Raw genomic sequence first — 1,153,433 nt, forward strand, 5'->3', positions numbered from 1 at the left:
AGTGCAAGCTGGTCTCCATATTGGAAGAGAAGATTGAAGGTCTGGAGCAACAGGTAACGACCCTGCGTTGTATACGAGAGACTGAGGATTTTCTGGACCAAACTCAGGATAGCCTTCTAGGGGCACAAAGCTCTAAAGATATAGAGCAGGTTGCACAGAGGAGCCAAGAGGCCAGTGAAGAAGCTTGGCAACATGTGACCTCCAGAAGAGGTAAGCGGAATGTCCGGGTTCCAGTAACACAGACACAGGTAACTAACCGCTTTCATGTTCTCTCCACAGGTACCAATGCGGAGAGTGGACCAGATGATATGTCTGGGGGGAGAAAGCGGAAGGAGACTCCACTGGTTGGGAGGCATGAGATGCGATGTCCTGAGGTTGGGGGTTCCACGACCACCACTCCCAAGAGGAGAAGGCGGGTGGTGGTGGTCGGGGACTCTCTCCTCCGGGGGACTGAGTCATCTATCTGCCGCCCTGACCGGGAAAACCGAGAAGTCTGCTGCTTGCCAGGGGCTAAGATTCGTGATGTGACGGAGAGACTGCCGAGACTCATCAAGCCCTCGGATCGCTACCCCTTCCTGCTTCTCCACGTGGGCACCAATGATACTGCCAAGAATGACCTTGAGCGGATCACTGCGGACTACGTGGCTCTGGGAAGAAGGATAAAGGAGTTGGAGGCGCAAGTGGTGTTCTCGTCCATCCTCCCCGTGGAAGGAAAAGGCCTGGGTAGGGACCGTCGAATCGTGGAGGTCAACGAATGGCTACGCAGGTGGTGTCGGAGAGAAGGCTTTGGATTCTTTGACCATGGGATGGTGTTCCATGAAGGAGGAGTGCTGGGCAGAGACGGGCTCCATCTTACGAAGAGAGGGAAGAACATCTTTGCCAGCAGGCTGGCTAACCTAGTGAGGAGGGCTTTAAACTAGGTTCACCGGGGGAAGGAGACCAAAGCCCTGAGGTAAGTGGGAAAGCGGGATACCGGGAGGAAGCACAGGCAGGAATGTCTGTGAGGGGAGGGCTCCTGCCTCATACTGGGAATGAGGGGCGATCAACAGGTTATCTCAAGTGCTTATATACAAATGCACAAAGCCTTGGAAACAAGCAGGGAGAACTGGAGGTCCTGGTGATGTCAAGGAATTATGACGTGATTGGAATAACAGAGACTTGGTGGGATAACTCACATGACTGGAGTACAGTCATGGATGGTTATAAACTGTTCAGGAAGGACAGGCAGGGCAGAAAAGGTGGGGGAGTAGCACTGTATGTAAGGGAGCAGTATGACTGCTCAGAGCTCCGGTACGAAACTGTGGAAAAACCTGAGTGTCTCTGGATTAAGTTTAGAAGTGTGTGCAACAAGAGTGATGTCATGGTGGGAGTCTGCTATAGACCACCGGACCAGGGGGATGAGGTGGATGAGGCTTTCTTCCGGCAACTCACGGAAGCTACTAGATCGCATGCCCTGATTCTCATGGGTGACTTTAATTTTCCTGATATCTGCTGGGAGAGCAATACAGCGGTGCATAGACAATCCAGGAAGTTTTTGGAAAGCGTAGGGGACAATTTCCTGGTGCAAGTGCTAGGGGAGCCAACTAGGGGGAGCGCTTTTCTTGACCTGCTGCTCACAAACCGGGTAGAATTAGTGGGGGAAGCAAAAGTGGATGGGAATCTGGGAGGCAGTGACCATGAGTTGGTTGAGTTCAGGATCCTGACGCAGGGAAGAAAGGTAAGCAGCAGGATTCGGACCCTGGACTTCAGGAAAGCAGACTTTGACTCCCTCAGGGAACAGATGGCCAGGATCCCCTGGGGGACTAACATGAAAGGGAAGGGAGTCCAGGAGAGCTGGCTGTATTTCAAGGAATCCCTGTTGAGGTTACAGGGACAAACCATCCCGATGAGTCGAAAGAATAGTAAATATGGCAGGCGACCAGCTTGGCTTAATGGTGAAATCCTAGCGGATCTTAAACATAAAAAAGAAGCTTACAAGAAGTGGAAGGTTGGACATATGACCAGGGAAGAGTATAAAAATATTGCTCGGGCATGTAGGAAAGATATCAGGAGGGCCAAATCGCACCTGGAGCTGCAGCTAGCAAGAGATGTCAAGAGTAACAAGAAGGGTTTCTTCAGGTATGTTGGCAACAAGAAGAAAGCCAAGGAAAGTGTGGGCCCCTTACTGAATGAGGGAGGCAAGCTAGTGACAGAGGATGTGGAAAAAGCTAATGTACTCAATGCTTTTTTTGCTTCTGTTTTCACTAACAAGGTCAGCTCCCAGACTGCTGTGCTGGGCAACACAAAATGGGGAAGAGATGGCCAGCCCTCTGTAGAGATAGAGGTGGTTAGGGACTATTTAGAAAAGCTGGACGTGCACAAGTCCATGGGGCCGGACGAATTGCATCCGAGAGTGCTGAAGGAATTGGCGGCTGTGATTGCAGAGCCCTTGGCCATTATCTTTGAAAACTCGTGGCGAACGGGGGAAGTCCCGGATGACTGGAAAAAGGCTAATGTAGTGCCCATCTTTAAAAAAGGGAAGAAGGAGGATCCTGGGAACTACAGGACGGTCAGCCTCACCTCAGTCCCTGGAAAAATCATGGAGCAGGTCCTCAAAGAATCAATCCTGAAGCACTTAGAGGAGAGGAAAGTGATCAGGAACAGTCAGCATGGATTCACCAAGGGAAGGTCATGCCTGACTAATCTAATCGCCTTTTATGATGAGATTACTGGTTCTGTGGATGAAGGGAAAGCAGTGGATGTATTGTTTCTTGACTTTAGCAAAGCTTTTGACACGGTCTCCCACAGCATTCTTGTCAGCAAGTTAAGGAAGTATGGGCTGGATGAATGCACTATAAGGTGGGTAGAAAGCTGGCTAGATTGTCGGGCTCAACGGGTAGTGATCAATGGCTCCATGTCTAGTTGGCAGCCGGTGTCAAGTGGAGTGCCCCAGGGGTCGGTCCTGGGGCCCGTTTTGTTCAATATCTTCATAAATGATCTGGAGGATGGTGTGGATTGCACTCTCAGCAAATTTGCGGATGATACTAAACTGGGAGGAGTGGTAGATACGCTGGAGGGGAGGGATAGGATACAGAAGGACCTAGACAAATTGGAGGATTGGGCCAAAAGAAATCTAATGAGGTTCAATAAGGATAAGTGCAGGGTCCTGCACTTAGGATGGAAGAATCCAATGCACCGCTACAGACTAGGGACCGAATGGCTCGGCAGCAGTTCTGCGGAAAAGGACCTAGGGGTGACAGTGGATGAGAAGCTGGATATGAGTCAGCAGTGTGCCCTTGTTGCCAAGAAGGCCAATGGCATTTTGGGATGTATAAGTAGGGGCATAGCGAGCAGATCGAGGGACGTGATCGTTCCCCTCTATTCGACACTGGTGAGGCCTCATCTGGAGTACTGTGTCCAGTTTTGGGCCCCACACTACAGGAAGGATGTGGATAAATTGGAAAGAGTACAACGAAGGGCAACGAAAATGATTAGGGGTCTAGAGCACATGACTTATGAGGAGAGGCTGAGGGAGCTGGGATTGTTTAGTCTGCAGAAGAGAAGAATGAGGGGGGATTTGATAGCTGCTTTCAACTACCTGAAAGGGGGTTTCAAAGAGGATGGCTCTAGACTGTTCTCAATGGTAGCAGATGACAGAACGAGGAGTAATGGTCTCAAGTTGCAATGGGGGAGGTTTAGATTGGATATTAGGAAAAACTTTTTCACTAAGAGGGTGGTGAAACACTGGAATGCGTTACCTAGGGAGGTGGTAGAATCTCCTTCCTTAGAGGTTTTTAAGGTCAGGCTTGACAAAGCCCTGGCTGGGATGATTTAACTGGGACTTGGTCCTGCTTTGAGCAGGGGGTTGGACTAGATGACCTTCTGGGGTCCCTTCCAACCCTGATATTCTATGATTCTATGATTCTATGATTCTATGATTCTTTTTCAGAAAAAGACCCAGGATATCCACAGCTACTCGCTGAAATGGAACTTCAATGATTGGGAGTGGCTGAAGAGGGGCTTTGACCTGGTCTTGGGGTTTTCCCACTCTTTGCCATACCTCACAAGACCGGACATAGGTAGAAACACCCTTGCCCATTCCCTTCCAGTGGAATGATCTCCCCAAACGGTCTTTGATCCTGTTCACCCCAGCATGGCCACTAGGATGATCATGGGCTAAGCTCAAGAGCTTTACCCGGTACTTACTTGGAACTACCAACTGTCTCTGAGGATGCCAGTCTTGTTGGTGTCCACCAGAAAGAGTTTCTTTGTATAAAAGTCCTGTTTCTACAACAAACCTGGATTGATTACAAGAGCTGAGAGGCAGTGGGTTGCTCCGTGCCACCGTCCAAGCTCTCTGGAGGCTTTAATCTGCTTCCTGTTCGGTCTGGAACTGTTCCCTTGTGTTGCTGCTAGCAGGCTGGCTTACAGGACAACTGACACAGTTGCTGGTAAAAAGCACTTTATTTCCCTTCCCACAGCAATATATATACAGCACTTGTTTATTCCTTTTCTGTTGTTTATCACCCAATGTTCTCATCATTCTTATCTTTGGGTTCCATTATCTTGTGGTAGTAAAGACTCTCAGGTGCTGCTTATATCATTAGTCCTTAGTTCAGCCAAAGTTTAGTCCTCAGTCCAGCCAAAATCTTCTGGCCTTGTCCTTTATCTCTTGTACTGTTATTTTCCATTACTTGGCACACATTTCTAAAACATCTGATACTCAGCATTTCCCACACCCTTGATGCTGGAGAAATCAGTTCTTCATTGGATTGTGAACCTAGGCTTGGTCCCTCTGGAAGCAATGTAGGGATGGGGCTGTTTCTGTTGACTGTGAACCGCTCTCCGCTGGTGCACTATGTTGGGGTTCAGGTTCCGGCTGAGCCTCTTGTGTAGGGTTATCAGCTGCTGCTGGTTCAGGTTCGGTGGGGGCCTCTGGTGTTGGGGTTGCAAGTACTGGATTCAGTGTTGGCAATGGGTCTGGTGCTGGTTGTTCCGCCGGTTCCAGTTCTGGGACTGGCTCTGTCTGGGTCTCTGGGACTGGATCCACTACTGCTGTTATAGATGCTGGCATGGGGTCTGGTGCCATCACCTCTGATTGGGTACTGGTATAAGTTTCCGGAACGGAACTAGGCATGATGGCTTGCTTAGCCTGGCTGGGGGTGACCATTCTCATCCTCTTGGCAAGCTTCACATGATTGGCCAAGTCTTCCCCCAACAGCATGAGGATGGGATAATCATCATAAACTGCAAAAGTCCATGTTCCTGACCAGCCCTTGTACTGGACAGGCAACTTGGCTGTAGGCAAATGGAAAGAGTTGGACTTGAAGGGTTGAATTGTCACTTGGATCTCTGGGTTGATTAAACTGGGGTCCACTAAGGAAGCATGGATAGCTGACACTTGCGGTCCAGTGTCCCTCCACTTGGTGACCTTCTTCCTGCCCACACTCAGTTTCCCTCCACTCTCCAAGGGTATCTGGGAGGTATCTGGGCCTGAGGACCTCTGGTGTGATTCCGGTGCAATGAACTGTAATCTGTTGGGGTTCTTGGGGCAGTTGGCCTTCACATGACCCGGCTCATTACGTTTAAAACATTGTCCAGCTGACGGATCATTGTCCAGCTGACGGAGTGAGGTGGGTTGTTGGAGAACGGTGTGGCAGGACGATAAGGTGTCTGGAGTATTCCTGGGTGTGTAGTTGGGGCCTTGGGCTGCCCCTGGTAGTAGGGTGTAGTCTGAGGGTGTCCCTTCTGGTATCCACTCCAACTGCGACCAGGGTTGTTTCTCTCTCCTCCCTCCACCCATTTTGTTCCAACTTGCCCCACCTCTCTGGCAGTCTGGGATTGCTCATATCGATCAGCATAAGAAGCAAGACTTTCTGCTGAGTCCATTTCCTTATCCCATAAACACTGTTTTATTTCCTCCTTGGACATATTCAGGAATTGCTCCTGAGCTATCAAACCACACATTCTGTTAAAGCTAGTGACACCCCTTCCTTGGACCCATTTATCTAACAGATCCTTCATCTGGTTTAGATAAGCCACATTACTTAGTCCAGGCCCTCTCTTAAGGGTTCAAAATTTTACTCTGTACGTTTCAGATGTAATTTGAAATTGCTTTGAAACCAAATCATTGAACTTATTAGAGTCAGAAGCCTCATCAATAGGCATCTTATTGAATATGTCCAGAGCTATTCCAGTCAATTTTGCGACCAATGTGGTCATCTTGTGAACTTCAGGAAATTTATGGAGAGTACACAGTCTCTCAAAGGTGAGAAAATATTCAGCAATATCACTGGATTCATCATACTGTGGACATAGTCGCTCCCATTTGTGGATTGTTGGGGAAGGATGGTTAGGGTTATCCAGTAGATTTCACTCAGCCTTTACCTTCTCCATCTCCAGTGCATGCTTCCTCTCTTTTTCCTTCTCTTCCAGTTCTTTTTCCCTTGTCTCCAACGCTCTCCTGTGGGCAGCATCTAGGGCTTTTTCTGCCTCTTTCGCTGCCTCCAGTCTGCTTAACTCCAATTTGTGTTGTGCCTTGGTTTCTGTCATGTTAGCCTCTCTGTTTTTAACTAACTTTACACCTGAGAGTTAGAAATAAAACAAACAAACAAAAAACTTGGCTTGTCAAAAATATATATATATTTTTTATATATAGGTTGTGCTGTAACCGGATTCCTATGTTCTCTGATAGTAATTGTCAGCCTACAGAAAAATCCTTAAAAAAAAAACCTAACACCTTTGTATTCAGGCAAATAGACAGAAAACCCCTCTGGTTGCTCTTAGGTAAAAAACCAAAAATAAAAAAAACTTCAGGTCTGTGAAGACTTGTGAATTTCCCTGCAGGAGGTTAACTACCCTGCCTTTAGGTAGAGAAAACTCCAGCTCACAAAAGACAATTCCCTTTTGTCTCTGCTCTGGACCCCAAGCAGAGACAAAAAAAACTCTAACTGCTTTCAGCTTAAAACTTGCTTTCCAGCAGCCCAAATGAAAAAAAAATGTCCTTTTTAAAAATCTGTGCTTCTGGTTCAAAAAATCTCAAATTGATCTCAAAATGATGTCAAGTTAATCCCATTGCTCTGCCACCATGTCAAGGTTCCTTCCCCACTTTGAACTCTAGGGTACAGATGAGGGGACCTTCATAAAAACCCCCTAAGCTTATTTTTACCAGCTTTAGGTTAAAACTTCCCCAAGGTCCAAACTATTTTACCTTTTGTCCCTGGACTTTATTGCTGCCACCATCGAGTACTTAACAAAATTTAACCAAGAAAGAGCCCACTTGGAAACGTTTTTCCCCTCTCAGATCCCCCTAAACCCTACACCCCCTTTCCTGGGGAAGGATTGATAAAAATCTTCACCAATTTGCATCGGTGAATACAGATCCAAACCCTTGGATCTTAAGAACAAGGCAAAAGCAATCAGGTTCTTAAAAGAAGAATTTTAATTGAAGAAAAAGTAGAGGAATCACCTCTGTAAAATCAGGATGGTAAATATCTTACAGGGTAATCAGATTCAAAACACAGAGAATCCCTCTAGGCAAAACCTTAAGTTACAAAAAGACACAAAAACAGGAATATACATTCCATTCAGCACAACTTATTTTATTAGCCATTTAAACAAAACAGAATCTAACGCATATCTAATTAGATTGCTTATTAACTCTTTACGGGAATTCTGACCGCATTCCTGCTCTGGTCCCGGCAAAGGCAACACACAGACAGAGAGAACCCTTTGTTCCCCCCCACACCACATCCAGCTCTGAAAGTATCTTGTCTCCTCATTGGTCATTTTGGTCAGGTGCCAGCAAGGTTATTTTTAACTTCTTAAGCCTTTACAGGTGAAAGTGTTTTTTCCTCTGGCCAGGAGGGATTTAAAGGTGGTTAGCCTTCCCATTATATTTATGACACCATATATAGGTAAATCAAGATCACTTGTACAAAGAAACAAAGAAAACTGTAATTTTGTTACCATCTTTGCTTCAGTGATCCGTGTCTGTCACCTCAAGAGTGAGATATTGCAATACAACCTGTTATGGGCTGTAACAAAAATAAATTCAGAAACTGAAGCTGGTGCAGGAAATGGCATCCCATTCCAATGGACGGATACACAGATAGACACGAACCCTCATGCTTAGAACACCTAGAAGGACTCTTCAAATCATCCTTTCCCCACTCTACAAAAAATGCCTATACTTCAATCAGTGATAAAGAGAACAATTGGTTTCATACTAGATTAATAGAAATCAGGAAGAGAGAAGTTCCACATGTTCCATATATAAAATCATAAAATATCACTGAAGGTATACTCATTCCAACTATTCATTCATGAATATTTTCACTTCATGTTACAGAAGTGATTCAAAATCATCACAAACAAATTTAAGTACTAGTACTAAAAAAAGGTATTGATTCACTGAACTGAACTGCACATTTAATTTGGTAGTTTGCATTTCAAAATGTTAGACTTGAAGGCCAACTAACGTTTGAGCCTTATGACCCAATTCAGCAAAGCACTTACATTCATGCTTAAAATTAGGCATGGTCTGAAGTGCTGAATCATGCCGAAATCTTTGTGACAGACTATTAGCATACATTAGGTTATTTTAGTGAATCTTTTGGCATAATCCTTTATAGTAAAATATTTGTTTTTGGGGAGAGGCTTGTTTTCCAAGATTTTCTTCCCTTGTGTAATTGGAGAAGGCATAAGAGGGCTCAGGACTGAGAAGTTAGCACCAACTTGAAACAGAATACAGTGAATGTGGTGTACGCAGGGCTTTGAGACTGCTTCATTTTGGTGCACTTTGTCACTTTTGCAGTGCCTCAAGTGATCTACAGAAATCTTACTATCTCTTGAGAATAAATAAGAGCATAGAAGAATGGAGAAAGAAGTGAAGTTGCTACAAGGATGGTGTTTGGAAGCAGGCACACTGTTTTTTAAAGAAAGCTATTTAAATAAATTCTCTCATCCAGACCTCTCATCCGGCATTAGTAAATCACAATGTAGGTTCTGGAGTTTTTAGGTTTGGCATTTCCCCAGGTTTCTTCTTTTTCAGCTATTAGTTTTTCTGTGCACGGGCATGATATGGCCCACGATCTGCAGAGAACCAGGATTCAAAATCTAGCTGACAACAAAACACCCTAGTTCATACCATGAGAACTTTGCAATCCCCAAGTTCTGCAAATAATAGCAATACTGTAACTATATAATATTGGATGTTTGAAATTATTATCATATTGATGCTTCCTTTTCCCTGGCAATAATATGTCAGCACGGTATATTTCTTTTTGTTTTTTACAATGCTTTTAGATTATGAATTCTCTTACATATTCTGCATACATACAAGCATGAACTCAGTATACTTCACAAACTCTCATTTTGGCTAATTTAAAAATGCAGAAAAATATATATTTTGGGATACAAGGATATTTTTTAAATGCTAGAGAAATATTGTGAATTGACAAGTCAATTATTGGGTAGGGGACAGCCTTTTGGAGACAAAATTGTTTAGCTACTTCAGTATCATTGATCACAAACCAGTGCTAGCTCTGTTGATGTACATTTGAATATCTCAGGAGAAACATATGAGTTCAGTTTCAAAGGAATGCTGAATAGGTATCCGTTTTTTTCCCCTGGAGACTTTGGAAACTGTGTCCTCTAAATATTTGCATATAATTATGATAATGTATTTGTATTTTATTTATAAAAATATCACCCCCTTCACCCAGAAGTGCCAGAATATTTTAAAATGGTTAAAATACAATACACTTAAAACAGAATGGCCTCAGAATGGTCATTTTGTGGCCATCTCTCATCCATCACCTGTAGATAATTAGGTCCAACTAATTTATAAGAGTACAGAAACAAAGGAATATTTGAGTGTGGGAATGGTTCCTAAATCATGTTAATGTGGTGTGGTTTCCTTTTGGAGACAGGAATGGATGCTAGGAGTTGATCTAAAAATTCACTCTAATGCATGCGGGGGGGGGGGGAGCGCGGGGGCGGGGGCGGGGGGTTTGGGGTTTGTGGTTTTTCACCAGGGAAGGTGATATGCTCAGAAATGTCCTATGGATTGGATACACAAGGGGCCAATAAAGTAGAATTCTTTCCCATCTTGGTGGCAGTGTCTCTTTGGGGACAGATGAAGAGTTAGAGGAACATAGGTAATCGGGTGTTGAAATCTAAATGCATTTAGGGCATACATGAGGACTCCAGTTTGCAATCAGTCCAGTGATATGAACTGCTAATTTTACTATTTATCAAATTTTTGGAAACAAGCCAGGTAAGATAGAATATGGATCTGCAGACACAATGGGTATGTCTATACGGCATTTGAAAACCTGGAGCTGGCCTGTGCCAGCCAACTTGGGCTTGGGTTAAGGGGCTCTTTAACTGTGGTGTAGACATTCAGGCTTGGGCTGCAGCCCTCTGGCACCTCACAGACTCCTAGAGACCTGGGCTCCAACCTGAGTCCAAACATCTGCACTGCAATTAAACTGCCTCTTCAGCTGGCAGGGACAAGCTGCTGGTGTATGATTTCAGTGTAGACATAGCTAGCTTTGCCTATTGAGAACACATTTGGGCAGAGAGTTCACCTAGAGGTTTGAAGCTGGACCAAAATAGTAAGTTGATCTTGAGTTGGCTTGGGACCAGCTGATGCCCCTCTGACACACTTTGGCAGACACTGGACATGATAGTTTTTACCCAGATGAACTATTTGTGATTTTGTAAGAGGGTTGACTTAGTCATTGGGGCACAGAGATTTTGGACAGAACCAAGACCTTTCCCTTGGGTGACTGTGGGAACTAGTCTGAAATTCTCCAGCAGATGACATGGCAAGGAGTCACCAGGCTTCCAGAGGTTGAAAAGTCCTAAAGATATGTGAATTGGAAGGTGGCAACATTTATATGAGAACAAGGAGAATTGGTAATTACCCATCAAAAATATCATTTGGACATGTGAGTTATTTAAGGATGAGGAGTGCATCTCTCCAACTGTGGAGTGGATATGTTTTTGGCTGATGTTAGTTAGCAGTTCCCTCCCCATCTGGAAACCTGACTAGGAGTGTAGGGAGGCAGTCTAGCTCATTGCTGATGCTTCCTGGTGGCTGGTGTCCTGTGCAGGTACTTGTTCTATAAGAAGTTTGGTTCCCTGATAAACTGTAATTCGGGAAAACATCCCTTAAAGAAGATGGGAAATGCACTAGGGCTCCTAAGAACTGGTACAGCAAGGACACAACCCCCATTCCCCAGCCCCTTTCCCTTCATGAGGGGGAGCGGGAGAGGGAGGGCAATGGTCTGAGACCAGGGTGAGAGTGGGGGAGGGCTGTTGGTAGCGCTCCCAAATAGGTGGCAATAATGAAGGAAGGAAGGATGGATCACTTGCAGTGTATAAGTTATTACTGGGTATTCTCAAATGAGCTAAGTGAATAAAGTTGTGGCCTATTTAAATCACAGCCCTCAAATCTTGTCATTCCTCCTGCATGTCTGGGACAATGGAATTGGACCTGCTTACAGCAGGTATAAACATGACCGAGAATCTTTTCATTGAAGAGAGGTGGATATTTTAAAGAAGTCGCAGTTCCTTCTGAATGCAGTTTGCAACAATTGATAGAAGTCTCATATAAATTGTCAAATTGAAACAAGGTTTAAAGAAAGATTTTCTTTAAACAACTGCTGGAATATTATTCTAGAGCACATAAAAAGAGGTTACTTTCAGTTTAGTCCTAAAATGTCTGCTTGGAAGTTCTCTGAGAAAAGCCTTTGTTGAAAACGGAAGACACAAAGTCTGCATAATATCAACTCAAAGGTCAAGAAAGAGCAAGAGGAAAAACTACATTGGTATTTATTTCTGCCTAATGGTTCTTTATATTTTTATATAAATATTCAATATAAACCAAGAACAGACAGTAACCCAACTATTTCCTTTTGTTGAAACAGCATAGGAAAAATACAAAGACATAATATTTCTGCTAGTGAGCTAATATTACATATTCCCAGGATGTAATGTTTCTATTATTTTAATATTCTTATATGTTAAAACATTTCCACTGCTCAAATATTTTGGCATTTCACCCCCTGGTTTAAATAAATGGAGTTCAATCTGGGATGAATCTGATGGGATGAACTTTTTCATTTTTATAGGCATCATGTTTATTGTTAGGGTTTTTTTTCTCATATATGAGACGTATGTTGTTTGCTAGCAGTGTCATTTTAAACATATAATTCTCCACGTTTGCTTTTAGGCTAGCTTGGTATTTTCTGTTACCTAGCCTGTATTTTTTTCACTGAAGTGGCAATACAAAATAATAGGTATTATGGGCTCTAATCTTAGGCAATTTATCCCTAGAGCTGTGAAAACTATGGTTTCAGCTTGCAGTGGTTCATGTGAACTTTTTTGCAGTTTGGGTTTTTCAGTTTCAACACCTCTCTCAACCTCCCAACACTCTGGGTTCATTTTGACTTCAAACAAACCCATCAATTTAAAAATATTAAATTTTTGATCATTTTCAGGTTGAAACAATGTGAAAATAATTTTCTTTGAGTTTAAATGGAAACCCTTACTTTTGTCTAGATTCATCCAACATTCAGCATGAGTTCTCTTGAAGCGTAACTTTGATCCTCCAAAAACTTGTAAAGAAAAATAAAAACCACAAATCTGGGAAAACTTTTCCACATCCTCTGTTTGAGACAGGTTTAAAGTTGTCTCCACTGACGTTTTGCCATTGACTTTAATGGACGCAGGATTGCACCCAGAATTTGTAACAAAACTAGAAACAAGGCAAATGTCACCTGGTTGTAGGTTCTTCTGTGAAAATTTCATACAACTTTGCTTCCACTTCACATATAAAGCTCACGTACTGACCGAGCTGAGTAGAAATTTTCCAACAGAATAGATTTGTCAATGCTGGTTCATCAAACCTGTAATTCTTGCAAAAGTGAGTGGGATTTGACAAATTTTGCTGAATCACAGGCAGGGTTCTGATGGACTGCCCTGGGGAGTTCTATTTTGATATAATTGAAATGGGAGAGGATCAGAACATGACTTTCATTTAACTTATTCAAAGTAGGTGTTCTTTCATAGCTGTTTTGCTCAGCCTTGGAATAGCTGTAGCAATTAGTAATGTAACCCTTCTGCCCATCAGAGTTGGCAGCAACAAGGGCTGGGTTCAGTATCTAGGGGTTCCATTCCAATAACACAATGCAAAACCGGCTTGAGCCCCCACCCAGTGACCTGGGACAAATATATACCACCTCTGCTGGGTGCCTCCAAGAGGCAATACTTCCCCTCTCGCAAGCACAGAGTCTGAGTGTAGCAAAAGCCTTTTAATAACAGAGAGAAACAATGTGGCATTATTTTGGTGGAAACGCCACCAAGAGGATTCATAACACAACCCATGAGCAAAATGAATGTTGTTTTGTTTTTTGTGTTTTTTTTTAACCTAAGAGCAACTAGAGGGGTTTTCTGTCTATTTGCCTGGATACAAAGGTGTTTTTTTTTTTAAGGACTTTTCTGTAGGCTGACAATCACTATCAGAGAACATAGGAATCCGGTTACAGCACAACCTGTATATATATATATTTTGACAAGCTAAGTTTGTTTTTTATTTGTTTGTTTTATTTCTCACTCTCAGGAGTAAAGTTAGTTAAAAACAGAGAGGCTAACATGACAGAAACCAAGGCACAACACAAATTGGAGTTAACCAGACTGGAGGCAATGAAAGAGGCGGAAAAAGCCCTAGAGCATATTGTTTTTTCATATTCTTTACTCATTGTTCCTGTTGAAGGGCACTGGTTGGCCTTTAGTCTCCTCATATGACCAAATATATAAGAGCAACAGGGTGGACAACATGTGACCTTCCGTTTCTCCTACCCTACACATCTTCGTTCCTTTGGTTTTATGCTATTAAAATGTAGTCTGTATTAGCTTTGGGGGACATTACTGCTTGATTATTTCTCCTGAACTCTTAACAGAGTCTTCACAAACTCATTGTACTTCTAAACTGCTGCCAAAACACCCCTATTAAAACTAGTTTGTTCTTTTGGACTTTTTGTTAAATAATTGCTGCTAATCTTTTTCTAAAAAACATATCTGTATATCAAAACACTAACAAAATTTATTTGAATTACAAATTCTAGAAATTTTGAGCAAAACAGTTTGTGGATACAAACTACCTTTCATGATTTATTGTATTTATCAAAACAAACAGTTTTGAATATCTAGAATGAATTGTTTTTCAGGTTAATAAAATCCCTACACAACAATACTACATTAAGTTTAAACTTGTTGCTCTTCCATTGAAGCTTACTTTCAATAAGGAAAAAGCAGAACAAAGCCTGTTCTATAAAAACAAGAAAGAGGGAATTCAAAGTAAGTGACAAGGCAAGGTGAAACAGTCTGAAGAGACTGAGTTGGCAACAGGAAAGTTTGAATGTGAATGGCTCAAGTTGAATACAAGTCATCAAAAAATTCACTTGAATACAACAGCATTATTAATGGTTTTGTGAATACAAAAAGTTATGAAACAATGTGGTGATTACAAGCAAGTTGTGAGATGAGAAGAAAAAGGTGATTAATAGCAGTTGGAGAAGGAGATTGTCCAGCTACACTGAAAGAAGGACAGGAGGCACTTGATATAGATTTAATCAGATCGCAACTTTATTATTAGATGTCTGGGACTACCTGGCAGATAAGAGTGTACAGTGCAGGTAAACCCTGTTTGATTTGTAATTACCCGGGTGGGGGGCTTCCACCAGTTTCACCCTCTTTTTCCATCCAGGTCCGTCCAGCAAATCCACTGCTGGGACCTTACCATCCGCCCCCACTTTGTATGAGGGGTAAGGTGGGCTTTAAGAAAGGGGGGTTGGCTCCCTGCCATTCCAACCATAGGAGCCCCAAATCCCACACCACTCTATTCATTTAACCAGCAGCTCCGTTTTAAGTCCTTTATCTGGACTCTGGATGCCTTCCCTATGAAGTACCTGCACTGGACATCTGCCACAAGCAGGTGACAGCAATTAGCTTGGCTGCCTCCTCCCCCACACCTAGTCGGGGTCCCAGACATCTCCCAGTGGCCTTTTGTATAGCAGCCAAAAATGCTATCCCCCAAGTTTGATCGGTGAACTCCTATTCCCTCCAGTGAACTCGGTTGCCCTTTGCACTACTCAGGGATCATCAAGGACTCCCGCAGCTGGGTTGCCAATGCCACGTACTGCAACACTCATCCCTTTCTGATGGGCCATATAGGTGATCAGCCTCCCAGATCCCCATATGCCACAGTTCCATAGCACTAGCAGCATCTACTTGAGTGATGCCAATGGCGGGCACGTGCTTGGAAGGAAAAGAGATTTTAAGGCTTAACACTGACAAAAGTCACTCACTAACATCGTAACCCTGCGTGAGGTGGAAGTTTGGCCTGCCATGTTGTCATACCAGAAAAACATACTTTTATTGGGAGGGAGCTGTAATATGCCCGTCTTTGTGTTCATTCGATACCCAAGAAGGCCCTTTTGTCTTATCTTTGCATGGGGTACCTCCAAATGTTTTACCAGGCCACCTGGTTTATTGTAGTGTGAATCAAGCCACCTTGTAGGTATGAAAGGTGATGTATTACTCGATATTCCCTTGGAGTGCTGTTGGGGACTGAACCCAGGATGGGTGTGTGTGTGAACCCTTAGGTTCCCTATAGGCAATTGATTTTTTTTTAACTTACATGGGTGCTATTCCCTGAAAAGGGGATCCAAAATCCCAAAGTTAATCCCCCAAAATATGCCACATGTGCTTTATTAGGGTAATACCATAGGAAACTCTGAACACCTTAAGCCTAATTGCCTGTGGTGCCCATGCCCATTGGACTGTCTCCAGCTTGCTTCCTACCCTGCCTGTGTTCTGAATCTCATGAGCTGCTTCAGCTGAGCCAAACCTGCGGTTCGCACTCCACCCACCCCCAATCCTGTTTTTCCCTTGCAATTGTCCCCTACCACTCTGGCAAGAATGGGCCGAATGGATCCCAAAGCATATCTCACACATGTGCTTGAATCTGTCTTGCCTGCTTCATGGAGAAAGGGGTTTCCAGTGCCAGAGTTTGCACCTTTAAAGCCTTCCACCCTTGTGTTCCAAGGGGGAAGTCAGTGCTGCAAAACTTTTTGCAGCAGTTTCTGATCTTGTTCTCTGCACTCCTCTCCATATAGCACTCCTGTCTTTCTCTGGCAAGCCTGGACAATACCCTGCATTGGGTGGTCATTATAACACTAATAAAAATGAGCTAAAAAGCGCAAATGCACAACTAGTTAATGATATAAGGGCATCTGATGAAAGATAACTCTTCCATTTAATCTAGAGGGACATCAGCAAATAATAAACTCATCTGCTCTCAAAATCCCTCCTGGAAGATACATTTATCCTAACTATGGAAATAAATTCATTATTAATATAACTGAAATAGGAAGCATCAACTACGAAACAACCCCTACATATAACTACAGTCCTGAGATGCGGGTTGTTTTTTTGAATCTATTGTCTCTCTTCCCAATGGGTAGCTTCAAGGGTGTAGACTACCAGATGACACCTCTGTTTTCAGTACCATGAATTCTCTAAAGTTTTTTATTTTAATCTTCCTATTTTATACAAAATGTTGTTTGACATAAGACTACCAAGAACTTTAAGAATGTGCTGAAAGGAGAATTAAGCCCTCCCTCAAACTGCAAAGCCATTTGGACAATAGCTAAGCTTGTTTGCTCAGTAGGGATTGTTGCCCCTCAAGAACCATGGGGATGGAGAGAAAAGTGAACATTCTCTGAGACTGCACACTAAAGTGCTATGGTTAACAATAGTACAACTGCATGTGGAAATACGGATTCTGCTGAAGTATATTTAGCTGTACCTAAACACAAGAGTATATGGAAAATGATGGCTACATTCTCTAAAATGTGTGAAAGACATGAGTGGTATTGGGTGATTTTGTAATAAGACTTGAATGTGCAGCTGTGAAATTGAACAATTATATGATATGATTAGTTGAATAGGAATACCTTGGTGTAAAAGGAGAGTGCTAATGCGTTGTTTTCCTCATCATGATTTTTTTTACTGTTAGCCTTGTCAAGGATTATGAAGGGGTGCAGTTGACATGGTTAAATACTGCTTTATTCACTATGCGTGCTGCAGGGAAAAGCCCCCATTCACAAAAAGAAAAGGAATACTTGTGGCACCTTAGAGACTAACAAATTTATTTGAGCATAAGCTTTGGTGAGCTACAGCTCACTTCATCGGATGCATTCAGTGGAAAATACAGTGGGGAGATTTATATACACAGAGAACATGAAACAATGGGTATTATCATACACACTGTAAGGAGAGTGATCACTTAAGATGAGCTATTACCAGTAGGAGCGGGGGGGAAGGAAGAAAACCTTTAGTAGTGATAATCAAGGTGGGCCATTTCCAGCAGTTGACAAGAACGTCTGAGGAACAGTGGGGGGTGTTGGAGAGGTTTTAGTTGGGGGCTGAAGGTGATGGCTAGTGGCGTTCTGTTATTTTCTTTTTTGGGCCTGTCCTGTAGTAGGTGACTTCTGGGTACTCTTCTGGCTCTGTCAATCTGTTTCTTCACTTCAGCAGGTGGGTATTGAAGTTGTAAGAATGCCTGATAGAGATCTTGTAGGTGTTTGTCTCTGCCTGAGGGGTTGGAGCAAATGCGGTTGTATCATAGAGCTTGGCTGTAGACAATGGATCGTGTGGTTCGATCTGGGTGAAAGCTGGAGGCATGTAGGTAGGAATAGCGGTCAGTAGGTTTCCGGTATAGGGTGGTGTTTATGTGACCATCGCTTATTAGCACCGTAGTGTCCAGGAAGTGGATCTCTTGTGTGGACTGGTCCAGGCTGAGGTTGATGGTGGGATGGAAATTGTTGAAATCATGGTGGAATTTCTCAAGAGCTTCTTTTCCATGGGTCCAGATGATGAAGATGTCATCAATGTAGCGCAAGTAGAGTAGGGGCATTAGGGGACGAGAGCTCAGGAAGCGTTGTTCTAAGTCAGCCATAAAAATGTTGGTATACTGTGGGGCCATGCGGGTACCCATCACAGTGCCGCTGATTTGAAGGTATACATTGTCCTCAAATGTGAAATAGTTATGGGTGAGGACAAAGTCACAAAGTTCAGCCACCAGGTTAGCTGTGACATTATCGGGGATACTGTTTCTGATGGCTTGTAGTCTATCTTTGTGTGGAATATTGGTGTAGAGGGCTTCTACATCCATAGTGGCCAGGATGGTGTTTTCAGGAAGACAACCGATGGATTATAGTTTCCTCAGGAAGTCGGTGGTGTCTCGAAGATAACTGGGAGTGCTGGTAACGTAGGGCCTGAGGAGGGAGTCTACATAGCTAGACAATCCTGCTGTCGGGGTGCCAATGCCAGAGATGATGGGGCGTCCAGGATTTCCAGATTTATGGATCTTGGATTGCAGATAGAATACACCAGATCGGGGTTCCAGAGGTGTGTCTGTGCAGATTTGTTCTTGTTTTTCAGGGAGTTTCTTGAGCAAATGGTGTTTCTTTTGGTAACCCTCAGTGGGATCAGAAGGTAATGGCTTGTAGAAAGTGGTGTTGGAGAGCTGCCTAGTAGCCTCTTGTTCATATTCCAACCTATTCATGATGACAATAGCACCTCCTTTTTCAGCCTTGTTGATGATGGTGTCAGAGTTGTTTCTGAGGCTGTGGATGGCATTGTGTTCTGCACAGCTGAGGTTATGGGGCACGTGATGCTGCTTTTCCACAATTTTAGCCCGTGCACATCAGCGGAAGCACTCTATGTAGAAGTCTACTCTGTTGTTTCGACCTTCGGGAGGAGTCCACCCAGAATCCTTCTTTTTGTAGTGTTGGTAGGAAGGTCTCTTTGGGTTAGTATGTTGTTCAGAGGTGTGTTGGAAATATTCCTTGAGTCAGACACGTCGAAAATAGGATTCTAGGTCACCACAGAACTGTATCATATTCATGGGGGTGGAGGGGCAGAAGGAGAGGCCCCGAGATAGGACAGATTCTTCTGCTGGGCTAAGAGTATAGTTGGATAGATTAACAATATTGCTGGGTGGGTTAAGGGAACCACTATTGTGGCCCCTTGTGGCATGTAGTAGTTTAGATAGTTTAGTGTCCTTTTTCTTTTGTAGAGAAGCAAAGTGTGTGTTGTAAATGGCTTGTCTAGTTTTTGTAAAGTCCAGCCATAAGGAAGTTTGTGTGGAAGGTTGGTTTTTTATGAGAGTATCCAGTTTTGAGACCTCATTCTTAATCTTTCCCTGTTTGCTGTAGAGGATGTTGATCAGGTGGTTCCACAGTTTCTTTGAGAGTGTGTGGCACAAGCTGTCAACATAGTCTGTGTGGTATGTAGATTGTAATGGATTTTTTTTATCTCCAGTCCTTTTGTTATTATGTCCATCTGTTTGCAGTTGGAAAGGAAGATGATGTCTGTCTGTATCTGTACGAGTTTTTTCATGAAGTTGATAGATTTCCACACCATACGGCTAAATTTAGTGCCTAAATCAGACGTCAAGAATTATAACATTCAAAAACCAGTCAGAGAACACTTCAATCTCTCTGGTTACTCGATTACAGACCTAAGAGTGGCTATTCTTCAACAAAAAAACTTCAAAAACAGACTTCAACGAGAGACTGCTGAATTGGAATTAATTTGCAAACTGGATACAATTAATTTAGGTTTGAATAGAGACTGGGAGTGGATGGGTCATCACACAAAGTAAAACTATTTCCCCATGTTATTCCCCCCCCCCTCCACTGTTCCTCAGATGTTCTTGTCAACTGCTGGAAATGGCCCACCTTGATTATCACTACTAGAGGTTTTCTTCCTTCCCCCCCCCACTGGTAATAGCTCATCTTAAGTGATCACTCTCCTTATAGTGTGTATGATAACACTCATTGTTTCATGTTCTCTGTGTATATAAATCTCCCCACTGTATTTTCCACTGAATGCATCCGATGAAGTGAGCTGTAGCTCACCAAAGCTTATGCTCAAATAAATTTGTTAGTCTCTAAGGTGCCACAAGTACTCCTTTTCTTTTTGCGAATACAGACTAACACGGTTGCTACTCTGAAACCCATTCACAAGGGAATTGTGCATGATATGGAAGGATGGAACAACATGGCTGAAGATCTTTTGCACTGTAAAGGCTAGAAAGATACAATTTCTTTAGATAAGAATAATTTATCTGGATTAGGCTTGGATAATGTCATGGGTTATAAGGTCTTTTGAAAAGATTTTTTTTTAAAGTGACTTTGGAAAGAAAACCAATTTTTAGTATGGCTTGTGCTCAATACCGGGTTATATGGTGTGTGAGGTCTGAATTTTCCATAGGCATTAAATTAAAAAGCTTGATGCCTTCCATTCGTGTTACCTTACACATAACTAACAAATTCTGGTATGATTTATGGGCTGGATCTGGCTCATTGTCTCCAAGTTCTTGATGAGTCAAAGTTATAAACTGCTTCTGATAGTTATGAAATTCAACTGTGCTGTGCTAGGCACAGTATATGAATACCCCTCTAATTAAAATCAGCATCAATATGTAATGTTTATGTTGACAAGTGGGGGTGTCCAAAAATGGTGATTTTTTTGGTGTGATTATATTTTGAAAAGTGCCTGTGCACAAACTGTGTCCTCAAATGTGCTTAGTTTCACGTGTAACAAGGTGGGGGCGGGGGAGGAGGAAGAGAAGTGAGGGTAGTAACAACCAGCGTAGCCTAAAAATCAGTCTAGCTTCTGCATTATCACAAGTAATAAAAATTCTAGAATTGGAACTAGTTAGAAATTCTTCTGGGGGGAGTCTTACTCCCTTTCCTATAGCTATGTCAGCTCTTCTGTGACAACCCCAGTAAAATGTAGTGAAAGCTAAACTAAGCAGGTGTGAGTCTGAATACACATGGGAAGCAGATCTGTTGAGTGACATTTTTACATACTCTATTTTCTGGTGATAAACACATTTTAGACAGCCTCAAGCTTTGCAGCTGACATTTAAAAATCCTGGCAGCTGATCAAACAGTAGAGAACCACCAACAAGAAGAACGTAGCCTCCTTTGAAGAGGCCATACTTAAAAAGTCAGGACTAATTCTCCTTCCCCATTACTTCTGTGCCTGGTGTAAGTAAAGTGATATCAGTGGAGTAATCCCTGTTTTACCCCAGTGCAAGTGAATCTGGTTCTCAGACTGAAGTGGGTATAGTTGCATCTTCTGTTGACCTGCTATCCCTTTCCTTCACTTTAGTGCAGTGCTTTTTCCTTCAGAATAAGGAACAATGAGTGAGGCTTTTTGGCGTGTTGTTTGTTTTTTAAGTAGCTTTCTTACTGTGTCTGGCATATTAAGGCTAAATTGTATTTCCTCATTGGCATGATGTAACTAGGAGCTTTAAGGGAAATTAAAGAGAAATTGTAGTAATTACTTTGAACATGTAAAGACCTGCTCCCATTGAAGTGAGTGACAAAATTCCCATTGCCTTTAATGAGAGCAGGATCAGGCCACTATTCAGATAAATATTTACCAAAGAAGGCTTAAATATTTAAACGTGCAATTTCAAAACAGTTTTCTGAAATACCTGCTAGTTTTTCTAGTATCTTCGTAATTGAGAGTGCTTCTGATGTTTTAGTGACAGCTGTTATTTTACTGATATTTCCAGGAAGGAAGTTGTTTAATGCTGTAATTTGATACATAGGAAGTGCTGCTTAGCACATTACTGATTCAGGAAGCCAGGAGACCTTCAGAGTTATTAGATAAGGGTAATAACTTTGTTATTTTTAAATTGAATAATGAAACTGGGGTTTGTACCAAATTCTCAAACAATTTGGACAATAAAAAAGAAAAGGAGTACTTGTGGCACCTTAGAGACTAACAAATTTATTATTCGATGAAGTGAACTGTAGCTCATGAAAGCTTATGCTCAAATAAATTTGTTAGTCTCTAAGGTGCCACAAGTACTCCTTTTCTTTTTTGCAAATACAGACTAACACGGCTGCTACTCTGAAATTTGGACCATATCTGTCAATAACTATGCATTTCCTGCTTTTATCATACTTTTATATGTGGAACAACATTTCCTGTGTCCTAAACTGCATTAGACTCTCAAGATGGCAGCTTCCAGGTTAATTGTTTGCTCATTTAAAATATATAAAATATTCTTCACAAATAGATGTATTTTATTTCACATTGAAATTTTTACTTTAAGCTGGGAAACTTGTAACTTGAATGAATAAGAGAAATTGACAAAAGCTGCATTGCAGTAAAGAGGCATTGACAGGAACGATTTCTTTTTTCTAAGATGCTTGGACTGCACAAATGCATGTCATTTAATATATTCCTATAGAGCGATGTGCACTGTTACTTATGTTTGGCTTTGACTGTTGTCTTGCATCCTCCAGGTCAATTCAGTTTGTTATACTTGTGGCACTAAAATCCCCTTTTAATACTATGGACTGAGGCTTATTGAGACTGACAAAAGCTAATCAATATGACCCCCCCTAAGTATGGTGAAGAGATAGTAAGTCAATAACGACTTGATGAATGATAATGGCGACCATGACCTTTCTGTCTTTTCCTCCATATGGAAGTGTGGCTACCTGTGTGCTTTTCTGTCAGAAATGGCACGTGAGTTCAGATGGAAGACTGAAGCAAGCCACCTAGTTTATTCAAAGTTGTTCATCTATATTAAATATTAAAAAATTTCTGCTGTTACTAATTTAACTTCTGTTTTTATTTATATTCTGTAGTTTGTTTTAGAGTTACAACTGCTATACAACTTCATCTGAGTTACAACATAACACACTTCGGTAACAGACAAATGTTTATATAATCCTGTGTACAGCTGGTGGGAAGACATTCTTCTATGGAATTTTAGGATTTGAGAATTCTTGATGATCACACGTTTTTGAAGTCAATGGATAATCATTTTTATTACTGGACAAGCCCAGATATTACTATGTAAACTCTAACCCTTTCCCATGAGAACAGTCAGATGTTACTTTTCCTGGTTGAAAACAAAGTAAAAGCCAGACAAACCAGGAATTCTAATTCCCAGAGCAGGACATCCTTTTTATTTTGCAAAGGTTTATGAACACTGGTGTTCTAGCATACTCTCTGTTGATCCTTGCCAAATAGATTACTGACAGTTCACTTGTTGTTGTAACATTTTAGTAGGGTTATGTGTGCAGTGTATTTCAAGAAATTAGGCAAAGAGTCTGCACATGTGAATCATTAGTACTGCAGAGTCCCACTGACTTTAAAAGAATTCAGTGTGCAAGTAAGTATCCACACAAAGAGACCTTTTTGCTAGAGATGGCAAAGTATCAAAATGTTAAGAAAAATTGGATCTTGGCTATATTTATTCATATGTTCAGTCCTATAGATCAGATTTAATTTTATTTGCATAGCCTGCAAAAAGCCACTTACTAGTATTATGTATCTCTGCCTGTAGACTATGTAGAATATTATTCATTTTTCATGAGGAGCAGCAGAAAACATGAATAAGTTATGAATTACAGATTCATCCCTAAGAGCCCCTGAAGATAGCAATACTGTTTCTCAAAAGTATACAAACACCTCTTTACTTAGCCATCCCCATCTGGCTACGTAAGTAAAATAGTTTTCCTGTATTAGACTTTTTTGGATTACACTTTTTTGGATCATTTAATTGTATTGTCAATTCATCCTATATGCTTAACATTAAACAGAATCCAGTATTTTTTCTTAGGCATGGGGAATAGGCAGGCTTTTGAGAATCATACAAGCAAATGTATTTTTGTTTGATCTTCATGAACTTTTTTGCTTGCTATACTGATAATCATAAGCTCATTCAGTACTCTTTAGTTTTTACATATTGGACTTTTATATAAGAACCACTCCATTTTTAAAATGACACCATACCAGCCATCTTTTTTACCTGTTTATATGCTCTTATTACATTTTAAATTATTTTGTATTTTAAATTATTGTGCAGACCCCTGAGCAGCTTCACAAGAAAGAGACATTTAATAACTAAACTTACAATTTTTGCTCAATTACAGCAGCAAATTCTTTGAAGACAGACACAGGGAGCAAAAGGGAGTTTACAGCTTACCTCTTTAGGGGTGGAAATGTGTTATTTTAAGCCACTTACCCTAGAGTGCTAGGGTTCACTCATTTCATTCTAAGTATTTGTATTGCATCATGATTTCTAAGTGCCAAATATAACTACAGCTGTGGTTATCCGGACACCCAGATGACGGGTAAGGGTGAGTTAGAAAGACACCAAAGGGTGGCTGAGGGACAAGAGAATTCAAGGAAGAGAAGTGTAATAGACATGGCTGAGGATAGGATGGTGCTACACACATTAAAGAGCCTTTCGGGTGGGAGGGAGCAGGATGGTGGATATGGGAATGGTGATTTTAATCTCCATTTAAACCTCTCATCCAATGCCACAGTTGGGAATCTTAGAGGGAGGAGTGGCACACCACAGGGATATGACCTATGGCTCCCAACTGGGGATACGAGCAGGATGTGGGAGAGCAGCCACTCACCTCACCCAGGCTGTAGCTACAGAAACAATCAGCCTATTGGAATAAGGCTCAGCAGGAGTGGTGGTGGGGAACCTACAGTATTGTGGGAATGAGGCCCCGGGTGGCTCAGTTTACTACAACTACCACAAAGGCAATAGCTTTTCATATCTGTTGCAGACTAATTTACAATTATTCAGAGGTTGGGGGCTTATCTCAGAGTGGAGTCAGGCAGAGGTGGTCCCAGTCACCCTGCAAGGACTCAGGTTTAGGATATGGGAGATAACCAGATGCTGCAGTTCCCATTCAGTGGGGTGGGAGACATTAATACAGAGGAAAATTTCAGAAGCTCCCCTCTCCCTGACAGGGAATGTTAATTCATGAGGTAGGATCGTTGTTCCGAGAGTATCCAAGGGACCTCAGTATGTTCCGGGTTGGTGAGAGAGACAAGCTTTTGAGCTTTCACACAACTCTTCTTCAGGAAGAAGAACTCTGTGAAAGCTCCAAAGCTTGTCTCTCTCTCACCAACAAAAGTTGCTCCAATAAAAGATATTACCTCACTTACCTTGTTTCTCTAATTTCCTGGGAACAACAGGGCTACAACAACACAGCATGCAAAAATGCAGGATTCACATGAACAGCACAGTGACCATCACACCAGGGCACTATTTTCAGGATTCATCTTAGCATAATGTCATCATTACCCCAAGGAAGTAGCACTACCAGCACAATGAGATACATATAGCCATGTGTGCATGCCAAAAATTCACAGTACAAGCACACTGGGATCCACACAGCAAGATAATGGTGTCAGTTTAGCTCTCAGTTTAGTGGGGCTACACTCAGGGACTGAGTCCAAGGGTTCAGCTCAACACAGGGGCACCTGCAAATAGCTGTACTAACAGCAGGATCTACACTGGCTCAATGGAAGGAGTTGTACGTCAGGGCACTAATTCCCAATCCCAGTGCAAGGCAATATGGGATCCAGGCACCAGGTCTTTAGTACCAGAATTTGTACTCCCAGGAGAGTGGAATGAAATTATGGAAGTTACAGGGAAAAAAGCCCTCTGTGATCATCCTGGCTCAGTCCATCTCCCTGCCAATGGAGGGCTGATCCTTACTGCATGTTTTGTCCAGTCTCCTTTTAAAAGTCCCAAGCCTTGGAGTTTCTAGCTGTGACACTCTATACCAGGGGTTATCAAACTGGGGGTCGGGACCCCTCAGGGGGTTGTGAGGTTATTACATGGGGGGGTCACGAGCTGTCAACCTCCACCCCAACCCTGCTTTGCCTCCAGCATTTACAATGGTGTTAAATATATAAAGAGTGTTTTTAATTTATAAGGGTGGGGGTCACACTCAGAGGCTTGCTATGAGAAAGGGGTCACCAGTAAAAAAGTTTGAGAGATACTGCTCTATACCTTGGGGGAGTGGTGTGCTGTGCTCTGTAAGCCCCATATTCATCATTTGTATATATTCTTTATATTTCATATAAACCATGCCATGTAAGGTATCATGGGAAAGGTTAAGATTTGCTGAAACCTCCTGTTCTGTCGAAATATGTACATCATTAAACTGTATGAAATTATGAGATTATGCTGTATGGTGTTAATGAAATATGCTTCAAATTTGGGAGTAGCCCAGAAGGCAACTCCCCAGAAACAACAAGGCACTTGACCAAATGGCTGGGTGGATGTTACACAAGCATATGCAGCCATTGTGCAACAATTGAATGACAATGAGCAATTCAATGACCATCACCAGAGAATTACTCAACCCTGCGACTCAGCAATGCCCCCAAACATGATGCTTGGACTTGTGTTTGCCAGAGCACATGGACTAAACAGGAGATAGTTCCAGCCCAGTTGTACCCCAGGGGTCACACACTAGCCCTTCCTTTGGGAGACTATTCCATTCACACCCCAAGGCAGAGATTGCACGGCTTGGAAGGTTTCCCCTGATAGCTTGAGTTTCCCTCTTCCCCCAGCCCCCACATCCCTTCCCATACCTCTTTCCTTCCACCCCCCAACCCCTGTAAGAGGCAGCCACCCAGATGCCAGGGAGGCGGACCAAGCACACTGCATGGACATGGCCACTGACCCAGAGAGGCAGGCGTCTCTGCTTGGGCAGAGAGGGCAATCAGGGGGGCACCACACGCCACAGCAGCCCAGGAGATGTCACCCCCCACAATCATGCCTGCCCCGGTCCAGCTTCCAAGTGGGGGCTGGTACTCTCAGCCTCTCTGTGCTGTGGGAGTCCTGGGGATGTTTTTGGAGACGCCTCTGACTGAGCCCCCTGCCAGATGCAGAGAGCTGGGCAGCAGCTGGTGGGCCCCACCCCCAACCATGCAGGCAGCCACCCCGCCGGCAGCCAGGCGCCAGCTATCAGCACAGCCACCTGGGAAGGGGGTTCAGTCCCCCCCAGCCACCCTCACCCTCTTTGAAATACACTTTGCTGCTGCTGCTGCCTTTTGTTGGCTGAGAGGTTGAAGTGAGGCTGGGAGCTGCTCAGCTGCAGAGCCACAGAAAGCAGCCTGCTGCCCACAAGAAGCAGGCAGGAGAAGGCGACGGGATGGTGGTGATGGGGTCCCCCAACAGCCCTGCTGAACAGCTGATGGGGCTCGCAGGCCCCCACCGGCCCCGTAAACAGTTGACTCATGCTGGTGGGTGCTGAGCACCCACTAATTTTTCCCCATGTGTGCTCCAGCCCCGGAGGACCCACGGAGTCAACGCCTATAGAGACAACCACATCCCACATCAGATGCACTGATTGGAGTGGATACCAGCATGGGAGCCATTGACCACTGTCAGTAGACAGGATACTGGGCTTGATGGACCTTTGGTCTGACCCAGTATGGCCATTTTTATGTTCTTAGGTGTTCACCCTGAAAGCGGCCTATTTATCACTCGGAAAACTCACCAGACTGATGTACTGAATAACATTTGCTGGTCTTTTTTTCAGAGCATCTGGAAATTTAAACATGCCTGCAAGGTATACTTTGGAGCCCACCCAGCCTGCAATGGCTGTAGCTTCTGAAGAAGACCCCAGATTACAAAACTGAGGATGGAGGTCAGGAAAGAGGAAAGTGGGGATGGAGGAGCTGGCAGGGGGTTAATGGAACAAGCTTTGTCTGTTAAAATCAATGTGTTATGGGTATTAGTTTGGGATTATACTAACAAGACAGATAGGGCACACTTATGGGAAGGGTTTGCTTCAGGGTTTAGAATTCCCTATATAGAGGTAAGAGTTCATGCAATGTCTAAAAATTTGAAGCCAATAGAGGAATTAGGGGTACACTGTAAGAAAAGATTGCACAGGGGGAAAAAATAGTAACAGTTTCAGGTTTTTTCAGTTGTTTAACTATGAAGAATGTCTGGGTTTCTCCCCTGAGCTTGGTTTGCAAGAAGGCACCTGTTTGATCCACCACTTGTCATACTCCTGGGGTGTAATTCAGTAAATGGTCATGTGCACTGAATTATGTTTACCACAGTGTTCTTCCTTTGATCAGATTGCTCTCATGATTAAGACCTGGGAGGCAGGGCAAGGGGGGGCAGAGTGTGAGGGTGTGGTGGCAAAATGTGACATCAAGTTGGCTTTCCGAATACTGCCAGTGAATCCTTCCAATTTTACCCTTTTGGGTTTCTGTTTTGAGGGTCAGTTTTATTTTAATAAATCACTTTCAATGACATTATCCATTTCCTGCTCAGTGTTTGAAAAATTCTATGCAATACTGAAACGAGCAGTGGTGTGGGAGTCTGGTTTGTACCAAGCGGTACACTATTTGAATGCAGGCAGGGCAGATTCTGAGGAGGGTTCCACCCTACTGGCTACATTCCAGGCCCTGGCTGGTAGGTTGGTGGCACCTTTGGCTAATGGAAAAACAAAGGGACCCTCTATGAAGCTGACCTATCTGGGGACATTCTTAGAAGCACACCTAGTCTGGTATACCTAGACTCCCTCAGGATAAGGTGAGAGAAACTTTGGGATTGATTGTGAAGACTAGAGCAGCAAAGGAGGTTACACTGTGGGATCTAGAGTCAATTATTGGGTATCTTAGCTTTGCATGCTGAGTGGTGCTCCTAGGGCAGGGATTTTGCACCAGACTGAGATGCCACTGTGGAAATATCAAAGCCCGGTCACTTTATAAGGGTTAATACAGAGATGATGGAGTATTTGGGAGTTTGGGAACAGTTTCTTATCCAATTTAATGGCGTGTCTTTTTGGAGGAAAGAAGGAATGATAGAGGCAGATTTAAAGATTCCTTTTGATGCATCTGGAGGAAAAAGTTTGAGTATTTTGTAAGAACAGGTGGTATGTACAGAAATGGCACTCAGATAAGATACAAAGGGGTACAGGAAAGGATTTTTTACCATTTTGTGGTAGCAGTAACTATTTGAGGAACAGATTTGCAAACACAAGAGTTTTTGGAGTGGCAACATGATAATAGTAAATTTTATCCATTGCAAGTCCTCCAGAGCACCGAAGGTTATGCGGTTAGTAAGGGCACTAATGTTAGTGTTTCAATCTTAACATATGTTTCTCTGCCAAGCATATGCCTGGGATTGATAATGGCATAGTCGATGCATTGTCCTGATTTCAGTTGGGCACATCAGGTCCTGGCCCTAGGAGCCAACAATCCTTAGAAAAGGGATAGATAATAAGACAGTAAATATCATGCCACCACATAAACCCATGATACATCCACACTGTGAATACTGCTTGCAGTTCTGGTCACCCCATCACAAAAAATATATTTGCATTGGAAAAGATACAGAGAAGGGCAACAAAAATGATTAAGGGGATGGAACAGCTTCTGTATGAAGAGAGATTAAAAAACCTGGGACTTGTCAGCTTGGAAAAAAGCCCGCTAAGAGGGGATAGGATAGAGGTTTATAAAATCATCAGTGTAGAAAGTGAATAAAGAAGTGTTTACTACTTCACGTGACACAAGAATCAGGGGTCACCCAATGAAATTAATAGGTAGCAAGTTTAAAACAAATGAAAGGAAGTAGACAATGCAGTCAACCTGTGGAACTCATTCCAGGGGATGTTGTGAAGGCCAAAACTACAACAAGGTTCAAAAAATAATTAGATATGTTCATGGAGAATAAGGCCATCAATGGCTATTAGACAAGATGGGCAGGGATGCAACCCCATGCTCTGGGTGTCCATAGCCTCTGATTGCCAGAAGCTGAGAGTGGATGACAGGATAGATTGTCTGACTATTCTGTTCATTCCCTCTGAAGCACCTGACATTGGCCACTGTTGGAAGACAGGAGAATGGGCTAGATGGACTTAGTATGGCCATTCATATCTTAAGTAAATTCTCCTTTTTTTTAGACTCTGATCCAGCAAACTGCTTATGTAGTTCATCCTTAACTTTGGCATATGATTAGTCCCTGACATACACTAAGCTTATACTTAAGTGCTTGTGCTTTGTTATATCACAGCCTAATTTGTGAATATATATATGAATCAGGGTGGGTTATTTTAATTATCCTAATCTCTTTAATAATTAGGAGGCATACCTATCACCCCCAAAATAACTACTACAGTGTTTAAAATATCATTCTCAAAATTTGGTCTTAAGCACACAGTACACCCCAGCTACATATTCATTATTCCTATTGTGTTAAAATGCAAAGAAAAAATATAAATTTTCATTCTTAAATTTAAAAAAAGATAAATACAAGCTAGTGATGAGTTTAGTCTTACCTTCCTGATGCTGTATTACTTCTGCTGAATCTATCGTATTCAGATGGCTCTCACTGACACATCTCTAGTCAGTTACCTGGCAATGTTGACACATTAGGCATTAGCTGCCATATGTGTCATTTTCTCACCTTTAAAAAAAACCTTAGAAAATTATCACAATCCTAAATTGGGCTCTCTTTCTTTCAATACATTGACATACATTCTTTTTTCAGTAGATTAATTCTGTCAAGGCCTACAAAATTAGCAAATGTTCAGAACAGATAAATATACACCTGGTAAGTTTATAAATGAGTGCATTTGGGGCATTATAGTCTAGAAGAAAACAGAAAATTACACTAACAATGTTCCCAATGTCCAATGCTGCTGTTGTTTCATTTTAGGATGACCTTTGATATAAGTTTTCCGCTCCACCACACGCTTGTGTGCTCATACTGGACGAGAGAGAAAGGGGGGAATCTACAAGTGATTTCTTCATCATGTATGCCTGAAATACAGAAAATATATTCAAATAAATTTGAAGTGAGTTTAATTATGAGTTTAATTGTTTTTCTTCAAATATGCAACCAGCTGGATATTGAACAAGGGTGGATATTTTTGTTTTTGTTTGTGTCTGTAGGGATTGAGGGTGAGGGGTTGAAGATACTATGAATGCAGTGTTCATGAACCACAAGTAGATTCACATTAAGGGTGTTCTAAGTCCTTTGTCTGGCACAGAACAGATAAAACACAGTTGGCCTTTTCTGGATGGTCTACCTCTATGTGAGAGTGGATACGTCATTCTCTTTGCCGTAGTGGTAAGTGACAAACCTGATCATCCCGTGACCCATACAGTCCCCAAAAAGGTGTCTATTAGGGGCTTGGGCTAAGAGGCTGTTTGATTATGGTGTGGATGTTTAGGGCCCAGGCTCTAGGACTCAGCAAGGTAGGAGGGTCCCAGATCTCAGGCTGCAGCCCAGTCCTGAATGTCTACTCCACAATTAAACACCCGCTTTAGCCTGAGCCAGCTGGAATGGGCCAGCAATGAGTTTTTAATTGCAGTGTAGACATACACGAAGAGGCCTTCAGGCTAAAGCATTACCTGAACTCTCTGCAGTGTGGAATGGTCCAGCCTTGCCTCTTAAATGCCCCTACCACTCCCTACACCCTATGCTTGGGAAGGGTTCCTCAGAAGGCAGACTTCCAACTGTCTTCCCCTGTTCCTGTGCCGGGGCATTTAGACTCCCTTTATGCCACTCCGGCCCTTTTAACCACATGCAGGGTAGGAGCAATGGCGTGACTTTCAACCTTTATTTCTTCAGGTTTGTTGTTCCTAATCCTATGGAATCTGCAGAAGCTAGTGTTTCCTGACTGGCAATACTGTTTGAACTAAGGTAACTACTGCTAGAACATAAATACTCTTTAGTTATTTCTTAATACTTTCCCCATCTAATTCTCTCATGAGGTTAGCAGAATGTATTGTCATTGTCTACTCCCTCCCTTGTGACAACATCGTCATTCATTTCAGGCTGAGCAAAACTTATTGATTTTTCAATAGCATTACTCCAGACTACCCAAACTGGTGAGAGAAGAGTCAAACCCAAAGCAAACTGATTTGAGGGAGGCTCTTGGTGAGTAAAGGGAGTGAGGGTAAGAATAGCTGTGTTGTCAACTCTCATGGTTTTATTGAAAGTTTCAAGATACTTATTTTAACTTTAACAGTCAAGAGATTTTGTGAGAATCTCTGTTTTCATCAATAATATAATAAATTAATAAAATATTTCTAGTCCTCATGGCTATGGAGAAAAGCCTGAATGAATGAGCTGAATTTATAATAAGGGCTCAAAATCAGAAGAGAAATAAATAACTTTGGTTTTGTATTTATTTTATTTTTATATATTTCAGGATATTTAAGCCAACCTCTCGATTTTTATTTTTATTTTTTGAACGCCCAGGTTGGCAATACTGGGGCAGAAATATATGACAACCAAGATGTATGCAAGGTCTGGAAGGTAAGTCTGACCCTTACTTTGACGCCAAAGGGAGGCCAGTCAATAGATACAAAAAGGGGAATGATGTGACTGGCATAGATATGGTTTTGAAAGGTCGGGATGGAGGGGAAAAGATAGATTTTGAAGATGTTACGGAGGAAGAACTAGTAAGATTTGGTGACAGCATGGGTGAAATATGAGGAAAGGAAGATAGTCAGCACAACAGAGCAGAAAACTGTGAGCCTGGGTGGCAGAGAGGATAACCAAAGTGCCAAAAATCAAAAGAGGAAGGAGGACTTGATTTTTTCCCCATTTTTGAGGTTGTTTCTGGCAGTGGGGCTTATGGAAAAAATGTCTGGATGGTTGGTTGGTTTACTGATGTGCTGAGTTTTTATTTTCATTTATCTCAGATAGCACTGAATAATCAGATACATTATCAGATAAACTGTAAAGAGAAAGAAAGAAGTCAAAGGTTCTGATTCTGCCACCATCACTCATGTTAAATAATACTTAACTCTGGGAGCAGTCCCATCTCTGAAATCAGTGGAACTACTTGCAGAATAAGGAGCAATGGGAGCAAGTACTGGTAGAATCATGTCTCAAAGTCCTGAATTCCTCATTTATTTAAATAAATCAAACTCAGATTCCTCTAGGATTTAACAAAGTCCCTAAGTATCTTCCAGATTTTTTTTCTCCTGAAGAGAAGTGATATTAATGTGTAGAACAGAATGATACAGTAATCAGATTTTTTTTTGCTTTTAGTTTTAATGAGTTGTTTTCTTCTTATTTTGTAACCTAAAATTTCATTATATATAAATTATAAATTTAAATTAAAACATCAGTCAACATCCTTGTAAACATCTCTTCCTAATTACATGTCTAAATATTTTAAATACAAATTGGAGTAACAATTTTTAAATCCATATTTTGGAATAAATTAAATTTAGCTTTGACTAGATGGATGATAGCTACAGTATGCTTTGCACTTTTCTTTTGTTTTATTTAACAAACTGTTAACAGGAAACAATCAAATCTGTCAATTTTCTTCCAAATTAAGCCATCTGCAATATCTTTACACCAATGAAATAGAAATACAGTATTTATTACTACATTTGGGATTATCAGAGGTGGCTGCATTTCCATGATAGTTTAAATAATTCTATGCATAGAGAGACAAGGTGACTGAGGCATTATCTTCTATTTCACCCTCTTCTGTTGGTGAAAGAGACACGTTTTCGAACTGCAGCGAGCTCTTCTTCAGGTTCTCTGTGCATAGACAGGACGAAGGAAGTACTTCGGTTTTGGCAAAATCTCATTAGTCATGGCTTGGTTTTTTGCAAGCTTTGGATTTGGACTCATGGTGTATACCAATATGGAGTATCTTATGCTTTTCAAGTTTGCTCAGTGTATTTTAAACTCAAACTAAAATCATTTCCTTTTCCCCTTTTAATAATTTTTGTTTTGCATCTGGGATCATAAAAGAAACAACTATGTTTTAGCTCTTCTCTCCTCATCTTCTCATTTTCTAACCAATCGTCTAAAACATTCAGTAAGACACTAATATGATAAGAAATGGAAGCCTTTACTTCTCACTATGGGTCTGATCCAACTCCTATTTCATGGTAAGTGGACTGGGCACCATATATGGTAATTAATGGAACTGTTTAATGTCATTGCTTATTTGGCAACAGGGACAGAATACTCTCTTTAGTGCTCAGTCTTTTGCTACTGAGGTGTAGATGCTCACATCTGACCAGCCATGATGCCAGCCTCCACTGCCTCCCTGTTAAATTTTCAGACACCTTCATGCTTTCTCCCGTGCTGCCACACATACTTAGGAGCACAGTTGCCAACTTTCATGCAGTAAATAAGCATCCCAACTTTCACAATAAGCCAAAAATCAAGCTAATCCCATTTCAAAAAAAGGCCAAACCAAACCAATCCCTAAGAACCCCAGCACTCTATGTGATTAGATCCCCCTGGCATACAGTCTGGGACTGTGGTGCGTCTGCTGTGCACACTTGACTCTCTCTCCCCGCTATGCCCCTGCTTGCTACAACAAGCAACAAGCTACAAGCCAAGAACTAGGCAACAAGCCACGCACAAACCAATTAAGCCCAAAACAAGCTCAATTTCTGCGTTTTTTTCCCACGAGTTTGGCATGTCTGCTTAGGAGGTATTGGCTGTTAGACGTTTGCAAAGCCACTTTATTATCTATCTTCAGATCCCTCCTCAGAATTGTCATTTGCTCTGATGACTAAAAGAAAAAAACAGAAAAACACTTGACAGTAGCTAAGCCGGTAGCGTACAGAGACCCCTGCCTACTAGGCTGACTAATATTGTCTCATTGTTTACTTATCTTTCCCCTTCCATCTATATCCATCTCTTGTTTCTTGTCTTATACTTTATTGTGAAATCCTTGGGGTAGAGAATGTATTTTTTTCCTGTGTCTGTACAGTACTGAGCATGAAGGGGTTCTGGCCTATGACTGGGGCTTTTAGGTGCTACAATAATCCAAATAATTAGAAGAAGTAACAAGTAAACAAAGTGTTGCTGTATGTATAAATATAAAATTACCTCTGGTTTGGGCATTTCCTGACAGTTTATGTTCATCCAGAATAGTTGAGCATCATGAAGGGTGTGTGTGAATAAGCAGGTGGAGGGCATCCACATTGAGTGGCATCCAGACTAATTTATTTATTATAAAGTTAAAAATTAGTTTTCCTATTGATTAGTTCCCTTTGATTCCATTGTGGTGGTATTGCAGTTGATGGAGATTTCTTCCTCTTAAAAAGCACCATGTACACACATGTCCTATTCAAAGAGACTCCTTATGGCTACTCAAGAATATTGTTTTAAAAACCTGCACCTATGTAAGGAGTAAGCATATTCCACTTCCAACTCATGGGGATGGAAGTTATTAATCCAAACATGTAGATAAATAGGAAAAGAAACAAGCTCAGTTTGATGAGAGTTGCTGACTCCAATGAGAATTCTTCGGCCAGTTGTCTGGTTGATGGGATTCTCCTACATGCTCAGGGTCTAAACTGATTGCCATATTTGGGGTCAGGAAGAAATTTGCCCCAGGTCAGATTGGCAGTAATCTTGGGACAGTATGGGGCATAGGTCATTTGCTGATGTGAACTAAAGTAAATGGTGGATTATCTGTAATTTAGTCTTTTAAATCCAGATTCTAGGACTTCTGTAACTCAGGCAGAGGCTATGGCCTATTACAGGAGTGTGTGAGTTAGGTTCTGTGGCCTACGATGTGGAGGAGGTCAGACTAGATGTTCATGATGGTCCTTTCTGACTTAAAGTCTGAGTAACTATTCTCAGGCTGATGCTTTTTGTGATGTAAGGTTGACCGAGAAACCAACCATTACAATATGTTTTGTTCAATACTGAGCCATGTTTCGTGGTCCTGAAAATAACAAAGCATACTATTTTAACATTAAGAGAAAGGAAGAACTTATTTATTATATATGTTAATAATTTTGTTGTCTTATAAAGTGGTTAATGATTCAAAAATGGTTTTTCTCCTTTGAGTAAACTGACAATGCAAAAAAGGTGTCTCTCTATTGTTAACAACTCTCAAAAGTGTCATCTAAGATCACAAATCTTTCAAAGATTTAGATGGAATGGAAGGAGATGGTATGTTTGGTTTTTTTACTTGGATATTCAAAGGAAGTCTAGAAAACACTTTGGAGACAAAGTTGTAAATTAGATGGAAGTTTATATCCTTTTAGAGTCAAATTATGCTTGTGGAATTTCACACAAATCCCATGAACTTCAATGAGGAGTATGAAAATGTATACATTGATTGTTAAACTATAGTATTATCTTGCAAAGAGCTATGAACATGTTTTTATACTCATGTGACTAATCCCATTGAAGTTTACACTGTAACATGTTGTGATGGGGTGTACAAACCCCACACTGGGCAACAAGGGGGTAAGGAATTATTTTGGGCCCACCATACCTGCAGCAAATGCTCCACCTGATGGAAAAAAGGTCATTTGGCAGCAGACCTGGAAGAGAGCAGACCTGCAGCCCACACTTCTGGCAGTGCAGAGGGAAGACTGGAATCTCCAAGGTACCTATTTTTGGGGTGAGTCCTGCCTTCCCTCGGGAAGGACCCTTTGGAACAAATGGAAATTTCCCCTCTGCCCCACATATGGACCCTGGACATTGGTAATCCCTTATAATTTTCTTGATTTGGACTACCTCAGTGGGGAAAAGCCTTGGACTAAGCTAGGCTAGGGAGGGAGATATGAAGTGGCCCAGGGAGGGCAGCCTCAGTTGCCAGATCACTAGTAGCTCTAAAAAGCCCTCTGACAGAGCCTGGTGGAGTGGGAAGGGCCCAGCTCCCCTACCAACTCCCTGAGGGTCACTGGTTGTGACCCTGAGCAGTAGGCCATGCTTTCTAACCAACGTCCGAGTATGGACCATTATACGTGCATATTAATCATTGCAGGATTGGTGGCTAAATCTCAGATTCTTTAAATTACCTTGTCTGGGTGGGGAATTTACATGAGTCAACAGAAATCCTTTTTTACTACTTGCTTAATAATGTTTTTATATGGCTTAACAACATAATTTCTATGTATTAGAATCATATTGAAATAACCTTATATTGACTCAACTGATCAATTGATTTTAATTATATAAAGCATTGTATATAAAATCAATATTCTATTTATGAAAATTGGGACTGGCATACAATTCATGAGAGACTAATGAGCTTACATGTTAAAAAAACATTTTGTTTGGTTGTTTGAATGATACTGTTTACATAGGTTGCAAAATAATTATAGTTAGTAGTATCTCCCTGAATTGATCTTAAACTGTTTTTGGGAACTAACACCCAGATTTGTAAAGGTATTTAGGTGTTACTCGACTCAGGGTTGCAAGGCCTAACTGACTTGCAATGCTGAGGAGAGAAATGCCTAAATATCTCTAAAAATCTGTCCCTAATTGACCAAATCCCAGGCTGCTGGGTGGAGGGGCTGCAGAGGTTGGAGTGTGGCAGGGCTGCAGAGAGATAAAGGAAGAGTTGTAAATCTCATCACAGTGCTCTACACCCTACCTCTTATTCGATTAAGAGGATTCCATTAAACTTTCTGTCAACCTGCATAACTCCCCTGCACGAAGCTCTGCTTAAATACTATGAGGGTTTAAAATTCCTTCTAACTCAACTGTAAAAAAGACAATCAAAAACATGTCTCCCTTTTTGTTTTGTATTTAGAGTCTGCTCATTTCAAGGAATAATACACCATCTTGGTTTTGGTCTTCTTTAATAATGAGGCCCCTGGGATGAAAAGCTAAAATGGCCCTTGGGTTGCGCTAATTTACACCTAGACAGAACTTTGCACAGCCTGAGAATATAAAGGGCACAAAAGGTAGCTTAAAGACCTTGCCCTCTCCTCCATCAGTGCTTCAAGAATGAAGTAAATGAGAAGTATGGCCCTAAGCCTGTAGTGGATTTTATGGGATTTGATATGCAATATCAGACCTCTGATTTGTATGGCAGCATGCAGCACGCTTCTGCTCCAAATATCCATTCTTGGAGGAGGAGCAGGCAGAGACCACACAACAATGAATAATGCTGCAGTGATATCAATAAACATGATTTTTAAAAATTTAATCAGATAGTAGTAGTTCATGATGTAAGGAAATGTTTTGAATTATAATTTTCACACCCTAAAACCTTGTGGGCATGAAAAGTTGCTTCATTTCAGTTACCTCACATTAAAAAACTGTTACAGATTTTCCTTTCAAGCAAATCTGAGCCCTGTATAAGAATTGCTAAATCTCTGCAGAGCATTGACCCTCTTGGTACCTTTATAATTTTAACCACTTCTACTTTGGAACAGAAGTCCTTCTGTGAAAATCTGTGAAGCTAATTATTTAATGATTTACTATTAGAAATAAAGACATACAGTGTAATAATGGGTATTTTGGAATTTATTTTAAGGCAGTAATTTTAGCCCAAAGAGAAAATTATAAAATGAAAAATATGATAATCAGCTTACTCCAATAACCATCTCTAAACTCTGGCAAAGATCTGCTCCCTTCAGAATATTAAATAGAACTTGGAATTAATGGAAAACAGTCATGATTCGTACAAACCACTTTTTTTTTTGAAAGGTCAGTGACTTCATTGAAACAATAATGAACTCCAGGGGTGGTTTTATCAATATAACTTATGATGAATGACTTCAGCAAAACAAAACAGAGTTTGGATTATAATATTCTTGATGTGCCTTATGGCCACTAAAACATTTACAAGTATTTCCTTTTAAAATTGGTTATATTTAATATATTTATGTGTTTGGTTTTTTTAAATCTTGAGTTTCATAATGGAAATCACTTATTATCCCCTGTCATCACACGAACAGACTGAGTCAGCTGCAAGACAAATGATCTGATAGGAAGTGGCAAGAAGAGAAATGGAAGAAGGTAAAGATGCAAATGGGGGTACAGGGAATCCTAAATACCCAAAATGGCTTCCACCTCCGAGTAGAAAATTTTACCTATTCTAGTTACTGAGGGTCACAAAGGAGTACTTTGGCTGAGCAATGCAATGCTTAACTTTTAGGACCCTGCCATCTAGTGGAATTCATCCAGCTCCCTATACAATATGTGGGGATAGAAATGGGATTCACAGGAGCCAGCACTCTGAGTGGGGACTCAGCTAATAACCCTATCTTTAGGTTCAAGCCCTGTAAGTTATCAAATTTCAGTTGTTTGTTGTGTGTCTCTCTGTTGCTTTATTATCTTCATCAAGTTTCCTGAAGCTTCTTTTCAAACGTTAAAAGTTATTTTGAATTCGTTCTTTGTGAAATCTTTCTGCTGCATTGTTCTTTATAGATTAGTATGTTTAATAAAGCCCCTTTTTGTGAGTTTTCCCTTTTCTTTTTAGCCAAATATTTGGAATATATGCTAACTTTTTTCCCCTTTTGCTGCCCCATCCCCTCCAATGCAATGCTGCAAAAAGTAAAAATTCAACATTTGCCCCCCCCCCCAAAAAAAGGTAATAAGACCAATCATTTTAAAATTTACTAAACAATTAAAATCAATGCAGCAGACAGTTACACAGAATAAATGGCATAAAAATGGCCATACTATGTCAGACGATTGGTCCATCTAGTCCAGTATCCTGTTTTCTGAGAGTGGCCAATGCCAGATGCTTCAAAGGGAATTAATAGAATTGGACAATGTCAAGTGATCCATTTTCTGTTGTCCAGTCCCAACATCTGGCAATCAGAGGCTTAGGGATACTCATAACAGGTAGTTCCATATAGTCATTGATGGACCTATCCTCCATGAACGTATCTAATTTGTTTTTGAACCCAGTTATATTTTTGGCCTTCACACCATCCCCTGATAATGAGTTCCATGGATTGACTGTGCATTTTATGAAGAAGTACTTCCTTTCTGTTTTAAACCTGCTACCCATTCATTTCACCGTGTGACTCCCATTCTTATGTTCTGTGAAGGGGTACAAAAACCCACTTCTTTATTTACTTTCTCCACATCACTCAGGATTTTATAGACCTCTCTCATATCAGACACACCCACCTTCTCCCTTAGTCATCTGTATTCCAGACTGAACATTCCCAGTCTTTTTAAATCTCTCCTCATATGGAAGCTCTGTCATACAATTAATCACTTTTGTTGCCCTTCTCTGTACATTTTCTATTTCTAATATCTTTCTTTGAGATGGCTCAACTAGAACTGCATACAGTATTCAGGATGTGGGTGTATCATGGATTTATATAGTGACATTATGAGATCCATTGTCTTATCTTCAATGATCTGAAACTCAAAAGAGTCCTACAAAAAGTGGAATTATGAAGGATGAATATAAACAACGCAAGCATATAGGGACAAAATTAGAAAGGCCAAGGCACAAAACAAGATTAAACTAACTAGAGACATAAAAAGTAACAAGAAAACATTCTACAAATATATTAGAAGCAAGAGCAATACCAAAAACTGGGTAGGCCCGTTACTCAATGAGGAGGGAAAAACAATAACTTAAAATGTGAAAATGGCAAAAGTGCTTAATGGCTTTTTGCTTGTTTTTCACCAAAAAGTTTAGTAGCAATTTACATCTAACTTAATGAATGCTAATGAAAATGAGATAGGATCAGAGGCTAAAATAGGGAAAGAACAAGTTAAAAATTACTTAGACATGTTAGATGTTTTCAAGTCAAGAAGGCATGATGAAATACTTCCTAGAGTACTCAAGGAGCTGACTGAGGAGATATCTGAGCCACTAGTAATTATCTTTGAAAAGTCCTTAAAGATAGGAGATATTCCAGGGGACTGGAAAATGTCACTATATTTGCCCATCTATAAAAAAGGAAAATAAGGACAACCCAGGGAATTACAGACTGGTCAGCTTAACTTCAATACCCAGAAAGATAATGGAGTAAATAATTAAGCAATCAATTTTCATACACCTAGAAGATAATAAGGACATAAGTAATAGCATGTATTTGTCAAGAAAAAATCATGTCAAACTAACCTAATCGATTTCTTTGACAGGGGAACAAGCCTTGTGGATAGAAGGGGAAGTGGTAGATGTGGTATATCTTGACTGTCTTGAATGACCTTCTCATAAATAAACTTAGGGAAATACAACCTAGATGGAGCTACTATACGGTGGGTGCATAACTTATTGGAAAACCTTTCCCAGAGAGTAGTTATCAGTGGTTAACAACAAGTTGGAAGGGCATATCAAATAGGGTCCAGCAGGGATTGGTTCTGGGTCTGATTCTGTTCAATATGTTCTTCAATGGCATAGATAATGGCATAGAGTACACTCATTAAATTTGTGGATGATACCAAGCTGGAAGAGGTTGCAAGTGCTTTGGAGGATAGGATCAAAATTCAAAATAATCTGGACAAACTGGAGAAATGGTCCAAAGTAAATAGGATAAAATTCAATAGGGAAAAAATGCAAAGTACTTCATTTAGGAAGGAACAATCAGTTGCCCACATACAAAATGATAAATGACTGCATAGGAAGGACTACTGCAGAAATGGATATGGAGGTCGTAGTGGATCACAAGCTAAATATAAGTCAACAGTGTAACACTGTTGCAAAAAAGAAAAATATTTCTGGGCTGCATTAGCAGGAGTGTTGTAAGCAAGACTCCAAAAGTAATTAATAAGCACTACTCCATGCTGATTAGGCCTCAACTTGAGTATTGTGTCTAGTTCTGGGTGCCATATTTCAGGAAAGATGTGGACAAATTGGAGAAAGTCCAGAAAAGAACAACTAAAATTGCTGAAAGGTCTAGAAAACATGACCTATAAGTGAAGATTGAAAGAAAAAAAAAAGGGGGAGAAGAGAAGTCTGGAGAAGAGCAGTTGGGGGGAGGGAGCAACATAACAGTTTTCAAGTATATAAAATGTTGTTAAAAGGATGTGGGAGAAAAATTGTTCTTCTTAACCTCTGAGGATAGGATCCAAAGCCCTGAGAGGCCATATCCGGCTTGCAGGCCATAGTTTGCCCACCCCTGGTCTAGTGTATTCAGGCTCATACTCCACATCCATCAACATAGTATCTGTGTGCCTATTCTTCAGCTACATTTAAAGAGAATATAGAAATTTGCCCTAATATGTATTCAATTCTTGGAGTCTCTTGACTGAGAAAGTCAACGAGAGTATCCAGTCAGTGCCAAATGACTTCTGGAATCTGGTTTACTTAATAATGGACCAAGACCATCAATTTCTTTCATATAGTCCATCAGAAATCATTGGTAGAACACTGAGTTACTACTAGCCTGAGATGAATTGAATTAGTTTTCTGGACATGAAAGGCTCTTTAATTCTATTACCATTCTAGGTGATCTTTGTGGTATATTTGAACTCAGAGGGTATGCCCACACTTGGAGCTGGAGGTGTGATTCCCAGATTGTGAAGACATATGTGAGCTAGCTCTTATCAAGCTAGTATGCTAAAAATAATAGTAGGGTAGGGTGGGTGGCGGCAAGCAGTGGCATGGACATACATAGCTATAGGGTGCAGGTGGCTTTGTACTGGGGGCAGCTAGCTAGCACCAGTATGTGCACATCACAAAACCGTCAGTATGACTTGATTCTATTGACAGCAGATATACCATCAACATGCTATCTACGCTTCTTGACTCTTCCCTCTGGAGAGGTTCATGACTGAAACAGCAGGATGGATGCAGAATAGGACTCTGGATAATGTGCACAGTTGTATAGGAGAAGGCTGTTTGGTAAACTTTGTCTGAGTTCTGTATTGTAGCAAATTCTGAAAACAGGTTTTATTATAATTTTTCAAAACTTTAAACTAAAGTCCAGTTCTAAACAAGCAAGCGCAGAATCTCAGTTTTATGGAAGCACATGAAAATTATTTTATGTTAAAAAACATTTTAAGACTAATGCAAAGATTCATTTTAGACCCTTGTGCTCCCCTATCTGTCTTATTCACCTGTTTCTCGTATGTTTGATTGTCAGATATTTGATGCAGGGACCATCTCTTATACATTTTTCACAGGTCCCCAGGATGATGGGGCTGGAGCCTCTATGTTCTACCACAATACAAGCAGATAATATAGAAATGATCCCTACTTCTGAATATGCTAGTTATTGGTTATCATATACATTGTGGATTTTACTACATCACCACTGATGAGTTGAGTAGTTCAGATTATAGAATTGTCCAAACTGATTCTGGAGAAGCTAGGTACATGGTGTGGCTGGTGAAGAGATCAACAGGCTGAGAAACCACTTCAAAAGTCATGAGATCCCAGTGACTTTAGGCTTCAGTTTGTGTTTGACTAAGTCATGGAGCAGTAAGTCAATGCTGGTGTGTGGAAACATAAAGTATGCAGCTCCTCTAATCTGCATGGCACTGAGAAAAAGAAATGGCTGGAGCCATGAAATTGACAAGAAAGCTGGCTCTCCAGCTGGGCTGCTGCCTGGTCTCCACTCCAAGCTGTGGGGAGCCATGCTGCAGCCTGGGCTCTCAGCTTCCCACTCCCCTCCAGGAGCACAGCAGTTGACCAGACTCTGGGCATGGATCTCCCCACGGGAATCCGGCTGTCCCTCCAGGCTTCTTGGCTCCCGGTGTCCAGTTGGCTGCCCCATTCCTGGTGGGGAGCAGGGAGCAAGAAGCCTTCCTGGCAGAGAACCAAGAAGCCTGGTGGGGATGCCCTGTTCCTGGTGGGGAGCTGGGAGTGGAGCAGGGGGGAGTTGGGCTACCAGCAGGGAGCTGTGCATGGAGCTGAGAACTCTGGCTCTCAGCCCCCCACACTGACCCTCTTAAGTGAGTGGAAGTGTTCCTAGTGAGGATGCACACCACCAATAGGAAAATAGTGTGGACATGAAACCACCTCAGTAATTACTGTGGTGGCTGTAAGTCAACCTAACATAGGTCGACTTAAGTTCATAGTGTTGACATGTCCTCGGTACTTCTACATTCAAGCTAGCTGATTGCCAGGTGTCTGTGTAGGTGAAAGACATTCAAGGATGGTGGTATGAGCAGCACCTGAGTTTAGTAGGGAAGGGAGTCAGCATGAAAGTATGAAACTGGAAAGTAGTTGATAGATTCATCAAGCTGGTATCTCAGTTGATATTGGGTAAAATAGCTTCATTTGATAAATCACTGCCTTTAATCTGCATGTGTTCTGAGCAAATATTTTTCATTTTATACATTTACAACCTGCTACAGTGATCCCACAAACCCTGAACCCAAAGTGAAGTAAATGCAAAATATAATTGGGAAGGTCTGACACTGACAACAAAGACACACAGTACCTCAGATTTCAAAGTAGCAGCTGTGTTAGTCTGTATCCACAAAAAGAAAAGGAGTACTTGTGGCACCTTAGAGACTAACAAATTTATTTGAGCATAAGCTTTCGTGAGCTACATCTCACTTCATCGGATGCATTTAGTAAATAAAAACATTTTTTAAAGTGGACAGTTATAGGCACATTTAGCACTCCTTCTGATTTCATTGTTGCATTTCTCCAACAGCAACATTACTGTACATATTTGCAGTTAGCACAGTTAGCAAGTAAGAGAGAGAAAATAATTTCAGATAAGAGTCTATATGTAATACGTAACATCACATGTGATGCTGCTTGATATTATGGGAATCTAACAGTTGTACCCTCGCTAGTTTTAATAATCTCTCTTTCTACTATATCTATCCTTAGCTGTTCAAATGTAGCTTCAAACTCCTACTCCTTTTGCAACTGATTTCTCTGTTCTGGAGATTTTTATCATAGCTCTGGAAATGAACTGAGAGAATACTGCAAAACACTTTCAGTAGATACTTATTCCAAGTCAGTTAAAAGGTTCACTTAGTTTGTGTTCATATCCCATTTGTGGTTGTTTTCCATTAATAGTCTAGCAAAATAATTTAATGGCAGAAAGAAAAAAACTAAATGAAAAATGTAGAAAGTGAATTTTGAATTCCTAACCATGAGTATAACTACCAGAAATATGATGATCAGTGTTATCTTATCCAACCAGGAAATACAAGAAAGTGTGTGACATCTCCATTCAGAACAGTTCATATTTTAAATATTAAAGACAATTAACTATTTGTAAGCCAGCTTCAGTCTGAGAATTGTTCATACAAGATAGTTAGACCATAAATTGGAAGAATATGGAAAAAAAGTCACAATCCATTGCAGGATACTTCATGACAAAAACACAAAATTCAGCACAAATTACTCATAAATTATTAATCCATTAGACAACCTCATCTAGTTGAACTGGAATGTTTTTCAGTTAACGCTACAAAATCTTCATTTGATTTTGAGCTTTAGCTGACATTTTGTGACCCTGGATATGTTTTATTTCCACTTTCTCTTTAGGGTCTTGTCTTGGTTCCTGGGCTCAGCCTTCAGCAGGGTTTGCAGAATATCTACCATATGGTGGAAGATCCTTTTGACTTTTTTTTATCCTCTCACCCTCTTTCCTTCCTAATCTCAATCTGGGTGAAGAACATCTGAACTCTGAAACGCCAAACCATCTTTTACTTATGGTAGGCTTGGCCTCTCCCATAGCAGAGTGGAAGACTGGAACTCTAGTCTTACAGAACAAACCCTTAACTTTCAACTGAGGGATGTTTTTCGTAATATTGGGAAAGTAATTCTTTCTCTAGTACATGGACTATCAAATATTTTCATCACAAGGACCACATCTTGGAAGAGAGCCTCTTGTGACTCATTAGCCTTTCTGTACATGACTGTGTGAGTGGAAGGAGAAATGGTCCACATAACATTCCTGTGGCAAGCACAGCAATTGCATATAAAAAAAAAATACTAGGAAAAGATAGCTACGCCATTGTTAATGGATTTTCATGCAATAAGGGGTTTGAACTTGTTGGAAAAAAGTATTAGAACTGTGTCCTCCTCCCCATACTATCCATTCTGTTCCTGCCTTCCTCCCATTACCATCTCCCTGGCACCTGCATCTGGCACCTGGCCCTCCTAGTTGCCTTGTTCCCTTCTCTCACTAGTAGCTCTGGTCTTGTTGATATTTCCTGGCTCCTGTCCTGCTGGAAGCTCCAGTACTGATGATGTTTCCACATTTCTTTTACTTACATAGCAGCTGTGCTTAGAGGAGGAAGGCACCTGAGTTCTGCCTCCTTCCTTCTAGCAGCTTTTAGAGGCATCAAGGCTTTCTCTGCAATGAAGACCCTCGACTCAAAGAACTAGCTGAAAGTACAGAGAAACCAGTGGCATGTCTGCTGTTTGCTCTTTACAGACTACTAGCAGGTGATCAGAGGACTAGCAGAGGTATTGGTCTGGTACAAGAAATACTGTCATAGGGTGTACTTAAACGTCATGATGTAACTCAAGTGTTCTGTCACATCTATCAGTGTCTACTCAGAATACTTCTGCTACTACAACTGCATTGAAATAGCACTTCATATTTTCAAAAGTCTGCACAAGTATTACATAACTAATCCTCACAACATGCCTGAGGTAGGTAAATATCTTTTAAAAAGGGGAAATGGAGTATGTCTATTCAACTTTGTTCAGTGGGCTTATCCCAGGATCTCAGTACTTTACTTTGTCAGTAACCCAAAAAAAGGAAAGTTGTAGTAACTTCTGGTAATTTCTGAGCTAAAATACTTGTGTAATCTTTGGAAAATGTTACACATTGAATAGAATGAGTGATAATTTATACTACTGCAATAAATAATCTGCGGACAATGACCTACAACACCACTCCTACAGTGATATCACCTTTCATAGATTATGTTTTTGAACAAGCACTTTTTCCCATGCCATCCCTTATCCATAAACCTGTGCAAAGCCACCTCATTGTCTTTCCTGTCCATCGTTAAAAATCTCCTCTATATTGTGAGGCCTACTAAAATTGTGACAGTGACTAGGCAGCTTGTGTGCTGTGACTGCTACTTTGTGCTGATCAGTATCGTCTCGTTTCCTTATTATACTCTATCTGTTTCTTTTATTCACCTGTTGTCTTTCCTCTTATACTTCAATAGTAAGCTCTTTGAAACAGGGAGAATCTTTTTGTTCTGTTTGTACAGTGCCTAGCTCGTGTGGCACTGATCCATGACTACCATAATAGTTCTAGGTCAATAATAACCTACGTCAATAATGAAGTGAAGGGGATATGGTCTCTGAATGGAAGAGCTTATCTATTTTTAAAAATATATTTAAACAATATGGGGCTGAAGTTGGGGTGGGGACAAGGACCATAGTACTTTTAAGTATTTTTTGTGGATTAAGCCTAAGAACAAGGCCTCAGACTATCCTAGTGAGAGAAGGACCTACGCAGGCGGACTTGTGATTTTGATTCTTTGTTTTATGTCTCTATAACTAACTAAGTGATAAAAATACACCTAAGGCCTGGTCTACACTGGGGGAGTAGGGGGGGATCGATCTAAGTTATGTACTTTAGCTACGTGAGTAACATAGCTGAAGTTGACATAGATCTACTCACCGTGGTGTCTTCACAGTGGTGAGTCGACTGCTGACGCTCACCCGTCGACTCCACCTGTACCTCTTGCTCTGGTGGAGTACAGGAGTCGACAGGACAGCGCTTGGGGGCCAATTTATCACATCAAGACTAGACGTGATAAATCGACTCCTGCTGGATCGATTGCTGCCTGCCGATCTGGCAGGTAGTATAGACATACACTAAGTTCTTAAAGTATAGGCCTTTACAGGCAGCCCTGCATACCTATATTCTAACATGTGTCTTAACCCTCCTTTTTAGAGTTAGTCCCCCTTTTGGGAAAACAAAAACAAACACATCTCCAGGTGAGATTCAGGAGACAGAGTCTATATAGAAGGATGTTCCCAGCTGCTTTTCCTCCCCTATTTGACAACTGTTTACTGTTTGAATTAAAATTAAATAGAGCACACAATCCTTTGTTTGAGACAGACCTGTTTGCCAAGCTCAGTTTGGTTTGAATATGTGGTAAGAACACCATACAATGGAATTGCATGTGAGGTTATGCTATGTTGCCACACACATTTTATCAAGACAATAATGACCAGCAAATTATGAGTTTTCAATTGATACCTCACAAGGCATACTTTGTGCAAAGATTATTATAATAGTATGTAGGATTTGGACATGTGTACATTCTGTACACACATATATTGACATTGTTGTTTAGGGTTATCTACAGAGCAGCATATAATCTGTAGAACATCTTCTGTGCTATTCATGACATTGCTGCAATCAGATGGGTTCTGTCTCAGAGAAAATAAGGAATACAGCCAAAACATTGATCAATAACAATACTTTCTAAATATCTAGGATGAGGGAAAGCAATTATGCATAACAAAATAACTGCTTAAAGTAGTATTAACTCTTTTAGTGTCCCCTTTGTTGCTACTATGTAAATCTGGGGTTTCCTTCTCTGTGGATCTTCTAGACACAAAGGTTTGAAAGATTCTGCCTCCTCCCTGTGCTGCAGCCCTCAAACAAGAGGACACTGCATCTTGAAAACTCTACTAGATTTTCCTTGTAGAGTTTTCTGTCTTTTCTAGCCTCTTCCCCCAAGTTTCTGTAAGGGATGGGATTACCTGATCCTAGGTCATTTCTCCATTGATTTAGTCTGTTTTATTAATTTAGATTGAATAAAGGGCCCAAAGAGTCACCGGTGTTAACATGACTCTTTTTTATAACAGTAAACAGTTATAAATATGGTTTGGTATAGAGAGACAACCTGTTTTATATCATGGCAACCACACTGTAGTGAGGAGGTGTGGCCTCCCTCAGAGATTGACAAAGATGGACCAGAACCTGCCCCTTGATTTGTAGAGCCAGGAAGGTCACACCCATCTCACTGGAAGCTATGGGGTGGGACAGGAAGTGGCAGTATAAAAGGCGGGCCCTGCAGCTCAGTTGGGCTGGAGCCACTAAGAAAGACAGATGTAGCCTGCTTGCTGCTGGGGCCCGAAGAAGACCACAGCTGCACTGAGGACTTCCCAGACTTACGGGTTAACCAAGACACAGAGGAGGTCATGGAGCTACCGCTGGCCACCTACTCCAGAGAGACAGAGGACACCCACAAAATAGAGGTACCACACAAAGAGGACATGAGAAGTATCCAAAGAAAACAAGACTACAGTCTGGTTGGGTCTTGCCCAGATTCTAGGTCAGCATGTTTGTGGGCGAATCCCTACTGACCCAGTGGCAGAACACTCCACCACTGCTAGGGCCCTGTGCTGGGACCTGGTGGAGTAGTGGTGGCAGCCTACCCGTGGGTTGGCAATCTCCCCACTCAATTTCAAGAGGCCTGCATTTGTTGGCTGTCCGGAGCCAGGTCACCTGACGCCTTGTTGCTCTGCCCTGACTGCAGGCCAGAACCCCCTACTTGTTTGGTGCTCCACCGGCCTTATGGCCTGGGACCATAGTCTCAATACTGCTCAGCCTAGCTCCAGTTGCCTCAGGTTTAAAGAAAGCTAATTCCCCCACACACACCGTGATTGAGTGCCATGACAAGGGCATGACTGCAAGGACGCATGGCCTCCCTCAGAGATTGACAATGAGGGATGGCCATGCACGTTTACACATATTATTAAACATCTTTTAACCCTTTTTCATAAGGAAAACACTCTTGTTTGACAATCTTTCAAAAGAAAATGGTGGTAACGGTCTTTTTGGGGAAAAATAGAAGAAATTACTATAAGAGGTCTGGGGATGTTGCTTTTAAAATCTGATTCCTTTTTCCTAAAAGACAAATACACACAGAAGAGGGGAAGAAAACAACAGCAAAGATAGCAAATGTAGCTTCTGTGTCTGGTGCTAACACTGTCTCAATCCTGTTAACTGGAGTCACACAGCCAGATCTTTGTGACTGTAGTTGTGTCTGCCCCTACATTTCTTCTCTCTCTCCAACCAATTGCAGCAGCCCAGACCCAATCTTTGCTTGTAAAAATACACAGACCTTTCACATCTAACTTCTTATACATCTTTAGTTCTCAGAGCTTGCTTTAGATTCAGTAATTTTCTAACATTCTTGTTATTGATTTCTAGGACTGGAAAATCACTTTTTTGCAGGATTTGTGGGTACATTACTTTCTATCATTTACATTCTGTCCCATATACTAGTGTAGCTGATGCCTTTCTGTAGGGCATTACTTTCCGCTCTGAGGAGATGAGGCAGAGCAGAGGCACACAAGAGCACAGAAAAAAAGACACGCTGTAGAGTCTGAGATGAAAGCATGTAGCTGTACCTCTGTCCTGAATGAACTATTTGCCTGACTCTAACAGAATCTCTACCTCCTACAGTATTTATTGCCAACATCAGTTTTGTGCTAGTTTAATTATTATCAGGCCTGTTTTATAAAAAATTCATGAGGTGTATTTTAATAGTTTAATTACATAGTTCATGTGTTTTTCAGTGCTTCAAAGCTGTAAAACACTACATGCATCCGATGAAGTGGATATTCACCCACAAAAGCTTATGCTCCAATACGTCTGTTAGTGTATAAGGTGCCACAGAACTCTTTGCTGCATTAGTGAAGAGTATTATGAATAATGTAAAAAAACATGTTTTCACCCATCATGGAACTCTGGATCAACAGGAGAGAAAATAGTATGAAAGAGGTGTGGGAGCTGTATAAAAAGATTTATTCAGAGATTATTTTTATGGGGAGAATCCCTTCAAACCTGCTGCTGAAACTGCAGGTGCAGAGAGCGCCTATCTAATGTAGTTCCAGGTCACCAGCCACAGTCTGAAGTACTAATGTGATGTCTACTGCTCATGCTACAATGCCGATACCCATCTAGATCAGTGCAGAGGGTGAACTACTTTAGGCTGGCATGGTAATAACTTGTGCCACCTTGAGAATCATGGTGAGGTCCCCGGCTGATTTCTTGTCTTCTGTTTAACACCCATTCCCTAGCACCACCACAGATTCTCACACTAATTCCAGGCATGTTGCTCATTCTACCCCCAGAAGAACTGAACAGTCCCAGCTGGTGTTGAATAGGAGCAATGGAGTAGTGGCAGGAAGGAAAAGATTGTTTATTAAATATATGTGTAGGACTATGTGTTAGGTACCAATCAAATGATTTCACAGGGAGAGCAGGTTTGCTTCAGTTGGTCCTATGTATGGATTATAAAGCATCTTGAAATATCTTGTGTATGCCAGGCACTATCATATAAGAGCAGATTATATTGTTGTATAACAATAGTGTTACCCCTTTTGACTTGAGCTTTTAGTCAAAATTTGGGGTCTTGGGTCTTCCAGTTTTTTCTCAAGGTCATACTACAAGTCCTTCTCCCCTTGTCCTTGGTTTGCTGCCCCTTCTCTATTCCATACAGAAGCTTGACTGCTTTTATGTTTGTCCTGAATGAAGGGTGGCTGCTATTCCCACAAGCTTCAATGAAGCTTCACCTAACCCCAAGCATATCAATGGATTTTGTTGGGGAAGATACTAGAGTATTTGAACTTGGCTTTTTGTTCACAAAGGGTTTAGATACTTACTGAGACAAACCCACCTTATTTTTTCAGCTACTCCCATTAAGGAGTACAACGGTTAATACACTGCACACAGAGTTACACCCCAACATGCTGCACAATAAGGCCAGATCTATACTATAAACTTACATCGGTATAAGTACATTGCTCAGAGATGTGAAAAATCAACACCCTCTAGGGACACAATTATACTAACCTAACCTAGGGCTTCTCCCTTCAACATAGCTACAGTCAGCACCACTTCTAAATACATCTGAAAACCAGCATTTGTCATGTCATAAATTACACATAGTAGCTGTATCTTAAAGGACTATGTGGAAGCACTTAGTGGCACTGATTAAGGAGTTTCTATACCCTTCACTAACATCAAACAGCTTTCAGAGAATGTGCTTATGTCCAAGCAGCTATATTAATAGAACATCATTCAAATGAATGGAGGGTCAGGACACATCAGCTATATTTGTCTTCATCAACATTAAATATCTTTTGAGTAAGTTCGGTACAGGTATACCTGTGTTAGTGTGCATCTTTACTTGCTATTATATATGTTTCATTCTACATCAATATTTAGCACTCTTAGAAGGAAAAATAGGTTTTAAAGCTGTCATTGCTATGCTAATTTTAAGAGGAAACTGAAAGTCCAGTGTGTGGCTGAAGATGTGCATTAGGAGTAGCCAAATGTGGCTCATGGGTTCTACAACATGGCCACCCTAATCTGTTATACAAAAGTGCAGCACACAAAGACCAAAGACCACAGCATGTAATGCAACCAGGCAGGTTGAATGAAACGTGCTGGAACTTGCAGTCCACAGTAATTGTGGCCCTTTAATTTCCTGGCCAAGTTGCCAAAGTCGTTTGTAATGGCAAACATCAGATAGGACACTTCTGGCACATAGTGGCCACCAGTAAAATATCCAGGAGATTTCAAAGTTATTTCCATTTCCAAGCATAAGGAAAAACTGCTTTCAGAAACCATTGTGTTGGTAATAGTTGACAAATGCTTTTTTATTGTGATCCCTTGCATTTTGGTAAGGTACATGTAATGTACCCCTTCACCTCCTCCCTGTGGTGTGATGAGGATTTTTTTTGGGGGGGCAGTGAAGCGGGGGTTGAGCAAAAAACATACCCACTTCGTGGCAATCAGTTGCACCGACATGCTGGGAAAAAGAGTTAAATTGCACAGCTCTATTCTAATCTCTTAGTTTACATCAGTTGGCTTTTTGAGGTATACTAATTGCCATGGTAAAGCTTTTGGCTGAATCCTTGATGAAATCATTTACAAAAATGTCATATCTCTGGCTTGACGATTTCTACCTTTGAAGAAGGAAAAAAGCAGTTCTGCTCCAAAGTCCTATGTCAGCTGTCACACCTAGACTCCCAATACTGTTGCTGCTGTTGTCTCTCACAGACAGACACAAAACAATATCACTCTTTACTTATATTCTTAGTTATTACTGGGCTTTTGGAAGGCTTATCTGCTTCTCACATGTAAGTGAGGACTTCTATAGTGACATGAGGCCTGTCATACAGAGCAGCTACGTGGGGAGTTTCAGTACAGAAGCTAACAGTAATGTTGACTGTGTTCAAACTGGTACAAGAAAGTTGATTCATTTAGTTAGTTACTTGAAAAACAAAGTAACATCAGTTTCTTCAGTACCAAACAGTGACTTAATTTGTTTATGATACCTGATTAGCTTGTGTAAATCAGTGTCATCAGCAACTTTGCTCCCAAATTATGAATCATCATACTGATGGTAAACACCTATCCCATGCTCTAGCAACCTCTACACTATTTATAAATAAAAATAATCCATATTCTAGTGGATTGATATCCATTAAATGTAAAAAACCATTATAAATAAGATCTCCACCTCCCAACCCACATCAGTCAGTTCACCCCATCAGATGTACCCTGGTAAACTAAACAGCCTTACAGCATTTCTGAAGGTCACCAGGTCTGCATGCGGATGGATAAAGGAACAATAATAGCAATGACCATCTTTATCCTCATCACTATTGTTAACATTGGTTTATCTAGCACCCTTCATAAGTCTCAAATTGCTTCACAGAATGAGAAACTATGGCTCCCATTCCAGCAGCTGGTTTTGTGCAAGTGGACTACCCTACCTGGGTGGAGCTCCACTGACTCCAAAGGGGTTCCACATGGAGGTAACAGCCCACCTGCATGCATAGGTTTTTAAGCTCAGGACTCAAATATTGTACATATAGATGTAAGGATCACATCACCTCACTCACCATCAAAATGCCATCACCTCAGGGGAGGCACCATTAAAATAATGCTAGCATACATACCGTGACTAGTAGTGAGCCAAATAAATGTATCCAATTAAAGAAACGAGAATTTTAAACTGGCAGAATGAAATAACCCACTGCTTCTGAAAATATGGCCTACTGATTACTTTTGGGGGGAAAATGTATACATTTGATATTTATAGGGTTGTATTTAAATTTGTAACAAACTATACTGATTTGGCATGAGTTTTGGGATACATGCCCCTAATTTAGATGAATTGCTATGGAATCTTTAATGAATGTAAGTGGTCAGGACTTTGGTTTTATGCCAAATTTTTAAGATGACAATGCCAAGAAGCTATATCATGCAATCATAAAGACGGTAAGCTAATGCTTAAAAAATTAAGTAGACTAATGGTTTTTAATTTCAAAGCAACTAGCCTAGAGTGGTTTTCTGGATTACTTAAATCCTAAAATTTCTCCAAATTCAAAGTTATTATGAGCTGTGGGGCTACACTCACACAGGGAATTTAGACTCTGCACTGCAATGCTTAATTGTAGGTGCCTGCCATCTTGTGAAATCCACAGCCCAGGTAGGTGTCCAGGCTCCCTATGCAGTACACAGGGTGAGTTAGATGCCTAAGAATGGGATCCGGCAAACTGAGCGGGGAGTTGCCTAAAATAACTAATAGGAAATGCCAAGGAAAGGGTCTGACCTAAACTTCATCCTAGTCACAGACTTATGTGCCTAAGTCTGGGCTTGAGGGAGGCACCTATTGTCACTAGGGATTCACAGCCATTAACCCTTTCCAGGAGATGGGTGCCTAACCTAGGTCAGTCCTTTCTCACCAAGAACTGAGGAGGAGTGCCCCTTTATACCGAATAGCTCAGTAGTGAGACAACTCACACAGATTCAAAGCCCCACTCTGCCTGAAAGAAGGAAGGAATTGACCCAGGACTTCCACCACAACTGGTCTATAGAGTCTTCTGTGATGTGGGTTTCTGCAGTGTGGGGGGTCTCAATCTTTCCTGGTGGAGAAATTCCACAGTGAATAAAATACTTAAATAGTGATTGGAGCAGCAACTTGAACTTGGTTCCACCCCCTACCCCAATTCCAGGTAAGTGTCCTACCACTGGGCTACAGAATGAGTTGCTTCCCTGCCACAATGAATATTTAACAATGCAGTACAAAGTACAATATTTAAGGATTCAGGACAAAGCTTTGACAGGAAAGATAAAGACCCACCTCAGAATATGCCATTGCTAGATGTTCCCTTCGCTGAGGGGTGGATCATGTAGGGCTGCTCTAAGACAGCTTTTGAGTTTGCCCACTGGATTGGATACACTCGGTGAAATGAGCAGAAAAATGCCTAATTTGAGAGTTTAAGTAATGAAGTAGATACTGGGCATCAGGGCTTAGGTGGCTGTTCATGTGCCCAGTGGTAGATTTTTAGGTGCCATTAGGACTCTATCACCAGAAGCTTAGATGCCTAGGGAATTGTAGGTGCCTACAGCTTGAGGTGGCAACTGAATGGGGATTTTGATCATCTAAATTTTAGGCTTAGGCATCTTAAGTGGCAGTTAGACACCTAAAGCCCTTTAGTCTACTCATGTTTCATTCAAAGAATTCTTCTTATTGAAATGAATGAGGCCACTGTTCACAAAAACCCTCCTAAAAAGCCAGGTTATAATGTGTTTAATATAATAATCCATATAAAATTATTTTCATTGTCTATAATATCTAAGTAGAACTCTACTAAAAGCTTGTGTAGTTTATTGGATAGGGAAGAAGAACATATAGTTGGTCTATCTTATGGTATAAGAACGACTGCCTTCTGTGAATGACCATTTGTATCAGCAAAAAACATGAGCAAATTCTGCTTGTTCCCATCTCAGTAATTTTTTAAAATTTGTTGGTATCCTCTATAAATTGTTGGCATTTCTCCTATTCCATCCGCATTCTTTCTACTTAAAACTCATTTTTCTTTTAGTTATATTTTTCCCTTGGCTTAGTCATGAAGGTTTGAGACTTGAATTCATTTCAATCATTTAAAATGTATGCTGTTCCAGGTATTGTAGCAGCATAGAGAGAAATATAACACTTGAATTAGCAGAGGGACATGCATTAAACTCAACAAACTACTTATAATAATGCAATAAAAAAAATTTCCAGGCAGGGATCTAGAAGAAAATGCTGTTTCATTCCTTAATTTGTAATTTTACCCAGAAACCTTTAATCGTTATTAGAAGGCTCTAATGCTCCCTTTGGAGGTGGTGGTGGTGGGTGGGCGTGATCATTTTAGTACTAAGTGGCATAATTGGTTAAGACGTTATCACCTTTGAAAAAATATATATTCTTTGTTCTCTCAATTTTTTTTATTTTCTTATTCTCATAGGTTACATTTTGCAGTCTTTACCTTTATTCTTGTCTGCAGGAAAAATACAATAAATATTAGGTTCTGGATACTGCTGAAGTGGTAGACAGGACAACAGAGTAATCAATAGACATATTAAGTAGTTAAGGACTAACTTCAAAAATTTCAGAGGTCCAGTTTGCTTTAGATAAGCACCACAAAAGTACAGGTTGTTTTCTGAATCTGAAATGTTGAAATCTTGTTTGCTGAATATGAAATCTGAAATCTTGGCCAAGTAACATAATGATACAGTATAGCTTGAAATTTTTGCTGTACTTAGACATATGGCACACAAAATGAAGTAAAAAGCTGTATAACCATACTATAAAATGTATTGTGCAGATACAGTAGCCAAATACATACATTTTAGGTTACTTTTTTCTTTTTAAAAATACCAAAAGTGATTGCAGTATGCACTGATCCCTTTCCAATTCATTTCCAATCAGAACCCTTATTTAATCGACATGAGGGCAGCATATTGGCAAAGTAATCTTTGCCCCAGGAGTGAGAGCTTGTGTGGATATCTCATTCGTATATCCACTAAAAACCAGGGCTTCATGCTGGAAAACTAGTCATTCCTAGAGAAGGTGTAGGAACAAATTGGACCTTATAAAGGAATAGAGGAACAAATGGTCAACAAGAATGGACTGATTGGGGGGGGTAGTAGAAGAATAAAAAGAAGAGAATATTGGGGTTGCTAAGGGAACAAAAAGGATAAGTAGAGGAGGAACCGGAGCTGCAGGTGGAGGAAAGGTGATCTGTAACAGTTCAGGGAAGGTTTCAGAGTAGCAGCCGTGTTAGTCTGTATTCGCAAAAAGAAAAGGAGTACTTGTGGCACCTTAGAGACTAACAAATTTATTAGAGCATAAGCTTTCGTGAGCTACAGCTCACTTCATCGGATGCATCTGGTGGAAAAAACAGAGGGGAGATTGATACACACACACAGAGAACATGAAACAATGGGTTTATCATACACACTGTAAGGAGAGTGATCACTTAAGATAAGCCATCACCAGCAGCAGGGGGGGGGGGGGGGGAAAGGAGGAAAACCTTTCATGGTGACAAGCAAGGGAGGCTATTTCCAGCAGTTAACAAGAATATCTGAGGAACAGTGGGGGGAGGGGTGGGGCGGGGGGGGGGGGAGAAATAACATGGGGAAATAGTTTTACTTTGTGTAATGACTCATCCATTCCAGTCTCTATTCAAGCCTAAGTTAATTGTATCCAGTTTGCAAATTAATTCCAATTCAGCAGTCTCTCATTGGAGTCTGTTTTTGAAGCTTTTTTGTTGAAGGATAGCCACTCTTAGATCTGTAATCGAGTGACCAGAGAGATTGAAGTGTTCTCCAACTGGTTTTTGAATGTTATAATTCTTGACGTCTGATTTATGTCCATTCATTCTTTTACGTAGAGACTGTCCAGTTTGACCAATGTACATGGCAGAGGGGCATTGCTGGCACATGATGGCATATATCACATTGGTAGATGCGCAGGTGAATGAGCCTCTGATAGTGTGGCTGATGTGATTAGGCCCTATGATGTGTCCCCTGAATAGATATGTGGACAGAGTTGGCAACGGGCTTTGTTGCAAGGATAGGTTCCTGAGTTGATGGTTCTGTTGTGTGGTGTGTGGTTGCTGGTGAGTATTTGCTTCAGGTTGGGGCATTCTCTGTAAGCAAGGACTGGCTTGTCTCCCAAGATCTGTGAGAGTGATGGGTCGTCCTTCAGGATAGGTTGTAGATCCTTGATGATGCGTTGGAGAGGTTTTAGTTGGGGGCTGAAGGTGATGGCTAGTGGCGTTCTGTTATTTTCTTTGTTGGGCCTGTCCTGTAGTAGGTGACTTCTGGGTACTCTTCTGGCTCTGTCAATCTGTTTCTTCACTTCAGCAGGTGGATATTGTAGTTGTAGGAATGCATGATAGAGATCTTGTAGGTGTTTGTCTCTGTCTGAGGGGTTGGAGCAAATGCGGTTATATAGTAGAGCTTGGCTGTAGACAATGGATCGTGTGGTATGATCTGGATGAAAGCTAGAGGCATGTAGGTAGGAATAGCGGTCAGTAGGTTTCCAATATAGGGTGGTGTTTATGTGACCATCGCTTATTAGCACTGTAGTGTCCAGGAAGTGGATCTCTTGTGTGGACTGGTCCAGGCTGAGGTTGATGGTGGGATGGAAATTGTTGAAATCCTGGTGGAATTCCTCAAGGGCTTCTTTTCCATGGGTCCAGATGATGAAGATGTCATCAATGTAGCGCAAGTAGAGTAGGGGCATTAGGAGACGAGAGCTGAGGAAGCATTGTTCTAAGTCAGCCATAAAAATGTTGGCATACTGTGGGGCCATGCGGGTACCCATCGCAGTGCCGCTGACTTGAAGGTATACATTGTCCCCAAATGTGAAATAGTTATGGGTGAGGACAAAGTCACAAAGTTCAGCCATCAGGTTAGCTGTGACATTATCGGGGATACTGTTCCTGATGGCTTGTAGCCCATCTTTGTGTGGAATGTTGGTGTAGAGGATTTCTACATCCATAGTGGCTAAGATGGTGTTTTTGGGAAGATCACCAATGGACTGTAGTTTCCTCAGGAAGTCAGTGATGTCTCGAAGATAGCTGGGAGTGCTGGTAACGTAGGGCCTGAGGAGGGAGTCTACATAGCCAGACAATCCTGCTGTCAGGGTGCCAATGCCTGAGATGATGAGTTCAGGGAAGGAGGATGAACAAGAGAGCAAAATTTGTAAAACTGGAGGAAGAAATGAAGTAAAGAGGCATAAAACTGATCAATGCTATGGTTTTTGGATAGGGACTGAGAACCTTTCCCTCACATTGTACATTTCTGCAGCACCTTTTTCAACAATTTTTTCCCAGCCATCTAAAGGAATGTGGTGAAGGTTATTTGTGCAGGCTTTTCCCTCTGCCATGAAGCTTTAGATGTATGTTTTCATGCTCCTGAGCATGCTCTCTCCTCTGCTTTAAAGTGCCTTCAGATGATGAACATATTTAGAAACTGTCAGCTGATCATTACAAGAGGAGTTATCTCTAAGATACGCAAGAAAGGATCCAAATCATGACAAGCTTTGAGTGCAATTCAAGGTGCTGATTTTGATTATAAACAAATTGAAAAATTTGTAGCAATTTTCAATGGCTTCCAAAGTGATCCTAGATTGGTTTTGCTAAATGTATATTACCCATAGTGTAGGTAATAACTGCCACTCTAAGGGGGCTGGGCTATATAAACCTAAGTCCCCTTGTCTATTTCTAATTTCCCTGAGTCTAGCAGTTAGCAAATTTTTCTACTGTAAAAGGGCCTTTAAAATTAAACCAAACAGTTCAATTTTGCTACCAAATGTGTATGACATTAAGTCTAGGGTTTGCACTAATCTATGCTCAGGAGCCTTGATTTCTGACAAACGTATTTTGGCATTTTGAGCATAACAACATGAGGCTCTGACCAAGATTAGCAATCTATTGTCACATGGAAACCTTCATTGAAGGTTTGTGTTTTCTAACAAGAATAACTACCAGGATCTCCAAAATAAATTGCATACAGGTTCCAAGAGTACTTGTTTGTTCCCCTGTAGAAGAATTGAATGCCCACTATTTGTAGGTACTAGATACAGTCCCTGCAGACCCTACACAGATTGCCAAATTGAGAAATAAATTTGTTAGTCTCTAAGGTGCCACAAGTACTCCTTTTCTTTTTTTGCGAATACAGACTAACACGGCTGCTACTCTGAAAAAAGAATATGAACTCACTTTAAGGTATATTTATACACTCCATATTTACAACAGACAGAGAAGACCCCAATTATCCTTTCCTTCTCTTTTCTGGTTTGTACTTAACCCCATTGTTTTTAGCACCTTATTTAATTAAAAGACACCTATGCCAGTTATCCCAGCATACTGTTTATATTTGGCATCACTCCAGAAAGGTTCTGCATGTACAAATAAGAGAGGTTGCATAGAGTTTTTCTGCTAGTAAGTTTCTGCAGTGGAGCTCTGCAAAAGTGAACAGCATTCTGGAAGTCTAATTCATAATCAGCATAAGTGAAAAAGCCTTTTAGAAATATATAATATTAGACAAAAAAATTATAGCGTTGAAGGTTATTCTACTCTACCTATCTTCTGCAGGAACTATTGCAAATAAGATAGACTAAGTTAATTTATTTAATGTGTTCACTCATTTTTCTCTGCAAAAAGAAATCATCAATGTCTTGAGCTATACTTTCCTCCCAATTACATTAATGCAAATGCAAAATATCTTAATTACATTTCAATAGAGTTACTCTGGATTTTACATCACTGTAACTGAGATCAAAATCTGGAGCAATCAAAAGCTCATGCCGAACCTAGATCATTCATAATTGGATAAAACCAGACAAAACAAATTTGCAGATGATTCTAAATGTGGAAGAAGAACAAATAAGGCAAAATATCACCAGACTCAAAAGATTAGATTAAATGATCAGGTCAACATGGCCACAAATTTATGTAACTGAAGACAACTGAGGCATACTTCTGAAAGTGATGCCTGAAAACATGTACAAAATGGTAAAGAAATGATCAATATCAATGTACTCATTCTGTCTGTATTAGTAAGTATGTCTAGGCTCAAACCTACCCTAAACCTTCACAGCCATATTTGAAGTGCAGCATCCCATACGTTGTTTTTGGAGACCCTAAAAATTGTTGCTTAAAACCATATCTTTCCCATGCACTCATCCTCAATGTAACCTTTCTAAATGGTATGTATAAAACACAGTGAATGTATAAAGAAATACTAGAGATACATGATCTAAACATGGAGCAGTTCAGTTCTACCAATAGTCATATTACTAAGTAAGATACAGTATTATCACAGAGGAATTGCATATCTTTTTGATGGAAACAGGATATCTCCTTTAAAAATATTAAAAAATAAAGCAACTCCATATTAGTAAAGCAGGAAACATTTCAAATGCAAATATGAGCACAAAAAACCCCTGTAAGATAAAAATAAAATGAAAGTGAAATGTATGTCATAGGATGAGAGGTTCTGTGTAATTGTAGTCAGAGCAGAATGTGTTTAAGCCTGGGGAAATACTGAAATGCAGATGTGCCACTCTTTGAATAAAAACAAACTAATAATTTTGCTGTAGTATCATAGCTACAAGGTTTTTGGAAGCTGATAGAATTACATCAATTTTTATGTGCCATCCAAGGTGTACTAGATTTTTTTTTAAGTCTGTAGCTCATCCTTTCTTCAACTTGAAAAGCTTTTCTTTATTGTTGGAAATGCTCTTAAGCATTCAAAATGTTGATTTTACTTTGCCAGTAAAGAACAATAATTTGTGAAGGATTTGTGTGTGTGTGGTGGTTGTTTTTTGTTTTTTTTTGGTAAACACACAGAATCGGCAGCTGTTACACCGCAATATGTGCTGGCAGCTATTTTACCTTCTATACATTTCTTCTTCCTGGATGACACCCATACCATACCACTTTTGTACTAACTCTCTCCCCACCCCATATTCTGCATTGTATTGAACTATAATGCCACAATTTCAATAAGGAACATTCTTCAGCAATGAGTGTTTGCAAACAGGAAGGATAGTCTTGTTATTAAGTTCCCTGGACTTACTAAGGAGATCTGTGTTTAATACTTGGCTCTGTCCCAAACTTCCTATGTTGCTTGGGTGGGTTACATTGAGTTTAGGCAGTCAATGAGCACTGGGCTGCTACGCCAACCCTAGAGCTAGAGCTGGCTGGCTTTGAATTTCATTTTGTCCAGAGTCACAATCTAGCTGTGAATCTCCAAATGTCTTTTATCTTTCTTTAAGTGAACAGAAGCAGGAGGTACTTGGGTAGAAAGTTACCCATATAAGCAAGCAGCTTGGACATACTTTCTGTTTCATGGGAGAGGTAGTCATCCTCGTACTCTTCCTAGACATCCATCTACTTATCCATTTATCTTTTCTATGTTGAGTAGATTTTTTTCTTTTAAATCAACTTTTGTTAATGAACGTCTCCTTGCTTCTATTTCTAAAAATAAAGTTTAGTAAAACAGGATTGTGTATGTAGCTGAAAGGAGTATTATTTTTTGCTATATGTATTTATAAAATATACACTGCCTGATCCAGCCATCATTTACTATGTGGAAACATCACTGAAATCAATAGGGGATTTTTGCACTCATTGATGTCGAAAATAGTTTATGATCAATTTCAGTGCAGGTTCAAGTGAAGGAGCTTGATACTACTGAACAGGCTCTGTGTTTTGTGGCCAAAGTACCTCAGTCTTAGAGTACAGAAGTTAATATTCATGCTGAGCCTGCATTCAGTGGAGAAGTGCTTAGTATAGAAAAATGTGTTGGCTGTGAAATCGACAATACCTGGAGAGATGGATGAGTAACTACTGAAGTAAGGAAAGATGAAAAGGATATGTGACTTCTAGGTTGAGGTATATTATATTGCTGTTTGCCCTTCGTAATGATGCTTATTCTCATCTGTTTCTTTCTATGATAGCAGCAGGAAAAAAAAAACACTGCAGCCTGGTAATTAGCATCAGAGAGAAGCCCAATGTAAATGTTTGTGATAAATAGTACCAGAGAAAACTGAAAAAAGTCAGTGTTCCCACCTTACCATGGTACACAACATTTAAAAGTCAGAATTTTTTGTTAAAAGAGGCAGATTATTATAATATGCAAGTATGTTTTAACACTAAAAGTCCAGGTTATACATTGGCAACCTATTTATCAATGTCCCATTGTCTCTGCTTAGGGGAAAACAAATTAAGTTATTTGTACAGTGATGCAACAAATGGTTTTCCAAGACATATTGTAAGTGTATATTATAAGATTTCTCTTCATAACTTTGGGTAAAATTGAGTTACAATACTGTATAAAACCTCCTGATATATTTGTATTCTAATTTATAAAATAGTTTGGGTCTTCATTTTATACAGAATCTCACTTTATTTCACTGAATAATGGTAATGAAAATCTTGATCCTGCAATCTTTATTCCGGTAAGATCCCCAGTTAAATTCTTGTTTGCATATTTATACTGTAAACAAGTGTTCTAATGGGAGTACTGTCTCAATAAGTAATAAGGACTACTAGAATCCATTAGCTGTGTAGTTATTAGATAGCTTTATTATTTATTTTATTTTTCTTCTGTGGTAGTACCTTGAGGTCCTGACTGGAATCACTCCATTTTGAAAAAACTCTATCTCCATCTTGTACATTTTTAAGCTTTTAAATCTTTTTCTCACTGAAGAAAACAAAACCATAAGCAGGCTATAAGCCCACTCACAATGTTGAATCAGCTAAGTAGGTGAAAATATATTTATTACAGCTTCCATGGCCTTAAGCCAACTGATAGAAGCCACAAGATTCTTTTTGCGATATCAGGTCCTGAAGAAGTTAACATATCCTGTTTTTAAATTTCATTAAATCTTCCAAATATTCAGGGCATGTCATTTCCAGAGATGTGCAGAAAATGCCTGAGGCATAGCCAACCAGCCCTTTTTCACTGCCTCCCCTGGAAGTTTTATCTTCTCCATATAGACAGAGCAACTGTTTAAATATTATTCATTAGCCCTGCTGATGCCTTTTTTTAAGCATAATTTATTTAATTTAATAAATTAATAATAAATTTTTATTTAATTTAAGCATAATTTATTTTTTATGTTTAAAGATGTTTGTAGAAAATGAGTACTACTTATGGTCGAATTGTTTCCCAAGTCGCACATCCATGCAAGGGCATAAAAGAAAGCAAGAATCTTGCCCAGTCTTCCTGTGCATTGGTCCATGTGGAAAGGGTAAGGAGTCTTACTTACCTGCTGCTCTCTCAAGCATGTGAATGGAGAGTAGTCGAAAGGTGGTCAGAGCCTTGACTTTACCTCCCCCTCCTCCCGATTGCAGCAGTTGGCACAACTGAACTAATGCAGAGGGAAAATAATTTACCACTTCTCCCTTACTCCAAGAGGAGTCAGAGAAGGATTTGTGACCCCCAGCTAAGCACCATCCCTTATTCAGGGCTACAAGAAAAGTGATGATCTAACCCTATATTTTAGTTTCATTCTCTCCTTCATTCCTTTCTTTTTATTTGGTAATATATAGCTTATTTTGTACTTAAGTTGTCCAATCATATGCTATTTTCATATATACAACAGATGAATCATATTGTTTTGATAAATTTATAATTTCTACCACTTCTTACAATATTATTCATCCTTCAAAATAGAAAATTTAATGCATGTTTGAGACCTTTTATTGTATCATCAATCTCTATCTAACATACAGTCAAATATGATCATATGAAATATTCTGATTGTTAAAATAAATGTTCTCTGTAATTGTTTTAAGAATAGTAATGCAACTCAAGACAGTTTTTTCTTCCTCCATTACTTGACTTGGACAAAAAGGTTCTGTTTATATATTTTGGGGAGGTTGTTTTGGACATCAGCTAAAAAATTCAAGCTTTCATCATTCAGTTTTTTCCATCATATTGCAATCTGACAAGAGGTACAGGTGCTGACTTTCCAATTTCCCCTGGAGGTGCTTGACCCCTTCCCCACTCCAGGCCCTGCTACCTCTCCGCTTCTTCCCACCCCATTCTGGCCCCCTCCCCAAAACGTGCCCTGTCCTCACTTCTCCCACTCCCCCAAATATGCCCTACTTCTCTCCCTTCCCCCTGCCCCCGTAACGCCTCCTGTCCACAGCTGAAGAGCTGATCAGCAGTGGGTGGGAGGCACTGGGGAGGGTCCACAGGTGGGTGCTGAGCACCCACTGTTTTTTTTTTTCTGTGTGGGCTCCAGCCCCGGAGCACTCATGGAGTTAGTGCCTATGACAAGGGGTAATTCACTACAAGTTCCACAATTCAGTTGGTTTCTGCAGGGAAGTGATTTCTGGGAGTCAGAGAAAGTAAAAGGAAACATATATAGAATATAGTTGGTGTGTCTCTGGCAGTTACTGTAAAGTGAGCTCAGTACAGGCACTGTGCAATTATTCACCTGGCAGGCTTTGTTTTACAATATTTTAAATTAAATTCTTAACTTAGCTTTAGAAAATGCAATTTTTCTGAGATCGCCCAAAATAACAAATATTAAATTATTATTGATTTACTATGCACAACTGGTTTAGATTTAAGGGGACAAGCCAGAACAGTACAAGACAAACAGAACAGTCTAAACTAGAAGCGACGTACTGAAGGGAGATTACCCAAATTATGTTTGAGAGACAAAGTAGGCAGCATGGAAAAAAGGTATAAAGGTAGGAATGAGCACAGGAGACAAGGGAATGTGTACAAGTGGAACTCAGTTAAAAAAGCAGGTTCAACGTGTCCAGTTTTTAATTTTGTCTCTTCTCTCTTTAATTCGATAGAATAGTCCTCATTAGTTGCTGATTAAGCAATGAATGAAGTCAAGCCCGTTTTTGCCAGTAGTGAATTTGGGATGGTATGTTTTAGATGACTAAATTTTAGCCACTAGTACATAACCTCCAAAGCTTCTAGCTTTTGACCAAATAACAATCATTTTAAAGCAACAAAAGAATGACTAAACCACAGGAAATACATGAATGATACACAAGTGATGCTTAATTGAGGAACGTGTATATCTATAAGGTAGTGGTGAAAGTGGGTACTCAGAGAATTCTGCCTAATATTCATGTTACTCTAGTGCACTAGCAAGCATTAATTTGATGAAACTGATATTCAGAAAAAAAAGATTTGTTTCTTATTCTTGAAAAAAGGAGACATCACATCAAAGGTCTGGTAAAGGCAGTAAATGTGCATTGGAAAGTAGAAATGTTTTATAATACATAGTGGAGACTTGTGTACACACACACAGAGGGAGAGAGAGAATGCTATGGCTGGAGCAAAGATCTTACAGGTGATAGCTTTAGTCTTCACATAAGAGGGAAGAAAGAATCCTCAGATTGGTTCTACGTTAGCCCAGTTACCTAGGGACTCCTCTAAACTATAACAGTTGGTATCAGCTACTAAGGAGCTATCTGTCTGCTAGAGATAACTTGAGTGCATTGCTCTCATTTCGTATCTCCTTGATATGGCTCAGAGGGAAAGTGATGTATGAGCTGGGTATGCCATCTCTGCACCTGCTGGTGAGATTAACTTGGATTTTTTTTTTTTGTTTTTCTTGGTTTATACTGCCAGAGTAGCACACATGGAAGAGAGAAGTCATGATCTGGACCAAAAAGTATAATTGTTTACAGAAGACTATTTTCCTCTGAAGGAGTGGGAGCCATCATCTAGTTTTCTGAAATATTAAGATAATCAGAGGGGAAATAAAATGAATTATCAGCTTTAATAGCTACAGTCCTATTAGGGACAGTACAGAGAGGCAATACACAAGCTGCAGTGGCTAGAGAAATTCTACATATGAAGCACAGAGATAAGCAGAATGACTTTGTAGGTGATGGGGAAGCTCATGCAAGAGTGGTCATAAAAAAATTAGATCTTCCTGATTTTCAGTCTGGAGCAGGGGAACAAGGTCCTAGTCAAATGTCTACCACATATGGGTACGCCTCTTTGGGATGTTCAACACACTGCTCCAAATCACTACCCTCCTAGTTCTTTCCAGATTAACTGAAATTAATGCACATTGCAGCATAACCAAGAGAAAAAAATGTTTCGAAGTTTTCCTAGTACTTATACTGGAAATAGTACTTGAAATTCTTTCATTAGCTTGAAAGCAAAATTACTTTAAAACCTACAATATTGGCCTCGCTAATATCTTACTAATGGATTTCAGCTTCTGAAACAGACACATCTCCTTCTTTATATTTTTATACTTTTGATGCTGTTTTCCAGCTTGTTAACCTCACTAGCTTTGTCTCCTACTGCCTATTATTTTCTTTTTCATCCTCATATAGTAATTCCATTTTATATTCAGTGAAGTTGGTAGTCCTGATCACACCTGGTCGATGTTCATTGTTTTACTCCACAGTAAAAGCCATTTTTAATCTTTCAATTTCTGTTATATTTTCTCCTTCCTCACCCCCCAAACATATACAGTGTTGGCTTGTCATATATGCACATATTTAATACAAATTTACCTCAGCCTCCTTTCTCAACACAGATATAGCAAATTTAGTTTGCCTTGTTGAAAGGCATATATACAGAAAAGATTTTAGAAAGAGAAAAGGCCACCCAAATCAATTCACTTTATTGCTCTTGATTGCAGTCTGATAGTCCTATTTTCATATCATATATATCTCCAAAATCATTTTCTCCAAAAACTATTTGTTTAAAAATACATTTGTACATCAGCTGAGATCTCTGACAACTTATCTGAGATGTTTGTTAGCTTTTTGTTTAAAAGTCACCAAAATTCTGTTCCCATTTTTCTCATTTTTAGATGATGACCCTTTGTTTCTGAACTCTTGGCCAAGAGTTGTTTATTTCATTATTTCCTTTATAATTTTGAAAAATTATCATGGGCAATCTCAAATTTGAGTCTTCTTCAATTAGATGACAAGACTTGGTACCATTTTGTTGATGCATATTGCACCTAGGAAATGAAGACCTTCTGGAATCTGGTAATCAGGCCTTTACAGATCAGCTTTAAAAAGCTTACATTTTTTTTTCTGCTAATATGACCTACTATCTGTTTCACCTTTTTCCTGCCACTGTGGACTACCTTGATATTTTCAATGATTCTTCCACAACAACTCCCAATATAGAAAAATATTATATTACTACATTTAGAACATTACTATTATTTATTTTATGACTGTCGTGCCTAGGAGCTCCAGTCATGAACCAGGACACCATTGTGTGAGGTTCTGTACAAACACAGAACAGAAAGACAATCCCTGCCACAAAGAACTTACTATCTAAAGGATCTATTCCCTTGGTTGATTCTTTTCTCCAGGAATATATTTTTGTCTTCAGTTACATAAATTTGTGGCCATGTTGACCTGATCATTTAATCTAATCTTTTGAGTCTGGTGATATTTTGCCTTATTTGTTCTTCTTCCACATTTAGAATCATCTGCAAATTTGTTTTGTCTGGTTTTATCCAATTATGAATGATCTAGGTTCGGCATGAGCTTTTGATTGCTCCAGATTTTGATCTCAGTTACAGTGATGTAAAATCCAGAGTAACTCTATTGAAATGTAATTAAGATATTTTGCATTTGCATTAATGTAATTGGGAGGAAAGTATAGCTCAAGACATTGATGATTTCTTTTTGCAGAGAAAAATGAGTGAACACATTAAATAAATTAACTTAGTCTATCTTATTTGCAATAGTTCCTGCAGAAGATAGGTAGAGTAGAATAACCTTCAACGCTATAATTTTTTTGTCTAATATTATATATTTCTAAAAGGCTTTTTCACTTATGCTGATTATGAATTAGACTTCCAGAATGCTGTTCACTTTTGCAGAGCTCCACTGCAGAAACTTACTAGCAGAAAAACTCTATGCAACCTCTCTTATTTGTACATGCAGAACCTTTCTGGAGTGATGCCAAATATAAACAGTATGCTGGGATAACTGGCATAGGTGTCTTTTAATTAAATAAGGTGCTAAAAACAATGGGGTTAAGTACAAACCAGAAAAGAGAAGGAAAGGATAATTGGGGTCTTCTCTGTCTGTTGTAAATATGGAGTGTATAAATATACCTTAAAGTGAGTTCATATTCTTTTTTCAGAGTAGCAGCCGTGTTAGTCTGTATTCGCAAAAAAAGAAAAGGAGTACTTGTGGCACCTTAGAGACTAACAAATTTATTTGAGCATAAGCTTTCACGAGCTACAGCTCACTTCATCGGATGCATTCGGTGGAAAATACAGTGGGGAGATTTATATACACACACAGAGAACATGAAACAATGGGTATTACCATACACACTGTAAGGAGAGTGATCACTTAAGATGAGCTATTACCAGCAGGAAGGAGGGGGGAAAGGAGGAAAACCTTTTGTAGTGATAATCAAGGTGGGCCATTTCCAGCAGTTAACAAGAACGTCTGAGGAACAGTGGGGGTGGGGTGGGTTCTTTCCTTGAATCTGTGAAAGCCCAGTTGTGAATGTTCCTCAGAATTTGTCCACTACAGGTTTGAAAAGAGTAGAATCAGGACTGAATTGTATTTGGATGGAGCGGAAGGAGGGGGAGCTGGGTGGTCTCTGTCCAATCTGATACAAATTAATATTGATTGTACCAGTACTAACTTGCACTCATTTCTCCTACATCCTGTGAAACCACCTGCTCTGAGGAGGATCTGGAGGGCAGCAATGTTTCTCCCCTGAAGGCCTAGAGATAATGTAGAGACATAGGATCTCTGAAGGCTTTGGCCATTGACACAATGGCTAACCTGAGAGCCACAAGGACCTGAGGGAACTAAGGCAGAAACCCCCTGCCACTTCCACCAGGGATTTGCCCTGCGGATATACTTCCCATGGAAGAATGTAGAAGGAAACACCAAGAAAAAGAATTTAATGGAGTTTTCTAGCACTTACATGGGAAAAACCTACCTGGGGATCTAAATAAGAGTCCAGTTAAAGTGCCATAAATGAATGTGCTTTGAGGAAAACTCATCTGCCTCTTAAGGGGAACTCAGTAGTTGTATCACTGCAGAAATCAAGAGGGAGGTAAAGTACACCTTGTCTTTCACTGACTCTTGGCTCCACATCACAAAGTGTCTTTTTTTTTGGAATTATTGAATACTGAATGCATGAATCATCACTTTATTAATGGTTTCGGAGTAGCAGACATGTTAGTCTGTATTCTCCAATAGAAAAGGAGTACTTGTGGCACCTTAGAGACTAACAAATTTATTCGAGCATAAGCTTTCGTGAGCTACAGCTCACTTCATCAGATGCATTCAGTGGAAAATACAGTGGGGAGATTTATATATATAGAGAACATGAAACAATGGGTTTTACCATACACACTGTAATGAGAGTGATCACTTAAGGTGAGCTATTATCAGCAGGAGAGCGGGGGGAAAAAACCTTTTGTAATGATAATCAAGGTGGGCCATTTCCAGCAGTTGACACTTTATGAATGCAATTTTATGCTGCTATAACACCATTAAATTGACAAACAGAGTAAAAACGGAGTGATGTAATGATATATCGGGCCTTGAGAATATTCTCAGTGTCCTATATCACACAGTGTAATTGTAAATGCCAACTAAGTATGCCCCGATGTATTATGAACATTCACATATTATGTATTATGAACATTCACATATTCTCTAGCTCCCTAAACTTCTTTTTTGTGGTGACTTGTGTGACAGAATACATACTATTGTAATAATCTTTTTAGAAAGTGTGCTTTGTAAGGTATCATTTGAAAACTCATAATTTGCTGCATTTATGCATCCGATGAAGTGAGCTGTAGCTCACGAAAGCTTATGCTCTAATAAATTTGTTAGTCTCTAAGGTGCCACAAGTACTCCTTTTCTTTTCACCATATATAGTGTGAGAGTTAGCAATATTGATTACCTGAAAGATGCCCCAGGGCAGCTGCAGTCCACTGGGCAGCTGGAGAGTCCCGACAGGCTGTGAACATATTTAAAGGGGCAATAAGTGTGTCTGTCTCACACAGTGTGTGTGTGTGTCCGTCTGTCTCTCTCTCTCTTACACACACACACACACACACACACACACAGTCTTTCACTCTCACCTCCCAATACATATTTGTATTATTTTTGTTGTTACTTCTTGATACTTCCTGCAATGCACATATATTCTTGTAATTTTATTCTTTCAAAGTGTGGTTGTTTGAATTTTTTGACTGGTCTATGCATTTCATCATTTTTATTTCTCTTATGCTTAAATTTAATTAGTTAAGTAGTAAGTTCTAAAATGTCTAACTTGTCCTGGCTGAAGTTATTATCCCTATGGTAACTTTTAAAAAATATATATTATATGTAGGTTTTGGGTTTTTTTTTTAATGGTGGCACACATCCACACATTACCTTGATAATTTGGTGCACATAACAAAATTCATTCCACACATGGATGGAAAAAATTAGAGGGAACATTGTGTTGGACTCTGGTGGAGGGTCCTGACCTGAGAGTTTGGTGAGTAATCTGCTGAAGCATGTAGCAAGAAACTTTTCTTGAATTTTATATAGTTTGTTTAGTTAGGCATTAGTAAACATTTCATCTTTATTTTTCTTGTAATCATTTCTGACTTTTATTTCTCATTACTTCAAATCTCTTTGTAGTTAATAAACTTGTTTTACTGTTTTATCTAATACAGTGTGTTTAAGTAAAAGCATATGAATAACTATTTGAGATAATAAACTGACATATTATTCCATTAAAAGAATAAAGGACTTAAAATATCAGTACTGTCCAGGAGAGAGCTGGGCAGGACAGGACATACATTTCTGGGAGAAAATCTGGGACTGGGGTGTGAATTGGGGTCAGCCTGCAGTATAACAAAGGCTGATGTGAGCCAAACTGTAGCCAAATTGTGTCTGGCAGGCTGCAGTTACACACAGACATTTGTGGTATGACCTGCATGCTGAAAGACTGTGAGTTGCCAAGGTGGGAACTACTTCAGAAAGGTACTGTAAGGCACCCAAGGTTGCAGGGCAGGGGTAACAGCCCCACACTGGTCAAGACTGTAACCTGATAAACAACAACTTCAAGTTATAAGGTTTCTTAACTCGCCAAAACAGTCTGCACTGCCACAAATTAACAAATCAGAGAAAAAGGGAAAACGAGTTTTCAGTTCTTACTTAAAAAATGGAAACAACCCATAAGCTTCTCTGAGTATAGAGTTCTAGGGAGAGGGTAGTAAATTACTCTAACAAAGGACATTCTGTATGGTGTGTTTGGTATTGGTGTAAAAAAGCATTAAAGAACTTCAGTTAGCACATGGACAGCTGAAAGGAGTGACTAGAGCCAGAGAGACGCAAAATCCCATGGGGCTTGATAGGTTAGGTTAAAAAGGGTGAACTGATTTTAATATGTAATCTGATTGGTAATCGGTAAACTGAGCTAGATCTGGATTTTAGCTATTGTGCTATTTGCTGCCTCTGAGACCTAGAGCAAGAGCATTATTAATAGTCTCCAGGATGATAACTTGAAAGCAGGGAGGACAGCAAAGTGGTACTTTGACAGTTTAAATGAAATATAGCAAAGTCAGGCATAAGGATTTCTACATTAAATCCACCTAACTTCCCTGCCATGCAATCCATAGAAAGTCCACTTCCAAACTGGTTTAGATGCATTGGAAAACAGTATTTGGATTTATGTTTTGATGGTGATCCCTATAATATGTATTCACACACATAGCAGAGATAGCTATTGTTTGCTCAAACAACTATCTATCCCAAAATTAATACAATCACTACAACAGAAAATAGGTTCTCTGAGCTACTTGAACTGAAAAATGAAGACATTTAACCAATGTCAGAATTGACAGTGAACCAAAAGAGGCTTATTTCCAGTTGAAGAATGCTTCAGTATAAAGTCAGCTTTTTCTCTAAAAACTGCTTTTAAGATAGTACAACTTCTTAGAATAAGTACTTGATTGACTGATGAGCACTGTAAGAGGGAGAGTTCGTGAACCAAAGAGTTTCTATCTAACAGTTTAAAACAGTTTCATTATTTTGCAGCACAAAAAATCATTCTCTCCAGAGCAATAAAAACTTTTCACAAGAAGTCGTCTGTATAAGGGTGTGTGAGTATCATAACACTTCCACACCCTTGAAGGATTAGAGATATTTCACTGCACCTCTAATCTCTCCACCTTACAATTTGCCAGTTATGTGATGATCTTCTGGTATCCTTTATAATAAGTTTTATAACTAATACAACTGAAACGTTTAAGAGATTACTTTTTCTACAAGCAAACTTGTTTCCACTCCCCACTGACTCCTTGTTCTTTAAACTACAGAAACAACAAGTAAATCCTGATAAGCTTTTTGTAGACAGAGTGTATGTATGCAGCATATCTGAGATCTTCTTTGTATGAGTGTTCTGCCAATGTAGTTTTCCTTCATCCTCCATTTACTTTTTAAATCTTCCCACTGAGTTTAAGCACCCCTGTTATTCTTGTATTGATTTTTTTAATCTCAGATGGTAGAATGATGAAATGATTCAAACATCTGTTGAGTGCAAAATGTTTTTTCAGATAAGTCTGAGTATGAAAAATGGAAAGAGAAAGTTGAAATGATTGCTTAACACACTAATGCTTTCTGCCTTAGTTCACTGATTCTTTACTCTTTGTTGCCACAACTTTAAATCCCATTGTGGGTTCGAGCTCAGAGACTATAGTGAATTTCCGAATTTATATTGTGCTATCATAGAGGTCATTTTTCTTAGTGATAAGGAGCATGATTGCTTATAGAGTGAAAAGGGAAAAAGAACTGTAACATTTTACAGTCTTTGAGTACAGCAACCCATTACTGACTGAAGAGCAGATATGCGCAGAGTTTGCTCCTTGGTGAATGTGAAATTATTCCATTTCCACCTTTCTCAGCAGGTGTATCAGCAACTGTGTATTGGCAGAAGACAATAGGAGTAATGAAAATGTGACAGACAGGAGTGATGGTAAGAGACAGAAATAAAGTTCTGCCCTGTCATATTACCTGGGTCAGAGTTTCAAAAGGGTAATACACTTGTCACATGACATGAGCCAGTATCCACTGACTCCAACGCTACTCTGTCAATAAGGATAAATAAGGAATACCATAACAAATAATGGGTACTTTTAGGGATGATTTTGTTTTTATACCAATCTTGCACTGATGTAACTCCATTATCTCCAATGGATTTACTCTTATACAGCTGAGATCAGATTAATTTCCATTGATTGGTAAATGAACATTTCGTTGTAACTGAATTCACCATGAACAAAATAATACAAAAGCCTTGATTTTAGTTGTAGTGAATAGTGATGAGATCCCCAAAAGTTTCAGATCTTTATTTCAAAAATCTGGAATCTAATTTGCTTTTAGGGCACCTGGTGATCACTGCAGTCAATCGAAAAAAAATCCTAATTTACATTGATGGCCGCTGGAACAGGCTCTTACTATTACATTAATTCTTATTTACAATGTTACACATTGACTTAAGTAAAGAATCATTATTTAAAACCAACTTTGTACTAGAAAATCACTCAGAAATCTGTGTCTGAAATGAAAATTAACTGTGAGATGATCTAGCAGAGAGAAATGGAGATTACATGTGACTGAGGAAGCGTCTGTGGGAACAGGCATAATTATATTGTTTGTTGTAGGTTTGCATTTTAAGGAATTAAACTTATTGGAAAAAACTGCATTAGCTTCAGATTAGAGGTTTAGAGAGACATTTTTAGCAAGCTGCACACTCTGGAATGATTAACCATTTTGCAGTCATCCATTAAGTATTTTTAGATGCTTTAAGAATGAGATAAAATTGCTACCCTATTAGGGCTGCCAACTTTCTAACTGCACAAAACTGAACATCCTTGCCCTGCCCCTTCCCAAAGCCCTGCCCCACCCCTTTTCTGGGGTGGGGCCGAGAATGAGGGGTTTGGGTGCAGGAGGGGGCTCCAGGTTGGGGCTGAGGGGTTTGGAGTGCAGCAAATAAAGTAACTGATGGACCGAGAGGCCATTATTTCTGAAAAGGGCTGGAGAATCAGGGAGGTACAAATAAACCCTGCAGCATTTGGGTTTTTTTGAGTCCTAAGTCCTGATGCTGCAAAGTACTTAAGCATTTGCCTAACTTTGAGCCCAAGTGAAACTCCTATTCAAGTCATTGGATATATTGATGCTTATATTGATGCTTAATGTGGGGCAAAATGTGTAAATACCTTGCTGAATTGACATCATGACATGTTCAAAAAACCCTGAATACTGAAAATAATCATCTAATATAAGCCCTTCATTAAATAATGGAACAAATATCTGGATTTCAAAAGGGTATTGTATCCACAAACGTGAATAATACAAGTCTTAATCAGCATTTAGAATGAATTGTAGCCATAGATGAGGAAGAGAATGTAGGTGTGTATGTGTATTATATTTGGAAAATAAAGCATTTGATTCTGTACTGCACGATTTTTATTTGAAAACTTAATTCCCAGGTGTGGATCTGAGCATTTATATGGATAGTAAACTATCATAAAGAAAAGTCTATAATAAATGAGACTATACTGAGGTGGAACTTTGCAAGGATTGGAGCTAAGCTTCCTTAATGATCTGTCAATAGCATGTTTCAGAGTAGCAGCCCTGTTAGTCTGTATTCACAAAAAGAAAAGGAGTACTTGTGGCACCTTAGAGACTAACAAATTTATTAGAGCATAAGCTTTCGTGAGCTACAGCTCACTTCATCGGATGCATTTGGTGGAAAAAGCAGAGGAGAGATTTATATACACACACACAGAGAACATGAAACAATGGGTTTATCATACACACTGTAAGGAGAGTGATCACTTAAGATAAGCCATCACCAGCAGCAGGGGGGGGGGGAAGGAGGAAAACCTTTCATGGTGACAAGCAAGGTAGGCTAATTCCAGCAGTTAACAAGAATATCAGAGGAACAGTGGGGGGTGGGGTGGGAGGGAGAAATACCATGGGGAAATACATTTCAGAGTAGCAGCCCTGTTAGTCTGTATTCGCAAAAAGAAAAGGAGTACCCGTGGCACCTTAGAGACTAACAAATTTATTAGAGCATAAGCTTTCGTGAGCTACAGCTCACTTCATCGGATGCATTTGGTGGAAAAAGCAGAGGAGAGATTTATATACACACACACAGAGAACATGAAACAATGGGTTTATCATACACACTGTAAGGAGAGTGATCACTTAAGACAAGCCATCACCAGCAGCAGGGGGGGGAAAGGAGGAAAACCTTTCATGGTGACAAGCAAGGTAGGCTAATTCCAGCAGTTAACAAGAATATCAGAGGAACAGTGGGGGGTGGGGGGTGGGAGGGAGAAATACCATGGGGAAATAGTTTTACTTTGTGTAATGACTCATCCATTCCCAGTCTCTATTCAAGCCTAAGTTAATTGTATCCAATTTGCAAATTAATTCCAATTCAGCAGTCTCTCCAAGGAGTCTGTTTTTGAAGCTTTTTTGTTGAAGTATAGCCACTCTTAGGTCTGTGATCGAGTGACCAGAGAGATAGAAGTGTTCTCCAACTGGTTTTTGAATGTTATAATTCTTGACGTCTGATTTGTGTCCATTCATTCTTTTATGTAGAGACTGTCCAGTTTGGCCAATGTACATGGCAGAGGGGCATTGCTGGCACATGATGGCATATATCACATTGGTAGATGCGCAGGTGAACGAGCCTCTGATAGTGTGGCTGATGTGATTAGGCCCTATGATGGTATCCCCTGAATAGATATGTGGACAGAGTTGGCAACGGGCTTTGTTGCAAGGATAGGTTCCTGGGTTAGTGGTTCTGTTGTGTGGTGTGTGGTTGCTGGTGAGTATTTGCTTCAGATTGGGGGGCTGTCTGTAAGCAAGGACTGGTCTGTCTCCCAAGATCTGAGAGAGCGATGGCTCGTCCTTCAGGATAGGTTGTAGATCCTTGATGATGCGTTGGAGAGGTTTTAGTTGGGGGCTGAAGGTGATGGCTTCCATGAAAATTCCATTGTAAATTAATTCCAATTCAGCAGTCTCTCGTTGGAGTCTGTTTTTGAAGCTTTTTTGTTGAAGTATAGCCACTCTTAGGTCTGCTGCTGGTGATGGCTTATCTTAAGTGATCTTACCTCTATATCCTCCTTCCCATTTGTCATGCTACCATTATCCCCAAATTCCTCTTTAGCCTTATTAAAGACTGAGGCAAAGTATTTGTTTAGATATTGGGCCATGCCTAGATTATCTTTAACCTCCACTCCATCCTCAGTGTTAAGCGGCCCCACTTCTTCCTTTTTAGTTTTCTTCTTATTTATATGTCTATAGAACCTTTTACTATTGGTTTTAATTCCCTTTGCAAGGTCCAACTCTACTCGACTTTTAGCCTGTCTCACTTGATCCCTACATGTTCTGACCTCAATTAGGTAGCTTTCCTTGCTGATCCCTCCCATCTTCCACTCCCTGTATGCTTTCTGCTTCTTCTTAATCACCTCTCTAAGATGCTTGCTCATCCAGCTTGGTCTACAACTCCTTCCTATGAATTTTTTCCCCTTTCTTGTGATACAGGCTTCCGATAGCTTCTGCAGTTTTGATTTAAACTACAGCATTTGCTCAAGAAACTCCCTGAAAAAGCACAAGAACAAATCCGCCCAGACACACCCCTGGAGCCCCGACCTGTGGTATTCTATCTGCTACCCAAGATCCATAAACGTGGAAATCCTGGACGCCCCATCATCTCAGGCATTGGCACCTTGACAGCAGGATTGTCTGGCTATGTAGACTCCCTCCTCAGGCCCTTCGTTACCAGCACTCCCAGCTATCTTCGAGACACCACTGACTTCCTGAGGAAACTACAGTCCATTGGTGATCTTCCTAAAAACACCATCCTAGCCACTATGGATGTAGAAGCCCTCTACACCAACATTCCACACAAAGATGGACTACAAGCCGTCAGGAACAGTATCCCCGATACTGTCACGGCTAACCTGGTGGCTGAACTTTGTGACTTTGTCCTGACCCATAACTATTTCACATTTGGTGACAATGTATACCTTCAAATCAGCGGCACTGCGATGGGTACCCGCATGGCCCCACAGTATTGCAACATTTTTATGGCTGACTTAGAACAACGCTTCCTCAGCTCTCGTCCCCTAATGCCCCTACTCTACTTGCGCTACATTGATGACATCTTCATCATCTGGACCCATGGAAAAGAAGCTCTTGAGGAATTCCACCAGGATTTCACCAATTTCCGTCCCACCATCAACCTCAGCCTGGACCAGTCCACACAAGAGATCCACTTCCTGGACACTACGGTGCTAATAAGCGATGGTCACATAAACACCACCCTATATCGGAAACCTATTGACCGCTATTCCTACCTACATGCCTCTAGCTTTCATCCAGATCATACCACTCGATCCATTGTCTACAGCCAAGCGCTACGATATAACCACATTTGCTCCAACCCCTCAGACAGAGACAAACACCTACAAGATCTATATCATGCATTCCTACAACTACAATACCCACCTGCTGAAGTGAAGAAACAGATTGACAGAGCCAGAAGAGTACCCAGAAGTCACCTACTACAGGACAGGCCCAACAAAGAAAACAACAGAACGCCACTAGCCATCACCTTCAGCCCCCAACTAAAACCTCTCCAACGCATCATCAAGGATCTACAACCTATCCTGAAGGACGACCCATCACTCTCACAGATCTTGGGAGACAGACCAGTCCTTGCTTACAGACAGCCCCCCAATCTGAAGCAAATACTCACCAGCAACCACACACCACACAACAGAACCACTAACCCAGGAAACTATCCTTGCAACAAAGCCCGTTGCCAACTCTGTCCACATATCTATTCAGGGAATACCATCATAGGGCCTAATCACATCAGCCACACTATCAGAGGCTCGTTCACCTGCGCATCTACCAATGTGATATATGCCATCATGTGCCAGCAATGCCCCTCTGCCATGTACATTGGCCAAACTGGACAGTCTCTACGTAAAAGAATGAATGGACACAAATCAGACGTCAAGAATTATAACATTCAAAAACCAGTTGGAGAACACTTCAATCTCTCTGGTCACTCGATCACAGACCTAAGAGTGGCTATACTTCAACAAAAAAGCTTCAAAAACAGACTCCTTGGAGAGACTGCTGAATTGGAATTAATTTGCAAACTGGATACAATTAACTTAGGCTTGAATAGAGACTGGGAATGGATGAGTCATTACACAAAGTAAAACTATTTCCCCATGGTATTTCTCCCTCCCACCCTCCCACCCCCCACTGTTCCTCTGATATTCTTGTTAACTGCTGGAATTAGCCTACCTTGCTTGTCACCATGAAAGGTTTTCCTCCTTTCCCCCCCTGCTGCTGGTGATGGCTTATCTTAAGTGATCACTCTCCTTAGAGTGTGTATGATAAACCCATTGTTTCATGTTCTCTGTGTGTGTGTATATAAATCTCTCCTCTGCTTTTTCCACGTAATGCATCCGATGAAGTGAGCTGTAGCTCACGAAAGCTTATGCTCTAATAAATTTGTTAGTCTCTAAGGTGCCACGGGTACTCCTTTTCTTTTTGCGAATACAGACTAACACGGCTGCTACTCTGAAACCTGAATGAGCAAAGGAATTGTTAAGCAGAATCTGTCATTGAAGGGTATTGATTCTGCCAGTGTTCCCAAGCAGACCAGTCCTGACCCCATAGTGGGTAGCATTACCTGGTAAGGGGCATAGACAGGGCATCTTTGTGATTATATGATTCATTGTATCCCTTGACAGCCTTTATCAGAGGGGTTCATATGAATGCAACTTTGTACAAGCATTGCTGCTCTTCCCTTTAACTTACTCTACCTCCACTGCTGCATGAACATGTAATTTACCCACCCCATAGCACCAGTGAGCTGGATGGAGATCTATGAGTATATGTTTATGGATGACATTTATGTAACTGCCTGCGCTGTGTAACCATTAAATTAGTTCCCTATTCTGCAGCCTTTGCTCACATGGGTAGTCTTATTGAAGGGATACTGTTTCTTCAGTGCTTACAGGCAAAAAATGAAGAGCGATGTTTTCCCTAAACGTCCCAGTTGAACCTTTTAAATAGCAAACAAGTGCAACTATTGATACAGTTTTTCATCTTAAAATTATGATTTAAAGATGCAAGGGAATGGTAAATTCACTTACTTTTTTGTTTCTTTTGTGTTTTTGTTTTTGTTTTCACTTTGATTATATTTTAATATTAGTTTTGTACAAAGTTCCTTAGGTTTTTTTAAACAATAGACTTTTTTAAAAAAACATGCATTTCAACGGGGTTGAATGAGACATTCCGATAATCTGTAAATCAGTGATTCAGTAGGATTACATTATCTCCAAGAAAAAGTTTTGTACAAGAAAGAAAGAAAGAAAGAAAGAAAGAAAGAAAGAAAGAAAGAAAGAAAGAAAGAAAGAAAGAAAGAACCATCATACTACAATTCATCTATCCCAGACATCTACCAGTCTTCTATTCCTTGCCAGGTAGTCCTTTACTTTTCATTTTATTTACTTTTTTTTTTTTTAAAGAGCTTGTCCATAGCAGCAATTTAGCAGCAGTGGGAGTTATGTAATCAACATATTATGCAAATAGAGGAGACATAAGAGACTTCTTCAAGTTGTACAGCTCTGCTGAAAGCTTTTATCAGTGTTAGTGGAAATAAGCTGGTGAGCCCAATGGAACATTTTTACAGAACACAAGGTTTTTTCATATTTCATGAAACTCAGAGAAAGTAAAACTATAATTTGACCTACCTCTAAATTTAAATATCTCTGTCCTACCAACTGCTAAGAAGTTTGGTACTTGTTCTGAAATTTAGACAGCAGAGTGTGCATGTATTTTGATTTCAGCAGGGTTGGTTTTTTTCCCCATGCAGTATAGCTTTTAACATCTTTCTGACTATGCATATCATCTCGCTCTACGAGAAAATATGATCTTCAATTTTATTATGACAAGAAAATATTTTGCATTGGAATATGCTTTGTTACTAATTATAAATAAGTTCCCTCTTATAGGAACTTAAGGAAAAAACATTTACGCTGATGCTAGTTAATACCAAAACTTTTGAAAGGATAAGTGTGGATAAATAGTCCAAATGGGTATATTTTATATAGTAAGGATTGAAGTTCAGGGCATATTGTAGTATGTAAGATGAAAAAGAAAATGGTTGTAAAGCACAATCAAAACTACACTTTGAAACCTTTTTCTCTGGTCTTTCTTTCTTCTTTTTTATGATTTTTCCATGAACTGTTCTTATCTAACCATGAAGAACTTAAAATATTTCAGTTATAGTTTTGCTGATCAAAATGGACAATTAAGAGAATAAAGAGAAGTGGAAAATTCTTGCAAACTTAGTATTTACTCTTCTTTGTATTTATTCACTAACAATCATTCAAAACCATTTGTTTTATTAACTGGAGCAAATAAACAATCCTCTTTTCAAGCACATTTTATAACTTTCTTTGATTGTTTTTGTTTGACCATGCCATTTCTTTTATCTTGCTTCTAATAATGGTTTACTAGATAAGGACCAAATCTTGCAAGCCCTCAGAGGGCTTCATCCTGAAATTGCTGAGTGCACTCTACTCCTATAAGATTTGAACTGAAGGGAAGTGGATGTTGCTTAGCAGTTAATGGGAATGACCCCAAATTACTTTTTATTATAGTGACTTTCATAATTTATGCTCCAATTCAGGAAAACATACCTATTCAGGAGAGCAGGTAAAATTATCAATAATTACACAGAAAATCAATATTTCTCTTCTGTATTTGAGGGGTAAAAATGATATAGTCTCATCATATGGTGATGATCACACTCTTTCCATTCCACTGGTATTTCTGGAGGATGTTAAACAGAAGCTACTAAAATTAGATGTTTTTAAATCATCAGGTTGATATAACTTGCATCCAAGAGTTTTAAAAGAGCTGTCTGAGGAGCTTGCTGGACCATTAATGTTGATTTTCAGTAAGTCTTGGAACACCGTGGAAGTTCCATAAGACTGGAAGAAAGCTAACTTTGTGCCAATTTTTTAAAAGCATAAACGGGATGACCCAGGTAATCGTTAGCCTGTCAGTCTCACATTAATTCTGGGCAAGATAATAGAGCAGCTGACACAGGACTTGATTAATAAAAAATTACAGGAGGGTATTGTAATTAATGCAAATCAACATGCCTTTCTGGAAAATAGATCATATGAAACTAACTTGATATATTTTTGATGGAATTATAAGTTTGGTTGATAAAGGTAATAGTGTTGACATAATATACTTCTGGTACCACACAACATTTTGATTAAAAAACTAGAATGATATAAAATTAACATGGCACACATTAAATGGATTAAAAAATCGCAAAATATAGTTGTAAATGGGAAATTGTCATCGAGCAGCTAAGTTTCCAGTGGGGCCCAGCAGGAATCAGTTCTTGGCCTTATGCTGTATAACATTTTATCAATGACCTGGAAGAAAATATAAAATCATCACTAATAAAGTTTGCAGATGACACAAAAAAATTGGGGGAGTGGTAAATAATAAAGATCACAGGTCACTAATTCAAGGCAATCTGGATTGCTTGGTAAAATGGGCTCAAACCAACAATTTGCATTTTAAATGTATAAATCTAGGAACAGAGAGTGTAGGCCATACTTACAGGACAGAGGAAGCAGTGTCTCTGGAAAAGATTTTGGGATGGATAATCAGCCGAATATTAACTCCCAATGTGACACTGAGGCTAAAAAAGCTAATGTGACCCTGGGATGCCTAAACAGAGGTACCTTGAGTAGGTGTAGAGAGGTTATTGTATCTCTGTATTTGGCACTGTTGCAACCATTGCTGGAATATTGTGTTTAGTCCACAATTCAAGAAGGACATTGATAAATTGGAGCAGGTATAGAAAAGAGCCATGAGAATGAGTAAAGGATTAGATATCATGCCATACAGTGATAGACTCAAAAAGCTCAATCTATTTAGCTTAACAAAGTGAAGGTTAAGGGGCGATTTGACTAGTTTGTAAGTATCTACATGGGGAACAAATATTTAATAATGGTCTCTTCAATGTATCACAGAAAAGTATAACATAATCCAATGACTGGAAGTTGAAGATAGACAAATTCAGTCTGGAAGTAATGTGTAATTTTTTAACAGTGAGAGTAAGTAACCATTGGAACAATTTATCCAGGGTTGTGGCAGATTGTCTATCAAATTTTAAATCAAGAGTGGATGTTTTTCTGAAAGATCTGCCCTAGGAGTTATTTTCAGGAAGTTCTGTGGTTAAAGTTAAACGTGTTTGAATGCTATCCTGAATAAGAATGGATTTACCGATGTGCTGTACTGTTTCTGCTCTCCAGGCAGGATGCCTCCAAGGATATATGGTGTTTTTCAAACTGCAGTATTTCTGACATGTTTAAAGAGGATATTTAATTAAAAAATAAAAAACTCACGAAGAACCCCCTCTCCCATATTTTTAAGTTATATTTCTAAAACAGGTACTTGGATCATTATTTTCAGACTTGGGTTCTGAGTAACCATACTACTCATTGAACTGAATACCTAACACAGCTGTAGTCAGGAGCCTAAATATAGATTTTAATGCCTAACATTAGGCACCCAACTTAAGCAAGCAACAGTTTGGTCACAAAGGATGGCATGAAGAAAGCAAGGGGAGGGGGGTGAGGGGAAGAATCTTGATACTAAAGCATAGGACTAAGAATCAGGAGATCTAGGATCTGTTTTTGACTCTGTCACAAACAGTTTGTGTTATCCTGGACAAGTCTCTTGAACTCTCTCTATTATAATTGCCTCATCTGTGAAATAAGGGAAATACTATTTATCTACCTACCTCACAGGGATGCTGGGAAGCTTTATTCAATGTTTGCAAAGCATTTTGACAGCCCCAGAAAACAGATGTAAATGAGTATTATTGTGAATATATTTAAATAACCAACCTTAGCCTTGTCATAAATATAAAGGGAAGGGTAACCACCTTTCTGTATACAGTGCTATAAAATCCCTCCTGGCCAGAGGCAAAACCCTTTGACCTGTAAAGGGTTAAGAAGCTAAGGTAACCTTGCTTGCACCTGACCCAAAATGACCAATGAGGGGACAAGATACTTTCAAATCTGGGGGGAAGGTTTTTGTTTGTCTATGTGATACCTTTGCTGGGAACAGATCAAAGATGCAAGCCTTCCAACTCCTGTAAAGTTAGTAAGTAATCTAGCTAAAAAATGCATTAGATTTTCTTTTGTTTTTTTGGCTTGTGAAATTTGCTGTGCTGGAGGAAATGTATATTCCTGTTTTTGTGCCTTTTTGTAACTTAAGGTTTTGCCTAGAGGGATTCTCTATGTTTTGAATCTGATTACCCTGTAAGGTATTTACCATCCTGATTTTACAGAGGTGATTCTTTTGCCTTTTCTTTAATTAAAATTCTTCTTTTAAGAACCTGATTGCTTTTTCATTGTTCTTAAGATCCAAGGGTTTCACCCTTGTGTTCACCTGGACCAATTGGTGAGGATATTATTATCAAGCCTTCCCCAGGAAAGGGGGTGTAGGGCTTGGGGGGATATTTTGGGGGAAGATGTCTCCAAGTGTGCTTTTTCCCAGTTCTTTGTTTAAATTGCTTGGTGGTGGCAGTGTACCAAGTTTTTAATCTAAGCTAGTTCCCAAGGCAAGAAAAAAATCTGTGCCTTGGGGAAGTTTTAACCTAAGCTGGTAAGAATAAGCTTAGGGGGTCTTTCATGAAGGTCCCCACATCTGTACCTTAGAGTTCAGAGTGGGGAGGGAAACTTGACAAGCCTGAAAAAGTATTTTCTATAATTAGAATGTGTATAAGTAGGAAGTATGTATGAAAGGCAGTGATAAGCTTATATGTACATGTGTTTCATTTACAGAATGTTTTACCAGCTATCATTTTCAATTGTACAAATGCAGCCCTTCTTTTTCAGACATCTCAGTTAGTATGATCCAGATTTAAAAAAAAAATTATGTATGTTCAGTCAGACTAAGAAAAGCACCCAGAGCAATCCTCTGGCTGTCATGAATTAAAACAATTTTATCTTCTTTAAAAATCTCTTCACTTTTCAGTCATTCCATTGTTATGCTCCAGCTGTAAAGATACTTCAGTACAATGTGGCTCATTGATCTTTTCCTCTATGTTTCATTTTAGCTTTCTGAAACCTGCTGTACAAGTAATAGAAATGTTCGATTCTCTCTGTTTTCAGAGGTTATTGCCTTCTCTTTTCCACTTATGTTAGCATTTGCAACTTTTCCAGCTTTGAGCTACACCAGTGACTGGAATTAATTTCAGTTCCATTAAAAGATATTGAAATTGTGATAGCATGAATAACCATGAGTTACTGGAGCCTTGACTCATTGTTTCCAATAAAATGTACCAAATACACTAACTTTGGTTATTTCCAGTATTTAAACATTACTAATCTTTTTGCATTCAAAACATAAACAGACCAATTAAAGGCTTTGTTCAGGGTAGAGAATGACAGTGTTACATTTATTAACGTAATATGTCCCTCTGTATTTGTTTGATAGTAACTTGACTAAGTGCCAGGAGTTAGATCTATGGAAGCTATTAAGGGAGAAACCAACAGAAAATGAAACAATGATACATAAAATTCCCGGAGGAAACAATGGAAAAGCTGTTTATTGGGGAATACTCTGGATCTGGCTCCTTCCAGGCTAGAATGGTTTACTCTTCCTCTTCCTTTTTGAAGCTGAATGTGATGATTACAGATCTTAGACCCCTTTAAGGACCTCTTGAGATCACCCCTCAGGTGATAGGCCTGGCTTCCCACACCTCACTCTGAGACTGGATCTCTGAACCACAGTCTTCTGGGAAGTTCTTTCACCATTTTGCCTTCTCTGATCCCTTGGTCTGCTGCTTCATTTCCATTCTTCAGTTTCTGGTCCAGTGTTTCTCTATTTAGGGCCCATGTTCACTTAGATCTTTTATCCATTTTTCTACATTACAAGTTACTTAATTTTCATCCAATTGGCTTTTAGCATATCAGACCTTTGGATTCTAGGTAACCCATACATTATGCAAGCACAAGCTTCAATGACCCAATATCTGCATTTTTCCTGATTGGTTTTCAGTTTCAGGGTCCTGTTGTTTTTGTGTCATCCTGATGTAGGTCTGCCCAGAAAAGAGGTGTGGGGTTTTTTATCATTACATATTCCAAGACAGCATGTTACCTTTGTTCTGTCAGCAGTAACAATTTAAGAAAATTACATAGAATTGCTAAAAGAGGAACTGGCAAAACCATGCTTATGCCAGGAAGGACTTGGCTGAAGTGTTAACTCGTCTGTTTTCATTCACTATATGTAATTACAAACCATTAAAATAGAGTGAACAATGCTTTTAATCTAACCATTTAACAATTGTTCGTTTTATATTTCAATGTTATTGTCAGTATATGTTATTCTGTGTTACCCTTAGTCCATTGGAAAGGAGAGGGGCAGCTATGGAAAGCATGATTATACAATGCCATCATTTCTTTTCTTCTTTAAACATCTTTTGTCACTAAAAGTCAGTTTTGTTTGTGAATCAACACAAAGAAAATTTCTATTCAGGTTACCTGTGAATGCATTTTGAGGGTTGTCTCAATTTTAGGGCTTTGATATTTATTTGCTTTTAACGGTACCCCAACAGTTGTACATTAATAGAAGGTAGTAAAATTACAAATTCAACTTAGGTATAGGCAAACTGACTCTTATAATAACTTACTACAACCTCAGACTTGTTCCCCCTTAGCTTGCTGCTTCTAGGCCTGTTGTTTCATACTTCCCGACCCTAAGCATTTATCCTCTGTTTTACCTTTCTCCCCCTATCATCCCATTTTAGTTGTATAGCAAGATAATATATATCTAGTTAGGTATTTATATGGCTGTTATCACTCTAGTACTTGAGCACTAGCTTCAGCAGCTCCTGTGATGGGAACTATGAGTTCTCATGCCTGTGGCATATGATTTAGCCTGGGCCACGAAGTCTCAGAGTAAACAAAAAGAAATAAGGATTGAAAGTGGAAGTGCCTGGGCCCAGCAGAGAAGCAGCTAGACACTACAGAAGCTCACAAACAAGCAGAGGACAAGAGGAGCTTTCACAGAAAGAGCGTGCAGGGAAATTATATAACTTTGTAATTAGTTATATCTTGCCATAGTTAATACAAATTCTTGTACTTTAATAAAAATTTCTTACTCTTGGACAGGAATCTGATGTGGCTTTTTACTTAAATTCTTAAGTTAACACTTTATCTGAAATAAAATAATACTGGGTAGGATAATAGTTGATTGGCTAAAGTGCATGAGTTAGCGTTGGCTTCACAGTCTCTGACAATGGTGCTTACTGGGATCTTACACCACTTTTAGAAGGAAGCTCACCTGTGTGGAAATAGGCAGGGTTTCTCATAGAATCATAGAATATCAGGGTTGGAAGGGACCTCAGGAGGTCATCTAATCCAACCCCCTGTTCAAAGCAGGACCAATCCCCAATCTGTAAAGCTAGAAGACCAGAAACAGTGTAGGGCATAGTAGGGAGGATTTTTTCCTGAGATAAGAAAGAGCAGAAGTAGTGCAGTACAAAGAAATCCAGGGGTGAGAGTAATGAGGCTGGTGTAGATGCAGATCTTAAATGCTCACTACAGGGCCCTGGACTGGACTCCAGAGTAGAGGGGGGACCTGGGTTCCCCTGCCATCCCCTGTAGAGTGGTATTGCTAAGGGCAGTGAATAGGAAGACCCCAGGAGTGATGTAGTCAGAGTACAAGGCATAAGGACTGCCTGGCACTGCTGATGTAGAAGGACGTTGAAAGAGACCCCTTCCTCCTTCCCTCTCTTTATTTCTGCCTCGCTCCCCCGGGGAAATCACAGAATGACCTGGCTGGAGGGCTGAGTCATGAAGCAGTTGTACTGCAACTCTGGGCAACTCTCCTCCCACTCAATATGGAAAGAGAAGAAAGGAGTTGCTGAACTGGGCAGAGCTAATCTCCTGAATCATCTGAAGGTGATGCCATCTGTTGGTGAGTAGAGTACACTGGAACAGGCCTATATATGTCATAGATTGGATAGGTCATCCAAAGACTTGTATGCATGTGCAACTTTCCTCATGTGATTAGCCTAACTGACTTAGAACTTAGTCAACGGCATGAGTCTTTACAGTATTGAGCCCTAGTTTATAAACTTGTCAAGATCAGACCCTTGTTCTTTTATTTCTAAAGCAGCTGGTACTCTTTATAAATATGTAATACATGATAACTACCATTTTATAAATGGGGAAACTGAGGCCTACAAAACTGGATGTGCCCTCTCTCTCCAATGATTAGATGAAGCCCTCATAGGGTTCCCAGCCCTGATCACTGGGAAGAACAGGAACCAAATTTATGAATCCGCGTTGTGTCATGCCAGCTCATAATGCTGTGAGAGGAGGCCTTCCAGCAAACCCAAAATTGAGCTGGAACTTTGATCTTTAAAAATAAATTTAAATAAATAAGTGCATTGGTACACTAGGCAGTACATAGCTTCCCCTTGAAATATTTATTTCATTAGCACTTTCATCCCAATAAACACTTAATGTGATTTTCATTTTGTTATACAGAAACAGCAGTTTACAGATTTAGTCCTTTAATGTAGTATGAGAGTTCAAGTGAATGTATTTCATGTTTTAGTACTCCAAAAGATAATTGCCGGGCAGTTCATTTGTTAAGATTCCATTACAAATACACTGTATTTGCTTTTCTATGGTTTGATGCACAAGAAATCCTTTTAACAGTTCTATTACTTCAATGTTCATCTTAAATGTCTTATTGTCATATTGTATTATGTTCTATTATATTAACAGCATTTTTATTGCTGGTTGGAATGTACTTATAGAATATGAAGGATGAGTATAACAATGCTGTAATACAATCCTTCCTTCCTTTCCTCTCCCCACCCCAAATAAACAAAGGGACAAAGAAAAATGACAAGTGTTTTGAATAGAGCAGAATAATTGTGACCCTATGGGACAAATTTTCAAAAGGGTGGTTTCCTTCTGCAAGCTTATGGTTTTGCACCTGCACTTGAATGGAATATGCCACTATGGATAATTAAAGAATGTGGGCACAATTTCATTTTGTGAATCAAAAGTGAAGATGTAAATTAAATAGGTTAAAGGGAGGCCAAGTCTGAACCATTTAGAAAATGTTCCTCTATTTTTGACCATGGTGTCTGAATGTATACTCTGCATTCCTAACTACAGTAGCTTCACTAATACTACTTTGAGCCTTTATGTCAAGAAGTATGTGACAAATGTTTTCTTATTAAGGTTGCATCCGATGACGTGAGCTGTAGCTCACAAAAGCTTAATAAATTTCTTAGTCTCTAAGGTGCCACAAGTACTCCTTTTCTTCTTATTAAGCTTGAATTACTTTAATTGAGTTGACATTTGACTCTGTTAATCAACACTCATCTCATCTCAGTTTGAAGTAAATTAACCTGAGTTCAACTAAATTAATTCTCAGCCTCACTCTTCAGGAAACTGATTATACGATGATTGTCTGCATAAGACACTGTTTAGGTTGTCCACAATAAAAACAGAGATGTGTCAGTGGAGGTGTGTGTATCCTAGAGCCCTCAGCTGAGCCTTCTGTCTAAGTTGAACAGTTCCTTCCACCAACTGAGCTAGTGGAGCTGCTTCTCTCATTTGCCAGCTTTTATTGCCCTTTGTAACTGACTGTGCTGCCTATGTTCACATGCAATAAGCTTTATATGATGTAGCTGTCTGGAATCGGTGTACTGCATTGGTCAATGATCTCCCACCTTTACACCAGTGTCACTCTATTGACACTCCTGATTTACCCCAATGTAAGTGACGGGAGAATGATGCCCCAAATATCCACATTGATATTGTTGATCTGGCTGCACTGTCACGGATAGACAAGAATAGGAAGGTGAAGAGTTGTGGTCTCTTCTGTGGGCAGCTGTTTCTCCCCTCCTCCTTCTCACTGGTCCCAATCTTTCTCGGAGTGGTTTACTCCAAGTGGTTGGAGGGAGCAGCCATCAGTCAGGAGAGCACAAAAACTGTAGTCAGGGCTGGCAATTGCATATGTAGTCCAAGGTTGTGGAGAAGACTCCTTGCAGGATTTTTTGAATATTGTTACAATGCAGGGAGAGGTGGCATTTAGCTTTGGTGGATTGAGCAAACCATGGATTTCCCAAAATGTATAGGAAAAAGCCTGTAGATTTTTAGGACAGTTTCAGAGAGCTGGCAGGAGCAGGTGTGTCAGTCCACTGTCTCTCCATATTGATCCCCAGTCACAGCTCCTGCTCCACCCCACGCCAGCACAACGCTCTAAGATGCAAAGTAAATAAACATTTTCTGCAGCAAGAAAATCCCCATGGATTTGTCAGAGAACAATGACACAGAACATAGTCCTCTCACTGCCCTGCCACAGGAGATGGCTTTCCTAACTATGCATTCTCAACCCTCGTGGAGTGGATGACCTTAGATGGTTTGAGTCCCCTCTGTTCACAAAAAAAAAAAAGGAAAACATATTGCCCTTCATCCATTTTTGAATTCATGGTAAAAGTAGATCTGTTGCCACTTGTATCTTTGTGCTGTGTTTATATTGTTTTAAACTACACCCACAGCTCACATAGAGGCCACTTTGACCAGTCTCTAATGGAACTTAAAACTTTGAACAGGTGTTTTACTTACTGTATGTTCCAGATTTATCAGAGAATATATTACAACTCAATTGTCCATATTTACATATTTGTACAATGACATTATGGGCACTGTTGTTTCATATGACTTAATAGACTAGTGTATTGATTCTTTGTACTTTACTGCCTGGGGATATTACTGGGGATAATATCTGTAATGTTAACATTACTATGGATGTTAACATTACAGATATTTAAAATGAGTATCTACTTTTGGCCTCTGGAGTGGTGTATATGCTATATAATTGTTCTAGCTCTCCCCTGCCCCCAATACTGCATCTTTAAATCTCTAAGGATTCTGCTGCCCTCCGAGATAGACATTGTGTGGTCTGTTCAATGCAGGCTGTCAATCATAGATGCTGGACTTAGGAGTGTGGGAGGTGCTGCTGCACCCCGTGGCTTGAAGTGGTTTCCATCATATACAAGATCTGCAGTTTGGTTCAATGGCTCTTAGCATCCCCAGTATAAAAATTATTCCAGCACCACTCTGTCAATGAAGCAGCACAGATGCTCTTTTGCTGCTGCTGTTGTTAATCTAAAATAGAGATAATTTTTCTTTGTTTTTATGTAGCCTTTAGATAAGGGCACTGTGGAATGGAAAGAATCTGCAGAAAGAGCTTTCACTCATACTGGGTGATGGACTAATGTTTGCTCTTGCTGCCTAACTTCTCTCAGAGTTCAGGTCTGCTCAGTATTTTATGGAAAGATAAACTAAAACAGTCAGGTAGCTAAAATAGTCTTGACTTGCTGTGATTAAACAGTTCTGAGGTTGCAATAGTGTGCAGCTGAAAGAAGAAAGTAAAAGATTGCTACAAAGCTTTGTGTTTTCTTGGCAAAGTATCTCACAGTCTACCATCTTGGCTATGCATGAGCAGGGGTGAAATGCAAAAAGATGTGCTGCATCTCTGTACACAATCCAGCCCTGCCTGTTAGTCTCTCCTAATGTAAAACACTTAGTGATTACAGAGAGCCCGAAGCTGATATTTCAGATGTAATCACCACTATAATCTGACTGTTAAAAATTCACTTCAGGATTTTTTGACATAAGCCCTCCTCTTTCTGTGATACCTTTAGCTTGTAAGGCGCTATGGTAGTTTATAGTGAACAACTCTGTACCGCACTGACTGAACATCTTATGCTGTGAGCGTTGTAATAGAGCCCCTGGAAGGCCAGGTGGTTCAGTGAGTAGGACACCCAGTATTACCTGTCATTGGGAAGGCCTTTCATGGTTTAATTCCTCACCCAATGGTGAGTTTGTCTTAATCTCAGATGGCAATGTCCTTACCATCTTCATACTGGAGGGAAAGTGGGGTTGTAACTTGGTTTATGCTCCTCCTGCAGCAGGGGCAGTTGGTAGGGGAGCCTGGGACCTTCCCACTCCAGCAGGCTCTGACCCAGCAGTTAGCAGCATCTGGCACCCTGGATTCCTCTTGGAGTTACACTGCCTGGGTCACCATCTGTCTTTTCCCTATTGCTCCAAGTTAGGACTGGCAGAAACCATGGCCCCACCCTGCACTCGCTCCTCTCTACCCTCCTTCTCCCGTTGCTTGCCCTTATGGCCAGTAAAAGGTGGGAGGGCCAGGGCCCCATGGCCCCCCCATTCTGGCGCCCCTGCTCCAGGTTGGGTACAAGGTCTTTTTGTTGCAACTAAACCTTCATCCCCACCACTGGGTTCATCATGCAGTCCTATTGCTCACAGGGAGGCTTCTTCAATACCTAGGGCCCTACCAAATTCATGGCCATGAAAAACACATCACTAACCATGAAATCTAGTCTTTTGTGTGCTTTTACCCGATACCATAAAGATTTCATGGGGAAAACCAGTTTGAGAAACTGAGGGGGTCTTGACCAAAAGGGAGTTTCAGGGGTGTCACAAAGCTATTTTAGGGGGGTTGCGGTATTACCACCCTTACTTCTACACTGCTGCATTCAGATCTGGGTGGGGTGGGCAGAGAGTAGTGGCTACTGACTGATGGCCCAGCTCTGCGGGCAGCAGCACAGAAGTATGACAATACCATACCATCCTTACTTCTGCACTGCTGCTGGCAGTGGCTCTGCCTTCAAAGCTGGGATCCCAGCCAGCAGCTGCCACTTTCCAGCTGCCCTGCTCTGAAGACAGTGCTGTTGCCAGCAGCATGGCAGAAGTAATGATAGCAGTACTGCAACATTCCCTACAATAACCTTGCAAACCTCCCCCGTTCCCCAACTCCGTTTTGGGTCAGGACCCCTACAATTACAACACTGTGAAATTTCAGATTTAAATAGCTGAAATCATGAAATTTATTATTTTAAAAATCCTCTGTCCATGAAATTGACCAAAATGGACAATGAATTTGGTAGTGCTCTATCAATACCCTTTTCTAGGAGCCCTTGGGGTAGGAGTCGGTCTTTCTCCCCCCTCACCGCCCTGCCGACTGAGCTGGGTTGCTCCCTTTTAAGCTTCCTGTACAGTTGGAGTATGCTTTGCAGGTCTGGAGGGGTGGGGCTACCTGGGCCCAGTATTATCCTTTAACCCCTTCAGGCCCAGTTTGGGGTTTGCGCACCCTGTGATAAGCCTAATTAGCAACAAACTTTTTAGGACTAGAGTTTAGAATTGAATATTGCAAAGTGAGTGCTCGAATTATTCAGGGCCCAGTTCTGCAGGCAAAACTCTGACTACTAAACATAAAACAATATTTTCATGACAAGAATGTCTGTCTCCTCCTGCTTTTCCATGCTTCCTTAATGAGTCCATCCAGTCTCTTACAAACAAACAAAACCATCAAATAGACACAACCATTTCTTACTACTAGAAATGAGTGCCGAAATGCAAGGAAACAAATTTTGCTGACACAATGCCTAGCTGTTGAACTCTACCATATATTCATATAGTTAATGTTCCTAATAAGTGATTACTAACATAGTTTCAGCTTTAAAGAACTTTACCATGCCTAAAGTATATGGAGCAGAAGAAAAATATTTTGCTGAGAGACACAGAAGATGAGTGAATCTATTGGCTGATTCATTGCTATGTTACACAAACGTTTTGTAACATGTCAATAAGGGCTTTTGTTCAATGAGATGGTTCTACACCAGCTTGTAGAGCTATGCCATGCATATTTAAGCTATTACTACTTAAGTCCGAAGGATACTTATGTTGATGTGTTTGCACTTTCGGAGTATAGTCTCACCCATTCAGCTGCCTGCATACTTACTTACGGACAGTGCCCCTTCCTTGAAGCTCATTGCCTTACTGTTCATTGACTTCATATGTGAAGCATTAGTACCAGCAGAATTTTGTACTGACACCCTAACTTTGTAATCAAGCATTTTAGGACTTTAAAAATGCAAATATTTAATAGATGTGGTTTATCTACTACTGCACAAAACTACTTCTGAACATGATTGCACTGGTAAGCTATACCTAGTCAAACACATTGAACAATGTTAACTGTGAGTATTCTTTTATGCTCAAATGCAAAGTGATATTGCTCCGTATATCAGACACTCATTTCTCTCACAGACAGAGATAAATGTGTCTCAGGAGCTACAAAAGAATGGCATCTTCAATTGAACTGACTTTTCACAATGGGTGTCTCCAATTTTTATAAAGAAAAAGACACAAAGGGCTAAATTTTGTCCTGACTTACAGGCATCCATTCAGATTCAACTCCTTTATACCTGAGGTTTCTATAATGTCTCAACATTGGATAATGTTGTATCCAAGCACCACATGTAGTGTATCCAAGCACAGATGAAGTAAAAATCGTAAATCCAACTGTACCATAGAATCTCTATGGATAGAAAGTCCATTGGCAAGCATAATCCCAACTATACATATATAATGATGGTAACAGCTAATTTAGACCCCACTCAAGAAAGAGATCTTGGAGTCATTGTGGATAGTTCTGTGAAAACATCCATTCAATGTGCAGCAGCAGTCAAAAAAGAAAACGGAATGCTGGGAATAATTAAGAAAGGGATAGATAATAGGACAGAAAATATGTTGCCTCTATAAAAATCCATGGTATGACCACTTCTTGAATACTGTGTGCAGATGTGGTCATTCCATTTAAAAAAAATATATTGGAACTGGAAAAGGTTCAGAAAAGGGCAACAAATATTATTAGGGGCATGGAATGGCTTGCGTATGAGAAGAGATTAATAAGACTGGGACAAGAGACAGCTTGGAAAAGAGACAGATAAGGGGAGATATGATTGAAGTCTATAAAATCATGAGTGGTGTAGAGAAATTAAATAAGGACGTATTATTTACTCCTCATAACACAAGAACTAGGAGTCACCAAATTAAATTAATAGGCAGCAGGTTTAAAACAAATAAAAGGAAGTATTTCTTCACACAACACACCTGTGGAATTCCTTGCCAGAGGATCTTGTGAAGGCCAAGACCATAACAGGGTTCAAAAAAGAACTAGATAAATTCATGGAGGATAGGTCCATCAGTGGCTGTTAGCTAGGATGGGCAGGAGTGGTGTCCCTATCCTCTCTTTGCCAGAAGCTGGGAATGAGTGACAGAGGATGGATCACTTGATGATTACCTGTTCTGTTCATTCCCTCTGGGGCATCCTGGCACTGGCCATTGTTGGAAGATGGGACACTGGGCTAGATGGACCTTTGGTCTGACCCAGTAGGGCCATTCTTATGGTAATCATCCCTGAAAGAGGATATTTTTAGTAGGGTTCCACAAGGATCCTTTAGTCTGTCTTCCTGTGTAACACAAGCCATAGACTCTCAAGTATTTCCTGCATCAAGTTTATACCTTCTAGTTAAGCCAAACACTTTTTAGAATGTTTCAGCTGATGGAGAATTCACCACATTTCTTGGTAAGTTGTTCTACTAATTAATTACCTTCACTAAAACTTTGTACTTTATTTATTTCTAGTTTGAATTTATCTAGCTTCAGTTTCCAAGCAATGGATCATGTTATGCCTTTGTCTGCTTGGTTAAAAAGTCCTCTCCTATCAGAAATCTTCTCTCCACATAGCTACATATAGAAGATGATCACGTCACAATCTTACCTTCTCCTTGATAAGCTACAGAGCTTTTTAAATCTCTCACTTAAATAAACATGGATGAATTTAAACATTGATGCTAATAACTCTGTGATATATCACTTTTTCATTACATATATACAATAAAACATAGTTAAAAATAAACAGAAATAAATCCTCTGTGGGGACAGTTATTTCTGCCCTGGAGTAGTTAGTGTACTTAAAGGATGTAAAACATGGTTTTGTTTTTGTTTTGGGGGGGGGGTCTTTTTACCCAAAAGGTCCACTTAACATTCTAAGCACGCCTTCCGATTTATAGCTTGCAAATTTTGAAAGCAAACATTTTCTAATCCAGGGAAAAAAATCAAGGAATGATTATTCCTCTAAACCCTAATAAAAAAAAAACATAGGACACTAACGATTTTATTTTCTGAAATTGAACAGATACTCTGAGGAGCAGCAAAAACATATAGCTCTGACCTGTGTGAGAGAGAGAGACACACACACACACACACACACACACACACACACACACACACACACACACACACACACACACTTAACTGCTTTAGCCTTGAATGAAATTTCTACATTGTTTGGATGTGACTTGCATCTTCATTTTAGTGCTCGTTTATATCTTGTACTGGGCATTCAATCTGGAGAAATTTTTTGATTGTTTGTTTCACCCCCCCTTCTCTGTCCCCCCCCCCTTGGAAAATGTTAATATTTAAGTGTATTGGGCCAGAAACTAGCTAGGACTCTTTCAGTTTTTCTGCTTTATTTACTTCTGGTTTTTGCTTTATTTAAACCTTTTTCAGGATCACATTTCAAGTTAAATTAATTTTGCTTTTGAAATCCCTGAAGGCTCTGTTTTTAGAACTGTTCTGTTTTGTTTGCATCTGCACTCTTCCTTTGGATGTCATTATTCACTTGAATGATTTGTAGTTCCCACAGTACATATGGTGCATTATATGTAAATCTATTTTGTTTGGTCTAGAAAGACTTTGATGTTCTACACATTTGCATTTAGATATTCCATCCTTTGAATCCAGAGAGATTATTTTTAACGCTCCAATCAGGCTATGACCTATGAAAGCATTCCAGGCCAAGAACCTTTCTTTCTTTGGAAGAAAAAAAAATTCTTTAGTATTTCATGAGGGAAAGAACAATTCTCAAGACTAAAGAAATAGGGGCTCCAGGAAAAATCTGAGAAAGCTGGTGTACAAGTGAAGTTTAGAACCATTAGGAATAAGATGATATGTGAATACGAGGGGGATTCAGTACCTGGGGTACTATCCAAATATCATTATGCCCCTACACAACCATTTGAAACGTCAGAGTATACCCTGCAACAATGGATTAGTAGGGAGAATGCAGATGAGAAAGACAAAGGTGCCAAAAAAACCAAACTCAAACCCAAATGTAATTTAACTCAATGATTTCACAGTGTATTCGTGGTTGCAGAAATCTAAAACTCCCTGTGGACATCATGATTACATATAACTCATTTTATTAGGCATACTATGGCAACAAAAACATTAGATACCCAAGATTAATAGAAACGGAATGTATCTTGTAAATGTGTATTATCAGACTGATTTCTGTGTTTCCCAAACTGTGGGTCTTGACCCCAGGGGTGAGGGTGATTTATGAAAGGATGCAAGGGAGTTGCAAGATGTTGAAGGAGAGGAAACAACTCTGTCTAGCAAAACCTGCTACCTTTGTTGAAGCAGCTCCTTCCCTATATGGCTCAATGCATTCAGCTCTCCACTCTGGTCATTGTGAACTGGCTCCTGGTGCATGAGATTATAGAACCACTCTGGTTTGGCCTGGCCCCCTTGATTGGGGCATCTGGGCCAAATTTGAGTGAGTGATGTTAAATGGGACCACTTACTCAGATTTGGCTTGGCCACCATGTCCATCAGGCCCACATGCTTGTATGACCTGGCCCCTGGCGCACCACCTGGAGTAGGGAGCCAAGCTCAGTGGGGGAGAAGCTGCAGGAGTTGCCACTGTGATGAGGGAAAATGTGGGGTGGGCTTGCTCTATGGGTTCCCCCTGACTTCCCACTCCCTGCAGGCAGCACCTGACATGCCCCCACCCCGACAATCTGGTGGCAGCACCTGACATACACCCCAGGATCACATTTAGGATTATATTAATGCCATGTCTGGAGTAGCAAAGATGGTCTAAAAGTATGGTGTTATGTGCCTTTAATTTTTAAACACCCCACCTCTGAGATCCCTGGCGGTCATGATAACAAAGGTGAACCCAAAGGTTATTTGCAACATAAAAAGGAACTACTGGCCTGGTGTATCACTATGACTGCAAAATAAATCTGCATTCTGTTCAGACTGTACTGTTTACTTGAGCCCAATCCTGCAAGCCTCTATGTGTGGGACTCCCATGACTCTGTAGAAGAAAGTTCTAGAGAATTGGGCCCCATGGCAAAAATCTTGCAAATGTTCATATGTTAGTGTATTTTCTCATGTGAGAAGACCCAGTGGTATGAAGGGGATTACACATATGAGTAAAGTTATGCACATGCTTAAGTATTTATACGATCAGAGCTCAAGATAGTAATTGTTTTAGGTCACAGATCTTGTTTTCTTCTTGACTCTTATATAGTATTTATCTGAGGTTGATTAATCTAATACAAAAAGTTTCCAGGATTGTCACCTATGTATCATTCAGAAGTGTAAGTGTGTGTTTGAGTCAGTGTGAAGCAATTCAAACAGTTACAATCTTTTTGTTCAGAATATCACCAGGTTCAGTCATCACTACAAGTCAATCTGTGACTGTCCAAATAAGTTTTTGCCATTTTGATTTTACAAATTACACCTGAGAAACAGCAAGGGATGTATTAATGCCTTGCCAAGAATCCTAGGCCACTGTTATATCTGAGGTAATGCAATCAATCAGCACCCCTTTATTTTACACTTAATTTGCATGCAACAGTGTAAGTGGTTGTGTGAGCGAGACTGCACAGATGGTGGATTACGTGGCAGAACTGCCACAGTTTTTCAAAGCCACCCACACAGCAACACAGTCAAAACCCACACAATAACCCCAGACAACCGCCCTCCCCACATGACAGCACGCATGCTTCATTTCCACCAGCACAAATCCACACAACTCTCCCAGTTCAACACAATCTGTACACACACAAACTCCAACCATCACTCTGAAGCTGTGAAGCTATGGAAACAGCTCCAAGAATGATAGTGAGCATTTTTGTTTAGAATATCACCAGGCTGAATCACGACTGGGATTCACAGTCTGTTACCATACAATTTTTAAAATTCTGTCATTTTCAGCCTTTTTTTTTCTTTTTCTTTACACATACGACTTTTGAGATTTTTACCTATGCAACAGCATGGGCTTTCAGCTACTAGTAAATAATATGAAAGTAAATGCCTAAATGCATAAGATACTTTTAATATTCCACATTAAGTGATTTAACAGATTTTTACCATTTTGTTCTTCTACTAAAGAGGATTTTATACATTTTGCCTGCCCCCTCCCCTAAAATAAGATCTTTGAAAATGAAGGCCTTGTTCCTCAGAGATTCAAAGTTATTGTGGAGGAAATGCAGGTTTCCAGAGCCTGGTTGCTGCTATTTCATGGCATCTTAAATAGTCAGAAACATTGATCTAATACTGAAAGCTGTTTTCACATTTCAAAATAGTACGCCAAAAAAGTAATTACTTAGACTGTAAGTTCTTGTGAGGCAAGGATCACCTTTTTATTCTGTGTCAGCACAGTACCCAGCAGAATAGTGTTCTGGTCTGACTGAGGTTCCTAGCTGCTACTGCAATGCAAATAATTAATAAACTTACCAAATATATATTTACTAAGTATCAACACAGTTGCTGCTGCTGCAAGACAATTCTGCAGCTATATCATGACATCAAATTCTGATTTAGAAGAAGATTGTAATTCTATCTTTAAACCCATATATATGGGGGTCAGCTCTTTGAGTCTCTCTATTCCAGTCTGTCTTGAAGCAATTCCTAAAAAACTCCTCAGCTAACCAAATCCTTTTGTATAACCACTATCTAATTCTGAGTTTTCCAATCCTTCTCTTACCCTCCACATCTAATTTTTTTTCTAACATCCTGTTTCCTATATATTCTTCCAATCTTCTTTTCATGTTCCTCAAAAATCTATGCCTAGACTCCCTCAGCTTTTCTATAATTGGGATCACCTTCACACACACTTTGTAAAGGTGATTCTAATTAGAGTCTCAATACAATAGTCAATGTTTCAAGTGGCAATATGTATAAACATAATGTAGACTAAGGAAATAAAGTTATTGCTCCTAATCACAGAACAGATCTTGGATGCTTGTTTTTGACAACAGCTACTTCTATGTCTATTTAGGTTACTTTTTGGCTTCCTTCCATAAGTGCAGGCTAAGAGAAAAGTGATGTCCAGATAGAAAGGAAAATTGCAGACAGCTGTCCATGATAACAGCCCTGAAGATTGACACTCAAAACACAGGTGTTGTATAGTTTTAACAAGCAGTCTCCAAGCTCTGGAGCATAATGGACATGAAATATACTCTAGCCATATTGTTTCTCAGATTTTTCTGAAAGTGGCTAAAACATAATGATCTAAATTTTGTTCTACAGAACAATAACGAGTCTTATACATAAAATTATAATTTTTGCTTTTTTCTCCTTTTCATATGAATCGGTTGTCTGCACTGATTTTATGCCATAGTACATCTTTACACAATTAGATTAAGTACAGATGAGTGTGTTGGGGTGGATGGGTGTTACATGCATTATTCCTGCTGTGTATATTCAGTCACTTGTGAAAATCTTGCTCCCTCTTGCTATTGACTGAAATGGCATTTCATTCTCAGAGGAAACTAACTCTTTGCATGCAGAGCAATGCACTCAAAAAGAAAGAGGAAAAAGTGAATGCAATGGAGGATTTAACTAATTATACTAAACTATAAATTCTATACTAAAAATTAGGGTTATACTAAATATTATACTAACTATTCTATTCTAAAAATTAGGGCTGTTGATTTAATTGCAGATAACTCATGTGATTAACTCAAATTAATCATGATCAGTTTTAATCGCAATATTAATAAAATACCAATTGAAATGTATTAAATATTTTGGATGTTTTCCTACATTTTCATATATTTTGTATTCTGTGTGGTAACTGAAATCAAAGTGTATATTTTTATTATAAATATTTTCATTTTAAAACAAAACAAAATAAATAGTATTTTTCAGTTCACCTCATGCAAGTACTGTAGTGCAATCTCTTTGTTGTGAAAGTGCAATTTACAAATGTAGATTTTGTTGTTACATAACTGCACTCAAAAACAATGTAAAACTTTAGAGCCTGCAAGTCCACTCAGTCCTACTTTTTGTTCAGCCAATCACTAAGACAAACAAGTTTGTTTACATTGATGGGAGTTAATGCTGCTCTCTTCTTCTTTACAATATCACCAAAAAGTGAGAACAGACATCTGTATGGCACTTTTGTAGCTGGCATTGCAAGGTATTTACGTGCCAGATATGCTATACATTTGTATGCCCCTTCATGCATCAGCCACCATTCCAGAGGACATGCTTCCATTCTGATGACACTCATTAAAATAATAATACATTAATTAAATTTGCTACTGAACTCCTTCAGGGAAAATTGTATGTCCCCTGCTTTGTTTTACCTGCATTCTACCATACATTTCATGTTATAGCAGTCTTGGATGATGACCCAGCACATGTTGTTCATTTTAAGAACATTTTCAGTGCACATTTTAACAAAATGAAAAGAAGGTACCAATGAGAGATTTCTAAAGATAGCTACGGCACTTGAGCCAAGGTTTAAGAATCTGAAGTGCCTTCCAAAATCTGAGAGGGATAAGGTGTTGCACATGCTTTCAGAAGTCTTAAAAGAGCAAGACTCTGATGCAGAAACTACAGAACCCAAACAACCAAAAAAGAAAATCAACCTTCTGCTGGTGGCATCAGACTCAAATAATGAAAATGAGCATGCGTTGGTCCACACTGCTTTGGATTGTTATCGAGCAGAATCCGTCGTCACCATGGACTCATGTCCCCGGGAATGGTGTTTTGAAACATACAGTGACATACGAATCTTTAACGCATCTGGCACATAAATATCTTGTGATGCTGGCTACAACAGTGCCGCAAAAATGCCTGTTCTCACATTCAGGTTACATTGTAAACCAGAAGTGGGCAGCATTATCTCCTGCAAATATAAACAAACTTGTTTGTGTGAATGATTGGCTGAACAAGAAGTAGGACTGAGTGGACTTGCAGGCTCTAAAATTTTACATTGTTTGTTTTATTTTCGCATGCAGTTTTTTTAACAATTCTACATTTGTAAGTTCAACTTTAATGATAAAGAGATTGCACTACAGTACTTGTATTAGGTGAATTGAAAACTACTATTCTGGCTTTTTTACAGTGGAAATACTTTTAATAAATATAAAGCGAGCACTGTACATTTGGCATTCTTTGTGGTAATTGAAATTAATATATTTCATGTAGAAAACATCCAAAATATTTAAATGAATGGTATTCTAATATTTAAGTGTGATTAATTGCAATTATTTTTAATTGTCTGACAGCCCTATTAAAATACTTTGATATTGAGAAAATAATCTAACACAGGCATTCATCAATAACACTCTTTAATCAGAGAAGAGTTAAAACTCAAACACTATTCCAAAGAAGCAAGACCCCCGAATCAGTCAATGGAGAATGTCCCAACATATATAAAGAACTAGTCTGATGCTAACTTAATGACAAAAGAGGAAGAACAAAGAAAAATAATGCCCTGTAACTATATAAATCCCCATTAGTGGTGTGTTACAACTGAATCTAATACACTTAGGTGGTAAAGTACTATGATTATTTTTCAAATAGGCAAACTGTGCAGAAAAAGTGACTTGCTCTAGGCTACAGGGAGACAGTCAGTCAGAAATGCAATTAAAATTTGAGGTTTACACCTCCCAGTCCTGTATTCACATATCACTAGATTATACATAATTGTAAAATATCAAGGGAAAGATGATCAAATGACTTTTTATTAGTGTAAAAGCCTGTGCATTCATTTTGTAATGTCTATGTATCAAAGTAACCTAAAACCACAATCTAATATTCTGATCCACAGAGGATCACTAATGCTATCAGGAGTCAAGTTTCACACCTCTGCAGCTTCATTAATAATCTACGATAAAGGGGAATAAGTCAAAGAATTATGCAAGTGCTGATTCACCAGTCATAACCATCAATCTAAAAAGATGTGGCTGATTGTGAACTAGTAATGTAAATTTAATTGAGAAGTAATTTTTAAAAAAGGAATAAGTAGTAGAAAGAATCTCCATAGCTAATAACAGGAACTAAAAACTAAATTTAAAAAATGGACCAGAAATAAACTTCAGGCAAGGTAACCAGATGTTAATCTTGCTGTTTTCTTAAATCATATGTGCAGCATATAAAGTTACCTCGAACAACTTTCTAATTTTGATAGATATCAAATAGAAAATCCTGTTCTGTTCAGATAGCGGAAGCCCAATTTCAACAGCACATATTCTAGGTACACTAATTTTTGGTTCTGATGACAAGTTGCACCTTGTTGTGCCATGATTGAGTAGAACTCTCAAGATGGAGAAATGGGTTGATGAGCCTGATCACCCCACACTTACCATGAGTATATAAGCCAATACAATTAAAGTGTGAGTTTTCTTTATTTTGAAAAATAGCTCTGTAAAAATATCTGCTATCAAGCTCAGCCTGTGATTAGCTATCTAATCACAAATCTTGTCATCTATCTCTATGTTCAGGCTTGGATCTGTGTACTACATTACTCCAATATTCTATCTAAAGTCTGAAATGCAATCTCTATGTAGGATTGTGCAAAAAGAATGAATATACTAGTGAGTACCTGCTGCTGTATGAGTCATAATAAGCTTTCCACCTGCATACTACGCATCAGAAGAGAAGAGATTAATCTTATGTTTTGTTGTTTGTTTTTTTGGCTCAGACTGATTGTTGCCTCCCTCTACGAGAAAGCACAAAGTATTGCACACACTTTGAAAACTGAAGTATATGTCCAGAGCTGAAGAGATGTTAAGACTAAGGGTACATCTACACTTCATGCTGCAGGTGTAATTTCCAGTTCAAGGAGACTTACCTGGCTAGCTCTGATCCAGCTAGCACATTAAAAAGTAGCAATGTAGTTGTGTTGGCATAAGCAGCAGAAGGGGCTAGTCACTTAAGTACATGCCCTCATGTCTTGGAGGGGTATGTAATTGAGGCAACTACACTCTGTTTTTTAGCTTGATGAGCACTAGTCCGGGTATGTAGCCTTGAGCCAGGAATCCCTCCTCCAGCTCTAAGTATGGTCGTATCCTATGAGCAAAGTTAATGAAAAGTAGGTCAGGATAGATGATCACAATGGTCATTCTATAACTAGAAATTTTTGCTTTTATAAAGACAGGTTTCAGAGTAGCAGCCGTGTTAGTCTGTATTTGCAAAAAGAAAAGGAGTACTTGTGGCACCTTAGAGACTAACAAATTTATCTGAGCATAAGCTTTCGTGAGCTACAGCTCACTTCATCAGATGCATTTGGTGGAAAATACAGAGGGGAGATTGATATACACATATGTATGTGTATATGTATGTATGTGTGTATATCAATCTCCCCTCTGTATTTTCCACCAAATGCATCTGATGAAGTGAGCTGTAGCTCACAAAAGCTTATGCTCAGATAAATTTGTTAGTCTAAGGTGCCACAAGTACTCCTTTTCTTTTTGCTTTTATAAAAACTCTCTCATTGGGGGGTGGAAATCTTTCAAGAATAATTAAAAGGATAGAAAGAAGGTAATGACTGTTCTAAGTCTTTTTTCCTATTAGAAATAAGTTCTAAAACTAGCCTAGGTTGGTCTTAACAGAAAAAAATAGCCACAATGTCTCCTTTTGATGATAGGTCCCTAATTCACTGACCTTTCTGGCTCAAGTGATAGGAAATTTTTTAAAAACCTATGGATGGTGATGAAGTAAAGGCCTAGCTCTCTCACACACTGAAAGGGTGGTTGAAGGAGGGCCTGTAGACCAAAATCAAAACTCCTCTGCTTCACCAAAAGCTCTTGCCTGGTGCAGAGGATCTTGCATAAGCTTTACCAATTGGATGCATGATGTAAGGTTAGTAGGGATGGAGGGGAAGTACTGTGATGGAGAGGGAGGGTTAGCATAATAAGAGAAGTTTTCCTTGGCAGTAATTTGTTCTTTACTTCAGCATTCATCACGTGGCACTAGCTTATCACCATATTAATATAAATGGAGCAGCCCTCCTAGTGTATCTTAATTGATCTGTAGCACTTAAATTCTATACAAATCTCAGACGCATTCCCCTCACAAGACCTTAACCCCCCCCCCACAAAATATTGAAAACTAAATAGCCTTCTCTAGTCCCTAGAGTACATTAATCAGGACTCTGGTTCACCAAGCACCTTATCATGGAGCTGCTTTGATAGATCTACCCATTTTGAGAACAACTGAGAGAGAACAGAAAATGTGTTCATTAGAGGGGACCCTAACCACAGAAGAGGCCTTGTTTCTCATCCTGAATGTTTCTCTCTCTGCCATTCATATACCTTGTAGTTCTTTACTGCACTAGAATAATTGTAGTTCCCCTCGCTCCCCTCTTTCTCTTGCTCTTTTTACAGAACAAAGGTTTGTACCACTGGTATAATTTATCCACTAAAAGCAGGATTTGTATGCTTCTGTTGACAGAGGTGACCCATTTTTAGAGAAGAGATGAATGAGAGCTCACTCAGCTGTTGGAGACTATTGCTAATGGAATTCTCATTACTATCAAAGTTGATTAATCTTGGAGCTCCTGAGTCTGAACACATTGAGGCAAACTTTTAATAAAATGTGATATTTTATCAGTTTCCTAAGAAACTGTCCTGTATTTCCTTTCATAGACTTATTATCTGGATACCATTACATGTAACAGAAGTTTCCTCACTTTATAACCAGCATGTTATTCCTGGTAGATTTATGACAACATTATAGTTCACAAATAGAGAAGTGTTTTTTGATTAAGCTTTGCTTCTTCTGCAAGATCCACAAATGCTCATCAAGGTCAGTAGAAGCTCTGTCTGCACCATTAAAATGAAATAGCATCAAGTTTGCACTAAGGAATGCCTCTTCAAAATCCTCCATTGCATATTTGTCCTCTAGAATCTCTTCCTCTGTCATGCACAATGCTGAGCACATTGTTGCATAATTAAACAATAATTCTGCTACGCACAAACAAAGTTTCTGTGCAGGGTGTGTGAAAGAGATTTTTGGCACAACATTCAAGACCGCGCACAAAGCTGCTCCTATATGGGAAAGACCATGGCTCAGGAAGTAATTCTGAGAGGAATCAGGAATGTCAGCTGTCCTTCCCTACTGGTGTCTATATTCAAAATTAATTCTCTCTGAGGATCTGGGAAGGTTAATACTGGGACAGTTGTCAACTGTGATTTGAGTTCCTGAAAACTTTTTGAAAAGCATCAATAAACACAAATTTCACCTGTCAGCTAACAAATACAGTTGATAGCTATATCCATAAAGCCAGAACAAACTGCTAGTAGTAAGAGGGTAAGCCTAGAACATTATGGGCTAGCTTCTTTCCTGTGCCAAGATACACTAGTTGTAGGAGTGTGGCACTCCCTAATTCAGCTGCTGCAACTGCTCCAGCTCTATCCTTTGAGTAAATTATAGTATCTTAAAGCTAAAGAAATCAAACTTTACAGCAGCTATCTATTGTTCTGAAGAGACCATATGCTAGCTGAGAAGTGGTGGAACAGTAGCACAGGAACTGCCTTCATAAGCTTTATGTCAGCCAAAAGCTTCCCCCTACCAGGGGGATGTTCATGTGATTAGCCAGTTATATTCAGATTCTTCTCCCTTAACATTGCCTGAATGGCACAGAGGAGCCAAACTGTAAGGGAATCTGGCCCTATGTACCTTCCTCACATTTTCAGAGTTTGGTCAAGACTATGGTCCTTATACTTATTGCTATTTCCCGTGAGGAAATTATATGCCCTAAAAATTAGACTCGAGATTTAAACAATTGAAATTTGAATGGCTTTATGGATAAACCAGCAGTCTGTTATCATTAGGACCATTCCCAGGTGGCTGTCTTCTGGCAAATAGTAGCCAAACCCACTGATATCCTCTACATGCCCCCATCTATCACACTGAACAATTCTTCTCCTTCTTGAGTGTTTATGCATTTCAAATGTTTGTAGAATATTATGTTCCCTATCTTTTTGATGTAGAACCAAACAACTTCAAAATAATGCGGAAAAAGAGGCCAAATAGTAAAAACTAAAATATGGTGAGTTTTTAAAAAAAATTATTGTTCCATCAGAATATATCTATCAAAATTATTAACATAAATAGGTCCAACCGTCAGACCTACCGATCTCTCATTGAAAGAAGCTATAGTTACTGTAATTTTCAGCTTTTGTTTGCCATTGCATTCTATGACAGTACCTACATTACTGTTGCAAAAAGAGGGGGAAAAACCTTCTGCATTTGGGATTGGTACCATTGTCTGATGTTTCAAATAAGAAATACTTATTGTGAAGGTCAGAATTATTAATATTTCATACTGAGTGCAACCACTAATTGTGCTCGAGTGTTTAAGAAACACAGAGCTGGCTGATGATCTTTTGCACTGCCACTATGGGAATTTAGGCTAGTACAGTGATGAGTGTCAGGAAGGAGGAAACTTGTAGAAAGGTGCAGGTTAATTAATTTTACCAGATGTGGGGAAAAATACAAATAAGTGCGGTATGTATGTTTAGAAGACTACACATTTTCTATGCTACATCATTTTTCCTATCACATAATTATCACAGCTCAGTAGCCCTCAACTTCTGTCCATACTGTTACTCCCTATTGCACTAGAAAAAAGTTAAATATCAGCATTCTCTCACATCTAGTTAGGAAGAAAGGAATGGTGGTTGACACCCTGAAACCTGTCTGCAGTTTCGTGAGGGTCATGATCCCCAGCGTGAGAATCCGTATATTTCATTTAAACATACACCACCTATGAACAACGGCCCTAGCATAGTGTTTGAGTTACGACAGCTACAGGGAAATGCTGTAACGTCACAGTGTGGTAACCAGTAATAAATATTAAGGACCTCATTTATCATGGTACCACTCCAGTTTTATACTATTGTAACTCTTGAAGTCAGTGGAATTACTGGTGTAAAACTGGAAAAATGCCATGATGAATAGGAACTGACTTACCAAATTCTGGCCACTGATTTAATTTACCATATCCTGCTACAACTGTCTGAGGATGGTGATGACCTTAAAAATGGCCATTTCACCAGCTTATTATCAAATTCCCTCTTAGTAATAACCATTCTTATAACTTCTCTGTGATCAGTTCACTTTAGTGTCACTTCCTGGGACATGCCTTAATTATATAAAAACTGGCATAAGTTAAATATACCCACTAATGGCTACCATTTGAATAGCTACCTTACCTCTATAGTCCTCTGAAGTGATGCTATGGTCCAGTTTTTTAGGAAGTGACACTTTTGTTAATTTTGTCACAATAGCCAATCCATGTGTTCTGATTTTGAGACATTCTTTGATTAATTTACAAGAAAATGTACTTCAGAGAGCAACAACAATATCAAAATAAACCCACACTCCTCCTCTTCCACCAAAAACAGTTAAGTTGGAAAGGTCACATGAAAAGACCTTGTCCAAATAAACATCTTCATTCTTGGTTGTACCGGTGCAGCCATATCAATATAAGATCATTTTAGTGTCAGAGATTGCAGTCCAATTCACCTCGCCCACCCCTGATTTTTTAAAAAAAGTAAATTAAATCACTAATATGTGCAATTTGTACTTCATTTGTTCAAACCTACAAAGAGACAGGGCACTGGTACTTCTCTCACATATGACGAAGGAAAAAAGTAGTAATCCCTTGAATAAACTATATTTGCCACAGGATTATAGTTTTAATAACTTGGCATTGCCAATCAATTATGAGCAAGAATTTAGGCAGTCATCTTTTTCTGACTGATCTGATTCCTATAATTAAGTATAGTAGTTATTACTTTAGCTTGGTGTCAGTATTTGCTGAGTGATCTAGTATATCTGGGCCAATACTATAAATGATTATTTTGAGTGTCTATATTATTGCTTCACGTGGCACATATGTGTTTTCTGGATTCTGAACAACACCTGAGTGTTGGCTGCCTGAGAAAAGAATGGTTTCAGAGTAGCAGCCATGTTAGTCTGTATTCGCAAAAAGAAAAGGAGTACTTGTGGCACCTTAGAGACTAACAAATTTATTAGAGCTTAAGCTTTCGTAAGCTACAGCTCACTTCATCGGATCACGAAAGCTTATGCTCTAATAAATTTGTTAGTCTCTAAGGTGCCACAAGTACTCCTTTTCTTTTTGAGAAAAGAATGACTTTGCCACTTGATTCAAAGGTAAAGCTAGCTAGCAGGCAGCAACTGTGATAGAATAAATGAGTGGAATAAATCATTACCCCCTTTTCCTGAGATTCTCTAAGGTCTCTGTGTACCCTAGTCATAATAATTTACCATACTATTACTTTATTTTTATATCTTCAACATGGGATAGGCTTTATATGTTACTTTGACTGCTTGAGAGTGTGGGGAAAATAAAATCAGTGTGCTCTATTGAAGGATTTTACCTTCTACACAGAGACACCCTCAACTTGACATCTAGTGAATTTTTTTAAAAAAAATATGGTCCCCTTGCCAATTTTGCAATCACACTTTATCACATGGGGGTTGGTTGGTCTATCTGTCTCTGTCTCTCTGTCTCTCTCTCTCTCTCTCTCTCTCTCTCTCTCTTACCTGCTGCTGTGTGGAAGACCCAGAGAAAACTGACTAAATAAATAATTTACCATATTGGAGAATCAAAGAAAAAATTACTTTACAAAATCCCCATCAAAAACACAAACTGAAGAAATAGAAATAACTTTGCTTTCTAATCTCTTTCAGTTCTTGTAGCAGTTGTAAGGGAAAAAAGTTCAGACAACTGTGATTTTTAAGTTAACAGTCTTTCAGTTCCTCTCAAACCATCCGTTTCCTTTCCTCTCTATTCATGCTCTCCCTTTCTAGGTTTTTTTTTTAAATAAATTAAAGCTGAGCCAATTCTCTTTTAAAAACTCTGTGTGTGTCTAATAGGAATATTTACAAGTAAATACATCAGTATCTGACAATGACAACGTGGCATCATGTGTGTTTTCTTGTGGCTGTATAGATTGATCCATGAGGATCAAGATCATGAACAGATATGGCACAGGAATGTGCACACTCCCACTGAAGACTTAGTACAATGCTTGGCCCTTTTTTCATTTAGTTTTTTTGCATCTCTTCCTGAAAGCGTTTATACCCTCCATTCTGATCCATCTGTGGCTATGTCTTCAAAGTTGTCAATATTTATCCTGCTTGAGGGGAGATTCTGCTTAAAGGTGTCTTGACGACCATTCCTGTGCTTTCCAAGTTTGTTCACTATAGAAAATTTTATTTTGAAGTTTGTCATCACCATTCTGATAACATGACCCATCCATCTAAGCTGAGCTTTGATTATCATTGCATCAGTGCTTGTAGTTTTTGCTCTTTCAAGGATGTTAATGTTTGAGACTTTGTTTCCCCTGTGGACCTTTGTATTAGAATGGAGACAGTGTATGTGAATTTTTTTAAGTTGCTTTACTGTTTCTGAAGTAAACTGTCCATGTTATCTCTGCTGCCTTGTATATAATCAATTTTGTTGACTGTATGCAGGTTGACAATCCTATCGCAAAGTCTTCCAAAGGCTTGTCTTGTCTTTTGTATTCTGTTTGACATTTTTTGATCCAGGGAAATGTCATTTGAGATGAAACTGCCAATATATGTCAAGTGATTGATGCTTGTTTGGTCTAGATCGTTGATGGTGATGTTTGGCTCAGTTGTAATTGTTGACGGAGCTGGTTGTTATTACTTAAGAGGGAGTTAGATGATAAGCTGGTTAATATTATTCTTTAAAATAATGGTAACAGTCATTATCACGCAGTCCACAGATGAATTAAATAGATCCAGAATAGTTGTTTTCTTCAGTTCCCAGTAGAAGTTTGTGTGTATCTTCCTGAGGAACTATACACTCAATAATTAAGTTACAGCATAATCATTAGAACTTAAACTATTCTTTTTGGACAAGTCCTTTAGAATTTAATAAGAGTGAATCAATAAGGTGCTATAGAATTATTACAGGGTAACTTCCATAAAAACATTGGAAAAAAATCTATAGCATTTAATAGAGGATTATGCTCTTTGTATCGGTTTTATGAACCACCCTCCAGAAGGGAATATAATTCTCTCTTAAATTCTATAGGATAGCTAAAATACTCTCTCATGGAGAAGTCCTAAAGTATAACTTTAAGGATCATACTTTGAGCAACAGTGTGGAAAATAAACTCAGTTATTATCGCAAGAGAAAATGGGAGCTGCATGACTGATGCTTAGCACATAGCAGCTGAAAATTTACTTAGAGTATGTGTTGATGTACATCAACCTTCATGACTGTTAAAGAGAAAGTTACCACAGAACAGATCATATACACTTCTCTGAAGTTGCAGAGATCCCAAGATGGAGGAGAACTGTTAGGGAAAGGATGAGGAAACTTGCTTGGAATGCCTAATTCTTTTTTTTCTTCCACCAATGTGAATTAGGAGCTGCTCAGATGAAATCCATTAAGTCAGATTAATGCAGAGGTGGTGTAAATGAAAAGAGAATGTGACTTGGATGGTCTCCAGCTCTGGGGTTATATGTGAGTGTGGCAGAGGATGGGGGAGTGCAATTTGTTGCACTTCTCAAGCAATTGGACTTGAGAGCATGGCATAGGGAGGGGTTAGGGCTAGTAGATCAGATGAACTTGCTGGTCATTGACACCTATGGAGCAGGAGCACAATATTAGCAGAGAATACTATCTGCAGTCAGAGGTGGGGATAAAGAAGATTTCTCTTCCCTCAGTCCATATGGAACATATCCTGTGCCAAACTGTTATGTAGGCCTCATGCAAAAGATAAGATTTGGCCCCAAGTAAGCTGATAAACTGATTTTTCAACTGTACTGGAAATTTTGTTTATAGTAAAGAATAAATGTTTTGAGAAAAAATAGTTATTCACAAGAAACAATAAATGTTTTGAGAAAAAAATAGTTATTCATAAGAAACAAACTATTAAATTACTTGTGTATCTCATATACATTACTGCAGGAAGAGTAGATAGTACTGCTTCTTTGGTTTTGTGCATCATCACTTAAAACGCATTTGTAGAATATTGTTGTAAACTTGTAATTGTTAATACAGGGGGAAAGAGAACCTCTGGAGAGGTGGCATTCAATACCAGAAGAAGTAAAAACAAAATACAAATACCTGAAAATAATGCTCTAGAGGATGAGGAATTCACTGCTATGATTTGTCTATATTACAGAGGTACTCAAGAACAAGAGACACAGCAAGCTACTTTGTAATGTTCTCCTCTTCTACTGCAGATGCTTTAGTTTCAGTTCAGGAAGCAAAAACTTGGTTTTGCAAAAGAAACATCTTTTGACTGTGTTTTTGGTTTTGTTTTGTGGTGGTGTTTTAAATAGCACCAGGTACGAAAATAAGCCAAAGTACAAATTGCTGTTTTCCATTCCATGAGAAAATGTTTAGGTAGGTCTATGCTACATCCACCATCAGCAGCTATAAAGAATTGCTGATTTATAGTTCCTTGTTGGCTGACATTGTTCTGAAAGAGTACAGTAAATAGACTTGCTGTTTCCCTTTAAAGAAGATTGCAATGTTTGTATGAGGAATACTTATTATCAGGTGCATCGATAAGGTTGACCCAATTCTTGGGTTTGTAAAGCATCCAGAGATGGCTGGTGGAGAATTCCTCCTGTGTTGGGAACTCTTTACAGGCAGAAATGTTGTCAAGGCAGTTCTGCCACCTCCTTCACAAGCACCCTTGCCCCAGTGTTCAGAGGATGGGGCGTGATAAGGACAGAAGGAGGCATGGCAGAATAGAGCTCTGCTGCATCTGATTCTCCCTGAGGAGCTGCTGTCCTGCCAAATGGCCAAGGATATAGGAGCAATCAGCTTCCTGTGGCTCTCCTCTCTGAGCAAAGTTTGGTTGTAGTGGAGAATCAGCCTCAATTAATTTTTTTTTTAAAGTCTGACTCCCCCCTCATTTAAACCAGTTAGACAAAACATAAATGCTTGTTTTGAGACAAATGATGACTGCTTGAGAAATGTCATCTGAGCAGTTTAACTGCTTTGGTAACAGCTTGAGAAATGTTAAATAAGCAATTCAGTTTGACTTGTGATCCCTTTCATTTACTATTCTGTTTCCATTCCTTTGCATCATCAGCCTAACTAATGACATGTGCTGATTGGCCTCCAACTTTTGGCATTACTTATACACCTGACATTACCCAAATGCCATTAGGAAACAGATGTTGGGGAAATAATCCAATATACAAGTTCCAAATGCCATCTCCTTTCTTTTGTGTGAAACTGGAGGGATAATTATTGATTGCCTATGTAACTATGTGTATACTATCAGAGGTGTAGCCATGTTAGTCTGGATCTGTAAAAGCGGCAAAGAGTCCTGTGGCACCTTATAGACTAACAGACATATTGGAGCATAAGCTTTCGTGGCCACATCTGATGAAGTGGGTATTCGCCCACGAAAGCTTATGCTCCAATACATCTGTTAGTCTATAAGGTTGGCACCTTATACGCTTGCCGCTTTTACGTGTATACTGTATGTTTTGATTGTTGCCATGAGCAAAATATCACCCCAGAACTGTGACACTCTGGCAATATTAGGGCTTTGCTGATAACACCTCTTCACTAAGACTTATTTTTAAGGGTTTTTTTTATGTATGCACAGGAATTGCTCCAGAGCATGCCTCCCCTGCATGCACACCACAATAATGAACTGAAAGATTTTAGTAATCACTGGAAACACTTGAACAAGTCAGAAAGACTGCCTTTAGCCCTCCATAGAGATTCTGCCCATAAAAAATAAAATAAAATTATACTGTCAAACTTGGCACAAAGTAAAATTAATTAAAATATTAAGTATTTATCTGAAATAGTATGCTAGCTCAGGGTTCGAAGAAAGCATAGCAGAAGCCCTACCATTGAGTTCAAATGCAATGGAAGTCTCCTTTCAGGCACAGCTGCACTCCCAGAGAACTAAAGAAAGAGAGAGTGAAACCTCTCTCTGAAGAAAAAAGGGATTCTGTCTTCCAGACTCTGCAACTGAGAAGTTTATCATGCATATTTTCAAAGGGGTCATAGCCTGGCCCGCTTTAGGGCAGATTCTGACCTTACCTCTGTGGGTACCGCAAACCCCCTTGGTAGGAGTCTGGCTCAACTGTGCAAAGGTAACACAAGCTGTGTTGGTACTACTCGTACCATGCACCCTGCTTGGAGCATGGAGACTCTCCACGGGTCAGTTTTCCACACAGGAAAAGATCGGCGAGGGACATTTTCAGGGAGGAGACAGTGGGCAGAAAAGCTGCAGGTGCATCTCTGGTTCTTCCTTCCTCCCCATATAGAGGGGGACAACAGGATCTTGGCTCTGTCACTTAGTATGAAGATTCCTTCCCTCCCCCTGAAGAGATTGCTACCCAAGATCCTCATGCTGGGCACTAGGGGTGGGATTTGCTCCTTTAGTGCATGTGCAATACACTTCTGTGTACAATTATATGCACTCATTTGTTCACGCAAATGAGAATTCCCATATGTTGTTTTCTATGGATGATTTGCATATTGAAATATGCATAAATTCTATCATTTTCATGCACATGTGATTATAGGTACAAAGTTAGAAGCTGGAATATTGTGGAAGACAGAATTTTCACAGGAGATGGATTCAGAGTACAGAATTTACTCCCAAGTGAAAAAGAATAACTATGGACTTCACACCATTTTACCAACTAAATGCATAGGTGCTGGAACTGGAGGTGCTGAGGATGCTGCCATGCTCCCTGGCTTGAAGTGGTTTCCCTTATATACAGGGTTTATAGTTTGGTTCAATGGCTCTCCACACGCGCCGCTAGCTAAATGCAAAACTCATTTTTTCAACCTAGCTTTCCCTTACTAAATTCTTCATACACCCACAAAGTGGGTATAAACATACAAACACAAACTTTTTTTTTTAAAACCCCCATCCCCCGTAAAACAAGTCACGCTATTTCTCTAATGGGCTGGAAAGAATGAATTATATTATTTCTATTTTCAAAGATATGGGAGGCACTCGGATGCTATGGTGTTAAGGAACATATGCTTACATAAACACAATCTTGCACTATAGGCCTGATTCTACTACCCTCATTCATTTATGGGAAGAAAGTTAAGCTCTGAAACAGCCCCTATTGAAAACAGTGGGAGTCTTTCCATTGACTCCAATAAGAAAAGGAGTACTTGTGGCACCTTAGAGACTAACAAATTTATTAGAGCATAAGCTTTCGTGAGCTACAGCTCACTTCATCGGATGCATTTGGAATTGATCAGGTCTTTACTCTGTGTGTAGTAACACTGAAGTCAATGGATAATTTGCAAAGCAAGATGCTAATCAGTATAAGGGTGGTAGAATATGACCTTACACAAGCATTAATTATTATTATCACTCTTAACATAGCTAGATACTTACTCTTTTTAGAGTTACATTCAGCTATCTGAACTGTACCAGATCACTTGAGGGTTTTTATCACATTGTGTCACATGATTTCAGGCTTATCCTGGTTGTTTAATCAAAAGCCGCATAAAAATAAACTTATTCTATTTTGCTTCAGTGAAATCATGTTCATTATTCAGTGATTTCTGAAAGATTAATCGGCTATTAGAAACTTTGCTAGCTATTCAAAATATTGACATTATGTAAAATCTGGACAACCGAGAAAACTAGTTTTTTGCATTGAGTCTGTTTGTCTGGTACTGTGAACAACACATCCAGATTTGAAACTTGCTAACATTTTGAGAAAGAACCCAACTCTTTGAATTGCTAAGTGCTCTTACTGGGAGATGAAGGTGTTCAGTTCTTTACAGAATCAGACTCTCAATTTACTAAGGCAAACTCCTATTGATTTCAAGGCTGGGTGCTCCATGATTTGATGGCAGCTATTTAGTTTTATAAACAAACCATTTTCCCCACAGTTTGCATGTGTTTGTGACAACACAGTGAAATGACTTAATTCAATTTTTCCATATGTCAAAAATTCATAGTACTTGTAGGAGGTTGAAAAGCTACTTATGTATGAATAAGACCTCTAATGATTAAGATAAAAAAATCCCTTTATTGAACAAAGGCTGTTCTCTTTGATTGAACTAATAAAACTAAATAATGTGACAACATTCAAAACTCAGAGCTCAATGAATTTGCTGCAGGTAATGGCTACCAGAAAGGTTATAGTAAGGTAAGCGCATAGGAATTGCCATATCAGATCCTTATAATATGATTGTGTGGTACCCAATGCAAAGTCATGTTGAGTGTCTTTGGAAGGCTCATGATGCACTGAGCATTGTTGTTATAGTAATTGTTGTAGCAACCTGGCAAGTTACTAACAAATTTCAACAGAATTTTATTTTATTTACCAAGCTGCTGCTGCTGCACCCTTGGTAGCTCTCACTCTGCCTCCTCAACTCCCCCGCCCTTCCTGTTTCCTGTCCTTTCTGACTCCCAACAGCCAGTGCTCCCAGTTCTAATAATTACAAGCAGCATCTAAACAACACAGTAATGTTATAGGTTGTAATTTCATGTATATAGTTATGAGGCTTAAAACAAGCCGAGGCAAAACCATCCAGGAGCAGAGAGGTAGTTCACACCTCAGCAGGGCATGTATGGGACAAACCCAGCCCAGCCTCACCGGAACAAAGGACACTGGCCTAGGCAGCAACAAGGGATCTGTTGGACTCTTGAGTGAGTCTCCCCATTCCTTTGGTCAGTTTGGGACTATGATGAGGTAATGCTCACCTGAATCTGAAGGGGGAGGGGGCAAAGCCAAGATGGAAGAAAAAACATGATAAAAGGGGGATACATTTGCCATGTGCTCTCTCTCTCCTACCTCCATCTAGGGACACCACCACCAAGCGACTGAAGCACTGATCAAAGGGGAGAGCCTGGCTGAAGGCTGTGGTGCAGCCTGTGGCGAGAAACATCTAAGCTTGTAAGGGTACTGAAAGTGTTAAGATCAGTTAGAACGTGTTTTACTTTTATTTCATTTGACCAAATCTTTCTTGTTGTGCTTTGACTTAAAATCTATCTTTTGTAGTTAATAAGACAGGTTGAGACTTAAGAAATCCTACTTAAGAGGTCATGTTTCAGAGTAGCAGCCGTGTTAGTCTGTATCCACAAAAAGAAAAGGAGTACTTGTGGCACCTTAGAGACTAACAAATTTATTTGAGCATAAACTTTCAAATTTGTTAGTCTCTAAGGTGCCACAAGTACTCCTTTTTTTAAGAGGTCATGTTTCTCTAGAAGTAACCTGAAAATCCATTTAATAATGGATGAATGGTTCATCACTTTTGCCTTTTAAGGTATATTACAACAGTAGTCTCACCAATGAGCTCTGCAGTTAATGACTTTTTCTTTGCAAATGATACAGGTGAAAGACACTTTAGAAGTGGAAGAAAAACTTGTTATATTATGGCTTGTCATATTATCTTGGAAAAGTCACTGCAATAATTAGGAGCACTGAACCTATCTAATTCTGATTGCTAGCTAAAATTACCTACTTGTTATGTAGTAATGTCTTGTTTAATATTCAGTTAAGTGATCCTGATCATGTGATAATGATACTGGCAACACATTCTTAACAAGAATGAAAAAATTATGCAATGACTGCATCTTTTCCCTCCTCTGAGGGAAAAGTATAGCAACATTCTTGACATCTCCACTGGATTTTATCTTTAGGGACAGTTTTAAACCTGTGTGTTTTGTTACAAAATATTTTTATTGTGATTTAATTCATCTTTGCAGTTTTATTTCTTACAAATATTATTTAAGGCATGTACTGTTCTTTTACATAACCCATCTATATTTCTTTAGGTTTTTTGACAAAACAAGTTATACAATATTTCTACTAGGTTCAGGTTTTAACTTCTGGAAGGACACATGCTTAACTGAGATTAAGAAAAAAATCAGATGTATTTACAAGTGAAGACACATGCCTTTTACCATGGCATAAGCATTATGATTCGTAAAGATGTAATAAAATCCCTAGCCCCTTCTAGTTAGAAAATTATGACAGAAATTGATTTTTCACACTTACAGTCCCTGAATCTCAGAAAAGGATCAGCTCAGTTCCCTGTCCCTGTTGTTCTATTTGACAGTTGCTTGAGAATTTCCTCGGTTCCTTATATAGCTCTCACAGTTTTAGTTTGTTTCCCTCAGTTCAGTTTCAGAGCCCTTTTACTCTGTCCCAAACCATGGTTGCTTCATAACTTATTAATACACATATTGTGATATAAATTGTTTAGTCTGATTGACAGTTAATCCTGTTTAATATTTCTCTTGTTAAATTCATTGTGTTTAAAATGTGTAATTCACTTTTGTTTGTTACATACATTTTGTCCACTTACAACAGATAACTCAAACTGTTTTAGGCTATTATAATAATTAAAAAACTCTTTTATATCACAAATATGATACCCTTAATGTTACCAAAGGTTGTATTTTCACCAGTAATGACTAACACTGTTCTACAGCACAATCTAGTGACACCTTTTAGGAGCACAATGGGGCCAAGCTTCCAGAGAATTCACAGGAACTCTATAACAATTAGAGATAAACTGTGTAGCAAAGTTCAAATCCCATTTCAGATCTGAATTGTCCCCCAAAGTTAGGAATATTTGGATCGAAAGATCTAGTTCAGGTCTAGTTCTAGTTACAGTGTAGAATTACAGCAGGGATTTGTGCCAGTTCTTACTGAGTGATCTACTTTTCCAAGGAGTTATCAGTGAAAGAGGGCAACTAAGCACTCTGGCCCCAGTCCAACAAAGTATGTAAACACATGTTTAATTCTAAGTACTTGAGTCACTAATGTCAATTTTTCTAAACCGGAGGGCCTCAGAAGTGACTTAGGTGCCAAATTGTCCATTCAGACACCTAAGGGCATCTCTAAATAAGTACTGTGAAGCAAGATGGGGTGTAAAACCCAACAGTGATCCAGTATGCCACATGCCAACTGTGTATGTGGACCTTGCTGATATGCACTAAGTTCCCTAGTGTACATTGATGTTACCCTAAGTCTAACATTTGGGTACTACTGTGGTCTTCAAAACCTCAGCTCAGCAACAGACACCTCAATATCCATAGGTTTCCCCTGGGAGGCACGTGCAAAGCCTCTTAAGTCCTGATACCACCTCATAGCTAACCAGCTGCTCTGAGCTCCAGCTCATGCCAAAGCCCTGATGAGTTTCTCAAACTAGGTGTTCCTCCATGCATCTTATGAAGTGAGCCGTAGCTCATGAAAGCTTATGGTCAAATAAATTTGTTAGTCTCTAAGGTGCCACAAGTACTCCTTTTCTTAGATGGTATACAATTGCATTAAAGTCTCAACTTTTAATTACAACTTGAATGAAATGAAATTTTCCTGATAGCAATACAGATAACATACAAACAAACAAATGATGTAGATTTTTTAGTGCATAGATTTATAGGACAAACTCAGTTACTAAAATTGATTCATTTTAAAATTTGTCATTTACATTGTATATATTCATTAAGTGGAAGAATAGCTCCTTTAATAGCAATAGTCCCCTGGGCTTAACTGAGCAATTAATCATAATTTGCATGATTGTTTTATTTTACTTTCCTTTAATTTACAGTTCTTTTAATGGGTAATTGTGTTCCAAATGACCCTACACACAGATCCTTATTACAAGTGATATCCACAAAGATAATCTGCTACTTCTTCCTGGTTTTGTAAAGTGCTTAGAAAAATGAGGATTATTTTTACCATTCCGGGTTCTGAAATGCAATAAGGCAAGACCTTGAGCTTTATTGCTGAAGGCCAAACCTGCAAGAACAGGAAATGGAGATAAACTATATTAGAATTCAGTTTTCACTCTGTGTTCAGTTTCACAGAGTAGAGAACAGATTTTACAGTGCAAAGCAAAATCAGAAAACAAAAGGCAACTGACAGCAATTACACAGCTATTTGGATGCTATTCAAATCCATATTTTCGCTTTAGTCGTATATTCATTCAAGAAGTTTGGTTCTTTCTTAAATTACTGCTTATTTTGTGGCTTAATGGGGTAACCATAAAACAGAGACCAGAGGTCCGCTTCTTTGAAGTTATATTGTATCCTTGTAAGGTTGTTGGACTGTAAAAGTCTCAAAAACTTTAGGTTCTAGGAGAATTGTCAGAAAGTAGCAGTGGGTCTGAGTAAAAAAATTCTGGTGTATTCAGATCTACACATCACCAAGAACTGCAGAGGTGAGGAGGACTAGAGTTGACTGTGGGTTTTGGTTTAAGTCCCTCTCTATTAAAAAGGAAGCTTCTCTGAACCCTGCAGTATTCAGCTGACGTAGTCCATGAATTAGAACCCGCTTTCACAGACACTGGTGCTTGACCAGACTGTGCAAGTTCAGGTAGAAGTTCAATACTACTGGCCACTTTCCTCTATAGGTCCAAGGCAATCCCATCTTACCTTTTGATGTCTTTAGCTGGAGTTTGCCTCACGTGCACCATATGCTCCTGGTGCCAAGTAGCCAAGTCTTCCCTCAAAGTGTAATCAAATGGCCATTCACCCTCCTGCATGGTTTTCAATTAGCCACCTATTCTGTACCGCTTCTTTCCCCACAATATGCACAAAATCTTCAGAAGCAAGATAAGGTTGGAGCTGATATGTCCCTGAGTTGTGCAATAAGAGAGGAAAATTCCTGCTTCTACCTGCTGGCTTTACTGAGCTAGCTGTAGAAATACCCTGTAATTCCACCATGATTTCAACAATTTCCATCCCACCATCAACCTCAGCCTGCAGCAATCCACACAAGAGATCCACTTCCTGGACACTACGGTGCTAATAAGCGATGGTCACATAAACACCACTCTATACCGGAAACATACTGACTGCTATTCCTACCTACATGCCTCCAGCTTTCACCCAGATCACACCACACGATCCATTGTCTACAGCCAAGCCCTACGATACAACTGCATTCGCTCCAACCCCTCAGAGACACACCTACAAGATCTCTATCAAGCATTCTTACAACTACAATACCCACTTGCTGAAGTGAAGAAACAGATTGACAGAGCCAGAAGAGTACCCAGAAGTCACCTACTACAGGACAGGCCCAACAAAGAAAATAACAGAACGCCACTAGCCATCACCTTCAGCCCCCAACTAAAACCTCTCCAATGCATCATCAAGGATCTACAACCTATCCTGAAGGATGACCCATCACTCTCACAGATCTTGGGAGACAAGCCAGTCCTTGCTTACAGAGAACCCCCCCAACCTGAAGCAAATACTCACCAGCAACCATACACCACACAACAGAATCACTAACCCAGGAACCTATCCTTGCAACGGAGCCCATTGCCAACTCTGTCCACATATCTATTCAGGGGACACCATCATAGGGCCTAATCACATCAGCCACACTATCAGAGGCTCGTTCACTTGCGCATCTACCAATGTGATATATGCCATCATGTGCCAGCAATGCCCCTCTGCCATGTACATTGGTCAAACTGGACAGTCATACTCCCATTTATAAAAGAATAAATGGACACAAATCAGACGTCAAGAATTATAACATTCAAAAACCAGTCGGAGAACACTTCAATCTCTCTGGTCACTCAATTACAGACCTAAGAGTGGCTATCCTTCAGCAAAAAACCTTCAAAAACAGACTCCAAGGAGAGACTGCTGAATTGGAATTAATTTGCAAACTGGATACAATTAACTTAGGCTTGAATAGAGACTGGGAGTGGATGCGTCATTACACAAAGTAAAACTATTTCCCCAAGTTATTTCCCCTCCCTCCCACCCCCCACTGTTCCTCAGACCTTCTTGTCAACTGCTGGAAATGGCCCACCTTGATTATCAGCACAAAAGGTTTTCTTCCTCCCCCGCCCACCGCTCGTAATAGCTCATCTTAAGTGATCACTCTCCTTACAGTGTGTATGATAAAACCCATTGTTTCATGTTCTCTGTGTATATAAATCTCCCCACTGAATTTTCCACTGAATGCATTCTGATGAAGTGAGCCGTAGCTCACGAAAGCTTATGCTCAAATAAATTTGTTAGTATCTAAGGTGCCACAAGTACTCCTTTTCTTTTTTGCGAATACCAGACTAACACGGCTGCTACTATGAAACCTGTAATCCTATGCATGACTGTTAAAGACCACGAGGTTACCCACAAAGTACAAACTAGGATTTACTGGGCTTCCCCTCCATGGTAGGAAGGGGGAAGGGATAGGGAACCCTGATGCTGAAAATTCCCATTAGGGATTGTTGAAGATCTGTACAGGAGTTGCTTGCTAACAGGCACAGAAGTGTTTCTCCTTTGAGGGCAGTAGACCATACCTGGGAAGGCCTCGGCTCTCCCTGGGGGATCCACCCAGCATCGTCTAATGGGCCAGGGAAGTCAGAGGAGGCTGCTGGCCCCAGCGTAATGCAGGACTGAGACGAACTTCCTTCAAAGGCATCTAAGATTAAGCTGGAGATTCCCATTCCCTGCAGGGAGTGGTGCTGGGGTAGATAAACATGGGCTAATAATGGTTAAGAGCCTTTTCCACAGCATGAACCAAGTTACAAATCACAATAGAACCTGATGCCTTGGTATATTTCCACATAAAGAGGCAAATTCAGAAGTTATGGTAGGTAGAAGTCTTTACCCTACCTATGACTGACTTGTACCCACTACCAGTTTTTAAGGAAGTCTAAGTTAGTCTAGAGTGGGGGCAGCTTTAATTTATATCTTCTTCCAGCTCCTCAGTGTGTAACTCAGAACAAATTAGACTTCTTTACAGATGGTGGAATGGAAGGGTGAGTGTAAAGGGATCTAACTTCATATCACAACTGAATTTGTCCCTGTGTAGATAGCTCCATTTACTAACTGCTTCCTGTTGCAGAGGCAACACATGGGGTGGGGAATGTGGGGTCACCTACCCACCTGGATTTTTTTGGTTGGCTTGTACTGAGCATGCTCACATGGACGAAGCATGCTCAGTAACATCTGCTGAAGCCACTGCTCTCACTCTGCCCACCCACAATCAGCAGTACAGGTCATCTCTGTTCCTAGTGTCTGTTTTCATGATGGCTTTTTCTCAATATTACTTTTGTACTGGGCTGTGAAGAGTCCACTCAGTGTTCTGTGTGGTTTAAAAAGAGATGTACATCCATTGTATGTTCTAGCTGGACTTCAGAGGAATTTAGTCACGTCAGAATGTGATTGGGTTAAGGAGAAGCCATTTTCCTCATGTCAACCAAGTGAGAGTGCAATGGAGGATACTTGTCTGCCTATTTCAAGCTAAACCCTGATGAATATGCTGGGTAGGGATAGAAAAAAGTGTTTGTTAAATCTGAGAGAAATATAGCATTTATCTGATTTATATTTTATTTTATTTTCTTAAGTTGCTTTGTTTCTGGTCTGTTAGTACAAAAAACAAAAACTTAAAACAAGAAAATAAAAAACTACCTTTTACAATTTTTAGAACTCTCTTCCAGTGGAACTCACCAAGGGAATTCAGCTCCTTGATCCATTCATGCAGGACATCATAACACTGTGCTAGGTGTAGATTTCCAAAGCTTTCTGCCTGAAGTCGCAAAACATGGGCTCTGTGTGATTTCTCAGAATGAGAAATTTTATACTAATACTTAGAAACTTTTGTCTATTTTTGGCAACTGTACTGCATACATCATACATTATATCAGCCACTGGATTTTTGCTGCTCTCTGATTTAACTGCATTTTGAAAGACTGCTGGCTGTGAATCAACTATAGAAATACTTCACTGAAAGTGATGGGCAAAAAAAATCTTCAGTGCTTCAAAATGGCTTTTCATTTGACTGGAAGTAAAATTTCAGTGTTTTATACAGCTGGAAAATGTTGTGATACCGCAGAAAATAAAAGCATCTTGATGTAGAATGTAGCAAGAGGGACTGTCATTTAACATTGACACAGTCACAGAATTGCATCAGGTCCTCCTATGTCTGACTGAACTGTTTATGTGCATGTGTAAATTGATAACTTACAAACGCTGACTTCCTCAGCCATGTTGAGGTAATCAGCAACTGTCTGTAGTGTATTAGACAGTCAACGAGCAGGGTGTCATCTTTCTTATCCCCTTAGGCTTTGGTAAATAACATATTCAGCTAAATTCTGCCCATCTGTGTATCCCACTGAAACAATAAAAAAAATTAAGACAACCCATTCTGTCTAGTCACTTCTGATAGAGGAAGGTAGAAAATATATATCTTTACTGGACATGTTATAATTTTTAGATCTGATATCACAGTAACAAGAATCTGGATAAGATAGCTGATTAATTAGGCCTTTTCTGCCAAATTCTGCCCACATTTAAACCCCCTAAAAACAATGGTTTCTACCCTGAGTTATACTTGTGCAACCCAATTGTGCTATTGGGGTTGCAAATGCTACTAAAAGCAGAATTTGGCTCCTTATGCTTGGTTAATCATTTAAGTCTTTATACAGTATCCTTCACCATAGTCTCTGCATCACAAAGAATTATAATTATAAAGGGGTAGTCATATCCTTGGGGCTGGTCAAGATATGATCATCATAGGCTGTTGTGGGTAGGGAAAAAATGGCTTAAAGCCACATATGTATTGTCCTAATCCTGGGGATAACAAGGGGCTGGTTTGGCAACTGGCCTAAGTTCGAGCAGTCACAGGTTAATATAATTCCATGGTCAACCTTCTTAAATTCTGTATGGGTATATGGCCCTAGTCCCTGGTCAAGAGTAGATCATCAATACTGCTGGCATGGTGCCTATTCAATAGCCTGCCTATGGCATGATTAGGAAGGGTTCAGATCACTATCAGTATCTAGATGGAGTTGGAGATGACCCTTAGTGAACTTCTCAATTAGCTTGCTCAGGATAGGAAGGTAAGATACTGTTGGTTGTAAAAGACATGACTTATTGAGTGAGCAACATAGAGGCAGATGCTACAGATCCCAACCGCAAGAGCACAGAAGGCAGGAGTGCCAGGTACTTTTGATCCTACAAATGCCTCAATGCTTGTTCAATGCTCTTCAGCCCCCCCCCCCATAGATGGACATATGGGGGAAGTGGGTGGGGGGGATGCACATTGCAGAGAGGCTCTGGCCATTCTCACCATTCAGCCATTCTCACCACACAACCTGAAGTGCAACCCAGTGTAAACTTATGCTAACTGAATCAGCATTAATTTGTGATCCTTTCTATTCCTTGGGTGATGCACTGGTCAGCAGCAGGTAGGAGAGCACTTGGATTTCTCAGGAACAAAGATGTCAGGCTTGGGTGAAGAGAAAAGTATTTTATACCAATGAGCTCTCACAATCACATATCTTGTCTTGCCTTCTGCAGGAGGGTAACATCACCTCACATACTCAACAGAAGAATGAATACAAATTTGCTGAATTTCCAATCCATATCCAGGTTCTCTCTAGTTAGAAGAACACTGGGCCCTTACTTCCTTCTTCCTACACTTCCTAGTGTTGCATAGGGATCTAATGACAGAACTCCATTTGATGTTAATGGGAGTGAGCACTAGCTCAGACCCTCTACATTGATTTGAAAATATAAGTGTTAAAGAGGTGTTCCCTTTTTAGGTATGTTTAATTAGTGATGGTTGAATACTATCTCATTTCTCCTTAAAATGTACAATGAAACCAAAATGTTTCAATATATTTAATTTCTTTGCAGAACTTTTCAGATTTTCATTGAAAAACAAAAAGGATGCTTTTCAATAATTGTTACAAATATTTTTTTATAAAGATGGCATTTCCATTTAATCAAAGACATTTTATTGGAAAAAAGTTCCATGAAAAATTTCCAGCTAGATCTAATTATAATTTAATGTGTGTATCTCTCTCTTTAAGCAGTGGATACAAAAAGGAGCACCTCAGAATTCAGTGCATTTTGAGGTGTATCTTGATGCTCCAAGATGTTTTACAGTAAACACCACACCATACAAATGTTTGATAGCTGAGAATATTGAAATAACCTTGCTTAAGCCTTCTTTGCTCGTCAAACATTTTACCCACAGAGCTAAATGAAATGTAGTAACTAACGGCAACACAACTACAACTGTAGCACAGGCAAGTATGCTATATAATCTCAGTCTTTGTGGTGGCAACCGGTTCCCATGCATATCTTGCTCTGCCCACTCCTGGGAAGCAGCCTCACTGTAGCTAACAAAAGAAAAACAAAAATGCTGCTATTGCTTGAACCTTAGCATTAGAGCTAGTCAGAAAATGGAATTTCTGATTTGTGAGAGATTCTGCCATTTTGAAATGTTTTTGTACGAAATCAGAGAAAAAAGTTCTCATGGAACAGAAATTCTGAAAAATAATTATTAGGAACCAGTAAAATGTTTTGTTCTGATAATGTCAGAATATTTTAATATAAAATACAATACATAACTCTAATAAAGTATTTTAATATGTCAAATCAAAATGATAGTCAAAATGAAACATCTCATTTTTGAGTTTGAGAACAAAAGGAGAAATTAAAAATTATTCATTTCTATCTTTTCTGTCAAAAACAATCAAAATCACATTTTTCTGTGAAACTTTTTTTTAAATTTGAAATTTCATTTATGAGGGAAAACACATGAAAATTTTGTCAATCAGCTCAACTTAGCAGTATATTGCTAAAAAGCTAAAGGCTGTGTAACTGATAGAATTTGATCTGAAGAGTCTAAGGTCTTGTCTACATGGAGAAGTTAGTATGGAATAGATTAGAGTGTGAAGTTCAATAGCTCTGCCGCAATAGCTCTGCCACACTAGCTCCGCAAGGGGACACTCTTGTTTCACACTAAGGCTATGTTTACAGTTGGATTTGGGGTCATGATTCTCAGCTTGCATAGACATGAGAGGTAGCACACTAAAAATAGTAGAATTGCCAGGGTGGCCCAGGTGATGGCATGGGCTAGCCACTTGAGTACATACCAGCCTGGACTGCTAGGTAATAAAATGAATAATTATATATCCTCATCAGACTCCTAGATATGCCGGGGGGGGGGTGTCTCTGAACCTGTGGATAAAAGGAGCATGTGAGTTTAAGCTGGAAGCACGAGGTGACTGAATTGAGCATGTGTCTACAGAACATGACATTTCTGAGGCATGTAGGAGTTGTGATGAAAGACGTGAAGAGTGAAAAAGAAAGCAGCAGAACTCCAGGGAAGTCAAGAGAACAGTAGTCACTGGGGAGATTGCCAGACTACCTCTCTGAAAGTTTATAGCTGGGAGTTCAAAAAGAGAGAGAAGGAACCATAGGAAATTAGAAACTAAAAGCTGCAAGATTTGGAGAGCACAACACTGTCATGAATAGGGATGTACAAACCTCAGACAGAGGTTCAGCTGAACATACTGCACCTAGCATAATGACAGGTTTCAGAGTAGCAGCCGTGTTAGTCTGTATTTGCAAAAAGAAAAGGAGTACCCGTGGCACCTTAGAGACTAACAAATTTATTAGAGCATAAGCTGATGAAGTGAGCTGTAGCTCACGAAAGCTTATGCTCTAATAAATTTGTTAGTCTCTAAGGTGCCACGGGTACTCCTTTTCTTCATACTGCACCTAGCTGAGCTAAACACTGATGAAGCTTGAAATGTCATTTCATAGGTTTAGTTTAGTTTTGGGACTTGGTGGTCCTGCCCAATAGGCCTGGCTTTAAATAAATATAAAAATAAATAATCCAAAACCTGGTGAGCTTTTACTCTGTGTGCAGTAATAGAGTTGCTCCAGTTTTACCCTAACCAAGCAGAGTTGGGCCTGGTATTTTTTTAAAAAAGGTGATTCAGCTTCTCCACACGATTTCTGAGATCAAATTTGAGAATTTCTTATACCAGTTCTATTGAAGCCAATTAGTTTCTTTGTCCTTGCCAGTCCCTCTGCCATAGCTGCAGAGTGCATAAGCAGAGGGGAGGAGAATCTGAAGGTACGGTGAAGGAGCAGATGGTAGTAGGGAACAGTGGCAGGAGGGATGGAGAAGGAGGTGGGAAATGGACAGTGAGGAGGCAGTGTGGAGAGGGAAGGAGCTGTTGGTGGCTCTAGAATTTGGAGAAAGGAAAGAAGGATGATGAGTATGTGCATGAGGCTCTGTGATGAAAAGAGAGAAAGAACCTTTTTGAGGCAAGTGGCTAAACAGGAGTAAAGGGGGACATTAGGCCTTTGATCTGATGCTACCACATAGAAGTGTGAGGAGTTTATTTTTAGATTCCAAGGCAAGAAGGGACCATTGTGATTATCTTGTCTGACCTCCTGTATAGCACAGGCCATAGAACTTCCCCAAAATAATTCCAAGAGAAGATCTGTTAGAAAAACATCAAATCCTCATTTAAAATTGTCATTGATGGAGAATCCACCACAACCCTTGGTAAATTGTTCCAATGGTTAATTACTCCCACTGTTAGATGTTTATGCCAGTAGACAGGATATGGGAAGAGGGTGGAATTCTAGGCTTAGAAAAGGGAAGGGAGGTTCGGTTGGCTGTCATTGGGGTTGGGGATGAGCTCCTCATGCCCTGGTGGGAGGCAGAGAGCTGCCCTGCCCTAAGCAGTTTTTTCTTAGCCACCTTACAGGCAGCAATGGGAAGCAGGAAATAAGAGATGGTGCACCTCCTATAGCCTCCCCATAGCTTACTTCAGACCTTTTGGAATGAAATTATGAAAAGGACAGTGTCCATATTCTGACAATGAGATGGATTAGCTTGGAAACCCTAGTTCTGCTTATCAAGTGGGAACCTTGTTACCTGGAACTTTTAGAACCAGTTTGGACAAAACAGTAGAAACCATACAGTTGAGAACAACGGTGCAGTGGCAGGATATTATCTAGATGATCTACCAGGTATCTTCCTTCTCCAGTTTTTCTTAGTCTGTTTTTAAGTTGCTCTTTAAAATTTGGACAGATAAAATTATATAAAGACAAGCTGTTGCTCCAATATAAGCCTTACGAATGTATTAAATTCATTCACCTGTGTCACAGATTACTCCACAGGCCAAATTCTGCCCTCACTTACATTTGTGCATTGCCACTAAAATCTCTGGGATAGCTTTAAATAACTACCTCTTTTTTCATGTTCACAATACTATAGAGCTTGTTTAGAAACAAACTGCATTGTGTATAAAATCCTAAAAGCAACAGAGGGTTTATTGTCCATTATTCCAGTTTTTGAAGGAGTACTGTAATACATTTATTAATCTAACACAATGTGCTCCATACCGTACCCAGTGCTATTAAATGATGAAAGACAATCTCCCGAACCTTCCTGAGAAGAATAGCCATGGTAACCCCATGAATTCTTGAGGGAGCAAGCTGCCAGAGTAATGGTCTCTTTAAGTGGTCCTATCAAGTGATCCCTTCTGAGTTCCTGTTGATTTGTATCTTTATAATCATTCTCTCATCTGTGTTAGCAGGCTGCACATGTATGTTCTATAGCTACAGCAATAATAGATTTGTGAGGCTTCTGGCAATGAGTTTAAAGGACTGTTTTTCTGGAAAGGGGGAAAAAAAACAAAAACCCCTCCTCAGCCCTTTGAGTCTTTATCTAGGCTCCAAAGAACATGAGCCCATTATCTCTTTAGCTATCTATACAGCATGTTTCTTTTGAATAGAAGCTAAGTTCTGTTACAGGCTTCCCTGTTATCCTTATTATTTGTATATTTTTTTAAAAAATTTGGCTGAAAAAAGCTCATGAAGTAACCTCACAAGAAATAAAAGCCATTCATTCCTGGGTTTGAAACTCAAAATGGTTTGAAATATCAATTATGTCCTGCAGAGAGACATATTATCAATCATTAAAGTCTAACAGAACTCTGCATCTAATGTATAAATTAGGCAACAATAAGAAAGTTCCAAAAAGGGGGGAAAAATCACTGTGGCAGAAGATTAAGCCATTTTAGTTAGCAGCATGACGACTCAGTATGGGGACAATTTCTGATGCAGGGCTTACTGTTGCTAATTTCTAATGCTACCATTGGCATCAGGAAATATAAAAGCAAGGTTTTTTTTAAAATTATTGTAGAGCTAGAAGGATATAGTTTTATGTTACAAAGGAGCCACTATCTCCTCTCTTATATAGAGCTGCCTCAGAGGTATAAATGGCACAGAATATTATTAGAGGAGGACAGTGTAAGGGACTGTGATGATAGGAAGGGAAGAGTCTCTTATATGAATCCATCTGCTTGTTTCTCACAAGAATAGAGAGTTATTAAATTTTTTTACCTCATCTGATCTCATTTAGGCTCCAATTCAGCAAGGTCCTTAATCATGTACTTAATTCTTAAGAAGCACATGATTCTCAGTGACACTATAGCAGTGTGAATCAGGAGCAACACCACTGAAGTCAGTGCAAAGACACTAAGAATATGTCTACATTTAAATCACTATGTCAGCACAGGTGCAATGCTGCAGCTGTGCCGCTGTTCTGCTTCAGTGCAGGCACTACCTATGCCAACTGGAGGGGTTCTCTTTTGGTAGCTAGGTTGACAGAAGAATTCAAGCTAGTCTACACTGTGGGTTAGGTCTTTCTAGTTATGTCTCTCAGCCGTGTGGATTTTTCACACCACTGAGAGACATAGCTATGCCCCTGTAAGCTCCCAGAAACCAGCCCCAAAATTTATTAAAATCAGGCCTGTGTCATTTTTTTGGTTGCCTTTTAATGTCTCTTACATTTGTAAATCATTAGTCTTTTGCTGGCCTCCTAGATAACAGATTTAACATTTTGTTAACAACATAGGGATCAAATTCTGTCTGCTTGTGTGCATATTTGCATACCAGAAAGTCAATTAATATTATCCCCTGCATCTTTTGTGCAAGATAGAAGATGGTGCTGCTATTCTGGTCCTCTAAATATTTGTGACGAGGTCACACCACAGATCTCACTGCATGCCAGGAGCTAGCGAAGAGCATACTAGATCTTTGAAAAAGTCCAGTGATGAGGTCTATGTTCAGACATGCAAAAACCTGGACTATGTAATGATCCCTGTGTAGAGCTTGCCCATGCATCTTATTCATGCGGCAAAAGGCCAGATCATGGCTACCTGAGGTGGATTATTAGAGGGGGTGAGGAAGAGACAATGCATGGAGTCCCTTCCCTTCATTCACCCATCCAGGTGGCAACCACAGTTCCACAAGCAGTGTTTACTGACTGCAAAGCTGGGTCAGGCAGCTGGCACTGCACACCCAAATGGGACATGACTTGTTCAGTAGAGGACATAGGGTCCTTACATACACCCTAGTACTTGGAGTCTGTCGCTGGGGAAATACAATTTAAAACATTCCACTGTGGAGCACTTTCCCTCCAGTGCTTGTGTAGGCATGATGTTTCCCTCTGCCTTATGCCAGTAGTATGCCACTGGCACTCTGCCTCATTAGACATAGCCCCAGTGCCTTTTATAGCCATCATTTAGTCCCCAGTTTAGATTGCATACTATGTATATTATCAGCTAGAATATTAGCAGGTGCATATCTCTCCTGCTTTTGCAACATACATTATGGGCCAGATTGTGACTGAACCTTGCAAGGGTATGTGGAGGAGGAGAGGCTCAGGTAGCCTTCCTTCCCTTGTGCTCTGCACTGTGGCCAATCACAATTGCAGTCTCTGTGGTCAGGAGAATGCAAGGATGCACATCACCCCAAAAGGCAGAACCACTGTTCCATCCCACTTCCACACCTGTCTGTAGAAAGGGTAGGTTGTGATGGAGAGAAAAGGCAGCACCCTAGCGAATGAGGTAGCCTGAGCAATCCTGTAAAGTAGGCCCCATTAAGGGAGGTCTGTGCCTCCTAAGGACACAAACCCATCCTGAGTTTCTTCTGAAAGGGGTATCTGAGAAGTATGAAAATGGTAAAAACTGAAGAAAACAGAGACACGAGATGAAAACAACTAATGAATTGGGAAGATATTAGGCAAAAAAAAGAGGTAAAAAGAAACAAGGAAGAAAAGCTTTGCAGAAGAACAATTTTAAAGAAAAAAGTAAAAAAGCATAAATGTCCTATGGCACAGTAAAATTCAACATCAGGGTAACTGTCACCTAACCTTTAATCAAGTCTCATTCTGTGCAACTTGATTATTGAACAACTTGCCATATGAATCCTATATCTTACTTTTGTCTCAGGTCTTTCTAATATTTCTAATATTGCCTGTTATATTGAAAACTTTCTAATATAAGTAACAAACTACCGATGCAAGTAAAATATTGTCAGTCAATGACAAAAATATATCCTATTTTATCAGAATTCAAAGAACCCTTGAATGAGTTAGACACAGTATGCAGGAAGATCAGTCTTTTATAAATGACATTTAATTTGTAGTGGAATAAGTATGGAAATTAAAAAACCTTACTATTGCTATATTGTAGAGTTGAGAAAACAGGCTCCACAACTAATCTCTGTGGATTAACAAGACATTTAAAATGTACGTAATGTTTTTGTATGTTTTTCTCCTAATGGACTTTACTTAATAATGGACTGTACTTAATAATTTTCAGTGGGATTTTGTTTTTGTTCCTTTAACAAGGAAGCCTTTATATCATTAGCACTAGGAAATTAAAAGTATTCTTCAGACTTTGAACAAACAGATCTTATTTCCTTTGCAAGCTATTAGACAACTTGTGTATGTATTTCTTTGATAATACTGAGTACAATTGCACCATAGAACATGCAGAAAGTTTAGTGTTACTCTGCAAACAAGATTTCCTGCCTACCTCATGAGAATTTCTCCTCATTATTTCTACTTTTTTTTTCACCACAGGAGGTTGCTGTTTCATCAGCTGCTCTGTCAGACATTACATGAGTAAAAATTAACTTTTTTTTCTGGGACTCCTTGTAATAGCTAGATGAGACATTCTTGTTTCTGTTTAGTTAACATTTTAGATAAAGTTAATGAAAACTGGTATTAATGTTTAGCAATATCAAATAATGGGAAGTCTATCTGATTGCAATGGCCACGTGAATGTTTCCTAAGCAAATGTACATGACTGTCTCTTCTTGTCAAAGTGAGCCCCTCCAACAACACTGAGAAGATGTGAAGGACAAAAGCAGTTCAGATCAGGTAGGAGCCAACATGAGCTTGAGCTGTGTCAGGTCTGAGAAATGCAGCCATCCCAGGCTCATGCCAGGAAAAGATGCCACAATATCATGTATTCTCTTTCTGTATATAGAATGTTATCTGATAGACACAGGAAATGTACTTAACACTGTAGAAGAGACAAATAGCAGAACATCTGAAATCTGGGAAGTATATTATAGAAGAGTGCCAGTTCTGCTATAATTAACGTTAAGACTGTTTTTTGTTGTTAGTTTAAAGCTTGACACCTGTAAATGCTCTAAAATATGTGGGATTATTTGGATTGCCTTGAAATTTGTTGTACCTCATAGGGGTGTAGGATTTGGTTACTGATCTAAATTTAGCTCCATTTAACCATAGGATTTCCAAAATACAATCTGCCCCTCAAGAAAACAAACAGCTTTTCTTAAAGTTGTCATGTTTTGGCACATTTTTGTGAACAGATATAGATCAAATCAGGTGTGATATCATCACATCAGGGTCTCCAATGCACACCCCCCTCTAGCCTTTTTGGGGGAAGTCAAAGTATAACTTTATTAGCTGAAGAGTTTGGTTCTTCACTGTGGGACACAGCAAGCAGTTATAAAGATCACCTGTGAAAGCTAGCTATGACCCTCAGGATCCAAATAGTTTAAGGGGGAATATTAGACCCATTGACCCTAAACACCATCCAGGCCATGTCTATATGACAATGGCTACAGCAGCACAGCTACAGCACTGAAGCTGTGCGACTGTGGTGTAGACAATTCTTACACTGAGGGAAGGGGGTATTCCATCCATGTAGTTAATCCCCTTCTCTGAGAGGTAGACTACACTGGGGGCCTAGTCAACCTAAGTAAGTGCTGCAGGTGCAAAATTTTTCACAGCCCTTGATGATGTAGCTAGGTTAGCAGTTCTCAAACTGTGGGTCGGGACCCCAAAGTGGGTCACAACTCCATTTTAATCAGGTGCCAGGGCTGGTATTAGACTTTCTGGGGGCCAAAGCCCAAGCTCAAGCCCCACCACCTTCAGTCCAGGGCTTAAGTCCTGGGTGGCAGGGCTCACGTTACAGGCCCCCCAGTTGGGGCTGAAGCCTTTGGGCTTTGACTTTAGCCCCCCTGCCTGGGGTGGCAGAGCTCGGGCAGGCTCAGGCTTCAGTCCCTGCTCCTGGGTTGTGTAGTAATTTTTGTTGTCAAAAGGGGGTTGCAGTGCAATGAAGTTTGAGAACCGCCGATTAGGTCACTAATTTTAAGGTATGGACCAGATCTAAGACACTAAGTTCAAATGCATCCCTAAACAGAAATATGAAATTATAAAAGAAGGCATCTTGCTACAATCTGCCTCCGTCAAAGGTATGATTTTTTTTAAAAAAATCTTTGAGGAAATTGGAGTGCAGCACAATATTCAGAAGGCACTGAAACTGTTTTTCAAAAGAAAATAAATTACACATTCAAATACTCATGGGGAGGGAGATTTCGTGGAAGATCAGGCGGGAATAGGGAGGAATGGTTTGGGATAAAATGAGGGGAGAAGGATAGGTGAGGATGGGTGTGTTGGAGAGGATCTGGGAGGTTGGTGATAGGGAAGGAGTGGTGATGATGGGGGTGGGGCTACGTGGAGTGTGGTGGGAGGGAGGGGAGGGGAGGGGAGGGGATGGGAGGAACACTGGGAAAGGGGATTTGGGCTGAGTGACAGGGGACCAGGGAAGAATAGGGGCAGGGGTGTGTGCAAGTCCCATATTCCCCTCTTGTGTATGCACCAGGATCTGGGGACCTCTAGCCCTTGTGTCAACCTAGCTGTGGAAGTGTCTTCACTTAAATTTGGCTCCTGCCAATGTAAGTGCCTCTCTACGCCGATTTAGTAACACCATCTCCCCAAGCAGTGCAGAGTCACAGCTGATGTAATTAGGTTGATACAGTGTCAATGTAGACAATGAATTGCTTATGTTGACTGTAATTTGCTCTCAGGAACGGTCACACTGGCAATACAATTGATACAAGTGCTTCTGGTGAGGATGCGCACCTCCGACACAAGAAGCCAAGTGTGCACGCACACAAGCGATTCAATAACTGCGGTGGCTGTATGCTGATGTAAGACATGACCTGAGCCTACTCCTAAGACAGAATACTACACTTGTTAAATTTAACAACCAATTCATATCCTTTTACTATCCCTTACACACAGGATACCTAAACCTATACTTTCCTCTACCCATCATTAAATCCAAGCCTGCTCTCATATCCCACAATACCCATAGTAAGATGACTCCAGTGCTCTGCTATTGGTACAATTTACAAAATTCTGTATTGCAACAATGCAGACTGGAACCTCTTGCACTTTTTCCTTTGATCACACATATGTGAGGGGTGGTGGCTCATACCCAGATCTCCTCATATATCACTAATACTGCTCTGTGAAATGCCACAAACTAATCCTCAGATCTCCTCAGACCATAAACACCTCTACCAACCTGCCCCACCTACTGCCTACAACACTGAGTACAACTACACATAACACACTGAATGCAACTGGAGATAATTCTAAAGGGCTCTTCCCAACTCCTGGGGGCAGAGTTAAGGTGGTGTGGGCATTCACTTTAACTCTGTGTTTCCTGTTTTTTACAAGTTTTAGTTTTGCTGAACTTGACATTCTAGAAGGGAACAAGGGAAATCTGAACTCCATATTAACATTTTTTGCCATTTACTAATATAAGAAAGAAAACATGCAGGGCATCTTCAGGTGAGGATGAGTTAAACTGGTATAGGAAAGCCAGTGGAGCAACTCAAAAAGTGTCTGTAGTCTGACTAATGGCCAAGAAAGATAATTTTGACTGCTGCATTTTTGGATGGGTGGGAGGAAAGCAATAAGGACACCATGGCACCTTCCCTTCTCTCCTTCTTCTCTGTGTCAACTTCACCACCCTACTGACCACCACATCCATTTACTAATTTCCTATCCCTGGGCTTTTGCATTAGTATCAGACGTTCCTGACTTCCCCTTCAAAGCCCTGCACAGGTTGTCAGTCTGCCTAGAGTGGCTCACGACCACAAGTGCCACCCTCAGGGCAGCTTGTTACAAAGCAAGTCACAAACCCCAAACTGGTTATGAGTGCTATACTTAGATCTCACCAACCAAGCAACAAATGTAAACTTCTTGGGCACTACAACAGCTTTAATGTGGAGTCACAGACATCCCCTTGGGTACTCTGGTCTATCTTGTCACCCAGGTAAGCCTCCCTTTATGACAGATGGTCCTTTATATCAAAAAATCACAATAATAATCAGGTTACTCCCAGTCTCAAAAGATCAGTTACTTACCCCAGGTCAACCGCACCTCCGATCTTAAACCAAAGACAACACTTGTAGTCAATCCTGTAATAAACTAACTAAAGATTTATTATCTAAGGAAAAGAAATATTGTTTGCAAGGTTAAAGCATGTAAACAGACACAACTGAGTTACAGTCTTAGGTTCCAAAAAGGTAACAGATTCTGTTGTAATATGCAAGTTTTGTATGCCCTTTAGGTCTAACCCAGGCCAAGCTGAGAAACTCTTGTTTATGCTTAGAAATCTTTGTCCTTCAAAGTTCAAACAGCATAGTGATAATTTCTTCTTGACAGGGGTTTTAATTCCCTTCCCCAAGAGCATAAACTGATGAGAGGAGTGTTTGTGCACATCTCCTCTTCATAATTTTGGGGGGAACAATCAACAAAGTGTTTTGTTCACTGATTATCCACAGTGGCTTCTCTGGTGTCTATAGGCTTTTGTGTGTGTGGGGGGGGGTTGAGCAGGAGATGAAACCTCTTGTGGGAACTAGCTTGTCACATTTGGTAATTGCTTCTCTCCTGATGAGGTTTACAGTTTTAGAACAAACACTTTTATAGTTATAAAGCAAACACTTTAAATATTACAACATCTGTATCCCATCTTATAAAGTAAGTGAGATAGTTAAACTTTTTCACCTAAGATTTGAGGCAGTGATGCAGTTTCCCTAGGTGAAACAGAAAAGTGAGGCTGAGAATTGCAACTACATCTTAACATGGATAAATTGTTTAATTAACCAGTGTAACCAATATTGGCTCTGTCATAGTACTTGTATAGTGAGTTTATGAGCTATTTAAAAATACCCCAAACTTAAAGAGATGTTTATTTTACATATGTTGTATATAATATTTGATCCAAAATTATACTGTGTAACATATGCTCCAAAATTAAGCTCTTATCCATTTTTCATGTCACAAAATAAGTCTTAGAATTGTTTTTCCACTCACGAAACATAGCTCCCAGAACAGATCCTATAACAAGTTATTTACATGTAGGTTCTGTCTCTGTAGATTTTGCTTTGTCAGCCTCAGCTGTGAATTTGTAGATCTTAAATATGGTCTCATGCAATTATAAATAGTGGTTTCTACTATCTATGGTGTAATTAGTTAACAGGTATTCTGCTACCACATCTGGTAAGCAAAATAGTTGGAACCATTTAAAGAATATCCATCCTGCGGATGACTTTGGGCTTTGAATCGAAGGATAAGAGAGGATTGCAACTGCCTCCAGTGGTTTAAAATGCATTATACTGATTTATTCTTAAGAATGGTAATGTTTCTTAAATTCCGAAATACTTTTGTAGCAAGACAAAGTTTAAGACTGGTAGACTAATAGATTGTGAATACTAGAGCTCATGGAGTAGCAGAAAAAAAAATCTACAAATATTCAAATTCTAAAACAAATTTTGATTTGACCAAATTCACAAGACTGTCATGTTCACTTTATGAAAGCATTTGCATATTCAAGCTTTACTAGTGTGTATATTTTAAGCATGAGTGCTCAAAAATATCAACAAAATCAAGTTATAAATTCTATATTCAACTGTAAAAATCTTGCTGTGTTGGTTAAATAAGTAAATTATTTAGTCAGGAGACAAACTGCCATGTGATTTGCATTGCTAACCAACTTTGCATTTATTTGAACAATCTGAAGATCACCAATTATTCACTGAAGAAATTTACAAATAATCAGAATTTCCTCACTCTGAACAATTTGTAAATGGGGGAGAGTTAAATTTGAAGAATAAACTAATAATTTTGAATAATCTACTTGGATCTCACTAATATCCATGAGAGTTTCAACTGAGGTGAAGATGGTCAGGATTTCACCCTCTATGTTTCATTTTTACTGTCAGTCATAATTCAGTTTTGCCAAATATGTACTCAAGTTATTTCAAAACCAAACAAAATAAATATTTTTCAGAGGTAAAAGAAATACTACCTTCTCACCTACATAGAGCTGGTCAGATTCCTCCTCCTTCGACACAATACAAAGTAAACAAACAAAAAAAAAACAGCAAAAAACCCCCAATCACAAAATAATTCAATTTTGAAAGGCCATTGTGGTGCCGCTTTGGAGTTTTACTTCAGATGCCTCATTTTGCAATTCACCTGTGCAACTGAGCTCCTTGGTCAGATTACACTTCCCATGATGTACCATGGGCTTCTCTCTGAGGGGAGGTAGTGCATTGTGGAAGATGAAGTTCATCTGGGGAGTCAAGCCAATAGCAGAAAATGAAGACATGAGGAAACCAAACTACAGTTCCTGTGGAGCACAGCAGTGGCCTTTTGGAATGGAAAGTTCAGTTTTCAGGCATTTGGCTTTTTGACACAAAAATAATTTTTCTGGACTTGGGTTTTTCAACATTTTTTTTTCAGCCATCCTTATATCAACACCTTCACAGAAAGAGAGTGTCATGGATTTAATGATGCATCTATAATATTTTATTGTTGTAATGCTAGGAAAGAATAAATATATTGGTAAGCATTATTTATAAGATCTCAATGGATATTCTTTGGATAAAATACTAATTTGCATAGCTTTTCAAAAATCCATCTGAGCCTTATTAATGATGCAAAGACCATTAACAATATGAATCCAATTACATTAGAGAAGAAAAGGTTTAGCAACATCTTTGTTTTCCTTGGCATAAAACAAAGTAGTTTCAGTAGGAAAGGGAGAACTGGTTGATACAGGTTAGACTTTCAAAAGGCCTTTCACAAGGTCTCTCATAAGAGGTTCCTAAAGAAACAGTCATGGATTGAGAGGCAACATATTGTCCTGGATCAAAAAGTGGAATAAAAGAGTAGGAATTAACATTCATTTTCACCACGACAAAAGGTGAACAGCAGGATGACTAAAGGTTCTATACTAGGTCCCATGTTGCTTAATATATTTATTAACGATTTGGAAAAGGGTGAGTAGTGAGGTAGCAGCATTTGCAAATGATAAAATCATTTAGGTTAAGTTGAGATCATTAGATGTACCTTGGATCTGGCTCAGTACAAAAATTGTATATTTCTATGTAATCAAGTAATCATTTGTTGTCCTTTTCGTATAGGTACTCTTTTCCATTCAGTTAACACAAACAACCTGCTTACTGGGGCAGGAGGGACTGGCAGGATTAAAGGACTTTTCTAGTGCTCTACAACTGTTAATCAGTGTGTCAATATTGGAAGTTGGGTCGTCATTGCGCAGTGCAGGTCTAATGTTCTGTCTTAAGTGTGCATTGCTTAGATAGTTTTTCTTTGTTTGTTCTTAATCTGTCCTAGACACATGTTAATATTTTCTGTCATCTTCCATGATGGATTCAGGTAGTTTCAGAGAAAGCAGCAGTGAGACAATCCTTATATTGGACACTGAATAGAGATTAGCCCTACATATCTTGGGCTCTGGCTGAGTGACATGTATTATTGAAAAGTTTGTTGATGTGGAAAATATAAAATCTGAGTGTTGTAATTATATTCTAGATGGGACTGTAAACATCAATTAAGTTTGCCTGATATATCCCATTATAAGACCCTGTTTTAAGTTGCTTATAACTTTGCCAAACTTCAACCTTTTGGACTATGCATTTCCATGCTGGGTGTCTGCCTCAGGCTATATTTTTCTGAAAATTTCAGTCAGATTGGTTCAGTTGTTTATAAGAATGAGGATCAGGCAAAACAATGCATTTTTCCCAAGAATTCAGAGCCAGGCAATAGTAAGAGCTGCCCAGGGAGCCCAGGCTGCTGTGGGGAACCCCAGACCCAGGCCCTCTACCTTTGCGGATATTACCATGGCCCAGCTCCAGTTTCTGGCCTGGCTGAGGAAGGGGCCTTGGAGAGAAGAGGAGAGGCTGGGGGCAGGATCACAGAGGGGCGGGGCTCCTGCATGTGTCCCACTTTTACCTTTTGAAATGATAACCACCCTAGCCAAGTTATGAGTGTCAGGGATGGGGAGGCAATTCCCACATGCTCAGTAAGGACTTTGATATTAGCAGCTAAAATCTCAGAAGCATCTGTCCTTGGTAAGTATTCTTTATTCCCTTACAGCTCCTATTTGTGATCAGACAATTCATTTGCCATCTCCATAGAGCAACTGATTACAGTCTCTCCAGGGCTATTGGTGGTGTGGGGATTGGGGGATCATACTTCCCCTGTAATGGCTGACCTCAGCCAGGCCGTAGAACTAAGACAATCTGTCGTGTGCTCTCAGTACCCCCTCCCTCACCTCCCGCTGGCAACCAGGCAGCTTGAAGAAAGTACCTAGATGATCTGAATGCAGAAGAGACAAAAGCTAGACCGGGGAAAGGGAAGGAAATAGATTGGATCAAGGAGTCTGGTGAGACTCGGATGAGTTCAGGATGAGAGAAAGTGACTGGCTGGGCAAGATGGGGGAGAGAAGTCTGGGACTGGGAGCTGGATGGGTGGAGGGGAGGCTGGACTGGGACTCATGGCAGGTAGGATGAGGAGCGGGGAGGGAGGAACTCAGACTGATTATGCAAAAACACAAAGCGAGGAGGAGGAGAAATTAGGACTGGTGGGGGAGATTGGGACTAAAAGTGAGTTGAAAGGGGAGAATAGCACTGTGTTGTGTATTTGGTTGTTGTGGTAATAGAATTTTGTGTTACTATGGCAACTGAGTTAGACTATTAGGGGATAGCCCAGCCAGTTTTGGCTGGTGTTTGGTTAGTTCAGTGTGTGGCAATAAATGGCTGCTTCCAGGGTTTACACCTCTGTGTCTCCAGTGACTTTCTTCCTAAAACTGTTGCCCCCAAGGGTATAACAGACTGGCTGGGTAAAGAAACTGGGACTGAAATGAGAAGTATTAAGTTAGGAGACTGGGGCTGGGACAAGGATCCTGGCATCTGAGAGAGGGAACAAGACAGAAGAATCTATGCTTCCTCCCCTCCAGATCCTAGAACAGAATGTAATATTCCTGAATCTCACCATTTTTCTACTGTCAGCAAATATCTGTCTACAGCCACCTCCCTTTCAGCTTCTCCATCCAGGCAGTGCTCAGACAGAGAAGAGAATCAATGCCTTAAACTGCAGCACTGTAACAATATTTCTGATATAGTCATATCAATTGTTGATGAAGACTATAGAAGAAGAAGGAACCTGGGGTGTGTCAGAAGCTGAGTGTAGACTATTGGAAAGGTCACAGAAAAGAAAGAGGGAAACAAAGTTCCTACTGAAAGTTTGCGGGGAGGGTGGGAGAACCAGGAGAAATTGGTGGGTCAGACAAGGGAAGGGAGAGTCAGATGGCTGTTGAAGAGGGAGGGGATAATGAGAGGAAAAGTAAGGGATGCCCAAAAGAATGGGATAATTTGAATAAACTTCAGCATCCAAAAGTCAAGCATCCACATTTTTGGATAATTCTTGAAACTAGACCAAAACTTTTGACATTCTTCTTCACTCACTAAAATACCCAACAATCTAGAAAACCCCACTCCTTGAAGGGCAATACCAGAATCTTCATTTAGTTGCCTTTGCCATTACTAACCCCAAGACCTGGACCCAAATACAAAACTGTGATAGTAACATTTTCAGAAGATTTTTACCTAGCAGAAAGAGCTTTCTTGCTTTAATTCAGGAACAGTTTGTAGGTCATAACAGTCAGGAGAAACCACTTTGGGGTGGTGAAAGGAAAATTTGTAACTTGTATGGGTAATGGATCTGGAAGCAGCAATTAAAGGATGTAGAAAATGGCAAGATTCTTCTGACTGAATGATGAACTCTTCCTCTCCTGGATTATTCTAATGGTGTTAAGTATTTTCATATGTCAGAGTATAAATTTAATTCCTATTCTTGTGTCAATGAGCTGTATAGGACCTGGAGACTAGCAGAAAAAAGTGAAATCAGGCTTTTAATATATTGCAAGTCTGAATTTCCTTACCTTTACACCACTTTTCAGAGGTGTGAGAGGAGAGAAACAAGTCCTGCAGGTCTAATTCAGACTTATGCATTGTAGTCCTACACCTTACAATCCTAGTTATACTGCTGAATAGAATGGTATAATATAATAAAGATGAATGAAAAAAGCATAAAAGCACAACTGTATATGCAAAGTGATACACTGAATATAAATATATTGCATATATAAATCAGTCCACTATAAATTTGTCAATCCTGTGCAATATATTCTATTGCCTTTCATTATTGGGAATATAACTGAATAAAACATTATAATGTAGTGCAGCCTAATGGAAAAGTCTCATAAAAGCATTAATTTGTTTGCAAAATTATGAATGACATTAATATCAGTGACACATCCAGTTTTGCTCCACTGAAGCATCATGAACATCTAAAAAGAAGCAATAACAGGACATTCAACGCCACAGTTTCTGTCCTGTGGACATTGTTGGAAGAGGTTCTGGAAACATACAAAAAAGCAATCATACATTTAATTAACAGATCTCTGGTGCCATGATAGCAATTTTCAGCTGTTTCAAACTGTATTACACTATATGATATGCAGTTGCTGTTTGCTAACAGATGGTCTGGGACGAAATAGAAAGAACCAATTCACTATGTGGTTCCGGGATATTCATAAAACTCAGTAGCATTCATTTTTTGGAGCAGCAAACTTAAAAAAAGATTTTATGTAAACAAAAGGATATATCCACACATGAGAATTTAACATTTTGGGCAAAACTAATGAAGGATGATACAACAGGCATGATAACCTAAATGTTCATGTGCATGTGGCAGCCACAAAAGCAGCATTTTCCTGCAAAATCATGCATTTGTGTATGCACCTGTTGTGCCCTTTATTAAAATGTTGGTCCATAGTTTTCAAATTATTTATGCTTTTTAGTTATTAAAAACATTAATTGTTGCCATTATTTTCCTCAAGATCTAAATGAAAATGGATTAAAACAGCTATTTACAGAAACTGTGGAACACTACTTGAAATATTACTGCCATTACCAGTTATGTCTTAAAGAATTTTCACCCATTTACCTTCTGCAGCATTTGGTGAAGAAATAATCTGAGAAATATATAGCATATTTGAATGTCAATGGGCCAAAACCTGAAGTCCTTATTCAGATTTTTGTCCAGCTGAAAAATGAATAAGAATTTCACAATTGGGCCCAATATTAGTATTACATTTTATTAAGCCAGTGTCACACAAACTGTGAGGCTGACATCTTTGGGGAGAAGTCTCTAATTCCTTCCTGTGAAAGGTCTTAAAAACCCAGAGAAAACACAGGGCTGCATCAGAGCATTATTTTGCTAAGCTTTTACAAACTCAGAATTTTTCAATGTTCAGTGGTTAATACAGATCTCAGATGACACTTTACTAAAACCAACATGGAAGTTACATAGTAGGAAGAAAAATACCAATAGGCTACTCCTTTCCATATAGTTAAAAGCTAGAGCTTCCTGGAAAAACATTCACGGAACCATATTCCATTGGAATGTGTAGTTCTGTTGAAATCTAAATATTTTCAAATAGACTAAATCTTACCAGAATTTTGTCTTAAAAGGGGCAGCAGGGAGTTCTGACAATGTCAAAACATCCCTTTTAATACTTTCAGGACAATAAGTTTTGATTTTTTTAATTTGGAAATGACTTTAATGACTTTGTTTTAAAAATATTTTGTATATTATAATATTATACAAAAAAAAACAAAATAATTTTCTTCAAAAGGGCTTAGAATTACCTGAAACAGAAGATTTTTAGAATTTTCCTTTGGAGAATTTCAAAGTTGGCTTCATTTTGAATCTGAAAAAAAAAATCTAAACATTTTAAAGTCTTTCACAAAACAGAATTTCTGTCTTCCAAAACTCTATTAAAAACATGCTTTCTACTAAACCATTTAGTTCAGATTGGTTCCTTAATAAAAGCCCTTTGCCACTTCTACTTACATCTCATTATAAGTCCCAGTTCAGGGAGATTATATACCACATGGCTAACGTAAGCATTCAATATAGCTGATTCAATAAGAGATTATCTCACCCACCTTGTCTCCTTAAACATTTGATTAATTCCATGGCACTAATGTGCTCAAAGTTATGCTCATGCTGAATTACTTTGTTGAAGAGAGACTTAAACAGCATTTACAATAGTAGTTTTAAACTGTGTTTGGGTGAGAATTGGCTAAGTTCAAGAATCCTCCATTATCTGTGATTATTCTGAAACACAATAGTTACTGATGGTCCAACTCATGTGATTGATAATGCATATAATGCATTTATATATTGTTTTAAACAAAAAACTGTCCCACTCTGTTGTAAGTTTAAAGGCAGGTATACGTGCTTTAGTATTATATGTACTAGGCCTCAGTATTACTGTGTGCCTCCCATACATATCATTTTGGGGAGTTTATTACTGGCTTCATATTGTGTTGTCTCAGTCATAGAGTTAGGTGAAATGGTTTTAGCTGCTGTTGAGATATTCATCTTTCTGTTGCAATCAGGGCCGGCTGTAGGTTTTTTGCAGCACCAAGCTCCAAGAGTGCAACTGTCAGTCCTGGTTGCAATAACTTCCAAATAAACTTGTCTGAAATATATAGCTTTTATTTTGTAGAATTTCAAAAATGTTTGTAATTTTGTCTCGGGTAATTTCATACCTTCTGAATATTTTACTCACAATTTCAGTAGCCATTTTTGAAAAAAAAAACTTGCAACCTCTCCCCATTTTTCTTATGTGATTTTCATCTTCACTAACTTATTTTTGCTTGGAAAGAGATGCTTCAACTTAAAAAACAGTGTGTACCATATAAAAGAGCTTTTCTTGTGCGTGCATGTAATCTTGCATTTGACAAAATATGGAAAAGTTTTGATTTTGAATAGTTTTCTATTATAAAAATCTCACATACTTTTTAGCTCCAAGTTTCATACACTTTTTCCTGATGATGCAGAACTGACAACTGATTCAAAGGAATAGGAGCTTGGGGAGAGACTGGCTACAATTTCTACTTAAGCTAGGAATCTATAGGAAAAAGAAGTTCAAGTGCATCTCTCTTTTTTAAAAAAAATAATTTTCCTTCCCAATACTGGGTGACATTTTGAAGTCAATGCTACTCTAGATTTATCCCACTCTAAATGACATTAGAATCTGACCTATGACTTTCACTGTTCCATTCACTAAGGCCCTGTCTACACTGGCAAGTTTCTGCACAGTAAAGCAGCTTTCTGCCCTGTAACTCCCAATGTGTACACACTGCCAAGCCACTTAGTGCACAGAAACTGTGCAATTGCAACTCTGTAAAAAAAAGACACCCCAATGAGAGGCGTACAGCTTTCTGCGCTGGGGTACAGCACTGCGCTGCCAGTGTAGATACCCTGGTCAATTACAGTATTGTGATTGGCTTCCGGGAGGTGTCCCACAATGCTTGTTCTTGCCTCTCTAGTCATTGGTTTGAACTCTACTGCCCTGCCCTCAGGTGACCAACGACCATCCCCACCCCTTTGGAATTTTAAAAGTCCCCTTCCTGTTTGCTCAGTGATGCGTGCAGTGGTCTCAGAGCATCTTTCTAGGTGGCCATGCCGGCTCCTTGCACCAGATGATCCCCCACTTGGAGGAAGCAGCTGGACCTAATCATCATTTGGGGAGAGGAGGCTGTCCAGTCCCAGCTGCGCTCCAGCCACAGGAATTATGATACCTACAGACAGATTTCATGATGCATGACAGAAAGGGGCCATGATGGGACACACTGCAGTGCAGGGTCAAAGTGAAGGAGCTGCAGAATGCCTACCACAAGGCGTGGGAGGCAAAGAGCCTCTCCTCCAGCTGCAGATTCTACAAAGAGCTGGATGTGATACTGGCTGGCGACCCCACCTCCACTGTGAAGGCCACTGTGGATACTTCGGTGGCTCACGTGCCAGTCGAGAGTGGACCAAGCCAGGAGGAGGAAATCTTGGATGAGGATGTGGAGGGGGAGAGGGACACAGAGGCAGAGGGTGACTCTGAGGTCAGAGATGCATCAGCTAGGAGCTCTTTTCTACCCCAGGAGAAGGCTATCCAATTACAGCTGTCTGATCTTGGTGAAGCACAAATTGGAGAGGAGGCCCCTGGTAAGTGGATTTAATTTTGGGAATTGCTAAAGCGAGTTGTTGGGGGTAGGAGGGTTGCAGAAAGCAGGTTTGTGTCTGTATGATGCCCGTACCACCATATGCCTAGTCTGAGCAGTGGAACAGGCTACTGATTGACTCCCTCACTTCATGGGAATCTGTTTCAGAGATCTCCAGGAAACTCTCATGGAGATACTGGGCAATCCGCTGCTGCAGGTTCTTTGGCAGAGCTGCTTTGTTTCTTGCCCCATTAACGGTAACTTTCCCTTGCCACTGTGCAGTCACGGGGGGAGGGAGCCGGACCTTTGTTGCATAAGGGCCAGGGTGGAAGCTGCAGTCTTGGAGAAGACCCTTCCTTGATTCCCTGCACACCCTCAGCAGCGAGATATCTTCCATAATGATCACAGCCTGTGGAAAATGTGGAGACAGTAATGATTATCAGGTCCCCCCCAACAGTGCTGGCTCTCTCCAAGAGCCATGGGCCCAGTGTACAGTAGGGTCCAGGAACACTGATTTACCCTGCCCCTGCAGCTACTCACCATTTTGGGAGTCTTGTGGCTCATGTGTGCTTGCCTAGGGTCAGCCAGTTAGTGACAGGTATATGAATACTTGCTATGTTTTAAATCACTGAATCAGTGTTCCATGTGTTGCAAACAACACTGCTTCTGTAAAATGTTGCATTTTGGCTTCACAGAGATGACCTTGGGAACCCAGCCGCCTTCTTTTTGTTATTGCCGGCTGAACAGCTGTTCAGAATTAGAAAGCTGCCACAAAGAACTAAGGAGGACTTTCTGCGTGACACTATGATGTGCTCCAGGGCCAAAAAACAGGAATTGAAGGAGTGGCGGGACAGCAAGAAGAAGGACAGAAAGGAGAATGCGGTGCGACAGAATGAAGCCACGGTGCGACTCTTAAACATTATGGAGGTCCAAGCATACGCTCTCCAGGTACTACTAGCATTGCAAACTGAGCAGCTCTGCACCTGCCCTCCCCTGCAACTGCTGTCACAAAACTCTTTCCCATGCACCACCCCAGACACTGCCAACACATTCTTATCAACTTCCTGGCTCCAGTCTGTACCCGCTGCATTCCACTCCTGCCCCGTCACAGTCCACCAATCTTTACTCTATTAATTGACAGCAAACGGAGCACTGCAAAGCAACAGACAATTATCTTAAACCTTCATATTGCATCGTCTGCACCAATCACAATCACCTCCTAGCATTACAAGCACTGCACTCCTGAGCATAGCAACAAATATTAGTGCCTTTTGGCTTCAAATGGCTTCCTCAAGGCATCCCTAATCCTTACAGCCCCTTGCTATGCCCTTCTAATAGTCCTGTTCTCTGGCTGTTCAAATTCAGCCTCCAGGTGCTGAGCCTCAGCAGTCCAGCCCTGAGTGAAGCTTTCACCCTTCCCTTTACACATATTATACGTACAGCATGCAGCTACAAGCATAGATATATTGTCATTGGTCAGGTCCAGCTTCCCATATAGGTAGCACCAGCAGGCCTTTAAATGCCCAAAATCACACTCTACAGTCATTCTGCCTGTTGTTGAACCTCTCCTTGTTGCTGTCAACTTGCCCCATGTACGGCTTCATAGGCCACGGCATTAAGGGGTAGGCAGGGTTTCCCAGGATCACAATGGGCATTTCGACTGCCCCTACAGTGATCTTCTGGTCTGGGAAGAAAGTCCCGGCTTGCAGCTTCCAGAACAGGCCAGTGTTCTGAAAGATGCATGTGTCATGCACCTTTGTGAACCAACCTGCATTAATGTCCGTGAAACACCCATGGTGATCCACAAGCGCCTGGAGAACCATTGAGAAATACCCCTTCCGATTAATGTACTTGGTGGATATGTGGTCTGGTGTCAGAATTGGAATATGCATGCTATCTATTGCCCCTCTGCAGTTACAGAAGCCCATTTGTACAGAGCCATCACGCACGTTGTCAATGTCACACACATTGTCCAGAGTCACGGTCTTTCGGAGCAGCAATTAATGGCCCTGCACACTTCCGTCAACACGAGTCCAGTGGTTGACTTTCCCCTCCAAACTGATTAGTGACTGATTGGTAGGAGTCTGGAGTAGCCAGCTTCCACAGTGCAATCGCTACGCGCTTCTCCAACAGCAGGGCAGCTCTCATTCTCATGTCCTTGTGCTGCCGGGCTCGGGTGAGCTCATCACACAGTCCCATGAATGTGGCTTTCCTCATCCAAAAGTTCTTCAGCCACTGCTCATAATCCCAGACGTGCATGACAATGTGATCCCACCACTCAGTGCTTGTTTCCTGAGCCCAAAAGTGGCGTTCCACTGTGGTTAGTACCTCCGTGAATGCCACAAGCAATATTGTGTCATAGCTACTACGCGTACTGAGATCAATGTTGCACTCCTTTTGCCTTTGTAGTTTAAGGAATAACTCCACTGCCACTCATGATGTGTTAGTCAGAGCAAGCAGGATACTGATCAACAGTTTGGGATCCATTCCTGCAGATCAAAGAGGCAGAGCGCGCATTAGACACACCATTGAAAGATGAGAAAAGGAGTACTTGTGGCACCTTAGAGACTCTAAGGTGCCACAAGTACTCCTTTCTTTTTGCGAATACAGACTAACACGGCTGCTACTCTGAAACCATTGAAAGATGGCACCAAATATGGACGGAAGCACAGGGATTGCTGGGATGTGAAGCAATGCATCACAGGATATTGGGACAGGACCCAGGATGCCCCGCAATCCCCTCTGCCTTCCCTCAACTCTTAGAGGCAGAAGAGGAAGAGATGCTCTGTGGGATAGCTGCCAAGAGTGCACCACTCCGAATACCGCTTCAAGTGCCGCAAGTGTGAATACGCTATTGCGCAGGCAGCTGTCAGTGTGAGAACACAACAGCGGTTTCCCTGCTAGTGTAGAAATACCTGAATAGACTCTACTGACTTTACCCTTCATTGTCACTGAAAAGAACATGCCTCTTTTGTTTGCTTTGGACCAATGCCAACACTAAAATTCTTCTATTATAACTAACTTAAAGCATTGTTGCCAGCTCAAAAAGAAACCAATGAAGTGTAAACTTGTAGTCATGGCTGTTAACGCAGAAAGCAGTGATTTAAGGAACACATACAGTGTTGCAGTAATGTATTGCCATGAAAAGGGAAATTGCAAGAACTTTGTACTACAATAATATGGATCTGCAGGGGATTTATGTTTCACTGTATGAAATGACGGGTTTACAAAAGGTAGGTATAGACTTTAATGCCCTCCACCTGACATCTAGGAGCACCAGCCAAGTGAAAAATGTAACTGCTGAGGAATTATTAATTCCCTACAATCTTGAATTAAGTTTAAGGGAACTTTTTAATGAAAAATCTAAACAATAAAACTTACGCTGACACAAACCTTTGTCAAGGTTTGTTTAGAATGGTTATTAAAACATAAATGACCACAAGAATGCAGCCTCTCCTCGCTTTCTCCCAGGATCTTAACAAACCTATTGTAAGCTACTGCATAATACTTCAAACATCCTTGTAACCTCAGATAAATTAAATGCCAGTAGCTGACCATGAAAGAATTGATGACACAGAGGCTAATGGGCAGTATACCAAGCCCTAATATGGAGATCACCTATAAGGTATCTTGGCAGGGTTCCCCAGTTCACTAGCATAGAAACAAAGAACTCTGGACAGCTACTTTTTTTACTTCCAACCTCAGGCATCGGCTTCCTCCTTGCTCTGGGGGTTCTCCACAACCGTTCTGCCCCAGGCCCTTCCCCCACTTCACCCCTTTCCCCAAGCTTCCACCCCCTCTGCCTCTGCCCACTCCACCCCAAACCTTGTCCCCACTGCAACCCTTCCCCGCCTCTTCCCACCCCCACTCCACCCCACTTCTTCCTGCCCAGTTCTGCCCCCTCCCATCCTCACTACTCCTCTTCCCCCAGCAAGCGTCTCCTGCATGCTGCAGAACAGCTGATTGAGATGGGCAGGAGGTGCTGGGAGGGAGGTGGAGGAGTAGATTGACGGGGCCACCAGTGGACAGGAGGTGCTACGGGGATGGGGAGAGGGAAGCTGGCTGCCGGTGGGTGCTAAGCACCTATGGTTCCAACTACCTAATTCTTTTCTGAGCAATCTAAAAGTAAGAGAAAATGGAAGGCAAAATAAAATAATAATATTTGGACACCTGGCAGATAACCACTATTAACAGGTATAATTCAAATGTTATGATACTGACTACAAGGAGAAGTTTCTGGAGAAATTTTCTCACCAAACTTCTATGTCTCAGTTTCCCTGTTTATACAGTGAGATAATGCCTATCTCACAGGAATATTGTGAAATCTGTTTTTATAATATTTGTAAAATGATTGAGACTCTCAGACAGAATGTGCTATAGAAGTTGAGAATGTTATTATTTTATAATCAGTCAGTCCTCCCTCTAGGTTGGCTTTTCTGTATATGTATATTTTTCTTTATTTGATTTCAGTGACATAATCCCAAATTTACACTGTGGAAATGAAAGCCAAATTTAGCCCACTAAAATTCAAAACTTATAAAACATTACCTCAGGAAGAGTTTTGTTTTAGCTTAGAGAAGGCAAGTTGGGAATACCATTTTAGATTTGGTGTTGGTGAAGTGAGGACCTCATAGAAGAACTGGTTGTAGAGAATAATCTTGGTTTGAGTGATCATGAGTTAATTCAAGGAATGCTACCCCTTGGTGGTCATAAAGTGAACGGATAAAGTGAGAACTGCCAAAAGCCAAGCAGAGTTGGACCTTGCAAATGGAATTAAAACCAATAGTCAAAGGTTCTATGGCGATATAAATAAGAAGAAAACAAGGAAAGATGTGGGACCACTAAGCAGCGAGGATGGGGTAGAGATTAAGGATTATCCAGGCATGGTCCAACACCTAAACAAATACTTTGCCTCCGTTTTTAATTAGGCTAATGAAGAGCTTAAGGGTAGTGGCAGGGTGCCTATGGCAACAAGGATACGGATGTGGAAACTACCACATCTGAGGTAAAAGTCAAACTCAAACGGCTTAATGGCACTAAATCAGAGGGACCCAATAATCTCCATCCAAGAATATTAAAGAACTGGCACATGAAATTTCAAGCCCAATAGCAAATATTTTTTTATTAATCTGTAAAATTGGGAGTCCTACCCTATGACTAGAGAATTGCTAATATAGTTCCTATTTTTAAGAAAGGTAATAAAAGTGATTCGGCAAACTACAGATCTGTTAGTTTGATGTCAACTGTATGCAAGGTCTTGGTACAAATTCTGAAAGAGAAAGTAGTTAAGGACATCTTGGTGAACAGCAGTTTGGATAAAATGCAACATGGTTTTACAAAAGGATCGTGACAGACCAACCTGATCTCTTTCTTTGAGAAGATAACTGATTTTTTAGATAAAGGAAATGCACTAGATGTAATCTACTTGGATTTCAGTAAGGCACTTACTATCCACATGGGAAATTATTAGTTAAATGGGAGAAGATGGGGATTAATATGAGAATTGAAAGGTAGATAAGGTCCTGGTTAAAGGGGAAACTACAACGGATCATACTGAAAGGTGAACTGTCAGGCTGGAGGGAGGTTACTAGTGGAGTTACTCAGGGATCAGTCTTGGGACCAATCTTAATTAACATTTTTATTACTGCCCCCTTGGCACAAAAAGTGAATGTGCGCTAATAAAATTTGCGGATGACACAAAGTTGGAAGGTATTGCCAATACGGAGGAGGACTGAGATATCATACAATAAAATCTGGATGACCTTGTAAATAGTAATAGTAATGGGATGAAATTTAATAGTGCAAAGTGCAAGGTCATGCATTTAGGGACTAACAACAAGAATTTTTGCTATAACTGATAATTTATCAATTAGAAGTGACAGAGGAGGAGAAAGACCTGATAGATTGATCACAGGATGTCTATGAGACCTGGTATTGATTGATCACAGGATGACTATGAGCTGTCAAAATGATGTGGCTGTGAAAAAGGCTTATCCAGTCCTAGGATGCATCAGGTGAGGTATTTCCAATAGAGACAGGGAAATGTTAGTACCCTTACACAAGGCACTGGTGAGACCTCATCTGGAATATTGTGTGCAATTCTGCTCTATCATGTTTAAGAAAGATGAATTCAAAGTGCAACAGATGCAGAGAAGGGCTACTATCATGATCCGAGAAATGGAAAACCAATCTTATGACAGGAGACTCAGAGCTTGGCTTATTTAGCCTAACCAAAAGAAGACTGAGGAGAGAGATGATTGTTCTCTATAAATACAACAGAGTGGTAAATACCAGGGTGGGAGAGGAGTTATTTAAATTAAGCACCAATGTGGATACAAGAACAAACTGATAAAAACTGGCCATCAACAAGTTTAGGCTCAAAATTAGGCAAAGGTTTCTTACCATCAGAGGAGTGAAGTTCTGGAGCAGCCTTCCAACGGAATCAGTGAGGACAAAAAAATCTAACTGGCTTCAAGACTGAACTTGATAGTATGATGGGACTGCCTACAATAGCATGTGTCCCATCAGAGACTGCTAGTAGTGAAAAGATGGGACTCTAGATGGGGAGGGCTCTGAGTTACTACAGAGAATTTTTTCCCAGGTGTCTGCTTGGTGGGTCTTGCCCACAGGCTCAGGGTCTAACTGATCACCATATTTGGGGTCGGGAATGAATTTTCCGCTGGGTCAGATTGGCAGAGACCCTGGGATTTTTCACCTTCCTCTACAGCATGGGGCCTGGGTCACTCACAGGTTTAAACTAGTGTAAATGGTGAATTCTCTGTAATGTGAAGTCTTTAAAGTAAAATGATTTGAGGAATTCAGTAACTCAGCCAGAGGTTAGGAGTCTATTTCAGGGGTGGGTGGGTGAGGTTCTTTGGCCTGCAATGTGCAGGATGTCAGAATTGATTATCATGATGGTCCCTTCTGACCGTAAAGTCTGAGTCTAAATTACTTATCTGAAAGTTGATAGGCATATTCTACAGAACAGATTTTCAACCTTAGTGTTCTATGTGAGAAGTACTTACAACACCAGGAGGACATCTACCATGTCTTTGTTGACTTCAAGAAGGCATTTGACAGAGTATGGCATGAAGCTCTCTGGGCAACCATGAAGAAGTACAATGTTGGTCGTAAGCTTATTCCTACAATTAAACAACAGTATGCCAAGGCTAGCCGTGCAGTTCTCATCAATGGCACAATAGGAGAATGGTTTTGCACCACTGGAGTCCAGTAAGGCTGCCTTCTTTCACCCACACTGTTCAACATCTACTTGGAATGCATATGACTGATGCCCTAGAAGATCACATATGCACAGTCAGCATTGGGGAGCGAACAATCTCAAATCTTCGGTTCGCTGATGACATTGATGGCCTGGCCGGCAGCGAAGATGAACTTGCCAACCTTGTGAAATGGTTGGATGAAACCTCCATAAAATATGGCATGGAAATCAGTGCAGAGAAAACCAAGCTGATGACAAACAAACGAAATGGGATCAGCTCGCGTATCACTGTCAGTGGACAAGAGCTGGAGATAGTGAAACTGTTCAAGTATTTGGGGGCAATCATCACTGATGAAGGATCCAAGGCAGAAATTTGAGCAAGAACTGCACAAACAGCAGCAGTGGCAAAGCTTAAGCCAGTTTGGAGGAATAAGAACATCTTCCTGGAACCCAAACTGAAACTGCTGCACGCATTGGTCACTCCATTTTTCTGTATGCATGAGAGACATGGACCCTTATGGCAGAACTTGAATGCAAAATACAGGTAGTAGAGATGAGATGCTTCTATAAAATCCTGGACATCTCCTACTTCGACCACGGCACTAATGAAGAGGTCTACAGCGTCATCACCCAATGCGCTGGGTCATATGAAGACCTCCTGATGACTGTGAAGAAGCACAATCTGAAGTGGTACGACCATGTAACAAGCTTCTCTGGCCTATTCAAGATCATCCTCTAAGGGACAGTGCAGGGGAAGAGAAGAAGAGGTAGACAGAAGAGATGGATTGACAACATAAAAGAGTGAACAGGAATAGACTTTGCAGAAACTCAAGCACTGACACACAATAGTCAGGGGTGGAGACAATTGGTTGATTGCTCATCAATGATGTGCCCCAATGACCAATGCGGTTATGGGAGTAGTAGTGATGATGATGATATTCTACTAAGAAGGAAATTCTCACACATACTGGGCTTTTGTAAAAGGTGAAGAATATATGGGAGAAGAATATAATGTCTAAAATCTGAATGATAGAGATGTTTTCCTTCATTTGAATACTATTTTCCTATTTTCTTCTAGTTTCACCTTACTTTTCTTCTTTATTTTGCAGTCTTAAGTGGTGTGGCGAGCACTAAATAATCCATGCACTTGGTTTATTGGCAAAGAGTAAGGAAGCACAGCCAAATTGTTAGTGTATAGAGCTGGAGTCAAGACAGTTGGGTTGTATTTAAAATTTGTGACTTTTAATTTAACCTCATTATGCCTCAGTTAATTGAATGGTCAAATGGATCTACTAATTTATGAGCTTGATCTACTCCATCTGGGATGGACAGAAAGGAAAGTTTCAAATTTTTTTTTAAAATAATTGGTTCTCTCATTACTGGGTTATAGGGTGTTTGTAGAATCTCTCCTGTTGAACCTTTCCACTCTTTATCAATTAAACATGCAGTGGGTCAGAGAGTGATAATGGCTCTATAGCTTGCTGGTTAGGGCACTCACCTAGAGCGGGCAACACCTGGGTTCAAATGATGCAGACCAGCTATTCAAACCTGGATCTTTCACATCCAGTGGGAGTGTCCTAATTAATGGGCTATAGGGGATTTGGTGAATCTAGCCCTTCGTTTTTATTTTATTTTATTAAAAATACTTATAAATGCCCACAAAACTCTTCATTCAACCTGAAACAAAATATTTTCCAAATTTTTAATTTGTCAAAAATTCTGAAAAACATTTTTTAGGTTGACCCCCCAATTTTTTTTTTGAACTGCAGGTGAACTGAAAAATAAGTTATTTGCACATCTATATTGTGAGTACTTTAGGAGAATGCAGGTCGAAGCTCTTTGTTAACCAGACTTTTGGCTGCTGACAGTGCAGAGATTGGGTCTCCATGGAAGCTGGCAGAATTGTGGACTAAATCTAGTCCTCTCTTTATAAATTATTGAGGAACTTCTATTCACCTGAGTAAATGCTCACCATTGTGAATAAGAGTTTCACAATCAGGCCCTTTGAGATCTTCAGCTGAATGGCATTATTGGCCTGTAAAGTACTTCACTAAAAAGGAAACAGACAATAAATGCATGCTAGACAGTGAATTGTTGTATGTTTTATATAGTTATATTTTTACCAATTACTGAAAATAATTCAGAGGTCAATCTAGACCAAAACGGATGCAGATTGTAATGGAGTCCAGCTAAAATTTGAAATGAATTTTTAAATGGGGAGAAAATTAAGTTCTCATTTAATAAAATCCAGAAAACGGCATTTACAAAAAAAAAAAGGAATTAAGATTTTTAAGTTAAATCAACAGACTATCCTTAAAAGAAACTGTTGCAAGCTGAATTCTTCACATTATAGTTAAAGAAACACTTATCTGATTCACTGTGGTTTGAAATTATTTTGTGTTTGTATCTATTGAGAATAGGGTGACTAGATAGCAAGTGTGAAAAATCGGGACAGGGGATGGGGAGTAATAGGTGCCTATATAAGAAGAAGCCCCAAATATCAGGACTGTCCTTATAAAATCGGGCCATATGGTCACCCTACTTGAGAAAGACTATAAGGATACAGTACATAGGAGATTTAAAAATGACCTCTGAGGACAACCTGCTGCTTGGCTATAAGTATACTGATTATAATACGGTAACTTGGTTAGGCCCAGGTAAAGTTTAGTTATTTTGTTTAACAGAAAGCAGTTAGTATTGATCTAAAATTAAATGGTTTGCACTAAAAGGCAAAGCAGTTATCATATGTATCTTCAGTCATTTCAATGTGGTTACACAGAATCTTGTGCAATATGTTTCAAGACAGATTATCCTTATGAAGACTTCAGTAGAACATGTCCTATTTAGCATTCTGGATACTGCAGCAACTGACGGCCAAACTTTTCTAAATGGCTTCTAATCTTGTACTAGTAACAAACTATGACTATTTTTTGTAGTTACTGCTTTTCTCAAACTATTATGAGGAGTGAGCTCTCTTAAAGTAACCATATTGCTAGAGAGCCAATAATGTAAATGAAATAATTCATGCACTGATATACATAGATGGTCAGTAACAAAATAATACACAACCAAAGACAATGTGAAAGAAAGAGAAGTTACTAAAAATAAATAATTAAATTGATCAAATTGCATCTAACCTTCCTCCCCAATTTCTTTACTAATTACAGTTAATTTTTGGTAACATTAGTAGTAAATGTTGTGAGCCTCAGACCCTTTAGAGGGCATCATGCCTTAGCCAGAAACAAAAAGTGCATTTCTCTGGCAGAGGAGTCATCTTGCAAACATTGGGAAAGATTAACCCAGTGAGAGTGATATAACGCAAACAAGCAAAGTCAACCAGCCCCAATGGAGTTAGATGCTGTCTACTATGCCTTTTCTTTTTCTTATCTGCATTCACTATTGATTAGTTGGTAACTGTTCATCCTGCTTCCTTTCACTATCTGCTTTTAAAGCATTTAAAACTATACAAGATATACATTAGACTCACTGTAATTTCCAAGCAGAGAATCATAGAGTGTCAGGGTTGGAAGGGACCTCAGGAAGTCATCTAGTCCAACCCCCTGCTCAAAGCAGTACCAATCCCCAATTTTTTCCCCAGATACCTAAATGACCCCCTCAAGGATTGAACTCACAACCCTAGGTTTAGCAGGCCAATGCTCAAACCAAGCATGCAAGTGATGATTGTAGAATCCATGTTTTTTCCTCTAACTACCAACCTTAAAATACAAGAACTCCAGTGCATTATACATGGGCCATTTATGCAGCTTCTGGCTCTATTGCTGTAATATTGCCTTGGATTTTTTTGTGCATAAAATCTGTGGAATAAGCTGTTCAGCCTGAAATTAGACCACTTTAACCTTCCCTAAATGACCTCCTTTTACACACAGATTAGTTTAAATGGAAAAGGGTTACATATGGATAAATCTTTTGAGGCTGACAGAACCATTGGTCCAAGGAAAACAGTAGTCGTGGTGGTGTTCAGAACCATGGAGAACGAGCAATTTACCAAATGCACAATAAATTCTGACACGCTATTTCTCCTAAATTAAAATTATGTCTTTACCTTCTAATTGATTTCTTGACTTGGTAGTAAACTCTATTCCTGCTCTGCATAATGCAGCCATAGATGAGACCAATTGTCTAATTCCACAGTGAGGAAGCTGGTGTGAAATGTGCCTAAGACGGTGTAGAAATGTGCATGATACACTGCTGTCTGGCATAAAATATCTTAATTCCACAAGTTCCAACAGGCTGTGCTGTGGTTGTCTATGGCTGGCACTTGCTTCTTTGTTTCTGTGTTGTGGAATAGTCCCCAGGATCACAAGTGAACAAAATATACTTTTTAATTATGACTGTAATTCTTTACTGGACTTAATGATTACTGCCTTTTCCCACCTAGATAAGAGCTGGAATTTATATTGGCTCAGTTGGTAAATAGGCCTTTGCCTACAATATTTTTCTTGTTCCAGCCCACTAAATATTTCTTAGAAAACAATCATTAAAGATGAATGGCGTATTTGTCATAGCCTCACAGTGAAAGAGTCTTTGGGTAGAAAAGCCTGGAAACAGCAGATTAATTATTTTTAATTCCTAAAAGTTATAAATAGGGTAGAAGAGGTGAGAGGACAGATTGTATTGATATTATGTTGCAAAGAGCTATTTAAGCAAAGTGATAACATGATCTCCTTGCTATGAATTAGTTTCTTCTGCTAGCTCTGTTACCTGAAAAATTAATTTTGGGACACTTCTATAATAACCTGCTTATTGCCCCCTTAAGCTGTTCTTCCCAAAATAAAAGTTCCCAGGGAACACAAAAGGACATGGATATAACCTGCCAACAAAATAATTGACACAAGCAGTATTCTTTCAAAAAAAAAGTATTTTAATTGATGTAACTAATAATCTCTAATACAGTGTATCCTAAAAATTCTAAACAAAACATAATAAGGAATTGCATCTCAGGGATTTTTGTAAGTTAAAGAATACTTCAACTACCATAGCATATATCTTAAATTATTCTAAGTGCAGCAATTTGTTGAAGGTGGCCAGTTTGCAACAAATTGCTGACAGTAGATCTTAAATTGCATTAAAGATTGCATAGATATTGCAATTAATATCGTTTTATGCATTCTTATCAATACAGCACACGTACATACTAATCCTACATCCTCTCCTATACTTACATTAAATTATAATGACAGAATATTAAGTTTACTCTATAAATCCACTGATGTTTCCTTTTAAAAATCCCTGCTGCTGCTGTTCAGTTCCTGGTCAGTCAGTTCTGCTCTTCTCCAGCTTTTTTTTCCTCGCTCTGCAACTGTTTTTCTTTGGCTTCTGTTGCTGGCTTCCCAGCTTTTTCCGAATGTCTCTCTCTTCAGCTCGCAGCTGGCCTTTTATGTAAACTGTGGCTCTCTCTTAATATACCTCTGTTCTTAGAAGCAGTTACCTTCTCACACCTGCCCAGTCTTGACCATAATAGCAGACTTCTGATTGACAGCTCTGACCTTTAAACCAAGTTGTGACTGGTATGAATGGGCTCTGCCCAGCTAGCTGTTCAGCTAACTGACCACTGTGTCACCTTTTACTGCACATGCTCAGTAGCCAACGATCTTGCACATGCTCACTGTCATTTACCTCAGAGCCAGGCACCATTTTAATTCTTACTGAGCATGCTCAGGGTCTGCAGCATTCATCTCAGGAATATTGCTGAAATACAGACTTCTTAAGGACAGCTAAATGAAAAATATATGTTTCTAATGGCACACAAACTAAGTGAAAAGCTATGATCTAAGTAATGTGATGAAAAATCCTGTTTGTAAATAAACACAATGCATGCCCGCATTTACCCATTTACAAAATGTGAGTAACTCTGACATATCTACAACTGATTTGCAGACCCTGGAGCTATAGATAAACCTCATGTAATGTAATCTAAAACAGAATAATTCTGCCTTGAATAGGCTTTCTGCCTCTGGAATATAGCAAGGTTTCTCCAGGGTCACAAAACACTGCTTAATGGGTCCTTTGTGGATTTCCTAAATTTCCCCCATATAATGCCACCATGTTACACTTTTATCAATAAGCATTATTATATGCAGCAGTTTATCTGGATAGTCTATGAACATCTTTCCTTAGCCCCTCATTGGATAACTTCACATTGTGCATCCTAATTTACCCACACACAAGCTTGGCATCACACTGAAAATTTAATGAATGATTTAAATGAATTTGGGATCAAGGTTTCAGTGCTGTGATTTGATACCATTAGAAGTGTAAAATCTTACATAATATTAAAACTTCATGTCAAGGTTCCTTCCCCACTCTGAACTCTAGAGTGTAGATGTGGGGACCTGCATGAAAGACCCCCTAAGCTTATTCTTACCAGCTTAGGTTAAAAACTTCCCCAAGGTATAAACTTTGCCTTGTCCTTGAACTGTATGCTGCCACCACCAAGAGTCTTATACAAAGACCAGGGAAAGAGCCCACTTGGAGAAGTCTTCCCCCAAAATATCCCCCCATGCCCTACACCCCCTTTCCTGGGGAAGGCTTGATAAGTATCTTCACCAATTGGTACAGGTGAACACAGACCCAAACCCTTGGATCTTAAGAACAATGAAAAAGCAATCAGGTTCTTAAAAGAAGAATTTTAATTAAAGAAAAGGTAAAAGAATCGCCTCTGTAAAATCAGGATGGTAAATACCTTACAGGGTAATCGGATTCAAAACATAGAGAATCCCTCAAGGCAAAACCTTAAGTTACAAAAAGACACAAAATCAGGAATATACATTCCATTCAGCACAGCTTATTTTACCAGCCACTAAACAAAAGGAACTCTAACGCATTTCTAGCTAGATTACTTACTAACAGGGGTTGTGAGGCTGCATTCCTGATCTGTTCCTGGCAAAAGCATCACACAGACAGACAGACCCTTCCCCCCCCCTCCAGATTTGAAAGTATATTGTCCTCTCATTGGTCATTTTGGGTCAGGTGCCAGCTAGGTTACCGTAGCTTCTTAACCCTTTGCAGATGAAATGGTTCTGTCGCTGGCCAGGAGGGATTTTATAGCACTGTATACAGAGAGATGGTTACCCTTCCCTTTATATTTGACACTTCATTTTAAAAGTTGAAAGATTTTAAATTAGAGACAATCTCAAAGGCTCCTCCTCAATCCCCTTTTTGCTCCTCCAGTGGTAAGGGAGACTTAAAACTGCCTTAAGGCAGAACATGGGGATTCACCTAGCATAGACAACTCTATGCCATCTGTTCCTCTACTTCACAGGATGGAGGGATTCCAGGATGGGGGAGAGGGGAAGGAGGTAGGGAATAGATAAATCATGCAGGATCAAAACACAATGAAGTCTAGACTGGCAGAGAAGCTTCTTAGAAGCCATTACCCAATTAAACAAATTAGAGCCCTCCTCTAAAAACCTGAGGACTTGATTGACCCATTGACTTCTAACACTTGCCTTAGCCGTGCATTGGTGAGAGCGAGAGAGGAGAAGGTGGTTCTCCAGGCCCATTTCAGCCCTTTGTGCTGTGAATGACATCAAGACTGAAAGTTAGTGTGAAATTAAAATAAGGCAATGTTTTTGGGATTTGGACATCTGTCCAGTATACATTGGAATTAATTCACCAACTCATTTAAAGAGAAGTTGTATAACTATTGGCATTTTTTGTTTGAAGTGACATCTTACAGCTTTTATTTTGCTAGTGAAAATTTCTGCTCAAAAACTTTTTCCATGTAAAAGCCCAAATAGGGCAATATACTCTAGTCTGTCTTGGCTATGCTGCAGCAGTGACAGAGAACCACTGAAAACTAATCTTCTCCAATACACAGAGATACGGATGATTCAGACTTGCTTATAAAGGAATGCACAAATATAATTTATATCATTTCAGCATGTTATTGCAATATAAGAGCTAGATATTAATTATTATTTAATATTATTGCAGATGTATGATACTGAATATTGTTGACCCCACAGTGTCACAAAGTGAGATGATATTTTTGTTTGATGGTTAAGAACCATTTGGCAATTAAAACTGTCAGAAATATCTGAAAATCTTGTTGATAACATAGCAAGGTTTTATCAGCCAATGTGGAGCACTAGTATTAATATAGCTGTAAATTCTGTAATTTACTAGTGACATGCTGGCTTTAATAAAGAAAGCAGAAACAATGGCAACTCTTGAACTGTGTCTGGCAGAAGTGAATGGAGAGAGACGCTAACTATTTGAAATCTCTTCTAACCTCTGTGGTACTGCAATATTATCACAGCCTAATGGGGAGTGTCAAGTCAAGGGGCGACTAAAGAAATATTCCAATCAGCCATATAGAAACGCAGTTCTTTTTTTATTTTTGTCCTAATTCAGGATGAAGACTGTCCAGTAAGATGATGTCTGTCTCTAAAAAGCAATTCACTGGTTTTGCTATTATATGAAAGATAACATGATTTTCCAAAAGATGATACAAGCATCTTTTCAATAGTTTGATCTTGGTTGTTCCCTCCTGCTCTAAGTATTCCCTGAAAGCATTTATTTAGTTTTACCTTTATTCCTTCATGTGTTTTATCATCATGCCTGTTTCAACCTTAACTGTGCCAATATTTTCTCTTTTATCCACTTTTCCTTCAGTTGGCTAAATAGACTATTTCTACTTTTACTTGTGATTTTTCCCTTTGGCTTTTTGCTCTCTCTGCCATTTTCTCAGCAGCCCAGATCCTCAGAATTCTGCTCATTGGATCTAAGTAAAACAGGGATGGGAGGTGAGCAAGAGCAAGATGACTAACCCATCTTTGTTCTTCCCCCAATCCCCGGAGCCATCATGGGTCACAATTTGGCCTTCAGTGTAATTTAGAGCATCCCCTAAGCTACTATAAGTTAGTCCAGCTGTGATGTCCCCCAAGAGGCCATTTTCCAACTGGGGAATGCTGGAGTGCCGCCAAACCATTCATATGTTCTGGGAAATGGTCTGCTCAGGCCTTACTGTTAAGTCAGCTCTGTACTGCCCTAATCTGTTCCAGTTCCACAGAATTACTCCACACAGGAGGAAGATTCTCCAAAGGGTGGAACCCAGAGCAAAACAGGTTTCTAAAACAGATTACCCCCCCCAAGTTGAACTTGAGTTTAATACCTATCAAAAGTCCTTGACCCATACACTCAGGGTGACCTACTCCCTCCAGGGCACAAACTGTAAGTTCTATGGCTTTTCATGAGTACATAATAATCTATCATTTATATAATCAAAAAACAATTTCCAACCAAAGCAACAAAACTCAGTGGAATTATGGGTAAACATAATTCTTGTGAATGAAGCCTGCCAGAGTTGGCTTTTCCCCTTCTCTCTTCTAGAGGGAGCAGAGAGTTGGAGCTCTCTCAGGCTTCTGTCCCAGGGGCTTTATGTAATATTAATATATATATATGTGAGTAGTACACAGAATTTTAATTGTTTGGCATCCCACTGTCCTACATGTTGTTCAAAAACAGACAGACTTGGTCTCTGCCCCCCCATGGGCTTTATATTCTAAGAAAACAAAACATTGGATGGGTGAAAAGAAGGAAATGCACACTATCTTTTCATACAGTTGCTTTTATTTTGGGGGCAGGCTGTTAAAGAGTGGTGTAAATATGTTTGACTTCTTTTTTCTCTTTAAGCACAATATAACAATATACTCTTTTTATAGCTCATATTCATCTGAGCTGGGCCCTTCCTTTCCTCCTCAATATGGATGCTGAGTGCCCTTCCCTTCCAAAGGGAGGTGAGGGTATTCAGTCCCTCCCACAATCAAGCCCTTTGTCTGTTTAATGGGATATGTTTGTGTTATGTAATGACTTAAAATGAGCCAGTCCTGCTTTCAGTTCTTCTCCACTGAAAACTGTAAATCTCCAATAGACAGCTCTCTCACCCCACATCACTATGTAATACAAGAAATAAAGTATTTGTGGTTGTATTCCACCCAAAATTACATGACAAGAGCCACATATAATTTTTAACTCCCATTCATTGCTCTCAAATGTTTTCAGTTGCACCGCATTATATGCATATTCTTCCTTAAATGACATACCAGTTAATAGGGTGTATGGTGATTTATAATCTGAAACATTTATCCCATATGTAAACCTAGGCTTTGATGTAGCCCATAGAGTTTTTAAAACCAAATCTCTTGAAGTGTCTTTGAAAATCTGAAGTTTTTAATTACAGTTCCTTGTCAGTTATGATGCTCAAATCATTGAGGATGGAAATTCCACAAAGTTCCTAATACCCAGTGGATTTCAACAGTTTATATTAACTCATTAGAATGAGGATCAACCTTAATCTTTCATAGTGTGCTAATAATAACCCTGGTCTACACTGGGGGTGGGGTGGGGATCGAACAAAGTTATGCAACTTCAGCTATGTGAATAATGTAGCTGAAGTCGACATACTTAGATCGACTTACAATGGTGTCTTCACTGCTGCTGCTCCCCTGACGACTCCACCTGCGCCTCTGGTGGCGCTGGAGTATAGGAGTTGATGGGAGAGCGCTTGGGGTCGATTTATCACATCTAGATTAGACGCAATAAATCTATCCCTGCTGGATTGATTGCTGCCCACTGATCCAGCGAGTAGTGAAGACATACCCTTACTTCCCTTCACTAGTGCTTAAAAGCCTCATTGGGGATGCTGGGAAAAGTATGTAACTATTTCTAGCCTTTCTTTCCCTTCCTCACACCTCTTCCCCCCTCAAAGTACACCTGTATTTACAAGCAAAGAATTTTTTCCATACAAAAATTAAATCAAAATTATTTAAAAGCACATTATGTGAACAATATTTCTCATTAGCCACATCATAGTACTTTTGCAATTTTTATGCTGGGTTGGTCTGATACTGGTTAATACTGGTTCTTTGAGTAATTTAGTCAACACTTTAATAGTCAGCAAGGTTAGCAAAAGCGATTTTGAAATCTTTTCTCATAGAGGGATTGTCCTCTATGAGCCAGTGAGGGAGGGAAAATCGTGTCAGCTTGTGGCTTTGTGCTGCTCTTTATAGCAAGAGGCAGAAGGTGCAATCTTTCACTTTGGCCTTTCATAACTTACTGCTTAATGGTACAACATTAGTATTCTCTTAACATAGCTTTTTAAGTCAAATGTAGGAGTATTTCAACAGAGCAAGTTGTGATTTGTGTGATCCTGAGAACTGAAATGCATTTTATCATATCTGAAAGGCATAAATAGAAAGAAAAGCAATGTATTTGACCTTAGTGACGAAGACTATAGTAGTTTTAGCAATCAGACTCTGATAGTCATTTCCCAGATAGATATGTCACTTATCTTAGGGCTGCTTAGTTCTGTGGCATCAATGTAGAACCTCCATCCATTTATGTAGGAAGACCAAAACCAGCCTAAAGTGGATTTTTGTTGCATTTTAAAAATATAGTGAAATGAAGACCAACATATGCCAAAACTCTATCCATGTATTTACATAAGGAGTATTAAAATGGAACATTCTTATAAGCATAACAATAAGCCTGCTGCTACCATGTTTTCAGAAACATCAGTCATAATATTTATTAATGGAATACATAACTTAGATCTATAGATGCTATGGTGATGGACACCTTTGAAAAAAGGTAAGATAGCTAGATATGCTCCCTTCTGCTTACGTGGTACAAAGGGAAATGAATAGCTTACAACTCATGAAGAAGAGTCAAAGAGAGGAAATAGTATACAAAGTGTAACAGCAGCTGTGTACTATATTCATCTCTACTGTGTAATTATCTCTCTCTTCAATGGCTACTGCATAGTTGATTGAAATGAAGGGCTGGGTAAAAGCAGACATTAAGGGAACTTGCATTGTGCAGAACATTCTTTTTGAAGGACTTCAAATACAGAAGTAATATACAATGCTAAATGCATGTCAGACAGTAACAACCTTCATTCCATTGCTTTTCTATGCCACAAAGAGCAATCTTTCATGTGCAGAAGGGATCATGCTTATCACAAGGCAAAGGTTTATGTGGAGCATAATACAGTATGATAGCTGTCTGTGGGTTTGTCCCCCTGCCTCTCTGTGACATTGTCAAGCCATTCCCCCCTTCTGCATCCAATCTTCCACAGACCCTAGACCTAGATGGAACAATATGGGGAGGGATAGCTCAGTGGTTTGAGCATTGGCCTGCTAAACCCAGGGTTGTGATTTTAATCCTTGAGGGGGCCATTTAGGGATCTGGGGCAAAAATTGGGGATTAGTCCTGCTTTGAGCAGGGGGTTGGACTAGATGACCTCCTGAGGTCCCTTCCAACTCTGATATTCTATGAGTGGCAGTAGCTCAGGAACTGAGGTAATGGCTTCCCCTTCCTGCCTTCTGTGGGTTTGAATGGGATTTAGCCTTTAGTCAGAAACATTGTTTAGCAGGACTCAACTTTTAGCAAAAGACACTGGGCCAAATCCTCATTCAATGTCACAAATCCTTTTTAAGCATTTGAGAGTTTTTCCTTGTATTACTTTAAAAAGCCCTGAAAAGGGGATAATGTTCAGAAGCTTAATCTGAAAAACAAATGTTCCTTGCAGAGAGCTGTTCTCCACAGGCATTATAGGCATTAATAACCCAGAGGAGGCTGACAGTGCATTCAGATAGTGTGAACAGAAAGAGGTTAGATAAACAGGGATGTCTCATAATGATGACTGCTTTGTTGATAAGAGAACAAGCTATCTGAATGCTGAATTCAACTTGCTTCCCGTTGTTGCAAAAATGTACTATGAAAAGCAAGCAAATAGCAATGTGGTATTCATTTCAAAATTGAATCTGAAGATGTGAAATCAGGGTGAATCACGGACCAATATTAAGAAGCTGCAAGTGCTAACATGCTGAAGAGAGGCAGATTCTTGGCCTAAATAAACATTATTATTTATTTAAGGTAAAGGTTCGTGGCAGAAAGGGAAAGGAATACCAAATCCCTTATTATAATTTGTAGTTAAAGCATCTGTCCTGCTGATTTATTCTTTCAGATTCCCACAAAATTAAAATATTGAAAGGAGGAGTGGGGGAGAAAAATCACACAATAGAATATTTAACAGAAAAAGAGCCTTTAAAGAAATCAACCATCCAGCAGCAGGATGATGTTGGATCCATACAATTTAAATTCTTGATCAAAACTTTCAGAGGAAATATTGGTTCTGTTAGACTATCAATGCCATTTTTGAAGTAGGCAATATTCACTCACAAATGAATGATTTTTAGGTTCCTGCTTGCAACAGTCACTCTTGACACTGAATCTCACCAGTTATTGTCCTGTCTTATCTTCCTTTCTGTGAGAGAATTATTGACAAGGTTGTATTTCAGCAACTCTGGCAATACCTTGATGTCTTCAGACTTCTGTGACCCCTTGAAATGCAGTATGTTATGACGTAGCAATAGTTTCATTGGTCAATTCACTTTTCCTACTAGACAAAGGACAGGTAGGTGTCCAATTGGATTATTTTAGATCTGTCAGTAACCTTTGATACCATGGACAATGAGATGTCCAAGGACACGGGCAGCAATGAACAGACTTGCCTAACTCTGTTCTTGTCTTTTCTTTCTAGGTGAAATGAGTTTCTAGTATTAGGTATCATCTGCCCCGAGTGCTCACTCAAGTAAAATACTGAAAAGCTCTATTCTGTGTCCTCTTTTGTTCAAGATGTGTGTGTCTGCTAATGGAGACAGTTTGGGGCTACAAATCTAATAATGTACTGATGTTGCATAGCCAGTTTACACAACTATTTTCAATGGATTCAGATGTGGTCACTAGTAAGGCTAGTCAAAAAACGTTGCCCAACTGAAAACCAAACACATTTAAGTAGAAAACTGACCATATTTTCAGTTTTCCAATGAAAAACTGAAAGCTTTCTAGGAAAGCAGAGAGATTCCACAAAAATGTTTGCTTAATTGAAAACTGAATTTTCCGTCTAATAAGAACATAAGAATGACCAAACCGGGTCAGACCAAAGGTCCATCTAGCCCAGTATCCTGTCTGCCAACAGTGGCCAATGCCAGGTGCCCCAGAGGGAGTGAACCTCCCTCTGAGGCACCTGATAATGATCAAATGATCCTGCCATCCATCTCCACCTTCTGAGAAACAGACACTAGGGACACCATTCCTTACCCATCGTGGCTAATAGCCATTAACAGATTAACCTCCATTAATTTATCCAGTTCTCTTTTAAACCCTTGCATAATGACAGGTTTCAGAGTAGCAGCCGTGTTAGTCTGTATCCGCAAAAAGAAAAGGAGGACTTGTGGCACCTTAGAGACTAACAAATTTATTAGAGCATAAGTTTTCGTGAGCTACAGCTCATTTCATCGGATGCATACAGTGAATAATATAGTGGGGAGATTTTATATAAACAGAGAACATGAAACAATGGGTGTTGCCATAGACTGTAACAATAGTGATCAGGAAAGGTGAACTATTACCAGCAGGAGAGCGAAGGGGGGGAACCTTTTGTAGTGATAATCAAGGTGGGCCATTTCCAACAGTTGACAAGAACAGTGGGGGGGGGGAATAAACAAGGGGTAATAGTTTTTACTTTGTGTAATGACACATCCACTCCCAGTCTTTATTCAAGCCTAAGTTAATTGTATCTAGTTTGTAAATTAATTCCAATTCAGCAGTCTCTCGTTGGAGTCTGTTTCTGACGTTTTTTTGTTGAAGAATTGCCACTTTTAGGTCTGTAATCGAGCGACCAAAGAGACTTTTGAATGTTATAATTTTTGACGTCTAATTTGTGTCCATTGATTCTTTTACGTAGAGACAGTCCAGTTTGGCCAATGTACATGGTAGAGGGGCATTGCTGGCACATGATGGCATATATCACATTGGTAGATGCACAGGTGAACGAGCCTCTGATAGTGTAGCTGATGTGATTAGGCCCTATGATGGTGTCCCCTGAATAGATATGTGGACACAGTTGGCAACAGACTCTGTTGCAAGGATAGGTTCCTGGGTTAGTGATTCTGTTGTGTGGCGTGTGGTCGCTGGTGAGTATTTGCTTCAGATTGGGGGGCTGTCTGTAAGCAAGGACTGGCCTTTCTCCCAAGATCTGTGAAAGGGATGGGTCATCCAACCAACAGGATAGGCTATAGATCCTCAATGATGCGTTGGAGAAATTTTAGGTTGGGGGCTGAAGGTATATTATCCACTGCATCACAGTAGCAGCTGTGTTAGTCTGTATTCGCAAAAAGAAAAGGATTACTTGTGGCACCTTAGAGACTAACAAATTTATTAGTGCATAAGCTTTCGTGAGCTACAGCTCACTTCATCGGATGCATTTGGTGTTTTTTCCACCAAATGCATCCGATGAAGTGAGCTGTAGCTCACGAAAGCTTATGCTCTAATAAATTTGTTAGTCTCTAAGGTGCCACAAGTACTCCTTTTAAACCCTGTTATAGTCCTAGCCTTCACAACCTCCTCAGGCAAGGAGTTCAACAGGCTGACTGTGCGCTGTGTGAAGAAGAACTTCCTTTTATTTGTTTTAAACCTGCTACCCATTAATTTCATTTGATGGCCCCGAGTTCTTATATTATGGGAACTAGTAAATAACTTTTCCTTATTCACTTTCTCCAGACCACTCATGATTGTGTAAACCTCTATCATATCCCCCCCCTTAGTCTCCTCTTTTCCAAGCTGAAAAGTCCTAGCCTCTTTAATCTCTCCTCAAATGGGACCCGTTCCAAATCCCTAATAATTTTAGTTGCCACTTTCTGAACCTTTTCTAATGCCACTATATCTTTTTTGAGATGAGGGGACCACATCTGTACGCAGTATTCAAGATGTCGTCATACCATGGATTTATATAAGGGCAATACGATATTCTCCATCTTAGTCTCTATCCCTTTTTTAATGATTCCTAACATCCCGTTTGCTTTTTTGACTGCCGCTTCTCATTGCATGGACATCTTCAGAGAACTATCCACGAGGACTCCAAGATCTTTCTCCTGATTAGTTGTAGCTAAAGTAGCCCCCATCATATTGTATGTATAGTTGGGGTTATTTTTTCCAATGTGCATTACTTTACATTTATCCACATTAAATTGCATTTGCCATTTTGTTGCTCAATCACTTAGTTTTGTGAGATCTTTTTGAAGTTCTGTCCAGTCTGCTTTGGTCTTAACTATCTTGAGCAGTTTAGTATCATCTGCAAACTTTGCCATCTTTCTGTTTATCCCTTTCTCCAGGTCATTTATGAATAAGTTGAATAGGACTGGTCCTAGGACTGACCCTCGGGGAACACCATTAGTTACCCTTCTCCATTCTGAAAATTTCCCATTTATTCCTACCCTTTGTTCCCTGTCTTTTACCAGTTTTCAATCCATGAAAGGATCAGTTCTCTAATCAGTTCTCAATCCATGAAAGGATCTTCCCTCTTATCTCGTGACAACTTAATTTATGTAAGAGCCTTTGGTGAGGGATCTTGTCAAAGGCTTTCTGGAAATTTAAGTACACTATGTCCAGTGGATCCCCATTGTCCATATGTTTGTTGACCCCCTCAAAGAACTCTAATAGATTAGAAAGACATGATCTCCCTTTACAGAAACCATGTTGACTTTTGCGCAACAATTTATGTTCTTCTATGTGTCTGACAATTTTATTCTTTATTATTGATTCAACTAATTTGCCCGGTACTGACGTTAGACTTTAATTTGCCCGGTCTGTAATTGCCAGGATCACCTCTAGAGCCCTTCTTAAATATTGGAGTTACATTAGCTATCTTCCAGTCATTGGGTATAGTAGCTGATTTAAAGGACAGGTTACAAACCATAGTTAATAGTTCTGCAATTTCAAATTTGAGTTTTTTCAGAACTCTTGGGTGAATGCCATCTGGTCCTGGTGACTTGTTACTGTTAAGTTTCTCAATTAATTTCAAAACCTCTTCTGGTGACACTTCAATCTGTGACAATTCCTCAGATTTGTCACCTACAAAAGACAGCTCAGGTTTGGGAATCTGCCTAACATCCTCAGCCGTGAAGACTGAAGCAAAGAATTAATTTAATTTCTGTGCATTGACTTTATCGTCTTTAAGTGCTCCTTTTGTATCTCGATCGTCCAGTGGCCTCACTGGTTCTTTAGCAGGCTTCCTGCTTCTGATGTACTTAAACATTTTGTTATTACCTTTTGAGTTTTTAGCTAGTTGTTCTTCAAAATCCTTTTTGGATTTTCTTATTACATTTTTACATTTAATTTGGCAGTGTTTATGTTCCTTTCTATTTACCTCACTAGGATTTGACTTCCACTTTTTAAAAGACGCCTTTTTCTCTCTCACTTCTTATACATGGTTGTTCAGCCACGGTGGCTCTTTTCTAGTTTTTTACTGTGTTTTTTAATTTGGGGTATGCATTTAAATTGAGCCTTTATTATTGTGTCTTTGAAAAGTGTCTGTGCAGCTTGCAGGGATTTCACTCTAGTCACTGTACCTTTTAATTTCTGTTTTACTAACCTCCTCATTTTTGCATAGTTCCCCTTTCTGAAATTAAATGCCATAGTGTTGGGCTGTTGAGGTGTTCTTCCCACCACAGGAATGTTAAATGTTATTATATTATGGTCACTAATTCCAAGCAGTCCTGTTATAGTTACCTCTTGGACCAGATCCTGCGCTCCACTCAGGACTAGATTAAGAGTTGCCTCTCCCCTTGTGGGTTCCTCTACCAGCTGCTCCAAGAAGCAGTCATTTAAAGTATCAAGAAATTTTGTCTGTGCATTTCGCCCTAAGGTGACACGTACCCAGTCAATATGGGGATCCCCCACTATTATTGAGTTTTTTATTTTGATAGCCTCTCTAATCTCGCTTATCATTTCATTGTCACTATCACTGTCCTTGGCAGGTGGTCGATAATAGATCCCTACTGTTATATTCTTATTAGAGTATGGAATTATTATCCATAGAGATTCTATGGAACATGTGGATTTATTTAAGATATTTATTTCATTTGATTCTACATTTTCTTTTACTTATAGTGCCACCCTCCATCCCCACATGACCTGTTCTGTCCTTCCGATATATTTTGTACCCCAGAATGATTGTGTCCCATTCATTGTCCTCACTCCACCAGGTTTCTGTGATGCCTATTGTATCAATATCCCCCTTTAACACGAGGTACTCTAGTTCACCCATCTTATTATTTAGACTTCTAGCATTTGTGTACAAGCACTTTAAAAACTTGTCACTGTTTATTTGTCTGCCCTTTTCTGATGTGTCAGATTCTTTATGTGAATGTTTCTCATCTGATCTGGCCCATACTTTATCCTCTTCCATCCTCTCCTGACTAAAACCTAGAGAATCTCTATCAATAGACTCTCCTTTCCTTGGCTTCCCCCCATCTCTTAACATTAAAAAGGTTGCAGAGCAGTTTTTAAACTAAGTACCAGCAGTCTGGATCCACTTTGGTTTAGGTGGAGCCCATCCTTCCTACATAGGCTCCCCCATCCCAAAAGTTTCCCCAGTTCCTAATAAATCTAAACCCCTCCTCTCTACACCATCATCTCATCCAAGCATTGAGACTCTGAAGCTCTGCCTGCCTCTCTGGCCCTGTGCGTGGAACTGGAAGCATTTCTGAGAATGCCACCATAGAGGTCCTGGATTTCAGTCTCTTTCCTAGCAGCCTAAATTTGGCTTCCAAGACGTCTCACCTACCCTTCCCTATGCCATTGGTACCTACACGTATCATGCCCATCGGCTCCTCCCCAGCACTACACATAAGTCTATCTAGATGCCTCAAGAGATCCGCAACCTTCGCACCAGGCAGGCAAGTCACCATACGGTTCTCCCGGTCATCACAAATCCAGCTATCTATGTTTCTAATGATCAAATCTCCCATTACTAATACCTGCCTTTTCCTAATGACTGGAGTTCCCTCCCCTGGAGAGGTAACCTCAGTGCGAGAGGATATCCCAACGTCATCTGGAAGGAGGGTCCCAACTATAGGAAGGTTTCCCTCTGCTCCCGGTGACTGCTCTCCTTCCCTGGGCCTTTCATCCTCCCTAATGGTGCAGGAGCTGTCTGACCAGAGGTGGGACAAATCTACAGTGTCCCGGAAAGCCTCATCAGCATACCTCTCTGCCTCACTTAGTTCCCCCAGTTCTGCCACTCTGGCCTCCAAAGCCTGTACACAGTCTCTGAGGGCCAGGAGCTCCTTGCACTGAATGCGCAAATATGCCACCCCCACACCCACAGGGCAGGTAATCATACATGCTACAGTGAGTGCAATAAACAGGATAGCCCCCACTCTGCTGCTGGGCTTCTGCCTCCATTCTCTTCTGCAGCTACCTAGGTTAATGATAGGGTTTTTGTTTAAATCAAGAAGTTTTTATTGTAGTTTATTTTAAAGGTTTTAAAGAATGGCAAGTGTACCTTGCCCTCTTTCCAAACTCCCTCTCGAAACTCCCTGTTAGTGATCCCTGTTCGCACAGCTCCCTGGTCACTTGCTCACTACTTTATAAAGCCCTGGCCTTCTTGATAGCCCTGCCCCCTGACTAAGGCTCAGCTAATGAACAGAGGCTTCTAGATTTCAAACCTTGTTTAGAAGCTCACAGCTTCCAACCGCCAGCCACACCACACGGTCCTTCAAACAAACAAACGCAAACAAACAAACACAAGCTCAGCACACAGCAAGTAAACCCCAAACACAAAACACACACTACAGACAGGCACTTATCCCAAGGATCCCATAATTGCTTCTCCATAGAATCATAGAATCATAGAATATCAGGGTTGGAAGGGACCCCAGAAGGTCATCTAGTCCAACCCCCTGCTCAAAGCAGGACCAAGTCCCAGTTAAATCATCCCAGCCAGGGCTTTGTCAAGCCTGACCTTAAAAACCTCTAAGGAAGGAGATTCTACCACCTCCCTAGGTAACGCATTCCAGTGTTTCACCACCCTCTTAGTGAAAAAGTTTTTCCTAATATCCAATCTAAACCTCCCCCATTGCAACTTGAGACCATTACTCCTCGTTCTGTCATCTGCTACCATTGAGAACAGTCTAGAGCCATCCTCTTTGAAACCCCCTTTCAGGTAGTTGAAAGCAGCTATCAAATCCCCCCTCATTCTTCTCTTCTGCAGACTAAACAATCCCAGCTCCCTCAGCCTCTCCTCATAAGTCATGTGCTCTAGACCCCTAATCATTTTTGTTGCCCTTCGCTGTACTCTTTCCAATTTATCCACATCCTTCCTGTAGTGTGGGGCCCAAAACTGGACACAGTACTCCAGATGAGGCCTCACCAGTGTCGAATAGAGGGGAATGATCACGTCCCTCGATCTGCTCGCTATGCCCCTACTTATACATCCCAAAATGCCATTGGCCTTCTTGGCAACAAGGGCACACTGCTGACTCATATCTAGCTTCTCGTCCACTGTCACCCCTAGGTCCTTTTCCGCAGAACTGCTGCCGAGCCATTCGGTCCCTAGTCTGTAGCGGTGCATTGGATTCTTCCATCCTAAGTGCAGGACCCTGCATTTATCCTTATTGAACCTCATTAGATTTCTTTTGGCCCAATCCTCCAATTTGTCTAGGTCCTTCTGTATCCTATCCCTCCCCTCCAGCGTATCTACCACTCCTCCCAGTTTAGTATCATCCGCAAATTTGCTGAGAGTGCAATCCACACCATCCTCCAGATCATTTATGAAGATATTGAACAAAACGGGCCCCAGGACCGACCCCTGGGGCACTCCACTTGACACCGGCTGCCAACTAGACATGGAGCCATTGATCACTACCCGTTGAGCCCGACAATCTAGCCAGCTTTCTACCCACCTTATAGTGCATTCATCCAGCCCATACTTCCTTAACTTGCTGACAAGAATGCTGTGGGAGACCGTGTCAAAAGCTTTGCTAAAGTCAAGAAACAATACATCCACTGCTTTCCCTTCATCCACAGAACCAGTAATCTCATCATAAAAGGCGATTAGATTAGTCAGGCATGACCTTCCCTTGGTGAATCCATGCTGACTGTTCCTGATCACTTTCCTCTCCTCTAAGTGCTTCAGGATTGATTCTTTGAGGACCTGCTCCATGATTTTTCCAGGGACTGAGGTGAGGCTGACCGGCCTGTAGTTCCCAGGATCCTCCTTCTTCCCTTTTTTAAAGATGGGCACTACATTAGCCTTTTTCCAGTCATCCGGGACTTCCCCCGTTCGCCACGAGTTTTCAAAGATAATGGCCAAGGGCTCTGCAATCACAGCCGCCAATTCCTTCAGCACTCTCGGATGCAATTCGTCCGGCCCCATGGACTTGTGCACGTCCAGCTTTTCTAAATAGTCCCTAACCACCTCTATCTCTACAGAGGGCTGGCCATCTCTTCCCCGTTTTGTGTTGCCCAGCACAGCAGTCTGGGAGCTGACCTTGTTAGTGAAAACAGAGGCAAAAAAAGCATTGAGTACATTAGCTTTTTCCACATCCTCTGTCACTAGCTTGCCTCCCTCATTCAGTAAGGGGCCCACACTTTCCTTGGCTTTCTTCTTGTTGCCAACATACCTGAAGAAACCCTTCTTGTTACTCTTGACATCTCTTGCTAGCTGCAGCTCCAGGTGCGATTTGGCCCTCCTGATATCTTTCCTACATGCCCGAGCAATATTTTTATACTCTTCCCTGGTCATATGTCCAACCTTCCACTTCTTGTAAGCTTCTTTTTTATGTTTAAGATCCGCTAGGATTTCACCATTAAGCCAAGCTGGTCGCCTGCCATATTTACTATTCTTTCGACTCATCGGGATGGTTTGTCCCTGTAACCTCAACAGGGATTCCTTGAAATACAGCCAGCTCTCCTGGACTCCCTTCCCTTTCATGTTAGTCCCCCAGGGGATCCTGGCCATCTGTTCCCTGAGGGAGTCAAAGTCTGCTTTCCTGAAGTCCAGGGTCCGTATCCTGCTGCTTACCTTTCTTCCCTGCGTCAGGATCCTGAACTCAACCAACTCATGGTCACTGCCTCCCAGATTCCCATCCACTTTTGCTTCCCCCACTAATTCTACCCGGTTTGTGAGCAGCAGGTCGAGAAAAGCGCTCCCCCTAGTTGGCTCCCCTAGCACTTGCACCAGGAAGTTGTCCCCTACGCTTTCCAAAAACTTCCTGGATTGTCTATGCACCGCTGTATTGCTCTCCCAGCAGATATCAGGAAAATTAAAGTCACCCATAAAAAGCCAACCAACCACGAAGGGACTCGAACCCTCAATCTTCTGATCCGAAGTCAGACGCCTTATCCATTAGGCCACGCGGTCACCATAATCACCATTATCCATTAGGCCACGCGGTTCTCCATCACCTGGAGAACTCCCTCTCGAAACTCCCCGTTAGCGGAGTTTCAACAGAAAGTTTTTGACCAGCCCCTAGTGCCTAGGCTTTTCCAGGGCTGGCTGATAGTGAGGGCTGGAAAGAGCTGAGTAATAGAAAGTGAAACAAAGGTGATGCTGGTGGATTTAAGACAGCCAGTGACCCCTTTGTTGGAAAGAGGGGCATCTTTTATTACCAAAGTTCATATTAGGAGTCCATTTGATTCACAACAGAGTCTGGGTGTCCAGATAGAAACAGCGATCAACATTCTTTCCCCCTACCCCTGCAATAACTGTGCTTGGCCAGGAGGACTGTGATCTTTCCCATCAGACATGGATCTTGCCACAGTTATTAATGCTTTAACATCTCCAAAGTAGGTAATTTATATAGTCTTTTATCAATTCTCATTCTTCTTGTCCTTGCCTTCAAGGCCTCACCTCGTTCAGCCCAAGCATCTCTGATCTTTGTCTCCTGCATTCCCCTCTCCTTTTCCATCTGACCAATGACCCCTTTGTCTCCTCCTTCAGCTCCCTCCTCCATGTCCTCCCCATCCCCAATACTGACTTGATACAGGTCACAATGAAAGGGTCATCTATTTAGCTAGGCTTTTCTGAAAATGAACCATAAACAGTTGTTTTCCTTTTAGATTTTATGGACTGGGGATCATTGTCATCTGTATTTTTAAATAAATTGATGATGTATTTAGAGAGATGTAGTACATGCATCAAATCAGATAAATACTGGATGCACTGGTCTCATAGGTTTGATGGAAAAACTCAGCCCTTCATCATTTAGGGGAGAAACTTCATTAAACCAGATAACTAGCCAAGTGTCCCACAATATTCAAAGCTAACAGGGATTTACCAGCAGCAGCACCACTGCCTGTAGTCACTATTCCTTTAGAAATAAGAACCATAAAACATCCTTTATCCTTACCCTCTCTATTGCCGATTTGATTCAGCACACAATCTTTTTCCTCCTAACAGGTCTATTTATCCTTGCTATTCCATGAAAAGTGTAGATAACTCAAGCAGCAAAAATTAAAACAAAACCAAAAAATCCCTGTGTCAACAACACACTCAATTAACTGCAATGTGTACAATGTAGTGATTGAGTATTTTATGCCATTAGAATTTAGGTCACAGTCCCGAGTTTTCATTACAGTGAGACAAATTCCAAGCTGTGAGCCTGATGTGAGAGATAGTAAAAGTGAGACAGCAATTCAGCAAGGGACATTAAAAACATTAATGAACAAACATAACTATCTGAAACTGAAACTTTTAAGAACTTAGAACACTTCTCCATAAAAATAAAACCAGGAAGCCGTATCAGTTTAAGATAAAGACATTCCCAAAAGACCCAGCCAATGAAAGTGAAAGTTGAAACGCTTCAAATACAGAGGTTAATTTGGAACACAATTGAATCCTGCACAAAGAAATCAGCACAATGGTATTGTTGACTGAGGACAAAGCAGGGGCTATTCTCACAATAAATGATATCACTAGATTCCATAGAGTATACATGGAATTGTTCTATATGTTTATCTGAATAAAAATAAGGTACGATGCTTTTTTTAAGCTTTTCATTTAAGAAGTTCTTGAAAACCCACCTAACTACAGGAAATACTCCAGCTTTAATGATTACGCATCCCATGGTGAGTGTACATGGTATTTGTTTATGATAATGATGTCCACAGCATTTCCTTCAGTGTTAGACTGTGAGCTCCTCAGGCCATGTGAGTACCACCTTAGATTAAAGGGTAATTGACAGACTGACTGTGGCCAGAACATGCTTACATCAATGCCACCTGCAATAGACCAGCATTGTTTCTAAGTGCTGAACCAGATGGCACGTGACAGATGATCTGGCTGATATTTATAGTAATGTATCTCACATGAACTTTTGAAAAATTCCTGTATTAAGGAATTTAATGGTTAAAAAAATTCTGGAAGAATATAAAATAGTAAGAACACATTCACTTTATCATTGTGGTTGAAGTGTCAAAGATTGAGAGCTCTAAAATAAGACTTTTGTCCAGACAATACCTGAGGAGATAATTTGTGTCTCTCTTCAGAGATCATCCTGTAGAGGTAGTCATTTATGGCATCTCTCCATACCTCTAACATTTATATTTTTAGAATATATGAAGTACTCTTAGGATGGTCAAGATTTGCCTTGAAAGATTAATGGAATATTGTGAAATATGCTATTTTCATTTACATTTAAATGAGGGATTTAAATTTGGCGACAGATTATTAAAAGTCTGACCTGGAGCTCTTTTGAAGTGCACAGCAACTACAACTGGGGTCTGGTTTTCAAAAGCATCTAGGCATCTGAATAATGTCCACATATTCAAAAGTGCTCAGTCCCCACTAAGATATTTATGGCCAGAACTCAGCAGCCACTGTGCACAGCTCCTTTGAAAATCTGTTCCCAAATTATGGGTGCTGAGAACTTTTTAAAATTCTAGCCTTAGAGATTGAGGGGGGAATAGGAGAGGGTTTTGGGGAAGCCTTTTGCCCAGTGAGCCTCAGAAGCTAATTTTGGATAATTGGATCTTTGAGGTGTCTTCTAAGTGGCTGCTTTTTTGTAACTGCATCACTGTCAGCTGCAACAAGGTAAAATGCAGAATAGAAGGTGGAGTGTCCTTTAACTAAGCCCTGATCTACACTAGGGGGAAGGATCAATCTAAGGTACGCAACTTCAGCTACGTGAATAACGTAACTGAAGTCAACATACTTAGATCGACTTACCATGGTGTCTTCACTGCGGTAAGTCGACTGCTGCCAGTCCCCCATCAACTCTGCCTGCCCCCTCACAGCACTGGAGTACGGGAATCAACGGAAGAGCGCTCGGGGATTGATTTATCATGTCTAGACTAGATGCAATAAATTGATCCCTGCTGGATCAATCGCTGCCCGCTGATCTGGCAGGTAGTGAAGACATTCCCCATTGCCACCCTATGGGTATGACCACTTCTGGACATCAGGGTAGATGGGGAGGGGCAGGAGGGAAAGAGAATGGGTTTATCAAAATCAGCTATGAAACCAACAAGATTCATGTCTCACTTCACATGGCTCATGCCAGTTTGCTGCCTCTCTTGCTATTTCTGAGGGCTTCCAATTGCACTCACCACAGCATCTCATTTGCCTCCACCTTTGTTTATTTCTACTTAAGTCTTTGCTCTGAATATCTTACAATTTATCTTCTTAACAGCTCTATAGAGTACATAACACGCTAACTGAATAAAGAGATGCAAAGATATTTCATTTTCCATGTTTACCATTCTACTTGCCCAAGAGAGACGAAGAAAAGAGACAAAGTAGGAAAAGGATAAGATAAGACAATTGCTCCTGCATGCCTCATTACTCCTGTGGGAATTCCGCACCCCCCCAAAAAATCTTCACACAATATTTTAAAAGTATCCATATTTTGTCAAAAAACAGAATATAATCACACCGGGTTCAGTTATTTTGGTAATTTATTTCAGAGTATCTGTCAGCAAGTATGTCTGTAACAATACAGACAACAAAAAAGATTCCCCTAGAAAACCCTATGACAACTCAGTTCCTGTTTCTCTGCTATGCTTTTGTTGGAAGGCTCAGTCTGGGTATGTCACATGAGCCAGGTGGGCACATCTTGAGGAAAAACTTTTTTGCCCTGCCCCCTTAGGGTTATCATATTTCAAGTTCCCAAATAGAGGACACTACTGGGAGGATGGGGAGCTGAGAGGGTATTTTGGGAGCGGGTGTGTGTGTACTGGGAGAGTATATTTAGGGAGTGGTGGAGGGGGCTGCCCAGATACCTGCACCCCCTCCCACGAAGCCCAGCCATGGGGTGCCCCCTGGACCAGATGTCCACATCCTCCTCCCCTCCAGAGCCCAGCCACAAACTCTTTTCCACACAGCTTAGTTACTGTCCTGCCAGGCAGAGACAACCCATACCTGATGATAGAAGGGGGGCACAATTTAAAGGTTTGGCTGCTCCCAGAACAGCTCTAGTCACACCTTCACCCAGAAGGCCTTCCCCACCTTTCTCTTAATCTCCCCTCCTGGAAAGCAGTGTCCCCTCCCTGCAGTTCTCAACGGTTGCCCGTGCCTTTCCCCATGGGACTCAGTTTACAAGCTCTGGCAGTTGCTGCACCACATGACCAAGTGGGTCTAGCAAACCCAGGAACCACAGGCACACTGCTAGCTTGGGGGCATGGCTCTGTGGGGTCCAGCAGCCTCTAGCAGCGGCCAGCAGCTGTACAGTAGCAATTCTGCAAGCAAAAAGTTAAATTCAGTGCAGAACATTAATTCTGTGCAAATTCAGCATTGTGTAGTGGCTCAGAATTCCCACAGGAATACCTTTATTGAAACAGGTATACAATTTCTGTATATGCAGAATGGCAGTCTAACAGATGGCCATGATTGCTGCTATTCAAGAAAAACCAAAATATGCATCAAATCTGAGTATTATGGGAAAGATCCTTATCTAGGGCTGTCAAAACAGAAATAATTGAAGAACTTCTGGACCAGATTTTTTCTCAATTACATGAATACAATTGTATGTAATTGAGAGTAAAATTTGGCCCTCTTTATCTAGAAATCATGTGATGCAAGAATATTTTCATAACCATAGAAATCCAGTTTTCTATCATATCAGAATTGGTGTTCCTTCCTCTTTGGGGGAAGAACAGAGTCTTTCTGATAACGTTTATGTATTTAGGCTATCACATGGGGTTAGCTGCACTTTGTCCCCTTTGTGGAGTGCGAGTGCACCCTCAGGTGTGTAGCCTATTGCCCTTACCTGTCTCAGGGTTGAATCTCATGATTCTTCCGCTCTTAGACTAGGACCTGGCACATATATAGCAACCACATATCACAACCTGCATGTCTGACTGTATTTGGGATAGCTGTGCTTTCTTTTGAAAACCTGCAAACAGTGATGTTGACCAACAGCCTACATGAAACAAAATATTTCTATTTAGCAGCATTAGAGAGAGAAAGAGAAAAAAAGGGTTTTAATAGAACAAATAACCTACTTGTGTATTTAGTCCCATCTAATCTTATGCTTCACTACAAGCTAAGTGAGTGAATTTCCTCTTAAATTACTGGAACAGACTGAACCAATTTACATTGTGCTGGCCAGCCCAGATCCTCCTCTGGTGTAAGACTCTCAATCTTCTTCTCCCAGCTAAATCAACTCTGTTCAGGCTGGTTTCAGTGGGAGCCACTGCTCCCCAAGGAGAGAAGATTAGAGCCAGTAAGATTGCTCACTCTGCCATTCTTTTAACAAACCTTAAGTGTAAGATGTTAGGTTAGGCAACTATTAGAAAGGGCCTTTTCTCTCTTTCTGTCGGTGAGTATGCTCTGCTATCCCTTGGGTGAATAATCCATTTCCATATACAGTACAAAAATCAGCATGCTAGGGACAGAGCCAGGTGCAGTGATAAATGTGGGGGTCCTCTTTAATAACTGTCAAACAGGACATCCATGAAAGGGCTCAACAGAACACATCTTGCTACCGGATTCCTTCTGCTTTGTGGAAGCCAACAAAACTTTTTTTGTGAAACAGACTTTCAAACGTATTTTCAGGAGATGTTAAATTTAAAGCTTTAACAATACCTTTAAAATATCAGAAAACCTTCAAGTAGAAATTTCACAAAATGTGGCAGGACATCTAAGTTTAAAAAGTCCATTTTAACAACAAAACAAAACACTGCTAGAGACTGAGCAATACTGGAACCATTTATCCAAAGTAGTTCCTTAGCCAGGTGGTTAAGGTAGAACTCAGCTTCAAACCACTTCATGTTTTGGTTTTGCTACATATAATCCTAAATAATTAATTTCAGTAACATCAAAATCAGGATGACTACTCATTTTGAGTATGTCAACTCTTTATTTCACTGCACAAAACACAAACAAGTAGCTAATGGCAACATAGACTTTCAGACAAAACCAAATATATTCCCTTTGCATTAATTTTGGACTTTGACATATGGTAGAATTTTATTTACAATTCCTTCTGTACTAGTTCATCAAGTTTTCATTAGTTTATTTCTTATTTCTCTCTTTCCTTTTCTCTGTTACCTAAAATTTAAATTGCACTGTCAAAACCTAACAAAATAATTATTTTATTGTATTAAATCCATGTGTATTCATTTTGGTATAGGACTTATAATAGCATGAACAACTAAAGTTGTTTGAGCAGCAATAAGTTTGCAAAGTTGGGTTGGTTTTATTTGTGTGTTTTCTCCCCCCTCAGGCCATACCTCTCAAGCTGCCAAAAAGCAAATGAGGAAGAAATTAACTAAATACAGGACCCAGCAAGAAGTACTGAATCAAAAACATCCAAACAACATTTGAAATCTAATTATGCCTCTATAGTTAATACATTGCACACTGATCATATGGCACAACCTACTCCCAATAACGATTGTCTTTTAAATCTACTTGTGTATTATATATGGGTATGAAGGGAGGTGAGCTAGAGAAAGATGGCAATAGAGCATGTTTACTCTCTTTGGCTCGTGAGCAGGTTTTTAGAGTGAAAGAGAATGCAACATGGAAATTAATGCTAAAAATATTTACTATTCCATTATAAGGCCATCTTCCAGTGCTACCTTAGGTAAATCTTTGTCAGCATTTCCTTTTTAATTCTCATTTTTGAGAGGTTTAATAACCCTGTGGTTATAATCCATATTAGGCAGAAATATAGGATTGGGCTAGAGACTCAGCTGGTGTAAATGAGTGAAGTCAATCAACTATGTTGATTTCCACCAGCTGGCCCATTGTTTACCCAGATTTAGTAGTCACTTGTTTCATCACTGAGATGAGTAAAAAAAAAAAAAAGAAAAGAAAAGGTTTTTCTAATCTTCCAATTCCAAAATTGATAAATTATTTATATTGCAGCAGCACCAATGCGCTCCAGTCCAGCACCATTGTACTAGGCACTGTATAAACATATCAGAAAGATGGGTCCTGTCCTGAAAAGACATGTGAATTAATATATCTTGTGTACCTGTATTTGTGAGGCTTCTTGAACCCAGGTCCCACATAATTGTTTCTACAGGAACAGAGAGGAAGATGGGGCAGAGAGAAAAAAAAATACTTTTTAAAATTTCAGAAAAAACCTGTTTTTATCTAATGCAAGTGAAAGTATAGGTACTTGTTTACCCAGATTTAAGATAGGGAAATAAAGTGTTTTAAACATGTTTCTATCTATTTAGATACTTATATGGTCCTGTAGTGGGGTGGTCACCTGCTCCGGCTCTGAACGGGTTAAAACACCCTGGGAAAGAGCTGCCCCGGGAACCAATATGCTAGGCTGATTGAGGAGGCAGGCACAGCTGGGGCCACACCCCAATCAGGCCGCAGCTGGCCCTATAAAAGGGCTGCTAGCCAGGAGCTCACGCAGACTCTTTCTCCAGCTTTAAAGGGAGAAGGACCTAGCTACCTTGGAGTTGAGGGTGTAGGCAACAGAGCAGGGCTGGGGAAAGCTGAGAAGAGCGCCTGCCTGACAATTCCCCAGTGCTAGGCTAAACCAGGGGCAGTGCAGAGGCTGTAGGCCAGGGGTTAGGTAAAGCCAGCAGGTCCACCCCCCCTCACCCTCCCTTTGCCAATGATGAATGGCTTGTATACTGCAGTTACCCCAGTGAGTAGGGGCTAGATGGTGACTGGCAGTAGCCATGGACTGAGGCAAGGTGGGTATAGAGGGTTGGGGTTCCCTGGGGAGGGGAGACCCAGTGTGGGGGGCACTGCTGGGGGCAGCACCCCTAGGTACAGGGGCACTGGAGTCTGGGAGGGACATGGGAGCCAGAAGCAAGCAAGACTCCAGCCTGCAGAGGGTGCTCCAGAGGCTGGAAAAGCTAATTCCCAGGATGACCAGCAGGAGGCACCATGCCAGTGAGTCCCACCTCTCTACAGGTCCCCATTATAGTACTGGAAATCTTTGTTGTTGAAATGAAATAAAATAGTAAGATAGCGCCTGTTTCAGTGTTTCCATTAATAGTGCTAGCCACTGGAGCTGGTCAAAAATTTTGACTCAATTTGTTGGCATCAAAAAATGCTATTTCATCCAAACCGAATGTTTCCCCAACATTTTTTCACTAATCTGTCATAAGGAAGGTTTCTCAGATCCAGGATGAAATTTCTGGCTGAAACAAAAAGGGGAAAAAAACTGCTTGTCGCCAGGTGGTTATGGCACTTGCCTGCATGTGGGGAAACCCTGCTTAAATCCCTTATCTGCATCAGGCAGAACAGAGACTTGCACATGGGTCTCCCACCATCCAGTCTGTTTTTAGAGATGAATATACACCAAATCCAGCTCTGAACACCTTAATTCTTTGTGAGGAGGATGGAAAACTAGACCCCACTTATGCAGCTCAGGACCATCTCTATTTCTTATGCTTCTATTTATTTATATCAGTATTTGTTCTTGGCCTGCAGCTCTTTGGTAAACATAAGGCTTTGTCTATGCACAAACTTGCACAGGGTTAATTAAACTGGTAAAAATTCCAGTGTGAACACACATTTATTGCAGTAACTTAAACCTGTTTCTAAATCAACTTAAATTAATAAAAACCAAGCTGGTTTAAACCAAAAATAAGCTTGTCCCCACATCCTTTTGTATTGGTTTAACTACATCAGTTTAAAATCACACCTTAAATTAAGACAGTGCAATGAAGATGCAATGAAAAGAGTTTAGATCTGTACATTTTTGTGCTACTGGCTTTTTTTGTCAGTCGGTCAGCACTCAATGTTTTGGGGCTGGATTCTAAGCTGTCATTGGCTCCATGACTCCAGTGAACCTATGCCAATTTACACATGTAGAAGATCTCACTCTTTAACTTATTTTGCTGGACATTATCTCAGGCTGGAAAGAATACCAAAAAGGGCCATAGCAGCAGCAGGTAGAGTAGAAAAGCATATTTCTCCAGTGAAACAGATCTATGGAATGGTTATACCTGAACTAGCTATCAATCTTCTCTGAGTGAGAGTTAGGCCTGGTCCATCCTAAAAAGTTAGGTGGGCTCAGCTACATCTCAAAGGGATGTGAAAAATCCACACCCCGAGTGACTTAGTTAAGCCAAGCTAACCCCCTTGTGTAGACAGCCCTAGGATGATGGAAGAATTCTTCCATCAACCTAGCTACAACAGCTCATGAAGGCGGACTATCGCTGCCAATGTGAGAACCCTGCCCATCTGCTTAGGTAGTGAAGTGCTGCAGTGGTGTAGCTGTAATGTTTCAAGTGTAGACAAGCCCTTGTTTTTCTCCTGTTTCAGGTTTAGACATAGTATAATCAGATGTGAAGAGGAGAAAAAAATGACACACAAGTCTCCCAAATCCTAGATATGTACCCTAATTACCAGGCTATAGAATCAGACTCATGCTCTTGCTCTGGCCCAATGACTAATTGAGTATTTTGCTTGAAGTGGAACAACTTCAGCAGGAGAAATTGAGAGAGCCCTTCCCTAGAATTGCCTATAGCCTGGTGGTTAGGGAATGCACCTGGGATGGGGGAAGACCTCCAGGGTATAGAACAGGGATTTGAATTCAGGGTGCCTCCCATCTCAGGTGAGTGTCTAATCATTGGGTATGTGGCAGCCGGGGAAGTAACGCTGCCTGCATACAACATTTTCGGAATGGCACCTAGGTTCCCTTGCAAATCTATCCCCAAAGTTTTTTTTGTTTGTTTGTTTTTGTCCAAAACAATTCAGCAATTTTTTGTCAAACCAAATTTGCACCATCTGTCAAATAAACTAGTTGCCTGAAAAAATTCACCCAGCTCTAATGAAGTAGCTAAATATAATATGTGCTCAGCTTTTTAGAATTAGTACAATTAAATATTTTATATTGTATTCTATCTTTACCTTCCACTAAACTGGATACATATACTTTCTCCACATAGCACTACTTCTGTACAAGGAAAAATAGCACATACAGAGCTAAACTACTGAATCCAGCTCTTTTGTAATGTTTGCAAATACATGACAGGGAGGGAGGAGGTGGATTCTCTTGGTGCCAAGAATTCATGGTTCATTCATTGCCAAGCAATTGACATTATGCCAATAGAATCCAACTTTGGGTTTGGGATAATTTTAAAAAAGAAAATGTAAATTAGCTGCCTTGTATTTAAGGCTCCGGGATGACAATGACACAGGCAAGTCTGTTTCTCAGTGTTCAAGTGCTACATGGTACAAAGTTTTATGACAATATTCACTGGTAATGTAAGATAGTACAAATGCCATTGACTCCAAAAGAATTGTACCTTCTCATACTAGCAGGGAATATGACCCTCTGTATTATGATTATTAAGCCAATTATGCATATTTTCAGTCCTAAGCAGCCAGAAACCATCTGATGTTCAGCAAAGGACCTCAGAGCTAAAAGATTCATTGGCGCATATGCAAATGATTAGATATTAAAAACAAATCTTTTTTTCCTCCCTACTCTCTTGCAGTGGAAACAGTAAGTTTCAATGATGAACTGAAGTTTGGGATATTGGAATAATGATCATTTATCTTCCATTCTAGCAGAAAAATTGCAATATTTCACAATTGTCATTTCTGTATTTACAAAATTCTGAACATTCATCTTCCTCCCCAACTGGCAGAATGCATCTAATATTTATAAGCAGTTTTGTTTTATTGACTAGGATTTTCTAGGGTAATTGTTTTCTTATAAGATACAGTGGGCTTGCTGTAGAAAGTAAGTTCATCTGAGGACCTGTGTCTGACAATATTTCTATTTGCCAGTGATACTGTTTAAGGTTATAATAAACAAAATGTAATAAAATATGGTATCCTATTTCATTATAGATTTAAGGGTGGGGGTTTTCACAAGAGTCTAAGGAAATGTGTACATGGCAAATTAAAACCTGCAGCAGGCTTGTGCTGGCCAACTCAGGCTCACAAGCTTGGCCTGTGGGGCTGTTTCGTTGCTGTGTAGACTTCCAGGCTTGGGCTGGAGCTCAGGCTCCATGACCCTGTGAGGTGGGAGTCTCCCAGAGCTCAGGCTTCAGTCCAAGTCCAAAAGTCTACACAGCAATGAAACAGCCCTGCAGCCCAGGTCAGCTGGCACAGCCCAGATGCGGGTTTTTCTTTGCTGTGTAGACATACCCTAAAAGTCCATTGAAATTAGTGTGAGTTGGACACCTAACTCCCATTAGCTCATTTGAAAATCCCACTCCCAAATCTTTTACCTAGCTACCCTATTAACATATAGGTTGTTATCCCCATAAAATGCAGGAAGTAGCAGCCAGCACGTCCCTGCGGCCCACAACACTTCCCACAGCTCCCATTGGCCGGGAATGGTGAACCATGGCCACTGGGAGCTGCAGGGCTCTGTGCCTGAGGATGGTCAATGTAAACAAAATGTCTTGCAGCCCACCAGCGGATTACTCTGATGGACTGTGTGCCAAAGGTTGCCAACTCTTGCTGTAGACCATAGGGCTAATACTTACAGGTCTGTCTCCTGTAAGACATTAGCCTCAGCAAGTTACCATAAGGCTTGAGGACTATGAACTATGAACAGATAAATGACCCAATGGGAAAACCTCAAGTATTGAGGAGTTGAACATACAATGTTTTAAGGGAATTTCTGACCAGAGGAACATGACGCAACCACCAGGGTGTCATGGCAATGAATTGACATACATTACAGGTACATGAGCTACATATGCAGATACCTAACCACATGAGATCCATGGTGACAAATTGACGTATATGATAATAAGTTGAGATCATTGATATAATAACCTATAGGAGGACACCCCAACATTAGTAAGGTGCGGAAATACAAATAAGGAAAAGGGGAAAATCTCCGACTGAATATGCATCAAACATAATGGCATCAGCATATCATATTATAAGAGTTGCATCCCAGCTTAGGGGCAATAGGAGAAAGATGTAGTCCTTGGAAGGTGCCGGAATGATAGCCACTGGTGATAATGGGGAAGGTGATGGTGATGAGGAAGATGATGGCTAACATTTCAGGTTGCTGTGCAAGGGATGGTGAGAGTATATGGATGTGCAGATGTACATTCTGTAGTACCTCTATCTACCTTACTGAGTTGTGACTGCTAAATGTATTTATAAACTATATGTAAATATAGAAGAATTCCTATAGTGAGAGTGTTGCAACTGTGCACATTGGGGTTCCCAACTATATAATAATTTAAATAATACTGGGTCTGGTCTTGGAACAAGAACCCATCAACCCTCAAAATTGGGAATTCTTAAGTAATCAATATATAATCTATAGATCGGGCTACATAACCCAGACCAAGAAGAGGAAGAAAGGAACTAAAGTATTCCAGTGGAAGAAGAGAAGAAACACTACTGTCCATTGTAGGACAAGCTATTGAGCGTGGATGCTGATTCCCTCATTTAGGGAGCAAGGTTCAAGGAGATGCAAATCTTGGGTGGGTAGAAGCTGAATTTCTCCCCATACAGACCTACAATGAGTTTATTGAGCTCAAAATCGTTGGGGCTTAAGTCTGTTAGAGAGGGAGGTTTTGTTTGTTTAAAACAAGCACACAGAACCTTTGTCTACTATCCCCTGGAGAAAAGTGACTGTTAATTTCTGGGAACAGTTTATTTCAGACACCCTTCTGAAAGAGCTTTGTGTCATTCTCCTGAGGCTGGAGAATCATGTTAGGTGTTTGTTTGCTTGTTGTTTAACCAACAGACAAGCTGTAAGAATGGGCACAGTGTCTTTTATGACCTCTTTTAGATCGTTGTTGCTTTTGGGGATGTGGAGCTGCCTGAATTCAGACACCACCAACTACTCTATTCACAAGGTCTTTTGGATGAGCCCCTAAATGTAGAGTTCACAACCACTCTGCTTAGGTATTTATGATCCCATGTTTCTTATTGTAAAAAGTAGGTTTGTTTTCATGTCCTTGGCCAACATTTCCCTAACTCATGCTGTTCTGCATCCTATTGTGTGCTAGTTGATGGGCTGCTTTCCTTTCGTACCAGAAGTGACTATGCTTCAATGGTGAATTAATCAAGTGTGTTTGTAATAAGAAGAGTGTCTGTAAAAATGGCACTGTCTTATTCAACATATCTATTCCCATATCTATTCTATCCCCCAAATATTTACTCTGGATAGCAATACAGAGACAATACAGCTATGGATGAATGTGCTAGACTGCATTCTGCAGCTTATCAACAAAAGTGATAACAAAAAGCTGACTGAAGAACTGCAAGACACATGACTAGATTCTTATCTCACACTACTGTAAAGCTGAAGTCTTGAATCCAATCATAGAACCAGATTTAGATCTAAATCTGGCCTTCAGAACACAACTTGAGTTTCTAATTTCAGACTGAGTTGGTTGTGCTGGCAATTAGAATAACAAAATAGTTTGTTTTATAAAGTAAGCAAAGTGTATAAAAGTCATACAATATTGTTTTTACAACGGTACTTCAAGAACCATGGTCACTATTCTTTAGGAAGTCTACAGTCTCTCAGCAGAAAGCATAAGGATGTGATTTGGCACAGCAACTGGAGACCAAAGAGCAGAGTCTCTGACATGTGCCTATAGCGGTTGGAATGGAGCAATGGATCTTGGACACTGTTCCAAGCAAGAAAAAAACAAAATCTTGGAAAGTAAATGAGATTGATTAAAAGCTCTTCTAGATGACATGGCAATGCGAGATGAATAATGCACCTTCCTTATCTGTATACTACACAAGAAAATATACAAAAGATGGAATTAAATTTACTATCCAGTTGAAGCTACTAGTAGAAATGCCAAGAGGAGAATGATTGCACACGTGGAGGTGATAATGTGCAGAACAATCCAGAAGATAAAAGCGTCAATTCAAGATGGAAATAAAATGAAAAATTTTACCCTTTTTGCTGAACCAGCTGCAAGTGAGAAACTGTTGGGTAACGGCAAAGAAGATTTGTTAGATTGCAGGAAAGATGCTGAATCCAAATGAAATGCAACAGTAGTCGTTCCAGCTGGAGACTGTAAATAAGATAGAGATAGTTAAGAAGCCAAGCACAGATTATGTAAACTGTGGATGGAGACAGCAAAAGAAACAAACGAGAGAAGCTCAAAGAAAAGTGGTGACTGAAGAAAGATGAGATGTGACAAACAAATGTGGGTAAATGGAAGCAACACAAAGAAGAGATACAAGAAAGCAAGCTCACAGCAAGAAACTGAAATCGTAAATAAAATCAATGAGGAAAACATTGGATTGGAGTCAGTTTATAAAGATGGTGACCCGTTCTTGATTAAATGTCATCTAAACAACTTGAAGAAAAAAAAACAGGTGTGGATGGGAAATTTTTGGCAATCCCACTGTATGGAAAAACAGAAGTTAATATATTGTTGCTGGTAGAAATAGTTGTGCTATGTTATGTGAATTTTAAGAATGGAGACTTAATATTACAGAAAATTTTACTTAGATCTGAGTAAATATTTTGAGGACTTTAGATATGTCAGAGACTTAAAAAAAAAGGTGCTCAGATGTATCACTGTGTGGCCTAATACTAAAATCAAATTTAAAAAATCAAACTGCATCCTAAACAAGCAGTGGGCTGCTTAATTTTGGTTTGTTTGCAAACTATGAAGAGAAACCTTTTTGCTCTTTTCATACGTCTGCAAATGTTACTAGGTTGCTCTTCATAGTATATTTTCACTTTTAGTCTGGGTCTTTGGGAGAGATCACACAGTCTAAATTTTATTTATATAGTCTCTCACTGGCTGTGTCACTGTCATGTCATCAGGAGGTTTAGTCCTACTCAAAATTTATTTTTATTTGTTTTATAAGGGAGAAACGGGCAGGTTCCTTTTTGTTTACTTCTCTGATCCAGAGGAGTAAATCCCCCTAACCCCCATTGACCATTTCCTTGTCTGTCTGTCTCTGGCAGGCAATGAGGTAGTACTTTATTACCTTCTGTAATTCCAATAAAATATTGGTACAGGTCTCATTCTTCTGTGAACCAAATGGAACATTATATCACAGTTTTAAAGGGGATCATTCCCTAAAGGTGGCCATGAGAAGCTGAGTTGATAGACACCAAAGGAACACAGACAGACAGATTATTGCAGGAATATTAAAACCTCCTCCCACTTTTGAGTACTATGAACCAACAGTGCTGATAGGCATGTACCCAAACGTCAGCTATGGGTTTGCATCACACCTACATTATTATTAATTAGTATTAGAAAATATGTAGGTAGTGTTTGTAAGTGATCCATCTAGTTTCCAACAAAAGCACTCAGTACACCACAGGAAGAAAACATTAGATAAAGAAAATATCTGTTATGAATGTTGTAAACTGTTTTACACTCCTCTGGCAAATAAGAGGAAAAAAATTAATACTGTGTCACTATCTTTTTATGAACCTCACTTTTAAAATCTTTTCATTATGTGTTTTTAGTATTTTATCAGGTTTCAGAGTAGCAGCCGTGTTAGTCTGTATTCTCAAAAAGAAAAGGAGTATTTGAGGCACCTTAGAGACTAACAAATTTATTTGAGCATATGCTTTCATGAGCTACAGCTCACTTCATTGGATGCATGTTCCTTTCATTGTGTTTCCTGCATTACCTCTTTTCCTCCATTTCACTTTTTAATTACAGTGCTACCAGTATTCTCAGTATGATCAGTACTCCTATGTTATGGGAAGGTTATTTTCACATGAAGTTCAAAATAAGAATCTTTAATTTTTTACCCACAAGCAAAGCCCAATCAAATATTTTAGCTTTCTGAAGGGAATTATGAGCCTTGTGCAAAAAGCACAATAAAAGACTAGATTGAAAAGAGTCACAGTGCCAAAGATGCAAGTCCCCAAGTCAGCAGGATTTACCACAGTTGATTTCACATCATCTATATGTCCTCAGCTGTGGGGGAATCTTGCTGTCTGCAGGGCTCACTTCTGCTTGGCACTGAGCGTCTTTTTAAACTATGCTTCTGCTGCTCAATGCTCCTAATTCCCCAAAGAAAGTCACTTAGTCCAAATACCAGATTGAGCCGTTTGTAGATGGCTAAAAGATAAATGCACTTTGAATCGCGTACGAGTAAAATCTTCAGTTGAAGATTCTCTTGAGCTGAAAGGCTGAATCAGATTAGGTTTTTACTTTGCTGAGAGAGAAACATGCTTTGAACTCCATCTGAGTAAAACAGTGTCCCTTTCCTATAACATTAGTAGAGCCCTGCTCTTCTATTGGCAGCATCCAGATTTCTCCAACAGCCACCAGCTCCAAGAATCGCATCTAGACGTTATGCTGCTGCATACTGAAAATACTTCTGGATGTACAGCTGAAACATTATTTAAACACTAATTATTTTCATTTTTTCTCTTCTCTCCTTTTGCTTTAAACTTCTATTTTCTCTATTGAGAAACTTTCTTCTCTCTTTCCTTTCTCATCTTTTTCCCATGTTCTTTTCATCCTCTGACTTCTCTGTCCTGGACTCGTGGGTCTTCCTCGACAGGAGGCATTTATTCAAGAAAGTAACTACAATTAAAGACACAAAGAACCAGCTTCCACACAGACTGAGTTCCAGTTTAGCCTTCTGGTTTATCAGGAACCACACCCTACCTGGACCTGTATAAAGCACACAGACACATCTAATAACTTAATATACTGCAATATATATTTCTCACTCCTTCAATTCTCCCTTCTTCCCAGTCCCTGAACCTCTCCAAGGTTATCTTTCCTACACAAAATATTGAAATATTTTACAGACATCTTATACCCCCTAAACTGCTTCTCCTTCTCCATCCTAAACTTGGTGGTACAACCTCTGAGTATGCTTCTCTATTCCACAGTCAAACAAGCCAGGCCAGCCTGCTGCATTCTGCCTCTGCTTTGAACATCATTATTTGTCAAAAGAGCATGTCACCGCAGAGCGCAGACTGAGAAATGAGCCAAAAGCAGTGGCAGGATTGTATCATGTTGTCATAGAAGAGGAACATGAGGAGTCCATGAGTTTGGTAGAAATCGATATATTAACAAATGGAAATAAAAGTATATGTATATAACTTCATCTGTGTTTCCTCAAATCTGTTGCCTCCTTTTGGTTCCGTTAGTTCACCAACCTCTCTGGAACTGTTTTGCATTGATTTTTTTTCCCTTCTGTTTTCATTATTCACAGTCTGTTTCAAAGTCCCATGATGTAGTATTAATTCAACAAGACTACCATCACACTTCTCTTAGCACCTAGGAAATATTAGTCGGTGCCCCCTTTAGAGGTGTTTTAATCAGCAAGTAAAATCCCAGCTTTTCCAGTCTTCTTGCATGTGATAAGTTTCCAGACCCATGTAGTAATCTTACTTCTGTTCATCTGGTCCTTTCTGCCCCCTTGTTTGGACATAATTTTATAAAGATGGTCTAACAGGCCTCTTCTATAGTACCAGAACAAATTGATACATGTCCCTAATTAACATACTTTCTAGGCTCCTATTTAAAACACTTTTGATTACTAGGTCAAATTTAATCCCTGGTGTAACTCCATTGAAGTCAAGAGAGTTACATCACAGATAAATATGGCTTATTGCAGTGTCTCTTCAAACTCTTTGCAGTGTATTTATTGTTTCATGGTTCAGTCTACCATAACACCTTTGTTTTATGTGTCCTGACCAAATGTTCATTTGACATATGCTTTCTCCAAATATTTTAATGGTAATGTTTATATTGAAATTTACTAACCCTGTCTGCCTAGGCATCTATCTTTTAGCATAATTTAAATTTTAAATATAAAAGTGGTAAATGCTCATGTTCAAAGACTAGAAGATTTGGCAAGTATGAGTCTTTTGATCTCATTCCGTTGACTTGCAAGCCTCTTTGCAGATGTTATTTTAAAAATGTAAATGTCTGTATGCTGTGAAGCAGCAGACAATTTTAAAAATGGCTGAAACAAATCTAGAACAGTAACTAGAACTAGAACTGTAAAAACTTGCACTTTATCCCTCAGATCACTATCAGACACATAGAAAGGTGGGCCTGGAATGGACCTCAGGAGGTCATCTTGTCTATCCCGCCCCTCCCCATGTACTATGTTCAAACAATGTCATTGTGCTTGTAGTAGCTCTCTGCCTCTTTTGCTGGTCTATTGGCTTTGATGTCATTTTCAAATTTCAACACAAAATACCATCAGTCGCTCTCTTTTTACATGTACAACTGTACATATATTGTAATGCAAGATCAGAGTCCTAAACCCTATAATAATTCATTTAGCTTCCTTCATATTATACACTGAAAAATACATATTTTCCTTCACAACCTGTGCTTGGTCATGATCTTATCGCTTCAATGTTTATGGCTTTTATATTGTGCTGGCTACTCTTATGTAATGAAGGTCTATAGTGCAATACTTTTGTCAGATCTCTTCATAACACAAGTGGCTTCAACACTCACTGCTCTCCCTGTTGCCTTATCAAAAACAAATTCCAACGGCTTAGTCAGACGAGATTTATAATAAATAATACCACCTTGCACTTCTATAGAGCCTTTTACCTGAGGATCTGTAAGCACTTTAGAAATATAAACATAGACGGCTTCTGTGAGATAGATAACCATTGTCTTCATTTTATATCTAAAACTAAGTCAAGCATGTTAAGTGACTGGCATGGATCTCTGAGTGAGCCCATAGCAAATCTTGTAGATGGAACCCAAATATCCTGAATCCTAGTCCTGTGCATTAAACCATGTTTACTCCATTTCAAACCATACTAGTTATTTTTAATCAGCTCATATTTCTCCATATGTTTTAATATCTATTTAATTTTACACACATGACCCACCTTCTGTGTGTGCAAGTTATTATAGGGGCACTGTCAGTTTATAGATAGATTAGATAATAGACCCTCTTTCTGTGTGTGTGCAGGCTTTATGGTGCTATTCTTCTGTGGTTCTCAGCTAGCTGCTAAGCACTTGACAATTAATATCTCCACAGGTTTCAGAGTAGCAGCCGTGTTAGTCTGTATTCGCAAAAAGAAAAAGGAGTACTTTTGGCACCGTAGAGACTAACAAATTTATTTGAGCATAAACTTTTGTGAGCTACAGCTCACTTCATCAGATGCATTCAGTGGAAAATACAGATTTATATACACAGAGAACATGAAACAATGGGTGTTACCATACACACTGTAACAAGAGTTATCAGGTAAGGTGAGCTACTACCAGCAGGAGAGCGGGGGGTTGGGGTGGACCTTTTGTACTGATAATCAAGGTGGGCCATTTCCAACAGTTGACAAGAATATCTGAGGAACAGCGGGGGAGGAATAAACATGGGGAAATAGTTTTACTTTGTGTAATGACACATCCACTCCCAGTCTTTATTCAAGTCTAAGATAATTGTATCCAGTTTGCAAATTAATTCCAATTTAGCAGTCTCTCATTGGAGTCTGTTTTTGAAGTTTTTTTTGTTGAAGAATTGCCACTTTTAGGTCTGTAATCGAGCGACCAAAGAGATTGAAGTGTTCTCTGACTGGTTTTTGAATGTTATAATTCTTGACATCTGATTTGTGTCCATTGATTCTTTTACATAGAGACTGTCCAGTTTGGCCAATGTACATGGCAGAGGGGCATTGCTGGCACATGATGGCATATATCACATTGGTAGATGTGCAGGTGAATGAGCCTCTGATAGTGTGGCTGATGTGATTAGGCCCCATGATGGCGTCCCCTGAATAGAGATGTGGACACAGTTGGCAACGGGCTCTGTTGCAAGGATAGGTTCCTGGGTTAGTGGTTCTGCTGTGTGGTGTGTGGTTGCTGGTGAGTATTTGTTTCAGGTTGGGGAGCTGTCTGTAAGAAAGGACTGTCCTGTCTCCCAAGATCTGTGGGAGTGATGCGTCATCCTTCAGGATAGGTTGTAGATCCTTGATGATGCATTGGAGAGGTTTTAGTGGGGGCTGAAGGTGATGGCTAGTGGCATTCTGTTATTTTCTTTGTTGGGCCTATCCTGTAGTAGGTGACTTCTGGGTACTCTTCTGGCTCTGTCAATTTGTTACTTCACTTCAGCAGGTGGATACTGTAGTTGTAAAAATGCTTGATAGAGATCTTGTAGGTGTTTGTCTCTGTCTGAGGGGTTGGAGCAAATGCGGTTATATCGTAGAGCTTGGCTGTAGACAATGGATCGTGCGGTGTGATCTGGATGAAAGCTGGAGGCATGTAGGTAGGAATAGCGGTCAGTAGGTTTCCGGTATAGGTTGGTGTTTATGTGACCATCGCTTATTAGCACCGTAGTGTCCAGGAAGTGAATCTCTTGTTGGACTGGTCCAGACTGAGGTTGATGGTGGGTTGGAAACTGTTGAAATCATGGTGGAATTTCTCAAGGGCTTCTTTTCCATGGGTCCAGATGATGAAGATGTCATCAATGTAGCGTAAGTAGAATAGGGACATTAGGGGATGAGAGCTTAGGAAGCATTGTTCTAAGTCAGCCATAAAAAATGTTGGCATACTGTGGGGCCATGCGGGTACCCGTAGCAGTGCAGCTGATTTGAAGGTATACATTGTTCCCAAATGTGAAATAGTTATGCGTGAGGACAAAGTCACAAAGTTCAGCCACCAGGTTTGCCATGACATTATCGGGGATATTGTTCCTGACAGATGGATGTAGAAGCCCTCTACACCAACGTTCCACACAAAGATGAACTACAAGCCATCTATTTCCCCATGTTTATTGCTCCCCCCGGTGTTCCTCAGTTGTTCTTGTCAACTGCTGGAAATGGCCCACCTTGATTATCACTACAAAAGTTTTTCCCCCACACCACCCGCTCTCCTGCTGGTAATATCTCACCTTACCTGAGCACTCTCGTTATGAAGTGAGCTGTAGCTCATGAAAGCTTTTGCTCAAATAAATTTGTTAGTCTCTAAGGTGCTACAAGTACTCCTTTTCTTTTTGCGGATACAGACTAACACGGCTGCTACTCTGAAACCAGTCAAATTCATGTACAGATGTTGTGTAAGGAATTATGTATTTATACTGAAAATATGTTCTTAAAGTCTGTGGTTAGGTACTGCTCCCCAGCTAAGGTGAAAAAGGTTCTGTCAGGCATGAAATGTTTTTCTCTCTTTACATGTACATATAGGCGCTGACTCTGTGGGTGCTCTGGGGCTGGAGCACCCATGGAAAAAAAAGGTGGGTACTGAGCATCCACCAGCAGCCCCCCTACCAGAACCTCTCCCTTCCCAGTACTGCCTGCCTACCGGCAGGCCTCACTGATCAGCATCTGTCACAGATCAGCTGTTTTGCGGCATCAGGAGGAGCTGGATGGGAGGGGAGCAAGGACACACGCTCAGGGGAGGGGGCAAATTGCGGTGGAAGAGGTGGGAAGAAGCAGGGAAGGGGTGGGGGCTTGGAGGAAGGGGTGGAGTTGGAGCAGGGTCTGGGCAGAGCTGGGGAGGAGCACACCCCCTCCAGCTGATTTAAAACTATGCCGGTACATTAACTACTGTTTAATTCAGAGTGCATCTCCTTCCACTAGTCTGAACTGTATGCAAATAAAGCATTGTAAGACCTTCAGAAAGAAACTAACAGGAAGAGAAAAACATAAGGGGAAGAGAACCTTATCCTGAGATGCACTTCAAAGTTTTACTCTACTATGTTTGGGGAACAAAGACATCCCAGCATCCCTCACGTAACACGGAAACAGCAAATTTGCTTCATGAAAGTGGGATCTCAACAAGACTGCTTCATGCTCAGGGCAGGTGGTGGTGAGTACCTCACAATCCTGGCTGCCACATTATACTTTGACAATGAGTCAGTGGCCCTTCAAAGTAATTTTTGGCACCTATGATTGAAATTCAACACCATGCTTGAAATGGCAGGGGAAAATGGTCTATTCCAAAGTATGTTCTAGCAGGAAGAGTTGGGAAATGGAGGGTATGCTCCTCCTCTAGTAGATCAAGTTCCTTCAAAATACTGCATGTGCCTGCAAGCCACTAAGTTATCTGGGAATAACTTCTAGTACACTGTTATACAGTATGAAAATATTCCACCTGGCTATCTGGGTAGTTGGAAAATGATACCTATGCTCCCCAGTGCAGCAGAAAGCAATTAATTAAACCTTGAAACATCCCATGAAGTAGAAATATATAAAGGTAAACTGAGGCACAGATGGATTAAACAGAGAATGGTTGAGTAATTTTGCCTAAAGTCAAAAAGAGAGTAAGAGATGGATATAGATTCCAGTAATTCTCTTTCCTCGACCTGTGCTATTGCATCAGTAATAAGTACCGGTAATTAACCATCACACTGAATCTGATTTCATACGCTGTTTATGATTTTGAGCTTGCAAATAACCATGGGTACAATTTTGACAGCACAAATATTGTAATTGCATTGTATTATGCTAAGGTGCTTAGCCTGCTTGTATTTGCAAATCACAAATCAAGACCAAAATGTTCAAACTCATCTGAAGTTAGGCACTTCAAATCCTTGCATGCACGTAAATAAAATTAGTCTGATTTTCAGAGGTGGTGAGCACTCGATTTCCAATCCATCATTGGCCTCAAACAGGAGAAAGGTTTTGTGGCTGACAGAACTCAAATAGAGGCATTGAAAGTGATGGGGAGTCGCAGGAATTCTGATTGAGAATGCTAACAAAACTCTGATGAAATATGTGTAAAAGAAGAAGTGTCATGAGACTGGAAAGATGGCATCATGACACAAACTGGAGAGGTATTGTACTTCTATCAGTCCAGGGAAAGTATTAGCTAGCATTATGCTGAACAGAATAAAAAAGACAGTGGATGAAATATTACAGGAACTACAGAGTGGGTTTGCCAACAAAATTGCTTTACTAAGTAAAACATGGAACAGTATGATTGGATATAAGTATAATCATAAGACAGTACTCTTTCAGGAACTGACAAATAATTTCTGTCTGCACAACAGCAGCCCCCTTCTTAATGGACTGACCTCTTTACGTGACCTTTTAAAAATTGGGTTTAGCTGTTCAGCATCCTCCCCAGGAACTTGTGATAGGACCCAAAGGACTTTTATCTTCCCACTTCCACTGCAGGTGCTGCCTCCCATTGTAAGGGAAACTGAGACAAAGCATAATCAATGTCAAGTCCATGAGGCCCTATTTCCCATTACAGTAAGCAAGAACATTTCCTTAGCTGACCTGAATGACAGGAAAGTGGTTTACCTGTAAACACTTATAATTTTGTGAGCACTAACAATGGGCAAACTGTTTGCAATGTGATTTTAAAATAGAAATGCAGTGACACAGCATATGCATGACTTGGAGGGGACTGTAGTGTTGTTGTGGTCATGTTGGTTCTAGGATATGAGAGAGACAAGATGGGTGAGATAATATGTTTTATTGGACCAGTTTCTGTTAGTGAAAGAGACAAGGTTTTGAACTCCAGAGAGAGAGTAAGTTCCATAGAGCTTGAAAGCTTGTTTCTTTCACTAACAGAAGTTGTTCCAATAAAACGTATTACCTTACCCCCCCCCCCCCTTTTTCTCTCAGAGGGGATTAACATTTGACAGCACTATGGATTGTTGGAGGATTTCTTTTTTTTAAACAAGGCATTTGGTACAAATCACTTAGTGTGATTATCATCACTTTTTAAAAATAGCAAGTTGGTGTTAATGCAGTCCTAGTTAGGATTAATCCCAAAGCCGTTAAAAGATCTGTCTTTATCTTGAAAAAGAATAGAGATTGCCCAAAACAGTACAGCCAACAAAGGACCAGAAATTCACATTTTATTAAGACAGGAGAGTCTTATTTTTAAGTATTAAAGATGGTCACAAATAACTGAATATTATACTAATTTAGTCCAGTGCTTCCGACACCCATTTGCTGAATGGTAACAATAGTCGGGGTAACACAAGCATAAGGGAAAATTTTAATGGAATTCATTACTTCCTTTGGAATAGAGATTTTTTTTCCCCATATAATGGTGAGTGTTTTGTGCTTTGTACCACACAAAATATACCCCAACTCTACTGTCCATGTAGGATCCAAAGAGTCTTATGAGGACTCATCAAGTGTCAGGCCCTGTAATTGATCAGGTTCAGACAGTATGTATTAGCTCAATCCTGCATAAGCCCATTGACTTGAAATCTGAAGTTAGGTGGAAAACAATAACCTGAAATATTCAAAATATATTTTCAAGTCAGATTGAAGCACTCTCTCTACAGAATATATAAATTAGCTTTATGCGTGTAAAGTACTTTCAAAAAGATCCCTCTCAATAAGGAAATGGCTCATGATAGTGGAACCAGGCTAGAGCAGGCCTACTGTCATCTAATAATTTAGAGCAGAGACTTTCTCCTCCTTTCCCTCCAGTAGCCAATCTGGCTACTTGGGTTGTGAGCTGCTATGAGGGTTAGTGTCAGGCCACTGTCTGCATGGTGTTCGCTATTCTGAGGCAACTCAGTTTTGTGTCTCCATTATGTCCTCACCCCTGATACAGAGGGGGGAAGGCACAAAACTTTACCTGGATAAGAAAGAGAAAGTTGGTAGGTTGGAAAAACAACCTGAGGATTCTCATGAAAAGGGTGTGGTCTTCGTTTGTAGTACAAGTTCACAATTTATGAGGCTGGTTGAACCTGATCAGCTTTGGAATGCTCAGGGGGCAGCTGTGGCCAACAACATTTCTTTTCCATTTGCACCTGATAATTATTTATGCTTTTGGCACCTCAATGCTAGATTGAAGTGATATATGCTATCTTGGCCTACACCTAGAAATCATTCACAAGCAGAAACGACCGTAGAGTTTCTGTTATTGAGAAGATTTTCCCTAAACTGCACTGGCTGAGTTTAATTCAAGATATTTATTTTGACCTTTAATGATGTAAATGGGTTGAGGCCATTATGTGGAGCTTAGCGCCAGTGCTTCAGGCTCTCCTTAGTGCCTAATTCTGCAAGAAAAGCTCAGATGGACAGAATTAGCTAGCTGAGGAGCAGAGCAAATGTTGCACCTTAGAGGTTAGCATAGTGGTCTTGCACCTCTGTTAACTCTGGAGCTGATACTTCCCAGAGATCCACCAGGAGTAGGATAACTCCACATCATCCCTTACTCAAGTGTGCCTCAGCCTTCTTAGTTTGGTCTTACTGTTTATAGGTGTGCAAGGAATCCTGGTTACAAATCAGCAAAATAATGTTTCTGTGTCTCTGATGCCATGATACAAATAAGGCAATGAGAGTGGCTTCCAAGATCTGTTGGTTAGTTGATTTTTTTGCATTAGATAGAGAGTTTTAATTGCATAAATCATTCACATTTTACCACTCTGATTTTGTAAAATCAGCATTTACTGATAAAACAATGCAGAGAAGGAAATCTATTATTTTTTTAATGCTTTTGAAAACCGAGACAAATTAGGCAATATCCTATTTCCACAGAAGGTAAAGTTATTAATTGTGTGTATAGAAAGGGAAAATAAAAGTGGGACTATCAAAGACAAGAAATATCATAAGGATGCTGTGCATACTGTTGGAAACAAGGCTGTTTTGGTATTTCTGTCCTCAACCACTAATCTCTAAGGATTATCACAGTTTTAGAATGATTCTTTTGTCTGGATATACCAGTATAAAGAAGTGGTGTTTTTCTTCCATATTTTTTCCAATCCACGTATTCAACAAGAACGCCCTTAATGTCATTGCTTGGGTATCAATACTATAAAGGTGTAATGGCTAATGATGTCACTGCACATATACCAAAGACACATGAGCAAAAATTTCCTACCTTGACTGCCTAATATCAGGATGTCCTAAAAATATGCTGACAGCAACAGCCTTCCAGGGACCATTCTCCCAGTTGGGGATTGCCAGAGTGCAAGGCACTTTGGCCGTACCTTCTCCTATTCCCAACCCAGTAGTCAAAGCATAGGAATGGGTGATAGAGATACCACATAGGGATTCATCTATGTCGGGGAAATTCCTGCCTGCCTCATTAGTGCAGCTCTGGGGCTTTTCTGTGTTGTCTGAGCTGCAAAAAATGGCTGGACTGGGAGACCTGAGGATCTGGCTGTTTATTTTCCAAAAAAAGTTTCTCATTAGGTGAAATTTCAAAACTGTGACTGAAGGAAAGGGTTGTCGCTTTTTCTAAAAATCTGCATGCTATTGTCTGAGTTGTTTCTGACTATGGTGGTGGTGGTACAGAGAATCTTAATTTTCAGTTGTTTAAGAGGAAGTTCATATGCAGTGCTTCTAGCTCAGAATTATCTGCTAATGCACATTCAAAGCCATTTTCCTGTATTGCAGCAACATTTGTTAGCAGCACCAGTCACTGTGACAGACGCATTATGTTAGTTGAGATTTCTACGAACAGCTTGTTGCTATGGTTAACTTCAACAAGAATGTCATGCCAAATGGCAAGGCATAAAGTAAATCTGAATTATGACATTTCTGCCTGTAAGATCTTGGCTCCTATGTATGCTACAGCAACTTTGATCTTCATAGTTTCACCCATATCTTGCAGAACATGTAGTGAAGTGCACTCACACTTTTCTACCTAGATTTAATAGAGAATATTTGAAAAATGACTAGAATAGAGTCTTTTCTAATGAAGTCTTCTGTGTAATATGAGACAGAACAGGGGCTGCCAGTTAGCCAGAAGCAGCTATAGAATGAGACAGGTGTAGCTAGCTAATGTGATATGTCATTTTCTTCTAATCAAAAGTATAAGAATAGCATGGTACAGTATTTAAACAATAACAAAATAGAACAGAGGGAATATATTTTTAAAAAATGTGCCAATGATTATTTATATACTAACATTTTAGCATTTTTCATGGGGAGAACATCTCACCCACCCTTTTTTACTGACTCCATATTCCTTTCACTTTGTCTCGATAAAATAGTGTTTTTTTTTAAAGATAGTGGGAGGCTGGACCCTTAAAAAGATCATCCTCTATTTCTGTGAAAACACAAACTATTTAGATTTTGGGTGATTTATAAAGCAATTCTGGCTGATCTGTAACCCTTTTTGATTTGCAAGTTTGGAATAGTTCATTAAAGCTTTGTGATTCAAAATTCCACTTCTCTACCTGAACAGATCTTCTTTACCTACAGTTGATCATCCTTCTAAGTCTATTGTGGGGGGGGGGAAGAGGGGAGATGTCTTTGCTGGGCTCTCTACTGCACTCAGATTTTCATGGTGTCTGGATCCTTCTTAGGATCAGAGGCTCAACAAATTCTGAAGAATGCAGAAACTGTAAGATTTGATAACAATAGCCAGTGGAAATTCAGAATGATCAGCTAGACTTGCTGAGCTAATGAAATGGGGTAGGTAAAGGGGTTTGTTAGGGATTTACATAGAAATATGCAGTTGGGGGGCTATGGCGGATAGAAAGAAGGGGTAGAAGAGACCAACAGGTGTCATTAGGTGCAACTTGGAGAAGTTAGATACTTAGATTAGGTATTAGAATTGCAAGAGAGAAAAGTTGACAGAGCTGGGTGGAGAATGAGCTGCAGTGAAGCATGGGAGGGAAAAGAACTCATGTTAGTATAATCACCTAAGCTCTTTGATACTTAGCTGGCATCAGACACTGAATGCCCATGCTCTAAGTAAATACCACACAACATGATAGAAACAAATTAAAATTTGTTTGGGAAGGTTTAAATTTGAGACCCCCTTGGGGTACAGATTATAGAAATAGACCTGAGAAGCAATGTTCAGAACTATATCCAAGCTTCCCCAGAATTTGTGAGGAAGGTAGAAGGTATCTGATTCAATCCCATTTCTAGGTGTATGGTCACAAGCCAAATCAAAGGCTGATTTAATGGATCTCCCCACCTCTCCAGCGCATCATCAAGGATCTACAACCTATCCTGAAGGATGACCCATCACTCTCACAGATCTTGGGAGACAGGACAGTCCTTGCTTATAAACAGCCCCCCAACCTGAAGCAAATACTCACCAGCAACCACACACAACACAACAAAAACACTAACCCAGGAACCTATCTTTGCAACAAAGTCCGTTGCCAACTGTGTCCACATATCTATGCAGGGGACACCATCAGAGGGCCTAATCACATCAGCCACACTATCAGAGGCTCGTAAACCAGTCTGAGAACACTTCAATCTCTCTGGTCACTCGATTACAGACCTAAAAGGCACAATGCTTCAACAAAAAAACTTCAGAAACAGACTCCAATGAGAGACTGATGAATTGGAATTAATTTGCAAACTGGACTCCATTAAATTAGGCTTGAATAAAGACTAGGAGTGGATGTGTCATTACACAAATTAAAATTATTTCCCCATGTTTATTCCCTCCACCTCCCGCTGTTCCTCAGACGTTCTGGTCAACTGCTGGAAATGGCCCACCTTGAATATCACTGCAAAAGGTTTTTTTTCTCTCTTGCTGGTAATAGCTCACCTTACCTGATCATTCTTGCTACAGTGTGTATGGTAACACCCATTGTTTCATTTTCTCGGTGTATATAAAATCGCCCCACTATATTTTCCACTGCCGTATCCGATGAAGTGAGCTGTAGCTCATGAAAGCTTATTCTCAAATAAATTTGTTAGTCTCTAAGGTGCCACAAGTACTCCTTTACTTTTTGCGGATACAGACTTACACAGCTGCTACTCTGAAACGAACCATAATTAGAAACCCATGTAAAAAACAAGAGTGCTATTTTTGCTGAACTTGTCTGCAAGGTGTTGAAGGAAAAATGTGGATGCAAAAACAATGAGAAAAAGAAAATCTAGAGATGACAAGATCATCCCATCCCTACCCTGTCCTTATGTCATTTTACTATCCTTATTCATTTAAAATTTGGTTTGAACCAAGGCAAGCTTACAAAACTATAGTAGCTGATAAACAAGCACAGCTGGATATGAGCTGCAAGATTGTGGTACAGCTCTTCATACAAATGTTTTCAAAATTTGTGGCTCTTCAGATTTGTGGTTTTGGTTTAGGGACTGTCTTTAAATAAGATACTGTTTATTGTACAAGATTCCAGTGTAAGCTTCAAGATACCTCCGCCTCTCTCTATCACTATGATCTGTTCAACAAGGCATTTAAGCACATGCTTAAGTCCCTCTGAAATCAATGTTTGACGTTAAGCACATATACTATAGGTAAGGAGGCTCATGTGTTCACAGTATCTAGAGGTCTTAGAAGCTAAGTCAATGGGAGTTAAATTGCTTTCACACTTTTGAGAATGGAACTTAGGCTCTTTAAGTCACTTATGAGCTTTTGAAAACCTTACCCTTTGAGGTCTAGTTACTGAAGCAAATTTGGGGTTCCCCTTAGAGATGGGTAAAATCATTCAGACTAACTGGAGCAAATGGAAACCCCATACCAAAGAAAACTTTATACAGGTTCAAAACTGGTTGTCTAGGTTTTACTTTTTTAATTATTTTTATTTCTCAGGTTCATGAATCTCTAGTTCTAGATGATCCATTAGCAGGAAATACCTGAATAATCTCAAAGGCGAGAGCCTGATCTAAAAATGTTCAGATGAATTTTGCTTACCAAAGAGGTTTGGATAATTAGATGATAATTAGATAAACAAAAACAATCAAAATGCAGCACTTTTACTAAGTAAGACCATCAAACCTTCTAATGTTAGACCACCACAAAATTTCCCTTGCATTTACTGCAGCCTGCTAGCTTGTATACATTAGACCCAGACTAGTAGTAATATTGATATGTACTTTACACAGCATTTTAAAATGAAAAAGTCAGGAGCACTGTTCTGTTTCTTGGGAGTGCAAAAGAAATAAATGGATAAAACAGAACTGAATATTACATATTAAAGTAAACTGCAGACAACACAGAGATTTGCACAGAGAAGAGAACACAGAGAAGAGCCTGTTCTAATATTGATTTTGTTTTATTTATTTATTTTCTGTGTGCTTCAAGCAGTGAGTTTTTATCCCAGTGCAAACAGAGTCCATCCTAGGAAAATTTATTTTATTGAAAAGGTTTTCTTGTAATGCCTTCTGCCTCTGCAAGCCATCTATAAAGCAAACTGAAATCTAACAGAATGTAGAAAGCAAACTATAGGATTGGGAGAAGACCAAGGACATGTTTTAACATTTTACAGGGAGCAACATCTCTTCCCCCCACCCTGTCCCCGCCCCCGCCCCCGCCGTGCTCTTTCTTTATTCTCCATAACCCTCTCTCCTGGACACAAGGGCATGCAAAAATAATAATCCCTCAAAGAGACTGCCCATGGAGCAAGATATAAATCAACATAAATAAAGGTGACAGTATCTCTCCCATTGTGTTCTTTGCTTAATTGGTTTGTCTGTCATGCTCTGCCTGTCTTTTTGTCCACCAAAAATAGTGACAGTCATGCATCTCTCAATAGGCTAAAAAGTATTAATGACAATTATTTATGACTAGGGGACTCAAGAAGATTATTGTCCGTATGTTCTTTCCGTGACAGCAGTGAGATGTAAAAAAGGTATTTCATTAGCAATGTTCTAAAATAGTACTGTTCAAATGGTGCTACATCGAAGCTGACTAGGGAACTGTAACTGTGCACTAGCAGGGTCTACCCAGACCAGTTAGTGCCCAACACAGTAAGGCATGTTAGAAATCGTACCCCCATAGTGCACTCTGTCACTATGTTGAAAAGTAGCCTGACCCCAAACCATAAAAAATAAGAATTGACCAAATATCAAACCTATCCTCAAGCCAAATGTGCAATTTTTACAGGATTCGATAAGCAACTCATCCTTTCTGTATCACATTCTACCAACAGGCTTCCCAGTGACTTCCAGCATCACTTCTAGTTCATGACTTCCCCACACACAGCATATATAACAAATAGGACTGTTTTTTTTTTTTTTGCACTAGCAAAAACCTCCTTGCCTGATCCGCTCCTGAAGCAAGTCACTGATGATAGTGGTTTGTGGAAGAAACAGGCTTAGAGAAGCAGACAACACTTTTCACACACATGTGGTGCAGGAAGAAGGAGGCGTTACAGAAAAGAATGTGGGGAGGGTAGAGTTCCTGGAATGTTGGTGTTCATAAGGAGTTAAATGAAGCCTATTAGGGGATGAACAGCAGAGGAAAAAGAAATGTGAATGACTTTTGGATTTTGACCACTATCTGGGTCATCCCAGAACAATGCAAGGGAGACTCCCCCACTGTGGGTGCTGGAGCCATTTGGCTGCCCCACTCTCTCCGAATAAAATGGATAAAATAAAATGGAGCCCAGCATCCTAGGACTCAGAACTGTACAGGGGAGATCCCCTCCCCTCCTCTCTGGAGGCTTTGGGATGGAAATTGCAGAGAGAAGCCAGCCAGAGATTGAAGTCAGCAGTAGAAGGGGCTAAATAATTGATTTTTCAGTTTGGCCAGAAAAAAAATAAAATCAGAAAAAAATATTTGGTTCAGTTCCAAAGATGTTTGGAATTTATCAGCCAATAAGAAAAGCCCAGTCAGCTTCAGAAAATGAACATGTGTGCGCGGGTGCACACACATCCCATCTTTAGGGCATTTTCCTGGAATGTGGGTGATTGCAGTTTGAATCTCCAACGTGAGGGGACTTGAAGTCAAATTGCACCATGCCTAGGTGCATCCCAAATACCTGGGTATTCTGGAGTGCCAGGAAGGTGTTTATTGCTGAAACTGTTCCACTTTGTATACATACATAACTATTAAGTGAGCCAAAGAGAGAATGACTCTATATCCTGGTTATTAAGAGACTCACCTGGGAGGTAGAAGATGTGGATTCAAATATTTTCTCTGCCTGATTCAGAGGAGGGCTTTTAGTCCACATCTACTACCTCCCAGGTGAGTGCCTGAATCATCAGGCTACAGAATCACTCTCACACCCTTTGGTTCAATGAATATTTATGTATTTATATACAGCTGAACAGCTTCAGCAAGAGAGATTGAGAGCAACTCACCCCAACACAGCCTATGGCCTGATGGTTAGGCTGCTCATCTGGGAGGGGTGAAATCTGTTTTCAAGACTTTACTTCAGAGTGGAGATTTAAAGCTGTATCTTCCACATCCCAGGCAACTACCCGAACTACTGGGCGAAATGATAACACACACACATGCTTTTCCAAAGCTGACTAAAAATCTTTTTTCTCACTGAAACTAATCAGGTCAAATTCACAGATTTTGGGTTGACCAAAGCTGCATTTTCGGCAAATATATATATAGATAGATAGATAGATAGATAGATATTTCACTCAGCTAGCCAGCCGCAGCAGAAAGCAGGGATTGATGTGGTGGACACTGTGGTCAGACTGCTTCCTACACTTTTAACTCTGAACATTCTCTCCATTGTATTGATTAGCTGTTTGCTCCATCCCCTTCCTTTCCCATCTAGCTGCTTCCCTCCTAACATAGTCCCATGAAAGGGTTAAAATACAAGAAAACAAAAATTCCAGAATAAACATATTTGCTACCCTTGCACTGTTCACTCAGACTGTAAGCCCTGTCCCTGTCTCTATCCCTTTATTTGTCTTGTCTATTTACATTATAAGCTCTTTGAGGCAGGGACTGTCTCTTACTCCATATTTGTACAGTGACATTCTTGGTTGGCTCCTAGACACAGCCATAATAAACATGGTAAATAACAATAAAAATAAACAACATGCAGACATTTATGTCTTTGTAACAGAGGTGGGGAAAATATTACGCTAATACTTATTATCCCCTTCCCTGTACCTCAGCTAACCTCTCTGCTGGACTACAGATCAGTGTTTTCAGGACAGTGATGTACATCTTATATGAAACTATATTATATTTAGTTAAATCTCAGAGAAGAAAAATGATGCAAAATCACTAAAGGGAAAACATTTACTAAATCTAGATGCTATAGATATACATATATAGAAGCTAATTTATAACCGCTGGGAAAAAAAATTGTGAATAACTCTTGTTTACATCTCACATTTTCAGGATTTCCCCCAAATTTTAGTACTTGTTACTACTACAAGTATAAGATGTAATCATTCATGCACACATACACTCACATCCCTGGGCTTTTTTCTGAGAGCACTTACCCTTCTTTGTTTTTATGGAATGGTGTTCAAACCCTCTGTAGGGCATGACAGCTCCTTAAAGTCTGGGAAACACGTGATTGTTCACAGGCTCCATCAAACTCTATTTAAGACTTTGCAATATCAGTCAGCAATTTGCACAGCCTTCAGCAATTTTCATCTTCTTTTCTTTTCCAGTGGTGTGAAGGAACCTGCAGTCTAAATCCAACAATCTGTCAAATTCTCTGGAACACAAGCCTTACAGCGGACCCTTCTGATCCTAAAGCTGCTCCACCATTGAATTGTTCAAACTGGCTCCCATACCTCCTGTTTGTAAACTCTTTCCCCTCCCCTTGAGTTCCCTCCCATTAGTTCCATTCTCAGTGCATGCCTGTGGTTGTCCCACCAGGCTGCTTGCCCCCATAGGAAATTAGCTGTTAGAAGCTATGTAGGTAATTAGCACACACCACCCAGTGCCCATGACACCCAACTGCTGGATGATTTTGGCCCATCCAGCAGTCACCCTGCCCAGTCCAGGAATTCTGCAGGCACACAGTGTATCCCCAAAACTAAAACAAGGCCCTACATATTTTCCCCACCATTTCTCTCCTTATTTACGTCACTAAATGCTGCAATACAATCATGTGGGTTACATCTTCATATCCTAACTCTATATCAGAGTGTAAATCTATACCTAAGCTATCACAACTAAGCCTGGTCTATGTATACCTTATTCAATTTCTTCATATGACATTCATGTCACGTCAATAGAATCATCGTGGCCTGAAATGTGAGATTATACAGTCCTTCTGCATTAATTATATAGGGATGATGTAAATCTCTTTCAACTCTTCCTTCTAATTTTTGTTAATGCTACTATTTTCTTAATACTATGATGATATGGATACTTGCAGTCCTAGGAAATATACAATGTATATTATTTTTCATTATGAAAAGTATATGCTGAATTATCATTAAAGAGAACAAAACAGATGTTTCTAATACTTTCATAGATAACAACAGAGAAAGCAATTAGCTTTAAATTCCATTTACCAGCTGAATTCCCTCTCAGATCCATTCCCTAATTATTGTTTGAAGAAGGCTGGGGCAGATTGATGGTTGACTCTAAGTGCTATTTGTTTCTCTCCTTTTTAGCATGAGGCATTGATCTATTGTTGTTTTTTAATTTTGCATCAATATGGAAACTAAGAACACTGAGTTCATGAGGAGTTGGTAATATGGCTGAAAGGATTTTGAAGTCTTTTTCACAAAAAGGACATCTTTAAGGCAGAATGTAATATTTCTGAAGTACTGATTGTTGTCTGTAATATATCCAAAGTCATTAAGTCATGTTCACTCTCATTCTTCAAAGGAAAGGTTTTAGTGAATTATTTAAATCTGTCTTGATATTTGGGAATGTATTGATTTTAAATGAAGTTCTGATACAAAGCAGATCTTGCATTTGATATTTTCAGTTGTGGTCATACTGTGCTGTGAAGTGGGTGGCTGAATTGCCAGTAGAGATACTATTGAAACTTATCAGTAAAACTATCCCAAAGGATTTTTTAAAAATATGGCTCACGAAAGCTTATGCTCTAATAAATTTGTTAGTCTCTAAGGTGCCACAAGTGCTCCTTTTCTTTTTGCGAATACAGACTAACATGGCTGCTACTCTGAAACCTTTAAAAATATAGTGTTCCTCTTTATAGAAAGAATATCACGTTACTTCTCTTGGCAATTGCTTTACTTTGACAGCATCTATGTAGAACAAACTCCAGCAGAAAATGTGCTGTATCATTATATTTTCTGTTATACAGCCACATTGTCAGTTTTCTAGTTTGCAATCTACCCAGTAGCCTGTTTCTGTCAAAACCATTGAAGAGAAATAGATAAGAAAAGTAAACATTTATCTGGGGAAGGGGAAAAAGGGGGCTTCATTTATCTGGGGGAGGGGAAAAAGCCTTTTACTTTTACCTTGAGATTTAAAGCTGTCAAAAAGAAGTCAATTAAAATAGATTTTTTCCCTTTTATCTTACTGTTAACATGATGAAAGACCTACAATTAATAGGTTGGTTTTATTTTTTCCCATCATGGAGAATGAGACAGCCTGTATCTCATCAGGATACACTGAAAAACAATTACACAGGAATAACACGTTTTAAAATGGATATGCTTGTCTACTGGGCACAGTGAAATAAATTTGTATTAAGTGAAGTTGCTCATTGGACTCATGCTCCTGGAGTTTAATCGTTAGTATCTGTCATCACGGTCTCTTTCCCGAGTTTCTGATATAGCAGGTTGTCAAAATGACAAGGTTTGTGAAGGCCAATACTTATAGGTGGTTTATAGAAAGTGGAGAAAGTTCCTTTCATTTTCTTTCAGGAGTTAACATTATAAGATACTTACCTGAGATAAATATTTTTGTTTTACAGGTAGATTTTCCTCCAACTGTCCAAAAAGCATAACCAATGTGAAAAGTAAGTTTCTCATTCTTCATTATAAAGTGAGCCTTCTCAATTTTTTATTTCAAATTTTTGAGGCACAGTAAAAGCATTAGTACCTCTTACTGGAGATGAACCAGGTCCAGGGACGAATAGCCTAAGTAATGCAGTCAATTAATGGGGAGACCAGAATTCAAATTCTGATTAAGGTTACAGATATTGGGTAACCTTTTCAAAAGTGCCTATGTGACTTAGGAGCCTAAGTCCCATTGAGCTTCAATGAAACTTTGGCTCCTCAGAACCTAAGTGATTTTTAAAAATTGTATTTAGCCACTTTTGAAAATACTACCCAAAAATAAGTTTGGCAACCTGACCCAAATTTGATCTGATCATGATATGTAAATCTAGCTACATAGACGCAGATATACAATTTACAATTTTCTCAAGAGAGGTTTAAGACTAGAATAGAAGAGATGTTTCAGTTTAGATGGAGAACTCGTGAACCTTGACAGAGATGTTTGTCAGAGCTTACAGAGTTTGACTAGTGCCTAGAATGGATGACACTGAGAATGCAACCCTAGGGTTGCCAACTTTCTAATTGCATAGACCCGAACACCCTTGCCTCACCCCCGCCCTGTCCCTTCCCTGAGGCCACACCCCTGCCCTACCCCTTCTCCAAGACCCCACTTCCCACTCACTCTTCCCCACCATTCAATTTCACTGAACTGAGGTGGGGGTTGGGATGCAGACTCCAGGGTGGGACCAGATATGGGGGGTTCAGGGTGTGTGAGGGTACTCCAGGCTGGAGCGTTCAAAGCTGGGGACGGGCAAGCTGTGGCTGGGGACAGGCCTGGGATGAGGGGTGCATGAGGGTGCTCCAGGGTTCAGAATGCAGGAAGGGGATCAGGGCTGGGGCAGGCAGTTGGGTGTTTGAGAGGGGGTGCAGGCTCTAGGAGGGACTCGGGGCTGGGTCAGGGCAGTGGGGTGTGGGAGGGGTTTTGGGCTCTGCGAGAGAGTTTGGGTGCAAGAGGGGGCTCAGCCTGGGGCAGGAGATTGAGGTGCAGGCTCTGGGGAGGAGCCTGGGATAAGGGGTGTGGGATGCAGGAAGGGGCTCAGGGCTAGGGCCGAGGGATGTGCGGTGTAGGAGGGGGATCAGGGCTAGTGCAGGTGCTTGGAGTGTGAGAGGGGGTGCGAGCTCCGGCATGGAGTTTGGGTGTGGGAGGGGGCTCAGGGTTGGGATGGGGGTTAGGGTGCAGGAGGGGGCACAGGATGTGGACTCTGGGAGGGAGTTATGGTGCAGGAGGGGGCTCAGGGCTGGGTCAGGATGTGGGAGGGAGTGAGGAGTGTGTGCTCGGGCCAGACAACGCTTCCCTTGGGTGGCTCTCGGAAGTGACAAGCATGTCTGGCTCCTAGGCTCAGGAGCGGCCCGGTAGTTCTGCATGCTGCCCCTGCCTGCAGGCACCACTCCCACAGCTCCCATTGACCACAGTTTCTGGACAATGGAAGCTGAAGAGTCAGCACTCAGGGTGCAGGAGCAGCGCACAGAGAGCCCCTAATCACCCCTATTCCTAGGAGCCAGACATGTCGGCCGCTTCTGGGAGTTGTGCAGAGGCAGGGCAGGTATGCAGCCTGCCTTAGCCCCACTGCACCACTGACCGGACGTTTGGCCTATTAAAATATCCCAGATTGCTTTTACTAGTCACTGGGAAATTGAAGCCGATTCCAGGAGACTCCCAGCCAATCCGGGAGGGTTGGCAACCCTTCGCCACACTAAGGGCAGACTGCAAGAAAAGGCAGACACACCCCAAAAACTAGTGGTTTGTTCTATAATTAGGTTCATCAAAGCAGTGACAAAAGAGTTTCTGTAGCACCACACTGGTTAACAAGAAGCCAAACACAATAAACTTTAGGCATTCCAGCCCTTGGTTCCATCCAGACAAATTGGTCTTATATGATGAGAGGTTACTGAAAACCCAAGTCCCCATACATGAGGTTCTTCTAATCCCAAAGGATGAGACACTTACCCCCAGGCCAATATATATCTCAGATCTTACCCAAATATCGCTGTCAGCCAATCCTTAGTAAACTAACTAAAGATTTTATTAATAAAAGAAAAGAAGAGAGTTATTGAATGGTTAAAAGATTATATACATTACAAATGATTGCAAAATGCTTAGATCAGATATGTAGCAGTGATGGATGAGTCTGCTGGCTTGCAAAAGTCTCTCTGAAACTTCCAAAAGATTAAAACGTCCTCAGTCCATTGTTCAAAATACTCCTTTTGTTAGAAATCCACAGTCCAGAGAATTGGAGCAGGAATGAGGCAAAATGGAGATGTTTCTGTTGCAATTTATACCCTCTCCCATGTGCATGAAAAGTTACTGTCCCAAACAATGCCCATAGCCCATGTGCATGGAAAGCTACAGGCAACGATGGAGTCTTAGGTCACAGGTCCATACATGTTTTGCTGAATTACAGGGGTAAGTCATTGGCTCCAGGCTCTCTGAGGCATCTTCAGGAAGAGCTCACTGAAGAGATGATTCCTCTTAATGGTCCATCACCACCTGAATGATCCATCAACAACTGAATTGTTCATCAACACTGGAGTGGATGTAAAACTACTTTCTGGGTGTCACCAAGAACAAAACACGTTTGAGATAAAAAATACATCGCAAATATTCATAACTTCAGGTTCAAAGATGATATGTGCATGTCAACAGGATTATCATATTTAGCATGTTACAACTTTTCCATTGACACCTTACATGATATACCTTGTTTCAGACTTAGCGTAATTGTGCAATAGTGATATAAATTGTCATCATTGTTTTCATACAGCATCACACTCAGTATCTGTCTGAATGTTTATTGATTACATGACTATTGATAGTGTGAAGAGTTCCTAATTTTAAGCCCAGACATATAAAGTCTATTTCCCCCCTTTTTATGTATGTTTCACAGAAACACACACAGATTAATGAAAGGCATACATACAGGCTGTATAAAAACTGCAAGTTTTTAATGATAAATTCTTTGTGCCTCAGTTGCCTCACCTGCAAAAGGGGGATAATAATACTTTGTAAAGTACTGTGAGCTTGTATTTAAATAGCTCCTAGCAACTCAAAGTACTTTACACACTTCATCCAGAACTGAAATGCTACCACCATTATGGTAAGATGTTTAACAGGAACACAGTGGAACACTGTATAATATTTTAGCACCAAAAATAAAGATTACCACTATACCCAACTGAAATTTCAAGGGAGAGATTTAGATGGAATACAATTACTAAAATTGGAATTTAGCAAGGACACCAAGGCTAACAGTTTTACATTTGTGAAAAATGTCATATGATCTTCAGGAAATGTCTAGGGTATGAATTTTATGCCTCATTCCAAAACCAGCACCGCAAGAATCATTACACCTCCTATCATTATGCTGTAAAAAATATTGACCTTTATCTGAACTAGCCATGAAAATGAGCCAAGAATATCCATATTATATATAGGAGTGTGAAATAAGATAATCACAAGTACATTTTTACAGATTTCTTGGACAAAATTTATCCTGATGCATTTCTATTGATTTTCAGCAGCGCTACAAAGAGACAAATTTGGTCCATTCTGTATTTTTCTGATTTTACAGACAGAAAATAATTGTAAAAACTCTACTGTTTGCCAACAGCTTCAATTTTTTTGCTTCTCCAGTGAGTTTAAGTTGTTTCATTGGAATTAATAACAACCCATGTATAATTATATGGAGTACCTGAAATATCCATTCATTAAGACTATAATTCCATTTAAGGATTCTAGTGATACAGTAGAATCAACTTTATATATAGTTGAGGGTACACTTTGGGGGGAGGGATAGCTCATTGGTTTGAGCATTGGCCTACTAAACCCAGGGTTGTGAGTTCATTCCTTCAAGGAGCTGTTTGGGATCTGGAGCAAAGATTGGGGATTGGTCCTGCTTTGAGCAGGGGGTTGGACTAGATGACCTCCTGAGGTCCCTTCCAACCCTGATAATCTATGATTCTATGATTTTTCCTTATCTTAAAAGCCTAAGGCATTGTCTACACCAGTGGTTCCCAAACTTGTTCTGCCACTTGTTCAGGTAAAGCACCTTGTGGGCCGGGCCGGTTTGTTTACCTGTTGCGTCCTCCGGTTCAGCCGATCATGGCTCCCAGTGGCCGCAGTTCGCTGCTCCAGGCCAATGGGAGGTGCTGGAAGCAGCGGCCAGTACATCGTGAACACTGCTGTAAATTGATCTAAGGTATGTTGATTTAAGTTACATTATTTACGTAACTTAATTAGCGAAACTTAAATTGACTTACAGCATTAGTGTAGACCAGGCCTCAATAACATTGTTTCTCAGAAAATCTTGAAATTAGTTAGGCTAAAGTAACTTTGAAAATCATGGAGACCAATGAAATGAAACAAAAATCAAAAACAATCATGGCATAAAATGATTACATTTTAATACCTGAAAGGCAGAATAGCCAAAATGGCTGGAAAGCTTGTCTCTTGTTAAATTCCCCCATACATTTGCCTTCCTTGTGTTGTTACTTTTTCAGGAGCTTCTAATTATAGTGTCTGTCAGTGGAAAGAACAATGGAATATCTTGGTTGAGGATTGTCCTTGTTTTACAAGAGGAAGGTCAAGGCAAATTAAAGCAGCTGGTTTAAAATAAATGAAAGTCAAGGGTGTGGGTCTTTCTTTCTTTTTTTGGGGGGAGGAGGGTGTTAATTTTTTTCTCCTAATAAGGAAAGTGTACACAGTGAGAAAAGTAACATCCTTGGGAGGATGAAAAGGATAATGCAGACACAAGTGTTACGCACACCGACATCCTTGTATCATTTAGTTCTGCTTTACAACATACACAGGAAGAAATAGGGTCATATGCTACCTCTTCCATATATGGAAGTCCCGCTGAATACTACTGGCCAAATTCAGCATAGATTTTTACCCAGTGCATTCCCAATGAATCCATGGGAATGCAGAAAGTGTAAATCTGTGCTGAACTTGGACCAAGAACATTGAGTACAGACTCAGAGCAGAACACAGCAAGGTAGGAAATGAATTGCAGTTTAAGTGTAACAGATTTCCTGCAGACTGTACTTGTGCAGAGCTTTTCCTTTGGTTCAAGTAATAGAATATTTGCTGGAGAAATGAAAGGCATCTCTTCTAGCACCACAGAGGAATTTTCCATATAAATTATTTTTAATTGCACATTTATTCTTGCATAGAAGTTTAAGCAGGTATATGTGACAGCCTCCAGTTGTACTTATATAGAAAATGTCACCGTATAAATGATTTTTAGCTCACAAGTGAAAAAAGATTCAATAATTCATAGGTGGTGGAACCAAAGGCAACAATTTGAGGTATTTCCATACCTACTGACTAAAATCTGTCCATGACATATTCTGCACTATGTTTATTCAATGGACTTCATTTCATAGCTGATATTTGTTCTGTCTTTTTACTTTACTTTTCTTTTTTCTTTTTATGGTCATTTCATCCTTGACCAAAGAATGACATTTACTTAGTGTACATTTGCTGTCAGGTACTCTTACTCATTTAAAATCACCTTTCACTGTCTGAGTTGAATAGTTCTAAGATAGGTAGGTTGTGGGATTGTTTTGAAATTCGATTCTGATTAAAGGGCAGAAAGGACCATGTCATTATAGTAAAAATATATATAGAGAGAGAGTACAAGAAAGCATAAACACTTTGATACATATAATCTATGTCCTTGATCCTCAAACAACTGCACTATTATGGAACTTTCCTCTCTTGCAACAGCAACATGCCCTTGACTATCTCTGATTGGTTGTTTTATGGATCTGAAGAAACAATGTTTTACTTACCTACCATTGTACTTTTAAAATTCTATCTGGGTGAGTATAGTTGATGACAGACATTTTCTTTTCTTAGCTATAAGTCTAAATAAATAAATAAAAATAGTCATGAAATTTCTCTGTCAGGTAGAATCATTATATGTGGCTATTTAAAAAAAAGATGTAAATCACTTTGTCAGAGCAGCAGAAATAATTTAGCTAAGCTGCATAAAAATATGACAGGAGAATATCAGTGTACTTTTAAGCATCAACAAGATATGCTGCCACTAAATGTTGTTACATTCACTTATAGCCATGGTTTCGGCTTGATACTGTAGCTTTAAAGATAAGTCTCTATGGTTTTCCAGTGATCTTTTTCATATACCAAAAGAAAAAACGTGTAAAAGGACAACATAATACCATAGATAGGAGGCATGTTGAAAATGTGGTACTCAGTAGATAGCAACATTTACAGGCAGACAACAGACTTGTATTAGAAATAATTTGGTATAAAATAATAATCCTGTTCAAAACTCAAACTGCTTCTAGTTTATATGTGGTGTAAATCTCTGCCAAAGTGACCAACACTACATGTGCTAAAAAGATTAGCATCCATTCGACTGTGAAGTTGAACATTGCAGAAACAAACTGGATGAAAAAGCAACTCATTTCAGACCTGATCCTATTAAATGCTGGACTCTGGACTTGATCTAGCAAAGCACTTAAGCATGTACTCAATGCTTTTTTTTGCCTCTGTCTTCATGAACAAGGTCAGCTCCCAGACTACTGCACTGGGCAGCACAGCATGGGGAGGAGGTGGCCAGCCCTCTGTGGAGAAAGAAGTGGTTCGGGACTATTTAGAAAAGCTGGACGAGCACAAGTCCATGGGGCTGGATGCGCTGCATCCGAGAGTCCTAAAGGAGTTGGCGGATGTGATTGCAGAGCCATTGGACATTATCTTTGAAAACTCATGGCAATTGGGGGAGGTCCTGGACGACTGGAAAAAGGCTAATGTAGTGCCCATCTTTAAAAAAGGGAAAAAGGAGGATCCTGGGAACTACAGGCCAGTCAGCCTCACCTCAGTCCCTGGAAAAATCATGGAGCAGGTCCTCAAGGAATCAATTTTGAAGCACTTAGAGGAGAGGAAAGTGATCAGGAACAGTCAGCATGGATTCACCAAGGGCAAGTCATGCCTGACTAATCTAATTGCCTTCTGTGACGAGATAACTGGCTCTGTGGATGAGGGGAAAGCAGTGGACATGTCATTCCTTGACTTTAGCAAAGCTTTTGACACAGTCTCCCACAGTATTCTTGCCAGCAAGTTAAAGAAGTATGGGCTGGATGAATGGACTATAAGGTGGGTAGAAAACTAGTTAGATTGTCAGGCTCAATGGATAACGATCAATGGCTCTATGTCTAGTTGGCAGCTGGTATCAAGTGGAGTGCCCCAAGGGTCAGTCCTCGGGCCGGTTTTGTTCAATATCTTCATAAATAATCTGGAGGAGGTATGGATTGCGTCCTCAGCAAGTTTGCAGATGACACTAAACTGGGAGAAGTGGTAGATACGCTGGAGGGTAGGCATAGGATATAGAGGGACCTAGACAAATTAGAGGATTGGGCTAAAAGAAATCTGATGAGGTTCAACAAGAACAAGTGCAGAGTCCTGCATTTAGCACGGAAGAATCCCATGCACCGCTACAGACTAAGGACCGAATGGCTAGGCAGCAGTTCTGCAGAAAAGGACCTAGGGGTTACAGTGGACGAGAAGCTTGATATGAGTCAACAGTGTGCCCTTGTTGCCAAGAAGGCCAATGGCATTTTGGGCTGTATAAGTAGGGGCATTGACAGTAGATCGAGGGATGTTATCATTCCCCTCTATTTGGCATTGGTGAGGCCTCACCTGGAGTACTGTGTGCAGTTTTGGGCCCCACACTACAAGAAGGATGTGAAAAAATTGGAAAGCATCCAGCAGAGGGCAACAAAAATGATTAGGGGACTGGAACACAAGACTTATGAGGAGAGGCTGAGGGAACTGGGATTGTTTAGTCTGCAGAAGAGAAGAATGAGGGGGGATTTGATAGATGCTATCAACTATCTGAAAGGGGGTTCCAAAGAGGATGGATCTAGACTGTTCCCAGTGGTAGCAGATGACGGAACAAGGAATAATGGTCTCAAGTTGCAGTGGGGGAGGTTTAGGTTGGATATTAGGAAAAACTTTTTTACTAGGAGGATGGTGAAGCACTGGAATGCGTTACTAGGGAGGTGGTGGAATCTTCTTCCTTAGAGGTTTTTAAGGTCAGGTTTGACAAAGCCCTGGCTGGGATGATTTAGTTGGGGATTGGTCCTGCTTTGAGCAGGGGGTTGAACTAGATGACATCCTGAGGTCCCTTCCAACCCTCATATTCTATGATTCTATTACCTTAATTTTAAGTAAGAGAGAAGTCCCATTGTGACGAAGGGAATAGAGACCATATTAAAAACATCGCAATAGATACAACATCAGTGTTCACTGACCTAATTATTTTGACTGCAGGCATCCCAATGTGACTATATCATATATAGAAAAATACAGTACACATTTAGTTTTCATTATATAAGCACATTTATATTTAGGTGATTAAATCATTTCATTTCTAAATTTTAGCACAAAATGGCCATGCAAAATTCCAAAAAGTATTTTCCCTAATAAAGGGCAGCATGATAATCCTAGTTTGAATTTTGTAAAATAAGGCCCATCTGAGTGATGTAGACCCCCCGCCCAAATAGGAAAATATTTCAAAAAATAATAGATATCTTTTCTTATGGAACTGCCAAATCTCCAAAGCCCCTTTTCTGATTTTTGTCAAGTTTCCTAAAGAAATTTTATCCCAGTATAACAGTATGGATGCTGTCTTCAGCTTTGACTATGAAAGGACTAGTGCCACTCCAATCTTTTGTATGCTTTTCTAATGCACTCATCACTGTGTTATCTAGTGACTGATAGCAAAATTAAGACTTATACAGACGCATCTATAAGAGACCTAATTCCTTGATTTTGTTTCCTTGTAGATTTTGAGGTTTCCTCCCCTCTCCCCACATCTTTTTCTTTCCCACCCATGCCCCCTCACCCCAACCTTTGCTCTCTACTTCTTCCATTTTTACAGGGTGCAATTGCAATTTATCTTCCTTAACTCAGCTAACGACAGTATCATTTTATACTCTCTACCATGTATTCTGTAGTGTCCTGATATTGTAAAATGCCTAAAAATAAAGTGACTCCCCTCCCCCGAAATAATTTGATGCCTGATGTTTCACTAATTAGGCTGCAGAATTTCCTAGTGTCATTCTATAATGAAAATTTGAGGCGGTTCCCTATTAATTTAATGATAACTGTATCCAGGCAATATACAACTTGAACTTCAGCCTCCAAGTTTATTTAGTTCAAAATGCAATTATTACCAAGTTAATAGGAAACACTCTCAAATCTAAAGATTAAGAGCAAATTAGTGCCCTGGGATGCATAGACTCACTCACGGCAGCTGGGCAGGAATACAGGCTCACCATCTCTTGAGCAATGGTTGGAGAAGCAGATAAGATGCCTACAGCAAAATCAGAGGCAAGAAGGTGGTTTATTGTCTTTGCAGTAAGGATTAGTCCCAATATACATTCTGTTTTAAGCAGCAGGAGTAGGTAGACACATATGATAAGAGCTGACTCTAGACCTGGCAAGTGAATCTGCAAAATTGTTTCAAATTTACGTGTGGAAATCATGATAAAAGGAATGACATCCTGAATATGTTCTTGTACCCGTTAATATGCTGAGTCTGAAATACAGGGACTTTAGTCATAGGAATCAGCATGTACTGTATTACTGTGTATCAACAGTTATAGTACAGAAAAGTGAAATATAGCACTGTACTCAATATAAAGCTTTAGAAAGAATCACTGCACAAAGCTGCTCTAAACAATAGGAGAGAGATGGACGGAACAGGGAATCAATCTGAATCATCAATTGACATTCAGTTAACTGCCTACTTCTGTACAAGTGATGTATAATATCTAACACTGGATAGCATTTTAGTGCAAAAAAGAAAATCCCTAAAATATTTTCCAACCCACAAAAATGAAGCAAGGAGTGCTGGACAGCCAGTGGGATGGCAATTCAGCTAAAAGGCCTGTTCAGAGAGGCTGGGTGGTTGGTTCATCTGCAGCTCAGAGTGATCACTAAATCACTTTTTGGTGGTCTATGTGAAATGAGTTTTTTGGCTTCACTGATATTCCTAGTGGATAGATGTCCACATCATAAAAATCACCAATACAAGCTGGCAATGGCAATCTTGCAGGCAGCCTTGGAAAACACATTTAGTTTTGGAAAAAGAATAGGGATTTAATGGGCAAAGAAACAAAACTATCTTCTACTGATCCAGCTAGCACAGTTTGTGTCAGATGGATGTATTCATGGGTGGAAGTTTATACTACTGATTCTTTTGCTCTACTGGAGGTTATGGGTGCAATTAACACAAACATAAAGGAGGTCAGTTCTCTCTAAAAACCTCAACATAGGAATAAATTGGTTCATGTGCTTATGCTATACCTCTGCTGCACAGGGCTGAATTTTACCCTAAAAGTGAAATTTAATCAACAAGGCTGTTAGTTTTTGAGTACTAAATTCATACCAAAAATATGCAGTGGAGCTTGGTGGAAAAAAATGTATCAATAGCACCATTCTTTTCACGTTCACCCTTTGAAATGTTTACTTACATGTAACGTTATTTAGTTATTCAAAAATATTGCCATGAAAAGAAACATTTAAAGAAAGCAAAGTGATTAAAGCCCCTATTTTGTATATTCAAACTGACATTCTCAAGACAAAAGTCAGCAGTTAAACTATTTAGGTATTTTGGCTTGTCTTTATACTATTAGTTAATTATTGTATTTATTATTTATACACAATTTAAAAGAAGTGCAAATGATGACTGGTTAGCCCAAAGATAAGATTGGTAATTAACATATTTACTCAAATTATGCATTCAAAAATATTTATATCAAAGTAAAAACTTGGTCTAAAAAGAGAAAAGCTTAGCCTTTGGCAAGGAATACAATGTGGGACTAATTAAACAATAGGTATTCCAAAATGTCAAATGAAGACTTTTAATTTTCCTTGGATCATGCCATTTTATTGCTTATATTTTGTCTGTCCACAATTGGATTTATTGGAGCAAAGGGTTATTCTGCTCTGAGCTCTCCCTAATAGTTTTTATTTTTAACCATTATACTATTATAAACTTAATTTAGTATTTATTATATGCACTCTATTACATAATACTTGTATGATATTGTTTAGCTTATATGTATGCAGTGTTTTTGTAGCCCTGTTGGTCCCAGGACATTAGAGAAACAAGGTGAATGAGGTAATATCTTTTACTGGACCAACTTTTGTTAGTGAGAGAGACAAACTTCCAAGTTTACGCAGAGCTTTTCTGTGTAAGCTCAAAAGCTTGTCTCTCTCACTAACAGAAATTGGGTCTGTGACAAGGAGGATCGACCCAACATTGGTATAGCGGGGGTTAATCCTTCCCTCTGCTGGGCATGCTCCTGCAGAGCCTCAGGGCAGGTATAAAAGCCTGAAGAGCTGCTCATTCAGGGTGGGCTGCTGGAGGGGAAGGAGGCTTATCACTCTCTCCAGCAGAAGAATGGCCCGCACACCAAGATGCAGAGGCCAGACATACCCAGGCACAGTGCAGCGGGGAAGCAGAGGACGCTACAGATCTGGTTGAATCTGAGGAAGGGGTAGGAAGTGACACAGGGAGTCCTTAAAGGGGCATGGTGCGAAGACCATTCAGGTCGGCATGTTTTGAGAGGATCCCCGCTGGACCACTGAGGAGGAGAACTCACCACCAACAGGGCCCTGGGTCGGAACCGAGGGCAGGGCGTGGGACCAGGTCCACCTACCTCTCACACTCACCTTTTAAAGGGGGTGGCCCCACACTGTGAGTTGGTTGGACTTTGGCCACTAGGGCGCATTACCCCGCCAGAGGAGGGGAATTAGATGGACTCTGGCCAGTGGGCTGCGCTGCCCTAGGGGCGCGTTGTATGGATTCCGGCCACCAGGCTGCATTACCCCACTAGGGAAGGGGAACTAGGTGTACTCTGGCCATTGGGCCACACTGTGCTAACTACAGAGGGGTTTAGAACATGGACTTGGATGTAGAGGGCCTGGGTTACCTAACGCCCCCTTGACTTAAAGGACTGTCGAGGTACTAGCCCTGCCACACATGGTGGAGAATGTGGGCACCAACCAGAGCCTGATGGAAGGATCCACACCTACAGAATGGAGATGGAGAAGCTCCTGAAATGGCTGCTGGAAAACCAGCAGCAACAAGCTGCCCAACAACAGCAAGAGCAGGTGCAGCTGCTGGCTACCCAGGAACAACTACAGGTGGCACAACAAGAAGCACATAAACAGCTTATTTGGGAATTGGCTGCCCAGCAGCAAGTAAATCAGGACCAACTCTTCCAACAGGTGGCAACCTTGTTGAGGACAGCTCCAAGTCCCTCTTCCACTGCGGCCAGAGGGGGGTCTGGGGATGGCCTTGGGGGACTATTGGTGCGTGTTACAGAGTTGGGGCCCGGGGATGATCTTGAGGCTTTCTTGGTGACTTTTGAGCTGGTAGCTACTGCCACTCAGTGACCCCCTGAACACTGGGCTACTATTCTAGTTGGCTTAGCGGGGCCGGCTCAGGCCACTTACAGCAATCTTGACCCTCAGGAGGCACTGCAATATGAGATGGTTAAGGTTGCTGTCCTAGACCAAACAGGCATCAACCCGGAGACATACCAGCAGAGACTCCGCCAAAAGAAATATCCACCAAGGGCCAGACTGTAGGCAGTGGCACAGTGGGTCCATGACATCTGTTGGAGGTAGCTAGAGCAGGAACGCCGGACCAGCTGCCAAGTGGCCTAGGCCATGGCTCTTGAGCAGTTCCTTCTGATCCTGCCTGCCGGGAGGAAGGAGTGGATGCAGCAGCACCACCTGAAGACCCTCACGGAGGCCACGTCCCTTGCCGAAGACTACATGGCAGCCGAGCAGGAGGACCGAGTGGGTCCCAAAACAAGGAGCTCAGGAAGGGGAGACCAGCCCCCAGACGGAGGGTTGCATAAGACAGGAGGGGGAAGCCCCTGGTCATACACCGGGCAGATGTGTTCCCCAATGACCCCTGGGACACGGGGACCCTCAGGGGTACACTCACTCCGGGCCCAGGAGGAATCTCTGGAAGGACTGGGCCTACTACAAACCACCCCACCCATGGAGATGAGCCGGGACCGATACTACCAGTGCGGACAAATGGGACACTTCAGGAGAGAGTGCCCCTACATGGATTGCAATTATGGGCAGGTCCTGGCAGCGGACTGACAAGCCCAGCAGCATGGGCTCCCGAAGATCATGATCCCGGTGAGAGTGGAGGGAACTCCAACCATGGCGTTAGCAGACTCAGGGTGCAGCCAAACTGACACCCGTGCTGGACTGGTAGAGCACTCCCGCCCCACTGGGACACCGATACGGCTGCAATGGGGACATGGGGACATGAATCTTACTCCACTATCTGGGTGCCACTGGAGGCAGCCCAACAGGAAGGGCACTGCCTAGTTGGGGTGGCCCCTAGGTTAGTCTACCCCGTGGTTCTGGGATGCAACTGACTGGGTTTTGCCAACCTTATATGGGGGTGGTCCAGGAAGAACGGGAGAGTCCTCCCTGGGAGACATCTATTGTTAGGCCAAACAGGTTCACAGGACCCGACATTGGGAGACTCTGAAATAGCTGATGAAAGCCAAGCCTTGGCTGACAGCCCGACAGGGGAAGAGCCAGGATGGCTGGATATTGACGGAGATTTCCTGGACAACCAGAGAGGGGACCCCAGCATTAGCTGAGCCTGGGAGCAGGCGGCAAGCTGTGCCAGAAAGGCCCATCCTCTGCAACACCAGACTCAAGGCCCCCATTTTGAGATCCACAAGGACTTGTTTTATCAGGTGGTCAGGAGCCAGAGATGAGAAACAAGCTGGGCCAATTGTTGGTCCCGCGGAGGTTACGAAGAGGACTACTCCACCTGGCCCACATGGTCCCCTGGGCAGGACATTTGGGGAGAGAAAAGACATTACTCAGGGTGGCCCAATGGTTCTTCTGGCTGGGCATACATCAAGAGGTCCAGGATTACTGTGCCTCTTGTCCCGAGTGCCAGAAGTCCAGCCCAAAGGGGATACCAAGGGCCCCCTGGTGCCTTTACTGGTGATTGACACCCCATTTGAGTGGATTGGCCTCAACCTGGTGGGACGCCTGGAAAAGAGCAGCTCGGGCCATAGATATATCCTGGTCAGGGTCAACTATGTGACATGGTACTCTGAAGCAGTGCCATCACGGACAGCCACGGCCCTGGTCATCCCCAATGAGCTCTTGCAGATATTTGCCCATGTGGAGACATTAACAGATCAGGGGACTAATGTGACCTCCAAGTTGATGGCAGAACTTTGATGTTTGTTGAACATTCATGCCCTCAAGACCTTGGTCCACCATCCCCAGACAGATGGGCTGGTGGAACGTTTTAACCGGACACTGAAGGCGATGCTACAGAAATTTGTGGGGGATGACTCCTGACATTGAGACAAGTTACTTCCTAAACTCCTCTTCACCGTATGGGAAGTGCCACAAGCCTCCACTGAGTTTTCCCCAATAAAGCTCCTCTACAGGAGGCAACCCCAGGGAATCTTAGACCTCCTGAAAGAAACCTGGGAGGAGCAGGAGACCCGAGTCAGAGGCTCAGTCCAGTATATCCTCCATTTGAGGGTGTGGCTTTGGGAACTAGGCAACCTGGCCAGGGAGAACCTGTTGTAGGCACAATGCATCCAAGAGGCCCAGTATAACCAGGGTATGAAAGTGAGAAGCTTTGAACCTGGGGACCAAGTCCTGCTGTTACTGACTTCCTCTGAAACAAAACTGTTGGCCAAATGGCAGGACCCATCGACTATGAGGTCTGGGTGTCAGGACGATGAAGGGACAGCCAATTGTACCACATAAACCTTCTTATAGCGTGGAAGGACTGACTGGGCTTCATGATTGTCTTGTAACCCCCAGAACCCAAATTAGGGCCATTGGCCAGCAGAGCGAGTGTCTGTAGCCATTGGCTGAGAGCTCAACCCTATCCAACAGGAATAGGTGCAGCAGGTGGTGTCAGCTTTCCACATGGTATTATCCACCCAGCCAGGAAAGACCCTGGTGACCAGTCACCACATCGCCACCATTCCCGGCCAAAAGGTAAGGGAGAACCACTGCTTGATCCCCAAGATGATGTGGGAGACAGTGCAGAAAGAGTTGGAATTGATACTAGCCCTGGAGGTAGTGGAATAATTAAAGAACAAGTGGTGGAGTCCGAAAGTACTGGCAGATCCCCCTGACATCTACCACATGAGCGAAGACAGCCTTTCCTACGCCGTTTGGCCTCTTCCAATTTACAATGATGCCTTTCGGTTTGCATGGGCTACATTCCAGCAGCTCATGAACCAGGTACTGAGCCCCCACAGTTCGTATGCTGCAGCATACGTTGATAACATCACCGTCTACAGTGTCAGCTGGGAAGACCACTTACAGCATCTAACCAAGGTACTACAGGCCCTGGGTGACGCAGGCCTCACAGTTAATCCAGCCAAGTGCCATTTAGGGCAATGAGAAGTGAATTATCTAGGCTATACAGTGGGGGGGGGGGAATTATTCCCCATGGTAGATAATGTACAAGCTTTAAGGAACTACCCCACCCCAAAAACCAAAAAGCAGTTATTTGGCCTGGCAGGATATTATCTGTGGTTTTTCCCTAATTTTTCGACACTTGCCACCCTGTTGACATACCTGACTAAGAAAACACAGCCCTAGAAGGTCAAACGGACAGCAGAATGCAAGGACGCTTTCCACACGCTGCGAAAACAACTGACCTGGGAGCCGGTGTTGGCCCAACTGATTTTACAAAGCCCTTCACTCTCCAGACCGATGCATCAGGAGTAGGAATAGAAGCCGTACTGTCGCAAGAGGTGGGGGGGAGGAACACCCCATCTTGTACCTCAGCCATAAGTTGTTCCCATGAGAGACCCGCTACTCCACAATAGAGCAGGAGGCCCTCATGGTTAAGTGGGTGGTTGACACTGTGCAGTACTATTTATTGGGGAACCCCTTTTTACTAATGGCTAATCATACACTCCCTACGCTGGATCAATAGCATGAAAGAGATGAATGCCCGAATCATGAGATAGTACCTGTCCCTCCAGCCCTATTCCTTTCAAGTGCTGCATAGGCCAGGTAAGGCCCATGAGAATGTGGACTTTTTCTCCAGAATGGGAGAAGAGACAGACTAAGAGGAGGGCGATCGGTGATGACCCCGGCCACCGTTTTAAGAGGGAGAGTGTGTGATGGGGTAGATCGGCCCCACACTGGTATGGTGGGGGTTACTCCTTCTCTCCTAGCAGAAGAAGCCCCACCCCTGAGGCTCTGCTGGGCATGCTCCACCTGGAAGTCAGGTGTAAAAGCCTGCAGAGTTGCTCAGTCAGGGCGGACCGCTGGAGGGGAAGGAGGCTTGTTACTCTTTCCAGTAGAAGAGTTTTCCGCACACCAGGATGCAGAGACCAGACACACCCAGATGCACTGCAGAGGGGAAGCAGAGGATGCCGCAGAACTGGTTGAATCTGAGCAAGGGGTAGGAAGTGATCCAGGGAGTCCTTAAAGGGAATGGTTTGAAAACTGTTCAGGCCAGTGTGTTTTGGGAGGATCCTTGCCAGACCACTGGTGAAGAGAACTCGCCACCAACAGGGCCCTGGGTTGGGACCTGGGGCAGGGACCAGGTCCTCCTACCTCTCACACCCACCTTTTAAAGGGGGTGCCCCACACTGTGAGTTGGTTGGAATTCGGCCGCTAGGCTGCATTACCTCACCAGAGGAAAGGAATTAGATGGGCTCTGGCCATTGGGCCATGCTGCCCTGGGGTGTGTTGTGTGGATTCTGGCCACCAGGCAGCATTACCCCACTAGGGAAAGGAAAGTACATGGACTCTGGCCCTTGGGCCACACTGTGCTAACTACAGAGGTGTTTAGAGCATGGACTTGGACATAGAGAGGCAGGGTTACCTACCACCCCCTTGACTTAAGGGGCTGTCGAGGTACAAGCCCTGCCAGGGTCCAATAAAAGATTATACCTCTCTCTAGTTGTCTAACTTATGCATTGTTAAATTGAAATATAGTTTGTGGGCTTCACTGTTCACTCTGGCTGTGCTTGGGATAGTAACAGAAAGGGAGGGGTGAAGGACAAGGTGACTTTAAGACGTCTTATGCTTGCTGAATTCTTTGCCTTGCTGGGGGCTCAGGGCTGTTCTAATTAAGCCCTCAAGAGACTGGTCCACAGATGAGAATAACTGGAGTGCAGCATGTTTTGGCCAAGAAATTAATGTGAAGGTATAATTAGTGTATTGTAGAATCACAGAATTGTTGTGTTGGAGAAGTCATCAAATCCATAACCACATGTACCTAGATCAGTGTTGGGCAATCTGTGGAGCACGGGCCGTGAGACAGTGTTTACATTGACCGTCTGCAGGCCCAGCCACCTGCAGCTCCCAGTGGCTGCGGTACCCCATTTCTGGCCAAAGGGAGCTGCGGGAAGCTGTCCCCCAAAGTGCTTGCGACCCCCTCTCACAAATTTTATATACATATTTTATATGCATACTGTCCACAATATTATCAAAGTCATTTATGAAGATATTGAATACTGCCAGACCCACCACTAATCCCACAGGGACCCTACTAGATATACTGCCCCAGTTTGATAGTGATCCATTGATAACTACACTTTGAGTATGGACTTTCAACCAGTTGTGCACCCACCTTATAGTAATTTCATCTAGACAATATTTCCATAGTTTGTGCATGACAATGTCTTGTGGGACTGTGCCAAAAGCCTTACTAAAATCTAGATTTATCTACAGCTTCCCCTGTCCACTAGGCCAATAATCCTGTCAAAGAAGGAAATTAGTGGGTTTGGAATGATTTGCTCTTGACAAATTCATGCTGACTATTCCTTGTAACCCCTTTAGCCTCTAAGTGTTTACAAATTGATTGTATCCAAGTATCAAAGTTAGGTTGATTGGTCTATAATTCCCTGAATCTTCTTTGTTCCATCTTTTAAAGATAGATACTATGTTTGCCCTTCTCTGGGACTTCACATGTCTTGTATGAATACTCAGAGATAATGGTTAACGGTTGCTGCAGCTAGTTCCATAAATACCCTAGGATGAATTTCATCAGACCCTACTGATTTGAATACACCTAATGTAGCTAAATATTTATTCTTTTGTATTCTTCCTTTTGTAGGGTTGTTCTACTGGTTCTATACCATCTAGTTCCTTGAGTTCCATTTCTCTTGAGTGTAATGCCCCTGTTATGCCAGTGGAGGCTGGAGCAATATAAAGGGGCCACAATGGAATAAGAACTGGGTCCTTTATGTATTTTAATGGAATCATAGCAGTTAGAGATATATTTATATTTATTAGTGCATTTAATCTACCACCCTGTCAACATAGGAGTATTTCTCTATATAGATTTTCTTACTTCTTTGTTCAGTTTACTTTATAATGAGTCTCAGTGCAAGATTTCCACCATCCCTCTTAAAAGAATTTTAAGTAGTTCTTTTTTGATATTTATAGCTTACAATTACCCCTTCTCTATATCACCCCAATATTGCTTAGTATATTTCCAGGATAGGCCACAGTACTTCAGGACATTGGTTCTGCAGATACATCAAGACAGAGTCCATAGACCTCCACACAAATAGTAGTAGGGAAGGGTTGCAGTCACTGTTTCCACCTATAGAGTAGTTAGTACAAAGGTCCTGCAGAGGCCCTCTTTATAGTTCTCCAGTGTGCCTTTTGGTTGAAGGATTGAATTCCTCCCCACACACCTACCCTGCTTAAAACCATGCTTATTTCTTGCACAAAGGGTTAAATTTACCTCTGTACAGAGGGCCAATAACAGGGCATATGCACCACTTCAGTCCCAAATAAACCCTATTTGCGGGCTTAAATTGGATTTAAATGTTATACAACCAAGCCTTGAGCTGGCTTTCTGAATAGGACTGAATTTCATCATCCAAGTAAGTTCTACTGTGTACAGAAAAACTAGATATAGCCTAGATCTATCCAGCAAATTTTATATCATGTTACCAGATATGCCCTCTTATTAAACCTGAAATTATATTTTTGTGACTAGGAAGATAAACAGGGATTACAGTGCACATATTGAACACAGTAATGAGCACAAAGAAGATTTCCAGTCCCAGATTAACTTGAACTTTACCTTTGTTATGCAGTGTTTGCTTTTTTACATTCAGTGTTTGCATACTTTATCTCTGCTTAATTATTCTGTTTCACGATTCTCATCACAGATTAGGACACAACCCAATGGAGAAAACAAACAACAATACATTTCAGGATGTAAGAGATCCTATACTCCAGCAAGCCCTGAACAAGTTAAAATATTACCAAGCAATCTATTTTCTATAATAATAAAAAAAAACCTTCTAGGCAAATAATACTGATTGAAAAAAGATTATCTTGGTCTCTGCAATTTCAGATGTGTATTTGAGAAATACCTGACATTAATACTGTACTATATAGCACAGGCTTTTCAAAGTGAAAGTAAACATCCCAATTTTTACTTTTAATCATATCATTAGTCTGGGGAAATGAAACTAGAGCCTGTCAAAAAATGTGATTATTTATTGTAGTCTAATACAGCAGATCAAATGAGGGAAAAAATAACACCACCCCTTGAGTGACTGTAATTCGTAAAACATTAGCACAAAAATACATCAAAATAACTCTGTTTTGATTTAAAAAAAAGCAAGCATTTTTTATCTCTTATTGTACTGAGGTATTGGAGGATTTTGATCCAAGTGCTTGAAGGTATGTAGTAGTATGCCATGCATTATAGGCTTCTACCTATGGGGATCACTTGAATGTTATGCTTGCAAAGCTTTTAAATTTAATTTCTTTTTAAACTGATGCTGTGAAGGAACTCCATTCCCCACATGGGTCCTGTGGTCATATTGGAAAAACCCGGGAGGTGGGTGGGCGCAAGCCCACCGACTGCTAAAGGCCCCTCCCCCAGCCTAGCGGGAGGGACCACTGGACCCAGGGACCAACTGATTGCGGGGGACAATTAATTAAAAAGAGGGATTGGAGTGAAGGTCAAAGGTTCAAAATAAGGATACCAGATGGGGATCCTGTGGTGGGGCAGTGTGCCCCAACCCCTGAGAAGAAGGGCTGAACCAGGCCACAGAGGCTGCACAGTCCAGCAGCAGCCAATGAGAGAAGGCCTGGGGAGAGCCAATCAGGGCAGGGGGAGAGGTAGCCAATCAGGGCCGGCCTAGGCCCTATATAAAGGCTGCCTAGCAAAGAGCAGGGCAGTCTCTTCCTGGTGGTCAAGGGCTCATGAGCTGAAAGGTAGCACCTTGGACAGAACAGTGCTGGGGAAAGGCAGAAGGAGCTGGGGAGCTCCAGCCAAGGAAAACCCCAGGCTGCTGGCCTAGCTACCAAGGGCTGGGCAGCTGTGTAGGGTCGAAGGGGAAGTGGCCCATGGACAATAGCAGGGCAAGGGGAGAGAAGAAGGGCAGAGAGGCTGCTGCTAGAGGGGCCCTGGGTTGGGACCCAGAGTAGCAGGTGGGCCTGGGTCCCTCCCCTTCCCCCTTGAGCTACACCTGGCTGAAGAGGAGCGTGGCATGATGCGGGCTGTGGCTGGCCCCTGCGACAAAGGGGCTAGACTCTGAGGCTGCAGCTGGTGGACTGCTGATAACACCAAACCCCTAGAAGGGGGCTAGACCGGAGCAGTGGGCACTGCTGGAGGGCAGTGTCCTGAAGAGGATTCCGCTGAGCGAGGAGCAACGCAGGTCCAGACACCAGCAGGGTGAGAGATGGATGGGACACCACCAGCAGAGGGCACCCTGCAGAGGACAGAGCTAATTCCCAGGTGTGCCAGCAGGTGGTGCTGCAATGGTGAGTCCCAACCCCATCACAGGTCCCAATAAAACAAGCGGGGGAAAAAAGGAAAGGAGAAATAAGTTTAAAATTTCTGCATTGAGATAATATAAAAAATAATAGACTTACAAAATCAGTTTCTTTTCTGAGAGGAAGAGAAGTCTTCCAATGGGCTAAAAACATAAATAGGTCCAGGCAGGAGCAAGTTCACCTCCAAGTCACATACACCTGAAACCAACAATATACAGGCAAGGAAGGCCATTGTCCTTAAAAAGGACATGTCAATTTTTGCAGTTCAATAAATTCTTCCAAATGGTCCTCCCACTGTAGATCAAACTGGCCTTAATCAAGGTGGCTCTGGGATGTGAGGAAGCCCTCTCTGGATCATCAGAGTTCCAAGTAGGTAAATGAAGTTTATCAACAGAGAGGCAACAGAATAAGTTTTCCATAAACATTACCTTTCCAATGTGCCTCCACCGTGACACAGGGACTTCCTTTTAGTTCTGTCTACACATCATTCTCTTCTTGGTCCCCGTGCTGAGTCTCACATTTGCTGTAAAGCATGCTTGTCAGTTTGTGATGCAGGAGTTGCAACTAAAACCTGCGAAACCCATCTCATATAGGGGCTACCAAACAGCCGTTAAATGGGGCTAACTTCTAAAAGTTGTTGGAGTCAAACTTCTAAAAATTTGCTAGAGTCAAACTGGTGACCCAGAAATGAAAGACTTTGTCATTCTTTAGCAATGCCCTGATGCATCTGATCCCCCAGTAAGGGCTAGCTACAGGGGGATCCCCTGTATTATACTTTAAAACACTATGTTAATAAAATGTTATGAATGCAAAATCAAACTCCTGAAAGTTAGGAAATGCCAGATTTGTGGTTAGTCATCCAACCTTAATTCAGCTTCATTGTTCACATGTGCTACAAAGATATAATCCTTCATTAAATAATCAGAAACTGTGTCTTCCAGAATGGATGATCAGAAGAATTTGAAGAGGACTATCAGTTCCACAGCACACACTTCTTATACTTATACTAAAGGAGTAACTATTAGAAGGCTAAGAGAGAGACTGGCACAATTGTGGTGGGTGGGCAGTGGATGTCAGGGGGTTGGTTCTTAATGGTGTGGAAGACCTGGGAATCTCCGCCCCATTTCCCCCTATATAGATCAGCCTCCTACATTTTTAGACATTGCCTTATTTTTCCACCTTCTCAACTTTATTCAGGTCCCCATCTCAACTCCCTAATTCTCATTTTCCCCCAGTGTAAGCTCCCAGTTCAGTTCCCATCTTCTAATACTTCCCCCATTTCAACTTCATGCTCAGTTCTTCCAGTCTTTTTTTCTCAGATCTCCATTCAGTTCACCCCAGTCTTAGCTGTTCTCCTTCTCAGACGATCCATTCACCCCGCCAGACCAGTCACTGCTCTGCTGGCCAAGTAAAATTCTCCTCACTGTTCCTCCTGCTGGCTTGGCCCACCAAGCAGGTGGCACTTTATTCTCCAGTGGCCAGGAGTAGAACTGTAGTTCTAGCCCATAGCCTGGCTAGATACAAGAGGATCCTGTTGGCATACAAGGATACCTGACACTTGTCAGCCCTAGACAAGCACAGAGAGCTGGAATTCAAGAAGGAGAAATCAAAAGCATGTTGCTTGCCAGAAACACATGCACAGATGGTTGAGGAAGAGCAGGAACTGAGCACATTGGTTATTGTAATTCTCATGCAGTCTCAAATCTCCTCTGTCCCCTCCCCTCCCGCCCCCCATCAGGTTTTTGACAAGACTTTTATGAAAAAGAATACACTATCAGAAAATTGAATTCTTAAAGTTAAACATTTGAAAAATTCTACTTACAGAGCCTCTTTAAATGAGGTTCTTCTGAAATAACTCTACAATGCTATAGAATTTCAAAGAGACTAATATCCTTTTTACAGAATTTTTAAACCAACCAATAAAGAATTATATCCTACTATGTAGGTACAATTTTAAATGCTAAAGAAAAAATAATCTTGTTAGAATGACTGCCCTGCACCTTTTAAGCAGGGTGGGGGGTATTTGACTGGCTGGCAGAATGAAGGGAACAGTGCTTTATGGCTGGTTGGGGGCAGGGAGAGATGAAAACTGCTGCAAAGAGTGTCAGCGTGGTCGCTGACTCATCCCCTGGGAATGCAGGGTTTAAAAGGGGCAGCTGTGCACCCGTAGCCTCCCTTTTCACACAGACCAGGCTGAAGCACGAGGGCTCCAGCGTATAGCTCAACTTGGCTCTTTGTGGAAGAAGAGGGAGGGAAAGCCTGGAATAGTGCCTTTGAGTATCAAAGCCAGCCTATCAGGCTTAGGGAAGGAGGGACGCTATGTGAAGCACTCATCCACACAAGTGAGCTGGTTGCGTTTAGTGGTGGGTCAGTCAGTGGAGATTTGATACAGAGGATTATTGCATCTGAGGTCGGTTCCACAGCTTTGCACGCCATACATGGTTTAATGGTTCGCCCAGATTTAGGACATCCCACTCGGGTGATTTCAGGAGAAAAGGAAAACTTCGAGGGCAGGCGGTACACAAATTTCTGGAGTTGGTACCAGGAGCCAGCCAGGAACCTAGGCAGATGCCACTAGCGCTATGGCATAGAACGGTTGTCAGTGTGGTGCAAAGATCAGTTGCTTCACGCATATGGCAGAACTATGAGAGAAGTTTTAATGATTTCATGCAATATCAGGATTAGAAAGGCTGTTCAAAAATATGGCCCATTACAAAGGACCAGGTGCTGTGGTAAAGGCTGTCGTTGACAACCCATCTACTGGTATCCTCCACAATCTCGAATCACCTTTCTGCCATTACATTTGTCAGTAGGCTGAATGGTTATTCTGATCCTTGCAGTGGTTTTGACAGGTGGTCACGTGCTGGTGGCCCCAGGGTGGATTCCCATCATGGTTTACATCCTCAGGGATCTCATGCAGATACTTGGCACTCTATGTCATAGTGGACATGAGGAGGCCTTGTTCAGGGCAGCATTCTTGACAGCATTTTTTTGGTGTTTTCAGGATCAGTGAGCTAGTACTTGGGTCCAGTAGGGACTCTACAGGAAGGGCTTTGCAACTGCGGGATATACAATGGTATGTGCATTCAGTGATATTACACCTGCAAACTCAAAGACGGATCAAGTCAGCCGGGGTGAATCTGTTATCCTCCGGTAGGGTGGTGAGCCTGGGGTCTGCCCAGTTCAGGCTTTGAAGGTCAACAGGGTGATGCGACTGAAGGGGGAAGGGCTCCTCTTTATGCACAGTGATGGGAGTATCCTCACGGCATATCTATTTATTACCATGTTGAGACAGGGATCGCCAGCAGCCCAGCTAGATATGGGAGCTGAGGCAATCCAGGCAATCGAGTGTTGGCATGCGGACACGTACCAAACATATGTAAGACCTCAGGCGGTAAGTCAGCATTAATTTGGTGTAATCACATTACAGATGTTGGACGACCACGCAGACGATGGTGTGGATATGCGGGTACAGTATTGTATTTTGGGCGCATAGGCACATGTCCAAGTTGCCCAAGGGGTGGCAGCTGGGCTTCGGTGATGAAGCGATACTCACTTGGCATGCAAGGAGGGGCATGTTATAGGATCAACTAATACTGCTGCTGTGTGGGCACGTTAGCGGCCACCAGATATAATTGTGGTGCATCTTGGGGAAAACAATTTGGGAATGCTTAAAAGTGTGGAACTAATGCTCAGAGCAAGGAGGGACTTGGGGCTAATCCTTGAACTTTTTCCAGGAGTTAACATTGTTTGATAAGAAATGCTTCAGCGCAGGGTCTGGCAGGGAGCGGTGAGGAACCCCACATGGTGGACAAGGCAAGAAGGTATGTGAACAGGGAGGTGTCCAATTTCCTTGGGCCCATAGGAGGGGCAATAATTTCACATCCTAGCATAGTATATGGGGCAGCAGAGTTGTTTCTGGAGGATGAGGTTCACCTGTCCGACTTAGATGCTGTCATCTTTTTAACTGATTTAAAAGACTGCATTAGCAGATGTCTGGGAACCCAACTGGCTGGGGGGAGAAGACAGCCAAGCTAGTTGCTAGTGCCTCCTTGTGGGAGATCTTCAGTGCAGGTACTCCATAGAGAAGGTATACAGTGACTGCATAAATAGCTTGGAAAAGGACTTAAAAAGAGGTGTTCATTAAAGGAATGAATGGGGGGAGGTTGGGGATTGGTATGGCCTGGAGCCAACTCCCCATTCTTATAGCCCACCTTAACCCTCCTACAAGGAGCGGTAGATGGTAAGGTCCTGGCATGGATTTACTGGAGGGACCTGGATGGAAAAAGAGGGGGAGCTGGTAAAAGCCCCCCAGGTAATTATGGAATAAACATAGGGTTACCTGCACTGTAAACTTCTATCTCCCAGGTAGTTCCAGACATCTAATAATAAAGCTGTGGCCTGATTAAACCCATGTCAAATGCCAGACAACTCCCTAAAGGGACATGGCCTACAAAATACATAAGTACAGGACATATCTATTTTTAAATTTTTATTAACTTACATAGTTAAACAGTGCAATACATTCACTCCCATTGGTTTCTCTTACATACTCTTAAACTAGTCCCAGCTGAATGATGGAGGGACAACAGTTCCTATTTATTTTGTATAATATCTATTCTGTACTTTCTCATTTACACTACTGTATTTTCTATTAGTTATAAAATGCTCTGTAATCATTTGCTCTATTTTCATATTGTATGGCTGAATGCATCTCATTAACAAGTTTAAGTTAATTTCTGTCCTAGAGGTCTGCACTACAATATATGCTTTATATAGTACAGTAATTCCTTGTTTAACTCTGGCTTTATCATCTCTGTGTGTTGTCACAATGCAGGGGTTTTGTTTGTGCTACACTAAAAGCATTTTAGTTTAGTTAAATTTTTGTTTAAACAGTGGTGCATGCCTATCCCTTCCTCTTTTCTTAAAATAGTTTAGTTTATATCACATCATATGCAGGATAGTACTACTTTACCCTAGTTATGGGAGGCTGGAATAACCCAAATTCATACTGGTCACACCTCTTTTTGATGAATTACCAGGTAGGAGTAACATTAAAGATGTTTCTTTTATTAACAATGCTTGACAAAATAGAGCCAGTATACTCTGGTTGTATAAGAAAGGTTTCAATTTTAGCCAACTTTAGCTTTTGCAGATCCTATTTGAGTGGAATATTTGATACAACCGGTTGGTAGCTGACCATTATCAAGTGACTGAAACCAGAAAATAAAGTTCCATCTCTTACGACTTATCACTCTTGTGTGGCTCATATTTAATACAAAGTTCACAACCACTCTGGTTGTGAACAGGATAACCAGCAGCCTATGGTAATGTGGCTGTAACTCAAAACTTGTCCAGGAGCTTTACTCTACAGATCTGAGGGGTGGACAAGGAGTGTCAAGGGTCAGACAAAGGCCAGAAATAACCTTGTCCTGTAGATTTATTAAGAAATAAAGTTACAACTTTTTTTTGCTTGCTGCAATAAGAAAGTAGCTCAGTTAATTGGACTAGAGATAAATAAATACAATTGAAAGTATTTTCTTCTGTAAAGGGGGGGGAATGGTCATGGAGATAACTGCATTCTATGAAACATGGGTTTGTTTTACTTCCAGGTGTCATCAATTGGTACAAGTAACTGGTTCCTCAGCCAGTGGCAGAACTCATATGAATTAAATCAAAGAATCCAGGCTTGACAGCTTGTATATACATAATAATATATATGAAAATGTGTTTAGGTTATAGACCTCTTGAGAACACGGTTTACAATGGAATCAGTGACATTCTTTCTTTGTGATAAGAATCTCAGTAGTACTATGAGCAGTTTAATAGTCTTAGCTGACCTTTCTAGGTTAATCAGAATTATTTAGTCTGTCTAAAGATACTATTTTTCTAATCTGAAATATGAGGGAGAACAATACCCTTTCTCATCAGAAAACCACTCCTATGTCTGGCATGGAGGTTAAGTAGATTTTAAAAAATGCTCTATATAATGTGCACACCCACATGTCACGCTAGGATCAAGGCAATCATCTGCAACATAACGAAGGCTTTGAAGCAACAGGGTCATTGGGTCAAGGTCCTCAAATATTTGTCTCAGCCTTTTCTTATTTCCATTTCTCCAATTCTTTAACAGTTGAATAAGTGACTATTTCAGTGGGCAATAATTGAAAAATTTCTTATCTTTAAGGACACATTCACATATAACATTGATTTAAATGACAGTAATGCAAGGGCTACTTTTTATAGGATCATGCACTTTCTGCCATTTAATGAATAAGAACAAATTTAATATATGGAAGTGTACCCAATCTTCTCACAGTGTCTTATGTTCCCCACCCATAAACATGTAGAAAGACTAATTATCCTGAACAGAAAACTCATTTTATTTGTGTGCACACAAGATTAGTACTTTGCAATGTCCATTAGAAGACATTTTTATTCCACTACTTGAACACCACTGGTTTTACTTAGAGTGCTGTTTGAAGAGCACCAAAGGATCCTAATTATTGGGATTAGCACAAATAATCAGCATCCTGATTTTGATAAATTGAGAAGTTGTATGCATGAAAGATATGGAAAATATTCCCTGAAGACTGGAAGAGTTGTTAGACTTCAGGAGATAATGCCTGTGTACCTAAGTGCCTGTTTTGCTATGTTGCTAGAGAAAGAAGAACTAAAATAGATAGCATTAACATTAGAAAAATTCCTTGGTCATAAAGGTACCAAAATCATAATAAACCAAGCTAGCACAAAATGCTGGTATTCTTAAATTGTGCATTCTACAATTTTCAAGTAGTCCCCCTTTTTTTTTTTTTTGTCTCAAAGACTGGGAGAGTTTTTAGGGTTTAGGAGGCAATGCCTGTTTGCATAAGTACTTGTCTGAGCAAACAAATGAGAGGTTGCATGTGCAATTTATGTAACTAATTCTCAAAATGTTGTTCCCAATTTCTAACTTAAAAAATTAAAATATTTGTCTTTGTATATGATGTATTGAATCCCCATGAAAGAAAAAACTACAATTAGTGCCAAATTTCAGGATTCTATTCATCAGGAACAAGGAAATTAATTGTGTCAATCAGTCAGTGAGTAGCAACCCATCACAAGTTCCTGCATATATTAACCTGTCATATGTGTCAAATGAAAAAATATTCAGCAGGGAAATTGTTTAAGTGTGTAGCACAAAATCAGGTCTGTTTTCAATAACATTCAAAGTATAGATAAATTTACTTCGCCAAAAAGAGAGGCAAGTCAAAAGACAAAATAGGATGAATTAATTAAATAGGGTTGTAGTATCATCATAGACAGATTATGGTCATAAATTAAATGAAGCCTCTAGTTTCTAAAGCACCATGTGCTGACCAAAGCAATTGTTATGTGGAGTGCTGTGTCTGCAGAGGCAGCTGTCATGTTCTTTTGTATCATATATGGACTGGTCACAGAGCTTGCTTATACACACCAGATGTGTTCATTATAAGATCCTTTAATGTTCTTCCAGATAGGGGTGAGTCTCATTTAAATAAAGTATTTTTCACACAGTGGATGGCTAGTATTATATAGTTGAATGTCCCATTACGTCTCTCCCTTTAAGGTCTATTTTCCTACCATTTACAATATTTTCACTATTGTGCTATCTTTGAAGTTTTATGGATCAGTCTGTTAAGCATCTCTGAGTCGTACTGGTTTTCTAATTACCTGACATGAACGTGTAATGGCTTGGTCACATGGCTGTCCATTATATTTGACAATTGACTATATTCAGTTTGGAATCCTTGAGGAGTCGTCTTTTCCTGTATCTACCATCTGTAAAATTTCCTCAGTTCATTATTCTTTTTGAGGAACAGACTGTAGATGTTGACAGTTTCTGTTGACCTCTCCACAGTCAGTCTGGATAACATATGATCTGGGCGCTGGAATTCTTTTTTCTTTATGACAGTTGGAGTTGTGTATTCTTTTTCTCCATCTAATTTGACACACACACAGTCACCAGGGTCTAGAACTGGTAGTTCTCCAACAGACGTCATTCAGTTATAAAGTTTTAGCCTTTTTGTCCAATTTGGCTACTCTCCATGTCTAGCCACTTTGAAGACAGGTTATTTTCCAAAGTTGTATCAGTACTTCTGGGTGGTCTTCCCATCTGGGGTTTACTGCACTATATCCAGTAGTTGCTATTGGTGGTGGTCTGTAACTCCTGAAGAGCAAGGAAAGGATCATGCTGCTGTGGGATTTTCTTGGACGTTTGTACAGCTCTCTCAATCTTTCCATTTGCTTATGGGTAATGTGGTTGGCTAGTACTGTGATCAAAATCATATTTCATTTGGAATGACTTCAGTTCTGCTGCAATTAATTGTGGTCCTTTGTCTGTCACTAGTGTCTGAGCGTATGCACAGTGTGCCCAACCATTTGATGGCATCCGCATCAACCAGGTGGAGAGCCAGTAGCTCGCCATCAAAATAAGTCCATGGGCACTCATCAAGGATATGTGGCATAATCTGAAGTTGACCACAGCTGAGTCATTAGGGGGGAAAAACCATTTAAAGAGATTAGATGCACAGTTGCCCTGTCCTGTTTGAAACCCATTCAGATCTAATTAGGTTGGGTCAGTAATGAGAGAGTGATTAACAGTCATCTGTGACCACTCGTTGGACCAAGCAGATGCCACCGTCACATCCTGCGGTGGCATACAGGATGTCTAGAAGACAGGCGGGCTTGGTGGGTGGTTGAAGAGACCTGTGTACAAAAAGGCAGGTCACTGTTCTCATGGATGTTGGCCAGCAGGATGACAGAGGCCTTCTCATGGCTAACATGGGGCAGTGCTATGTCACTAAGTATTGGCAGCCATGGCAACAGAGTTGCATGTAAAGTCCCAGTAATAATGCACATGGCTTTAAGTTCTACATTTATCATCCTCATATTGAGGTGTCACTAGTGGTTCTGGAATACCAAAGTGACCAAAAATCCACTTCCAATTTTTCCATAATACTGCAACACATGTCTTTTAAGTATGTTATTGCTGTATACCTTGATAAGTCCTGGTAAGTCCATAGTCCATGATAACCAAGTAATGTCCTCTGAATTTGCATAAATCAGCAGCTTGTCTCTGTCATGCTATCTGGAGTGTCTCAGGATCAAGAGTGCCAACCTCAGAGCAGACATCCCAAAACTGAAGGTATGTTCTACAGATTTCACTAACCCAGTAACAAATGTGAACTCCTGGATCACGATAACAGTCTTACATTGCAGTCACAGACAGTTCCCTGGCCCCTCCCCAGTCTATCTTGCCACCCAGGCAAGCTGGACTTAGTGATAAGTGGTCACTTACACCAAAAATCTCAAAATATTCAGGTTGCTCCCTGAAGAGACCAGTCACTTACCCCAGATCATTTTGTACCTTAGATCTCACACAACATTGGTAGCCAATCCTATACAGAACTAATTAAGGATTTATTAACTAGGAAAAGGAAATGAGTTATTTACAGGTTAAAGCAGGCAACATATATACACAAATGAGTTCAGTTTATGGCTACAAACAGTGAAAAAGAGGTAGTAATCTCTCAGCACTGAACATTTTTTTAGAGCTAACCGAGGTTGCCCTGGGAATCTCTTCTTCTTGTTTCTTACCTCCAGCCCTTGTAAGAGTCCAAACAGCAAAGAAATGAAAAATCTTCATGTCAGCTCTCTTTATTTATCTCTTTCAAGCTTATAGGACATACTTTCTCACATGTAGTACATTCATGGGTGTAAGAGGGCCATTGAACCACGATGGCCCATTTAGTCTTGATGATTCTTCTGGATAGGTGGGGGAACCGCTTTTCCTGCCGAGGCTCACTAGTATACAGCAGACATTTTTACTATGATAAAGCAAACTTACATATTGCCTTATAGCTCAGAATACAGCAGTTACAAATAAGATTAATGCATGCAGCAACTTACAAGCATTTTATAGTCTAGATACTAAACATATTCAAGTTCAATACCCATCTTGAACAATATTAACATACAGGTGAGCTGGTCTCGTTTCCAGCTATGAATTTGTCAGTGATCAGCTGATGCCTACACTTTGGTAAGAGCTGGCACCTGGTTTACCAGCATGAGAGTCTCTTCCAAGGTCTCTCTGGTACAGATATGAGTACACTGTATTGTTCAGCATTAAGTAGATTTCCACTCTGTCTATTCTGAAGGTTTGTCATAGCTGATGTTCTCTGGGGCTTTGAAGAGTGATGCATTGATGAGATCCTGCAAGCTTTGTTGCTTTTTAAATTCTGTTTGCAACTTTTGCTCTGTTTTCCTTCTGTTTCTGTTCTTAGCTTATACCTGATGTAAGGTCTCTTTCCTGCAGTAACAGCAGCCATGAGCTACACTGCAGAAAGTCTCATCCTAATGTTCCACCTGTTGCATCAAAACAATGTAATATCAGGCTGTTAAGAAGACACTCCAGTCCTAATAGTACCCACCATCATCAGATAAAGATAAAGATCTTAAGATGTTTGAAGAAAACTTTGTTTGATAACATTCTGTCTGGTAAGAAACCACTGATTGACAGTTATGATTGTAAAATCTAGTCTTCAATTGTTTTGCCTTTATTGTTCATCTGTATGGTCTCTGATTCTTTAATTGTTTCTGATGGTTGCATAACTAATTTTGCAGGATATGACTCAACTAAGGTGGTGGCGTATGATTGGTTAAAGAATTGTTTCATAATAGGCTAGGATTGGTGAAAAATACTGTTTTGTAATACTTCAGTTTAAAAATGATTGGTTAAGGTATAGCTAAGTAGGACCCATGTTTTAACTATATAAACTGGGGTCCAAAAAGATGTTCTTTGGAACCTAACTCCAGGACACAGTCTAAGATCAGAGCTGCCAGACCTCGACGTCTTGTCAATCACACCGTGCAGGAAGCTGGGGGAATCTAATCTTGACTAGCCATCAAGAAAGTTTCATCTGCCTTATTGGGAGTGGTGAGCATAGTATGCTGTGTGTGTGTGTTCTGTTTTGGTAACTGTTAATAAATAGAGGTTAAGGATATTACTGTGTAAGGCTTTCACAGGTAAAAGGCCCCACAGACCTGTAGAGGCCTGAGTCCACCCAGAATGGGTATTAGCCTGGAGCTCATGGAGGGGTAAAGTTGGGCCCTTTACTTCCTGAGCACCCAAAAGAGTGGGATGGGGTGTGATAGTCCTAAATTATGCAGATAACACTGACACCGTGTCATGTGCAACTTGAGAAACTAATCAAAAGGCAGAGTTTCATTTGCCCTGGTGGAGTCACCGAAGAAGGAACCAGCAAACCGACAAAGATGAGGCGTCATTACACCCCTTGAGAATAACATATAGTTGATCATTAGCACAGTAGTCATGAAAGAACTTTCAGGTAAAGTGAGGTACTGCATTATCCCACAACCACTGAACAGAGCATTGAAAAGTCACTACCCCTGACCAGTGATTGAGGATATACTACCTGATCTATCCAGAGCTAAAGTATTCACTGCTTGTGATCTTAAGAATGGTGTGAGTGCTAGCTGTAACACCCTGGTCACTTAGGTAATTTCATTACAGAGAAGATTACAGGCTTCTCTGGAGTCAATTAACCTGTTATGGTGGAGATTATTGTCACTTGGGGGTAATGGCTGTGCTAATGAGATAAGTAGCTCAATAAAGGGAAGATATATAATTGACAGAAACAGGAAGTAAAGGGTATGGTAGAGAAAGCTGAGTGGAAGGCTCCTTGTGACATATGCATGTGCTATATTCTGCTGTGCTTGGAATCTAATAATTAAAGATATCCATGGGGGAAAATAAATGGACTGTGCATATGTTGTGAATAAGAGACCATGCAAACTGGCCAGGCAGTACGGCACAAGGAGCAGCAGAGTTGAGGAAGCATGCTGTGATAAACGGCTTCTGGATTATTGAGCTTGATGAGTCTCCAGGCAGCTGATAACCTTTGGCATTTTTTTATCTGGTTCTGTTGGATATAAATGCTTTTGGGCATCTGCCTGGCACCAGAAGTTTCCTAGTGGAACTCCCAGACTACAAGGCTGTAACTGATGACTAGAGTTGGGTGGGAAATAGTTTTCCCATCCTGTGAAATTTTGAGACTTCAAAAATATTTCTATTTCACATGGGGGCAAACATGAGATATTTAAAAAAATTTTTGGAGAGACAGAGACAGACGCTAGGGAACTCACCTGGAATGTGGGACACCCACATGAGCGCACTGACCACCAGGCTACTGGCTAGTCTATAATGAGTGTATGTCTCTCTATATTTTCTGTTCCCTTTTATATAAACAATTAAATATTCATTGGACCAGAGAACAACTGACACTATAACCCAGTAATTATGCTTCTTAGCTGGAGGTGGAGGGGAGGGTTGAATGTGGGAGACCCAGGTGCAAATCCCAGTTCTGAATTAGGCAGAGCTGGGACTTGAATGTGGGTCTTCCCAATTCCAGCTGAGTGCCCTTACCAATGGGCTGTTGGTTAGTCTTTGGATGCTCTCCCTGTCCAAAACTCCTGTTCTGGACCTCAGAACCCTTCCCAATGAAGAGTTCATTGAAACAATTACAGTCAATTCTGATTTTTTTTTTTTTCATTTTAGGAGGAAAAAACACAAAGGAAGTGACCATCCAAGACCAGGAGATCAAGTAACAACTCATAACTAGTTTCTAGGAGTGGAATATTAAGTTAAATGCAGAAAAGCTGAAGAGAAACGAGGTCCTGTATATCAGACATCTGTTGACTTCTGAAGTACTCCAAACAAACCGTGAGAAATGGATCAAAAAAGGAAATGCCTAGACTAAAGGTTGTGAAGGGAATCCAGCAATTTATATGACTTGCCAACTGTTGGACTGAGATTCACTTACTCAGCATATGGGTCTAACAAATCTTTATTAAGGCAAAACACTCCTCAAGTAGTGAACAGTTACTTACAAGTAGGGAAGTTCATAAGGACAATCTCATCACAGTCACCTCCAGCACTAGGCAATACAACTTCAACCTCCCTTTGCTACACAAACTTATTTGTAACCTTTTATCATCTTTTCTTATACATATATAATTCTGATTAGAGAGGCAGGGTGACAGAGTTCCTGAGGATATGGTTCTAATCCCTGGTTTTCCAATAGTTGCTCTTGAGCCCATTGGGCCACATCCCACACTTGTTACCAGTCCATTTAATCGCCAAGGCTACCAGTTTGTCTACTATTTCTTGGTACACATGATCATTTCTGGTACTCCTACTGAAGTCTAACAACTTGTTCACCTCACACCAGAGATTTGTCAGAACCTGTTTTCCTGTGAGCAGGTAGCAGTATAGTTGGCAAAGGATTTATTTTTGTTGGTGGCCATAGCTAACACAGGAGATGGTTCCCTCTGATTGAAGTTCAGTGGTCAGAATTAGATGGAAGGATTAAACACCGAGTATCTGTACTTGAACCAGGGGGTGCTACAGCCTCATGAAATCTCAACCCAATCCTGGTAAAAGATCAGAACAGACCTATTAACTTTTAGTGACAGGAACTGCCTGTTCACAGTACTATTCCTGTTTCTGGAGGGAGGACTATTCAGGGAGTTCTCAAGCAAGAACTGTGATCGGGAAATTGAAAGCACATTTCTCAAGGTATGGCACACATGTCATGCTCAGACAATGGGCCACAGTATGCTGCAACAAAATTCAAATGATTCAGCATCAAATGGAAGTTTGAGCACGAGGTGTGTTCCCCTTGGTATTCACAAAGTAGGAAGGCAGAGCAGGCAGAGATATCCAAGAGATTGATGGCAAAAGAAAAACAGTCAGAAAGGGGTACCTGGCAATGGAGGACAACTGCAATACACCTTCCCAGGGACTACATAGTAACCCTGTACAGAGACTAATAGGTTGGAGAACCAAGACTCTCCTTCCCTGGAGCGGGGCAATCTGCTGCAGAACAATGCACAGAACACAGAAGTTAAGAGAATGCCAAGCTGAGCAGGCAGCTCACTACAACAAAGGATCCAAAAATATGAAGCCACTCCACATAAGTGCATGGGTCTGGTCCTAGACTTCAAATAGCTAAATAAGGCAAAAGTCTAAGCTGCAGGTCATAAGTGGTAGCTACAGACACAGGATAGCAGTGGAGCTGAAACCAAAGACAACTTTGGAGTGGTGAAAGACAGCTGGCACATCCAGACAGACAGGGCCCAAGCCAGGACAAGACAGACTTAGAAAAAGCCTCAGCCATTAGCTGCTCTGAGGTAGGAGTGGCAGAAGAAACAAGGCATATGAGTGATACAGCCGACCAACAGGACACCACCCAGTGGAATGAAGGCGGAAACAGATTGGAAGCAAGTATCCCACCAACAGGATAGCACAAAGATGTCAGACTTATTCAAAACTAGCATATTTGAAGGAATATGAGGCCTAACAGGTTGCAATGACTGGTGGTAAAGCCCATGTCCTTATAATGGGACATTTACTAGTAATAGTATGGAAACACTTGCACAAAAGACACAACATAAATTGTGAAAAGGAAAGATGTAGCAACCTGCATGGAACTTGGAAGGAGGAGTTTAGAGGACATTCTGTGAAGTCAGTCTGTATTTCAACATGCACGTGACTAGAATATTAGCTGAATTTTGGGCATTTCTGTAAATAGTTAGTTTAGTTTTTCAAGCACGGAATCCTTTCATGTTATTGCCTAGCATGTGGTACATGACATTCTATGGGTAAAATCCTGAGCCTATGAAGTCAAGGGGAGTTTTGAAACTGACTTCAATAGAGCCAGGATTTAACCCTGTGAGTATTCTCACTGAAGTCAGTTGGACTACTAACAATGTAAAATTAAGCACAAGCATAAATCCTTGCAGGACTGAGGCTTTTAGACAGTTTAGTTGTGTGCACTTATCAGTTAATAAAAGAACAACCATTTAAAACAGTGTGCAACAATGACAGGTGCTTGGAGAGAAATTAAGTACACTGTTTAATCTGACTGAGCCTAGTGTAGGTGCAATTTCACTAAAATCGGCATTCTGGGTCAGTGGGAATTAGTCACCTGCTGTGAACTAAAGGAGATAATATCCAGCTTCTACTTTGGATGCTCTGCATCAGATTCACATGTCAAGGTTTAATTTTGTGTCAAAGACATGAAATTCAAAGTCACTGCTACCCAAAGACAATTTAAAAAGCTTATATTTTGATGCCTGGGCATAGTGAATGCTGAGTAATACATGTACCATGGTTCACAGCTGAGATATTTCTAATTGTTTATTTACCCTTCTCTTTAAAATATATATTATTATGATAGACCTAATCAAAGTCCCATTGAAATCAGTAGGAGTGCTGACATTGTCTTCAGTAGTAGCAGAATCAGGCACCAAAGATTTGCTATACCTATTAAGCATTTCTTTCCATCCTTCCTTAGCTGTGATACACATAGAAAAGCATGTCTTCACCACTGCCTGTTCCTGGTTATTGGTCGGCTTTGTTCACAACAACTGAGTATACCACATGCTAGGCATTTTACAGCTGCCCCTGCCAATGATGCAGGGTGGGCAGCAAGCTCATTTATTATCCCAGTGCAATAGTGCCTCCCTCCAACATCAACTGCTTGTTCAGTATCATGATGTACTTTCATTGCAACACTGTTGCTCCCCAGATAACAGCATTACTGTTTAAATGGTGTCTTCTATTAAATGGGAGGCTGCACAAAGGAACATCCATTTACACGATTCTGTTGTATTAATTCAGCTAATGAGTGTGTGACTGAAATTTGAGTTGAGACTGGATAGTCCCCAATTAAACAAGAGATGACTTTGCACTCATTTGTATCCATAGACAAAAAGATGAAAAATAGTATCCCACACATATTATTCATTCATTGCTTCTCTTCTTTTTCTTGTATTAGCATTGATGAGATATTTTTAAAGAGCTAGTGGAAATTCCTGTGGAGAGCAATTCTCTCTCTTAGTGATCTTTTTATATAAGGTAATCTTGTACTTTAGTCATTTTCTTACAATCTGAAATCAAAGCATGTGGTTTACCTGCAAATGGATGGTATAAGTGTAGGATGGACAAAACAGTTTAAAACAAAACAAAAAACACAACGTCTGTTTTGTTGTTTTTTTTTTAAACTGGATGTGTCATTACTAAGGGTTTTAAACTGGATGGATGTGTCATTACTAAGGGTTTAACAACTTTCCTGTCTAAAAAGTTGCATGTGCGCACACATGTATTTAATGAATTAGAAGTTGTATGTTTAATCTTAAGAAATCACTTTATTTTCACCTACATTTGTGATTTGAATATTAAAGATAAAAAGCTGCATAATTTTGTATTGTATTGTAGTGTTACATGAAACACTATCTTGGGACAGGGGTAACAAGACTGGCCATTGCCTAATCATCAATAATTTGGGCAGGCTGCCTTAAGTGGCATCTCAACATTGGCTTCAATCTGGGAGTGATTTGATTCTCCCAGTCTCAGCTATTTGGTTAGAACATAAATACATCAATTGGCCTTGAGAGTGGTAATACCCTGTTACTTTGGAGTTGATCACTGAACAGGACTGCTTCCTTAACAAATTAGTATCCAGAGTATAAAGAATTGTTGGTCTATTTGATATGGTTTAATTAATCTAGTAATTACATTAATTTGGTTTGTTAAATTTTGTTTTTGCTGAATTATTTAGTTTAGTTAATAAAATGTACAAAATTGTAACCCTGTGTGGTTTGGATGTTTCTTCCCCAGATCTCAGGATTTCAGTCCTGAGGAATCTAAGGATAAATACAAGAGGCAACTCTTTGACCTATCTAGTAGACGTCCATAGAATTGACCTTGCAAAACCAGTTGTTAAAGAGGAACTCTGAGTTTTCAGGTTGATCATTTCATTCACTAAGCAATGTAGCTTCCAGGACCTTTGAGGTCCTGGTCTGGTAGATATGAGCTGGTTAACCTACTGGATGACCAGTATCCCATAATATCTTTATACACTTCACAATATACTTACGAAAACAAAAATTTCTCACATAAAAGGCCAAATATACTCTAGGAATGTGTGAATTGAGTCATAAAAAATAACAGCCTTGATAAACAGTAATCTTTCACCAATCAGAAGCTAAGACTTTTTAGAAGGAGACAAACACTTTCTCTAACCAGATAGCATTTTCTTATCAGATATTCCACCAAGGCTCTAAAATCTACCCTTACCTCCACACAGCTTCTCTGCAAGTTCTTCCAACCTCCTACAACTCTCTGTAATGCCCCGACACCACCACTGAGTGCAATTGTTGATTCCAGGATAGAGCCCTGCTGATCTCCAGTCTCTCTTTACTGGGCTCAAGGCCAGTTTCACCTTTCAAAATCTTTCTTCTATGGATTTTTCCTGACAGATAAGCACAAGATATATAGATACCACTAATAAAAAATTCCTGAAGCACATGACATATAATAGGGGAAATTACTCCAAGACCAAGCAGACAGATTAGACATCTAGGTTGCGTTTCAAAGATAAGTAGATATGAATCTATATGGGGAGGCAGGATGAGAGATTGGTTTCAGGCCTGAGGAAGTAATGAAGTGTGACAAAGTCACTGATGACAGATATAAGAGCATGATGGAGGGCAGATGTATCAGCCCATGAATGGTGAAGGCTCTGTTCCCTATGAACTGAAAAAAGGTTATCCCAGGTTAACTAGAGACACCTGAGGCCAGTTAAGGTCTGCCAGTGACCTTTAAAAAACCCTTCTTCTGGTGAGAGAGGAGGAGGAGGAGGAGAGAGAGAGAGATGCTGCTGCAGGAAGGAAAGAAAGAAAGAAAGGCTTCCCCTGCATGGAATGCTGTCTCTCCTCCCTACAGGGAAAGAATCTAAGGACTTGTCTACACCACACAGCTTTTAGCGACAAGGGTGTGTCGACACAGCCTTGTTGCTAAAAGTCAGCGTGTGTAAACGCTCTTTGTCGGTCCTTTGTCATCACTTTTGCTGACAAGATTATTCCTGCCCCGCAAGCGGCGTTAGCTTTGTTGGCAGGAGAGAGCATTTATCAAAAATACATTAAAGCTTTGTTTAACCTTCTTTTCAAGTGACCTCTTTCCCCTTTAGCAAATATTTTAGCAAATGAGATCACTGGCAGGAACATTCACAGAAACATCATAGTTGAAGTGAATTTTACAGAATATTTGTGGTAACTCAGCTTTATAATCACAAGCATTGTAGCAGGAATTTGAGTCTAAGGGTTACATTCATCCATGCAGGGAACAGAAACAACATAATGTAACCTATATGGTCACTCAAACAAATGAGCTATACATCAAGACTTATTAATGGAAAATAATTATGATCAAATAGATTTTAGGAAATTGGAACCTTTTTGTGAAGAGTTTAAAACAGAAAAAAACAGCAAAATGATTGGATATATTTGTTAAAATATATTTATCTAGCTGCAATTATTAATTATTAATTCATCCAGCCCTAGGAGGATACTTCCAATACAATTCTTATGTCACTGGTCTAGCAGGATGCCTCTCTAGCAGGGATTCCCAGACTTGGTTCGCAGCTTGTTCAGGATAAGCCCCTGGCAGGCCGCAAGACCCTTTGTTTACCTGAGCATCTGCAGGTACGGCCACTCACAGCTCCCTGTGGCCACAGTTTGCTGTTCCCGCCCAATGGGAGCTGCGGGAAGCAACATGGGCCACCGCTTTTCTCAGCTCCCATTGGCCCAGAAAAAACAGAAATAGGGTGTGGCAGTTTTTAGACATTCTCAGTAGCTCTTCCTGTAGCTGTACACTAAGGCACATGTAATCTTTTTTGAAGGCTGGGTCTCAGTGCTACTTTGGATACAGGTCAGTGTTATTCCAGATGTACTTACTAGGGAACTTCTCCATTAGGATAATATTTGGTCCACCTCAATGTATTATGGAGCTAGAGGGATAGCTACACTCCAAGAGGCTACACAGGTTACGGAACTTACAGTTAATTATTAGTTACAGAGGCCTGGCCACTCAAGACTACCTGGCATCCTAGGCAAAATTTAAGTGTGCCCACCCCACAACCCCTTCCTAATGGGGCTATCATAATGGAGGAGTGGCCATGCCAAACTTAAGTGAGTAGCATTGTAACCTCATGTACTGGGTCACAACACAGCCATCTGTCCATTATGGCAGAGGGATGGCAGGGCCAAATCTGCCAGCCTAGGCAGCTGCCTAGTTCTCATGTAACTAGAGCAGCCTGTGTTTCATTAGCTGCTTTAAACTGGGATTTTATCCCCTTTAGAGAACAGGAGAGCTTAGTGAGGGAAGATTTGTAAATGTTTGCCTGACTTAGCTGAGCTCATGTGGAAAGATAGTGTCCTACAGAGTGAGATAATTATGGAAATCCAAGGAATGGATATTTTGTATGTTGATCCCCATACTTTTGATTTCCTATCTTACCAGCTACAGGTTTTCCTTCTTATCACCAGCTGAGCAGACTACTCCAGTATGAACCCAAGGATAGGAATGCTGCTAGCTGTAAGGATCCCCAGATTTTTGTTTGCTGTCAAGGCTCTGCAGTGTTTGGAAAAGAACAGCGATACTGTCATACTTCCCAAGATCTGAAGAATCCAGACACACACTACATATTATGGCCATGGTACCGAGACTGAGAAATCATCTCTGAAAGAAGATCAGAGGGGAATGTGTATACTAAAGTACAGGAGTGTAAATGTTATATTGAAACTCTGCATTTAAATATATGTAACAGCAACAAAGTGGGCAAGGTTGTATAAGTAGATTTACTGCCTAACAACTTTTGTTTAAAAATTATTCATACATATTGCAAATATTATTCACAATGTTTTTTGTATTAAATATTTGTTTACTAAAAACTGTATGGTACCCTGTCTTTCAAGCTGACTGGGAACTAATACTATGATAGCTACAGTCAGGGTTTTACATACGATAGCCCTGAGGTTTAGCTCTGTGTAATGCTTTGTGAAAAGTCCTGAAATGGCAGAACTCTGGCCTATTCCATAGCAAAGAGCTGAGCTGAGAAGCAGGAAAATGGATCATGTAATGGAATTAAATGTAATATTATGTCAGAACCCCACTCCGTGTTATATAAGCATTATATGGACTTGGATGTTTAATTATATTACAATATGTACAATCTTTTTTAAAAGTTATTTTTTTACTACTCATTTCCACTGTCTTTACATTTGATGTTTAGGTGTATTACACCTGTATATGTAGATAAATGGAGAGAGGAATTTAGCCCAGGAATAGTATGTTCTTCCATCATATCTCAGCCTGGTTCCAATAACAAGTCCCTGGGATTTCTTACATTTGTCATAGTTAAGGCCCTACTTAACTCACAATATTGTGAAAATTGTAATAATAGGCTTCCACCACAATTTCGAGAAGAGGAGCCCCCGCTCTCAATCCCGGGTCACTGCTCTCAGGCCCAGCTGACTGACAGTGGGGAGCACCTGCCCTCAGCCCCGAGTGGTCAACAGTGGGAACTCCCACTCTCAGCCCTGAGCCCCCACTCTCAACCCTGAGTGGCAGACAGCGAAAATCATGGAAAAATAACAACGTACCTTATTACCACAAATAATAAGATCCAATATTATTTTTCCGCAACTTTCCATGGGTTGTCCGCAATTCAGCGGCAATTTTTGGACAACCATCCAGCAATTCAAGTGGGGCCTTAGACATAGTTCATTTCATGGCATACATACAGAAGAAATAGATAACTAACAAACACTCTCACTGGAAGGTTGCAACATAACACTATTTTAATCCTTAGAATTCAGAACAACACACAGGAACCCAAACCAGAGAGAGACAAAGCAGGCTGTTGCCTATAACAAAGAAGCACAACTCACCCTACCTTACTATAGGTTGGCTGACTGCAGCCTGACTTCTGCCAGGCCCACCTTCCTCACTTGCTCACAGAACATGTTGGCCTGCAAAAAGGACCAGGAATATTCCCTGAAATTTAAAGTGACAACTTACAATTTTAACACTATTCTCAATACGCTAAAAGTAATGGATCTCAGAACTCATGGTTCTCTAGCCTAATCCTGTGAATGCTTGGGGGCTAGTGAGGACACATTAGTGACATTTGTACACACAAATCAGGTATTTTGTATATCCAAAAATGTAGTGCTTAGAATATGGATTCCCCAAACTAATAACACTTTTGGACACTGGGATCTATTAATAGGGGACATAACCCGCAAAAAAAAGATTTCTATATATAATCTAGCTGGGGGTATATTACTGCCATCATATTCATGAAGTAATATTTCACAGACAAATCCCTGAAATTATTAGTTGGGTTCTGTTCTTGCTCCCATTGAACTCTATGGCATTTTGCTATTGACTTTAATGAAAACAGGAGTAGACCTTTAATGTGGTTGAGATTCTCAACTGATAAATCCTGTCTTGGGATTGGAATGTGTCTTGGGTGAAGGTGACTTTCCCAACATTGCAGGTGAAGTGGTTGAAAGTTGGGTTTAAGGACAGAAAACAACTCAGATGATCATCTTATTCAGAAAGAGAAAGCAAAGTTAACGTTTTGTTCAGAGCAGAATAGGTAGCTAACTGGTAAGAAAGAGGTGGTAATAAGGCTCTCATATAATAATTATCTTAGTTTAGAAAAGAATGCCAGACTTTCTGCTGTATCAGTTATATTCAAGATACTATTCACTAGCTGGGGATGGCCAGAGCAGAGTACACCCTCTCTATGCCTCTCCCCATCCCAAAATCACCTTATGTGCTGGAACTAAAGAAGGCACAGTGTAGAAGCCAGTTTCACTCCTGAGCCTAAGCCTATGTCAGAGAAATCCTCAGCTGGGGAATTGTGATGAGTTTCCGCTCCCTGGGCCAGATCTTCACCAGATGTGAATGCACAACAGTGGAGGATCTGGCCCCTCTTTTTCTTTGATTGAGAAAGGGGGGAATCTAACAGCTACTGAAACATGATACTAAACACATCTTAAAAAGAATGCTTTAACTCTTAGCCTTTGTCATAAATATAAAGGGAAGGGTAATCACCTTTAAATCCCTCCTGGCCAGAGGAAAAACCCTTTCACCTGTAAAGGGTTAAGAAGCTAAGATAACCTCCTTGGCACCTGACCAAAATGACCAATGAGGAGACAAGATATTTTCAAAGCTGGGGGGGGGGGGAACAAAGGGTCTGTCTGTCTGTGTGATGCTTTTGCCGGGAAGAGATTAGGAATGCAGCTCTGACCTCCTGTTTCATGTTCTCTGTGTATATATATCTCCCCACTGTATTTTCCACAGAATACATCCGATGAAGTGAGCTGTAGTTCACGAAAGCTTATGCTAAAATAAATTTGTTAGTCTCTAAGGTGCCACAAGTCCTCCTTTTCTTTTTGCGGATACAGAGTAACACGGCTGCTACTCTGAAACCTGTCATTATGCAAGGCACTGAATTTAGCCAAATGGAATGGAAATCTATCAACTTCATGAAAAAACTTGTACAGATACAGACAGACATCATCTTCCTTTCCAAATGCAAACAGATGGACATCATACCAAAAGGACTGAAGGTAAAAAATACCTCACGGACTATGCTGACAGCCTGTGCCACACACTCTCAAAGAAACTGCGGAACCACCTGATCAACATCCTCTACAGCAAACAGGAAAAGATTAAAAATGAGCTCTCAAAACTGTATACTCATAAAAAAACAACCTTCCACACAAACTTCCTCATAGCTGGATTTTACAAAAACTAGACAAGCCATTTACAACACACACTTTGCTTCTCTACAAAAGAAAAAGGACACTAACTATCTAAACTACTACATGCCACAAGGGGCCACAATAGTGGATCCCTTAACCCACGCAGCAATATTGTTAATCTATTCAACTATACTCTTAGCCAGCAGAAGAATCTGTCCTATCTCGGGGCCTCTCCTTCTGCCCCTCCACCCCCACAAACTTGGTTCAATTCTGTGGTGACCTAGAATCCTATTTTCAACATCTCTGACTCAAGGAATATTTCCAACACACCTCTGAACAACATACTAACCCACAGAGACCTTCCTACCAAGACTACAAAAAAGAATGATTCTGGGTGGACTCCTCCTGAAGGTCGGAACAACAGACTGGACTTCTACATAGAGTCCTTCCGCTGATGTGCACAGGCTGAAGTTGTGGAAAAGCAGCGTCACTTGCCCCATAACCTCAGCCGTACAGAACACAATGCCATCCACAGCCTCAGAAACAACTCTGACATCATAATCAAAAAGGCTGACAAAGGAGGTGCTGTCATCATCATGAATAGGTAAGAATATGAACACAAGGCTACTAGGCAGCTCTCCAACAACACTTTCTACAAGCCATTACCCTCTGATCCCACTGAGGGTTACCAAAAGAAACTACACCGTCTTCTCAAGAAATTCCCTGAAAAAGAACAAGAACAAATCCGCACAGACACACCCTAGAACCCTGACTAGGGGTATTCTATCTGCTACCCAAGATCCATAAATCTGAAAATCCTGGACACCCCATCGTCTCAGGCATAGGCACCCTGACAGCTGGATTGTCTGGCTATGTAGACTCCTTCCTCAGGCCCTATGCTACCAGAACTCCCAGCTATCTTCGAGACACCACTGACTTCCTGAGGAAACTACAATCCATCGGTGATCTTCCTGAAAACACCATCCTAGCCACTCTGGATGTAGAAGCCCTCTACACCAACATTCCACACAAAGATGAACTACAAGCCATCAGGAACAGTATCCCTGACAATATCACGGAAAACCTGCTGGCTGAACTTTCTGACTTTGTCCTCATCCATAACTATTTCACATTTGAGGACAATGTATACCTTCAAATCAGCAGCACTGCTATGGGTACCCGCATGGCCCCACAATATGCCAACGTTTTTATAGCTGACTTAGAACAACGCTTCCTCAGCTCTCGTCCCCTAATGCCCCTTCTTGCGCTATATTAATGACATCTTCATTGTCTGGACCCATGGGAAAGAAGCCTTTGAGGAATTCCACCATGATTTCAACAATTTCCATCCCTCCATCAACCTCAGCCTGGACCAGTACACACAAGAGATCCACTTCCTGGACACTATGGTGCTAATAAGCTATGGTCACATAAACACCACCCTATATGGGAAACCTACTGCCCACTATGCCTACCTACATGCCTCCAGCTTTCATCCAGACCACGCCACACAATCCATTGTCTACAGCCAAGCTCTACGATACAACCGCATTTACTCCAACCCCTCAGACAGAGACAAACATCTACAAGATCTCTATTAAGCGTTCTTACAACTACAACACCCACCTGCTTAAGTGAAGAAACAGACTGACAGAGCCAGAAAAGGACCCAGAAGTTACCTACTCCAGGACAGGCCCAACAAAGAAAATAATAGAATGCCAGTAGCCATCAACTTCAGCCCCCAACTAAAACTTCTCCAACGCATCATCAATGATCTACAACCTATTCTGTTGGTTGGATGACCCATCACTCTCACAGATCTTGGGAGACAGGCCAGTCCTTTCTTACAGACAGCCCCCCAACCTGAAGCAAATACTCACGAGCAACCACACACCATACAACAAAAACACTGACCCAGGGACCTATCCTTGCAACAGAGCCCATTGCCAACTGTGTCCACATATCTATTCAGGGGACACAATCATAGGGCCTAATCACATCAGCCACATGATCAGAGGCTCATTCACCTGCACATCTACCAATGTGATATATGCCATCATGTGCCAACAATGCCCCTCTGCCATGTACATTGGCCAAACTGGACAGTCTCTACGTAAAAGAATCAGTGGACACAAATCAGACGTCAAGAATTATAACATTCAAAATGAAGTTGGAGAACACTTCAGTCTCTTTGGTCACTTGATTACAGACCTAAAAGTGGCAATTCTTCAACAAAAAAACTTCAGAAACAGACTCCAACAGGAGACTGCTGAATTGAAATTAATTTGCAAACTGGATACAATTAACTTAGGCTTGAATAGAGACTGAGAGTGGATGTGTCATTACACAAAGTAATACTATTTCCCCATGTTTATCTCCTCCCCTCTCCCCCGCTGTTCCTCAGATATTCTTGTCAACTGCTGGAAATGGCCCACCTTGATTATCACTACAAAACGTCCCCCCTCCCTCGCCCCCGCTCTCCTGATCGTAAAAGCTCACCTTACCTGATCACTCTCATTACAGTATGTATGGTAACACCCATTGTTTCATGTTCTCTGTGTATATAAATCTCCCCACTGTATTTTCCACTTTATGCATCCGATGAAGTGAGCTGTAGCTCACGAAAGCTTATGCTTAAATAAATTTGTTAGTATCTAAGGTGCCACAAGTACTCCTTTACATTTTGCGGATACAGACTAACATGGCTGCTACTCTGAAACCTGTAAAAAGTTAGTAAGTATTCTAGCTAGAAATGCTTTAGATTTGCTTTTGTTTAATGGCTGGTAAAATAGGCTGTGCTGAATGGAATGTATATTCCCGTTTTTGTGTCTTTTTGTACCTTAAGTTTTGGCCTAGAGGGATTCTTTATGTTTTGAATCTGATTACCCTGTAAGGTATTTACCATCCTGATTTTACAGAGGTGATTCTTTTACCTTTTCTTTAATTAAAATTCTTCTTTTAAGAACCTGATTGTTTTTTCATTATTCTTAAGATCCAAAGGGGGGTCTGTGTTCATCTGTACAAATTGGTGAGGATTTTTATCAAGCCTTCCCCAGGAAAGAGGGTGTAGGGCTTGGGAGGATATTTTGGGGGTGAAGACGTCTCCAAGTGGGCTCTTTCCCTGTTCTTTGTTTAATATGCTTGGTGGTGGCAGCATAGGGTCCAAGGACATAGGCAAAGTTTGTACCTTGGGGAAGTTTTTAACCTAAGTTAGTAAGAAAAAGGTTAGGGGGTGTTTCATGCAGGTCCACACATCTGTACCCTAGAGTTCAGAGTGGGGAAGGAACCTTGACAGCCTTGCTTTCACTATTAAACAGAAAAAACAAAGGTTTAATTTGGTGGCAGCACAACTAATATGTATTAAAACTTCTAAATCCACTAGGTCAAATTTCCTTGTTACATTTCGTTAAGGTCTGTAATGAAAGTTGTAACAGTAAATAGAAAGCTTCCTTGGACAAAAGGAAAAAGTTCCTTTAGATGTACCTCATTGTCTACAGGTTGCCTTGTATGGTATTTTACATTAGCATGGTTGGATTTAGTGCAGATAGCAAAGGCTGTGTTCTGAAGTCATTCAAGGAAAGAAAGATTATTGCACGGGCAATACAATGGTGTTTAAACCGATGAGATGTTAATACAGAAAATGCATTTCTTGAGAAAATTAGCATTCCCAATGTGACAGTCTTTTAATGCTACATGTGTGAAGGAAGATGAACAGAAGAGAGGGAAAGGAAGGAAGTTGCACAAGCCAATTGGATGCTAGTCACAATACTAGTAGTTAGCCAATTAAGAGACACCCCATCCCCCCACCACACACACACATCTGGGGAATTTATCATCAGATGCTCACAAAGTTTCCCATTTTGTTCAGGAACTGTTGTTGTTTTTTGTTTGGTCTTTTTTGTAATGATTAAATATTGTACCATATATTTTGATTAATTATTACTTGTTTCAGTGATCACATTCCTTTCATATCTTACAACATGGAAAGAAAAAGATTGAGAACCCCTGGACTAGATTCTCTGCTGCATCTCCTGAGAAAGTCCTTATGCAACTTGGTACTGCATAGAGTCTGGGCTGTTAGAGGGGCTGAAATTTTTTCTGGCATGAGTTAGAGAAACACTGGCATTATGGTTATTACACCCTTACCTGGACTGTTCTGCATCCTGGAATCCCCAATAGTGCTGAGCACTAAAAGAACCCTGATCTGCCTCCTTGTGCACAGCTCTACCCCTGACATTGGGGCCTACTGGGAGGGTGAGCAACATAGGGTCACATATATAGACACTATGCTGTTCTTGTGCCAGGGGAATTCTTCTCCAGCCCATTGTAGGAGCCAGAATCTGGCTCAATATTTTTTCAGGGAAAAAGCTAAGCAGTCCTCTCTCTTCATTCCCCTGTGAGTAAATATTTTGTAAAAATATGTATTTGTAGAACTTAATAGCCCTGAAGCACCCATTAATATCAATTATGTGTTTTTAAAACTATGTTTAAAAATTGCTCAATTCCTTGTAAAGGGATTTCACTCACTATGAAATTATTAATATGTATAAGTGCATGAATGAATACATGAATGATGTGCTGCCTTAATGAGAATGTGTGCTATCATGGAGGCTAATATAGAAAATCGATTATACCTCGAACTTTTGCTGAAATAGGGTTTAAGTTTTGGCAGTGTGCATAAAATTATGATTACTGGTGACGGAGTGTGTGGCTGAGGGCATAAGAATGTTTGGGTCTATTTCTAAATGATACACATTTTTAATTATAAAATACATTAATTATTTTTAGATGAAATACTAAAAGTAGCAAAAGAGCTAAACAATAAATAACTGTTTTTAAAAATATCATTCTGGTACAAAAATAAGTAATTTCAATTATTAATGTAAAAGGTAGGGGCATATATATAACTGTTCCATTTCATGGTTTATCAGCATTAAATCAGAAAATGTGTATGCAATCCGTGATTTTCTGCAAGTTTCTAGTTATATCAGAAACAAAGAATACAAAGATAACGGTGCGGGGGGGAAGATCGCATCTTGTCCTAGATGCCCATATAGGATTAGGTAGTGTTACTCTTTCTCTTGGGTTGCCTACTATATCACCAGTCTGAGCAGGGGAATGAAAAAGGTTCTGTGGGTTCATTATTTCTACCTCCATGTAAATGATCAAGAAGTAGTCAGGCACGGAGGGGAAAGGATGTAGCTTTGGCTCCACCTTTCAATGAACCAGTAAGCACAGCACAGCTGTGGGTTGGTGGGAGAAGTAATTCACTACTAGTATAGGCCAATAGTAGATTATTTCAGCCCTGAAGCAGGTGGGCAACTAGGGAGGGAATTGTACCCTTTTAAACTATCACAACCCTGAAAAAGGGCAACTATATACCTGCCCTTACTATGGTCTTGAAAGTAAGATTATAATCTATCCCCAGATAATTCCTTTGGGTCACTATCAAACCAAAATGGTATTATGAATATGGCATTAAATAAATGAATTTGATTTATGGTTTAAAAAAAATCTACGTAACCACCTATAGGTTTATGCAAATCTTTTCCTGTGAATAGCCCCATTATTCATTTGTATATGCTTCTTTGACAGCTAGATAGGGTACCATATGTTCTCTGTATCTCCCTTTTCTTTCCCCTGAAGATTTTTGTTTTATTTTTCACTGCCTTCCTCTTCTATTTTTCTTGTCTCCTTCCTCCCATTTCTCCCAGATTGACACCACTTTTAAAACTATTAATATACATTTTTATTGTATACTTTTCCTCATGTCATGTTTCTGTGATGGAATTAACTGTGAATGAGTGCATGAATGTAAACTTCCATTTTTCATACAGACTTTCTTGTATTACAGTGAATAAAGGGATATTCAAAAATATGTTATATTTGTAGAAAGATGAAACAAACACAATTTTTTTAGACTGATGATTCGAAACTCTACTCATAATATCAGGTGTTAGTAATAGATTATGACTTAGTTTTCATAGTCTGATTTTTCAGTGTCATTTTAGGATAATGGTAAAATGCCTGTGACTGTTGTGTTGAAAAATAAAATTATCCATTTACTTTCAGGGGAAATGGAGTACTGTATTAGCTGCTGGCAGCCACCTGTTATTTGAGAACACACTTAAAGGGGATAAAAGGAGAGTAATTTGGCTATCAGTAGGGACACACTTTAGCATCACACAACCTTGGTGTACTACAATGTATTTTTCAGCTTTTAGACTGCTAAATTTTACTTTCCTATTTTGCAAGTTGAGGTGAATGTGATTTCCCAGCCTGGTGGCAATTCATAGGTTCAAAAAGCAACCTTGAGGGCTTCATATGCTTCTCATCCTCCACTATTTCAGCAGGGTGTTCATTTTTGGGTGTGGTGGGGTTGCTTCATTTTTTAAGGTAAATCAAGATTAATGGATTAATGAAATTATTGTCTGGGATGCTTGCAACTGATTCAGTACCGTATTATGAAATACTGTAGCATAGCACAAAATCATTTGTGAATGAATTCAAATAAATTATTTCATTTGTGGAAAAGATTCTGATTGGACGTCCTTGCATTTGAGAAGTAGAGTCTTTTGGTCAAATTGAACACTGACATAAGTAGGAACAACCCAATATGAGCAGTGACATCAGTGGAGTTATAAGTACTTCCACCATCAGTGAACTAAGAAATGTTCTACTCCTGAGAGAGATCCAAAGAGTAACTTCTAGTAAGGCTAAATTTGGATCATCCTGAGAAAGCAGCCCTTCTGGATTCCCTCATAGATCTGCTGCCCATGGAGCAGAAAGATCCTGTTTTGAGTCTCAGTTGCAAAAATGTATGGAAGCATAGGGAGTCCTGCATTTGGAAATTCTGCTAAAGGAAAAGTATATTGTAGTGTCTGGCAAGCAGTGTGAGAAACTTCAATTCCCACATGACATGCTTTTCTCCTTTGCCATCCTATCAGATCTGGAGGATCACATTAGAAAAATGATATACAGAAAAATGAATAAAATGAAATTGTGTTGAATCGTCAACAGACTGAGTGCCCATTAAAGACTCAATATTTTTGACCTTTGAAAATGCTGAATTTTGAATTTTCCCATAAAAAATGGAAAATTTAACCGAAACACATACTTCCTTGAAAAATAAAGGTCAGAAAAATTTACCACTTGACAACTTTTACCCAGTTCTAGTCTCAGGTCTATACACATTAAAAAAACCAACAACCTTGAAACTTGATTATGGTCAACTTTACTGCCAATCCAAACCAGTACAGCTACTTTACTGTGCATGAAAATCTCTGAATAAAGAATCACTCTCCATCATTGGAGTAACATGCATAAAGAATATGTAAAGGATGGTCCTGTCATACGTAAGTGGTAATTATTCTAGAAATTAATGGAGTTCTTTTAGAACTGATAAATTGATTTTTTAAGAAGGGAATAGAATGACAGATAACATAGAATTTTATATAACTGTAAGAGTGACATTGTTATTTTTGTAATTTAATCCTGACATTACTTTCCTCCTGACTACAGTAGAGTTTACTTCAGTTTTAGGGTTGTAGTAACAACTGTGGTAGTCACTACTTCAGCAGATGGGGTGGAGGGGAATGGAGAATTTGTGACAAGGAGGTGGATGCTGCCCAGACCCAGGACAGCGCCACAGCTCGCATCAGACAAGCTAGTATTTCTATTTTTTGTTCCTATGCAGTGGGTGAACCTTTGTCCTTAATAGGTCAGTCTGCTGCTACACAGTCAACATAAACAGCATTGCAAACCCTTCCTGGCCTGTAAGACCATATGTGTTCTAAAGTGGATAGAGTTGTAAGTCTGGATTCAATGAGTTCTCTAGGTTACTTCCAGCCCTACATTTCTATTATTGTATATTAGAAATCATACAAACCCCTAAACCCACAACTAAGACCTCTGGAAACATTAAAACAAATAAACAAACAAAAAACTTTTGTTTGAAACAATGTTAGTGATAGTGTAGATTGGGAGATAAATATAAATCAAGAAATGAAGGATTTTAATGCATTGCCTTGAATCAATTAAAATTCCAGTAAGCTATAATTTTCTTTAGAGGTGAGAATATTTTTTTAAAAAATGTAAATTATGCTGAAAAATTGGGATGAGAAAAAACAATTCAAGTAACTGGTTTCTTAAAGAAGCAGCAGCAGAAAGCTTCACTGGCATCACAATATTTTGTTAAAAATATCAAAACATTGAAATAGGTGTAATGTACTACAGTATAAAAATGCTTCACATTTTGTTATAAATAACTGAAGTGTTGACCCTTCTGGTTTTGGTTAGGATTTTATTACATCCTCTGAATAATCTTCTGTTTAACAGCACTTCCTCTCATCTATTTGGGCAAAAGTTTTGAGACAAAAATAGAGAATTAGGCACTGGGACTTTATCCTGTTGTACATTTTGAAGATTGATGAAATTCTGTCCTCCTTAAATGACATACTGGATACATGGAGCAGGGGATGTGGGAATTGCTTGACTCAGTGAAGTTATTTCTGATTTATAAACTGCAGAAGGCTTTCCATCAAAACAGCAGGACAGGCAGTTGTGTTGTCTTGAATGAAATCCAGATACTGTGCAAACAGAGAAACTTGATTTAAAGGGTACCATTTTCCTGAAGTTAAAACCACCCCCTACTGCTACTCATCCTAAATGAGGCCCTCAGTTTAGATTCTGGCAAACAGCACTTCTTGCTATCTCATAGATTTATTGTCCTTCTGCAGTGGTTCCCAAACAAACAGTAGTACTCAAAATATGAGGTTACTGGCCTTAGTCTTTTAAGGTGCAACTCTTTAACAAGTTTGAAATCATGAGTGATGCCTTGCTATGTTTATAGTAGATATGGACTACCATAGATTGAGCTTCAACTGTGACCTCATTTTAGGCAATGTCACAAAGAGATATGATTGCTGGTCTGGATTTAAAGAGGAAAGAAACCTGCCCTTCACCTTGACGAGTTCTCTTTGTTCCACAGAGTTTTAAGACAGATCCTACCCACACTGGAGCACAGGTACTCCAGCCCATTAAGAGTTTTGTGAGCCTTTAATGCCGCAAGACATTGGCTAGCTAACGAGTACTAACACAGAATTTAAGTGGGGGAAAGGATTGTAGTCTGTAGGTATTTTCTAGGTGAGGTATAAGTAGAAGTTAAGGTAATAATGCAATGCACCCACAAGCCTGTAACACAATAGCTTAGCCAAGCTAATTAAGAGATAAGGCCCCAAAAGCCTTAGCATATGTAGCTAACCACGGTAAACCCCAGATCATAAGATAACACAAGATAGCTAAACTGCTGGTAGGTAATCACAAGATTTATAACAGTTTGGGATATTTTTAGTTAGAGACATCAACTGATGTCTGAGCACAAGAATGTCATGGTAACCAATTGATATATATGCTAATAAGTTTGAGGGAAGAGGACTAATAACCTATGAGAGAAGGGCTCCCCAACATTAGTAGGAACTACAAATGAAGAAAAGGTACTGAAAGCCCTGCTGAATATGCATCTGGCATAGCGACATCAGCGTAACACATTATAAAAGTTGTATCCAGCCAGTGTGCTTAGAGACAGAGAGATGTAGCCCTTGTGAGATACCAGGATGACCACCACTGGAGATGGGGATGATGGTGAGGGGAAAGATGAGGAAGATGATAACTTCAGGTTATGGTGGTTCAGGTTGTTTTTAAAAGGGTGGTGTAAGCATCTGTACGCTGACTTCGATCTATATGATCTCTGCCTGCCTTGCTGGGTTGGAATGTTTGAGACTTTGCTAACTGTGTTAATAAAACTATTATAAATATAGTGTGACTTTCTAAGTAAGGGTGTTGCACTGTGTACCTCGGGGCTCCCAAGTGATAATTCTGATAATACTGGGCCTGATCTTAGGACAAAAACCTACCAAATGTCAGAGTGCTAACTGGGGAAATTAAATCAGTAACATAATCATTATGCAATCAATTGATCAGGCAACAGATCCTTGCATAATTCCTTCATTTGCATGCCCATATAATGACCAGTAACAGTCTGGCAAATTGTGAGTAACGACTTGGAAATGTGGGCCATTTCATAGTCCCAGAAAGTGGTTTTGCACTTGTAATGACAATTAATAAATAAAAATAATACTTCACACTAATATAACTCCTTCTAAGGATCACAAAAGACTTTGTAAATAGAACATTTCTGTCAGGTAGGGCAGAAGGACCAGATTCAATATACCTATGGTCCTTTTTGACAAATAATTAAGCCAACATAAACCCCCAGCCAGGAACCTTGGGAAACTCAAGACCTCCCATTCTGCACTTGTGTGCTATCTGAGACTGTATACAAATAAGGGAATCTTTATTATGGGAAATGGTCCACAGTCATAAATCTGGGAAAACACAGAAACAGTGCGCGCGCGCGCACACACACACAAACACACACACACACACATAGAGGTATATGTAAATAGAGAGTGAAATATTTCTTCTGCCAGTATATTTGTCAATAGTCCCTCTAACTCCCTTCCTGGCCACCAGTCAACATGTCCCACAGTAATAGTCCGTACCACTTCACCTATCCACCAAACCCCATTAATTGTTAGGATCAGTGAGTGAAGCAGTCTCTTTACAAATCTGTCTCTAGTCCCAAGGACTCCAGTCCCAAATTACAAGGACCCACCTGAAGGTGCCACCACCTACCCCAGCTAGAGATTCCACTTTATTAAGGTACTTGGTAAGCTACTGTCCTCTGCATGTCTCTTGCAGTGAAGTCCTCTGTCTGAACTATCTCTCAGAATTTAGGCACCACAGGAGAAGAGCAAAGAATATTAAGAACCACTGAGTAAAGTCCTCATGTTTGGAAATATCAAAACACTTTGTTTTTAAACTCATGGAAGACTCAGGAGAGACTTCCGATTCTATTATTCTTTTACCTGTTTTAAAAATATTAATTATTTATGTTGCAGAGGGTTGTATGTTAGGTCTAAAATAAACAAAGAGTCATCAAAAGCTGACAGACGTGAAAGAAGAAAAGGAGTACTTGTGGCACCTTAGAGAATAACAAATTTATTTGAGCATAAGCTTTTGTGAGCTACAGCTCACTTCATCAGATGCATTCAATGGAATTCCACTGAATTGTGCTAAAACAATGCCACTGAATGCATCCAATGAAGTGAGCTGTAGCTCACAAAAGCTTATGCTAAAATAAATTTGTTAGTCTCTAAGGTGCCACAAGTACTCCTTTTCTTTTTGCGAATACAGACTAACACGGCTGCTACTCTGAAACCAGACATGAAAGAGACCTTACAACATAGTTTTGATCGATAGAGACAAAAAGGGGTTGGATGGAAACTGTGTTTAAGTTGCAATGCTTATTATAAAGATTCTTTCATGTGAATGCTGGAAGGAGATTTCCAGCATTGTTTTAGCACAGCTAAATCTGAGCACGTACAGCAAAAAAAGATTCCCCTATATTCTTGTGAATAAACCTGTCCAATATGCTCTGCTGATAACTACCTTTTGTATTCACTAGTGCTTGAATATTTGAATGAGTGAGTTTTTTTCAGAAATATGTTCATGAAAAGCAAAGGCATTTGAAACAATAGTGTGAATAGATATTTTGGAGAGTATACAAATTGGAATTGGGCTCATATACTTTTCGAAAAGCTTTTTATTATTTACAGAATAGATGTATTGAACATATATGAATGTTCACTACAGCTAGTTGGACATTTTTCATAGTAGAATGCAAATTTGTTGAAACTAAAACCGTTCCCAAACACTAAGCTTTTCAGTTCTTTTGCAGATTGCTGGTGGGTTCCCTGCTCCCTTCAGACCTGCAGGTGAGATGACAGGAAGTGAGGGACAAGGAACACTCAGGATATGTCTACACTACGAAATTAGGTTGAATTTATAGAAGTCGGTTTTGTAGAAAGCGTTTTTATACAGTCGAGTGTGTGTGTCCCCACACATATGCTCGAAGTGCATGTAGTCAGCGGACTGTGTCCACAGTACCGAGGCAACCATCGACTTCCGGAGCTCTGCACTGTGGGTAGCTATCCCACAGTTCCCGCAGTCTCCACCGCCCATTTGAATTCTGGGTAGAAATCCCAGTGCCTGATGGGGGTAAAACATTGTCACGGGTGGTTCTGGGTACATATCATCAGGCCCCAGTTCCCTCCCTCCCTCCATAAAAGCAAGGGCAAACAATCGTTTTGCGCCTTTTTTCTTGAGTTACCTGTGCAGACGTCATACCATGGCAAGCATGGAGCCCGCTCAGCTAACCATCACCGTATGTCTCCCGGGTGCTGGCAGACATGGTACTGCATTGCCTCAAAGCAGCAGTTTATTGTCTTTTGGCAGCAGACAGTGAGGTATGACTAGTAGCCGTCGTCGACGTAGTCCTGGGTGCTCTTTTAACCGGGTGCCTGGGCAAACATGGGAGTGACTCAGCCAGGTCATTTCCCTTGTTTTGTCTCATGGTGATTGAGTCCTACCGGCAGTGCACTGTCTTTTAATCTGCAGCCAGCAGAAGATGATAGCCAGCAGTCATACTGCACCGTCTTCTGCCGAGCACCCAGGAGGTGACGATGGCTAATGGTTGTACTGCACAGTCGGCTGCCAGCAAGATGTATAAAGATAGATGAAGTGGCTCAAAACAAGAAATAGACCAGATTTGTTTTGTATTCATTTTCTCCTCCCTCCCTCCCTCTGTGAAATCAATGGCCTGCTAAACCCAGTTTTGAGTTCTATCCTTGAGGCAGCCATTCAGTTTCTCGCAAAGTCACCCCCTTTGTTGATTTTAATTCCCTGTAAACCAACCCTGTAAGCCATGTTGTCAGTCGCCCCTCCCTCCGTCAGGGCAACAGCAGACAATCGTTCCACGCCTTTTTTCTGTGCAGACGCCGTACCACTGCAAGCATGGAGCCCGCTCACATAACTTTGGCAATTAGGAGCACATTAAACACCACATGCATTATCCAGCAGTATATGCAGCACCAGAACCTGGCAAAGCGAAACCGGATGAGTAGGCGACGTCAGCGCGGTTACGAGAGTGATGAGACCATGGATGCAGACTTCTCTCAAAGCATGTGCCCTGGCAATGTGGGCAATGTGGGTGCTAATGGGGCAGGCTCATGTGGTGGAAAGCCGATTCTGGGCCTGGGAAACAAGCATAGAGTGGTGGGACCACATAGTGTTGCAGGTCTGGGATGATTCCCAGTGGCTGCAAAACTTTTGCATGTGTAAGGGCACTTTCATGGAATTTGTGACTTGCTTTCCCCTGCCCTGAGGTGCAAGAATACCAAGATGAAAGCAGCCCTCACAGTTGAGAAGCGAGTGGCAATAGCCCTGTGGAAGCTTGCAACACCAGACAGCAACGGTCAGTCGGAAATCAATTTGGAGTGGGCAAATCTACTGTGGGAGCTGCTGTGATGCAAGTAGCCAACGCAATCAAAGATCTGCTGATATCAAGGGTAGTGACTCTGGGAAATGTGCAGGTCGTACCTGGATGGCTTTGCTGCAATGGGATTCCCTAACTGTGGTGGGGGCCATAACAGAACCCATATCCCTATCTTGGCACCGGAGCACCAAGCCAGCGAGTACATAAACCGCAATGGGTACTTTTCAATAGTGCTGCAAGCACTGGTGGATCACAAGGGACGTTTCACGAACATCAACATGGGATGGCCGGGAAAGGTACATGACACTCACATCTTCAGGAACTCTGGTCTGTTTCAAAACTGCAGGAAGGGATTTTAGTCCCAGACTAGATTATAACCATTGGGGCTGTTGAAATGCCTATAGTTATCCTTGGGGACCCAGCCTACCCCTTAATGCCATGGCTCATGAAGCCATACATAGGCAGCCTGGAGAGTAGTAAGGAGCTGTTCAACTACAGGCTGAGCAAGTGCAGAATGGTGGTAGAATGTGCATTTGGACATTTAAAAGCATGCTGGCAGAGTTTACTGACTTGGTTAGACCTCATCAAAACCAATATTCCCGCTGTTATTACTGCTTGCTGTGCACTCCACAATATCTGTGAGAGTAAGGGGGAGAGGTTGAGGCAAATCGCCTGGCTGCTGGTTACGCACAGCCAGACACCAGGGCGGTTAGAAGAGCACAGGAGGGTGCGGTGCGCATCAGAGAAGCTTTGAAAACCAGTTTCATGACTGGCCAGGCTACAGTGTGAAAGTTCTGTTTGTTTCTCCTTGATGAAACCCCCCGCCCCTTGGTTCACTCTACTTCCCTGTAAGCTAACCATCCTCCCCACCTCCCTTCGATAACCACTTGCAGAGGCAATAAAGTCATTGTTGCTTCACATTCATGCATTCTTTATTAATTCATCACACAAATAGGGGGATAATTACCAAGGTAGCCCAGGAGGGGTGGTGGAGGAGGGAAGGACAAGGCCACACAGCACTTAAAAAGTTTAAAACTTTAAAACTTATTGAATGCCAACTTTCTGTTACTTGGGCAATCCTCTGGGGTGCAGTGGCTGGGTGGCCGGAGCCCTCCCACCGCGTTCTTGGGCGTCTGGGTGAGGAGGCTATGGAACTTGGGGAGGAGGATGGTTGGTTACACAGGGGCTGTGGCAGCGGTCTGTGCTCCTGCTGCCTTTCCTGCAGCTCAGCCATATGCTGGAGTATATTACTTTGATCCTCCAGCAGCCTCAGCATTGAATCCTGGTACCTCTCATCACGCAGCTGCCACCTTTCAGCTTCAGCCCTCTCTTCAGCCCGCCACTTACTCTCTTCAGCCTGCCACCTCTTCTCCCAGTCATTTTGTGCTTTCCTGCATTCTGACATTGTCTGCCTCCACGCATTCGTCTGTGCTCTGTCAGTGTGGGAGGACAGCATGAGCTCAGAGAACATTTCATCGCGAGTGCATTTTTTTCGCCTTCTAATCTTCGCTAGCTTCTGGGAAGGAGAAGATCCTTTAAGCCTCGAAACACATGCAGCTGGTGGAGAAAAAAAAAAGGGACAGAGGTATTTAAAAAGACACATTTTATAGACCAATGGGTACACTCTTTCACGGTAAACCTTGCTGTTAACATTACATACATAGCACATGTGCTTTCGTTGCATTTTGCCTCCCCCCACCGCGTGGCTAACAGCGGGGAACATTTCTGTTCAGCCATAGGCAAACAGCCCAGCAGGAACGGGCACCTCTGAATGTCCCCTTAAGAAAAGCACCCTATTTCAACCAGGTGACCATGAATGATATCACTCTCCTAAGGATAATACAGAGAGATAAAGAACGGATGTTGTTTGAATGCGAGCAAACATACACTGCAATGCTTTGTTCTACAATGATTCCCAAGTACGTGCTACTGGCCTGGAGTGGTAAAGTGTCCTACCATTGTGGATGGAATAAGGCTGCCCTCTCCAGAAACCTTTTGCAAAGGGTTTGGGAGTATATGCAGGAGAGCCACGAATGACAGGGCAAATTAATCATTAAACATTCTGGCTTTTAAACCTTGTATAGTATTTTAAAAGGTACACTCACCAGAGGTCCCTTCTCTTCCTGGTGGGTCCGGGAGACAGCCTTGGGTTGATTCGGGGGGTACTGGCTCCAGGTCCAGGGTGAGAAATAGTTCCTGGCTGTTGGGAAAACCGGTTTCTCCGCTTGTTTGCTGTGAGCTGTCTACAACCTCATCATCTTCGTCTTCCTTGTCCCCAAAACCTGCTTCCATGTTGCCTCCATCTCCATTGAAGGAGTCAAACAATACGGCTGGGGTAGTGGTGGCTGAACCCCTAAAATGGCATGCAGCTTATCATAGAAGCAGCATGTTTGGGGCTCTGACATGCTGACCCGGAGCAGCCGTTCGCCTCTCTGGTTTTCTGGTAGGGCTTGTCTCAGCTCCTTAAGTTTTACACGGCACTGCTTTGGGTCCCTGTTATGGCCTCTGTCCTTCATGCCCTGGGAGATTTTGACAAATGTTTTGGCATTTCGAAAACTGTAACGTAGTTCTGATAGCATGGATTCCTCTCCCCATACAGCGATCAGATCCCGTACCTCCCGTTCGGTCCATGCTGGAGCTCTTTTGCGATTCTGGGACTCCATCATGGTCACCTCTGCTGATGAGCTCTGCATGGTCACCTGCAGCTTGCCACACTGGCCAAATAGGAAATTGAAATTCAAAAGTTCACGGGCCTTTTCCTGTCTACCTGGTCAATGCATCTGAGTTGAGAACACTGTCGAGAGCGGTCACAATGGAGCACTCTAGGATAGCTCCTGGAGGCCAGTACCGTCTAATTGCATCCACAGTACCCCAAATTCGACCCAGCAAAACCGATTTCAGCACTAATCCCCTTGTCGGGGGTGGAGTAAGGAAATCGATTTTAAGAGCCCTTTAAGTCAAAAAAAAGGGCTTCGTCATGTGGATGGGTGCAGGGTTAAATCGATTTAACGCTGCTAAATTCGATGCCTAGTGTAGACCAGGGCTCAGAGTGTGAGTTCCCAGGCTTGCAGCTCCTCAGCAGACTCCTAGGGCTTCCAGGGTATGTGACTCCAGGGCAACCGGCCAGGCCAGGCAGACTGACCTGGAACAAGGTCACCATTCCCTTTCACAGAGAATTTCAAATTTTTTACTTTTATTTTCCAAATTAGAACAAAGTCAGATTTTGAAATATCAAAACTCTCTGTGAAATGGAGTTACGTTTCTCTGCACAGATCTAATGTTCACAGATAATTTGAGTGTAGAAAAGGGACAACTGTTTATAAAAATCAGGGTATCCATTTACAGAGAAAAAAACAATACCACATGACATACGTAACCAATCATGTGGCATAAATGTCAAATGAGAAGCATCAAATACTCATAAAGTTAGCTCATAAATACATAAAAGGCTAAACATTGTGCAAAGAATGGTGAATAATGAACAAATTTGTGAAAAATCATGACCTTTGTGCACAAAAAGCAAGTATTGCCGGGCGGGGTGGGGAGAGAAGGGGGTGCATTATACAGTTGGATATGTGAATTAGATGGTTCCTGGGAAGAAGTGTAATGAACTGTTTTAATGACATGACCAAACAAGACCTAGGTCACAGGATACAATACCTATGCATCCCAACCAATAGCACGTTCACTGCTATGTCCTGCTGAAGTGGATATATTCAGGCTGGTAGATCGGAGACACAGAAAAAGAGAATTTGAGTGGCTACTTAGAGACTGGAGTGGCAAAACCAAAACAATTGGTGCACAGGCTCCCAAACAATTGTAGCGAGCTGTATTACAAAATATAGTCCAGGAGCTCTGGTAAATGGTTGTCTCTGCTGGGGTGACTGCATGAAGAATTGTTCCAGAACTAAGAAGTAGAGTTCCACTAAGCTGCGTTGCCAGTCCAGTAAGTAGAGAGAGAACACAAAAATCATGATAGATTCTAATGAGAAAGATAGGTTATCTGAAGGCTAGTGAGTTAATTCAAGAGCAACACACTGCTGATGCTTGTAAGGAGTGAGAAAGACCAAGTGGATTAATGGCTTGACTGCTTTTCTTCATGATTTTTAGAAAAAGGGATAATAATCTAGATATTCTTCCTTCATATCTCTTGCTGGGAAATGAGGGATGACCGAGAGGCAAAAGTGACAGATGGCCAAGAGAATTTAGTTCCACTGCTGTTCTCACATGAATTTCCTTCCACAGCTCTAAAGGACGAAGGCAAATAAATACCATTAATGGGAAAGAGGTAATAAATGTATATGAAATGGATCATTAGTTGTGGCCTTTTACCTCAGCTTCTTTCAGGTAGATTCAAAAGCCCATTAGGTAAAGATGTCTTCTGACTGTTGAAAAAAGGGAGCAAATGACAGAAGGCTTTATAAAGACAGGCATTTTTAGTTTCAGGAATCTTCTGACAAGATGTCTAATAAAACTGTTCTATAGCCAGTTACTTTGAAATGTATTAATATTTTGGGGTTTAAATAAAACTGCAGCCTTTCAAAGAAGTATTTGTGCTTGTTTTGGCAAGGTGAATGATGTGGGAGAGCCTGCTAGTCTAACTCTCATTTCTGCCTAAATCAGTGTGTGACACAGCAGTAGTTTTCAATGGAAAGACATCAGAGCAGCACAGGATTCCTGGCAGCAGCATGAAAACAGTTCCATTGAGCAGAGGAGTGTCAGGATTCCAGAGTGTCATGCAGGCGGAGCACACCTTCTAGCCATTTCCTAAAAGTCCCTCACTGCCAGCATATAAAGGGCAGGTGATGGTGGGTCAGGGCAGGCCAGAGAGGGAACAGTCTTTATGTATCTGTTAAAATCAATACATGCTAGGGGAAAATAAATCTACACATATATAATGATACTCTTTATGACAAATATTGAGGTTCATGCCATTTTGTTTAATTCTGTGCAGCTGCGCTCCTCCTTCCCATAATATTTTTTTACTTGATGGAAATGAATAAGCAAAATCAGCAGCTTTGTCATGTTTGATTTTACATGAATGATCATGGAAGATCAGATCAAACATTCATCCGAACCTGGGAAAATGGCTGTTTGTATTGCACATGTGACTGGAAAACTAGTCTATTGGGAAACTATGCAAATTCCACATGGTTAGATTTTACAGACTTCTCAGTAACAATAGAATATATTCCATGTGTTAATGAAACCAAGTCAACTGAAACATTTGTAGGAATCACTACCCTAATTTACTGTGGTTTCACATTTTCCACTGTAAATGAATACATATGCTATGTTCTATAAAGTTTGTCTTATAAATAGAATAAATTCTAATATTAAAGAATAAACAATGTGAAATTAAAATTTATCACAGTATCAAAAATATAGTCAATCACTTTGTAACTTTGCATTAAGGAAGAAAATGCAAATCAATATTGTCACTATGAAACACAAGCACTATGAAATGTCTCTTTTAGTGCTATTTGTAATACAAAAGGTCAATCTACTAACTATTATTATGTGTACCATAAATAAGTACAATGAGACCTGTTGCTTGCCAGTAAAATCTACGTTCTCCCTGAGAATTCCTCCTCTCTCCTTGATGCTCCTTTTCTGACCTTTCCCACTAATGGATCCATGTCATTTTTCATCTTCCTCCTAAGCCTGACACTACCTCCCTCTTCTTATATATAAATGGTCTGATTTCACTAGGAGCTGAATATTCTTTGCCCCCATTGCATTCAACTACTTGGATTCAATGGTAGTTGGAATCTTTTAATATCTTGCACATTAGAGTCTCAAGAGCCTGATACAAAGCCCACTGAAGTCAGTGGAAAGACTCCCTTTGACTTCAGCTGATGTTAGATATGACCCCAAGTGACCGCACCTTATTCCTTCAAAATTTCTCTTCAATCCATTCTTCCTTCAACTAATTTTCCACCACTGATCTCCACTCCAGCTTATGCACCTAACCTAGCAAAAATAATAAGAAAGAGACATGACACAAAGCAACATATATAACTTGCTCACCCATAGACAAAAATGATGCTCTGTCAATAGAAATTTTCTCTTACCATTGATTACTGTTGTCTCCCCTGCACACCTATACACATCTCCTGTTGTTTCCATTGTCTTAGTGAAACTATTTCATCCAGGAGCTCTTCAGAATGGAAACCTTGCCCTAGCACTGACACCACCATATCATGTACACAAGTGGTCACATAAATATAGGCAACATATTCCCAGGCAATAACACGATAGTATTATTAGAGCTGAAAGAAGAATTTTTCAGTTCAGTGACCGAACCAAACAGGGGAAAAAAAAGTTTGTTTCTAACAGAAACTGAATTTCTCTCTCACTGAAAGAGAACCCCCCAACATTTGTTCTGAATGAATGAAGCATTTCGACTGTCTATTTGAACTGACATTTAGTATTGAAAATTTCATTTTGAAACAAAATGTCAAAATGGTTCTTTTAAGAAATGTTGAAACAAACCATTTCAGTAACAGTTTCCCCCCACTTTTTTTTCCAACCAAAATTCTTTACCATATTCAGATTAATTCGTGATTAATTTTGGTGTCTAAAAAATGTTTTTTCAGTGAATTTACTGTTTGCCAAAAATATTTTTGGCCCATCTCTAATCATTATATTATCAGTTTGTGGCTCTCTGAGTCTCTGCTGGAAGCAATATTAAATCCATCTCCCTTCTGTACCCATACTGGCTGCTTAGAGAGTTAGAGAAGGAACCTGCTCCAACCTGTTTTCCTATTTCTCCCAAACTGCTTTGTAACAGAGCAGTGTGGGAAATGCACCTGTAATGAGCGTTCAGTTTACTCTGCTTTAGATAAGGCAGAGCAAAAGGTGTTTCAGTAAGACCTATGAAATCTGCAAGTGCCACACTAAGCCCCAAGTGTCATACAGACCATCACTGGTACAGCATACTGTAAAATGCATTTTTCTCTATAGAATCTACACACTTGCTTTAATACTCATTAAAATAAATTTTACTTAAAAGATAAAAAATATATTTTTAATTGTTACTGGCTTTTAGATTTGCTACTGTAGCTATTTGTTAAATTCTTGTCATGGCTAAGCCAGAATATCAAGTTAATTCTGCACATGTTTCTTGATACTTGCCATGGATTTTATCATATTTTGGAAGAAGACTGAATTGCTGGAGAAAGGAATTGAACCTAATATGAATCAATTTAAAATTGTCAGGGAACTATTGAATATCTTCTCTCATTAATTGTACTTATAAAATATTTAATGAGGTATGACATAATAAAGGAAGGGGATGATACTGTATTTAATAATCAAGGTGTATATGCACTGTAGTATATATCATAAGTCTATAAGTCATTCAGAGTAAATCTTTAGTATGTACAAGGCAATTTTATTTTGTCTAAGAATTCCTGATGTGCCTAGAATACTGGGGAAACACACATAAATTTAATTATATATTGATATATAAAGATTCAGAAAACCTTGTTTTACAATATATAGATTTACTTTCCTAATCTTTGCTAGTCTGTGGTGTCTCCTTACATTCAACTTGGCTTGACAGAGATGGATGGGTTTTTGGTTCAAGCACAGTATGATAATCAGGATATCCTCCAAACCCACCATGGGATGTAACGGCAAATTACTCTGAAACTAAAGTCACAACAATTAGTCATGGCTGCTTTTGGGTGGTGGCTTCTGGATGGTCAGTCAGGGTATCTGTGGTAGATGGAGGAATAGTACCCAGGTCTCCTGATCAGTCTTGTCCTTAATCAACAGACCATCCTTCCCCTCTCTGGGTTGTTCTTCAGTATCACACCAAGCTGCCCATATAACTCCAGCTCAATAGTGAACTTAAAACATAGATAGAATTTTGATCTCCCCAATACACAAAAAGAGAATCTTACAAAGCAGGAAGCAAACCTTAAACAAGCTGAGCAAGAATATAAATATGACCTTTGAAGAAAAAGATATGAGCGCATGAATTATTCTATTTCTTAGCAAACATAGTATGCATTTGAGAGCTCTAAACTCTCAGTCCAGGGCTTTTAGAGATTTTTGCATGTTTTATTGCAAAACATACGTATCTCCTGAAAGCTTGCAAAAGGGAGTAAAGTCATGAAGAATAAATTGGTTGGAAGTTTCTTAAAAAACGTGTTGCTAGTTTAAGTCAGCTATATGAATTATCAATAGTAAGTGTCATAAATATAAAGGGAAGGGTAAACACCTTTAAATCCTTCCTGGCCAGAGGAAAAACCCTTTCACCTGTAAAGGGTTAAGAAGCTAAGACAACTTGGTTGGCACCTGACCAAAATGACCAATGAGGAGACAGGATATTTTCAAAGCTGGAGGGAGCAGGAAACAAAGGGTTCTCTCTGTTTGTGCGTTGTTTTTGCCAAGACCAGAGCAGGAATGCAGGTCAGAACTCCTGTAAAAAGTCAGTAAGCAATCTAGTTAGATATGCATTAGATTCTGTTTTGTTTAAATGGCTGATAAAATAAGTTGTGCTGAATGGAATGTATATTTCTGTTTTTGTGTCTTTTTGTAACTTAAGGTTCTGCCTAGAGGGATTCTCTATGTTTTGAATCTGATTACTCTGTAAGGTATTTACCATCCTGATTTTACTGAGGTGATTCTTTTATTTTTTCTTTAATTAAAATTCTTCTTTTAAGAACCTGATTGCTTTTTCATTGTTCTTAAGATCCAAGGGTTTGGGTCTGTGCTCACCTATGCAAATTGGTGAGGATTTTTATCAAGCCTTCCCCAGGAGAGGGGGTGTAGGGCTTGGGGGGATTTTGGGTGGAAAGATGTTTCCAAGTGGGCTCTTTCCATGTTATATTTGTTAGACACTTGGTGGTGGCAGCAAAAAAGTCCAGGGACAAAAGATAAAATAGTTTGTACTTTGGGGAAGTTTTAACCTAAGTTGGTAAAAATAAGCTTAGGGGTTTTTTCATGCAGGTCCCCACATCTGTACTCTAGAGTTCAGAGTGGGGAAGGAACCTTGACAGTAAATTATTAACAAATTTATTTTTGGTGAAATAATGCCTCGTGCCCTATAGAATTCTCAGTAGCAGGGGTAATAAATAAGTATTCTGGTACACTTAGCTATATAGTCTTTAGAAGAAATCATCATAAAATTTGAAAGCCCATAGTGTCTCTTGTTGGAATCAAGTCCTGAAAAATCTGATCGCTATCTGGCCACCACAAGTTTGTAATTCGATTACCATACTTTGCTTTTTAGGCCCTCCCATAAAATCATTTGTTCAATTTCAAATCTATGATCTCGAAAAGCACTTACGGACATGCTTAACATTAGTAGTTAATTTATTAAGTTTAATATCCACATAGTTTTGTTACTATGAAAAAAACAGCTAATTCGTTCAACAGGATAGAACACTAATTAAATATCTTCTAATACAGATAGATGTAAGCCAAAAGGCTAGCTCTAGGAATAGTGTGTTGAAACACAAGAATATATTGCTCCCATCAGGCTTCATTACAACTCCTGGATATATTTAATTCTGCTCATATCTAGCACAGCCCTCAGAAATAACCAAAGTATATTGTCTGGCTTGTCACAAAAAATTAGGTCATCACTTTCAATCTAAAATGCTCTAATGCGTGCGTTTCTGGGAAATATAGCTGCTTAATTTCTGATCTGTTTATTAGTGGTTGGTGTTAATGTTCCTGTGACCTTAAGTGTGCAGTCACCCTGATCTTTGCCTGGAACAAGAAGGCAGCAAAGAGCAAATGTACAACTATGCTGACAAAAGGCTTGAGAAGACTAAACTATCTTTGACTATTTTTGGCGAACTATTTTGAATGTTTTCTTGTGTTTATGCTGCCTTCTTCCTTACCAAAGTCTCCACACTTGTGCCTGGCCAGTAAATAAGCGAACGACTGCTTTCTCCTTCTCTTGGATAGATGGAGAGACTACTTTTGGGTAAAGAACTGATTATTCTGAATTGAGTTACCAATAGTAGATGCAATCCATATTATAGTTACTTTGATTGGTAATTTCTCCACTTTCGCTTTTATACAATACTACAAATCCTACTCACTTTACTCATGTCAACTATATTCCAATTACATTGAATGAGACCATAGTTTTCATGATGAAGGTAACCAGAATTTATTCCTGAATGTTTGTATCTTTAATTGATAATAATGCATAATGATACTGTATCATGGTTTTTAACCTTAAAAAGCAGAAAACATTCAGATGAATGCATCTCCAGACTGGGCATCTCCAGACTGGGCCTACTACATTCATTTATATACTGACACATGGGTACTGTTGTGACATTTTGCTCATGACACCCACAGTGAGCCACTGTGTTACTGCTCTTCCTTAGCAAGAGTGAGAGCTTTGCTTCTGCTAAAGCGTGTCAGTTCCCAGCCTTGCCAACAAACTCTTCAAGACTCTGCCAGTCTAAGCCTTGCCTTGCAGTTAACAATCGATGAACCCCAGTTTCCCAGAGAGGTCTCCCTACATTGTCCAGTCCCTTTCACTGAACACTCACGGAAATTGTTAAGTTTGCTGCCTCCAAAGAGAAAGAGCACACATCAGCCAGTTCAGTTAGTTAAAGCCTCATGCTTTGCTTTAATACACAGCAGTGAGAGAGCTTTATAATAAAACAAGAATAATGAAGACCCAAGATTTAAGTGATACTAAGCAAGAGAAAAAGAGACAGGTCTGGTTACAAATAAAATAAAACAAAAATACTTTCTAGTGACTAAAACTTAATCTTAGCACATTACAATCTTTGCCTAAGCAGTTTTCTTACTTACAGTAAGTTACCAGCATCTGCAGACTTTCAAACTGAGGATCCAACTTTCACAGGTTTGAAGGGTGTTGTACCCTATATCTCCTCAGTAAAGATTAACAAAAAAGATCCTTTTGCTCCCCTGTTATTACTCAAAATACATTTCCCCTGCCTCAAGATCCAGGAAGGTTCCCTGGGGTAAGATTCTGGCCCCCCGCATGGTTTGCTTGTTTAGCTTAATGGCTTTGTTTACTTTATATGTAAATGTTCTTGGATTGTCCTATGGCTTACAAAGCTTGACCCCCATGGATAAATACACATTTCTTTGTCTAGGGCATGCTAGGTTGTAAGCTCTGTCTCTCAAACATTTTGAGTATATATATCCAGCATCCATCTATAAGGCTTTGTACGCAACCTGTACGTACATCACAAAATGCTTTTCAGGACCAGCATGTCACCAGTTTACATATGATACCTTACATGACACTTTTGAAATATATATTATCAGCGTGCTGGGGAATGAGTCTGTCAGGCTTGATGTGAGTTGCATCATGAGGGTGGTCCTCTGCCTGTTGGCATTGAGAGGTTCCCAGGGTTAGAACTGAATCAGGATAGGAGTTTCCGAAAGAATTAAGAAGTGTACAGTGGAGAACTTCTGTGTCTTGTTTAACATCTACTAACAATGCTGTCTAATAAACCCATTGATAAAATATGACACCTAATGCACTCCATAACTGTCTCAAGATGGGTACTGAGTTTAGAATTAATGATTGACAAGGATATATAGTAGACTGCATTAAAATTTTTGATAAAGTGAATTTTCCCTCATTTAAAAAGTTAAACACATATCACTGGTATAATTTAAAGACCTGCTGTACATTTTACAAAAGGAGCTGATATTACAATACTCTTCTGGTGCAACAAGCATCTTCTCATAAATGAGATCAACTCTGCCTACGGCTTTGTGTAATTATGCTAGAGCCTCAGTTCTAATAGTTTTTCAATGTGTTGATTTTCAGTTGGCAGTGGCATTTTCACTCATTCTCAACTGACATCACTTAATTTTACTCACTGCAATAATTCAGTCATCCTCTTCATACTTATTTATTGCAAAGAAGTGAAATCAGAGTATTAGAATGTCTTCACATATCAAATATTAGTGGCATTTAAAAATTGGAGCCAGATTTTTTAATTTGTGTTCAGTTAAGAAATTAAACATAATAACAGAATCTGAATTTTGTTGCAAAATATAACAAAACAATAAGAGCCTAATTCTCATTTATATTCTAAATCCTTTACATCATTGTGGCATCCCCTTTACACTGCCAGAGTGGCATGAAGGGATTTATGCAAATGATTATCAGACCTCAAATATACTAACTACTCTGGTATATCAATATATTTATCATAGCTACACTATAGTGTCATATATTCCAAGGCCAGGAGGGATCACTGTGATCATCTGGAATGACCTCCTGAATAACAAACACCATAAAACTCCCTCCCCCTCAAATTCCTAGAGCATATCTGTCAGAAAATCATCCAATCTTAATTTAAAAATTTCCAGTGAAATCCAGCATCACCCTTTGAAAATTGTTCCAACTGTTAATTACTCTCACTATAAAATGTTACCCTGGCCATTCCATTCTAATCAATATTTAAATTTTGTTCTACCTTTCACAAACACAAACAAATTTGGGTTAAAATTTCTCACACGTAGCCTCATACCAAAAAGACTAATATTGTAAACTTGGACAAAACTCATGGAGCCATTTTTAATTATAAAGCAGTTATGAATGTGCATGTCTCTCTTTTTAAGTACATCTCTAATCTTTATCATCTCATCTAAAATGTATTGATCAACAATTAAAAGATACGCATAAGAGCGCTATGTAAAAGAACCTCACAGGAGAAACACAAAAATTACTATTTACATATATACAGACATCTTTTGTACCAGCGAACATCTTAATATTACACCATTAAAGTCACTGGGAGTTTCTGAAACCCCTTCTAAGACATGAAGCAGGTCTCTCCTCCTGCATATTCCCTCTGGAATTGGTAGCTCTGACCTTGACCCAACATAAGAGCAGGGATGTCAAGTACCAGTGGCCTCCTCTCACTTTCTAATCCATGATAGTCCAGGAACAGCAGGAGCAGCTCTGGGAGTGACATTACATTTCCTCTAGATCCTCACGAGAACAAACCAGCTGCAGCATCTGCTGGGCCTTCAGAGCTCTAGATGCAATTAGAATGATCACACGTGAACTTTTCTCACTTTTCAATTATACTGATTGGTTGTTTACTCTTGCCTGCAACTGCCACCCCTTTCTGCATGAGGTCCTCGTCCTTCCCGCTTTGTGTATCCTCCTTCCCTTTCTTCTGTTCCATTCATCCTTCTCCTCATTATTTTTCTCCTTCAAATTCTTCTTTCCTCCCCCACCTCCCGAAAAAACACTCATTTACGGTTTGGTTTGGTTTTTTTAATAGTTTGAACTAATATAACATCCACTTTGTATGTCTGTCATCTTTTCTGGACTGTAAGCTCTTTGTGGACCAACCTGTGTCTTTTGATAGGTTCAGAAAACAACTTTGCATGCTATGGTTTATATTTATTGATACAATAATCAATAATAAGTAACAGTGGCACAGTAACTTGAAATAATTCTCCCTAATCCTCTGAGGTGCTGAGCACCCTTGACTCTCATCTCCATGTATGTGCTCAGCCCCTAGCAAGATGGGTTTCTATTGGTTTTCCAAATATGTCTCTAGTCTTTGAGTTCAATCTATTTATCTAGGACTTTTTCATGTTTTCATTTCTTTTATTTTCTATATGCCTGCTGCTCGATGCTCTGTAAATAGCAGATTGCACTCCCTTTGCACTCCAGTTATTTTTAATAAAGGTTTCTATTGTTGACAATTCTCTAGTCAATACATTCTTATTTTTCTCCTGAATAAGATAATGTTTGATTTGAATATATAGCCTATATGAGAGATCAGGCCACTTATATTTCAATTTGGGTTGAAAAAAAACCCTGATTTGATGTCTTCCAAATATTTATTGAAATTTACTTTTTCTGCCTTCTTCAGCTACAGTTGAAGAATATTCCTGTCTGAAGAGTATGAGTTTAATTGAGGTTTAGTCATAGCAAAATTTGTCTCTACTTGCCCATTAATACCTGTTTACCCACTTGGAGTACATATTCTGTTATTAATTTTACTAAAGAAACAATTGTTACCAGTACAATATATTTCCTTATCTAAGCAGTAGAAGATAGTATGTGAAACAAACTTCTCAGACTGATCCTCTTAATATGAGAGTTAAAATGTATCACACTTTTTGGTGGTTTCAGAGTAGCAGCCGTGTTAGTCTGTATTCGCAAAAAGAAAAGCAGTACTTGTGGCACCTTAGAGACTAACAAATTTATTAGAGCATAAACTTTCGTGAGCTACAGCTCACTTCATCGGATGAAGTGAGCTGTAGCTCACGAAAGCTTATGCTCTAATAAATTTGTTAGTCTCTAAGGTGCCACAAGTACTGCTTTACTTTTTGGTGGGATGAACATTACTAGACTTGAATATTTGCCAGGATCAGGAGAAACAAACTACTGTAGAGAAGACAAGAAACTCTGGCCTTGCGTGCACAAAATGAATACAATTATAAGAACTTCTACTGATCATTCTGAATAGCTCTCCTGTTTTTCATTCTGCACTCTGATTTTGTTTTTGCACAGATGGGGGCTGAAAGGAATTTAATGACACCTAAGCTATTTGTTAAAAATGAAGTGGAAAAGCCTTTCCCATTACATTCACTCACACATGTAACTTGTGATCTTTGGACAAAGATAGAAGATAGAGACTTTCAGATCCCCAAAGGGTATTAATGGATATTCTCAGTTCAGAGCTTTCATTTTACTAACTATGGCCTGAGGCAGTAATACATCATTTTCAAACAGTGCAGTGAATAAAAGATAAGTACAAATATCACCAGAATCAATAGCCTGGGGTTCTATCATTGTACTATAATTACTAACATAATTTAGCTCTAATGCTATCTAAAATTAAGTTTAATTACCTAAAGGGAGCAGAGCAATGGGATAGAGCATATAAGCTAAAAATGACATCAATGATTTTAGCAAAAACAGACCTTCATCTAAAATTTTCTAACCAGACTAGACATCTAAACTGCCACTTGAACCCACATTGACAATTCCATTGTCAATTGAACGGATAAGAAATTAGTTTGTTAACTTCTATACACTTGAAAGAAAATGTTCTATATGCTTAAACAACAATGGGCTTCTGTTCCATCCATTTATATCTTCCTTTCTTGTTAATAACAGTTTTGAAAACTCCACAATAATTTTCTTTTAGTAGGGAGATACTGGGGGCAAAAAGCCTATCTTTGCTCTATTAGTAACTATGCCTTGCACTACACTGCTGCACTTCAATCCTGACCTGAAAAGACCGTATTTTACCTGGATAATGTAATTGAGTCCCCATACTCATCTAAGCAAATACTGACAGTTGTACCAAAGAAAGTTTTTTATTTATGCCATTATCTGCACAGAGTTCAGCAGATACCACAATGCTCACCTCAAGTGCATTCATTAGCAGAAGGCTTTTAAAATAAAAATGCTTGAGTTGTTCGCATTAGTGTATTTTGTTTTAAGTTGGAGACTTTTCTAGCATACAATTAATTTATTTTTTCTTAATATAGTAAATGCTTCTCTAAATCACTTTAGAAATCCAAGTAGGTTTTACCTTTTTTGCATGCAGTCTATAATTTTTTAGACTGTTCCATATGCGTATGTAAAACAGTGAGAGTGACATCACCACCAGCTTCCATCTTGGTAAATTATATTGTTGTGTGCTCAGCTTCAGAAACCATACATTTACTTCAGACAAGAATTTAAATGCTCTGAGAACAAAGGATCAAAGAAAATCCTACAGTTCTTATGCAAGCAAAACTCAGCTGACCTGAATGGGAGTTCTGCCTAAGAAATAATTGCAGTCAGGCCCAGTTTTGACACGTCTCCTCACGAGTAATATTTTACTTTATAAGTAGTCACACTGACCTCAACAGCAGGAAAGAAAACCACATGGTTTACCTCAAAAAGACTATTCATGGAGTAAGTACTAATCAACAGAAGAGTGGAGAAACCTTGTCCTAAATTAACTTTTTCATAAGGAAGCAAAGCTTTCTTCAATTACAAACACATGAAAAAAATCCAGGCTGCTCTGATTATTCTTATAATCTATGGAAAAAAATAATTCATTTTAAAAAAATGTTCAGACGAATTTTCTTCTATTTTCAAGACTGTCCCAAATTAAAGCTCAGTTCAACATTGCACTAATAGAAAGTAAGTGGGTGAAGCCATAATAATAGATTGATGGAGCAAAGAAGAAATTAGAAAAAAAATTGCATGGGGGCTGAAGTATAGCATTTATAATGCAGTTTCCTCAAATGAAGTTCAATTTGAACATAACCTGTCTATTTGCTCCTTTTAGGATAAGATTGTCCATTATTTGAAGGATGAAAGGAATGTGATCTAAACATTACTTTTTAATTTTAATCCTGGTCTTTTTGTGTTGTGATTTACATCAAGATGTGCAGTTTCTCTCAATTATTTTTAAAAGGAAGAATAATCAGCAAAAAGCAATCATTTCTGCCTATTTACAAATTAGTGGGTATGGATAAATTTTTTCTAGCATTTAGTGAAAGTCTGTGTTGACTCATATTTTGAGACTTCCAAGATTTCTCTCTGCATTAAAAAGTATAGTTTGATGGCTTAAGATTTTTAGGTTGATTACTTTTCTACTTTCTCTGGTACTTGATTGTGTGTATTTTACATTGATTATGGGGCATTTTACCATGTGAAATGTTGGGCCAGAGACTTATCCCCATTATGTTTTCTTTCCATTACTCTGGTAGGACAAAGCAAATGTAAAGTCATCAGTGGCACAAAGCTGGCATAATAGGTGCCTTACAGACATGATAGAAGAGAAATGCTATATAGTAACATGAAAGTTAGCCAACGGCAGTGTGGCTCCTTTACGGAGTGCTGCCTGGTGGGAACGGCCATGTGGAAAAGTGAACCCTCCCTGAGAACCCCTCTGACTCAGTTGTCTTTAGGCTTTCCTTTCCCATGAATACGGAGAATATGTAAGTTTGGAGGCTTTGACCCTGGCCACTCTATGCACCAAAGGTCACTTCTACATCAGAGTAGCCATGTTAGTGTGTATCCGTAAAAAGAAAAGGAGTACTTGTGGCACTTTAGAGACTAACGAATTTATTAGAGCATAAGCTTTCATGAGCTACATCCAATGAAGTGAGCTGTAGCTCATGAAAGCTTATGCTCTAATAAATTTGTTAGTCTCTAAGGTGCCACAAGTCCTCCTTTTCTTTCAACATCAGAGTATGTGCCTGGAAGATTCAGGAAGACGTTCACCACAGGATTTTCTGTCCCCTCTGTCCTTTCCCCAAGAGATTTTTCCTCAGAGGTGGGGGAAATGGTCAGGTCAAAGTATTTATAATCTTAATGCCACATTTACCCAGATTTTTTATTTGTTTTGGTAGGTTTAGAAAGCAAATTATAGTTTACCCCCACAAGCAATCAGAATGAGAACTCAGCAAAAGTGTTTCAATTAAAAGTTCTTTTCATCTACAAATGCCCTTTTTTGAACATGAAAAGTTTTACCCCAAAATGGATTTTCATATTTTTTCATGATTTTTTTAATACAAACTTGTAACAAAATTGTTACCAAAATGGTTCTTGGCAGATTCTTCAGTAAACAAAAAGTAGGATGAACCTGAGGCTATTATATTTAACATAAAGTTATCTGTATGTTTGAGCCAGATCTCGAAAGTATGAAAACTTCAAAGACCATTATACTGAGATAGGCCAGATGATGAGAGCCCAGAGATTATTCACAGACAAAAGTAAGTAGTGTCCTGACTCACTCAGGGACAGGATTCCTTATGGAATCCAGAACCAGTAGGGGTCAATTAATGCAAAGTTCCAAAGCAGGTTATACAAATACCCAGCCCTTTGAGACTTGAGCCCCCTGGGGAAAAAAGAGCAGTGACTGGTTTTACTGGGAATCAAAGGCGTTGGGGGTAAAAGGCTGAGCTTAAACAGACTCAGGAGCCCTCTTTTTGATTCAGCAAACTGCTATGACCTTTTGTCAAAGGGAGGACCCAACTCTACTTGGAAAGATTAGAGCCTCCAAGTGTCACAATAGGACTGATGGGTAGGATACTCGTTTAGTTTTATATATTTTGCTGTATGTTTTTATCCCTGACAAATATACTCTGCTTATGACATTTTGACAGTTAGGATATTGCTTAACAATTTGTATTCCTATTGACTCCTACTGCTGCTGGTGAACTTCTGGCTCTGTTTTATATCTTGGACCAGAACTTAGGGTCATTGTATTTCTCTTTTATTTTGTTCTTTTGCAGAACTAAGCCCATTGATCTTTATATTTAGATATGTCATAATAAGGGACCCTACCAAGTCAAAGGACCTTAATGGCACCCTACCCTTTTGACTTTTGTTACCTTGTCAACTACTAGAACAGAAAACAAAAGTATGGAATTATGCAAGTTTCATATATCAACAGCCCTTCAGCTTGGTTTAACTTTTGCCAGTCAGTGGTCTTTAAAGGGTCTATTTAATTGATCTACCTGCTCCACATTTCATCTGAACCATTTTATTTTATACAATGTGATGGTTGCCATTTTTTTCATAGTGCTGTATTGTAGTATTTCCTTTTCCAAATAGAGAGAAATAGGTCAGATACCAGAGGGACAGATTGTGCCCATACCCTGAAGAGAGGCTAGAAGCATATCCCCCTTGTGTTCAGCTATGCAGCAGTAGCCTTCCCAAAGGCAGTAGGGAGGAGGCAGGGCATCTGGCCTGAAAGGAGGGGAAGATATGGTACATCCTTGTGAGAGCTGGTATAGCAGCTGTGCTATTCAGAAGAATCTACTGGGGCAAGGTGACTCTTCACTACCACAAAAACAGAGGCGGCCCGACAAGGTATACTAGACTCCAGACTATGATAACTCAGTAAGTATTGACTTTTTAATGGCTATCTCTGCAAAGTGACTAATACAGGGGTTCTCAAACTGGGGGTAAGGATCCATTAGGGGTCACAAGGTTACTACATGGGGGGTTGTGAGCTGTCAGCCTCCACCACAAACCCCACTTCGCCTACAGCATTAATGGTGGTAGATAAATTAAAAACACTTTTTTATATATAAAGTGGGGGTCGCACTCAGAAACTTGCTATGTGAAAGGGGTTACCAGTAAAAAAAGTTTGAGAACCACTGGACTAATACCAGTCTCTCTTGATTTTAAATTAAGATCTTGACCTTTTGCTCTTTACTTTTAGTGAACAATGTTTAGTTATTAAAGTCCATCCAGCAGACTGGAACTCTATTGGAGAGATATTATTTTTGTTCTTAACTTAGCTGATTCTCTGCAAAAATACATTTTCTTCTCATGGTCATCCAACTAGTTATGTACTCACCAGTCATATTCATAAAATATACTTTAAATAGATTTGTTTTTATCTCTGGATTTTAATGATCTTTCCAATGAAATGTTTCACATTAATATTCCTTTATTCAAAAGTCCCATTTCTGATAGAGCTCTCCCATTAGCTTGAGGGACTGAGCTGCATACTGTATGATTTGATGGTGGGGAACTCATGTATTCTACAAGCTAACTATTTAGAAATTTCCCAATAGAAGAATGCCAGCATTTACCAGGATTAGTGAGTCAACTAGTTAAGTTTATCACACAGTTAGTCCATAAAGTAATATGTCTCCAAATAATTTTAACAAGGCTATAGAGCAAATTACTTCATAACTGATGGTGCCACTGATTTAAGTGTGAGGTGTATTTTATCATTTTCCTTTCTAACGTATAAACTAGAACTGTCAATCTTGCAGTGCCTAAGAGCTTTATTGTCCATTGATCTTCCTTTGTCATCTGTTCCTTTCTCAATTTCCACATTGCACAATTCCCCTATAAGTGCTCACACACACCTTCATATGAAATAATTCATGTAAATTGATTAGAAGGCACCTGTTGGGCTTCTGAGACGATATTGTATTTTACCTCCAGAAATCACACTCATTACATGCCATACTTTCATGAAAAGCAAAAACAAACAAAAGAAAACATACGCACTGAGGTCCAGTAAATCCTATACACAGTAATTCAATATATCTCCAATAAAATAGTGGTCAGCAGTTTTGTAAAGATAATACATGAGTCAATTGAGGAATTACTTTCACAGTTCTCATTAAATTATCATATGCAGAAAATTACCTTCAAGCTATCATTACTAGATACTGTGTGATGACAAAAATCCAATAACTGTTGAAAAAACTCTCCGTGCATTGCTGGTGGGAATCCATCTAAGTGGTTTGAGCTAAATTGGTAAGACACATAACATTTTTTAAAAAGTAAACCTCTATTAATCACTTGTGATATCTTTATTTTTCTGAGAACTTTCATTTAGTTCTAATGGCACAAAAAGCCTCTCTCTAAATAATATATGTAAAAATAATTGGCAATATCTTAAGCATTTAAGAGGAAAACAAAGATCTGCATAAGTTTGGGTTTCATTAATTGATTCTAAATTGTAAGGGATTTTTTGACATTTATGCCACCTTGGCTATTACTGTTTTCTCTATGTAAAATGAAAATCTCAGGAAACTGTGCCCTCTTCTTTAGGACATGGACCTTGCTGTGGTGATCCATTCCTTTCAACACCTTTAGACTGCACTACCAAAATGTTCTCTACATAGGGCTACATCTTGAGACAGTTCAAAATCTTCATTTGGTGCAAACTGCTAAAGGGTGGTTTTAGCTGGGAGCACATTAAATCAGTGCTCCAAGCTGTCCACTGACTTCTGCTTAATTACCGTGGGCAATTTAAGATATAATGTTCAGGACCTGATCTCTCACTGTTAAACTCTAGATTATGGACTTTACCACAAGACCTGAATAGGGTAGCACATAGTTGCACTGCCACAGCAGGAGGCAAGGGATTAGACTGGTCTGACTTAGAGAGAGGCACAGTCTGGTCCCTGGTTCCCCACTTAGACCAAGGGGAGACGTAATCTGCCCAATACCTGGAGCATATTACTTTCCTCCTCCATCTGTAATGGTTGTGCTGGTTGGCACACTGAAGAAGTCAAGTCTCCTCTGACTCCACTCCTATCTATCCACTCGCCTCCCATCTGTGTCAGACAGGGGGTAGCAACTCTGAGAGTATAGCTTATCCCTTGTGCTCTGTGTGACTCAGATAAGGAGCAGTGGGAATACTTTCTGTATAGCAGGTCACAATCTGGCCCTAATCACTGGGAGCTCCACCATTGTCTTAGACTGTAAATGCCTTTCAGTGTGTTGGGGCTTAGAAAACTCTATGACAACCTTTCTCCCTGTGTTTCCTGTGGCAGGTGAGACTTGTTGTCTACCTTGCATTTTAAGAGAACTAATTTTAAGCTAACTCATTCATCCAAAATGCAGAATGAAAAAAATATTAATTTAGATCACTTAATTACAAACATCTTTGAAGAAATAATTAAAATGAATACACTAGGAAATAATTTTTAAAATATATTACTTCATTCTCACAGCCCATTTTGCTAGTATGCAAATATGCAAGAATAATTTTTAGTTTGGGTGTTTTCCCTAATGATGATGGCAGCAAATTCTACCTTCAAAACAAGCTTTCCACTAGTCTCCTCAAAGCACCTTGTGTGGATAAAAACAAAAACAAAACAAAAAAACCCAACAAGAACAAAAGCCTGAGTACAGCGGTGATGGAAAAGCCAAAGAGAACAGACATAAGTGCCAAGCTAACTGTAGTTGCAGTAATTATACTCATAAAGGTATCCTTTTGCACTACCACTCAGGGAATTGAGAGCGTCAATAAAAAAAAACCTGATGGCTTCAGTTCACCCAATCTTTTATGGCTTGCAAGATATTTGGTGTGTTTAGAATACAAGATGAATCCTATTTATTCCATCTTTACTCCCTTAGACTTCCATGTGCATTTTGCTTGAGCAGAGTCTGGTCATAATCTTATTCCCATTCAAATCAATAGGATCTTTGCCACAGACTTCAGATGGTGCTGGGCCAGGCTTTAAGTGAAGGACCTGGAAGAACTGATCTGGAGTGAAATGTTCATCCTCTTTTTCCTGTATTTATGAAATGAAAATAAAAGAACAATCCCATAAACAGATCCTCTGGGTAGAAGGGGGAGGGGGTGTCCTTCCAGCAATACCTTTAAAGAATGGTGGGTTGAAAGTGCTCAAATATTCCTGCTATATCTACAGGTTAAAGTTCCTTAATATTGTCCATGTCTAATTTCTGTCATTTATTTTCTGTAGAGTCTAGAATGAACTAAAGATAATATAGTATAAAGAGAGTACTGCTAAATTCTGCACTATCCTTCCCATGAAGAATTTTTGTGTCTCTAATATTTTGCTTTTTAGCAAACTTGCTGACACTGCTCTCCCCCCCCCCCCGCCCTCCCACTCATGAAGCCTAGTTTATATGTTTAAACAACATAATTCATTGGCCATGGCTATGTGTTCTGTCTAAGATCTCATTTCACACTGTGTACAGTAATGTAATGTCTTGATTGTATTGCTGCTGTGATTCATTCATTGCCCCGATACAGGGATGAAATGTTCAATATCAGCACGTATATCCCTAAACTGCAGCAGATATTTTACCTCACTAGTTTACAGTGTTCATTGACAAGAAAAAGGTAATTAAAAATGAAGATATACCTCCTATTCTCCTCACAAATCACATTTTATTGTTATTCATGCTTTTTTATACAAACATTTGAAGGGAATACATCATAAATTTTTATGGTGTACATGAAAAAAGTAGGTAATATTCCTATTTGGTAATAACTTTACAAATTGCATGGGAATTAATGGTAAATGGATTGCTAGTGCTGTTGCCTTTTAGATACACACCACAATAACATTAATCATTTAGAAAGATTTTTATTCAAATGCTTGTAAGTTCAGAAATCTTTTTCAATATAACATGTTCATTGCTTTGTTCAATGGTCTTATAGATTGTAGAAAATGTCCACAGATAATACAAAACACATTTTCTGCTTAAATTATTGGTCAGTCAGTCTCTATATTTGAGAGATTATAGAATCTATGGGGGGATTAAAATCACAGTGGCTGAAATGATGGTATATAGGTGAGATTTTCTGGCTCTGTTGCAGACTATTGTATGTGAAAGGTAGTTTGATGAAATAGTCACAAAAATTGGACTATGAAGAGCTTTTCCCATCAAAATGACAACTTGCTATTGATTATGTTGTGTTATGTTCCAGCACCATGGGATTTTCTGGAAGAATGAGTTACACATCTGTACTGCAGTGATAATATTCACAAACCATTTCTGTGGCATCTTGTCTACAACCATAAATATTTACAATGGGGACAATTAATATGCTCTGATATCATGATAAAGAAGGTTTCAGAGTAGCAGCCATGTTAGTCTGTGTTCGCAAAAAGAAAAGGAGTACTTGTGGCACCTTAGAGACTAACAAATTTATTTGAGCATAAACTTTTGTGAGCTATGAAATGAACTATGAAGTGAGTTTATGCTCAAAGCTCAAGTGAGCTTATGCTTATGCTCAAAGCTTATGCTCAAATAAATTTGTTAGTCTCTAAGGTGCCACAAGTACTCCTTTTCTTTATGATAAAGAAGGAATGTCAAGCATGAAACCAGGTGTATTTCCACTGTTATGGAATCACTTAACAGCATATTCTGCTATCTGATGGTAAATGACAGATTTTAATAAACTCATTTGAAAAATCATTCAACTGGTCTGTACAGATAAGTATTTCTGGGTATGTCTACATGACACATTAAACCCAGGTCTGTGTGACCTTAGCCTGAAAACTCTGTTTCCAATTCTGTGCTTGAGCATCCACACTACATTGGAAAGCCAGGCCTCACAACTGTACTGGCACTATGCAGGCCTCATCTTCTGTGGGCATATACTATTATACCTCAGGGGTTTTAGTGCCCCCACTGGCTGAAGATGGTCTAGAGCTCAGATCATAATAGTTGTGGGAGAATTTGTCTAGGGTTTTTAGCCCATGAACACGTTCACCCAAACCATTGTGTCTGTACAGCCCTAGTAATCACTGTCATCAACATGGATCCCGACCTAGTGGGAGAACATTCCTATCTCATGCTGCCAGTCCTATTTCGGGAAATAGGTGGAGCAGCTACAAGATGCTGCTGGACATTTTGGTGGCACTTTTGAATTGCCAAAAGCACTCCTCCAAGGGGGATATCATCATGCTGTCTATAAGCCAGCTGATGCTGCTCATGCCTGTTGCCTGAGCTGCAGACTCTCCCTATGAAGGCTAGTGCTTCTGAAGCAGGGCCACAAGCACAGTGTGGTGTATGGGGAGATTTCAGCAAATGACTAAAGTGCCTGAAACCACTACTGCTTATTTTTAAAAGCAGCCAACTCAGCATGCCATAAATTGGCCATACAGCAGCCTCAGTTTAACCAAGGCAGGAGGGGAGGGTTTTGGGTGCCACAGAAAGGGCAGCTTGACTTCTCGTCCTTCCTGATAAGAAGTGTGTTGAAGCTGATGATACATGCTGTCAGGACTCCCTCCCCACTCTGAACTCTAGGGTACAGAGGTAGGACCCGCATAAAAGACCCCCTAAACTTATTTCTACCAGCTTAGGGTAAAACTTCCCCAAGGCACAAACTCTTTGCCTTTGGAGGGTAGGCTGCCACGACCAAGTGATTTGACAAAGAATCAGGGAAAGGACCACTTAGAGTTCCTATTCCCCCAAAATATCCCCCAAACCCTTACAACCCTTTCCTGGGGAGGCTCGAGAATAATATCCTAACCAATTGGTTACAAAATGATCACAGACCCAAACCTCTGGGTCTTAGGACCATAGAAAAATCAGTCAGGCTCTTAAAAGAAACAGAACTTTATTAGAAAGAAAAAAAGGTAAAAGAAGCACCTCTGTAAAATTAGAAGGGAAGCTAATCTCACAGGGCAATCAGATTTAAAACACAGAGGACTTCCCTCTGGGCAAAAACTTTAAAGTTACAAAAAGAAAACCAAGAATACACCTTTCTCTCAGCACAGAGAAAAATCACAAGCCAAAACAAAAGTAAACTAATGCATTTCCTTGCTAGTACTTACTAATTCTAATGGAGTTGGATTGCTTACTTTCTGGATCTCTCTCTGGCAAGCACACAGAACAGACAGACAAAAGCCCCCCCCCCCCTAACCTCCCAGATTTGAAAGTATCTTGTCCTCTTATTCGTCCTTTTGGTCAGGTGCCAGCCAGGTTACCTGAGCTTCTTAACCCTTTACAGGTAAAAGGATATTGTGCCTCTGGCCAGGAGGGATTTTATAGTACTGTATACAGGAAGGTTGTTGCCCTTCCCTTTATATTTATGACACATGCATTTTAGAAGAGCAGGATATGCCCTCAGGAATGTCTATTAGGACCTCAAGGCTACAAACTCTGGGAAAAACCCACACCTGGTTAATCAATAATCAGAAGGAAACCTCTTGCTTGACCATTGAAACTGCTTGCTTAACAAGTTTTCTTTAAGGGACATGTCATTGAGTTACTAATTTATAAATAAGGTGAAAAGTTTGAGATAGTTGGACTCTTCAGAACTGGACTCTCCTTCTGGATACATCTTGTGGTCCCCACCAGTAGATAGAATATTTGGTGACTGGAAGGCTGCCACTGTGCCACTCAAGAGCCATACTCTGCTTTGGTAATTATCAAGGGTTGGGGGTGTTTTCCTAACCTGTTGCAGACATGTATAAGTGCTTGAGACTAAGTAAAGTTTAGCTTTAAGTTAAATCACTCGTGTTGTCCTATTTTTGCCAGCCATCTATCAGTTGGATGGCCGTGTCTCCCCTGTTTTATTTCCTGACACCACCTCTCACAGAATAAAAGTTACCAAGAGCTTTGGGTTAAAAGAACCCCGGATAACAGTGGGATCTTATCATCATGCAGACCTGGGATGACCAGTAGTAGGTTCACAATTTTCATGTGAAGAAGCAGATGTTCCTTGAGGTTTGTGATCAGTTTATCCAAACATGCCAGCACCAGACCACCACAGAGGTAGACCATGCTGGTCCAGAAGCACATCACCATGGCCATCTGGAAGATGGCTACCCCAGTCTTCTACTGGTTTTTGACTAACCAGTTTGGAGTTGGCAAATCAACTGTTGGCAAATCAACTGTGAGGTGAGCTGGATTGTGATGTACACAAAAAGTGGTGGCTATTACAAATGTTCCTGAAATTATTGCTGACTTGAGAATGAGGTTGCCAAACCGCACCAGGGCCATTAATGCGACTCTTATGCCTCTAGTTTGCCCTCTGTAAGGAGCACAAACTCATTCATTATACAGGCCCTGGTCACCCCCCACAGGGGTAGATTCATGGACACTGATGTCATGCACCCTTCCAGTGCATCCCATGTTAGAGTGTTCCAGAGATCATGACTTTACCTTCATAGACAAGCTGGCATGTTATTCCCACAAGAATTACTGCTATTCTAGGAGACCCTGCTCACCCTGATATTGCTTATGGAACCATAACCTGATTTCAGAGGACCTGGCAAAAGAAGATTCAACTACACACTCAGTAGGTGATGGAATGTACATTTGGCAGATTGAAAACTCACATTGGTGCTGCCCTCAAAGCCATTTGGATGCCAGTGTCATCAATAGAGGCCACAAGAATACGGCCTTCTGTGTTCTGCACAATGTCTGTGAGGAAAAGGGGGAATCTTTTCATCAAAACAGACTCAAGACAGTGCTAAATTTTTGAACTATTACATATAGCAATGGAAGTTAGGAATGCTTTGTGCACCCATTTAATGGGTCTGTATTGTCCCATACATGAAAGAACATGAAATATTATTGAGGACAGCTGTGGGATGTTTATTAAGTATGTTGGGATTATGGACTTTTAATTCTGTAAACACTTCCATGAAGTGAATGGAGGTGTGTTCTGCATTTTATCAATACCAGCCATGTACTGCAACTGAGTTTATAAGTTTCTGTGATGACAATTTGTAAACTTTTTATTATGAAAGTTACTGAGAATAGGCATGTGATTTATTAAAATCTGTGGCACTTAACATTATGTATAATAAACCCTGCTATTATAGACTTGTGTGCAAATTCAACACTTTGGTATGTAAAATAATGCAAGAACTAGAAAGGCAGACCAGATGACATCAAAACATACTGCACAATAAATAAACTCAGTGCCAAAATATTCAAAGGTCCATGTTCCCTAATGGCATGTCCTGTTATTTCCTAGATATCCCTTCTCACTCTGGCCTTTTTGGTGCATTTTTGACATGGGGCCCTTGACTGGACTGGAGTAGATGAATGCACAGGGTACATTTGTCCATGCCATGTGCTAGTAATTGCATCTGATGTGGTCCAGCCATTTCCTGAATTTTCCAAAGGCTGCGTGATCTTCAGGGCAAAATAGTGAAGAGGGAACACAGGAAGTAGGAAGGAGCAGGTGCTAAAGGTGGCACTGGAACCTGCAGTCTGGTAGCCATGAGCACAAGTAATCACTCAAACAACTCCTTCTATTGTGCTCTTTCTTCCTCAACCTGCAGTGACATTCAACAAACCTGTCCACCAATTTCTCCTCACACCGAGCAGCCTCTGCCTCTTTCCACCTTCCTTAGGTCCTTGTCTTTTTCATACTTCCTTTGGTCCTTCTGGAACTCTGGCATTCATTTTATCTAGCAGGTCTCCCAGCAGCTCCTCTCAGAGCTGTTTTTTGCTTGCTTGCATTAGGTTGGTCCTCATGCCCAAGCTCCTGGTGCCAGGTGTTTGCCCTGTGGAGGTGGAAGAGCCTTGAAATGAGAAAGAGGGAGCACATTATCATCTGATCGTGAAAAAAGATTATGTTTCCCACTCTATGAAAGACGTTGCACTAATTTAAAGGAAAAAATAATACTTTTTAGTCAGTGGGCTGTATTTTATTCACACTATAATACAGATCAATTCAGATATCCTTCGGAGCAGCACAGAAGACCACCACACATTGTTTTAAGGTACACATACAAAATTCAATTGAAATTATTTCTTTATCTCCTTCATTCTCTCCAGCGCAGGCTGCAAGGCTTATGAGTGGTCTAGTTACTAGCTATGGTTTTTCAATTCTGTCAGCCAGGGCAAGCTCAGGGGAACACTGATATTCTGGAGGTTCCCGAGTGGAAGTGTGAACATCTGTTCAGGCCAGTGAAGGACAGCCATCTGTGTATACTAAGGAGGACATCCAGGGAAGGGAGTATTTGGAGACTGGCATGGATTCTGCCCTGAACAGAAGCACACCAAATCCCTGACTTGTATTAATTGAACAGGCTCCTAAGATGGAAATCCCTCTCATCCATGTATTTATAATAAACAAAACCCTACAGCAGAAACTTACCAGGCTCCAACACTTGCTCTCATGTTGGTTCCCCAGCAGGCTGCTCTCCAGAACACCCAAACACCACCTCCCAGTACAGACTGAAGATGTGCTATAGCTGCTGTGTTGGCATAATGTCATTGGTTATCAATCTCAGCACCAGGTCACTTCTTACTTTTCATTAGGTAGCTGGGTCTCCTCTGGCTGTGCCTGGGATGGGGAAAGTTATAAGGGTGCTATCCCCACTAAGCAGCTCATCATGCACATTGTGGGCTCAGTGCTTACTACAGTTCCCAGAACCCAGTTTAATTCCTCATAAAAGAGGCATGGAGATTGGGAGTTCCCAGAGGTACCACCAGCATCCTTGACTTTGCAGTATTCTGTCGTCAGCTGCTTGATTCACTCTCTGCCTTGTTCTTCTGTCCAGTCAATCACTAATGCTGCCAGCTACTCAGATATAGTTGTGTAGACAGCAGCAGCAAGAGTACAAGAAATGAAGCCAAATGTCTTGCTTGCCTCACACTAGTGGCTAAGTAGAATCCAGCTGCGTTCCTCTAGCCAGCTAGCAGCACACATGATGCAGGATTTCTTCTGAGTGCTATCCATGCTAATACTTGTGAGGTTGGGAATCTCCATCACTGGAGATTTTTAAGAGCAGGTTAGATAAACACCTGTCAGGGATGGTCTAGATCAGGGGTTCCCAAACTGTGGATCGGGACCCCATTTTAAGGGGGTTGCCAAGGCTGGTGTTGGCCCTGGGCTCCAGCAAGATTGAATCCCAAGCCCAAGCCACACCACCCAGGGCTAAGGTTACATGCCCTCTGCTCAGGGCAGAAGCCCTTGGGCTTCAGCTTTGGCCCCCCCAGCCCAAGGTAGTGGGACTTGGTCTTCGGTCCCCCTTCCTGGAGTCACGTAGTAATTTTTGTTCTCAAAAGAGGGGTCATGGTGCAATGAAGTTTGAGAACCGCTGGTCTAGATAATACTTCGTCCTGCCATGAGTGCAGGGGACTGGACTAGATGACCTCTCAAAATACTTTCCAGTTCTATGATTCTATAATCTTAGGGCATAGTGCTATGGTAATAGTTTCACATTTGACTGATTAACATGACCTGCTACCCTGTGTGACAACATTTTATGTCTACACAGCATACAAAGCCCAAACTCTGACTCACGTTTAAGCTCAAGCTCACTCCCCTTCCACACCAAGATTAGTCTCAGTCCAGGAACTCTTCTGGGCTTGGATCCATGGACCCAGCTAGAGGATTGAGTCAGAGCTTGAGTCCTGCTGGTCAAGTCACTTTTCAGTGTGGATGCAGCTTAAGTGTGGGTTGCCAGACTATGGTCTGGAGAGTCTGCCAAAGCCATTCTACAACCCATTGGGGCTGTGGTTTTCTGCTCTTCAATCCCAAAACTTCCAACTCACCACTCACTTCCCAGAAAGTGAAAGCAATCTCCTGGTTAAAATGTTCTTGCTTGGCATTTAACCCTTAACTTCCATGCAGACTGCTCAACTGGAGAAACTGTTGACCATATTTAGGTTGTGGTCTACTATGACCCCCCCCATCCCTTTCCGCAGTACTCCTTCTTGGCAGTCTTTTCCCATTTTGTATGTGTGCAACTGATTGTTCCTTCATAAGTGGAGTACTTTGCATATGTTCTTATTGAATTTCATCCTATTGACTTCAGACAATTTCTTCAGATCATTTTGAATTATAATCCTATCCTTCAAAGCACTTGCAACCCCTCCCAGCTTGATATCGTCCTCAAACTTGATAAGTGTACTCTCTATGCCACTAGCTAAATCATTGATGAAGATATTGAACAGACCTATCTAATGTCCTACAGCTGTAGTAACACATCATACTACAATGACTTTGATTACTTAATAGGTATGTGTTAAGACGGCCTTCCTACAATGAGGTACATATTTTTATTGGTGTCTAATTCAGGGCCCAATCCTGCAGTATATTCCCACTGACTTCACTGGGAGCAGCATCAGGACCACAACTAGCCTGGAAAGAAACACATGAGATGTAGGAACTTTAAACACATTCATTAAATTTACTTGTCTTAGGCAACATTTCTTCCTTATCCACATTTTTTCCATTTCTTTATTCCTTTGTCTTTCCTTTTATCACCAAAATATTCTCTTTTTTCAGTCTTTTGTATTTTTTCCCACCCAAATTTGCTTTCCATCTGCCCATTTCTCTTCATCTCCATTTTTTCCCTCTTTTTCAGATGGGATTCAATGAGCTTCTCCTCCTTATCTCTCTCTTTTGCTCTTCTCCCCATGTTCAAGTACTGATGACCCTGTAATACATGAGTGTGACACATAGGAGTGCCAATAAAAGGCCAAGTGATCTTTACCTTCCTGGCTCTGCTCACTTGATGTGGACCAGGGTTCCAAAATGTTAATAGTTGTCACATAACAGGAATTAGTATCCCCTGACTCCAATGGCTACTTATATAGTCCTGACAACTGCCTCTTGGCTCACCTGCTTCTCTCTTCCCCCCCTACACCCCGCTACTCCTTTCTCTACCTACAGCCTGTCCTTTCTTTACCAGCCACCTCTTCTTTGCCCTCACTGAAAAGAGGAAACAGTGGACTGTCTCTTTTCTCCTTATCAGAAAACCTGGGGGAGCACCAGTAGGCCTAAATGCCTGCCTAAGTTACTGCTGATAAGCCGTGAACCTCTTCCCCAGTTCTCCTGACATAATTACTGTCACACAGGCAGGAAGGAATGTGGTGGTGCTCTGTTTTGCCTACTTTCCACAAGTGTAGGGTCCACAAACCAGTGGTATAAATTAGAATCAGGTAGACAGAACCAGTTCCCTAATAACACCATTCTTGACACTGTCTCCTGCATCAAGGAGCTCTCTGCCACCAAGATGTAGACCAGCCCTTAGCCTCTACTTAAAATGCTATATCAGTGCAGCTGCACCACTGTAGGGTTTTAATGAAGATGCTCTATGCTGAAGGGAGAACTTCTCCTGCTGGCATAGTTAATTCACCTCCCCAAGAGGTAGTAGCTATATTGACAGGTAAACTCTCCCACAGGCAGAGCGCTGTCTACAGCAGAGGGTTAGGTCGATACAACTACATTGCTCAGGGGTGTTTATTTAAGTAAATTTGTAGTGTAAGACCAGACTAAAGTGACTCGCATAAGGCCAACGAGAGACTTGGATCAGAATTCAAGAGCAGATCTGCCTAACATCTGGCTTTGGGACATTTCCTTAAACCTACTAGATTGCAGCACTCTCTTGGCTTCCTGAGGTATTGTCTGCACTTTCTATGGGTTTCCATGAAGCTATTGGCCTTGCTGAGATAATGAATCTTCATGGTTTACACTGTGATATCACTATATAGGCTCTGTATATGGTACACCTGCAGAGGGGAGGTTTTGCTTTCTAGGAGGTAAACAGCAGACGTGAGTTGCTGCTGCACAGTTTCTCCACACACTATGCTCCCTACTACAACCTTACATAAAGCATGTGCTGAGTGGGTAGTGCTTTGCAGCTGTTCAGTTATACAGGATGTTTAATGTACTGAGGCAGCATCAAGGGAGGAAGAGAGAGGAGTATTAAAGCAAGCAGTTTTGAGTATGGTAGGCAGTGTAGCCTAGCCAATGGTGGTTCAAAGATGGACTAAGTAATAAAGAAAAAAGTGAAGAGAGGAAGAGGAAAGGCAAAATATATATAGACCGAGCATCAGCATATATAAAATGCCAGTGCCTAAAGGAAAAGAAGAGAGAAAAGAAGATTTCTATGATTAAGGACAGTCCAAGCATAGGTGCAATGGCTAGTAGGAGACCCAGGATAGGAAGATACCTGAGAATGCCTGATGCAGGAACAGAGGCAGTTTGCTTCAGGAAGGTAAAAAAGTCAAAGAGTTGGAGGACAAAAGGAAGATTCTGTGTGTACTGGAGGGATGCAGGTAGCAAAAAAAATAAAATAAAAAAAATTAAAAAAAGATTGTGGAAAGTGCAATTTACTTAGTAAATATATTTGGTTTTCATATACTTCCTTCACTTTAAGTCATAAAAATGCATTTGCTTTATTTTCAGAATCCTGTCTTTTCCTACATCTAACAAATGTCCAATCACATGTCATGTCAATGAGTGGAGCTGAGTAAGCTGACAAGGGCTGTGATGCCAAATGCCACTCTGGAAGCGGTAGTGAATACCTGGTGCTAACTCATTTTTCTGTTTGTTCTTGTTTACTACTATAAATTACTAAGAAAAATTGATGAGTGGTAAAACTAAGTGTTTCCGTACAATTTTAAAATAAGCAACCATTCTACTTCAGTTAAAAATGTACTGCCTGATGCCAACCCTAATGAAAATCACTGAGTAGATTGTATTGCGCTTTAGACCAGGCACATAAGGTTTCCATTCTGTGAAAAACACATCTGAAAGGTACAGTACAATAAACCACAAGCATTTTCATGTAACTAATTCTATCAAATTATTCTCTTTCAAATTTAAAAGGACTGAAGGTAAAAAAACCAAAAATTATAAATACATTTTAACACCCCTTCAACTGCCCATGAAATAAATCTTGGACTCTCCAACTTTCTTCTTGTGTCACGTGAGAGAAGGCAGGTGGGAAGAATGGCACATGAGGGAAAATGACAAGGGGATTTGAGTAAGGGAAATGAGAAGAGTAGAGATGGGTTCTCTTGTCCAGACAGGCCACAAATAAGAAAAATCCTGATTCTAGGGTGACCAAATAGCAAGTGTGAAAAATCAGGATGACGGGGGGTGGGGGGGAGTAATAGGCACCTTTATAAGGAAAAGCCCTGAATATCAGGACTGTCCCTATAAAATTGGGACATCTGGTCACCTTACCTGAATCCCACCACTATCCAAATTTAATAAAGTAGATAATACTTACAGATTTAACTGAACTTTTACAGCACATATTTACAGCACACTTTTACATTGGGAGGCCCCATGAGGCGGTGCAATGGCAGCTCCAAAAGGCATTGTGCCTAAAGGAGACAGAGTGATACTGAGCACTCTGAAAAGTACCATCTTTGAAGAGGGTGCAATGTCTGCTTCTTTGCTCACCTATCATTGCACACAGTGGAGATGCTAGTATCACCAATAATGCTTGCCTGGCATAGCCTGGGACTATATATGCTGGAGCATGTGGAGCAGGGAAGAAGAGGTTGACCCCTTGGAATCCTCCCCACCTCTTCCCTGGCACTGACAAATCTCAGGATCCTAGTCCTGTTTTCAGATCATTAGACCAGTAGCTCTTACTCTCCTTACACATAATGAAAGGATAGAATTTTGGTCTTAACTGGCTTTCAGTAAGTAATGTAGCTAAAACAATTTGTACGATATACTTTTCGTTTGAGCTTTAAGCAATTTAAACTCTAACAGAGACTCCTACTTCTAATGAAACAAAATATTTAAAAGATCCATACTAGCCTTGGGAATATACAACCTTCTTAATGGTAAGACATAATTTTATGCTTTTGCTGCCAAGAAAAAAAAAATCAGCTAAGCAAGTCTACATTTAATTGCAAATGACCATAAATATGAACAGTCATAGGGCCTGAACAAACATTGATAGGTTTAATTAGATAGGGCTTCAAGAATGAGCTTTAAACTTCCGTTATTTTCCTCCATAAACATCTGCTTCCTTATTCCCTCTTCCTCATTATATAATGGACATTTCAACAAAGTACTGTACAGAAAAAGCTGATCAGTTGCTAGTTAACCCTGGAAAAGTAGGCTCTAAATAATGTTACTTTTTTCTAAAAGAACTATTTTCATTTTATGTAAGCCAATCAATTCACAAAGAATCTGAAAATATCAGTGTCTAGTGGGCATTCCATGAGTCATCATCCTAATTATTATTATTATGGAAATTAACTAATGGGATTCAGTTAGGAATCACTTTAGAAAATACCTTATTTGATCTTTAATACTTGATAATGTTTAACACTTGTTCAAGTCTTTTCATCTTCAGAGCACTGTACAAACATTGTTACGTGGACACTGTGTCAACCTGTTGACTATAATTTTCTGTCTTTTTTCGCCATACTAGAAAAGCATAATTGCCTTCCTGAGATTAAAGCAAAGATCTCTTTATAGTCAGTATAAACAATACCATTCATTATTTATTCGTTAGTAGTGTTTCATAGAACTTAAGGCCAGAGGAGACCAATAGATCATCAATCTTATCTCCTGTATATCACAGGCCATTAAATTTCACTCAGGTACCCCTATATTAAGCCCAAAGATTTTAGACCAAAACATTTCAATCCTCAGGAAACTAAACTGTGCACCACAGATAGAAAACCAGAGATCAAGTTGGCACCAATGCTCAGGAGCCTACAATGTGAGGGAAATGATTAAGCAAGATGTGTCCAGAAGATCCTAGCATGCAAACCCTACCACAGGCTGCAGAAGGCGGTAAAAAACAAAGATTCCCTCAGGTCAGAATGGAACATAAATTCTTTCCCAACTACGAATCTGAAGATTAGTATAGATCTGTGAGCATGCGAGCAGGACACCAGGCAGAAAACCAGAAAGGATTCTCTGTAGCATCTCAGAGCATTGATCCACCTCCAGCAGTAGCCAATCTCTGATGCTTCAGAAGAAGGCCAAAAAAAACCCCACATCCAAAAAACCAAACACCCCCTCCCCCCGCCTCGAACAGAGTAAATTTAGTCAATTGTGCTTTGGGGGGGAAATCCCATGGCTGAAGCCATGAAGAATGAGATTTGATTCCAGTAATTGGTTTAAAGCAGATGTGCAAGTGTTCAGATAATGTTGAGAGCAATATAGGCAGTCCTGTTCTCTCCAGGACCCATAAAAAAAAGGGGGAGATGAACAGGGGATCTGCTGATTTACAGGCTCCAAGAACAGACAGGACCATCATGACCATCCAGTTCAATCCCCTGCACACAGGGGCCATGAAGTTTCTTCCTGAAGATATGCTTTTAAAAAGATCTCTAATCTTGTTTTCAAACTCCAATAAATGGTGAGTCCATCACCACCTCGGGTGTGATGTTCCAATGTTTAATGATCTAGACAGCTAGGATATTGTGTCTAATTTCAAGATTGAGTTTGTCTAACTTCAGTATCTAGCTCCTGGAACTTGTTATGTCTTCAACAACAGGGTTGAAATGCCCCTCACTACAAATTTTTCCCCCCATGTCTAAGGGTGTATACACAGTGACCAGTCATTTCTCCAGCTTTTCTTTAATAAGACAGGCCTGTTACACCTTATATTGTAAGACTTGTTTTCCAGTCCCTGGATCATTTTTGTATCCATCCTTTGAACTTTCTCCAGCATTTCCAAATCCTTTTTGAAGTGTGGACATTATAAGACACAGAATTTTAGTAGCTATTTTACCAATGTGGTATACTGAGGTAAAATGACTTCTACATTCAAGTTCACAACAGCCCTTTTTGCCAGATTCTGGCATAATTGCTCATGTTGAGATGCTTATCTAGGATGACCCCTAAATCCTTCTTTGAGTCACTGCTTTCCAAGACAGTGTGTCCCATCATTCAGATATAACCATCTTTATAGAACCACTCATTGAACTGTACATAGTGTTCAACATACTCCAACAGACTGAAGAGATAAAGTCTTAGTTCCTAATCCTGAATTTAAAGGGATTACTCATGTGCATAAAATTATTCAGTGTGTTTACAGAATCCAGCTCATAGTAAATAACTATATACAAATATTTGGCAATTTCCACATTTCTGCAAAACATTGTGGAAAATATCCTTGTTATTTAGGGACAACATTCTATACTTTTTTTATGACTTGGTAATAAGTTTAACTGTGGTCCTTTGCATCTTCGAGTGTTTTCATTTGATTGGAGACAGCGGAGTTTTGAGTGTATACCATAAAAAAAAAAGTTAGAAAAAATGTTCAGTAACCTTAAATTATCACTTATTGGTTAATTACCAAACTTGCAGCCATCAAGGTTTTTTTTCCTCATAGGGACTATTACACAGAAACCCATTGTTTCATGTTCTCTGTGTGTGTGTATATAAATCTCTCCTCTGTTTTTTCCACCAAATGCATCCGATGAAGTGAGCTGTAGCTCACGAAAGCTTATGCTCTAATAAATTTGTTAGTCTCTAAGGTGCCACAAGTACTCCTTTTCTTTTTGCGAATACAGACTAACATGGCTGCTACTCTGAAACAGAAATTTTAGTTGCAGTTTAAATACTATTTTCTCAGAGGAGAAGAGTCTATTCAGCTGCTTATAGAATTGTTGTAATTCAACACTCAGCCGCTGTTCAGATCATTTGCATCACACCAGGGTTCTTTGTTCCTTTGATGCAATCTGTGGTAGATTTAGTTCTTCACAAGAGCATTGAGACTCAGACCATGTCTACATTACCACTTATGTCGACAAAACTTATATCCCCCCGGGGGGGGGGTGTTTTTGTCACACCTCTGAGTGACATACTTTTTCTCAACATAAGTGGTAGCGTGCACAGCACTATGCCAGTGGAAGAGCTTCTCCTGCCAACATCATTACCAGTGCTCATTAAGGTGGTTTTATTTTGTCAATGGGAGAACTCTCCCCTGCCGGCATAGAGCAGCTACACAAGAGATCACACACCAGGACAGCTGCATCTGTACAGCTGTCCTGTTGCAAGCTCACTAGTGTAGACATGACTCCAGGGTATGGCTATACAACAAAAGCTGTGTTTGGACTAGCCTATCTAAGCTATCTTGAATTTAGCTAGCATGTGTAACAATAGTAGTGAACACTTTTGTGCCCTTCAGCGCAGGTAGAACAAGCTAAAGTTGGGGGAAAATTTTTTTGAATGGTTGGGAATTTGAAAAAAAAAAGGGGGTGGAGGGTGTTAGTTAGTAAATGTTGGATTTGTCAAAATCATGTTCATGGGAAGGGATTTAACAAGTTTTCTATTTTGAAATTTTCAGTATTGTCAAAATGCCCCATTTGGTTATTCTCAAAATGATACGGTTCAGTTTTTTGGTTCAAAATGACTTGTTTAGAAATTTAAGTTAGTTTACAGTAAAAAAGTTTATAAAAGTTCCAAATCAAAATCTAACATTTCAAATGACACTCCAAAATGTTGGGATTTTCAGTTTGCAAAACTTTGAGATTTTGACTGTGTCCCAATTTGGGCCTGCAAGATATTTTTAATTTTGAAAATTCTTCTGGGATGAAAAAAACATTTCCTGCTGAACTCTAACCAACCCCCACAGTTCCCAAATTCATAATAAATAAATCAAGAAATGAAAATCTGCCTGCTCAGTTTCATCCTCCATCACCTTAACCAATATGGCTACAGATAAATTCCACACTCTCACTTGTCAATGGACTTTGCAAAGGGCACACAGGAAATTTTTCCTTCCTCACGTCCTTCATAAATAAAAAAATCAGTCAGCCAGACTTTGGCAGTACAAATAACATTCCCAAAGAGGAGCTGGAAGTCATGTCCTCCCCAGCAATGTTAATTATTTGTTTAACACCACTCTTTAGCATTGGGTGGGATCATCCCGGGAACATGGCTGTGTGCCCATGTACGAGAGCGAGAGTTGTAAGTAGTCTTCTTATACTCATATGTGGAGTAGCCACATTGCCAGACCCTATGTGGGAGGAACAGCAATTGTCACCAGGCTGCTATCCCCCTCACCTGTGTAGGTGGGCAAAGAGTAAGTGGGCATGAATGGGGACATGGAAGAACCCAGAGGGAGCAAGAGGAAAGCCTATAGCCATAATTCAGTCCATGCTGTGTCCCTGGGGCAGTAGAGTTGTGTATTGCCCCTTACTCAGCTTGGATTGCAGGGTGCCCATCCAGCTCAGAGGGAAGCGGGGGAGGAGGGGTGAGAGGAACAATTCCATAGAAAGTAGTAATATAGAAGGGGTTCTATTAAAATCTCCTTCAAGAAATCTGCCAATGCAACCTCAGCCATTTTCATTTAAACTGCATTTTTTAATATAAAGTCAAACATGTATGCATATTTAGTGTCATTAACAGTGGATGGGACACACAACCTCCATAAACAGCCAAAAGAGTTGCACAATACAGTCAATGAAAATGCACATCCTAAAAATTGAAGGATGATATTTTTCTGACTTTACCCTATAATTTACCAGAATGCTAATATAGCACAAAAATGTAAGTGACTGTCAGGATTTTTGCCTTTAAGTGAGAGACAATAGAATACTTTGGGCATTCCTATAATTTTTTTTTAAAACCACACTTTCAAGGTATCTTTCTTACCAAAGCACCATAGAAGAGTTATCAAGATTTAAGTGACTTCTAAAACACTTTGCCAGCTTTTCCAAGGCTAATATAGCACAAAAATGTAAGTGACTGTCAGGATTTTTGCCTTTAAGTGAGAGACAATAGAATACTTTGGGCATTCCTATAATTTTTTTTTAAAACCACACTTTCAAGGTATCTTTCTTACCAAAGCACCATAGAAGAGTTATCAAGATTTAAGTGACTTCTAAAACACTTTGCCAGCTTTTCCAAGGCTTATATCTTTGATGAATGCTTGTTCCACATTCTACACTTTTCTACTTCAATTGCTATCAACCACTCATTTAGCAGATTTTGCTCACTCCCAGACCTAATAATTACCTTTGATGAGATATAATTTCTTAGACTTCAGCCATTTACTTTCAAGTATAGATGGATGTGCCCATATAAAGTATTTATTCTCTTATAGCAATGGTTTTCAACTTTTTAATACCAAGGTCATACACTTCCATCAAAAAACATCAAAAATAAATTTCAGCCTAAGCAAGGGTATGATTAGAAACTGGAAACCATACTTTTGGGACAAAAACAAACCCCATATACTGAATGAGATGTTATGGCCTTTGGTGAATTCTTTGCTTTTTCCATATTTGAAGAAAATGAGTGAACCTACACTCCACGGTAGCATAGCTAATAGCCATAGCTAACAGCATAAGTCATAAAAGTATTAGATAGGCCCTTTGCACAAGAACGACAGAGGAATACCTGAAATATCATCCGAAAGCATGCTGCCTTTGTTGCCTGAACTGCTTTGATAAGTTTGAAGCTTATCTGTTTTCACAAACCAAAAGGGATTTTGTAGAGTAAAACAAGCAAACTCATGATGTGTTCTGAAAATACTTTTGGAATACACTTCTATTTAGGAAGTTAATATTCTATGAAAAAAGTGCACTGTTACAAAGTTTATAGAGCTGATTAAAAATTTCCCTTAGTTTTCCTTTTGATCAGAAAATAGGGTTTTAGCAAACTTGAAAATGTTGGGAAACTGTAAGATGGGTGGGAAGTTATTTACTTTCACAGTTTTGAGATTTCCCATTGGAAAACCAGAATTTCCCAACAGGAAAAAACTTAGAGAAATCTTCACAGGAAAAATTCTGCTTTTCTGGCCAGCTCTCAAAATTTATATTGCAAAATATAGCTTATGCCATCCCCAGAGTGGATTCCAGATATAATGAGACAAAAATAGATTTAAAATAGGATTATAGAAAGGGAATGTAAATAGGTTAGAAAACAATGAGAAAAATCATTGTTTGTGGGATTTATTATATAATTCTACCCCGGTGAGTTTCAAAGAGCTTCACATTACATTTGTAATGATGAATGAACTGTTCCCTATAATTGATAAACAGGTACAAAAATACTTTTGCATAGATGAAGCACAAATGTGTTTTCAGTTATACTGCCATGTATGAATTCAAATAAATCTTAACTCCTATTCTGGGTTTAATACCAAAATAGGATTATTTAGGTCATAATTTTAAACCTTTATTTGCAGTATTCCATAAAAGAGCATATTTTCAACATGCAAAGAATAAAGTCAGTCAACTTTCTACCTGTACTTATACATAAGTAGTGATGCTTTATTTATATTTTAACCAAATCAGACAGTGATTTCTTATTTTTCATATCCATTAATACTTTGTGTGATAAAGGGATTTTGTAGAGTAAAACAAGCAAACTCATGATGTGTTCTGAAAATACTTTTGGAATACACTTCTATTTAGGAAGTTAATATTCTATGAAAAAAGTGCACTGTTACAAAGTTTATAGAGCTGATTAAAAATTTCCCTTAGTTTTCCTTTTGATCAGAAAATAGGGTTTTAGCAAACTTGAAAATGTTGGGAAACTGTAAGATGGGTGGGAAGTTATTTACTTTCACAGTTTTGAGATTTCCCATTGGAAAACCAGAATTTCCCAACAGGAAAAAACTTAGAGAAATCTTCACAGGAAAAATTCTGCTTTTCTGGCCAGCTCTCAAAATTTATATTGCAAAATATAGCTTATGCCATCCCCAGAGTGGATTCCAGATATAATGAGACAAAAATAGATTTAAAATAGGATTATAGAAAGGGAATGTAAATAGGTTAGAAAACAATGAGAAAAATCATTGTTTGTGGGATTTATTATATAATTCTACCCCGGTGAGTTTCAAAGAGCTTCACATTACATTTGTAATGATGAATGAACTGTTCCCTATAATTGATAAACAGGTACAAAAATACTTTTGCATAGATGAAGCACAAATGTGTTTTCAGTTATACTGCCATGTATGAATTCAAATAAATCTTAACTCCTATTCTGGGTTTAATACCAAAATAGGATTATTTAGGTCATAATTTTAAACCTTTATTTGCAGTATTCCATAAAAGAGCATATTTTCAACATGCAAAGAATAAAGTCAGTCAACTTTCTACCTGTACTTATACATAAGTAGTGATGCTTTATTTATATTTTAACCAAATCAGACAGTGATTTCTTATTTTTCATATCCATTAATACTTTGTGTGATATAAAAACCACAGAGAAATAAACTATTCTAGAGATGGGCAAAATTTTCCAGACAAATAGCTATTTGCCAGTGATGATGCCCTTACAACCCATTGGCCAGGGCATTCAGCTGGGATGTAGAAGACCCAGGTTTAATTCCCCATTCTAGCAGATGTAGAGAAGGGGGTTGAATGGGGGTTTGAGCTCTCAGTGAGTGTCTTAACCATTGCGCTTTGAGACATTCTGGGGTAGGTCTCACTCTCCACCGCTGAAGTGGTTCAACTTTGTATACGTAGTCATGGAGCAGTGACTAGAGTTTAGGTCTCCTATGTTCCAGATTCATGCTCTAACCTCTGAGATAGAGAGTTGTTCTAATGCTCTGTCTCTTGCCCAGTGAAACCCCAGTTCATCTTTCAGCAAACATGTAAAAACTAGCCCAGGCTGAATTAAATATTTTGGGCAACAACAAAAGCTAACAAATTTCATTTTACATTTGTCAAAAGCTTTTGGAATTTTTAACTTTTTGATTTCCAGAACTTCCAACCAATTGAAGAATTAGTCATTCTCCCAGAATTGTTGTACATCAATAGACATTAAGTTTACCGCAACTGATTCTTTGTAAATTTTAGAACAATTTGCTGCAATATTTGTTTAGAAGTAATACAGAGATCTGCTTTTGCTTCATCACAGATATGATCAGGGAAAACTATTCTGTAGAGCATGTTAAACTGGATATTTTCTTAACACTGTTTAATGGCTTATGCTAATTGAATCTGTGGTCTCAGTCCAGATCTTAATAGATGTATCTGCAGCATAAACCAACCCCCCACCCCCCCGCCCAACAGAATTAACTGGTATACTTGCCCAATGGAAAATTGGATTCCCATTGTCTTCAGTGGGCTTCCAATCAGATCCAGATTCAGTAAAGACTAAAGAGCAACTGGGTGTGGAAACTGAACGTATCCCACTAACTGAAGTACTTTCTGCAGCTAAGAGTTCGATTTTCTGCAAGTAAAGAAATTCAGGGCCAGATATTCAGCTGGTATAAATAAGCAGAGATTTACTGAAGGCTATGGAGCTCCACTGATTTACACCTAATGAGGATATGGCCACTTGTCTAAAAGACAATCAATTACCTTCCATTAAACTTGAGGGGAAAAAAAGTTCCCATCTGGATTTCTGAAATTTTACTTATAAGATCTGGGCAAGGAATCTCTCTTTGTAAATTCTTTCAAGCACCAGTGTAGAAAATAAATAAATAAAATGATAAATATATAAGAGCTATGTATGTTTATGATAGCATCAACTACAAATGGAATTTCCCTTGTTAAAACAGAGAAGGTCTCTTGATTAACTTCCCACTTTACTGAAAGTGAAGTGAGAATAAGGACAATGAAATAATTTGTTAAAGATCATCTGACAGATACATAAGAGAAGTCAAAAAACTAAAGACTCATGAGGGAGAAGGTCTCTAACTTTTTAAAAATCTGAATGTTATTGTTTTGAACAGAGAGAACAGAACATTCTGTTGCAGGAGTTGCAGCTAGTAAGAGCCGTTAAGAGTAACAAAAAGGGTTTCTTCAGGTATGTTAGCAAGAAGAAGAAAGTCAAGGAAAGTGTGGGCCCCTTACTGAATGAGAGAGGCAACCTAGTGACAGAGGATGTGGAAAAAGCTAATGTACTCAATGATTTTTTTTGCCTCTGTCTTCACGAACAAGGACAGCTCTCAGACTACTGCACTGGGCAGCACAGCATGGGGAGGAGGTGACCAGCCCTCTGTGGAGAAAGAAGTGGTTCGGGACTGAAAAGGTGAACGAGCACAAGTCCATGGGGCCAGATGCACTGCATCGGAGAGTGCTAAAGGAGTTGGCAGATGTGATTGCAGAGCCATTGGCCATTATCTTTGAAAATTCATGGCGATCGGGGGAAGTCCCGGATGACTGGAAAAAGGTTAATATAGTGCCCATCTTTAAGAAAGGGAAGAAGGAGAATCCTCGGAACTACAGGCCAGTCAGCCTCACCACAGTTCCTGGAAAAATCATGGAGCAGGTCCTCAAGGAATCAATTCTGAAGCACTTAGAGGAGAGGAAAGTGATCAGGAACAGTCAGCATGGATTCACCAAGGGCAAGTCATGCCTGACTAATCTAATTGCCTTCTATGATGATATAACTGGCTCTGTGGATGAGGGGAAAGCAGTGGACATGTTGTTCCTTGACTTTAGCAAAGCTTTTGACACAGTCTCCCACAGTATTCTTGCCAGCAAGTAAAAGAAGCATGGGCTGGATGAATGGTCTATAAGGTGGATAGAAAGTTGGCTAGATTGTCGGGCTCAGTGGGTAGTGATCAATAGATCCATGTCTAGTTGGCAGCCGGTATCAAGTGGAGTGCCCCAAGGGTCGGTCCTGGGGCCGGTTTTGTTCAATATCTTCATAAATGATCTGGAGGATGGTGTGGATTGCACCCTCAGCAAGTTTGCAGATGACACTAAACTGGGAGGAGAGGTAGATACGCTGGAGGGTAGGGATAGTATACAGAGGGTCCTAGACAAATTAGAGGATTGGGCTAAAAGAAATCTGATGAGGTTCAACAAGGACAAGTGCAGAGTCCTGCACTTAGGACGGAAGAATCCCATGCACCGCAACAGACTAGGGACCGAATGGCTTGGCAGCAGTTCTGCAGAAAAGGACCTAGGGGTTACAGTGGACGAGAAGCTTGATATGAGTCAACTGTGTGCCCTTGTTGCCAAGAAGGCTAATGGCATTTTGAGATGTATAAGTAGAGGCATTGCCAGCAGATCGAGGGTGTGATCGTTCCCCTCTATTCGACATTGAGGCCTCATCTGGAGTACTGTGTCCAGTTTTGGGCCCCACACTACAAGAAGGATGTGGAAAAATTGGAAAGAGTCCAGCAGAGGGCAACAAAAATGATTAGAGGACTGGAACACATGACTTATGAGAGGCTGAGGGAACTGGGATTGTTTAGTCTGTGGAAAAGAAGAATGAGGGGGGATTTGATAGCTGCTTTCAACTACCTGAAAGGGGGTTCCAAAGAGGATGGATCTAGAGTGTTCTCAGTGGTAGCAGATGACAGAACAAGGAATAATGGTCTCAAGTTGCAGTGGGGGAGGTTTAGGTTGGATATTAGGAAAAACTTTTTCACTAGGAGGGTGGTAAAACATTGGAATGGGCTACCTCGGGAGGTGGTGGAATCTTCTTCCTTAGAAGTTTTTAAGGTCAGGCTTGACAAAGCCCTGACTGGGATGATTTAGTTGGGGATTGGTCCTGCTTTGAGCAGGGGGTTGGACTAGATGACCTCCTGAGGTCCCTTCCAACCCTGATATTCTATGATTCTAACATTAAAACCTGATTTTCTATAGCACTCTAAAATATGCTTTATAAAAATGTTTTTAAAGTTCCCTAATGAAAAGCAAGACTTTCAGTTAAATAGTTCATCTAGGAAATTATTTTGCCGTCTGCTCCATAATATCTGAGTACCTCACAATCACTGAGGATTTTTATTGACCTTTGAGCTCATTATCTCCATTTTTACAGATGGAGAACTAAGGGATGTGACTTGCTCATGTTTGCACAGGAAGCAGGTGGCACTGAATCTGTAATTGAACCCAGGTCTCTTGAGTCCCAGGCCACTTCCCAGTATATTAGATGACCCATCCCACCTTGAAAGCAAGAAATATTTTATGTTGAAAATTGGAATCAATTACCCAACATATTTTATTATCCACAGCTGGTAAAAATCTGCTCTAGTGATACCAGTTTATACCAGCTGAGGCTCTGGAACTCTGACTTTAGATATCCCTTGGCTGTCTTGATCTGTAAGGGTTAGAGCTCTCATCAATGTAGCCTTCCTCAGTACCATGCTCTCCCTTTGACTTTTTCAGATCATTATCACCAGTTTTCTTCCTTCCCTACACCTGCATCTTTTCCCCAAGGCCTCCCACCCTGATTGCCAGGGCAAGATTCAGTTTGTTTTTCCTGTTGAAAATCTCACAGCTACACTCGGTCATTACTCCTTCTACCATAAGGTTTCCCCTCCCCCTTATAATGCTTCTGTTTATGTCTCAAAGCCCACTTCCCCCAATCGCCACCAGATACTCGCCTTTTCTCCAGCAGTCCACTCAATCCTCTTTTTATCAAAGGATTCCTCACACTCCAGGATTCTCAGTTCCTCTTATCACATTTCTATTTACTTACTGCACATTTTACATGCTGGAAGTTGTTGATAACATTTTTACTCTGTGTCTGCTACTTCCTGTATTAGAAGTTCATGAGGTAGACCTTCAGCATGAAACAGAATCAGACTTGTATGAGGATACACTTGTAATACATTCTCTGTTCTGCTTAATTTTTTTGTTCATTTTACTCTGAAAGGTTGAAATAAAAGCATTTCCAGGATACAGTAACTTGCAATGATAAATTCTCATGACATTTTGTAATGGAAAGGAATGCAAAATAAATTAAAAACATTAGAATATAATACCCTTTTCTACACATAGAATACAAATCTATTGCACGGTAACCATGAAACAATTTTTTTTATTATTTATAATACAATGACAATTCTGGAAATAATTCTGTCTGCCAAAACCACATGCAGTTTTTAAGACCTTTCCACAGAATGCCTGCAAAATTAAAAGTTTTGAAGAGCATCCAGGAACAATGAGATCAGAGAAGAATGGTGAAACAATCCAATTTTTATAACCTTTTGGTGTTGCAGTGATTGGAATAGATTTTTGAAAGAAAGCAGGAATTGGCTGGAACCTTCTTCCATCCTGTCTCTACCCTTCACATCTAGGGATCCTTAGGAAGAATTCCTCTGGAATAAAGGTAGGAAAGTGGCATGCAAAGAATCTGACAAGTCCTAATCCTGGACCTCCATTTATAGGAGGGGAAGGGACATGGAGGCCGTTGTCCCTACACTCCAAATCCAGACGTTTGAAAAGAGTTTAAAATAAAGAATATTACTATTCACTATTAATATTGCAAGCTAAAATATAGTTTCATGCTCAAATTTTGTTATTACTAGTACTGTACTGGGACGACTACCTAGCTCTTTTCGTCCATAGCTCTCAAAGCATTCTACAAAGGAGGTCATTTTATGGATGAGAAAACGGAAGCACAGAAAGGTGAAATGACTTGTAACTTACTAGTATGGTCCCACTGTTGACTGGACATGTGGGGGTGAAATTACATTTGCCCTCTCACTGATTCAGACACATCTCTTACTTTCATTGGCACTAGTTCTCGATTAAGAAATGTTTTTTCTTAAGACTTCCATACATGGAAGGGGTGGGAGAAGTGAGGGAAAGATAACACCATTTTCTCACCCTCCGTGATTCTATAGACAACTGTCATTGGGTTTCTACCCTGTACCCTTGCTAGCTGCACTTTCTGTGAGGTGGGTGTTCTGGTCTACTCAACTGCTATTTCAATCTGAAACCTCAAGGTTGGCAAACAGCTACATGGATTAGCTCCGTTCACTACAGAGCCCAGCAGTGGTAGCTGACTACAGAATAAATTAAGTGTTTGGTTTGAGTTTTGTTTTTAGGGAAAACTGTTTTGAACTTAAGCACAGAGGTGCCTTCACTATAGAGGAATACTTGAGTTTTGTATCTGTATTTAAAACAGAGTGTGGGTGACATAAAATAGTGATAGTTGGGAGTTTCAGACTCATTCTCTACAAAACAGTTGGTGACTATGATATGATGGTTGCTCAGGATTGACAGGAATCCAGAAGGTGTTCATAGCATAACTGGACAAATAGTCAATAGCAATGTGTGCTCTGGTTGTTAACTATTTGAAAGATGTGTAACATGATCTGATCTGTCAAACAATTATCTATACTTTGAGATAGTACACTAAGGAAATACCTCATTTTTTCCATACCAATACTATATAAGGATAGGCTGGATTCAAAGGGAGAAGTAATAAAGCATTCCCATTTTTACTGTAAACTTCACATCCAATAGTTTGCAAAGCCCTGTTTGTACCAAAAACAGGCAGACAAGGTAACTTGCACACTAATTCTTTCATGCAGCAAGTGCACATGACAATTATCGGGGCACCTAGGACTGAGAGTCACTTTGTTACCCCCTGCCTGCAACATGAAGAAATCTTTCATGTGCCTGGCTGGATATCAGTTCCCTAATACAATCAGCCTCTCAGCCACTCGAGCACTCTCCTTTGGGTGATGCCAGTCTTGCAATCTCAGAAACAAATAAATACTTACAACACAAACCTGGCTGTATACTTTATTAATAAAGTAGGTTCCCTCCCTACCTCCAAGTTCACTCTGGACAAGCATCAAAGGACAAGCATCCAAACATTCATGAATACATCCCCACTTCACAAGGGGTTTCCTCAGTGAATGGAGTCAGGAGACCTTTCGTCCCTCTGCATTATACTGAAACAGTCTTTTAGTTTAGTTGCTATTGATATTCAGGGTAAACCCATGTATTGTTGTAACATTCCTTTTGTACCTCCAAGGAGTTTTGGTTGTTTGCAGTTGCCTCAGATGCCTTTCCAGTCAAAGTCTTGGTATTGAGCAAAACTAAACAATTGAGCCTTGCATTACACCACCAACTAAACAGGGTTGAATGACAACTCCCTCCTGCTTGAATGGACCACCACTGAGGCATGTTATCCCCTGGCGGTTAATTTTCATGCCAGATCCATAAAGCATACTTTCAGTACAAATACATTTTCTGCTTAAATATTGCCTGTTCATACATGTCAGAATGATTATGAGTCTTGACAATTAATGAGCTTTCTTTAGATATTTTACGTTACTCTATGGAAAAATATCCTGTAAGAGATGTGTTTGATGTAGTGAGTTTGTCATGTCTGAGGTGAGTCGTTTGCAAAGAACAAGGAACCCTTTGCTAAGGAGTCTGTGTCACATTACACATCAGGCTTATACAAAAAAGAATAAACAGGATCGAATTAGCCACATTGGAAAAAAAAAAATTCAGTTGGTTTTCTTCAGAGAATTAACCAGGATTCATCTTGCTAAAGATAATCCTTCCCAAGCGACTTTCAAGAAACTAAAAATGTTCAAAGGTGTTCATGGCACAACTATTTTCAAAGATACAGCTATGTTGTTTGAGATATGATTTCGTAGCAGAATGCTTGTGGAGAATATAGGTTACACTAGCATTCTGGTACATATCAGATTTTACCCTCCCATTAATATGGTCATCTTGCCTGCTCCTGCCCTTTCAAGCTCAACTTGAGCCATTGTACATTCCTTGAGATCTTTGCAGCATGAAGATGTGGCTCTGACCAGCAATGGGGAAACAAAGGATGACTGCATTGTGTTTGGATTTGTATCCATGAGGAGAAGATTAATCTTAAGGCCACACTTCTAGAGAGAGAGCTGAACCAATTGGGACTTCGAGAAAGGAAATTTTGCTTCCTCTTTAGGAAAAAAAAATCTTGTGCATAAGCAAATAATTATGCTACATTCATCATTCAGTTAATATTCTGTTTAACTATGGTTATCAATCATTACTTGATTAAAACCTTGTGGGCCTGGCAACAAAATTTAGCTTGTCTAAAAAAAAATGGTGGGGCAGGGAAATGTACTAATCCAGGGAAAGTTAAAAAAAAAAAAAAAAGGCAACTGTGCAAGTTACTTATCAAATCACTTAATTAAAAACTAGTTTGTGTTAAACAGGAATTCTTAATTTAGGACTGGGAATGATATTGTCAATGCAAAAAGACAATTTTGTTCAAATATTAAACAAAAACACACAAATAATGTTAACATTAAAATCTTTCCAAATCCACAACATGAATAAATTGATAAAATTGAACAGAAAAAATATTACGCAAACAGATGATTTCAGAAAGTAGTAACTTATGCTCTGTACATTACATACATTTTCTTTGAAATTGTTATATCACAGAACTTACTTAAGTCCTCTCGTTTTCACTGTTCTCTCATACAGATATATTGAGTAAAGCTTCCACCAATGCAAAAATCATTCAGTAAAGACCAGTGATAAGATCTAAACTATAAAATTCAAATCCAGACTCAGCTTTTCCGGAAGACTAGGTGTAAGTTGGTCTTAAATTGTAGTGATTGAGGACAATCATAAAGATAGGACTGATCCTCAAAATTCAGATATAGATCCAACCTACCCTCAAGTTTGGTGCGGGGGATAATTGTGGATCCAGGATTCGAAGTTCAGGCTTATCTGAAATGTTGGGATTAATCATTACAGAAAATGCTACCTGAAGGGAATTTATCAATTTAATAACCTCCATCATTAATAGTGCCCATATGATAAATCATCCAATAACTTTTTTTTAATTACTATGACTATCTGGACTATCTGTGCGACTGAATTTAGCCGTATGGAGTGGAAATCTATCAACTTAATGAAAAAACTCATACAGATACAGATAGACATCATCTTCCTTTCCAAATGCAAACAGATGGACATCGTACCAAAAGGACTGAAGGTAAAAAAAATCCATTACAATCTACACACCACACAGACTATGCTGACAGCTTGTGCCAAACACTCTCAAAGAAACTGCGGAACCATCTGATCAACATCCTCTACAGCAAACAGGGAAAGATTAAGAATGAGCTCTCAAAACTGGATACTCTCATAAAAACCAACCTTTCACACAAACTTCCTCCTGGCTGGACTATACAAAAACTAGACAAGCCATTTACAACACACACTTTGCTTCTCTACAAAAAAAAAAAAAAAAAGGACACTAACTATCTAAACTACTACATGCCACAAGGGGCCACAACAGTGGTTCCCTTAACCCACCCAGTAATATTGTTAATCTATCCAACTATACTCTTAGCCCAGCAGAAGAATCTGTCCTATCTCGGGGCCTCTCCTTCTTCCCCTCCACCCCCCACAAACTTGATACTGTTCTGTGGTGACATAGAATCCTATTTGCAACGTCTCCGACTCAAGGAATATTTCCAACACACCTCTGAACAACATACTAACCCACAGAGACCTTCCTACCAAGCCTACAAAAAAGAAGGATTCTTTACAAAAACTAGACAAGCCATTTACAACACACACTTCGCTTCTCTACAAAAAAAAAAGGACACTAACTATCTAAACTACTACATGCCACAAGGGGCCACAACAGTGGTTCCCTTAACCCACCCAGTAATATTGTTAATCTATCCAACTATACTCTTAGCCCAGCAGAAGAATCTGTCCTATCTCGGGGCCTCTCCTTCTTCCCCTCCACCCCCCACAAACTTGATACTGTTCTGTGGTGACCTAGAATCCTATTTGCAACGTCTCCGACTCAAGGAATATTTCCAACACACCTCTGAACAACATACTAACCCACAGAGACCTTCCTACCAAGCCTACAAAAAAGAAGGATTCTGGGTGACTCCTCCTGAAGGTCGAAACAACAGACTGGTCTTCTACATAAAGTGCTTCCGCCGATGTACACAGGCTGAAATAGTTGAAAAGCAGCATCACTTGCCCCTTAACCTCAGCTGTGCAGAACACAATGCCATCCACAGCCTCAGAAACAACTCTGACATCATAAACAAAAAGGCTGACAAAGGAGGTGCTGTCGTCATAGATTCATAGATACTAAGGTCAGAAGGGACCATTCTGATCATCTAGTCCGACCTCCTGCACAGCGCAGGCCACAGAATCTCACCCACCCACTCCTATGAAAAACCTGACCCATGTCTGAGTTATTGAAGTCCTTAAATCATGGTTCAAAGACTTCAAGGAGCAGAGAAGCTTCCCTCAAGTCAACCATGCCCCATGCTACAGAGGAAGGCGAAAAACCTCCAGGGCCTCTCCAATCTGCCCTGGAGGAAAATTCCTTCCCGACCCCAAATATGGCGATCAGCTAAACCCTGAGCATATGGGCAAGATTCACCAGCCAGATACTACCGAAAATTCTTTCCTGGGTAACTCAGATCCCATCCACCTAATATCCCATCTCAGGGGATTAGGCCTATTTACCCTGAATATTTAAAGATCAATTACTTACCAAAATCACATTAACCCATCATACCATCTCCTCCATAAACTTATCAAGTAGAATCTTAAAACCAGATAGATCTTTTGCCCCCACTGCTTCCCTTGGAAGGCTATTCCAAAACTTCACTCCTCTGATGGTTAGAAACCTTTGTCTGATTTCAAGTCTAAACTTCCTGGTGGCCAGTTTATACCCATTTGTTCTTGTGTCCACATTGGTGCTGAGCTGAAATAATTCCTCTCCCTCTCCTGTATTTATCCCTCTGATATATTTATAGAGAGCAATCATATCTCCCCTCAACCTTCTTTTAGTTAGGCTAAACAAGCCAAGCTCCTTAAGTCTCCTTTCATAAGACAAGTTTTCCATTCCTCGGATCATCCTAGTAGCCCTTCTCTGTACCTGCTCCAGTTTGAATTCATCCTTTTTAAACATGGGAGACCAGAACTGCACACAGTATTCTAGGTGAGGTCTCACTAGTGCCTTGTATAACGGTACTAAAACCTCCTTATCCCTACTGGAAATGCCTCTCCTGATGCATCCCAAAACTGCATTAGCTTTTTTCACAGCCATATCACATTGGCAGCTCAGTCATCCTATGATCAACCAATACTCCAAGGTCCTTCTCCTCTTCTGTTACTTCTAATTGATGCGTCCCCAACTTATAACTAAAATTCTTGTTATTAATCCCTAAATGCATAACCTTACAATTTTTTCCTATTACTATTACTCCAGTTTACAAGGTAATCCAGATCCTCCTGTATAATATCCCGATCCTTCTCCGAATTGGCAATACCTCCCAGCTTTGTATCATCTGCAAACTTTATTAGCACACTCCCACTTTTTGTGCCAAGGTCAGTAATAAAAAGATTAAATAAGATTGGTCCCAAAACCGATCCCTGAGGAACTCCACTGGTAACCTCCCTCCAACCTGTCAGTTCGCCTTTCAGTAGGACCCGTTGCAGTCTCCCCTTTAACCAATTCCTTAGCCACCTTTTGATGTTCATATTGATCCCCATTTTCTCCAATTTAACTAATAATTCCCCATGTGGCACGGTATCAAATGCCTTACTGAAATCTAGGTAAATTAGATCCACTGCATTTCCTTTATCTAAAAAATCTGTTACTTTTTCAAAAAAGGAGATTAGGTTGGTTTGGCACGATCTACCTTTTGTAAAACCATGTTGTATTTTGTCCCATTTACCATTGACTTCAATGTCCTTAACTAATTTCTCCTTCAAAATTTTTTCCAGGAACTTGCATACTACAGATGTCAAACTAACTGGCCTGTAGTTACCTGGATCACTTTTTTTTCCTTTCTTAAAAATAGGAACTATATTAGCAATTCTCCAATCATTCGGTACTACTCCTGAGTTTACAGATTCATTAAAAATTCTTGCTAATGGGCTTGCAATTTTAGGTGCCAATTCCTTTAATATTCTTGGATGAAGATTATCTGGGCCCCCCCGATTTAGTCCCATTAAGCTGTTTCAGTTTTGCTTCTACCTCAGATATGGTAATATCTACCTCTATATCCTCCTTCCCATTTGTCATGCTACCATTATCCCCAAGATCCTCTTTAGCCTTATTAAAGACTGAGGCAAAGTATTTGTTTAGATATTGGGCTATGCCTAGATTATCTTTAACCTCCACTCCATCCTCAGTGTTAAGCGGCCCCACTTCTTCTTTCTTAGTTTTCTTCTTATTTATATGGCTATAGAACCTTTTACTATTGGTTTTAATTCCCTTTGCAAGGTCCAACTCTACTCAACTTTTAGCCTGTCTCACTTTATCCCTACATGTTCTGACCTCAATTAGGTAGCTTTCCTTGCTGATCCCTCCCATCTTCCACTCCCTGTATGCTTTCTGCTTCTTCTTAATCACCTCTCTAAGATGCTTCCTCATCCAGCTTGGTCTACAACTCCTTCCTATGATTTTTTTCCCTTTTCTTGGGATACAGGCTCCTGATAGTTTCTGCAGCTTTGATTTAAAGTAATCCCAGGCCTCCTCTACCTTTAGATCCATAAGTTCTTCAGTCCAATCCACTTCCCTAACTAATTTCCTTAATTTTTGAAAGTCAGCCCTTTTGAAATCAAAAACCCTAGTTGCAGATTTATTTTTGTTAATCCTTCCATTTAGTTTGAACTGAATTAGCTCATGATCACTTGAGCCAAGATTGTCCCCTACAACCATTTCTTCTATGAGGTCCTCGCTACTCACCAAAATTAAATCTAAAATGGCATCCCCTCTAGTCGGTTCAGCAACTACTTGATGAAGGAATCCATCAGCTATCTCATCTAGGAAAATCTGAGCCCTATTATTATTACTAGCACTGGTCCTCCAGTCTATATCTGGGAAGTTAAAGTCTCCCATGATCATGCAGTTTCCATTAGTATTTACTTTATTAAAGACATTAAAAAGGGCTCTATCCATATCCAAATTAGATCCCGGAGGTCTATAGCACACCCCAAGCACTATCGTAGGAGAGGCTTTACTAGTTTTCTTCCCCAATGTAATTTTTGCCCAGACGGACTCTGTCTTATCCATTGCATCGCTTCTTATTTCTTTACATTCTACCTCATCATTGATATACAATGCTACTCCACCCCCTTTACCTTTGTTTCTGTCTTTCCTAAAGAGCACATACCCTTCAATACCTGTAGTCCAGTCATGACTACTATTCACCATGTTTCTGTTATCCCTATAATATCTGGTTTCACTTCCTGCACCAGTAGCTCTAGTTCCTCCATTTTGTTACCTAGGATCCTCGCATTGGTATACAAACATCTTAATTTTTTCAGTTTGGCCTTGCTCACATTTTGTACCCTATTAGGCAGTCATTCTACAGCCAGTATAACCTATTAGACTAGTATCCACACTGCCCTCGTTCCTTATATACATTCTCCTACCCATGGCTGTATCCTTTCTTACTTTGTCTTCTTCCCTCTCAATGCTAAAATTTGCCGTAGAGATTTCCTGGACATCTCCCATCCATCTCCCCTAATTCCTAGTTTAAAGCTCTCTTTATCAGTTGTGCCAGCCTCGATCCTAGAAGTCTATTTTCTTTCCTACTCAGATGAAGTCCATCACGAGAGAACTGTCCTCTGTCCGTGAATGCCTCCCAGTGGCCATACATCCCAAAGACCTCCTTATAGCACCACTGCCTAAGCCATCTGTTGACAGTCATAATCTTGTCACACCTTTGTTGCCCTTCTCTAGGAACAGGAAGGATCCCGCTAAAGATCACCTGAGCCTCAATTTCCTTAAGCGTCTTCCCCAGCCTAGCATAGTCTCCCTTAATACTTGCCAGCGAGAATCTAGCCGTATCATTTGTTCCCACATGAAGGATAATTAGGGGATTCTTTCCCGCTCCCTTTAGGATCCTTTTCAACCTCAGGTCTACATCCCGTATCTTAGCACCCGGAAGACAGCACACCCTTCTATTCTCAGGATCAGCTCTAGTTACAGGCCTGTCTATTCTTCTCAATAAAGAGTCCCCGATCACATAGACCTGCCTTTTCCTGGCGACGGTGCTATTCTCCAGTCTCTCCCCTGTTCCCTCTGGCTGCAAGTTCTTTCCATTCCTATTTTCCCTTATAATCTTCTTCAACCCATCCTGTATCCTCCTGGGGCTCATATTTTGTGTAGTCTCCCTTGACTCTTCCGCTTTTCCTGTAGGACTAGCCTCTCTTCTCTTCTTCCTTACCCTTCCACCTTCAACAAGTACCTGCTGAGCCCCTTCTTCATTTTCCAACTCTGCAAACCTATTCCTAAGCTCTATTCCTCCTTCACTAGCCCGTCTTTTCCTCTGCCTGGTTCTTTTAGTCACATGTTTCCACTGACCACTTTCCTCACCCAGTCTCCCCTCAAAATTCCCCAGCCCTGCTTCCATCTGTGAGTCTGAGCTTTTCCCTTCAGATACCTCATACCTTTGCTCCATCATCTGCTCAAACCCCTTCCTAAACTCAACGAGACTTTTCACCTGCATCTCCAAACCTCAGATCTTTTCCTCCATCAGACGGCATTTCATGCAGAAAAAACTCTTACCGGTTCCCCCCTCCAGGATCATGTACATACCACAGCTTCCACATCCAGTCATCCTCAATGTGTCTTCCACTACAGGAGTCACTCCCACTGCTGCCTCTGTATCTGTCATCGCCTTCCCACCTAAATCCTGTTAATCTGGGAAACACAAGTCACACCAAAAAGACCACCCCCCCCAGCAAAAGCAAACCCCAAACAAGCACCACAATCCAAACTCCCCTGTTTAGAGCTCTGTTTGCTAGCTCCTGTGCCGCTGCCTGACTGGCTGGCTACCTTTATAGGACCCCTAGTCAGAAGCCCCACCTCCTAAGCAGGGCTCAGCTGCTTTCCCAGCACAAAACCCCTACACACACGCAAATACTAAAAATACAAAACCAAGTACAACTACCTTCTCCTCCAACAGAACTCCCACTCAAACTCCCCTGTTTTGAGCTCTGTTTGCTAGCTCCTGTGCCGCTGCAGCTGTCTGAATAGAATAGGTCAGAATATGAACAAGAGGCTGTTAGGCATTTCTCCAACACCACTTTCTACAAGCCATTACCTGCTGATCTCACTGACGGTTACCAAAAGAAACTACACCATCTGCTCAAGAAGCTCCCTGAAAAAGTACAAGAACAAATCCACACAGACACATCCCGAGAACCCCAAGCAGGGGTATTCTATCTGCTACCCAAGATCCATAAATCTGGAAATCCTGGACGCCCATCATCTCAGGCATTGGCACCCTGACAACAGGATTGTCTGGCTATGTAGACTCCCTCCTCAGGCCCTACGCTACCAGCACTCCCAGCTATCTTCGAGACACCACTGACTTCCTGAGGAAACTACAATCCATTGGTGATCTTCCTGAAAACACCATCCTAGCCACTCTGGATGTAGAAGCCCTCTACACTAACATTCCACACAAAGATGGACTACAAGCTACCAGGAACAGTATCCCCGATAAGATCACGGACACCTGGTGGCCGAACTTTGTCCTCACCCGTATCTATTTCACATTTGGGGACAATGTATACCTTCAAATCAGCGGCACTGCTATGGGTACCTGCATGGCCCCACAGTATGCCAACATTTTTATGGCTGACAATGCTTCCTCAGCTCTCATCCCCTAAGCCCTTGAGGAATTCCACCATGATTTCAACAATTTTCATCCCACTATCAACCTCAGCCTGGACCAGTCCACACAAGAGATCCACTTTCTGGACACTACGGTGCTAATAAGCAATGGTCACATAAACACCACCCTATATTGGAAACCTACTGACCGCTATTCCTACCTACATGCCTCCAACTTTCATCCAGACCACATCACACGATCCATTGTCTACATCCAAGCTCTATGAGACAACCGCATTTGCTCTAACCCCTCAGACAGAGATAAACACCTACAAGATCTCTATCAAGCATTCTTATAACTACAATACCCATCTGCTGAAGTGAAGAAACAGATTGACAGAGCCAGAAGAGGACCCAGAAGTTACCTACTCCAGGACAGGACCAACAAAGAAAACAACAGAACACCACTAGCCATCACCTTCAGCCCCCAACTAAAACCTCTCCAATGCATCATCAAGGATCTACAACCTATCCTGAAGGACGACCCATCACTCTCACAGATCTTGGGAGATAGGCCAGTCCTTGCTTACAGCAACCCCCCAACCTCAAGCAAATATTCACCAGCAACCACACACCACACAACAAAACCACTAACCCAGGAACCTATCCTTGCAACAAAGCCCGTTGCCAACTCTGTCCACATATCTATTCAGGGGACACCATCATAGGGCCTAATCACATCAGCCACACTATCAGACGCTCATTCACCTGCACATCTACCAATGTGATATATGCCATCATGTGCCAGCAATGCCCCTCTGCCATGTACATTGGCCAAACTGGACAGTCTCTTCGTAAAAGAATCAATGGACACAAATCAGATGTCAAGTATTATAACATTAAAAAACCAGTCAGACAACACTTCAATTTCTTTGGTCACTTGATTACGGACCTAAAAGTGGCAATTCTTCAACAAAAAAACTTCAAAAACAGACTCCAACGAGAGACTGCTGAATTGGAATTAATTTGCAAACTGGATACAATTAACTTAGGTTTGAATAGAGACTGGGAGTGGATGTATCATTACACAAAGTAAAACTATTTCCCCATGTTTATTTCCCCCCCTGCTGTTCCTCACACGTTCTTGTCAACTGCTGGAAATGGCCCACCTTGATTATCACTACAAAATGTTCTGCCTCCCCATTCCCCGCTCTCCTGCTGGTAATAGCTCATCTTACCTAATCACTCTTTTACAGTGTGTATGGTAACACCCATTCTTTCATGTTCTCTGTGTATATAAATCTCCCCACTGTATTTTCCACTGCATGCATCCAATGAAGCGAGCTGTAGTTCACAAAAGCTTATGCTCAAATAAATTTGTTAGTCTCTAAGGTGCCACAAGTACTCCTTTTCTTTTTGCAGATACAGACTAACATGGCTGCTACTCTGAAACCTGTGACTATCTACTAACTCAAAAGTGGGAATCATTTGCATAAAACTAGTCAATCTTTCCCAACATCACTCTTATTCATGGAACATCCTTTCTGAACTGGTCCACAAGCCACCCTTCACATTTAAATCTCTCCCAAGCACTTACTTAATCTGCAATGCCTACAAGAACTAGCCAACTAAGGATTTGATCCAAAATCCACTTGAATCACTGGAAGGAGCCCCACTGATAAAGGGGTTTCGATCAGGCCCTATGGCATCTATTGTCTATTACTTTTGTTTCTCTCATGCATAAATGCTGATCAAATGGTATTCAGAAGAAGGGAAGAGAAAGATGGGAGCACGGAAGGGGCATAGGACATTAGAAGCAGTGAGGCAGAAAGGCATAAACACTAAGGCAAGAGGGTGTGGAAGGCAAGGGAATAGTGTTCTCAACTTAAAAAGAAAAACCCAACAACTACAGTGTTTGTCATCACACTGATCACTCTGCTTATATATTAAAGCCCTTTCTTCAACCCTTCAGCTGTCTGCATCCTATTAGATTGCACATTTTGGGGGAAAAGACTGTGGCTCTTTTACCATAAAAAATTAAATCATATAGATGATATTCCTACACATCATTGCAATATACTCCGATTTTGGGCCACCTTCTAATTCCTTCCTCCATGTGACATGGTGCTACACTCACTGCTAGTATGGCACCCTCTCCTGGTCACTCTGGGGAATAACTTGCAAGGTTGATGTCTTTCCCACTGGCCAGGTCACCAAATGATTTCGTCTTCCAGGGTTGAAAAGTCTCTTCCACAAAACAGGCTCAGGCAGTCTTGCTATTTACTGCCCCATGGTGCCGTTTCCTCAGTGGCTGGCGGGGGAGCCAAGGCCCACCTCTTGCTCTACTCCAAGTTCCAGCTCAGGGACCCTCTCGTCAGCAGTCAAGATCTGTTCCGCCCCAAAGGTTGCTGCATTCCCTTGAGCCCTTTCCTAATCTTCTGGCTCTTCCTTTCTTCTCTGGGTCTACCAGCTTCACAATTCCCTCCTCCTAGGGAGAGACTACAGCCTTTCCCAGCAACCCTGTCTTTCTGCTACCAATTTCCTGTCATTGTAAATCCAGCCCAGCTCATTCCTCCCTAGCTGTGCTCTCCTCACTCAATCCAAGGATTACTTAGCACCTGATTCCTCTCAGCTGTGGGCTGTTGGGTTAATTAGCCCTCCTCTTACTCTCCATTAACCCTGTCAGGGCAAGTGTGGGGTGAGCACCCCATCACATTCCCCTGAGCCCTTCGGTATAAATTCAGATCAAGAGTAGAAAAAGCTACAATTAAAAGGGAGTATTTCCCCATGGTCAGCCTCTATTCTTTGAGGTTTAGAAGCATATTTTTCACATGTAATTAAGCATCTCCATTTTTGTGGGCTCACAAATGTGAATGCAAGTTTCTATTTTCACAGTGTGAAAATTCCTGTATCAAAGATGTTTTTAAATTTTACATCCACTTATTTTCATCTACTGAGATTTCTAAATCTCTGATTTCACCTGCCAAGATTAGACAGGGTTCCAAATGTGTAGGAATTTAAAGTCACTGCCCAGCATCCACACAGGCAAAAATAAAGGTCAGATGATTCAGACAAAGCTTTAAAAGTTCCTTGGTTGTAGTGTCTATGTAGCCATTCAATTTTCAGTCCTCAGTTTAAGATGAGAAAGGTGAAAATTAAGCTTTTTGTTTGTTTGTTTTGCCCAACACTTTGCTCTGTTCCCACTTTTTCTGGTTACAATTTAATCATCTGCACTAACCTGATTAGCAGATCTACTTGGCGATCACTGCAGGGCATGCTTACTCAGGAGCAGTCTGGCAATATGTAGGTCCAGTGGGTCTATTTTGTTGACTAGATATATTCATTGTGCTTCATTTATTTATAATTGTGAGCTGAGTTGTACTCACCTCACCACTATTGATCTTATTTCTTTGGGAAGGCAACATATTTTTTCTTCAGTTGCGGCTCAGTTTTGTATAGCTGTTTATTCTACTATTAGTGATAGAATGGTCATTTTTGTGATCACTTCTGGTTGCCACTTAATACCATTTTGATAGATAATTCTTCCCCAGTTAAAACATTTGGGAATAGTAGTAAGCTTTAATAAAATATAAAGCATACAAAAAAAGCTAAGGACAATAGTTACTACTTGTGTCACATGTGGCCGACGGTGATATGAAAAGAGCATTTATCCTTACCCTGTGCCAAGAAACTCTAAACAGAAAACCATATTTTATAATAAAGACACAACTTGTGCTTATTTCAAAAGTTAATCTTTCATAGTGCTGCTAAAGGACTTTCTTATAACTGCTTCCTACCATTTGTCAGGCAAAAGTCTTGACTCACAGAAATCATATTAAGAAAGTTTTTACTAGCCTTTCCGAACAGATGGGGAAAAAAACCAAGACAACCATGATATTTGACAGACAGCATAATACTAGTCTAATAACCATAGAAGAGTTCAGTCTTTATTAACATTACATTGAACAGAGCAATGACTCTCCATTTAACATCATGACCAATGTGTTCCTTTTCTCTTAAAATGGCCCTGAATTTTTTCCTTGCTCTATTAAAGGCACTTAATTTTAACTCATGTCTGAAACATAAAGGCCAAGTTCTTCTAAACTCATTCTTATAAGCCCGCTTAAAACGCTCAGTGCATAATTATATTAACTAAATTTCTTTTAGAGAAGCAAGGTTATGTTTGCATGTTCTTGACAGCTGGTTTGGCATAGAAAGGGCTTTTAATAAGTGATGGATAATTTTCAGAAAGTTTAGAGTCCTGGTTTGGTTCAGATAAGCATCCCACCTTATGTAAAATATCTGAATTTTCAGTCTCTCTTTATTCAGGAACTTCTCCGTCCAGTGACTCCCACTACACAAAATCCTTAGTTCACTATGCTGTTAGTTATGCCCCTTCCATATAAGCAAACAGCTTTCTATTTTCTCTACTGCATTTTTCCCCTTTTTTGTGCAAGGTGCAGCAGCTTGCTCCATGGCCTTCAAGAGACATCTCAACCGGCCCCTGGCATTACACAGGGGAAAGGTTCTCTGGCTAGCTATACTCTGTGAACAAGTATGTTTAGAGATTAACCTGGCAACCCTCCTTACCTATCTATGGCACGTATATGCCCTCAGTTACCATAATATCCAAGTACCTCTATCTTTCATGTATTTATCCTCAATACCCCCAAAGTAGGGAAGTGCTAACATATGGGGAATTGAAACAGAGATTAAGGTCTTGTCCTCAGGGGGGGAAGATAGCACTCAGCAAGCATGGGTGTGAAAAATGCACAAAGGCACTTTAAATTCACACCCTACTTTGCTGCTTCCACCTGTAAACAAGTCCCAAGTGATTTGCCCAAAGTCACACAGGCTGTTTTTGATGGAGCAACACATTGAACCCAAGTCTTCAGGCTAGTGTCCTAACCTCCAGATTACCCTTTCACTCTTAATGGGTGGGATTTTCAAAAGCACTCAGCACTCACCTCATTCTGCTTCTATTAATGTCAATCGGAACATTAACACTGCTTTAGGGAGTGTCTACACAGTAGGGATGGGGGTTAATCTGAAGCTTTCTGATGCACATCAGTTAACTCACAGTACACAAGTCACACAAATAGTGTACACACAGAATGCCTGTTTTGTTTTCAATTCAAATCATTTGAACACACAGCAGCTGTTTGCTGTGAAAAGAAGGTGTAGTTCATGCTCCTCTGTGTTGCTTCAGAGCAGTATCCATCCTGGGGTTGTTTTCACCCTGATTCCACTGTCTCCACCCCCATTCTTCCTTTCTGGGATGTCTTGCATCATTTTCAAGTTGCTGTTGGCCAACAAGGACCAAACAATGCTCTGCACCACTATGGTGACCAGCGTGAATAAGCACAGGCTACTTGGGCTGTATTACAGCAGTCAGAGCTAGATGAATTCAACATTGGACTTCACCCATCACACTATTAAGCAGATGGAGCAAGAAAACACTCTGACAGCAGCAGCTCCTCTGGCAGCAGGATGAGGCAGAAGAAGAACAGGATGACACTGAACTGCTGGAACAAGAAAACCAGTTCCTGGATCACCAGCACAACATTCAGTGCCATTTCTGGGCCTGGGAAACCAACATGGATTGGTGGGAGGTTCACTCTGCAGATGTTCTCTTGCTAAAGCTGGTTATCCCACTTCAGGATGGGGGCAGCTACCATTTTTGAGCTGTATGCAGAACTGGCCCTGGAGCTTCATCGAGAGTGTACCAACATGCTGTGTCCTAAACCTATAGAGAAATGGGTCACCATTGCCAGCTGGAAGCCAGACATCCCAGAATGTTACCTGTGTATAGTCAATCAATTTCAGCATGGGGTGATCAACTGTTAGGGTCACTTTCCTGCAGATCTGCTCTGCCATTGATAACTAGCTGTCTAACTGGATCATGAAGCGGGGTAATGCTCAGGAAATTGTTGATGGCTTTGCATCCATGGGGTTCCCAAACTAGAAGTGCAACTGATGGAACACATGTACCTATCGTTTTGCCCCAGGCAAAGCACAGAATTTATAAACAGAACTGGGTAAATTTAGTGCTCCAAGGACCAGTGAACCCAGCAGTAGCTTTACAGACACAGGCAGAGGATAGTCCATAACGCTAGGATCTTATGGAACTCAGTACTATTTAAATTAATGGACTGTCACAGGACTCTTCACAGGACTGTTTGTCCCTAGGACCACTGTGGTCATTAATGGTCTAGAGGTTAGTGTGGTTATTCTGGGAAACCTAGACTATCCTCTGGTGCCATGGCTAATGAAGCCATACACAGGAGCATTACTGTCTGTGCCTTGAGAGGTTTATGCATACATCATGTAAACGACAAGAACTAACCAAGTGTCTTTTCCTGTAAGCATTTTTCTCAGTGAACTGTTGGAACTTTGCACAAATGAATGCTATATGTATTCACATCTGCTGTGGGAGGTGGACCAGGAGAAGGATGAGTTACAGAGTACAACTGTACCATGCTAGCGTGTGCCATTTTGAAACAGCAAAAGGACCGGGGGGGAGTTGGAGGGGGCTGGGACAGGCTGGCTGTCATTGAGATCCTGAATCCCAAAAAGATCCTGGCTCTCAGGGGGCTGCTCCTTTCATCATTCTCCTGCTCATCCCCCAATGGGTTAAGCTGGTCATCCACAGTGGGGGTGGGTAGGGGGAGAAAGTGCAGGCAGCAGGCTCCTAATAGCCCCTGGGACAGTTGTCCTGTAATTGCATAGAATCCTTCCCAGTTCATCCAAAAGTGAACAGGTCCCATGTGCCCTACCAAAATGTCTCTTTATTCCTTTTTTCAGTGTACTTTCCCCTGAACTGCTTGTTCTTTATCCAGCACTGGTTGGCATTGCAATCATGACTCCTCATGGATATCTGTTTAGCAATATCCACAAAAGGGTCTTCATTCCTGTGCCTGGCCAAAAGAGCTTCATGAAGTGATGCTTCTCCCCAGATGGCAATGAGATGTAGGGTCTCAGCATGGCTCAAAGCAGCTATGTGAGACATGTTGTGGGCTTTCAGGAGTGCTGTCACGATTGTATCACCAGAATAATATACTGGGACCCTGAAGTAAATGGGCAAAATCTGGCTCTGCTTTTAAAAGCGGGAAGGGCCATCCTAGAAACTTAACAGGGCAGGGAGGGTGCATAAGTAAACAGACAGGCCAATAACAGTTGACCTACAAAGCATTATGTAATACCACTTTCTGCATGCTTCCAATGCTATGCAGCAACTGCATGTACACAAAACACTAATATAATTCAAAACGATTCTAGTCCACTTTGCAAGAGGATGCCCAATAAATGCAGAGTACATATGCAGTGATGGGTTTCATCATGTGTATGCAAGTGTTTTCAAACCAGATTAACCTCAGTTTGATCCAGTTTAAAACCTACACATAGACAAGCCCTTAAAGGAAGCAGAGTTATCCCAACATCAAAGTCCTTTACAAAAAAAAAAAATCCACCCTCTATCTGTACTTCATTTATAGTGTGTCCCAAGCCCCACTGCCTCTCCAGCTTTATCAAAAAGTCTCATAACATTTACGAAAAAAGAGAGGGAACTTGTGTTCATGGCATACATACACAGTTCGAAACAAAACTAACACATTGCAATCTGTCAGGAAAAGTAACTACTTTTTTCCCCCTTAAGAATCCAGAATTCTAACATACAACCACCACCAAATACACAGAGGAAGAGAGAAAGTAGGCTGCTACCTAAAGCAGCGAGGCACAACTCAACCCTGTGTCCTAGGCTGTTTTTTTTTGTAGATTGACTGGTAGAGGACAGAATGCATACTTCCCTCTAAGTCCCGAAGCAGGACCAGTACACCCCTTAGGATTTAAAGGGACAGCTAGTTAATTTTTACACTTGAATACACCACATTAACATCTGTCTCAATTTTTTTAAATTAACCTATAGATTTCTTTAGCAAGTAAATATCTATTAAATTCTATAAGACATTTAAAAATTTCTACTGTGTATCCAATGTGTATTAAATTCTATGCGTTTTAGAGTACTTCTATTGTATACTAGGACTTTTCCACAAATGATCCATTTGTGGATCCTATTCACAGTCCTGGTCTTAATTTTTTAAGATCCTTAATAGGCTCTCAGTCCTTCTCCATCTGTGACCCACAAAGAGAGCTGCACTCAAAGTTGTGGTTGACAAAGCCCAGGATGAAACTTATCAGGAGCTCAAGGTTGAACCTCGCAGCAGAGGGCCCTGAAACTGCAGAACTATATTGAAAGAGGTCGCATTAAGCCCAAATCTAAAGCATACGTAGAAGTTAGCCTCTTTGCATGATTTCTCCCATGAGGTGATTGCATGATTTCTCCCATGATTTCTCCCATGGAGGATGGTGAGGATGCAAGAGAGCAGAGGTGAAAAAAGGGTGTTTATGGGGGAATTAAAAAACAAACAAACAAAAAAAACCACACAACAACTAAGCACTGGAACAGCCTCAAGCAGGGATTGGTAGATTGCAGAAATCACTGCCTATCAAGATGACCAACATTTTGTCATTGTTTCTTGTACTCCATCTGTTGTCTCCCAAGTTATAATTAAACTGTAAGCCCCTTGGGGCAGGATCTTTTTGTACAGCACCTAGCACAATGGACTCCTGATATATGACTATAGGCACTAGGGTTACTGCTATTTAGGTCCTTTTGGACTCAATTAGTGCTACCTTTAGCCTTTGAGCCTGCAAACATATATGAATTTACTTAACTTCATTCACATGAGTAATCCCACTGAAGTCAATGGGACTGCTTAGGTGAGAAAGTTACATGTATGCATAAGATTTTGAATTTTTTTTTTGTTTTAATTTAGTGCTATGCTATCATGATTATAAAGATGCAGCGCATAGAAAGAATATGCCCTTAAATATGGACTCATACAATACATCCATTTAGAGCATTTGAAAGGTAGGGCCTGGAATTATTTTATTTAGATTTTGGTTAATATGATTTGTCACCTTGTGTTATGTAAAATTTTCTTTTATGGGTCATAAAAAAACTTGAAATTGAATTTAAAATAGGTTCCACTCTGAGCTAATCTTGCAAACAAATCCTATTTAAAACTAAGATCAATTTGCTTTTCCTGTGTTAATAATTTCCCTTGCCACTTTTACTAATTATACAATGGTTTTATTGTTTACCCAAAGGATTTTTCTCTATTCCAGCCCATCTGCTCCTCCTACTTTGATGTTACAGGAATAATTAAAACAAGATTAAGCTAAAACTGATCCAAAATTTTTGAAAGCATATAAAGAAACAACTTTTTGGTGGTCAATATAATTTTTTGCCCTATACCCACCCCATATACAAAAATATTCAGCCCCTTAGGTACTTCAAGGGGGCACTTAAAGCCAGCAGACAACTTTTAAAATGTGGATTTAAAGGACTAGAGAGGCACTAGTCTCATGCTAGAGGGAAGAGTCCAAAGTTTGAGAACCTTAACATGTACTATATGACATATCTTATCAAAATTAGATCTGATTGGGGAATATTTTTCCACCTGAGAAATCAAAGATAAATAAAAATACCTTGAGAAATTTTCTTTAACATTTTTGGAGGAGTGGGGATGGAAGGGTGTTTTTTTAAAAAACTTACTCTGCTCCAAATGTGCTTTTGTTGGCATGTGTTTGTGTTCTTTTTTGTCTATATGTAGATAAAAATAAAATATTCTTTATGGAAGTTTGCAGCATAACTGCTTTTATTTTTTTTAAATCCAGAATCTTAAAACACAGGAGAGGGAGAAAGCAGGCTGCTCCTTAAGGCAGCGAGGCATAATTCACCCTCCTTACTCTAGGCTAGCTCTTTGTACAGTGAAAGCTGCCAGACCTAGATTACACTCACTAAAAATCCCCCTAGACTTCAGGCAGGACTGGAGAAACCCCAAAAGTTGAAAGGACAGTTTACAATTTTAACAGATTTTTAAAACCACTACATATCTGACTCAGAGTTGGGAATAGGAAACCACCTTGAAACTCCTTGTAGCTATGCAGAAGGCTTTGATTCTAAAACAAAACTGTAAATTTATAGTTTTTCCATTAGTCATATCCTACCATCAGGTTTTTTTCCCCCTTCTCCAGAGATTCCATAGACTTTAATGTAGTTTCCCCCATAGAACATGGCCTGACATTTGGGAGATTAAATGTGAAGTTTGCAAAAGGACCACACTATTCACAAAAGAATAGGGCATCTGTAAAATGCTCTGAAAATGAGGGAGGGGGGGTGGAATAGAATGTTCACGAAATGTTTCCATTCAAAGTTTTGCTCTATCATAATGGGGGTGGACAAAAGAAAATATACATTCCTTTGCTTTTAAAAAAAATTGCCAACTATCTCCCCTCCTACTCACATTGAGTTCTTTGTTTCTAGCCATACCGTAACTAAGTTACATCTGAGAGGTGTATTAAGCCTGCAAACTTGCTTTGGTCAACCATAATTTATAACTAGATGTGTGCAGAAAGTCCTAAAGCTTACAATATTTTATGGTCTCAAGTGGGCAGGATCCTTGGTTACAGTTGCTTCTTGAAAAGGTCAGTTTTTTAATAAGTCATTATAAGAAGAGCCGCCATTTCAGTATGAGGTCTGATCACATCAGAAATTATAACATGCTGTTTTTCAAGTCAGACGGTATAGTTCCTTTAAATTGGAGGAGGGATGCTAGAACAATTTGTATAGTGGGAGTGCTTAGAGCCAAAATAGTAACCCTGTATATAATGGAATCCACTTCAACCTAGGGGATACGATGCACCCCCTGCACCTGTAAGTCCAGCACATAGGAATAGGAGAGTATATTTTCTTTATAAGTTTAAATCCTTCCAAACTAAAGGCTGTAACCAGAGATAAGGAAAGTCATTTATTAAAAAATGAAATAATTTTAAATGTTACCACTAACCATTTGAAATCCACACATTACAAAAGGTAGGTTGTTGGGGCTAGGTAAAGTTTTTTTAATTCAGATTCTTCATATATAAAAAAAATGTTCACCTAGCTAGTTATTGTTCAGGCTTGATATGGCTGGGAGCAGTAGAGACATCACCTGGGGCCAGAGGCGTACAGAGTTCTTAACTCAAGCAGCTGAAGGAGTGTTCCACATGCCCCCTCGCCTCTCCTCCCCTTTCTTTTTGTCCCTTTGATTTCTGCATGTGGGGACTGCTTCTTTCTTCTTCTAGTCCCACCCCCCCACTTCTTCCTTATACTCAGGGCACTGGGAAGGGTGGGGTCACACTGAGTTTGTGATCTGGACTCCAGGGCCTGCCCCTCTCACTTGCTACCATTGGCCTGTAGCCAGGTGGTGGTGATGCAAGGAGAGGGGGGTTCTTAGTTTGCTATCTAGCCAGGGTACCTAGCCTGGGCTCCCAGTTTCAGCCCTACCCTTAATTTACTAGCTAGATTTATGGTGATGCTGAGGGGTAAGACTAGTCATCAATCAGGGCATCTGCAAGGAATTTTTACCACATGGGAAAATTGACCAATTACTGTGAGGGATTACTCCCCCCTCCCCTCCCCCACACTTTCCACTGATATCCATGAAATCTGGTTTTGGGGGCTAGGGGACAAGTGCTACAACTTTCATAGACTCATGAAACATAGATCTGGAAGGGACCTTGAGAAGTCATCAAGTACACCCCCCTGCACTGAGGCAACATCTTATAAATCTAGACTATTCCTGATGGGTGTTTCTATAATGTGTTCTTAAAAACCACTGATCCCCCTGCCATAGGCACCAACTCCATGGGTGCGCCGGGGCTGGAGCACCAAGAGGGAATAATTAATGGGTGCTGTGCACCCACCGGCTCCTGTCCCCGCTCCCCCAACCCCACCTCACCTCTGCCTCCTCCCCGAGCGTGATGCGTTCCTGCTTCCTCTGCATACCTCCCAGCACTTGCCACTGCAAAACAGCTGTTTCGTGGCATAACAAGATCCGGGAGGGAGGGGGAGGAGCGGGAACGTGGCATGCTCAGGAGAAGAGGCGGGGCCAGGGCGAGGATTTGGGGAAGAGGTTGGAATTGGGACAGGGCAAGAGGGGGGTCGAGCACCCACTGGCGTCAGTAGAAGTCAGTGCCTATGCCACTTGGAAACCTATTCCAGAGTTTAACTACTGTGAACTTCTGGCATGCAAAACAGACCAATGAGAGGTGTCTCCACCTGGCCCATAACCTTGGGTGCCTCACAATGCTTTGCTATTGTAGTTCCGAACCTGGCCCACTCACAAAAAGGCTAACATCATGCAGGTCACACCCTGAATGTCTATGCATAGCTGCAGCCCTTGTCCAGCAGCTCTGACCCCAGCAGCACGCTAGTCACACTCTGACTTTCACCGGCCTTGGCTACTAATTGTAGGGTGACCCCCAAACACACACCCCAGTCCCAAATTCCCCCCCATAGCATGTATTCTGCGCTGTCCTGGAGAGGGCTGGACAGTTCAGATATTAAAGGTCTCTTGTCCCTGTAATAGGTCAAGAGTCTGCTACTTTAACTGGAGCTACCAAACAGTTCAGTTTAAACAGCACTGAATTGGTTCAAATAAATAAATAAAATTTTAAAAACCCACCCACAAAAGACAAGATTTTAAATGAATTCAAGTCTCAAGTATTAAAGTCAGAAATAGTTACAAGATAAAACACTTTCTAACAGCTAAAACTTACCAAGACAGACTTGGTTCAAGGTAAAATCCTTCCCACATGTACACAGCAACATGGCTTACCAAATTTTCAGGTCAGGATTGCCCCCTAAAGGCAAAGGGCTGGTTCCTTTGTCTTCTTACGTGAAAGAGAGATAGCTCTTTTATAGTCCTGTTAATCTTTGAAGTTGATTCTTCTGGGAGTTACCCTCAAAGCAAAATTTAGTTAAAAACAGCAAAGAAGGTAACAGGGAGCATGGAGCCTTCTTCATCACCAGACTCCTCTCCTCACCTGTGCTTGCTTAAATTGAAAGTTTGCTTTGTCTCTTGCCATCTTCTCTCCCTGCTGTCTCAAGGACCCTGTTTACTACTTATATGTAAATGGAGGTAAACATTTCTTAGTGGACATTACTTCTGCCTTAGCAGGGCTGTGCAGTTTGGAACATGCTCCAATATAGTCATACAGGGGGATTTCATGCCTTCAGTAATGTTGCTACATACGTGTCACCATATTATTTACACCCTAAATATTCATTTTCAAATGATACCTCACAGGGCACATTTTGTATACATATTATTACAATACAGACTGGATGAAGTTTGTAATGACTGGCATCAGAGGGGAAAGAATCTGCTACTCTGATTCAGAGTACTTCCTGTGCGTGGGTGTGCCCTACCTGTGCATGGGACAGTCATTTGCACATCAGACTAAGCAGCCATAAAATAATTCATTGGCACATACACCATGCTCTATAAAGAGCGACAGTGCCACTGAACATTACAATATTTGGAGAATGTGAATATGGGGTGCTTTTGGTCACAACTACCTTTATGGTTAGAAAGTTTTTCCTTATATCTAACCTCAATATTGTATGCTGCAGATTCAGCCTATTACTTTTTGCCCTGCCTTTGGCAGACATGGAAAAGAATTTATCACCATCCTCTTTACAGCAGCCCTTAACATATTTGAACTATCAGGTCTCCACTTGAACTTTTCTCAAAAATAAAAATGCCCTTTTAAAAAAAAGCTTTCCTCATAGGTGAGGTTTGGAAAACCTTATTTTTGTTGCTCTCCTCTGAACTCTAATTTATCCACCTTTTCCTAAAGCATAGTGCCCAGAATTGGACAGTTTTCCACCTAAGAACTCATCAAAGCCGAACAGAGCAAGACAATAACCTCTGGTGTCTTACATACAACTCTCCTGTTAATACACCTCAAAACAATGATAGCCTTTTAGGCAAATGCATTGCATTGATAAATCATTCAATTTGTGATCTACTATAAACACAGAGATCCTTTCCAGCAGTACTTCTGCTTATCCAGTCATTTCCCATTTTGTAGTTGGGCATTTGATTTTTCCTCTCTATGTGTAGCACTTCACATTTGTCTTTAGTGAATTCCATTTTGTTGATTTCTGATCAATTTTCCAACAACTTTGTCAAGTTCATTTTGAATTCCAATCCCATCATCTAAAGTGCTATCAACTTCTCCCAGCTTGTCATTATACACAGATTTTATAAATCCACTCTCCACTTCATTAGCCAAAGTTATTAATGAAAATATCGACCAGTCACAGACTCAGGACTGACCTATGGGACCCCACTAGATACATCCTTCCAGTCTGACAGAAAACCAATGATAACTACTCTTTGAGTATGATCTTTCAACCAATTGTGCTCCCACTATGGCACTACGCCCCCATATTCTTAGTAGTGAGAGTTATTGCATTATGGCATAATGGAAGTATTTTATGCACGATAAGGCATGTGAGACATCATTGGAAAGGTTACGATTTACTGAATATGATGTATAATTTTTGTATCTGAAGTTAGGAATATTGTCTATGCATCTATTACAAATGTGTTTACCTGGGGACACCCACTAGACAGAATGCAATCAGATGAGCTAGCTGGTTGGGAAGGGCCATGAGGGAGAACAATAGATCTTTGAATATGCTAATCTCCCACCAGGGAGCCTTCCTGGGGATGCTGCAAAGAGCCTCGGGGTTATGGCTGCAGGGACATGTGACCAAATCACCTGGTACTGGACTTCATGATAATACTAGTGTTTTTCCACTGACCGGGAGTGAGAATCAAACTGGAAGACAAAGGATTCCAACCATATGCAAAAGCTATTTAAGGCAGGGGAGTAATGTCACTGTGGTTCATTCTTCATTGACTCCCTGCCCAAGAAAGAAGACTGCTGGAAACACCTGAGAAACAAAAGGACTGAACTAGGGGAAGGGCTGAACCTGGGCTAGAGGGTGGTCTAGCCTGTGAATGGAATATCTAGAGTTTTAAGCTGCAAGAAAGTTTGCAGAGTCTTGAAGGCAAGCTGCACTGCTTAGAACAGCATTTAGGGAACAAAATTTAGAGAATTTGCTGCATATATCCATTTAGGGTGAGAATTTGCTGCTTATATCCAGTTTCATTGGTATATTAAGCTAGGATTGTGTTTTTGTTTTATTTACTAGTTAATCTGTTTTGATCTGTTTGCTATCCTTTATAATTACCTTTTTAAAAAACCCTCTCTTTTAGTGAATAAACTTGTTTCATTTGGTCTAAAACCAGTGTGAGTGGAAATCATAATTTGGGGCAGGAAGCTGTTTATATCCCTCTCCACATTGAGGGAGGGGGCAAATGTAATGAGCTTATGCTGTACTATTCTCTGTGCAGTGCAAGACAGTACAGTATAATTTTGTTTACCCTCTACAGGGGGGTGTCCACTTGAGTAATGGGCAATTTCCTTAGCTGAGCATTCCCATGCAGAGCTGATTTCACGGTCTGTGTCCCTACCTCTGTGCTGGTGAAAGTGAGAGACTGGAAGCACGTCTTCACCTTGCCACAGCATTACAGGGTAAAAGGGAATCCAGGCTGGTAGGCTCAATAGTGCTCCAGTTCCAGGCAGCACCTCAAAGGATGGGTGGGGAGGATCTGTCACACCCACCTTATAGTAATTTAATCTAGACCACATATATGACATTCTTGTACGCAGAGTAGAAATAAGACTCAAAATTCTTACTAAAAACCAAGATCTATCGTGTCTACTGCTTCCCCACTGCCATCCACTAGGCTGTAACCCTGTCAAAGAAGGAAACTGGTGATTTGCCGTTATTTGTTCTTGACAAATACATGCTGGAGATCCCTTCTAATCCTGTGATCCTTTAGGTGGTTATACATTGATTGTTTAGTAATTAGTTTCTGGTACCTTTCCAGGTATTGAAGTTAAGCTGACAGGTCTATAATTCCCTGGGTCATCTTTGTTCCCCTTTTTAAAAAATAGGAGAAACATAGTAACTTCTTCAATCCTCTGGGGTCTGACCAATCTACCAGGAATTCTTGAAAATAATTGTTAATGGTTCCAGGATTCCTTCAGCTAGTCCCTTAAGTACCCTAGGATGTATTTCTTCCAGCACTCCCACTTGATTACTTCTAACGTAGCTAGATATTCCCTAACCTATTCTTTCCCTATTTTGGCATTTGTTCTTCCCCCTGTCGGAAAAAAAACACAGTTCTTACCCTCACGTTGGGTGCAGCAAATCGGATACACTTTATTATCTCAAGCAATTGCACAGAGGGAGAGAGTGCACTAGGACACAGGGTTTCCCGCACCTAGGCAGGTCTCTCCTAGATAAACAATTTGAGTAAGTATTTACACCTTTATTACAGACAATAATAAGCAACAACACATATTGTTTATACATATTCCTTCATGATATCTTATTTTTCTTACAATTTCTCTTATAGTCTGCATTCTATTCTTATCTAATACAAGGTCACAACAGCCTCTTTCACAGTTGTTTTCCCACTTGCTTCACACTATCCCTGCTTCTACAAATCTCGCGTTATTAAAGCTAGAGTTAGCCTGACTTCTGCTCATTTCAGAGGCTTGCATCCCTTTATCCACTTCCACATCCCCTTGTTAATATTAATTGTGATGAGTAGCTAGTCAGCATTAACCTTTTTAGTGAAGATTATAGCAAAATAGGCATTAACTCATTCTTCTTGAGGTCATTAGTTATTAGTTTTCCTTCCCTGATAAGCAGAGGACCTACACTTCCCTCATTCTCCCCTTTTTCTCCTAATGTATTAAAAAGCAATAAGAAGAAGTTCTTTAATGTTGCTTAGTTGGCGTAATTCATTTTGTACTTTAGCCTTTCTGATTTTGTCCGTTCATGCTTGTTCTAGTCTTTTGCACTTCTCCTTAGCACTTCGTCCACATTTCTACTTTTTGTAGAATTCCTTTTAGATTTTCAGGTCATAAGGAGCTCCTGGTAGAAGCATATTGTTATCTTTCTATTTTGTAATGTTACCTTTGCATCAGAATGCTTTGTTATTGTGCCTTTAATATTGTCTCTTTGAGAAACTGTAAACTCTTCTGAATTCCTTTATCCCTTAGATTTTCTTCCCATAGGAACTTACCTACCAGTTCATGGGTTTGTTAAAGTCTGCTTTTTGTTTTTTAAGTCCATTGTTCTTATTCTGCTTCTCTCATGTTTTCTTTCCTTCGAATCAAGAAATCTATCCTTTCATGCTCATTCTCATCCAAATGCTCTTATATTTTCACAACCAATTCCTCCCTGCTGGTCATAATCAAGTCTAAAATGAATGTTGTCCTGGTTACTTCCTAAAACAAAATGTTGCCCCAATACTTACTGGAAATTTCGTGTTTTACCATATTACTTTTCTAACAGATGTCTGGATATTTATAGTCCCCCATTAGTACCAGGTCTTGTGTTTTGGATATTTCAGTTATGTGTTCTGGCAATGCCTCATCCACCGCCCCTTCTTCTGGCAAGTTCCAATGTCAATGGGGAATTAGGAAGTGTCCACATGAGGTCACTGTAACACAGTAGACTATCTGGGCATAACAATGCATGGTGAGGAGGTATGCCTCTATGTCTGGCACTGCTTGTGGCTCCTCTCATCTTATGTCTCATATCTCCAGTGTGAAGGAGGGGATTGGTTCAGGAGTCAGGCTTCCACTTAGGGTCCCTTTCCAGACCTAAAAGGGGCATGGCCTTCGCACCCACCCTCAGGTTTGGAGAGTGTTGGGCTACGGGTGACAGTTGAGAACTGCACCAAAACAAACCTGCCAGGTAGTTTGGAGTAGTTACCTCAATTAAAAGCTTTAAATAAAGTTGCAGCCTCTGCATTTAATCATCCTCTGTCTGTGTCATGGGCACAAACAAGGACAATAATCTTAAGTTAAAAAAACATACAATACTTGTTTTTAAAAAGTGTCTTGAGACTTATCAAAGTAGACATTTACATGATTTAAATAGTTACACTGTTTACCAAGGCTTTCAGTGCATGAACAATTCTGATAACCATTAATACATTTGAAATCATTTGCTAAACCCTTAAAGTTACCAAGAAATTTCACTACCTCTTCCCCAAATTGGCCCCTGAAAAACTAACGTTTAAAGTTTTTTGCAAAATGGGGCACCATTTTTTGACCAGCTCTAAAGATATTAATGGCATGAGGAAAAGTAATAGGTTTATATAGACCCTAACCTTGCAAACATTTAAGCACATTGAAGTCAATGGGTCTATTCATGTAAGTGAAGTGCATGTGTACATGTTCACAGACTCAGGACTTTAAATTGTAAACCAGGATTGTCAAGATGTTTGTACAAGTTCTCACTACTAATGAACTTCAAAGTTCAAGATCCTGCAGACAGAGAAAATAATGTGATTAGTGATTCTGCTAGCGTTGGTCATTTTGTTTAACTCCTCATGCTCACCTCTATCATTGCAAGATTCTCTCTTCTTCTTTAAGGGTTAACATTTTTCTTACAACAGTTGATAGTACTTTAATATATTTCTCATTGGCTAGGTTGTTAGCTAACATAAATCAGCATAGCATCATTGAAATCTAGCAGTACCAGTGGAAATATCAGTCCCTCCACAATACCAACCCTAACCTTGTGGGATAACCTCCAATTCTAAGAGAGTAATGCATGCAGACTCAATTCCTTGGTCCATTGGATAAAACTCTCAACAGATACAAATATGGATTGTGGGGCTGACATTTACCCATTAAGAATCGACTCAAGTCCACAAACTTATTTCATATAAAAAAAAAGCTAGTCAATGACAATAGTTTGTGTTTTATAACTGATTTATCAAAAGGACTCGCTGAAGTCAGCAGAATTCTACAGCTGAGGATCTGACCTAATTATTAAACTTTGTTAAGGTTTTCTATAGCACTCATCACTGTAATATTTGAAACCTGAAACACAAAGCCAGTGAAAGGCTCAATATCCTCTATCAATCAGTCCCTAACACAAGCTCAATTTTAGATAAAGCAGTTGACTGCACCGCACTTAAAGCGGGGCAAATGGGTGGGCTTGCTGAAGGAGGGCAGCTGTGCTTTATGGCTGAGGGGGGCTTTATGAGCTAGTGCGATTGCTCAATGTCAGATCAGAAAACCAGGCATTGGGAGGGGGAGGAAGAGGAGGTAGCTTAGCTCCCTCTTGTTCCAACCCTGCTTTTACCAAATGCCTGGGGAATTAGCACTGGGAGAACTTTACCTTCATGGGGGTAACAAATGTTGCACAGGGCAGTCCTAGAGGGGGTGAAGGGGTAAAGGGCTCCCCACACCAGGGGCAAGGGGTTACCACCAGGACAGGGGTTGGGGAACCCCATAGTGGTATGGTAGGTCACCCAGGGTAATCTCATGCACTGGGGGAAGGGGATGCTCCAGGGGAAGCAACTACAGGTTGTTTGCTGGTGGGTTAGCCAGCAGCCATTTGCTGCAAGTGATCAGTGAGCTTGTTTCCACAGTCCTGCAGGGCTTCCAAAGTTTACTGAGCCACCCAGAGCCACAATGTTCTTCTACACTGAATCAAGGAGAGGGGGGTGAGGCTGGTTCCAGCAGGAAGTGCGCTTCGCAGGACCGGCTCTCGGCACCAGCAAAGCAAGCACGTGCTTGGGGCGGCACAATTCCAGGGGTGGCATTCCAGCCACCTAGAGCTGGCCCTGGTGCTTTACAACAGACAGAGGTTGAGGGTGGGGGGCTCAGGGAGCTCAAATTATACCATCCCAGAGTACTGGAGAGGGATGGGAGCGAGCCCTGTGGGGTAGGCCAGGGCCAGGAATGGGAGTCCCAGAATCCATGTCAGATCTATGTGGAGGCGGCGCCCCTGCTGGAGACACTAATGGTGTTGTGCAGCTGCTGCAAGCTAATCTGCAGTTGTTGCGACAGCTTCAGGCATGTGTGGGTGATGAGTGTGGCCTCGATTCCTGGGGAGGCCCAGCCTGGGCATGGGTTGGGAGTCAGGAGACTGGCCGGTGGGGAAGACTCCCCTGCATGGGTGCGGGGGCAGCAGTGTGGTGGAAACCCTTGGGCACATCAACTCACTGGCGGTTGACAGAGATCCTTCTGGAATACAGTTGAGCTTCCTGGGGAGGCTGTGGGGGAACAGGGCACAGAGGAGGCCGCATCAGTCAGTCCCAAGTATGGTTATGCTCGGGTGGGTGCCTCCACGAGCCTTCACCGGCTCAGTTCAACGATGGATAAAATCCTGAGTGGTGAATATGTGGACCTATTATCCCTCTTGCACAGGGAGGCATTGACAGAAAGTAAGCTGGAACAGAGCACACACAATGAGCTGCCCAAGCGGCCGCAAGCGCCTAGAACGTGGGAAAATTGGGAGGCTGCCTTCCTTATTTCTGCAGGTGTTATAGTGCAGGCCTACCCAGAGAGAAGCTCAGCCTTGTTTAAGCATATGGATAGAATCAGGCGGGCATATAATACGTTTGGGGGCATGTATTGGTTTAATTATGACAAGCAGTTTTGATTAAGGCCAGTAACACAAACTGGGATCCGATGACACATACCACATCACAAGCTGTGGTTAGAGTGGATGACTCCACGGGGACCAGGAGTTCACACAAATAGTGGCCTGTTCATTCCACTGCAAGCTCAGGAGGGGCACGAGTCACATAATATTTGCTGGTCATTTAATAACCGTGGTTGTTGTTGCAGCCCCTGTAGATTCAAGCACATGTGCAAGATATGTTTTGGGACTCATTCAGCACGTTCTTGCCAGAGTGTCAGGGGACGATCACAAGGGGAAAACATAACTGGGGGTGGTTCAAGTGCCAACTGCAGGTTTGGCTCAGTTGGAACAGGGTATGGGACACAAAACGCAAGTTGGGGAGGGGACCCAGTTGGTGGTGGTGCAATGGGCATGGGCACTACTGCTAGATGTGTTAAAGGTTCTCCTATGGGATTACCCTAACAAGACAGATGTGGCATATTTGTGGAAGGGGTTTACTGTGGGATTTCAGATCCCCTTTGCGCAGAATAGGACTCATGTGATGTTAAAAAATTTAAAAGTCAGTAACTGGGATGGGATATATTGTTCAAGAAAAGATTACATAGGAATTAAAGGAGGACAAGGCAGCTGGGCCATTTGACCAATTACCTATAGAAAACTTGAGGGTGATGAATTAATCACCTGCCGTACCCACGAGGTGGCTCTGTTAACGATGGGATAGACCGACGCTATGTTCTGTGCGCTGTTCCTCCATTGACGAAGCCGTTCGTATGGTTAGGGCTTCTGGCCCGGGGGCAATAATGGCTCAGTGAGATATCAGGTCTGCTTTTCAAATGGTGCTAGTGCACCCATTGGACTTTGACCTTTTGGATTTCTTTTTTGAGGCACAATTTTATTTTGACTATGGTTATGCCCATGGGCTGTTCGGTATCCTGTTCAGCATTTGAAAAATGTAATACAGTGTTGCACCAGGCAGTGGTGCAGGCAGCAGGACTATGTCAAATAGTGCATTATTTGGATAATTTTTTGTTTGCAGGATGAGCCTGGTCAGATGAGTGTGTTCACCTAATGGACATTTCAGTCCTGGCTAAACAGTTGGGGGTACCCCAATAGAAGAAAAACTAAAAACAAAACAAAACACACACAGAGGGGCCTTCCATTACATTGACCGACCTGGGGATCAAGTTTGTCACTAACGAGGGCATAACTTCCAAGCACGTGCCGGGCATGGATAATGGCATAGCAGACACCTTGTCTCGCTTCCAGTTTGAGAGATTTTGTGAGCTTGCACAAGAAGCTAGCAACAAATCTGTGCAGATGCTGCTGGCTCTGTGGAACCTCAGCATATGATGTAGTCAGTGTCATGGAGATTCTTGGCTCAGGGCACACAATTGAGCTATGCAAGAAGGGTTTTTTTGTTTGTTTGTTTTTTTTAAATGAGTTGTTTCAATGTAAGGATCCAGAGTGCTGGTCACCTATACTACCCACCAGAGAGGGCGATTGTTGTGGTACCTGGTTGAGGACAACCCAGCTGCTGGTGCCCTTTGACGATCCTGGCATGGTGCAAGGGACAATGGGTTCTTTCAGGAGAATGGGGCTTCACCTATTGGGGCTGCTATACAAGAGGTCATTGGGAGATGTCTGGGAACCCAGCTGGGTTGGTAGGGGGTGGGGAGAAAGAGAAGGCAGCCAAGCAAATTGTTGGTGCTTCCTTGTGGTGGATGTCCAGTGCAGGCACTTCATAGTGAAGGGGAGGCATCCACTGACCAGATCAATGGCCTGGTAAAGGACTTAAAAAGAGGTGCTGGATAAAAATAACAGAATGGGGGAGGGGGATTGGGGACTGCTATGATTGATATGGCAGGGAGCCACCGCCATCTCATTCTCATACTCCACCTTAATCCTACTATGAAGGGGGTGAATGGTAAGATCCCAAGCCATGGGTTGGCTGGGGGGATCTGGATGGAAAATGAAGTGTGACTGGGTAATGATTTGAATAAACATGGATTTGCCTGCACTGTACACTTCATCTGCTGGGTAGTCCCAGACATCCATATAAAGTTGTTGCCTGATTAAAATCCATATCCAGTGTCTCCTGTCCTTCTTTCAGTATACCTAGACAATGCACTTCCCTCTCAACTAACTTGATGTTGCTAGCGTAGCACATTTTACTGCCATATAGAAGAGCTGAGTATAATTGCCTAACTTGGTATTCACTCCTTGGTCCAAAAGTAGTCAGGAGACATACAAGTCAGCGAGCAGTATTTCACAATAATCTGTTGAAAAGTTTGCAGGCAGATTTAGAAGCAGTGTTTTGGGTTCCAAAGGGAGTTCTATCCATTTCTCCCGAGTTTGAAACTGCCTTGCAGAATAGTGTCTTAAAAAAGGCACAGAAAGACATGTAGACATTGCATAAGCCTTTTGCGGTTACGTATACACTGAAAGCAAATTTAATCATTTGACCTGCCTAAACTGAAGATAAATCTATTTCAAACAAGAATGGGGCATCATCTTTTCTCCAATAATATAAAATTAAATCCTGCAATAAGAATCAAGATAGGTAGATTTGATTTGAAGTCTAGTGTCAAATCATGCATCATAAATTTATAAATATCTGCTCTGGAAGCTAGTCTTTTAAGTATGAAAAGCTCACTGAGCTGATGAAGTAAATCCCACAGAATGCCTGTAATCAATCTCAGAGCTCTTACATGTATGAATATATGATACTGTAGACAGATGGCATGAATAGCCTCATCCACGAAGGAGTGCAACTGCTCTGGGGCTGTGGGGGAATCCATATCAGTAATCAAATGAACTAGCATAGTTATTCTGAAAGACTGAGCAAGTGGAATTAAAGATTTTTTTCTAGTTAAATTGTATGTGAAGTACGCTGTAAAACAATGCATTTTATGAAGATGCAAATCGTTTGTAAGACTCCTAACCACTATTAAACAATTGGCATGACCTTGGGTTTCCAATTTGCAAGTATTTTTAGAAATCCATAACTGCCATAATTGATTAAACTTTCCATTAACATAGTTAAAAGCCTTGTAAAGCTTCCATTGTTCTTGAGTAATTGGTAATAATGTGCTGTTGTTCTAATGGGTGCTTGTGCATTACTGCAATATTAACAATTTACCCTTTGATTTTTAGCACATTATAACTAACAGGAAATAGTGTATCAATTTTTCAACTTTGTATATTTGGTATAGCTTCAAATCACATCAAAACTTCAAATCATCTCCTCCCTTTGTTAGAGGATATATTCTGAATGCTTGAAATCATGGAACTTAGCTACAGTTCTAGCTAATGAATTAATTATTTAATGACATCTGCAGAATAGGAAGGAAAATATATTAACCTAAAGGCTGTCTACATGCATCAGGAATAAAGGAATAAAGCTGGGAAGCTTAACAGCTTTGACTTTATTAGTGAACTCAAACCACTAACGACAGAAGTGAATTTAATCATGCTTTATTTTTGTAACATGTATTCTTATAATCATGATGCAAGCAGTTAATTCCTGAAATATACTATTTAACCAGGAGTGGGTTGGTTATAAAGGACACTGGATATTTACTAATCAGTGGAAATATTTTTAATTCATATTTTTCCAAGTATGCTTTCAACATATTAAAGTATTCAGTTATGATCATAGAAGCCATCTGTGTATTATCTATGTTCAAGAATGGGGGAAAATAGTCTACATTAGCTCCCCTTGAAAGAGTGATTTTTTTTTCAGCATTATACAATTACTGTAGCTATCCATTCTCAAAACTAAATGTATCCTCCCTGATTCAAGTCACCCTTTGTTCCTAAAGATACAAGTTCCTATAAAAGCCAAAGGCAACCCTAAAACTACTACCTTCTCACATGAGTATTATACCATGAAAGCATCAAAACAGACCATCTTAATTAGGAAACATTTGTAGTTAAAAGACCATCCTAAAGCCTCTCCAGAGATGCAAGAACAAATCTGTTGCACCTTTGTTAGAAGACTATCACTCCTAATAAATGATTGAAGCAACCAATAGTCACTCAAAAGACTAGTCAAGTCTCACTATCTTTATTTCCAAAGCTGATAGTTACCTGCATTTCCAGGTTAAATGGCAACTACTGATCAACCTTCCACCATCCAGCTCCAAATGGAATGGGGCACTCTTGGTGAATCCCTATGCAATGAAATCCCTATGAAACATGAAAGCCAATATAGCACAATGCATTTTCATCATTGCTTAACCTATATCTATTTCAAAATTAATACATTCTATCAGACACCAGACTGCAGAATCAACAACTTGCTGGAGCTGCAACCTCTCACTTGTTGTAATACGCTGTCTTTGTGTATATGAGGGAGGAAGTCATATTGTTCTGTAGTGGCTGCCCTGATAATTACTACCATCTACTACAATGTTTGTCAGATGTTCGGCTGTGTGTGTGGTTCTTTCAGTTTGCTGTCCCAGCTCTTCACAGATAGCGGAGATAGCAGACTTCTATTGAACTGCCCAATAAATCCAGACTCTGTTTTTAGTGAAAGAACCTGGCCAGGTTTATTGTCAATGAGGCATGATCCTAGTATTCTGCAGACTCTATGGGACCACTAACACATATATGCCTGTTACAATGGACCGCTCAGTGTATGGCTGGACTTTCCATTTCTCCCCAGGCCAGACAAGACATTCCCTCTGAGACTCCATTTTATATATCAACACAACCAAGTTACATATTGCCCCTCTGAAATGGCTAGTTGCCACCCTCTGATGTAGCTCGCTACTACCTATCATCTTGTACATGTTGGTTCAATCAAAACATCTCTCCCCATCATACTGTCATCCTGACCTTATCTCTAAGGAGCATGCTTGTACTATTCTTGGTATTGTGGTGTTCTGGTACTGCACTTCTAGAATGCGTTTGTGTGAGTGTTCCATGCCTAGCATTTATTAGGAATGTGTGTTTCTCCAACATCAGCCCTGGTCTTTCCAGGTTCCGGGAGCGTGTTCACCTTTAGTTCAAATAGTGGAAGGATGTGTTTGTGGCTGAAAGTAAGGGTCCAATTCTTGCTCCCTGTATGTGGGTATATATTGTGTGTGATTTATACAGTAACAGTGGGCTTGTCTATATGGTACACACACTAAACACTTCCTAGAGCGCCTAATATAGTACGAAGGCTACATTAGCATGCACTAGGGAACTTTCACTGTATGCAAGCAGGGTCCACAGATGCTGCCAGTTAGTGGACAATATACTAGTGCACATCAGAATTTATATTCCAGGTAGCGCAAACTAAGGCACTGTGTAGACAAGCCCTGTGTCGGTTTATAAAACTTTTATTACAGATTAGCACCCAGCTGTTGAACCTGAACTGTGGACCTCAGATGCTCAGGACAAGCATTACCTTACAGGGAGGTGTTTAGAGAGTAATTTACTGACTTGGGGCCAAAACAACAAACTTACTTAACCCAACTATTCTCTCACAATGACCTTTGCATTTCTTCCATGCTATCCTGTGCATGAAGATACTTCTCAAACTGATACATCAGAAGGATAGCTAGCTTCTTGTTGTTCAAGTCCCTCCTCAATGCTAACTTTGGCTGTGATGCCTACAAAAGTTAGCCAGGTAGTAATTGTAGGTAGAATGGCAACAAAGATAATTTCTGCATACAAAAACTGCACACACACTTTACAATACAAATGTCAGTTCACTCAGTTTGTTAATTGCATCCCTTTTTTGTCTTTCATATTGCAAGATCAAGTAGTCATAATATGTCCACTAGTGGCTGGCTAAAATAAAGGATTAGAGTCTTACCACTACTATGAACTACAAAGGACCTCCTGTAGTGCAAATGTTAGTAGCCTGTATTTTTGAATGTGAAGTATCAGATTCTAGGTCTTGGCTCCACAGGTTTGTTTATACTGTATATGATTTATATATTAATTCTCCCTGTTGGAAACAAAGTGTAAAGGGATTGTTGCCCTCTTACTAACATTCAGTGGTGGTGTTTTGGTTGGTTAGCTCCCAGTACTAAAAGGGAAGGGTCTATGGGAAGCCAGGACCCTGAGACTCATAGTCCCCAGGAACAATGGGGAGAGGCCAATGCTCCAGGTCAGCCTGAATGACAGGGAGGGCAGGCTAATCAGGGAGTCAGGAGACCAGGGAGGTCCCATCTTCTGTGTGAGCTGGATTTGCCTGGGTCAGAAAGTAGGACCAAGCTAAGGAGAAAGCAGGGGCCCAAGCTAATCTGCGGAGCAGAGCTGTGCCAGACCAGAGGGACCAGAAAAGCAGCCCAGAGAGAGCAGACCCTGTCCTAGGAGCAGAGCTGCAGCAACCAGAGCCAGAGGGGCCAAAGAATCAGCCCAGGGAGCTGGAGGCAGAGCAGCAGCAGCGCTGAGACAGAATGGTGGAGCTGGGGCTGGAGCAGTCCGGAGCTGGGTGTGGTGAGCAGCTGAGGAGAGTGAGAGGGACCCTGGGCAGCGGGCCCAGCACAGGGAGATGTCTCAGCCAAGAGGCTCTGCAGGCCATGCTTGGATTGTAACCCTGACAGGGCAGGGGAAACACTGGGACACTCTACCACTTAGAGCCTGAGAGCGTGTGGCCACCACCAGAGCAAGTGTCCAACCCACAGCATCCCTGCAGCACAGCCAGGGCCTGAGAAGAAGGCCTGGGACTTGCAAGGAACAGACTGTGAACTGCCCTGATAGAGACGCTGTTTGTGATGTTCCCTGCCACAGAGCGGGGTGATGCGTTTCCTTTAACTATTCCTATTTGTCCTTATTCTTTTTAAAATTAATTGTTTATTAAATAACTTGCATTTGCTTTAAATTGTATGTAATGGTCAGTGGGTCAGAGAAGTGCCCAGTGCAGAGAGAGTACCCCAAAGTGGGGACACCCTAGCCCCTATCCTAGGTGACCACAGCAGGGTTGGGGGTTGAACCCCCAGGAATCCTGGGCCCAGCCTTGTTGGGATTACGAGGACTCTGCCAGACAGGAGAGTGGAAGGGGAGTCCTCAAGGGCAGAGAGGCCAGTGGGTAAAGGAAGTGGGAGCGAGGAATCAGATCCTTTCGCTAGCCCACTTCACCGGGGTAGTGCAGAAGCCAGGAAAGTTTCCCACAATAGTGGGACTATTCCCCCGCTTACAAAAGGATTGTTATTTCAGGAGCACATATTTGCTAGAACCTCTAGCTAAGAGCATTCATCCGTACCCATATATGAGAAGCCCTTAATTATTCAGGTTTCAGAGTAGCAGCTGTGTAAGTCTGTATTCGCAAAAAAGAAAAGGAGTACTTGTGGCACCTTAGAGACTAACAAATTTATTTGAGTACAAGCTTTCATGAGCTATAGCTCACTTCATCGGATGCAACCAATAAGTAAGCTGTAGCTCACGAAAGCTTATGCTCAAATAAATTTGTTAGTCTAAGGTGCCACAAGTACTCCTTTTCTTCCTTAATTATTCAGTTATCCCTATGCTTTCTCAGTATGATTGAGGATAACCCACTAAGAGTTTTGAGGTTAATGTGAGAAAGCAGGAAAAGTGCCTGAGCTCAATCTACACCACAGTGAACATCATTGTAGCGACAGAGTGGTAATCTTGTTGGAAAAAAAAAAAAGGGGGGGGAATAAGAAGTTTCCTATTGTACACAGTCTCTTTTGTGTTGTATTATGTGACGAGACTAATGATTCTGGATGCCTAGATTTCTGGGTGCCAAATTACAAACAGCTTAAAGGGATCTCAGAGGGCACTTACTCAGTACTTTCTGAAAGTCAGGTACATTTAGATTTTCTTAACTTGCATACCCCAAATCTAAGCACCCAAAATATTTAGTCATCTTTGAAAAAAGTCAGTCTACTTTCCCATTATATATAAAAAATGTCCAGGATGAGAATTTTTATTTCTTGAATATGAGTCAAGTATTGTATGTAAGACACAGGAATTGGATGTTCCATTCTACTCTGCACTGGTGAGGCCTCAGCTAAAAAGTGTTGCATCCAATATTGGGCATCACACTTTAAGAAAGATGTGAAGAAAGTGCAGAGAGTCCAGAGGAGAGTCATCTCAATAATAAGAGGTTTAGAAAACCCGACCTATCAACAAGGCTGCAAGAATTGAAAAGATGACTACAAGGGACTTGATAACTCAATAATATTAAGGGCTGTTCTAAAAAGATCAATTGTTCTGCATGTCCACTGACAATAGGTCAAATAGTAATCATCTTAGTTTGCAGCAAGGGAAATTTAGGTTAGATATTAGGAAAAAAGCTCTTTAAGTAAACACTGGAACAGGGTACCTAGGGAGGCTATGAGATACCTATGATTGCAGGTTTTCAAGAACAGGCTAGATATACTCCAGTCAGGGATGGTCTAGGTATTCTTAATCCTGCCTCGGTGCAGGAGAATGAACCATATGACCTCTTGAGGTTCTTTTCAGCCCTACATTTCTATGATTAGTGAAATTAAGTACAAATAAAGTCTCCATGAAAGAGCACATTCACTCTAATGATCAGCACATGTGTACTGAAACACAAATTTGGAGCTGCATCCTTTTTGTTATTAAACAGTGTCTTAGAAGAAGTCCTAAAAACATTAGCAGCCTAATGTACCTACAGTGGGCCTGGATGAAAAATATTAAATGTTAATCGAACTTCTGAGAAATTGAGCAAAGAGCAGATGTAAGTTTGTTTCAACTTTTGGGTGAAGGTTTGAGTTGTGTCTTATTTTATCTGAAGGGTTTTTCCGAGTCTAGTAGGCTAATGTCCCAGAGGGATTTGCACCAATGCACGTACACCCACAACTGGCAGTTGATGGGGCCAGCCCTACTCACAGCCAAGGCCCTGGTCAATGGCCATGGCAACACTCGTGACTGAACACATTCCTGTATTCACACCCTATGCACCATTGTAATAATCTTTGTACTACATATGCTTTATGAGTTATCAGATTTCAAATGATAACTCACTGGTCAGTAATATCATGGTGAAATATATGTAGCAACATTATATATAAAGTTATGCATTCCTCCAAATGCTGTTGGTAGCAGCTGTTCAAACCCACATTGCCCCAGTTAAGTAGGAATGGTCAAGCAGGTCTATTTTGAAAGAATGAGTGTCTACCTCAATTTACATATGCAGTAAAGAAGGGTCCTTGAGACAGCAAGAGGGAGACATCACAGACTCCCACCTCCTTCTTTACTGTTTGAGTAAACTTCGCTTTGAGGTTTAGTCCTCAGAAAAATCCATTTCAAAAGGGGATCTAACTAAAAGTGAGAGGCAAAAGCATCCTGGGTATTAAATTATTATTATTTTCCTCTCATATTCACAAAGAAGTTGGCAAAAGAAACTAGACCTTTGGACAGGGTTCTGACCTGACAATTTTGTGAGCCCCATTGCCGGGAAGGATTTTACTTTGAACCAAGTCTAGTTTGTTTAAATTTAGTTATTGGAAGTTGTGATGCATGGCTAGAAAGGGTTAAACATCCTGCAAAATAACCCTTAAAAGACATGTAGGGAGATAATGTTTGTGTTTTTACATATGTATGAGTAGGGTCAACAATGTAATCAACAGTCCCCAACTATGCTGTATTTTGATATCATTTAAATGAATTGTAAACATGGGACCTCGCAGTATTCATCTCTTTTAAATGTACTGTGAATGGTGGAGGAACAAGCAAATGGCCTTATGTTAATTCATATAGCTAAGTACTGGTGAAGGACCTCCTTCAAAGTCATCCTAGTTACCTTTTGTTCCCTGAGGAACTCCAACTTGTCAAAAAGACATGAAATTGTGTAAAAGATCTTTGGATCCTGATTCTGTCATCTCAGATCTGCTTAAGCTTCATCAGGGGAAGTTTGAGTCGCAAGACTGAGGTCCCAGTTATACTGGTATGCCCTGAATATGATATTTGGGCATTGGACTACAACATATAAACTGAATTCTGAAAGAACTCTTTGCAATTACAAAGCTCACCATCTCTGCTGTGAATCTGAACCTCAATGATTGAGCTCATGTCTGTATGTATATTTATCTTTTAACCATTCTCTCGTGTTTAATAAATTTTAGTTTAGTTAAAAAGAATTGGCTGTAGTGTGTATTTGGGTAAGATCTGAAACATTCATTAACCTGGGCGGTAATGTGTTCAATTCTTTGGGATTGGTAAAACTCTTTCTTTTATATGATGAAATAAGATTTACAGAAATTTTCATCATATTTGACGTGGGTAGCTGGAGGCCTTAAGGGAACTGTGTTTTTTGGACTTCTGAGTAACCAGTAAGGTAAATAAGAAGCAGTTTTATGCTGGCTTGGTAAATCTATCAATTAGCTTTATGGGGATCGTCTGTCCAATTCTTTTCAGTTCACCCTAACTGGGTGACCATATCTGGCTCCCCACTAGGACCCCGGTCACAGAAGTGTTATCTTTTTCTCTCTTGTAACCATTTCTGACTTCAAACTTTTTTACTCTTTAATTAAAACTATTCCAATGTTGTGGTTAAACTGGGCGGTGTAGTAACTCCATTTAAAGTAGTCAGTTGTTAGATATTGTTCCTGTACAGGGGCAACAGGCCTCCAAGATCTGGACTTTGCAGGAGAAGGCAATGTAGAATACATGATTGGGAACAGAGTTTCGGGCTCAGTGTTGCTAGCAAGCTGCAGCTATACTCAGACACTCAGGTTGTGACTTGCATGCTGTTTGTGAGGAGCCCAGGTTGAGAGCTACAGCAGAAAAGCTTTGAGACACACCCCAGGTTTCAGGGCAGATGATGACAACCTCTCACTGATCTGGATTGTACCCCAGAATACACCAAAATCAGCTAGACCAAAAAATGTCTACTCCCACTTATAACAGACTAGAAGTGTCCCTGACAGTGACACCTTCCAGCTTCAGATCACTTAAGGATATACTGGCACAGATGAAGTTGCAGAAGTGGCCCCCTGCTCCTGGTGCCCCCAAGCATCGGTCCACATAAGGGGCCGTTTTGGGACCAGAGAATACCAGGGTCTAAGGGAAATCCATCCATGCAGTTGGCACTGGTGGATGTGCATGGATAGTACAGGAGCTTTCCGCAGTTGCTCTGAATCACCTGAGGAATCCTCTACCTAGGAATATTCCTTTAGGATCTTGATCTGCTAGATTTAAGGAAGTTTTGCATCAGCAGAGCAGTGCCATTTTGCACTCACTATTCATTATACGAGGAGTTTTGCACCCCATTTGAATTAGAGGTTAGGTTGAGACATATTAAAAATAGTGTGTTTTAATGTATGAAATGTTTAAATTCTGATCTAAGTGTATGATTTTTTGGAGGGCTAAATCACTACTAAAGGATAAAAAAAATTGGTAGGGCTGCATCTTTAAGAGGAGGTAGCAACAATCATGTATGTTGCCTCTCTAAAAGTTAATAGTTATTGAAGTTAGTCAAATCCAGAGAAGACTGAGCAACTTCAGAGGACCCACCCAAGCTAGGTGATTGGACAAAAATGACAAATGAAATTCAAAGCTGATAAATGAAAAGTAATACACATTGGAGGGAAAAAGCTGGAGTACTCATATCTTACCGGGTTCCAAGTTAACCATATCAATTCAGGAAGAGAACCTTGGCATCACTGTGGAAAGTTCTATGTTTGATGTGCAGCTGTGGTCCAAAAAGCCAAAAAGATATTAGTATGTACAACAGTGGTCCCCAAACTTTTTACCTCATGCCCCCTGTCAAGCCAATTCCCCACTCTGGCACTTTGAGTGCAGAAGGTGGGGGCCTACAAGGATTATACAAATTAATCCTGGCCACTCCAGGCTGGTATTAAACTTCCAAGTTTAAAGCTTCTCTCCGACCTTGTATGGGTAGATGCTGCCACCACCCAAGTGCAAAAAAACCCTTTTGACCCGGGAAGGTGAACTTGGGAATTCTTCTTTGTGGGGTATCCTCAAGCCCTTTTACACACCCCTCTGGGGAAGAGCTGAGAAAGAAAACAAAGGTAATCAGTTGTTGCCACCAGCTAATTAAACATATGCACAACCCTTTTAGGACATACAAAACCCCAATCCAGTTCTTTAAAAAGGTAAATTTTATTAAAAACAAAAAGAATTAAAATACATCTGGAACTTAGGCTATTGCTAGATTTAAAAAGAGCAAATATAATTAAGAATCAAGAATGGTTTTCTTGAGGTCCAGCTCAATGGTTACAAGCAAATCAAAAACATTTGGAAGTTAACACAGAGGAGTTCAAAGCCTTACAAAAATAAAAGATAAACCTAATCATGTCTTTCTAGACTTTTCCTGATCTACTTATATATCTGGGGTTTCAAATTGAGTAGTTTCTAGATATGATCTGGTGATTTTCATACCTGGTTTACAGATTTTTACAGCATAGCTCCACCCCGGTCTCTGCTGTGTCGCCTCTCTCCAGAGAGCAGACAAAGGAAAAGTTCCCCCCCACCATTTAAAAAAGTTCTAGCCCTCCCATTTGCTCTTTTGGTCTGGTGCTCACTCCCTTCCTTTTACCTATGGGCTTTTTTAACCCTTTACAGGTAAAGCAAGCAAGAGAATAGCTACTAACAGGGATTTTATAGCTAACTGGCTGGCTGTAACTACCCACCCCTCTCCACCCCCCTTCATTTATCACTCCCCAGTCCACATCACCTCCAGCCTCCCAGAGATTCTGCCAGGAGTGGGGCCAGATTTCCAAGAGGGAAGGGGACGTGGAGGGGATAAGGGTGCCAAGGCTGGGGCCATAGCTGGGATTGGCAGTGGAGCTGGCAGTGTGGGACTGCAGGGCCAGTAGCGGAGCTGGGTGGTGCTCCCTCCCCACTCCCTATAAGGGCTGGCCCAGGGCCCCAGCTGTGCCCTCCCAAATGTTCTTCTGTGCCCTCCCTAGCGGGGTGTGCCCCACAGATTGGGGACCTCTGATGTATAAGAGGTGGAATAGAGAATGTGGAAATCATTCTATTATATCAATCAATGGTATAACCTTCATCTGAAATAGCATGCAGTACTGTTGATCCCATCTCAAAAAGAATATGGAGTGAAACATGATGAGAACAATTAAGGGCCTAAACTCTCACATGGAGAGACTGAAAAGATTGGGATTGTTTATCTTAGAAAGGAGATGAGTAAAAGTTGACATGATAGAAGAGTGAATGGTCTAGAGAAGGTTGACATTCAATGAAAATGAAACATGGCAAATTCAAAACAGATAAAGGAAACTAGTTTTTCAAGCAAAATGTAATTAGATTGTGGAACTGATAGCCGCAGAATGGCATGGAAACCAAAAATTTAGCAAGATTCAAGAAGAGTTTGGACATTTATGACCAAGAATATTCAGAATTGTAACAATTAATTCAACGAAAAAATTGGAAGGCATACAAAACCCCATGCTTCAGCAGTTAAATCAATCTCCAACTATTACATATTAGGCTGAGACCTTCATGGGAGACTAATGCAAAGTAGGCAGATGTGGAACAATCATATTTCTTGCACCTTCCTGTAATGCTCCTGGCTCTGGCCCCTGCCAGAAGGAGGATTCTGAACTAGGTAATACCTGGTTCTAATCTAGGTTGGCAATTCCTATTGATGGCTTGAGCATGATCTTTGCTTTATGATTTAGTTTTGATATATTGAGCTTGTTTTATGCCAGTTTTGTAACACAAAGATCAAAGTGGTGAACCAGCTCCATTAAGGGATGTGATTTAAAAACTAAAACCAAACCCTATTGTTTCTATATTCTCCTTGTCAGGTTTTGTTTTTGTTTAACAAACAAACAAACAAACAAACAAACAAACAAACAAAAACCACTTAGTATTGTTCTTCCCCCATTTTCTTCTGCTTAGCTTAAGCACACATCAGGCTGCTCTTTATGGTATTAAGTGACTCCATTTCTGTTTTATTTCCACTGAACTATGCCACAGAGTCAGTTTAACTTGCATTTACTGAGGTGTTTTAGATGGCTTGATTAAGGTTTAGGAGTTCCATTGCTGTGTTGGAAAAAATCCACTAAAATAGCAATAAGTAAATTCATAAAATACATGATGAAGATTTAGGTTATACTTCCAAATCAACTACTAAAATAAACAAAATAGTTCAAGTTTTCAGCAATCACTTTCTCAATCAGGCCATAAAAAAAATAAACCAAGCCAAGTAACAGACAGTGTCAGCACACTAATTCCAACCTCAATTAAACAGTGATGCAGCGGATCTGTTGTCCCACCAATTTATGTAATTTATCATGCAGTCTCCAGCCTGAATATTAAAGCTAAACATTTTTACATGTTGGGCATGTGGGCTAACAGTATCAAGGGAGAGTGAAAGCAAGTGTGGGCTAGGCAACAAACATACCTGCTATACTAAAGGCAGTGCTAATGAGGTCTAACAAATCTCTTTCTGGCATTGAATTTATCAGAAGTAAAGTTTCTTCTAGGATCTTGGTCCCTCTTTTCAGAGCTTGCAGGGGCCGAGATTCACAGCTCACTTAATTTCATAGAGAGAGAGACTACCTTTTGCCTCAAGTAACTTAAAAGTGAGCTTTCTGGCAGGATAAGGGAGACCGGCTGCAATTGGAAACCCACCCATTTTTCCACCATCCTTCTAGCTGAGGCTATGAAGCAGGACTTCAAAGGTTGTGAGATAGAAACGAGGCCAAGAGAAGGATCCTCTTTTCATTGTAAGGGTCGTCTGATCCCTTAAGGGAATGAATCTCCAGCTAAAGTCCAATTTTTATTCACACATAGAAGCACAGGTGCCTTGTTCATTAAAATAATTCAATATCATTATATAATGATATTAGTATGAAATATGCTTAGTAACTACAATCCAGTTATAATTACTTTATAAATTTATTTGTGGAAGCTAAATAGACATCCAGAAAATTGCAAAAATATCAAGCTAATGGCATTTACATATAAATCACATTTTACAAAATTCTTCTGTATAATAGAGTCTATACTTTCATTATGTTTCTTTACACAGAACAAAATTACCAAGTTCCCCAGTGGCTGACAAAAGAATGCTAAATATATACTAGCAACTCTCTCATTCATCAAATTTGTAATAAAAAACATGGCTAAGTCTGAAGGAAAAATCTGCACTTTAGAAAAATCATTAAATAAAAATAATTGTTTTAACAGAGGGATTTTTTCATTTCCCCTCCTCTTCCCCCCACACAACACACACACTCCTTCTCCTAACCTGTTGTGTTTCACACCAAAGTTGGCTGCATTTCAGTGGTGAGAGAAGTGTAATATCATTTGGGTTCCTTCACACAGAGGCAATATGGATATTTAATAGAGTTAATAAAGTATATCATTTAATGAGACTCATCTATGCCTTAATTTCTGTGGCCTCTAGCAGCCTAATCCACTGCAAATCCTTTTAATTTGGAGGTTTTGGTGGTGGTTTTAATCTGGTACTGAAAGCCCCTATCAGGTAAAAATTGGCAAATCTGCCAGAGTATAGCCACTTTGCTTCAGTGGTAAGTGTAATGAACAAAGCTGTTGACTGCATCTAAAAACCTTAGCTTGCTAGAGAAGGTCTCAGTCCTAACTTTAACAGCATTTTCCTCCATACCAGTATACATCTCCCATTAAGGAAACATCCAGGATATGTCCACACTACCTTTAGACAACTGAGGCTGGCCTGTGCCAGCTGACTCAGGCTCAGAGGGCTCAGTCTAAGGGGTTATTTAACTGTAGTGTAGACATTCAGGCTTGGGCTGCAGCCTAAACTCTGGGACCCTCCCACCTCACAGGGTCCTTGGAGTCCAGGCTCCAGACTGAGCTGAACATCTACAATGCAATTAAACAGCCCCTTAGCCCAAGCACGGTGATCCCAAATCAGCTGGCATGGCCATAGGATTTTTAATTGCAATATAAACATACCCCCATTCATCTACAGCTAGTGACCTGGCCCTTAAACTGCCAGGACAAGGACTTTTATTCTTTAGAATATTTGGCTCAACAACATTAGGTCTGTCACATTTTTTCATGCTTTAAATCACAGTTTAAGGTTTTTCTATTTAGTTTTGTTAAAATGGACCTGTCTGCTTACTCTTGCTTTGCTCATTGTAGGTCACTGACATTTTCTTTTCACCTATCTTATGTGCTTTTTTGTAAAATACTTCAAGATATGCATGAGAAGGAAGTTATAAGTGAATTGATACACTGGATGGGTGTTTGTCAACATTAACATATTGAATGAATTTCATACATTTTAATGGAACTATTTGGCCAACATAATATAATCACTTATGAGGCAAACTATCTGAAACAGTTGTTTCTTTCTTATAGGAGTGCTGGATTTCAGTCCTGCATAAAATATATTAGCATTTAAAGGCTCCACAATTCATTTTCATAGCTGGCTTTCTGTGCTTATGCAATTTAAAAAGCAGTTTCCTGACTGTCCAGTTAGCTGCCCCTGCTGTTAAAGATGTGCTCCTTAATCAGAACTTAAAAAAAAAAAGGCTCAATATGTATTGAAAAATGCTGCAAGAAGTCTTTTGGAATTCTGCATTCCATCTGTGAAATTGAAATACATTCTTTAGAAATGAGAAATGGTGCAGCCTGCTCTCACAAAAAGAATATCAATATTCTGTAAAGGAGAGTGCTCCCAAAAAGAAAACCTAAATGTTTTCAGTAGGACATATTTCAATATTACCTCTTCAGAGATTCTTGAGGAAAGCAGCACAATGAAAAGGAACTCAGTTCTCTTTTTCCCTCAGTCATGACTAAAGGCAAGAGATACAGAAAGGTGTATATCATTTAAGAGGAAACCCCCCCACATTTTCCATCTTGAGAACAAAACTGTCAGAAGTCAGCAATACCTTTCAAAATCCAAGATCACTGGAAATAAAAAAAAATTCTTGTCAGCAAGTTCTTGAAGAAGCCAATTGGTCTGTAAATCTTATTAAAATGAGATTACCCTCAGAAATGTGACTATAAAAGTGTCATTATGGGGCTCCATGTTTATTGTCTCCACACAATTCTGTTTCAAATTTGCTCAGTCTTAAAGGGTGAAGATTTTTGTTCCTCAGCAGTCAATTCTGCAAAACTCACTCAGGCGTTTAAAAACTAAGCTGAGTTCTTTCTAGTCATGTACCCAAGGCTTGAAATAGCCCAGTGGTGTGGGGGGAAAATTGGCCTTCTCCCAAGCTCCATCCAGTTGAGACAGACACCAAAATGAGGTAGACACCTATGCCTTCAACCTTGCTCAACTTTGCTTGCCCATGGTGGAGCTTGAATCCTCCTCTGACATCTGCTGGTCTTGACTCACCCTCAATGGGAATTTGCTTGTCCTCTGTCAGGCTTGGACGTCATTCTGGGCTCAGTTTGTTCGCAGAGGGACCCATTTGTCCCTCTGAGATTGATGGGGTGGTTGGTTGCCTCTAGTTGAGATGTTGCCTATTTGGCTATTGCACCTGTTCTGGTGGGCGTAGCATTGCTGCTGCCTCTACCTAGTGCGCGCTCTCTCTCTCTCTCTCTCTCTCTCAGGAAGGCAGAAATGCTTGCTGCTTCTGTGTTGAGGGTAGCAAATAGACTCCCTCCCAGGAGTTTCAGACAGCAAAAGATGGGGGAATTGGCAGAAGTTGGGGGCCATAGGGAGAGCTCCTCTCATGAGGGAGATTGTTTTTTTTCTCCTATACTGAGCCTTCATGGGTGGGGCTACAGCTGTGTTTGAATTTGGATCATTCTCCCTCTGTTTAGAGAATGATGCTGGGGACAACACAAAATAGCTGTTGAGGAGCAGCCAGGAAATCATCAGGAAGCCCAGAAGTAAAATAAAAAGGGTAGATGGTCAAAAATGCCCTTTTTCACCAAGCTGGTCAGAACAAGTCAGAACAATTTGAGAACTGCAAGCACTCATGACTCAAAAAAGGTGTATTATTTGGGTAAGTAAAGTGCAGTTTTTATGTTCCTCTATATACAATTCAAGGTAAAGATGAGGGTTAGGTTAGGATTAAAAATTGTGTTCACATTGCATGAGCTGAACTAATTATTGCCCAATGTTTATCCTCCCTTTTCTAAGGGAAAGAATCAAGAAGATAGAAACTTTGTTTTTCTAATAGCACCCTTTAAATGCCAATAGCCTGATGCTGGTCAGACTTAAAGTCAGAGCAGGATACAGAGACAGCAGTTGCAGCACCAGCGGATGATGACCTCCTAGCCATACTCATTCTGCTGGGTCTCTGTGCATCATTTGATTAATGAATGATGCTATTTTCCAACCCCAGTGCAGAGATGCATTGAAATGGCTGAGATTCTTCACATTCTGAATCACAGGTTCATTAGAGGCAGCTGTTTCTCCACCACTAAGACCCTTACCTGTGGATTTTTACTGGGTGGTCACAGAGGGTGAGCTTCACTTTGCAGTCCCTCTTGAATGTGCCCTGCTGGTAAACTTTGCTACCTTCACTCCTTTCTAGGTGGAACTATGCAGTCCTACCACATTGGCGCACAGACTCAGTGACAAAGTCCCCATTTACCACTCATGATAATCAATAGACCTAACAGTATTTGGCATCTGAACTTTCCTTCAGGACCCTGTGACCAGCAGTTGACTGAAGTGACTCAAAACAGGTCCTTCAAAACAAACTATATTTGTTCTCCCAAAGGTACATATTCATAGAAATATGTTAAAACAGAAGTCTGTATACATCTGGTCTCACCTAAACATTATCCTTTCTTTGCAAATTTTGGTAAGTTCCACTTAACCCATCTATTGCTGGCTAGAGAAAAAAATCTGCAGCACTCTGCCTCTGTGTCTTGTGGCACCCAAGTAACTGTTGCCCACTCACCCCCACCCTGCCTCTTTAGGTAGGGTTCTCAACTGTTCATTGGCCTTTTTGAATCTAGACGCCGGCCTTGCCAAAAAACAAAACAAAACAAAAAAAAAACCAACCAACAGCTGGCACCAGGAAATAGCATCCTTCCAATTAGTAGCTTCCTCACTGTTATCTTAACTCCCTTAAAGTTGTTAACTGCAGGTGTCTTATCTGACCATTATTTTGTTTCCTGTTTGCTATTCTTAGGAGCTCCTTTGAATTAATTCTGCATAATCAGACAATTATATCAAGTAAGTAAGCTAAGCTGCAGCTCATATTCATACAAACTACAGGTCTCCCCCTCATTCTGCACACAAGTCCCAAACCTCTACTTCATATTATTCTTCCTCTGTAATAAGGCTGTTAAAAAAAGCTGGTGAGATATCACAGTCTGAAATACCAGCAGGCAACACCAAATGCTTTTTCAAAAAGTTAAATACGACCAATCCCCAACTTTACAAATCTCTAACCAATATCAGAACCTGGATGTAGGGCAGCTTGCTATAGCTGAACATAATCAAGACTGAACTGATGATAGTGTGAAGGGGAATGAACGAACATAGGAAAAGTTGTCTCCTGAGGGCTATGATGCCCAATAAGCATCCATCCATGATAGGCTAAAAGCCTATGCTCTATCCTATTGGACAGTTCTGACTACAGAGGTACCATATATCACAGGCTTCATTATGCAACTTCTTAGGACTAGGAGTGAGACCACATGCCTCGAAACATCTCCTACTTATGCAAATCATAGCAACCTCTCTGCTTAGCAACACAGGTTGACACAAACAGCATCCTGATGCTTCAGTCTCTTCACTAACACACTAATGGATACACAGTCCAGTTTAATATCTCTATGCTGAGATTCTAAGCTCTCCAGAGGACTGGTACTAGCTACCTAAGACATCACCTCACCCTCGGAGGCATTGAGCTCCCATATACATTCTGAAGGGTAGTCATAATTTCAAAAGAGGAACGCTAACCACACTAAAAATCACAACTCATCTCTTTGACTTCTCCTTAGTAAGTTATTCACAAACACTAAAAACACACACAATTAAAACTAACAAGCTTTTTCTCTTAAAAATAGGAATCAAGAGACTTTTTAAAAAAATAGAAATAAATGACCATTCTTGGAAGGTGCTTAGATCCTATGGTAATAGGGGACATATAAATATATAAATAAGCCTGAATACACAAAGTGAACAGCTCTATTGAGAAAGAAAATGCCAATATAGTAGTGTCACTTTAAAAGAAACACCATAAATGCTTTATTTTACATTTCAGACCTAGCTCACAGGGGATTTTGCTTTAAGATATTGCACAGTCTCATTAGCCTGGTGTGACAGGATCACAACCACTAGGAGATCACTAGTCAGGTACACAAGTCAAGTTTTTTATTTGGCTGTCACCCCTTTTAGGCAAGGCACCACCTGTATCAGCTTTACCCAGCAACAAACAAAGCACTGCAGCACATCATTACAATAATCTCACTTCAAGCCTACCTTCCCTCCCAGGGACTCTGACAGGCAGCAGTTTTTCAAGCAGTTCCTGACTCAAAGTGAAAGCTAGAAGCCTGCTTCTCTTCCCAGCCAATCTAGAGGTGATCTGGGCTCTCTCCTTTTAACTCCTCCCCACAAGCCTAGCACCTAATGCAGGGGTAGCAGGCTAGGGCTGATTAAGCTCACAGATGCTTGTTAACCTTTTCCTGGTCAGTGTGGGGTTTGTACACCCTTTCACATCTGCTGCTACAAAACCCTTTTGATTCTTTAAAAAAATAATTTTAACTCCATACATAAAACAAAACAAAATGTAAAACAAACAAAGAACCAAATATCAGTCTTGGGGTCCGTGTCCATTGTGTGAAGCCCAATACAGCTTTTTGTAACAACTGAGTTCCACAGCTGTGGAAATATAAGCACTGTTGCTGATTGAGAATTTTTCACTGGAACAAATTTTTGTTAGAAAATGCAGATTAATCAAACCAAAACTTGTGGAAATGTATTGGATGTAGAAGACAACAAGCTACAAGCCAAACAAGCTACAACCCAAAACTAGCCAACAAGCAACTCACAAGCCAATTAAGTCAAAACCAAACTCAATTTCTGCCCTTTTTTTTTGTGCAGGTTTGGCATGTCTGCTTGGGACACATGCAGGGTTCAGCTGGTCAAAAATATGCAGAAAGAAAAGGTTAAAATGATTTTCACTCTCTCAACCAGTAAAATAAACAACAAAATCTCTTTCAAAAAAAGTCAAAATTTTGAAAAATCCAAAAGTTTTGACCATCTCTAACATAGGGTTGTTCCGGTTGCAGTATGCATATATAAATATGAGCCTCACCTCACAAGCAGTTTCACAGCTTCTGACTGCACAGCAGTTAGGGGTCCCCTGCCCCTGCTATACACCAATGCTTGACCTTCCATAGGAGACTCTTGCCCCAGAATTATTGCAGCCAGTTTTTATGGTATGCTGGGACTCCCATGCTCTATACTGCTGCATACACTGACCTTAAGATTTGGCCCCAAAGTAGTAAAATACATAAAACAAACAGTATAGTCAAAAGTTCAGCTTGAATGAGAATGGAAAGAGTCTTATTGAGCCTATCATAAAGGCTCCAAATGTCATCATGCACTCTTTTCTTTCTTCTGTCAGTATTATTTTCATTAATGCCAGCTTGGACTATCACAAACATTCTTATATTCATCAGGCATGTGGCGCTTTCCACTGTCTCATTGGAACTCTCAGGGCTACAGCTAGTGCAAGAGAAACCCATCTGAAGGCAGATGAAGAAAGATGGAAATTAGGAAAATAGAGTGCTTAGAAGATGGAACTAAATATATGATTGCAAGCAAGAAGGAGAGGCTGTTACAAATGTCAATGTAATACATTTTTGCCTTCAAGACACAGGAGTAATCTGAGGGACAGATTTTCAGGTTGTCATTGCCACAGGCACTTCCAGGATGTTTCATCATTTGAACACCTTGCCTTGTTCATTCTCTCTGACAGCCAAAAGTTCCCGAAGGTTTTTAGAACTCTTTGGCAGCTTCTACACAACAGATTTTCCACTTGTCAATTGTCCAACTCTCTCTGTGATTTCTTTCTCCAAGCCTCAATGTATTTTTTCCCTTAAGAGATAGTAGCTGCAAACACTGCATTAGTGAGAAGAAAATCCACCTCAATCAGCAATAGAATATATGATAATTGTACCTTCCAATTTTCTTACGATTGTGGAACCTTAAAAATTCCACCTGCCCTGCAGGGTCACTTCTGAATAACATTATATTTCTGATAAAATCCAAAAGGCCTTTTCTTCAAACAAAGGTGAAGCTTTAAGCCTGAAGGACTATTTACATTTTAACTTTGTTAGTTTGAATTCTAGCACCAAAGCACATAAAGTTACTTTGGTCAAATGTCAGCTCATATAGCACACAACTTTAAATAACAGAGCTGTGAACATTTGCCAATATATTAGCATTCACATGCAAAAATGGCTACTCTTGGAAATAGAGAATTTGCAATTTTAATATGAGAGTATAATTTCCTGATGATACATATGGGTTTTTAGAAAATGGATGAATTTATTACATGGGCAAAGTCGTGTCATTCATTTGCACACAAGGAAAAATCTCAAAAAATTTAAATCAGAAATACGAAATCATTGAGTAGCACAATCAGTTTCTTTAAGGAAAAATCTTCCTTCTCCTCCACCCCCAAATTAGAGGCAAAAACAAAACAAAAAATGTTGCTTTTATGGAAACTCGTGAAATGTATAGCTTCAGCGCAGGAGACTGGATTTGATGATTTCTTGAGGTTCCTTCCAGTTCTACATGTCTATGATGCTATGGTTCTATGTTTACTGGCTTTGACAGTGGTAAGAATTGTATTACATAGTTCTGGTAACTTAGTGAAATTCTCATATTCATAAATCTGCAGAAACTCTCATGCATTTGTTACCATTTAAAAAGTGAGAAATCTACATGCTATGCAATAAGGGTAAGAGGGGGGTATTTGTTCTTGTTTTTAACGAACCCTGTTCTATTAATTTAAGAGAGGGCGGAACATATACAAGTAAAGGATGTTGTCATAAAACTTAGAATATCCTTTCTCTCTAACAGCTTCTGGGGCCTATCTACATAGCAGGCTCTTTGTTGTGTAGTTAGTTCGTTTTATTAACTTTCTATTTCGGGGAAGCCCTGAAAGGCAAGAATTTTCAGAAACAGCAGATCCTGACAACATGTACTGTTTGAGCAAAGCCAAATGACGAGTTTTATTGTGACAGCATTTGCAAATGCCAAAAAAAAGTTCTGAATCGATTTCCAAATCATAAAAGAAACAGAATATTCTGTATGGCAAATCAGATCGGTAACTCTTTTTGATCTGAGTAGTTAGCTAACGTCCAGGGCCCTGAGGATTGTTTCTATTAGGAGGAGAAATTGATGAGGGAATCAGGTAACTTTGATGCAATCTTGTTTATTTACAAAGATTGTACAAAGTCCTGTTTCCCTGAACACAGGAGAAATCAAATAATGACATAGTTTTCTTGCTCACAGCTCCAAGCCTCTTTCCAACCATCATTCAGCACAAAAGCTCGCTCGCTCTCTCTCTCAGGGCTGGGCTACCAGTGCTTCTGCCACTGTACCTGGTGCTTCCTTTCTGACTTCTTTATCAGCTTCTCTGATCTTTTTTTTTCTTTTTTACTTTTTATTGAGTTACAATAAAGTGTTAACATATTACACTGTACACTACTTATTATGTACTTATTCAGGATCAGGTGAATATTCAAAGAACCTGGGTAAAGATTCTGGCTTGCTGCTGTTTCTCTCACCGACACATAATAATAGCCAGCAAAACACTTCCACCCACATGTGCCTTTATTTTGGATGGTAACATGTGCCTGTGTTAGGTAGAAGCCACTATTATTTTCACCTATATAAAACAGCTCATTAGCTTCTACAATTATCTTAAATGACGAGTTGGGATTATACTCCTTGCCCCAGTTTCAAAGAGATTTAATCTAACCCATAACAATGTAATTTAGTTCCTTCTTATTTATATATACAGATTTAAATGCATCCTAGCTACAGGTAGGAAAAAACCCATAACTGCAACCATCATTTTCAATCCTCACTGCCTACAGTTAGACATCTAAAAAAGTGGCCTGATTTTCACAGGAGCTGAGCACACACATTTACTTATCTACATTTTGATTCAGGTGCCTAACTTTGGGCACACATGTTTTAAAATTTTAGCATACACCTTTAAATAATTGTCCTTTTGGATCTTTTCTTCCCCATACAAAGATGAGCCAGAATCTTTCTATTCAGTTGGTGCATGAGATGGAGGAGGTCCCAGTTACCTCTCCCTAGTGCTCAAACTACCTCAGCCCTGACACAGAGGTAGATAGATAGGAGCACTCTAGAGACTACTCTAATTTATGACACCTGGCTCTGGGCCCTAAGGAACCATAAACTAGCTATGGTTTGACATACGGAATTCCCTACCTCTGACTTGTCCCCTACCTGGGGGGGGGGCTGATGGCATAGGAGCCAATTATGACAGTTTTTCACCAGTTGACTATTCCCCTCCATGGGGAATTCTCAGCTTGTACCTAGAACAAGAATCTTGCCTCTTTGTGCTGCAAAGGGGTTACAATAAGGACACAGCAGCTGGACCTACTTGCATATCATGTTCCATTTCTTAATGTTAACTTTCACACTAAAGGACAAATTGTCAAAAACAGTTTCTAATGTAATCACTATTTTATGCCAACAATCAACTGTGGGAGCACATCTATGGGTAGATTATACTTTAGGAACAAAGGACAGAATTTAGATAAATCACTACCTGATTTTCAAGTGCAAATAATTGCTGCTATTTGTGCCCTCAACTGAGGATGTAAAATTATACCTACAAGTAAAACTCACACCAAAATGAGAGGCTGAGGGGAGCACTGTAAATATCATGAAGGATGATGGAAATCCCACCCCAAGGAGTTTACAAATCTGAGATGACAATGTTTTAAAATCCTCTGCCAATCTTCTTGCCTTCCATATCCTTGTTTTGTTTAGGAGGAGGGATTAAAAGGAGGTGAGATGGAATTCACTGGGAGCAAAGGGGAGAAGTATTTACAGCTATAGGGTGAATGGGAGCATACAAGGAGTTAGGAGTTTAAACTTGATATGGAAGACAATGGGAAGCCAAGGGACTTGTAAAGCATTAATATAATCAGAGGAAGATGAATAATATTATCTTAGTAGAAGCATTTTGCAGGTAGCAGGCAGAACTATTAGATATTGCAAAACCTACCATACATTTATTTAGCCAGGAAATTGCAATTTAAATTTTGGGTGTATGTTGCTTTTGTGTTGAGGGAGCCAGAAAGGATTTTTTCCACATATACGGATCATTGCACTGGTGGCTTGGTGCATTATGGGAAGAATCATTTTGTTTTTTTCATCCTCTGAATAATCAGGCAGTAGCTACTTCCCAGGATGTCCAGATTACCAGTAGTTATGACGTATTTGAAAGTTCAGATAGTACATAGCCCTGGTACAATTTTGCCAGTAGATGCATTACTTACTACAATGCATGTTCTGCATGTTTCAACTGTCTGAGAAGCAGTTCTTCTAGAAAAGAGAAAATATCATATTTCTGTCTGCCAAGGAAACTATAATGTGTCTTGGTGTTTATTGCTAAAATGACAATTGTACACATGGAATCCTAGAATCATAGACTTTAAGGTCAAAAGGGACCAGTATGATCATCTAGTCTGATGTCCTGCACAACGCAGGCAACAGAATCTCACCCACCCACTCCTGTAACAAACCCCTAACCTATGTCTGAGCTACTGAATTCCTCAAATCATGGTTTAAAGACTTCAAGGTTCAGAGAATCCTCCCCCATGTGGCCCTGCCCCATGCTGCAGAGGAAGGTGAAACCCCCCCAGGGCCTCTGCCAATCTGCCCTGGAGGAAAATTCCTTCCTGATCCCAAATATGGCGATCAGGTAAACCCTGAACATGTGGGCAAGATTCGCCAGCCAGACACCCAGGAAAGAATTCTCTGTAGTAACTCAGATCCCACCCCCATCTAACATCCCATCACAGGCCATTGGGCATATTTACCGCTAATAGTGAAAGCTCAATTAATTGCCAAAATTAGGCTATCCCAACATATCATCCCCTCCATAAATTTATCCAGCTTAGTCTTGAAGCCAGATATGTCTTTTGCCCCCGCTGCTCCCCTTGGAAGGCTGTTCCAGAACTTCACTTCTCTGATGGTTAGAAACCTTAATCTAATTTCAAGTCTAAACTTCCTGTTAACCAGTTTATATCCATTTGTTCTTGTGTCCACATTGGTACTGAACTTAAATAATTCCTCTCCCTCCCTGGTGTTTATCCTCTAATATATTTATAGAAAGCAATCATATCTCCCCTCAACCTTCTTTTGGTTAGGCTAAACAAGCCAAGCTCTTTGAGTCTCCTTTCATAAGACAAGTTTTCCATTCCTCGGATCATACTAGTAGCCCTTCTCTGTACCTGTTCCAGTTTGAATTAATCCTTCTTAAACATGGGAGACCAGAACTGCACACAATATTCCAGATGAGGTCTCACCAATGCCTTGTATAATGGTACTAACACCTCCTTATCTCTACTGGAAATACCTCGCCTGATGCATCCCAAGACCGCATTAGCTTTTTTCATGGCCATATCACATTGGTGGCTCATAGTCATCCTGTGATCAACCAATACTCCGAGATCCCCAAGTTGTTATTAATACAGAACTGAAAACAAAAGGGATCTGATCTGCTAAGGCAGGGGTGGCCAACCTGAGCCTGAGAAGGAGTCAGAATTTACCAGTGTACATTGCCAAAGACCCACAGTAATACGTCAGCATCCCTGCTGATCAGCGCCTCCCTCCTCGCACCTCCCGATCAGCTGTTTTGTGGCATGCAGGAGGCTCTGTGGGGGAGGGGGAGGAGTGAGGGCATGGCAGGCTCAGGGGAGGGGGCGGCAAGGGGTGCAGTGGGGGAAGGGCCTGTGTCAGAGCCAGCGGTTGAACAGTGAGAACCTCCCGGCACATTGAAAAGTTTGCACCTGTAGCTCTAGCCCCAGAGTCGGTGCCTATACAAGGAGCCACATATTAACTTCTGAAGAGCCACATATGGCTCTGGAGCCACAGGTTGGACACCACGGTGCTAAGATAAGTCCTGAGGTCCTGTGATATATATTTGTAGATTCTAAGGCCAGAAGAGACTATTGTGACCATCTAGTCTGACTTCCTGCATAGCACAGACCTTAGAACTGCCCCCAAAATAATTCCTGTTTGAACTAGATCATTTAGAAAAATATCCAGTCTTGATTTAAAAATTGCCTGTGATAGAAAATCTACCATCACTTTTGGTAAATTGTATCAATGATTAATTACCATTGCTGACAAAAATTGTTATTCCAGTCTGAAATTGTCTAGCTTCAGCTTCTAGCCACTGGACCTTATTATACCTTTGTCTCCTAGATTAAAGTGTCCATTATCAAATATTTGTTCCCAACATAGGTATTTATAAATTGTAATCAAGTGACTGCTTAACCTCCTCTTTGTTAAACTATATAGATCGAGTTCCTTGAGTCTGTCGCAATAAGGCATGTTTTCCAATCTAGATTATGTGAGGTAGCAAGAAGAGGTTGATGGATAATTAATTTTTGGTTCACTGGAATTTCTGAAAAACATTAAATAAAATATAGGTTCAGGTTGAAACAAATGTGAAAAATTACAAAAAAATTTGGTGAATCAAAAAAGTATTTTTTCAATTTAATTAATCATTTTAATTTACTATTCACTGAAAACAAAAAATTCAGCCAGCTCTAGTAGCAAGTGATATTGGTTAAGAAAATTAACAAATAATATAGAAATCGAGGCTGGAATGCATCTGCATATATCTTTTTTTTTAATTAGACATTCATTCTCTGAGAATCAATTGAAAGCAACAATAAAATGATCCTTCAAACAAAATAACAATTTATTTAGAGATCCAAAATACTAACTGCATGCAGAAGCTCATATGAGCATCTAGACCTTTCATTGTCTGACTCCAAGCTTTTTTAATGCAAATCATATTTTAATTCTACATCTCTCACATGTATCGACATACATTGTACAATAGTTGGTGTCGATACATGATACAGGGAAATCACATGCATATTTCTACACTTTGCTATGAGATATTTCTGGTTGCCTGTATTTTCAATGGAACCAACATATTCCAGGTAACTTGGACTGGTGAAGCATGCAAAATCATATTTTATGGGCATCTCTGGTGTACGTACATCACTCACTTTGTGGATTAGCTTTTTTTTAAAGTCTGTGCACAGACACAAAAGATCAATCTTTTAAACTCCGCCATATGAAATGTTCTGTCATTCATTTCAAAAAGTGTGATGACTAACCTCCAGGAGGCATAAAAACATAAAGGTGGAATTGAACAAGTATAGTGTTACAGAGAAAAAGTTCAAGCATTAAAATATTTCACTCAGAAAACTAACCACAATTATCCCAAGAATAAGAAAACAACCTGGGACAGACTTCCCTTTGAGCCATCCTGCCCTATTAGCTGCATGATTCATGGACTTCCTGCAGGTGATTGGCTCCAATCCTATAACTTTACACAGCAGAAAAAGATGGATTTTGCAGTAAGTCTGGGACATACAGCAAACATGCAAAAAGTAGCAGGTGTCCACCTTACACAGATGCCTTGCACAGTGATACACCCTCATAGAGATAACCATCTAACTGAAGGACGACCCATCACTCTCACAGATCTTGGGGCCAGTCCTTGCTTGCAGACAGCCCCCCAGCCTGAAGCAAATACTCACCAGCAACCACACACCACACAATAGAACCACTAATCCAGGAACCTATCCTTGCAACAAAGCCCGTTGCCAACTCTGTCCACATATCTATTCAGGGGACACCATCATAGGGCCTAATCACATCAGCCACATTATCAGAGGCTCGTTCACCTGCGCATCTACCAATGTGATATATGCCATCATGTGCCAGCAATGCCCCTCTGCCATATACATTGGTCAAACTGGACAGTCTCTACGTAAAAGAATAAATGGACACAAATCAGACGTCAAGAATTATAACATTCAAAAACCAGTTGGAGAACACTTCAATCTCTCTGGTCACTCGATTACAGACCTGAGGGTAGCTATCCTTCAACAAAAAAACTTCAAAAACAGACTCCAACGAGAGACTGCTGAATTGGAATTAATTTGCAAACTGGATACAATTAATTTAGGCTTGAATAGAGACTGGGAATGGATTTGTCATTACACAAAGTAAAACTATTTCCCCATGTTATTTCTCCCCCCCACCTCACCCCCCACTGTTCCTCAGATGTTCTTGTTAACTGCTGGAAATAGCCTACCTTGCTTGTCACCTTGAAAGGTTTTCCTCCTTTCCCCCCGCTGCTGCTGGTGATGGCTCATCTTAAGTGATCACTCTCCTTACAGTTTTCAGAGTAGCAGCCGTGTTAGTCTGTATTCGCAAAAAGAAAAGGAGTACTTGTGGCACCTTAGAGACTAACAAATTTATTAGAGCATAAGCTTTCATGAGCTACAGCTCACTTCATCGGATGCATCACGAAAGCTTATGCTCTAATAAATATGTTAATCTCTAAGGTGCCACAAGTACTCCTTTTCTTTCTCCTTACAGTGTGTATGATAAAACCCATTGTTTCATGTTCTCTGTGTGTGTATATAAATGTCCCCACTGTATTTTCCACCAAATGCATCCAATGAAGTGAGCTGTAGCTCATGAAAGCTTATGCTCAAATAAATGTGTTAGTCTCTAAGGTGCCACAAGTACTCCTTTTCTTTTTGCGAATACAGACTAACACGGTTGCTACTCTGAAACCCATCTAACTGCAGTTTTCCATTCATTACAATGAGCACATTCGGGGATTGAAGAACACTATTGAGGAAACACCTGCATGAAATCTCCCATCTTCTACAAAACAAAATAATATTAACAAGGAGCACATTACCATTGTGCAATTTGAAGTCTCCTCTTTAACAAGCTGATTTTTTTGTCTGTAGCTCATATTAGATTTTTAATGGGAGTCCAGTAGCATGAATGTAAGAAAACTAGGAAAGATCTATTTTTCTTCCTGCAGGGCCTTGTTTGCCTGTTCTTTCCAGAGATGAGAGTCAACCATCTCATACTTCATAGGAAGCAATTCTCAGCAGTCCAGTATAACAATATTTGCTGGCATTTCCTAATAATCCACAGGTGGAGAGAAAACATGCAACTGCCATTTCTTTGAACGAGCATAAAGCTCTTTTATTCTTTTCATCCTCTCACTTATTTTAGGTACTTTATACTCTGAAAAAAAAAATTGAAACAACTCCTTTGGGGTGGAAAAAGAAACTTCACCATAAATGTTGAATTCAGACATTTATTTCAATTTGTCTTTTTTCTTTTAGATTCTTAATACTATGGGCCAAATGATAGCCATTTCCTGCATGAACTCTCCCTGGTATCAGCCACTATTGAAGCCCCTTGTGATCTCCTGAGAGTAAGAGCTAGTGCCCCATAGCATGCTAGCTTCTCCAAAAGTGCCGGGGGCCGAGGCAGGAAATAAAGAGAGTGCCATTTTTCTTATCTCCCTCCCACTAGCAACACAACCACCGGCAGGCCAATGATGCAAATGGGCAGCTCACACTGTCTGATGGCTATTCTCTGTAGAAGTTCTGCACTCTACTCTACTCAGGACCACTCTAAATAGCAAACTTTCTGTCTTTATTTATGTAGTGATGTTTGAAAGCTATAATATTACAAATAAATAATAGGACAGTTAAAATTTATTTGAATGGTTGTTACCTTCCTGCAAATACAATAGACATCTATGTGTAAATGGTGAGAACTCCCTAAATAATAAAGTGTTCCACACCCGTATACATGTCAGATAAAAGTTTTGTGTGTTTCTTGATTAACATTGCTCTTCCTCTTCTAATTCAATATTCTCTCTTTATTCTTCAGATTATTCATTTTCCCCACTCATTTCCTCTCCCTCCTTACAGTACCGTAGATTTATGTCATTCCACACATGATATAGACAGAATTCTTGTCTCATTTAACCTAGTAGAAAGCAGGACAGACTCCAGTGAAACTTAGGAAATTACACTACTGTGAGATCAGAATCAGGCCCAGTGCTGTTCATCACACCCAGCAGGGCCTGCATCTACCAGTATATGTAGGGGCCCAAGCTTTTCTCTAAATCAATTGCCTGAATTATTGTAGTTGCACATTGATTTTCACTGAACCATAAGCTTGGCCTGACTGGTAGGATGACATTAATACAAGGAGTTCTTTTTTCAAAATCAAATTATCTTGCATATAGTTCTTCACAATGATTCCCATAACTAGTGCTGATGGGAGCCACTTCAATGAGGTGGTGGGAACTTTCCTAAATAGATTAGATGCTATTCTTTCGAACAGATTTCTGAGGTGTTATTTCTAACAGGTGAGAGACTGATAAAAAAAAACAGTTGGACAGGAGAGACTGTGAAGTACTTGAATGATAAACAGTTAAAGGTTTCAGAGTAGCACCCATGTTAGTCTGTATCCACAAAAAGAAAAGGAGTACTTCTGGCACCTTAGACCCTAACAAATTTATTTGAGCATAAGCTTTCATGAGCTACAGCTCACTTCATTGGATGCATGCAGTGGAAAATACAGTAGGGAGATTTTATATACACATAAACATGAAACAATGGGTGTTACCATACACACTGTAACGAGAGTGATCAGGTAAGGAACAGTGGGGAGGGGGTGCTAGTGGCGTTCTGTTATTTTCTTTGTTGGGTCTGTCCTGTAGAAGTTACCTACTACCTATTCTGAAGGACGATCCATTCCTGGGAGTGGATGTGTCATTACATAAAGTAAAACTATTTCCCCATGTTTATTTCCCTCCCCCCCTACTGTTCCTCACATGTTCTTGTCAACTGCTGGAAATGGCCCACCTTGATTATCACTACAAAAGGTTTTTTTTTCTTTCCTGCTGGTAATAGCTCACCTTACCTGATCACTCTTGTTACAGTGTGTATGGTAACACCCATTGTTTCATGTTCTCTGTGTATATAATATCTCACTACTGTATTTTCCACTGCATGCATCCAATGAAGTGAGCTGTAGCTCACAAAAGCTTATGCTCAAATAAATTTGTTAGTCTCTAAGGTGCCATAAGTACTCCTTTTCTTTTTAGTATGTATTGGGAACACTATAAAAAGGAAACATCAGAGAAATAGGGCAATTCATTGTTTAAAAACTGAATTTATCCAACTAAATTTAGCTAAACAGCTATTGTGCACCTAGAATGGAAGTAAAAGAACATTTACTTGTTTCAGCTAATCTGAGTTCTCAACTTGGATCCTCTGCTTGGGTTACCTAAAAGAGAAAGTAAAATATCTTTTCTTGGTTATATTTTTTTATTGAGACAAGTGTTAATATTGTAGTAGAGACAGTTACCATGAATGAACATGTATTAATCCCATTAACTGTGGCTATTTTGTAGGGTTTATTTTTAATTTTCAGATATTTACCAGGCCTATTATGATTTTCTATTTTCCTTAAAGTAACTCACTGTACAGGTGGTAAGTGAGAGTTTCTATGATTAAAGGGAATGAAATATAAAATTTGTATGAAAAAAAGATAAAAAATCATTCAAAATACTGAAAAATAGTGATACAAAACAGTTACAATGTAACAAATTCGGTCCAAACTATGTGGCAAATTTGCATAAAGGCACAAACCTGGTAGCATACATCTATATAGTTACTTTGATGGCACACACAAATACTCTAGTAGTTTGATTCCAGGTTGATGATAACCAACAATTCCTAGCGTCAAATGAAAAATTGTAATTAGAAATATAAGCATGAATAAGCCTCAAATCTTGCAGTCAAATATGGCTGGATAGACTCTATACCTGTGAAGACACCTATTTACTTCAGTGGAGATATGCACAAAGATAGTGTCCGCTTACATAGATCCAAGAACTAGAGCCGAGTAGGAAATCTTTTTCTGTCCTGTGAGATTTTCTGAAATTAAAAAAAAAAAATCCTGCCCAAAATCAGGACAGTTGAAATCTCAATTTTTTTTGCACTGAAAAGCCAAAAATAAAATAAAATAAAATAAAATAAATAGCTCAATCTTGTCAATTAAAATATTTTGTTTCAATTCTGACCTTTTTTAAAGAATTGTTGGGTTTTTTACTATAAATTAATTTACATTTATAAATTTAAAAAAATAAACAAACACATTTATAAAATGTCAACATGGGATGTTTTGACAACTTTGAAACTTTGGCTTTGACAAACTGGCATTTTCTGACCAAAAAAACCCAGTATTGTCAACAAATTGCTGAGCAGCTCTGCTAAGTATAGTTTTGGAACACAAATTGATTGTTATAACTGGTGGCCTAATTCATTGTCTTACACTGGTGTATGTTGATTTAAATAAATTTTGTTACATTTAGAAAAAAGGACATTCCATTGTTAGATTAGAAGCAATTTATGTTAGCAAGATCCTGGCTGTGAATGCTACAGAGACTTTTATTCTGATGAAATAAAGTGTACCTTTCTGAAGTTAGAGATCAATCAGCAAAGTCAATATGAGAGGAAATATTACAGCTTTGACCTCTTTAATGGGCCTGCCAATGAGCAGAGTCTCAGATGCCAGTAAGATGACTAGTGTTCCTGAAATTCTGAGGGGCGGAAAAAAAGATGATTTCCTGGAAACAAGACATTAAAGACAAATGGTCATGTCTTCTGAGCATAAACACCACCTGGCTCAGGGGGCACATGCCCAGAATTCATCACCGAATTTGGTACGCTGGTTTAATAGCAGTAGTTTGGTAGTGCTCACTTACAGCATGCTACTAAATGAACATTAGAGTTGCTCAGCCTCAACCATGCAATGAAACCGCGATGGAATTAGTAATGGGACACTGGGATATCTCAAAATTACTGCAACAGGTAGCAATGGAAAAACATCTCCAGTTTTCTCCCTCTCCATGTATAAGGGAAAAGTATGAATCCGTTTTTTCAGGATTCTGTGGAAATAAATACTGCATGATCAGGATAATACTGATACTAAATGATACAAGGATGGATGGAAGGCACTATACTACATGTAACCGTCCTGAAGGCTCTAGCTAAAAGATCAGTGAAAGTAACTTTAGAAAAGCAGTATGAAGCCTGTAATTTCCTAATTTTATAGACTACTGAATTAACAAACTGTCTTCTAGGTATAAAAAATCACAATCAATCTCTTTATATGAAAACCTGCATTCAGGAAGCTCTAAAAACAAGGTTGTAGCAGTGCTGGGTTTTTGTTTTGGTTTGGTTTATTTGTTTTGTTTTAAATCTACAAAACAAAGCAGCTTCCTAATTAAAGAAAATGATTGATCTGATTCCAAATCCTCTTTCTTGGTGATTAAGAAATAAGAGTATTAGATTATTGAAAAGTACTCACATTTACTGAACCAAAGATTTTCAGTGTTTGCCAAATGTAACTATTAATATGATTAGGAAACTGTTATAGAATAATAGATATTTTTGTTAGAGCTATGTGAAACCTCTGTATAAATACACCAAAATAACAGAATGGTAATCTACTGTAGTAATGTATCTGGAAACCATTCCTAGATATATTTTCTAAGTGGCTGACACTTGAGATGAACCCTTGTGCTCATTTGGGGTCCCATTAAAGTCAATGGAAAGACTCCCCTTGACTTTGATAGGAATTTTATCAGACTCCCATTTTACACAGCTGGTAGATTTGCAATCTAGATACCATAGCTGGGGCTTTTGTTTGTTTTGGAGTTCAATAAATATTGAGCCAGCCTATTCTATTTGCCTGGTAGTACTCCATTACTTTGTCATTAACTGCTATCATGACATAATGAGATATACCAACCTCTCTATTTATGTATAAGCATCAGTGTCACCAGTGTGAGAAATAGCATGGGTCTAGCATGAGATAGCAGTACTGTAGTGCTTATTGGTTTTTGTTTTCTTCAGTGGAGATCTTGACTTATATGGTGGTACCTCTGCTTTATGGCTTTCCTCCTGAGAGGACACAAAAGGAGTGCTGCTCCCAGGGCATATAAAACACTAGCTATTCAAGAATAATACACATTCCCCTCAGAAATCAACAAACAGAGGCATGAAAAGGAGGCCAAGACATCCCTCTGGTGAATCAAAGAAAATATGTCTTATTTGGATCATAAAAATAAATAAATAATAAATACATGCATACACAGAGGGTAGGAGAAGAGCAAAGAAGAACTTGTACCCATAGGGTGAGCTCTGGACAGCTCCAATGGACATGCTGCTGGGTCCAACACATTTAGTATTACTGTGTGAGAAGAATGGGGTATAAAGGTTGATTTGGGAGTGTAACGATGCTGGTTCTGGTGAGACCCAACTGAGAGTGCCAATTCAGGACAAATTGCTTAAAGCATGGCAGTTACAGCCCAAGGCTGGGGTTTCTATGCACACCAAAGCAAACCAAATCAGCCAAACAGAGAAGACTTTGGTTTTACCCCACTGGCTAACCACAAGTCACCCAAGCAATTCCCTTAGACACTCCAGTTTCCCAGTATCACCACCAGTGCAACTCATTATGGGGACAAATGGTTATGGAAACCAATACCCCAGTAAGAGAAAAAAGGTTCTCTTGATCCCAAAGGATCAAGCCCCAGACCCAGGTCAATATACAAATCAGATCTTACCCACAAATCACGCTGTTGCCAATCTTTTAGAATCTAAATTCTAAAGGTTTATTCATAAAAGGAAAAAGATATAGATGAGAGGTAGAATCGGTTAAATGGAATCAATTACATACAGTAATGGCAAAGTTCTTGGTTCAGGCTTGCAGCAGTGATAGAATAAACTGCAGGTTCAAATCAAGTCTCTGGAGTACATCCACAGCTGGGATGGGTCTTTCAGTCCTTGGTTCAAAGCTTCAGTGTAGCAAAGTTCCTCCAGAGGCAGGAAGCAGGATTGAAGACAAGATGGAGGAGCTGCAGCAGCTTTTTATAGTCTCTTGCCATGTGGTCTTTCTTTCTTTGTCCCAAAGACAAGCTGTCCATCACATGGCCTGGAAAAACCTGAGTTCTGTCCATAGGCATGTCCCTGCATACCTTGCTGAGTCACAAGGCATGTCTGCCTTCTCTCAATGGGTCAGGTGTATAGCTGATGATTCTTAATGGGCCATCAAGCAGGCTAGGCAGAGCTGACACCAACTTGTCTGGGGTGTCACCCAGAAGCATAGCACAAGTTTTAACTACAGACAGTACAGAGCCAATGTTCATAACTTCAACTACACAAATTATATACATATACAGATAGCATAATCATAACCAGAAAACCATAACCTTGTCTTAGACACCTTATTTGAGCCCCTTTTATACAAGATTTAGTGCCACTATAGGACCTTGGTTGCAACAATGTTCTATATGGTCCCAGTTCAAGTCAATCACATCACAGGGGGCTTAGGGGAAATGTACCTACCTCCTTCAGGTGACTCACACTGTGGCAGACATGCTTGGGATTAGATTGGGAAATTAGTGTTCTGAGCATCGATGGTGCCATACTGACTTGCCTGGAACTGGAATCAGGAGAACCGTTGCAGGGGATCTTCTAACTCTGATCCTGCTCAGCCTTCCACTGTGAGCCCTCAGTTCTGCTGTCTCTACATTAGCAAATGACAGCTGGGTTTTGGGTGTCTCCTTTCAGCTATCGAGCACATTAGGTTAATTTATAATAGTTGTATGAATATGTGATCTACTCAATGAACCAATGAATTGCTATAGCAGGTCATCGGAATGTGGGAATGTCTTGCAACAGTTTAATATTGAACTGTTGGGACAACAAGAAGGCAGGCAACAGTAACAGCCCAGATAAGGAACAGCCAACTTGAAAGACAACAGCAGAACTATCAGTTGAGAAGAGGCCACTTCCAGGCTCCAGTATGAGTTGCATAGCTACTTTGACAGGTTTCAGAGTAGCAGCCATGTTAGTCTTTATTCACAAAAAGAAAAGGCGTATTTGTGGCACCTTAGAGACTAACAAATTTATTTGAGCATAAGCTTTCGTGAGCTACTGCTTACTGCATCCGATGAAGTAAGCTGTAGCTCATGAAAGCTTATGCTCAAATAAATTTGTTAGTCTCTAAGGTGCCACAAGTACTCCTTTTCTTATAGTTACTTTGCTAAGATTGGGCACCTAGAGCTCAACAGGACTCTAAAAAATTGAAAAGATTCCCCAGAGAAAGTGTGTGTGGGGGGGAGGGGTGAGTTGTCAGCAGCTGCTGCAGAGGAGAGCCACTGATACACAGCAAGTCTGCATCAGGACCTGTCTCTGCAGACCAGAGGTGAAGGTGTACATGGATTAAGAGGAACCAAAAATTTGGAAAGGAAGGTTAAGGTATAGGCAAGTTCTACAGCTCTACTAGGTTCAACCCTGTCCTCTGATAGCTATGTACCCATGGGTGATTAAACAACATGTTTGTCTGGAAGAAGCTGTTTTGAATAACTTTAATTAGCCTCTGGTCACAGACTCCCAAAGGAAAGTTGCTTGTAAGTGCCAAGTACAGTTGGGCCTGTAGATTTATGATGGTTGAAAAGAGGGATGGGGAAAGGAGGTGGCCACCCTGGGATGCAGTCTAACAGTGGCAGACCTATGGGGTTCCACTCAGAGAGATGAAGGTAACAGAAGGGGACAGTTGAGAGGACTGCAAAGGGATCTAAGGCACAGTTCATCCTGTAACTGTGACAGTCCAGTGGGAACGAGGGTTGTTGTACCTTCGTGATCCAGTCTAAAGTGGGATGAACCTCAGAGTTCCACTCAGAAGAAGTGCAGGAAGAGGGCTGTCACTTGGAAAGAGTATCCACAGAGACATTGGGGGAATGGTTACAGGTGCAACTCACCCTTGAACCATGATACCAGTTTTGGAAGAAAACATATATTTATTTAAAAGATGAATGAAGTCACCTCAAAATTAGTTTTGGAGTAAATTGGAGACCTAAGCTACAGTTCTCTTTGAGCAATAGTTTTGTTATGAAAACCGTTTAAAAAATAATTGAACTGCACAGAAAAATAATGGGATTTGAAAAGGACCTTAGGAATCTGGAATTACTCAGACTTCCCGCAAAAAGAATGCAAAAGCACTGCAAATGTTGGATTCCATGTTTATTTTATTCAAAAAACTACATTGGCTCACTAGATTTAAAGGTTTGAGAATCCCTTTGAACGGAAATCCTTGATTCAACTTTAAGTATGCTCTTGCTACTAATCCACTATACTAAACTGATGAGCCAAATGCTCAGCTGTTAATCGGCCTAGCTGCACTGAAGTTGAAAAAGCTATTCCGATTCACATCAGCCGAAGATCTGGGCTCATATATTTTAAAACGAGGGTTCGTTTTAAACTTGAATTACAGTGGCTGCTTCTCCGCTGAAAATGCATCTCTATAGAATATATGTTGAATTGTTTCAATACTCACAAAGCCATTTACACACATTGAAATGCAGCATACTAGTAAGGGCTCATCACATGAATAGAATGTACCTGTATGTCCATTCCATTTAAGAGTTTGTACATACTTTTACACTTTGCCTCACTTAGTTTAGTAAAACATCACTTGCTCTAGCTGAAATAAACTTCCTGTGGAACAAACAAGTAGTTTTTTTTTAAAGAGATACCATTGTTTTGAGTAGTAGCACCTGATCCTTTGAGAGTTGTTGCTACCTAGCATCCAAGGCTGCTCAGTTACCACTTTCCTATCTGTGAACAGAGAGTGTGATATCTCAAAGATAAATGAAAAGATACACAGTTTATACAGTCTGCCAGAAAAATTAAAAGCTGCATGTTTTGTATTTTTAACAAACAGAACCACATTTATTTGCTAAAATCATTTATAAATTCACAATTCAGAATGTATCATTCATCATTAATCCTTCACTGCTAAAATAAACTCATTGCATTTTGCTGGTGTATGACCTGCTGGTAGATTTGACTGAACTGCCTGTACATAAATATTCAACAAAATCCACGAAGTCATGGATTTAGACTCACCTGGGGTGTGAGTAAGCCAGCTGCAACAGTGTCACAGTGTATGACAGGGTCTTATAGGTCATCTTTACACAGAAAGTGGTAACATATATATATTTTAAACTGGAGTCATGTATCCTTTGGCATTAAACCAAACTTTAAAAAAAACAAACAAAAAAACCCCAACAGAAATGATTATGCCAGGCTCGCTCCATAAAACCTTTCAGTGGTGGCTTGTCTTGAGCATTTGTCCTTAGGAAGGAAGCATATCATATTGTGTCTTTGGAGCTTATTATTGGTCAAGCTTGTTGAGTCCTATACTCAACATGGTGGCATTTCTCTGTTTGCCTGTGTGGATATAACACAATAACTTTTGAACATCACATCCAGAAAGGAGAAATGATGGACACATGGAGCCTCTGCCATCTGTTTAACAGAACCACAGCTTCATGCTCCTCTACAATTGTCTGTAGACCAAAAAAAGTGGTTGATGGCACCCATCAGCACCTTTCAGCATAACAATATCCCTATCACATCTCTGTACATCCTCCCAAAGGAGATGACCATGTTGACATCCTGAATGATTTATCTCCCCTAGATAAAAAAGAGAAATAATAATTGTTGAGGAAGGGGAGAATGGAGTGATGTACAGAACCCTGTGCAGAGGGAGATTAGGGGATCTTGGTATGGGGTGGAAGAGAGGGCACACAAAACCCGGTACTGAGGGGGCTGCTGGGAGTTCCTGAAATACGGGGGGATGGGAGGGTGGCACACAGTAAGTTTTTGAGAGAGAAAGGAGAGATGAAAGGATTCCCTGGTTTTCTCAATGAATTATGTGACCCTCCCCTTAAACCATAACATACTGTTGGTAAAGATCACAGTTCATTTTGGGTTTTACACTCACATGCACACATAAACATGAAAACCCCTGAAGCATCTCGTCAGAGAACACATTGGTTTTTTACCATAGGTTTAATTAAAAGGGGGAACATATACCTGAGTTTTAATTACCAAGGAAGGATATGTTGTTTTAAACCTGCTGACTATTAATTTCATTTGGTGACCCCCTACTTCTTGTGTTATGAGAAGGAATAAATAACATGTCCTTATTTACTTGCTCCACACCCGTCATGATTTTATAGACCTCTGCAATATCCCCCCCCCGCCCCTTTACTTCATCTCTTTTCCAAGCTGAAAAGTCCCAGTCTTATTAATCGCTTCTCATACGGAAGCAGTTCCATACACCTAATCATTTTTGTTGCCCTTTTCCAATTCCAATATAAATTTTGAGATGGGGTGACCACATCTGCACGCAGTATTCAAGATGTGGGCTTACCATGGATTTACATAGCAGCAATGTGATATTTTCTGTCTTATTATCTATCCCTTTCTTAATGATTCCCAAGGGCAATTTCAAAGTAGTTCAGTCTTTTGCAGAAACCTGAATTTGTCAACCACTGTGAAGTGGAGCTCAGCTGAAGATGTTCATATGAGGATAATTTCTGCATATTTTTAAAAGCACTGGCACAGTCAGTGGATGCAATTTTACTATTAAAAGAGATATGATAGATTAATATAAAAAGTTAAAAAACATGATGGTTAAGAATGTTCAGTCAATGATAGACTAATACATTTCTTTCTACACTCATGCTTTTTGTCACTGCAATTATTAAAGAGTGATTTTCACATGGTTATTCTTAAAACCAGGATTAGGCTCTTTTCTTGTTACTCAGGTGATGGCTCCTATTATCAGTTATTCTGAGTTTATATGAGATGGAGAATAGATATGTCTCTAGTGCAAATTGAAGACATTAGCAAAAGCTACTGAGTGCTAGCACTTCCAGAGTGTTTGTCTTCACCAGTGTACCAGTGATATAGATTAGCTCACTGTCTTTATTTGCTGCTCGATTCATGCCTTATTTATGTGCTGCTCTCTGTGTCTGAAATGGCCTCCCAATCCCAGCATACCAGGGTTCTACCCACTTCACATTCCTCCAAAAATCCACATCTTCCATGAGTCCCCCAAGCACTAACTACCTTTAGCCAAATTCTTTCTGCACCTTTGTGTTATGTGAGAGGAGGAAGAAGAGGGAAAAGCAGAGGAACTACAAAGTTACTACTTTCTAGTGTATCTTGTTTTAGCTCTATCTGAATTTAGGAGGATTAAAATTGTAAGACTCAAATTTGCTTCTATAAATTTCACCTCTTCATGGTGGTTGTAGTTACTGATCACTTAATTTCACTTTATCGTCTGGTTACAACTGCATACTCCTTACTTTCCTCTTGTTCTTCCATAGCAATAGCCTTGTGTTCATGGCTAATCACAGACAGAATGACATAATCAGTAGCTTTCTGAGAATCTGATTCAAATGAAAATTAATAAGCAGACTGAAGGGAGAATGTACAGATCAAAGATGCCAATTTTGGCTTTCTCCAGGAGGCTAATACTATTTTCTTCATGAGCAAAGAGTTCCCTTTGAAGACACTCATACTATATACCTGACATGCTCTCTTCTGTCTCAAGCCAATTAACCAGTTAGCTTCTCTTCTACTTTACCATTGCCCCCTCTCATGATTAATATGATATGGTAAGCTTCTAATATTAAATATTTGCCAGTGTATAAAACATCCAGAACTGCTGCAATCCGAGCTGTGGCAGGTCTGGGCCATTAGGCGGCCTGCCACAACTGGGCCATTAGGAAATCTGGGAGGGGCGGGCCTTGGCTGTGAGGTTCCGATTTGTATATGCGCTATCCAGTGCTGCAACTGAGTCCCACTTCAGTTGTGCTATAGCTATTCTTCCACAATTTGTAAAGGAGTACTTAGTGTGCAATGCCTATTACAGGCTCCTTTGCAAACCTGGGTCTATTTGACACCCGAGGATTGCATTCTAGGTATCAACATGAGACTGCTCCTGCCTCAAGATGAAATATTCAGGGCTCTAGATTAGCCAAATGTCAACACAGATTTCTGACTGTATCTTGGGCCAGATTTTTAGCCCCTCCCTATCTGAATATCTGGGCTTCACGCTCGCAAATTAGACAATTTAGCTTTAAGCACTGATATGCAAGTGCAATCAAGTAGTTTGACATTTGAAACACTTAAATTATGTCTGTAATTATTTTCAAGCACTGGTTTCATGAGCAAAAATGAAAGCCAGCATTTATGAATCTTGCCCTTGATTATGCTATCACATCTCCCCTTTGCCATCTTTTCTTCATGTTGGCCTTTTAGGTAGTGTGTCTCCCCCTAAACAAATATTCAAGAGCTACTAGAAAAATAACCCATCATACACACCTACACAAATGCACTGTGGAACAAAATTCAGATACTCTTGCAAGCTATGGAATGAATACTGCTTGGATTAAAACCTGCTAATACTTCAAGAAACATCATGTCATTCTCTAACTACTGTTTTTTATTTATAGGATAGTAACTATGGTTTGTATTTTTTAAAAAACCCAACTGATCTAAAAAAAAACCCAGCTAATTTTAAACTTTCTTTTCTAGTATAAAGTTTTAGGGTCTTACTCTTTTCTCATTTATATCAAGAGTCAGTGCCTTTAAATCAATGGATTCATACTGATGTAAAATTGTTGTAGGTGAGAAGAGTATCAGCCATTTGCTAAACAAACCAAAAGAGACAGCCTATGCCATGAGGTGACCATTTGCTTGTTTGAGGTGGTGATGGTTCTCTATATTTGTTCATCTGTTATATATTTAGAGCTAAATTTTCAGTAAGATGAATGTAAATGTTCCCATATATGTTTGGCCTCAGAAGTTATGAATGCAAGTATGTAACAAAACCACATAGAAAGGGTATCTGTATGGGCCTTAAATGAGACCTCTACTCTCCTTGCTTAATGATCTCATTCTGACATTGGACAAATATTAAATGTCCATGCTGATTCTTTTAGCAGAGACAGTGAGGCGATGAGGGCAGCAGTGTATGCAGTATGTGGAGAACATGCATCTCTACGTCTCTTTCATTGGACAGTTCACTAGTTCAGTTTTCCCAACATCCAGCAAAGATCAGGACTTTACTGATTTAGACTCAGCCCATGTAAAGACAAAGAGAACAGAGTAGGTTTGGGGAAACAATCAGAGGAATTGTCAGAGATTATACTAGTGATCTCTAATGAGTAACAATGGGTTGCCCCTTTGTTACTCAGGTTCACAACCTAGAGGTCTTGATGGATCCTTGGACGTAGGGAGATAGCAGTAATGGCAGTGGCCCTCACCCAGAGTCAATTTTCCACCTGTGCTTAGCCAGAATGATGATGGTGTTGAGGTTTTGGCACAATTCTCATCACATTTAATCATTCGTTTGTCTTCTGTTATGACAGCACGTTCTTCATACTTGAAGACAACTTTCAGACACTGCATTTGGTGCAGAATACAAGTATCAACTCACATAACTGTGTTTCTACAGACCATTGTTCGATATGAGCTCTAAGTTTCCATTTATTTCTGGGTGCAATTCAAGCACTTGGTTTTGATAGGTAAATTCTCAGCAGGTTGGGGCTGGTCACATCAGATACCACAATTTCTTCGTGTAATGCATTGGTAGTTGAGATTAGTTGAAGTGGGCAAGGAATTTACTTCCACAAATATGAGCAAGCAAGGCCACAGTCTGTTGACCTTCAGAACATGAAATAAAACTAAGCTGTTTTCACACATTTCCCTCTCCCATCCCCCAGGGAATGGGATGAATGATTGCAAGGCTAAGGGGAAACAGTGTAAGTATTCCTGGGTGGTGGACTTGGTGCAAATGTATGGCTAATTTACAACTAATATGTGTATTTTAGGAGCTTTTGAAATATTGATACAGGTGATTATCCTTACTCAAAATACCACGAGAGGTGAAAAGTTAAACATCACAAGTAGAAATGAAAAAGGATGGAATGGCTAACACAGGTAAATGTTGTAGGACGTGTATGAATAATTGGCAGTCCCTTTTCAAAAGTTAGCCGGACACCTTTCCTGCCAATTAAAATAAATGGCCCAAATTAAGCTGGCATTGCTAATTCAGTTACAAGCCTAGTCAGGGTACCCAAGTATTTTGTGCTAAGTGGGCAAGAGAATTTAATAATTATACTTTGACATTTATACAATATTCGTCATTTATCATTCTCCTGAATAACTTTGCAAATATATTTAAGAATAATTTCATTCATCACTGAAATCCCTGGGTGGAAAATAGCAGCTCCTTAACAGCATACTGCAAACTATACCCATTTAAAGTTGAAAGTGTAGAAAAAATCTGCATCTAATTTAAACTGCAAGGTAATATATAGCAAGACAGAATATAATTATCCTATCTCGGGTATAGCCAAGACTCAAGACTTAAAAACCAAATAATGCTATGAGATTTTAAAAGCTAAAAATATTCAGGGGCTCACTCTGCAAACAATCCCTCCAGTAAAAGCCACCTAACACCATGTTAATTTCACTGCCATCCACATCACTTACAATAGCAGTAGTGTTTTCTTTAGAAGTCTCCCCTGTGAGAACTTGTTAAGACAGATGCTTCTTAACATTTGCTTTCTTAGCTGACAAGATCACATCTGAGATGGCATTGCTAGAGACAAACCCCAATGATTATAATTTTCAGCCTATACTTTTAAAATCATTACAAGCACTGGTGGTTTTTTTTAAATGTGTCTGTAAATGTATGAACAACAAATATGCTTGAATTTTTGATGGGATGGGAAACTTTCAGATATTTGCAAAGGTGTTTTTGGGGCCATATATTCTTTTGTGCCATATGTCTGCACATTGGAAATAACTTGTTTGCAGCATATATAATTAAACATGTTAAAGTAGGTGTTTTGAGCTTAGTTTATCTATTTCTGTGAGAGAATTAATTGGTGATTAATTAACACTTAGGAAACTGAGCAGTCTGTTGAAAAATGTAACTGAAGGCAACGTGTACATGTTGGAAGATACAACCATCAGATTTCTGAGAGGATACCTTCACTAGTTTATAAAAGGAAACTGCAGTGGCCTCTCACCTTCCCTCCCCTGCATCCATTGATGTAGGTACTCAACAAAAGACAGGTAGATCATATTTCAACTGATTATTGGTATGAAAGAAGTTATTAAAAAGTAAGTGCTCCAGAGCACCGCCTCCACCACTCTTCCCTTCTCCTATCAAACTGATGGAAAATTTAACATGATTTCTTTGCCTCAGGTGGAGTTCATTCTTCTCTCTGGATATTGCTAAATCAGCCCTGCCGGAACTTTGTCTCATAAAAGTACAGCATTCTTTTGGAATAGTTCAGGTTGGAACACATGGGAAGCTAACACAATTCCCAGTGGAGGTCTCCATTCTACCCCATACACTTCAAATTACACATTTTAACGCTGTGCTATTCTTTCAATATACTCAGTTTTCAGAAACAAACTTTTCCAGCAAATTTATATTTACTGTAGATTTGTTTGCCATGTGGTTTTTGACTCCTTTCTGTGTTATGACTAGGTTTCTCAATTTGTATCTATGAGCAGACCATAAAGGTTTATCACAAGTTACGGAGGAAAATCAGGACTTTTACCAGAGGACTTTTTCCATTTTTGTGGGAGGCCCTTGCTAAAATATTGTCACAGAAAATTATTAGACTATATTTTAAGAGATAGAGTTGATTGGGACTTCATTTATAATAACAATTAATAAAATAAGGATCTGAAACTGCCTACTGTATGTTGCATATGCACATCAAGGTGGAATTTTGACTGCATCAAAGTCAATAGGATTTTTGCCATTAACTTCAACAGAGCCAGAACTTCACCCCCAGATGCAGGGAAGCTGGAAGGACTTTTTAAAATCAGCAACTGGAAACCAAATTGTGGGCCTTTGTGACAGCAAAATGTGAGAACAAAGCAAGCAAACAACTGCTCCAACTACCTTATCCAAGTATACTTACAATAATGGATTTTAAACTAGAATTCAGCAAGTTACTGGGCCAGATTCTATGCTCGTATAATGTAATTTCATTGAAGCCAATTGAGTTATTCCAGTTTACATGAGCAGAAAATATGGCCCACTATGTTAATGGAAATGTAACATATTTAATTTACAACTGAAGGTGCCTACTACTACCAAATATTTTTGAATACTTAAAGAAATTTACTTTGACCAAACTGGTAATTGACTATTTTATTTATACTTCAATGAGACAGTGGGGCTAACACACAATGTAGCACAGCTTCTCAGAAATATCCTTTACTGTTGGAGACATAATCACACTATGCTTTATAAATAAATAGAAGTCCTGAGTCTTTCTGTGTAAAAGCAAATGTAAAGCCTTTGGCATTTACCTTTACCTAGGGTAAAGGGTATTAGCCTTTACCAGTTGGTAAAGTTTCTCCAAACAAAAAAACATATGCTGCATATATCATTCATGATATGCAGTAGGTGATGAAAGGCCGATGAGCCTCTTCTCTCTTGGCCTTCAAATAAAAAAGCAGTGTTATATGTTTCTTGGGTTACTACAATAAAATATAATTTCTGGCTGTATTGCAACATTCACTGAAGTCAAGAATGTTTAAAATTGAAAGGGTTTATTCTCCTTTTGTCAAGCATTTTCTACATACAGAACATCCACATGGTGTAAATTACAAAAGAAAAATGCATAAGAGACAGACTATTGTAAATAATTGAGTGACAGTTTACATGGCTCTCATTCACAATGGGAAAAATTGTTAAAAAGGAAAACAGATTCAGTAGCTAGAAATGTAAGCAGATTTTTATTTTAATTAAATCTACCTGCCAGGAAGTTTCCTCAAGCTAAAGAGAGATCTACTGTATCACACAGCACAGGATGCTAAATACACACACAATTACAATGCTAGAAAATTTCAGGTTTCTAAATGATTTTACACAATCTAAACTGGAGAAAAATTTTACTTAGAAAAGCTTTTTTTTTCCCCCTAAATGTCTTTAGTAAACAGAGTACAGTTTAAGAGCTCATAAGCATTCCTTAGGAAAATAAAAATAAATAAAAATTACCCCCAAATATTTATGTCATTACTGTAAGTCTGGATAGACGTTTTACTGCTGGCTTCAATTAGTCACATGTTTATTTTTTTCTGATTCTATGTGCTAACATTGTTCTAAATTTAAGAACCTTATTCTCATTTAGATGTGCAAGCTATATTTAAATTTAGAGTAACAGTTAGTTAAACTAAAAAAAAAAATACAAGGGAATTTTTTTTGCAATAATCCAGTTAGAGATTTGGAGCGGCAAATCTACTAAACAAATGGAAGAGGTTATGAAATACTTGTACATGACATAATGCACAAGCAAAAACTCTATCCACTGGTTGTTGTCTTAAATCCAGTTCTGAGTTTTATGTTAAGTTCTTCAAAATGCATGTCTCACAAAATTATTTTAAAAAAATAACAGTTTTCTTGCCAGTACAAGTGAAGCTTCATATCAGTATGAGAAAGTGTGATTTATTCTAAGCAGATACACGTCTTGTTTCTCTTTAGTAGAACTGAAACTCCCTGTTGATGCAACGCTGTGATAGCAAAATAACCTGACACTTAGATCTGTTACAAAAAAGGTAAAACTTCTGCTATCAATTGAAATTATCTCAACTAAAATTCACAATAAAAAATAAACTTCTCAAACTGCAGTGATCAAAAAACAGAGCACAGAAAAAATTGCAAATATATTTTTCCATTTTTTTCCTTAACGTGCTCCAAAGCCTGATGGAGACTAAAAACTTGAGATACTAAATGCTTCTTTTGAATGACACAAAATCCTGTAGCCACACTGGGAATAAATTATATAATTTCTACTCTTCCTTTTCCTTGTGAGACATTCCCTTCAAGGCACAAAAAGATTAAACAGTGGACAGGACAGAACATTTCAGTTTAAGAAGTCTAAGGTTGCACAACACTTTTTATTTTTTGTTGGAAGAAAACCAAACTGGAATTTAAATATATTTCAGTATGCCACTTACAAATGCAATGGATCATATTAAGCCATTTGAAATTCCCTGAAGCATACGTTTGTTGTTTTACTACTTTAAAATATTGTATCATCATTTCATAATTAAGCTTTAGAATTGCTCTCATTAGTAAGGTGTAGCATAAATTTCAATATTGATTTTAATCAACCAACGTATCCTCAGATGGTCATTAGTAATACGTTCCTTTGATGAATAATAAGTTTTAATCATTTTCTATGTCACAGTTAGTACCAAATTGTATCTGAACCAAACAAATACAGAAGGGTCTAAATTTCAAAGGAAAACAATGTAAATTTAAAGAATGAAGTTAAGTGCAATGTACTGTAGAACTATTAATTCGGTAATTATCTAATATGATTCCTTATGCTTCTCCAACCCAAATTATTGTGTTGCCTCTCTCAGCTTCAGTGATTTCACAATTTAACTTATTGAGTCTTCCATCCAGGATAAACAGGGATTCCTTGGAAGGTGTCATAAGGTACTGGCCAAAGAGACCACTGTCCTTGATTAGCCGGTTCTTACTGCTCCATGGCCATTCTTCTGTCTTGACAGGCTCTTTAAGGCTCTTCACCATTTTCACTTTGCCAGAGGAGAGTTCTACAAAGAGCACATCAGTTTGTGTGCTGGAACTACCATAGATGTTGTATTGATGGGCTTCAGTAAATGATGGCTGAAAAGCAACATCAGATATGTGCAAGTTAGTGTGAATATCAAATGCATCCTGTACTTCTCCTCTGATTGTAATGGACTGCACCCTCATGAGACCTTTCACATCATCAATGCTGACAAGGTAGTGCCCATCTGGAGAGATATAGGGGGTGCCTGTCACATCACCATTGTATCCAATCACAGAATCAGTGACACTGTCCACAATAAGCTGTGGTGGAATAGCCCCAGTTGTATCAGGCTTGCAGCAGATAAAATAATATCCTCCGAGGTGTGTATAAGCCAGAGACTGAGGAATGCAATTATAATCCTTTAAACTAATTGTCTTGATGTATGACATAGTTTCAAGATCAATTTTCTGGAGCACAGGCTCATCTTTGTGAAGAATAAATCCAAACCTAAGAGAAAAAAGCACAACATCAAAGAAAGAAAGCCATAGTCTAATTATGCACAAATGTGCAATCTATGCAAACAAAGTAGAGGAGTTAAGATGTATAACAATATGTTCCTGCATATCTCAGCTTCAAATGTTTCAAAGAGTAAACTGCTTATAAACATCTATGTTTTCTTGGCTTCTTTGCAATTATAATTCAGAATTTGTAAAGCAAAATATTTTAAAACCATTGATCTAGTTAATTGGAAGAGCATAATTTGTTTTTTTTTTTTACAAATGGTAAGAGGTATACATTATTCCGGATGTGTCTAAATCTATTGGCATTTTCTATATTCAGTTATACAAATCAAGTAACTTTTACCAAAACCAGAAGGGATATAAAGCTTGAATATCAAGATGCAGTACATCCCACATATTTTAATTCACTTCATTTAGTTCTCATATTTTGTTGAGAACATCAGATTAATCCATCTGAATTGCTACTCAGATAATAATCCAAATCCTTGTAATTTAATTCATCTAAAATAAATATCAATGATTTAGATTTATGTCTTTCAACCACAAGGACCTCATTTGTAAAATTTTCAAACAGCCCTTCTTAAATCACAGAATGTCGATTGAAAATGAGTTGTACAATTAAACCTTAAAATCCCTAAATTTTATATTGATAAAAATTAATATAAACTCCATAGTAGTTCTCTAACTATCTGCACATTGTTCCACAAAGGAGCATTTCTGGTCCCATTAATTATTGCATTGCACTCACACAAAAACCTTAAACATTTTCTAAAGCTTAGGAAGTGCACAGTACTCGTTTCCCTTCAAGACAAGAGCATCAGCAGCATTTTTTCTTAATAGGTGCTTCATCTCGACTCACATTTCAAGCCCTAACTGACCCCTGGATGCTGAGAGCCAGGTTTTCTTGCTGCTGAGTGCTAATATATCTGGAAAGCCTGACAATCTGAGCCAACGGGTTAATAGGATTAACAACAAATAAGGATGACAGTGATGCTGGGACAGGAAATTGGAATGGATTGACTGAACAAGATTAGGCTCATATTGTGTTTTGGAAAGTCTGATTTTGGATGCCTTTTCTTTTAGCTTTGACCTTGACAAAAAAAACACCCTCCCACACTCTTCTCATGAAGCCTACTGAGCCTCTGGATGCATGATATTGTGTTGCTGAAGGTAAAATACAGTATTCATACTTCTGCGGTAAGAGCAATGTAATTTGACTAATGCTACACACATTGTGAAATGGCAAATGCACACGTTTGTCAGACATTTAAAACACTACTGGGCACCAATACATACTGAATTACCATTTGTAACACGAGGTCTCTTGTTGAGCAACAATATGAAATCTTAAAACTATATGGCCCACTTCAATGCACATATCAACACACTGCATCCAAATGCAGAGAGGTAGCATGATTTAATAAAGGTGACTAGAAAAGAGTAAATAACAACTAAATCTGGATGTCCTTTATGTAATGGCCTCCACTGAGAGTTATCTTTGGGGATTGATCCCCACACCTCCAGTGCTAAACGTAAAGGAGCATTAATTGGTAGCAACAATGGACTCATACTCTCCATGAATCAACCGGTTTAACACACTTAACAGTACTTACCTATTACTCAATCTTTCCCATACAAACCATTCAACTGGATTTTTATTTGGCAAGCAATGACTGGGCCAGATAACATCTTCAATTCTGAAACCAAACTCCCCTTTGACTTCACCTTTAATACCAAATTCCTTCCTCTTCCCTCACAAAAACTGTTACATTAAAATTGCTATGTCAAGTATTCAAAAGTCAGTAAATAAAAATAAAAAATGGTTTGTCCCACAACATTAACTCAGCTTAACAACACAGCCTTTCTACTATATGGTATGCATTAATAAAAACAAAAAATACATTTAACAAGGAAAACAGGATTTAAAACCACCATGTATTTGTAACACAGCTGAGTTAACGCTGTGGGAGAAAATCTTAACCTTTGGCATTTCTTGACTTTTGAGATGAGTGAATACAATTGATGATTTAAAAAAAATCAGATGTTTTCATTTAAATCAGATCTTTTTAATAAATTAAATGCATTTTTCTTTTAAAAATAAACCTGTTTAAAATTAAATTTAAAATTATAACAATGTATGTTAAGGCCTAAACTTGCTACAATTTATAAGTTGACCTGTGGCTATGATCCTGAACAGGTTCTGAGGCAAACTTAATTTATATATAGTTTGCAAAATTACCTTTATGAGTCAAGCCAATTTGGCTAAAGTGAAAACAGAAAACATACAGTATAAATATTAACATTATTAATGTTAAGATAAGTTTGGCAATAAAGCTGAAGCCTAGCGATGTCTATTAGTAGTTATATTTTTGTTAGTAGAAATAGCATAGGAGTTAGCATAGATTATAAGATTTAGCAATATGTGCCATGTGATAAATGTGTAAACTGCAAAAGTACCAGTACAACTCTTGAAATAATGAAATTTTAGGAACTTTGTAACAAGAGCTGATCACACTGATGTATTAAAACTATTAGAAAATGTACTGAGGCAAATAGCTTATGTTAAGAGTTGAAACCTTAATTATAGTCTTTCAGGATACCATACACATGCAGGAGGCTAAAATTTAACAAGTTATCATCCTGGACTTGTGGGTGTTCAGGGTATAAAAGCTAATGTGTGGATATTCACAAGTGGGTTCAACAGAATGACAAGAGCAGGCAGCAGGCCAGATCTTCACTTCCACTTACAATGTGCTCCACTTATTGTTCTTTCCATCTTCATTTCTAATGGTCTCCATAAGATTGTAAGTATGAGCAAGAGAGGGGGACATTTTGTTATCTTTACTTTGCTTTATGATAATTTTCTATTCTTTCAATTATATTTATCTGTAATACCTAAAACTCAATGTCTGTGTGTGCACCTACCAATCTCATACTTAATAAAAGTGGCTGAAGAAAAGAATCTGTTGTTAGTGACCTGTGCAATTTCCACTCTAAAGTTATCAAAGGCTACAATTAAAACATTTAAATAAATAAATGTGCTGGAACAGTGAGCCCTCCTCTGGTTGCCCCATGTCAAAAGAGATATATTAGAATTGGGAAAGGTGCAGAGAAGGGCAACAGAAATGATTCTGGGTACAGAACAGCTTCCATATGAGGAGAGATTAAAAAGGCTGGGACTGTTCAGCTTAGAAAAGAGATGACTAAGGAGAGATCCGAGAGAGCTTTGTATAATCACAAATGGTGTTGAAATAGTGAATAAGGAAGTGTTATTTACATAACACAGAAACTAGGGATCACCCAATGAAATCAAAAGGCAACAGGTTTAAAACAAAAGAAGTACTTCTTCACACAACCCAGTCAACCTGTGAAACTCATTGCCAGGGAATATTGTGTAGGTCAAAAGTATAACTGAGTTCAAGAAAGAATTTAGATAAGTTCATGGAAGACAGGCTATCAATGGCTATTATCATAAAATGGTTAGTATGTTACAGATAGAGATAACAAAGATTTTCTTTTAAAAATAGAGTATCTGCATCACATTGAAGAAAACGATATTTATAAACATTAAAATGAATCTAACCCTGTTCCTTAGAACATAATGACTATCCAAAACAGCAAGTTGGCAAGTTTTCATCAAAATACTGGGGGGAAAAAAGAAGCTCAAGAAAAGAATACCTATAATAAGTAACTGATTAGGACTAGCAACATGTTATCAAAGTTATTATTCATTGATTATTATTTATTATTATTATTATTCATTACAATTATTATTACAATCACAATTATTATTATTATTATTCATTATTTACTTTTTACTGAGCTAGTCATATAGGGACAAACTTTCAAACACTTCACATTAGAGTTGGAAAGACTCAGAAATACTCAGTCAGCCCAACAATACAGTTGAACAGACGCGACAGAGTGGAAAGTTTGGGAGGGAGTAGCTGCCAAACCTGTGCTTGGAGATAAGGACTCAATGAATTGTATTTTTGGTACATTTGTTTGTCTCTGTCAGGGCTGAGTGACAGTGGTTAGGAGCCTCTTAACAAGCTAGGTGAGAGAGATCTGTTTGTTCACACCTGCATGAGGACTGTGCGGCTGAGACCCCATGTTTGAGGTTTTTGAGGCTCTGTCTACACTGCAGCTGGGCGGTGTGACTTGGGCAAGCTCAGCTCAATGTAGCACACTAAAAAGAACAGTGTGGATGTTGCTGCACTCGTGGTGATTGGGGCTTGACACCTGACCTTGGACCCAGAGGGACCAGCAGGCTTGGATTTGGACAGCTAGCCCAAGATGCCCAAACTACCAGTTCCACAATGCCCATGCTGGTATATGTATGCACTACCTTGAGCTGAGCTAACATGAGTCGGTTCCATCAGGGCTGGGAATCACACCTCCCATCTGCAGTGTATTCACATCCCAAGTGGTTAATCCCTCCCTGTCTTGTCAGCATGGGGTTAAAAATGGAATTTAGTATACAAGTCTGTCATCAGGATAGCAGGTGTACAGGAGCAGCAAGCAAGCGAGTTTGGTTCCTTCTGTTTAGGTAGAGCTTTACACCAGGTGGGAGATATGTAGAATGATGGAATAACTGATACGCCTGCCCTGGGTATGCTATGTTTTCCCTTGTTCTGGTAGACAGAAGAGATTTCTGGTGCAGAAACTGTAAGTTGGTGTCTACACTGAATGAGAAGATATATGGTCTGGAAGAGCAAGTTTCAACATTGCATAGCATGTGAGAAAACAAAGACTTTTTGGACAATCAGATTCAGAAATCATTTGCACAGATGCCACAAGGGGAAGGACCAACAATAAAGGAATTGAAAAGAATAGAAATTGAAGAAACAGACTGGTGATTTGTGACCAAGAGGTGAAAGAGAACCAGGAGACATTCAACCCAACTAGATGTACTGAATCATTCTCAGATACTCATGAGTCGACTACCAAGGAACTGGTCTCTGGGAGGCAGAAGAGAAAGCTACAGGATACACCTGATGGATATCTTTGCCATATGAACCAAGCACCTACAAAAAAGATTCTTCAGACATCCTAAAAAGGCAAGCATTCATCATGGGCAACTCCATACTGAGAAGAACGAACCAACATTTCAGCAAGGGACACGAGTACAGCAGGAGAATGTGCTGTCTCTTTGGAGTGAAAATATGAGATGTAATTGAAATATGGATGCAACTCTGAAGTCATGTGGCAAGTCTCCACTGATGTTCATATACACTGGAGCAAATGGCATGGCATGATTTGGAACCGCACATATATAGAAAATATCAGGTATCGGGGAAGGGAGCTGAAGAAGGGGAAAGTCCAAATGATATTCTTGGCTATTGTGAAGCTGAAGGTTTTGGTTTTGTGGAACACTGGGCCATATTTCTGTGGGAAAGTACCTGTATAAATAGAACAGCTAACATCTCAAAAGTAGGGGAGGTTAATTTTTTCCACTGGAGCGCCAGGAATGCATTAAACTAACAATGCAATGGGGAAGAGGTATGGAGGCAAATTTGGTACAAAATCAATTCAGCATGTGACAAACAATGTAAAGATATAATTGGCATTACTGAAACTTGGTGGGACAATTCAATTCATGATTGGAATGTTAAAAATCATTGGTTATAATCTGTTTAGGATAGAGTTGGTCAAAGATGTGGTGACACTATTAAAGACACCATTGACTATTTTACAGCTATTGATAATGCAGAACGACTGGATCTTGAATGTGTATATATCAATGTGCTAACTATCAACGCCTAGGAGCAAGTACTTGTGGTGGTCAGTGTGGTGGTCATTGTGGACCATCAAATCACAATGAGAACTGGATGAGTAACTCCTTAAGCATCTGCCTGTAATGTGTGGAAAAAAAATGTTATGTCAATTTGGGGGAGCCAGTAGTAAACACACCAATAAAGTTCCTAAAGGTTATAGAAGATAATTTTCTAACACAAAAAAGTATTGCATCCACCACAAGGTAACTATTTTGGACCTCATTATGATGGTCATTAAGCACTGAACTGAAAGTTGGTGATTGTCTAGTGACCAGTGATTTTGACCTGATTCCATTCAATATGGGCAAACAGAGGACAATCTCAACCGGTAATACTTGGTGTTTCAAAAGGACTAATTTCCCAAAGCTGAGGCAAATTATGAGCAAAATTGTTTGGGAGGAAAAAGTTAGACAGGAAAATGTGAGTGAAAATTGGAAATTCTTTAAGAAGATGGCCAAAAAAGCCAACATTCCAAAAAAATAAGACAAAGGACAAAGTTGGCTAAATGCCCAACTTTGTTCAGTGGTGAAGTGAAGGGAGAAATTAGAAATAAAACAGAAACAGAAACATGAGAAAATAAGGGAAACATACAACAAGCAATATAAATTAGATGCTATCAAGTGTAGAAAATTGATAAATGAGGCTAAAGACACCAGGGAAAAATTTATGGCTAAAGAAAATATTAAATATTCAGGGTAAATAGGCCAAATCCTCTGAGATGGGATATTAGATGGATGGGATCTGAGTTACCTAGGAAAGAATTTTCGGTAGCATCTGGCTGGTGAATCTTGCCCATATGCTCAGGGTTTAGCTGATTGCCATATTTGGGGTCGGGAAGGAATTTTCCTCCAGGGCAGATTGGAGAGGCCCTGGAGGTTTTTCGCCTTCCTCTGTAGCATGGGGCATGGTTGACTTGAGGGAGGCTTCTCTGCTCCTTGAAGTCTTTGAACCATGATTTAAGGACTTCAATAGCTCAGACATGGGTGAGGTTTTTCATAGGAGTGGGTGGGTGAGATTCTGTGGCCTGCGCTGTGCAGGAGGTCGGACTAGATGATCAGAATGGTCCCTTCTGACCTTAGTATCTAGGAATCTATGAATCTAAAATAAGGGGAAGGGTTTTTTTAAGTACATTAGTAACACAATCATGGCAATGATATAGGCCCTTTACTAGAGGAGATGGTAAAAGTATTATTAATGATGCAAAAAAGGCAGAAGTGTTCAATAAATATTTCTGTTCTGTATCTGGAAAGAGACAGAGGGTTTACTCATCTCATATGAAAATGATGAAGTACTTTCTAGTTCATTTGTAACTAAGGAGAATATTAATCAGCATCTACTAGTATATAAAGATGATAGGGCAATCATACAGTGTGGTCTAGATCACTTGACAAGCTGGGCCATTCATACAAAATGCTTTTTTATACTATCAAATGAAAAATTATACATCTAGGAATAAGGAACACAGTCCACACCTACAGAACAGGCGACTGTATCCTGGAAAGCAGCGACTCTGAAAGAGACATAGGGATCATATGCTGGTCTTCACTAAGAGGAGATCGACGCTGCTGCTGCAATCAATGCAGCAGGGATCAATTTAGCGGGTCTTCACTAAATCAATAGCAGAGTGCTCTCCAGTTGACCCCGGTACTCTAGCTCCCCAAGAAGATTAAGGCAAGTTGACAGCAGAGCGTCTCCCATAGGTGCAGTGCAGTGAAGATATTGCAGTAAGTCGACATAAGCTACATTGACTCCAGCTACAATATTCACGTAGCTGGAGGAATGGAACTTAGGTCGACTTACCTCCATAGTGAAGACAAACCCATTGTGAACAAGCAACTCAACATTAGCTTTTAGTGCAATGCTATGGCAAAAAGAGCTAATGTGATCCTTGGATGTATAGCAGAGGAATCGAGAGTAGGCATGGGGAGGTGATTTTTCTCCTGTGTATAGCATTGGTGAGACTGATACTGGAATACTATATTCAATTCTAGTGGCCATATTTAAAAAAAAAGATTTTGAAAAATTAGAGAGGGTGCAGAAAAGAACAACAAAAGTGACTTGAGGTCTGAGCAAAATGCCATACAGGATGAGACTTAGAGCTTAATTTGTTTAACTTATTGAAAAGATTGAGGCGTGACTTCATTATAGTGTGTATGTACTTTCACATGGAAAAAATACTGGGTACTAAAGGGCTCTTTAATTTAGTGAGAAAAGACATTACAAACAAACTAGTGGCTGGAAAATGAAGCCACAAATTCAAATTAGAAATTAAAGGCAATACATTTTAAACAGTGAGGGTGACTAAGAACAAACTGGAACAAACTACAAAGGGAAGAGGTGGATTCTCCTTATCTTGTTATCTTCAAACCAAGACCTTCTGAAAGAACTTCTTCAGCCAAACACAAGTTATGCTTTAGTCAAACACAAGATGTTAGGCTCTAGACTAGACTAAGTGGATGAAATTTAATGGTCTCAGATATACAAGAAGGGCAGACTAGATGATCTAGTGTGATAGCTTAAATTTTGCTAGATACTAAAAATCATGCACTGAATAGAGACACTGGATTTATGGTTTATTATAATAATCTAAATCCACTTCCTCTCCCCCTCCAGCTTTCCCCCCTTTCCTTCCTATGACTGGAAAGGTATTAATGGGACACTTCATCTTCTTGAATGATCCCTTAAAATACTTATGCTAACCAATCTCTTCCACCTTGTATTTAGCTGTGACACTGTGAGTACTTTTTCCAATCCCAAAGAAGATCTCTGTGTAAACTGGAAATCTTAACTCTCTCATCAACAGGAGTTGATCCAATAAAAGATATTACCTCACCCATCTTGTTTGTCTAATACCCTGGAACCATCATGGCTTTGATAACACTGCGTAGATGATTAATGTTTTTTTTTTCTGTCCTCAAACTATGAAGCACACAGTTAGTCCTATTTTAAGGCCTTGTCTACACAAGAAAATTGCATCAATTTAATGAAATTGGTTTAGAAACTGATTCAGTTAAATCAATACAACCTCCTTATTTAGGCACTCTTTATTTTGGTTTAAGAGTGTCTATACAAGGGGGCTGGATTGATTTAACAAAATCTGTTTCTGAACCAATTTAGTTAAACTGATGACATTTTCCTGGAGTCAAGGACTCAAGTAACACCAAATAGGCTGCTGGCAAACCAGTTTATCTAGCAGCTAAAAAGTTGTAATTAAACTGAATTGTTGCAAAACCTTAAAATCACCAATTTTAAAAAAATCAGTTGGAGGGAAAGTGGGAGGAAGAGAGAGATTTTAAAGAGCATTTTAAAAGGCTTCTTTTCTATTTATAACTGGCTTTTTTAGAGAGAGTCTCTGAAATTGGGATGGGAATGGGTGTATGAATGTGCAGGGGATGGGTGTATGTGTGTGCAGGGGACAGCTGTGTGTGTGTGCGTGTGCATGAAAGGAGAGTGTGCTAGATAAGGCACTGGGCTGGGATTCAGATATCCAGTTTCAGTTCCTGGATCTGCCACAGACTGCTTGTATGACCTTGAAGAAGTTACTTAATCTCTCTGTGCCTCAATTTCCATCTCTAAAACAGCGATACTACTACTTTCTTTCTGACATTCTTTGTCATTTTTTTAGATTTCATATTCTTTGAAGAGATTCTCTCTTACTTTCTGTGAACACAGCATGACAAAATGGTGATCTCGATTGGGGCCTCTAGGTACTACTGTAATAAAAATAAAAGGAAAAAGAATGTACACCTCTAGACGCTGGAGGTAGGATGTATTGCCACTGCTCTCGCTTGGAAAGTCTGGTGGGAGGAAGCAGAATTAAATTAGGGTTCAATCTCAGAAGAGTCCCATCAGCCAAGCTGCTGTGTGGATACATTAAATCAACACATCTTAGTTTGGCCTGACAACTTATTCTTGGCCAGATCTTTCCTCCTGTTGGCTGTGCTGATCCCCTAAAGTCCTTCAGTGGAGGGAAGATTGCAGCTGCCTTCTGCTACAAACCCTACCGTGTAGACTTTTCTCTCCCAAAGGCCACAGCCAAGGACTGCACCAGAATAGACAATGGGTTGCTGATTCCAGCCCACTCTTTTAAAGCACTTATGGCTGGAATTTTCAAATGATCTGGGCACCTAACTCACTGAGGTTCATTTCAAAATTAAGCCTATAAAGTAAAGACGCCATAAGATAGCATGCAGAGGCTTGTGTATTTATACAGACCTTGGATTTTCATGCCATATTTGGACCATTTTAAAAAGAAAGATTTTAGTTTTAAAATTAACCTCACAACATTTTTGGTCTATAGCTTTTATCATTTCCATACTCTGCTGATTTCACACAAGGGCATTTCAATTAACCTTTTCTGAAAGAAAAAGAACAAATGATCAGTTGTGCACATACATTATTCAAACTAAATGCTCCCTCCGCCTAAAACCATGTCTTCTTATAAGGCACTGATCTAGTAACTGGGGAGGGGATTTGTTGGTGTTTATAATTTTACATTTTAAAAGATTGTCAAAAGAAGCCCCAAGCCTGGGCTGGCCATTCTTTTGAGGGATATAAATCTAAATAAATAAATACTAATACAATGCACCATTGCTGACAGGTGTTTTTATGTTAATCAGCCATAAAAATGGAAACTCCTCAAGTAGCAGTGAATGGCTTGGGGGACTAGCACTGACATTGATATGGAAGCTTTTCTCTCAAGATTGCCAGTTGTATGCAGTGTTGTTGTAGTTGTGTCAGTCCCTGAATATTAGAGAGACAAGGTGCATGAGGTAATATCTTTTATTGGACCAATAGCTTTTCTTGGTGAGAGAAACAAGCTTGAGGACTTGTCTACACTGGCACTTGACAATGCTGCAACTTTCTCGCACAGGGGTTTGAAAAAACATTGCATCACCACTGCACTCCCAGCGCTGGTAGCTACGCCCCTCATGGCAGCGCTTTAATGTTGCTAGTGAAGATGTGCCCTGGGTCTGGAAAACAGAGTATCACAACTAAATCAAAGTGGAAGAGATTGTTTAGCATAAGTAGTTAACAAATACTTCAAATGACTATTCAAGGTGAAATGGCCCATTAATACCACTCCAGTCAATGGAGGTGGGGGGGGGAAGGAGCAAGGGGGCTGTTAGTGGGTTATATAAAGTGTTCACCCATGGGTGATATGGTATTCTTGTCTTCTATAATTTTCCTGTAAGAGTCCATTTAAGAGTGTAGTGATTGTCTGTTTTCACCCACATAGTTGTTATTGGGGCATTTAGTGCACTGGATGAGGTATACCATATGCTGTGATAGGCATGTGTAGGACCTCTGGATCTTGAAAGGTGTGTCATGGGCAGTATTGATCATTGTAGCAGTGGAGATATGTCTGCAGGTTTTGTTTTGGTTGTTCTGGCAGAGTCTGGTGCTGCTTTGAGTTGGTGTGTCCTGGTCTGTGGGGAGCTTGCTTCTGATGATGAGTTGGAGAGGTTGTGGGGTTGTATGAAGGACAGAGGAGGGAGTTTAGGAAAGATTTCTTTCAGGATGGGGTCCCATTGAGTATGGATTGTAGTTATTTGATGATACCCTATATGGTTCCAGTGTGGGGCGGTAGGTGGCAATTTGGGGTGTGCAGTTGGAAGGGGGTTTATTTCTGTATTCAAGCAGGTTCTCTTGGGGTATTTGGGTGGCCCGTTCCATGATGCAATCTACTCTGGTGAAGCGTCCTTGTTTGCTGAAGGTGGTTTTGAATGCATTAAGGTGTATTCCAGACTTTCTCCTCAGAGCATATTCTGTGGTATCTGAGTGCCTGACACCTCTATAATAATCAACACCCCCCACAATACACCTTTCAATATCCATGGGTCCTACACATGCCATCACATCATGTAGTGTACCTCATCAAGTACACTAAATGCCCCAGTAACAACTATGTGACTGAAGCCAGACAATTACTGCACTCTTGAATGAACTCACACAGGAAAATGAAAAAAGACAAAACACCATATCAGCTATAGCAATTCTCACAAAGTGATCAGTCTGTATCTGACATATCAGTCCTCATCCTCCAACGAAATCTGCACAAAACTTTCAAAAGATGAGCTTGGGAGCTAAAATTCCTAACATTGCTAGAAACTAAAAATTATAGAGCAAATAGAGACACTAGTTTTATGGCTTATTACAACTATCTATAATCCACTAAAAAAAACCCCTCACTGCCCTTCTTTTCCCTCCAATGACTGGAAGGATACTAATGAGCCACTTTACTATGAATGGTCCCTTGAAATATTTCTTAACTACTTATGCTAAACAATCTTTTCCACCTTGTATTTAGCTGTGACATTTTGAGTACATTTCCCAGACCTGAAGAAGAGCTCTGTGAAAGCTCTAAAGCTTGTCTCGCTCACCAATGGAAATTTTCCAGTAAAAGATATTACCTCACCCATTTTGTGTCTATGACACTGCCAGTTATAATTTGGGCTAGATTAATAGCAAATTGATTAGGTTGGGGTTGGTTCTCCTTTGAGCGGGTGGTTGGACTAGAAGACCCCCTGAGGTCTCTTCCAACCCTAATCTTCTATGATTCTATGACTCTATGAAATGGCCATCTTTGCCATCTCATGTTTTCTCAATGTCCTATATGAAATGAATGGTTTGTTATTTCAGTCCTGATTCCTAGTAGAATGACGTCCACTTCACAAAACTGGCTTTAAATAGAACCTATTGTTGACAGTCTCAGCAGATTGGTTAGTGATTAAATGGGCAGAGTTTTCACTATCCACTTAGCTTTGTATAAAGTTCTTTCTGATCTGTGTGGGGAAGTCTGTACTGCTACCCCCTATGTTTCACTTGCTCAGTGGATGCAGGAATTCAATCTCCATGAGACAAATTTCAAAAGCACTTAATTTTAAAATATTTTTGTTTTTAAAAAATATATAGCCATAATCATGCCAAGAAATTATGCCTGTGGTTTATGTGCTGTACGACTATTTTATGACTAGGCCTCCAGTAGAACAAGTGATACATCACAGAGCCTTCAGTTTTCCCAAATGATTCATAGGTAAGATGTGGTATATTTAATGCAAAGTTTCCTCTCATACAAGTTGATATGCAGAGTCCTCCCACTGTTCATTAATCTCTGATTAATATTTATGAGTTCAACCCTCATGTCTCCTCCATGCAATAAAATCATGCCCAGTATCAGGCAGCATATATGGCATTTGTCAGAGCATGTACTGGGAGCTCAAACAACTCAAGTCTGCAAGACTCAGTAGCTAAAACTTTTTTTTTTTCAACCATTTACTTTACAATTAATGAAGGTTGGAAGCTGTAACCTGCAGGCACATTACAGCGTGTAGAGTATTTGTCAGAGTTTCAAAAGCTGTAGTCAGTTGTTTCTTTCTTCATTTATTCCATCTGATTGTCTAATACAAATCTCAATCTTCCTAGAGGTAAAGAAATTTAGCCAAATTGTATTTTGTGACACAACCAAAAGAAGGGTTTCAGAGTAGAGTCGTATTAGTTTGTATTCGCAAAAAGAACAGGAGAACTTGTGGCACCTTAGAGACTAACAAATTTATTTGAGCATAAGCTTTCGTGAGCTACAGCTCACTTTGTAGCTCACGAAAGCTTAAGCTCAAATAAATTTGTTAGTCTCTAAGCAACCAAAAGAAGAAATCTGAAGCAATACCACCTTGCTCTTCTATAGCACTTTCTAGCTGGATGTGGTACTAGAAGCACTCTACAAGCATGAATGAATTAAGCTTCATAATACCCACATTAAGTGCTCTGGGTAAGTATTATTATTATAGTACCAACTTGGGTAAACTGAGGCAAAGAGAAGTTAAATGACCTCTCCGAAATCACACAGTGCAGGTGGGAAGACAATCCAGGAGTCCTGACTCAGTGCCCTGCTCTAATCATTAGACCATACTTCCCCGAGAAGTAAAGCACAACCAATACAGATATTTATGTATTTTTCTAATTCAAATGAAAGTAGCTATATTAAAACATGTAGTATCTTTAACAACTAAGTTAACAATATGTTCCAGCTGACTCTCTGTATTATCTCAAAATCTATATCTGACATGAGACTTTTTTTTACTATGTTACATGTTCCTTAATACTTAACTGTGCTTATATTAATGTGTCTTGCTTCCTGTAAAGGAAAGATTGAGTAATGTTCAGCGTAAAATACAAAAGAAACAGCTTTTTAGCTAAACTTCATATGAAAGCTGAGGTGAAATATTTCAGTTCTTAAATAGTAGTTACATTCATAATTAGTAGAAAAAAATGCACAGAGAAGTACAAATGGATACATTTGTTATAGCTCTAAAGCTAGAACTGGAACAGATTCTGAATAGCTCAAATGCTGGGACATAGTTGAGAAATGGATGAGCTCTTCTGACCTCTAGATTTATGGAACCAATAACCAGTATACAGGCAAAACCAGAGAATGGGAAAAAACTACCACCTGAGATCTCTGCAGCATGTTTTCTCACATAACCCCCACATCATGAAAGACTTCCACTACCTCCCTATATCCATTGACAGCCACTGCAAACTAGTTCTCTTTCATTCAACACCCTTCATAGTCATGCTTCTCAAAATTCTCCACACACTTCATGGTCATACTTCTCAAAATTCCTCTCTCCAGTTTCTCCATTCTGTCAATAACAGCCTCTTCTCCCACTTTGAGGTCAGACTGGACTTCTACATAGACTGCTTCCGCCGACATGCACGGGCTAAAATTGTGGAAAAGCAGCATCACTTGCCCCATAACCTCAGCTGTGCAGAACACAATGCCATCCACAGCCTCAGGGACAACTCTGACATCATAATCAAAAAGGCTGACAAAGGAGGTGCTGTCATAATCATGAATAGGTCGGAATATGAACAAGAGGCTGCTAGGCAGCTCTCTAACATCACATTCTACAGGCTATTACCCGCTGATCCCACTGAGGGTTACCAAAAGAAACTAAACCATCTGCTCAAGAAACTTCCTGAAAAAGCACAAGAACAAATCTTCATGGACACACCCCTAAAACCCTGATCAGGGGCATTCTGTCTGCTACCCAAGATCCATAAACCTGGAAATCCTGGACGCCCCATCATCTCAGGCATTGGCACCCTGACAACAGGATTGTCTGGCTATGTAGACTCTCTCCTCAGGTCCTACACTATCAGCACTCCTAGCTATCTTTGAGACACCACTGACTTCCTGAGGAAACTACAATCCATCGGTGATCTTCCTGAAAATACCATCTTAGCCACTCTGGATGTAGAAGCCCTCTACACCAACATTCCACACAAATATGGACTACAAGCCGTCAAAAGAAAAGGAGTACTTGTGGCACCTTAGAGACTAACAAATTTATTTGAGCATAAGCTTTCATGAGCTACAGCTCACTTCATCGGAGAATCCCCGATAATGTCATGGCAAACCTGGTGACTGAACTTTGTGACTTTGTCCTCACCCGCAACTATTTCGCTTTTGGGGACAGTGTATACCTTCAAGTCAGCGACACTGCTATGCGTATCTTTATGGCCCCACAGTATGCCAATATTTTTATGGCTAACTTAGAACAACGCTTCCTCAGCTCTCGTACCCTAATGCCCCTACTCTACTTGTACTACATTGATGACATCTTCATCATCTGGAGCAATGGAAAAGAAGGCCTTGAGGAATTCCACCATGATTTCAACAATTTCCATCCCACCATCAACCTCAGCCTGGACCAGTCCACAAGAGATCCACTTCCTGAACACTACCGTGCTAATAAGGGTTGGTCACATAAACACCACCCTATACCGGAAACCTACTGATCACTATACTGACCGACATGCCTCCAGATTTCATCCAGACCACACTACATGATCCATTGTCTACGGCCAAGCTCTACTATACAACCGCATTTGCTCCAACCCCTCAGACAGAGACAAACACCTACAAGTTCTCTATCAAGCAATATTACAACTACAATACCCACCTGCTGAAGTGAAGAAACAAATTGACAGAGCCAAAAGAGTACCCAGAAGTCACCAACTACAGGACAGGCCCAACAAAGAAAGTAACAGAACGCCACTAGCTGTCACCGTCAGCCCCCAACTAAAACCTCTCCAATGCATCATCAAGGATCTACAACCTATCCTAAAGGACGATCCCTCACTCTCACAGATCTTGGGAGACAGGCCAGTCCTTGCTTAGAGACAGCCCCCCAACCTGAAACAAATACTCACCAGCAACCACACACCACACAACAAAACCACTAACCCAGGAACCTATCCTTGCAAAAAAAGCCCGTTGCCAACTCTGTCCACATATCTATTCAAGGGACACCAACACATCAGCCACACTATCAGAGGCTCATTCACCTGCACATCTACCAATGTGATATATGCCATCATGAGCCAGCAATGCCACTCTGCTATGTACATTGACCAAACCGGACAGTCTCTCGCAAAAAAATAAATGGACATAAATCAGATGTCAAGAATTATAACATTCAAAAACCAGTTGGAGAACACTTCAACCTCCCTGGACACTCAATTACAGCCCTAAAAGTTGCAATTATTCAACAAAAAAAAGTTCAAAAACAGACTCCAACAAGAAACAGCAGAACTGGAATTAATCTGCAAGCTGGACACCATTAAATTAGGCTTGAATGAAGACTGGGAGTGGATGAGTTATTACACTAATTAAAAACTATTTCCCCATGCTAATTTCCCCCCTACTGTTACTCACACCTTCTTGTCAACTGTTTGAAATGGGCCATCCTAATTATCACTACAAATTTTTTTTTCTCCTGCTCATAATAGGCCACCTTAATCGATTGGTCTCATTAGAACTGGTATGGCAACCCCCATTTTTTCCATGTTCTCCCTCTCTCTCTATATATCTTCCTACTGTATTTTCCACTACATGCATCTGATGAAGTGGGCTTTAGCCCATGGAAACTTATGCTCAAATAAATTTGTTAGTTTCTAAGGTGCCACAAGTACTCCTCGTTCTTTCATTTTATCTCTATTGTCACAACCAGTGAGTACCCGCATACTTTAGGTGTGATCAATTTTCCACTTTCTCTCATAGAATCAATGGAATTGCCATGGCAGGTTAGACTAGTGGTCTGTCTGATCCAGCATCCTGTCAGAAAGTAGCCACTACCGCATATCTAAGAAACCCTGCAGTAAGAAGTTATGAAATAGCCTGCACCCAGGGAAAGTTTCTTGCCCAGCCTTTTCATTTAGAGTTGGCTTATGTTCTGAAACATGGAGGTTTTAATTCAGATTTCAAAGTATATTTATTTTTAAATCCTAACAATGGTAATTCTGGATATTCACGTTATCCATATTACAGTGACTCTATTGATTTTTCAAGTTCTACTTGCCTCCTTTTGTTAGTTATCTCTACCTACTCTTGCATTGTTTTTCAATATTTTTCCATTGTTTTAACTGTTGTGACCTGTGAGAAGAATGAATTATACATTATACAAATATATTAGGTTGTAATGTATATCCTCAAAAGGAACAGAACAGAAGTCTTTCACTGTATGAGAAAATATTGTGTAAGAGTGTGGTATACATATTCTGAAGTCACCATGGGATTTATGTAGCTACCTCCTTTCCATTGTCTGAAACATTTACATAAGAGATTTGTCATTGTCTTTTAGTGCACGAGTTATTTTCACAACTGCTTCAACTCTACTGCTACTGCAGAAAAATAATTCAGTACATTGTAATATCCATTGTTGGATATCCTTTATATAATACTCCTATTCAAATTCTACATCTGTGCCATTTGGACTGGAGCACCCTCCCTGATGCCGTAGAGTAGACCTACTTCTCTTTTATTGATGGAAGGAGAGTCCTCAGTTTGATTATTCTCTTTCTTTGTTATATTCATCTTTATTTCTACCCCTTGTCTGGGTACTTCTCTTCCTGTCCTCTAGCACTGAGAAGAGCGGGGGAGCCATCTTCTAAACTCCCACAGTGGTGAGCTTCATTGCAGCACTTCTATCTCTGTTTAGGGATCATATTGTCTTATTCACCCAAATCAATATACATGGCTGTGAAGCAAGCAGGATAAATGTTGTCCAGTTCCCCTCTGAAGAGAGGATATAGAGCCAGAGGACACACGTGACAGCAGAGGTTGATAGTCATATTGAATAATTACTTTTGTAGCCTCTTTTTAAATCATTAAAAATTTACTATGATGTTTTTAATGCTTTCATCTGGAAGCTGCATTCCCTCAGGCTGACTCTACTCCTATATGCCACCCTGGCAGGGTATGCAAGCTGCAATAGAGACACAAGTAGCTAGGGAAGAATGTTTACAGTAAAGAAGTTGCATGGGGCCAACATGTGCCCCTATCCAGCCCTCCTCTCCTTCCCTTGCAATTTCCATTTCAGGGGCAAAAGATGGCTGTGGGCTATGGGAAATTCTGGGCTGCTGCCATAAATCTGCATTGCTGGATTTGGGTAAGCCACTGTAAGTTAGAGCAGCACTCTGTTGGGGTCTGTCGTGGTCCCCTCAGCAGCCCAGAATCCAGTGGGTGCAAGATTGGCAGGAAAATCAGCTTTTTCCCCATGTTCCTGTGCTGTACCACTCTGGAACTGGAGCTCAGACACTACCCCTCTCTATGGTGTAGTCTGCTTCATCCAACTTTCAAGGTGGCACTTTCTTTTCTGATAGTTAATTATTATTTTTGTTATAATTAAGACATTTAAAATATGTTGTCATTTGCTTTGTTGGTGATTAGCTGCAGTGATGAAAATATCTTAGATTTAGATATTTAGATATCTATAAATATAAATAATATTTAATATTTAATAATTTAATTATTTAATAAAGATATAAATTTAGATATTTTTATACTTTCACATTTTCAAAACTATGTTCCCAAGGAAAAGGGCTAGACATTTGAAAGAAAGAAAGAGAGAAAGAGAAAAAGAAGAAAAGAGAAAAACAAAAGAACAAAAAGAAAAAGAGAAAGAAACTTGTGATTCTCTCTTGGCCCCTAACAAGTTTTCCAAAGGTAACTGTGCTTATTGCAACTCTAAATGTGCTAGATATTGTTGTTACTATTAAACTAAAAGATTTGACATACTTTGCTAGCATTAATGTGATAGCTGCCAGTGATATGGCTTCTATGAGATTTCTTTCAGATATTCCATTTACAAATGTTGAAAAATGTTTAGAAAGGAAGATTAAACTCTGAAGAAAACATTAATATTTTTCCACAGGAAATCGTATATACATTATCAGCAATGTAGATTTAATATTTTATGGATGACAGCTAAATAACTCAAGATGATTTTTTTAAAATCTATCAAATACACAGCAGTCGCAAAGCACTGAATCACATAGTTAGTGTATAATAATGTGGAGGTTTTAAAGAAATTTTGTGATTGGTGTGATCAATTATTTTAAGTTATTTCTTTTTAAAAAAGACATCTTGAGTGTGCCTTTGTATGTACACACAGGCTGATACTGTCCAAAGATAATAAGGAAATTGGACATCCAGTTTCCATGAATTTCTAATGGCCACTGGGCATCTCTCTCATTTAGGTGGCATGCATATACTGCTATATATTATATCTTTACATAATACGTATGTATGGAACAGAATGGCCACCACTGAAAAAAGAAGTCAGCATTTGCCAATTGTTTCACACAGTGATATTTGAGGTTAATATAATTTCCCACTGTTTAGTATAGGAGATGGCTGTGTGAATTGTGTGATATCTGACTTCTATACAACACGCTAGTGCTGGGTGGATAGCTCAGGAAAAAATTCAAGGCCACTTAAAGCAGTAACATTTGAGTTCCTGCTGCTTTTAGTTTTAGTCCAATTAACGTTGGTTGAACTACTGCATCATATGACCTCGATGTAAATGTCACTGGAGGGTCAGATGCAAGGGCAAAAAGAACTGCACTTTCTGAGAACTGATCTCTGGGGAGCAGGAAAAGCTATTTCCCTGCATTTCTGAAACCCATTTCTGGAATTCAGGTGATTCAGATTTGACCAAACTTTGTATCTGCTGAATGTGAACATCGCTAGGCTGTTCGATACCAGTAACACTGCATCCCCAATAGTACACTATTGCCATGATGACATCTGATACGGTTAACTCCTAGAGTGAAGAGTAATATCATCTGAAACCTCAGATGTATGACTTTATTCACAACTCTCCTGTTTTTCTGAAAATAGTTTCAGACAGTTACAAACACTAGTGAAGATGTGCCCTTAGTCTGGTCTTATTCTAAATGTTACTTCTTAGAGAAACTGTGTTCACTATTACACAGGGATATCTTGGCAGAGAAGGAAGGTCATTCAGGTATTGAAAGAAATAATTAAGAAAAAGTGCACTCAAATAGCCAAAAATTACCATTATCTCTCTTTCTTTTTTTAAAAAAATGTAAATGTTATATTTATTTTTAAATGTGTTTATCTAATGAAATGAGCAGGAAAATTGGTTGAATGGAATGTGCTGTAGTCTGTGGAAAATACAAAGTCATTTTCAGTTTCTATCTTAGTTTCTGCTCCCACAAAATAACTACGGAAGTCAAGAGGCATATTTGTGGAATCAAGAGTAAATAAAGTGAGTAAGGACTTCCAAGAATGTGATGCTATGGAAGGAGAATGAGCACTTAAGGACAAATTTCTCTCTCAAACTAAAAATAAATAAATAAATAAAAAAGCAAAAGGAAAACAAAATGGGGGAAAAGAAAGGGCTGGACCAATTAAGGAACCAGGATTTATCCTTTCTATCAGCAAAGAGCAGCGGAAGATTTAGTGGTGCCCAAGACCATGGGACTCCATGTTTACATAACTCTCTGTAAATAACCCTTTGAAGGACTGGGGTCTAAAATCATGAAAAGCGTCTCTTCAATCCATATGGAAAACTACTAATTATCACAAACAAAATTCAAAAGAAGCAAAATGTTATCTACTAACTATTTTTCTCATGAAATGGAGTAATATTCACTATAGTCCCAGAAAGGGAAATATTTGTTTAAAAAACCAAAAAGAAGCATGTTTTTGCATGTTTTACCAGGCTGTTCAGCTCAGTTACTTTCAGGGGCCCATTTAGTTTTTGTGATAAATAAAATATCAAAATTATTACACTTTTCACTCTAAATATTTGATCCTCTAGGAGTCTGACATTTAGTATCCCAAGCATTCGCTATTTATTTCTTTTGCTGTTCTCCAGTTTATAGCTACACACAGATGGATGTGAGAGCGTGATTGACTGGTTGCACAGATCATTTATTTGATCTGGACATTTTAAAGTACCACACAGATAACCTTCTCTGACTAAAATATTTTTAAACAGGCTATACTTCTTTAGAACCATTTTATATTAAAATATCCTATTATGTATTACATGTACATATATTTATCTATAGAAAACATATACTTTAGACTGAACTGTTTCTGATCTCAAAAACTGTCAGCAAGTGCACAGCAAACATCCCCTCAGGTCTTAGAAAATCATTGTTGCCTAGGACAGTTTAATTTCCGTAACTCAAAAATTGTTGTTTGATGATAATGAAAGGCTAAGTAGATATTGCCCAGTGGCTATTGCTCATCAGAATAAAAAGTTGTTTTTCTTTTGGGTGCTATTACAGTCTCTGACCTTTAAAGTTCATTTCCTTAATTTTCCTTTCCTGCTGTTCTCTATGAATAATAAAATGATACTGAACTTTTCCATCAATATTTAGTGCTCTGTTTCTGTGAAAGGATTAATCATTCATTTTTTGGTTTGGAATATTTGTGTGTGAAAATTCTAAGGAGGTAGAAGTCCACCTACTGAGGACTCATCTATGTGGCACACACTGATAATTATGTGCTGTTTCTGTTATTGAAGGCCTTCTTCCCTTACCTTTCCTTCCACAATTTATTTTACTTGTTGCATCACAGAGAGTAATATTGCAATATTCCTTATATAAAACACAACAATATTTTACTAGCCCATAATACTGCAGTATCACTAGTAATCTACTTATTAGGGGAATCCAAATATTGTTACTCTGAGGATCACAATATGGGAACGGATTAATAGGCCAACCAAAAACGACAGAGCAGAGGAATGACAGGGAAACTGAGTCTTATAAACTGTTGCATAAAAACAGCCAACACTGTGTGAAACACCCTCATTACCCCCAAGTCAAAAGGTCAGCTCTGATGAAATGCAGGATTGATGATAAGACTGTTCTTTTAGTCCTCAGAATGTCCATGCTGCTCAGATCACTGCTGTTCCAAAGGACGTGCTGGGCTCTGAGCTCTGTAAACAAACCTAAAGGTGTGTGAGAGCTTATGAATATGAAAACAGAGATATTATTATTACTATTATACAAGATACTATTATTTAGAAAAGCTGGACGTGCACAAGTCCATGGGGCCGGACGATATTTAGAAAAGCTGGACGTGCACAAGTCCATGGGGCCGGACGAATTGCATCCGAGAGTGCTGAGGGAATTGGCGGCTGTGATTGCAGAGCCCTTGGCCATTATCTTTGAAAACTCGTGGCGAACGGGGGAAGTCCCGGATGACTGGAAAAAGGCTAATGTAGTGCCCATCTTTAAAAAAGGGAAGAAGGAGGATCCTGGGAACTACAGGCCGGTCAGCCTCACCTCAGTCCCTGGAAAAATCATGGAGCAGGTCCTCAAAGAATCAATCCTGAAGCACTTAGAGGAGAGGAAAGTGATCAGGAACAGTCAGCATGGATTCACCAAGGGAAGGTCATGCCTGACTAATCTAATCGCCTTTTATGATGAGATTACTGGTTCTGTGGATGAAGGGAAAGCAGTGGATGTATTGTTTCTTGACTTTAGCAAAGCTTTTGACACGGTCTCCCACAGCATTCTTGTCAGCAAGTTAAGGAAGTATGGGCTGGATGAATGCACTATAAGGTGGGTAGAAAGCTGGCTAGATTGTCGGGCTCAACGGGTAGTGATCAATGGCTCCATGTCTAGTTGGCAGCCGGTGTCAAGTGGAGTGCCCCAGGGGTCGGTCCTGGGGCCCGTTTTGTTCAATATCTTCATAAATGATCTGGAGGATGGTGTGGATTGCACTCTCAGCAAATTTGCGGATGATACTAAACTGGGAGGAGTGGTAGATACGCTGGAGGGGAGGGATAGGATACAGAAGGACCTAGACAAATTGGAGGATTGGGCCAAAAGAAATCTAATGAGGTTCAATAAGGATAAGTGCAGGGTCCTGCACTTAGGATGGAAGAATCCAATGCACCGCTACAGACTAGGGACCGAATGGCTCGGCAGCAGTTCTGCGGAAAAGGACCTAGGGGTGACAGTGGACGAGAAGCTGGATATGAGTCAGCAGTGTGCCCTTGTTGCCAAGAAGGCCAATGGCATTTTGGGATGTATAAGTAGGGGCATAGCGAGCAGATCGAGGGACGTGATCGTTCCCCTCTATTCGACACTGGTGAGGCCTCATCTGGAGTACTGTGTCCAGTTTTGGGCCCCACACTACAAGAAGGATGTGGATAAATTGGAAAGAGTACAGCGAAGGGCAACAAAAATGATTAGGGGTCTAGAGCACATGACTTATGAGGAGAGGCTGAGGGAGCTGGGATTGTTTAGTCTGCAGAAGAGAAGAATGAGGGGGGATTTGATAGCTGCTTTCAACTACCTGAAAGGGGGTTTCAAAGAGGATGGCTCTAGACTGTTCTCAATGGTAGCAGATGACAGAACGAGGAGTAATGGTCTCAAGTTGCAATGGGGGAGGTTTAGATTGGATATTAGGAAAAACTTTTTCACTAAGAGGGTGGTGAAACACTGGAATGCGTTACCTAGGGAGGTGGTAGAATCTCCTTCCTTAGAGGTTTTAAGGTCAGGCTTGACAAAGCCCTGGCTGGGATGATTTAACTGGGACTTGGTCCTGCTTTGAGCAGGGGGTTGGACTAGATGACCTTCTGGGGTCCCTTCCAACCCTGATATTCTATGATTCTATGATTCTATGATAAGTACTGGGTGTGTAAGTGAGAAGAATGGAAGGATTTTCCTACTTTTAAATTCATTACTTTCACTGAATGTGCATTTATCGACCTCAGCCCAAACTGACCTCAGCATGCTAAAGTGATAAAAATAATAATGATGATGCAAAGCATTTGTGAGGGTTTTCTTTGCAAACCAGTCTTGCCCATCTAGCTGATACTTCAGAATGTGAGCAAATTTAGGGCTCCATTTCCCTTACATTGGAATAACCCTTGAAGGGAAAAAGAACTTCATGAGTTGCAAAATTTTGGATTTTCTGAATAATTCTTCTGTTGCAGTGGATGGCTGGGAGTGGTTTGTCCCCAAGGGACAAAGACTACAGGGTTCAGCCTGAAAACCCATGAATCCTGTGACTCAAATGGATGCTGACGAATCCCCTGGAAGCTCTGATCCATCATGGAGATGTGCAGAGCTCATGAAGAGTTCAATGTAACTATAATGATGTAAATGAGAACAGAATTTGTCCATGTAACTAACTGCAAATGATTGACAAAAACCTTGTTACCAACCCTTGCAATTTTAGTGCAAATCTCATGATACAGTATTTGGTGCGAGGGGGGGGGAGTCTGAGTCATGCCATTATACGAGAATCCCGACTTTCATGACAAAAATTAAAAGTAAGTTTCTAGCATTTGTGGTTGCAGAGGAACGCCTGAAAATGTGAAGTGAGTGTGCCTTAAAGGCTCAAAAATACAGAAAGCAAATCTAATTCTATTTACACCAATTTTCCGATTTTCAGGAGCCTGACACATGATTTTCGAAACCGTGGGGTTGGCAATTTTGAAGTGTGGAAAAACTTGGGTCTGACTTTAAGTCACAGAAGTGTAAATCATGAGTAATTCCACTGACATTAGTGAAGCTGCATCAGTGAAAAACCTGTATAATAACTGTGAAGAAATCCAAACCCTCTTAGAAAAAAAATGATTGAACAACAGCTCCTGTATATCTGAGGGACCTTGGGTTATAGTTTACATTTTTTGTTCTTATAATTCAGACACAGGAGTATATGTCTGATAGATATTTCAAAAATACAATCCACTTTATCATTTGCTATTAACTTGTAGGTGGAAAAGCCATCAAAGTAAGTTTAATTTACTTCTGGTCATTCTGTGCAAACAATAAAAGCATTTAAACAAACAAACAAACAAACAAATAAAAAAAACAGTCCCTTACCACATGTACTGAATTTAGTTTAATAATCGTGCTTTGGAAGCTGACAAAATGGGTAACTGTTAAATTTCAAGATCACTTAATATGTCTTGCCATCACTTGCCATAGTCTTTATAATTTGATTTATCTGAAATATGTATGATTAATTAGGAGGGCATTAAAGAAAAGTTACCTGCTGCTCTTTGAATACCCTGGACAACAGGCTACGCCTCTGTGGGTTAGTTTTCTGCTATACTTGAATGTGTTTTAGAATATATTACACGTGTGTGCTTTATTTCCATGTAGTGCTACATGCTGCTGTCCCAAAAAGAGTAGATGAAAGAAGGTGCTACAATTATTTGAAATAATGGTTTATTTGGCCACTTCTAATGGACTGGGTACCCATTATCCCTCCCATACACCAGCTCTTAAAGATATTTGTACAGGCATTAGGGAAGAAGAAATATATAGGGTGAAATTCTAGTCTAATTGAAGTCAATGGCAAAATTTCCACTGACTTCAATGGGGTCAGGATTTCATGCACACAACTTATTTATGGCCAGATTCTAGCTGGTGCCTGAATTGCTGTGAAAGTAGGATAGGTCACAAGGAATTTCCTTTCACCACCACCTTTGTGCCACAGCACACAGCTAGTCTGAATCCAACATGTTGCTAACAGAGTACTAAGCATCAAATTTGATAGTTATACTGAAAGAGTTAGGTATTTACTGTCATCTTTACTCAATTAGCAATTAGCAGCTATACTTCTACAGCCCTTGCAAAAATTCTACTCCACTCACTCACAACAAAGATTTTGGGTGGGTTTTTTGGGCGAGTGCATGAATTAAATCAAATATTCTTTTTTTCTTTATCATCAGTTTTCATTTTATAAAGGAAGCAAGTAAATTTCACACCTGAATAATGGTCAATTTTCATGTTTTTAAGGCTAATTTAATAAATGTAATAAATGTAAGAGTTAGCTATGTTGAAATAGCCTTTGTCTGTATAAATCAATGACTTTTAAATAAACATAATAAAGACCACAAGGTGAATTTAGAAATGAATTGCTAACTGTACCATACTACAAAATAATGTTTATTAATTCTCTTTTATCTATCAATTTCATTTGCAAACAATGGTCAGATGAATCTACAGACTTAACTTGAACTGTTACTGTTCATTTCTTCCATAAATACCGAATGACCTATACAAGCTAAATCTTTTCTCTTTTGTACATTCTTTGTATTGCTTTTAAAGTACAGATCCTGGAACGGCACAATTTAAAACTAGAGGCAGATAAAGTCTTAAGGAAGGTTTCTATCAGTCTCACGTTCTTCCTGTAAAACCAAATTGCACTGTTTCTTCCTTTTTGGGCAGGGAGAAGGGACATAGGAATGAGAAAGAGGACTGAGAAATTCTGCAAGGTTATTTTTGCAGTTTCCAGCTAATGCTCTCCTCACCATTAAGTACTTTAGAGAGTTAGAGTGAGCATAGGCCTCCAAACTTTGCTGCTCCTGCACAAGCTGTGCTGCTATTGGCTGCTCAGAGTGTCAACTGGACACTACAGTTACTGTCAATTGCAGTTGCTCCACAGATTCTCCTCCTTCTCAGAGAATGCCTCTGCTCTTGGAAGTCTTGATCCCACAGGGTTGTGGCATATTAGCTTCTTTTGGTCTAAAGTAGCGTGCTGTGATGCTACTGAGCCTTCTATAACTGTGTCCTTAAGCATCACCTGAAATGACTTCCCCCTTAGCTTACATTTCCGCTGAGAACCACTGCTCTCTATATTATAAACCCATCAATATTTTGTTCACTAATGTGTGTGAATTGGCATAAATTATCATTTTCCTTACCCAACTTTCAGTAGTATTTGTAAAATACTAAATTGTTGTTTATCTTTGAACTAGACCACATTAGCTAGTTGGATATACAACCCAAAATTTAACTGTATATCTTTGTTGTTGTTTTGACAATGATAGAGACAGAATTTACTGCTTGCATCACCTGATTTGCAAAGCAAAATTTCATGATTTCTAATCTTACAGGATTTCTGAAGCAAAGTGATATTTTTTTTTAATGTGCTGATTTGCACTTGGTTCAAAGAATGTGCTTCCAGTCTTTCAGCTATTCTGCAGCAGTGTGTGATCCTATGCTTTGGAATGAAGTTGGAAGCCTTGGAAGTTTTTTGAATGCATTGAGTCTTCCCAAAGGGCTCACTTTTAGGAACTCTTACAATGATGTATTTCCAATCCCTTTTTATAACGGCTCAGTTTTCAGAAAGTTTGGTGTGAACCAATGAGTATAATTTCAGAGTGGATATTTCTCCTAATATCATCTACACAACAGAAAGAGAAGAATGAAACATTTCAAACACAGGATATTTAATTTTACTCAGCTCATGAGCCATCCCCCACCAGTGGGTTGATTGTTCGTTCTTTCACAGATTGAGGCAGGTAACCGTATGATGGTCAAAATACTTGTTAAAAAGATGAAAACAGCTAAAGAGTTAGAGAGAATCCATTACAATGAGTTCATTTACTATTGCTTAGAAACATTGTACAGCAGTGTAATGATAGACTTTAATTTATTCCAATTATCTTTTGTTCACTTAGATTTATGAACTGCGGAACTGAAATAATCAGCCCTTGTGCTCCTTAAACTTCTAAGAACATCCTTTTGTGGGCACTGCAAAAATAATCTTTTTACAGCCATCCCACACACTAATTACAAATGTCTATTTTTATGATAAGGAACAGATATTAAGAGACAACATAATTGCTTGTATTGATCTATCTTAGCAGGAAGGATGGTTCATTTAATGAAATTTTCTTCAAGGTAAATATATGGGGCCAAAGACTGAAGCCCCTACTCAATTTTTTACAGGCAAATCTCTAAAGGGAATAAATTGGGTGTAGGTTTGTCTGAATAAAAAGTAAAACAGAATAAGGACCTTGGGATTTCCTCTACTACTACGTTCCATATTAACTATTTCTCTCCTTGTATGACCATGGTATCTGAGTGCCCTTGGCGGCAACAGTGGGATCTACTTTCAGGCTATGCACTCTGAAAATGTGGATAGAAGAAACTATATTTTTACACACATGCACAGACACACACGCACCATAGGCATGATTTAACTGAAACCAGCAATGAGCCAATATGTTACAGGTACTAACAAAGTAGCAGTTGATAACAGGCTACACATATTTTTTCAAGATTTGCAAAAATGTAAAAAACAAAACAAAAAACCCTCTATTGAGGACCATACACTCCTAACACCAAGCCCTCATTTATTTATAGATTTGGAATCACTGGTGCCTTAGTGGGTTGTACTACAGTGTGCTTCCAGCTTGTGATCTGCCCGAGATGGAATTCTTGGGCACTGGATTCAACTAGTAGATCTAGAGTCTCAGTAAACAGTGCAGAAGTCACTACTCGGTTCCGTTGAAGTCAATGGAACTTTTACTTGAGTAACAACTTCAAGCATGTGTCCTTCATTTTTAAGTCTCAAGGAGGTGAAGGTCTTCTGCTGTCCCTTGGAGGAACTCCCACATACATGGCACCACCTGTCCCAATGTAACTAGCAGGGGGATCATCCAAGCCATAAAGTGACATGGGGATTATGGGGTTAAATTCACACAATTTTCAGAGGCTCATCAGGGAGTGCTTTCCTGACCTTAGAGTAGTTGAGGAAATCTTAGGCTTCCTATCTGCATTTGAGAAAATCAGGCATGGATTTGGTAACTAGAAAAAAGGACAAGGTATTCTGGAGATATTAGAGCTACCTTTAACAGACCTACCTTTATTGTATGGTTTGCTTTGGTGTTTAAATATGGTTAACTGACAAGAAAGCAATGTGGCCAGAGTCTGGTAACTTGTTTAACATTATTTTGCCAGGGGAGAGGAGTAGTTTGACCAGACCAGAGGGAGAAAGGCACATCCTGTGCTCTTAGCCATGCTGCAAGATAGAGTAGGGAAGGTGCTCAGCCCTCCTCCTCTTCCTTCTCCTCTGCATGATTACATTCATCTTAGAGAGAAGGAAAGGGGTTTGGGGGTGGCTTCAGAGACAAAGCTGGACACTTGTTCCACCCCCTCTTGGCACTCATCTGGCTAGCTTGGGGAGTGAACCAAGCAGGTTTGGTCAGCTCATGAGGCATCTCCCCAGGCCCTGGCACAATCTTTGTTGATGTCTAAATGGCTTCTACTTACTCTCCCTGGTACTTAATTGGCCTGAAAATGGCATATCTGGGACTCCCACTATGCTGTCAACTAAGCCATATCACCCCTCAGTTAAAGAGGAAAGTTTGGGAAGAAATTTTATCTCAGGACAGCATGGGCCATTGCTCTGAGGACTTTCAGTTTTTGTTGTTTTGCTTTTTACTTACTCATGATACCTGGGAAGCCCTTTTGGGTGGGATGGGCTTTGAGAGTCAACACAACATTTAGCTGGTGTCCAGCATGGGATTAGTGTAGCGGTCAGTTGACTAGCTACTGGGATAAACCTGAGCACAGGACTCAAAGCATCTGCTAACTTCACTTTTTGTAGAGTGAGAGGAAGTCTCTTCAGTGTAGCATTGGTCACAGTAACTCCCCTCCACCCCCATTCCCTAACAAGAACAAGAGGAATCAGGAGGATATCTGTGGCTGGGTAGACCTTTAGGATACTAAGTGATTGAGCTTTGTTTGTGTTGTTGGTGTAGCATAAAGCCATAATTTCCTCTACTGGACCACCGTTTTGCCTGATGGAATGTCATACTTTTCACCCTAGCATTAATTCATATCAATAAAAAGTTATGGTCTGCTGCTTAAACCCATCTACTGTGTGTTGTGTCTGCATTCATCTGTGTATCTGGGTAAAAAATCCAGATTCCAGTTCTGGATTACCTTTAGAAAACACATTACAATAATGTTCAGACAGCCATTCACCCAGTCCTATCTCAAATATTATTCTCAGAATAATCAGCAGCACCCAGATTAATTCAACTATTCAGTGAAATAGACACAAAGTTTAACTCATTTCCCCCATACCAATCAATTTTCTCAAAACTTCTTTGCTCTAATGTACTAAGTCCACATCTCTTGAGAGTCTTTTAAATGCTCAGAGCTTTGAAAACTATAGGCCAATGCTCATTTAGGTGAATGTTTTAAGTACAGTACAGAGTGGACAAGTCTTGCATAATTCATTTCTGTTAATGCTGGTAAGGAGTAAGGAATACCTTTTAAATGACAAATGGATAAATGTAACAACTAATTTTATATGACAGATTATTTTTAAAGAGTAACTTAGAAGCAGTGTATTTTTTTTTAAATGTAAAATTAAAACCAGCTAACAGCTAGGGTTGACCACACATCATTCTGTCTGTGTTAGTCTCATTCAAATTAAAATATAAAACTCATCTGTATTTATATGAAGTTTTAAATAAGTATGTAATTGTGTTAAAGGTAAAAATGAGAAAGAAAATAGTCCACCATTGCTTTACATTTATCACTTTCATTTATGTGCATGTACATACAAACATATAGACACTATCCCTCTCATACAAACCTCCTTAGCCTCTGTACTTCACAAATAAAAACTCATTAGAAAGTTTAAATGATATCACCTACATCATGCTCTAACTTGCACAAGATGTATGACATCTTTTGAGAGCTACAGTCTTTTCACAAGACAATGTCAGATGGCTCAGAAATGCCTCTTTTAAAAAACAAAAAACCTCAGACTTGAGTTGCCGCAAGATAAACTCAGATTTGTCCTGGACACCAATTTGGTAAAACATGCACATTCTGTAATCTGCCTCATCATTCAAAGAATTAGTTTACAAGTGACAAATGTGTATAACTCCAGAAGGTTTTCATCATGATGGAAAACGCTGCTCTTGTATGGTCAGTGGGGACTGAATTCTAACAAAGCAAAGAGGAGCTCTTGAACAGTTAAGTTAACCATATCAACTCACTCAGTCAGTGGGATTATTTCCTTTGTAGCTGTCTTTTGCTATTCAAGTTCATGACATGTTCTCGTGGTTTGTTTATACACAAAAAGGATAATAAGCAGGAAATCTGATGTTTGTTGCTTAACGTCCTTAACACGCTTGTGCTGTTATTGAGTATTTTCATAGCTCACTGATGACAGGTTAGATTTAGACAGTTTTTCCATACCACTACTAATTTGATGGATTTCTCTTTTGCAGTTAATTTAAAACCTTCCCTGACACAAAGTACATATAGTTCATTTTTATTTAAACAAAACTTCAAAGTGTTCAACAGTCAGGCACAGTGGAAGGTGAATTCCTTAAATAATGAACAAATTTAAATAGATTTACTCAAGCAAAGTAAAAGAAAAATACACGTGATCTCTGTCTACATCATTGCTTTTTTTTTTTTTTAAATACAAGATGCAGTCAGAGTTGGTACAATTTTAACAATCAAACTCCAGCTCTTTTTAGTGTCAAATTCCTTGGGAGCTAAAAGCTCCACATGCATGAGCAAGGTCAGGATTTGTTTTATTGGAATGAATATTGGGAGAATTTGCTGAAGTATTTGAACTATTGATCAAGATTTTATTTTTTTGGTGAAAATAATATCGAGAGAGGAAAAGGCAAATAATTACCTCTTTGATTACTAAATAGGAAGAAGTCATTTTCTACTCAGGATCAAAGGCTTTTAATGATACTCTAAAAAGGATACTGTCAAACTATTTGCAAAAAAACAATGATTTTAAACACTCTATTAATTAAAAATTAAGGGCACTATTTGCACTTTTAGAAATTTGAAAACGGCATTTCCTTAAAGGAGTTTTTTGTAAGCATGAGGAGGGTTGTCTTTTTGGAAATATATTTTAGGGCATTTCCAATGCAGCACAAACCAATCAAACTCTGGTGAATTAATTTCATTAGTTATATACATAAATCAATTATGTCAGCATAGGAAAAATATTATAAGCCCTTTTGAAACAGTGGCCATTTTATTTTAGACTATTTCTTGAAAAGAAAGTGCAAAAGAAATTAAAAGTTATAGAAATCAGAAGCATCAAAAATAAAATAAAATTCACTAATCCTAAAAGTTGTGTTTCTTTCTATTTTATGTTGTCAGTCCTTATCCTATTTCAGTATTTCACTCCATTTATGTCTCTTTTCTAAGTATTTTTAATTTAAATTTTAATGTGTACAATTCAAATTTTAGTTTTCTTTCTCTTCTTCCCTTTCATTCTATTGGGTGTATTGCAAAGCCTGCTGAAGTCAAAAGAAAGATTCTCACTGACTTCAATGGGCTTTGGATCAGGCCCTTTGTCCTTTCCAATTCCCACCTCACTGTTGTCTTTTGCCTTTTTTAGGCTTGAGTGGGAGTATCGAGGTTAAATTATTTCTGTATTTAGTACCACTGAAGCTACTGCTGGAATACTATGTCTAGTTCTGGTGTCCACAGTTCAAAAAGGATGTTGAAAAATGGGCAGAGGTTCAGAGAAGAGGCACAGAAATGATTATAGTGATACACTCAAGCAACTACTAAGTCTACTTAGCTGAGCAAAGAGAAGGTTAAGGGATGACTTCATCCCATTTTAAAAGTACCTACATGGAGAATATTTTACAATGGGCTGTTCAGCATAGGAGACAAAGGTATAACAAGATTCAATGGCTGGAAGTTGAAACTAAACAAATTCAGTCTGGAAATAAGAAGCAATTTGTTTAACAGTATGTGTAATTAACCTTTGGAACAACTTCCAAAGGTTGTAGTGGACTCATCATCAGTGGTCATTTTAAAATCAAGATTGGTTGTTTTTCTAAAAGATATCTTCTACCTCAAAGAGGAATTAGTTCAGGGAAGTTCTATGGCCTGTGTTACACAGTAGATCAGACTAGATGATCATAGTAGGCCCTTCTGTTCTTATATTCTATGAACCTAAGTCCATTTCCATATTTCTGTTTCCTGTTCTTACTGTAGGGAAATTAATGTACCAAATTGAAATGTTACCTCTGTTCCATTGTGCCTTTCCACTGTAAAAATCTGCACAAGGAATATTTTATAGGTATATTACATTTTGGCCCCGTTAAAGTTGGTGGCATCTCTTTAAATAAATGTGTCTGCCTAAATAGTGTAGAATCTTTTTGACTTTCATGAAATAAAATATATTTAATATTAATAAGGTTCATTACTAAGATGGCACAATATGTGCCTATCTGAAAAAAATGTTACAACATATACCTATATTTAATTTAGAAAGTTGATTCAGTCTTTATTCTGACAAAGCTTTATACTGGTAGCCATGCCATGGGATGTAAAAGAACACCACATTTTATTGTTATGCTTAAGTTATACTGCTTAAACTGAATACAATTAGCAACACGTAGAAGTGCCCAACAGGATCCATTAGTTGAAATATTGCCCAGGAAGACAATTAAATCAGTCCAGCACTTTAGGGTAGATCAATGCCAGCTCTTTCCTTTAAATGTTGCTCTCCATTGTGGATTAAGGGTTTGTGGGCACTTGTCCAGGTAAGAACCACCACCACTGCATGCCATTAATGACAGGATTAAATAGAAACTGAGTCTCCGCAGGGCATTAATACAGAAATAAACAAATTATGTTCCATTAATACTAGGAGAAGTGCTTCCTTACTTGATTGCTACTTTACATAAATAGTGGCCATTGGCTTTAAAGTACTACTACTCCAAAATGTAGCAGACATGGTTTAATGATTTTCTAAGCATGAAGACAAGGACGGTTTGTGCACTTATTCAGGGATAGTGTGTACTCATGTTTAAATCGATTTAATTAAAAAAAATATGTGCACAGTAATGGTACTTGGAATCATAATTTATTATTCAAATGTTTAAATTTACATTTACTATATGTTTTCATTTACATATGACAGGGTGATAATTCACTTGTTATCTAGGAATTACGTGGAAAATTAGACATTTTGCCTTTTAATGTGACAGCATCTTCAGGAGAACTGCAAAGATGTTTTCTGATACAAAGGACCAGATTCAAAGGTATAGGGAATATTTTCACTTTTATGAATTTTAACAGCTCAGTCTCTATCCTACTAATCTGAATTCAGAAATTGACACTGACAAATACTTTTGATAAATTTCTGAATTTCACATTTAAAAGAAAGTCCATGCCAAACTTCTAAATATATATTTTAAAAAGGGAGGACGTATATTATTTGAAATTGTAGCTGAATCTCCCTCAGGTGAATGATGCTTGTTCATTTATAGTGAACATATTCCTAATTAAAGCAGTTTTGTACAAATATCAAAAACCTTTGAAACTCAGAGTTCTAAACAACTCAATTATTTGCAACACTGGTTTGAAGTAAAAGCAGGACTAGGTTATTCCAGGGCTGACCTTACATTCCTTGAGCACACAAAGCTCCCAATGAGAATTAATGCAAGTTTTGGAAGTGTGGAAGGAATGTGCGACTTCTACATCTGCTGTGGACTGAAGCACTAGTAACTGCTATAGGCAAATTTGGGGGGAAGCAGCAATTTAATATACCTGCTAACATACTTGGAGAAAAATTAGTATAATTAAAATTAACATACATTTACATATATAATTGGTTATAGCACATGGTAATGGTGTGGGGACAACACCACCACCAAGCCCTTCTCCCTTGAAGTGGGTGGGAGGGAGAGATTGGAGTGTGGGTGGAAACATGAGATTTCTTTTCTCGTTTCTCTCTCATTTCAAATATTTTCCTCTTTCCCTCACCTCTTCACAATTTCTCTTTCCACTCTGACTAACCCATGTCTCCATAAAATCCAACTGGCCACTTTCTCCCATACCTGGTATTCATATTACAGGCAGAGTTTATATAGGACAAATAAGCATAGTTCATGAAATTTATAGGTTCCAGTGGTTCAACTAGTGGATTGTTACACTCCTTGAGAGAAACAGCTAGAATTCATGAAATTTACCACCTCTTCCAGCACAGATTGTAATGAGCTCCCACTAACTAAGAGGTGTATTTTTGTTATGAAGAAACAATACAATATACTATCTTGTATCACTATACAAGAATTAATGCACATTCATTTGTGAGGGCACAATCAAGAAAGCAATTGGTTACATTTAATGTCAGAAGAGATGCTCTTTGGTTATCAAGACACCCAGGGCTCAATTCTGCATTGTCAATGGGACTTTCAAGTGTGTGCGCAGTGCATAGCAATACTAACAAACTGGTATCTGTGACCTTCATTCAAGGAAGCATCCAGACTCCACAAATAAATCAAATAACCAGAGAACACTCAATCCCAACATTATTCCATGTGTGGAGCTCTTACTGACATCAGTGGAAGTTTTCAATGTATGACAAGATCAGAAAGAGATATGCTGGTATATGGCCAAAGTTTGACATACTTCGTCTATACTCAGCATACTCAGTCTATACTCCCACTGAAGTGGGCCCATAGAGAATAACTTTATAACATAGTAATAAATGTTATTACTGGGTTTTTTTTCAAACAATACAGTGCTTTCTTTACATGAGATGTCATGTAAAGATTTGAAAGTTAATTACAAAATATTATGACTCATATGGACTTACCTAATATGGGTGATGATTAGGGTTGTAGTTGGAATGAAAAAGTCATCCACTCTATCAAACTGTTTTCCCACGGGCTGAGTATGGATTGTGTGATGAGAAACACTCCCACTGGCCTGTGTTATTACCTAGAGTAATAATAACAGTATTACATGCTTTAAAAATATGCCAACAATTAGTTTGAATTAATGGGGTTTGATTCAAAATAATAAGCAGGTTTAAAGATACCCTCCCTGCCTCAACTCCACCATTGTCACCACAGGAATGCTATTATATGCAAGTCAAATTTAATAAATGGTAATAGTCCATCATCAGTTGCCTTTTTATTCCATTAGTTTGCATTAATCTTTGGCTATGCTGATAAAGAGCAGTTCAAAGGACAATACCAGTAAAACTGACTGGTATTACAGATTTTGGAGAAACACTGTGTCCAGGCTTTAACCCTGTTGTAATGATTGGGCTTACACATCTATCCTAATTGTAAGATCAATTGTAAAAATGCATAAAAATTATAAAATGTTACTGTAACCAACAACAACAAATGTTGATGGGAAAAGGTGCAAAGTAAGACAAAGACTGAATTAATCCAAAAAAAAGTCTGACTAATATAATTCAAGGACTGTATTAAAATTATGACTGGTAAACAAGATAAATTAAGGACCAGAAATTAATGAACTAAAATTGATGCGTTAGAAATTAGGCCTAATTGATGGAAAAATTATGAAGGCTACTCCACCCATCAATTTCTTTTGGGGTACTTAGAGATTTTGGAAAATAACTGGCTACTTCATCATCATGGCTGCTACCCCTACCACGTCCTGGGACCCAGACCATCTTCATCCTAATCCTGAAGATATAGCCTGATCAAACCAGGCCAGAGAGGGACCCAGATGACACCATCACCTCCACCAGTTCTGGAATGTGAGATTTTGTCTTTCTTCCTCACACTACCTATGTGTTCTTTTCCTTGCTAACCTTATTTCCTTACTGCGAGTCTGTGACCAAAAAGAGGCAGCTGAAAACAATGCCCTACAGCCTGATTCTGGTACAAATTTGCCATGCCTCAGAGTGGTTAATAAGACAGTATGCTGTAAGGTTCCAGCAGTAAGGATCCAAGTGAAAGTCAACATCAAAGACAAACTGCATTTTCTATCTTTGCTATTCTTTTCTATTCCCTTTGTGTGTTTGCCTTGTTTTATTTCTTTAGGAAACAGGATTAGTCTAACAGCAGCAGCCTCTAAAGCTCCAGACCATCTCAACTCATTTCTTCTCTTTTTCTCAAGAGGACTGTTACTACCATCTTTAATACCATCTAAGAGACTGTCAAACAAGATGTTTTCTACCCTTCTCAAACGCTCTCCAGTTAAAGGAAAGGAACAAATACTGTTAAAATAAAAGCCTCACTTAATACTTCGCATCTCAAATGCTTTAACTGTTTTTCCTTTTTTCTATGTCATTAATAAAAGGTTAACAAGATGTTGAATGTTGTAGTTGCCATTGTACTAAGCAGACTAAGGTGTCTGTGTACCAAACCTTCTTTAACACTGTTTAATGTTACACAGGGCTGTGTAACACCTTTTACTTTTTGGGCCATGTCACAGGGCAGGGTTCTCTCACTGTCCTTACTGCCAATAGTCTTCATGAACATAGAACTCATGGCAAGTTCAACACCTAGTGCTTTATTTACAATGTGAATATAAAAATAAGTACCCCACTGCTTGAGGGTCTTACATTCTCCCAAGGCATGGTGTGAGAGAGGAACGAGATCGCACCTCTGAGATCCTAGGCTTCTTTCTTTCTTCCAGCCTTCCCTCTTCCTGTCTCTCTCTTAGCTGTCCTCAGCTGATGAGCTGAGGAACCTTGTTAACTGGTTAATCATTCAGTCCTTAACTAATTATCTCCCTAATTTGCCTCATGTGGGGATGCTTAGCAAATGCCCAGCCTGGTGAGTCAGCCTAAGGCTACACTCTGTCACAGGCCCATATATTCCATCTAAATTAGTACAAGCACCCTCATGCTTACTTTTTATTCTAGTACATTGTCTTAGGCCAAGGTACCAAGATTTTTTTTTTAAATGAGTGCCTGAAATCAGGCTTCTGAATCCACAATGGGGCATCTAAATTAAAGGGCCAGATTTTCAAAGGGCTTATCTACACTGGCAAGTTTTGTAGCCAAAAACACCCAGTTTTGGTGACAAAAAACTTCCACCCCATGAGAGACTTGTCTTTTCCCTTCCCTTTATTGTCGACAAAGAGCCAGGCTAGACATGGAAGCTAGTTCTGTTGACAAAACGGTCAATCCCATAATGTCTGCCCTAATTGTGTACCCAGTAGTTCCCACTGAAAACCACCCCACTTGCTTAGGTACCTACACGTGAATTTAGAAGCATCAGTTTGGGCACCCATTTAAACTAAAAAAATCTTTGCCTTAATCTTTATAAAGCAAAAAAGAGGATGTATGGGGGAAGATTCTGTAAAGCAGTAAGAAAGGAAAAGGTAAAATGAAATAGCCAGACACCCTGAAATTAGAGTAAAAAATGGCAGGTACAGCAGGAGATTACCATATTATCATGATGTTGTTTTAAATAGAAGTAGAAAATGGTATGGAAAAATAAAATGTAAGTACAACTGTTGAAATGTATTTTTTAAATTGCTCTCCAGTGACTGTACTTAGATTTGCATATGCTCACAAACATTGTAAAAGTGAAGCTATTTATTCTTATTTCCAAAAAAAGTTCACATTATAGGTTTTTGTTAGCTTGCCCAAATCTCTAAAGCCTGCATAATTTTACTGAAAAACAGTTTAGTAATGCTACATCTAGGCAGCAAATCAACATGCTTAAAATCCATTGAAAGCTCCAACCAGACATTCAGTCACAGTCAGCAGTAACACATACAGTCTACATTCAAAAGATATGCAGCTATAAAACATGCTATTCTTGTAACCTGTGTCCCACTGTCATCATCAATTCAGTAGAATCACCCTTTTAGAAATGAATATGATGAAAACAACCAACTTGAGTAAATAAATTCACCGGTTATCTGAATTATTTTCAGGTAGTTTACTTTATCACCAGTGTTGATATTATTAATATTATTTTTAAAGGAAGACAAACAAAATCTTAAGCAGATTGTCAAATTTCCATATAATTTAATAATTTTGGAACTAGATACTTTTAAATCACTTTTTATGTGATGAATGAAAAAGTATTCCCAGTGAAAAACTAATCTGGGTATACAATGAAAACGATCTTCCCCAACACCATTTTGTTTAAGTGTCTTAGTTTCTATATTAAAAAAACCCCACACAAACCAAATATTTTCTCTATTTTTCTTCTCTTGACTAGTGTCTTCCATCCTTTTTGCTCAATTTTTAGAGATGCTGAGTTCTTCTTGGGATGTGATGAGCCTTCTAGTCTTCCAGTGATGTCAGTGACCGTTCAAGATCCTCAGCACCTGCCCTTATCAAACTCTATATTTGCTATTTTGTCATGCACACAAGTATCCTCCCAGGATATGCTGATCCCATCAAGGCCCTGATTAAGGAAAGCATCCTTATTCAAGACATTAAACGTTGCTTAAATGCTGTCCTAAATAGGGATGGATATATATAAGGGCTTGCATGCTTAGCTGAACCAGGTCCCAAACTTATGACCTAAAAATTTTGAACCCAGGTCTCTAGATGGTAAAATGCCAGGACATGAATCTGCCACCAACCTATTGTTAGTGTTGCTAGTACTGCTATTTCTGGAGCTCGTGTGTATTCTGCATCAGCAGAGAGTGTAGTTTGTTGATTCAGCAGACCTTGATGTTTTTCAAAAAGGCTCGGTTCAGTGGTGAAGACTTTATTGTCAGTCAAGCACTGTGCTAGTGCCCTGTCCATTGGGTCACAGGGACACTAACACATGTATGCCCATGACAAGGTACCGGCTCAAACAGCGTTATCCCCTAGGCCAATATGAAGACAGCCCTCCTTCCACTCTCTTTTTATACATTGATACAAACAAGTTACATATTAAATTCCATTTGTTGTTACCACCTTTGTACTTTGTAGTTCAAACAAAACATCCTCATCCATTATCCTGTCATCCCATCCTTATCTTTACAGGAGGTCTGGTTTCCTGTACCACCTTCTGAGGAATTTGTTTACATACTGTTGAACACTGTGTGTTCCTATGCCATTCTCTCAGGTCAGGGACATGCTTACTAGTGAGCTGATACTGAGTGTCATTATTCTGACAAGGCCTGCTTTGGTTCACAACCTTTCTTTAGTTCATACTTTAAGCCGAGGGCTCCAGCAAGGCCTGCACTACCCCCTGACATTTGTTAAGCTTGAGTATTAGCATCACTACAAAGATTCACAAAGTATACTGACCTGCAATGTCGGTGAATTCTTCTCCATATTTCCCCAGCTGAGCACCCATACCTGATCATGTGATTTGTCATAGTGTAGTTTCACTGGAACAGGGTCTGTGCTTACTGCCTGTAGTATAAAAAAAGAATAATCAATCTCTGATTTTGGAAGAGAAAAACAAAACAATAGAATAATACAAGAAATTATGAATGAGATCTTCCAGATGCCATAACACCACATATAAAAATCAGGCTGCCAATTGTTGAAGCAGGTCTCTGATTAATTTGAAGCTACTGTACTTCAGCTTAAATAGTAATCTTCATTATTTGCATAACATGACAGATATATGTTCACTCAGCATCTGACTGTATGCTATACTAGAGCTACAAAGAAGCTCAAGACAAAAGTGGTAAGTCAGCCAAAAGTTTATTTAACCTCCTTACCACATTGTATATTACACTTAATGAATATGGGTAAGACTTTTTACTGGACATTGACTGAAAAGGGAAGGACATTTTGATAATGTATTTTGCTAAATGTTTTGCATTTCTCTCGAGTTGTAGATCAAAGTTTGAAAAATCTCCCTAAAAATTGCAGAGCTTAAAACAGCAAGCACATTTGTACAACACATTTCTTTCCCAGCTGGATTACTTAAGTGACAAGGCCACCATCAATAAGGAAACAGTTTGTATAGTATTGTGTATAGATTAGTACTTTTATTAGTCAGTCAACATTTTTTAATGGTTGGTATTTAATTTACTAAACTTGAAAGAAATGACTTACGAAAATGTTCTTATTCTACCTAATTGGGTTCTTCTGCTACAGATCAATACTATTTGTTTTTAAATTCATTGCAGTTCATATTTTGATATTTTTGTATTTTCACAAAATACGTCCAGTACAACATCTCATCAACCCTTAACAGTATTTACAATAGAGGCAGAATTGTCAAAAGTAGGTAACACCTGCCTTCTCTTATTCAGAGTGAAAATCTTATTGCACTATATAAAATGCTCTCAATTGGATAGGACAATATTGGTTCTGGAGTATTTGCTATGTGGGTGGTTGAAAGATGTTCTGGTTTGGATTCTAGCTACATTTTTGGCAGCTCTGACTTTTCAATTTGGATTAAAACTACTATGTGACATCATATGCAATAAGACCCCAGAAGAGGCTTGGAGCCCATCTTCAAAAAGAGAAGATAAGAGAGCTAGCTTCAAAAGCAAACAAACAATCTATATTTTATACTTTTGAGGTCATATAGGATACATCTACACAGTAATCAAAGACATGATTGCAATTCAGGAAGGCATACCTGCATTAGCTTTAATCTAGCTAGTGTGGTTGAAAGTAGCAGTGAAGATACAGCATCTTGAACCTTGGACCAGGCTACTGTTTCAGGTGCAACTGTACAGTTTGTGCTAAGGCCTGTATTGTCATGCCTTCACTGCTATTTTTAGCCATGGTAGCTAGATTAAAGCTAGTGTGGATATGCCTACCCAAGCTACATTCACATCTTTGATTGCAGTGTAGACACACCCATAGTGTGAGATCTTCATTATGATATTACAACAGAAACCTCACTAAGTCGGAAAAAAATATGTCAGGATGCAATGTCATTTCAAGGCTGTGGAACACGTAGAAAAGTGTATTGTGCTGACTCAAAGAAAATGTACTCATGCTAGTTCAGAATTCTACCAGAACTGTTCATATAACCTTAATAAATTACAGAAATATTTAAACATTTAAACTCATTACAAAGCTAGAGAAAAATTTGGAATATAGAAAAAGTAGACTTTTTCCTCCCAGTAATTGTGATAATTCACTAATGGCTGGATTCAGAGACTTAGATCCTGCTACTTCAGGTGCCTGAATACCAGAATCAGGCCACTGTGGAATTCACAAAACCTCTGCTCAGCTGCCCCCAAGTCCTACAGGGGTACAGCATCACCATGGCTAAGTTTCTTTGTGAATCTAGCCCCAAAATCAATCAATCTGGAGTAATTCTGTTGGTATCAATAGTTATACCAATGTGAGATCAGAATTTTGGATCCAGTAATATTCCCTGCTCTTTGAAGCTTTGTGATCAAGTCCTAGTAGGTCACAGAGTTCAATAGCTTAATTCAGTATAACTAATTTGAGTTCTGTGCCTCTTCAGCCCAACCAATTATTTTAGATATTTGCATGCTCTTCTTTCCTTTCTTGGAAATGGCTTATTAACAAAATCACACAGCTGAGAACATATCTGAAGACTTTATAAGTAGAGGACAACAGAGCATTTGATTAAGTGACACATTGTATTATAAGTGAAGTAACAACTGTAGGGCTAATTTTTCTATTTTGGTCATTACAGTAGAACAAACAACATGTGGCACTCTGTTTTTTGGTCTTGCCATTATGGAACTCTAAAGCACAGCTTGTTTATCAGTTTGTCAAGGAGAGTACCAGCTGGTAATTAAGTGAACCTAATTTAAACTAATGATGTCGATCCTCAAGATAATGCACTAATGGATGAGACTGCAGATGATACTTAACTGTACTCCTGAGGGCTCAGAACAAGCCTCTTCTGCATCTAAGCAGAACCTGGTTTTCCTTTTGAACATACAAAATTAAGCCAGTTGTTTACTAGCTCTCTTTTTTAAGCAGCAAGATAATTCCTGTAAAAAGTCATTCACACTTTATAAAACTTTTATAGTACTGTTGAGTTAAGCTACTTACTGTCTAAAACAATACCTAGACTGCGGTACTATGATTTGCCTCAAATTTCCATTTAGCTACTTCAAAGGAAAGGTATGAATGACAAATATTTATGATTACATGTGAATGATTTCATTTCTTCCTTCTTGGTAGTACCCCAAATTCCCACTCCCAATCCCCATTATGGCAGACACAGCACAAACACAGAAGATAATCACCGCCCTAAAGATTTGCTTAAGGTCCATATCCTGCAGATACTTAATTTTATGCATGTGAATATCCAACTAAAGTCAAAGGGCTCATTCGTGCTTAAAGTTAAGCATGTGCTTGTTTGCAACATGCATTTGTAATTCAGAACATTCAATATAGGATTGGTCATCTTCATTATTTGTTTTCATATATATATGAATATATATATTTATATATATATTTCCCTAAAAACTTCATCTTAGAACCAAATTGTCACATGTGTACCTCTACATTTTCCCCTTTACTGTCAATTTTTATCAAAGAAATTAATAAAAACTAGCTAGAAAAAGTTCCGTCCAAACAAAATCACCACAGAAATTAAAAGGACAATAAATGAATGAAGCAAAATAAGAGAAAATTTAGATAGGAAAAACCAGAACTCTGCAGCATAAAAGTTTGCACAAAACATGAAAAATTGATTTTAGTGACTTAGAGTTTCTTCACTTTAGAAACTTGATATTTTTCATTATTGAATCCATGCCTCTGTTTTTCCCCACTTTTGATCCTGATGAGAACACTTTTTTTTTGCATGCCTGAACACTCAGTTTTGCAAAGTATATATAAGAATGGACATACTGGGTCAGACCAAAGGTTCATTTAGCCCAGTATCCTGTCTTCTGACAGTGGCCAATGCCAGGTGCCCCAGAGGGAATTAACAGAATAGGTAATCATCAAGTGATCCATCCTCTCTCACCCATTCCCAGCTTCTGGCAAACAGAGACTAGGGACACTATCTCTGTCCATCCTGGCTAGTAGCCATTGATGGACCTATCCTCCAAGGACTTATCTAGTTCTTTTTTTAACCCTGTTATAGTCTTGGCCTTCACAAAATCCTCTGGCAAGGCGTTCCACAGGTTGTGTGAAAAAAATACTTCCTTTTGTTTGTTTTAAACCTGCTACCTATTAATTTCATTTGGTTCTTGTGTGATGAGAAGGATTAAATAACACTTCTTTATTTACTTACTTTCTCCACACTAATTTTATACAGTTTTATCTTGAGGAATTAGAGTTTAAGTGATAATCAACTTTACAATAATTATGCTCATTATTTAAGTAACATATTACTAAAAGAGAGGACAGCTAGAAATGGAACAAGAGACTCCAAACTCCCCCCCAGAAAAACAGATAAGGGTTTAAATTAATGAGGGAGGAGTGCATCAAGCAGGTCCTGTCTTCCTCTTGCTGGCCAATGGGACACAGTGAGCCCAGGGAAGAGGAGGTACTACCTGCATTCCTCCTGCTTGTATCACCCCACTTTTACCCACAGAGTCTGTTTCCTTCCCAGAAGGTCCAATCTGTTCTTTAACCCACTGAGCAAGGTGGACTGCATTTTAGGAGGTATGGCCTTATTTATATACAGAGGAGACGAATTTTCTAGATTTTACCTTAGTTATTTACAAAGGAGGCAATCTATTAAGAAGCAGCTGAACAAACAGCTTACTATTGTATTTTTGAAGAAACTGACTTTTTGCAATGTCCTGTGCTAGGAAATTATACTCATATGAATAAGAGCAAGAAATACTTTTCAAACAACTGACGTGAGTAAGAAGTTAAACTTTTCACTCAATTTTAAAGTATATATTTACAGACCTAACTTAAAGGGAAATAAAAAAATTACCAGTGCTTAGAGGAAAAAAGGGTGTGGAGATGAAAGCAGATGTCTGATTAAAAGATAAGGATAACAGGACAGTTTCTGCGGTAATATCAGCAATGCTGAGCAAAGTATTTCCTGTACTATGTGTAGAACCTTTTTATGGACTTTTTTCTTCTTCTTCACTCAAACACTCGCAGACTTTTCAGGTGGTTGTCAAGCTATATATTTTAAGTATGTGCATGGTTAACAGCAGTCATATGAGGCAAGTCCCACGGTATTTTTGTAGTGATTGCCTAAGCATATCCCATGTTCAGGGAAATCAGTTGAGCTCAAAAGAAGCTCTATTCAATCACTTCAATAGAGAGACAGGCTGCCTTTCAGTTCATTTCTCTAGTCCAACAGTTATTCTCAGTCCTATTATCCTACTTCCTATAACACCTTTGAGAACTATCTTATATATATATATTTGTCTGAATTAAGTATTTAAGTTTATTGGGGGAAAATGCATTTCTTTCACTAAGTCTCCTTGTACCATTAAGACGGAGGCTTTTATTCCTGGACAAAAGTCACCTCTGTAATTCCCCAAGTTGATGTCCAACAATATCATCATTTGATATTTTGCTTTATATAAATACATCTCAGTTTTACAATAGGAATTTTCCTTGACATTCAAAATTTTCTTTGCAAAAACTTAGATTTTCTAGGGAAGTCATCCTTGCACTTGCAGTAGGGTCAGCCTGGACTGGTGGGAGGTGGCTTGTGCTTCCCATATTAAGGGGATGTCTTAGTCCCTGGTGCAGAACAGGGTAGCTCTGTTCCCCATCCACAATCCTCTTCCTCCCCCAGCACTGGGGACTCTTGCAGGGGAACACAAAGTGGGCTCCAGAAAAAGGCCTTTGTTGTTGTTTTTAATTTAGGGTAGTTTAACGATGTATTCCATTGAATTTTATGATGACAAAAAAGATAACTTTAAAAACAAGTAATTGGAATGATTTATATCTCAAGTTAAAAACTTCGGCTGTATTTGCATATTTTTGTTATAATCCTAAAGTGTTATTAAAAATCAACTTTATATATTGTTAAAAAGTATGTGTTATGCATGAGCATTACATCATGTTACACAGAATCTTGTAGACATTAAACACTTGTGTGATTGCAATTTGAATGAGAACATGCACTGTGGTATAAGAAACCCTCACTGAAATAATTACTTTTTTCCTGAGGATGACAGCTGAATTGTTAACAAGTTATTAGGCTTATTCATGAATTGGATTCATAGATGCTTGCAAAAAGTGCGGAGTTCTACTTTTAAAATAAGTTTAAAGATGATTCTACATGATCTGAAATGGACAGTAATTAGAAAACTCCTTTGCTGGCAAAAGACTGTTGACAGTTCCAAACTGAATGCCTGTAATTGGTTGACCTGTGTTGCAGCTGGAAACAAAGTAAAGCTAATTTTCTTGGTCAGATGACAACAGTCAAAAAGACTGTATAGTATAATATATTCCACTGTATATAATCTTTGGATTAAAAATGAAAAACTGAGTATAATGCCTTTGTAGAGGTATTAGACAAACTGAACTCAGAGGAAAAGGAATTCTACTGCAATTGTGCCTTTGTAAATTTTATCTGTCTTGTTATGACTTGTAAACACATGAGAGTTTACAACAAGTAACCTCTTTGTATTTTGGAGACACATTTTTAGACATTGTAAAGCTTATTCTATTATTCTCCATGCATATTTTTATATTTGAGCATCCCATGTAGCAGGTGATAGAGGGCCTGATCCTGCTGCATTAACGTCAAGTTTGCACAGAGTTCAAATGGGGCAATATCAGGTCCACAGTGCTCAGTCTTGTAGTCCTTACTCACATGAATCCTCATCTTGATTGACTTAAATGGGAGGACTCACATGAGTAAGGACTACTGGGTTATTGATATCAATATGACTGTACATGTGAGTAATGTCACCAGAACTGAGCCTATCGTAAGATTTTATAGTGCCTTCTTAAAAAATCAAAACTGTACTCCATGGAGCAATTGGGAGGGATTCTCACCTCTGCTTGAACCTTTCTGTGGAAGCATAATAGAGCCTGAGGACCTCTTGATCCAAATAGAGAACACAGGTTGCCATAACTTAAGAAGCCCCTCAGTTTGTCAAAGTCATGTTGGGGGCCTCCCTACCTCCATAGCAGCCGAGAATTGAGAGGACAGAAAGGTGGCTTAAAGTCATCTTGAGCTTCACTCTCCCTGAGCTGTGGAATTCTATGCTCTTGCAATGCCGACAGACCCTGGTTGTCAGTGGGCGGGATCGAACGGGGACCTCTGGAGCTTAAAGCATGAGCCAAAAGCCAACTGGCTGTTAGCTAAGGCTGTAGAGCAGACTCATTAATTGCTCTAAGTGGTCTCCGTGCCACTAGATGGGACAGAACACCACACCCAGGAGGTGCGTAGGTTACATACTTCCCCTAGCTGAGGAAGCGTGACCCGAGCTTCAGACACTTCCCAGTTGAAATCCTGGACAAGCCCCCACTTATAACACACAGACCCTGACAATCAGAGGGCAGGATTGACCCAGGGACCTCGGGAGCTTAGTGTATAAGCCTCTACCACATGAGCTAAAAGCCAACGGCCTGTTAGCTGAGGCTGTAAAGCAAACTCACAAATTGCTCTCTAAGTGGTCTCTGTGTCACTAGATGGGAAAGAACACCACACCCAGGAGGTGTTTACACTGTGTTTAAGAGGCACAGCAAAGAACTTAACAAGTAGCATCTTGAATGTCTGTATATAGGGTCTATAACAACATCTAAAATGGATACTATTTTTAGTTGACAAATTAAAAAAAAATCATTTTCTGATGGAGCACCCTTTAAATAGTATATTAAAATATTTTTAATGTTGTACTGATTCTTTATGTTTCTAAAGGGCTTTTCAGCTAGTTTCTTTCTTGCTAACTCTCTATATGCAGGGGAAAAGTGAAAGTGACTAAACACAAACTGCTGTCAAATACGCAAAGTAAACAAATTGGTTTGGGGCGGGAAGTGTTCATTAATTACTTTCAGTGTAAGTAATATTTGGTGTGAATTGTAACAACAATATGTTGAATTGCTTTCAGACATAAGAGGTAATTGTCAGGTTGACTGTGTCCCTGAAAAGCATATAGAGAAGCAGAGCTGGAGATGTTGAATCCATACTTGTCATTAATTGTAAAGTTAGAAATAAGTACCTGCAGAACTTTTTGGGATTGTACATCAACAATAAGCACTCTGTCCAAAGTAGGCTGAGTTACATAAATGAACTTGTCTTTGATATTAACAGCAGATGCCCACACACATCTCTGAACAGTATCTCTTTCAGCTTTGGGACAAACTTCATCCTATAATGCAAGAGAAACAAATGAGAGAGAAATGAAAATCAAAACAATAAACTCAAGCAATGCAAAAGACTGGTCACAATTACTGTTTGTATCATGTTTCCTCATGGATCAGATACAAGGGATATTGCATTTCATCCAAGGAATTAAAAAAAGGTTAGGGTATAGACTATTCCAGGAGTTTATCATCTTAGTTTTAAAACCAATGTGGACAAACACCTTTAAGTCAGAATTTTTTTCAAAGTCTTAGGTGAAATCCTGAACCCATTGAAGTTAATAGCAAAAATTTCCATTGAATTTGAAGCCTTAGGAAGAATTTGAAATATATTCTGTTTAGAGATGTACATCAAGGTTTTTTTTTCTGTTTATTTCTCCAACTTTTACTACTTGGGACAGTTTGATCAAAGCAACATTTTTTTCTCCCTAGCAATTCACCTGCTGCTTATTCCTCATCTACAGTTCTCTGTTGGATATATCATAATTGGTTGCTATATAAATGATTATAATGTGTCAGAGGATGATGATTGCAAATAGGAAATAAGCAGCAAGAATCAATGAGCTCTTAAACAAGAATTTTGTTTCCAAGCATAAGGCTCCTTTGAAAAGAGTAAAAGGAAAACAACAAAATACTATGCCATACCAACAGAATTGGTACTAAATAATATGTTTATCATGACATGAGATATGATTTAAAGCTAATTTTTCTATTGCATCAGCATTTTTGATCATTGTTCCTCTGATAGACAGGATCTTCAAATGTCAAAGTGAAAAATAATACGTTACCAATCCCAAGAGTCAGACCTACTTGTATACAAAGTCACTAACAACCACTGGTTTCTCTATGGTTCTTAAATCTCAAGAGGAGGAGGATCCTGAAGATTGATAGGGAAGAGGGCCTGCATTCAGTTCCATGAGATAGTTCTCATGAGACAGGGGTAGGCAACCTATGGAACGTGTGCCAAAGGCGGCATGGAAGATGATTTTCAATGGCACTCACACTACCCGGGTCCTGGCCACTGGTCTGGGGAGCTCTGCATTTTCATTTAAATTTAAATAAAGCTTCTTAAATGTTTTAAAAAGCTTATATACTTTACATACAACAATAGTTTAGTTATATTAAAGGCTTATAGAAAGAGTCCTTCTAAAAATATTAAAATGTATTATTGGCACGCGAAACCTTAAATTTGAGTGAATAAATGAAGATTTGGCACACCACTTCTGAAAGGTTACTGACCCCTGAGATAGTACATGAAGAACATCCCCTTTAAAGGAACATGAATGCAGAATAAAATTCCCTTGGCACTGGCTATAAAATTGTGCTAGTTCAAGGAACAAGGTATGTTTAAAAAAAGAAGCATGAATTTAGAGGAGGGAAATTCTTGCATATTTATTAAAATATTGTTTCACATAGCTCTTTGTTGTGTAAAGAGTATACGTATAAGGCTGCTAGTATGAGGAAGCAAATATGTAACATGATACATAATTGTCAGATTTCAAGTGATGGAGTTTCTATCATCTCCTCTGAAAGACTATCCCACAGACCTCCTGGCCATCACTCCTTCAGAAAGATCAATGCTGATGGCCTCTGACACCTTTTTATGCTCAGGGTTTATCAACAGGGAAATTATTTCTGATGCTCAGCTTAAATGTTCATTTTCTCAATTTTATGTAATTAATCAAATGTATAACCTTTTGGATCACTCTAAAAATTCTCTTCCCTCCTGCTGGGAGGATTTGACAACTGGCACTGGATCTAAGGTAAATTGAGTTTGAGACCCTTAGCATAGATCAAGCTATTTGAGAATTTTAAAATGTATCTATGTGAAAATGGAGAAAATCATGAGACCCATGAAATTTCAAGTGCTAATATTTTTTTTAAATTTGCAATTATGTGAAACTAAGCTGGAGATATGGAATATTCAGAATTTTTTTCTCTCCTATTCTTCGTCACACACAAAATGTAAAACAAATGCTGTCTCAAATAATTAAAGAGGTGGTCAAATTAAAGTTTATAAATTAAACTCCCAATGCAAATGGAACCATGGAATCACTATAGTGGCTTTATGATTTTTTTTTAAATTCCACAATATACTAGCTGACCCTTCCTCTCCCCCAAAACATCCTCTACACAAATATACAGAAAGATTCAAATCAGTGGTATACAAACACTACAATCCCCAAACTCTTATCTTAAATATGGTTTGTTTCCCCACATGAATCTGTTTCCCATTTGTTTCCCCACTAATTCATTCCCCCATTTATCTGGCATTCGAGAGGTCCCAGAAATATCTGGGATAAATGGAGCTGAAATTTTGCCTTTTAAAGAGGTAAAAAATTATGTGAGGAGGCTAAATTTGGAGTTCTCTTTAAAACTATACTCACTGCTATTAAGATTCAATATTAATTTCCCTTGTGGTTTGATAACGGGATAAAATATTTTTTCCTTAAAGTATAGGTATAAATGCACTAGTTTTTTTAAAATTAAAAAATGAGCAATTTACCTTTTTTCTAATTTAGCCTTTGTACAAGACAAGCAAACATCTGATAAAAAGCAATGGAAAAAGTTAATTTATTTAATTCTTTTCACCGCATTTCCCTACTCAGAAAATGACTACTAAATCAAATCAAGGGATGGTAGAAAATAATTCCTTGGAAGTACTGTAAAGAATGTTTGAAGATGTTAGGGCAACAATACATTCTAAAGAGAAAACATCTGTTTGTGGACAAATTTTACTTTAATCCAAAGCCACTGAAGTCAATACTATGATTCCACTGTCCAGCTATACCAAAAAGAGGACAGAAGACACTTCATATGGTTTTAATCAGGCTACAACTTTATTATTAGATGTCTGGCATGACCCAGCAGCTAAAAGTATACAGTGCAGATAACTCCATGTTCATTCAGTATCTACCTGGGGGGCTTTCACCAGTCCCCCCCTTTTTCCATCCAGGTACCCCAGCCAACCCATAGTTGGGATCTTACCAAGCCCTCCCCCCAAAAAAAGACGGTTAAGGTGGGTTATAAGAAAAGGGGGTGACTCCTTGCCATAGCAATCATAGGAGCCCAGAACTCCCCACCCCCATTCCACACCTAAACACCTCCTTTTAAAGTCCTTTACCAAGCCATTTATCTGGTCACTGTATCCCTTCCCTATGGAATACCTGCACCGGACTTCTACATCATGAGTTGCAACATCAGCATCACCACATTGATCCACTCTGCCTTTGGCAGCAGTTTCTGAGCCCCTCTTCCCCACTCCAACCCATAAAGTACTATTCCCTCTCCTCTGGCAAGCTGGACAACATCCTCCCCACCTACTTAAAGGTGCAGTGTGGCCAATTGTATGTCATGGGCTTTGAATCAAGTCATTTAAACACTTATTTGATAATCTGATGAACTCTTAATACATAATTGTAATTAATAATCTCAAAAAACCCCTCTTTCTACTGGTTAGGGCTTAAGTTTTCAATGCAAATTTTCCATAAAAAATTGTTGGACAAGATTCCAGTCAGAAATTCAAGGTGAGCACCCCACACATCTCACAAAGAGTACAACTGTCTTTGGACATGTTGAACCAGTCGTGGCTTTTTCAAAGTATACAGTGAAGTATAGCTTTCCTTTCATAATCTAGTCCTTCGTTTGCTAGTGTAATTCAGCTGAGATAGACCAGCAACCTGAAAAAGCTAGAGGAATGTGTATACTGTCCCCAGAAACTGGTTGGTATCAGTGTTAACTATTGTATGGTATCAGGTTGTACAAGATACTTTATATGTTATTATATGCACTCATTTTAGAAGGACAGGATCCTGGTTTAAAACGTTAAACCTGCAATTTAACAACAAGAATTACAACACAATTTCAGGATAAGAAATAGTGTTAAAGAATCTGGCCCCATCAGAACGTTATGTGCTTAAATGCTGTCATGGACTGGTATAATTGTGTAGAGGACAGACAAGGGTTGACATATTGGCTCCACTGAAGTTAATGGGAGTTTTGTAATTGACTTCAGTGAGCCTGGGTTTCCACCAGCCTCAGGGGAAGGGAAAAGATCTGGGGTTTTTGCTTGTTTTAAGAGTAACTCAATGATTTTCACTCTGCAGGGCAAAAAGATCCCCTGCACAATGGTAAAATTTTAGAATGGTATAACCAATGCCATCTATGAAATATTTTAAGTTCTTCATTATTGCTCTCAGAATAAGTGAGATCCACGTTCCTCTGGCACAAATGTAATGAAAGGAATCAATACATTCAGAAACTTCTGAAAGGAGCGTAGGCTTCTATTTTTCTGGGGAAAAAACAGAACAAGTTTGGGATGCCACTGAACCAAATATGGATGCATGCAACAAAACAAGGCTTCTGTCCAGCAAAGTACTCAAGCACATACTTAACTTTGAAGTTATTAGTAGTCCCATTGATTTAAATGTTAAGCACCTGTGTAAATGCTTGCTGGATTGAGGCTCAATAGAATGAGTGCCTAGAAAATCTTAATATATACTTGGTGGGAATCTACATTTTCCCCTCTTCAAAATGTAGACATCTAAATACTGAACAGAGTGTACACAGCTACCAAAGAGCCCTAAATATGAGTTTGAGTGTATGGAGCATTACATCAGAAAGGTGTTAAAAAAACTAATTCAAGGAGCTGTGCATATGCTTCACTTTCGTCTTCTTCCACTGAAGGGCTCATATTTAGATAGCTTTGTAAAAAAACCACTGCATGGTTTCTTGTAGACATATCAAAGAATTAAATAATGGAAATGTTTTATCCATGGTAGGTATATTAAGTGGTGGGGCAAAAATGTATGCACAGCTATAAAAGTAGATATATCTAAAATACTACCCTGTAAAGCTCTCTGGCAAAGGAAGCGGGAAGAATGAATAAGTCAGACTGCATCACATGAACCCTCACCAGTCAATGAGCACAAGCTGAAAGTTGATGAAATCTGATATCGCGCCAAAACTGAATTTTTATTTAGAGCAAACCCAGAGCTTTTTCCAGAGAGGTATGAGAAAGATAACAACTGACTCCTTTGCAGAGTGTAACTAAAGTTCCTGCTCAATGAGTTATTTTGAGTAGCACACAGCTGCTGTCTTGATATTAAGAGTGTATATTGGGAATTCTGTTAAATCCACGCTTCAGTCCTTCTTCTAGGAAGAAAATCTCAATGGACTTCTATTTGTCCTATTACACTCCAGAATCTTTCATTGAAAATCCAACCCCTTTTTCTTGGACAGGGAAGTGAAGAGTGGTTTAACAAGTATTTGTAAAAACAGAAACAAAAACAACAACGAAACAAAACACACACACTAAGGTAACTGTCTGAATACTCATGTTTCTTTCTGCAAGAAAAAGTCCCCTTTAACCTGCCTATTCAAGGGAAGAAAAAGTCAGCCTTCTGATGTACGTGCAGCACTATCATTGATGTTAATGGAGGTGATCTACACATTCACGGGCAAAATCTACTGTTTACCCTTTTTAAATTATATCTCTATATCTATCTCCATGTGCTACCTTATAAATTTTATACATAAACCAAGATACATTCTACAGAGACACCAAGTTTGTTCCTATTTAAAGAAAAAGAGTCACTCTCTAACATTTCCTTGGCTTAATGAAAATGTTATTTTGGAAATGGAAAGCTGCAAAAAAGAAATAAGATTTTTCTTCATTAAACTTACTTATCCATATCATTAATCATTCTGAAGATCATTAAATTCTTAAACAAAAAACACAGGATACATTTAAAATATGCCATTCTCATTTTCACTTTAACCCAATAAAATTTTCAGTAATTTCTTAAATAATCAGCTTTTGAATTAACCATCCATAAAGAAAGGTCTTTGGCTTATTTTTGGCTGTGTCAACCTAATTTAACTTAAGCAGCACAAATCAAGGTATGATTTGCTGCTGAAAGTATGATTATTCACAGTAAAAATATATCTTGCTGTTGTGTATTGCATACTATGACTTCTGTAATGACAGCTGAAGAGGCAAATTCCATAGAGACAATTCCGGGTTTTTTTTTTTTTTTTTTTTTTACTTAAATGTACTTTTGGTAATTGAAAAACATTCCATGGGGGTTTGCTCATGGATTGTTAGACTGAGGTTTTCATCTAAAGCTCCATCAGTCAAATCCAGTCCAGATGTGCAATGAGAAAGAGTTATTACCGTTTGAAGGCTTTATAATGGACTATACAAAATGAGTTAATTTAGATACGAACACAAAAGTGTTCCTATCAGAAGTGCCCATCACCCCAGTCAATGAAATGAGTGGACATGGAGACTAAACTACTGTTTACAGAGTGCTTTACAAACACGCAAAAATTGAACACAGAAGTGGATGAAACTGCGTACAACGCCATTCATTGCAAAGAGATGCAACTGCTTACACCAACTTTAATTGTGGTCCATAGTGAGACACTCTTCTGGTATTAACTGTTTCCATTGACTATGACAATTTACACCAGCAGAGGTCTCTAATCTCCAGAGCTGACTGTCTAATTTAGACAAATAAAATAAAATGGAGAACAATACAAACAGTTCAGCACTGAGGCACATTGGTTTGTAGCAATTACCTGCTCCAATGGACACGTAGAAGACTTCACTTTCCATGGTCATCATCCTGGCACATTCGACCAGCATTAAATTGACATTTTTATTTTTTTAAAAAAAAGAATCACTGAAGAAAAAAACCCCTATAAATAAATTCATAAAATACTTGCCTGAAACCCGAGGAGTTTTTCATTGGGCTTAATATGTCTCTGAAATTCACATTCTACAGGTTGTATCACTTTGATTCCATCTTCATAAAACACATAGAACATGTTCCCAATTCCCAGACCTTAGGAACAAAAACACATTCAAATGAACAAAATTAGACCCTAAAAAACACACAACTAACTCCTCCTTTTGAATGCAAGCCCTCGCCATATCACTGCACAATATCATTGGCATGAGATCAATTTATTAATGTGCATAATGTTAATAAAGCTAATCCTATGGGATCTTTTATTGTTTAGCTAAAACAAAAAAATGACATTATTCAGGATTTCACATTGTTATTTCCCCCCACGAGTAAGCCAGTGGGCTTCATGAATACAGACTTGGAAATGTATACCATGTTGAGAGCTTCATTAATGAAAATGATCATGTAATTTTTTTTTAGATTGGGATCAAATGAAAATAAGTTCCACATATTTTTCACTTTTCCTTTTCTGAGGGATGAATTCAAATAATTTCTATAAAGCATTAACGGAACCATCCTGATTTTTAGTTATTTATTATTATATATCACATTTCTTTCAGTACTGTAAATAAGATATTCTCTCTAATATTTCATTGTAAAGTCACGGTGGAAGAAGAGGGGGGCTACTTTAATGCTAATTTGAACACACACAAATGTTTATCCACTGTACAATCATAGAAATGTAGGTCTGGACGGGACCATGAGAAATCATCTAGTCCAGCACCCTGTGCTGAGACAGATCCAAGTATACCAAGACCATTCCTGACAGATGTTTGTCTAACTTGCTCTTAAAAATCTCCGGTATCAGAGATTCAACAAAAAGAAAAGGAGTACTTGTGGCACCTTAGAGACAGACATCTTCCTCTCCAAAATTTGTTAGTCTCTAAGGTGCCACAAGTACTCCTTTTCTTTTTGCGAATACAGACTAACACGACTGCTACTCTGAAACCAGAGATTCAACAATATCCCTTGGAAGCTTACTCCAGTGTTTAACTATCCTTATTGTTAGACAGTTCTTCCTAGTATCTAACCTAAATCTCCCCTGATGCAGATTAACAGTATTACTTGTTGTTCTATCTTTAGTGAACATGGAGAATAACTGATCACCATCCTCTTTATAAACGCATTAGAAGACTGTTATGTCCCTCCCCCCATCTTCTTTTCTCAAGGTTAGTGTGCCCAGTTTTACCTTTCCTCCAAAGTCAGGTTTTTTAAAACCTTTTTTTCCCCCTTCATCTTCATTTTTCTCTGAACTCTGCACTCTCTCAAATTTCTCTACATCTTTCCTAAAGTGTGGCACTCAGAACTGGACACAGTACTCCAGTTGAGGCTTCACTACTGCCAAGTAGAACCCCTGTGTTTTACAGACAACACTCCTCCCCCACAAATTATATTATCCTTTTTCACAATTGCATCACACTGCTGGCTCATATTCAATTTGTGATCCATTATGACCCCAGATCCTTTTCAGTAGTACTACTACCTAGCCAGTTATTCCCTGTTCTCTAGTTGTGCATCTGATTTTTATTTCCCTAGTGTAATTCTTGTCTTCATTGAACTTCATTTTGTTGATTTCAGACCAATATTCTAATTTGTCAAGGTAATTTTGAATTCTATTCCTGTCCTCCAAAATGCTTGCAACCACTCCCAACTTCTTTTCATCCCACAAATTTTGTAAGCAAACTCTCCCCTCCTTTATCCAAGTCATTAATGAAAATATTGAATTGTACTGGACCCTGGACACACCCATGTGGGATTAGATACATTATCCCAGTTTGACAGTGAACCATGATCACTACTCTTTAAGTACAGCCTTTCAACCAGTTGTGCACCCACCTTTTAGTAATTTCATGTAGACCACCTTTCCCTAGTTTGTTTATGAAAATGTTATGCGGGCCATGTGAAAAGCCTTACTAAAATCAAGATACATCATGTCTACTGCTCCCTCCCACTCCACTAGGACAGTAACCCTGTCAAAAAACAGAAAGCAAATTACGTTGGTCTGGCATGATTTGGACTTGACAAATTCACGTTGGCTATTCCTTATAACCACCCTCTAGGAGGTTACAAAATGATTGCTTAATAATCTGTTCCATTATCTTTTCAGGTATCAAAATTAGGCTGATTGTTCTATAATTCCCTGGGTCCTCTTTGTTCCCCTTTTTAAACATAGATGCTATGCCTGCCCTTCTCCAGTTGTCTGGGACTTTACCACATAATTGTTTCAAGGTCCAGATGCATTCATGCTGACCAATAACTACAACTGTGAGAGCCTATATTAACTGGACTGTCAATACTCACATCCATCAAGGCACAGCAATAAGTAAATATCGGACTTAAAGGAAAGGTAAGGATCGTGGGAGTGCTAAAACAGTGTAGAAAGGGAGAAGAGGCATACCTCCTCCTGGTTTTGCCTTTATTGGATGTCTGCTATCACCTTCCTGGCAACCGCAATACTTGCTAAAGGCACAGGGACTGACCTGACAATAACAGGACTCCCATTGGTCTGTAAGTGTTTGGTTACAGTCCCTGCTCCACAAATAGGACTCCTGGGGGCATACAAGAGTCTGGGACATGTTTCCTCTGTTCTCATCAGTCCACACACTGGTACATTATTTCTTTATTATTAATAACTATTGTTACAGAAGCAATAAAAATGTGATAGGTACTCTCTAATCACAGAAGATGACCGAGGATTAGGCTTGAAAAGTTTACACTCAGCTTGTACTCAGCAGACAAAAAGGGCCAATAATGTACTCAGTTCTACACAAGACAAGAAATGAGAGAGCCCTTTGCTAAAGTTGCAAAATAAGCTTGGAGGGTGATACATGTTAGATTCTCAGTCCCCACCAACTGAATCAAGAACCCTAGCATGTGACTCTCAGTGTTGTCTTGGGAAACTCACTTGAACTCTCTGGGCCAGATTCCCACCTGGTGTACCTTGGCTTAGCTCGACTGAGGTCAATGGATTGAACCCGTAAAATAGGGATGTTGAAAGAACTAGTTAATATCTGTAAAGCACTTTGGCAGCATAAAGGATATGTGCTAAGTTTTATTTTGTAATTAGGCCATTTCCAAGTCAAATGTTATATTTTGAATTTTGATTTCTATGGAACAGAAAATTCAGTCACAAAAAATGTATTTGAGTACCACCCATCAACATCTACTGTGGCAAAAGAGCACTGTAGCACAGAGCAAAATCTGTGGGAAACTCAGCTACCATGAATCTTTCATTGGAAGTAATTGAAAAAAAAAAAAAGCCTCATCTTACATTTATGGAAATATTTGAAAGTTTCCCTGTAACTTTAATTGAATATAGGGCTAGTCAGAGTTAAGAATAAAGGGTCTTATTAACACTTCAGCTTCAACATTTTTGCTTGTGCCTAGATATTGCTATGGTAAGTCTTATTAAAGCACAGCACTCAGATCCTGCAAAATACCTATCATTGGAAGACAACAGTGTTCTAAACTGCACAAACACCTGATACTGCTTATGCCATAAAATGTATCCCTCAGAGACGTTTCCAAAAGGTCATGACATTTTCCCCCAGAGTCACAATGTTATATCAAGAAGAAACTGCTTTGTCTTATGGACTAATTAACCAATCAGAATTCTCTATTATTCTGCGAGCTGCACAAGATGACACTCTTTACAAATGATTTACAGCATGCAGTTAAAATTCTAAGTACAGATAGGTTGAATGGATGAAAGATTTATAACATCAACAGGACAAGTTAAAGGCAAAGCAACAGCCTGGATTTTCAGTTCTGACTCTGAGTTTCCTTGTTCCTATACCCTTGACATTACACAGATGTAGGTTAAATACAAACAATAAAAAGTTATTGTAAATGATCAATTTGCCCCAAAATAAGCATGCTTATATAAAGGCATTATATAAAATGCCATGATATTTTACAAAAAACCCCTATAAATGAAAAGATAATTACTAGAACTACTGACTGCTAACAAGAAATGTAATAGGCACAAAAGAAAAAAATATCATAGTATAGAAAAAATAATGTGTTAGTACCTTCCTCTCGCCACAATATGTTTGCAACTGCAGCATGTAAGAGAGAAAGAACAGAAGAGACAAATGAACAAGAAAAAAACCCCATGAAATGGTATATCAGTCCCTAAAATAATCATGATGCATTTTCTGGTTCATAAACTAAAGAACTTGTATTTACAAAATACAGTGAATTTACCAAAAGTTTCATATCAAACTATTGTACTTCAAAATGGGAAAAGCAATGAGTTATCCATGCTTGTTGTTGATGTTTTTCTGCAATTAACATTTCTAGCCTTTTATTAATAAAGAGTGTTTAATATTCCATTACTAACATATCTCAAGTTTCTGTTCATAGAAATATAGATAAGACTATAGCTGAAGATAATTTTCATCTACTGTTTTTAGTGCAAGGAATGAAAGACATACACACTTAAGAACATATTAAGAACAAGAGGCACTTAAAAATCATTGTTACTTCTATCCTGCTGTAACGTGAGTCCTGATCCTTCAAAGTTAATGGTATGTTTGCCATTGACTTCAAAAAGAGCAGAAAGGGACAATAACTTTGTGGGGCAAACACACATGAATTGTGAGTTGTTCTATTTACATGACATCATGAGCCATATCTGAAATTCTTGCTTTAAGTGTTTGGATTTTAGACATGTGGGATGGAGAAAAATGAATTATACAAATGCTACTACGCCTTCCATCTGGGGGGATAGAATGTACTTACATATAACTATATATTTAAATATATAGCACCTAAATATAATTACCCGGTAAATATTTCTAAATATTTAAAGCACAGCCTGAAGTGGAAGAAACTAACCAAACAAACACACGAATGCCTTGAAAAATAGTTGTCCTCACAAATATACATATTTCAAGGAAAAGGAAGAAAGAAAGAGAGAGAAAAAGTTTTTGTAAGCCCCTGGAGAATGCCATTAGACTTTTTTCTAAGTTCATGATTCAGAGGCTCTGGAAAACATGGCAGTAGGGTTTTTCTTATTATCTTATTGCCTCCTCATTGTATTTCACACACTGTCTCTCTTAGTAGTATTAACTTGCTATATGACCTTAGCCATAGTACTTAAACTCACTGTCTTTCAATTTCCCTATCTGCAGTAGAGGAGGAGAATGTTTATGAACATTCAGCACTTTCAGATCTATGGATGAAGTTTTCTATATAAGTGTAAATTATTAGTAGCAACAGTGAAATGTAGCATTATTGAATTTTGGAATCAAAACTTCACTCTTCGACATGAGAGCATACATTATTAACATATTACTGTATTAATGTTTATTAGCTTTATAACTGTTTAATTTTTGTGCCTTTGTTAATTGCCCCTTATGCGTATAGTAACTTCAAACTCCCAACACTGTATTGTCTTCAACATGTGACCCATTAATGTATTATACACTACAAATAGCTAATGCTAATTGTGGTCCTGATTCTGCCACCCTTTATTCACATTATGACATTTCTACATAAGGGGACAGATCCTCCTCAGTTGGTGTAAATTGTAACAGACCCATTGAAATCAAAATTGAGTCACTGCAATTTAAAATCTATTTGTATATTCTCTCAATTTATTTTTTATATTTACTCTTTTGTAATCAGGTTGGCTTCTTATTTCAAGAGAAGATTAACTTCAGTGGAGTTATGACAATTTACACCAGCTCAGGGTCAGTCTCACTGAAAGCAGCAGGATACCTGGGGACAATCTGCAGAGTAAATTACTACTCAGCAACAGTGAGGAGGGCAGAACTGAGCTCTATGTTAACAGTACAAACTATACTGGTCTTGCAGTGTGATTTTACATTGGCAATCATAAACACAGTACTTAATATGCCTCTGTTAGTGTAAGGTACAATTTTTTTTTACTTGGCTACTCATGTGTAAGCAATTTGGCTGTTCTGCTAAATGATATTTCTTTTGTCCTTGTGTAAAAGGGTTTAACAGTTTGCGGCAGATCTAGTCCTTTTGCTGTAAGCTGCATTCATGTAGGGATGGACGATTAGCTTGGTGTCTTATTGATTGATTCTCTTTGTGAAGTAAGAAACCAACTTGGCATAAAGAGGGCAAATACATTGTGGCACAGCTCCGACCTTGCCCCTGTGGGTCCCGCGCTTCCAGAGGGTTTATGCTAGTTTCAGAGACTCACTGCAACCCTCCACATAGACCTTCTCTCTCTAGGGCCAGGGATACAGTCTACAGAGCCCTTTTCATCATAAGCCAGCAATGGAGGTTGGTGAGAGAATTCCCACAGTCTCTGTTGCTCCTACGGACTTATGCCAAAACAGTTTAGCCTCCTGTCCTGACAGGGGCTGTTTTCCACTCCCAGGAGGTGTTTCTCTAGTGGTGAGTTGAGAGGAACCCAGGCCCACCCTCTACTCTGGATTCCGGCCAGGGACCCTAATGGTAGCAGCTGTTGGCAGCCAACCTTTTACTGCCAGAGTTGCTACATTTCCCTGGGCCACTTCCCCACAGCCCTCCTGCTTCTCCCTTACCTTAGGACTCCATTACCAATGACTTGAGGATGTCTTCATTAACCAGCCTTTCAACTGCACTTCCTCTCCTCTGACTCCTCTCTACCTGACTGGAGTGAGCCCTTTTATATTATCAGAGGGGCCTTAATTAGAGTCAGGTGGTCACATTATCTTAATGGCCTCACTTGACTCTTTGCAGGTTAATTGCAGTTAGGTGTCCTCATTAGCCTGGAGCAGCCCCTGCTCTGGTCAGTCAGGGAACAGAAAACTGTTAATCCAGTGGCCAGTATATCTGCCTTCTGCTACTCTGCTGTACCCAACTGGCCTGGGTCTATCATAATATATATAGATAGATATTAAAGAAATTGAGATGGTATAAAATATAGATTTTAAATTGTGTTATTCCAGATAATGGCGAGAAAAACATTGAATTTGGGTTTTTTTCTATTAAAGAAAATTTTCAGTGAGATAATCATAGTCCTGCTGCTACAGAACCAAGCATTCCCTCTTCTGCAGAGGAAGGTGAGAGCTGGTGGTACCCATAAAGAGAAGGAAGTACAGCCAATAGAGCATTACCCTTCCCTTCAACTTCTTAAAAGCCCCTCTTTGCAAACAACCTGCAGTGGAGCCTCTTCACGGGCAGGGGACACCAGCCTGAAGGGTGTGGGGGGGTGCAAAACAAGAAAAAACACTATACATGTCATGCACCCACAGTAACTCAATCTTTCCAAGAAAAAAAAAACAAGCATGGTACTTAACACCCCAGCATTTAACTACCCTTTGTACATCTGCAGGGGGGTAGGGCACAAATAGGGATTCAGAGAGCAGCATGGATGAGCAGGGTGTCCTTGCAGATGCACTAGGATAGTGTGGCTGGAGACTATTATGCACAGACATTCAGTATCTGCAGTATTTGTGGGATCAGTTTGCCTATGTAATGCTACGTGGGGTCTCTCTGCAAGACTCAAAAGCTGTCTCCCTAGAGTAGTGGTTCTTACCCTTTACTGCAGCCTGCACCCCTTTGGTTCTCAAAATATGTTCTCGCACACCTGATCAAAATCAAAATATGTTCTCGTACCCCGTATCAAAAATTGTTGAAATAGGTCAGTTCTTTAAACCTGTTTGTATATTACAGTAATCGTTAAAAAATGTATAATGTTAAATAAATACATAGGTTTGATGAAACAAAGTAGTTGTACTTACGTGCCTGCGCTTAATTTGTGTTTTTGATGATTTACCTTCTAAAAAAATCTGGCATGTCTCGCACCCCCAGGGGGTGCGTGCATCCAGGTTAAGAACCACTGCCCTAGAGCAAATTGGAGGGATTTTTTTTTAAATTAGTGTCCCTTTCCAAAGATTTTCTTAAGGAAGGACAGCATGTGACCCAAATGTATTCAAGGCCTCCTGCACTAAGCTGTAACTCCTGCATTTGAACAATAAATTCTAGGAAAGGTGGAAGTGGGGGAGAGAGATAAAAGAAAATTAGAACTATTCCCTCGATTATTCCATTTATTACATGTAAGGACATGGCATTAACAAATGCATGACATCTAAGACATTCAATACAGAATACAAATAATCTGATTAATGCAAAATGACATATATGATATCTGGATTTGTTACACAAGACAAAAATGAATAAAGAAAAAAAACCCTCAGCTTTAGAAAAACTGACTTACTAACTTGAAAATACCACAACATACCTGATAAATTGTAGTGGGAAGAAGATTTAGCATTGCTTTTTGAAACTGCAGCTTGGATGTGAAATACAGATTTTATATATTTTAAGAGTGGATCATTATCACCATCTAATCTAACCTCCTGGAGAGCACAAGCCAAAGACTCTGCCACAATATTTTATGCATTAAGTCCACAACTTCTATTTGAGCAATAACCTATTTTTAAGGAAGATATCCAATCCTGATAGAAAGATTTCAATAATGGAGGATCCACCACATCTGCACTACAGATGGGAGGCATTGCAAGGAACATACTCTTCAGATTCTATTTTAAATAAAAACTAATCACTCAGCCATAGCCCAATACTCAACTCTTGCATTTTTCTTAGGCTCAAGATGGAAAAAATGCACAATTATTATAAGTAATCTCATAGATGAAAATTCTTCCCATGTATTAAAATGGAGAGTTTCCATGTTCCAGGCATGTCTTTTTTGTGTCAAGAAATGCAGTATGTAATGCTTTAAAACTACTGATTAAACAGTTACATATATGCAATATACAATTATTAAATAGTAATACCGGTCAAGATCCATATCTTTCCCCCTTGAACAAGAAGTGTTCTTAACATAATCAGAAATCTCCACAAATAGGCCAGAGAAGCTCTGAATGGCTAAGAAAATACACATACTCAGTATTTACAAAAGATGACTTTCAGTAAAGAAAATGCAGTGTATCTACAAATTATAAATATATTTCTATGCTTTTGTAGAGAGGTGGTAGGCGCCATTTTCCCAACACCTGACCATAAGTTACTAATATACATTTTTAAAACCTATTTTTCAATTGTTCAGCCTTTTATTCATCTTCCTTCTCTGGTGGCCGCTGCTCTGTCTCTCTTTATGGAAGGCAGCTATACAGCCCTCATAAATATACCATTAGCATTTCACAGATTGTCCGAGATGAATCTTCTTATACAATGCAGCTTCTTATGCCTTTTGCACAGAAAAAACAACAACAATACGCTACTCCTAGGAGTTCATTGTTCTCAAAATGAAGTCTCTTGTATCCTACTACATTGTGCTGCCACCAAACTATTGTAATTATAGTTACTCCACCATAAGAAGTCATTAAAACAGTCAAAACTTCAAAGATGTGCCATCCTCTTGTGGCCTCTCCAGACACAAGTCACCCCATTGTGGGTCTGTGCTAGTAGGTCTCTATTTTGATAAGGTCCAGTGTAGTGGTGCCTTGGCTTGCTAGCCAGAATACCCCTCAGCCCTATGACTTTCAGGGCATAAATATTAAAAGGTAATCAAGAACACAACAAACTCAATTCAAAATAGAGTCATCCCACAAACTTTTGGTGGGGCCCCACCCTTCCATTCAGGGCTGGTCTCCCAAACAGTCTGTTCTTCTGCCAGTTCCCTTGCCCCTCACCCCTGCCATGCCACTGGGTCTGATTGACCTTACTAGGAGGGCAGATTTTGCTGCCAAGCAAACTCTGTCCCAAGGCTGCAACCAGGCTTCTCTCCCATCAGGAGAGGCCTTACCCTCCTTCCTCATCAACAGTGAATTAGACTGGTTCTCCTCCTTTTAGCTCTCCTTTCCACATCTAAGATTGGCTACAGACGTAGTGCGGTAGGACCATATGGATTCTCAGGCTTTCCCCAACCCTTTCATTAGCAGTGGAGAGCTTGCCAGCTTCCTTAAACCCCTCACTGCCAGTATGGGACCGCTCTGCCACATCACATGGTATTACAGTGTCCTAATTTTCTTCTTTATATTGAAATGGTGGAGAATGGAAACAAATGATGAGATCTTTCTTGTTTGTTTTTCACATGACTTGAAATTCAACAATTTTGCAGTTGAATTAACAATTTCCTTTTGCCAGCATAACTGGATCACCATATTGCCAGCAATCAATAAGCAATATACTATGTTTCAGGAGAAAACAAAGGGTGAGGCCACTGAGAATCAGAAAAGTCACTTCTTTTGTATAAAAAATGCTCTTTCATGTTTTCCATAGAACATTTTTACTTCTTGACTCACATACATCAATGGCCATCATATAAAAAATGGCTGATGACCTTTAAGATCTATTAGCTTTTATCTTCACTGATAAAAGTATTGTCATTTTTTTTACTGGACCTATATTATGCAGCTTGAGTTTAAATAAGCTTTCCTTCCCTCTCCATTGATATTTCAAATCACAGGGCTAAACAAAAGATTTTCAATACCATTTTGTTGCTTTGGTTCTAATGTAGACTAAGTGGAAATCAGTTGAAAGCTTAAGTTTAGAAAAGTTTCCAGAATCACTATGCTGGCTGAACATTTTAATTCAAAACAGCCTCATAAGAGATGGGGGAAAAAAAACCCTAACAAAAAAGACACCAAATTCTCTTCTTGGTTTGCATACTGAACTAGTAAGAAATACATTGTTTCAACATTGTCATTTATGATATTAAATTAACAAGTTTCAAACTGAACATCCATTTGTGGAAACCTGGCAAGTGGAGAAAAACAATGATCTCTCCTGACACCTTATGAAATATAACTCAAACTCAAATTTCTGGATCTCTAACTCCCCAAAATGCCTTTCCATAGGCATTTCCATAACCCTATTAACTGACAAATCGATGGTGAATCAACAGTTTCATTTTTCAGGGGGTTGTGCATAATTTTTATTATGTCAATACATGTCATCTGTTTCTTTATCCCCCTCATTAGAGACTATCCCCAGAAGTTCCTTTGTCTAGTATTATTAATTCCAATAGATGGATCAATAGATGCATGCACACTAGCGCCACAACTCAAGTAACCTCCTTTCACATTAAAACCCAACAACCTTAGGTGCCTGCTCTATAGGGGTCAGGATATCGACTGAGAATTCCTCCTACTGGCTCTGCAGCTGCTCAAGGGGAGGAAGGGGATTCTATAGAGTTGGCTTCTAAGGCAGTAATTCCAAACATTTTCATTAATTGTGATCATGAGTTCATATCACATGAATTTCAATTTAAAGGTTGGATTCAAAACCATCAGGTTTCATTTGGTTTCCTGATTATCATTTAAACCCACACAGTTTGCAATATTTCTACATGAACGCGATTTGAGTTTTGGCTTAGTCGTGAAACCAAGAAACAAGGTGAGAATTTTTGCATGTGTTTGGTTTTTTTGTATTATCTTTAGATAGCATAACCCAGTATAACAAATATGTCATTTCGGTGATAGCAGTGCGTATTATGATACACATAATCTTGCTGTCAAGAGATTAAATATTGACATCTTTTAACGAAACTGACTTTTCAGAGGTAAAATAGATCTGATGCTCGTCACTGATATTAGTCAGCAATACACTGCTCTCTTTTATATACTTTCTGTAAGTGCTGGCAGTGGTTTCACATGACTTGTGATTGGTGGTTATAAAAAATTAAATAGAACATTTATAATTTTATTTACAGTGTTAGCCACCCCAAAACAACACTATAATAGTAAAAAGAAAAGGAGGACTTGTGGCACCTTAGAGACTAACAAATTTATGCATGCGATGAAGTGAGCTGTAGCTCATGAAAGCTTATGATCAAATAAATTTGTTAGTCTCTAAGGTGCCACAAGTCCTCCTTTTCTTTTTGTGGATACAGACTAACACGGCTGCTGCTCTGAAAACTATAATAGTAATGACTGCAGACACCATGGCTAAGGCTTGCCTTTTCAGATTATTTTCTTCAGAAAAATATGAATAGCTGCCCTTGTGTCATGAGTGAGGAATCCTGGTTTCTGTTCCCAGCTCTGTCCCAGACTTCCTGTGTGATACTGGGTAAGTTTCTTACTCCGTGGTACAGGTTTCCCATAATACTTTCTTAAATTATATGTTTCTGAATTTCCTCATTACCATTTAGTATCCCTTTATTGAAATTTTGGGTAAATTTAATAGTGATATCAGATCCTAATTCAGATTTTCTCAGAACTCACTATCTACCAATGTTATGGTCAAATATTGCTCTTCATCCATGGTGAAACTCATATTAATATTAATGAAGTGTTCATGTATGGGCTTATAGTAACATTGGCCCTAAAAATTCATTTCTAGGTAAGTTTCAGGCCTGTCTCCATAGTACTGTATAAATGAGACAGACAGCATGAGTGAATTTTAGGAAGGTAGTTGCAGTACACTTTTACTGCTCTCTGTAATAGCTATAAGAATAATTGTTGAAAAATAATGTCATTATTTGGGAGACACATTCTCTGCTTGATTCATATGGTGATAACTCTCATAGGCAACAGCTGTACGTCGATATACACCCATCAAGAAGAAACCATATCTTGTGACAGGGTCGGGCCATATGACTACAGGAGAGTAATAGAAGGCAGATATATTAGCCCCTGTCATAAAAATAAAGGGAAGGGTAAACACCTTTAAAATCCTTCCTGGCCAGAGGAAAAACCCTTTCACCTGTAAAGGGTTAAGAAGCTAGGATAACCTCACTGGCACCTGACCATAATCACCAATGAGGAAACAAGATACTTTCAAAGCTGGAGGGGGGGGGGGGTAGAAACAAAGGGTCTGTGTCTGTCTGGGTGATGCTTTTGCCGGGGACAGAACAGGAATAGAGTCTTAGAACTTAGTAAGTAATCTAGCTAGATATGTGTTAGATTATGATTTCTTTAAATGGCTGAGGAAATAGGCTGTGCTGAATAGAATGGATATTCCTGTTTTTGTGTCTTTTTGTAACTTAAGGTTTTGCCTAGAGGGATTCTCTGTGTTTTCAATCCAATTACCCTATAAGGTATTTACCATCCTGATTTTACAGAGGTGATTCTTTTTACTGTTTCTTCTATTAAAATTCTTCTGGTAAGAAACTGAATGCTTTTTTCATTGTTCTTAAGATCCAAGGGTTTGGTTCTGTGGTCACCTATGCAAATTGGTGAGGATTTTTATCAAGCCTTCCCCAGGCAGGGGGGTGCAAGGTTTTGGTGAGGATTTTTTGGAGAAAGACATTTCCAAACAACTCTTTCTCAAAAAAATAAACTCGGACGTTTGGTGGTGGCAGTGGAAGTCCAGGGGCAAAAGGTAAAATAGTTTGTACCTTGGGGAAGTTTTAACCTAAGCTGGTAAAAGTAAGCTTAGGAGGTTTTCATGCAGGTCTCCACATCTGTACCCTAGAGTTCAGAGTGGGGAAGGAACCCTGACATGGTGGCAGAGTGGTGGGATCAACTTGAAATCATTTTGAGATTTTTTTGAACCAGAAGCACAGATTTGAAAAGGAAATATTTGTTTTTCCTTTGGGCTAATGGAAAGCAGGTTAAACTGAAAACAGTTAGAGTTTTTTTTTCTCTGCTTTGGGGCCAGAGCAGAGACAAAAGGGAATTGTCTTTTGTGAGGGGGAGTTTTCTCTACCTAAAGGCAGGGTACTTAACCTCCTGCAGGGAAATTCACAAGTCTTCATAGACATTAATTTTATTTTATTTTTTTTTTTACCTAAGAGCAACTAGAGGAGTTTTCTGCCTATTTGCCTGGAGACAAAGGTGTTAGTTTTGGGGGTTTTTTTTAGGATTTTGATTTTTTTGAACATGGAAAACAGATTTTAAAAGGGATTTTTTTTCTTTGGGCTGCTGGAAGTAGTTGGGGTCTTTCTCTCTGTTTTGGGGCCAGAGCAGAGACAAAAGGGAATTGTCTTTTTTGAGCTGGAGTTTTCTCTACCTAAAGGCAGGATAGTTAACCTCCTGCAGGGAAATTCACCAGTCTTCACAGACCTGAAGTTTGTTTCCTAAGAGCAACTAGAGAGGTTTTCTGCCTATTTGCCTAGAGCCAAAGGTGTTAGGTTTTGGGTTTTTTTTGGATTTTTCTATAGGCTGACAATCACTATCAGAGAATATAGGTATCCTATTAGAACACAGCAAAATTTTACAAGCCAAGTTTTGTTTGTTTTATTTCTACCCCTCAGGTGTCAAGTTAGTAAAAAACAGAGAGGTAAAGATGACAGAAACCAAGACACTACACAAATTAGAGTTAGCCAGAATGGAGGCAGCGAAAGAGGCAGAACAACACCGAGAGGCTGCTCACAGGAGAGAAATGGAGGCAAAGGACAAAGAAAGGGAGGCAATGGCCAAAGAACTGGAGAAGGAAAAAGAGAGGAAGCATGTGGAGGAGGAGAAGGAAAAAGAGAGGAAGCATGCACTGGAGATGGAGAAGGCAAAGGCTCAGCAGAATATACCAACAAACCCTAGCAATCCTTCTCCAGATACCACTTCCCAGAAAGTTCCCCACCTACAAGGCAGGCAATGATACCGAGGCCTTCTTAGAAAACTTCGAAAGGGCCTGCCTTGGGTACAGCATCTCTACAGACCAATACACGGTAGAGCTGAGGCCGCAGTTCAGTGGACCCTTAGCTGAGGTGGCAGCTGAAATGCCTAGGGAACGCATGAACCAGTATAAACTGTTTAAAACCAAGGTGAGAGTCAGAATGGGGCTAACACCCGAGCATTCCCATCGGCGATTCAGAGCCGTAAGAGTCAGACGGCGATTCAGACATGTCATTTACGCGACATGCCTATCACATTGTGAAACATTGAGATGCCTGGATATCAGGAGCAAGTGTTAAATCTCCAGAAGGTTTGCACTTCCTAATGCAAATGGAGCAATTCTTAGAGAGTGTTTCTGAGGAAATAGAAAGACACATCCTAGATGGGAAGCCCAAAACTGTAATCGAGGCGGGGGAGATTGGAGCCAAATGGGTGGAGGTGGCAGAAAAGAAAAAAAAACTGGTCACAGTTGGAGCGGATACCAGAAGGGACAAACTCAGACCACCCCCTACTACTGGGCGCCGTCCAAGGCCCCACCTACCCCCCAAGGAACCCTCCAGCCACCTTATTGTCCCGCCACACCATTCTCCAGCAACCCACCTCGCCCCAGTGACCCATCAGCTCGATGATGTTTTAAATGTACGAGCCGGGACATGTGAAGGCCAACTGCCCCAAGAACCCCAACAGATTACAGTTCATTGCACCAGAATCACACCAGAGGTCACAGGCCCAGATACATCCCAGATACCCTCGAAGCAGAGGGAAACTGTGAGTGTGGGCGGGAAGAAGGTCATCGTGTGGAGGGACACCAGACTACAAGTGTTGGCTATCCATGCTTCCTTAGTGGACCCCAATTTAATCAACCCAGAGATCCAAGTGACGATTCAACCCTTCAAGTCCAACTCTTTCAATTTGCCTACAGCCAAGTTGCCTGTCCAGTACAAGGTCTGGTCAGGAAAGTGGACTTTTGCAGCCTATGATGATTATCCCATCCCTATGCTGTTGGGGGAAGACTTGGCCAATCATGTGAAGTCAGCCAAGAGGGTGGGACTGGTCACCCGCAGCCAGACTAAACCAGCCGTCATGCCTAGCGCTGTTCTGGAAACTTCTGCCAGGACCCGGTCACAGGTGATGGACCCAGACTCTAGGCCAATGTCTGCAACAGTAGTAGTGGATCCAGTCCCAGAACCAGAACCAGCAGAACAACCAGCACTGAATTGCCATTGCCAGCACTGAATCCAGTACTTGCAACCCCAACCCCAGAGGGCCCCACCAAACCTGAACCATCAGCAGCCGATAACCATACACAAAAGGCTCAGCCGGAGCCTGAACCACAACATAGTGCACCAGCGGAGAGTGGTTCACAGTCAACGGAAACACCTCCATCCCCTACATCGCTTCCAGAGGGACCAAGCATAGGTCCACAATCCAATGAGGAACTGATGTCTCCAGCAATCGAGGGAACAGTTCCAGACCGAACAGGAAGTAAATGAAAGCCTGCAGAGAGCTTGAACGGCGGCACGGAGCAACCCACCGCCTCTCAGCTCTTCTAATGATCCAGGTTTATTGTAGAAAGACGACTTTTATACAAGGAAACTCTTTCTGGTGGACACCAGGAAGACTGGCATCCTCAGAGACAGTTGGTAGTTCCAACTAAGTACCAGGTCAAGCTCTTGAGCTTAGCCCATGATCATCCTAGTGGCCATGCTGGGGTGAACAGGACCAAAGACCGGCTGGAGAGGTCATTCCAATGGAGGGAATGGGCAAGGATGTTTCTACCTATGTCCGGTCTTGTGAGGTATGCCAAAAAGTGGGAAAACCCCAAGACCAGGTCAAAGCCCCTCTCCAGCCACTCCCCATCATTGAAGTTGCATTTCACTGAGTAGCTGTGGATATTCTGGGTCCTTTTCCGAAAAAGACGCCCAGAGGAAAGCAATACATACTGACTTTCATGGATTTTGCCACCTGATGGCCGGAAGCAGTAGCTTTAAGCAACACCAGGGCTAAAAGTGTGTGCCAGACACTAGCAGACATTTTTGCCAGGGTAGGTTGGCCCTCTGACATCCTCACAGATGCAGGAACTAATTTCCTGGCATGAACTATGGAAAACCTCTGGGGGTAAATAACTTGGTTGCCACTCCTTACCACCATCAAACAAATGGCATGGTGGAGAAGTTTAATGGAACTTTGGGGACCATGACATGTAAATTCGTAAATGAGCACTCCAATGATTGGGACCTAGTGTTGCAGCAGTTGCTCTTTGCCTACAGAGCTGTACCACATCCTAGTTTAGGGGTTTCACCATTTCAACTTGTATATGGCCACGAGGTTAAGGGGCCGTTACAATGGGTGAAGCAGCAATGGGAGGGATTTACACCTTCTCCAGGAATTAACATTCTAGACTTTGTAACCAACCTACAAAACACCCTCCGAACCTCTCTAGCCCTTGCTAAAGAAAACCTACAGGATGCTCAAAAAGAGCAAAAAGCCTGGTATGATAAACATGCCAGAGAGCGTTCCTTCAAAGTAGGAGACCAGGTCATGGTCTTAAAGGCGCGCCAGACCCATAAAATGAAAGCGTCGTGGGAAGGGCCATTCACGGTCCAGGAGCGCCTGGGAGCTGTTAATTATCTCATAGCATTCCCCACCTCCAACTGAAACCCTAAGGTATACCATATTAATTCTCTAAAGAAGTAATCCAGAGAATTAAAAGTTTGTCAGTTTACAGCCCAGGGAGGAGATGACGCGGAGTGGCCTGAAGGTGTCTACTACAAAGGGAAAAGTGCTGGTGGCATGGAAGAAGTAAACCTCTCCATGATCCTCGGGCGTATGCAGTGACAGTAGATCCAGAAGCTGTGCACTAGCTATGCACCCCAGGACTGACTGAATGGGCATACTACTCCATTGACACAGGTAATGCTCACCCAATTAAAGTCCAACCTTACCGGGTGTCTCCTCAAGCTAAAACTACTATAGAACGGGAGATCCAGGATATGTTACAGATGGGTGTAATCCGCCCCTCTAGCAGTGCATGAGCATCTCCAGTGGGTCTAGTTCCCAAACCAGATAGGGAGATACGTTTTTGCATGGATTACCGTAAGCTAAATGCTGTAATTCACCCAGACAACTATCCAATGCCACGCACAGATGAACTATTAGAGAAACTGGGAGGGGCCCAGTTCATCTCTACCTTGGACTTAATCAAGGGGTACTGGCAGCTACCGCTAGATGAATCCGCCAAGGAAAGGTCAGCCTTCACCACACATATTGGGCTGTATGAATTTAATGTACTCCCTTTCGGGCTGTGGAATGCACCCGCCACCTACCAAAGACTTGTAGATGGTCTCCTAGCAGGATTAGGAGAATATGCAGTTGCCTACCTTGACAATGTGGCAAATTTTTCGGATTCCTGGGCAGAACACCTGGAATATCTACAAAAAGTCTTCGAGCGCATAAGGGAGGCAGAACTAACTGTTAAAGCTAAGAAGTGTCAAATAGGCCTAAACAGAGTGACTTACCTTGGACACCAGGTGGGTCAAGGAACTATCAACCCCCTACAGGCCAAAGTGGATGCTACCCAAAAGTGGCCTGTCCCAAAGTCAAAGAAACAGGTTCAATCCTTCTTAGGCTTGGCCGGTTATTACAAGACGATTTGTACCGCAATACTGCCAAATTGCTGCCCCACTGACAGACCTAACCAAAAAGAAACAGCCAAATGCCATTCAGTGCACCGAAGAGTGTCAGAAGGCCTTTAACCAACTTAAAGCGACACTCATGTCTGGCCCTGTACTAAGGGCCACAGACTTTGACAAACCGTTCCTAGTAACCACAGATGCGTCCGAGCGTGGTGTGGGAACAGTTTTAACGCAGGAAGGACCGGATCAAGAATTCCACCCTGTAGTGTTTATCAGCAAAAAACTGTCTGAAAGGGAAAGCAACTGGTCAGTCAGTGAAAAAGAATGTTACACCATTGTCTACGCTCTGGAAAAGCTATGCCCATATATTTGGGGACGGCGTTTCCACCTGCAAACCGAATATGCTGCGCTACAGTGGCTTCATACCGCCATGGGAAATAACAAAAAACTTATTCGGTGGAGTTTAGCTCTCCAAGATTTTGATTTCGACATCCAACACATCTCAGGAGCTTCTGACAAAGTGGCTGATGCACTCTCCCATGAAAGTTTCCCAGAATCAACTGGTTAAAATCGTCCTTGAAATGTAGAAAATATTGTTAGTCTTTATATACTTGGTAGTATATTTATAGGTGCATGTGTCTTATTAACTCTGTTTTTTTCCTAGAGCTCCAGGAAGAAATCCCAGCTAGCATTTCACCCTAGCTGTGATTTGGGGGGCATATCATAAAAATAAAGGGAAGGGTAAACACCTTTAAAATCCCTCCTGGCCAGAGGAAAAACCCTTTCACCTGTAAAGGGTTAAGAAGCTAGGATAACCTCACTGGCACCTGACCATAATCACCAATGAGGAGACAAGATACTTTCAAAGCTGGAGGGGGGGGTAGAAACAAAGGGTCTGTGTCTGTCTGGGTGATGCTTTTGCCGGTGACAGAACAGGAATGGAGTCTTAGAACTTAGTAAGTAATCTAGCTAGATATGCGTTAGATTATGATTTCTTTAAATGGCTGAGGAAATAGGCTGTGCTGAATAGAATGGATATTCCTGTTTTTGTGTCTTTTTGTAACTTAAGGTTTTGCCTCGAGGGATTCTCTGTGTTTTCAATCCAATTACCCTATAAGGTATTACCATCCTGATTTTACAGAGGTGATTCTTTTTACTGTTTCTTCTATTAAAATTCTTCTGGTAAGAAACTGAATGCTTTTTTCATTGTTCTTAAGATCCAAGGGTTTGGGTCTGTGGTCACCTATGCAAATTGGTGAGGATTTTTATCAAGCCTTCCCCAGGCAGGGGGGTGCAAGGTTTTGGTGAGGATTTTTTGGGGAAAGACATTTCCAAATAACTCTTTCTCAAAAAAATAAACCCAGACATTTGGTGGTGGCAGTGGAAGTCCAGGGGCAAAAGGTAAAATAGTTTGTACCTTGGGGAAGTTTTAACCTAAGCTGGTAAAAGTAAGCTTAGGAGGTTTTCATGCAGGTCCCCACATCTGTACCCTAGAGTTCAGAGTGGGGAAGGAACCTTGACAGGAACAGGCTAAGTAGGTCCGTTTTCCCTGTGTAAGGTAACAGGGAAGGTTCCAGAATAATCAGGAACCTTCTCGAGACAATTAAGACAGACAGGCTGATTAGAACACCAGCAGCCAGTTACGAAGCTGCTAGAATCAATTAAGGCAGGCTAATCAGGACTTCTTTTAAAAAGGAGCTCACTTCAGTTTGTGGTGTGCGTGTGAGGACCTGGGAGCAAGAGGCAATAGGAGCGAGAACACTGACTGTTGGAGGACTGAGGTGTACAAGCATTATCAGACACCAGGAGGAAGGTCCTATGGTGAGGATAAAGAAGGTGTTGGGAGGAGGCCATGGGGAAGTAGCCCAGGGAGTTGTAGCTGTCGCACAGCTGTTCCAGGAGGCACTCTAGAGAGCTGCATTCCACAGGGCCCTGGGCTGGAACGTGAAGTAGAGGGCTGGCCCGGGTTCCCCCCAAACCTCCCAACTCCTGGTCAGACACAGGAGGAGTTGACCTGGACTGTGGGTTCACGAAAACAGCCAAACTAAGGGCTGCCATGAAGGTCCAAGGCAAGCAACTCTGCCAATAAGCGCAAGACCCACCAAGGTAGAGGAGGAACTTTGTCACAATCCCTAATGATATAATTTGTTCTGGTACTTCTAAAACATAAATAAGATACTCCTAAGTGATAGGAACAATTTTGTGTCATTAATAATTCTTGGTATGGGAATAAAACAATGCACTTTTTTAAAAAGAACCATGACTTATTTCAATTGGTATTCATGTGATAGAGTATATCTGACAAAGCCAGCCTGACTCTTTTGTTCTATTAGCGTCATCTCAGATTTAAGAGGAAAAAAAATGAGGCTGCTCTCCCTTCATGTGATACATGCTTTGATTTCATTTTGGGGTACATTAAAACCAATTATCTAACATTTATTGCCCTAATTATTAAGCTTTTATTTATCAGTTAAAATGTCACAACTGCCATATTACTTCCTTTGATTATATTGCTCAGAGCAGAAGGTTGTTTGATTTTAATTTTTCATAATTATATCTTGAGATAGTGTAACAAAGCATAGCAAAGATGATATTTCAGTGATAGTGGTGCATATTCTGACACAAATAATTTTGCTGTAAGAGATTAAATATTGACGCCTTTCAGTGGAACTGACTTTTCAGAGGTAAGATAGTTCTGGAGTTCATCATAAATGTTTGTGAGCTGTACACTGCACTCTTATTTATTTTCTGTAAGTTCTAGTAATGATCCAACCTGAATTCTTTTGTCATAGCACAATTAACACGATACAATATACATGAAAATAATCTGAAAGTTTAACCTTATTTAAGCTTTGAATACTTAGCCATAAAATGAAATTCCAGCATAATTATCTCCAAAGAAATTAGGTAAATAGGCATCACTTAGTATGAGAGTCGACAGGGAGATTCCATTAAAGGTGCATAAAGCCTTGCAGGGAAAATTTAGGCAATAAAACATAGTCAAAAAGCTTTGTCTTATTCCAAATTCTAGGCAGCAGAGATGCCCAGTTGCTTATGATGCCATAAACCTGTCAGGTCAGTAGTATTCAGATCACATAACCTCTTGTTAGGTGATAAGACTATGACATTACCTCCAAAAAGGCATTGTGTTAGAAATAGATCTATTTAATGGCATGGAAAAGGCATATGATTTTTTAAATAGAGCCCCAAGACAGAGAGTGCATGAGGCAGATAATTTTCAGCTTCCTCTTGGTGAACAGATGAAAGGATTTATAGAAAAAGTTGCTTCATGGAATGTGATAGTGTCACAGTGGCTAAAGTGAGTACATGGGAAGCTGTAATTGATGTTAAAGAATCAAACCTTCTTGATAAAATTTATAAAAAGTCATCAAATATTTTAAAACTGCTCCAGAAATACCATAATGACATTATGTGACAAATTTCTGTCTCACTAGATTATTGGGTACATCTCTTACATGAAAATTTAGATCTAGGCAGTAAATTAATTAAAAAAAAAACAATTTAAGAGACACTGTTCAATTTAGACCCAACATTTGTTTTGTAAAACATTCTAGAAAGTTTGAAAACAATAAAAATGTTGCCATGATTTTAAAAACAAACAAACATTAACTGAACCAGATGATTTTAAAAGAACACATATTTTCATTATCTGCAAGCCCAATATTGTAATATTCAGCGAACGTGCAATGACCCAACAATGAAACTAACCATAAGCAAGTGAAATTTGTCTAGTTGCATTGTCAAAAGTGAATGAATAGCAAAAATTAAACAGAAAAAAGTAAAGGATTTTTGTTTACAATATTGTTAGTAATTATTAGTAGGCTAGATTAAAAAAAAGGTTGTTTTTTTTTTTTAAATACATGACAATTAGTATTGAAAGTGTCCCTTTGGCATACACTTTCTTCCCTCTTTAATGCTCATTCTTTTGCTCTTTCTGTAGTATACTGTCAGGTTATCTTTTCCCCTCCCTATCTAATCTATTCCACACTCCTAAACCTGTGATTAATACTGCTCTACTTCTGTAACTTTCCTTTATTTTTCCAACCTGATTTGAGTTTCCACTTAAGACAGGTTTCACTGTGCTTCCCAACTTTGCATTTCTTCTCTCAGAATGCAAAATTCAGCCTTGCTCCTTAGCTATTTATTCAAATACATCTTGGTTGATAGGTTTCAGAGTAGCAGCCATGTTAGTCTGTATTCGCAAAAAGAAAAGGAGTACTTGTGGCACCTTAGAGACTAACAAATTTATTTGAACATAAGCTTGTATTTTCCACCGAATGCATCCGATGAAGTGAGCTGTAGCTCATGAAAGCTTATGCTCAAATAAATTTGTTAGTCTCTAAGGTGCCATAAGTCCTCCTTTTCATCTTGGTTGATGTTACTTTTACTAAACTAAAGCTTGAGATATATATTACCAGCACTGTTACTACCTGGAAGGATTTGTAACTTAACTTTAGGTTAATGAAACTAAAATAGCCCACAGACAGACAAAATCACTTCTGCCTCCTCAATGTTTCATTTTGATACAGTAAATAAAAACCGAACAAAAATGGTCATCCTCTGCATTGTCACCTAGATGCTGTCAACTCACGTCAATTAATATTAATCATTAATATTTAATGAATGCCAGTACCTCAGCCAGAGAACCTGCACTCTTTGCCTGGTGGCCTTCAGAACCCAGTTGACCAGACTGTAATTCTGATAGTAAGAACACATATAGTAAACTGAGTCAGCACAGGGACTGCTGCAGACTCACACTCACATAATCTAATCAATGATACGCTCATTATGATGGAGGGAGAAGTTGCTCATATCAACGACTTTAATGAGAGAGTTGACAGCTTCTTGAAATTCAGCTGCATGTCCGGAAAACTACGAAAAGAAACAGCTATCTTATCAGCTGTTGCTGGAGATAATGGATTACTGGAATAAGAATCATGTTCAGAAAACAGCAAGATTAACTGTTCCTCTTAGGAGAAGATGTAGCTTTAACTACGCTTGATACCTTTGTTTTAAGCCGAAGGAATTATTTCTAGCTGCTTGATATTCATTCTATGCCATTTTATTCTCCTCCACTCCATAACAACAAAGGCCACATCACAACAACCTATCAGATACAAGACAATAATGTGATGCAGAAGCAAAAAGGGCAAACATATTTCTAGATTATATTAACAAAATTGTCACATATAAGACATGGGAAGTAACTGTTCCACTATACTCGGTATTGGTGACACCTCAACTGGAATATTATGTCCAGTTATTGGTGCATGCTTTTAAAAAAATGTGCACATACTGGAGAGAGCCAAAGGAAAGCAACAAAAATGATAAGAGGTTTAGAAAACATGATGTGTGAGGAAAAATATTTTTTTAAAGGACATATTTAAGTCTTGAGAAAAGAAGACCAAGGGGGACCTAATAATATTCTTCAAATATGGCAAGGGCTGTCATAAAGAGAGAGCAGTGATCAGTTATTCTCCATGTCCACTGAAGTTAGGACAAGAAGTAATTGGATTAATCTGCTTCAAGGGACATTTAGGTTAGCTATTAGGAAAAAGGTTCTAACCGTAGGATAGTAAAGTACTGGAATAGGTTACCAAAGGAGGTTGTGGAATCCCCATCATTGGAGGTTTTTAAGAAAAGGGTAGACAAACAGCTGTAAATGATGGTCTAGGTATACTTGGTCCTGCCTTCGTGTGACAGGCACAGACTCTATATTTCTATGATTCAAGCAAATATGTGCATGTATGTGAGGAGAAAGAAAATATGGCCAGATGGTGCCATACAAAGATAATTAATCCAAATGCTAAATCATGTGGAAAAGCTGTAAGAGGAGAAGGAAAAATATTTCCTTTTAAGAGCTACTTAAAACCTGTCAGGTTTGGTTTGAATGGATGTTGGAAAACTTTATAGCATGTTTCATTGTTAATATTGTTCAATAAATATTTCTAGTTTTTATTTGGAAAGAAGTAGGATGATATACACTTATCACATGGATAATTTGCATCTAAGAGTCCCAAAAGTATTGGCTAAGAAAATCTATGGCTCATTCATATTATTTTTTAAATTTTGAAACACCAGAGACATTCCAGAAAACTGAAAAAGTGCTATTATTGTGCCAATATTCAAAAAGAGCAAGAGAGATGACCTAAGTAACAATACACCAGTCAGTCTGACATAATCACAACCAAAATAATGCAAAAACTGATAAGAGATTGAATTGATAAAGAATGAAAGGATAGGACTATAATTCATGCCAGTCAACATAGGTTTTAAGGCAAATAGGTTTTATTGAAGAAATCTGATTTCATTCTCTGAGGAGAATGCAAGTTTGGCTGATAAAGATACTCCAAAGTTGTAATACATTGACTTAGTATTGCACAGCATTCTGATTAAAATATTAGCACTCTACAATATATCAAAAGGCACACATTAAATGGAATAAGAATTGGATAACAGATAGATCTTAAAAAGTAGTAACGTAGTTGTCAATGAGGAATCATCATCAAATTAGGGCATTTCTAGGGGTGTTCCATAAAGATTGGCAGAGTGATAAATAATGATAAAAACAAGGCATTCATATTGCACAATCTTGATTGTTTGTTAAACTGGGCCCATTTAAAGAAAATATGTTCTAATATAGTCAAATGCAAAATTATACATCTAGGAACAAGGGATGCAGGCCATGCTTACAGAACAGAGGACTTTAACCTGGAAAGCAATGATTCTGGACCAGGTCATAACAGGCAAGCAACTCAATATCAGCTCCCAGTGAGATGCTGTAGCAAAATGGGCTAATGCAATCCTGGGTAATGTAAACAAGGGAGCAGTGAGAGTAGGGATAAGGATGTGATTTTATCTCTATATACTGTATTGAAGAGACTGATCCCAAAATATTGTGTACACTTTTGGTATCCACATTTTAGAAAGGATGTTGAAAAACTGGAGAAAGTACAAAAAAGGACCACAAAAATCATTTGAGGGCTAGGGAAAATGCCAGATTGCGAAAGACTTACAGAACTCAATCCACGCATCTTATCATAGAGAAAAGGTGACTTGATTACAGTGTATAAATACCTCCATGGGGAGAAAACACTTGAGCTAAAAGTCTCCTTAATCTAGCAGAGAACCAAGAACCAACAAGAACCAATGGATGGAATATAAATCCAAAGAAATTTAAATTAGCAATTAGGTACAATTTTTTTTTTTACAGTCAGTGTGGTTAACCATTGGAACAAACTACTAAGAATAGTGTGAATTCTCCATCTCTTGATGTCTTCAGTTGAAGATTTGATGTCTTTCTGGAGGATATGCTTTAGCTAACCACAACGTACTGGGCTTGAACAGCCATGACTGTGTGAAATTTGATTGCCTGTGATATACAGGAGGTCAGACTTGATCTAATGGTCCCTTCTAGCTTTAAACTCTAAGTGGTGACAGTTTCACTCTGAGTATTCAGAGTAGCAGCCGTGTTAGTCTGTATTCGCAAAAAGAAAAGGAGTACTTGTGGCACCTTAGAGACTAACAAATTTATTAGAGCATAAGCTTTCGTGAGCTACAGCTCACTTCATCGGATGCATTTGGTGGAAAAAACAGAGGAGAGATTTATATACACACACACAGAGAACATGAAACAATGGGTTTATCATACACACTGTAAGGAGAGTGATCACTTAAGATAAGCCATCACCAACAGCAGGGGGGGGAAGGAGGAAAACCTTTCATGGTGACAAGCAGGTAGGCTAATTCCAGCAGTTAACAAGAATATCAGAGGAACAGTGGGGGGTGGGGTGGGAGGGAGAAATACCATGGGGAAATAGTTTTACTTTGTGTAATGACTCATCCATTCCCAGTCTCTATTCAAGCCTAAGTTAATTGTATCCAGTTTGCAAATTAATTCCAATTCAGCAGTCTCTCGTTGGAGTCTGTTTTTGAAGCTTTTTTGTTGAAGTATAGCCACTCTTAGGTCTGTGATCGAGTGACCAGAGAGATTGAAGTGTTCTCCAACTGGTTTTTGAATGTTATAATTCTTGACGTCTGATTTGTGTCCATTCATTCTTTTACGTAGAGACTGTCCAGTTTGGCCAATGTACATGGCAGAAACTTTACAAAAACTAGACAAGCCATTTACAAAACACACTTTGATTCTCTACAAAAGAAAAAGGACACTAAGCTATCTAAACTACTATATGCCACAAGGGGCCACAACAATGGTTCCCGTAACCCACCCAGCAATATTGTTAATCTATCCAACTATACTCTTAGCCCAGCGGAAGAATCTGTCCTATCTCGGGGCCTCTCCTTTTGCCCCTCCACCCCCACGAACATGATACAGTTCTGTGGTGACCTAGAATCCTATTTTCGACGTCTCAGACTCAAGGAATATTTCCAACACACCTCTGACCAACATATTAACCCACAGAGACCTTCCTGCCAACACTACAAAAAGAAGGATTCTAGGTGGACTCCTCCTGAAGGTCGAAACAGCAGCCTGGATTTCTACATAGACTGCTTCCGCCGACGTGCACGAGCTGAAATTGTGGAAAAGCAGCATCGCTTACCCCATAACCTCAGCCATGCAGAACACAATGCCATCCACAGCCTCAGAAACAACTCTGACATCATAATCAAAAAGGCTGACAAAGGAGGTGCTGTCGTCATCATGAATAGGTCAGAGTATGAACAAGAGGCTACTAGGCAGCTCTCCAACACCACTTTCTACAAGCCATTACCCTCTGATCCCACTGAGAGTTACCAAAAGAAACTACAGCATTTGCTCAAGAAACTCCCTGAAAAAGCACAAGAACAAATCCGCACAGACACACCCCTGGAGCCAGGACCTGGGGTATTCTATCTGCTACCCAAGATCCATAAACCTGGAAATCCTGGACGCCCCATCATCTCAGGCATTGGCACCCTGACAGCAGGATTGTCTGGCTATGTAGACTCCCTCCTCAGGCCCTTCGTTACCAGCACTCCCAGCTATCTTCGAGACACCACCGATTTCCTGAGGAAACTACAGTCCATTGGTGATCTTCCTAAAAACACCATCCTAGCCACTATGGATGTAGAAGCCCTCTACACCAACATTCCACACAAAGATGGACTACAAGCTGTCAGGAACAGTATCCCCGATACTGTCACGGCTAACCTGGTGGCAGAACTTTGTGACTTTGTCCTGACCCATAACTATTTCACATTTGGTGACAATGTATACCTTCAAATCAGCGGCACTGCGATGGGTACCCGCATGGCCCCACAGTATGCCAACATTTTTATGGCTGACTTAGAACAACGCTTCCTCAGCTCTCGTTCCCTAATGCCCCTACTCTACTTGCGCTACATTGATGACATCTTCATCATCTGGACCCATGGAAAAGAAGCTCTTGAGGAATTCCACCATGATTTCAACAATTTCCATCCCACCATCAACCTCAGCCTGGACCAGTCCACACAAGAGATCCACTTCCTGGACACTACGGTGCTAATAAGCGATGGTCACATAAACACCACCCTATATCGGAAACCTACTGACCGCTATTCCTACCTACATGCCTCTAGCTTTCATCCATCATACCACTCGATCCATTGTCTACAGCCAAGCGCTACGATATAACCGCATTTGCTCCAACCCCTCAGACAGAGACAAACACCTACAAGATCTCTATCATGCATTCCTACAACTACAATACCCACCTGCTGAAGTGAAGAAACAGATTGACAGAGCCAGAAGAGTACCCAGAAGTCACCTACTACAGGACAGGCCCAACAAAGAAAACAACAGAACGCCACTAGCCATCACCTTCAGCCCCCAACTAAAACCCCTCCAACGCATCATCAAGGATCTACAACCTATCCTGAATGACGAGCCATCACTCTCACAGATCTTGGGAGACAGACCAGTCCTTGCTTACAGACAGCCCCCCAATCTGAAGCAAATACTCACCAGCAACCACACACCACACAACAGAACCACTAACCCAGGAACCTATCCTTGCAACAAAGCCCGTTGCCAACTCTGTCCACATATCTATTCAGGGGATACCATCATAGGGCCTAATCACATCAGCCACACTATCAGAGGCTCGTTCACCTGCGCATCTACCAATGTGATATATGCCATCATGTGCCAGCAATGCCCCTCTGCCATGTACATTGGCCAAACTGGACAGTCTCTACGTAAAAGAATGAATGGACACAAATCAGACGTCAAGAATTATAACATTCAAAAACCAGTTGGAGAACACTTCAATCTCTCTGGTCACTCGATCACAGACCTAAGAGTGGCTATACTTCAACAAAAAAGCTTCAAAAACAGACTCCAACGAGAGACTGCTGAATTGGAATTAATTTGCAAACTGGATACAATTAACTTAGGCTTGAATAGAGACTGGGAATGGATGAGTCATTACACAAAGTAAAACTATTTCCCCATGGTATTTCTCCCTCCCACCCCACCCCCCACTGTTCCTCTGATATTCTTGTTAACTGCTGGAATTAGCCTACCTGCTTGTCACCATGAAAGGTTTTCCTCCTTCCCCCCCCTGCTGTTGGTGATGGCTTATCTTAAGTGATCACTCTCCTTACAGTGTGTATGATAAACCCATTGTTTCATGTTCTCTGTGTGTGTGTATATAAATCTCTCCTCTGTTTTTTCCACCAAATGCATCCGATGAAGTGAGCTGTAGCTCACGAAAGCTTATGCTCTAATAAATTTGTTAGTCTCTAAGGTGCCACAAGTACTCCTTCACTCTGAGTATTGAGTTCATTTGAATTTGAAATGCCAAACAAAATAAGATAGAATTGGAAAGCCAACAGGTTTCATTGCTTTTAGACAGAGCACTAACCACAAGACCATTAGGATGTCATTACAAAGTATGATTCAAACAGTTTTGGCTCTCTTAATTGTGGGGAAATCAAAATGGATTCCTTCAGATGTAAGGAAAAAATGTATTAATTGGTATCATTGCATGGTTAAAAGCTTGTCAGAGTGCATCCTGCTGTAGTCCTGTATTAAAATAAAACTGGTGTCAGGAATTTGTTTGCAGAGTGAAGTCTACCACATGCTATTTTTTAGTCCACAGAATAAATAATGAATTAAAATATAGCTACTGGTCTACATTTAAATATGTTTACTGTTAGACAAGATCACTGAATATACGTGCTAGAAATTTTACCAATTTTTGATGGATAAAAATTTGCTTTGATTGTAGAGTATTTTATTTTAATGTTTAAAGAGGGGTTTTCCTTCCAAAATGGATTGGGCCATTAGTTTAAGGTCAAAATCTACAAAGCAGGATGCAATGCGTACATATACAGAACTGCATACACCAATTAACTCCCATATGTATGCTAACAATACATATAGATTATATAGACAAGTTGTTTCCAAACTTATTCCATTGCTTGTGCAGGGAAAGCCCTTCCGGGCCAGACCGGTTTGTTTACCTACCGCGTCTGCAGGTTCGGCCTATCCTGGCTCCCAGTGGCTGCAGTTCACTACTCCAGGCCAATGGGAGCTGCTGGAAGTGGCAGCCAGTATGTCCCTTGGCCTGCGCCACTTCCAGCAGCTCCCATTGGCCTGGAGCAGCGAACCGTGGCCACTGGGACCCGCAATCGGACGAACCTGGGGACCTGGCAGGTAAACAAACCAGCCAGCCCGCCAAGGGCTTTCCCTACACAAGCGGCGGAACAAGTTTGGGAACCACTGATATAAACATATATTAACAAAACAATATTAAAAGATCAATAAGAGGTTGCAAACTCGAGCACTCAAAAGTTAGGAAATGCCAGAATTAAGATTGCTCATGGAATCTTAATGTGATCTCCTTGTGTGTATGCACTATGATACAATCTTTAATTTCATGGCCATATACTACTTTTTCCACACAAACCCAGCCTCATGCAGTGAATCAGCAGCTATTCAATATTTATTTTTTTCTCCATATTCAATGTATGTCCCTAGGCATTATTTAACATACACCACCCAATCCCTGAACTGAATAAAAATTAGTAATTTCCTCATGGATGTTCCTATGGTGTTTTCATCATAGTATCTGAGTGCTTCACAAACATTAATGAATTTAACTTTCAAATGTCTTGTGAGATTAAGTGGCAGTCAGTATTAAATCCAATTTACAAATGGGGAATTTAGGCACAGAAAGATTAAGGACAAAACTGGGACAAGTGTCTACTAATTTTGTGAGCTCAACTTGAGTCACCTAGGACCTGATTTTTTAGAGTACTTAGCATTATATAATACAGTATATGTTCAGCACACAGCTTCCACTGATTTCAGTCATTTGTGATTGCTCAACACCTCTGCAAATCTGTCCTGAGGTTTCTCACCTGGGTATCCAGAAAATGAGGAACACACTATTACTGGCCAACGGTGCAGTTTGGATTAAGAGATTTCCCCAGCATCACACAGGAACTCTGTGGCAGAGACAGGGACAGAATCCATTTCTTCAGGATAGAATACAACTGCCTTAACCATTAGACCATCCTTTATCTTTTCCAGTTCTCTGCCACCACACATCTTCCAAGATCTGCAACAAATCAGGCAGGTGTTCTACAAACAACAGCCTCCTTCACTACACAATCCTGATTAATTTGTGGAGCACTGTCCATCCTTTACACTGAATGAGGCAGGGATCCTCTGGAAAAAATAGTATATAATCATGTCATTATAGAATGTATCATAATGCATACATAAAAGATGGACGAATTCAGTTTATGCAGGTAAACTTAATCTTAGCATTTCCTAACTTTTGAGTGCTTGGCTTTGCAAGCTATTTCTAACATTTTTATATAGAATTTCTTAATTAAAAAAAAATAAAAATCCCCCACAAAATCTGTCATGTGGAACCATACTGAGCCCCAAATTGGGTCATCGGCAGGATTCAGATCATTATATTCACAGCATAGATCTCTACCACTTGAGATTACTTAGTAATTAGTAACAGTAGTACACAATTATCCTCTATATGGACCAGATACTAAAGTGGATGAGACACACACCTGCCATTGATTTCACAAGTATTTGCTGACAAGAGAGGAATATAAAGAGTGAGGACACCTGGGTTCAGTTTCAGGTTCTGTAGAGGAGGGTGTTCTCATGGTTATAGACCCCACTATCCCAGTCTGCTCCTCTGTTCTTATCCTCTCCTGATTTCTATCCATCTAATAATCTCACAGTTTCTGCCATCCTCTAGCTCTATGCCTATATAACTCCAGAACCACATTCTCTGCTCCTATCTGCACACCTGTTATCCTTGCCTCCTTTGCTTCCCCACACTCTTTAGTCCCTGGTTCTAGCAACCCTCTCTTCCTGTCCCTGGATTCCTCTTCCCTCTGCATACCAATCAATTTACTTTCTCTTTCTCTGCCATACAGTCTAGGTGCCTGCAGGGGAGTGCTGAGTACAGGAAGGAAAGATTCTATGCTTTCAGTTTCTGTACCAGTTCCACAGTGGCCTCCAACAGCCAAGAAAGCAATTACAGGAAAGTCTTGCTCAATTCCTGCAGCCCTAAGGATGGAGCATGCCCAGTAGAGACAAAATTTGAAGAGAACGTAGCTGCCAAACTTTAATAAATCTCTACTGACAGTGTATAAACTGGGATTATTTGGAGATTTATAATGTGGCCAAATTTGGGCAGATTTTAATTGGGATGGCAAAAGGCACATCCCAGTGCCATCCCTCCCCCCCCATTCCAGTCCTTGTTCCAAAATGTGGATATGCTAAAGCTTCTCAATAAAACATTTTTTTTAAACATAAGCAAAAATGATGTATTTTCCCCTAACCTTTTTCTCAGAAATGGCTGCATCTATTAGTTGAAACTTAAATGAACAAAAAAAGCATTCTAAGGCAGACAACCGTCATGGAAAGTTTCAGCCTGAACGGTTCAGCAAATGAAAATAGGTCTAATGATGGGAAGCATCAAGCAACTTCTGCACATAATATAAATGTTTTGGGGAATTGTATGTAACTAGAAAAATTTTCATGGCATTTTTTTTCATATCTGGCAAGAAAAAGGTATCAATTCTTGGGCTCAGATGTAAAATATATCAAGTTTCAATTCAAAAGGGAGTCTGTATGTTGACATAGTAATCCCCTGAAAGTATGTTGTTTGAAAGAAAATGCTCTTGCATATTCAAGTATTGTGCTTCTGGGACAATCCTAACATGAAAACGTATTTTTAAAAGTTTGTTTTGTTTTCATTTTTAAAAATATATACTGCATAATACTCAAGGGCTAACCAGAGGCTGGACTTTTCTTGAGATTGCCATAATTTATTAAAATCTTACCTATATGTAACAGAACACCAGCACATTGTTTAATGTAGGCATAAATTTAACAGCTCTGGGTGACAAAGCACTTACACAATAAGAAAAGGAGTACTTGTGGCACCTTAGAGACTAACAAATTTATTAGAGCATAAGCTTTCGTGAGCTACAGCTACAGCTCACGAAAGCTTATGCTCTAATAAATTTGTTAGTCTCTAAGGTGCCACAAGTACTCCTTTTCTTTTTGCGAATACAGACTAACACGGCTGCTACTCTGAAACCTGTCACTTACACAATGTTTTTCATCTACTTTAATCTTGAATTTCCATCTTGATGATGAATCATTACCATCTAGGTGTACTGACATCTCCTAGGAATGGGAATGTGTCAAATATCTGTGCTACCTGCTAGAAACTTTAAAATAAATAACGTCCATACTGATCTACCTAAACCTTACCTCATACTATTTATTTCCTTTTATTCTTGCTTCTAGCATCAGGCATCACACAATCCACTGCAGGTCCTATCCATCACTCTGTTTCTCTTTCTGTTGTAAACCACAGGACATTCATCTCTAACATACCACACCATAAACTATTAAATCTCAGCAATCGAATCTCAAATTTAAAATAGAACAATAAAGGAAATGCTTTGATTTTTGTTTACAGTCAGCAGCTTCAAAAAAGCAAATTTCAGAGTCTAATTTTTGCTAATGAAACCTAAGTGATGACATTAAGGCAGAAGCACAGAAAAATGTAAGCCTTACTATCATATTCTGAAAGACCTTGTTCTTTCCAAGAGCTTTTGTGGGTCCAAGAAGAGATTCATTCTCTACACCAGATAATTCTAGGGTACACTTTGTGTACTCTTTAATACACAAATTAAGCAACTCATTTTTGTTGGACTGAAAATGAGACCCCAGAGATAAATGGCCAAATGTAATCTATTATGGGACACTGATTCTATATTCATTGCCACAATGTTTTACACGCATACAAAAACAGTAGATGGGATCAGTGCAGAAAGGCAACCCGTCATTCCAGGAAGTGAAATATTTACATCCTGTGTACTTTTGTTTGTTGAGTGTATCATTATGTTAGTACTATTAAGTGCGATGCAATGCAATTATAAACTCTTTATACTCCAGATAGCCACTGGAAATGCTCATTATAAATCATTACCTCCTCCACAGCCAATCAGCATTCTGAATTCCCCAATATTCTGACATACTGGTCTCAGAAAGCAGGGGACTTCAGGCGAGCTGACAAGCTGGAGAGGAGCTATCTTGCTACCCTTCTGATGCAGCATTCCACTATAACATTTCCAACAGGGAGGTTTCTGTGCTTCAGTAAGAAAAAAAAATCCTAGATTAAGAATATAAACATGTTCACTTTATTTCCTTAATGGAGAATAAAAGTGGAATGATTTATAATGAATGTAATATATAAGAGCTACAGCTTATGTGAGATCATATGAAATCACATTTGCACCACTCACCAGAGGACATTCTTGAATCAGAACCTGTAGCCTCAACAGCAGGAATTAGATTATAGTTGAAAAAAATGTTGTATTTAAGTAACAAATAACTGACCAGACGGTTCTGGCTGTGTCAGTCTCGTCCCTGTTAAGGGTAAAGCAATTTTTTCTAAAATGCAGTGCTCAGAGGGGTCTGAATAAAAGCAGACTGAAGTTAGTGACAAAGCCCTCCTTCTATGACTTCAAATATAAATTAAATAAATATTCTGTAAAGGTGCATCTTTTTCAATAAGAATACAACAGAAATGATAGCCAAAAAAAGGTGTGCACCCTGGTGTCTACAAAAGATCAGTACTTGTGCAGGCAGGCTAACATTTGTGCATGTAAAAACAATAACTGGATGCTGACAGTAACTACCCATTTCAATTTATATGCCATATGTCTTATTTGGACATGCAAATATAGGTTTTGAGTGCACATGCATCTCCTGAAAGCGCCTGTTGAACCCATGTTTGAACTACTCACTCAAAGTGTAATGAGGTATAAGAAGCTGAGGACAATAATATCCATACCTATACAGTCACAGATTTTTAGAAAAAAACATCTTAAGAATCTCTGAACAATAGGACAATAATACTCCCGGTCCCCAACATACAGCAGTCTGTTTTACTTAGATGGATCCTCTTAGAAACATTTAGGTTTATATTCTGTTTTTCTCCTGTTACAAATTTCAGTTAAACCCAAATGTCTACACTAACTGCTCCCAACATATTGCTACTGAACCTGACTGCATTCACAGCATGCATTATTTACTGCCTGTTATAGGATTTTGTAAGTCTTATAAAGTTAGCTGCTATAAAGTCTTGGCATCATTTTATAATTCATGAAAACAGTATTTTGAATTTTAAAAGGAATCTTTTCTGAGTTTAGACCTCATAAAAATCACAACTTAAAGTGATTTTTCTCTGTCTAATTTTAGTTCTCAGTTTTATAAATTAAGAAGAATACACATGGTTGTTAAGCATAAAATAATAAATAATAATATTAATAATACTAATTTTGTTTGCAATAAAAATATCAACAATAGAAAAACACTATACATTAAGTTTAAAAAATCCTAAAAACGATATATATTGAACATTAAAGTTGAAAGGCCCCAAACTTTACTTAAAACACATATATCATTTTAAAACATGACCTCCTGATCCTGGAAAATCTAACAGTTACTCAAACTGAAGATGACAGCCTTGATAAAAATTAAAGTTTACGGTATCCGTTTTGTAATCGTACAACAGCAAAACTAATGTGCAGGATTTCTTTGTGATCATGGATGTTCAAGTAAGCTTTAAAATGTCCTTCACGCCCTTTGGTACATTTTTAGCATCATGAAGAATTTATTTTAATATCCCCCCTCATCTCGCAAGGGTGTTTTGAAAATAAATCAGTTAATGTTTGTGATGTACTCAGATACCATAGTGATGACACGCCTGAGGAAATTACTAATTCAGTCTTCAGAACAGGGTATGAATAGTGTGCAGTAAATAAAACCTGGGGCCACACAGTGAATCATGAAGATACAATAATATACTGAAGGCTGCATGCCTTTAGCAGCATTCATCCTGTGCACTGAATGAGGAAGGGATTCTGTGAAAAAAATAGTATGTGTTAATGTAATTAAAACCTGCATCAACATGCATGTGCATAAGGGGGTTGGACTAAGGTTTCCAGAATTAAGGTTATCCCTTTGCATTTCCTAACTTCTAAGTGCTTGACTCTGCAATCTTAATAATGTTCTTTCAATGTAGTTCTTTGTGTACAACTTCCTAGATTAAAAAAAAAAAAAACCCTTCAAAAATAGAAAATCTATCACATGGCATAGGGTCCAGACAAATTGGAGGATTGGGCCAAAAGAAATCTGATGAGGTTCAACAAGGACAAGTGCAGAGTCCTGCAATTAGGATGGAAGAATCCCATGCACAGCTACAGGCTGGAGACCGACTGGCTAAGCAGCCGTTCTGCAGAAAAGGACCTCGGGATTAGACTGGATGAGAAGCTGAATATGAGTCAGCAGTGCGCCCTTGTTGCCAAGAAGGCTAACGGCATATTGGGATGCTAAAGTAGGAGCATTTCATGGACAGTGATTATTCTCCACTATTTGGCACTGGTGAGGCCACATCTGGAGTACTGCATCCAGTTTTGGGCACCCCACTACAGAAAGGCTGTTGATAAATTGGACAGAGTCCAACGGAGGGCAACAAAAATGATCAGGGGGCTGGGGTACATGACTTTTGAGGAGAGGCTGAGAGAACTAGGCTTGTTTAGTCTGCAGAAGAGAAGAGTGAGGGGGGATTTGATAGCATCCTTCAACTACCTGAAGTGAAGTTCCAAAGAGGATGGAACTCGGCTGTTCTCAGTGGTGGCAGATGACAGAACAAGGAATAATGGTCTCAAGTTGCAGTGGGGGAAGTCTAGGTTGGATATTAGGAAAAACTATTTCACTAGGAGGGTGGTGAAGCACTGGAATGGGTTACCTAGGGAGGTGGTGGAAACTCCATCCTTGGTGGTTTTTAAGGCCAGGTTTGACAAAGCCCTGGCTGGGATGATTTAGTTGGGGTTGGTCCTGCTTTGAGCAGGGCGTTGGACTAGATGACCTCCTGAGATCGCTTCCAACCCTAATCTTCCATGATTCTATGAAAATGACACCCATTGTGTCATCAGCAGGGTTGGGACATTTAGATCCAGCACACAAACTTTTGCCACTTGACATAAGGAGCAATTGATAGAAATAGTAGGTTGTCATCCTCTAAGTGGACAAGTATTAGAAGGAGATTTTGATGGAATTTACCCCCTGCACCTGCAAGGCAAAGGAAAGAACCTATGTTCCACACTTAGATGGTGATTAACTGATTGCCTTCTGGCCAGAAGACACAGAGCTAGGCCTTATAAGTAGACTGATGGAGCTCAGTTGGAAAGAGACAACAGAAGTGACTGGACTCTCTGAGGGAGAAAAGTCCTAGCTTAGGGTATAACAGACAGAAAGCAACAGAGAAAGAACACTACAAGACCAGGTTAAACTCCTGCAGGGGAAGCCCTTGAGCAGAATAAACAAGTGATGTCTGAAAGGCGTGGAATGGCTATTAGTTATAAGTTTTATTTGGATTTTCATTTAGACCTGTAAGGGGCTTAAACTTTTATGTGATTTGGCTGGAGGGCCACGGCATACAATACTCCAAGGGGGAGCCAGGAGAAGATGCAGGCTGAGAAAGAACATTGCAAATCCAAGGGAGAGCCCAATAGGGGGACTCCAGAGACAAGGACCCCATGAAATATGATGACCAGAGACAAGGGGGCACTCCTGAAATGTGGACGTGCTACTGTCGGGATGAGACATTTGTCAGTGAGTTTAACAGATATTTGCTGACAGAAGTGGAATAGTCAGACTTAGGAATCTTGGGTTCCATTCCAGATTCTGGAGGGGAATGTTCTCTAGTGGGCATAGACTCCAACCTCAGTCTCTTCCCACACACCCTTCTTATCCCAATCTATTTACTCACAACTCCCATCTGGCTCTATCCACTCTGCATTCGATTCATAGAGCTTCCTCCTCTACAATGCATAGTCCCAGCAGGTTGAGCACAGGAGAAACAGGGTTCCTGCCTCAGTTTAGATACCAGGACACAGCATAGCACGGACAAGAGTAGCAACTTCACTTTCTGGACCGTGCACAGTGCAGACAGGCTCTTCAGAGATATTGGCTGTTAAGCCCTAACAAGTCTTGATAGAACATATTCAAACTGAAATTTTTCAAAGGCTTATAACTTAGCCAAACTCGGGTGAACTCTGGGGAGAGCAAAAGACACATCTTTGACCTAAAAGCCAGCTCCTGCCAAATTTCAGGTCCTTACTCTAAAGCATCTCATAGCAAAGGTGACCAGATTTTTTTAATATGTGCATAAAAGTATTTTTCCTGAGAGCCTCGTTCTCAGAAATGGATGAACCTTTTTGGTTGAAGTTTAAAAACCAAAACCAACAAAAACAAAACCTCCACAAAGCCCAAGGTAGATATCCCTCATGCATAATTTCAGCCCAAATGCTTAAAGTTTGGTAAAGTTATATGCAACTGAGAATAGGGTCTTATAATGAGAAGTATCAGACAATCTTACTGTAATACAATAATATATATAATATATAATTGCTGAATAATCACCCAGATTACTAGGGATTCCTTGATTTAATACAATGACACTCATTATTAAACTATCAGTTTTACTGGGTGTATTTGCAGTGAATGGGAATCTGCATGGTATTAAATAAAACTTGCAGAGTTGTTCCGCCATGAACGAGGCTTAGTGTAAAACTAGGTGGGGATTCTTTGGAGGTGTCTCTTATTCAGTTGATATAAAGACCAGTTGTAAGATCCTCGGCATCTACAATTCCTCTGTATCACTCTAGTTCTGCAAAGGGCCATTAAAGCTGCCTTAAGGTAACAGCTAATGATTTTTCTGGCATTGTAGAATCCTGTGCTGGCATAGGACTAGCATCACTGCTGTTTCTTATTACCCCAGGCTAACAGGTGCTTAGGGGAGGGTTGGGGTATGCAGGGAGAATTACAAGAGCACAAGATTGCAGAGGAAGACTACAATTGGAAGTCTGTTATCTACTAGACTCTACTAACTAGAGCAGTGGTTCCCAAACTTGTTCCTCTGCTTGTGCAGGGAAAGCCCCTGGCAGGCCGGGACAGTTTGTTTACCTGCTGCGTTCGCAGGTTTGGCCAATCGCAGCTCCCAGTGGCTGCGGTTTGCTGCTCCAGGCCAATGGGGGCTGTGGGAAGCGGCGCGGGCCGCGGGACGTACTGGCTGCTGCTTCCAGCAGCTCCCATTGGCCTGGAGCAGCGAGCCACGGCCAGTGGGAGCTGCGATCGGCCGAACCTGCGGACGCGGCAGATAAACAAACCTGCACAGCCTGGTAGGGGCTTTCCCTGCACAAGCGGCAGAAGAAGTTTGGGAACCACTGCTCTAGACATACAAACTTTAATACTTCACAGTAGTTTTCAATATCAATTTTCTTAACACATAGCTGAGGGCTAACGTAAGAAATAGACTTTCTTCCCAATACATACGGGTCTTCCGAGCAGAATCTTCCACAAAGAGAGAAGAAATGTCTTCATCCACTCCTGCTTCATTCTTTGCAATACAAGTATACGCTCCTGTATCTTCATAACGCACATTGCTAATGTGAACCTCACTGCCATTTGCTGAAAACAGAGGGAGAACATGCCATATGAACAACATTTTCAGTTTTGCTATAGTGCTTTCAGATTACACTCAGGCAGTTTTCTCAGTTCATCCTAATTAAACTGCTTTCGTTCCTGAGTTCATGCTTTTGAGCCATGCCAAACTACTCTGAAGGTGTAGTAGTACTATCAACCATTTCACAGAGAACAGCATCTCAATTGTACTTGCTGCTTGGATCTGGATGTCAGTCCCAGATTATATACCTGCTTGACGGCTGATATGCCCTCTTCTATATACTTTAGCTGTTGTTACTTATGCTGTATACAATCATTGACATTCTGGTATCTTGTATTGCTGATTTAACACAAAATAACATGGCTTCCATAGAACATAATGGGGTAAATTTTCAGCTCAATTCAAGCTGAAAGAGAAATAGCTTCTAGCTTATGGGATGATATATTAATTGAATTTATTTATAATTTGGTATAATTGAGTTAGAAAAATAGAGAGTCTAATTTGCATAACACAACCTCTTTTTCATGTGTACATTCCTGCTCACAAATCAGTCAGAATGCCACTGCACACTCAGATGACAGTTTATATGTGCAAAATGTGGACAAATGCACATGGAAATTCACTCATATGTGCTTACATCAATAAAAACACTACTACACCACACGCTGAAAGACAGATATAGCTCCTAGTTTATGCAATGCTACTCAAGGAGGCTGGGATGAGGGTCCTTTGAAATATCAATCTAAGAAAATTCACCTTTCTGAAACTGTTCTCAAATATGCAGTATTGCTGTAATACACTTTTCAATTGATAATTCTGCCTTTAAAAAAAACAGCCATAGTGATTACTACATCTGGAAGTGAATGCAGAATAGCAGCTGATAAGTTTGTACAGGATTTTATAGTAGGATTCTGTTGAAACTGTCTCTGTAACTATTTCAGGGCTATATTTCAAATATGCTTCTGAAACAGTACACTCAAATAGTGTTTTGTGCACAAGTTTGTACACGCAAAATCAATATTTGTGCATACAAATGAGAAATTGTATGTGGACTTGGGTAGATAGGTGTACAATTTTCTGATTTTCATATACAAATACCCTTTTGTAATAGGAGTGCCACTCTGATGTAAGTGCAAAATATGCCTGCTCAAATTCAGAATCCATGTTTAAGAATCCGATCTTTACAATTGTATATGGACAAAATGGGACTCAGGGATGTGGCATATAGCTTGTCAAGGAGCATTTTTCTTTTGTTCCAGTCTTTACTTTTTTTTTTTACTGCTGATTTGTGGGGTAAAGGATAGGGAGGTTACAGAAAAAATGTATTAATATTAGCCATAATTAATTTTTAATAAAGTGTATTAAGCAAGAAGGCATGAAATATGTTTTCCTTGAAAAAAGATCATTCTCCTCATTGTATTTATCTCTAGACATCTAATATTAAAGTCAGAAGAGAACCTCCCTAAACAATCCTCCGGAGCACAAGTGAGCTGTCAGAGTCCAGAAGGCATGTTCCCATGGACAGTGATCCTGCAGAAGGCAATGTTCTCATGGTATGAAGTGCTCCTTCAAGGGGAAAGTGGATATGTCTCTTGGGGGAACGGAAGTAGTTAAGAGAGCTCAGGATGATCACCTATAACGGTAAATACAACACTCTCTACACAGAGTTATCTGCTACCTTCTCATCTGTGCTCTTTCCCCAGATGCACTTTGTTATATTGTTGATAGGAACTCAACACTCTCACACTCCCCAGACACTTCTCTCTCTAGAGGAGTCATTGCCCCATGCCCTACCTTTGAAGTTGAAAATAATGGAGTTGAGGAGGGAGACTAACACCACAGGGTCCCTTAAAGTGGCAGATCATCCAAGAGAAGGATGGACAACAAGTAGCTCTGCACATGGAACAGAAGGGATCTCAATGAGCTATTTACCCTGCATTCAGACAGACCTGAGATCACTGTTCCCTGTAAGCTGTGTGCATGTGCATGCACGCACAGATCCTAAACCCCACGCACACGATGAAACACCACACGCACAAAAATTTGTACAGAAGCACAACAATTTGCACAGAAGAATTTTTTTGCACACACAGCCTGTCAAAAATTAGAAGGAACATTGCCTGAGATCCATGGGATCGCTCCCTTTATCTGCCTCTTATTGTTTCACAAAAGCATTTTCCTTTAGATTTTCTGTTTGCAAGAGTGCTCCCCACATAGCCCTTCAAGAGAGCTTTCATAGCATCCCCTCTAGCTGTGCATATCTTGGGTGCTTCTCTTGCTCTTGCTGCTACCAGGTTCCTTATTAGAGGTCTGAGTGTTCCTCTACTCCACGCTCTCAATAACTTAGCAAAACTTAGGGCAGTCTTGTGTTTAGGCAGCCTGCTAACGCAGGTGTTGCTCGTTGCTGACAACATAGTAACTCTCAGCACTGGGGGACCCTCTCCTATGAAAGGGTGGGAAGTCCTTGGGATTAAGTGGGTAAAACTGCACTTTTATAAAAATAGAGAGAGGAGATTAACAGCCCAACATTGGCCTTTAATTTACACTTTATATAAAGTACAAGTTGCTAATATAGAAATAAGTTATACAGCTGTACTTTGAAAGCTGCAGGATCTCCCATGCATCCTTATATTATATCCATTTCAATGGATGTTCAATCAAAGCTCCTAACAAAGCCCAAGAACTATCTTATAGCAGTAAAGAAGTTAAAAACATGAATACATTTCAAAAGTGACAAGTGATTTCAGGTGCCTCAATATTTGGGAGTTCAACCTGAGACCTCTTAAAAGGGCCTGATTTTCAAGAGTTCTGTGCGTCTGCCCCTGAAAAAATCAGACCCTTTTGAGATGTCCCAACTTGAGCAAAAGTGGAGGCACCTACAGTCACTAGTCACTTTTGGAAATTTAGATCTAAATGACTAAAAATACACTAAAAATAGATCCATCAAAGCAACTTTAAATACAACTGAATATAGTGTCAGGAAATAGAGGATTATTTAAATTTTTGTTTTAGAGTTAAGGATAAAACTGGACCCTAGGATTTGATCCCACTCCAAACTTTGGGAATTATCCAAAATTAGACTTTGTGTCTTGGGATTCTTCTTTCATATTAGAGAACTAGATTGCCATTATTTACAAATTTGTATTAAATATTAAAATGAAAACATATAGAAACTTATATCCTTCCTCTGTTTTTATCAATTATTTAACATTTTAAAGTATCTGGGGATAACATATGTATGGAAAGTCGTACACAAAATAAAGCCGCACAGTATTACGTGAGACTGCATTCTGGATATTAGAAAGCATGGAGGCTGCTTCAATATGATAAGAACTGACCTGAATCTTCATCCAAACTTGAAATGAACCAGAAGCAAATTTTGTTAGGAGTTGGAAAATGTTGATTATTTTTCTTTTTCTTTCATTTTTGCGCTTCTCTGTATCATTACTTTGGCTACGACAGGAAGCACTGAAATACTGCAAAAGGCGAATGTTGTGATTATCTGACCAGATCCATTACATTTAGAAATCTCATGAAGGAGCCTGCCTTCTGTCCAATTTCCAGCCAAAAGTGGCATCCACATATTCAGTGCTGTCTAAAACAAACTTTGAGGGTTTTCTCTATATTCTGACAGCCGTACTTCTATTGAGTTGTACCTTACTCCTTGAATAGTCTCACTGGCATTAGTGGAACTACTTACACGCTGTGATACTATTCACCCTGAGTAAGGGTGCCAGAATCTGGCCCTGGCGCATTTTCAAAATAAAAACCATGACACACTTTGTCATGAAATACTTCTACAAAAAGATAAAAAAGAACACATTTTCAAAAATGCTGCACAGTTGTTGCTAACTCACACCTTAATATTTCTCAGAAGGGAGGATTTTTTCCAGTCACCGAGGACAAATCTACACTGCAGCTGGGAGTTTACTTCCCAGCGTGGATAGACAGACCTGGTTAAGCCTATGCACTAAAACTAGAAGGGTTGAGGCATGGGCTAACTGCCTCAGTACAAACCCTTTGGATGCACACTAATGCCTCAATTCTATAAACCCTTTTCAAGTCAAGTAACAGATATTCACAATAGTATCCCCACTTACTACAATGAGATTAGTCACATGAATAAGTACCACTCGCCAGTTATGTCTTCACATCACAGCTATCTGGAGTTAGCACACTAGAGTTAACTGCACTCAAACTAGCCTAGCTTCAGAGATCTTGTCCACACTACAAAACAACAGAGGGGTTACACAGAGTGGACTTGATTACCAGCGCAGAGTGATTGCATTAGCTACTGACGAATGGTTGTAATTTCAGCTGTTGCATCCACATTGCATTTCTATCTCAATGTAAGCGGAGGAATGGCCCCACTATTGTGGGGAACTTTCCTGGCTTCAGCTCTATCCCGGTGAAGTGGGCTAGTGAAAGGATCTGAGTCCTCGCTCCCACTTCCTTTACCCTGCCCTTGAGGACTCCCCTTCCATTCTCCTGTCTGGCAGAGTCCTCGTAACCCCGACAAGGCTGGGCCCAAGGTTCCTGGGGGGCTCAACTCCCAACCCTGCTGTGGTCACCTAGGACAGGGGCTAGGGTATCTCCACTCGGGGGTACTCTCTCTGCACTGGGCACTTTCCTGACCCACTGACCATTATATACAATTTAAAGCAAATACAAGTTGTTTAATTAACAATTAATTTAAAAAAAGAATAAGGAAAAATGGGAAAGGTTAAAGGAAAACACATGTTCCCTGCTACAGAGCAGGGTGAATCACAAACAGTGTCTCTGGATGCCAGGGCACTTCACAGCCTGTTCCTTGTAGGTCCAAGGCCTCCTTCTCAGGCCCTGGTTGTGCTGCAGGGATGCTGCGGGTTGGACACTTGCAATGGTGGTAGCCACACACCTCTGGGCTTTGGGTGGTGGGACCCTTCTTCCCAGCGTCAGCCCCCCATTGGGTTTAGATCCCCCTCCCAGTCTGGCCTACAAGAACCCTTGGCTGGAGGGGTCTTTCTGCGCTGAGCCCTTTGCCCAAGGTCTCCCCTTGACTGGCCCCAGTTGTTCACCACACCTGGCTCTGTGGCTGCAGCCCTGTTCCCACCACAGGATCTGCTCTCTCCTGGGCGGTCTCTCTGGCTCTGGGGCTGCAGCTCTGCTCCCAGAACAGGATCTGCTCTCCCTAGGCTGCTTCTATGACTGCTCCCAACTCTGACCTGTTTCCTGGGCTGCTTTTCTGGTCCCTTTGGATCTGGCACAGCTCTGCTCCCCAGCTCAGCTTGGGCTCCTGCTTTCTCCTTAGCTCGGCCCCACTCTGTCTGACCCAGGCAATTCCAGCTCACACGGAGGACGGGACCCCTCTGGCCTCCTGACTCCCTAATTAGCCTGCCCGCCCTATCCTGGAACGTTGGCCTCTCCCCATTGTTCCTGGGGACTGTCAGTCTCAGGGGCCTGATTTCCCGTCGACCCTTCCCCTTTTAGTACTGGGAGCTAACCAACCAAAACACCCCCACAGAATGTTAGTAAGGGGACAATAATCCCCTTACATCAAGCTTCAACAACAACAGAGCTTTAACAACCCCTTCACCCTACCCCCAAGAACTAGCTAGCTTGAGTTTAAAGCACCATTTAACTCCAGCTAGAGATTTTTCTGTATGGAGAGGAGTTCAGCTGAGGTAACACTCAAGTTATAACTCAAACTAACTGTGCTGAGAAGACACATCCATTATGAGTAAAGGTGGCAAAATAGGATCATGACAATTCAGATACTTAATACTTGGAGTCTTCTACTCAACCTGCAAAGGAAACTGCTAGTATTGCTGGACAATTCTATGAGTGCTTCCTGTATTGCCAATTCAGCAGTCAAGGGTGGTTTTAAAATCTTAAAAGACTACATTTTCAGCCTGGCTTTTGGTAGAGTCTTTGTTCAGCTCTTTGCTTACATTTTATTTACAGCATGTATTACAAAATGGTATGAGACACCTTTACTAATAAATTTATATATGTTTCATTATAATATCCGATAACTGATTAATGCTCTGTTCTAGTCATTCTTTACTATCTCAATGAACAGATTTTGCTGATTTTAACAGAAACTGCAATATTTACAAAATTCACTTAAATCCTAATCCATCCCTAAAGTAAACTCTTTTGGTTTCCAATGGAGTTAGAGTAAAAAATGAATTTGGAACATTGGGCCAAGTTCTGCTCTCATTTATGGTGGAGTAAATCTGGAAAAACTCCATTAAAGTTAATAGAATGAGTTTTGATTTACACCAGTGTAACAAATAAAAACAATAACTGAGATTCTTGGCTATCTTTATTTAAACATATTATTTGCTCCTAGATTAGGTAAATGGCAAAAACAGCATAAATTGCAGTAGTTCCAAGTCAAAAACTTTAGTGCTGAATTTCAATTAAACTATCACCTGGATTGTGTGCCTTGTACTACACTGACCTGTGCAGAGGAGTAAGGGAGAGCAAGAATCATCACCCTTCACTTACATGGATCTTAGGTTTAATATCACTTTCTCCATCTGGTACAGGTTGCAGGGTAGGAGGAGTCTTAGCTCTTCATTGTGCTGGCCCACACAGATAAACTCTAGTGCAGGACTGGGGACAGGTCCAGGTATTGACATTTATTGCTGGTACAGGCCAGAATCAATTACTCTCCCCATTCTCTCACTCAAGCAAAGGGGGAGCAGGGAGGGATTTGTGCCTCAGAGGGTACCTCTAAGGCACAGTGTCTCCTGAGGTGGTGCAATTCACACTTGTCTCCTTGGTTCAGGACTGTGCCTAATGGCACAATGTCTCTCTAAACAGATAAATTAAAGCAGCATAAAAGGTAAAATTCTATGGTAGAATCTCCGTAGTGCTGCTTTGTTTGTTGTTTTAAATCAAGTCTATGCACTTAGATGGTGGTAAGTATGCCTCTTTACCTTGAAGAGTTAACTGTTTGGATAATTTTGGAGTAATATCAATTCCATTCTTCAGCCAACCAAGCTGTGGGTTTGGGATACCTTCAGCGTAGCATCGGAGGCTTGCTGTCACACCAGGTTCTCTGGCCTGGCTCTCTGGATAGACTCGAATGACTGGTGGAACTGAATACAGAAAACAATTATCAGTCAAATGAAAAGCAAAATTATCACATTAAAAAGAAATTCTCCAAGCAGTTGATTCTAAGAACCTTAAAGACATATATAATGAGATAATGAAAGGATAATCACAGGTTTCAGAGTAGCAGCCGTGTTAGTCTGTATTCGCAAAAAGAAAAGGAGTACTTGTGGCACCTTAGAGACTAACAAATTTATTAGAGCATAAGCTTTCGATGCATCCGATGAAGTGAGCTGTAGCTCACGAAAGCTTATGCTCTAATAAATTTGTTAGTCTCTAAGGTGCCACAAGTACTCCTTTTCTTTTTGAAAGGATAATGTGATAGTATCTGGCATTGCATTGTACAGCAAGTCAATTTCTGAAACAGAAGGCATGTCATTCTGAGAAATCCCTCTTTCCCTTGTCAACAATGTGACTGCACAATTCTGAATTTTAATTGTGGTATGATATTGGGTAGGGTATTGATTTCTTTATATATATTTCCTTTGAAGAACAGGATTTTGTATAAAGAAAAGGAGTACTTGTGGCACCTTAGAGACTAACAAATTTATTTGAGCATAAGCTTTCGTGAGCTACAGCTCACTTCATCGGATGCATTCGGTGGAAAATACAGTGGGGAGATTTATATACACACACAGATAACATGAAACAATGGGTTTTATCATACACACTGTAAGGAGAGTGATCACTTAAGATGAGCCATCACCAGCCGGAGGGGGGCGAAGGAGGAAAACCTTTCACGGTGACAAGCAAGGTGAGCCATTTCCAGCAGTTAACAAGAATGTCTGAGGAACAGTGGGGGGTGGGATGGGGGGGAGAAATAACATGGGGAAATAGTTTTACTTTGTGTAATGACTCATCCACTCCCAGTCTCTATTCAAGCCTAAGTTAATTGTATCCAGTTTGCAAATTAATTCCAATTCAGCAGTCTCTCGCTGGAGTCTGTTTTTGAAGTTTTTTTTGTTGAAGGATAGCTCTCTTAGGTCTGTAATCGAGTGACCAGAGAGATTGAAGTGTTCTCCGACTGGTTTTTGAATGTTATAATTCTTGATGTCTGATTTGTGTCGATTTATTCTTTTATGTAGAGACTGTCCAGTTTGACCAATGTACATGGTAGAGGGGCATTGCTGGCACATGATGGCATATATCACATTGGTAGATGCGCAGGTGAACGAGCCTCTGATAGTGTGGCTGATGTGATTAGGCCCTATGATGGTGTCCCCTGAACAGATATGTGGACACAGTTGGAAACGGTCTTTGTTGCAAGGATAGGTTCCTGGCTTAGTGGTTCTGTTGTGTGGTGTGTGGTTGCTGGTGAGTATTTGCTTCAGGTTGGGGGGCTGTCTGTAAGCAAGGACTGGCCTGTCTCCCAAGATCTGTGAGAGTGATGGGTCGTCCTTCAGGATAGGTTGTAGATCCTTGATGATGCGTTGGAGAGGTTTTAGTTGGGGGCTGAAGGTGATGGCTAGTGGCGTTCTGTTATTTTCTTTGTTGGGCCTGTCCTGTAGTAGGTGACTTCTGGGTGCTCTTCTGGCTCTGTCAATCTGTTTCTTCACTTCAGCAGGTGGGTATTGTAGTTGTAAGAATGCATGATAGAGATCTTGTAGGTGTTTGTCTCTGTCTGAGGGGTTGGAGCAAATACGGTTATATCATAGAGCTTGGCTGTAGACAATGGATCGTGTGGTGTGATCTGCATGAAAGCTAGAGGATTTTGTATGACTCATTTACAATATACCAACATCTTTCATTAGGATTTATACATAATGTTCAGATCATGTTTTACCTACACTTCACAGTTTGATGAGATTTTTGGTTGGTTTACACTCTTGGAAAAACGTTCTCCTCCATCCTCCTCCTGTGCTGTCATGGATCTTCATATCTCAGCCTTTACCCATCACCTCACAGAGCATTTTTCCAAGCAACGAGCATTAATCCATTTTATATGAACAAAAATATCTATACTTATAACAGTTGATGCTAACAAAAAAAGTGAATGATAAATCAACATTCAACTCTTAGGAATTAGAAAGATATCTTCAAGAGGGGCAGATTGCCTATTGCAGGGTTTCCTATCCCTTCCTCTAAAGCATGTGGTGCTGGCCACTGTCAGACACAGGACACTGGGTGAGATGGACCTGGGTCTGATCCAATACAAAAATTCCTACAGTCCTAATTATTTTAATTAATCAACAAGGCTGGCTGGATAAAAAGAATTTAGCATTGTGAAAAACTTTAAGGTTTCAATTTTTGTTTTCATTGCATATTGGAAGAAAACAGAGATCTTTGGAAACGTTTACCAAAAAAACAAGGGGAGAGAGACAGATCCAGTTTCAAGTCCCTACTCTACCTGATTCAGAACAAGGACTTGAATGCAGGTCTTCTATATCAGAGGTGGTGTGCTAACCACTTGGCTATTAGCTGAAGATCTTTGCTCTCTCTTCTTCCCACTCCTCCTTCCCCAGAGATACCCTCCTGGACCCAAGATGCTTTCCCAACAAAAGCATCATCAAAACAACTGTTTCCACAAAAAGTTTCAGTTTCAACAAATCAGCATTTTCCCACAAAAGAAAAAAAAGAAACAATTCCAATCAACTTTACTGATGAACTACAAGTAACATTTACAAGACATAACTATAAAAAAAACCTGAAGACATGCAAGACACAAACATATAAAAACTGAAGCAACGGCTTAAATTTATTATATGCTCTGAGCTTGCCTTTCATCAACCCTCCACCCCTTTTTTCCTGTTATCATTTGTTACATTATTTCTAAGTTTAAGTTTAGACCCCAAAGATGCTATGTGGAAGGATCCTTATGCATGCATAGAGACTCATGGACGTCAACGTGGCTCTGCTTGGACACAAAGATTAACTTTCACAGATTCAATTTCAGGATTGGAGCTGTAGATCATAAGATATTTGGGGCATGCCTTTTTTCATGTTCTGAAAAATCTCATGCATATTTAAGACATTGTATGCAATTTAATAACTTTAATAATTAATAATGAAAAGAAAAAAAAAGATTAAATGGAAAGAGTACAGAGGCATAAAGTTAGGAGAATAAAGGGAGAAGAGAGCACTGAAATATGCTTGGATAGCACACCTCCACGGGGCATCCGTCAGCCAGTCTATAAAAAGAGAAATTGGGAGCCCCTGCATTTTAGGCTGCAGTATTGCTAATATAGGAATGATATTTAACTTCACATCTCCTTTTGTTGAATCTGGATGCTGTGGTGTCTCTGCCCTCCCAAAGGTTACTGGAGGTAGTGAAATGGATAACAGAATACTGTCAGAAGCTCAAGCTAGATAAAATGGAAGTAGTATATATTGGTAAGGAGAAGGTCTGTTTGTGCATGCCTTGTGTTCTTCCTTTTACCAACACAATCCACAGTGTATGAGTTATTCTTAATGTGTCACTGCTTTTGGATGCCTATACAACAGCAATGGTTCAGAGAACCTGTAGAATTTGCGCATATTGAAGGCCCATCAGAGTTCACATTTAATGAGGTTTAGAGGCAAAATGCTTGCACTTATTTTACTTTGATTAAAACTCATTATATTCCCTATAGTTTATTAATGTAAACTGGTTGTTCTTATGTGGTACTATTTTATGTACATTTAAATGCTGTTATGGTGCCCAAATGCTAAGGTAAGAGATATTACTTAAACATAAAGGAAGAATAAACAACAAAATAATGACTGAAAACTGGTGAAGAGATGATTTCCTTTCATTACCATGCCATAATGTGCTTAACTTCATCTTCACTGCCAAGGAATAACTCTTGAATGATCCGGTGAAAGGTTCAAAACAGCAACCATATATACAGTATCCACCAATACTTCATTATACTATATAGTATTGAAATCATTAACATATATGGTGTATGTCATTTTTTATATTGCCCTTAGAAGTTTTTTGGGAATGCTTTTCCTAAAATACTGGATATCTATATTTTACACATTTAACTGATACAGCCAAAATTCCACTAGCAGCAAAAAAAACATATTTTCCTGGCTATGTTTCAATCAGAAGCTTATTTTCATCTGATCACTTTGTTAAATAGTAACTGAAGATCTACAGTATAATCTATAACTACTGTATGACAACTGTAAATATAACTTTTAAAGTCACAGGAAAAAAACCAGTATTTTATGCTAACAGTGAAATCCTCTAATTAAAAATGATTTTTGGTTTCCACTTTTGGTTCCCACTCAGTTTTATTGTGCTTGTAGTAGATCCCCTTAAGGGAGGGAGCTAGCCAAGGCTGATTACAGAATGAGCCATACTTGGGAGGATCAGGGTGCTTTCCCTATAAAGGGCAGGAGGAGCCAAAAAGCTTGGGAAATGGTAAAGACTGTGAATTACTAGGGCAGGGAAGATCCTAAGGGCTTGTCTACACTGTGACATTGTCGACAAAACTTTTGTCTTTCACGGGTACTTAAAAAGCCCCCCCACGAAAGACAAAAGTTTTGCTGACGCAAGTGGCTCTGTGAATGCGGCTTTCGCAGCAGAAGTGCTGTCCTGCTGACAAAGCTAACACCACTCGCGGGGTTGGAAGTATTTTGTTGGCAAAAGTTCTGACAAAATACCAGCAGAGAGCGTTTATACACACTGACTTTTAGTGACACAGCCTTGTCGCTAAAAGCTGCGTAGTGTAGACAAGCTAAGATTAAGGGAGTTATAACAGAGGAACTGTAGTGAGCAAGATGTTCCTACTAGAGACCCTGACTGGGAGAAGGGTTTAGGGCTCTGGAAGTCAGAGAGCTGAGCTCCAGCCAGGTACAGCTTGAGGGTACATGTATACTACAATAAAAAAACTGGCACTGAATCTCAGAGCCTGGGTCAATTGATTTGGGCAGCTTGGGCTCTGGGACTAAAAACTGCAGTGTAGGTGGTTGGGCTTGGACTGCAACCCTGACTCTGAGTCCCACCCTCCTGCAAGCCCAAGTCAGATGACCCAGGCCAGCCAGGGCCATGCTGCAGGAGACAGAGAGGGGTGGGTGGGGGAAGTTCAAAAATCAATTAAAAAGCATGTTTAAAAAAATAGTCATGTTTGACTCCTAATTTTTGAACCTTCAGGGTTGGCACTATTGTAAATAAAAATATTTGTTGACTGCATTATTTGTAGATTAGTATTTAAACATCTTACATATTTGAGCAGCTCTTACATATTCCATCAGGTAGAGGGAACTAGAACCCATGTAGGGGGGCGGAGAAAAGAGGAAACGGCAGCCAGAAAAACAGAAATTTTAATAGAACTGCTCAGATTGATATATTAGTAAGTATAGGAGCTTGTCAGACTATTTAGCTAATAGAACTGTTTATTTTTAGGAAATGGAAGAGTGCCTATAGCTGTTCCAAGACACTTGCAGGAAGTAACAGATAAATATTTTTCTTTCAGGGATAAAAGCAAGTCTAAATTTATTGAGAAAAGGATGTTTTAGTCTGCCATATATGGTGTTTGGAAGCCTTTAATCTATAATTCTACATATTAGAACCCCCTTGCTACCTCTAATTTTACACATCCTTCCTGAGGTATAATACATTGGTGTACTTCTTAGTAGGCAGAAATTTGAAGCATTTCTTTATTAACAGGATCTAAATGGGACACTTGCTGGGGCATTTCTTGTAAACAGTTGGATAACACTTGAAAATATTTAACTGATTATGTTGGAATAGGATTAATTTTTTCATTTAGTTATCTTACTTCATATCTTTCCAACTGTTTTTGTGACACCAGTTAACTGTTCCAAATTCTATTTAATTATAGGAAATAAAACTTTGGGGAAAGGGAGGTATGTTTCTTTAACCTTCATTACAACTTGTTTCTCTTTTACAAAGAAGCTCAAAGTTCCTGCTATTTAATGTATAATTAAAGATAAGATCACCAGTTAATTTTGCTTAAAAAATCTATTTAGCAGATTTAAGAAATCTTGGTTAATCATTGATTATTAATAGGAATATGCCCACTGTGATATCACATTTTTTTTCTGCCAATAGTGACATGTTATATAGCAGATTTTCATTGATAACTGTGTACTGTAGCACCTTTACAAGACCTTGTTAGGTGTTCTTGATTATTGTTATTTTTTTGCTAAGGGGACTGCTAGAACAGCAGATTAGTGTGGCCTGTACCTCTGGAGCTCATTTAAACAGGTGGTTTGGCTCTGGGATTTAAGAACAATTAGTTGGATTGCCTCAGGTCAATTATTATGAAATACTCCATAATAAAATACACACATATACAGTCATATGTCTAAAGCACATACTGGAAAAAGAAAGTAAGGCACAGGGAGGTGAAGAGAATTGCCCAAGATCACCTACAGGCTACTGACAGAGCCAGGAATAGAACCCTGAGTTCCAGTCCAATGTTCTAAGCACTAGACAACATTGTTTCCCTGTAAATCTTTAAATCTGGAAGGGAGTAGGCCTAGCAACAGGGAGAGGCTTTTACTTTCCCCATGAAACTCCATTCAGAATCAACTGACTTTTAAGATATCAAAAAATTGCTATTTGCAGTGTGCACTAACCTCATTAGAGCTTGCTTAAAGCCTGTTGCTAAAATCACTGACAATTTCATCTGAGTATATTCCCAGCATTGTACAGAGTTGAATCTCTTCCTCTGCCATCTCCTTAAAATACCCTCTGGCTTAGGGAAGGTGCACAGGGCTGGGAACCAGGAGATCATGCATTCTAAACTTACCACTTCTGGTAAATGATTAATAATTCAGTGGTTTTCTCAAAACTTATTGTTGAACAAGCTTCACACCCCACACTAAAATTACACAAGGTCTTAATCTTATCCATTCTGCTTCTCAGGTAGAATATGCCATATATATGTGCTTGGCTATGTTGTCTGTAAAATGGGATTACTAGTGTATACATAACACACTATTTCAATTAATTACGCTTCTTCTTCTTCTAGTGAGTGGTCCACAAGGCATATCTGTGATTATGTCATAACTGCTCTTTAGTCATTTAGACCATGTGATCTGTGTTGCAGTGCTGAGACTCCAGAGTTCATGCTCCGCTGATGATATGTGGAAGGGAAGCATTATAGTTGAATGCATCCGATGAAGTGAGCTGTAGCTCATGAAAGCTTATGCTCAAATAAATTGGTTAGTCTCTAAGGTGCTACAAGTACTCCTTTTCTTTTATAGTTGCAGTTATAGTATAATATGTTTTCCCTGTTTTCTTTTTAATAAACCATAGGAAGTTATAAAAAATCCAAAACTTTGAACAACAAAAACATGACATCAGTCCCTGGAAAATCATGGAGCAGGTCCTCAAGAAATCAATTCTGAAGCACTTAGAGGAGGGGAAAGTGATTAGGAACAGTCAGCATGGATTCACCAAGGGTAAGTCATGCCTGACTAATCTAATTGCCTTCTATGATGAGATAACTGGCTCTGTGGATGAAGGGAAAGCAGGGGACATGTTATTCCTTGACTTTGGCAAAGCTTTTTTGATACGGTCTCCAACAGTATTCTTGCCAGGAAATTAAAGAAGTATAGGCTGGATAAATGGACTATAAGGTGGACAGAAAGCTGGCTAGATCATTGGGCTCAATGGGTAGTGATCAATTTTCTCCATGTCTAGGTGGCAGCAGGTATCAAGCGGAGTGCCCCAAGGGTCGGTCCTGGGGCCGGTTTTGTTCAATATCTTCATTAATGATCTGGAGGATGGTGTGGATTGCACCCTCAGCAAGTTTGCAGATGACACTAAACTGGGAGGAGAGATAGATATGTTGGAGGGTAGGGATAGGATACAGAGAACCCTAGACAAATTAGAGGATTGGGCCAAAAGGAACCTGATGAGGTTCAACAAGGACAAGTGCAAAGTCCTGCACTTAGGATGGAAGAATCCCATGCACTGCTACAGACTAGGGACAAGCGGCTAGGCAGCAGTTCTGCAGAAAAAGACATAGGGGTTACAGTGGATGAGAAGCTGGATATGAGTCAACAGTGTGCCCTTGTTGCCATGAAGGCTAATGGCATTTTGGGCTGTACAAATAGGAGCACTGCCAGCAGATCAAGGGATGTGATTATTCCCCTCTATTCAGCATTGGAGAGGCCTCATCTGGAGTACTATGTCCAGTTTTATGCCCCACACTATAAGACGGTCGTGGAAAAATTGGAAAGCGTCCAGCCGAGGGCAACACAAATGACTAAGGAGTTGGAGGCACATGACTTATGAGGAGAAGCTGAGGGAATGGGATTATTTAGTCTGCAGAAGAGAAGAATGAGGGGGGATTTGATAGCTGTTTTCAACTACCTGAAAGGGAGTTTCAAAGAGGATGGATCGAGACCGTACTCAGTGGTAGCAGATGACAAGGAGAAATGGTGTCAAGTTGCAGTGGGGGAAGGTTAGGTTGGATATTAGGAAAAACTTTTTCGCTACGAGGGTGGTGAAGCACTGGAATGGGTTGCCTAGGGAGATTTCTAAGGAAACTCCTTCCTGAGAGCTTTCTAAGGTCAGGCTTGACAAAGCCCTGGCTGGGATGATTTAGTTGGGGATTGGTCCTGCTTTGAGCAGAGGGTAGGACTAGATGACCTCCTGAGGTTCCTTCCAACCCTGATATTATATGATTCTATGATCAAAGGAAAGTTATTAAAGTTGCAAAGTCAAGCTCTCAAAGGTTAAGAAATACCATAATGAAGGCTATTCATACAAACTATATTATGTTGCCGGTTTGTATGCATTATAATACATTATTTAATTATACAACCTCATACTATTTTTTCCATAGCCTGGTTGTGATACACCCTAGGAAATGAACTTCACTCTAAGAGTATTTTCTCAAATTTAATACTAATAACAGCTGTGGTTGTGCCCCCTTTGTGTTCTCCATCTGAACTTTTGTACAATTTAGTTCTACTTGCAAGAATGCTCATGGAAAGAAAATTTTATGCATGCATGCTAAAGCACTCATTAATGGTGTATTTTAAATGCAAATGCTTGAATACTTGAACCAAAAGTTTTATAATGGACAGAAGATCTTATGACTAAATGGCGAGGATAGGGTTCCTAGGTCCCCTCATCAGAGCCCAGCCAAATTAAATGAATCAAAGAAGGTTCTGACTACACTCTTTGCAACTAAGACCATCAAAGTACATTGAATTACTTGATTTGAATGTGATGCAGGAAGAAGTCTATCTTCAGCTAATAAATTTTACAGCAACATAATTTTTCTAGGAGTGATGCCTCAGTCAAGAGTTGTCGATCCCTATTCCCCAGAGAAAAATAAATGCTAGAAACGAAATGAAATCCATTTAGTGAAAAATAATAATAATTCCATAATGAACTGGAAACTACTAATGCTCTAAAGGATCATCTTTTCTTTTAGAATTAAGGAGAAATATCTGACTTGGATGCAAAAAACTGTTCAGGTTAAAAGGTACTTGAGTACAATGGGCCAGTTCCTCAGCTCGTGTAAATCTGCATAGCTGTACTGATTTACACCCCTAAGAATCTAGCTCAGTGATTGTTCCTTTGAAGTAGTAAAATATAACCTCACTGAAGAGGGTTTAGTCCAGAACCCAAATGTGGCATGAGGAGAACACATGCAATCATTTTGCACAAAAGTTCCATAGAAGTTAGTGGGACTTTTGGGAAAAAAATCAATAGTAACAAGCAGAGATAAAGATCTCGTGTTATGTTATTACTTATTTAGCTCTTCTGTAAAATACACAACGGAAATCAAACTATTTCTATTCCAGCTTTTAAAAAATATATGCCTGAATTAACAGGTGAAATCCTGGACTTTTCTTTATCACAAAAGATATCAAGTCCTGGAATTTATCCTTTGGAAAAGCCATGCAAGTATATCTATGGTCATTTCATTTACATGTAAGAACAACTGAGCTGTAAATAAGGATCTGGTGTCATCTAGATATTGTGCACATAACTCCCAGTAGAATCAGTAAGATTAACATCCATGGTATGGAGAGAATAGATCCATAAGAACAACATCATATACTCAGATGACATGGTAAATGTTCAGGTAATGAGAAAAAGAAAACCCAAATGCAATTACTTTTAAGATATCTACATTATGCTTTTCCCAGGGCACTTTTGAGAGCTTGCATGTGTCAGCTGTAGTAGAGACATCATTTGAAACCTCAGGTTACTGTAAATTGTTCTAATCATATCACAGTAACATAATCCCAAAGAACAACAACAAAAAGATTGATTTATTTTCCGCACTGGTCCTTAATAAACACATTCAGTTAGAATAAAGAATAACATCCCAGAGCAAGGAAGTAAAGTAACTCTTCTATGATACAATCTATTTTTTCCCTAGTGTCAAAGTGTGATCTGTTATCTTGAGAACTAACTGAACTTCTGTGAATCAAGTAGGAAAACTGCATGATGTAGGTACTTTGAGAGCAGTGGGTTGGGGATATTTGGGATGAATAGCTGACCCACTGCAATTGTTTTATTCCAGGAGAAAACAAGAATGAATTGGAGGTGAATCATAAGGTCACGCACAAGTAAACCAATCAAAAAGTTAGATTTTTGAAAAAAAAATTTTGCTGCTGCCATTATTTTCTTTTGTTTTAAAGAATTTTGCCACTGTTCTTCCACAGTGTAGTCATACAACTGCTGTAAAAAGGGTTAGAAATAGGTTTGATGGAATGAATACAAATGTCTTTATAATACTGGTAATTCACCACTGCATTTGTGGTATTCTATTTGCACTATGTTCTTTTGTGACTAAAACAAGCTTTCAATGAAAAATTATGGGGCTGATTTTATAAATATGTTATGTGTTAGTGAACTAGCCAATGCCTCTTTGTCTGGAATATTATTAAAGCAATCATTTCTCCCCCCCCCATCATTGTCCTAGAACAGGCTTCATGATTTTCATATTATCTCTTGCCACCAAAATAAAAAACAAACAAACAAAAAATCCTCCCATACCAATAATGTTTCCAACATAGAAACATGTCAGATCTTAAAAACATGCAAACATACTCCAACATCTAAATAATCTGTTCCAAATTTTATGGCCACATTAATCCCTCAATTTCATCATCATTAAATCACAGAAATTTTAGAAGAAATTTTGTTGACAAAAATTAATTTTTTTAAAGTAGATATTTCATAAAGGAATTAAGAATAGCCTATTTCAGTTTTTGACGTATCCAAAATTGTGGGGAATGATCTATTGAGTCAGAAAGACTCAGCTATATGAGCTCTCCACCATCAAGCAGGACTTCAATGACCAGCCAAAAATCATTTCTATGCTGAATAATGAATGTAGTGTGGAGCCAAATCTTTAGCCATTTTTGTTGAATAGGTTTAGTTAGTCTTGTATTTTAGTCCCTCAGGTTAGAAATAATCCATGTCATGAGGAAGAATTCTTCAACCATTACATTTTACATGTGGAGTTTTAAGGATTCCAAATGTGACATATGTTCATTTAACACAGGGCCCCAGTCGTGCACTGTCAATTACACAGCGAATAGCTACAATATTGGGCCCATAACATGTAGTGATAGATCTACCTACTGTATGCTGGCAATATAATTTAGCTTGATTTCCCCAGAGAAAACTGAGTGTGGACCCATGGAAATATTTTGATGAAAGGGATCAATCCTATGCTCAACAGCAAGAATTTAAATGTTCTATTATTAGGATTATCTAATGATTCTATAACACTTTGACAATGTAAAGGGTTATGTAAGTGCAAAGAATTATTAATCAGTAAAATAATTACTCCTGCACCAGCATTGTTTTGTGATGAGTTGTCTATTTACTATATGTCTGAAAAAAGGCTTAAAACAATTAATTTTCACATAAAACATTATTTACATAAAAAGTAAAGAATGTATTCTGTCCATGAAATGCAACTTTTTTTGCAGTGATTATCTGTATTATTTAAATAAGGGCTTCACTGATTTTTTTTAAACACTTAATATGCCAATTCAGAACATTAGTATTTAATCCTGATATACACAAAATAAGCCGAAGTCTAAAATATTTTTTGCAATGTTTAAGGATTGGGCAAACTGGTGAATGCAATATATATATAGATACAGATACATAAATATATAGTACCCTTACATTAGATGTTAAGATCAACTAAGCCTCCCTATCTCATTAACCTTCTTTTGACTCTTCTGTTAGACTAGTGTCATTATATTAATTGGTTATTATCCTAGCCTATGAGTACTGACTATCTTGTTTCTCTCTAGGAACATATTCAGTTTAGATATACAGATGTAATCTATGGAAGTGCTGTTCATTTGACCAGAACATTAAACTTAATGTTTTTCATTCCATTTAACTACAACATACAAATTATAATGGTTAATCAGCATGCAGTTTCATTTGATAATGCTACCACAGAAACAAAATAATTGTGTAACGGTGTCTTCAAATATACAATACTTTTGCTATTACATTAAATACATAGTGGTACAGTTCACATATATAATATGATAACACACCAACCTAGGCATTAAATGCCCATCAGGAATTACTTTAACCTGATCCTAGATCTCACAGGCTAAAGAAAAACAATATCCAAACTTGTGAGAGAAGGGGTCACTCCATTGCTGACTCTTAGAGCAGCAGCTGTCAGGGCAGAGAAAAAACAGACTACTCAATTTGTTTGGGTAGCTTTAAATAAATCTGATAGTGACATGTAGTAGCACAGGCAGCTATTGCCTTCAGCATCATGTACATTTACAATATGCTCTGAATGACTAACACACAGTAACAGTAATAAGCTGATGGACATATGCTGCAACTGCAAGAATGTGTAAAAAAAATCAGTATTTCAGCTGTGGATGTTTTATTGTATAAGCACCCATTCTGAAAGAAAAATGCTTTTCTGAAGATAGCCAAGAAAAGCATGAAATGGTTTCCACCTCTAGTGTCCTGCATTTTTATGGCCTCATTATCAGAAGTGTTGAGCACCAACAAATCATACTAAAGTCAAGGGAGTTGAGGAAGTTACATCTCATTGTTTCCTTGTGCACTCTCTGCCTATCCGTTGCATTCATCTGTTGTCTCTTATCTTAGCTCTTCAGGGCAGGGACCGTCTCTTTGTTATATACATGTACAGTGCCTGGCACAATGGGACTTAGGCTTCTAGTCACTACAGCAATATAAATAATAAACAACAATAGCAGCAGCAACAAAGCAGGTGCTCAGTACTTTGATAATCAGGCCTTTGATGTATAAATTTTAAGAACCATCTAGCATTGCTTACTCAGGCAAAGCTTGCACATACTTCAATAGGAGTTTTGCCTGAGTAAGGAGTGCTAAATTGGGTCCAAATGACATACATTAAGAACTGCACAATACTATTAATTGTGCTATAACAACACCCAAAGCCCCTCATTAGGATAGGGTCCCTATTCTGCTAAGCACTATCATGATAAGGGTAATATGTCCATGTAGTTACATAGCCTTGCTATGTATTCAAATTTCAGGTTTAATGTTTATCTTTAAATAAATATCAGCTGTCTCTATTTCCTCCTCAGTTTAGCCAGAGTTAATTAGCTGACATCTTGTTGGCTTCAAAACTTGAGGAGAGATTTGAAGGAGGAAGGTTAGTGGTTTTATGTATTACTTCAGGAAGGCATTCAACCTGCAACAGGCTGCATGGAAGAAAACACGGAGACACTTGTGGAAGATATGGACAAATAGGCATTCAAGGCTGACAGCACTGAAGGAACACAGGGAGTGGGAAGACAATGTGAGAGTGAATGATCATGAAGAGACTAAGCTAGGGCAATAACAAGAATCTTGAATTTGATGTGATGGAGAAAGTGGAGTTACCAGGGGAATGCAAAGGTGGAGGTGGTGGATGTAGTCAGACTGGAGGACAAGGAAATGGTGCATTTTTTTATGGAGAGGATGGACAAATGTGGATATCAGGAGGCCAGTGAGAATATTTTAGTTATCAAGGGAGGAAATAATGAGAGCATGGATGAGAATCACAGATGTCTGGACAGAGAATAAAGGACATATTGTAGAGTTGAGAGAAGAAGTGTCAGGGAGTGGACACACGTTTAATGTATCTGAACAGACAGGAAGAGTCAAAGTTGACAAGAATTTGGGCCTAGCTAAAAAGGAGAACAGTAGTGGTACCAACAGTAACAAAGACTGGGAGAATGGAGTAGGCTTCAGCAGAAAGATAAGGAGTTTTAGGCTGCTGGCCAGACATCTAGGGCCCGATTACAGAGAAACAGACTTTAAAACCTTTAATCCTGACCAAAAATATTGGATTGGATGAAGAATATTGAAATCTGGGAGTGGAAACGTAAATATAATCATAAACATGGAAATTGAAGCCATGAACACAGATGAAGTCTTTCAAAGAAATGATAAAACAGAAAAAGAGAAGGAGGCAAGGACTGAGCTCCATGAGGTGGAGGAAGACCACTCAAAAATAACTTGAAAGAACAACCTGAGAGGTGGGAGGAGAATGAGGAGAGGACAGTGTCTTGCAAGCCAAGGGAAGGGCAGATTTTAAGGATACTAATACTGATTTCAGTTGGGGTTCTGCCTGAGTAAGGAATACAGGAATGGGGCTTATTATGCTGACAAAGGCCTTGAACATTGTGGACTAGATTTTCAAAATCCGAAGCCTAAATTTGTACTCCAAAAACCACAATTAGGCATCTAAACAGATGCTTTGATTTTTTTAAAAAAATAGAGAAGCTAATGATTCTCATGGAGATTAATTGAAGCTCAACACTTACACCTTTTCTTTTTAAAAACAAATGTGGGTTTTTTTTCAATTTGTATTATACTTAATATTTTTGCAAAGAAATAGAGCTGCAAACATATTTTTTCACAGATTGTGCAGTATAATAATTATGTTATTCAAAGTTACTTTTTTATAAATACCTATGGTACAAAGAGCATGGTAATAACGTGCATTAACAATATTAAGGGATTGGAGTACAGAAAAAAAGTTTGTTTTTTTATTATTCTTTTTAATAAATATTATTTATGTAAGATCACTAAATACTGTGATTATATTTTGTTTTCCTGCAATCTTTTATACAGAAGAAAAGCTATTAACGAAAACATATTGCCTGCTGTATCTACTATTGTATTCAGCTGTAATATAAAGTTAAATAACTGAAAAAGAAATCTACCAAAGAATATCCAGAGACTGCCCTATGACTGGCAATTAGAACTTATTTCCTTACCATTTACTTGGACGATATGAGTCTGATAGAAATTATCATAGCCATCAGCATAGCAGCTGTAATTTCCCATGTGAGTTGTGGTAACCTTAGTAATGTACAAGGACCCATCATCTCCAAAATCCTACAGGGAAAGATTAAAAACAAGGTGATCATAATTATTTCAGCAGCACTATAATAATTGTGTTCTTCACCTTGGCAACAGAGCTGATGCAACTATCAAGCATCTACATTTCGAACCAGATAGGCATTGGTGGCATACATAAAAGCAGACTTTGGTGTTAATATTGTATCTATAGCTTTGTTTTTGTGTGTGCCTTCCCTGCCCTGCAGTTCATCTTAATTTTACCAGTTTTCTTTTTGTAACTCATTAAACCTCAAAATTAGTATTAGTATATTTTTATTGCATCTATTTTTTAATTTAATTATGGTAGTTATGGGGAGAGGTTAGTTTTGCCTCTACCGGTTCACATGGAAAAAAAACGACCAATCACTGCCCAATGTATGTAATGTTTTAAAATAACAAACTAAACAACATGTTGCAGGAATAAGATTATATTTACCCTTGGACATTAGCTATTATACAGAAAATAATCTTATTTTTCATGAAGTTTGCTCTCACTGTTAAATTACATCTTCTAGTTCCACTTTAATTAGTGGACAGGTTCCACAGGATTAGGACACAGATTAGAAATCAGAAGACCTAGTTTGGTTCCCCACTGCCAAGGTCTCACCATATACAAGTCGCTACTTTTCTATTCCTTAGTTTCTCCATCGGCAAAATGGTGATGACAATATTTACTTTTCATTATAAAGTGTTGTGAAATCTTTGGAATAAAAGTATCAAGTTTAAAACATTATTTTTAGTAACAAGATATAACCTCAAATTTACAACAGGAGGTTAACAGTTATGGCAATTTGGCAGATTTATAGCAATATAGCTATTGAAATATATTCAAGTTTTCCTCATCTTTCATGCTTTCAAAGATTGGTAACTTTAACATAAAATTCATATTCCTCATATGCCTAACTGCTTGTTACCTAATAGCATATGTGGTTGTTTTGTATTTGTATTATTCTCCAAGATAGCTTCTGTTGTCTGATGTTTAATTCAGCACCAAGAAATACAATGGAAAAATTAATTTAAAGACTACAGACATTTTTGAAAAAACTGTATTCCTTCTACTTTTCGAAATACAACAAAGACTTTCAAAGCCCAGAAACCTGCAAGGACAGAAGAGAGTACAGATCCGTGGGACTACAGCAATCTTTCCTAAAGCAACAAAGAGTTGAATGGTTTGAATGTACATATATAGAAAACCAAGTATCAGATAGGCCTCATTGACTATAACTCTGCTAAACACAAAGCAGCCAGTGATAAATTAATGTGTATGCCTCATTAGGGTCAAGGATGTTGGAACAAAAGCAATAAATTTGTAAACATTAATTTTCAAACTAGGAAGAGTTATTGGGCCAGATTCTCAGCTCCACTTGTGCACCACTTAAGTGGGTGCAAAGTGGACATATTTGGGCTGCAATGGTCGATAATTCTCATAAAACCACTTAGGGTGACTCCAATGTCAATTGTCCCCACTTCTTGGCATCGGACGAGTATGAGTGGCAGGGCATACCTCTATTCCACTATTTCAATAGTCAGTTGGCATATGGCCCACTTACATAAGGATTGGGCTAAGACACTTGAGAATCAGGAAGCAGTAACCTGATGAATCTCCACCTCCCCCCCGTGCTGAGTGTATTTCAGTGTTGAAAGAATCTCTGGCCCATCTTCTTTAATGGATTTTTGGCATTGTGTGTGATGGGGAGGGTGATGTTTTAAGAGAGGTGGAGGAGAATAGCTTACTGAAAGTTCCTGCAAGATGCTGCAGTGACAAGTTTAGAGCTGTCTATGGGAGGCAAAAAGCATCAAAGCAGCTTTTTTGTTTAATCATGGAGGAGACTGAATCTTCATCCTCATTAATGACAGGTAAATGCTGATACGATTGTTCTCTTAAAAAATCCAGTTCAGATGACAGGATATTAGAGTGCCATAAAATGCAGTTAAAATACAAATACACTGTATATCTCTCCAGAAATAAATCAAAAGCAGATGATACCAGAACAAAACCAAGTTCTATTACAACAATCAACCAGAGACAATTATTGACTAGTATAAGCAGCTGATCAAAGACAGACAATTATGTAATAAGAGCTAGGTTCTATTATTGCTATTAGTCATTGTATGTATAGTAAATGATAGTCCAAATTGCCCATTTTCAGAACCATCTATTACAGTAATTATGAGAGGTATTAACATTTTTAGTTCAATCCTGGGGTTTTGTTTGCGTAGCAAATGCTGTGAGTCCAGTGACCAGAATGACTTTTTTCTAAACTGCATCTAGTCATGACATGCAATGACTCTTGGATGTGACCCACACTGTCATTTATGCCTTTGTATTTGAAGATTAGATTATTGCTTGATATTATGTAAAGGGCTATAATTTACTTCTACTTGAAAACTGAAAGTGGTGTGTAGGAGACAGTGTCCCACTTGTCACTTTATGTATCTTGCTATGAGTACATGCCACTAGTACTCAGTAATCTGCATTGGCTGTTTGTTGATTTCCAGGTGGAATTTAGGAAACTGGTGCAAGCTGTATGGAATATGGGTGACTATTTATAATATTATTGATACCAAGATTACAAAATTGCAATGAATCTTATACAAGATATGCCATGTAAGATATCACCTGAAAAGTTATGATTTGCTAAATATAGTAAGCTTATTTATATGTATATATCATCTCTGTATCATGAGTTATAAATGTGTGGTATATTGATATCTCAAACTTGTGCTATGCATCTGGGTGACACCCCAAGAAAGACAGGCATCAGCACTCTCCGGCCTGCTTGATGGCCCATCAAGGGCAAATCAGCTATACAATAAACCCATTGAGAGAAGCCAGGGGCTGTGCCTATGAGTCAGCAGGACTTTGAGGGACATGCCTAGATACAGGGCACTCCAAACACTTTTCCATGCCCATGTGCTGTGAGCATGTGTTTAGGACAAAGGATGTAAAAGCCACATGGCAGAGAATATAAAAAGGCAGCTGCATCACCAGACATGCCAGGATCTCCATGTGGAAGATACACAGACACCCAGTAAGCTAGACGTGTATAGTCTATTTATTGTTTTAACACATCTTTTTCTCTGAACTACTTTGGTTCCAATTAAATAATACTTTGCTTTAAGATTGTCAGGTCACTGGTTACCACTTTAATTGCTCTTGGAGGGAAGAGAACTGCAGGTATTTAACCTATGTCAGGCCTATGGAGGTATTCACAACTGATAAATGGGGCACTGAAGCCCAGGATCTAGTCTGACAGTGAGAGAATCATGTGACTCCATCGTGAGAGACAGGTGGAAGCTTGAGGCTCAATACATGAGAGGAGATGCACTTGGAGACCAGCAAGGGTCAGAGGTGCAGTTTTCACTTGACTGTTTTCCACTATTATTGTCCTTTATTTATGGGGGGGGAAGAACCCTCACAAGAGAACCACCTCAGAACAGCCAATAGCCCTGTGGTTTAGGGCACTCACCTGAGTATGTGTGCCCCAGGTTCAAGTCTATCCTGTGAATCAGGCAGAACAAGGACTTGAACCTGGTGTTCCATATCCAAAGTGCTCTAATCACTTGGCTATTCTGGGGTATGTCTCTAACTAAAAATTCTGTCCTGTATTTGAGAAATTGTCCTAATAAAATTGTAATTGAAACCAATGCATTTCTGTGAAACATTTCAGTTTCAACAACATGGCATGTTTTAATAGGAAAAACATTGAAACATTTTGATTAGCTCTCGTTGCTAGTGAAAGTCTGCAATGCATTATGTAGTTCACTGGACCGGAGTCTGCAGCTCTAAAGCAGATTATAGAAAGACATCACTGGAGTGAAATTCATACAGTAATATGACTCAGGCTTCTGCCATCCAAAATAGGCCAGAGCACCTACTTGAGTTTAAACAAGAACACATAGCTGAACCAATTTTATATTCTCTGGTTAGTAGCTGCCTTAAGCCACTATATAATTAGCTACTATAACCTTTGTAAAACTTACAATGATTTTTACTCACATGGTATCTGTATCCAAAGGAAGAAAATTCCTACATTAAACTCAGAGCTGGAGCGCCTCAGAAATGAGCCTATTGTGCTGATCAGTTTAACGCTGCCCTTCCGTGTATTTTAATCACTTGAAGCAATGTCAGGAAGTTCACCTTTGTCACAGACCCTCTATTATCTCCAGTGTTCCATGAAAATGTGACTTCTGTTTTAAACATAGAGATGACAAGCTATTCTACCCTAATTTGTCATACTCTGTATGTATGTACTTAAAATTCATATTGAGTAAAAGATAATATTCTAGAAGTACTAAGCAACACTGAATAAATGACACAGCTTTATGTAATGATCACTGATTCGTTCTAACTATGCACATTGTCTTATTTCCTGAGTGTGCCACTCAATTAATATGTCTTTTCATGAGAGATAATGTTATATTTATGAAGAAACTACATCTTAGAATTTAGCATTCAGCTGGATTATTCGAGCAGACAAAACTTGGTTTGTCAGCAGAAAATCTCTCCAGACAAACTTTGAGGTTTGATACTTATATTCTTTATCTCTTTCTTGGCTCTATGAAGTAATAAACCCCTTTGACTGATATTTTCTCATCGCTAGCTTACTACATATTATCAAGGAGTGGCTGTTTAACTAAATGCAGTAGGTACCTTCAAAAGAGCCATAACAGAGGGAGAGGAGTAGAAAACAGGCTGCTCTTTCCTACTGCTTATACACTACGGGTAAATCACTCATGTGATTTAGTTTTATTGGGACTGCACCATTTTTCCATACGATATCCCAAGATATCTTTTTGAGACAGATGAAATATCCCAGGTTTTCATTTCATCAGTCAAAAAGGTTTTTTTAATAAATACAGAATAAATGTTCATGGCATATTATTACACCAAGTAGAATTTTCCCTGAAAAAAATTATTTGCTCTGAAAAAACAAGCAGATGTCGCTGTTGAGTCAGAAGCTGGTAATAGTAACCTCTGCACACATAAGGGGTAGGCAGGGGATGAGGGGGAAGCATTCTATTATTTTTTAAAGAGAATTTAAGGTTTTGTCACCTGAAAAAAAAGTTGTTATAAAAGTTTCCCAGGTTTTGAATTTGAAAATATGGTCATCTTAAGCATAGAGAGTGCATGGTAACCTCTTCTGAAATATAAACTCTTAGAACTTCTAAAATTAAATTGATAATCTCTTTCCTTATTTTTATCACACAAAAATATTGTGAAATTCAACTGTTATTTTGGAAATCATGATTCTTAAAAGGTCTTGTATACTGCTAAGGGACTTGGCATTTAAGCATGTGTGTGATGAATATCAATGAAAGGGATTCTGTTAAACTAAAAAAATATGTTTACAATCAATTTTCACTTAATTATGTTACTAGCAATGGAAACCTAAAGTGATATTTGTTTTCAAATTGGTTGTTTTATCTTCTTTACATTTTCAGTTTGTTTTCATGTGCTAATCCCTATGCAGATGGAAGGAGTTTGTGAACACTTCCTGGTCCTGGATTATGTGTGGCTCTAGAAACCACTGGCTTCCACCCTATACAATAAAGAGGAAGTGTGTATAAAGAAAGCAATTTAACGCCAATCTGTGTGTAAATTCATATATAAATTTCATTATATTATTAAACTATTGTTATTGTTATTGTTTCTTAAAGTGTATTTATATATTTCCTATTTGCCCTCACAAACTCTGATCCTTTCCCTCAATTATAAAATACCACCTTACTTTAAAAAACAATAAAAAAGAAGAAATAAACATCAGTGACTTTCTCCCTCTCATCCCATCCTGCAAAATCTCCCCCTGCAAAGATATCACAGGCAACACACACAAGATGTCCTTCAATAGTTCCTCACACAATATAAAATATTCTAGAATTTTTCGAGTGGCACGCACCAGAGATTCGGAAACAATCTCCTACAGTCATACAAGATTTCAAAAAGGGACGACCTAACATATGGCATGTTGGAGGGCTGCCATGGCACAATATTTAGTAGGGATCTTGGCCTGGTTCTTTATCTCTCTCAACCTGAAGTTCTCCAAATCTTCCATGACTTCTCCAAGAGCAACTCCTTTTCTTAGAAGAAGTCCTGAAGATAGTAGTAACACGGAACTGAAGTGCTCCAAAATGAGCTGTCGTGAATTAGGCTGGCTCCATGTGCATATGCACACTTCTGTGCCAGTGTTTGTTGTGGCCTGTGTTAGGCAAATCAAATTAAATAATCACCATGGTTCCCTGTGGCCTTAAAATGATTTTATGGATTGCAAATGACTTCAAAACATTAACCTGTCATGTGTACCTGCTTTCTAAAACTCCACATTTTGGAGCAAAAATAATGAAAAGAGGAAACATACAGAAAAAAGGATGGCTCACAGGACATAGACATTACTTTGAAATAGAAAATTTGATTTGATTAAAATGAATTACTAGCATAAACACAAAACAAATTAATAGTTTATAATATTCTACAAATGTGGGCCTAAACCTACAGGAAATCATTTCAAATCAACCTGGCAGCTTTCTTTGACAGGACAACAAGCCTTGTGGATGGGGGAAAGTGGTAGAAATAGTATATCTTGACTTTAGTAAAGCTTTTGATATTGTCCTGCATGACCCTCTCATAAATAAAACAGGGAAATGAAAACTAGAGGGCGCTCCTATAAGGTGGGTGCTAAACTGGTTGGAAAACCATTCCCAGAGAGTAATCATCAGTGTTTCAGAGTCATGCTGGAAAGGCATAACGAGTGGGGTCCTGCAGGGATCAGTTCTGGGTCTGGTTCTGTTCAATATCTACATCAGTGATTTAGATAATTGCATATAGAGTACACTTATAAAGTTTGCAGATGATACCAAGCTGGAAGGGGTTGCAAGTGATTTGGAGGATAGGATTAAAATTCAAAATGATCAGGACAAACTGAAGAAATGGTCTGAAGTAAATAGGATGAAATTCAATAAGGACAAATGCCAGTACATCCCTCGGCCCGTGCCACTTCCGCAGCCCCCATTGGCCGGGCACAGCGAACCGCGGCCAGTGGGAGCTGCGATCGGCCGAACCTGCAGGCAGGTAAACAAACTGGCCAGGCCCACCAGGGGCTTTCCCTACACAAACGGTGTCCCAAGTTTGGGAAACACTGATCTAGATAATTAGTCCTGCCTTGACTACGGGGGAATGGAATGGATGACCTCTCGAGGTCCCTTCCAGTTCTATGACTCTATGAAGCAAATCTACCTATAAACAGCACAGGGATCATATATTATCTGCTATCTCTCAAAGAGCACTTGCTGAACATATATAACTCCATCTGAAATCAATGGGATCTGAGAAGGCTCAGCAAGTCTGAGAAGTGGCAGAAAAACTTTCTGTTACTCTAAACGAGTGAAATCCATTTAAATTGATTGAGCTGTGTCTGTTTATACCAGCAGAGGATTTGGCCTTAACGCCTGCCTCCCTCTTCACATTTCTGAGTATACAATAGGGACTGAAGTTTTACACAAGAGATAAATAAATGGCAACAGCTATTTCCCACTGCTGTTTTATGCTGCAAATATCCACCAGCTCTGTGCTCTTCAAAATCTGCAGACAGAGTGAGGGCTGCTTTATGGCTCTGTCTGGCTGGGGGAAAGTATCACTTGCTCAGGACTGAAGAGTTGGAGATATCGCTCAGCCCCTCTAAGAAAGTAATGATAAATCCAACAGATCTCATAGCACCATCACCAACCGGGGAAGAAGAGAGTAGAATAGTCAGCCCCTGAACATTAACAGAGAAGGTGACTTTCCTTCTTGCAACACTTCTTGCTGAAGTGCTAAGCCCCATCCTTTCTGAATCAATGATGAAAACAGACATGAAAATAGAAGTTGGATGGCATATATTGGGAGACATGGTTATGAAATTTGAATCCCAGTTTAGAATATTGACTCTTGAAGGCCATCTACTGGAGTGTGTATTGGCTTGCTACATCACCAAGTGTGACAAACTTAATTTTGGACAATCAACTCTCCACCATATGACTATAAATGACTTTATACTAAAATGTCTGTGTTCTCTGATAGTGCCACTCCTTATGAGATGGTTTATTTTATATACTGGGTGGGATTTTCAAAAGTTCCTAAGATTTTTAGGAGTACAAATCTCATTGACTTTCTACAGAGTTTGTGCTCCTAAATCGCTTAGAAACTTTTGAAAATCCTATCCATATTCTGATATCTTATGAAAATTTATATAATATTCCTGCGTCAGCTGATCAAGCTTCACAAATTAAAAACTAATGTGCCATCTGCACAGTCCACCTTTCTACCTACTTGTCAACTTTTCTTTTCCACTAAAATTGTTTTTTTCTATCTTGGCTAGCTTTATCACATCTGTTTTTTTTTCCAGTCTTGCTGTGTCTTTGATTTCACTGGTACTACACACTGAAGTGTTTGTATTATGGGAACATTGTCTCACAATATTTCATGAAAATTTAATTAAAAGTTACTTTATTTTTTTAAATAATGAGAAAAGTATTTTGTGAGTTGATCTTTCATTTTATTATTATTTTTACATTGTTATACACTTCAGTTTATTTAGGTAAAGCTATCTAGCATTCTCCCAGTGTACTTTGAGCATATTCTCCCCATTAAACAGATTTAACAATTGCTCATGTACTGTTTTGACATTCTTCTGAAATAATTACTCCATCCTCATAATCATAAAAGATAAGTTAAGCTAGTATGAATTTAACACAGCATATGAATTATGGAAAAAATATAACCCTGAGTGAAAAGCTGTAATAAAGCTTTCTCATCGTTTTCATCCTCAGCATGCCACCTATTACAATAGAAGCAATGCATTCTCTCTGTAGCCATGCCTCAAGAAACCAGCCGCTTCCGAAACCTTTTCTATTAAGTTCTGTTTAACTGAAACTGTTTAGAAAAACACTTTGGGTTGAATCCTCAGCTAAAGTAAATCAGTATCACTTTATTCAAATCAATGAAGCTGCACTGATTTACATCACTTGAGGACTTGGCACTTTCTTCAGTCTGAATATGTCAACCTTTACTCTTGCAAAGTGATCTTTACATTCTAGTTGTACAGGATCCAGGGGGCTTCTTAAGCAGTAATAGCACCATTCATTCTAGATACAGATGGCAAAATATGGCCCTCAGTAAGCTTGCTTAATTTCAATGAGTCTATATCCCCAAACACCATAATATGTCACTTGGTATCTCTTCTGGGTGCATCCTGTCACCAATTTACCATTTCATGAGTCAACTATATCACTTTTTTTTTAACTTAGGTGTGGTTGAGACTATTTCACTATTGGTTTCATTCTTTCATTTGCAGTTACCGTATAACTACTTAATTGTACATATTTCTAAATAAAGTAACCTGTACCCTGGGGTTGCTTCCTGCTTTGAGCACAGCTCCATTGAAAGTACTCCATCAATTCACAAATAATGAGTATTTTGGAGGCACTCTATTCAAAACTAGAAATGGTTTGTACACAGGGTGTATATAATTATTTCTTTTATATCTCTTTCCACACATAATAGTGTAATAGTGAGAACTGATATAATTTATGGCTGAAACCCTATCCTAGTATTGCCCTTTCTTTCAGTCACATCCTTTTTTCCCTGCTACTCCAGTAAGTGAGCTGTAGCTCATGAAGACTTGTGCTCAAATAAATTTGTTAGTCTCTAAGGTATCACAAGTCCTCCTTTTCTTTTTGAGGACAAGGAGGGTAAATGGCATTAGGATCCCATATTCAGAGGTAATTTCCCTTCAGTCAGTGACATTATATTTAAAGCCAGACAATGTAAACAGCATGGCACAAAGAGAATGCACACAGTGGATAATCTGATCCAATAAATATAACTTTAGTATCCTAATACTTCACATCCAATAACACAAGAATGTGTGCTAAAAAAACCCCAACTTTACGAGTTCAAATTGTCCAGATGAGAATGTGTTCACCTTTCATTGATGTTGCAAATAAATGTTAAAAGCATTATTTTTTCCTTGCAGTTCTGATGAATGTACACTGCTATTATACTGTTAGTACCATTAGCCCTTAACATTGCTGCATTAGAACTAGCTTGTTGTCATCTATTGGAGGTGACTTTAATATTACCTTTATTCCAACTGCTTTGCTCTAAAAGCCACACTTAGAGAGCTTGTTATAGATGTTTAAGTATATTTCTTTTGACTATTATGGAAACAGTATTTGGGGGTCAGATTTAACTCCATCTGTGCAAACCCCTTCCCTTATGATGGAAGTAATTTACAATTTTAGACTGAAGGGCTGAAAGTATATTTTTGTTCCTTTAAGATACTGTAGGTAACAGCTTTCTCTCTTTTTTTCCCTTTTGATTATACCAAATTTCTCTGGCTGCATGTTTAGGAGCTTACAAAATTCTCCATAAAATACAAAAATGAGCCTTAAAACCTATGTTCCTGAAATTTTCATCCATCCACATTTCCAAAACTGTCAGAAACAGTATGTCTGTAAAAACATATGCGTCTTTGAGCTTTATACAGGCAACAAAAGCTCTGTGAGCTAAGTCTACATTTTATTACTGGGGAACACCACTAACCTGCACAGATATGATAAAACACCCAAAGGACAATAAAATACCCTGTCAAACATATACCTTTCCTTCAAGTATGTTACAATCAATGCAGATATTTGAGACCCACCTCAAAGCTTTGTCTTATGTTATCCTGCTTGCATCCAGAATGCACAAGAAGGCTAGTCTTTCTTTCTTTGCTTTTTTTTAACATTGTATTTATACATTGGAGAGTTTTGGAAATTCTGATGGTTCCTTTGCCCTTTATTACAATAGAATTCCAAGTGTCCAAGTGGGTCAAAATCAGCACTGTATTTTCATGTCTTTTCACTTGAATTCAAAGTCTACAATATTTCTAAAAACCACAAAAGAAGGGCAAGTCAGTTTCACCACAACAGAATTTCCAAGTATCAATGGGAGGATAAGGGAAAGGGAGGCTGCTGACCATAGTGCCCTGAGTGGTTCCCTCTGGGTCCAGATAGGGAACAGGAAGACCCTGAGTTATCCTCTGAACACTTGGCATTGAAAGAGAAAAAGCAAGAGAAAGAAAAGAAAAACAAAAAAAAAAACAGTTGCTGTGGTACTTCTAGGTGAGAAACTTGAAAGACAACTGCTTTCATGGCATCTCTTACCCAGTTTTGCATTCAGTAACATCAAATAAGCTGCTTACACACTTTTGGGTACTCATCTGAACCAAAGCACAGAAAATTTGTCTACCAATCATTTAATCATTGCCCACCATACTTCAAAACAGTTGCTTGTTTGACATTAAGGAAGTATCTGACACTTAAAAAATGGGAAAAAAGAATTGTGAATTATCAGCTGATTCTGATACAAAGTGGGGTGCTCCTAACATGTAGGTCTACAGAATTAGATAGGAAATCTCAGAAGAATAGCTTCTCCTATTATAGTCCAGATCTTTTGCTTAATATCCCAAATGGAACAAATTTTATTTAAAAAAATAAAAACATAATTACACCTAGTAGCCTTAAATCAAAATGATTCAGCTATTTAATTTTGGGAAACATCAGAAAATAATTCTGGGGAACACTGAAGAATCTTATTTGAATTTATTTGCCTTTTCCTAGCTCTCAAGTCATATGCAGCAGCCACACATAATCTCCGAACAACAACATAGTGCTAGCAGTAACTGTTGCATTTCTCGTCAGAATTAGTAACAGATTGCCATTCTGGCAGTTCATTATAACAAAATGATACAAATATATATATAAAAAGATTTGAAGGCCACTTATTTTTTAGAAAGATCCTATATGAAAGATAGGAAAAGAATATAGACTAACATATATGCAAACGCGTGCACACACACACACACACACACACACACACGAGTGACATATTCCTCCCATTTTCTTCCTTAGTTCACAGACAATGGATAAAGCAAAGTGGTGAAAGATGACACATTTGTTCTATCTGCTTCATTTTAGCTAGGGCTTTTCCCAACTTAACATACTTTACACCCATTGTATCTTTTTTGTTAAATAAATTATTTGTGAAAACAGCTTAACTCCAGTCAATCTGAACTAAGAATTTAGCATCAGCTGGAATACAGCAAGTAGGATGAATTAGTAAACAAATACATAGAAAATGATGAATTACACTAATTAAAAACTGGAAGTTTAGAGAAGCTAAGCATTTATTGTTTAATGTCAGTTTTAGTTAGGGGCAAACTGAAAATCTAGACATTGCCTTTCTTAGATCTCTAGCACAATGTAAAATTATTTTCAGATTAATCTTATATCATGAGAAAAACTTTACTGTGCAAGATCACTTCTGTTGCAGAAGTGGAAGAAAAGACCTTTCCATTCCATTGGCAGCACCTTCAACACTTTTATTGTAACTATTGAAACCAATTACATAGAATGACTCAATTTTTTTCTTCTACCAGAAAGGGTCATAAAGGTGGCCTCTTTAAAAATGGCTTTTGTATTTCACTCTGGTATTGTGTTCTGAACAGGCAAGGTGTAGGCTATTAAAGGAGGGCAGAGCCTGGGGGTAGAGTGGGGGATGCTGTTGGTTACTGTGTTGGACAAGTTGTCTTCACAAAAAGGATTCAGCAGCTATATGGCACTGGCAGAAGTTACTGGTTGGAGCTGAATCGAAACCAGTGACATCTTTTCTTTTAACAAATGATGTGAAACCAAGAAATTAAATAACTACCAATACCTATTATGACTTACCTTGCCCAGTTGCATCTGTATTCCCACCTTCTGCAAAAGCTTAAAAAAACCAATCCACACACACAACCCTTCAGGGCACAGTACAACAGATTTTGACCATTCTGGACCAAAGGAAATGTGAATTCCAAAACCGCAGGGAATGCTATGCTGACAGTTTGCTTACTTTCACACATAGCCAGCAATCTTCAGCTCAAGCACCTCAGCTATTTTATGGCAGCATTGCACAGGGAGTGAAGAAGACAGGCCCTAGGAAATTTAGGGCTTATCTGTTGACATCAACACCTTATTCTCTACCCAGAAGGCAACTCATAACCAGTGTTGATCACAGAAATCTCGTGCCTGGTACTGCCAGCAAGAATCCCACCAAGACACATCAAAAGTTCAGGGAGCTTCATTGCACATAAGCTTTAGCTTCCAAATAGACTTCAGGTGTAACCGTATGCAATATCTAATTGCAGTAGTTTGATCCTGAATTAACAAAGGCCTGGTCTTTTCTACACACTATCGCCAATAAAACATTTGTGTTCCTTCTCTCTCACATTGCTTTTTATTTTGCCTTATCTTGGACCTATGTGATGGAAATCGGTGAGGAAATTACCCATTTGCTAGTATCCCATGAGCAGTAGGTATCATAGGCTGGGGGAGGCTGTGCCTTCCCAAACAGCCTGGCATGGCCCTACCCACAGTCCGCTCCCAGGCCCCCTCCTGAAGTTTCCGGTGCTCTGCCCTGGCCCAAGCTGCCTGAGGCTGGTTGGTCAGCCTGCCTGCTATGGGGACTCGGGGCAGCTGGCACTGGGGCCATGTTATCTGTCCAGTGCTCGGAACATACTGCTTGGCTACCCAGAGCTCTGGGGTAGGGGCACTGGCTGTCCAGCATTCCAGAGTTCACACCAGGGTTGGGGATGCTGTGCACTCGACCTAAAGGCACTGGAACCTAGTGCTCCAGGGCTGGCCACCCGCCACACTTGGAAAGACATTGTTTGGAAATGGCTTTGCCTTTCAATCTTTCTGCCAATCTGGCAACCATCTGAAAGGTTTAGTTCTGGCCAGGTAAAAGGCTAATGCTCGCCTGAAATCCAACTTGCTCCTTCTGATTGTTGTGTGGTTTTGAAAAGAAGCATGGAAGGTGGATTGGTTGATTTAGATGGAAAGAGGATGGTACTTTGGGTGAGAAAATTTTGGGAGTGGACGTAAGGTAAACTTATCTTTATGAAGTATTGTGTATGGGGGGAAATACCATGAGCAAACCAATTTATTCCACCTGTTGGGCAGAGGTGATAGCGACAAGAAATGCTGTTTTCATGGCTAAATGAATATAAGAGCATGTTGCCATTGGTTTGAATGGTGCTCTAATAAGGGAGCGGAGTACTAGGCTGGGGTCCCAAACAGGAGTGGGATCCCATATGTAAGGATAAAAATTTTGGAGGCCCTTCAGGAATTTTTTCAAGAGTGAGTGGGTAAAAATGGAGTGACCCTCCATACCAGAGTGAAAAATAGTGGCGGTTAAGTGTATGTTGTTGGAGCTGGTGGATAATTCTGATTCTTTAAGATGTAAAACACAATCTAGGATGAGTGGTAAGGGAACGTTCATTGCATGACATGATTGGTGGTGCATAAGGATTGGAATCTTGTCCATTTCTGGAGATAAGCGTGTCAAGTTGTGTCACATCTCCTAGTCAAGAGTATCTCTTTTACTGCCTCTGAACAGCTCATCTCTGAATCCCCAAAGCATGGAAGAGCCATGCCTTCAGATGGAGTAGCTGTTGATTGGGATGGAGGATTCAACTCGAGTTGTGGAATCAGTCTCAGAGTGATCAGAGGACATAGCGTCATGCGAATCAGGTAAGTATACCAGATATGTTGTGGCCATGTTGGAGCTAAGGTCCACTTGGATCTTGTGGAGTACTCTGAACAGAAGGGGAAAGGAAGAGAAAGTGAAGATTAGCGGGGTATCTCATGTGAAGAGGAAAGTGTCTCCCAGGGATCTGCGGCTAGGCCAGAATTGAGGACAATGTATGTTCTCCAGTGTGGTGAAGAGATCTATCGTAGGGAATCCCCAGCGGCTGAATATATGGTGTAGGGCTTGCGTGTCCAGCTCCCACTTGTGTTCGTGGGAGAATCTTCTGCTCAATGAGTCTGCTGTGGTGTTCTGGTGGCTAGGGAGACATGCAGCTGAGATGCTGATGTCATACTGATGTTGGATACACCCGTTCCATAATTTCAGCACCTCTGAGTATAGAGAGTGGGATCTCACTTCACCTTGCCTGTTGATGTGGAACATGCAGGCAATATTGTCCATTGTAACTCTTAAAGTGTGATGTCAGATCAATGGTAGAAAATGTCAGCAGGCATTGTGGACCTCCCATAGCTCTAGGAGGTTGGTGTGCAGGGTGGATTTGGTTAAGGACCGTCTGTCCTGCACTGGATGGGTCTGGAGGTGTGCTCCCCAACCAGTTAAGGAGGCATCATTTGTTAATATCATGGACAGTGCTGGTTGAATGAAAGGGACTCCGACATAGACATTTTTGGGTTTAGTCCACCAGCATCATGAACTGGTGACCTTGATAGGCTTCGATAGTAGCTTGTGAAGGCTGTGTCTGAGAGGTACATAATTATACACAGGCACACCTGGAGGCAGCGCATGTGCAACCATGCATACTTTACCACTAATGCGGCTGTCACCATTTGGCCAAATAGCTGGAGACACATTCTGGCTGAGATCTGGGGACAAGTCCTCACTATGGATATGAGATAAACTATTGCTGCAAATCTGTGAGGAGGGAGGAAAGCTCTGGCTTGTATGACATCCAACAGTGTCCCAATAAACTCTAGGTATTGCACCAGTGACAATGCTGATTTTTCTAGGTTTATGTGAAGTGCAAGTCTCAAAAAGAGGTCCATTGACAATTATATGGTGTGAAGTTATATAGTTAGTCTAACTAAAAGAAGGTTGAGGAGAGATATGATTGCTCTGTATAAATATATCAGAGGGATAAATACAGGAGAGGGAGAGGAATTATTTAAGCTCAGCACGAATGTGGACACAAGAACAAATGGGTATAAACTGGCCACAAGGGAGTTTAGACTTGAAATTAGATGAAGGTTTCTAACCATCAGAGGAGTGAAGTTTTGGAATAGCCTTCCAAGGGAAGCAGTGGGGGCAAAAGATCTATCTGGTTTTAAGATTCTACTCGATAAGTTTATGGAGGAGATGGTATGATGGGATAATGGGATTTTGGTAGGTAATTGATCTTTAAATATTCAGGGTAAATAGGACTAATCCCCTGAGATGAGATATTAGATGGATGGGATCTGAGTTACCTAGGAAAGAATTTTCTGTAGTATCTGGCTGGTGAATCTTGCCCATATGCTCAGGGTTTAGCTGATCGACATATTTGGGGTCAAGAAGGAATTTTCCTCCAGGGCAGATTGGAGAGGCTCTGGAGGTTTTTCGCCTTCCTCTGTAGCATGGGGCATGGGTCACTTGAGGGAGGCTTCTCTGCTCCTTGAAGTCTTTAAACCACGATTTGAGGACTTCAATAGCTCAGACATAGGTGAGGTTTTTCGTAGGAGTGGGTGGGTGAGATTCTGTGGCCTGCGCTGTGCAGGAGGTTGGACTAGATGATCAGAATGGTCCCTTCTGACCTTAGTATCTATGAATCTAAGGGCAACAGGTTCGAATGGGACCCTGAAGAGACAGTCATGTAAGTATGGATGTATGACGATGCCCTGTTTGCGTATTTAGGCAGCCACTACCTCGAGGAATTTGGAGAATATCTGGGGGTGGTGTTGTGTGTAGAGAGTCCAAATGGTAGTACCCTGTATTACTAGTGGTTGGTCCCCATGTTAAATTGGAGGAACCATCAGTGGGCAGGATATATTGTGATATGAAAACCTGTGTCTTTGAGGTCGGGGGACGAGAACCAGTCCTCCTGTTCCAGTGCAGGGATAATTGTTTATAGAGTAACCATCTTGAAATACTGCAGTTTGACAAACTTGTTGAAGTTTTGTATAGAGCCCTGCAAATCCACAGGTATCCGCTTTATATTCGTGAACCATTTCTGCAGATACCAGCACGGATGCGGATACAAATTTTGTATCCACGAAGGGCTCTGGCAGTAAGAGCAAGTGGGCAGCTCTGAGGAACCAGGGCACAGATCCTCCACCTGCCCAGGGCAGAAAGCTTGGGGGGCAGGGATTGAGGCTGGGAACTGCTCAGGCCCCACATCCAGAAAAGGTGGAGGGTCTGGCGGGGCTCCGCACAGTTGCCTGCCAGGCTCTTACTATGGCAGGGGTGCAGCTCTGAAGTGGCCCCCGGGCCAGAGCTGGGTCAGGGAGAGCCACTCTGGCAGCTGTCGGGAGCCTGGGTCCCTCCATCTGCCTTGGGTGGAGGGCTGAGACACTGAGCGGAGCGCTGCCCAGGGCAGGTGGAGGGTCCGCCGCATCTCCACATCGCTGACAGTGCATCTCTACCAGGCTCTGTTTGTGTGTGTGTGCGTGTGTGTGTGCGCACGCCTCGGAGCCTCAATTCAGCTCAGCCCGGTGTGATCCCTGCAAATCTGCAGATCATTTTTGCGGATCATGGATCAGATGCGGATACACAATTGTGTAGCTGTGCAGGGCTCTAATTTTGTACCTCTAGGATCAGTCTCCACCATCCAGATTTCTATTGGATCAGAAAATAATGGAAGTACAAATCCTTCCCTCTGTGTTGGGATGGGACTGGTTCTATGGCTCCCAGTTGCAGAAGATAGTTTATTTCTTTTCATACAGGTGTTTGTGAGAAGGGTCCCTGAGGAGGGACGGAGAGAAAGGATAGCTTGTTGGGATAGATAGGGAGGAAGCTTCTCAGACTCAACCAAACCTTCAAAATTGTTGTTTGGCTGAAGGTATATGAGATGTAGCCCCTTGAAGAGTCAAGTGTCTGTGCTTCGAAGTTGGTTTCTGTTGTTGGCACTGGGTGTCGTATTGTCGATAAGGATTGAAAGATAGAGATCGGGGTCTCTGGGGAGATTGGTATTTTCCAGGTTGTCTCTTCGGGGCCGGCATATAAATGCAGAGAAAACAGAGAATTGCCCGTGAGTCCTTTAGGGAGTGTAGGGACTGATCAGTGTGTTCTGCAAATAATTTGGGGCCCTCAAATGGTAAGTCCTTAACAATGGTTTCTATCTCCTTAAGGAGACTGTAGAGGTATAGCCATGATGTATGGCCATCACAATGAAACAGACAGCTGTATCTGCAAAATCCAAGGAGGCTCGAGGTGTCCTTCAGATCCGAGCACCTGAACCTGCTCCTTCTTGTGGTCAGAAAGGTCAAGGCAGAACTCCTGTATCTTGGAATACTTGAGATTGTTGTATTTGGCCATGAGAGTTTCATACTTGGAGATGCAGAATTGGAGCATGGTGGAAGAATAAGTCTTGCAACCGAAGAGATCAAGTTGCTTCCAATCCCTGTTAAAAGGGGTGGATAGTGGGTGGAACTGGCACCCGTTTTCATGAACGGCATTGACCACTAGGGAGTTTGGAGTGGGATGAGGCAAAAGGAACTACATGTCATAAGCGGGACATAATATTTCTTGTCTGCCCACTTGCAGCTATATATAGATGCTGCTCACGCTGTGAGATGGGAAAGTGCGCATGTATGGTCCAACGGGCATTGCTACTGGAGACCTCTGATTCCCGTCACAGTGGGCTCTGTCACACTTACAATGGAGCACTCATAAGGAAATCACTCAAAGAAAAACATTCTGTTTTTCAACAAGTTTTTTATTTAATTCCCAATAGCATATAATTAGAAATACACGGTAACTTGTGAGGTACATACCTTGACCTGTTTAGCAAACTATTTGTAGAAATTTGATGGGTTTTCCTTAGAAATAAAAATAATAAAAATACCTAGCTGATTTCAGTTTGTTTATTTAGTCTGTTTCTTTATTTCAATCACATACTTTTCTAAATTAAGCATCATTCAGAATTTCATTCAGATGGCATATTGCGTTGTGTACCATGAAACTACATACCTAAAAAATACTTGGGTTTTTTTGCAGCTTTGTCACACATTTCCATACTAGACTATGTAGAGGCACTATTATTATAAACCATGAATGTTAATGTCAGCTTATGTGACTAGGTTACGAAAGCACTAGTAAGGCAATTTTTGTTAGGAACAGTTCATACTTAGCTAGACGACTGAAGTGCACAAAAGGTTCCTTTCAATTGCTGATGCCATTTGCTGACTCCTAGTTTAAGTTATATTTTACTCTATTTATAACCCTACCATCAACAGTTGCTGATAGGTTACGATACTCATTCCAGAAACAAGACCTTTAGAAAAATGAAATCATACATGGGGGCAAAAAGTAGCAAAGGAGTTTTATTTCTTTACTTCCATTTAAAATGTTTTAATATTTCAATGTTATCTGCTTAAACTACACTGCTTTCACTCATGAATAAATTGTTTAAAATTAAGAATAATATGTGTCTTGTGTCCAAAACATGTAGACAAGGCAAAGCCTCCATCATTCCTCAGTAATCACAAGTGCTGATTCTATTTCATAGAACTGGGGGGGAAATCATGCATATTGAAATTTCATGACATAACCAGTTTGAATATTTACCAATGCTTCCTTTTACATTATTTATTATTGTAAGCAGAGTCAGGATGAGCTCTACCCTGACATCTGGTGGCGAGTCATGGTGGGTTGTGGAAAATAACTTCAGGGGCTGATCTCATTTGCATAGACACACCCTCCCCGCCTAGATGGTCACTTTGGCTGCTGTAGGAGCCCCAGTTTCTCTGTTATTGGGGCAGGAGTAAACTGTTATTTTCCTGATTATGTGAATCAAGGACAGTGGAACTTTACTCGGCCTTTTGTTATGATGGAGGGACTCAACTAAGCAGCACTTGCTAGGCAAGGGTCATGGATTCCACAACCCAGTGAATGGAGAGAGGCTGGGGACAGGTATTGATACTTGGTGGTATGGGTCCCCTGGTGAGGGCCTTACATGCTAATTGCACTTCCTTCTCTCTCCACTGTGGAATATCAGAGCTAATTTTGATTCCATTAGTAGTCTAGTTACAGGATGCTGAGCTGAATTCACTTTGGGCCAATGGTGCACCAGCACCAAGGCTCCCCTACTACAAGCTGAAATCACAAAAGAGCTAAACTTACTAATAGCTGAAATCACTGAGTGTTGTGTTAAGTAGTGGGGGGGCCTGAAGATATAGTGTGGAGCAGTTCGCGGAACGGCTGGAGCGACTCATGGGATGGCTGGCAAAGCAGAGCAGCTGGTGGAGTGGAGCAGTTTGTGGGATGCCTGGAGCAGCTCATGGGGGCGGCTGGCAGAGCGGAGCGATTTGTGGGATGGCTGGCAGAGCAGAGCCCCATGGAGAGGTGGGGCAATCGACTTTGGACCATGTAAGGTGCCCCTTAATCCCATCCCCCCATCTCCACCCAGGTTGGGAGGTAAAACTCTGCAGATTAACTTTCAAACCCTGGGGATGCACTGATCAGGGGCAGAGATTTTTGGGTTGTTGGACTTTTGGGACTTTGGGTGATTTTGGGTTGCTGGACTCAAGAACCAAAGGGAAAGGACACGCCCCAATTTGCTTGGGGTGGGTTTTTGCTCATGGGCTGTGTTATGAATCCTGTTGGTGGTGTTTCCCCAACATAATGCCACATTGTTTCTCTCTGTTATTAAAAGGCTTTTGCTACACTCAGACTCTATGCTTGCGAGAGGGGAAGTATTGCGTCTTGGAGGCGCCCAGCGGGGGTGGTATATATTTGTCCCAGGTCACTGGGTGGGGGCTCAAGTCGGTTTTGCATTGTGTTATTGGAATGGAACCCCTAGATACTGAACCCGGCCCTTGTTGCTGCCAACTCTGACGGTCAGAAGGGTTACATTATTATGGGAGCATCCAGAGGCCACAGTCAGGATCAAGGTTAACTGTGCTATATGCCGTAGAGAGGAAGATACAGTCCTTGGCACAAAGAACTGACAATCAAAGGACTTGAGCAAACTTTTGGGTGTGCGGACAAAAAAACACAGACTGTAAAAATGTTATGCAAAATGACATAGCAAAATTTGAACAGAGAAGGTAAAAAGCAGAACTGGATTGATGGAGAAAAATCAGGAGTGGAAAGGTAAACTTATGAGTCATGGACATAAAGAAGGCAGTTGAAGCACGGAGAATGGAAGACATAATCCAAGGAAAGGGTGTAAAGAAAGGAGAAGACAGAGGTTAGTGAAAAGTTTTTGGAAACTAGTAAAGGGAAGAAGGTGGCCCAAATAAGGCCATCCAAAAAAGGATGCTAAGGGAATAGTCACAGAAAAACTAAGGTGGAGAAGGGCAGTATCACAAAACTCAAAGACAGACAAGATGTCAAAGAAAGGAAAAGCAGCAATGTAAAAAAGAGGCAGAAAGATCAAGGAGGATGACGATATAGTAGAGGCCCTGAGATTTAGTTCTAAGCACATCATTAGAGGCCTTGGTGAGACCTATTTTAGTGAAATGGAAAGAGTGAAAATCAGAATAGAATGGATCCAGCAAAGACTTGGAGAAGAAGTCAAAGCAATGCTTTTAGACTCTATACTGTAGTGAGTTTACAGAGCAAGAGAGATGGAGTAATAATAGGAGAGGCCAGTATGAGTGAATTTTTCTTGAGGATAGAAAAATGGAGATTAGAGCATGCTTGTGCTGTGAACAGAGGGAACTCAAGAAAAGTAAGAATTTAAGGACAGTGATGTAGGTAACAAAAACAGGAACAAAGGAGGTCAGAACATAGAATAGGATGTGGTTATGAAGGCAAGTAGAGGGGATAGAGGAGAGCAGATGTGAAACCTAGATGTCAGTAATGAAGGGAGGGGAGAGGAAACAATTTGCAAGATTGCATGGAGATGCATGAAGATGTCAGAGGCAGAGTGAAGTTTTAATACGTCCAAGCTGGTAAATGGGCTTCTGAGATTATGGGTGTGGGAGACAATGAGAGAGGAGAAATAGTGCTGCTTGAGCAGGACAATGGCAGAACTCCAAATGGCCATCTGCCTTTTTCCACAGACATTCAGAGGTGTCAAAGCAGATACTGAGAGTAAACCAGGGTTGACAGGACAGACTTTACAGTAGGAGAGAGGGACAAGTTACACAGAATTCCAAGAAATTTAGTTGCAAAGAGATAGGGAAGGGGAAGCATATGAGACTAAAGAGCATGTATTATTAACAAAGCAGTGCAGCAGGAAAGATAAATGAAGAAACCAGAGAAAGGTCACCCATGGCAGCACTAAAAGCAAGAGTATAAGCATGAGTATAAGCAACAGCACTGGAAATCTCATGTCCATGCTGCTACACTGCTCAATACATATGAATAAAAATTAAGGAATTACATAATTTAAGGAGTTTTGTAGGCACAGGGAATGCAAGATTGAGCCCTGAAATGTTACCAAGGGAGGCAGGCAAAATCTGGATGTCCATTGCACCTTGATTGTATTCTCTATTATATAACATGGCTAGCAACTAAAGTATAGGTTCTTCCAGAACAAACAAATGTCTTCCTCTAACTGAAGAGAGCAATGACTAAACCAGATATATATTCCTGAGTTTTACCATCCTCTGTATACCCCTGAGAATGGAATGGACAGAACCAATACAAAATGTAAGCAGAAGTAGCACTATCAAAAACAACAAGGAGAATCAAACAGACTTACTACTGATGATGGCTACTGGCTAGTAATGTAAAGATAATTAATTTTCCAAAAAACATATGTTGTAGCAGGGATCAGAAATTAAATCAGCAAGAGAGAGTATTTATGTACCAGAAGTGGCATCTATCACTCAGGGGAAGTTTATGGTGTTTCTATTCACTCTCTATTAGATAACATATAGAATTAAGGTGGAAAATACACTGAAAGAAAATAAAAGTTCTCCAGTATATACAAACAGAAGACTTAACAACTGGTTCTCCAGTAGGACTATGAATAATTGTGTTTCTGCATCCAGGTACTATCAGTTTTCAAAATGAAGGGGGAGGTGTGTGTAATCTGGATATTTCAGGGAACAAAGTACAGGAAATGGAGCATTTCACCTTCAGATGACCCGTTCAAATCCAGCTGAGGCAAGCAGCCATCATGTGTTTCAGGTTCTATGTGTACAAATTTGGTAGTGTCTGTCTCATTTCCAGTAGAGAGGTGTCAAGATAAAAGAAACGTCCAATAAATGGCACTTTTGGTGGGAGAGAAGGCCAAGACAGGAATGGTCATGGAGACTGCAACATCCTCTGACTCCTTGAGGTGATCCTTCTCCACCATTTTTAAGGCACAAAGCCAGGGAAAGGTGATGAAAAAGTGCCCTTGATTTGGTTAAGTTTGTTCTGTGAATCAAGACCTTCACGACCAATAATTCATATGAAAAGTTTTAATTAAAAAACAAACAAAAAACTTTTGACATAAGATGCATTTAAAAATTGGCAATTTAGCATAATAGGCATGCATTCAAAAAAGGGAAACTATGCCAGACAAATCAAGTAAAAAAGGAAGGATTCCAAGTTTTATGTGGGGAATTCATTGTCATGAGCTTAAGAAAACTTTTGTACAGTGTTGTTCAATATTCCATAATAGAAATGTGAAAAATAATACAATACCCAATAAAAGGAGAGCTATTTGAACATATAAAATGCCTTGCTATGAAAAGAAAGGCTACTTACGTATGTCTGGAAGTGGAAACAATTTGGGATGAAAAGTGGTGAAAAATGAGTGTTACATTATTTAAATGGATTTTAACTTAGTATAAAACAACAAAAAGAAATACACAGGAAGGTGTTAATGTTTATATATGGTACAGAACTTGCAATAAGGAAAGAGAAATCAGTCCGTAGTAAAGTAGATCATCAATAAAATTTAGAAGTAAATGCATGCAAGGTACTAGGAGCATGGGTAGATAGATCAGTGAGCAGTTTAATTTAGAGAAATGTTAAGTGCCATCACTTGAGAAGTATGTCAGACAGACCATCTTGCATTGTAATCCTGTCAGAGCTCACATATTAAGCAGGGGTAATCTGGATAAGTAATTTGCTGCATCTCAGTTCGGCTGGGAATAGTGCTAGTGATTTTATAGTGAGAGGCAATCTGCTTTTTGAGTCAGTACTGAATCAATGCCACAGCACTATGATGAAACACTTGTTGTCCTGTCCTCTTGCAGGACTTAAGGATTGTATGGTATTTTGGGGAACATTATAGATATTAGCTCTGGCCATATTCCAAGCATGGTAATTGTATTCTGCCTGTCTAAACTCAACTTCCCCAGATGCCTAAACCAAAGGGATAGTGCTGTTTTGCTCAGTTAAGATCCGGACTTGCTGCTGGCCACTTCCGGGACACAATGCAGAGTCAGGACAGGCAAGGACAAGTCTGCCTTAGCTCTGCAACACTGCACATCAGACTTTCAATGGCCTGGTCTACAGTGCTGACTGTAGCCACCGAGGTCCCTTTTCGACCGGGTGTTCCAGTCAAAAACCGGACACCTGGTCACCCTAGAATGGAGACAACAATGATACTCAGATTCTGAGATGTAGAGAAAATGTTAGTGATACTAGATCTAAAGAGGATCTAAGAGAAAGAGCATATGAAAAGGAGACCACAGTAAAGTACACAAATTCTGAGGCAAGCTGAGAGGATAAAAAGTGTTTTTTGTGCAACAGTCAAATGCAAGAATGATGAGGCATAAACTTAAAGGCAGGAATGGACACTAAATTAGATGGAATCTCTTGGAAAAGTACTAAAAGCTACTGTAGTAATAGAACAAAATAATAGTTTTTGAAAGAATAAATTCAGAGAAATGCGTATCAGAGAAATGCCTGCTAAAAGGAAGAAACAAGTCTGGAAGGGGTCCCTGACCTCCTTTTTTCTTGAAATGCCCACATTGCTAAAGAATCATGAACAGTTAATTGCTATTCATTTCATACAACTTAAAATAGAACAGGTATCAAAGCAGGGCACAACTGTGCAGGAAAATACTAAAAACAATGGTACAAGTCAAGAGAAAGATTTTTTGTTTTCTTTCACAAGACAAAATTAGCTCTATAGCTCCAATAGTAGAAGAAACTATTTTTAAAACCAGAAAAAAAATGTGCATTAGTGCAAAACAATAAATAGGATGTTTACAAATAAAAGGATACTTTCATGTTTTATTTAAAAAATCTAGACATTTGTTTAATGCTTTATTTAAAAAACCTGGACATTTGTTTAAAATTGCAGATATACTTAAGCTCCTTCCCATTTGTTGTTAAGTGTGTGTCAAATGAACAACATAAAATTTTGTGTGCTGTAGGGAAATACAACACATGCAATGTCTTGCTTCCCTAACACAGCATATAAAATAGCCATGCACTCTTTTTGTTTTTTTAGGAGTACATTTTCTGTGTTGAAAATTTAACTCAGAAATATCCAGACTCTTTCCAAGCCTTTATGCTTTTGTTGCAATCTTTGGATAACATTTGTTCTGCTTCTGATACTAAATTCCTGTAATGTGAAAGAGAAATCCCAAGGACTGAATTAGCAAATATGAGCCTCTGTACCCAGCTTTCATATATGTTTTGCCTCCTCAGCATCTCCTCATGAATGGAAGCTTGCTCCATACTTAAACTGAATGTTCAAGTCAAGATTTTCAAAGGCAACTAATGATTTTGGATGCCTCAGTTTCTGGGTGCCCAACTTGAAACACCTAAACAAGACAGATTTTGAGTGTGTGTTCTCAGAACTTTCTGAAAAATCTATCTTTTTAAGGTTATTTTATTACAATAAATAATGCATTGATTTAAATAATCAATTTTAATCATGTTTTGAATTTGTACTTTTTCCATTATTTTCCTAAAGAGAGATTGATTCTTATTGGTTGGTAACCATTAACACGTGTTGATTTGCCACTAAATATAGGCTTTACTCTAAATGTGGTGCTTCTGTTTGCCACCCAGGAGAATATACTATATCTATACATATTTAAACAATTATATTACTCAACTTCCATTTATTCAGATTCTTACACTTTATATTTTTCTTATGTTAAAAATGATGAATGATACATTTCTTATTTACTAGATGATTAATTTTTACTTGTGATTTGTGACAAGGTGTATTTGGATAAAAATTCAAATCCAAAATTAACAAAAACAAATTTTAATTTTTATTAATTATTATTATTGTTATTATTATTAATAATAAATATAACTACTTTATATGTTCTGGATATGTAGAAAAATACATTTATCAAACATTTTGCATTTAAAACAAACTGATTTATTATCTGTAATTAATTAATTGAACTGATTGTTTCTGGTCACCATGTCCTTTAAGGCTTTAGAACAAGTAGATGAACTCTCTCACCTAGTTTTTATTCATCTATTGGAAGAAGAAAACAAGCTTTTCTGCTTTTTCAACTTCCAATTTTTTTTAACTTTGAATGAATTAGTAATTGAATTGAACTACTTGAATCAACTGAAGGACAGAAAATATTTTCTCTGTACCTGCAAAAGAGGCTACTGTAATCAAAAGCTTAGCCCTTCAACAAACTCTGGTTCAAAGTGCTTAGCCAGTGACTTCCAGCAGTTCAGTGATTTGTTTTTCTTTAAAATTTGGGAGAAAACATGTACTGCTTAATATTATTTTTGTCTTCATCATAAGTTATTTAATATATTATAGTAAGTTTAGGCCTTAACAGAGGGTGTCAATTTCAAATTTAAAAGGTTAATTGGGTTTATTTGAAGAAAAAAAACCCGCATTTAAATGGGAAAAAGCCAATTTATAAAGTCTGATTTTTTTTAAATCACCACTTTTTATCTGTCTTGGCAATAAGTCTTGCAGTAGACAGGCCAAATTATTGGAAAGAGATCTGCATTTTGCTTCTTTATAGACATCATGCTGCTTATCCAGAGGGCACTGGAATCTAACACAGCACTGATACCTCTTCTCGCAGATACAGTCATACAGTGCCAATTGAATTTTCCTCTGTGAAGAGCACACTGACTCAACGAGTGCCTCTACTTCCAGTCACAGCTCTCCTTTTGGACAGCCATCACCCATTCTTTCAAATCATCTCCATAGTCCATCGGACTAATCTGCTTTCCTACTGCACATACAAAGTTCCAGTGCTCAGTGCTTGTAATCAGATCCCTGGCCTCATTAGCTGGGGTTACTGGCAGTTTACATCTGCTACCATATCTTTTTTCTGGTTTGCTAATGTGAGATTCATTTTCATACTGGCTGTATTGTGCTCTCACTGTTCATTACCTTGAAAGCATCTGCTTCAACTAAAGAGTCAAGTCTGGGAATTACTCTGGGGGATTGATCACTCTACATGAGCCCCTAATGTCCAGCTGTAATTTAACCTAGTGGCTCCCCAAAAACATTGTTACATACAGTGATATTGGCCCCAAGTCTCTGACCTCTATATGTATTTGGAATTAGGTAGAGAATCATGATATCCATATCTTCCCATACTGTCTATGGGGCCATCCACTTTCTGTACAATTCTAAAACAACAACTATGACATCTATCCTCAGTCTTGTACAGTCTACTAAAATGGTTTAGTTTTCCATACTCCTTATCACAATGTTAAATTGCAGTTTTCTTTTACCCAGTATTTGGGACAAGTCACTAAAGTGGGAGGTTCAACAATTTCAAGCAGAAAACCGTTAACAATACATTTTAAGTAGGGATATTGTGTTACAAATATTGGAATTAAGATATAGTACAACACATTTCATTAGGTATGTAGCTGTGATATGATGCAATACTGCTTGAGGAAACAGTGTATTGGACTGATTGTATACAAACAATTTTCCTACTTAATTCTACTAAAATATTTCAGGTTGTGAAAGGTGCAAAGTTTAATTAGACAATAAATGCTTTTAAAATATTGGATTTTCAATGGAAATCAAATTGAAAATAACACATCTGTTTTGAAATCTTGTACCTATTGTTGTCACAAGAAACTCCTTGGATTAATATAACTCAAAGAGACTGGGAAAGGGAAAGATCTTTCTCTCTATTTCTGTTTATTATAAGCACCTGCTAGCACTTTGTATAGGGTCAGTTTCACTTATTATTTATTTATATTGCAGTACTGCCTAGAGGCCTCAATTAGATCAGTGTCCAGTTGTGCTTAGGTACACAACAAAAAGAAGATCTGTTCCTTCACAGTCTTACATTACAAGCCGATACACGAAAGCAGTGAGAGAAGGGGAGCGCCAGGGTCTATATCCACAAAGGGATTTCTTGTGAGACATAAAACTAAACTCAGCTGCCACCTACCTCTGTAGATGCCTAAACTCACTCAGCACCTACATTTCTGCTGTAAAACTTCTTTGGGTGCCTAAGTTTCTGCTTCTGGGTACACACATTGCTATCTTACTCTACCAGCCTAGATTCCGATCTCCTGACTAAGTGCCATTATGATCCACAAACTAGGAGAAGAAAAGAATTAGTAGGGGAAGCAAAAGGATGGGAACCTGGGAGGCAGTGACCATGAGATGGTCGAGTTCAGGATCCTGACACAGAAGAAAGGAGAACAGCAGAATACGGACCCTGGACTTCCTTAGGGAACCGATGGGCAGGATCCCCTGGGAGAATAACATGACGGAGAAAGGAGTCCAGGGGAGCCGGCTGTATTTTAAAGAATCCTTATTGAGGTTGCAGGAACAAACCATCCCGATGTGTAGAAAGAATAGTAAATATGGCAGGCAACCAGCTTGACTTAACAATGAAATCCTTGCTGATCTTAAACACAAAAAAGAAGCTTACAAGAAGTGGAAGTTTGGACAGATGATCAGGGAGGAGTATAAAAGTATTGCTCAGGCATGCAGGAGTGAAATCAGGAAGGCCAAATCACACTTGGAGTTGCAGCTAGCAAGAGATGTTAAGAGTAACAAGAAGGGTTTCCTCAGGTATGTTATCAACAAGAAGAAAGCCAAGGAAAGTGCGGGCCCCTTACTGAATGAGGGAGGCAACCTAGTGATAGAGGATGTGGAAAAAGCTAATGTACTCAATGCTTTTTTCCCTCTCTTTTCACAAACAAGGTCAGCTCCCAGACTGCTGCACTGGGCAGCATGGGGAGGAGGTGACCAGGCCTCTGTGGAGAAAGAAGTGGTTCAGGACTATTTAGAAAAACTGGATGAGCACAAGTCAATGGGACTGGATGCACTGCATCTGAGGGTGCTAAAGGTGTTGATGGATGTAATTGCAGAGCCATTGGCCATTATTTTTGAAAACTCATGGCGATCGGGGGAGGTCCTGGACTGGAAAAAGGCTAATTTAAAAAAGGGAAGGGGAGGATCCTGGGAACTACAGGCCAGTCAGCCTCACCTCAGTCCCTGGAAAAATCATAGAGCAGGTCCTCAAGGAATCAATTTTGAAGCTCTTCGAGGAGAGGAAAGTGATTAGGAACAGTCAGCATGGATTCACCAAGGATAAGTCATGCCTGACTAACCTAATTACCTTCTATGATGAGATAACTGGCTCTGTGGATGAGGGGAAAGCAGGGGACATGTTATTCCTTGACTTTAGCAAAGCTTTTGATACGGTCTTCCACAGTATTCTTGCCAGCAAGTTAAAGAAGTATGGGCTGGATGAATGGACTATAAAGCTGTCTAGATCATCAGGCTAACGGATAGTGAACAATTTTCTCCATGTCTAGTTGGCAGCTGGTATCAAGCGGAGTGCCCCAAGGGTTAGTCCTGAGGCTGGTTTTGTTCAATAACATCATTAATGATCTGGAGGATGGCGTGGACTGCACCCTCAGCAAGTTTACAGATTACACTAAACTAGGAGGAGTGGTAGATATGCTGGAGGGTAGGGATAGGATACAGAGTGACCTAGACAAATTAGTGGATTGGGCCAAAATAAATCTGATGACGTTCAGCAAGGACAAGTGCAGAGTCCTGCACTTAGGATGGAAGAATCCCATGCACTTCTACAGACTAGGGACCAAATGGCTAGGCAGCAGTTCTGCAGAAAGAGAACTAGGGGTTACAGTGGACGAGAAGCTGGATATGAATCAACAGTGTGCCCTTGTTGCCAAGAAGGCTAATGGCATTTTGGGCTGTATAAGTAGGGGCATTGACAGCAGATCGAGGGACGTGATCATTCCCCTCTATTCGACATTGGTGAGGCCTCATCTGGAGTACTGTGTCCAGTTTTGTCCCCACACTACAAGATGGATGTGGAAAAATTGGAAAGTGTCCAGTGGAGGGCAACAAAAATGATTAGGGGGCTGGAGCACATGACTTATGAGGAGAGGCTGAGGGAACTGGGGTTGTTTAATCTGCAGAAGAGAAGACTGAGGGGGAATTTGATAGCTGCTTTCAACTACCTGAAAGGGGGTCCCAAAGAGGATGGATCTAGACTATTCTTAGTAGTACCAGATGACAGAACAAGGAGTAATGGTCTCAAGTTGCAGTGGGGGAAGGTTTAGTTTGGATGTTAGGAAAAAACTTTTTCACTAGGAGGGTGGTGAAGCACTGGAATGGGTTACCTAGGGAGGTGGTGGAATCTCCTTCCTTAGAGGTTTTCAAGGTCAGGCTTGACAAAGCCCTGGCTGGGATGATTTAGTTGGGGACTGGTCCCGCTTTGAGCAGGGGGTTGGACTAGATGACCTCCTGAGGTCCATTCCAGCCCTGATATTCTACGATTCTATGAAGTGAAGGAGCACCTGTCTTGCTTGCAGGGCCCAGTGTAGTAGAATTGATCAGAGGACACCTAAGTCCACAGAAAGCAGAAGATGGTGGGGGAAGGAGGAGGATTCCACCCTCATAACCTTTAGCCCAGTGGTTAGGGTACCCATATGGGATGAGAGACATCTCACTTCAATTTTCCCCTCCCCTAATGAGGAGAAAGGATTTGAACAAGGATTTCCCACCTCTTAGGTGAGTGCCTAACTACTGAACTATAGAGTGATTGTTACTTTTTTCTCTGGTCCAATTAATAATTAATTATTGAATTAAAGAACTTCAACAAGAGAGATTGAGGGAGACCCACATCAGAATAGCCCATGGTCCAGTGGCTAGGGCACTCACCTGAGAGGTGGAGACTCTGTTCACTTAATTAGGCAGAGGGCGGAGATCTGGAAAGTCAAGTCTTTAGGGAGCAGGAGCCAGCTAGGAAGGATGGAGTGTAAGGAGCAAACATGCTGGAAGAAAGCCTCCGCAGAACCCTGCTCCAGAGCTTGTGAGACATCTGGGTGGAATTTTTTGTGTTGTTTTGAAATTTACATTAATAAACAAGGCTCCCAAAAGAAGAGAGTTACTGAGAAAACATCCACAGAGTGAAATTTCCTTACATGAGGAAGAAGTGGAAACTGAGGCAACAACAGGGAGAAGTATAGTGGGATAAGTTGTGGCCACAGTATATGACTTTGTGTAAGGTTAATTTCACTGTTTGTTGATGGCATGCACTTCTCTCGGTACTGAAAAGAACACGTTTCCAATTAAAAGCAGCAGAAGAGCAAAAACTGGAGGGTGTACTTCAGCCTATTCAAAAGACCATTCTAACCAGCAGGGATCAGAAAATCCCCTTTAACTGTTTTTAAAAGAGTGTTTTAGATAAAGCATGCTCAGGAGTGTCATGATAGAAAACTGATTTAAAATTAGTTTAAAAAATGTCAAGTTGGCAATATCCCTTTAATTTTGTGATTATAACTGCTAACAAAACATATATGTAAGGGTGAGAAAATGTTTTAAATTCTCAAAGTGATGTGCAAGATAAAAATTTCTCATTTTGTTAGCAATTCATATAAACATTTAGTGCGTATCTCCTTCTAGCTAGTTTCATATGGGTTGCCTCAGGTTATTCTCATCAGGGCAGTTAGGAATGGGTATACATCTTATATTACAGCCTTTCAGGGACATAAGGCCTTTCAATTTGAAGTTATAAAAGACAAAAACAATTATTAACTGACCCAGCTTATTTAGATATGTTTAAAAGAAAAGACATTTGGGTGTAAAATGAGAATTAATGGAAAACCAAACCAAACCAAACAATAGAACACAAATACATGTAACAGAAGTTGTCACCCATCTAACCATAGGGGACCATGTAGAGCTGCACTCCTCCTGTCAGCTGTTGGATGACCATGGATCAATTTCTGCCCTCAGTTACTCTGATGGAAACCTGAAAGCAGAATGCCACAGCACCCAGCTCAACAGGTCAGAGACTTGACTGGACATACAGTGTGGTGAACAGTCCTGGGGAGAGGTGGATGCTGGGGAATGCAGAGGTGGGACCCTCTGCTTCCAAAGCTCTCCACCTCTCACTGACCAGCCACAGGGAGATGGTATCTGACTGGTCCCTAACTCCTGTTTCTTCCCCTCCTGCCCTGGCCATTAATTTAAACCATTGATTGGGTCTTTTGGAGTCTCTCGCTCTCTTTAGTTGTCCCACCCTCCCTCCTTTTAATTGTAGTATAGGGGCTGTGTTTTTTTAGCATGATTGCCTGTTTTGGGATCAGAAAGGAATTGTTTTCACTGGGGACAAATTGACAGAAGCCTGATGGGATTTTTTACCTTACTCACAGCATCATGGAGACACAGTTAGATCAAAGAGGAGGACCTAGATATTAATATTAGGAATTTGAACACCTGTTTAATTCATCATGGTTGGAATTCAGCACAGATAAAAAGCAAAAAGGACAGCTTCCAGAAGTAATGGACACCTCATATTTCATTGGTGGTCCTTACATCTGTGGGAGAAGGGGAGACCTGAAGACTTCTCTGACCGAGGTCCCCCTTATGGGTAGGAATAGTAAGAGGATTAACAAGCATGAGCAGAATCCTTTGGTAGGCTGAGCGGGAGTTTACCCTGAGTTATATGTTATATGGTGGGAGCCCTGTCACCCTCACACTTTCAAAGATTCATAGATTGCAAGGCCAGAAGAGAATATTTTGATCATCTGGTCTGGCCTCCTGTATACACAGGTCATAGAGCTTCCCGAAAATAACTCCTAGAGCAGATCTGTTAGAAAAAAAAAACACCCAATCTTGATTTAAAAATATCCAGTGATGGAGACTCCACCACCATCCTTAGAAAATTGTCCCAATGGTTAATTGTTCTCACCATTAAAAATGTATGTCTTATATTTCCAGTCTGAATGTGTCTGGCTTCAATTTCCAGGTACTTGGATTGTGTTATACCTTTCTGTGCTAGACTGAAAAGACTATTACCAAATATTTCTACCCCATGTAGGTATATAATTGAGTGACTCCTTAACCTTCTCTTTGTTAAACTAAATAGAATTTAGATAGATAGCTCTTTGAGTCTATCATAGTAAGGCAAGTTTTCTAATCCTTTATTCATTCTCGTAACTCTTTTCTGAACCCTCTCCAAACTGTATACACTCTTGAATTGTGAATACCAGAACTGGCACATTATTCCAACAGCAGCTGCATCAGTGCCAAATATTGAGTAAAATAACCTCTCTATTCCCACTCGAAATTCCCGTTTATGCATCCAAGGATTGCATTAGTCCTTTTGGCCTCAGCTTCACACTGGGAGTTCATGTTCAGCTGATTATCCACCATGACCCCTGAATCTTTTTCGGAGTCTCTGATTCTCAGGATGGAGTCCTCAGTCCTGTAATTATGGCCTACATTATTTGTTCCAAGATGTATTTATTTATATTTAGCATATTAAAACACAGTCTTTGCTTTTGCCCAGTTTACCAAGCAGTCTAGATTGCTCTGAATTAGTGACCTGTCCTCTTCTTTAATTTACCACTACCCCAATTTTTGGGTCATCTGCAAACTTTATCAGTGATCATTTTATGCTTTCTTCATTAATAAAAACTTTAAATAGCATAGGGCCAAGATCCTTGCTTGCTGATGATTCCCCATTTACAATCACATTTTGAGACCTATTAGCCAGCCATTAATCCATTTAATGTGTGCCACGTTAATTTTATATTCTTCTCAGTTTTTAATCAAAACGCCATGTGGTAAGTCAAATGCCTTAGAGAAGTCTAAGTATATTACATCAACATTATTACCTTTAGCTACCAAACTTGTAAACTCAACAAAGATATCAATTTACTTTGACAGGATCTATTTTCCATCAACTCCTGTTGATTTGCAGTAAATACATCACCCTCTTTTAATTCTTTATTGATCAAGCCATTCCATTATCTTTAATAATTATGCAGGTCATCCCGTTTACCCTTTTTAAAAATTGGCACAGCATTAGCTTTCTTCCAGTCTTCTGGAACTTCCCCTGAAAGTCAACATTAACAGTCCAGTGAGCTCTTCAGACCACTCTTTAAAAACTCTTGGTTGTAACTTATCTGAACCTGCTGATTAACAAATGTCTGCCTTTAGTAGCTTCTGTTTAACATCCTCCAGACAGACTAGTGCAATGAAAAGAGTTACCATCACCATATGATGAGATTATATCATCTATTTTTAACCCCAAATACAGAACAGAAATATTACTGTACACCTTTGCCTCTTCTGTATTGTTATTGATAATTTTACCATTTCCATCTGGTGATGAGTCAGTATCATTGTCAGGATTCTTTTTGTTCCTAATATATTTTTTAAAAAACCTCCTTATTTTCCTTAACTCTTCTGGTCTCTTAGCCCACTTAAATATCTGGTATGGGAGAGTTGGGAGAGATGAGAGCACCCTTCTGAGGTGTTAAATTAATGAAGTTGAGGCTTGCCACTTAAATCGATCCCTGTTTGTCTTCATACTTCTGTGTGTCTTGATCAGTTTGGCCCTCTGAGCTTGATTTTGTTCCCATTGAAATGAATAGTATAATTACCATTGATATCAACAAGCATAGGTTCAGGCACATGCTGCTTCTGCAACAATCCTGTGGCACAAAGGAAGTGGAAAGCTCATTCCCCAGCAGGGAATTCTTCCACCATGGTAGAATTCCCAGATGACATATAGCTGACATAACTAGCTGGCCACCAGCATACTGAATGTGGCCAGAGCTCAGTTTACAGTTGGCATAAGGTTCCGGGAGACTGTTCCCTCTTATCTTAAGTCAGAGCACCTAGAGCTCTGACATATGCCAGGTCCAAACAACCCAAATAATTGGTGAACTGTAACTGGCACCCCAATGCATCTCCTTCCCCTTTCTCTCCTGTGCTGAGCAGATCTCTGAGCAAGAGAGTACCTAGACCCATAGCGTCTACTCTATAGTACTGAACAACATAATGAAAAATATTAAAATACAATAAAAATATAACTGTACAAAGTCTTCTTAATGTTCAAACGGATGAAAGCAAATGAGATGGTACCTATAAAAAGAGCATGATCCTACAAGTCTTACTCCTTGAATGCCAGTGGATCATGTGAATAATGCCACTATTTCTTTAAAATAGCTCATTGTGAATAAGGGTCCAAAAAAGAGATGGAAAAAGTGACTGTGGAAAAGGGCTAGTAAATATAGGGATAACATTGGTCAAAACAAAATACTTTTTCCATAAAAACATAAATAAATAAAAAATACAAACTATCTTTTATGAGCAGTAAGATAGTAAAAAACCTGAAAGGTGTATGTATTATTAAATAATAGGCAGTTGTATCAGTGAGAATTTAAAACAAATGTAATTATTTTGATGTTTAATTCTAAAAATTTAACTGAGCCAGCAGTATTGGTATTTGATCCAATAAGGAAAGAGAAAAAAGTAAATAATAACACTTAAGATTTGGAAGACATTATCTCTTAATACTTAAGAGATAAAGTATGATAAAAAATAGAAATGTGCCAACTTTGATGAATTATTATTAGTCAAATGCGACTACCTCAGAAAATATAATCAATAAAAAGTATAGGAGCTAGGCAAGAGATAAGTTTGAGTGTGTCAATAAAAATACTATATGAGGAAAAGTGACAACTAGTTTATTAAAATGACCTTCACACAGTCTGTTGGGAACACATACTAAAGAGTGTGCACCAAGTGGAATTTTGGCAACTAATTTCATTGCTGGTTGACTGACCATTATTTACTGAGGGAAATTTTAAAGAATTTATTTTAAAACTAGCTAGTCAGAAGCCAATTTACCTAACAATACTGTATTTTTATCTAGTTAGACTGAAATTCTAATCTGAATACAGAACAAATACAGAATACAAAATTCTGTTGGGAACAAAGGATAACCATATCTAAGAATAATGCCGTCAGCTACAAATATCTAAAACAACCTCTTCTTATAATACATACAATATGATAAAACAAAGGCCTGATCACTTCATCCTTGCAAAGGGAATTAAAACCAATAGTAAAAGGTTCTATAGACATATAAATAAGAAGAAAACTAAGAAAGAAGAAGTGGGGCCGCTTAACACTGAGGATGGAGTGGAGGTTAAAGATAATCTAGGCATGGCCCAATATCTAAACAAATACTTTGCCTCAGTCTTTAATAAGGCTAAAGAGGATCTTGGGGATAATGGTAGCATGACAAATGGGAAGGAGGATATAGAGGTAGATATTACCATATCAGAGGTAGAAGCGAAACTGAAACAGCTTAATGGGACTAAATCGGGGGGCCCAGATAATCTTCATCCAAGAATATTAAAGGAATTGGCACCTGAAATTGCAAGCCCATTAGCAAGAATTTTTAATGAATCTGTAAACTCAGGAATAGTACCGAATGATTGGAGAATTGCTAATATAGTTCCTATTTTTAAGAAAGGAAAAAAAGTGATCCGGATAACTACAGGCCAGTTAGTTTGACATCTGTAGTATGCAAGGTCCTGGAAAAAATTTTGAAGGAGAAATTAGTTAAGGACATTGAAGTCAATGGTAAATGGGACAAAATACAACATGGTTTTACAAAAGGTAGATCGTGCCAAACCAACCTAATCTCCTTTTTTGAAAAGGTAACAGATTTTTTAGATAAAGTAAATGCAGTGGATCTAATTTACCTACATTTCAGTAAGGCATTTGATACTGTCCCACATGGGGAATTATTAGTTAAATTGGAGAAGATGGGGATCAATATGAACATCAAAAGGTGGCTAAGGAATTGGTTAAAGGGGGAGACTGCAACGGGTCCTACTGAAAGGCGAACTGTCAGGTTGGAGGGAGGTTAACAGTGGAGTTCCTCAGGGATCGGTTTTGGGACCAATCTTTTTATTACTGACCTCAGTACAAAAAGTGGGAGTGTGCTAATAAAGTTTGCAGATGATACAAAGCTGGGAGGTATTGCCAATTCGGAGAAGGATCGGGATATTATACAGGAGGATCTGGATGACCTTGTAAACTGGAGTAATAGTAATAGGATGAAATTTAATAGTGAGAAGTGTAAGGTTATGCATTTAGGGATTAATAAAAAGAATTTTAGTTATAAGTTGGGGACGCATCAATTAGAAGTAACAGAAGAGGAGAAGGACCTTGGAGTATTGGTTGATCATAGGATGACTATGAGCTGCCAATGTGATATGGCTGTGAAAAAAGCTAATGCGGTTTTGGGATGCGTCAGGAGAGGCATTTCCAGTAGGGATAAGGAGGTTTTAGTACCGTTATACAAGGCACTGGTGAGACCTCACTTAGAATACTGTGTGCAGTTCTGGTCTCCCATGTTTAAAAAGGATGAATTCAAACTGGAGCAGCTACAGAGAAGGGTTACTAGGATGATCTGAGGAATGGAAAATTTGTCTTATGAAAGGAGACTTAAGGAGCTTGGCTTGTTTAGCCTAACTAAAAGAAGGTTGAGGGGAGATATGATTGCTCTCTATAAATATATCAGAGGGATAAATACAGGAGAGGGAGAGGAATTATTTCAGCTCAGCACCAATGTGGACACAAGAACAAATGGGTATAAACTGGCCACCAGGAAGTTTAGACTTGAAATCAGACGAAGGTTTTTAACCATCAGAGGAGTGAAGTTTTGGAATAGCCTTCCAAGGGAAGCAGAGGGGACAAAAGATCTATCTGGTTTTAAGATTCTACTTGATAAGTTTATGGAGGAGACGGTATGATGGGATAATGGGATTTTGGTAAGTAATTGATCTTTAAATATTCAGGGTAAATAGGCCTAATCCCCTGAGATGGGATATTAGATGGATGGGATCTGAGTTATCCAGGAAAGAATTTTCTGTAGTATCTGGCTGGTGAATCTTGCCCATATGCTTAGGGTTTAGCTGATCGCCATATTTGGAGTCAGGAAGGAATTTTCCTCCAGGGCAGATTGAAGAGGCCCTGGAGGTTTTTCGCCTTCCTCTGTAGCATGGGGCATGGTTGACTTGAGGGAGGCTTCTCTGCTCCTTGAAGTCTTTGAACCATGATTTAAGGACTTCAATAGCTCAGACATGGGTGAGGTTTTTCATAGGAGTGGGTGGGTGTGATTCTGTGGCCTGCGCTGTGCAGGAGGTCGGACTAGATGATCAGAATGGTCCCTTCTGACCTTAGTATCTATGAATCTACGAATCCTGCGGGAGATGTCCATGGACAAGGAATACTCCATAAGGTCCTCCTAAGAGCTTTTTCCAAACCATGCAGAGGAGTAAGGGCAGGTTTCTCCCTGACAGTTCTAACAGGGGGGCTCTACTCCCACAATCCATGTATCGTAAGATATCTGAAGAAGGCCATCTCTGTGGAAGCCCTGTACTTCTTCAGTGGTGGTTGTCTCACCTGTTTCCCCCTTTAGGCTTCCTTAACAGAGGATGTGCTTAGAACCTTTAGTGAAACAGAATTCTACATTGTGGAAAGGAGCATTATCTCTGGGATATTAACTTCTCATGGATTCACTTATGGACTTTGAGGAAAGAAAATAGGGAGAGGGCAAGAAGGAACATGCCTTTGCAAATGCAGCTAGAGTAAATGTAAGTGTATCTCTCAGGCAGCTGGTGGAACTCATACACAGTTCTTTCCCTCAAAGTACAGGACACAACAGGATGATTACACCTCAGATGTGTATTTGATATGCTGCTGTCTTTACTAGTGAAAGCTAAATCCCAGAACATCTATAAAGTTGTTAAGAAAAGAGAAATTGTTTTTTCCTTCCAAATTAGACCACCAAATTCACATTTCCTAAAAGGAACACCACATTTCTCCTCCCATCCAGGTACTTCAGAAATAGCTGGGATGCCTTTAGTTTACTTAAAATCTAGATGCTAAACTAAGAACATTTAAAGAACAACCAATTTAGTTATGTCAGCAAAACAAACTTTTGTAGTGGACTAGTTATCTGACTAGTTGTAGTATAAATATAATACTATTTAAAGAGTGACCAGACGTGCTGTAATGAAAAAAAAAGTGCTATTGCTAATAGAGAGTGGGTAAAGAGATGAAAGGGATGGAGAGCAGTAGGAGGAAACAGTATTTTTTCTATATTTTATGTCCTCAGAGTTTAAAGGAAACAACACCAATGGATACCTGATCAAAGTAGTTATTCAATACCCAGATTAAATCTTCAGGATTGGGTGTAAAGAGGTCCTGACCTATTTCTGACTCCACTTTTCCATTTATGTATTATGACACAAAAGTGAAGTTTATAGTGGGTGATTTAGGAATATGGAATGAAATCCTGACCCCATTGAAGTCAATGGCAAAACTCCCAGATTGCTGTGTGAAAAGCTGTATGTAGGGGAAGGCTGTCATTTCTACATCTGGAGTATTTTCATGTGTGTTTGCCATGATGTACAAATTCTCTTCATGCTTGCAGCTGTACTGCTTAGGCCGATGCAGGATCAATCTCTCACGCATGTACTGGTGTAATGCTGACGGCACCTGGTTGTCGGCGGGTGGGATCGAACCTGGGACATCTGCAGCTTAGTGCATGAGCCTCTACCGAATGAGCTAAAAAACAACTGGCTCTTAACTAAGGCTGTAGAACAGACTCATTTAACTCTCTCTAAGTGGTAGCATGTATTTTTCAATCAGTACAAATTGTATCGTTGGTAGTTTATTATTCCAACAACAGTGATCTGCCTGTGTTTGTAATGTAATGCTGTACCATGACGAAATCATATTTCAAGCTTTATGGGGCAGGAATTTTCCTATTTGCCTATAAAGTGCTATGTACACTCACAGTGCTCTATGAATAGGCTTGGCAGAATTTGATTATTTTAATACAATTTTGAGGGCTAGCATCAATGTTTATTTTTAAGCATTTATCCAATTTTTATCTATATACATTTTTTTACAATTGTTCAAAATTATCAGTTTTAAGCTTCCCCCCCTCCAATTTCTACTGATTTAAGTTTTCACAGTTGTGGGAAATTATGAGGGGGGCAGACAACAAAGGGGCTAGAGAATAACTATTTAATGACAGTAGATATTGAGATTCAAAAGTTAAAGCCTTATAACCATTAACAAAAATGATCAACATCATTGTCAAAAAGAAAATACCCTTAAATCAAAGTCCAATAGGTTCTCAAGCAGGATTTTTCTTAATTTGCCTATCTATAAATTTTAATTATCGAGGTAAATATTATTTTTTAGTTTGTATTTGGACACTGATATCAACATTTACTGACAGTTACTGATAAAAATGAAATCCTTCCAAACCTATCTAAGAATAACATTAATATAGAGATTTTCTTGAAACAAAAGATGTAAAACCTCACAGTTCTAAGTTTTTCTATTTGGTAACTTAAAATGGCCAGACCAACACTATTACTTTAGCTGAAAGTTTGTATGTCAAGTTTCATCTGGAGGTGTTTGTTTTTGTATGTAGCAAAATTGCTATTCTAAAGAAAGTTATTTATAATTAAAATGCTACCAAATATTTTGTGATATTCATGATCACATTAAGATATACAATATGCACAATATCAGATTCTTAATAAAGACTCCTATTCACAGTAAATCCCTTATTATGAAAAACAGTTTCCCTTTTTAAAGACAAAATCAGCTGTTACTCTTCTTATTATGATCTGATTGTACCATGATTCATTTTCATGGGCAAGATTTTGATGTTATTATATGCAGTATGACACTAACTATATTTTAATATGTTATCTTGTCTCAATATTCCTACATTGCTATATTCATTCTCTGAAATGGTTATCAGATACATCTTGGTTTCTCTGTATGTGACTTTTACTATTGAATCCTACACAACTGTAGGAGTTTTATCATTGACTTGAATGGGAGCACAAGTAGACATTGCAGTCACTATTGGTCATCATAAAAGGTATAACAAATTCAGTTGCTGATGAACAAGTGACTGTGGATAAACTGGCGAACACTGGCACTAAATTAAAACTATATGTGCCAAATATTAAAGTACTTCACTTAAAAGATATTTTTGGTTGCTTCATTTTATGGACAAGTATTGTATAAAAACCAAAATCTTGTATAGCTCTATATTTGTCAGCAGAGACGTGCTAAACCCAGAGTTCACCAAGGTAAGTAGACAGATACTCTGTCTCAAATTGCATATACTTTAAAATCTTGATTATCCAAATGTTGCTGGGGTCATATTATAACAATGCACAATCATTACAAACCAATAGATAAGTAAAGATCTGAAAACAATTCATTTTCATTTGGTTTGGGCTGTAAAGAAACATTCTCAATTTAATATATCCAAGCTCAGCATGACACAAAATAAGGCAAAGATACATAAATAAAAACAAGCATATTAACTCTTTCACTTCCTCTTTTTTCTATATTATTCGCAAACATCCGGTTAAAACATTTGTGAGTAATATCCCATCAGAGGCAATTATCAGCTACTCAAATAACATTGCTAATTTTGTATGGCTAACATTTTATAATAAGGACATTAAATCATTTTGGAGCCTTTCATTACTTACATTGATGTCTTCCAAATCTAAGTTATTTAGAATGACATTGTTCCTTTTCCAGATGATACGAGGTCTCAGGGCTCCCTGAATGGCACAACTTAGGACAGCACTTTGTCCTACTGTTGCTGTAGTGACACTTATTTTTTGATCATCTGGCAGACTCAGCTGAACAATCTCTGTAAAAGATATATTGTTTGTAAGGTTAATAAGCACGCAGTTTCATAAGGTTAATTGGCATGCAGTTTCCGCACCTTTGTAATTTAAGGATTCTAATTTGAATCAAAGGGAAAAGAACTTTCAAAGAACTGTTGGAAGTTTAAACTGTTCCAAATAAAATGTCAGCATGACATTTCAATTAAATTGACTGACAAGTATCGCCTCGTCAGAAAATAAGCATTTAACATGAAAAAAATTTCAGAGATACGGTTATAATAAATATGGCAGACTAGATCCAAAGGTAGACACACAAAGTTATTTAACTGCCAAGCCAGCATCTGCAATTGAACCAAAACAGATCAGTTTATTCACCAATATAGCATTACAATAGCCATCGAGACATGTTCATTTCCTGCTAAGTTAGAACATAAATGCAGCTGAATGAATAAAATATGCTCATGTATTTGGAAACACATGAGAGGGAAAATAAAATGTGTTTAAGATAAGGCTCTGAAACAGGAGATTTGTAAAATGTAGGTTTGTTTCTTTATATCTAGTCCTCCTTTGTTTAGAACCAGTTTAACTCAAGAATATAAGGTTATGGCAGGCAAGTGATGAAGCTGATTTAAACTGATTTATTGTTGAGAAGCAATTGTACAAATATTTTTATACATATTAAAGAAAAAACACAACACAGTATTTTGATTAGACTATTCCAAAAAAACCCTGCTTGGATGCTATTTGCAAACATTTGCTCTAATGGGACGCGTTGCAGGCAATATGAATAAAATCCCAATTTAAACCAATTTAAAGAATACTGAAAGAACTCAGAACTGTGACAGAAAATGTGTCCCAGAAATACAAACATCCAAAAGAAGACTTTTCCTATCTAATCTGAAAGTCTCCAGGGAAGAGGTGAAAATGAACATTATAACCTGAAAAAAGAAAGGAAAGTTTCCAAAAAGCTGAGAAAAAGTATACATTTTAGTACTAATAAAAACCTATAAATAATGACCCACAGTATAATAAGATGTTAATGTTGCATTGACCAAATTCAGGGTGGATCAAAATCACTATTTTTTAAAAGAAATAAATAAAAATAACCAGATTTTTTTATTTAAATTGGATTTTTAATTTAAATTACATATATTTTTGTTTTAAAAATAAACCTATTCAAAATTAAATTTGAAATTATGACAACCTGTGTTAAGGCTTAAACTTACTATATATTAATATCATGTAAATTAAATAAAAGGAAAATAAGATTAGGCAATGCATGTTTGCTGCTGAAGTTGTAAAGAAAGTCAACCATTGAACCAATGGAAGCCATTCTCTAAGCAGCCGAAACTACAGTGTGTTGGCATGCTAAACCAGCTTTGGACAATAGCCTCTTCTGCAGGTATAGAGAATATTTTCTTCATTTCAGTTTACTCAACTAGTTCAGTTCACTGATTAGTTCATTTAAAGTTAAGAAACTGACTGGGTGTTGAAAAAAGCAGGAAAGCTTGTTCTCTTCTATTAATCCAAGAATAAAAACTTAGAAATTTCTAAATTTACAAGTTCTACTATCTTGAAGGACAGGGTGAACAGAAAAAAAAATCAATTAAATTTACAAAAAAATCCAACCACTATAAATAAACTACATATAAAACCTGTTTTGTACATTTTTAATTGAATTCCAATTCCCATCCAAATAGAATTTGACACAAAGTATGAATAAAAATAAATAAATCACCTAGTAAATAAGAAATGCATCATTTACCATTTTTAACATAATATAAAATGTAAACTTTAAGAATCTGAGTCAGTGTGCTAAGATATATAATTACTTAATTTAGTGTATAGAAGACACTTTGCAAGAAGACAGACAAATTTAGTGTAAAGGCTATGTTTAGTTGCAAATCAACATGTTTTAATAGTTACCAACGAATGAGAATCAAACTTTCTTTAGGAATATAATTAAAAAGTACTAATGCAAAAGAAGATTAAAATAAATTATTTAAATCAAAGTTTCCTGCTTTCTGCTTTAAATCATGATTAAAATAGTTGATTTAATTTGCTTTGAATCAATCCATCCTGACCAAGGAGCCCTAATAAAATATGACACTTTCCACTTAAATCTGGCTCAATCACCCCCTCATTAGAATATTTATTTGAACACCTGATGGGTTTCTGTGTTCAGAAAATAAGAGGAAGGAATTTGTTGCAGTTCCTCTAGAGACAAATCTATTGTGCTTATGCTTTCCTTCTTTCTGTCAATGAAATCATGGTTTATTGATCAAGCTAGCACTGCTAATGAAGGTGGGAATGTTCTCTCTTTCTAGCTCTCAGAAGAACTTTATTATCCATGATCTACTGAGCACAATAGGATTTCAAATTATTTCCTTTAAAAAGAAACAGAAATAAATTAATTTCTATTGGATTACTGCAGTAAGTGAAATGTTTCCTTTGACTTCTTATGAAACTCATAACAGTAATACTAAAAAGCACATTTTACATGCTCCTTTGAATCCAAAAGAGATCAAAACACTTTACAGAGTAATACACAAATCACTGCATCCACTGAGCAACCTGCTTCTGTGATGGAACATGGCAGCTATTATAGAGCATGGCAAATTTACACAACAGCTGAGGACAAGAATTAAAATGCATGTCATTTATTATAAATGAAACAGTAAGGGAAATAGAAGGAGGTTAGAATCCATTGCATGCATGCAGTGGAAAATACAGGGGGAGATTTATATACATAGAGAACGTGAAACAATGGGTGTTACCATACACACTGTAACAAGAGTGATCAAGTAAGGTGAGCTATTACCAGCAAGGGGGAGGTGGGGTGAACCTTTTGTAGTGATAATCAAGGTGGGCCATTTCCAGCAGTTGACAAGAACATGTGAGGAACAGTGGGGGGGGGAGGGGGAGGGAAACATGGGGAAACAGACTCCAGTGAGAGGCTGCTGAATTGGAATTAATTTGCAAACTGGATATAATTAATTTAGGCTTGAATAAAGACTGGGAGTGGATGTCATTACACAAAGTAAAACTATTTCCCCATGTTTATTCCCCTCCCCGCCCCCCGCTACTGTTCCTCACATGTTCTTGCCATCTGCTGGAAATGGCCCACCTTGATTACCACAACAAAAGGTTCCTCCCCTCGTCCCCCCATCTCCCTCCCCCTCCCCACTCTCCTGCTGGTAATAGCTCACAAAAGCTTATGCTCTAATAAATTTGTTAGTCTCTAAGGTGCCACAAGTACTTCTTTTCTTTTCTTTTCTTTTCTTTTCTTTTCTTTTCTTTTCTTTTTTTTTTTTTTCTTTTTTTTTTTTGTTCCTTTGTTTCTCGTTGTCGGGTTTGTTTTTTCTTTTCTTCCTTTTCTTTCTTTTCACTAATTCAGTTTGCCAAGCCTCCAGAAAATGCATCTTGTAAGCAGCATAAAAGAAGTGTATATAATATTTAAAAAGCAAATGACCAACTAATTATTGCCATTTCTGGATTTTCCAGTGTTTTTCTCTTTATATGGGTCTGGTTTTCAGAAGTGCTGATCATACAGACGTCCAGTTCAAATGTAACAGCAGAGCATATTCAACACCTAAGAAAAACTAAGCACAATGTCTGTGCTAAAACAACAACATTATGTAATATTTCTTACTAAAACTAAATTTGCACTGTAACAGAATCATATACATAAAATATTTAATACAGTCATTGTACTTAAAATAGATTAATTCTGCTGCTCTGCATTTTCATTGTCCTCTTTATACTTAGTATGGAGAACACCGAGGGGGATATTGCAAATACAGTGGTATTTAGTAATCTAAGAAAAATTAAGTTTTAAAATGTGATTACTATACTTGTACCCGAGGAAGAGAATAACATTTTCCTCCTGGAATTATAAGAGAGTTGGTTATTATTCATTTCATGAAAAATCCAAAGTACTCCACTAATAATGTTTATATATTGCATCTTTTTATTCAATTATTTTTAACACAAAGTGCCTAAATTTTGAGATGCTCCCCCACATTTTAAAATTCTAAATAAATAAAAGTTTAGAACAACAACACTTAAGAATATTTGAACCAAACATGGATAAAACTGACTTATTCAGCTGTATTTCTGCTATACTATATTAGAGCTTGCCATCTAGCTAGGCAGTCTTGGCAATTTAAACAGGCCAGCCTACTGTAAATAACACAGTTAATGTGTGATCCACTAAATGCTTCTTATGTAAAAAAGCATGTTGTTTTAATAACTGCATAACATTACACAGAGCCAGGAGGATTTTCTCTGCCAGAACCAGAGTCAATAAACCTAAATCTGTATAATGTAGTGAGGGCGGACACAAAACAATGCTGTTTTTCAACCTATTTGCTTCTTAATAGTGTATGTATAAATCCACTAGCCTACCCTGTACACATACATAATTGGAGGAAGAAAGGAAGAGCTCCTGTTACACTCACTCACAGAAGTTAAAAATTAAAAAAAGACAGCAACAGTTCTTTCTCCAGACTGAATTTTAGACACACAAACACAGCCCACTTAGAATGGGTTTCTACCTTCTGTAAAGTTTTTATTTAATTAAAATCTCAGTGGGCTTTCACTTCCAAACAAAAGGGGAAGAATGCTGAGTCCCATCATCCAAACTATAAAATATGAGGGAATTGGTATATCGTAGATAGGGTCCAGGGGTGAAAGTAACTTAAAGGATTTATGGGTTCTCCAGAGTCCTGAGGAGGGGGCAGGGCCTCTACCGGAAGACGTGTGGCCTCTTCTGGAAGAGGCTGTGCCTTTACATCCCCGGGCCCTTTAAATCAAGATCAAGATCAAGATTTAAACGGCCCAGGGCTGGGGACTGTGATAGCAGCAGCTGGGAGCCCTGGGCTCTTTAAATCACCCCAGAGCTACCAGTTGCAGAGGCAGCTGGGAGCCCCAGAGCTCAGGGGTGATTGAAAGGGCCCGGGGCTCCAGCTGCTGCTACTGCAGTGGAGCTCCAGGCCTTTCAAATAACCATTTGAGCCCCTGGGGCTCCCGGCTGCCTCTGCTACTCCGGGGCCCCGAGCTCTGGCAGAGCTTTAAAAGGCCCAGGGTTCCGCTGCTGCTACCCCCACTGCCGCTACCAACAGCAGGGCTCTGGTGACAATTTAAAGGTCTCCAGAGGATAGCGGCAGTGCGAGCCCTTGGCCCTTTAAATCGTCATCTGAGCCCCGCTGCCAGAGCCCCGGGGTAGTAGTGGCAGCCGGGGGCCCCGGCAGCAATTTAAAGGGCCGGGGCTCCCAGCCGCCACTACCGCAGTGGAGCCCCAGGTCCTTTAAATTGCTGCCGCGACCCCTGGGTCTCTGCAGCAGGGCTCAAGTGGCGATTTAAGGGTCCAGGACTCTGGTTGCCGCTACCGCCCCGGGTCCTTTAAACTGGCCCCGGAGCCTGCTGGAGCTCTGGGGTAGCGGCGGCGGGGCTCTGGTGGCTATTTAAAGAGCCTGGGGTGGTAACGGCGGTCGGAGCCCCAGGCCCTTTAAATCATCCCCAGAGCCCCACCGCCACTACCCCAGGGCTCCAGCAGGCTCTGGGGACGATTTAAAGAACCTGGGGAGGTAGCGGCATCCTGAGCCCCAGACTCTTTAAATCGTCCCCGGAGCCCTGCTGCCTGGTCGGTAGCTGTGGCAGGAGCTCCTTTTAAATTGCGGCCTGAGCCCCGCTGCCACTTCCCCAGGGCTCTGGCAGCAGGGCTCTGGAGGCAATTTAAAGTGCCCGGGGCTCCAGCCGCTGCTGGGAGCCCCAGGCCCTTTAAATTGCCGCCTGGGAAAGCCGATCCACACCGGTACGGCACACGGGCTCTTTCTGGTACACTGTACCGGGCGTACCGGCTTACTTTCACCTCTGGTTGGGTTCTACCAAATTCACAGTCCATTTTGGTCATTTTCATGGGTTGGAACATTGAAAGTTTGTATTTTTGGCTGCTGGATTAATCTAATCCAAAATAATCTAAAAGTGGCATACTTAAAAGAAACAGCATAGTTAGGAACATGTGTGGAATTTAAAGAAGTCAGAAAGAAGGTGCTGAGGAGACGTTCATGCTGTTTCCACCAGCAGGAATCCTTGGAGAGATGATCATGGCAACAGGGACATCATGGCTTCTCTCTTAATCTGTTCTCTCCTACTCCCAGCCAGGCTGACTCACTCAAAAAGTCAAAAAGCCTAAAGAGTATTTAGCTAGAAACACAGAAGTGAGTAAACAGGATTTAGGGTGGAACAAAAACTGAATGAGCAGCTCTGTTCCTGATCGTTATTTGAAGGCTTTCCTGCCACATTATACTTTCTTCTGAAATGCACATCATTTTTCCCACAGGACAACTTCCTGGTTTCCTTCTGCAGAAATCATATAACAATGTCATTCTTTCTTTTCCATCTTCTGTACAATTACTTCAGTCATTCAGAAATTTCCATGGAGTCAAATGAAACACTGAGTTTACAACAAATTCTTAATCTCCCTTTCACATCTCAAGCATACAACTGCTTAAATGTGAAAATCTTAACTTTATAGGGCTTTCATCCTCTAAAGCAATTAAGGGGAGAAAAGTTTGGATAACTTGAAGAAGTTTAGTATATTACCTTCCACACACTGGAGGCCTTTACTGAATCTTGAAAACCTTTCAGGGATCATCCCAGGTTAACCATTTCACTGCCAAGTGAAAGACCTTCAATTATTTTATCTTTCAGTCTTTAAATCACTGGAGTGACCCCCAAAGGCTTTACTTTTCTCCATTCTTTTCACTTTAGGTTCATATAAAACAGGCATTAATCTTCAGATTATGACAAAACAGCAACCTATGAACATGCTGAGATCCTTAACTAGCTCTTTTTTACCCACCAAGGCAACACTTAGTGATTAGCATTAGCACAATTAAAAAGATAGTAAATTTTGTCTAATGTGTTTCAAATAGTAGGCATCAAAGTAGTATTTCAATTGCTTTAGGAAGCAAAGGTTTGTTATTTCATCATTAAATCATAAAACTCAATATTTCAGTTTTCTTTGGAGTATAAATATTAATCTTCTATTTAGACAAGAAGAAAAAATTACATCAATTTGTTCTTTTCCAAAAGGCATGCTCCATAAATCAGAGCTTAATATATTGCCCAGAAGAGACATGTAAATGTGATTTACACATTGTTTTACTGGACTCATCATGTGACATACAGTTATGAATGTCATCAGCAAGAATATCTTTTTAAAAAAGAAAAGAAAGAAGTGAATCAAGTAGAAGATCTGTGGTCATGTATTATAGTTTCTAAGGTCAAACGTATCCATTTGGAATATTTCAATCCCCTGTTCCCTCCACATTATTAGAGATATATATGGGGTGGACTTCCTGAAACTATCTGTTTAGCCACTGGCAGATTCAAAACAGATAATTACTTCTTGGAGACAAACAGGTACTTTGCTTATTTATAGTAGTGTAGCAGTTATTTTTTCATCCAATGATCTCAAGAAGCTTCACAAAGTGTTATTGGTGGTGGTAGTGGCCTATGGTATGCTGGAGATCAGACTAGATGATCAGCTTTAAACACCATGACTCTATTAATCCTAATGTACACCCGGGGAAAGAGAGGCATAGGGGGATTAATTGACTTGTCCAAGGTTACATAGGAAGCCAGAGTTGGACTAGTCTTCAAGACTCCCAGCCCTGTGCCTTAACCTCTAGACCATGCCACAATGCCAAGTGTTATTGCAGAGTAGCAACTTAAAAAAAATAAAATCAAATAAAAAAATCTCATTTGTTTTAAGATTTTTGTTTTTATCTTTTACATCTCTTTTGCCGAACTAGAAATATTACAAATTGAAATGTTCAGCAGAGCGGAAATTTTGCCATAGAACCTTTCGAGCCATGTTGCCTCCAATGGTGGAAAACATCAACCTTATGTTTATCTTCTCATTTTCTTTAGCTACTCAGGAAGCTTGCCTTTCATACTAGCTCACAGTGAGAATGGTTATGTTTCTTCATGCCCTAGGTCTCCAACAAACTTTGTTAATGTCTTTATCTTTAATGCAATATAGATTCTAGTTTAATCTTGAAAGTTGCACTCAGAGTTGGGGCCTGATTCGTCCACCCTTACTAATATTCAGTAGTTCAGAGTAGCAGCCGTGTTAGTCTGTATTCGCAAAAAGAAAAGGAGTACTTGTGGCACCTTAGAGACTAACAAATTTATTAGAGCATAAGCTTGATGAAGTGAGCTGTAGCTCACGAAAGCTTATGCTCTAATAAATTTGTTAGTCTCTAAGGTGCCACAAGTACTCCTTTTCTTTTTAATATTCAGTAGTACTATAATCTGACTCCATTTCAGCAAATAATTTTACATCTTGAAATTCATATCTATTCAGCAAAACACGTAACTTTCAGGGTCTTAAGCACGTGCTTAAGTGCTTTGTTTAATTGGAGTGGTCTGCTGAATTATGGCCTTATGAATATTCATTGATTCCAAAGAACTATTAAAAGTGAATAAGGATGAAAGTCTGGATTCCTTGATTTTTAATGGCTGTCAGTGACAGCAGGGACAATGATTACATAATACAGTGAGGTACCCCTAATGGAAGATACACTTCTAATATTAGGCTTTTAGGTAACTGATATACTACTTACACATAAAATACAATTCTAGTTTCTGTGTTTCTCCAGGGGGCCACAAGAAAACAAACAAAGTGAGAAAAGTCTATTTACAAATTATAATGCAAAAGGCAGAAATTAGGAGAAAAGCTATAAAATAACAGCTTTCATATTTTCAGTTTCTCTGTGAATATCAGAAACCTATCTTCACTTGTAAAGTTCTGGCCTAATGGATATTAGGAAGTTTCTGATTTTCACTGAGTTTTGAGAATACTCTCTATATACACAGAAGTGGTACTGATTTGCCTGATCCACTATTACTTAATGTCGGATATCCTTGAAACAATAGTTGTTTGCTATTGTCTCTTTGTAGAACTGAACTGTGCCAGACACAACCCACTTTTTGCACGCATTTGAGAAATTTAAAACTGCCAAAAGGGAAGGCGGACAGATTTTCAAATATTGCTCTCCACCTGACAAAGAGGCTTCAAGAAATATTGTGAACATTATTTTTAATTAACTACTCTAAATACTTGTACATACAGATAAACAAAGACAGTGAGTTCTGTTTCACATTACAGAAATGTTTGTCAGAATTTTGAGAAAAAGTATAATTTTTCACCAGCAGAAAAGACAACTTTTACCATTTTAACCAAGATGGCATACACAATTAAAGAGATATACTAGCTCTACTACTTGATTGAGGTGATCTAAATAAGCCATGTGCAAGATATATTTTTCCACTGCTCTGCTAACCAGTGGTACTGATAACCTTGTACATTAAGAATTCATTAAATGGCAAATAATGAGCTGGAAATCAAGGTAAAATTATAGTACTGATAGAAATATTCCCTAAAAATGACTTCAGTAACACTCAGTCTTTTATATAATATACATTAATATTCATTATTGTACTATGATTATAATTATAATTATAAATACATATGTATAATATTTTTAAAACATAAGATAAGTCATGCCAGGTCAGAACTGGTCAATATACTCGATGTGTAAAGAAATAAGCGCAATAAGAAAACAAATAGGGAGAAGTCTATTTGCAAGCCCTTTATGGATCTATTTATTTATTTTGCAAAACACCATATGTATCTTACATATGAAATGCAAAAGTAATTATGAAATTATGTATTTGTACAGGTAGGTCTGTCGACAGCAATGCCAGGTCCCAGGGCTGGGCTGTCCCTGGGGGGATGGAGGGAACCATCCATCAGTCACTTCCGGAACTGCCCGTCACTCTAGGGCATGCGCTTTGGGGGCCCCACAGGCCAGCACGATTGGCCAGCACGGTCATGTGCGCCTTGGAGCCCTGCGGCCTGCCCGGGAGATTCAAAAGCAGCTGGGGGCCCCTGGCCGATGCCACTGCTGCAACTACCAGGAGGCCCCGGGTCCTTTTAAATCGCCCAGTCCCTGGGCAATTGCCCTCTTTCCCTCCCCCGTCAGCGGGCCTGTGTACCAGTAATATTGTGCAAGTTGAACAAATCTCACTTTTTTCTGATATTCTACAAAATATTTTATACACTATTTTTTCATAAAGAAACCTACATTTTTCCAGTGAAATATTCATTTTTGCTATAATAATCTCTTGCTACTTACCAAAAAGAATCATAATTTTACCCAAATAGTAGTATTTAACCAGTTATACCACTAAAAAATTTACTAAGAAGAAATAGCTAACTTTTGTGCTGAATTAATTTCACAAAAGGCTCATGAATATACCCATTTTTTCATATGCATATTTGTAATTCAAGAAGTTAAAAGGACAGGTAAATAGGAATTGCCATAGCCAAACAGATAGATGGTCTGGTATACTGTTTCCAACAATGATCACTGTCAGAGTTCTCATTGGAAGGTATAAAACCATGTCTATACTACACATACACCTCACAACATTGTCTTACAATTGAGGATTATTTCTTCCTTACACTAACTGATCATCAACATATGACCAAAGCATTAGAACTGATAACAGAACTATGAGTCATGATTTTAAACAGCTCATTGAGGGCTGAGTTATCAGATGATTGAAGACAAATAAAAATGGAAATCCAATAAATTAATGGAAAGTTTGTCTAACATTAACAGTGTAAATATTTGAACAAACAAGTGGAGAAAATTTCAAAGTAAATACAAGACAGAAATTTCTTGCACACACAATGGACAGAATGGGTTTAAAAAGGAAATTGTAATAGACAATCCACAATAGTCCTTCTATGACAATTACAGTCAATTACACATTTCATACACAGGCAATACAATGATCCTATAATATTGAAATATGATCTTCACATGTTAATCTAGTTGAGAAATTAAATTGATGAATAATTATACTATGATGATCACATAGATAAGAAGTTGGTTGTTGAACTAGATGATAAATGATAGGAATGCTGTATGCAGTTTAGAGAAAATGACATCAAAGGAGGTGATACACAATTGTGCATAAATAACTGCTTGGAAGCAAGAAAGGGAGGGGGAAGAAATTGTCACACTTTCAGGGTTAACTGCACCATTGACACCTCCTTCCACCTTGGTCTTTGAGGGAACCAATGTATGGTTTTAGGCCCTCAGCAGTCACCTCTCTCAGGTAGAGACCCTTGTCCCACTCCCTTTTTAGATTTTAGAGGCTGCACTGTCCAGTCTCATATTGTAATATCCCCAACAAGCCTGAGTATCCACAAGGAAGATCTGGAGGGAAATCAAATGTGCAGTTAACCCTGAAACTGAGACTATAGGGTGGCAGCATGTGTAATCTATGACAGTGTGGAATTGCCAGTAAAGCGCCACTGTAACAGGGACTGTGGATGAATTGTCAGTTAGAGCAAGAGAAGCTGCAGCTGGACAGAGACAGACTGTGTCTGGAAGCCCTGTTGCTTGCAGACCAGGAAAAGCTGCACCAACTACAGTGAAGCACAACCCCTGGGATATTTGAATATAATGGTTTGAACTGGGTTTTCCAGACGCTCACAGAAAGAAAGGGCTTTTGGTATAAAAAGGCTGAATTTGAACTGACACAGGGCCTTCTTTCTGGTCCAACAAATGGACTGGACCTTTTGTCCTAGGGAGACCCCAGCCTTTGTGGAAGGGTGGGGAAGACTTTGGCCTTCTACAGCCCCACAAGACTGACTGGTGACTCCTGGTATGTTTAAATCTGGTTTTATGTTTTGTTTTTCATTTATGTTTTCTCTGTAATGTTTTAAGAATTAAGAATAAAAGTCACTTGTAAGTGCCGCCAATGCATGATCCATAGCCTTGTAACAAAGGAATGCACATCACTGGCCTCTAGACAGACTGGTTCTTGCTGGGAATATCACAGGATTAGACAGGGGACTAGGAAGCATTTATAATCCTGAATAGAAGGGAGTGGGACAAGGATCTCCAGAGGAGAGAAGTGATGACCGTGAGCCTGAAGTTGGGTGTCCTTGAGAAAGACTGAAGTGGGAGTGGTTCAAAGGTGCAGTTAATCCAGTATCTGTGTCAGAGATATTTAAGATTTTACAAGTAGTAAGACATTAAATCCAGAATAGTCAGAAATATTTTCTTAATGCTTAATAACAGTGACATCAATTAAAAAATGGAATCTTTTTACCAAGAAAAGTCATTCAAGTCCTTAGAAGTAGACTGGCTAGAATATTTAAGTTTTATATATAGGACAGTCCTGCTTAGTGCAGGGGTGTGCTCTAGATAGGTGAAGCCTAAATCCATGTTTATCCATTTTAATCAATGGTTAACTGTGGCCGTTCAATCTTGTAAGCAAGACCCAGGAGGTAATGTCCTCTCATTTATAACTTCCCAATTTTGTTAGTCTCTAAGGTGCCACAAGTACTCCTTTTAATTTTGTTGTAGTCAATGATTGACTTTTCAAAAGAAAACATTCTTATTTTTATTCTATTCCTGCCTCACCATAGGAATGGGGGTGGGGTTGAACAAGATGACCTCTTCAGGACCCTTCCGGCCCTACATTTCTATGATTGTATGATTATTTATTAGTGACATAGCAGAGCTTTAAAGGGAAAGCTATTGCCCCCTGTGTCAGGATGCTGCTGGAGACATTCTTAATCAGCTCCTGCCACTCCAGCCCCAATCAGGGAGAATGGACTGAGGCTGGGGGAACCACCCTATGTTTGCCTGGTAACTGACTACTTCTGCCAGTCTCATTAGCGGGAGCTATAAGGCTGGGAGGAAGTGAGAGGAAGTGGGGAGGCGGAGAATGAGAGCAGGAGGTCAGGCTCAGGCTTAGAGGAAGTAGGAGCCTCCTAGTCTGTTGCTGGCCAGGCCTGTGGTAGGCCAAGCTGTTGTAAAAAACCTGTATATAATTGGAAACTGGTGGTGAGAAACTGATCACGAATAAAGAACACAGGTGTTGCAACAGACTGAAGTGTCCCTGATTCACGGAGGAGAGGGGCCAAGGGGCTGAATCTGGAGGGGCACAATGTGTCCCCCTTTCCCCCCCCCAAAGTTTACTACCTAAAGACTGTGAATTTACTGCTGCTGATTTCACTTTATTCACTGCTGGAGTTCACTGCACTAGACATAACGGATATCACATTAGGTAGGTTTAAGATTTCAGCAACCGAAGCAAAGGAGAAGAGATCAGCTGAGAGATTTCTGAAGAAGTCATCACACATGCTGAATGGCTGAAATGTATATCAATTCTCAGAGAATGGGAATACTTTATTTTATTCTGAATACTTCCAGTTAACTAGTGTGTACTGGAGGCCTTTCTATTTACCAGACAGAGGGACAATCAGGGTTTAAAGAAAAATAAATGCTGTCAGACAAGATAGCATTTTGCAGAGATATCCTTCCTTCAAATAGGGAAGCAAACTTCATGCCACTCATCACTAAGCCTCCTGGGCTGTCATAATTTTGTTGCAAGTTAGCACCTAATAGCAATAATGCCATACTTTTAAAAATATAGTAAGATACTGCTTTAAAGACAGGGACCAGTGATCTTCAGGTATCACTGAGCTGCACTTTAAGTCTCTTTTCTGTTTCTCTAATTCTGGAGCTAGCTAGCAGCTGGTGTGGCCCCCTATCATAATTTAGAGTAGCCTTTGAGATGTTCTAACTTCAGCTTGCTTACAAGAGCTCACCTTCACCCCCAAGAGCTATAGATTGGCTGGGGAATAAAGTTCTCTCGTCCCACACCTCCTTATACTTCTATGTTCATGCGAGAAGGACCAGGGAAGTGAGTGGGTGAAGGAATAAGCCCCCTAACACATTTCTTTGCACTGTTTCCAATTCCAATATATCTTTTTTGAGATGGGATGAACAGAATTGCATGCAGTATTCAAGGTGTAAGTGTACCATAGATTAATATAGTGATATTAGGATATTTACTGTTTTATTGTCTATCCCTTTCCTAATTGTTCCTCACATTCTGTTAGCTTTTTTGACTGCTGCTGCACATTGAATCGACGTTTCCAGAGAACCATCGATGATGATCCTAAAATCTCTTTCTTGAGTGGTAACAGCTAATTTAGACTCCATCATTTTGTATGTGTAGTTGGGATAATGTTTTCCAATGTACATTATTTTGCATTTATTAACGTTGAATTGCATCTGCCATTTTCTTGCCCAGTCACCCCGTTTTGTGAGATCCCTTTGCAACTCTTTGCAGTCTGCTTTGGTCTTAACTGTTTTGAGTAATTTTGTATCATCTGCAAACTTTGTCACTTCACTGTTTACCCCCTTTTCCAGATAATTTTTGAATATGTTGAATAATTCTGGTCCCAATACTGATCCCTGAGGGACACTACTATTTACCTCTCTCCATTCTGAAAACTGACCATTTATGCCTACCCTTTGTTACCTGTCCTTTTAACCAGTTACTGACCCATGAGAGGACCTTCCTTCTTATCCCATGACTGCTTAGTTTGCTTAAGAGCTTTTGGTGAGGGATCTCGTCAAAAACTTTCTGAAAGTCAAAGTATACTATATCCACTGGATCACGTTTATCCATGTTTGTTGACTACCTCAAAGAATTCTAATAGATTGTTGAGGCATTTCCCTTTACAAAAGCCATGTTGACTCTTCCCCAACAAATCCTATTCATCTACGTGTCTCATAATACTCTTCTTCCCTATAGTTTCAACCTATTTGCCTGATACTGAAATTAAGTTTACCAGACTATAGTTGCCAAGATCACCTCTGGAGCCCTTTTAAACATTGGCTTCACATTAGCTGCTCTCCAGTCATCTGGTGCAAAAGCTGATTTAAGTGATAGTAACATACAACAATAGTTCTTCAAATTCCTTCTGAACTCTTGGGTGAATACCATCTTGTCCTGGTGACTTATTACTGTTTAATTTATCATTTTTTCCCCAAAACCTCCTCTATTGACATTTCAATTTGGGACAGTTGTTCAGATTTGTCATCTAAAAAATGGCTCAGGTCTGGGAATCTCCCTCATGACCTCTGCAGTGAAGACTGATGCAAAGAATTCATTTAGCTTCTCCACAACAGCATTATTTTCCTTTTAGCACCTTGCTCATCCTGTGGCTACACTTTTCAGAGTAGCAGCAGTGTTAGTCTGTATTCGCAAAAAGAAAAGGAGTACTTGTGGCACCTTAGAGACTAACAAATTTATCTGAGCATAAGCTTTTGTGCGCTACAGCTCACTTCATTGGATGTATTCATGTGGCTACAGTGATTGTTTGGCAGGCTTCCTGCTTCTCATGTACTTAAAACAATTGCTGTTAGCTTTTGTGTCTTTTGCTAGTTGCTCTTCAAATTCTTTTCTTGCCTGCCTAATTATACCTCTACACTTGACTTGCCAGAGTTTATGGTCCTTTCTATTTTCCTCAGTAGCATTTGACTTCCAATTTTTGAAGAATGCTTCCCTCTTCCCCCTACTGCTGCTTATACTCTGTTTATCCAGGGTAACTTTTTTATTTATTTATTTTGGTCTTCTTACTATTTTTTTATATTTCACAAATACATTTATTTTGAACCTGTACTATGGTATTTTTAAAAGTTTCCATGCAGCCTGAAGACATTTCACTCTTGTGACTCTTCCTTTCAATTTCTGTTTATTTAGCTTCCTTATTTTTATGTAGTTACTCTTTTTGAAATTACATGCTACTGTGCTGGATTTTGGTATTTCTTTGGTTGCCAGCCTTATGGTTAGCCCAGCAGAGCACTGTACCTTTATAACACAGTAATATGGCATCCAAAACCAAAAACTCCTAATAAATTAGAATAAATTACAGCTGTAATTAAAATACATTTTTACTCTATTCCCAAGTCAATTGAAAGCCACTTTTCTGTTGACGTATAAAGCTAATACTAGAACATTTCAAGTTTGTAAGATATCATGCACAAGCTGATTCCATAAAGAAAATCATTATAAACTGTAAAAAAATCTGTAAAAGTTTTTTATGTTGGAGCAATGGGTATTAATAAAGGGTAATTTATAGGTCATGTTAGTCAACATCTATTTCAAGGAGGAAGAAAAAAATATATAACAGAGCTAAAACACACTCAAAGACTGTTTTTTTAAAATTACATTCAGAATGCGACATTCTTATTTTATTGTCTGGAAAACTAAAAGAATGTTTTAGCTTTAAAAATGAGCATTAATCACATGACTGATAAGGTGAAATACTTCTGTTAACATCTTGATTTAGTCAAATCACTATTAGATACCTGCATTAACTGGAACTGATGAAAAATCTTTCATCTTCTGATTAGATTAGGGCCAAGATATTAAATAGAAGCAGATGTCCAAACGAGACATATCGGCATTGAAGTAAATTAATTAATTAGATGCAGGTATGCAAGGAGACAACAATTTCTGTAATACCAACCAACTACTAAACATTTTATATTTACCAATAACCTGAATATAAATTTATGTAATTTCATAGCTAAAAACGTGCATGGATTTAGAGTGATTTTTACCTGTAGCTTTTCAACAGTAACTGTGCTTGGTACAATCTCTCAATCTTTCCTAACATGGGAACCACAATATGGTAAACAGATTTCCTGGTGTATCTAAAAGTTTTTCTCAGTCCTGGGCCTTGTGCAGTTTTCCATCTGAATTAAAGACTGCCTATCCTCCCTAGTGTAAACAATATTTATAATTTTTCATATCCACATATAAACAATTCCCAAATAAATAACATCCATAGGAATTTATACCTCAGATTAATATATAAGCAAGCACACAGGGTCCCAGTTTCTGGAATTGGAAGATGACATCTGAATCTCAGTTTTTGTTGTGTTTAATTTTTAGGGAGAAAAAAAAATCCATTTCCAGACCTCATGGCTGTGACAAAAACATTGAGTGCAACCAATGCAGTGACTTCCTTTGCAGTATGCAGAAAGTCTGAAACATCCCACACATCATAATAAGTTGTTAATTCTCCAGTTTGCTGCTCTGGAACCTCTCCATATACTATCTCAGTAGAGGGGGGATGGAGTCTGCATTGCTGCCATTCCATTATTGACTCTTGGGTGCCTCCTGAGGGCACAAAACAGTGGCCCGCAGGGAGGAGGCTCACCTTCCCCAGAAAGGAATCATTGTGTGCTCCCAATATACCAGCAAACTGTTTTTGTGCGAGTGGCCATGGCTAATACCATCCCAAAAAGGAGTGGGGGCTCCTGTGTTAGAGTGTGTCTAAACTGATTCTGTATATGACTTTAAAAAACCACCAACACTTTATCTGCATTTCACATACAAGATGTGCATTATGAGCAAGATAGACTTCAGCTATGATAAAAAATGGGAAATGAAGAATATGTCTTTGATTCAGAGATTTTAAGACCTTTACCCTTCACAGGGTCCTAGAGCTTGAGCTCCAGCCTGAGCTTAAATGTTTACAGCATAATTAAACAGCCCTGCAGCCCAATTCCCAGGAGCCTGAGTCACCAGCCACAGGTGTTTAATTGAAGTATATACATACCTTAAATCTCTCACTGCAAGGTACTTCTCCAGCCCTCAAAGTAATTTTTCTAGCTCTTTTCTGCACCATCTACAATTTTTCAACATCCTTTTTAAAATGTGGACACCAAAACTGTACCCAGTATTCATCTCACCAATGACATATTCAGAATAAAAAAAAACCCCTCCTTATTCCTACTCATTATTCTCCTGTTTATAAGTCACTCATGAAGTGACCCTCAAGTAGTTTAGTAAAGACTGTTTCCTTGGGGAGGAAGTTTGTATCCTTCCCTGAGAATAGGCAGGAGGTTCCACTTCCAAAATCCACAGATTTAGGAAGATATGCCAGAAGGAAAAAAAACAATACTGAAGTCATCTCCATACTGACTCTGGAATCCCCTGTTTCCATCATAGGCATTGTTCGAGTGGGAGTCCTGGATTAAGGACGGATGTCAAGAAAGATAATAATAATAATATATCAATCAATTAATAAGCTCCCTAAGAAGCCCAACTCCCTTAGCAATAATAAAATAGTACATACTTGTCTTATTAAAGTTAGTTTTATTCTTCACATTGTAATTTTAAAATGAAAAAGAAAAAAACAGTTAAAATAAATGTTAATTCTGCAGCATGAAGAATGCTAATCCCTATGCAAAATGATGGGGTTGGAAATATTCAGTCAATCTGATAGCAATGCTCAGTCAATTAGACAGGTTTCAGAGTAGGCAGCCGTGTTAGTCTGTATTCGCAAAAAGAAAAGGAGTACTTGTGGCACCTTAGAGACTAACAAATTTATTTGAGCAATAAGCTGTAGCTCACGAAAGCTTCTGTCAGTTAACAGTGACCTTTGACCGATCATGGAGCAAAGATGGGCTTTTAAGGCAGACCTGTCTAGACAGTCATCTTCAGATAAAAGGATGATGCTAATGCTTCAGGGCTTTAAGAAAAACTGGAGTGGGGGTTAAAGTTGGGACAACGTAGTGATCAATGGCTCCATGTCTAGTTGGCAGCTGGTATCAAGCGGAGTGCCCCAAGGGTAGGTCCTGGGGCCAGATTTGTTCAATATCTTAATTAATGTTCTGGAGGATGGCGAGGATTGAACCCTCAGCAAGTTTGCAGATGACACTAAACTGGGAGGAGTGGTAGATACACGGGAGGGTAGGAATAGGATACAGAGGGAACTAAACAAATTAGAGGATTGGGCTCAATGAAATCTGATGAGGTTCAACAGGGACATGTGCAGAGTCCTTAGGACGGAAGAATCCCATGCACTGCTACAGATTAGGGACTGAATGGTTAGGCAGCAGTTCTGCAGAAAAGGGGTTACAGTGGACGAGAAGCTGGATATGAGTCAACAGTGTGCCCTTGTTGCCAAGAAGGCCAATGGCATCTTCGGCTGTATAAGTAGGGGCATTGACAGCAGATCGAGGGACGTGATCGTTCCCCTCTATTCGACATTGGTGAGGCCTCATCTGGAGTACTGTGTCCAGTTTTGGGCCCTACACTACAAGAAGGATGTGGAAAAATTGAAAAGCGTCCAGTGGAAGGCAACAAAAATGATTAGTGGAATGGAACACAAGACTTATGAGGAGAGGCTGAGGGAACTGGGATTGTTTAGTCTGCAGAAGAGAAGAATGAGGGGGGATTTGATAGCTGCTTTCAACTACCTGAAAGGGGGTTCCAAAGAGGATGGATCTAGACTGTTCTCAGTGGTAGCAGATGACAAGGAGTAATGGTCTCAAGTTGCAGTGGGGGATGATGGTGAAATCCTAGCGGATCTTAAACATAAAAAAGAAGCTTACAAGAAGTGGAAGGTTGGACATATGACCAGGGAAGAGTATAAAAATATTGCTCGGGCATGTAGGAAAGATATCAGGAGGGCCAAATCGCACCTGGAGCTGCAGCTAGCAAGAGATGTCAAGAGTAACAAGAAGGGTTTCTTCAGGTATGTTGGCAACAAGAAGAAAGCCAAGGAAAGTGTGGGCCCCTTACTGAATGAGGGAGGCAAGCTAGTGACAGAGGATGTGGAAAAAGCTAATGTACTCAATGCTTTTTTTGCCTCTGTTTTCACTAACAAGGTCAGCTCCCAGACTGCTGTGCTGGGCAACACAAAATGGGGAAGAGATGGCCAGCCCTCTGTAGAGATAGAGGTGGTTAGGGACTATTTAGAAAAGCTGGACGTGCACAAGTCCATGGGGCCGGACGAATTGCATCCGAGAGTGCTGAAGGAATTGGCGGCTGTGATTGCAGAGCCCTTGGCCATTATCTTTGAAAACTCGTGGCGAACGGGGGAAGTCCCGGATGACTGGAAAAAGGCTAATGTAGTGCCCATCTTTAAAAAAGGGAAGAAGGAGGATCCTGGGAACTACAGGCCGGTCAGCCTCACCTCAGTCCCTGGAAAAATCATGGAGCAGGTCCTCAAAGAATCAATCCTGAAGCACTTAGAGGAGAGGAAAGTGATCAGGAACAGTCAGCATGGATTCAACAAGGGAAGGTCATGCCTGACTAATCTAATCGCCTTTTATGATGAGATTACTGGTTCTGTGGATGAAGGGAAAGCAGTGGATGTATTGTTTCTTGACTTTAGCAAAGCTTTTGACACGGTCTCCCACAGCATTCTTGTCAGCAAGTTAAGGAAGTATGGGCTGGATGAATGCACTATAAGGTGGGTAGAAAGCTGGCTAGATTGTCGGGCTCAACGGGTAGTGATCAATGGCTCCATGTCTAGTTGGCAGCCGGTGTCAAGTGGAGTGCCCCAGGGGTCGGTCCTGGGGCCCGTTTTGTTCAAAATCTTCATAAATGATCTGGAGGATGGTGTGGATTGCACTCTCAGCAAATTTGCGGATGATACTAAACTGGGAGGAGTGGTAGATACGCTGGAGGGGAGGGATAGGATACAGAAGGACCTAGACAAATTGGAGGATTGGGCCAAAAGAAATCTAATGAGGTTCAATAAGGATAAGTGCAGGGTCCTGCACTTAGGATGGAAGAATCCAATGCACCGCTACAGACTAGGGACCGAATGGCTCGGCAGCAGTTCTGCGGAAAAGGACCTAGGGGTGACAGTGGACGAGAAGCTGGATATGAGTCAGCAGTGTGCCCTTGTTGCCAAGAAGGCCAATGGCATTTTGGGATGTATAAGTAGGGGCATAGCGAGCAGATCGAGGGACGTGATCGTTCCCCTCTATTCGACACTGGTGAGGCCTCATCTGGAGTACTGTGTCCAGTTTTGGGCCCCACACTACAGGAAGGATGTGGATAAATTGGAAAGAGTACAACGAAGGGCAACGAAAATGATTAGGGGTCTAGAGCACATGACTTATGAGGAGAGGCTGAGGGAGCTGGGATTGTTTAGTCTGCAGAAGAGAAGAATGAGGGGGGATTTGATAGCTGCTTTCAACTACCTGAAAGGGGGTTTCAAAGAGGATGGCTCTAGACTGTTCTCAATGGTAGCAGATGACAGAACGAGGAGTAATGGTCTCAAGTTGCAATGGGGGAGGTTTAGATTGGATATTAGGAAAAACTTTTTCACTAAGAGGGTGGTGAAACACTGGAATGCGTTACCTAGGGAGGTGGTAGAATCTCCTTCCTTAGAGGTTTTTAAGGTCAGGCTTGACAAAGCCCTGGCTGGGATGATTTAACTGGGACTTGGTCCTGCTTTGAGCAGGGGGTTGGACTAGATGACCTTCTGGGGTCCCTTCCAACCCTGATATTCTATGATTCTATGATTCTATGATTAGGTTGGATATTAGGAAAAACTTTTTCACTAGGAGGGTGGTGAAGCACTGGAATGCATTACCTAGGGAAGTGGTGGAATCTCCTTCCTTAGAAGTTTTTAAGGTCAGGCTTGACAAAGCCCTGGCTGGGATGATTTAGTTGGGGATTAGTCCTGCATTGAGCAGGGGTTGGACTAGATGACCCCCTGAGGTCCCTTCCAAGCCTGATATTCTATGATTCTATGAACATCTCAGGGTTCTGTCAGAGATGCAAAGGACTCACTGGAAATGAAACTGTATTGGATAACTTGAACACATGTATAGGAATGGTTTATAGTGGGGGTTTGTGCATTGATAAAAGTGCAGCAGTGCAAACCCTCATGATCTGTATTTTTATTTTATAGAAAATATTTTCAAGGAGTGTTGGGGAGGGGAGGGAAAAGGAGGGTAGCTGGAATCTATGAAATATTGTTTTTTAACTACATCTTTTGTTTGGGAAATAACTTTTGTGAAGTAAACTCCCCCACTACATGCTACCCCTCAAAATCCCAGGACAATCCAAATGCTGGATTCACATTGTAATAGAGAGACCAGGGAAGTTGCATGGTGTCCACTGTGGAGGTACAGGAATGAATTGCTTGTTGCTGCCGTATGTGTAAACCCTGTCCCCGTCAGAAAAAAAAAACTTCTCTAAGAAAATCTAGTCCATAGCATTAACTTTGAATTTGGTTCCTGTGTGCTATAAGACTATTCCAAAGGATGTCTGGGGAAACCACCGCTCCCTCAGACTTCAAATGTAGGGAAGGAAATCGGTAAGCTAGTCTAACAACCACAAAGGTTTTAAGGGAAAATGGGTTTTGAAGGGCAGACCTTGCAAGTCCCAAGAAAACAAAATAAGATAAACTAAACTCATTGGTATAGGTTTGCCAAAACTATACAAATCAACCAGTGAGTTTTTCATAATGTTATTATAACAAAATGGCTCCTGCTGGCTGCATGAACAGCAGGGCTAATTAAAAACTTTAATTTCAAACTCACAGTGTGCATGTGTGTGTATATATATAGTGAGATTTGTATTTCAGTTCTCAGATTGTAAAGGTGAGAATTAATGCTCTATTTAAAAAAAGATGTAATAAAGATGTCACATAAGAACACTGGTAAGAGACTGCGTCATCTACTAGTTCCTATCATATTACATGTTTATAGAATCATAGAAGATTAGGGTTGGAAGAGACCTCAGAAGGTCATCTAGTCAAATCTTCTGCTCAAAGCAGGACCTATACCAAGTAAATCTTCCCAGCCGGGATGTCAAGCCAGGCCTCAAAAACCTCTAAGGATGGAGTTTACACTACCTCCCTAAGTAACCCATTCCAGTGCTTCGCCACTCTCCTAGTGAAATTATGGTTTACAACATTTTTATTTGTTCTGTTTTGTACTTGAATGTGGTTTGGGAAAGTTGTCTTCACCTAATGTAAGAACTGGGCCAGATCTTCAGGTCTTTATTCAGATAAATTCCACTAAGCTCAAAGCTTTGCTGATTTATACCAGTTTGATCTGACCCACTGTGACCTTGAAGCCCCATCCTAGAAAATAAAAGCAGTGACACTCAGGTTCATATATGGCACTCATCTAGTAAATCCTGTTTCTAGTTTCTCCTCCCAGATTTAGTGTCCTCACTTTTTAGCAATGGGAACAAAGTCATCTCTAGCATATCTCCATTGACCCCAACAGGACAAACATTTTGTATTATTCTTTCAAGTATTATTATAATACAGTAATTTAGATATATTGATAGAGTAGTCTATCTTCTGAACCTCAAGTGTATTATCATGGATTATTTAAATAATATTATACATATTGTTTTCTAACTATTCTGATATTATTAAATTGCTGTAATTAGACTACATTTGAAAAGGCAAATAAGCTTAAAGTACATGAGTTTTAGGATAGAAAAATGCAAAATGATACTAGTAGGGATTATTAGTGTAATTAATATTTATAATGTATATCTATTTTAAAAGTAAAAAATCCACCACCACCCAAAGCTTTTACGTAATTTCTCATCATTATCCTATAGCATCCATTTAATTTGTTACACTCACTCATGTTTTGACTATAAACTCTTTGGGACAAGGAACATCTCTTTGTTTGCTCAGAGTATAGCACAATGGGACTCCATTTATGAATAGGCCCTCTGTTGCTACAGCGATGATGACTGTTCATATAGAGCAATACATAATAAAGCATATGCCTTTACTTGTACATCTCTGAAATACTTGGAAAACAAAATTAAGATACTGCATACATTGAAATGTTAAAAGGAATTAACATTACAATATTTTTGTATTTAAAACTACCAATGCCATTGTTTAGAAAGACTTAGAATGTAACCACATTAAAAAAAAAATCAGACAAACATAATCAGCACAAACAGATTAGGGATAATCCTTAGCTCATTTCCATATATTCCACTTTGGAATTAAATGAGTTGGTTTGCAAAAAAAATGTCTCCAAGAAGCAGCACAGGGAAGGAATAATTGCCTTCACTAATAAAAAACGTGCCCAGGAAAATAACGTCTACAATTGTATGCTTTAAGCAAAGGAATTACTTTATAGATTCTCTATAGGTAATGCAAATTACTATAGCTGCTAGAGGCGAATGCAATTATCTGATTCATGAACATCTACCAAAATATTATTATGAACAAGGGGATTTTGCAACTGATCTCAGACTGATATGATATTCAAAAATCAAAATACAAATCTGAAAATGCAAGAAAATAACTATGTTATAAAAAGTAACAAGCATATGCAAACATGCACACACACAGTTCAATCAAATCAACACTTAATAGAACATCATAGCTACTTTCTTCTGGGTGCTGAAGATTTTGTGGAAGTCCTGAATATGCTGCAGGGAATTTTAACATTTTAATATGTTCACATTTTAAATTATTAGGAAATACATTTGTGTAACCTAGATGTAAATGCAAACAACTATATTCAGCCTATTCCTTGTTACTCATGGAAGACTGCCTACTATACATCTACTTGTTTTAATAATGAAAAATGAAAAATTTTTCATTATATTTTAGTCAATTTCCATTTAACTCTGTCATCTGCATATAATTAATATACTTTATCTATGTGAGGGTGTTGCAGGGTCTCTGATTTAAACGTCCGTCAGATCTGTCATTACAACAATTTTAATGGTCCTGTCTTCTGAAGTTCATAGTGTGTTCATGTTCTTCATAAAAGGAAAGAAACTAATGATAAATACAAAAATGAATACATATTCTGTACAACACTGATCAGTACAAGGTAAAACAAGGGCTTCAACATTTTACATTAGAAGCTCTTAATAACAGATTGTGGTGTTTTGGTACTAGAGGGTCAAGGTAGTAATGACAAGTACGGAAAATATGAATTACAAAGACAGCCCTAGAAAATAATTATTTAAAATTACAGTGTCATTATTAAATGTTTGGCTAAAATGTTTTAAATAATAAATACCATGTTATATTCAAGATTATTTATTAAATAAATTTTTGGGAGCAGGTGCCATTAACTAAACTACGCTACAAACATGATCTATATCTTTTATAAAATTCAAACACACCCTCTTCCTGGGGTTGGAATTATGAGTGGGGGGAGGAACAAAACCAAACATTAATAAAGTAAAACTGACCAGGTGAAACCTCTATTTTCAGGTTTAATTGCTCTTAGCATTCCTCCTCAGGACTAAATAGCCCTCAACCTAGATACACTCCTTCCAGAGAGCCACTCCAACCTCCCTTATATCCAGGAAGGAATCAGCCAGCTCAGTAAATCAGTAGGACCCACTTAGCCCCTTTATATTAAGATTGACACCTGATAAACCAGATGAAATGTTCCAGGAACATAATGCTAGCTTGATACAGTTTCTTTATGGTTGGGGGAGGAGGGGGCGGCTAGTTTTGTATTCTTTTGGTTTTTTTTAATTATTGTTATGAACTGGTATCTTAAACAAAGTTATCAATCCTTTCCCAAAACTTGCTCTATGACACAAAAATGGGTTAACATAATATTTTTCTTATATAAATGTACGAATAAAAGTAATATTGGAAGGTATTACTGTCAGTTAATAAGCTTGTAAATTATTTTTTGATCATAGTGATATCATTTCTTTCTTGCTCTTTATTGAGATCTATAAATGTCCTCCCCCCCCATCTCGCCCTGTATGCTAAAGGTAAAGGTTTCCTGATACAGAGTTTGACACATGATTAACTAAACATTGCCTGATGATGGTTGACAGCTCCCTTTTTAACTACTTTACTTTGTTTTTTTCTCTCTCTCAAAATACCTTCTGTTGTTTATTGCTCAGAGTTTCTGAAGTTACTTGATTTACTGAGAACGGAAGAGTCAGATGGCAGGAGAACATTTTTCCTCCCCACTTAACTTCAAATTTTATATAGGCCAGATAGACTGTACAGATGACACATGCAGAAGGTGAAAGAAAAGTAGAACATCCACAAACAGTAGGAATCCAGAGTAAGTATTTTTTTCCCATTTACTTCAGATTTAACCGTACAGTGCAACGTGTTTGAGACTAGGCTTCCTGGCATCCATTTGGGGAAGAAGGGAATGTTCTTCTGCTTACTACGTGTTTATAAAGTGCCTAACACAATGAGACTCTAATTTTGCTTGGAATCTCTCAGTGCTACTGTAATATTAATAAAATAAAATAATAATAATAATAATAATAATACAATCTTTTGAACAGCAATTTTCAATCACAAAAATATAGCCTTTTGTGAACTGAAGATATAGCACATAAATGGAACATTTTGTTGAAGCTGCTGAAAAAGTCTTTTGTGTTTTTATCACTAGTTTTATCAGTGTACAAATATTTTTGCACAACTGTAAGGAACCTTTATGAATATTCTCTTCAGTCAACAGATAAGGATATTGTTCCTTTTTCACTGTTCAATGACTGATGAGAAAATTAATCTTGAAACAAATACCCAAAGTTATCCTTGTTTAATTTCTTCTGATTTATCTATAAACCTTCCTAAGGAACACAATATGACTGGAAGAGAATTCTGAAAATGCAGAGTTGGGTTAGTTAACATACCTATGTATAGGCTTGAACTGACAGCTTCACCAGGGCCAATATTTTTCAATATTAACAAGATAAAAGGAAAAGCAAGGTTGTAGGTGGGTGGGTAATGAGGAATTAATATTTTAAGCCTCCAACTTCGTAAAGTTGAAAAGTAAAATTTGATAATTACTTTAAAAATTGCTACTACTGTGGTAATAGTTGCTAAAAAAAAATCCCACAAGGAAATATGATCGCCAATGTTAAGAGCTGCAGGGAAAATAAAACTGTGTGTTCAATTTGGCCTTAACTAAGTTCACTTTTGTGAAATAACGAGGGGAGAGTTGGAATGTAGCAGTATATTGGACTAATTAGCATACATTTCTAAAATTGATAAGGCACTATTGGGATGCCTTAAATCTGAATTCCCTTGTTTTGTTTGTGACATTTATTATATCATATTTTTAGTGTTCACCAAAGAACAAATGTTCAGGGCAATATGTCTCACTACAATAATATTGGTTCCTTTGTTAATTAAGGAAGATAGGCTAGATTTCAAGTGATTTTGTGCTAATAAACACAGGAACATTTCTTGTTAACTTTAATGCCAGTATGTCATTGTGGGCATTTAGCAGGTAAACAGTAGCAGCAGCTGGTGGTGTTTCGCCCCCCCCCCCCAAACCAAAAGCAATAAAAATTAACAGCCTTGTTAAACTTAGCCTCAGTACCTTTTAATGACATCTCTGTTTAGTTTGAGGCAAATTGGTATGTGCGACCAAAGTTTTAATCTTTTAATAACTGTGGTGATGAGGGATAGTAATAAATAGGAGAGGACTTGAAGGAAAGCATAAAAATATTAGGAAAGGGGAGAGGTACAAATGATCAAAAAACTAAGGTAAGATAGACAGGGAGAGAATGAATGAGAAAGGATGAGAGCACAGAAAAGGACAGAAAGGGAAAAGTGGAGAGGAATGAGCTAAGAAGAGAGTGGGATGGTGAAGAAAGAGGACCAAAACAGAAAAAAGGATGCAAAATAAAAGGAAAGAAAAGATTAAAGATAGTATATGAGAGATCCTCTTACTATCATCTAGAAACAACGAGGAGTCCAGTGGCACTTTAAAGACTAACTGATTTATTTGGGCATAAGCTTTCGTGGGTAAAAAACCCACTTCATCAGATGCATGCCCAAAGAAATCTGTTAATCTTTAAGTGCTACCGGACTCCTCATTGTTTCTGTGGATACTGACTAATATGGCTACCTCTCTGATACTTACTATCATATAGAGTTCTACAGCGATTAGCAATGGCCTGAACCTAAGGGAATCATGCTAACAGGTGAAATATATCATCAAATATTTTGCAAGATTATCAGGATGAGTCAAAATTTCATTTTGTCCATTACCTACATGAATTTTTGGCTATGTTTTAAATTAGTCAAGGACAGACAGAAATCTGAGACTGAAAAGAGGCTTGAGTACTATATTATATATTGCGTTTTTCTGTCACTCCAAGAACATCACCCCTTCCCATATTCCTACTCTCTCCAAACTGATTCCTTTATCTCTGTCCTTGTCTACACTACAAAATAACAATTGCAATTTAGCAGCTGGTGATCAGTAACCGGTGTAGCTGAACCAGAGGCTTTCAGTGAAATTCCTAAATGGGTCATGCTGGCTTTCATGGAGGAAGATCAACCTGGAAAGCATTGCAGTGACACAAAGCACCCAGAAAATGAGGCCAATTGGCTCCATCAGCCATAACTGACCTAAAAGAGGGTTGTACCATCCAGGGAGGATGGAGAATGTACTTTTTCAGTACATCTCCCAGGCAATCTCCGCTGAGGGGGCTTCCATGGGGCCCAACCACAAGTTAAAGCTGGTATCCCAAAGATGCCTCAAGAGCCATACAGAGACAGAGTTTGCAGCTCACTACAACCAGCAAAGGTGAGTATAGCCCAGTATCTTGTACTAATTTTGTATGGAGGTGGTTTACACTTATAATACTCAATGATAATAGCATAGGGATGATGTAGCTGAACTGACCTTGATGGAGCCACAATGATGTATCTCTTATCTTCCCTCTTATCCCATAGCAGCTTACTTTGCTTAAGACACTTTGGTGAGGGACCTTGTCAAAGGCTTTCTGAAAATCTAAGTACACTATATCCATTGGATCCCCTTGTCCACATGCTTGTTGATCGCCTCAAAGAATTTAGTAGACTGGTGAGGCATGATTTCCCTTTACAAAAACCATGTTGACTCTTCCCCAACAAATTATGTTAATCTATGTGTCTGGCAATTTTGTTCTTTACTATAGTTTCAACCAGTTTACCTAGTACTAAAGTAAAGCTTACTGGCTTGTAATTGCTCACCTCTGGAGACTTTTTTAAAAACTGGTGTTGCATTAGCAATCCTCTGGTCATTTGGTACAGAAGCTGATTTAAATGATAGGTTACAAACAACAGATAGAAAAGGAGTACTTGTGGCACCTTAGAGACTAACAAATTTATTAGAGCATAAGCTTTCGTGAGCTACAGCTCACTTCATCGGATGCATTTGGTGGAAAAAACAGAGGAGAGATTTATATACACACACACAGAGAACATGAAACAATGGGTTTATCATACACACTGTAAGGAGAGTGATCACTTAAGATAAGCCATCACCAACAGCAGGGGGGGGAAGGAGGAAAACCTTTCATGGTGACAAGCAGGTAGGCTAATTCCAGCAGTTAACAAGAATATCAGAGGAACAGTGGGGGGTGGGGTGGGAGGGAGAAATACCATGGGGAAATACTCACCAGCAACCACACACCACACAACAGAACCACTAACCCAGGAACCTATCCTTGCAACAAAGCCCGTTGCCAATTCTGTCCACATATCTATTCAGGGGATACCATCATAGGGCCTAATCACATCAGCCACACTATCAGAGGCTCGTTCACCTGCGCATCTACCAATGTGATATATGCCATCATGTGCCAGCAATGCCCCTCTGCCATGTACATTGGCCAAACTGGACAGTCTCTACGTAAAAGAATGAATGGACACAAATCAGACGTCAAGAATTATAACATTCAAAAACCAGTTGGAGAACACTTCAATCTCTCTGGTCACTCGATCACAGACCTAAGAGTGGCTATACTTCAACAAAAAAGCTTCAAAAACAGACTCCAACGAGAGACTGCTGAATTGGAATTAATTTGCAAACTGGATACAATTAACTTAGGCTTGAATAGAGACTGGGAATGGATGAGTCATTACACAAAGTAAAACTATTTCCCCATGGTATTTCTCCCTCCCACCCCACCCCCCACTGTTCCTCTGATATTCTTGTTAACTGCTGGAATTAGCCTACCTGCTTGTCACCATGAAAGGTTTTCCTCCTTCCCCCCCCTGCTGTTGGTGATGGCTTATCTTAAGTGATCACTCTCCTTACAGTGTGTATGATAAACCCATTGTTTCATGTTCTCTGTGTGTGTGTATATAAATCTCTCCTCTGTTTTTTCCACCAAATGCATCCGATGAAGTGAGCTGTAGCTCACGAAAGCTTATGCTCTAATAAATTTGTTAGTCTCTAAGGTGCCACAAGTACTCCTTTTCTTTTTGCGAATACAGACTAACACGGCTGCTACTCTGAAACCTGTGATTATGCAAGGCACTGAATTTAGCCGTATAGAGCGGAAATCTGTCAACTTCATGAAAAAACTCGCACAGATACAGACAGACATCATCTTCCTCTCCAAATGCAAACAGATGGACATCATACCGAAAGGACTGAAGGTAAAAAATCCATTACAATCTACATACCACACAGACTATGCTGACAGCTTGTGCCACACACTCTCAAGGAAACTGCGGAACCACCTGATCAACATCCTCTACAGCAAACAGGGAAAGATTAAGAATGAGCTCTCAAAACTGGATACTCTCATAAAGAACCAACCTTCCACACAAACTTCCTCGTGGCTGGACTTTACAAAAACTAGACAAGCCATTTACAAAACACACTTTGATTCTCTACAAAAGAAAAAGGACACTAAGCTATCTAAACTACTATATGCCACAAGGGGCCACAACAATGGTTCCCGTAACCCACCCAGCAATATTGTTAATCTATCCAACTATACTCTTAGCCCAGCGGAAGAATCTGTCCTATCTCGGGGCCTCTCCTTTTGCCCCTCCACCCCCACGAACATGATACAGTTCTGTGGTGACCTAGAATCCTATTTTCGACGTCTCAGACTCAAGGTATATTTCCAACACACCTCTGACCAACATATTAACCCACAGAGACCTTCCTGCCAACACTACAAAAAGAAGGATTCTAGGTGGACTCCTCCTGAAGGTCGAAACAGCAGCCTGGATTTCTACATAGACTGCTTCCGCCGACGTGCACGAGCTGAAATTGTGGAAAAGCAGCATCGCTTACCCCATAACCTCAGCCATGCAGAACACAGTGCCATCCACAGCCTCAGAAACAACTCTGACATCATAATCAAAAAGGCTGACAAAGGAGGTGCTGTCGTCATCATGAATAGGTCAGAGTATGAACAAGAGGCTACTAGGCAGCTCTCCAACACCACTTTCTACAAGCCATTACCCTCTGATCCCACTGAGAGTTACCAAAAGAAACTACAGCATTTGCTCAAGAAACTCCCTGAAAAAGCACAAGAACAAATCCGCACAGACACACCCCTGGAGCCAGGACCTGGGGTATTCTATCTGCTACCCAAGATCCATAAACCTGGAAATCCTGGACGCCCCATCATCTCAGGCATTGGCACCCTGACAGCAGGATTGTCTGGCTATGTAGACTCCCTCCTCAGGCCCTTCGTTACCAGCACTCCCAGCTATCTTCGAGACACCACCGATTTCATGAGGAAACTACAGTCCATTGGTGATCTTCCTAAAAACACCATCCTAGCCACTATGGATGTAGAAGCCCTCTACACCAACATTCCACACAAAGATGGACTACAAGCCGTCAGGAACAGTATCCCCGATACTGTCACGGCTAACCTGGTGGCAGAACTTTGTGACTTTGTCCTGACCCATAACTATTTCACATTTGGTGACAATGTATACCTTCAAATCAGCGGCACTGCGATGGGTACCCGCATGGCCCCACAGTATGCCAACATTTTTATGGCTGACTTAGAACAACGCTTCCTCAGCTCTCGTTCCCTAATGCCCCTACTCTACTTGCGCTACATTGATGACATCTTCATCATCTGGACCCATGGAAAAGAAGCTCTTGAGGAATTCCACCATGATTTCAACAATTTCCATCCCACCATCAACCTCAGCCTGGACCAGTCCACACAAGAGATCCACTTCCTGGACACTACGGTGCTAATAAGCGATGGTCACATAAACACCACCCTATATCGGAAACCTACTGACCGCTATTCCTACCTACATGCCTCTAGCTTTCATCCAGATCATACCACTCGATCCATTGTCTACAGCCAAGCGCTACGATATAACCGCATTTGCTCCAACCCCTCAGACAGAGACAAACACCTACAAGATCTCTATCATGCATTCCTACAACTACAGTACCCACCTGCTGAAGTGAAGAAACAGATTGACAGAGCCAGAAGAGTACCCAGAAGTCACCTACTACAGGACAGGCCCAACAAAGAAAACAACAGAACGCCACTAGCCATCACCTTCAGCCCCCAACTAAAACCCCTCCAACGCATCATCAAGGATCTACAACCTATCCTGAAGGACGAGCCATCGCTCTCTCAGATCTTGGGAGACAGACCAGTCCTTGCTTACAGACAGCCCCCCAATCTGAAGCAAATACTCACCAGCAACCACACACCACACAACAGAACCACTAACCCAGGAACCTATCCTTGCAACAAAGCCCGTTGCCAACTCTGTCCACATATCTATTCAGGGGATACCATCATAGGGCCTAATCACATCAGCCACACTATCAGAGGCTCCTTCACCTGCGCATCTACCAATGTGATATATGCCATCATGTGCCAGCAATGCCCCTCTGCCATGTACATTGGCCAAACTGGACAGTCTCTACGTAAAAGAATGAATGGACACAAATCAGACGTCAAGAATTATAACATTCAAAAACCAGTTGGAGAACACTTCAATCTCTCTGGTCACTCGATCACAGACCTAAGAGTGGCTATACTTCAACAAAAAAGCTTCAAAAACAGACTCCAACGAGAGACTGCTGAATTGGAATTAATTTGCAAACTGGATACAATTAACTTAGGCTTGAATAGAGACTGGGAATGGATGAGTCATTACACAAAGTAAAACTATTTCCCCATGGTATTTCTCCCTCCCACCCCACCCCCCACTGTTCCTCTGATATTCTTGTTAACTGCTGGAATTAGCCTACCTGCTTGTCACCATGAAAGGTTTTCCTCCTTCCCCCCCCTGCTGTTGGTGATGGCTTATCTTAAGTGATCACTCTCCTTACAGTGTGTATGATAAACCCATTGTTTCATGTTCTCTGTGTGTGTGTATATAAATCTCTCCTCTGTTTTTTCCACCAAATGCATCCGATGAAGTGAGCTGTAGCTCACGAAAGCTTATGCTCTAATAAATGTGTTAGTCTCTAAGGTGCCACAAGTACTCCTTTTCTTTTTGCGAATACAGACTAACACGGCTGCTACTCTGAAACAACAGATAGTAGTTCTGCAATTTCACATCTGAGTTTCTTCAGAACTCTTGGGTGAATACCATCTGGTCCTGGTGACTTATTATAGTTTAGTTTATCAATAATTCATAGTGAGATAAGGGGAAAGGAAAAGAAGAAAGGTTTCTGTACTTATTAACCCCACACTCAAACTAATAATAATAAGCCTAATAGCCTATATGTCAGTTTTAAAGAGGAAGGATTCAGACAGAAAAAACTGATATGTAGGAAGGGTTCTGAAGAATATCTGTGGTGCAACAGATTTTATTTGCGTATATATTTTTCTGATCTCCTGAATGAAGCAATGACTGGTGGTAGAAAAAGGAAATGCTGAGGGCTATTGAAGAGTCTCACTGTAATGATATTAGGTTTCAGAGTAGCAGCCGTGTTAGTCTGTATTCTCAAAAAGAAAAGGAGTACTTGTGGCACCTTAGAGACTAACAAATTTATTAGAGCATAAGCTTTCGTGAGCTACAGCTCACTTCATCGGATGCATTTGGTGGAAAAAACAGAGTAGAGATTTATATACACACACACAGAGAACATGAAACAATGGGTTTATCATACACACTGTAAGGAGAGTGATCACTTAAGATAAGCCATCACCAACAGCAGGGGGGGGAAGGAGGAAAACCTTTCATGGTGACAAGCAGGTAGGCTAATTCCAGCAGTTAACAAGAATATCAGAGGAACAGTGGGGGGTGGGGTGGGAGGGAGAAATACCATGGGGAAATAGTTTTACTTTGTGTAATGACTCATCCATTCCCAGTCTCTATTCAAGCCTAAGTTAATTGTATCCAGTTTGCAAATTAATTCCAATTCAGCAGTCTCTCGTTGGAGTCTGTTTTTGAAGCTTTTTTGTTGAAGTATAGCCACTCTTAGGTCTGTGATCGAGTGACCAGAGAGATTGAAGTGTTCTCCAACTGGTTTTTGAATGTTATAATTCTTGACGTCTGATTTGTGTCCATTCATTCTTTTACGTAGAGACTGTCCAGTTTGGCCAATGTACATGGCAGAGGGGCATTGCTGGCACATGATGGCATATATCACATTGGTAGATGCGCAGGTGAAGGAGCCTCTGATAGTGTGGCTGATGTGATTAGGCCCTATGATGGTATCCCCTGAATAGATATGTGGACAGAGTTGGCAACGGGCTTTGTTGCAAGGATAGGTTCCTGGGTTAGTGGTTCTGTTGTGTGGTGTGTGGTTGCTGGTGAGTATTTGCTTCAGATTGGGGGGCTGTCTGTAAGCAAGGACTGGTCTATCTCCCAAGATCTGAGAGAGCGATGGCTCGTCCTTCAGGATAGGTTGTAGATCCTTGATGATGCGTTGGAGGGGTTTTAGTTGGGGGCTGAAGGTGATGGCTAGTGGCGTTCTGTTGTTTTCTTTGTTGGGCCTGTCCTGTAGTAGGTGACTTCTGGGTACTCTTCTGGCTCTGTCAATCTGTTTCTTCACTTCAGCAGGTGGGTACTGTAGTTGTAGGAATGCATGATAGAGATCTTGTAGGTGTTTGTCTCTGTCTGAGGGGTTGGAGCAAATGCGGTTATATCGTAGCGCTTGGCTGTAGACAATGGATCGAGTGGTATGATCTGGATGAAAGCTAGAGGCATGTAGGTAGGAATAGCGGTCAGTAGGTTTCCGATATAGGGTGGTGTTTATGTGACCATCGCTTATTAGCACCGTAGTGTCCAGGAAGTGGATCTCTTGTGTGGACTGGTCCAGGCTGAGGTTGATGGTGGGATGGAAATTGTTGAAATCATGGTGGAATTCCTCAAGAGCTTCTTTTCCATGGGTCCAGATGATGAAGATGTCATCAATGTAGCGCAAGTAGAGTAGGGGCATTAGGGAACGAGAGCTGAGGAAGCGTTGTTCTAAGTCAGCCATAAAAATGTTGGCATACTGTGGGGCCATGCGGGTACCCATCGCAGTGCCGCTGATTTGAAGGTATACATTGTCACCAAATGTGAAATAGTTATGGGTCAGGACAAAGTCACAAAGTTCTGCCACCAGGTTAGCCGTGACAGTATCGGGGATACTGTTCCTGACGGCTTGTAGTCCATCTTTGTGTGGAATATTGGTGTAGAGGGCTTCTACATCCATAGTGGCTAGGATGGTGTTTTTAGGAAGATCACCAATGGACTGTAGTTTCCTCAGGAAATCGGTGGTGTCTCGAAGATAGCTGGGAGTGCTGGTAACGAAGGGCCTGAGGAGGGAGTCTACATAGCCAGACAATCCTGCTGTCAGGGTGCCAATGCCTGAGATGATGGGGCGTCCAGGATTTCCAGGTTTATGGATCTTGGGTAGCAGATAGAATACCCCAGGTCCTGGCTCCAGGGGTGTGTCTGTGCGGATTTGTTCTTGTGCTTTTTCAGGGAGTTTCTTGAGCAAATGCTGTAGTTTCTTTTGGTAACTCTCACTGGGATCAGAGGGTAATGGCTTGTAGAAAGTGGTGTTGGAGAGCTGCCTAGTAGCCTCTTGTTCATACTCTGACCTATTCATGATGACGACAGCACCTCCTTTGTCAGCCTTTTTGATTATGATGTCAGAGTTGTTTCTGAGGCTGTGGATGGCACTGTGTTCTGCATGGCTGAGGTTATGGGGTAAGCGATGCTGCTTTTCCACAATTTCAGCTCGTGCACGTCGGCGGAAGCAGTCTATGTAGAAATCCAGGCTGCTGTTTCGACCTTCAGGAGGAGTCCACCTAGAATCCTTCTTTTTGTAGTGTTGGCAGGAAGGTCTCTGTGGGTTAATATGTTGGTCAGAGGTGTGTTGGAAATATTCCTTGAGTCTGAGACGTCGAAAATAGGATTCTAGGTCACCACAGAACTGTATCATGTTCGTGGGGGTGGAGGGGCAAAAGGAGAGGCCCCGAGATAGGACAGATTCTTCCGCTGGGCTAAGAGTATAGTTGGATAGATTAACAATATTGCTGGGTGGGTTACGGGAACCATTGTTGTGGCCCCTTGTGGCATATAGTAGTTTAGATAGCTTAGTGTCCTTTTTCTTTTGTAGAGAATCAAAGTGTGTTTTGTAAATGGCTTGTCTAGTTTTTGTAAAGTCCAGCCACGAGGAAGTTTGTGTGGAAGGTTACACAGTATGCCAACATTTTTATGGCTGACTTAGAACAACGCTTCCTCAGCTCTCGTTCCCTAATGCCCCTACTCTACTTGCGCTACATTGATGACATCTTCATCATCTGGACCCATGGAAAAGAAGCTCTTGAGGAATTCCACCATGATTTCAACAATTTCCATCCCACCATCAACCTCAGCCTGGACCAGTCCACACAAGAGATCCACTTCCTGGACACTACGGTGCTAATAAGCGATGGTCACATAAACACCACCCTATATCGGAAACCTACTGACCGCTATTCCTACCTACATGCCTCTAGCTTTCATCCAGATCATACCACTCGATCCATTGTCTACAGCCAAGCGCTACGATATAACCGCATTTGCTCCAACCCCTCAGACAGAGACAAACACCTACAAGATCTCTATCATGCATTCCTACAACTACAGTACCCACCTGCTGAAGTGAAGAAACAGATTGACAGAGCCAGAAGAGTACCCAGAAGTCACCTACTACAGGACAGGCCCAACAAAGAAAACAACAGAACGCCACTAGCCATCACCTTCAGCCCCCAACTAAAACCCCTCCAACGCATCATCAAGGATCTACAACCTATCCTGAAGGACGAGCCATCGCTCTCTCAGATCTTGGGAGATAGACCAGTCCTTGCTTACAGACAGCCCCCCAATCTGAAGCAAATACTCACCAGCAACCACACACCACACAACAGAACCACTAACCCAGGAACCTATCCTTGCAACAAAGCCCGTTGCCAACTCTGTCCACATATCTATTCAGGGGATACCATCATAGGGCCTAATCACATCAGCCACACTATCAGAGGCTCCTTCACCTGCGCATCTACCAATGTGATATATGCCATCATGTGCCAGCAATGCCCCTCTGCCATGTACATTGGCCAAACTGGACAGTCTCTACGTAAAAGAATGAATGGACACAAATCAGACGTCAAGAATTATAACATTCAAAAACCAGTTGGAGAACACTTCAATCTCTCTGGTCACTCGATCACAGACCTAAGAGTGGCTATACTTCAACAAAAAAGCTTCAAAAACAGACTCCAACGAGAGACTGCTGAATTGGAATTAATTTGCAAACTGGATACAATTAACTTAGGCTTGAATAGAGACTGGGAATGGATGAGTCATTACACAAAGTAAAACTATTTCCCCATGGTATTTCTCCCTCCCACCCCACCCCCCACTGTTCCTCTGATATTCTTGTTAACTGCTGGAATTAGCCTACCTGCTTGTCACCATGAAAGGTTTTCCTCCTTCCCCCCCCTGCTGTTGGTGATGGCTTATCTTAAGTGATCACTCTCCTTACAGTGTGTATGATAAACCCATTGTTTCATGTTCTCTGTGTGTGTGTATATAAATCTCTACTCTGTTTTTTCCACCAAATGCATCCGATGAAGTGAGCTGTAGCTCACGAAAGCTTATGCTCTAATAAATTTGTTAGTCTCTAAGGTGCCACAAGTACTCCTTTTCTGTAATGATATTGGCAGTCTGGGGCTATTGAAGACTCTCACTGTAATGATATTGGCAGTCTGACTGGGGATAGATCAGGGTATAAACTCAGAGAGCAAGGCTCAACTAGCTCCTATGAGCAGCCCAAGCAACACCTTCTGAACCACTCATCCAAGGCATTATTAGACAGAAGGGATACATCCTTCGTAAAAAGCTAGGCACATTCTCCGCAGGGAAATATTTTGAAAAATACCTGTAATTTCATGAGAACTGTTTCCCTGAAAGGACAAAAAGGTTGTTCTTCAGAAGCATCTTCAAAGGACATCTCTTCAAAAAATAATCAATTACAAGGGGGATTTACACGTATTAAGAAATGAGGCTGAAATGCAATGAAAGCAAGGATCCCCTTGCAGTCCTATATTCATTTTAAAGAGTACTCATATGTATATCTCACATCTATAGAATCTACGACAGTATTGATGTATTTAATAGTAAGTTTTGGCAATCTATTTCAGATTTTTTTTAGATCTTTCTTGCTTTTGTCTCTTCCTTCACTTTCTCTTTTTTCCAATAGTAAGCCTTATTGTTCTTTCCTCCATTGCTTTTAGTGATCTATGATTTCATCATTCTCTCCTTCACAGCTTTCATTCCACTTCTTTCTTTCTCTGAATTATGCTGTCTCTCCTTATCCCCACCAATCTAATTTCTTCTGTGCCCACTACTTTTTAAACTTTTCCCACAAACCTCATCACTTTTCTGCTCAGTGATTCCGTTACACCCACATGGGCACTCTTACTGGTGCTCAAATATGCTTTCATGTGTCAGCTCTAGATTTCAAGATGTACACAGGTCAGTTTTATTTGAGTTTGTATTTTCTTTTAAAAACTCCTCATAGTTCTATGTATAATGAAGATAAGGATCAGCTTGCACTCCGGCTACCAGAAACATGGTCACAGCATCTACTTTTAGATAGACAAACAGACACACACACACGCTAGGTTTAGATTGTTACATTTAATAATTGAAACTACCTCTTAAGGGGGAATAGTGCACTGGAATCTAAGTCCAAAATATCAAGTAAATGCATATATAAGGATTAAGTATAACAGTTCCACTCTTTAGCTGAGGTTAAAATATATAATTCTGCAGTTTTTAAGCCACAGATTCTTGCTACAATATTTCCAGTCACACAGTAATGGCATATCTTGTTATAGCTTAGAGACTTTTCTGTTTGTACATTCAAATACAGTACTTCACAGAATATATCATCTCCACTGATGGTTTCTTTTAAGGCAAGTGTGGTATCTGCATATTAAACAACCATAGTTTAAAATCTTTCAACCCTATTCTCCAGCTGCAGAATAGGAATAACTCTAATTGAAAGTAGTACAAAGAGTCTACATTTTCATGTTTTCCAAGAACAAAAGTTGGAGGGAAGAAATGCATATGAAAGGAATCCCAAGAAATATTAAAATACTGGTTCATGGGGTAACAGAAAAGAGGGCGTTAAACAGAGGGAACAGAGAAAAAGTACTAGTGTTAATTGGACTGCTAGCTGACATTTAGAAATAAAATTTCCACCCTACTGCCTTAACACATTAGAATTCCTTCATCTGGAAGAGGGAGTAAAGTTAGTTCCTCCCTCAAGTCAAAAGAAAATTAAGCTCCTGTTACTGTATGCGTACAGTAAGATGCTCTTAAAATTTAATAGAGCAAAGGTACATTACTTATTTTTAGTTAATGGAGGTAAAAAAAATCTTAAAATCACCTTTGTTTACCTTATTCAATGCTTAGCTAAACCAAAAAAACCCCTAAAACAAAACAAAAAACAAATATGCTCCTAGGCCGATTCCTCCAATAGCAAGTCATGAACCAAAAGTAAATCGCGTGGTCCATTTTCAAACCCATAAAATGAGAGTTTATAATGATAACCCAAATCTGTATAACAGGAAATTCAATATAGAGAAAAAACAATAGTTCTTTGTATGGAAACAACTGATTCATTCCAATGATAAAATGAGTAAGGTGTCAAGAGTGAAACCTTAGGGCATATCAATCCAGTCATCCAGTTACAAGTAGATACTCCATTTACAAACAGCTGGAATGGAAAATAGGAATGAAATTAAATAAAACAGGATTGTCTGGCCCTGAATGTGAAACAATACTAGGATAAAAGAAAAGGAGTACTTGTGGCACCTTAAAGACTAAAAAATTTATTTGAGCATAAGCTTTCGTGAGCTACAGCTCACTTCATCGGATGCATTTCTTTTTTTTTTCATGAAGTTGATAGATTTCCACTCTATATGGCTAAATTCAGTGCCTTGCATAATGACAGGTTTCAGAGTAGCAGCCGTGTTAGTCTGTATTCACAAAAAGAAAAGGAGTACTTGTGGCACCTTAGAGACTAACAAATTTATTTGAACATAAGCTTTCGTGAGCTACTTCATCACTTCATGAAGTGAGCTGTAGCTCACGAAAGCTTATGCTCAAATAAATTTGTTAGTCTCTAAGGTGCCACAAGTACTCCTTTTCTTTTTGCGAATACAGACTAACACGGCTGCTACTCTGAATACTAGGATAAGTTATCCTACTTGGTCAGAGAAACTTCAACAGAATCATATTGACAGAATATGTAGTTTCATCAAAATGCTTTGCATGATCTGGTCAATTTTACTGGAATATCATTTAATAATAAAAGAGGAAGAAGTTCTGGTGATACTGAAATTGGATGTTTTGACATTTTTGGAATTAAAAAAATGATTTCATTTTCTTATGTAATATACAATTTTAAAAAGTCTACATAGAAACAAAATACTTTGACTAATCTGAGAAATTTTTTCAGAATTTTCTTTTGTGAGACATTTCAAATTTTCTATGCTTTGTTTCACTTCATAACTAATCCGAATATTAAAATATTGAAGTCCTTCAAGAAACTGAACTTCAATTCACCACACAGCTCAAATAATTAATTTAACAGCTTCCTGGTATCTGTTATAAGATCTGCTGTAATGTCAATATATGGCAAGGATGACAGTGGCAGGGGGATCTTGATTATGAAGTGTCCAAATTAATTGCTGTGCTTATGTTCAAAAATAAATAAATGTTTTTGGTATGTGAAGACCAAGGCAGCTCATCAGGCTAGTCCCATGACCTGACCTTTTACAACATGAATACAAATGCATTATATACAAGGCAGTACTCACTGCAAAATCTTCCATGCTCAGTTCAAACAAAATGGCATTTTAGTACACAAGGGACCATGTTTAATTTGTTGTAAACTTCAACTTCAATTTGTTGTAAATTTCAGATTCATATTAGGCTTTTCAAGTGCCTTGGTGAAATAAATGTTTATTATATTATACACAAAAAGCTATGTTAAGAAAAAAAAAACTATTGAGGTTGCCTAGCCAGGCCAGAATTAAGAAATGCCAGAATTAAGATTGCCTGTGCAATCTTATTTCAGCCTTATTTCCTTAACTTTCTTAATTCTGGCATTTCCTAACTTTTAAGTGCATGATTTTGCAACCTTAATAATATTCTTTTAACACAGTTTGTATGTGTGTAATTCCCTAGGGTGTTGTTTTTTTAAAAGAATTTCCCTTGTTTTTAAAATGATATTCCATCATATTGATTACACATATGGGTCACTAGTAGAGTTGGAACCTTTAGATCCTCTACACTGATCTTTGCCACTTGAGCTAAAGAAGTAACTGATAACATCTCATCTTTATATGGCCCAGCACTAGGGGAAGATGAGACACATACTTTGTCAATGGTAACACAGATATTTGCAAACACAGGAATGGGGAGACTCAGGAATTTTGGGTTCCATTCTAGGCTCTAGAAGGGAGTGTACTCTAGGGGTCATGGACTCTTCTTCTCTCTTTCCCCCAAGCATGACCTCTTATGCCCCCTCTACCTGTCACAATCCTATCTCTTCCCTACTCCTGCATCTTTGTCCCAGTCCCATTCTCTTTGCCTATCCCATCTTAGTTCTCTCGCTCTTGCCCCAATCCTTGTCCTCAGTCTTCTAGTCCAGCAAGTCCCAGTTCCCTTCTCCTGGCTCATCACCCAATGTGTATCTCCCCTCTGCCACAACCTGGTTCATAGTCCCAGTCTCCCTGACTGGTTTTTCATCCAGTGTCAGTATCCCCCAACCCAGGCTCCTAGACTCAGTCTTTCCTCTACATCCCTCATTGCCCCCAGTCAGTGCCAGCCTTCCCCTGCACCCTAGCTCCTTTTCATAACTGTCTCTGTTCCTCTCATCTCCACTTTCCTCCAACCTGCTTCCTGGTCAGTCCCTCTTTTAACACAATGAGTTTGTACACCCATCTCCATAACTCATTTGTTTTCAGAACCATGCCCTATTGTTACTTAGATCCTAATCTTACACTTCTTATTCAAAATGGAAGTTATTGAGTAAAATCTTGACATCAATAAGAATTCTGTCACTTAGAAGCGCAGGATCAGAACTGTAAAATTGTTGAATTCTTTACTTGTTGCACAAGACAAGAGAGAGTTTTATTTAGACCACTACTATCCTAGCTCAAATAATATTACATAGCAATAGGCTGAAACATCTTTTGTGTGGATTCCACATGAGATTTGGGGGCAGGGCAGCTAAATAGCACCAAACAGGCCATATTAATGCACACTCCAAATGTGAATTTATGAAAAAAATGCACACATATGTAGTGCATCTTTCAGGTACAAACTCTCAAACCCTGACATTTTTATAAACAAGCAAATGCTACCAAATAAGTAGTACTGCATACAATAGATTTATATTTATGTACTTACCAGTAATATTTTCATGTTAAAGCTTTTCAGTAGATGCTTATGTTACACATATTTAGGCAGTGAACCATTATTTGTGACTGGTTCCTTTCAACAATATTTGAACTAGGACTTCCCAACTTCCATCGTTTACAAAAGGTTGACATACAATAGATCGGTGATTACATATGGCATTTTCTAATCCACACAGGAAGTATAATGAGGAATAAAGTCAATCATGAGTCTTGATAAGCCTAATTATAAAGCTTTATTACAGCATTAATTTCAAATTCATCCAATATCAGAAATTAGAAAATGATAAAACTAAATCCCATCAAGCTGAAAATAGTGTTTCCCATGGAAACAGTGGCATGTTACAGCATGCATGGTTGATGGCATGTGAGGAACAAGAACTGAATGCTAATTTTTGGAACTTTAAATAAATTAGTTCAAATTATATATGTGTGAATGATGGCAAATTTTAAATCCAAAATATAGCTTTTAGTTGTGAGGAGGTAATTGATAAAGTTATGTAACTGTTCATAAAATAGAATTCAAGTGGAAGGTTATAGGGTTTATGGACAGACAGACAATGCAAACACAGACAACTATGTATTCCTATCACTATTTCTCTCTTGTCCTCCCCATTCCCTCCTTTTGTTATGTTTGTGTAGCTGGGATTATGTTTTCCAATGTGCATTACTTTACATTCATCATCATTGAGTTTCATCTGTCATTTTCTCACCCAGTTTTGTGAGATCTGTTTGTAACTCTTTGCAGTCTTTGGACTTTGTAACATCTTTAGACTTAATTATCTTGAATAGTTTTGTATCATCTGCAAAGTTTGCCACCTCACTGTTTACCCCCTTTTCCAGATCATTTATGAATACGCTGAATAGAACTGATCCCCATACAGACCCCTGGGGGACACCACTATTTACCTGTTTCCATTCTGAAAACTGACCATTTATTTCTACCCTCTGTTTCCTATCTTTTAACCAGTTACTGATCCATGAAAGGACTTTCACACTTATTCCATAACAGCTTACTTTGCTTAAGAGCCTTTGATGGGGAACCTTGTCAATGGCTTTCTGAAAATCTAAGTACACTAAATCCACTGGATCACCCTTGGCTGACCCCCTCAAAAAATTCTAGTAGATTGGTGAGGCATGATTTTCCTTTAAAAAAACATGCTGACTTTTCCTTAATAAATCATGTTCATCTATGTGTCTAATAATTCTGTTCTTTACTATAGTTTCAACCAATTCACCAGGTACTGAAGTCAGGCTCACTGGCCCATAGTTGCCAGGATTGCCTCTGGAGCCCTTTTTAAAAATTGGCATCAAAATAGCTATCCTCCGGTCATCTGGTACAGGTTTCAGAATAGCAGCCGTGTTAGTCTGTATTCGCAAAAAGAAAAGGAGTACTTGTGGCACCTTAGAGACTAACAAATTTATTTGAGCATAAGCTTTCGTGAGCTACAGCTCACTTCATTGGATACAGAATCTGATTTAAATGATAGGTTACATACTGCAGTTAGTAGTTCTGCAATTTCACATCTGAGTTCCTTCAGAACTCTTGGATGAATACCATTTGCTCCTGATGACTTATTACTGTTTAATTGATCAGTGTGTTCCAAAACCTTCTCCACTGAAACCTCAATTTGGTACAGTTCTACATATTTGTCATCTAAGAAAATTAGCTGAGATATGGGAATCTCCCTCACATCCTCTGCAGTGAAGGCTGATGCAAATAATTCATTTAGTTTCTCTGCAGTGGCCTTATCTTCCTTGGGTACTCCTTTAGCATCTCAGTCGTCCAGTGGCCCCACTGAATGTTTGTTAGGTTTCCTGCTTCTGATGTACTTAAAAAAATACTGTTAGTTTTTGTGACTTTTGCTAGTTGCTCTTCAAATTCTTTTCTTACCTGCTTAATTATACTTCTACGCTTGACTTGCCAGAATTTATGCTCCTTTCTGTTTTCCTCAATGGGATTTGACTTCCAATTTGTAAAGAATACCTTTTTTTCCTAACCACCTCTTATATTCCATTGTTTAGCCACTGTGGATCTTTTTTGGTCCTCTTACTATGTTTTTTTTTCTATTTGGGGTATCAAGAAACTTTGGCTCTGCATCCGTCATGAGGTGACATATACCTAGTCAATATAGGGATAGTTGAAATCCCCCATTATTATTGAGGTGGGTTTTATTTTAGTTTACTTTAGTTTATTTTATAGCTTCTTTAATCTCTCTGAGCATTTCACAGTCACTATCAGCATCCTGGTCAGGTGATCGGTAGTATATCCCTACTGCTATATATTTATTATTCAACCAGGGAATTACTATTTTATGGTAGTTTGATTAATTTAAGATTTTTACTATATATGAGTCTATACTTTCTTTCACGTGTAGTGCCACTCCCCCCCCCACAAGACCTATTCTGTCCTTCTGATATATTTAGTACCCTGGTATTACTGTGTCCCATTGATTATCCTCATCCCACCAAGTTTCTGTGATGCCTATTATATTAATATCCTCATTTAATATGAGCCACTCAAGTTCACCCATCTTATTATTTAGATTCTAGCATTTGTACATAAGTACTTAAAAATTGTCACTTTTTAGCTGTCTGCCATTATGTGATGTAACTGAATGGGACTCTTTTATTTGACTGTTTCTCATCAGATCCTACCAGTATTTTATCATATTCCATCCTTTCCTCCTTACTAGAATATAGAAAATCTCCATTAATAGATCCTCTCCTAAGGGAGGTCTCTGCTCGAACCATGTGCTCCTCCATGCCTGTTGGCTTTTCCCCAGCCCTTAATTTAAAAACTGTTCTACAACCCTTTTAATTTTACGTGCCAGCAATCCAGTTCCATTCTGGTTTAGATGGAGCCCATCCTTCCTGTATAGGCTCCCCATTTCCCAAAAGGTTCCCCAGGTCCCAATAAGTCCAAACCCCTTTTTCCTACACCATTGTCTCATTCACACATTGAGACCCTGCAGTTCCGCCTGTCTAACTGGCCCAGTGCATGGGACTGAAAGCATGGAACAGAGAATGCTACCATGGAGGTCTTGGATTTCAATCTCTTACTTACCAGCACAAATTCGGCCTTCAGGACTTCTTGCCTATCCTTTCCTATATCATTGGTATCTACATATACCATGACTACCAACTGCTCCCCAGCACTTAACATAAGTCTGTCTAGATGTCTTGAGAGATCGAAACCTTTGCACCCGGCAGGCAAGTCACCATGCAGTTCTTCTGATCATCACAAACCCAGCTATTTATGTTTCTAATGATCAAATCGCCCATTACTATTACCTTTCTCTTCCTAAAAACTGGAGAGGTGTCCTCCGTGCAAGAGGATACTATGACATCATCTGGAAAGAGGTTCCCAACTATGGGATTGTTTCCCTCTCCTCCAGTTTGATATTCTCGTTCCCTGAGATTTTTATCCTCCTCAACAGCATAGAGGCTACATAAAAGTTACAAAATCAAACACGCACTTGTTTTTCCACAAGACCCCAGCCTCATTCAGTGAATGAGTAGTTGTTCAATATTTCTTTTTATTCATTCACATTCAGTATGTGGACCAAGGCCATATTTACTACATACCATTCAAACCTACTCTGAATACAAAATTATTAATTTCCTCCTTAGTGTTTTTGTGGAATTCTTACCATGATATGTGAGTGCTTTGCAATTATTAATGAATTTATCTTCACAACACCACTGTGAGAATAAGTGGTATTATTTTCCCCCATTACAGATGGCAACTGAAGTATGGAGAGATGAAGTCAAAAATTGTCAGCGTCCATTAATTGTGTGTGCCCAATTTCAGATGCCTAGGAACTGATTTTTCAGAGTACTTAGCATTATGTAGAACTTCATATTTTCAAAGCACAGCCTACACTAATTTCATACATGAACTTCATTTGCAGTCGTGACTGCTCAGCACTTTGCAGATAGGATCCTCAGACACCCAGAAAATGAGGCGCACACAAACGTTTTCATTTAAGCCAGAGGTGGGCAAACTATGGCCTGTGGGCCACATCCGGCCCACGGGAGTGTCCTGCCCGGCTCCTGAGCTCCTGGCTGGGGAGGCTAGCCTCCAGCCCCTCCCCTGCTGTTCCCCCTCCCCCGCAGCCTCAGCGTGCTGCGCTGCCAGTGCTCTGGCCCGCCACTCCTGCCAGGCAGTGCAGCGATCTGGCTGGCTCCAGCATGGTAAGCGGGCGGAGAGTGGGAAGTCCCGGGGGGCAGTCAGGGTACAAGGAGAAGGGAGTGGTTGGATGGGGCGGAGGTTCTGGGTGGGGGCGGTCAGGGAATGGGGACCAGAGGGGCTGGATAGGCGTGGGAGTCCCAGGGGGCCTGACAGGGGGCGGAGGTGTGGATAGGGGTTGGGGCAGTCAGGGGACAGGGAGCGGGGGGGTTGGATACGGGGTGGGGTCCCAGGAGGGCAGTTAGGGATGGGGGTCCCGGAAGGCGGTGGTCAGGGGACAAGAGGTGGGGGGTAGGATTGGGTTCGGGGATTCTGAGGGTGGCAGTCAGGGGCGGGAAGTGGGAGGGGGCAGATAGGGGGCAGGGGCCAGGCTGTTTGGGGAGGCACAGCCTTCCCTACCCAGCCCTCCATATAGTTTTGCAACCCCGATATGGCCCTTGGGCCAAAAAGTTTGCCCACCCCTGATTTAAGCAATGTGCCCAGCATCACATAGGAACTCTGGCAGAGACAGGATATAATCCAGTTCTCCAGCGGGGCATTCAGCTATCTTAACCATGAGACCATCCTTTCTTTTCCTGAAATCCCATGCTTCATTCACTACACCCCTTCCAGTTTCTGCAACAAATGGGGCCAGGGTCCTACAGACAACAGCTTACTTCACTACACAACCCTAATTCATTCCAAAAACAACATCCATCGTGTGCATTGAATGAGGTAGGCTCCGTTGGAATACATATATGTGATTATGCAATTAAAGCGTGTATCATAATGCGCACACACTGGGCAGCTGAATAAAGATTGCCAGGAAAATCTTAATTAAGGCATTTCTTTACTTCTGTGCCATAATGTTTAATATTAGCTTATTGTTTTAAGTGCTTTCCAGCTTTTTAAAATGTGTTTGTTTATTTAAAAAAACAAAAAAAAACCCTGTCATGTGAAATCATATTGACCCCCAGCAGATTTCAGGCCTTTAGATCCATAGCACAGACCTCTACCAACTGAGCTAACAGTGTCACTGATAGTAGGAGTAGGTTTGCATCCTCTACATTGACCAGTCATTGGTAAAGAGACACTTTACCAGTGGGTTTTCATAGGCAGGGCTGGCTCTAGGATTTTTGCCAACCCAAGCAAAAAAAATTTTGGCTGCCCCCGCTTTTTTTTTGTGCCCCCTTGCCCCCGGATCCGCCCCAACTCTGCCCCCTCCCAACCCCTTCCCCAAATCCTCAGCTCCGCCTCCTCCTTAGGGCATGCCGCATTTCCCCCCCCATTGCTTCCTGCGGCTCCGCCCCCCAGAACCCTCCGCCCTAGCTCACCTCCACTCCGCCTGCTCCCCTGAACATGCCACCATTCTGCTTCTCCCCCCTCCCTCTCAGGCAAGGGGAGCAGGTGGAGCGGAGGTGATCGACGGTGGTGGTGGGGGAGCGCAGGAAGTAATGGGAGGCGGTAGAGGAACTGCTCCCTCCCAACTCATCTCCGCTCCACCACCGCTGCCGCTCAGCTTCTCCTCCCTGGGAGCCTGGGAGGGGGGAGAAGCGGAGCGGCGGCAACACACTCAGGGGAGCAGTTGGAGGCGAGCTGGGGCAGCGGGGGGCACATTTCTAGGGGCGGCATAGCTGGCACCGGAATGCTGCCCCTAGAAATGTGCTGCCCCAAGCACCTGTTTGTTTTGCTGGTGCCTAAAGCCGGCCCCGTTCATAAGTATTTTCTGACAGCAGAGAATGTAGAAACTTGGTTCAATGTCAGTTATATAGGAAAGCTGTCATAGTAGTTAGACTGGAACAGTGTCAGAAGGGTCTATTTCTTGTTCTGCTTATACCCATCCCCTGCTTCCCCATTCTGTCTCTTCCAACCTCCTCCCCCCCCTCTACTCCCTACCCACACCTCCACCAGCTCCCAACCACCTGGCTCCTCCAATCCCCCACCATCATCATTTATCATCTTTCTGAATTCCAGTAAGGTTATATATATATATATCATCAGATATAATTAGATCATTAGAAGTCTTGCCCGAATAAGGACTACCTTTGGCTTGAGCTTATTATCAGCTGCCCCTGAAGTTTGCTTTCTATTGAAGCAAGAAGAAGCAAGAAGTTCTTCTACAAGAACCTTCCAAATGCAATGGAACTTTCTACAGCATCCATCAAACCACTAGGAAGCACAGGAAATAAGCTCTCCAGTATAATATAAATTCTTGTTTTCATAAGTAATTTGTATCTCCGCATATTGCATCTAAAATCAATAGCCTAAGGGACAAAATAGGAACTCATTTCTGATTTACAGATGATGTTATGCAACTTCAGCTGAAGAATAGTCTGAATTTACTTTACTCAACCCTTTTAAAAACTGAACAGCATCCTAGGCACTTAATTGGGTAGCAGCCTGGAGATCAACAATGCTCAAAGTGTTAATGATAAGTTTGTTAAATTCTCATACTGTAACAAAGAAAGGATTATTCCAGTGTTTCATTTATAACTTCAAATGATGTGTTGACTCTCTTTTCTGTATGTCTACAGGGTATGATCTTAGAATGCTAAATAAAACTGAATAAAACCCATCATGCAATACAAAGAATTGAAATTCAGTATAATTCCCCCAATGAATATAGTGATGTGGAACAGAATATGCATTTTCAGGGACAATATTTGATTAAACATTCTGATCACTAAGAAATAAGAGAAATCTGAGTCATTCATGTTTTGCTTTTTAGACTTTTCCAGTTTTTGACTATAAATAACTGATTAATTAATTACTTTTAAATCTGGGCCACCTGTTTCCTTCTTGCTGTAGGAAAGTTAAAAACATCACTATACTGGTTTCTATTATGCCGAGAGAGAGAGAGAATCAAATTTTGCTGCTAGCTACTCTTCTTAGACCTATTCATGGGGGATTATGGCTATAAATGGGGGCAGAATTTGACCAACAATGACCAGTAACTACAAACATACACAAATGCTAATGCCGACATCTTCATTACTTTTAATAAAATCATATGACATTTTTTTTCTGAAAATGTTTTATATAAAACAGTTTTATGTAAAACACTGTTTAGCTCCTACACCAAATGCACATGGCATTTCACTAAAGTGATAGTGATATAATTAGAATAAAAGGCTAATCATCTTTGGCCTAATATATTGTAGAATAGTTTGGTGAATTTGTCTAATTGGAAAAGTGAATTTATGCAAAAATCAGTTACAATGAACATCTGTTGTGTTTGCACATGAATACCTCAAGCAAAAATATTTTACTTAGATGTTAAAAGTTTAGCAAACATTTTCAAGCAATTTTACTGGTATAGATCCCAATTTAATGCTTCTTATGTTTACTACAAATACAGATGCTGAACATCAATATTGCATACTTGCAGTTACTTCAAATTAAATACTTAAAATTAAACACCGCAGTTCAATCTACAAGATATTTCTGAAACTAATCAATAGTAATCGGAATTTTAAGAGAAGAGTTGACATCCCCAGTAACTCATGGTTTTATACATGAAGGTTTAGAGTTTTTTAAAATATAATGCATTTACCCATTTTATTTAGTGCATAGCTTGATTTACATTTTGAATTCCAATGTTCCTTTCTCAAAACTGTAGTAGAAGGACTAAATATTTACAATCTTTGGAATTATCTAGAATTTCACAATAATCAGACTTGTGTAACTACTGTCTTTACTTCTAGTTCTATCAGCAAAGTGATAAAACAATAAATCTAATATAGTCATCAAGATTAAATCTTCCTAACCACAGAGGGGCCTCAGACATCCTGAAACATAAGAGAATTGCAGCATTTCCACTGGATCAGAAGGAGAGAGGCCACACAAGAAGAACTCTACATTTCTCTGTGTCCTAGAAAGTGGAGCTGTGCAGTAGCTCTCCACAGAAGTCTGAAATAGGTTGGGCTGGAGTGGCAGTGGTCTAGCAAGTGACTCTTCAAATCTATCAATCAGTTGGACAATTATTCACAGGCAAAGGAAGAGGGAAATAATACAAGATGGAGGGAGAAGGCAATGGCTGCCACCCAGCTGTGCAGATGCAATTCATTTTGGCTATTGTTTGTGAGAAGGTTTCCGTACCCCACCACTACTGATTTCCATCAAATGTTTGTGCGTTTGCTTTGCCAAGAAACTAAATTTCACCTCTTAAATTAAATTAGTTGGTAGAAACTGAGCATGATGGAGCATATTCTGTAAGCTTTGTTCAGGGTTGTAACTGCTTGATCCTCACTAACATAAATGTGCCAAATTCTGTCCTCAGTTACATCCCCCACAACTCCCATGGCTTTGGTGGGTTTGCACAGGGTTTAATTGAGGTCATGATTTCAACCAGTGTGTTTTAATCTTGGCAACAAAACTAGACAAATCCCAAGTCAAAAGAAATCAGACAATCAATTATTTGTGGGGGGCGGAGGGGCTCAGTATCCGTTGTGTAGTGAATCACCATGCACTTGAAAGCTCTTATCACACTAGACAATTAAATTGGTCTGCTGGAACTCCTGGTCTGGAAAGAGGAGATGGTAGTAAGCTAAACTACAACCCTAGTCGACCTCCACAAATGCTTCCAGCTTGTATAAAACAAACTTTGGTAAGATTCCATGGATGTGGTGGCTAAATATTTAGACCCCAATTCTGCAAAGACTTAAACATAGGTTTAATGTTGTACGGAGTGGGTAGTCCCACCAACTACTCACTGGCCCCCATTATTGAAAGTAACTGTTTTCAAGAAAACACATAAGCATGTGCTTAATTTGAAGGCAATGAGACTTAAGCACATGCTGAACTTTAAGGGCTTTTCTTGAATCAAGGCATGTATGTAACTCTTTTTGCAGAACTGGTAGCCAAATATGTACACAAATTCCAGCGCTGCAGTAAAATATATATTAAATGAGAACTAAGTTTTTGCACAGATCTATAGTTGGATTTATAATTTATGAAAGAGTTAAGTGCACAGATTTTGTTTTCATTTACAGAATTTTGATGAATGACATACAATAAATATCTACTATTGAATTTTAACTGAGAATCATCAGTGTGTATTTTTTCTATTTAAAAAAAATACTTTGTGCATTCAGTTAATAACTAAGGGTGAGATAACATACTGTACCTCTAAGGTATTTCTACAGTGCAATCAGAGATGTGATTACAGCTCAGCTAGCTTTAATCTAGCTAGTGTAGCTAAAAATAGCAGTGAAGACATGGCAGCATGGATCTCAGCATGGATTAGGAGCATGAGTATGTACAAAGGCAGTGGTTCCCAAACTTGTTCTGCCACTTGTGCAGGGAAAGCCCCTGCCGGGCCGGGCTGGTTTGTTTACCTGCCACATCCGCAGGTTCATCCGATTGTGGCTCCCAGTGGCTGCAGTTCGCTGCTCCAGGCCAATGAGAGCTGCTGGAAGTGGTGGCCAGTAAGTCCCTTTGCCCGCACCACGTCCAGCAGCTCCCATTGGCCTGGAGCAGTGAACTGCAGCCACTGCCTCCACCAACAGTGCCAGCTCCACAGCTCCCACTGGCTACACTCCAGCCTGCACCCAGCCTGTGCACTGCACTCCCTCCTGCACCCCAACCTCCTGCCCTCAGCCCCCTCCTGCACTCTGTACCTCTGAGCCCCTGTCTGGAGCCTCCTCCTGAACATCAAACCCCTCATTCCCATCCCCACTGCAGAGCTCGCACACACACACCCCCAGCCAGAGCCCGCACCCCCCCGCACCTCAACCCCCTGCCCCAGCCTGTGAAAATGATCGAGTGAGGGTGCAGGAGAGTAAGTGATGGAGGATGGGGTATGCAGTGAGCAGGGAGTTGGGCCTCAGAGAAGGGACAGGGTAGGGGCAGGGCAAGGGTATTCAGTTTTCTGCAATCAGAAAGTTGACAACACTACTACCCACGTTGCAATCACACCTGTGACTATAGTTATATACCCAAAGAGGCTCAGCAATATAGCTGAGCAAGTAACAAACCTTTTGGTTGCTGGCAATTCTGGAAAGCAAATGTTTCAGGTTGAACAGAATTTTTTTTTTTTTAATTTTCAGCTAACAGAAAAGTAAAAAAAGAAACAAACAAAAATCAACTTGTTTTTGGGTCAAATGTAAAGCTTTGTTTGAACCAAACCAGAATGTTTCATTTCAAATTTTTAAATATTTTAATTATTTAAAAAATTAACTTATAGAAAATTTTAATGTGAAAAGTAGTTTCAAATAAAAAAATCAAAATGTTTCAATTAGAAAATGTTGAAACAAAATATTTGGTTTGTTTGTTTGTTTTGTTAAATAAAACCAATTTGGTAAAATTGACATAAATCAACAAAATATTTTGAGGAAAAATTATCTGCATTTTTCCCTCACCTTCACAGCTCAGCCCCGAATGCCACTGGCCCTCCCACCCCCTAGTAAAATCGAGGTATGATGGGTCCCTGGAAGGCAGCTTTATTGCTTCCTCAGTTCTTGTGCTGGAGAAATCCTTCCCCAGCCTCAAATGGGAGTTGCAGGGCTCATTTACACTGCTCCAGCCAGAGACCTGAGTGGAGGCAAAACGTCTCACCCCATGATTTGATATTTCACATATAGTAACTCTTTACAAGTCATATGATTCAGATAACATAAAAATCAACCCAGTGCTCCACCCAAATTAATCTGAAGAGAACATTTTTTGTCTGTGAAAGGTTAGATAACTTTTACACTTAAATTTAATTTTTATGTATTTTTACACCCTTGAGTGTCAGATTGAACCAGAAACAGAATGCTGAAAGAGTGCAAAAAAGGTTATTCTTGTGATATTTTTAATCTAATCAGATGCAAGAAATCTTATAATTTCAACCCAGTTTTGAAGGATATTCTGAGAATTCATAAAAGCATCCAAACTTACGCCTTGCATCTGAAATTGAATCCACTAGCATGGAACCAGGGTGGATAAAAACATTCTTTTTAAAAAAAAAAATAAAAAAAATTGGATATTTTTTATTTAAGTAGGATTTTTTGATAAAATACTTTTTTGAGGAAAAGACCTATCTAAAGATAGTTTTAATTAAGATACATTAAAGCTCAAAGAGATCTCATCATGGAATAGGGATTATAAATTCTAATTCTATAGTATAAAACAATATATTCATGTAATGTTTAAGAAAAGTTTTGTAAATGAGTTCCAATAGTTCATGGATTAGGGTCCCAATCTTATGGGGCTTCAAGGGCTTCTCTATACATTACTTAGGTTAATCTTTCTATCTACCCAATGGGACTCAGTGCTTAGTCTAGAAGATATCATCAGAGATGTTTAGTTTTGCAGTTTTCAAACTGCGGATTTGTGTATCCAGAGATAACATGCTTGTTAACAGCAAAAAATGTTTTAAAAGAAATAAATAATATATAGAGATGAGAAATAACAGACTTTCTGCAAATTTGTGTACACAGAGTCAATCCCTCTCAAACTTCTCTCTAAAAGTGCAAAGTTTCAAAAAGTTCAATGAATAGAAGGTTGTTGGGGGAGGAATAGATCTGGACAAGGAGAAGAAGTCTGGAGATAAATGTGAGAAGGGGGGGGCAGGCAGTAGAAACAAAGTGAAACTGTTTGAGTAACATATTCCAGAAGTCTTGAGGTCTTTCTGAGTGTAGCCTTCATTGATTTGAGATCTACCATACCATTCTCTAACTAGAAGGGAAAATGTATAATGGCAGCAGGCCATAAAAGAGACCCAGTTTGGGAATATTTTAATGAAGTTCCTCTACCGGTGAGTAAAACAGGCATGCGTGCAAAATGCAAACATGCAACAAAGAAATGCAATGCCTGGTTTCCCAAATAAAACAATATTATGAGGAGAAAGTTGTGCTGAAGATGATGAAATGAACATGTCTGAACATGCAGGATCTTCAGGTATGTAAACTTTTTTATTTCATACTTCTTTCTTAAGTACTGCCTGTCTTCCTTCTGGACTATTCTTGAATTCTCATGTTTGAGCAAAAAATATAGTTACTCTATGGTACTATCATTTTAGATGCAGTTGTGATAAAAAATAAATAGCTGAAACAGGCAGATCCTCCTTTTACAATTTCACCTTTAAAGTAGTACTGAGTGTCAGTGAATGCAATGAGTAACACTAAATGAGCAGTATGGTAATAATTAAATAACTGCTTTGACTTATTTTGTTTAGGAGAATCCATCCTCAACATAAAGGATTCTGAAGAACATCCACCTTCAAGATAACCGTCATTTTCTATAGTTTCAGAGTTATCTGCTAATGATAGTGTTTCAGTCACATCATGAATGTCATATAGCCACAGTATATCACCTAAAAAGAAAAGGAGGACTTGTGGCACCTTAGAGACTAACAAATTTATTTGAGCATATGCTTTCGTGTAGCTCACAAAAGCTTATGCTCAAATAAATTTGTTAGTCTCTAAGGTGCCACAAGTCCTCCTTTTCTTTTTGCGGATACAGACTTACATGGCTGCTACTCTGAAACCTGTCAGTATATCACCTGTAGCAAAAAGGAAAAAAAATCTCCATCACCCAGAAACAACCATAGATAAATTTCTGATAAGAACCTTCAGATTACAAAAAGAGGTAATTGATTAAAAAATTGCCCAATTTCTTTATGCAACCAACTTTCATTTCTGTATGATTGAGAACCCATGCTTCATTAACATGATTCACTCATTAAGACCAGGATACAGTCCACACAACACAGCAATTGTCGCCAGTAAATTGCTGTATAAAGTGTTTGAAAGAGAAATTGAGCAGTGTGAAAAAGGTCTGGAGGGTAAAATTGTTAACCTGAGTCTTGATGGGTGGAGCAATATCCACAATGATCTTATTGTATGTGCTTGTGTGACATCCCCGATAATAGGTATCAGAGTAGCAGCCGCGTTAGTCTGTATTTGCAAAAAAGAAAAGGAGTACTTGTGGCATCTTAGAGACTAACAAATTTATTTGAGCATAAGCTTTCATGAGCTACAGCTCACTTCATCGGATGCATTTAGTGGAAAATACAGTGGAGAGATTTATATACACACACAGAGAACATGAAACAATGGGTTTTATCATACACACTGTAAGGAGAGTGATCACTTAAGATGAGCTATTACCAGCAGGAAGTGGGGGGGGAAGAGGAAAACTTTTTGTGGTGATAATCAAGATGGGCCATTTCCAGCAGTTAACAAGAATGTCTGAGGAACAGTGGGGTGTGCGGTGGGGGGGAGAAATAACATAATTTACTTTGTGTAATGACTAATCCACTCCCAGTCTCTATTCAAGCCTAAGTTAATTGTATCCAGTTTGCAAATTAATTCCAATTCAGCAGTCTCTCGTTGGAATCTGTTTTTGAAGTTTTTTTCTTGAAGGATAGCCACTCTCAGGTCTGTAATCAAGGGTTCGTGCTTCTGTTGTGTGGTGTGTGGTTGCTGGTGAGTATTTGCTTCAGGTTGGGGAGCTGTCTGTAAGCAAGGACTGGCCTGTCTCCCAAGATCTGTGAGAGTGATGGGTTGTCCTTCAGGATAGGTTGTAGATCCTTGATGATGTGTTGGAGAGGTTTTAGTTGGGGGCTGAAGGTGATGGCTAGTGGCGTTCTGTTATTTTCTTTATTGGGCCTGTCCTGTAGTAGGTGACTTCTGGGTACTCTTCTGGCTCTGTCAATCTGTTTCTTCACTTCAGCAGGTGGGTATTGTAATTGTAAGAATGCATGATAGAGATCTTGTAGGTGTTTGTCTCTGTCTGAGGGGTTGGAGCAAAAGCGGTTATATCAATTAGCTTTCATCCAGATCACACCATCCACATGATCCATTGTCTACAGCCATGCTCTACGATATAACTGCATTTGCTCCAACCCCTCAGACAGAGACAAACACCTACAAGATCTCTATCATGCATTCTTACAATTACAATACCCACCTGCTGAAGTGAAGAAACAGATTGACACAGCCAGAAAAGTACCCAGAAGTCACCTACTACAGGACAGGCCCAACAAAGAAAATAACAGAATGCCACTAGCCATCACCTTCAGCTCCCAACTAAAATCTCTCCAGTGCATCATCAAGGATCTTCAACCTATCCTGAAGGATGACCCATCACTCTCACAGATCTTGGGAGACAGGCCAGTCCTTGTTTACAGACAGCCCCCCAAGCTGAAGCAAATACTCGCCAGCAACCACACATCACACAACAGAACCACTAACCCAGGAACCTATCCTTGCAACAAAGCCCGTTGCCAACTCTGTCCACATATCTATTCAGGAGACACCATCATAGGGCCTAATCACATCAGCCACACTATGAGAGGCTCATTCACCTGCGCATCTACCAATGTGATATATGCCATCATATGCCAGCAATGTCCCTCTGCCATGAACATTGGTCAAACTGGACAGTCTCTACGTAAAAGAATAAATGGACACAAATCAGACATCAAGAATTATAACATTCAAAAACCAGTCAGAGAACACTTCATTCTCTCCGGTCACACGATTACAGACCTGAGAGTGGCTATCCTTCAAGAAAAAAACTTCAAAAACAGACTCCAACGAGAGACTGCTGAATTGGAATTAATTTGCAAACTGGATACAATTAACTTAGGCTTGAATAGAGACTGGGAGTGGATGGGTCATTACACAAAGTAAATTATGTTATTTCTCCCCCCCACCGCACACCCCACTGTTCCTCAGACATTCTTGTTAACTGCTGGAAATGGCCCATCTTGATTATCACCACAAAAAGTTTTCCTCTCCCCCCCCCACTTCCTGCTGGTAATAGCTCATCTTAAGTGATCACTCTCCTTACAGTGTGTATGATAAAACCCATTGTTTCATGTTCTCTGTGTGTGTATATAAATCTCCCCACTGTATTTTCCACCGAATGCATCCGATGAAGTGAGCTGTAGCTCATGAAAGCTTATGCTCAAATAAATTTGTTAGTCTCTAAGGTGCCACAAGTACTCCTTTTCTTTTTGCAAATACAGACTAACACGGCTGCTACTCTGAAAGAAGAAGGGAATGTCTTCCTTATAGAAACAACTGGATATGCACACACAGCAGAATACTTATAAGAAGTAGCAGTAAAAGCTATAACAAACTGGAAAAAAATTAAAATGTCTAGGACACAGTTTGGTCTCAGACAATGCTGCAAATGTATCCAAGATAAGAAGATTTTATTTAGAAGAGAGTCCCAAGCTAGTAACATACGGTTGCAGTGCTCATTTCATGCACCTCCTACCCAAAGACTTCAGTGTTCCAGAAATAAAGGCTAATGTTGTTGAAATTGCAAAATACTTCCGTAACAACCACTTAGCAGCAGTTGCTCTGAAAAAAGTGGGAGGAACCAAGCTAACTCTCCCACAAGACATGCAATGGAACTCAGTAGCGGACTGTTTTGAGCACTATATCAAGAAGTGGCCTAATCTGATGACAGTTTGTGAACAAAATCCTGTAAAAATAGATGGCACTGTCACAGCTAAAGTTCTCCACATTGGGCTTAAGAGAAATGTCGAACACATGCTGAGTGCCCTGAAGCCTTTTTCTGTAGCCTTGAACAAAATGCAGGGAAATACCTGTTTTATTGCTTATGCTGTTGAAATTTGGAAGGAACTGAGAGAGATCTTAAAAAGAGAAATATGCAATGACAGAGTTACATTACAAAAAATGAATGGGACAAGCACTATCTCCAGCTCATTTTCTTGCAAATATTCTCAATACTCGGTACCAGGATCAAACCTTAACTGCTGAAGAAGAGGAGTTGGCTATGACACGGACATCCAGTAATCATCCCTCCATAATGCCAACTATAATAAACTTCAGAGTTAAGGGTGAACCATTCAAGAAATATATGTTTGCTAATGATGTTTTAAAGAAAGTCACATCAGTGAACTGTTTGAAGTCACTTAAGCACTTGGATTCAGAGACTGTTGAAGTGATAATCTCACTTTTAATAGCAGTAGCTTCTTCTGCCGGTTTAGAAAGAATATTTTCTCTCTTTGGACTAATTCGTCCAAACTGAGAAATGGTTTGGGACCTGAAAAAGCAGGAAAGCTTGTTTTTCTTTTCCAGATTATGAACAAATTGGAAAATGATAGTGAAGACAAATGAGTTAGTATTTTAAGTTTCTCATGTTGACCTGGCTGAAATAGTGGATTTAATTTTTGTTGTTTTTTTTTAAATATTTCATTTAACTATTTTAGTTAAACAGTTTTAACAAAAAAAAACCCTGATTTTAAAAAACTTGAATGTTTAACAAAATTCAAAAATTCATATGCTTGATTTGTTAAAATATTATATGTTTGCAGTTGGACAAAAAAATCTAGAATACATATCTTTGTTGTTTTAGTTAAACAAAACAATTTAAATGTCTGTCTGGTGATGTTCTCCTCCTAATACAACATAGCAAGAAAATCCTCCAAATATGAATGTTTAACCTGTTGAATTGGAGATAGTTCGCCTCCCAGTGACTTCATAAATATCTGCTTCAATTACCTTTGGTGAATGAAATAACCAACCAATCATTGATTTTCTGATATAGCTGTACAACTAATCTGAAAACTTTTCAAAACAAATCATTTAAAAATGTATAATGTGTACCTTCTAAAAATGAAACCTACATTCATCTCTTGGTTGTGAAGAATATGTATTAAGGTTATAACAACCAACAAGAATTCACTTTTATGTAGAAATCCATGATTAAATCGAGTCTTCCTGACTAAATCAATTTGAATTAAATCAAATCCACCCTGCACGGAACCATGCACCCATGCAGAGCCTGTCTTCAACAAGGCTCCATGTGGCCAGAAATATATATATGTTGGGGATCAAATTACAGAATAGAGTTGCAAGACTAAAGAATATTCTCAGGTTTGCTCATAACAAATTATAAATATATAAAAAACACTTAAAATACAATTTTAAACTACTAAAACAGAAAAAGAAAAGTTAAAAAAAAACAGTTTTTCCTCTTAAAAGCTTACCAAACAAAATTTTACTTTCATAACCCTGGCCTAGTTATTGTGCTATAAACAGAAAATGAGATAAACAGCTCATTTCTGCTATAGTATTGAGATCATTTACCATTAGGATCCTGTTCTTATAGTTTATGTGAGATACAATGAATGTAAATGACTTGTGATATTAACAAGAGCAGAGTCAGACTATATTTTAAGTGGATCCAAAATAAATAACCTTGAAAAGAAGCAAACAAAACCAGCAAGGACAATTTGCATCTTTGGTTGTGAAATTCTTAAATTAAACAAAGATTATCTGCCTGGAAAATGGTATTAATATCAAGAGTGTGTTGAATTTATGGCTGTTATTGAAGACACCCAATGTCATAAACAGAAAGGTTTTTGTAGTATAGCTTTCATTATATGTTGTTAGACTAAATTTATGAACCGCATCATGCATATTTAATTCCATTTTTTGCTTTCAACAAGGAAGATGAAAACACTCTAGTACTAGTTGCATATTAGACATGTCAATAGACATCCATCTTCAGTCTTTTTATGTTTTCTATGTGTCACAGATATGGCCAATTAAAAACCACATGTTATAATTGCAGCAAGCTCTACCGTACGACTGTGAACAAGTTTTGTGGACTCACAATCAGTCAATAAATCCTCCTCCTTACATGCCCCCTTTTTCTTCACCAGGAAAATAAATAGATAAATATAAATTCTACAAACATTTTAAAAGGGCTTGCTAGAAACATTCTAGATCAGGGATCTGCCTCAACTCCCTCTTTAGCTAGGTGGAATACTTAGATGAAGATAAAACATTTAAAAAATGAACCATTTATCCTCTTTTTGCTGATTGATTAGAGGTGGTGACATTTTCTGAGGCCAGGAAGCCATTTCACTGTACTGTACATCTCTGAAATCAAAGCGGAGTCCTATCACAGACTAAATCTCTGAAACTGCAAATACCTTCATGCGTCCTTAAATCAATGCAATTACTCATGTGTTTAAAGTCAAGCATGTTTATAGGTGTTTGCACGATCACAGCCCAAGAGCTGGATTCTGCAAGGTGTTAAGCGCTTTGGCCCCGATCCAAGCAAGCATTTGAGCAAATGAATAATTCCATTGGGACTTCTCACAGTCTTAAGTGCTTCGCTGGATCAGGGAATGAGAGAACTATTTGTTGAGTTCCTTCTGAAAATACTTGTAGTACACCTTGGCTCTGAAACAGAACTTTCCAGCCCATAGCAATACATCCATATTTAAAAACGCTTACGCTTGGTGGCAGAGAGAATTATATATTAACCACAGCTTTAAAAACATCAGACCTCCAAACAGTTGTGGGTTTTTTAATTAAATATTGAAACCCAACAACACAGCTTTAAACCCAACAACACAGGTAATAAAAAATGAAATACATAAAAATAGTCAAAATAATAATAAATATCAGAAACTTTAGAAATTCCGCCAGAAGGTATTGATCTGCACTGTTTGCAGATGGGAGACTTCAACTACCTAGACATCTGTTGGGAAAATAACACAGCAGGGCACAGATTATCCAATAATTTCTTGGAATGTATTGGAGACAATTTTTTATCTCAGAAGGTGGAGACAGCTGCCAGGGGAGAGGCTGTTCTAGATTTGATTTTGACAAATAGCAAGGAACTGGTTGAGAATTTGAAAATGGAAGGCAGCTGGGGTGAAATGATAGAGTTCAGGAGTCTAAGGAATGGTAGGAGGGAGAACAGCAAAATAAAGACAGACTTTAAGAAGGCAGACTTTAGCAAACAGAATAATAAAACTTTAATAACAGAAAATGTGGAAATGGCAGAGGTGCGTAATGATTTCTTTGTTTCAGTTTTCATAAAGAAGGTTGTTGGTGATTGGACGTTTAATGTAATGAATGCCAGTGAAAATGAGGTAGGATTGGAAGAGTCTAAAATAGGGAAAGAAAAAGTTAAAAATTACTTGGACAAATTAGATGTCTTCAAGGCACCAGAGCCTGATCAAATGCATCCTAGAATACTCAAGGAACTGACTGAGGAGATATCTGAGCTATTAGCGATTATCTTTGAGAAGTCATGGAAGACAAGAGAGATTTCAGAAGGCTGGGGAAAAGGGCAAATATAGTGCCCATCTATAAAAAGGGAAATAAGGACAACTCAGTGAATTACAGGCCAATCAGCCTAACTTCTGTACCCAGAAAGATAATGGAGCAAATAATTAAGCAATCAATTTTCAAACATTTAGAAGATAATAAGAGGATAAGTCAGCATGGATTTCTCAAAAACAAATCATGTCAAACCAACCTGATAGCTTTCTTTGACAGGGTAACAAGCCTTGTGGATGGGGGGAAGCGGCAGACACGATATATCTTGATTTTGGTAAAGCTTTTGATACTGTCTCACATGACCTTCTCATAAACAAACTAGGGAAATGCAACCTAGATGGAGCTACTGTAAGGTGGATTCAAAACAGCTTGGAAAAACGTTCCTGGAAAGTAGTTATCAGTGGTTCAAAGTCATGCTGGAAGGTTATAACGAGTGGGGTCCTACAGGGATCAGTTCTGGGTCCCGTTCTGTTCAATATCTTCATCAATGATTTAGATAATGGTATAGAGAGTACACTTATAAAATCTGCAGACAATACCAAGATGGGAGGGGTTGCAAGTGTTTGAAGGATAGGATTATAATTTAAAATGATCTGGACAAACTGGAGAAATGGTCTGAAGTCAATAGGATGAAATTCAATAAGGACAAATGCAAAGTACTCCATTTAGGAAGGCTCCATCAGTTGCCCACATACAAAATGGGAAAGGGCTGCCTAGGAAGGAGTACTGCAGAAAGGGATCTGGGGTTCACAGTGGACCACAAGCTAAATAGGAGTCAATAGTGTAACACTGTTGCATAAAAAGCGAACATCATTCTGGGATGCATTAGCAGGAGTGTTGTAAGCAAGACATGAGAAGTAATTCTTCCACTCTACTCTGCTCTGATTAGACCTCAACTGGAGAATGTGTCCAGTTCTGGGCAGCACATTTCAGGAAGGATGTTGGACAAATTGGAGAGACTTCAGAGAAGAGTGAAAAACATTATTTATTATTTATTTAAGGTTTAGAAAACATGACCTATGTGGGAAGATTGAAAAAAAAATTGGGTTTGTTTAGTCTGGAGAAGAGAAGACTGAGAGGGGACATGATAACAGTTTTCAAATATTTAAAAGGTTATTACAAGGAGGAGGAAGAAAAATTGTTTTTCTTAACCTCTGAGGATAGGACAAGAAGCAATGGGCTTAAATTGCAGCAACCAGGGTTTAGGTTGGACATTAGGAAAAACTTCCTAACTGTCAGGGTGGTTAAGCATTGGAATAAATTGCCTAGAGAGGTTGTGGAATCTCCATCATTGGAGATTTTTAAGAGCAGGTTAGACAAACACCTTTCAGGAATGGTTTAGATTAGTCCTGCCATGAGTGCAGGGGACTGGATTGGATGACCTCTCAAGGTCCCTTCCAGTTCTATTATTCTGTGATTTATTACATTCAAAGTCCAATCTGTTTTTGAAATAATATACGTTTCCCCCCCAACACATCATCAACCCCTACCATATGTCCTCAGTGTGGGGGATTGTATCTATAATACTATAAGAATAAAATTTACTAACACTGCTTCTAGCTTCAGTGATTTATTCATTTGCGGGGAAAGTAACCAGGTGAATTTCCCCAACCTCACTTCCATTCTAAACAATCTATTCCCTGGCTCTGTATATTCAATAATTTCCCACCCAGAGAACACATTTGTTTCCCTCCTCCTCTATATTTCCTTTGTATTGCATTATCTCTTTCTAAATGTTTTGAGACACAATACTGCAATATATTTACTCTGCCTGCAGCTTTGAAATCTTTGAGTGGTGCCCTCCAGGAATTTCATAAATAAATCACTACTCACTTAGTTACACAGGATTCTGGGTGCCTAAGAATTCCAGGGGATGGGCTCAAGAATCCATTGATAAGTTTATTTTGGGTACAGCACAACCCCAATTTTTGGAAAACCTTTGCAATAAATATAAAAATCTCTGAAGAAACCTGATTTTGGGTACGTGGAAGTGCAGTGTATATTATGAAATGCAGTTAGGGTGACCACCTTTTCAAAAAGCAAAAGCAAGACACATGCAGGAGCCACCCCCTTCATAATCCAATCCCCTGCTCCTCCTCTCCCTCCCAAGCCTTCCACCCCTGACTCTCTTCTTCACCCGCTGCCAGCCAGGCCAGAACCAAGAGCCAGGCCATAGTAAGAGCAACCCCGGAGAGGTATGTGCGAGAGGTGTGTGTGTGTGTGCCAGGTACCCAAGAGCAGGCCTGTGTCCCCGCCCCCAGGGTCACACCACCCAGGGCAGGTAGAGTGTTTGGGATTCCCCACAGCAGCCAAGGCTCCCTGGGAAGCTCTTACTACTGCCCAGCTCTGGCTTCTGGCCTGGTCGGGGGTGGGGGCTCAGGGGAAAGAGGAGGAACGTGGACAGGACCTGGAGGCAAAGGCGGGGCAAAAAGGAAGAGGCTCTGCACCACCCCTGAGCCTCAGGCAGGCACAGAGTGGTGCCGCAGAGAATCCGGGACAAATGCTGTCCCTGGAGTCATTCAGCTCAGGACTGGGACTTGAACTCTCCACCCAATTCAGGACAGGTGTTCACCCTACATGTAGTAAGAACAGGACTGACTATTAGCTACCTAGGAATTTTGGCCTATCACAGTCTTCAGTGATTGAGTTGTCCCTATATGTTGTTAATTTGGTCTCTCTCTCTCTCTCTCTCACACACACACACAAACACACAGAGACAGGTCTATACAATATACAAATATACATATAAATATATGTAATTATGATGTACTATTATTTGAATAGGCAAAAAAACAGCAATGATCAGCAGTGATGAGTATCAGTGTAAAACAACATTAATTTTCATAGATTTCAAGTTCAGAAGGGAGCACGATCATCATCTAGTCTGACCTCCTGGATACAATAGGCCATAGAACTTCCCCAAAATAAGACCATATCTATTATGGGAAAAAATCTAATTTTGATTTTAAAATTACCAGTGAAGGAGAATCCACTATTACCCTTGGTAAATTGTTCCAATTGTTAGCCGAGATCATAAAAATAGCTATGACAGACTGAAGCATTTGATACTCCTCCTCCCTTCTCCAGTACACACATGCACTGGTTTCTATGAAAAAGTCAGCACTTACTAAGAATCATCATACCACTCTATCTGGAATATTACAATTATTTTCTATTCTAAGAGTAGAAATAAACCAAAGTGTAGCAATTATTGGCACTTTTTTGACTTTTTAGCAGTGACCACAGTAGACACGCTTTATGTAAACAAAAAAGAAAATTAAATTATATTACCATGCAACATGGGCTGACAAAAGATCCATGCTTTATATACGGTCTCATAAATTTTTGGGTGTTCCAGTTTTAAAATATACTGAAAGAAATCTATCGAAAGAGGATTAAAGAGACCTACTTTTCAAGACTTCATAATAGCTCTTAGAGTTCAGCTCATAGTTAGTAAAAGATATATTCAGCTTTCATACCATATAGGACTGCAGAAAATGATTTTTCATGTTTAGACTTCCCAAAACTATCAATGAGTCAGAAATAGCCAGCTGTCACAATGGAAGCTTTTAAGAAAAGAATCATGTGCATGTACCAAAATGATAGACACAGTCAAATATGGTTATTGGAAATGATCATTACTACACACTGCCCTGCTGAGATTATTTGATGCTTTAAGAGACAGAAGTAGTCTCTCTTTAAAGAAAGGTTTCCATCATATCTTTTTTTTTCCCTCTCAAAGAGGTTGCGCTTTTAGATTACTGTATAGCAGGAGCACTAGGAAATTAAGAAACTAGGAAAATAAGAGATACAATCTGTTACTCCCCAGCTAAAATAAGCACTCATTTGCTAATTGATAGATTTACTCATTTTTTAAATAAAAAGTAAAAAGCAAAATTCAGATTTTTATTATTTAAGTGATGGCAGTGTGCTCAATACTCTACAAGGGAAAAAAAGCATGAAGATTGTGTAACATAAATGGAACAAGGAAGTAAGATAAGAGTAGGGAAGGAGCTACTACAGATTTTTTATTGTTCAGTTTGGGGTTTTGGGTAAAGATGGGTTGAAATACTGCAAACCTTTGTGTAATGCAATCGTCCCACTAGTCTAGTGTGTTTAAAACCAGGGATTTTGAAGTCATCAATACTTTGTGACTTTAAATTTTCAAAATGAAATAAAAATCTTAAATCTTCTTTGCTATTTAGAGAAGCATGTCCAACTTAGGGACCAGGCCCTAGCAGGGGTGTCCTAGCTAGTTCGGGGGGTACAGAGAAGGGAACAATACTTGGGTGGATTCTTTGGATCTGTTCTTCTGCAGTGCAACTATGCTTCTGTAACTGCATGTAATGTACCCTCTTGAAAAACACCCCTTTTCCCTTTCTTCTTCCATAACCATCGCTAATGGAAATGATTACAGGTGAAGCTGACATGCAGTTCTTCAGGTTACTCCTCTTCTCCAATAGCACTCAACTAGACTGCAGGAACATGAAACCCCAACCTTTAGCATCATTTAACCTTCTCCTAAGGTTGGAGTAGAGTACAGAGTGAAAGCCACAAAATAAAAATAAAATGTACTAAAAACTTTAGAAAGCAAGACCAAAAAGAGGTTACATTTTAGGGGGGTGGGGGTGGGGCAGAGAACAGTTGCAGAAAACTGTTAGATGGAAAATGGGTAGGAAAAAAATGGTATAACTGTGCCAGGGCAAGAGGGGACACCAGACGTGGGGCACCCTGAAACTTTCATAAGGGTTATGGTAACTACTAGCAGCTTTTCAAAGGGGCCTACAATAAGGGTGGCACCACCAGAAAGAAATTGGTAACCAATGAGTTAGAGGCTTCCCTCAAAGACTTGCACGTCCAGCTGTAATATTTTTTCCTAGGAACTTTCTGTGGGGTGAGATGGGGAGGGAAATGGGGGAGACAAGAGAATGTACTTCCCCCAATCTCTACACTCCCTTCTTCAGCTAGCCCACTGCAGCCCTGATCAACCCCCAGGCTCGGTGGGAAAAGATGGAGGTAGGAACATCACCGTGGAAGGGGTATAAAGGTGCTCTCCCTTCTTCCATGTGGAAGGGCCCATTATCCACAGGCATAATTGGGCCCAACAGGCATAATTGGGCCCATTTAAAAATCTATGTGCATCTGTGCATACATGCATAAATACACACACATGGTACTGATTGTTATAGGCCACTGGGTACTAAACAAACACCAAAATTCCACAACATTTAAAAACACAATATTACCCATTTTAAAAGAGGAAAACCAGGGTATAATAAACTTTAGTTGTTTCTTGAATTGTTAAGTTTGTTGTGTTAAGATAAGTAATAGGAAAAAAAACTTTGATTATCTATTTCAAAACCAAGTGTAATAAGTTGACTACATATAGAATAAGAATTAACTATTTACTCCCACCCTGTCTTTGAAGATTTCTATAAATTCTTACATCCAATATTACATTTATTTTTATTTCAGTTGGTGAGCAATGATCTCTTTCCAGGTATTTGATGTAGGCAAGACATGAACTTAAAGAAATCATGTATGATAGCACATTATGGGAGCACAACACTAAAGGGAAAAAAAGGATACAGGAGTGAAAAGCTATGGATTAATACCATAGTAATTCTTGAAAATGTGCTTATTACTTTTGGGAATGGAGTTTGTAATGGAATTTCCTGAAATCAGTACATTTTGCCATGGTGTTGTTTTCTAAAGCTCAGAATGAAATTAAAAGGGTTTCCCCTCCAATATTGTTCCTTGAAATAGAGATATTTTTAATGCTGATTTTGTTCACATTGTATGCATTTCATATTTAAGAACATTCAGTAAAATAATTGTCCACCTTCTACACCACAAAGTTCTACACAAACTTGTCAAAATTGAAAACATTTTTTTTTTAAATTAATCCCTGTCCTGTGCATCTTAGACATTTCTAACAGACCTCTCATGATCCTATGTAGGTGCTTACTCCAAAAGAGCAACTTGAAACATAATCTGTCCTTTTGTATAGTGTGACTACCGTGAATGCTCAGTAAATCTAAATAATTTAGACAGTACTGAAAGGCTTTTCTGAAAATTGTTCCTGTCTGCGATTAAGGTTAATAATCTAATTAATATTTACCTATTCATGTAAACAGAGTGCCTAAGCTCCCTTCTTCTCTGAGGCAGTGAAAGAAGCAAATGAGTAAAAAAAAAATATAACAAAAATAAAAACAAACAAAAACAGATGGACAAGCCTTTGTGGTAAACTTATATATTCTGGGAGGTCTGTTGGGGAAGGCAACATGTTCTCTTACCAAATTCAGTAAACTAGGGGCTGTCTGTGATGGGTTTGGTCACAGAAACCCCCTTGAGGCTGTCACTTGATGTGCTGGAATTACCTCTAAGCCAGTTTTCCCTGCCAACTTGGGACTTCAGAACCCTGCCTTGTTGAGCCAGACATGCGAGTCTGCTGCAACACAGACCCAGGTGTGGTCCACGCCCCCAAAGCTGCAGACTTTAACCAAAAACTGCTCAGCAAGTCACCTATCTCCAACACCCAGGCACCCAACTCCCAATGGGACCCAAACCCCAAATAAATCCATTTTACTCTGTATAAAGCTTATACAGGGTAAACTCATAAATTGTCCGCCCTCTATAACCCTGAGAGAGAGATATACACAGCTGTTTGCTCCCCCAGGTATCAATCACTTATTCTGGGTAAATTAATAAACAAAAGTGATTTTATTAAGTATAAAAAGTAGGATTTAAGTGGTTTCAAGTAATAACAGACAGGACAACAAAGTTACCAAGCAAAATAAAACAAAACACGCAAGTCTAAGCCTCATACATTTAAGAAACTGAATACAAGTACATCTGACCCACAGAGATGTTCCAATAAGCTTCATTCATAGGTTAGACTCCTTCTTAGTCTTGGCCCAATCCTTTCCCCTGGTATAGTTCTTCTTAGTTCCAGTTCAGGTGGCAATTAGGGGATTTCTCATGACTGGCAGCCCCCTTTGTTCTGTTCCACCCCCCTTTATAGCTTTGGCACAAGGCAGAGATCTTTTGTCTCTCTGGGTCCCCAGTCCTCCTTCTAAATGGAAAAGCATCAGGTTTAAGATGGATTCCAGTACCAGGTGACATGATTACATGTCACTGTAAGACCCCATTCTCCATTCTTTCAGGGCTGGCCTGAAGGTACCAAGGAAAGTTTTCAGAGTAGCAGACGTGTTAGTCTGTATCCGCAAAAAGAAAAGGAGTACTTGTGGCGCCTTAGAGACTAACAAATTTATTTGAGTATAAGCTTTCATGAGGACAGCTCACTTCATCGGATGCATGTAGTGGAAAATACAGTGGGGAGATTTTATATACACAGAGAACATGAAACAATGGGTGTTACCACACACATTGTAACAAGAATGATCAGGTAAGGTGAGCTATTACCAGCAGGAGAGCGGGGGGGGGGGTGAAATCTAGGCCCAACAAAGAAAATAACAGAACACCACTAGCCATCACCTTCAACCCCCAACTAAAACCTCTCCAACGCATCATCAAGGATCTACAACCTATCCTGAAGGACGACCCATCACTCTCACAGATCTTGGGAGACAGGCCAGTCCTTGCTTACAGACAGTCCCCCAACCTGAAGCAAATACTCACCAGCAACCACACACCAAAACAGTAACCCAGGAACCTATCCTTGCAACAAAGCCCGTTGCCAACTCTGTCCACATAACTATTCAGGGGACACCATCATAGGGCCTAGTCACATCAGCCATACTATCAGAAGCTCGTTCACCTGCACATCTACCAATGTGATATATGTCATCATGTGCCAGCAATGCCCCTCTGTCATGTACATTGGCCAAACTGGACAGTTTCTACGTAAAAGAATAAATGGACACAAATCAGACATCAAGAATTATAACGTTCAAAAACCAGTCAGAGAACACTTCAATCTCTTTGCTCACTCAATTACAGACCTAAAAGTGGCAATTCTTCAACAAAAAAACTTCAGAAACAGACTCCAACGAGAGACTGTTGAATTGGAATTAATTTGCAAACTGGATACAATTAACTTAGGCTTGAATAGAGACTGGGAGTGGATGGGTCATTAAAATAGTAAAACTATTTTCCTATGTTCCCCCCCTTCCCCTGTTCCCCTCACGTTCTTGTCAACTGCTGGAAATGGCCCACTTTGATTATCACTACAAAGGTTTTCTCCCTCCCCCCCACTCTCCTGCTGGTAATAGCTCACCTTACGTGATCACTCTTGTTACACTGTGTATGGTAACACCCATTGTTTCATGTTCCCTGTGTATATAAAATCTCCCCACTGTATTTTCCACCGAATGCATCCGATGAAGTAAGCTGTAGCTCACGAAAGCTTATGCTCAAATAAATTTGTTAGTCTCTAAGATGCCACATGTACGCCTTTTCTTTTTGCAGGAAAGTTTGCAAGTAAACAGAGCCATTCACAACCAATTGTCCTCATTAATGGGAGCCATCAAGATTCCAAGCCACCATTAATGGCCCATACTTTGCATAGCTACACTAGGACTTCAGAGTAATACTTCATATTTCTAGTTTCCCATACAAGAATGATAGATTCATACAAATAGGATGAACACACTCAGGTAGATTATAAGCTTTGTAATAATACCTTACAAGAGACCTTTTGCATAAAGAATATTCCAGTTACATTATATTTACACTCATAAGCATATTTCCATAAACATATGGAGCGCAATGCTTTTGAGGAAGTTGCCAATTCAAAGAAGCAGTGCACACGCTGGCCAACTTCCAGCTGGATGCCCAAACATCACCCCTGAGCTCAAACTTTGGCCTCAGCTCCATTTGCTTTGCATTGGCTCATGAAGTTTCTAAAGTATTTTTGCACCTTGCTGAAGATTTTGTCATGGGAGTTTAACACTGAACTGAAAAATACTATACCATAAGTAACTCACTGAATTTAATTTGCAGTGTTGTTGCTGAAAGTATTGATTTCATTTTTAGTGGGGGAAATCATTTGTTTTTTAGTTATGATGAGTATATAAAATGACAAATATTCTTTCAGTAATTGTATTTAGCAAGTGTCCTTATATTCTGCAACACAATTAACTCAAATTCTTCAGCAAAGCATGTTAATTATTTTAATTTACAGGTAAATATGTTAAAAAGAGGTTAAATGACTTAGGAGCATAAGTCCATTCGCTTTCAGAGGGGGTTGTGTTCCTCAGTTCCTTTAGTGCTTTTGCGAATTCCATCCTTTTTCTGGCAACAAGTAATATTCATCTCTTTTATTAAACAGATTTAAAATGGGTGGCTAAAAATGGTCTGACTTCAGTGCTGCTCAGAATGTTAGAAAATAAAGCCACTTAATTTGGATACCTAAACATGGACTTCAGAACCTAGCTTTAGGCACCCATTTTTGAAAAATCTCATCAACAGCTTAAAATGCAACTGATATGTTTATTTCTTTGCATTGTAGCAGAAGAATGTTGTGTGATATATGCTGTCCTCCAAAAGACCACAACACAGCTCAAGAATGAGGGTATGCCACAACTGCATTAACACAGGTAAAGACTGAGTTAACACACAAGTTTATGCTGCCTCAGCCAGATTTCAGATTCTGTTTCCAACAGAACAATTTTTATCAGATTTTATTACTGGCAACATTGTTTGGTACTAGAACATTTGTGCAGAGACCTAACTTTGGCTGGCACAGGAGTTTCAATAGTTTTCTTACTTTGTGGAAGGAAAACAATCTTTGTAGTATCAAACTATCGGACTTCTTTCACAAACTGGGATCTTGCAATTCAATCTACAGACATATTTGTTCTTTTTCTCATCTATTTCTATGAAACTCTCTTTGAACTTTCTAAACACCTCCAGCAACACTGAAAAGTTATAATTTCCTTCTTTTGTACGCTCAGATTTCTTCAGCAAACTATGGGTGGGTGGAGTATCAATGATTTTGGCAGCAACAAGGATCTTTGGTTAAATTCTCTGCAGAATCGTACGCAATTTGGCAGGGGATTTTCATCCAGGCAGGCCAATTCAATTTCTAGTCTGACATGCTGTCCACCATAATGAAGAATTTTGTTATGACTCTTGCAAAGATGTATAGGTAACTACATGCTGTGCAGTTCCTTTTAAATGAAGAACCACTTATAATCAATGTGCTCCCAATGGCATACAACAACCTTGAAATGGTTACTTGAACTTGTTGCACAGGGATGGTTGCTTTTATGGCAGGGTTGTTTGCTCTCGGATGTTTTATGGGAGATATTACAATCCCAGTACATTTTACCTAGTCAGATCAACATAGTAAACATTAAAACCAGTTTTCACCATACTTGTCATGGTTGATGTTTAATAATGTCATTTTACTAAATATCTTTTTGCTTTTAAAATTTTGAATAATGTTCTGTTCATAGAAATGAAGGATTAATATCCGTGGTACTTAGCTACACAATTTGCCAACCACAATGGCAGCATTTTAGATTTAAAAATGTGCTCAAGGAGTTGTGGTGAAAGATCTGCATAGAAAGCAAAATTGGTAGAGAAAATTGTTATTGTAACAGTAAAGTTACCATTTTAAATGATAGTAACCTTACTACACTATTATGATATATGACATCTCATGTATAGGACCCTATTTTGCCCTAAGGTACCAATATATAAATCTCTGCAATTCCAACTAAAGTCAGTCAGAGCTGTAAGTGCATAAAAGAGGGTAGAATTGGGCACACTACATATTGAGGTTTACATTTAATGCCATAACCAATCATCCACAATACTCATCTAAATCCACCTGAAGTCAATGAGAGTCTTGCAACTGGACTTCCATGAGCTTTGGATCAGGCTCTGTGTGCATGACGTGGGAGAGTAAAGGAAATTGACTTACAGACAGGCAAAAATTGTAAAGTTGAAGAAGGTTTGCAAGCTTCAAATGACATCCTGAAAAGTTTGGGTTTTCAACACTTAGATAAAAGTAATAATAATTATTACAGTAAATAAACAAAACAAAACCTTAATTTACATCTATACAAGAGATTTTAGTAAAATAGCTAATATTTCAGTCACATATAGCTTTTTTTTCCATGTAACAAAGAGCTTGACTTGTGTCTCAACAATTACATACATACTATGGAAGCCTCCAATATCTGGGAATTACTTGGCATCACAATGACTAATTAATTCTCATTGGAAATGTGAGAAATAATTTCAGCTGTACAGCAACATAGTAGTGAAAGAACCATGTCCTAAAAGTAATTATCAGTTGCTTAGCTGTGTCATTCAACAACATATAGTGTATGCTTCTGCAACTATTCCCTGCCAATCTCTAAAATTTAAATAAATAAACAAAACAGGTTTGGGACATTTAAAAAGATAGGCCCAAGGTGATCAGAAAATGTTAGGACCAAATCCTTCAATCCCTGTTTAGGGACTTTCACTTAACTAAGTGGTTGTTTAGACTGCGTAGGGACACTATGATTTGGGCTTTTGGGGTCTGATCAAAAATTCACTGAAATACAAGGAAGGATTCCATTGATTTTAGTGGGCTTTGTATCAGACACTATGTTTGTATGATTGTTAGACCCTGGCCTCTTTTTCACTGGGCAGTAGCAAAGTCACAGATTTTGTATTATGATTTTTTAAAATTTCCATGAAATATCTGTATTTGACAAATTTATAACCAAATAAGAATAATTAAAAATAAAATGTAAATCAAAATAAGGCATGAAGCTGAAACAATCCCTTTGGGGAAGGAGAAGCATTGGGCTATAAACCCAGACTCAAATTTTAAGGAAGACATTGTCCCTATCATAGCCCTGATCAGAACTTGAACACCCTGGAAATATGGAATGTTTTCAACTCAGATCTGAATTTTCAGACCTGAGTCCTATCTGTACCCTAAAATAAAGGACATTCCATTATCTGAAATATACTGTAATGGATTAGAGTACCAAGACTAGTATTCTAACCTGCAAATAATCACTGTGAACCAGATTGGGATAGCCTTATTCATGATAAGCAGCAGCTTACACCACAAGTAGGAAAGTAAGTCTTTGAGAATAAGAGTATCAGAACTTGGCCCCTGAATTGTTTTGTGCAGCTAATTCTTCAGTTAGCTCCTGGCATATTTAGTGGCATTTAAATAAAATCCAAATTGCCTCAATATTTGTTTCCCTGCACTTTTATTCAGCATAAATTGCCTTTAGAAATAGTTCTGCACTAATAAGGGTAACTCATTACAAAAGACAATGTAATAACTTTTTTTCTCCACTTCATAGAGAGTGGTTGCTACAACCGGAACATTACTTTGTTGCATTATTTATGATAAAGCTTGGTATTAGCATTCATTGTATTCAATGAGTTCTATTCAGAAATTTCCACATTTCCTTCATTTTTTTCTACTGCTATCAGAAATGGAAGTGCTCACAAATGTATCTGCATCTATTAAGTGATCAAACAGAATAATTTACTACTATTTACTTATTTGTAGTAAAGCTTTGAGATTTTCTGAACCATTGTGAAGGCCACCTGAGGTATATGCTTCAGAGATTTTAATTTTAAAAATTAAAGAGCACAATATATTAATATAAAATGATTTGTTTCAGAAATTGAATAATACTGCTAAAGGACAAAGATAAAAGACAGTGTTTCTAGTCCATATAAAATTACCCTGATACTATAAGAAACATTAGATCAGAGCTATAGTTAAGATTAATACCAGCATTCTGTATAAAGCTCGACTGTTCAAAGTGCTCTAAAATCTGTATAGACAATTGGATTGTCTTGAAATCTGGTGTGCCTTATGGGGGCGCAGGATGTGGTCAATGATGCAAATTTGGGCCATCTGACCAAGGGGTTTCCAGAATATAGCCTCCAGAAAAGAAAAAAAACACTTTTCTTAAAGTTGACATTCTGGCAACGTATTTTTGTGGACAGATAGAGATCTATAGGGCTGAGTTAATTGCATCAGGGTCTCCAATGCTCAGGGGTTACCACAATAGAGTGCATGTCACCTGTTAGCCTTTAGGGGATATCAAATAAAAACATTATTTGAAAGAGTTTGCATCTTCAGTTAGGCCTTCTGCCCAGATTAAGGTCTACCCTACCACTTAAATCGATCTAATTTACATAGCTCAGGAGCGTGGAACCCCCTTCCCCTGCAACGCAAGTTTCGCTCTGCCCCCACACTGGCGCTATGTCAACTGCCCATATAGCTTCTGCTTCTCGCTAACGTGGAGTAATTATGCCAACAGGAAAGTGCTCTCCCTTTGGCATACTGCGTCTTCACCAGATGCACTGCAGCTGCACGGATGTGGTGCTGTAGTGTAGACTTGCTCTAACACTCACTTTGCCTAATACATTACACAGCAACTGTGCAGAGACAGAGCACAAGAGTGTTTAAAGGTGCCCTAGAGTCACAGAACCTGTGTAGCTCCAAGGGATTGTTCCAGCCAATGAATCTGAGCACCACACAGACATTCAAATCCAATCCAAGTCAGAAATCTGAAATAAAAAGAGAAGCTATTTTTTCTCCAATCTGCCTTTGTCAAAGGAGCTTTTAACAATGGAGAAATGCAATCTGAGTGCAGCAGAATACTCAGAAGGCGCCAAAACTATTTTTTAAAAGAAAATAAGTGACACATGCAAATGTTAACTGGGAGGGGCTGGGGATTAGGAGTGGTAGAGTCGGTGGAAATAGGATGAGAAAGGTGTAGGTGTGAGGAGAGATTAAGAGGATGGGTGGGAGACAGGAGAAGAGGGGTGGGACACCAGGGGAAACATGGGAGTGAGTGACAGGACTGAAGGAAAATGGAGGCGGTGGCACCTCAGCACCACATTCCCCTCCCGTGAGTGTGTCACAAGCTGGGGGGCCCATCAATGGGGGTCTGACATCCCCTTCTCCCCTCATGTGTATTGGGATCGGGGAGGGGCAGGGGGCAGGAAGGGGCATACAGTCAACATGGATTCACCAAGGGTAAGTCATGCCTGACCAACCTGATTGCCTTCTGTGATGAGATAACTGGCTCTGTGGATATGGGGAAGCAGTGCACGTGATATACCTTGAATTTAGCAAAGCTTTTGATATGATCTCCTACAGTATTCTTGCCAGCAAGTTAAAAAAAAGTATGGATTGGATGAATGCATTAGAAGGTGGATAGAAAGCTGGCTAGATTTTTGGGTTCAACGGGTAGTGATCAATGGCTTGATGTCTAGTTCGCAGCTGGTATCAAGCAGAGTGCCCCAGGGGTTGGTCCTGGAGCTGGTTTTATTCAACATCTTCATTAATGATCTGGATGATGGGATGGATTGTACCCTCAGCATATGTGCGGATGACACTACTGGGGGTAGAGGTAGACATGCTGGAGGATAGGGATAGAGTCCAGAGTGTCCTAGACAAATTGAAGATTGGGCCAAAAGAAATTTGATGTGGTTCAACAAGGACAAGTGCAGAGTACTGCACTTCGGATGAAAGAATCCCATGCACTGCTACAGGCTGGGGACCGACTGGCTAAGCGGCAGTTCTGCAGAAAAGGACTTGTGGATTACAGTGGATGAGAAGCTGGATATGAGTTGGCAAACAAGAAGGCAAACAGCCTATTAGTCTGCATTAGTAGAAGCACTGCCAGCAGATCAAGGGAAGTGGTTATTCCCCTTTATTTGGCACTGGTGAGACCACATCTGGAATACTGCGTCCAGTTTGGGGTACCCCAATACAGAATGGATGTGAACAAATTGGAGAGAGTCCAGTGGAGGGCAACAAAAATTAGGGGGCTGGGCGCATGATTTATGAAGAGAGACTGAGAGAACTGGGCTTATTTAGTCTGCAGAAGAGAAGAATGAGGGGGGGATTTGAAAACAGCCTTCAACCACCTGAAGGGGGTTCCAAAGAGGATGGAGCTTGGTTTTTCTCAGTGGTGGCAGGTGACAAACCTCTTCCATCACTGTAGGCTGCATCTACACTACAGGGTTATGCTGGCATAAGTATGGCACTGTAGGTATGCGACTATAGTCCCCATAGTGTACCTACTCCCCTGACAGAAAAAACTCACTTGTGAAATTTAACAACCCCTTCACACTTACTCACAGGATACCATGTAAACCTATACTTTCCCTTACCCATCACTAAACCCCACAGTCTTCTCTCATATCCCAGCTCACTACTGATAATTCCTGTAGCAAGATCCCCACACCCTCTGGTGCCCTGCTACTGTGACAACCTATACAATCTTTCAATAGCTCCTTGAAGTATACATGTTCCCCTTTCCTTTACTCACACACATGGGGTAGGTACAAACCTTATCTCCTCATATCACAGTCATAGCTCTATGACACTCAAACTAATCCACATCTCTCAGCTAACAAATATACCTCTACCAACCTGCCCCACCTACTGCCTCCACCATTCAAAGTATTTAATGCTGCTAAAACTCACACAGTGAATGCAGGGCAGTGCATGCAGATAATTCCCCGTTGCTGTTGCAGCTCCAGGAAAGCAGAGTTAAGGCTAACTGGGTGTTTACCTTAATGCTGTATTTTCTGAAGTTTGAGTTTTGCTGAATTTGACATGCTGGAAGGGCACAAGCTAGCACTGGGAAACCTTAACTCTGCACTAATGAACTTTTTTGCCATTTAATTATACAGTCAGCAAATCCTTGAAAAATAAAAGACTTCGTTTGTGAATAATTTTTAATTTACAGAACCTAAAACTCTGAATATTCTTGATTCCTCTACTTGTTGACTAGCTCCATCATCTTATGTTTCAGCCACTCCTCAGACAAAATACATGCATTATTTGTCCATTATTAAAAGAGGTATTCATAAATATAAATCCCTTTGACTTTACTTTTATTTGGTGTGTTGTGTGTGTGAATGTGTGCGCTTACATTATATATATTATATTTTACCCCCAAGACAGGCTATCCATATCCTAAACTTCAGAAGCATGTGATAACTAGAGTCAGTCTGAATTTTTCCAGCGGACTTCATTTCGGTCAACAAATGCTCATTCTTTGAACTCAAAACATTTGCAGGAATCTCTTGATTTTAACAAAGCTTTTGTGGAATCCAGACAGGTTCCTGCCTCCCTTGCACCTCAGCAGTCTGTCTAGAGGAAACTGAGAACCTTGCAGACCTGGGGGTCTTGCCTCCAGATGGAGATCTCAAGGCTTCTAGTCTCCCTACTCCTCAGGGCCTTTGTGGCCCTGAAAGCTGTAGGAGTCCAAGCTTGAGCCAAGTGTTTCCTAGTTTCTAAGCTTCCCATTCTGTGGCAGATAATTCAAATGGAAATGTTCCAATTTTTCAGAACCAAAATTTCCATTCCACAGAAATTTCTCATTACAAAAACAAAAACAAACAACAACAAAAAGCAAAAACCTGAACAAAAACTTATTCTGATATGTTAGAATTTCCTATGGAACAGAAATTCCAAGTTTGAGCAGCTATAATGAGAGTCAATATTCAACCTTTTCCAACCTACACACCAGACAATGAAAAATTCCTTTTTGACCTAAAAAGGTGGTCAGGTAGAATCAGAAGGGTAGGGAAAATTTTATCTATGTTACATACTCCATATCCCTGCTTTAAATATATCTTTATCGTTTTAGTTTTAATGATCCCTGTTTATGAGTGTTGCCCTGAGAAACTGTTCCAAAGTCTAACAAGATCTGATTAGGAATTCTTTTCCTAATATTCAGCTTAATTTTTTCCTTTTTACCCCAACTATTATTGGAAATAATTAGTTTTGCTCCTTTGTGATTGTGCCATTCAAATATCAGGCCTGGAAATATAACCTGTAGCCCCCCAAAAACTCATGATATATGTAAAACACTGGCATATGTATGTTAAGGGTAAAAGAACAAAAGCCTCAAAATATAAAAACCCCACAAATGCCAAGGCCCTACTGAAGCCAATAGGACAACTCAGATCCTTACATTTACAAACATGTTGAATTATCTTGATTAACTGGGGCCCAAGTCACTAGATTTAAAAGGTAATTGTTACTATAAAAAGTGGTTTTCAACCTGGGGTCTACAGACCCCTGAGGGTCCACAGACACGTCTAAGTTTTCACTCTATAGCTGACCTATCAGTTCTCATCCTCCAAGGAAACCTGCACCACACTTTCAAAAGATGAGCCTGGGAGCTTAAATTCCTAATTTTGCTAGACATTAAAAATCATGGATTGAATAGAGACACTGGACTTATTACATACATATACTTATATAACCCACTAGAAACCCTTCCCACAGCTGTTTTTCCCTCCCCTTTCCTTTCCTCTCTGTGACGGGAGGGATGTTGAAATGTGTGGTAAGTACTTATGCTAAATATTCTGTTCCATCTTGTATTTAGCAGTGACACTTTAAGTTTTCCAGACCTGAAGAAGAGCTCTGTATAAGCTCAAATTCTTGTCTCTCTCACCAACAAAAATTTGTCTTCTAAAAGATAGAAAAGATAGTGTCTTCCCTCACCCACTTTACCTATCTGACCCATAACACAAGTAGTAAGACTTCTTCACTGTGTTACTGTACCCAAAATGGATTGCACAAGCAGAATTGCACATTCAAAATCAGAGGATGCTTTTTTGAAAATCTGCCCCAGAAATAGTTTAAATGGATCAAAGTTTATTTAAATGAGTTATCCAATCCCTAACAATCGTATTCAGTATCCTGTTTAAGTGTCCAGATTCTCACTGACTACAACCAAGAGTGTAACAATGTATGTAACAATACATAAAGTATGTGATGTAGACTATTTAATACTATGCCTATCTTCATTTTCTTAATCTTTCATGATAAAAAAACAATATACAGAGATATCATGTGTCATACACTATCTTCCTGGTGGACCCTGCATATATCAACAAGGGGACTAATAACTTTTATTGTTTTCACAAAAGGTTTAATATGCACACATAATTTAAGTTGAACAATAATTTATCCACTGGCCTTTCCTAAGAATTTTTAAAACCACACAGAATAATTCATATGAATCATTTATAAATGATGATCATCATGCTTGCACATTTCAAAGAGCAGGAATATGATATTTCTGGATAAACTCAATTATTTCCCTTTTAAAAGGGTGAAGTTTGGCTCTCATGTATGAAAAGGACAAATAGCAACTAATAGCCAGCACCTGAGCTAGTGCATGCAGTAGTTGTGCAGGTTTCTCCACGTACTCTGTCACTGAATCTCAAGACTGACCTTCAACACTCCAAGACTTCACTGCTGATTATGCCAGAATGTGACAAATTATGAAATGGCTTACCTTTGCACTGCACACAGCAACTAGGAAGAAGACACCAAATTAATTTCCACTTGTGATCTGAGTGAGAATTAACACCCAAACACACCTTACACTCCCAGACTGCTCTGCTCTCACTTATATAAAAGTAAATTATATGCCCCTTAAAATCAATGCAGTTATATCAGTTGGAAAACAGAAAGAGGTGAATCCGCCTTTTCATTTCCGAACAGAAAATCTAAGGTGGCTGTGAAGCAATGCTTCCATTATCCATCACCTCCCATTTGTTTTCCAATAGCTTCCCAATTTTAAATATGGACTTCTCTAACGTTTTGTAGTGGTAAGCAGAAAAGAAAACTTTTAATTAATTATAAATAATGTTCCCCCTTTTGACTCAAGCAGCTAGCCAAAAAATTGGGGTCATGGAACAGAGACAGGGAGAGCAGCAGTGTCTGGAGAGGCAACAATACCATATAGCAGTAAACTTTTGTTCCCAGACACCTTGGACAGCAGGTAATGAGGGATGGTTGTCAAAGAACAAGGACCACCCACAAGTTACACTGAAAATTCACCTTGTTTTACGAATCCTCTATAGAGTACCCTTCAACATATTTGTTGAACAAGTACAGCAGGGGTATATCAGCATGAAATGAATACCTGTATCTGTTAGGCTTGTGGCAATCAGAATATAGAAAAGGGATGTGGCTTGACCAATTTTACAGATTACAACTTGATCTTGAACACAGTAGCTTTTCACTAGTGCATCCGTACATTCGTTTGTTGGCAGAAAACCCGATTTTCTACAAATGCCCCTTTATCAGAATCATTGTCTTGAGAAAACTGGACACAAATGCATCTCCTATTGATTTCTGTTTCAGGATGTTTCCCTACATCATAATGATCAAGTTGTGCTCACTGTTAAAGAGCTGCATCATGGCACTTCAAATTAGGACATTTTATTTTTAAAAAGTGAGACAGAAAGAGAAAACTGTGAGAAGAGTAGAAAAAAATCTTGTACTTACCAAATGCTCTGTAGAATTCTTCTAGAAGTAGGTGCTTGTCACTGTTATAATCATCATATTTCAGCAGATCGAACAGAGAGCAGTCAGACAGATCCTTGCCAAGCTCATCCTGTTTTATTACCTGACGAGAAAATTATAACCATGAAATTACATTTGAACTCTTAGAGTTTTGCGGTATAATTAATTGATCTATTAAATGATTATTAGAAACATTTTAAGGCTGCTTGGGGCAATGAACTGAAACTGTGTAAAGTTGGGGATTTCCACTTGCTTTATAATTATTTATTACAGTTTAGAAAGTTAATACCTTTAAGTCAGTGCCAATGAGTTTACACCAAAGTTTGTGAAATATGAGGAATATATATTATGTATGGCACAGTATGTAATAACATTGCATAGATATTCTGGTTTGCAAGTAAGATTTCACTGTATTGAAATTCTTTACAATGACATTGACCAAAAAAAAAAAATGAGATGCATGAACAAGGACATTGTTCTCCTTATAACATGGATTAATAGTAAATCTCTCCCTCCTATTACCCTCCCTTCCCCGCATCCCAAATCAGAACTTTTTTTATTTTCGTTAGGTTCCAATTCTTATTACACCAGCAATTACATCAACTTCTTATACACGTCTGACAAGCCTATTATATTTCCTAAGAAACTGTTATAAAAGACCTGAAAAGATATCTCAGTGTCTCCACGACGGGGGCATCCATTTTGTAAGTGGATTATAATTAGTGGTTATTAGATTTTAGCACTAATGAACCTCTGCTGAAGGAATGTTCTAATTTGTACATCATTTCTATTCAGTCTCTAGACTTTGCAAGGACAAATGTAGATTACAACAAAAATTGCCAGATGCTAGTCTGCAAATCCCATTGATGCACCTAATACCTTAAAAGTGCCATGAGATCTTTCATAACAAAAAATGCTCAAGGCCTGTGTTTTACAGCACAGCTTAAAGAGAAAACTTAATTATGCATCCATAAGAATCAAAGAAAACATAGTCAACTGTTTCAGAGTAGCAGCCGTGTTAGTCTGTATTCGCAAAAAGAAAAGGAGTACTTGTGGCACCTTAGAGACTAACAAATTTATTAGAGCATAAGCTTTCGTGAGCTATGTTGTAATGCTGCAAGAAGCTCAAACTTCTGCAATGAAGACAGCTCAATTCAATATAAAACATACACTTTCTCCCTCTTAAATAAATATAAACAAATAAATGATAAAAACCTATACTTCAACTGAAGACATATTACAGTTTACACTATTAATTTTGAATGCTATGTTTTCCCATAACCAAATATAGAGGATCCAGACTGTTTCACAAATATGTAATTGGGATATTCCAATTGCTCCACCCAAGAGACAACAAGAGCAGAAAGGAGCAATGCTGACAACTGAAATCACAGCTCTCCTTAGGGCAAATGAAAAAATTTCCAAACATGCAAATACCATAAAACAAAAGGACCAATAAGCCTACAGATAGGAAGTGAAAACTTATTTTTCCCTAAAAGATGGGATGGCTCTCCTATAGAGCTGTACAAAAGTCTTTAAAAATGTATAATGACCTCATTAATAATTTATAAATGATAATTTATAGACACACAAACACAAAAACCATAAAAACACCATGCAAATACTTTAGTTATTAAATAAGATGTTACCTGAAGAAAATTAGTACTATTATGCATTATTTATCTAGCTTGTTTATTATGATTAATGCCACCAGAATGCAGAAAAAGATGCTGTATGGAATCTATGCAATGATGTCTTTAACCACTCAAACATCTCCTTAGCTGGGTGATAAAAGACAGCCAAAGACAATTAAATATACATACCTTACGTTCCAAGTTAGTTACTGTGCTTATAGCATTTAGAAATCTCACTGTTATAGAAGTCTTACAAGTTTCAGCTAATTAACTTCTAAATTTGAGATGCTTGTGGATGTTAAAATTCACAGTTGGCTCATGAAAACAGAACTTTGTGAACACAGAATCCCTCAGAGCAACAGAGCCTGCACTATCGAGGCCAGGCCAGGGCTACAAGGGCAAAAACACACTGTCCACATAATAGCTACTCTGGGCCAGGCATCTGAACTGACAGCAGGAAGCCTGTCTCTCCTATGCTCCTAATTATTGCTGGGCCCCACTTGAGTCAAATGCAATGGGGACAAGAGCTGGGGTTGAGTGTGTGTATGTATGGTGAAATCTATTGGAATGAGGTCCCGGGGAAGGGGAGACCAGAACTGGATGGGGGGGGGATGAGGGGGAAGCAAAGAAAATGAAACTGGAACTGGGAGTTGGAAAGAAGGGGGAATGGGACTAGAAGCCAGATTGAAAATGGAATAGGGGGACTGGGAGTCAGTGAGTGAGTGTGAGACTGAGATTGGGTGAAGGGCAGGGGCAAACGAAATCTGGGAAAGGATACTGGTACCGTAAATCAGTGCAATAGGGAGTGGAGGTGGGAAAAGAAAGAAAGAGCCATGGCAGTGCAAGAGGAGGGACGAGAAATCAGGAGGCAGGCAGAGGGTGGGAGGAAACTAAGAATGGCTTGATAAAGAGACTGGGATTAAAAACATCAGGAGTGGAGACTGGCACTGGTAATGTGAGAAGAATGGAACTAGAATGAGGAGCAATGCGTAACAAAGAGACAATACTGGGCCAGGTCAAAAGAGACAGAGAAGCTTGGTCATAAGCTTGGGGGGAAATGGGTGGAGTCTGCTGTCAGTAAATATCTGTGAAACTCGCTGGCAAAGTATCCCACCTCCTTTTAGCACTAACTCTTATAAGTTAACAACCTACTACTATTAGGCACTCAAATGGCAGAGGTCTGTACATTGGGTCTAAAGGTCCCAAATCCTGCTGATGAGCCACATGGGTACCAATATGCTGTCATATGATACAACTTCTATTCTTTATGTTGGCTTTTTTTAAAAAAAAATCTAGGAAACTACACATACACACTTTTAAAGAACATTATTAAGTTTGCAAAGTTAAGCATTCAAAGAATTAGGAAATGCCAGGATTACAGGTGCCTATGCAACCTAAATTCAGTCCCCTAGTGCCTATGCATTTTAACACGTACTTTAATTACATGATCATATGCCTGCTGAGCAATCACAGTTGGTACACAGGGTGTACCCTGGACCTGGTCTAAAGAGTAGAGAAAGCCATGACATTCCATCCAGAATAGGTGAAGGCAAGATGTCTAATACCTGAGGGGGATGCAGAGAGATCAAAGGTGCAGCTAGTCCTGTGGCATACTGTATATTTAAATTGTGCTTGTCCTGTATCTAGTACAAACATTCCAAATCTAAATAGGAGTCATGTTTACATTGATGTACTTCATGAGAAATCAGACACTATGCCTCCACTTGTGCTTGCAGTGTACAATTTTTGGCAATACATTAAAAAGGTGTATTCCTCATCTGAGTTTAGGGTTTTTTCTATAGCTTCAATGCCTCACCCTTGGAAATAGCAGTCAACCTCATAAGTCAATTTACAAATACAAAACAAGTCTCCCACCACCATAACTGGAATGTATTCAAACTGAGACAATATCAAAATATGAAAGAATAATTATGAGTTTTAAAAAATATCCCACTAAATGTTTTCATTTGTCATATTTTAAACAAAAAAAACAAGAAAAGAAAGAAAATAAAATATATGTCTTGACATCTGATACTCTAAACAGTAGATCATGAATAAGAGTGTGAAGCAGACCTCCTTCTTCATCATTATTCTATCTGACATGCTTAACCTGCTTTTGGATCAAGTCATTTTAGGAGATTTTCCCCCTTTTTCATCAGTAGACATTCTTTTGGACGGCCCCCAAGCATAACAAATAAATACAGTAGCAAAACAAAATATAGCATCTAGGGACTTAATCAAGTATAAAATTGTTTCATCTTTTTGTTATAGTGCTGCAAAAAATGCACTTCAATATGTCTAGTTGAATTTGATGAAGCATATTAAAAGCCCAAATACCTTTCAGTGATCACTTATGGCAAAAAAAAAGGTGGTTTACTGTTTGTAAAAGGTCAATCCCATCATATGGGAATGACTGCATACTTCACCGGAAAAGCACAATTTTATTCCAATGTCTCCCCATAATACTCTCTCTCTCTCTTTCTCTCACACCCACACCCACAGCAGTATAAAGTAACTTAAGTAACAAAGAGATCTGTAATAACAAGAAAACAGGCAGAGTTTATAAAGAGGCATTAAATAATAGTTTGTTTTATGTGTGTGCGAGAGAACAGATAGCTAGAAAGTGAGTTTGCCAGATGCAATTTATAGCTAAGAATACAATTCTATCACGGAGGTCATGGATTCTGTGATTTTCTGGAATCTCCATGACCACTTCTGCAGCAGCAGGGTTGAAGCAGCTGTCAGTCCCAGGGCTGCTAGGGCAGTGGCTGGGGTTGGATCAGCCCCGCCAGGGCTGGAGCAGCAGTGGTCATCCCCTCTGGCAGGAGCAGTGTCGGTGCTGGAACAGCTGGCCAGAGCAGCAGCTGGGGTTGGATAATCCCCTGCAGCAGGAGCAGCAGCAGAGCTGGAGAAGCTGCTGGAGGTCAGCCCCTGGCAGCGCTCTGACTATTATTCCTGTCCTCCACCAGGGTATTTTTAGTAAAAGTCAGGGACAGGTAGCGGGTTTCCGTAAATTTTTGTTTAGTGCCCACAACCTGTCCCTAACTTTTACCAAAAATATCTGTAACAGAATCTTAACCTTATTCATAGCTAACCACCAGCAGGGCCAATGTATTATCTTCTTTTATTCTAGTTAACCTGAAGTCTGATCCTGCAAGGTACCAAATGCCTTCAATCTTGACTAAATTTTCCTATTGTTACAAATTGTTTAGATATTTTGAATTACTGTTATTCCTGGGGGGGGGGGAGATGACATCTTAATCAGTATGGTCTAGATTGTGCAAACTTTACCCATACTGGGTTAGCACTTACCCACTTGAGTAGTCCCATTCGTGACCATTAAAATAGTTGCATAAGTAAGTGTTCACTAACATGAGTAAAGACTCCACAATTTGTCATGTATTTACACTGGATAACTGAGGTAAATATATTCTTGAGCTGTAATGCTGTATTAAATTATAGTAAATCACATAATCATTTGTTAATAACAAATCACATAAGGATTATGGTTGTTCAAATGAAAGAGAAAATGATTAATTATTGGTCAACTTTAGATACTGTAATGATACATTAAATAAATTAACTTTTTGGAAAGATCTCACTCTTGGAAATATCAGTTTTAACAATTCATAAAGGAGACAGCTTTACCACTGCAAATGCCATAATCCCTTTGCTGGGAAAGGTATTTGTATCTCACATATTGTGGGAAGAAATTTCATGATTGGTGAACCAAAATACTCCAATTAGGAACCAAATCCTGCTGTCCTTATTTCAATGAAGTCTCCAACTGATTCATCTGAGTTGTTCACTAGTAAGGAATTACTATATATAGCACTTTACATACTCTGAGATAAAGGGGTTTTAGATAACGCAGCAAAACTTTCTGGTTGCTACAATATTTCAGTGCTTCAAATTGGAATATCTGTGGAAATAGCATTCACTGAAACACTGAAATGTGTAGCTAATAAAGTATTGAAATGGACAAAATCACTCCAGTATTCTTTTAGTGGCTTATATTAAATTAAAATTCTCACACTTCTCCAATATTTCAGATTGTTAAAAGGCAGCAGATTTTTATATTGGTGATTGGTAACTGCATTGTGAAATTGCAGTATTGCCAGTCCCCAAGGGTTCAAAAATCAGGAATCCAGTGCCTCACCCCTAAATCATGAGATTGTCTTAAAAATAATTCATGTTGGGTTCTTTTCATTTGCCTTCTGCTTTTTGAGCGTACAGGGTGAACTCAAGTCATATTTTCAAACTTTTCTTCCAAGCATGAGGACTGGAAACTTTGTTTTTTAAATGGATGTTGAGATTATCATATATTTCAATTACTTCCGAAGTTTATTTCCTATAGAAGGGCTTAAATAAAACCCCCAAATATTACAATAATTACAACAAAGTCATGCGATTTTGCAACCATGAATTTGGCAGGTGGGAGGGTCTTGCAGCTGGGGCTTTTGGCACCCAGGAAGGACATTATGTATTTGCATCAAGGAGACTGATGAAATTTTTGGCAGTAGTAAAGATATGCCTCTGCTCTCCTCTTCCCTACTGAAGAACAAGATTAGAGATGATAATTTCTAGAGCTTTAATACCTCAGTCATTAGCCCAACTGTTGACAGCAACTTTTGTCCACCATTCTTATCCACCCTTGCTGGGATTATGTATAATGGATGTTTCCATTAACTAACTGTAGTAAAGTTAATATTTAAATCTTCATGAAAGATCTTACAGCTACTGTGTGAATCGGTTTGCACACTTAGGAAAACAATCCTCCATTCATTTCCACTCTGTTCACATTATAAAGATTCTCTTTACACACCAAGGTTAAAAGATGGCAGATTCTGTGACAAATTCCATGGTATCTGAAATGTGGAATAGTTCCTGAGTACTTATATATAGTTTGAACAAGATTCCCAAACCACAGTGCAGTATACTAATTTTCTAGGCACACATTATTTTCTATTGGTTCTAAGCAGTGCTTTATTTATTTTATTTTATTTTATTTTTATTTGAGAAAATGTAGAGTTTAAGAAAGAATTGGGGAGAGGAGGAGCAGAGGCCAATTCAAAAATTCTTTGATTTAGGCATGAGGAAATTTACCCATAGAGTTCTGCAAATGCTTCTTGATCCTGACATTCAACACCCCACTATTTTATTCGGGATCTTCTCACTCAAAGGCTGCCAGTCATTCAAAATCGCATGATGGATTTGTAGTGTAAACAAATGGGGACTAGCGTGAAACTGTGAAGCTAGTTTGCAGTTGTGAAATGAAGGATTCAGTCTCCCTGTAGTCAAGTATACTAATTCATATCGCCTTCTGCTTCAAGTATCAATAATATATTTATTCTAGGTATCTGGAATGTATAAAATTTTATTCCAGTCACACACACACACACACACACACACACACACACACACACAGAGTTTCAGATATATGACTTTTGGGGAGATTTAGCTCACCATATAAAATTATACACACACACACACACACACACACACACACACACACACACATATATATTCCTTAGAAGCTTTCAGAGCTGCTGTGGCTTTTGGGGGAGATTTGGCCAAAAGCCACAACAACTCTGAAAGCTTCTAAGGAAGTGGGAGAAATTGCTGATGGTGAAAAGGATTACTACTTTGTTTGTTTTCAAGACTGTAATAAAATTTTAAATGATTAGAGGGCTCCTCTCTATTGAGATGCATCTTCCATTAATAGGAAGTATGTATGTTAGGCAGGAAAAGAAGAGACAAGGCCTTGCGTTGATAGTAAAAATGATGATTAGATCTTAGAAAGTTACCTTTATTAAAAATAAATCCTCAGCTTAAAACTTTGGGCATTATGTCCCACTGTTATTCACTTTTCCAACCCATTTGTAAACAATTTCCAAGTCTGACACTCAGCTTTACACACACACATAGTTGTGCTATTCATATGATTAACTGCATATTACTTTTATCTTGCACCTTTAACCAACTGACTATCATTTGGCTCATTAACACATCTCTGCTAGGACTATATCTAATTTGCCTTCAGAATACCTCCAATCTGTTTTTTTTTCTTTAAATAAAGTACATGCTAGGGATAGGTTTTCTTTTTTCCACCAAAACTACTTATTTGACTGAGATCCAAGATAGGCAATGTTTGGACCAGTGACAGGTTCAAGGTCATATATTTCATGACAGATTTAAAAATTGGAGTTTGCTGGCATACAAAAGCTATGAATCCCTCTTCCTAATAGTATAAGACATATGCATCTAGCCCTCTTAGATAAGTTAAGTCCAATATTTAATTATGATATAACATAGAGAAAATCTATTTTAGGTATTTTAGAAAGTTTTTAAAATTTGTCTGTAGAATTGGATTAACTAACTAGGCTACCTGGCTTTACAGGTGAAGAGATATGACTAATAGTACCCAAAATGAGTTTTTAAGCACTTCTGTTTTCCCCTGTAAAATGTGGCATGTCAGTTGATGTGTCAGTGCAGTGGCACCGCCTGTGGCCAGACCGGGCATTGCACCTGAACTTACTCAGCCTGCGGGAGCTGTTAATCTATTCCTGGTCCCCAGGAATCTGGAAGCTCTCTATGCTCTTAAATCCATTAAGGGCATGGTTGGGAAACCCTAAGCCTACCCACTCCACTGGGTTCCAGCTCAGGGCCCTCAAGCTAGATCAGGGTTTGTCAAACTCTGGATGTGGCCTGAGCTCCTTCCTACCTTGCCCTGGGTTTCCGCAGGCTCTTCGGTGTGTTGGTCTGGTCGTCTCTTTCTAGGGTGTTGTACCCAAGTAGCTTTTCAGCAGCTGGCTGAAAGGAGTACTCTTTTCCAGCCAGTTCACTTTTCTGGGAGCTGCCCTACCCCTCTGCTTCCAAGCTCTTTTGTCTTTTACCTGTTATGAGGCTGACAACAAGCTGTGGTTGGCAGTACCTGTGTTAACCCTTTGGTTGCCGGGCTGATGTGGGGTACATACATATTATATGACAGAATGGAATGGTATGAAGATTATATTGGGACACAGTATTAAGAAGTGCAGTTCAGCATGGTCAACATTTTTACAGAATTTTTGAATTTCCTGACTTATTTCAACCTTAACATTGTCTTAATGACTCAGGATAATAATAATCCTTTTTAAGCAGCCTTAAATCCTTAAGTGAAGTTACACATCTATTAAGCCGACATGTAAGTATCAAATGAAGGAAAAGGGTTGCATCAAAGGACACCACATATCTACACCGCACTAGAGATTTTGCAAACTTGACCACAGGCAAAGTGAAGAGGTATTGTGCTGAGGAAAGAAAAATCCAAATCTTACCTGAGAGAGTTCATTACTGTCCACAAGTCCATTGTTGTCAGAATCGAAATATTTAAACATTTGATCCACCAGCAATTTCTTTAAAATCATTTTATCTTCAGCATTTTTTTCTTTTGCTTGTGCAATGTATCTCTGGTTTTGTAGATCCAACAACATATTTTTCACTTTCCTGTATTCAGTGGATGTGCACTTATCCCCTGGAAAGGAAATGCACAAGATAATTTTGAGGCAGATTTTAAAAATTGTTTAAATGGATAAAGAAAATATGCAAATACAGAAGATAGTGATATCTTCTTCTACCAACACTATCCAAGAGGGTTGACACATGTGGGTACATTGCCGTTTTTATTTGTACATCTAGTGAAATAGAGATCTGTACTATAAAGACTGAATTCAAATCAGTGGGAGGCTTTCCATTTACCTATATGTGCTTTGGGTGAGGCCAAATAGGTTTATAAAGGTGTAACAATCATTTGTGTTTGCTTAGTTTTCTGTCTCACAAGACTTACCATTAAAAACATTTTGTAACAACTTAAACAGTGTCCAACAGCCCGCTATTCTTTTCCTTGTAGGTCATTTTAGAGCTGGACTATCAGAAAATTTTCATAGAATTTTATACATAATACATTTTGAATGAACATTAACAAAGTATATATTGCAATACAATATATGATGGTAAACATGATAGAAAATTATGTATTACAAAATGTATACAGTTCATAACAGGATTGGACTTCAAAAACAGAAGTGACAACTGTGAGTACTCATAAACCAACCCAACCTCTTTATTCACCTGGAATACAAATTTAATTTTAATAGGGGAGGGAGGGTAAGAGGGAGCAAGAATATCTATAACATATGATCTAGTAGACACACAAAGTGGACGAGTTAGTATCTTTTATTGGACCAGCTTCTGTTAGTCCACTAAAAGATATTACCTCAGCCATCTTGTTTTTCTCATATCCTGGGATCAACACAGCTATGATGGAACTGCATATAAAAAGATCTAGTTTATTCCTTTCATTGTCAAGTCTTTCTATAAATCAGGGACTACATTATGCACATGTCCTGGTTACAGTGACTATAGAAGCTATTTTCTCTACAACAAAATGTAATAAAACCTCCTAATTTCCATCCAATTTCCTAACCTCCATCACACACATACAGGCCACATTTCAAGGTGAAGAGAGAAGTTTTGTTTTAATATTAGAAACAAGCTTAAAGTTTCAAGACACAATTGTTTCTTGAGATCACAGAAATCATAGAAATGTAGGACCTCCAAAAGAAGGGACCTCCAAAAGTCATTTAGTCCCTGGCTGAGGTAGGATTAAGTATACTAGACCAGTGGTTCTCAAAGCCATTCTGCCGCTTGTTCAGGGAAAGCCCCTTGCGGACCGGACCCATTTGTTTACTTGCCGCATTTGCAGGTTTGGCCGATCACAGCCACACAGGGTGGCCAGCATGTCCCTTGGCCCGCACCACTTCCCGGAGCCCCCATTGGCCTGGAGCGGCGAACCGCAGACAATGGGAGCTGCGATCGGCCGAACCTGCAGAAGTGGCAGGTAAACAAACTGGTCCGGCCCACCGGGGACTTTCCCTGAACACGCGGTGGACCAACTTTGAGAACCACTGTACTAGACCATTCTTGCCAGATTTTGTTTAACCTTTTTGTCTCAAAAAGTTCTAGTGATGGGGAATCCAAAACCTTCCTACATAGCCTGTTCCAGTGCTTGACTATCATTATAGTTAGAAAGATTTTCTAACGTTTAACCTAAATATCCCTTTCTGCAAACTAAGACAATTTCTTCTTATCCTACCCTCAGTGGTCATGGAGAATTGATCACTGTCCTCTTTATAACAAACTTTTACATATTTGAAGACTTATCATGTCCCTTTCAGTCTTCCATAGACTAAAAGTGCCCAATTCCTTTTAATCGTTCCTCATAGGTCATGTTTTCTAAACCTCTTACAATTTTTTGTTGCTCATCTCTGGTCTCTCTCCAGTTTTATCACATACGTTTTATCATAATACTCCAGCTAAGGCCTCACTAGTTCAGAGTAGATCAGAATAATTTTATTTTGTGTCTTACATATGACACTTCTATTAACAGCCCCCTCTCCTCAGCCACTTGATATTTGTCTCTGTTTGCAACAGCATCACACATAAGAACATAACAGCCATACTGGGTCAGACCAAAGATCCATCTAGCTCAATGTCCTGTCTTCTGACAGTGGCCATGCCAGGTTCTTCAGAGGAAATGAACAGAACAGGTAATTATCAAGTGATCTGTCCCCTGTTGCCAATTCCCAGCTTCTGGCGAACAGAGGCTAGGGACACCATCCCTGCCAATCATGGCTAATAGTAATTGATGACTTATCCTCTATGTATTTTTCTAGTTCTTTTTTGAACCCTGTTATAGTCTTGGCCTTCACCACATACTCTGGAAAAGAATTCCACATGGTGACTGTGTGAAGAAATACTTCCTTTTGTTTGTTTAAAATGTGCTGCCTATTAATTTCATTTGGTGGCCCCTAGTCTTGTGCTATGAGAAGGAGTAAATAACACTTCCTTATTTACTTTCTACAAACCAGTTGTGATTTTATAGACCTCTACCACGTCCCCTCTTAGTCGTCTCTTTTCCAAGCTGAAAAGTCCCAGTCTTATTAATCTCTCCTTATATGGAAGCTGTTCCATGTACCTAATAATTTTTGTTGCCCATTTCTGAACCTTTTCCAATTCCAATATATCTTTTTTGAAATGGGGTGATCACATCTGCATGCAGTATTCAAGATGTGGACGTGCCACGAATTTATATAGAGGCAATATTAAATTTTTTGTCTTATTATCTATCCATTTCTTAGTGATTCCCAACATTCTGTTCACTTTTTTGACTGCCGCTGAACATTGAGTGGATGTTTTCTGAGAACTATTCACAATGACTCCACGATCTCTTAATCTTGTTGACTCATATTCAATTTGTGATCCACTATAACCCCCATGTCCTATTCTGATGTACTACTGCCTAGTCAATTATTCCCCATTTTGTATTTGTGCATTTGGCATTTCCTTCCTAAGTGAATTACTTTGCACATTATTGATTTACATCTTGATTCAGATCAGCTCTTAAATTGTTCAAAGTCATTTTGATTTTTAATCCTGTCACAAAGTGCTGGCAACCCTCCCAGCTCATTTGCAAATTTCATAAATGTACTTTCTACTCCATTATACAAGTCATGAATGAATATATTGACTAATAGCAGACCCAGGACAGATTCCTGCAGGACCCCACTTGATATGTCCACCCAGTTTGTCAGCAAATTGTTGATAACTTCTCTGTGAATATAGCCTGTCAACCAGTTGTACATCCACCTTATCGTAATTTCACTGAGACCATATTTCTCTAGTTTGGTTATGAGAATGTCACTTGAGACTGTGTCAAAAGTCTTATTAAATTCAAGATATATTACATTTATTGCTCCTCCCTATCTACTAGGCCAGTTATCCTGTCAAAGAAGGAAATTAAATTGGTTTGGCCACTCTGTCCCATATGCCCTGGGGAGAGTGGCACAAGGACATGGCTGGTGCAGGCATAGCCCCAACAGACACTGCTGGTCAAAAGATTCCAGTTGCATGCCACAAGTGGGATTCATACAAAGACTTAAAGAAGAATCACATCTAATATTTATTGTGCCTTACAAGCTGTTTGTTTCTCAAAGCTGGATAATATATGTAGATTCTGCTTCATGGGTCGTATGTATGCTCCATGACCAAAGGTCGAACAGTCTTTGCCATCAATTTTGCAAAGTATTCCATCTACAGATGCCTTGTGGTTAAAGTATCAGGAGATCTCAGTTCAATTCCTATTTCTGACACAGACATCTGACATGTGACCTTGGGCAAGTGGTTTAGGGTTTGTCTAGTTTTTGAAAAGAGAATAAGGTTAACTAAAGAAAACATAGCTTTTTCTCTAGTGTAGACTTAGGTCAATATATTTTACTTTGTTAGCTGGTCCAAGCTGATTCTAGGGTCTCCATCTGTGTAGATGAGATAACACTTCCAATACACAGGAGTATTATAAAGCTGTAAACATTATTATGTAGGAAGAAGTCACATGGGAAGCATCAAATTTTTTTGTAGACACAAAATCACTTAAAGTTTGACTTTAATTTGAGATAAAAATCATAACGGTTAAACAGTGAAATTTCAATATTTTTACTTTAAAATGTCACTACACGTACTAAGGTACTAATTATGCAAGTGAATTTTATTGAAAGAATTCAATCACTTACTAATGAAGACATTTTTTAATGAAAACCATTTTAGTTCTCAAGTTTCAACAGGTCAGTTACTTGAATTAATTGCACTTACTATGACAGGCAGAGGAGGAATATAGAAATGTTTCTCAAAAAGAAAAGGAGTACTTGTGGCACCTTAGAGACTAACAAATTTATTAGCGCATAAGCTTTCGTGAGCTACAGCTCACTTCATCGGATGCATTTGGTGGAAAAAACAGAGAGCTGTAGCTCACGAAAGCTTATGCTCTAATAAATTTGTTAGTCTCTAAGGTGCCACAAGTACTCCTTTTCTTTTTGCGAATACAGACTAACACGGCTGCTACTCTGAGAAATGTTTCTGTGTCTTTTATTGACATAGCTTGCTTATCTCAAATTGACCACAATAGTTATATTTAGACAAAGTGGAGTACATAATTATAATTTACATCTACATTGGACAATGATGGGGAATCTATTGTTTCTGTTCTGCATTAACTACACTACATACAGAGCGATATATGGCATTTACTACTGGCATAATAATTTAGATACTGTCTTTTAGGTGATTCACCATGACTGTAGGTTAAGGGAGGGATGCAGTTAAGCTCTCGCCTAAACTCTTGCCTGCAGTCACTCTAATTACACTATAACAGTGCCACTGTCAAATAAATACTTTAAATCACCCCCCTATCAGTTTATACTTACCACACTGATAAATCAAGTCTTCATGGACAAAACACTTACTTAACTAAAAGTCTGTCATGGGGTTTCTACAATCAAGGTAATTTCTGGTCCCTATATCTTTGATGTCAGTAGGAAATTTAATATTTTTTTTTCTAAGGGGAAATCATAACCATTGGTATAACTTTCTGGTTACACACAAAAAAACAAACAAAAAACTAACAGAGTTTTTATTGTGTTAGTATACCATTAATGATTGTTAGGTTAAACAATTTTAATGTGAAAAAAGATTTAGGAAAGAAACTACTTGTAATTTGAGACAGAAATGGGTAGCTAATTATTGTATAGATTCTGAAACATTAATCACAAGGCTTGTCTGTGGCAAGCCAGCTATAAACGAAGTAAATGTAATCCACAAAGCAATTGTATCTGTCTATAGCCCATCTCCTACAGATGATCATTTTAGACTAGACTTCAGTGTTTAAGCCTATTCTTTCTATGGTGTTGTTTCAGTAACAGAATAGCTGTAATTTCCTTTCACTGTGTACCTGTTCACTCTACAGATCAACCTGATTCTGAATTACATACAATTCCAGCCACAATAGTAATGTGTGATCCAAAATCTTCATCTCTTTGAGAGTGATATACAAAAATAGTCAATATTTAGCCACCAAAGCATGGTCATTTTTTTCAAAACATACAATAATAGCAATTATTTATAGTATTAAAAAAAACCCTCTTTGTCTGAATCAGTTAGGATTTAAACAGATACCATTGTACTTCTCAAATACAATACAAATAAAATAGGGTGACAACTGTAATTAAAATGCTCTAGTTGTATAGGTTCTTTTACAGTTAGGTTTGTGCTGTTTGTGACCTTGGCAAGTTATTTAACCTCTCTGTGCCTCATTTCCCATCTACAAAATGAGAATAATACTCCCCTAACTCACAGAAAGAGCACTCAATTCTTGTAAAGTACTTTGAAGTTATTGTGTACAAAAGCATTATATAAAAGTATTGTCGATAATTATTTAGTCTATTCCTTCCTGAGAAATGATAAAAGAAAATAACTCCTAACACTTGCAATAAGTTTTCTGTTACCATTGTTTTTGTTTGTTTCTTTTCAATTGTTCAAGACAGCTATCAATAAATAATGCAAAAATAGCCTGAATGTGTTGACCTTCAGGCATGCTGCAAAAGGCATCAATTTGAAAATACTTCAGGGGAGGGCTGAATCCAGGTGGAGGATGACGTATAATTTACTGATGTACTTACTGGCTAGTATGCTAACTTATTTTATTGTATTATATTGCTGACTGATACCCCTATAAATTTTAAGTTTTCATTGTTAGATTGCTTAGAGGTTATATATACACATGTTTACATATTTTAAATCAAAACAAATAGATAAATAAAAAGTATAACTACTTTTCAACACATGCTCAAATTCTTTAGCCTTCATTTTCTCTACACAGTTTCCTCTTAACATTATAACAAGTCAGAGAAATGAGGATGGGCAGAAAGGTACAGACTACCATTGGCATTCTTTAAGAGTAAGAAGTCTGTCTAAAAGTCTGAATGAGTGAATGAATCAAGAATCTACACAACCTGTGACAATTCTATAGAAAAGTGTGGTTATGTCTAACTTTCCTTACCATTCTTTCTTTTTCATCGTGTTTGACAGAAAGAACTTAGCTTATGCTGAACTTTGCTACCTTGTATCAAAATTGCTGTGAAGGCTCTGGAAACTTTTGTATGATGTGCACCTCTCAACATCATTAGGTGTTCCTGCAGAGTAATTTTGTTTTATGTTAGCAGCAGTTTAACCTTTGGTAATGGTTTAAGATGATTATATTTGTGATATAACAGGTATATGTAAGAATATGGAGATAAAATAATTTGGTTTTAGTTCTCTTTATCTGTAAAATAAGTAAGTATAACAGAATCAGAGAGCATTTTCTGTGCATTTGACCTGCCTCTCCAATTACCATCCCATCTCTTTTCTTTTCACCTCTAAGCTCCTTGAAATTTCATTTAGAATTGCTGCTTTGACTTCCTGTCTTCCAGCTCATTCCTATATTCCCTCTAATTTATATAAATACACTAAGAATACACAATATTGTAGTATATTGTAAAGCTCTAATTGGCATAAGTTGGCATTGCCAAAATTACTTTAAAATGGTGAAGCTATGTCATTCCAAATGAGTGCCAATAAAGTCTTATATACCTTACCATCATGTATGGTCAATATGCCCTACATACCACAGAAAATTATGCTTTAGAGAGTCTTTTAAAAAATTGGGTTAACTTTGTACATGCTTCTGCCTGTATATCTCAATGCCTTAGTCAGCATGAGTACAATTGTACAGAAGTCATAGGGGGAGAAAAATCAATCAAAATTTCACACACCTCTAAAAGTGATCACAACGATTTTTTCTGGTATTTCAATGTGTCATGACATTAATATTTTTGAGACTTCCAGGGCTAGAAAGTAGTGATAGGCATCCAGATAGGAAGCTATGAATCTTTTCCTTCCAAAAATATAAAGCTCCTATTCCTAACTACGCAGCTAGATAACAGATCATAAACCTATCAGCCTTGATCTAATACTGAATATTGCCATTTATATGGGCCTCAAGAAAAATACACATTTCAGGGAAAAGGAAAAAAACATTCCTCTGTCATTTAAAAAAAGTATGATTTTTGAAATAGCATCTGTTTGAAACTCGTCATAGGTTCAGAATTTTAGAAGTAATCTGGGCAAAGATGAATTAGTGTGTGCAAGGACAGTGACTGGCACCACATATTTATTTATACATATTTAACTCTAAGTAATAGGTAGTCCTGCTGACTTCAAAGGAACTATTATTTATTACTTGCATTGTTGTGGCAGCTGGGAACCTAAGTCATGGACTAGCTCCTCATTTTGTTAAATATTACACAAACACATACCTAAAAAGCAGTCCTTGCCCCATAGAGCCTACAATCTATGCACAATACAACAAGGGATACAATAGATGGAAAGGGAGAGCACAAGGAACCAGAGAGTGCTGGTCAGTATGATAGGCAAAGGTCTCAGCAACCCACTGAATATTTATTTTCACGTTTGTTTTAAGTAGAGAGCTTTAAAGGAAAGGCAACGTGGTGGCTCTGCAGATATCTGTGGGTGAGACACAGCATGGCGGAAAAGAACAAAGATGCTTGTTTGAAAATTTAACCAGTAGATGATGAAGGCTTGTATTTTTGACAGAGCGGAGGCACGAGTTGACATCTCAATAGCATATGACAGTTGGTAAGCAGGGTAGAGACAGGACATGAAGGCTTTGAAAGTGAAGACAAGTAATTTGTTTTTAATGTCATGGAGAAACAGCAGCTGGGGGAGCATGGAGCATGGAGGGCTGAAAAGAGAGGGGCGACATGGCCAAAGTGAGAAGACAGAAAGATTATTTCTGCAGCAGCATTTTGAATAGTTACACGTGAAGCAAGATTGTATTTGTCAAGACCAGAGAAGAGGATGTTGCAGCAATCAAGAGGCCAAAGTTTCAGCTGTGTGGTGGAGAGGAAAAGCTGTATCTTAGGGTATTACAAAAGAAGTCCCAACAATATTTAAACACGGCCTGGATGTGAGGACCTAGAGAGAGGCCAGAGTCAAAAGATGGTTATAGGTCTGAGTAACAAACAGGAGGGATGCATTCTTCATGGTGACTGATGGCATATCCATACTTTGAGCTGGAGATGTAAAAATTCCATCTCGAGGAGACATACCTGTATGAGCTCTGATCATGGTAGCATGATAAAAATAAAGGATAGCTGCAGAAATCCAAACAGCACAGGGGCTAGCCATCTTGAGTACATATTTAGCAACTTGGCCTTGGGGTGGCTAGTCCCTCTTGCTGTTTTTACTGCACTAGATCAGTCACAACTAATGTGGGTATATAGCCTCAAGCTGGAATTGACACCTGCAGCTTGAAGTGTAGACATACCCAAAGAAAGGAAAGAGGGGGAAAGGGCAAGGGAGGAAAGATTAATAGCTCAGTTTTAGTCACACTAGAATTCACTAGATTACTCACATGCTTAGGTATAAACTCATGCTTGCATGCTTTCCTCAATCAAAGCCATTGTGGCTGGCTTTTTCCATCTCCCCCTTTTTGAACCTGCACAAAGGAGCTGGGTACAATCTTTCCCTTAATATTTCTCATAACCATTATAATCTTGAAAAAAGCTTAAAAGGAGATACTAGTGGTAAATATTAATTATAGTCTGTGTTTTATTCTTTTCCATCTTTAATATTTTCTTGAATGCTCCCTGGGAGGAAGTAATCGAGCTATGAGGTTTTCAGGTTCTTGCATCTACAACATTCCCCCCCACACACACAATATGCATGATTTATTTCACTACTTTTTTATTGGCTTCATATTGGGTTTTAGAAAATATAGTTTTTTTTAATGCATGCAGAAACTTAAACAACATTAAACAAGTGAACCAACAAGACTAAAAGAAGTGTCACTCCTCTGTCCCCCAATTTGTATATTTATTTTTTGAAATATTGATAGGTTTGAATGGGGGAATGTTAATATGACTTCAAATTTAGTGAAAAAAATTAATGATTTTCCTATTTGTTTCCTTCCACTCTGCAATTCATTCTTTTAGCTGTGTGTTAGTTACTTAGGCAACAGTTGTAAAGTGAAAAGCAGTACTTGTGGCACCTTAGAGACTAACAAATTTATTAGAGCATAAGCTTTCGTGAGCTACAGCTCACTTGCTCATGAAAGCTTATGCTCTCATAAATTTGTTAGTCTCTAAGGTGCCACAAGTACTGCTTTTCTTTTTGCGAATACAGACTAACATGGCTGCTACTCTGAAACCTGTCAGTTGTAAAGTGGAATTTTTAAGTGCTATTGTCCTCATAGGAAAAGTTTTGAATAGATGTTTGCCTATTATGCATAAGAAAAGTAAATATTTGACAATTTAAGTTTTATTTAATTTGCAACGGGAGCAGAAACACTGAAAATTAATTAGATTATACTTATGAAAGAGTAGTTAGGAAAGGAAATACTGTACTAGCATTACAAATTTGTGTGAAGAAATATTTCTGATTGCTCAAAATAAAGTATTCTAGGAAATGATTTTTAACATCTCAAATTATAAAATATTATTTATCTCAGAGGTTTTTGGAAAATACTTGAGTATGTAGAGAGAAAGAATGGTCTCATGGTTAAAAAAATAAAAGGGGCTATTTAACTCCCATCTTGAAGAGTCCTAAAGCCTGGGCTGTAGCCCTAGACTGAACATCAACACTGCAGTTAAACAGCCCATTCACCTGAGCCACATGAGCCAAAGTCAGCTGTCATGGACCCATCACGGGATTTTAATTGCAGCATAGACATACCAAGAGGCTAAGTGACTTACCCAAGGTCAGGAAAACACAGGAAGTGTTCGCCGTAATATGGCCAAACCTAGAAGTTAACCTCCAGTTAAGCTTCCAAAAAGCAAGCAAACTTGTGTGTGTTCTGCTGGAACAAATTACAGTTTTCATGGTGCTAAAAGATGCACTTTAAAAGATCTTTTTATAACATAATAATGGATGCCTCTGTAGGATCTTTTACATCAGTAAACAACTTTGTGAAAATTTGGGAATTACCTCAAGCCATATTAATTCAAAAACTGGAGATTTCTTCGACCACGGTGGCACGTTACATTTCAGGTATTTACTTCAACGAAAGGATGTATAGGTGTGTGCACTGGTGTGCGTGCGCAAATGCGCACATCTATCACTACCACTCTTAGCAAGTAATCAGGAGTACTCTCCTATTTGTTAAAAGTTAAACAGAGATCCTTTTTTAGCTCCAGATAATAGGTACTTGTGTTTTAGGACATCAGAATCTGAATTTTATCTCCTTTATCAGTATGAAATTTTTAGTGGCTATGACATGCAGTGACAATACATCCGATGCATCCAGTAAGTTGCCATAATGGTTGTTATAATATAACAATATGTAATAAGCAACATATATAACAATCATACAATGAATACAATGTATTTATGATAATGTTGTCTCCTACACATATTTAGTCCCATTACAAACATATTCCATTCATTATCATGTTGCTTCTACAACAGACTTGAGGTCATATTCTACTCTCAGTTCTACTATGTAAGTCTTGAATGACTAATGAAGCATGCCTTTTTTAGTTATTTAATTATGGGTCATAATATTTTATTTTTTATTTTTCAGAGCTATTAGAGTAATAATGATGGTATCTCCAAAATATGAATCATAAGATATTGAATTAAAATATATTTCAGATCAATATTTTGTCTGGTAAATTACATCTTTGCCAGCTGTATTTTCTGAATTTCAATAAAAAGGATTTCAAATGTAGAACTTGAAAACATACCCTCTAGATTTTGAAATTTCATTAGAGTCTTGGTATAAAACTCAAGTTTCTGAAAGTCCTAGACTGTTTTCCTTAATTAAGGATCAAGTTGACATGTATTTGTGTGTCATATCTTGTCTACAGACACATACAGACAAATCTTCAGTACTTAAGAAATAATTTACAATATGCACATAAATTATTCAATCTCATCCAAGAGATAATGTCCCAGTTAAGGCAAACACTAGTGGAGGCTGAAATAAATAATTTAGGATGTCAAAAACTACTTTACGTAACTTGTCTGAATGTGGTATTTGCCAGATTCTGACCACAGTTACATATTAATCACACTAAGAGTTGCACAAAGTAACTAATAGCTTGACTGTGATTACATTATTCTAGTAATTACTGGTGACTCTGTATGAGAAACAGAGTCTAATGATTATTTTTTCCTTACTGCAAAAGTGTTGTTATATTTAAAGATGTTATACATTTGCCTTTTTGTTAGCATTATCTAGGATTTATATTATTTCAATAGATGATATCACTTCATATTAAATGCCATCTACATAATTGAACCTTTAAATAGACCAAGTTACCTAAAGCTATGTTTTCATTGACTATCTACTCTTTGTTCTATGTTCTTTGATTATTCAGAATAAGGCTCCTCAAACATTATTGGTAATCGAAGTTAAAAGAAAAGACTCAGGTTCTTTCAGGAAATAATATATCTGTGTGTGACTTTGTTAAAGAAAATACATCTTCCAGACACTCCATTTAGTTCCACTTATAGTTTTTTTTTTTATATTTATCATCAATTCAATGATGGAATGATGGAGGCAGTGAGGGAATTACTTTAGCCCCTTTTTTCAATCCTTTGTGATCCTTACCATCAAGATCTCTTTTGTTTTATTTTTCTACTTGCCCCCTTGAACTTGCAACTTCAACAGCACTGAACACCTCTATATGTAACTTTAACAAAAATTTAACCCCTCAGTTCTCTATACTTTCCATTCACTCAATTTATCAAATTAAAAAAATAAGAGAGTGAGAAAGACACAAAAGCATCTGTCCCCCAGGAAGACATTGCTGAAAGTAAAGGTCAAGACGGGAGTTCAAAGTGGTGCTTTATTTTCCTCTCCAGTGGAGTTAGCCCAACTGTTGCTGCCATACCTTCTCCCATAGGGCCTGGAGATTTTTGCTTTTCAATATCTATTCAGAATAATACTATAAAACAGTGGACAAGCTTTTTGGCCTGAGGGCCACTTCGGGTTTTGGAAATTGTATGGAGGGCTGGTTAGGGGAGGCTGTGCCAGGCTGTGCCTCCGCTCCCAATTCCCCCCCCCTTGCTTCTCGCCCCCTGATACCCCCCCGACTCCTGCCCCATCCACCCCTCCCACTCCCTGTCCCCGACCACCCCCGGAACCCCTGCCCCGGACTGCCCCCCACTGCCCCATCCAACCCCCTCTCCTTCCTGACTGCTCCCCCTGGGACCCCTGTCCCCATTCAAACACCCCCCATGTTCCCCACCCTCTGACCGCCCCGACCCCATCCACACCCCCGCCCTCTGACCACCATCCCAAACTCCTCTACCCTCTATCTAACCACTCCCCCTGCTCCCTGCCCCCTTACTGTGCAGCACAGAGCACCTGTGGCTGGCAGCGCTACAGCTGTGCTGCCCAGAGTGTTGGGCCAGTATAGTGTAGTAAATTGCTCTCTGTAACTGCTACCAGTAGCACATTCCTACATGGAGCAGTTTAATACACTACACTGGCAGCATGGTGCACTGAGGCTGCGGGGGACAGGGGGAACAGTGGGGGGGAGGGGCCAGGGGCAAGCCTCCTGGGCCAGGAGCTCAGGGGCTGGGCAGGAGGGTCCCATGGGCCGGATGTGGCCCACGGGCCATAGTTTGCCCACCTCTGCTTTAAAAGCATAAAATACCACAGTTTTAACATGTTAAAATAAATACTGAAAGGCAAAAGAAAGCCCAAATCTAGAAGGAAAATGCTTTAAGACTTGAAAGGCTGCCATAACAAAGATAGAGAAAAGTTGTTCTCTGTTGCCACAAAGGGCAGAGCAAGAGGCAATGGATTCAAACTACAGCATAACAGATTTAGATTAAATCTCAGGAAAAGCTTCCTAACTGTAAGACTAGTAGGACAACGGAACAGACTGCCTAGGGAGGTTGTGGAAGCTCCTTCCCTGGAGGTTTTCCAAAGGAGGCTGGATAGCCATCTGTCTTGGATGGTTTAGACACAACAAATCCTGCAACTTGGCAGGGGGTTAGACTAGATTCATAGATACTAAGGTCAGAAGGGACCATTCTGATCATCTAGTCTGACCTGCACAACGCAGGCCACAGAATCTCACCCACCCACTCCTACGAAAAACCTCACTTATGTCTGAGCTATTGAAGTCCTCAAATCGTGGTTTAAAGACTTCACGGAGCAGAGAAGCCTCCCTCAAGTGACCCGTGCCCCATGCTACAGAGGAAGGCGAAAAACCTCCAGGGCCTCTCCAGTCTGCCCTGGAGGAAAATTCCTTCCCGACCCCAAATATGGGGTCAGCTAAATCCTGAGCATATGGACAAGATTCACCAGCCAGATACTACAGAAAATTCTTTCCTGGGTAACTCACATCCCATCCATTTAATATCCCATCTCAGGGGATTAGGCCTATTTACCCTGAATATTTAAAGATCAATTACTTACCAAAATCCCATTATCCCATCATACCATCTCCTCCATAAATTTATCGAGTAGAATCTTAAAGCCAGATACATCTTTTGCCCCCACTGCTTCCCTTGGAAGGCTATTCCAAAACTTCACTCCTATGATGGTTAGAAACCTTTGTCTAATTTCAAGTCTAAACTTCCTGGTGGCCAGTTTATACCCATTTGTTCTTGTGCCCACATTGATGCTGAGCTGAAATAATTCCTCTCCCTCTCCATATTTATCCCTCTGATATATTTATAGAGAGCAATCATATCTCCCCTCAACCTTCTTTTAGTTAGGCTAAACAAGCCAAGCTCCCCAAGTCTCCTTTCATAAGACAAGTTTTCCATTCCTCGGATCATCCTAGTAGCCCTTCTCTGTACCTGCTCCAGTTTGAATTCATCCTTTTTAAACATGGGAGACCAGAACTGCACACAGTATTCCAGGTGAGGTCTCACCAATGCCTTGTATAATGGTACTAAAACCTCCTTATCCCTACTGGAAATACCTCTCCTCATGCATCCCAAAACTGCATTAGCTTTTTTCACAGCCATATCACATTGGCAGCTCATAGTTATCCTATGATCAACCAATACTCCAAGGTCCTTCTCCTCTTCCGTTACTTCTAATTGATGCATCCCCAACTTATAACTAAAATTCTTGTTATTAATCCCTAAATGCATAACCTTACACTTCTCACTATTAAATTTCATCCTATTACTATTACTCCAGTTTACAAGGTCATCCAGATCCTCCTGTATAATATCCTGATCCTTCTCCGAATTGGCAATACCTCCCAGCTTTGTATCATCTGCAAACTTTATTAGCACACTCCCACTTTTTGTGCAAAGGTCAGTAATAAAAAGATTAAATAAGATTGGTCCCAAAACTGATCCCTGAGGAACTCCACTGGTAACCTCCCTCCAGCCTGACAGTTCGCCTTTCAGTAAGACCCGTTGCAGTCTCCCCTTTAACCAATTCCTTATCCACCTTGTGATGTTCATATTGATCCCCATCTTTTCCAATTTAACCAATAATTCCCCATGTGGCACAGTATCAAATGCCTTACTGAAATGTAGGTAAATTAGATCCACTGCGTTTCCTTTATCTAAAAGATCTGTTACCTTTTCAAAGAAGGAGATCAGGTTGGTTTGGCATGATCTACCTTTTGTAAAACCATGTTGTATTTTGTCCCATTTACCATTGACTTCAATGTCCTTAACTAATTTCTTCTTCAAAATTTTTTCCAGGACCTTGCATACTACAGATGTCAAACTAACTGGCCTGTAGTTACCCGGATCACTTGTTTTTCCTAGATGACTAGATGACTCTTGCGGTCCCTTCTGACCCTATTGTTCTAAGGCAGTGTAGAGTTAGCCACAAATCTACACAAACTGTTTGCTTTTGTTTCTTGTCATCTCTACCACAAGGCTATATTGCTACCCTTTCACACAGTATCTGGAAAAGGGAAAGTGGATTATATTATGCCACTATCTTCAATGTTTCCCAAATATTTACCATATACTCGACCAATCAATTATTCTCTAGAGAGACTCAGCTTTCATTTAAAATACAACAAAAATGTGAAGTGAATGAAACCAATGAATTTGCAAAGATATCTGAAGTGTTAACTGTCCCATTCATTGCAATGGCTGCTCAGTCAGTCACCTTACTTTAAAACATCCATACTGTTAACTATCTCAGTGCTCATATTAAAACTAGTAATTATCACACTATGAAGCATTTTCCTTGAGGGTATGATGAAGAACTAGATACTATAGTAATAGGCCACACTATAAAATCCCTAAAATGCCATGGGATGATGGAAGATGATGTGTAGGTTATTAACAGCACATAGTAGAGGACATGAGAGGAGGGTAACTATTGGTTTCATTTTCATGAAGGGTGATCAGTTTTCAAAAGTATGAATCACAACTTTATTAATATTCACCATTTTATTTTTAACTTGAATACTGATGTATCCAGTAATAGCAAGGTACAAAATATAGAAGTATGACAGAGTAGGTGGCAATGGGGGTGGAGGGGAAAGGGGGCACTATACATGAAAAAGCCATAGAATCAAATAAAGTAAAAACCTTAAATAAACCAAACTGTACCACAGAATCTCTATGGATAGAAATTCCATGCTTGAAAAATGAGAGTATAGCAGTAAAAATATACTACCAACCACCTGACCCGGGTGGTGACAGTGACTGGGAAATACTGAGGGAGATCACAGAGGTTACAAAGGCAGAAAACACATAATAATGGGCTATTTCAACTATCCTCATATTGACAATGTGACACCTCAGGAAGGGATGCAGAGATAGAATTTCTAGACATCTATAAATTACTGCTTCTTGGAGCCCAGAAAGGGAGAAACAATTCTTGATTTTGTCCTAAATGGCATCCAGATGGTGAATATTGCTGAACCATTCCTTAATAGCAACCATAACATAATTAAATTTAACATCCTTGTAGGAGGGAAAGAAACCCAAAGAAACCTACCACAGTAGCATTTAACTTCAAAAGAAGAAATACACAAAAAATGAGGAACTAGGTAAATAGAAAGCATGAAATGCCTACAAACTGCATGGATACTATTCAAAAACACCATAACAAAGGCTCAAACTAAATGTATATGACAAATTAAAAAAAACAAGCATAAAATGCACACACACCCACACCAGTAAGAGGACCAAAAAAATGCCACCCTGCCTAAACAACGGAATAAAAGAAGTGGTCAGTGGCAAAAAGACATCTTTTAAAAACTAGAAGCCAGATACTACTGAGGGAAATAAAAAGGAACATAGACTCTGCAAGTCAAGTGCAAAAGTATAATAAGGCAGGCCAACATAGTTTGAAGAGGAACTAGCTAAGGACACAGAAAGTAACAAAAGTAACCCCTTTTTTGTTTTAAAGTACCTCAAAAGCAGGAAAACTGCCCAATCAGTAGGGGTACTGGACGATGAGCTACTAAAGGAGCACTCAAGGAACATAAGCCTGTTGCAAAGAAGCTAAATGAATTCTTTGCATTGGTCTTCACTGCAGAGGATATGGGGGAGATCCACAGACCCAAGCCATTCTTTTTAGGTGATAAAGTTTGAGGAATTGTCCCAGACTGAGATGTCAGTAGAAAAAGTTTGGGAACAAACTGATTAATTAAACAGTAATAAGTCACTAGGAACAACTCAAATATGAAATTGCAGAACTACTAATGGTGGATTGTAACCTACCACTTAAATCAAATTCTGTACCAAATGACTGGAAGACAGATAATGCAATGCCTATATTTTAAAAAAGCTCCACAGGCCATCCTGTCAATTATAGGCCAGTAACTCTAACTTTAACTTTAGTGCCAGGCAAATTGGTTGAAACTATAGTAAAGAACAAAATTATCAGACACAGAAAAACACAATATTTTGGCAAAGAATCAACATGGTTTTCATAATGGGAAATTATGCTTCACCAACGTATTAGAATTATTTGAGGGAGTCAAAAATCATATGGATCATATAGATCAGTACTTGGTGTTTCAGAAAGTCTTTGACAAGGTCCCTCACCAAAGGCTCTTAAGCAAAGTAAGCATTCACGGGATAACAGGGAAAATCCTCTTATGAATCAGTAACAGGGCAAAGACAGGAAACAAAAGGTAGGAATAAATGCCTTCACAATAGTAAGCGATAAACAGCAGGATCTCCAGAGGATCCATACTAGCACCTTTGCTATTCAACATATTCATAAAAGATCTGGAAAACAGTGTGAACAGTGAGGTGTCAAAATTTGCTGATATACAACATTACTCAAGATAGTTAAGTTCAAAGATAATGTACAAGAGTTACAAAGCGATCTCATTAAACTGGGTGACTTGGCAACAAAATGTGTTGATAAGTTCAAAGTAATGTACATTAGAAATAAGAATCCCAATTATGCATACAAAAGAATGGGATCTAATTTAGCTGTTACCATTCAAGAAAGATCTTGATGGTTAGTTTTCCAGAAACATCCACTCAATGTGCAGTGTCAGTCAAAAAAAAAAGCTAACAAAACGTTAGGAACTGTTAGGAAAGGGATAGACACTAAGGCAGTAAATATAATGCCACTATATAAATCCATGATATGTCATCTCCTTGAATACTGTGAGCAGTTCCAGTCACCCCATTTCAATATATATATATATATATATATATATATATATATATATATATAAATGGAAAAGATACACACAAAAGACAACAAAAATGATTAGATATATGGAACAGCTTTCGCATGAGCAGAGATTAAAAAGACTGGAACTGTTCAGTTTAGAGAAGAGATGACTAAGGAGGAATGTGATAGAGGTGTATAAAATTATGAATGTTAGGAATAAAGTAGACAGGGAAGTGTTATTTACTCCATCACATGAATTAAGGGTCAACCAATGGAATTAATCGGTAGCAGGTTTAAAAGGATCGTAAAACAAGTTCTTCGCACAATGCAGTGAACCTGTGGAACTCATTGCCATGGGATGATGTGAAGGCTAAAAGTATAACTGGATTCAAAAAAGAATTAAATACATTCATGGAAGTCCATCAATGGCTATTAGGCAAGATAATCAGAGAGGCAACCTGATGCTCCCAGTGTCCCTAAACCTTTTTCTTCCAGAAGCTGGGACTAGACGACAGGTGATGGATTACTCAAAATTGCCCTGTTCTGTTCATTCCTTCTAAAGCATCCGGCACCAGCCATTGCTAGAGAGCAGATACTGGACTAGATGAAGCATTAGTATGACCCAGTACGGCCATTCTTATGTTATGTAAAATTAGCAGTATTTACACACTGAGTTTCAAACTTTTTTTTTCAGCCAAACACAGTTCAGAAACAGGTTAGTATTTTTTCTTTGAACTTTAAAACAAAAACAAACAAACAAACAAAACATTTGGCTTTTACAAACATTAGCCAAAATGGAGAATATTTTGGAAAGCTATGAGAGTGAAAAAAATCTTAGCTGTAGTATTCACTACCAAGCAAATGGTACAATAATTTGGCATTGGGTACCAGTTTTGTATAAATAACATCTACAAAACAAATTAAGAATCACTAAACTAAAAGTCAATTATTGCATCTAATATTGTAATGTAATGCAACTTCAGTGTTAAACACTACTGCATTCATTTTTAAGATAAAGAGCTGCAGTATACATACCACAATGTGTCATATTCTTTAATGTTATGTGATCATGTAATGAAAGACCTGAACATTATCTCCCATCATACAAAGGGTGAAGTTAAAGGTGCCTTAAATCTGTAATTCCTGATTTTGGGGATAAAAATAAAAAACATAGTATTATGCTAATTAACATGTGTGCAATATAATGAACCTCATTCTTCTCTCGCACCAGTCACTGGAGCCATGCCAATGTGAAAGGAAAGTCAGGCCCAGATAGGTTTACAGTAGCTTACTTTCTGATGTGTGATTTGTTTCATGAGTCATGGGATGACACACACAGGCGTGTTGTGGCAAGTCATTCCTAAACAACATCTGAATCAGTTTCCTCTTACAGAAGATGACATAAAAGATTATCTTAAGAGAGTAGATCAATAATTTTATTCTAGCTTCACTACTAAGAAATAAATGTTTCAACGCAAGATATCTCTGTACAACTACAAAGGAGGCTGTTGACATAATAGCTGAAGTTAAGGTATTATAGGCTGTCTTCAAGTGCAGTTTCATATCACTATCCTTCCTTTGTGGTTTGATGCAGAAGTGTGTGATTAAATAGGAATTGAATCTATAAGTACTATAATTTGGTCCCAGATTATTATTTTTTTTAAACAATGAAGCTTGTCTTTCCTTTGAGTTTTTATTTTACCTTTTGGCCTTCAGAAGAGAGCCCTCATTCACATATAAGCCCTTCTAATAATAAAAAAGGTACATGGTTTCTATTCTATTCCATATTATGAATATGATTCTCCCTCTATTTCACAGAGACACAAATGAAAATGACTAAGGACTATGCGAACAAGTCATGAAAGATGTTTCTGTCAAAATGGAAAGCATTTACTTAAATTCAGCTCTACAGATATCAGTTTGAATATGAAATTTCATATATCTTGTCCATTAGTCACAAGCCAGAAATGGCATAATTAGTTAAGGGTCCAACCCAAGGAAATGGTATGTTGCTACCTAGAGCACCTTATTTTGAAATGCATACACTTTTCAGTCACAGTAATTTAGAAATATGAAGTTATCTAGCTATTCAGAAGCTATTCTGAATTAATGCTATTCTGATTAGCAGTGGGTCACAGGATCTGATTAAATCAAAACAAACTTATGACATGTCTCTTCTTTCACTTCACTTTCTCTTGTAAATGGAGAGTGAGGACATAGATAGACATTTGGATTTTTGGTTAAATGGCTGCAACACTACTATAATCTTGTAATTTTAAAATAGCAAAATTCCTTGAGGCACCCTGCCCTGGCAGCAGTAAAATGGAGGAGGCAAAGGCCACCCCACACTGTTACTGGCCTTTTCCCTTTGAAAAGTTTGAATCCAAAGGATCCTGCAAGTCCCATGCTTAGTCTGTGTATTTAAACCATAGGCTATACCATGGCTCTTATTATTCTAACTAAAGCCTGCAACCCAAGCTATTAACTAACTAAGAGACCTAAGCAAGTCTTGCAACTCCATCAGAGCTGATGCACAAAGGCACTTCTGTGATATAAATATTAAATTTCACACAACAAAGTACGTTAAAAGAACACTATTGAGATTTCAAAATAAAGCACTCCCATTCCACTCTAGGTCTAGCTCTTGTTCCCACTTCATTCAAATCAGGCAGCTTCCTCCTTTACACTGTCTGGGCACCAGCACTGGGGCCATTGAGAACATAGGAGAAACCACTCCCTGCTCCCATTTCTGGTGTCTAGCCCCAACATGGCCCTCAGCAGCCCAGAATCAGCAGATGGAATCTTGAGATATTTTAGCTGTAAAGCCGTATCTAAATGTACATGTGCAAGGTGTGATTCTTTGAAGGCTTATAACGTGGCCAAATTTAGGCAGATTTTCACAGTGATAACCAATGTCACAACCCTAACAAAAAATAAAAAAAAACTCTACCAAATTACAAGTCCCTGCTCTAAAGCACGGAATGCTACAGCTTTTCAAAGATAAAGGTTTCAGATTTTTTTTAACATGGGGAAAACAATGAATTACTCACTAGTCTCATTCTCAGAAATGGCTGACCCATTTTGGCTGAAATTTTCTAAAGCATACAACCCAAGGCCGATACCCAGCATGGAAAACGTCAGCTTGAATGGTTAACATTTGTCAATGTTTTAAGCATTACACGTTCTGATAATGGGAAATGCTAGGCTACATTAGAAGGTGATGCTTCCAGCCCTTCATATAGTAATAAATAATAAATATATTTTTAAAGGAATAACAAATCACTAAATGAAAACGCAGAAATTCAGGCACAGCTACTAGAAATATCCCTCAATTAAATGACTAGATGATAATACCCTTTAATCTTCCCATATTTTCCTCCCATTTTAACTTCAGTTTTTACACCATTGTTTCTTCCACTCCATGGTTGACATGCATTTCATAGGAATCATAGGACTGGAAGGGACCTTGACAGCTCATCTAGGCCAGTACCCTGCACGCGTAACACCGACAGACCCCATTCATCAGTGGGCAGTATTGAACCGGGGAACCTCTGGACCTTAGTGCATGAATCTCCACCGCATGAGCTAAAAGCCAACTGCCTGTTAGCTAAGGCTATACAGCAAACGTGTTAATCTCTCTCTACGTGGTCTCGGTGCCATTAGATGGGACAGAACACCACACTCAGGAGGTATGTGGGTTACATAAGGACTCAGTATTATCTAGACCATTCCTGACAGGTGTTTGTCTAACCTGCTCTTACAAATCTCCAATGATGGAGATTCCACAACCTCCCTAGGCAATTTATTTCAGTACTTAACCACCCTGACCATTAGGAAGTTTTTCCTAATGTCCAACCTAAACCTCCCTTACTGCAATTTAAATTCATTGCTTCTTGTCCTATCCTCAGAGGTTAAGAAAAACAATTTTCCTCCCTCCTCCTTGTAACAATCTTTTACGTTCTTGAAAACAGTTATGTGCCCTCTTAGTCTTCTCTTTTCCAGACTAAACAAATCCATTTTTTTTAATCTTTCCTCACAGGTCATGTTTTCTAGACATTTTTGTTGCTCTTAAGAAAGGAGCAGAAAAGAAAGTGGCATATGGAAAAAATAAGTTATGAAATATCTCAAATAAAGCAACACAGTTGCCTGCTTCTTGATTTAACTTGATCTTGTTTCAACCAAGAATCAGTTGCAAAAACAAGATTGCGAAAACATTATGCCATGTGATAGTGTCTAAGCCAACTGCATTTTTATGGTAATTGAGGATAAAAGTATTTGTGGTAATTATACCATGGAACAACTCCCCTGCTCCCTGTCTGGTAAAAAGGTTGTGTAAAATGGGGCAATGTGCTATGGAATTTTCAGGAGTAAGTAGGGTTTGAACCATAATTCAGCCTTGCTTGAGAACCACTTCTCTCCTAGAAACTTTGTGTGTGAGACTGGGGAACTGTCCTGTTTGCCCAAAGCCAGTTTGCCACTCATCCTTCCAGTTCCTTTGGAGTATCTGATCTTGTTTTAAATGGGGGATTGTTTGTCTTAAAAGGTCTGTTGGGCAGACTCTGAAATCTGTGTTCAGGGATGGGCATCTGTTCAGCTCCTTTGACTATCTGAAGATTTGAGTTGTCCCTAGAATCTTCTGGATAACTGAGGTTTTACTGGATATAAAGACCACCTGATAATATTGGCACTCATTTCTCCTGAAGAAAATATGACTTTTTTGTTCAATTGCACTTTCTATACAAAATATATTTATTTATTACCAAATTTAGTTATTTGAGGCATCACACAATTTCCTTTTGAAACCACACTGAGATAAAATATTTCTGTACACTGCACAAAGGTACTACACTGTGTTCATCAAGTTGTTCATATTCCAGATGAGTTGCGATTGAAATTTAGGGAGAACATATTAAAAAAGATCGCCTGGTGAGACTTGCTGCTGGTGTGTTTCTGTTGACACACTGAAATGAAATATATCATGTTATTTCAAGATAATCTTTGAAGACACAGGAATTTCTTCTTTACCTTAGAGTTCTGGAAATATTAGAGAATAGAACCTTTAACTAAAAGAGAACTCAAATCAAAGGCAAACATGATAAAATTAAACAAAGAATATCTATAAACTCTCCTCATAATAAAATACCACCACCTAATTCTTTTTATCAGTAGATCCCAATGCACTTTACAAATGGAGGCAAGCATCATCATCCCCATTTTATAGATGGGGAAATGAAGGCAGAAAGTGGTGACATGAGTTGCCCAAAGTCAACCAGCAGAGCAGTGGCCAAGCTGGGAATAGAACCAAAGTCTATTGTAATAACTGGGGCCTAGCTGACCTACTCCTGCTGTAAGCCAAACTCTGGTAAAGTAGGCAGAAGTTTATAAAATGACTCAGTCAACTGCAACAACAAATGTTGATGGGAAAAGATGAAAAAGGTAGACAAAAAGGCTGAATTAGTCCAAACAAAAAGGCTTACTGTTACATCATGCACGGTAAACAAGAAAAGTGTGGAACCAGAAATTAATTAACCAAAATTGGTATTTTGGGAATTAGGCCTAATTGGTGTACAAAATAATGAGAGGATAGACTATTTGTCCCATCACTAATTTTTGGGGTCCTCAAAACAAACACACAAACAAACAAAAAAACACTTTGTGGAGAAAAAGCTCGCTGCCTCGATGATGGCTGACTGAAAGACAGGGAAGAAGTAAAAGCATCACCATTATGGCTAAAACAAACATGATCTTCTGGGATCCCAGACCTTCTTTATCCTAATTCTAAGAGCTGTCCTGACCAGACTGGGCCAAGAAAGAAGCCAGATGACATTGCTACCTGGACACAAACCTATGTGTCCTCCTCCTTTCCTATCTTATTTCTTCTCTTTCCTATCCCTCTCCTTTTGTCTAATAAGAATCTGGCTTAGCTGGCCAAGACTGCATATTTTGCAACACTGATATAAGCCTCTGAACCAAAAGAAGTAGCTCAAAGCAGGGGCCCTAACCAGCCCAATGCTGATACTAGTTTGTCATGTCTCAGAGTGGTTGATAAGACAATGTGCCATGCCTGTGTTTTTCCAGCAGTGAGGTTGCAAGTGAGAATCAACACCAGAGACAAAAGCAGCATTTTCTATCTTTGCTGTTCTTTTGTTTACCCTTTTGTGTGTATTTCTTTTGTTGAGTCTTCTAGGAACTTGAATTGAACTTTAACAACAACAGTTCCAGACTATCAACTAATTTCTTCTCTTTTCTCCAAAAGTGACAGTTATCATCATCTTTAATATCATGTAAGAGACCATCAAATATGTTCCCCCCCCGCAGCCCCCAAAGACTCTCTACTCTACAGCTAAAGGAAAAGGGAACATGGGATCTTGTTAAAATAAAAGCCTCACTTAATACTTTACATTTCAAATGCTTTAAGCTGTTTCCCCTTCCTTTTCTGTAGCTTTAATAAAAGGTTAAAAAGAGGTTTAATGGTGTGTCTGCCATGTTGCTAAGCAGGATGAAGCCTCTGTATACCAGACTGCAAACCTTGTTAAAAACTGTTTAATATTGGACAGTTTCAGGGACATGTTAACACCTTTGACTCTTTGGCCTCATACATTCCACCTAAATTAATACAACAGGTCTCTTGAGTCCCTGTCTAGTACTCTTCCATTAGGTCACTGCCTCTCCCTCTAGGTAAATGAACTGTGTCACCTTAATATATATTATTTTGATTTTCTTTTTGAATATGAACACACTGATTCATTTATTATAATCCTACTGGATTCAAATTCTGGTTGTAACAGAATCTTGAGCTACCACCTAACCTAATGATCCTATGCCATCTTTTATTATGTAGTTTCTATAGGCATCATAGTTTGAACCACATCCCAAAAAGGACCTTGCCTTTGAGCATTCATGACTCCCGTCAGGGTTCCCTCCCCACTCTGAACTCTAGGGTACAGAGGTGGGGACCCGCCTGAAAGACCCCCTAAGCTTATTTCTAGCAGCTTAGGGTAAAACTTCCCCAAGGCACAAACTCTTTGCCCTTGGAGGGTAAGCTGCCATCACCAAGAGGTTTAACAAAGAATCAGGGAAAGGACCACTTGGCTATTCCCCGAAAATATCCCCCAAGCCCTGACACTCACTTTCCTGGGGAGGCGTGAGAATAATATCCTAACCAATTGGTTACAAAGTGATCACAGACCCAAACCCCTGGGTCTTAGGACCATAGAGAAATCAGTCAGGCTCTTAAAAGAAACAGAACTTTATTAGAAAGAAAAAAAGGTAAAAGAAGTACCTCTGTACAATTAGAAGGGCAGCTAATCTCACAGGGCAATCAGATATAAAACACAGAGGATTTTCCTCTGGGCAAAAGCTTTAAAGTTACAAAAAGAAAACCAGGAATACACCTTCCTCTCAGCACAGAGAAAATCACAAGCCAAAACAAAAGTAAACTAACGCATTTCCTTGCTAGTACTTACTAATTCTAATGGAGTTGGATTGCTTGCTTTCTTGATGTCTCTCTGGCAAGCACACAGAACAGACAGACAAAAGCCTTCCCCCGCCCCTAGATTTGAAAGTATCTTGTCCCCTTATTGGTCCTTTTGATCAGTTGCCAGCCAGGTTACCTGAGCTTCTTAACCCTTTACAGTTAAAAGGATATTGTGCCTCTGGCCAGGAGGGATTTTATAGTACTGTATACAGGAAAGTTGTTACCCTTCCCTTTATATTTATGGCAACTCCAATCAGTGTAAACAACTGGGGGAGGGAGGGAGGAGAATTCTGAAGGGAATTATGTATACATGTTAGCATGTGCATTTGTTCCAACAAACAGTTCTATTTATGACAATTCTGAAGCGGGGGAAAGAATCCATTTAAGAGAAGGAATAAAACCAAAGCAATTTCAAACACAGTCAGGAAAAAAAACATGCTTAGAGTTGCTCAAACTATTTCCTACCCTGAGGGGGTTTCTGTCTTCCTGGTCCTCACTTTTTTTTGCTAAATTCTAACTGGGTAATTTATTTTCAAAAATTCCTCTGTGATAGTTTTTGTTGGTTATACTTTCTTCTACACTTTCTGCCCTTAAATTGTTGTGTTGTGTTTTTGTTATTATTTTAATACTGCAGTCTTCTACCCAACTGATGGCTGCTTTTTAGCAATGGGTGGAAGATAGGTGTGTGTAGTTTTTAAGTGTGTAAAATACTTTGGGAAACTTGGATGAAAAGTAAAGTATTGGTCACCACCAATAAGCTGCCCACCAACAAAGTGAGTTATATACTGATTATATTAAACTATAAGGATGAGTCAGCATTTCATCTAAGTGTAGAGAACAAATCTACCAAAGAAAGATGTAAGGGTGGATTTCTGTGGACTTACCATGAGCTTTATACGGCCAGTGTAGCCTGGACAATTTGTGCCTGATATTCCTCACATTTGTGCGGGTGTTAGGAATAACATTCTCCACTAATTCCAGAGAAGAGTTACACCAGTATAAAAATTAAGTCAGAGGAGAATCAATCCCCTTATAGAGCTATAATACAGTATATCCTGCTCTCCGACAGTGCCCAATGCCTGGTGCCCTGGAGGGAATGTACAGAACAGGTAATCATCAAGAGATCCATCCCGTTGTCCATTCCCAGCTTCTGGCAAATAGAGGCTAGGGACACCATCTCTCTCCATCCTGGGTAATAGCCATTGATGGACCTATCCTCCATGAACTTTTCTAGTTCCTTTTTGAATCCTGTTAAAGTTTTGGCCTTCACAACATCCTTTGGCAAGGAGTTTCACAGATTGGTGGTGCCTTATGTGAAGAAATACTTCCTTTTGTTTGTTTTAAACCTGATGCATATTAATATCATTTGGGGACCCCTAGTTCTTGTGTTATGAGAAGTAGTAAATAACACGTCCTTATTTACTTTCTCCACACCAGTCATGATTTTATAGACCTCTGCAATATCCCACCCCCCCTTTAATTCATCTCTTTTCAAGCTGAAAAGTCCCAGTCTTATTAGTCTCTCCTCATATGGCAGCCGTTCCACACCCCTAATCAGTTTTTTTTCCCTTTTCTGAACCTTTTCCAATTCCAATATATCTTTTTTTGAGATGGGGTGACCATAATATTGCACACAGTATTCAAGATGTGGGCATAACATGAATTTATATAGAGGCAATATGATATTTTCTGTCTTATTATCTATCCCTTTCTTAGTGATTCCCAACATTCTGTTCCCTTTTTAGACTGCTGCTGCACATTGAGTGGACATTTTCAGAGAACTATCCACAGTGACTCCAAGATCTCTTTCTTGAGTGGTAACAGCTAATTTAGACCCCATCATTTTATATGTATAGTTAGGATTATGTTTTCCAATGTGCATTACTTTGCATTTATCAACATTGAATTTCATCTGCCATTGTGTTGCCAAGTCACACAGTTTTGTGAAATCCTTTTGAAGCTCTTCGCAGCCTGCTTGGCACTTAACTATCTTGAGTAATTTTGTATTATCTGCACATTTTGCCATCTCACTGATTACCCCTTTTTCCAGACCATTTATGAATATGTTAAATAGGACTGGGCCCAGTATGGACTCCCTGAGAGACACATTATTTACCTCTCTCCATTCTGAAAACTGACCATTTATTCCTATTCTTTGTTTCCTATCTTTTAAAGCGGTTACCAATCCATAAGAGGACCTTCCCTCTTATCCCATGACAGCTTACTTTGCATAAGAGGCTTTGGTGAGGGACCTTGTGAAAGGCTTTCTGAAAATCTAACTACACTATATCCACTGGATCCCCCTTGTCCACATTCTTGTTGATCCCCTCAAAGAATTATAGTAGATTAGTGAGGCATGATTTCCGTTCTCAAAAACCATGTTGACTCTTCCCCGACAAATTATGTTCATCTATGTGTCTGACAATTTTGTTCTTTACTATAGTTTCAAGCAGTTTACCAAGTACTAAAATCAGGCTTACTGGCCTGTAATTGCCAGGATACCCTCTGGAGCCCTTTTTAAAAATTGGCATCACATTAGCTAGCCTCCAGTCATTTGGTACAGAAGCTGATTTAAATGATAGATTACAGGTTACAGTTAGTAGTTCTGCAATTTCACATTTGAATTCCTTCAGAACTCTTGGGTGAATAACATCTGTTTCTGGTGACTTATTACTGTTTAGTTTATCAATTTGTTCCAAAACCTCCTCTAATTACACCTCCATCTGCAACAGTTCCTCAGATTTGTCAGCTAATAAGAATGGCTCAAGTTTGGGAATCTCCCTCACATCCTCAGCCATGAAGACCGATACAAAGAATTTATTTAGTTTCTCTGCAATTGCCTTATCGTCCTTCAGTGCTCCTTTAGCATCTCCGTGATCCAGTGGACGCACTGGTTGTTTAGCAAGCTTCCTGCTTCTGACCTACTTAAACATTTTTTTTGCTATTATTTTGAATCTTTGGCTAGCTGTTCTTCACATTCTTTTTGGCCTTCCTAATTATAGTTTTACAAATCATTTGCAGAGTTTATGCTCCTTTTTATTTTTCTCAATAGGATTAAACTTCCACTTTTTAAAGGATGCCTTTTTGCCTCTCACTGCCTATTTTACTTTGTTGTTTAGCCATAGTGGCACATTTTTGGATCTCTTACTATGTTTTTTTAATTTGGGGTATACATTTTAGTTGAGCCTCTATTATGGTATCTTTAAAAAGTTTCCATGCAGCTTGGCAGGGATTTCACTTTTGGCACTGTACCTTTAAATTTTTGTTTCACAAACTTCCTCATTTTTGTGTAGTTCCCCTTTCTGAAATTAAATGTGACAGTGTTGGGCTGCTGTGGTGTTTACCCCAACACAAGGATGTTAAATTTAATTATATCATGGTCTCTATTACCAAGCGGCCCAGCTATATTCACCTCTTGGACCAGATCCTATGCTCCACTTAGGACTAAATCAAGAATTGTCTCTCCTCCAGGACTAGCTGCTGCAAGAAGCAGTCATTTAAGGTGTCAAGAAACTATCTCTGCTTCCCATCCTGAGGTGACATGTACCCAGTCAATATGGGGATAGTGGAAATTCCCAATTATTATTGAGTTTTTTATTTTAATAGCCTCTTCTCTACACCATCGTTTCATCCAAGCATTGAGAGCCTGCAGTTCTGCCTGTCTAACTGGCCCCACACGTGGAAATGGAAGTATTTCACAGAATGCTACCATAGAGGTCCTGGATTTCAATCTCTTACCTTTCAGCCTAAATTTGGCCTCCAGGACTTTTCTCCTATCCTTCCCTATGTCATTGGTATCTACATGTACCACAACCACTGGCCTCCCCAGCACTACATATAAGCCTATCTAGATGTCTCGAGAGATCCGCAACCTTCACACCAGGCAGGCAAGTCACAATGCGGTTCTCCCGGTCATTGCAAACCCAGCTATCTATGTTTCTAATGATCGAATCACACCTTACTAATACCTATCTCTTCCTACTAACTGGAGGTCCCTCCCTTGAAGAGGTATCCTCAGTACAAGAGGATATGACATCATCATCTGGAAGGAGGGTCCCAACTATGGGATCTTTTCCCTCTGCTCCAGTTGGATGTTCTCCTTCCCTGAAACTTTCATGCTCCTCAACAGCACAGACCAGGAGTGGGACCATTCCACTGTGTCCCGGAAAGTCTCATCTATATACGACTGTCTCCCTTAGCTCCTCCAGTTCAACCACTCTGTTCTCCAAATCCCATACACGGTCTCTGAAGGCCAGAAACACCTTTCACTGAATGCACACATAGGCCACCTGACCACAGGGCAGGTAATCGTACAAGCTGCATTGTGTGCAATAAACTGGATAGCCCCCACTCTGTTTCTGGACTTCTGCCTTCATTATCTTTTAATTCCTGAAGCTCATTCTTTTGTTGTTCTTTTGTTTTTATCAGGAAGTGTTTTGGGCTTTAAGTTTAAAGTAGTTTAAGGAATGTTAAGTGTATCTAGCCCCCCACTCCCACTTCCCCCTGTAAATGCCCTTGCAAAATTCCCGTTAGACGTTCCTGTTCACTAGCAATTCAAACAAAGTGCGCAGGTGTGACAGAATGTACCTGTGTTCATACCCTACACACTATTGTAATAATATTTGTACAAAGTATGCCGTGTAAGGTGTGATTTGAAATTCATAATTTGCTGGTCATTATTGTCCTCATAAAATGTGTCTGGAAACATTGTATGTGAAGTTATAAGATTCCAGTGTATGGTGTTCTTAACACATGTTTCAAACTAAGGTTGGCAAACAGATATGTCACAAACAAAGGAATGTGTGCTCTGCTTAATTTGCACTTACGCAGTAAACAGTCAGCAAGCAGGAATGAAAACAAAAGAAGCTTCAACAGTTGAGGAAAAGCAGCAGGAAACATCCTTCCCTATACCACCCCCATCCCTTGAAAAACATTTCCACCTGAGATTCAGGAGAGAGACACTATAAAAAAGGAGGGGCAAACACTCTAAGATATCCCCCCTCCATTGCATTCACAGCACCAGAAGGGACAAAGGAAGCATTCATTGAACGCTGAGTGAAGGGGTCATGACCTAATAAGTTTGGTCAGTAAGACTGCTGAATTGTGGTGAGAAAACTTTGCTTTGAATTTAACATAGTTTGTTAAGTTAGGCACTAGTAGCATTATCTTTAGTTTCTTGTAACCATTTCTGACTTTTATTCCTAATTGCTTTTACTTACTTAAAAATCTCTCTTGTTGTAGTTAATAAACTTGTTTTATTCTTTTATCTAATACAGTGTGTTTAAATTGAAGTGCTAGGGAAACTCCATTTAGGGTGGGAGGTTATGTGCATATTATTTCTATTAAAGCAATAATGGACTTTATATGAACTTGTATAGTCCAGGAGAGGGCTGGCAGTACAGAACATACATTTCTGGAGGAAAATCTAAGACTGAGAATGTTGGGGTCATCCTGCAGCATAGCTAAGCCTGGTAAAAGATAAAGGGTGGGAGGCTGGCTGGCTGCAGCACATGCAGACACAGCTGGGAGTGACTTGATTGCTTGAGGCTGTTTGTGAGCAGTCACAGCTGGAAGCTACAGCAGCCAAGCATTGTAAAGGGTGTCCCAAGTTAGAGGGAGGGGTAATACAACTACTTGTTAGTCTAGATTGTACCCTGGGTATGTCACAGCAGGGTATTACAATAATTGTTCATAAAGAGGAATTGTAGACTTAATTCTCCATATTCTAGCCTAGAAAGGTGTGTTGCTACATTCATGTTTTTCAACACACTCTAATTTTAATATCTGAATAGCTGTAATGAAGTTATAGAAGAAAATTGGTATAGTATGGATTATAAATTCAATGAGACATTAAATGTGCAACAATAATTAGGTTACCAATTGAGAATACTGTGTCAGAGGAACAAAACCACATAATTAACTTAATTACTAACACAGACATCATCCACAGGTGTATCCGTGGAGTGTCTCCTTTCATCCAATTATTAAATAACAACCTCCTAAGTAAAATGAAGAATCCAGCCAAGAAAAAAAAGTGATTTGGCAGTTAATGTATTATTTTGTCTGTCAGTCTGATAAGTCATAAACACAAATTTAGATTAAGTTTATTATTGGCACTGTAACTTACCCTTGAGCTACCCCTTTGAGTATAGTCCTTATTAAGAAGCCACCTTTTTTCCTAAAAGATACCAGAGTTACCCCTAGAGTTAGTAAAATATACTGGAAAAGTTATATAAATGCATGAGTGAGATATTATGCAAAAAATTTTGCCATTTGATGAATTATGTATCCAATAAATATTTGCTCAAAGCTGCTCACATACAAAAAAAACTGAATTGATTATTCAGTTAAAGTGGTCAATTTCACTGTGTAACCTATTTGATAAATAGTATTTAAAGAGGAAATAACTGTGGTAATTAAAACTGTTAAAGTATGATGGGGAGGAATGTGGGTACACCACTGTGGTGCTTGCAAGTGCCTACTTTTTAATATCTAGCAATGTTACAGCAAGAGATGTAACAGCCCGTTTCTCAACTTTATTGTGAACGCTTTGAGTATTGGACATAAATGGAAATTATAGGAATTTTTTTTGGAAAAATTAGGATTTCATAACAACTTAGCTTAAGTTCAGTCAACCTGCAACTTTGTATAGTGTCAACTAAAGTTTCAGTGACATTCATGAACATTTTGGACTGAGCTGGATCCAGTTTTTGGCAAACCCCCATCACCCAACAGTCCTAGAATCTCTCATTTATCTTCTGTTGTCTTTAGGGAATGTGAAAAGGGATAGAAAAGAAGATTTGGCCTGCATAAGCTTTCCTTATCTTCCCAATCTTCAGTTCCCAACAAATCATCAGAAAGGATCCCTGCTAATAAAAATATGTGGGAGGAGAGTGTTTGTTTATGTTTTATTTGGAAACAGAATAATACCTATGGATTTGGCAAAGTTTCTTTCTGTTTCTCCAATTCAAGAAATGTAAAACCATATGAAACTATTTAAAGGAGGCTTCACAGTCCTACCACATCCTGCCCCAAGAAAAAACAGTGAACTTGGGTCATCCTGACCTGACTAGAAAAGCTGCAGGGAGCAACCAATCAGAGTACAGCAGGCTCAGTTAAAAGAGGCTGCAGAAGCTGAGCAAACCAGTTCCTGGCTGTCACCTGAGTGGCAAAGAAGGGTGTTCAGGTCACAGGTAGAGTCCTGCGCAGATACAAAATTAATATCTGAGGATGTGGCTATCCGTAGATATCAATCATGTATCCACAGAGCTGCAGGCCTGGAACTGAAGCAGCAAAAGCAGCAATATGTCAGGCTGCCGCTTGCAGGAGCCAGTGTCCTGCACGGGCAGCTCCTCTGGCCTGGCTGTACCCCCCCCCCAGCCCAACCCACTAGGATGGGCACCAGGCTCCTGCAGGACACTGGCTCCTATGACTGGTGGCACAACATGCTGCTTTTGCCTCTGCATTTCCTGATAGAGCCCTGCAGCTCCACAGATACAAAACTTACATCCACAAATATAAATTGGATATCGGTGCAGGGCTTTAGTCACAGGAGCCTGAGAGATAACCAGAAGTTGTGCTCTGGTTGCATTTTGCTTTCTGCAAGGAGAGAGCAGACTTGAGAATTTTAACCCTGAAGTGCTGTGTGACACAGGAAAGACCCATGGGAAGAAGCCCAGGAGAAATAGTAGCAGCTAATTGATGGAGTTAAAAGGAGCCGTGTGTGACTGCTGTTCATAGTGTCCCTGGGTTGGGACCTGGAGTAGTGGGTGAGCCTGGGTCCCCCCCCCCACTGGGATAAGACTATTTGCTAGAAGCCTGACAAAACAGCCAAGACAGGGTTCATGTGTTGAATTTTGCTACCCTGGAAGGGGACTGAACTCAAGGGGCAACCTGACTGGAGCTGGGACAGTGAGAACCAGTGAAGCCAGAGTCATGAGGGAGAAAGCCCTGAGGGGCAATTCAGTGGTGAGCTGGAGCCAGTTTATACCGGTTCGCTAGAACCGGTTGTTAAATTTAGAAGCCCTTTTAGAACCAGTTGTTCCGCGAGGGACAACTGGTTCTAAAAGGGCTTTTAAATTTAACCGGCCAAACGTGGCACGTTAGGTGCCGACTCCATGGTGCTCCAGCCCTGGAGCACCCAAGGGGAAAATTTGCTGGGCAGCTTCCTGCCCCACCCTCGGCCCCAGCTCATCTCCATTCTGCCTCTGCCTCCTCCCCTGAACGTGCCACCCTGCTCTGCTTCTCTGCCCCCCACCCCGCTTCCCGCGAATCAGCTGTTCGCGTGAGAAGCTGGGGGAGGCTGAGAACCAGGCCGCAGCTTCCCGCTCAGGCCCAGGGAGGCGGAGGTGAGCTGGGGTTGGGGGGGGCACGAGGAGGGCCGCCCGCACTGCAGCAGATAACCTGGGGGGGGGCCGCAGGGGAACCACTTTCCACCCCAGCTCACCTCTGCCAACCTCTGCCTGAGTATTGCCGCAGGCCGCTTCTCAGCCCTCCCAGGCTTCCTACCGAACAGCTGATTGGCAGGAAGCCGGGGGGGGAGGAGTGCAGAGAAGCAGAGCGGGGCGGTGGGTTCAGCGGAGGAGGTGGAGCGGAGGTGAGGTGAGCTGGGGCCGGGCGCGGGGTGGGGAGCTACCGATGGGTGCTCTGCACCCACCATATTTTCCCCATGGGTGCTCCAGCCCCAGAGCACCCAGGGAGTCAGTGCCTAAGGTGCCACTTTTGATTTGATCAGTGGGGGGAGTGGCTGCTCCCCCTGTTCCCCCACTAGCTACGGTCCCCCACCCCTAGGAGCCAGAGGGACCTGCTGGATGCTTTCTGGGAGCCGCCCCAGGTAAGAACCGCTGGGACTCCCCACCTCACCCCCGGCAGGTGCCTCTGGCTTTTAGGGGTGGGGTGGGATGGGCACCCACTACGGTGGCCCATGAGACCCTCCTTCCCAGTTCTGGGGGCAGTCAGGGGACAGAGTAGGGGGGTGGATGGGCAGGGGTCGGGGGGACATCAAGGAACACGGGGGGGTGGCTGGGCCAGGAGTCCTGGGAGGCAGGTGGGCAATGACCCCCTCGTGGGGTGAGGAGGGAACCCGTTAAGATTTTGGCAGCCCATCACTGGGGCAATTGTCTATAACAGGGCAGAGATGGACTTAAAATTAGCCAAGAAAGGGCTGAGAACTGAGCCTAAAATCACTAACAAGGGTACAGTGATTGGCCCTATTGGACCTTTGTAACCCCAGAAGGGATTCATCCATTGAAAACTGCGTGACTGAGCCTGAGGGCTCAGCCACTGAAGACCTGCTTGATGAGGTCAACAAGGTGCAAGGGATGCCAACAGAAAAAGAAAACTAGCAGCACACCCAGCCAACAGGAGACACTCACAAGAGGTGAGTGCACCCTATCACAGTAACAAGAGTCCTGTGATTCAACATCACCATTTCATTCAGCTCTGAAACTCTTTTCTAACAATTACTTATGTTACCAGAAGCAAATATTCCAAAAGGTATGTGCATGGTCAGGAAGCAGCTATTTACTACTATTAATCTCTAGAATTTCTAGTTCTACTATCTGCCCTCATAACTTTCATTTTTATGGCCTTAAATCTAATAGAGGAATGTATTGGAAAGTAGACTGATAATACTGAAGAATGCAACCCATTGGGCTTTGAGGGAAATATCTGAATCTATATAGTCAAGAGTGGTTCTAATATATAGGAGTGCTCCCCTCTCAGTTAAATCTGCCTCTTGATATTGAGCATGAAAGGAGTGGAAAAAGCTTTCGATCCCCTGAGGTGTTTCACTAAATATCTTTTTTCCAAGTGTGTGTGTGTGTGTGTGTGTGTGTGTGTGTGTTTGTTTGTTTTTTTTTTTTTGTTTGTTTTAAATTTCTCAAGGCTTCCTACCATTGATGGGTCACCTGCTCCTACTCAGTCATCAGTCACAGAGCCTCCATTTGCTCTCCTGCATTGACAGGTGTGACTTCTTCTTCGTTCATACATCAGAAGACAGACAGTTAAGAAGCCTTTATCATTTCTTCTAGAGCAGGAGCTGGATTAAAGTACTCTGTGGGTTTGCTTGGCAAGATTAAAGTTTTCCTCAGGTCAGTTCCAGCCCATGTGTTATATGATTGACATTACTGTTGAAAATTAAATATTGCCCTACATTTCCACTAGATTACCAAATACAGGATGTAGTTTCCTGACAGCTGGGGGTCACATAGAAGCTCAATCACTGCACTGCTTTTTCTGCTCTCACTCGGCAAAAAAAGTATTTAATAAACAAGAAAACTGAATCTAGCAGCTGAATCAAAGTTGTCCAAAGCCATCCAATACCACAGTGCTATTTCTCTGATCCTCATACTTAATATATTACTATAGTTTATTATTTTTAAAATCAAAGATCACTACTCACCTGGTTACTTCCTAAAAGTGCAGTGCATTCCCATTAGATATCCTAATATTAGACATGCTGGAAAAGTTATATGGTAGAAGGAAGAAACAAGATTTTTATCTCCCAAGATTCAAAAGGTGACATTCTGGAGTTTTGTAAAAAAATTATTTATGTTGGTTAAGAAATATGCATTTAAGCAAGCCCATACTGAGTGCAGCACAATATCTTTACATTGTTTCAAGTAAACAAGCTCAGGGCTAAGGGCTGAGTCCTACTCGGGTAGCTGACTGTGCAATGGGTATTTAAGCAGGATGGGTGAGGGCAACAAATTCTCTTCAGTAGAAACTGCTTCAGCTCAAATGTTGAAGCAATCCTCATGTCAGGAAAGGACAGGTCAGGAAAGGACAAGAGGATTCTGTGACCCAACCCCATCCCTTCCATATTCATGGTACCATGCTGACAAACCTCTGAGACAGGAGAGTGCACAATCCCTGTTTGTTCTTTTAAATCCTGTTTCTGTGGCATTGCAGAATGACATTAATTCTGCTGCCAGAGGGTGCTTCTCAGCAACAAAGCTGGACTTGCTCCTCTAAGCCTTTTGCAATACAGCCTTTACTTTTGTACCTCAACATTTGTCAAAGAATTATTGGCCAATGACAAGACCAATATTGTTTCCAGAATTCTAAGATGTAGCTTTCTAAAGAAAAAGCTGAGCTTTATTTTTTTGTCAGCTGAAGTTAATCAGGCCTATTTTATTTAGATTATCCATTGTTTGTTCAGCAACAACCATTTTTGCTGCTGTAGAAAATACATAGAGAGATGCCCTTCAGAGAAGGGGCTACATTCTAAAAGACAGAGACATGGAAGAAAACAGAATATTTTAAAGGGTTTTTTTTCATTCTGTCTCTCCACCACTGATTTTTTTTTTCTTTAAGCACAGATTTTGAACCCCTTACTCACTGAGCACTTATAAACCCAGGTAGTCCTATTGACTCCAATGGGATCAGTAATGTTTAAAAAAAACAACAAAAAAAAAACCCTTATATGCCAATCCATTAATACTATGTTGCTTAACTATCACAATGCCTTCTACCTCACTCTACCTATGAAATAACATATATGGATTCTTGTCCATATCTATTGAATATTTTCATACATGATTAAAATTGTTTTATCATTGCTTCCCTCTCCCCTGTAAATAGAAAAGAATGGTGATAAAAGCCTTGACATGCTTTCCCCATGGAAAAGATGTTTCTATCAAGCAGATGGGTGGATATTCCTCAATCTTTCTAATACGAATTAATGGAAATTAAAAAAGGATTTATTGACTGATGGCAGATGGCTGGAGGATTTTGTGGAGGTGCATCTTGTGTAAATTACAGCAACAGCATACTCAACCTCTTGCTGTGGATGAAAGGTTAGTTCTTCATTAAATTAGGAATGTTCTGCTTGATTAAATCTTAAGAAGAAAAGAACAGCTTTGTTCTACCTTATCAGTATAAGCATGCAAGATCCACCCCATCCCTTGATCATGATATTTAACTACCTATTTAGCTTCTCCAGAATTAGTACTGCACAACTCTCTATCATACTTAAAAGCCTTTAGGCTCAGGCCTACCACAACTGCTTTGTAGAGAAGGAGTGTTCTATATTCTGAACTTTTCTTCTTTCCCCACAGGCCACATCTTCCCCACATCTCTGCCCACAGCTTCCATTCTGTTCTGCTATACCAGTCCATTCCTCTCCCTCCCTTGCTTTGGAAACACACAGCCCAAGAAGAGAATCAAGTTTGTTGCTTTCCAATATCTGAACATTCTCCTGATCCTCTTTGCTCTGGCTTTGTGAGTCACATTGAGTCTGGGTGGACTCATAAGTGAGTGCACCGACTGAGACAGGGCAATGGGCTGGCAATTTGAAGGTGTGCAACACTCCAACTACTGGCAGGCTTATAGGGAAATGAGGCACAGGGAGTAAAAACAGGCCAAACTAATTCCCACATTGCTTTCAGCATGGCATAAATCTCCCTCAAGCCTCTGGCTGAGTCTTGGGAGTTCTGTAAATAGCACTGTCATGCTGGGCTGAACATGCCAGATATGGAGACAACTGAGATGCAGAATTTAGGGTGCTACTCCCCTTGTGGCTGTACTGATATTAGGTCAAAGCCCAATGTGTCCTTCAGTCAGAGCAGCTGATGCACTACCAGGAAATTTTAATTTGTTTTTGGACAACTATTCTTGAAGCTTGGTTATTTGCATTCCTGTTGTCTTTCCACAACCCCATGTACTGGTAGTTATGACCCCCTGTATCCATGTACCTCCTGCCCAAAGGCACCCCATGAGATAGGACCTCCCACAACTCCTGTGCAGGGTGAGACAGGCCAATCTGGGATCCACTCAACTACTTCTCAGATGAAGCAAATGGCACCAGTAGCAACCCTCGCCTCATCGGGAGGGAACCCCCCCAACTGTGGAGGCAGAGGAGAGAGATCCAGGTCAGGCTGGTCTTCCTTCTGAACAATGTATAGACCCAGAAGCTGGAATCGGCACTCCATCCCTTACTCTGGGAAATCAATCTTCCTGCTACTGCTGGCTAAAGGTTGTTGGTCCTGAAACTCAAGTATTAGCAGCCTATCTTGTAGTACTGTACATGTGGGGTTCAAACCATGCTGATTCTTGATGGGTGTCAATTGCACATAATAGGACTTGTTTCCTTTTTCCATTTTGAAACATAGGAAATTACACACAAACTATATAACAAAGTTATTTAGGTTAGGAAGTCAAGCACTCAAAAGTTAGGAAAACCAGATTTAATGTTGTCTGTAGAGCATTAATTCTGATCACTTGTGCAAATGCATTATGAAACAGACTTTAGTTATAACCTATTTTTCCCACTTTTTCAGCACACAATTTGGCACATGAGCAGGATGAATTAAGATTGTTTAAGCAACCATAAATCTGGCATTTCCTAACTTTCAAGTTTTTGACTTCACAAGAATGTTTTATTTTAACTTAGATTTTTTTTGTCTGTAACTATATTATAAAAACATTCAGAGCATGGTTGTCTTATCTCTTTTGTTAAATGCCAAGTTCTACTGTTGCCATGATATAGCTAATGCTAAAGGAGGGGGGGGGGGGAAGCCTGCCTTCTAACAAACTTGCCCCAGAGTGCATGCCAAATTCACAGGGTAGCATATTCTCTCTCTCTCTCTCTCTCTGACTGACACACATGCACCACCCCCCAAACCATTAAAAAAAATAAAGCAGTAACAGTGGCTGTGCAGGTTTTACCTTTGTTTCAGTTGTTTAAAATAAAATGGGTTACTCTACTTCTCCATACCCCCTGCAAGAACATCAGGCTTCCAAACTCATCACCCAAACACAAATAAGGATATGTCTATACTGAAATTGCAGATGTGATAGCATACCCTGTGCTAGTTTTAATCTAGCTAGAGTAGTTAAATCTAGCAGTGAAGATGCAGGCTGTGCAAGCCCACCCAGAACCCTGGGTAGATACTCATATTGCTAGCCTACACTAAGATCCATGCCACTTTGTATTCACTGCTATTCTAGTGTGGTCTTGTTTCTATGAGCTGCAATCATACTTGCAATTGCTGTGTAGACATACGCTAAATCTAAACCATCAAAAGGGTGTCATGAGCCTATAGGAAATCAGCCACTGGATAAAGGACAGCTGGCTCAAACTATAGGTAGGGTAGACTTAAGAGATATTGGCTGGAAGAGGGAAACACTTGGTGCAGACATTGTCTTCCTCTTCCATCAAGGTTGTCTCCATCACATTTATTCAAACATTGACACAGCTGGCAGACTTATTACTAGGCCTACATGATGAGGGAAGATTAATAATAACAGTCATATTTTTCCATTTTCTACTTGGAAAGTAACTTTGCTCCTGGCCACCATGATCCATGCATCTGTCATCTCCAGACTAGATTACTGTATTCAGTGTATCTGGGACTAAAAGGACTAAGTACTGGAAAGGCTCCAGCAGTATAAAGTTGCTCACTTCCAGAGCTTCAGCGGTTCCTAATCTGCTTCATTTGCCAGTTCTAGGCCCTGCTTCTAATACTTAAAACCATCAACAACAGGCACAGCTGAATCAGCAACTGCATCTCTATGTGACCAACCAAGACACCTCCATTTCTCTGGAAAAATGCAGCTAACAGACAGCATATGATGAAGTCAATGAGTGCAGGAGATAAGCATGGATAGTTGAGAGGTTTCAGCTATTGATAGAGCTTCCAGAGGAGATCAAACTAATTGGGATTCTGACCATATTTAATGCATGTAGCAAGATCCTTTCCCATGATTATTCCCTCTCGCTGTAACCAGACTGACCGTATTTTGCATAAAATCCATGCACACAGCAAGAGTTTTCTTTCAAAGGTTTTACCATGAAGTCTACTTGGAACTTTGTCTGGCAGACCTAATTTACCATAGAGATTTTTTAAGGCCCGGCTTGACAAAGCGTTGGCCGGGATGATTTAGTTGGGGTTGGTCCTGCTTTGAGCAGGGAATTAGACTAGATGCCTTCCTGAGGTCTCTTCCAATCCTAATATTCTATGATTCTACCTGGACAATGTTTATGTACTTCAGTTATGGGTACTAAAAAATTATAGTAACCAAGATCAGAATCTGGTGTAATCTTTTTACTGGTCTTTCAAAGCATTCATTGTCATCACTTGCACTAATAAAAAAAAACTACATTAATTGATATTAGGGCCAGAAAGGCCTTCTTAGGTAATGTAGACCATCTCACTGTGTCACTTAAATAGATTGTTAAATCCATAAACTGCAAATAAAAAGTATAATTACAGAAAAAAAAATACTGTAAATTTTGTAGCAACTGGGAAAGCATATTGAGCAAGATATTTATTTCGATACCATATGTCAAGTTTGCAATAATAGCAAAGTCACATAGAGTATCTCCTTAACTCAAATTAACCCCTGGAGTGTTTTTTGCAGAGGTAACATATGTCTATAAATGGCAACTGTATGGCCATATGAGATGTTTGTCACACATCCTGCAGCACAGTGCTTTTTCAAACAAAGGAAGGTGGTAATTTTCCATCCTGAAAGCATGAGAAGCAGCACAAAGATTGGAAATGTTTCTGTATATTTATTACTGTCTGTTAAAATCCAAACTGTAACATATGGCAGGCACCAACACAATGGAGTAGGATGTCCTTTAACCCTACTGCCCCAGAGATGTCCCTTTACCCGTCATCTCCAAAAAGCATAAGCTATATGTTTCAATCACTGATCAAAGTGCATGTGTTTGAGATGCCTCCTTGATGCCACTACTCCCCCTCCCAACACCCAGGTGCTCAGGACTGAGGATTGGGCAAAGACTTGATGCTGTTTCACCACCCCTCCAAGCTTGTTGACCAGTATGGCTGAGCAGGAGCAGAAAGTGCAGCTTGCTTCCTATGTAAAGAACAGGCAAGTGGAGACTAAATTATGACTCTGATAGTCTGGTCCCTGATCTGCTCCTGGGATTGTGTATTTAGGTGCTGCCACTTACTCAGCACTTGATTTAATTCTACAACCTATCCCTAAAGTTATTTTTTCAGGTGCTGTCCCCACTATAAAACTGCCAGTGTAATAAATTACGCACATGCATACACATATTTTGTGAGACTGAAGAGCTGCAGAGGCCACATGAAGATCTACTTGATAACCCAGGAATGGCTTGCACATTCACTCTGCAGAATACTTGGGATGTAATTCCTTCCTCCCATTAACTTACAGGTGTTTAAGAATGGCTGAGAGTCATGACTTTTTTGTGTCTTTCCCTTCCCCCTCTCATCCCCATTAAGGTTGCATTTCTCTATTTACTAGAGAATAATTATTTAAAGCAAGGGTACACTTCTCTACCATTAATTGAATAATAGTAATTTATTACTGCTAACAAGCTGGGAAATATAGAAATAAGCAGCAGTAAATCAGTTGTATGGATGCATGTGTAGAACTATAATTCAGACACCGTAATACATCTTGCTTTTTCTTTACTTAGAAATGGATGGAGAAATTCAGCAACACATTTAGAAACTGTATAAACAATTATCAGAGGGGTAGCCATGTTAGTCTGGATCTGTAAAATCAGTAAAGAGTCATATGGCACCTTATAGACTAACAGATTTATTGGAGCATAAGCTTTCATGGGTGAATACCCACTTCGTCGGATGCATGTTAAATAATTGTGTCAATATCAGTGTGTGTGATGAAGGATGGTGGCAGAATGGACTCTAGAATAGTACTCATAATTTTCACTTATAATACATCTTCCATCCAAGGATCTCAAAGTCCTTTATAAACATAGCGGTGCTGTTATTAAATCTCTTTACTGGAATATGGTATAGAGGGAACAGCTTGTTCAGGAAGAACAGATGGGGGAGAAAAGGGAGGAGATGTCATGTTATACATCAAGAAGATATAGGTTCAGGAAGTGAGGCAGACCAGATGAAAGTCTCTGGGTAAAGACAAAAATGGGGGGAAAATAGGAGTGACATTCTGGTAGGAATCTACTGTTGACCACCAAATCAGGGAAAGGTAGAGGATGAGGCATTTTCAGAACAAGTAAGAGAAATATCCAAACGACAAGACCTGGTAGTTATGGGGGGGCGGAAGGGATTTTAACTATCCAGTCACCTGTTGGAAAAGAAATGTGGCAAAACACAAAAATTTCCAAAATGTATTGGGGACAACATTTTGTTTCAGAATGGGGGAGGGGGGAGGAACACAAGCTAAAATAGGGAAAGAGATTAAAGAATATTTAGATAAGTTAGATGTGATCAAGTTGGCAGGGCCTGATGAAACTCATCCTACAGTACTTAAGAAATTAGATGAAGCAAACTCAGAACCACTAGCAATTATCTTCAAGAACTCCAGGATGATGGGTGAAGTCCGAGAGGACTGAAGAAGGGCAAACATAGTACCTATTTTTGAAAAGGGGAAACCAAGAGGACCCAGAGAATTATACAGACTAGTCAGCATAACTTCAATACCTGGAAATATACTAGAACAAATTATTAAATCAGTTTGTAAGCAGCGATCCTAAAGGATAAGAAGGTTATAAGGAATAGCCAGCATATGTCTGTCAAGAACAAATCATGTACAATCAAGCCAGTTTCCTTTTTTGACAGGGTTACTACTGCCCTAGTGGATAGAGGAAAAGCAGTAGACATGATATATCTTGATTTTAGTAAAGTTTTTGACACAGTCCCACATGACATTCTCATAAGGAAACCACAGAAATGTGGTTTAGATGAAATTACTATAAGGTGGGTGCACATCTGGTTGAAAGAAAGACTTTACTTGAAGTATAGTTATCAATGGTGTTCTGTCAAACTTTGAGAATGTATCTAGTGGGGTCCTCTAGGGATCAGCCCTGTGTCTAGTACTATTTAATAATTTTCATTAATGACTTGGATAATGGAGTGCAAAGTATGCTTATAGTATTTGTGGATGATACCAAGATGGGAGGGGCTGTAAGCACTGTGGAGGACAGGATTAGAATTCAAAGTGACTTTGGATTAGAGAATTGATCTGAAATCAACAAGATGAAACTGAATAAAGACAAATACAAAGTACTACACTGAGTTAGGAAAAAAATAAAATGAACAACTACAAAATGGGGAACAACTAGCTAGGTCTATTATTGCCCAAAAGGATCTTGAGGTTACAATGGATTACAAATTGAGAGTGAATCAACAATATGATGCAGTTGTAAAAAGGCTAATATTCTGGAATGTATTAACAGGAGTGTTGTATGTAAGACATAGGAGGTAATTGTGCTTGTTAAACAATCCTTAGTAAACCTATGAGCAACAATAACTTATTAATTCAATTTTACATCAAATTGCAGAGTGTGGTTCACAGTTGGTGGGTCCCATCAACCCATTTAAAATCAAAGCACTAATGCTGCTTTTTCTATTGCTTTAAGAAAAATAACTTAACTTTTCATACTCTATTGGTCCCAGGGTGACCACAGTTGCAAAGTATATCCCCAACACAAGTATCAAGGGTGAAGTTATTTTCTTGGTAACATATTTTAGGATTTTTTAAGGTTTTTAAGGTTAACGTAAACCTGATATTTAGGTTTACGTTAACTAGATTAGAATGTTTTTAAAACAGGTTAGATTTTATATTTCATTTCACCTAGAGATAGCTCACTGCAAAAAGAGGCGTTATGTTTTTCATAACTACATACTACACCCATACAAAATGTAAAGCATATTTCTCCATACCAAAAAACTAAAACATGTATGTGAACAGTCAAAATATAGTTATTTTATAATTAAACTTTCATCTTAACAATGGGCATTTAAAATCAACCTGGTGATGGGATTTTAAGTACATTTTCTACAGTTAACACAAAATTTCCCTCAGTCAGCTTTAGTCAAAGCAAATTGCACAACTAATCATAAAATGACTTTTGAGAGAGTTTTTGCATCATGTTTCTAGTAAAGTACTACAGGTTTATTTAGTAGCAAAGACATTGTCAAAAATGCTCTTTGTAGATTAATTTGTAATTGCACTTGTACAAAAATAAATGCATTATGAGTCATATCCAAATGCATCTAACCACTGAAGAGGCACTGCATAGATTTAGTGATTTGCTGGCTTGGATTTCAGATATAATGTGTACTCTGATACAATTTTATTTAATGATATATCACTGAACTATTCAGACAGTAAAGGTCTGCATACAAAAGGTAAACTAAGGGACATGATTATAAATATGGATTTGGCCAGTTCATTCCCTTTGCAGACATTGTTGGAAGATTCCATGTAAACTTTCTATATCTACAGGTAATTAACCCCCTCCCAATATAGTTGAAAGCAGACATGGGAGTTAAACTGAATTTAAAATTACTGACACAAGATGATGTGGTAATATCTGGTTTTAAGATTCTACTCGATAAGTTTATGGAGGAGATGGTATGATGGGATAATGGGATTTTGGTAAGTAATTGATCTTTAAATATTCAGGGTAAATAGGCCAAATCCCCTGAGATGGGATATTAGATGGATGGGATCTGATTTACTATAGAAAACTCTTTCCTGGGTATCTGGCTGGTGAATCTTGCCCATGTGCTCAGGGTTTGGCTGATTGCCATGTTTGGGGTCGGGAGGGAGTTTTCCTCCAGGGCAGATTGGAGAGGCCCTGGAGGTTTTTTTGCCTTCCTCTGTAGCATGGGGCATGGTTGACTGGAGGGAGGCTTCTCTGCTCCTTGAAGTTTTGAACCATGATTTGAGGACTTCAATAGCTCAGACATGGGTGAGGTTTTTCATAGGAGTGGTGGGTGACATTCTGTGGCCTGCGCTGTGCAGGAGGTCGGACTAGATGATCAGAGTGGTCCCTTCTGACCTTAGTATCTATGAATCTTTTAGTGGACCTACTTCTGTTGGGGAGAAAATCTTTTTGAGGACCTAAAGACCTCTATGAGTCAAAAGCTTGTCTCTTTCACCAACGGAAGTTGGTCCAATAACAAATATCATTTCCCCTTTTATCTCTAATATCTCTTAAACAAAGTCAGCTCTTATGGGATAAGAGGAAAGGTCCTCTCATGGATTGGTAACTGGTCAAAAGATAGGAAACAAAGAATAGAAATAAATGGTTAGTTTACAGAATGGAGAGGTAAATAGTGATGTCCCCCAGGGGTCTGTAGTTGGACCAGTCCTATTCAACATATTAATACATGATTTGGAAAAAATGGTAAAGAGTGAGGTGACAAAATTTGCAGATGACACAAAACTACGCAAGATAGTTAAGTCCCAGGCAGACTGCGAAGAGCTAACAAAAGGATCTCTCAAAACTGGGTGACTGGACAACAAAATAGCAGATGAAATTCAATGTTGATAAATGCAAAGTAATGCACATTGGAAAACAATCCAACTATATGTATAAACTGTGGGGTGGGTGGGTGGGGGTCTAAATTAGCTGTTACCACTCAAGAAAGAGATCTTGGAATCATTGTGGATAGATCTCTGAAAACATCCACTCAATCTGCAGCGACAGTCAAAAAGGGTGAACAGAATGTTGGGAATCATTAAGAAAGGGATAGATAATAAGACAGATAAAATGTGGTCGCCCCATCTCAAAAAAGATATATTGGAGCTGGAAAAAGTTCAGAAAAGAACAAAAATGATTAGGTGTATGGAACGGCTTCTGTATGAGGAGAGATTAATAAGACTGGGACTCTTCAGCTTGGAAAACAGACAAATAAGGGGGGATATGATAGATGTCTATAAAATCATGACTGGTGTGGAAAAGTAAATAAGGACGTGTTATTTACTCCTTCTCACAGCACAAGAACTAGGGGTCACCAGATGAAATTGATAGGCAGCAAGTTTAAAACAAACAAAAGGAAATATTTCTTCAAACAATGCACAGTCAACCTATGGAGCTCTTTGCCAGCGGATGTTGTGAAGGCAAAGACTATCACGCGGTTCAAAAAAGAACTAGGTAATTTCATGGAGGATAGGTCCATTAATGGCTATTAGCCATGATTGGCAGAGATGGGGTCCCTACCCTCTGTTTGCCAGAAGCTGGGAATGAACAATGGGATGGATTACTTGATGATTACCTGTGGTGTTCATTCCCTCTGGGGCACCTGGCATTGGCTATGATAATGGGCAAGATGGACCTTTGGTCTGACCCAGTATGGCTGTTCTTATATTCTAGGAACACTGAAAAAAAATACTGTAATTTTATTGTGCAACAAGATTATATTGCTTGAGCTACACAGTTTGCTAGGGATGTCTCATTTTAGCTAGTTTCCATGGCCATCAGCCTCATGGCACTACTCCATGCAATTGAAAAAAAGCAAGTGGCCCACACAAATAATATATTGAACATGTGTAGTGAGAACAGAAACATTCATAAATGAAGGAAAGGCTCTAAAAAAGCTCACTGGCTGGCAGAAACACATCAGCCAGTCATCTCTAAAGTGAAACACAGGGTTCTGTAAATACCTAAAAGACCTTTGCAAAGAGACATTCAGAGTCTCATAATGCACACAATAAGGTGCAAACAAACATGGATGATATGAAGAATATTTTTAAAAATGTATTTTTGCAATTGCTGCACATCAACAGACCTATTGTAGACATACTGGACACCTTCTGTTGAGTGTCTGCTCTTTCACTTGAAATATTCTTATCTTGAGAGCTTGTGCTCTTCACTCTTTCTGCACACAAAATACCATCTACTCTGTCATCATAGTATAGTGTCCCTTTCTACCAGTTAAAATAAAACGTCTTTGTGGAAACCTCAGCTGTGCACATTTCAAGGGATATGGATAGTACTTCCCCACTGGATAAAGTTGAGGCCAGCTCCATTTAAAAATCCATTGCTGTCTCTGTGTTTCATTTTCTTGTGTATCCTGATCAACATAATATTGCTGTCACAGAAGAGTGCGATAAATATAAATTAAGTTGTTCATAGACCAGAGTGCAAAATACCAACCCTACATTTATGCATGAAAAGCAACAAAACATATGGACATCAATTGTGGTTGATGATTGGATTCCATCCTTAGCTTCAGTGCCTAAGGTTAAGGCACTCTGCTATGGCATCTTCATCATAAAACTAGGTTAACTAAACAAAATATCATTACTTGCTCTACAAGTACAGTCTGGGGCTTTTGATGAATCTGAATTTGTTTCCCCTGGAGGGGAAAAAAAATAAAGATCCAACCTCATAATTTGCCATTGAAAACATTTTCACAGAATTTAGAGAGAAGGTGGGTGAGGTAATATCTTTTATTGGACCAACTTATGTTGGTGAAAGAGAAGAGTTGAAGAAGAGCTCTATGTCAGCTTGAAAGTTTACATAGAGCTCTTCTTCAGCACTCCTCTTTCACAAGCACAAGTTAGTCCAATAAAAGATATTACCTGACCCACTCATCTCTCTAATGTCCTGGGACCAACACGGCTACAACTACTTTTCACAGAATTAGTTAAGAACATTTTTTAGAGAAGCTGCAGAATTTTTGCTAAATAAAAATGCCTATTATCTGGTCTTCTACAATATTACTTCTGAAAGAGTGCTTGAAAAGAATACATGACTCAACCTTGTTTTCATGGAATATGTAAACAAAATATACACAATAATCCCAAAGAGTTTTTACCTTTGCTAAAAACTGTCTACTTGTATATGCTTTCTAAAGCTTTTATAAACTTTCATAGTAAACCCAGTGCAAATTCAGTTAACAGAATTACTTTTGACTCTTAATGGCTTCTGTGTTGTTGAAAATCAATAAATGCATCTAAAATTTAGCATGTGTTCCAGTAATGCATTTTTCACGGGTAGCTTTCATACAAAATATATCCCATGTTCTGGTCTTAGTCTATTTCATGAATAATTTAATATAATATTAAAAAGAAATTTGTTGAATGCTTTTGTGAAAATCTGCAACTAGAGAATTTCTAATTGTGGTTTTATGTAACATGACGAAAGACCATTGTTCCCTATCTCATGTACTCAGTATTAAATAAATGGATTTTTACACAATTTTGTAACACAAGTTTAAAGAAATACTAGACTGTATTTCAACATTTCATTTACTACTAAAATGAATCTACATTAGCTGTTTTACCCTTATTAAAGATCATGTTTAAAAAAATAGCAAATAGATATTAAGAAGAAGATTCAAATGTTTAACTGAGTTAAAGTTGGCTTGAACTAAACTACTCATGCTTTAAACTAAGTACATGAGTAATTGTTTGCAGGATCAAGGTCTAAGTTTTCCTCATTCCTAAAAGTCTACCTACATAAAGTGTTTTCAAAGATGTAAATTAGTTTTAGTGCTTTAATAAGATACTAACACAGCATTAACTAAAACAGATTTCTCATTTTTTATTGTTTTCGTCAAAAAATTGTCTTTTGCTAAATTAACGTTGCTAAATTATTGCCTCTATATAATTTAAAGTGCTTTAACATTTCATGACATTATTTTGCTTCCTTTCATAAAGCAATATTTCTCCCCAGGCACACATGTATTAGACTAACTTCCAAAAGCATATTTTTGTTGGACAGCAGTCAGTCTCTTTTTTGCTATTGTTGTACTTACTTTCTGAACCTATGTATCTGGAGAAACAAAACAATACATATTTTAAGGGACAGTTTTGTTTAATCTGTATAGAAATAACTTTGAGAAAGTGTATAAGTTTGCTTCTGACAAATAATTGGGAAGAGGCACAAATACAAATAAACAAAGCAAACACATTTAAATTATTTTGAACTGATTAGGTTCATGAGCGTATTAGTGGCTTATGAAGTTCAGTGAAAAACAGTGTAAAATAATGAGATGAGGGACCAAAACAATTATAGAGGCTATAGCATACAAGAAGGAACTAGGACTAGGAAAATTAGTTGTGGATGTTATTAGATAGTCCAGTAATTATATCTATTTAATGTTTAGCAGAAAGAAGAAAACAAGTTAAGTATGGTATAGAGTATAAATTAATGGAAGTTATTTACAAGACATTACTAAGTACACATTAAAAAGGTATTACTGTTTTAAGTCTTGTCTCAGGTATTTAAAAGATATGTATTCTTAGAGTTTCAGACTATAGCCTGAAACTGATGGCTTTTCCAACTACTCACTTTTCAGGAAGTCAATCACAAAAGAGATCATAAGAATCATGAGCTCTGCTAGAGCTAATACCAACCATATTGAACTGGAACGATGACTAAACAAGTAAATGTGTACTCATGGATGTATTAAGGTGTGTAAAGTGATTTGAATCATTACACTAGGAAGTTAATATTCTGGTACATACAATACACTTCCTCAACTAGGATCTATTTCAAGGCACCTTGGCTTCCTTTCAATTATATTTCTTTATTGATATTTACAACATAAACACTGTTTAAGAATTTAAAATGTTATAGCAAAAATTCCTGAAAAAATTTTTATTTTCTTTAAATTATTGTGTATACTAAAGTCAGTGTGTACCAGATGTGAACCCAAACTTCAGAATTCAGATCTGGGTTTCACTTACTCAAAAAAGGAATTAGAAGCATATGGGGTTTTGGTTGGACACATTACAGAGGAAAGGACCAGACTCTCACAAGTTACTTTCAGAAACCAATATTGTCAGGATAGGTCATTTAAAAAAATTCTTCTATATCATTGAAAATATCCTCCACATTCAGCCCTCCATTGCCACTAAGGTCTAGATAGTGGAGTAAAGTTCCTACTATAGACAAAGCCTATGTTGGCATAACTACATCATTCCACACCCCTGAATGATGCAGTTATACTGACCTAATCACCATTGTAGACAAAACTAGGTTGACAGGAGTGCTTCTCCTATTGACATACTTACCGCCTCTTCGGGAGGTGGAATACCAACATTGACAGGAGAAGCTCCCCTGTTGGCCTAAGTATCATCCTCCCTGAAGCACTATAGCAACACAACTGCAGTGTTGTAAGTGTAGACAAGCCCTCCGAGAGATAGAGTCTAGCCATAAATGATTGGAAATAAGAAAAATGCATCAACACTGTTTCTGGAGGAAAATCACAATGACCAAAAGAACGCTGACTGTGTTTTATTTTACATTTGATTTTCTACAAATTATTGAATAATCTTGTATACCTATATAAACCACTGATATTCCATGCATTTTCCCTGACACATATCCTTAAATCACTCACCTCCTGCACTCTTATTTCCCACTTCTTTTGTTTTCCCATTCTCCTCACTCTCCTTTACTTACTCTTTCTGAACTCTTTTTAAATGGTTTTCCCCCACTTACTATTACATTTTAAAAGGCTCTGTGATTCTCTTACTAAACATTTCATTACCAGTTAATATGTGTTTGTGTTGCAACAAAAGAGAAACCAAATTTAGGTATTTTATCATATAAGTTGCAAAATTCAGTTAAAAATAAATTAAACATAAAATACTAATTAAATAAAAGTTTTAAGCAAAAAGACCAAGAAGGCAGCAGGGAAGTTCCTGTCTGGATAAAGATAGAGATCTCAAAAAAACCAATGTCTTCCTCCTAAGTTTAGAAGAGTTTAGTTTCGGTGTTTGGCTTGGGAAAGCTAATCTCAACTGTATATGTTACTATTTCTTTTTTCTTATTCACTTCGCAAATATCTTCCTGTTTTCTTGGCAAAACCTTTTGTACCTCTCTTATATTATTTGTTGTCAGCTAATGTCTATAAATTTACATCTGTGAACATTAACATTTTTCAAAGATGGTCACCAAGCTGCACCCACAGAAACATTGGGACACACCTATTTTCAGCAAATAGTGCAATTCAGCACGAAAATAAGGAGTGGCTCAAGGTGAGAAAATCTTTGCAGGGATCCCCTTATGAAGCGCCTCCTCCAATCTTCCTCTGGGAGGCGTTTAGCTGACCTGGAAGAATAAGCCAGTGTACCCACCCACAAACCTGGGGAACTTGTGGGAGGGAAGTAGTGTTGCCAACTCTAATGATTTTGTGTCTGATAATTATTGTTTTCCTTAAAGCACCAGCTCCTGGATTCAAGTGGATATGTGATGATTTCAGCCTTTATTCTTAAAGAAAAAGTAAGTTTCTACCCCTTGTGGCTGTGGAGAAAGCTTCAAAATGTGACTCCAGTACACCCTAAAGGCTCAAAAGCAGAAGACTAATCAAAAGAAAGTTTTTTTTCCACCAAATGCATCCAATGAAGTGAGCTGTAGCTCACGAAAGCTTATGCTCTAATAAATTTGTTAGTCTCTAAGGTGCCACAAGTACTCCTTTTCTTTTTGCAAAAGAACACCAAATCTATTCTTTTAACAATCTCAAATCTCATGATTTTTTTATGATCTTAACATGATTTTGGAATATTTGGGGTTGGCAATACTGAGGAAGCACCTTCTACATTGAAGTCCTATGCCTCCATATGAGCTTTGGTTCTTGGCAACCTTCCCTGTCTCTCAGGTTCCCTGAGAACTGGACTGCCAGTGTGAAATCCACAGAGGAGATAAGGCCCCAGTCATACTACCTTTTCTGCTGAACCTCTGCCAGAGTGATGAAGGTAGAGTGGGGCAAATGTGCATACCTCCAAGGCAACTTTGCTTTTTGTCCCTTTTCCCTGATGGATCTAAAATGTGGATGGGGGAGGAGGGACAATGACATACAGGGTTCATACAAGAGAGCCGATCCAGAGGCATGGGTATGCTACAGCATGTGCTTTGTCCTGGGGGAGGGGAAAGATCTGACCCATAAATACTAATTAGAACAAGCAAATGCAAAATTTGTGTGCCTAATAAGCAAACAAATTTTGTGACAACTTCAACAGATGCTTTGAAAAACTGGCTCAATATTTTAATCTTCCATCTACAATTTTGTTGGTGCTTAGTCAGTACTAGATCCAATGCCCACTGAGGTTAATGGATTTACTATAGAAAATTCTTTCCTGGGTATCTGGCTGGTGAATCTTGCCCATGTGCTCAGGGTTTAGCTGATTGCCATATTTGGGGTCGGGAAGGAATTTTCCTCCAGGGCAGATTGGAGAGGCCCTGGAGGTTTTTTTGCCTTCCTCTGTAGCATGGGCCATGGTTGACTGGAGGGAGGCTTCTCTGCTCCTTGAAGTTTTGAACCATGATTTAAGGACTTCAATAGCTCAGACATGGGTGAGGTTTTTCATAGGAGTGGGTGGGTGACGTTCTGTGGCCTGCGCTGTGCACGAGGTTGGACTAGATGATCAGAATGGTCCCTTCTGACCTTAGTATCTATGAATCTATAATGCACAATGGAAGAGGCCACTGGTGAACTGCATTGGTCTTCTCTTGGATTTTCTATCTATGACTGGCTAACATAAAACAATGACTCTTATTTTTCCCAATATTCATTTAAATAATTATTCTCTAAAAGTAGAGATATATAGCAGCTATTAATTTTGCTTTTTGTGCAAAACCAAATAGTTTTATCCTATTTATTTACTTTCCAACTTGCTGACCCAAATACTGTCATCACTTATAACCACATAACCCCACTAACTATAGGTTGAGCATGGCATATAGAAGCTGTAGTTTATATTTTGGCCATAAACTTTTCTTCAAGTGTTTCTCACAGTAAAGTTTTTGCTTGTTTGTTTGTTGCCAAGAAACTTACTCAGCAAATAACTAGCAATTTACTGCCTAAAATATAGGGAACAAGCTCAGTGAATAATCTTCAAAAATATTTTTAGATTTTAGTTTTTTATTGCTAACAAGATGAGCAGAATTTTTAATGTCAAAGAATTAATCTTCTGCTTGTAGTATATACCTTTAACTTCATCATGTTTTTTTTCATATATCATACATTTAGAAAATGCAACATTTGCATTTTGATAAGATACAGCCATTTTTAGCAATGGTTGCTGAATCCGATATACTTTAATTTGCTTTCATATCATACATCTGACAGTTCCACTTCAACAATATTGCCCCAGCAGCTGAAGTCCTGCTATAAATTCAGAGAAGACCTTACTCTATTTTGATCTGTCTTTACCAAATTCCAACAATCATCAGGTCCATGGAAAGTGTATAGTCCAGAAAATTGTTATTGCCTATCATATTCTGCTCAGCATATTTTTAACCTTTTGGACTGCACTACCATTTCTCTCTGAATACAGGCAGATGACAAAGCAGGATCTCATTTTGCAGTGCTAGCTTTTGTGAGTAAGAACATTGAAAATGCTCTCCCCCTCCTTATATTTGCAGCCCAGCTAGTTCAATCCATTTTTGGTCAGTGGGTTCCTCCTTCTCAGGACATATAGTAAATGCACCACAAAGGGAGGATGTTTTTCAGACTAGTAAAGTGGACCACATGTTACTATATTACCTTGTGGAACATCTCTCATCCCATTCAGGCTCACACAGATCATCTTTGCTCCAATTTGCTATTGCATAATAATCTCATGACAACTACAATTACTTGTTAAATCTAATTTCCCATGTAAAGTATTTAATGTCCTGTTAGCTTTTTTAATGCAGTTCAGCAGCTAGAAACCAAGACAAGAGTCTGCACTATGTAGTCCTTTAAGGTACACAATACATAGTTTTACTACGTAGTTAAACTACTGCTTTATAATCCTCCTCCTTGATTCTGTTAACCTTTGTGCATATAAGCAATTAAACAAATAAAAATGTTAGTTGGAAAAAGTGTTCTCTGGATACTGAAAGTTTTTGGAAGGATCAGTACATGACAAGCTGATACAACCTATGTCACTTTCTTCTACATCTGAAATGGAAAACTAATACCAATATTTTTACAACAAGATAGAGAATTAAACACTTAGTTTAAAACCCTTTCAGAATTAAACTTATTCATGTATTTACACCATGGAAATCGCATGGTGTTTGAGTGCCTTACGAGTTACATTACAAGATTTCTTTCCTTGCCCATGAGGGTAGGATATTTTCCACCTTTTCTTTCACTTCTTTTTGGGGAAAGCTATGTCAGAGCAACAGGTTTCTCATTTTATTTCTAAAATCCACGTTAATTCTAATCTCTCCCAGAAGTGAATTGTACAGTTGTGGGCCAGGAGACTGCACTCAGGAGTCGCACCTTTTAGGGGATAGTTCCATTATTCCTGTAGAATGTAGTTATGAGAGGTCATGATCAGAGAGAAAGACAGAGGGAGACAGATGGTCTCAGGTAGCTTGGGCAAACCCTATAAATGGTTTTGAAAATTGGGATCGAGACTTTGAATGTCAGTTGGTGAAGCGAGCAAAGCACAGGGGTATTGTGCACTCTGCAACCTGCATTATTAAGTAAGCAGGCAGTTACATTCTAAATTGGAGCTTTTTCCCCAAAACCGATGCCTTCATTAGTAAGTACAAGTGGCAGTATTTTAACCTGAATCATTCAAATATAAACAAGACACACAGTTTCCTGTCCAATTGTTGGTGGAAAATGGTCTTTAAAAAATCAGACATAGCTATATGGGTATCCAGTATGAATGAGTATCCCAAAGTCTCATTATTTGAGGACACTTTTGATGGAGGGAAACATTATGGTAGTGGAGAGTTCTACAAGGATTTCTTTGTCTTGCACAGTTCAGCTATCTGCTTATCATTCAGGAGCTGATCTCTTAGGCACTGTGATAACAGGTGGTGGTGTTCACAGTTGAAGTAAAGGATGTGCAGAATCAGGTTTTTTTTTCCCCCCCTTCAACATATTGCTGCCATTTAAGGATTTGGGGCTAAAAATGTATTATTGCTTGGACATTGTTGTCAATGTGTTCAGGTGAGCATTCATTAGTCAAGAGAACATATAGTTATTCACACCTGGGTACATAATAGGAAGAACAAGCCCTAAGACTTTTTAAGCAGTACCTGCACCTCTGAGACACATCTTCAGCTAATTAAGACAGAGGTTGACAAATAATTTTTCATCTCTTTCTCCAGCCATATGTTGGGTGCAGCCATGACAGGTGTTATTTGGGGATAAGTATAGGAGAAAAGGACATTCAAACAAAAATCTTCTGAAGAATACGTAAAACTGTCATTGCTTTTCTTCAAAAGGTATTAGCAGGTTATAAGAACTTATTGATAAAAAACAGGTCACACAGTTCTGTTAGTAACAAAGTAATAAATGTATTGTACATGCCAAAGCAACAAGAATCTAGTTGGCTACCGTGATAGCAGAATTACCTAACAGCAGGTGCTTACAATAAGAACAACCTTGTTGTTATATAGTTAACATCTGTGCTTCCTAAATGGTAAAGTAAATGAACATAATGGTTATTGCCCTGGATTCGCATTTTGCCACCTGTTTTTGCATGGCAATATACTCAGTGTAATCAAACTACAAAAGCCAACAAAACCCTAATTCCATTCTTCCAGCTTCTCTTGAAGATCTATGTGTAATATGCTTATATCTAGACATCCAACACACCAAGAAAAGTTTATTAAAAAAACCCAAAAAAATCTCAGAAACATTGACTGCAATAAGACATGGCCAAGATCAAGAATGCTGCCTTTTAGCTTAGCAAATGGCAGAAAAATGTTAGCTTCACCAAGGCCAATAAATTGCCGCATTTTTGCCTACTTGATTGAACATATCGAATCATTTTGCCGTTCTAGTTATGCAGTGAAATCACAGAGATATAACAAAACACTCCTTATGCTACACTTACTTGAAGCAACACACCTAAATGAATGTATGGAACTTTTATAACCCAGGTTAAGTGAACATTTAAAAAATAATCTTACTCCCAAACGCAAACCACACGGATGACTGAGAATCAAATAAAGTGACTAGGCCACAGGTGGCACTCTGTAGCCCTCCCCATCTTTTCAGCCAGCAACTTGATCAGATCTTTAAAGTAAAAAAACTGAGGATGCTGTGGTTGGGAATGCTGTAGGGAAACTTTTGGTGGGGGAGTGGCAAGAAAGATGGTCTCCTTCTCCCTTTCAAAATGAAAAACTGGGACACTTCCTGACAAAGAGCAGGATGGGAGAAAATGGTATTTATCACTCTGTTATTCCTTCACTGTTTATTCCTAGTCCCAAACCCAAACCCTCCAATCTTTCCCTTACCCTACCGTGCTCTTTCCCCCATACACACAAGCACATCCTCAAGTTGACTCTAGGCCCTGCTGCACTCAGCCCTTCCAACTCTGCTCAAACAGCTGCCTCCCATTTCAGAATGCCCCAAACCACTTTCTCCCTTCCATCCTCACCCACTCAGAAACACTCCCTCCCCACCCCAACGTGCTAGTTTAACCTAGTTTGTCTGGCCAATCTGTAATTTGTTGCTTTTATTTTATGCCCCACCGCACATTTGTATGATAGACTCAGTTATTAGTCCCAATGAATTTTCAAGTGGTGAGCAGTTTTGTTGTTCAACTCTGCACAATTTGCGGAACCAAACTTGGTGAGGTCTGATCAGAACTTGTGTGAAACATGAAAAGGAGTACCCGTGGCACCTTAGAAACTAACAAATTTATTGGAGCATAAGCTTTCGTGAGCTACAGCTCACCTCACGAAAGCTTATGCTCTAATAAATTTGTTAGTCTCTAAGGTGCCACGGGTACTCCTTTTCTTTTTGCGAATACAGACTAACACGGCTGCTACTCTGAAACCTGTGTGAAACATATATTAGTTACATTTGTATTTGAGCATAAGCTTTTGTGAGCTACAGCTCACTTCATCGGATGCATTCAGTGGAAAATACAGTGGGGAGATTTATATATATAAAGAACATAGATTCATAGATATTAAGGTCAGAAGGGACCATTCTGATCATCTAGTCCAATCTCCTGAACAACGCAGGCCACAGAATCTCACCCACCCACTCCTACGAAAAACTTCACCTATGTCTGAGCTATTGAAGTCCTCAAATCATGGTTTAAAGACTTCAAGAAGCAGAGAATCCTCCCTCAAGTGACCCGTGCCCCATGCTACAGAGGAAGGCGAAAACCTCCAGGGCCTCTTCCAATTTGCCCTGGAGGAAAATTCCTTCCTGACTCCAAATATGGCGATCAGCTAAACCCCAAGCATATGGGCAAGATTCACCAGCCAGATACTACAGAAAATTCTTTCCTGGGTAACTCAGATCCCATCCATCAAATATCCCATCTCAGGGGATTCGGCCTATTTACCCTGAATATTTAAAGGTCAATTACTTACCAAAATCCCATTATCCCATCATACCATCTTCTCCATAAACTTATCGAGTAGAATCTTAAAGCCAGATAGATCTTTTGCTCCCACTGCTTCCCTTGGAAGGCTATTCCAAAACTTCACTCCTCTGATGGTTAGAAACCTTCGTCTAATTTCAAGACATGTAATAGCTCACCTTAAGTGATCACTCTCATTACAGTGTGTATGGTAACACCCATTGTTTCATGTTCTCTATGTATATAAATCTCCCCACTGTATTTTCCACTGAATGCATCCAATGAAGTGAGCTGTAGCTCATGAAAGCTTATGCTCAAATAAATTTGTTAGTCTCTAAGGTGCCACTAGTACTCCTTTTCTTTTTGCGCATACAGACTAACACGGCTGCTACTCTGAAACCCATTAGTTACATTGTATATTGGAAGATTGGAAGATTGTTTTGAAGACATTTTATACGCAGAGTTGTTCACATCTGCATCTCTTCATTATCAAGACTTTTTTTTAAAATATCAGAATTATAATCAGATTCTGTTTCTGGAATACATCTGACATTTTAAAAATATTCCCTCTTTTCATTTGGGAATAAATTTAGTATAACTACTGAAATAATTATACTTTCCTAAGTGAGTTTTGTAAACTTTATGGATGGTCCCTTAATCAGTAAATTGCGGGGAGGGTAAGAGAGGTCTGCATATGGAGTAACTAATTTATTTGATTGAATTCAAGAGAAGATCTATGAACAGAAAAAGCAAATAAATTCTCATTAGGTTGGGGGAGGAGGGAACCAACAGCTTTGACCCTAAGGAAATATAAAATGTGTTAATTATGATTGTTTCTGATTAGTTAATATTATGTTCAGCCATGCTCAAGAGAGAGTTAATTAAGTGTTAATTAATTAAACTAAAACACACAGAAAACTATGAGCATTATATATGTTGTTTGTTTTTATGTAGTAATTCCTATAAATGTTGGCACTGTAGGAATATGAATAAAGGGCAGAGTATTTAGAGTAATGATTCTGTATGACCTGATTTGTTTTGTTTACAAAACAAACAAGAATTGATTTTTTTAAAAGAAAAAAATTAGATATTTAATAAATGGAGGGAAAAAAATCAGTTAAGAGCATGTATGGTCAATGACAGAAAGTGTGTGCTTTTTTGGAATGCAATAATTGATGTAAATACAATTCTGTATTAGATGTACTGGCACACTAAAATACTTATTGCCACATTGAAAAAATCAAAGAGGTATTTGGTAGTCAATAGAGTCCCTGCAATGACTGAGTAGGAGTTGCTGGGCATACAGTTGTGGTGTTTTGAAAACAGTATTTATAACGATAAGCTATTAATATATCTTTAAATTCTAAATGTTTCCTGGTTCTGCCTGAAGCTTGAGAGCTTTGTAGTAAAGTGTGCAATCTGGGTCTTAAGAAACCAGTCTGCAAGGAGCCAGCCTAAAGCAAGGTGGGGTGGTGTAGTTGGGTGTGCCTCTCTACTTTAGGGAGAAGCATGCTTTCTCGCTTCGTACTTTTGTCTCTTACATGATAAGGTTCTGGGTTTTAAGAAATAATGTAGTGTTACATTGCAAACTTCCACAAAGAATGTTTATATAACTTCTCTGTATGCTGTTAACATAACAGAGAACTGGCCTTGATTTTTTTTTTTAAACATAGGAGCTTCCAAACAGGAATATACACTGTAAATATGCAAAGGTACTAATAGAATAGGTTTTTATTTTGTATGATTGAGTTGGTATCTACAGATTTGTCAATGTTAAATTGAAAAGTTCTGTTTGGCCAAGTGGATCCTGTCTGTTCTGCCTGTTTATTAGAGCAAATTTATTTATTGACATTTTCAATTTGCCTCTGCAGAGATGAAGCTAACAACCAAGAAGGGAACACTATCTCCTTTGAACTTAAATGTTAGAGAGGGACAGTAACCCTGTCCTGGAGAGAGTATGACAGCAATACATTAGGAATCTTTTTGTTATATACGTTCAGTTGTATTTGTCATCTGTAGATATATGTGCAAAAGTCATGCAGGATTATAGTGTTTTTAATGTCCTCAGGGGTTGAGCAAGGTATTTTTTGCTTTGATACTTATCGAATTCTGAGGTTTGTAACACACTGGCTAGTGCGTATGTGTAAAAACTGTTCTCTGTAAAGTGGAATGTCAGACCTGCTCAAGTGAGTGTCAAGAATTTTAATGCTGCCAACTGCTAAAAGAGATGCTCAAGTAGCCTGAGAATGAGTTTTTGGACACAAACCTGAGTTTCTAGTTTCACTTGTGATGTTAAATCATATATATCATATCCATCACAGCATAACTTTGAGGTGTCTAGCGGTTTTTCCTCCTTGCTTGCTTGCATCATTATCCAAATAACTTCTCTCTTTTTATCAACCTAGGTGTATGGAATAAACCCTTCCCAGTGCAGTATATGAACCCTTAAGCAAATATTAGTAATACCTTCTTAGGCCCCAATCATGCAAACACTATATACATACATACAATGATTTTACATTTAGGGTAGTTCCATTGATTCCAATGGGATAATTATGTGCACAAATTAGGCAGATGCATATTAGCAGCAACAGACTTATTTATCAGATTGTGTCAATGGTTGAGAGAGACAGGTCATCTTTCTGGCATTTTTTTTCTCTCCTATATATGTATATGTGATTGTACCTGCCAAAGTTGACATAGTTGTGAGAAACAACATAGTGTCTTCAGTTATAACTAGTAGGTATTTGTATCTACTACATCATTTGTATCTCATTTCCCATTTTCAGTATGTTCACTTACGGTAAGCATATTAATTCTATTATTATTTATCTTCCATTTCAGAATAGCACCATCTTCTGTATGTTCACGTTTAAGCTAAATGCCAACTTTTGAACTAAACTTAAATTATTCCCTTTCCTCGCTTCTCTCCTATGCAGTTTATGGCAAGCTTTTAGCATTTACATGAATTACAAACATTAAAAATACCAAGCTTATTTTTCAGATTGTTCTTTGTAATCTATTTTATGTGTTTATTGAACATTTTACCAAAGAGTTCAATAAATGTACTGGGATATATGATCCACTTGAATGCAAAATTACTATGCAATATTCCTGAACAGATGCTCAAACCCTAAGATGTCCCATCATGGACTGGAACGGAATTTGCCATATGTCTCCTACAGCAATTCTCCTTTGTGTATTGCAAAATTCATATAAAATCAAATTGGAAGATTAACAAATGGATTCACTAGTTGACAAATCAAACATTTACAACCACGATTTAGTGCTCTAGATAAAAAAAACAGTGAAAAGATTAGATTCAAGCAATAATGCCTCACTGCACATTAAGTGGTGGGGGCTATTGTATGGTATGTAGGAAAAGGTATTGGGACCCTTTAAGGGATAGATAACCAGAGCATGACTTGCTGTGGCAACTTCAGATGGGGATGCTGACCCAACTCCCTAGGCGACCAGAAGGGAGGAGACACTATTTTTAGGTCCAATCTAGTGCAGGAAAAACTCCACTCTTTTAGCTAAACCAGGCATAACTGCACCCTCCCTCCCACCCAAGGAAGTAATTAGATATCAGGTTTTTTCATGATCCACTGTGGACTTTGTGCTAGTCACTCCATTCTTGAGGGGACTGGGAAGGAACTTTTTTCCTCACTGCCAGATTGGCCAAGGTGAGGGGGGTTTTTTGGTTTGTTTTGCCTTTGGGCTGGGAGCTTAGCAGGGGTGAACATGAAACGGTGTTTAGGCTATGATGTCACTTCTCACTATGTAAGCCTGGGGCAGATGTCCAGTGCACGTACTCCATAGGGAAGGGATACAGTGACCAGATAAAATGGATTTGGAAAGCATTAAAGGAGGTATTCCTAAGGGACAAGAAACAGGAGGATTTGGGCTCCTATGACTGATATGGGAGGGAGCCAACCCCTCACTATGCTCCCCGTAACCCTCATTAAAGGAGAGGGTGGGAAGTCCAAGCAGCAGGTTATCTGGGGACCAGGATAGAATAACTGCAGGCCCTCTGGGGTATCTGTAAATGATTATGGAATTACCCTGTTCTGTACACTTTTAGCTGCTGGGTACTCCTTGATATTAGGAATAAATTTGGAGCCTAATTAAAATCACATCCAGTGTCTCTTGTCCACCTTCTGGCATAGCTGGATAACATTAATAGATTCAGTTTAATCTGCTTTAGAAAACAAAACATTAAGCAATTAAAAAATCCTATAGTTTAGTTGCATTTATTAGTTACCATTGGCCAGATTCTGAAATCCCTGTTCTCACAGAGTAGTACTTACACAAGTACTCCTAAAGACTTCACTCCCCTACGTGTGTGCTATTCAATAGGCACAAAGTTTTTCCTCTTCTTTCAGTGTCACAATCCCCTCACGATCATCAACAATATACAACAATAGAGCATGCATTAACACACACTCTGGCCACTCCCTTTGTGAATTCTACTGGCTTGGCATGAGGCCAAGCCAGTTTTCACAAGCAGCGAGAGTTCTGTTCTAGCACTCTGTTCTGCTAATAAGATCAGATATGCCCCATAAGGTATTGTATTTTTTCTTCCTTTCGTAACACTATCTATAAAGAACAACTTATGCATCATGTAGTTAAAAAGTTCTCAAATTATAACTTATTTGTTTTGCTAATTACATGGCATAAATTCAAAGATTGAGGAGCGGAAGTGTTTCCATTAACTTTACTGAGTGTTAGATAAAGCCCATATATTAACTTCCATTAAACAGATGTCTCTGCATAGGCACAAACTCTCACTTTAAAGAAAAAAAACACCAACACACTTCCCAGTTAGACAATATGAGTTTTTGTCATATTCTAGGGAAGACTGGAGTGTAATATACATATAGCACAACCTCACTAATTGACCATTGTGACGGAGCTCCATCCATCACACATTACCAAATGTTGTAAGCCAGTCTGCAATTCAGGAAAGCATTTAAGCACATGCTTAATTCCTATCATGATCCATGGATCTCAAATCATCAGCAGGACTGCAGGGTTCATAGGAGCAGCTACGCTCAACCTGCCATCTGGCAGCCTGCTAACCATTGCTTACCTGGTACCCACGAAGCCTAGTCCCAGTTTGAGGCTCCACCCATGAGCTTCTATTGGCAGAGTCTGGGAGCGCTAATGAGCCCACTGGCTCTACTAAGCCAGCAACAGGCATGGGAAGTTGTTTGATCAACTGGCCTTCACCCTATTGTTGACTGTGTTCCTTGTGCTTCCTGCTTCCTTGGTTTAATTTCCTGGCATGACTCATGGTATCTGACTCATGGTCCTGATCTCCAGTTTGTCTCCTGCTTCTGACCTGCCACTTTTCTGACCCAACCAACACTTACTCTTGTTTCAGGGTTGCAGATTCTGGTTCTGACTACTAGGTCTGCCTGCCCATGAACTTGCCTTGACAATTCCACCTAAAGTTAATAGTGCTTAAATTCTGCACTGAATAGGGGTGGATTTAAACTTATGCTTAACTGCTTTGTTGAATTGAGGCCCTAGTGAAAAGGCAAACACATAGTAAAAAGCAAAGATAATGCAAACCATAATACAACACTGCTTTGGCAATTGCAGTTTACAGATGTTTAAAATATTAATTCTTCACAGTATGCTGTAAAAAAATAGTATGCAATGATTTAAGAACATAATGACATTGTGGGAAGTATCAGACTGTCCTCCAGGACTTTGATATTAAAATCTTAGCTGAGAATAGGGTGTTTCATTCGCAAAGTGTGATGTGAAACACGTTACGTTGAACAAAGGGAATTTTGTTAAACCTTGTGGACTGTTCTGTCCATGTAACTGACTTGTTTCCAGCTTAACTCCCTGTGTTTCCTGTCTCATTGGTGTCCCATCAATAACAGCTTCTCCAGGGAACACTGGCATTCAGACTCCAGTTCCATTGATGAAACACCTTCTCTATTTTACAAACATTAATATATACATTAGAAACAAATAATTGATGGCCAGAACCCCACCCCATATCCCATTATGTAACCAGCTGAGTCTGTTGTAGTCTTTGAGATCATGTGGTTGCCTGTTAAGAAGACCAAACTAGGAGGGCCCTCTATTTGTCCAACTTTCTCCTAACTCCAAATCTATCAAATACTCTCTGGAGTCTCCTCTCTCTCTGTGGGGTTGGCTTCTGGATGATATTGTCTCTCTGTTTTGTGATTATCTCCATATTTATATAATGACAGGTTTCAGAGTAGCAGCCGTGTTAGTCTGTATTCACAAAAAGAAAAGGAGTACTTGTGGCACCTTAGAGACTAACAAATTTATTAGAGCATAAGCTTTCGTGAGCTACAGCTCACTTAATCGCTGTAGCTCACGAAAGCTTATGCTCTAATAAATTTGTTAGTCTCTAAGGTGCCACAAGTACTCCTTTTCTTTTCATATTTATATAGGTTTTCTTTGGGTATTGTGTCTGCTGGCTTGTAAGTGTCTCCTGATCCTTTGGCTCACTTGCCCCTCTTGCATAATCACCTTGTATGACCAGGGTGCCAATGCACTCCTCATGACTCTTACTCCACTCCTTCTGCTGTCTCTAATGTCTGGATCCTCACAGGAGTTCTCCAGTGCCAGTAAGTCTTTGGCTGACCCATCCAATTCTCATGCCTGCTTTCTCTGATTGTTAGCCATTTCTTCTTGGTGGTGTCTCCCTCCTTCTGGCTGCAGCAGGTCTCCTCTCATTGGTAGCAGGGTCAGTAACAGCCCCTCCAGGGATCATGGGCCCTCTGAATCCACTTCCATTGATCATGATGCAAGGGGAGAGACATTTTCCCCCCAATGAATTGTGGTTTAGTAAAGTTTTGTTGTACTAAAATAATGTTAACTATGGAATTCAGATCAATCACAAACAGTAAATCACATGATACATTTCTTCCCAGTTGTTTATGGATATCCCTTTGAAGCCCACTTGTTTAGGGACTAAATCCATGTCCCCTCCCCCCCCACAAGCAGGTGAGGAGGGCAAGGAGTAGGCATAGCCCTTACAGCCTCGTGGTGAAGTTATGCTGATGTTTCAGAGAGCACATGTTGTGCTGGCGATAGACCTTGCACAGTTTACTCCTTCCCCAGAGCAGTGAGATGATCGAGAGATACTGTGACTCCCAGGCACAATTTCCATTCTGGCTGCTCCAGAGGCAGCCCAGCAATGTATTTCCCATTGGACACCACAAAGCACTGTTGGCCTAGAATTCTACATTTAATTTTGTTCTCTGCACTCATGCGTATTGTGCACTGTTTCCAGTCAGCCTCTCCTTTCAGTTCTTCAGGGTCAGAGTTTGATATATATTTTAGCAACAGGATCATCATCATTACTTTTAATATTATAATATACTGCACTTCATTAAAAGCAGCCAAATAAAAGGGGTTATAGAAGTTTAAATCTGTCAACCTGATGTTCTTCCTTTAAGTTAGCATAGTAATTCCTGAAATATAGCTGGCACTGCAGAGCCTACTGCAGTCAATGTCCCTATGCATTAGCAGGTGTGCTGTGGGAACATCATTTTGAATTTCATCAGCTCTGATCATTAACTTATCATGCAGTGAAAAGATATTTCAGAATGAGTGTTCTGCCAGGACATACTAAAGCAGCTTAAGAAAATTTACTCAAGTTAGAACCAAAAACAGATTTTCAGTTTGCAGGCAGGCAATCAGGGAGGGAGGGAAAGCAACAGAGCACCACAGTGTTTTGAAAGACAGATGGCAGAGCACTAGATTCAAATTCAGCCATTTAAAAAAATCCTCATGTACTTCATGATCAACTAGGGAAAAGGAAGAGACACTTGTAACAAGCTGGGGATTTGTGTGTGGAAGAGTGTCTCTTATCTGAAGAGCAGAAAATCTTTACTTTCTCTGGCATGGGCCCACAGATACAAGCCAAGAAATGCTCATCTCTCTCCACTCCGGTGGGACTTACATATAGAAATGCATATAGAGTTTATCAAGTACCTAGTAAAATCAATGGCAATTTACCAAGGGAAGAACTATTTATTATAGGATCCTGTGTGTCAAAAAGCTACTAAACATCGACAAGAATGTAATATCTCAAGTACCGGACTGAGATTCAGATTAAGATGGACACCCACTGTGCACTATGAATACTGCATACTGGCTCAATGAAGGCAGCTAACATAGAACAGAAGCATAAGTTTACTTCTATGGATCTTCATAACCTTTAAGTTTTATAGATGGTGAATACCAATACGATCTCCTCAGGTTTCCTTTACTCTGTTTGTTTAGTAAAATCACCTGGATTACTTTGCACAGTGCTTTTCAACACAATACATTGCACAAATCTAATGTAACAGGATTTCCTCTGGCCAGAATGTACTTTCTGTGACTTATGCTTTGAGCAAGCTCTCTTCCCCAAAGAGTTGGATTTACCAAAGCCAGTGTATTAATTCCAGGGAAATAAATTCTGTCAGTCTTATTCTTCATCTGGCTCTGTTACCTTGATAAAAAAGGCATTAGCAATGGGTCCACATATTTCCTTCCAAACACAGTCCCTCCTGCAACATTCAGGAAAGCTGCTTTCCCCACTACTCATCTGTTATTAAATTAACCAAACCTAACCAGGCCAAGCAGTTACCAGGGATGCACATGAGAATGAGTGTTATTATTACTGATTCTAGAGAGGAGGTCTCCTTTGCAGATCCTTAAATTGGCCACGACTCTGAAGCAGGTTCTATGAATGAGAATCATGAGTAGGGAAAGGACGATGGCATATGAATAGTGAGGAATGGATGACAACCTTTATTGCCAGACCAGAGGCAGACAAACTACCCTTTTGGCAACAGTAACAGTAACTCCCACTAGAATGTCTTATTTCCTACTAAAATACACAAGTACTTGAACCATGCAAACTATTGGGAGTATCAGCATAAAAGCTATAGGGAGCAGTAAAGGAAATTCTCTCATGAATTCACAAACAAACAATGTCTAAGTTAATAGCGAGCCACAATCCTGAGGAAGAAGTCGAAGCTTGTGTGAATTTGGGATTTTGGCATCTTTTTTTTTTCCCCCCACACACATCTCTGTCACTGCTACTATGCCCAAAACTAACCTATTTAACGTTTTGGGGAATGTCTGATGTGAAATAAGCTCATATCAAGTGAAAATAGTAACTGAAGGCATTCCAACAGACAGAACTATAAACCTATGGGATTATGTAGGCTTCTGTTAGGAGTAACCACAAAGAGTGCTAGTCTGTACAACAAAAGGACCCCAGCATCAGGAAAGGTTTTCATTGTAAAAATAGGCTATGTCAGCCAAAATATAGAATAACTCCCAATAATAGCAGAATTAGCCCAGGTCGACACTACAAAAAATGTACATTGGTATAACTACATCGCTCAGAGCTGTAGAAAATCAAAGACCCCAAGCAATACAGTTATAACTGACCTAACAACCCATGTAGAAGCCCTCCTGTCGACATAACTATGGACTCTAACGGAGGTGGAGTACTCGGGGAGGTGGAAGCTCTCCCGTAATTGTAGATAGCATCTTCACTAAATGCTACAGTGGTACAGCTGCAGCACTGTAAGTGTAGACACACCCTTAGAGAAGGTAATGTACTAAGTCACTGCTTACCAGTGACAAAGAAGATTAAGAATATTTTTTTCTGTTTTTTTCCCTCTTTTGGATGAAAAAGCTCAAATAAAATATAGAGTCTCTTTCCGACAGTGGTTTCACTAAGCTATTTTAAAATGTGGATCACAAATATACTGATCTGGATATCCCTCTTGATCAGAAGGTACATGTTCAGCCAATCACATAGAATCCCTATCTCTTACACAGTGTTTTGCAGAAGTAGATCTCAGGCACTTTCGAAAAGATGCCAGTATCATTATCGCCAATTTACAGAAAAGGAAACTGAGGCACAAATAAGCAAAGTGACTTGCCCAAGGTCACCCTCTAGGACAGTAGCAGAGCTGGTAATAGAACCCAGATCTCCTTAGTCCCAGTCGTGCTCCATCCACTAGGCAACACTGCTCAAAGAATTACATGACTTCCACGATGTTTTGATCAATGTCAATCTATGCCAACACATGCAAGCTTGATCTCTGAAACATCACCAAACCACAGGCTAATAATGTTCACAGTAATTTGCAAACCAAAAGGTTTTAACAAACTATTGGTGACTCTCAGAGTGTTGGCTGAAGTCAAAGCAATGATGATTTAGAGTATTTTATGGGTCAAGTCAAATATTTTACAAGCTTTGCTTCAGGGATAGGATTTTGGAATGGAGATACTAATGTGCAAACAAGAGATAGTAAAGACCTACTGCAAATATTGCCAAACATCCCTCATTTTACCAGGCTAAAATACTTTGGGTACATATTCCATCTATCTTTGATATCTGAACGGTAACTTGAAAGAGGGTGGCTATAAATTTAACTACTTTACTAAGATGAATGTTTAGGCTAAATATTAGTAATTGTGTGATTTCTGTACCATTTGATTATATGGTTCATATTGCACCTATCAGTATGGAAGGGTAGATAAAGGGACACACGTAAGTTTAAGCTTGACATTTTCATTTTTCTGTAATTCATTTAAACAGAACTGGACTTGTTGTCACTATATATATTTATATATAGAAACATTAATATAAGACATTTTATCTTAAAATTATCTGATCGCAATTGTGGCTGATCCAACTTAATATATTCAGATCATGCAGAGCTGCACAAGTCCTGGAAACCATTACACTCCTCTAGTTGGGAAACACTTCCCAGAGCTGCTCCTTGGTAGTTACCAAGGATTACTGGGAACACATGGAGAGCTCATATAAACAAATGTTTTAACTCCCATGTTGCATATAACCAATTATCACGATCTCCTCCAATTTAGGGCCACATAGCACCCTGGAGTTACAACAGACAGACTTGAATAATAACTTTTTGCCCTTTCCAGAGTGCCTTTGACCTAGAATTTTTACATCAATATACAAAAGCAGATATAGATGTGTGTATACGTACGCACATTTGTAGGATGCACAAAAATGATTGGTCCATTGAGCATTTTTCTTCTCTTTCTCAACAAAGAAGCAGAGCTGCAAACCATGGAGTAGTTGCTAATTGAATCCATTACTTAAATTTTCCACCTTGCAGACATAGAAGAGTCCACTTCTAAACCAGCCATTGCAAGGTTCCCAGGTGAACATTATTCTCATCAGTCTAAGTTGGAGAGCAGAAAGAAGGGGAAGATAATACAACTTCTAATATAGCAAAGGCCTTGTCGAGATTAGGATTTAAAGTATGATGTCACCATGTGTTAGCTAACGTGCTAACTAATGTGTTTTAAAAGTCTAGTGTAGACAAGGCACAACACCTATCAAATGCGCTAAACTGTTTGAGATATAGCCAACCCAAAATTTAACTCTACCAAATTAGCACGTGTGAAAGGCAGTCTGCGTTGTCTACGCGGGACTTTTGAAACCTGTTGGCTACCACATTAACATCACACTTTAAATCCTAATCTAGATAAGGCCAAATAGGCATACCTTGGAACAGCATGAGATTCTGTGGCAGCAGAGACATCTCTCTCAACATCTTAATCAAGCAACATATGATAAAATGCAGTAAAATAGCCCAACTGTATGATTTGGGGGCAGGGTAAAATGTAGGCTTTTTTCCACTAGTTTATGAAACTGTTTTACTAAATTAGGACATAATTAAACTCTCTGCCAATGCAGAACTGAACAAGAAAGGGGGATTCGGGAGAGCAGGTAGTAAGGTCAGTTATAATGATACCACAACAAAATAGGAAAACATATTAGACTCCTTCTCCTGGATCCCAGGAGCCCCTTGTTCCAGTCTTGGAAAGAGTCTCACACTCAACCTCATTCAACTTGTCTGGAATGTCCATCTTTGCTTGCTGCTGGCCAACTTATGTCCTGCCTCTCTCCCTAGCATTTCTCCAGATTATGCTTTCTGTGGAAGCCCTGTGTGTGGCCTCCTTGATAAGCTGGTGCCAAGAAAGAGGTGCAGTAAAGGGCCAAACAGGAAAGAGGCAGGTAAACTGCTCAGACAAAGGCAGCAGCAGAATGTGCAGCATGGCAGCTCCTATCTCTTGGCAACAGAGAGCTGGCAGAAGAACATGCAGTATCTGTAGATTTGTAAGTTCTTGAGTGCCGGAACTGTGATTGGCCCCAACACTGCAAAGGGATTCAGTCTCACAAAATACCTACAACCTGCACTGCATCCCAAATGTCTGTCTCCAGTTATTTCCATGGCCTTGTCTTCACTGCAACAGTTAGCTTGAGCAGAACACTCAAGTTGTTCTACTAGCTAGCGTAATGCCACATAGACATAAGAGTGTGTGTGTTACCACAACCCTTGGAAGGAGCAATGGCTTTCTCTATGTTATAAACAATACCAATCACATTAACAGTTCTGAATTAAATTAATAAACAAACAACAAATAGATGTGACCTAAGGGAAGGGAAAAAAAAGATTTTTCAAAGAAACTGACAGTAATACCTAGGGTGTCTTAAGTGGCACAGCATCAAGAGAAGCTTATTGCAACTCAATGGCCTCGTACTTGTATTGCTTAGATTTTATTACAATTTGCAATTGGATGGAGACATCACTTTATAAGCAAAGATTGGTGCTGTAATTTTTACCTCTATATCCCTTATAACTAAAGAAACAAACAAAATGTCTTGGCCTGTATTAGGCAGTGTTTGCTTTCACATGAGTGATTTAACTTGGAATGTCTTTAATTATATTGACAAGTCTCACTGAAATAGATGTTAATAAAATACCCAATCAGAATCTCTTTTCTTACTGTATGCAAATGTTTATTTGCATGTTCAATTCTGGATATTTTTGAGAAGCTCCAGTTAAAAACAAAATATTCTAATTTCTAAGAACGATTATTTTCTCACAATGCAGGGTGCATCTTTAATTGACTCAGTGCTAAAATATTAATTAAAGCTTTAGAAAAAAAAGAACAGAAAGTCTTATAGTAAAATCAGCAATGTCTGGTTTAGCCCAATAGCAGAAGTCAACAACCTAGGAAATTCATCATAAGTAGTAACTATAGAGACAGGGTGTTTGTAATAATCTCTCATTAACTTAATTTCCATATTAAAGTGTTTTTAACAATCAATCACTATCTTGTTAGTTCTCAACGAATAATGCACCCACTGGTGACACAGGAGTTTAAGCATGAAAGGGAGTCAACTACATGAATTTGCTGAGGTGCCAGTTAGAATTTAAAATTGAAATCTAAAACTAGATTTGTCAATTGGATAAGTGTTACTCCCTTTTTATTGAATCCATGGAGAATTAGCTTACTAATAGAAAGCTATATTCCCTTCAGGTCTGCTTTCATCTTTCACAGTATCTCTCAAACAGGAAAACTGGTTATTCTTACCTAATAACCATTTATTAAATTCCAACCATCCGTTCCTCAATCAGTCTAAATACCACCATTGCTCTAGGTGGGTACTGACTCACCATTCCAGTCTTGCCAAGCAATAGCAGACTAGTTTTTTGATGCTCAGTAATTCTATAAAGGACAGTACTAATCAACAAGATTCCATAAAACATTTACTTTATAGCTCATCAGTTATTTAGTATCTAACATATTTATCACACTTCCAGTATTTCTCCAAGAAATAAGGGTGCACTTTAAGAATGAGGTCCCGTTTTAAGGATTTCATATTGAAGGGACAAGTTTACTATAGCAAAACCCATTGCTTAAAGTTATTGTTCAAATCCCTTGGGTCAATTTGCTTGGATTTATAAAGGAAGGTATGCCTAGAGCAATACTTAGGTTATTTGAAGTCTCACTAAGTCTCACTCTTCTCAACAAGAGAACCATCAGTTATTTATATTAAAGAACAGAAGACGAAATACAATATTGAAATGAAATCTCGCCACTTCTTATCCTGTTTACCCCAAGAATGAGGAAAACTCTTTTCCATGCAGCTCTCCCAGCGTCAGTCACACTTGGGATTCTGAAGTTACTTGGTGGGTTCAGTGAACTCTTTTTGGTCCTGTGACCCTGGCCAAAGAGAGGTGTTCACAGAAGTTCAGGTAACTCTTCTTAGTCCTCTGACCCTGGATGAGGCCACACAAGGGTTTAGCAAGCTCTGAGGTCTTACACACTGGCCTCAGTTTTATATATCCCAATTCCAAAGCTTACTGGAGGGTACCATCCTCTGATATGGCCACGTGCCAAATGGCTCTCAGCTTTAAATTCTCTTAATTTCTCTGTTGCATCCATTGTTATTAAGTAGATGGTGTTGGTGTATAAGAAATGCCGTCAATGCTCTTTAGTCAGAGGGTTTAATTCATTTCATGTATTGCACTTCAGTATTAGCCCTGAATATCAGCTGGAATCACCTTTATGAAGTTATTTCTCTTAGCTTTCCAAAGTTTATCCTGGCTAGTGCTTATAACTTTCAACATTCCTTTCCCAAAACCACTCTCCCACCTTCTGTTTACTGTGATCCTACAGTGCAAAAGGGCAAGAGACTTGCAGGTATCTAGTAGTGAGTTTCAGCTGACTGTCAAGTTGAATGTACCGTAATTCACTAATGTCATAACCTGTATCTAAAAAGGACCTGAAGAAGAGCTCAGAGACTAGCTTTCAAGCTTATGCAATCAACAGAAGTTGGTCCAAGAGAAAGATATTACCTCACCCATGCTGTCTTTCTAAAAGGTATCATGTAAGATATTCATAGAAAGCTAATATCATATTGATCAGTAATATTATTACATGTTGCTTGTATGGAGGACAAATTACAAACATATTGTAAATTACATTCTTAAAAGTCTGCCAAGTAGGTCTTTAGAAGTTACCCCATGGTAGACAAAGGAATTTAGTTCTGCAACTTTGAAGGTATTTGCAATCTACATTCAGAGACAATTGGACTGCAGTTTACATAGAAGGTAAACAGGACCGTCAAGCCAACAAGGGGAGGAGATTACCACCCAGCATCGCAGCAGGAGAAGGAGTTTGCAGGAAGCAGATCAAGCAGGGAAGAAACCAGCATGGAATTCCTGTTCCAGGAGCTCTATATTGCCCTCCTCCCTCACTGCTTGAATGAAGTTCACTTTTCTGGGGGGGGTACCTTCAGAAAAATCCATTTCAACAGTTCACAGGACTATCAGAGAGAGGCAAAGAATGCCAAATCATCTTTCGCCTAAAAAGACAAAGGAGCTGAACTCTTTGGACTTTGTGGGAGAACCTGAAAAAGGAGCTGGTCAGCTATCTTGCTGGAAGGTAGCTTGGAACAAAGGCTATAGCTTGTTTTAAGTTAGCCTCTACAAAGCATTTTCACTTATTTGCTTGTAACCATTTCTAATGCCATCCTTTATACTTGAACTCAATTAAAATCCTCTCCCCTTTTGATAATAAACTTTTGTTTTACTTCTAATCTAAACAACCCAGTGCTGTGTTTTATTTAAAGTGAATGTTAACTACAGTTAAGGTGGCAAGCTGCTAGGTATTGCACCTTGAAAGAATAAGGAATCTTAATATCTCTGAACGGTCCAAGAGAGTTAAACATGAAGAGCATACAAGTTGGGGAAAACTTGGGACTGGGAAAGAAAGGGGTCATCTTACCAAGTGTAACCAAGTCTGGAGGAGGCAAAAATGTGACAATGATGTAACAAGCAGGCTGCTGGGATCAGAGTTGCTGAGCCAGCGCTACTTAACTCACTGACACCCAGTGCATGCTTGGATGCTGACTGGAAATGCCCAGACAAGGGAGCTACATCAGCAGAGCATTTTGAGGCACTTAGGGTTACAGGTCAGACAGTGACACAATCTCTCACTTGTCTGATTGCACTCCAGACAGTGACACTAATACAATTGTTATAATTTCTCTAGTGCAATAATCACAATCAGAGAAAACACACAAAATCCCTTATAGTTCTTCTAAATGCAGTGCACACAATCTATACATTCTTTGACTAATACCTGTCACTTCATATCCTTCAAGGTTTATCATATGATATAAGACATTACATGGAAGGAAAAAGACATTATTCACAAGGAGAGATATAGATCTGTTTCCTCAGGCAAACAAATGTGCATGTATACACATACATACACAAACACCCTCTCAAGAAGCTTTTATGCATCATGATGCTTGACCTCAAACTTTCAGGTTTTGGGATCAAACTATTCCTAATTGATTTAAACTGGTGTTTAGTTTTTCCACTCCTGTTTCTTAATATATAGGAAACAATAGGTTACTCTGCACAGAAAAGGAGGCAGTACAAAAAGTTTGTCACCTAGGAGTTATTCTTAGATTAAGAGAGATGGATATGACACAGAATGGCAATATCCTGAATGTATTTTATTTAATTAAGTTTAACATCTTTGGAGTCCATTATATTAAAAATGCAATTATGTGTGTGTGTTATATGTATGTACCTTCTCTAGGAGACTAATTAATGCAATCTCTGGAAGGTTTTAGGAACTTCAAAGGACTTTTTGGAATAATACCTGTGTAGTGGATTTGCTAGGAAGTACCTAGGTAATGGAAATGACCCATTCAATCCTCTTTTGAATAAATCCTGGGTAGGAAAACCCATTGTCTACTAATTACCTGCTCTCTATATCAAAGACCCCTGAACTGTAAAAAGGGTGGACTAAACATGCTATGAGTGTGCTTGTTCTTAGCTGAAGTTCTAATGAACTTCTAATCATAAGAAATCGCTTTGGGTTGGGGGAGTGGGGGCTGAAAGACCTCTCCTGCCAGAATCCATGTTAGGAGTGGGGTGATCTCTGATAAATGTATGCATATGATTATAGGTTCTTTTACTGTTTTTAATATGTTTTCTCTGTAGTATTTTTACCTTAATAAATAAGGCTTGCAATAAAGAACTCTGTGGTAACTTATAACCATTGCAATTATACCTATTAATTGTCTCTGAAGGCACAACAAGCAAGTATGCTTGGGCTACCTGTCTCTGCTGGGAATAAACACAGTAAGGACAGAACTGTGCAGCTTGGAATTACTCAGGTCAGAAGGGAGAGAGAAAGACATGTCACAACTCAAGAAAGGCAACAGCTGGGGAGCTGGAAGCCTAAGAGTGGGTACTCTATCTGAACCACTGAGGAGAAATACAGGTGCAGTTGCCCAGGACCATGACAGGAATATTTTACCAATAAGCAAATTGTGGGAGTCATAAGTTGGAAAATTCCATATCAAATCTCAGAGCTTCCCTTTCCTGGGAATTATGTATTTTAACTTTATCTTAATGTTCCCCAGATTAGATTTCCCACTTGCTGGTGTGGGCCAATTGATCCTCATTGTCTTTATTTCTGAGAAGTTAAGAGTTTGGAAGATGCATAAGAGTGACTGGTGTCAATCTTAGTTGCTTCAGACTGATAGAAGGGTAGAGTAAGAGAACTGTAGTTAACACATTTTCATGTCTATACACCTTAGAAGAGTCCTTTACATTTTCATCCCCATTAAAAAATCCTGGCATTTCCCCCTCAGAAATCATACAATTTGTTTTAGGAAAAAACGGTTTTACACATTTAGTCAAAAATCACCTCTTATTAAAAACTTGAAAAGGAAAGAGGCTAAAGGGCTTTTTGGTTTTTCCTCACACTCATGTCTGACCAAATTTTCTAGAAAAGGTTGGGGTGGGGTGTGGGGGGGAAGATGAGAAAACAAAGCAAAAGCCTAGGATCTATGTGCCTAAGCTCAGGTCTGCTGGTACAGATAAAGAAAGAACTAACCAGAATTTCTGTGCCAAAATTTAGTCCAATTCTTTCTTGAGATTTGGAAAGATACATTTTCATATGCTACAAATTTCTATTTCTGCTCCCATCTGGAAGTACCATTGTACTACAAGAAAGGCTGTACTTCATAGGGCTGGTTGGAAAACTAACATTTTCTTTCACAAACTATTTCAAGGTTTTGATGTTTATTTTCACTCTGTGTAAGAACAAAAACTAGACCTTTCAAAAATTTTCATGAAAAAAAAACAAGGGGGAAGCCAGCCCCAGATTAGTCAAGGCATCCATCTGGCATGATGGAAACCTGGGTTTCTCAAATCAGGCAGAGTAGGGACTTGAACCTGAATCTTCCACATCCCATGATTACTATTTTCAGGTGAGTTCCTTAACCACTTGTGTGAGTGAATATTACTCTCTTCTCAGACTATCCTAAGCCTGAAAAATGCTGAGTGCTAAAATTTATGTGAATATGTCTAAACAAATGGGCATTTCTGATTTAAAAAAAATAGTTTTGTCCAGAAACTCCCAACCAGTACTAGTATTTTCAGTTTACCAGAAGCAGAGGTTTCCAAAGAATTGGTGGAAGAACTTATCCTCATGAAATTTCCAGCACTATTTTGCTGATCTGGATGGAATTGATGTATGACTGTAATCATGTTTGAGTAATGTAGATAAGCTTCTGAAATTCTGGATAATTATTGAAATAATCTCTTAACCTTTTGAAGTGTAGATATCTCTGAAAGTTTTATTTCACAAAAAATAAAAGTTTTTTCCACCCCCCCCGTCCAAAGGAACAATATTTCCACAGTTTTCATAATACTAAGAGTAATTCCATTACAAATTTATTCTAGATACTTTGAGAAACCTCCCGTCTCACGCATTAATCAGCATAATTCCATAACAGCTTGATCATTGACTTCAATGGACCTATGCAATTTACATTATCTGATGACCTGGCCTTTTGTAATTTGAGACTAGTACAATAAATAAAATGGAATGCACTTTGGAAAGCATCCGATTCGTATTGCATGGTATAACTTGCTACTTCTGCACTGCACATTCTAACAAATGTATTCAGGCTATTCAAGAAAAATAGTAGAATGCACATTGTTGTATCTAATTTAAAAATGTTTACACTTTTGTTGTTGTTGCATCTCATGGAGTCTCATTTGTTCCCTGCGTGCACATGAAAAGAAATCCTTGATCAGAATACAGAAAACTTGCAAAGAATTTCTGTTACTAATAACTGAAAATAAGAACAAAAATACTAGCCCTTCAGTAGAATTTCTCTCAAGAGGTCAGAGGGGAAGTTGACCATGCTGCTTTTCCCTGTTCTTCAGGCATAAATAGGTGACCAAAAAACAAAGCACCAACACAAAATTAAATAAAACTTGAGAGCATCATGGGTTTCAGAGGACAGATGAGTTATATTCTCTGCAAGACGAAATTCTCTGTGCTGTCAAAGCAGATGGAAATTCACATTACCTTTAGTCTCTAAGAGCCTGCATAGAGCTTCAAATGTTCTGTATTGCCAAACTCTATTGTCAAGGTTAAAGAGAGATACTAGTAGGAGGCTTCTATACGTGTCAGCTTCCCCAGTTCTAGCATCTTTCATTTTTGACCCTTTTTTTATATTAAGAATCCACACTGAGAGATTAGTCAGTCTTCTTAACTCCCTCTACAGGAGTTCAGTAATTGGTTACTGCTGTTATCTTTAGCTATTTTCCTTAGTGAAGGATTCCTCATTCACTCCTATGAGAAAGGTACACAGTAACAGGAGCATATCAGATAGGAAAGATTCATCTTCTTTTATATAAGTCTTATTAATGTTTGTACAGTGCTTTTGAAAATAGAAAGTACTATATAAGGGCTAAATATTATTATTCCACAGCAAAAAGATGGCTGCTGTTAAATTCTTCCATTGTACAATTTCTAAACTAAAACTAAACAGATATGACAGGTGCCAGAAATGTCTATATTTAAGATTGTCTAACTTTTCTAAATTTTCTAATATTCTCACCACTATTTTCACTTGTTTTTAACTCTGCCAAACTTTATCCATTTTCTTTGCAAGATATTTAACACAGACGGGTTTCTTTTTTTAAAAGTCTCAGCAAAACAGTTCACCTGTTTCCAAGAATGAGAATAGAGGAAATACAACTGATTCATTGAGAACGTCCAGGGGCTTCATGGAACAGGATATTGAAATTTGACCATGGGATTATGTTACTTGTGACACATTCTGTGACATGATGTACCTCAAAGTAGCACTCTGTAACCCCCTTATTCATCATTCATTTATGGTTGGGTATTTCATACAAAACATGCCTTGTAAGATATCATATGAAAGGTCATGATTTACTGAAATCCATTGTCCTATCAAAATGTGTATGTCGTTAGTGTGCATGAAGTTATGAGATTTTGCTGTACGGTTGTTAATGAAATATGTTGTGAGTTTAGGCATTACGCAGTGCTAGTTCTCCCGTGACAAAGGAGGTGACCAACATCCAGGCATGAATTGAACAGCCATTAATCAGCAGGGGAGCTGTAAACAAGGGATTTACAATTCTGTAAGAGAGCTGTAAAACATCACTCAACTCTGCAACTCAGCAAGGCACCCCAGGACATGTTTGGGCTAGTATTTTCCAGGCACATAGACTGAGGATATTTTTATAAGGGACAGTGGCATCATGCAATTACCTTTCTCCTCCCATACCTACACTGATGCAATGAGAACTCTGGGAAGACAAAGACTTGAACTGAGGAGAGTGGTCCCAAGCTTAAAGGAAAGATTGTATATTGAAAACTGTAAGCTACCTGCAACTAAGCTTGATCCAAATATTGCTTAGTTTAATAAGGTTTAGGATTTATACTGCATCCTTACCTTTTAGTATAGTTCATGAAAGTATTCATGCAATGTAGCTGGGTGTGCCTCTGCATGCTGGTGGCTGAATGGCAACTGTGCCTGTAGGGGTTTGCTGCTCATCACTGGCAGCCCAGGTTGGAGAGTTAAGGGGGAACAATGGTCCCACAGTACCAGGTTGTACCCTGGGGGTCCCATCATGGCTGGCTGATGGGCCGCTCCAGCAGCAGGCAGCCTGGCTGTCCCAAGGGCCAACTGCTTGCGTGGCCCTGGGTTCAGCCTCCCTGACTGCCGCAGAAGTCACGGAGATAATGGAAAACCATGGAAGCCTTACCAGGAGATGCTATGGATGTTGTAGCACCAGACACAGAAACAGAACAAGGAGACTCTTGAGTATGATATCAATGTGCCTCCTACTGGCATTCTGGGAGAATGGAGCAGAAGGAGGAAGCTGCCTGACATGATACAGAAGGGTGAAAGACGGTCAGAACAGGGTTAGGCAAGGGGCAACGGAAGCAGAAGATGATGGGTATAGACTTGGGCAGAGGATAAGGGATGCTAGAATAGGACTAGGCTTGGGCAATAGCAGCAGAACTTAACAAGAGTATAAGAAGGGAGAGCCATGCTAAGGCTCAATTTCACTCACCTTCAGAATTTGGGATTGAACACAAGATCCTCAGTTTCAGCATTTCTGTATTGTTTAGCAAATAGCTGTGAAATCCACAAGCAAAGTATGTATCTCATTGCCCATTAGGGGCTGGCCAAGTGCTGCTACCATACTCACTCCATTAGTACAGTTCTGTGTATCTAAATATTTCAATCTCTTTTGAAGACCCATGTAGGGATCAATATGATTCCATATGATGGAAATCATCATTATATTGTTGAGACAAAGTAAGCGAGGTAATGTTTTTTATTGGACCAACTTCTGTTGATGAAAGGAACAATCTTTCAAGCTTACACAGAACTCTTCTTCAGGTCTGTGTAACTTGAAAGTTTGTCCCTTCCACCAACAGAAGTTTTCTCTGACATCCTGGGACCAACATGTTTACACCACTTTATACTGTCAGTTTTTTGCTTTTTAATGTAGGAAATCACATATCAAAACAATGCCGCCTTCAAAGTACAGGATGGATAGTGCTCAGCAAATGATTCAGGATTGTGAATCAGGCTGCTATTACAAGTCCCCTACTTCAATATAACATCAAACAGCACATACATGTTCATAATGAATCTGGGCCTGCTAAATCACAAAGACCTACTAAACCACAAGGCTCATCTTCATGAACTAGCAGAATATAGCTCCCAAATGAGAAGGTCTTGAAGGTGGTGGTGATGGAATTAAGCTGCTGTGCATTCATTGTCCTGTAGTTACTGCAACCCACATTTCTTCCTGTCGTTGCCTACTTGTCCAGCCCCAGCCAAGCGTCTGATCAGCTCACACACCCACTAGCAGGGAACTGGCATCCATTTCCCCATTCAGTAGCCTGCTAAGACTCAGATCCCATCTTACGGAGAACTCCAGTAGCCAGGGCATATATGCCCAAATAAAGAACCAAAGAGGATCCATATGGAGCTTGAGACCACAGGTGCTGCTGGGAAGAACAGCTCTCCAGTAGGGAAGTCCCTTAGAGGAACTTCAGTGAGGCAGTGGATGGGGGAGGAGAAATCAAGAAATATCGTGGCAGAAGTAAGGAAGTATTGATAGATTTTGGAGTGGAAAAAGTACACAACTCCCAGGTTATTATTGGTGGGAGGAAAGTGTGGAAATAATTACAGGCTTCAGAGTAGCAGCCGTGTTAGTCTGTATTCGCAAAAAGAAAAGGAGTACTTGTGGCACCTTAGAGATTAACAAATTTATTTGCACATCAGCTTTTGTGAGCTACAGCTCATGCGTATGCTCAAATAAATTGGTTAGTCTCTAAGGTGCCACAAATATTCCTTTTCTTTTTGTGGAAATAATGCCTCTCTTATCAGAGCCAAAGTATTTTACACCAAGTAAATTTGTACACATTGCTGACTAAGGTAAAATTTACTCTAGGAAGACTATTTATATTTAGGCTGTATGTCCCTCCTCATCACCATATTATACATCTTATCTTTAACTCAGGGACCTAACTTGCAAACCCTTCCTCACATGACTCATTCCATTGAAATCAATGGAACTATTTGTTCAAGTAAGGGGTGGCAAATTTGGGTGTTGATGCCAACTTCTGCATAGCGCAAGAGTGGGTGGAGAATGACAAAAGGATCATTAAATGCTTCTCAGAATAGGGATGGATTTAGGCACATCCTTAAATGCTTTCCTGAGTCAGCATCTAAAGAGTTACTAGTGCTGATGGGATATAAATGAGCTTGCATCTCCGGCAGTATAGTGCTCTGTAGAGGTAATTTCTGAGGCGGCTGTATTCAAAACTCTGAAAAACTGGGAAAAGCAAATTCTGTTTCAATTTACAGTGGGGGGAAAGAAAATGAAGAGTGAGCCTTATGTCCAATTTCTGTCTAACCTTCTAAATTAGTGAACAAATATAGACAGAGAAAAACAAAGCAGTAAATGTAAACTATTTGGATTTTAGTAAGGCATTTGATACAGACTAAAATCTTGCTTTCAAAATTAATTCAAATTGCTTTGGATGCAAACAACCATGTGGACTGAAAACTTGCTGAAAGTCTGTACTCATACATTTATGAGGCACTGCAACATATTGAATTGTGGAGAGGTTTCATTTGGGGTACTATATGAATCTGAGTTAGGTATAGTGCTTTTTGTCATCTTCCTCAATAAACTGGATGATAGAGCAGCAAGTTGATGAAAATTACATATTATAGAGGATTGGTAGGTGTAGAAATACCAACAAGGACAGAAGAATTATACAAAGATCTAAAGAGATTCAAAACATGGTCAGAAAATAATGAAATTAGATTAAATTGGGGTGGGGGGATTTAAACACAGGGCTTATTTACATGGCACAGTCACACACATTTAATGTAGTCCCATTTCAGACTGCACTACATTACACTATTGAAATTTTAGTGCACTCCAGCAGGGTCTGTCTATACAGACCAGGTAGTTCACATACATTGGTGCACTTTAGAAGAAGTCACACGATTCTAGTGTGCATTGCTTCACCATGTAGACAAGCCCACAGTTTTTGATAGGTGATACTGAAAGCAACTTTGCATGTGTTTTCAGTGTGAACTGACAGCAAAAAAGGGCAGGGCAGTATTGCGCTAGGTATATACCATACACTGAGGCAATGTTGGAATACTCAACATGCTACTTTTTACAGCTGCAGCTGGAAGGGTAGGAGTACTTGTGGCACCTTAGAGACTAACAAATTTATTAGAGCATAAGCTTTCGTGAGCTACAGCTCACTTCATCGGATGCACGAAAGCTTATGCTCTAATAAATTTGTTAGTCTCTAAGGTGCCACAAGTACTCCTTTTCTTTTTGCGAATACAGACTAACACGGCTGCTACTCTGAAAGCTGGAAGGGTGTGTTCTGTTCTGGGCACATTACTAGAAAATTATTGACAAATGTACAAGCTAAGATTTAAGATGAGCTACATATAATGGCTTGCATAAGTGAGAACTAAAATGAAAAGTGGAACATAAGAGTCTCCAAGTATTTGAAAAAAATGTACAAATCAAGACAAAAGATGAATTAATTAGCACATGAAGCACAAATAGGAATAATATGAAATTAACAAATGGAATATTTAGGCTCAATAAAAAGGATAACTTTCTAACTGTAAAGTCTATTAGGTTGTAGAAAAACTTCTCTATGGCAATGGTGGGAGACATTTCCCGTGACACATTTACAACTAGACTAGACAAAAAGACTAGAAAATAAACAAGAATCAGTACTCCCTAGAGATCATTACTAGGAGATCGATTAGATGACCCGATAATAATAATTTTCCATCTCTGCTGTCTGATTCAATGAAAAATCTATTTTGCAATACTGAATCTATAATTCTTAAACAATCACACTTCCACTTTCTGGCCCCATTCTGACCATGTTTATACCCATACAACCTCACATATTACAAATGAGAGGGAAAATTTACCTGTGTCGCATAAGGAAACTTTTTGATTAAGCAGTTCTCAAAATGTGGATCAGGACCCCAAAGTGGGTTGCAACCACATTTTTCCCAAGGCTGGCTTAAATTTACTGGGGCCTGATGCTGAAACCCAAGCCCCCCTGACCAGGGCCAGAGCCAAAGCCAACACATTACAAACTAACTGGCTATGTAGACCCTGTTGGCACACACTAAATATTCTGTTGTATGTTTATGCACACTAGGGAATTTTTAGTGCATGCTAGCAGGGTCTACATGGACCAGTTAATATGGAACACACTGGTGCTCTTTAGAATTCACACTTTGCTGGTTCGCATTATTGCACCTTGTATACAAGACCTAACTCTAAAAAGGTAAAAAAAGGTTAAAAGGCTAAATTCAGCTCTCAGTGATGCCTGTATAAATCCAGAATAATTCCACTGATTTTAGTAAAGTTATTCCAAATTTATGCTATTGTAACTGAGAGCACCATTTGGCTCTCAAGCACCTACACTATTTCTATCAGTCTCAGAATGATATATTAAGCAGGTCTATGATAAACTGCAATACTTTATTTAAAAAAAACTATGCTAAAAAAGGAATTCTAGCTCTTAGTATTTTTCCTATATATAACCCTCAGGTATGTTATTGTATTGCAAGAACCTTTATTACAGAAGCACTGTTATGTCATATAACCATTTGGGGCTAAATTCTGCTCAGTTATACTAGTACAAATCAGCAGTAATGCCTCTGAATTTAAGTTCAGCTGAAGTACTTGATTTACACAATATGAAACATAACAGAATTTTCTCTTAATATCTTAGGCAGCAATTGGATACCATTTGTTATGTGCCAAACATTCACAAGGGCAATGAAAAGCAAACCAAAACACATGTTCTTAAGATCCGTATCCATAGATCTGGTTAAGATTCAAATAGTCCTCCTACAGTCACCTTCTTGCCTAAATCCTACAAAACCTTAGTTTCATTCAAATTTGGCTTGTTAGTTTGTAATAAAATTTACTAGAAAGTTAGAAGAATGTCAGGCTTTACACAATCAATGAACCTTTTAGTTATTTTACTAAAGCAGCCTTTTTTTTTAAGACCAGATATTTTCTTTTTGATTCCTGTGTGATCAGGCTAGAGACTATTTTCCCTCAATCTCTCAAGATGAAAAAGGATAGACTTTCTTGTAGATTATAGAGGGCCATTGAACATCTATTTGATCAGAACAAGAAAAATCAGTGTAATTTCTTCACTACAGTTTCATGTACCATAAGCCTGTATGTTGCCAGGCATACCTTAACCCTGTGGATTAATTGTAAAGCTTCACAGAGGGGTCTGTGGCCTTAGGTGGAAACGTTCTTTTTCCCTCTAGCAGTGTGATGAACTAGATGAATAGCAGCAGCAGTAGTGTTAGAAAGTTCACTAATTTAGGACATTTGCAAGGCTACATCTTGGTTTCTAGCAGATGTGGTTTCAAAAGGCATTATGAAAAAAAATACTTAGGGACCGTTTTGTCTGCAATCAAAAACTGAATGTTCACCCCTTGACTTGTGTCCACTGTGGGCTCACTTCTCCAATCCTGTTTTGATGTTCACTTAGGCACACTGAGTGAATAAGTAGAAACAGGAATGATTTCCTAGAAATACTGAACATAGTGATAGTACCAGAAGGATTAAAGTTTCCATGCCCAAACAAACTGAAGTCTCCTTCAGCACACACTGTCTACCCATGAACATTATCTGGGGAATGGGGGGAAACCTACCCTTTCTGCTCTCAGTAAATGAAGGTTCCTGTGCATCTCTCCTATTAGATAGGATACTCAGAAATGCAAACACTAATGTCTCTGCCTACTTTTTTTTCCACTTTGGGAATGGGTTTCTATCATTTTTCTAGCATTAATATATATATGTTGATAATTTACATATACAGTGTCAGACTCCTGTCATTAAAGAATCTGCATGATTCCCAGAGATATCAAACACCAACCAACCAATATAATAAAACTTCATTGTTAATATAAAGAACTTTATACAACAGCAGTATAAGGAATAGATTTTGAAAAAAATTATCCCTTAAGTAAAAAATTAGAGCAATTTTTATTGTCTTTATTAAGGCATAACTGCCTGAAAATTGGACTTACGCACATATTCATTAAGGACTGCAAGATTTGGCTCTATACTAGTAGATTTATTTAAATGGCTCTTAATTTAAAAATCCAAGTTCTCATGGACGAAGAAGTTAACTTGAGGTGAAAAAGTTCAAGATAGGTAAAAGTTTCTAAGGGACAAAACATTTACAGACAGAATAAAAAAATAAGTGGGGAAAAAACAGACCAATGGTTCAAGGAAAATAGAGAGAATCACAGACAGACTGAGATATGAGGATACTGAAGCTATATAGGTGCAAAATTCAGAACAGCAAAGACACAAATGGAAATACTATTAGGAAGGTTATACAGGGGAACAAGAGAAAAAAGATTTAAAGCACCTAGTACCAAGAGGATATTTACATCTCAGATTTTCCTTTTTTTTAAATTTTAAGACTTATAGTTGCTATCCTATTCAGCCCATATATAATAGAACAACAACAAGATGTTTAATGCAATAATAGTATAGTAACAGAGGAAAGAGAAAACTCAGGATATAATATGAAAGTAACATTAAATAACAAATGGACAATTTGAATGGGCTTCACATTAGCACAGCCTGATGAATTCATACTGATAGGTACTAACAGAACTCACTGAGGAATCAGAATCAAAGGCCAATTATTTGAGAATTGTGAAGGATGGACAAAGGATTTTCTAATGGCAAACACACTGCGAGATATGGTATGTTAATCCGACAACAAAGTGGTTAATTATCACTAAGTTTATTGAATATGGTTAAATTATAATACTAATAGTTGTCATGTCCCACTGACTAGCAGAGCATGGGAACAAATCAAAATACATTGTTGCAACTATGTTCTAGCTTTCATCTGTTTTAATCTGCAGAACGTTTCCAGAAGAATAGTTTGAGAGCAGATGGAAAAAAGAGAGCTAGCTTCTAAAAAGGTTAAATGGTGATTTTAATTTCTATCATATTTTAGAAACCTTTTCTTTAATAAAAAACTTAGCCATTGTTGGTTATGTAAATTCCAACATGTAGTTAGTCTGAGTTTTAATACAGAAAACAATCAGCTATTTTTGCAAAGGAAAATACAGACCGGCAAGTTTAATTTCAATGAGAGGCAAATTGCTGTATAATAAAGCAATCGTTATGTAAGCAACAAGAGGACAATAAAGTGATTAGTTGGTAATCTGGATTTGTCAAAAGTTGCCATCAATTTGTTAGCGTTTCAGTATCAAGTAGTGAGGAGGAATTGAGTGAGATCCTATAGGGATTTGTGGCGAGTGTTCAGTATTACAGTTAAAAACTAGGAGGATAGAGTGGAAAGCACATTAATCAAATTCATAAAGGACATTGAACAGGGACTACTAAATTTTTTGGTAGGTAGAATAAAAACACAGTGGAGTCTTTATATGAATGACTAAATCAATAAAATGAGATACAAAACAATGCAAAGTGGGCTCCACAGTGAAGAAAAATCCAATGAACGCAAATTGAAAGGAACAATGTTGTCTCAGAAGAGGTGCTATTTGGATGATAGTACATTTATAGTAGATTTATATTAGATGATATCTATAGATAACTGGAATAGGAATCTATTTGGTCTAGAACAAGCCTTCACATGCGTTCCTCTTTCCAAAAGTCCCTTTTATAACATCCAAATATTTGAGATATCCTTTCAGGTTTATATTTATTTATAAGAAACTATATCACAAAACAGAACACGTTAGTTTAGTTGAATTTGAAGTATGTTTCCCAAAGCAAGCTAAGCTCATTGCACCAGAGAGAAGATATGTTTTTCTTAAGGACAGTCTAAATTATTATGATTATTTTTTAACTCTGCTCTACCTGATCTGAATGTCTATTTATTATTATTTTTTGGTGTTTGTAACAATTATGTGACTGGTTCTTTCTGCTTCAAACTAAATAAATACATAAAAGAAAAGCAAATGTAATGGGGAATAATAATGGGTTTGTGTATTATTAATAACTATTATTTTCATTACTATAGTTGAAGAACCCCAGTCATGGACCTAAGCCCCACAGAAAGATTGTCCCTGCCCCACAGAGCTTACATGCTAAGTATAGCCATTAAACACCTATAGTACACACACACCTTCAGGACACAAAAGATCATGATGCTGAAGCTAGTAAAGTATTTTGGCAATATATCTAATTGCAAAATGAACTGAGAAAAAAATTCAAATGTCATAGTTATTTCTGCTGTGTATTATAAATTCTACTTATCAAATGGCAATTTAAAAGCACATTTTACCAAATTGGCTCTCTACTTGAATTCCCATGAGAATAATGTTATGAAAATTTTAAAAAATCAGAATATATCTGTGGGATAAAGAGCTATCCTGTTTAAAAACTGTCTGTCAGTATGAGGAGATGAGTTCATGTTTCTAGATCTTCCAGCTTTTATGTTTAAACAGATGGTTTTAAGTAACAGGAATAAATCTACACTAAAATAGTAGAAAATGTTTAAGAATACCTCTTCTGATACAGATAGGAAATAAGCCTCTCATCAGCGCTACATTCACAAGAAAACTTTAGATACATTTGTAAAAATGACATGTTAACACATAATACATGACACTATACGACAATCTATATATAAAAAGAAAAGGAGTACTTGTGGCACGTTAGAGACTAACAAATTGATTTGAGCATAAGCTTTCGTGAGCTACAGCTCACTTCATCAGTTGCATTCAGTGGAAAATACAGTGGAGAGATTTATATACAGAGAGAACATGAAACAATGGGTGTTATCATACACATTGTAAGGAGAGTGATCAGGTAAGGTGAGCTATTACCAGCGGGGGGGGGGGGAAGGTGAACCTTTTGTAGTGATAATCAAGGTAGGCCTAGACTATTTCCCCATGTTTATTCCCTCCCCCCCCCGCCCCGTACTGTTCCTCAGATGTTCTTGTCAACTGCTGGAAATGGCCCACCTTGATTATCACTACAAAAGGCCCCCCGCCCCCACTCTCCTGCTGGTAATAGCTTCCCTAGAGCACATGATTAAACAATACTGGTAATGAGAGAGAGCCACTGTCAGTACTTGCAAGTTTGGTTAGTATTCCTGGCCAAAACAAACAACACAAACAGCCAAAGAAAATCAGAAAACAAAGCAAAACCGCACAAACTTCAAATGGGATTTGCTTCTGAAAAAATAAGCTTTGTTATTGTTTTTACAAAAAAAAAAATAAGGACCACATTTACTATTTATAAATTCTGTTTGCCTGCCTCTAAACTCAGTTGTTGAATCATTAATGTTGACTGACATATGTTAAGAAACTGCCCTTAACTACTGTTCAGTGTGTTATGTGTTCCTTCTGTGAATGATCCATAGTGGATGGGTGTGACCCTTTGTACTCCAAAGCAATACCCTGGCACCCCCTTATTTACCACGGTGATATAATTTTGATATATTGTACAAATTATGCCTTGTGATGTATCATTCTAAAAGTCTTGATCTGTTGAACTTTAAATATCCTGTTGGATTGTGTGTGCTGTTATTGTATGTGAAGTTATGAAGTTTTGCTATGTGTGTGTTACTGAAATATATTATGAAATTGGAAACACCCACAACCATCCTTTCAGGTACAACAATGGGGCCATCAAACAGCGTTGATGGCCCCTTAAGAGGAATCCACACTACTAAGGACTATCACAGGATCTGCATACAATAAAGGCTTCTCAGAGAGCATGTAAACAACGGAGATAGCAAAAGATCTTTCCAGTAAGCTAGAGGAACCTATAAAGGAGGGGAAGTTACATCATTGTTTGGCCTCAATTCCCCCACAACTCAACACCTTGAAATATATCTGGAAAATAAAGACACTGCTTGATTCAAATCCTGTCTAGTTTATAGAACTCGGATTGCATTTTTACTTTTATTTCTTAGATAATCAGCTTTGATCTGTACACTTACTACTTATAATCACTTAAAAACTTTCTGTAGTTAATAAATCTGTTTTATATTTTACCTAAAATAGTGTGTTACTTGAAGTACTCGGGGAATCTGCTCAGCGTACAAAAGCTGGTGCAGGATACTCTCATTCAGTGATACTCTGCATTCTGACTAGGAGACTGACCTCACTGCACATTTAGCAGTGAGGATCCTTGTCTGAGTTATCACAGAAGGTGTATTGTCCCTGTTAGGGTAGCTAGAGACCCAGAGAGTTAGCTGGAAGCTTTTGTTCAAGTTGCATCTTCTAATGATAAAATTTCTAAAACATTTTGTAAGACAATGAGACTTTTAATTATGACAGTGGCAACTGCTCTTGGTGCACTCTCTCTGGGGTCCCAGCTGTCTCCTAAATGGTCCCCTTCAATTCACCTACAGTTAGACCAGTCCATAAATGTTTAACCTAAACTGAGTCTACCAGCTCTTCAACTGCAGGACTTATTGTCTTCTTTTTGTCACCTTCTTCAAAGCATGTATGGTGACTCTTGCCCTTCTACTATCCCACACTTTTCTGCTGAACTTTCACTCTCTATTCTCCTTCCTTTATAGCTGGGCTTGTTTTCTTTATTGGTCACAGGTGTGGGTGCATGCCTCTGTGATTGGCAGTTCTGGCAGCTGTGTGGCAGCGTGTCCAGCCTGATTGCCTGGAAACAAGGAAGAATCTCCTCTCCCTTCTGGCTACGCTCAGTATAGGGTATGTAAACTTCATTACAATCAATATATTTTCTTCTTATTGTTTTAATATAATATTAAGGATGCATTTTAAAGTTAAGGAATTTTGTGGGTATATTGGTGATACGGGTTGGGGGGTTATATTTAGCACTTAGGAACCTTTAAAGTGTCCTTCATATTGGAAATGATTACGAGTGTTTTTACCACAGCACATCTCCCTCCCTTCTCCTATCAGTACTGATTTGAGATGTTTATAATACTAAACATAATTCAATAAATGTCAGTTCTGACATTTTCTTCAAGTTAACAAGGTAGCTGTTTTGGTACTGAAGCTCTGCTTTCAAGTATGCTGTTCCATGAATCTGCAAGATCTATATTTGGAGGCTAATTCAGGATGAACTCTGGCTTGGGCTAACAGAAGTTGGGTTTATCATCATCATTATGTCCCTGTGGACTAGGGACACAGGAGGATTCATGGCGGGGGTGGGGGAATCATGACTGATATAAACAAGGGCTATGAAAGCTGCCTCCTTACTCTACTTTATGAAAATTAAATCGCAATAAAAGTTGAAAGGAAGGGAAACGTATAGGAGTAAGTTGCTCAGAGAGGCTTAGTGAGCTGTATCTAGGGATGCAGTAGTTACTGTATCTCAGTGTATATTTAATATTTTACATCTCACTGAAACATCGTATAACACCACTAGCATTTCCTAACTTGGTCCATCTGAGGTATATGGAACAAATGTTTTGGTTTTTTTTCCATTCCAAGAAGGCCTGTGAAAATGGTATTCATTTTTCATGTCGAATGGGTTCTTCATTCAAAGAACCAGAGAGTGATACGATTATATCTTTTAAAAAGTCATCAAAGCTCCAAATGATAGAATCAAAAAGGTAGTACAGTTCTATGGGCACTTGTGGTACCATTCTTTACAAAAGCTGTTTAGACTAGCATACTCATACTCTGCCTTGGGGACCTGGTAGTGGAGACAAAGGACCAACCTTGTCTCTGGCATGCCCAGTGATTCCGATGGTACAGGTTCCTCGAACCCAAGATGGTGGCAATAAGGGTCAAGTGTCGAGTAGCAAAGTTATACTGCAAAAGCTGAGCTGATCGCTAAATAAAAGAAAACTAAAAATCTAAACAAATCAAAGAGTCAAAGAAGACCTAATTCTACAGGTGGTTTGCCCTCTTATAGGGTCTTGGTACTATCCTAAATATTCATGTCAGTGCTCAACCTTCCATGTCCAAATCTCATTCCCTCACCTACATAAACCTTAGGGTACATGTACTCTGTAGGTTTACATATCCATATATACTAATGCCAATTATCTCATTCTTGAAACCCATTACCTTTGGCCTGGATCGTTACTTCCATGTTCTTGTGATGTTCCTTGTGGTTACTGCTATGTTCCAGAATATTGGTAAACACATTCAAAGTCTAAACAGATAACCATTAGGCCATATACCTATGCCAAAGGTTACAGGCACTTCAGAAGTCACTTATGAATTTAAGGATAAACCATCTCTGTAAGAAATGATATGGTAGAATACAGAGGTGGGATGAGAGTAATAGATATCATCCTATTCCTCCCTTCAGTCTGGGATCAGATTTTTAACAAAGGGCAACTGAAAGTTCCTATTGGCAGCACCTTACCAATTTAAGGAGTTAAAGCAATCTAAAGAGATGAGCATCAAAAAGCTTAAGGAATCTATTTCTGCTAGGAACTATCAGACAGTTCGCTAAATATAAATACATTACAATCTAAAAGAAAATTTGATCAAACCAATTTAGATAACAACCTTCTAAAGAAATAGATGAACACATGTGAACACACTATGGGCCTGATTCTGACTTCACTTACAGTGAAGTGTTACAGTGTAACACTCAGAAGTCATAAATCATTCCCCCCACCCCCTTTTTTAAAGGCAGAATTCATGGCAGCTGAAGGTAAAGAAAAAGAGACAGATGGCAGGTAATACAATTGTCATAGATGAAAAAAGAAAGGAGTACAGAAGAGCAAGTAAAAGAAAACAAGAGAGTCAACTGTATCAGCAGCCAATACCAGAAGTTCCAGTTTCTTCTGTTTAACAAAAACAAAACCAAGAACAAGAAGCAAAAGAAAAAATAGAAACAATACTTCCAAACCATCCACACAACCTATTCTAACTGCCAATCATATTCTGCTGCTTCTTTGTTTTGATCCTGTGGTGAGTCAGGACATTGAATAAGATGACTAGGGAATTGGGGAGAGGGAGTGTGTCATGGTTAGTGTGTTGGTTATGCCATGCTCAGCTGAGGACCACATCACTTAGCTCCTATTCAATAACGTATTGAAACAAAGGGCTAGAGGACTTATCATTGAGATTCCAAAAGTCCCCCTTTATTTACACATTAGTGATCCTCTATTGCCCAGTTGTGGAATACAGCATACTTAGCTTATCATATTTATCATTATCACTTATCATTATCACCTCCACTATAAATGTTAATTAAAAAAAATCAGTAATCTGCAATGGACTTCCCCTGACAGTGTAAGTTAAAGTTACTTTACTGTAATGCAAGTTGGAGTTACAATAAAGTAGTATAAATGTACCTCCTACAATATTACAATAGTCAGTATTTGGATATACAAATAAAGATGCAGCATGTATATATTTACCTCATGTTCAAACAAAGGTTATATATTTTGTTTTGCCTTCTTATTGCTCTTGTGCCCCTAGGATGAAATTCTGACCACAGTGAAGTCAATGGCAAAGCTCACATTAACTTTAATCTAGTCAGGATTTCACTCCTAGTCACAGACAAGAAGCTAAAATGCACACCCATTAAATCCTACTCCAAACGACTATGCTGTAGGGAGGGAAACACCTAATTGAAGGGAGGGAAAATTCTGGCTACTCAAGAACATTTATATAATAAGAAGCATCAAGACTGTGCTGAACAGGTCAAAATAGCACAAATCGGGTCTCTCCAGAACTTGGGCCTTCCATGTGCTGCTGCTGCACCATCCTAGTGAAATTTAAAAGAACTTTTGTGTGTGCAGTGTGCCATTCCCAACCAAGGAAATATGAAGTTGGATCTTATATTACAATAAAATATTACTTTTTGAAGTTAAAGCAATGAAAACCTCCACAAGGCAGATTCCCCACAGGTAATCCTAACCTTTACACAACTTCTTCATGACATAAATGTCTGCACCTTATAAATATTACAGTGTAGAACATAAAATAACTGAGGTTTATATACTAAAATTCAATCGGAATAAAGTCTCTGAATAAGTTTAAGTTGTTCAAACATAGAACTTTGATTGGATTTCTGAACTAGATTAAATGTCATGTTGCTATGAAGTCCATCTCAGCAGAAAATTGTATGAATTCCCTGCCAAAGTATATACACATAAATATATATTACACATTAAGAGTAGTTTTGGCCACCAATTGTTACATAGGGAAAATAACCATGATATCCTATGTAGTAACTTTTGGTAAATTACTTTTTAATTGTAACTATAGTATACACATATACATTATGTACACACACATGCATGCACACACACAAATCTCCATGTGATAATATGGATATACAAATACATGTTTGCAAAGTCAAGCACTGAAAATTTAAGAAATGGCAGAGTTAAGGTTTCATCTGCAATCTTAATTCATCCTCCTTGTGCAATTACATTATCATGTACTATTTTTTCCACAGAACCCTGACTTGTTTATTGTACAAGGTAGACCATGCTTATTGAATGTGCAGATGTTCCATCTTTCTTCATATTTGAAATGCTAATAAACACAGCTATGATATATTCAGCATCACAGAGACTTGGTGGAATAATACACATGACTGAAATATTGTGATAGAAGGGTACAGTTTGCTCAGGAAGGACAGGCAGGAAAAAAAAGGGAGGAGGTGTTGCCTTATATATTAAAAATGTATACACTTGGCCTGAGGTTGAGATTGAAATAGGAGACAGGCATTTTGAAAGTCTATGGGTAAGTATAAAAGGGGTAAAAAACAAGGGTGATGTCATGATAGGTGTCTACTATAGACCACATAACCAGGAAGAATATGTGGATGAGGCTTTTTTGAAATGACTACCAATATCATCCAAAGCACAGGACTTGATGGTGACAGGGTACTTCAACTACCCAGATATCTGTTGAGAAACTAACACGTCAGGACATAGATTATACAACAAATTCTTGAAATGTATTGGAGATGGTTTTTTTTTTTATTTCAGAAGATGGAGAAAGTTACTGTGGGAGAGGCTGTTCTAGATTTGATTTTGGCAAATAGGGAGGAATTGGCTGACAATTTGAAAATAGAGGGCAGTTTGGGTGAAAGTGGTCATGAAATGGATCATGATTCTAAGGAATGGTAGGAGGGAAAACAGCACAGTAACAATAATGGATTTCAACAAGGCAGACTTTTGCAAACTCAGAGAGTAAGATTAGGTAAGATCTTATGGGAAGCAAGTCTAAGGGGAAAAACAGGTCAAGAGAGTTGGAAGTTTTTCAAAGAGATATTATTAAGGGCTCAAGAGTCCACTATCCCACTGCGGAAGAAAGATAGGAAGTATGGCAAAAGACCACCCTCTTCAGAGATCTGAAGCTCAAAAGAGAGTCCTACAAAAAGTGGAAACTAGGTCAAATTACAAAGGATGAATATAAACAAATAACACAATTATGTATGGATAAAATTAGAAAGGCAAGGTACAAAACAAGATTAAACTAGCTACAGACAAAGAGTAACAAGAAAACATTGTATGAATACCTGAGAAGCAAGAGGAAGACCAAGGACAGGGTAGGCCTGTTACTCAATAAGGAGGAAAAAAACAATAACAGAAGATGTAGAAATGGCAGAAGTGCTAAATGACTTTTGTTTCAGTTTCTCATAAACAAACTAGGCTGAAACCAAGCTGGGAGGTTGCAAGTGCTTTGGAGGATAGGATTAAAATTCAAAATGATCTGGACAAACTGGAGAAATGGTCTGAAGTAAAAAGGATGAAATTCAATAAAAGACAAATGCAAAATACTCCACTTAGGAAAGAACAATCAGTTGCACACATACAAAATGGGAAATGAGTGCCTAGGAAGGAGTATTGCAGAAAGGGATCTGGAGGTCACAGTGAATCACAAGCTAAATATGAATCAACAGTGTAACATTGTAGCAAAACAAGCAAACATAAGTCTGTGATGTACTGCAGGAGTGTTACATTGTAAGCAAGACACAATAACTAATTCTTCTGCTCTGCTTCCCACTGATACGACCTCAACTGGAGTATTGTGTCCAGTTCTGAGTGCAACATCTCAGGAAAGATGTGGATAAATTGGAGAAAGTCCAAAGAAGAACAACAAAAATGATTAAAGGTCTAGAAAACATGACCTATGAGAGAAGATTGAAAAAATTGGGTTTGTTTAATCTGGAGAAGAGAAAACTGAGAGGGGACATAACAGTTTTCAAGATTTTAAAGAGCAGGTTAGACAAACACCTGTCAGGGATGATCTAGATAATACTTAGTCCTGCCATGAGTTCAGGTGACTGGACTAGATGACCTCATGCAGTCCCTTCCAGTTCTATAATTCTATATCTTCATTATTCAATGTTTTTGCCTTAGAATGTATTTACCACAATTCCATCATACTCTAAACTGAATAAAGCATTTTTTTATTTTCTTACCTGCTTTTCTATTGTACTCTTCAGTGTAGTATCTGACTATTTCACAAACATTTATGAATTTATCTTCACTACGCTCCTGGGTGAGGTGAGGAGATGTTATTAAATCCATTTCTCAAATAACTGACTGTAAGAATTTAACAGTCCTAAAATATTAGACCTTACAAATCAATTTATAAGGTGTCCTGTGTTTCACTGGTTTCTATTTTCTAATGATGGGATTTTTAAAGAGGAAAAAAATAGACAATTCCATAAAAAATACTAAGGTTGCACAGTGTTTGTGCATGTTAATTTATATTACATCATTCACAATGATCTGATTATGGACTATTTCTCAAATAAAATGAAAAATAAAGTAGCTGATTTTCAGTTTTCAGTATGTTTTTCAATTTCAATCAATCAATTAGGGCTAATAAGTACATTTTCTGTGCAAAGATCATTAACAGAATATTTTCTGGTTATGAACCAGTAGGCTAATGAGGTCCAAATACATGAACTTGTTTTCAGTCTACTAATGCATTACAGTCAAATTTATAAAACAAAACCTTCAGTCAATTCATTATAGATATTTGGACTTTGTAAACTATTTAAAAATAATGATATTCATTAGCACATTCTCCACAGGCTAATACAGTTTAACCTTGCCTAATGAACATGGAACATGGAGTAGACATTGACAAAACATATTTTGCATATCTACTCTTATTAGTAAGAAACATTTGTCATAAATCTATTCTTCTAAAACCCATTTTCTGAACAAAACAATAGCTACTGATGATTTTCTCATAAAGATCATGGTACTTAGTTTGTAAGGAAAGTCTGCTATTTTCTATTTTCATTTGAACATTTTCTCTGGATAATAACTACTATTTAGTAGGTTTCAGAGTAGCAGCTGTGTTAGTCTGTATTCACAAAAAGAAAAAAAGTAATTGTGGCACCTTAGAGACTAACAAATTTATTTGAGCATAAGCTTTTGTGAGCTACAGCTCACTTCATCGGATACTTAAGTAGGATACTTAAGCCTGAATATGATGACAACTTTATTCCACTTGTCTAAAAAGCTACTTGAAAGCATAAAGACCTTCCATTCTATTTAATATACTTCAGAATAAGGAGAAAATTCTTCCTTCGGCAGCTGTTTTGCCATCAGATTGGCCTCTGTACATTCAATGTTGAATTGAACAAAAATACACTGCTTCTGAAAACAGGGCTCTTTGCATTAAATATTGTAAGAACTGAATTTGTTTTGTATCCTAATAATTCTGCCTGTGGAATCATTATGTAAAATATAAATTATAGTAAAAAATATAATGTAAAAAATATCAATGTGAATGACACTAATTTGTTCATTTTTCTATTACCAAATACTCCCTTCACAGCACTGTTTTATTTCACATGCTGTGGAAATTTATCATCTCAACAATTACACCTTCTCTGGCCTTTCTGCATGACCTGTTTCTCATTCAGTCTAGCCAAGATATCAACTACATTCATTTGCTTTCTGACTCTTACAACATCAAATCCAAGCTTCCTGTTCTCACTTTCATGGTTCTAATTACTCTAGTTCCCACCTACATCAGTGTTTTCAGGCCCCAATTTCAACAAAGCATGTAAGTACAGGTTTCACTGACTTGCTGGGCTTATGTGTTTTGCTGAATAGGAATGATTTAAGTAGAGGCTTAAATGCTTTTCCTTCCATTTCTCTGTCTCCCACTTTTAGCTTCACATGCTGTCTTCTCTTTTGACTACGAGATGCACTCCATCCCTCTCCCATTTTTAAATCCTTAAAAGCTATTGCTACCTGGAACCCTTCCCCAACTACTTCTTCTCACCAATAATTCATCACACTCTCTCTTTCCTTAATTTTGTCTAAATTAGATTGTGACATGTGAGCTATAATGATTTTCATAATAGAGAACAAGAATAATTTCTGATATATACATTGCATGTCTGACCACTTATGCACTAAATAAAACTTCTGCTCAAATGTTTTGTGTTATAGGATAAGTGAAGCAACAAACTTTGGCTTTTCTTTTTATCCCAAAGGCTTAAGTTTACATCTAACTAAGGCTCTCTGTGAAACAAGTTTGCTGATTTCAGCTTTGTTCCTAAATCCTATTTCTAAAATAAAATAAAATAAAATGCTTGACCAGGAGGTAGGAATGACTGCAAAAGCAAGTGATCTAAACTGTATAAAATTAGCTGAGCTCCAAATTTAAGTGCCACCTGTTCCCACAAGTTTTGGCTAGTGCTATTGGTCTCTCATTTATATGACTGCAATTTTTTTCCAAATAAAAGCAAACAAACCAAACAGCCATTTGTATCTGACCACATGAATTGAACAACATTCACCAAGGGTATAGCTCACTTCAAGTACTGCATGGAGCATTCCCCAATGTGAAGTCTTTATAAAATATTTCTGAACCCATATAAATTAAGGAAATAATTTATTACTATGATGGGAAGACAACAGATTTTTCTCTAAGCATCATTTAGTTATATTTCTCATTGCAAGAAATAGCTAGTGTTTTATATAATATTTTCTAAATAAAGTTGCTCCAAAAACTAGTCCATTTTATAAGAGATATTTAAATTGACAGATATATGTATAATAGAAATACATTTTATACTCGTGGCGATTGAGGGAGGTCCCTGACAATTGAAAAAAGGCAAATATAGTGCCCATCTTTAAAAAAGGGAGAAAGAGAATCTGGGGACTACCGACTGGTCAGCCTCACTTCAGTCACTGGAAAAATCATGGAGCAGGTCCTCAAGGAATCCATTTTGAAGCACTTGGAGGAGAAGGTTGTGATCAGGTACAGTCAGCATGGATTCACCAAGGGCTAGTCATGCTTGACCAAACCTGAGTGTCTTCTGTGATGAGATAACTGGTTCTGTGTATATGGGGAAAGTGGGGGACTGATATATCTTGACTTTAGCAAAGCTTTTGATATGGTCTCCCACAGTATTCGTGCCAGCAGATTGGATGAATAAACTATAAAGTAGATAGAAAGTTGGCTAGATCGTCGGGCTCAAGAGGTGATGTCTAGTTGGCATCCGGTGTCAAGCGGAATGGCCCAGGGATTGGTCCTGGGGCCGGTTTTGTTCAACATCTTCATTAATGATCTGGATGATGGAATGGATTGCACCCTCAGCAAGTTTGTGGATGACACTAAGCTGAGGGAAGAGGTAGATATGCTGGAGGGTAGGGACAGGGTCCAGAGTGACCTAGACAAATTGGAGGATTGGGCCAAAAGAAATCTGAAGAGGTTCAACAAAGACAAATACCAAGTCCTGCACTTAGGACAGAAGAATCCCATGCACTGCTACAGGCTGGGGACCGACTGGCTAAGCGGCAGTTCTGCAGAAAGGAACCTGGGGATTACAGTGGATGAGAAGCTGGATATGAGTCAACAGTGTGCCCCTGTTGCCTAGAAGGCTAACGTCATATTGGTCTGCATTAGTAGGAGCATTACCAGCAGATTGAGGAATGTGATCATTCCCCTCTATTAGGCACTGGTGAGGTCAGATATGGAGTTTTGCCCCCTCACCCCCACTACAGAAAGGATGTGGACAAATTGGAAAGAGTCCAGTGGAGGGCAACAAAAATTATTAGGGGCTGGGGCACATGACTTACGAGAAGATGCTGAGGGAACTGGGCTTATTTAGTCTGCAGAAGAGAAGCATGGGGGGATTTGATAGTAGCCTTTAACTACCTGAAGAGGGGTTCCAAAGAGGATGGAGCGAGGCTGTTCTCAGTGGTGGCAGATGACAGAACAAGAAGCAACAGTCTCAAGTTGCAGTGCAGGAGGTCTAGGTTGGATATTAGGAAAAACTATTTCACTAGGAGGGTGGTGAAGCACTGGAATGGGTTACCTAGGGAGGTGGTGGAATCTCCATCCTTAGAGGTTTTTAAGGCCTGACTTGACAAAGCTCTGGCTGGGATGATTTAGTTGGGGTTGTCCCACTCCTGAGGTCTCTTCCAACCCTAATCTTCTATGATTCTGTGATTTTATAGAAAATGTTTATTTCTCCCATTAAAGACTTCATTTAATTTTCCAGTAATCTATTTCCTCTTGGATCTTATATTCAATAGTCCCCTCCTCCTGTTTCATACATAGTAAATTCTTCTCCTAGACAAATTTAATAATCCTTTGCCACCTCTCTCTCAGATGATCTGTAAACTTTTCCCTTGTAAATCACAAGTTTTAAATAAAAATTACAGTGAAACTGTTCTTGTATATTTAACATGTTAATAATCCTAACCATATATCATCAATTAAACATTTCCACAGATATATTCGGTACAAAATTGCAAGTCTTCACTGGAGAGTCTCCCGTGGTGATCATCTAAGATTTCCCATCCCACCATTATTTGCTTAGTGTGTCTCAAATGTTTACATGAGTGTCATTTGCAATTCTGCCTTCTGTGAAAGTATGCACATGTTGAAGATTTCTCTTAAAATATAATTCCTCTCAGTTCAGATAAAATGTGACATAACTTTGTCTTTTAACTTAAAGAAGACTTTCTGGTATTGTGACACCATTTAATGTCTATTCTATACACCTGCTCATGAGTGAAGGTAGCAGCTCTACAGAGTCTGATTTTTTTTTCTGTGTTGTGTGTGGCAGTACAGATACCTCCTACAAGATAATAAAGGGAATCCTTAAGCCGCATTACTACTTCTCACAGCTGCACAAATTGGGCCATAGATGATAAGTGGTCCTAGACATTCATAAATAATTTTCCTTAGTAACTCTCTGCCAATTTTTGTTCCAAAAATAACTCTTGTAAAACTCAGAACATTGTTGCTTTGACAGAAATATCATCTTGGACAGAATTAAATAGTTTGTTGAAGGAAATAAATATATGGAAGTCATTTCATCATAGTTATGTTAATGATGCATTTTTCTTAGGTATTTAAAGCTGCTTGGGATTAATAGTTGTTAACCCTCTCCAAGAGTTAGTTCCCTAAGCCAGGCCAGTCCTTCCTCACCAAAAAAAACAGTGAGACACCTCCTGCACCAATATAATGTATACTCAGTGGTTAGGGCACCCATCTGGAATTTGGGATACCTGATTTCAAACTTTTACTCTGCCTGATTTACAGCACTGACTTGAATGGAGCTCTCCCATATCTTAAAATACAAGCCTAACCACCAGGCTATTTGGTATCCTGAGGTTAATGTTTCTCAATCTCTCCTACGGAAGTAGTTCCACTTTAGAACTATCTATTCATTGGGCCATAGAGAGAGAGAGCAAGAGAGATTGACTCTAAAGTCCAGTAGTGACGGCACTCTTCTGGGTTCTGGGAGATTCAATTTTAAGTCCCTATTCCCATAAATATTTAATGATAGTATATCACCAGAATATTTTGTTGTGTGTATGTTGTTACTTATAGTATTAGGATTATAATAGTACACTTTAGGGAGCTATTATAGTTTGAAACAATGCTGAGATGAACAGTTTCACGCAGTACATCAATGATCTTTGCAAAATGCTTTCTGTGAAGAACTGTAGGAGTTTCTCAATGGTATTTTTCCAGCTTATTTTAGGCTATCTTTTATTAAGAGTTCTGAATGGTCTAAAAATTAGCACTTTTTTATCTAATCTGTCAAAATGATACTCCTTCATGCTGAAAAATGACAAGATGCTTCGAGCTCTGGAAGCTTCTTAAGTGTTGTGTTGTGTTCTGTTTATTTTTAAATAGGTCTATAGAAGATGCAGCATATTTGTACAAGAAATGCATACTATTTGTACAATATTAAGATTCTAATATTCTTCTTGTTCATGGTGTGGGCCATGTTAGTGTTTTATAAAGTCATATTGGAGAACTGAAAATATATGCATAATATATACTTGCAATGGATCCTTATCTTTTTGAGCTAATATGATTAAGTCCTTGTCTGAGCCTTTTTATGTAATCTTAAAATTACCATCTTTACCAATATGTATCTCATCATCTTGGAGCTACAAAGAGAGAATACACAGATCAAGAGTGCCTTGTTCACTTCCCTCTGATAGAAGTAAACTGATCAAATGTCTTAATGCATGTCTCCCTCATGCATCATTAATCCCTCTTCAAAGGCTCTGTTTTCAGTCTCTCCTTCCCCCTACTAGTCAATACTGTCAGAGTCCCAGGATGGTGAAGAAAGTAATACCCTTTTCTTTCTATAATATGTAAGACAGCATTAATGGACTGTAAACGGATTGCCTATCTTACCTCAAATTGTACCAATCTAATTCAGGCTTCTCTCAAGTGACTACTGGCTCTACTTCAAAAGCACAAAATTTCAACTAATTCTCTCACAGATTATTTAGGGATGTCATCTCTTGTGCCCCAAAAGAGTTAAAACTGCTTGGAAAACTGAACTCGATCCATTAGGATACATTTTGGCAGGACACTAGTAAATCTCCCCCAGGAAAAGTGTGTGTGTGTGTGTGTGCATGCGCATGCACTTTTGGTTAACTATCTGAAACCTAGAGCTACATAGCAATCACAATCCTCAGCATCCCATGTCTGAGCTTATAGTGACAGGTTTCAGAGTAGCAGCCGTGTTAGTCTGTATTCGCAAAAAGAAAAGGAGTACTTGTGGCACCTTAGAGAATAATAAATTTATTTGAGCATAAGCTTTTGTGAGCTACAGCTCACTTCATTGGATGCATTCCTCATGAAAGCTTATGCTCAAATAAATTTGTTAGTCTCTAAGGTGCCACGAGTACTCCTTTTCTTTGAGCTTATAGTGTATAAAGAAAATATATATTTGTACTACACTCTATTTTCTTGTACACTACAATAGAAAAGCAATTTGAACAGAATATAAGCAGAACTGCTAAGTGACACTAATGTATTTGACATCCCTGTCACACCTGCTGGCATACAAGACAAAGAGAGAGAGAGAGAGAGACTATCTCCACAAGATACACTTTGGCTTACAGGAAAGTTCATTGCTCTAGGAACCAGGCTAGCACAGGCCCTGGTCTCATTTCTTCTACTGACGGTATATACCTGTTCTAAGTGGCAGCAATCATCCCTTTTAGAAAATAAGTTAACTAAGTATCTTGAGAGCACAATGTCAGAATGTCACTTCAGGCAGAGCCTTGAACAAACCTACACCTCTAATACGACAGACCTGACTCTAATCCACTCAGCCACACACTTTCAGACAAAAATGTATAAATCTGTATGTTTGGCTATTCTGTCTGTAACCATTAGCCCACATTCTGCTCCCAAAGTTGGGAGTAGAACCCCAAGAATCCTGATACCCAACATTCTGTTATTCACAAATAGCTGTACAACCCATGACAAATTGTATGTTTTGTCTCCATTTAGGAGCTGGTCCACAGAGGTGAAGTACCAGTTGCTACTTCAGCTCATGTGGAAGTGGCATATACTTTATATCTAAAGGGCCTGGCTTCAATTCTGATGACCACCAATACAGAAAAAAAAAATCATTAAAAATGTATTATAGAATTTACGCACAAGTGGGCAGAACATGAACATTGGTATTTCTCAACTTTTAAGAGCTTGATTTTGCAACCTGAACAATCTTAGCAGAGGCAGAGAGAGAGAGAGAGAGAGAATAAACTACTTCTTAAATTAGCTTGAGGACCTGACAATAATTGTAATGGATTTTAAACTTGTTAAAATGATTTTATATTCCAAAACACGCTATTTAGAAGTGAATGAGTATTGTGGTAACATTTATTTTTTACTGTTGCATTTTATTGTTTGTATTTTGGTGAATAATACCAATAATACTTAAAAAAAGCTGAAGAGAGCACTTGATTGTGAAGTATGTTTGCAAGAGACAGAACAATATGTGGCCAGTGTTTGCCCATATGTCCAGAGAATGCTGAAGTAAATGTTAAAATTTCACAATTTGATTTAATAAACATTTTTTTAAAATTAATCTCACTCTAGAAGGTATAACAGTAGCATATATTTGAGGATTAGAATCCTTAAAGCATTATTAATGAGCTAGCTCACTAGTCTGTATCTAGCACATTTTAGTAAAAATCAAAACTTAATTAATTAAAAAAATAATAAAAAATCATTAGTTGTTTGCAGGCCCTTATATTAGATGAATTTGGTGGGTCTTAGTGCTTGTTCCAAAATCACAATTTCACCACCATGCTTTGCACTAACTGAGAACTCAACGGGCCAAGAAATGCATTGGCCACTGAGACCACCTGTGTTATCCCTAGAAGTTGCTTCATATGAAAGTTGAGAGGCAGGGCATTGTGAATAGGAGGCTTGTCAGAAGCTGCTGCTCTGTAGATTAAATAGAGGGCTTCACTCAGCAAGGCTATCAAGCTAATGCCTTTCATCAGCTATAAATCCACAAATTTTTATTTTAAAATGAAGTGTATTATTATGTGAAAATAAGATGATTAAATAATTTGCACAAAGTGTCAGAGTTTCTGAATTTGGCTTCAGAGTAGCAGCCGTGTTAGTCTGTATCCGCAAAAAGAAAAGGAGGACTTGTGGCACCTTAGAGACTAACAAATTTATTTGAGCATAAGCTTTCGTGAGCTACAGCTCACTTCATCGGATTCATTGGTGTGTGTTTCTTATTCCAATTAACTTTACAAAACAGTTAACAGTCTAGATCAGGTTGTGTCCTGCGTGCTTGTGAAAGTTACCAACCGATAACTATACTGCAAACCAACTACAGAAGGGGCCAGGATAGCACATACTCCTTCATGTTATGCCTAAATACTATTCTACAGGAATTGCTTTTATGACCTCTCCATTTAGACTGACAACAAAGGTGCCAGTGCTGGTGGTGTTGATGTAGTCACCTATTCAATGGAAATGGGAGCAAGATCATTAAACTTACTTCAAAGCATTTCAAGCCAGACAGCTATTGGATAATAACTTTCAATGAATACAGATCTCAGGTGGATTCAGTCTGATGACTTAGAATAAAGGTTATATGGGCTTGATTCAATGTCCACTGCAGTCAATAGAAAGATACCCATTGACTTAAATGGCTTTTGTATTAAGCCCTAAATCATATTACCAAACCTAATGCAGTCCCTCATGTCAGTACCACCCTCACAGTTTGGCTAAACTGGTCCTAATATTTTTCTTTCCCTGGCTTTGTTAATATATGATTTTACCAGAAAGGAAAATACTTTAGTACCATAAACCATAACCTAAAGTTCTTGTGCTAGGTGAGAGGTTTGAATGTGTGTAGATGAAACAATATTTTTAAAATAGAAACACAAAAAACAAACCAGTGACAAAACAGGTGTGCAGAATTGTTTAAAGTTATAGGTTTCCAATTCTGAATTAAAGATATGGTTTGGGATATGTTAGGCTGACTCAATTGCTGTGACATGATTCAGCTGTCATAACAGGATGGGATGTATCTGAGAAATGATACTGCATGTCAGCTGAGGAAATTGAAAACAGTGCAATTGATGGGTTTTTTACCTTTAAGAGGTTTCTACTCTATTAAAAAAGGAAATAGTGCAATTGCCTGAAAACTGAGTTTAAAATGCTATTAAATGCCTGTACTTTGAAACATAGCCCAAAGCTATTTGATGGCCCTTAATGTATCTTATCAGCATGCTGAAGACAATTCAAATATCCAAAAAAACTGTTACCTGGAGAAGACTGCCTTTTTTCCGAGAAAAGATGATGACCAGGTAATGAAGGAACATTTCTTTGTATATGCATTTGAACTGGTCATTTAAAGTTCATGTTGAAGAAAAAAAGCTTGTCATATGTTCAGTCTTGATTTTAGACTCACTTATCAGTTGCATTTTTTCCTTCTAAATATCTTTTTATACTAATTTTCTCTTTCTGGCTCCAAGTCTCTTTAGAAAAAATACAATTTATGAATGATTTCTAATCTGAAAAAAATCCCAAAACTTCTAGCCAACAAGTTTTAGTCTCAGTCCCTTGTAGTTTTATGTTCCCAACTATCTTCTAATCTATTTTAATAGGCTTAACCTACTGTATCATATTAAGTGTGACTTCCTTCTGATATTGTTGTTCCTAGACTGATGAGGATTTTTTTTCCTTTGTATATATGCATACTGATTATATACCAAGATAGTCTTCCCCCACTTCTACTGACAACCCATCAGTCATACAAAAAATTTCAGTGTTCATGGATCCAAAAAAGTTATCTTCTTGGCTGACAAATCTCTTATGGAGAGCTCTAGGGGAAACGAAAGGAACCCAATATGCTGAAGGTGTCTTCCCCAAATCTCACAAAACTTGAGATTATTGAGGAAACCTGAATTACAGAATCCCCGGTAATTATAAGTGGTGTAGGGACCTTCTAGCCTCCATTTCTCTCCAGCAGTTAGGAACAAGAGAAAAACCCTATTCTCCTATGGGTTTGTAATTTCATACACGCATATATAAAATAATACTGGCTTTGGACTGGTTGGTTGGTTTTGGGCTCGCCAGGACCTGTGCCTTTCACCTTCTTGGCAACATCCATATGAGATTTATATGTGTGTGTGTGTGTACACACATACACAGACAGTAGCCACTTTCATGAGTTTTAAGACCCCAGTGCAATCTATTAACAGTAGGATACCAAGGGAGGAAAAATCACTTTTGTAGTGGTAATGAGAGTGGCCCATTTCAAACAGTGGACAAGAAGGTGTGAGTAACAGTAGGGGAAACTTAGTATGGGGGAAATTAGGTTTTGTAATGACCTAACCACTCCCAGTCTTTATTCAGGCCTAATTTGATGGTGTCCAGTTTGCAAATTAATTCCAGTTCTGCAGTTTCACGGTTGGAGTCTGTTTTTGAAGGTATTTTTGTTAAAGAATTGCCACTTTTAGGTTTGCTATTGAATGACCAGGGAAATTGACGTGTTCTCCCACTGGTTTTTGAAAGTTATAATTCCTGATGTCAGATTTGTGTCCATTTATTCTTTTGCATAAAGACTGTCTGGTTTGGCCAATGTGCATGGCAGAGGGGCATCGCTGGCAAATTATGGCATATATCACATTGGTAGAAGTGCAGGTGAACGAGCCCCTGATAGTGTGGCTGATGTAGTTAGGTCCTATGATGGTGTCCTTTGTATAGATATGTGGACAGAATTGGCACCAGGGTTTGTTGTGGGGTTTGGTTCCTGGGTTGGTGTTTTTGTTGTGAGGAGTGTAGTTGCTGGTGAGTATTGCTTCAGATTACAGACAGTACTGGGCTGTCTGTAAGTGAGGACTGGCCTGTCTCCCAAGACCTGTGAGAGTGATGGGTCGTCCTTCAGGATAGGTTGTAGATCCTTGATGATGTGCTGGAGAGGTTTTATTTGGGGGCTGTAGGTGACGGCTAGTGGCGTTCTGTTACTTTCTTTGTTGGGCCTGTCTTGTAATAGGTGACTTCTGGGTACCCTTCTGGTTCTGTCAATCTGTTTCTTTACTTCACCAGGTGGGTATTGTAGTTTTAAGAATGCTTAATAGAGATCCTGTAGTTGTTTATCTCTGTCTGAGGGGTTGGAGCAAATGTGGTTGTATCATAGAGCTTGGCTGTAGACAATGGATCGTGTGATGTGGTCTGGATGAAAGCTGGAGGCAAGTAGGTAAGTATAGCGGTCAGTAGGTTTCCGGTATAGGGTGGTGTTTATGTGACCATTGCTTATTAGCACCATAGTGTCCAGAAAGTGGATCTCTTGTGTGGACTGGTCCAGGCTGAGGTTGATGGTGGGGTGGAAATTGTTGAAATACTGGTGGAATTCCTCCAGGGCTTCTTTTCCATGGGTCCAGATGATGAAAATGTCATCTATGTAGCACAAGTAGAGTAGGGGCATTTGGGGACGAGATCTGAGGAAGCGTTGTTCTAAGTCAGCCATGAAAATGTTGGCATACTATGGTGCCATGCAGGTACCCATAGCAGTCCCACTGACTTGAAGGTATAAATTGTTCCCAAATCTGAAAAAATTGTGGGTGAGGACAAAGTCACAAAGTTCAGCCACCAGGTTTGCCGTGATAGAATTGGGGATGCTATTCCTGACAGTTTGTAGTCCATCTTTATGTTGAATGTTCATATAGAGAGCTTCTATATCCATAGTGTCTAGGATGGTGTTTTCTGGAAGATCACCAAAGGATTGTAGTTTCCTCAGGACAACAGTGGTGTCTCGAAGATAGCTGGGAGTGCTGGGAGTGTAGCGCCTGAGGACAGAGTCTACATAGCAGGTAATCCTGCTGTCAGGGTGCCAATGCCTGAGATGATGGGGTGTCCAGGATTCCCAGGTTTATGGATTTTGGGTAGCAGATAGAATACCGTAGGTTGAGGCTCTGGGGTGTGTCAGTATAGATTGTTCCTGTGCTTCTTCAAGGAGTTTCTTTTGGTAATCCTCAGTGGGGGTCAGAGGGTAATGGCCTGTATAATGTGGTGTCAGAGTTGTCTAGCAGCCTCTCATTCATATTCCGACCTATTCATGATGACTACAGCACCTCCTTTTTCAGCCTTTTTTATTATGATGTCAAAGTTGTTTCTGAGGCTGTGGATGGCGTTAAGTTCTGCACAGCTGAGGTTACGGGGAAGTGAAGCTGCTTTTCCACAATTTCAGCCTGTGCACATCATAGGGAGCACTCTATGTAGAAGTCCAGTTGGTTGTTTCGACCTTCAGGAGGAGTCCACGCAGAATCCTTCTTTTTGTAGTGTTGGTAGAAAGCTTTCTGTGGGTTAGTGTACTGTTCAGTGGTGTGTTGGAAATATTTCTTGAGTTGGAGATGTCAAAAGTAGGATTCTAGGTCATCGCAGAACTGTATCATGTTCATGGGGGTGGTGGGGCAGAAGGAGAAGCCCCGAGATAGGACAGACTATTTTGCCAAGCTAAGAGTATAGCTGGATAGATTAACAATATTGTTGGGTGAGTTAATGGAACCACCGTTGTGGCATGTAGGAGTTTAGTGTCCTTTTTCCTCTGTAGAGAAGCAAAGTGTGTGTTGTAAATGCCTTGTCTAGTTTTTGTAAAGTCCAGCCATGAGGGAGTTTGTGTGGAAGGTTTTTTTTTTGGAGAGATTCTAGTTTTGAGAGTTCAATCTTGATCTTCTCCAGTTCGCTGTATAAGATGTTGATCAGGTGGTTCTACGGTTTCTTTGGGAGTGTGTGGCACAATTTCTCACCAAAGTCTGTGTGGTATGTTGATTGTAATGGATTTTTTACCTTCACTCCTTTTGGTATGATGTTCATTTGTTTGCATTTGGAAAGGAAGATAATGTCTGTCTGTATCTGCACGAGTTTTTTCATGAAGTTGATGGATTTCCACTTCATATGGCTAAATTCAGTGCCTTGCATGGTGATAGGTTTCAGAATGGTAGCCGTGTTAGTCTGTATCAGCAAAAACAATGAGGAGTCCTTGTGGCACCTTAGAGACTAACAAATTTATTTGGACATAAGCTTTCATGGGCTAGAACCCACCCAACGTGAAGCAAATACTCACCAGCAACTATACACCACACAACAAAAATTCCAACCCAGGAACCAAACCCTGCAACAAACCCCAGTGCCAACTCTGTCCACATATCTATTCAAGGGACACCATCATAGGACCCAACCACATCAGCCACACCATCAAGGGCTCGTTCACCTGCACATCTACCAATGTGATATATGCCATCATGTGCCAGCAATGCCCCTCTGACATGTACATTGGCCACACTGGACAGTCTTTACGCAAAAGAATAAATGGACACAAATCTGACATCAGGAATTATAACATTCAAAAACCAGTGGGAGAACACTTCAATCTCCCTGGTCACTCAATAGCAGACTTAAAAGTGACAATTCTTTAACAAAAATACCTTCAAAAACAGACTCCAACGTGAAACTGCAGAACTGGAATTAATTTGCAAACTGGACACCATCAAATTAGGCCTGAATAAAGACTGGGAGTGGTTAGGTCATTACAAAACCTAATTTCCCCCATACTAAGTTCCCCCTACTGTTACTCACACCTTCTTGTCCACTGTTTGAAATGGGCCACTCTCATTACCACTACAAAAGTGATTTTTCCTCTCTTGGTATCCTACTGTTAATTGAATTGTCTCGTTAAACTGGCCTCCCACTTGATAAGGCAACTCCCATCTTTTCATGTGCCATGTATCTATACCTGCTACTATATTTTCCACTCCATGCATCTGATGAAGTGGGTTCTAGCCCACAAAAGCGTATGCCCAAATAAATGTGTTAGTCTCTAAAGTCCCACAAGGACTCCTCGTTGTTTTTGCTGATACAGACTAACATGGCTACCACTATGAAACTTAAAATCGATAGAAACCTTGATCCTATGTGGAGAATGAGGGAGTTTTGTGTAATATTTTTTGAAAATATCATATGGCCCCCAGGTTATCTGTTTGATATTATCATGCCTTACTGCCAGGAGTTAAATGGGAAGCAAACAGCAAATGAAACAATGGCATAGACAAAAACCTTGAGTTAAACAGCTTCAGAAGGACTTAAGAAAACAATGGAAGGGTCACCAATTGTGAAGATGCTATCTGCTTGGCTCTCACCAGGCTGGCACGGTTTACTTCCTAAGGTTGAAAGCCCAGGATCAAAGGGGATCCTTAGCCTTAAAGATGCTGGCTTCAGGAAGTAGGAGAGGCTGCCAGGGAGTCAGTCAGTGCTGATAGGCATACAGGGAGACAGACAGCATGCTTCAAGCAGGACAGTCTGCTTCTGCAAGCCAGAGATGGGAATGAGCTGGACCTACCTGAGGCATGGATAGAGAGTGTAAGCTTAGGTAAGAAAATATGTGTAGGACTCTTCTTTGTGTTAACCCATTTCCTATATTCAGAGATCCTTCTGGGAATTAAACGCTACTTTGTTTTGAAGATGCTGCTTTTGAGTCACTTTAATCAGCTGCTGCCACCGGTCCCCAGAGAAAAAGTTCTCACAGTTAGCCTCTTGCAGTAAGATGGTTGGGAGTTGGGGGGTGGGGGGAGTGCAGTGCAGAGACCCAGTCTAGGAATGGCTGGATTACGTGGTTCCACCCATAGTAAAGTGAAGGAGGCCAGGTCTGTCAGCCAAGGGATGCACTCAAGAGGGACTAAAAGGGTTCTACAAAGCACAGCTTGCCCAGTAACTGTGACAACATTTTTCAGAAATATTAACACATTAGCCAATACTAGTATAAAATTAAAGCCAAGGACTGATAAAGTTTTAATCTAAGTATCAGAAAGGTAGCAGTGTTAGTCTGGATCTGTAAAAGCAGCAAAGGCTGTGGCACCTTACAGACTAACAGACGTATCCGAGCAAAAGCTTTCACGGGTGAATACCTCCACCAGACTCAACAAAATCAATATCTAAGATAAGACCATGTACATATTTTTAAATGAACAGATTAACTCAGTGGTACTGCATATTCTTCATAACACAAATTATTTGGTTAAGCAAATATTCTAAATATATTAGATTACTATGCAGAAACCATTCCCCTTGTTTTGCAGGACTTATGTTCAGTATATTTAGTTGGAATATTTTGGCATAGGTACAGGACAGTTAGAAATTATTATGTTTTTGTATTAATGCTTGCTTGTAATTGTTGGTTCTATACTTCAGACTAAATGCCTTAATCAAATTCCTTGGGCATATTTGTTTCTGAATGTAACTGAAGTGGCCTGTTTATGATATTTATATTCTATCATTTAGCTACTGACATTATAGAATTTACCAAAAATTATGACTAGTTCTGTACAAACCAGGCTAATATGAATATTTTATTTCAAAGCTATTGTTTTATGAATTCATAAGTCTGTGTAGACATGTGAACTTGACTTCCCTGGCACACTTCAGAAAGTGGTGTCAGGAACTATTCTGGTGGTCAGGGTAGGGAGACTGACACACATTACTCAAATGTCATAATGCCTGAATACTGAATGGAAAAACAGAACACTTTACTCATGGGCACAAGAACCAGACTGCAAATTAAGCAATACTACCATCAGGCTAACGTAGAGATTCCTTTCTCACAACCTTGCCATGTTTTCAAAACTGCTAAGTACATACTCCAGGATGGTTTGTAGCTTAATGAAGGTAATGATAATAATACTTAGCACTTTGCAAACATTATATAATTAACCCTCATTATTCCTGCAAGGAAGATATTATCCTCATTTCAGATATGCATAAATTGAACCAGAGGCAAAGTAAATTGTCTATTGCCACAAATAAAGTCAGTATCGATGTCCAGACAAGAATCCTGAACTACAACTCAAGATTTCCTCAGTCCAAATCCAGTGCTTAAACTAGTGGTCTACAATTCTTTCTATGATCACAAAGGACCTGGATGGAAATCACATCTGCATTAGACTCATCCTTTTACATTACTATTTCAGAGCTCCTAAATGCCCTTGAACAAACAACAATGCTACAATGACTGAGACAAAAATTACACACTTGATTTCTACTGAGGAGGAAAAAATACTGATTTTTTTTAATGTGCAGATAGTTCAGTTTTGCTTCTTTAAATAACCAGCATGCAGTGGGATTTTTAGAATAGAGTGCAATGAGGACATCTGGATGAGTGGGTTTCATTCTAAAAAATAACAGTAAATTTGAGTAAGTAGCCAAATGTTTATACATTGACTCAAGTTTTTAATAGTAAATTTTAAATTTGAGCTTCACTATATTGTGATTTGATGAAACAAGCAAACTACACATATGGGTGTATAGTCTCCTCTCAGTATACAGAAACCTTCATTGTCAAGGGAACAGTACAGCCAATTATTTATGAAATGGCTAAAAAACTATTAAACTTCCTGGGATGATGTCAAGTCTCATAAAGTTAGAGTGACATATCTCCACCCCTTAAATTAGGGGACATTTGGGTGCAGTGAATGTGAGTAAAGAAGTCATTCTCTCAGAGAAATTTGTGAGTTACTCTCTATCAGCCCAGAGAAGACTATTTACTTCTTACTGTAGGTAAGATTAGAAGAGAAATTTCCACCTTCAGCCATCCATGGGGTCACCATTGCACCTATAATAGGTTACTCCAATAATACAATATAATTTGCACATTCCAACTTTCAGAGGCCATCATCAGATGAGAAAGACTTAAACAAAATACATTGAGAATGTTAAAGAGATCACTTTATCACAGTCTATAAGTACTTGCATTGGGAGAAGACTTCTGCTGCTAGAGGACTCTTTAAACTAATAGAAAAAGGCATAACAAGATCCAATGGCTGGAATTCAAAACTAGATCAATTCTAGTTGGAAAAATTCAATTTCAAAGTGGAAAAAATGCCCCAATTTTAAGGCTAAGGGTAGTCAACCTGGGAAAAAATTACTAAGGGGTGTGGACCATGTTGTTGATTTTCCATCAAATCAAGGCCACTTTCTAAAAGACACGTTCTAGTTCAACCAGAAATTATGGCCTGTGATACACATACAGAAGATCAAATTTGATTACCATCTATGAACCTATGTGAATCCATTTACACAAGAAAGAGTCTTCCTACCAATCCAGAAAGGAGAGAGGAGACAAATTTTGTTGAGAGCCAGTACAGAAGTTATGCATCAGTCAGGTGCTAAGTAAAGCTGCCTTTAATCTTATTAGTGACTCATCCTGGGCTATTTTTCTGTACAATTGAATACTGCCAGATCCTGTGAGTACCATAGAGACCTGGAAGATGTGTAGAGCCGCTGCCAGCCAGTCAATTCACCAACTAGTGCAGCCAGCAATCCCTTGTCAGGGAAGAAAGTAAGATGCCTGCAACAGCCATTTTGAATGACTTGTCTTGTCAGAAACCCCAGCCTGAGAGTTTGAAAAAAGGGCGGTGACTTTTCTACCTTATTACAGCTTTTACACGTGTTAGTTTAGGGATTAACTAGCAAGACCCTGGTACTTGGTGACTGTCTTAACAAGTACACTAGGTCCATAGCCAAATCAAAGTGCTTTACAGCAACTGAGGTACTATTAAACTGTGAGCTTCCCAAGCACACTGCATAGGCTAGCTCCATACAAATACAAATAAAAATCCCTATGTTAAAAAATACGGTTGCTAGGTCAAGCATTTGAAAATTAGGAAATAACAAAATTAGGGATGCATATGTGTAAGTCTGATTACATTATCTTTAATTACACAAATCATATGATTTTAGTATCCCAGTGTCTCTCAAACATTAACAAATTTATCTTTACAGGACCCCTTCAATTATTTCAGATTTACAGATGTGGAACTAAGTCACAAAGTGATTAAGGCCAAATGTACAATAGCATCCATACATTGTCAGTCCTTCAGTGATTGGGTGCCCAACTTGAAATGTTTTGGACCTTATTTTTACTTAAAATGGAGTTCACTTAAAATGGAGTTACAGACACTCAGCTCTTTTGAAAATCAGTTTCTAGGTGTCTCAGGTTAGTCACCCAGAAAATGAAATCTACACAGTTAACAGCCGACTCTGAAAATTTTAGTTGAAGTAATTTTTGTGGCATCCCACAGGAATTTTATGGCAGAGTCAGATATAGAATCCAGTTCTCCTGAGTCACAGTCAAGTATCTTAAAGACAAGACCATCCTCTCTCTCTCCTCTGATCCCCTTTACCCATGTTCATTTAACCCCTTCCAATTTTTGCAGTAAATGAGGCAGGGAACCTACAGACAACCTCATTCATAACAGAACCCTAAATCATTCACTAAGCACTATCCATTCATAATGCAGGGCCCTTTGGAAAAAAAACCCAAAATATTAGGCAATCATGTATAACCAAAGGCTAGATCATAATGCAAGTGCATGAGGAAGAAGACTTAAGATTGCACATGACACCTTAATAAAGACATTTCATAGTTTTTGAGTGCTTGACTTTTCAACCTTAACAACATTCTTTCAATTTAGCTTTTTTGTTTGTTTAATTGTTTAATGGAACGTTCCACTTAAAGAAATGCCAAGTGGAAAAAGAAAGAAAATAAAAGAAATTACATCATGTATAACCCCTGTGCATGATTCATCTGCAATGTCTGAACTTCACAACTGCCACATAGACCTCTGCTAACTGAGTTTAAATATCTAATAACTTAATTAGCTGGCAGCAGGAGTAGGTCTGCAGACTAACGACAAAAGAAGGCATGTAATGCACTGAACAAGTGAGTTACATATGCTGAAGTAGTCCAATTTATATAGCATAGCCAAGCACATAGACAGAGAAGAGTGGCTGACACTTGAGTCTATCATATTAGAAACCTGGTTTGTACTCAGAGTAACCTTTACAATCTCTCAGTTACTCATTTTGTAAAATGGGAGAGAGGAGGCTGATATTTGCCACCTACCTAGGGTTGGCATAGCCGATTTGGCTCAATAATAATATTGTGAGGTACATCGAATTATTAACCCCAATCAATAGAGGAAGTGGGACTAGAACTTAGTTTCTTGGCTTCCAGTCCAGTTCACTATCCCTTAGAACAAACTTTATTTTGATGGGCAAAAACAGGAGGAGAATCAATTTGGTCAGTGTTCCATTGTATAGTAAAAGTGCAAATGGCAATTTTCCACAGCTGGTAGATCAGCCAACTTGGATTATTAAAGGGCCATCAGAAGGCACTCTCTGACCACAAAATTATCCTCCATCTAACTTCAAGTTCTTACCCCCAAAACACAGAGGTGGTACAATTGTTTTTAAAAGCATCATGTTTTTTAACATTGGAAGAACTATTCAGTGTCCAGAGTAGCAGCCGTGTTAGTCTGTATTCGCAAAAAGAAAAGGAGTACTTGTGGCGCCTTAGAGATTAACAAATTTATTTGAGCATAAGCTTTCGTGAGCTGTAGCTCACGAAAGCTTATGCTCAAATAAATTTGTTAGTCTCTAAGGTGCCACAAGTACTCCTTTTCTTTATTCAGTGTCCATTAATCTTCTTCTCAAAAATTCCATTTTTGCTCAAACTTTCAAAGCAATGCAACCTGCCACAGTATTATCACTCCCAAACATTCAAAAATCATGAACCTAGCTTCCAAAAAATAATTAAATAGGCTTCAAACATGAAAATTTTTAAAAAATATGTATTTATTTGCCTTTTTGTCTTTGAGCATTCTGCGGCAAATTTCCCAAGCTCTTCTCTGAAACTATATAGTTAGAAACTTATTTTTGTTTTAATGACAGCTAAGATTCCCACAAACATGATACTAGGAGCTCAAGTTTTAGGAAAAAACACCAAACATTGCAAAACTCATGATACAGACATGTGAGCTGCTGACATGGCTGCACAGACTGAGCATAGAATATTTCAAGACTAACAGATAGAGTTTGGCAAAGTTATCAGTATCTAAAAATAGGGGGTTGTAGAGGGAACTGTTTAGCAACTTTAATTCAGATGTGACTTCCACTTCACTTATAAGTAAACACCATCTTCAGAAATTACCACATTTACTAATTATGTCCATATATGTTAGCTGTAATTGCTTTTATTGTTTGTAAATAGTTTAAGTGTAAATATTTGCATCCCTATCAGAATTTGTAGTGTCTGTTTATCACTACCATACTATACCCACTTTTATTTCTGTGAACAGACCACTCTGCAAGATATTGAGGCCTCAAGAACTGTTGTGATTTCAGGCGTTAGACAATTTACTCTGTATTGCCTTTACCTTCTGCTGTCCCTGCCATCATATAGATCTATCTTTGTATATACTCAAAAAGAAAAGGAGTACTTGTGGCACCTTAGAGACTAACAAATTTATTAGAGCATAAGCTTTCGTGAGCTACAGCTCACTTCATCGGATGCATTTGGTGGAAAGCTGTAGCTCACGAAAGCTTATGCTCTAATAAATTTGTTAGTCTCTAAGGTGCCACAAGTACTCCTTTTCTTTTTGAGAATACAGACTAACACGGCTGCTACTCTGAAACCTTTGTATATACTGTCTGGTTACTGCCTCACAGCTGTAGAAGGGATTTTCCTTGACTAATTTACTTGTGTACAATATCACACATGCACAAATGTGAGACACAGTAAAACATCTTTGTAAAAAAGATACAACAAAAGAACTTGATCCCACTGAAGTCAATTGGAGTCTTTCCACCAATCTCAGACCCCTAGTGACCATTCTGCACACAAGCATCTTCCAGGGAAAGAAGTTACCTAGAAAATTTCCATCAGAAAATTGTACTTGAGATGCTGCTTCTTATTGGTTTTGGTTATAGCTTTATACTCTTATTTTTAGGATGAACTCCCCTAGGATTATGTAGTAGCAGTAAAGGGTGTGGCTGCGCTGAGACATCTTCCTAAATGAATTGTTTATTTCTAATTTAATGGGAATGACTGACATATTTGTTCCTCGCATTTAGTCCTTATTCTATTTGCAAATGATCACAGGAACTGATCATGATTTTTTTTATGAATTTGTTCCTTATCACAGTTAGAGGAATAATTTTTGTGAACAAGTTTATGCAATATCAAATTAATATTTCAAAGTTCTAACCTCTTTGGCAAAATGAAGGGAAAGCACTGCCTTATGTTTAATAAAAATAAGTGCAGGACTTGTAAGTTATCTATGCCACCATCTATTTTCAGTTTCAAATTATTCTTCTTTTTAAACAACCAGAACAAATGTAGGAAAATGTTCTCAATACTGACTGAAAGCAAATAACAAAATTATTTTTTTTAATTTAAACACGATTTTTCTTGTAAATTTGTTTTTTATTGATATAAATTTTAATCCTTCTTTACGTATCAGCTTTCAAAAGAGGCTCAAAATAATGTACAGACCTTAATTAAGCACATAGAAAGATTACCAGTTACACTAGCATTATACCCATTTTATATATGAATAAACAAAGGAGCAAAGATTATAAGCATTAATCTGAAAGGCAGTGTTTTCTAGTGATAAAGCACTAGACTGGGTGTAAAGGAGACCTGGGTTCTATTCCTAGAACCCACTATGTGTTCCAACTCGACATTTGTGTCTCTGCTTCCTTTCCTACCCTTGTATGTATTATCTGCTTAGACTTTAAGCTCTTTGGCGCAGTGACTGTCTCTTGCTCTATGCTTGTACGGTTCCTAGCTCGATGGCAACCCAGCATGAGTTGGGGTATACAGGTGCTACTACAATATAGATAATAACACTAATCCAGGCCTCACCCTGCCTCAGTGGCAGACCGGGCAAGAGAAATCTTGCTCCCAGTGACCTCTTAACACATACACAAAACATTCTATAAAATCAGTGGATGTAAATGGAGTTGTCCAAGTGTTTGTCCAACTGTAGTTTCTTGAAAGTTCCTAAAAATTGGATCCAGTTTTAATTTGAAAACACATCAAAGTTGATACACACGGGTACCATTTGGGGTACTGTGTAATATGAACAAACAGCCACCAGCCAGGGTCTAATCAAACCTGCATTTGCCATTGCCTCTCCCAATCTTTCACTAAGAAAACTAGATTTATTTACAGAAATTGCTACATAACAATTTAGAGGCATCATCTGTGCTGTCACCTATGGGACTTCTCTTGTGACTATTTAATGTTGCCTTCCTACTAACTCTTTCCATTAAACAACAATTCAATTTCACAAAGAACTTTGAGGTTTCAGAATCTGTTTTTGTCCCAATATGGAATGAACCTTCAACCTTTTGAATTTTTTTCATGAAAACAGAGACAGACAGCTCTCCATCCTAGAATAGTCAATAGCCTTGTGTGTGAGAGGTGGTGGTAGGTTGTTCTTTTTCTGTTTTCACAAAATATTCAAAAGATCTTGGGTTTGTCCAGATCTTGCAGCTCAGAGACTTGAACCATGCCTCAAGTCAGTGCCGTAGCAACTGGGTTATAATGTCAGTTTCTACTATTGGAGCAGTTTTCCCCTTTGTATGAATTCTTAAATATCCTTGGATCCAAGTAGTGACTGATTCCATAGCCTGGTGGTTAGTGTGCTAGTTTGGGAGAGACTTAAGTTCAAGTCTTTGCTCCAAATCAGGCATACCAGAGTCTCTGACAACACCAGGCTATTACCTATGTTAAGGTGGCTTTGTGCTTTCTCTTTATGATTCTGTCCTGGACCTGAATAATCTTCCCATCAGAAAGTTAATTAATACTGTCACATTCTCATGAAGCTTTTTGGTTTTGACAGAAAAAAAGTTGCCAGCATTTTTTCATCCAGCTGAAATCTCTCCCTATACACCTCCCAAGCCTTCCATCTAATGTCCTATGGATCTTCCCCTAGCTCTTGCTTTTTACCTGCATGATACTCCTTATGCTTTTCTCCTCAAGGGCCTGATCTAAAGTCCATTAAAGTCACTGGTATTCATATCAATCCTGATATGAGGTCTTTTCAGTGAATTATGCCATTGCCCGGCTACTTCTGTACTTTAAGCCTTTTGCCAGAAATCCTTACCACTTGTTTTGTTTTAGTTAACATTCTGGAAGGATGTGATTTTTTTAATCAAACATTTATTCTAAAAACAGCTTCAAAAACAATTAAGAAAAAAATTATTACAGTCCTTAAATTCACAATATAAGTGAATGCAATTTTAGGTCACAAATCCTGATTTATGAAATCTATACCAATTTCCTACACTCTAGTATTAGAAGCTTTAGGATCTTATACCAGTTCTTTTATATACAGTTGATTATACAAGTCTGTGTTTTCCTACCCCCATAGCTAAAATTTCTGCTTTAAAACTCCATCATACAGTAAAAAAGATGTATGTATTCCCAGTGTGACCATTCACCATCTGCTTAAGCAAATACACTTAAAGATGCTTCTACAATTGTGATAAAGTGACAGCAGATCTAAGAGCATACAGAGCTCAGATTTTGAAATGATGATTGTTCAGCTGCAGTTTGCATCATTAGGGACCAATAAAATCTTTATGTTCCATTTGAATGGCAAGGACCTTTATCAAAGAGAAACTGAAATGGGCAAATAACAAAGAAATGATCCATTCAGCAGTTGTTTTAAATTTAGGAGTGCTAATGAAACAAACTTCTTAAACATAATTAGTATTTAACACTGGAAAAGTATTTCCTCACTTTCATATGTTCCTATCAATATAGCAAACTTACCATTAAAAAAAAATCTAGACTGTTTTTCGTTTCACTTTCCTGTGGGGAAACTATTACATAAGCAGAAGCAAATTCCAGATTCTTAACAGCAATGCAATTAGAGTTCTCTGTGTGTTTCAAGGATTTCATTTTAAATTTATCAAAAAGATATTTGGAAAAATGCTAAGTTCTTTGGGTCTTCCTTGCACAGTGGAATTTCCTTGAACATGGAGTATGAAAATGCTTTAATTTCTTATTCACAGATACTAAACACTCAGTACTTTTGCTTTTTCTAGTCTACACAAATATAACATTACTAAATAGCTATAAATTTACTATTAAAACAAGAAGAAAAACAAAGGCTTCAGTGTAGTATATGGTTATTGGTAGCCCCAGCAACAATCCCTTAGAGAGCACTGCTACTCCTATTGCTTTAGGTTGACATCAGCAGTTTTTCCCAGTGAATGCATTTTTTCTTCTCCCACAGATTCAGCAGTCCTGGTCTCTAAATATTTCAACCATCTGCTCCAGCCCTCAGGGAGACAAACTTTTCAGCCAGTATACAGTTCAGAACTTAATTGTGACAGAACAAAATAAAGATAAATGCAAAAATTCAAAATCCTATCCATTGAAAGTATTTGTATGCTTGTACTTTAGTTTATGTCAATGGGGTGGCATTTTAACCTGTTTTTGTTGTAATATGTTTTCATTTTTTTCTTTTATTTGCTTCTAACCATTTTAAACTAAATCAATGTTATCATTACCGACAGAAAATCAGTGAAACTAATTAGTGTGTATTTGCCCAATTTGTTATAAGTTTCATTTAATATTCACTTCAAGTGTAAAGGACAATTGGCCATAAAAATGTTTTGCAATCTCAAATAACCACTTTTCTGGAAAATGAGTTTCTTTATAAAATAAGAAAATCAATCTCTGTCTCTCTCTCTCTCTCCCTGGCTTAATACTACTCCCATTGAAGTTAATGAGAGTTTTGCCATTGATTTCAATGGAAGACAGTTTAGATCCCAGCAAAAAATAACTAAATTAATATTGAGGCTAGCAAACTTGTTTTGTTGTTCCTGGAAAGAATTTCTTAAAAACAATTTCTGCTATCAGAGTCATGTGGCAACTCATATTGACTTCTGTAGAAACCATGTATGGATATCAGAGAACAGTTTAGTAGTGTAATTTATTTTGTTTCTAGATTATGTTATAGAAAGTAAAATGAAGAGAGGTAGTTCTATAAAGAAGATGTTCTTCCAAGTTTTAAATTTGAATATCTCCCCTTGATCTGCTTTCTCTACCACATCAAGTTATTATCCTTGCCTTATTCAGAGCCTTTTGTCATTGTTCCAGGATTAGCTACACCTCTGTCCTGTTGTGGTCTCTCTGAGTGCAGCCCACTCAGATGTCAGGCCTTGTGCCTTCACCTACATCCTGGGGAGCCTTTACCTCTCTTAAAGAGATTTTTTCCTTCCTCCATTCCCCTCCCCCGCACACCAGACAGCCCTCTAATGAGTTACCCAATACCCAGACCAACATATATATTCATAAATTATTACAGAGCAGCTTCAAATCCATCAGACCTAATATGAATCTGCCCTCCCTGCCTTTCTAACCTAAACTCAGTGAATCAACTCAAACCTTTATATCAATCTACATGCCCCATTCAGCCATCCCTATGCTAAGAGTTCACTAGTGTGCATTAAAGTAGTGTACCTTGTTTATTTCAGACCAATTCTGCAATTTGTCAAGGTCATTTTGAATTCCAATTCTATCCTCCAAAGTGTTTGCAACCCCTCCCAGCTTGGTGTCCTCACCAGATTTTATAAGTGTAGTCTCCACTCCACTATCCAAATCTTTCAAGTAAATGTTGAATAGTATCATATCCAAGACAGGCCCCTGAAGGACCCCATTAGATATATCATCATTAGATACTGTATATGGTAACTAGTCTGAATTATTCCTGATAATATCGCACCTTCCAAGCCGCATTGTTACTCTCCTGAAATCAAACTACTCTATTTAAAAAAAAATAGAAGTTTTCTTCTCTCTCACTGTTTTTTCCTCAATTTTTTCTTAAAAAACAAAACAACAACAACAACAACCTCCCCCCCCCCCTACACATTTCTGCCATTGGCAGGCCAGACAATCTAGCTGCAAAAAGTGAAGAGAAAGCAGCCCAAACTTATCAATATTCTGAACAGCAGTGCTAGCTTCCAGAGCTAATTCCATGCAGCCTTGGCAGCTGGAGGCATTTTAAACTGCAAAAGTGGGGACCAAGAATGGGAGAAGGAATAAATAAGCAGGAAAAGGGGGGGTCACTTTTCAAGGGTCCCTTTCCAACAAAAATCTTCTAATAGTTTTCAAATATATAAAAAAAGAAAACTAAGAAAAGGACTATGTCTCTCAGCTCAGAAATCTTAAACCTGATGTACCTCACATGGTGTTGTGAACAAATTAGGGTTGTCATGATAGTATGTAAATGGGAAGAGCATGGAAAACTGCACAAGACATGCTTGTAACATGTAGTCTCTATCCAGTCCAAATTTTTTTTCCTGACAGTTATTAAGTACCTCTTACTCAGCACTGACAATTTGTGTGTGTGTTTATATGCCTATTTACTCTACTATTAATGAAAGAAGTTGTTGCTTTATTTACTGCTATGTCATATACCAGTTATCTCTGAGTTACAGCTATTATGCCCATATGTCATGAAAATGTGGAAATGTATACAACTGTTAAGATCTTTAAAGGCCAAAAATATGTTATATTAATCAAACATAGTTCCTCAGATTTAATGATAATTCAGCATGACTTTAATTAAAACTAAAAAAAACCTATTGTATACCTTGTATTAGCTGATGTGCATCAGCTAAATGCTTTGTTGTTATTCCAAACTCTGAAAAATACATTTCATGTAAATGTCTGTGAAAGAATAAATTTTCTGTTACATTTAAATTTGTGATTGGATAGTTCAATTTTAATTTGATTTACTATCCCTTTTCACTATCCCACATTGTCTCTGATTAAAAGTAACAGTTTTGATAAAAACCTGTACCAGGAGTTACCCCTGACAGCGCTGAAGTTAACAGAGCAGACAGAATGTTGATATAATGTTGGCCACTGTTGCCTCTGCTTTTTTCCCTGTGTTAGGAGAAACTCCCCCAAAGTAAAGAGTGCTGATATTTATTTTAACACACTCAATGAAGTGTCTGTTTTCACTTTTTAATAATTTTGTTTTAGATGAAAGTTGCCCAGGTGTTGAAGCCCCATGTACCACATCAGCCCTGCTCTGCCTTTCAAGCATGTTGGGAGAGGTGGGTAGAGCAATCATTCAGCAGGCTCTGAACCACTGGTGCTGTGAAAGGGTGGCTTTACAGTGATCCTGAATTGGCTAATATACAGGGAAAACTAAGGATTGGTCTCCTGGATCTCCACTATCATGGATCCCGTGTCCCAGTTACCCATCACAAGGAACAGAGAGGAGCTGTGTTGCAATAGCAAAACTTAACTGTTGGTCCTGGTACAGAGAACAAAGTTGGAGTCTAACTCACCTAGAACTCTCCACACAGGATTTGATTACATGTGTTATATTTAGGATGGGAAGAGAATGGGGAATTTCATCCTTTATGAACAATCTAGTACTTTGAAGACCAATTTATAAGTAATGTTATATATGTTCTAGCTACTGCACATGGTAAATATTATACAATCTTCAGAACAGAATGAAGAAGATGTAGATCTCTTTCTACAAAACAAAGATCTCGTTTGCTCACAATATATTAGTGAAGTCAAATTATACTAGTTTTGGAGAATTACTGTATTGCACTTCACATGTATGTAGGTGTTTTTAAGCTTAGTGAAACTATTCATGCAGATACAGTATCACCACTTGCAATTAAACCCACAAAGTGATAAAGCTTATGAATCTTGCTAAATCATTTTACAAGGAGGGACAGGGTCTTCTAATACCCTGTTCTTTCAGACAAAAACCTCACTTCAGTTATCCATGCCTTTGTCAAGTTGCAAATGCATTGCTGCATTGTGCTGTGCAACAGCTACATATAAAGACTGTTCTGAAACATGAAACATTTTGCATGCATAGCACAGGTATAATGTGCTCACTATCCCACACTGGCTTCCAATTAGTTTCTCATGAAGGTATTATTTTTGGCTTATAAATTTCTAAATGGTTTGGACTAGGGCTATATTTGAGATCACCTCTTTTCTAGTGACTGTTTGGCAGTTTCCATCTGTGAATTCATAGGGGATGGAAGCTGTCTGTGAAGAGGGAGGGACAGAGAGTTACCAGCAGGAGTGACAGTTGGTGGGGGCGGGGGGAGGGGAAGCAGGAGAAAGGCTCCAGGCTAGGGATGAAGGTCCTGGAGTTTCCTACCTGCTCCCAGGCCCACTCCAGCCCCTCTGGTCCTGCTCCCTGGCCCGATCCCAGACCCCACAGTGGCCGCTTCAGTGCCCCTGGATCCCACTTTCATCTCCACCTTCCCCTTCCCTTCCCCTGGGCATATGTGAGGGCAGAGCCCCCACAATGTTTCCACTGAAGCCCCCCTAGCCACACCACCATCCTGGTTCCATTGCTCCTGAAATAATTCCTCCCATCCTAAATGGGATAGGATTGGTAGCAGAGAATTTGTCAACTCTGGTACTTGGTTCAACAGTGTCCAGATGTGCTGGCCTTCAGAGCATGTTGGAAGGGCTATTTTCCAGGCTCTCTCTGAGGGAGTGAACTGAGTAGGATTGTGGATGTAGATCTTATCACAGCTTAACACAGCTTTAACCTTATTTATCTATAAATTACATCTGCCAGCACCTAAGACTAAATGTATATAACCATTACTCATTGTAAAAAGACCTCTTTTACCAGCTGCTGAGAGATTAGTTTTAGAAATATTCATATTCCAGTACTGATGTAGACCCTTTCCTATCCATTAGGGTTGAGACAATCTAACTACTGCACTATTTGTTGCAGCTACTGACTGCATACTAATGCAGAATTTACAACCTTGGAGGCACTTCTTATAGGTATAACCTGTAGCATCAAACAGAGATAAGATGCCTTTGTCAGATTGTTTGCACAAAATATCTGCAGTATAAACCAGTTGAAGAATACAGTCACTTCATTCTGCTGATTTGTCATTATTTTAAACAGGTTACATTATGTTTACTTCTTCCTCTTAACCCATCAACTGGGGTTGGATCAACATGCAAGCATCCACTATCTTTGTGTGTTTGATGGGACCTTAAGATCCATCTGTTTACTATTTGCTTTGGTGCAATCCATTCATCACTTCCTCAGCTTTCCTTGGTGTCTCTTTTCTACCACCTTGCATAATAACAGATTTATATACACACACAGAGAACATGAAACAATGGGTATTACCATACACACTGTAACCAGAGTGATCACTTAAGGTGAGCTATTACCAGCAGGAAAGCTGGGGTGGAGGGGGACCTTTTTGTAGTGATAATAAAGGTTGGCTGTTTCCAGCAGTTGACAAGAACGTCTGAGGAACAGTGGGGGATGGGGGGGATAAACATGGGGAAATAGTTTTACTTTGTGTAATGACACATCCACTCCCAGTCTCTATTCAAGCCTAAGTTAATTGTATCCAGTTTGAAAATTAATTCCAATTCAGCAGTCTCTCATTGGAGTCTGTTTTTGAAGTTTTTTTGTTGAAGAATTGCCACTTTTAGGACTGTAATCGAGTGACCAGAGAGATTGAAGTGTTCTCCAACTGGTTTTTGAATGTTATAATTCTTGACGTCTGATTTGTGTCCATTTATTCTTTTATGTAGAGACTGTCCAGTTTGACCAATGTACATGACAGAGGGGCATTGCTGGCACATGATGACATATATCACATTGGTAGATGTGCAGGTGAATGAGCCTTTGATGGTGCGGTTGATGTTATTAGGCCCAACAACTCTGCTGCAAATCAAACGTCAAGAATTATAACATTCATACTCTGCTCATCCACTTTATACCTCTGTTGCCCAAGATTTTCACCTGATCTGCCATCCCTTCATCAGGTCCCACTGTCTTACCAGTCTTCATTTCCTGGACTGTATTTCTCACCTCTACCTCTGTTATATCAGACTCAGGCGCCACATTAGGATCACAAGTTGAAAACTCCACCCTAAAGGAGTTTGCCTCATTTAAGGCCTTGTCTACACTACCAATTTGTGTCAACAAAAATTATGTCGACACCCAAAGGTAGACACAATAAAAATCGCAATTTCATGTTTACATTTGCTCCCTCTGTCGGCAGATCGTGTCCACAGTTGGGGCACTATCATTGACAGTGTGAGCAATGCACTATGGGAACCTATCTCACAGTCCTTCTGTCACTAGGTGTTGTGGGATGATGGTGCGGATCACAGTGTATCTTGGGACAATGCTAAATGTCTGGTGATGCATTGTTTTCTGTCCCAGAACTCCATGGGCATCTTTCTTTCTTTCAATGCATTTTTTCAACGGCCCTTCTTTGCTGTGCAACTTCGCATCTTTGTGAGAAGGATGGAACCTGCACTGCACTCCTATGCTCTGTTAACTATCACAAAGACATTGCGGATGAGAGTGTAGTTAATTGTGAAGTTTCTAACTGAAGAAGACTCGCAGATGCCCAACGTTCTGTGTGATATGGATAGGAGCAACTTTAGATTGCTTTTGGCAATCACAAAGCAAGTGCATAGGTAGACCATCACTTTTGGACTTGTGAAACAAGCACTAAATGGTTAGATCGTACCGTCATGCAGATGTGGATTGACGAGCAGTGGCTACAGACCTTTCAGATGCGGAAAGCCACCTTTCTGTGTGCAGAACTCGCCCCAGTCTTGTGGCACAAGGACACCAGAATGAGAGCTGTCCTCTCGGTAGAGAAGTGTATGGCCATTGCTGTGTGGAAGCTGGCAACTTCAGATTGCTACCGGTCAGTCAGGAATCAATTTGGAGTGGGGAACTCAACTGTTGGGGCTGCGTTTATGCAAGTGTGCAGGGCCATAAATCACATCCTGCTATGAAGGACCATGAGTCTGGGAAATGTGCATGAAATAGTGGACTGCTTTGCAGAAATGGGTTTCCCTATCTGTGGAGGGGTTATAGATGACACACATATTCCAATTTTGGCACCAGACCACCTTGCGACAAAATACATCAATAGGAAAGGATATTTCTCCATAGTGTTGCAGGAACCTGTGGATCACCATGGACGTTTCATTGATATCAACACAGGATGGTCTCGGAAGGTGCATGACGCACACTTCTTCAGGAACACCGGCCTGTACAGAAACCTGCAAACAGGGACTTTCTTTCCTAACAACAAGATTACAGGGGGATGGTGTTGAAATGCCCATAAGTGATCCTGGGGGACCTTGCATATCCCTTAAAGCCATGGCTCATGAAACCTTACATGAGACAACTGTACAGCAGTAAGGAGCAGTTCAACAACAGGCTCACTAGGTGCCAGATGACAGTTGAATGTGCCTTTGGCAGATTGAAGATGCGCTGGTGATGTCTTTTTGGTAGGTTGGACCCTACTGAGGATAATATTCCTATGGTCATAGCCGCATAATTCATTGCATAATCTCTGTGAAGCCAAGGGTGAAAGGTTTGCTCAGGGCTGGGATGCTGAGGCAGACTGCTTGGTAGCTGACTTTGAGCAGCCAGATACCAGGGCTGTCAGAGGAGCCCGGGGCGGGGAGGGGGGCTATTCGAATTAGGGAGGCTTTGAGACATCACTTTGACAATGAGCTCCAGTAACACATATTTGTGTCTGAGTTGCCTCAATGTTACATGCCATATAGTTTTCCTAGGGGACAATGATGATATTTGGAATCTTATATTCCTGTAATAAAGTGATTTCTATGATGATTTATACTGAATTATGAAATTACAGTTTGATTTTCAACCCCTAAAAAAATTCGAATGGAAGTGCATACTTTTTTGGAAATCTTAGACATCTTCTGTGGACCCCCAAGGGTCTGTGGACCACAGGTTGAAAATCACTAACCTAGAGATTATGAGATACCAGAGTATTTCTCAATCATGTGTTTGCAGTGAATAAGATGCTTTTGACTTTTTTTTTTTAAAAAAAGGTCTCTTCTTGATGCCACTATATTGTTTTCAAACCTGCTAATAGAAATATTCTAACATCCCCAGCAACCATGGAATAAATATAATAGCTTAAATTGTGTCGATTGGGTTTGAAGCTGAGTAAAACTACAGGCTAGAAACGTCCAAAAAAGAAAGACAGACGTCAAATTCAGTATCTAAGTGTTGCAGGTAGAAAAATAATCTCAGCAAAACAAACAAACAAACAAACAAAGAATCTTGCCAGTAGCAATTTAGTGAAAAAATAGTATTCTGTAGTATCTCAATGGATCGGAATCTTCTAAAAAATAGTAAAAAAAAGAAAAGAAAACAATTTAAGATAGAAGTAGGTAAAATAACCAATAGGCTAAAATATTAAGTATAGAATTTGATATGTTTTGAATGATACAAGAAGTACATACATAGAAATACACAACGCCACTTTGTATACTTTGTCTCATCTCTTTCAAAACATATCAAATTTAATATTTATCACAGGCAGCAGAAAGATCAGCCAACATTTTAATTGCATTTTAATGCTAGGATCTTAAGATGTCAGAATCAGGTAAAATGGAAAACAGAAACCTCAAAAAAGATTTAATGAAATTAAAATGTATTGGAATGAAAAATGGCCCAGATATTCCAAATCTGAAATCAACCTCCTGAATTTTGAGGGGAACTCATATCTGAACCCACTCAACTGGTTTTGTTTCTAAAGCAATCGGGGCAAAGGGGAGTGTCAGACTCCAATCCAATTCTCACAAATTTTTCAGTATTTGGGCCACAAAACTACTACAAAACTGCCCAAAGGATTTTAGTCCTATTTATGGAATAAAAGTCCATCATGACTATAAATATGAGCACCATGCCTCCCAGGTATGGCCATTTGAGTGGCGATGGCACTGAATCAGCAGCTCAGGCAGACAACTTAGAATAAGAGCTTCCCTATAAGAATGAAAAAGTAAACAAGCATCAAAATTCCTTGCCATGTGGCATTTTGTACAGAAATCCATATTACAAAAGAACTGCAGGCAGGTCTGTGATATAACATAAGTGAAAAAGAAATACCTAGTGTTAAAGGGGAGTTTCAAGTCGACCATTTAAATAAATGGTTAAATCAAAGTTACTGACATGGATTTAGTGAGGCCAACACACAGTGCAGTGCATGTGATAAAAGAGGAAAAACTCTAAACTAAAGTCTCTTTAATGTCCAGTTTTGGACACTTGCCATCTACTGTGTGTTACACATCAATTGTAGTGTTTGATGACGTCACTGCTCAGTCACACAGTTTATTGTCCCACACATAAAAGAAGTCCAGTTTCCAAGTGAAAGAACAATTCTAGCCTTCTAAACTTGCCAGACAGCCATTAGCTCTAGCTGAGAATACATGCAACAAAGATTCTGGCAGAAGCACAGAGTAGAGCAGTTCTAATCAATTGAAATCACCACCCACTGGAGGTTGTTAAAGGTAGGTTAGCAACAGATAGCAGGGGGTTATTTATCATCATCATCCTCCTCTTCTTCCTCAACCATTGCAGTCATCCAGCCATTTCCCAGTTCTCCCAGTACACCAGTCAAAAGCAATTTGGGGGCACAAAGCACATGGCCCGAGACCAGCAACATCATGGAGGGTAGCTTGTATGTGGTCTCTACATCCAAAAAGTCCTTTCAGCCAGCCAACCAGCCAAACAGGCAGCAGGAGCACGGCAGAGCTCACAAGCTCAGCCTGCTGACATCAGAAAGATGATTTTCAGCTTCTCATTTTGTCTTATACTGTCCACTTCAGTTCATCAGGCATAACACCCTTTCCCTAATCTAAGCCAGTTCTCCATGGCCACCATCAACCTCTCTTTTCCTTCCTTCTCTTCCTACCCTCAATCATCTTTTTTTCTCTCTTATCTTCAAAAAAGCTTAAAGTAATTGTCCAGAAACTGCAAACTAAAATGTTATCATATATAATCACCATGAAGTATGCAAAACAAATCAAGCTAACCCTATGATCTAATTTATATAAACACTTGTCCTCCCATCTCCTTATTCTCCTACTGACTGTAATCACTTCTTGGTATGTCCTTAGAATGTAAAGCTCTGCGGAGCATAGACCAGTCTTTCAAACATTCTCCTAATTGTTCAGCATATTTTAGGCTTGATATCAATAGCAGTTTTAAACATCCACATATGGTAAAAGCTTGATCACATCTCTGACAGTGGTAGCTGTACATTGCATTCAATGACTGGGGATACCTGACTATGCAGCTGAATAACTCTGGCTCATACTGATGAGGAATATGATCCTACTTTCTGGGTGTTTCATATAGAGGTTAGCTTCCCAGCAGAGTACATTTGTCCCCAAACCTCAGAAGGCATACAGATCAACATCTAACAAAACCCTTCTCCTCTGATTGCTACTTCATGCTAGTGCAGTCCAATGCCCAGGAGACACATAAGGTTTCATTTGTGGTCGGAAGGGAAGATGGCAGAGGACAGTGGTCCAATGAGTCTTCCCATGGCCATATCAGAACATTCTTTATCAAAGAAACTGGAGAGGGGAGAACAACTGATCTGTTGATTCTGCTGCTGTCAGTTCACTTAACATAGCCACACAGACTGACAGCTTGCCACTGGGGCCAATGAAAAAAATTGTCTAACTGCTTTAGAGACAAATAATATATATTATAAACAAGAAAGATGTGGATATCTGAAGATCTGCACTGCATCATAACATAAGCAGAGGGACTGACTACATCTCCTCAAAAGCTCACGGTCTTTACATATATATTTCAAAGGTATTTCTGGTATTAGTACAGAATGTTATTCCTTCTGTCTACAGGACAACATACTGACCTCAGACAAGACAAGCAGTTCTCGGTGATTTCAATGGAAGTTTCTAAAAATAAACCGAAAGGGTTGTGGGGTAGGGGGAGATTTGTTGTTGGGGTTTTTTTTTTGTCTAATATGTCACTCCCTCAACCTCACATATAACACACACCTCTGTTCAAAGGGCAATTTCCACATCACTAAGCCAGAGCTCTGAAGTTCTTGAAGATCAATTTGAAAATTATTCAAATATACATTGTATTATTTTAACAATTATAGCTGCTAAGCTGTTATTGTTTGTGATGCTAATTGAGGTGCGCAGAGCATTTGCTGCTGTGATTTTCATTCTCTAGTCAGTGAATGGCAAGTGGTTTTCCATGTAGAGGTTTTTCTTATAAAAGGGGTCATTCTCAATTATTTTGTTTTAGGATTTATATTCAGTTTCTGTCTGAAGCTTTAAATTTAAACCTCAAGCAAGTAAATTATGTTTTCTCACAAACTGACCCTGTGTCAGGGTTGGAAGAAATTATGCTTGTTAGAAAGAACTGTATGGATTAGATCAGTTGTAAAGTTATAGAAAAATGACAAAGTAAATGTCTGCCTAGTCTGAAAACTGAATGACTAGGCATGACACAGAAATTGAAATATTTATATTAAGGCATCATTCAAAATGCATCTATGGTGTCAGTGATAATAGATGATGATGTATTGGATCTTGAATGGAAACAGTTAAAAATGTTATTTCTTACTAAAAAAAATAATAAATTTCTATGAGTAAACCCTACCTGTGATAACACAGAAGTGCTTAGCTGTTTTCTGCATTTAGTTTCAAAATAATTAAATATGATTTATAATCAGTGGTAGATTAAGACCAGATCCTTTGTGCATGAGGATCCACTGCAGAGGACCTGCCTCACAGGCCAGCTAAGAGCAATTGATGGTTATGGAATTCTTCTTCTCTAAAGACACCATCTATTCAGGTTCTGACTGTTAGTTTTTGTCCATCCATGCAACCCTAAGAAAATTTCCTTAGCTCTTAAGGTTTTGTCTACTGACTGATTCAAGGACACTGCCCTACTGAGCACATCCTGGGAATTCTGTAAGATGATATGGTCAGAGAAGCAGAACTACTACATTCAATTTGTGTGGGAGGTGGAAAAAATCCCTTTCTCGCTCTTGTTCCACAAAAGTATGGTGAAAGGTGGGTGGGAATCCAGCGCACATAACTTCAGCCTTTCAGAAATGATGCATTCTCCTTACAAGACCTTCCTTTCTACATTCTCTCTCTGAATTGGCTGCTGTATAACAGCTTCCCGAACCCTGCTTCCTGTCATAATGGTGGTAACAGAGGCACTAGAAAGTGACTGTACTGTGTGGTGGTGGGCTGCAGAGCAGGAAACGGTTCAATAATTTTAAAAACAAATTCAGAAAACAAAACAGGCCACCGTTTAAATTAATTTAAAGAGCTGTGTCTCCAGTTTCAACTGTTCTTGAACTGCAATGCAACCGTTTAATATCCTGGGGTCATATTATGCCATTCATGTACAAAAGTCCCTACTTAAATTAAAAAAAAATGAACAACATGATATGCCCCAATGTAATTAACAAAAACAGGTAACAGAAAAAAAATGTTTGTCAAACTCTGCCACCAATATCACCTGTGCAACCTCAATGAAGTCAGAGTTTGATCCAGTGTTCACTCCAATCTTGTGGAGCTTAGCCAACAAAAGTGCAGTAAAACTTCTGACAGCATTTGTCTAGTGCTCCCAGTAAACCTTCTAAAATAGACCGTTGGTATAATATTCTGCATATGAGAGACACCATTGCAATGACTGAACTGATTGCCTAAACTAGCTGAAACTTCTAAGTGATCTTCAAGGATACCACATGGAGGGCGCATAGGAATAATTCATCTGGCAGTGACAAAGCATGGATAATTGGCCCATAACTTCAAGAGATCAAAATCTCCTTTTTTAAAAAATTTTAGAAAGCAATATTTTCCCCAGGAAGATAAAAAACATGATGTAGAGCAGCTTTTTTATATTGTACATGATGCAGTGTGCTATACTCATTTTAGCCATTACATGCTTATTACCAGAAAGAAGCTAAAATTTTAGGGGCAATTTCAGTTATTTAATACATCTTTCTAAACTGTAAAGTTAGTGGAAAACACAGGAGTGAAAATTTTAACACATAGTATTTGCATAAATTTACACCATAATGAAAGTAATTCTCTTATTTCAAATACATACACACTTTCCCTTAAAAATCCTGGAGCCTCTCTTAAATTCTATGACTTACAATTATTATTTTATTTACATTTGATAGATGTTGCCTAATTGTATTGTTTTATGTGAAATTGAACTATCTTTTCTGAGTTTTTAGTGGACATCTTCATGTAGTGGTTATTTTCAGATTCATTGTTGGACCACTAAGCCATTCACAGGTATTTATAAACATTACTTATCACAAAAATGTTAATAAATAATGTTAGTCGCAAAAAAACCACAAATTCATTCAACCTAGTCAGACCATTAAGAGTGCCTCACTTGAAAAAAACAATGAGGAGTCCAGAGGGGTAGCTGTGTTAGTCTGTATCCACAAAAAGAGCAAGGAGTCCGGTGCCACGTTAAAGACTAACAGATTTATTTGGGCATAAGCTTTTGTGGGTAAAAAAATATACTTCTTCAGATACATGGAGTAAAAGTTACAGATGCAGTTACAGATGCAGGTATTAATATAGTGACACATGACACACCTTACAAGTGAAGACCCAGTGTTGACAGGGAAACTTGTAAGGTAACTCCCTTCTCTTCATGTGTCAGTATATTTATGCCTGCAGCTGTAATTTTCACTCCATGCATCTGAATAAGTGAGGTTTTTACCCACAAAAGCTTATGCCCAAATAAATCTGTTAGTTTTTAAGGTGCCACCAGACTCTTGTTGTTTTTGTGGATACAGACTAACACAGCTACTCCTCTGATTCTTGTCACTTGAAAAAGCAACTTTTCTTGAAAAGCCATCTGCTTTTCTCTGATTTAAACAAGAAAAAGATACAATGCAGAATTCAGAAAAATACATTAAAATATTTCCATCATTTACATTGGTGGATACAAATATTGTTTAATCAAGGACTGTACTGGTGGTGTTCTAGGAGCTTCAGAGCTGCACTCTGTTTCATAAAATGGAAGAGGCTGTGACAGCTCTCATCTTTAATATGATAGATGTAGCTGCTGCCAACTGCTGTCTCTCAGCGTTTGGTGTGGCCTTCAATTTACAAGCAGCTCTGCGCAGGGGGACCCCCGCACCCACATGGAACCCCATGGAAGTTTTTGATTGAATTTTTGTGTCACTGGCATAAATTTATATTGCATGTTGGGACTACCACCCCATGTTAATGATGAACGTGGTCATCAGTTACATTTGTATAGCTCTTTGGGTATATTGGTCCCAGAGCCCCACTTTGACATACCCAGGTTTATACAAACTGTTTTCAGAGGATATTGAGTAAAATGAAAAAACAGCTGCTAGAAATCTCTAGAGTGAGATGCTTGTCAAATCAACTTTTTGCATCACTTCTTCACAATACACTCTGTGCAGTCTCACTGGTGCTTTAATTGAATTGCTTCAAAATATGTACCTGATAAGAGTATTCCAGACTTTGTCCAACCACTTACCTTTGAAGAAGCAGTCTTCATTGTGAACGATGGTAACCTTTTGCTTTTTCAAGCAGGCAGCCCTGTGCACTTCACAATGGTTTTTATAGAATTCTCCATCAGAACCACACACAGGCTTGTAGTGAGATTTGCAGTGTTCCATGCATGCACATTCAGCTTGGCCAATCTCTCTGTTAACAACACAGTGCCTACCTAGACCACAGTATTTATTTTCACAAGATCCAAAGGGGCCATCCTGATCAATGTGCCCTAGAGAAAAGGAAAAAAAAAAAGAAGCTATGAATTTACATGTAATCTGACAACTAGGATAATATATAACACCTGGCCTGCAGGCTTTCTTTGAAAATAGAAATTGGACCCCATGAATCTCATATAAATTGTTACATACCATAGAAGGAAGAATTGTCTGTGATTTGCATGTGAGAATTGTGACATGAGAAAGCATAGTTCTACAATCCACAGCGTAGGTTACTCTGTAAGGGTTACTACAAATGGGGCATTGTTTTACTTTAAATCCCCTGATTTTATCAAGTCAGTATCTTCTGATTCTTTAAAGGTTGTTTGCATACTTTGTATAAGGAATGAGAACCCAGTTATAATGTAATGTCCTATTGGGAGAATACCAAACCTGCCCTACAGCCAAATAGGATGTGTAAGGTTTCTGAAAGAGGCAGACTTTAGAATACCAGTGTTTAGAAAATTAGGAAATGTAATCTCTGGCTGATGAAGAAACAATGACATACCATTGCATAAGAAGAGTTAATGACAATATACTGCAGATAGTCTGCAGTTCTTTTGTTAAGTAAATTGTAACGATAAGATCAATTAGCAATAACTTTAAATTCCACTACTGTTCTCACTATAAGTTCAAGAAGCTTGAAAATACTCTATTTCTCCCATTAATTATTTGTTGTATGCACTTACTTTACTTAAAGATTCTGCATTTAAGCCAACCCTCAGTCAATTGCAATTGTGGCTCCTCTCTCTTTTTTTTAAACTCTGAGGCTCAGTAGAAGATTTTAACACTAACTTTCAACTTGATAGCCCAATTTTGGAGGAGCTAACTTTACTTTTGTGGGTGAGAACTTCATTTTAAATGGCAGCTGTGAACCAAATTGAGGGATGAAGAGGAATGTTTGTTCTTAAAAGTATTGACATCTGAATATTTCAAGAAAGAAAGGAATTCACTATTTAAAAAAAATCAAAAGACTCTATTCTCATTATTTCTTTCCCCTTCTCTCACTTATCTTCCTATTAAAAATATAACCACCTTAACCAGATTAGGATAGCCACTTCCTTCCCCTTGTTCTCTCTTTGCTTCTTTCTCAGACCAGCCCATTTCTCTGGTCTCTCCTCCTCATTTGCTCCTCTCTTCCCCCCACTTCTCTTCTGTCTTCCTTACTGCTCATATACTCTGTCCCAATTATCCTGCTCTGATTTTCTCTTCCTTATTCGCCACTGTTTTATATTCTATCATCTGTCCCCTTCTCTCCCATTTGCTTCTCTAGTGAATACATAATGTCCAACCTTGAAAATAATATCTCTACTCCACATATGTGAGTGCCCCCATTGACCAGACAAAGCATTTACAAAATCAGGCCTCCAAAACAATTTTACTAATACGTTGGCAAATTAGACAAAAGTGCTAAACAGAGCAGAAAAGTGTTATGTTGGATCATATAAAGAAGATCTGTATTAAAATCACAAATGAGTTTGATTCCCCATAGTTTAAATTGCAGGGTAAATTAAGACGTCTCTTGGTTTTTGGTCTCTTGTTTTTACTGTTTCTCTCCCTCTCTGTGTGAAACTTGCAAACTGCTAATTGTGTTAGTACATCCTAAGACAGAGTCTGTGCTCAAAGCAATACTTTGTAACAACAACTACTCACACGAAAAAAAAAGGAGTACTCGTGGCACCTTAGAGACTAACAAATTTATTAGAGCATAAACTTTTGTGAGCTACAGCTCACTTCATCGAATGCATACAGTGGAAAATATTGTGGGGAGATTTTATATACACAGAGAACATGAAACAATGGGTATTACCATACAGACTGTAACAAGAGTGACCAGGAAAGGTGAGCTATTACCAGCAGGAGAGCAGGGGTGGGGGGAACCTTTTGTAGTGATAATCAAGCCGGGCCATTCCCAGCACTTTACAAGAACAGTAGGAGGGGAAATAAACAAGGGGCAATAGTTTTACTTTGTATAATGACACATCCACTCCCAGTCTTTATTCCAGCCTAAGTTAATTGTATCCAGTTTGAAAATTAATTCCAATTCAGCAGTCTCTCTTTGGAGTCTGTTTTTGAAGTTTTTTTGTTGAAGAATTGCAACTTTTAGGTCTGTAATCGAGTGACCAAAGAGATTGAAGTGTTCTCCAACTGGTTTTAAAATGTTAAAATTCTTGACATCGAATTTGTGTCCATTTATTCTTTTATGTAGAAACTGTCCAGTTTGGCCAATGTACATGACAGAGGGGCATTGCTGGCACATGATGGCATATATCACATTGGTAGATGCGCAGGTGAACGAGCCTCTGATAGTGTGGCTGATGTGATTAGGCCCTATGATGGTGTCCCCTGAATAGATATGTGGACACAGTTGGCAACGGGCTTTGTTGCAAGGATAGGTTCCTGGGTTAGTGTTTTTGTTGTGTGGTGTGTGGTTAAACTTCTGGGTACTCTTCTGGCTCTGTCAATCTGTTTCTTCACTTCAGCAGATGGGTACTGTAGTTGTAAGAACGCTTGATGGAGATCTAATAGGTCTTTGTCTCTGTCTGAGGGATTGGAGCAAAGGTGGTTGTATCGTAGAGCTTGGCTGTGGACAATGGATCATGTGGTGTGGTCTGGATGAAAGCTGGAGGCATGCAGGTAAGCATAGCGGTCAGTAGGTTTCCGGTATAGGGTGGTGTTTATGGACCATCGCTTATTAGCACCGTAGTGTCCAGGAAGTGGATCTCTTGTGTGGACTGGTCCAGGCTGAAGTTGATGGTGGGATGGAAATTGTTGAAATCATGGTGGAATTCCTCAAGGGCTTCTTTGCATGAAAGACCCCCTAAGCTTATTCTTACTAGCTTAGGTTAAAACTTCCTCAAGGTACAAACTTTGCCGTGTCCTAGAACCCTATGCTGCCGCCACCAATCGTGTTAAACAAAGAACAGGGAAAGAGCCCACTTGGAGACATCTTCCCCCCAAAATACCCATCCAAGCCCTACACCCACTTTCCTGAGGAAGGCTTGATAAAAATCCTCACCAATTTGCATAGGTGAACACACACAGAGAGACTCAAAATGATACTTTGTAACAAAAGAAACAGCACACAGAGACTCCCTGACCTTTTGTTGTATTTATCTCGCTTTGTTAACTATTGTGATTAAAATAGAGATAGAGGATGTATGTGGATGGACGTTTGGTGTGGATAATAAATGAATGATCAGGAAGGTGCCAGCCTAAGAATCCAATGTCGATTGGCCGAAGAAGGCATCAAGTGGAATCAACCAGAGGATCCCCAGAGGGCAGACTGGAATCCACCCAACAGCCCCAAGGATGGGAGAACCAAAGAAGAAGATAACATCTGGCAGCATGGAGCCATCAGGAATGTGCCATCTGCTGATTGATTCAGCAACAGCATGATGAAGCAATTTCCATAGACTGGCATAGGAATAAATTCCTATAAAAATGGACTCTAGAAACTGAGAATTTCGGGGTTCTGATTCTGCAAACCAACTTCCAGGAGCATCAGATGACATATGACAAGGCCCTGCCCCCGCCTTGTGACCAGGTCACCTAGCCAATGGCTTGGCACGAGCAACTCTAAGTCTGGTAACTATGATAACAACTTTGCAGAACCTGTGTGTGTATTAATGAATGCATGAATAAATATGAAATTGAACGGAATGTTATAGCTATAATTAAGTGCTTACTATGATTTTTTCTGTATTCACAATAAATGTGGCATTTTGCCTTATTCCCTTTTACAAGATCCTTCTGGTTTTTATTTTATTGGTATAACAAAAGGACTGCAAGACTGAAAGGTTTTGGTGCAGGTTTTACTATGGTATCTCTAGGGTAATCATGTCATAAAATAACAATATTCCTCTGTTGTCTATAGAACAAGGCCTTTGTTTTTCTGCTCCACTACTACCTATGCTGAATGTTTAGATACTTATGTCAAGTAGTGAGCATGAGAGCCCACTTTTACTCTTTACAAGGACTGCAAAGAGCAGTGGAAGGGGTGAATGCTTTTCCTCACACAGAAAATAACCTGATAAATGGCAGCTATAATCCCACAGAAAGGAAGAGTAGCAGCCTAATATGTCAAGTAGGCTTCAAACTGAATATCAGTGATGTGGGGGAAAAAATGGAATACAGTGTGCATTTACAGTACAACATCAAATCTGGTATTCCTAAAAGTAGCAATACAGATAAACTGGTTGCATTAGAAAATTAGCCATTTTCTAGGAATTAATTATCTGTTTTACACCACATGCAAAGGTACAGATTCTAAGTAGTTTCAATACAATTAAACAAAATGTAATTAATCCATACAAGCATCCTTTTGCATCTCATATTATGTAAATGAATGGTGAGAACATGGCCTTTCTGACTGTAATTATCCATAACTAATGTGAAACATAGTTCAGCCTGAGATTAAATCAATTTAATCTGATTATCATGACTAGGTATACATCCATTTGTCATTATACACTAAATGAATTGCAATCAGCAGCAACCAATAACTTTGCATAATTTACTCTTCTTAAAAGATGTATTTTCACACTAAATCATGCCAACTCTTACAAGTCTTCTTTAAAAAAAATCTACCGCAATACTTCATATCACTGGAATGGTTTACTATATAGCTATTTAAAAACCCACAAACAACTGTATCAAGAAGGCTGATAGGAAAAATACCCCATACAAAAACAGAACTGCCAGTGATTACCTCCTCTGGTAGGTCAATACCTGGTAGGTCAATAATGTAGAATATAAAATATTCATTGTCTCATAACATCAATAATATTAAACACAAGAAAATACCTCTCCGTATTGTAACAACCCAGTTCACGGGTCTGAAAACTCAATCAGGTTCCCCCTGCAGGTTTTTTTTTGTGATATTCTTTTAAGGTTTGCTTTTCACTCCCAGAATGAGCAAGACATTTAGTTCCCAAAGTGGTAGTTATTCCAAACTCTCTCCTGGCTTTCTGCTCTATTGTAACTCTTTCCCAGTCCCTCTCCAGATCCATGCTAGACTCTGCTGTCAGCCAATATCCCCAGTGGTCTCATAGTGAGAGAAAAAAGAGGAGTGTCAAAGGTAATTCTGCCTTAGATAGCATAAAATTTAGGTTCTACTATGAAAATTGAGAACTTCTTACACAACATATATGCTCCCTGAGTGCATTCACTCTCATGCTGACTTAAACGATTAAAATACGTTATTATTTTTTACAATCGTCTTGTTAGTCCTATAGAACTAAGACAGCTAAGACATGGGTTCTTTCCTTTCCTGTGCATCAATACAATTAGTTTTCTGAGTTTTAATATCAAGACCAATGAACTGTATCTCTGCCAACCCCCTGAAGGCAATTGGTATATACAGGTGTCACCGAGGGAGTAACACAAAGGCAATGGGAAAATGAAAACACAGTTTGGCCTAAAGTATTTTATTACTGGTGATGATGCATTAGAAGGAAAAAAACCCAGCCAGCCTGACTCTGAGACTCCAGGCTTAGTTCATAGGGTTGGCAATTAGGAATTTTTTTCATAAACTAAACACAGGTTAATTAGTTAATGTTAAGAAAAAATAATCATGGTTATCCATTAAGCCATTGTAGACAGCTACTTTTCAGAAGAGAACTACACTAATTTAGGTGGAGATTTACCACAGGTTAGGGTAATGACACATGGAGATAACACAATCACTTGGCCTCACTGTCTCCCATATGAGTCTGCCCCCTTCCCAACTGCACATATGGAGCCATAGGGAGCCCCTACAGAGGGGTTTCTGCAGGGACAGGGAAAGGGTTGTGAAGAAATGCCCTAGGTACAGTCCCACAAAGGGATCTGCTAGTTTGTTTGTTTTTTTCCCAAGCAACCTTTGCCCTGAATGCCATTCTTTAAATTGATTTTGCTATACTGCGTAGACTGTCGGTCCTTCATCAGTTGAGACTGAGCCAATCATAACACGTCTTCCAATCTTCTCTCGCTCTGGCCATCCTTCGCCATGCTTGTCCATATCTCCTTGTTAGGAAATTATCCCACCTTTTTGGAGGCTGACCGCGTGGACGTTTCTGTTCTCGCAGATACCACTCGGATATAGCTGCGGTCCATCTGTTGTCTCTGAGTTGGGCCACCTACCGCATTTTGCTGAGCCTGCTTTCAACAACAACATCTCGCACTCCAGACTGCTGCCTAATTATTTCGTTGGGGATGTGATCACGGAGCGAAATGCCCCAAAATATTCATTCCATCATTCTCTGTGTGACAGACAGTTGATGTTTTTCAATCTTTGTCAGCGACCATGTTTCGCTGCCATATAACATCGCTAGAAGCATAGTCGTGTTAAAAAGATTTGCACGAGTTGTTTTGCTGATCTTTCCTTGGAGGATGTCCTTGATATCATTGAATGCGCACCATCCAGCTTTTTTTTCCTGAGACGTTAAAAGGTACAAAATACTTCCAACTTATCTATATATTTTGCCCATATTAATGGGAAAAACCCCTTTATATTTGTTTTTTAAATTACCCAGCATGATGAGTCCCTCTGATCTCTGATCTAATAAAAGTTATTCCCTAGTATTTTCTATAGCTTTATTTTTCTTTTCAACCTGGAGACTCACAAACACAATATTTCTCCCAACCAGTTGGTCAGTTCCATTGTCCAAATATTGATCTCCTCACCCCCACTACGAACAATGTTGCTTCCTTTTCCTTAAAAAAAGTGAACTTCAAAAGATGCTCCAAAAGCATTTCAAAATAGGACAGCATTAAATGCATATGGTAATATCACATCAAATCTCGGCAAATTTTTAAAATGGGAAATTGGTGTTGTTCCAGTGAATGAGGAAGTTCCAAATATAAAGTTAAGTTATCTGAAGTAAATGCAATGAAAGCAGCTGCATTTTCATTTTGGAGACCAAACATGTAATAGAGAGCATTTAACCATGGAAATTAGCATTGGTGTGACAGATCCTTTTGCTGCATTGTGTTACACCGATTTGGGGGTAAAACTTAAGTATGCATGTGGTCTTTAATGTGTGATAATTCTAATATATCTCTACATTCCATTGGTATTCAACATATATGGGAAGAACTCACTAGCCAGATTGGTTTTAATGTGTATAATTTTCATAAGTGCCTAAGTAACTTTGAAGGTTTGGTGTCATTGGATTTAGGCTCCTAAGTCACTTTGGTGCTTATGAAAATTTTACCTAACATGCCAAGAAATTATTACTATGGGTGGGCATTAGATATTAACTGTTACAAGTTCATGTAAATCCAAATTCCTTATATAACCACTAATCTCAAATAAAGTAACATTTGTCAGGATCTGAGACTACTTTATGGACGAGGTCGTGCACACACATTATAAAATTATGAGACTCCCTCCCATAAAGGGATAGAATTGTTGTAGTGTGAAGCCAAAATCTATAAATCATTATTATTTCTGCTTTCTGAATTAGAAAATAAGGATCAGAGACTGGCAATTGTTCTGAATTATTGCAGTATGTGTGGAGACTTAACAATGTATAGAGCATCATACTGCTGTGCAAGTGGAGACTGAAGTGAAACTTTGCTTGGGATTTGATTTTAGTAATGTAATTGACTGATACCTGAAAGTAAAAGGCCAACTAAATAGCTTCTTCAGAACAAAGGAAAATAATATATATAATGCATATCTGATATCCATTATATGCCAGACGTAACATTCATACATGGAATTAAACAAACAAGCTTTCTCTCCTAATGGAAGACTGCATTATTAGTTTGCTGGGAAAGACCTTTTACCAACTGTTTGCTTTATACTACTAACCATAAAATGAAACAATACTCTCATTAACTTCAACAGGGTGAGAATTTCACCCATAGTCTTGATCTGGAATTCATTTGTTATTGAATGGCCTCAATATATTTAAAAAGAGTACAGGAAATAGTTTTGCAGATTTTAATTTGAATTTAGAAAATGGCAGCATATTTTCTAATGACCTTCATAAAAGGAGTAACAGTGCACTGTATTTTAAGCTTATGTATCATACAATAGTATGTTTTGAAGTATTACACTTCAGAGATTTGTTTTTAAAAAGAAGGCCATTGACTTGTGCTTACTGGTCACATGTGGCACAAAATGAAAAAGAGAAAGAATCCCACACTTTTAAAATAAGATGGTATGAGGCTCACAATAACCCAACTCTAAATCTAAACTAAGGTATGTACCAAAGCCTGAAAATGTAAATAAACTCATAGGTACTAAGAAGCAATAGGAAAATAAAAATATATGGAAAAATATTTTTAAAAAATTGTGATACATAAAATAAATAAGAATTGTGGTACAATAAAAATGTGAGTTAAGGTCATCTATAGAAATAAAGACTTGATCCTGAGCACTGAAGTCAATGAGAGCCTTACTGTGTGCAGGATCAAACCCAAAATCAAAAAAGGTGCAAGGCTCTCACAACCTTCTTAGAACATTCTTTCCCTGAGAAGATCAAAAGAAAAGGGAAAACCAGTATATCAGTAAGTACTATGTCTGAATAATACATCGAGAGGAGAAAGGAAAGTGGTGTGAAGTACTATTTTAAAGAATTACTGAGCCAATTGTTCCTCCAGATGCATACTCACATCTCTTTCATTGAATCCAGTGAAACACACATGTGCAGTAGAGGGAAGAATTAGATCTCTAAGCTGAAAATAAACAAATATAAAAGAGCCCAGATATTTTGAATTGCCTAAGTAAGGGGCATTTTTAGTGGCAGATGAAAACACTGACATTCTGATATCAAGAGCTGATAATTTACAGAATATTGATGGTATTGATGGTACCAAATCTGATGGTAAAGAGATATGTGTGGTGACCAATGACCCTTCCGTCTATCTATGCATGTCATCTATATTATTACCCTGCTATCATAGTAAGCCTCCAAAATATATATGTGGGGTAAGAGGAGGAAATATACTTGTTAATTAGGCAACTAGATAACTTTTAACTAGGTACTTTATCTATTAGCACTGAAGCATTTGTGTGGGTAACTTCTGCTAGATAAAATATCATCTCCTCACACCTATCACACACACATTTCTAAATTATGTCAGAGTCTGTCTTCAACCCAGAAAGACAGATAAAGTATTGGGGGTGAAATTTCATCATTAATCCAGTTAATTCACCTAGGTAGGACAGCACAATGGAATTTTAATATTACCATGTACCATTTGAAAAGATTCCCTGAAATGCTTAGGCACAATAAACCAGCTGAAGACTCTTGAGGCTAAATTCTGATCTCAGTTACAATTATAGTGATTGTACTGGTGTAACTGACTGAATACTTGGTCCTGAAATCTGAATACTGAATGAAAGTAGCCCCAAAAATTTGAATTTGATGAGCTAACTTCATTCTCTACTCAGACGAGTGGATGTATCAGTGTATTGGTATTTCTAAAGTAAAGTTGGGTCAGTTACAAACATCTACTGGACCCAAGCTTTAATATCCCCTGATTTAGGAGAAACCATTCAAGGAAGTTAAAGCCTTGCACATCAAATGTCTTATCAAAAGTGTACCTTATGTTCATGTTTCATGAACACAAAATTTCATGTAATTGGTGGACTAAACAACTCATATGAGACTCCACAGCTGTCTGGTCAATAGTTTTCTCTGCCTTCATGTGACCTATAACTGTCAACTGTAAATACGATATCTCATGTAGATTTTGGACACTGTCCAGGAGACTGTGGATCCATTAAAAATGAATACAATACACTTGAACATACATAAAAGTTCCCATCTGAAACAGATATATTGATATTCTTTATTTAACAAGCTATTCAAGTGCAATTCAATTTAACTTCCTCATAGAAGTTAGAAATGGTCTATATTATTTTCACAGAACATAGTCAAATAGAATTGCTTTTAAAGATCTGAGTAAATTTACAGGATGAACCACAGAAACAGAATGCTGTAAATTAATGTTCTGCACTAGCAAATAATCTCCACTGATCTTGAAATACAGTAGGTCCACCCCATGTCCCCATAATTTCCTAATGGAAAAATTGCAAATATCTTGGAAGGATTGGGATAGCTAAACCAATGGCCTCCTTCAGATAGAGTTTAAACTGAAGGACCAGTAGTTCTACTTATAGTATCTTTTGGATGTTTTGTGGTATGTTTCTGGAGGTGTTACAATCTGAGTGATTTATCTTGATCTTCCCCTACTGTTTTTACTTCCTTGGAGGAGCTATGGTAGCCCTCCCTCTGTGGCATACATACAATCCCTAGCCCACAATGATACATAAAGCATTCATACACGTAATACAGTACTAGTTTACCAAAAATATTGCAGGAAGTTGCTCTAGCTGTCACAGTCAGTTCCAACTTGGCCATAATCTTTATTTTAGAAGAGAAACTCCTTCTGTTCAGGAGCCTACTCACAGGCTCGTCTTGTTAGTATATGAATAGCCATCTATAACCAAGATAAAGATGGAGTTGTGGGCCATTTCTGAAAAGGCTGTGTCTATACTCAGAATTTTCAGGAAATCTCCACTCTTGCTCTATCATTGCAATGCCACTGGTGCTGCAACCGTGGGAGATTTCTGAAAAAACTGCAAAGTATATAAAGTTAATGTCACTAGATCATGGAGGATCAACATTATTTAGGAGAAACAAGTGACGGCATACGTAAAGAAGAAAAAAAGTTCTCCGAACTACTCCAATAGGCAATATGCTATAAAAGAATTAGACAGAAAGTGTGTGCTGATCTGCTATCTACTCAAGGATCCCCACTTTGAGCACTTCACTGATTCTGAATTACTGAAAAAAGAAAAGAAACAGTCTGCTCTACAATGTAGTTGGTAGTAAAGAAGATTGAGATAAAGGAATCAGGAAGACAGAGAGAACTACAGTTCTTGGGTGCCCAAACAGCAGTTTGACTGAAGTTTCTGAATATTACTCATGTGAGGAGAGTGAATGAGCCCACAGTTCCCAAATGGTACATCAGAGTTGCTGTATTCTCTAGTCATACATGCACTGGCTAAAATGCTTGGACTGCACCTGTTCAGACAAAGATAGTGATTTCTCCCATAATGTTAATAACAATTACTTAGTGGCACATGGTCCTGTAAAGAAGCAAGTATTCTTTTTTGTATTGGACAACCAGAAAAAGGCACATTCAGTTAGATAAGACACATAGGGCTTTTCTAAAGAGTATGGTGATGTGCACTACAAAGGTGCACTCGTAATGTGCTGCTCGTTAATTAGTCTATGCTGCTGCTCAGTGAAAGTTCCCTAACGCACTCAGATGTAGTGATGTTTAAACAGTACTATGTTAAACTGCACTAGGCAGCTTTTAGTGTGGACCTGAAGGGTCTACATGGACCAATTAACATTCAACAGTTTAGGACTATTTTGAAATCACACTGCTGTAGTGTGCACAACCCCACTGGGTAGACTTGCCCTTAGAGGAGTAAATAGCCATAGGCATAGATTAAGCACTCACTATATTTGTTAGAAGTATCACTATGGAAAAGCTATCATAAAGAGAATTACCAAAACACAGAGCAGTCAATGTACAGCGTAAATTGTCCTTATAGATATCCTACTGTTTTTAATTATACATGCAAGGACACATCTAGTTTTTGAATCAATATTTTTATCACACAAGAAACAGAGCTGAATTCTGAACTTTTAAGTTTTTATTTTGTACGACTAATTTGTTAATCCTAGATTCTGTAGCACATTCTTTAGGTATTTTTATTTATGGTAACTATGATTTAGCTGTTCAACTTCAATTTTTTTTATTACAGTTGCTCCCAGAGGTTCCAATCATGACTATAGCCTCATTGTGCTAGGTTCTGTATAAACATCTTGAAAAATGGTCCCTTACCCCAAACAACTTATAGTCAACACAAAAGTCTCCCAGATCACATCTGGAAAGATCCTGAAGCAAAGATTTATGATTAAGTTTATCCACCACCACTCCTACCCATACTACATACAAATTAATTACAATACATCATTTGTTTGTAGGCATTCTGGAAAATCTTTTTTGCAAAAGTTCAAATACTAGAACGGCAGTTCACATAATCTTAATAAACAAACATATAAGAATTTGGAGATTAATGAAAAGAAAAGTTTCTTAAAAGGAATAATTACTTTGGGTAAACAAAACAAAATTGCTACCACAAGCATTGAGTAATTTGGCTGTTCAACAAAATGCTTTTGTGTTAGGAAAAATACTAAAGAAAAATGAGCTCATAATTGAAATATTTACAATAGTTGAAAATTAAATGGATGTTGTCAGACTAAAATTATTATGCTCTGAATAGACAAATTGTATTTACCTGTTACTAATAAGACTCTAGGTAGTTAGAAGTGAAATTGATTTTTAAAACTCTCTTTGTTCACTAGAACAGTGTTATTCAAGTTTTACATCAGTATAAGTCTTTTGGTTTCAATACTTAACACCAGTATAAACTGCAGTAATGTACTTGTGATTCAGAAGTTTTTCTGATTAACTTTTGCATTCCTCTGATTACTTTAAAAAAAATCAGCTGTGTCTGCTTTGTTTATAGCCTGTTTCAGTTCAATTTCTAAATGCTGGAATATTTGGCTTCCAAACTTCAATCTGGGTTTGGTGACCATCTAGGCATCTTGCTAAGGCTCTCTCTTTTATCAGGCTTTTTTCTCAAGGGGTTGATTAAGATCTTAGCAGACTGAAGGAGAAGATTTCCTTTGTGGTTGGGTTTGTGGCTATTGATCCAAAGTAATTTTGGATGGACATGTTTCTGTTATAAAGAATACACAGGGTGCATAGGAATTATAATAGGCATTTTTTAAAAATGATAATCAAAGTCATACAGAACACTACTTAGGCTATAGAGTAGCAGCCGTGTTAGTCTGTATTCGCAAAAAGAAAAGGAGTACTTGTGGCACCTTAGAGACTAACAAATTTATTAGAAATTTAATCTAATAAATTTGTTAGTCTCTAAGGTGCCACAAGTACTCCTTTTCTTTTTACTTAGGCTATATATACTTTTATTAATTTCTCTGCAACTGACATGTATCTTTAGAAATTACAGTAATGCTTCTTTATTAAATCTTGCTTTATACCATTACCCTTTTACATCAATGAGAGAGAAAAACAAAGTTCACCTCTAACTCCTCCTTCCCCCACCAACCTTAAAGGAAGTTCAGCTACTGAACCAAACATTGTAACTTGGGCCTATTGCTAACTAAAAAGAACAACTCCTTGGAACTGTCATTACTTTAAATATCACAATCACCAGCTACTACAATGAGTCTTTTATTTCAGATACTTTAACCGAAGATGCTTTTCAAAAGCAAGTAGATTTTGAAAGGAAAAATATAAAAGTTCTATTTCACTAGGTGATTTAACTCCCCACAAACATTCTCATCATTTGTTCTGTTTCCTGAGTTTTGGCTATCTCTCAATATATGCACAGCTACCCTTGATATCCCACTAATTTTGTCTGACTGGAAAATAGCAATATAAAGAGGCCAAACTCTGTAGCCAAATTTTTGCTAGTGTCATTATTTGTTTGATAGTTTCTTCTATTCTTCTGTTTCAAATATGCATTTTCCCATTTTGCTTTATGCTCAATAAAAGCATGGGCATTACTAGAATTTTATCAATCACATGACTATATGTATCCTCCTAGGGCTTGTCTACACTTGTAGCTGTAGAGCGCTTTGGGTTAAACCAGCCTTCAGAGAGCACAGTAGGGAAAGCGCTCCAGTCTATCCACACTGAGAGCTGAAAGCTCACTGGTTTGGCCACATTTGCAGCACTTGCAGCTGTATTGGGAGCAGTGCCTTATGGGCTGCGTTCAAGTGGCTGCAACATGCTTTTCAAATGGGGAGGAGATGGGGTGGAGTGTGTTGTCTATATGTGGGGAGAGAGAAAGTGGGGTTTTGAGGTGCTCGAGAGTGTGTCAGCATGCTGTCTTGTAAGTTCAGACCCCCCTCCTTCCCCCGCCTCTCTCTCACTCACTCAAAGCAATCATTAGCTGTTTGTTTTTTTCTTGGACCAGATAAGCAGCCAGCATGCCGAAACAGAGTTCTGAAAGGGCCACTTCCACATTCCTCCTGAATTCACAACAAAGACAAGAGAGTTAATGGGATTATGGGATGTTTCTGGAGGTCAATCAGAGCGCTGTAACATAACTCCTCGTTTACACTGGAGCTGCAGCCTCTCACCCAATACACATCAGCTGTTAATCCTCTCGTGGAAGTGAAGTACCAGGAGCGCTCCAGTCAGGGAGTTAGAGTGCTCTACGTGCCTTGCCAGTGTGTACAGGGAGTAAGGTAGAGTGCACTAGGAGGCTTTATTGCGGTATAACATGCAAGTGAAGCCATGCCTCTAATTTCATCTTGGACTACTGCACCACTCTTGAATGCATCCATGCTCTAGATAAAGACAAAATTTGAAACTCTACACAACCCAGAAAAGCATTTCTTATCTCCTTCACCTTCTACCTTTCTATTTTCTTCTGTCATTTCTTTATTCAAGTGGGTGCCAGTTTGTTTAACTTCAATAAGATACATCTACATAAATCCTTCAAAAGGAAGGAAATAGATGACATTCTGGGATACAGTTGAGACCTAAAGAAGTCAAATACTCATGACTACTCAGAAACTAGGCTAGTGCTTTGAATGGCGAAATGGGGGACTGGAGAAGAAGGCAGAAAGTCTGTAAACCGAGAGGAGAAATTTGGTATGGGATCATTATGGAGTTATCGTGGCAGTCTCCATGTTATTCTGTCAGTCGTATTTTTATGATTGTTATATTTTCAGTACCAAATTGGTGCTGGGGCCACCAAATCAGAAATAATGACATGACCCCTTACAATCTAAACGCAACATGAGAGGGCCATAGACAGACTAAAGAAGAGGAGAAGGGAGAGAAAAAGGTGATGCTAACAAGACTGTGTGGTTTGTTGTTTCCATCTCAGTTACTACAACAGGTTACATAGTAAGGTAAACATTTTGAGGGCTTTGTTAAAAAAACGGTATGCTCAGCTGCAACTTTCATCACTCCATCTCAGCCCTGTTCCCCCCATGCCAGCTAAGTTACTTTGCAACTGATCCAAACAGGCTGCCCCGGATCTTCTCCCTGGACTTGAGGCAAGGGAGAAAAACCATATATTACTCCCTTAATTTAAAGTATAGAGGAGGCAGGAAGACAATCACACAGGCCAATTCTAGGTTAAGGAAAAACGGGAAGAAGAAAGCTGTAGAGCTCCTCACAGCACTAGCTCCAACTTGCAGCAGAAAAATCACTGGTGAGACTCACGACATCCCTCTCTCCTACTGGCCAGAGCCTTCCCTGTTTCCCTGTGTGCCTATTCTCCACAATATGCTCAACTCTTCCACTCCCTGCTTACCCAGTGCACCCGATACCAATTCCCCCTTTTCCCAATGGCCTTCCCCCACACTTCCTGATTCCCTTGTGTATCTTCTCTGCAACCCCCGCTCACTACCCTCCTATTGTCCCCAGCACTCTCTAAGAACCTGTTCTCTCACCCCTCCACTCCTGTCATCCCCTTTCTCCTTTGCAATTCCCTGGTGCACCTGCTACCCATTGGCGGACTCTAGCAGCCCCACACACTTGCAGGCTCTGCCATTCACACAGCCCCACTGCTCCCAGAGTCCCCTCAATGGCAGGGTTCAGCAGCTGTCCTCCGCGTCTCCAGACTTTAGGAGAAAGATTTTCCTTTGGCTCTAACAACTTCTCACTGCACTTGGCCAGAGGGTAAGGCTACGGCTCCAAAGATCAGTGGACGGAAGGAAAAGGGACAGCTCCTATGAGCTGCACTTGCTCCAGGGCTATGCCCCACAGGGAGTGCCTAGCCCAGGCAAGTGCCCAGGCCTAGTATAGGAGGTTTCACACCTCCTAGGTCAATGCCCGAACCACCATGCTATTGGCTATTCTGGGGTGGGTGTCTTTCAATCTCTTCCCGGATCTGTTCAACTTTGTATAAATAATTAAATATTCATTAGATCAAAATGAGAGAGTGATCCTGGAGCCTTGTGGTTAGGACCTTCACCAAGTTGTGGGAGACCCAGGTTCAAGTCCATCTGAACCAGGCAGAAAAGGGAATTGAACCTGTGTCACATAACCCAGGCAAGTGCTGTAACCACTGAGCTAGTGGCTATGCTGGGGCTGGTCTCTCACGTTTTTCGTAACAGTACTCAAAAAGTCTCAGTTTTGTCCTAATGCAGGAATGATATATTTTTTTTAATACGTCAAAAATGCTCACAGGATGGGAAAATCATTTCTGACCCAGTTCTGTCCACAACTACTCCTCTCACTGGTCAAGGCAATATCCTAAGCACCATGAGAAATCCTACCTGAGGGCATCCTCCATTTCATTTGCTCACTGGCACTTAATCTGTAAAGCATCCATGTGCTCTATGCAAGTTAACTGCTTTAAATGATAGAAATGGAAAGAAAGTACAGATTTGAAGCTGAGAAGACTTATAAAATGAGCACCAGGGTGCTCAGATGTAAATGTAGACTGATGTCCTTCAGGTAGTTTCAAGATAATAATTCATTAAATGACATTAAATTCTTGGTTGCACCTAACATTTGCTGTGTTCCTTCTCACATATTTTGTCTTTTAAAAATGTTTATTTTTCAATTATGTGAAATCAGTGACAAGCAACAGACATCTAAAGCAAAATGAGAAGTGACACACTTGCCTTACCACAGATACAGGGACCAGTATTCAAATGAGTTGAGTGCTTTTCAATAGCAGCACTGCACACAAGCCTTCAGTCTGGTAACTTTGCTTTACCTAGTGCCACCAAGTAACAGATGGAAACAAAAAGAAAAGGAGTACTTGTGGCACTTTAGAGACTAACAAATTTATTTGAGCATAAGCTTTCGTGAGCTACAGCTCACTTCATCAGATGCATTCAGTGGAAAATACAGTGGGGAAATTTATATACACAGAGAACATGAAATAATGGGTTTTACCATACACACTGTAACAAGAGTGATCAGGTAAGGTGAGCTATTACCAGCAGGAGAGAAAGAAAACCTTTTGTAGTGATAATCAAGGTGAGCCACTTCCAGCAGTTGACAAGAACATGTGAGGAGCAGTAGCGGGGGAAATAAACAAGGGGCAATAGTTTTACTTTGTGTAATGACACATTCAGTCCCAGTCTTAATTCAAGCCTAAATTAATGGTGTCCAATTTTCAAATTAATTCCAATTCAGCAGTCTCTCGTTGGAGTCTGTTTTTGAAGTTTTTTTGTTGAAGAATTGCTACTTTTAGGTCTGTAATCGAGTGACCAGAGAGATTGAAGTGTTCTCTGACTGGTTTTTGAATGTTATAATTCTTGACATCTGATTTATGTCCATTTAGGCCAATGTACATGACAGAGGGGCATTGCTGGCACATGATGGCATATATCACATTGGTAGATGTGCAGATGAACGAGCCTCTGATAGTGTGGCTTATGTGATTAGGTCCTATCATGGTGTCCCCTGAATAGATATGTGGACAGAGATGGCAACGGGCTTTGTTGCAAGGATAGGTTCCTGGGTTAGTGTTTTTGGTATGTGGTTGTTGGTGAGTATTTGCTTCAGGTTGGGGGGCTGTCTGTAAGCAAGGAATGGCCTGTCTCCCAAGATCTGAGAGAGTGATGGGTCATCCTTCAGGATAGGTTGTAGATCCTTGATGATGTGTTGGAGAGGTTTTAGTTGGGGGCTGAAGGTGATGGCTAGTGGTGTTCTGTTATTTTCTTTGTTGGGCCTGTCCTGTAGTAGGTAACTTCTGGGTACTCTTCCGGCTCTGTCAATCTGTTTCTTCACTTCAGCAGGTCGGTATTGTAGGAAACATGCAAGGCAATCATTACAGTTTTGAAAAAGGTCATACTGTGAACAACATTTACCTGAAATGCCACTTAATAAAAATCTCAGAGACCTGGATAGTTCTATACACAGGCAATGCTACCTATATAGTACATTCAGTACACAACATAAAGAACAGATTAGTTAGAATTAAAATCAATAATTTAAACTTCTGAATGAAATCATTGGGATTTTCATCGTAGTCAAGATTTAATAAAAACAAATTAGTAAGGACTTTAGGATTTGGCCTTAGAAGTAGTAATGACTATGGTATCTCAGATATCAGGGATGTACTAATTTTTCTTGAATGTTGACTTTAAATGCCCAGATGGATTCTTACATAGGACCCATTGCATATTTAGTATGTGCATACAACTCCCATTTGGATTAAATAAATGAACACATCAAAAGGGAGTATAATCATGATTTTAAACTCTTCCACTGAATCAGCATCAGTCATAACGCATGTCACTCAGTCTTTCTTTGCTATATTTCAACTTATTGTAATATTATACTAATATTATGCTAGTAAGGTATAAAACTGATGTTTTAAAATTCTTTGAGACCCCCTTGCTCCCTAGTAGAACAGTTTGCAGCTGCTTTCAAACTAAGTTCCCCATGAATCTCTCTTACAGACATGACAGTGTACAGTGAACTGCATAATATGGTTGAAAGTTACAAACAACAAAATACAGCACTATAATTGTGCAGGAAAAACTAAAAACTCAGTAGACCTGAGAGTGTTGGTCTGGTGCTGCCACATTTCAGGCATCATGACATCTTGCTAAAAAAAAGTGGAGAAGGAGAAAAAAAATGAAACAGAGTCAAGAGGGTAAGAAAAATGTACAATAATTTCTAAAAAGAAAAGAAGTACTTGTGGCACCTTAGAGACTAACAAATTTATTTGAGCATAAGCTTTCATGAGCTACAGCTCACTTCATTGGATGCATTAATCCGATGAAGTGAGCTGTAGCTCATGAAAGCTTATGCTCAAATAAATTTGTTAGTCTCTAAGGTGCCACAAGTACACCTTTTCTTTTTGTGAATACAGACTAACACGGCTGCTACTCCGAAACCAGTAATTTCTAAGCTGTCCTTAGAACTCCAGAGTCAATAGAATTTTGAAAGAAAATATTATTTTGACCAAATACAAGATAAGAGTTGATATATATAGTTTCCACTTCAAACTAGTGGAAGGATGATCTTAAAAATGCTAGGGGTATAAAATGTTCTGTCATCTCTCCATCACCCAGTTGGAGCAAAAGTAGTCTCATGAAAAAATATAATCTTTTGGGAATATTAAAAAAGGCAAGAGTCCTATGAAATCACTATAGTAACACCATCCAGAAAGAGCAGCAACATGCACTTGCTCCCTTTGTAAGCTTATAGATTGCTTCCATCATTTCTAACGAGCCCAGAGTAGAACAAGATCTTTCCAACAAATTCAATCTACATCTTCATCAATAGATGTACATTATTCTGCCTGGAAAGGTGTACGCATATTAGCAGAAGACTACTTGTTAAAATAAGAAGTTGGAAAAAGCTGTTGGAAGCAGCTCTGACAAAAAATTAATTACTATTCACTTCCTGAATTGCTCATCGTCAAGCAAGCACTCAGAAGCTGCTCCTAGTTGCATAAGGCCAGTCTGAAGAATCCTGCTTAAGATAGTCAGGGCTGTGGATAATGAGTACTTGGACACTAGTTCATCTCTACAAATTAATTTCAGGTTATCACAAATCCATAACGGGCTTCTGCATGGGCTGCCATCAATTATTCATTTTATTATAGAAGTATATTAATGTTTCTCACATCATGTAAAAGTGAATGCAAAAGGAGCCATATGAATTTTAACTGATATTTCAAGTTGTTTATTAAAAGAGTTGCAGAATTAGAAATCCTATAATCCTATAATGTATGTTTACCTATTCACTGAACTTAAATGTGTATGGTCTTTTTAATTTTTTTTGGGGGGGGGAACTGAGTGATCCACAAATTCCCAACTGAAATAAAAAAACAAACTTTTCAATTTATTGTTTATTGTTCAATATGGAATCTTGTTTCTTAGAGCCAGGCTTTTGATGGGAAGAAGAAAGGGGGAAAAAATGAGTTGAGAATCACTTGGCAGAACTGACCTGCTCCTGACATACATGCCCACCTGACTAACTGGGAAGCTTTTAACTAATTCCAGACAGCCCCTGATTGGCTTCAGGTGTCCCTATCAACCTAGCCTTCTCCCTGCCTTCTGGAAAGTTCTTAATTGGCCCCAGGTGTCTTAATTGACCTGGAGCAGCTGCCATTTCACTTATCCAGGTACCAGGGATTTGTTTAGCCTTGAGCTAATATATCTATCTCCCACTACTCTTCCATAGCCATCTGGCCTTGCCCTGTCACATATCCCCCCCTCTGCTCAACAACATAGAGTTGGGCAACTTGGGACACCAGACAGTATGCTCGTGACAGACCATCAGTTTTGCCATAGTGGCATCCAGCCCTGTGCCGTATGCGGAACTGGAATGGTTGGAGGGATAAGAACCATCTGGTGACCCTTGCATTCTTTTCCTTATTCCACTGTATCCACTGGAGGGGTGCATGGTCTGTCACAAGCGTAAATCACCGGCCTAAGAGGTAATAACGCTGTGTCTCCATAGCCCATTTGACAGCAAGGCATTCTCTCTCGACTGCTGCATATTTCTATTCTCTTGGGAGAAGCTTTCTACTTAGGTAGAGGATTGGGTGTTCCTCTTCTCCCACCATTTGCGACAGAACTGCTCCCAACCCCACCTCGGAAGAATCTGTTTCTAAAACAAATTCCCTGTTAAAGTCCAGGGCTATGAGTATGAGGTCATTACAGAGGGCCGTCCGAAGGTCTGTAAATGCCCCCTCTGCCGCGTCGGTCCACTTTACCATGTCTGGACCTCGGGCCTTCACCAGATCCGTTAGGGGACTTGCCCTAGAGGCGAAGTGGGGAATAAACCGTCGGTAGTAGTCTACCACGCCTAGGAACGCACGGACCTGCTTCTTTCGGGTCAGCCGGGGCCAGTTTTGAATTGCATCTAGCTTATTCGTTTGGGGCTTCACTATGCCCCTTCCCACAATATATCCCAAGTACCTAGCCTCTGCTAGACCTATGGTGCATTTAGTGGGATTAGCAGTGAGGCCAGCCCGCCTTAAGGTGCGCAGTACTGCCTCAACTTTCTCCAAGTGGGTTCTCTAGTCTGGCATATGGATGATGACATTATCTAGGTATGCAGCTGCATAACTAGTATGGGGGCGCAGCAGCTTATCCATGAAGCGCTGGAATGTGGCTGGGGCCCCATGTAGCCCAAAAGGGAAGATGGTGTACTGGAATAGTCCATCCGGGGTGAAGAATGCTGTATTTTCTTTAGATTCTTTGATCAGAGGAATCTGCCAGTACCCTTTTGTCAGATCCAGTGTAGTCAAGAATCGGGCACTACCCAGTCAGTCAACCAGTTCATCGATGCGTGGTAGGGGGTATGCATCAAACTGGGATATTTCATTCAGTTGGCAAAAGTCATTGCAGAATCTCATGGTACCATCCGGTTTAGGCTGTAGAACAATTGGACTGGACCACTGACTGTAAGATTCTTCAGTAACCCCTAATTCTAACATTTTCTTTACTTCGGCCTTGATTTCCTCTCTTGGCTGCTGGGATTTGGTAGGGTCTCAATGTTACCTTGGATCCGGGGATCATGCGGATATGGTGATAGATCTCAGTCGTCCGCCCTGGTTTTGTAGAGAACACATCTCGGTTGCGATTAATCATGTCGGCTGCCTCGATCTTTTGGATCAGCGTCAAGTCGGATGATATCCTCACTTGCTCGTGTAAGTTATCCTCCTGGGGAAGGGTCTCCTGCATGACTAAGCATGTCTCTCGATCGTGCCAAGGTTTTAGAAGATTGATGTGGTAAATTTGCTCCAATTTCCAGCGGCCTGGCTGCCACACCTTATAGTTCCTCTCTCCCACTGCTTTGATCACTTTGTAGGGTCCCTGCCACTGGGCCACAGTTTACTTTCTGCTGTGGGCACCAGTACCATCACCCGATCCCCTGGTTGGAACCATTGAAGCTTCGCTTGGTGGTTATAATGGGTTTGTTGGGTCTCCTGTGCTCTCTCCAAGTGTTCCTGTACAATGGGCATAACTCGGGCTATCCGATCTCTCATCTTCAGTACATGCTCAACTATGTTCCAAGGTCCGTAGGGCTTGTACATGGAGCAATGAACAGACATCTTTCATCAACTTGGACATGAAAGGTGTCTCTTGATCAGTCAATATCTCCTTGGGTAGCCCAACCCAGGCAAAAATTTGTACTAGCTCCTTAGCTATTGTCTTGGAAATTGTGTTGCGCAAGGGAACAGCTTCCGGGTATCGGGTTGCATAGTCCAGTACAACAAGCACATGTTGGTGGCCCCGAGCTGTTTTCTCTAGGGGCCCGACCAGATCCATGGCTATCCGTTTGAAAGGAACCTCTATTATTGGAAGAGGTATCAAAGGAGCCCGCAAGAGCGGGTGAGGGCTATGTAGTAACTGACGCTCCGGACAAGAGGTGCAGTATCGCCGGACATCTTCATGTATTCCTGGCCAGAAGAACCTCCGCAGGATCTGTGCCTGGCTTTTCTCTACCCCTAGGTGTCCTCCAAACAGGTGATTGTGGGAGAGACTCAATATGGCTTTTTGATGTTTTCGTGGCACCAGAAGTTGTTGCATTTCTTGCTCCTGCATTTGCACCACGCAGTACAGGAGATCTTTCTTCACTATAAAGTAAGGTCCGGGACCCTGCACCTTCCCATCCCCAGGTATCCCATCAATCTCGGCCACCTCTTTCCTGGCAATATCATATCTGGGGTCCTCCTCCTGGTCCCGCCCAAAAGTCTCTCTCCCGGGACTAACCTGCCCAAGCTCCCAGGGACCGGCTTCTGCTTCTTCCAATGGCTCGCCGTCATCATGGCTGGGGGCAGCTTCTGGTTCACCTTCTGTGGTGGAAGTTTCTCTGTTGGCTGCTCGTGTCCATCTGCCTACTAGAGAGGTCTTCTGGCCCTGGGTCAGGATCCGGGTTTCCAAGGTCTTCGCGGCCTTCCTCTCCTTTTTTGTCTTCTGGGTCTTTCGGGGGACTGAGAACAGATCCTGAGAAATCTCAGCGAACGTCGGGGGTTGACATTCCCCCGGTGACGAGTTGCTGTCTTCAAGGTCCCCACCTCCCTCCAGCCTCTCCGGGGGGAGTAAATTATCAAACCTTGGATAGTCCCTCCCAATGACTACAGGATATGGGCGTTTAGGAACTATGCTCACGGTCACCTCGATGGGGATTTCCCTGTACCTCTATCTCTACTGGGATGGTGGGGTAATGGCTCATGGCCTCATGCACGCATGTCACTGCTACGTGTTTGGCTTGTAGTAGCTGATTATTTTTTACCAGCTTACCCGATATGAGGGTGATAGCACTCCCAGAGTCCACAAGTGCTGTAGTCTCTGCTCCTTTTATCCTCACTGGCCTGGTGTAATTATGTGGGGCTAATGCGACCCCTACGAGGTGGATAAGGGAGCATGGGTCCTCCCAATCCCCCAAGTTACATTGCATAGGCTCCTCGGTGCTGGGACACTGTGCTGCTATGTGTCCCCACTGCCCACATGCTAACATCTATAATTGCTTTTAAACATTCCCCTATCCCGGGGGTTAGGGGTTTAGTCCCTGGGCTCCCCCCACTCAGGCCAATCCCTTCCTTCTGGGATCCCTGCTGGTTTTTGCCCCCCCTTCTTCCACCTAGGACTCCCCAGGAGTTTGGCTGTCCAATCTTCCAGGATTGGGGTCGGGTGCTTGCTTCGAAAGGGGCCTTTCTTGGGTAGTCGGTTCAGTCCCCTGGCTGTCATCCATCCTTCTACCAGTGTTATCATCTCGTCATATGTAGTCGGATTGTTCTGGCCTACCCATTTGCGGAGATCTGGCGGCAGTCCCCGCATGTAATGATCTATGACCAGAGTTTCCAAACTACTCTGGCCTGCACACCTCGGGTTGTAACCACTTCCGTGCAAGGTGTATGAAGTCAAATAGCTGGGACCTCGGGGGTTTGTTCTCCTGGTATTTCCACTCATGGAACCTCTGGGCCCTTACCGCTGCCGTTACCCCTGCTCATGCTAGGATCTCTGCCTTCAGACGGGTATAGTCAGTGGCATCTGTGGCAGACAACTCAAAGTAGGCCTTCTAGGCTTTTCCACACAAAAAAGGTCCAAGGATGCTGGCCCACTGCTCCTGGGGCCACAACTCCTGCTGAGCAGTCCTTTCGAATGAGAGGAGATATGTCCCTCTACGTCATCTCTTGATGTCATCTTTGGCAGACAACCAGTGGCCCTCAGGGTTTGCGTCCCGTCGGACCTCTGGGCCTGGGTGGTGAGGATCTTCAGCTGGTCTACCACCTCTCTCAGGAGAGCATGATCTTGGGTCGCCTGGCTCATCAATAATTGATTGATTTCCTGCTGTAGCCGCATAGACTCCTGTTGTGCCATTGCCTGTACCCAGGTGGCCTCCTGCTGGGCTGCCATGGCTTGTACCAGAGCTCTTACCACCTCCTCCATTGTAGTACACAGCAAACAAAAAAAACAAAACAAAAAAAATCCAAACCCCCAGTGCACTTTAAAAAAAAACCTCTTTCTTCCGCCACGTTGTGAACAAAATCCCACTTCTGACACCAGTTGTGATGGAGCTCTGTCTTTGCCTCCATGGGTCCCGCGTTTCCTGGCAAATTTCGCTAGCCTCAGAGGCTCACTGTGACCCTCCACATAACCCTTCTTTCTCTAGAGACAAGGGTCACATTCTACTGAGCCATTTTCATCATAAGCCAGTGAGGGAGGTAAGGAGAAATTATCCTTCCTTGCACAGTCTCTGTTGTCTCCCAGTCTCACTGATTAATTAGGGGGCAAAGGTGGTGGGGGGAGCCCAGGCCCACCCTCTACTCCAGGCTCCAGCCCAGGGACCCTAATAGTATCAGCTATGGTAGCTGACCTCTTAGAAACATGACATGTACAATTCCCTGGGCTACTTCCCTCACAGCAGCCCTCACTTCCTCAAGCTCCACTTCACCCTTATCTCAGGGCCTCCTTCCTTGTGCCTGATATGATGTGTACTGTTCGGTTTCTCCAACCGCGCAACTTCTTCCCACAGCTCCTGACATGCACACCCACCTGACTAACTTTTAACTAGTTTCAGCCAGCCTCTGATTGGCTTCAGGTGTCCTAATCAACCTAGCCTTCTCCCTGCCTTCTGGAAAGTTCTTAATTGGCCCCAGGTGTCTTAATTGACCTGGAGCAGCTGCCATTTCACTTATCCTGATACAGGGTTTAGCCTTGAGCTAATATATCTATCTCCCACTACTCTTCCATAGCCATCTGGCCTTGCCCTGTCACATTATATAAGAATGACCAACATTCTTGGTTAGAAACCTTTCAGGTAGAGACAAGTATTTCTATTCCCTTTATCCTTGTGTTCAATATGTCACAGACACTTAAAGCACAAATAAAATGAGACCCATGTCCTTCATGCTGAAAGATGAACACTTTTAAGAAAGTGTTTTGTACAGTAAATGTGAGGGGAAAGTATTTTAGATTGCAGTAGAAAGGATAATTCATGTTCTAGTCACTGGACCGACACATTCTGTATTCTAGGTGAATGTTTATGGAAGTAAAGAAAAACTGGTACTAATGCAAAACTATTGAAAATAAATAATCCTGTGTTTTTGCTTAAAACTTACTGTGCCAGAGCCACAGATCTTAGATCTTGGCTTGCATGAAACATTTTTGTTTAAAAAAAACCCCTCACTATAATTAAAAAAAAGCTTCATACATTTTGCACTAAGAATAACCATTTGCGCAACAGGAAGCAATGTCACTAAATTTCACATGAATCCCACTAAATGGAAAGTTTCTACAAGTTTAGCCACTCTATTTTTCACATTCCAGCTATGCATTATTAATCTCTTTTAACAAAGATAGAAATTTGTACACAATTTTTTAAAGTTAAAATTAAATGGCAGAAATTACAATTTCTTCTAATTTCTTCTAAGCTTACTTACTACCAGAGGAGGTCTCTTCTCTTCCCAACAGTTTGAAAGCTGATAAAGAGACCTAAATAGAATATGCATGGCCTTATTAATTCAATTTTACTTACTTAAAGATGTAGAAGTAAGTTGGTTACTGAAGGTAAAATACCTGCCATTGATTAGTGATTACTTGGTTTGGGTATGAAAGTTAGCAATTTTTATGACTAATACCATATATTTTTATTAAGAATTACTTAAAATCAGATGATGTAATTGTTGAACAAACTAGAGCAGAGCCTGAATTAGTCAAGTACTAGGAGTACAGGCTCAACTGCCTGGTATGGAGAGGCCTGTATTCCAAGTTTTTCAATGAAACTAAAGTCCAACCCAGTCCATTACATAAAAATTGTTTACTGAAGTCAGCCAAAGTCAGAGGCAGAAAAATAACACAGTTTGTACCAGTCTAAGTTAAAAGAACCATAATAATATGCACTCAGGGCTGCTAAAATCATAGCTTTGCTTAACAATGAGCTGAAAGATTCTAGAAATGGGAGGAAACGTTTGTAGTTAAAAATCACCTATTGTTTAATTGTAATGGGATGAGTTTCAACCTCTTTTTGGACATTGCTTATCTTCTAGTGTATCCCTCATAGAGCTTCACCATCAGGGCTGCTGCCACATTCACTGTTTTCTGGGAGCCTGGGTATCCACCGTGACAATACTGGTCTTTGTTGTACTGATCCTGAAAACCATCTTGATCAGACGAGGTCAGAGTGAGGGAACCATATGACATTGCCACCTTCACCCGCTCCAGGTACATTCTGAACACCACCTGAAATGTGAGACTTCAGTTGCTGCTGTCAGTCTGCCTTATTATGTCATTTTTCCACCTTAGCCTGCCTTATATCTCTTTTTGCCTTCTGTCTAATGAAAGTCTGACTTATCTGGTCAAGACAACTTCACTTTTTTCAACTCTGCTATAAGCTGGTGACACAAAAGACAAACAAAGACCAGTGACAATGGTAAAAGTCTGCTAGGTCTCAGAGCAGCTTGTAGTTGTAAGTATGTGTGCTGGGCCTGTACTCCCCAGGATCTTGGTTGCAAGTGAAAATCAGCCCCAAAGGCAGAAGCTGTGTTTTCTATCAACATTATTCTTTTCTCTCTCTCTTTGTATGAGTTTGTCTTGTTTTGTTGTTTGAAGATCAGACTTTAACAACAGCAGCTCAAGACCATCTAAACTAAACTTTCTTTTGCCCCCAAAAGAACAATTGATGCCAACTTTAATACCATTTAAAACAACTATCAAACATAACTTTTCCCCTATAAAAACTCTACACACCTAAAGCTAACAGGAATTAGGAAACTAAATAGATTAGGGACATTAATAGATCTTTAATGGTGGTTGTTACAATGGAGTAAGCCAACAAGAACTTGACAGAAAACCTTGGACCACATTTAACTGTTTGACCCCCTTATAAACCCAACATACCTTCCTCCCTGTTGAATGCACAAACCTAACTTTATCAGTAATGTCCAAACTAGTGTATGCCCATCTATGATAAACTTAAAAAAAAAATCTTCAAAGCTGCTTATTGGAAAGGTTAGGCTTCCTTGGAATAACTCCAGCTAGAAAAAAAAATATTTTGCATATACTGCTAATCAAAATATTCATAAAGAAGACAGAGAAAAAAACCAGAAGTTGATACCAGAACCCTCCAAGTAACTGAATAGAGAATTAAAGAAACTGTCTGACGTTGTACTCTGTGAATACCGTTGTACTCATGACTCCCATGATCCACACATAATGCAGACCATGTGGGTAATAATTAGATTATGCAGGTTTTCAAAGTGTTTTTTGTAGGTGCACTGTTTATCACTTAGTGTGTATGTTTTCTTAACTTTATATATATGAATAATAAATAAAATGAATAATCAAGCTGTGTATTTTCTGAACAGCCTCCATGATTTTTTTTTTGTTTACTGAAGTCAAGCAAATAAGGCTAATTGATATTGTATTATGGTTTGTCTTTATGACAAATGCATGGGGAAATTAGAGCACAATCGTTAGGGTATCAATCTAAATTGCAAAAGCTATTTCTCACTAAGTCCCAGTGTAGACGCTGTTATTCTACATTAAAGTGGCTTTGTGATGTTTAGCTTAATCTACTTCCAAAACTAAAGTGGAATAATGACAGGTTTCAGAGTAGCAGCCGTGTTAGTCTGTATTCGCAAAAAGAAAAGGAGTACTTGTGGCACCTTAGAGACTAACAAATTTATTAGAGCATAAGCTTTCGTGAGCTACAGCTCACTTCATCGGATGCATTTGGTGGAAAATACAGAGGGGAGATTTATATACACACACAGAGAACATGAAACAATGGGTTTATCATACACACTGTAAGGAGAGTGATCACTTAAGATAACCCATCACCAGCAGCAGGGGGGGGAAAGGAGGAAAACCTTTCATGGTGACAAGCAAGGTAGGCTAATTCCAGCAGTTAACAAGAATATCAGAGGAACAGTGGGGGGTGCGGTGGGGGGGAGAAATACCATGGGGAAATAGTTTTACTTTGTGTAATGACTCATCCATTCCCAGTCGCTATTCAAGCCTAAGTTAATTGTATCCAGTTTGCAAATTAATTCCAATTCAGCAGTCTCTCGTTGGAGTCTGTTTTTGAAGCTTTTTTGTTGAAGGATAGCCACTCTTAGGTCTGTAATCGAGTGACCAGAGAGATTGAAGTGTTCTCCAACTGGTTTTTGAATGTTATAATTCTTGACGTCTGATTTGTGTCCATTCATTCTTTTACGTAGAGACTGTCCAGTTTGGCCAATGTACATGGCAGAGGGGCATTGCTGGCACATGGTGGCATATATCACATTGGTAGATGCGCAGGTGAACGAGCCTCTGATAGTGTGGCTGTTGTGATTAGGCCCTATGATGGTATCCCCTGAATAGATATGTGGACAGAGTTGGCAACGGGCTTTGTTGCAAGGATAGGTTCCTGGGTTAGTGGTTCTGTTGTGTGGTGTGTGGTTGCTGGTGAGTATTTGCTTCAGATTGGGGGGCTGTCTGTAAGCAAGGACTGGCCTGTCTCCCAAGATCTGTGAGAGTGATGGGTCGTCCTTCAGGATAGGTTGTAGATCCTTGATGATGCATTGGAGAGGTTTTAGTTGGGGGCTGAAGGTGATGGCTAGTGGCGTTCTGTTATTTTCTTTGTTGGGCCTGTCCTGTAGTAGGTGACTTCTGGGTACTCTTCTGGCTCTGTCAATCTGTCAATCTAACCTGGTGGCTGAACTTTGTGACTTTGTCCTCACCCATAACTATTTCACATTTGGTGACAATGTATACCTTCAAATCAGCCTTAGTTTTTATAATACCTTGGTTTTTTCCACCAAATGCATCCGATGAAGTGAGCTGTAGCTCATGAAAGCTTATGCTCTAATAAATTTGTTAGTCTCTAAGGTGCCACAAGTACTCCTTTTCTTAAAGTGGAATAGTTATTCTGTGCTTCCAAAGTCAATTAACCTAAACCACACAAAGACACTTTTATTGCAGAATAAAGTGTCCAGTCAGACAGTTAGTGAGAAATAGCCATTCAGCAATAGATGTTTTGCGTTTTTCCGCCCCACAGGTCCTGAATTCTAACCTTCCTTACATGTTATAAATTAGGAGATACTCCACTGACATCAGAGCTACGCTGTTGTAAAACTAGTAATAAACTGAAAGAGACCAATCAAATTAGTTTAACAAAGAGAAGGTTAAGGGGTGACTTGATTAATGTATTTAAGTAACTACCATGGAAAAAAAATATTTTCTTAAGGGCTTTTCAATTTAGCAAAGAAAGGTATAACGTGATCCAGTTGCTGGAAGTTGAAACTAGACATTCCCAGACAGAAAAGTTTTGGTCACAGGTCATCCTGGGAGGGTCTGAAATCCAGATAATCATCTATTTAGTACAGAGTACTATGTATTCTTTAGTTACCTAGAAGAGAAAATTAGGACAAAGGGAGATTGCAATTGGCAGGTGGGAGCAGGAGACTGGAGGGAAAAGCCTGGTTTGGCTTCAGCGGGAAGGACAGACAGAAGGGTCTGATGGGGCAGCTGCAGATCAAGCCACTGGGGAAGAAGCTGGCCTGAACGAGGACAGAAAAGCAAAGAGCACTGCCATCTGGTGGGACTGAAAGAAGACAGGGGAACCAATAAGTAACAGCAGAGCCAGGTTTGGGGAAAGCATGGCTTCAGTAGTGGACTGCAGAGCTGGGCTGGCAGCAACTGGCAGAGAGCAAAGAATGAGGTATGGAGGAATATTTGCACAGACTCTGGTGATGGGTCCAGGGTTGTGTTATGTAATGTCTTACTCACAAAAGGAGAGAATGTGGGCAAACAGCACTCAAGGCAGCAGAGAGAAGACATGAAGGGGGCCACCAATGTGACCATCAGGAGATACCCAGAATACCAATGTAGAACAAGACCAAGCCTATGGATCCAAGTAACTTGAACTTTCTCCCAGAGAGATCAAAATTGGCAAATGAATTAAAAAAACATAAAGAAATCTATAAAACTCTATCACCTATCATCTATCATTGGATATCAGAAGAAAATCTAGTATTAGAGGCCTAAAATGGTTTAAGAACTTTAACCACTCTGTCTGCTGGTAAGGGTTGTTGTTTTCTTGCTTCTCCAAATAAACCTTTTTTTTCATCTTCTTTAAGTCTGTTTCTAGCAACACAGTCCTAGCTTCTACAACATCTTACCAGATAAACCATTTTTGCATTTGTTCGGTCAAACTTAGATTCTGGGCCTTGAATGGCCTGAGTGTTTCCTCAAGGTGCAAAAAGTAATTTTGAGAGACTTATGGATAGCAATAGAAAATGAAATTGAAATTGAAATTATGAAGTTTTGTCACCAAGATTAATTCTCTCCAGCTTGGCAATTGTTAAAAGGACTAGTGACAAGGACTGGAATGTGAGGAACGACTATCATTTCTGCAATCTCCTTAGACAACAGAAGAGTGTTAGTAGGTAAACATTTATCTAAATAAATCCAACCTTTGTTCTTCTGCTTCCTTTGTGGAGCTATATTTATAAACCACATAATGGGAAATATGTCTCCCTTTGATGCACAGAGAATGCAGGATCAAAGAAGCAAAACAAATTGATAGGAAAAAAATAATCTATAAACTGTAAGATGTGCTGTATTGTTGTGGAATGTCTTATCAAAACAAAGTCCTATTTAATGCTTATTAATAATCATCTATAATTATTGCAAAAAATTAACTCCATTCTTAAAACTATTTCACTGTAAGTGATGCACAGGATAAGTAATTTCATGGGAAGTTCTTAAAATTAACCCAAAGCAAAGAATTAAAAACAAACATTTGATTTTTGGTGTAGATAGAAATCTCCTAAATAAGCCCTCATATAATCTGAGGCTAAATTGAGTTGAACAAATGAATTTTAAATCAGTAAGTTAGAGGCTCATAGTACTTGTGTACACACTATCTGTTATTACTAAACAAGACACACAGTATTCATAATAATACATGCTCTTATATTTTATAAACTTTAGTATAAATTGCAAGCTATTATGCAAAATTAAGTTTATTCTATATTCATGTGCACCACTTTGTTCTGGTATACTGGTGACGTCATTGCTTCTATCATAGTAACTCATGTAATTCTAAGAAGGGATGCTTAGGGAGAGAACCAAAACAAAAGTAGCAGCACCTAATGGTGGAATAAAGGTGTCCCAGGCAGGAACCTGCTGGCCACTTCTTCACCCCTCAAAACTTCTGTCCCCTTCCCTTTCTTTTCTCCAATGGGAATCCCCCCTGGATTTCCACACAATACACAAACACATGCACAATTTTGTTCAGTTGGCTGCACACCTTCTGGATAGTCTGAAAGACTTGCATTTCCATTTCTTCTTTGGTTTTTATTCTCTTCTTCTTGCACCCCATCACCGTGTAATTAGGCAATGTCCCATCATTAGGCAATATTGGAAGCCACCAAAACTGGTCCAACCACCATTCTATTTGGATTTATTCCCGCCACTCCTTGTAATTTAGACACACTTTTGAGCAATGCAGTCATCCTACGATTATGAACACCTTAGAGCACCCCTCACCACTGGATAGTCTCTGTATACTGGACTATATATTTATCAGTCTTTAGATATCCTCCATATACTATATACATATCAGTCTTGCATGGTACAGCAATAGGAAATGTCTTATATTAGCATATAATGTATGTAAAACAGAATATAATTGTATTTAACAAAATATTACCTTGCTAATTAACTGAAAGTTTGCTTGGAAATACCATATTAAAGGGAATGCAATCTGGCTTGATTTGAAAAACAAAAAAAAGTCTAATATTTTTACTTGAAAGTATGTTTCTCCCACTATGAAGTCAAATCCAAGAAACAAAAGATTGTGAAGTAATGAACAAAAACCAGTTTATTCATAGACTGACTTCATTGTAAATGGACTTGGAATCTCTGCAACATACACTTACATTTGTGTTGAATCTTTCACTTAAGAAAACTGAATTCCAAATCAGTATCTTGCAGCTTCCTGAATTCTGAAAAAATTTCAATCTACATTTATCAATCATCATGCCCCATTAAAATGCACATAATAACTTTTAGAATTTTTTTGCTATTATCCTAGGACTGTGAGGTACTGATTGTTCTGAAACTAGAGAACTAGGTTTACACAGCAAGAATTTCAATGTTAATTACATTTCTTGTAAAGTACATATAAATCCCTAACGGATAGCAACAAAATTGATTCACCATTATGCACAGATAGCCAAGACTTCTTTTTTGCGCAGCTGGATTCTGCTAGAATCCTGGACACAATGGAGAGGCACATCAAAGCTTTGTAAAAGAGTCATTTCAAGGCTGTTTTCTCTTTGTTGACAAAAGGACAGAAGCACCTTTAAAAGCTTTATGAAAAGTAATACTAATACTGGGTTTTAAACTGTATTGTAAAATTTTACATTAATAGTATCAAGTTATAACCTATAATATATTTTTCTCTCTTTCTAAAGAACATTTTTAATATCAAAAGGGAATATAATAAAACTTAAAAATAAGCTATTTTCAGAAATTTAGATTGATGTGGACTCTGCATATAAATAATACCCAAAATACATATGCTCTGGTTTAACTGTCTCCTGCAACTTTATTGAAGTGCTTAAACAAGCAACAATAACTGTAAAGGCTTAGTGTATAAGAGCCCTTTCAGATGTCATTTACCACTATCGCAGTCCAGTGTAGTATGCAATTACTGACTGTCTGACACCACTGGGGATGCTACTGTTGTTCATACATTCCAATCCAAGTGAGGAGAGGACTAAGGCAATTGCCAGAATTCTCCCAAATACCTCTTCCTAATGAGAGGAATCCAGGATCAGATGAGGAATGCCACAATCTGTATATGACATTGAAACTGAAGACCACTATCCGACTGCCTGCTGATGGTCCCAGACCACTTTCTTCCTAGCCCTGCACTTTGGACTGGGATCAATAGACAGCCTGAGCTATGCTATCACTCCTTCACAGACTCCTGCCCCACAAAGTTACAATAAATTATCACTAATATCAATGGGCATTACGTGCATGTATCAAGGAGATTGTGCGTATGGTAAAACCTCAGAGTTATAAACCCCTCAGGAACAGAGGTTGTTCATAACTCTGAAATATTCATAACTCTGAACAAAATGTTATAGCTGTTCTTTCTAAAGTTTATAACTAAACATTGACTTAATGCAGCTTTGAAACTTTACTATGAAGAAGAAAAATGCTGCTTTTAACCATCTTAATTTTAATGAACCAAGCATCGAAACCGTTTCCTTACCTTGTCAAATCTTTTTAAAACTTTCCCTTTATTTTTAAAATAGTTTAGTTTAACACAGTAATGTATTTGGTTTTTTTTTGTTTGTTTGTTTGTTTTGGGGGGGAGGGGTCTGCACTGTGGCCTGATTGCGTACTTGCAGTTCCAAATGAGGTGTGTGGTTGACTGGTCAGTTCATAACTTAGAAGTTTTACTGTAAATAGTGTACTCCTCCAACCTTTCAATAAGGTTAAATCCACATACTCTAAAGTCAGTGTGAACCCTGAAATAGTCAAAGTACAGTATCAGTATCATACACTTAAATAATTACAAAATACTGCTGCAAGTATACAATCTGAAAAGGACTTTGCTGGGTATTTTAGAAAGACTGATTTCTTTTTGCATACAGTAGTGTCTGCCTTCCATCAGAAAGTGTAGTGCACTGTATGTATTTGAAAATGCTTGAAATGTTATGTTCTGATATTCTATTGCTTCAGACAGAAGAAAAAAAAAGTACTTCATTTCACCAATTTTTATGGCTTGGCATGTTGAGCATAGAAAACAAACATGTGAAGGGATTAATATTTAGAGGTTGAGAATAAAATGTTATAAATTAAATATAAGCTGTTTTCACAGGGCTAGATTCTGTCACCTTACTCATGATGATCAGCACCTAACTCCACAAGTTATCCTATGGTGTTCAAATAAATACTGATTTCAATGGGAGTACTTGCAAAGTAAGGGACAACTTAATGTAAGTGTGGCAGAGTCTTGCCTATACACAGAAAGGAATCCGACCTCAAGAGATGAGAAAGGATTTAATATGGTAACAGAGAAATAAAGGCTAAAGGAGATATTTAAAATATTTAGCCATTAATATTATTTAAGACAAGCTCTCTCATGTAAATAAAATATTCTATTCTGCTATGGTCACTCCTGATCTATATTAGTTAGGATACTGGGCAGCTCTAATCCATGTCAAATATAGACCATTATTCCATGGAACCAGAACTGTTTTTATCAAAAAAGACACGTGATGCACTTTATGCATACAGAAGAAAAGCCAAAAGTTTCCACTTCACAAATCCAAAAGAAATCGTCCTCATGTATGATTCTGCTAGAAAATGTCTTCAGAGAAGGACTGCCATAACCCTCTATATTTTATTAGAGAAATGTTATCACTACAGTCTTGCAAATTTTGCAGTCTGAAATCAAAGTGAAAGCATGATAAATTATGCATTAATTAAAGAATAAAAATAATAAAGGATGTCAGTGAGCAAACTTATGCACATACTGTTTTCTACTGAAGAACTACTCTGACTCCAGGTTTTCAATTCACATCACATGGTTGTCAGTCTGTAACAAAATCCTAGAGACACTCACCAGAGTACAATAAAAGCCATCTCAAATTCATCTGCTTTACTTATTAAACACATTTCAGGGTCATACAAGTGTTTAGAATGTATTTTGATGCTAAGAAGAGTGAGCTCATAGCAAGAATCCATAAAGTTTGAATGAGTTTGCAAGGAAACATGGTTCTTGTATACCATTATTCCACTGCATCTTTCAGAAAAGGCAACTGGGGATATGTCAAACATGACATTTACTCTATTGAGTTGAGTTGAGAATAAGACCACTACAGAGCCTACATCTGAAAAAATACATATAACTATGTGGGATATACATCAATTTATGGTGGATCCAGACCCCTGAACATCACATCAGGATCCAAACTTTACTTCAGTTTTTGCCTGGCTGGAACACGGTAAACTTCATCCCTGGCCATATCTCTGCTCATTCTAACAAGTGCCACCCTCTGTCAAGCCACAACAACTGTCGATATATTTTCTGGACTTTGTGGAAAGGAGCAAAGCCGATATGCAGAAAGCAATATTGCTTTTGCACTGTGTAATTCTGCTTTCTTTATCCCCAAAAATGCAGAGGCACCTAATAAATAAATAATAATCTATAGGATTATAGAAATCTTGAGAAGTTTGTTCTCTCACACCCTGGTATGACTTGAATTCTATTCTATCTTTGAGTCTGACTTGCTCAAGATCTGGAGCAAATAACCTCTGAGAACTACAATTTTCCCATCTGGAAAATGAAAAATATTACACCTACCTCTCCTGGTAGATACAAAGCAAATTTAATATTGTGTAAATAGGTGATATGTAAGGGTAGTGGTAAGGCCACACAGTGTGGCAAAGCCAAGGACAGAACTCAGGAGGTCCTGGCTCAGCCTGCTGCTCTGTTTATTAGACCATTTTTCCTCAATATCTCTTCCTAATCACAACATATAGATGTTAGCCTTGTTATATCAGTTTGGTCTAATGTCAGGGCTGTACTGTTGGAATCAGACCATGCAGTCATTTTAGGTTTGGAAATATGAAATGAGTAATTTAAAAATACTATCCTATAATTTCCCACAAAGTTAAACACACCAGTGCTGGTTGAGGCCAAACAAGAAAAATAAATTTGGAGTTTATAGTTGTAGGCGGGTGAAGTTCCTACTCTGCTCTGAACAATGTATGAGCACATTGTAAAAAACCAAGAATTATCCTCATCTTAGAATCTTGGCTTTCTTGCTAACCTAAAACAAAAACACAATAGAAACTTCAGCCTACACATTGTCCACACAGCTATACCTCCGTTTTTTCCTGCAGGACCTCTGTCCTAAACCCTAGTTTCTTCTGTTTTTAAGAGAGGCTCCAACCCCTCCATATCCTAGTTAAAGATAATATAATCCACTTACTAGTATGACTTAGTAATAATTATACACTATACCTTCATACATGGTTTAAATATGTAAGATACAGGTACTTGGTAACAAGATACAAAGTAGGAGTTCTATATCCTTATGCAGGACCCTTGTGTCTGGCATCTTGCTACAGTACAGCCAAACTTTTTTGATAGGACATTGAAAATAAAAGGGCAATGGTGAAATACCTCCATGTTTAAATTACTGTATATCATTAAATGCCTTGTACAATTCACTCCAGACCAAGCTTTATAAAAGACTTTTCTTCTTTGGCAGAGAAGCAAACATAAGAACTTCCATATGTATTGACTGAGTTTTGGTCAACTGAAGGTGGACAAATTGAACTTTTAATAGACAGGAAGTCCCAACTTTAATAAGCTACTGCTCCAAAAAAAAAAATAAGATCATATTATCTATTGTATTAGAATGATTCAGTAAACAGATTGAATATTTCATTTTAAAAATAGCAAGGTATTGCCAGTGTAACATTTTCTATGGACATTATTTGGAAAAAAGAAAATTACTACAATTTGGAATCTGGATTCTCTAGGCCAGCTGAGCCGCACTTGGCACAAGTCAGGTAATGGGGACAGGGTGCAAAGGCAGTCTTAAGTCACCTTTATACTCTTCCAATTCTGCAGCCACTGGGTAGCATCCAGGTCCGTGGTGTGAAACAGAATAGTTTGCTCTATTCTACAGCAACTGCCAATAACCTATACAGGCCATACGGTCATCCAGGGACCAGCTGGGAGCAGAGTGACAAGAGAGGCATGGTGCATGAGAGAATCCTCCACTGGCTGGACAGGAGCTCAGAATAATCTTTAAGGATCAGAGAATTCAGCCCTGATGTTGTATGAATATATACTGCTAGCATGTCTTACTATATTGTACTTATGTCGTTGTGTGAGAGTACCTTATCTTTTAACTAGGATTAAAACTTCCAAATAACATTTTTGCTAAGATTCAGAATAGTATCAATTAATATATGTTATGTCTTCTGTTGAGTGGCTCTGTCTTGCCCTTACAGGAAAGTGAAGTTTATGATCTAATAGAACTCTTCCATCTCTAATTACTATGATTTTACACCATTTTCCTTGCTGAGGAAAAGCCACTCATTCTGCTTTGTCCATTAATAATTAAAAATAAATGAAAAAGAGAAAAAAATGATAACTGCTGGGAAGATCATCAACAGTGTACTGTGTAGGAAAACATCCAATTTGCTGTCGGAGAGAGTCTTCTACACAAACATTTGTTTATGAGGTAGGGTACCCACCCTGAGCTTTACTAGAGGTGTGAAAGTGTTTCACAAAATATTATATACGTACATAGACTCCAGCTAAAAATTGATCCCACAGATAAATCCTTTGGCTGTGATAGGTCTGGAGCTCCTGCTTTAAGTAAATAAGTCCCAGAACCCAGCAAAAGATTGCTCATGAGTGACAGTCAACTTTGTGTGATGGCATTAGCTTGTTAAAGCAACAGTTCATTTTAGGGCCATCACAGGATTTGTTTGATTTTATTATTGCTGGATATGCTCAACAATAGATAAGTTTGCTAATAACCTCCTTTAAAGAATTATCACCTCGATTGGTCTTTTAATTAGACCCAAGCTACATATAAAATACCAACCCTTAAATTTTCAAAAACTGTGTGCAGGGCTTTTTATCACGTGACTCATTAAAAGTAATGGCAGTCTCAGCTACAATCACATACAATGCTTTGAAAATTCCCTCTTATCAGTAACTTACCCATGAATCAAAGGTGGCCTCTGTTTCTAGTATCTATAACATGTGCATAAATATAATGAAAGGACCGTTCATGTACATATAAGATTTATGTGGTGTCTATTGTAAAATAATATAGTAAACTGCTATCTTAAACCCCATCTGAAATGGTTCAAATTAATGCAAACTAAACATGACTAACACGATTTGTTTGGTCAGTGTGTGTAAAACCAACTGAGATAATCAATTGTTATAACCAATTTGAAAACGTGTATTTATTTGTTTACTTCAGAAGTCTACATTAAGTATACTGCACAGGATAAATTCAATTCTGGTAACAAAGTTAAATTTCAGTTTCTAGAATACAATTTCAATTCTAAAACAGCTACAACTTGTCCATATGAGACCAACTTAAACAAGATGGGCACAAACTGACAGTTTGTGTGCTGAAGGTCCATCTTAATTTTAAACTACAATTAAAAACAGTCCTATTTGATAGCAGTTTTAGCCCCAGTGTACACTGAGCTTTAGTTAAATTATATGATTGTTACATTGTAATTACACTTGAACTAACTGAGCTATCATTTGAAGATATGCAAAAGCATAACAACTATTATACTGTATTTATCAAAGTAAACAAGATGTACAGCAGGCAAGGAATAGTTACAGTGTGTATCACTAAAATGGCTTCAAAAATGGTGGCTGCTGCCCCAAATAACTAATGGGATGACACAACAGTAATGTTGGGGTGAAGGTGTCACTGGGAAGCATTCTCCTGGGCGTAAAGAAGGTTGGTGGGCAACTGGGAAGAAAAAGGGCCACTTCTCTCTCCTGCCTAGCCCTTTCAGAATGAATAATTGGGACAGTTATCAGTGAAGGACAGGATAGGAGAAAACAGTATTTATCCATCTGTCAACCCTTCATAACCACTCCCACTCCAATGTACCAGTTACTCTACGGAAATGGTAGAGTGTCTTTTTCCTCTCCACCATGCACACCACCTTTTCACCAATTGACTCCATTCAACTCTGCCTACCCAACCTGTTCCCCTCCCTGCTCAGAACCTCTCCAATCACCCTTAACACTCTTCAACCCAGATCCAATAGCTGAGACACACCCCATCCAAACACACATTTACCTCCACTAAGAATCCTTTCCACTTTCTATCTAAACGCTCCACAGTTCAGAAACATTCCATAAGTTCAGAATCTTAATGCTTCCCAACGTGACATCCACTCACCACCATGCTCGGGAACCCCACCATCACACTGTTCAGCACCACTTACTTACTACTTGCTGGACCTGAGGAAGCAGACACAGGAAGCAGGAAAAAGTGGACATTGCAGGGAGCTTCCAGCCATATGCTCTTCCTCTGAGACCATGACAAGAATCAGCCCCACTGAAGCCTGTATTCTCTGTTTTGTACTTCCTCCCTTTGCCACTTCCATTCTGTGCACTGTGTGACCACAACAACTTGGTGGCAGCCAGATGTAATTTTCAGTTGCCAGGCGCAGGACTTCTTCATTTCCAGAAAAAGTCCCCCCAGTGGCACAGAGCGTACTGCACCATATAAGACATCGGCTTCACTACACAGTATCTACACTACATTGCAGTTAACAGCTGTGCCATTATTGTTGGGGATTAGCACTCATAGAACCTAATAATCAAATGGCCCTGATGTGTATGACATTGTATCCTGTACCACAAAATTTCAGCCAACACTTCTTAGTTAGGGAAGCACTTTCAGGAAAAAAGCCTATTCCAGGAGGGCTAGGCTAGCACTGAAATATGAATTAAACTCATTTCAAGAAATTCCATGCGAGCTTGAGACAAACTTCAGACAAGGCTTAAATTGTTCTGCATTATAAAGATAACATAAAAGTGCACATTTGCCTGAGACAGCTCACTTGGAATTTCACCAACATTTCAATTAAAAAACCAGGAAATCCTTGATAAGACCATAGTAACAGCCATTGCAGAATAAAATGAATGTATCTAGCCCAAAATCCTGTTTTCAATCGGAAACGGTGCTGGTTACTTCAGAGAGGGAAACACAAAAGTCTCAGAATGGAGCTAATTGCAAAATGCTGTGGAGGATAATGTCTTTCCTACTCTAACAGGTGATCCATCCATCCCATGAATCTTGGGCTACTGAGGCCTCATAAGACTGGGTGCTTGTTCTGAGCTGAAGCTCTAATGAACTTGTAACCACAAAGAAACCCCGAGGGTGGGGTGATGCCTGGTAAACTTATTAGCATACATGCAGGTTCTTTTATTATTTTTAATATGTTTTCTCCATCTGCTTTTTACCTTAAGAATAAAGGAGACTTGCATAGCCAGTGCTGTTTGGTAACTTGCATCTATAGCGAACACTCTGTTTCTAGTCCTGCAGCCTTTCCCTGATTGACTGCCTACTGTACAGTGTCTCTAAGCTGCTCGGAGGTCTTAGCTCCACTGCTCCTATCCTGGGATAGGACTCTGGGCCTACTCCACCCCATCACAAAGATTATAATAATAAAATTATAGTCTATGAACTATCCAGAGACATTTTCAAAAACAATACAAAGAACAAAAACAAGATTTGTATTTAAGGAAGTCGAAAAGAAAACTCATCTGCTGTTAATCAGAAGTCAAATTCACCTCTACCTTTCTCCTACTTACTCCTACTCACTAAACAATAGAAAAAGTGAGGAAAACCTGTTCTAACAAGGAAAATACAGATGCAATTACATGCACTCTCTTTCTTTTTCTTAAGTTACAGATTTTGTAATGGGTTTAAATGGAATAAATGGAGTGTAAAATGTTTCTGGTTGTTAAGACTGAGAAGATAAGAACTCAGCTTTCTGTAATCACTGTCAGTTGTGATGGCTGAAGAGAAGATGAGATCAGATCTGCATTTTTAGTTATTAGACTTATAAAAAACACAAACTAGTTCATTATCAATTTTTCAAACAACATAAAATAAAATGGTTTATTTTTTATTATATGGCTTTCATTATTTAGTAGGGAAAATGAACTGTTTCATTATTTATCACTTGCTGCTTATTCATTTACTGTAGGGCTGGATGAACTTTTTGGCCCCACAAACAAAAGCCTCTCAGACATATGCTTCTTTATTTCCAAAGAAGAGATACCAAAATGTAAAAAGGGTGAGAGAGAGAGCAGGAGACCAAAAAAACTAAACAAAACAAAAAACAAATTCTGAAGTAACAGGAGAAAAGCAGCATCTGCTGAAGACAGAAAATAAAAGAAGAAATAACATGCAATGTCTAAAATGCTTGCTCCCCCCATCAATCTTTTAAAAGCTAAAAGAAATAAAGCATACACGTAAAATAGTTCCAATTTTCCTTTCAAAAAAATGTCTTTCAGCCTCAATCTCTCCTCTCTCTGTTTCACTATTTTGCCATGTTGTAGAAGTCCAAATATATGCACAAGACAAGTCAGAGCCCTGGCACCTAAATGCACACTTACTTGCTCAGGTACTTGGTCAGATACTTGGATAATAAGGATGGTCCTACTTAGGGCAGAATGATGGCCTAGTGGATAGGGCAATGGACTGAGACTTAGGTTCAATTCTAACTATGTCATAGCCTTCATATAATTGGCCTCAGTTCCCCATCTGTAAAAAGAGGACAAACCTTCCCTGCCTCATAGAAGTATTATGCATTAATGATCATAAAGCATTCAGATAATATAGATAATAAGAGTCCATGGATAGGTCACATATACACCATTTTATTGAGTTGGTAAAACATGAGATGATACGGGGGCATAGCTAGGTTCCATGGAAAGGGAATAAAGTATATGTACTGGGGTAATATTTTTTGACACTGGGGTCTTTTCCCAATGGATTGCTGGAAGATCAGGTTTATTTAGAACTGATTCAGACAATGCTGACCAAGTATTCAGAACTGGTTCAGACAATGCTGGCCAGTAGCAGTGGGTCCACATGTATAGGACCTCCATTCCAGGGACAGGTTGAAACATTTGTGTGATCTTTGTGTAACGCCGACAGACCCCTGATCGTCGGCATGCAGGATCGAACCAGAGACCTCTGGAGCTTAGTGCATAAGCCTCCCACATGAGCTAAAAGCCAACTGGCTCTTAGCAAAGGCTGTAGAGCACACTCATTTACTCTCTCTCTCTCTAAGTGGTCTTGGTGCCACTAGATGGGACACAACAACACACCAGAAGAGGTGCAGATTACATACTTCCCCTAGCTGAGGAAGCGCGTCCCGAGCTTCAGAGTCTTCCCAGTTGAAATCCCAAATGAGTCCCCATTTGTAACACTGACAGACCCTGGTCATCAGTGGGTGGGATCAAACCGTGAACCTCTGGAGCTTAGTGCATGAGCTTCTACCGCATGAGCTAAAAGCCAACTGCCCCTAAGTGAAGGCTGTAGAGCAGACTCATTTACTCTCTCTAAGTGGTCTTGGTGCCACTAGTTGGGACACAACACCACACCCAAAAGGTGTGTGTGTTACACTTGCAACATGTGCACTTGTGCCCCATGGTGGGAAGTATCAGCCTCTGCTTGTTGACTGTACGCTCTATGGTGAAACTAGATTTTTACCTCCTATCATTGCCTTCCACATCAAAGGTTTCCCTTCCGGCTGTTTAACAGGAAACCTCCATCCACTATTTTCCTAATTCCTATAAATATTTACAAGTTCTAAATATATTTAAATTAGAAGGGGGACCAGCTCAGTCCTCTTTTCCCCTTTTCTATGCAAGTCAATGGAATTCTCATGCTCACTATAAAAATTTGGATGTTGGCTCTTCTTAGTAGGCCAGACAGCTAGTATTTCTACACTCACTTTTGAAGTAGCAATCCTATACTGAGAATGAGACATCCTACCAGCTACAACCAAAGAACGGTTAAACCAGAAGGACATTCTAATTACATTAAAATCCTTCTCCAAAGTCTACTGTCAAATTCCAAGGAACAGAGGAGACTAACTCCCTGGTGCATAATGCCAAGCTATTTTTTCTCCTTTATCTTAGTTACTATATTACAAAGAGATACTGGACACTTTTACTTTCTGGAACTGCTACCCTCGTGATTCTGAGGCTGTCAGAGTTTCCTCCCCACTCTGAACTATAGGGTACAGAGGTGGGGACCCGCATGGAAGACCCCCTAAGCTTTCTACCAGCTTAGGTTAAAAACTCCCCAAGGCACAAATTCTCCCTTGTACCTTGGATTAGGTAACGCTGCCACCACCAAGTAATTTAGACAAACTCAGGGAAAGGACCACTTGGAGTTCCTACTCCCCCCTTAATATTCCCTCAAGTCCCTGCACCCCCTTTCCTTGGGAGACGTGAGAATAAACAAGATGAGCACAGACCAACCTTGGGTTTTTTTAGGACACATACACACACACACACACGCACAAAAACCAATCAGATTCTAAAAGAAACAGAACTTTATTAGAAAGAAAAAAAGGTAAAAGAAGCACCTCTGTAAAATTAGAATGGAAGATAATCTTACAGGGCAATCAGATTAAAAAACACAGAGGATTTTCCTCTGGAAAAAAACTTTAAAATTACAAAAAGAAAACCAGGAATACACCTTCCTCTTGGCACTGAGAAAATCACAAGCCAAAACAAAGATAAGCTAACACATTTCCTTGCTAGTACTTAGTAATTCTAATGAAGTTGGATTGCTTGCTCCCTTGATCTGTGTCCAGAAAGCACACAGAATGGACAGACCAAAACCTTCCCCCCCACAAACCCAGATCTGAAAGCCTCTTGTCCCCTAATTGGTCCTTTTGGTCAGGTGCCAGCCAGGTTACCTGAGCTTCTTAACCCTTTACCGGTAAAAGGATTTTGTGCCTCTGGCCAGGAGGGATTTTATAGTACTGCATACTGGAAGGTTGTTACCCTTCCCTTTATATTTATGACAGAGGCCCAGGTGAAACCAGCAGTACTTGCTTACTGCTGGAAAATGCCATCTAGGAATCATGGCAGTGATGCCAATTTATAGTTTCATATAGCTCCACTTGGTGGCAGAAATGCTGTATTACAGCTTCTCTTTAAATCGAATGATGAAATTGCAAAATATGTTATTTTGTTTTGTTTTCCCATCTTTTGTTGTTGTTATTGATAGGGTATTGGTAGCCCCTAATTTTGTGCTGGTCAGAGAATGCAGTCCATTTGTTTTATGACTAAAACCAAACACACAAAAATTAAGGGGGGAAAGGGGAAACAACATGGAGAGAGCTGCCTGGCTAAAACCAAAGGACAGAGAAGTCAAAGCCCTTTAAGACCCATTTTCAGAATTTAAACAGGCAGTTCAGGACAGAAAATGTTTTTTTAAGTTTAAGTTTGCATTGTATTACATAATTTGGAGTTGCACTAAATGTTATGATTTCAACAAGCTGGGGGAGATATTTATCAGCTAAATTACCCATTCTCTCTGTAGAAAATAACCAAAAATAAATTATGCAGGTAATTAAATTGTATAGCAAAATTGAATCAGATTCTTCATTAATTAAAAATTACCAGATAAAAAGCACAAGAGGTGCCAAGGAGTTGTTGGTGTTCAGAATATCTCAGAGTCTGGTCCATTAAGCCTGCGGCCCAATTCTGCTTCTGTTCACATTGATGGAAGTTCTTTGATTTCAAAATGGGAGGAAGATGGAGCCCTTATTTTTAATCTTTTTGTCATATAGCATTGCTCTCTCAGAATTCTCTCTCTTGCTTTCCATTTTAGTGATGGATTGTGGCTGGCTTTGCACAGATACACAGAATGGAGGAAAGCAATCATACATGGGAAGCACAGGCAGTATGTATGGCTAGAGCCCCCAACAGCTGTAGCTGCCACAAAAAGGGAGAGAAAGGCCAACGAAGGCAGGTCAATCGCTCCAGGTTTATCCCTACTACCAGTGGGGGTGGCTGGAGACAAGAGGCCAGTTTCTGGGGCACCCTTTCTCAGAATAGCAGAACAGCCACCTCAGCATTCCCTGGAAGCCCTCAGGGAGGGTCAGTCAGAATGTCTCATGAGGACTGCAGCTCTTTTGCATTGTCATTAGTATGGCTGAGATGGTAAACCACAAACTGGCCCTTATTTGTAAACTGTAATTCTTTGAAATTACAGTTTACAAAAAAAAAAAAGGATGTTGATAGTTACTTTGAAGTGAGGTAAAAATTCCTTGTAGAAGTACATATGAAAGTCTATTTAATAATTAGAGAAGTGACAGGATACTACAATTCATGTAGCCTTTTGCCTTATGCAGACAGTATTATCTAGTACTCACTGTGAGAATACTCATAGTGAGCTCAGTACATGATTTGGAAACTGTCAAACAAAAATTGTAGTGTTGGCATGTGGCTTCAGAATGTCGTATGACTGGATGAGTCATGTTATTTGGAAAGCAAGAGTATATTTGTGAGCTGAAGCAGTAAAAACAGACTACAAGCTTTTAAATGACTGATTCCCATTCATTAGTGTCCAAATTATATGTGATCAATTTGGCAAACGCATGTTCTCTATTTCTTCTGAATTTCTGTGAATTCTTTGGAAAAGTGAAATAATTGCAGGATGATCTTTGTTTTGTTTTAGACAGGCCTGTCAAAAGATTCCTAGATGAAAGCTGAAATAATGAGGGAGATTTTCCATAAAAGAGGATAATTTAGCTTATTCAGAAAACTCAGTTTCAGAAATGGTGACGTGCTCTGGTTTGAGTTAACTGAGTTAAGCCCCTATCTATGCAGGCAGATCCCCACATCCTTGTACAGAGCCACTGAAATCAATGTGGCTCCATGTGGCCTCATAGTCTGTAAATCATGACTGCACATCAAGAGAAAATATTCATTATTTGGCCTTATCAGTCTTGGCTATTGATTAGGAAGAGATAAAAGTTACAGTTACTGTTATCTTCTTGCATCTTGATTACGGCAGCATCCTTTTCTCTGCCTTGACAAATACAATCTTGCCCTATCATTTTCTCTTAGCCCATTGCTTTGATGATGTCACTGCTCTCTTTGCATCCTTTCACTAGCTCCTATCAAATATAAGCTACTTGTCTTTACTTTCAAGGCCCTTCACAGCCTAGCCCATCCTACCTATCATTTCTCATTAAGCATCAAAAAGTCAACTCCCATCTCTGATTAACCCCAGATGTCAGCCTCCACTGCCCACTTGTTAAACTTTCAAACAAGCACGTTTATGATGTCTTTCATGCTGCCCCTTGCACTTGGGAGAAGCTCTTCGTAAATATCCACAAAACTACCTCATTCTCCTCCTGAAAACCCTCTTTTTGCTGTGAGGCAAAAAACTTGACATCAATTAAGCTGCTGATGTGCTGAGACCACCATCTATCATGCTTCCCATTTTGTTATATTCCTGTGTTTGTCTGTATCCATCTTTGTCTTGTTTATATTTAGATTTAAGCTCTCTGGGTCATGGACCATCTTTTTTGTTTAGTGTTTATACAGTGTCTCACACAGTGAGGTCCTGGTCAAAGACCAGGGCTCCTAGGAGCTACAGGAATCCAATAAATAATAACCACCACCACCAAAATGGAAGCTTAAAAAATTGGAAGAAATTTAATCAGTGATTAAAAACATCATTAGTCCTCTTGGACTGCTGAATTATCTATAAGTTAATGCTTCCGGGTACTCAATCTGGTTCAAAAGCTCCCAGTGAAGCAATATATTAGCATATCATAAACTCCAATAATAGCTGATACCTTGTTGCATGTGCACTTAGCATTCTATGGCCAAAACAATGTTCTTTTGTGGTTTTCTTCAAGCTGTCCTTCTAGTGCTCTAGTTGATTTAGGAAAAAATGATGCTAAAGCTGGTTTATTTGGAATAGCAAAAAAAGAGTTAATTCTAATAATGATATAACCCCTTACAGTGTTGTCTTTGAATCATTAGAGGATTTGCAGATAGTATCTTGTGAATGCAAACAAGATAATCATACAAGTGCAGATATCAAGCAGACCTTTTTCAAAACAGTGGTGGACATGCATATTCAACAGAATGCAAATATTGTCTTTTCTGATAGCAACCAGATCAGATTGCTAAAGTGTCTGATGGGAAATTGCAGTCCCATTGTGGGAAGCTGTACTGACCTTCATGCCCTATATGGCTACCATGTAGTCTACTTGCATTTATGATTCCCCTAACCTTTAAACAGTTGCCACAGTTGGAAGAATAAAATAGACATCTGGAAAAGGGCAGTCTCTGTCAGTACAAAAAGGTTTGAAAGAAAGTAAACAGGCTTCATGTTTCATAATGTTTCTCTAGAGATGCAAGGCAAGTAAGAACTGCAGGCTGCAATAGACTGCTCGTAAAGACAACTCAGAAGCATGAAAAGGGCCTTTTTTCTGAATAAGCAAGCAAAAGTGATGATAAAAAGGTCAGATGAGAGTGTGCCCGCTGATCAGTATTGCCAGCAAATATATTACTACATATAAATCTATTCAAACATTTAATATATGAACAGTAACTGATCAAGCCAAGATGCAATCAGAGAGTTTCCTCTCCTACAGTGTTTTACAAAACTCAAAGTGTGGTACAATAGCTCTCCATAGTAGATCCAGGAATATGTTTTAATTGAAATTGCATTTACTGTACACTTCCAAACACTTTTCCAAATACTTAATCCAGCATTTCAAAACAAAGTACAAGGTAAGAAATGGAACAAAAGGGTCTCCGTACTTTCCACTATTTTTATTACACTTGCAGTAGGCATTGACAGTAGTGAAAGGGTAACTTTAAAAAGTTTGCTTAAAATAAGCATTCAAAAGTTTATCTAAACCTCCTTTGTCTGGAAAACTCACAAGAGGATGCTTTCTTCTGGGATTTCCTGTACTTTATGTTCTAGCTAGAAAGGAAGTAGTATGAGAATTGCTTCTCTCATTCTTTCCACTTTTCCTGGCTCTGATCAGGACAGTGTGAGAAAGTACAAGTTTTTTGTATGTTTGTTAAGTTAATATTTTTAACCTCCAAAAAGGGTTAGTTTATTACATTTTGATCAAAGGTTAATCTGTCCTTCCTCATCAGCGGTCAAAAATTTGTAGCTTATTTGATAAAATGCTTGGTTCTAAACTAGATCAATCAAGTAATTTTCCACTTAACCTACAAAAATATCTGACTATTGTTCTTTCCAGTTTGGGCACATTGGTGCTGCACGTGTAGGAGAGGACATGTATCCTGTTTCATTGCCATCATCACTATTCATCGTCTATTAAAAATAAAACTTGCAGCTATTTTATGAATAGAGCTAGGCAATATTTTCAGATGAATAGTTTATTTGCTGAAAAATGCAGTTTCAGGGCCACCAAAACTATTAAGGAGTTTATGTCACTTTTGCCAGATAATTTAGACTGAACTAAAAAAGTTTAAATGTTTTGGTAATATTTTCATTTCAACCCATAACATTTGCTTAAATTTTCAGGCATTTTTTAAAAAATGCCAAGGGAAGGATTCCCAAAACGGCTGCAGGAACAGGAGGAAGAGGTGGTATTGGTGCTGCTTTCGTTATAAGCTTTAGCCCGGGGATAAGCCACACAGATGACTATGAATTGCAACTATGAATGACAGTGTGCTCACTGCAATTTTGTGTAGTGGATCCTTGTCTAGCTGGCTGGGAGAAAGGGGGTTGTTGCCCTTTTAAGGATTCCACCTGCAGCTGGTAACAGAGAGAAGGAAGGAGAAATTTCACCTTTATGAAGCCAGGAAGAGCAGGAAACAGCTGGACCAGGTGAGGGTGGGTGTATTTGTACCCTGTATAGTCCAGCCAAAGCACTCTTTCACTTGGACCAGGCTGGCAACTGCTGCTGCTGCTGCTCTGGTGCCTGCATGTGCTCACCATAGCCAGGGCAGCAGAGAGCATTTTTGGAGCCCACAGCAAAATCTGAAACTGAGGGCCCTGCCCTTCCAAAAAAGTGACCACTGAGGGGAGGTCCCAGATGGAGAGTGAGCCCAGTGACTCAGCTCCTGTGAAGCAAGGCTGAGCCTGGCTCCCTGCAATGGGCATTAAAATCTGGCACATGGGGTTGCAGGCCCACTCTGGCTTGGCTTGACCACCCCTCCATCATGACAGAAAGGCCTCTGGGCCAACCGAATTGGCACTCTGACCCTGTATGCCAGATTGCAATACCACTCAGACTGGGGGCCCTCTCAGATGGTGTCTCTTTTGCTTTGACCTCAGCAGCGTGGAAGTGGGAGGGGGAAATCCTCCCTCTCAGTATGAAGGGAACCCCTAATTAGTATGGCCTGGGAATGGGGGAGGCCAAACACATGGGACAAGGTGCAGGGTTAGGGTACTAGCACAGAGGAGAGGGAAACCAATCCAGGCAGTAAGTGGGAGTGAGGCATGGAAGGAAGGGGAGCCTCTCTCTCTCGCCCCAGAACTGCCCCTCTAGTAAGGATGGAATGCAGTCCTGTGTGGCAGTTAGTAGGGAAGCACCAAGATGAGCGGGGGACAATGACTGGCTGTGCTCTTCCTGTCACATGATTGGTTTCAGAGTAGCAGCCGTGTTAGTCTGTATTCGTAAAAAGAAAAGAAGTACTTGTGGCACCTTAGAGACTAACAAATTTATTAGAGCATAAGCTTTCGTGAACTACAACTCACTTCATCGATGCACCCTCTGTTTTTTCCACCAAATGCATCCGATGAAGTGAGCTGTAGCTCACGAAAGCTTATGCTCTAATAAATTTGTTAGTCTCTAAGGTGCCACAAGTACTCCTTTTCTTGTCACATGATTGTGGCCCTTCTTGGGAGAGGAGGGAGACAGGGCAGCAGCAGTGTTCTCCCCACCACAACATAGCTCTGAAGGGCAAGAAGGAGAGCAGGGGAAATACAAGCACATTCCCAGAGTCTGGAATTTATTGCCTGGGATTCCACAGGTTCTAGAGTCCAGACATTAAAGAGTAGGCAAGAAACCCCATAGACACTCTGCAGGCTTCGTTGGGGTATGGGACGGGGTCAGGGATCAGGCAGCAAAGCCTGGGTCTCCCCAGAAGGGAGAGTGTTACAGATAAAACACCTGAGATCCAACTCAGAGAAGGAATCTAGGGAGAGGGGGCAAAGACCATTGAGAACTCCCCCTACAAGGAAGGGGCATGCGGTATGACAAGCACATCCTCAGGTGACAGAAACTGGGGAAACTGAGGCACATATGAGGGTGGCCTTACCTGCCGAAACAGAGGAACAGCTCAAGGTTGGCTGCAGCCAAGACTCCAGCCCAATTTAGATACTAAATTTGGTAAAACTGAGGCATCATTCAGGGTTGCTGTCAATGGCTAAGACTTAGCCAAAACTGGAGAACAAAAATGGGGAAACTGTAGCTCTTGGAATAGGAGCCCAGGAGTGTGGGATGGATGTGGTCAAGATTCCAGCAGAAATGGGGGACCAAAACTGGGGAAACAGGTACTGTTCAGGATTGATGCAGCCGAGCTCCCAATAGATACTGAAAACTGCAACTGGGGAAAATCATGCAGTACTCAGGGTGGCTGCCAGTGAAAATTTGAGACCAAGTTTGGGGAAATTGAGGCATGGCCCAGGGTGGCTGTGGCCAAGTTCCTTGCTGAAATTTGGGAAGCTGAAGCACAGCCCACTGTGTCACTGGCCAAGATTTTAGTGGAAATTGCAGAAAGTGAGGCACGGCATCCAAGATACATGTGCAGCAATTGGGAAGCTGTGGCCTATAACTAAGAACTATTTAAAGAGGTCAGCCCTGGATTTTTTGGGACACCTCAGTCAAGGGACCCTGACTCACAGTGTACACTGTGGTAGAAATAAGTTGTTCTTGGGAAAGAAACATACCCTTAACTCTAAAGAGGGGAGATATTTTCCTTATAAATGCAGACAATCACCCCAGAAAGAGATGCTATAGCAAGTGGGGAGAGGGGACGTGAATCTTCCCCATCTGATAGTGAGTAATTGAAGCCCAGGTGTAACTTAAGACCAGCTTTCATGTGGTGCACCACCTGGATTCATTTTTGTTTGCAGCAAGTGGATTCAAAAGAAGAAGCAAGCACGACTTCATTGCACTCTGTCTGGTAGGTTAGGAGCTGCTAGCAAAATAAAATACAACTACCACCACCCCAACCCACAGCTCATTTGTCTGGAGACAAGTTAGAGGCAGGCAGGCATCGCTATTCCCTGTTAATAAACTGGCAGGATGGAGGGAGTTGGCTAGGAGGACAGGCATCGCTGATTACTTTGCATGAACTACATGCTTAGCCATCTTCAATTTCACACCCCAGGTGGTCTCCTTGGGATAGGCATTGTATACTTTCTCAGTCATGGCAGATCCGATTTATTGAGGGAAAATTAAGAGATGGAGCGGGATTGAGTATTGGACAATCACCTAGTCAGTGCAATAGTATTTCCTTGGAGGGTGGATGGGCTGCCAGAGGTCAGACCTGAAAATGGAGCGATGTGCACTGGATGTGGGGAGGGATGGGAGCATAGCTCTTTCCTGTCCTAGTGGCAGTGACGACCTACACGAATGAAATCAGGGCTAGGGAGGTGATTCAGGCAGCGGTCCACACTGAGTCTTCAAGTTACTCAGAGTATGAGGTGGGTGGAATTTAAGAGTTGTCACCAAAAGAGACAATTTGGGTGGAGTGAGACCTCAGGAAGCCAGGTTCTATTTTGACCAATTTGGGGAGTGTGGGAGAATTTACTTCACTTCGTTATCAGGTTTAAAAAGGCTTTTGATAAGGATGGATTTAGATAGAGGCAGAGGTGCTGGAACAATTTGTATAGTGGGGGTCTGGAGAGCCATTGAACAAAACTGTAAACTTGTTTCTGATAGAAACCACTTCAAGCCAGGGGGTGTGGCAGCAGCCCCAGCACCTCTTATTCTAGCACGTCTGGCTAGGGCTTTGGGGATCTGCAGGAGAGATCTGACTCTTTAACAGAGTGTCAAGAAGCCAATGAGGGATGGTGAGGCAGGTTGTAATGCTACAAGAGTGTGGTGAAGGCTGGAATTGGTTGGAGTGACAGTCTTTATCTGTAAAAAGAAAAGGAGTACTTGTGGCACCTTAGAGACTAACAAATTTATTTGAGCATAAGATTTCGTGAGCTACAGCTCACTTCATTGGATGCATTTGGTGGAAAAAACAGAGGGGAGATTTATATACACACACAGAGAACATGAAACAATGGGTTTTATCATACACACTGTAAGGAGAGTGATCACTTAAGATGAGCCATCACCAGCAGCAGGGGGGCGAAAGAAGGAAAACCTTTCATGGTGACAAGCAAGGTAGGCTATTTCCAGCAGTTAACAAGAACATCTGAGGAACAGTGGGGGGTGGGGTGGGGGGGAGAAATAACATGGGGAAATAGTTTTACTTTGTGTAATGACTCATCCATTCCCAGTCGCTATTCAAGCCTAAGTTAATTGTATCCAGTTTGCAAATTAATTCCAATTCAGCAGTCTCTCGTTGGAGTCTGTTTTTGAAGGTTTTTTGTTGAAGGATAGCCACCCTCAGGTCTGTAATCAAGTGACGGGAGAGACTGAAGTGTTCTCCAAATGGTTTTTGAATGTCATAATTCTTGACATCTGATTTGTGTCCATTTATTCTTTCACGTAGAGACTGTCCAGTTTGACCAATGTACATGGCAGAGGGGCATTGCTGGCACATGATGGCATATATCACATTGGTAGATGCGCAGGTGAACAAGCCTCTGATAGTGTGGCTGTTGTAATTAGGCCCTCTGATGGTGTCCCCTGAATAGATATGTGGACAGAGTTGGCAATGGGCTTTGTTGCAAGGATAGGTTCCTGGGTTAGTGGTTCTGTTGTGTGGTGTGTGGTTGCTGGTGAGTATTTGCTTCAGGTTGGGGGGCTGTCTGTAAGCAAGGACTGGCCTGTCTCCCAAGATCTGTGAGAGTGATGGGTCATCCTTCAGGATAGGTTGTAGATCCTTGATGATGTGTTGGAGAGGTTTTAGTTGGGGGCTGAAGGTAATGGCTAGTGGTGTTCTCTTATTTTCTTTGTTGGGCCTGTCCTGTAGTAGGTGACTTCTGGGTACTCTTCTGGCTCTGTCAATCTGTTTCTTCACTTCAGCAGGTGGGTACTGTAGTTGTAAGAATGCATGATAGAGATCTTGTAGGTGTTTGTCTCTGTCTGAGGGGTTGGAGCAAATGCAGTTATATCGTAGAGCTTGGCTGTAGACAATGGATCGTTTGGTATGATCTGGATGAAAGCTAGAGGCATGTAGGTAGGAATAGCGGTCAGTAGGTTTCCGATATAGGGTGGTATTTATGTGACCATCACGTATTAGCACCGTAGTGTCCAGGAAGTGGATCTCTTGTGTGGACTGGTCCAGGCTGAGGTTGATGGTGGGATGAAAATTGTTGAAATCAAGGTGGAATTCCTCAAGGACTTCTTTTCCATGGGTCCAGATGATGAAGATGTCATCAAGTAGAGTAGGGGCATTAGGAGACGAGAGCTGAGGAAGCGTTGTTCTAAGTCAGCCATAAAAACGTTGGCATACTGTGGGGCCATGCGGGTACCCATCTCAGTGCTGATTTGAAGGTATACATTGTCCCCAAATGTGAAATAGTTATGGGTCAGGACAAAGTCACAAAGTTCAGCCACCAGGTTAGCTGTGACATTATCTGGGATACTGTTCCTGACAGCTTGTAGTCCATCTTTCTGTGGAATGTTGGTGTAGAGGGCTTCTACATCCATAGTGGCTAGGATGTTGTTTTTAGGAAGATCACCAATGGATTGTAGTTTCCTCAGGAAGTCAGTGGTGTCTCGAAGATAGCTGGGAGTGCTGTAACGTAAGGCCTGAGGAGGGAGTCTACATAGCCAGACAATCCTGCTGTCAGGGTGCCAATGCCTGAGATGATGGGGCGTCCAGGATTTCCAGGTTTATGGATCTTGGGTAGCAGATAGAATACCCCAGGTTGGGGATCTAGGGGTGTGTTTGTGCGGATTTGTTCTTGTGCTTTTTCAGGGAGTTTCTTGAGCCCAGCTATCTTCGAGACACCACTGAGTTCCTGAGGAAACTACAATCCATTGGTGATCTTCCTAAAAACACCATCCTAGCCACTATGGATGTAGAAGCCCTCTACACCAACATCCCACACAAAGATGGACTACTCCTGTGTGATTGCTATTCTTTTTGTGGCTAGCGTGCAGAATACTCTATGCAGTATCGCTCTACCCCTCCAATATGCTTCATGGGTAGATGCCAGGAGTAGACAGAACCTTGATTCTGCTCCACCCCCTCATGTGCATTGCATTGGTTACTGAGCAGACACAACAGAGGAAGTAATCTGCAGCAGTATAAACCAGTGCAGATTCTGCTTCCAAACCCCCGGCCAAGCAAGGAGAAACCAGGGACCAGGTAACCTTCTCCTGCGGCAGCACAACCACTTGCTTTCCCCTACTCAGCGCTTGTGGCAAAATCATTATTTAGTCCTAAAAGAACTGTTACCTGACACAGTTTATCATTGTGACACATCACAATTTACTGATAATATTTGGTGATGTAATGCAAAATTAAATGTAATTTCAATACTATGGAAAAGAATTGTATTACATATTTTGAAAAAATAGTGTTTATACTCTTAATTTAAGGCTGGGATTTTAAAGGGATTTAAGGGTGTTAGGCACCAACTACCATTAGCATTCAGATAGATTTGGGCACTTAACTGCCCTTTGCAAAATCCCAGCCTATATGTTCAAATTAATACTGCCTCTGAAGTTAACATTCTGGTTACATTTTTTTAATCTAAATAAGGAACTCAATTTGTCCCATACATTTCAAATTCTGTATAAAAGCACTGATAACTTGACTATGAATGATCTAAAAATTTTAAAATATCAAAGGAAGAACAACATTATAAAGTCAGTCAATCAAGAAATTCATACTTATGAACCACAATGATCTGTAGATTAAATTCATGTAAGTCAGGCCCTCCTTACACAGAGATTCCTTTAGGGAAACTTACACCCATTCTACTTATGTGAAAGGAAGTCCAACTGGATGTAGTTGAGGAGATAGAAAAACATACAAACTCCCTTCCATACTTTAATTTGCACCCCTCAGATACTCTTTTGACTCCTCATCATGTAAGTTGCACATCGTCTTTCAAACGACTTGTATAAATGAATCCCTTTCCCTAGAGGAAGAACCACTGAAGTCAGCGGAGCTCTGTGTGGGTGCAGGGGTTCATTGGCAAACCACAGTTTGCATGAGAAGGGCCTGAATGTAAGGGGTGAAGACACACATTTTATGCATAACTTCTGAATTTGTCTTGTGCAAATTACAAAGTTACACACAATGGGTAGCAAAAGCCTTCCATAGAGTACCACTGAAAAAAAATAAAGATTTTTGCCTGGCTTACGCTGCAAAATCTTGTTTTCTGTCTGCACAGCCTTGCAAACGTCCATACTCAATTTTGAGTTCAGCCAAGAAAATCCTCAACTTTTTCAGGTGATGTTAAACCAGTTCCCCAAGCAACTTAAACCCTCTCTCTCTAGTATGTTTCTGCCAGCACAATGCCTGTATACGCAAGTATAAGTAGGCCTCCAGGAACAAGCTCACATTGCAGCTGTTCCTGCAATACTAACTGTTCTGGTCAAATATTTGAATTCAGCTTCATTATCAAGTCTTGTATGACATTCCATTGTTAAACTGAAATGTCTTTCATCATATTTTCTTGGCGTTTTGGTATCCAAACAAATTGTGCACTATTATGCTGACAACCTTTCATCTCCAGATGTTTAGACCACAGAAGCTTAAATATAACTCTACAATAGAAGAAATAATCTAAAACACTTATTGTCAGCGTTTTTAATATTTTTCTAGTTATAATGAAGAAAAGATAAGATGCATTTTGACTGGAATCTTATAAAGCATACTAACTGTACCACTGTTTGCCATGAAAAAAAGGGAACCCAAGCTAACAATGAATACAATTTATTATCCTTTCCATCTGTGAAAAAAAATATCTATTAGTGGTCTTATTCCTTTTGTAGAAGAAAAGTGTGCTGAAGAACTCTAGAGACTCTGTTTAAATTTCTGATTTTATTTGAGACACTTAAACATATTCCAATTTTATTTACTTTCTTGTAATTGTAACTCTGCATAACTTTCTATTTTGAGGTGTCTGCTGACTTCCTTATAAACAGTAACAGGATTCTTCAGTGTTTGGGGTAAAGGGAGGTCATTTTAGTGCTAATTAGATCATATTGCAAGATGCACAAATGATCCTCTAGGGATAGAAATTACGATAGAATATTATTTTTATAGGTTTGTTCTCCATTTGTAGCACATTTTTAGTGGGCAATTATCCCTAAAGCTATGAGATCACAACTCTTACATTTTACAGGAGAGAATCAATGTGTGTGCTAATTAGAGCCTCCATGGAACATGAAACAAGAGTGGGATTTTTGTGTGTCATTTTGATTTGTTAAAATTCTTTATTCTGCCTCCCTCCTCAGAATTCTATGGTGCATATTCTACAGCTAAGAACAATGCTTAGTGTAGTATTCAGATATAATTTTGGGGACAAATAATGAAGTGCTTATTCAGTTTTTCTTTAGTCTTAAATCAAACACTCCCATTGATTTTTAAGGGAGTTTTAACTGAGTAAAGACATCAGGATTTGGCCAATTAGCATTGGAAGGGTCATTCACGGTGATATCTAATTTATTTTAATATGCACTGAATTGGGAGCAAATTAAAATGAATGGTTAGCAGTGCATGCACAGGGACCCCTGAAGCACAGTAATTTAATGTTCTACTCAGAGAGGTCCAGACAGCGGGCTGAAGCTTTAGAGAAACAAAAATTAATAATTAGTGCAAAGCTTGGGTAAATAGATGCTTCTTGTAATATATTGATTTATTTCCAGTTCTACAGGAGACTTTATCATCGGATCCAGTGAGCCTTGCTCTTGGGACAATTAGATTAAACATTGTCGATGTACCCAGGTGGTGTAAAAGGTCAGAATAGGAGAAGTAATCTCTTAAGTAATTTATGTCTAGGCCATTTAGGGCTTTCTAGATCAAAACCAGTGTGAAAGATCAACTTTAATCTGTCAGTAGTTCATATATGATATACAACAGAAATAAGGTTAAAATGGAATTACTGAAATATAGAATGCATGTCTCTAAAGAACAGGTTTCAGGTTAACAACTGAAACAAGGAACAGAAAACATTTGAAGGGAGATTGATTAGCATACCAAAATTATCACTTCAAAACTCAGACGGTTACGCTAGGGGCGGGGGAGCACAAATATCAATTAAGAGACAGCTACTAGATGGTGTGACAAAGTTCTGTCCTTGTCTCCAGGGATCCCGCATTTCCTGGTGGATTTCACTAGCCTCAGAGGCTCACTGTGACCCTCCTCATAGCCCTTCTCTCTCTAGAGGCAAGGGTCACAGCCTATAGAGCCATATTCATCATAAGCCAGCGAGGGAAGTGAGGAGAAGCTACCCTCCCTTGCACAGTCTCTGTTGTCTCTGAGTCTCAGCGATTAACCAGGGGGGCAAAGAGGGGAGCCCAGACCCGCCCTCTACTCTGGGCTCCAGCCCGGGGATCCTAATAGTATCAGTTATGGTAGCTGACCTTTTAGAAACAGGACACATACAATTCCCTGGATTACTTCCCCACAGCAGCCCCCACTTCCTCAAGCTCCACTTCACCCTTACCTCAGGGCCTCCTTCCCTATGCCTGATATGGTGTGTACTGCTCAGTTTCTCCAACAGCGCAACTTCCTCCCACAGCTCCTGACATGCGCGCCCACCTGTCTAACTGGGAGGTTTTTAACTAGTTTCAGCCAGCCACTGACTGGCTTCAGGTGTCCCAATCAACCTAGCTGTCGCCACTGCTTTCTGGAAGAATCTGTATTGGCCCCAGGTGTCTTGATTAACCTGGAGCAACTGCCATTTGGTTACCATGGTAACAGGGATATGTTTAGCCTGGGGCTAACATACCTGTTTCTCACTACTTTCCTACAGCCATCTGGTCTTGCCCTGTCACATATTCCCTCCTCCCCCCCACCCGCAACCTCCTCTGCTCAACACCATGGAGTTGGCAACTTGGGACACCAGGTAGTATGCTCGTCACAGACCATTAGGGTTGCCATGGTGGCATCCAGCCCTGTGTCATATGCAGAACTGGAATGGTTGGAGGGATAAGAACCACCTGTTGACCCTTGCGTTCTTTTCTTTATTCCACTGCATGCACTGGAGGGGTCCGTCACAAGAGTAAATTGCCGGCCTAATAGGTAATAACGCAGTGTTTCCATGGCCCATTTGACAGCAAGGCATTCTCTCTTGACTACCTCATATTTCTGTTCTCTTGGGAGCACCTTTCTGCTTAGGTAGAGGATCAGGTGTTCCTCTTCTCCCATCATTTGCGACAGAATTGCCCCAAACCCCACATTGGAAGAGTCTGTTTGTAAAATAAATTCCTTGTTAAAGTCCGGGGCAATGAGTACGGGGTCATTAAAAAGGGACGTCCGAAGGTTTGTGAATGCCCTCTCTGCTGCGTCGGTCCACTTCACCATGTTTGGACCTCGGGCCTTTACCAGATCCGTTAGCGGACTTGCCCTAGTGGTGAAGTGGGAATAAAATGACGGTAATAGCCTACCATGCCTAGGAACGCGCGAAACTGCTTCTTTTGGGTTGGCTGGGGCCAACTTTGAATTGCTTCTAGCTTATTCCTTTGGGCTTCACTATACCCCTTCCTACAATATATCACAGGTACCTAGCCTCTGCTAATCCTATGGTGTATTTAGTGGGATTAGCAGTGAGACCAGCCCATTTTAAGGTGCGCAGAACTGCTTCAACTTTCTCCAAGTGGGTTCCCCAGTCTGGCATATGGATTATGACGTCATCTAGGTATGCGGCTGCATAACTAGTATGGAGGTACAGCAGTTTATCCATGAGGCGCTGGAATGTGGCCGGTGCCCCATGTAACCCGCAAGGGAGGACAGTGTACTGGAATAGCCCGTCCGGAGTGGAGAACGCTGTCTTTTCTTTAGCTTCTTTAGTCAGGGGAATCTACCAATACCCTTTGTCAGATCCAATGTAGTCAAGAATTGGGCATTAGACGATCAAACAGTTCATCAATGTGTGGTATGCGGTATGCATCGAATTGGGATATTTCATTCAGTCGGCGAAAGTCATTACAGAATCTCATGGTACTGTCAGGTTTAGGCACTAGAACAATTGGACTGGACCACTGACTGTAAGATTCTTCAATAACCCCTAATTCTAACATTTTCTTTATTTCGGCCTTGATTTCTTCTCTTTTGGCTGCTGGGATTTGGTAGGGTCTCAATGTTACCTTGGATCCGGGGATCGTGTGGATATGGTGATAGGTCACTGTCGTCCGCCCTGGTTTTGTAGAAAACACATCTCGGTTGTGATTAATCATGTCGGCTGCCTCGATCTTTTGGATCGGCGTCAAGTCGGATGATATCCTCACTTGCTCATGTAAGTTATCCTCCTGGGGAAGGGTCTCCTGCATGACTAAGCATGCCTCTTGATCATGCCAAGGTATTAGAAGATTGATGTGGTAAATCTGCTCTGGTTTCCTGCGGCCTGGCTGCCGCACCTTATAGTTCACCTCTCCCACTGCTTCGATCACTTCGTAGGGTCCCTGCCACTGGGCCAACAGTTTACTTTCTGCTGTGGGCACCAGGACCATTACTAGATCTCCTGGTTGGAACTGTTGAAGCTTTGCTTGGTGGTTATAATGGGTTCACTGGTCTCCCGTGCTTTCTCCAAGTGTTCCCGTACAATGGGCATAACTCAGGCTATCTGATTGCTAATCTGCAGTACATGCTCGACTATGTTCCTTCTGGGATTTGGCTCCTCTTCCCAGGCTTTTCTGGCTGTATCCAATATGCCCCGTGGGTGGGGCCCATATAGTAGTTTGAATGGAGAGAAACCTGTGGAGGCTTGCACAACCTCCCGGATGGCGAACATGAGGTAAGGCAATAGGGTATCCCAATCTTTCCCATCCCGGCTCACCACTTTCCTGTTCATGGCCTTGAGGTCCTATTGAACCTTTCCACAAGGCCATCTGTTTGCGGGTTGTATACAGAGGTCCATAGGGCTTGTACGTGGAGCAATGAACAGAGACCTTTCATCAACTTGGACACGAAAGGTGTCCCTTGATCAGTCAATATCTCCTTGGGTAGCCCAACCCGGGCAAAGATCTGTACTAGCTCCTTAGCTATTATCTTGGAAGCAGTGTTGCATAGGGGGATGGCTTCTGGATATCGGGTTGCATAGTCTAGTACAACCAGCACATGTTCATGGCCCCGAGCTTTTCTTTTCTAGGGGCCCAACCAGATCCATGGCTATGTGCTCAAATGGTACCTCTATTATTGGAAAAGGTATCAAAGGGGCCTGCAAGTGTGGGCAAGGGCTAAGTAGCTGACACTCCGGACAAGAGGTGCAGTATTGCTGGACATCTTCATATACTCTTGGCCAGAAGAACCTCCCGGTGGCCGGCTTCTGCTTCTTCCAATGGCTTGCTGCCATCACAGCTGGGGCCAGCCTCCAGCTCACCTTCCACGGTGGTAGTTTCTCGAATGGCTGCTCGTGTCCATCTGTTGACTAGGGCAGTCTTCTGGCCCTGGGTCAGGATCTGGGTCCCGAAAGGTTTTGCAGACTTCCTCTCTTTTTTTGTCTTCCGGGTCTTTTGAGGGGCTGAGAATAGATCTGAGAAATCTCAGCGAACATCGGGGGTTGACATTCCCCTGGTGGCAAGTCGCTGCTCTCAGGGTCCCCACTGTCCCTCCAGCCTCTTGGGGGGAGTAAATTATCAAACCCGGGATAATCCCTCCAATGACTACAGGATATGGGAGTTTAGGAACTACACCCACTGTCACCTCAATGGGGTTCCCCTGAACCTCTATCTCCACTGGGATGGTGGAGTACTGGCTCACTGCCCCATGCCTGCATGTCACTGCTATGCATTTGGCTTGAAGCAGCTGGCTACTTTTTACCAGCTTATCCAATATAAGGGTGATAGCAATCCCAGAGTCCACAAGCACTGTAGTCTCTGTTCCATTTATCTTCACCACCCTGGTGTAGTTATGCAGGGCTAATGCGACGCCCACAAAGTGGATAAGAGAGCATGGGAACTCCCAGTCCCCCAAGTTGCATTGCACAGGCTCCTCGGTGCTGGGACACTGTGCTGCTATGTGTCCCCACTCCCCACATGCATAACATCGATAATATTTCTAATCATTTCTCTATCATGGAGATTAGAGGGTTTAGTCCCAGGGTTTGCCCCACTCAGGCCAATCCCTTCCTTCTGGGGTCTCCTCTGGTTTTCACCTCCCTCCACCTTCTTCCACCTAGGACTCCCTAGGGGTTTGGCTGCCTAACCTTCCAGGGTTGGGGTCAGGTGCTTGCTTCCAAAGGGGCCTTCCTTGGGTAGTTAGGTCAATTCCCTGGCTGTCATACATCTTTCTACCAGCATGATCATCTCGTCATAGGTGGATGGATCATTCTGGCCTACCTATTTGCAAAGGTCTGGTGGTAGTCCTCACATGTAATGGTCCATGACCAGGGTCTCCAAAATCTCCTCTGGGCTGCATACCTCAGGCTGTTACCACTTCTGTGAAAGGTGTATGAGGTCAAATAGCTGGGACCTCAGGGATCTGTTCTCCTGGTATTTCCACTCATTGAACCTCTGGGCCCATACTGCTGCCATCATCCCTGATTGTGCTAGGATCTCTGCCTTCAGCCGGGTATAGTCAGTGGCATCCGTGGCAGGCAAATCAAAGTAGGCCTAGAAATGCCTAAAAACCACAGATGATAACTAATTACATGGAGCTTAACGCAACAATCTTCACCCTGAACTTCACCTGGTGGATGAGCAATCAGTGTAGAGAGTGGAATTCGGGGGGCGAAATGCCCTCACCTATTTGTTTCACTCTGAAGACAGATTCTACTCTAGCAGGAGCTTCACAGTTGTCTTTATGGTTAGCCTCATTTCAATAGTGTAGTAGTAGTGTAAAGGTGACACAGGGATGGATGACAGAGATAAGGCTTAAGTCTGAAGTGAAAATGCACAATCAATTGGGCAAATTAAAAGGTGTTTTTGACCACTGACTCAGTCTTAGAGTTTTAGTTCTAGTAATGGCTGTAAACTAGTTTGAAAAACAGACAGACACCCTCCTTTGGAAGATCGGGTAGATTTCAGCAAATCCTCAAATTGCTTCCCCCTGCATGCTTTGTATCTACTATTTCAGTCCAGTTTAAATACAGAAGAAGCATAGCATGGGTTTTTCATTCAAATTACGCACCATTTTTATATTTCCCCTGAAATTTTGAGTGCATCTTATTAAACTTGCCAGGCATGAATGGCCTGGATGGACAAATAGGGAATTTGTACCTGCCAAATGGAGTGTGGGTGGAAAATTAAAAGAGAAGGTTCTAATCCAAAAGATTAAGTTATATGAACTCAAACAAAAATGCTTTAACTTTCATAAGCATTGCATAAGAAGCAAATGACTCCGTGAGTTTCACAGCACTATGGAAATCTGCCCATAAGGAAACCACTTTGAATATATTCTTAAAATAAATATTGCTTCAAAATCAAGTAAGAATTTAATTTAATTGTACCACCTTATTGCTTTCTGACCATATTTTTGTAGCCATGATGCAAGCCAAATTTTAATAATTACAGAAAATTATAAGTGGGGCTGTTAGCACTGCCTATTATTATGATTGACTGACACTTCCCATTATAAGACTCTGTTTTCAGTTGCTTATAACTTTGCCAAACTTTAACTGTCTGGGCTGCCATTTGCCATGCCATGTGATTGCCTTAGGCTGCATTGTTTCAGAAAATTTCATCCAAAATGGTTCAGCTGTTTTCAAGAAAGAGGCTAGGGAAAATTACATTGTTTTACTTATGTTTAAAAAAATGATGATTATTATTTTTTTAAGTTCTAGTGTCCAGTCTTTTCAACAAGGACTTGAAATTCAGCAGACTGGTGTCCTTTGTGTCAGGGAGGTGACTTTTGCTTGCCTAATGAAAATCCACCCAGATTTGGCTTATTCAAATTTAATTTGCCCCCTTTCTGCATAGGCATTATGATTACATATTTAATTATATGATCATATATATTTTTCTACAGGATCCCTGCCTTATTCAATGTACAGAATAGGCTTGCTCTGGGGATGAATCAGAGTTTTATAATGAAGGAGACTGTTGGTAGGACCCCTACCTCATTTGTTGTTGAAGCTGGAAGGTATGTAGTCAATAAGGCAGGATAATGCAAAAAGAGAAAATAGGTACTAATGGCTAAGGCAGTTGAATGCTGTCCTGGAGCACTGGATTCTATCCCTGCTTCTACCACAGAGTTCTGACATGATGTTGGGCAAGTCCTCATTCCTCATTTTCTGGATGACCGACTTGTGTCGCTGGGCTCTGATTTGCAGAAGTGCTGAGAAGAGTGGGGCAAAGAAAGGTGTAACTATTTCGCAAAAGATTTCAGGGTTTTAAAATTTGTTTTCATTTCAATTTGGAATGCAAAACAAACAAAAAATGTTGTAATTCTCTTTGAAACAGAATTTTAAAAAAATTAAAAATTGAAACATTTTGTTTCAATATTTTCAAAACAAAATTCCATCCGGCATGCTGACGCGGACCTGGGATCCTGGAAGTCATGGGAGTTCTGGCTGAGTTGGGATGCCCAAAGGTTGGGAGGCAGCCCTGTCAGGGTAGTCCACACTGCAATTAGACATCCACAGCTGGCCCATGCCAGCCAACTTGGGCTTGTGGGGCTTGAGCTGCAAGGCTGTTTCATTAATGTGTAGACTTCCAGGCTCGGGCCTTGTGAGGTGGGAGGGTCGAGAGCCCAGGCTCCAGCCCAGAAGTCTACATAGCAATGAAATAGCTCCACAGCCTGAGCCTCAAGAGCCTGAGTTGGTGGCATGAGCCAGCTGTGGGTTTTTCTTTGTTGTATAAACATACCCTCATGGCTTTCAGGCTCCTCTTCAGCCCTGGGCTGCCAGACAGCCAGGAAGCCACAGCTCTGCAATAGTTTGCCTGTCACCCTGACCCATGGGACAGCGGATCCGGGCTGCCTGAATCTTGGGAGTTGGACAGCATGGGGAGCCAGTCTAGAAACTGTACTCCAAATAAATCTACCTGAAGGGCTGCCCTGGAACTGCAGCCACGGGAGCCTGGGGCTCACCATTAGCCTGCCAGGTAAACTGCAGAAGAGTGAGGCAAGTGATCTGGAAGGAACCAGGTAGGTTTAAAACAGAACCCTGCCAGGGTTCCATCTACACTTTGTGAAAATTGAACCATTTCCGCAAAATGTTTAGATTTTGATAAATCCACAAATTTCAATGAAAAAATATTTTGTCAGAATTTTTCCAGCCAGCACTAGTGCACGCACAGCTGCAACTAAAGTCAATGGGAGCTGTGCTTTGAATACAGAAAGTGCTGTATGATGTTTAGTACTCTGAAAAATCAGAAACTAAGCGTCTCAAATTGGGCACCCAAAATTAATGGATACTGCTGTGCTTACTCTCTCTGTGCCTCTCCATTAGTGAAATAGGGATGATACCACTCCTTTATCTCACATGGGCATTGTGAAGATTAATTAATTAAAAGTTAGTGAAGCACTCATGTATTATAGTGATGAGAACTATAGAAAAACCTCTGTGGAAAGTAATAATTCTGTCTTCAGAAAACGATGTGACTAGTATGCAATAAATAAGGCCTAGGCCACACAGTGAACAATGAGGAGAAACAAAATACTGAACAGCTGCTCATTCGGTGAGTACCATCCATCCTGTGCACTGAGACAGTGATGCTGTGGAAAACATAGAGCATGCTCATGTAATTAAAGATTGTAGCATAATGCTAATGCACAAGAGGTGTGAATTAAGGTCGCACAGATAATCTTAATTCTGGCATTTCCTAACTTTTGAGTGCTTGATTTTTCAAGTTTAATAATGTTCTTTCCATGTAGTTTTTGTATGTGTAATATCTGTAGACATACACATGCAGACACACACTTCTTCTATACATATAGTCATATTTCCTTCTTGGGATGGAATGCAGATATGCTTCATTTCCAGATTCTACAGTGCCTAGAAATGGTAGCATCTGTGTTTCCCCCAAAAGGACATCAGTAAAGGTGAATAACTAAGTAACTGATAAAACTCATTATGCAGCGATAGGGGGAATAAGGCATTTCTTTCCTACTTTTCCTTTTTGTGTGTAGGTATTATGGATTGCATTTTTAAAGCTGAACACATAATATTCATTGCTGTCAACCATAGTGTAATATGTATGTTGAGATTACAAGGATTCTTTTAGGGAATGGGGGTGGGGTTATTGCGATGGTCAGTGGATTGTTTTTTGAATGTGTCTTAAATAGTATAGGTAAAAGTATAGTTCAGTTGCTCTATGCTGTCTGTCCATATCTTTCACTGTTGGATTAAGAAGCCACAGACAAGATACTGAAATAAACTGCAAGAACCGGAAGTTAAAGAGAGGCTAACATCCTTGGAAATGTCTTGGGGCAAAAGAAAGGACCATGAGCATTGGTCTACTAAATGTCGTTGAACTGTGTATAAAAATTGTATGTCCTCATTCATTTGGGATGTGTAATGAATGTAATATCAGTTGGTGTCCTTTAATGAATTAGAACAGAAGAACGGCCATACTGAGTCAGACCAAAGGTCGATCTAGCCCAGTATCCTGTCTTCCAAAAGTGGCAATGCCAGATGCCCCAGAGGGGATGAACAGAACGGGCAACCATCAAGTGATCTATTCCTTGTCGCCCCTTCCCATTTTCTGGCAAACAGAGGCTAGGGACACCATCCTAGCCCATCCTAATAGCCATTGATAGACCTATCCACCATGAATTTAGCTAGTTCAATGAATTAATGAAACTGCCAGAGTACTGAATGGTATAACTGCACAATGAATGGCATAAAGTGAATCAGTGTTAAAGATTATATCTGAGTAGCTCCAAAGCACAAATTTCAGTTAGCACTTTGTTTCCTTGTTGATCCATCAAAACAAAATCACATGTCCTCACCCACCCAAATAATCCAGTTTTTAGCATATTTTTATATCAGTTAGGTTTAAGAGCAAACCCTGCTTATCTTCCTCACGTGAAGTTGTCAAACAGAAGTAAACAGGAATTCTATCCTTTTATGTTATAAGTAAATGGCTTCAATATGACCACTCTAAGGAGTAAGGTGAGCAGACTTCGTCCCTTAACTTTGTTTACTTTGTGGGCTGAGATAAATGGAGATATTGGCACACATTTATTGGCATTTTTCAAGAAGTATAAGAGCTGTTTAGCATAGCGGTTGCTATGGAAATTAATGGCTGAATAGCAGAGTGATTATTAGAATAAAGGTATCTACAATTTACCAGCAGGTACACATTTTTGGGAAGTGTTTCTACTGCTTGTTTAAACTAGGCTACCTCAAAAAATAATCCTAATCCTTTCTGTATTTCACAACCTTGTAATACTGGCAAATAAATATCTATTACATTGATTTCAGGTATGACTAAAGCAAAGTAGACAGATCACCGGTAACCCAGTTTACATTTAGCTAATCAGAATATGTAATATAAGACCTCCCCTTTTTAAGAGTCTATAATGCATAGAAATTGCCTGAACAATTCCTGCATTTCAGAGGCCTAACATTTAAATATTTTTCGCAGGGAAGGGGGTGCTGATGAGTCATAACAAGGAACAAATATCCACACAGAAACCTTCACATATAGAAAAATCTGGTAGAGTGCAAAAAATACTGCATGCATAAGAAGTAGGAGACTTTTTAGTGATAATTTGTACTTATACAGTGCCTTTCATCTGAAGATCTCAATGCACTTTGCAAACACTAATTAATCCTCAACACCTGGTGAGGTAACAGAGTACGGCTGCCTTTGTCAAACATTTTTCACCTTATTTATTTGTTTTTAAACAAAAATGTTCTTGGCCTGGGGATGCAGCAGTATTGTCCAAGCATTCAGAAATCCTGAGTCACATCCATTTTTGAATATTTTTATTCAGAGATTGACTTAAAAATAATGAGATTTTAGAAAATTTTTTAAAAAATCACATTGTTTTGCCTATCATATTATTTGTTTTCATCTTTAGGGGGAAGTTACCTACTCTAAATTTTGGTGGTTCAGCTCAGGTTCAGAATTCAACCATAAATACAATATACAGGCTTCCCTATTCACTACTTGGATGGATCTCCATTTACCTTCTCCTAGTCTCTGGGTTGTGGGGAGCTGACAATCTTTCTATCTTTAACTAGACAGGAAAGATTGTCCTGCTCATTTTCTCTCACCATGCTCCTGCACAGTCTCCTGTTCCTAACTTCTCCTCTACATTCACTTGCACCCATATTTCTGTCCCTTTTTCCTGTCTCCTACTCTGACACACCGCATCCTCCTGCACCCTCTTAATTCTGCATCCAGCTCCCCACATTTCCCTGAATCCCCTCAGTCTGCTTTCTGCCCTCCATACTCCTCTACCTCCCTGAGTCTGTCCCTTGCTCCCTTCATAGCCCTCTGTCTTCTCTTACTTCTCCCATTATTCTGACTCCTTACAGTGTCCTGTCCTGTTTCCCAGTAGGCATTGTAGGCACCTCCACATTCTCCTGTCATCTGTCTAGCCCACATATGGTGACTAAGAAGACACCATCTTCTTTTAGGACAGTCTGGCTTTAGCCACATTGGAAACAATGGGAGGTGGGAGCCATCTTGCCATGGGAAGTCTAAGACTTCAGTCCCATTGATAGTAATTGGTTTTAGCATCCATTTGGAATTATACTTGAAGATTATACTTCATAAACTTGATTCTCATTTACATGCATTTTAAGGCCATTTTACCCTGCCAGAGTAATATGAAGGTGCCTTACTATAAATGAGAATCAGGCCTAATGTGTATCTCTTGACACACAGAATAGGTTCATTGCTCTTTCTCCAGTCACAGGATTTCACTTTCTAACATTTCTAAACGTTGGAGTTGGTTTAATTGTTGCATATGGAACATGCTGTGGTATCACACTCAGGTTCATTTACTTGAGATGCCTACAGAGTTAGCATTATTTCTGAAGGCCCTTAAGTTACTCAGAGTAGGAGACAGGTGGCAGAGAACAGCATTTCATATTTCTGTTAAGTAGAAACAGTGGTAGAAAACTACTGCCAGAGCTGGTGCGTTCCTGCTTTGGGAAAGAAGCCCTAATTGTCTTAATTGGGTTCCTGACAGACATCCTCAGCAAAAGGAAAGGGGAAGAAATAAAATCCCAATAAATTTCTCATAATTTTGCCTGAATGGATTTAGACTATTCTATTTTTCATATCTAAGGTAATACTAGTTTGCAGCTGGTGCTTCCAACTGGATAGCCTCAGCTACTCAAAGAGCTATTTAAATAGAAGGATTATGAATTTTCTTATCTTTTAGAAAAGAAACTGAGTGTTTTGTACTTGTACACTGAAAAGTAGAAAGACATTTGATTGACAGCAGCCTCTTTCTAAAAATGGGTCTAATAATTACCCACATTTAAACTGCTAGTTAAGAATGGATGAATTCATTCCTTGCAAAGTCTCCCTAGAAACACTAGATTTTAAGCATAATCAAAACAGACAGCTAGGTCCACCCTTTATGATAATGTGCCATGCAGCTTTATTAATCTGACCTTTGGAAATAAATGAGAAATTTAATACAGCCCCACCATAATTGTTAGTGGCAGGCATTTTAGCAGTCTTTAATGTGAACTTCACTTTAATGTCTGCTCCCAGTTATGATGCAAATGTTAACAGGATCTGACACTATTAATAGTATTCTAATGTCTGGAACAGTGGCAAAAGAGTGTTCTTGGAGTAAACTAGAACATGACCTTAATAGTTAATGAAATGTGTCAACCCTTGTATGCAAAGACTAGAGCACAAAATGAATACTGTAATTGTTTCAACAGGCACCTGCATAATGTACAGTGCTGCAATTATAGAGTATGCATGAAGAAAAAAGCGTACTCATTGGATTCATATTTCAAGGTTACGTAAGTTCTGATTGTCCTTTAAATCGCTTGTAAGAGATATGAGAAAATAATATGTTCCCAATATATAATTAATAGCACTCCAAAGAATTCAGAGTGAGCACAGAAAGCTAATACTGTGTCTTAGATGGCATGAGTAAGAAAACTGCTTCTGTAAACCCTGTTCAAAACAATTAAATCTGGATTTTCTGCACAAAAGTGTTCTTAACAGGTCATGCATATCGCCCAAATGTTCTTTGCTAGTTATAGGATAATGGATAACTATTTAACTTTATGGTAAACATGTTGTGGCATGCTATTTAAATGAACATATTCTGTAGTTGCAGGTACTTACTGTACAGCAATTTAGTTCTGTAAAGCCAGGATATGTGATTCATTAACTTTTGCTCTTACATACTCCCCCTTTCATCTTTTATTCATCTTTCATGCCACCCTTTTACATGTAAAACACTTTCCCTTCCTCAAACACCAAAATACACTTCTCCTTAAAGATTTGTGGATGAAAAGGGCTACATATTTATATTTATTATTTAAGTCTTCTCTTAAAAAGCACTTCTATATCACACTTTAATGATGAATTCCCTAAAGATATCTGTACCATTTTTAAGAGTCCTTCATATGTGTCATGTTCAGATCATAAACTCCTTGATACAGAGATCACAGCTTCCTCTCAATTCACTAAGAAGGCATCATAACAGCTTCTTTTAGTTCAGGTTGCCCTGAGATTGGCACTTAAAGCAGGAATTAAAATTATTTGTTATGCATGAATAATGTCAAGGGTCCTTCCCAAATTTAGAGTATTTACTATTAGATTACAGTGTGAATTTTCTGTGATTTGAAAATTGTTTCACATCTAAAGTATAACAAAATATGAGGCTACTTTATTGGTGTGGATTTTTAATTTATTAACTAGAGCTGTGAAAATAACTGATTTTTTGGTTTGCTAGCTGTTCCAAAAAAAAAAAAAAAAAAGATTGGCAAACAGAAAAGTAAGAAAATTATTGTTTTGGGTCAAATGAAACATTTTATATGAGCTGAAATAGAATGTTTCATTTTATTTTCAAGCTAAGTTTTTTTTAAAAACACACTGAAGCAAAATTTTGAACTGAAAAGCAAATTGACCTGAAGTCATGAAGTGCTTCATTTGACCAAAAAAGAGTATTTTTTTGGTGAAAATATTTTGGCCAAACAATTTCACCAAGTTTTATTATTAATACTATGCATCATAATCATTTATATGTGCATCACAATGTATATCAATGGAAATATTAACTAATATTATTTTTCTTTAATATTTGTTGTCAAATAGATATTCCAGAATCTGCTGACAAACTAAAACACTCGCTCTAATAGATCCACATTGCCTCATTCATATAAAAGGAAACCACACTGCAACAAGCAAACAATTCTGATCTATTCAGTTATTAAATGATATCTTGTAAATATACACATACTTAGGAATATGCATATGGCACAGTGTATATGTAATTTAAATATTATTTATGTATACACAGTTTGACCTGGTGTGTTTTATAGCTGATGTATTTTTCAATTTCATTGTAAATTACATAGAAGTAGTTTCTTCTTTTGACAGGGTAAACAATTTTGAATATGTAATCAAAGTTGCATTCTTTATCTGTCTGGTGTAAGGCATATGAAGATGCTGATGGCCAGATCTGAGGAACACTCAGCAGAGCTGAGGAGGGTACAAAGATGTCCTTTGCATGTTCCTGATCCTAGGACCACTCTGTGTAAATTCAATCTGCTATCACACATAGACTGCTCTAACTTGCTCTAGCTGCCAATACTTCAACCTGCCATTACTGCAGCTATGGTTTGCTAGGACATAGGGGAGCCCCAGCTATACCCCCTGTGCAGCCTGAACATACTTTTATGCAATGGAGGTACTCCCAACTAGAGATGCTCAGAACACTTTTGACTAAATGAAATTTTGTCGAAGCCAAAATGTTTTGTGGAGATGTGCTGGTTTTGATGGAGTTCTCATCAAGAATGGTTGGGGGGTGGGGAGAATTGGTAGAGTGACAGAGCTCTCACACTCTCTTGCCTGGTGGCTAGGGCGTGGCCTGAGATGCGGCCAACACAGGTCTCTCCTCTGCCTGATTCAGAATGACAAACTCTGCTCTGAGCCAGGCATAGTAGATACTTGAACCTGGGTTTCCTACATCAGAGGTCAATGCCCTAACCACAGGTATGTAAACACACACACAAATAAAACTCACATTTTGATCTAATAACAAACATTTCAGTCCAATTCTGTTTTTGTGAAAATATTCAAAAGGTTGTGTTTTCATTCCAATTGTGGAAACAATTTTCAAAACAAATTTCAAAACCTCAAAAGTTGTCTCAAAATGGAATTGTCATACTCCAATCAGGTCTACACCCAAGGCCTGATTCATCAGGTTTAGGGCCACCATGCATATGTGATATGGTGCCAAACAATGGTGCATCTCCCACAACTGTAACCCAATATTGTAATTTTAAGATTTAAATTGTCATTACAATATTACAGAATGTAGCACTCTAAATATGGAGCTAAATTTGTGCATTCTGTGTGATTTTCAGTTCCTGATGCGTGTACTGAGGGTGATAATGTTACATTGACAATGAGTATGTTAGAACAGGTTCTATCATATGGGTGTCTAACTACCATGACTTTAGTGGCTAATACATAAATATTGGTATATGTGTTTAGTATTTCTGTGGCAAGAAAATACATTTGAACAACCATAACATTACTTTAGTGATGATTTTGAAAGGGAATTCCCCATCCCCCACAGCATTTCTACATGCTGTTAGAGCTGTCTAAATAATATTAATCTACAGAAAATTTAAATTAATTAGCCCCTAATCCTACAAAGACTTTATGCATATGCCTAATTTTCCCCAGTATAAGAAGTTCCACTGAAGTCAAACAGGGCATATGATTGTTAGCTCTTCTGGGCAATAATTGCCTCTTACTATTGGTAAAGTACCTAGAACAACAGGGTTTTGATATTGGTTGGGGGGTCTCTAAACACTGATGTAGTTAACATACATAATAATAACAATTTCATGATATTTAGTAAGTAAAATGTACAAAGTCACCATATAAATACAAAGTACTTAATAAACATGTTATTTTGAGATGTAATAATTATCCGATGAAGTGAGCTGTAGCTCACGAAAGCTTATGCTCTAATAAATTTGTTAGTCTCTAAAGTGCCACGGGTACTCCTTTTCTTTTTACTCTGGCATACTGTCTTAAAAGAAAAGAGAACCATGGCCGTGTGCTCAAATTGTTTTTACTTCTATTTTGAACGTATATAATAACCTTAAAAAACTATCAATTTTGTGTTGTCATTGAAAGAGTTTACACGAGAATGACTTTAATTATAACAGTTTCCTTTCTTTCTAGTAAGGACTCATGTTCTTTGTGAATTATTTATATAGTACTAGCAGACCAAAATAGCATGTCTTGGCTGCTTGAAGGAACCAAACTGTTGAAAACCAAGAGAAGTAAAAACTCCCACAAAAACTGAGGCAAAAGGGACCACTATGTACACATCCCAGAGAAAACAATAGTATTAACAATAAGCAAGGGGAGAACAAAAGTTGCCAATGCATTGTGAGGAAGGTATATAAAACATTATGCTTCAGTGTTTAAATCATCTCTAATGTTAGTGCTAGTGATATTTTTGTTTATTTGCAGAAAGTGAAAAAGCCATAAGGAAAATATGTAGTTGTGCTGTAAGTATTTACATAGCCAGGTTTATCATTACGTATATTACAATAGTGCCCAGAGAGTGAATTTGTGGTCACATTGTGCTAGGTGTTGTATGCATATGTTTACATAGTAAGAGAAAGTAAGAGAAACTTAAAGAAAATTAGTTTACATATATTGTAAGTTAATATACATACAAAGTTAGTACACATACATTGTATGTATATGTTTACATAGTAAGAAAAAAGTTATTTACATAATAAGAAAAAGTTATTGATCCAAGGTCACATAGACAGTACAGAAGCCTTGAAGAAAGGAAACAGTTTCCCTATTTTTAAGGTTGGGATTGAAGCACAAAGACTTAAAGTGACTTGCCCAAAAGTCACATAGGAAGTGACAGAGAGTAATCAAACCCAGATCTCTCATATTCCAATCCAGACTGTAACCACAAGGCCATATTTGTTCTTCAATTACACATTAAACACAAATAAAGCCATGGAGTCCATGCATAAGTTTGATTTTTCTACTGTTTATAAATATTGAGGTCAACCAGTGAGGAAACAAAACAATAGCAAGTGAACAATCGCACACCACAAATACTGAATAGTCAAAAATGTTGACTGTTTGTGGACAATGCATATGCTGAAGTATCTTTGCAAAATATTTTCAAAGAAAGTTCACTTAACAAACAAGTTAGTCAAAATCAAAATGGATAATTCAAAAACTGAGAAAAGGCTCAACTCAGTAAACACATTCTTTCCTCTGTATACTTTACTTTTCATGTAACTGTACAGATCCTTGTGTTTGAGTTAATTTGAATGGTAGAATACAATGGAAATATATTTCTTATATACAGAAATGTCTTACTTTAGGAAAATAAAATGTAAAAGAAATCTAATTGTATTAACAATATGCATTCTTTAGTCTGTTTCTTCTGTCATGTGAAATACAGCCTGATCTAAAGCCCATTAAAATTCCTTAAAGTATGAAATGACCCAAACTTGAAGCTAAAATGTCAACTAAAATAACCCTTTTAAAAAATAGAGGGAGGGGAGGAGCAGCACCAAACAAACAACTATACTCCTACGTGATTCTTCACTTCCTCTTTACAGCCTGGACCAGAATACAAGTACCAAAATACTATAAGGTACTACTAATACTGCTTTTGAAGTATTTCTAGCCTCATGTCCAGTCCAAAGAGAGTTGGATAAATTCATGCAAGCTTTAGAAAAGCACCCGAGCTTTGTCCTGGACATGCAGGAAGAATGACCAAATTGCAAGGGATGTGGTTTGATTAGGCAACAGCTTCATGCCTTCCCCTCATCTGAGGGTTAAGGGGCTGAAGAATGGGGCTTGTGTCCTTGCTGTACCAGACATTAGAAATATAACCCCATTCCCCTGCTTCTTTATTGGATTCCTTCCCCTGAATCCACTTTCAATTCCAGTTTACCAGAAAACAGGACTCCCTACAGAACGAGTACCTGCATTCACCTAACATCTGACACCTGCTAGATTGTGACAACTTGAGCCATGTCTCCTGACCTACTCCACTGGGTCCCTGATCTGCTGTGAGGAAAGCAAACACACCCAAATATACACACACCACACTCCACCTTGGCTAATCTAGAATTGAGGGGGAAAATTCCTGACCAGTCCTGAAGGAGGTGACTATGCATTCCCCAGAGCAGACCACAACACCCAGTCCTACTCTGATCCCATAGGTGGGGGTGAGGACTGCTGACCTGGGAATGAGAGGGACTCGGTCAGGACCAAGTTTCAATATATACCTTTCCCCTGGTGTCCTGCGGCCAATGACATACCTGAGCTCCTCTGGATAATCTGCAGCTCAGATGATGCCCCCTAATCCTCATTCAATTTGCAGGAGAGAAGGAACCCTTACAGGAGCCACAACCCCTTTCTTCCTGCCTGACTAGACAAATCCCCCCCCCCCCACACACACACACCTTTGAGGTTGCAGGGATTGCGTTAGGATTATTATTCAAATTCCAGCTGAATCCTGAACCACTGGATTCACACATCACCAACATTCACTCTATTAAAACATTTTCAAACAATTAAGCAAAAATAGCTAAATTCATCCCTAGGGTGAATTCACTGAAGTCAGCAGAGTCACACCAGGGATGAATTTAGCCCAGTAAGCCCTTCTTCTCCTTCACAGTATTGAACTTCTTGTTCTTTGTATCTGTGCAACCTGAAATGTTATATTCACTACAAAGATAGGAAGTTTATGAATAATATATTGTATAGAAATATGCTCTCTCCAATATATTTCATAATGTTTGTTTCAAAGTTTTAACAATTTAGCAGCATGTAGCCAAAATTTTAAAAAGACTTTAACAGAAAAAGAAGCTGGGGATACAAATCTATGGCATTAGCTCTACAGGCTTTCTACAATGTTGCCACATACAGTAGCAACTGTTACACATCATGCTAAGGCAGGTAGGTAATTTTGCAATATGGGAGTTCTTGAGGTCATTTTCTCTGGAGCTTGCTGAATGACCGAGAGGTCACACTGGAACAAAGATCAGTCTAAATGACACTCTTTCTACCTTGTAAAAACTATAAGCAGTAAAATAAATAATAATGGATTGCCGTTTTTGTGTCATTCTAAAGGTGCTTATGCAACTGAAACACAGGATAAGTATTCTACATAAATTCCAGCTGAACTCTGTTCCATTTACAATGCAGTACAATAAAACTGCAGTGTGAAATACAATTTAGCTACATATATTTTCCCCATTATACAATAATATCCCAATTATTTTAGTGCCACTAGTGACAAGTTTTCAACCTTAGATGTATATTCTGTGCTATCTACAGGGATTATATATAAATTTGAAACTGTTTACTGTGGATCATATTCTGCAATCCTTACTGACACTGAATAGCACTTAACCCTGAAAATACACCATGATGTCTACATCAGTGGCATCAGTCACCTGGGTTACTCAGGATGAGACAGGATTGTTGAAATGGCTCTAATCAACAAATTAAATAGCATAAAAAGCCACATTGCCCAGGAGAGGAAACTGATTACTATTATACACAGAAGTTATTATTATTGGTTATTTTTGCCTTCAAAGACATTTTGAAGTAGAACAAGCAATAATATTTTTAATAAACTATGTAAGCAAAATATATTCTCAAAGAAAGATAAATGACCAGTACATCTTTAGTTTTACAATTCATAATAACAAATCAGTTAAACTAGGCAAACCAAACAGATACAGAATTTACTTAACTATCTTTGATCTCAGAGAAACAAGAATGTTTAGATTTTAGAGAAGGGATGGAGAGGTGCAGATTCTGACATGTTACCTGGATGTAAATCTAGAGTTATAAGAAGTTATAAAAAGAAATCAGTGGAATTATCCTAGATTAACATCAATGCAAGTAAGATTTCAATTTGGCCTAGACTATCCATTACCAGTCACTATTTGTGACCATACTACCTGAGAGGTGTAGGGATTGCTTGTGCCTAGCAACCCCAGATGCCAAGATCCCTCAAAGGGCCTGGAGAGAGAGACTATACGTCTTCCAGAGGCTTTTTGGCAGTCACACTTTCATGTCACGCATTGATTTATTCCATCCTGCACTTTACTATGATATTGAACTTCCATAATCTCATTTATTCATTCTGGGCCTGTTTGACACTCCTGCAGAAGGAATTGGCAGGGAAACAACCTACTCTCTGCCTTCGCACAAGTGGGCAGGCAGGGATTGCTTGCAGGTGAAGAGTGAGAGGAGCCAAGCTGGTCCAACATAGCTGGTCCAGCACACTGAAGGACATATGCTACATCAAGTATAGACATGATACAGGGTACAATGCTCCACACGCCCTGAGCAGGGAGAAACTGCTCAATAGATCCTGAGTCTTTGAATTCATACATGGGATTTGTGACAAAGCTACAATTTAACCACCATAGATAATCTGCCTATCTACAGACCTAGTTAACCCTTCACACTGCCCAATTCAGCAAATTAAACATACCCATTATCTAGTAATACATTTCAAATTTTTCAACTTTCCTATTCAGTATATGTATAACAGGAAAGCTTTTACATTGGTTTGCAGATTACATGCTTACCCAGGTTAGAAATAAGTGCTACTGATCTCTTAATTTCATTTGCACTAAATTTTTTCAGTTAAAAAAATGGCAAAATGGCTTTTTCCCCATTTTTCTAAGACTCTTTGATAATGTAATAGACTACTGGCTAGTGTATTTATGTGTCACTGCTACCTATTTGAGACAATTGGAACCGCTCAACTGCTCCACATACCCTGTGAGAAGCTCTATACTACAGCTAAAAGAAATTATCCCTTAGCTCAAATGCTCAGTTCATTTGGTTTTTTTGATCAAAAGGGTCTCAGGTCTGCTCAGGTTCCTGTTGTTATTGATATGTTATAAATAAGTCAGGTATGTAGCACTGTGACAACTGTAAAGCCTTAGCAGGTCTTAGATCAGTTTGAGAAGTGAGATTTTGACCACAGATGCTTAAGGATGAGCTTTTTCTCAATACAGGTGTATGTCCCAAACTGGCTAGTGTTGTGTATGTGTACTACTACCCTCTGCTGGATGGTATAATAGCTGCTAAAATGCAAATCACAGATCATACATTGCTACAAATAACAGATTATATTGTGCCTCAAGTAGTATGAGCCAGGCAATTCTTTTTGATCAAACAAATTGAGGCTTTATCCCCCCTGCCATGATAACATTCTCAGTGTGGACACAATGGCAACTGAGAAGTCCCTAGGTGGTCAGAGATTTCTTACAATGCTTTGAAGATCAACATCAAAAATAGACAAAATATTATGTTTTCTGGCTATTATGTTGCAGCTATAGGTATACATATAACAAAACAAAAACAAAAGCAGAAGGTTTTCTAACACACAAACATCAGAGTCAAGTCTCTCTTATCAAAAGGAAATTAAAAATAAATCATAGGTTGTAATATTGAAGTTATGCACAAACCAATGTTATGAAATTCTATGAGAAGACAGATAATCCTTACAGACCTCACGCCTGACACTCTGGCCAATATTCTCACTTTCAATAGGTCAGAATTAATTATCTCTACATTTAAGAAATGTTAAATAGTACAGCAATGGTACAATATGCATGCAATATCTGAATAATCATTTACCTGTTACCACTTGAATAATTTTGATTTTCTTCATTTACCTGTAATTTCAGTAGAACCAGCCTAGCAAGGTAAAAGACAGTAGGTCAAATTTATCCTTGGTGCAACTCCAAAGTCTTCATTCAGCTTATACCAATAATAAATTTGGCCCAATGTCACTGGACCACAAATACACCAAAGAAAGAGCTGACTTCCTTTTAACTAGAATCTAGATTCTCTTTAATTAGTGAATTGAAATAAGATTCTCACCTGTTATACTATATAGGCCTTATTCTTATCTGACATTGGTTTTATACCTGTGTAACTCCATTAACGTCAGTGGAGTTACTGCTTATGTACTCTGAGTCAGATGAGAAAAGAATCAGAGTTTAAGATACCAGTTAATTCACCACTTCATGCCAGTTTATGCTTATATAGCTTTAATGAAGCCAAAAGAATTATACAAGGTGCAAAACTGGAATGACACCTTGATGAATCAGATCCACATATTTTATTTTCTCCACTAAAGCTGGTTTCACTACAAACGTCAGTTATCTCCTCAAATGGAATTATGTTAAATGAAGAGTCTGTTTGTGGGAAAAACACCATTGACCCTTCATGATTTGTTTCAGAGTTTCATGTTATAATCATTTGATTCTATACTGGTTCATAAACTAAAGAAAACCACAAACATGTAACATATTCAAGCCGTTCCAAACGATAAGCTGAAAATGTTCTATTGATGATCCAAATCTGCATCAATGGGACTGATTGTGAGAGTCAGGTGCTCTTATATTGACCTCATGGGTTAGATCCTAACCCAACTCTGTATCTTTTATGGTGTAAAAGGAATGGTGAATTGCCCTATAAGGACAAATGGTTATTGGGTGCCCTTGCACTGGAGAATTTTCAAGTGACATAAAGGGGACTCTGAAGGGGTTTGACAAGGGTTGGAGAGGATGTGGTGCAGTGTCTCATACAATGAAAATTGTATATCTGCAGATCAACCTTTAGGATGCTGTTAGTTGGGACAAGTTAACATAAGAACGTAAGAGTGACTATACTGGGTCAGACCAAAGGTCTATCCAGCCCAGTATGCTGTCTACCGACAGTGGCCAATGTCAGGTGCCCCAGACAGAGTGAACCTAACAGGTAATGATCAAGCGATCTCTCTCCTGCCATCCTTCTCCACTCTGTGACAAACAGAGGCTAGGGACACCATTCCTTGCCCATCCTGGCTAATAGCCATTAATGGATTTAACCTCCATGAATTTATTCAGTTCTTTTTTAAACCCTTTTATAGTCTTAACCTTCATAACCTCCTCAGGCAAGGAGTTCCACAGGTTGACTGTGCGCTGAGTGAAGAAGAACTTCCTTTTATTTGTTTTAAACCTGCTACCCATTAATTTCATTTGGTGGCCCCTAGTTCTTATCTTATGGGAACAAGTAAATAACTTTTCCTTATTCACTTTCTCCACACTACTTATGATTGTATATACCTCTATCAAATCCTCCCCTTAGTCTTCTCTTTTCCAAGCTGAAAAAGTCCTAGCCTCTTTAATCTTTTCTCATATGGGACCCGTTCCAAACCCCTAATCATTTTAATTGCCCTTTTCTGAACCTTTTATAATGCCACTCTATCTTTTTTGAGATGAGGGGACCACATCTGTATGCAGTATTCAAGATGTTGGCGTAGCATGGATTTATATAAAGGCAATACGATATTCTCCATCTTATTCTCTATCCCTTTTTTAATGATTATTAACATTCCATTTGCTTTTTTGACTGCTGCTGCACACTTCATGGATGTCTTCAGAGAACTATCCACAATGACTCCAAGATCTTTCTCCTGATTAGTTGTAGCTAAATTAGCCCCCATCATATTGTATCAGAGTAGCAGCCGTGTTAGTCTGTATTCACAAAAAGAAAAGGAGTACTTGTGTGTGATTGCTGGTGAGTATTTGCTTCAGGTTGTAAGAATTGCACCATGATTTCAACAATTTCCATCCCACCATCAACCTCAACCTGGACCAGTCCACACAACAGATCCAATTCCTGGACACTACGGTGCTAATAAGCGATGGTCACATAAACACCACCCTATACCGGACACCTACTGACCGCTATTCCTACCTACATGTCTCCAGCTTTCATCCAGATCACACCACACAATCCATTGTCTCCAGCCAAGCCCTATGATATAACCGCATTTGCTCCAACCCCTCAGACAGAGACAAACACCTACAAGATCTCTATCAAGCATTCTTACAACTACAATACCCACCTTCTGAAGTGAAGAAACAGATTGACAGAGCCAGAAGAGTACCCAGAAGTCACCTACTACAGGACAGGCCCAACAAAGAAAATAACAAAACGCCACTAGCCATCACCTTCAGCCCCCAACTAAAACCTTTCCAACACATCATCAAGGATCTACAACTTATCCTGAAGGATGACTCATCACTCTGACAGATCTTGGGAGACAGGCCAGTCCTTGCTTACAGACAGCCCCACAACCTGAAGCAAATACTCACCAGCAACCACACACCACACCAGAACCACTAACCCAGGAACCTATCCTTGCAACAAAGCCTGTTGCCAACTCTGTCCACATATCTATTCAGGCGACACCATCATAGGGCCTAATCACATCAGCCACACTGTCAGAGGCTCTTTCAGCTGTGCATCTACCAATGTGATATATGCCATTATGTGCCAGCAATGCCCCTCTGCCATGTATATTGGTCAAACTGGACAGTCTCTACGTAAAAGAATAAATGGACACAAATCAGACGTCAAGGATTATAATATTCAAAAACCAGTCGGAGAACACTTCGATCTCTCTGGTCACTCGATCACAGACCTGAGAGTGGCTTCAACAAAAAACCTTCAAAAACAGACTCCAACGAGAGACTGCTGAATTGGAATTAATTTGCAAACTGGATACAATTAACTTAGGCTTGAATAGAGACTGGGAGTGGATAGGTCATTACACAAAGTAAAACTATTTCCCCATGTTATTCCCCTCCTCCCCCCCCCCAGCCCCATTCCTCAGACGTTCTTGTCAACTGCTGGAAATGGCCCACCTTGATTATCACTACAAAAGGTTTTCTTCCTTCCCCCCACCTGCTGGTAATAGCTCATCTTAAGTGATCACTCTCCTTACAGTGTGTATGGTAATACCCATTGTTTCATGTTCTCTGTGTGTATATATAAATCTCCCCACTGTATTTTCCACTGAACGCATCCAATGAAGTGAGCTGTAGCTCACGAAAGCTTATGCTCAAATAAATTTGCATCATATTGTATGTATAGTTGGGGTTATTTTTTCCAATGTGCATTTACTTTATATTTATCCACATTACATTTCATTTTCCATTTTGTTGCCCAATCACTTAGTTTTGTGAGATCTTTTTCAAGTTCTTCACAATCTGCTTTGGTCTTGACTATCCTGAGCAGTTTAGTATCATCTGCAAACATTGCCACCTCACTGTTTAACCCTTTCTCCAGATCATTTATGAATAAGTTGAATAAGATTGGTCCTAGGACTGACCCTCGGGGAACACCACTAGTTACCCCTCTCCATTCTAAAAATTTACCATTTATTCCTACCCTTTGTTCCCTGTCTTTTAACCAGTTCTCAATCCATGAAAGGATCTTCCCTCTTATCCTGTGACAACTTAATTTATGTAAGAACCTTTGGTGAGTGACCTTGTCAAAGGCTTTCTGGAAATCTAAGTACACTATGTCCACTGGACCCCCTTGTCCACGTGTTTGTTGACCTCATCAAAGAACTCTAATAGATTAGTAAGACATGATCTCCCCTTACAGAAATCATGTTGACTTTTGAGCAACAATTTATGTTCTTCTATGTGTCTGACAATTTTATTCTTTACTATTGTTTCAACTAATTTGTCTGACATTAGACTTACCGGTCTGTAATTGCCAGGATCACCTCTAGAGCCCTTCTTAAACATTGGCATTACATTAGCTATCTTCCAGTCATTGGGTACAGTAGCTGATTTAAAGGACAGGTTACAAACCATAGTTAATAGTTCCGCAATTTCACATTTGAGTTCTTTCAGAATTCTTGGGTGAACGCCATCTGGTTCTGGTGACTTGTTACTGTTAAGTTTCTCAATTAATTCCAAAACCTCCTCTAGTGACACTTCAATCTATGAAAATTCCTCAGATTTGTCACCTACAAAAGATGGCTTCAGGTTTGGGAATCTCCCTAACATCCTCAGCCATGAAGACTGAAGCAAAGAATTCATTTAGTTTCTCTGCAATGACTTTATCGTCTTTAAGTGCTCCTTTTGTATCTTGATCGTCCTGCAGTCCCACTGGTTGTTTAGCAGGCTTCCTGCTTCTCATGTACTTAAACATTTTGTTATTACCTTTAGAGTTTTTGGCTAGCAGTTCTTCAAACTCCTTTTTGGCTTTTCTTATTACATTTTTACATTTAATTTGGCAATGTTTATGCTCCTTTCTATTTACCTCACTAGGATTTGACTTCCACTTTTTAAAAGATGCCTTTTTATCTCTCTCTGCTTCTTTTACATGGTTGTTAAGCCACGGTGGCTCTTTTTTAGTTCTTTTAGTGTTTTTTTAATTTGGGGTATACATTTAAATTGAACCTCTATTATGGTGTTTTTGAAAAGTGTCCATGCAGCTTGCAGGGATTTCACTCTAGTCACTGTACCTTTTAATTTCTGTTTAACTAACCTCCTCATTTTTGCATAGTTCCCCTTTCTGAAATTAAATGCCACAGTGTTGGGCTATTGAGGTGTTCTTCCCACCACAGGAATGTTAAATGTTATTATATTATGGTCACTATTTCCAAGCGGTACTGTTATAGTTACCTCTTGGACCAGATCCTGCGCTCCACTCAAGACTAGATCGAGAGTTGCCTCTCCCCTTGTGGGTTCCTGTACCAGTTGCTCCAATTTTGTCTCTGCATTTCATCCTGAGATGAGTTAGAGTATTACTAACAAAAGGACACCAAACCAAAAAATAGATGTTTAACTTTCTTTTCAAGGGCATGGTTAAACTGTTCATTTAAATGTAGGATGAATGTAATAGACCAAATATGTTCATGATTCTATTCCAGCATGAAGGACATTTTGGATTAAAAAGTCAAGAGCTTAACTGATTTTTTTTTTCAATCACTTCAAACACAAATCACTTCAGTCCATATCAGAATGTAACAAGATATTCTGGGCCTGATTCTGATCACACTTACACCAACATCACTTAATTAAAAACAGTGGAGTTATTGGAATTTAGAACAGTGTCAGAGAGCAGAATTGCAGCCATGTATCAAACGACCCATGACAAACAGGAACAAAAGATTATGTTTATATAGTGATATAATGAAGTCTGTGCATATGGTGTAATATCAGGAGCAGATACAGTATATTGTACAATTTAATGTAGTTTGCTTTGTTCAGAATTAAAAGACATATCAAAGATTGCCATACTATAAGATGTTTAAAATATTTTCTGTCAAGTATTTCCCATTCTCTAGCATCTGACACTATCTGACAACGTTTCTGGCCATTTTTTAGCAGAGGCAATCAATTTGACAAAGGTCCCTTTTAGACTCCTTCCTAAATATATTTTAATGTTGAACAGTGTTCAGCTGTTCTTCCCTTCTCCTTCTCCTCTTACTTTTGTTTATGCACAGAAAAGTGTATGCATTTATAATACTATGACACTAGCTACAGTATTAGTCTGGCATTCCAAACAGGATTGGTCCTGAGTACTGCTATTGTGTATGTGTGTTGTCTTTTTCCAAGTGCTAAATGCAAGTAAGATATGCAAGTGACTCCCATATGGTAACTCCTTATTCCTGATAGCTAAAGATTAGAAAAGGGGCAGATGTTTGTTAATGAAATCAGAAAAGGCTGGCAATATCTTCATAATAATAGAGAATTACATTTTTGAAATTCATCTGTAACTCAACAGTCATTTTGTATTCATATTATTTAGGTAAGTGTAAAATGAAAAGGATCGAACATTTTGAGAAACTAATACTGTAATTAAAGAGCTATCAATCAATATTCTTCTATTTAGTTGTGTGTGTTGGAGACACTATGCTCAGCTGATCAGTAGCCATTCACAAAAACCTGAAAATGTTTAGTCAGTTTCTAAAATGCAGTTTAAATAAAAGAAAAACAGTTATACTGTAAATGTTAACACCATTCAAATCAACCAAGCACATATGCCATTGCTTACAAACTGAAAAATGTTGTCTTTTGCCAATATCCATTTGGCCCCTCTTTATATTTTTAATTCTCTCTCTTACAAGTTATTATGAGAAAGACACAAATTAACATTGGGCTCTGCCCAGTATGATTTCAACTGAGTGCAGGATGCTAGTCCTTTAGATTTTGTTTTGTTTTTCTGTTCTCTTGATATTTGGTAAAAGGGGTTCTTGGACATTGATTGTAAATTAGTTTCTATTGTTATACCGAAAGAAGGACAGGAGACGTTTGATATGGTTTTAATCAGGCCGCAACTTTATTATTAGATGTCTGGGACTACCTGGCAGATAAAAGCGTACAGTGCAGGGAACCCCATGTCATTCAATAATTACATGGAGGGTCTTTCACCAGCTCCCCCTCTTTTTCCATCCAGATCCCCTAGCCAATCCATTGCTGGGACCTTACCATCCACTTCCCTCATAGGAGGGTTAAGGTGAGTCATAAGTAGGGACCTACCAAATTCATGGCCATGAAAAATGCATCACGGACCATGAAGTCTGGTCTCCCCCTGTGAAATCTGGTCTTTTGTATACCCTCTACTATACAGATTTCATGGGAGAGATCAGTGTTTCTCACATAGGAGATCCTGACCCAAAATGGAGTTGCAGGGTGGTTACAAGATTATTTTAAGGGGGTAGCGGTATTACCACCCTTACTTCTGTGCTGACTTCAGAGCTGGATGGACAGAGAGTGGTGGCTGTTGGCCGGGTGCCCAGCTCTGAAGGCAGCGCCCCACCAGTAGCAGCAGAGAAATAAAGGTGGCAATACTATACCATGCTACCCTTACTTCTGCACTGCTACCTTCAGAGCTGGGTGGCCAGACGGTGGCGGCTGCTGACTGAGGGCCCAGCTCTGCAATCAGCAGCACAAAAGTAAGGGAGCCAATACTATACCATGCCATCCCTACTTCTGCTCTGCTGCTAACAGTGGCTTTGCGTTCAGAGCTGGGCTCCTGGCCAACAGCTGCCGCTCTCCAGCTGCCCAGCTCTGAAGGTAGAGCCACCACTACCAGCAGCACCAAAGTAAGGGTAGCAGTACTGCAACCACCCCACCCACAAATAACCTTGCAATCCCTCCACAACTTCTTTTTGGTCAGGACCCCTAAAATACAACACCGTGACATTTCAGATATAAATAGCTGAAATCATGAAATTTACGATTTTTAAAATCCTACGACTGTAAAATTGACCAAAATGGATTGCGAGTTTGGTAGGGCCCTAGCTATAAGAAAGGGGGTTGGCTGCCTGCGATACCAATCATAGGAGCTCCAAACATCCCCCCATTCCACTCCTTTAGCAAGCACCTCATTTTTAAGTCCTTTTCCAAGCCATTTATCCGGTCTCTGTACTCCTTCACTGTGGAGTATCTGCACTGGACATCCACCGTACACTTAAATAATGAGTTGCGACCTACAGCCTACCGCTCTTCATGCCATGCATGAACAGAGCCCCTGCTGAACCCGCTGTGGGGAAGGCAAAAAAAACAACACCTCCACCTAGGCTAATCTGGTGATAAGAGAAAAATTCCTTCCCAGCCCTGCCAAACAAGGGACGGCTAGCACAATGACCACAGCAATTCTTGACCACCACCTGAAGGGGAGGGAAGGGTAGATGCTGCCTCAGCCTGATCCATATAATAGGGGGCTTCATGCACAGGGCTAGCCCCTTTTAAACCCTCCCACCCATCTAGTTCCCAGTGGAGGAGTCAGTTGGTGCCCTGTCTCCTTTTGCAGCAGTTTGCTCTCCCCCACCCCTGCAGCCCTGAAGCCATAAAGCACTTTTCCCTTCATTCAGTCAGTCAGCCAAATTCCATGCTGCCCGCTGCCCCTACTTAAAGGTGCAGTGCGGTCATTATCAATAAAAAGGAAATAGAAATAGAGCTATCATTATTTTTCTTCTTCCACTGTGGGAGCATTTCAAAACAGCTTTGGTGTGAGTTCAACTTTTGATCATGAACCACTGTAATTTGTTAGACTATTTGTGCCTCCACAAACTGTACCTCCGTGCTTTTTCTTTTTCTTTCTTTCTTTCTTTCTTTCTTTCTTTCTTTCTTTCTTTCTTTCTTTCTTTCTTACAAACTCTGCTATTCTAGCTGATTGACCACAAACTATTTCTCCGCACCTCACATTGTTGGAGTTAAAAGGCTGCTCATTTTATCTGGAAGTGGTGAATATTGGAGAACGCTAAACTGTAGTTATTGGTTGCAAAGGTCGGACAAGGTCTTAGCTGGTCATTTCTTGCCTTATTATCATTGTGTTGTTGGCATATGCATTTGAGCAATCCTAGTTGCAATTTAGTTATGGTTTTTATTTAGAAAATTCTATTAAAACAGATCAAGTACACCAATTTTAAATAAGTACTCTAATTTGAGTTTCTAACAGTTTATTGTATGTTACACATTTCATATATGTTAAGATATCTAAAATTAGACAGGAGACCCTTATCCAAGCTTATATGCATTACTTTACTTTAAGGCCCTATTCTACCACCACTCACATGCTATGTTTAAATTTGCAAATAATTAAACAAGAGACTTGTGTTAGGATTCTCCCTCACTTACTTTAAGCATAATTTATATTCTTTCTGAAGTTGATGAAATCACAATCATCTCAAAAATATTCTAGTAACATAAGGAAGGGTGACAGCACATTCTAAAGCTGTGATTGGAACATTTTAAAATTATGTAACTTTGTAAACAGAAGAAAATCTTCTGACTTAAGCTATGTATGGTAAAAGTTCAGAGATCCATATTATCTCTGAACAAGGAAGACAATATTAAAGTCAGAAAGCAGTTAGTTTATTTGTTTCAGTTTTGCTGTGAGTGACTTGAGGATGATCACAGAAGTAACAGCTGGAACAGAGGAGCAAAGGAAAAAAAACCCACCAAAATATAAATATAAACTCCGGCATCAAAAATGATACAACACAATCACTATGAATTTATTATAGGACTGAAAATTATAGACTCGTACTTAGATATTAAAGGCTTGATCCTACTCCAAATCAAATCAACAGAAGAAGTCCTATTGACTTTAATGATGCTGAATCAAGCCTTAACTGGATAGGTATCTTATAAAGTAAAAACTCAAAGAAATGCCAGGGTAAGGAGAAGGTATCTGGCAGCCAAGAGTTATGAGGTACTGCAAATCATTAAAACTGGAAGAAAAAAAACCCTTGATTTATATTTTGGGAAAGCTGTTGGACATGATCTTCATTTACCCTCCAAATTAAAACAAGACAGAGGTCCTGAAAGGTTAAGAACATTTCAGGAACTTCAGATGTTTATTAGTTTTATGTATCCCTAATTAAAGACTATTATTAATAGAGTCTATTACTTCTTGTTAGAATCAGACAATTAGAAGGGCATTATCTCAGAACAACATACAGTATATACAGTAGTTAGCCTGTGCATAGGATATAGGAAACATAATTAAATTCTGTCTTGGAAACTTAAAACTACTTTAAGTTTACCATAAGAATAGGTTCAGTACAGTAGTTTTATGAAGTGAATGACAGGTGAAATGTGACTCCCTGTTGCCAGAAGAGGAGTTTCTATAAACTAAAATTTGAATGTAGCCTTAATTTATTTAGTGTTGATCCAACCATTGCTATTGTAACACATCTTCCTCTACATGTAAAATAAGGATCATTTTCGGAAACTTCACAATGGCACAGAGAAAAAGAATGAAAAATGTGACAATGGAAAGTATGAGAAAAGCACTAAGCACTATATGAACAAAAGCACAAAAGAATATATGAACATTATTGTAAAATCCAATCAGTATGTCTATTTGGTAGAAAAATGGAATCAATTTTCCAGAGAGTGCCTTGTGCCTCAGTGTCCTTTCAAATCACTGGAATCTTCAAAGTTGGATTCCCAGCGTAAACAGAGATATGCACAGCATGCAGAAATATCAGTAGATTAAAAATTTCCTTTAGAGATGTCAAAGTCATAACCATGAAGCTGAACACCAATTTAACTGGCTGCTTGGAGGTAATGGATTTATCCCTGAAACTAGTGTTTGGCATAGTTTTTGTAAACCCCTGACAATTATTTACTTATTTAGTCTGCTAAACTCATCGCGCAATGCATCTCTGAACATGTGAGCCCTGCCAGCTGGCAGGTAATTGGTTCCCTACCTTAATATATTCCTCACTTCATGGAGGTAACACCCAGAAACAATAAATAAAAACTAACCAATCAGCATGTCCCATGACATACCTGCCAGATGATTTAATGCTGTAAGAATTGGATAAGTGGCCTGAGAGCTCTCTCATGGGTAGATACAAGCTGCACATACTTAAGTACTGTATCCACAAATTTATAATTTATTTTCACCGAAATGTTCTGGTGAATAAAGTAAGTGAATGTTTTCAACAATGTATCATGGCATACCAATGAGAGTTCTGATGGATTCACCTGTGGATTATACTGTCTGAGCAAACACAAATGCACATGGGCAATAGTGAAATGTCTTAGATTGTAAACTCTTCAGGCTAAGGACTATGGGGTAGATACTTAGCTGGTGTAAAATGTCACAGCTCCCTTGCGGTCAATAGAACTATAACAATTTACACCAGCTAAAGATCTGGCCCTCATCTTTAGACCGCTCTAGTGTAGTGGGGCCCAAATCGTGACTATTGAAAGCGGGTTTTATATTTATATATATACTAATTATTGTTTTATTTATTGTAAACTGTAATACCTAATTCAGACAATACAATTAAGCACTTCACCAGGACATTAATGAACAAGTAAGCCCCACCAGTGTCGGTTGTGCAGTTAAAAAATAGAAATACAATTTCAGACTAATTCAAGACACAAACTGTAGTATATCTATCTACCTGTTATTCAGAAGCAAAATCAGGCTTTGCTGTGCCAAGGAAGCATCGGAGAACAAATGAACGCAAGAACTACTGTGTGAGTGTGTATATACATATGCAGTTTCTACTAACAGTGCTTTGTGTTTTCTGAGGTTGTTATAATAAGCTGCATATACAATACATAAATTAGATTCTAGCCTCTTGGACTTTAACTTATATTATTTGCTTAGTGTTTTTCCCCTTCTGTTCACTGCCTCATGTTTCATATTGTTTTTCTTTGTGTTGCAGCAACATTTCCTCCAGTGGCATAACAAAAAAGTAATAGTAAATGCAATACAGATAAAGCATCAAAATTATGGTAATAATTATGATAATAAATATAGTAGAAAAGGTTACTATACAGAAAAGCCAATAAATATCTTATCAAATAAAATTCTATTGCTAGAGCTCTCCGTTCCTGTACATGTTGCTGTAGCCTCCACTTCTCTGGCTTGACAAACGTTATCTCGCACACTTATGTCCACTCAAAGCACTGTTGCAAAGAGCATTTTCCTGGTATGTCTCTTCAACTAAGTCACTCTTCTTTTTTGTATCCTTCAACTGGTTCCCCCTTCTTCACTGCATCAAACACAAACTCTTTGTCTTTATTTTTAAAGCTCTTCATGGCTTATCCTTGCACTACCTCTCACCTCTTCTGTGGTACTAACTAGACATTGATCCCTGCCTACTGTCTGACCTCTCAGTGATGCCAGCCTGCATTAACCATTTGGCAAGCTTTCCAACAAGTAACTTAGGGTGGAAACTGTTTGCCTGGAAACAGTTCCCTGCAAAAATCTGTCTTCCTTCAATATGTTCTTAAAAGTCAACTCTACTATAATGGCTTCAAAAAACTTGATAATGATTAGGCAGCTGGTATGCTGTGACTGCTGCATAACACTCTAATTTGAGTGATATCACTGTTGCTTGCACCCTTTCTGTCTGTGTTGTATCCACCATAGAATCATAGAATCATAGAATCATAGAATATCAGGGTTGGAAGGGACCCCAGAAGGTCATCTAGTCCAACCCCCTGCTCAAAGCAGGACCAAGTCCCAGTTAAATCATCCTAGCCAGGGCTTTGTCAAGCCTGACCTTGAAAACCTCTAAGGAAGGAGATTCTACCACCTCCCTAGGTAACGCATTCCAGTGTTTCACCACCCTCTTAGTGAAAAAGTTTTTCCTAATATCCAATCTAAACCTCCCCCATTGCAACTTGAGACCATTACTCCTCGTTCTGTCATCTGCTACCATTGAGAACAGTCTAGAGCCATCCTCTTTGAAACCCCCTTTCAGGTAGTCTTTGTCTTTTGTCTTATATTTGCATAGTAAACTGTTGATGGCAGGAACTTTCTTATTGTTATATACTTATTTAGTGCCTAGCTCAATGGGGATGGGCCTTGTAGGTACCATCACAGTATAAATAATATGTGGACATAATTTAGACCTATATTGGAAATTAGGTTTGCCAACTCAACAAGTTTTTCATGCACCGCATTTCTTTATACTTCTTGTGCCAGAGGAATGTGGTCTGCTTCCTCATGTGGAAATGGCAAAGGGTTCAAATCCCAAAGTACACGGGTCTCCTGAGATCTCTAAGAAGCAAAATGAATCCACATGGAGGGCCCTTGCTTCTGTAATGGCACCTGTTCCTCCATTCCTCTCCCTCAATTCTGTATCTGCACAGCACAGTTCCTGCAAGAACTAGACTGAGAAGGAGCTCCCTGGACTGCCACTGCCTTCAGAGCCTGCTTAGAATAGTATAAAAGAGTAATCAGTGCAAATAAATGCAGAAGCTAAACACTAGCTGAAGTAACTCTTGAGTTTGTTCCCTGAATTTGAGTGGCAGGAGAATCTGGTGGAGCACGAAATCTCTGCCCTTTTACAACAGATCTGGTTGTTCACAAAGCTCCCATGGAGTTGATGGAAAAGGGAAATCATGTTATGCAGACAGATCTGTTGCACCTCCTTTAGCCAGACTGACCCGTTTTTGGTCCAGGCCATAGGCGCTGGCTCTGTAGGGAAAAAATAGCGGTGCTCAGCCACAGTTGTTTGGAGCATCCCCAATCAGCTGTTTCACCATGGCTTAGCTGATTGTAGGTGCTGCCAAACAGCTGATTGGTGGCTGGGGAAGGGGGGAGGGAGGAGAGCTGCAAGTGGGCAGGGGCCTTGGGGAGGGGAAGGAGCAAGGGCAGGAGGAGGTGGGGCAAGGGCAGGGCCTCGGGGGAGAAGGCAGAGTGAGGGCAGGGCCTTAGGGGAGGAGTGGAGTGGGGTCTTGGTATGGACCGGGAGTGCAGCATTCCTGGGGAAAAGAAAAACTCAGCACCTATGGTCCAGGCCTTTCAATTTTCATGCCTCATGCTGTTTTACACTGATATAATATTTTAATCTAGTGTATAATCACTGAAATGTAGGAAAACTGCAATGGCAAATAAATATAAAGAAGTGCATGCTTGCCTAAAACACAGAAGATTATTGTTTCCTAAGGAGGTCTATTGAGGCCCAGATTAATTTGTAAATAAAATTGGAATCAATGCTATTCAAAGGTTGGAAATGTAGTAATGTGAACTGCAGATTTTTTACATATATTTTTTCTATGTAGGTTTGTCAGAAGTTCTTTGGCTTTGGTTCTATATCACACTAAAACACTCAGTAAATAACATGAAGGTTATTTTAAACACCTATGAAGATTAAGCTCCTAATAATGGCATTAAAATTAGTTCTGCATTTTAAAAATAGCTAGTACTTACCTTTATTTCTTGAACTTTCTTGACTTTTTTCTTGCTGGAATTAAAAAATAGAAAGAAAAACGTGTCATTAACTGTATTAGTTGTATTAGCAAATTAACAAGAAAAAGATTTATTCCACTGAGAACTGCACCATATAAGTAATAACATCTGTTGGCGTGTTTATAAAACTTAATCAGCTAAAGAAAATACATAGGAGATCTGAATCCCTTTTTTAAAATAAGCAGAGGAAGTGAATTAAAAGTAGACACACTCAGAATTTTGCAACAGAAAAGCTTCAAAAACAGACTCCAATGAGAAACTGCTGAGCTTGAATTAATACACAAACTAGATACCATTAACTTGGGTTTGAATAGAGACTGGGAGTGGCTGGGTCATTACACATATTGAGTCTATTTCCCCATGTTAAATATCCTCACACCCACCTTCTTGTCAACTGTCTAAATGGGCCATCTTGATTATCACTACAAAAGTTTTTTTTCTCCTGCTGATAATAGCTCATCTTAATTAATTAGCCTCTTATAGTTGGTATGGCTACTTCCACCTTTTCATGTTCTCTGTATTATATATATATATATAATCTCTATCTTCTTACTATATGTTCCATTCTATGCATCCGATGAAGTGGGCTGTAGCCCATGAAAGCTTATGCTCAAATAAATGTGTTAGTCTCTAAGGTACCACAAGTACTCCTGTTCTTTTTACATTCAGAAGACTAAATCTGGGTGAACTGTACATAGGGGAATATATTCTGATTTTATTAATTCTTCTTATTATTATTATCAATTGTCTGATTAACACTTTATACATATTTAGCCTATGAATTGTCCTTCAATGAATATACTTCCACTACATCTTCAAATGTTACCAGTCATTCTGTGTGGTGAGGAGCTGGTCATCTAAGCCACATAATATTGTTTCTACTCCCTGACTGGATGACATAGAAATGTAGGGATCAGACTAGTCCAGTATCATGTCTCTGACAGCCAATACCTGATGTGCCTTAGAAAGGTGCAAAACAACCCATGATGGGCAATTATACAATAAATTGCCCTCAAGGGATGTTTTCTCCTCATTCCAAGTAATTAGTGGTTGATCTATAGCCCTTATAGATGTTATAATTGCTGCCTCCTCACCCCCGAGACAGACCTGAGCTTGTGCACACACTCGTGAACAATAATTGGTTAGTATTGGTAGCTATGACAACCACACCACAACCCTGGAGGCAAACTCTCAGAGCAATATGGGCATCTAACACATGGTGGGTTCATCCAGGAATAGTGTGCTCCATCAGAAGTGACATTTCACTTTCCTCAGTCTGCATCCCTGGAGCCTCCTTTCCTCTCCTAAGATTCAGAGGGTTGCAGATGCACCTCCTGTTCCCCTGGGCACCAGACACATACTATTTTATCCTCCTTCCTTCCAAGGTGTCTCCTGGCATAGATTCCAGCCCCAAAGTCATTTTACTGGTTGAGATGGAGGGACTCAGCTATCTATCAAAGTATCAGTCTCTGATCAGCCAAAAACTGCAGTAGCTCAGTCTACTGGGGAGATAGTAATGGCCATTTCAAAGTCCATGACAACATTTACACTATCTTCTCTCATTGTCCATATAAATATCTACAAATTGTTTTTAATCCTGAAAAGTTCTTATCCACATATTGTATGGCAGTGGGTTGTACCATTGATTCTTTTATAACATAAAAAGCTATTTCCTTTAATCAGGTTTTAATTTTTTTTTGCCTGGCAATTTCATTACAGAAACATCTATAACGAAGAGGAAGGAAATCAAAGAGATTTAAAGATGTCTTCATAAGCACTTCCAGTCTTAACCTTCCCACAAACATGTATCTAAATGAGCTTCCACAAGACATTTACGTGCCACAAACATTCCTGCAAACAATTATAAATCTCTCTTAGAAACAGTTGTGGAGAATGAACAGAGAGGGCTGTGAAAACAGTTGAAGTGAATTCATGGTTTATTTGTTTTTTTTTTTTCATTTGAACAGAGATCTCTGCTTTTTTCTGCAGTATTTTCCCATTTATGTTATATGTTCTCATATAATAAAGCAATATCTTGAGTGAAAAAAATGAATTTGAAGGTTAAGGGTAGCATATTAATACAGAAACACACTGTTAGGTGGCTTCCATCTTAAAAGCTCTATTTTTTCCCATTAGGAATAGGATAGCAATTTAACAATAACTTACTAAATAGTTTGAACTCTGTACCTAGTATTAATAATAAATCATTGATAAGGAACAAAGAAAAGGGTCAAGCAAGCTGTGGAACTCCCCACAAGGATATGAAGAACTCTCAGCAATCCTTCCAGTTAACTTACCAAAGGGCCCCCCTCTCACTCATCTGAAACAAAAGCTAAAGTAGACAACTCTTCTGTTTATTCATTTAGATCTGTCTCTCTATTTGACACACATCTTGCTGGTTGCCTGGCAACCCAGGAAGTATTATTTCTCATTCAAGCACTAACTGCCATCATACCATATTCTTCTAATTTAATCTTTAAACATATTTTACTTTCTGATTGACAAATTACTTCTCTAGTAGTGTTGAAGTCCATGTAACATACAAGTTTGGATGTACCTAACTCAAAGTAGGTGCCTGACAAGTACACACATATAATTGCACATGGTCACTAAACACCCTAATAACTTTCTCTAAAGTAGGAGCACAATAAAGAAAATGTACTCCTTAGTGAAATATTCAGAGTTTAAAAGAGAGGTATATCCTCAAGTGTAAACTGTCTTCAGTGGAGCTATGACCCGAATAAGACCTGTCCTCAAACCTTCAAACATTCTTATTCTATACAATGGCTGCCACAACAGTCAGTCTCTGGTTTCTTTACTTTGGGCCCTTTTTCAAATCTTTTGTTCTCTATCAACTGTTATTATATCAGCAATGTGTGTTGAGAATAAGTTAACACAAAATACCTCATCAAGAATCTATTTTTATTGGAACACATGAGTATTTACAAGTAGCTATGATACTTCGAGTTTTGTTTTTGTGGCAAATTTATATATAACTAGTAATGAGAGACTAATCTTAAATTTAACCACTATACTGGGCATTTTGTGTGTGTGTTTCCCTACAAAAAATAAATCAGGCTGATTACACTTAATGTTCAATTGCATTATTCTATTTAATTTATCTATAACATTTACCAAACATCTATCTAAAGTATTTCTAAGGTTCCTATTATTGTGGTACCCATATAAAATTCATTAGTATCAGTCATGAACAAGCTAAACATTACACACAATGAACATCTCATGGGTGGCGGGATGGGAATTAGAAGCTGATTCTCTTCGTGCTATATGCTTTTGTCTACATTCCAGCATACCCTTCTAACATTCCTTTTTCCCAGAAGCCAACAAGTGATTATATGCTGTGACTTAACACCAGTCTCTGCCTATTGGCAATGACAAAATTTCACCACCTGAAGCTAAACTTTTACGTTCCTACATACTTATTTAAAAAGCTACCGGTTATCACACAACTGTAGGGAACAAAATTTGATTATTCTAGTATAGACAGAAACTTAACTCCATTGTGAGACTTTCTCACCTGCGTGATGCCAAACATATTTACTATTTTTACTTTAAAACATTCTCTTTATATAGGATAGTCTCCTACTGGCCACAGGGTAGTAATCATTCCTTGTGGGGCTGATACTGCTCCAGTGAAAGTTTTGCTAATGACTTTAATGGTAACAAGGACTGTGTCCATGCTATATTTATATGGAACAGTGGTCCCCAATTTTTTTGCATCACAGTGCCTCTTACTTCTATCCATGCCTCCTCCCCCGCGCCACAGTTTGGAGCTGGGAGCAGGGCCACAGTGGGGAACAGGGCCGGAGCTGTGGCTTGGTCTGCGGGCAGGAGCAGTGTCGGGAGAAGAGCCACGGTCAGAGCCAGGGGTGGGACAGGGGCTCCGGCCAGGTGTAAAGCAGCGGCCAGGCCAGGAGCCAGAGGCTGAGGACGCAGCTGCAGGTCAGAGCAGTGGCTGGAAGCAGGGGCCGTGGCTGGAGTCAGCAACTGAGCAGAGCTGGGGCAAAGTGAGACTGGGTGGTGCTCCTGCCCTGCCCCCGGTGGGAGCTAGCCCAGGCTGGCCTGTGCCCCCAGTGTTCCTCCATGACCCGCGAGGGGACCAGTGATCTAGAATGAGGTGCATTTTGGGGACCAGTGATCTAGAATGAGGCACATATTGAACATGCTGCATACAGGTGTGTTTAAAGTGAACAATCACCAGCAGTGCTCCCTAAGGTCAGACGGGAATTGGCAGATCATCTCCCTGTTAAAATACAGTCCTTCTCTGCTCCTGCCCCCGAGGATTTAAGCACAGGGAATTTGGGGACTGGGCCCTTGAATAGTCAAGGTCTTTTCAGCTGGTCTCTCACCCTAGGTGAAGACTCTAGTATTTGTAATGTCCTCCCTTAGTGGTGTAAGCAGAGTCAGGATGAGCTCTACCCAGATATCTGGTGACAAGTCATGGTGGGTTGTGGACAAGAACTTCAGGGGCTGATCTCATTTGCATAGGGCACACCCACCCTGCCTAGATGGTCACTTTGGCTGCTGTCGGAGCCCCAGTTTCTCTGTTATTGGGGCAGGAATAAACTGTTATCACCCTGATTATGTGACTCAAGGACAATGGAACTGTACTTGACTTTTTGTTATGATGGAGGGACTCACCATCAACTAAGTAGCACTCACTAGGCAAAGGTCATGCGTTCCAAAACCCAGGGAACGGAGAGAGGCTGGGGATAGGTATTAATACTTGGTGGTATGGGTCCCCTGGTGAGGGCCTTGCATGTTAATTGTACTTCCTCCTCTTTCCATTGTGGAATATCAGAGCTAATTTTGATTCCATTAGGAGTCTAGTTACAGGCTGCTGAGCTGAATTCACTTTGGGCTAATGGTGCACTAGCACTGAGGCTCCCCTACTACAAGCTGAAATTACAAAAGAGCTAAACTTACTAAGAACTGAAATCACTGAGTATTATGTTAAATAGTGGGGGAGCCTGAAGATATATGGCAGAGCAGTTTGCGGGACAGCTGGCAGAGCAGAGCAGCTCTTGGAGAAGAGCAGTTTGCGGGACGGCTGGCAGAGCAGAGGGGCTGGTGGAGCAGAGCAATTTGTTGGATGCCTGGAGCAGCTCATGGGGGTGGCTGGCAGAGCGGAGCAGATGGTGGAGCAGAGCAATTTGCAAGACAGCTGGCAGAGCGGAGCAGCTAGTGGAGCAGAGCAGTTTGCGAGACGGCTGGCAGAGCAGAGCGGCTGGTGGAGTAGAGCAGTTTGTTGGATGCCTGGAGCAGCTCATGGGGGCGGTTGGCAGAGCGGAGTCCCATGGAGAGTGGAGCAATCAGCTTTGGACCACGTAAGGTGCCCCTTAATTCCCCCCATCTCCACCCAGGTTGGGAAGTAAAACTCTGCAGATGAACTTTTGAACTCTGGGGCTGCTCTGACCAGGGACAGAGACTTTTGGGTCGTTGGACTTTTGGGATTTGGGTGATTTTGGGTTGCTGGACTCAAGAACCAAAAGGAAAGGACATGCCCCAATTTGCTTGGGGTGGGTTTTTTGCTCATGAGTTGTGTTATGAATCCTGTTGCTGGTGTTTCCCCAGCATGCCACATTGTTTCTCTCTCTTATTAAAAGGCTTTTTGCTACACTCAGACTCTGTTCTGGCAAGAGGAGAAGTATTGCCTCTTAGAGGCACTCAGCAGGGTGGTAATATATTTGTCCCAGGTCACTGGGTGGGGGCTCAAGTCGGTTTTGCATTGTGTTATTGGAATGGAACCCCTAGATACTGAACCCGGCCCTTGTTGCTGCCAACTCTGATGGGCAGAAGGGTTACAGTGGGTAGAGAGGAGCCTGGGCCTGCCCTCGCCACCAGCCTCTGGGCCAGGACCCAGTGGTGAGCAGCTACACTCAGCACCTTGGGGTGCTAAGCCACTGCCCCCTTGGACCACTTCTACCCCAGTCTCCTTTAGCTACCCAGAGTAAATCAGTCCAATCAAGTCTCTGACCTGCACACTCAGTCACCTTCCTCTCTTTCGTGGGCTTGCACAGGTCTGTGGTGTCAAGGTTCAGGCAATGAGCCCCTGGCCAGTATTTGTCCCTCAGAGCAGCCATTTGCTCCCTTCCACTGCCTGCCTCTGACTTGTTCTGTTGCTCCTCTTAAAGCCCTGCCTCTAGCTTGTACAGACTTTGCACATGTGGCTGGGTGAGGCTGCCTGAGCTCAGAGCTGCTCCTTAACACCTTGCTCTCCAGTGTGGCATAAAAGCCCCACTAAAAACTAATTAGAAGACATACTTTAGTCTTAATTGCAAGGTTATAGATAATATAATGGACCTTAAACTGTTTTAGATTACATGGCTAAATGATTCCTTTTACAATGGGATGGTATTTCCTGACATTTTCAACAGACCAGATAAATCAAATTCCAAGGTAAATAGTAGGATCTAATTCTGATCTCATACTAGTTTTACTCCTTTGACATCAGTGTAAATTAAGCCATATTTTTGCTTAAGGGAGTCTAAATTGGTGTAAATTACATTTTCTTCCAACCCTGTGAAGGACACAATCTACTCTCATTCCCATGGGATAAATTTAGAACAACTTCAGTGGAGTGAAGAGGTGTTTTAATTCAAACTTCTACACATTTACATCAAATTCCAAGAGCAGAATCTCTCTTTTAAGCAGGCCCCACTTATAACAGGTTCAGATTTGAAAACTGTGAGAGTTGTGTCAACATAGAGATAACAGTATTTTACTCCATAGGCCTTAAACTGAAAGAATGGAAATTTGAGACTACAATAACTAGATTATGAAGACCCAATGTTAGCACTGACTTTTAAAATCAGAGAGGCCTTGTAGGAAAGCAAAGGAGGAGGTGATCCATCTACTAAAAAAATGAATTTTGTGCATACCGAAAACATTTTGAAAGGGATGGGAACGGGAACACTAGACAGGCGCATGAAGAGATGCTCTGCATGTGGTGCTCTCAGCCTGTCTCTGGCAGAAAGGGCAGGAACAGAACAGTTTAGAAAATGGGGAAAGATGTTGATGAAGAAAAATTGTTTTCATTAAAGTGTACAGGAAAAACTGAAGAGTTTTCGTTTTTCAAGATTCTGATAATAAAAAAGTAAAATTTCCAGAAAAGCCGAAACTATCTGTAATTTTGTTTTGTTGAAAATCCAAATTTCAGTTTGAAAAAAGTTCAGCCTGAAATTTTCAACCAGCTCTAGGCAAGAACCTGAGTCTCAATTTCAGTTCCCTGACAAGAGACTCCAGCCTTGTGAACTCTGGCATTATACCACTTAGCTTCCTACCCTCAGTGCTATGAGTTGTCAGACCAGAACTCATAAAAGTGATGCTCACCCAGAAAGAATTGTGAGTTATCAGGCTAAAAGCAACACTAATGAGTTATGAAAAAAATCCTATCTATCCCTTCTGGCTGGAGGGAATTTGCTGCAAAGTGATGCCTTTGACCAGAAAAGGGAGAATTAAAATGTAGAGAAAGCTAGCTTTCAGTGAAAGTGCATACATTCAGATTCCTCACTACCTAAATCCTGGGTATCACCAGAGTACTACCACTATGTGGGTTAAATTATGAAGTGTACCCAAACAAACAAAAACAGCACAAGTTAGTGAGGATTCTGGTATAAAATGGAAATAAGTAAGCAGTATGTCTTAAAAATCTATCTTTCAACAATATAAAGTTTGCATCGTAAGGGGACAAAGAACAGCCCTGTTCAGGGGAGAAGCCAACCCTCAGGGACAGAGAGAATTCCCTTCCCCCTCGCTTGGCAGGAGTCAGCAACAGCCACAATTGTCACAACCCCTATACACCAGTGAGGTCAGCAAGCTGTTCTTTTTTTATTCGAACTTGGGAAGATTTTTTTCTATTTTTTTTCCTTGTGTTTGTTCAGCACAATGGGTCTCTGATCCTAAATGGGCTCTTTGAGTGCTACTTTAATAAAATAATACATCAAAATAATTAATTAATCTTTTAAACAGTTATTACATGTAAATATTCAACTGCAGTTGTGTTGTAATTAAAACAGACAGTTGTGTATACAAAAAAGTAAGAGTGTATCTCTATATAAAGAGATACTACGACATATTATAACAAATTCCTGCTACTGCACTGTAATATATAAGCACAGCATTTTCAACTGATGGTTTAACATTCATGGAAAGGAGATCTATTTAAATAAAAACAGAAATGATTATGTGATTTAAAACATACAACAGTATCCACTGCTGCAAGTCATTTGCAACCAGCACAAATTATCTTGCTTCCCAAGGGTTTCTCATCCGCCACAAAGTACCAAAATAGTTCTGAATCGAATATGCTCCAGCCAACTTAATCTGATGAGTTGCATGGCATTGCATCATATTATCTTGCATCATGTTGTGTCAGCCTAGTCCAGTGAAATGTAACAATACAGAATACATCAGAACTGGAAAGAAGCCAGTCTTTTGTGTCAGACAGGCTCTATTCAAACCTAACTTTTCAAAGCACAGTAGATGAAAGTGGAGAAAATGTCAAATTTTCCACTTTGTTTGTGAACTAGAAAAGATCACAGATGGCTGGCCACATAAATTGCTATTCTGGCACATCACGAGTTATAAGCTACTTGCAATATATCTTAAATCAGGGGCTCCAAAGGAACTGATTTAAATACACTGAAATGCTTTTGCAGGGGTAAAATCTTCCTTTATAGTAACTGCTATAATATCTTAGTCATAATACACAAATACACTCAATCTTTCTTAAAGGATTCTGACATTGTTATTGCTCAGCTATGACTGGGTAAACAGCATGGGTGTAGTTACATTTTTTTATTTGTCAAGGAAACTTTATCACTAACTTCTCAATGACAGTAAAGAAACAGAATAGCAGAGCTGGGAGGTGAAGAGGACTAGAGAAAGAGATAGGCCGGTAGTCATAAAGATATGCAGAGTGACAGACTTGGGAGATAATATATGTTAACTAAAACCTTCAGACCATTATATGAAGAAGGAATGTGGTTTCTTATTCAGAGCCTTTTTAAATCTATACTTAGTGACTTCTGTTTTGTTTTGTTTTGTTTTGTTTGTTATTCATGCCTAGCGGGCTGAAGTGAAGTTGATATTTATTTATGTATCAACAGTGGCGAGATTTTCAAACGGGCATATGGGATTTCAGAGCACAAGTTCCATGGAGTTTCAATGGGTCTTTTGCTCCTAAAATCTTTAGGCACATTTGAAAATCTCTTCCTAGATACATATGCACTCTCACAGCACCACAGAGATAAGCATTGTATTACACATATGCCTCTTTGGGTCAGGGATGAAGGAGCGAAGCAACATCTCTTCATCCTCAAAGCCTTCCACAAATTCTACCAGGTAAACAGATCTTTTTGAATATTTGTTGTATTAAAAGTGGAAAGGTTGAATCAATAAAACTCTTAAAATAAACACAAGTGATAATTAGTCTCACATACTATAGGCTGTCCTTGGTATGTGAATGAATGATTATAATTTTGCAAACAAATTACTAATTAATGAAATTGGGAAGGAAGAGGGACTATAAACCTATTTCCTTGATTAATATATTTTATAATGAAAAATCATCATTAATCATCATATGATATAGTTATGATGCAGAATATGACTCTGATACTCATTAAATGTTGTGTTCCTTTTGTGATAGCATTTCATTACTAACAACATATTTTCATTACTAATAATTTTTTGTAATGAACCATAAGGAATAATTGCTATTAAAATATAATATGTTGATATGAGAACATTTGAAATAAAAAAATAAAATTTTCCATGATTTAATAAAAGCCCACACATGTTCAAGTATTTGAATAACAATATATTTATAACTTACATTTATATAACAGCTTTAATACCAATTGATACCCAGTATCTTTATGCTCTATACATCTACAGAAATTTCTTTTCTCCTGGATAGATAGCTAACTCTGCATTAGGACAGTCAGAACCAGATAGACAACTAAAGCACAGCGACAAGAGCTTGGTGAAGAATAAAATTCAGTCACTAATATCATGAGCAGACACGTACTCTTACAAAAAGAATTAATGTGTCATTTTTCAACAGAAGCTCTCAATGACAGCCATACAATAGCAGGGTAACCTGGCTTTGTACAGATTATACACACAGAACTAGATTGTGACATACACTAAGCAGGCAGGGAAAGGAGCAAGAGCCTTCCACTCCTGCACTAATAAGCAAGGCTGCACACTCACTAACTCTCCAAAACAGCCCGAACAGACAGGTAGGAAGGTATAGAATGGGTAGGGCTTGTGTTACATCCCCGCTACTCACTGGGCAGGGCAGCCGTGCCACCAGAGAGAATATTGTAATTGGTTGTTTGTAAAAGGTGGTGGTCCTGAAAGTGAAAGCATGGCCCAGCACTGCTCTTATAAGGTTTCTATCCTTTAAAACCAGGACTTCTGGGGATGTAGTCTGGAGCAACTGATGGGGAATGTAGGCTTAGGGTCATATTACTGATAATGTGAAGAAGGCAGGAGATAAAAGTCTGAGCCTGCTTCTCAAACACACATAGACCACGGATTGGAAAAAAGAGATGCTGTGGGCCTCACCATGGAGAATGAAAGGATGACATTTGATTAGGAAAGAGCAGTGCCAAGGGTCCGGAGTAGTTACCTGCATAGAGGGAGATGGGGCACAGACTTAATAGCAAAACTAATGGGAGGCCTTCCTAGGTAAAAACATGGTGAAGCCTTGATAGCAGGGTAACTGTGAAACCCTAGAAATGATTGGGGAAGTCCAGAGTGAGGGATTTTGTTTAATACTAATAATAAATGAAACTCCAGCAGGGAAGACTGGTGTGAAACAAAACATTGGGTTTGAGGCTTTATTGAGCTCAGCCATGGAAGAATGGAAAATTCAGACATGGTGGCACTCACATCAGGGAAATATTTGGTAACCCTCCTGCACTGCTGTTATAGGCCACAGCGAATTACTACTGCATCAGAGCAAAGAGGAATTGTGACATAGAGGTGTGTTTCTGAGTTACAATGCCTTCAGGGGTAGTGCACCAACTAATGCACTAATTGGGACTGTGCCTAAAGGCACAATCTAGCACGACTGTATTTCTGTTACAGCTTTTCTGTCATCAGTTGCATTCAGCTCACTGCAAAAATGAGAATCAATATCACAGTAGTATTATATAAATCATGTAGATTGCGGCAAACTTATTTACCTTATACTGACCAACAAAGAAAGAGGCAGTGAGAGAGAAAGAGAAATCTCTTTTAAAAGCAAACATTTATCTGGTAAGCTTACACCTGCAAAATCACTGATGATGGGAGAAATGTTTGCTTAAAACTGCTGCCTAATGTAAAAAGACCTATGTGCAGCAGGTTGCAAATAGATCCTAAGGGATTTAAGCACCCCCAGCTAGAGTTAGATCCATCTGCCCTGATTAGCACTTATGGTTGAAAGGAGCTGACATGCAGCTTCTATTTTTATCTTACCTTTAAATTCCAGGAACCTCATTTCACTAAATCATCACTTCCTAGTCAGATTGTAAAGCACTCTCCCGCTGTTTATTTATTTTAAATCTAGATCTACTAGCTCAAGAGTATTGCTCTATGATGGCTACTGTCCTGATCACTCTACTTGACCTTTGTCATTGCTTTCACCCACCCCACAACTTATGGGTATAGAAAAAGACATGCTGAGGATATTTTCCACTAGTCGAAAACTGAATGCAGAGATGCCCACAGAAAACAAAACACTATTACTCTGGCTGTTTCTGCAACCTTTGTATTTATCACAACTTATAAACCAACCAAATGAATATTTTTATTTTTCAGAACCTCAGATAATGTTATTGATTCCCTCATTTAAAGTTTTACCAAATTATAGCATGATATTCAGCAGGTTAAAATCTTCAAACTGACTGTAAGGCCTGAATCTGCCAGGTAATATTCCTCCTTCCCATACTTAGGTTGATTTCAATATGAATTTTGGATTTATTTTTCCTTATAGGATCAGTCCCTACAAAGATGGAAGCAGTGCTCCCAAGCTTCCTCACAGCCCACTATGGCATTGAGCTGTGCCCCACCTTAATTTCTCCAAGTGGAGCCACAATAGATTCAATTTAAAACTCCTAGGGCAAGGAGAAGCCAACACATATTAACACAATACCATGACCTCTTTTTAATCAGATTTCAAGACAGGCCTTATTGTAACAAACACTTCATCAGGGTTCCCAAACTTACAGTTCATACCAAGTGTTATGCTTCTTTCCTGGTGCCTGAGAGATTAGCTGCCACCAAAGTGCAACCTACTTGGCTTCTATTAATGTATTCATTTCCCCTGCCCTATTCCTGCTCTTGTTCATATGATTCAATGCCCATGGCAGAGTTGGGTCTCCTTGATTATCCCCAGGCTGCAGGCTTCCTTCCATCTGACCCTTAGATGGTTAATATGCTTTTTAACCATATGCTGTTTCACAGCCACTAATTGTACTGAAGTGATGAAAATGGTTACAAACACATATAAAGATTTACCCTGGGTAAATCCATTATGCAGTGCAGCATTACAGAGAACTATGGTACAGTTCACTGTTATCAATAGATTTGCCTACCAGAGAAAGGAGCAATCTGCTCGACAACCATTCATAAGTACCTCCTCTTTTACACTAAGGCTGGAATTCACTTAGGATGATCAGATGTCCTGATTTGACAAGGACAGTCCTGGTATGCTGGACTTTCTCTTATATAGGCGCCTATTACCTCCCATCCTTGTCCCGATTTTTCACACTTGCTATCGGGTCACTTTAAATTCTCTTCAGTTGAGATGACCAGTGCAAAGCCCTCCACACTAAGCCCCATTTGAAATCTTAACGTGAGGATTAAGTGGTATAAACTGGAATATATGTTTCACTTGGGAAGAATGTAGAATATGACCAGTACCACTACATGGATTTCCATAACCAGCTTCTGTACTGAATTGATCATCTCCTAGTTTAAGTTGGGAAAGCTCCTGAACTGAGCAGGAACAGCTTGGTTATGGCCATGGAGCAGAACATGTTTTGCAAAGAGTGGTCAAACAGAGCTGAATTATTACTGTTAGTGCTTGTTATTGCCCTAAAATGTAACTGCTCAAGCAATAAAAACATGCTTTCAGCATGGAAGTATCTGTCTGTGTATGAGCAGTATGGAGATTTTTCTACACATCACTACTGAGAAAGAAATAAGGTATTGTGGGAAGGCTAATATGCTGTACTCTCACATGCATAATAATAAACACCTGAAAAAGTGAGGTAACCACTGGGTATTTGTACAGTAAATATCTCCAGAGCACCCAATGACATACCCCAAATTCAGGTAGCATGTTAAAAAGTTAAAGGGATTTTGTGAAATGAGATTTCAACACCACCAATTATTATTCAGTGTAATAGGGGACCAATGTAACAGGTATACAATTACCTTCTCCAGCCTGTGCTGGAGCTCTTGATCTTTACAAATTTCTAAAAAGTATTTTTCTTCTGAAAAACATTATCTTTTTTCTTCCAAAAAAATCACAAATAGATTTTTGCTACACAATTCCCATTGACATTAATGGGAAGTAATTTGACTAAAATCCCACGCTGCTCTGAAAATTTTGGAGTGGGGGTTTAATTGTAATTTTCTAAGAAATCACATAATTTGTGTTGCATTTCATTATTCATCCTATTTAAAGCACATTCTGATCTTACCAAGAAAGATGTATTTTTTTTTCCTTTCTCATTGCAAAAAATTTGGTGAGATACAAGAAAAATCTGAGGGAAAAAGGAAAATTTGAAAAGTAAGTTTTACAGCTTTATTGTCAATTACCTTCTCACACACCAAGAATGTAAATATTATGTAGGCTGTTTGGAGACATAATTATTGAACAGACTTTAGCATATCCTCTGGTATTGATTAGAAACCAGATTCTGAGGAATGTTCTAGGAATAATATACTGCTTTTACCATTCAATAATATACTGCTTTTATCTTAAAAGACCAGATAAGATGATCTTGCAAAGAAAAACAGAAGTGGGTGATATGAATATTAATCAGTTGCATCTGCCCTTTGGTAAAGTGTCCGACAAAATATTTGAGGGATAGGCTCATTCTAACTTCAGACTTGATGAAAGATAATATTATATTACCTACTTTGTGACATATACAAAACTAGAGTACAAAATTAAGATGGTAATTCTCTATTAAATCTTAGAAAATTCCAGATTACATCAGTATGTGATAGCTGCATGTCAATGAACTTTTCAGAATTAACTAGAAAGCAGAGCTACACAGACTACAGAGGTACTGGCAATTGACTGCAATCACCCTACTGTGAAGCAGGTAATCAATTTAAAGCTTTTAGTTATTTTCTTTTAGTGTTTATGTTAAAGGCATGAAGCTTCTTATTTTTAAAGCAAGTGCAATAATAATTTAATAATAGAAATGAAAATCAGTTGTAATTGTTCTAAATATATTAAGCATTAACATATATATTCTTCACCTTGCTTTTTTAGATCTGGCATATCAATTTCTTTAACAGCCATCAGCTTTTCATCTTCTTTTCCTGAACACATCACATCAATTTAGCAGAAATTGCTAAAGTACGTACACTTCCTTTTTTCAGAGCACAGACACCTGTTCTGCAGTGACCTCCCTGTATTGGTTCTGATCTCCTGTCAGACTCTCATTGTTTCTACGATGAGGTCTTCATTTTGCTGGTTTTTTCTCAGCTTCTTCATTTGTGCCTTGGGAATTATTTTTTATACCTCAATTCTCCGTAACGTCCATGTCAGCGATCAGCTTCTTGCTTTACTTACAATGTTCTTACTTTAAATCATATGATGACAGCTGATAATATGATAAAAAAAAGACTGCACTTCTTTACAATAGGCTAATGTAGTGGTTTGACACCAGCTCTGCATGGCCTAACTTTAGTTCAACGGTAGTCCCAAGTTTCCCGAATTTATGAGGTTGCAGAACTCAAAAGTGGCACTCTGAAGCTCTCAGAAGCAAGTAGCTTCAAGTCACGCTCTCTCTGAGTATCTTCTGACAGCTTATCCATGAAGAAGCTTTAATGTTAACTGAAGCAAAGGAAGCCACTCGTCAGCCAGGCTGAATGAGTTCAAGATTGCTTCAATGTCTTATAATATTGCAACCATTTCAAATTACATTGTGTTGAAAGGTAGTATAAAAAGTATTAGTATGAATTCAATTTATGAAAAACATAGTTTAAATCCATTAATGTTGTTGAAGTTGTAGAACTGCTGAAAATGTAATCACAAGTTATCTTTGTCAAAAAGTTACAGCCTCATCCTGAAGCCAGTGGCAAAAAGCAGTAGAATCAGGATATAGGCCCAGAATCAGGAGGCTTAAGACACACTGACTTCAATTAGATTTAATCACATGCTTAAGCTTTTGTTCTTCTTTTTTACCCCTTTTCTATCTGGGGTCAGCAATTATATCTCCTTCATATTTAAAAATAGGCACCATAAAGTTTTATGCCATTCATCTGATATTTCCCTTTCTTAAGAATATAATTGAACAAACTTTGAAGATATTTGATGCTTTCACTTACCAATAACTTCAACAGATCCACTGGTACTGGATCCAACCAGGGGCTTTCTTCTTTTTCATTTTCCTAAATGCCTCTGCAATCTCTTCCTCCTGTATACAATCTATCATGCCCCAATTTGGCTTACATGTTTCTCAGTTCCACCCTTGGGTTCTCTTCATCGATCACTCTTTCAAAATAATCACTCCAAACTTTGTTGATTGATTCACCATTCATTTACAAAATACCATATTCATTTCTAATGTAAGCAAACTCATTCACATCTCTCATCATTTTCTCTCTTGCCTTGGGGAGTTTATAGATGGCCTTCTGTCCCTTGTGTCCTCATAGTTGGTTATGTTTCAGAGTAGCAGCCGTGTTAGGCTGTATTCGCAAAAAGAAAAGGAGTACTTGTGGCACCTTAGAGACTAACAAATTTATTTGAGCATAAGCTTTCGTGAGCTACAGCTCACTTCATCAGATGCATTCAGTGGAAAATACAGTGGGGAAATTTATATACACACACACAGAGAACATGAAACAATGGGTTTTATCATACACACTGTAAGGAGAGTGATCACTTAAGATGAGCCATCACCAGCAGGAGGGGGGGGAAGGAGGAAAACCTTTCATGGTAACAAGCAAGGTGGGCCATTTCCAGCAGTTAACAAAAAGGTCTGAGGAACAGTGGGGGGTGGGGTGGGGGGAGAAATAACATGGGGGAATAGTTGGTTATATAGCTCATCACAAGCCATACTTTTAGCTGTAACAATACTTCTTCTGACCTCCTTTTTTGCCTCCACATATGCCATCTTATCACTGCTCAAGCCACTGGGCTGCCTTTTTTTTGAAGGTTACCCTTTCTTCCCCTCAATGGAGTTTTTAACTTGGTGATTTCATCACCAAGCCTCCCCCTTATCCTTTTTGGCACTGGTTTAATCACTCCTAGGACTTTGTGTGCCATTTCCCGCAAAGCTGACTTTAGTTCAAACCAGTTGCCCTCCACATGTGTGTAAGCACTTTGCTGAATGAGGACATTGGTTGTTAGACCTAATTCTGCACCCCTGACTTCAATATACACAACGCTGGATCAGCTGGTACACTGGACTGATTCAAACAAAATGAGTTTTAATATAGCTAAATGAAAAGTCATACATCTAGAAATAAAGAATGCAGAATAAGTATACATACCTGTAGAATAAGTAAAGATCTCCTGGAAACAATTTCTCTGAAAAGGATTTAGCGGTCATAGTGGACAAGCAACTCCACCTGAGCTCCAAGTACAATGCATTGGCAAGAAGGGCTAATACAATCGCTGGATGTATAAACAGGGAAATAGTGAGTAGGTGCAGGGAGGTGATTTTACCTCCTTATATGGCATTAGTGAGACTGATACTGGAATACTATGTAAATTCTGGTGTACATATTTTTAAAAGGATGTTGAAAAATTAGAGGGGGCAAAAACATAGTCACAAAAAGATTCAAGGGCTGGAAAAAATGCCTTACAGTGAGAGAAACAGAGCTCAATTTGTTTAGCTTACCAAAAAAGATCAAGAGGTGAATTAATGACAGTGTATACGTATTTTCATAGAGAATAAATATTGAATACTAAAGACTCTTTCATCTTGTGGAGAAAGGCATATAAAACACTATATCTGGAAGCTGAAGCCAGACAATTCCATTTAGAAAGAAGGCTTTTTTAAAAAAACATTAAGGGTGATTAACCATTGGAACAAACTACCAAGGAGGTAGTGGATTCTCTTGTATCATTTCTCACTGCTCCCTCAGGACATACATTGATTTCTTCAAGTTCTCTGCTCGCAGCATGTGGTTGGGGGCAAATCATCCTGTGTATTTGGCATGGGCATGGTTAATCAGGAGAGGAACTGGTCCCCCTCTCATTAACGGCTGGGTAGTTGATTGGGGAACAGATTTTATTTAGTTTTTGAAGCAGGTGGGTCCCCAACAGAAACAGGGTTATCCATCAGAAATTTTTGTTGATAGGGGAAGTTTAATTTCTGTGCCTATATCTAACAACCGAGTGGTAACACCATTCATTTTCTCACACAGATTGGATTAGGGGAAGGTGATATCAAACAAATCAAGAAAAGGATATAACATATCCACAATGGGTGGGCTGCCTGGTATCCAGAATGACCATCTGGGTGCCAGATTCTGATCATAGCGAACCAATTATTCTCCAGGTTTCATATTAATATCACAATAGTAAGCAAAGCCAAAGGAAGGCTGATGCCTGATTATTAGTTTTGAGCAACTGAGAAAAACTTTTGTTTTGGTGATATGCACCATTCTACCTTTTTATCTGTCAGAAGGAATATACTTAGTGCTTTGTTCAGCAGATAAACTTAATTCCTCCACGTAGGAATGCTCTGAGTATTGGATTCTCTGTTGTAGTATACATCATGAGAATTATTCCTACCAGCACCAAAATGGTGACAAAAAGGTGGGGGGGGGGATAAAAAACAAAACATTAAATCTTTGAATTACCTATGACTGTTTGGGGATAAATAGAGGGCACTCAAAGAGGGACTCATCTTCCTATTGTCTGAGAATATAGTGTTAGATGGCTCAGCTGTGGCTCTTGGAAGCTGGGAAGATCATGCAGAGGTATTCCATGCCTCATACAAACAATGTATTTGTTTGTTTTTTAAAAAGTAAATACTGTTCTTCGGGCTATTAATAATTCAGAAAACCATTTAAAATCAATTTGTTTGGCAGGTAAAATAGAAATTAACTTTAAAACAAAGTTGATACTATATAGCATTCTAAAATCTACACCTAAAATTATCAAGGGATGAATGCTGCTAAGAATTATTCAGTTCTGGTATTCTTATTAGAGTCTAGATGGAGGAAGAAATGTGCTCCCACCTTACAAATAGATAAGGTTTCTGCTGTCCAATAATATTTTTCATCACTTACACTACTGAAAGAGACCCTGGAGGTAATTTTGAGTTTACAATTTCTCTATGTTACAACAAGATACACTGCTAACATATCACAGGTTCATTTCAAACTACATATACAGGAACAGTGCAACTAGTCAGTCAAGAAGAAGGATATGTGGTGGAGGACATTTGAACTCAAACTGTTAGAAAATACCTGATTCAGAACAGAGATGTGACCTGATCCAAAATAGAGATCTTTGTGAAGCCCACAGTAAAACTAAAAATATATAAAGACAAAAATATCCACTGATGTAAGATTTTTAAAAACTCTTCAGAATAGCTAGAAGATGGCAGACCCACCTTGTAGCACTGATTTAGGTGCTTACAAGCCTCAATTTTCTGTGAGTGGGACAAAGTCTGGTAATTAAAGCTGGTAGAAAATGTAGAGGGTTTTTTCAGCAAAATTTGGTAACATTTTTGATACACAATTTTTGGAAACATTTTTTGACCAATACTAGTGGTAACAATACACTGAAAAAAAAATCACAGCAATAAGAATACCTCATTTAGGGTGACCAGACAACACATATGAAAAATCAGGACACAGGGTAATAGGAGCCTAGGTCAGAAAAAGACCCCAAAATCTGTACCTATAAAATCAGGACATCTGGTCAACCTAACCTCATTGTAAACTCCTGTGGTAGCCATGGATACCAGATTAGACAGGTTAGTCCCTGAGGTTATTACTCCAAAACGCACATGAATATAATGAATCAGGTATCAGTGCTGGTTGAAAGGGACCTTATGAAGCAGGGAATAAAAATGGTTAAACTTACTATATTACTCCTAGCAATAACTGCAGAAAACGAAACCACTTACCACTAAATTGAATTTTTGGAAAAATGGGCATGCAGTAAAAACGGATGTTTGTTGGAGGTCCCAAAGGGCACTGAGAATGAGTATTTGATTGCATTTCTTCAATTAATTCTTAAGGCTCTTTAGGTAAATACATGAAAAATCCAATATATATTGAGGGAGTTCATACACTCCCCAAAAAGGCTTCAGTTGACAGTAGTGGCTAAAAGGAAACCATTGTTTTTATTATCTGACTTTACACAGTGGAGGCAATGGGACTACTGACACATGCTTACAATTAAGCACATGAATAAGTTTCTGTAGGACTAGGACTTCTCACTGTGACACAGAATTAAAGAAAGAATACAAATACAATGAAGTGTTAATTGTTTCAAGAACCACAGTATTCACTTTATGCCAATAGACTGTCATTCCATTTTTCTTGGTATAATTTGTTCTTAATAGTTAGCATAATTAAAATTTAAGTGCAGTAATCTATGATTTAGATGTTATGACCTGAATGTTTAATAGGAATCACTTAATGCTAATTAAAGAAGTAAGATGTGACTTGTGTTTGTACTGTACTACTACCTGCCAGTGTTCTATATAACCATTTTGAATTATTATATTATCAGCACTAAATGCACATATAATTACAATTAAAAACTGACGTTTTCCCCTTTATCCACAGTAAGGATAAACAAATTATATCACTATCTTCAGTAGGGAATAGGCCATGGATTAATATTTGTTTAATTCACTATATATGTAGAAACCTATTCAGAGAATCTTCATTGTAGAGTAGTGATACACATTTCTTTTTACTTAGACATTGTAGTTTCATGTATCAATCCAAAGCTTTACCATCAATGAGACCATGTTGACAACATTAGTGTCAAAACCTCAAAACTTCAACAACAAACAGAGTAAGTGAAAAATGTGACTCGGGGGGTCATAAAAGCAGTTATCGCAAAGTTCGCTTTGGCATACAGGTAATAGCTTTTCCCTCTACTTTTAGAAATATTTAACCACTTTACAGCAAAACAGGGAGTCATGGACATTTCTACTAGCCATTTTAAAAAAGATATTTTCAATAATCTTCTGTGAAATGCCAGGATATCTATAGCATGTTTGGCAATACGGTAGCTACATGTTTCACTTTGCATAATAACTGGAACGTATTATAATAGATTAAACCATAGATATATGGACCAATGTGATAATCTAGTCTGATTTCCTGCACAACACAGGCTATAGCACTACCCTGAATTAATTCCTGCTTCAACTCCAGTTGCTGTAGTTGCACTAGAACATATCATCCAATTTTAATTTAAAAGTTACCAGTGATGGAAAAGTTCAACACAATTCTTGATAAGTTGCTCTGATGGGTATTTACTCTCACTGCTAAAAATATGCACCTTATTTCTAGTCTGAATCCGTCTAGCTTCAACTTCCAGCCAATAGCTCTTGTTATAGCTTTGTCTGCTAGATTGAAGCACCTTCTTTTCCCAAATTTAACAACCTTTTAGTTGAGAAGTTAATAAATTGAGCTCCTTGATACTCTCCCTCTAAGGCATATTTTCCCATACCTTTAGTCATTCGTAGGCTCTTCTCTGAATCCCCTCCAATTCTTCAACATCTTCCTTGAAATGTGGACACCAGAACTGGACACAGTATTCCAATGTCAGTTGTACCAATGCCCAATACAAGAGTAATATAACCTCCCTACTCCTACTCAGTAACCCCCTACTGATACATCCAAGGATTTCATTAATCCTTTTAGCTACAGAGTTGTGGTGGGAGCTCCCAGTCAACTGATTATCCACCATGACCCCTGTGATGTTGCACCCCAAAATGCTTTATAGAAATATGCTTATGAAAGTAAATATAACATAACTGGAATATATTTTATGCTAGATATGCCATGTAACATATCTCTGAAAAAGTTATGATCTACTGGATATATTAATCCTATTTGTATGCATGTATCATTTTTGTATTCAGAGTTATGAATATTGGCTATGCACTTGTTTAATTTTAAGTACCCTCATTGAAGCAATTGGTCAGCTTCTTGAGAAAAGACTATTCTCAGTAAGTGTCCAATCAAGAAACACTTACGCTAACAATGAACTTGGAAACACCAATCCACATCTGAGCTTTCCCAGGAATGTGGCCTGCCTGGTAAGGAACTCAGTCATGCATGGACATGTGACTTGCCCATGTGACTCCAAAACTCCATCTTGGAGCTGGATTCTGGATAGGAGAGAGGAGGAGGTCTCCACCCACAAGAGAAAGTCTATTTAAGCCCCTGGGAGACCCCTCCATTTTGTCTTCAGCTGGCTCAAGAGATAGCCTCCCCACCCCCACAGGATACCTGAAAGAAACTGGAACAAAGGACAGTAAGCACAGGGGTGTGAGTGATTGCTAGACCCAACCTAGAAGGAGGCTAGTCTGTAAAAGAAGCTTACTGGAACATCTCTGAGGGTGAGATTTCATCTGTAATCACTTTCTTACTGTATTAGGCATAGGCTTGCGTGTTTTATTTTATTTTGTTGGTAATTCACTTTGTTCTGTCTGTTATTACTTGGAACCACTTAAATACTACTTTTTTGTATTTAAAAAAATCACTTTTTACTTATTAATTAACCCAGAGTATGCGTTAATACCGGGCGGGGGATGTCAAACAGCTTTGCATACCTCTCTATCACTGTTATAGTGGGTGAACAATTTATGAGTTTATCCTGTATAAGCTTTATACAGGGTAAAACAGATTTGTTTGGGATTTGGACCCCATTGGGAGCAGGTCATCTGAGTCTTGGAGACAGGAACACTTCTTAAGCTCTTTTCAGCTAAGCCTGCAGCTTTTGGAGGATGTTGTTCAGACCTGGGTCTGTGTTTGCTGCAGGCAAGTGTGTCTGGCTCAAACCAGGCAGGACACTGAAGTCCCAAGCTTCCAGGTAAAATGGACTTAGAGGTAGTCCCTGCACATCAGGTGGCAGTTCCCAAGGGGTTTTCTGTGATCCAACCCGTCACTACCCAAAGTCTTCTTCAGAATAACTACTTTACAGAATAATCCCCCATCCTGTAGTATGGCCTACTGTCATGACTTTACGGGTCTCAGACCTTGGTACATGGGGTTCCCAGACAACTGACATTTCCCTGATTTCACACAATGGCTTGCTACCAACCAATTGGGAGGAGAGACCACAAAATCTGAGGCTACATCAGAAAGGTTTCCCTCGGGCCCTGATTGGAGGAATAGCTGGACCTCTGATTGGTCAAGGCTTTCTATTTAAACCCAATGAGAGGCAAAGGAAGTTGTCTGCACAACTGGGTGAATTTCTGGTTGGCTGCTATATTGGTCCCAACCTTCTTGCCTGATTCTTGAGCCCTGCTTTCTCGCTTTGTCCCTGGTTCCTCCTTTCTTGACTTTTTCCTCAACCTTGCCCCTGGTCTCTGACTTTTGACTCCAGCTCTTATCCTTGGCTCAACTCCCAACTCCAATTCTTGGCTTGATGCTGACTCCTATTCTCACCATTAGGTTAGACCATTCAAGACCCAGTCATGACACCTACATTCTTTGTTCCTAGCTGTGTAAGCTTATATTTGGCCATACTGAAACAGATCTGCATACACTCAGCTGACCAAGCAATTCAAATTGCTCTGTATTAGTGAGATGCCCTCTTCATTATTTATCACTGCTTCAATCTTTGTGTCATCTGCAAACTTTATCAGTGATTTCATGTTTTCTTCAAAGGTATAGATAAAAATATTAAATAGTGCCAAGAACCAGTCCCTACATATCCCCATCAGAAACAAATCTGCTCCATGATTCCCTGGGTACAATTAAATGTTGAAACCTATCAGTTAGCCAGTTTTAATTCATTTAATGTGCTGATTGTGTTTCATTCTGGTTTCTTCATTAAAATGTTGTGCAGTACCAAGTCAAATCTATTACAGAAGGTTTTTTATATCAACAGTATTATTTTTTAATGAACCAAACTTGTAGTCTCATTCAAACCTGATGCAAAGTTAGCTTGACAAGATGTATTTTAACCTCACATTGAGTGGCATTAATTATAATCTCCTCTTTAATTCTCGATTAACCAAGTTCTGTAGCTGCAGTTCCATTATTTTTGCTGGGATTGAAGTCAGGCTGAAAGGCCTATAATTACTCAAGTCATCCTGTTTACCTTTATTAAATACTGGCACAACAGCAGCTTTCTTCATGTCCTCTGGAACTTCCCCAGTGTTCCAAGCCTCCCTTAAAATTAATACTAAGGGTCCCTCAGTCAGCTCTTTTAAAACTCTTGGATATACGTTATCCAGACCTGATGATTTAAAGATGTCTAACTTTAGTAGCTGCTGTTTAACATCCTTCTTAGTTACTATTGGGATAGAAAGTATTTCATCATCATCATATGATATGCAGCCTTGCTTTCCCATCCTGAGACTTAAGACTGCTGGGCTAAGTAGGGCCTGCTTTAATAAGCTTAGAGAAGATAGAAGGATAGGCAAGAGTCATGCATTTAGGGGTTCTTTGTTATTTTAACCCATATCTCTAGCTGTGTTCCTGTAGACAAATATAATTTTGTTATTAGAAGACTTGAATTGTATCACTGCATACATTTTCTAGTTACAAACGTCTCAAGAGAGAAGACACCTGCAGAGAACCAAGCCAAATTAACCCTGTTGAAGGAGCTTTGGTGAGAAACAGGGACCCAAAGAGAGTGGCTATCACAGGACCCCCTTGACTGAACTGGAGACCCAGACCTATCACAAGGAAAGATGCACTCATGAGACTGCAGAGAGTACAAGATGTAGCATGCTTTTTGGAACATTCAAAAGGGGCCATCTGAAAAAAATCCCTCCATCAAACACAAAGAGGGGAAAAACTTATAGGACTTAGCAACAAAGAGGGCATGCAAAACGCAGCATAGAATAGATTGGGATGGTGGAGCTTTGTTCACGTTCTAAACGATGTCTGATTTCAAAGTTTTCAGATTCAGATGGGATATGAATATATGCACTAGCTTTTCCCAGATATAAAACAGAAATATTTAAATAGTTAAGCAAATGACAGACTTTTAGAAGTAAAAGTCTGAAAGAAGTAATGATATATCTGGCAACACTACATGATTGACTACCATTAATAAAATTGTTGACTGCTGTAGCAGTTACGAAACTCCAGTGCCAGCCTTATTTAAAGACAGAGAAAATTACCAGCTTGCATCTTTGAAAATCCATTTGATGTTATGAATATCCCTTTCTCCTTCAGCTTTGCAGAGGAATCAGCATTTCTGTAGTGGTGCATCTATACTCTATTGAATGGAATACACTTTTTTAAATGAATGAAGCAAGTCCTAGTCCAGTATTTGCTGATACTTGAACGCAAGAGTTAGCAAAACATTCAGATTCAGTGACAAAATGTTTGGCATAATGAAAAGGATAGAACTTGTTCAAATACACTTGGAACTCACTAAAAATATAGAAGTTTAAAATGTACTAAACCCTGAAAATCTGTGTCCTTGAAAAAATATTTTCCAGTGATGTGTGAAAATGATTTAGATTGTCATGTACATAATTTACCAACATGAAAATACTCTTAGAATGCAGGTTGAATATCAATAAAGTCTTTCTGAAAGTAGGATGTTAGACAATGGAATCATTTCCAAAGGCTTTGGTGTAAACTCATCATTAGAGACATTTAAAACTGGAGAGGAAAAACACACTAAAAATATACCTTAGAGAACAATCCTGCAGTAACAGGAATTTACTGCAAAGAGCTGAGCACTGTGGCCCATAAAGGGTAAACAGGATTGTGCTGGTTCTTGGGGCATGCAGGAATGAGTGCCATCTTATTACCCCCTGTGTCAGGTGAAAGGGAATCTTTTTGTGGTAGCTGGGTGTCAGTTCCCTGACACCACCAGTCTCTCAGCCACTCAAGCACTCTCCTCTGGGCTATGCCAACCCTCACTTCACCTACTAGGATTGTTCCCCTGTGATATCTAGCTCCTGACACTGGCTACTCACAGAAATTCCAGATGTTCTCCACCCAAAGGTGCAGCATACCCCAGTTTTACCTTAGTTCCCTGCTCCTGTAAACCACAAAGAACTTGTGAGCATGTATAATAAAACAAAAGTAGGTTTATTTAAGAAAGAATAAAGATTTAACTAGAAGTGAGAGAAAGTGATGGAAACAACTGGTTACAAAATCATAAACAAATTCAAAACAAAATCATAAACATTAAACTTGGCCAACAATTAGCAATATTTATATTTCCTATATAATAAATATATAGTCTATGTACTTATAGACTACATAAATAAGTAACTTCCCCCAAAAGTTCAGTCCACTGCAAAGCTTCAGTCCATTGCAGGTTTCACCAGAACCAGAATCCAACATTCCTGGAAATCCCTTGCTCCGTAATGGATGTCCTTAGTGAATGAATCCAAAGTGCCTTTCCCTACTTTCTGTTGTATTGAAACAGTAAAGAGCTTTGTATAGCTAAGTTATATGTTATTCTTTATGGATAAATATATTGTAAAATGTTTTGAATAATGAGTTTACCAGGTCTGAGGGGAGAGTTGTTTGCAAAGAATACGGGAGCATTTGCCAAGAGGTCTCTGTATCCCAGGGATGACCTGGGTAGCTGTAGGCTGGTTAACCTACAAGATGAAATCATGGAACAACTGATATGGTAATTTAATTAATGAAGAATTGAAGGACAGTAGAATATTTAGTACCATGCAACATGGTTTTATGGAAAATAGGTCTTGTCAGACAAAACTTGTTATTGTTATATAGGACATTTCAAATTTTGTAAAGGTAACTGACAAAATACTCAGATTTATCACTATATCAAATTAATGTAATACGTATTAAATGGATTAAAAACAGATTTCAAAATATAGTTATTAATGGTGAATCATCATCAAATGGGGATATTTCTATTAGGGTTCTGTAGGGATCTGTTCTTGGCTAATGCTAAGCAATATCTTTATCATTGGTCTGGGGGAAAATATAAAATTATTGCAGGTATATTTTGCAGATGACATGAAGAATGACAGAGTGGTAAATAAATTTTAAAAAAAGAACAAGTCAGTTTTTCATAGTGATCTGGATCACTTGATAAACTGGGTGCAATCAACCATTTTCATGCAACCCAAAGCAAAGTCGTTCATCTGGGTACAAAGCATATAGGTCAAACTTACATGACAGGGTACTGTATTCTGGAAAAGCGTGACAGTAAAAAGGATGTTGGGGTCGTGGTGGATAATCAAGGGAACATGTGCTCCCAGTGAGATTCTATGACTAAAAGGGTAACATGATTCTTTCACGCAGGAGAATGTCAAGTAGGAGTTGGAGGAGGGGGTGATATTACCTCTACATGCACTATGAGAGACCATTTCTGAAACAGTGTGTCAGTTTCTTGCATCCACATTCAAAGAGAAGGTTAACTGGTGATTTGATCATAGTCAATGTACCTACATAGTGAGAACATTTCTAATACTAGAGGGCTTCAGAAGACAAACACATAACAAGTGACAATGGCTGGAAGTTGAGGCTAGATAAATTCCAATGGGAAATAAGGCTAAAAATAATAATTAAGGTAATTGACCAGTGAAACTATAAGATGATGCATTCTCCATCACTTGAAGTGTTTAAATCCAGACAATGTCTTCTAACAGATATTCTCTACTTAAACCATAAATTATGGGCTTGATATAGGAATTACTGGGTGAAACTCTGTTCCCTGTGTTATTCAGTAGATCAGACTACATGATAAAAATGTCCCTTTGTTGTTTATTAAAAAAATTAATCTACAAATACAGTATTTCTAAACACTGGTAAATAGTTCAAATACGAATATACAGTAGTTTGCCACCACCTTTTCTGTTGCCTTCATATCATATGGTATACTGCAGTAATTTCCAAGAAATTCCATGACAGCAGTGTTTCACAGATTGTACATTGAATACTGAAATCTAGCTCCCTGTAATAAAATGAAAGAATGATCAAGGAGGTGCCTTAATGTCATGATGCAGTTTGGTAACACATTCTGACATCCAATAAAAAAAATTATAAAAAATGGTAATCTATTATAGAGGGAAGAGGGGAAGCAGCAAATATACCGTCTATGAATAAAAGGCAAAAGATCAGCAGGTTAAAAAGTCATGAAGCTACAGTAGGAATTAAGAAGTTATTTATATTTGCTAAAAGTTATATAAATAAAACCTTTTCAGTTTCCATGTGAGAGTCCAGCTAATGCACCTATTAAGGAAGTGGAGCACAGGATCCTCCAGAGACCCTTTCTTTGTCTTCGAAACACATATCTTCAAATGAAAATAATCTTTTGAAAATAATCTGCCTTCTTTTTCTTTGGGGAATTTAGGCTAAATCAACCAGGAAGAAATCGGAGTCAAGACTCCTGAGACCTTTTTCTGATGTTAAAAGGAAAGCCATTTTTCTGTGAAAAGTCATTTGTTTTTCCCGCAAAGAGAAAACAGGAGAGAAAGACTCTTAAAAGCTTAAAAATAAATCAGCAAAATAAATGCATGAATTATAAATGGGATCAGATCTAAGTTCTGAATTAAATTCCACATAAATTCTTTGCCTGGACCCCAAAGGCGGGCACAAACAAAATAACTTCTACAGTTCACCCTCTTTTAAAAAAAAAAAAAACAATGCAGCTCCATACTAGCATTATTTGTATCCCAGGGATAGTATATTACTGTACAAAAAATAGTATGTTGATGTGTCAAAATCCAATATTTATAGTACATATTTCTTCTGATTTATACTACAGCAGTTTGCTAATTGGAATCAGAATAGAAATTTTAAAAATTCATTAATTTAAAACAGTGGAGCTGGGGTGCATGCCAGTTTGTCAACACACCACTATTAATGATTAGATTGGCTTCATTGTCCTGCTAAGATTACATATAGTTCTATAAGACTTTCATATTGATTTTGAATTTTATATTTTTACATTACAATTTTATTCAATTAATATGTTTGCTCTGGAACTATCATTCTCACTCATATGAGCAAAGTGATAATGTGTGCAGATCACACCTCACCAACACACTGTAATTCACTTAATATATGTACTTTGCCCCAGGGCTGCCCAAACTCTCACACCGTAGAGAGGGGATGAAGGAATTACATGAACAATGGAGTCAGAACAAAGAATGTACAAATCCATTTTTTCATTCATTCATCAGAGACTGGATTATGCGTATCATCATTCTATAGATAATAAAAATGGATAATCAGATACTAGGAGCAATAGACGGAACCAGGCAGAAGGATAGAAAGAACTCATTATGCTGGGCTGATGCACAGGTGGGAGTGCATAGGGAACAGGTTTTGGGTCTGGGAGGCTAACGAGAGACAGAGTGGCCAGAGAAGAGGAATCTGGACCTTGCTTATTTACAAAGTAACAGCTATTTTCACTATCCCATATTTGTTCTGATCTTAGGGATCAGAATCCAGGAGCAAAGCACCCTCATTTGTACATTTGTCACATTCCTAAACCAAGGCCAACTGATTCAACATAAACAATATTTTATTCATCATTAAATTGCAGCATACAGAAAAGGTTTAGTAGTAGTGGTTCTTAACCTTGTCTGTACCAGGAATGCCCAGTCCTCTTCCTCCTACTTAGCAATATGGAGCGGACAGGGCGGTCATGCCTCCGAACACTTAGTTATGAGCCGAGGTAGAGAAGCCATGATTTACAGGGTAATTACATGAGGTCCCCAGAACATGGACTATACATGGTTCATTTATGGTTGCCATAGTATGGCATGTGACATAAAGAAGCAATGCTGCTAACCAAGCTCTAGGTGATGCCCCTGATATCTGCATGCATAAAGAGCCCTGTGAATATAGATCTCATCCATCCCATGAAGAATGGGATGAGGTCAACACCTCCAGTGTCAGGATTCACATGGGTGGAGAGGACAGTGGATGGTGCGAAAACTTCTACCTCTCTCATCATTGACACCAGAGAATTTCCCAAGTGAAGATAGTGCAGCCAGATGCTGCCAACAGCCAACAGTAGGACCCAGCACAGGGCCTCTGCATCTATAATCCTGGCCTTTTGCAGAACGTAGTGTTTCTGGCTAGAACTACTGCTTCTTCCACAGGGAATGTTAGTGGGTGGAAGAAACAATGTGCAGTAGAGTTTTTAAGGGAAACCTCAATTTCCTTCCCGAAAAAACTCCTTTCAAGGGTTTTCTATGGGAGGGAATGTTCTTGATTTCCAACTAATATTAGCTACCATATGATGGTTATAATAGCACTTTTTAAATAGGTCATGTCCTGAAAATACTAATGGACAAAGGAAAGAAATAATATATTAAATTGTCAAATTTTATTCATGTATATCTGGAAGAAAATATTAAATATTGTTACTGTTTACAAGACTACAGGACTACAGTTAAAAAACAAAACAAAACCAAGCTGCCACGTATCTTAGGGGAAACCTGGAATTTGTAACTCAATCCCTGGACATATTAAAAGGGCAATGGGTACAGAGTATAAGATCCTTCAGGAATAAAAGAATTCTCATATTTTTTACAAGTGAGAACAGCACTGTACTCTGAGTCTCCTGCATTCACTGTTATATTTTACAGCAGTAGAAAGCCTTTTTTCCAGGGCAGAGAGGATTTAAGGGAATGAAATCATATGAATTCTCAGAGCCTTCAGGCAGGCAGGACTTCTAGATAAACACTGTGAACTTTTAAACTTGGGATTGTTTGGAGCCTTGATAATCTGGGCTTTGCCTGCTTGACCCCTCTCTGTATCTCTGAGTAGCATTATTTTGCATGTAATCTTTCCTTGATAAAATGTCCCAAATGAACATGTGAGTGTAACCATAAAAAACATAACTAGCATACACAGTACATATATCATTGAAAAGAACATCTGTATAAAGCCTCCCATTTGCTGATATACATTATACAACATTCTAACTACTTTACATTTCATAATTTGTAATGAAAATAATGTATTATCCCAATTTATTATATTTATTGGAATGCATCTGTTTCTTCCTACAACATTTTATTTTTCTATTTCCCCTTCTTTGATTCTCCTGAAAGTGCAGATTTTTCGTAAGAAGGCAAAAATGGAAATATTTGGACTTATAGAAATAGTTGAGAATGTTGTGGATTTTCTTTGTTCTTACACTTACTTAACTGTAAGTTAAGAGGTTTCCAATGGTGTTACACTGGGGTGAAATAAGAATCAGAAACATTATTTTTAAGAAGGGGGTGTTTGTGACATTCTGTACCTCAGCAGAACACTCTGCCCGCCCATGTTCCTCCTTATATGATTGTGTGGTATCCTATGCAAAGTATGTCATGCCGGGTGTCTTCAGAAGTCTCATGATGCACTGAGCATTGTTATTATAGTTATGTTATAGATTGTAATTTCATGTATATAGTTACAAGGTTGAAAATGTGTTCTCATGGCTTAAAACAAGCCCAGGCAAAACTTCTCAAAAGCAGAGGGGCAGTTCATACCTCATCAGGGCATGTATGGGACAAACCCAGCCCAGCCTCACAGGAACAAAGGACACTGGCCTAGGCAGCAACAAGGGATCTGTTGGACTCTTGAGTGAGCCACCCCCCTTCATTTGGTCATTTTGGGACTATGATGATGTAATGCTCACCTAACTCTGAAGGGGTTTGGGACAAATCTAAGAGGGAAGAAAGAACATGATAAAAGGGACAGATGTTTGCCATACTCTTCCTCTCTCATCCACGTCCATCTACAGACATCACCACCAAGTGACTGAAGCGCTGATCAAAGGGGAGAGCCTGGCTGAAGGGCAACCAGCCAGCCTGTGGTGAGAGGAATCTAAGTTTGTAAGGGCACTGAAAGTGTTAAGATCAGATTAGAATGCATCTTGCTTTTATTTCCTTTGACCAAATCTGACTTGTTGTGCTTTGACTTATAATAACTTAAAATTTATCTTTGTAGTTAATAAATTTGTTTGTTTATTCTACCAGAAGCAGTGTGTTTGGTTTGAAGCATGTCAGAGACCAGGGCTGGCCTTACCATGAGGTGAACTGAGGCGGCCACCTCAGGTGCCCGACTCTGGGGGGCACCACTAGGACCCAGAGTGTAGAAAATTGTGTCTGCTTCTGGTGCATATGTATTCTCTCTGCTCTAGATGCACAGAGATGGTGGAGTGCTATGCTGGAGGAAGGAGGGAACAAGAGACATAACAGGCAGGCAGTAGAAAAGGTGAGAGGGAATAACAGAAAGCAGCAGGAGCTGCAGGGACACAGAGGAGGAGGAGTCTCTTATGCACCTCTCTAGCACTCCAGGAGCCTGGACTGATTAACACCAGCTTCTCAGGGAGCTTCCTGTTTCCTCCTGCTTCCCTGAAGCAACTGAAGTAATAGGAGCCTGTTAGGCCCTTAAGATGCTGATATCTTCCCTCACTCAGGCCCTGCTACCAGTCTGCTTATTTGTCCCCTTCAACTGAGTGTTGAGAGCCACTATAGCTGACACAGAACAGTAGTCATGAGAGAAAGAAGAAAATGCCTTTCTGGGGCAGAATTCAGAAAAAAAAGAAAGCAAAGGAAGCTTTTTTATCTAAGCAGGAAGGAGTTCTTCTGAGTTACATAGACACAAATGTTCACAGTAAGCCTTCCAGCCCCAGTGAGGATGTGAGTGGTGAGGAGATGCCTGATTTTCCAGTTAGTCAGAGTGCAGGTGACCTGGCAGCTACTGCAGCATCCATATCTCCATCTCAAATGGATGTAACCATGCACATTCCTGAAGAAAAATGTAGATGAGAAAAGAATGTGGTGGAGGCACAAGAAACAGCTGCTACTGAGTTTAGTTCCTTAAGTCTAGATGATCCAGGACTGTGGACGCACTTGAGCAGTAGCCTGAGGGACTTCCTTGTACTGCATGGGCCACAGCAAGTGAAAAACTTCATGTTCCCCAAAGACAATGAAAATAGAAGTTTCCATCCAACACATTACTGGTGTGAAATCACCAATTGTGACAAAGTGGAGAGGCATGGCTTATGTACTCAAAAACCCAGAATGCTGCATACTGTTTTTGTTGCAAACTCTTCCACTCTAATGTTTCAGCCAATTTGGGTTCTACAAGAACAAAAGACTGGAAAAATCTGGCTAGAAATCTGGCATGCCATGAAAAGGCAGCAAATCACCAGAAAGCATTTCACAGGTGGAAAGAGCTTGAGATGAGAATAAGGCTAAAGGCCACCACAGATGATCAGCATCAAGAGAAGATTGCATCAGAGTCTCTTTACTGGCAAAATGTTCTGAAAAGGCTCATTGCCATTGTGAGAATGCTTGCTACCCAAAACCTAGCACTGTGTGGCACTTCAGATCAGCTGTATGTGCCAAACAATGGAAACTTCATTAAAATTGTGGAACTGATGGCTAAGTTTGATGATGTACTTCAGGAGCATCTAAGAAGAGTCACCACCCAAGAAATGTACACACCACTACCTTGGAAAAACAATTCAAAATGAGATCATACAGTTACTGACAACAAAAGTCAAACAGAAGATTGTGGCAGATCTGAAGTCAGCAAGATATTACTTTGTTATTCTGGACTGCACTCCTGACATCAGCCATACGGAACAAATGACTTTAATGGTGCATTTTGTAACAACAACCGAACCTAGTGAAAATGTCCCTGCAATGGAGACTGTCTCAGAGCACTTTCTAGATTTTTTTGAAATTGATGATAATACAGGAGCTGGTATGACAAATGTGCTTCTTAAAAAGCTGGAAGATACGGGAATTGCTATAACTGACATGAGAGGTCAGGGCTACGATAATGGTGCCAACATGAGAGGAAAGAACAGAGGAGTGCAGACATGGATCCAAGAGTTAAACCCTTCAGCTTTTTATGTCCCCTGCAGTTCTCATTCATTGAATTTGGTGGTCAGTGATGTAGTATCAGCTTCTAGTGAGGTGCTGAATTTTTTAATGTAATTCAAAGCATCTATGTATTTTTCTCTGCATCAACTCATCGATGGCAAATTTTGAAGCAACATCAGGGAACATCCTCACTGACACTGAAACCACTGAGTGCCACATGATGGGAAAGTCAAGTGGAGGTGATAAAGCCTATCAAACACCAAATTGGGAAGATAGATGATGCCATAGTTGCCATTATGGAGGATAATGCTATGACAGAAACTGTTCATGGGAGAACAGTGGCAGAGGGAAATGGAATCACCAGAAACATACATAACTTCAAATTTCTGTGTGGCTTAGTGTTGTGGCATGACATACTGTTTGAAATAAATGTTGTAAGCAAGAGACTCCAAGGTGTTGACCTTGATATATCTAGAGAAATGGAACAACTGGACAAAGCAAAGTCATACCTACAGTATTACTGGTCAGACGAGGGATTTCAAAACGTTCCTAAGAGTGCCCAGAAGTTGGCAGAGGAACTTCACACTGAAGCTATTTTCCCACTCATTCAAGAATACAAGAGTCACCAAAGAAGAAGACATTTTGATTACGAGGCCCGGGATAATCCCATAAGAGACCCCAAACAACAATTCAAAGTTGAATTCTTTAACCAGGTGCTAGATTGTGCAACAGTCAGTTGAAGAACGTTTCATACAGCTCAAGGAACACAGCAATATATTTGGGATGTTGTATGATATTCCAAAACTCCTCACTATACCTGAAGAAGACCTACACCAGCAATGCAGGGTTCTAGAGACAGTGTTGACACATGATGACATGCCCTATATTTATGCGAGTGATTGAGGTGATGAACTGAAAGACCTTTCAAGATACATTTCAGCAGGATGAACTCCAAAGGTTGTTCTGGAATATATGTGCACACATAAGATGACCACCCTCTTTCCAAATACTTTTGTTGCTCTGCGCATAATTCTAACACTTCCTGTAACAGTTGCTAGTGGAGAACGCAGCTTCTCCAAGCTGTAGTTAATAAAAAGACATCTATGCTCCACAATGACACAGTAAAGGCTGGTCAGCCTTGCAACCATCTCAATAGAGCATGAGCTGGTCCAGACTGTGGACCTTCAGCAGTTCAAATCTTTGCAACCAAGAAGGCATGGAAAGCACCACTTCGATTATTCAAACAGATAAAAATGCCAGTGTTTACTATGCAGACAAGAAAAGTTACATTTGCTGTTCAGGTGATTGAAAGTTAAGTGTTACTTAAAATTTTTGAACAAGGCATTTTAAGTTGTTAGTTCTTCTTTATTGGGGTAGGCAACAGAGCAATACCATGAGAGGAACAGGAAGAAGGCAGAATTGAGACCTTTAAAAGTTTTGGCCCAAGTGACAGGGCATGAGGGCGTCATTTGAGCTCCCCACCTCAGGTGCCAAAATGTTCTGGGCCGGCCCTGTCAGAGACTCCACTTAGAATAACAAGCTTGGTACATATTAATTTCTTTGTTAAATTGACTAATTCATATAGGCTTGCAGCATCCAGCAGGCATAATTGGACACTGCAAGACCAAGGTTCCTAGGGTTGGGTCTGGGACCAGAGATATTGGCTAATGTCATTCAGTTGCACAATCGACAGAGCAGCTTACATGCTGGAGGCTGTGTGTGAACAGCCCAGGAGTGGGGGTTCTCACAGCAGAGCAGGGTAAGGCTGGCTCCCAGAGTTGAGGATTGGAGTGACCTAGCAGATCACCAGTCCAGATAACACCAGGAGAATGTCACAGTGGCTCAGCAAGCAGGGTGTATGTGTGGCTTGTTACTCCACTTGGAGTTCATACTTTAAGCACTGATATTTGTGATGTTAAGTGAGTCTTAAGTGCACTGGCTAAGAACAGTCAGAAGGAGGTCACAGTTTTGTTATTTTCTGTTTGTTTATTTCAGGTGAGGGAAATAAGCATAAGAAAGCAGAAAAATGATTACCAGTGAAGCAGCTACAAAACTAGAGCTGGCCAGTCTGGAAGCAGCAGAGAAGAAAAAGGACCATGAGTTTCAAGTATGGCAGTCAGAAATGAGGCTCAAAGAAGAGGAGCTGTACACAGAAGGGCTATGGAGGCAGAGACAGCCAGAGAGGAGGCTGCACACAGAAGGCTATGGGAGAAAAAAGGAGAGAAAGAGAAGAAAAAAGAGAGAGAGGAGAAAGAGAGAGAAAACACCAACTAGAGAAGCAGAACCAGAGGCCCCGACCCCAACGACTCCCATCACTCCAAAAATCCACAAATGGGAACACTTATGTCCTGCATACAGTGAAGAGGATGATATTGCTGAATATCTGACTACCTTTGGAAGGCTGTGTGTAATACATGAAATCCCTGATGATTAGAGAGTTCCTTCCCTGACTGTGAAATTAACGGGTAAAGCTCAAAATGTATTCAATGGAATGTCTATTGAAGAAGCTTTAGACTAAATTTTGAAGGAATGCTTGATCTTGTTGCTCAAGAGCATTTCCTAAGCATATGTAAGGCTGATGTAAAGCAGTGTCTATGGGACAAAGATGTAAAGACTGTGGGTGAGATGGCTTTTTTAGCTTATGCCTTCAAACAGACTCAAGCATCTATTGAGGGCAAGCCACAGAAACAGGGGTTTAAAACTGGTGGGAAGGGAGAAGAGAGAAGGGGGTTGGGAGCCTAAACATTCTCTTACCCAAAAACAGTCCTCTACTGGTAATTCCTATCCCAAATCTCCTATAAGAGCAGAAGAGCCCATAAGGTGCTATCAGTGTAATTCTACTAATCACCTGAGGAATAAATGCCCTGTGCTGGGAGGAAGCAGGCAACCATAGCTCATGTTAACTCTGCTGTCTCAACACAGAAACCCCCAAAGCAATTGAAACCTATCATATTGGTTTGGTGAGGTTAGCCTCTGGAGAACCAAATATGGAGCATGTTAAGGCTGTCCAAATGGATGGCAGGGAATACTTGGGGCGAAGGGATACAGGGGCTCAGAGCTCTCAGGTTAAGCAGAGTGTGGTCCCAAAGGCCAGTATGCTACCTGGCCAAATGGCAGAGATTGTGGGGGTGGGCAAAAGCAGATTCCTCATGCCACTAGCTAAAATCCATGTGGTGTGGAAAGGTTTGGAAAGTGTTTTGACTTAGTCGACCTGCTTCTTGGTAATGATTTTTTCTGTATAGCTCAGGTTAAAGTATTTGCCTGCAGCAGGAGGGAGTTTTATACTGGGACACCCGAGGGAAAGGGTAAGGTCTCAGGAACTGCTGAAAGAATGAAAGAGAGTCTCCTTGATTCTTCTGCAGGAGGGGGAAGCCACATGCTTCCAGGTGGGAGGGTGGTTGAGACCAACTCCTGCAGTGTAACTGGAGGCAACACCACATCAGGAATGGATGGGGGTGTAATGCCTGCCAGGGAGAGAACTGTCCAGGTTGTTAGCTACCAGCCTGTCACAGCTGAACCAGAAATAAACCCGGCTCTAGGGAGCATAGAGAAATGTGTCCCAGAGGAGAGCCCAGAGAAGGGGCAGGGAATCTCAGAAACCACTGAGGTGGGTGAGGATTCCCGTGACTCTATAACACAGGGAAGCAATGTGCTTCCAAGTATGGGAGAGGCTGAGACTAGCTCCTTTCCAACAGAAGGCAACATGCCCTCAGGGACAGGGGCAGGAGAGGTGTTGTCAGTGATTAAGGAAACTGTCCCACTTGTTAGCTGGCAGAGTTTTACAGATGAACAAGGGATAGAACTCTTCCTATGGAGCACAGAGAAATGTGTCTTAGGAGGGGGCCAAGAGGAGGAAACTGGGGAAGGAATGGTGAAGGTACAGGAATGTCTCCTCACAAGTCACTTGGGGCAGAATGCCCCGGACACTAGGAGGATGGCTGGGTCAGCATCGGTGCACCCAGGCACTCAGCCTGTGACCCAGGTTTTGAGAAGGAACTGTGTAACTGACCTCCTGAAGGGACAGTCACACAACTGACTTCTCAGGGACAGAGAAATGGGTGATGGAGGGTACTCCAATCCAGGTCCCAGTTTTTCAGAATGCTGTTTCTGTTAAGTTTTTGGAAAGTAACTCTGTCGCTTTACATCAAGATGCAGCTCCAACACTTGTGTCAGCAAAAGAGTTGAGATCAGGAAATTGCCAGGTGGTAGTTTGTAAGAACACAAATGACCTAACTGACAAAGGGGGTGTTTTCCCCCAGGCTAGTGAGAGACAGGGAGCAGTTATGGGAAAGCTGCTGGGAAGAGGTGCATGTGATCAAAGGGTAAACACACCTAGCCCACAGAGCACAGATCACAGCCCTCTGGGGGCAGGGAAGGACTCACTGCTGGGAGGGGGAAACACCAGGTAACCTCAAAAAGGGAACTGGATTTCCTACATATGTACAGTCCTAGGGTTGGGAGACCGCTCCCCAAAGGGCCAGTCAATGTGCAGGATCCCCCTGAACACCTATCTTGCCAGACCCTGAGGCACCAAAATTCCAGTAACATGATTAAATTAAGAGCTCACACAGAGGGGAATACTGGGGGGAAAGAAAAACCAATGACTGATTACATGGAAGAGAGTTGAAGGACACATGGATAATGAACAAACTAACTTAAAACTACACTATCTGAACAGAGGGTGTGGTATCATAAAGATACAATGTCTAATGATTTCAGACGTGAGACTTCATATTAATAAATGATCTACAACAGCTCATCAGCAGTGCAAGACAACTTCCAAATGGTAAGGCCTTTACACATTTATTCAGTGTCTTTGCTTATGGAGAACCTGGAGAAACTTGCAAAACAGTAAACCCAAATAACATTCAGACATATCTTAACATCCCTCTGAATAACCACAGCAAAATATTCTGTGGAGTTGATCTAAAAAGACAACCTGGAGTAAAATTTTTAGAAATGCTCGCTCATCACTGACTTTACTAAATGCTTCTATTGATGCCAATGGATGTTTTACCATTGACTTGGAGTGGCAGCAGTTAGGCCAGTGCTGAGTTCTTTTGAAAATTCTACCCATAATCTCCTCCAGATTCTAGAACTTCTTAAAAAGAAAAGGAGTACTTGTGGCACCGTAGAGACTAACAAATTTATTAGAGCATAAGCTTTTGTGAGCTACAGCTCACTTCTTATTCATCTTTCTGAAGTATTACACCAATGAAATCCCTCTTATACCTAAACCCACTGTTCTACCTGATTTTCTGTTTTTGTGATCAGAGTGAAAGATAGGACAAGGATTTTGCTGATTTTCTTTTGTCCAATGGTCCATTAGTTTAAGTTTAATTCATACAGTCAAACATTTGAACTTAATTGACATGATATTATAGTAATGCCTGAACTATTGTCAATTTACATGCACAGACTTGACAAGTTACAGATAACTGAATTTTATTCCCTTAGAAAATTTCCAGAAGACAGGATGAGACATACTGCTTAGATGCCAGCTGGTCATTTTGTATACTGGGTACTAAAAATACCATAAATTAAACTTTTAATAGTTTCAATTAATAACTGATAAAATTAGACTTCCTCTCATAAAATCATTTTCTTGTATGGACCCTTCACATTTTGTGATCTTTTTACTGAAATACTATAAAGTGGAATTGATTGGCTCAAATGGGGAAGAAATTTCTGGTAATTCCTAATGATAAAGTGAAACCTATCAAAATAACATTAAACATTTTTTCTATTCACATATAACAATATGTAATGGTATTGTCATGAGAAAATGCAAATGGGGAAATGGTAGTTCCAATGGCATTGGATCCAAATATTCATTAACTACCAGTGTGATCACCCACATCCCTAGACTGTACTGGGGTTGGCCAGGACCATTGCAGCCCAGGCCCAGAACTGAGGTATCTAAGTACTCAGACTTGTATTGCCACATCTTTCTGTGAAAAGTTAGCCAAAAATGAAAGATCAGATATTGAAAGTTTGTTTGCAAGATTGTTAATGTCAAGTGATGCAAAAGACAGCACAGCTGTCTCCTTAAGAAAGTCTTGTACATATAGTCTCAGGGAAGTGTTAACAGTCTTCGTCAATGATGAGACTAGTTGTTCCCTGCTGGCCTGCATCAATCATAAAGGAATAAGTTCTCTACAGTCTCAGCATAATTTTTTTGTATAATCTGTATGGTCCAATCAGTCTGAAGCATCTGTTGTCAAACATCTTTCATCATATTTCATCTATTGCAGGTAAGTGTAAACCCAGATGATCTGTGAAAATGAAGCCAGAGAACAGAGACTACCCTTTTGATGGCTGAAAATTAAAAATAAAATAAACAGATAAAAGAGATAAAGAAAAAAATCTTTTAGGAGAATATAGACTCTCGTGGCCTTCTGAAAGTGCTCTGATTCCCTTGACCAGTAAGGGCAGACCATCAACACAAGTCCCTCACCCCAACATAGTAAATCTGTCCCTACCTCAAAACTGAGGAAGGCAATGACCAGACCATGACAAATTCAAAACTACCTGCTAACTACCTAACCTACAATTCCAATCCAGAAACTAAATTAAGAGTGTGGCAAATTATGTGAAATGAGACAGTTATTACCTGTTATAGTTCAATGGTCATTTTGTTAGCTAAGAAATCTTGAGCTGATTCAAAAGATGTCATGAGATGGCTGTTAAAGGCACAAAGCATTAGCAGCCACAGAGGCTCCAATGCCACTGTGGTGAGGAAACCCATAAACTCATGCAGGGACCTCCTGTCTAGCAAGTGACTGGTACAGCAGAACCAGTCCCAATTTAACTCCACCTCATGACTCCCACACAAGATAGATACATTGTATTCTATCTAGTTATGGTGTAGGGCACCTCTTGAATTGCAGACTGGATACAAAAAGCACAGCCATATCACCTCCTCACTAATTCCTCCTTAATTCAAGCTGAGCTGAACACCTGGCCAGAATCAACTTCATCAAAAGCAGTCCAGCAGTATCACACAACAAGCTTTCAGTAATGCAATGAAAACCATTTGCATGAAATTATGGACATCTGAAACTTTATTAACCATTAATCATGCACTTAGCATCACGAATCTAAAACCAGCATCTTTGTTTAGCAACACCACACTGAGAATTAATGACAAACAATACCAGTCGGATTAATATTATATTAATAATATTAATATCTCCATTCTGGTTTACACTGTAGACATGATTTCTTTCTGTGTTGTCTTCCTCTGTCTGCTACCACAGAGATCAAAGAACCCAAGCACTCACCATTGATCTCTCCCCGCAGGCCTCTCTAACCCTGGTTAGAGTAGCATTGTGAGAGAGAAAGAGAAACAGTTTGGAACCAAGTGGTGTGTTTGTTTACTTGTAGATCGAGAGGTTCTCTGGGGCAGGAGGAAAAGGCAAATGGAAGAAGGTCTGTGGGAAGTCACATGATGTTTCTAGGAAAGCTGACAGTGACTCACTTCCGAATTATAATGTCTTCATGGTGAGAAAAACAGTGGTGATTTAGTTTCCTGTTCCACTGTTTCCACAGTACTATAGGATTTACACAGGGAAGCTAGAGGTTGGTAAGTATAAGGTGTGTATATTTGTTTTCCTGGGTGATGTGGTTTCAGTTGGCTAATTTGCATTGTATTTCTAGAGTATTCATACACTGAGCATTAGCTAGTGATATCTGAAGAACGTGTTGATTTAATTTATAATAGACTTTACTAAGACTATTAAATCAATGGATTAGGGAATCTTCTCTCTTTTTTATTATCTTTAGCAAGGATGTTGCTGTCTTCAGTGGCAACTATAACTTTCCCTGGTAACATTCTTGGCAGCTATTTTGTGTTTGTGTGTGTAACATTGTGACATTTTAATTGTCAATGATCTCCCTTCAGTACTAAATTCCATCCATGGAAATCCACTAATATCAGAATTTGGTCTTGAATACTGTAAATTATATATATATATACCATATAATATGGTTTAAATTAACCTCAAAGTTGCCTGAGTTTTCCTATACCTACTTGCAACTCTGTGAAAAAAAAATCTGCACAAAAGTGGTATATAACCATTTTTAAATATAAATGCATAAAACCTTTGTGAATATCTAAACTTGCTAACTACAGAAACAGTGTAAACAGTAACTACCTCCTCAAGCAGATAAATTAATCATTTCAAGTTAACTAAGAAGAAAAGGGATACCTGTGTTTTCACCTGACAGTTGAAACTACTCTGACTGTACTGTAATCATTGGTTAAGCTTCCCAGCACTGCAGCAACAGTGAATCATCATTTGTTTTCACTTTATGTAGCCATAAACCATTCAGAAATGTTACTTACTCAATAGCAAGCAACACCTTGCTGTACTTGTGATCATCTTTTACCTGCAATAAGCAATCTTGCATAATTGAATTTATTTATTTAAACATTTGAAATATAAAATGCTAGTGGGAAGCAGAAAAAGGCTTAGATTCTCAGAGTACATACCCAATATAAAATATTATTTGTTAAATACTTTGAATGTATGTCTGTGCCAGAATTGATTCCAAAAAAACTGACTTTAGGACATGTTTTGTATCTTTTTGTTTTATACTAATATTGAAAGCTAGATCATTTTATCACCTAGAAACATTTTCCAGAAAATAATCAACACACAGATTTTGTTGGTTAGAGGTCAGAACACATTTTAGTTCTCAGTTTCATATACTTCACTTTTATCACTCACCTTTTTTCTTTTTTAAAAAACTTTAATTTTATCTTTTTCAAAGAAATAAAAATACAAGGTATACTAACAGAATGTGCCATCACGTCTGCAGTAAAACCTAACATTCCAGTCCCCCTACTTCTTAACAGTTATTTTCAAGGACAGTGGGCATGTTCTAAACTAGTGTAACTCAGGAATTACTCCACTAGAGTAAATCAGAAGTTAATCATTTCCATCATTAAAGTTGGTCAGGAATTTTTTTGACAAGTAGGTTTTTTCCCCCTGGAAAATGCCAATTTGTCAAAATCAAAACTTTTAATGGGAATGTATCAATTTTAATGAGACTTTGGTTAGAAAATTTCCCCAAATCCGGGATAGAATTGTGGTCAATACCAGAGAGAGAAAGAAAGAGAACGATACCCCAGAATAGCCAACAGCCTGGTGGCTAGGGCATTTACTTGAAATGTGGAAGATTCAGAATCAAGTCTCTGATCTAAATCAAGAAGATTCTTCCATATCACAGTGGGTAACCTAACCACCAGGTTATTCTGGGTGTTTATTGAAAAACTTTGAAAAGTCTTGGTTTCATACCAATGTGGAATGGGAAAATTTTTGAGATCTTGTAAATTTTCATGGGACAGGAAAACCATTTCCTGACCAGCTCTATCCAGCATTGATTGCACTCTGTAAGCAGGAGCCATTACTAACCTGCAGTATAAAAAACTTCACACACTTTAAGGTCCAAACTCACCTAATTCTGGGGGGTTAGCTTTACAGCAATAAAGTAACAAACACCAGCTCACACTTTCTACCAGGTTTGACTGTTCAGAGGATTTTTTCCCCTTAGGAATGTTCAGTCTACAGTCTAAATCTTTCTTTTCCCCGAGAGAGAATCCCACTTCCTTTATAGACAGATGGTGATGACAAGTCATCTCAGTGAGTCAACAGGACTCATTTAACCCTTTCCCAAAAGTACCAACATTCACTAGATGGAGGGTGTTTCAGGAAAACACTGCCAGCCTGGTACATTCTCACAACTAATTGCAAACAAAAATTTATTAGTATAATATCAGAGGCCCTTTAATAGAATTGACTAAATAAAATAAAGCAATGATGGTTTAGAGATGAGAGACAAAAATAATCCTCTATTTTTTATCTATGTTAATCTCCACAAACTATGTTTGTAATCTGTATCATATTCTGTTCCAAAAATAAAACAGCTATCTAAGAATTACTCCACCATCAACACTACAAACAGACTAAAGGTAACCTAAGACATATTAACTAGAGACCACCTAAATCTAAAAAATGTATTCTTAGTTGTTTTTTTATCTCCTGCTTCTGTCTCTATTTCTGCTTTCATCTCCATTCTTCCTCTTTTTTTCTTTTCCATCTAAACTGTCTGTATTTCCAGTGTTGTTTTCATGGTCACCCTTCCTGTCTGTCTGTTTTAATTTCCTCCTAGTTTCAGTCTATTATTTTCTCATTTTTTCTTTCTTCTCCTTGCTACTAGAGTATGCTTCTCTGAAATTGCATAAATGGAACTGAATTAACAGGTAAAGTCTAAGACCCTGATCCTGCCAAGTAGTCCACTTACCCGTTTAAAATGAAGCACATATATAAGTGTTTGCAGGACTGGGCCTCACGTACTCAAGCCATTCTTAGCACATGCTGATATTGGAACAATAATCCACAGAGGATTCATACTATAGCATTTCATTGTAATTTTACTAAAATATAGTGTTTACATATTTTATGTTCCATCTGTAAGAAATATACTGTACTTACACAAAAATGTACATTCATGGGCAAATCTTTCCGTATTTACTTAGGCAAAACTTCCACTGGTTTCAATGGTGAGTTTCACCTGAATATAGACCGAGTGAGAACTTCAGGATTTGGGCTCATCTTTACAAACTTACAAATATCAGGAAATAGTTTTGATATTTTGTAAACTGCATGAAGAAATTTAACGAAAACACCTTGAAATGTTAACAGCAAACCACTTAGATGGTTTCAAAATACTTAGATATTTAATACAGATAATGGCCCTGATTCTCCAACTGAAGTGCACCTGGCACAAGCCCAGAAGTAGGGGGCAAAGGTGGTTTTAAGTCACAGTTGTGGCCCCATGCTTGTCCAGGTGCTGCTTCTGTCTTTGGCATAAGTTAAAGCAATTTAAAGGCTCTTTTAGTCTATGCCAACTGCAGGCAACCCCCAGAGCCCGTTATAGCAATCAGGTATAGCTTTCCATGGCCACTCACCTACATTGTCAGCCCAGTGAGGAGTTTAGGAGATACTATGATGATTCTGTACCACTAGAGAATCACTGTATGCAAGGGGAGTTATCTGGTGGCTATGGAAACTGGATTTAAGGCTGTTTTGATCCCTGGAGAGTTGCAAAGCATCTCCATTATACTGATTAATTAGAGCAATATTCTGAAGATTTTATTATTGGAAAGAGTTTCTTCCTATATGGTTACTCTGATAAAATAAAAGTTTACTGAGTAAATTATTCCTTATTTGTGGAAAAGCAAAGAATGCTAGAAAATAATCAGTACCTTGTGGCGTAATCTTACTAGAGGCTGATAGGGCTTAAAGTCATATCCTTCCTTGACTGGCCACCCTTCTGCTCCCACAAAAATGCATCCAAGAAATAAAACAGCTGACCACCACATACACATCCTTACTGGTTTCCTCCTGTCAAAATAAAAAAATAGTAAAAGATTAATGACAGACCATTAAAATCATTTTGCCACAAATAATCTAATAAAAACTAAAAATACTTAAATTCCATTTGTAGGCTAGAATACATGCTATTAAAATTATCTAGCATAATCTGTATGATAGCCCAAAAAATAATGATGGGCTGGTGTTTAGGAATCAAAAAATGACTAGGTTGTATTGGACTAAATATTTCTAATCAGCATTCAGCACTCATACCATAGTTTGACTGTGGAGGAAAAAAAATGTAAAGGACAGTACATAAAAGAAAAGCATTGAAGAAAACAAAAATATTTTTTTAAAACTGAAGAGCAGAAAAGGAGAACACAAATGACATGGCCCAATGCTTTTTGTTTATAAGCATATTCTCCAGCATTGTACTGTTTATGTATGATGCCATCTCCCATATATATTCACTATTCTAGTTATCATACAGGATTTGCAAACATAAACTATATTCAATGCTCTGTACATGTGAACACATACCCTATTATGTCCCAATATGCTGGAGAGCTTCTTAAATCAATGTACTGGGGGCACACATTTTATGAGCTTCATTAATGATGTCTGCACTCGATGTGTATTTCTATTCCACTGACTAAAATCCCGAAGTCCTGGTCCAGTATGTGATGTAATGTGTACAAAATGGGTTGGATTCTTTGGGAGAAAACTCTTCTTTGATTGTTTCAAAAACCCCAGCTGAGCTGTGGCTGAGCTCAGTTAGCATAGCTTAGGAAGGCTGTGAGGGAACAAAGATTCTGGAACCTGTCAGGGACTACTCTGATCATTGGCATAAAATAGACCAGCCCCAGGAGCTGTTATAAAGCTGTGATTATCTGCAATGACAGCCAAGAGTAGACAAATTCATAGAATCGTAGGACTGGAAGGAATCTCAAGAAGTCATCTAATCCGGGCCCTGGACTGAACATAGCACAGTCCCGCCATATACCTTCCATTACCCAACACAACATGTCCCTTAGCACTGTAAGCGTTGTGTTACAAGGCTATTATTCCATCAGCAGTAGGACGCAGTTCTGCTGACTTTGTGGCCCAGCAGAGGTGGCATAATGAAGAAGCCATAATGAAACCCAGAAGTAGGGCCTCAATCAGGAACCTGGACAGTCTATCCTCAAAACATCACATACAGGAGGATTGGAATTAGGAAAGTTTTATATGTTTGTTTAATGATTTGTTTAGTGAATTTCATTATAACTTTTCCTTTTATATATGTATATCCCCTAAAGTATGAGACAGGGAAAATATAACTTCGGCCACAAAGTCAGGAGAATTAGCCATTAGTGAATACCAGCCCAGAGAATTCTTCTGGTGTCCTACTGCTGATGGAATAATAGCCTTGTAACACAACACTTACAGTGCTAAGGGACATGTTGTGTTGCGTAATGGAAGGTGTATGGCAGGACTGTGCTATGTTCAGTCCAGGGCCCGGATTAGATGACTTCTCGAGATCCCTTCCAGTCCTATGATTCTATGAGTTTATCTACTCTTGGCTGTCATTGCAGATAATCACAGCTTTATAACAGCTCCTGGGGCTGGTCTGTTTTATGCCAATGATCAGAGTAGTCCCTGACAGGTTCCAGAATCTTTGTTTCCTCACAACCTTCAGCTACAGCTCAGCTGGAGGTTTTGAAACAATCAAAGAAGAGTTTTCTCCCAAAATATAACTTTAAATATATAAAATAAATATCCTGTGAACTGGTACTTCTCTAGCCATCACCTAGAATTAAAGGAGGTATTGTTTGTACCTTTGTTTTGTTTTACTATATTCTAGGTGCTGTATCTATAAGAATACATTGGGAAACTTGATCTTGGTTATGCTGGTTTATATCCTGTTAACATCAGTAAACTCAGAATTTAACATATTCCCCTCATCCCCCGCTATTCAGCCCAGACCCACCCAGGAAAATCCATGAGTCTAAGGTGAGATATAAGTCAGAAAAACAACAAAATAACTTGATTTTTCAACTGTTGATGTTTTCAACAGTTGTTTTGTTCGCATATGCAGTGCTGTTACTTTGTGTACATTTGTGGAGTGAGTTTTTTGGAACACACTCAAGGTGTGCGGATGAAGGATGATCCTGTGATTATGACAGGGGCTCAAGAGACTCTGATTCAATTTGGGGTTCTGCTGCAGAATTGCTGTATGAACGTGGGCAAGTCACTTCATCTCTTTGTGCCTCAGTTCCCCAATGGTAAAATTAAGATAATACTTCCTTTCTTATTTCCTTTGTGTGTCTTGTCTAGAGGACCCTTAGCAAATTTGGATGGAATATAGCGAATAGTTTTGGCAATAAGAACTGAAAACAAACAAACAAAACAAAAACCAACCATTTCAATTTGAAATAAACAGCAAAATAGTGATCCAAATGACATTTCATTTAGAAAATATTTCAAGTCAACATTCCAAATGTTTTCTGTGACTCAAACACATTTTTTTTCTGTCTTTCAATTTTGTGAGGGAAAAAAAAAACATTTTCATTTAAAAAAAAATAAACAAAACTCCTTCTCCCCTCCTTTCCCTCCCCCAACCCCATCAGATTTCCTGTTTGGCCACTGAGCTGAAATATCAATTATTTGCTCAGCTCTGGTCTTCTTTATTCCTATTGTAAAATCTTTGGGGCAGGGACTCTGTCTTACTATATGTTTATACAGAATCTAGCACAATGGGACCAGGATCTTGGCCTGGTATTGTAGTACAATAATAAATAATAATGAGTACTTCCATTCACCTAAGTTTGGTGGGATGATGAAGGAGAAAAGATAAGGGTAGAGTGAGGGGAAGGGCAAGTAAATCCAACAGTTTATGGATTCACCAACCATTGCATACATCCCTCAAAGAATGGAGGAGCAGGAATAGTAGGAGTCATTGTTGGTTCAGAAGTGTAACAGTCCATAGCCTTTGTTGGGGAGATGGATTTAAGCAATTTCAGCCTTTGAGGAACTCTCCTTTGCCAAGCTTAATTACGTGGGCTTGGTACAGGCGCAGGTAAACCCCTATTACCAGTGACCTATAAAAGATATATCATGCACTATGCACATTTATGATACTATAGAAATTATTATAAAGTATACAGCTTGATCTGCTGAAAAGGATGGAAAGCCCACTGGTAAAACCATAGAGTTCAAAAGTATTCCACATAACTCAGAAAACTGCAGCCTCCATTCTGGGCTATTTCTGCAATTGAAACAGAGTATCTTGCTTTGTATTTAGAAAGCACTTAACATTTTAAGAACTGCTGCCATCTAAATACTGAATGCTAATTACCTCAAAAGGGTTGATCCAAGATCAAAGTTTCTAAAGATTTAAAATAGCCTTTCAATCCTGAGCCTCTTTAGAATCAAATCCAAAAAGGCAACTGAAATTTAGTAAGTGGATTTCATGAGTCACAACATGATCTTCCAGGACTCATACTTAATACAATTGTATTAAAGATAATGGTATTTAGTTAATGTATTTCACCTTTAGAAATAATTTTAAAAGGTCAAGATTTCTTTTTAACTTCATATTCAGCCATTTTGTATTGTAAATAACATTTTAAAGTGTGAACACCACAGAGGACACTTTGAAATACAGTTATGAACATAGGGATAATTTATTTCACAATATTTTGAAGTAGCCTCTCTAACTTCAGGTGCTGAAACACCTCAATAGCTATTCTTATTTGCATAGGTAATGGTAAATTTGTTGACAGCTCAGTGGGAATGCTGAAAATCATGTGATAAACTCAATGTAACTTTTTATGATACACTGAAACTTGAAAGAGAGAAAGTTTAAATCCAGATCTTCTCCTTGTTCAAAGCCCAGTTATTGGACATTGCTTTGGATTATGCAGGAATCAAAAAGGGACAGAATCTCTTGTTTAGATCCAGAGCATCCTTTGTTGCTGCTGCAACCTCCTATTCTGGGTGCGGAGATGTTGGCTGATGGAACCACATCAGTTACTCAATTTCAGGCTGTTCATACCCATGTACAGGCAGGCCAAGTTTGCTTTTTACGGATACAAATCAGACTGTTAAATTTAAAAATAATTATAAATACACGGGAAAGTGATATCAATATGCTAAATTTCATACATCATGCACCTTTGATGGCCTTACCTGCACTCTACTCATTACTCCATTAACCTGGACTCTTTCTAATATTCCAAATCTCTGAGCAGCTCCAAAGTCATTTTTTTTAAAATCAACATAGCACATAAATGTTTGCTTAAGGCCCTCATCCCAATATGGAATTTCCCTACCAAAATTCCACTGTTCTGGAGGTGTTGGACATACATTATTCAGTCCCAGGAAAGTGACAGGTTTACGATCTGATTTATTAGGATTAAAATAGAAAATGTATGTTAGTGAAAAGGGGAGAATCCAAGCTAATGCACTGGCTTCTAGCTCTGGCAGGTCCTTAGATATCAGACTTTAAAATTATGACACACAAAAGAGGTTGCCAGGAACTACTGGAAAGTCATAGAAAGTTCATGTCACAGTTGCTTCTGAGGAAAGGTGAAGTCTTTTCTTAAAACAAATTGTTAACATTCTCTGCTAGTTCAGATCTCCTCACTTTCTGCTAATGACACCTAGAGAAGCAGAAATACAGCTGGGAAGGTAATTTATATAAGCTTTCCAGAAAATTCTATTTAGGTACTTACATATGTTCAACCTGTATTATCTGAGCACTTCACATACACAAGACCAACCTTCTCCCTTAACATTATATTCTATAAAGAGCAAGAGAAAATCAATACACCTGCTTTTGAAATTAGTGCATTTCTCCTTTTAGGGTTCATGTATCTCCCATTGGTACTGGGAGCCCATATCATATACTATATTTTATAAATAAAAGTCTTCTGGCTATTCAGCTTCTATAGAGGAGTCCATAGAGTTTGTAAGTGTCTATGGACGCTCCATACATTCTTCTATAAGATACTATAAAATCATCCATTGAGATACCAAAATTACACCTGCTCGCAAACTCTTCAGCATTATAAATACCTTCCCTCTATCAGGCATATCAACCCTAAATTAATGATTGTTTCTTCCAAAGCAAATCCTAACCTAACCTTTGCAAAATGGCATAGGAACAGGGATTGTTTCACTGCACAAAGGGTGGGACAGAATTTGTTTGCCATGAAGGTAGTGCTACTCCTCTCCCCTGTGAAGTTAAGCTTCACTGATCTCTGGCTTCTTATACAAGGGAGATGCGTGAGGAGCAGATCAGGCTGGAGAGACTACTGCATCTGCTGAGGGGCACTGGTAATGGTTTCTTCTCCCCTTCACCACATGAACTCTTCAACTCCCAGCCCAGATAACTGGCATGGACAGTGGGGAAAGCATTTGTGCAGCAGATACTTTTATCATTTAGGTGAATTGCTATTTGTCATCTGAAATGTACTGGAATCCCCTGCTCCTCCTCCTACACATGCATAACTCCCAATGATATTAATGATGGTATATAGGGAGAGAAAAATCAAACTACTTAAAAACAAGCAAAGTTTAATTACGAGGAACTTAGTAAGGACCAGATAAGATCTATCCAGGAAGGACCTATAAGAATCACACTTACAGTTATTATAAAAAGTGTCTGAGAGTCTCCTGTTTGTATTTCTTATAGGACCATACATTTCAGAGATATGCTATATACTGAAACTACCATCTCCACAGACAAAACAGTAAAAAGATGGGGGCTGAGATCTACGCAAGTCATTCTGTTTATTCAGTCTTGAAATAAAAGATAAAATTGATCTCTCTATGCAAGATGACTTACTATTTACTTTTTCCCTTAGCATGCTGCAGCTAGTACCCCTCTGCTGCCAATCTGTAGATGTTTGGTAAGAACAAAAAGATATATGAGTAATTACACAGAGGCAGAAGAGTGCCCTAGGAGTCCAAGAACATGACTGTGATTAGAATGTTAAAGTCTGGACTATAATTTACTTTTTACTCATTTTATGGGAACTCAACGGAACTGAAAATGTGAACAAGTTGAGGAACAGTGGTTATCCTACATACTTATGTCAACGCTCCTGGAACTACTCCTCTATGCTTGTGACTATATTATGTTACGTACAACTGCTGTCCTTCAACTCATCTGAAAGCAAGGCTATTTACTCTAGAGGTGTTGACCACCATGATTTGCAGGGAGCTTAAGTCTTCCCTCTACTCCAGGCTCCAGTCCTGGGATCATATGTAGTGAAACAGCTGCTTTCCCCAATGTTCAAGCTGTTCCTCTTTATAAGGGCTACTTACTATTTCTGCCTGTTTCTGTCTTTATTTATGGCATTTGCCAAGCCCCACCCAGCTTTCATTCCCTCTTAGCACAGACCCCCCACGCCTGTCTCAGTTCAAAACCTAGCTCCCTGGAGAGCTCCCAACAGCAAGCGACTACTATTGCTCCTTCCAGGTTTCCCACCATGTAGTCCTCCCTAGTCCTCTTCCTCTTGAGGGTAAAGTTGCCCCTTATATACTACATCATCCCTTGTTTCAGCAGTCCATGATTCCAGTCTGCAGTGATGTGACCGGTTTGGAAACTACAGCTTCAAAAATTCCTGGCCTTCACAGGGCTGATGCCCTTTAACAGATGTTCTGGCCCATGCCTGCTCTTAAAGGGCCAGTATGCTGTATTAAAGAGGGATGCTTTTGCATAAGTAAACTGATGCACAAAAAGTCTCTGACTCTGTATGTTCTGTAACTGGACTACTCTGGTGGTAATTCAAAGTCAGATATAGATGCTACTAATACCAGGCTAACACAGAGGAAAAACAAATATTCCCAGCAGATCTTTGGTAATGAAGCGTTGAAATGGCCCTGCACTATGGAATATTGGCATATATTTCATTGGAATTTTGGAATTCAAGTATACACAAAGAATGGTATTTTTCTTTTATTGTCTCCAGTAACAGAGATTTAGAAAAAAATATGTAGAAACAAGGAAACTTGACTTCTAATGTTGGGGTAAAGCTTATTTGTATCTAGTATATTGGTGAAAATGTTTGAAGGTAGTTATTTGTTAATCTCTAGCTGACACTGACCTTGAAGTTAACAGTTATACATGCTAAAACTGGCCATCCACTTTTGGACTTGTGCCTCTCTTCTGCACTGGAGGAAAGTCCCATTGTACAATGTAAATGTAGGCTACAGAATAGTAATTTCACATAAGACAGAGAGGAGAGTGACATTCCACCACTCTTCCATCTAAACTGCATAAATTTTGGCCACATGTGGTGTGAAAGAATAGACCCCTCACAATTTTAAAAATTATCTGACCTTGAAGGGTTTTTTCTTTGTTCTGGTTCAAAAGAAGAGAAAATTATTACACGTTCAGTCTTCTGACTTCATTGCCTCTTAACTTGATGAGCACTTAAAATATAAATTAAAGAAGAAATGCAGCTTTTAGGACAGGCTCTGCCTAAAATCCCAGAGGTATGATGTCTGCAGTTCTTATTTGCGGCTCATTTCACTTTTGTCAAAGTCAGACAAAATTTCTCTTGAACTTATTGCATAATGTGATTGATACAATGATCATTTCTAGCTTAAAAAGTCATTGTAGGGGGTACTACTCTTCCTTAAATCAATGACTACTTTTTATTACATCTTCATTATAAGAGTAACATGATTTTCATATTAATACTATTCAATTTTGAGGACTAAACAAGGAGGGAAACTGACTATATTATATAAGAGGAGACACTAAAACTTCATCGACAATCCATACTGTCCCCTTACTGTCCTACATAAGTGGGTACCAAAAGTCATGATTTGGCCCTTTGTACGTGTATAATGTCTAATGCAATGGAACCCTAATTCCTGTAGGCACTACCACAGAACAAATAAATAAAAATACATTTAGTTTGAGAATGTAGCCACCAGGAAAATATCATTAAACATCCTAGAAAAATGTTACTCTTTTATGTTGTACTTGGAGGACGTCTGTCATGATTCAACTACAACAAATTACATTACGATCTTTATGGTCTCCAGTGTACATTGCTTAAGCATCCAAAACACCAATTGATGTTAATGACTATAGACTTGGGCCCTAAATCTTGTTTGGTTATTGATTTTAATCTGATCATTAAGTATGTAGTAACTGAATAATATTTTTGTCTTGTGTAATTTTACTTTCACATAGAATGGATACATTTGAGCACAAAATGGCAGTGCCCTTTTCTAACAGTTCATTACATTAGGATTTGTGGTACATTTATATACCATGTTTTCACTGCGATATAAAGTAATAGTCAACAATAAGACTTGTAGATAAGTAAGAGAGCTGAGGATAACTGATGGATACAATTAGAAGTTATGGACCAAACTGTATCTCAAAGAAAATATAGCATTGAAAAATTAAACAGATTTACCAAAAATTCTAATATGGAGAAGGAAAAAAATGTTTTCAGGAAATAAACTTTCTCAACAAAAGTAGCTTTTTTTTTGCACCCAGCAAGTACAAAAATCATGCATCCTTTGGATTTTACTTCCATCACTACAAAGGGAGATGATATTTGGAACAGTGTGGAAAGAGGGCTCAACTTTAATTTTTTGAATCTCCTGAACATAAAAACTGAGTGCCCACTAAGATTGACTCTGTTTGACCATCAAAGGTGTTAGAAATGTCATAAGCATGAGTCATGTAGAGTGATTGAGTTGGGACAGAACAGGGAAATACCTATGGTAGAGTGTAAGGGGATAGTTGGAAACTCGTAAGAGAAGTCCATCCTATGCCCCAGAATAAGTCAATTGACTAATATCTTTTTCCGTATATCTGTCATTTGTTGTTTTAATAGTAATTGAAATCATAAGGTATGCTTTTAGTCCAAATAAAGGTTTGAATTAATAAATCTGAGTGTATCAGCCCCAAGTGTGTTGTGTTCCTGACCTAACAAAGGGCAACTAGGGCATCTGCCTCACTGCATCCCCCCAAGGGCAACATGGTCCTTGTGGTCCCATTGTTGTGAAGACTAGGGTCTGGATTTGCTGGCTGGAGCTCTAACCAGACAAGACAAAGGAGATGTTGGCCTTGAGGGGACAACCAGAGAATTTGACAAGGGCTATAATACTGGCCTATGCTCCCTATTGAATTGTTGGTTGCTTCTCTTCACCATTGCTTAGGGCTAGACTGTGCCAGTGAAGCACAGCATATAAGAAGGGGTGGTTCAGAGCCAATGAATAAATCATTTGCTCATATTGTGAAAGTAGTTTGATCAGATTGTCAGATATTCAGTCCTGAGTAACCTTTAACAGCTTTGTCAGCTATTGGACAGTTTGTGGCTGTCAGTATTTTAACACCATCCTTTCCAAAACCTTTGTGGAATTTATTTACCAACTCACATGTCAAAACCAATGACCACATCATACATTAAGCGGGGGGTTGGTGGGGATGTCTGGTTTGCTGGAGGAAGGTGTGTCTCTCTTTAAGGGATTAGAGAGGCATGGAGCAACTTTTACAGCAGCTGCAGAGCAGGTCAGCACAGGGTCACTGACCCATCCCTCCCTGCAGGTGACCAGACCAAAGCAAGGGGTATTATATAGGTCCATACTAGGCAGGAGAAGCCCACTTTTACCTGACCCAGGCAAAGAAGCATCCCCTCTCCCACCCATGGAAGTGGTGAAATAGCAGATTGTAAGGATCTGCTGTCGGCATTGCACAAGTCACTTCTTTCTTGAGGGGCTGGGAAGAAATCTCCCCCCTCATCACCAGATTGGCCACGCCAAAGTAGGGGGTTTGTCACTTTTCCCACAGCAGCTTTGGGGGGTGGAAGGGGCTTAGTTGGGGCGAACATGGAATAGAAGCTAAGCTATGATGTCACAAATCATTATGTAAGCATGTGGTGGATGTCCAGTGCAGGTACTCCATAGTGAAGGGATACAGTGATCAGATAAAATGGACTCATAAAGAATTTAAAAGCCAGTATTTGTTAAAGTGACAAAAAAGGCAGGTTTGGGGTTCCTATGACTAGCATATTAGGAAGCCAACTACTCCTCCTTTATAGCCCCTCCAACCCTCATTTGAGGGGTGGGGAGGAATGGTGAGATCACAGCAGGTTGGCTGCGGTCCAGGATGGGTATATGGGGGAGGCTTGATGGAATATTTATGTATATATGAAAGTGATCATGGAGTTACCTGCACTGTACACTTTTATCTACCTGGTAGAATAATATTGCAGCCTAATTAAACCACATTCAGTGCCTCCTGTCCTTCTTCCAGCATAGTCAGACAACGTATACCCAAGGCCTATGTATTACAATACGGCTTCTACTACACATTTGTAGCCATTTCGGAATAAGTCAAAACACACATTCTCTAACTCTATCCTCAATATTAGCATCATGTATTAGCAGGAGTGTAGTAAGCAAGACACAAGAAGTAACTCTTCCTTACTTCACCTACAGTATATTGTTCACCATTATACTGCTAAAAGCATTCTGAGTCCATTACTTTTAAAATATGTCTTAGTTGTATTCCGTCTTCACTCACACCATCAGTGATTGTCATTCAGCAGCCATCACAGAATATCCTTTGCACTTCCAATTATCACATTTATATATCTACCTCTACAAGACACATATATAACCACTGTCCTCAATAATCTTAAACAGCAGCAAAAACTACATAATTGCAGTTCATTAAGTGTAAAACCTCCCACTTCAACAATTAGAATTCAACCTAGCATATGATCACATGCAATCTTTACTGGCAAGTGCCACACATAAATACATTGGTCAGAATGATCTCAGACAAGATGAGTCTTTAGTCTGGCCAGACTGGAACACATCTTTTGAATCCTGAAACTCTCTGATTGTCACTGGAGTGGTCAATGCCACAAATCATTTAATTAGTTAAGCTGCTCCTCTCTGCTGAAGTGGACAAAATGAAGGAAACCTATACATTACCCATACCAAAGGCATGAGATTAATCCAGAGAACCTGTTTCTCTTTCCTGCACCTGCTGATGGATTCTTATTGCCCAATATTATTTTATAATTAATGTATTTTACCCTTGAAGTATATCCAAGGCCCAAGAGGTCAGGATAATTTAGATAACAATCCTATAAGTATCTGATTTTTGAGCTGGCTAAGATTATAAGAACCTAACCTGCAAATATTTTGAAGTTTGACCATCACCTCAGTAATTTAAAATTCTGCAAAACTTCCTCTAAGTTTTGTGAAATTTTGTGAAATTAGTGAAATAATTCCTGAGGTGCTAAGCACTTACAACTCCTATTTAAATCCCAAGAAGTTGTATGCGCTCAGTGCCTCTCATACTTCTTCCCAGTACACACACACACACACACTCATACACACACACACCTGGGTTATAGTTAAAGCATGAAACAACAGAATTCTATGCAACAAAAGAGAGATTAGGGATACTTTACCACTCAGCACATATCGTCTGAAATTACTGCACCATTGTAAATATCACAACGATAAAACTGATATAATTCTTTTTCCATGTTCCAGCATAAAAAGAAATAAAGCAAAATAGTGCAATATTCATGTTTTATTCTTTCCCCCACATAAGCTTTTCTTTCTCATCAAGCACTTCCTGAAAGTAGAGTTCTCTAAGTTCCTACATGCAATCATGATATAGCACTTTATAGAGAGAAGCTATTTATCCTAAGCTCCTTTTTGTCACATTTATTTGAAATAACAAAATTAACCCTGAATACCACTTTCACAGCAGCCAATGTACACCATAATGCACCTGCAAACTTAACATTCTATTATACCTACATAAAGGTCACAGCATCATACATATAAAACTTAGCACCAACTTTTTTAAGCTAATCAAGGCCTTACATGCTTGGCAATCAAGGCATTTTCCTCTGAGTTTGAGAGGATTGTTCTTTAAAGTATTAATATTGTCCAGAGTCTTGTAAAAACCTTGCAGGTGGTTTGATGTTGGAGAGAATGTGAGTCTCTCTTACGGCAATGGGCAACTTGCATTTGGTTTTGCTGGTGGGGTATTTTTGAGAGTCTGTTCCTTCGTTGTCCTGCTGATCAAGTATCAGCAAAATGCACATTTTGTCATCTTTCACATTTCACATTCTTGGTTCTTTCCTGTGTTCTTGTGGGTGAATGCATTCTTAATTTTGGTGATTATACACCCATTCACTGTTATGTAACTTATAAGAAGGTTTTATCTGCTGAATACATATAGCTTGCTTCCAAGTGCATGACTTATCCTGAGAAAATAGCTTGACGATATCCCATATGTAGCTCTGGGAAGTTTTTTGTTGGTCGGATGTGGTAGATTTTGGCCTTGCAAATCTTTTTTTCCTTTTTGTCTATTACTTCTTCCACCACTGCCAGTATGCTGAGGCTACAGGCACATAGGTATACATGCAGCATAACATTAAGTATTGTACTGGGCTGCTATTAATGCCATGGGTGGGAGTGTTTCTCCATTCAAGGATCCAGCCATATATTTGTGTTGTTTTTTACACCTTTCTTTAATAAAGCTTTAGAAATTTTAAGCTACCAGTTTGGCTTTACCATATTACTGTCTCTGGTGTGGTGATGATATGTTATGAATGAATTCCCATGCCCAGGCAAATTGCTCAAATTCACTGTAAGGGTCCGTTATCTGAAACTGCACAGTTTGGGATACCATGCGTGATGAAATGCTTCACTGTTTTGTCTGTGATGGTCACTGCCATAGTGTCTGACAGTTGGCCTACTTCCCAGAAGTCTGAATAGTAGCCTGCAATAATGAGGTAGTTACTGAGTGTGGTTTGCAGTGAAAAGGTCTGTTCCTACTTTGCTCCAAGGTCTGATAGGGATTCTGTCCATTTTTATTGTCTCTTTCTGCTGCTTGGCCTGCATTTCCCCATGTGTATCACAACTGCTCCCCAGGTTTCAGATATCTGGGGTCATGTTTGACCAGTATACTATATCTCTGGCTTTGAAGATACATGCCTCTATTCCATAACGGTTCTGATGTATTGACAGAATTTGTTCTCAATAGTCTGGACATTATGATTTGACTTTATAGATGAAGCTATCTTGGATGTTCAGATTCTCAGGATAGTTCCAGTATTCTTGGGAAGCAAGTGGGCTTCTCCACTAGTGTCTGGCCATCCTAACATAATGATGAATTTTAGCACTGAAATATATAGTTTGTATAGTTTGTTCTCAGATTCTTTCTAGCTGCTGCCTTGAAACTGACAAATAATTGATTCAGCTGATTTTTTTGTGTCTTTCTGTATTTTCTGTATTTCTACCAGGTTGTGGGTATCATATTCTTGTCCAGCTGCCTTATTTTCATGCTGCAAGGCTGCTCTGGATAAGAAGTCAGTTATGCTCATGTCTGTCCCTTTCTTGTAATATACATCTAATTTGCAGAGCTTGTGTTTCAGCAGCATGCACTGAAGTTGTTTTTGGGCCACTAGCTGTCATTTGTAAAAAGCTGATGCTTCTGATTTATGATCACTTTCTATTGAATAATTTCCCACTCTTGAACATACTGGTTGAACTTTTCACATGTGAAAACTATGCAATGTTGTTGTAGCCATGTCCATCCCAGGATACTGGAGAGTGGTGACACTCTGAGTCCCTCTCCCAGGCCAGAGCAAGAGCTTAGTGTAGCTCAAAAGCTTGTCTCTCATCAGCAGAAGTTGGTCCAATAAAAGATATTACCTCAGCCACCTTGTCTCTCTAACACTGTGGAAGACATTCCTGTTCACTCTCAGCATATTTTTGTTCCTTTGACAGTAGTACTCTTTTTATGAAGACTACTTTTGTAGCAGTGATGCTTAACGCTAAGATTTAGTCAAAGGCATTTTTGGGAAAAGTCATGGACAGGTCAGAGGCAATAAATAAAAATTCATGGACCATGACCTCTCCATGACTTTTATCAAAAACACCCCTGACTTTTACCAAAAACACTCTCTACTTCTGAAGCCCTGCTGCTCCAGGGGTCCCTGCTCCAGTGCTGGAGGTTGACTGCTCCTGGCCACTGCTCCCCCGGGACTGCTCTCCGGACAGCCTCCGGGCACCCCTGAGGCAACTGATCTAGCCCTCCCAGGACTGCTGCTGCTCGGGTGGTCACCAGGACCTCTGTTTAGGAACTCCCCAGAGCCAGCTGCACCTGCTGCTGCTTTGGCAGTCTCTGGAACCAGCTGCCCGGGGCTGCCTGAGCAGTGGCCAGTGTGGCTGGCCTCAGGGACCACCCGAGACTGCTGATTGGGCACTCCCCAGGGCCGGCCCCAGGACCACTGCTTGGGTGGTCCACGGGACCAGCCGCTGCTCGGATGGTCCCCGAAGCCAGCTACCAGGGGCCTCCCAAGCAGCTGCTGGTGCACTGGCCCTGGGGACCACCCTAGCAGCTGGCCCTGGGTCGCTCCAGCAGACTCAGCCACACCAGCTGCTGTGGAAGTCACGGAGGTTGCAGAAAGTCACAGAATTTGTGACTTCTGCAACCTCCATGAGACAATCACAGCCTTAGTGATGCTCCAAGCCCCATCTTACTGGCATTATGTTGTATGGTTGTTCATCTCTCACATTGTAGTATTTCAGGATAGGACAGTTGGTCACCAACTCCTTGATACACAACACAGGTACATCAGATTGAGGTAACCATGTCCTTTCTGACCTTTGTCCAATTGTCACCTTAGGGGTTCAGCCACATCTGACAGGTTTGGAAAATATTTTATCAGATAGTTTCTGAACTAATTTAATATCTTTAATTGTAGGCATCTGTTATATTCCTTTTACCTTTTCAGGGTCAAGTTGCAGCCTTTCAGAGGTCAGCAATTGTCCCATGTATGGTATTATAGTCAATCACAATTTAATCTTGTTTATATTCAATTTTAGATTTATTTGCCTGGCTCTTTCTGGCAGACAGATGAGGTTATGCTTGTGATCTGTCACAACTTTCACCATGTTGTCTTTGCATCCATTCATCAGAATGTCGTCAGCTATGATATCATACATGTGAGGCCTGTCAGCATATCTTGGTGGTAATGTTCATATTCTTCCACTGCATCTCTGATCCCAAATCACATTCTCAACCATCTCTACCTACTTGTGGAATCCAAAATGTGATGAGGTAGCTGCTTTCCTTACTCTGTTGCATTTGCCAACATCTGCCTTTGACATCAAGTACTGAGAATAGTTTGTGTTTCGTGAAGTAGGTACTATTTCTTCAGTTACAAGCATTTGATAATGAGGTTTTTTAATTGCTTTATATAAGTTGCTTGGATCTATGCAAATGCACAATTTGCCAAGCTTCTCAATAGATATCATGCCACTTATCCAACATGTGGGAGCTGTGACTTTAGAATATGAAGGAATCATTGCTATTTAATTTATTGCACCTAATATTTTTTCTCTTAACGCAATGGGCACCATTAGGAAAACGTGAATGATGAACAGAATACCAAGGAAGCCTACACAGGCTGAAGTTTGACATTAATACAGGCAAAATAGCCAAAATAAATGGTTTATAAAGCTCAGGCACTGTACTGGCTGAATCATTTTATCTATTTCCAGATATAACATTCCTGGAGGACATCTCAGTCCTACAAAAATATCCTGGTAATCTTTTCTCAGCTTTTCTGCAAGGATGCCACAGTTCTTTGTTTGCTTGTTTGGTTTTTTGTTGTTGTTCTGCTTGCTTGTCTATTGTATGAATCATGTGTCACCGGATTAATGTCACTAGGTTCATGCAGTTCATTTGTTTTTAGCTGAAAAAAGTGGCTTCTGCGTACTACCTGAAATTTCAGCTTGTATACGTTTCCTTGGTATCCTGCTCATAATTTCCTTTTTCCTAATGGTATTATGATCATTCAGTTGATATAATTTTTAATTTGATTTTGCTTGGTTGTATTTGCACTTTCTTCTCTTGAATAATGCTGAGAGAAATCTTTGTAGCTTTGCATATTTACTGATGTCTCACTGTCTATTTGGCATTCCATTTCCTCTTTGTTTTTGTGTTGCTGCCTTGCCTTTGCATCTGGTGTTAGTCTGAGCTTCATAAACCATTTATTTTGGCTATTTTGCTGATATTAATGTCATATACATGCAAAATATCATCCTCTGAGTCACTGCTTCTTTCCTCAATATGAGGATGATTTTTTTGCGGGGGGCTGCAAGCTTTGACATCATGATTAATTTTGCCGCAATTATTGCATATGACCCCATATGCTAGGCATATGCTAAACAATACTTTTAAGTACCCTGATGTATTAAGAAATATATCAGATAAGAAAAATAAATGTATATTTTTGGACAACCCTTTCCAATCAGTTATATTAAAAAGTTGAACCTATATATGTATAGTTGGATATACCAAAGTTCTAAATGAATGAAAGTTCATTGACTTTTGAAACAAATCTTAAATTATACGAAAGAAATTGTATCTAAAGAGGGGAATATCCAATTTGAATATGAATGTATTTATATCTTAATTATCAAATTTTCAAGTTTCAAACAAACTGCTACAGTAAATTTTTCACATATTTTATTATTATGCTTTATTACTTGAGGGCAACTAGCCAGGATATTGTCATTAGAAACCTTCATATAATTCATTTGAAAATATCACTGTCCTATCCAAAGACATTGATGTTAATCAACAATACATTTACAAAAAGTAATAACAGAATTTAAATACTGGTTGGATTATTGAATTCATTCTCCTGAGACCATCTCTAAGGCAGAGAACATATAGATATTAAACTGATACCTCATTTGACTCTATCAGAAAGGCTATATTAAAAATATCAAGGAGTGTTTTCAGGATTTGACAGTTGTTTTACTCAAATTGCTAATCTGGAAAAGAGAATAATTAATTATTTACTATGGACCAGGCATAGACTATGAGTTCAATCATCATATTTTGTGTTATTAATAGGTTTATAATATAGCTACAGTGGTAAATATAAACTATGCTTCACTGCCTATGATTTGAACACATCATTGTATATGCTGATGCAAATAAAATTCATCAGTGAAGAGTATATTTGCTACCATTTCCTAAATATGGTTTTGCTATATGCACTCCTTTTTTCATAGCATGATGGCACGTACAAACAAGTTTACTTTTATAGGAATGATGGAGAATGTTCAGTGACGTCAATTATAGATTGTTCAAAAATAAACTTTGTTAAGAGTGTCTAGAACTGCTGCTACGAACCATGTATGATATACAAGAAAAACAGTCATATTTACCCTTAGTGGTAGAGCTGAACAATGAAAGCCACTATATATATTTTATGTACATTTTTACATATTTGGAGCCAGATCCTGAGACTGAGGTGCATGAACCATAGATCAAGAGAGATATGGTTGTAGCCATTGATCACCATTAAGTGACTGAAATCTTGGGGTTCTACAGATAGCATAAACTAGAACAGTTTTCTGTCTATCTGCCACAGTCCCAAGGAGCTATGGCAGTGAACAATCACCTGAACCAATAATTGTTGGAGTAGCCAAATTTTCTAGAAATAATGCCCAGAAAAGGTTTAACATTTTATAAATGTCTACAATGCTGTCTTATCTACTGCTTCTCCCTAAACTGCTCACTGTCCCTGAAAGATTCTTATTCCCAGTGTCTTCCTCAAGTTGTCCTTATAAGTCTCTTTCTCTCAAAGAACAGAAACAATGTCCTTCCATGATTAATCACAACTAACATAATTAAATTTCCTAATATAGAATAATGGATTGAATTGTTCACATTCAATGTATAGATTTAAAAAAGAAAAGAAAATCTCTTAGGGGAAAAATATTAAGTAAGTATATTTTGAGAAATTTCCTTATGCATGCGAGATAGTACCTTATTCTGAGAAGTCCCAGTAGAGTGAATGGAAGTCAGGAATTACCAGAATAGGGTATTATCCAACATGAGTAAGATTATTGGAATATTATGCTGTGTGAGAAAAAAGAGAAGCCTTAGTAAATTATTTCCAATTAATTTTTAACTTGAATTTAATATTAACTTTTTTGCAATAAATAAAATTAGATATACCCATAAAAATACCAGATTCCTTAGTTCCTGTGACACAGATCTAAATGGAAAATAATGAAATGGGAAACACTGCAAACTTAACCCCTGAGATTGTAATCTCAGAGTCTCTCTTGAATGCTGTAGGGAAAGAAACATGATAAAGGTATTATCCTTCACAGGCCTCAGAGGAGCTTTTTTAATAGAATTGAACTGTGCCTGTTGATCTCATTTTCCCATAAAGCTTCAAAGCTCAGTCTCATGGAACTACTGTGTTTACCAGCATTGCTATTTGTACTCAGTGCTAGTATACGGAACATGTATAGTCAGCTAAGCAGTCCCTTTCTTCTCTTGTTAACTGGGCTTGTTATTACTGCTTCCTTAATATCCTAGGGGATTCATGTACATGATCAAGTCAGCTTCTGAACTAGAGGGAATTACAACTGCTGTATATTATGAAATCATGAGTATTATGTCTGTCATCTTAAAACTCATGTAAACACCATGCTCTATGTTTTCAATAATATTAATATTTTGGCAAGTATTTTTGTAATTTTTATTGCACAGGTTTAGGACAGTTATCAAGAGCGGTGCAGAACTAGTTTGAAAAAGTGCAGGTGTATGTTTCTTCTAACATGAAGGGTTTAACTTCTCAGCATGGTACTTTCTACATTCTCTGTGCACGAGATAGATTTTTGTCATGTAATTTTTCAATATAACTTTGAAATAATTTTTAAAACCCACTCTTTTAAAAGGTATTGATTGTTTTTGTTTTGTTTTCTGGCTATGGAAAATACTAAGTTTGAACAACAAAAATAATGATAAGAAAAAACAGCAGTTGCTATTATGTCAACTCACTGTTAGGCTTATTCTAACAATTAATTGTTGTTAATTATTATTGTCACTGGTAAACTTATTCTGCTTATCCTATAGCAAGAACAGTGCCCACTAAAGTTATGGATGTTTGTCCAATCAGTTAAGATAATGGATTGAAGGATATTGGACTGTCCAGCCTTAGATAGCATGCACTATTTATTTTAACATCCCCTTTAATCTTTGACAATCTAGGGAAACTCCAGAGTCTGCACTTCAGCTAGAAATTAGTTAGATAGTGGGTCTGTGCCAAAACCCATTGAAGTCCCTAGAAAGATCTCCAGATTTTGGAGCAAGCTGTGTATACCATGAGGTTTTGAGCACCCTTCAGAGTCATTGACTACCATGGGAATTAAGACCATTCAGCAACTGTCACAGCTGGACCCAAATTATATTTTCCCCTTTGACCATCTCAGACTAATTCTCCAACAGACTATGGATGAAATCCTATCCTTGCTAAAAATAAATGGCAAAACTTCCATTGACTTCAGTGGGGCCAGGATGTCACCCTGTTTCTAGAACTGTGCTGATATCATTGATGGTGCTGGTGCACAGAGAAAGAATGGATCAAAAAAGATCTTTGATATGAAATCTGCCATTCTTCCTTCTCGCTCTCCAATAATCAGTTAAAAAAAATTATGAAAACAAATCTTAAGTTTCTAAAAGAATACTCTGTAAGATCTTAACAACAGGTCCTTAAATAATACAAAATAATTGACCATGTTCTATGCTTAAGGTAAATATACATTTGTGGAAAATATTTTTTTCTTTCCTGTTTCATTGCCCTGGGTTTTTTCCTCTCTGCTTTGGAGGGAGCTAAGTTTGGTTCTACATTAAAGCTATCAAGGTCAGCTTTCTTGATGAGGCTGAATATACCACAGTCAGAAATAAGTGCAGAAAATTGCACTTGTTCTGCCAGTCATGAAAGAAGCTTGAGTTGCTAGGGTAATGTAATGTATTCAACATCTTTCTTAGATCTGTCAATTGAGGAAGCTTCCAGAACCTGTCAGAGCTTCAGTCTTTGGGAACAGTTTGGAGAGACATCTTTGGCCCCAGTTAGAAGTGGATCCATCATGCCTGCTAGCCTAGTGGCTTCACTTGGATAATTTGTTGAAGATTAAAGAGAACTGTGGAATATAAAGTGAATTATATATTTTCAAGCATTTAAAGAACAACAAAAAAAGAAGCAGCAGCAGCAAACATTCTAACCCACAGACTATCATGTTCAATGAAACATATATACCATAATTGTAGGAGTTGTCTCTAGCATATAAATTCTACTATTGATAGACTTCTAGTCTATCAATGCATAATATATTTGCATTTTGCACTAATATAATCTCATTTCAGCTTTTCTATTGCAAGGCCATTGATGATATAAGAATTTATTTACTGTCTCCTCTGAATCCCATCTATTATAATCAGGAACTTCATAGCATGCAATGTACTATTATGCTCAAACTAATTTTCTTTTATTCAAAAGAGTTTTAATAGTTTATGTTTATGTTTAATAGTTTAATAGTAATGTAAATAATTAAAAACTACTGGAATTGGCAATGGTCATATTATATATACATATACACATACATACTGATGACTTAGACTGCTCCTCTGGGGATGGTGCAACTACATGTTTCTCCTTATTGTGGGCAGATTGTAAATCCCTATGATAACGCCAGATTCATTATACAAAGAAATTAGCCTCCAAACACAGAACACACTATTGGTATCCATGAAATGCAATGCAACTGTCTTTGGCATGCCCACCCATTCTTGAAAAGTATAAATCAGCTATTTCTTAATCCTCACTACTGTAGTTTAATTTCACGCATCAACCTCCAAATGCTAACTCTTGTAGTAAGTTGAAAGAGGAGATCAAGGAAGATTAATTCTTAATGTTAAGGGATGTAGAACACTCACCATTTCAATAGTGGCAAGTGTTCCTTAGTGAGCAACAAAATTACCTCTAGTTAAAAATATGTGCAACACAATGACCTTATTCCTCAGTTTTCAAGGAAAAAACATAGTATACAATGTTTATCAGAACTACTATTAAAAGAATCTAGCTGTCTCTCAAATCAGAATTCTGTTTTCTTTAATCATCATCCTTAAGGATATGCATCAGATGCTGGCCCATGTTCTAGCCCTTTTGTGCCACTCTAGTGGCACAAAAAGGCTGAAAACTTGCCCTAGGAGGGCATCTAAGCATTCCCCCTGCATGGGGGAACCAGAGCTAGCACCAGCCAGCACTACATAACATCCTTCTAGCCCGTCTTATTGTACTGTGCATGTCAGAGACATGAGAGGGGAGGGAGCATAGGAGGTCACAGCTATCCTAATGCTCACACTTCATTTAAATGACTTTTGTGTACATCTGGTGAAGGCTTATTTGTTAGATTTTGAATTACTGTCAACCATCATGTCTTTCATTCATTCTTTATGAAAGATTTGCGAGATAGTGAGTTTGTACTTCCAGAGCACATTCCAAAGTTTCTCTTAGCATTTTAATGTAATTTTGTTTTACCTTCAGTTTCCGGTTAATTACAAGAAAACTATCTTTATATTGGTCATGGTCTAAGACATCTTGGAGTTCCTCAGGTTATTTGGATAGTTCTGTGCCCTACTTTTTCAATATCATCAGACAGTTCTGGTAAAGAATCTCTATGTCAGCCAGTCTAATACAGTTCTTGAATGATTCTGGCCAATGCTGTCTGGCATCCAACTTCCAAAACATGGGTTAATGTAGTTTGAAACTTGAACAAGTTTGTCTTTTTTCTGATAAATAACTTAGCATAATAAGGGCATATCCCTTTAGACTAGGAGCAAGAAATATAACTTTTTGTTCTCTGGTCCATTGGTTCATTTGCCCTATTATCTCAAAATGAGCATAATAAGCTTCAAAATATTATTTTACTTCAAAGCTGACTGGTTTCTGAATTGATTGATTAACTAAGCTGTCTACATAAGCACTTGTCACAGTTTCTTGTGGCTGTAAACTTGTTTCTGGATTCCAGAGCATAAAAGAAATGTGTAACTTTCCTCTGTAGGACTTCCCTGAATTCCTGAAGAAGGAACTGTAGGTTGTAATTCAGACAGATTCTTTCCACAGACTTTCTAGCTCAGTGTGTGATGGTCTAAAATGGTCTGCATTCCTTTTGAACAAAAATTAGTCCTTGATTTGTTTCTTCTTCAACTTTGTAAATTTTATGAGCTGTTTCTTCAATCATTTTGTAGAATTTTTTTCCTAAGTTTTACTTCCAACCGTGATTATTTTGTGACAACATTCATGTTTTCATATTGCTCAGTTTTTTGGATCATGCTTTTGTAGCAGGTTTTTATTTACCTTTCTATATTTCATAATATTTGGTTAGGTATACCTGGCTGCTTTTCTTCCATCCTTCTATTTCATTTTATGTGGCTTTGATATGGTCTTTATGTGTTCCATACATATTTGTCCCGGTTAATTTTATTTTTTTCCATTAGTTGGCCACTAATTTCATTTGCCAGGTTTTTGGTTTCATCAGTATTTGTAGAATGTTAATAAAGACCAGGTAACAGAAAACAGCTCAGCTGCCTATGTGAACTCTTTTTGGGATTCAAGGGAAGTAATTCCTTGCAGGTTTTTTTAAATATAAAAAATAAAGTCAAAAATACACTATAAAAGTGGATCTGTAGAACCACAACAACATGGCTCAAAACTACTACTCAACATTCCTCAAGCATGATAGACACAGAGCTATGTGGTTTTATTCTGTGTTTGAACACTCCAAATCTTTTAGGAGTGATACATACACAATCAGCATGAGAACTACACCTGTATTACAACTTAATTTACATTAAAATTCTCACCTCCTTAATATTGCTTTGGAAGCTGATAACTATTTTTAATATTATTACATTTATCCAAAAGCTAGCCTAAATAGAAAGTCTATATAAAATAATTTATTTATAAAATATTAAGACATTAAATAAATAATGAAGCTAAATAGCAGAAATAATGTTATTTTTTTCCCATTAGATACATTAGCAAGAATTATTTGCAGTTCTCCGTTAACAACAGGTGACACTGAAATATATACTTTTTCTTAAACAAAGATCACCTGCAGGTTTTTCTTGCACTGACAGGTGGCTCTATCAATTTCTGTTTATGTCTATGCTCGCCAAGCCTCCCTATGTTAATATGGAAGATTTGTTTCCAGAGATGCATGTGTAACTCACATGTTCTCTACTGAAGCATTTGACTTTGTTTGGCCTAAAGAAAGGGAGATAAGCAGTGGAGAGGACATAAGGATTTCAGCTGGAATATTCTGTCTTTATACACTGCAGAATGCTGTGCAGGTCATCTCAGCTAGAAGGGCACAGAAACATCCAGAAATAGGATGTGGTGGTTAACTAAACATGCTCACTAGCTGTTTCTCTAGCTGTATAGGTATTTGTTGTGTTGGATGAACCCCGTGGTAGGTCACACTCTATTCACTAATCTGAGAGTTGAGCCACTCAGCACATAGGGGCTGGGAAGATAAAGGAAAGGATACAAACATATGGGTTAAAGACAGCCCTGACTGATGTAGGACTGAGGAATGTGTCTGCTACGAAGGTGGGTTCCAATACCAGAAGCATTCTGGATACAGGTCAGCGCTATTCCAGCTTTACTTATTAGGGAAGTTTTCCATTAACACGTTTGGTCCACCCTGGTATATGGACCTAGAGGAAGAGCTGGTAGGGGAGCATCTATTACCCCTAGAGGCTACACAGCTATTAATTAACTGGGACTCTCTCAGGGGCTAGGCTGAGGGAGGTGAAGGTTTGTAAATTCTTGCCTGAATGACTCAAGATTATGGAAAAAAGATAGTGACCTATATAGTGAAACCTTTATAGAAATCCAGGGAATGGATATGTTATATGCTGATCCCACTACCTGTACCACTCTGGATGCAGACCAGAGATTTCTGTTTTACCAGCAACTGAGGAGACCAGTCAACTGTTAGCCCAAGGGCTCGAATGCTAGCTGTACAGATTCCCAGACAATTTGCTGTCAAGGTTCTGAAGAATTTGAAAGGACTGAGATGCTGCCACTCTTCCCAAATTCTGAAGAATCCAGGTCACACATACTACATATTACAGTCACATTACAGAGACTAATAAATCGTCTCTATAAAAAGATCAGAAGGAAGTGAGTTCATTGATATGTGTTAAAGTATAGAAGTGTAAATTTTAAGTTGAAACATTGCATTTAAATATGAAAAAAAAGAGGGCGGGGGGAAGGCAATCTATATGAGGAACACCAGTAGATTTACTATTTGATAGCTTAAGTTATTCATCATCTTCCATGTACTACTTGCAATGTTTTCTGTATGCACTAAATGTTTGTCTACAAAGAAACTGTATAGTTCACTCTTTGAAGTTGACTGAGGACTATTACCACCTGCTCCTCAGGGTATTACATACAATAACCCTGAGGTTTATCTCTGTGTAATACTTTCTGAGAAGTCTGGAAATAGACACAACTCTGGCCTGTGCTTCAGGAAAGAGAGCTTGTCTAAACAATGAATTAGTCTGAAGCAAGCTGGAGTGTGAATCTACTGTGCTCCAGTGCCCGCGTGGATCCTGCTGCTGCTCCCTAGTGCACAATGAACAACACAAAGCGTAATAGGAAACTTTTAGTATGTGGCAGCAGGGTCCACATGGACAGTTAATGTGGAGCACACTGGAGCGCAGTAGATATACACCCCAACTTGCAGCACACTAACTAATCATTTAGACATGTCTAGAGTTAATCTGAGATGCATGAAGAAGGGCATGCAATAGAGTTATACATATTTCTCAGCGTCCCACTACCCCTTTACACATGCTTTCTGGAGGAGAGCAGAACACTAGCAAATCATTAATTTAGCACTGAAGATGTAGACAGCATTTGTAATGCATACGTTATTCCACTTTGGGAAATTTTGTTCAGATATAGAAAAAACAATGTTTAGCATTGCTGGCCACAGCTACCTTTACACAAGTGAAATTATCCACATATCCATCACCATGAATGTGCTTTCATTGCTGTAGTAAAACACTGTCTTGGATTTGATAATATATCATGCAGACAGCCAAAAGCTAATATGCATACATGGAAACTGAGGAAGTGACACATTTCTGATGGTGAGGTGGCATAATGTTTATTATTCCAATTACTATAATATCCCTTCAGTAGTTATATCTGCAGTGGGAATATGCTGGGCCTGATTCTCCTCTCCTTTTAACTGATGTACATTTGGTAAGATCCTATTAATATCAATAGAGTTATGTGTAAGAGTGGTCTCACAACTGGCATGCCCCCTCATGGCGGGGTGTGGCATAGCCAGGTCTCATCTAGTGCCCCCTACTGACAATCAACCACTCCAGCCTTGTGGGGGTTTGCCTCTTCTTGTGACTCAGCCCTCTAGCCAGGTCATCATTAGTCCAACTCCCTTTATGGTAACAAAATTCCAATGTCCTTATTAAAGGTCTTCAGTTCCAACTCTGGGCCCTGTGGTCCCATCTCAGGGTTTTCAAATGTCCTCATCTGAGTATATCAAAGGGCGCTTTATGCCACCTTCCCCAGTATTTGGTAGGGGAGCCCAGGCCCACCCACTCCTCTGAGTTCCAGCCCAGTTACCAGTTAATGACAACACAAGGTCTGTCTATTCAGACCCACCCCCGGCTACCCTTGTGGGTTTCTTCCTACCTCAGGCTATCAGCAAAGCCTCTCTCACAGATTCTCTAGGTTCATTCTTTTTTCAAGGGTGGGTCTCACAAGGCTTCCCCACTTGAGTTCCCCAACATATTCCAAATGAAGTATAAACCTAAACCAACATTTGCCCTCCTCAAGATTGACCTTTCTTCCCTCTTAAGTTTCCTCTGCTCTCTTTCTCAGTTGAATATCTATAAGCAAGTAAGTTTGCTTCATGTTTCTCTTGGCCTCTTGTCACACTTCTCTTCTCAGGAGATCCCAGGGGCAACTCTTTTCCTGGGCTTCCTCCTTGACCTTGCCAATCACTCCATTTAATGCCAAAAGAAGGATTGCACAGTTCAGTTCCTTCCCTTCCTTTTTTATAACCACTCACCTCCACTTCAGCTGAGATCCATCTTTCATTGTGCCTGACCCACCCTCCAGGTACAACCAGGTGCCATAATTGAGCTCTCCAGCTGCAGTTAATTCTTTCCTTACCTGTGTGGGATACATAGCTCCTCACAAACTACATCAGTTTAAAATTAGTGTAAAAGGAAAACAGGATCATTGTTTTGTTTCAAAATTTCCACTGGAAACCTGGAATCAGGAATGTGACCAGTAATGTCAAAATTTGAATTTAGTTTAGAAATTGGAGACTGCTCTGGAATCTGTAAATTGTCTAACAAGTTTTGAGGAGGGAAAAGTGTGTCAAATTGGTATTTCTCAACATATTAACTCTTCAACCATATTTATTTCCTTTTAAGTTCTCTTATTAAGAGCTGTGTTCTCTTATTTTAGGATTATAATAATAGCTACCCACTGACTCTGCTGGGAGAAAATCTATCAAGTGGTCAAGAAGATTTTTGCTAGTGAAGTATATCAGAAATGGAAATATAGAAGAGACCTCAAGAAACCACCTAGTCCATCCCTTATCACTCCCTGTGCTGAAACAGGATTAGGTATACCTAAGTCATTGGTTCTTGTCCCTGTCCTATTTAACATGGTTATCAATGACCTGGAACAAAACATAAAATCATTGCTGATAAAATTTGCAGATGATACAGTGGAAGTGGTAAATAAATGAACAGGACAGTCACGGATACAGAATGATCTGGATTGCTTGGTAAATTGGGTTTAAGCAAACACTGTTTTAATACAGCTAAATGTAAATGAATATGAACAAAGAATGTAGGTCATGTTTACAGGACGGGGCTCTATCCCAGAAAGCAGTGACTCTGGAAAAGATTTGGGGTGCCTAGTAGATAATCAGCTGAACTGAGCTCCCAGTGTGATGCTGTGGCCAAAAGAGCTGAAGTGGTCATGTGATGCATAAACAGGGGAAACTCAAGTAGGAGTAGAGAGGTTATTTTCCATTGTAATTGGCACTGGTGTGACTGCTGATGAAATATTGCATCCAGTTTTGATGCCCACAATGCAAGAAAGATGTTCATAAATTGGAGAGGATTCAGAGAAGAGCCACAAGAATGATTAGAGGATTGGAAAACATGCCTGATAGCAATAAGTTAAATAGAGTGAGCTGCTTGAGTCTAACTGAGAGAAGAGTAAGGGGTAACTTGGTTAGTCTATAAGTATTGACATGGGGAACAAATGTTAAATAATGGGCTCTTCAATAGGGCAGAGAAAAGTATAATGCTGTCCAATGGCTGGAGGTTGAAGCTAAACAAATTCATACTGGAAAAAAGGCGTCAGTTTTTAATGGTGAGAATAATTAACCATTGGAATAATTTTCCAAGGTTGTGGTGGATTCTCCATCACTGACCATTTTTAAATCAAAACTGGATGTTTTTTTCTAAAAGATCCATTCTAGAAATGACTTTGGGGAAGTTCTCTGCCCTGTGTTATACAGGAGGTCAGACTAGATGATCACAATAGTCCCTTCTGGCCTTGAAATCTAGGAATCTATGAATGCCTGACAGCTGTTTGTCTAACCCAGAGGTTCTCAATCTTTTTCTTTCTGAGGCCCCCCCAACATGCTATAAAAACTCCATGGTGCACCTGTGCCACAATAACTTGCTTTCTGCAAATAAAAGCCAGGTATGACATTAGGGGGGTAGCAAGCAGGGCAATTGCCTGGAGCCCCCATGAAGCTACATTGCTCAGGCTTCAGCTTCAGTCTTGGGTGGCAGGGCTCAGGGACCTGGGCTTCAGCCCCATGTGATGGGGCTTCAGCTTTCTGCCCTAGGTCTAATGCTGTCCCTGCTTGGAGGCCCCCCTGAAACCTGCTTTAGGCCCCCCAGGGGGCCCCAGATCCCTGGTTAAGAACTACTTAAAAACTTCCAATGACAGGGATTCCACAACCTCCCTAGATAACCTCTTGCAGTGCTTAACTATTTCCTCCTGAATAGAAAAATGGCAATGTATCCCTGTATGGATTGAGGAACATGGCCCTCTGTCCCTCACATTCATGTTAGCATTATTATTTTTGACACTTGAGAACAAAGTATAGGATAAGTTTAAATGTCTCATATCTCATTGACTTAGTGCAATGTGTGTTGAGAGCAGAAATTAGCCCAGAAGTGTACTGCAATACCACTTACCTTGTCTTTTAAGTGGCTTGTTCAGACAAATGGATTGTTGAATAACTCCAAAATATATTATATAGAGTGATAAACGCCAATAAGTGCTGTTTCGGGGCCTATATAGAACAATGTAGAATTCTGAAGATAAATCTGTGAAGACAATTTTAAAAAAAAAAGTCTGTTTGGTCTTACCATATTAGAATGCTTCCGTCAAGAGACATCATTTTCAGATGAGAATCTCCAACTGCAGAGCTCACTTCCCTTATTGATCTGATGGAGCCTAAGTTTGTTAATTTTCACTGCACATTGCCAGGACTGTCTGTTCAGACTTTTGGATTAGGGATTGACTTGAAGAGGTGTGACTTTCTTATGTGACTCTTTGAGTATCTTTGAAATGACTTTTTCCTCAGTTTAGTTATGCTATGACTTGTGATTTTAAAACTGATGTACTCTATATCCACATAGATTATGATTTGCATATTTTATAAACTGAAGAGGTAGTAAATTTATGTTTGGATGTATCCAAATATTCTCTGATTTATACAACAAAGAGAGGAATTGAGAAAAAAAATGACTCGCAAGAAGATAAAAAATGCATTGAAAAAAATGAAAAAAAAATAGCAATATAGAAGCTGGTAGACACGATAAGTGCCAAGTGTGAGGAAAGTGATGCCTGGGACAGATATTATATCCAGCCAAGACATGCAGTTCAGGTAGAGTAGGTACAAGATTGTGACAGAGCTGATCCCTCAGATACTTCTCAAAAGCAATGAAAATTTCATATGGATTGTTAGCACATAGGCTTAGTCTGCATACAAGGCAGACAAATAACCTGAGGAACTAAATACTCAGTACTGAATACTCAGTGACATGACAGTCTGTACTGCACTGTGTCTTTTCAAATGGAGGTGTGTTTCTTGCTGCCACAAAGACTCAGGGGTTTGTGGGGCAGTGGCCCTTCTCTGGTGGTCTCCTCAAAGACCCAGCTCCAGTGAGGCTGGCCAAGTGGTGCCCCCTACACACTAGTTAAGGCACCACCAGGAGATTATGAAGTCTTGCCTCTGCTCTCTCCCTCTTCTGAAGAAAATTCCAATAAACAGAGTGACCCCAGGGTTTAACAGAGTCCTTTACCAGGAATGGAATTGCTGGAGGATCTCTCCACACAGCAGAGGTCTAGGTCTGTCAAATGTTGATTAAATTAATCTGATGATCAAAATCATAATGGAAACCCAGAACCACTATGCTTTCAGATAAATTTAAAGCTTTATGTGAACCTTGCTTTTGAGCCATTAAGATCAGGCTGATTTTTTTTCAAGTCCTTATATAAGTATTCAAACTGCAGTATTTTCAAAAAAGAATCTATTATGTAAATACTTGCATTTTAAAAAAAAAAAAACTCTGAGATTCCATGAGTACAATCTATTGTTCTTTTTCTGCTTTAAAAAGAAACATAATTGCAGACACAGTCCCCACTCACATTTAAATCACATTAAGAGCTGCACTTTCAAATATTTCAAGTTATATTCAACATTTATACTCATTTCATGAACAAATACCTCTTTTATCACTCAAATACAAGTCTGGTGGATGCAACTTTGGCTCCCTCTCCTCTCCCCAGAGAGATGAATGAAGAAGGCTACACACATCCTTGATGTTAGTCATGTTCCTTTGCACAATTCTGGAAGATGCTTAGGTACCATGGTGATGAGTGTGGTATATGAACTTGAATAAAACAGATTGACTCACAATAGCCAGGGTATTCCAAATTGCATATGAAATTTTAACTCATGTCTTTGATGATAGGGTACATTTAAACATACATACCACAATGTATCATATGAGCTGCAATAACCAGGAATATCTGGATAACTGGAAGAGAGGGTATCAGTTTTAATACTGAATTTCCACACTTGTGTGAATATAAACAAGACCTTACTATTGTTTTAGTATTTTTGTGAGGGAAAATACATATAATATACACAAAGACAAATGCACACATGCCATTTGAAAAATTTAACTATAGGGGAGAAAATTTACTAACTGAGAGGCTGGATCAGTACATGAATGAGACAATCACAGTGAAAATATGTAAAGAACATAAATATAGTAAAATATTAGATTCTTGGCCTACAGGGGCATCTTCATTTAATTTCTGAGGCCTACAACATTCTGATTATGCTTCAGAGGAAAACCCTCAGGTGCATCCTACCCTCCCTGTTGAATGCAACAAGAACATGAAAATGGAAGTTATTCCAGTATGTTTGTGGCAATAATTCTCTAGGTATGAAGGAACAAAATCAGTCTAGTATGTGACAAGAGACAAAAATGTAACATAGTCTAAGAACCGCATCTAAAGTCATCTGATATTCTGTCACCAATTCAGGGCTTTTACTTAGCATAACACCAAAATTAAACCTCAGGAAAAACATTGTTCAGTTTCTTGTGTCCCAAGCAAATAACTAAACTGCCCATGCATTAATATACAGAATACCTTTTACTAAAATTTACTATTGATCAAAAACTACTCAAAGCAAAACCATAACAAATAAAATAGGAATATCTCTCTTATTATTTATAACCAGTAGACAGTTGCTCTGTCTCTGAATGGTCTAAGACAAATAATGGAATATGAATAGGCAAGAGAAGCACAGCAGGTGCATTGGAGGCAACTGTTTTAGGATTAATATTTTAGACCTCCATTGTAGTAGCTGAGGTTTTTTCTTCTTAAATATACAGTGTGTTCAACTGAAAATATTACCTATCTTCAAATCATGATAATGTGATGAAAAATGTCTTATGGTATGTTATAAGATCAGATATTATATCTGCTTAGGAACAAAATGTTTTCAGAGATTAGGCAATGCCCCTCTGCCATGTACATTGGCCAAACTGGACAGTCTCTACGTAAAAGAATGAATGGACACAAATCAGACGTCAAGAATTATAACATTCAAAAACCAGTTGGAGAACACTTCAATCTCTCTGGTCACTCGATCACAGACCTAAGAGTGGCTATACTTCAACAAAAAAGCTTCAAAAACAGACTCCAACGAGAGACTGCTGAATTGGAATTAATTTGCAAACTGGATACAATTAATTTAGGCTTGAATAGAGACTGGGAATGGATGAGTCATTACACAAAGTAAAACTATTTCCCCATGGTATTTCTCTCTCCCACCCCACCCCCCACTGTTCCTCTGATAATCTTGTTAACTGCTGGAATTAGCCTACCTTGCTTGTCACCATGAAAGGTTTTCCTCCTTTCCTCCTTTCCCCCCCCCTGCTGCTAGTGATGGCTTATTTTAAGTGATCACTCTCCTTACAGTGTGTATGATAAACCCATTGTTTCATGTTCTCTGTGTGTGTGTATATAAATCTCTCCTCTGCTTTTTCCACCAAATGCATCCGATAAAGTGAGCTGTAGCTCACGAAAGCTTATGCTCTAATAAATTTGTTAGTCTCTAAGGTGCCACAAGTACTTCTTTTCTTTTTGCGAATACAGACTAATACGGCTGCTACTCTGAAACCTGTCATTATGCAAGGCACTGAATTTAGCCGTATAGAGTGGAAATCTGTCAACTTCATGAAAAAACTCACACAGATACAGACAGACATCATCTTCCTCTCCAAATGCAAACAGATGGACATCATACCAAAAGGACTGAAGGTAAAAAATCCATTACAATCTGCATACCACACAGACTATGCTGACAGCTTGTGCCACACACTCTCAAAGAAACTGCGGAACCACCTGATCAACATCCTCTACAGCAAACAGGGAAACATTAAGAATGAGCTCTCAAAACTGGATACTCTCATAAAGAACCAACATTCCACACAAACTTCCTCGTGGCTGGACTTTACAAAAACTAGACAAGCCATTTACAAAACACACTTTGCTTCTCTACAAAAGAAAAAGGACACTAAGCTATCTAAACTACTATATGCCACAAGGGGCCACAATAATGGTTCCCGTAACCCACCCAGCAATATTGTTAATCTATCCAACTATACTCTTAGCCCAGCAGAAGAATCTGTCCTATCTTGGGGTCTCTCCTTTTGCCCCTCGCCCCACGAACATGATACAGTTCTGTGGTGACCTAGAATCCTATTTTCGACGTCTCAGACTCAAGGAATATTTCCAACACACCTCTGACCAACATATTAACCCACAGAGACCTTCCTGCCAACACTACAAAAAGAAGGATTCTGGGTGGACTCCTCCTGAAGGTCGAAACAGCAGCCTGGATTTCTACATAGAGTGCTTCCGCCAACATGCACGAGCTGAAATTGTGGAAAAGCAGCATCGCTTACCCCATAACCTCAGCCATGCAGAACACAGTGCCATTCACAGCCTCAGAAACAACTCTGACATCATAATCAAAAAGGCTGACAAAGGAGGTGCTGTCATCATCATGAATAGGTCGGAGTATGAACAAGAGGCTACTAGGCAGCTATCCAACACCACTTTCTACAAGCCATTACCCTCTGATCCCACTGAGAGTTAGCAAAAGAAACTACAGCATTTGCTCAAGAAACTCCCTGAAAAAGCACAAGAACAAATCTGCACAGACACACCCCTGGAGCCCCGACCTGGGGTATTCTATCTGCTACCCAAGATCCATAAACCTGGAAATCCTGGACGCCCCATCATCTCAGGCATTGGCACCCTGACAGCAGGATTGTCTGGCTATGTAGACTCCCTCCTCAGGCCCTTTATTACCAGCACTCCCAGCTATCTTCGAGACACCACTGACTTCCTGAGGAAACTACAGTCCATTGGTGATCTTCCTAAAAACACCATCCTAGCCACTATGGATGTAGAAGCCCTCTACACCAACATTCCACACAAAGATGGACTACAAGCTGTCAGGAACAGTATCCCCGATACTGTCACGGCTAACCTGGTGGCTGAACTTTGTGACTTTGTCCTCACCCATAACTATTTCACATTTGGTGACAATGTATACCTTCAAATCAGCGGCACTGCGATGGGTACCCGCATGGCCCCACAGTATGCCAACATTTTTATGGCTGACTTAGAACAACGCTTCCTCAGCTCTCGTCCCCTAATGCCCCTACTCTACTTGCGCTACATTGATGACATCTTCATCATCTGGACCCATGGAAAAGAAGCTGTTGAGGAATTCCACCATGATTTCAACAATTTCCATCCCACCATCAACTTCAGCCTGGACCAGTCCACACAAGAGATCCACTTCCTGGACACTACGGTGCTAATAAGCGATGGTCACATAAACACCACCCTATATCGGAAACCTACTGACCGCTATTCCTACCTACATGCCTCTAGCTTTCATCCAGATCATACCACTCGATCCATTGTCTACAGCCAAGCGCTACGATATAACCGCATTTGCTCCAACCCCTCAGACAGAGACAAACACCTACAAGATCTCTATCATGCATTCCTACAACTACAATACCCACCTGCTGAAGTGAAGAAACAGATTGACAGAGCCAGAAGAGTACCCAGAAGTCACCTACTACAGGACAGGCCCAACAAAGAAAACAACAGAACGCCTCTAGCCATCACCTTCAGCCCCCAACTAAAACCTCTCCAACGCATCATCAAGGATTTACAACCTATCCTGAAGGACGACCCATCACTCTCACAGATCTTGGGAGACAGACCAGTCCTTGCTTACAGACAGCCCCCCAATCTGAAGCAAATACTCACCAGCAACTACACACCACACAACAGAACCACTAACCCAGGAACCTATCCTTGCAACAAAGCCCGTTGCCAACTCTGTCCACATATCTATTCAGGGGATACCATCATAGGGCCTAATCACATCAGCCACACTATCAGAGGCTCGTTCACCTGCGCATCTACCAATGTGATATATGCCATCATGTGCCAGCAATGCCCCTCTGCCATGTACATTGGCCAAACTGGACAGTCTCTACGTAAAAGAATGAATGGACACAAATCAGATGTCAAGAATTATAACATTCAAAAACCAGTTGGAGAACACTTCAATCTCTCTGGTCACTCGATCACAGACCTAAGAGTGGCTATACTTCAACAAAAAAGCTTCAAAAACAGACTCCAATGAGAGACTGCTGAATTGGAATTAATTTGCAAACTGGATACAATTAACTTAGGCTTGAATAGAGACTGGGAATGGATGAGTCATTACACAAAGTAAAACTATTTCCCCATGTTTCCCCATGGTATTTCTCCCTCCCACCCCACCCCCCACTGTTCCTCTGATATTCTTGTTAACTGCTGGAATTAGCCTACCTTGCTTGTCACCATGAAAGGTTTTCCTCCTTTCCCCCCCCTGCTGCTGGTGATGGCTTATCTTAAGTGATCACTCTCCTTACAGTGTGTATGATAAACCCATTGTTTCATGTTCTCTGTGTGTGTGTATATAAATCTCTCCTCTGTTTTTTCCACCAAATGCATCCGATGAAGTGAGCTGTAGCTCACGAAAGCTTATGCTCTAATAAATTTGTTAGTCTCTAAGTTGCCACAAGTACTCCTTTTTTTTTTTTTTTGCGAATACAGACTAACACGGCTGCTACTCTGAACACTGTACCAGGCTATACAACATTGTGCTAAATCAAATTTATAATATAATACAACACAAAATATTCTACCTTGGAACATGATACAGTACTCAAGATATTTGAAAGGCAAATTATTTCCTGATTATTTCCTTATAAATTAAGATCACCAATTTTCCCTCCTATTTACTCTTGAATTCCCTCATTATTTGGTTTGTTTTAGTGCAATTGAGAGCACAATCAGTCCCCGAAGATTTGTCCAGATAATTTATGTATTAGGATTACCTCAAAATTGTAGATATTTTCAAAAGAGTTACACTATAGAAAGCATCTAGCATTTTGTGGTGCCTTTTTTAATCCAAATGATCAATACTAATAAATTGGAAGTTTCTCTCATTTATTAAACTGTCTTATAGTGATAGACTATAGTGCATATGACTAATATTAAAAGATAAACCATACATAGTTTAATTGTCAATGCAGGTGCTCAACACCACTGAAAATAAGCCAATTTTATTTAGACACCTAAACATGCCTTTATAAAAGCTTAACTTTAGATACCCAGGTTTGAAAACGCTGGCCCTTATTAACACAAGAATGCATACTTAGTAGTATAAGTATTTGAAAGTTACTATAAAGCTTGCTTAGATAAAACATATTTAAGTACAAAAAACTGTCAGACAGAGAAAAATATCTTGAAAATATCTTTCACCATCTTCCCTCTAACGTATACAAGAATTCATCAAGTACTTTATTATACTAAAGTTTTTCAGAACCCTGTTCTATAAAGCTCAGCTGGACACCAATCTCAATTAATTCAAATGCAAATAAACCCTGAACTTCAACCTACTTCAAGTAATCAGTGACAATACTGCCAACTAGTCCTCAGATTTAACTCTTCATACTCTTTTAGCACCTTGTGGTTTGGACAATCTAGTGATGCAATCGAAATAAAATGCCACTAATTTCACTTTAAATGTGTCAAAACGGTAATTAATTAAATCAAGCAGTCATGCTTATTTCATGGGTTATTTCTAAAACAGTAAAGGGAAATATCTCAGTGAAAATTAGCTGCCAAATAAATACATATATCCCTGTATCACACAGAATAATAAATGTATAATTCAATGTTCACTCAAATTGTCACTCCCACTTACCTGGGAATCACAAATTTCTGGGTCCCAATAGGACTGATTGATTTGAAGAACACCAATCTATGCACCTGTTCACATGGAAGATTATGGGGAATGGAAGATGTTGTCAATGGGAAACAGCTCTTCAGCTTCTCTCCCACATGGAGAGTGAAGAATTATCCCTATCCAGATTTCCCGCCCTTTATTGTTCAAGCAAAGGTGGGACAGAATTAATGATAACATGTCGTTACTTCATTCAATGCATTTTTACTACTGATATTTTTATTTCAAACTCATAACTACAGTATCTGTCAGCAAGAAGTGCCTTCAAGCAGGAGAAATTGGAGAAGGTGTCACTAACACAAAACCTCGGTATAGAATTTGGAAAGTGAACACCACAAAGCAGCCACAGAGGAAAGTCTGATTATGGTAGGGTGACCATATCTCCCATTTTGGCAGGGACAGTCCCTTTTTTAAGCCCTGTCCAGGCCATCCCAACTTTTCCGGCAAAAGTGGGAATTTGTCAAAAAAGTGGGGTGTAGAGGAACGTGTGTGTGTGGGGGTAAATGGTGATACCAGCCTCAGGCTGGGGGAGGGGTGGGAAAAGCAGGGCTCAGGCAGGGGGCAGGCAAGGCTCAGGCGAGCAACAATGTCAGCCCCAGCCTAGCGTAGGAGGGAGGCAGTGCTTGGGCGACCAGCAACTTCAGCTCTGTGTGGTGGGTTGGGGGGGTTCAGGCAAGCAGCTGGGGTGACTCAGGCTAGCCGCATAGGGTGTCCCATTTTCCCTTTAGGAAATATGGTCACCCTAGATTATGGTGAAAAGATATGAAGAACCATTGTGAGTGGGCTAATTCTTCCTGTGAGCAGAGAGTGAAATCAGGGAGTGGTGGAAAGGGTTGTTTTCCCTGAAGATTGGGCAATGATAGTAACTTTGACCTTAATAGTTGTTAGACATTACCAAGGGGGATAGCTTTGTGCTCAGCACAGTTTTCAGAGTTGTTGGACACCCACAACTCTCACTGAAATCAAAGGTTGCTCTGGATCCCTGCATCTCTGAAACGTGGTTTTTATTACCCAGTATAATGTGTGTAATGAAAGTTTCAACTTATGGCCCTTTTATCAAAATACACAAGAGAGCTAACTGTCTTTTCTGCCTATGAGGAAGGAAAAACAACAACCCTATTGCATCAAACTATAATATCCTGACAACAATTCCCCACCTTTTGATTTGTCGTCATGCACCACCAATGCTTTGAAATGGCTGCAAATTAGAAGAGCAAATGAATTCACTAAGTCATCCATTTTGCTTTAAAATTACATAATGTAATGGAATAAGTTATAGTAAATAAAAAAAGATTGCCTAATTTAATTTAAAAAAATAAAAATATTAAAGTTAAGACATGAGCCATAAGTCACCCTTTGAGAGCTACATCATATTATTTTATGAGATCACTGCAACATCTGGCAATAGTAGTATAATATTGTGAACTGAAAATTGAATTTTTTTGCTCAAAGACAATTTTTACATCTAGGCTTTGAACCCTTTAATTTAGGCCCTTTAGGCTAAACTCAGAATTGCTATAACTGGTGCGACTGAACATAATGGAGTTGTCCTCCTGTGTTTCAGGTATGAATTTGATTTTTTTAAGGATGGTTGTTATCATGGAAACAACGACAGGACTTGAAGTGTAGCATTGCTGTCAGTATTAGCTAGGGACATTAATAGAAAATTTACTTCTGGAAGGGGAGGGATAGCTCAGTGGGATAGGGATAGCTCAGTGGTTTGAGAATTGACCCGCTAAACCCAGGGTTGTGAGTTCAATCCTTGAGGGGGCCATTTAGGGATCTGGGGCAAAAATTGGGGATTGTTCCTGCTTTGAGCAGGGGGGTTGGAATAGATGACCTCCTGAGGTCCCTTCCAACCCTGATATTCTATGATTCTATGATACTTGGTCAGTGTTGGCAAGGCTCACACTGCGGCCCTTAGTAAATGGGAGGGTTTGACTAAATAATGATTTTTGTAAGGACCTAAAATAGGCAACAATGTTGTGTGAAACTGTGTTAATTTGAGAATTCAATATACCAGTGATTTGACTGTATAAGTATAGTTTTCATCAACTATCAAGAGATAATTTTGTAATTTAGAGTTTTTGGAACTTTACACTAACAAATCCCATTGTTATAAGTATGCATATATATTGTAAGGATGAAAAATGACTGTTGCCTAATCACACGGACTGAACAAAAGAAATATTCATGGGCTACAGTGTCTGAATTACTCTTAAATTATATGTTTAAAATGTCTGTTTAAAGGTAACAATACCATTTTACTACTTGGAAAATCTCTCTGCCCAATAGGTAAAATCTCTGTTATTTTTAGACCTGTGATTCATAGCTCTAAAAGAATGCAGCATAGTGTAAACCACACAGGCACATATAAAGTTTTACAAGAGGTACAATAAGAATTTACATGTTGTAAATTCTAAGTACATAATTTATCATATGATTAACCCTAGTAACACAATTGATGGCAGAGAGCTCAATTCTGCTCACTCTTCCTCATGTGAGTAGTCCTTAATCTTCCAAGCAGTAACACTGATGTTAACATGACTACCTATGTGTGAGTAGGGACTACTCCAGTGAACAAGGCTCAGGCCCTTTGTATGTATATATCAACATTACAGAATGTGGTTGTGTACTTTATTTTTTTTTAATTTTCACTGAATTGTTCATGTAACATATTTTAGAATATAGTTTTCAAAACAATAATGTAATCAGTCTTTGAAAGCAAACTTCCTGAAATTGCACACTTCTTTAAAAAAAAAAAAAAAAGGAGGCAGGGACAAAAAACAAGGATAAACATGTTGTAGTTTATGAAAAACCTGAACATATTTATAAACAAATATTCACATGCATTCAAGGAGATATAGATCTTTTCTAACTGTAGGCTTATGAAAGTTAGCAGTCTATTTTGAATGCCGTATATAAACTCCCACCCCCTTTTCTTTGGGGTAGGAAGAGGGGAGAGCTGCTTTATAATTAGTGAGGGGGAAAAGGTGTTTCTTACAACTCAATAACAGGGTTCAATACTACTTAAATGTAATTAGAACATTTACTTTTGCCTGAATTGATCAGCTTTTAACTTCACACTTCAGCATGCCTGCACTGCTGCCAAGTAGCCTAACTTATATTGTAGCTGATAAATATTCACTAACATCACACTTCAACTTTAAATAAATTGTACAGAAAAAAATATTGCTGTAATAACGTGGCACATAACTTTTCTGCTTCTGGAATGAAACAAATAAATGGAGATTATCTCATGCTTATACCTATTAAGGCTACTTGTACATTACAAATATGTGATGCAGCACATGAGTTTTAGATTTGGAGTCTAAGGAAAATTCATTGTGTTGGCCAAAGTAATAAATAACATCACAAAATGCAGGATGGGGACTTAATTTGTCTCCCTATTCCACTCAGTCACCTCACTGGCTACAAGCAGCACCAGTCCATTCATTTTGGAATCAGCGTTTAGCTCTCAACGCTCCTCTCGTTGCATACCCAGGACACTGAGAATTCACAGAAGCAAGCAACGCATCTTCAATAGCAAAGCCTTAAATGGAGCAGAGCACTCTGCTAAGCACGCCGAAGGTTAAACGCTGCTGAAACAGCGACATTTCATCTGCCCACGCTTCCCAGTTCCATTCAATTACCAAACAGCAGCAGCCCTATAATACAATATAATACTGTATTATTAAATCAGAGCTCCACATTTACATCTACTCTTAGCCCAGAGGAAGGCCTGACAGTCACCAGTCAATACCGGAACAAACAACCCACAACTTGCAAAACACGCACCTCTATCCACCTTGGGAAAGAGGTGAGGACGAGCCCTCAGCGAGATTTCAATTTCACAAGTTTGTTGCTTTTGTTCTTATCAATTACCCGAAGGCATCACTCCTCTTCTCAGCCACACATACAGCCAGGGCAAACATCAGACATTTCTTTTGCAAATCCTCTCTAATTCCTACTTTGCTCACTACTTCCCAGTCTGACCTTACATACCACCCGCCCCCAGGCGAAATCGATTAGAGATTTACTCGCCCCCAAACCTGGAAGTTATGTGGAGTATCTTTTTCAATGCAGGTTAATTAAAATCCATCAAAAATATAATACCCCCCTTTACAAACTGTTTATTTATTTGTTTATGATAAACCCAACCAACAGGACTATAGAAACTTAGGAACAAAAATAACCCCCCAACTTCCCATTCTGCATTCCTTTCTTGTTTGCAGAGCCTATTTTGATGCTGAAAGCTGCTGAAATCTTTCCCAAGTGTTTCCTTTGCACTGACCTCAGGGCTAACAAGCTCACAACTTTGCACTTTTTTTTTCCTTTTGGTCAGTCCCCCTCTCCAACAATTAGACACGCATTTCCATTCAAAGCGAGCTTCCTCCTTACCTGGTCTAACAGTCACAAAAGTCCGCCAGAAGAAAAGGTTGTGTCCTTTGGCGAGAATGGTGCATACAGAAATATTTCTTTTCACCACACGTCCACACTGGGATCCCGCAATGGAGAGAAAAGGGAGCCAACAGTTTCGGTAAAACTCTGAGGCAATCCCCAGGAACTCGTCTAGCCGGGCGCCCAGGAGCAGCAGAGCCGGGGGAACCTCTTCCAGGGGCGATCAGCTCCTTTGCCAAGTTGCTCCTAGGCGGGGGGGGGCGGGTATGGCCTTTGGGGCGGGCGAGGAGTGGAGCGGGCGCGCGGTCCCGGGTTCAGCACCAGCAGCGCCGTGGACAGCACCAGCTCCTCTCGCCTCCAGTTCGTCTCAGTCACTGAACCCGCCTGGCTCTCCCGCCTCCTCTCTCCCCGGCGCTGCCACTCAGCCCGGCGAGTCCCGCCTCCCCGGCCCCAGCCCGCACGTCAGCCCCGGCTCTTCCCTCATTTGCATGGAAGCCGAGGAGGGGGCAGCTCAGCAGCCCGCAGGAGCAGCCGGCCGTAGCGGGTAGCGGGTAGCGGGGGCGGCCAGGGGCTCGCCGCCCAGCCGCAGCCCTCCCGCGGCAAAGCTCCCAGCCCACGCGCTGCCGCCGCTGAGCAGGCTGCTCTTTCGGGTCACGGGCGGATGCTAGTCCTTGTACGCCCAGCACCCGGGGATCAGCCGCCGCACAGAGCTGCAGGAGCCTGGGTTTCCTAAGCACGTCTAATTGCCTCCGGCCTGGGCACGTGCTGAGAACTCGTTGGGTTTCTTGAAGGGGACGACAGGTTTCAGAGTAGCAGCCGCGTTAGTCTGTATTCGCAAAAAGAAAAGGAGGACCCGTGGCACCTTAGAGACTAACAAATTTATTAGAGCAGAAGCTTTCGTGGGCTACAGCCCACTTCATCGGATGCATTTTTTTCCACCAAATGCATCCGATGAAGGGAGCTGTAGCTCAGGAAAGCTTATGCTCTAATAAATTTGTTAGTCTCTAAGGTGCCACAAGTCCTCCTTTTCTTTTTGAAGGGGATGAGAAGCAGGAATTTAACCCCACCCCCCCTCGTATTTTGGATCCATAGTAATGAACTAGCACCTCTGACTGCACTGATGCAGAGCCCCCACCCCCAAACACTGGGACTTAAAGACAGCCAACCCCAGCCCTGATCCTCTGCACTGATTTGGTGTGTATGTGAGAGAGAGAGAGAGAGAGAGTCTGTCCAATGTCTGGCTGGGGGAAGAGTGCAGTCACCCCCAAAATAGAAAATAGTTCCCATCTTGAACCCAGAGCCTGCTTCCATTCTAAAGGCGGAATGGCTGTTATGCAATATTTATTAGATCGCATAGGTCAATTGGCTAACTGAAAGATCAAGTATGCTAGAAGCATTGCACAGCCTGTAGCAGTAATCTCTACTCTCTATATCATGTTTTAGTGGCCCAGTTCTGAGATGGAGCTTTTCACTAGAATCAGGATAGTGGTCGCTCAGGCAGAATTCACACGGGGTAATTTTTTTAGTTAGTACATATAAGGAAAAATGTGGCTGAAGAGCAGGACCAGTGCCATTATGATACTCTGCTCTTGTAAAAGAAAGGTGGTCCCTTTGTAAAGGGCAGAAACAAAGAAATTGATAGCAATAGAATACCTAAAACATTAGCAATATTTTCATAGAGATAGGAGACTTGTGCAAAAATAAATATACCCCAGTGGAGAGATTCACTGGGAGGTGTTAAATTTCTTCTCTCCCCCATAGAACAATCTGAGGTATTACTTTTTAAATTTATGGTAGAAAATTAATAAATATGAACCTTTTCTCTTGCAAGGGTTACTGGTGTTGAAATTACAGGTTACATAGTTCTGGCCTTTGGGGTTAATACATGTTCCAGATTAAAGTATTAAACTATCTTTACATCATCCATGACTATGGTGAGACAGACTCAGGTCAGCTGCAGTGATCTATGGTAGCATGCCAAATTAGTGAATTGTCCTTGCTGCTATATGTAGAATCAACACAGATAGCAGCAAACATTAACAAATATTTGATCGTTCTAAATGATTAATTTTTCGATATATCTGATATGGCATGGACCTAGGTAAACACAACATTTAGCTTTAAGAACTCAACTATTTAAAAAAGAAAAAATGTAATGTCACATTATGATTGCATTTGTTATTGTGGTGGTGGGGCTGTTAGTCATAATACCGTAAATATGCATCTTTACTCACGAGACTAGTCCCTATATATGTAGTGCATGCAAAGGGCCATATGCTAAGCCTTAATACATTCCCCTTGTAGTATTCTGATTGTGCAATAGGGTCATGAAAGCAAGCTTAACTGACTTCCAGAGGATTCTGGATCATCCGCAGAGGGCCAGCAGAGCTGGCTCTACTCCAGCCCTGTTGTGATTTACAGAATTGGTATATGGGAGATTGTTAAGCACCATTGTATGGCTGAATCTCCTTTCTGGAGCACAATGAAGAACTGCATTGAAATGTCCGCACAGTTTTGACTCCTAACTACTCAGCTACCCCGGAGCTTCTCTGGCACAGGTGAAGATCTAACCCAAACACAACTTCTGCTCTAAAGTCAGGAAAAGTTGAACTCATGTGCATGACAGCAAAATCAGGACCCCACATAGCACATTAGAGACTATATAGATAGTTAGGAATAAACCATCAACACTAGCATGTATAATATGAACAGAAAAAACAAACAAACCAAAGTCTACTAGATCATGTAAGTTCTGACAAAGACAATATAATATTCCTTATTTATACTGTTTGATTTGGTAGGGCTTTTGATTTAAAAGACCACCAAAAGTAGTAAATGAAGGCAGTAGAAAAATCTTCTAATCTGCAAATCTCATGTCCATTTAAGCCTTTTAATTTGGATACTAATTGAGTACACATGAGAATTACACACATGAATTAGAAAGATCATTCTGCATTTCTTCTGTATATATAATGAATTACATTTCTCTAATCATGTTCCTGTTGTCTTCTCTTTTCTGGACACTTGCTGTGACATCTAATTTTGCAAATTTCCATTTAATTATAATTCTTTTTTGTATTTGTAATACATATGCTATGTTGTTTTCCCCCTTCTTGCATCAGTTATCATGGCAATATTTGTTACTAATTAAAAACACTTGTTTTGAAAACCTGAGCTTTGCATCTTCCACTGGACAGATGATGTTTACCATTTTTCATTTTGTGTTCCAGAAAAGTAGGCCATAAAGCAAAATGTTTGGTGAGTGAATTAACCCAGACTTCTTCTTAACTATTTTAAGCAAGCAGTAGATTGCATCATCACTACTTACTGCTGGAAAGCGTAAGTCCACTGAGTATCAGCTGTATTACAGTATGAACATTCACTTGATTACTTGTACCTTGCTCTAACACACACACATATACACACCACATTATGGAGAATGTGGTCTGTATTTAGCAATTATTTGTTAAGTAGCAGGAATTGCTCTTGCTTAGTTTCGTGTTTCTGCTTTCCAGGGCTGTTTAATTTGAATGGTATTTGACATCTTGCCAAATGCAGTGTAATATGCCATACACTACAATATTCTTTATAATTAGTTATAAATTCACAATCCCAAATGCATGATTTTTACCTGTTAATGTTTGTTTTGCTTCCATTTGGTAACCTTAACTGTTATACTCAAAATATTTACAGTTTCTTTCTGCTTTCTTCTGCTGCATACCTGCTGACTTTCTTAAAAGATTGTAATAAATTGCAGTGAATTTCAATGTTGCCTTACTAATTTGAGCCTAATTGAGAGGCAGTGTTGCTCTTTGTTTTAACATTTTATGATTTTTTTTAAACAAAACAAAACAAAACGGCAGGCTTCAGTGCAGCAGTGTACCACATATTGGATGGACAACAGAACAAAGATTAAGAGGAAAATACAAGATAAGTCTTGATGAAAGTTGTTCAAACGCCAGAGAATATTTGTCCAACATCTCTCTCATTTATTATGTATGGCACACTTACAGTATGTTGAACAACTGGCTCATTTTTAGTCTGACAGATTTGGGACTGTTTTTTCTTCTACAAATGTATAATGGCCCTCTCCTAAATTCTTTGCATTGGAAGTTTTGGATGCAAAAGGAATGCAGAATTAGGAAGTGAAAGTGCAAGAACACTTGGTAGGTTTTTTTCTCTTTTTTGCTTCTGTTATCTTTTCCATTTTTAGTACTTCATGTCCTCTTTATTCAGTTTTATATACTTGGGGCTTGTTGCAACAGTATATCAGATTGCTGGCACAAAAGAGTTTCAGAGGGACAGGTTTTGCCACCCTTGCTCATGTGGAGTTGCACTTTACTCCACAAGTCATCCCAATGACTTCAGTGGGGCAAAGTACTACTACAACAGGAGTAAGGGTGACATAATATGGTGCTAAATGGTCACTTCATCTTTCTTTGGCAGAATTGAGGGCCTTATCCAAAGCTCATAAAAGTCAATGGAAAGACTTCCAGTAACTTCTGTGTGTGGTTCAAGCCCTGAATGAACTAAAATGTTTAATATTGGCAATGTTTTATGTTTACTTCTTTTATGGTCTAGTAAAGAAAGTTCTTCCACTGAAGCATACAATTTTTAATCTACCGTATACTGTTATAATACTATTAAAAATATAGTCACCTTAGAATTAGAGAATTTTAAATCTGAATATTTCCCAGTATCAATAAAGTTTATTTCTTGTTATTTGCTAGTTTGTAACATACAAGTCTGAACAAACCTGAACTTAATTATACTTACAAGACAAATACAAACAAACATTCTTTAACTCAAGCCAGTACAATGATTTAAACACACACCAGTTATTATACTCTAATTTCCAATCAGTTTTACATATTGATTTCTCTTATTAAGTTTTGTCTCAGGAACTAATGTTAAGAAGATATCTTTCAGGGCCAAATTATATCATTCTCCCCTTCCATTCTGCTATATCCACCCTGTGCTGCTGAAGTGGCAGAAAGTAATGGGAACCAGACTCAAATGGCCTGCACGGGGGAATTTTACTAGTATAAAGCTGCTGGAGGTGGCCAGACTACCTTACCACTCCTCTGGTGTAGGGGAGGCAAATAGCATATCCAAGGGCATTGTGGAGCCAAGTTCTGCTACATCTAATTCTTCACTGGCATAAGCTCATGTAGCAGTTTTACACTAATGGTGTAATTTAGAGCAGGGGTTCTCAACCTTTTTCTTTCTGAGCCCCAGCAGGTCTAATGCCAGCCCTGCTTGGCAGACCCCCTGAAACCTGCTCACGGCCCCTGAGTGGGCCCCAGATCCCTGGTTGAGAACCACTGATTTAGAGCTGCTCTAGGCCAATGGTGCCAGATCAGAGCTACAGCTGGCTTCTAGAAGTCTCCTCTCCCTCCCATCACTGTATCTGAGTAGAGCTGAGACACAGATGAGAAACTGGCCCACTGAGTAATATCTGATTCTATGAAGAGTATCATTGAAATCAATGAGTTCTTGCCATACTAAGGTTTTTACTTGATAGATTCTGGCCCTATACAAATGTTCTTTTAGAATACGTGACCCAAATGATCTCCTTCCTCTAATGTTTATTTTCCATTTCCCCCTATATCATAACTTTCATTCCAATGAAGGAAGGAAAAACTGATTAGAGGGTAGTGGCCTCTCTAAAGCAGCTGATACTAGTAGAGCACATTGATTAGCTAGAAGTAAATAGCTGCAGGAGAGGTTAGCTAGCTTCCTCTGTATCCAACATGAGACAGAATGAATTGTGTTCCACATATGACTAATCTCTCACAAAAGGAAGCTTGGAAGCCTGACTTTCTTCCCCACATCATCCAGTGGACACATTCACTTGCTGTCTGTTTTAATGAATTTAAATCTATAAAATGTTGAATAAAATTATAGGCTGTGAGCACATTTACAGAGTAAGCACAATGCAATGAGACTTTATATTTTCCATGATCTGGCTTAACAGCAGGACATCCTGAGCACGAGGATGGTAGACACTGGTAGACAATGGTATAGAAGATAATTATTCAGATGGAAGCCTGGAGAGAGGGTGTACCAACCATCTGGAATCAGAGAATTCCCTATTGATCAAAGAATGATAGCGATGTAGGACATTAGGATATCATACTTCATCAAGACAACTTCCCAACACGGGACTCAAATCCTCAAAAAAGCAAGGTGGAAATATGCTTAAAAGATACATTTAGGGTAGAGAGCACATACACAATAAGAAGTTAGTGATAATAAATAATAATGCCCATAAAACAAAATAACCAAAGTAAATTCATTAAGGAGAACTTGAAGTGATGTTAGACTTGTAGCTTTCTCCATTATTTCCAATAAAATAAATGTTATTCTTTTATTGACATTTGTAGGAACTTTGCAATGGTAATAATGCATGATGAGGTAACTCTACATCTATCCGCTATTTATACAAATAGAACAAAATGTAAAATACACTTAAAATCTATATGACATTTAAAATGACTATTTAAAGCCAATCTTAAAAAAGGGTTCTAAATATTTAATTTCTTAACATCCAGTCTTTTTGGACTAGTCGTAGATCTTCAAGCTAATTATTCAACATATCTTTGAAATCTGAAAAAAATTGATATGTAGAGAGAAGCAAATTTTATAGGTATATAAACACAATGATGATGATAATCAGTAGTAAATGGTCATGTTTACAAGAGATCTCTTACGGCATCTATTGGAGAACCTTAGTACTGCGTGTGAAAGAAAAGGGGCTGTGGAATTAATCAGGACCCAATAATTAACTCTTATTTCATATTTTCCACAAACTAATAATAAATGTACATTTTAGTGGTGACTATGTGGATAAAATTGGTCAGGTTAATTGAGGGATTTAAAAAAGGCAAACAAATAGTGTATTAGTGCTGATCTTGCAATTCTGTTACTATATACAAAGTGATGGTAATAAAAGTGAATATTTTCCATTTTATAATTCTCATGATAACCTAATCTTGAGCACTTAAATATGTTCAGACCAATGCACTGTCACTGATTTTTACATAGTGTGCCATTCATGTTTAGATAAACTGAAATAATATTTATTTTACATGAAAAACACCAATAATCCCATACAAAGATGAAATTCACAGTTAAGGACTAAACGTTTGATACTGTGATACAGCATGGCCAGAGGACAGCAGGAAAGTGTTAGAAGGGACCCTTATTCTCTGTAGAGGGAAGAAAGTTTGCTATAAATTAATTAAAGCACCTGAAGCCAGTCACCTGACTAACCCCGCTTCAGTCAGACAAGGGAAGGAATTAAAGTAGTTTGGAGGAGTTGAAGCAGAGTGGATTGGTGTTGGAGCAGAGAGCAGTTTGGAGGGAAGTAAAGGAGAGTTTGGAGAAGTGCCGTGGTGGGCTAAGAAGACCAAGACCCTAGGTAAAGGGACACCTGGTTTGTGCAGAGGGAGGGCAGGAAGCCCCACAAACTGAAGGGCAGGAGAGGGAAGGAACTGCTAGTTCAAGCTGTTTACCGCTATCCCTAGGGCCCCTGGGCTGGGACCCGGAGTAGAGGGTGGGCCCGAGTCCCTCCCTCTCCATTCCCCTCCTCTAGGACATTAGTGGGGCAGTTAATACCCCACTTCAGGGGAGAGAAATGGTGCCCTGAACCCTCCCCAAGAAGAGAAAGCATGAGACCCATCAAAGTAGTGCCAGCAATTTGCCACAATACCTAAACAAAGTATCACTAAAAAGGGGTTTAGGATTATTCTTGTGTATTCATTAACTGGGATTGCCATAATCTTAGATTTAAGTTTTCATCTGTATCTTAATGTTCTTTCCACATTGCTCCAGCACAGTAATACCAAACTCTTTATTCTTGAGATTCAAAACCATAACAGACTCATTAGGCTTGGCCTCCTAGTGCTAAACTTTATTTCTGTCCTTCCCAACAGAGGATAGTCCCTTCCTGAGATGATATATGGCTGAGGAATTGTTTTGAAGACCTAAAGAGAAAGATGCCTGGCTCGGGAATTAAACTTTAATCTCTCAGATGGTAAAACAGAGAAGGGTTATTTGCCCCACAGAAACTCTAATTCTTCAAGATTTTGTCAGTGCAGGTCACTGCCTCATGCATGTAAGACTGAGATTAAAAAAACCCAGTGTCTGTCAGGACCACACATGGAACCTGTGCCTGCTTGTGCTCCCCTCAGAGGGCATAAAAGGTGGGGTGGTCATGACCCTCCCCCAGTTCCCTCACAATTCAAAGCCCTTAGCAACTAAGTTGGATCAGGGAATATACACTGACTACAACATCTCAAAAAGAAGAGAAGTACTTGTGGCACCTTAGAGACTAACAAATTTATTTGAACATAAGCTTTTGTGGGCTACAGCCCACTTCATCAAATGCATGCAGTGGAAAATACAGTAGGACGATTTTATATACACAGAGAACATGAAACAATGGGTGTTACCAAACACTCTATAATTAGAGTGATCAGTTAAGGTGAGCTATTACCAGCGGGGGGGCGGGGGGGAAGGGACCTTTTGTAGTGATGATCAAGATGGGCCATTTCCAGCAGTTGACAAGAACGTGTGAGGAACAGCAGGGGAAAAAAATAAACATGGGAAAATAGTTTTACTTTGTGTAATGACACATCCACTCCCAGTCTTTATTCAAGCCTAATTTAATGGTGTCCAGTTTGCAAATTAATTCCAATTCAGCAGTCTGTCGTTGGACTCTGTTTTTGAGTTTTTTGTTGTAATATTGCGACTGTTAGGTCTGTAATCGAGTGACCAGAGAGATTGAAGTGTTCTCTGACTGGTTTTTGATGTTATAATTCTTGACATCTGATTTGTGTTCATTTATTCTTTTACGTAGAGACTGTCCGGTTTGGCCAATGTACATGGCAGAGGGGCATTGCTGGCACATGATGGCATATATCACATTGGTAGATGTCCTGGTAAATGAGCCTCTGCCATCACCTTCAGTCTCCAACTAAAACCTCCAGCGAATCATCAAGGATCTACAACCTATCCTGAAGGATGGCCATCACTTAAAAAACAGGCCAGTCCTTGCTTACAGACAGCCCCACAACCTGAAGCAAATACTCACCAGCAACCATACACCACACAACAACCCAGGAACTTATCCTTGCAACAAAGCCCATTGCCAACTGTGTCCACATATCTATTCAGGGGACACCATCATAGGGCCTAATCACATCAGCCACACTATCGGAAGCTCGTTCACCTGCACATCTACCAGTGCGATATTGGTACATTCCTGAAGAAGGTGGAAGATGTTGCTTTAGCTCTGGTGGAGTGAGCCTGTATGTTAAGTGATAATTTCATGAGATATAATGTGGTGGTCATTTTTATATCCTTTAAGGAGATAAACATTTAGCACACTTAGCTATGGCTATAAATTGATGGGGCAACAGTCTGAAAGGTTTGATCCTGTCAATCTAACATATGCAATTTCTTTTCTTCCAGTGCAGAGTATTGCTTCGGGAAGAAGACAGGGAGGTTGACTGACCTATTTAGATGAAAATCTGAGGCCACTTTAGAAATAAACTTTAGGTGAGGCAGCAGCTTCACCATATGCCTATGGAATATCATATAGAGAAGTTTGTCCATAAGCACCTGAAGCTCATGTAGTCTGCTGGCCACAGTGATAGCAAGAAGAAAGTCTTCAGAGTGAGGAACATTCTGAGAGAGGTTCAAATGGATTCTCCATCAGTCTCAGGAAGACTATTTTGAGGACCTTGAAAGTAGGTTTTTGTTGAGGTTGATACTTGTAGGACTTTCTGTTGGGAGCCAGGGTGAAAATTCTCAGGTACCACAGAGTGGTCATTAAGGGAATGGAGTTCTCTCTCTGTCCTCTGGTTGAAGAATCCATTTCCTTGAAAGGATTGTGGTCTGTATTACATGTGGTAGATCAAATAACTGGAGCCAGGAAACTTGTCTCATAGTGACGTCTGTGGCCATGGACCTTACAGCTGTACCAGAGGTGTTCATGGCCACCTGCAGTGATAGTCTAGCTATTAATTGCCTCTACTTCATCTTTCATTTCATCACTGCCATTCTGCAGGATTTTTCAAAGGAAGAGAGATACTTATTTCCCATGCAAGACATTTCTACTTGGCAAACAATGCCTAGTAGCTTGCCACCAGAAGCTGATGAATATGCCTTTCACCAAGACATGCCTAGTTTCTTGGAATCTTTCTCCTGAGAAGTGCCTTTAGTGGACTTTGATTTTTCTTGAACTAAGATGACTCACGACCATGAGTGTGGGCAGTCATTTAAAAAAAGCACTGTTCAAAGATTTCTTGGGCACCTGCAATCAGGCAAGGTATTTCCAGTAAGGATAAGGAGGTTTTAGTACCGTTATACAAGGCACTAGTGAGACCTCACCTAGAATACTGTGTGCAGTTCTGGTCTCCCATGTTTAAAAAGGATGAATTCAAACTGAAACAGGTACAGAGAAGGGCTACTAGGATGATCCGAGGAATGGAAAACTTGTCTTATGAAAGGAGACTTAAGGAGCTTGGCTTGTTTAGCCTAACTAAAAGAAGGTTGAGGGGAGATATGATTGCTCTCTATAAATATATCAGAGGGATAAATACAGGAGAGGGAGAGGAATTATTTAAGCTCAGCACCAATGTGGACACAAGAACAAATGGGTATAAACTGGCCACCAGGAAGTTTAGACTTGAAATTAGATGAAGGTTTCTAACCATTAGAGGAGTGAAGTTTTGGAATAGCCTTCCAAGGGAAGCAGTGGGGGCAAAAGATCTATCTGGCTTTAAGATTCTACTCGATAAGTTTATGGAGGAGATGGTATGATGGGATAATGGGATTTTGGTAATTAATTGATCTTTAAATATTCAGGGTAAATAGGCCTAATCCCCTGAGATGGGATATTTGATGGATGGGATCTGAGTTACCCAGGAAAGAATTTTCTGTAGTATCTGACTGGTGAATCTTGCCCATATGCTCAGGGTTTAGCTGATCGACATATTTGGGGTCGGGAAGGAATTTTCCTCCAGGGCAGATTGGAAGAGGCTCTGGAGGGTTTTCGCTTTCCTCTGTAGCATGGGGCATGGGTCACTTGAGAGAGGCTTCTCTGCTCCTTGAAGTCTTTAAACCACAATTTGAGGACTTCAATAGCTCAGACATAGGTGAGGTTTTTCGTAGGAGTGGGTGGGTGAGATTCTGTGGCCTGCGTTGTGCAGGAGGTCAGACTAGATGATCAGAATGGTCCCTTCTGACCTTAGTATCTATGAACTTTTCTCCAGGTACATGGAGGTGGGGGGATAAGAGGGGCGTGGAGAGTGAAGAGTGTCTGGAGTCTGCCACAGCCCTTTAGCTGATTCCAGGAACCCTTAATTAATAGGGACACCAATTCTGGCCAGTGTCATTACACAGAGACCATCAAAGAGCTTGCAAATCTTTTCTAGTTGCAATGTCCAGGGTCTCTGCATTTTGGGACAAAAGGTCCTAGAACACTTTACAATCACCTATTTTCAAGGCAAGTACTAGTGTTACTGCCTCATCTGGTGGATGAAGAGAATTTCTTAGGTGAAACTCCCTTATCTCTTTTGCAGATAATTTTTTTTTAAACCACTTATTTCTTTGTCCCTCTCTCCCTTTCAGGACTACAGAGGAGTTAGCATGCCTTAGTTCCAGTGTCAAAAAAAAGGACAACGCCCAAATAGTACAGATGTGTCTAACAAAAGCGGAGGCCCACATCCTACCCTTTCCTTCCCCTGCAGGATACAAGTAACTTCCAGTATCCTGAAGATGAGGGAGAAAATAGGCCTCCAGGCTTCTAATGTGCATGATTTTCTCTTCCCTTTCCTCTTCTCAGCCCAGTCCACAAATCCAGGATACACAGGATTTCTGCCTCTCTACCTCCACCCCACACTTTTTGCCATCTGCAAATCAACCCTTTTTGTAATTACAGCAGCTAGCTATGGAGTCAGTAACCACATACCTTCTTAACAAATAACAGGGCCATGATACTTGAGCTGTATAGGACTCTACATTGTAGGGCAATTGATCATTAACATGCTAACATAATATAAGGCTAGAAACTGATTTTGAGTTAACTAATCCTAATATACATTGTGAAAATGGAGAGGAAGGTAAGAGTACTAAACACCATTACAAATATTTTATAAACATTGTAACCAAATGTTGTTCAACATTTTAATTGAAAAGAGACATCTGTTTTATAAAATAAAGTACTAAAAGGCCCACTTTGACATTTCAGAGATAAGTGGGAAGTAAAAGGTACGTGGTACTTGTTAGTGAGCTGAAAGTGCAGCTTCTTTAGTGCCTGTACATTTTAAATAACAAATCTGTTCCAGGATTTAATTAATGCTTTTCCAAAATTCAGCTAGTTTTAAATTAGGGACTCTGAATTAAATATGACATACTAGTCAAGTGCTAAAGTCTCTTTTTATCAGCACCCTCCTTTATTATTTAGAGAATTATGAGATTTGTCAGGAAAGTCTAATTTTCGTTCAAAAAAATTCCTCAAATATCTATAAAAGACGACAAGAAAAGTACACTTCAGTCTATTCAAATACTCAAAAGATCAGCTTGTGCAAAATATCATGTGGGAAAATCATATATTCTTTCCATTCAGTCTGAAAATCAGGAAAGAGGCTGAATGGATTCTTACTGCTTATTCTTTCTATGTTTCTGGAAAGAAATTTAGAAAAAAATCCATTGTCATGGGATTAAGATCAAATCACAATCACTATTTTCAGAGGAACTAGTAGTAAAGAAATACAAGGAAACAAATTCACCACTTTTTAAGCAAAGTGCTAGATTAGTAGTTCATATTCACAAGTGTCAAATCTAATTGTGGTACTTATGTGGCTCCCATCACCACATATCTGGGCATTTTTCAAATATTTATGGATATATCCCTGAAGCAGCTCTGAGTATGGAAATATTATCTCCATTTCTCACAAGTGGATTTGTGCAAGATCACACAGGAAGTCTGGGGTGGAGCTAGAAACCCAGATTTTCTGATTCCTAGTCAAGTATGTTAACTACAAGGCAATCCTTCCTTCCAGATCAGTATACAGATTTCAAAATGGTGACTATACTTACTGAAGCAGAGGAGGACAGCAGACAAGAAACTTCGGTGTCTGACTGGGGAGGAGGAGGGAGTTGTAGGAGAGGAAAGGGTAGGGAAGGTGAGTCAATGGGAGAGGAAAGATCATGTAGTATTTTGTCAATTTTCTCTTGTGAGGAGTCTGAGATCTCGTGTAGAGACAGAGGGGAGGAATTTAAGGAGTGAATTAAAGGTAGTCTAAAGGCACCTGGGTTTTCAGGCATGGGATTCAATTAAATTGGAGCGTTTAGCTACAAAGATGGCAGAACCTAGGAGAAGAGAATAAATCTGTAGTGGTGGAAGTCAGCCTGGTCACAGTATTTCCACCAGAGAGACTCTGCAGCATGAGAACAGGAGCAGAGGAAAAGGAGGCTTGGGTGAGCCAAAGCTGTGAGTTGGCAGGGCTGACCTTGTGATGGGACAGAGGAGTAAAAGAGTTAAGGCAGGAGGAGAGCAAAGCATGGAGAGATTGTCACAAATATCAGGCTAACTGCATCTCTGACCCTTCTTGGACAGGGTCTTGGGCTGCAGTTACCTGGTGCTAACTGTGATTACCTCAGTAGGCCCGACTTGGGTTCAGTACCTGCAGTTCTGCTCCTTAGCAGCTATGACCAACAGCATCCATTGTCCACATAGACATCTTATGGCAAAATATTGTTTATTTAGAATCAAAGGATTTCAGAAAAAATAGGCCTTAAAAGAATTACAGTCTTTATACAGGACTATCTTCCCTAAGCCTTTACCATTCCCTGTGAGTTTGGGGAGGTCTCAATTGTTTCAGATGTTGCTGCAGGACCTGTCCCGCTGTTGTATTCAATTAAGGAATAACCCACCTCTAGGATAGATTTCTTCTCCTCCTCCAACATAATTGAATCCCACGCCCACATTGCCAGCTGCCTTTTCACCACATACAATAGATGACTTATTTCCTGAAGCATAAGAGTGTACATCCCTTATATATTTTATTCTATTAAATGTAACTGTGGGAGTTTTTATGATAAATGTAAGTCCCTAGTAGCTATTTGAACCCTACTCAGCTCTTGACCTCAATGATATTTTGTGGCAGTAAGTTCCACTTTAGTTATGCATTGTGCAAAAATATTTTTTATTATTTTCAACTTGCTGCCTTTCAGTTTCATCAGATGTTGCCCCTTCTGTTGGGAGAGGGTAAATAGGAGCTCCAGACTGGCCACAAGACTATTTCAGTCAAGCTATATACTCAAAAGAGGAAAGCAAACAAGTATCCCATGGGACATATCTAAAAGACACACCCAATACAGCAGTTGACATTTCTGAAGCTTCATCACAATTCAATGTTGATGCTTGTTCTGTTTATCCCCCATTATAGCATCACAAAGAAGGATCAGACGACTATCTGCCAATATCCATCTCCTATCCAATATGCTATATTAATGCCGTTAGCTATTGTTTTCTACCTTCTCAGAGAAAAAAATTGTTAAGATGAAGTTAAGGTGGACAGTGCATATCAGTAGTTTTCGGTAAGATACTTTAGAGGGAAGTTTAAATTATCTCAAAATCAAGAAGAGATATACTGTAAGTAGTTATGGTTACACTAAAGAAATCCAAACATACTAAGATATGGAAGTGTGAGTTAAGGCACAAAAACAACTTTACCTCTGCATCCCAAAACTGTGAAAATTTGGTTTTCAGTATTTACATGGGGACATAGGACTGGAGGCAATCTCCTTGGTCGTCACGTCCAGTCCCGTGTTATTGCAAGCACCACATTATATAATCCCCATTCATAAATATATCTAGCTCAATTTTCAGACTAGTTAGGTTATTTGCCCATCTATTAGACTGTAGTCTATTTGACTAGCTCTATTAGATTACAAAGCAACAATTTGCAAGTCACATGCTACTATTTCCATAAGTCATCCAATCAAGGAACAGATGCAACAACAATTTTGTGAATATTCATAATAAACTGCAAATTATCTGAAGTTTAAGATGTTTTTACTGAAGAAATTCACATGTACATTTGAATAATGAATTAATTTAAGAACCACTGAACAGAAAATTTGGCTAATTGGGTGGGGGGAAGGTGCACAATTAATGAATTATTCATTGTGAATTGTTTTCTTGGTTCTGAGCTCTCTCTCCAAAAAGAAAGGAAAATATTAGACAACATTGATTAAATCACACTACACTATTAAGCACCAGCACACAGATTCTGCTAGACATAGGTATTCTTCTGTTGGGGGTCAGCCATGATATTGTTTGACAGTGTAAACAATTATGCAGATACACCCACATGTAAAACCAAAGTTACAAATCAAATCTGTGATCTAAGACAACCAATTCATAAGCTGATGAAGTAAAAGGATTTAGATCCTTCTATATTACATAAACCACAAAAAGTGAAATTACACCCTCTAATTTAACATCTGCTATTTCCTTAGGGCTAGACTGAAATAGAGCCCTCTGTGGCCATGCAAAGGAATTAGTGCATGCAAGGTTCCTTCCTGGCAGTACAGGGCTTACTCGGTTTGTACCAGACAGCAAGCTCCAAGCAGAAGCTAACTCCACCCATGAGCAAGTGGATGGAGAGAAGACAGTGGAGGGAGGTATAACTAAACTTGGCTTTGTCCTCAATCCCTCCCCCTTCACACACTAGCCAGTAGAGCTCATCTGACATGATAGGGGAAGTAAGATTCACCCTTTCCAAGGCTGCACTTAATTACTTTCTCCCTAAAGCAATTGGGCAGCAGGGTAGGAAATGTGACTGACAATTCCATTCCAGGGCTACTCCTGGGGTGGCACATCCACCCTTTACCAAAAGTAAAGAGAGTAATCTCCCTATCTAGCACAAACCCACAGTAGTAACAAACCAAGTTCTGGGAAACAGAACCCAGGGACTAAGTGTTGTACTTAACTTCTGACACACAAGATACCTAACAACAGCATTTTGAACTCTAAATAACCATAACAATTCAGCTTTATTTTACACAATGCTTTTCCTTAGAACTGTATTTCAAAATCCTTTCTAGAAGACAGTACATGTTACAGACAACCCTGTTACAGTGATATGAGGCCAGATTCTGCTCTCACAGGGGTAAATCAGGAATCACTTTTCTAGTCAATAAAACTTCTCTGGATTTAAACCAACATATCTGAGGGCAGACTCTAGCACATTGTGTTGTGAAGAAATTAAAACATTCACTCAAAGTCAATTAAAAAAAGGACTTAAGTGGAGGCAGAGACAGCATAGAAAAGATCAGTCTAAAAATGAGATTAACAGAACTCATTTACTACATTTACTGTTCAAACATTAAAACAATATTAGTACAAATAAATAAAGGCATGAACCTGCAGTCAATAGGACTATTTGTGTGAGTAAAGGTTGCAGAATTAGGCCCTAAATGAAAAAGAACATTGTATTACTGTATAAAAGGAAAGCAGAGAAAACAGCTTATAGTAATTTAGATGCATGATCTCATTTCTACACCCAGTCAACAGCTCATCAGGCAATATTTCACAGGCTGGCATCTCAATGATAGGCTTGAACTGACCATTACATATCCTGCAACAGTTCACTCACCTTTGCTTCTCTATGATCCTATCCTGGTGTTCAGTTAATAGTTGCAGCTCCCTTGTTTCATTGTTATTTTAACAGTTAATCGATACTAAAAACAGAGCAGGAGGTGTCCGGAATACTTCAGCTCATTCATTGCAGAGGTACACAATTTTTCCTCAAAGCATGTCTGCTCCACTCAGTCAGCCTGCAGAATACATTTAGACTAAGACTGATTGTTGGAACATGATTCAGCCCTAAATAGTTTTCCAGCGATTAACCTGAAATTTCTCACAAAAACGAGTCAGGTTTGGTGAACTTTCACTGAAGCCCAGACAGGGTTTGATGGAATCCTGAGAGCTGGCCTGGTGGGCTGATTGGACTCCAGGTGTTAGGGTTCATGGCTCTGGGACAGCTCCTCCATGCAAGGGTTTCCAGACTCCTTCCCGTGAAACCATGAAGCTTTAGGAGACCCAACTAACTGAAGCTCAGATCCTGGCTAAGCAGCAAGGAGTCTGGAAATCCTTGGGTCTCTCAGCGCTTCCGGGTTCACTGCTGCAGAGCTGGGAGCCTTGAAGTCCTAGGATGAATCCCAGGGTCTGCAGGTCTGGGGCAGACTTTAGGGCAGGGTTCTCCCCAGAGTTGCAAACACTGGCAGCCACATTAGCTGCAGAGTGAAATTGATATTGCCAGCTTCCCCACTGCAATAGCAACATGAATGTAAATGTCACTCAGCAGCTGTCAGTCCCAGGGAGCACATTTTGTTTTGGAAATGCAATGTCAGTGTTTCCAAAATTAATTTTTTTCCCTGGAGTTCTGGTTTATGAAAAGTTTTGAAAACATTGGAACAAAATCAATTTGGAATGAAACCATATTTTGAAATGCTAATATTTCTGGCAAACCAGAAATCATACGTTTCAGCCAGCTCCACTACTAGTTGTACTGCCTAGCCACTAGGAATCAAATCCTGCTCAAACTACTAACAAAAACTCCCAACTGGAATTTTCATAGATTCCTAGACTCCAAGGCCAGAAAGGACCATTGTGATAATCTAGTCTGACCTTCTGTATAACACAGGTCATAGAACTTCCCCAAAGTAATTCCCAGAGCATACCTTTTAGAAAAAATATCGAATCCTGATTTAAAAGTTACCAGAGTGACATCTACAACATCCTTGGTAAATTGTTCCAGTGATTACTCTCAATTAACAATATACTTATTTCTAGTTTGAATGCCCTATTTTCAGTCTAAAATTTTGCATTAATTAGATTACCAGGATTGGGCCTTAAATCCATACCGCCTTAAATCATTTTATCAGATACAACACATTTCCCTTCACTCTAGGGTATCAGTAGCATTGAATCCATTACTAAATCTGATATATGGAACATAAGAGTCAAGTGAATATTTGTAAAGAAATATTTCCTAAATATTGTTACATCTCCATTTATTTAGCAATTCCATGCAAAGAAATCTCTAGAAGGGTGGGTTTTGGTGAAGTAATTGATCACCATCGCCATGAGGAGAAGAAAGAGTTGGTTCACTTTCCTGATGAAAGCTACACATGTTAGTGTTTGCCTACAATGCTAGTCCTAAATTTCCAGATGCTATATAGGTTCCTTGTGATGCCTAAACACATATTTGGGCACTGAAATAAAATACACGATTGTTCAAGAATACTTAACACCCTTAGATCCCATTGATATTCGCAATCTAAAGTTTTAACATTTTGGTGTTAGTGATTTGTTTTTACATTAATACTTTCTTCTACTGGCAATAGTCTGTTTTTTTTTCCTCTTCTCTTTTTTAGCAGCATAGATAACATTGATTTTACAAGTTTTCATTTATAGAGCTAAAAATTTTAAATTGTGATATAAAATTCTTTTGTAAGGTCTTCACTTACAGTAGAAGTAAAGTAGAAGTAAGTTCTACTTTCTCTGTTTCTTCTTTGGAAATGGTTATGAGATATTGGATCTGTGGAGACCACTAATTTTCTTAGGAACTCATTGCACTTTTACAAATTCAGTAGGAGTTTTGCCATTGACTGCACCATCTAAGCTGCAGTGTCACACTGGGAGATCATATTCAATTAGTTTTCTATCATGAATATTAATTATTTTCTAAGATACAGTCCCCCATCTTGTAAATGTGACCACTTTCTTTGTTCTTAGGTGTATTGCCCTACGTGTGTCAGTCTTAAAAACTCATTGTTCAAATGAGTCTACTTTACCTAGCCATCTAAGTATGTATAACTTTATCAACTGGAATTGGTAAAGTTGTAAATTGGATAACAGAGACTTGGTGGGATAACTCACATGACTGGAGTACTGTCATGGATGGATATAAACTGGTCAGGAAGGACAGGCAGGACAGAAAAGGTGGGGGAGTTGCATTGTATGTAAGGGAGCAGTATGACTGCTCAGTGCTCCGGTATGAAACTGCAGAAAAACCTGAGAGTCTCTGGATTAAATTTAGAAGTGTGAGCAACAAGGGTGATGTTGTGGTAAGAGTCTGCTATAGACCACCGGACCGGGGGATGAGGTGGACGAGGCTTTCTTTCGGCAACTAACGGAAGTTACTAGATCGCAGACCCTGGTTCTCATGGGAGACTTCAATCACCCTGATATCTGCTGGGAGAGCAATACAGTGGTGCACAGACAATCCAGAAAGTTTTTGGAAAGGGTAGGGGACAATTTTCTGGTGCAAGTGCTGGAGGAACCAACTAGGGGAAGAGCTCTTCTTGACCTGCTGCTCACAAAACAGGAAGAATTAGTAGGGGAAACAAAAGTGGATGGGAACCTGGGAGGCAGTGACCATGAGATGGTCGAGTTCAGGATCCTGACACAAGGAAGAAAGGAGAGCAGCAGAATATTGACCCTGGACTTCAGAAAAGCAGACTTTGACTCCCTCAGGGAACTGATGGGCAGGATCCCCTGAGAGAATAACATGAGGGGAAAAGGAGTCCAGGAGAGCTGGCTGTATTTTAAAGAATCCTTATTGAGGTTACAGAGACAAACCATCCCGATATGTAGAAAGAATAGTAAATATGGCCTGTGACCAGCTTGGTTTAACAGTGAAATCCTTGCTGATCTTAAACACAAAAAAGAAGCTTACAAGAAGTGGAAGACTGGACAAATGACCAGGGAAGAGTACAAAAATATTGTTCAGACATACAGGAGTGAAATCAGGAAGGCCAAATCACACCTGGAGTTGCAGCCAGCAAGAGATGTTAAGAGTAACAAGAAGGGTTTCTTCAGGTATATTAGCAACAAGAAGAAAGTCAAGGAAAGTGTGGGCCCCTTACTGAATGAGGGAGGCAACCTAGTGACAGAGGATGTGGAAAAAACTAATGTACTCAATGCTTTTTTTGCCTCTGTCATCATGAACAAAATCAGCTCCCAGACTACTGCACTGGGCAGCACAGCATGGAGAGGAGGTGACCAGCCCTCTGTGGAGAAAGAAGTGGTTCAGGACTATTTAGAAATGCTGGACGAGCACAAGCCCATGGGGCCGGATGCGCTGCATCTGAGAGTGCTAAAGGAGTTGGCAGATGTGATTGCAGAGCCATTGGCTATTATCTTTGAAAACTCATGGTGATCAGGGGAGCTCCTGGATGACTGGAAAAAGGCTAATGTAGTGCTCATCTTTAAAAAATGGAAGGACGAGGATCTGGGGAACTACAGGCCAGTCAGCCTCACCTCAGTCCCTGGAAAAATCATGGAGCAGGTCCTCAAGGAATCAATTCTGAAGCACTTAGAGGAGAAGAAAGTGGTCAGGAACAGTGAGCATGGGTTCACCAAGGGCAACTCATGGCTGACTAACCTAATGGCCTTCTATGACAAAATAACTGGCTCTGTGGATGAGGGGAAAGTAGTGGACATGTTATTCCTTGACTTTAGCAAAGCTTTTGACACAGTCTCCCACAGTATTCTTGCCAGCAAGTTAAAGAAGTATGGGCTGGATGAATGGACTATAAGGTAGATAGAAAGCTGGCTAGACTGTCGGGCTCAACAGGTAGTGATCAATGGCTCCATGTCTAGTTCGCAGCCGGTATCAAGTGGAGTACCCCAAGGGTCGGTCCTGGGGCCGGTTTTGTTCAATATCTTCATTAATGATCTGGAGGATGGCGTGGATTGCACCCTCAGCAAGTTTTCAGATGACACTGAACAGGAAGGAGTGGTAGATACACTGGAGGGCAGGGATAGGCTACAGAGGGACCTAGACAAATTAGAGGATTGGGCCAAAAGAAATCTGATGAGGTTCAACAAGGACAAGTGCAGAGTCCTGCACTTAGGACGGAAGAATCCCATGCACCGCTACACATTAGGGACCGAATGGCTAGGCAGCAGTTCTGAAGAAAAGGACTTAGGGGTTACAGTGGACGAGAAGCCGGATATGAGTCAACAGTGTGCCCTTGTTGCCAAGAAGGCCAATGGCATTTTGGGATGTATAAGTAGGGGCATTGACAGCAGATCGAGGGACGTGATCTATTCGACTTTGGTGAGGCCTCATCTGGAGTACTGTGTCCAGTTTTGGGCCCCACACTACAAGAAGAATGTGAAAAAGTTGGAAAACGTCCAGCGGAGGGCAACAAAAATTATTAGGGGCCTGGAACACATGACTTATGAGGAGAGGCTGAGGAAACTGGGATTGTTTAGGAAGAGAAGAATGAGGGGGGATTTGATAGCTGCTTTCAACTACCTGAAAAGGGGGTTCCAAAGAGGATGTATCTAGACTTTTCTCAGTGATAGCAGATGACAGAACAAGGAGTAATAGTCTCAAGTTGCAGTGTGGGAGGTTTAGGTTGGATATTAGGAAAAACTTTTTCACTAGGAGAGTGGTGAAGCTCTGGAATGCTTTACCTAGGGAGGTGGTGGAATCTCTTTTCTTTGAAGTTTTTAAGGGCTTGACAAAGCCCTGGCTGGGATGATTTAGTTGGGCTCCTGCTCTGAGTAGGGGGATGGACTAGATGACCTCCAGAGGTCTATTCCAACCCTGAGATTCTATGATTCTATGAATTGTGGTGTCATGTGCAAACTTCACCAGAAATTTTTTTTGGATCACTCAAAGATATTGAATAGCATTGGAACAAGAACTCTGTGGGGCCCTACTAGAAATACACACATTTACAATTACTTTTAGTGAGTTTTTAATCAATTTATTTTCACAATAGACTTTTTAATTTTAGAATGTCAAGCAGGTGTAAGTACAATGCCTTGTAGAACTCTAAGTGTTAGAGCTGGTCAGAAAATTTCCAACTAAGTGTTTTTCCATTGGAAAATGCCAATTAACTGAGACATTCCATGGGAATGTCAATTTCAACAGACTTTTGTTTCAGAAAAAAAAATCCTAAGTGCTTTGATAAGGTTGAAATATTCTGACCTTATCAGAATGCAATGTTTTGATTTTAAAATGACTTCTTGTTTCAAAGTTTTATCATAAAAGTTATAATATAGAAATATATAATAAAATAAAAATGCAATGTAAAAAATTAAAATGCTACAAAAGGAAACATTTCAATTGACCAAATATAGTATTTTTTTAAGATTATTTTGCTGAAATTTCAAAAGTTTGTTTTGTTCACAGTCAAATGAAAATTTTCAAAACATCAGCATTTCCCATGTAACAGAAATTGTTTCCTGAACAGTTCTATTAAGAATATTATGTCAAATGTTAAGTTTGGTTGAAAAAGCTGTTATCTTATCAAAAAAAACTATACTTGAGTTTGACAAAGACCTATTTTCCATGAAGCCATGTTTATTGCCATTAATTATGCTGCCATCTTTTAATTTTAAGCCTTTCCATGTTTTTGCCCAGAATTGAGGTCAGTGTAGCTGCCCTATAGTTCCCTGGGATATCCTATTTACCCTTTTAAATATTTGTCAAAATATTTACTTTTTTTCCTAGTCATTTATGTCAGTTTGCCATTGAACATCTTGAAAATATTTCTCCTCATCTATTTGCCATTTCAGCAACTGCTCTCTATCAAATAAGTCCCACCTTATTCATTTATGATTATATCATTAATATGGCTTGCATTACAGAGACCTGGACTGGCTCTAATGCTCAGATTATTTTGTCTGAGGGACATATACTGAATTTTAAATATTACTATTGTTTTCTTTTCAGTGGCACATTTGTAGTGATTTTTTCGTTTTCCCCTCTAGAACAATTCAACTGCTCCCCAGGCTGTCTTTCAAGAATATCATCATGTTTAAGCACTGAGGTTGCTGAGCTCATGTGTGTCAGTCATGAGTATATGGACATCTACTGGGTATTTGTGAAAATATTCACGAATCCTAAAAGTTTCATTATTCAGCTAAAAATATCATACGGACAGTTATTATATTTGTTAACTATTTATCATCTACAATTTTTTCAGCCATTACTCACTAGTTTTAAAAAGTTTCAGTATCCCACTAGAGAGCATATATAATTCTGTCACCCATCTTAAATAACAGCCAGTGAATGGTTGAAGAGAACTGTTCATAAACAACTTATAGGCCTAATTATTTTGTGGATACAAGCTAGTGAGTGAATACTTGCATATGAATCAATACATTCATAGAAATCTATATTAGTGTGTGAATGATTTCCAGTAAGAAATAGATGTTTAATGGGCAACTAATATTATTCACAATGAATAATCTGATGAGCTCTGGAATTTTGCTTATTTAACACTGTAGATCTCCATGTTTTGGGGGTGTTTATGTCCATTTTGTTCACTGGTGGTACTTCCAAGGACACAGCTACCACCAGGAGTATCCCAAGGAAGGAACTGGGGCTGAAGGAGGTAATAATTGCTGCTGGACTATATTAGCTTTATATTACTACCACTCCCGTTGCTGACTCAGCTTTGCTGACTGGACACTTGAAAGAGGATGCCCCACCAATTGCTGGCTTCTCCCTTCCCATTCAACTGTGCTAGTGGGAAGAATTAGCACACATGCAGTGCTTCCAACCCCTGCATCACAGATCTGAGAAATCCATATGTCTGACTCCCCTTATCCCCCCCATGCAGGAGTAAAATCTGGGTGGGGTGGGGTGGGGTGGGGTGTGGGGGAAATCTAGCTCTTAATATTGTGCTGATCTAATCTGACTACTTTCTGGGCTGCGCACAGGTTTTATAGAAAATTCTTGTGGAAGCCAGATATTCTATCACATACATCTATTCATTTCTCAGTGTCAGTTAGCAGCACAGTTCTAAATGCATCAGATTTAAATTTTTGGACAAACCCTTTGCTTTTGGACATATTATAAAAAAGCACAAGATACCTCCCTCACTTAATGAAAGGGAATTTCTTCAGTTGACCGCTGATATTTTCATTGGAAACTAACATTAGTTATTGATCAGCCTTTAATTTTTTATCAATCCCCAGTTATTCTACTATCAAGCCCCTATTCAAATGTCCTTGTATTGTGTGAGATGGAATTAAATCTGATTCCTACTGATCCCAGCTATAGTTGATTTTACCAGCTGACCACATACGGTAGCTTTCATTATTGTTTCCTATTTTAGAACCCGTGGACTGAAAATTCCCTGAGTCATATTTGTCATTAAGTTAGATATTGTCATTCAGACCATGGCTCACATTGTCCCCAATTCAGAAGAATACTCAAGCTGATACCTAAGTTTAAATATTTATGCTGAAAGTTAGTCACCTTGCTGAATCTGGGCCATAGTGATATTTCAGACTTGGGAGTTGATCTCTCTAGAGTCCCAACTCAGGAAAGAACTGAAGTGCATGCTGTGAAGGATGATCCACTATATATTCATCTATTCTTTGATTTTATTTATGTTTGCTACATGGTTACAAGCAGTGATGAGCTGCCAAAATCTTAACAACTGGTTCCCTATAAAAAGTTCTGATTTAAGGGATGTGCCACAGTATATATTTTATGTACCAATAGGGTCACCATACATCTGTATTTTTAAATTTTAAAAATTCCTCCCGGACGGCGATTTAAGAACCAAAAAGCCTGACATGTTCGGGAAAATACGGACGTATAGTAACCCTACCTAAAGTTCTTTTTTAAAAAATGGACCTGAACTAGAAATGAGCTCCGTTTCATGTGTGGGTCCCCGCCACTCCCTGGGGGTGTGCTAGGGTGAACAGTTGTCCCGATTTTATAGGGACAGTCCCGATTTTGGGGTCTTTTTCTTATATAGGCTCCTATTACACACACACACACACCCGTCCTGATTTTTCACACTTGCTGTCTGGTCACCCTAGGGTGTGCAGATGTGTGGGTCCCAGCTGCTCCCTGCCCCCCTCATTGAAGCAGGTGTGTGGGGTAACTGCTCTGGGAACTGCAGGGCACCAGTGGATGTGGAGCCAGCTGCAAACAGGGGGCGTGGGGCAGAGCTAGCTGGAGGCAGGGGGTGCGGGGCTGGCTGCAGGCAGGACAGGGGGTGCGGAGCTGGCTGGATACAGGGGCTGGCTGCGGGCAGGGTAGTGTGTACTCACGGGGAGAGCGGCTCGGAGCAGCCCAAGCAGCAGGACACAGCCCAGGCCCAGCAGAGCAGCCGGGGACCCACCAGGCAGCAGTGGGAGCCTCAGGGCCAGGGGTCGGGGCAGCAGCAGCAGCAACAGGGTTTGTGTCCAGGGCCAGGCGGCAGCCCACACGGCTCCCGCAGCGTAGCGTCCCTAGCGGCCAGAGGAGGAATTACATCACTTCTCGGCCGGAGCCCATGAAAGCCTCAGCGCCCCCCGCAGGGAAGCAGGTTAACAACTGGTTCTAAAGCTGCTTCAAAATTTAACAACCAGTTCGTGCGAACCGGCTCCAGCTCACCACTGGTTACAAGGGTTTAATTCCATCAGGAAAGTAGACAGCATACAGAGAACAACTATTGTGAAGTTTATTCCAGATGCTGCTTGATGGAGTGCATAAACTGCTTTGGCCAGGTTCAGGAAACTTTGAGGGGGACAAAAGGGACCGATCACCCATGAAAAGCAGGGAAGAGAGCAGGAGGCACAGACACTTCATTGTGTTAATATCCCATTTCATGTTGTGATCCTTCTGTTGATATATAACAATCCTTTGTTTTGTCATGGTCTTCACACTGGACACAGTTCCTGAAGAGAAGTCTTGCAGGGCAGCTGAATGTAGTCAGGCCTGCTGAGCAATGACAGGTGGTACGCAGGGGACTGTACTCTAGTATTTCAGTGTGAGAGAGTGGGAGAATCACAAGATTCCACCCCAGGGAGGTGAAGGCCAGAAGGCTGCCACCTGGAGGGGATGACTGAGACGGTTCAAAAGTTGCTGATAGCCCAGGAGTGACACACAAGCTTAAGCCCAATCACTATTCAGGAAAGTACTTTACTTCAGTGAGATGTATGCACACATTTAAAGTTAGCATATGAGTATTTATTTTCCTAAATAGGGATAAGTTCCTGATTTGGGAGCTATATAAGTGGATTGTCTGTGCTTTGACCCCACCAGATAAACTGGGGTGGGAAAACGTTTTGGCCCGAGGGCCACATCTGGGTATGGAAATTATATGGAGGGCCATGAATGCTCACAAAATTGGGGTTGGGGAGCCGGAGGGGGTGATGGCTCCGACTGGGGGTATAGGCTCTGGGGATAAGGGTTTGAGGTATAGGAGGGTGCTCTGGGCTGGGACTGAGGAGTTCAGAAGGCGGGAAGGGGAACACGACAGGGGCTGGGGCACTCAGGGGTGCAGGCTCTGGGACGTGCTTTCCTCAAGCAGCTCCCAGAAGGCCAGGCAGCTCTGTGTACTGCCCCATCCTCTGGTGCCACCTCTGCAGCTCCCATTGGCCATGGTTCCCAGCCAATGGGAGGTGTGGGGGCAGGACTTGGGGTGGAGGCAGTGTGAGAAGGCCCCTGGCTGCCCCTATGCATAGGAGCTGGAGTGAGGGGGAAGGATATGCCACTGCTTCCAGGAGCTGCATGAACTGGGGCAAGCCCTTGACCCCACTCCCCGGCGGGAGCTTGAGGGCCAGATTAAAATGTCTGACGGCCAGACACTGGCAGTAGTTTGCCCACCCCTGAGATAAACTATGGCTAGCTGAGCTCTTTCATGCTAAGATAAAAAGACAAGATAGCAATCCTTTTCCAGACACTTAACATTTTCTCACCCTCAAGAAGATTCTTGAACCTGAACCTTTGAAAACAGAAATAATTTTCCGGACAATTGCTTGCCAGTTTTTCAGGTCATAGTGGTTGACCTCAGAACCCCAGGCCATTTATTAGAGCTGCTTGAAAATTTTCCAGTGGAAAGTGTCTCCATAAGAAAATGCTATTTTGTTGAAATCAAAAGTTTTTCTGGGCACAGGTCAATTGACAACATTTTGTCATATAAAATAGAAAAAAAGCATTCTGATAAGGTCACACATTCCAGTCACACATTATTGGAATGGAACATTTTGATTTATCATTTCAAATAGCTTTTATTTTATATAAGTTAATAGAAGTCAAAATAAAAACATTTCCATTTCCTAGAAAAACAAACATTTCAATTGACCCATAACTATTTTTTAAAAAATTTCATTTCACAGGAAATTTCATTTTTTATTGTTTGGTTTTGTCAGATTTGAAACAGATACATTTTGAAATGTCAGAATTCTGAATTTGCACCAGCTCCGTTAATTATATTATATTAAAAGTGGGCCTAACGCTTTCCTTGTGTCTGACTTAAACCCTCATCTCCTGTGACTTAGACAACTTTTCAGATTGTCTCTTCTCCAAAGTTCTAATTACATGATCATAATGGCTCCTTCACAAAGTATTTTTATGCTTGAATCAGTTTGTGACTGATGCTTTGGCAGTGGGCCCATTTCTTCTTTTCAGAAATTGACTTCTATTTTATTCTATTACCTGCAGGTATTTTATGAGATTTATAATTTGACTATTTTTGTGTCATCAAAAAGGCAATGATAATCCAGCCTTAGGCACATGTGTTTGGTATTATTCAGTTTTAAAAATCACAGTACATAGACTGTTTTAGTCAGAAACTACAATCAGCACATTATCCCTATATCGCATCCTCAAACTTTACCAGTTCAATTACATATTTCAGCAGAATGTCACTGTGATCCACACACTTTTACTGGAACATCTAAATATTTTGATTTGATTATCTCAAGACATGCCCAATGGAGCATAAATCTCCATTATAAACTTAGAACATTCCCTACAGTTCTCATAAATGAGACTATGAAACATTTGAGATAGTGAGAAAAGTACATATGGGATGGGATTTTCAAAAGCATTCAGCATTGACCTCACCCAACTACCACTGAGGACAGTGGAATTGACTCCAGTAGGAAGAGAGTTAAAACAATGCTGAATGCTTTTGAAAATACTGCCCCTTGTGTCATCCAGTTTCTCTTCTGGAGCTGATTCAAAAATTGGCCATTTTCTGGATTGCATGTTTGGGGCCTGTCTACACAAGAAAGGTAATCCAGAATAAAGTGGGGGCAAGGATTTAACATGGATTAACTATTCATGATTGATTAACTCCATGAGCGGATACTTTTGTTCCAGAACGAGAGCACCAGTGAATTAAACAAATTCAGAATAAAGCACTCTAATTCCATGAGTGGATGCTCTTACTGCAGAATGAGTGTTTTATTCTGAATTAGCTTAATTTACTAGCACTCTCATTCTGGAACAAGAGTGTCTGCTCATGGAGTTAATCAGGAACAGCTATTCTGCAGTAACTCTCTATGTTGACTAACGAATTTATTTGAGCATAAGCTTTCGTGAGCTATAGCTCACTTCATCGAAAGCTTATGCTCAAATAAATTTGTTAGTCTCTAAGGTACCACAAGTACTCCTTTTCTTTTTGTGAATACAGACTAACATGGCTGCTATTCTGAAACCCGTCTCTATGTTGACAAGTCCTTAGACAATCAAAGTTGTTCTCTCAATCATGCAGATCATAAGCTTATCTGTACTGAAAGAGACACTTTCATTTATGTAGAGGCCTTTTTATTGTACTCATGACAGTAATATTTAGCTCAATTTCTGACTAATGATTTGGAGTTAGTTCTATAATATTTGAAACACCTCACAATCATTAATGAATAAAGAATCTCAGAAGAAAAGTGAGAACCGGAATGGTTATCATTCATTTTACAGATAGGAAACGGGAAATCAAGTGAGAAATTTTCCAAGGACACCCAGAAAGATGGTGACAGCGCTGGGAATAGAACCCAGATATCCTGATTTATAGTCCTATGCATTAACAAGGGTATCCTTGGCATATTAAGTGTTTCTTGTGAAGTTGCTTGACTGAGTTTTGCTCTTAGATGGTCGGCCGATGTTACCTTAATACAGACACAAGTGAATTGCTATTGATTGATAGCAGACACTGGAGAATCACCGCCCTGCTCTTTAAGCATTCAACTTTCTGGCTTGGGGGAGGAGGGGAGAAGTAAAACTTCTGGAAGAGCAGTCAGCATGGTGGATGACTCACCACCTAGGAATGAGGGGTTTAAAAAGGTCAGCCTGGGTCTGGCCACTCCCTTCATTCACTCAGAACAGGCCTGTCAGCACCCACCCTCCCTATGTAGGTCACAAATGTGTTTAGCTATATCTGCTGTGAGCATTACGCTAGCCACCCTGCTAAGGGGGGCTGGGAAGGAATTTTTCCCTTACCACCATGTTGACCAGTGTGTGTGGGGGGGGGGTCACCTTCCTCACAGCAGGTTCAGTTGGGCTCTGTTCATGATAGCATGACAGGTGGTAGGCCATACATGGCAACTCTTTATTTAAGTATATAGCAGATGTTCAGTGCAGGTACTCCATAAATTAAGGCACAAAAGAACTGAAAAATGGCTTGGAAAAGGAATTAAGGAGAGGTGTTTGGTAATTGAGCAATCCTGGGGCCGTTGGGGACTCCTCTGATTGGTACAGCAGGGAGCCAACTTCCCCATCATTATAGTCCACCTTAGCCCATCCTATAAGTGGGGGTGGTCAGTAAGGTCCCAGCAAGGGAATTGCTGGAGGGACCTGGATAAATGGGGGGGGGAGCTGTGGAAGTCCCTTCCCACAAAAAATTGGCTGGAATTGGAGGGTCCCAGCAGTGGATCTGCTGGAGGGACATAAAATGTGCAGTGCAGGTGCAAAATGTATAGTCCCAGACATCTAATAATAAAGTTGCAACCTGATTAACCTCATATCTAATGCCTCCTATCATTCTTTTGACATAGCTGGACAATAAAGCTGAGCTTCCTTAGCTTGTACTTTAAGATAGATCTAGCTGCTGATTTTGTTAACAGCCTTGGGTCATTTGGAATTACAGACTTGTTATCTGAACATATGGCTACCCTCTTAAACTCAGTTGTCTCCATTTGAAAAAAATACAGTGGGGATAACTCATTCACATTCTGTGCTGCCAGTCTTCAAGATTTTATTCTATGTAGATTTGATTAGTGCACTTCTTTCTGCTGTTATACAGACATTCTCTGTTTCTATTATACAACAGCAAAGCTTTCCATATAAGTTGAATTTTCTGATCATATTACTCCTGTGTTTGGGTCACTTTAGGTCTTTTCATGTCAGCACATTAATCTTTAAATTTCATCTGTCAAGTACTGAATATTGTTCTACATGGTCTAGCACCATCCTTCTGACTGAACTGTGTACCCTGTTTAAATCTTTACATTCTTCTGGTTGGGACTTTCCTTTAGCATCCAAACTTTTCTCTTTGAGTGAGCTTTATTCACACAATGTTCCTGCACTAATCTGGAATTGCCTTTCATTGAAGGACCCACTCTAAGTGATTTTAAGAGTAAGGGCAAAGGTTCCCCTTTCAATTTAGCTTACAGCTGAGCCCTATTGATTTTCTTTTTGATTTTAATATAAGGCACAGTGAAAATCACTTACAATATATCACCCTAACATTGTTTTGTATTCTCTTGTAGGAATTTTTCACATCTTCAAAATATTTGTCAGTAGATTTAAACTATTATCATGGCATACTATGGTTACCATAACAAATCTATTTTTCCATTGCAGAGTACTGAAATGACATGAATTGTATATCATAAACAGAGTATTGTTTTTAAAAATGAAAAGGATAGCATAACTCACCTTTCTGTGTGTTAAAAGTAAGGAAAACACATTGTAATGTACCCTAATTTCTGTAACAAGCTTCATTCCCATGCAAACTACCCTGCCTTATTATAACAGTTGAATTTCCTTTCCTTTCTACAGCTTATTGGTACATGACCATTTTACTATACTGCTGCTCTCTTACTTGGGAGTATTATTGTTTTGAATAGGTTAAAACTCTGTAAGAGACTATGATTCCTTCTCATCCTTATAAATCATAAGTAAATGGCTAGGTTTGATATATACCATTAGTATTTCTTGAGGATGCTAGGGTGGAAAATTGCAAAATATGCATCTCGCAACAATTAGAATAGATATCCCCTGAAGCTTGCTCTATTTGGTATAAAGAAAAGGAGTACTTGTGGCACCTTAGAGACTAACAAATTTATTAGAAATTTCGTGAGCTACAGCTCACTCCATCGGATGCATTCGGTGGAAAAAACAGAGGGGAGATCTATATACACACACAGAGAACATGAAACAATGGGTCTATCATACACACTGTAAGGAGAGTGACCACCCAAGATAATCCATCACCAGCAGCGGGGCGGGGGAAAGGAGGAAAACCCTCCATGGCGACAAGCAAGGTAGGCTAATTCCAGCAGTTAACAACAATATCTGAGGAACAGTGGGGGGTGGGGTGGGGGGGGAAACAACATGGGGAAACAGCTCTACTCTGTGCAGTGACTCATCCATTCCCAGTCTCCACTCAAGCCCAAGTCAATTGCATCCAGCCTGCAAATCAATTCCAATTCAGCAGTCTCTCGCCGGAGTCTGCCCCCGAAGCTCCCCTGCTGAAGGATAGCCACTCCCAGGCCTGTAATCGAGTGACCAGAGAGACTGAAGTGCTCTCCAACCGGTCCTTGAATGCCACAATTCTTGACATCTGACCCATGTCCATTCATTCTTCCACGCAGAGACTGTCCAGCCTGGCCAATGCACATGGCAGAGGGGCATTGCCGGCACACGACGGCATACACCACACTGGTAGATGCGCAGGTGAATGAGCCCCCGACAGTGTGGGCGATGCGATCAGGCCCCACGATGGCATCCCCCGAACAGACACGTGGACAGAGCTGGCAACGGGCCCCGCCACAAGGATAGGCTCCTGGGCCAGTGGCTCCGCCGTGTGCGCGTGGCTGCCGGCGAGCACCTGCTTCAGATCGGGGGGCCATCAGCAAGCAAGGACTGGCCTGTCCCTGTCAGCCATGTTTTTCCTAAAGTTAATATATCTTGGAGTAGTGAAGTTAGACCATCTCTACCTTAATTTATTTCCTCTTTTGGGACACTTGAGCCCAGTGGACAATGTTTTGTAACATTGGTGTCTTACACTAAGCATCCAAATTCATATTTAAGGACCGATATTCTCAATTATGTCATTAAGAGCAACAGCCCACAAATTTGGGGTTCTAATCATAGATTTAGAAGCCTAATTTTAGTCACTCAGATTTGAAAAAATTGGTGATCTCCTTGTGTCTGCACTGGTTTGGCTCTCCCAGCAGTGTTTTTGTTTTGTTTAGTTAAATAATCAGAAACCTCTCTATATGGCTGTTTTGCTGCAGCTTGGAACAATTCTTCCTTCTCAATTTTGTGCTGTGGTTATTCCTTTGTACCTAAGAATTTTAAGCTATTAGTATTTGTGCTTTTTTGTTTGAGTTTTCCCACTACCCTCTATAAATTTCATGCCAAATATGAAATAGGGAGAAACTAAGACCGTGCTGTAATAAATCCGTCATAGTTAGTGACCTACAAAAATGAAATGTAGGAATTCAGTGTTCTATTTAAAAAAAACAACTAATTGAGCAATCTGCAAAACATTCATTATACTATATTGTGAGAGTTCACTGTGACATAACTCAAAATATGAGAAGCATGCAAACAGTATCCTTCCTGGAATTGTAGCAAATCATTGTGCAATTAAAATCTGGATTGCTAGAAAAGCAAATATCCTCCTGAGATGTATGGACCTTTTGATTTTATTCATTCATTAATACACTACAGGGCTACAATTATTTCCTTTTTTATAAAATTAGATTGAAATGCATTTATAAACAAATCAACTACCACAAGTGCTTTTTGGAGAATGAGTTATTTAATTTTTCTGAACTTTTTGTGCAATAGTTATATAAAGAATTAAGCAAGTCATGTTTAATTCAGTTTATCTATCAGCAATGTTACAACAATGCTGTGAAAGAAAAAAAAAACAAAAAAAAACAAAAAGCAAAGCATTATTAACTTTGATGGTTTCTTGGCAATAATCATTACATTATTGAAGCTTTAATGAACTCACTAAAATTCAAGGCAATGTATTTTCAAAACTATTGAAATAGATTGTCTTAGTTTATTAGTCCTCTTCTATTAAAAAAAAATCCCCCCCAACATTACACATCACAAAAAAATACATACTATCTGGATCGGGTAAAAGCTATAGGTCCAAATCCTGCAGTCTTTATTCAGGCTGAGCCCCCATTGATTTTGGTGCAATATGCATGACTTCTTTTGAGGTTTTGCCTGAGTAAGTCTATATGATTGACCTACAGCTGACAATGATTTGTCTTATAGCCTCCAGGCATACAATTTTTCTAATTAAAATTAACATGACACACATCAGTTGAATCCAGACAAAGAAGATACAAAGGTCAATTCATGTTTGCTTTTCTGCCCCATTGCTATCTCACGAAGAAATAGACTATGTGGCACACTGTCAACTAATTCTAATCCACTCCTCCTCCAATATTCCACAGTAAAGTAAAAGCAAAAACAAAAAAGAAACAGTCCTAGTCAACACGCCCTAGCTATTTCCTTCGCCTAACGCTGGTGTTTGGTTTAATACTGACCTTAATTTAACCAGTGAAAATATATGTGTAGACCAGACCTAAGATGCTCTGTTTTAGCCTGTCTTCTAGACTTTCAAAGGATTGATTGGCTTCAGACTTGTGGTACTAAGGAATGGCAGGGTCAGATTTCATCAACTGCTGGTTCACTTGTGGCCAGGTTTGCAAATAACATGGATTTCATCTTTCACAAGCCCTGTAAACTAGTAGCTGCATAAGGCTAGCTGTCTCCAAAGTCTGCAATATTCACAAATATTTATTCAGAATTTGAAAACAAAACAATCATTCACCCCTGTTCCTCAGGAAACTTGATTTCCTTTCTGTCTCATGGTCCTCCTCCTCCACCCTCCCCCACTTTGAATAGGAGGCTTTTCTTGTCTGTTAACTTAAAACATTTATAAAGTGTGTTTTATTTTCATTTTAGTTTTATATTTATGGGCCTATATTTTGGATTACAGTAAATAATTTGTTATGTGAAGGACTATAAAAGTTATACATATATATTCCTCTAACACAAATTCAAATGCTAACAAAGATTTAAACCCCCCCCACACACACACACACTTTGGCATGACCTTGCCATCATTCCGTATGTAGGATTCCCACTAAAACCAATAAGAGTTTGATTGATGACAAGATTTGGCATCATGTGCACACAATCTAAATGATATGACTGCATAAAGGATCTATTTCACCTCCCACTGAAGTCAATGGAAGTCTTAACTTTAATGTGAGTTAGATTGGGCTCAATATGCTTAGTCATCCACTTCTAGGTAGTATATGAATTGGGCCCTGTCAAACATACAGCTAAGGGTAGCATAAAATCCCTCCTTTACCTGTAAAGGGTTAATCAATTCTCTTAATCTAGTTGGCACCTGACCAGAAGGACCAATGGGGAGAGAAGATACTTTCAAATCTGGGGCAGGGAAAGGTTTTTGTTTGTCTCCGGAGAGAACAACAAAAGCCCAAAGAGAGAGACCAAGTAAGTAATCCAGCTCCTACTGAATTATACATCTAAAATTACAGAAAAAGTAAGTAATAGGAAGGAAATGTGTTTGAGTATCTTTTATTTTAACTTGTGAATTTTCCCTATGCTAAGAGGAAGGTTTATTCCTATTTTTTTGTAACTCTAAAGTTTTGCCTAGAGGGGAATCCTCTTTGTTTTAAATCTTATTACCCTGTAAAATTATCTTCCATCCTTATTTTACAGAGGTGTTTCTTTTACTTTTTTTTCCTCTTTATAATAGAAGTTCTGTTTTTAAGAATCTGATTGGGGTTTTTAGAGTCCCAAAAACCCAAGGGTCTGGTCTGTGCTCACCTTGTTTACTCTCAAGCCTCCCCAGGAAAGGGGGTGAAGGGGCTTGGGGGATATTTTGGGGAAACAGGAACTTCAAGTGGTCCTTTTCCTAAGTCTTTGTCTAACTCACTTGGTGGTGGCAGTGATACCGTTCCAAGGACAAGGAAGAATTTGTGCCTTGGGGAAGTTTTTAACCTAACCTGGTAGAAATAAGCTTAGGGGGTCTTTCATGTGGGTCCCCACATCTGTACCCTAGAGTTCAGAGTGGGGAGGAAACCCTGACAGTACCATATAACATAGTATTTTCTTATATTTTGTTCCTTTAATACAGATTTCTTCTTCCGAGGTTAGACTTCATATATGGGTCATAATCCAGGTCAGGATTGATAAAGTCTTTTTCCTTCATCAATCGAAAGGTACTCCTTGTTTTGGCCAGTAACAAGCCTGAAGAGAATAAGTTTTAAGTCTACATGGAGAATGTCCATTATGCTTAACTTATCCCTGATCTACACTACAGGGTTAAGTCAAATTTAGTCACATTAGGTAGATTTTAAAATGAATGCGTCTTCCAACCAACCCCATTCTGTCGACCTAACGGGCTCTTAAAATCAACTTCTGTACTCCTCCCCGGCAAGGAGTCGAATTTAGGGTAGTGCAGACGCAATTTGATGGTATTGGCCTCCGGGAGCTATCCCAGAATGTTCCAATGTGACCACTCTGAACAGCGCTTTCAATTCGGATGCACTAGCCAGGTACACAGTAAAAGCCCCGGGAATGTTTGAATTTAATTTCCTGTTTGGTCAGCGTGGTGAGCTCAGCAGCACAGGTGACCATGCAGTCCCAGAATTGCAAAGCGAATGGAGCGAATGGGAGCGAATGGGAGACACGGGATCTGATTGCTGTATGAGGAGAAGAATCTGTGCAGGCCAATAGTGCAAACTCTAATCAAAAAGAAGAAATGCCAATATATATGCCAAAAAAAAAAATCGCACAGGGCATAGTGGAGAGAGGCTATAACAGGGACACACAGTAGTGTCACATGAAAGTTAAGGAGCTCAGGCAAGCCTACCAAAAGACAAAGGAGGCAAATGGTCGCTCTGGGTCAAAGCCCCATATATGCCGCTTCTATGATCAGCTACATGGCATTCTAGGGGGGGGACCCTACCACTACCCCACCACTGTCCGTGGACACCTGCAAGGGGGGAATCTCACGCAACAGGGAGGAGGATTTTGTGGATGAGGAGGAGGAGAACATGCCGCAGGCAAGCGGTGACTCTGTTCTCCCCAGCAGCCAGGACCTTTTCATCAACCTGGAGCCAATATCCTCCCAAGGCGGGATCCCTGACCCTGAAGCTGGAGAAGGCAGCTCTGGTGAGTGCACATTTGTAACCACAGTACAGGGTTTAAAAACAATAGTGTTTAATGTTTGATTTTCCCTGAAGAATTGGGATGCATCCGCAGCCAGTACAGCTACTGGAAAAGTCTGTTAATGTGTCTGAGGATGGAGCGGGAATCATCCAGGGACATCTCCATGAAGCTCTCCTGGAGGTACTCTGAAAGCCTTTGCAGAAGGTTTCTGGGGAGGGCTGCCTTATTTCATCCTCCATGGTAGGACACTTTACCACACCAAGCCAGTATTCTGGAATTATTGCAGCACAGAGTATGGCAGCGAATAGGCCTGGGTTTTGGTCACATTCAAGAAATGTATCTCCTGCCAGGTGCAAATATTTCTATGCTCCTCCTATCATCTCCGTCCCTGAGGTTATCGCAGATTAGAAGACCAAACAAAACAAAACCACCACGCACTTGCGATGACATGTTTTCCGAGCTCATGCAGTCTTCCCACATTGATAGGGCACAGCTTAATGCATGGAGGCATTCAGTGGCAGAGGCCAGGAAAGCATTAAGTGAGCAAAAAGAGCAGAGGGAAGAGGCGATACTGAGGCTAATGGGGGAGCAAACAGGCATGATGAAGCATCTGTTGGAGCTACAGGAAAGCCAACAAGAGCACAGATCCCCACTGCATCCATTGTATAACCACCTGCCCTCCTCCCCAAGTTCCATATCCTCCTCACCCAGACTCCCAAGAACGTGGTGGGGGAGGCTCTGGGCACCCAACCACTCCAGAGGATGGACCAAGCAACAGAAGGCTGTCATTCAAACAGTTCTGATTTATAGTGTGGCTAAAATAAGCAATGTGGCCTTGTCCTTCCCTCCTCCCGCACCCCACTCCACCTGGGCTACCTTGTTGGTTCTCACTTTTTTTTTAATTGATAAAGAAAGAATGCATGGTTTCAAAACAATAATTACTTTATTTTCTTTGCCACCAGTGATCAAAGGGGGGAGGGTGGTTGGCTTACAGGGAATTAAAATCAACAAAGGGGGGCAGGTTTGCAGCAAGCAGAAACACACACAGCTGTCACACCGTAGCTTAGCCAATCATGAAACTGATTTTCAAAGCCTCTCTGATGCGTAGTGCGCCTAGCTGTGCTCTTCTAATCGCCCTGGTGTCTGGCTGCTCAAAATTGACCACCAGACGATTTTCCTCAACCTCCTACCCCGCCATAAATGTCTCCCCCTTACTTTCACAGATATTATGGAGCACACTGCAAGCGGCAATAACAAGGGAATGTTGGTTGCACTGAGGTCTAACCTAGTCAGCAAACAGCACCAGTGAGCTTTTAAACATCCAAAAGCACATTCTACCACCATTCTGACAGGTTTCAGAGTAGCAGCCGTGTTAGTCTGTATTCGCAAAAAGAAAAGGAGGACCCGTGGCACCTTAGAGACTAACAAATTTATTAGAGCATAAGCTTTCGTGAGCTACAGCTCACTTCATCGGATGCTGTAGCTCACGAAAGCTTATGCTCTAATAAATTTGTTAGTCTCTAAGGTGCCACGGGTACTCCTTTTCTTTTTACCACCATTCTGCAATTGCTCAGCCTATAGTTGAACTGGTCCTTACTACTGTCCAGGCTGCCTCCGTACGGCTTCATGAACCATGGGAGCAAGGGGTAGGCTGGGTCCCCAAGGATAACTATTGGCATTTCAACATCCCCATCAGTAATTTTCTGATCTGGGAAGTAAGTCCCTTCTTGCAACTGCTTGAACAGCCCTGAGTTCCTAAAGATGCGAGTGTCATGCACCTTTCCCGGCCATCCCATCTTGATATCGGTGAAACGTCCCTTGTGATCCACCAGTGCTTGCACAGCACCATTGAGAAGTACCCCTTGCAGTTTATATATATGGGTTGGCAAGGTGATCCGGTGCCAAAAAAGGAATATGTGTTCCATCCATCACCCCACCACAGTTAGGGAACCCCATTGCAACCATCCAGTATGACCTGCACATTTCTCAGAGTCACTACCCTTCATAGCAGAATGTCAGTGATTGCATTGGCTACTTGAGTGAGCTGTGGCTCACGAAAGCTTATGCTCTAATAAATTTGTTAGTCTCTAAGGTGCCACAAGTACTCCTTTTCTTTTTGCGAATACAGACTAACACGGCTGCTACTCTGAAACCTGTCATTGGCTACTTGGATCACAGCAGTCCCCACAGTAGACTTGCCCACTCCAAATTGATTCCTGACTGACCAGTAACAGTCGGGTATTGCAAGCTTCCACAGGACTATCGCCACTCGCTTCTCAAGTGTCAGGGCAGCTCTCATCTTGGTATTCCTGCACTTCAGAGAAGGGGAAAGCAACTCACAACATACAAGGAAAATGGCCTTACGCATGCAAAAGTTTCGCAACCACTGTGAATCATCCCATACCTGCAACACTATGCAGTCCCACAGTCTGTGCTTGTTTGCCGGGCCCAGAATCTGCGTTCCACTAGATCAACCAGCCCCACTGCCGCCATTATGTCCCAATTGCCACAGCCCATGCTTTCAGGAATGTCTGTGTCCATGTCCTCATCACAGTCATCCTCATCCTCTTAGCCCGGTTCTGCGCATACTACAGGATAACGTGTGAGGTGTTTACAATGCTCACAACAGCAGCGGGGAGCTGAATGGGCTCCATGCTTGTCGTGGCATGGTGTCTCCATGGGTACCCAGGAAAAAAGGTGCAAAATGATTGTCTGACATTGCTTTCATGGAGGGAGGGAGGGGCGACTGATGATATGTACCCAAAAGTACCCTTGACAATGTTTTTGCCTCATCAGGCATTGGGAGCTTAACCCAGAATCCCAATGGGCAGTGGAGACTGCGGGAACTGTGGGATAGCTACCACTACGCACCACTCCGCAAGACGATGCTAGCCACGATATTGAGGACACACTCCAGCGACTTAATGCACTTAGTGGGGACATACACAATCAACTGTATAAAACCAATTTCTAAAAATTGACTTCTATAAAATCAACTTAATTTCATAGTGTAGACATACCCTCAATGATAGGGGTTTAATGTCATTCTTGCATTAGCAATTTCTTTCCTATGCATCCTATGTAGAATTAGATATTTTACATTTCTCTAGCACCCTCCATCAAAGGATAGCAACATTGGTTTTCTCCCCCCATGAAATGAAGTTAGTAACCGGAGAGGTAAATATTCAAACATATGTCAGCAGACAAGTTCCACCTGTTAACAGAGGACCACATGACACAATCTTTCCCACTTTGTAAAACCAGTAAAGATGGCTAGAGTAAATTGAAATAGGAGGAAGAGATGTCGCTGCACCAGCCCAGGAGAAAGGTGAACTTTTGTGGAGAATGCTGCTCACCGAAGCAGGGTGATGGTGAAGGGGAAGCTCACCCTGGCTTCCAGCCAGGGGAGGGCAATGGGCTACTGTCATAAATATAAAGGAAAGGGTAAACACCTTTAAAATCCCTCATGGCCAGAGGAAAAAACCTTCACCAGTGAAGGGTTAAGAAGCTAGGATAACCTTGCTGGCACCGGACCACAATGACCAATGAGGAGACAAGATACTTTCAGAAGCTGCGGGAAGGGAGAAACAAAGCTCTCTCTCTGTCTGTGTGATGCTTTTGCCGGGGACAGAACAGGAATGGAGTCTTAGATCTTAGTAAATAATCTAGCTAGATATGCGTTAGATTCTGTTTGTTTAAATGGCTGATAAAATAAGCTGTGCTAAATGGAATGGATATTCCTGTTTTTGTGTCTTTTTGTAACTTAAGATTTTGCCTAGAGGGATTCTTTATGTTTTGAATCTAATTATCATGTTAGGTATTTACCATCATGATTTTACAGAGGTGATTCTTTTTACTTTTTCTTCTATTAAAATTCTTCTTTTAAGAAACTGAATGCTTTTTCATTGTTCTTAAGATCCAAGGGTTTGGGTCTGTGGTCACCTATGCAAATTGGTGAGGATTTTTATCAAACCTTCCCCAAGAAATGGGGGGTAAGATTTGGGAGGATGGGGGGGGGAAAGACATTTCCAAATGAACTCTTTCCCAGTAACTGGTGTTAGACATTTAGTGGTGGTAGCGAAAGTCCAAGGGCAAAAGGTAAAATAGTTAGTACCTTGGGGAAGTTTTAACCTAAGCTGGTAAAAGTAAGCTTAGGAGGCTTTCATGCAGGTCCCCTCATCTGTACCCTAGAGTTCAGAGTGGGGAAGGAACCTTGACAGCTCCCCAACATTCTGTCCTATTTTAATCTCTGGATAAATATTTAGTAACATAAAATAAATTAATTATAAAGGGATTTTAAAGGAATTTTCCCTCCAAATGTGCCCCAAAGTACAAATTCCAAACTACGAGTGTATTAGTGACAGAAGTCTGTTTCCATGCTTAAAAATATAGGATTTATAAAATTTCCTCCAGATTTATTGCTGAAATAGTTTAAATTCTGAGTATTTTCTTTAAAATTAAAAATATAGATTTTCATATGGAAAATTGAGGTCTCAGATACTATGTATTTGTAAATTATATACATGTACTATCAATTAAAATGGCATCATTATGCATTGCTTAATAACTGAATTACGGTAGTGCCCATTTTACTCTCAGTAGCTATGGAGTCATTTAACATTTATACTATGAAGTTCATTTTTCAATGGTTTAACTCAGATGTTTGCAATCATATTAGCTTGCAATGTTGTACATGAATTTTCTAGTAAAAATGCATCAAATACAGATTATTATTCTATAAGTAGAGTAGTTTAAAAAAACAGTTTTGCTGTGACACTTGGTTTTTTTAACCACACTGGTACTGAAAGGGAGACCTAGGTTGAAAAACAGCTGGCTTGAATGCATATAAGATGTTGAGACATCATGACCATAGCTATTGTACTTTTACAATAAGAAGCTGCTATTTTATTTTATTTCTATTTTCTCATAAAATTTCAATCTAGTTAATTCCTGATGTAATTCCATTCACTTCAAAAAAGTTACACCAGAAATAAATTCACTCACCAGAGTCCAGTTTATCTAAAATCTAAACTTTATATATATATATATATATATATATAAACAAACACAGGTGGAAGGGTGTAGATGAGAAGTGTAATAGAAACTTCTATATGGGTAATAGAATAGTGTTTTTTTGGTTCAAATATGGCAGTGAAAAATATGACCAGGAAAATATTGCAAGACAGTACTTAAAGAAGAGGGTAAAATGCATAATGATTTGTGTACCATTTAATTGGCAAGAGATGACAATCCATTGTTCACTGGAAAACAGACTAGAAGGATAGTCTTCTGAGGCTTCTGTTTACTAAGAATTAGAAGGTTTTCACATTATCTCAGTAGGTTTTATTGTTAAGATCAAAAGCAAATGATACAACTGAACTTCCTGTAAAGGGTGATATTTTTAAATCTATTGCTGCTGATTTACTAGTTTCTGGAGAAACTGAAGAATGCATCAGGATCAAAGTAAAAGCATCAAGTTGAAGTACTAATCTTACAGACAGATGGATCAGTCTTCAAGGTGTATGCAAAGGAGGACAGGGGAGGAAGAGACATAAGGATTATTGGTTGCAGTAAAGTTGTTTGGACTGCTTGACAGGAATATTTATTGGACCAGAAGATGGCTTGATTTATCACTCAGCCCAGTCCTGCTCCCACAGGAATCAATGGGAGGCTTTCCAGTGTATTTCCCTGAGGATTTTGATGTGAACAGTCAGTTGGGATTTGATCCTGCATGCTGCTGAAAGAAGAAATGTTGAGAACCAGAATGTTAGCTCACAGCACTCTGCACAGGTACTGATGAATGTTGAGGACCAGCCACATAGGACAGATAAATGTGTGCAGTGCTCAGCAGTGCAAACCACTGGCACTCAAAGCATGGATGAGTCGAGCTAGGGACATGGACTTGAATGGGGATGGGCAGGGATATTGGGTGGCCAGCATATACATCCTTAAATGTAATGTAATTTTTCAGTCATTGGATGAGTAGCAGCCATTTTAGGGTTTTCAAATATCCCTACTGCCAGGAGGGATAATTGAAGTCTGCTTATGAGATGCATTTTGGGCTGGGGGGGGGGGAAATAAGGAAGAGTAGCAGCTCTAAGGACCAGCTACTGAGACACAACTGTGCCAGGGGGTGTGCCAGAGAACCATACCATCCTAACGGATTCTGAGGATACTTTGATGGGCACAGTGGGACGGGTGGGGGATGGTATAAGCTCCCTAGTGGCTACAGGCCTGGATCTAAGAAAGGGCACAGGGAGCTCATGCAAATTAACTCCTTTGCCCCCTTATTGGATCCTGCCCCTCTTTTCTTGGTACGGAAAGATAGACGCTACTAGTGCCCTGCTACATAGCCTCTCTGGAGCTATCTACGGGCTGAGAGTAAACATAGGAACCTCAGGGCATATTCAGAGTCTCACAGAAACTGTGGGCAGAGTACCCTGAGAATCACAGCATCTCCTGCTGCTTTCCCTCCATGTTCAGTGACTTGGCAGGGGGTGGGGACCCTTCCTCCCCAGTAAGCCTGGCTGAAAGTTCCTGCCTGGAGCTATCAATTAGCACTGGTGCATCTGATGGAGGCAGCTTAGCCCCCTCATTGTTAGTCTCTGGCAGTCACCCTAAATCCTGCAAAAGAGTGCCTGAAAGACCCATTCTTTGGTTGTATTGAGTGAGTGGGGTCTGGATGGGCACTGAGCTCTTGGGTCAGTATTTTACACATCTATTTCTTGATATCATTACATAGGTCCATAAAATAGAATAGCCCTAAATTCACAACAGTAACTCATTCTCACCTTTTACTTATGGATTAGATATACTCTACATTGTATTTGCTGTTCTATTCCACATTATATAACATAACATCCTGTTATTTTATAGAAGAAGATAAAACTTTCTGGATCATTGTAAGAATCCTTACATGCAAAATCTCTGCAAAACAAAGAATGTCTAGCAACTATCATGGAACAGTAATACAGCAGCTACACCTTCACTTCTCTTGTGGCATATTTAACTCCTGCTGATGTTAATAGTAGGGGAAGAGGGATCTGTGCATGCATTAAAAAGGAGAATATGCTCCATGGTGTACATGTTCACACATCCCAGCACAGTGATTGGGAAGGTAACGTGCCACCACTGTACAATGTGTCTAATTTAAAATACCCCAAGATGTGCAGTTGTGAGTTGTTTTTTGATAAAGTAAACAGTCGTAGGGTTGAAGTACAGTACACTGCCTCTCAGAGCTGGGTCATGGCAGCCTGTGTGCACCAGTCAACTGCTAAATTGAAGTCAGGAGATGAGTAATGGGGCCTTGAGCTAGCTGGGTCTGAATGCCAGGAAGTCAGGGTCAGGCACCTAGTTGCAGATTGCAGGTGACTAGTAGAGTCAGAGTCAAGCTGGGTCAAGATATCAGGGTCGGGCACCAGGTTATAGACAGCAAGCAAATAGAAAAGTCAAGGATGAACCAGAGTCAACGGCCTGAATCTAGCATCTACAGCAAGCAAGGTCTGGTAGGAAGTCTGCATTGTTGCTCAAAAAGCTCCTCATGATGGCTTCCTGGTTTAAAAATACTAGCATCGGTGGGCTGTGATGGGCCTCCATTTAGGTCCTTCTGGGCATCCCTAAACAGCCTTGTTCCACAGGGTCCTCCAACAGAAAACCAGGCTCAGCTTCTACTGGTAATATAGATGCATCAGCAGTTTACCTAATCCCAGGTTCTAGTCCTGAAGGTTTTTACACTTCCACTGTCATAAATATAAAGGGAAGGGTAAACACCTTTAAAATCCCTCCTGGCCAGAGGAAAAACCCTTTCACTTGTAAAGGGTTAAGAAGCTAGGATGGCACCTGACCACAATGACCAATGAGGAGACAAGATACTTTCAAAGCTGGAGGTGGGGAGAAACAAAGGTTCTCTGTCTGTGTGTTGTTTTTGCCAGGAACAGAAAAGGAATGGAGTCTTACAACTTAGTAAGTAATCTAGCTAGATATGCGTTAGATTCTGTTTTGTTTAAATGGCTGATAAAATAAGCTGTGCTGATGGAATGGATATTCCTGTTTTTGTGTCTTTTTGTAACATAAGGTTTTGCCTAGAGGGATGCACTGTGTTTTGAATCTGATTACCCTGTAAGGTATTTATCATCCTAATTTTACAGAGGTAATTCTTTTACTTTTTCTTCAATTAAAATTCTTCTTTTAAGAACCCAATTGCTTTTTCATTGTTCTTACGATCCAAGGGTTTGGGTCTGTACTCACCTATGCAAATTGTTGAGGATTTTTATCAAGCCTTCCCCAGGAAAGGGGGTGTAGGGTTTGGGAAGATTTTTTGGGGGGAAAGACGTTTCCAAGCAGGCTCTTTCCCTGTAATATATTTGTTAGAGGCTTGGTGGTGGCAGCAATAAAGTCCAAGGGCAAAAGGTAAAATAGTTTGTAGCTTGGGGAAGTTTTAACCTAAGCTGGTAAAAATAAGCTTAGGGGGTTTTTCATGCAGGTCCCCACATCTGTACCCTAGAGTTCAGAGTGGGGAAGGAACCTTGACAGCCACATAAATATGCTTCGTGGCTAAGAAAGACTAACAAGTAGAAGTAATCTATTTCTTTCCTCAAAATAGTTCTCCTGGTAGTGTTACAAAAATAAGGGATTGTTTTCTTAGCACCACCCAGTCCACCCCTCCTCCTGATATCATTGCCATTATTAATAATGAATAAATAAATAATAAACAGCAGTATACTCCTACATTTGCCAGGAATATTTCTCGCAGCTTTTTGCAGCATTCAGCAACTCCTGATCTTGTACAGATATGAAAAAAATAAAAGGATGTGCCCTGTAATAAGGGATGTACCCTGTAATAAGGGATTGTTGGCAACCCTATCTGGTAGCAGCACTGGAAAGAAAGGGGATTGGGGTGGGGGGGTCTTCTCTAAGAGAAATGGGACAGCACTACAAATCCCTGTAAGAAAGGCAATGAATCTAGATAATAAATAGACTGAACTAACTTGCATAGGATTCAAACAGTAAAATCTTAGCCAAGACATATGTTTATCCTTTCAGTGAGAACTTTGTTAGTCTCTTTCCACCCCTAACTTTGCCTGTAATATCAGACCTCAGTTGTGAAGGTCTCAGGAGTCAGACGAAAGCAGCCTGAATCACAAGCTTTATTTACCAATGCTTCTTTATGAAATGTGAACCTTCATTTGTGTCAGGTTGATTTAAAAGGTTTATTTGTTTGCTTTTTAAATCTTCTTTTAATCAGTGACTGATTCACAATAGGACCTTCCCTTTTATCCCATGAATGCTTACTTTGCTTAAGAGCTTTTGGTGAAGGACTTTGTTAAAGGCTTTCTGAAAGTCCACTGTACACTATATCCACTGGATCACCATTGTCCACATGGTTGTGGATCCCACATGATCCCACCCCTCCCTGCACCAAAAAAAAAAAAAAAAAAAGAATTCTAGTAGATTGGTGAGATACTACTTCCTTTACAAAAGCTGTGTTACTGTTCTCCAACAAATCATGTTCATCTGTGTGTCTTGTTGCGTGTCTGAGTTAATAAATCAAGATGGTCAAAATAACAGGCTCAATTGAAATTTAATTGAAGATTATTAATCAGAGATTAGTACAGCATGATACAGAAATATACAGTCTGACAGCAAAGGATGGTAATATATCTAACAGCTGGATGTGTGTCTTTCCCGCATATGGTAGGAATGCAGAGTTTTCATTCACTATCCTTATATAGGGTTTCAGACAAAGGAAACCTAGTTGCCAAGAATATTCTCCCATAATATGTTGTGATGTCATTTCTATACAATCTTAGTTTACCTGACTCATGTATGAAGGCATGATTATTTACAGCTGAGAGGATTAACAATTAATTCAAGTTAATATCTCTCAGTGGGTCTCTTACCCCACAATCATTCTTCCATGTTGATTCCCCCCTCACTCCCAACAGAAAATATCTGCTATAACAATCTTTTTACTTTCTCTAGTCTATATATGTTTGTTAGCGTTTTAAATATATGCTAAGGAGATGGTTTCCAAGAGTATCTGGAGTTTTATAGATATGAAGGTGACCTAGAGTTAAATAAATTCCTGAATAGGAATTATTCTTATTGGTTACTTATTGGTCAAGACCAGTGTTCTGGGCCTTAAACTTCAGAAAGACACTCTTTGTTGAAGATAAGATTCTAAAGAACACATATATAATAAACAAATCAAATATACAGAAAAGAGAACTAAAAGGTAAGTAGATAGTAATAACAGGAACTAACAGTCTGAAACTATAGCAAAGAATAGAATTCAACCAATTTGCCCAGTAATGAAGTTAGGCTTATTGGCCAGTAATTGCCATGATCATCTCTGCAGCCGTTTTGAAAAATAGCTATCCTCCAGTCATCTGACTTAAATAAGTTACATATGACAATTAGAGCTACAATTTCATATCTGAGTTCCTTTGAAACTCTTGGATGAATACCATCTGGTCCTGGTGACTTATTACTGTTCAATTTATCAATTTCTTCCAAAACCTCCCTTACTGGCATCTCATTTTGGGACAGTTCAGGATTAGTCACCTAAAATAATGGTTGAGGTGTGGGATTCCCCCCACCCACATCCTCTGTGGTGAAGACGAAGGCAAAAAATTCATTTAGCTTCTCTGCAATGGCCTGGTCTTCCTTGAGTGTTTCTTTAGTACCTCAATTGTCCAGCGACCCCAATGATTGTGGCCTTGATTATCCAGTGGCCCCCACTACTTCTGATGTTCTTACATTTTTTGTGGGTTCTTTTTGAGTCTTTTGCTAGTTGCTCCTCAAATTCTTTTTTGGCCTGCCTAATTATACTTTTACACTTGACTTGCCAGAGCTTATGCTCCTTTCTATTTTCCTCAGTAGAATGTGATTTCCAATTTTTAAAGAATTCCTTCTTGCCTCAAACCACATCTTTTACTCTGTTTAGCCATTTTTGTCCTCTATTCTTTTTTTAAATTTGGGAGTATATTTAATTTGAGCTTCTATTATGGTGTTTTTTAAAAATTTTCCATGAAGCTTTCAGGTATTTCACTCTCATGACTTTAATTTCCATTTACGAAGTTCCTCATTTTGTAGTTCCCCTTTCTGAAGTTAAATGCTACTGTAGTGGGCTTTTTTGGTATTCCCCTCTCCCCCCAAAGGATGTTTAAATTAAATTATGGTTGCATGGTTCAGCTATATTCACCTGTTGAACTAGATCTTGTGCTCCACTTTTGACTAAATCAAGAATAGCCTCTCCCCTTTGTGGGTTCCAGAATTAGCTGCTCCAAGATGTAGTAATTAATGGTGACTAGAAACTTTATCTCAGCATCCCATCCTGAAGTGACCTATGCAGTAAATGAGGATAATTGAAATCCCCCATTAGAGTTTTCTATTTTTATAGCCTCTCTAACCTCCCTGAGCATTTCACAATTACCATTACCATCCAGATCAGGTCATCAGGAATATATTCGTTCTACTATACTCACTATTCAAGCATGGAATTTCTATCCATAGAGATTCTATGGTACAGTTTGATTTATTTAATATTTTTTACTATATTTGAGTCTATGCTTTCTTTCACATAAAGTGCCACTTCCTCACCAGCAAGACTCACTCAATCATTCCAATATATTTTGTAACCTCCTATTACAACGTTCCATTGATTGTCAGAATTCTACCAAGTTTCTCTAGTGCATAAGATGCCAATATCCTCATTTAGGCACTCAAGTTCACCCATCTTAGTATTTAGCGTCTTAAAGTGACATTTCATATTGGCTTTCCTGTTTATTCCTTCCAGACATGATTATACTTAAAGTAACCTGCATACAGTGCCTGTACTGAATAGGGTTTTGCTCCTTCATTGTTTCCTTTCACTCTTTTTGAATGTTTTACATTGTTGATCATTGTTTACATTGATGTTAACAAATGCTCACACTGGCATTTTCAGAGCTTTCTTTGTTTGACTCCATTTACTCAGTCAACTAAAGTGTATTGTTTCAGAGCCCATTTTTTCCTCTTGCCATAATGGCTTCTTAGTCCCACGGGACCTTTTTATTTTTGACCTTTGTTTGTGCTTATAGTCAGTCTCCAGTGATGTGTAGTGATGAGCTGCCAAAATTTTAACAACCAGTTCCCTCCTCACCCCAGGAAGGGGTTGTGGCCTGCTCCCACGCCACCCCAAGACCCCTGCCCCATCCACCCCCCTCCCCTGACTGCCCCCAGAACTGGGTAGGAGGGTCTCATGGGCCAATGTAGTGGGTGCCCACCGTGCCCTGCCCCTAAGAGCCAGAGGGACCTGCCAGGGGACAAGGTGGGAAGTCCTGGTGGTGCTTACTTGGGGCGGCTCTCAGGAAGCATCCGGCAGTTCCGTCTGGCTCATAGAGGTGTGGTAGAGTAGCTGGGGGGGAGCAGCTGCTCCACACACCAATCACATCAAAAGTGGTGCCTTAGGCACCGACTTCCTGGCTGCTCCGGGGCTGGAGCACCCACAGGGAGAATTTGGTGGGTGCAGAGCCCCCACCGGCAGCTCCCCAGCCCCAGCTCACCTCCCGCCCCTGAACGTGCCACCCCGCTATGCTTTTCTTATCCCCCTCCCCCATCATGGTTTCCTGCAAATCAGCTGTTCGTGCAGGAAGCCTGGGAGGGCTGAGAAGCAAGCGGCAGCTTCGCGCTCAGGCCCAGGGAGGCGGAGTTGAGCTGGGGTGGGGGAGTGGTTTCCCTGTGGGCCCCCCCCCCCGGGTTACCTGCTGCCCTTCTCGCACCCCCCAGCCCCAGCTCACCTCCACCTCCCTGGGTCTGAGTGCAAAGCTGCTGCCTGCTTCTCAACCCACCCCGGCTTCCTGCGCAAACAGCTGATTTGCAGGAAGCCGGGGTGGGGGGCAGAGAAGCAGAGTGGGGCGGCGCATTCAGGGGAGGAGGCGGAGCAGAGGTGAGGTGAGCTGGGGCCAGGCAAGGAGCTGCCAGTGGGTGCTCTGCACCCACCAAATTTTCCCCATGGGTGCTTCAACCTGGAGCACCCATGGAGGTGGTGCCTAAGGCGCCACTTTTGGCCGGTTAAATTTAGAAGCCCTTTTAGAACTGGTTGTCCAGAGAGGGACAACCGGTTCTAAAAGGGCTTCTAAATTTAACAACCGGTTCCAGCGAACTGGTGCTAACTGGCTCCAGCTCACCAGTGGATATGCGAATTAGCTTTCCCCCCAGGCTTCAAGCAGTATTGACCAAAGATAAAAATAGTCCTAAACGGGTACCTGAAGAAGAACACTATTTTTCATTTTGGCTTAGGGCTTGTGAGTTAGAGTTCATTAAAGCAGCTCTGGGCACCCTACCTATCACTACCCTATCACTACCCGTCCACAATGGCAAGGCACATAGAGTGCTCTGACTCTGTGGCTAGAGCGCTCCTGGTACTCCACCTCGGCGAGAAGATTAACACTTTGTGCACCTTGGCTGAAATGCCTGGGCATCAGTGTGGACGAGGTGTTGCATTACTGCACTTTGATCAGCCTCTGGAAACGTCCCATAATCCCCTTAAGTCAAGTGGACACTCCTCATTGTTTTGGAATCGCTGCAGGAATGTGGATATGCCCTTTGAAAGCTCCATTTCTGACAACTGGCTGCTTATCTGCTCTGAGACAAAGCAAACCATTACTGTGGAATGCTGTGTGTGAGAGAGAAGTGGGGGGAGGGGAGGTCTGCTGCTCTCTGAACTTACAAGACAGCATGCTGACATGCTATCAGCCCCCCAAAAACCCACTCTCTCCCCCCACATACACACAACACACTCCCTGCCACACTCCACCCCACCCCACCATTTGAAAAGCATGTTGCAGCCCCTTGCATGCTGGGATAGCTACCACAATGAACTGCTCTCTGTGGCCATTGCAAGAGCTGCTAATGTGGTCATGCCAGTGTGCTTGCAGCTGTCAGTGTGGACAGACTGCAGCACTTTCCCTACTGTGTTCTATGAAGGCTGGTTTAACTCAAAGCGCTCTACACCTGCAAGTGTAGCCATGCCCTTAGATACTCCCAGGATCTGCATTCAAGAGAAGGAAAATGCTAAACAGAAGATGCTATTTTTCTGTGATCAACAGCTTGTGCAATTTCCTCTCCCCCAAATCAAGGATTTTAGAAATGAACAGAATAGCCATATTGAAATAAAGCTGAAAAATGGTGGGGCAATTGTTTTCTTAAACCACACACTAGTGGAAGAGATTTCCTACACTAATGCTTGGACAGATCCTGACAGTCAAAACAAAGCAGCCAAAGCCACCATGCCTCGAGCTCACTCATACTTCCACCAGACACATTAAAACATGTTAAAGCAGTGCAAGGGCCAGCAAACTGATGCAAAAATAAAATACAAAACCCCAAGCAAGTTATCCCCTCCCCTATACAACAGAATATTGGCCTCTTGTGCGGCTCTCCTATTCAGTCAGCTCCCTCAAACCTTGTTTTACACAGTTCTGTGCAAACCAAACAAATTGTTCAGGGTAACAGTGTGGCAACAGACAGACAAGATTTTGTCTATGTAGGCTTGCTTCTGACTTTTCACTAGAGTTACCCTGGTGCATAACTGATGTAATAGAGATCAGTCAGGCCCATTATGTCTCAAGTTCTGTTCCTCCTCTTCCTTTCAATAATTCACTCCCCCGCCTTCTATTGCTCCCTCTTGATTTTCTATTTTTTTCTTGACTTCTTTCATCTAAAGTTCTCCCAAACGCTGATGTACCTTTTCCTTTCTATCCTAGTCACTCTTCTTCATACCCTGCTCTCTTCTCCTAATTCCATTCCATCCCATCCCCCACACTATGGGCAAGTCTACACTACTGCATTATATGGGCGCAGCTACACCACTGTAGCACATCTGGTGAAGACACAGTATGCTGATAGGAGAGTGCTCTCCCATTGGCATATGTATTCCTCTCCACAAGAGGTGGAAGCTATGTCTGAGGGAGAGCATCTTCCACTGACATAGCACCTGTGTGGACAGCTTTTAAGTCGATGTAACTGATATTGCTCAGAGGGGTGTCTTTCACACCCCTGAGCAACGTAAATTACAACAACTTAAGCAGTAAAATAGACCAGCCCAATGGAATGCAAATGCGGACATGGATCTGTGAGGACCATTCTGTAATCCCTGGAATCTGTGAAGGGGATGTGGCAAAAATTTTCCTCCTCTTCCTCACACAACAGAGGATGGAAGAAACCCACCAGCAGTGGAGTCTATTGCTTTTCCTTCATCATCTCCACAGAAAGTAGAGGTTGCTGTAATGTTTTCTTGGGACAATCAGAACCATAAGTCACCATTAGCCTCTGCAACAGAGAACTTTGCCAGAACTTAAGCTGCATCAGGGATCTGATATACCAGTCAGACCACCTTACCAGTAAACTCCTCCAGATTCTGCCAGTCTCAGTCTTGCCTTGCATGCAACATCCAGTGAACCCAAGTTCCCTGTCACTGGACAGTCACAGAAATTATTTAGTCCACTGTCTCCAAAGAGACAGTATATACAATCTGTTTGTGTCCTCCACTGAGGACACACTCTTTATCTCAGTTTCACTATAACTCATCTCAGAGCTCAGTACAAGTTATTAGCAAAGATCATAGATTTAAGTGATATTAAGCAAGAAAAAACAGGTATGTTACAATACAAAACAAAAACATGTATTTTAGTGACTAAAACACAACTTTAGCAAGCTACAATCTTTGACTAATGAAACTATCAGCATCTCCAGCCCCTCAGGAAAGAGGAGCCACCATTCACAATCAGAGGGTGCTGACCCCTTTGTCTCCGAAACAACGGATGCGAAAATGTTTTATTTCACAAAACTCATTGGTTTTGTCCCCAGAACCAGGATGACCCCGTGGGATTCAGGATCTGGTCATGCTATTTGCTTTCCAGCAAGCTGGGACCATCTTCTTGCTAGTTTGATCATTCTGTTTACCTTCAATGCAAACGTACTTTCATTGGTGTTTTGCTTGTAATCAAGCCATACTATTTACTCCCTCATCTGTTAGCTTGATCAATTAGTTTACCACAGGAAATATATTATCCATTGTCTCTGGCTTACAAAGCTTGACCCCGGTGGCCTGGGAAAATATACATTTTTGGGTAGTGTAGACCAGGCAGTAGACAGATCAATTTAAGGCAGTTTATGTTGACCTAATTATGTCAGTGTCTACACTACAGCATTGTCCTGCCAGTGTAAGTGCTCTACTACAGCAACATAATAACTCCACCAACATAATAACTCCACCTAAACTCCAGGGCTTATATTGATATAATTAGGGCAACACAATGTCTGTATAGACACTGTTAGTTAACAGCCAATGTAAGTATCTTGTCAATTTCAAAACTCTAGCCAAAAGCCCTTGAGTTCAGCTGCCTCACCCCCATGGAAAGTTGGATCATGCTTCCAGCTAGGAGCAGTGGCAAGAAGCCCAGTAGCTGGACCCTGCTCCCCAGGGATGAGAAGCCCTGGTGGCTGGACCCCGCTGCCAGCAGGGAATGGGGAGGAGAGAATTTCCTGGAGGCTCCCCATGCTTCTGCTCCTGGATGGGAGCCCTGGCTGTCTTGTCCATTTCAGGGCTCCATGCTGGAGTTGTGAAATTCACAAGGCTGCCCAGCTACTGGCAAGGACCAGGGAGGCAAGAAGCCCCTGGGCAGCTTCCCCTCAGCTCCCAGCAGGAAACAGGGAGCCAAGGGAGGCTGAGAGACCAAGCTGTCAGCTCCCCACACTGCCCCTCTTAAGTTGGTGAGAGCACTCCTGGTGAGGATGCACACCAGACCAAGGAGGTTAGAGTGGACATACAGCCACCTCAGTAATTACTGCAATGGTGCAAGTCAACCTCATATAGTTTAAAGTTTTGAGTGTAGAAATACCCCAAGACAAGCCTGTTTATCAGCTCTACTTCGATTGCTTTGTCTAAACAAACATACTTCTAGAACACCTGCATAACTCTTCACATGCTAATCATACATTATGCAAGAATATGACCAGAGTGTCAGTTTTATTAAAAACAAAAACACAAAATCACCAAATACACCTTACAAAATACACTTTAGATAAATATTATGACAGAGTTATGTGTAGTATGTTTGTCAGGCATGATAGCAGTTATAGTTACCAACAGTGAACTTTTTGGGGCATTGAGGAGCATACGGTCTATAGGTCATGGTCCCCAGCTGTTATCCTGTCAGGTATACTGGCTGTAGAAGAGCTGGTTGGAACTTTTGCAATGAAGCTTAGTTTAGTCAGAAAATACCCATTCAAAGAAAGCATAATGTTTAGTCACCAAAACTTTCAGTGAAACACAGGCAGGGTTTCCCTTAGAAACTGTCCCAGGAGCCCATGTTCCAGGGTCCACATCTCCATGGTTGGGAGCTTGCCAGCCCCTGAAGCCAGGGCTGTTGGGGCAGCTAGGTTCCCCATCCCCACACCACATAGGGAGCTTAGAATTCAGAGCCCAGGCTCCCTCTGGGGCTGTGCAGCAGCCTTGCTGTGTCAGGTTTCTAGGCTCCCTGCATGGAGGCAGGAGCCTGAATGTTCTGGGTGCTCCAGCTCAAGCAGTAGCTTGGCTCCTGGATTCACAACAGGGAGCCCAAAAGTCCTGAGAACCCCAGCTCAAGGGGCTCAAGTTGGGGAGTTTCTGGGGCTTCCAAAAGATGGAGCAGCAGATCAGAGCTGGTCAAAACTCGGTTCGCCATTCACAAGGAATGTATTTATGTTTATTTTCCAATATTTTATTTTGTTTAATCAGTGAATATTTTTAAATAAATTGTTTTGGGGTGGTTTTTTTGGGTTTTTTTGGTGGGGATGTTACAAGGATTCCACTGAAATGCACATTAAACTTTAAAAATTTCCTAAACTACCCATAAAATTAAGTTATTAATTTAAGAATGACATTTATGAATAGTTCTTAGTCTTACTAGAACTGTTACAGCAGTAAGGAAACATTTAACTCCAAAGTCTACAAACTAAAATAAACTTGTGACAGATACTGAGAAAGAGAAAATGGCATACTGTTAATGTTAACAACCTTTCCTTTCTCTAATTAGAGGTGAAAAAGTTATACCCTGACTTTCACAAGAAAAACTACTCATTTCACAACATTTATTCCTTAATGCCTGACTTGCAGCACAGTAATTAAGAGCAGAATACAAAAATCACACCAAATTATACACAGGTCAGTTATGTGATTTGGATTTTTAGTGCCTTTTTAGTCAGTTTATGAACTTGCAATGGGATTAGCATCAGAGGGCCATATTTACAATGTACCACATTATAAAAAAACTGAAAGCAAGGCAGAAAGATGGTCTGTGTTAGATGTGTTATTGATGCAAAGATTTCCTAATTGGAGATCCAAAATTATACACCTATATCTTTAATATTTAGGAATCTAAAAGAAGGGCTTTATTTTCAGAGATGCTGAGCACCTACAACTTCCATTGCATTCAGTAGACGTATAGGTGATCAGCACTTCTGAAAAGTAATACCACTTTTTTCGTTACCTAAATATAAATTCAGGTGCCTGATTTTAGCCAGCCAAGTTTGAAAGAGTGGACCTTACTGAATAAGGTCAAAATACAAATTTTAGATTAGTTGTGTTGGCAGGTGAATGCAACGACAAAAAATTTACACCTTCATTCTCCCGTAAATGCTTAGTTCAGGTGAGAATTAATGGAAACTGCATATGGTGACATTAGGCCTCACAGCTTAGTTTGTCTGTACATTAGCTAGTCAGCAAGAAGAGCGGAGTCTATGTCCAGCAACCTAAATAAGTTATCCCTTTTTACTGTTGCCCCTACAGTTGGCCCTTCAGAAACCTCATAGTAATCAGGTACCATGTTCTACCTCAAGAATTGACTAATCAAAGACCACAAGTCCCTTTCCTAAAACCCTTTGCATAATTAAGTGAACGCAAGAATTTTTTCCCAAGAGTGAATATTTGCTGGCATGCTAAGAAAAAGAAACTTGAAAGAGTATGTGTAATAGCACCACCTGCTGAACACCACAAAATATCATGGTAAAAAGGCAGGGCTCTTTTTAAGATGAGGGACATTTGCCTTTCCTTCCAATTGCAAACAATTAAATTATCAGTACTGTCAGAACAACCACAGCTTTATTCTTACACAGCTAATTTTAGCAGATTGCCACTGTGCATGATGGGAAGTGGGAAATGAGAAATGAGTTCAAGTCTCAGATTAAATTCCAAATACAGTCAGAAAAAAGAAAGAGAACCCCCCCACACACCCCCATTTGCAGGGTTGCTGACGTCTATGATTGTCAAAAGTCTTGCAATTTGTTTTTCTTAAAGTTCCAGCTCCTAGAACAACATTACATGAGAACCTCAGCCCTAATGGAGAGAGGGAAGAGAGGCTTGAAACTGAACTCTAAGGGTATATCTACATTGCAAACAAACATCCACAGTTGGCCTATGTCAACTGGCTCAGGGGATGTTTAATTGAGATGGATACACTCGGGGTCAGGCTGAAGCCTGGGCTCTACCCCCCCCCCCACAGGCTCCCAGAGCCCAGTCTCCAGATTAATAGTGGTGTAAGATGTTCACACTCAAACAGCCATGTAGCCTGAGCGTTGCAAGTCCAAGTCAACTGACATGGGCCAGCCATAGGTGTTATCTAGTGTGTGTCTACACTGCAATTATTTACTATTCTCCGTGTGCTCCTGTCAAGGTTCCTTCCCCACTCTGAACTCTAGGGTACAGATGTGGGGACCTGCATGAAAACCTCCTACGCTTACTTTTACCAGTTTAGGTTAAAACTTCCCCAGGGTACAAACTATTTTACCCTTGGACTTTCGCTGCCACCACCAAACGTCTAACACCGGTATTATTATTATTAGGAAAAAGTTCGTTTGGAAACGTCTTTTCCCCCAAAATCCTCCCAAATCTTACCCCCTTTTTTCTGGGGAAGGTTTGATAAAAATCCTCACTGATTTGCATAGGTAACCACAGACCCAAACCCTTGGATCTTAAGAACAATGAAAAAAAGCATTCAGTTTCTTAAAAGAAGAATTTTAATAGAAGAAAAAGTAAAACGAATCACCTCTGTAAAATCAGGATGGTAATACCTTACAGGGTAATTGGATTCAAAACAGAGAATCCCTCTAGGCAAAACCTTAAGTTACAAAAAGACACAAAAACAGGTATATCCATTCCATTGAGCACAGCTTATTTTCTCAGCCATTTAAACAAACAGAATCTAACACATATCTAACTAGATTACTTACTAAGTTCTATCACATAGACAGACCCAGACTCTTTGTTTCTCCCCTGCTCCAGCTTTGAAAGTATCTTGTCTCCTCATTGGTAATTGTGGTCAAGTGCCAGCGAGGTTGTCCTCGCTTCTTAACCCTTTACAGGTGAAAGGGTTTTTCCTCTGTCCAGGAGGGATTTTAAAGATGTTTACCCTTCCCTTTATTTTTATGACAGCTCCCATGATCATGAAGCTGTGCACGTCCTCTGCTCATTTTCCACTGTAAACACAGAAGGCTCTCGGATGGTGCGTTTGCAGTTTGCCAATTAGAAGGCAAGGGAAGGGTTAATGCTGACTCACTAAACTGCTTCACTGCACCAAGAGACAGGGTTGGGGGATTCTTCTGTTTCCCTGTTGTTGACTGCAGATTCTTGGGCTAGAGAGAGGACAAAGGCATTTAACCGATGGGATTGTTGGGTTGGGAGTTGCCAAAAGTATCCAGGACCTAAGTGGGGGGAGGGCTCCATCTATACCACAAAGGAATAGGGCCTGGGTCTCAGTGTGACTTGGGCTTGAACATTCCTGCCTCACATGGTCCTAGGACCAAGCCTGAGAGATCTGTGTAGATGCATAGGGCAGGGTGGGCTCAAGGCTAAGTGTGAGCCCAGTCTTACATTGCAGTGTAGACAAACCCTCAGTCTTCTTAAGGCGGCCGAGTTAAATGCATAGAGACAAAAATGAATAAATGACTAGGCAGTAGTACTGCTGAAAAGGACCCAGGGATTATAGTGAGTCAAATTTACTATGAGCCAACAGCATAATGCTGTTGTGAAAAAAGGAAAATGTCATTCTGGGATATATTAGCAGGAGTGTCATAAGACACAGGAGGTAAATGTTGCATTCTACTGGACATTGGTGATGCCTCTGCTGAAGTATGGTCCCCAGACTGGGGGACTATACTATAAGAAAGATCTGAATAAAGTGGAGAGAGTCTAGAGGAGAGCAACAAAAATTAGATTTAGAAAACAGGACCTGTGAGAAAAGGTTGAAATGAGTTGGCATGTTTAGTTTAGAGAAGGCTGAGAGGGAACAGAAGTCTTCAAATATATAAAAGATTGTTGTAAAGAGGACAGTGATCAGTTATTCTCCATGTCCAGCAGGGGTAGGACAGGAAGTAGTCAGCTGAGTTTTCCAGCAAGGGACCTTTAGGTTGGATAAGGGGGCGGGGGGGGAGAGACTTTCTACATAAGGATAGCAAAGATTAGAATAGGTTACTTATGGAGATTGTGGAATCCTGTCCTTGGATGTTTTTAAAAATAAGTTACACAAACACCTATTAGAGATGATCTAGGTATAGCTAATCCTGTCTCAGCACAGGGGAATAATGGATTAGAGGACTGTAAGAGGTCCCTTCCAGCCCTACATTGTGCTTTCTATTAACACTTGAAACCCAAATGACAAACAGGTATTTTTTAAAATCTCATGGTTTTTAAGCCAATCTTATATTTTTTGGGGCCTGACAGGATTGTTCAATGTGTGGAGTTTAGCATTATTATGTACATAAAATGAATTGCAAAAACAGATAATGGCAGCAGCATGAATCAAAATGATGAGAAAGGACTTGAAATCCTAGATCTAGAAAAGACTTCTGCTTGAAGAAAGTAATAATTGGCCAACAAAACAAGTTCTTTCATCTCTTTCCCCTGACCCATTAGTTATCAAGGACAAGCTAGGGATGACCAAGATCTGGAGGATTCTTGCGCAAATGTTGACCACCTGACACTGGGCATGCATGTCCTCTACTCACAAGACTCTACTGTTACTGAAGTAAGGCATATAAAATAGTTTCAGCATAAAAAACTGCTGAAGATGTAAGCATCCACTCACTCCATTCATTGATTCCTTTATCTTTTGAGAATGTGGTTTTGTTGTTCTGATTAATTAAATAGTGACTAATTTGAAAAGGCATGATTTGGTGGCCACTTTAACTTGTGATATTGCATGTCAATATTATCTTCCATGAATGTGAAAGTTAACATATCAGTAAGTTCTAGATCCCAATTCCCAAGGACATGAAACTACCTTGACCACTTTAAGCTCATTGGGAGACAACTGACAGTACTAGGACTGAATATAACACCTTGCCTCTCACTACAGCATTAAACTTCATACTTGTAGAATGCAGAAAATATTTTGGACTATATATGTGGCTCTGGAGGCCTGAGTGCAATTCGGGGTATTGAAAAATGGCCTCAAACCAGCTTTGAGCTCTCCTCATCCTGGCTGGTCCATTGGCATACGACAGAGCAGCTTGAAGGCTGTCCAGCTTGTGCCAGCTTCCAACAGTACCAGAGCACCATAGAGGCAGCCAGGGATCAGTGGGATGTAGGGCCATGCCCCATTTCCCTAGCCATGTTCCCTACACAACCCAAAAGGGAGGGGAGGATAAGCACAGGAGCCAATACTACATCAGTTTTATGCCACCAAAGGATCTCTGAATACTATGATAATTCTGCTGTGGCCAGGTACATCAGCTTTAGAGCCTCTTTGCACTAGCAGTACAGCACACACAAGCTACAGTGCAGCCTGGGTTGTAGGCATCCAACTCTGATCAAGAACATATATTCAAGTGTTCTTAGGAGCACTTCACTTTATCTTATGTGCCTTTATTTATTACTTATCTTACTTCTCTTCATTACTGCCACTGTTTACTAGTATTATATAGCAAGTTGTGGGGAATTATGACTAAAGATAAATATCAACTGAAAAAAGGGGAAATGTGCATTTCTTAAATCTGTGATGAAAACAGTTAACATTTCCATTACCCAATCTTGGATAAACAGGATGGATTTTATACTGCTCTATGCTCACTACAATTTTTATCATGAGACTGATTCAAATGAATTGTAAAGCCTGAGGGCTAAATCCTGGTCCTATTAAAGTAAGTGACAGTTTTGCCACTGACTTCAATGAGACCAGGACTAGATTTAGCACACTGGGTAAATAATGATTCAACTGCAGCAGGTACAGAGCTGTACATCAATTTGTCTGCTTAATTGCCTGACATTCTTAAATCACCCATATCAATTACAACTGATCCTCAGAATATAAAATGGCTACCTGAATAATTTGTTTAAAGAAATATATTTTTAAAAAATAGGTTAATTTTAATTTTTTACTGCAAAAGTAAAAAAGGGCTAGTGAACTAAGCCCACTGCTAAAATACTGAAAACTCTGATGGGTACTTCAGAATGTTATGACATTTCTTTAGAATTTTTAAACCAATCTATCCAATTCTATAGAACCTTGGAGGGGGAAGAGCTACCTCTCTAGCTGTTCCTTCCAAAAGCTGTGGGATTATGGTTATATTCTCTGTGGTAAAAAGCTTATGATCTTGTGGAGGTGTTGATATACCCCCCCCCCCACAAAAAAAACACCACACTATAACAATAAAAACTTCCACAATTTATCCCCTTGTACAGAAAAATAATTTAAAGCAAGCAAACAAATTAAACTAAGTCAATAAAAGGCTCCAAATTTTGTTCTGTTACTGGTACTCAAGTGCACACTATAGTAAGGGACCTTAAAGAATACCTAAACAAAACCCCAGCTGTTCAAAGTTCCTCACTGCTTCTTGCACATAAAGGTGTTTGTCAGGGCCGAATGCTTTGTTCATTTTTGTCACAGCTAAACGCTGCCTCAGGAATGGAGCAGAGGGGCTGTGCATGCAAAGGAAACAAGAACGCAGCAAAGAACTGGAGAAAGTGGAACACAGAGGAGAGGCATGGAGGCAACCGTGGATTGAAGAGGGGGAGACATTGAGTTGTGGCAGAAAAGGACAGTTGGGCCCAGGTTTTGAGCTGCCTACAATGACCCCTCCCTTCTTTCTCCCCTCTTCCCCCCCAGTCCCCCTTCACATCTCACTTATTTGTTTTTTGTTGGTTTTTTTTAAGTCCAAGCCTCCAAATGACTTGAAATCTTTATATATGGTTTGGGCATTCATAAAAAATGGTTTGATTTTCAGAAGTGGCAAGCAAGCAGAAATCCAAGTGAAATTAATGGGAGCTGTAGATGCTCAGCACCTTTGAAAATTTTGAAATATCACAAGATATTCATTAAAACTGAATTGTCACAATACATAGGGGAAATACTACTTGTGTGGCATTATGCAGAGTTATTGCATTGGTCAGTTCAGGCCTGCCTCTCCTCTTCAATGTGAGCCGGATCAAACTTTGACCCAACAGCCACTAAAGTTAACTAAATAAACGGTCAGAGGTCCTTCCCAATTCACAGTGGGGCTGAGTAACTGAATCATTTGCTCCCCCTTCCCAAGGGCTGAGGCTAGCCAACCCGGATTACTAAAGACACACCTGGCATGGATCCAAGGACTCCTCATCAAAAGCAGCAGGAAGTTACAGAGAGCATGGGTGACAGGAGAAGGAAGTTAGGGCCAGAGAGCTGAACAGACGAGGCTAGAGGAAGAGCTCTGGGTGTCAGAAGAACCAGGGCTAAGTATGAACTTGTTTTATGGTCATGGACTTTATTTTGGGGACCCTGAGCACTGTTTGAACCTTTTTGTTATTAAGCTAGTCATGGATAGAGGGGCTGTTAGCACCAAGAGAGACGATGTGGAATTCTTAAATGACCTGCAAGCCAACCCCTGGCCACAAGTGGCAGCTTAGTAAGCAGCAACCTGCTTGTGTATCGTGTAGTACCTGCTAATTCACATCTTTAAAAATTCTTCCATAAAGAGGTTGGTGTTGACATTTGGGGCACAACTAACTTTCACACTTAACAAGTCATTAATGTATATATCAAAAAGATAGAACAAATTAATGGAAACAGTGGAAAAATCTGATGAAGTAGTTAAGTAAGCAGATTATTCCTTAGATGTACAAAGTAGGTTGGGTAACATTTGTATGGGATAAGAATAGAGAACTCTGATAGTAAAGAGAAATACCTATGAGGTGGTCTCAATCTTTTGCATCTATATTATAGAAGATGACATTTCAAAATTACTGAGTTAATTATCTGTCAGTAAATCTGTTACCAATTTTCTTATCTATTTGCGCACACGCCTAATGACAACTTATTTTACTGTATTTTCTTCTTAGGTTTCTTATCCAGTATAGTAAACACTTTCCCATTCTGAAAGAGATTAATATTCTAGCTATGTTTAGATAACATGAAGATTTACACTTTCCTTGAAACAAACTCAAATGCAAGGCCACACAACTCTTATTTCCTTCATTGCAAATCACCTAGTCAGTGACAAAATTTCTGGTCTTCTCATTCTCACACCAATTTAAGTCTCAGCAGGCTATTGTATAATTTCCTCATGTATTTAATTTAAAACAAATATAGGACATTAGAAATATTCTTATGGTATCTTCTGAAAAGTCAGCAAGCAATTCCCTTCCTTTACTACAAAAATTAATTGTGTCAGTAAGATAATCAGTTCTATTTTTAGTACAAACCTGTTTCCTAGGGTGTAACAGCTATAAAAATTTAAAAAAGACTAAAATTCAAGATCTTAGTTAATAAATGGAACATTTACCAACTATTTTAATATATAGCAAAGCAAAAAGTTACAAATAATTAGAAGAACCATTAACTGAATAAGTATTTATAAAAATATAAAAAATATTTAAAAGTCTGGGTGTCTACTTCAGGCATCTAATACAGTTCACCCAGTGGTAATCACGATCATTTGTATAAGATTTCAGCCTACATGATGATCATATCCAAACCAGTTGGAATTAATTTTACAAATAAGACTTCAAGACACTCAGACATTATCCTAAAGTTTCACACTTGTTGTGTTATTGGCTGAACAGAACTGTGTCAAAAAACAAAGGCAAAGCTAATCAACTTGTCTTGCAAGACTTGCCCTATATAAGACTTGCCCGTATTGCTCATGGCTCCATTATCTTAGATGCAGAGGGTTTGTGTTTGTTTTTTTAAGTCTATTGAGGTGTTCCATAATTTAAATCCCAAGTAAAAAAGCTTTACACACAGAACATTAATAGCCACAATCGCTCTTGTATCTTTTTTTCTGGAAGTTGCAGCCACACTTGCTTTTCTGCAGTGTGCCTGTACTTCTGCAGTTCTCAATTACTTGCAATTACCTTTGAAAGCAGTAAGAAAAGGAGTACTTGTGGCACCTTAGAGACTAACACATTTATTAGAGCATAAGCTTTTGTGAGCTACAGCTCACTTCATCAGATGCATTTGGTGGAAAAAACAGAGGGGAGATTTATATACACACACAGAGAACATGAAACAATGGGTTTTCATACACACTGTAAGGAGAGTGATCACTTAAGATAACCCATCACCAGCAGCAGGGGGGGGGAAAGGAGGAAAACCTTTCATGGTGACAAGCAAGGTAGGCTAATTCCAGCAGTTAACAAGAATATCTGAGGAACAGTGGGGGGTGGGGTAGGGGGGAGAAATAACATGGGGAAATAGTTTTACTTTGTGTAATGACTCATCCATTCCCAGTCTCTAGTCAAGCCTAAGTTAATTGTATCCAGTTTGCAAATTAATTCCAATTCAGCAGTCTCTCGTTGGAGTCTGTTTTTGAAGCTTTTTTGTTGAAGGATAGCCACTCTTAGGTCTGTAATCGAGTGACCAGAGAGATTGAAGTGTTCTCCAACTGGTTTTTGAATGTTATAATTCTTGACGTCTGATTTGTGTCCATTCATTCTTTTACGTAGAGACTGTCCAGTTTGGCCAATGTACATGGCAGAGGGGCATTGCTGGCACATGACGGCATATATCACATTGGTAGATGCGCAGGTGAACGAGCCTCTGATAGTGTGGCTGATATGATTAGGCCCTATGATGATATCCCCTGAATAGATATGTGGACAGAGTTGGCAACGGGCTTTGTTGCAAGGATAGGTTCCTGGGTTAGTGGTTCTGTTGTGTGGTGTGTAGTTGCTGGTGAGTATTTGCTTCAGTTTGGGGGGCTGTCTGTAAGCAAGGACTGGCCTGTCTCCCAAGATCTGTGAGATTGATGGGTCGTCCTTCAGGATAGGTTGTAGATCCTTGATGATGCGTTGGAGAGGTTTTAGTTGGGGGCTGAAGGTGATGGCTGGTGGCGTTCTGTTATTTTCTTTGTTGGGCCTATCCTGTAGTAGGTGACTTCTGGGTACTCTTCTGGCTCTGTCAATCTGTTTCTTCACTTCAGCAGGTGGGTATTGTAGTTGTAGGAATGCATGATAGAGATCTTGTAGGTGTTTGTCTCTGTCTGAGGGGTTGGAGCAAATGCAGTTATATCCTAGAGCTTGGCTGTAGACAATGGATCGAGTGGTATGATCTGGATGAAAGCTAGAGGCATGTAGGTAGGAATAGCAGTCAGTAGGTTTCCGATATAGGGTGGTGTTTATGTGACCATAAAAGCAGTGACTTTGAAAGCAGTGTCATTGTTAGTATATGTTCAAGATTCCCAGTATCAATAGGTGTGTCTTTCTTACTTGTCCCTGGTCATTTATTATTTTTGGAACTTTAAGTCAATTTTAGAGTAATCAGTCACCACCACTCAATGTTTCTACTCTTCCTCTAAATAATATTAGGATAAAACATTTTACTGTTCTCCTAAGCATTTTAGTCTAGCACTAACTTCTTCTGTGATTAAAACCTTTTCTTTCTTCCCTTGACAAGTCACAGACAATGTTCAGTTGCCTCTACTATGCTATTTCAAGTATTAGTGTCCCAAACAGACAGAATAATGAGATAAGGATGTGGTTAATTAGGCTACAAATTTAATAAATTATCTGGGAATTATCTGGCATTGACTTGTACAGTGCAGGTTATTGCTTCCATTTTTGTGGAAGGGCTGTCATCAGCCCCCAGAGCCCTCCCCATACACCCATATGAGGGTTAAGGGAGGGGGGCAGCCGCCTTGCTGTAGTAGACATTAAAAGCCCCAACTCCAACATCCTCAGGAGAAGGCATCCCCCAAGTCCACATCCAATGCTGGTTTATCAGGGAACCAGATGTCCTATGTGTAAGGGGACTGTTGCCCCCTTATTAACATTCAGTGGGGATTGCTAGCTCCCTGTACTAAAAGGGGGAAGGGTTGATGGGGAATCGGGACCCTGAGACTGCCAGTACCTAGGAGCAATGGGGAGAGACCAATGCTCCAGGTCAGCCTGAATGACAGGGTGGGCAGGCTAATCAGGAAGTCAGGGAGGTCCTGTCCTCCGTGTGAGCTGGAATTGCCTGGGTCAGTCATAGTGGGGCTAAGCTAAGAAGAAAGCAGGAGCCCAAAGCTCTGCCAGATCCAGAGGGACCAGAAAAGCAGCCCAGAGAGAGCAGACCCTGTCCTGGGAGCAGAGCTGCAGTCCCAAAGCCAGAGGCACAGCCCAGAGAGAGCACTTGCCCTGGGAGCAGAGCTGCAGCAACCAGAGCCAGAGGGGCCAGAAAAGCAGCCCACAAAACAAGTCAGTGCTTGAGAGCAGAGTCACAGAAGCAGCCTGCAGAGCAGACCTCTCCTGGGAGCAGAGCTGCAGCAACCAGAGCCAGAGAAGCAGCTCAGGGAGCTGGAGGCAGAGCAGCAGCAGCGCTGAGGCAGAGTGGAGCTGGGGCTGGGGCCGGGGCCGGGTGTCGTGAGCAACTGGGGGAGAGCGAGGGGGACATGCCTCAGCCAAGAGGCTCTGCAGGCCAGACTCGGAGGGGGATTGGTAACCCTGACAGAGCGGGGGCAACGCTGGGAAGAAAGGCCCTGCCACCTAGAGCCTGAGAGTGTGTGGCCACCGCCAGAGCTAGTGTCCAACCCACAGCATCCCTGCAGCACAGCCAGGGCCTGAGAAGGAGGTCTGGGGCTTGCAAGGAACAGACTGAACTTCCCTGACAATCCAGAGACACTGTTTTTGATGTTCCCTGCCACAGAACGGGGTGATGTGTTTCCTTTAACCTTTCCCATTTTTCCTTATTCTTTTTTAAAATTGTTGATTAAATAATTTGCACTTGCTTTAAATTGTATGTAATGATCAGTGGGTCAGAGAAGTGCCCAGTGCAGAGAGAGTACCCTAGAGTGGGGACACCCTAGACCCTGTCCAAGGTGACCACAGCAGGGTTGGGGGTCAAGCCTCCCAGGAATCCTGGGCCCAGCCTTGTTGGGGTTACGAGGACTCTGCCAGACAGGAGAGTGGAAGAGGAGTCCTCAATGGCAGGGAGGCTTCTGGGTAAAGCAAGTGGGAGCGAGGACTCAGATCCTTTCACTAACCCACTTCACCGGGCTAGTGCAGAAGCCAGGAAAGTTCCCCACAATAGCGGGACTATTCCCTCACTTACAGATGAAATGAGTATCTGCACTGGACACCTACCACAAGGAGGAGACAGCAGTTAGCTTGACTGCCTCTCACTCCGGAAGGCTCCCAGCCAGGTTCCCTGACAGGGAGGGAAGTGTTAACCAATATCTGCTCCCCAGTTGAAGTATACCCCTAACTTGGGTAATTAGCAAGCCTCCCTGTTTGTGTGCAGATTTAGTGTCTTTCTGTCATAAATATAAAGGGAAGGGTAACCACCTTTCTGTATACAGTGCTATAAAATCCCTCCTGCTGGACAGAGGCAAAATCCTTTCACCTGTAAAGGGCTAAGAAGCTAAGATAACCTCGCTAGCACCTGACCCAAAATGCCCAATGAGGGAACAAGATGCTTTCAAATCTGGGGCAAGGGGGACAAAGGATTTGGGCTGTCTGTGATGCTTTTGCCGGGAACAGATCAGGAATGCAAGCCTTACAACTCCTGTAAAGTTAGTAAGTAATCTAGCTAGAAATGTGTTAGATTTCTTTTAGTTTAATGGCTTGTAAAAATCTGTGCCGGAGGGAATCTATATTCCTGTTTGTGTGTCTTTTTGTAATTTAAGGTTTTACCTAGAGGGATTCTCTATGTTTTGAATCTGATTACCCTGTAAGGTATTTACCATCCTGATTTTACAGAGGTGATTCTTTTACCTTTTTTTAATTACAATTCTTCTTTGAAGAATCTGATTGCTTTTTCATTGTTCTTAAGGTCCAAGGGTTTGGGTGTGTGTTCATCTGTACCAATTAGTGAGGATTATCATCAAGCCTTCCCCAGGAAAGGGGGTGTAGGGCTTGGGAGGAGGGGATATTTTTGGGGGAAGACATCTCCAAGTGGTCTCTTTCCCTGTTCTGTGTTTAACACACTTGTTCTTGAACAGTGTGCTGCCACCACCAAGGCAAAGTTTGTACCTTGAGGAAATTTTTAACCTAAGATGGTAAGAATAAGCTTAGGGAATCTTTCATGAAGGTCCCCACATCTCTACCCTAGAGCTCAGAGTGGGGAAGGAACCTTGACACCTCCCAACTCAGGAGTCTGGCCTTGTCAAATCAAGGAAACTTAACTCCCTCCCACACCCTTTACTACAGCATTTTAGAACAGTTTATAGTCACCTGTCACCACTGGGATGTGGGCAGTCTGAGCTAAAGGTAGGACAAGGAGTAAGCACTAGTGGTCAGAGCAGGAGTAGGGAGACATGGGTCAGAGACAGAAACTTGGAGCCAAGCGAAAGCTCTGAACCAAAGTCATGATCCAGGAGTCTAGTCATATAGTTGGACTCAGGAATCAGGAATCAAGGAAAGATAAGAGCTGAAGAACTGAGTAGAGTCTGTTGTAGCAGCAGGCCAGGTACACACACAACTTCCTGGAACTCCCTACATGCTTAAATAGTGTGCCCAGACCAGAGGTCAGAGGCAGCATTTCCTACAGTGCTTGGTCTGCTGGGGCTTCTAGTATATTGATCTTGGCTCTAGCATAGCTACCAGGTTGTGGCCTAGAATCATCAGTCATCCAATACCCTGCAGACCTGGGTTCTACTCCTCCGATCCCCCTCTTGGAAAGTCATGTACCTGTCCAAGATCTCTTTGCCCAATGATTAAAATCAACTTAGTCACAAAATCCCAATTTGATTTCATTCAAGCAAATAGCGTGGCAGCAGCTGCCATAGAGAGCAAGAAACATCAGCTGGTCTCACAGCAAACTTCTCCTTCCAGGCCAACTCAGGTTGGTCTTACTATTGAGGCCAAGCTCCAAACCCCTGGGGCAACTGCCTGCCTGTAGGCCCAGTGGACAACGCTGTCCGCAGATCCACATACCAGCTTACCAGTTTGGTCAGTCATGAAATTGGATCAATAGCAAAGTCACTCACACCACTGGAGTCAATAAATCCCTCTTAAAACTACCACAACCTGGGGTTTTGTGATGGGACTCATCTCCAACCAGCCTTGCTACTATATAAAGCCTTAATGACCTGCCTGGGAAATCTGCCTTGCTACCCTCTTGTAGCTCTAGGGACTCACCTTGCACTCCCCCTTCTGCTTTGTCAACCACAGGCTCAAGATGACCAATCATTCACCCCAGTGTAAATCCCTTAATCCTATAGGCCTGCCTGAAGTATCACTTGCTAACCCAGGCATCAGTTCATCAGCTCTAAATGCTCTTTTCCCCCACCCCAAATAAAGCCACCAGGAATGTAGCCTTTAAAGAGGCTACCTGCTGGTCACATTGGTGTATCTGGCCAAGAACTTGCACCCAGATCCTTAAGAATCTTAATAGTCATAGGTTGTAGACCTTCCTCAGGGCCTTTGGTTAGAAACCACTCATCTAACAGTCTCCAATCTAAAAATCCCACCAAAAGGATCTAGGTAACTTTTATCAGGCATCACATTTTATAGTGGGATGAGTGACCAAGAATGGTGGTTGATGCTAGCTTATGGTGCAATGACACCAGATACTGAAATACCTGCTCTTCAGAGATAGGCCAAATCCTAGGCAGACCCAGACTCATCTGAAACTGCATTGAATGCCTTAATCCTCCCCTACTCCAACATAATCCTAGATATTTCTACTGATCTCTTCACTCCTGATTACTGCACTAGTCCAAGAGCAGTCATGAGCCATGGTTCCATAGGGCCACGAGCATTTGTTTGGGCTCCTTATTGACTGCTGGCACCAAGTCACAAAATCTGCCTAACTGTAATCTTTAATCCTGGGTATATATTTAGCAGCAACACACATGTTATGTTAACTACAGCAGGACAAACGCCTTCAGATCTCTGAGGATGATGGAGGACTGGCTATTGAATACATGTACCACCAAGTTTCCCCTCTAGAATTACACACTTATTTGTAAATGCTTGTCTCAAACAGTCACTGCCACCAAAATGGCAAAGAATTCTAGGAATGATATGTCCAATCAGTGGACCATTTCTGAGTATTCCACCTGACCCGGTTTAACAAAATCCCTTAAATCTAATGTCACATCAATCCAGCTCAGTGGAATTTTGTGTTCATCTCTAGCCAATTCCTTTCTAGAGTGGAGCAAATTAGTGTGCACATGCTGAATCAAAAACCGCACAATCAGTTTGAACCAAAACAAAAAAGGTCATCTGGAGTCAAATGAAGTGTTTTGTTTGACCTTAAAATTGGTTGTGTGTTTTTATTGTTGGATGTTTTATTTAAAAAAAAAATAAAACTAAGTTTGATAATGGTGTCATTTTCAAATTAACTCAAAATGTCACTGCAGTTTGGAACCCCATCCTCTGAAATCCAGCTGCTATTTTGAGAACTTTTCTTATAGCAACCACCAGTGGTTAAACTACAGCATTAACTACCACAAACCAGCACACCCATGACCCTAATAGATAACTTTTCAACCACAAAGGGGTTTGCAACAGACCTATAGCTCTCTGGTGTAGCCAGCTTCCATGGGGCAATAGCGACTCACTTGATTCAGGAAAGCGATACTGATTCAGGTTTTCATGGCATTGGAGTCTTGGTAAAGCTACCTATACACTGCCATGAAAGTCTGTTTCCTCATTCTGAAGCCACTGTGACCATCCCAGTTTAACAAAACATGATCCCACCATGACATGCTGCTTCTAACAGCACCAGAAACAGTCAGCTAAAGGATAAAGTGTGGCATTATTGGCATTCATGCATGCATATAATGTGAACTGAATGAATCATCATTGAAGAGATCTGACCTGGAGGGTCAATGTGTCAGAAGATACCCAACTTCCGTCCATCATCTCACCAAGCATCCACTCCACTGTATAGCCATTTGTCACACAATAATGGCAGGAGCAGAATCAGATAATCTACTTGTTCCATGTCTTCCACCTAATTTTGCAAGGAATACCAGGAGGAATAACATGAACAGGAACTGCCATCATTAAGAGTGTGAAGGTGGGAGACAGTACCACAACACACAGCAAAGCAAGTCCTAGAGTGTCTCCCTGTAGTACACAGAACTCTGGGATACCACCCCTAAAATGGCTGCTGTAGTGTCACAAACCTACAGCGGCAGTGTGGACATGTGTATCTACACAGTATTACACCCATGCCCACCACTGCACATGTGAGCTCTTTGGCATTCATCTGGGAAGCCCTCAGGAGCATTACAAGATACAGTACTCAGGTATGGGTGTAAGTATGGACATACCCTATGTGTAGTTATGAATCTACCTGCCTAAACCCTGAACATGCCTCTGTGCCGAGAGAGACAGGGAGCTCCTGAAGAAGTGAACACCAGAACACTTGAAGTTGCGGCCCTGTGGAAACCCCACATCCTGTCACCTCTCTGCATGGTGGAGCCACACTAGTTCCACTACATTCCAGGACTTCCATAGGCCTTGCTTAGGCTGCATTTCCTATTCTAATTCTAACTAGTAATTAGACTTCAGTATATTCACAAAGAAATAACCACCATCATAATTACACTCAAAATATCTAAGAAATATCATCCAAGTAATTAGGATAAACTTAGAGCAAGATCACTTTCATTCTTTTTTCCCCTATCCATAGTCTCTAAATAAAATAGACGGATAAACAAATGAGTAGGATGAATGGAGATCAGAAGGGTATTTTTCAGAAGTTTTGAAGACAAACATCATTGTAAATATCAACTAATATAACATGAAGATAATGGAGTTCTGACATATACAATCTTTGCTACAATCTGAAAATTCTAATTCTGTCCATGTCTGCTTTCATCAATGCAAAATGAAAGCTAACAAACTGTATGCAGGTACTCTTGGCAAGAAAAATGTCCAACATTCATAAGGTAGACCATAATAAAATGAAAAAAATTCAATTGAGTAGTCTAGTTTGACACTGTTCAAGTACTTGAGTAAAGGTTATGTCCCCAAAACCTTTAACAAAGCCTTTTAGGAAAGAGTGACTAACACATCAAAGAACAGGGTAAAATAAACAAGACCATCTTGACACAGGTGATGGTCAAATTATTCTGATTATAAACATGTAGATTCCACTTGGGGACTACAAGTAATGAGGGTTTATTTTAAAAAGTTACAATGGGATGTAACTATATGTAATCAAAACAGACATGACAATTTACAATGTTGTTCAGATTTGTTCTTTCAGAGATAGATAAGCATTAGGCTATTCACACTTATTTCACCATTGCAAGTATTGCCAAGAGACAGAAAACTATTATGGGCAGTAACTGTAGCATACCTCATGCATTTACTATATGTAATTTTAGAATTATTTTGAGAAGTAAAAACATTGAATTACTATCAGCCCAACAGGAAAAAAAACAAACTTAAAGACACAGTGCAGAGGCTAGTTAGAATATCAAAAATAATTAGCATCTTAAAAGTGATTCACTACAGCTAGATAGATGACTATGTACCAGTGTAAGAGTGGCCTCGCCATTAGAGTCTCCTTGTGGCTGGACATAGCAGTTCTCCCCCCATCTGGCACCCCAGGGTCCTGTGGTGGCTCCCCTCTTCCTATGACCAGCCAGGTCATGATTTTGTCCACCCCTTCCACAGTAACAGAAAACAGCCCAATGTTCTGACAAAAGAAAAATCTGTACCCCCTACTGAGCCCATGGCACTTGCACCTTCTTAGTCCAGGACTTTGAAAGTCCTTTCCCCCTACATTGTGGGGGGCTCCATACCAACTTCCCCAATAGCTGGAAAGGGAACCCAGGCCCTTCCACTATACCAGGTTCTAACATAAGGACCCCATAATCAGCAGCCAAGATCTGCTTTGCATAACTCCTAGCTGCTGCATTTCTAGACTTCTTTCTACCCAGCCTTTTTCAGGCTACCTTCCCCACAACTTCTCTAGCCTTACCCTTCTAAACAGGGCCAGCACACTTCTCTGAAATCCCCTAACAAACTCCCAAGTTATAAAATACAAAACCCCATTTCTACCCTCCTTGAGCTTCACCTTACATACCCAGCTTCCCCTGGGATTTATTCCCTGTTTGAATGCAACTCAGGGATATCTCCTTAGAACTCTATTCCCTGCCCTTTGGTCAGAGCTTCCCAGTAGATCTTACTGCTCTGCCCCTCTCTGCTCCGATAGCTTCTCTGTGTACCTAGCCAGACTTCTCTAGACAGGAGAGCATCCAGAGACTTTCTCTTTTCCTAGGATTCCTCTCTAACATACCAGTCTTTGACACTCTACTCCCAGAGAAGGCCTGAAAAACTCTCCTCTGGCCCCTTTTCCTTCAGCTTCCTGTGTTTATACCAGTACTTGTGGCACCTTAGAGACTAACAAATTTATTAGAGCATAAGCTTTCGTGAGCTACAGCTCACTTCATCAGTGAGCTGTAGCTCACGAAAGCTTATGCTCTAATAAATTTGTTAGTCTCTAAGGTGCCACAAGTACTGCTTTTCTTTTTGCGAATACAGACTAACACGGCTGCTACTCTGAAACCTGTGTTTATACCACTCACCTAACTATTTCTCCAGCTTGACTTCATCATTAATTATCAGGTGAAGCCAGGTAGCATAACTGGCCTAAGAAGCCCATATTAACCCTTTCAGGGTACGTCTATCCTGCAGTTAGATACACATGGCTGACCCATACCAACTGACTTGGACTCCCAGGGCTCAGGTGCTAACAGGTTATTTAATTGTGGTGTAGCTGTTCAGGCCCACACTGTAGCTCAAGGTCTGGGACCCTCCCACCCTGTGGGTTCCTAGAGCCCATCTCCCAGCTTGAGCCCAAACAGCTACATTGCAATTAAAAAGCCCGTTAGCCTAAGCCCTGCCTACCTGAGTCAGCTGGCATGGGCCAGTGTGGGTTTTTAATTGCAGTGTAGACGTACCCTGTGTGGAGGTGCATGTCCCATCACAATACCATTATTTCTGAACATTCATTTATATTTTTAAAGTAAATTACACTTATGTTCAAGTCCTCTCATTAGAGAGACAAGATGGGTGAGGTAACATCTTTTATTGGGCCAAATTCTGTTGCTGAGAGAGACAAGCTTTCAAGACAAGTCTTCTCATCCCGTTTTCTCATCTTCTCATCTTCTCATCTTGTTGTTGGGTTGGAGTAGCTGTTTCCATAATATGCTATCAGAAAAGTTTACTGGCAGGAATATTAGTGAATTCTGGTGGACAGCTAATTTTGAAATCATAATTATTTGCATTAGAAATCTGTTTGCATTGGAAATCTGATTTTACACTCACCCAGAGTTACAGTAATCTGAGAACAGAAACTTTTCATGCATTTTTATAGCTGATAAGCATCTTGATTTTTGAACTGTAGATACTGAATATTTGAACTAGTACTCTCAGAACAGTTTATAAACTGCACATAGTTTCACATAGGTTTAATGAACATATTCCTGAACGTTTTAATCTCTCTGTGAATACTATAAGAACAGAAAATAAAGGGCTACATTTGTGCTAAAATTTGTATAATAAATATACTTATTTATCTAAAGTGGGGTCCTCCAGATGTGGTCTATAAAAACTACATTAGCAGTTCAGTTTAAGCATGTCTAGAGTTTTTAAAATTTCATTTTCTCTTTGATGAGCAGCAGCCTCTTTCTAATGAACAAGTTACAAAGGGCTGTCATCTGACATATTTCTGGGAGACGATTTGTTTTACAGTATATCCACAGGGGATTAAAGAGATATAAGTTTTTAGTGTTATGTTGAGCTCTGTTTTCATTATTATTTAATTTTTATAAAAGGAGGTAAAGGAAAAGGAAAGGATTAATCTTTTCCCATCTTTCAGCACTATCCAAAGAGAGAAATTATCTTTGAAAAGCAATTATGTGCAGATAACAAGGCGTGGAAATTTCTGATAACAGCATACAGAGTGCAAAGTTTTTGTTCTGAGACTCTTATAATCTAATTCATATCAAAAACAGGTGTCAAAAATTAATTACACATTATTTTGATTCATTAATCATTTTAATAATACCATTGTTGAGCTATAATCTGACAGTTTACAGTTCCTTCCACTAAAAATGTTTCTCCTATTCATCTTAAGGGAAATGTAAATATTACTTCTATATTTTATGAAACAGATGAAGACATTGGAGTAGATTAGTCTTTGGGATAATGGACAGATATTTTTCTTTTGTGAAATTTTAATGGTAAATGGCATTCCGATTTGTTATATATTGATTCCTGCACTTAAAAAAATAGGCTTCTAGTGATAATTACCCAGTGGCTGTGCTGTATGTGCAGAAAACTGGCACCCCTGGAGATAATTTTGACAGACTATTTTTTCTGTATTTAAAAATTTGAGATTTGTCACATGTAGAACAACCAAGAGATTTATGCCCTAATTCAGCAAAGCACTCAAGTATGTGCTTAACTTTGATCATGTATTGAAGTCTCATTGAACTCAATGGGATTTATGCATACGCTTAAGTGCTTTGCTTAATTGGGATCCATTTTCTCATGCTCTTGAAGATAAATGTACTTGAGTGCTTTGTTGAATCAGGGCCTAAACACTAGTTTGTTGTACATTTGCCTTCAAAACTGGGTTCCTCTGAGAGAAGGGGGCCAAGGTCTCCTTGTGGAGGCTCTGTAACTTCACTCTGTCTCTTGATTCCTTCCCTCCCATTCCTTAGTCCTTTCAACAGATGTTCCGAACTCCCATACTTAATGGGAATACTTCAGTATGGAAAAGGAAAACACAATAGTTATTAGAGCATCACATTAAAATTATTGCTGTCCCTTTTACCTGTCCTCAAATTGTATGTTTAGCTTTTAAAGTAGTTTAAGTGAGTAAAGGGGGGGGGGAGAGGACAACTTCTAGAAATTAAAGCTTATCCAAACGACAGCCTTATTTTAAGTGGTTTAACTTTATGAAAGGAAATACTTTAAAAAAAATAGATCATGTTCCTGGATTTTATATTTCTTTACATGTCTCTCTCAACTAGTCTATTTGTCTTTCAAAGTTTAATTTTCATATTAAGATGGTGAAAAACAGAGGAGAGTTGTAGTATGGCAGTCTCTTGTTTTACAGGTTGAAGATATGAGAATGTGAGCTTTTATTGTAGACTCCACATTAGCTTCAGAAGGTATGGAAATTGTTATATGAAACAATAAGGAGCTAGTAATGGTCAACTGAGCTGACTACTGGATTTATATTATATTCATATTATACTCATATTAAGGATTCCCAACTCTCAGTGCTCCCCCCACTCCATTCCCAATAGAATATCAGTCTTTCCCCATGTAAACCTTTATCCAATTAACCTGGCTTCCTCATTTACTCAGAAGTGACAGGATGGCAATCTATATTTTTACTAATGCTGTAATCCCTGAGGTTTTTGTGTGGTTAGCTGCTTTGCTCATCAAAAATCCAGGAGCCAGGTATTCAGCTGGTGTAAACTGTTACAGTTCCATAGAAATAAACTACCTTACTCTGAAAATTAAACTAGGAAAGAAAGACCATTGAAGTCAATGGAGCTATTTACAATTTACACCAGCTGAAGATGGTTTGGGGGAGATGATTGGGAGATTGGGGAAATTGTTTGGGAGATGTCCAGGTAATCTCCACGCCAGATTTTAGCATTGAGAGGGAAGAAGACGAAGTAAGAAAGGATACAGCCGTGGGTAGGAGAATGTATATAAGGAGCGAGGGCGGTGTGGATACTAGTCTAATAGGTTATACTGGCTGTAGAATGACTGTGCCTAATAGGGTACAAAATGTGAGTGAGGCCAAACAGCAAAAATTAAGATGTTTGTACCAGTGCGAGGAGCCTAGATAATAAAATGGAGGAACTAGAGCTACTGGTGCAGGAACTGAAACCAGATATTATAGGGATAACAGAAACATGGTGGAATAGTAGTCATGACTGGACTACGGGTATTGAAGGGTATGTGCTGTTTAGGAAAGACAGAAACAAAGGTAAAGGTGGCGGAGTAGCATTGTATATCAATGATGAGATAGAATGTAAAGAAATAAGAAGCAATGCAATGGATAAGACAGAGTCCGTCTGGGCAAAAATTACATTGGGGAAGATAACTAGTAAAGCCTCTCCTACGATAGTGCTTGGGGTGTGCTATAGACCTCCGGGATCTAATTTGGATATGGATAGAGCCCTTTTTAATGTTTTTAATAAAGTAAAAACTTTACTTTATGGAAACTGCGTGATCATGGGAGACTTTAACTTCCCAGATATAGACTGGAGGACTAGTGCTAGTAATAATAATAGGGCTCAGATTTCCCTAGATGCGATAGCTGATGGATTCCTTCATCAAATAGTTGCTGAACCGACTAGAGGGGATGCCATTTTAGATTTAATTTTGGTGAGTAGCGAGGACCTCATAGAAGAAATGGTTGTAGGGAACAATCTTGGCTCAAGTGATCATGAGCTAATTCAGTTCAAACTGAACGGAAGGATTAACAAAAATAAATCTGCAACTAGAGTTTTTGATTTCAAAAGGGCTGACTTTCAAAAATTAAGGAAATTAGTTAGGGAAGTGGATTGGACTGAAGAATTTATGGATCTAAAGGTAGAGGAGGCCTGGGATTACTTTAAATCAAAGCTGCAGAAGCTATCGGAAGCCTGTATCCCAAGAAAGGGGAAAAAAATCATAGGAAGGAGTTGTAGACCAAGCTGGATGAGCAAGCATCTTAGAGAGGTGATTAAGAAGAAGCAGAAAGCATACAGGGAGTGGAAGATGGGAGAGATCAGCAAGGAAAGCTACCTAATTGAGGTCAGAACATGTAGGGATAAAGTGAGACAGGCTAAAAGTCGAGTTGAGTTGGACCTTGCAAAGGGAATTAAAACCAATAGTAAAAGGTTCTATAGCCATATAAATAAGAAGAAAACTAGAAAGAAGAAGTGGGGCCGCTAAACACTGAGGATGGAGTAGAGATTAAAGATAATCTAGGCATGGCCCAATATCTAAACAAATACTTTGCCTCAGTCTTTAATAAGGCTAAAGAGGATCTTAGGGATAATGGTAGCATGACAAATGGGAATGAGGATATGGAGGTAGATATTACCATATCTGAGGTAGAAGCAAAACTGAAACAGCTTAATGGGACTAAATCGGGGGGCCCAGATAATCTTCATCCAAGAATATTAAAGGAATTGGCACCTGAAATTGCAAACCCATTAGCAAGAATTTTTAATGAATCTGTAAACTCAGGAGTAGTACTGAATGATTGGAGAATTGCTAATATAGTTCCTATTTTTAAGAAAGGGAAAAAAAGTGATCCGGGTAACTACAGGCCAGTTAGTTTGACATCTGTAGTATGCAAGGTCCTGGAAAAAAATTTTGAAGGAGAAATTAGTTAAGGACATTGAAGTCAATGGTAAATGGGACAAAATACAACATGGTTTTACAAAAGGTAGATCGTGCCAAACCAACCTAATCTCCTTTTTTGAAAAAGTAACAGATTTTTTAGATAAAGGAAACGCAGTGGATCTAATTTACCTACATTTCAGTAAGGCATTTGATACCGTGCCACATGGGGAATTATTAGTTAAATTGGAGAAGATGGGGATCAATATGAACATCAAAAGGTGGATAAGGAATTGGTTAAAGGGGAGACTGGAACGGGTCCTACTGAAAGGCGAACTGTCAGGCTGGAGGGAGGTTACCAGTGGAGTTCCTCAGGGCTCGGTTTTGGGACCAATCTTATTTAATCTTTTTATTACTGACCTTGGCACAAAAAGTGGGAGTGTGCTAATAAAGTTTGCAGATGATACAAAGCTGGGAGGTATTGCCAATTCGGAGAAGGATCGGGATATTATACAGGAAGATCTGGATGACCTTGTAAACTGGAGTAATAGTAATAGGATGAAATTTAATAGTGAGAAGTGTAAGGTTATGCATTTAGGGATTAATAACAAGAATTTTAGTTATAAATTGGGGATGCATCAATTAGAAGTAACAGAAGAGGAGAAGGACCTTGGAGTATTGGTTGATCATAGGATGACTATGAGCTGCCAATGTGATATGGCTGTGAAAAAAGCTAATGCGGTTTTGGGATGCATCAGGAGAGGCATTTCAAGTAGGGATAAGGAGGTTTTAGTACCATTATACAAGGCACTGGTGAGACCTCACCTAGAATACTGTGTGCAGTTCTGGTCTCCCATGTTTAAAAAGGATGAATTCAAACTGGAGCAGGTACAGAGAAGGGCTACTAGGATGATCCGAGGAATGGAAAACTTGTCTTATGAAAGGAGACTTAAGGAGCTTGGCTTGTTTAGCCTAACTAAAAGAAGGTTGAGGGGAGATATGATTGCTCTCTATAAATATATCAGAGGGATAAATACAGGACAGGGAGAGGAATTATTTAAGCTCAGCACCAATGTGGACACAAGAACAAATGGGTATAAACTGGCCACCAGGAAGTTTAGACTTGAAATTAGACAAAGGTTTCTAACCATCAGAGGAGTGAAGTTTTGGAATAGCCTTCCAAGGGAAGTAATGGGGGCAAAAGATCTATCTGGTTTTAAGATTCTACTCGATAAGTTTATGGAGGAGATGGTATGATGGGATAATGTGATTTTGGTAAGTAATTGATCTTTAAATATTCAGGGTAAATAGGACTAATCCCCTGAGATGGGATATTAGATGGATGGGATCTGAGTTACCCAGGAAAGAATTTTATGTAGTATCCGGCTGGTGAATCTTGCCCATATGCTCAGGGTTTAGCTGATCGCCATATTTGGAGTCGGGAAGGAATTTTCCTCCAGGGCAGATTGGAGAGGCCCTGGAGGTTTTTCACCTTCCTCTGTAGCATGGGGCATGGGTGACTTGAGGGAGGCTTCTCTGCTCCTTGAAGTCTTTAAACCATGATTTGAGGACTTCAATAGCTCAGACATAGGTGAGGTTTTTCGTAGGAGAGGGTGGATGAGATTCTGTGGCCTGCACTGGGCAGGAGGTCGGACTAGATGATCAGAATGGTCCCTTCTGACCTTAGTATCTATGAATCTATGAATCTATAAGATCTGCCTCCTGGTAACAACAGGGCCAGGAGCCTTTCCAACAGCCCATTCTACCTGGCTTACAAGTGGACAAAGAAATGTTCCTCCCTTCTTAATTGACGCATTAACATACTGGGAGTGAGAAAGCCCAGGACATACTGAGCCTAATGAGAATCAGTTTCTGGCATCAGAAGATTTCCATAAGTCCAACATTGGGACACCTCACTTCTCTTAACTTCCTAACATGGTTTACAGGATGAATGCACCCAAGAAGCACCAACCAGGCATAATTCTGTCTGGGCAAATGAAATATCTGTCAGATGAATATTGCTTTCTCTGCTTATAAACTCAGCACACCTATATTCATTTATCTTATCCCTAGAATGTGCTAAATTGTCAACAGTATAAGCTAGTTTAGCTACAATAATGGCTGGAAGTAGACAGGAATCCTTAATATTAACAATATGATAGCTACTGCTAAAGAGCTCAGAAGAAAATATGTCCTAAGTATTGTGATTTATTGTGCTGCTTATCTTTTATTTGCATGCTTGATGGGAATTTTATACTATAGTGTAAATAATAATAATTTGGTATGGCACCTTTAAATATCACCGTCAACATTTTCCTGGAAAAAACATTGTCCAGTAAATTACACTATACTTTTTAGTTTGCATTATGTCTTTATGTGAAAAATCAGAGACGTGTAATAAACCTTCTTAAATTGCTTATGAATCATTCTAGCTAAACTAATCAGGGTCTTTCTATGGTGTGCACTGAAAAAAATTAATGAGAAAAAAATTATTGAAATGTATCCAAAATTTTACAACCACAAAGATTTATGAAATATTAATATACACTTCTCTATATCGATTGAAGATTGAGTGTCACCTCCCATATCCTTACAGTTGCACAGTTATAACATTCAGCTTTGCTCAGTGGTTCTTTCACCTTAATTGTATAAAAGGTGACACTCTTGATCTGCCAAGATAGGCAGGAGCATATACAAATATTTGATCTAAGATAATGGAATGCTTTGGTTACCACAATAAATAATGTATGGTATATGCGTGCTTGTAATGTAAAGAACATTTTTGTCTTATTTCTGCTGTTGAAGAATACTTTATGCCCCTGATGCCATTCTCCTAATCAAGAACAGAAAATTTGTAAGATGTCTACATAGAACTAGAAATGTCCTTGTCCGAGAAAAATAATATGAATTCTTTAAAAAGTTTGCCATACTTATCAGTATTAAGAACCTTAGGATTTATTTATTGGCAATGAAGAAACACAGTAAATGTTTCAAGTGCTATGTAGGGTTTATTAACCCTGATTTAAGAGAGTATGAAGTATTCCCTTATTATATTTCTGCTATGTGATTTGTTTGTATACATTTTATGTCTCTCTCTCTCATTCCATTAGAGTTAGATAAATCAATTATTTTTGTATCATCAGGTGGTTTGGTGACAGTGCCTTTTGCTATGGCACTGAAGATCTGGCTTCAGAAGTGCTTTTGTGTCACAGATCTTCTACTGGTGGAAAAGGGAGAAAATATGGGAAGGGGAACCAGAGAGTTTGTGGTGCAAAGATGTGCTACATAAATAGTTAGCCACCCTAGAATATTAAGAGTCCAGTCCAGCAGATCTCAGGCACAATTCTAATTGACTTCAACAATGAGTGTTGAAGTGAGTCACTCAAATTTATCTGTTATCTGGCTTCAGCTATATTAGATACTGAAATTTTCTGCTTTGCCTAACTGGGATATAATGTATTACCCAATATTAGATAGAACATTAAACTTGCTCATGCATTTTCTGGCTTACTGAAGATTTACTAGAGCATATCTTCTCTATTAATCCTATTACTATGTACTGTAGTTCTTCTTTAGCTAAAGTGATAGAGGCCTGTGCATTGAAAATGAAGACTTCCAGGTGCCACGAGCATAGGACATAGATGAAAAATATGGCACATCTGTATTTTCTCTGTTCCAGCTGCACTGGTTATGGAGGGAAGGGACAATTACTCTGTTGTTGGAAGTCTAAACTCTGGAGAAGGCAGTGTTCCTTTCTGGAGTCCCCTGGAAAGAATGACAATCCGTCAGTCCCTGACCACCTAAGTGAAGTGTGGGAGAGGTCAACTGGCTCCAAAAATATCAGAAGGCCTAAATACTAGCCACCTTCCATCATCCAAACACATAAACAGAAAGGTTGATAGAATTGGGTGTGGAGATATCTGTAAATAGAGGTTTGGGTTCAACAAACCTGAGCCCCCATGGGGAAGTAGCCATAGAATCATAAAAATGTGGGACTGGAAAGGACATCAGTAGGTCATCTAGTCCAGTCCCCTGCACTGAAGCAGGATTTAGTTATCTTCCTCACAACTCTCTAAGCCAACCTGGATGATGATGGGTCTCTGCTGACCCAAGCAAATAGAATGGTGAGGTTCTGTTTGTGAACTAAATGCCTTAGGTGTCATATAGGCCTAGACAACATCCACAGTGTCTATCAAAGGGGAGAATTGTCTCATTAAGTAAAATGATTTATTTTAGAGACAGAATATGAAGATATCACCAACTGTGTTGATCAGCTGTCTGAAATGTGTCACAGTACACACAATTTTTTAAAAATACAAATAACTGGAGATTTTAAAGTTTTCACCCAAGTCTTCTTCCCTCCTGTAGACCTACTCATACACAGGGATAATGAAGTTTCTTATGAACATTCAGTGATTCATGTCTTCTTTATTACTTTTTTTTTAAAAAAATAGTTACAATTTCTCAGTGCTCTAAGAGTGCACAGAACAATTACCACAGACCACTGAATTGATAAGTACCTCCAGTATCATCTGAATCCAGTAGAGAGAAACAGTAAAACATATTTGACCTCACTAGGGAAGACTGCAGCCCACCCAATAATTTCCAATAATTACCTTCTATTTAACAAAAAAGAAAAGGAGTACTTGTGGCACCGTAGAGACTAACAAATTTCTTTGAGTATAAGCTTTTGTGAGCTACAGCTCACTTCATCAGGCTACTACTCTGAAACCTTCTATTTAACATGTCCACTGTCATTCTCTAAAAGAACTTAACTTTGAGTTTTCAATGTGGAAGTCAGAAGCATTAATACATTTCCAACCAAGCAAATCAACCAATCTATCTAATCTACCAAACTGTTGATGCATTTCTCATCTTTCTCTTATCATGGTATATAGATACCCTGCACATAAATTAGGAAATTGCTGGTCAGTGTCAGCACAGCTCACTCCACAGTCACTGATCCAATTCTTGGTGATGAATGCAAAGTTGAATATTTTGTATGCAATCAAATTACAGTTGCTACTGGTTTTATTCATTAGTTGGAAACTTTTAAATGGAAAAATACAGTAAAATCTATGGTTTCAGAGTAGCAGCCGTGTTAGTCTTGTATTTGCAAAAATAAAAGGAATACTTGTGGAAGACTAAAATTTATTTGAGCATAAACTTTCGTGAGCTACAGCTCACTTCATCGGATGTTATCTGGCACTTTACTAACCGGAAAACTCTATAAACTAGCATTTCTGATCTTCATTGAAAGTCTAGTTTATAGCTTGGTTGGCACGGGGCTGGCAGGCTCCCTACCATGTGGCTCCCCAGACTTGTCCTTGCTACTACTAGGCAGAGGAATGACCATGAGGGGTTTGGAGTGCAGAAGGAGGTGTGGGGCGTGGGCTCTGGGATGCAGTTTGGGTGCGAGCGTGGGGCTTGGGCCGGGGTTGAGGCATGGGAGGGGGTACAGGAAATGGGCAGCACCCACAAGCAGCAACATGTCCCTGCTGCTATGAGGGTGGTGCCTGCGGGGTTCCCTGCCAATGGGAGCCACTACTTGGGGCGGGGCAGGGGCAGTAGGCAGAGTCATAGAATATCAGGGTTGGACGGGACCTCAGGAGGTCATCTAGTCCAACCCCCTGCTCAAAGCAGGACCAATCCCCAAATAAACCATCCCAGCCAGGCCTTTGTGAAGCCTGACCTTAAAAACCTCTAAGGAAGGAGATTCCACCACCTCCCTAGGTAACCCATTCCAGTGCTTCACCACCCTCCTAGTGAAACTGCAACTTGAGACCATTACTCGTGTTCTTTCATCTGCTACCACTAGATCCATCTTCTTTGCAACCCCCTTTCAGGTAGTTGAAAGTAGCTATCAAATCTCCCCTCATTCTTCTCTTCTGCAGACTAAACAACCCCCGTTTCCTCAGCCTCTCCTCATAAGTCATGTGTTCCAGTCCCCTAATTATTTTTGTTGCCTTCTGCTGGACGCTTTCCAATTTTTCCACATCCTTCTTGTAGTGTGGGGCCCAAAACTGGACACAGTACTCCAGATGAGGCCTCACCAATGTTGAATAGAGGGGAACAATCACCTTGATCTACTGGCAATGCCCCTACTTATACAGCCCAAAATGCCATTGGACTTCTTGGCAACAAGGGCACACTGTTGACTCATATCCAGCTTCTTGTCCACTGTAACTCCTAGGTCCTTTTCTGCAGAACTGCTGCCATGCCGCTCGGTCCCTAGTCTGTAGCAGTGCATGGGATTCTTCCATCCTAAGTGCAGGATTCTGCACTTGTCCTTGTTGAACCTCAGATTTCTTTTGGCCCAATCCTCTAATTCGTCTAGGTTCCTCTGTATCCTATCCCTACCTTCCAGTGTATCTATCACTCCTCCCAGTGTAATCTGCAAACTTGCTGAGGGTGCAATCCACACCATCCTCCAGACCGTTAATGAAGATATTGAACAAAACCAGCCCCAGGACTGACCCTCAGGGCACTCCACTTGATACCGGCTGCCAACTAGACATGGAGAAAATTGATCACTAACCGTTGAGTCTGTTGGATAGAGAAGCCAGCTTTCTATCCACCTTATAGTCCATTCATCCAGCCCATACTTCTGTAACTTGCTGACAAGAATACTGTGGGAGACCATATCAAAAACTTTGCTAAAGTCAAGGAATAACATGTCCACTGCTTTCCCCTCATCCACAGAGCCAGTTATCTTGTCATAGAAGGCCATTAGTTTAGTCAGCCATGAGTTGCCCTTGGTGAATCCATGCTGACTGTTCCTGACCACTTTCCTCTCCTTTAAGCGCTTCTGAATTGATTCATTGAGGACCTGCTCCATGATTTTTCAGGGAGTGAGATCACCTAGCTGTGCCTCCACCTTAAAGCAGCAGGGACATGTCACCACTTATGGGGAATTGCGCAAGGTAAGCGCTGCTGGATATAGCACCCCACACCTTCTCTCACATCCCAACCCCCTGCCATGAGCCCCTTCTCACACCCAAACTCTGTCCCAGAATCCTTGCTCCACACCCCCTCTTCTACTCCAATCCCCAGCCCTGAGCCCCATCCTGCACCCAAACTCTCTCCCTCTTAGTTAACTGGAATTTTGTACTTACTGGAACCCACAATTCCCCCAACATGCCAGATAACAAAGCTTTTACTGTAGTTTGGCATCTATTTAGCCATTTGTGTGCAAATATTTAAGTTAAACTTACTGACTGAGCACACACCGTAGTACATAGTCATTGTTGTCAAAATCTGCTATCAGAGTAATCCTGTGACCAAACACACTACTTCATTTTTTTGTCTTTAGTCATCTTTAGTCCTGGTTAATGGTTTTGAATAAATGTAGATTTAATGTTAGTCTGTAAGAAATCAAGATGATGTATGTATGTATACATTTGCAGCACTATTGAAATGTTTCAGAGTAGCCGCCGTGTTAGTCTGTATTCGCAAAAAGAAAAGGAGTACTTGTGGCACCTTAGAGACAAACAAATTTGAACATAATCTTTCGTGAGCTACAGCTCACTTCATCGGATGCATTCAGTGGAAAATACAATGAAAATACAGGTGCGGGGGGGGGAGGAAGAAAACCTTTTGTGGTGATAATCAAAGTGGGCCATTTCCAGCAGTGACAAGAACATCTGAGGAACAGTGGGGGTGGTGGGGAGGAATAACATGGGGAAATAGTTTTACTTTGTGTAATGACCCATCCACTCCCAGCAACTACACACCACACAACAGAACCGCTAACCCAGGAACCTATCCTTGCAACAAAGCCCGTTGCCAACTCTGTCCATATATCTATTCAGGGGACACCATCAGAGGGCCTAATCACATCAGCCACACTATCAGAGGCTCATTCACCTGCACATCTACCAATGTGATATATATGCCATCATGTGCCAGGAATGCCTCTCTGCCATGTACATTGGTCAAACTGGACAGTCTCTACGTAAAAGAATAAATAGACACAAATCAGACATCAAGAATTATAACATTCAAAAACCAGTCAGAGAACACTTCAATCTCTCTGGTCACTCGATTACAGACCTGAGAGTGGCTATTCTTCAACCAAAAAACTTCAAAAACAGACTCCGAGAGACTGCTGAATTGGAATTAATTTGCAAACTGGATACAATTAATTTAGGCTTGAATAGAGACTGGGAGTGGATGGGTCATTACACAAAGTAAAACTATTTCCCCACATGTTCTCTGTGTGTGTATTTAAATCTCCCCGAAGTATTTTCCACTGAATGCATCCGACGAAGTGAGCTGTAGCTCACGAAAGCTTATGCTCAAATAAATTTGTTAGTCTCTAAGGTGCCACAAGTACTCCTTTTCTTTTTACTATTGAAATGATAATCCTCCCAACTGCTCCTTTCCTTAATAGTAATGGCACTTCATGCTGTGCCCTTCCATCTTCTTTCAGTACTTCCCTAAGCTTTCAAGTAAACATTTAATGGCAAGTGTCAGGCTCCAGGAAATATCATTCAAGCAGTAACATTTGAATTTGCTGTTAATTCCTTAAGTAGAGTCTCCACTTCCTGCTTGGCTTGCACTCCTCTCTTAGCTGTCAGTGTTGTAATTACTGGGCTATGAAAGGCATCTGCAGAGCTTGCTGGCCAAATCACATTTCCTTCTTTCTGTGTATTAGATGATGTTCATTATTGACTCTGCATCTTTTTATAGGTATGATAATGAATTTCATTGGAAACTGCCCTGTTGTTGCAGCAAGCTGAACTTGGCAGAAAATCTGCAACATACTGTCCGCTCTCAAAACTCAAAAGATAATTTAGAAGCAAAAGGAGTATTTCCAGTTATATCCCTATATGAAAGTCAATATTTTACTGGTCTAAATGGTTACTGACATATTTTTACATAGGAGTTAAGACACAGACACTATCAGAAGAACACAAAAATTACACTATTTTAACACATATTTTTGTGGTCTGATTTTTTCATAACACTTTTTTCACTCAGTCTCTGTGCTCCTGACCATCCCCCATTTTTCCCACTCAGCATGATGGATGTGACTTGTGTACTGATTACCTTATAAAGCATCCTTTCTATGGGCAGAAAGATTTTAATGAAAAAAAAATACAGGAATTTAACTTGACAAGAATTATGTTACACTTTAAAAAATATGTAAGGATTCTATCAAATTGCTACAGATATCTTTTGAAATGCCCTTGGGGATAATTTATATTCCAGTCCCTACATTTCTTTGAGAATTAGAAGCAAATTCTCTAATCTTTTAGGTAAATAAAACTATGATTTTCTTCAGCAAAACTACACCTACATTTTTCTAGGAAAGGAAGGTTCTTTATTTTTAGCTTTCTGGTAAATTGCTGTTGAAATTGCAATCTCCTGTGTATCATCCAGCTACCTTATCTCTCACACACATTCTGAATCTTCCACATAAGATCTGTACTGTGATGACTGTGACCAGTGTTTCATTTCACTGACAGTCTGATTACACTGTCTAGTTGCATAAATCATTTTTAAACATCAAGTTCAGTCCCACATTTTAGGAAGCACCTGTAAGTGTTCTTGGGCAAACTATGCCTGCTTTATTTTAGCAAACATTAATTTTTATGAAAGTCATATTCTAAACTACTTTATAAAAGTTGAAGATTTGACAAAAAAGAAAAGGAGTACTTGTGGCACCTTAGACACTAACGAATTTCTTTGAGCATAAGCTTTCGTGAGCTACAGCTCACTTCATCGGATGCATTCGGTGGAAAATACAGTGGGAATATTTATATACACACACAGAGAACATGAAACAATGGGTATTACCATACACACTGTAAGGAGAGTGATCACTTAAGATGAGCTATTACCAGCAGGAAGGAGGGGGGAAAGGAGGAAAACCTTTTGTGGTGATAATCAAGGTGGGCCATTTCCAGCAGTTAACAAGAACATCTGAGGAACAGTGGGGGGTCAGGTGGGGGGAGAAATAACATGGGGAAATAGTTTCCAATTCATTACAGACCTGAAGGTGGCTATCCTTCAACAAAAAAACTTCAAAAACAGACTCCAACGAGAGACTGCTGAATTGGAATTAATTTGCAAACTGGATACAATTAACTTAAGCTTGAATAGAGACTGGGAGTGGATGAGTTATTACATAAAGTAAAACTATTTCCCCTTCACTCTCCATACAGTGTATATGATAAAACCCATTGTTTCATGTTCTCTGTGTGTGTGTATATAAATCTCCCCATTGTATTTTCCACCGAATGCATCCAATGAAGTGAGCTGTAGCACACAAAAGCTTATGCTCAAATAAATTTGTTAGTCTCTAAGGTGCCACAAGTACTCCTTTTCTTTTTTGCAAATACAGACTAACACGGCTGCTACTCTGAGATTTGACAAACTGCATCATTTGCAGTTTTGTTAACACTGAATGTCAGAGCACTCACATGGCGTATTCAGTCAAGCCCACCTGATAATGACATTGCTGAGGTGTTATTTACACCTCTAAGTATATACTGCATGTGTATGTGGGATAAGATGGTCACAGTTAAGGAATTATGCTCTTAAAATCTATTATTGGGCTTTTATTACACAACAATTTATATAAATGTACTTAGCCCCCAGAACCGTTCCCCAGGATGCTGTACAATTTGAAAGATTGGCACTTGATGTGGGAGAACAAGATGAAAGAAGTGACATTTTGTAATTTAATGCAGAAATTCATTCACCTTCAGCCATTAGCCTTATAAAATTATTAGAAAAATTCTGACATTGAGACTTTTCTCAACCGCTTATCTGTGTTATCAGAAGTGACAGGTGAACATAGGTATAAAAAACAGCATCATCCTTCTGACCCATATAACCTTGCAGCGATGGAGCATAGTTTGAAAGAAAAAGGCAACTTTTTTAATAAGAAATGCTTTATGGAACCAGCAAAAGTTTAAGAGATCCTTTAAGAAAGTTTGAATGGACAAACATGAAAGTAGGGATCTGTATTTTTCCCTTTTAATTAGCTTAATTAAAGCAAGCACATTTTAAATCCACATGAAGTTAGAAAAAAAATTGAAATTATCCCATTTTAATTATATGGGAAAGCCAAATTACTGTCAGCCTGCATAATAATATTGAAGATGGATTGGAGATGAAGATATAGTTTGCATGCAATATATATATAATTTTCTTAGTTCATTGCGAAGTTACTAACTTCACAAATAATGTGCTGAAAGTTGTTTGCAAGATTTAACAAGAATGAACAAGACTACCCATTTTAGCACCTTAAACTATAGAAAAAACTATTTGTTCTTGTAAAAGCTTGGTTGTTATGACAGAAAATTATTCATAACATCACATTATAAATCATCTTGGAGCATGGGTGACATATAAAGGTCCTAGATAAGTTTATTATAGTTGGTATTCAGACTCCCTGGTATGTTGCCATTTAAACCAATAAAAATATTTCAGATATATTATTGGTCCTATTTTAATTTTAATGATATTTCTTGCATTGGAATTAAAGCTTGAATACTGCAATAAATCTCACAGCATTTTTTTAATTGTAGGTACATGTTAGGGCTAAGATGAACTTGCTCATGAACAGTACATGAAAATTTAATTAAAAGACTATTAAATTATTCATGATCAATGAAATGGTCAGGAACTCTGCAGAAAAGTTCAAGTACATTTATCATATTGTTCCATTCATGAACTTATTTGCCACAGTTAATGAATAAGAATTCATTAGAAATTCCTAGATACTTTTTAAAGGTTCATGTACCTTTATGTATATAAAATCTCATTGAATGTTCACAGTCCTTAATGAACTAGATTATGAACTTTAAAGAATGTCCATGAACATGGTAAAATGAACAATATATAAACACCTTACTATGGAGCTCATCAGACATCAGAAACTGCTAACAGACTTATTTAGCCAGCTGACAAAAACTAGTCGAGGAAATAAATGCAGACTAGAAAGGCACATAAAAAGCAAGAGAATTGATCATAAGAGCATTTAAAGTATTCCAGTACTGACTAGAATAAACATTTCAAGATTGATTAAGCAAAATAAATATCTATTTGCATAAAGAAAAGGAGTACTTGTGGCACCTTAGAGACTAACAAATTTATTAGAGCATAAGCTTTCGTGAGCTACAGCTCACTTCTAAGCTTATGCTCTAATAAATTTGTTAGTCTCTAAGGTGCCACAAGTACTCCTTTTCTTTTTGCGAATACAGACTAACACGGCTGCTACTCTGAAATCTATTTGCATAGAACTTTTCCATAAATAGTTGTATAAGTAGCTAAAAAGATCAAATATATTGTACATTTAGGGACAAAACATTTACTTCACTATAAATAACATTTGAGATGGTAAACATCTATACTCTCATCTCCTATCATTGTAAATAATTTAGATGGTATCAAAATAAAGATATCCATGCCTTTCATGGCTAAATGCCAAGATACACTATGGAAAACATTAATATTTTCATTGAGTTAATGCTAAATGGGTTCCAAACATTTGCCAGAGCCTGTATGGTTAAATTAGCTATTTTCAGTAGCTCCTGGTCAGTTCATATGAAACATGCAGGGATTATGTTGCAAGAGCAGATACAATCCACTATTGGTCTAACCAGATATTACCAGGAGTTTGTAAAGGGATTCAGTAACACTGTTATTTCCGTAATGGACCTTACAAAGAAAAGGCCTGCTTTGTTCAGTCCTGATTTTGATTAATCATTTCTGTTATATACTTATAATGTTGGGTTAGAAGCTATAATAATAGAAGACCAAGAGTGGGAAGTTCCTAGGATGTATTCAGCAGTGTCTCAGACAACCCTTCTTGCATCAATTTTGCATTGAGGGGTTAATGATGTATGATCGAACTTGACTATTTATCTCATTGATATTGCCACTGTTATACAATTGCAACACATCTTGTATAAAGTTTGTCATATAGGGTGTCAACGGAAAGTTATTATTTGCTAAGGATGATTATAATGTTTATATGTGGCCATAGATTTGTATTCTATACATGTGATTGTATTCCTGGATAACACCCACCAGATAAAATGTATATTGAGGCCAGACAGCTACATGTTGATGGCTCATCAAAGGCACTTAGCGCTCACAATGGGCCATGGAAGAAACACATTCCACCTAGATAGCCCTCCCTGCTGAAGCTTCAGGCTCCAAGAGGCCAATGGTTACTCCCTGTGAGTCATCAAGCCATATAAGGACTTATGATATGCTCATATGACCCTAGATTCCATCTTGTGCCAGTAACTTTCCACAAATTGGGCTGAGAGCTTTGTTTGAGACAGTAAATTTCCAGTCTCATGTCCAAGGATATAAAAGACCCCTGAGATGTCTCCATTTTGCCTCTGTCCTGCTCTGAGTCTCTGGATTGTGGGTTTACAACTAAAAGGATCATATTGAACTAAGGACTGAGGACCTTCCAATCTTTCAGAAGTTAGTGGAGACTTTATAAGTCAGCAGTTATTCCATCACTGCCACACACCTGATATAAGGACTTTGCAATTATTTTTATATGTAAAATCTATTAATTATTATTAACTCTCTTATTCCTTCTTTTATTATTAAACCTTTTAGCTTTTAGTTACTAAAGGATTAGCACCAGCGTGATTATTGGGTAAAATCTGGGTTATATATTGACCTGGCTATGTGGCTGATCTCTTGGGACTAGAAGAACCCTATATTTGATTAAATTGGTTTTCAATAACCACTCATCAGAGTCCAGTGTCTAGGTGGTTAAACAAAGTCTGAAATGCCTAAAGAGACTGCATTTTTGACTTCTTGTTAACCAATGTGGTGAAACAGAAGTTTACTTTTTTTACTGGCTTGGTATAATCCAATGATAGAATATCCTCCAGTTTGGTGAGAGTCTGCCCTATGTCTCAGCAGTTTGTCCTGAATTTGGCATTCTCAGTTGTGACCCATTGAGGCACAGTGACACCAATGTTTTTATGAAATTAATTTCTATATGAAACATGATATAGCAAAATGTTTGTTTAAATCTATTTTGTTTGGTTTCAATTTTGCTTTTCCAATTTAAAACCATTTGTTGACGTTGTGTAGGGGAACACATTGTTTCAGAATATCTTTGTAACATGATATATGTGACATTCTATCTAGTAGTATAGTTTGAAACATATATTTCCCCCCTAAAATAATGGTAAGTACCTCTTGTCTTCCATACCAAAATGGCAGGCATAACAAATATAATATAATGTAGTCACATTAATTAGTTGTCAATAGTGCTCTTTTCTAGTCACTGCAATTTTCTTTGCATTCAGATGCAACCTTTCAATTCCCCTTAATTATCCCAACTACCTCCATTTTCCCCTAAGCAAAGCTGCAGCTTGCAAACACCCGGGAATTGGCACAAGTCAAAATATTCAGAGTCCAAATTCAAAAGTTTTGGTGCTTATTCAAACTAATCAAATCCCTCCCATATGAAAAAATGGGCCTGCAAATTTGATAAGAACAGGCCTCTTATTTCCATCCAGAAATACATCCACTTCTCTCTGTTTATATTATACTCACTTGTAGATCCACCAAATATCCGGATGTTTCCGTGTGTCATAAAAGGTTTAGTTCTTCTTTGAATGATTGTCCATGTGTATTCCACTCTTGGCACATATTTACCCGGGATCTTGAGTTCAGAATCTTTTGGCCAGTAGCATCTGTTGGGGCCACACCTGTGCCCTAAATGCTGTTCCTGTATTCCAATCCTCATCATCGACTGACAGGGCTAGGATACAGCATTATCATCTCTGTTTTACAGATGGAGAAAATGAGGACACAGAGTGGTTAAGTGACCTGCCAAAAGTTACACATTGAGCCAATGAAAAAATTGGGAACAACTGGGGTGAAATCCTAGCTCCACTGAAGTCAATGACAAAACTCCCACTGACTCCCATAGGGCCAGGAACTGTACCCCAGTTTCTTAATTGGCAGTGGGACCTCTTACACTGCTCAGTACAAGCAAAACAAAACAAAAAAAAATGACAGGAAATCACATACAAAAAATATCAAGAATACACATATCTCTCTAAACCTTTACATATTTATGCCTTGTCTCAATGGGCATAAAGGGGGAGCTTAGGCTGCAAAGCAAGCAGTTCACATACCTTTAGATATGCTAGCCTGAATTTTAGCAAAGTTTTCACTAACATTAAATCAACTGGCTTAGCTAATGCAACTGAAAAAATAAAGGTTTCAGAGTAGCAGCCGTGTTAGTCTGTATTCGCAAAAAGAAAAGGAGTACTTGTGGCACCTTAGAGACTAACAAATTTATTAGAGCATAAGCTTTCGTGAGCTACAGCTCACTTCATCGGATGCATTTTCATTTTCATGCATCCGATGAAGTGAGCTGTAGCTCACGAAAGCTTATGCTCTAATAAATTTGTTAGTCTCTAAGGTGCCACAAGTACTCCTTTTCTTTTTTGAAAAAATAAACACACCTGTTTTGCCTATCAAAACATGGTCAAGTAATCTGAAGAGCCTGTTTGCACCCACCTATGCATTTCACAAGACAAATTAACTAACGCAAATACAACTTACAAGAGTGGAACAGTTAAAGGCTTTGGAGTTTCATGACCTTTTGTGACTAGACAGATTAACATTTTATTTAATCTGTCCACCTCCAGCCCAGAAAGCCATTTTACCAGTTCTGTGGCAGTCTGAGTTCTGAACTGAATATCTTATCCTAAACCATCCATTAAATAAAAAGAAAAGGAGTACTTGTGGCACCTTAGAGACTAACAAATTTATTAGAGCATAAGCTTTCGTGAGCTACAGCTCACTTCATCGGATGCATTCCACCAAATGCATCCGATGAAGTGAGCTGTAGCTCACGAAAGCTTATGCTCTAATAAATTTGTTAGTCTCTAAGGTGCCACAAGTACTCCTTTTCTTTTTGCGAATACAGACTAAGACGGCTGCTACTCTGAAACCTGTCATCCATTAAATGTATCTCATTATGCTGTTCTTTATCACCTGAGTTACAAATGTATATGCTTTGCTTGTTATTTTGCAAGTGTGGATAGTCAGCTCTGTTTCTAGAGTTCCTTGCTAGACTATTTGTTGGCCCTAGACAAATAAATTATTTGATGGCCCTAGACAAATAAATAATAGCTTTGACATCAGAGACCAATTTATATCTAAGATTCTGCAAAGTCCTGTTTAAATGTTCCTGAGTTCAGATGGATCACAACAGTGCGCAATGGCTAATGCCTCAGAGAATCACACATTAGTTACAATAGCTGAGCCCCATCCATTTCTGTGCTACTTTACTAGCTTAAATTGACCACAGATCGCCACTTCCCAACACATGATTAAAATTTGTGGTCACTCAGTGCCAGGTAGATCAGGTAATAGTGCCTATTATGGAAACTATGAAAAACGATAAAATGAAATAGTCAAGCAAGCAAATCTTTATAAAAATAGCCTCTTTTCACTTTAAGGTCACTGTAATAATGCTTTCTAAACTTCAGAGCTTCTGCATTTCCATAGTTCTGTTCCCTTATTCTACTCTGCTTCAAAGACTGCCTTTGCTGCTAACATAGTTACCACTAAATGAAGTGAATCAGGCATAGATTTCACTCAATATGCTTTAATTAAAATTTCTTGACCTTCACTAGCATTCATTGCTCCCCATTTTCTTTTCCTTTTTCAATTCTCCTTTTCATCTCCCTTTCAGTATGTTCACTTCAATCTCTGTGCCTTAACTAGTGCATGTCCTTATTTCTGATATACCTATCTTCTGATATGATGATGATTGAGAGGGGACCCCAGGGTCCTGAATGGCCTTGAGTATGAATACATAGCACACCAAATCAAGCTCACTTGCTGCTGTTTTGTTAAGAAATTGATGCATCTTCTATTTCTTTCTTCTCCATCTTTTTAAACTCCTCCTAAATACTGAACTGGGGAATACATTAGAATTCATGAAAACTACTAATTTTCTAGAGATAGCAATGCCCACAGGTTTGGCCATGCCCTTCTTGTGTATATTAACATACTGAATGGCATAGCCCTCAGACACTGGTAACAAGGAATGTAATTGCTCTTTTAGCTGGAATTACTGGAGACAGACAGCATGGCTGGCTATATGCGTCAAGATGAGGAGGATCAGGAAGAATATTTTTTAATATTAATTAGGCCCAAACAAAAACCCTATGCCAGAGGAATTCTAAGGGTGAGAGAGGGTAGAGGTGGATCCATATTTTGCCATGTTTTAACTTAGGGTGCCTATCTCTACTTTTAATATATGTTGTAGATATAGGTATTCCAACATCCTGAATTATAAGAGATTTGTTGTTTCACTGCCATTCTTACAGCTGGTTGAAAACTTTAAAATATTTGAATTTCAGAAATTTCAAAAACAGGAATATTTTGAACAAATATTCACAATGTCCCCCTTTCCCCCCCCCCCCCCCAATATTTTAACCAGTTGTAGAGCCAGTCAAAATTTTTCATGACATTTCAAATGATGAAAAAAAAGGAACAAATTTCAAAAGACTATTTCCCCTAGACTTCCGGACTCGTTCATTTCTTCTGGAGGAAAAGGTTTTATTTTTTCTTCATCAAGCTGAGTTGTACTATATTTTTATTTGAGAAGTGATGCTCTTTTCATAGTTAATATATCTCATTTTGTATCTAAAAGTCATTTACCTAAAGTAGTAAGATTTGAAAATAGGAAGTTCATGAAGTTAGTAAACAGAATAAAATAATAAAATAATAATAATAATAAATAATAACCCCACATACAAAACAGTAAGGTAATTAAATACTGTGTCACTTTCATATTCTTTAATTATTAATGAGAACATTTGAGAGAATATGGTAAACTAATAAAACTATTAGTGTTAATTAAGATAAAAACAATATTAAAAAAGCTAAAAATATTTGATATCAAATCATTCCAAAGTGTAAAAACATCTTCCAAGCAAAAGCAACTGCTTTAATCTTTCTCTTTGCATCTCCTTTGGAAGTTCTGTCTGTAAATAAAGATTTGTTTCTTTGTCCCTGTTCATTGACTATAAAACTTTAAACCTCTCAAACAGACTTTAAAAAGAATTAAAAAAAAAAACAAAAAACCTGTCTGTAGTAATTGTTTTCTGTAATCAGATGAAAAAGCTAAATATCTTATTGTTTGAGTTAGTTTACTCAGTTATGTAGTTGAAGAATCACCAATGTGTCCCGAAAAAACTTAAAAAAAACCAAAACATGTTTATAAAACCATTTTTAAAATAAAAAGGATATACAAACAAATAACTGCATCTAGGCTTGACAGGAAGAGCACAATTCTGCTTCACAGTTAGAAATGATGCAGCTCAAAGAAGCTTTGAAGAAAAACATCTTTGGGAAGGTAATGTTCATTCTTTAGGTGAATGCTGAGGTCTATAGATAGTGTATTGTGTGAAGGGGATGTAATTGATTGCTCTTGAGGAAGAGCAAGAGAGGCCTATAGGCTAGGTATCAGGTTACAAGTCTGATAGTGATTATGGATACACCTGTGTTATGAATCTGAGAATGAACAGTGTGTACTAATTGTTTCAAGATCCTAAGAAGACTCAGATTGAGCTGAGTACTTGTGGAGTTAATAAAGTACAGCTGATCTTCTTTCAGTCTGCCCAATCTGCCATTAGAGTGCTCCCTGTATCAATGTGCACAACTCTGTCTCTCATACACAGACATTTAGGCCAACAGGACATAGAAATTTGCCAGTGAAATGTGCCTGACAGGCATGGACAGACTTCCATTATATTTATTATATGGCATTTCTCCTTAGAAGCCACCAGAGGAGAGAACTGGCCACTTTAAACCCCCCAAAATTTAAAGTCTTTAAATGTAGGGGGGCATGGGAGCTCCCAGGGCAGCTGTGGGTGAAAAGGACGAAGAGTTTCCAGTAAAAGGTTAATTTTTTTCCTGATGCGGCCAAAATAACCACCCAACAAAACATCTAGCACCAGTCCCTCAATCAAGAAACTCCATAACACTATAAAACCTCTCCTAGTATCTCATCAACAACCTTCCTCAACATGAAAATAGGAGTCCAGTCCCTTTTCAAGACTCTGAGCCTAACTAGGCTCAGCTGCAATTGGTCACTTTGGACAAAATAAAATCAGCTAATCAAACAAGAACCAACATTTGTGTAACAAATCCTAATAACAAAATATGACAATTTATTTAAAATTTCACTATTTCTGAACTTAACAACTGCCTCCTGCATGAGCGGACATCAAATTGTTTCACATTTTGTGGTGTAAGATGACTTTGTAGGCCAGATAAAAGGAATATATGGCCATCCAACAACTTGACATATGAAAGAAAACACAACAAAGTCAGTCAGTCAATGGTGTTTGACAGTAGTGTGGGAGAAGAGTGCAATGCACAAGAGGCAAACCTTACCACAGTGGCTACGAGTCCACTCGTCGGATGGAGGTTGAAGTAGTATCTGCTTCCTGGATCATCTGCAGGCCTCAGCCTGGGCTCTCTGATGGCTCTCTGCAATGACTGCAGCAGCCTTGACCTGACTGAGTGATTGTGGGCAGAGTTCTCCCAGATGTCAGTGGGATGTTGAATTCCTTGAGACCTTGCTTTACCTTGTTGCTGTATCTGAGCTTTGGCCTTACTCTGCATTATGGGTGGTTCTTAAGTTGGCCATAGAGTACAACCTTCGGCAGGCGATCTTGAGACATACGATTCATGTGTCCCAGCCACCGAAGCCTGTGAGCATCCAGCATAGTCTGCATAGACTGTAGGCCGCTTCTCTCATAGTTTGTGATCCATTGGTCAAGTGACTGCAAGGATTTTTCTGAGGCAGCAAAGGTGGAAGCTATTCAATCTCTACTCCTGCTTGGAGTACATGCCCTAGCTTTCATAACTGTAAAAGAGGGTACTGAGGACACAAGCATGATAAACAGACACCTTTGTGTTCAGGATCAGCAACTTGTTGTTCCAGACAAGTTTCCCAAAGGTGACAGAAGCTTTGCTGATTCTCACATCTAGTTCCCTATCAAGGCTAAGTGAGCTAGTTAAAGTTGAGCCAAGATAGCAGAAGTGATCCACGTTGTTCAGAGCTTCATTATTGATGTAGATTTTAGGTAGAATGTTGGTATCCTGTGACATGACAACTGTTTTCTTGATACTGATTGCCATGCCAAACTTGATACGTATAACAGAACTTCCTCATGACCTGAAGTTCGTCAGATAATTTAGAGATGAATGCAGTGTCATCTGCGAAGAGCAGATCCCAAATAGTGAGCTGGGTGAAATGCCTTCTGCTCTGGAATTCTGATGTTGAACAAGCTGCTGTCCGTCTTTGATTCAATTAGTCCGCCAGAGAAGAAGATGCCAAAGCCAGTAGGTGCTAAGACACAGCCTTACTTCATGCCAGTATCAATGCTAAACTCAGACAATGTTTCATTTTCATACTGGGTAGCTGCCTTCATTCCCTCATGGAACTCCTTAAACAGGGAGAGGATTTTTTGCAGACGGACAATTTTTGACAGGATCTTGTATATGCCATTCCTGCTAACCATGTCAAAGGCATTTTGAAGATCAACTAATGCTACATAGAGAGGTGCCTGTTGTTCACGGGTTTTTTCTTGCAACAAGTGCATTGTGAAGTACATGTCAGTTATGGTGCATCCAGCTATGAACCCACACTGGCTCTCAGGGTAAACTCTCTCAGCGAGGACTTGGAGTCTTTTCAGCAGGACCCTTTCAAGCACCTTGCCAAGCATGGTGAGCAGAGTTATCCCCCAGTAGTTGTTGGAGTCTGCTCTGTCCCTTTTATTTTTGTATAAAGTAATTATATTTGCATCTCTTAGGGGTTTGTAGCTTTCTTCCCAGCAAGCACAGAGATGTCACTAGCAAGCTTTCTCTCTTCTGCCTTTAGGAGCTCCAGAGGTATCTGATTGTTGCCTGCCTGCTGCTTTCCAAGGAACAATCTCTTTGATAGCATTCTCTACATCTTCAAGAGTCAGTATTTCTTCCAGCTTCTGCATCACTGGAAGCTGGAGAATGGCAGCTGTCATATAGATAAAGGGAAGGGTAACCACCTTTCTGTATACAGTGCTATAAAATCCCTCCTGGCCAGAGGCAAGGCCCTTTCACCCTGTAAAGGATTTTACAGAGGTGATTCTTTTACCTTTTCTTTAATTAAAATTCTTCTTTTAAGAACCTGATTGGTTTTTCATTGTTCTTAAGATCCAAGGGTTTGGGTCTGTGTTCACCTGTACCAAATTGGTGAGGATTCTTATCAAGCCTTCTCCAGGAAAGGGGGTGTAGGTTTTGGGGGGATATTTTGGGGGAAGACATCTCCAAGTGGGCTTTTTCCCTGTTTTTTGTTTAAAACACTTGGTGGTGCAGCGTACAGTTGAAGGACAAGGCAAAGTTTGTACCTTGGGGAAGTTTTTAACCTAAGCTGGTAAGAATAAGCTTAGAGGGTCTTTCATGCAGGTCCCCACATCTGTACCCTAGAGTTCAGAGTGGGGAAGAACCTTGACAGCAGCTAAGGCAGTATCACAGATAATGGCATCCTTTGAGTAGAGCTCTTTGTAATGTTCATTTGATCCGTCAAGTTGTTCTTGCCTGTCAATCAAGATGGTAACATCCTTTGCTTTCATGGTTGCAGTCTTTTTACAAATTGGACCAAGTGCATCTTTGATTCCTTCACAGGTACCACGAAGATCCCCTCTTTCAAAGCAGGTCTGAATCTTTTTGCACAAGTCATGCCAATGCTTCTGGGCACATTCTCTGGTGTCTTTCTGGACTGCAGCCTTAGCCTTTTTGAACTTAAGAGTTAGAATCATAGAATCATAGAATCATAGAATATCAGGGTTGGAAGGGACCCCAGAAGGTCATCTAGTCCAACCCCCTGCTCAAAGCAGGACCAAGTCCCAGTTAAATCATCCCAGCCAGGGCTTTGTCAAGCCTGACCTTAAAAACCTCTAAGGAAGGAGATTCTACCACCTCCCTAGGTAACGCATTCCAGTGTTTCACCACCCTCTTAGTGAAAAAGTTTTTCCTAATATCCAATCTAAACCTCCCCCATTGCAACTTGAGACCATTACTCCTCGTTCTGTCATCTGCTACCATTGAGAACAGTCTAGAGCCATCCTCTTTGAAACCCCCTTTCAGGTAGTTGAAAGCAGCTATCAAATCCCCCCTCATTCTTCTCTTCTGCAGACTAAACAATCCCAGCTCCCTCAGCCTCTCCTCATAAGTCATGTGCTCTAGACCCCTAATCATTTTCGTTGCCCTTCGTTGTACTCTTTCCAATTTATCCACATCCTTCCTGTAGTGTGGGGCCCAAAACTGGACACAGTACTCCAGATGAGGCCTCACCAGTGTCGAATAGAGGGGAACGATCACGTCCCTTGATCTGCTCGCTATGCCCCTACTTATACATCCCAAAATGCCATTGGCCTTCTTGGCAACAAGGGCACACTGCTGACTCATATCCAGCTTCTCGTCCACTGTCACCCCTAGGTCCTTTTCCGCAGAACTGCTGCCGAGCCATTCGGTCCCTAGTCTGTAGCGGTGCATTGGATTCTTCCATCCTAAGTGCAGGACCCTGCACTTATCCTTATTGAACCTCATTAGATTTCTTTTGGCCCAATCCTCCAATTTGTCTAGGTCCTTCTGTATCCTATCCCTCCCCTCCAGCGTATCTACCACTCCTCCCAGTTTAGTATCATCCGCAAATTTGCTGAGAGTGCAATCCACACCATCCTCCAGATCATTTATGAAGATATTGAACAAAACGGGCCCCAGGACCGACCCCTGGGGCACTCCACTTGACACCGGCTGCCAACTAGACATGGAGCCATTGATCACTACCCGTTGAGCCCGACAATCTAGCCAGCTTTCTACCCACCTTATAGTGCATTCATCCAGCCCATACTTCCTTAACTTGCTGACAAGAATGCTGTGGGAGACCGTGTCAAAAGCTTTGCTAAAGTCAAGAAACAATACATCCACTGCTTTCCCTTCATTCACAGAACCAGTAAACTCATCATAAAAGGCGATTAGATTAGTCAGGCATGACCTTCCCTTGGTGAATCCATGCTGACTGTTCCTGATCACTTTCCTCTCCTCTAAGCGCTTCAGGATTGATTCTTTGAGGACCTGCTCCATGATTTTTCCAGGGACTGAGGTGAGGCTGACCGGCCTGTAGTTCCCAGGATCCTCCTTCTTCCCTTTTTTAAAGATGGGCACTACATTAGCCTTTTTCCAGTCATCCGGGACTTCCCCCGTTCGCCACGAGTTTTCAAAGATAATGGCCAAGGGCTCTGCAATCACAGCCGCCAATTCCTTCAGCACTCTCGGATGCAATTCGTCCGGCCCCATGGACTTGTGCACGTCCAGCTTTTCTAAATAGTCCCTAACCACCTCTATCTCTACAGAGGGCTGGCCATCTCTTCCCCATTTTGTGTTGCCCAGCACAGCAGTCTGGGAGCTGACCTTGTTAGTGAAAACAGAGGCAAAAAAAGCATTGAGTACATTAGCTTTTTCCACATCCTCTGTCACTAGCTTGCCTCCCTCATTCAGTAAGGGGCCCACACTTTCCTTGGCTTTCTTCTTGTTGCCAACATACCTGAAGAAACCCTTCTTGTTACTCTTGACATCTCTTGCTAGCTGCAGCTCCAGGTGCGATTTGGCCCTCCTGATATCTTTCCTACATGCCCGAGCAATATTTTTATACTCTTCCCTGGTCATATGTCCAACCTTCCACTTCTTGTAAGCTTCTTTTTTATATTTAAGATCCGCTAGGATTTCACCATTAAGCCAAGCTGGTCGCCTGCCATATTTACTATTCTTTCGACTCATCGGGATGGTTTGTCCCTGTAACCTCAACAGGGATTCCTTGAAATACAGCCAGCTCTCCTGGACTCCCTTCCCTTTCATGTTAGTCCCCCAGGGGATCCTGGCCATCTGTTCCCTGAGGGAGTCAAAGTCTGCTTTCCTGAAGTCCAGGGTCCGTATCCTGCTGCTTACCTTTCTTCCCTGCGTCAGGATCCTGAACTCAACCAACTCATGGTCACTGCCTCCCAGATTCCCATCCACTTTTGCTTCCCCCACTAATTCTACCCGGTTTGTGAGCAGCAGGTCAAGAAAAGCGCTCCCCCTAGTTGGCTCCCCTAGCACTTGCACCAGGAAATTGTCCCCTACGCTTTCCAAAAACTTCCTGGATTGTCTATGCACCGCTGTATTGCTCTCCCAGCAGATATCGGGACTCAGCTGGTTGTTGAAGTAAAGTTGGGTGAGTTGCTTTTTCTTTTCTATGAGTGGGAGCAGCAGATGTTCAGAGGCTGTGAATCAGTCAGGTTGTTTTTTCTTTGTTGTTCAAAAGACATCTTTGGCAGTAGCCAGTGTCTTATTCTTGTAATTTTCCCACAAGGTATCAGAATCAGGGGAATCATTTTTCAGAAACAAGATATTGAAATTTTGCACAGGTGTCAGAGTCCTTCAGGTTAGTGAAGTTGATACAAGGTTTGCCTTTGGGTTTTGCATGATGGATCTTTTTAGAGTGTAATTGGAGCTTTACCCAGACAAGGGCTTGGTCAGCGTCACAATCAGCGCTGTGCATTGATCGAGCATGCAGTACTTTACAAATGTTTCTGTGACAGATCAAGATGATGTCAAGCTGATGCCAAGGTCCTGAGTGGGGATGCCCTCATGTGATCTTCCTGGTGCTCCTTCTACCAATTAGGAGTAACTGCATCAAGGTCATTGGCATTACACCAGTTTAAAGCTGGTGTATGTGACAGGAAATCTGGGCTTGTGTCTTATCTCAGGCTATCACCTAATGAGGTATGATCTAGCAAGCAAACAACTGTAGGCACCCCTATTCTCAGGAAGTACTGCAGTTAGCCAGGTGTGGAAAGTAATGCAGTGAGTCATGATGAAAAAGGCAAAGTAGTGAGTTTTGGGACACTTATTAGTGTCCTCTGCTTGTCAGGATACTGGTCTAACTTACCTTAGCCCAACATTTCTGTGAGAATGATCCATGTGCTGTCCAGTATTATCTTACGCCATTGAAGAGTTTAGGTAAGATAGACGTGTATGCACCTTTGGTTGTTTTCAGACTCCTTTTTCTCTTATGCTATGCTTTCTTCCTGCTTTTACTATTAAACAATACTTTGGTGTTAAGGCAGGCTGGCTGGCTGCTGGTCACAACCTCCCAAAGGGAGGAATTGCAGATACTGACCCCAGTCGGGCCTGCTGGGCTCTCTGATGGCTCTCCGTAATGACTGCACCAACCTTGACCTGGCACCCATTGTATTGATCTGGGGTAAGCCTGGTTGATACAACGGGTGCTGTAGCCTGGGACCTGGTCTAAGAGTGAGAGAACTGCAGGATTCAATCCCAGAAGAGGTAAAGGCTCAGGGCCTGAGATCCAAAGGGCTGTACTAAGACCCGAGAAGAGGTCTGAGGTTCAGCTAACTCTGAAACCATGACAGGTGCCACTTTTAAAAATATATATAAATCTATTTACATACATATTATTAATGTAAAGTTTTAATGGAAGAGCTATTTGGCAATAGCAATTCTATTTTCCAGCCCCTTCAAAAGTACACTTTTCGCTCTGCTTTTTGCATCATCTACTTTAAATTTTATTTTTTTCCTACAGCCTCTATTGCAATTTTTTGTATTCATTTATTTTTGCATGTTTGGCTTCACTTAGTTGTCTGTCTAGAGATTTTCAAATTCCTTTGGAAAAGGAAGTAGTTTTCAGAATTGTAAAGCTGTTTTGTTTTGGATGCAATTCTCTGATGGCACATTTCAGCAGCAAGACTTCAACAACTGGAAACTACCAAATTAGAAGAGTCAGAAAAAGAGGATATTTGAGATGAATAATAATCACACCATCACACTCATATTTTCTTCTTGTTTAGTTAGTATACACCTGTGGCTTGTTGGCAGTGAATCTGCTTGCAGTATAAGACTCAAAGCTGGCCCACCTCCCTTTCTGTGATCTTTAAAAAGCTTATGCATGTTCTTTTAATTATATAGGTAGAAACTGTTTACTTCAGTGAGCAAGTTAAAACTCATTCTGCACAAAGGACCAGATAACACTTTTAATTATGATTTCTGGGGAAGGGCTATGTTGATGTGCTACCCTCATTCCACTGAAGGCCTCCCACAGATGATAATGGGAGGATAGAATGTTGTAAGAAGACTGATGGTAGAATATGGTCCTTTATTAGTAACTAAGGGCTTGTCTGGATGAACAGTTAGTATGTGGCAAACTGGGTGAAATCTACAATGTGATTGTGTGCTGAGGACTAGTTGCCTTTGTGGATCCTGCTACTGCACACTAAACGTTCCCTTGGGAACTTTAATCTACACAGCTTTGAAACAGAAGTACATCAATCAATACTAGGGAACTTTTAGTGCATGGTAGTGGGGTCCACAGGGACATTTAGTGTGTGATACACTAGTGAGCTGTGGATTTTCACCCAGCTTGATGTGCTCTAACTGCTTATCTAGAAAATCCCTAAGGAACAGATTTTTAAAAGGTATGTAGGCACCTACAGATCAAGAGAGATGCTTCTGAAAATCCCATTAGGCTTCTACTTGCACCTTTAGGTACCTACATATATTTAAAAATCTGGCCCTTGGGGCCCAAGCCAGAGCCTACTGATATCAATGGAAAGATTCCTATTAACTTCAATGGCCTTTGGATCAGGAATTCATTGAAGTTAAGTAGACTACTCACATGAATGAAGTTAAACAAATGCATAAGCATGGGTGCCAACTCTCATGGTTTTATCATGAATTTCCCCTATTCGATGTTTCTCTTAAAGCCTCAGCTCATGGATTTACATGATTGTAAAAACCGATCCCTCAGTTGAGGAACAAAGTTTGAAAATGTGATCTGAGTATACAATAAAGGCCCTAAAAATAGGAGGCAATTATGAAGCACCCAACATTTATTTTTTTAAAATCATGACTTATGTCAATTTCATGATATTTTGGAGTGGACTCATGATTTTTAAATGCCTGAGATTGTCAATACTGCACAAGTGTTTGTAGGGTTGGGGCCTAATTTTTCAGCTAGTGAATTTAGTGTTGCATTCAGCATCACTCCATGGAGGGAGGGGGGAAGGGAGAAATGATGCAGGACACCTTTAGGATCATCTGTATTTCTAGCCTTTGTTTATCTGTGGATGTATTTAAATAGACAATAAAAATACTAGCATTATTTCATTAGCTGTACAATTCTGCCCTACATTATTTGAAAATCTGTCTGTCAAAATACCATCATCAGTTTTTACAGTGAACATCCCATTGGCATGACTGGGGGCAGCTCATACATCACAGAGTTATCTAACATAGTTCTACATCATTTCATATTCAGAAGGTTCCCAACAATAAGTACTAGAAACGTAAATTTCATGAAATGAAATTGTACATGGTGCAGAATATGAATCTGTTTAGGGGACCAAATAATCATAGCAAATAAGCCAGTATCTGACAGTCCTCAGATATAAATATAATTGCCTGAATATAAATTGTTTTGAAAGTACTAGAGCAACTATTCTAGTAAATACAGCAACAAAAGTTATACTTCTCACAATTCAGGGCAATTGCACCTGTATTTCCTCCCTCAGAAGGTATAAAGAGCCTAATTAGCCACAGTCAAGTTACCATGCAGCTCTTTCAAAGGAAGCACATTTATTCTTAAGGTAAAAGCATTGCTAATAAAACATTACAAATAATAAACAAGCCTGTTCATGTTAATACATTTAGCAGAGATCACCCCAACTCCAGCAAAGGCTCTGGCAAGTGAACAGTCCTTCAAACCCCATCAACAGACTTTTCTGTGGACACAAGTTCATAACAGCTGTTAGCTCAGAACAAGCACACCCATGAATCTGTGAGACGCTCTTTTATACAGTTTGGATAAAAAAACATGCTGTTGTGTAATGGGTGATCAGCAGACAGTGGGGTTCTCCTCAGGAGGAAGCTCCAAAAGGTTGGGCCTGGAAGTGAGAAGGAGCCTATCCCTCCTCCCAAGTATTTCCTGAAAATGACACTTAACTTTGTTTGTAAAGCACATTGTTTCAAAGAGCCCTTTGTAGCTCATAACGCTTCCCAATGTTTACATTAGCCAGGTCTCCTCCATAGGGACATCACCTATAATTCCACAATAATACATACACATTTGCATTTTTAATACAATGAACTCCTAAAATATGGAAACTTAATTCAGAAAGGTTTGTCCAGGATATTGCAGGAACTTGCCATATCTGTCACTTTACTGTAGTAAGTAAAGGAGAACATGGCATACATTTAGGTCACAATCCCTTTCAGAATTTTTGACTCAGTCTTAATCAACATATTTTTTCCACATTAAATTATATAAGCTGCTTGATAGCCTATCCTTCCAATTTTTGTTAAGCCCTTTATTCTTCATTTGACGAGGATTGGCCCTCCAGGTTTTATTTCACATGTTAATACTCCTTTCTTTCTCCAAAATATTTATGTTAACGTAAACCACCAAATACCCAGCTGTATAGCATTCTAAAGTTTCCCTCCTATGGTTAGTACACGTGCACACACACCAAGAATTCAGCATTGACAATGATAACTAGGTGCTACTTACATAACTAACATCAAGTGAATACATTTTCTCCAAAGTAGAGATCATATATTCTTTTCCACTACAGTGACCAAACCATCTTCTCTATTAGGGCTAATAGTAAAGGCATTCCACTCAGGAAATAAACATACAAAAGGATTCCAAACTACAGCAGTTAACAGACAGGTTAAATTAAGAGTTGGGTCAAGATATTTAAGAAGTGACCAGTGATTTTGTTTGCCCAATTTGAGATGCCTTGAAGAGGGTTGATTTTTAGAAGGTGGACACTTAAGACATCTCAGGTTGGGTACTCAAAATGACCCAAAGCAACCAAAATGACAAAGTTACTTTTAAAAATCTTGGTCATGAGACTTACATGTTCTAAAAGTGGCAATGTGTATAGCCATACAATTCTCCTTATCATTAATGAGAGCTGCAGAGTTACATACATATGCACTGCTCTGAATAATACATCGTTTCCCAATTTGAGCACAAACCCAGTCTAATTCCATTTTGTTGGACTCTTGAGACTCTGCTGTGCATCTTGAGTAATTTCAAAAATCAGTTTTGCAAAACTCTGCTTATAGTACCGAAGATGGTTGCCATAGTTATTTCAGTGTATCCTAAGTTGCCTACACAGTTCCCATTTTCAAATCTCATTCTATGATATATCAGCTGTGACAAAGCTCTGTCCTTGCCTCCGTGGGTCCCACATTTCCTGGCAGATTTTGCTAGCCTCAGAGGTTCACTGTGACCCTCCACGTAACCCTTCTTTCTCTAGAGACAAGGGTCACAGTCTCCTGAGCCATTTTCATCATAAGCCAGCGAGGGAGAAGTTATCCTTCCTTGCACAGTCTCTGTTGTCTCCCAGTCTCAGTGATTAATCAGGTGCAAAAGGGGGGGGAGCCCGGGCCCACCCTCTACTCCGGGCTCCACCCCAGGGACCCTAATAGTATCAGCTTTGGTAGCTGACATTTTAGAAACATGACATGTACAATTCCCTGGGCTACTTCCCCCACAGCAGCCCTCACTTCCTCAAGCTCCACTTCACCCTTACCTCAGGGCCTCCTTCCTTGTGCCTGATATGGTGTCTACTACTCAGCCTCTCCAACAGCACAACTTCCTCCTACAGCTCCTGACATGCACACCCACCTGACTGGCTGGGAGACTTTTAACTAGTTTCAGCCAGCCTCTGATTGGCTTCAGGTGTCTTAATTGACCTGGAGCAGCTGGCATTTCACTTATCCTGGTACCAGGGATTTGTTTAGCCTGGAGCGAATCTCTCTCTCTCCCTCCCACTGCTCTTCCATAGCCTTCTAGCTTGGAGGAAGGTGGGAAGCTGCTACTCCTGCTGCTGCTAGGCCCTAAGCTCTCCCTGCTGCTCCAGCTGCTCCCCTGGCTGGGCCAGACACCTCCTGATCTCTGCTACCTGGTTGCTAGACGCCCTACACTTGGTGCTGCTACTGCTGCAACTGCAGCCCCGGGGGAGGGGGGCTGCTACCTACTCCCCAGAGAGGAGGAGTGAGGGACCCCCAGCCACTGCTGTTGTGGATACCATCACCAGCACCACCACCACCACCTGAGAGGAGTCCATTCTGCCTGCCTGGACCACCACCTGGAGTTCCTGGAGCTGCTGCTGCTGCAGAGGCCGCTGCCTGGAGCTGCTGAAGCCTGAGGAGGAGAAGAAGAGGATCATCTGCCAGTGGGGCAGCACCTAGAGACTTTGCAGACCACCGTGGAGGGGGCCCTAAGACAGAGTAATTTTCAAACTGTGCTCTTGTGGTGGGAGTCTTAACTGTGTATGTAGGGACACAGGGGGTGTTGCGTGGAGCTGCCCCCCGATCCATCTGTGTGTCTCCCCCCAACCCCCACCACTATTACCACCACTGCTGCCCCCTCCACCACCCCCACTGGCTGTATACCATCTGCCTCAGCTCCTGCCTCTGGACTCAGCTGCTTGCTTGGCTTGCCACGCCCTATTTCCACCCTTTGGGCCAGAAGCAGCAGCCAGCTAAAAAAGACTTGTGCAAGTGCACATGGGCACATGTGCCCCCCCCCCCCCCCCCGGACTGCCTAACCCCCAGCTTTGCCCTTTACTACCTGCCCCATTTGCCACTTGCTTTGCCTCCTCTTTTGCTCCAGCCCCCCTTACTAGCTTCAGTTTGTTTGCCTGCCCCGCCCATTTCCTTCTGCAGACTTTGTTTGTTTGCCCCACCCCAGCCTCTGAAGCTAGCCCCTTGGTTTCCCTGTTCTACCCCCAGACAGCTTAGCCCCTCGCTCCGTGTGCCCATGCCCCCTCCCATGCGCTTATGCAATTCCCCATTTTAGTTGCAACCCTCTTCACTGCACCCTCAATGTTGTTGAATCCCCCCCCCCGTAGTGCACCAAGAGGAGCCGGAATTTCCACCTTGTGTCGGTGACTGACCCCTAACCCCTGATTGCCCCCCGTCCAGCCCACCCCTTTTGGCGCCCTCCTCCCCTGCCTGCAGCCTAGCGGGGAGGAGTGGTCGACCTGCTTCCCCTCTCCCCTCCTCCTTTTGGTGTCCCCCCTTTCCTTCTTGCTCATGATGGCGGGGGATGAGATGGGTGAGATCCCTCCAGTAGCCCGAGCTCCCCCTCCCCCGCCTGCCCCTCTGGAGGCTTCTACCTCCGCTGCCAAACCATCTGCCACCGCCCCCGCTGGGGAACCAGCACCTCCGCCTGGGGTGCCCGCCTCACCCCACGTGGAGACCTATGTGCGGGCGTTGGCGAGGGTGGTGGGGCCCACGGCCATTGTGGCGGCCTCCAAAATGTATGGCAAGGTCGTCTTCTTCTTAGCATCGGAGACCGCCGCCCAGGCGGGGGTCGTGTTCGTCCCTTTAGAGCCGCTGGAGGACCTGGGCATCCGCCAGGTCCTGACCTCCGTCCCTCCCTTTCTCCCCAATGCCGCCCTGTTACCTGCCCTTTCTACCTTGGGAAAGCCCATCTCTGTCATCAGCCCTCTCCCGTTGGGCTGCAAAGACCCCGCCCTCCGTCACGTCCTCTCCTTCCGCCGGCAAGTGCAGCTTCAACTGCCGCCGGCGGCGCGTGACGGAGAGGCACTCGAGGGGTCCTTCCTAGTCCCCTACCAGGGGACCCCTTACAGGGTGCATTATTCCACGGGGGAGGCCCGGTGCTACCTCTGCCGGGCGATGGGGCACGTCCGGAGGGACTGCCCCCTGGCCCGGGAAAGAGGGGAATCCAGGACCCCCGAGCTCCGGCAGGGCACCGGCCCCATCATCGCCGACGCCCCTGGCTGCCCGGCGCCTGAAACCGCCCCTCCTCCTTCCCAGTCCACCATTGCTCCCGCTCAGGCCCAAGGGGCACCTCCCCCACTATGCCCAAACGAGCGGGAGAACCCCGCCCCCGCTGCTTGAAATCTGGCGGGGCCTGTGGAGGAGGGTGCGGCAGGGACACCGCCAAGCATGGGAGAGGGCCCGCCCCAAGGGGAATCTTCCCTCCCTTGTGCTGCCCCACCGTTACCCCCTCGAGTCCCTGAGCCATCGCCTCTGCCCCCTGACACAACCCCTGCTAGCCAGCCCCCGGATGATGCCATGGAGGGCTGGGCCCTAGTCCAGGGGAAGCGGGGCAAGCGGAAGGCTCGAGCTCCGCTCCTCCCATCTGACGCGGAGGCCCCCCGGAAGACCAGGAAGGGGGGCACCGATGCCGAGCCTTCCTCTCTACCCACGGGTGTGTTCCATCCACCAGAGCTGGCTGGGGAAGACGTGGCAGCACTGGAAGGCAGTATCTCCCCTCCATGAGAGTCCCTCCCCTCCAAGACCCCCAATGCACCATCTGAAACCCCAGTGTGCCCCGAAGTAACCGTCGCGTCAGGTGCTGGCGGGGAGAATCCCGGGGTAGCGGAAAACAATTTCCCCTCTATATATGAGGAGATCGAGGCCCTGGGTCTGACCACGATCACCCAGGGGGAGGACGATCCTATGCCAGCGGGCCTCGATCTGGGCGACTTCACTCCAGCCCCCCTTTCCCCATGTTCCCTCCCCCTAACTGTTGCTTCTGCTCCCACCTCCGAGGAGCCCCTGGACTCCTCCATCAACCCGGCTGCAGAGGGCACCCCGCTGAGAGCCGCCGAGCCAGTTGAGGCGATGGCCAGTGCCACGCGGCTGGAACCTGAGCCACCAAGGGCATCCCTCGCTGGTGAGGAGCATTCAACCTCCTTTCCGGGAGAGGACCCTACAGAAAAAAGTTCACCTCCTGATGCCGTGGCTGCCAAATCCACCAGAGAGCTTGCGCCCAGCATCAGTGAGAGCCCTCTCCCGACCCAGACTCTCACCTCTACCCCTGCCCCTGCCCTTATCCCACCCACCTCCCGAGATATTATTGCCACCCCTGGGACTGTCTCCTTCCCCTTTCCAACAGATGACTCCCAGGGAATGGCCTTTGTGTTTGCCCGTCCCGACCCACCAGGGGCTGCTATCCTCCCCCCGCCGCCCCCTATCGCCCCAGCATTCAGGTCAACCCATCAGGAGCCCTGTCGGGGGTCCGCACCCTGTCTGCCCATCTCGCTGGGCCAGGGGGCTGTACCAAGGGCCCCGTCGGGGAGTAACCAGACCATAACCCCAACCCCCCATGCGCTGCGAGAGGAGTTGCGGGAGTTCCTAGAAGACGTCCGTGGCTCCCGCAACAAAGTCCAGCTTGCCCTCCAGCGATGGAGGGACTTTAATCAAATCCTCCGGGCCGGAAGGGCCCTCATGGGGGAGGGGAAAAGGACTGGGAGGCAGGGCGCCGCGGCCTACCAGCGGGTCCGCCACTTCCGTGACTACTTACTCACCTACGGGGTGGGGCACGGACTGCTGCGCGGCCCGCCGGGAGCCACGAGCATCCCTGCCGGCGAGGATCCCCCCCAGCCCTCCTCATGGCACCCTTTACCATCGCAACATTGAACACCCATGGCTGTAGGATGGGTCTCCGCAGGTCCCAGGTGCTCTCCTTCCTTTGAGAGAGGAGGTACTCTGTGGTTTTCCTGCAGGAGACCCATACGGATCCGACCGCCGAAGACAGCTGGCGTGTGGATTGGGGGGACAGGGTCTACTTTAGTCACCTCACAGTTCATATGGCTGGAGTGGCGACCCTGTTCTCCCCCGACCTACGACCCGAGGTGCTGGGGGTCGCCGAGGCTGTGCCGGGTCGTCTGCTGCACCTCCGGGTCTGCATGGAGGGGCTCGTAGTCAACCTCGTCAACATCTATGCCCCAGCAGCGAGCCCGGAGCGGCTGCAATTCTATCAGCAGGCATCCGCCTTCCTCGGCACCTTGGATTCTCAGGAGTGCCTGGTCCTGGGAGGGGACTTTAACATCACCCTTGAGGAACGGGACCGCTCGGGGACCGAGCAGAGCCCGGCCGCCGTCGCCGTCCTCCAGGAGATAGTCGAACACCACTCCCTGGTGGACGTCTGGTGCGACCACCACCCGGATGACACTTCCACGTTCACCTTTGTCCGGGTGGAGGCCCATCGGTCGCGCCACTCCCAGTTGGACCGCATTTATTTATCACGCTTTCATCTTTCACGAGCCCACTCCTCCAGCATCCGGCCGGCCCCATTTTCTGACCATCACATAGCCACCGTGACAGCCTCCATCTGCGCGGAGAGGCCGAGGCCGGCCTATTGGCATTTTAACAACAGCTTGCTGGAGGATGCGGGCTTCGTGGCGTCCTTCCGGGAGATCTGGCTGGCCTGGCGAGGGCAGCAGCGTGCCTTTCCCTCGGCACGGCGGTGGTGGGACGTAGGGAAGGTGCGCACCCGGCTCTTCTGCCGTGATTACACCCGGGGCGCCAGCCGACGGAGGGATGCAGCGATGGAGCAGTTGGAACGGGAGGTGTTAGAGCTGGAGAGGCGTCTGGCCGCCAGCCCCGAGGATCCACCCCTCTGCGGAGCATGCCGGGAGAATCGGGAGGAGCTCCAGACCCTCGAGGACCATCGGGCCCGGGGTGCCTTTGTTCGATCCCGCATCCGTCTCCTTCGGGTGATGGATTGCGGCTCCCGCTTCTTCTACGCCCTGGAAAAAAAGAGGGGGGCTAAGAAACATATCATCTGCCTACTGGCAGAAGATGGCACCTCCCTCACGGATCCAGTGGAGATGGGCGAGAGCCTTCTACGCAAGCCTATTCTCCCAGGATCCGACCGATCCTAACGCTTGCAGAGTGCTGTGGGAGGAGCTCCCGACGGTCAGCGTGGGGACCGAGACCGGCTAGAGCTGCCTGTCACTCTGGTCGAGTTCTCGGAAGCCCTCCGTCGCATGACCACCAATAAATCTCCGGGCATGGACGGGATGACCGTGGAGTTCTACCGCGTGTTCTGGGACGTCCTGGGCCCAGACCTAGTCACCGTCTGAGCCGAGTCTTTGCAGAGCGGGGTCCTCCCTCTTTCGTGCAGGCGAGCCGTGCTGGCCTTATTGCCGAAGAAGGGGGACCTCCGCGATTTACGAAATTGGCGTTCCATCTCGCTCCTCAGCTCGGACTACAAAATCGTGGCAAAGGCCATCTCCCTGAGGCTAGGGTCCGTGCTGGCGGACGTGGTCAACCCAGACCAGACCTACACCGTCCCGGGCCGCAGCATCTTTGACAACCTATATCTGGTCCGGGACCTATTGGAACTTGGGTGTAGGGATGGTCTGTCGTTCGCCCTCCTGTCCTTAGATCAGGAGAAGGCATTCGACAGGGTGGATCACGGGTATCTCCTGAGCACTCTGCAGGCGTTTGGCTTCGGACCCAGGTTTGTGAATTTTCTCCGGGTGCTGTACGCTTCCGCAGAGTGTCTGGTAAGGCTCAACTGGACCCTGACCGAACCGGTCAGCTTCGGGCGAGGAGTACGGCAGGGGTGCCCCCTCTCAGGCCAGCTGTACGCTCTGGCGATCGAGCCCTTCCTCTGTCTCCTCCGAAGAAGGTTGACAGGGTTGGTGCTGAGGGAGCCGGAGATGCGGCTGGTCCTTTCAGCGTACGCTGATGATGTGCTCCTCGTGGTCCAGGACCCGGGCGACTTGGTGCGGGTGGAGGCTTGCCAGGCCATCTATTCAGCAGCCTCCTCCGCGCGGGTCAACTGGGTCAAGAGCTCTGGCTTGGTGGTAGGGGACTGGCGGCAGGCGAGCTCCCTCCCACCCACGCTTCAAGCCATCTGGTGGAGCACGGATCCGCTGCTCTATCTGGGCGTTTACCTTTCTGCCACACATCCCTCTCTGCCGGAGAACTGGCAGTATTTAGAAGTCGGGGTGATAGAGCGGCTCCGGAAATGGACAGGACTACTCCGGTGCCTCTCCCTTCGAGGGAGAGCGTTAGTGCTTAATCAACTAGTCCTGTCCATGCTTTGGTACCGGCTCAACACCCTGGTCCCGGCCCCGGCTTTCCTGACCAACCTGCGGACATCGATTCTGGAGTTCTTTTGGGCAGGACTGCACTGGGTCCCTGCAGGGGTTCTCCATCTACCTCTGGAGGAGGGAGGGCAGGGCCTAAAATGTCTGTTTACTCAGGTCCATGTCTTCCGCCTCCAGACCCTGCAGAGGCTCCTTTATGGTGCAGGTAGTCCGGCGTGGAGCATACTGGCGCACGCCTTCCTGCGCCGCTTCCGAGGGCTCCGATACGACCGGCAGCTCCTTTATCTCCATCCGAGAGGTCTTCCGCGAGACCTCTCCGGGCTGCCGGTCTTCTACCAGGACCTCCTCCGGACCTGGAAATTCTTTACAACGACCAGGTCTGTGGCGGCCACCGAGGGGGCAGATCTCCTCGCGGAGCCCCTGCTACACAACCCCCAGCTCCGTGTGCAGGTGGCGGAGTCCCACTTGGTGCACCAGAGTTTGGTCCTGGCAGAGGTCACAAGAGTCGGAGACCTCCTGGACTTTGACTGGGGAGACTGGCTGGATCCCCTAACCTTCGCTCAGCGCATGGGGCTTTCCAGACCTTGTACTCCCCGGTGCATACTTCAGGAGGTGAAGGCCGCTTTGCTGCCCGCTGCTCGGGTTTATCTCGACCGGGTCCTGCACGAGGGCACGCCCCGCCCACCCACTAACCCAAGCCCGCCGGACCTTTTAATTGGACCCCTGCCCCGTGGACCCAACCGACCCCTTCACCCCATCACTAGAAGCCGGCTGCACGAGATGCAGCCGGTCTGCTTTCAAACCGCGCCAAGAAAACATCTCTACACGCTCGTGCTCCACACCCTTCACGCCCGCACCCTCGTGTCCCGCCCCGATACAAAATGGCGGGACCTCCTGCCACCTTTGGAGGGTGAAGAGCCCCGGTGGGCCAGCCTATATTCCATCTTAGTCCCAAAGCCCGCCGGGGATGTCAGTTGGCAGCTCCTTCACAGAGCCGTGAGCACGGGCGTGTACTTGGCGTGGTTCACCACAATCCCAGACACCTGCCCCTTTTGCGGCGTGAGGGATACCCCGGCACATGTCTACCTGGAGTGTGCCAGGCTGCAGCCCCTATTCCGGCTCCTCACCAATATCTTATTACGTTTTTGGTTGCACTTCTCCCCTCACCTTCTCATTTATGCACTCCCTATCCGTGGCCCCACAAAGTCACGGGATCTCCTGGTCAACCTCCTCCTGGCCCTAGCTAAAATGGCCATCTACAAAACCAGAGTGAGGAAGTTGGCCGATGAAGTCTCCTGTGACTGTAGGGCCTATTTCCGATCCTCGGTCCGTTCACGTATCCGGGCAGAGTTCCTCCGGGCGGCGTCCTCTGACTCCCTTGATGCCTTTGAGGAGCAGTGGGTGCTGTCCGGGGTTCTCTGCTCGGTGTCCCCGTCCGGTTCCCTTCTTTTGACCCTTTGACCGCACTCCTGTCCCTGTTATTTTATTAGTTGTCCCCCGGAATTTTTTGGGTATCTAGGTCCTGTGGATCCCTCTTTTAGGCTGGGGGGGATCCTTTAGCAGTGGACGGGCCTCGCCCGCCCACTTCCCGGATCCCAATAAGACTACTTTTCTATAGCCATGTGGCCTTGCCCCATCACATAGCTAAATATGAATTGCCATAATATGTTTTTTTCTGTAATTTAAAATTACTATTGTTCCGATCTGACCTTATTTTCTGTTACCATAGTAAAAGAATAACCTGACAGTAAATCATTTCTCATCAAAATTAGTCTTTCCTTGTAATATTACACTTCCTATGCCTTGTGCTGCATCTGTTTCTAAACATACTTAAGGAAAACTGGTTGCTTTCACTACAAAATGTAGGGCATAATTTAAGGATTTTAAAAATGAACATTTTTTCAAAGCTAAATTCTAAAACTATTAAAATTTTCCCTTCCATGTCAAGGTTAAAAAAAAATAGCAATGGGGAAGTGGGGCTGCTACCATCTCTGTTTTACTGGGCTATAGTTAAACAGAACACTTCAGGTTCTATGGATATCATAACTGTAACTTTCATAAGCACTAAAAATGCAGTTAAAAATGTAGTGGGTCAAAGTTGTGCTGCAAGTATTGTGTTGAATGTGAATTTGTGGGGGGTTTACTGGCTTTTTAATGTCTCTGGGAGAAAAAGCAGACTTGCAATAAAAACAAGCTAGCATCACTCTCTCATGTCTGAGTGCACTGTTCCTTGCTCACAGAAGACAATAGTTTTAAGGGAATGACAGTTCTGATTGTAATAATTACAGGAGAATTTACTGCAATTGTAATCATTCTCTGCAAAATATTGCAATGCTGCCTGATGAAAGTACTGCTGCTGTCACAGATTTAAATTGGCACAGTAAACAGGTACATTTCTCCCTCTTACACAAGTATCAGCTTCTAGCTAAACGAATGGTTCTCAACTATTTGCTCTTTAGTTACTGTTCATAAGCTCTAAGTTATTATCATTTGGAAAGGTCCTTGGAATGAATGCATTTTCAAACCTCTCAATAGTTTAACATCAGGTATTTTTCAAATAATCCAATAAAATTATTGAACCAGATGCTCAGCTGGTATATACAGCATAGGTCCATAGACTTGAATGGACCTACAACAATTTACATCAAATTGAGAATCTGGACTATTATTATTTATATTTCAGACACACACTAAAGCCCCAAATCAGAATCAGCATACCATTGTGCTAAACTCTTCATGATACACAATATTTCATACATGTAAATAGGATCCCGTCTCAAAGAGCTTACAATCTAAAGTGAAGCGAGATGCAATGAGTGTAACAAATTGTAGGAGGGAAAGATGAAAGGGTGGACAAATGGTAACCAGAATAAGATTACCGGGTTACATAGACAGATATGTGCTGTAAGTATAAAGATAGGACCATATTACCAAGTGTCGCATCTGAAATGGTGGTGTGGATCAAGGCATAGTGTTTAGAAAACATAGGTATGAAGCCCAGCTAGCAGCCTTGTATATCTCAGATAGTGGAATGTTTTTGAATAATGCTGTGGATGGATGCTGTTTGTGACCTGATAGAATGTGCTGTCACGGTCTGTGGGTGTGGAACACCAGCTGCATCATAATAAGAGGCAATGCACTCAGAGATCCACCTGACAGTCTGTGGGCAGAAATCATGGACCCCTTGGATCTGTCTGTGATGGAAACAAACAGTCTAGGTGACTTCTGAAATTGCTTGGTCCTATCTAGATGTTAGGCCTGTCTAATATCTAAAGGTATGAAAGGAGGTTTATACATATGTGGTTTTGGAAAATAACACCAGCAGATCAATTGGCAGGTTAAGATGAAAATCCAATAGTACCTTAGGTAAGATTTTAGGGTGTGGGTGAAAAATGACCTTGTCCTTGAAGAACACCACAAGAGGATGGTCTGCCAACAAGACCCTGTTTCTCTGACTCTATGGGCCAATGTGATATCCATGAAGGTGCTCTTTTTAGAAGTGAAGTTAAGCAAAGAACTTATCATTGGTTTGAATGGAGGCTTTGAGTGAGGTTGCTAAAAACCTTAATAAATCCTGAAAACGTAGGGTGAACAAATAAATAAAATCCTTCTACCAGAGAATGAAAGCTGATACTGCAGTCAAATGAAACTTCATCCAGCTAATCGATAACTCCAGTATCTTTAGGGCTAACAGGAATCTGGGATAGCAGAGGGCTGGAGGCATTGATACCAGTGACTGAATCTCTTCCACTCCTGCAGGTAAGTAAACTGGGTTGCCTCCTTTGTACTATCCAGTACCATTGGTTGTACTTACACAGAGCAGGTAGAAACCCATGAAACACCAAGGAATCATGCCTGAAGCAGAGGATCCCTAGGTTGGAATGAAATAACTGACCTGTGTCTTGAGAGTGGTGATGAGGAATAATCAGAAGTCTGATTGCTGAGTGGACATGCAGGTGAAGTAGGAAGGATACCAAACTTGTCTTGGATAGGTCAGTATTGTAAGAATAACCCTGGCCTTGCCCTGTCTGATCATGTTTGTCACTCTCAGTATTATGGGTGTTGGAGGAAACTATAGAATAGCCCTTTCATCCAAGAAAGCCATCTCCCAGACCATGACGGCCTAGACCACCTCTTGAGCAAAACAGGTGATACTTCATGTTCCCAGAGGTAGTGAAAAGGTCCATCTCTGGAAGTCCCCAATTTTGGAATATATTGTGGAGAATTTTAGAGTCCAGTTCCCATTTGTATTCCTGGGAGAAATGCCTGCTGACAGTATCTGATGTGGTGTTCTGAACCTCAGGAAGGTAGGCTGAAATTTGGATCTGATGGGCTATAAATCAGTTCAACGGTTTTATTGCTCTGGCACATGGGGAAGGGGAATCTTGCCCCCCTGGTCTGTTGATATAGAACATGCAAGCCACAGTGTCATGATCCTGATGGGTATGCACTCGTGACAGCTAGAAAATGAAGGCAAGTATTCCTGACTGCCCTGAGTTCCAACAGGTTAATGTTGGGACTTGTTTATGGAGGTGACCATCTGCCCTGAGCAGTGAGGGTGTTAAGATGCATCACTTGCATGGTTATCATTGGAGTTGGAAGAACAAAAGGAATGTGCTGACAATGAGTTGATCTTTTCATCAGTCTAGGGAGTTCTTTACATGAAACGGGACTGTGAGCTGCTTGTCCAAACTGTCTTTGGTCAGTGAACATATCATTCTGAGTCAATTCTGGAAGAATCAGAGGCTTAATCTTGCCTGATTGTTCACAAAGGTGTAAACTGCCGTATGGCCCAGGAGTTGTAGGGTGTTCCTTACTGTGATTTGAAGACTCCCTTGAATGGTCCTGACTAGATCTGATAGAGTTAACAATCTGTCTGTGGGAAGGTATGCTCTGTTTGTCAACGGATGCAAGTATACTTCTATGAACTGTATTCTCTGTACGAGGTTAAAATGGATTTTCTTACGTTGGGCTGAAGACCCAGTTCCTGGAAAAGAGAGAGTGCCATCGTAGTGGATGCTTCAGAAGATCGATCCTTGAGCAGCCAGTTGTCAAGATCCAGGAAGACTAAAATCACCTCCCGATGAAGGCAAGTGGTCACTACCACTAGAGCTGTTGGGAACACCCTTTGGCCAAGGAAAGGCCAAAGGGAAATACTCTACTGAAAATGTTCCTGGCCTATAATAAATCATAGGTATTTTCTGTGAGATGGGTGTGGAAATAGGAGTCTTGAAAATTGAGGGCTGAAAACCAATCTCCTGCCTCTAGTAAAGGGATTATAGCTGCCCGAGATGACATCCTGAACTTCTGAGACATTACAAATTTGTTTAGTAGTTTTTGATCCAAAATTTGTCTTCACCATCTGCCTTTCTTTGGCACAAGGAAATACCTTGAATAGAACCCCCTTCCTTTGTGAGGAGCTGGGACCAGCTCTATAGCTACTAATCGAAGGAAAGAGTCTATTTCTTGTCTCATTAAAAACTAATAGAGAAGTCATAGAATACCAGGGTTGGAAGGGACTCAGGATGTCATCTAGTCCAACCCCCTGCTCAAAGCAGGACCAATCCCCAATTTTTGCCCAGATCCCTAAATAGCCATCTCAGGGATTGAACTCACAACCCTAAGTTTAGCAGGCCAATGCTCAAACCACTGAGCTATCCCTCCCACCCTTTAAGAAGGATGGGAGGGGGCTGGAAAGCAGGGAGTGATACAAAGTGGATGGTGTAACCCAATGTTATGACCTCTGTGACCCACCAGTCTGTCGTGATTTGCCTCCACACATGTGGAAATGGTGAAAGCAGTCTCCAAAAGAGAGAAGGCAGGGAAAGGATTGCAGCTGTTGAACTAGAAGTGTGGTAAGATTTGACTGGCCTTTCAAAAGTGTTGTTTCAATGATGATTCTTCCTCTGGAACGTATGTCTCTTTTGGGGGGAGGGGATTGGTCAGTGGATCTGTGAATTCACAATGAGCCAGATGAAATCTCTGGGCAGTTTATGACCTACTTGATCTTCTTTTATTTGTAGGCATCTACATACGCAGTTATCTTGATGTGGCCCTGGAATCTTTCAGTGTGTGAGGAAACTTATTTGTGGTTTCTGCAAAAATGCAGCATCCACATTTAAAAGAAATACATTCGGAACAAACCCACCCTAATTTGGGGTTGTTGTACTTTAGGTGCAATGGGGGTGGGAGTTTCATGGTTGTATAGAAGTGCTAGGATAGTATAATCCTTAGCCTGACTCTAGAATTGGAAAGATTAAAAAACAACAACAAAAGAACCAAACATCAGATTTCAAAGAGCTAATTAGAATACCACTAGGCTTGCACCTTTATGACAACTAATTATGTTAAGAAGCCCCATACTGACTGACTCACTTTTCTATTAATTACACTATTTTTATAAGTTAAAGAAGCGAGAAACAGCTCTATGCAATGATAGACAAAGAGGAGGACATTTTCAAATCAGTGTGTGGGAGTTACAATGAAGGTAAGTCTGGCCATGACAGCAGCTTTCACAACTGTTGATGTTGTAGCTCTGTAGTCAACTGTAATAATTTCAGGGTCCAATTATTTTACCATCCTTCTTCTGTAGAGATAAGTGTTTTTTTCCTGTCTTTCAACAAGATATAAAGAGAAAATATATGCACTAGTTTCCTCACATATAATAGCTAATAAATTACTGTAATAAGTTTATACATATAATATTGTAAATAAGGGAGCTATTGGCATAAGTAAGTTTTTTTTCTACTCTGCAACCCTTGCCATTGAAAAATGGTTAAGTGTGGAATATTTTTATTGAATGGTATAATAAATACTGAAGGTTTTAAAACTGTAATCTTAACCCCTGTAAATTAACCAACCCAAAACTACAACTCAAACTACACTGACTCAACTCTGCTGTGTTCTTTTGCCTCTCAAATTTGTCACTCTCTTTTTTAGAGCTTGTGGAAAAGAAATTATTTGTACTGTTAACAATTCTGTTTATCTTCAATTAAAAAAAGTTAAACTAAAAGCCATTCTCCCAAACAAGATAAAACCTAAAAGGCATCTCACCTTGTTACCTTAGGTTTTAATCAATTAAGACTAAATGTGTGATTTTACAAGTAATCCTGGCCAAGGTATTAAATCCGATTACTCCATATATTTAATAGCTTCTGTAGCCCAATATGGAAGATCTGGCTGTGTACGGCAATAGAGCAGTGCTGTCTCTTACAGGCAAGTTGGAGAGAGTTATCTGTTTCTTCTCCTAGGTGTCTTGGCAACCCATCCATCCAGAAGTTATTCCATCATTCTACCTACTGAATTGACCCTCTGCTCTATGGCATTTTATGAACTTCGTAACAGCAGCCACTAGAACCAGTGATAGGTCTAGCAACATTTTGTAACTCAGACCCAGATAATGTGACGAGGACCAAGAAATAAAGATCAGACTTTTTACCATTGATCTTTAACCATAACTTTAATTATAGAGCTAATTACTGCCACTAAATAGTGAAACATTTAGCCTTCCCATTAACTTTGATGACAAGTTTGTTCAGAAATTGCACAGACTATTTGATCTGTTGCTCATTCTAGGCTCTTCCCTATAATGAACTCTGCACTTTTGTTGTTTATTTAAATAGTAGCTAAAGGAGATTTTACTATAATGCATTGTCTTTCTAATTTGTAATTGCAATGCAGATTTTTGTAGCTCAAAAGTTTCAAGGTCAGAGATTAAAAGTCACATCTGTCACAGAATACCAAACTAGTGAGATTTACATCAGTAAGGCATAAGAAATGCCACATAGGTTCCTTAGTACTCAGATGTATACTTTCAATATACAAATATAGAATCCTTCACTCCGATAGTATTCACCTCAAGTCAGAGATTTTTTTCCTCTTCTATTTCAAGTGTATTTAGTGACGGCTAAAAGTACCAGATTGACGGCACCGATGTATGAAATCTTTGGTTTATTCAAGGTCAGATTTTGCAGCCCAGTCTCATACTGAAAAGTACTTTGTCAAGATTTCAAAAGAATTACTCAGGTGAATAAACACTACTCACAATAACATCTGCAGAACTGTGTCTTCAGAGAGCAAGTGTAAGAGAGAAAGCTTCCCCAAACCACCCAGAAAATGTCTTAGTTCGCAGTTAGAAGGACTAACTTTAGAGGTTAACGGGTAGTTCAGTCTTTATGACCATTCACTCTTTGGTCTCTCAGCTGAGACTAATGCTAAAATGTGATATGGATATGAGACTAGTATGAAATGAAATGAGATCAACTACTCATTTCATACAGGTTACTAAAAGGCATTCAGCAGAAAAGGACTTTTGATAATGAGCTGGGCTGGATTTAAACAGAAAACCTAAAGTTTAAGGTTTATGTACCATATAAGTCACCTAACCATACAGAAGACCTATACTATGGCTGAAAATATGCTACATGCATACTAATTTAAAAAACCCAAGAAGTCAGAATAAGTCACAAATGCTATCTGTGCCTAGATAAAATAGTGGTTGGATTAGATGTGCCATATTTGATAGATAGGTCATAGAATATCAGGGTTGGAAGGGACCTCAGGAGGTCATCTAGTCCAACCCCCTGCTCAAAGCAGGACCAATCCCCAACTAAATCATCCCAGCCAGGGCTTTGTCAAGCGTGACCTTAAAAACTTCTAAGGAAGGAGATTCCACCACCTCCCTAGGTCAGTACAGGATTCTAAGTATCTCTTTGTGCATCACACCAGGTGTGTCAGAAACTACCAAAGGTATTTAATTGTCAGCATAATGAAGTGAGCTGTAGCTCACGAAAGCTTATGCTCTAATAAATTTGTTAGTCTCTAAGGTGCCACCGGTACTCCTTTTCTTTTTGCGAATACAGACTAACACGGCTGCTACTCTGAAAGCATAAAACCTGTGAACATTATAATATTCTCCTATGCGACCTATCCAAGTTTGTCTCATGCACATAAAAAGAAAGCGGGGGCTTTACAGTGAATGAGATTTGTATATCTCTGGAATCAGTTTCTAAACACAATGATCACTGCACCTGAAGTTCTAGTTACATTATCAGGAATAAAGTTGATTTCTCTGCACCTTTGCAGGAATAATTGTAGATATGCAGCCATTGTTCAGCAGGCTAGGGAGACATATTTCCCCTTCCTCAGATGCATATATGTCCCTACTTTTTTATTCTTCAAAAGTGTAAAATCTAGTCTGTAAATTTCTCTGAAATTGTGAATTGTTATATTGAACACAGTTCATTCTCTCCTCTAAGGCTTTACTGTGAATTAAAAACTTTTTTGTATTCCCAACTGCTATGTTAATTGCCCTGAGAAAAGATCTATATTTATATCCAGCAGCTTAATTAAGACTGACAGGACAGTTATTCATCATTTATCCTTAGTTTGATAGTTTCTCATTCAAGGGTGATACACACGGTTTATTGGTCTGGTTTATAGATCGTGAAAATTACAAGATATTCTAATATACAGTATAATAACTCTTAGCCCCAGCATTTCAACTTCATACAATTGTTCAGTTAAGAAAAAGAAATGGGGATTATCAATTTTGACCTTTGGCCTGTAATCTTTAGATATATATTTTTGCTCTATAATCAAGTAAAAGCTACCTACAAGTAATTCTTTGGCCCGCTTAGCACTACTTCACAAAGCTTCATGGGAGTCTTGCCTGTATGTGAACAGTCTTTTGGCATAACAGTAGGCAATGCTGGTAACTCTAGTATGGCAACCTAAGAATACACAGTTCATTGGTAATTGCTGCTGCACTGATATACCCAAATATAAACACAATAAATTGTTAAGATTGTTACAATTTGCTTTACAATATCCTATCCAAAGCCAGAACTAACATTTTTTCATTCATACAACTACATCAGAGACATATCCTGATTCAGAAAGCCACCTTTCCCCCCTGCACCCATCAAATTCTGTGCCAAGAAAAGATAACTTAGACATAAGGACATAAGGATTGGGGCCTAAATATGAGAGATGATTTTGCACTGGGATTTCTGTAAAAGAGCATGACTCTGAAGGGAAAGCACACAGCTATGTTACAAAGAATACATTATTTCTATGGGACCGGTCGAAGCTGCTCCCGAGAGGGAAACCAAGACATGTAACATTCTTTAGTGTGGCACTTTGGAACAAGTACCATATCAGTAAATGTAGATCAGGCTTTTCAGTGAAACTGGAACAGGTTTCAGAAAGGGAGCTATAGTCAAGGCCCTTTGATATTGGCTTTTATTTTGTTTCAAATGCCCTAGGAATTTCAGTGTTCACTACAAAAGTTTAAAAAAATGGTGAAAAGCAGTGCAAAAAGTTAATTTAATAGTTTTCTGGGTAAATATTGGGGTTAAGATTGGGGGAGAGGAAAACAAGAAAAAAAGCAACAAATAGAGAAAAGTAAGAGTATTGAAAGCAAAAATAGTTTAATGCTTTGATTTATTTAATGAACTATACATTAACAATACATACGTGTGTGTGTGTGTGTGTCTTCAACTACATTGTCTTACTTTAACAGACAGCCTCATATTTATACTTTCTCTGATTTATAATAAACATCTACCTAATGTACTGTGTTTTCTTAACATAATTAATATTTTCATATATTTGTGTGGTCCAAAATTGAAGTAGGAACACACATCAGTAAAAAGCAAATAATAGCTTTTGGGAAAACTAGGAAATTTAAGTAAAAATATCATAAAAACTAAATCCAAGGGCCTTAGTTATAGTTTACAAAAAAGATACCCAAGTCATTATCCCTTTAACAGCAGGAGATGAAACTTCCTAACCAGTAGCACATTCCTGGCAACAAAATACAGGATAGGAGAGAGAAAGTAAGTCATATGTGGACAAAATTAGAAAGCTCTCTGAGCATCTGCTCCTTTCAAATACTTATAAGGGCGGAAACAAAAAACATTCACACTCACCATTTCTAACCTTCAAATCATGTCCATTGACACCCATCTTCACAATAAGATGAATCCACAGCTCAATTGATAAAGCTGAGAAGTCCAGGGCAGCAATGCTATTCAGTAGACAGAAACATTGGCAGAGTGTCCAGAAAGTCACCTAAAATATCACAGCAATAAAGGACAGGACTATCACTCTGCAGCAGATGCAGCAGCACTCAATAGATAAAATAACACCACAATGAGATTGCTTCAGTGAAAGGATTACAAACATGGAGTACTGTACAGAGCTCATTTTTATGACAGAATACAGCCCCTGGAAAATAAAGCTGTGATACTTAAAGGAAAGGAAAAACAAAAAATCACGAGAGCGGAAGTAAATGGAAAAATGACCATTTTGTTGGGCTGTCACAGTGGGGCTGAACTTCTAACCTCATCTCCCTGGAAATATGGCTGCCAGAACTTATGCATCTTTTGCTCAAGGAAGGTAAAGAAAGAAACTCATTACACCCTTGGACTGGCTCCTAAACTGGGGTATTCCCTATGGTATGTACTCATTGGGTTCAATTACTTTCACGAGCATTAGCTACTACCAGTATCCATAAAACACACAATATTAGGGGCAGAAGATTTGTGTAAATTCAAGGGTTCTCAGTCAGAATGAACTGACAGAGACTGGTGTTTACAGATGAACTGAAATACTTTTAAAATAATGCAAGCAATTGTTCATGGTTCAATACATTAGCAGGATACAGTGATAGAGAAAATCGTTTTAAAACAAGGTATCTGAAAATCAGAGCATGTTTTCTGTGTGAATGTTTGAATGCCTGCGTGACTATGTGTGCACATGTACTGGTGTACACTATTCAACACTATTAGCACAACTAGCATTTCATTGGAAAGGAATGGATAGTTCTATAGAGAAGGAAAGAATTCAGACCCCCTATTTAACTACAAGGTGAGAGTCATTAGCAGTCACCATCCATGACTTCTTGTCTAGTTTGGCCATTTGTTCCTGGACTTAGAGAAAAACCTGGATACCAGTTATTACAAATACTTGCTCTATCTGCCTCTAAATACTAACATGATTGAACCTTCCCATGTTGCATCTACTAAGTAGGTAATTAGAAGTTTTGGCTTCTATAATTAAAACCTACAGACTCTCTGAAGTGCTATCTAGTTCAGGGAAATGTTCTATTGGGCTCTTCAGGGAACCAAGTAATCCTGGAGTAGATATTGGTTGGGGAAGTCAGCCTTCATTGAATGGTAGAGGAGTTGTGTAAGGAAAATATAGGTAGGGAATTCTTAGAACCTCCAGGACTAAGGATACAAAAAGACTCCTCCACTTAGAAGAAAAAAGACAGAGGAGGAGAGACAGACAGATCAACATGGAGAACAAAGGACAGCAACTATTACTCAAATGATGAAAGGGAGATTGTGAATAAAGCAGAACCAATGAGCTGAATCCTCTATGTTTACACAGAGATGTACAGGGCACTGAGGGGACACATCCCATGTATATGCTTTCAGATTCATGGCGAACAACAGATCTTGGTATGGATACAAATCAGTTTATAGAGAAAGTGAGTAGGATGGTGCAACATGGAAGGAATGGGAGAATCTGGGTAATTTAAATTAGCTTTCTAGAAAATCAGAAATTCTTTAACATACTTTTGCTTACATCACCCTCCATCCCTCCTCCTTTTCCATAAATGCCTGCTCTGCAACTTGCAAGCTACAGAATATACTTACCAATAGCCTGAAAAGTTTACTGATAAAACCTCAGGATTCAACCATGGCCTTCTCATACAGATGAGTATTAAGATACTGGCAGAGTGGTTTGAATCTGAGGAAAGGTACTATTTTCTACAAGGTCATGCTTCACATCTAAAAGAAGGTGAGAATCTTGAATCCTAGGGAGAACTGTTCTGTTTAATGGGATTGAAAGAGTTGATGGGGTGGAATGACAACAACTGCCAGTTTTGGAGATTAGGATTAGGACTCAGATGCAGTGCCTGAGCTGTTAAAAAGGCAGGACTGCAAGTGTTACTGTATTACAAGGCAGGGCTTAATTGATTACACAGGACCATGTGGTACCTCAGTGCTGTGTGAAAAAGAAGAGATATGCTGCAAGCAAGCAGATGAATACTCTGCTGTTTTCACTGTCACCTGATGAGGGTCACCATCCTGAGGATGGATCACTAAGCCCAAGATCTGAAGAAACGGGGCAACTTCTTAAAATAGTTGTTCTGGTTACTGAAGAGTTCCACTGAGGCCATCTTCCAGCTCCTCTTCACTTACAGGTCCAAAATACACACAAGGATGAGAACTGAAAGGATCTCTCATCTTCAGATTTGCAGACTAGTTTCTCACCTTCACTAGAATTTGAAGTTTTAGAGGTCACACTTTTTATTTATTTATTTTATTTACTGAGTGATATGAATCTACAACTGGGTCTGGATTACTTGGTAAAATGTGTGTGTTTTAAAATGGCAAAATATAAACTCAAATCTAAAAGCAAAGAATGAAGGCTTTACTTACATAATGGGAGGCTGCAACCTGGGACGCAGGTTGAAAAAGACTTGGAATCATGATGGATAATCAGCTGAACATGAGCTTCCAGTGCAATGTTGTGACCAAAAGGGCTAATGCAATCCTTGGGGAATATCAAGGAGTAAGGAGGTTATTGACACTAGTGTGGCTGCTACTGCAATACTGTGTCCAGTTCTGGGGCTCACAATTCAAGAAGGATGTTGATAAATTGGAGAGGGTTCAGAGAAGAGACACAAGAATGACTAAAGGACTGGAAAAGGAGCTCAATGTGTTTAGTTTAACAGAGAGAAGGGTAAGGGGAGACTTGATCAGTCTATAAGTATCTATATGGGTGTAGCAGGTCAATCCAATAGCAAGCTGACCTAGTGGTTAGGCAATGGCTTCAGAGTTCATTTCAATCTGCTTGTCCTGGAGGGGGCTCTGCCAGGTCATATGTAATGGGCGTTAGTCTCTCCTGCATGACCCTTCATCCCCCCGTTCTGGGTTCTCTCATGACAGGGAGGAGGGGAAACAAGGTATGGGAATCCAGGCCCTCCCACTCCACCGGTCCCAACCAGGCCCTTCAATCTAGCAGAAAAAATGCATAATAATTCAAAGCAAGAGCTAGACAAATTCAGACTGCAAACAAGACACACTTTAAAAAAAAAACAAAAAACAGTGAGGGTAACCATTGGTACAGCTTACCAAGAGTGGTGGATTCTCCATCATTGGAAATATTTAAGTCAAGATTTAATACTTTTCTAGAAGATATGCTCTAGAATAAAAAAAAGAATTAATTCAGAGAAGTTCTATGGCCTGTGTTATACAGGAGGTAAGGCTAGATGACCACAGTGGTCCCTTCTGGCCTTAGAATCTACATTTTTTTTTCCAGACATTCACCATTCTCTGAATTTCTTATTTAGTAAAGATTGAATGGGGTTTTATTCTGTCATCAGTACCCTGAGTCATTGCTGTAGCACTTATTGAGTCAGAATCTTATCTCTACTTTAATAAGCAACACCAACAAAAACTGGTTGTATTCTGTGCAGTTCCAATTAGGGTACAGGGCCAGTAAATGAGACCCCAAAGCTGAAGCAGCATTTACATTCCCTCAGAGCTCATCTACTCTAGAGCTATCCCTTCAGTATCATAGCAACAAACACTGAGTTACAACAGGCATGACACAAGAGGCTTCTTTAGTCTCAAGTGTACTTAGCCTACTCTACAATAACATCATTAAAAAGGATCTTTGTTTTCAGATTTTTCTGGTTATAGATTAAAGCTTTGATGCTTTCTAACTGACACAGCATTTTGGACTTTCCTGCCATTGCCTCTAGGATGATCCTGAAGTCACATGCCTGTGATAGGCAGCTGACAGAGAATGCCAGGATCTCATCCATTTGCTTTTTTAACCTGCAGTCAACAAGAAATTCAACGTCATTGTTAACCTGTCCCCCTAGGACTTCTACTCTGTAGCTATGTTTACAGTAGTGACAATAAAGAATAACAAGCAAAACAAAAAACAACTCTATTCAGATTGAAATCAGACTCTTTTACTCAATTCTGTACTTGACCAGTGTCTATAGTCGGGGAGGGGAGGGGGGAAGGAAGGGGGAAACAACCAAAAAGCAGACTCAGACGTTCTAAGGTTTTAGGAAAAAACTTCTGGATCTGGCCTACAAACTATATTGTAGTATTTTAAATACACACTTCTGAGAAACTGTTCTGGATTCTAACAATGATGTGATGATTAGTTGCATTTCTTTTGGTTTGCTTGCTAGAGAATTATCAAAGACAGTTTAGAAACAGTTGAGACAGGGAGGGAGCACTAGTTGCCTTCCCACGCAAGGTATATGTTTGTGTCTTACTTTACTAGCCTTGTTCCATCAGTATCAATAGAATCAGTAGAACAAAGACTAAAATTCCTCTCCGTTCTGGCCAGGAATTTTTTTTTATTTTTTTTTATTTATTCTCCTTTATATACTCCTGGTCTGGTAAGACAGCAGAAGTAGCTCAGCTTGGGTACACAAGGTGGGGTATTCTGTGCTGTTCAACCACTGGCATTGAAACTCTATGTATTCATTCTTGGATGAACAAAGCAGTGCTTCCATCCCCTGCAACCAACTGGTGAGACCAGAACAAATTGTCTCTGCAAATAGATTTTTTTTTAAGTGGCCCGCTTCTGGTTCTTGTATCCCTGCTGGCAGTGAAACAGAACCTTATCTTCTATTGCCTGACACAAAGGAGTTAAAAACACAAAGTGTTTGCTTTTTTGTTTCTGTAGAGCTGTGGTTTCTGTATAGCTGTCAGGTTCACTATTTGCTTTTCATTTCTGTAACATCTTTAATTTGAGGATCTCAAGGCTCTTTACAAGAATTAATTTACTACCCATATTGGCAAAAGTATGGATAGTGAAAAGCATCAGTATTACAGGATCTAATACAAGGACCATGCAGAGATCATTCATGCCTAATAAAAAACATAATTACATAGACCATACATTCATTATGCCAAGTTCTTAAAATGCAAGACTAGTGAAATGTGTGATGTAAAGTGGTGTGCTATTAAAAGTCAGTTCAGAGAGAAAACTGAAATGGACCTCTGAATTACTTACTGATGGACTTCATAAATCCCATGTGGATGCACAGGGTCCCACAGATGACTGTATCATCCTCATTCCAATCTATCTGAAAAGGAAAGTGGGGAAGTCTTAACAACATACAAATTGCTTGAAAAGACAGTCTGAATCATTGTTCCTAATCACAAACAATGAACTGACCACTTGCTTTCAGAATAACCAGGACATGGAAAATACATTTAAAACCAGGGTGCAAAGAAGCCCAAGGACAGGGGTTCTCACGACAAATTTCTTGGTGGCCGCTCTGACAATTTTTCCTAAAATACTTAATTAACATTAGGAAAAGAAAATAAATATGCACATATGCACATCAAAATCATTGTAATTTATTTATTGCTAGCTAGTAAGTCTGCTGCTGTGAAAAGTGACATTTGTATGTCATTTAATATTTTTCACAGCCTCCCAGCTACTAAGTCTGCTGTGAAAAGTGATATTAACAAACATACAAGTAAGTAAGTAAGGTGCTTGAAGCCCTGGGGCCATAGCCCAAAGCCCCGTGGCCAGGGCCCAAGGACAGAGCCTGAAGCCTGAAGCCCTGTGGCTGATGACTGCCACCCCAGGGCTGAAGCCTGAGCCCCACCACCCCTGGGAAGGTGGGGAACTCACAGGCTGCCTGCTCCTCCAGTGTTGTGCCCCAGGTGTCTCCAGAGGGGGGGCAGGGCCCAACCCCTGCTGGCAGAACCAACACCAATGTGGCACATCCAGGACCAACAGGGAGTGGGAGGGGTAGCTGCTTTGGCTCCCACAATCACTGCCCAGGAGGCTGTGGCTGAAAGAAATGCCCCTGGTGTCTGCATGCGGTCATGGTGGTTGCATTTGAGAAACACTGCTCTAGGCTACAATAACTTGCTGAAGTTCAAACAAACTTTTTTTTATTTTTTACCCAGAATTATCAGGCAGCCAAAAGCCCGCACTCTCATTTTTCTAAGTGCACTCAAGAAGGATGACATGTATAAGGAAAAGCCAATTTTAGCATGGGAAGATGAGATCAAACCATCATCTGGATCAAGTGAAAACTGGCAATTTTCATAAGACTGTGGCCAACCAGAGCCATAATGTAGCTGCTTATCTTTTTGCTTGGATGGCCCTGGACAGAAAGCTCAGAGAAATCAGGAGAATCCATAGAAAGTTAACAAAGGTCCAATTTGTTTAACCCCCTTCTGGTCCTGAAAGAGCCACTCTTGTGGCAGAAGAGGTATGGGCCTTCTTCCTGAGGACACCACATAGGCAGCATGCTATCAGCCCAGAATGGTTACTGTGTCCAGAACAGACTATCACATGCACAAGTGTAAAGTAAGAAAACATCGCTATGGATAGGAAGGAATCAGAATTTATTTAAGCGTATCTACATCTTTTAGTGCTAACTAATCCCAAATTACAAATTATGAATCTACAACCACAAATTATCCCAAATTAAGGTAGTTTGGGAATCTTTGGCAAAATGAACCAGATTACAAGAAAGCTCACTTGCGGTCTAAGGATTTCCCCCGTAAGTGAAAAAGCTCCCATCTCATTCCAAACCCATATAAATACAGGTTTCAGAGTAGCAGCCGTGTTAGTCTGTATTTGCAAAAAGGAGTACTTGTGGCACCTTAGAGACTAACAAATTTATTAGAGCATAAGCTTTCGTGAGCTACAGCTCACTTCATCGGATGCATTTGGTGGAAAAAACAGAGGAGAGATTTATATACACACACACAGAGAACATGAAACAATGGGTTTATCATACACACTGTAAGGAGAGTGATCACTTAAGATAAGCCATCACCAGCAGCTGGGGGGGGAAAGGAGGAAAACCTTTCATGGTGACAAGCAAGGTAGGCTAATTCCAGCAGTTAACAAGAATATCAGAGGAACAGTGGGGGGTGGAGTGGGGGGGGAGAAATACCATGGGGAAAGTGATCACTCTCCTTACAGTGTGTATGATAAACCCATTGTTTCATGTTCTCTGTGTGTGTGTATATAAATGTCTCCTCTGTTTTTTCCACCAAATGCATCCGATGAAGTGAGCTGTAGCTCACGAAAGCTTATGCTCTAATAAATTGGTTAGTCTCTAAGGTGCCACAAGTACTCCTTTTCTTTTTGCATATAAATACAATTCTTTACAGCCCTTTGATGCAGATATAAACCAGTCATTGCTGCTCATGAAATGTATGTGTAGGTATGAGCCAATACTAGTAATTCCTATGACTCACCATTGGCATTCAATGGACTTACTGAAAGTTTGTTACTCTCAACCCCACACTAAAGTGGCAAAGCAGATAAAGGTACCAATATGCAAAGCAAACAAGTAGCAGCCTAAAATGGACTCAGACAAAACTCCTGAATCAAACTATCCATTGACGAGAGATATTATTTATTAAGATTTGTAAAAATGGGCCCCTATGCAAAGCTCTAGGCATCCTTGGCACAAGCGATTTTGATACAAGAATTTAAGAAAATTGAAGGGCAGCATACTTTCCTCCAACAGCCAGCAGAACTCAAACTGCTAAAAAACACACAAAATGTCCTTCTCCATTGCATAGCAAATCCCCATCAAATCCCACCCTTTTGCAACAGTCTGTGCAAATAGATGCACCTTATAATATGCCCTGAAGATTTAAAAAAAACCCAATAAACAAACAGGGCTATTTCAGACCAAAGGCAGGTCGGAATTACTTAGTCCACACAGTACTCATGCACAGCTTTTTTCTGTTCGTGAAAATATAGCAACATATGCAAGGTAAAAATCTTACTGAGAGTGATTTTTGCATCAGTTTCTTTACAGTTTACTTTGTTTTGGCTTGTATATTAAAGAGAATATTCACAAGTTTGAGAAAATGACTACAAATGAGTGAAATATTCCTCATGAACTTCTCCAGAAACGCTGCTCTCAATGTCAGTGACAATACATGCCATTCTCAATTCTGGTGAAGAAAAGTCACATTTATTTTTGTCTCAAGTAGCTTTATGAGGCTTTTAGACAGCAGTGTCATTCTCCCTGAGATTTTGTTGCAAGTGCTTTCTATAGATGATGGAGAAGAAAGTTAATGAATAGTGAGACACACTGCCTGCTTTCTTGTATATGCCACAACTCTTCCTTTGGCTTCCCTGAGTAATTACTGCCTGACCAAGATTCAGACAACTCACTATACCTTGTGAATTTTGAAAGAAGAGAAATAACATCTCAAAGGAATTTACGCAAAGAAGGAAGGGCCCAAACCTAGTATTTTCCACAGGAGAAAATTGCAGAAGTTTTATAGTTATCTAGGTATTTTCTGAGTGAGAGCTCTAATGAGCTCTGATTAAGCCTGTTGGTTATAGAAATCTTTACAAGTGACAGACTGTGTTGGTTGCAGACAGGCTAATAGAAAAAGATGTAATGGTACTAATGTCACCTTCATCCTCAACTTTTTCCATAGAATATATTTCACTATCTGAATTCCAAACTACATAAAAGCCTTTGAAATGATGGTGGAGTGAAGATGTTCCTACCTGAATAAACATGACTGACCACAATCTTACAATGTGTTTGCTTTTTGGGGGGACACAGATATCACCGCAAGTAACAGTTTTCACTGGTGATGAGAATGCAGCACATAGACCACACTTTGACTTCTCCCTCTCCTCCTCTCTACCTATTCAGGGTGAGTCCAAAGCTTTGTTTTTTTTTCTTTAACACATAGAAAAATCTGACGTTTGAAAATGTCTTATTCATGGCACAAAAACAAGAGAACCTATGTATATTAACAAACTAAATTAATATAATTTTAACCATAGAAGGAACAATACGTATTTATACTATACATCAAAAGATGAATATGTAAATCTGCCTGCATACAAGATAGATGGGATTAAACCAAAATAACCAGAGGAAGGACTCACTCTACAGCGGCAAAGAGAAAGAATTCTGGCTTTTTTATATAAATAAGAAAAAAGGAAGTGACAGAAATTAACTAATCATAGTAATTGTGGTCTTATAACACTTAATAGTTGGCCTTCGATTTCTCTTCCCTAAAAAAGTTTTCTAGTCAATGAGTAAGTGCCATGAACCTCAGTATAGCCTGAATAGAGATAAGTAGGAATAGACTTCTGTAACAAGAAAGCTGTGATTCAAAATAGAGAGAGGTGATTTGAAGGCCAGAATGCTTACTGACTTTTGCACTTTTAATAGCAATTTTATACATCAATTCATGTTTTACAGTGATCCTCTAAGCCAATTTAGAAGGCCAGACTATTTATAGAAGAGGACCCTTTGTGTTTATGATAAACAACTACAAATCAAGGACCTAGAGTTCTGAAAGTATTCAAGTGAATCTAGAGGAGGGAAGTGAACATAAAGACCATTTCAATTTTTTTAAGCTTTGCTATAATTAGAAATCAGCATTAATAACAGAGAGAACAAACAAACCAGATACACCTAGAAAGAAATGTGGGAGCTGATTCTCCACTGCCATGCACCCTGTGTAATAATTTACACTTGGGCAAATTTGCATTCAGTTTTGGTGTGTTTTACACCCACATGTAAATAATTTCACAGGGTGCAAGGGAGAGGAGAATAAGACTTGATTGTTTTAGGGCTAGATCTAATACCGTTTGATGTTACCAGAAGCCCTTCTGTTAATCTTAATCAGGCCCCTAGTCTTCAAAAGAAAACAGCAGAGAGAATAAACTATGCAAATATAGATCATAGTTACATGCCATAGTTTTTAATGTAAGTCTGCATTACAGTATTCAGTCACATAAGCCTTTAATACAAGTAGGACATAAGCAAATTTATATTGTCTAATTTGTTACATATTCATATATCATAGGAGTAAAGATTCAACTCTAATATCATTAGGTTCCTGCTCTATTTAGGAGAATCTGTGGGGGAAAGGAGGGGACAGAGAGTGGGCAGAAAGAGAAAAAAATACTCCAGTGATAAAATATGGTGTAAATGGATCATACATCAGGCAGAATTAAAAATAAATACTGAGAGCCTGTGAAAAAAGGCACAGAGAAGTTAAGGTAAAATTCTAAGGAAAATAATATGTACATAATGTTTTTCCCCACAAAAGTCTTTATTATTCTGAAGTTAAGGTTGCAGACTGTTTGAATGCATGTTACCACTCAAAAATATTACAGATAAAAATGCTAGTAACCTGGCAAATGTACATCTCAAACAAAGCTTTTCTGTGTTTAGTTGAATGGAGTAAATGAACACAGAGAATCATAGGTGTTAATATGACTGCCATCATAACATTAAACAGTTTTAAACCAGGTTCAGGGTTCCAAGTACAGAAACCACAGTCTGCTTTGTATCATCACAAACGTGCTAGAAAATTCATGCCAAAGTTCAGAAATGTATTGCTTGGCATACACACAAGAAAAAGAATCAAAAGAAAGCAAAAAAAAGCATTGAATCTTAACTTGAGGGATTATGCAAAAGCAATCAACTAAGTCCCTTTTTCAGACACCAAGGATTAGCTTCTTATTCTGTCAAGCAGTCCTTCTTGGTAGGGAAGAAAGGATTGGTGCTGTTCAATACATTCATGAACGATAAACACTTTCCTGCTTTTGGCAAAACAGACACACAGAGGATAGAATGGTAAAGATGGGGAAAATTTGGCTTTTTGTGGATGATCTCAGGCCCCAGGTCAGCTAGTCAATCTTGGATGGATGCTTTGGTTTGGGATAGCAGGTTGGCCGCAACAGCTGCTATTCCGGATTCCAGCTCATCTTCCTGAGCAGGGATGTCACCTGACTGGTTTGATCACATCCTCTCCTTCACTGGTCCTTCTCAGGCTGGACAAAGCTGCATGAGCCATCTCATGTAACTGTATTGGTACCATGTGGTGTGGTTGATCTCAGGATCAGATAGAAATCCAAAAAGAAAAGGAGTACTTGTGGCACCTTAGAGACTAACAAATTTATTAGAGCATAAGCTTTCGTGAGCTACAGCTCACTTCATCGGATGCATCGGATGGGTATATTCCCCTTCCCCTGGAGGAATAAAATATACTAGTCTACGCATTTTTATACCAATATAACTGCACCTACACTGGATTTAATAATGCCACCTTAACTATACCAGCATATTTAAAGGCATATAGACAAGGTCTAAGTCTCCTGCCAATCACTGTCCTTATCCTAGGGAGGGAGATAGTCCCACTTCAGAAGATCTGTAAGTGCTCAGGATCAGAGCTTCTTCTGCAGAGCTTAGAGATTGCTTACAGTGGTCATGATTAATATTTTTTTTCCAGTTTGAAAGATTCTGCTAGATTGAGAATGATTCCCTATATTTAAAATGGAGAACACTATCATACAGGAAGTGTGTGAAAGTGTTCCCTCTTCTTGACTTCTAAAGTTGAAAGAACATTGTAAGGTACACAGAAAGGGAAAGCATGAGGAAATGTGGCTGTCAGCAGGCTTGGGAAATCTGCAGAATTTAGGGATGTGCATGGATGAGCGTGGGAAGGACAGAAGACTTCCTGTTGCTCTCAGCTGACCAGAGGGAACCAAATGGGTTATGAACCCCTTCCTTGCTTCCTCTGTGGCCTTCTGCTGATGTCTGAGTCCCACCCAAAATTCCTTTGGGGATTTTCCCTGATCCCATCACATGTTAGGAACTTAAGCTGACAGCCTCTAGTCTCTGCCTCTTCTTGGCCTTAGGAAGCTCATGGCCTCCACATCTCATGAGCATTAGGGCTGCCAGCCCCCACAGTCCTTAGCTGGCTCAGATTAGCCTCTGATGAACACTAACATGATCATGACTAGCCCAACTAATAAGAGTCATTGGGATAGAAGGGATGAGGAGTTCCCAGGTGAACCTCCTAAGGCTCATGAAGGAGGCCAGATGAGCCTCTTAGGTCTTGCTGTGGATTCCCCCTCCACATCCTACTATCAAGAGTCTGCAGGATCTGGCTCCCTTCCAGCAGGTCTTATGAGCCCCCACTTAGTGAGATTATGTTAGAACAAGGAAATCCTATGGGCCTGATTCATCACTGCCTTGCACAGGTATTTATACAGATGCAAAGTGAGCATGACACCACCAATCAGAATCAGAGATAAGGTCCAAGATACACCAGTTAGGTTTCTTCACTTGTATAAAGTTCATCCATATGGAGATACAGGGTATGTCTACAGTGCAATAAAATACCTATGGTTGGCCTGTGTCAGTTGATGTGGGCTTAGGGGGCTTGGACTTCAGGGCTATAAAATTGCAGTGTAGACATTTGGCCTCAACCCAGAGCCCAAATGTCTACACTGTAATTTTATAGTCCCACTATAAAAAGAAAAGGAGTACTTGTGGCACCTTAGAGACTAACAAATTTATTAGAGCATAAGCTTTCGTGAACTACAGCTCACTTCATCGGATGCATCTGTGCATGCTGTAGCTCACGAAAGCTTATGCTCTAATAAATTTGTTAGTCTTTAAGGTGCCACAAGTACTCCTTTTTTTTTGTGAATACAGACTAACACGGCTGCTACTCTGAAACCTGTCATTATGCAAGTCCCACTATAGTTACCCCAAGAACAGATCCAGGAATGCCAGATTAGCCCTCCTATTGCTTTCTTCCAGATTCCCAAAATATTGACCTATTAATCTATCGCTGCAAGGTGAAAGGAGGTGGCCTGCCCTAGTAGAATTGCCAAGATCTCCCTGTGCCCTTCAGGAAACTCAGAACAGACTAGATCTTTTCATCCCTGGGAGGACATGGATAAAACCCTCCACTTAAAGGATTTACACTCAGGCAGTACTTTTCCAAAACAAAGTATTTTCTTTATTTAGTGTAACCAACTTTTCCTAATACAATTAATCTAAACCTAAATTAAAGCACTAAACACAAATCCCCGTATACAGGTTAAAGTACCCAAGACCATAACATCATACATTTGGAATGACTTAAGTGATTTCTGCACATGGTGATCAGTAACATGCAGGACACTGACTACAGTCTTAATAAACCCTAAAATTTATATATAGTAACAAAGATACACTCCACAGACACTCATCTTTATTGTCTCAAGTATACACATTCATTAACCCTATTTCTATTCTATATACTATTGCGGGCATGCTTACTCTCTGTAGGCTTCTCTTCCTCCATTTTGGAAGGAACTGCTAATGCTGCTGTCACCCTGTAGTTGCTTCTGCTGCATCTGATTTCTTTGCTCTTTTAGGTTTCTTCTGATCTCTTCTGGTTCTCTGTCCTTCTCCTGCTCTTATCTTGATTGACTTTTACCTGCTTGCTCTCTGCTTTATATACAGTTTTTGGCCTGTTCTGACTGGCTGATTCTAAATGCTAGCATTAGCATACCTATCCTCCAATCCCTTTCAGACCCTTTCTGATTGGTCCATACTCATAGACCAATTACAACTGTTAAATCTAATTGCCATTCTAAGATATTATATAACAAGTTTTTGTATTATGGGATGGTGACCTTCACATAATTTTGGACTGAGCATGCCTGACTGGCCCTTCCCTTCAGTTTTGGAGTGAACTTTACCTAACCTCACTCCACAGTCTGCCTACTAACACAGTGGTCTCTAAAGTGGGATGCACGCATCCCAGGGGGTGCGCAAGACCATCCTTGGGGTGGCACGACAGGGGGAGTGCCACCGAAGCAGTGCTCCTGGATCTTTGATTCTTCAGCGGCACGCTGGCGGCAGCTCGGCTCTCCCCGCTCCATCTTCGGTGGCATGCCAGCAGCAGCTCTTTTTTTTTTTTGCTTCCCTAGAGCTGGCCCTGGGGGTGCATGATCCAGAAAGTTTGGAGACCACTGTACTAACACACTGACCATAGTTTAACTACTTAAAATAGCCAGCTCACTATCCTTGGCAGTGTGCCAACATTGTACGCACACTTAAATTACCAAAGTTTGAAAGTATGAACTATCACCTTATTTCTTTAGTATATGCTTCACTGTTAACTTGTGCACTTTAATGATATGGTCTACTGCTGCCACTCCATTTCTTATCAATTAGGTTAATTTTAGTCTGTTTTCCCACTATTTTCAGTTAATGGTGACAAAGCAATGTTTTCAGTACAAACAATGTTCTCAGTACTGTGCTTAAGAAACAAAATAGAGCAGCTCAAAACCCTTTGTATCTCCACAGCCCAAGCCCATGTCGGCTGACATGGGCCAGCCGTGGGTGTTTATTGTAGTTTAGACATGTCCTCAGTGACCTGGGTAGCATCACTCTATTCAAGCTGCAAAATGGGCATGTCTGGACCAAAACAGGATGTGATTGGGCATAAGTTACATTGCTCTGATTCTCACCCAATATCTGGGTAAAGGTTTCAAAAGCAGTCTGCATATAATAGCAGCCATCAATCACTTCTATATTCCTATGCAAATGTAAGGCATAAAGCAGGTTTCAACATGTTGGATATTATGGCATCCTAATTTGTAACATCCATCACATTAGTATTTCTTCTGTTTTTCTTTGCAGTCTGTGTAGTAAGCCGGTATGCCTATTTTGATACCGTCTCACATCCTCAAAGGTAAATTCTTTCTAGAAAACGAATCCAGGAGGAAAATATACTCTACCACTAATCAAAACCTTGATACATAATTTTATATGCCAAACTAGTGGTTTGCAGAATTTTTCTTGTGAATAAGAGATGTTTTACAGTATACTCAGACATTGTACAGAACAATGTAAAATACTGAATGATATTCTGTAGATCTGAAATTGCTCTTACTGGCTGCCTGGACCATAAACAACCACAGGGCAGGTTACCAAAGATAAACACTGAAGTTCCAAGCTAGAATGCCTATGTGCAAATATAATGCACCTTTCCATAAGCAGGAGACTCTGTGATTTAGATGTCATTGAGCTCGCATCCTCCCCTCATCCTCCCCCCCCCCAAAAAAATTCAAAACATTGAAGTTGCTAGAATTCCTTCCATTTGGATAAAGCTCTTGATGACGAGTGCATTTCTATAGCATAAGCTGTCACTCTATGCTCCCTGTAAATTACTGCTAGACAGGGAAAGAAACATACAAAGGACAGAGAAGTTGTGTTCAACTTCCCTATGCTTTTGTCACTGCCCTTCACCCACCTGTACTCCAGACTTTGTCAGTAGATCCGGGGTGTGAAAATTCTGAAGAATCAGAGACATGCAACTGACTTGAATATCTCTATTGGAGGTGCAGGCACACTGCTGACTTCACTTGGTCAACCCAGGCTCAGAACCAATGGGTTTCATAGAGAAAAAAGATTCACAAATTCCAGTTTATTTTGTGAAAACTGAACCCACAAACTACCATAATATCTTGGAAATTCATGCGGCTCATCTATCCCTAGAAGGATCATATTAAGTTATAGACTCTAGGCTATTCTGCCTCCCATAGGAAGCCCAGTCTGCTCCAGTTTATACCAGAAATTGTTTTGGTTGGGAATATTACATCCACCTGAAACTTGGAATGCAGTATGGAAATAATATTTAGGATAAAAAGAGGTTAACAGATATACATCTGAATTCTGGGTAGGCCAAGCATGTGTAAGAACTTACACTGAAATTCCACATTGAAAAATAAGTGTGCAGATTAATTGATTTTTACATTAAGGTGTGGTTTGTTCTGAAAAATGACTAAGTAAAATGGAATTTAAGAGGCAAACATGTAAACTGATGCTTAGGCAACGCAATTAATATTTATTTGTGTTGAGATAAAAAGATAAATACAATAAAACAGAATGGTCAGAACTGCTATGGCTATGGTGATATTTAGAATTTCTTAAAGCCCCAACTCCTTGAGCCAGGTGATCTCAACTTTCCGTTTAAAATAATGATGTTTCTATCACTCATGATTTCAGAAAACACTTTTAAACCATGAGCCCTGACAGCTCATAAATCAGAAGGTGAATAAAAAATGATCCTAAATTTATTATTGTAAAATCTCATGATGTTTTGAATACTTGGCAATACTACAACTACAACATACAATAACATTACTTCTCACATATTCAGCACCAGTTTGAAACATTCTCATCTGGAACTTTTGCCTTCTGGGAATAGGCCTCAAATTCCCCTCTGCCCCTTCAACTCTCCATCTCTTTCCAATCTCATCTGAAAAGATCTCTCCTCTCTCTTACTGATATCTCTTAAATAATAAATAATAGAAGCAATGAGAGAAGTGAACTCTACTTAGAAGTTCACAGAAAAAGTGTTTTAAAAAAACATCATGGGAAACCTGTCTTTGCCTATTAATGACTTACATAATCTATTACCAAAGTCTCTACATTCTTCCCTTAGTACAAAAGTAAATAACCCCAGTTCTCAATCTTTATAACCATTAGAGTTAATAAAGTATTTTACTGTTATTGGGTGAAGTCCATTCAATCCAGCAGGCCTGCTGAAAGTACCAATTGCACGGTCCATATGGCAAATTTCCCCAGCATTAAGTCTAAGTAATAGCTGCTGCCCTTGTGCCTCATGTGCAGTGTGTCAGGGACACAATCTATGTCAGTATAAATCCCCTAGCTCATCTCCCACCCTTTCCCAAGCTGCTCTGAATACTGTCCTGTGTCAGACAAGTACATAGACCTCCTCCATGGTACATGGGGTAGAGAAGCCCTGTTGCATAGCTGTTCTGCCATGCAATACCAACTCAGGGTTTAAGCACTGAGCCTTGCACTGGCCCTTTGCACCTAGGGGAATTTCACCCTTTGAGCACAAATTTGAGAGCACTTTTGGAAGACACATGAAGAATGCTTGCATTGATGTTAACACCTCCAAAGTGAGAGATATAGAACAGAGTAGAAATGGAATCCACAAGCAATTACAAATAAAGTATGGATTTGGCAGTGGAATCTTAAAACTCTTTTCAGACTTTCAGGAGATATCTTCCAGGGACCAAGCAATACAATCATCGCATTTGTTTAGCCAACTCAAGTACTACAGAAATATTATGTCAAAAGCTAAAATGCCAATTAGAGGGTGCAAAGTCATCTATTCCTTCAGCTGGCAAAATGAAAAATTGACTTGGGATCTCTCTCCAGTTGCAGCAGTGCCAGGCATGAAACATAATTAAAGTGGAAATAAGACTATTTTTGGTACAAATCATGTGGAGTCTCATGGTTTGTGAACAATTTACTAAAGCACTATCTCAGATTAGGGATTTTTTTACACCGAGTGCTATTTTCCAGCAGGTCAGCAATCTTGACAAACTTGTTACAGTAGCGGTTTCCTCACAAAGCAATAACAAAAAATAATAATTCTTTACTTAGCCAATTGTAAGAAATGGCACTTACAAAAAAAACAAGTTTTTGCATGTTGATTGAAATCTGGGCTCTTCCAAGCTGATTTCATTACTCTGCACTGAGAATAATTACTTATTACAGAACACACACCTGAGACAGGGAGGAATGTCAGCTTTGTGGGACACCTTCTCCTATTTAATGGCATTTATAATTTTATACAACTGACAGTGTAGTTACAGCACCTAACTGTTTGAAAACATTGACTATAGATTTGTTATGAGACTTATTAATGGACAAAATATGTTTTTAGCCATTAAGGGCTAGATCCACAAAGGGGAGACTTAGACTCAGCACCTACATTAGCCGACGGAAAATGCAAAGAAAAGAGGTCGATCTTATGCTCCGCCCCTCCAGAAGCTTTGGATTCACAGCCATGAACCCTCTCCTGGAGTTAGGCACCTAAGTCCTTTCTCTCCCCCTCCAACTCCTCCCACCCCCCAAAAAATAGGCTAGGCAGGAAGTTTAAGGATCTTTGAGGATCTAGCCCTAAATTCCTAATTGTCAGTAGCATTGAGCACCTGCAGTTTCCATTGAGCTTCAACTAGAGTTTCATGGACTCTGCACCTTTAAAAATATCAGACCCTAGTGACTAAATTTAAAACTATGCAAAACATTTTGCTTCTACTTGCATTGTCAAGATCATTCATGGGACACAGTTCAAATTATGCAGCCTTTAAAATTCATGGAAGTTGTGGCTTTAGTCAAAGTGAAAATCAACTGATGCACTTTGCACTGTTTTTAAAAAAAAGTTCTGGGGCAGCCTCTCTTTTCCCAAGATCTCCTTCCCCTACCAGACAATGTGACCTTGTTTGACTTTTATAGTCTTTGGAAATATCAAGGGATTTGATAACCACTTAGATTGTCCTACACAATCCTTATTACAGGTTTCAGAATAGCAGTCGTGTTAGTCTGTATTCGCAAAAAGAAAAGAAGTACTTGTGGCACCTTAGAGACTAACAAATTTATTAGAGCATAAGCTTTCGTGAGCTACAGCTCACTTCATCGGATGCATCATCGGATGCATCATAATGCATCTGATGAAGTGAGTTGTAGCTCACGAAAGCTTATGCTCTAATAAATTTGTTAGTCTCTAAGGTGCCACAAGTACTCCTTTTCTTTTTGTGAATCCTTATTACAGATACCCTTATTCCTGAGGTTAAAAAAATCATATAGGCTACCAAGATCAGGAGGGCTGGGGGACACATAGGCTGGAAAAATATGGTCACTCTATCTCTCAGTGGCTTTAACAGAATTTCACTTTGAATTCACTGGTTCTGGAAAAGGCAGCAGAGCAATCTGCTAAACTGGGAAAAATTGGAACAGTTTTCTTCAACTAAGCAAAATGATATCCATCACAGATGGAAATGCCATCTAAGTTACTTCTGTTTAGATGGTGGAATATAAATAACTTACACATATTGCTAAAAGTCTCCAATTTACAGTAAACTATGCCACTTTGGAGAATTTTCTGTCAAAGGCAGATATGTACATTTTGTCTAATATGCTGTCTGGAAAAAGGTATCAATGCAATCTATCAGTTTAGACTCATTAGTTTGATAAGCACTTGGATTGTCTTACACAATCCTCATTACAGATACCTTTATTCCTGAGGTTTAAAAAAATCATATAGGCTACCAAGATGAGGTGATACTATACTGCATCATTTGGTTGGATCAGCACTTTCAGTTCTGTGGTGATCAGAAACAAGAAATATTCATTGCGCTCAGGCAACCAGCCTGATAGATGTTCAGGTTAGAAACACATCTCACAGTGAATAAGCTGTGTAAGCTTCTTTTCAGGTATTGTTCTTTACTTAATTTTGATGCACAGGGTTGCCAACTCTTGCAATTTAATAGCTAGGAACTCAGTTTTAGCCCCAGCTGGAGCCAGTTTGGAATGACAGGAAAAGATCCAGCCTTCACATGATTTTCAGCCTCTCCAAGGGGAAAACTCCCTCTGACTGCCTGCCCTCCTCACTCCCTCGCTTTCTGAGGAAGACCAGCCAATCAGAGCTGTTGTAGGAGTCAAATAGAGCTCTCTTTTCTTCCTTCAGGAAGGACACAGAATTAAGTAATTGGAATTTGGGGGTTTGGGGAGAAACTTCCAGTTTCTCTCTAAACCCCAAAATTCTAATTTCTGAATTCTTAATACTTAACCTTCCAGCTTCTCCCCATTAGGAAGCACTTTATAGAAGCCTGTAATGTGATTTTAGTTGGGTCTTCCAGTGAGAGCTCCTTTAAATCTTTGTCCTGAGGAGAGGAAGTGCTGATTGTTCCATGAAAAGGAAGGGTTGTTTTCTGGGAAGGGAAGTATGGAGACAGGGAGAGTGAGAGGGTATGTATGTCTGGAGCTCTAGACTGAATGATCTGGAGGATGGTGTGGATTGCACTCTCAGCAAATTTGCGGATGATACTAAACTGGGAGGAGTGGTAGATACGCTGGAGGGGAGGGATAGGATACAGAAGGACCTAGACAAATTGGAAGATTGGGCCAAAAGAAATCTAATGAGGTTCAATAAGGATAAGTGCAGGGTCCTGCACTTAGGATGGAAGAATCCAATGCACCGCTACAGACTAGGGACCGAATGGCTCGGCAGCAGTTCTGCGGAAAAGGACCTAGGGGTGACAGTGGACGAGAAGCTGGATATGAGTCAGCAGTGTGCCCTTGTTGCCAAGAAGGCCAATGGCATTTTGGGATGTATAAGTAGGGGCATAGCGAGCAGATCGAGGGACGTGATCGTTCCCCTCTATTCGACACTGGTGAGGCCTCATCTGGAGTACTGTGTCCAGTTTTGGGCCCCACACTACAAGAAGGATGTGGATAAATTGGAAAGAGTACAGCGAAGGGCAACAAAAATGATTAGGGGTCTAGAGCACATGACTTACGAGGAGAGGCTGAGGGAGCTGGGATTGTTTAGTCTGCAGAAGAGAAGAATGAGGGGGGATTTGATAGCTGCTTTCAACTACCTGAAAGGGGGTTTCAAAGAGGATGGCTCTAGACTGTTCTCAATGGTAGCAGATGACAGAACGAGGAGTAATGGTCTCAAGTTGCAATGGGGGAGGTTTAGATTGGATATTAGGAAAAACTTTTTCACTAAGAGGGTGGTGAAACACTGGAATGCGTTACCTAGGGAGGTGGTAGAATCTCCTTCCTTAGAGGTTTTTAAGGTCAGGCTTGACAAAGCCCTGGCTAGGATGATTTAACTGGGACTTGGTCCTGCTTTGAGCAGGGGGTTGGACTAGATGACCTTCTGGGGTCCCTTCCAACCCTGATATTCTATGATATTCTATGATTCTATGAAGGGCTACAACAAGCAGGCCCTCACACAGCAAAGCAGCCGAGAACCTGCCCGAAGCCTGGGAGGGACAAAGTGGCTGACTGGGGACAGAACCCAGAAGGAGCATTGTCTCTGCTGTGTTCCTGCATGCACCTTTCCTTGGCTGGAGCTGTCTGCAGAGCAGACTCCGTCATGGCCACTAAGGCACTAAAGTTATACATTGAAATCAATGGTAACAAGATTTGCCCTTGAATGGGCACACTTGTGTTCATCTATGTTGGGCAAACCGGGTACATTTAACTCGCACAAAGTTAACTTTGGGCGCTCAAGTTTGAAATGTTTTGCCTGCAAGGCTGTCACAAAGAAATGACTGGTGCATAGTGCTGTGTAAATCTTTGGTTACAAGCCCAAACCTTGGACCATTTTTGCTTCATTTTTTAACTTGCAGTTAGATGGGAACTGATGTCTGAGCAAACTTGAGCTGACTTATGTTTTCCGCTCAGTAAGGTTTTGGTTGGGACAGTCCCTTTTTTTAAGCTCCGTCCCAGCTGTCCCGATATTTTTGGCAAAACTGGGCATTTTCCCATTTGCTAGTTGCAAAGAGCAAACTGGACACATGCACAGTTTTGCCAAAAAGGGGGGGGCACGTGATCCCTAGCAGGGCATAGAGAAACTGGGGGGGGAAGGGGGACAAGCAGCAACACCAGCCCTGCTCAGGCGGGTGGGGCTCTTGCCAGCCTGATGCATGGGGGAGAAAGGAGGGTCTTGGCCCAGACCCACGGGCAGGAGGCAGGGAGGGCTGGGGGACACTCAGGCTGGGAAAATATGGTCACCCTATCTCTCAGCGGCTTTGACAGAATTTCACTTTGAATTCACTGGTTCTGGAAATGGCAGCAGAACAATCTGCTAAACGGGGGAAAATTGAAACAGTTTTCTTCAACTAAGCAGAATGATATCCATCACAGATGGAAATGCCATCTCAGTTACTTCTGTTTAGATGGTGGAATATAAATAACTTACACATATTGCTAAAAGTCTCCAATTTACAATAAACTATGACACTTTGGAGAATCTTCTGTCAAAGGCAGATATGTACATTTTATCTAATATGCTGTCTGGAAAAAGGCATCAATGCAGTTTATCAGTTTAGGACAGAAGCTGCTAATAGCATAAATTATTCCACTTGCTAAAGATTAGTATAAATATACAATTCTTATAAAATTTCACCATGAATACATACAAAGTTCCACTTGTCTGGCAGTAGAGAAGTGTTTTATTTTTTAAACAGTAAGTCAATGTTATTCTATGGACTTCACCTTGCATAACAGGACATATTTTGCATGACAGGGAGAAGTTTAAAGTCCATAGGTGAAATCCTGTCTCTGTTGAAGTCAATGGGAGTTTTGCCATTGATTGCAATGGAGCTAAGATTTCACTTCATGAATGTAAGGAAGTGGAGGTGGGATAACTTACTGAAAGATACTTGAAGACGGACATCAAATTCGGGCCTGATTCAGCAAAAGCACTTGAGCAGGAGCTTAGCTTTTGGGGGCTCCAATTTCAGCAAAGCACTTAACCACAGTCTTAAAGTTAATTGTATATTCAAGTGCTTTGCTGAATTGAATATACAATTCACCAAAAAGCTACCTAAAATAAATGACATATTATCATGAAGGTGCATTCGCTACCAGGTGCTGAATGCTCTGATTTTAATCTGTGGCCCAGGATTCATTACATAGTATTTTTGATATGCCAGGAAATGTGTAATAACATGTTCTTGAAGAGAACTACTGCATAAATTATTTCCCTGAAAACTGTTTTGCAGCCTGCTAAGATGATCCAGGGAAGACGAGTGTCATCCTTTATACTCCTGGACTATAAAATGGGAGATATGTGCTGTTTTCATCTTTACTAATGCACATACTGCAGACAAGAAGCATTCTAAAGATGTAACAGTATAAGGTAGGAATGGGGAAGCAAGGAAGGAAATGCATTCTTAATGATGTTTGCTCAAATGGTTCTAAAATGTGAGTGTAATTTGATTTTTAATATTAAAAATGGTTACTCTTTGCCTACTCTTTCCCTTTTCCTACAGCATTTTACATAGTGCTTGGATGGATATCGGGTATTTAATTTGCAATCAAACAATCTGAAATGCTGCAGCTGTCTGTGTTGCTCTACAATAATAGGAAAATGGACTGTGATGCTGCTTATGTCTACCCTGTTTCAAAGTCAGTACTGCCATCTAGGGGTAGTTTGAAAGACAAGGTTCCCTTTCGTAAAACTTCTGTGACTCTCAGATGTCCTGCTTTTGAGTTATACTTTATGCTTGTTCTGTGGGATATTTGCTCATCATTCCTACACTGAGTGTAATTAAATAGCTTGCAAAGCAAGATGATGGCTCCAGAACATTTCTTAAAACGCTCATAATTTCATTTGGTCATGAATACACTTTCTTACCCTTCTTATACCATTTCACAGCCTCTAACATATTTTTGGGGAACGAGATAGAGAGACCTACTGTACCTAAATATATAATGTAAAATGTTTACAAGAAGAAATGCATTTGTTGTACACTAGAGTCACTGCAACCTTCAACCTTTTTTTTTTCCTGACTCCCTATGGCATGTCACATTTTGCTGCATCCTCAGCTTACGCTTTACACCACTGCTTATGGTGTGTACATCTCTCAGATAACAGAAATACTTTTATAGCCCAACTTTAGAAAATTCCTAGCACAGGAAGTGTTAGTTTTCCATTGTATGGGTTGCCTTATTTATGAAGAGTCTTCCCGCCGCCCCCATCAGTTTACTGTATTTTAAAATAGAAAGAATGAACTAGGGTTAACTATAGTAATGAACTAACTAAAAATCAAGTCTTAATAGTTATATCCACATACATTTTCAATAAAATCCATTTTTAAAGTGTAGTGCTAAAACGATTGGACTTTCTAAACTAATTGCTATATTTAACAAGAGAACCATGAGAGAATACTGGTTTTGTATTCTGATATAACTGATTTTAGCAAGTTGTTTAATAGCTACAGATCTGTTTTCTGTGATGGCAAATTGTTTACAGTCAGCATGGATTAGGAATATAGGGCTTGTTTTACCAGACCAGACCAAGGTTTGTCATACCAGATCCGAACACATCCTTTTCCTTCGTGGAACCAAAAATTCCTGCATACTTCTGGGTCTTCTCTTTTCCTCAGGTCATCCTGGAAAGTCTCTCACATTTCCAATCATTTGTGTACTGCAGTCAGAGGGGTGTGGGAAACCCACATATAACTGTCAACCCAGCTTTTCATTACGATGAAGAAACTTGGCTCAGTCTTCCCATTTACCAAATGCATGAACAGTCTGTAGCCTAAGTTTTCCTTTCCTGAAGGGGCCTTCTCTCTTCAAGTAGCGTGGCCACGTTTGTTGGATGGAAATAAAGGGACAATGCTTTATTTAAGGGACATATTAGAGAAACAACATTTCTCATAGCATATCATGTATTTTTATTTTTCTCTCAAGTTGCCCTCAAGTATACAATATATCTGTTGCCCTCACATATACAATGCAATTGTCCTAAACTTCAATTTAATGCTTAAAATGGTACTACTTTTTACTTGTAATACATTTCAATACATCTTAAAATAAGGAATGGGTGATTACCCTACTTCCAGGTATTTTGTATTTCTCAGGACCTGGGATTCATTTTCTTCCACAGAAGAGCTCTTTCTCCTCTACCTTACCAACTCCTTAACCCTTCTTCTTCCTTTTAGCCTGTTTATTCTATTTAGCTTGAGGGGCCTGCCTCCAAACTTGATATTTCTGACAAGGGCTACAGGGAAGAGCTCACTGCAGCCCTGGTCTATAGGCCAGACCACTAAACCCTCATTAATCCAGTGTACAGGTATGCACAACCCATAACATATATATGATTGTTAGTAACTTAAAATGTACAGCATAGGTACAAATGTTGTTCATTATAAAATGGCCCAACTTATCTTTAATCAAGCTACAACATTTGACACTAAATTTCCTTTGTTAGTAATTAGGCCACATCTGCTTCCTTTACCTAGTGCCTGGTGTGACAATGTATTGTCTTATTTAGATTGTTAACTGCTGGGGTAGAGACCTAATCATTTTATCTGTAAGTCTCCATTAGGCCTTCTGCCAATTGTGACGGGGCAAGGCCAGATGGCTATAGAAAAGTAGTCTTATTGGGATCCGGGAAGTGGGTGGGCGAAGCCCGTCCACCGCTAAAGGATCTCCCCCAGCCTAAAAGGGGGATCCACAGGACCTAGATACCCAAAAAATTCCGGGGGACAACTAATAAAATAACAGGGACAGGAGTGCGGTCAAAGGGTCAAACGAAGGGAACCGGACGGGGACACCGAGCAGAGAACCCTGGACAGCGCCCACTGCTCCTCAAAGGCGTCAAGGGACTCAGAGGACGCCGCCCAGAGGAACTCTGCCCGGATACGTGAACGGACCGAGGATCGGAAATAGGCCCTACAGTCACAGGAAACTCCATCGGCCAATCTCCTCACTCTGGTTTTGTAGATGGCCATTTTAGCTAGGGCCAGGAGGAGGTTGACCAGGAGATCCCGTGACTTTGTGGGGCCACGGATAGGGAGTGCATAAATGAGAAGGTGAGGGGAGAAGTGCAACCAAAAACGTAATAAAATATTGGTGAGGAGCCGGAATAGGGGCTGCAGCTGGCACACTCCAGGAAGACATGTGCCAGGGTATCCCTCACGCCGCAAAAGGGGCAGGAGTCTGGGATTGAAGTGAACCGCACCAAGTACACGCCCGTGCTCACGGTTCCGTGAAGGAGCCGCCAACTGACATCCCCGGCGGGCCTTGGGACTAAGGTGGAATATAGGCTGGCCCACCGGGGCTCCTCACCCTCCAAAGGTGGCAAGAGGTCCTGCCATTTTGTATCGGGGCAGGACACGAGGGTGCGGGCATGAAGGGTGTGGAGCACAAGCATGTAGAGATGTTTTCTTGGAGCGGTTTGAAAGCAGACCGGCTGCATCTCGTGCAGCCGGCTTCTAGTGAAGGGGTGAAGGGATCGGTTGGGTCCACGGGGCAGGGGTCCAATTAAGAGGTCCGGCAGACCTGGGGTAGCGGGTGGGCAGGGCGTGGGCTCGTGCAGGACCCGGTCGAGATAAACCTGAGCAGCGGGCGGCAAAGCGGCCTTCACCTCCTGAAGTATGCGCCAGGGAGTACAAGGTCTGGAAAGCCCCACGCGCTGAGCGAAGGTTAGGGGATCCAGCCAGTCTCCCCGGTCATAGTCCAGGAGGTCTCCGACTCGTGACCTCTGCCAGGACCAAACTCTGGCGCACCGAGCGGGATTCCGCCACCTGCACACGGAGCTGGGGGTTGTGTAGCAGGGGCTCCGCGAGGAGATCTGCCCCCTCGGTGGCCGCCACGGACCTGGTCATTGTAAAGAGTTTCCAGGTCCGGAGGAGGTCCTGGTAGAAGACCGGCAGCCCGGAGAGCTCTCGCGGAAGACCTCTCGGATGGAGATAAAGGAGCTGCCGGTCGTATCGGAGCCCTCGGAAGCGGCACAGGAAGGTGTGCGCCAGTATGCTCCACGCCGGACTACCTGCACCATAAAGGAGCCTCTGCAGGGTCTGGAGGCGGAAGACATGGACCTGGGTAAGCAGACATTTTAGGCCCTCCCCTCCCTCCTCTAGAGGTAGATGGAGAACCCCTGCAGGGACCCAGTGCAGTCCTGACCAAAAGAACTCCAGAATCGATGTCCGCAGGTTGGTCAGGAAAGCCGGGGCCGGGACAAGGGTGTTGAGCCGGTACCAGAGCATGGACAGGACTAGGTGATTAAGCACTAGCGCTCTCCCTCGAAGGGAGAGGCACCGGAGTAGTCCTGTCCATTTCCGGAGGCCGCTCTATTACCCCGCCCTCTAAATTCTGCCAGTTCTCCAGCGGAGAGGAATGCGTGGCAGAAAGGTAAACGCCCAGATAGAGCAGCGGACCAGTGCTCCACCGGATGGCCTGAAGCGCGGGTGGGAGGGAGCTCGCTGCCGCCAATCCCCTACCACCAAGCCAGAGCTCTTGACCCAGTTGACCCGCAGAGGAGGCTGCTGAATAGATGGCCTGGCAAGCCTCCACCCGCACCAAGTCGCCCAGGTCCTGGACCACGAGGAGCACGTCATCAGCGTACGCCGACAGGACCAGCCGCAGCTCCGGCTCCCTCAGCACCAACCCTGTCAACCTTCTTCGGAGGAGACAGAGGAAGGGCTCGATCGCCAGAGCGTACAGCTGGCCTGGGAGGGGGCACCCCTGCTGTACTCCTCGCCCGAAGCTGACCAGTTCGGTCAGGGTCCAGTTGAGCCTTACCAGACACTCTGCGGAAGCGTACAGCACCCGGAGAAAATTCACAAACCTGGGTCCGAAGCCAAACGCCTGCAGAGTGCTCAGGAGATACCCGTGATCCACCCTGTTGAACGCCTTCTCCTGATCTAAGGACAGGAGGGCGAACGACAGACCATCCCTACACCCAAGTTCCAATATGTCCCGGACCAGATATAGGTTGTCGAAGATGCTGCGGCCCAGGACGGTGTAGGTCTGGTCTGGGTGGACCATGTCCACCAGCATGGACCCTAGCCGCAGGGAGATGGCTTTTGCCACGATTTTGTAGTCCGTGCTGAGGAGCGAGACGGGACGCCAATTTCGTAAATCGCGGAGGTCCCCCTTCTTCGGCAATAAGGCCAGCACGGCTCGCCTGCACGAAAGAGGGAGGACCCCGCTCTGCAAAGACTCGGCCCAGACGGTGACTAGGTCTGGGCCCAGGACGTCCCAGAACACGCGGTAGAACTCCACGGTCAGCCCGTCCATGCCAGGAGATTTATTGGTGGGCATGCGACGGAGGGCTTCCGAGAACTTGGCCAGAGTGAGAGGCAGCTCTAGCCGGTCTCGGTCGCTCACGCTGACCATCGGGAGCTCCTCCCAAAGCACTCTGCAAGCGTTAGGATCGGTCGGATCCTGGGAGAAAAGGCTTGCGTAGAAGGCTCTCGCCCTCTCGCACATCTCCACTGGATCCGTGAGGGGGGTGCCATCTTCTGCCAGTAGGCAGATGATATGTTTCTTAGCCCCCCTCTTTTTCTCCAGGGCGTAGAAGAAGCGGGAGCCGCAATCCATCTCCCGAAGGAGACGGATGCGGGATCGAACAAAGGCACCCCGGGCCCGATGGTCCTCGAGGGTCCGAAGCTCCTCCCGCTTCTCCCGGCACGCTTCGCAGAGGGGTGGATCCTCGGGGCTGGCGGCCAGATGCCTCTCCAGCTCTAAGACCTCCCGTTCCAACTGCTCTATCGCCGCATCCCTCCGTCGGCTGGCGCCCCGGGTGTAGTCACGGCAGAAGATCCGGGCGCGCACCTTCCCTAAGTCCCACCACCGCCGCGCCGAGGGAAAGGCACGCCGCTGCCCTCGCCAGGCCAGCCAGAACTCCTGGAAGGACGCCACGAAGCCCGCATCCTCCAGCAAGCTGTTGTTAAAATGCCAATAGGCCGGCCCCGGCCTCTCCACGCAGAGGGAGGCTGTCACGGTGGCTATGTGATGGTAAGAAAATGGGGCCGGCCGGATGCTGGAGGAGTGGGCTTGTGCAAGATGAAAGCGTGATAAATATATGCAGTCCAACCGGGAGTGGCGCGACCGATGGGCCTCCACCCGGACAAAGGTGAACGTGGAAGTGTCATCCGGGTGGTGGTCGCGCCAGACGTCCACCAGGGAGTGGTGTTCGACTATCTCCTGGAGGATGGCGACGGCGGCCGGGCTCTGCTCGGTCCCCGAGCGGTCCCGCTCCTCAAGGGTGATGTTAAAGTCCCCTCCCAGGACCAGGCACTCCTGAGGATCCAAGGTGCCGAAGAAGGCGGATGCCTGCTGATAGAATTGCAGCCACTCCGGGCTCGCTGCTGGGGCATAGATGTTGACAAGGTTGACTACCAGCCCCTCCATGCAGACCCGGAGGTGCAGCAGGCGACCCGGCACAACCTCGGCGACCCCCAGCACCTTGGGCCGTAGGTCGGGGGAGAACAGGGTCGCCACTCCAGCCGTACGCACTGTGAGGTGGCTAAAGTAGACCCTGTCCCCCCAATCCACATGCCAGCTGTCTTCGGCGGTCGGATCCGTATGGGTCTCCTGCAGGAAAACCACAGAGTACCTCCCCTCTCAAAGGAAGGAGAGCACCTGGGACCTGCGAAGACCCATCCTACAGCCACGGGTGTTCAATGTTGCGATGGTAAAGGGTGCCATGAGGAGTGCTGGGATGATCCTCGCCGGCAGGGACGCTCGTGGCTCCCGGCGGGCCGCGCAGCAGTCCGTGACCCACCCCGTAGGTGAGTAAGGAGTCACGGAAGTGCCGGACCCGCTGGTAGGCCGCGGCACCCTGCCTCCCGGTCCTTTTTCCCTCCCCCTTGAGGGCCCTTGCGGCCCGGAGGATTTGATTAAAGTCCCCCCATCGCTGGAGGGCAAGCTGGACTTTGTTGCGGGAGCCACGGACGTCTTCTAGAACCTCCTGCAACTCCTCTCGCAGCGCATGGGGGGCTGGGGTTACGATCTGGTTACTCCCCGACGGGGCCCTTGGTACAGCCCCATGGCCCACCGAGACTGGCAGACAGGGTGCGGACCCCCAACGGGGCTCCTGATGGGTTGACCTGAATGCTGGAGTGATAGGGGACAGCGGAGGGAGGATAGCAGCCCCTGGTGAGTCGGGACGGGTAAACACAAAGGCCGCTCCCTGGGAGTCATCTGTTGGAAAGGGGAAGGAGACAGTCCCAGGGGTGGCAATAACATCTCAGGAGGTGGACGGGATAAGGGCAAGGGCAGGGGTAGAGGTGAGAGTCTGGGCGGGGAGAGGGCTCTCAATGATGCCGGGCGCAGGCTCTCTGGTGGATTTGGCAGCCACGGCATCAGGAGGTGGACTCTCTTCTGTAGGGCCCTCTCCCCGGAAGGAGGTCGAATGCTCCTCACCAGCGAGGGGTGCCCCTGGTGGCTCAGGTTCCAGCCGCGGGGCACTGGCCGTCGCCTCAACAGGCTCGGCGTCTCTCAGCGGGGTGCCCTCTGCAGCTGGGTTGATGGCGGAGTCCAGGGGCTCCTCGGAGATGGGAGCGGAAGCAACTGTTAGGGGGAGGGAACATGGGGAAAGGGGGGCTGGAGTGAGGTCGCGCAGATCGAGGCCCACTGGCATAGGATCGTCCTCCCCCTGGGTGACCGGGCTCAGACCCAGGGCCTCGATCTCCTCATATATAGACGGGAAATTGTTTTCCGCTACCCCGGGATTCTCCCCGCCAGCACCTGATGCAACGATTGCTTCGGGGCACACTGGGGTTTCGGATGGTGCCTCGGAGGTCTAAGAGATTACTCCCTGACGGGGCCCTTGGTACAGCCCCATGGCCCACCGAGACGGGCAGAAAGGGTGCGGACCCCCAACGAGGCTCCTGATAAGTTGGCTTAAATGCTGGGGTGATAGGGGGCAGCGGAGGGAAGATAGCAGCCCCTGGTAGGTCGGGACAGGGAAACACAAAGGCCGCTCCCTGGGGGTCATCTGTTGGCAAGGGGACCACTCCTCTTGTTGTACTGGTGGAGGGGAGGATACAACAACATTGGGGGTGCAGTGAAGAGGATTGCAACTAAAATGGGGAATTGCACAAGCGCATGGGAGGGGGCATGGGCACACGGAGCGAGGGGCTAAGCGGTCTGAGGTAGAACAGGGAAACCAAGGGGCTAGCTTCAGAGGCTGGGGCGGGGCAAACAAACAAAGGCTGCAGAAGGAAATGGGCGGGGCAGGCAAACAAACTGAAGCTAGTACAGGGGGCTGGGACAAAAGGGGGGGCAAAGCTACAAGTGGCAAATGGGGCAGGTAGTAAAGGGCAAGCTGGGGGGTAGACAGTCCGGGGGGGGACGTGCACCCACGTGCACTTGCACAAGTCTTTTTAAGCTGGCTGCTGCTTCTGGCCCAAAGGGTGGAAATAGGGCGTGGCAAGCCAAGCAAGCAGCTGAGTCCAGAGGCAGGAGCTGAGGCAGATGGTATACAGCGGGTGGGGGTGGTGGAGGGGGCAGTGGTGGTGGTAGTAGTGGTGGGGATTGGGGGGGACACACAGATGGATTGGGGGACAGCTCCACGCCACACCCCCTGTGTCCCTGGAAACACAGTCAAGACCCCCACCACAAGAGCACAGTTTGAAAATTACTCAGTCTTAGGCCCCCTCCACGGTGGTCTGCAAAGTCTCCAGGTGCTCCCCCACTGGCAGATGATCCTCTTCTTCTCCTCCTCGGGCTTCAGCAACTCCTGCCAGCAGACTCCACAGCAGCAGCAGCTCCAGGAACTCCAGGTGGTGGTCCTGGCAGGCAGAAAGGACCCCTCTCAGGTGGTGGTGGTGGTGTCCGCAACAGCAGTGGCTGGGGTCCCTCACTCCTCCTCTCTAGGGAGTGGGCTAGCAGCCCCCCCCCTGGGGCTGCAGTTGGAGCAGTAGTAGCACCCAAGAGTGGGGGGTCCAGCAGCCAAGTAGCAGAAAATGGGGGGGGTGTGGCCCAGCCAGGGAAGTAGCTGGAGCAGCAGGGAGAGCTCAGGGCCCAGCAGCAGGAGTAGCAGCTTCCTACCTCCCTCCAAGCTAGAAGGCTATGGGAGAGTCGTGGGAGAGAGAGAGATTCGCTCCAGGCTAAACAAACCCTTGGTACCAGGTTTAGTGAAATGGAAGCTGTTCCAGGTCAATTAAGACACCTGGGGCCAATTAGGAAATTTCCAGAAGGCAGGGAGAATGCTAGGTTGATTGGGACACCTGAAGCCAATCAGGGGCTGGCTGAAATTAGTTAAAAGCCTCCCAGTCAGTCAGGTGGGTGGGCATGTTAGGAGTTATGGAAAGAAGTTGTGCTGTTGGAGAAGCTGAGTAGTACACACCATATCAGGCACAAGGAAGGAGGCCCTGAGGTAAGGGTGAAGTGGAGCTTGAGGAATTGAGGGCTGCTGTGGGGGAAGTAGCCCAGGGAATTGTACATGTCATGTTTCTAAAAGGTCAGCTACCATAGCTGATACTATTAGGGTCCCTGGGCTGGAGCCTAGAGTAGGGGGTGGGCCTGGGCTCTCTCCACCCACCTTTGCCTCCTGTTTAATCACTGAGACTGAGAGACAACAGAGACTGTGCAAGAAAGAATAACTTCTCCTTGCCTCCCTTCCTGGCTTATGATGAAAATGGCTCAGTAGACTGTAATCCCTACTTCCTTTTGTGCAGAACTGCTGCTTAGCCATTTGGTTCCTAGTCTGTAGCGGTGCATGGGATTCTTCCCTCCTAAGTGCAGTTGTCCTTGTTGAACTCCATCAAATTTCTTTTGGCCCAATCCTTCAATTTGTCTAGGTCACTCTGGATCCTATCCCTACCCTCCAGTGTATTTGCCTCTCCCTCACCAGTTTAGTGTAATCTGTGAACTTGTTGAGGGTGCAATCCATCCCATCATCCAGAGCATTAAGGAAGTTCTTTTAATGTCCTCACCCCTTTCTCTTAAGCTGAAGACATATAATAGTTGTTCTGAAATGATTTGTGGTGCTGTTTTTTGTTGTTTGTGTTTTTAATCTTTGGTAAGCTAGTTTCATGACTGGGGAAGACCCCCTTTTATTTGTGTCCCTTCCTTAGACAAAGTTAATATAAATGTGATAAAATTATTTTGTATGTCATTCTGCTGAGAGTTACATCAAAGTGGTAGATATTTTGTATGAAAGTCTTGGTAAGTCTCCTTCATCTACTGGACCTGAAACATTGTTAATTAGTGGCTAAAGTATCCTACCGGCATGTAATACTGTAGATATTGTAACACACATGCTTTTTGACTGTGCCTAGTCATACTTTGAGGAACACTGTAAACACTGTTCACAGGACTGTATCAATAAATAGGTCCAGGCAGATAGGGCAGTGATTTCAGGCTACCCTTTAAGAGAGTGATCCAGGCAGGTGGCTTGGAGTGCAGCAACAGTTGTATGTCAAGTATTGGGGGAATCTGAGGAACAACTGACTGGTGAAAGTACTGTAGCTGCACACAGCCCATATGCAGTGAAGTATGACACGTTAGCTAGTGAAGTGATGGTGTGGAGGAGAGGAGGATTTGAGGTACACCATGCACTGGGGGATGCAGTGCTTGCTGAGTATAGTGGGAGTGCTGAGTCTCTGATCCGTTCTCAACATGTCACTCCAGTGGCCCACTAGAAACAGCCAGTTAAGAAGGGGAGGTTTAGTGCCTTTGCAGAGATCATTGGATAAATCTAGTCCTAACATATCGCTTTACCTGTTATATTCACTAGCAGGTTTGCTCATGCATCTGCTGTACAATATTTTGATCTCCTACTCGCTTCTGAGAAGATGACAGGAAAGCACTCTTTCATAAGTGGGATTGGTTTTCTTATATGATATCCCTGCAGCATTACATAATGGCTTATGTTGTTCTTTTTCCCCCAAGGAGAACACAGTTAATGAATTTCCTTTCCTTATTAAAAACAGACAGAAATACAGGCAGGCTGGACTGATGATGATGGGTTGATTTTAAATACATCTGTTACTAACATTATACCATCAGGTCCGAATTCAAATGAAAAGTCATCAGAAAGGAATTATTGGAGGCTGAATCTTAAGGGATGTAATTGATAGGTTGCTTCCCTTGATGGCTTTTTTACACTTGCAGGGAACTTCATAAAGTCATCTGTTGGTACCTTGTTGATGTTCATAAATTATTCTAGTTGTGTTAAGTAAATATTTTAGACAGATTGAAGGCCTGTTTATTTTATGACAGTATACCATGAAGGAAATTGCCTGGATTAACACTGATCTGTACTCTCTGACATCTATTAGTTCCCATTATTGAAACAACCTGTCTGGAAGAGTTCATTTTTAACATTGACTTCCTTCATCAAGTATTGCTGAACTATGATCAGATTTGCATATTTAAAAGAATACTTTTTTGATTGTCAGTGGTAACAGCTCCATTTCTTAATTAAAGGTTTCACATACAAGCATTGCAGATTTCAATTTTACCACAACAATGAAACGAATAACAGTTACTTGATGTGCCATGGCATAGAGAGTGAATTGTTTGCATTTTCCCAGCATAAAATCATTTATTCTTTCTAGACTATCCAATCCAATAATCCTTTGCAGTGGATATTGAATCCTACTGGGCTTGAACCTGACTAAATCTGGGAAGCAACATAAAATACTGTAGATGCAAAATGTGACTTGCTAATAGGAACAATCATGAGGAAAATTGGTTATAAATAGGCCATATAATCAAAGGGTTTTTAGACTTTTGATAGTAAGAACACTGAGGAAGCAGTGTTCTTTTACAAAGAAGTATTGACTTTTTCAAAGGACCTCATTCAACAAATGCTTTGCTGTCCATTTCCTTACAGCATCTTCTATATAATGAAGAGTCTTATGTATTGCAAATACTTAATTACAGCATTGTACAGAAATAATACAGCTTAACACAGACAAGTCAAGTTGTAATAATATTTGGAAGGAGGAACCAAGAATTTAATATAGGATAAGGTGAAGCTGTTCTAGTGAAAGACCTGCCTTAAAGTAGACGTTCTTGAAGGAAAGAACTAAGTAAATCAAGGAAGAAAACATTTTAAAAGGAAAGGACCCACACTGAAAAATGAAGGGTATGTCAGTCAATCAAAATAGAAAACAACTTCTTGATCTAGATGAGATTAAATAAGATCACAAAATACCAGAAAAAAATATTTGTAAACTACCAATGATTAAAAATGCCATGTTTAGGTAGTAAATCAGAAATAGGAGTATTGTAATGAAGCCTTTAAAAATAACATCTCTTGGTTCTTTTATATTTTTTCTAAACAGCAAGTGGAGAAAGCTGAAACTGAACTCCTTTAGAAATGGATAGCATTCTTGTCAAGCAGCTGACAAAAAATCAAATCTAAAGGTGTTTTCTCAGAGTAAAAATCTTTTTCCAACAACTGTCACAGTGTTTGTGTGTGTGTGTGTGTATTTTATATATTGTGACAAAGTTCCTGCTCTATGTTGGTGGGTCTTGCGCTTACTGGCAGATTTGCTCACCTTAGAGCTTCACAGCAGCCCTCAGCTTGGCCGTTTTTCTGAACCCACAGTCCAGGTCAACTCCTCCTGTGTCTGACCAGGAGTTGGGAGGATTTGGAGGTAACCCGGGCCCGCCTTCTACTCCAGGTTCCAGCCCAGGGCCCTGTGGAATGCAGCTCTCTAGAGTGCCTCCTGGAACAGCTGTGCGACAGCTACAACTCCCTGGGCTACTTCCCCATGGCCTCCTCCTAACTCCTTCTTTATCCTCACCATAGGACCTTCCTCCTGGTGTCTGATAATGTTTGTACACCTCAGTCCTCCAACAGTCCGCGTTCTCACTCTCAGCTTCTAGTGCCTCTTGCTCCCAGCTCCTCCCTCACACACACACACACACACACACACACTGAAGTGAACTCCTTTTTAAAACCCAGGGCCCTGATTAGCCTGCCTTAATTGATTCTAGCAGCTTCGTAACTGGCTGCAGGTGTTCTAATCAGCCTGTCTTCATTGTCTCCAGAAGGTTCCTGATTGTTCTGGAATCTTCCCTGTTACCTTACCCAGGGAAAAGGGACATACTTAGCCTGGGGCTAATATATCTGCCTTCTATTACTCTCCTATAGCCATCTGGTCTGACCCTGTCACAATATATATACATATAATTATTCCTGACTTCTTGAATGTGTCATTTCCACCAATATATATTTATACCCAAAAGGAAAAAATGGTCTTGAGATGTTTAAAGTTTAGTCCATAGACTGTCAGAAACTGTGAGGGGGAAGAGAGGGGGGGAAGAAGCCCCTAGAATCACAGTTGGTTATAGTTATTCATCATTGTTATCATCCAGACCAGGATACTGTAGAATACTAACCAAATATTGGATTATATTTATCAGAACAGAAGAATGCCCTTCAGGTCTTACTTTGTAACAATATGCATTTTTTATCTTATGTACATTGAGAGAAAATGGGTTAAACAGTGTTAAGAAAGGGAGTGGACTGATAGAAACCAAAGAGGTTCTTTTTAGAGCAACTGCCTTCCCTTACCATTTATGCTATTTTTTGTCCATTATCAAGAATATAGTTTAATCTCCAAATGTAGTTACTGAATCTGTCTAAACTCGTCTTGTAGCATATCCTTGGGTAACTAATGCATAAGGACAAGGAGTGGCCAAATACCATTCTTCTCTAAGAACTTCTGCAGTCTTTGGGCTATGCAGTCTGACAAGTTCACTATTCAGAATAACTCTGAGGGCAAAGATAGTATTTTTCAAAAAAAGAAGACGTCAATTCATTTCAATTTCCTGAGTGTGTTGGACCCTCGTCACCTGTAAAAAAAATTGTGCTAAAAGTAATGGTCATTGTAATGTCTTCCTTAAGCTACTAGTTACTGCAATGTCATCTATTTACAAATGTAGAAAACTAAATAATTACCATTACAAAAAAAAACCCCTCACAGTAACAATTAGTTTTAAATCTCTGTATAAAATCTCTGCTTGTACTTGATAACTTCTATGGATAAATGGCTTACTGACAGTTTCATAGCTCCATTTTCCAGTTTGTAAGGAGTCCATAGCCATCCTTCAGTCACTTGACAACTTCATTTGTAAATTTGACAGTATTTATCAGATAATCTGATGTTCAGATTCCATAACATCTGTCTTCCAGTGAAACTTGTTTAGTATACTTCTGTCATAGACTCTCTCAGTCAGCTTCTAGGACTTGATTTGTTGTTTTGATGAGGTGTTTAAAAAATAAACACACACAATCAATATACAGCTGACTTACATTTCCATACAAAAAACTCAAGACAAAAACCTGGACTTCACCATATAGTATCTGAACACATCCCAATGAGTTCATCTTGCACTCTGTTGGCTGGGTTTTTTTTTATTTAGGCTATTTATGGATTTTTAAATAGAGTTTCTATTAGTGTAGTGTTAACGCACTAAGGACCTGATCCAAACCTCTGTGAAGTCAATGTCAGAGACTGTAAGACTACTGATCAGCCTCCTCTTTCTGTATACATCCTCCTCCCATCTAAAGCCAGGATGCCTGTAGGGGCAGTTGTCTCAGAGTGTCCTCATGCTTCTATATCTGCTTTCCAAGTTGGTGTATACAAATGTCTGCATCCAAATATCAGAAAATCCACTGTTCAAATTAGGCAGAATCTTCACAAAAACTCTAGGGCTCAGAAGGCAGCCTGGTGCAGCTCTGTTGTTTCTAGATGGCCCACTCCAGCAGCTGCTGACGCTCATCCTCCAATGCATACAGCATATCCTGGGACCTTGTGCCAAAAAAAAAAGAGGCTTATTCATCCCATACTGCTGGTGGATTTCCCCACCAACCAGAGGAGTCTAACACCACACCACTTTTGGCAACATATTTGGTATGCATTGCTAAATGCCACAATGAAAACCAGGCTGACTGCACACTACAGTAGGGTTGCCAATGTTCTAATAGCACAAAACCAAATATTCTTGCCCAGCCCCTGCCCCGCCTCTTCTCTGAGGCCCTGCCCTGGTTCACTCCATCCCCTCTCCCTCCATCGCTCACTGTCCCCAACCCTCACTCACTTTCACCGGGCTGGGGCAGGGGTTGGGGTCCAGGAAGGGATAAGGGTTTGAGATGGGGCCAGACATGAGGGGTTATGGGTGCAGAATGGGGCTCCAGGCTGGGTCAGGGAGTCAGAGTGCCAGAGGGGACTCTGGCTGGAGGTGCAGGCTCTGGGATGGGACTGGAGATGATGGATTTGGGGCACAGGAGGGGATGCAGGGCTGGGACAGGGGGTTTGGGTACAGGAGGGGGTTTGGGTACAGGAGGGGGTTCTGACCTGGGGTAGGTGTTTGGGGTGCAGGCTCTGGTCAGGTGGTGCTTGCCTGGCTTTTGCAGCCAATGGGAGCTGTGGGGGCAGTACCTGTGGGTGTGGGCATGGGCATCACACAGAGCCCCCATCGCTGCCCTTGCTCCTAGGAGCTGGACATACCGGCCACTTCTGGGAACTGTGTGGAGTCAGGGCAGGCAAGGAGCCTGCCTTAGCCCTGCAGCACTGCCGACGGAACTTTTAATGGCCCAATCAACAGTGCTGACTAGAGCTGCCAAGGTCCCTTTTTGACCACGCGTTCCGGTCAAAACCCTGGCAACCCTACAGTGCAGTGTAGCTACACATCTATGAAAGGATCTGGTAGTGGGGAGGTACCAGAGAAAGGCTTCAGCAGGTCCCTCCTGCCAGAGCCTTTCTCTGCTGGAGGGAAAGGCTCTTGTAATAGGACACTATGTGGCTAAATGTAGCAGCATAGATGTGCAGGCATGGCTTGGCCGAGTAAAGAGCCACATAGGGTACGCACTTGCATACATACACACACACACACACCCTTCCAACATTCATACTCTACACGTCTAAGCTGTGCCTTGCTGTCTACACCGCTATTTATATCTGTGCAGTGTGTGTGTGTGAGAAATAGTTGGTTATGTACTCTGCATGCCGTTGAAAGCAGGCAGTGTAGATGTACCTTATTAGTCAAGAGCAAGTAGAGTTAATATGTAATGCAGTGGCTTTATTCATTAAAGATGTATAATGGGCTGTAGTTGTTAAAAAGAATGAAGACTGAACTGTGCATGTGAGATTCAATACTAACTTTAGTAAAGTTAAGCCCACAGATGGAAGAGAATAGAACTTGACACTTACCAATGCTATTAATGAGCACCAAAATCATGCACAAGTTTAAAAATAAAAGCTAACTCCCCCCACCTTCCAGTCATTGTAGAACAAAAGCAGTATCCCATTTATTCAGCATTCATAGTAGAACTATATAAATTCTTGACATATTGCATACATTAACCTTTTACTAAAAGACTGAGTTAATTTTACACAAGAATAACCTTATTATAATAACTGTGACTAAACTTTAACATCTGGATCACTGCTCTGTATCATTAAAAATTTCAGATATACATGTTTTATCTGGGAGCAATATTTATCCTGCTTCTCTTGTGTCCCTGGGTTCTGTGGCTTCTATTCTCCTGGGTAGTTGTGTCTGTATAGAGTTGGAGTAGGATAGACCTACAACTTACCACTAGTGAACTGTACTATACTCTGCACTTTTGAGGACATTTGAGGATAGTTGTTGTCGGTATTCTGTCTAGTCCTCACCCAAATGTCAAATGCCAAAAGAGGCATAATGGATCCAAAAAGGAGCATAGTTACCAAAAAATTACATTGATACCCACCTGATGAAGTGAAGAAACAGAGTAACAGAGCCAGAAGGGTACCCAGAAGTCACCTACTACAAGACAGGTCCAACAAAACAGAATGCCACTAGCTGTCACTTACAGCCCCCAACTAAAACCTCTCCAGCCACATCTTCAAGGATCTACAACCTATCCTGAAGGACAATCTCACTCTCACAAACCTTAGGGAACAGGCCAGTCCTCGCTTACAGACAGCCCCCAACCTGAAGGAAATACTCACCAACAACAAAAACACCAACCCAGGAACCAAACCCTGCAACAAACCCCGGTGCCAACTCTGTCCACGTATCGATTCACAGGACCTAACCACATCAGCCACAACATCAGGGGCTCGTTTACCTGCACATCTACCAATGTGATATGTGCCAGCAATGCCCCTCTGCCATGTACATTGGCCAAACTGGACAGTCTCTACACAAGAATAAATGGACACAAATCTGACATCAGGAATCAGAACATTCAAAAACCTGTAGGAGAACACTTCAATCTCCCTGGTCACTCAATAACAGACCTAAAAGTGGCAATTCTTCAACAAAACTTCAAAAATGGACTCCAACGTGAATCTGCAGAACTGGAATTAATTTGCAAACTAGACACCATCAGATTAGGCCTGAATAAAGAATGGGAGTGGTTGGGTCATTACAAACCCTAAACCTAATTTCCCCAATACTTATTTTCCCCTACTGTTACTCACACCTTCTTGTCAATTGTCTGAAATGGGCCACTCTCATTATCACTTAAAAAGTTATTTTTCCTCCCTTGGTATCTTGCTGTCAGTTGAATTGTCTCATTAGACTGACCTCATACTTGGTAAGGCAACTCGCATCTTTTCATGTATTTATACCTGCTTCTGTATTTTCCACTCCATGCATCTGATGAAGTGGGTTCTAGACAATGAAAGCTTATGCCCAAATAAAATTTGTTAGTCTCTAAGGTGCTACAAGGACTCCTTTTTTTTTTTTTTTTTTTTAGGTAAAGCTAGAGTAAATCACAGCAGTCATGCGGCTGCTGTAATCTGACACACAAAGCTGATGTACGTACTAGAGTTGGTTTGAAAATTTTGTGTTTGTGTGGAACTCAGCTTTTTGGTCAATAGTTAAAATAATTTCAGAGAAAGTTTTCAGGTTTTTAATTTTCTGATGAAAATTTGAGGAAAGCAAACACTTTTCAAATAGCCCTTGTATGTACTATAAAGTCTTAATCTTCTTCAAGAAATTTGAAGTTGCTACACAGCCTGCAGGCTGCTATCAAAGTTCACATGACCTGTTCAGTCTTCCTTGCCTATGTGAAGGAATTTTGTTACTTTTGCTAACATAGTTTCAGATGTGCTGGCATTAACAATCTCCTACATAGACAGCTTTCTGGTCCCAGAAGTTGTATTCAGTACAGTTAAATTAAATCTGCTCAAAATAAGACTAATTATCTTAGTATTGAAAATGGCTGCCAGAGAGCACTTCACACCATGGTTTTCAATGTTACACTGATATAAAAAAAAATCACTACTATAAACAATGCTACAGAGACAGGAACAGTTGTAGATACAGACACAGTGAATGCAGCCAGCACTAACAAAATTACATTTGTTTGATAAATTATATCTTGTTTTAGTCAAGGTCTAGACGCTGATTTCAATGGGACTGCTCAATGAGAACAATACTCCTCAGCTTGTGTATGAGTGGCAGCATCTGGCCCTAAATAAGTTATCCTAACAGCTACTACAATCTTGACTAAAAAGCCGCATTATGCAAAAATTGGATGACACAAAAGTGGTGCTGGTGTGACAAACTGACAATATCCTGAACAATTAAGATAGATGTTACTGGATTAGGTTTAATGTATTTTTAATACAAGGGACGCCAAGGTAATTGTGAGATTGTACGTAAATTTGGGTGTGCTAATGTAATTCCTCTGATTATCAGCCCTTTACAACAATCCCCTTGAGAGTCTCACATAAATTAGTTCTGATTGGATCAAAAAGAATAGATTTTTTTTTAATAAATAGCCTTATTTTATAATAGGCATAAGGGGTTCTTCCTGATCCAGGAAACAGAGGACCCCTGCTCCATGGAGCCTCCAGTCTTTAGGGAAGCATTGGAAGGACTGGAACTACTGAGGTTCCCTAAGTTCTTGTTCTGAGATGAAGGGTAATGAACTTGAAACCACAAGGAAATCCCTTGGCGGGAGGTTGGAAGGAACAGTCCTGCCAGAGCCCATGTTAGGATTGGGGTGATCTCTAGTAAACTTATTAGCCTTTGTGTTGGTTCTTTTATTGTTTTTAAAGCTTTCTTTCTAGTGCTTTTACCTTACGAATAAAATAGGCTTGCATAGGAAGTGCTGTGGTACATTATAACAGTTGGCAACTACTGTTACTAGTCTCTGAAGAGAAAGTAATCCGGCCTCCTTAGGCAGAGTCTCTCACTGGAATATCACACTATAGCGAGGCAGCCATGCAGCCTGGTCAGAAGAGAGCAAGACGCAGGCCTCTGCTCAAGTTAGGTGATGGCCAGGGGAGCCTGAAGCACAGAGTGGGTGCACTTCTATAGCACAAAATGGAAATGCAGGTGCAGTTACCCTGAATTGTGACAGCTGGCTACAAGGTGAAATAAAAATGGCTGTAAAGTCTATGCAATTAGGTCATGTAAACTACCTTCTAGCCCTAAAAATTGTGAGAAATGCTGAGGAACCCTGGAAAAAGTTCAGATAGAAATTTGAACTGCAGTTTAAAAAAAGAAAGGGGGGGGGCTAGTGAAATGGAAGATGAGCCAGAAATGTTGCACTGCTTTCATGCTTACTAGTGCTGAAATACTTGCACCATGCCTGTCTAAGGAAACAGATGATGAGGAAAGGGAAGAATGTTTTGAGGTATTAGTGAAAAGATTGAGAATAATTATGTCATGAGTGTTCAGACAATATATTTTTCATAGGAAAGAAGGACCCAGAAAGAAAAGTAAATGTTACAATACTTTGTTGTTGACTTCTTAAAATTAAGCCCATCATGAATTTGAATGACTTGAATGAAGAAGCAGAAAGCATACAGGGAGTGGAAGATGGGAGGGATCAGCAAGGAAAGCTACCTAATTGAGGTCAGAAGATGTAGGGATAAAGTGAGAGAGGCTAAAAGTCGAGTAGAGTTGGACCTTGCAAAGGGAATTAAACCAATAGTAAAAGGTTCTATAGCCATATAAATAAGAAGAAAACTAAGAAGGAAGAAGTGGGGCTGCTTAACACTGAGGATGGAGCGGAGGTTAAAGATAATCTAGGCATGGCCCAATATCTAAACAAATACTTTGCCTCAGTCTTTAATAAGGCTAAAGAGGATCTTGGGGATAATGGTAGCATGACAAATGGGAAGGAGGATATAGAGGTAGATATTACCATATCAGAGGTAGAAGCGAAACTGAAACAGCTTAATGGGACTAAATCGGGGGGCCCAGATAATCTTCATCCAAGAATATTAAAGGAATTGGCACCTGAAATTGCAAGCCCATTAGCAAGAATTTTTAATGAATCTGTAAACTCAAGAATAGTACCGAATGATTGGAGAATTGCTAATATAGTTCCTATTTTTAAGAAAGGAAAAAAAAGTGATCCAGGTAACTACAGGCCAGTTAGTTTGACATCTGTAGTATGCAAGGTCCTGGAAAAAATTTTGAAGGAGAAATTAGTTAAGGACATTGAAGTCAATGGTAAATGGGACAAAATACAACATGGTTTTACAAAAGGTAGATCGTGCCAAACCAACCTAATCTCCTTTTTTGAAAAAGTAACAGATTTTTTAGATAAAGGAAATGCAGTGGATCTAATTTACCTAGATTTCAGTAAGGCATTTGATACCATGCCACATGGGGAATTATTAGTTAAATTGGAGAAGATGGGGATCAATATGAACATCAAAAGGTGGATAAGGAATTGGTTAAAGGGGAGACTGCAACGGGTCCTACTGAAAGGCAAACTGTCAGGTTGGAGGGAGGTTACCAGTGGAGTTCCTCAGGGATCGGTTTTGGGACCAATCTTATTTAATCTTTTTATTACTGACCTTGGCACAAAAAGTGGGAGTGTGCTAATAAAGTTTGCAGATGATACAAAGCTGGGAGGTATTGCCAATTCGGAGAGGGATCGGGATATTATACAGGAGGATCTGGATGACCTTGTAAACTGGAGTAATAGTAATAGGATGAAATTTAATAGTGAGAAGTGTAAGGTTATGCATTTAGGGATTAATAACAAGAATTTTAGTTATAAGTTGGGGACGCATCAATTAGAAGTAACGGAAGAGGAGAAGGACCTTGGAGTATTGGTTGATCATAGGATGACTATGAGCTGCCAATGTGATATGGCTGTGAAAAAAGCTAATGCGGTTTTGGGATGCATCAGGAGAGGCATTTCCAGTAGGGATAAGGAGGTTTTAGTACCGTTATACAAGGCACTGGTGAGACCTCACCTAGAATACTGTGTGCAGTTCTGGTCTCCCATGTTTAAAAAGGATGAATTCAAACTGGAGCAGGTACAGAGAAGGGCTACTAGGATGATCCGAGGAATGGAAAACTTGTCTTATGAAAGGAGACTTAAGAAGCTTGGCTTGTTTAGCCTAACTAAAAGAAGGTTGAGGGGAGATATGATTGCTCTCTATAAATATATCAGAGGGATAAATATAGGAGAGGGAGAGGAATTATTTAAGCTCAGCACCAATGTGGACACAAGAACAAATGGGTATAAACTGGCCACCAGGAAGTTTAGACTTGAAATCAGACGAAGGTTTTTAACCATCAGAGGAGTGAAGTTTTGGAATAACCTTCCAAGGGAAGCAGTGGGGGCAAAAGATCTATCTGGTTTTAAGATTCTACTCGATAAGTTTATGGAGGAGATGGTATGATGGGATAATGGGATTTTGGTAATTAATTGATCTTTAAATATTCAGGGTAAATAGGCCAAATCCCCTGAGATGGGATATTAGATGGATGGGATCTGATTTACTATAGAAAATTCTTTCCTGGGTATTTGGCTGGTGAATCTTGCCCATGTGCTCAGGGTTTAGCTGATTGCCATATTTGGGGTAGGGAAGGAATTTTCCTCCAGGGCAGATTGGAGAGGCCCTGGAGGTTTTTTTGCCTTCCTCTGTAGCATGGGGCATGGTTGACTGGAGGGAGGCTTCTCTGCTCCTTGAAGTTTTGAACCATGATTTAAGGACTTCAATAGCTCAGACATGGGTGTGGTTTTTCATAGGAGCGGGTGGGTGACATTCTGTGGCCTGCGCTGTGCAGGAGGTCGGACTAGATGATCAGAATGGTCCCTTCTGACCTTAGTATCTATGAATCTATGACTTCCTTATGAAAGGCCAAAGACCCTAGTTTATGATGCAGCAAAAAGAGAAAGGCCAAATCTGAGACACAGACTTGATGCTTGACAAGGCAGTATTCCTATCAAAACAGTGGAACAAACTTGAACATGGATCTGGTTGAAATGCAGGATTTCTGGTTTGCAAGAAATTTTGGCATGTTAAATTTGATTTTTGTCCTGACTCAGCGTTATATTTTTTTTTAATTTCTCATGTATTGGAAATGCTGAAATGATATCATTTTGGAAAGACTGACAAATGGTGTTTATGAAATGAAATCTGCTCCCTGAACCTGCAACTGTTGACTGAAGATGAGATTCTTGTCAGTTTCACTGCTTCTACTTGGGTTACCTGACTCCCAAGAAGACAGCCTAGAGAGCCAGCTGTCCAAAAGTCTGGAAGCCCAGAGTGCCAGTCCTAGGGCTGTATGCATTAAGGGGCTGCCCTAGAATTGTGGACCATGAAAGCCCATCCCAGGAACAACAGACTCCCACCTCTGCAGCATTGCACCTAGAAGCCCTGAGATCCCCTAGGATTTCCAGTCTTCCTGCTCCAGATCATTGAGCTGAGCTCCAGGTAGAGTCAGGGCTTCTGGGCTCCCTTCTCTGTGGGAGACATCCTGGAAGTTCTGAAAGCCCTGATTTGAGTTGACTCACTTTCACAAGAGATTTCAAGTTTGCTAAACTGTTTTTTCCAACAAAAGTTGGTGGTTTTTTTCCAGAAAGTTTCATACCAGATCTAGTTAAGTGCAAATAAAGGCCCTAGATAAAGACATACTTCCAGCAACTCCTCACACTTATAGCCAATCTGGATTTCTTTATAGGTTTGATATCCATTTCTCTAACCCCATTTCTACTTCAGATTTCCTGTCTTTGCTCATCTGTAAATTATTCCTCGCATTTTCAGGCTGATATCTTTCACAGTGGCACAGGCAATGGTGAACTGGAGCCGGTTCGCACTGGTTCGCTACAGCCTGTTAAATTTAAACGCCCTTTTAGAACCGGTTGTTCCGCAAGGGACAACTGGTTCTAAAAGAGCTTCTAAATTTAACCAGCCAAAAGGGGCGCCTTAGGCACCGATTCCACAGTGCTCCAGCCCTGGAGCACCCCAGGGGAAAATTTGGTGGGTGCAGATCACCCACCGGCAGCTCCCCTCTCCACCTCAGGCCCCAGCTCACCTCCACTCCGTCTCCAACTCCTCCCTTGAACGTGCCACCCCGCTCTGCTTCTCCGCCCCTTGCCCCGGCTTCCTGCAATTCAGCTGTTCGCGTGGGAAGCCGGGGCAGGCTGAGAAGCAAGTGGCAGCTTCCCGCTCAGGCCCAGGGAGGCAGAGGTGAGCCGGAGTGGGGGTGGGGGGCGCGAGGAGGGCCACCCACGCCGCAGCAGGTTACCCGGGGGGGGGGGGGCGGCATAGGGGAACCGCTCACCTCCACCACCCTCAGCCTGAGGAGGAAGCTGCAGCCGGCTTCTCAGCCCTCCCTGGCTTCCCACCAAACAGCTGATTGGCGGGAAGCCGGGGGGGGGAGGAGTGCGGAGAAGCAGAGCGGGGCGGTGGGTTCAGCGGAGGAGGCGGAGCAGAGGTGAGGTGAGCTGGGGCCAGGGGTGGGGCGGGAAGCTGCCGGTGGGTGCTCTGCACCCACCAAATTTTCCCCATGGGTGCTCCAGCCCCGGAGCATCCAGGGAGTCAGTACCTAAGACGCCACTTTTGATGTGATCGGTGGGGGAGCAGCCGCTCCCCCTGCTCCCCTCCTAGTTACGCTCCCCCACCCCTAGGAGCCAGAGGGACCTGCCGGATGCTTCCTGGGAACTGCCCCAGGTAAGAACCGCTGGGACTCCCCACTTTGCCCCCCAGCAGGTGCCTCTGGCTCTTAGGGGTGGGGTGGACACCCACTACAGTGACCCACGAGACCCTCCTGCCCAGTTCTGGGGGCAGTCAGGGGATGGGGAGGGGGGTGGATGGGCCAGGAGTCCTGGGGGGGGCATCAAGGAACACGGGGGGGGGGGGGTTGGATGGGGCAGGAGTCCCAGGGGACGGGTGAGCAACGATCCCCTCGTGGGGTGAGGAGGGAAACCATTGTTAAGATTTTGGCAGCTCATCACTGGGTACAGGCCATATCAGAACTAAATAGATCAATTTTAAATATGGGGTCTACTCACAGGCCATCATTTCTGCTTCCTTTCATCTGTCAGATATTAGAATCATGACGTTTTCAGCAGCCCATTCTTCAAGCGACAATGATAAGGTGCTTCTCTGAACTGAGACCTTTAATAAGAGCAAAAGCAGACCCTTTATCTTTGCACCAGCAAGCAGAGCTTTTTTTTTTTTATTTTTTTCAGGATTGTGGCTTCTATGCTAAGGAAGTCAGAGCAGTTTAAGGTGAAATGCACCTTAGTGAAGAAAAAGACAAGGTTGATGAGGTAATATATTTTATGGGAGATATTACCTCACACACTTTGTCTCTCCAATATCCTGGGAGCGACACGGCTACTACTACACTGCATACCACCTTAATGATGAACGCATATACAAGGCCCTATGCTCCACCAATACATTGGTGTTAAAAGCTCAATGCAGCATAGAGCCTTCTTGGGTCCTTTCCACATGGCTGAATCTCTATCCCTTTATGATAATCACTGTTTTAAAAATGTTCACTAAACAGTTTTATTAGCAATAATAAAGAGTGGTTGATATTACTACAACCAGCCACAGGGAGGCAGCAAAGCATAAAAGGACACACACACACACACACAAAATCAACACAAATAAAGACAAAAAAGAAAACTCCTACAATTCACAACAATTGTAGGACAATAAGGTCAACAGTAAAAGTAGAAGCCCTCACTCTCATGGTGCAATGTACGGACTTGTCCATACTCCCCTAGACTTAACCATATATGAAAGCAAAGGAATTTAAATTGGAGTAAGTTACACACTGAATGGCCAGAAGAAAGTTTAAGTTAAAGCTGTGAAGGCAATTTAACGTACCTACATATACCCTCCTGTGAGTTGTTTTCCTCGCTAACTCCTCTATTCTAGCTGCTCAGCATGCTTATTACACCAGCTAAGATTCCCTTATGCCCAAGACTCAGTAGATCAAGCTCAGAGATGTGTAAAGGGTCTTTATGCATAAGTTACACATAGGTAAGTGGGTGTAAATTTAAATCCGAAGTGAATTGGTGAAACACTTCCTGGAAGAAAGAAAATACAACTTAGCATCACTGCTGAGTTTATAGATTTATAGATTCATAGATTCATAGATACTAAGGTCAGAAGGGACCATTCTGATCATCTAGTCTGACCTCCTGCACAGTGCAGGCCACAGAATCTCACCCACCCACTCCTACGAAAAACCTCACCCTTGTCTGAGCTATTGAAGTCCTTAAATCATGGTTTAAAGACTTCAAGGAGCAGAGAAGCCTCCCTCAAGTCAACCATGCCCCATGCTACAGAGGAAGGCGAAAAACCTCCAGGACCTCTCCAATCTGCCCTGGAGGAAAATTCCTTCCCGACCCCAAATATGGCAATCAGCTAAACCCTGAGCATATGGGCAAGATTCACCAGCCACATACTGCAGAAAATTCTTTCCTGGGTAACTCAGATCCCAAAGTTTGGCCCACTGTATTCAGAATTATGTTCATAGAAATTTCCCATTATTTCCCATTTTGTTTAAACACCTCATGACTGAAGTGTTAATATCCATTCATAAACATATTTCCAATGCAGAAAGAGTGTAATGATATCTATTAGCAAATACAGAGTAGCTCTTTGCACTGGATATGTCTATCTATTTGAAGACAGCATCTGCCTGCATTCATTATAACCCTCCTTTGTGTAGGTGATTAGCCCTTGAGGCTTCAAAAATAATTCAGAAGTAAATAGTGACTTAAGTCAGGTCTGTATTAGAAGCTTTTGCCAGTATAGCAGTGGCATTTAGGGGTATGATTTTTCTTAAGACAATTCTATACCGTAAAAGCCCTACTATAGATACAGTTGCACCAAAACACTAGGGAAGAAGAAAAAGCTTTTGCTGGTATAGCTTATTTTGCTGGTATCAGCTCTAGTAGCCAAAGTACTCTTTTTGCAGTTACCTGGGTAATTATAGGCCTATCAGTCTGAGATCAATCCCAAGTAAGTTAGTAGAGCAGATGTTATGGGACTCAATAAAACATTAAAAGAGGGCAATATAATACCAATCAACATGGATTTCTAGAAAGCAAATCCTGACAAACTAAATTGATATCTTTTTTTTCAAATGAGATTACCAGTTTGGCTGATAAATGTAAGAATGTTGACATAATACATTTAGATTTCTATAACGTGTCTGACCAGATACACCGTGACATTTTGAGTAACAAAAACTAGAATATAAAATTTACCTGGCTAACTGATAGGTATCAAAATGTAACTGGAAGCAGTGGACCATTGAATAGATGTGTTTTAATGGGGTCCTGCGGGATCAGTTCTTGTTCCTACTCTATTTACCATTTTTATTAATAACCTGGAAAAAAACAAAATCCTCACTGATAGTTTGCAGATAATAGTTGGGGGAAGTGGTAAATAATGAAGACAGGTCACTGATTGAGTGATCGAGATTGCTTGGAAAGCTGAGGGGAAGCAAACAATATGCAATTTAATACGGTCAGTTAAATGTAAATATAAACAAACAAAGAATGTAGGCCATATTTACAGGATGGCAGACTATTCTGGAAAGAAGTGACTGTGAAAAAGATGTGGGGGTTGTGGTGCATAATCAGCTGAGCATGAGCTCCCAGTGTGACACTGTAGCCAAAAGAGGTAATGCCACCCTGAGATGCATAACCAGGGGAATCTTGAGTAGGAGTAGGGAGGTTATATTACCTCTGTATTTGGTACAGGTGTTACCACTTCAGAACTTGACACAGTATTCCAGGTGTCCACAATTCAAAAAAGATGTTGATAAATTAGACCATGTTGAGAGAAGAGCCACAAGAATGATTAAAGGATTAGAAAACATGTCTTAAAGTGAGACTCAAGGAGCTCACACTATTTAGCTTAATCAAGTCATCCCTTAACCGTCTTTGTTACAGTCTGTGAATACTTGGATGGAGAAGAAATATTTAATAATGTGGTCTCCAGTCTAGCAGTGAAAGGACAACACAAACCAATGGCTGGAAGTTGAAGCTAGACACATTCAGACTGAAAATAAGGTGTCATTTTTAAATGGTGAGTAACTAACTACTGGAACAATTTATCAAGGGTTGTAGTGGAGTCTCCATAACTGACCATTTTCAAATCATGATTGGATGTTTTCCTAAGAGATCTTCTCTAGGAATTATTTTAGAGACATTTTATGGCCCACACAGAATGATCATAATGGTGACTTCTGTCCTTGCAATCTATGAATCTAGAGTCTGCCAGTATAGCTATACAGTAAGCCCTTTCTCATTTCGGCAAACTTTCACAGGATTGCTCAGGCTCTATTTTTCCCCCTCACCTGAGAATTGTTGCTTACAGGCAATGAAGATAATAGCCCAACTTAATTGATTAGTCTTGTTATAGTTGGTATGGCAACACCCATTTTTTCATGTTCTTTGTATACATATCTTCCTACTGTATTTTCCACTGCATGCATCTGATGAAGTGGGTTTTAGCCCACAAAAGCTTATGCCCAAATAAAATTTTAGTCTCTAAGGTGCCACAAGTACACCTCTTTTTTTTTCTTGGTATCTCAACATCACTATGAGCAAGATGGTCTCATGGCAAATCCAGCCACCAGATGGCAGACACTACTAATCTATCTGTTTTTATGAGAGTATCCAGTTTTGAGAGCTCATTCTTCTAAGGTGCCACCGGTACTCCTTTTCTTTTTACTACTAATCTATTAAACCCACGCATGTTTGGCCACAGATGATATTTGTAGTTGTCAAAAATAAATCAGAAATACCAAAGAGTGTAAAGGTTGGGCTGTAGAGCTAGTCACCTTATGCTTATGCTTTAGGACTTTGCGCTTTCCACAGAATATTTTTGCCAAGTATGTTGAGTTGTCTACATAAAAATACATCCTGCTCAACTGGTCACCCAGCAGGGCAGAACATTTTAATTTTCTCTTCAAAACCAAGTCAAAGATCCATGACGGTATATGAATTGTCTAATTGATTAATATATTTGTATTAGTCACTCAAATATCTAAATAGTTGCAGCACTTAGTTTTTAGTTATAGGAATTTAGCATAAAGAAGAACTTCCCATTCATGCATCCGCATAACAGGTAGAAAGCAGGTGTCCCTATGTTGTCCAGACAATAGAGTTGGATGAGTTGTTCCTCACAAACCAGTTCAAATTTCTAAGAATATATGCAATATTTGTAAGTCTTCCTAGAGTACTTTGAACAAATAGTTTTCCACCTGTGGTTTGTTCAGAACCTGTTCATCACAACTATTCATTAGTTATTTTTTATGGTAGGGTTGTTTGAAAAGTATTTAGTTAATACTTTAATGAATACATTTCACTGTTACTCTTTATTAACAATAGTTGCAAATGAAAAATTCAGTATTTTCCCAACTCTAATTTGTGGCGTATAATTGACTGAGGTGAAGAATCTTTTCCATTAATTGATGTCTGTGTGTGGAATATACACTTATTATGGGGAACATAATCCCAACTATACATATAAAATGATCGGGTCTAAATTAGTTGTCACTCAAGAAAGAGATTTTGGAGTCATTGTGGATAGTTCTCTGAAAACGTACACTCAGTGTGCAGCGGCAGTCAAAGAAGTGAATAGAATGTTGGGAAATCATTAAGAAAGAGATAAGACAGAAAATATCATATTGCCTCTATAAATCCATGGTAAGCCCACATCTTCAATACTGCATAGAGATGTGGTTGCCCCATCTCAAAAGATATATTGGAATTAGAAAAGTTTCAGAAAAGAGCAACAAAAATTATTAGGGGTATGGAATGGATTCTATATGAGGAGAGATTAATAAGACTGGGATTTTTCAGCTTGGAAAATAGGCGACTAATCGGGAATCTGATTGAGGTCTATAAAATCATGACTGGGGTGGAGAAAGTAAATAAGGACGTGTTATTGACTCCTTCTCATAACACAAGAACTAGGGGTCACCAAATGAAATTAAGAGGCAGTAGGTTTAAAACAAACAAAAGGAAGTATTTCTTCATACAATGCACAGTCAACCTGTAGAACTCTGCCAGAAGATGTTGTGAAGACCAAGACTATAACAGGATTCAAAAAAGAAATTCATGGAAGATAGGTCCATCAATGGCTATTAGCCAGGATGGGCAGGGATGGTTTCCCTAGCCTTTGTTTGCAAGAAGCTGGGAATGAGCAACTGGAATGGATCACTTGATTACCACCTGTTCATTCCCCCCGGGGCACCGGGCACTGGCCACTGTCAGAAGACAGGATGGACCTTTCGTCTGGGCAAGTATGGACCTGTCGTCTGACCAGCTCACTAGGCCTTCAAAGATTCTGGATCCCACATAGCTTATGAAAAGAAATGATCAATACATAAGTCAACTTTCCTTCAAAAAGGATCAGTTGACCACTTCAGGCACAAGTTCTTCAAGGACTATGGGGCAGGTCTACGGACTACCACTAAATTGGTCACAGAACTGCTTTTGGTTTATTCAAGTGATGACTCGGGTCCAGAGATCTTATGTCAAAGGATGAAACATCCAAATCAATAGGATTCTGATTCTATATACATTATTAACAGGCTAAATAACTCAGCAAAAGCATTAAATAAAATATGTAAAATATGTAAAAATAATATGTAAAAATAAATAAAATATAAATATAAAAAAATATGTAAAACTAAATCAAACGTAAGGAAAGTAGGTTACTAGCAGATTAATCTAGTTATGTTGATTAACAGTATAATCAATTCCTTAGAAACTCTATATAATAATTTGGGAAGGCAGCAGTTTTGTTTAGCAGTCATCCCCCAAAGTAACAAGGCATTATCAGTCTCAATGTCAACTGATATATTTATATTCTAGCCAAACAGCTGATACAGAGAGGATCAAATCAGTTCTAGGTTGAAGCTAATGTTGAAATTATAATTATGAAACCATTTAAAGCAGCCTGCCCAAATTATCTTGTCTTCCCCACCCTGCTCCAACACCGGGTTACACGGAAACACAATTCAAAATAGCAGATTGAATAGTAAATGTAACAGATGACATCAAGATTGTTTTAGGTATCTGACAAACTATTATATAGCTAGCTTTCTCAAATAAATTGTGTGTTTTACACATTCCCCCTCACCAGCCATCAACTGGAGTTTTAAAACACAAACGCAAGAATGCTGAGATAGGAGCATCCCTCTACTAATAAAGATTGGAAAATAACTAAAAGTTGATACTTATGCCCAATTACTGTAGTGACTTTTTGTGGTTTCATTCAGCTTCAGGAAGTCTGATAGAAAAGTTAAGTGGGTGGTCTTTATTGGCTTTGATTTATGTTCACCAATTTGCTGTCGGGCTAGAAGTTATTTTCTTGTAGATGTCAAATCTTAGAAGTCACAGGTTGCTGGACTCCTACTCCTTAGTTGTCAGATGCCAAGACAGAGGAAGCACGGGCCACTTTGTCAGCAATGGGGGCATTGCATGACCAGAGGCAGCAAACAATGGTTGTAGCAGCAGCCATTGCAGACCAAAAAAAAAAGAGGCAAGCAAACAAGCCAACTGCTTGCCTCTTCCTTTCATTCAGTTTTGAAAGTGGTGACCTGGCTGGCTCACCCTCCTTTTAAGTCTTCTCAGGAGCTTCTTGGCAAATCAGAATGAGGTAACTGGTATCACCAAATGGGGTCCAATTAGGTCATCATTATGGAAATGAACTCAACTTTGGCTCAAAGTCCACATCTCTAAAAACAGACCCAGTCACTCAGAATGGTCATAGATATTCTAAGCCATTCAAAGACATAGGTCAGTCCACATGTATTATGTCAACCATCCTAAAAAGCCCTGACTCAAAAACAATTTCAAACATGCAAAGCTAGCAAAAATGTTGGAATTGTAATCATAGTAATAAACCAGTCATGCTTACATGCCCACAGAGGGCAATTCCTGATAAACAGATGAATGCCTATAACTTCCCCTTTATATTTTAGAATTCAGCATCTCAACTTTGAGCAGCTTTTTTGACAAAAAATCTGGGAGAAAGGTTAGACTTTCACTTGGTCAGAGTAAAACAATGCCCCACGCCACACCTACACAAAATGTTGTGTTTCAATTTTTTTTACATGCAAAGCTATCTGCCTCACAATTATAGCATTTTAAAGTGGAGGTAAGAAATCCTGGCTTCATTCAGATCAATGGGAATTTGAACATGACTTCATTAGGGCCCGGATTCTTCCTTTCCCCTAAGAATGAAAAATTAAGCTCTTCTGATACAAGTTTTTGAGATATATTAATTTGGAGACTTTGGGGATTCACAAGCATTTCACAAACATCCAGCCATTGCCTGAATATTCATTAATATGATACCACAATTAAAAGGAACTGAACTCTATCTTTTTTTTTATTTTGCACAAATAACAGTCACCTTTTTAGTCAGTATTTGACAAACTTTTAGAAGGGTGACAATTACTGCCCGTTTAAGTAGTTTCTGTAATGAGGACAACTGGGAACTAGATTGATGAGCCCACTAAACTCATTTTATATAGGTCAATGAACAGCCAGCAGGTGGTAACAATTTTCAGTCACTATGGCTTGGATTTGCACACAAAACTCATAGCAATTTATTCAAGGGCTGTTTGTCTCAACTGTAACCTGATACTAATTATACATATTGTAGCTACATGTTTTTCACTGATTAAATCCTCTTGAATGTTGGATTTTGTTCTCTGTTCATAACCGCCAAGAAAACTGCTTGTAGTTGCACATTCTTACCTCATGGTCACCCCCTCATCTCTAGTCACAGAACTGCACAGGAACTTTATCTCTAGCATCCCTTACTATGCTTTTCCTCAGCCCTACAATGGCCTTTCACGGCTTTTGTTTTTTCCCCAGCTCCCCTTGTGGGTGTTCTATGGCTTGGCCCTCCAGCCACATCAAATGAAAGTCTAAACCCCTTTTAGCAAGTCCAAGTGAAAGCACAAACAACCCTTCAAACTAATACCACTTCCACCCCTCTCAGATGCCAATGCAGTTCTCTTGCTGGCCATATCTCAGGAATTCTCCCTACACAGTCCTAACATGCTTCCATAGTGTTCTTCCCACATTATTTGCTGTCTGTTAAACTCTAGCCCAGGGCTTCTCTCCCACAAAGAGATCTATCCCTATGTGGTCTCTCCCCCAGTCTACTTACAAGATCTAGCTCCACCTCCTCTGGCCAGGAGGCAATTTAATCACTCCCCTCCCACCAGGTGCAGAGCATGACTAATTGAATTTTTTTTCCCTTGCCTTGTAGATGATGGAATTAAGTCCATCACAGTGCTATTTATTAGAACTGGTACTTTATGTTTGTTTCTCTGTCAGCAGCATATATATATTCTGCTGCAATGAAACAAACACATATATTAGAGTTAATGAGAATAGAGTGATCAAAGTTGTTTGGTTTCATAGTGTCAGAACATATTTGATGTTGAACTGTAACAGCAAACATTAGAAAAGAAAAACAGACTAACATTTTCAAACCTGGTGCCTGAGATTAAGCTCCTAAATCCATATTTAGACACATTAATAAAAGTGGTAAGATTGATAAGCATTACAAATACCACTGAAGTCAATAGGAAATGTGGGTGTTGAGCACCTTTAAAAAACAGGCCAAACTTTTATTTATTTGTTTTATTTATTTATAAGTATGAATTTAGGAGCCTAATTTCAGGCATCCAGGTGTGAAAATTCTCACCAGAGATCCTGGTATACAATATTATAAAGTGAGAATGTCAATAATGCTAGAGTTTATAATTGTGCACAAACTGCTGAAGTATTGATCAGACTGGTGCAGCTCTAACAATAAAAGCATATGTGCTGATTTACTTCCATAAGACATTACACCACTCCAAAATGTGATGCTCTCAAGATAAACAGGATAGTGCAAATGATCTGTCAAATGCTTCCAGACTTCTGAACCATAATTTCTGTTTAACTGATCAACTATATCCTCAAAGTAACTGGCTGGTCATGATGTCCTGACTTTGAAAGTTACAGGACAGTTGCATTGGCAAGCGAATGGACTGGATAGTGGTAGAAAGAGCTTTGGGAAACTACAGTAAGCAGCAACAGTGAAAGTGGAAAATTTAAGACCAGAAAGGAATGCTGGGTATGAGAGTAGAACAAAGGGGAGGCCACTGGGCTTCTGCAGTAAGTATAAGCACCGTTAGCTGTCACAGGCTCCATGCAACTAGTAGATCCTGAGCCTACTGCTGTTATAAGAACTTCCCTCAGGGATCTTCCACAGCGCACTGGCAGCATGATATTTCCCCTTTATTTTACCCTTGATATCACTCCAGCACCTCACTTCCATCTCCTGCTTTATCCTTTATCTGCCTCATTTAATTATATTAATTTTCCTTATGTTTGTATCATCTAATTTCTGCCCTGTGCCAATTATTACAGCACTTTAATTGTGGTCTGTATTTCACTGACTAAACTGTACTTTGCTAGCACCATGTTACATCACTTCCTGCTTTCACCCTCATCTTTCCCATTCCTTCATCCCACCATCTGCTAGCCCTCCTTTGGTTTCCTCAACCCATTTTTGAGCAACTGGCCTCCTCAAACCTCCTTTCCTGTTTCATCTTCCTCTCTCCAGTTACTCCTCCTGCTCTCCAGATCAGTTCCTGTACCTCCTTTCTCTTCAGAACCTGCTCCTTCCACCCCTAAGATTGACAAATACCTGGCTGTGTCCATGTGACCACTCCTGTATGGCGGCCTTTCCTTTATTTCCTCTCACCCGTTCAGCAGTGGTATTGGCCTCAGGTTTCATATCACTTCCTTCCAAACTCCTCCTCCTCATCACTCCCATTTTTTGCCCTTCATAGTACAGCTTAGTTCCTTCCAGCTTATCTCTCCTGCTCCCTTTTTATGCTGGATATGTCACTCTCCCAGCTCATCCATCTATTTTTGTTTGATTTTAAATCCTAACTCTGTCTCCCCTTTCCCTCCCAATCACTCTGAGGATTTCAAAGGAACATAGGAATTGCCATTCTGGATTAGCTGCATGGTTCATCCCCCCACAAAGGTCTCTTTCTAATCCCTAATAATTAAAGATTGCCTTCAAATCTGAAGTCAGAGATTTTTGCATCCCTGATGAAATGTGTTAGCTCTCCATAGTGATGACTGTTGCCTTTTTATACCTCACAGTTTCTATCTATTAGGCTTATTGCCCTATATCTACTTCTATACCCACCACAGAGGATACTCCCCTAACCTTGTCTTTACCAACAAGATGAGCAAGCATCACCATGATCTTACAGTAACCCTTATGAGAAAGTCCTCTAGAACTGAACAGGATTAAACCAATGGAGTTATAAAGAGCTTACACTGAAAAGCTATAGAACATAATAGATAATGTAATCATTTCTAGAGGATTTTTGAGTGATGCTTTAGAATGCTGTTGCATGGGTATAATTCTTTAGTAAATTCTATAAGATGGTTCAAAAATCTTTGGAATTCTACTGGACTGTTCCATAAGGAAACCCTACTTCTTTCAGTACCCTGACTTCCCTCTGTCTTACCACAATCAATGTGTAAAAAGAAACTGTAAAGAGACTGTGGACCATACCCCCAAATAATTCAGCCTAACTCCTCTAACTTCACTGTAGCTAAATTGATTTACACCAGATGAGTATCTTTCCTGTGTCATTTCTATGATCAACATTTGAGATGGAAGTCTTGAAACCCTCATCTTGTGAAACTTTAGGAAAATGCATATTTCTTGAAGGTATTTTTTGATGTTTTATCATTGTGGATTGTTGATTCAAATAGCAATATGCAAATAAAGCTCCTATTGTTCTTGTTGCCTTTATAAAGGTTACAAATGCATACACTATTTTTCCTTAACTTTTGGGTGGGTTGTTAAATATTAATTCACCAACATTCTTGTTTTAGTGCTGCAATATTATACAGATTTATTTTTCTAGGAGCTGCATTTTATTTTCCCACACTTACTATTACATAAATTTTACTAGAATGTTATGACCAGAAACTACAGAATATAGGCACCTATAAAAAGTGCATGTTGTACCATAAAAAGTAATACAGTACAGCCTCAGAGTTATGAACTGACCAGTCAAGCATACACCTCATTTGGATGTGGAAGTACACAATCAGGCTGCAACAGAAAGGGGGAGGGGGGGAAGCAAATTACAGCACTGTGTGAAACATAAAGGGAAAGTTTAAAAAAAAAAGATTTGACAAGGTAACTGTTTCTGTGCTTGTTTCATTTAAATTAAGATTTTAAAAGCAGCATTTTTCTTCCTCATAGTAAAGTTTCAAAGCTGTGGTGTGGTAACACTGCATTTCTAAGGTTTGGACTATCTATATTTTGATCATAAACCTTACAAACTCATTGTTCCTATCGATTCCTGTAACAGGGGGCTTGGAGGGTCAAGCAGCCTAGTGGTTGGAATGCTTGATTTCCAGTTGTCTGCTTGGTCAAGGTGCCTCTGTCTTTAAGGACAGAGAAAGGTAGGGGGACTTAGGAACTTGCAGTCCTCGGGGTCCCAGCCCAGAGCCTTGGGTAAGTCCACCCCAAGTAGGGGAGATCCCAGCAGGGAGTCTACGTCCACTACTGTGGGCTACTTCCTACTGTGGTCCCTTTAATTTGCGGCAGGAGCCCTATTCTCAAAGTTGTAGTGGTGGTTTTTTTCTAGTAGTGGCCCCACATGGATCCTGGGTAGTGTCCTGTTGTGGTCCCAGGTTGCTCCAGTTTGGGGAAGTTGTAAGTTTGGTAAGGTTGTTAGCCGGTGTTTTCAGAACCCCAAAACTGTAGTAACAACCTGTTTTCTCCAGGCAGTGTCAGGTATAAATCAATGGAGATTCAGCTCCTCTGTATGATAAATGATTGGTACAAACAACAATGCTTTCACTCAAAACTACTTTATTATATCTCAAGTGCGCACACACACACATATGCATTAGCAATAGGTTCAGAGCACCCCAAATTATAGTTACCCAAAGTCTGAAATGGTTTTGAGTGATCAACAGCCAGGCTTCCAGAGGCCCTCCTTCCATCCAGCTGCTGAGGAGTTTAGATGTCATCTCCTTGCTCAAAGAAAAGCTCCTTCGGATTGCTCCAAAGTGTATTGTTTTAAATTAATATTTCATAGATAACTTAATCAAAGCACATAATTCATGGTGACTCCTCGCAGGTCACCATAGTAACCCCAAGTGGGTCACCAATTTTCCTAGCTTCAGCAAATTACTCATTGTCTCTTATCAAAGCATTTCTAGTATTTCTGATCATAATGAACAAGAAAACTTATCTTAGGGGCACTTAGAACCAATGTCTGCTGTCCAAACATTCCTTCCATTCTCATGGTACATTAACTCTGCAGTTTTACTAATCAGAATTGGAGGATGGGAGAATCATACAGCTGTTTGGCCTTGCCTCTTAGAATCCTTAAAATGATTCCTAAGTATGTGGTATTTGGTTTTCAGCTAGCAGTGATTGGACAAACAAAATGGCTGACTACAGTAATGTCACATTTAATTCTCCCATAACATGCCTAAAATCCCACAAGGTCTCAGTACTTCAGTCACCCAGTTCCGTCCTAGACCAGGTACTCCTCTTATCCTCAGTCTCCTCTGGTCAAGGAGACAGTGCTTGTAACATGTTGGCTGACTTGTCTAGCAGGCTAGTGATCCTTCCCATCATGTAGGGAGGAAGCTAGTTCCTCCCTCTTCATCAGCCAGCCCCAAACTGAGCCAGGTTCTCTCTTAACTCTCCCCTGGCATTGGCTGCAGATATAATGGGGCAGGGCTAGCTGAGCCCAAAGGCTCTGCTTAACCTCTTCCATTTCTCTGCCTCAACACAATTTCAATAGGAATTTTAATGCTATTTCTTTAATGCAAGGAATAAAAATGAACTTTAGTAGATGCTTTCATTGTTTCTACACTTCCTGAAAAAACAACAAACACACAAAAGACCCTCACCGGTCTAGCCAGCGGGATACCGGGAGGAAGCACAGGCAGGAATGTCTGTGAGGGGAGGGCTCCTGCCTCATACTGGGAATGAGGGGCGATCAACAGGTTATCTCAAGTGCTTATATACAAATGCACAAAGCCTTGGAAACAAGCAGGGAGAACTGGAGGTCCTGGTGATGTCAAGGAATTATGACGTGATTGGAATAACAGAGACTTGGTGGGATAACTCACATGACTGGAGTACAGTCATGGATGGTTATAAACTGTTCAGGAAGGACAGGCAGGGCAGAAAAGGTGGGGGAGTAGCACTGTATGTAAGGGAGCAGTATGACTGCTCAGAGCTCCGGTACGAAACTGTGGAAAAACCTGAGTGTCTCTGGATTAAGTTTAGAAGTGTGTGCAACAAGAGTGATGTCATGGTGGGAGTCTGCTATAGACCACCGGACCAGGGGGATGAGGTGGATGAGGCTTTCTTCCGGCAACTCACGGAAGCTACTAGATCGCATGCCCTGATTCTCATGGGTGACTTTAATTTTCCTGATATCTGCTGGGAGAGCAATACAGCGGTGCATAGACAATCCAGGAAGTTTTTGGAAAGCGTAGGGGACAATTTCCTGGTGCAAGTGCTAGGGGAGCCAACTAGGGGGAGCGCTTTTCTTGACCTGCTGCTCACAAACCGGGTAGAATTAGTGGGGGAAGCAAAAGTGGATGGGAATCTGGGAGGCAGTGACCATGAGTTGGTTGAGTTCAGGATCCTGACGCAGGGAAGAAAGGTAAGCAGCAGGATACGGACCCTGGACTTCAGGAAAGCAGACTTTGACTCCCTCAGGGAACAGATGGCCAGGATCCCCTGGGGGACTAACATGAAAGGGAAGGGAGTCCAGGAGAGCTGGCTGTATTTCAAGGAATCCCTGTTGAGGTTACAGGGACAAACCATCCCGATGAGTCGAAAGAATGGTAAATATGGCAGGCGACCAGCTTGGCTTAATGGTGAAATCCTAGCGGATCTTAAACATAAAAAAGAAGCTTACAAGAAGTGGAAGGTTGGACATATGACCAGGGAAGAGTATAAAAATATTGCTCGGGCATGTAGGAAAGATATCAGGAGGGCCAAATCGCACCTGGAGCTGCAGCTAGCAAGAGATGTCAAGAGTAACAAGAAGGGTTTCTTCAGGTATGTTGGCAACAAGAAGAAAGCCAAGGAAAGTGTGGGCCCCTTACTGAATGAGGGAGGCAAGCTAGTGACAGAGGATGTGGAAAAAGCTAATGTACTCAATACTTTTTTTGCCTCTGTTTTCACTAACAAGGTCAGCTCCCAGACTGCTGTGCTGGGCAACACAAAACGGGGAAGAGATGGCCAGCCCTCTGTAGAGATAGAGGTGGTTAGGGACTATTTAGAAAAGCTGGACGTGCACAAGTCCATGGGGCCGGACGAATTGCATCCGAGAGTGCTGAAGGAATTGGCGGCTGTGATTGCAGAGCCCTTGGCCATTATCTTTGAAAACTCGTGGCGAACGGGGGAAGTCCCGGATGACTGGAAAAAGGCTAATGTAGTGCCCATCTTTAAAAAAGGGAAGAAGGAGGATCCTGGGAACTACAGGCCGGTCAGCCTCACCTCAGTCCCTGGAAAAATCATGGAGCAGGTCCTCAAAGAATCAATCCTGAAGCACTTAGAGGAGAGGAAAGTGATCAGGAACAGTCAGCATGGATTCACCAAGGGAAGGTCATGCCTGACTAATCTAATCGCCTTTTATGATGAGATTACTGGTTCTGTGGATGAAGGGAAAGCAGTGGATGTATTGTTTCTTGACTTTAGCAAAGCTTTTGACACGGTCTCCCACAGCATTCTTGTCAGCAAGTTAAGGAAGTATGGGCTGGATGAATGCACTATAAGGTGGGTAGAAAGCTGGCTAGATTGTCGGGCTCAACGGGTAGTGATCAATGGCTCCATGTCTAGTTGGCAGCCGGTGTCAAGTGGAGTGCCCCAGGGGTCGGTCCTGGGGCCCGTTTTGTTCAATATCTTCATAAATGATCTGGAGGATGGTGTGGATTGCACTCTCAGCAAATTTGCGGATGATACTAAACTGGGAGGAGTGGTAGATACGCTGGAGGGGAGGGATAGGATACAGAAGGACCTAGACAAATTGGAGGATTGGGCCAAAAGAAATCTAATGAGGTTCAATAAGGATAAGTGCAGGGTCCTGCACTTAGGATGGAAGAATCCAATGCACCGCTACAGACTAGGGACCGAATGGCTCGGCAGCAGTTCTGCGGAAAAGGACCTAGGGGTGACAGTGGACGAGAAGCTGGATATGAGTCAGCAGTGTGCCCTTGTTGCCAAGAAGGCCAATGGCATTTTGGGATGTATAAGTAGGGGCATAGCGAGCAGATCGAGGGACGTGATCGTTCCCCTCTATTCGACACTGGTGAGGCCTCATCTGGAGTACTGTGTCCAGTTTTGGGCCCCACACTACAGGAAGGATGTGGATAAATTGGAAAGAGTACAACGAAGGGCAACGAAAATGATTAGGGGTCTAGAGCACATGACTTATGAGGAGAGGCTGAGGGAGCTGGGATTGTTTAGTCTGCAGAAGAGAAGAATGAGGGGGGATTTGATAGCTGCTTTCAACTACCTGAAAGGGGGTTTCAAAGAGGATGGCTCTAGACTGTTCTCAATGGTAGCAGATGACAGAACGAGGAGTAATGGTCTCAAGTTGCAATGGGGGAGGTTTAGATTGGATATTAGGAAAAACTTTTTCACTAAGAGGGTGGTGAAACACTGGAATGCGTTACCTAGGGAGGTGGTAGAATCTCCTTCCTTAGAGGTTTTTAAGGTCAGGCTTGACAAAGCCCTGGCTGGGATGATTTAACTGGGACTTGGTCCTGCTTTGAGCAGGGGGTTGGACTAGATGACCTTCTGGGGTCCCTTCCAACCCTGATATTCTATGATTCTATGATTCTATGATTCTTCAAATGCCATGAAGTAAGTAGGAGGGAAGGTATTTTTTAACTTTCTCCTGATTTTGCAGGTTTTCTTATATCTCTGCCCTTTATTGTGCTCTCTCTAATCAAAGTTTTCAAATTAGGTGCATAAACCCATATTTTAACACATAAATGAGTGCCCTGATCATGAGATGGGTTGCGCACCTGCAACAACTTTTGATTTCTCTGGGTGGTGTTGAATTTGTTTCAGTATACAGATATCATGTTGCAATCTCTCTTTTGGAAACAGTACTTGACTTTAAGACATTTTCTCCCAGCAGAAGTCCTGAAAAGAATGGACTTAGCAGGGGCAGAATACACACAGCCTGGGCAAATTGCCTAAAGGAGGCTTGGTGCTGTCCATCTCCTGTTTTTTGGTTCCTCATGTATTCATGGAAACAGGGCTTGATACATTCCTTATAAATAAACAGGACTGCATCAAAGGTACCTGACTCCATCAGCCGCTTCTCCTCCTAACAGCATCAACCTGCAAGACCCCAAAATTATTGACACAATGGCAGTGTGTCATCTATTAAAGTGTTATTTTAATTTGCAGAACTTTTGTTGCCATGTTGAGTCATGTACTGAATATTAAACTAGAACTTATTATGTAGCATACTGTATACCTGGGTTTCCTTCCTGAGCTGCAAAACCAAAGTATTTTATAATGTTGATTATGTTCAAAATCAGTTCAGACATTCTCTGAAATTCTAGTTTTATTTTCTGATACCTTTTTACTTTTACTTTTTTCTATTTTGCACCCTATGCTAATGATGTGTTCAACAGTCCTCATTGTAGTCATAATTTATGTTAATTTTTATTAATGGGTTTACCATATATTTTATTTAAACTGTTTTAAATAATTTCAGTTTAATAATTAAAGAACATGGAGTTGCCTCAACAGTGTAGGGGTAAGCTACATGAGGTTTATACATATAGGCATAGAGCTATAATGGACTAGGGAAGCAATAGTCCTCTTGCCAGCACTAGTGAAATGACACCTAAATTATTATGTTCTTATCTGAGCAGCTCAGTGCCAAAAGTATATTAAAGAAATTCAGAGAAGGGCAAAAAAATTAATTATAGCTCTGAAGGGATTATAAGGAAAGACTAAAAAGGTGACTCATATATAAATATAAAAATACACACACACTCTCTGTCCTTAGAGGATATTTATCCAAATGTGTGTGTTACATTTAATTATCTGAGGAATGTAAATACCAAATAGAACTACTTAAGGTGTTCTAAGGAAGACTATTAAAAGTAATGGTGTGAAAATCAGCAAAAGTAAATTAGGCTGAATATAAAGAATGAATCTTATGAGAAAGTTGAATTTCTTTGATTGCATAATTTAAAAAGGTGTACAGATAAGACAGAGAACATATGGTAGGAAACAATATAGATTGTCAGGAAAATAGATTGGATGGTTTAGTATGATTTCCTATATCTATTGTATATGATTCTATGCTAAGTGTGATTATGAGTAAACAGCTTGATTTTCAAAGAGGTTCATATAATTCCTAAACCTACACATAGTTGCATTAAAAATCCCTATTTTTTTAAATGGTATTAAGGTTGCGAAGTCAAGCACAGCACTCAAAGGTTAGCAAATGGCAAAATTATGTTTGCATGAGCAACATTAATTCTGCCCCCTTGAGTATGCTTGTTCTTGGGGAATGAAACAAGGGTGTGTAGAGAATGGCCTATCCCAGGACAAGAAAAGGAGTGAAATGATTAAAAGTTATGACCTGTTAAATTCATTTCTGTAATTAGTGTAATCAGCCTTTTAGCTTGATACTAAACATTTGCCTGAAAAATTATTTTGTAACAAAGTCAAAGCCAACCAAACCAAACAAAAACGGGATAGATTTTATCCTCTCTTTGCTTTATACAAGAAAAAATGATTCTGGAATAAAAAGTATCTATCTTCTGCAATAATGTTTTGAAGAGACATATTGGATAGTAGAGGACTTCAGTAAATCCTCAGGCAAGATGGCTAGTTGTTCCTTTGTATACAAGATTCAAGTTACTTTTAAGCTTCTTAAAGACCAAGCTATTCTTGTCATCAACTCCACTACTTCTACAATTTGAACAGGATGGAAATCTGGGGGGAAAAGAAATATCAGGAGGACCAAGCTCTGTAAGCAAGGTAGCATTTTTGATTTATCACAGTTTCATCATGAAATTGCCATTGTTTAGTGATAAGGATCTGAATCTCCACAGAGTTTCTGCTCTTCTGAACAAAGACAGTAGAACGGTATAAGACACCAAGGTTTTATATGAAATGTAGATGTTTGTGTTCTCAGTAAAGAAATGCTTCACAATTAAGTCTACTGTATATTTAGGAGAAAGAAGTCCTGTCATTCCCTGAGAAAAGGGCACACAAAACCATCTGGGTATTTGCAGTTTTATATGATTGCAGGCCAGCTATTACCAGCAGTATAAGAAAAGATGGCATGCTTTCACAATTTAGTACAACATATATACATTGGCCATGGATTTTGTATTCAGAACTAGTATACCCAATATGGAAAGTCCTATGGAATTTAATAGGGATCAAACATACATGGTCCTATAGAAATTTAATAATGTTGTATAGCAATGTCTCTAAGAAACCTTTAACTGAAATTGCTAACCTTTCTATGTTTTTTTTTTAACTAGCCCAGTGATACACTGCAGCTGTCTATTGAATTCTATATTTTTCTATACGCTTTTGGGAGCACAGAGACCCTCCCCAACCCCTGTGGAAGTACCACAGCACTTCTATAGTATGGAGAGTCTTTCACAAGCCCTCTGTCCAAGGACAAACTTCACCCACAGTGAAAAACCTAAAGGAAGTACTAGCATGCACAGGGCTGGGCTAAACATATACATACAGGTGAGTTTGTGGTGTATGTGACATTCATGAAAGGGTTAATTTGTCAAAAATATCAGCTTTCAGATGCTGCTAGATGCAAGGCTTCATGGTATGAGCAACCAAAGAGATCTTTGTTGATTTAATGCTTCTGTCCTGGTGGCCATGTACTAATACTATCCCAGTTTAGAGTTTAGAGATGAAGTTTAGAAGATGTTATGAAAGCTGTTTGCTGCATATAATTTAGTTAAGCTCTTAGGAAATGCAGGTTATTTCTTTGGACTTGTAGTAACTATTGCTATAAACACAACGGTGGTGATTGCATCATGAACTTTTCCTTTTCAGTTTACTGTTGTATTTATTTTTCACTGTTTAGGACAGCCAGAGGCCAATATTTCTCTTGAGTGTACAGTATTATTGCAGTGTTTAAAAAAAATTCTCATTTACATTTAAATCCCCATCCTTGGAGCTGTTTAAAACTAGAGTGGTAAAAGCACTAGAAAATTTTTCACTGGCAAGAAGACCCTCTCTCTCATTTCTTTGGGATCAGTTAAGAAAATGAGCTTTCTGCTAATCAAGAGAGACACATTTTGCTAAATACATAGAGTAAAGTGAAATTAGTTCTATTTCATATCTTTAATTCATTGCAAATATTGAGTTTATAAGAATGAGAGGGACTGGCAGACAGCATAGGATGTTAAACTTTTTTTCTCCTGTTTCACTTTTGAGAATTCTTAAACCTTGGAGAGAATATGGTGATAAGCAACAGAACTGAATATTGTATTAGAACCATTACCAAATTCTTATCTCTAACACCAGGAAAGGGGAATTCTTTTGTTTTTTCATGTCTTTGTGAAATTAAGGCTTTTTAAAACTAATTGCAGAATTTTCCACAATAAATGCTTTCCTGATTTTCTTCAAAGTTATATGTGGATGTTTGAGATGTATAAATTTTATTACATTGAATTCAATTTAGTATAAGTATTATTGATTCTGCAGCTTAAACTACATGCTATATTAGAAACATGTTCAAAGGAGTGCTGAAGTCTGTAATATTTTATCAGACATCTCAAGTTCATCCTATGCTCTAAGGAAGACTGAATGGCATAGGAAATTAGTACTGGGATACAAATCGTTCCAACTCTAAGTCAGCTGTGTGTGTTATATAATTACACACAACACCATGTTAAAAGAATTTTATTAAAATTGCAATGTCAAGCACTTTAAAAAGTTATGAAATACCAGAGTTAAAGCAGACTATCCAACCTTAATTTGCCATACCAGTCTGAGTCTCTTTGCTTAGCTAGTCCTAGTTCCCCCCTCCTGTCGTCTTATACAATCTCTTTCCCCCTTCTCTTCTTCACCCATGTTTTCTATCCCCCTTGGCTCCCAATCCCAATCCATCTCCCTGCACCAGCTCTTTTGCCTAGTCTCTTTGTCAGTTCTCCTGCTACCCAGTTTCTCATCAGTTCCTCTTTCCATTTACCTCCTTGCCCTGGCTCACAGGCTCACATGCCCAGTCTTCTTGCTCAGGCTGTCAAGTCTCCCACAGCCTCCCCATCTGATCTCAGTCCTATAGATCGCTCCTTGCCCAGCGAATCACAGTCCCTGCCCCAAGCTTCCAGTCTCCTTGACTGGCCAGGCCCACTCTTGTCCACTGCCACTCCTAGTTGCAATTTCCTACTCACTCCTGCAAGCCTTCAGGCCCAGTCTCCTCCCTCCCAGATCCTTTGTCCCAATATTGCCCCTCCCCACTGCTCAGTCTGGCAGATCTGTCTCTTTGCATTTGAATCAGGCAGCTTCCTCCTCCAAGCTGCCTGGATCCAGCAGAGGGGTCATTATTGACAGCACAGCACACCCTGCATCAGACCACAGTTGAAATTGAAAGGAAAGTCCTGCTCAGTCCCAGGCTTGAGCATGCCTGGTGTAGATGGAATGTTCAAGGAATTTAGCTACTAAAATCTATGAAGTTTCTATTGATCATGTGGAAACTGAGGTTTTTCAAAGACTTGGCCAAATTTTCATGGATTTTCAGGAGGATGATCAAAAAAAAAAAACCCCAAACCCTTATATAAAGACCACCCCTCTTATAAAATGTAAGTCCCTGTTCAAGGATTGTGGGCATTAGGGCTGTAAAAAAAAGTGGCCAGATTTTTTTTTTAAACATTTTCCTTGCCTCATTCTGAGAAACAGCTGAACTGTTCTGGCTGGAATTTAAAAAAAAGTCAGCCTCAGGCAGATAGCTGGCATGGAAACTTTCAGCCCAAATGGTTAAAGTTTGACAAAATTATAAACAACCGAAAACACAGTCTTATAACAGGGAGTGTCAGAGAACCTTATGAGGCAGTGCTATCAGCACATCTATAACAAGCATACACAAGCTCTCTTCCCCTTCCCCCCTCCCCACCTCCGGACAGACACACCTTTAAAGCTTCCCACAAATGGTACTTATATCTGCTTGTATGATCCATTCCTTTTTCCCACCCTTTGTCTTCTCTCTTTAAATTGTGAGCTCTTTTTCGGGAGAAACCGTCTCTTACATAATGGGATTCTGTTCCTGGTTTTTCACCACTCTGTTGTGAGAGAGAGAACAAACAATAATCATGCAAACATAACTCAGCTTCATAATAATGACCAAAAGTTGTTACTATCCCATGGCTGCTTGGAGTCCTGTGACAAATGAATTGATATAATTTGTTATGACAGCACTTGCAGTGTCCTAGGCACTTGTCCACACCTATAGGAAGACACAAACAGGCAGAGGTCTGTTATAATTAACCAGTGTTGAGAGTAAGGGAGAAAAGTTACACTCTTACGGAGCAAAGTGTTGGCTTTAGCTCTGTATAATGCGTCTGTATAAATATGTTTAGAATTCTGAAAAAAGATATATGCTCCATCATAGTGGCAGTCAAAGTTTTGTCAGCTGATGTAAATAAGACATTAACGTTAAAACTTTTGTTATCTGGGAACTCAGACTATACAGTCATTCGCTAAATTCTCATTATTTTACAGCAAAACTCTGGAGACTTCCAAGTGTTTTATATTGCTGGCTGAAAACCTTTTGTCCTTCAGATTAATGCTGGAATGTATGTTCTGGCTGCTGCTTCATAGTTTAAAATGTTCATGTATGGTATGGCTAGGACTGTATCCTAAGTTACCATAATAGTAAGGGACTACAACTGGTGCAGAATACTCATTGCCTGTGTGACTTAATTTATATTCTTTAAGCATTTTCCATTCCTCTGCCCACCTTCCCACCCTACCAGGACATTATTTGTATCCTTTTGCAGAGTTAATTATCCATTTAATGCAGATATGTCAAGTTAATCATCCATTTATGGATATATAGCTCTATTTAAACTTTGCATCCATTTTTGCATAAACCATAAATACTTCGGTACATAGATGAACAGCAGCAGTTCGAGGTAGTTTGGTCTTGCGTAATTAAAATATGAATTTAGGTTAGCACTGATGTTACCTAATAAAACAAAATTGGCAGTACACAATTAACTCATGTAAGATATATATTTTGCTATAATCTTTAATTCATTGTTCATATAATACTTATGGCATTAAATTTAATCCATATTGTAGCATATCCAACCCAGTCCTTTATAATTGCTTGTCAAAAAATTTGAGTTAGAAGATCCGATAGGGCAGTCCTTATTCTTTGCTATAAATGAGCTGACTCATGAGTAAGCTACATAGTTGGAAGTTATTTATAATTAAACAGTGTTTGCCTTTTGGCTACACATTCATATTTCAGGCTAGTTATAGATTTGGTTAATGGCATAGAGAATACACTTCTAATGTCTGCAGACATGCCAGATTGGAAGGGGTGTAAAATCTTTGGATGACAGGATTAGAATTCAGAGCGATTTTTATCAAACTGGAGAAATGGTCTGAAATAAATAGGATGAAATTCATTAAGGACAAATGCAAAGTCCTGTACATAGGAAGGAACAATCAATTGCACAAATACATAATAGGAAATGACTGCTTCACAAGGAGTATTGCAGAAAAGGATCTAGGGGTTACAGTGGATCACAAACTAAATCTGAGTCAACAACATAATACTGTTGCAAAAAACCCAAAAACATCATTTCGGGATGTATTAGGAAGAGTGTTGTAATCAATTATTTCACTCAAGAGTGATAAGGCCTCAACTAGACTATTGTTTCCAGGTTGGGGCGCACTTCTGGGAAAGCTGTGGACAAATTGTAGAACATCCAGAGGAGAGCAACAAACATGATGGTGGGTCTAGAAAACATGACATATGAGGAAAGATTGAAACAATTAGATATGTTTAGTCTGGAGAAGAGAAGACTGAGCGGGGCATGACAAGTCTTAAAATATGTAAAGTTATCATAAAGAGAAGGGTGATTCATTGTTCTCCAATAAGGACAGGATAAATAGTAATGGTTTAAATAGCAGCAATGGAGATTTAGGTTACACATTAGGAAAAAATTCCTAATTGTAAGTATAGCTAAGCACTGGAACGAATTACCTAGGTAGGTTGTGGAACCTCCATCCTTTGGAGGTTTTTAAGAACAGGTTATACAACAACCTTACAGGGATGGTCTAGATAATACATAGTCCTGCCTCAGTCCAGAGAACTGGATTAGATCAGTGACTCTCAATCTTTCCAGACTACTGTACCCCTTTCAGGAGTCTGATTTGTCTTGCGTACCACCAAGTTTCACCTCACTTAAACTATTTGCTTACAAAATCAGACAAACATACAAAAGTGTCACTGAACTCTATTACTGAAAAAATGCTTATTTCTTTTTTTTACTATCTAATTATAAAATAAATCAATTGGAATATTAATATTGTACTTACATTTCAGTGTATAGTATATAGAGTAGAATAAGCAAGTCATTATCTGTATGAAATTCTAGTTTGTACTGACTTCGCTAGTGAATTTTATGTAGCCTGTTGTAAAACTAGGCAAATAGCTAGATGAGTTGATGTACCCCTGGAAGATCTCTGCATTCCCCGAGGGTACACATACCTCTGGCTGAGAACCACTGGACTAGATGACCTTTTGAGTTCCCTTCTAGTTCTATATTTTTTACTTTGAAACAAGTCAGAGGAGGAAAAAGAGAGATGGATAGAGATTAGTGTCACAGTTTTGGGCTTAACTTCACCTCTGACCCCCTTCAGGGCACCTACTCAAGTCTCAGGCCCCTTTCTTTCTATGGCCAGAAGCCCACATCCTTCACCCCCTTGACTGGGGAATTAAATGTGCCATTTCCCTGCAATTCACAGTGTTCAAACCAGCAGATCTGCCCTTAGTTTAATACCTGCAGTTTTAATTTCTCACTGCCAGGGACTATGACGGTGTATACCTGTGACCAGTCACCCTTTATAAAAATACATACATATATATATATATATATATATATATATATATATATATATGTATATATATATATTAGGACAAAAGCATTGCACAGAAAACATAAAACTATAAAAGGTGTACATGCCTGTTATGGCTTACCAGGAGTCACCCATCTTACACATGGGTAATTAGGTAGACTTCAAAGCCTTCCATAGGTGCCTTTCTTAAAGTCTCCTGTCAGTTGGCAAGTCCAAAAGTGGGGATTCTCAGCCAGTGCAGGCTGGTCTTATATACTACAGGCTGCACTAATTACACCTTTGGTTTTAATTCCCGAAAGGAGCTTGGTAACCCTCCCACATGGTGCCATCATACAGTCCCCAGCTTACAGAGATACAGATAACATGTATAAAGTTGATACTATTGTCACATATATATTAATCTGTCACAAGTAGATTTTCTTTTTCAAAGGGAACCTCTTCACCTGTATTTATTTCTGTTTCCCCCTAAAGATTTCTACCAACCAAAGAGGGCAATAGTGCCATGGTTCAAGAAGCAGAAAAAAACCAGATTGTGAATAGCTGCTTTTCCCGAGTAGTCCTAAAATAAAGAGTGTAGAGACAAAACTTCACCTCCTCACTGGGGATCTCTTTTATTAAAGTAATTTAAGATAAAATTCAGCTCTAGCCTTCTCTCATAGTTTGTAGGATTCCTAGTTTAAGTCAGATCAGCCTCAAGAGTTGCTGGTCACTAGATGCTAATGAGACTAAGCTTCATCAATAACAGCAAAATGCAATGTAGGCACTGTAGTGTGGCTGATCTACTCATAGGCACTGATCCCATGGGCACGCCGGGGCTGAAGCACCCATGGGGAAAAAAATAGGGGGGCGCTCGGCACCCACCAGCCACAGTTGCTCAGCGGCTCGCAGAAGGTGCTCAGGGGAGGATAGAAAGCAGATGGGTGGGAGGCCTTGGGGGAGGAGGTGGGAAGGGGCAGAGTGGAGGTCAGGGCATTGGGGAAAAGGGTGGGGATGGAGCACCCACCAGAAAAAATAAGTCAGCACCTGTGGATATAGTGCAGCATGCTGCACCCCACTTCTGTCATCACAGGATTCTAGATGGGACTGGAGTTATAATACACTTGGTTATCACCCAAGGTCCCCTGGCATTGCAGCATTTTGATCACAGATAGCAGATGGAGGAAGCACATGGTCCCTGCTGCCATAGTCCTCCTCTTTTGCCTCTGCTCCTACTTCTAAACAACTAAAATCAACTCTGTGTGTGTGTGTGTGTAAGTGGGGGGGGACTGTTTCTGAGATAGGTATGGGGGTTCTAAGCTTGAAGAGTAGTGTGGTTTTGGTGAGGAGGAAAAGTTCTGATCCTCTGACCTGGAGGAGTGTGTCTACGCTAGGGTGGAGGAGGGGGGTGACAGAAGAGCTCTCTTGGCTCAGGGATATATGTGAGATAGTGGTTTTGCACAGGCAGTTCAGGATGGAGGGTGAACTGAGCCTGTAGAAATGTAAGTCAGGTTTGGCAGTGTTGAATGTAGCTAATTGGTTGCATGAGGTTGTGGGATAATTGATTGTGCATGTGAGAGTGATGGGTGTATATATTGTGGGGTAAGATCAAGTTTGAAGGGTGTGAATAAATTGAACAACTGTTTTGTCAAGCTTGAACGAAATAAAAGTATTGCAAATGTTAGGCCTCAAACTTCCGTATACTGTAAAATGTAAGCCTTGCAAAAATTAAGCTTGTGGCCAGGACGCGCTGCTACCAGATAGCAGTTTCTGCTGACTTCTATGTACTGATCAACCCCAAATTACCCACAATCAAAATCTAATTGGCTACAGAAAATAAATAGGACTCAATTATACGAACAACTAACAATTGGACATAAAAATTAAATATGCATCAATTATACAATTAGGGCAATCACGTAAACAATGTGGCCCACCCTGATTGGTCTGTTCTAAAACATGGCCATCAGACCAGACCAAAAGGACGAAGGCACAGGAGAGAAAGAGTGTGTCTGTGTGTGTGTGTTTGTTTTTCGGTCATACCTGACCCACACCCCCTGAACCGAAGGGACATGCACTTCGCGACTGTCTGTACCTGGCCAGTGTGGAAAGCGGCCGACTGAAGGGTAATGTATTTTTCGGACGAATGCAGGGTAAGTAAGTCTCATTGTTCAAGCCAAATTGATCGTAGTCGAATTGATACCATAGTATAAAGTCGATAGTAGGTAGCTGATGCATAATAGCTTTGCATGTATTTGTGCTTGTCTTTTAAGTAGTCCGAGTGGATGCATGTGGTGCTGTCATTCATCAGCTTTATGTTGCCTTTGAAATAGTTTGTCACTAGAAATATAAAGCTGATGAATAAGAGCCTTACTTATGCTTGTCTTCGGGTCTTTTATTATGACTTGCCAGGACCAGCATATTTAGAATAATTCTTATTCAGTGCTGGTCTTTGGTTTTCCTTTTCTTGTTTTGTTTATGCTGCTGTTATAGTAAAAAATCATTAAAAGCCTTCCTTGAGGAATAATCAGTAGTTCTTACTTTATACGGACACCACTTAACCTCATTACATCTGTGTTAGGTGGTGGGAAGTAGCGAACACCCCGAGGGGAAATAGGGCCCCGCGCCATGCCTCCTTCTTCCTTGATCTCCACAAAGGGAAGGGAAAAGTGGGATTACAAGAGAACAGTGAAGGGCTGATAGTTAATATGTGCCATTTTTTCTTCAACCTTACCCTTTCCTGCAAGTTTTTGATTGTGTAATGGGGATAGATTAGAAAATGGTGCCTTATATTCTTCCCATTTCAAATTGGGAAGCCTATTATATTAAACTATGCCCTCCTCTCCATCATTTTAACAATATAATCCATCCATAATTATAACAATATGCTGTACGTCCCACACTTTCAGGAATGCAGGTGTCAGTGACCTTTCACCTGAATTAGTTTTTTTCTGGAGAAGTGTCTCTTGTTTAGTCATACTGACATTGTGCATAGGAACAGTCATCTAGTCCATCTCTGTGCCATCACTGAATTATTGCCTATTGTTAATTTAATAGTGCTTTTTCGGTCTATTTTTAAGTATTTTAGGCAACCATTATTCCCAGTTTCATTTCAAACTATGGAAAAATATTGCTGCTTAGAAAGTATAGCAGACTTCTTCTTGGTATGTTATGTCCTTGCTCTATTCCATATTAAATATTCTTGGTAGTAACATACAAGAACATAAAATCCTCTGTTTGTGTCACTAGAGAAAGAAAGCCTGTCTGGTAACAGAATACATTCTATGTAATGCACCTCAGCCATTGCAAGGATTGGAAATAGATTGTGAGTCCTCTAATACAATATAAAATTATAGGAATTATGTAAATATTCCTTTATAGGGAGACATGTATCCAGTATAAAGCAATTGTATCTTAAATATAGCATTAAGATATTCAAATTGAAACAACACAATAAAACATCCTGAAAAAAATGTATCAGCATATTTGAAAATACACCTCTGTCAGCAGCAGATGTTCTTTGCCAGAGGGAAAAGAAAACCAAAACCCCACCGACATTCACAGTGGTTTAAAATAATGAAGGCTTTAAATGAGCTACTTTACAGAAACGTAATGAGTTGCTAGAGTGCATGTCCCCTAAAGCTTAATATAAAATAAGTACACAGTTATGCTGACCCTGTTCTTTAGAGGGCTCTGAGTGAAAAAATACATCAAATAGTTCCCTGCTGACTTGTCTGGCCCAACTGAAGACACCACTAGCAAACTGCATCACAATGCAGAACTTCTGAAGTTGGAAGGAGATCAATGAAAGAAAAATATGCAGAATCTCATTATTTAAAGTTACTTTTGCATATAGGGCCAATCTTTAATATGCTGACGATGTGTATGCGCGCATGCACCAGCAAGCTACTGGACAGAATGTCAGACATATATTTACATTATTTGGGATCAGATCTAAAGCCCACTAAAGTGGGCAGATTTCCACTGACTTGAATAGGCTTTGCATCAGGACCTCATTATTCTACTGGCTGAACTAGTAGAATTGTTTGTTTTGTTAATCCTGATTCAACAGCTAAGTCTATACAGTCAAGATTACCTACTCTAAAGTTGTTGCTGGGGGGTATGCATAGTTTTATTTCCCAAGAAACATATGAAGTAAGTAATTCCTCATCCAGGCCAGTAACACATGTAAGTGATCGCAACTGTAGATAATTGCATGCCATGCCATGACAGAACTTCTAATTGTATCTAATATGCTAAATGAGGCTCCTCATTTTGAATCACTTCTCAGACTGGTTAGTGAAGGTTTTGATATAACAGACTTCCATAAGGCATTTGACTTGGTACCACACATTTTGATTAAGAAACCAGAATCATACAAGATCAACATAGCACATATTAAATAGATTTAAAACTGGCTGATGAGTTCAAAATATATTTTGAGAGAAACATCATTGAGTTGGCATGTTTCTATTGGGGTTCTACCAGAATCAATTCTTGGACCTATGCTATATTTTTATTAATGACATGGAAGAAAATATAAAAACCATCACTGATAAAGTTTGCAGATGACAAAGATTGGGGGAGTATAAATATTGAAGGGGACAGGTCATTGATACAAAGAAATCTGGATCAGTTGGTAATTAAGCACAAACAAATAATATGGCCAAATGTAAGGAACAAAGAACATAGGTCATAGTTACAGGATGTGGGACTATCCTGAAAAGTACTAACTCTGAAACAGACTGCGGCTCACAGTGGACAATCAGCTGAACATGAGCTAACAGTGTTGGCCTGTGGTCAAAAGGGCTAATGAGATCCTGGTAGGACTAAACCGGGAAATATGGAGTAGGGAGTTGAGAGGTTATATTACCTCTGTATTTGGCACTCTTGTGGCCACAACTGGAATAGTTCTGGTGTCTACACTTCAAAATGGATGTTGAAAAATTGGACAGCATTCAGAAAAAAGCCATGAGGATGATTAGAGGCTTGGAAAACGTGCCAGTGAATGAATTGAAGAGCTCAAATTCAATAAGGACAAGCGCAAAATACTAGACATACGAAGCGGGAAAATGCACAAATACAAAATGGGGAATAACTGCCTAGGCAGTAGTTCTTCAGAAAAGGATCTGGGGCTTATAATGGATCACAAATGGAATATACATCAACAATAGGATGCAGTTGTGAAAAAGCTAGTATTCCGGGATGTATTAACAGAAATGCCATACGTAAGTCAAAGGAGGTAATTGTCCCACTGTCTCACAGCATTGGTGAGGCTTCAGATGTAGTATTGTGTTAAGTTTTGATAATCACACTTTAAGCCCTGGTCTACGCTAGGCGTTGAGGACGAATTTAGTAGCGTTAAATCGATGTAACCCTGCACCCGTCCACATGACGAAGCCCTTTTTTTCGACTTAAAGGGCTCTTAAAATCGATTTCCTTACTCCACCCCCGACAAGGGAATTAGCGCTGAAATCGGTTTTGCTGGGTCGAATTTGGGGTACTGTGGATGCAATTAGATGGTATTGGCCTCCGGGAGCTATCCCAGAGTGCTCCATTGTGACCGCTCTGGACAGCACTTTCAACTCAGATGCACTGACCAGGTAGACAGGAAAAGGCCCGCGAACTTTTGAATTTCAATTTCCTGTTTGGCCAGTGTGGCAAGCTGCAGGTGACCATGCAGAGCTCATCAGCAGAGGTGACCATGATGGAGTCCCAAAATAGCAAAAGAGCTCCAGCATGGACCAAACAGGAGGTACGGGATCTGATTGCTGTATGGGGAGAGGAATCTGGGCTATCAGAACTACATTCCAGTTTTCAAAATGCCAAAATATTTGTGAAAATCTCCCAGGCCATGAAGGACAGAGGCCATAACAGGGACCCGAAGCAGTGCCACGTGAAACTTAAGGAGCTGAGGCAAGCCTACCAGAGAGGCGAACGGCCACTCCGGGTCAGAGCCCCAAACATGCCGCTTCTATGATGAGCTGCATGCCATTTTAGGGGGTTCAGCCACCACTACCCCAGCCATGTTGTTTGACTCCTTCAATGGAGATGGAGGCAACACGGAAGCAGGTTTTGGGGATGAAGAAGATGATGATGAGGAGGCTGTTGATAGCTCACAACAAACAAGCAGAGAAACCAGTTTTCCCAACAGCCAGGAACTGTTTCTCACCCTGGACCTGGAGCCAGTACCCCCTGAACTCACCCAAGGCTGCCTCCCGGACCCACCAGGTGGAGAAGGGACCTCTGGTGAGTGTACCTTTTAAAATACTATAAAAGGTTTAAAAGCCAGCATGTTTAATGATTAATTTGCCCTGGCATTCGTGGCTGTCCTGGATATACTCTCAAAGCCTTTGCAAAAGGTTTCTGGGGAGGCAGCCTTATTCCATCCACCATGGTAGGACACTTTACCACTCCAGGTCAGTAGCACGTACTCAGGAATCATTGTAGAACAAAGCATTGCAGTGTATGTTTGCTGGCGTTCAAACAACATCCGTTCTTTATCTCGCTGTGTTATCCTCAGGAGAGTGATATCATTCATGGTCACCTGGTTGAAATAGGGTGCTTTTCTTAAGGGGACATTCAGAGGTGCCCGTTCCTGCTGGGATGTTTGCCTATGGCTGAACAGAAATGTTCCCCCCTGTTAGCCACGCGGTGGGGAGAGGCAAAATGCAACCTTGTAACGAAAGCACATGTTCTATGTATGTAATGTTAACAGCAAGGTTTACTGTGAGAGTATACCCATTGTTCTATAAAATGTGTCTTTTCAAATACCACTGTCCCTTTTTTCTCCACCAGCTGCATGTGTTTCAAGGATCACAGGATCTTCTCCTTCCCAGAGGCTAGCGAAGATTAGAAGGCGAAAAAAACGCACTTGCGAGAAATGTTCTCTGAGCTCATGCTGTCCTCCCACACTGACAGAGCACAGATGAATGCATGGAGGCAGACAATATCAGAGTGCAGGAAAGCACAAAATGACCGGGAGGAGAGGTGGCGGGCTGAAGAGAGGTCTGAAGCTGAAAGGTGGCGGCAGCGTGATGAGAGGAGGCAGGATTCAATGCTGAGGCTGCTGAAGGATCAAACTAATATGCTCCAGTGTACGGTTGAGCTGCAGGAAAGGCAGCAGGAGCACAGACTGTCACTACAGCCCCTGTGTAACCAACCTCCCTCTTCCCCAAGTTCCATAGCCTCCTCACCCAGATGCCCAAGAACGCGGTGGGGGGGGTCTCCGGCCACCCAGCCACTCCACCCCAGAGGATTGTCCAAGTAACAGAAGGCTGGCATTCAATAAGTTTTAAACTTTTAAAGTGCTGTGTGGCCTTGTTCTTCCCTCCTCCACCACCCCTCCTGGGCTACTTTTCAAAGCTTCTCTGATGCGCACCGCACCCTCCTGTGCTCTTCTAACTGCCCTGGTGTCTGGCTGTGCGTAACCAGCAGCCAGGCAATTTGCCTCAACCCCACCATAAACGTCTCCCCCTTACTCTCACAGATATTGTGAAGTGCACAGCAAGCAGTAATAACACTGTGAATATTGGTTTCGCTGAGGTCTAACCGAGTCAGTAAACTGCGCCAGTGCGCTTTTAAATGTCCAAATGCACATTCTATCACCATTCTGCACTTGCTCAGCCTGTAATTGAACAGCTCCTGACTACTCTCCAGGCTGCCTATGTATGGCTTCATGAGCCATGGCATTAAGGGGTAGGCTGGGTCCCCAAGGATAACTATAGGCATTTCAACATCCCCAACGGTTATTTTTTGCCTGGGAAGAAAGTCCCTTCCTGCAGCTTTTGAAACAGACCAGAGTTCCTGAAGATGCGAGCTTCATGTACCTTTCCCGGCCATCCCACGTTAATGTTGGTGAAACATCCCTTGTGATCCACCAGTGCTTGCAGCATTATTGAAAAGTACCCCTTGTGGTTTATGTACTCACTGGCTTGGTGCTCCAGTGCCAAGATAGGGGTATGGATTCCGTCTATGGCCCCACCACAGTTAGAGAATCCCATTGCAGCAAAGCCATCTACTATGACCTGCACATTTCCCAGGGTCACTACCATTGA

At 40.0% G+C, this 1,153,433-nt stretch overlaps 1 protein-coding gene, 4 long non-coding RNA genes and 1 other non-coding gene across 7 annotated transcripts; 3 read left to right on the forward strand and 3 right to left on the reverse strand.

Moving 5' to 3' along the window:
* Window positions 1-175,099: 175,099 nt before the first annotated feature.
* TRNAR-UCG lies at window positions 175,100-175,172 on the reverse strand. The gene has a single exon. It is a non-coding gene; the product is annotated as a tRNA-Arg (tRNA).
* A 119,244-nt stretch (window positions 175,173-294,416) lies between these two features.
* Window positions 294,417-364,455, reverse strand: LOC122459861. Its single transcript, XR_006280811.1, has 3 exons — window positions 364,375-364,455; window positions 295,796-295,984; window positions 294,417-295,217 (listed from the first exon to the last, which is right to left on the reverse strand). It is a non-coding gene; the product is annotated as an uncharacterized LOC122459861 (long non-coding RNA).
* Window positions 364,456-390,917: 26,462 nt separating this feature from the next.
* Window positions 390,918-951,691, reverse strand: FSTL5 (follistatin like 5). 2 transcript variants are annotated; one of them, XM_038400977.2, is made up of 16 exons: window positions 950,951-951,691; window positions 910,585-910,723; window positions 866,065-866,098; window positions 773,854-774,102; window positions 640,507-640,703; window positions 631,536-631,656; window positions 550,565-550,731; window positions 508,947-509,067; window positions 493,595-493,756; window positions 486,539-486,673; window positions 451,553-451,579; window positions 447,499-447,617; window positions 440,628-440,777; window positions 432,883-432,990; window positions 428,512-428,636; window positions 390,918-393,028 (listed from the first exon to the last, which is right to left on the reverse strand). In XM_038400977.2, exons 2-16 carry the CDS (start codon window positions 910,705-910,707, stop codon window positions 392,326-392,328), a joined length of 2,541 nt encoding a protein of 846 aa, XP_038256905.1. In that variant the 5' UTR covers window positions 910,708-910,723; window positions 950,951-951,691; the 3' UTR covers window positions 390,918-392,325. The 2 variants fall into 2 exon arrangements, with proteins under 2 accessions (XP_038256905.1, XP_038256906.1); XM_038400978.2 differs by lacking the exon at window positions 451,553-451,579 and having other exon boundaries at window positions 950,951-951,584.
* LOC122459862 lies at window positions 450,093-467,511 on the forward strand. Its single transcript, XR_006280812.1, has 3 exons — window positions 450,093-450,116; window positions 450,841-450,845; window positions 467,277-467,511. It is a non-coding gene; the product is annotated as an uncharacterized LOC122459862 (long non-coding RNA).
* On the forward strand, window positions 671,174-679,613 carry LOC119855259. The gene is made up of 4 exons (XR_005292806.1): window positions 671,174-671,286; window positions 676,145-676,271; window positions 677,764-677,978; window positions 678,240-679,613. It is a non-coding gene; the product is annotated as an uncharacterized LOC119855259 (long non-coding RNA).
* LOC122459863 lies at window positions 733,458-733,710 on the forward strand. Its single transcript, XR_006280813.1, has 2 exons — window positions 733,458-733,495; window positions 733,577-733,710. It is a non-coding gene; the product is annotated as an uncharacterized LOC122459863 (long non-coding RNA).
* Window positions 951,692-1,153,433: the final 201,742 nt, after the last annotated feature.

The sequence above is a fragment of the Dermochelys coriacea genome, chromosome 4, assembly GCF_009764565.3.
Source record: "Dermochelys coriacea isolate rDerCor1 chromosome 4, rDerCor1.pri.v4, whole genome shotgun sequence".
NCBI lineage: Eukaryota > Metazoa > Chordata > Testudines > Dermochelyidae > Dermochelys > Dermochelys coriacea.

Excerpts from the sequence above, each read along its gene's own strand:
- FSTL5 (XM_038400977.2), bottom strand. The coding sequence starts at position 910,707 with ATGTGTATGTGGTGGTCAGCTGTTTTATTTCTTGGATGCATTTTTGTG. Across the intron at positions 432,991-440,627 it reads AATCCCAAAAAGTTCTGCAG|GCAGTAAGCACAGACCCTGT; the intron begins GTACTTATTTCT and ends TTTATACTACAG. Across the intron at positions 428,637-432,882 it reads AGAATTCACCGACATTGCAG|GTAATAACACAGGCCAGTGG; the intron begins GTCAGTATACTT and ends TTATTACTCTAG.